The following is a 1,119,328-nucleotide window of genomic DNA, read 5'->3' as shown; positions in this document are numbered from 1 at the left end:
TGGTGTCCCTCGGTCTCCAGCTGCATCATCACTCCGATCTGTCTCTGTCGCCACAAGGCCTTTTCCCTGTGTGTCTGTGTCTCTGTGTCTCTGTTTTCTCTTTGATAAGGACAGTAAGGACAACAGTCATTGGATGTCGGGCCTTCCCTAATCCAGGTATGACCTCGTTTTAACTCACTACGTTTGCAAAGACCCTGTTTTCCAGAGAAGGTCACATTCTGAGGTTCTATGTGCACATGAGTTTTGAGGGGACACTTATTCAACTTAATGCATTATATCTTCCTGTTTTGTTCAATAAATAGGGATGACGCTTTTAGAATGCCCTAAGTCTTCCTAACCAGCTATGTCCTAACTCAGAAAGGTGGTGCCGGGACAGCTCCGTTCATCTTACAGGCGGGGAAAAGACAAGAGAGTGAGACAAAGGGAGGTATCCTAATAGTTGGGAATTAATTTAACTTGGAATGAATGATATTTTTTCAAACAAAAACTTAAAGTGGGAGAGTAAAGGAAAATCTGAATGAATGAAGAGCTATACTCTCGGGGGGAGGGTAGAGCTCAGTGGTAGGGTGCCTGCTTAGCACGCACCAGGTCCTGGGTTCAATGCCCAGCACCTCTGCTAAAATAGATAAAGTAAACCTAATCCCCCTGCCCCCCCAAAAGAGCTGTATTCTCATCCAGATTAAACAGTCTAAATAAAGCTAAGATTGCAAAGAATAGACGTTAAAAACACAATGGATGCCTCACAAGGTTTAAGAATTAAATGCTAAAACTCAGCTGGAGGATGAAGAGGCAAAATGCCAAAAAACGTTTTGGGGGAACTTAAAAGAACCAGACAGCCATTGCTATATTTTCCTGGGGTAAAGACAAGAAAAACTACCCAGGCGAACAGAATAGACTCCACAGAGAGAGACTGAAGTTATTTAAGGACTTGGTGTGTGATGAATAAGCACCAACACAAGGCTGTAAGAAAGAGTCACTATTTAACAAACATCATCAGAATTGTGGGGCAGCAGCATGGATCAGAATTTGCTTATATACATATTTTCTCGTATCGTGCTCTACAGTATGTTTCAAATGGGTCATAAAAAGCCAGAGAAGGAAATGTAAAAGCAAATGTGTTTCAACTGTGATGAGGAGAAAACCTTTTGACTATTGATGAGAGAGATATCAGGGACAGGATGGATGGATCCAAATGTGTTGTTAAAAGCCTTTTGTGCCACAGAATGTAATAAAGCCAACACAATAAAAGAAAGCCACAGAAGGGGGAGAAATATATGTGGCAAATAAAGCTTTCTATCCAAAATAGCTAAGGAATTGATATAACTATAAAAGGCCAGTATCTTGCTCCTTTTTTTGAGAAGTAGTCAAAGGAAATGAGTGGATAGTTTACACACAAAGCTTTACGTAGAAAAATGAGCAGCCCCATTATAAATCTTGAACTTGCAATTTGAACAACTTTCATATTGTTAGAAAAATTGATTTAAATGCTAAAACTTAATATTCAATTATTCAAATTCCTTGGAGGCTAATTTGGCAAAAAAAACTACAAAACAACTTCTAATGTTAAAGAAAAAAAAATCATTTCTACCAAGGATTCATTGCAGTATTTTTTAAATAGATAAAAATTAGAAAGGAACCACTTGCTCCATGATTTCTAAGTCAGTACTTCTCAAAGTGGGGTCTGAGAACCCCTTACATCAGAACCACCTGGGATGCTTGTAGAAATGCAGGTGCCGAGGTCACACTTCAGATGCAGTAAATCAGACTCTGTGAAGGGCCTCTGGGAATATGCACTTTATCAGGCAGACCAGATGACTCGGAACTACACTTAAGTTTGAGAGCCACTAAACTCTAAGCGAACCGCAGACCACGGGGTTGTTTAGAGGACTAGACAGCGTGTCAAGTGACAGACCCTGTGCCTGCAGAGAATTGCACAGAAGGAATCATGATGACCGCAGAGAAAACCAAAGTCCACAGGCAGTAAACGCCCTGAGCGAGATGCCCACAGAGCCGTGGCCACAACAGGATAGAATCACTCAAGGCCTTGGTGCTTGCTATGTTATATTTTGTTCTAGAGATTGTTTAAAAAAATTCATGGTCATACAAGTTTCCACTGATTTGTCAAACTCCCAGGAAGGTCACTTGAAGAGTTAACAGAACACTTATAAGTAAGCTCCAGAATTACTGGATGTCACCCCCTCCCTTTTTCCTCCCTCGGACTCCAGTCTCTGGGCAGTAAAGGGCCCCTTCTGCCTTGAATTCTCTCCAAGGCCTCGCAGCCCGTTGTCACCTCCACCGAGTCCTTGGCCACGGCTACAGCTGGCACTGCTACGTGGGATGTAATTTTCTCATTAGGACATTTTACTGCCCACACACTTTTGCAACAGACTGGAGGGCAGGGAGAGCTTAGCAAGCAGCTCGCTGGAGACTGCTGAATATTTCTGCTTCAGGATGAGGAGGGGAGACAGGTCTGATGGGGTGTGTTGCTAATGCAGTGCCGAGCTTCTGTGGCTCCCAGAGGGCTCACTTCCCTGCGGCTGATCCCTGAGGTACAGAAATGCCACCATAGTTCTGTTTCCCACAGAAGCCTCTTTCCTGGAACCTACAGATCCATTCTTGCCCAGAGCCTTGGGGCTTCTTGCCAGGATCTATGGATATCACAAGAAACTACTGTCTGGTCAAGGTTGGCCAACCTCTGTTAAGAAGGCTGGGCAAATGCCCAGGACACCAGGCGCCTGTGTGGGATGGGAGAACCCACTCTCTACCACGGAGCTGCCAGAGGATAGTGGGAGAGCCAGACCTCACCCAGCAATATACCCAAGATTTGATTCTTGATGCTCTGTAGCCCTGAGGGAAAATACAGATGCCTCCTTTCAAACTAGCATATCTGTTCCCTGGCCCTGAAATACCAGGTCTCACCCGCTCCTGGCTGCTCCCTCTGGGTGGTATCCAGCCTTTGGCATCCTGGCATGATCCAGCAGAGGGGACCCCTTTTCTGTGAGGGAGACCAGGCTGAGGAAGGAGTTCCCTCAGGATCCTAGAGTGGGCACTTAGGAGTTGCCACACTGCTCCCGGCCTCCATCTGTCACCTCATAACCTCACTGTCACCTTCAGCCCTTCTGCCCGTCCTTCCTGCGGGGTCAGAAGCCGGCCCAGAGAGCAGATTCAGCATGTCCCCAGCCTCCAGTGCAGTCCACCACCCTCTGGAGGAAGACAACGGAGCAGCAGCTGCAGGGGGGGCAGGGGGGGCAGGAGAGGCACTGGGCCGGGGTTCTCTTGTGACTCTCAAAACAGACCTTTCATCTTTCATCCAGAAGTATTTCCTGAGTTGCCAGATGCTGTGCTAGGAAGCTACAACCATGAGCAGACAGACCCCTGACTTGGTGGAAATTACAGTCCTGTGGAGGAGGCAAAAAATAAACAAGCAGCCAAAGTCACGAGATGACATATTTATACTGTAATGAGTGCTCAGAAGGAAATAAACAGGTACTGTGAGAGACCATAAAGCGGGGCTTTGCTCCAGAAAAGATGGTCGGGGAAGGCCCCTCTGAGCTGAGCCTGCGTGACAGGAAGCCGTTGACCAGCAGGGGTATTAGGCCAAGCGACCAGAAGCTACCAAGTCCCTGAGGAGGAAAAGAGCTTGACGAGTTCTTAGAACTGCAAGTCCATTGGGGTTGGGGTTCAGTGACTGAGGGCGAGACCCGTAGCCTGAGACGGTTGGGTGGGCAGGGGCCAGACCAGTCAGGCCAAGTTCAGGGATTTTGATTTTTGTCTGAGTAGAATGAGAGACCTTCGAAGGCTTTTAAGCAAGTGACAATATCTGGTTTAAAATTTCAAGCATCACTGTGGGTGTAGGTTTGGGAGCAGGCTTTAGTTACAGGAGTGGGGGAAAGAAGAGGATTTTAGGAAGCCCTGCAGTGTCCAGGTGAGAGAGGACGCTGCTTGGACTCGCTGGTGGAGTCGGGGGAGGGGAGGGGAGGGGTGAAGCTTGAGACCTGGAGGAGTGCTGCTGGGCTGGAGTGAGGGGCACGGAGGAACTGAGGCTGAATCCCAGACTTGCGGCTTGAGCAGCCTGATCATGCGTGGCGCCCCTCCCCAAGGCGGCGAGGACTGGTGGGAGGGAGGGGGACAGGGAGTTGGGGGGCAGGTATAGGACAAGATCTTCAGGCTTGTCCTAACTCCAAAGTCAAGGAAGTCGCTATCCCATGTTCCTTCCCAGCCTCTCGAGTAAGTCCTGTTAACCCCATTTTCCAGGCTGAGAAAACAAGGTAGAGCTTAATGAGTCAAGAATAGGGGCTAAGAGATAACACCAAGGAGCCAGTTTGCCATTTGGGACCTTCTACACCCACTTTCCCAGCCCAGCTATGAACCCTCCTCCCAAATAGCTCACCAAGGCCACTTGGAGCCATCTTGGCAACAGCTCCCAGGACAGGATGCTCTGGCCCCAAGATATTTTGTCTCATCCCTAATCTCCCTCGAGCCTCCCTCCTTTTCTCAAAATGCCTTTTCCAGTGCCTTCTCTCAGAGCAGTGTCTAGAAGGTGGGGTGCTCATGGCTGAGACAGGAGCCCAGGAAGCATGGAGATTTGAGCCTGACGCTGGCTTCAGCTCCTTCCTGGTCCGGGCCTATTACTTCCTTTCTCTGAGAGCTTTATATTTTTAACTACAAAAATGGGACACGATCCCCTCTTTCTTTATAGGGTTAGGAATAGAGGCTTTAAAGTCAGGAAGACCTCAGTTCAAATCTCAGCCAGCTGTGTGACCTTGGCAAGACACCTCTCTAAGCCACAGTTATGTCACCTTCAAAAGAGAAACAATAAACACCTTTCTCAGGGGCTCTTGTGAGGATAAAGCCAGATTATGGAGGCCAAGGCTTTCACCCAGTGCTTTGAGATAAATAACGTCTAGTGCCATTGTGTTGTCATTGGACACTTAAGGAGATTGTCCATAAGGGACAGGGACAGACATCAGTTCCTAAGGCAGGTGGGAAATTAACAGAACCCAGGACAATGAACTTTGGTCCACATGCCCCAAGCCTTAGACATACACATTTAATCTGACCTCTGCAGAGTTAGGAAAGTCCAAGGTCAATTGAGTATTATTTTTTGACTTCATTATTTTGTCTGCGCCTTCATGTCCTTATCGGCAAAATGCAAATAATCATTCTTCCTGTCTCGTGGGGTTGTTGTGGAAGTTAAGTGAGTTAGCTTTTTAAACACTAAACATGTCAAGTGTTTAGAATAGTGTCAGGATTACTGACAAATCCATTAGAACATTTTGGGGAAAGAGGGTCGGGCGGTGAGGTGGAAGCCTCAAAGAACCCTGACCTGAGAGGTGGAATTGAAGGAAGTGGGGATATTTGATTTAGAAAATAGAAGACTTGGCAGGGACACAGGGACGCTCTGCAGGTTGGTAGAGGACTGTCCCACGAGAGGGACCCTGTGATCCTCCAAGAGCCACACGGGGCCTAGAAGGTGGGCAGGACAGAAAAGTCAGATTGCAGCCCAGCTTCAGGAAGAACTTCTGATGATTTTGGCCAGCCTGGAGGGCTCACACTGTCTTAGGAGGGGTTCAGCTGGCCGTCACAAGGGCATGCCAGCCAGCTCAGTTAGAACTAACTGCTAAAGATGAGATTCCTGCATTCTTGGACCAAATGTCCTAACTCTGTACTCCCCTCCAATATTAAGATTCTCAGAATTACCTTAACTTGGTCACCCAGTGTGACCAGGAGGCCGAGGAAACTCTGATGTGGCGGAGGATATGACCTGTCCGCTGGATCCACATTGCCCAGCGCCAGCCTCTGCCCTCGTAGCACTTTGGGCCTTTGGAAGAGGGCCGCTGTGGGTGCTCAGGACACCCTGGGAAAGAGGCTCTTTCACTGCCCCCCTGTTGCTGCTCCTTGAAGCCAAGACTAGGAGGCAGGGCGTGGAGACACGGGGGCAAGGAAGAGAGATCTCCCAACAACCGTTCCAGCACCTTGTGGGCCGGTGGGCAGACAACACACTCTCAGAAATGACTTCGAGGCCCAAGTAGTGCTGTATGTGTAGTCTCGGGGGTCTTCTCCCCTCACTTGACAGATGAGGTCCAAGTGATGGTATGACTTAAGTTACTGGCAGGGCCAGAGTCAGAATTCTGATCTCCAAGGTCTTACAGGCTGCAGGCAGTGTAAGGCGGTGGTTAGGAGCACAGACCAGACGTAGGCCACCTGACTCTGCTAGTTACCAGCTATGTGACCTTGGGCAAGTTAATTTGCCTCTCTGTGCCCCATTTTCTCCATTATAAGGTGTGACTAGACTATACTTCAATTTAAAAAAAAAATGTGACTGGAGATAGCACCTACCTCAGAGGGCTGTTTTGAGAATGGGATTGGTTAGTATTTCCAAGGCTCAGAGATCACAGAGGCAGAAAAAGGCAGATCCAGGATTTGAACCCAGATCTGCCTGACTCTCAACACCAAGCTTCTCCTGCCCACCCCGCGTCTCACCACGCTGCTTTCCTTGGCCCACAAGTGGAAATCTTTTCTGTTATTATCTCAGGGATGGCTCCCTTGTTCAAGCTTCTGTGTTCTGGAAGCTTGAGGAACGTCTGTCCACACATGTGGGGAAACTGAGGCACAGACCATCACAGTGACATCACCTCCAGGAAGGGGAACTGAGTGGTGAAGCCTGTGTCAGAGGTCTTTAAGTCAGGTTATTGAGGGGGAAGTAACCAGCATTCCCACAAGCTGCTCAGATGACCCTGACAGTCCTGAGCTATCAACTTGGCCCTAGGCTGCTATGTCAAGGAGGCTGGCTTGGGTCCAAGTACCCCTTTCCTGGTTTCAGGTGTGTATGAGGCTGTCTGCCGGGCACCAAGGGAACCCCTGATGGATGGATCAGGGAGGGAAAGCATCCTGGCATCCAAGTGAGATGGAGGGTCTGCCAGAGGCTCCAAGCCCCACGTGGGATGCTGCACATGGACCACGCAGGTCCCTGGGATGCTGACTCGTTGAATCCTTAACTACCTTCCCCTAGATCAGGCTCTCGCCTTCCTGACCATCAGGGATGTATAAATAGATTTTATTTTTTCCCCAAAAAGCTGCTGATGAATTTAGCTGTTCCTATCTTGTGCCAGGTCAAGATGGTGTTCCATCTCAGTAGTGGTGGGTTAGAGGCTCAGAGCTGGGATGGGAACTGCAGAATCGACACGGTGCTGCTGAGTCAGAAACGTGCACAGGGCACTGCCATCTGCCAGGCCTTGGCTGGGATTCTCAAGCTGCCGAGGGAGTGGCCTACGACCCAGGTTCAAAGTTCATCCAAGAGCATCACAGGAATACCAGAGACAGTGAGGTGGCTGTGGTCATGGATCCCGGCTCTGCCACTTACTAGCTGGCTGATCTTTGGCAAATTAACCTCTCTAAGCCTTAGTTTTCTCATCTGCAAAATGGGGAAGAATCTAACCTCCCTTTCAGGGGGATCTTAAAAAGGATACCAATTCCTCAGCTGTATCAGCAGCAGAGCAAGGGCAGGCTTGAGGGCAGCATGGGGTCAGGAGTAAGAGCCTGGCTTCAGGCCCAAGTGCTTGGGTTCAGAGCCTGGCTCTGTCACTCCCTAGGTGCTCAGTCCTGGGGGATGTATTTAACCTCTCTGCTCTTCAGTTTCCTCACCTATAGAATAGACATAGTAGTTAAATACTTCATGAAATTGTTATGAGGATTTAAATGTTAAGTACTTGCAAAGCACTTAGAACAGTGCTTGGCACATAATACACGAGAGTCTGCTCAGTACCCAGTTCACATTCTTGTTCCTCCTTACAGATGCATGCAGCTTCCCCTGTCGAATTTCCTTTTTCATATCTGGTAGGTAAGTCCTCCATGAAACTGTTGTCTCTCCTTCCTTTGAAAGATGGTACTATAAATCCTTTTTTTCCTTCATATGGTACTAACTGCACAGTATCTTCTGACCTTTCTTTTTTCCAGCCTTCTGACTCCCTTCTTCTCTAGAAGTCAGCAGAGGCCCCCCTTCCACACCCTCCTGTTTGCAGCACAGGGCTCAGCTGGGGCTTCCTGAATGTGTGGAAATCTAAACACTGTCCGGTACACTCCATGACCTGAGGGCCCTGCCTTCATTCATTCATTCATCAAATACTAATGGGTCGTTCATCATGTCCTAGGCACTGCGTTAGACACTGGTGGCATAGGATGAATAACCAAGGTCTCTGCCCTCCAGGAGCTCACAAACCGAGAGATAGGGAAACCAAAAATAAGCAAACAAATCACTAAAGTAGACTTTTATGAGTTAAATGATAAGGGGAAGCTCTGGGTCCCATGGGATCACAAAGGAGGGGTCCTAACCTAGGCTGGGGGGTTGGGAACAGTTCCCTGGAGGAGGTGACATCTCAAGGGGCACCTGCCCTGGTCCAGGCCACCTATGGAGCATATCTGGGTGCTGCTGGCCATCTGCTGCTGCTCTGGCCTCGCCAAGGGGGCTGACCCTATCTCATCCTGCCCTCCCGGCTGTCCTGCAGTTTCTCCTCCTTCCACGCTCCCTCCTATGCCAGGGGCCTTTCCCATGCCATCCCCTCTTCCTGCCATATGTTTCTGTCCCCACTTTGGCTCCCAGTTAAAGGCTTTCATCTTGGCCTAAGTGGAACTTCCTCCAGATAGCTTCCCCTGACATCCCCGACTAGGGTCAAATCACCCCAGCCCCATCAGAGATGCTTGTATAAGTTGGTACCCCTATTATTGTAGCCCTGACATACTCATTATGTGACCAGTTAATTCACATCTCTCCTACAGATCAAATACAAGTTTGAATGAATAACTGAATGAAAGAATAAAAATCTGAATAATCAGTGAATAAGGCGGGACAATGTGTATTAATCGTGAGAGACTATGGAAATTACTGCTTCCTTTTAAAGTCATTTATAATAATCACCTATTTATAATAGCTATCCAGGAGTGGGTGGGTGGAGCTCAGTGGTAGAGCGCATGCTTAGCATGCATGAGGTCCTGGGTTCAATCCCCGGTACCTCTATTAAAAATAAATAAATAAATATGTAAATAAACCTAATTACCTCCCCCTGCAAAAAACAAACTATAATAGCTAGCATTTATCATATATAACAAACATTGCAAAAGAGTTCATTTGTTTATTCATTCATTCACAAATATTAATGAAACACCTACTTTGGGTCAGGCAGGGTTTTCAGTACTGGGATGAGAATGCTGTGAAAGAGTCAGACATGCACCCTGCCCTCTGGACCCTCCATTTGGGTGGAGAAGACAGAGAATAGAGAGATGAACAAATGCATACGGAGAGAAATCAGGCTTTGGAAAGTGCAGACCTTCACAGCCTGCGCTGTCCTTGAGGATATCACAATGAGAAGGATGACACTGACTAAGGAAATACAGGAAACCTCCTTGGGAAAGTCCAGCCAGTGGTCTGAGCTCGAGCCACTTTGAATTTTCTAGTGCAGGCTGCCAGGCATCTTGTCGTTGGTCCCAAATGTCCCAGGAGCAGCAGGCGGGCTGGGCTAGGAGACGGAACACCTGAGGCCCTGGCTGGTGGAGGACCAGGCATGGCTGCTCTCTGGTGCCAGGTGGCCTTCTCAGCTGGCCAGAGAGCTGCTGTTGGCTGCTGACTCCTATGGCCTGATATTCCCCTGCCTCAGCATCCAGGAGCGGGAAATGAGGGCGGAGCGGGCCAGTCCCTTGTGACAGCGAGTCCTGCAGCCCTTGAAACCTGAGGAGATGGGCTGAGGTCAGCGCTGGCCTCCACTCCCCCATCCAGGGTGAACTTAAGGCTTTGAATCTTCGCTTCCCTGAATGAGGGGCTCCTTAGAGTGGATACAGGGGTGACGGAATCAGGATGGGGACTGCTGTGGGGAGGACGGACGTGGGGGTGAAGCTGGAGTGGAGTGACCGCCTTCTCAGGCTCAGGGCTGATGGGATGAAGTGCAGTTCTCTGTCCTTTACAGACCCGTGATTACACCCGCCAATCCCCTCATTCACTCAACAAATGTTTATTGAGCTCCTACTATGTGCCGGATCCACACGTATAGGTGCTTGGGATGCGGCAGTGAGTAAGAAGTGGTCCCCAGCCTCCCCCAAATCACTTGGGCAACGTTTTATTCTAACACACTTGACAGGATCTCAAGTGGTCCTCGTTACAATCCTGTGTCCCATGAGAATGACTGTAATTCCCGTTTGATGGATAGGCAAGCAGAGGCAGAGAGAGATTAATTACATAATGTGCTTAAGGGGAAGCCAGAACCAGCAACCAGGTCTTGTTTAATCCTTTCACCAATCCCGCACCAAGGGAATCCAGGGAGGTGGTAGTTTGTATTGATTTTTAATGGTTCATTCTGACCAATGGAGTCTGAAAGTAAAACTTGATAAATTAGGGGAGGTTTTATGGAACCTCTGACCTTGTTTCCTCCATTCACTATTTCATTTTTAGCACCTTCTTTCCGAAAGGAACCAAAGCCCTTAACAGGCAAGGGGATACATCAGAGACCTATTTAAAGTTCTTGCTTTCATCACTCACGTCACACCCGGGTGCCCATCTTGACCAGCCCTGCTTAGAAGGCCTCACTGGCTGGATGCAAACCCAGCTTGGTTTGAAGTTGAAAGGCCTCCTGGGTTACACATAAGCCTCTTCAGGGTCAGAGACATGGCTTGTGCTTCTGTGCCTCCTCCCAGCACCAAAGAGCACCCTGTTTCCCACGAAGGCACTCAATAAACCCTAATTGATTAGTTGATTGGAAACAACAAACACATGGTGGAAGTGCCTGGAAATACAATCTCCCAAAAGCTGCCAGCCAGCCGGGGGCTCAAGGGGCAGGTGTTTTCAGATCAGTGTGCTTGCTCATCCCCAAGGCAAAGTTTAAAGTGAGTGACTGGGCATTATTTTAGAACAGTGCGAAATCGGAAACATGTAAATACCCAGCAGTAGGGGAAGAGCTAAGTTAGCTGAGTTATATTAAGATTCTGGAAGACTCCAGGAATTTTTTTAATGATGCTACAACACAATACAATACAATATAGAGAATTTTGTAGCAAGTACCCAAGTGGGAAAAGCAGAATATGAAAAGAATGGAGAAATACATCCACTCAGAAAGATAAGAAGAAAACTTGACTATTTAGTAGCTGCTTTTTTTTTTTTTTTAAGTTCACTAAGCAAAGGGAATGACTGTAACAAGGCGATGTCTGTCACACTGTGTAGTGTGATGGAAAGAGTCCCTGGGCCAGGTAACCAGATGACCCAGGGATCCTGGTGCTGCCAATTATGGGCCATGTGCTTTTGAACAGCCCACTATCCTGAACCTTGGTTTGTTAACTGTCAGGTGAGAATTTCAATACTTGCCCTGCCTGTCTCACAAGGTAAAAATTTATTTACCCCATTTAGTATGATATTCATAGGCTTCCTGTACAAATAAGAATGTGTTTGACTATGGGGTGCTGACTCACATATGGCTCAGGAGTTACAAAATATACAGCATATAAATGTTATTATTCTTCTGAAATCCAAAAAGTCTTGCAAAACCCCATGGGTTTTGCATAAGGAATCATGGACCTGTACTAAGCACATTCAGCATATAACTTATTTACCTTAACCTTCACAATAATCCTATAGAGTAGGTTTGATTATTCCCACTTTACAGATAAGAAAATTTGTGTGTATAGAGGTTCATTTGCTTTCCTATTGATAATGTGGCCCAGTTCAGATTGAGAGCATCTAAAGCCCGTGATTTTGGCCACCATGACCACGTCAGCAGGAATCCAGAAACACAGAAAGCAGGAGTGATACCTGCTTGCATTTGACTTATGAGACTAACAAAGGAGAATATTTCTCCTAATATCTGACACTGATTGCATGCCAAGCACTTGAGAAGCACTGTATCATCTGATGTCCACAACTCTGGGAGGTACTAATGCTAGCCCCATTTTCAGACGTGGAAACTGAAGCTTAGACAGGTCACATAACATGCTCAAGTGTGTCAGGGACCTGGGATTCAAACTCAGGTCCAATGACTCCAAAACCTTTTGTTGAGCAATCAGGAAGTTCCCAGGAGAACACGGAGGGTAGCTGGCCACAGGCTGGAAAGTCTGAGAAAAGGGCTGGTTACAAATAGAATTATGAATGTGGAGCAATCTTGTCCCTCCATTTCCTGGTCCTCTGCCTTCCCTCCCCACTCCCTTCCCCTCATCCTCCCTCCTTCTGGACAACAAAGTCAGCTGTCCTCTCAAAGACATGAAATATAAGCTATAGGGCTGGGTCCCGAGTGCCTTCAGCAGAGTTATAGGGAGGAAGAATACTTGGGTAACTAGAAGGGATGCACAGATAATGTCGGTCAGGAGAAGTGAGTTGTTTTAAGATATTCAAGGCCTGCACAAAGGCAGAAATGATGAGCTGTTCCTGCCAAAGGTGCCATCTGGTCCTGCTGGTCAGCAGGCCTGAGACCCTGGGGGAACAGATTGAGTGAAAGTCGGCAAAATAACACCTAACGTCATTTTGTTTCCATTTCTAAAGTGATCCAGGAAAGAGGCTTGCTCTTTGGTGTCGAAGAGGCCCAGACGAGGTTCTGCCTCCTGCCTTGACTCTTGGCTTTGGTTCAGCAGGACAGACTGTCCCAGGGAGCTGCCCGTGGGCAGGCCAGGTAGGCGGTGGGCATTAGCTGTCCTTGACTGTCTGCCCAGAGGTGGCTGGCAGATTGCCTGACTCTAAAGAATTTGGAGATCTTCAGTGTCCCCATCTGAAGATGGGGCTAATATTAATTCAGAGTTCTAAAGGCTTCCTGGAGACCCTACTGCAGACAAGGACAGCTCCTGACTCAGATTAATCCCAGTTGAATCAGGTCTGAATCCTGGAATATATACAAATTTTGAAAGGTCGTCATTTGCACTTCTGGGTGCTTTACAGTTTGTAAAAGAAAGGCCAAGTCTGGGGCATTCCCATGTTGGAGATTCCTCAGCTTCCAGCAGTGAACCTAAGGCTCCGAACAGGTGAAGGGGTGGCAGGAGAGACTGTGAGGGGCGAGGTCTCTTGGAGGTGGGGTGTGGGCTGGATGCGGGGTATCAGTTCAAGGCGTGAGCAGAGTCTCATGAATTAGGAAGGGGAGTGTGGGGGCTAAAGATATGATCACAGGTGACGGTCAGATGCTTAAAAGAAGTCAGGTGTTTAGCAGGGCTCTGGATTGTCAACACACAGAATGTTCTAGCTGCTGTGCGGAGAGTGGCAGAGGGGTTGCTTACCAGCAACAGAATCAACAGAATAACATAAACAGAAAAGAAATTCATTGCAAAACTGTGAGGGGCACCTCAAGGTGTCGAAGGAAAGGCCGAAGAACACGCTGAGAAAACAACAGGAACCCAAAGGCCTCTGGGGATCCAGGTGACCCGAATGAGTTATTGGACAGTCCCTTTAGGCTTTGTGTTGAGACTCTTTAAAGAGAAAGGGGCTGGTTGTCCTGATTTGGACATCTTTGTCCTTCCTTGGTCTGGGAGAGGAGGACCCACCAGGATCATGTCCAGCGGGAGAGGGGTCATTCTGCAAAGCAGGAACTACATTGTATTGGACTTGGTAAGGGTGTTGTAAACTCCCACCAACTAGGGTTACCAGTTTGCCCAAGACTTTTCCAGTTTGGGCACAGGAAACCCCTGCATCCCAGGCAAACTGGGATGGCTGGTCTCCTTATAATCAGCAGGTGGTGGGCCAGAGTTGGCCAGTGAAAAATCCCCAGGGGGCAGTGCCCACAAGACTTTTCATAAGAGGGGTGTGCTGAATAGTTCACTGTAAGACGTTGTTTTCTTGTTTATCAGCCGTCTTTCCCCACATTTCATGATATAGGCTTGGCTTCCCGCAGACTCCATCATTCACGCCTGGGCAGACCCACATGGTCTCCTGCTCTCTGTCTGAGTTCTCAGCCTCTGCATGTGCTCTTTTCAAATGAGAGACATTTTCTACTTCACCCTCTCGCCTGGCTGTAACAGACATAAACATATTTCCTGACCCCCTCAATCTAGTTAATTCCTTTTCCCCTAAGTCAGCCCATCAGAGTTCTTGGTGCCCATAATTTGGGTGAAGCCATCAGGCGGGGAGGGCAGAGATGAGTCTCCCTTGTTCACTCTTGTGCTGCAGGCCTAGTACAGGACCTGGCACTTAGTAGAGTGAATGCACAAACGAAGATCTGCTGCACTGACAGCACTGGAAGGACTTAGCCTCTGCGGCTGGCAGCTGTCATGCTGAGAGTTTCCAGGGAGACAGCTCCCATCCTGAGTTTGCCTGAACTAAATAGAGAGCTGGGACCAGGGAGAGCTTGAAGTAAACAGAGACCAATGATGCTGGCTGTAATTGAGCTCATCTGTCTCTAGTTGGGCTAAGAGAAGGAGTAAGAGTGTTCCAGGCAGATGAACCCAGGGCTGAAGGCCCAGAGGCAGTGAGCAGGGAGCTGCCAGGGGAACCACAAGTCATTCTCCCTGGATTGCGCAGGACTGAGGGGGAGGCAAGAAATGAAGCCAAACCACAAAGGGTGGTGTAAGACTTGCTGAGGTGGTGAACTTAATCCTAAAGGTAATGAAAAATCATTAAAGAGTCTGGAGTAGGGAGTGGTCAGATCTGCATCTAAACAGAAAAATCGTTGCAGCTACAAGATGTGCCTTCAGCTGGAGAGCTCCAACCCCAACCGAAATCCTTGAGTTCTCTCCCACGTTATCCCACACTGTACTTCTAGCTCTCCCTCTTAATGGAATTCCTAACTGGGTACAGGATGCAAGGGCTTCGGAAGACATCTCCCTCCTTAAGCCCTGAGTGGTTCCCCAAAAGATATAACCACATCCAAATCCCTGGAATACATGAATGTGACCTCATTCAGGAAAAAGAATCTTTGCAGATGTGATTAAGTTAAGGATCTTGAGATAAGATCATCTTAGATTATCTAGATGGGCCCTAAATCCAATGATAAGTGTCCTTAGAAGAGAAGACACAGACAGAAGGGGAGGAGGCCATGTGACCATCGAGGCAAAAATTGGAGTGATGCTGCCACAAGCCTAGGAAGCCAAGACAGGCCAACAGCCACCAGAAGCTGGAAGAGGCAAGGAACGATTCTCCCCTAGAGCCTTCAGAAGAAAGCCTGCTGACACTTTGAGTGCAGACTTGTGACCGCCAGCCCTGTGAGAGAATGCATTTCTATTCTCTTAAGCCAGCTAGTTTGCCGTAGTTTGTTACGGCAGCCACAGGAAACTAAGAAGTTCCCCCACACGTGACTGAGAAGGTGCAGCCTCAGGACCCTCCACCCGCAGTGGACCATTATAAACCAGGAAACCTCCATTCTGTTTGGAAGGTGTGCTTGTGACAGAGGCAAGGAGCGAGACCAGGCTACCAGTGGGTCCTTCTTTGCACCGCCTGGCACTGAAAGGACACCTTTGCCCACATTAAGAAAGTGTATCGCCAGAATGAAGCAGTGGACAAAATCAATGGAGCTGGGTCTTTGGCCAAGGTCTGAAGACTGTGAGAGTGAATTTGGGATGCTGGCAGGGCTCTGTGGGGATTAATGGTTTGGAACGAGGGGGTAGGACCATGAGTTGCTCTATGGCAGTGGGCACAGATATGGCAGGGATGGTTGCTATTCAAACAGGATTCCTAGCTAACACCCGTGATTCTCTGCAACGTTCAGCTTGGCCTTTATGGTGGGCTCACTCGGGCCGATGTACCAGAAGACTTCATTCATCATGAGTTTCTTAAAGCAGCCACTGTGTGCTGGCTTTGTTCTGCACTCTACCTGTCTTGGTACCTCCCAGGGCACAATGTCTGTGTTTGGGGCCAGTGAGAAGCCAGCCCTCCTCTGAAAGCAGCATTGCTTGACCTCTGCACTATGTGTCTCTTCCCTGGGGAGTCCTCCCCTATCCCTGTGGGCAAGTCAGGCTCCTCTATCAGGCTTCTCTTTTGAAGGGTTGATCAACATTGTACTGATATAACTATCTTCATGAGAGTGCATTCAATGCCTTTCTCCTGGCTAATTGTAAGCACCCCAGTAACTAGCCTGGTCCCTGGCTCATTATAACTGTCCAGTAAGAAGTTGAAGAACTAACCAGGTCAATTCTCAGGCACATCTGAGTTTTCAAAAGGAGAAAGATTTCATCTGGAAGTTTCAAACCCTCTGAGAGTACCTACAGCGAGGGGCTCAGGCTTAATCTCAAGCGAAGGAAATAGGATCAAAGGGGAAAGGCCCCAGGCACCAATAAAGCTGCATGTGGGAGGGAGAGAAGATGTCAGTTCTAAGCCCAGAGTTGCCAGAGGCCAAAATTTCACAAAATTTCTATGAAGAGGGATCCTTGTGCCAATTGGTTTAAGTCTTGGCCGAGATGGCATCCCATACTTCCTTATAACCCCATCTCTCCCCCGAACCGCCCCCTCCTGAACATTAATTTCTCTTTGTGAGTAACACCTGGAGGGGCTGGACTCTAACAACATCCGGAATCTCATCAAAGTACAAAAGGGCGCCTGACTCCTCACGAGTTCTCCCTGGAGGGTCCTCTGCTTACACTGAAACAAAAGAGTGGTGTGGCAGATGGGGACTGTAGACTGGTCACCACCAGACCGCCTCTGTAGAATAGGAAAATACCGGTTCTCACCTCAGATGGGAGAAAACACGAGAACGAGTGTGAGCAGTGCCTGGCCGGGGTTGCAGTGCCAGCAATGGAGGTGCTAGCAGTGGTAGAAACCACAGCTGTTGTTAAAAGTATTAAGACTGGCTCTTCTAACCTGTGGTATGATGAGTCAGAAGATCTCTTTGAACTGGGTGAGGGTGGGGCAGAGCAGGTGAGGAAGGAAAGCATCAGAAAAGTATCCACTGGGTAGAGTACGGCCAGTGAGGAAGGGTCCCGTATCCCCTCAGACTTCTTGTTCTGGATCCTAGATCTTGCCTCTTCTCTGATGATCCATCTGATAGACCCTGTTTCATTATGCTTGCCTCTTTCTTTTTATAAAAATCTGCTCTAATGGACTAGCCCTTATAAATTTGTTTATACTAACATGTAAATGACTGCTGGGGCTTTATGCTTGCCCACTTTTATAAGGGGAGAAGCTTTCAAAGAAATGAATACCATCAAGTGAGTAGGGGAGGCAGAGGGCCTTTTCAGGGACTCAAAGCACACTGCCTACTCCATCCAGAAAACCAACAGGTGTTATATAGCCTGGTTATGCCTGGGGGTGGTGGGGGCAGGCTATTTTGGTTTGGTTATACTGGCTGAGCAAATTCTGAACCCTCCATACTCTTCCCAGAAGTAGAAGAGTAGACAGGAGCATGGTGGGGGAGAAGAGGACAAGGGATGCTTGATACAGCAGAGGTGCACAGAGCAGGGAAGGATGACTCCCTCCAAATGCACTTCTCCAGAAAGCAGGACTGCCAAGGGGAGGCAGAACTCTGTTTCTCAAAAGCGTGACTTTCAAGGTAATAGAAGTAAGGGGTTCTGGCCTTCCAGCTTTTTGGGGTACCATCAGCCTCCTCTCATGGGCCCTCCCGCCCCATGAGACATCACAGGTCATGGCCAGCATGTCTGACAGGAGCCTATCTCACGGGCAGGTGCAGCTAACCTATAGCCAACCTGGATACTGTCCTGGCCTCCACACCTGGGCCCCAAATCAGGAATGGACCAGATTATGCTACTGATGGGGAGTGGGGAGTTGGGTGGAGAATTCAGGTTACCAGAGAGGGTCAGAGCGGAGATCATGGAAGGGACTGGTAGAGAGTGCCTCCCCGCAGCGTGGCCCCATCCAGCAGCAGGGAGCAACGTAATGCCAGAGTTTGAAGGGCCTGGCCTCCAGCAGCCCCAGGAAGAGGGCTCCAAAATAGAAGAAACAGATGGGTCAGAGCCAGTCCTGGAACACAAACACCAGTATATTTTATGTGCACGAATGTGAAAAGAAAGAGACAAAGAGACCAATGGAGACGGAGCAGGCAATGGGCGCACAAACCAGTCGTGTGTCCTTCTGAAGAGCTGCCGTAGCTGGGAGACAGGCCCACCCAACTCAAAGGCTCTTCTGCAGAGCAGGGACCTGCAGCTTCTCCAGGCCCGGGGTGGCCTCACGGTGGAAGGTAACTCTCCCTGCCTTACCCATAGCTCCTCCAGGGCTGGGCCTCCCACCTTTCTGCATCCCCTGTGATGACATCTGCTTAGCCCAGAGCTTCATAAAAACAGGTTCTCACAAACTGATCCACTCAGTGGCTGCCTCCCCAGGAGACCCATGCAGAAAGCGAGGGACCAGGACAAAAGGACTTCATGGACACTCCCTAGGTATTATTGCTGTGAAAAAGCATAGGCCATTGTGACTCACTGGCATCAGAGGGGACAGGGTATAAGGGACAGGATGCCTAGCAGACATCAGAAGCGATTCAATCATGCAGGGCAGCACGTGGTGACCTGTGACTCAGAGACACTGTCATGTCCAGTGGAGGGAGGCCCAGGACACCAGACGTTCATGAACAGTGAGCAGATTATCTCCTGCTTTGCAGGGCTGAGATTCCTCCTAATTTTGAGTCCCTGGGCACTAAGGGATTGAGGCCCTGAAGAAACCCAAAAAGCAAGAGTTGCAATCTGGGCGACGTCTGGTGAGCTCTGAGCCTGCAGATCCTGTGGACAAGCTCCAGGTCATCCCCTCCCTTTGCTGGGGGCTCTGTGCCCTACGAGGGACTACAGGAGCCATGGGGCACCTGGATGAAGCAAAAGCACACTGCTCTGCATGTTGCCAGGCTGGCAGATTTACTTGAGGACCTCCTGTACTTGGGCATTTATATGGCCCAGAGAGATGGTGCCAGGGAGCACGGACAGGGCAACATCTGAACAGCCAAACCCAGCGGGCCATCCAAGGGCTTGCTCTGGCAGAGAATTGTGGAGGCCTCCGGCTGGGAGACATCAACAAGCGGACCACCAGATTCTGTTGTGGAGAGGAGAGCACAGGTGAGTGGTGTGGTCCAAGGGCCCACAGGGGGGCTTGGAGGGGAGTTGGGGTCCAGGAGACAGAGACACCATGGAGCAGGGGGAAAAAACCAAGAAAACAATTACCCAGAGGGAACAGGGAACCAGACAATATTCTTCCTCTGGAATGCCCTCCACCTGTAGAAGGAAAGTAATTGATCCCCACTGGAAGCCTGCATCTGGAAGTCCCAAAGCCTTGGAATTGAGGCCATGGGGAAAATCAAGGTAGGGTTAACCCCTACAAAATGTAGTTCGTGCCTGGACCTGAGGAGCCTGCCCAGGACATTGAGGCTGGAAATCGCCCTTCATCTTGTACTGGACAAGGTCAACCGCAGAAAGCAAACCTGCCAAAGGCACAGTCTCCTAGCCTTTCTCCCAAACTGGGACCCCACTCCACCCACCCCCAGCAACCACTACCCTGACCCCTGGCCCTAGCCTGTACCCTGGCTGGTGCTGTCTGCACAGTCTAGGTGGAGCAGCACAGCAAGAAGAGGAGAATCTCTCCACGGGTGGTATTATCACTTTTAATGTTCTATAAAAAGGGAAAGGCTAATTTCTACCTATGAGTCGTAAGGTGGTCAGGAAGAGACCATGTACCAGGCGATAGGCTGCGTTCTGATGCACCCCTCCCCTCGGGGGTGGGGACAAAGCCGGAAGTGGGCTGCAGTTAGGATTTCACCTGTCCACTGCCAGCAATGGACCTGTCACGGGGGAAGGCGGGCAACTGAGATGACAGTGCCCATGGGCATGGCAGGATTAATATTGTTTAAGGAGCAAGCTCAAAGGGTCAGCCTTTCTGGGAGGGGTGGGGAGGGGGTAGCCCCGAGGGGCTTTTGCTACAGGGCTGGGGCTATGGCAGATCCAGAACTGACCCCTTCCCACTAAGGAGGCTTCAAAGACCCTCCTCTTTTTCTCCATCACTCGTCCTCCATGGCTCTCCAACACTGGATACCTGCTCCTCCATTCCCTAGAAAGCTATCTAGCCCCTGATTGGTTTGAAAATAAACCAGTTGGGTGCCTTTACCGCCCCCACCCCCACTCCGAACTGATTTGTCTCTAGGTCCCCACTGCGGTTCTGTGGGGCCCATCCTGGCCTGCCCGTGTGTTGGGGGTCTCACTCGTTTCTAGCCGGGCCACCGCAGGGAGGTGGCATGTTGAAGAGCACCAGAGACACTGCCACAGCCTACCTGGCCAGGGGTGTGGGGAGGCCTAATGGGGAACTTCCCAGGCATCAGGCCACTGGAAATCGTGGCGGGAAGGCTGCAAGAGGGAGGGAGGTGTCTGCTCAGGGTTCTATCTCTGGCAGCTGCTGTGTTGGCTAGGGAGTTAGGAGTGGGAGCAGGTGGGGTGGTTGACAAGGATAGAGGGGCTGCTAGTGGTAAAGGCTTTGAAAATAAGAGAGAAAAGGGGGGAAACACCACCGAACACACAGGGATTGAAACCTCCAAAAGCCCAAGGTTGGTGGGAATCCAGCACCAGCGGGGAGCGCCCCAGAAGGCCAAGGGAGCAGTGTGGGGTCCTGGGGGAGGGGAGAGGAGCCAAGGGAAGGCCTCCCAGGCCTTGAAGACCAGCACTTCTGCCAAGCAGCCTCCAGGCTGCCCTGTCTCTCCTTAGGCTGCAGCTCAGCAGGCCCCCAAGGGGAGGTATTGGTTGCAAGCAAGCACCTGAATATTGCCTAATGGAACCAGCCAAGCCCAACTAAACCAGGTGAGAGGGAGGCAGGAGGCCGCTGCAGCAGCCCAAAGCCTCCTCAGGCCTTGCTTCCCGCCTTCTGCCCCATTCTCTGAGTGCCTTAACCAGGACAGGTGCTTCCGAGGTCACCCACATAGTCCAGTCGGTGCATAGCCGCTGGCCTCCCGCCTCTAGCCGCTGAGCTGGGCTGAGATCCACAGACCCTTCCAGAAGTTCCTCTGCCGCCCCCACACCCCACCGCCAACACCTGGGCACGCCCCCAACCCCCACCCATAGTGGAGGGTATGGGGGTCGTGTGTGTGCCCTACTGGGCAGGGCTTGTGCTGCACAGAGAGGGCAGCCCCGCCAGCTTGGTACCCTTGTCCACAGGGTCCATGAGAGCCCCCAAGGCCCCGCCCACCAACCCCCGACTCAATCAGTCTTGACGTGGCCATTGGCCAGGGCCAGGGGGCCGCTGGGCTCCCCGGGCTCGGCGTCCTTGTCGAAGCGGAGGCGGAGAGTGTTGCGGATGATGAATTGCTCCACAATGAGGGCCCCGCAGAACCAGGGCACGGCGTACTCCAGGGTGATGAGGCCCATGAAGTCAAAGTCGAACTGGGAGTAATCCCAGGGGCAGGCGTTGAACTGGCGCAGGATGAAGCCGGTGGTGAACTCCCACAGGTAGGTCCAGAGCGTGTAGATGAGGCAGCGCACCAGCAGTGGGCAGCGGCCGCGCAGGCGCAGGTACATGCGCTCCACGATGAGGATGGACGTGCCGTAGATGAAGAGCGCCCACACGCTCGTGACCCCCGGGAACTTCCAGTTAAAGTTCACCACGAACTCCCAGGCCGCCGTGAACATCACCTCGCAGAAGTAGCCATGGATGGCGTACAGGTACCAGCGGGACAGCGCTGTCAGGGGCTCGGCCGAAGACATGGCTCCAAATAGGGCTGACTGCTGGGGACACAAAGGAGACTCGTGAGGGAGTAAGGGATAGAGGGGAGCCCTCCTGCTGCCTCCTACCGCCTGGCCCAAGTCTCTGAAGTGGCCAGGCTGGAGGGGATTTCAAACCTGACTACATTTCTCTTTGGTTACCGATCATACTCCTGACCCTAGTCCATGTTCCTTACTTTATCCCATATTCCTTACCTGAACCAGGTAGGCATGAGAAACGAAGGAAACAAACAGCCCTACTGGCTTCCTCTGAGCAACTCTACTCAAATACTACTTGGAAGGAACATATCTACTACACTCCCGATAATAACTTTTCAGAATAGTTTGTGGTCCGTGGAAGAGTTGGTTGTCCTGGCCCACCAATCACCGCCATTTCCAGGCTACTAGCTGATGTTTCACCAGGCCCATCCACTGAGGCCCCTGTGTGTTCCCCTACTTCTCAAACAGGTCCACATCACTCATAAGCATCCTAGCTCATTTGTCTTCTATGTGTGTGTGTGTACGTGAACATATACAGAACATAAAAGTTACAACTTTAACCATTTAAAATTGTACACGCAAGTGGTATTAAGTGCATTTTCATTGTGGTGCAACCCTCACCACCATCCATCTCCAGAATGTTATCATCATCCCGATCTCCTTTAACACTAACTCCCCATCCCCTCCCCAGCCCAAGGCAACCACTATTCTACTTTCTGTCTCTAAGAATTTGACTACAGTAGGTATCTCATTTAAGTGGAATCACACAGTATTTGTCCTTTTGTGACTGACTTATTTCACTGAGCATAATGTCTCCAAGGTTCATCCATGTTGTAGCATGTGTCAGAATTTCCTCCCCTTTTTATGGTTGAATAATATTCCATTGTGGTCTGTCTGTCTAGGTATGTCACATTTTATCAATTCATGAATGGGATGCTTCCACCTTTTGGTTATCATGAATAATGCTGCTCTGAACCTGGGTGGACAAATACCTGTTCGAGTCTCTGCTTTCACTTCTTTTGGGTACACACCCAGAAGTAGAGTTGCTGGGTAAAAAAAAAAATGCTATTTTTATTTTCTGAGGAATGGCCTTGTTGTTTTCCACAGCAGCTGTACCATTTTACATTCCCATCAGCAATGCACAAGGGTTCCAATTTCTCCACATCCTTGCCAGCATTTGTTATTTTCTGGTTTTTTGATGATGGCCATCCTAATGGGTGTGAAGTGGTTGCTTGCTGTGGTCACATTTGTCTTCAACTGCTCCATTAAGTGGGGTTTTGGTGTTTAGTTTCCATGCTGAGAGGAAACCAGTGGGCTGACAAGAAGAGAGAGTTCTCCCCTCTACTTCTCATTCCCTTCCCTTCCTCTCTTTTAAACCCCGTCCCGCTTCCCCGAAGACTGGCCTGGCCCTCCTCCAGCAACTGTGTGGACCACTTACTTGGCCCTTTATCCAATGCCATCCTATTTACTATTTTGAGGCACCTGTCCTCTTGATCCAACCAGCCTGTGTACTCCTTGAGGGCCAAGACTGTCTCCCCGTCCTCTGTTCTGCAGCCTTGGCATAGGCTTCCCTTAAGCAGGCTTTCTCTATAGGACATATTTATGTGGAGGGTGGTGGGAGAGTTCAGGGTTACATCAAGAACAGGAAGGCAGAGCATGAGAACAGGAACCCTTGCTCTGCCAGCTGCCAGTGGACCCCAGGCCGACACCTCTGTCAACCCTCTCTCCCCAGTGGCAGAGAGAACAGAGGTTAACAGGATGACATCCGTAGTCTGTCCACCTGTCTGGGAATCCCAGCTTCATCTTTCAACTAAAGCAGACCTAGTCACAGTAATACCTTCCCTCATGCATTGCTTTGTGGTCTTCCAAGCACTTTCATTCACATTTTGTTACTGGTTCTTACAAAATTAAGACTATGTGAAGGACAGGGAATTTGACTCCCATTTTTCAAGAGAGGCAGTTGGGGCTCAGAGAGAAATCATTTGCCCCATATCCCAGGGACAGTGAATGGAAAAGCTGAGACTAGAATCCGTATCTCTTGACTTCTACTTCAAAACTCTTCCCACCACATACTACAGCCATCTCCTAGACACGTGTGCCTAACGTCATTCCCCTGCTCAAAAACATTCAAGGGCTCCCCATTTCCTAATGAAACGCTAGTGTCCTTGGCCTGGCATTCAAGACTCTCCATGATCTCACGCCAGTCCACTTTTGCAGGCTTATTCTCACAGCCCAGCCTTCCCTGTCTTACCTCTGTGCCTCCTGCAACCTGTCTATCTATCTTATGTGCCTTGCTCCTCTTGCTTCCACAAGTACAAACACAGCTTAGAGTTTATGTTCAGAACAAGTCTTTTCCCTCCTCCCAGCCATAAATCCTTTCTTCTTCCTCTGAGTATCCACAGCACATACTCTGTCTCTCTTTGGTACAGATGACTTTCTGTTGCACTCTGTTGATAACTTTCAGTCCCCAACAACGTCTTTCCTGTGTCCTCTACCTATTATCCCACCCCTTCCTGAACACTTCCACCTAAATGTCCCCTTTCCTAAACCAAACTCAGTATCTTTTCCCCAACATCTGTTTTCTTCCTGTGACCCTATCCTGATTAATGGTACCACCATCTGTCTGTACCCAGCTAGCAGACAGAGGCCCTGGTGTCACTCTCGCTTCCTCTGCCATCCCCACTTTAACATGAACTCCTGGAAAGTAAGGACTTTGATTCAGTACTGCATCCTCAGGTGCCTAGAAGAGTGCCTCACACACAGTGAGCATTCAGTTCAAGAATGAAGACATTCTTTATCACTCAGCAATTGCTACATAACAAATCATCCCCAAACTCAGTGTCTTAAATCAACTCTCAGTTACTATTACAACTCACATGCCTGTGGGTTAGCAGGTCTTGTCTGGCCTCAATCATGAGACTGTGAGTCATCAGGGTGCTCTGTACTGTGCTTGGCTGGGGTGGCTCTGCTCCACTTGCCTCTTCTCCTTCTCCTGGGCCCGGCAGTGTAGTCCCCGGAACCTTCTTCTCGTGGCAAGGGCAGAGGCCCAAGAGCAAGCAACCCAACTGTACCAGTGCTTTTCAAGAGTGGTTAAGTGGTTAAGTCATGCTTACTAACATCTTATTGGCCCAACCAAGTCACATGGCAAAACCACCAAATCAGCCACTGCCTCCTGTCCTTTCTGCCTCTTAAGTATCTCTGAAATCCATCTCCAACCTTCATTCCTCTTTCTTGTTGCTGCCCTAGTTCAAGTCTCATCATGTCTCACCTGGATGACTCCAGCAGTCTCCCAGCTGGTTTCCTGGCCTTGTCTTGCTCTTTACAGTGAAAGAGTGTGTAGAAACAGCAGCCTTTCTAAAATGCAAATCCGATGTGTCTCCCGACTTAAAGCCCCCTAGAAGGTCTTTAATAACATCTACGAATGAATGCTCCACCCCCAGGCATGACTGGCAAAGCCCTTCGTGACCCACCTCTGGTTGGGAGCCTGTCCTCCAGGTCTCTATGTTGCTGTTTCTGCTACCTGGGGTGCCCTTCCCAATAGCTACTGCCACCTCCACCCCCCCCAACCTGTGGCCCGAGAAGCCACAATCCTCCTTCAAGACCCAGCTCCTCCTCTGTGAAGACTTTCCTAAACACCTTCAACTCCACAGCTGCAGTCCACTGCTCTGTCCACCTCTGCACCCAGTTCGGCTGTCACCTCTGCACCCAGTTCGGTTCTGTGATGACAGTTAGCACTCAGCTTTGCCGCGATTTGTCTGAGGGCCAGCACTAGTAGCCACTGGATGAATGTTTGTTTAATACAATATTCAGAGAAAAAAGCAGGATGCAAAATGGAATACTTAATATGATTCTGATTTTGCAAAAGCATACATACATGTAAATACCCAAAAAATTTAGCTACAGTCATCTCTGGAGGGTGACATTGTAAGTGGTTTTATTTCCTTTATACTTTTCTGTAAACTATAAGATTTTTTTCTTACAAGAATGTGAACTTAGAAAAATTAATTTTGTCTTAAAACTTTTTGTTGAATGACTATATAATAATCATCTTTGTGCCTTGTATATAGGAGATGCTCAATAAATTTGTCAGACAAATGAACCTAAGGAAACCTGAAATCATGTAAAAGCATCGCAGATTCTTCCCTCCTGGGCCGTCCCCAACAGCAAACCATGACCCACAGGTGTGAACGGCACGCAGAGGTCAAGCACAGGAGCTCCAGATCCTAACTGCCCGGGTCTGTGTCCTGGATGATAATATCCCCGACCTGTGGGGTCTCGGGCATGTTACCTGATCTTCTGTGCCTCAGTCTCCTTATAATAAAGTGAGGATAATAAGTAAGCACCTCTGAGGGTTACAGTGAGGATGAATGAGCTAACAGATCAACACAACTACGGATACAGCAAATGCTCATAAAAGGATGGCTTTCATTTCCGGCACAGAGCTTCCTGGTCGGCTTCTCCTTCCCCGCTGCGGTGGGGTCATTTCCCCCACTCCCCTTGCCAGCACTGGGCAGCCTTCCACACCCAGTGGGTCTTCAGCAGCCCAGCAAAACAATCATCACACATTCCTCCCATGGGAGATCAAAAATTCAGCTGAGGAGAGTCAACTCAAGCTTCTGGCTCCCGTGCAGCTGAGAAGGTTGGAGGAAAAGCAAGTGTTCTCGGAACCAGCCCTGGGAGGGCCAGGCTTCAAAAGAAGGGTAAGTAAATGGGCCGGCGTTGCTGGCAAAGCTTCTCACACCCTCATTTTACCCTGAGAACCCTCACCCGCCCTAACAGGTTGCTAAGCTCTGCACCCTTCCTGCCGGGAGGGAGGAGAGGACAGAGCTGGGCTCCAGGGAAATTTACTGAGGACCGAGGAGGGGTCCACGGTCCGAGGCCGGTGGACGGCAGTGGCCTGGAGACCACTCTGCCTCCTGCCCGACTCAGGTCCCTCTGAACTCAGTCTGTCCACCTGACCGGCACTCGTATCCTGGGCTCCTCTGTCCCACAGCATCCGCAGGAAGGGGCTTCTTCGGACGTGCTCTCCCGCAACAGCCCGACGTGACCTGTGCAGTTATGACTCAGGTCAGCCCCCACCTTGATGCTGGTTTTAAAACCCCCCTCTCCTTGCCTCTTGACCTCATCTTTCGGGGTGGCCAAGAATATTTTCCCAGTTAGTTAGAAGTCTGAGGCTCCAGTCATCCCCTGCCCCAGGGCAGGTGACTTGGAAGAGCTGGACCCCCAAGCCTTATGAGCAGAAACAAGATTAAAGGAGTAGCTGTCAAAGGGAGAGAGAGAGAGCAAGCTGCCGAACAGAAGAGAGGATGGGGGAGAGAGAACAGGGCGAGCCCGAGGCCTGGGTTCTGTTTTTGGAATCCGCCGTGCCTGGAAGGACACAGGTAGGCGGAGGGGTAGCATACCTAGGCAAGGTCAGCTCACGATGGAGGAGTCGTCCCAGGTCTGGTCCACGAAAGATGAATGGGGAAAGCTGGCTGAGGCCAGGAGATAAGGGTGAAGACAAGGACGGGGATATGAGAGTGTCATCAGCTGGGATGGCAGCTCATACTGTGATGGGACAGATGCTAAAATTAGACCCAGGCCTTGGCCTGGGTGGATTTTCAGAACTCCAGTCCCCAAACCCATTTCTCATAACCACCAGAGCCGTGCTTAAACTTTGAGCTAGGACAGGCTCACCCACCCTCTGCTGGGCCAAACAGCCTCCTATTCCTGCCCTGGCCTCCCCCAACCTGAGTTATTTGCCCTGGACTCTTCCAGTACCTCCTTGTTCAGCCCTGGGATCAGAGCCCCAGGAAAATCTGCATCAGGAGGAACCAGCAGCTCGGGGACGTTGGCTTCTTTCTCCTGGTGACACAAACAACCATCCTGAGGACCATGACACAAAGACAGGACAGCCCAGGAAAGAAAACTCAGGGTAGGTTAGAAAGGAGAGCACGGGCAAGACTGAAAGCAGAGAAAAGAGCTTGGAGAGAGTGGACGGTTTCATAAGTGGGATTTGGGGGAACAACACTTAAGTACAAGAGCCCTCATGTGTGATGAGAGAGCCAGGGCACACAGAGTTCCAGGAAAGGCCCGGAACTCAAGGTGACTCGTCAGGGCAGGGCGCGGCCCCTCCAAGGAGACAGGTGATTGTGAGGGAGGAGGGCTGACTTTCAGAACCCTGCTCCGTACAAGTATCTCCCCTGCCACTCTCAGACTCTGCTGAACTATTCCTCCAGGTGGCAGAGAGCAGAGCGAGCAACTGAGAGGGGCAAAGAGAACACCATGAAAGTCAGAGATAGGCTGGAGACAAAACCAGATGGGATGATTGTTCTTGGTTTTGCCCCAAACTCCCATCTTGTTTCAGGAAGCTAAGGTGATAATGACTCTGGGAACTTTTGTCCAGAGGAGCATCTTGCTAGAAAATGGGGATTTCCCCTTCCATACCACCTTCCTTTTTTACCTCATTCACTTCCCAGATTTCACTTCCCATCCCCAGGCAACAAAACCACTACAGTTCATTAATGCCACGACTCTGGGGAGAGGCACAAGCCATGTAGGGGTCCCTGAGGGCAAGGCATTGGGGGCACAGCTTGAGTGACCCTGAGTCTGGACTCCTGGTAAGGGAGTGGAATTAATGAGAGGTGGGCAGTTGCCTATCTGGGTGCAGATGCCTCAGCCTGCCCTGCAGTCATCAGGCTGAGCGTGGAGGAAAACATGGGCTTGCTTCAGGGCCAGAAGGGAAGCAAGTGGGGGAAAATACCTGTGGTCACTGGCTGGCCCAGATGCCTTAGAGTTCCATCCTCTCTCGCTAAGGGTATCCCCCAGGAAAGCCCCCTGGGATGGTCCTCCCGCCTCTTCCCAAGTCACAGTAATCAGGTACTCTTCTCAGCACTTCCCATGTATTAACTCAGACAATCTCTAAGCCCGTTTCACAGATGGGGAAACTGAGGCACAGAAAGGCTAGAAAATTAGCCAGAGTTCTTACAGCTGTACAAGGCAGAGCTGGGATGCAAACCCAGCTTCCGAGCCTTCACTCCCAATCCGCACGCTGCACTGCCCTTGAGCCTGACTACAGGTTCCTCGGAGGGCATTGCTATTTTCTGAGTTTCTGCTTCTGGAAGCTGAGATGGTAGATGGAGAGACAACCGGATGCAAGAAGGACATGAGCTTCTGGGTAGATCATCAATGAAGCCCAGAACTGGTGTCAGAGCTACTGAGGGCTCTCAGCCTGTTCTGAGAGGCCCAGTTCTGTTCTGAAGCCAAGTTCTAGCAGGACCTACATGAAGGTCATCCAGGGTCATAGCTGACCCTCACAGGACCATAGCAGCAGCCTCTCCTTTGGGTCTTAAGGCATGTGCCATTCAAAGACTGCTCACTCGGACACACATTACTCAGAGCCTCCCTGACTGCCAGCCTGCCCCAATGCTACTGGGAATCTCAGAGACCCCAGCCCTGCCACGGAAATGCCAGCCAAGAGCAGTGACCAGCATGCAGGCTGCCCAAAGAAGCCGGGTGCCTGAAGCAACAGCAGCCAGAGTCAGAAGCAACCGATCCACACAGGGCGGCAGGCGGGGGAGGATTTCAGACGGCCTCAGATGCTAAGCAAATCCCAGCTGGCAGGTGCAGGGGGGCAAGTGGGCTCGGGGAAGGGAATCAGCCTGGCACAGAGGCTCACTAGGGCTTAGGCAGCAAAGGGCAGCCTGCGGGTGGGGCCCGCAGGCTGGGCATCCTGTGTGTTGCCTGCAAGACCCTTCCCAGACTTCACATGGCTGCCTCCCTGCTGTCATTCAGATCTCAGCTCAACCGCCACCCCTCAGAGAATTCTCTCATCTCTGATCCAGAATAGCCTCCCCATCACTCACATCATCCCGTTTTATTCACAGCACTGTCACTTGCTGATACGTTGCTACTTGTTCATTGTCTGTATCCCCCAATTAGAATGAAAGGTCCATGAGGCCAGGGCTCTGCCTTGTTCACTGCTGGGTAACCAAAGCCTAGAACAGTGCCTGGCAATAAGACCCACTGATACCTGTGAATGAATGGATTGAATGAATGGGCCCCAACAGGCGCAGGCCCTTAAACACAGATGAGAGCAGGTATGAACAGCTAACCAGCTCAGCCTTTCTCTTCTCCTCGTTCTTGGGAGATCAAGCCTTTAAAAAATTTTAATTCTAGCATGTTAAAATGTCTTTATTGCTCCCAATTACAAAAGGGACATGTGCTCACAGTTGAAATTTAAACATTACAGAAAGGAATGACTTAGAAAGCAAAGTCCCCCACCATCCCGCATCTTAAAGAAAGTCACTATTACTGGTATGTTGTGTACTCATCCAGATTTAATTTAGTTTTCAAAGAAACAAATCCATGCATCATGGAAAGAACAGGCATTCATAATTCCAGCAAACTAGCAGCCATTATCATTTCTCCTTTGCAATCTTTTCTCGTGTGTTTATTTTACAAGTTATCACAATGTACTTTTTCTGTAACCTGACACTTTAACTCATTGCATCACAAACATTTTTCTAAGTTTTTTTATTGCCTACGTTCTCCTTATTCTAGTGGCTGTATAATAGGCCACCAAGCGGAGAACTATAATTTATTTAACCTAGATGTTCAACAAAGGGAGAACAACTGTTTCCCATTTCCACTGTGACAATGACACCACAAGAAACATCTTTTTTATGCCTATAACAAGAGAATTCCACCCTTTTCTTGGCTGGGACTATTTCCTAATGAAAGATTTCTTAATTCCACAAGTGGGTTCACTGGATGACAGGGTACAGCTGTTTTAAGGCTGTAGACTGCTCTGGGGAATTCTGCGTAATGCGAGGAATAGGTCTCTGTCTGAGTCACCGCGTTCCCACGGTGGCCCCCACGGCCATCTCTCCACGCTTCCCCACCCCACTCCCATGGTGCAGGCTCTCACACACCACCCCGCCTCCAAATCAGCTCAACAAAACACTTCCTGAAAGACTTTCCAATCACAAACTGATTTCACAAGCCTAGGCTGAAAAATAGATAGAAAATGAAAAATAGATTCTAGCCCTGGCTTTTAAACTCTCAACCAGCAGTGGAGTCAAGATCTACCTAAAGTTGAGAAATACCTGGCTACCCTTTTCCTTCTCTGCAAACTCCCACGTGGAATCTAAAGGCCCTGGGCTCCCGTGGACCGGTCCAACAGCTCCGAGGAGCTTGTCCAGTCACGAGTGCAAAAGCACCAGTCCTTCCTGCCCTGCCTTCCAGGGAGCTCTCTGCCTGCTGGTCCCTGAGCCCACAGTGGGACTGTCTGTCCTATCCAGACAAAACAGCCTTCAGGCGGGACAGCCTCTAGGGCTTGGGAAATCAGCCAATTGTCATTTTTAAAGCATCATCAAAGAAAAGCCAGAGGCTGAGGATGGAAAGAAAGACTATGTGAGGACAGGCGAGACTCCACAGTCAGGGGCCCCTCGCCCTACTCATCTGCATGAGGAGGAGGCGGGGCTGAAACATGGTGGAAGCAACAGAGGACTTGCTCGTCTTGACCCCCTGGTAGCCACTTTTATGGCAGCCAAGGCGCCACAAATCCCTCACCAGCCAGTGTCCTGGATGCTCTACCCCAGGCCACATGAACCATTCATGGAATCCTAGGTGAGGTGCACAGAGGTAAAGCCCAGGGCCCAAAGCATCCATTAGCCTACAGATAAGAGAGAGAACTGGGGAAGATGCTGTCTCCTAAGTGCTGGGTGTCTCGCATCGCTCAGGTCAGCCAGTCTGGGTCTGGCCCCGTTTTTAGAGGCCATGGGCTGTAAGATGGCCCAGCATGTGACATGGCCTGAAACTGCTGGAAACCCCCCCTCCCATTCCAGAACCATAGCCCTGTGACAGGCCCTTGGATGGGAAGCAGGCTCAGAGCTGGCACCTGCAGATCTGTGTCCGTGCTGCTGAGGCAGGAAGAGCGGGTGATCCCTGGGGAGCCAGTAACATACTCACTTATCACACCCTTGAGTGCACGGCTCAGAACAGACATCAGGATCGCCGTCCAGGGGTGTCCCGGGTTAGCCTTTGTGCTGGTGCCTGGCTGGGCCTCGGTGCCCTTCTCAGCAGTGTGGGCAAGCATCAGCCCCAGGGCTCAGCTGACCCTTGGCCAGTGAGCGGGTGGCTTCCATTTGTCCCTGCAATTAAAGAGGAGGGGTTCATTAGCTTAAGCTGCCCCCAGCTCCGGGCCACCAAGCCAGCCAGAGAGGCAGCCTCGTGGCAAACACCACGGCTCCGGGCTCTGGGCTTGCCACCGGGCCCCCTCTCTGCCATCCTGTTTGCCCGGTCTGGTTAATCCCGCGATGAGAGCCAAGGATGGATCCAGGCAAGGGGGCTAGGACTCGGGGCTCCCCGCGCCACGAGTGAGTGTGTGCACACTTGTAAATCTGAGCAGGGATATAATTTTAGAATCCAGCTCCATTCTCATTTAGCTTCAAATTACACTCTCACCTTCACCCTGCAGTGGGCGCATCTGTTCTCAAGGGCACTCAAGAACCTCACAGAAGGCAGACAACATACAACCTTTGTTTTAGCGTTTGGGGAGCCAAGCACAACTGCACCCACAAAAACAAGCACACCAACAAGATGTGTGCTAAAACCCTCTACCCACAATCCCACACTGTGATACTTAACTTTATTCGATTATTTTACTGTTATTGTTGAGGCCCTTCCTATTAACATGGGTAACTGACCACATGCTGATATAAATCTGCATATATATATATATAGTATCTGCATATATTTACAACATCCTTTGCCACATATATATTTTTAATATATCCCTAAGACTTGACCACTTAATAGAGATTTCAACATTTTTGTTCTTTTAATATGAAGGTGCTGAAGTTTCCCCGCAAACCCTTTGGATACGGCACCTTCTGCACGAGCCCTAGGACAGAGCTCAGATCGAGCCTGGCCCTACGAGAGGATGGACTGGCTGTTCAGAAGCCGAGAACACTATGTGGCGGTGGGTGGGAGTCAGCATCATCCCCCAGCGAACGGCCAAGCAGGTGGGCCACAGAGGCACCACCCCGTGCTGATGCCCACGGCCACCCTCCTCCCCCCGCCCTCCCTCCCAGGCTCTCTGAGCAGGGGTGACTCAGGCCTTTGCTTCCTAAGCTGACAACTTGCAAGGCATCAGGGGAGCCAAGAGAAGTAAAAGGGCAGGGGTCAGGGATGTGAAATTCACAGTGTGCACATGTGCTTGTGAGCAGGGAGGGCGTACACCCCCTGGGGCCTCCACACTGAGAGAAGGGAAGGACAGAGGATGTGCCGAGGGCACTATGCTCTCCTGGTCTCTGTCTCCATGCAGCTCCTCCACAAACAGGGGCCTCCAACCCTGCCCCACCTGTCTACCCCCTCCCTTCTCCCAGCCTGCCTTATGGTGGGCAGGGGTCACTCTGACACGTACCTACCACTGGTGGAAAGAGCTTTAGTGAAGCATGTCCAACGCACCCTCTGCCCCGAGCGCCACCATGACGCTGTGCCTGGGGAGTTCAGTCCCACCCACGGGCACTTCCCCTTCTCTGGGCCCTAAGCAGGCCACACAAATAGCACAAGTCAAAAACAAAACAGAAACAGAAACCAAAGCCCACATCCTGGCAGCGCAGCGCACCTGTCGCCTGTCGCTGCGGCAGCCCTGGGAGCCTGCTGCTGGCGGAGGTGCTGCCCTGGCCCACGAGGTGCGGCCATCAGAACAGACTCCCTCCTGGGGCCCGCCTCGCGCTGGACACCTCCTGCTCCCCGGTCTGCAGGCTCTTCCCCAGGGAACTGGTGGGGGCTGGACATGCAGGTGATGGTACAGCAGGGGTCCCACCTCTGCCTCCAAGCTGCCCCCAGACCCCTCTGACACTCCACGGCCACTCAGAGCCGGTCCCAGCTGTAGAGGGAATGAGGCTCCCTTGTGGACTGCGTGACCTGAACCAGAGGCTTTAGAGCAGAGGAATGTGTGAAGTCCTTATACAACTAACATGTGGGTAGAACTCAGGCTTTTTCAAGTGTATCATCTCTCATGATTCTCCCAAAACTCCTGTAGGGAGGGCGGGAATTATCCTAACCTCCCCTGCCTTGCCCCGCCCCCACCCCAACTCTGCTTGCATTTTAAAGATGAAAACACTGAGTCTCAGGACATTAAGAAATTAGGCCAAATCCACACATTTGATTCAAACCCTGGTCCTGGGGCTCCAGAGTCAGCCCTCTTGCCATATAGCATCCCTTCATCTGCTTCCCATTTCAGTCTCATTCTTAAGGCACATGTCCTTCATTCAGTGTAATCTGCTTAATGCATTCGGTAAACCGCTTATTTGTAACCATACAGCCAAGTCTGTCCATCCAGCTTCTCCTTCAGCATGTCCAAATGCCCTGGAAACTTGAAGGAGCACACACAGACCACCATGGGGTTTCAAGCCCTCTCTACCTGCCCTCCTCTGCAGCCCACCACACACACTCCGCCTTTGAGACCCTGTCTCCTCTTCATTCCTTTGTGACGCCACCTTCCCATAGTCTCCAGTTATTCCATTACTGATGTTCCCACAGGACTCAGGACATCCTCCTGTTGAAACATGTTGTCCCATCTTAAAATGATTATGTGTTGTTTCCCCTTCCACATGGTGAATTCCTTGAGACCATGAAACTTCTGTTAGATAGATGGACAAGGAAGGTAGAGAAGGGTCCAGCTAAGTTCTTGGGTGATTGCAACATCTGGTGTTATTAACCAAACATAGTGATGCCTGGTATTCTATAGTTTTTAGGACACCATCATGGAAGGGCTCTCTCCCACAAAGCACCATAAACATTGGTTTACAATGGCCAGGGCTGTCTCTGAAGATCAGGGAAGAAAGGAGGGTGCTCACTCTCCTTTCTCCCACTTCCAAGAGCCATCACTGGAGCTAAGAGGTGAGGCTAGAAGGGGTGAGTGCCTTGGGTCTGGACAATGCAGAAGACACGTCACACGAGGAGGGATGGGGCAGGAACAGAGCATCCCAGGCATCCCGGGAAGCACTGCAGGCTCTCTCGTGGGCAAGGGGCCAAGCTCAGGCTCAGGTCAGAGAACAACAATGCCTATTCTGTTATTTCTATAATGTGCTTGCACTCTCAAAGGGCACATCCAGTTTTCATGCACGTAGGGTTCATCTCCCAAAGAGGTTTAACCAGCAGCTGCTGGCAGGAAATTCCCTCTGCATCATTCTCTCTCCTCCCCTGTAACTATGTAGGGTAAGCTGGGCTTGCAGGATTGAATCTCTTCTTCTCTCAGTGGAACATCAAAACCAAATCTACCCCCATCCCTCACCCGTCTCCATGGCCCAGAACCTAAGACAGAAGCCAGGAAGCGGCAGGCAAACACTATTCCTTTTTCTCCCCTATTCTCCTTTTCCCCAAACCCCCCCAACCCCAGGTGCCCATGAAGTAAAGATACCCCAGAGACCCACTGGGGAGCCCTCTGGTTACTCAAAGCCTCCCCAGTTCTTCCCATGTGACTCAGAACAATTGCTTTTACTTGTCCTGTAGTAAGACCAGCCCTGAACGCAAGTGGCTTTGGCAACTTCCCAAACCAAGGAGTGACTACGCTCAGCTGGAACTCTAAATCCCCCCGATCAGGGGAAAGGCTGTGTCTGGTCAGCTTGGGGAGCAGAGAGTCTGCTCTGGGGCCTGACTGGCATGGGAGAAAGGGGATGGGCCCCCACTCCACTCAGCTGTATCCTTCCACTCCACGCCCCTCACTCTGAGCTCGGAATCTGGCTGTCCCTGCCTGCTGGACACCTTACCACCCTGTCTTCTGTCTCACCTGCAGGCTACCCGGTCCTGACACCCTCCTCTCCTTCCTTCCTCCTCCCCATCCAGCCCACTCTACCTGACATACCCTTCCCGATGTCCCCCCTCCCCGAATCAATCCCGACTGCCCATTCCCTCTGCCTTGGAGGGTGGTCTCTGGCCCACTGCTCCTTTTCCTTCCCTCCCTTCCCACCCCCTGGCACTGGGTAGCTGCTGCTCGCTGCCTGAAAGGCTGGACAGCTGCTGGGCTCTCTAATTAGCTGTCTGGCCGCCGTCCCAGAGCGAGGCATGTGTTACTGTAAAGAGCTGCCTCACCTCCCCTTCATCAATAATCCCCTATGCAGATCCCACCAGGCAGCAGCTGAGGGGCCCTGAATCCTCGTCACGTGTGAGCAGCAAGGCTCCTTCTGTCAGCTGGAAAGGGACAGGCAGTGGCCTCAGAGCTTCACCTGCAAAGTGACCAGGAATTAACTTATCTTGCTTCTCCCTATTATTGCCAGTGTCCTTATGATGTCCCGCAGGTGAACCTTTGCCTTTGGAGCAGTGGGGACCCTGCCCCTTTGTTGCTCCCCAGTGGTGGCAGAAAGAAGCCCAGTGGGTCTTTTGGAGGACAACTCTGGACCCCAACAGCATGACACCCAATATCCTACTCTTCACAGCCGTCTATAGCCAAGTCACCCCCAGAGATTTCTAAACAACCAGCGGACCTGGTCCAAGAAGCCCTGCGGAGGCTGGTTTGTTTATATGAGGTGTTGTATTCCAGTAATCAACAAATATTCGCTGAGTCCCTGCTGAAGGTCAGGCACTGTACGAAGTGTGAGCAAGACGAGGTTCCTGCCCCCTTGGAGTGCACAACTCTCTGGGGAGACCGACAGTAAGAAAGGCAGCTGACACATACTGTAATGTCTGCTAGCAGGCCACGAAGAAGGGGAAAGGCCTGGTAGGGACAGAAAGAAACTGGCTGCCGGAGGGCGAGTCATAAACCTAAGGAGCTAGCACTGGGGCATAGAAACCGTGCATCTCTCTCATCCCAAAGAAAGAGCTTTGGGAAAAGCATTCCAGGCAGAGGGAACAGTAAGTGAAAAGATTCTGGGTGGGGAAGGTAATAGCTCAGTTGTAGGGCACATGCTTAACAAGCACAAGGTCCTGGGTTCAATCCTCGGTACTTCCACTAAAAGAAAGAAAGAAAGAAAAAAGATTCTGAGGCAGAAACAAGCTAAGCAAGTTTGAGAAATAGCAAGACCAGAGTAGCTAAATTTAGTGTAATTAGGAGTCAGACATTCCCTGCCCCTGATTGCAAAAGTCCTCATCTAGTGATCCCTACAGGGCCAGCTGGGTCAGGACAAAGCACCTTATTGCCAAATAAATGCAGCCAGTCAACTGAAGACGCCCCCTCCAGGCAGGGGCTGGACACTGTGAAGTCCGCATCAGCTGTTGGCAATTTTATCAACCAATGAAGGGAAGGTGAAATCCTTTGCCTAATGGCCTGGAATCTCCATCTGCTTCCGATCAAAAGAATTTAAGCATGTTAGCAGGTCCTCTCTAGCCTGGGTGTGTCACTTTAACAGGAAAGTGAATATGTCTTTTTACTCCAACTAGTTTGTTGGATTTTCTGTCACTTGCAATCAAGAAAATCCTGACTAACAGAGGTGATTTTCCCTCATCTGGAACATACTTAGTCAGCATGAGAATCATGCATCTGAGCACCACCTGCCCGCATCTACCGCTGTGAACACCAGTGGCTCTGCCCCTTGCAGACAGGAAGGGGCGGAACTGAGAGTAAACAGGTCGGATGCCTAGAACAGTGGGTCCATCTCAGCAGCATGGCGATAGCTTTGGGGGCTCCAAATCACCCTTCTGGGCACCGCTCAGATTTTGTCTTTTCCTCTTGATTCACCTGGCCCTTGCCAGCAACCTAGCACATCCTGACTATCTTCTGCAAACAGGGCATGTGCAATCTAGCAGCCTGGAGACATGGCCCAGACCAAGAACAGAAAGTACATAAAGGGAGTCTTTTTCTACAAACTCCAGAACTGCATTACCCAATTTGATAGCCACTAGCTATATGTAGCTATTTAGAATTTAATTTTAATGAACTAAGAATGAATAAAATAAAAAAACTCAGTTCCTCCGTCACACTAGCCACACTTCGAGTGCTCAAGAGCTACATGTGGCAAGTGTCTACCATATTGGACAGTGCAGATGTAGACCACTGCCAACATCACAGAAAGCTCCACTGGTCTGCGCTGCTCTAGAACTTACCAAGGGTGCCCAGAAGGCTGCCAAACACACAGACCTAAAGCTGAGCTTCACTTCCTTGCTCTTGGAAACCCTTTTTTTCTGAACAGACACTCCCTGCCCTCCCTCTCTTCCTCGGGCTCAGGCCTGGTTAACCAGGGCCACCACTGTGAGATGGGGGAGGATAAACCCTTGTTCCATGAAAGTCACTGTCCACTGTCTGAAGAGTGACATATCCAAGAGGCCAGGAGACGCCTTGGCCATTGGAGAATAAGGCCAGCCCCTGTGTCTCTGGCTATCACTCAGTGTAGGGGGTGCTGCTTGGAGTGTTTAAAAACCCACGTTTATTGGGCACCTTCTGTGTGCCGGGCAGCTGTCACACAGGTCATCCCACGAGTCCCCTGCACGAATCCATGAAGCAGGCATCAACTCCAATTTACTCAGGAGAAAAGGGAAGCTCAGAGGTTAATTGACAGCTAGAAAATGGGAAGGCCAAGGTTCTCCCCAGCACACTTGCCCCTACACCACTCATGAGAGATGCACATGTGTGGACTGGAATTAGGAGACTTAATTTACCCACGGCAGTGGGCCCCTGGAGCTGACCGTTGGGTCTCATGGCAATCTCCTGTGAGCTTCCCCTTCCGGCTTGCTCAAGTCCACCCAGACGTGGGAGAGCTACCTTCCAAGACCTGCCCACAAAGGTCGGGTGACTGGAAGATACCACATCAGAACCAAAGGAAGGCCACAATCCAGAAGATAGACCCAGGAAGGGGGAAGGGATCATAACACAGAACATGTGGCATTTCTCGTGGGCAAAGAGGGGAGGACATGATCAAAATTTTGTTTTGGAAAGCTATCTGGACCATGAGTTCCTTGTCTTTGCATCTTTATGTCCTGGATAAAACTGGACATACATTAGGGACTCAGAATCTAAGGGCTGAATGGGGGAAAGAGGAAGGGGGCAGGTCCTCCAAGAGCGACTGGCCTGGCCAGGAGGAGCCTGGAGGGCAGGTGCATGGGGGGAAGATAAGAATGAGCTGTTCTGGGGGAGCTGTGATAGTTGCTGTTTGCTACACATGACCCAGTCTGACTGTCCCTTTCCTTTAAGTAATGGTCCAGAGGAAAGGCCAGCATACACTGGGCTGGGAACTGACTGCAGCCAGTCACTTCCACTCTGAGCCCTGAGCCCAGCAAACCTGGCCCCTCACTCAGCCTCTCCCGGACAGCTCCATCTACTGTGAAAGCACTGAGCCTTGCCACATGCTCAAATATGGTTCCAAACAGCACTTAGGCAAGAGTAATTAAAGGGAATGTTATCTCAGTCAGGCTCTCATTAGCCACGTAATTAGACTGCTGAAAATAATTAACATTCCTTTTGACAAAGGAAGCAGAGGACCCATTACATTCATTAGGACAGCCTCAAACCAGCCCGAGGAAGACCAAGAAGAAACTCATTACCTCCCAGACCCACAGAGGACAGAGTCAACATCCAGGAACCCAACCCCAGTGGCGACTCCTGCCCTGGGCCAGGCTCCTGTGCAAGCGGACACAGGTGGCAGCGGATGTCCTCCTCTGTGTATTACAGACAAAAACAACACACTCGTACATACTCACAGGAAAGAAAAAACTTGGAGGAAATGCATGACTCTATATCAAGATCACAGCCCAGAGGCAAATACCTGTCTTCCCCAAGGACCTGGAAAATGACAGAAAAGATGTCTTCTAAGAATAAATGCATTACAGCACCAGAAAACAAGAAGGAATTATATGGACTCCCTGAAGATGGATGCCAATGAGGATAAACTGATCGAGAAAACATAACACCCCAAAATAAAACTAATAATAATAATAATAATAATAATAATAATAATAATAATAATAATAATAATAATAATAATAACGGACACTCATGCACCACATATATCTCTCAAGCACTGTTCTAAGCACATATTATCTCAGTTAACCCTCGGAAAAATCCTTTGAGATAGAGACTGTTACTTCCACCACTTTACAAATCAGACCCAGAGTTACATAGCTTTCCCAAGGTCATAGTGCTAGTTAGTGCCAGGGCTAGGATTTGAACTCAAGCAGTGTGACTGAGGCGTCTACACTCAGTCAGAGGAGGGCTCCAAGTTTGGAGCGAGCAGACTAGGGGCCCAGGAGAGGTCCTGAGTGGTTGGTCATTGGATTTGGAGCAGCAGGGCAAGTGGGCCCCTGCCCCACCTTTCCACCAGGTTTGTGCCAGGAAATTAGGATAGGGAGAGAGGGGACACCCAGACAGCTCCTGCAGGTCCCCAGCAGGCACATCCCACCCTCCCGTCCACAACCAGGGGCGGCTAGCTCTAGAGCACGGAATCAGGCTTCATACTGAAGAAGCGACTGAAGAAGCGACTGAAGAAGCTCATAATACTAAGAGGGGAACACAACCAAGACTCACTGAACATTTGACAAAAACCCAAACCCCCAAAGAAGCACTAAATTTAAGAACAGAAGTTCTAGATAAAAAACAAAATGAATATAAAGTCAACAGAATGAAATGCTTTTTAAAGTACAATTAATATTCTCTGAGGAGTTAAGAGAGGTTACTGATTCTATGGCCCCAGACAAAGGTGTTGCCAGAAGAATGCTAAAGATCTTAGACGGGAGGAAATACACCACGGTTAACCGGTTCTCTCTGGATGAAACAATACAGTGACTTCATTACAATTTTTCTTTATATAACTATTTTTCTAAACTTCCTATACCAAACATGTATTACTTTTGGAGTCAGAAAAGTTATTTTTTAAAATGCCTGGCATGAGGTAGGCGCCCCCTACACCAACCCTTGGCCCTATCCAGGCTGGTCCATAACTCATTGTGAACCAATCGTTAGATCCATGCTCCCATCTCCCAGTCCCTGTGCACACGGTCCCCGCCCCCAGAACGCCCTTACCTATCGCCGTTTACCCACATTCACCCGTTCTTCAATGTCCACTCAAAGATTATCCATGTTAGTGAAAAGGTCCCTGCTTCGTACCTAACCCACTCTGATCCCTCCTTCCCCAAACTCCCGGGGGACCTAATTCTCCAGGGTCACAGGACAGCTCTTCTCTAAAATTTCTCTAAGACTCTAAAACATTGAGCTGTCCTGTGGGGTTACAGTACTGACAACTTACAAGTCCCTTACCTTGAAGTGACCAAGTCTTGTCTCCCCAACCCTACAGTAGGCTTCTTAAAGACATTCAGAGGGCACTAGCTTTCTTTTTATACCCCACTGTGCCCAAATAAAGCTGAGAAGCTTTCGTAAGAACACTCTTAGGTGTCAGTTGAGTGAATGACGAATGAGCTTTTGTTCCTGGTGGGAGTAGGAAGAGGCAAACTATTGTGGAAATGCGGTTACACAACAGGGCTGGGCCCCACACAGCAAGGCCCTCCTATCCGGGCAAGGCCCTCCTATCCGGGCAAGGCCCTCGAAAATGGGTTACCTGGTCCCAGACAGCTTGAACTCCCAACCTTTGCCTGGGATCCAGAAATATGTGCAAATCCAGGGGAGATAGTAAATCTTGAGGCAAAATGTTGATGCCGAGTAAGATATTTCTATGGTCTTAAGGTGTCTTGCCATAGATTGCTTATTAGTAGTGAGGGAAAATTAGAAAGTGCACAGTGAAGAAATAGGACAGCACCTTGACCAAGTGATTAAACTTACCACGCATAAGGGACAGACGGCCCTCTGGTGCCTCTGGATGTAACACACAGTAAAGGACACAACATCACTCACACATATGCCGGACGGGAACATATAACCCACTGTCTAAACGTGGGGCATCAGCACACAAATCCAAAGGGAAGAATATATATATATTTTTAAGGGGAAGGAGGAGGCTATATTCTTCAAAAATGTCAATGTCATGAAAGACAAAGGCTGAGGAACCGTTCTGGATGAAAGGAGATTAAAGAGACATGACAACTAAATGCAGTGCGGGAGCCTGGACCAGAGAGGAAAAAAATGCTGTAAAGGACGTTACTAAGTCAATCACAAAACTGTAATACAGCCAGCAGATTAGATAAACTATCATATTAAAGTTCAGTTTACTGAAGTTTCTATAAAACAGTATCCTTATTAGGAAATCCACGCTGAAATATTCAGAGAGAAAGGGCCATGATGTAGGCAACTTGCTCTTAAAAGTTTCAGGGAAAAAAAAAAAGGTTCAGAAAAAAGAGAGAGAGAGAGACAGAACATCAATGATGAAGTAAATGAGGAAAATGTTAAAAATAGTGACTCTGGATAAAGAGTATATATCTGGACTATTCTGGTAACTTTTCTGTAAGTTTGTTTGAAACCACTTCCAAATAACAAATTTGGAGAAAAAAACAACAAAGGGGCCCCATCCTTTAAACAGGGAGTTGGGTGGGGTGGAGCAGACGTGCAGGGTGAATCCAGGAAGGACATTGGTCATCACATGTCTACACTGGATACAAAAATTCCAGCTCTGCCAAAAGGTCCATATAAGATACACCTCATCTCCGGTGTGGCCCTCCCCTTTTCTTACTTCTCCACTTATTTACTCCTTCCTCTCCCCAAGATCAGCAATCCTCCAGGAGGCCTCCCTATTAGTACCAAAGGACAGGATTGATTAACCTTCTGGATCTATTCTTGTATGTAGTTAATATTTGCTGAAGATGTTTTGACAGCCACAAGCCCACGGTAATGAGTCAGGCTATATGTGTTAAGCCACAGCCTTCTGAGTGTTTCATGGTATTTCATCACCACCACCTCCCACAAACTTGTGGCTAGTCCCATTCATACTGCCTGAAGTTAGGACTTTATACCATGTTCCTCCTTTCTGAGATCTCACTCAGGCTTTCTATACCCCGATTCCTACATCCCACCACCATCACTGCCACCCAACTCCAAAGTAAACCTCCTCCCTCCCACACAGACGGGCACAGCCTCCCTCCCCAGGTACCCCGTCTGTCACAGCTGGGTGTGGCCTCTTGAAATAACGCCCCTCTAAATAAGAGATCGCTGATGGAGTCTCTTTAAGGAGACTCACTGCAGGGAAGGGGTTGGAGAAAACCATCCTGTTATCCAAATTCATCTGTTTATTAATTCAGAAATCCTTATATGCACCTATTATGTGCAGACTACTCAACACTAAGCTGGTTGGGGTGCGAAAGCTGAAGTTTAGCAGAGGGGCTTGTTGTTTTTAGAACATCGGAAATATAAAATCTTGGAAATTCTACTGTAGTGTCAAATACCAGAAACCTAATAACAATAATAACTTCCATTCTGACAACCTTTTACTTAAATGAACTTCCTTCAAGTTCACCCCATTCTTAATGCATTCATTTGAAGGGGCAAAACCCACAAAGGGACCAGCAAGACCTCCCAGACAGGGCCATTGCCTTCCTGCTTTTGTGCTTCTGTAAAATGGCTTGCTTCTAGGAAAATGAAACTCCCAATTGGTCCATTTCTAACACCTCATTTGCATTTACCCCTAAAATTCCATTGCTCACTCCTGATTGGTCCATTTCTAACACCTAATTTGCATATGGCACAAACTTAATCAAAACCTAAAACCCTATAAAAGCCTGTGTAAACCTACAGATGGGGTCCAGAGTTTGGAGTATTAATTCCTCTGGGCCTACTGGCATAATAAAGCTGAGTTCTTCAACCCTCCAAGTGTTGCTTGGTCTCTCAACAGGATTCAGGTTGCTGTAACACATTCACATGTTCCTTTAACAATTACTCAGTATCTATGTCCACCACCAGGGACATGCAAAGACCCCGGAGGCAAAGACCCAAGCCCGGGCCACAGCGGCTGACATTCTAAGTGGTCCTGGACTGCCCGACTATCCTGGTAGACATGTGCTTAGGGCACTGGCCATGATGGGGCACCAGAGAAAATTGTTTTAAAGAGGAGAAGATGAGAGAGGTTCCAAAAGAAGCTATTGTGGCTTCAGTACACAAATAAATTCTGTTATTTCCAAAAACATGATTTTATATTCTAATTGAGAATTATATTGATGTATTTTTAATGACTTAGGGGACCCTAAGCCTGTCAGTGAGGAGGGGCTCTAAAGATTTTAATCCAGCCCAAACAGTAAATAGAAATTGTCATCCTAAATGCCGACAAGGGTCAAGCAGCCAATTAGTGAAGACACCAGAGCTATTAAGAAAGTAGGACTGACAGGGCTGGGTGAGGGATTTATTGGGGGTGGTGGGAGGGAGAGGAAGAGAGAGTTCGAGAAAGGCACCCAGACTTCTGACTTGGGCAAGGGCAGGGTCATTCCCAGAGAGGAGGACGCAGGCAAAGGTGTGTATTAGAGGAGCCACATGATGAACTGTGTTTCAGGTGCTCTAAGTTTGAAATGCCCCAGCACTCTAGGCTGGAGGCAGGTGTCAGACCCCTGCTGGATGGAGCAGTGGAGAGGAGGAGCCTGCAGGGGAGAAGGTGCAAGGGGTGGCATCCAGAGCTGGTGGAGGATGAAGTGTTGTGAAGGGGTCTCGGAAAGGGCCAAGAAGGGATGAAGACACCCAGGAAGGGACCTCGCCAGGGAAATGGGGGCAGGAGAGTGTCAGTGGTCGTGGTCAATTGCAGAGACAAACCAGACAGGGAATGAAGAGATTTAGCAGCAAAAAAGGTCATTGAGGACCATTTAAGAAGGAGGAGTGACTGCAAAGGGAGGTGGCTGAGACAGTGTGGACGGGTGACTCTTCAGAAGTTTGCTTGGGAAGGGAAGGAGAGAGAAAAGCTGCTGGAGCAGGGGGGTCCTTTCTCCCTTCCTCTTTTCTTCTTTCCTAGATAAGGGAGACCTAAGGATGCTTAACACTAAGGAAAAAAACCACAGCAAGGGAGAGCTTGTGGCTGGGACATATGTTGTGGGGCACATGTGGATGCTCAGGGTGTCCTGAGGTCATGGAGGGGAGCACGATGAGCCACAGTCCCAAAGGCCAGCAGGACATGAGTGTCACTATAATCCCTTTACCGAGAGGAGACCCAGGCAGCCAGAGTAAAGGTGGCATAAGTACTAAGGCACTACAGCCAGACCTAGAAGACAGGTCTCCCAGTTTCCAGTCCCGGTCCTTCTTCCAGAACAGCAGTTCTCAACGGGGCCACCCCATGGGATGGCGGGCGGTGAGGGCCCTCAGTCTGCATCACTTGGTGGGTGAGGAGTGCTACAGGTACTTATTGGTGGGGACCTGGAATGCCGGACACCCTGCGGCTCCCACAACAACTCACAAAAGAACGCTCCCATATGACTTTAGAACATTCAGCTGGGCATTCACAGAGGTGAAAAGTCCGTTTACAATTATCTGCATCTAGAACCAAACTCCCTTTCTGAAATTAGCATAGGATTTTTGCATGGTTTCAGCATACACTGAATTTTCCAGGAATGCCATTGGAGGGCAAATCAAGGGGATCCTTTGCTTTTTATTCGGAGCTTTATCAAGAGTGGTTCACCATGTGGGAAAATCACGTCAACCTCAGCAGCACCTCTCCTGGTACTGGAGTCACCCACACTACACACCTGCCTGTTGTGTGTATTTGTGGCTGTTTCATTCGCAGTGATTTTATGTACAGGTTCAAGCACTGGACTCCTTCCTTCTGTTTTCTGGGGAGTCATGCCCAAGCAATTACATATTAGAATATGTGACATTGTATTATAATTAACTTTTCCTTTATTTCTCTTTTGTATTACAGTTTAGGCATTATGTTGATTTTTAAAAAATTTATGTATGTAGGTGTGTCATATTATCTATGAATTTGAGTCGGAGTAATTAGGAGGCATTAAAAATATTTACTTGATAAAAGAGGGGCCCCTACTTTGTGCCCCAAGAAGCAAGGGAAACTGTGGTGCTGAGGGAAATGGAGGGGTGAGCAGACTCAGGGGGCTTCAAATGATCAATCCCACAGGATAAAGTCAATGGTCTTTTATAGACATCAACATGAAGTTCCTGAATGATGGGTACACGACGTGGTCGGTCCATGGGGCTTAAGAAAATGATTCACTTGGGCACCTTTGGGGAATTTCATTTCACAATTTTCACGGGACTTTCTCAATTAATTTAAATGAGACTAACCTCAGCATTTTCCAGCACGTAATGACAAGAGGTAGAAGACCACAGGCCATCTGCAGGCCCCAGGGAAATGATAAATGGTTGAATGTCTGGAGGCAAAGATGTGTTTAGAAGAAGTCAAAGAAATAGGTGCCAGACTTGGTCTGGGGAATATCTTCTTAATGGATGAGAAGATTGAGTAAACAGTATGTAAGAAGATGCTTAAGGATATTTATGGAAATGCTATATCACAAGGAATCATGGACAGGAATAGGGATAGAGGAATGATCTCAGAGGACCTCCAAAAGGTTAAAAAGGCAGGTCAGAAATACTCAGGGCTCAGAATCTGAGAGAAGCTGGTTATTTAATGGTAGGGAAAAGGCAGGCTAAATTCCCACAGGCGTGCCCATCACTGCCAAAGAGGGACAAAGGGTTAAAAGAAGTGTCCTTCAGTCAAGAGGGGATAGCTAACTGATTCATGTGTCCTCCCCACCGAGGACACCTGGGGACTGGGAGGAAAGGAAAGGAGCAGCCTGCCATTCTGGGATGCTAGTGGGTGGTCCAGAGACAGGGCTTTCTGAGCCTGGCTCTTGCACTAACCCTCACAACTCTATTACCTCTCCTCTCAGTTTTCCTCATCAAAAAAAATGAATAAAACACAATAGAACACTTTAGACTCTATCATTGTACATTTTTCTATTGTATTCATGTTCTTCCAAGAGTATTTGTGTACGTATTTAAAAAAATTTTTTTCCTGGTGTTTATTTTTTTAAATGGAGGTACTGAAGATTGAATCCAGGACCTTGCACATGCTAAGCACGTGCTCTACCACTGAGCTGTTACCCTCCCCTATTTTTTAATTTTAAAATGTCAGGTTGAAGCAGCTGTATGGATTAACAAGAAGACGCTCAAATGAATACCTGCATCCCTTCCCAGAAGGAAGTAGAGGAACCTGGCTCACGTGGGCTCTGAAGAAACATTCAGATGTAGGAACCAGTTTACGAGTCTCTGCAGCGCTGACTCAGCCAAGGGGCCAACAGCCACCCCCTCCCACCCAGTATTAAAGTGAAGTGCAGACACCTAGCAGGTAGGTACTCCCACCCTGATGACACGCCGGTTCACCCCTGAGACGTCACAGTAGGAAGAGGGAAGCCTTCGTGGTTTAGGAGTCAAGCAGGGCTGGGACTACGGTGAGGCAAGAAAGGCACTAGACTCGGATACAATACTTGAAGAGGTGCCAATAAAAAGCTTAGTAATCAGAATAGATGATAGTGCGATGCAATATTTGAAAAAAACAAATTGGTAAACCCAAGGTGTGGGCTGCTATTGTACTGGAACCAGGGCCGGGATGAGGGCAAGGCCAGTGAGGCAAGGTCACATGAGGGTCAATGATGTTAGCATAGTCCCGCATCGCAAGAACCCCTTGCTGCGATTAGCACCCCTGGAGAAATACCGCAGAGCTCCACAATCTCTGATCCCAAACACTTGGAATTCAGAATTGTTTAGATTTTGAAAAAGGTAATATAGAACACATCCAGTAGATTACATAATCCCCACAGCAGCGTCCGGGGCGGCACTGCCAAACACATGAAGATTTCTGCAACCAGAACTATGAATATTCACTCTCCGCAGAGTAAAGAGACCACCAGTGGCCTTGCGTTCGTCCAGGTCAGGCTCTGCCATCACGTGAGTTAAAAAAAAGCTTTTGGTTTTAGGATGTTTTGGATTTTGAAACTGCAGATAAAGGCGCGTGGGCCTGAACAGCATTGCATCGGGTGTCTTAAAGAAAAGAAGCAGCAGATTAGACCCAAAACTTTGGTTATAAACTTGTGCAGAAAAGAAAACTGTGAAGTCTTCAGCAGTGATGACCCAGAGGAAGGCGATTTCTAAAAGCTGGGTCAAGCCCAGAGCAGACTTACAGCATTTCCCACCAGCCAACCAACCGCTACTGTTAAGTTCCGTCTGTGTGTAAGAGCTTGTGCAGGGTCCTGGGCTGTACTGAGACACGCCGGACTCAGGCCCCCTCTTCAAGGGCTGAAAAGTTAGGGGGGACTGGAAGGCACAGAATACTGGACACTGAAAGGAGCTAATCCACACCTGCACTTTAAAAATGATGAAGCCAAGGTTCAGAGAGGTCAAAGTTCTTGTACAAGTTAGCAGCAGGAAGTTAGCGGCACAGAGCGATCAGATTCTGGGTATGCTAACTGCCCTTCACTGCTCTTTGCATAAAAGTACAGAATAATTGCCAACTTAGTAAGGAAATTGCAAGAGGAGACAAGATCCCAGCTGAAGTGGTTTTCGTCAAACATACCTTTGCAGCAAAGGCGGGTTCCGACTTTTAAAAGGACTGGAATTTGGGAAGGCAGCAGAGCAGATGCAGGGCCTCCTGGCAGGAAAATAATATGAGGTATGGGGTTGGGGGCGGATGCGCAGCAGGTGAGTTGGGCATGTGGATTAGGCGCTGGTGAAGGGCCTAGAAGGAGTTATTGGAAAAGTAGGGAAAAGCAAGGCATGGAGAGCTTAAGTGCCAGAGTGAGGAACCTACAGTATGTCCTAAGGCACGTTTCCCAGTCATTTGAGTTCTGCCTTCACGACTGAAGGCTGCCCGCTACTCTTGCAGGAAGAGGCAGAGTGTAGCCATTTAAAAGAGCACACTCTGCGGTCAGATTCTTGCCATTGGAATCGGGTTCTGATGCCAACTGTGTGACCTCGGACAAACTGCATAACCTCTCTTTGCCTTGGTTTACTCATACGTGGCACAGAGATACTACAAGTACCTCCCTTGTGAAAGTTACAGGAAAGAGCATGTTTACTGTCCCGAACACAGTCCCTGCCATTATGAGTACTCAGTAAGTGTGAGTTGTTGTTAGCCTTTTTTATTTGTTGTATTTGCAGTTATATACGTACTGTAGCCTCATCCTAAGCAGTAACATCCATGAACTCCTGGGCTTCTTGTGACAGCTATGGTTTGATGACACACACACATAACAGGAGGTTAACTCAAAAGTCTTAACCAAGGCCCTGGATACAACAGGTCTGACACTCCCAAGCTGCTGAGAGGTCCTTCAACAGAACCACTCGGGAGATCTGATATCTGACCCTGCACCCGAGAGGACAGGGTGGACTGGCACCTGACCATACCTGAGACGCTGGAGGTGAGAGATGCAAGTTGGCCATCTGCTATGGGCAGAGCTAAGAGAGACGGCTGAGCTGGGGAGCGGGCCTGTGTTCCCAGGTTAATTGTGCCAAAGGATGTGTGATTGTTTCCTTGGATTATGTGGGCCACGTGCAAGAGGGGGCTCACACGAGTTCAGAGGAGGTCTTGTCCAAGAGGGTGGCTCAGACGGATGGAAGGACCTTAGCTGAAAGTGGCTAGAGGTGAATCGCTGGATTTTAGGGGCTGAGGAAAGAACAGGGATCTAGAATAGAGGATAATTTGCTCTTTTCAAGACAACTGGAAGTGAATGGTCCCAGTAATGGGGGGAAAGAGTCTCCGAGAAACTGATGACCATGGCCACAAGAAGAGACTCAGCATTAAGTACCTGCCAAGCCCAGGAAGTTAGGAGCTGGCAGACAACAGTGCTGGCCAAGTAAGGCCTTTCTTGTCCTTCCCAGCCCAGTGACAAAGGACTGGACATATTAAATACTGAATTGAGACTATGTTTGTGACTTAAAGTGACCACAAGAACTTCTACTGCCTAAGAATGACCTGGAACATTATGGGCCTGATGGAATTTTCCTCCCAGGGCAGGGGAACAACTAATGCCACTGAATCAACATAAAGGGACAGTGGGAGACAAAATTAAGTCACATTATGAGTACATACCAATGAGTCATGTTTCTTTACACTCATTAGAAACATAGCTATTAAACTGAAATGTTTTTCCCTGTTCCAACAAAAATCATTTCTCAGATTCCCAGTGGTATGGTAACCACAATTAGAAATCACTGACATAGGGCAATAAGGAACTCAGGAAAAAAAGCAAGGCAGGCAGGACAGAAAAGATGGGTTTGGTGGATTCAGTAGGAGATCATTTGGTCTGCAACCTTGGATATGATGAAATTAAAATAGAAGCGGTCCCAGTGGAGAGCAGAATCCTTGGACAAATGGCTTGTTCAAAGGGAAATTGAGGCGGCCCAATGTCATGAACAGAGAAGCTGTGACCCCCTGAGTTCCTAGGCTGAGCTTATAGTATGATCTTGCTCCTTCATGGGGAGCCAGGGAAGCAGAAGTGGGATATGTTCTCACTAACTCAGAGTCACCCGGAAAGCCTCAGCTGAAGTCTCCATGCCTGGGAGCCCTGGGAAGATCCTGGGCTGAACCAGGCCCTGGAGTCTGCAAATCCAAGTTCAGAATGGAAGACATAACCAAAGCATGCCTTCCCTGCTGCCTTCACCTGGGGACAATCAGAAGATGAGGGGGGTGTGAAGTTTAAGTTTTAAAACAAGATACAAGAGGTGTGCTCCATGGTTTAGAAGACGGCCAGTATAAGGGTGAAGACACACAACTTCTCAGCTGCCCCATTTAAACAAAGAAGGAATGACCAACCCAGTCCCCCTTTCTAAGAAGGGACTTACTCCAGCTGTGACTTTGTCCCTTAACTTCTAATGTGGCTTCCTTTTCCTTCAACCCCACCTCTGCTCTCCCAGCTCTGACACCCTGCAACTCCAGACCAGCTGAGTTATCATCTGAAAAAGGACCAAATTATCCAGATTCCACTGGATCATCCAAGCATTACTGCTGGAGATGTGAGAGAATATCTCTTCCAACATTTTTATTTTATGGATAAGGGAAAAAAAGGCCAAAGGTCTCAAGTCACATGCCCGGAGTCACTGAACTGAGACATGAACCCATGTATTCTGACCCCTAGCATGTCACTCCATTCTGCACCAACATGCTAACTCTCAAAGGGGGTCAGCCCCTCTCCCAGGCCACCACCTCAACCTTTGTTCCTCTTCCACAAACATCTCAAAATGTAGAAAAGCCACAGTGTTAACTTGCCTGGAACAGACAGGGATGAAAGATATGAGAATCACTTCAGTGAACTAGCTGGTCACCTTTGAATGGAGTAATCAGTGGCCACAAATATTTTCTCAGAAGAACAGGATAATCCAGAGCTTGCTGTACTTTGCAGAGTATACTTGGGCCCCAGGGTCATAATCAGGGTGTCCACAGCTGGACTGTAAGGATGGGCAGGGTAAGGTCCAGAAACTAGGTTGGAGGATGAGGACTGGAGTCCAGAATCTGCAAAGATAAACTACTATGCCTAGTGGCGGTAGGGTGACAAGAAAAATGCTGCCCAGAGAGCCTGCTGAGTAAGAGGAAAACATGGCATCACAATGAAATGGAGTTTATGAGATATATTCCTATGCCAAGCAGAAAGCCTGGTCTTCTTATGGTAACCCCTGGGCCATCTGGTCTACTTCCCTAAAGCGGGGTACCGACCTCTCTCTTCTTCCCAAACATTCGCCAGGAAGTTGATTTTCAAAAGAGAATCTTGACGTCCATCTCCTTTTAACTAGCTGTGTTTAATCCACACCAGCTCTCCTTCTTATAGTTTAACTAGCAGTACCTCCTCTCTTACCTTCTCCCAACATTTATTCCACCACGACATCCAGGGCTTTAGAACACGATAGAATCAGATGGATGTCCGTTCAAACCCCAATTTGGCTACTATCTGGCTGTGTGACATGTGCAATGACTTTATCTTTCAGAGCCTCAGCTGTAAAATGGAGATAATCAATAATAGCTATCTCATTGCCGTGTGAGGAGAACCTATATCAAGTGCTTACTTAGCCCAGTGCCCGGCATATCATAAGTATTCAATAAACAGTGGCTGTCTTTGTTATTGTTGCTATCATCACTGAAGCCAGCTACAGTTCCACGTGTGGAATTAAATCTCAGAGGGCGGAAACAGGCCATCCAAGGTCGCACAAGGGAGTTAGGGAGGGATCCCAGATTTCCTAACCCCGGAAGCCTTTGCCAACCATCAGCTCCTACACAAATGTCATCGCCTAATGACCTAGAAATCTGGGTCTCTGATCATATCCAAGGACCACAGCTGATGATTTAATAGGTACTCACTGTGTGCTAGATACTGGGCCGGCTATATGAAAGTTTTAAGTCATCTCCTTGTTTGTAGCAGGCAAAAACACAATTACAAAACAAAAGTCTGGAGTCACTGCTTATGTTGCCCAGTGGTGACAATATTTCTTGTCCACGGTTGTTTTAAGATGGGAGATGAAAGTAAGACCAATGCCCTGGCTGCCTTCTTTCTGGTTTTAGAAAGCCTTTTTCAACTGGGAATGGGGGGGGGGGGGTCCTAGGGACTGGAGACTAAGTGGGGTCTGGCCAAGGACAGCTGTGGAAAAGAAGATGGGAGCTGGCAGTGGCCTAAAAATGGGTCCCCATCATTGCTCCAAAGAACAGCAGTTATTTTCTGCAAGGTGGACCTCTTGCTGTACTAGACCTGTCCCTACACTGACTGTGCAAACAATGAAACCAGGGTGCCCCAGGAAGCACATTTTATCTTGAAGCATGAATCACCCCTTGGAAGTCCAGAAAAGAACCCTTTCTTTGTGGTCCTTCAATCTCCTTCTTGGCCAGCATCCCTAGTTCCTCAGGGGTGTCAAGGCCTTAGGAAAACTCTGAGTGAGTGACCTTTTTGATGGAAACAGACCATTCCAGAAGCTCATGTGACAGGAGTGCCTCTTAAAAACTGAAAGGAAACAATGAATGAATGAACCAGCCAGAAGGCCTTGGTCATTCAAGTCCAACTGCGAAGGCAGCTAGAAATGGCTAATCCAGTATGTCCTGAATGCAGGGCTTCTGAAGAGGAAAAGAATGGCAGAGAGAGCTCTCTCCAATCATGCCCTTGATCTGTGAGATCTCCTTACGGTAACTTAGGATTTGACAATGCAATTGCAGGTCATGCCTTTTTTTTAACTGTCATGCTTCTAGAGGGTGGAGCAGCAGAAAGGCACCATCTGAGGACCCAGGTCCTGCCCACGTCAACTGTTGGCCATAATTCCAAGGATGCTGTCCCTTGTACAATACCAGCCACACTGGGAGCCAAAAACCCTGAGAGGATATCAAACTCCCTGTTGAGGAGTCAGCAGAGTAAAGGACAACGGGGAGCTGGATGTTCAGAAAGAGGAACTAGCAATGACTTTAGTTACCCCTCAAATTGCCAGATTGGATTGTGACCGGCCCCAAAGGTGTGAGCACCAACATTGGCAGAGGGTGGAAAGTTCCCTTTCAGAACCATCCTCTGAGGGAGCAGTGGGCCAGTATCATTCTGTAACCCCACTACATTTATAAGGGAACTGATGTTAAAATGAACATGGAGGACAGACTTAGGGCAGAGGAGGGCAGGAGTCCACACCTGCAGGGAGGATGTGAGCAAAGGAAAGGGAGCAGGCGCTCCTTTTCACCTGGGAATGTGATAGATTCCTTATCCAGCCTCAGTTCTATCTATGGATGTCAGCTGCAGGGGTGAAAACCACGTCCCTCTCCTTGACTCACAGCAGCATGGCACGTCCCACAGCTCAAAGCCTCAGGTAAACGTACATTTGAAATTAAATCCATGGGTACCCTATCTATCAGTGCATCTTTATCACACAATGAAAAAGTGTAACCAGTGTGTCTCCTCCAGTACTGAAGTCTAAACACTCTTAAATCCTAGGAAAGGAAAACTTCCTCTGCACAGACATTCAGGCATCCCACAGCCAGTGCGTTAATCCTCAGTGTGACTGTTTCCTTCAGTGGAAACCACAGTCAAAAATGCCACCTCCTAGCCCTTCCCCCAAATCAGCTTACGCTTTACTTTTTAAATACAAAGTCTCTGATTTCTGAGAGGTGGGGATGGAGTGGAAGCCAAAGACCAGGCCAGCAAGGCTGAGTTTCTTCCTGCTCAGATGATCAGACTCCCTTCTTACATTCCCTCCTTAGCCAGGTGTTGCCACAAAGGATAGCTCAGAGTTTGCCAAGTCAGAAATTACCCACATCTTAAAAGGAATGTTCCTGGAATAAAAAAAAAAAATACAATAAAACCCACACTGCCTTGTCTGTAAATCCGGGGTAGGGGAGGAGGGCAGAGGAAAGTAAAGAGATACAAGTTTGAAAGCAGCCAGGCTGTGCCAGGGTTAGATCTCCCTTCCCTCAAGGACAGCCAGATCTGATGGTGCTGATGATAAAGTCGTGCGGCTTCACTTTACTGCCCCTACCCAGGTCTCAGCCTGTAACATCAGCATCCCCAGCACCATCAGAGACCCTGCTCAGAGCTCAGAGGGTGACTGCCACTGACATCCAGGCTGTGACACTGCCTACCAGGAAACATCCTACTAGGAAGGAGCTGTAAGGCATCTGGAGAGCAAAGGCAGACAGAAAACACCTGCTGCCAGTACGCTGTCCCAAGTGCCCTTCTGATTAAAAACTACACTTTTAAAACCAACACTGAGCTTCCCTGATGACAAATGCTGAAATGTAGCCCTTTCCTGCAAAAAGACACCTTTCCCTTTAGAAACGATACGTGAATCTGATACGAGGAAAATAAACACAGTATAAGGCTGCCTAACTCATTTAACATCTTTCATTCAAGAACCTGAGGCACTTAAGTCACTTTATAAATGTAAAAATTCATGCCTCATCACTTTAAAAGAGGGAGTCAGAGGGAGTATCATGTTCCCATCTTAGGAACAGTCAACCGAAAAGCCCCTCTCTCACCAGTGGAGGTGGGGCGGTCAGACCTTCATACCATTATCCTCAGCTCTGAACAGCTTGGGATAAACCCAAAGGAGGACTGAGCCATAATCAGCCCTGTCTATTTAAAGGGGAAAGGGCCCTAGAAGTGGGACTGGTGGTGCTCTCTAGCCTAGCGCCTGCATCTGACTTCGGCCACAAGTTCCAGAACCATATAGATTTATAGCTCAGGAGACTTCATTTTCTCCCACTATCCCTTACTGGTCCTGGAACCTCCCTCCCTCCTGTAACTTTAAGTAGCCAAAGTCAACACTAAATTAGCTTGTCATTTCCCTCCAAGGACCAGATAAAAAAAGTTGATTCTGCCTCTACTATCTGCCCAGTTACCACTCATTTCTGACCCCAGATATAAAGCCCTGGGGAGGAGGCCAAGCCTCATCTCAGCCCACCCCTCCATGCCTTGAGGGCAAGGTGTCCTGGCAGGCCCACCTCTGACCTAACTACTCATATCATTAATTCATTCACAGGAACAGACAGGAGTCACCCAGCAGTCCAGCCCCCACCGCCACCCAGTGCCTTCTGTCTCCACAGGCAAGCAGCTGTAGCTCTGCCTTGCAACCAGGGGGAACCCCTACTCTCAAAGGGCTGTCCTTTCTAAGAGGAAGAAAGGCAATGGGCAGTCCTGCCACAGGATGGAAGTCAGTGGTCACATGCAAGCTGGCTCAGAGCTGGAGGCACCTTGTTCCTGGAGACATAAGGTCGGGGAGTGGGTACCTGGAAACTGGCGCCTTTTGTTTTCTAGAGAGAAAGAAACTGTATCCTGCTCCCCCCTCCGCCTGCCCAAGGAAGGCCATTCAACCCTAGCCTTGACCCCTCTTCCTGGTTAGAGCAAAGAGAAAAACCCGGGCCTCCTGATGACCCAAGTCTGAAGGCCAGAGTAACAGCTCATTTGTTACTGGCTGCTGAGAACGCAGGAGAATTGGTGAGTAGAGCCCCCAAGGTTACACTAGCACAGCTCCCCGGGGTCCTGCTCTCTTCCTCCTAGGAGGGCTTGAAGTGGCATCAGAACAGCCTGCCACCCTAAGCTCTGTACCTGAGGCAACCAAACAAACATACCCCCAAGGAGACTGTGGAGACAGAGGGAGACATAGTCCAGGAAAGGAAAGGAAGGGGATCAGTTTCTGACTGGGCACAGAAAGAGAGAAAGGAAGATACCTGGGAAAGAGGCCAGTATCTCCCTGCCCTTGCGGTAATGGTCCCCATCCCAGCCCCGCATCTGTCACAGTGCACGGGAGAAAAGGGTGGGCAGATGGAAAGCTAGCAGCCAGGGGGCTGGGCTGGGCCCGAGGGCACGGATCTGGGGAGGAGAGGACGCCTAGGTGTGCAGTCCACCATCACCTAGTTTTTCCATGCACCCTGGAGAGAGGGTTCATCTGGCACAGTTCCCTCCCCTTCAGAAAAGTCCTCAGCCTCAAACTCAGGAGGATCCGTGGTTCCCACTTCCAAGCTCTGGCTCTCTAGCTTCCACCCAGACTGACGCCCCCTCCACCCTCCCGAGGCGGCTTCGGGGATGCTCTCCGCCCGCCCGGAGGAAGAGGGGGTGTCAACCTTCCGCTGCCGGAGATCCGCGGCTGGCCCCTTCCCCTCACATCTCCCCGATACCCTTTTGTTTCAGGCGGGGAAAGTTGCCAACCTGCACCCCTTTCCCAACACGCCCCCCTGTGCGCCCATCCCCCGCAGGGAATCCAAGCCCGAGAGCACCATCTAATCTGCGGCTCGCTCTCTAGCCGAGGCAGCCGCTTTGAAACCGAAAGCAAAGAGGAAGCGGGATCCGGCTGCGCCCCTAGCCCGGCTGCCGGGTAGCCGGATCTTCCCCATCACCGCACCGTCGCCCGCGCCCCCCGCACTCGGCGCTGCCCGCCCCGCGCGGCCACCTTCCCCGGCGGCGGAAAGGCCTCCCTGCGGACATCGGGGGCACCTACCGGTGCGGGGCCGCGGCCGCGAGCAGGGGCAAGGCAGGGCCGGCAGCCTGCCGGGCGCAGGTGCGGCCAGGAGCGCGGTCTCCCCGGCTCGCTCCCGCTCCTCCTCCCGCGCCGGGACTCGGGGCGCTCTCCTGCGCCGCCTGCTCCCCGCCCCCACGCCCGGCGCTCGGGCTCCCCCCGCGCCGAGTTGCGGGCCGTGCCTCCCCCACGCCGCCGGCCCTCCCGCGCCGCACCTAGTCCCGCATTGTGTGTCGGCGCCCGCCGCGGCGGCGCGGGGGTCCGGGGGCTGCGGCCGCCGCTGCCCGGGCCGAACGGAGCCCCCGGCGGCGGCGGCGGCGGCGGCGGCGGCACTCACCCATAGTATGGATGCGCTGCAAACTGCACATGCTCGCGTCTGACAGGCGCCCTGCCTCCGGCCCCACTTAACTCCTTGCTCGCCCGCTCGCACGCAGGGCCGCTGCCCCGCCGACCCCCACGTCTCCCGCCGCCGGGGGTCGGCCGCGCCCGGGGCGCCTGGAAGCGCGCCTTCGGCTGGGGCCTCGGCGCAGGTGGCTGCAGTGCAGAGCTCCTCGGTCCTCCTGGCCCCCGCCACCTCTCCTGCGTTTGAGGTGTCTGCAGAAACCCGGAGGAGAGGACTGGCCAGGATCCCTCACCTCCCAGCTCGTAGGACTTGAGGGGACTGCTTGTACAGCACCCAATGTGGGTACTCTGTAGGTCCCAGCTACCCAAGGGCCATAGTCCACACGGTGTTGCAGACCCACTATGTGCCAGCATTGGGTTCCGTGCTGTCTGTTCATTGAAACGGGCCTGCAAGATCGTTTTCATTATCCCCATTTTCAAGATGGAAAAACTGAGTGAGGCCTATGGAAGTTAAGGAATCTGCCTAAGGCCAAGCCTGAACCTTCAAGGTGCACAATTTGGTTTATACCACAAAGATTAAACAGAAGATGTTCTTTCTGAAGTCAATGTAGATTCTACTATTGGAAAGTGGAAAAGAACAGATGTCATCTAGAAAGCCTGGAGACTCTGGTATGAGGAACTGTGGAAAATTGGTGACAGACAGAGGGCTCTGACTTGAAACAGGCCCCTCAGGCGGGTCCCAGGTCCTGCAGAAAGGCTGAACCGGGAGTAGGAATGTATTCCAACCCTTATTCCCACGCCAAGCCTGGGTCCCAGCACTGGACACTGCAGCCAAGAGGAAAGGACAGTTTTACAAATTTAAAACGCCTCCTGAGGGTGTCTTTTTGTAAATAATCCGTCCAGAGGGGGCGCCCTTTTCTAACTCGCACACCCACTCTGTGTGTGTCTAGGCCTGACCTGAGAGGTCTGATGGCTGATTACCTCCAACCTTCTCCCTCTTTTTATAAACACGCCAGTGACAGAGGTCTAAGGCAGCACAGAGTCTTCTAAGAAAAGGAACCTGAGGTTCATCCAGCTGGTCTTGCCTCACTCTGGGTGAGAAATTGAACTGCTATCCTACTGTCTGAACCTAATCTGATCCTAAGTCTTCCCCTAATTGCCTGATAGAGTCATGCATTTTCCATCAGCTTACTGGCCAGGATTTTCAAAGATCAGCAGAGGGATGGGCAATGTGGACAGGGAGTTCTAGGTCCATCGCATGCACATGCGTTCTTGGGCTGGCTGATAGTTTTTTCCACAAGGAGGGCACTGGGGTTTGATAAGGGCAGAAGCAGTTATGTGGGGTTTCTCAAACCAGTATAGAAAGTACACAGCCATGTGGTGCCAATGGCAAGAGCTCTTGGCTTCCCTGAGTTAATTTCTTCCTCTATGATGGAGATAATATCGCCTCCTTCATAAGTATATTGTGATGACCCAATAACATAATGCATGTAGAGTCCTCAGTACAGTAGCCTTCAATAACAGGTAAGTGTTTTCTCCTGGGGGTAAATCAGGGATGAGGGAGAAGCAGGGCTACAGTGAAGCATGTGGGCCATCCTAGAACACTGTCGGAGACGAAGGAAACAGCTTCCTCTCAGGAACACCTTGGCAAAAGAGGCATCAGTAAGTCTGGCAGTAAAACCCACCTGCTGAAGAAAAGACCTCCCTGGCACCCCCTTGCCTCAGAGGCCCAGTTCTCCTGCTGGGGCTCTCAGTCTGTGCCTGGCAGCTGATTCCGCTCCCTTCCGGCTCTGGGAGGCAGCATTGCACAGAGGAAAGCATAATGGGCTATTAAGGCAGGAGATCTGAATTTGGGATGACTTATAGTGTGCTATACCACAATATTTTTAGGGCCCATGAAAATGTTTGAGTTTCCTTTAAAATCAGAGGCAAAAAAAATGAACTTTGAGGTCAAAGAAAATGTGTACACGTATAATTTTAGTATAGAAGCCATAGTATATAGAAGCCAAGATGCCAGTTACAGAATCCAAAAGAAGGAAGAGTTAGGAACTAAGGCACAAGACGTGGCATCAGCCAATCTCTACTTTATCCAGCTCTCCCATGGACTTCTCTCCATCATCTGGGTCTTCCTCATTCTAAATTAAGAATCATTTCTTCCCAACAAAAATTTATATAATGCGTTACAATTGCTTTCTCTTTGGGTAAGGGAGCTATTTTTAATCCTCATTTTATAAATGAGAAAGTCAAAGCTCAGAGAGATTTGTGGTTTGGTCAAGGTTATATTGCTAGTGAAGGCAGAATGCAGTTCAAACTCAGGTCTTTTGGCACCCCATCCAAGGTCCTTTCCATCTGCACCTAGATTTCAAATAAGACCAGGTGTGTACAGGGCAACGCTGTCTGCTGCAGAAGCATACCTAAAAATGGTATCTGTAGCAACGAGTGGGTCCCTGGCTTTTTACCCAAAGAATACTGAGACATGCATACAGTGTTGGGGGATGGGTGGCCCTGGGTGAAGGTAGGCACAGTGATAGCACAGTGATCATGGTTCTAGTGATTCAAGTACAGATTCAAGGTGAAGAGCTCTGGGACAAACCAAACCCCACTGCACTAACACACACCAAAGATGCCAGCCCTGCCTTTGACTTCTTGTCTTATCAAAGCAACCATGATCTGAGTTCAGACTCCACATCCTAGCCAGAAGGCAGTGTATTTAAATTCCCTGAGCCTATTTCCTCATCTGCAAGGTGCAAATGGCAGTAATAGTCAACCTCCTGGCTGTTGTAAGCATAAATAAGATGATGCATAGAGGTACTTAGTATAGTGCCAGGCACATATACAGAGTTTGAGGTCCCTGTCACCATAGGGATTTAATATTCGTTCTCTTCACATCTCTCTTCTATCACCAGGTGGGGGGAAAAGAGAGTCTTTTAAGTGTCTTTGTAGTCTCTAAAGTGCCTGAAATGTGTTAGGTTCTTAACCATATTTTCTGAGAGACAGGAACTTTTCTGCCCTTCAACAAAGTAAACCACCCATAAAGCAGTAGCTCTTGTCCACCATAAGTAATTTTCTCAATGACTTTCAAGGGGAACCAGAAAGACTTCCTTATAATCGGTAGAGAGGATCGGTTCCCTGGGGGCTGCCCTCTGACCACAAGTCAGGAGAGATGTTGCTCAAGAGGGTGATTTCGGTGGAGGGACTGGGCCAGCAGCCAGAGCAGGAAGGACCTGAGAGGGAGCTGGAGCATGGAAGTTGGAAGCCAACAAAGAATTATGTACAGTCTGTCACAGATGCTGGGATAAGAAAGAGAGAAGTGAGGTGAGGGGCAGAGGAAGCATTGAAGTCAAAGGCAATCTTGAGTTTGGAATTACTTGGACCAGCTTTAGAGGAAAATAAGACAGGTGAGAAAGAACTGGGGGAACCCCCATGGAACCAGTCCTCCCTGACAAGTATACAGAAATCCCTCTGTTCCCTTTGAAAGTCAGCATGAAAGCTACTTATGGTGGACAAGATCTACCACTTTATGGATGGTGTGCTTAGTAGGAGGGCAGAAAAGTTCTTGTCTTCCAGAAAATACAAACGTGGTATTGGCTGTAAGAAAGGAGATCAAGGTTATCTGCTGGAGTTTGAAAATGGGGAGTCTCTCTGTACCATCCTTTTCTGGAAATAGGAAGAAAAGAGGCATAAAGAGTGTAAGGACTATGAACCTGCATCATTTAGGATTCTTTGGCTGCAAGCAACAGAAACCAACTTTACTATCTTAAGTGTAAAAGGACAGTATTGACAGGGTATGATCAGGTGGCTCACGGATTTGGAGGGGATGCTGGCAAAACAGACTTGAAAAGGCTGGGACCAGGATGGCTTTGGGAGACCAGGAAATGGGAAGTAACTGAGAGTCTCCTTAGGGTTCTGCTGCCAGAACAATGGGACTTAATCTTATCACTTCTGCTCAAGTGTAAGAATCAAATTTGCCTAAATTGATTATGCATCCACCTCTTGGCCAGGGAAGAGCCAGCAGGATACCCTGATGTAAACTCCACAACTGAGAAGAAAGCAGTGACAGAGAAATCAAAATGCTGTTACCCAAAGGAAGAGAAAGGCTCCTAGGTGGCCCCTGAAAAGTGAGTGTCCATGGCACCAGGGAGGCAAGCAGCACAGAGAATGAACACCTGACTCAGAGCCCCCTAAGGTTCTTGGCTATAAGAGGAGGTGAAAGGAGAATCACAGAAGCTTCCAGAAAGTAGCAGGAAGCTCTGAAAAGTACCGGGACAGGAAGGCATAGATTGCTGTATAAAAATCACTGCTAGTGCTGGGGTGGGCATAGAACTGGAGACAGGCTAACTTTTTAGGGACTTCGCACTGCTATGAGCTGTGCTCAGGAATGGGTGAGCTGTGCTCAGGAATGGGTGATCTGTGATAAGGGAAGCAGGTGCAAAAGGTTACTGAGGATGCCCTCGACTGTTTATGAAGTGCCTCGGAGGGGTAGAAAGGGGTACCAGCAGAGAGAGAAGAGGCATCAGGCCCCAGGGAAATGGTCAAGTTGACTGCAGGTTTATCAGAAGCTTTGCTATCCATACGTACCTTCACAGAGCTCTCAAAATAATATATGTTCCTACTTTGGGGATATTTAAGAGTCATGTCCTCTCTCCTTTTTTTAGTCATCAGAAGAAAACGCAGTGGGTAAGAACTATGCAGTATTCATGAACACCTTGAGCATGAAAATGAGGAACTCACCATTCTGTGATAATGTGAATTCATCCATAAAGCATTAAGACATTAATGTGTGTGCACGAAGACAGCCTGGAAAATGAGATGCATGCAGGTTCATGAGACTAGCAGTAAATTAAGGGGCAGTGGGGAGGTCAAGGCTAAAAGAAGTCAAAGTGAAAATTTGAACAGACATTGAAACTACACAGGTTCATAGTTGTACATGTGAGTTTAACCGTGAAGGCTGTAAATTTGGGGTTGTGGAGGGGATAGAATTGATTATAAAACTTGGGAATCATGAGGAGAACCATCCCCATCCCCAGCTGCTCTCATTTCCGACTCAGCAGTCAGCCCAGGTGCTGGGCAAATTTGAAAGAATTTCTGCCCTGGAGATTAGAAACCAAACTCCAAGCTGGTCACCTCCCCTCTGTGCCTCCCTTTGCCAGGATACAAGGAGCTTAGTCGTTTGAGGAGGGACAAAGGAGTATTGTTAAGGTGAGCCTGGGTATGAGAAGGCTTTGCAACTAAAAGCTTTTATGCTGCTATCTAAGTAAGCCATTGCCTGGGGGGACACTGTGTGCCTGTCCCAAGTTCATATATTGGTTCAAAGAGAAATTTCAGCCAGACACGGTGATTGCAGAAGGATATCTTGGGACTTGGCAACATTAATTGGTTAAGAATTTTGATCATAACATCTCATCCAAGACCCAATTCCTGGCCCCACTAGGTCCTGGGATGGGTTAGAGTGGGAAAAATCTATCTCTTTGTAGATCTGAGTCAAAAGGTTTCTCCCGTAGGAGCTGGCTGAGAGGCAGCACAGCTTAGGGGTGGGAGTGGGCTTGGGTTGGGTAGGGTGAGTGTCCAGATTGTATCACCAAGGATCGGCTAAAATCTGTTTCAGTTCTTTACCCTTTGTCCTGGCTCTTCTAGGAGAACTCTGCCCCCTTCAGGAAAAGCTGCATAAGTCTGAGAGGTCAGTGATCTCAGGGACCCCATCTTGTCTGGGGATTTAGTTTAGTTGAAGTGTCCTAGAAGTCTCAGGTGCTAGCTAATTAATGTTAAGTATTTAAATGTCTTCTCTCCCCTACTACTGTGCTGTTGTGAGGACTGGACTCCTGACTTCAAGGAAGTTATTATTCAATTCAACAATCATTAATGTACCATCCACTGTGCTAAGGATTAGGGTCATGGAGGTAACAAGATTGTGACCTACACATGTGGGTATGGGAACAATACCCAACAGTCTCTGACAAAGGATTACCCCTGCTCCTCATGACTGCAGTTTTGTACCTCCCGTGCCGTGGAAGGTCTGTGATTATTTGTGTTCTCAGATGGAGCAGTTACCATGCTAGGCTTTATCTCGACCACACTTGATTTTTAAAGTAAACTCTCAGGCACTGGCTCAAAATTGACTAGTATTTGCAAATTGACACACTCCTTCCTGTCAAAAGGCTCTTTGCCCCTCTTTCCTGCCCACGGCTTAGGTCAAGGTTTGCTTTCTCTTATGCCCTTCAACAAGATGCAGACTTAGGAATCCATCTTTGGTGGATTCTTTCATATCTGTGAGCAGTAATGCCAGGTATAGAGGGGTGACCTCCCCAGGGAAGGTAGCAGAGGGGTCTAGGAACAGGGAAGGAAGAAGAGTGGGGTTCCCGATGACACAAAGGAAGACCACAGAGAGGATGAGTGCATTGTCCTGGGACTGCAAGTCTGTTCAGAGTGCACAGGCTGAGAAGGGGCCTGGTTGCTCGGGGGCCTCATCTTGACCTGTTAAGTGCCCTTATGGGCATTTGTATGATGGGAGATTAACACTACATCATATCCTGGAGCTTTTACTATTTAAATCCAAATTCATGTTGTAGGAAGACACTGGGTCCGTTGGGTCCCACCCCGTGTCCCAACTGCTACTGTTCACTAGGCTGAATGAAGCTGGCTGTTGGCCCCAAACTCTCGAATGTCAAAGGAAGGGCCACGAGGGTCTCTGGTGCTACAGTCAAGATGTGTGGATGAATGTGGGTGGGTGTAGAGGAGTGAGAAGGGGTAGAGGGAAGGAAGGGGGAGGAGGTGGAGGGGCTCCAAACTTTCTCCTTGAAATCACCCACCAAGCTGCTCCCGCCCAGAACTTCACAAACTCAAGCCTCTGGACTATACCGAACTAGCATCACATTTCTTCTTTCCTCAACTAGAGACCATGGCTGAATATGTCATTTCCCTTGCAGGATGTAAAATGGGCTTGGATTAGAACTAGACCCAACTTAACTCTGTCCCCAGACTTGTGTCTGCTCCTTCAAGACCTGGACAGCTACCAGACCACAAGGACACAGTATATAATAGGAATCCAGTAATGCCGTTGTGGTCTGAGCTCAGTTGCTCTGAAGAGGTAACAGGATCCAGAAAATATCCAAAGAATGTGAGTCCCCTCTGATCTCAGCATTGGTCCCCAGCTCCCCACTTGCTATATCCCTGCCCACGATCTTCACCAATTGGAGGCAGTGAGATGGCATTAAACTTGAAGGATGGGAGGTCATGAGGGCAAATTCTGCCTCTTTGGCAGATTGTGGCTTTATTGAGTTAGTTGTTGACTTCCCCACATCTCAGCTTTCTACTTTACTGATGAGATCAATATTTTAAAAACATTTTAATAGCTTTATTAGAAAAATGATTCATACTCCTTTTAAAACATTCACATAATATAGAAAAGAACAAAGCAGAAACTAAAACATTATACCAAATTTCTACAGCCAAAGATATCACCATTTATGTATAGGGAAAAGAATCTACCTATATTTATATACATAGATATATATAGTTATGTAGTTGCACATAAAGTAAACCCTGTTATACATACTTTTCTAGAAATTGTTTCATTTGACATTAAGTAATGAATATCTTTCCATGTCAATAAAAATAACTCTTCACCATAAATTTAATAGCTGCATAGTACTTTATTTTCTAGATGAATCATAATAATTTATATTCCAGGTCCCAATTGATGGGCATTTAGGTTGTATCTTTTTAAAATTTGTTATTACTGCTGCTGGAAATGTTGGGGGCCATACAGTCACTTCAACCATCCTACTCCTAATGAGAAAAATACTGAATGATGTAGCTCAAGGAAAGGCACGAGAATCATGAAAGCCTGTCAGTGAGAACAGCAATTTGGAGTGGAGGAAAAGGTCCTAGGAAATTTTTAGTGATCCTCACCTCTGTAAATGGTTTCCAATCTTAGATACATTACTACATAGTGTACATAATGTATATTACTCTTCTACTGGCTTGAGTGGCAAGTATACTTAGGGAAATTTCTCATTCTGAATAGTCAGAATGAATATTTTGCTTCCCAAAAGAACCATGAGTGTCTTTGTTCAAGGGATCCTGGGCCCACAGAAGCACAACGCCCTGGGCCCTGCAGGGAAATTCCTGCTTTCAGGGTCAGGCCATTCCTGAAGCCATCTGAATGTTTCCCCAGTGGCCAGTGGGGCAACACGTATCTTGAAGGAGCAGCAGTCACGTATCACCCCCACAGCAATGCCTGTTTGTTTCCCATCCTAGGAATAGGTGCGTTCTGCTCCATCGCTGACCTCCCCTCACATACAAGACCTGTCTGTTGGTTCTACCTGATTCCTTTGGGTGGACCCCACTCTGTAAGAGGGAAAGGGCTAGCGCTCCCTCTTCCTGACCTGGACCGGGAAACTCAGAACCTGGAAATGTGGATACTCCTTTCTGGAAAGGTGCACTGTCCATACAACCTCTCTGAAAACTCCAGAGCTCGCTTCTGCATGAGGAGAGCTCCCAGAACATGGGTTCCCTCAGCGCTCTGAGCGCAGCAGTCTGGTTCCAGCTCCGTGTCCCATCACTTTCTCTGATGATTCTTAATCCTCGACCTGGACTTTGTGCAGAAGGGACTCTTCCTGTGCCCTGCTCTGATGGCACGGCTGGGTGAGAGGTGCCTGGGGTAAGTGCCAAGGTGATGGTCTGTGCACTGCTGGAGCCAAGCATTCACAGCTGGGTGGGGGAGAATGTTCTTTCCATCTTTCCTTACTTCACCTAGTCTTTTAACTCTCCACTAAATTCTCCAATTCCCTTCCCTGAAACTATGTAGAGTTGAATAGGGACAAAAGACACAGAGTTTAAAGTCTCCACTTTAGGCAGAGCTTAAAGCCTCATTAATTACCACTTTTCAAAATGACCAAAGCCTGCAGTGGTCAGATCAGAAGAAAACGGATCAGGTCTGAGGTGCAGCTGGGAGTAGGAATGGGGGGCACCGGACCCTTTAGGAAGACATGCCATGCCCACCACCAGATGGCGCTAAGAGAAAGCCTGCGACGCCCTAGCAGGTCCTGGGTCATGCACAGGACTTTGAGAGGGAAGGCAGGCTTTGTCATCTGGACTAATCCTCCTTCACAGAAGGGAGCTGGCAACAGGAGCTCCCAGTAGGATATAGGTCCTGACACTCGTAAAAACCCGAACCTGAGCATGACGACCGGAAGCATAAGGAGGCAAAGTTCTGACTGATCAAAGGAGACCTACTGATTTCATTCTAAACCACCGGGGGTTGGAGAAAGAGCTGCAATGGCTGTCTTCTCATTCCTTCAGGTATTTCATGCCTTCCCTTCTCTGTGAATTCTGGGGCGCTTGTGGGCCCACTCTTACAGCAGCCACACCCTGGAAGGCGGCCTGCAGGGGAATGCGGTATCCTTGAAGCAGAGGGTACTCCCAGCCCTTTGTGTGGGTCCCCACCCACCCAGTCCCTAGGCCCCTTCCGGGCAGAAGAAGCATCTGCTCAGAGGGGAAGCCAAGGGGCTCCTCAGACTGCTGGAGCAACTGCCACCTGCTTGGAGCTGGTCCCCTGTCTAGCTCCCCCTGCCCCTTGATGTGAGCAGCCATTTTTTTCACCTGTGATGGAAGCTGATGGAGACATAAGACAGCTGGTTTCAAACCATGATGTTGCAAGTTCTCAAATGATCTAGAATCCCAGTGAGATGGCTGGGTTTACCAGGTTCTCATTCCCTGAGCTCCGTCAGCTCCCAACTCAGCTTCCCTTCCTCCATCCCTGCCATCTCCTCTCCCGCCGGCTCTCTCTTGCTTAGGGAGCCCACAGCTGCACTGGACAGATCATTTTGCATTGACATATGTTGTCATTACATCAGTTCTACCCCGTGTTCCCCTCTGGGGCTGTTGTGGAGTGTTGGCATATGATGCATCACAAACCAGTCAATACCAGGCACCCAACGGGTCCTAAGAAGCAGGAAAATACAGACCCCTGAGCCTGCCACTCCCAATGCCCAGGGCCTGAATGCATATTTTTAATAAGCACCCCCAGGATTTTGTGATGTGAGGCTAGATGGGGAATCACTGCCTACCTTCTCATTGGAATCCTTCTCCTCCAGGCCCTCCTTTTATCTATTCCTCTTAATAGTTAGTTTCCAGGTCCCTAGTCTTTGCACGTCTTCCTAGTCCTTTATCCCTTTATACCTTCAATTTCCCTTAACAACACTTACTAGGTGCCCATCATATACCTTTATCTCCACCTTTGCAAGCACCCTCAAAGATAAGCATTCTGATCTCTGTTTTCCAAATGCAGAGCCCCTCCCCTCCCCGGCTTTCTCTGGCTCTGGAGCCCACAGCTGCACTGGACACATCATTTGTGGGGATACAGGTGGTAACTGCATCAGTTCTTCCCCATGTTCCCCACAGGGAAGAGGCTGGGTTCGACGGTAGGTATGTCTGGTTCTGAAGCCTGTGCCCTGAGTTCATCCGTCACACTTGCCACATTTTGTTTCCTCGCACAGTGCCTGTAAAATAGGAAGTGCTCCATAAATATTTGTTGGTGAGTAGCTGAGTGAATAAATGAAAGAAAGATCCATGCTCAAGGTTAGAACATCCCCCACCTCACTGCCCTTCCAGTCCCACCTGGATGATGACTGAGCCTCTGTGACTCCCACCCATGAGATTCAGCAGCAGAAATAGCCTCCTGACTTCTCTGTAACAAAAGAGCTACCAAGCTCTGCCCTGGCTCCTGAGGCAGAAGGCTGCCCCCACCCCCCCCACCCCGGACTGGCCCCAGGGCTCCTGGAATCTGAGGCCCCTCCCCCTTCTCCTCCTTGCTCTCCTTCCCCTTTACCCTCCTTCCAACAGCAACTGAGAACCAGACCCTGAAGGCAGAAGAAGGGCTGCTTTGATTTGGGAGGGTTTCATGAAGCAGGAGGGATCTCTTTGGAGCCCAGACCCCCACTCAGGGAAAACAAGTGAGGTTGGGAAGTGAGGTCTCCAGAAGGCCCAGGCCATAGGTAAGATGAACCCTCAAACATTTCACCAGTTCTCCTAGAGTTATTGCCGTCTCTCAAGCCAGCTTGCTAAATGATTGCAATCTTGCAACAAAGAGAACTCCTTGGGAGCAGAAACCACGTCTGGACCCAGCAGAGAAGATGCTGAGGGAGGGACACGGGAGAGTGTATGGTAAACATTAGACCTCCAACAAGTACTTGTTCAAAGAATGAATAATAAAAGGTCCCATTTATACAGCTCTTGTTAAGTGCCAGATACCATACTATCTCATTTAACCCTCTCACCAAGCCTAGGATGCAAGAATTATTATCACCATTTTACAAACGAGGTGTTAACTCAGCAGGCTTAAGCAATCACCCCAAGGTTACATCAGCACATATATAGTAAAGCTGAGACTTGAACTGCGGGGTCTGTTCAGTTCTGAGGTCCCAATTCTTTCCCACAGTGCTGCCCAGGGAACCAGGCGCACAGCAGGATGCTGTTATATTGGCTCTGGAGGTTATTTATTTATTTATCTATTAATTTATCTTTTTTTTTTGGAGAGAGGAGGAGGTAATTAGGTTTATCTATTTACATATACATTTTTTTTAATTGAAGTATAGTCAGTTCACAATGTTGTGTCAATTTCTGGGGTACAGCACAACGTTTCAGCCGTACATGAATATACATATATTTGTTTTCATATTCTTTTTCGCCGTAAGCTACTCCAAGATGTCAAATATAGTTCTCTGTGCTATACAGTATAAACTTGTTTATCTATTTAATATATACCAGTCTGTATCTGTAAATCTCGAACTCCCAGTTTATCCCTTCCCACTCCCTTCCCTCCTGGTAACCATAAGTTTGTTTTGTCTGTGAGTCTGTTTCTGTTTTATACATAAGTTCAATTGTCTTTTTTTTTTTTTTTTTAGATTCCACATATGAGTGATATCATATGGTATTTTTCTTTCTCTTTCTGGCTTACTTCACTTAGAATGACATTCTCCAGGGCCATCCATGTTGCTGCAAATGGCATTATTTTATTTTATTTTTTATGGCTGAGTAGTATATACTGCAACTTCTTTATCCAGTCATCTGTTGATGGACATTTAGGTTGTTTCCATGTCTTGGCTATTGTAAATAGTGCTGCTATGAACATTGGGGAACAGGTGTCTTTTTGAATTAACGATCCCTCTGGATATATGCCCAGGAGTGGGATTGCTGGATCATATGGTAAGTCTATTTTTAGTTCTTTGATGAATCTCCATACTGTTTTCCACAATGGCTGCACCAAACTGCATTCCCACCAACATATATATATTTTTTAATGGTGGCACTGGGGATTGAACCCAGGACCTCGTGCACGCACTCCACCACTGAGCTATACCTTCCCCCCTTGGAGGAATTTAGTTCTTAACTATTTCAGTCTAAACTGAGTGGTGTGTGTATTTAAACTGATTTTCCTCTCACCCCTAGAGTGGTTAGTTAGCATCTGAAGTACTCTAATCAGGGATCTGCACTCTGGAGGGTGGTTACATAAACACTTCAAACGCCATCAAAATCTACGCTAGTGGGCTGAATGTGCTTGAGAGATGCCAGAAATCATCTTTCACTGGTGCAGTAAGTGGTTTTCAAAATATGGAGTTGGCTAGAAAGATGATGTGGGCCCTCACATGAATGACAGGTAAGAACCAGACCAGGCCAACTCCCTGGCTCCCCTGAAGCAGGCTGTGGGATTTTGGTGCCTGCTTGTAACTGTTGTATACTTGGCAGATTTTGGCCTTGGCTGTTTTTCATACCCTACCTACAGGAGGTAATAGGAGAGGGGACAAAAGGCCACTCATCTCCAGTGGCTACAAATATAGGAACTTGACAAGCACCAAAGGGACAAATTGGTTCAGACCTGTTCACAACAGGTGCCCATCCGTCCTCTCAGAAGATTAAAAGGAGGCCCTCAGCTTCCGTGGCCCAACTGACCCTTCAAAACTGAGCATGTGTTGGCTTCCTCCCCTTCTCTCTGTTGTCAAGCCATTTGCAATAATAAGCTAACATAAACAGAAACGAGCTTTAGGTGTGGTGGGCACCATTTCCCTATGGCTCCTTAGAGAGGTCTGGAGCCCCGGTGCCTTTCCCCTAGACCCAACCTCCCTCCCTTCCCCCTACAGCTCTGGCCCAAGATGGCACCCAGCATGGCATTTTTTCTTTACCTCAGTTTTACAAAGTTCCCCTTCTGCCGGAGTGATTCCCTCATAATCCTGCCTTTCCCCCCAACTCTCCAGGGTAAAGGATAGCTGTGCTGAGGAAATAATTTCCCCACTTTACAGCAGGACAAACTGAGGCAGGAAGCAAGAAGATGGTTTAACCAAGATTACAGGTGTGCAGCTAATGGAGTCCCTGGAACAACTTGAAAGTCAGCTACCATAAATGAGTGAATGAATGAAAGGAAAGGAGGAGGGAAGAAGAGAGGAACATTGGTGTCAACTGATGTTAGCATCTGGATTTGGCAGTGGCCACAGTTTGATTCTGTCTCAGTTCCACAGAGGGCTACATGGAAAGGGCTTTAAGACAGAAAGATCGTGGGAAGAAGATAACATCTCAGACATCACAACCCTTAATCCCAGGGTTAAGTTTGGGGAAGGCCAGCCTGGAGGTCCACAGGAATTCATCCTTGGGGTAGGGCAGCGTGGGGAGCTGTGGTTGAGGGTACCAATGAGGAGCCAGGCTTCACTGGAGCCAGAACAGCTGCCTCTGATGATTGGGGACCAATGGAGGAGGTGGAGGAGACACCAGAAACCCAACCAGAGTTGGGGGAAGGCAGGCAGGACCTTTCTGGGCTGCCAGCATAGGGTGGCTAGAGCCAGGCAGAGGAGGCAACTTCAGCAAAGAAGGCTGGTGGGAGAATCCCTAGCATTAGATGGGAAACTGCTCTGCCTGTGAGCATCCCTACCGGCTTGTGTATTAATTACCTGTAGCCCCCAAAGAATGCCAGGGTCTAGGGCTGTGGGAGTCACTTTCTCCCTGGAGCGGAAGAGGGGACAGGCTCATTCTCCTCCAGGCATCCATTCACTCTGCTGAGTACTAAGTAGGTACTAATAATAATAAATAGAAGAGCAATAAAAGTGAACGATAAAAAGCATTATTGGGACAATTGGGGAAACTGGAATATGGCATGTATAGTAGATGATAGTATTGTGTTGATACTAAATTTCCTAAGTGTGTTGATATTAGGAAAACATGCTTGTTCTTAGGAGGAATATGCTGAACTGTTCAGGGGTAAAAGGTCATGACGTTACAACTAACTCTTAAATGAAAAAAATATATCTATATACGCATATACATAGAGAGAAAGAGAGAGAAGAGAAAGTAAATACAGCAATAAGTTAACAATTGGTAAATCTAGGAGAAGAGTTTACAGGTGCTTAATGTACTGTTTTTTGCAACTTCTATAGGTTTGACATTTTCAAAATAAAAAGTTGGGGGGCAGGGAATTTGAGGGAAGAAGAATAGTTGTCACTTATTGAACAATGATCGGATCCCCAAATTTATGTAACTCTATTATCTGATTTAATTCTCAAACCAACTCCAGAGGGAGACATTCTGATTCCCATATTAAAGATAAGGAAACTGAGTCCCAGAGAGGCTAAGGAACTCATCTGGGTTTACAGAGCTGGATTGAAACAGAGCCCAAAGCAAGGGGGAGGTCACGCAGAGGAGTGCAGTTGGGAGACCATAGGCTAACACTTTGTTGAGCCTTTCTGTGTGTCGGCAGTACTTTAAAATCATCCATGCATTTAACTCATTTCATCCTCCCTTTCTAAAAGCTTTCTACTTTGTGATAAATCATTTCATCGACACCAGTGGGAGGGAAAAAGGGGCACTGGAACCCACTGACAGAAGTGTGGGTTGGTGAGTCTCCTTTGAGGGCAATTTGGCAGCATCTATTGAAATTTAAAATTCACATTGTATTTACACCCAGCAATTTCACTTTTAAGTACTAGACCTTAAAGACAGTCATATATATGGACCAAGAAGTATGTCCAGAAATATTCATTGCAGCAAGGTAAGTAATAGCCAAGGAAGGATTGGAAACATCCTAAATATTCGTCATTAGGAACACTAGGGAACCACTGTAAAAAGTAAGGCAAATGAACAAACAGAACAAAACAGAAACAGAGCTATAGATACAGAGAACAAACAGGTGGTTGCCAGAGGGGAGGAGGGCGGGGGAGGAAAGAAATAGGTGAAGGAGATTAAAAGGTACAAACTTCCAGTTGCAAAACAAATGAGTCACAGGTATGAAATGTACAGCTTGGAGTATATAGTCAATAACTAGTAGTATCTTTTTATGGTGACGTAGCATAACTAGACTTTTACTGTAGTGATCATTTTGAAATGTGTAGAATCACTGTATTGTATACTAGGAACTAACATAGTGTTGTAGTTCAGTTATACTTCAAAGACAAACTCATAGAAAAAGAGATCAGATTTGTGGTTATCAGAGGCGGGGGATGGAGGGGACTGGATGAAGGCAGTCAATAGCTACAAACTTCTAGTTATATGAGAAATAAGTACTAGGGATTTACTGCACAACATGATAAATATAATGAACACTGCTGTATGTTATATATCAAAGTTAAGAGAGTAAATCCTGAGTTCTCAACACAAAGAAAAAAATTTTTTCCATTTCTTTAATTTTGTATCTATATGAGAGGAGCTAAATCTTTTGTGGTAATCATTTCATGATGTATGTAAGTCAAATCATTATGTTGCACACCTTAAATTTATACGGTACTATATATCAATTAAATCTCCATAAAACTTGGGCGGGGTAAGTAAGGCATTTCTAAGTATGATGATGTGTCACACTTAGAGTCAACAAATGGCAAAGTCAGGACAAAAAAGTAAGGGATGCTTCCTTAGTGTTGAAATACATATGTACTTATGAATACATGAATACTTACATGTGCATAAAATATCTTGAAGGAATACACACAAAAACTTACCACAGCAGTTGTGTTTGGGGAGGAGTGATCTGGGGGACAAGAAGAGGGGCAGAGACTTAGTTTATTGTTCGCCCTTCTGTATTATTTGAAATTTATACTACATGCATGATTACCTATTCAAAGTGAGTGAATGCATGCATGCATGCAGGAATGGATGAATGAAGGAATCTCCCTTACAAATGCCACAGGCTTCCTTAGGCAACACTTCTGGTGTTGAAGGGGATACCAGAGGCCAGTGTCCCACAGTCTGGGGCTGATCTATCCCGATCGTTAGGAGCTATGAATCCATTTGTAAGTTCAGCCCCTGAAGTCCCGTTGACGCAGTTGAACTTTCACCCTTGGCCTCCTGAACTACCTATTCCAGCTTTTCATAGTCTGGGTTCTCAAAATTGTGCGTGAGAATTACCTGGGGAGCTTATTAGCTGGGCAACTTCGCCTGCAGAGAATCAGATTCAAAACTGGGGTGCAGCCAGGGGCTCTTTCACCACCGCCTGGAGTGAGACTTCTAAAGCTCCTTTGGAGAAATGGACCCTGGTGACGTCTGCCTCTCTGTTCAGGCCTACACCGAGAGCCTGCAGGATTGGGGAAGAAAGCTCTGTTTTGAAACGCTGATCCTTCCCTGCAATATTCTCCAGACTCACCTTTACCCCATATCCAGCAAACCAAAAATTAAGTGCTCCAGTCCCCTCTGGGAGTAGGAGTGTCCTGGTGAGCTGACGGACAGTAAGGGTGCCCCGCGAGCTGCCCGCAGGCGGTGTCCTGTTTGCCTTTCTGGGTCCTAGGCAGGCTCCTTTACAATAAGTAATGCATGCATACATACATATATACAGGCATGCATAATACATACATACATACATACGCAAGCAAGTTACCCTCTAGGCTGCGGTGAGGTGTTTTGTTTTTGCTTTTTTTTTTTTTTTTCCGAATTATAAATTAGAACTTTGGTCTGCCAGTGGACAAGACTCTGAAATAAGAACTGCTCTAAATATCCGGCGTGACGGTTCCTGCACGACAAAATGCTGGACTCCCCTCTGGAGGGGTAGGGTCTGGTCTTGCGCCCCATCCTACGAGGGTCCCAAGCTGGCAGGGAGCTGAGCAGATCCCGGGGCGCCCTGGCCGCCCCTGGCTGCAGCCGATTCGGCCTCCGCAGAGAGCTCGGGGCCGGAGCCCGGGAGAGCCCCCCCCCCCCGACCCACGGGACCCTGCCGCCCCAGGGACGAGCCGAGCGATGTGGAGAGGTGGGAGGCTGGAGCCTGCTGAGGTCATTTCCTGTGCCTCTCCGCGAGCCGCCCCGGGAGCCGAGCCCCGCGCTCTGCCTTTAAGGAGCGGGCGGGGAGCCGGCGGAGAGGGGGCGCGGCGGAGCGTTGAATGGGGCGCGGCGGAGTCGGCTCGGCTTTGTGCGGCCAGCCCGCGGGCACCCCTCCCGGCCCAGCCGCTCCTGCCCCGCCCACCCCGACCCCTGCTGCCGGGGACCGGAGACCCGGCGGCCGCTTCGGACTCGGGCGAGATCGACGCAAGGTCAGCGGCGGACGCGCACGGGGGCCACCCGTGTGCCCGGTGCGCGGCGGGGACTCCCGCGAGCTGGCTGGAGGTGAGCGGCCCCCGGTGCCCCGCGGGCAGGGACGGGTGGGGTGGAGGGGGTGCGCAGGTGGGGGTGGGTGTTTGGTGGGGTGGAGAGGATCGGCTGCCTCTGGCCAGAGGGCGATTCCGGAGCAGGTGCCTCCCTACCTGCAAACGAACTCCAGCGGCTGGGAGCGCCGGGAGCCGCGGGTCGGGCTCTGGGGACCCGCGCCGCGAGGCGAGGAGTAGCCTTCCTAGGGAGGATCCGGAATTTGGGACCGGCTCGATCCAGTTGCTCCCGGGAAGGGCCCTCGGAGCGAACTTGCAAGCTTTCCACTGCGTTGCCTGAGCTCTCGCTCGTTCTCCCACCTCCCGCTCCCGACCCCCCTTGGGTTATCCCTTCTGTGATTTCTGGGTGGCTCTCTTAGGGGTCCTTATGGATTAAGCTTAACTCCTACAGGCAGGTCAGTCAAACAGAAAAGAAAACCAGTTGGGCGCCGAATGACACCAAGAGCTTTGTGTCCTAGCAGCCTTAGAGAGGAATCGGTCACCGGGGCGCAGGCGGCCTTAATAGAGGTGGCAGAGGCAATGAAGTCCCTCATCTGGGAGTAGAATCCGCTCTCTGTTGGATTTGTCCCTGCCAGGGGACGTCTCTTCTATAAACTTTTACTATGAATACACCTCATAAAACTTCCGGACGGAGCCTTAGTTCCAGCTAAAACCTCTGCGTAAAAGATTGCTTGAGTAACAATTTCAATGGAAAAGTCGTTTGTTCCTTCATTAAACTTTTTGGACGGTCTTCTATGCCGCGGACACTGTGTATATGGTAACATCACTTGACATTTTATAGAACATCACTTCCAGCGTTTTGCCCCCATTCTGTGACGGACGAAACTAGGACTGAGAGAAATTGTGATTTGCCCAAGGTCATATAGCTGAAAAGTGGAAGAGGCAAGACTCAAAACAGAAGCCCCCTAAATTCCAAATGTGGGGTGTGATCCACTGTCCACCCACCACCTTCCTTCCCATGAGCTGCTGAGGGAGCCTGCTCAGAGCTGGGCTATGGTGGCTTACACACTGTGGTCCCAAACTCACTGAAACTAACACCGGAGCTGAGAAAATGTGGCTCCCTCTCTGCCCTCTCCAGAAGTCACCAGCTATAGAAGAGGGATTGTACCTCCCACTTTGCTCCTGGGAGGAGCACTCTTTACTATTCCCCTCCCTCTATGAGGTTGTGTTTCTGCGTGTGGAACTCTGCTCCTTGTGGGTTGAAGAGTGCTTTCTACGCACTGATGCTAAGATGACAGGTTCCCACATGTGACTTCACAGCGGGGTGGCTGCTGAGCCACTGTCCTGCATGCTCTGGCCGACCCAGCTGAACCATCTCTCCCTTCTTCAAAAACAAATTCAAAACAGACCTCTGTGACAGGCAAACAGGCACTTGTTGCTGGCTGGAGTGTGAATTAGCCTCAGGGGAGGGCAATTTGGACTATTTGGCCATTTAAAAATCTATATGATCTAGCCCTACAATTCAATTTCTGGGACTTTAGCCTTCAGATAAACTCTGATGTGCATGAAATGATAGCTATTCATTGCAACATTATTTATTTTAGCAAAAGGTTTCAGACAATCCAAAAGTCTGTCAATATGGGCTCAAATGAAATCATGTAATAGCCGCACAATAGAATACATTAAAGCTATTAAAAAGCATGGAGGGAAAATGGGGCAGGTATATATATATATGTATATTTATAGCATGTATATATACACATATATATCTGTGTATATATACATATATATCTGTGTGTATATATATATACATATATCGATATAAGAAACTCTGACTTATACTAAGTAGAGCATGCATAGTTGCTACCATTTGTGTGTGATGTATATATGAACACTTGTATGTGCACTGAGCATCTCTGAGAGACACACATCCCTGTAACAGTGGTTGCCTTTGGGGAGAACTATTGTTGGAGTACAGTGTGGGAAGAAGCCTTGCTTTGCACCATATACTCCTTTGTTCAGTATTCAAAAATAAAGAGATAAAATAAGTTTTAAAAATCCCCTGACCTCCTCTGTGAGGTGGATCTGATGGTGAGCATATCTGTGGGCCACATTTCCTTGTATGCCCAGAACACTGTGGGTTTGCCTTTTGTTTGTTGATAGTAACTGTCATTTATTGAGTGCTTACCGTGTGCCAGGCTTTTATAATATTTCCTTTAATTCTCAAAAAAATCCAACATAGCATGGTCTATGAAATGCCATTTTTGAAGGTCAAAAAAATGGTTAAATGTTGACAGTTTCTTATGGTTCAACCCAAGATTATTGCTCTCCTTTTCAAGTATTACTGCCTTCAATTTCAAAATGGAACCGAGGCTCAGAGAAGTTAAGCAAACGGTTGATGATCACAGGACTAATTAGTGCTTGAGCCAGTGTTCAAAACCAGGCCTGTCTGGCACCAGGATTCTGGATCTTAAGTATACGCTCTGCTGTTTCTCTTTATTGGTTTTGTCTCAAGGGATGCTATTCCTGGTTGTCTCAGCTCCTTCTGGTATTTAGATCCTGGAAGGCTGGAACACACTCACCTTTTCCTGTCCTCCCCAGCGTGGTGAAATGTGATGCTTACTCAGCCCTCAAAAGAGGTAAAATGCATGCTGTCAGCTTAATCAGGTGACAGTGTGAGATCAGAGGAAGCTGTGCCCCCTGTGTCCCCTCCCCCATCCCCCCGGACTCCATCTTCAGAAAGGAGGCACAGAGCTCTTCCTTGTCTACAGTTGGGCAAGTGGTCAGCCTAGTCGAGCAGAGCACTTTCAGAAGATGGTGGTAGCCTATGATCCGCAAGTGGAAATCACAAAAGGTGCTCATATTCAGGGAGTGAGCCATACTGAAATGCCATAGGAGAGCCTGGTGGAAATCGTACCCAGAACAAAGTCCCTGTTACCTTCTGATGCCTCCTGTAGCGACCTCAGACCTCTTTCTTTTAGGCACTTGGATTGATTGGCCCCCTCTGCAGGAAAGTTCCAGGATATTCATAGTGGAGACCTGAGCCTCACAAGCCACAGCCTTGCACTTAACAGAAGTTGGTTGAATTAAATTTAATCTCAGCATTTTGTCGATTTCTAGTCCAATCCCTAAACTTGCCAGAACTATCCCAGGTCAAGTTTGTGTTTTCTCTGAGACAGGAAGTCACCTAATGACTGCCTGTGCCTTCTTTTCACCACCATCCTACCTACAGCCCTTGCCTCTGAAGCGTATCTTTACTGGCCCTTGTGGCCACGTCAGTCCAGGATGCTGGAGGGCTCAGGGAGTTCCAAAGCAGGTGCCAAGGCCGAGCCAGTCATTTGACTCTTTGTTGCCAAGCAGTTTAGCATGCCAGGCACTAGTGGACATCAAGAGAACTGGCTATGAAGGAAAAAAAAAAAAAAGAAAAGAGAGAACTGGCTATGAGCTGGTAATCATTGTAGCCAGTGGAGGGCACATGGGGATTTATTGTACTGTTCTCCCTACTAATGTGTGTTTGAAGCTTTCCAGATGAAAAATGAAACCAACAATTGAGCTGGAGTGTGTCCCCAGCTCACATCCTTTTTATTATTTCCCCATCCAACACTACACATCAATGCAGTATCTGTGTTAGGCTAGCCTGGTAGCACCACCATTACTGAAGCATCTAATGGAAAGAGGACAGTTTTAGATGTTGGCAGATCAGGGATCTTGGCCCAGGTCTGACCTCCTTGGTTCTGTTTCTCTAATCAAGTCACAGATGGGACGAGCTTTCTCGTCTGGTCATTGTGAATTATATCACTTGTCCTCAATCTCAGGGATAGTGAGAGGGTAACAAGAGAAATAACACCTGTCAAAGCCATGCTTTGAAAAGTTAAGAACCATTCTGCAAATTCATTTCTGCTCATTCTTCTACATCTTTATGCAAGGTACAAGTACAAGGTGACTTAGCAGCTGAGGTTCAACCTGCTGGTATCTTCCCTTAATATCCCGTGTCTTACAGCTGCAGCTTCGACCACGTACTTCTGTCAGAAGAGCCTCTGGGCCTTGGCTTGGCAGCAGGCAACTTGCTCCACATCCCATTTAGAGACATTTTAGCTCCCCTTGCATGCCGATACAAGCCTAGCAGCAGTGCCAGCTCCCTTGCCAGCATCCCCAGGGCAGGGAAAGGATTAAGCAGGGAGATTGATGGGTTCAAAACCGTGATGTCTTGAAGATGCTGGACTTGGGAGAGCACTCCCTGCAGACTAGTATAACCCCAGGTATCACAGCAAGGCAGAGACCAATGACATGCTTTCATTTCCAAAGTCCCTGGAGATTTTGATAATTCGGGTTTCCATTCTCCCCATGGAATCTGAGCCATGGCTTTGACAATCGATACAAGGGAATTAAAATTCACTAAGCTTTTTTAAGGACACAAAAGAATTACGTTTCCCCTGCCCTTTGGTTTTACTTGGGTGCTTTTACTGTTCAGTCTTAGCCCTGGGCTAGGTCGCACAACTCTCAGGTCCTAGCTTTGGATCTGCAAGGAAAGTAAAATCCCCATAAAGGACAAAGAAAACCAAACATGAAGCCTCTGGGTCCTCTCTGGAGGCCCCACAAGGTTCTGTTTTGTCTTTCCAGCTGGAATCTCAACTCAGAGAAGGTCATGTTTTGTTTTTGTCTTTTGTCTTCCTGCTCGTTCCAGTTGGTCCCAGTCTTTTGAGGTGGGGATTGCTGGGAGGTCACAATGTCAGATTGTTTGAGATAACAGTTCCGGGAGGGAGAGCAGGGCTGAGGTCATGTGCCCAGTGTTCTGAGCAGCCCAGAACCGAAAGACTCCGTCACCAGGCCCATCAGTGGTTTAATTGTTGGGCCTTTCCCTACAGGTCTACTGACCCTGTCTTTTAAACAAAAAGTCAGGACACGTGATAAATGTCTGTACTTATGAAGAGGGTAGAGTGTCAGAATATTTGAGACCACAGTGCCTTGGGAAATCTGGGATATAGGTTCACCTTAGTGCCAAGGATCCTGAGAGATCCTTTACACTATTTCTCTCATTCTTAGCGGTCTGCCTTACTCGCTGTGAAATCATGATTCTTTGCGGTTTTTGGGTAGGTAAGGAATACAGTGACTAGGGACAGGCACCTTGAAATGAGAACCCCAGCCCTACTACTTTCTAGCTACAGAACTCTGTTCCTAGGTATCCTCACCTGAGGGTGTGGACTAGCGCCCACCCCGTTGTCTCATGGGTTGTCATGAAAATTAAAGAAGCCACGTGTGCCTGGCGTATAATAAGGACCCAGTAAGTAATAGCTATTTGTGGTGTATAATGGGAGAAAGAGACTATAAAAGTCAGTGTGGGGTGGGAAGCAGTGTTGGTGGTTAACCCATCAAGGACAGGCTCACTGATGCCCCAGGGTTATAGTTACTGACATATGGGAGGTGGCTGGGTTTTCTGAGGCCATGTGTCTCCTGAAGAAGGGAAAGGAGATTTTTTTTTTAATGACAACTTTTTATTATGGGAAATTCCAGCCATATATTTAAGTAGAGAGACCAGTATACCCATCACCTAGCTTCAGAAATTATCAATATTTTGACAAATTTTATGTATCTCCCTCCACCTGATTTCTCACCTCCTACCATGAAGTGTTTTAAAGCAAACTCCAGATACATATGAACTGTAAGCCATATGTATCTCTAACAGAAGATATTAACAATATTGTCAACCTAGAAAATTAATAATCATTCCTTAAAATCACCTGATACTAGGGTGACAATGTGTCATGGTTTGGGGCAGACCATGTTGTTGCCAATGATTATTAAGAGCACCCTAGAAGGGGGATTTTTAAAAGTCCTGCTGATGGGTGTGTCTTCCAGCCCTTCTCTGCTCCGTGCCTCCTCTGTGCCTGTATCTCCCCTCACATGCACATTCGTACAACCTTCTTCATTTTCTCATCCCCCACCCAGGTTTTTTTTTTTTTCCTAAAATATGTTCAGGAGACACCTGGGTAAATCCCCCTGGCTGGGGATATGTTAGGCGTCTACTTGATTTGTACTGAATTTGTGTCAAGTGTTTTCGAAAAAAGACTTGTGGTTTTCTCCAGAGGCTACAGCAAAATATCTACCAGTTTTCTGGTTTGCATTTTATAACCTAAAAGAAAAGAGTGAGAATCTGTCCCAAAACAGGGTGATTTGATGAAAACAATTGACAAAATCCCAACTAAATAGAAAATCATCCAGGAAATTCAAGACATTACATTTTTGTTCCATTTTTTCCCCCATCTAAAATCTATATAGTTGTGAAGAATCAGTATTTAACTAGGAACCAGGGTTCTGCCTCCTGTGATCTCGGATGAATCTGTTACCCACATTAAGCCTTCCCTAAACACACCCCCACCCCCACCCCCACCCCCAGCATAGTCCACTCCATTTCCCTGCTTCCATTTATCTGGATATTGATTAGCAATTGTAACTACATTGTAATTTTGCATTTAGATCTTCCTTGAAAAACTCAAAGACAAGGGGACCTCTCTTATTTCCCTCTGTATCTCCAGTGCCTGGAATAGTGTCTGGCACATGAATGTTTGCTGAATGAATAAATATTTGTTAAATGGATAACTGAATGAAAAAACAAATGAGCCCTATTTTTCACTTCTGTAACAGTGAAACTAGGTTATTCTTGTGATTTCTGAAGTTTTGTGATTGGCTGAGGTTGCTCAGCTAATTTATGATGGAACGGGACACACTGAGCTAAGAAAGCTGGCCCTGGGACAGTGGGAGAGTGAGGCTCACTTACCTTCCCCCGCCCTGTTTCCTCTGTCCTCCTTTGGTCTCCTCCTTCTTTCCCCACAGAACACCTCCTTACCCACTTTCTTATCTTTCCCCACCCTGTGTGCTGGTTTTCAGGGCTCCCTGGAATATCCAAAAGTTGATTCCATCATGGCAGAACTCAAGGTGGAGACCCGGGCCAGCGTGGACTGGCAGAAGCGCTGCCTGGCCCTGGAAACCCAGCTCTTCCGATTCCGCCTGCAGGCCAGCAAGATAAGGGAGCTGCTGGCTGACAAGGTGGGTCCTGGGAGCAGGTTGCGCCTAACCTCCCTGACTCTGTCAGAGAGGGAGAGTTGGGGAAGGCGAGCTTTCTTTTTCTTTTTTTTTTTTTTTGAGAAGTTTGATTGATTGATTGATTGATTAACTATATTTAACATATAACACTGTGTCATTCAAGATGTACAACATATTAATTCGATACATTTGTATACTGTAATATGATTGCCATTGTAGCCATAACTAGTACATCTATTATATTATTTAATTATCTTTTTAGTGGTTGGAATAATTAAGCTCTAGTCTCTAAGCAAGTTTGATGATTATAATACAATATTGTTGTCTATATTCAGTATACTGTGCATTAGATCTCTAAGGCTTATTTACTACCTGTTGCAGGAAGGTGAACTTTTAATAAGATGTTTTCTGCACAGGCAAAATGAAACCCAAGGTAGTTTGGTTTTTTGAAGATCAAAATCAAAGCAGTTTACTAATCTGTCATCTTGCATTCTTTCCTGCTTTGCTTCTCCTATGACACATCAAAGAAATGATACTAATCTTCTTGGTCCTGCATCATTTCTGGAGTCATGTGTGGCTACAGTGTGGGCTCTGTTATTCCCTTAACATTTCTTCCTCAGTGTGGGGAAGGAAGGTGTTTCAGGAAAGAAGAATAGAAATCCCCATCCTACTGCTCACCCTCTTTTAAGGGTACTAGCCGTGGAAGGCAGCCTGGTTTCCTGGTGACCCACCAGATCCACCTGTTTCTGCCACTAGCCATGTGACCCTGGGCAAGTCTAAGGCAGGGACACAAGTGTCTACCTTTCAGAATTATTTTGAGAACTGTTTCGTATCACATATGTAGAGGTTCTGGCATAAAATAAGTCTTAAATTGGAACAATCTTTACAGGTTTCTGTGGGCTGGTCTGGGAAACTGACCATCATTCATGTTTCCATTTGGAGATACATTCTAAACTGTTTTCTGAGGCATATTAGAGCACAACACATCTAAAGAGTGGCCACCTGCACTAAAACTATATATCTTAAATGAATCAACCATTCTCTCTATAGTTTTTTTTTTTTTTAACAGTATCCATCTGCTAGCAAAGCCTTCTTTCCTAGTACAAAAGTAAAAGTCAGTCCCCTTCTCTCCAAGTAAGGCCAAAGTCTTGATGAGTCAAGCCCGCATAAATGACCTGTTTTGTTGACAATGCCACAGCCTGGAGTCCAGGGAGACAAGTCATTGGTGTCACCTCTGCCTTTCCACTGCTGAAGGAAGAGGCCTTGGACTGGCTTGGACTGGAACTCGTGAACCCTGGGTCTTTTGGTGCTGCTGTCTCCTAGTTCAGGCTTTGCAGAACAGAGACCAGCAGTCTTCCTATGGGTGTGGTTCAGGTACTGTTAGCAGAAAGGGTCGAATTCACCTGTCTCGGGGAAAGGGAAGCAAGCCTTAAATAGTTGTTCTCAAAGTGTGGTCCCGGGACCCCCTCTACCAGAAAGCTGGAATGCTTGTTAAGCATGTATGTTCCTGGGCCCCACCCTAGTCTTCCTGCTCCAAGTCTCATGCTGCTAAGAATCTGTATGTTTAGGAAGTGCCCGGACCTTGGTTTTGTGCATTATCAAGTTTGAGAACCTTGTCTTGGATATGGCATTAGAGGAGTGCAAGGGAAGGGAGGGGTAAGTAGGGGTTGACTCAGCCAGCTGGTCTAAAGCACATCTCAGAGGCAAGAGACTTCTGTTTCTAGTAATAACCTAAAAATGACCTCTATGAGATACCTAGAAATACTAGATTAAATATTTTAAATATCCTTCTAAGTACAGAGCTAGGTACTAAAAAAATAAGAGGAATCCTCAGGGGTAAAGTGAAGAGGAAACACCAGAGTAGTACCCAACTCCGGCAGCTGAGTTGGGACGGGTGAGTGCCTGGCTTCCCTTTAGTAATGAAAGTTTTGAGGTTGAGTTTTAATATCTGTGGAGACAGAGATGAGGTCTGGCCGATTGGAGGCTGGAGCTGAAACGAAAACTTCCATGTGAAGTCAGGACTATCAAAGGGCTTTGCACTAAATAGAAAGGTGGACGAGAGAAAGAAAGTCATCCACCAGCACAGGTAGCTGACAGAACTGCTTCTCATACTTAGCTCAGGCTCTGGGCAGAAAAAAGAAAAATAAAGAAAATGAAAAGTGTTCCCTGATGATGTTATTGGCTTAGCATTAGAACTTATACTACCTGTGTGGATGAGGAACTCTAAGTTCTGGGCTGGTGATACCCCTGGGAGACCTTGTAGAAGCAGATGCAGAACCTCTTTGGAGGAATAAGACCTTGACCCTGATCACACAGGATCCCCACAGCAGAAAAAAATTCTTAGTGAAGATGAATATATGCTCCAAAAATGACTAAAGACTACACACTTGAGAGAGCAATCCACAGTGAGTGAGAGTCCACATATACAACAAACAACTGGACTCAAATCACCCCCCCCCCCCGTCGAGAACTTCTAATAATAGAACTGTGGGCAAGACAGTATAAAATCAGTGAGTTCAAAACTACTGAAGATGTAATAGAGTTATTGAAACTATGAGACAAGAACAAGACACCATCCAAAAAGATCAGAAAAAGAATCGAATGGAACTGCTAGAAGTGAAAACTGTTTGCATTGAAATTAAATGTTCAGTGGATAGATTAAACATCAGGCTAGGCGCCACGGGAGACGGACTTCATGAACGGAAGGAGAGACCTGAGGACGTCACCCAGAACGCAGGGCTGAGAGGTGAAGACATAGGCCGAGACGTGGATGTCAGAATGACAGGATCCTTCCTGAGATTCCAAAAGTGGAGAGAGTGAAGGAGAGACATTACTTGAAGAGATAATGGCGTCAACGTTTCCAAGCTTGATGAGAGACTTGAAGCCTCAGCTTCAGGAAGCAGGATGAGACTAAGCAGTAGGCGTGGTTAAAAATCCATTCCTTCTCATGTAACGTCCCAGACATACGCAGTCTAGCTCTGCGGGGAGGTCTGCTGCACGTTTGAAGGTGGTTCAGCCTCATGTCCGCATTCCAACCCCTTCTCTTTGAGTGCATGACCCAAAGGTTGCCTTCATTCCTTCTACTCATATCCCATTGGCCAGAACTTATTCACCTGGTTGTACCTAGCTGAAGGGAAGATTGGAAAGTGTAGTCTTTGTTCTGGATTACCATGTACTCTGTTAAAAGTCAGAGGTTCTACTTATATGAGAGAGAAGGGGAGAACAGAAATGGGGAACAAATAGCAGTCTTTAAGTCTAGATTTTAAGTCTAGAATAATAGTAATAACAAATAGAAATAGAGTATATAACTTTCAAAGCAGGAGAGCAGCTATTGGAAATGAGATAAAGTCTATTAGATCCAGGCAAGGAAGAGAAAAAAGAACATAGAAAACAAAGTACAAAATGCAATGGTAGAGGGGGGAGAGTGTAGGTCAGTGGTAGAGCTGGTGCTTAGCATGAATGAGGTCCTGGGTTCAATCCCCAGTATCTCCATCTAAACAAACAAACAAACCTAATTATTGCCCCCCTAAAAACAAAACCCCAAAATGCAATGGTAGAAATAAATCCAAATATATTGATCATAAAGAGACATAGACAAGAAGGTCTGTTATAGCACTGATGTATGAAAAATTGGAAATATTCTAAATGTCTGTCAGCAGGGGGGATGGATAACCATGTTGAGTGTATTTGTACAATGGAGTACTACATTGCAGTTAAAAATGAGTCAAGGGGGGAAGGTATAGCTCAAGTGGTTGAGTGTGTGCTTAGCATGCACAAGGTCCTAGGTTCAGTCCCCAGTACTTCCGTTAAAAAAATTAATTAAAAAATAAGGTCAATAAATCTCAAAACCCAACATTGAACAACAACAATCAGAAGGATGTCTATACGTAGAACAATAGAGTTTATATAAAGTTTTGAAATCTTCACAAAGCAGTACTCTGTTGTTCAGGAGTATGTACAAATGAGGTAAACACGTAACACAGTCAAATGTAGGGTAAATACAACGGGAAGGGGAAGAGTAACATTGGGGAGAAGTACACTGGAGGCTTCAACTGTCTGTAGTGGTCCATTTCTTAAAAACATCAGAAGCGAATATGATAAAAATTAAGATTTGACAAAGATGAATGATGGATACATGTTTTTAAAAAATTATTCTCTGCATGTTTCTGTTGGCTTGAAATATTCCATAATAAAAAATGTTTTGAAATGCTGCCCTCTCCTATTCCCTAGGGGCCTTAAACACATTATAAGTAAGACACCCTCTCTCCCCATAGCCCCTTGGGTCTGGGCAGGTTGAACTTTTATAAATTTAGCTCCTTCTCTTCCAGGCTCTCTTTGTCACCATCAAAGTAACCAGAATGCCCTCCCATAAAAACGCTGGGGACTCAGGGTGTGACTTGGGTAAAGAAAGGAGAAGCATGCAGACACAGGGCAGAAGAGAGTGCGGGTGTGGGAGGAGGAGAGGGAGGAGAAAGAAATCTTGACCGGGAATCATGAGCCAGGAGACTTAGGTAAGAAAGAGGCTGGGACATTAGCCCGACACCGGACCTCTTGGCAGGAAAGCTTAAGGCTATAAACACCATGTTGCTCAATGTCGAGGCTGTGTCTGTCACCTGCTGTCATGCTCAAACCAATAGGCCAGGTTCAGTCATTCATTAGCGATTTTCCCCTAATACATCCGGGTAAGTTTCACAGGAAGAGATGACAGGTTTCTCAGGAGAGCTCCCGCTGGGGCTGGCCCCTGGTCCCCGTCTGTGTCTCTCCTCCCAGAACTTAATTGTTAGTCATCATCAGTCCCACCTGCACCCAGGTGAGCCAAGTCAGCTGGGACCCTCTGGCCAGCCCCCTCACTTATGTGCCCCCTCCACTTTCTGCACAGCTCCCCCACCCACCTGCCTGTGGAGATTGCAGTGCCTGGGCGACTGATGGCCACTCACTCGCTGCTGGCGGTCATGCAGGGAGAGCAAGCCACGCCTGGGTGTTTCCCAGGGGACAGGCCATGCCTGGGATCAGATACCGTCCACTGGCTGCTAAGGCTTGGAAGCACGCCCTCCTCCTTCCCCACCATACGGCCTGCTCATACCTGACTCCCTCTTGCAAAATTGCTGTTTGAGACAGGAAATAATCTGTGCTATAAAGCAAATTAAAAAAAAAAAGTCAAGGCTGCCAGGTACTCACTCACCTAAGGGTGAGAGAGAAGAGGAAGGGCAAGGATAGGAGGCATCCTAGGCCTTGTTCCTGCCGGCACACCTCTCATGACCTGGTGTGCCATTGCCGGGGCCACCCATTCAGAAGCCAAGCGAGCTGTGGGGTCACTTTCCATCCAGCACAGGAGTCGAGGGAATGGCTTAGGTCTTGGAGTTCCCAACTTGCTCTGTTCCTGGGAGCCGTTTCCCCAGCTCTCTTCTTGGTGTGCTGAAGAAGTCACAGGGGTGGTCAGATCAAGCTAAAACTTGATGCTGTTCTAAGAGCTGGACAGTAAAAGTCCCTTGGACTTTGTTCATTCTTGCTGAGCTTGTGCCTCAGTTATCCCATCAGAAGAGTGGGGATATGCTATCTGTCCTCAAAAGAGCCTCGTAGGAATTATCATGATGAATAATACATGGCATCAATATTAGAACTAAAACAAGCTTAATTTTTTTTACTTATTTGCTGCTTATCTGCTTCCAAAAGGGAGTTGAGTGGATTTATTAAAAAGAAGACGTTATATAATAAAGCACCCCTCAGTTTTGAGCTTGAGTATTTTTAACTGAGGCAGCTCTCCTCAAGCCTGTTCTGGGACTGCGTGCACTTCTTTTCTAGAATCCTGTATTAGTTTCTCCAACCGAGGTTTTAAAACACCATAACTCAGTTTTATATTTATATACCAAGAATTTGTAGTTCAGAACTTTTTTTTTTTGAGGGTATAAATGGCTCAGTTCAGTTCCCTTAAACATTGAAACAATGACTGGTGCTCCTCCCGGCTCAGACCATGGATTATATACAGAGGCGGCGATTCAGTTTCGGCACCCGCTTCACAACGTGTGGACGGAACACAAGGCCCAGGAAAACATATCCTCAAATGCCTCAGAATTTGTGAAAAGGCCAGGTGGTATGAAAGGCGAGTACGAGGGCTGTCAGGTCTAGTTGGAAATAAAGTCTGCATAAAGCCAGCACAGAAACGGCCTTAGCAGACAGATCTGATTTGCTTTGGGAGTAGATGGCTTCTAGAACTTTTATTCACTGTATACGAGTGTGTGCGTACATATGTGTGGGTAGAGAAATTTTTTTATTGTTCTCCGAACTCTCATTTTAATTTTTTTATTAAAAGAAAATTTGTGGGCAGGGGAGATAATTAGGTTGTTTGTTTATTTAAAAGGTGGTACTGGGGATTGAACCCAGGATCTCATTCATGCTAAGCACGTGCCCTACCACTGAGCTGTACCCTCCCCACCCCAAATCCTCATTTTTAATAAGGCCAAGTATAGTATTTATCGCTAGAGCTCTGTACTCCTATAAAGCTCTTCAAGAAGAGGCCAGTGCCTATGGGGGCTTGGCCCTGGGATGCTTACATCCCCAAAGGAGTCAGTTAGCTTTGCTTTGCATTCTGCAGCCAGTCCAGTGTTTTTCAGAGTGTGGTCTGTGGACCACCTGTGTGAGGGTTACCTGGGATTTTCTTTTCAAGCACATTCCTAGGTTCATGCCTCAGACTAGCTAAATAAAAACCTCTCTGGGTCAGGCCCAGGAAACTGCCTGTTACAGGCTCTAGGTGGATCCTTATGACCCAGAAGGTATGAAACCTACTGCCATGAACTTCTGCCGTGGCCATGTCCCAGGGCCACATTCACCTGTCCTAGGGGAAACCTTGAGCCCTGAGAGCCTCAGAGAGGGTTGTGGGCTGGTGGGGAGTCGTGGACCCACAGACAAGACTTGGAGTCCTTTCTTTCCTTTCTTTTCTGCACTGAAGACATTAGGGCAGCCCCATAGTCATGTATTTTACATATTTGTGAATAAGCATATGATTTCAATTGAACTGATACTAAAAAAAAAAAGTTAAACATCATTGTCTTTGATTAAAACAGAATTAGAACCATTTAATAGATTGGGTTACAATCTCAAATGCTTGCAGGCAACTAAACTTAAATACATGAGGCAGGAGGGTTCTGGGGAGGAGTCAAGGGAACAGGCTACAGTTAGAAAAGAAACCAGGTATTGCCACGAGAATATGTAACCCTAACGTGTCCAGATCTCCTGAGTTGTCAGGAGAAGCTGAAAGTCACAAATTAAATGTGGAATCTGTGGAGTCAGATGTGAGGGGCATGGTGGCTAAAGGTATAATAAACTGGAGCCAGTCCTCTGAGTTTGAATCCTGGCTCTGCCTCCTACCTGTGTGACCTTAGGCAAGTTACCTAATCCTTCTGCGTCAGTTTCCTTATCTATACAACAGGGATGATATTAGGACCTGCCTCCTAGCACTGGGATAAAGAGTAAATGAGTTAATACATGTAAAGTGCTTTCACCAGTGCCAGACACACAGCACGTGGCCTTGTTTAGTTATATCTGTGTCTGCCAAACACCCACAACATGGGTAAGTCTTATGTGATGCCCTGTAGGCTAGTAGTTGGCAACCTCTGGCTTAAAGCCGTTCTTTCTGTGGCTGGATCATAAGTAGGATGACCATATAATTTATCATCTAAACTGGGACACTTTGGAAAGAGAAAGGAAGGCTCCATTACTAATTATTCTGGATGACAGATGAACACCAGACTGTCCCAGACCAACTGGTCTCCCTGGTCCTGTGTGTCATCTTTGTATATGAAAAACCAGCAAGTAGCTTATATCTGTGAACTCTTTAAGTGCCAAGTTGTGCACATGAACTTGATGTGAGGCATCTCGTTTGAGCTTCACAACAACCCTAGGAGGTGGACACATTACTTTTTTTTTTTTTTTTTTTACCAGTGAAGAAATTGAGGCACAGAGAGTTTAAGGAATTTATCTAAAGCCACAATGTGGTGGAGCCAACTGGGTTTCAGAGCCTTGGCACGTATCTATACCATTCTCTCCCATGGGTGCCAAAGCAGTAGTAAGAATGTTGAACCTCTTGTGGAGAAAAGGGAACCCTCCTACACTGTTGGTGGGAATGTAAATTGGTGCAGCCATTATGGAAAAAAATATGGAAATTCCTTAAAAAACTGAAAATAGACCTGCCCTGTGATCCAGCAATCCCACTCCTGGGCATATATCCAGAGGAAACTCTAATCCAAGAAGATACATGCACCTTACTGTTCACAGCAGCACTATTTACAATAGCCAAGACATGGAAGCAACCTAAATGTTCATTGACAGATGACTGGATAAAGAAGTTGTGATATATAGATATATATACACACATATACATATACATACAATGGAATACTACTCAGTCATAAAATAGAATAAAATAATGCCATTTGCAGCAATGTGGATGGGCCTGGAGATTGTCATACTAAGTGAAGTAAGTCAGAAAGAGCAAGAAAAATGCCATGTGATATCACTTATAGTGGAATCTATAAAAAGGACACAAATGAACTTATTTACAAAATAGTAACAGACTCACAGACATAGAAAACAAACTTATAGTTGCCTGCAGCGGAAGGGGGTTGTGCAGAGGGATAAATTGGGAGTTCAGGATTTGCAGATACTAACTTCTATATATAAAATAAATAAACAACAAGGTCCTACTGTATAGCACTGGGAACTGTATTCAATATCTTGTAATAGTCTATAATGAAAAAGAATATGAAAAGGGATATATATGTATAACTGGATCACCGTGCTGTACACTAGAGATTAACACAACATTGTAAACCATTTCAATTCAATTAAAAAAAAGAATGTTGAACCCTTTTTGGAGGGACATCTGAGACCCAGCCTGGTGTGGTTCTGGGCTCGGACCACTGCTCAGCCCACAGGACTGTGCCGGGAGTGCAGGAGGGTGCCCTCTGCTCCTGCCGCCTTGGGGCTGTATTTCACAGCCTCGCCGAGTGTAACAGGGAGCTGTGGAAACGGGGATTAGCTACCAGGTTGGCGCCAAGTGTATTTCATCAGGTCGCTGCAGCCCGTTCTAGGCTGGCTTATGAGTCTCATGTGCGAGTCGCGGCTGGTGAAAGTGGATCCCGCATAAAAGTCAGCCGCCCAGACCTCACACCTCCTTGGCTGGTGTGTCACCCAGACTAAAAGAACAGCTGAGGACATGGTCCTAGGGAACCCTCTGAGAGTAGGAACAGAACCGAAATAGGGGCGGAGGGCCGCCTGTAGCCTTAGCTTTTCAGAGTTCCAGATGTGGCCCCTTTTTTCTGAGTGTATGGAACAATCCGCCACCACGAGACCCCTATCATGTGCTGATGCTGGGGTTAAAAGAAAAGCTGGAAAACTCCAAGAATGCCATTCTGATGTAGACACACCTGAGAGTGTCCCAGTGGCAATGGAGAAAATGTACTTCCATATAAATGGAGGGAAACATGATGTTAAAGATACTCTCTTCAAACAAGGACAGCGGGACGTTGGTAATTGTTGGAGCACAGTGATGGATACATGGATGGTCCTTATACTCTTCTCTATTAAAAAACTTCCAGATGTTCCAAATGGTTTCAATGCTCACAAATCTGTTTTAGAAAAAAGAGAATCCTCTAGCATAAAGATGAATACAGAACACTTTGAGTCTGGAGTGTCCTTGCCCGGAAGATAAGAATGGCTGGGGGGTCAGCAGCAGTGAGGTCCACGTGGCAGTCGGGCCAAGGCTGGGAGGGGACACTAGGGTCTGAGGGGTGCCATCCTTTCTCTCTGCTTTGGTGATAGCATACCTTAAAGGATGTCTAATATTAAAGTCTTGAGGGGGAAAATGCTCATCATATTGTCAATAAAATTCTGGCTGTGACTGGTGTCATTAACAACTGTTGACCCAAATGGAAATGCCCAGGTGGGACGTAGGACTCAAATACATTCTCTTCTTCCCTCTTTCCTGGTTTCTCTGTCTGTAAGGTCGTGAATACGAGTGATCATTTCCTATGGAAATTTGATGTCTTCTGAGCTACAGAGTAGATGTTAGATCTAAATGAAGGTTACTCTGGGAAACTTGTCAAGAATCCAAAGCCTTCCCATTCAGTATTTCAGTATATTCTTAAAAATTAAATGCTCCCAATAATTGTATTCGTTAGAGGTGTCCCTGATGTGGGCAGAAACTCCAACTCTGGCTAGCTTAAGCAGACGGGGAATTGACCAGGAGGATCCTGGGACAGCTCACAAAATTGAAGGACCGACCTAACAATCAAGACTTGGTCAAGTTTGGGCACGTTCTCCAATGCCACCCCCTGGCTCTCATCTCTGGTCTCTTGATCCCACATTTCAGGTTCCTGGCGAGAGAGAACCTGACTGGCTCCTAGGGAGAGAGAGTCGGTTCTGGTGCTGAAAAGGGAAGGGTTATATAGTATTAACCTAGTCACTGGAGGCCACCGTGATGTGTCACCCACCCTCCTCCTACCAAGTAGAATTTTTCTGAGTGTGCTAGGAAGCCACCCCTATAACTAGAATGTTGGTTTCTTCTATGCTGTTATCTCCCCTGTAGCTACAGAGGCCCAAGGGCTTTGATTTTGGAAAGGCCATCTGGCTCTAATGGATGCCTGAGTCTGGCCAGAACCAACCTACTCTCTCAGGCTTCAGTCAAGAGGTTGCGTCCTGATTATTAAACCCCAGGGAGGAAGGAAAGAAGAGAGGGAGGCATCCTTGGTCTGAGCACAGGAATGCCTGTCAAAGATGGTCCTGTCCATTGGGGCATTTTTATCCCATGAGTTATGAATCTTGAGTTTTATTTGGGATCCTTGGTCCTTTCAAAGGGAATGTGTACTTGGGCGGGGTGAGGGGGGAGGTAGAGCTCACTGGTAGAGCACATTCCTAGCATGCATGAGGTCTTGAGTTCAACTCCCAGTACCTTCATTAAAAAATAAATAAGTAACACCTCATTCCTCCCCACCCCCCAAAATACAGTGCTGTATGTCAGTTGTATCTCAATTGGAAAAAAACATTGTATCTCAAAAGGAAATTGTATCTCAGAAGGAAAAAAACATTAACAAAAAAATTTTTTTAATTTAAAAATCCAAAGGGAATGTGTACTGAAAACATCTGTCTCTCCCCAACCCCAAGGGGAAAAATGGATGAGGGTGAGGGATGGCGGCCCTGAGAACAGAGGTGCCCCAGGCTATCAAACATGAACTACTTCTGGTAACTCGCCTTTTACTGCCCAGCACCAGGCTGGCGGCTCCTCTTACATCCTTTAATCAAGGAGGGAGAGTGGAATTTCAAGTGAGAAGGTGAGAGATTGGGAAAGAGAGAAGGAATTAATTGCTCAGTTCACTGGGAAATATCAAGCCAGGGTCCAGGCCGAAGCAGCAGGTTGAGTAGCTGGAGAAAAGGCCAAATCTGCAGAGATGAGGAGGGCGAGGGCTGGACTAGAGCCAGGCCGTCCAGCCTCACAGAGGACAAGGCTGGGAGACGATGCCTTTGGTGGGTGTTTGCTGCGTACCTGTTGCCCTGGGGCAGGGCAGGGCAGGGGAAGGAAGCAGTTGCCTCGACTAGGCCACAGCCGCTAGCGTTTGGTAGGAGAGTGGGATGTATGACCCTGCTCAGCCTCCGCAGGGTCTTTGTGTGACGATGACTTGTGGTTTGGGCAGCGCACTCTGAGTCCTGACCAGGGGGAGTCCTGAAACCCAGCCCGCACTCTAGTTGCCAACTCCACTCCACAAGCGAAGCTGCAGCGATGCCGTCAGGGCCGGGCTCGTGAGCTGCTCCTTAGGCTGCAGCTTAGATCAGGTCCCTGATGAGCCTCCATGTGTAAGAGCGTTGGTCCCTTTGCTTGGGCCAGTTAGTGTGAGATTCCAGAATTGTCGCGTTCCTCGGACCTCTACTGGTGGCAAGATAGAATTTTCTAAAAATGTGTCTTGAGCCTCTATTTCTTTAAGATTAAAGAAATTAAATAAGGTGATACCTGTGAATGCCATTTGCAATCAGAGGCATCCTTGACAGAACAGGGACAGAAGTATTTGTCCCCAACCAGAGAGTTACTCTGGGGTGGGAAGAAACATCCTCTTCCTGATGATGTGATGGAGGCTCCTGTGGGAGCGTGTTCCACGCCAGGCACATGGCGAGTGGTGGCAGGACCCTGCCTGCAGCCCAGTGCTGCGAGGAGGCCTCGGGAGAGAAACTTGAGGGCAAGACTGAGGGCGAGGATGGCTCAGGCAGAATGACACGGTCCTGCTACCCCTCCCCGCGTGCCCGCCTCACTCAGCAGAGCTGACAGCAGCTCTAGGCTCCTCACCTGCCTCATAAATTCAGGGCAAGGGAGCCAAGGGTTACCATGAACATCTGTACCCTGACATCCTTGAGCCACTTGAGATGAGCAGTGTAAGTCTGTGTGCAGTGTACACGGTTTGCTCGCATTGCCTTGATGCCATGTTCAGAGTAGGGAGACTGCACCTATATTTCCACTTCCTCTCTGGTTGAGCAGATGCAAGAGCTGGAGCAGAGGCTGCTGGAGGCAGAGCAGAGAGCAGAGAACGCAGAGACCCAGGTAACCGGGGGAGGGGAGGGGGTTGGTGGAACTGTGCAGGGGAAATGACTGTTGGCCTTTCCTGCCCCTTCCTGTGGATGCGTTGCACTGATAAACTCTTTAGATGGATGAGGAAAACCAGCAGTCATATGTAAGACCTTCTAAGCAAAGGAAAATGCCTGGGGCTTTCTATGGGCATGAAGGAATCTTCGGGTAAGGGTCAGTGCAGGGAGCAGGTGAGTGGGTTAGTCCAAATAGGCTGGGTTATGCTGAGGTAACTGGTTAAGTCTGACATGTCAGCAGTTTATCACATTTAGTTCTCATTCACGGTACCTCTCCATTGAGGGTTAGCCAGGGAGTCTGCTTCACATGGTGATTCAGGGATCCAGGCTAATGGAGCTCCAGCTGGAACACGCAGCCTCCTTGGTTGCCATGGCAGGGGAAGAGAGCTGGGTGCTTGTGCGCCAGCTCTTAAATACTTCGGCCCAGAAATGATGTGTCATTCCACTCAGGCCCATTGGCTGCAGAGAATTCCATGGCCATCTAACTACAAGAGGGCTGGGAAGTTCCAGGAAGTTCATGGACATTCAGTGAGTAGCACATGTCTCTGCCACAGTGAGGTAGAAGCATTTCCTCTCCAGGGCTGTTTGTCCTGCCCAGCTTGTCCCTCCTGGGGCCCCCAGAGTTAGACGGCCTGGCTGTTCCTTCCTTGTCAATTCCTTCTTTGCCCAGATGAGGCTTAATAAATGGTCACTGAATTGGATGCAATTGCCTTGGGTAAGGGCTCTGCCTGGGAGTCAGGGTTGGGGCATCAGGAAGCATCCCATCGCATCCCATGTTAGTGGCCATTTCAAACACTGCACCCCAACTCTATAAGATGATTGGTACTTTTCAGGTGGGTGTGATGGAGGAGAAGGTGAAATTGTCCAACCTGAGGCATGTGGACTCAGCAGGCAGCCTACACCAGAAGTACCAAGAGTTGCTGAAAGCCATGAAGGGCAAAGATGAGCTCATTGGCCGGCTGGAGGCGCAGCTGGAGAAGCAGGTAAGGGCTAACATGGCAGCAGAGTGCCAGTGCCCGCCGCAGCACCTGTGCCAGCTGCCCACAGCTCCTTGAGCAGAGCCCCTCTGCGTGAGCCCTGCAGTGCTGCGGGCTCACTCCCTCGCGAGACTGTTCTTTCACGTGGAGATGTAATTACTGGAAGGTATGTTAGGAGCCTGACAGGGGATGTAGTAGGAAACAGACCTTGGAGGCTGACCAATCTAGGTTGAATCCCACCTTTAGCACCTGCTGCTCTCTGTTCGTGAGTAAATTACTTAAGTTGTTGATTCTCATTTTACACATCTATAAAATAGGAGTTGTAGTATGTCATAGGGCTTATGGGAGAATGAACTCAGGGAATCTGTGTACAGTAGTAAACACGAGTCAGTGGTAAGGAGAGATTTTCCTTCCCCACCCTGGCCTTGTGCCCTACCAGCTTATGGGACATGACACTTGCCAGTAGTATCAGAGGAGCACAGAGCTGGACTGTTGGCCTTGGCCAACGTGTTGGCCAAAGTTTGTCAGTGAACCTGAGTCAGCAGAGACCAAAGTTGCCGCCTCCTCTGAAAAGCACATGGGAGCCCAGGAGACGCCACAGCCCAGCATTCCAGCTGCGGACAGCACCTTTGCCCTGGAGAGGACATCTGGAATACCCCCTACCAATGCCCTGTGCCCAGCTTCCCCTTCACAATCTCATTAACTTCGTCCTAATGCTGTCCCTTCCTTCTGCCATTGGTCTTACCTACCCAGCTTTTCCCTAATGCCAGAGCTCCATCGTTTCCAGCAAACAACCTCAAGGCATGGCCAGACGACTTTCAATTTTCCATGTGTGCACCCTCTGTGCAGGTCCAAGCTAACCCTGCTAGTACCTTCCCACTATCACGGGCATGTTCATAATCATTCATCAGCATTCACTGAACATTTTCTTTGTGGGACATGTCCTACAATGTGTGGGGGCACCATGTGTTCCTGAAAAATCGTAGGGAAATAGAATGTTGACACATGGACTCTCTTGTCAATTTCCCATTGATTTTATTTTTTAATTTATTTTTAAAATTTTATTTTATTTTTAAATTATTTTTGGGGGGAGGTAATTAGGTTTATTTATTTATTTTATCATTATTATTTTTAATGGAGGTATTGGGGAACCCATGACCTCATGCATGCTAAGCACCCACTCTACCACTGAGCTATAGCCTCCCCTGCTGATTTTAGATACCTGCCTTCCCTTTAGAGTGGCTCATTGTTAGAAGTGGCAGCATCTGGGGATTGGTAGGCAAAATGATTCCTGCTAAATCTTAGGTCAGGAAAAAGAAACCATTTTACAATAAAAATAGGTCCAGAACAGAAGAGAAAGAATGCTGTTCTGCAAGTCAGTAGACCTGGTTTTAGTCCAAGCTGCGCCACTGACTGATGAAGGCAAGTCGTTTCACCCTCTGGGCCTCAGCTTCCAGAGCCACATAAAGGTTAGGGTATCAGACTAGGTCAGGGGTTGGCAAACTTTCAATAAAGATCCAGGTAGTAAATATTTTTGGCTTTGCAGGCCACATGATCTCTGTTGCAATCACCAAAGTCTGCCGCTGTCACCTAAGCAGCTCTAGACAATACAGAAATGAATGGTCATGGCTGTTCCTGGAGGGGCCAGATGCAAGGCTAGATTTGGCCTGTGGCCCATTTGCAAACACTTAGATAACCTCTGAAATACTGAGAGTCCAGCATTTTCATATTCTCATCTCACCTCCACAGACTCCCTTGTTTGAAGCTTACCTCCGTGGAGGCAGTTTTCCCTAGAAGTGCAACCAAAGTCATTACTGCTGGGCTCTGGACCACTCAGAATACAGCGTTTGTCTCCATGCTTTTTAGAGGAGGGAGCCAGTATTCGGTCTAGAACTGGCTGATTACCTGTGCCTCGGGTACTGTGCTGTGTACTTTCTCTCAAGTTGTCCTCAAGATGGCCCAGAAGGGAGCGATATCATCGCCCATTTTAGAGATGACATGCGAGCCCAGAGGGTGGTGTGGCCTGCCCAGTGTCCCCAAAGCATGTAAGCCTTCAGAGGCAGAGTCAATCCCCAAAGCCTGTATTTTGTTCTTTCCTAGGCTACTGTTCTTTACATACAAACCTCACTTTTCAGTCATTTTACAGCGGTCCCTTGGTATCTGCAGGGAATTGGTTCCACAACGCCCCGCAGCGACCAAGATCCACGGATGCTCAAGTCCCTTATGTAAAAAGGCAGAGTACAGCTGGCCCTCCACATCCATGAAATTTGGCCTGTAGTTGGTTGAATCTGCAGTTGCCAATCCCACCAATAAGGAAGGCCGACTGTACTCCGCTCTTATATAAGGGACTTGAGCGTCTGCGGATTTGGTATTCACGGGGCATCCTGGAACCAAGCTCCATGGATTATATAAAATAGCAACTTTTATCCTCCATCCCCAATTCTTCATTTCCACTCCTCACCGTTAATCACGTTCATTGTGACCGTTTCTTGTGTATCAGAGCACAGCGTTCCATTTTCATTTTGTTTATTTAGCCAAGCCCTTATTTGTGGACACTTAGGTTATTTCCAGTTTTGAGTTTTTTTGTTTTTGTTGCTTTATCAAATAATTATGGAACTAATGATTCCTAAGCAGTAGGTTTGTTACATCAACAGAATGGATGCCTTAAGTGTTGACAGATACTATCAAGTTGTTCTTCCAAAAGGCTTTGCCAGTTTGTACAAGGGGAGCTGTTTTCCAACATTTTTGACAATTTGGGATAATAACAAACTTTTAAATTGTGTTAGTCTGGTAGAAGAAGATGACGTCTCACCTTTATCTGCATTCTTATAATTAAGACTGCACAGCTTTTCATGGGTTTCTTTCCCCTTCTTCTGTTGTTCATTTCCTGTCCATAGCCTTTCAAATTACCACCTTTATATTTAAGTCATTTGTGTTGCAGATCATCCTCCAATGGGTCTTTTCATTTTGTTTAAGGGAATCTCTTTTTTATTTTGGTCATATAGTAATTTATAGAGATGAGGTAGTCTTTTCCAGAGTGGCTTTTGGGGATTTGTATTATGCTTAGGAAGGCCTTTCCCACATTTTATTTTCTATTTTATTTATTTTTCCCCCCTTCCTCTTTTTTCCCCTTATCTTTGTTATTTATTTATTATGGTCACTTTGAGTTTAGCTTGTTTATTTTTTTTCTTTAGTGGAGGTACTGGGGATTGAACCCAGGACCTCTTGCATGTTAAGTATGCACTCTACCACTGACCTGTTTCCCTCCCACCAAGAATATTTTTCAAATTCATAAATGAATTTATTTTTTTCTATTGGCCCACCCCCATCCCATCCCTTGATATTTCTTCTCAGGGCCTCCCACCTCCAATTATCACTAAACCAGTGATTGCCGTGACTAACTGAAGACCCTTCTGTCTTGCAGAAACAGATGAGAGCTGAAGAAGCAAAAGTTGTTCAAGAAAAAGCTGCAAAGATCAAGGAATGGGTGACACTGAAGTTAGCAGAGGTGAGTTGAAAGCTCGTCTTGGGAAACCCAGAGGAACCTGGGTGGGGTTGCTCCGTCCCCCTGAGTTTTTCCGCCTCCATCTGTTTGTGGCCCTTGCCTGGCATTCATTTTGTTCACCATTTGTCCCTCATTCAGCTTGAAGGCTTCACTTTTCTCTTACTGTTGTCGTGGTTGGGTTTCCCCAGAGTTCCTGATTGGCTTTGTGTTTGAGAAGAAGGAATGAGTCTCACTTCTGAGAGTCCCATCCGTTCCCATGTGAGGAGCACACACGGCCCTTCCCATCCACTCTCTCCACTTTCCCCTCTGTCCTCTCCATTCTTTTAAACTTTTCTTTGGTGGTAAAACACACATAAACTTACCATTTGAGCTGGTTTTGAAGTGTACAATTCAGTGGCGTTAAGTACATTCACAGTGTTGTGCACGCATCACCACTACTTCCAAAATTTTTCATCACCCCGCACAGAAGCTCCATGCCTATCAGACGCTAACTCCCCGCCGTCTCGCCCTGCGGCCTCTGATAACCTCTGTTCCGCTTTCCACCTCCATCCGTCCATCTTCGTAGTTCATTACTTGCTACAGCTTTTCTTTATTTAGGAAATTTAGTAGGTGCTACAGTGCTACTAGTGAAAAACCAAAGAACAACCTCTTTGTAAACAAAAGAAAAGGGAATTAAAGTTTGGAAAAGGGCGAATACTCATCCAGGCTCCCTCTGTCCTGACACAAGTGGCTTGAACCTGCCCGGGGTGGCGGCTCCTTTTGCCTCCTGTCTCTTCTGTGAACACACATCTCAGGTCGACCTGCTAGATGACAAGTCCTTGAGGACAGAGCTGATGCCTGGTTAACCTCCATCTTCCACAGTCTTGACCTCTTGCTAAAAGGAGCTCAGTGAAAGTGGGCTGGATTTCATTCAGAAAGAATTCAGCCACCCTGAGGCTGGATCCCATGGATAGTATGTTGAGCAAAAGAAGCCAGACATAGAAGTACGTCCTGCATAATTTCACTTATATAAAGTTCTAACGGGCACAACTACACCAACGTGTGTAGGGATGGAGACTTAGACAGTAAAACCCAGAAAGCAACGAAGTGAGTCTCACAGCCTCAGAATAGTGGCTGCCTTAGTGGGGAGGGAGGATTGTGTGGTTGGGAAGGGACAAGTCCGGGTAGTCTGGAGTGCTGGTAAATTCCTTTTTCTTAACTTGGGTGGTGGTCACATGAGTATTCATTTCAGAATCATTTGTTAAGCTGTTCACTGGTGTGGCATGCAGTTTTCTGTGTATGTGTTATAGTTCACCACATTTTAAAAAGGTTGAAAATACCTAGAAAAGAAAGCACAGAGGCTGCCATATGGAATTCTATCCCAACAGAAACCAGTTAGCACAGAGGGAAGGAGGAGGGCAGGGCTCCCGGGAGAGTCAGCAGTGGACTGAGGGGCACCACAGGTTCTTTTTTGAAGATTTGATCTTTACGAAACATTTTACTCTTGTTTTGAATTATATGTCTGAACCTGTAGGTGGAGTAGTCTAAATCTTCATTTTTCTTTTTGCCTAGCTTGAGATGGAGAATCAGCACCTGAAAAGCTGCAATCAGCACCTGGTGGAGCAGGTGGGAGCCCTTCAAGATGCTCTACAAGGTAAGCGGGCCAGCGTGTGCATGTGTTTGAGGTGGGGTGTGTATGTATGTGTGTTTGTAGTGGGGTGTGTGTGTGGTGGGGAGTGGAGATGAGTTGAGGGAGCTCTTAATATGCCTATTTTTCCCCAACCACAGCTTTTCAGATGGCACCTTCAGGGAAGCTGCTGGTAGCCCCCCAGGGACCTGCAGAGCAGGCTTCTGTCCCTTCAGGGCTAGGAGCCCAGCCAGTGGGACAGGACAGTGATCTTCAGGCCCAGGGTGCCCTGAAGGCAGCTATCCCTGCACCTTCTCCAGGTACTCTGCAGAGCAAGGACTCTGTTCCTAAAGCAGGAAGCCCCTTGGAGGATTCTAGTTCCAGCATGGTCCACCCTGGAGAAATATCAGAGGCCAAGACCCTTCCACCTCCTCTGGGAAGACAGGGCTCTCCTGGCCAGCTGTGCCTGAAGTCTCGCACCCCCAGGAATGGTTTGGCTTCCTGGGGTGAGGGCCTGGTCACTGCTCAGGGAGGGACGCTCCCTGCAACAAAGACCTCTGCCAGGGAAGGTGGCCCTGGCTGCAGCCTGACCCTGCCGAAGGTGCGGGCTCCCAGCAACCCCCGGGACAGCATCCAGCTGGCCAAGCGGCACCACAGCCAGCCCCAGGTGGGCCCTGGGCACTTCAACCACGTGGTGAGCATTGAGATTGGGACTCTCTCAGCCCTTCACCCTTCTACCCTTCCCGGAGTGGTGGCCCAAGCTGAGCTCCGGGAGGAACCAGAGAAGATGGAGATGGAGGAGCAACCCCCAGCAGGGAAGAAGGAGGCCTCCAGAGCTGAGCTAGAGGAAGTGGATTTGGAGAACAAACCGCCCACACCCCCCCTGCACCGGTTTCCATCCTGGGTAAGAGGCCCCCTGGGGACTGGGTAGAGGGGCAGATCTGATGACATGAATGCTGTTTGCTGAGCACAGACACACACTGAGCATGGGACAAGGGTGTCACCTTTAGGCCCCTCTGGGAGCAGGTACCCCTGAGCCTGCCTAGACCACCCCACCTGCAGGGGGCCGAGCCAGGATTTGCGATGATTGGACAGTGGCTGGCTGCCATCTCCTGAGCAGGTGCACATTGCAGGCCACATGTCACACTGGATGCTTGGCGCATGTTTTCTCATTTAATTTTCGTGACTCTCCAAGGAGGTGCAGTGTGGTGGCTAAGAGCACAGGTCCCAGGATCAAACCAGGAGGGCTGAATCACTGTGTGAGCTGGGGCAAGCTGCTAAACCTCTGTGCCTCGATTTCCCTCTCTGTAAAATGGGGGTAATATTATCTGCTTTATAGGGCTGTCGTGAGATTTAATGTGTTCATGTGTATTTGATGAGTACTTGTTGTAGTGGGTCCCAGTAAGTGGAGAAGTGGAGAGGCTGTTGGAAACGGGGCAAGGGCCAGGGCGGGTTGGAACACCATCAGAACCGTCCCTCCTCTTACTCATTGTGGTCTTGTAAATGCAGATAATCTGGAATTTGAAAGCAGAAATGGGCAGTGTGGGAGCATTCAGCAAGGGGTGTGGCAGGAGGGCTCAGTTCCATGTGGTCCCTGAGACACAATCACTCTGTCACCTTAAGGAACTACACTGACCAGCGACCCAACCTTTCCTCTCAGGTGGGACCAGCTGGGCAGTAACCATGAGGGAAAAATCAAGACTGAGAATTGGGAGGACCTTTCTCAGTCTGAGGGAGTCAGATGGACTTATTTGCCGATGTAGAGTTCCTTTTTCTTTTGATCCTCAAAATAGCCTTGTGACTTAGGCATCAGATAACCTTTTGTAAAACCTAAATCCTTCATTTCCTCTGTAAAGTTGGAGGCCTGTCCTTGGTTGAATTCCACAACCACTATTGGCAGGAATCATCTTTTTTATGCCTAATTTTACTACTTGGACCCAATGTATCTGCCCTACGTAAGCACAACATTCCCTGCCGCACCGCAGTGCCTCCCCCAGGACACCCCTCCTCACTGCCCCCATCTCTTTCCTTCCCACACCTCCAGTTATCTCCAGCCTCATGCCCGCCCTCACCAGCCCCTCCCTTTCTCCTTCAGGTGTCCCAGTGCTGCTGCTTGGCTCTGGGGTGACCCCATTACGTTCTCCCTCCCTTCCAGATGCAGCCCAGCTGCCTCCCCGAGCCAGGCTGGCCTTCCCCAGCCCTTGTGACTCACCTGTACGGGCCTTTGTTGTCCCTTTGCCTTGAGTGGAAAGGAGATATGGAGAAGGCTAGGCGGGGCCTCTAGGTTGTTTGGAAGTGATCGAAACCCTTAGAAAAGCTCCCAGGGCCTCTGGACCTAATTCAGACCCAGGGCCCCCCGAGGGGTGGGGGAAGGGTTGGGTGTTCCCATCGATGTGAGTTCTACAGTGGACTCACAGGTCTGGGTGAGCTAGGGCTTTGAGGTTGGCCGTGAAGCCTAACCATGCGTGATATGACGTTATTACTACAGGGGAAAACATGTGTCCTAGCTTCCAAACAACTGGCTTACAAAAGGGCACACCCTTGCCATGGGGCTCTGAGTTCCTCATTACCAACACCCCAACTTCTAGGGCTGTAAGGTGGGTAAGAGAGAAACAGTTCACTGACCTGAACTTCCTTGCCCCAAGGGAAGGGCTGCAGCCAGAGAGGGAATGAATATCGTCTGCTGGGCCCTGACTGTACTCCAGGTGTTAGATGTTTATGTTAATAATTTCATTTGATTGGCACAACGGCCTGAAAGGTGAATATTATTAACCCCATTTTAAAGCCGAAAGAAATGAGGCCCAGAAATGATGTAACTTACCCAGATCCCTCCCACCCCCACGAGTCACTAGTCGAGCCTGGATGTGGACCCAGGTCTGCCCGCCTCCAAAACTATGTCTTTTCCTCCATGCCGGCAGAGGCAGGGGTGGGCACGGGGGTGGGCTCTGACCCCAGGACCTCGCGTTCCAGGAGAGCCGGATCTACGCTGTGGCCAAGTCAGGCATGCGGCTGTCGGAGGTGTCCGCCAGAAGTAACGCTGCCTGCTGCGGTGAGTCCCGAGTGAGCTGCCCGTGGTCGGCAGGGTGGGCGTGCGGGGAGGAGACTGCGAGCAACGCTCAGGGCCAGGGTCACCTGGCAGCCCGGTCCTCCCCCGCAGCAGGTGAGGTTCAGTTACCTTGGAGAGAAAAGGAAGCTTCGCACGTTCTGCTCATCACGGGCTGGGTGGGAGTGGGCGTGAACAGTGTTGTAGCCAATCACAGAGCTAGAAGGGACTTTAGAGGCGGGGCCCTCCAGCCGGCCGCCCACCCATGGGGCTTCCTTTCTGCAGTGGGTAGGCTGTGGGTGGGAGGAGCCCCCAGTGCCTTGATTTAGATGAACTCCCGAAGGAGCCGCATCTCCACCTGAGTGGGGCTCCTGAGTCATAGGTCACAGTTTTCCACGGTGATGCAAGCGCCCCATAGTCACATGACTTGTAACTCACCTCGTAAGAGTGAGACTGAAGAAGGCCTTGGCCTCGGTCCAGTGATCTGTCACCTGGTCTGTCCCCAGAGTGCTGTTCCAGGGAATGCTATCTGCACGGAGGGCCCTCCTCCTCGCTCTGCTCAGGTCTCTGCCTCCCCCGCAGCCCTTACTGAGTTATGCCACCCGAGTGAAATCTTCTTCCTCTTCCCTGCCCCCTCCAGCTTCAAGCCCTCCTGCCCTTGCACCCCCTGGGCCCTTCTCTGGCCTTGTCTACAAGAACGTCACCGTACCTGTCTACACAGCCCTGAAGGGGGTAAGAAGCTGCTGTCCTAGGAATGGGTGTCCTCTTTGGAAAGGCCTCCTGTCTCATCAGGCAGTGGCTGGAGTGGGGCTCTAGCGTCAGGCTTCTGTGCACACGTGGCTCTGGGCAGGGAGCTCTCAGCCCCCATATGTCACTTCATTTTGTTTATCTTCATTAGATTTTTCAAAAAATCTTATTTTAAAATTTTTTTCTTCTAGTTTTATTTAGATGTAATCGACATACAGCACTGTTAAGGTATACAGCTTAAAGGTTTACTTACATGCATCATGATATGTTTCCCACAGTAAGTTTAGTGAGTATCCACCATCTCATATAGTTACAAACCTAAATAGGAAAAAGCTCTTTTCCTTGTGATGAGAACTCTTAGGATTTACTCTTTTAACAACTTTCAGCAGTGTTTAATTATATTAGTCATGTTGTACAGTACCTCCCTAGTGCTTATTTCTCATATAACTAGAAGTGTGTACCTTCTGACCATCTTCATCCAATTCCCTCTCCTCCCCTACTCCAGTAGCCACAAATCTGATCTATTTTTCTATGAGTCTGTCTCTTTGTTTTTGAAGTATAAATGACCTACAACACTATGTTAGTTCCTGGTATACAACATAGTGGTTTGATATTTTTATTAGGTTTTTATGAGAAAAATTCTACATTTACAAAAATTTGATTCAGTATGATTGCGGGCAAATAAAGTTAAAGGTTAAACCAATGCCTCCTCCATCTCTCCTCCCCATCTTTTCACATGTCTATCCCAGAGGCCAGGGGGTGCTCCTTCCAGAATTTTTTTGTATGTGTTCAAATGTATAATCCCATATATGTTCCCAAAACATCTCTGCATGTTTTTAAACAAAAATCAGATATAATTGTAACATGATGTCTTCATATATTTTTTTGTCTGCTTTTGTTACTGGTTTTTGAGATCATAACTTCAATATCGAAGTATTTTTGAGTAATGCTTTGTAAAACTTTTTATGGAAGGGTAAAAAGCTGAAAATGAAATTTCCTCTCATATTGCTTTTCCCTAGTCCCTTAACCCCACAGGCAACTGGTTTGTCGTCATTAATGGTTTGGTGTTTATTCTATTAATCCTTCTGATGCATTTACAAATGCATTTACAAATTTTGTCCCTGTCTCTGTCTGCCTCTTACACACACACGTACACACACGCAAAGAGGATGTTATACATGTCAGTCTACCTTTTGCTTGTTCACCCAACCGTGTGTCAGGTTCTCGTGCCCCACCTCCACACACAGCTCTGTCTCCCCTTTTAAGGCTGAACAGTACTCCTTGGTATAGATGTCCCTTGACTACCTTGATCTGTTCTCCACTAATTGACATTGTAGGTCATGTCTCTGTTTTTCTCTAAACTCAGTGTTTTGATAAAGGTCATCATGCAAATATATCTCTGTGGACTTATATATACATATTTCTGTAGGACAGAGTTCTAGAGGTGGAATTTATGAGATGATATGCACGTTTTAAATTTTGACCAGTAATGCCAAATTGCCTTCTAAAAAGGCTTTATTACACTACAGAGTACCCGTTTCCCCACAATTTCACAATTGAGATAACAGTTCTCGTTAAATGCTTGCCAATCCACGAGATCTCTCGTTTCATCATCCCCACCCACTTATAAACCTCCTGCCTCACACTTGGACTGTGGTATGATTTTCTGGCCCCCTAGTGGCAGGGAGCAAGGGTCCCAGTGGCCAAGTGTTCAGCCTGGATGGTGCAGCTCCTTTGGGGAAGAGGATGGTTTGTGGGGGAGGTGAGGACACAGGAGTAAGGTTGTCAGGTCAGGAAGGGACAGTTGTCTTTCGGGTGCCCCGGCCAGGTGATGGCATCTGCATGCTCCAGCCAGCCTGTGTTGGCCACGCCCTGGGCACTTGGAGTACAGGACAAGGGCAGATGGGACAGGGCTTGTTTTGCAGCCTGAGCTGCAGTGGGGGAGGGGGCCTGTCTTGCAGAGAGCCACGCAGATCAGCGCGGTGCCCTTTGTGGATGAGTCCTCTGGGTCGGACGATGACTGCTGCTCCCAAGCGAGCTTCCGAACTTCAGTCACCTGCTCTGAGTCTAGGAAGACCAGCGGAATGGGCAGCCCCCGGGCCATCAAGAGAGGTATGGAGAAGGGGGAAGGGAGGGTTGCAGGGTGACAAGGGGCCCCTCGCCTCCTCCCATGGGCAGTTGTATTGGGGGTCCCTACTTGATCTCTGCCCAAGACCCTCAGCTCCAGACTCAGGGGTCCTGGGCAGGTGAGGAAGGCGCTGCAGCTCCCTGGCCTTGATTCCTCCTCCCTCGGCCAGGTGTCTCCATGTCCTCACTGAGCTCCGAGGGTGACTACGCCATCCCCCCAGACGCCTGCTCCCTGGACAGCGACTACTCGGAACCCGAGCACAAACTACAGCGCACCTCGTCCTACTCCACTGATGGGCTGGGCCTGGGTGGGGTGAGCTGGGAACACGGCCCCAACCCTAATGGGGACCGAAGCAGGGCTGGGTGGGAACTGACCTCCAACAGAAGACACAGGCAGCTGTGTGAGATGCGGGGTCCCCAGGACTGGTGGAAGGAGGGAGGGGGATCTGGGGGCCACCACTGATGTGAGGCCATGGGGAGTGGGCTAGGGGTGTGCAGTCAGGGAGCCAGGCGTGCACAGACCCCGTCGGGGAGGAAGGGGTGGGGGCTGGTGCGTGCCTCGTCAACCTGGGAATGGCCAGTTATAGAGCCTGCTTCAGTCCACGGGGCCCAGGAGGAGTTTACACATTTTACCTCCTTTTAGCTCCACGCAGACCCTGGGATGCTGAGAGCTAGTGATACATTTATAGAGTTCTTGGCGTGCCAGGCACCATGCTCATGGTTTTGCATGCTCTATCCTCACAATCCTCTCAGGCTTGTTACCCCATCTCATGGATGAGAAGCCTGAAGCTCAGAGGTGTGCTGTTATGCGCCAAAGCCAGCAGTAAATCTAGGTGGCTCATTCCCCAGCCCTAGCTCCACACCACCGTGCTGCCCCATCTTCATCTCCCCCTCCATGAACCCTCCACCCCAGCCAGGCTGACGTGCCTCGGGCTCCCCAAACCTCTCTGTCCCTTCCCTGCTGCCTGGTATGGCCTTCTTCCTCCTCTGGGCTCATCTTTGAAGGCCTGATTTCCTTCCAAGGCCAGTTCAGATCCAGCTCTTGCCTGAAGCCGTCCCTGGCCAGCCTCTCGTCATGCAGCCCCTGATCTGCCACCTTCCCACGGTCAGGTGCTGTCTTCCACAGCCAGAAGAACCACCCATGCTTTATGAGTCCCCTCTGCACCCTTCGCAGGGCACAGTGCCTTGAAAATACACATTATGCTGTACACCAGAAATTGACACATTGTAAACTGACTATTCTTCAATTTAAGAAGAATGCAAAAAAAAAAAACAAAAAAACACATTATGCTACTCAGTTGTTAATGACAAACCAGTGACTCAGCTGGACCATTTTTACCTGTGTGATGTCCAGAAATCCCAATGCTTTTCCCTTTCTGCCCACGCCAGTCCTCTCCTGCACCCTTCTACTCTGCAGGAGTCACTGGAGAAGTCGGGCTACCTGCTGAAAATGGGAAGCCGGGTGAAGACATGGAAGAGGCGCTGGTTTGTCCTGAGACAGGGACAGATTATGTACTACAAGTCGCCGGTGAGACCCTCCTTCCCCAGGGCAGTGTTCAGAAGGACCCCACCCCAGACCCAGTACTGCATGAGAGGAACTGGAAGCAGGGCAGAGGGCAAAGGTCTGGCAGGTGGGGAGAGGAAGGCAGGCCGGGCACCTGAGGCTTTGAGCCACACGTGGGACCGTGGGGCTGGTCACTGGTTCTCACAATGAAGTCAGGCATGAGCAGTCACAGCACCTCTAGATGAGCTGGCTCAGTGATTCCATTTCCCTTCAGAAGCCGAGTTCTCATGCCGGGACCGGTAAATGGACTGTTCCCAGGCTGCCCTCACACTGCCTGGATTTTCTAACAGGCGAGCCCGTTACCCCTTCCACCTCTTTCCTACGCTGTTTGGAATTAGGGAGCCTTGGATATTAGGATGTAGTTTGACAGGACCTCCGTGGGGAATCCATGTTCATGTTTTAACAAAGGCAAAAAGGCCCGTCTCCTGTGCAACTCCAGCTGATTGTTAGGGGCTGGCTTGAACACCATGTTGAGGACTCTGGGCTGTACCACTCGATGAGTAGGCATGCTCTGATTGATCAGTCATGCGGCAGTGGCACTAGAAAGGGCGATAGGGATGTATATGCCACCTGTCTGCCACACTGGGTGTAAAGGATACAGAAGAAAGAATTTTAGGGCTTTGTAGCTCAGTAATAAACTAGTGGCTCCTTACCCAATTTTTAAAGGTTTAATCTATACTTTTTGAAGCCTGGGTCAGAAGGACCCACGTCTCTAATCATTGCACTATTCAGTTAGAACCAGGATCCAGAACAGGTTACCACTCATACCACAGCCCGAGAAAGCTTGGGAATCACTTTGGTCTTTGTCTGTGACCTGGAGTAATGTCTGAGGGGAGATGTGCTCTAGGAAGGTCCCAACCTTTTTCCTCCCCATTCCCCTCTTTACAGAGTGACGTCATCCGGAAACCTCAAGGTCAAGTGGAACTGAACTCGCGTTGCCAAATTGTTCGAGGGGAAGGTGCACAGACATTCCAGGTGCACATGCTCCTAGCAGCTGGCGTTTTAGATAGAAGAGGTGCTGGGCTTGGATGTGGCTATAACAGGAACAAAGATGGGGCAAAATGAGCATGTATGAAAGACAGTACATTGACATTGACGTGTGATCCTGATTTGTGAGTATGAGGAAGGAAGGTAGAGGAGGCAGAATGTGAGAGATGGAGTGAAGGTAGGAGAGACAGGGAGAAGAAGATGAGGAGGAAAAGGAGGGAGGGAGTACTGGGGTGGGACGAAGGAAGGCCAGGTGGGCCAGAGATCTGTGCCACCTCAGAGCCAGGCCCCTGTTACTCCATCCTCCTGTCTCCCTGCCCCCGGCCCCCAACCCCTCACTTCTCCACAGCTCATCTCCGAGAAGAAAACCTATTACCTGACGGCTGATTCCCCCAGCCTGCTGGAAGAGTGGATCCGAGTCCTGCAGAGCCTGCTGAAGGTCCAGGCCATTGGGCCTCCAGCCCTGCCCCAGGCTGGCACCAAGCCCACCGTGAAGGGCTGGCTGACTAAGGTATGGGTGGGGTTGGGGGGAGGAATGTGGCCCTCCTGAGAGTCAGGGGAGCTGGGGGGGTGGGGGGGTGGGGGTGGGGTCCCCCCTGACACACAGCTCCTTTCTCCAGGAAGTTCCTCACACTGATTAGCAGTGGTCTGAACCACACATGGTGATGGTACATGATTCTCTGAAAAAATAGGGGTCAGGGTTGTTAGAACAACAGCTGTTCTCAAGACAGAGGAGGGAAAGGAATGTCTTGGACCCACTTTGAGGTCATTAGGAGCTGCCCCCCACCCCGCACCTTGTACCCAGCACGCCTCAGAATGAATAGTGGGGAGCTGTGACCTCAGCAAGGTAGGTCTATCGTATCTCAGGCTGCCCTAAAGACATTTAATTAGGGTTCTTCTGGTCGCGAGGAGCAGAGAAGCACTTGTTAACCTCAAGAAGAGGGAAGTTAATGAGGACGTGCGTTAACTAGGCCAGAACGCCGTCAGGAGCGATGTGTGAGCCAGCTCAGTGCCCACAGGCTCTCCCTCTGCCTCTCCTTCCCTGTTCAGTCCATGTTCACGTCCATCTCCTCTGCCCATGTGCAGTTTTCTTACACTTCATGATTGCACTTGCCCAAGGGCTTTAGCCGGTCATGGTCCTTCCCTCCCAACTCCAGCCTCTGATGACTGGCAAGTTCTTCTTGTGATCATATTCCTGGGACAGGATGTCTGGTTGGCCTGGTCAATCTTTTAATGGCAGGTCACAGAAGGATGGCTGGGTTATCACGTAGTACATACCATGGGCCCTAGCTGTGAAAAGGCTGGTTCCATTAGGAGGGAGTCTGGGTGGCATCTGAGTTTGACCTGGTGTTGACCTAAGGATCTGAGATGGACCAGGGGTTTTGAAATCTGCTTCCTTGTGTCTTCTCTTTGCCAGTCCTGGATTTACTTCTGAGGTCACCTGGTTCTAATAATGCTGGTTTGTTTCTGTCTTAACAGGTCAAGCATGGCCACTCCAAGCTGGTCTGGTGTGCTCTTGTTGGGAGAACCTTCTACTACTATCGAAGCCATGAGGACAAGGTACTTCCTGGCCTCCTGACAGCTTCCCCCAGACCAGATTCCTGTGGTTCCATGTCCTGGTGGAAGGCCTCAGCTTTACCCTCTACCCAACCCAGCCCCACAGCAAGTACAAAGCCTGCTGGCTGGACCCTTCTAGAGTGTGTGACCAGTGTGCACAGCCCACAGATTCTGCGTCCATGGTCTCTTTATACTTCTCCAAGCCCACCTCAGCCAGGGAGCTGTAGTCTCCCCGGCGCCATCCTGTCATCTGTCCACACCCATGATTCCTAGCCCTACAGGGCCCGAGGGTTCAGAGAGAGGAGACTCCTCCGTCCCCCACTGGCCCTCCCATTCACAGAAGGCTCACATCCACAGCGACCCCTGGGCCATCTGCCTGTGCGGGACGCATGCATAGAGGAAGTAGATCGATCCTGTGACTCGGACGAGGACTATGAGGCTGGAGGAACCAGGCGGCTGCTGTCTTCCCACTGCACCCTGGTGATCCACCCACCGGAGCACAGCCCCACCTACCTCCTTATTGGCACCAAGCATGAAAAGGTAAGAGGGGGCTGGGCCTCCATGGCCAAACTTGGACCTGTGGTTCTCATCTTCTTTCTCTCCTGAGCTTCCCCAGATTCAACTTTATTTCCCTCCTGGACATTTTGGCAACTAGTATTTCCTGACTGGGAATATTCTTTGTATTGAATTCATTCCCAATGAACAGCATCTCTTCATTGGGGCCATGAGATGGAAGGAACCACAAGCTTAGGAACTTGGGTTCATGTTCACCAGATCCTGAGTCTTTCCTCTTAGAGACCAGTGGCCCTTGTGTCAACCAAACCAGCTGAACCTCATGCTGGGCTTGGCCCCTTCAAGGAAGCTCCCTTGGAGCTCCTGCCTCTATTCTTCCCCAGCCCAGTCCCATCAGATGACTTTCCATCCTCTTCCAGGATACATGGCTTTACCACCTCACAGTGGCTGCAGGTGGCAGCAGTGCCAAGGTGGGCACTGCCTATGAGCAGCTCATTGGAAAGCTGATGGATGGTGAGGGAGACCCAGGTAAGGCAAGGGTGGCCAGCACTGCTGGGGTGGAGGCTGGTGGCTGGGAAATTGTTGCTCAACAACCCAAAGAAAGCACTACTGTACCCTGAGGCTGCTTTAAAACCGTCTAAGCCGGAGAAGGGCATACCTGTCACAAGCTGCAGGACCCCAGTTTCTGGTGGGATACTAGGGAGACCACTCTGAATCTGGGGGAGTCATCTGGGGAGCAGACTTTCCAGTGACCTGGGTCAATGTTTTACTTCGTTCACTGCAACTCTGTTGGCTGGGCAGAGGGTTGAGGAAAGGTGGCTGGTTAATCTATAGTTAGAGTTTGTTAATAAATGAAGCCTAAACTGGGATCAGGCTAATCTCAGCCTGAGGCATTCTGGGGTCTTTATTTCACTACCGATTCTCAGGACCCTGAGGATGTAAGGGCACCCACCACACACACTGCTTTACTGCTGCTCTGAGGCTTGTTAGTTCCCGGCTGATATACGCTTCTCCATCCAGACCTGATACTGCAGGGACGGAGCCTCCCCTGCACATGCATGCTTGCACTCACATGTCCACACCTTGCACACTCACCCCTACTGCAGCCCCACGAGCAAAGCAGTAGCTGCCTTGTGTAAGCCATGCTTGTGAGAGTGCTGAACACAGTGCACAACTGCACGCCCCACACTCTATGGGTATACACCAGCATGGCCCATGTGTCCAGACAGTTGAACCCCCCAACCCCAATCTCCATCTTCCCCACAGATCAAAGTGGGGGTGGGAGTGGGAGGTGAGTCCCCGCCTCGGTGGTAACCGCTGCTGCTGTCTGGTGCTGTGCTCTGGGCAGACTCCCCGCTCTGGAGGCACCCCATGCTGTGCTACAGCAAAGACGGGCTGTACACCTCCCTCACCACCCTGCCCTCCGAGGCCCTGCAGACAGAGGCGCTCAAGCTCTTCAAGGTAAAATGGGAGCAGAGCCCAGGATTGGTGGCGGCACCCTCCCCCTGTGCCCAGGCTCTGCCTGGAGCAGCTCTGCCCATCATGGTGGCCCTGGGGTGAAGGAGACCCATGCAGTTAGGGGGTAGCTCACAGGGGGATCTGAAGAGGAAGGGAAAGACGGTCCCATGGGGTCCCTGCCATGTCCTTTGTGGCGGGGAAGCCAGACACTCTACGACTCCATTCATGGGCCCTTGGGAAGCGCCAGTGAGACAAGGAGCTCCCCTCTTCCTGTTCACTATAGGACCTGAGAGATTCTGACCTATTTTATAGTGTTCTTTGTTCCCCTCTGAATATTCCATCTCTTAAAAAAAAAGAACATCTTGCTTATGTAATGGAAACAGTCAAAGGAGGAAAGATCCCATCCTGAGTAGCCCTCCCAGTGAGCACAGGTGCTCTCTCTCCAGCAGTAACCGTGCTCCCTCCTAGGAGGGGCTGTCTGCAGCAGACTGGGGCCTCCTTCAGCCCTGGGGGACGGCCCAGTCTGTGCCCTGTCCCAGGAGTCAGTAATCAAGGGACTGTCGGTCCACCTGTGCCCCCGACATTTCCCTGCCAGTGCTGCCAGCTCTTTGTCAATGTGCCCGTGGAAGCCGCCTCAGTGGACTACCACGTGTCCTTGGCGCAGACAGCGCTGCAGGTCTGCCTGGTTCACCCTGAGCTGCAGAGCGAGATCTACTGCCAACTCATGAAGCAGACCAGCTGCCGCCCGCCTCAGAAGTGCTCCCTCGTGCAGGTGGGCATCCCTGGGGTGGAACAGCCGACAGGAGCCGTTGGCAAGGGCTGCCCAGGAGGTGGGAAAGGTGGAAGGAGGTGACCGGGCAGGCATCCTCTGAGCCTGGCAGTCAGCGGGCAGCCTCGGTGCTCAAAGCTGCCTCGGTACCGCTGCCCTCTCCGGGCCCCTTCTGGATGTCTGTGTACAGTCAGGTTGCGTGATTGCTGTTCTGGACAAAGCCTGACTGAGCTGGCCATCCTGGTGCTCACAGAAGGTTGGGGGCTGTGGTTTGGAGAGGGTGCTGACAGCTCTGAGCTCAGGACTGTGATGGCAGCAGCACTGGAGACTCAGCCCTCACTCACCCGACACTTCCTGTTCCCCCGGCAGTGCTGGCAGCTCCTGGCTCTGTGCGCCCCACTGTTCCTGCCTCAGCACCACTTCCTCTGGTACGTCAAACAGCAGCTCCAACGCCATGCAGATCCCAGGTGAGTGAGCCAGTTTCCTCTGCCACTCTAGCACTACTGGCTGGCATGATGGAGAGGGCCGCAGGGGACACCAGGATGGATCAGATCACCCCCGCCCTCTGAGATCTGCACAGTGGTCATGGAGACTTCACCCGTTACTGTGGACACAGATGGGCACATGGAGATCCGGGCATGCCTGGGCTCCTCTGCACACCAATCCACATACACATGGATGCTTTGTGGTGCTCTCATGAGAAGCTGCAGTGCCCCCAAATCATCCCCAGATTTTCATCCTCTGTTGCCATGTTCTCTGGTTTCTGGAGAAAATATCCGAGCCAGCAACCCGCAGCAAATAGACCCCGAATGACAAATCCACACCCTAGAGCAGTCTTCGGGGCTCTTATCACAGCCGGTCCAGCTGCAGGTTTGGTCGTGCAGGTAGCATCTGGGTAGGGAGCCAGGGTGTCGAAGTGGCAAGGAAGAGTAGATTCCTTGTGTTCCCTTCTGCCTTCGCCTGTCTTTTCAGAAATGAAACCGGCCAGTACGCCACGTACTGCCAGCGGGCGGTGGAGCGGACGCTGCAGACTGGGGAGCGGGAGGCCAGGCCGTCGCGCATGGAGGTGGTGTCCATCCTGCTGCGCAATCCCTTCCACCACTCCTTGCCCTTCAGCATCCCCGTGCACTTCGCCAACGGAACCTACCAGGTGAGGAGGCTGCCATGCTCCCTGTCCTGCGTCTTCTCACATCACCTTCCCAGAGGAGAACACCTTTGGGCCAGTGGGTGTTCAGCTTCCTTATGCCAACCAGCCAAAGGACGGGCCTGGGTTTTGGAGGAGCGTGGAGGTAGAAAGGAGCTTGATTCACAAAAGTGCTTCACTATTTGGGGCCTGGGAAGTGGATCTTTTGACCCCACTGCATGAACAGGGACGCTGAGACACTGACCAAGAAAGTGGCATGAGAAAGGGCTTCCAAAGGCGTGCCAGTAAAGGAGGAACAGAGCTTATGTCTGACTCCAGCTTGACAACGGGCAGGCTCCTCCCTTAAGCACTCACCCTCGGCACATGGAAACCAGCTTTCTTTGGCCTTTGTGTTCGCCCTTGCTCCTTTCAGCTCTGCCTTTCCACCTCCCAGACACAGATCCCTCCATTAGCCCCATGAGCCCCTCCCAGGAAGCTCCCTCTCCCGGCAGGTGGTGGGTTTTGATGGCTCCTCTACAGTTGACGAGTTCCTCCAGCGGCTGAACCAGGAGATGGGCATGAGGAAGTCATCCCACTCTGGCTTTGCCCTCTTCACGGATGACCCTTCTGGCAGGGACCTGGAACACTGCCTGCAGGGGAGTGTCAAGGTGATGTCCCCCTCCTGAGCGCCCTGGGCTTTGAGATTCTGTGGGGAAAGAGCCCATCTTCTGGGGGCCTTCCTCAGCCTGTTTGGGGCCGAGCACAAGGTATGCCCCGAGGCCAGCATTTCTGTGCCATCCTAAAATGAGCCCGTGCAGGCAGAGGAAAGCTGTTTGTGCCCGTGTCTCTGGAGAGCACATTTCCATATCCCTCCCTCCCTGGAGAGGCTGTGCAGCTTCCAGGGGAAAAACTGCTTCTCAGCTCAGTGTAGGAAGGGCCAGGAGGCACTTCTCAGCAGCAGCCCCACCCGAGCAGAGCTGGTGCCAGTTACATACACGCACTCGCAGATGGACAGCTGTGTGCCTACACCCCCTGGATGTCGTGCTGTACGCTGACACCTCACTCTTACCCCGTCTGCCAGGGCCTGTGCTGTGCTTACAGGTTCAACCATATTTTAAAGAGGTAGATCCTTATATGACCTCCGTAAGTAAAGGCCCTTGAGTGGGATTTGAGCCCTGTGTTGCAGTAGGGTCTGGGGTGAGAGCCTTGGGGCACTTGGGGTGTCTGGGAATGTGCTGTAGCACTTGGTGGGTGAGTGTTTTAGCTCCAGTGCCCGCTCTCTTTATGTTAACAGGACAAAGGCTTCTATAGTCTTGTACCATTGCCTGGAAAAACTATGCCCCGTACCTTGTTTGTAAAGGTCTGGGCGTCTGTCAGGCTTTGTCTCACAGTAGGTCTCTGGGTGTATTTGTTAAAGAGGAGAAAGGCAGTCAGTGGAATGGAAGTGGAGCAGGTGATAAGAGGCGAGGGTTTTGACTGGGGCCTGCCTAGCCTCTGGGAGGCCTCCTCAGATGTTAAGGCAATGTGGGGATTGTTCCATGGTTTGCTGCTCATCCCATGCCCGGGGCTACACCTCTGTCTGTGAGGAAGTCGCAGGCTCCCTGGGTCCTGGGAACACGAGGCCCCAGGCCAGCCTGCTGATGGAGGACCATCACTCACCTCTGCCCCCCTGCTCTGCCCGAGTCCAGCCCTGATTGGACCTTGTTCCCCTCATCAGGGGCTTTTCTGACATTCCTCTTTTGCCTCTTCAAGATCTGCGATGCCATCTCCAAGTGGGAACAAGCCCTGAAGGAGCTGCACAGCGGAAAGTCTGAGGGTGGCACACGTGTCGTGAAGCTGATGTACAAGAACAGGTCCTGAGCGCTGCCCAAGGAGGGACCACGCATGAGGGCTGTCACTGGCCCCCACCTGGGGGCCTGTCCTGCACAGGCAGGGGGCGCGCAGATATAACACTGCCTGGTGGTCATTAGCTGGGGGCCCAGGCTGGCTCTGCTGGTCTCTGTGAGACCCTGGGCGGCTCAGGTTCTCAGTCCCTATACCGTGTCTGCACACTCACACATGCGTGCACCACACACACACACACATGACACACACAACCTGCCTCCAGAAAAGACAAACCTCTGGGGGTAGCTGCATGTGTTACATTAGGAGAGTGAGATTTTGTCTGAGCACTAGATATTTAAGGCTAAAGAATAAATCGTTCCTATACCAATTCCAGGAAATACAGAAGGAGACATCTTGATTTTATATCAGTTGAATAAGAGAAGTCCATCTCAGATATGTCTCCAGGCAAATAATTTCCATTAGTCTCTTGGAATCTTAACTCATCCAGCTCCCTAATAAGCTCTGACTCCAAGTGCCAGAGTTCCCTCACCAAAGCCAGTAAGTCTAATGGTAAATTCAGAATTAACCACACGCTGCTGTTGCTACGAGATCTGATGGCCCTGCATATGCTCTGTGTCATGCTTGGTTAAGTTTTTCTGGAGGCAATGGAAACTAGGCTCACAAGTTGTATAAAGAATGGTCTCTTTCTTTGAAAATCAAGATAAACAGGTGCCAGGACAGCCTCCTCCGTTTGGGATCCCGGCTGAGTCCTGGCTTCTCCCTCTCCTCCCTGTAGGCTGTACTTCCGGAGTCAAGTCAAAGGGGAGACAGAGCGGGAGCGGCTGCTGCTCGCCTCCCAGACTAGTGGAGAGATAGTGGCAGGGAGGTTTCCTGTCAACAAGGAGCTGGCTCTGGAGATGGCCGCCCTGATGGCCCAGGTAAGGCTCTGTTCAGGAGTCAGGAGGCTCAGGAGACTTGGGCTCGCGGGTGGAATGCGCCACGTAGCTGGAAACGGGAGAGTCTGCAGACCCCGAGGTGCCAGAGAGGGTGGCCCTGCTGCCTCTTTACCTGGCAGAGCACCTCCCTGCAGAGGCAGGCGCCGTGCAGACTCTGGACGTGGAATCCAGAGGCCTGGGTTTGAATGCTAGCCACCTTCCTGCTGTGAGATCTTGGCCAAGTCATTGTACTGGTCTCTGCTTCAGTTTCCTTTTTCATATACTGAAAACAAAAATACCTCCCTGCCTGCCCCTACAGAGTTGTACAAAGTACGATTCTTAGATGACGTATGTCACATAATATTTGTGGTAAAACATGTCCTTACAGCTGTCAAGCATTGTATGTGAGCTAGGAAAGGGAACCCACATTCAGACTTTGACCCTTCTTCCTGTTACCTTTAGGAGTCTGTCTTGCCAGAGGTATCTGGGATTCCTTCATGGTTCCCATGAGAAAGAGTCTGGATCTACATGCTGGAGAGGAAAGGGAAATAAGAGTTGATCTTTAATATAATAGGCATTTATTGAATAATCTATAGAGGGCCCTGTGTTAAACATTTTATATGTATTACCCTATGTAGTTCTCAGCCCCACTTAATAGATTAAGAAGTTGAAGCTCACAGAGTTTGACTTGATCAGGCATACAGAGCTGGTAAATGGCAGAGCCGGGATTTGAGCCAGGTGTCTGACTCCAAAGGCCACATTTGGAACACTCTGCTATCCTGTAGGATCTGTAACATCTTCAATCCTGTATCCCACATTTTTGGACTGGAAGCCAGAATTTCTATATTGTTTTCCCTTGTCTGCCACAAATTAACTGTGTCTTTGGATAAGGCACTTAACCTTAGCTGCAAAACAAAAGTTGATCTGGATAGTCTCCAATATTCTCCGGCCCTAAGGTTGTTTCTCTAGTGTCTGTGAAACTTGAGTTAAAGCATCTGTCTGTTCACAAGACATGTTTTCCCATCCATTCATACCTCACCAAGAAAGGAATGAAATAATGGTTTGTTTCACCTCTCAGCAGCCCCCCACCCCATCCACATCCAGGTTCCTGACTTGTCCCCTGTGTGCTTCCACCGCAGGTAGAGTACGGGGACTTGGAGAGGCCCACACCGCCGGGCTCTGGGGGCACACCCCCCACCAAGGCTCAACATCACCTTCAGCAGGTCCTAGACAGGTTCTACCCAAGGCGCTACAGACATGCGGGCCCCCCTGAACAGCTGAGGTAAGCTGCGAGGTCTTGTGGGGAGGCACGGGCTGCAGATCCGGGGAAACCTCGGAGCCGTGGTGAAAACATGGCACCACTTCTCTCCATCCATCCGAACCAGGCACCTGGCCGATCAGCTGACCACAAAGTGGGCAGCCCTGCAAGGCTGCTCCTCTCCTGAGTGCGTCCGCATCTACCTGACAGTGGCCCGGAAATGGCCCTTCTTTGGTGCTAAGCTCTTTGCTGCTCAGGTGAGTGTAGGTGGTTTCCAGCAGGAGTGGTTACCACACCCTCAGGAACCCCCAAACTTTCTCCTGGATTTGGTGAGGTTTGAGCCAGTTGTCAGCAGTGCCGGCCTGCACACTAGCAACCACCAGGGGTCGCTATCTCTCCACCCATTTCTTGCCTACTCCAGATTTCTATGCTCCGGAGCAGCTGTGATTCATTGCTTTTGGGCCAGCATTATTTCTGGATGACCCCCAACTTTCCTTTATTGACTTCTTTCCCAATCCTACCCATGAAAAAAAAAAGATAGGATCAACTAATTCACATACAGGGTTCAGACTTGATATGTATCCCTCTTAAGAATGCTTTTATTTTAAAAGACGTTTGAACGATAGAACAACATGAAACCTAAATACATCTCTACTGACCTAGCACAGCCACAGGGGAATCTAACTCCTCAGGCAACTGTTAATTTCTCCTGCGTGAAAGCAAGTGGCCAATAGTAATTTCAGTTGGAACTTTTCTTCACCGGGTATCTGGTGTGCATGAACTCTATATAATCACGGAGAGGACCCTGTCCTCAAAGCTGGAGCATGACCGAGTTCACTGAGGGCACAGATGAGACAACAGACATTCACTCATTCATTCAACAAAGAACTGTCGAGCGCCTGCTATGTCTCAGGCAACGTGCTGGTTGTCTGAGGTTACAAGAGGTGAGCAAATCAGACATGACCTTTGCCTCCATGGAACTTCCCTTCCAGTGGGGGAGATACATATTAATCAATTAATCACACATTCTCTCTCTAAATAGATACATATATTTTACAAGCTGTCACAAGTGCCATGAAAGAAAAGTACAGGGGTGTTATACAAGCATATAACACAGGGACACACTTGGTCTGGGAGGTTGGGAAAAGCCCCTGAAGAAAATGATGTGTCCACCTCTGTCCCCAGCCTTTTGGGTAGGTAGGAGAGATGTAGCTGTGAAAATTAGTCATTCTAGGAATTGTCCACCAAATAGTCACCTTTCTCCCTACTAGCCCTTGAGATTGCATTGTCTTCCTAACTTTTTCACAGTCCCTAGGAAACTGGTTGAAGCAAGGTGCGCTTCAGCAGGAGAGCCTGTGGGTGGAATGCTGTCAGTTTCTGAGAGCCAGGAGAAAACAGCCTGTTCTCATTGCCCAGGACAGAGCAGCCAGGACCGGCCTTTGTTCTGCAGCAGGAACAAAGTGTACTGTGTTCTGTACTGTGGCAGGATGGGCTACAGGTACTGCAAGAAAGTGATACTCTCCCTCCTGGGGGTAGTTAGAAGGTGGCCAGAGCCCCAAGCCAGCTGCCGCCTGCCACGAGCAGCCTGTGTACTCTGGCATGCTATACAAATGCCATCTTCTGTGTTTTCCAAAAAGAGAAAAAAGTTAGAAATCACTGCCTAGCAGATCGCTGGATGTGCCTTCTTCCTCAGAAAGCTCTAGTGGTCAGAGTTCCTAGCTGTGGCTACGTCTGATCAGATTTTCCTGTTTCCCCAGCCTGCACAGCTATCTTCCAAGGAGAACGGTCTGGTGTGGATTGCTGTGAATGAGGATGGTGTCAGCATCCTGGACCACAACACTATGGTACGGAAGGATGAGGGCTTGCTCCCTGACCCCTCCTTCTCCTGAACAGTATCTTTTCTTCTCCTGTCTGGACTCAAAAGGCCTGAGCTATGTAACCATGGTCCCCTATCCCCACCCTCTGCTCCAGCGCTGCCGTCCTCTAGACCAGACACACTTTGTACACATTCAAGATGTAGATCTGCAAAGTGTGACCACTTCAGAGTCCTCACTTCGTGGTCTCAAAGAGACCAGAGATGTTGGCTCCTAGCTCAGGAGGCAGGTGGAAAGTTTCCCCAGAACTAACTGCCTCTTTTCCTGCAGCAAGTGCACATCACTTATCCCTACTCTTCGGTGATGACCTTTGGTGGCTGCCGGGATGACTTCATGCTTGTGATTAGATCCACTCCGGACCAGAGCTCTGGAAAAGGACACACTGAGAAGCTGATCTTCCGGATGGCTGCTCCCAAGGTGGGTCTGAGAGCTGCTAAAACATTCTGCTCTTTTGGGGTATGATGAGGTGGGCTTGGAGCTTAGACAGGAAACTAGGGCTCTGACAGTGCTCTAGAAAGGCCCTGCCCCAAATGAAACTTTTGGCCTTGTCTATCGCTAGTACTCCAGAGGGCTCCGGTGGGTGGCAGCTCAGCCAGCACTGCTGAGCTGGCCGGTGGAGGGGCTGGCTGGGGAGGGGACGCGCTCTGGTCCGGCTCCTCCCACACCATTCCTGTTGTCTTCTTCCGTTCGGCCAGCTGCAGCACCACGCAGGCTTGAGCCGGGCGCCCACTTGCTCCTTCTTCTTTGCAGCCGGTCCAGGGCCAGGGCAGCTTCCTCCTCGGGGTGCTCTCACCTTACCTTGGGTGCTGCTGTCCCAACACCAGTCACAGAATGGGACAGTCTGCACATGCCCCTCCTTCCCTGTGGTCTTGAAGATGGTCCAAAGACCTGTTTTGCCTTCAGGGCCTTGTTCCTACTCAGCACAGGAAGAGTTGACTGGCAAAGATAACAATTCCAGAGACTCTGAAACTGAAGTTCTCATGTATAGTTTTTGACTTCATTCTAAGTAACTGGAAACCCTGTTGTTTTAATCCTAAAGTTGGAGTTTGGCAAACCTCCCCCTTCTTTCAATACCATCTGTGCCAAGGGAGCAGGTGTACAGATCCCTTCTTCCGGGGAGGCCCCCTGGCTTGGAGACGATCAGATTGGAATGTTGGTCCTCCTGTTCTCAGGAGGTCCTGTGCATCTCAGGACCTCCAGATGCCCATTTGACTAGGTGTTCAAACCTCACAGTAATGATCCCCTTAGGACGTTCTCTCCTGGGTGGGTATTTTAAGAGATGAGCTAAAGCCCAAGAAGGTTGTATACCCAGCGCAACAGCTCGTGAGTGAGAAAGCTAGGATTCAAGCCAGGGCCAGTTCAGTTCCTTTCTCTGTTGTCACTTAGATTGCAGATGTGACCTTTATCATGGCCAGCTACATGAACCACTGCTCCACAGCGGTGAACGCACCCACCCACCCGCCCGCTGCCTGCCAGCCATGGGAACTGGACGGACGACAGTTCTTCACTTCTGCTCCATGTGCTGCCAAGGGGCCAACGTTGCTGTGAATATTTCTCCTACCCCCTTCCTCACCACCACCTAGTGCCTCTGAGATGAGAGAGATGTATCCGGGGGTACGATACTACTGTGATGGGTCTAACCCGCCCCAGTTTGCCCTGTGAAATGTGTGTTTCAGTGTCCACGAAGCCTTTACTGTCTCGGTGCCTTACAGTGCTTCAGGGCTAACCTTTAATGATCCAGACCACTCTTTTTTTCACAAGAATACTGAGCTCTGGATGCCGCCTGATTCTCCACACAGACAGGGACGGCCCACTGTTACTGGTTACTGAGGGCATCAGTGCTGTAAGTCAGCGTTTTCTGCACTGATCCTCTCAGGGAGACTAATTTTTTTATATTGTATATGGTACTTATGTGGGGATTTATACTTGAAGTTTTCCCAACATCCCCGAACAGGAGAGAACTAAAATTTCCAATTCACCTGAACTCTGACAAAAGCCAAGAACTCACTAAAACTGGACTTCCTTTCCCACATGGGAAAGCTGCTTTCGGTAGGGCTGGAGGAAAAGCAGTAGACTTCCTTTGCCCATCCCCTGCTGCACATGAGCAGGCATCGGCGGCGCCCTCTGTGGGCAGCACTTGTCTTTGCAGGACAAGGCGCCGTCTCGGCTGAGACTAAGCTGTTCTCCTCACACTGGACTGTTACTCCAACTGAGTATAAGGGCAGGGGGTAGGTCCAACCTGACCCCTGTCTCATTTTAATGACTGAACAGGGCTCAGTGAAGGCTGTGCTTACTACTGTGGGACAAGGTGGTTGTCACTTGCTTCCTTTTCTTTAAAGACCAAGCAAATGCACTCTGCTTTTTGCTGCTCCGTGAGGCCACCAAAGATGAGTCAGAAACAGAAGACCCCTTCTGTGGGTCTGGATTTGCTCCTCAAGACTTCTGGCAAACTTGCACTGGGAATTATTTTGAGGGCCGAGCACACATGTGATTTCTGTCCTAGCTTAAGAGCATCAGGTGGAAGAAATGGAAACTTTTACCTTTTGCCTTCCTGATGATACCAATATCCTCCAAAACCAAATAAGACCTTCTGTTGAGGGCAGAGATGATCTTTGTCTCCACTCCCCTCAACAGGAAAAAAAAAAAAAAGACGAAAGAGTTCATTCATACTCTGATTTTTACAACACTGGAGAAACTGAGTTTTTATTTCATAGCTCTAAGGCAGTCTTACCATTTGTCAAGAAAGTGCTGAGCCAACTGTATGGGTTTGGCAGGAGCATTCAGGCACCAAGCCTTTAACCCCAACAAAGTGTGTGTATGTTGCACACTGCAAAAACTGTGAGGCTGGAATTAGTTTTTCTGAACACCTCAGCTGCTGTAAGCTTCCCCTCTCTCGCCCTTTAAACTGACAAGCATGATTTTTAAAAAAAAAGCACATCAGAGTGTCTCCCTCTTCTAAATGAACTTGACTTTGCCAGGCTGGCAATTTTACAGCTGTCTCCCGTTTCTGTTCCTGCCTTTCTCTCAGGATTTGGGATGTAGCTGAGACATTTCTACCTTGAACAAGTCACACGTCACGTGTCCCACAGGCTCCAGAATAAACCCTCCAGGGCTGGTGTAAAAGGCAGAAATTACAGCTTTGGCTTTATAATATCTTGAGTGTCTCTAAGGCAAATAAGGATTTATCACCTACCTGGGAGTTTAAAAAAAAAAAGACCCCAAAGAAAATGTAAGCAAGAACAGAGCTATGTTTGTATTGAATTTGGGGGTCAAGCTATTTCCTGCACCCTGTCTTCTTCCCAACCCTCCAGGAATCCTTCCTTAGTTTATTAACTTTACACAGAAGAAACTGCCTTATAAGCAAAGGCTTCTATACTATGCATGTTTATTCCTCTGTAATGTATCTGGAAACCAAAGTCAAATTTCTGTCTGGCCTTTCATCTCATCCCTCTTGGCAAAAGAAGTTTCTGAAGCCGTAGACAATGCTGAGTTAACAAGAGTATTTATTAATGTGCTTGACACCCACGACTGAAATGCCACGATCATGTTTGTCCATAAAAAGCAGCTGTCTGAACCAAGAAATTATTGTGTATGTTTTAGAAGGAGATCTGTTTATTAAGAGAATCATCATAAATTAACCCTTTACAGAACACAGGAGCAAGGTGGACAGAGACTACCCTTTTGTAAGACATTTCTTCCTACTAACCAGTACCTGAAGGGCTTGCTTTTTTCCCTTAACTTTTACACAGGGGTACTGTGCAGTTGGAAATTATCTTTCTCACGAGATCTGATGTCAGTTTCCCATTCTTGCTCCACAAATTTCAACAAAAAGTAAACCTGAATGTGCTTAGGGATTTCACACGGTGCTCTTTGTCAACATTACTTCTGACGTACTGTTTCAAGGTCTCTCCTCAGTTGGCAAAGTAAACAAAACCCTACAAGGGGAACATTAAGTACACGTAAATACTTTGCTCAACATCACACAGTAAGTTAGGTTTCCAGTCACCTGCTCCATGACTCGGAGATCCACTGCATCCATACTGGTTCCTCGGACTGTGTGCACGTGATGGGTTAGAACACAGAAAACAAACCAGCCACGTGGCTTCGCAGTCACCTCCCCTGGAAGACAACACTGGTCTTCTGAGTGCTGGGACTCACAGGCTTGTGGAGGGTGCTTTCTGGTGTGCCAGGATCTCCTGGCAGCTCTTGTACACTTCAATCAAGCAGTCCAGCCGGGGCTTGGCACTCTGAATTCCAAAGAGGAGAAGTGCAGAGTCAAGGTGAACGTAAGACAGTGCTTAGTGGTGCTGCACCCATGTGCAGCCTCAACTCCCACCCACATCCGGGGGTCTCAATGGCACCGCTGTGGGCTCAGGGAGGCAGAAGTTCAGGCCTCGTAGCATCATGCTGGGAGGAGTCTCTCACCAGGCCCACAGCCTGGCTGTGAACTGGGGGAAGCAGGAGCTCAAAAGACAGTTTTTAATCTGTCTAAGTTTCACGACCTCCACCTAAGAGCAGGCAAGAGGAATAAGTATCTAGATTCTACTTGACTAGCAGAGGAGATAGACAGTTAAAAACAAGAGAAAATCCTGATAGGTAATACAAGGAAATATGAGAAGTCTCTGTCATTTAAAAAGATACAGAAATATAATAACTCTAAACTCCTTTACCTACATACTGAGCTAAAAACTAGCCAAACCCACTGTTAGCCAAGACTATAGAAAAGCAAGTACAAATTCCCAGAAGTATGGTAAAGTTGCCCAATCTCTGGAGCCGAATCTCAAACACTGTTAAAATCTATGAAACTATCCATAAGCTTTAATAAAATAATTTTAAACTAGAATGTAAAAGAATTTTAGCTTAGCTGCCTTAAATCCTTTGTGAAAAAGGGTAGTGAGGCAGAGTTAACTGCATAAATACTTTATATGCCTATAAAATAATTTATTATGATCTTGTTTGTATAAGTGGTTTCTTTTTTTTGTAAGAGCAAAACAAAAAATAACTTGGACATAATTTTAAAAGCTAGCAAGAGTGGCTAAATAAGCTGATACTCGACATGATGACATAATTATTTAAAATAATAAGTATAATGGCCTTTGCAGATGCATGAAAATATGCAAATTTAAAAAGCAAGACACAAAATAGTGAGTAACAGTATGTGCAAATCAATAACATCTATGTAAAGTCCCACATTGGTAGATTGACAGAATCTAAGTCAATGAATGATGGTGTATAGGTAGTAGTTGCCATATGTTTATTTTTCTTCCTAAAATTTGCATAAATTCATAATATTTCTGAAAGCCTTATTTGCCTCAGAAGGGAACTTCTGAAATAACTAAACTCTCACTAAAAATAGCCCTCAAGAATCCTCAAATACTCCTGACAACAGAAGTTTTATTCCCACTGGACATAAGGAGCAGTGGATGTGCAGAGAGGAGGGGAAAGGTGGAGGTTTTCTTTGGGGAAGGAATTTAAGAAAAGTATTCTGTGCTCACCTGGAAGAGAGGCACTACTTGGGATATTCCATGTGGTTCCACTGGATCCTTCAATAAAATGCAGAGGTAGTAAATCACCTTCTGCTGTGAGAAAGTAAACCAAATAGAGATCTAAGTGAAATTCAGTTTCCTTTTTCTTCAAGGGAAGGAAGGCTCAAAACTTTTTCATAAATGAGATAACACTTGATAGTTTTGAAATGAGGGAGAGGTATATTCTCATTCTTTAATTGAAAAAAGACAAAATGACAACCCTATCCATGAAAAACTGCTGTCTCTTTAAAAATAAAAGACCTATGTTTTTAATGCAACTTTCACTTTTTATGGTTTATAGACATGCCAGCCAAAAAGAAAACACTGTAAGTACTAGAACAGAGAGTCCTTAAGTTTAATTCTGTGGCATCAGTTACTTTAGGTATTAAGACTCAATTTAGATCCAGGCATACCCCATACCCTACCTTTACTACTTAAACACTTACCATATAAATAGCCTCATTAATGACAACATCCTTCACCTTGCCCATCTCAATGAAAGTGGTGCTTTCTTTGCCTGACGCATAGGATGAGGTCATCTGGATGCCAAGGGAATCAATGATTAACAGAGTCTCCTGATCAATCTTCACAAAATGGAGGTAACCAAGCAGGCCTAAGAGGGTGATGAAGATGGCAGCAGAGAGGACCATGCTGTTCTGAAGAGAGAGCCAGATACAGGCAGTAAGATTACCAAGTGGTCCTCCACATATATCTCTGCCGTTTAATAAGTCAACTCTAGGTTTTCTTCCAAAGCCTTCATTCGGCTGTGAGTTGAACAGATGGGAGGAACATACATGGAGGAAGAGGAAACTACTTTTATTTGGGCTCTGCAGTGCTATGAAAGTGAGTGATGAAATACATCCAGACAACAAATGGATAGGTCTAGGGAGGAGAACCTCCATCAGCAAAATCTCCACCATCACACCATTCTTAGATTTTCCCTTCCAAAACGGCAACTTAAGGACTCAGACCTTTTCTCAGACTCCATCAATAAAATATATAGCAAAGTCACAGACTGAATAGTAAGAAAATGCTTAGCACAGTGAGGCAGATAACACTCAACAGCCACTCCTCCTTCCTTATAGAAGTTGGAGTGGATCATGACTGGTTCCCACTCCTGCCAATGACTGGTTTAGAAATGGACACATGACACAACTCTAGCCAATGAGATGTGAGGGAAGGCCTTCTAGAGGGGTTTCTGGAAAACGAAGTTCATCTTAGAAAGAGATCTTAGGAAGAGAAGATCCCTTCATGCTGAGGTTTTGATGCGGAACTACTAAGGCCTCCGCCAAGCCATGTGGAGAGCTAGGCTGAGGACAAGTACAGTCCACCAAGGATGGAAGAGCAGAAAGATGAAAAAGCCAAAATCAACCGAGCCTCTTACACACTCTAGAGCTCTCCTTCATCCTCACTCCTTGTTTTGTTAAATAATAGAGATCTTTCCATTTAGGGCTCTTTTAGTTGTTTTGGGTTGTGAATGACTGATGTGTTAAGGCTGACTAGCTGAAATGACTAACTCATCAGTTAAGGGCCCCCAAATGGTATTTATTTGTTTGATTCAAGTTTACAACCTTTTAATGTTTCTAAAGCTGAAATGTGTTTTTCTATTGAGGTATGTTTCTTTCATTTTCTGGCATGTTTTCTCTTTTTTTTCCCCCCAAAAGCTATTATTTAGAAGGATGGCACACACAAAACAAATCATTGATGACCTAGAATCAAAAGAAATTCAGTAATTTTTGACTGTTATTCCTTGAGGGCATGAAGTGTTCTATTAATCTCTGTTATTGACAAGACACCCTCTTTGGCCTAACTTTAGTCAAAGTCTTCTAAGCGCTGGACCTTGCTGTCCATCTTCATTGGGCCTGCATTGTCCAACAAGCTGTAACAAGGATCTTTGCTACAAGTTTAGAGAGGACCCTCACCCTTTAATCTGATCATCCTGGAGTACCTTCAGCAAGAAATCTGTCAAATCAGCTTACCCAGAATCCCTCTTTACTCCTGATGTTTCCTTTTAGTAATTTTCCATCCACTGACTGCACCCTACCCACACAAACACACACCAATTTCTGGCTTTAAATTCCCACTGGTCCCTGCTGTATTCAGAACTGAGCCTAATTCGATACTGAGGTTTCTCTTCTCCCACTGCAAAAGTTTCTGAACAAAATCTGTTCTTACCACCCTACTGACCAGCTCTGGTTTTCCTTGAAAGTACCTTTCTACTTCTTTCTACATAACACATAGTTAAGTGTTAGATCAGGGGTCTGCAAACTATTTGGATCTGTGATCCATTTCTGTCTGATCCACCTTGAGTTAAGAATGGTTTTTACATTTTTTAAAGGGTTGGGGTTTTTTTAAAAATATATTTTTATTGAAGTATAGTCAGTTTACAATGTTGTATCAATTTCTTTAAAGGGTTGTTAAAGAGAAAAAAGAAGGAAAAAGAAACAGAAGAATATGAGGCAGAGAACTGTAAAGCCTAAAATATTTACTATTTGGCCTTTCAAAGAAAAAGTTTCCTGACCTCTGTGCTAGGTAATTGTTGATTAACAAATGGAGGATGGAGAAATCTATGCACTGGGTCTCTGATGATTCAGAAATATCTACTTTTGAGTTAATTAAATGTCTAGTATCTAGTACAGTGTCTTGTACATAGTGTGAACTGAATAAGCATTATGGAAGAGTGGAGAGAGCTAAAACTCAGTACTGGCCCTTACAGATTTATTAGAGGCAAGATTAATAGACATAAAATATTTTTGGAGAACACTATGATACCGACCAGAATTGACTAAGAAAGCATTAAAAGAGATAGAGAAAGCAAGAGATAGATTAAAGCACACAGGAATATCCCATGAAGACTTAAAAGGAAGCAGGATTTAATTGGTGCAGAGGAGGTGGTGGTTATTACGAGATATATTTAGCTGTGAAAAGGAAGGGGGGAAGAACATTCCAGGTTGGAATAAGGAAGGGAAAAAAACCCCTAGAATTCTAATAGAACTGTGAATTCAAAAACTGGCAGGAAAGAAGGGATGAAGAACAATATATACTTAGGGGATTTAACCCATATCAGCTTTTTAGTAAAGTAATCCCCACCCAAAACTTCATTACCTGCATTTTTTACGCTTCATTTTTCTTTCTGAAATTCTAATAATTCAATATTCACTTGGGTAGAAGTTAAGCCACACGTTTTAATGAATTCCTTCATCAGATTTCTTCTTATCCTGGCTGAGATCCATTACTCTGATTAATAGTTTTGAATAGGAAGAAAGATAAGAAATTTGGTGGGGGGGTGGTTTAGTTCAGTGCATGCTCAAGGCCCTGGGTTCAATCCCCAGCACCTTCATTAAGTAAATAAATAAACCTAATTAACCCCCCCCCCAAAAGAAGTTTTGGTACACAGAGCCCTTAAGAAGTGTTGCAGTGGAGTTTAAAGGAAGACGAGGTCTCTGAGCCCTGGGCATTTGATAGGGGAAGTGGGATATACCAGGATAAGACAGAGAAGTACAAAAGGGAGCTGGCATAGAAACAGACTCCTCCTATTTAAAAACTGTGCCTCAGCAAGCCCTCCCCAAGAAGACGTTATAGTATAGTAGTGAAAAAGAAATGGTTTCAGAGTCAAACAGCCCTGGATTTGAAGCCCAGGTATGCCACTTACAGGCTTCATCACTATGCATAAGTTATTACTCTTTCTGAGTCTTGGTTTCCCTCTAAGGCTGAAATGAGGCATTCAGTAAAGCAGCTGGCACTCAGTGGGCATTTAATAACGGATATATATTCCCTCCTCCTCAAATGACTACATGGCCAGAGTTCAGGCTAATATTGAAATACAGCTGTATTATATATTACATCTTTTTTGGTGGAGTGGGAAGGACTGTCCTGGCAAGTTAACCAATTCAACTGACTTATGAACAAACTTTTAGACACAATTTGGTACAATTAGGGCCGTCTTTATTTTGCATATACTTATACTAAATTACCACGCTGTGAAATATGCTCTGATGGCAAAAAAGCTAATGGATGCAGTATTGGGAACAATACCCAAATTATAGAAGTAAATAGCCCTGCTGTATTTAGCTCTGCCCAGATCACTCCTGGAATAATGTATTCAATTCAGGGCACTGCATATGAAACTAAATTCATCCTGAAAAGGGCAATTAGGATGATTCCTTATATTTGAGGGCTGTCACAAAGCTACTGCATGTGACTCTCACAATATTGCAAAGTTGGCATGGCAGACACAAATTCCATTTTAGAGATGTGAAAACTGAGGCTCAGAAAATAGGAATGCGCCTGGAAACAGCACAAAAACCACCCATCTCCAAAATTTCACAATTCTTTAGAAAACACTTAAAGTCGGGGAAGGGACTGTGAGAAGGCGGGGGTTAGACTGTCTTGAAAAAGATTAGGAAGAACTATCACATTTGCGTGTGTGAACTGTGGAGGCAAAGAGTTTCTAGAAGGCTGTATAAGGTGCTGTTAGCAGTGACTCCTCCGAGGAGTGGGAGTGATGGATGAGGACGGCCCACTTAGTTCTCTGGACTCTTGGAACTGAACTACATGAGTATGTACCACACGGAGCACATGGAAGTTAAAGTTTTAGGCTGTCGTACAAGGACTAGATACGTGCTGGATGGAACCACGGAGCAGAGCAGCGATCTATGAGAGGGATAAAATACAGGAGCACAAACTTCACTAAACGTAAGGAAAAGAGCTGTCTAGAAGCGGCACGGCGCCCCCAGAACCAGCGAGTTTCCGCCCTCCAAGCCCTAGGATTGTAGGCAAGTCTGGCGAGAGGTCTGGGTTCGACGCTAAGACCCTAATGACCCTTCTAAACCCGAGCCCCCGACCCCGACCGAGGGAAGGGGCGGACTGGCCTTACCTCGCAGAGGGTGAAGAGTCCGTAGGCCGCCAGCCACACGGTGCAGGTGACAGCGGTGAGCGAGCGCAGGGAGATCCGAGGGCAGCTGAGGCAGAACTCCCGGCAGGACGGGGAGTAGTAGCGGCGCTGCAGGGCCAGGCGGCCGCCGCAGATATCCGAGAAGCTCTGCTCGTCCTCCATGGCTGGCTCCCCTCAACCCGGCCGCGCCGCGCCGCTCTAGCGCGCCCCCCTGCGTCCTCTCGCCGGCTCTGGACCCACTTCCCGAGAGCAGGGATGGCCACGCCCCTCCCCGCGCCGCGCGCAGCCGCAGTTCCGCGCCGACAACCAGGCCCGGGTTCTAGGGTTACCTGCTGCAGAGTGGTAGAGGGCCAACGTTTCAGCGGACAGATTAAAACCGCAATTAAGTACGTTCTCTCGACAAACTGACTTCTATTTCTAAACCAAAGTACGCCCCAAGGGGACAGTCTGCAGGTATTTATTCCACTCATTCATTCATTCCGGTGCCAGGTAGTTTTAGGTGCTGAGGGCACAGAGGTGAACGATACTGACAACGTCCCTGCCTTCAAGTAGTTTCCTTCCTTTTAAGAGAAAGAATATGGAATAATTTCAGAGTGCTGTTGGCAATAATATGACCTGCAGGGGTGGCTTGGTGACTTTCAATAGGGTAGTCAGGAAAGTCTGTCTGAGGAAAGACCCTGGAGCTGCAAGGAAAAGGAGCCAGACTGGTCTGGGGGAGTTCTGGAGGAGGAACTTGCTGGAAGCAGGACCAGGAAAGACAAAGCCCCCGAGGCTGGAACACGGTTGGTTTATTGGAGGGATCAAAAGGTCGGAGACACACGGAGAAATGTAGTTGGAGGTTGGGGAGGTAGGTAGGGGTCCGATCCAGGAGGGTCTTGTAGGGCCTGGTAAGGAGTTTGGATTTCACTGCCTAAGACTTCTCTCTCCCAAACCACTGCGTGGAGCATTGTGTAGGCAGGCAAGTCCTGGCTGGGAGGTTAGCAAGAGGAGAAGATGCAGAAGGTATGGATAATAAAATTGCTAAATTCCTGAGTAATGGTGGCCTGTGGGTTCCCTTTTTTTACTTGAGATGTGACTCAAGAGTGCCTGTGTGGCCCCGTTAAAAGAGTTATGGTGCCTTAGCTCCGAGGCAGCATCATGTATTGAAGAATTAATCCTTTTGTGTATAAAGATAAATGGCATAAAAGTCTCAACAGCTTTGTCTCCTAATGAAAGTCAGTTTCAGTTCCTCCATCTTCAAACAGGATTTTATTTACCTTTTTCTCCCCCAAAGGGTTTTCATCAAGCATTGTTTTGTTTTTCCGATTTTGTTTCTGTGCCCTGAATCTTACCAAGCAATACATACCTCTTTTCTTGTGACTATCATGTGATGTCTTCTATAATTATAAAAGTGATGTTTGCTTATTGTGGAAAATTTGAAAAATACAGAAAAAAATTTTTAAACCATCCATATTTCAACCATTTAGAGATAAACATGGTTGATAGTTCTGATTATGAATGTAGGCTACAAACCAATTAGTATTGGCAATACTTGTGATTATTGTCACCGATAGAAACCACAGATATTTTCACTTCACAGTAATTCTTATCTCAAAATGTCATTTCCATTCGTCACTACTTCAAAATTGCAGTAATTATTAGACCAACTACTAGATGTTGTTATTTAATGTGTCAACAGGGACACATGTTACCATAAGACATTTAAAAATTATTCTGGTAACTATATTTTAATTCAGTTGGTTTTCTTTGAAATCCTGTTTTTTTATTCATTTTAAAACATCATGATAAGGAGTCCATTAGGTTTAACCAGACTTACAGAGGGTCCGTGGCACACAAAAAAAGTTAAGAACCTATGCAGGCTCAGAAGTTTCACAACTATAGAGTCATAGATAGAAAAAAGACACCTAAATGTACTTAATTTTTTGAATAGTAAATTATTAGGGATAAATAGTGTGGTGATATAATTCCAAAATCTTTATAACCACTTGGCTCTGTCAGATCACAGCATCATCTTAAATCTCTTATGCAGTTTGGGACCTCAGTAGAAATTGAAATCTATGTATTTGCTGTTTACTTAGATGCCACCTGGGATATGAAGTGACAAGTTCTCATGATTGTGACTGTGTAAAAACAGCAAGGAGTGATTTTTTTAGCTCTCAATGTTGGATTTCAAAGTATTCACAAGCCTCAAAAGTTCAGTAGAACACATAAGCAAGGAAGGGCAGGCTGATGAAAAGAACTTAGACTTAGCACTTGGCAAGTTTCTCTGAGGAGGTTTAATATCTTTTCTGCAGGGTCACTAAAGGGGGTGCCACAGCTAATTCCGTAGTGAATTCAGTTGTGGAGAAGCAGAGAGGAGGCATGAGAAACTCATGTACTCTGTATTTGTCAAGGCAGACTAACTGCTATTAAAATAAAATGTCAGTGGCATAATACAATAAAGGTTTATTTATTGTCTGTCTACAGTTTCACTTAGGTGCTCCTGGTCAGATGACTTGTGATTTCTGACAAGTGGTGATTCAGAGACCCAGGCTCCTTCCATCTAGTGGCTTCACGATCCACTGGGGTCTTCTCAGGGTCCCCTCCATTGGAATCTCTGTATCTCTCCAACAAATGAGGGGTACGAATGGAGAATCATGCATGGGGGGTTTTTATGGCCAAGACTTCAACACACATACCATTGGTCAGAACTATTAAACATGGCTATCATGCCCAGTGGGGAAAGAAAAATGATTTGGTGAACAATTGGCCAGTCTTTGCTACACTTTCCAAAGGGTTCTGGCAACAAGAACCAGGCAATGTATTTGAGAGAATTGAGCATTGTGGTGGCAGTATACAGGATTAATCCGACGTACTTTTGATAAAATGGGTAGTATTTCAACTATTGAAGTTATTCTTGGAAACTGAGCATCCATGAATATGAATAGTAAGAAAAAAATCTAGCCAAAGAATTCAGTTAACTTTTTATCTATATGGCCCATGCTGGATTCTTAAAAATCTTCTATAGAGCCTTCGTTTAGTATTTGCTTACACTTATGGATTGAGTAGCTTTTCTAAGAATACTGTCTTATACTGAAGTTTTTATTCTATTTACTTTTTTATGATGCAGCATTAATGATTGTTGCTAGTGTATTAACCAAGAGGAGGCCTCCTTCTATTTAGGACCACTTACCCATAGTGGAGAAAAGCTAGAGGCTCATATAAGTGAAAAGAAATTCCAGTAGGGTTTCTAAAAGAGAAATATTGCCAATTATACCTCAGTTTTTAAAAAGCCGGCAAAAAGAATTCTAAAAACTTGTTGCAGTTTCATGAAATGAATCAGTAAAATAGCTTACTTTGCATAAAAATGATAGATATAACACACTTCATCTTTTCTTGTTTAGAATTCCATTTTGACCTATCTACATAGTGTGAGTGTACCCCTTTGTATGACTTTTTAATGGTTGCTCTACATATTACATTATACGTGAAACTGTTTTAGATAAAACTCAGTCTTCTGTGTTTCTCCTTTACTCTCACACTGCTGCCACACTCACAACACTTCAGGCACCAAATGTTGGGGGTGGGGCAGGGTCCCACATCAAGAGCAATAATTCTCTGTGACACCAGCTCAGAGTCCTACAATTTAACTCAGTTCTGACACTGCCTGGAAATAGCGTTAGATCCCACAAGTTAAGGGTTCGGTCCCATGAGACTGCTCCCCACTTGACTACAAATTAGAGGTTCCCATGACCTCCTCTCCCTTGTATTCAGTTATTTGCTAGAACAGCACACAGAACTCAGGGAAACATTTATGTGTACCAGTTTATTATATAATAAAGGATATGATAAAAGATATAGTGAACAGCCAGATGAAGAGATATAGAGGGTGAGGTATGGGACGGTCCTGAGTGCAGGAGCTTCTGTCCCCGTGGAGTTGGGGTACATCACCCTTCCAGTATGTGGAGGCTTCACCAGTCTGGATGCTCTCCAAACCCTATACTTTCAGACTGTTTTTGGAGGCTTCATCATGTAGGCATGACCAATCATTACATCCATTTCCAGCCACTCTTCCCACTCTGAAGAATGGGATGGGGGTAGGGGCTGAAAATCCCAAGCTCCTAATTATGGTTTGGTCTTTGTGGTGACCAGCGCTCATCCAGGAGTCACCTTATTAGCATAAAAGACACTGCTGTCCCCTAGGAAATCCCAAAGGGTTTTAGAAGCTGTGTGCCGGGAACCAGGGGCAGAGACCAACATATGTGTATTTTCTATTACCTCACAACCACTTATCATAGGCTACTGGTATCGGCATTTTACCAGTTCAAGTGAAGTGGAGAAAGCTTACCTCCCTTTACTCTTCCTCATTTATAATTGTCTTAATATTTCCTCTACATTCATTGAGACCCACATCAGATGGCAGCATCATTTTCACTTGAACCATCAAACACAATTGAGAAAACTTAAGAGGAGAAAGTCTATTGTGTTTACTCCTATTTTCGCTCTTTCCATTGTTCTTTCTTCCCTCTTGATGTTCCAAGATTCTTTTAGTGTTTTCTTTTTGCTCAGAAAACTTCCTTTACCCATTCCTTTATGGTACGTCTCTTGGTGACATTCTCCTAGTTTTCCTTCATTCGAAAAATGTCTTGATATCCCCTTCATTCCTGGAAGATATTTTCCCTGGATATAGAATTCTGGGTTGACAGTTTTCTGTCAGCACTTGGAAAATATTGTGCCACTTCCTTCTGGCCTCCATGGTTTCTGATGGGAAATCTGCCATTTGAGTTATTTGTCCCCTTTAGGTAAGGTGTTGTTTCTTCACCACTGCTTTCAAGGTTTTTCCTTTGTCTTTAGTTTCCAGAAGTTTGATTATGATATATCTTAGCATGAATTTCTTTGGGTTAATTCTGTTTTGGGTTTGCTCACCTTCTCGAATCTGTAAGCTTGTGTCTTGCCAAATTTGGGAAATTTTCAGCCATTATTTCTTCACTTTTTTTTTTTTAACCTCTCCTTCTGATCAAATGACACGATTGTTAGATTTTTGTTGTTGTTGTTATAGTCCCTCTAAAGCTCTGTTCATTTTTTTTTTCCAGTCTTTTCTCTCTCTGTTGGTCAGATTGGGTGATTTCTATTCTATCTTCCAGTTCACTGATTATTTCCTGTGTCTTCTCCATTTTGCTATTAAGCCCATACATTGAGATTTTAATTTTAGTTATTATATTTTTAGTTCTAAAATTTCCATTTAGTTCTTCTTGATATTTTCTATTCTTTTTTTTTTTTTGATATTTTCTATTCTTTACTGAGACCCAATTTTTTCATTTGTTTGAAATGTGTTTGTAATTGCTTGTTGAAACATTTTTATGGTAGCTGCTTAAAATCCTTGTCAAATAATCCTAACTATGTCATCTTGGTATTGGCATCTGTTGATTGTCTATTTTCATGCAAGCTGAGATTTTTCTGATGAAAGATTTTTTATTGAAACCTGAGCACTTTTAATATTATGAGATTTTTGGATCTTATTTAAATCTTCTATTCTAGCAGACCTCCTGACATTGCTCCAGCAGAGGAAGAAGGGCACTACCACATTACTAGGAAGAGGCAGAAGTCCAAGTTCCCCACTTGGCCTCTATTGACACCTGGTGGGAGGTGTTCCTTGTAGCTTGTGGGTGGCCATGAAAGGCTGCCCACATGTTCTCCACTGACACCACAGGATGTCACTAGGGGAAGCTATTACCACTCAACAGGGATAAAGTCCCCTCCTTACTCAGCCTTCTCTAACATCACCCCGGCATCAGGGTGGAGCTCCTCTTTACAGGTGGACGTCTATGTTCCCCTTTGTGTTGGCCTTTGTGACAGGGGTGATGTGGCTGCAGTTTTTTTCTGTAGTGTTTAGCTGGGGTAAAGTAGTTATCATCTAAAAGTTTTTGTATTCTTAGGCTGCTCTTGACTTTGTCTTTTGGCTAGAGAGAGCAAGTTTCCGTAGGGTGTTTCCCCAATTGCTATCTTCTCCAGCACACAGTCTGTGATATAGGAGGCAAAAAGAAAACCCAGGGAATGCATCACTGTGTCCTTCCAGGGTCCCTGACCCAGGCAGCCTCCTTCTCTCCACCTTTCAGAGTCTTCTTTTGTTGGTTTTATATAAAATTTCCAAGGATTTTAGCTGTTCTTAGTGGGAAGGATGGAGAATGGTATGTGTCTACCTCATCTTTCAGAAGCAGAATTTTCCTTATCTGTCCATTTAGAACAGTGTTTTATTGAGGTGTTATCATCCATGCAGTAAAATGCAGTCTATGCCTTACCTTTTTTTTATTCTTATTTTTTATTGAAGTGTAGTCAATTTACAGTTTTAGTTTCAGGTGTATATGCCTAACCTTTTCATACTCTTAGTGATGTCTTTTGATGAACAGAGTCTAATTTTAATGAAGTCTAATTTATCAGTTTTTTATGGTTAATGCTGTTTTATGTTCTACTTAAGAAACTATGCCTGTCTTAAGTTCATGAAAATATTCCATTACTTTTTTTCCTTAGAAGCTCTATTGTTTTACCTTTCATACTTAGGCCTATGATCCATTTTGAATTACTTTTTGCTTCATATGAGGTAAGGGTCAAGGCTCTTTTTTTTTTCTCTCCTGAAGCATTTGTTGAAAAGACCATCCTTTCCCCACGGATTGCAATGGTGCCTTTGTTGTAAATCAAGTGACTACATTTGCATTGGTCTGTTTGTAGACCATTATGTTCTGTTGTTCTTGTTTGTCTTTCCTTGTGCCAACATCAACCTGTCTCCTTACCTTACAGTAGGTTTTGGTTTCTCATAGTGTTAAGTCTTCCAACTTTCTTCTTTTACATCAAGACTATGTTAGCTATTCTGAATTCGTTTATTTTCACCAAAAGTTCCTCTTGGATTGCACTGAATCTATCAATCAATTTAGGGAGAATTGACTTCTTTTTTTAATTGAGGTAAAGTTGATTTACAATATATGTTTTGGGGTACAACATAGTGATTCATAATTTTTAAAGATTATATTCCATTTATAGTTTATTATAGAGTATTGGCTATATTCCCCATGCTGTGCAATATATCCTTGTAGCTTATTTATTTTAGACATCTTAATTATGTTGTCTTCCTACCCATGAGCCTGGTATAGCTCTCCATTTATTTAGGTCTTCTCTGAGCAATTTTTTGCAGTTGTCTTGTACATCATTAGCCTTATTTCTAGGTTTTTGATGTTTTTTGATACTTTTATAAATAATATATATATATCTTTAACATTGTATTACCTGTCCATTTTTTTTTTTTAATGGAGGTAGTGGAAATTGAAGCCAGGACCTCATGCATGCTAAGCATACACTCTACCACTAAGCTATTACCCTCTCCCCACCTGTCCTTTTAATAAGATATGTTTATTATTTTCCCAACATCAAATTGAAATTTTATCAAAGAAAATACGTCCATAATCGTGTCACCTAAACAAATCTTCATTTCCCAAGCATTTGCATCCTTTTGTTTTAATGTTTTTATTGTTGAAAAGTTGATATAATACAGAAAATTTGTAAACGAGAGAAGAAAATTACACAAATTGTAAAGATTTTGCAGTTTTACGTATTATTTTCCCATCACTGTCTTGCAAAGCACTTTTAAAAATTACTGTAGTGATAGTATACATACCATTTTGTATTGTTGAAGTATAAACTGAGGCATTTAAAAAATTTTAACAGTTTATTTGAGGAAAAAAATCAGCTCCCAAATAGGGCAGCACCAAACCAGAAGTGGGTAGGAGCCCAGTCCAGGAGCTAGGGGAAAGACTTTTATAGAGAAAAGAGGAAATCCTTTGACTGGGTATAGTTTAAGGTTGCAGTATTTGGAAAGCCTGGTTGGCCATTTGTGATTGGTTGTCCTTAGGCTTAGGTTTCCTAACCTTGAGGGCATTTATAGGTTTTTGTCTGCTTATGTAGGCAGCTAAGTTATAGGAATTACCTCAGCATAATGGCCTCCCTGCCTGATTACTTTAACAGTAATTAAAAAATAATGTTTTGACAAACATTTTCCATATTTCTGTAGATTTTATAAATATATTGAAAATAGCTACATAGTGTTCCAGCCTGTTAATCTACCATAATTTACTTCATATTACCCTGTTGTTTTCCTACCCAGCAAAAAAGTAAGAATGACAGTGCAAAAAACACAACTGGAGAAGAAAGGAAAAATAGACACACAGAAATAGAAGGAACCTACAGAAACAGATATAGCATATAGAAAACCAAAGTTTTTTTCTTGGAGTCATAACCCCATCTTGTGGCATTTTAGGATAGTAAAGCTTAATGTTTTCAATTTAAATCAAAGAACATACCTGGCTTTTATGTGGAAGGTTTCTCTCCCTTTGTAACATCAAGATACTTGATATCCTTGTACACTGAAGGTTTTTAAATGGAAAACCAAACGTGGGAAAGTTTAGTTAAACCATGGATCTAGTTTGACGGACACAGGTTTGAGAGACAGGTTCAGTTAGACCATTACATTTTCAGCTTAATTTCAAGTGATCAGTAGCAATGGCTTCTTTAAGTGATTTCAATCAAGTCACAACTGTGTAGCCTAGGAAATAAGTTGCCTTTATGTGAAAATGATTCTGAAGATTTAAAAGGAAAAGTGAAAGAACCTTGGTTAAAGAAAGCCTTACTAGTTAAAGTGTGGTGGGTAGACCAGCAGTACGGGGTGTCACCTAGGCGCTTGTTAGAAATGCAGATTTGTGAGTCTCCCTGCAGACCTACAGGCTCAGAATCTGAGTCTAACAAGATCCCAGGTGATTTGCTTGCACATTAAAACTTGAGAAGCATTGAGAGAGAGAACAATATTGGATCCTATACCTTGACTACATACTAGAACCACGTAGGGAGCTTTTACAACTCTGTTGCCTGGGTCCATCCCTGATAAATAATGGGCAGTAGGGGAAGGAAGATGTGGAATTTTTTCCCCAGCGTTTTCAAAAAAGCTCCCTCGGTTATTTTTAATAGCTGCCAGGGTTGAAAACTGTCGGGAAAAAGTATTTTCCTCTACCATTTTAGGTTCAAATAATTGGGGCTTACGAGTTAACTGACGATAGAGTAACAGGAGAAAAGGGAGTTGCTCAGTAATGAGTAACTCTCTGAATAGCCAGAGTAAAGCTACACACCAACCTAACAAGAGGGGAGAGGGTTAAGGCTTCATACTTCAAAGTATAGAAAGTTCTACTGGGCTTTTTGACACTAATAGGCTGCCGGTTCCCTTTTTTTTTTTTTTTTTAATTTTTAAAAATTTTTATTTATTTATTTTTTTAAACTTTTTTTATTGAGTTATACTCATTTTACAATGTTGTGTCAAATTCCAGTGTAGAGCACAATTTTTCAGTTGTACATGAACATATATATATATTCATTGTCACATTTTTTTTCCACTGTGAGCTACCACAAGATCTTGTATATATTTCCCTGTGCTGTACAGTATAATCTTGTTTATCTTACGCATTTTGAAATCTCAGTCTGTCCCTTCCCACCCCCTGCCCCCTTGGCAACCAGAAGTTTGTATTCTAAGTCTATGAGTCTGTTTCTGTTTTTTGTTTGTTTGTTTTGTTTTGTTTTGTTTTGTTTTGTTTTAGATTCCACATATGAACGATCTCATATGGTATTTTTCTTTCTCTTTCTGGTTTAGTTCATTTAGAATGACATTCTCCAGGAACATCCATGTTGTTGCAAATGGCTTTATATTGTCGGTTTTTATGGCTGAATAGTATTCCATTGTATAAATATACCACATCTTCTTTATCCAGTCATCTGTTGATGGACATTTAGGCTGTTTCCATGTCTTGGCTATTGTAAATAGTGCTACTGTGAACATTGGGGTGCAGTTGTCATTTTGAAGTAGGGTTCCTTCTCCCTAAAGTGGGTCTCTTGTATGCAGCATATTGAAGGTTCTTGCTTTATTATCCAGTCTGCCACTCTGCATCTTTTGACTGGAGCATTTAGTGCATTAAATTTACAGTAATTAATTATAGATGTGTGTTTATTGCCATTTTGAACTTATTTTTGCAGTTGATTTGGTATTTCCTCTTTGTTCCTTTCTTCTTCCTTTTGTGGTTTGGTAATTTTCTTTCATATTATCTTGGATTTTATTTAGTTTTTGTGACTCACTTGTAAGATTTTGGCTTGTGGTTACCCTTTTTTGTAAGTCTATTACCCCATTACTATAATTGTTTGTATTAAACAGATAGTAATATAATCTCAAACCCATCCTATGGAGAACACAAACTTAAAAAAAAGAAAAAAAACCCTCTATATTTCCTTGCTTCCCTCTCCCACTCTTAATGATTTAGATGTCTTCTTTCACAATTTTGTGTTTATTCTATTTGTAATTCATGATAGTTATCACCTTTCCAGTTATGAGTTTCTCATTTTTGTAGCATCCTGCTTCTTTTCTGTTTAGAGTAGACCTGTCAATGTTTCTTTTAGCACGGGTTTAGTGTTGCTAAAGTCTTTTAGTTTTTGCTTGCCTGTGAAATTCTTTGTCTCTCCTTCTATTCTAAAGGATAGCCTTGCTGGATAGAGTATCCTAGGCTGCATCTTTTTTTCATTCAGGTCTTTGAGTATATCCTGCCACTCCCTTCTGGCCTGTAGTGTTTGTGTAGAGGAATCAGCTGAGAGCCTTATGGGGGTTCCCTTGTCACTCACTCTTTGTTTTTCTCTTGCTGCCTTTAGGATCATTTCTTTATCCTTGACTCTGGCCATCTTCATTATATGTCTTGGTGTGGGTCTGTTTGGGTTCTTCCTGTTTGGGACCCTCTGAGCTTCCTGTACTTGGATATCTGATTCCTTTAGGTTTGGGAAGTTTTCAGTCATGATTTCTTCAAATACCTTTTCAATCCCCTTTGTTCTTTCTTCCCCTTCTGGAACCCCTATTATGTGTAGATTGGCCCACTTTATATTATCCCATAGGTCCCTTATATTGTTTTCATTGTTTTTTATTTGTTTTTCTCTCAGCTGTTCTGTTTGGGTGCTTTCTGTTGTCCTGTCTTCTAGGTCACTTGTATACCTGCTTTGTACAGCCTTTAGATCAGCTCTTATCTCAGCAAATGAGTTTACCAATTCTACCTGGCTCTTCTTTATAGCTTCAATTTCATTTTTGACATATTTTATATCTCTAAACACTACCTCTTTTAGTTCCTTCAGTACTTCGATCACTCCTTTTTTGAAATCTTGATCTAGTAGGCTATCGATGTCTATTTAATTGATTGTTCTTTCAGGGGATTTCTCTTACTCTTTTAATTGGGAGTGGTTCCTCTGCTTCTTTATATTGCTCATATCTCTCTGGCACTGTGGCTTAAGGAGTATCAGTTATCTATTTTGGTCCTTAAGGAGTTTATTTATTTATCTATCTAAATAAAACTTTAGATATGCAGGAATAAAACTTAAAAAAAAAGAGAATTTTAAAAGAATGGAGAAAAAAAGGTTTGAAAATAGTGTATAATCAATAATAGAAGAGCAAGTTGAAGCAGAATAGCAACTGAGTTGAGACGTCTTTTAAAAACCTTTAAAAGAGGAAAAAACAGAAAACAATAATTGAAACCTGTGTATAATCAATAACAGGAGATTGAAACCAAGAGAAATAAAAATGAAATGAGGTGGATTTTTAAAAATAATAAAAATAAAAATATTTTTTAAAAAGTTTAAAGGGATTAAAACTGGAGACATATATAATTGTTTAAAAAGTAAAAATTTTAAAGGTAATAGAAAATAGAACAGATTTTTAAAAATGATACAACAATAGAGAATTTTAAAAGAAAGGAGAAAAAAGGTTTGAAAACTGTATAATCAATAATAGAAGAGCAATTTGAAGCAGAATAGCAATCAAGTTGAGACATCTTTTAAAAACCTTAAAAAAAGGAGAAAATATCAAAAAACAATATTTGAAACCTGTGTATAATCAATAACAGATCAAAACCAAGAGAATTAAAAATGAAATGAGGTGGATTTTTTCAAAATAATAATAATAAAAAGATTTTAAAGGAAAAATTTAAAGGGATTAAAACTGTAGACATATACAATTGTTTAAAAAGTAAAAATTTAAAAGGTAATAGAAAATAGAACAGATATAAAAAAGATTTAAAAAAAAAAAAAGTGTTCTCCTGAAGACTCTGCCCTCTTAACGATTTTATCGAGAAGTCTTTGTCTTTGCTCTGTTTCGTGAACTCAGCTTGCTGTTTTCCAGAGGCCCTCCGTTGGCACCCTCCGTTGGCGCCCTTGTCTGTGCTGCTCCCAGTGCCTGTCAGCAAGCAGATCGCGCCCCCTCCCAACGCTGCAGTCAGGTGCTGCTCTTCTTCATGATGGGCAGGCATGTCACTCCCCGTCCCGATGCCGCAGTCAGATGCTGCATTGGGGCAAAGTAGGCGGGCGGATCGCACCCCCTCCCAGCACCGTGGTCAGGTGCTGCGTTCCTGCCAGGAAGGCTGGTGGCCACCTGCCCTCTCCGGGCGCCGGTTGCTCCACTGCTCTGTGCAGCTACCTGCTCCACCTCGGGTTGGCGCTCCGAAGGCGGGCTCAGAGAAGATCGGGAAACAGCCCTGCCCCAGCTCCTTGCTTGTCTTGGTGGTTCGAGTTCTCTGAGGTACCAGGGCAGAAAGATCCTATCTGCCTCAGGCTGTAAACAAATCTCAGTCCTGCCCAGGAGGTTGCAGCGCCACCAGGTGCGGATTCAGGTCTCGGCCCTGACCCCGCCCAGGCACTGTGCACAGGATATGGCCGCCGCGGCTGCGCCCCACCTCTCTTCTAGGGAGAAGTGCCAGTAATGGCGCCGGGGGTCTGAGGAGACAAAGGCTACGGCGCCCCTCCCCCCAGGGCACACCAGCCGTGCTGCTTTGCTTTTTTTCCGTAATTTATGGGGGGCCCAGGTTGTTCAGCTCCGTATCCCCTCCCAGCCATGGCGCAGCCCCCTGCAGTCCCCCGGGGGCTGCCTCAGTGCGGCCGCCCCAGTCCTCCGCCCGGCTCGGGCCCCCTGCCCCGGCCCCAGCTGCCGGCTCACGTCTCGGGCTGGGTGTTGCAGGGACCCCTTGTGCCGGTTTAACTTAGTTCTGTCGGTCAAGGGCTGCTCCGTACAGATCTGAGCCTCGGAGGCTCCGCTCCGTCCCGGTGGCCTCTCCGTTGGAGAGGGGGAGGTTCAGCAAACGATCGCCAGTCCTCCTTTGCCGCTCCCTCCCCGCGGGACCGGTCCTGCACTGTTTTGGTTTTTCTTCTTTCTTTTTTCCTTTTCTCCTACCAGATTCGTGGCGTCTTTGTCTTTTGAAGTGGGTGATGTTCTGTTGGAGTTCAGCAGGTGCTCTGGTTGGCTGAGTGGGTCCATGGATGTGAGTTTCGGTGTATTTGTGGGAGAGGGTGAGCTACCAGCTTCCTTCTACTCCGCCATCTTGGTCACCTCCCCCTGGTTCCCTTTTTCATCTTAAAGGTCAGTTATTTCCCAATCAGGAAACTCCCTCAGTAGTGTGGGGGTAAGTCAATGGCTGCTGTATTTTGAGGAGACTGTGCTTAAATTTTTTTTTAATGTTCCTTTTACAGCTGCTGATCAGATCTTTTTAGTTTAAAGTAATTTTCATACTGCTTTGGTGGGCCATTCATCCCTTTGGAACTCTAGTACCACCATTCTGTTCTCTGTATTACATATATTACTCTAGTACCACCATTCTCCTCCTTACCCAGGCTTAAAATCTCTCCTGTTTCCCTCCCTAATGTGTAGCTAAGTACCATCTATTCTGGCTGTGCAGGACTTTTGTAACTTTTGTACTTCCTGGAATAGAACCCCCACCTGATGTCCTCTGCTTGCCTCTTATCTGTAGAAAACTTTAGTCTCCTAAGGCTTCCCCAAATTACAAAGAGTACATTTAATCAGAGGAGTGAGAAAATACAGAAAGAAAGGAAAACAGTTAAGCAAGACAAAATAATAGTAGTTTATCCATTAAACAAATTCAGGGACATTATTTCCTCCTCAAGTGCTAAAGATAATATTCTGAGCCATATCCTTTAAGCTGTTCTGCAGATACCGAAACCCCCACCAGGTAGAAGTTAACTGTATGCTGCCCACAAGCATGTGGACCCCAGACTGGCTGGAATCAAGAAGGTTGATGAAGTCGACTCCCAGTTACCTCACCACCAGCCAATCAGAAGAACATCCATGAGCCCATCACACACCCCACAACCCTCCTTCTTCACCTTGTCTTTAAAAACCTTTCCCTGAAAGCTTTGGGGAGTTCAGTTCCAGTCTTTTAAGCACTAGCTACTTGGACTCCTTGCTTGGCACCCTACAGTAAACGCTGCACTTTCCTTCACCACAACCTGGTGTCAATAGATTGGCTTTACTCTGCACGGGCGAGTGAACCCAAGTTTGATTCAGTAACGTTTTTAACATGTCCCTCATATCCTTGACTGCACTAGTTAACGAAGTTCTCCCCCATACATACACTCTACCACATGACCTTATTATATTTATCGCGCATATTTTATTTATCACACGTGTCAGTACCTACAGTTCTCTCCGGGAGAGCTCGGCCTCTGTTTACCACTGTCTTCCCAGATCCTAGAACAACTGTCTTACAAATAGTGGGCACTCAAATATTTAACTCTCTCCCTGCACTTCCATCACTCAAATTCTTGATGCCCCTTAGCTGAAATCACTCTTTTCACCATTCCCCAAACAACCTAGATTCCTCCTGGAAAATCCTTAAGGCTCAGCTTGAATGCCAATTCCATGAAATCTTCCCTGTCCCATATAAAAGCAATAATTCCATCCTCAGAACTTTCATAGCTTAAAGAGATATGACTTCTTTTAAAAGTCACATATGCCATTTGATTCCTGTTCATTCAATACACATTTATTGAACATCCCTCATGTATCAGGCACTGTGTTAAAAGATAGTAAGACACCATTCAGGCTCTTAAAGGAGTTTCTCTCCAGGAGAAAGAGATAATCCTTTAAATAGGCAATTATAAATCAGAGGATTAAGTGAACCATGGGAGGGATAATTAACACCCTAGATCTGACTTGGTTTTGGATTCTGCTTTTGATCAATTACTTTGTGACCTTAAGCACAGATGACTTAGCTTTACCAAGTCTTGGTTACCATATCTTAAATAAAGATAATAACAATGTCTACCTCACTGCCTTGTGATGAGAATTTAAATAACACTTGTGAGTGTTGAGCAGATATCTAGTATATAGTAATCATTCAATAGTATTAGTAAGTACTATTATGTGTAACTCAGCTTTGCAGGGTCTGGAAAAGTTTCCCTGAAGAAGGGTCTTCCAAATAGAAACCTGAAGAATGAGAAGAAATTAAGTAAGATAAGGGAGGAAGGGAGAAAGAAGAAAGTCCCAAGTAGAAAGCACAGGAAGGTGCAAAGGGCTTGAAGCTTGTTTTCAGTTTGGAACCTGAACAAAGGACAAAGTGTTCTGGTGTCCTTTGCAGCCTCAGCCTCTGCTGGCACTAAAACAGATTTCACATCTAAATTTCATTTGGCCCTTGATGGCCACCATTGGTCTGCTTTCACTTCTCCATTAATCACTGATCAAGGCCCACTATAAAAACCCCTCTGTGTTGTGGTGGTGGGTGAGGGGAGTGATGAGTCAGTGAGAGGTTTAGGCACCTGCCTTCACACAAGGCTGCTGGTTGGGCAGGCATTGAAACCAGTCACTTACTCTTACAGCCCTTTCTCTATTCCCCCCACTCCAGCCTTTTTGCTGAACCCAGGAATCCCCATTGCATGGTAAACAGACTCTGTTTTATCCTCCATAGAACTCATCTTTTGTTTCCTTACCTTAACCGTATCCTAGGGTTATGATGTTAATTCTCCCAGCCCCAGGATGGAAAAGCACGAAAGGGATCACATTTTCCCAACTCCCTAATGAAAATTCAGAACCATTAACCCTCTACGTTTGTGTTAAAAATCCTTCCTCTGAAGTTCGAGCTCTTTAATGCTGCCCCTGAGACCTGGCCCCACCTACCAATCTGACCCAAGTCGTCATGCCTCTCTTGCTGTGCACTTTTGGGCTCCACGGGCATTCTTGCTTTTCAGGTTTCAACTTAGGGCTTTGATCTTGCTGTTCATGTGAGCCTGGAAGCCTCTTCTCCCAGGACTTGTTACAGCAGCTCCTTATCATTCAGGTCTTTGGCTCAAATGTCAGTTTGGGGAGGCCTCTCTCTGAAATAGCACGTTGTGTCCCAATACCCTGCATTCTTTTCTCTATAGCATTTACTAAAGTCTGAAATTATTTATCTGCTTGACTGTTTTCCTCGCTAGAATATAAGCACTGGGAGTGATGAAATATTATCTGTCTTCATCTTTATTAACAGCACATAGAACAATGCTTTGCACATTAAATATTGACAATAAATGAATGAATAAATTTTCTAAATGAAAGAGAGGATCTAAACTTTAGAGTCTAAAGGTGTGATTAGTGAGCTCAGCCCTTTCGTACGTAAAAGCAGAAATCCCAAAAGAAATCTTTGGGAATCTCCCTTTACCATGTCAGAGCCATAGACCAAGGACCATGAGTAAGGGCTTCAAAAGAATCTGGAAGGTTTGTTAATTATTTACCAAGCACTGTACTCAGGAAAGGATCAAACGATGTCAGGAAGAGTCACGGTTCCTGCCTTTAAGAACTTGCAGTTTAGTTTTTTCTGAGTTCCCTTGGATTTGCAGTAAACAGTGGTGAGCTGGAACCTGCTTTTAGCCACCTACAAGACCCTATTGTTAAATTCAGGAATTTTGCAAGCCAGTTGTTAAACATAGCCATCATTAAAAATCAAATTATTTAAACTTACAAGTAAATTATATTAAAAACAAAGATAATACACACTCAAAACTTTATGCCTAGTTTACTGTATCTTACTATTTTTTATGCTCTTGAGGTTATTTTTGTTGATTGTATATGTATGGTAGAAATATTATATAATGAGCACCTTTTCCAAGTTCCATATTCAGTGACATCACAATGGTAGCTTGAAATAGTAGCATAGGAGAGTGTTTACCTATGGGAATTGCCCAACACTGTAATCAGGTCTTACCTCCTCACTACCCCCTACCCCCAACACACACTCCCAGCTACCTATCAAGGGACAGAGTGCCTATTGGCAGCCACTAAATTAAAGAGGTAGTCTCTCTAGGTATGGGCCTGAGGAAGGGTTCTAGAACTATGCTGTAACAGAGTACTACAAATTTTAAAATAAATTTCTAAAACTTAACTCATGCTTTTATGTAACTTTAGAATATTATCTTTAATAACTTATTTTGAAAATAAAAGCAGATCAGTTCTTTCAACTTTGGGTTAAAATGAATTATAAACTATTTCAGACATATAAAAGTAGTAATTTAATTTTTTAAAGTATAACAGTAATGTAACAATCTACTGTGCACTCTCCCGGTGTGCAGTGATGGAACTGGTAATTTACCTCTGAGTGAACTATAGGTGATGGAAAACCAGTTGAAAGTGACATGCAGGATTTATGTAGTACTTTCAATCTGTTGACTCACAGTAGGTGCTCAAGAGACAAGAGGTCTTTGTGTAGTCGGGGAAAGCCTGAGGGAATCTGTGTCAGTGTCAACTGCAGAATAATAAGGACAAAAAAATTGGATGTGTTGATGAGCAAGAAAAAAGTACCAAGATAATTCCAAAGATCTGACCAAGCGTGACAGTATCAGTGACTATGAATCCCCGGCCACACCCCCCACTGCTTTCTACAGCCCCTATCCCTGGAGAGCTAGTTAAAGCCTAAACTGCTGGTGCCCTATCCCTAGTTACTGAGCCAATAAGGTTGGGGATTGGGCCTAATAATTTGCGTTTCTGACAAGCATGCAAATACTGAGCTGCTGGTTTGGGACCACACTTTCCAAACCACTGCTTTACAATAATACCCTGCTTATTTTGCTAATGCTTGAAAGACATCTCTTTGCTAAACCAGCAGTGGGAGACAGGTATAATATTTATCTTCTAAAAATAAACTGCCTTGTAATACTAAAACTCCTTGGAGACTTATGAAATATTTCGGAGAGCAGCATGAAAGTTGGTGTCAGATAAAACATTCTCAGATGTTTATATAAAATTTTATTTTTGATAGGACTAACGTCCAGATTCCTGCAAGCTATTCCTTCAAGACACTAGTTATGGTTAAGAACTTGGAATCAGGAATCACATAGCTCCCCCAGTTCCAAGCTATGTGACTTTAGAAAGGTAAATTATCTTCTCTGATCTTACTTCTGCGTCTTTAAAATAGTCCCTACTTTAAGGAATTGTTAGAACGCTAAAAGTTATTAGAACTTTAGTTGGTTGTTATTATTAAAATATCATTATTATTAAAACTTTTAGTAGTTACTTTCAGTTCTTTAATCTCCCTGAAATTTAGAAATAGTCCAGATACGTTGCTGTTTGATTTTTAATAAGCAGTGCTCCCGTTATTCAGAAAGAATTGAAAACGTCTAGAAGGTAATTTTTAAGTCCTAACCTTTCCATCCAAAATACTTAAAATAGGTGGGTTATTATTAACTTGCCTGGGTCAGAGAGCTCGAATCTGTATTTGATCTCCTAGCCTTTGACGCCCAAAGGTGGGATAAGTACGTTTCCTGGACGTTGAGCTCTGCGATGAAACCGAGCCGATGGACTGGGCAGCTTGGTGTGGGCAGGGGACTCACATGGGGTCGGGCCAGACTAAGCCCAGCCCAACCCAGCCCTTCGGTAGAACTGGCGTCTGCCAGGCGTGCATTTGTGTGAACAGAACCGCGATCCGCCAGGCTGTGTGTCGGTTCGCGAGTTCCGAGTTCGAGTATTTTACGGGGGCTGGCAGCTTCCCGGACTTCCTTCACAGGACACACCTGCCTGTGACCGCACCCTTATTGGCCAGGTCCCGATCTTGGTCTTGTGGCGTCAGCGGCAGGGGCTTGTCCCTGGCCGGAGAGCCGGGCCCAGATCCGAGTGACATCAGCCAGGGAGCGCAGGGCCCACGAAGGGCGGTGGGCGGGGCCTGCGGGAAGGTGTGCTGGGGGCTGGTTGGGGGCGAGGCGGCGGGCCTGGGCGGGGCCTGGGCGGGGCCAGGCAGCGGTGACGTCACGGGGCGGCGCGGCGCGGCTCGCTCGCGGGTAGGTAAGCGCGGCCAGCGGCCCCGCTCACTTAAGGCAGCGAGTCCCGCACAGCAGCTGCTTGCTCGGGTACGTGCCGCGCTGCCCATCATGTCCCTGAGGAGCAGCCTCTCGCGTCTCCTCCGGGCTCAAGTGCATTCCGTGCCGAGGAAGTCCGTCCATTCTGTGGCTGTCATTGGAGCCCCATTCTCACAGGGACAGGTGAGAACTGGGACCTGGCATCTTGGGGCAGGATTCCCGCCCCCCCAGAACCTAGAGAAACCGGGGCTAGTGGGAACGACAGGGAGGCGAGGAGAGGATGGGGAGAAACCGAGAGGGGACGTGGTGGCTGATTCCCGCGATTGGGCACTGGGAGAGCACCGGGATTTTCCCCGGTAGAAGACGGGGAAGGAGGGAGGGGATGGAGGGCACCCTGTTTGCAGTGCGGGCAGGGGCCAGCGGGATGGCAGGTTTCTTCGGCCTCCCCCGGAGAAGCGAGAAAGTGGTGGGTTCCGCTTGGGGTGATGGAGGAAAGGAAAGGAGGGAGAGGATTTCATGGAGAGGCTGCAGGAGGAGAAACCGGCCAGAATCCCCGGTGGAAAATAAGGGAGAAGAAGTTAAAGAAAGCGGCCGAGGATTTAAGGCTTCAGGGTCCATTCTCAGAAGGGGCATTAACTGGAACGGAAATTGGCGCTTGCCTCTCTGGCGGCGGGAAGACGGGAGGAGCTGTTTTGTTCTCTCCTCAATGAAAGAAACCTGCAGTCGTGGAGAGCTCATTGGTGGCGAAGTCCCGGGCTCTGGCCCTGGCCAGAGGCACATAACATCCAACAACCAGATCCTGACCTGGTTCAGCCGCTTTCCCTGTCTTGGCCTCTGCTTTCCCTTCCCACAACGAGGGGCTTGGAAGGTTGGTTCGATTCCAGTGATTGCTGTTTTCTCCTCCTTCCCTGCAAGTGTTTGAGATGACCAGACCTCAGGTGAAAATAATAAAAGGGTTTTCAGAGGGATCTGTTAGGAACTAAGTATAGGATTGCAGATTTCTGTATTTTTGTGAACTGAAGTGGTCTTAATTTTCTATTTTCCCTCACATCTAACTGTGTATACATTACAGAAAAGAAAAGGAGTGGAATATGGTCCTGCTGCTATAAGAGAAGCGGGCTTGATGAAAAGGCTTTCCAATTTGGGTAAGTGACTGGATTTTAGATGTCTGAGGGCTGGTAACAGATCATTTCAGAGTCTTACTCTCTTATATCCAGGGACTGACTGCACAGTGTCTGCTCTGTACTCTCTCATCCTCTTTTAGATTCTACCTGCAGCTTAAGATCTATTGAGGAGTCTTCAGGCTAAGTCTGCTTGCAATAAAGAGAGTGTGTAGAAGGCAAGGAAGTGGAGTGAGGCAGGGCCTGGAACAAGCTGCAGAAGGGTATGCTGGCTCCAGCTCTGACTGCACTCAACCTTTCCCCAAAATTCTAGCTTTCCTAACCCAGTCATGAGGTGCTTATGATTCATCTGTCTAACCAGTTTCCTCTCTTTAAATCATTCATTTCCTCCCTTTATTACTGTAAGCAGCACCTTAGATCTGTGTTTTTTCAAACTTCCCTGATAATGAAAATCACTTGGGTTACTTGTGAAAAATACAGATTCTTCATGGAAGAATCTGGTTTATTGGCTCTGAGGTGGAACTCATACACGTGCGTTTTCACAAGCACCCCCAGGTAATTAAAAGTAAAGTTTCAGTCTTGTAATCAGGATAGCAGTCTAAACTGACAGAACCAGACGTAAATCTGACCCAAAGATAGATGCCACTTGTGTAGTAATGGAAAACCCTTCTTTTAGTAACGGGGCACCAAATTCCAATACCTTTTATGGAAGGAAGGTTCTTCGTTACATCTAACCCAAATGTTTCTGGCTACTGTTCAAGGCTATTTCCTCAATTAGGGCCATTCACATATCTTTTCTGGAGCTATAAAGTGCAAAAGGCATGGCAGTAGGGAGCTATAGGTCCTGGAGATAATAGTACAGAATCTAGGTGAACTACGAATCCCTTCCCCATGCTTGCTTTGAAACCTTCTCTGCTAATCATTGAGTCCATTGAGTCCCTGTGGTGAGTCATCACCTCTAAAACACAGAGGAATAATGATGTCACCTTGAGTTGAGGTGTCCTTCATACACCTCTGGCTACATATGTATGTAGTGTCTTGGTTTTAATAGAGACCCTATTGAAGAAGGAACTATAATTAATCACTTTAGTAATTGCCCAAGTTCACCACTAAAGATGAAAGATACATTAAGACTTAATGTGTCATGAGCTACCTAATAGGAAGGGTGTTTTCCCTCTTATAAATGAGAGTACTGTTCCTTTAAATCAGCTGAACACAATGTCTTTTTCAATAGTGTAATTTTACACTGATGGAAGCAATTTCTGGTAATCACTTCTTTAACTTCTGGATAAACCTGCAGCCCTCTTGATGAATTGAGCCTGGCATTGCTCAAATTGCCTGCTCGCTGCTTGATTCTGCCTTAAGAGACTCCTGACAGGAATCAGTCGCAGCCTCTTACACAGCTGAGGCTGCTGAATGAGGGGGAGGGGCACATTGTAGCCGCTTCTCTTACTCATGTCTTGTAGACCTCCTTTCCCGAAGCAGCTCCTGGTATTTTTCCACTCCAGCCTGGAGAAGCCGTTCTCCCTAAACGTCACCTCTCAAATACTTCCCCTGTAAACCCTCAACCTAAAGTGATGGTGAAGCTTCTGTTTATTTGGTCTCCCCTTTAATTCTTCTCAAATGTTTTTAGTTTTACAATTTATATCCTTAACCCTGTGGCTGATTGGTAGCCCAGTATCACCAGCAGTCTGAAATAGAACCTCATTGCATATTAATAAGATCGTGACACTCAGCAGATTTCTGGCATGTGGTTTTGGCTCATCTCCAGGAATATGTTGGAGAAAAGTACCAAGAGAAGTTTTAATTGCTGTGTTCTGAAACAGTACCAAAATAACTTAAGTCCTTCAAGCACCATCACATAAGCAGCATGGGTCAAATTTCAAGGGAGAGAAGACCCATGGAAAGGTAACTTGTCATAAATCCTTTTGTTCCTCTCCTTCTGCTCTGATGTCACTGGCTGCTGGTGTTGCCATGGCATCAAACTTCCTGTTTTCTTGAATGAATATGTTTGACTTTTTCTGGGTTTGTTTTCCTCTTTCCCTGGGCTTATTAAGGACACTCAATGGTTCCTCTCTCAGGTAATTATTTATTTTAGTGTATTAAGAGACCCTGAGACATTCTAACTGAAGTAAGCCAGAAAGAGAAAGAAAAATACCATATGATATCACTCATATGTGGAATCTAAAAAAAACTCAGACTCACAGAAACTCAGACTCACAGACATAGTAAACGGTCTTATGGTTACTGGAGGAAAGGGGATGGGAAGGGATAAATTCGGGAGCTTGAGACTTGCAAATATTAGCCACTATATAAAAAATATATATAAAAAACATTTCTTCTGTCTAGCACAGGGAACTATATTCAATATTTTGTAATAACCTTTAATGAAAAAAATATGAAAACGAATATATGTATGTATATGCATGACTGGGACATTGTGCTGTACACCAGAAATTGACACATTGTAACTGACTGTTCTTCAATTAAAAAAAAAAAAAAAAGAGCCTGAGAGAAATGAAGACATAATTGCTCTGGCAAGGCTCAGATGCAGGGGCTCTGCTCCTGATTCTGGTTAGCTCTTGCAGCCATGGTAATTTGTTTGCCCTCTTTCCTTCAGAAGTAGGATGAGTGTTCTGTAAGATAGCTGTAAACTGAGACCAACAGTTTGAGGTGTCTGTCACTGTAGTTTCGGTAACTTGACCCAGCTGTGGTACTGAAGCAGTGACAGCCACTGGAACACCAGGCCAAGGATCCTGGGGTTCAGGAAGCCATTTGGGAGCTATTCTGGTTCCCCTCAACTAGGCTAGGGACACTTACTCTTCCTGTTCATTTGGCACCCCATCAGATAGCAGAGCAGGAATCTCTTTGGTTGAGACCCAATAATCTAGCTGGCTTCAGCAAGAACTCGTAGAGGGCCTGAGGTAGTGTAAGGCTCTGAGGTACGAGAGCTGTTCATTAGGAGCAGATTGGCAGGTGAGTTCAGGGGTCTGTGGTTGGTTGAGAGTGCTAGCCATCACACATTTAGTTGTGTGATAGTGATGCTTCAGCCTGGCTTCCATCCTACCATTCCACTGAAACTGCCTTGAGCAAGCTCACTGACTTGTCAGCCTTTATTTTGTTGGCCTCTCTGCTGCACAACTGACCGCCTTATTCCTGAAATACTCTGTTAGCCGAGACTCAACTCTCTAATGAGCCTCCTCTCCACTGACTGGTCCTTCCTGGACTCCTCTGTGGGATCCTCCTTTTTCCCACCCCTCAAATGTTGACATGTCCCCAGTGTTCCTCCAACTTAAGTAGCCTCCTCTCACTCTCACAGATGGCTCAGACTCAATAGGTTCAAAACAAAATTCATTTTCTTCTTCAAATCTGCTAGTCCTGCTGTCTTCCCACTGTCTGTTTCACACTATCACTCGTTATCTGGTTACTCAAGTCAAACTCTGAGACCATCACAGTTCTTATCTCTTTTCTTTTGTCCCTTACATCTGTTGATCACAAGTCTTGTTGATTTTTTTTTCCCCTCCTAAATGATTGGAGTCCTTTCCTGTAATGGTACTGCTCTAGTTCTGACCTTCTCGCACATGGCTCTGACTTTCCAGTGGTGCCTCTTGTCCCATTGGCCTGCTTGGTTCCTGTTCTTGACTGCCACCAGAGTGATCATTTTAAGACTGTGTTTCTCCTTTGCTTCGTCTTTCCATGGCTTTTTGCCTGCATCCATGCTTCTCAGTCTTGTCATTCATATATCATCTATGCTAAGTTGTCATATTATTTTGGTGTTCTTTAAATTGGCTTTAAAACTTTATACTTTTAAAACCTACCTGTTCCTATAGTAAACAGTGAAATCTCAGGCTTGTGCTAGATGCATTTTTCTGATACACTTTTAGTTTAAGGTTTACACTTTGGTATTTGACTTACAACCACTAGTGGTATGTGTTCCATACTTAACAACCGGTAAGATAAGCACTGTATAACTTGACCCTCATCTACCTCCACCCACATTCCACCTTGCTTTTGTTGCAGTTGGGGTTGTGGGCACTTGACCTAGGCTCCACTCAAAGAAACACCCATCCTAAACCTTGTCTTGAAATTCCGGAAGGAGGGGCAGTGGTCCCAGCAGTAGCTTCTGCCCAGTGTCAGTGGGGTGACCCGTGAAGCTGCAGTGTGTCCTTTCCCTTGTAGTGGAGGTGCCAGCAGCAAGAGTATCTTCACTGGGCCATCCTGCAGTGGGGTTTGGGGGGCCGTTATTCCTGGCCACGTGGCCTTTAAACCAAATTTTGGTCCCCTAAAAACGATTCTGGGAGTTACCCAAATTGGAAAAATAGCTTTTCTACTGAAATTAGCCAGAACGGTTTCTGTTGCTTGCAGCTTAAAGATCCTGACTAATAAATCAGTTTACAAATTCCAGTGAGAAACAAATTACTGTGTGGACTGGAATAGGCAAAGCCTCTCTCTGCCCGGGCCCTGATAATGAGTTCTTGTTCTTTTGTTTGCTTTCCCCCCCAATACTTGACACAGCCTTCTTGTAGTTAATATGACTCATTAGGTTACACTTTCTCTGGCCTTTATTTCATAGTTCCTTTGGGTTTTAGCAATTCCTTGTTCTCTTGGTGCTCTAACTTTTGAACCATCATATTCTTTAGTACAACTTCTGAAATAGCAGCCTAAAGTTTTAATTAAAGGCATCTTCAAGTTCTAGGCATACCTGACTATAGTAAACAGACCTACCTTAATGTGTTACTGTGACTTATTTCATTTTCAATGTTCTATATCTTGAACATGGTAGCGGTTACAGAACTTTGTATATTTGCCAAAACTCACTGAATTTAAAATGTCAATTAATACAAAGTATGCATCAAAGCTGTTTAAATATCATTTTTAGGTTTATTTTTCTTAGCAGCTTTAGTCACTAAAAACTGTAACAAGTTCATTTATTACCTTGTATATTCAAAAAATGTGAGCACTACTAGGTTTTAGGTACTAGGGATACAATAGTGAACAAGCCAGAAATACCTGTTGTCATGGGACTTTCTAATGAGGGGTGGTTGGAAACAGACATGAGTAAAACATAACAATATGACAGATGCAATAAATGCTATAAAATAAATGAAAGCAAGGATGAGGGTAGGATAAGCACTGTAGATGTAGGTAGGGAGGCCTTACTGAGAAGAGGTCATGTAAGCAGACCTTTGAGAGGTAAGCAAAGACACCACGTGCATATCTGGGAGACAAGCATTTCAGGCAGAGGGTAAGTGCAGTAAATAAAGTTGCCAAGACCCTGAGATGAAAAGGCCTGGAATGTTCAGGGAACAAAAAGCTGTTACTGAGGTCTCACCAGTGGTTGTCATGGGGGAAGGGGAGGGCCTTGCTATACTCATCTCCAGGTTTTCAAATAAAGCCAGAAATCAGGGTTCCTTTCGGAGATTTGTTTTAAGAAAAAGGTGATATATCCAAAAAATGGAATATTATTGAGCTATAAAAAGGAATGAATTGCTAATTCATGCTACAATGTGGAAGAACTTTGAAAGCATTATACTGAGTGAAAGAAGGCAGATATACAAAAGGCCACATATTATATGACTCCATTTATATGAAATGTCCAGCATAGGCAAATCCAAGGAGAAAGCAGAGTAGTGATTCCCAGGGACTGGGTGGGGAGAGGGAATGGGGAGTGACCACTAATGGGTATTGGTTTTTGTTTGGAGCGTGATAAAGCTCTTCTGGAATTAGTGATTTGCTAATGTCTTGACAAAAGCATACATCACTGACAAACTTGAATATCGGCAAGTCTATTATAGATAACTGGGATTTGGCAAATTTCAATATAACCATATCTTTCCTGTTTAGAAAAAGGCAGCAAAGAATTTAACTCACATCTTATGTAATAAAAGTTGCTTAATACCTAACATCTATTATGGTCTAGGCACTGTGCTAGGCTCTTGCTATTATATGATTCTTAACCATAAAAGCAAATAATGACACCTATTATGATAACACAAAAAAATTAACAAATGTTGGTGAAGATATGGAGAAATCGGAACCCTTGTGCACTGTTGGTAGGAATGTAAAATCATCCAGGTACTGTGGAAAACAGTATGGCATTTCCTGAAAAAGTTAAAAATAGAGTTAACATACGATCTAGAAATTCTACTCCAGGCATATGTCCAAAAGAATTGAAAGTACTATTATGAAGAGATACTTGTACACCCATATCATTGCACACATAGCATTATCCACAATAGCCAAAAGGTGGAAGCAACCCAAGTGTCCGTTGATGGATGAATGGATAAACAAAATGTGGTACCTACGTACAATGGACTAATAGCCTTAAAAAGGAAGGAAGTTCTGATATATGCTGTTTACATGGGGGAACCTTGAGAACATTGTGTTAAGTGATATAAACCAGTCACAAAAAGACATATTGTATGATTCCACTTATAAAGTATGTCAGAGTCGTCAAATTTAGAGACAGAGTGGTGGTTCACAGACTGGGGAAAGAGGGAGAGAGGTACAGTTTAATGGGTACAAAATTTCAGTTTTGCAAGATGGAAAGAGTTCTGGAGATGGATGAATGGTAACAGTTACACAACATTGTGAATGTACTTAATACCACTTAAAAATGGCTAAGATGGTTATTGTCATCTGTATTTTACCACAATTTAAAATTTAAAAAGGAAAAAATTTTAAATAGGTTAGAATATGTGTTGAACAAGGAAGGTCACTTGAGGTGGTAGCTTCTCTGTGCTACAGAGAGGGACACCATAATGCTGCATGCTTGAAAAAAATTTTTCAACGTGTCACTTAGCACACTGTTCTATAAATAAAAGTTGAGGATGGAAAAAGTATGGCCTGAAGGTCACACAGTCAGCAGTAGAAGTCGTTGAGAAGCTTATTTCTTGCCATATACAACCTAGCCCCTCAGCTGGTGCAATCCGCAGCCTTCTCCCCTCTTAACGTGGCTGAAGAAACTGAGTAGCACCGTCATAAATGTATGGTCTCCAACTTCTGAAAGTCCTCTGTTCCTCGTGTTTCTGCTCACATTTTCCAAGACAGCTATTTAAAGTCTGTACCCTTAATCCTCCAGGCTCTGTTCTTCCAACACAGATATGAACTCTTAACATACAGCTCTTCTCCCCTACCCCCCAGTTAGTTGTACGGACAGAGATGCTATAGCCTCTCCTGAGAGGATGAGGTATCTGGTCCTCCCTGTGGGAGGTGAGTATGCTTGCACATGATAAGAGCCCAAAATAACAGTGGTTTAAGAAAAATAATTCATTTCAATCTCCAGGAAATAGTCTAGAGAGAAGTCCACAGCTGGTTTGGAGGCTTCGTTCCTTGAAGTTCAGAACTAGATTCTCACCTTGCTGCACTACCAGCAAGGCCTCCATCTAATGGTCCCAGATGGCTGTGGCCTCATTTCTGGCATCAGGATGTAAGAATGAACCAAGAACCGGGCAAAGGGAGAACTTGTGCTTTCCCTTAAGGAAGGTTCCCAAGAAGTTGCTGCAGGACACCACTGCTTATCCTCTTGGCCGCAGTGGGTCACATGGCCACAGCCAGTTAGAAGGGAAGATGGTGAATTTAGTCTCTTTTCTCAGGGGCCATGTTCCGGTAAGTGACCCTCAGCCTCACCATCTCCCTGTGCTCTAGATCCCATCCCCTCCTGCCTTCTGAGTGCCCTTGCTCTGGCACTTATTCCTTCTCTCCCCTTGATTCTCAGTTTCTCTCTACTACCGTGTCCCTTGGATAGTTACCCCCACCTCCTATCCCCTTCTGCCGTATGTAGCCGTAGCTCTCATCTGGTTATTTTGTTAGCCACCATCTCGGCCTCCCCACTGCCTTTCACACTTCGGCTTGCTATAATCTGGGGTCCTGGGCCATCACTGCATCACTGTTGCTGAGCTCTCTGACCTACTTGCTAACACGGTGGCCCCTGCAACTTTTACATTTGACCCTATTAACCATTTCATCCTTATTGAAACTGACACTGTGCTCTTCTGGTTTTAGGTTCCTTTGCTAGATCTTCTGCTTCCTACCCCTTACGTGTTGGTATTCATCAGGGTTCTGCCCTCGATCCTCTTGCTTTATGCTACCTCCGTTGGCAGTCTGTCCATTTCCATGGCCTTCCTGTCACCTGTATGCTGATGCATCCAGAGATTTACCTCCAACACTTTTATATGTCTTCAAAATACAAGAATGCTTTAGAACTTAACTACAATACCATTATCACACCTAAAATAAGTTAATATCAAATACCTAGTATTGGGGAAATATAATTTAAAAAATATTCTCCAAACCAAGAACCTATCCACAAAGGTGGTAGAAAAAGAAAACAGTTTATAGAATAAGCATTAAATCTGGCAATTTGCTAAAAGATCCCAAAGATAAACCTTATTCGTTTCTGTAGCCAAGCAGGTGCAACTCATTCCATGTTTTCAAGATTAATGATAACTAGTTCTCCTTTGACAACACTTTTTATCACATGTAACTCACCCTAACTTTATCATGGAAGTTGGAGTGACCACCTGTTAGTTGATTGGCTTTGTCTGGGGGAGCAAATTAACTTCTCATATCTTAATGCAGGAGGTCACTTTTGTTTTGTTTTTTTCAAATTGGAGCAAAGGCCCACCAACCATGCCCCGAAGTTAGCCTCCTAGTCTGCCAGGAGGGCTGGGAGGTGGGAGCCCTAGATGTCTGCATTTCAAAAAGATGGTTCCCAGGTCCTCAAGGAAACATTCTTGGGTTGTGAGGCTTATTTAGTCACTGTAAAGATCACCTACAATTGGGCGGGGGGTGTAGCTCAAGTGGTAGAGCACATGCTTAGCACGCACGAGGTTCTGGGTTCAACCCCTGGCATCTCCTCCAAAAATAAATAAGTAGGTTTAATTACCTCCCCCCACCCGAAAAGAAAAAAAAATTATTTTTTTTAATTACCTACATTTGAAAAGGACAGAGAAAGACATTCTGAAACGATAGGGGAGGCGGGTGAAGTCATTACCCTTCTTTTCAACAAGGATAATTATGTCAATTTTCAAGTTGTCTCCGTCCTTACACCAGTTAAGTTCACATTGTCCAGTTGGCTTAAACTTTTTGTGTTTATTTTTCAGTTTGAGTTCTGATCCAAGTAAGGTCAGTATTAATTGATATCTCCTCAGTCCTTTATAGGCCCCTCCTCTGTTTTTTTCCTTCTTCCTTGCAGTTGGTCTGTGGAAGGAACTAGGTCACTTGTCTGCAGAATCTCAGCTTGGGTTTTGCAGATCGCATCCCTATGGCATCCTGTGCCACGACCTTCTGTCCTCTGTATTTCCTGTCAACTGGTTATCGGATAGATCCTTGGTGTCATACAGGTTCAATTTTTTTTTTTCTGGTAATACTGCTTCATAGGTAGTGGTGTACACTTCACTGGGAGTGGTGTTATCAGCCATTGAATATTGCCTAGAACTGAGCCATTAACTTGTTTCCATGTATTATCAACCGGATAGTCTCTAACACCCCAGTGCCAACGTATACAAAACTGAACTTACCGTCATCTCCACTCTCTTCCCCTGTGGTCTTTCTCATCTCTGGTGATAGTAGAGCCAGAAAGCCGGAGGGCAAACCCTTTCTCTCTCCTCCACAGCCCCTCTAAGGATTGCTGGAATCTCTTCCATTCTCTCCCGCTGCCTTGTCTTCACAGCCCCAGGAGCTGCTCTTCTGCAGGCCAGGACCATTTCCCACAAGCCACCTGATCACTAGATCTACCGTGCAGATTTGACTCGTCACTTCCCTACTGCATTTAGGATCTGGCCCAGCGCCGCCTCCTGCCTCATCTCTCTGCAGTCCTCCCGGGTGAACCCTGGGCTCAGGGGGACTGTGCGCTGTTCCGCAGGGCCCGAGGTATCATGTCTCTTCTGCTCAGTAAGCCTTTCCCCTGTCTCCTTTGATTCCTGACTAAAACCTTCAAGATTCAGATATTGACTCTTCTGAGAGGTCCTCCTGGCTCATCCTGGGTCTGAGTCAGCACCTTCCTCGGTTCCTGTCACACTGTGTGCACAGCTGCACCACAGAAGTTCGCACCAGGCTGTGCTTTCCCCATCTGTCTTCTCACTGGGCTGGGAGCTCCTTGAAGGCTGCAGCCAGGCACACAGTCAGCTTCTGTTGAAGGAAAAAAGGAGACAGAGCATCCTAACTTTCTCCTGGAACTTCATTCACATCGTGACCTCTGGGATTCTCCCAGGTCACTATTTCCTTTCTCTCAAAATGGTTTGCTCCTCAGAAGCCACCTGGTTTCCCAGATTTTAAAAATATATGCTTAGTATGCATGAGGCCCTGAGATCAATCCCCGGTACCTCCATTTAAGGAAAAAAACGGATAAAAATGGATAAAATATATGACTCAATGAGCAGCTGTCATATATCAAATAGTTTAACTCATATAAGGTGTTTGGGTACCAGGTGAATTTAGTTGAGCTAAATGTTGGCAAGTGATGACGGCCAGTCTGATGATGCCTGCTTCAAGTAAGGCTGACCTCTAGTTGCTTTAGACAGAAGTGGCGTGATTTCTTCAATACCCAAAATGGCACCATTCAGAGGCCTAGAGCCTAAGGGATTACTGTGGTTGGTTTAAATAATTTAATCCTTGAATACATTTACGTGTCCCTCTCTATTAATGACCAAGCTCTCTTGGTAGTATGGGTGTGTTTGTACAGCAGGTGTGATAATGGTAAGATCTGAAAAGAAAAACAGCATCTTCCTGGCTCCCTCCTCCACCCTTAGAGACCAGAACCACCGAACAGAAAGAGAAGTAGAAAATTCCTTCCTGTGTGACCTGAAAATTGAGTCACAGCAGGGTGTGGCATTGTGGTGAGGGCTTTCAGAGACCTGGGTGTTCCAAGTGACATTAGCCAGGCCTTTATGCTCTTATAGGGAAGGTAGAAAATTCAAGCTGTGTGAGAATGTTGGACTCTTTAGGAGCCATTTCGGTGGGAAATTAGTGGGCTTGTGTTTGTTTGCTACTTCTTACCAAAAACTCATTCTTATCAAAATGACAGTCATATTACAAAGAGGTTTTGGGAAGTCTTAGATTGATTACACCATCCGTTTTGAGGAAAAGGGTAGGGTGGGGAGAAAAACCACAAAGACGCCTCATCTAGTTGCACTAATGATGTAACCCTTGGTACGTGTAGGCTTTTCCTTGTTATCTCATTTTAATCCTCATTAACTGCATGAGGTGGGACAAACTTGGAGTCTGAATTTGGCTGGACTCTTGACTCTTCTTGGAAGTTGGGGACCAAAGGACAGGGATTGTTTCCTTTGCGTCTGTTGTGGCAAGTTGACCCACCATGACCACTCATCTGCAGTGCACTCTGCTTTCAGCCCAGAATAGTAGGGAATGTGGTCCACCTGTTTGTTGAGGTTCCTTGGGAGGCTCACCAGGATGCTAGCTCAGGTCTGGGGCAGGGAGCTGCACATCAGGACTGTTCATTGGCAGAGCTGTAGTCACTAGTCTGTTGTGTCTGTCTCCCTTTAAATCCTTTCTGGAACAAGGTGGAGCATCAAGAATTTTAAAAAGAAAAAAACCACGTTTTGAAGAGCGATATTTTATCCTGCAGGATTGTCACTGTCTGTTCCTGTGGTTAGGTATTGGAGTAGCTGAAGTTTTGTCAGCATGTTAACAGCAGATGTTTTTTCTAAAGTTTAACCATCCTGTTCTGAATAAATGAGAGAAAATGGTTATGTTGCAGTGACTTACAAAGCCAGAGGAACGCTCCTCTTATCTCCGCCCCTGCCTGGGCTGGAACCAGGCTGCCAAGTGCCATCAGCCGACAGTCTGCCGGAGAAAGCCTGAGCTGGCTCACCGTGATCTAGAGGTGCTTGGAGGGTTGACATGAGTTGGGGTCACAGGGGCATCCCTTACTAAGCCTGTCTTTAGCAGGTGATACACTGCCTTCCTTCAGCCAGAAGGACACATTTAGCTGGTTACCAATTACCAGGAAACAAATCAATGGTGTATATCAATGGTGTTGCAAGTCATCTCAATTATATGTCTTGAGCCAAACTTTTGAGCTTGTTTTGTATTTGTATTTTTTTTAACTCAGGGATCACATTTATGCAAAGGCATCTATTAACACCATGTCTGTACCAGTTGTTCTTGAGGTTAACTCTGGTATATGTTAGATGGACATGTCTGAAATGACTGGCCTGGATGCCTGGGGTCACTGTCCGTCCTCAAACCCCCAGTGCCACACTCCCTGCCCCTGTCTTTCTTAGCTGTGGTCTTCACTGCCTTTGAGAACACCTCCGGGTGAACAGGAGAACAGGGTGGGGAGGAAGGAGATGTTGAGAGCACTGGTTGGAGCAGTCTTCTGAGGGACTCCGAAGTAGTGAACTAGAACAAATAGTGTTATTTGCGTGATAGGATTTCTTTCCCTAAAGCATCAAACTTATTTTGGAGGATGGGTCTAAGGAAGCAAAGAGCTTATCCTTAGATACCCCCAGGACACGTGGTTCTTGAGGTCGTACAGCCTCTGGGAGTTAAGTGCACTAAATAGAATTCAGACCCCTGCATTTTATTGGTGGTAGCCAAATGAGTTTACCTTGTAAGTCTCTTCAAAGGTTATTACCCAAATCACATTTGGGGGTAAGAGAAATTCTGCTTACTTCAAGTGATCTGAATTAACTCTAGCTTTCTTTTCCTGGTTTAGACTTCCAGTAACATTGCCACTTTGTTTTCAGTATGCTGGTCTTCCAGGTACGACTTTGAGGTTCTAAGAATTAGCAGGTGCATTCCTTTAAAATACCGGGAATTCCCTTTGGGGCAAAATCTGCCATGTCCAATATTTGAGCCTATAACTTTAAGAACCATCAGTATTAGCACCAGATGAGATCTGTCTTTGTTTTTCTGCAGGTTTCCCTGTGTTATTCCCAGTAAGTCATAAACATTCCGTCCTCTTCAGGAACAGTTTGAAAAGAATTGTATGCTAATAGACCCCTAGCTTTTCTCCAAGTCTAATATTCTGCCAGTGGGCTACCTGTGGCTTGGCAGATTCACCCATGTGCCAGCTCACTTCAGAACCCACCTGTCTTGACTTGCTGGGAGCCTTGGGACAGCTGGAGCTGCCTGTAAGTAGAACAGCAAGGGGGAAAAGTCAAAAAACGCCTGCCCACTCATATCATTCTTATGTGAGGCTCTAACCAAAGGAGAGTTCAGGCTTGCTCTCAACAGTTGGAGCGATTTAACTTTGCTGAATTTCTTCTTCTGAAGTATGTGGGTAATGATACCAGCAGAGGAAGTGAGGATTAGCAGCTACCACTAAAAACGCATCTAGCACAGTTCCTTTTCCTTCTTTCCTGTCACTGGCACCTTTTCGGGGATTCACTGGTGATGAGGGCCCTGAAATAGAAGTGCTGTCCACAGACATTGCTAAGGTCAGATAGGGCTGTTTTGATTTCTTCCGGTTGCATCATTCTGTTGATGCACTTGTGTTCTCATTCCACTCCGATGGAACCTGAGAGCTTTATCAAGGCCAAAGGTAACTTCCAGGCCTAAAAGATCAGAGTAGTCGTCAGTGTATTTTTATTACCAGCACCAGGGAGAGAAACAATGAGGCTGTGCCAGTATAAACAGAGCTTGACTCTTCCCCCACTGCAAGTGAAAAACGAGAGCCCTTTCAAGTTGATTCCAGATCTATTTGTCATGGACGCTTCCTTGAAGTTTCAGGTTCATTTCGTCCTACAATGCTTTCTAAGAGAAGAAAGAGCAGCAATGAAACATTATGCCTCATCTGATCTAGACTTGCAGATGAGTTGACTTGAGCACAAAAAGCTTGAGAAAGGGACAGCTCCCTCAAGCATGACAGACAGATATTTGATATTACAATGTTTACTCTTTTCGCTGTTATTTCAAAATTCTTTAAAAATTAGTGAGACCCTTTCTTGGGTCTTCTAGACTAGAAGAATTTGCCATACATGGCACTCGGATAAAGTAATAGCTTCATTATTACTCAGTTCATCCTGCTCTTACAGAAGGTCAACCTGCCATCAGCCTCCCTACTTCTCAAGAACTGGCCTGAGTCACAATTCACGTTCTGTACAACCTCATGTCTCATTGCTCCAGTATGCAGACATCTCATTTCTATTAAATAGTTCAACTGTTTCCAAACAAGGCATGTGCATTCCTTCTTTCAGGCCCTTATTTTCTTTTTAGAAACCAATCTTGGGCTCTACTCCGTGAGTCCCTGGGTGCTACAATGCTATCAGTATGGTAGGCATTAGAAGAGAAAGCTGCTAAGAGGCTACATGAGGATGGCGTGGTAAATTTGCCCATTCAGCTCTGTGATGAACTGGAACAGTCTGGTTTATCAAAAGATAGGATCAGCAACATAAGTGTTCGTATTTTGAGTTCTTAATCACTTAAAGGTTATGGCAGTAGAATTTAAAAGTACTCACTGTGACACAGGTTTAACTGTCTGCCGAAGTCCATTCTCATCCTCTTCTGGGTGGAAGGTAGACCTGCGTTTGCTGGCCAGTGCCACGTGAGCAGGGATAATGTGCCACTTGTAGGCCAGGGCCTCTAAATGTAGAGGTGTGCCTTCAATACTTTCTCCCTCTCCTGCGGCCTTGAACCTAGGGAGACTTAACCTTAGCCACACGAGATGGCAAAGCCCAAGGTGTGGCAGAGCCACGAGCCAGGAGCCTGGTCTCTGAATCATATGAACGAAAGCGCTCTGCTGACCTAGAACACAGGGGCATTAAATGAACAAGAAACCAATCTATTGTGTTGAAGCCATTGTTCTGGGGAGGGCTCATTACAGCAGTTTACGCTAACAACCTTATTTTAAAGAATATTATACATTATGTTTATGCATAAAGGTCTGCAAGGACAGAGTAGTCAAGCCTGGGGACTAAGATAGGGGACTTTCACCATTAGACACTTCCTTACCAATTTTACAAAAAAACCTGTATGCCAATAAGGAGAGAACAACAACAAAAATAGCATAACTGTGCTGGTAAAAACTTTACCTGATGTGAGGTGTGTAGGGGTCATTCCTTGGCTACTCTGAGCCTCACTGAATTTCCTTTCGCTCCTTTGGCACTCATTGTCTCCGGTCCTTACCTGGAATTTATTCTGGAAATTAAAGAGCAGTGTTGGGAGTCACATAGAGTGGGCCACTCGGGGAGGACCTCTCGAGGTATTAATCTCTTCAGGGCGTCTGGTCCTCAACTTTGTGGACCCAGGAACTGAAGTTTTGATGTGTGCAGAGCTTATCAGGCCTTCAGACCCAGAGATCATGCTAACCAAATGCCCCTGTGTAATTAGGGTGAGCTGCAGTCCTTCAGCATCCACTGTGTCAGGAAGCCCTCTTGCTGCTATGAGAGCACCTGGGAAACTAGGTGAATAACCAGAAGGCTGACTGGTGGGCAAGGAATCAGAGCAAATGTAGTTAGATATTCTAGGAGAACCCACCATCCAGGCTGTGAATTAACCTGGTGATACACTCCACAGAGTTAACAAGGTCTTTGCAGTTGTAGAAGTGCACCTTCTGGGCAGGATGATCTGTCCGCCAGAGCATGTCAACACCTCTGGTTTCTCTGTGGGCCGCGCCCTAGGGTTGGCCCCGTGCGGGTGCTTCCACTGAGGCTGCGGAGCGCTCTGTGGCTGGTCACTTTGTCAGCGCGTCCAGTGGTTGGTCTAGGTGCTCACTGCGGGGGGTGAACTTGCGGATGGTCCACTGCTGCTTCTGCTCCATTTCTGCCGTCTTGTCGGTTCCTTGGAGAGGACTCATCACTTCTTAAAAGGGTCAGAATCAAGACGGAATCTTTGATATAAAAACTACATGGTCAACAGTACACACTCTGGGGCAGGTGGCCTGGATTTGGATGCTGATTTTGGCACTTAGCAACTGTGTGACCTTGCTTCAGTTCCCTCTATAGAACGGATTCTTCAGTTGCCTGGGACAGGATTGTTTTGAGTCTTAGGTAAGAATTTATGTCGAGCAGTTAGAACTGGGTCTGGGATCTTGTAAGTAATAACTGTTAAAGCATCCTGAAAGTAAAAAATATTTAGGTCCTCAGGTTGGCCTTTTATTTTACTTTTTTAGAAGTTCATAATATGAAAACTTCTATGCATGTTTCTTTGTCCTACATTAACAGAAATCCTGTCGGTTTCTTTAGGTATTTTACTTTCTCTTTATAATCTGGGGATATCTGGGGTCTAATTGCTACCAATTTTGTTGATTGTTAGGTCAAGTTAGTGAACATTTCTGGGCTTAACTTTCCAAAACCCAGCTGCTTTATCTGTAAAATGGTGTTCCTGACAGGATCTACCCCATGGGATTGCTGGGAGGACTAAGATAATCCTACCCCAGTCATGTGATGTTTTGAGTTACAATAATAAAATAAGTATGATGTGTACTTTGCCAGTTGTTATGTGTGATCCAGGTCAGTAAGAGTTGGAATAACATACACAATTAATCTTGTCACCTTTCATTTGTTTCCAGGCTGCCACCTTAAAGACTTCGGAGATTTGAGTTTTACTCCAGTTCCCAAAGATGATCTCTACAACAATCTGATAGTGAATCCTCGCTCAGTGGGCCTTGCCAACCAGGAACTAGCTGAGGTGGTCAGCAGAGCGGTGTCAGGTGGCTACAGCTGCGTCACAGTGGGAGGGGACCACAGGTAAGCTGGGAGCCGGGGGTGGTGGAGGGGCTGGATTGCATGGTGCTTCAGGCTAATCAGTGAGCTTCTTTGTCTCAGTTTTCTCATCTTGAGTAAAATACCCTTCAGAATTTTTAGGGTATGATGTGCATACTATTTTAATGTCTAAGATCACGAGCCACTGGAGGCGTGTGTGGTTTCCTTTGTAGGACACATCACGTAGTGTGAGGACAAGTTCAGACGTAGACTAAGCAAAGTTTAGACAGTGTGTGTCATGCTTATTTCTTGGAAAACTTTCTTAACTGTTTCATGACTTCATATTTGGGAGAATTAGAAAGATCAGTCAACAGGCTGAATATAGGCTTTTTATTTTTTAAGTATTTCTGCTAATAGGTTTCTTAGCAAATTCCCCACTAGGCATGTGAATACATTCTCTACCTCCACAGCATGGCCCCTAGGTGACTAATAACGTAGATTCTGCCTCTCAGGGAATCAGTATGTAGTTGACCGAGCACTGTGCTGATGTGTTCTCTGGTGGTGCTGAGGATTACGGGAAGCTTGTGATTGATTAGGACTAGATGAAATAAATACACATGGAATGAAAAAAAATGGAATTCTATCTCTTAGAGAAGGAAGAGATCAGTCTGGGCTAGAACAGTCAGATTTCATAGGGGAGTGTGATTTGAGCTACGGAATGAAGTTTTTTGGTAGAAAGAAAAAATGGCATTGAAGTACTAGGAGTATCGAGCACTTCATACATATTCCCAGTTAATCCTCAAAATAATGCCATGAGAAGATACAACTTTATCTAATTTACTGCTGGGAACACTGAGGAACCAGAGGCTAGATAATTTACCCAAGCTCTAAGGCCAGGAAGTAGCAGACTTGGGATTCAAGTCCATTGTGACCTCTATGGGCAATTAAATTTTCTTGAGATCTAATCTAGCAACATTCCCTGAATTGCTCAGAGAGCTTTTCAGATCACTTAACTGGAAAGGCAGGTAGATTTCCTCATGAGGAATAAAATTTTAGGCAGAATAAGAAAGTGTCAAGGTTCTCTACTGAAACTGGTTAAACAACCCAAGGGTCTTTTGCCTCTTGGCTCAGTTCTCTCTCTCAGTTCATTTATTGTGTCTTCTGGTCGGCTTACTATTTGGTTTGTCTTTTGTCTGCAGCCGTCTAGATCACACCTCTATTACTGCTCCCTGTTTCCTGTCCAGTGCTAAAACCTAGGCTATCTGGAAGATTCTAAAAAGGAAGGGATGGGAATAGTTATTGAATATTCTAAGTAAGTGTCATTTTTAGGTCACTTAGCTCCTTTGAATAGTACAGCATACACTATTGCTTTAATCATCAAACCAACTCTGACTTAACAGAGCCAAGATTATTATAGCCCTATCTTATAGAAAGGGAAACTGAAGACTAGAGAAATTTTCTTATTTCCTACTGTCCAATTTCACAGTTTCTCCTAGAAAAAACCCCAGTATTCCGACTTAATCCAGTGCTTTCAGCACTAGACTGTGCTATCCCTTAAAGGTCCTATGCGGGACACGGCGCACTGAATGCTCTTAGGTTGTACTGACCAGGAAGATCACTGTAGTTGGTTCCTAAGATGCTTACACTGCATTTCCCATCAATGTCAAACTCTTTGGTTCCTGGGAAGCTTGGGCAGCTTTCCAACCATGATTTCATCTGCTATATTCCTACAGCCGACAAAGGACAGTTAACTAATGTAAGCGGCGACCAAGGACAAGGAAAGCAAAACAAACCTTAGTGATACATGAATGCTAATGTATACAAGATAACACACAAATAAACTTCCATCTTATTCAGTGATCTAATGAGATCTTTAACTGGGTTGCCCTGTCTAATGTCTTTAAAAACTCGACTTCTTGTTTTAGGAAGTATCACATAATCTTTCTAAAAAGGTTTAATCCTCATTTTTTCCTTAATAAGTTAGTATAACTGATTCTTTGAAAGTAATGATGAGATCTCCCTGATGTCTCATGAGGTATTAGGTAGTATTTGTGAGTTGCTACATATAGGTCATATCCTCTAACAGGATTTCATTTGTTGAACTAATATTTTAGGTTCTTTTCTGGGCCAAGGCTAATGGACCAAATTAAAGGGATTTGGGGGCAGCAATGACACCTATCACACTGCAGGGATAACCAGTCATCAGCTTTGAATCTTTAGAGCCTTCCATTTCTCCCTCTTTCTCAAGGTTCATCTTTGGGAACAACAGCCCAAGGGACTCTGTCTCACCCAAATCCATGCTCAGTGTGGGGCCCTGACTTTGCCCCGAGGACAAAGTGTGAGCCATGTTGGTTGAGGATATTTGTTATTGGTGATGTTTACAAAGTGGAGTGCCTTTAAGATGACTGTATTTGTTCTTTGCAGCTTGGCAATTGGTACCATTAGTGGCCACGCCCGGCACTGCCCAGACCTTTGTGTAATCTGGGTTGATGCCCACGCTGACATCAATACACCCCTCACCACGTCATCTGGAAATCTCCATGGACAGCCAGTTTCATTTCTCCTCAGAGAACTACAGGACAAGGTCAGTGGGCTGAAATGAAGAGAAAGCTGAACAGCTTACAGGTGTTGTCCAGGAGCTTTGACGGTCTAGTTCAGTAAGATTTCTGTGAAGGATGGGTTTACGGTGGTGGTAGAAATGCTTACCACTCCTTCATTTGTTCATTAAACATTATTTTGGACCAGGCAATCTAGGTGCTGGGGCTATGAAGATGAGTAGGACATGGCCCCTGTCTTCTGGGGGGCTCATAATCTCATAATAAAGGAATGTGTTAGTAGGTAAGTAACTCTAGTGGCTGATATACCCATAGCCCCAAGACTTCTTGGTTAGAAGCTCCTAGGACTCACTCTCAGAAATGCTGGTCTAGAAGACAAGCAAAAGTGTGATTACCTCCAGGTGGTATTTTCCCAAGCTGTTCAGAAGACATGGGAGACCATGTTAGGCATAGACTAGAATCTGTATATCCCTCCCCTCAGTGAAGGACCAAGTTAAACCAAGACAGTATGAAGGTTATTCATTAGGCAGAATACATGTTTTGGCTGTCAGCAACTTGAGGTTGCAACTGGGTTATGTTTCAAGAACCAATCTAAACAGTTCAGTAATGTGCAAAGAGGTGGAAATGGGCTAATCAGTACTCCTGCTATTTAGGTAAGTTAATAAGAAGACAAGACCACCTTAAGAGAAGGTATTTTTTTTTATTCTTCTTGGGAAAGCTATCTGTGTTCTTCAATTGCCCTTCTGAATCATTCCCACTTCTGTTAGTTCTTTTTCCCAGATGAAGTGTGTCTTGTGTGGAGGAGAATGTAAACTGCATACACTGGGAAGCACATAGTGATTATCTTGGTGGGATCAAGAATCTCTGATGAATCCTGTTCATTCCTCTCTTCATAGGTACCACAACTCCCAGGATTTTCCTGGATCAAACCTTGTATCTCTTCCCCAAGTATTGTATATATTGGGCTAAGAGACGTGGACCCTCCTGAACAGTAAGTTGACACATCAGAGTTCAGCTCTGGGCCTGTCCTGGCCACTTATGTTCCATTTGGTAGGTTGTTTTGTCTCGTTAACTTGTTGTAGGTCACTATAAAGACAACCTGCCCTCCCTCCCCCAACACACACACACTTGATTAAAAATGTTCTTTAAACTAAGACTTCTTTCCTTTATATCTCACCAGTTTTATTTTAAAGAATTATGATATTCAGTATTTTTCCATGAGAGACATAGATCGACTTGGTATACAGAAGGTCATGGAACAGACGTTCGATCTGCTGATTGGCAAGTAAGTAACTATAATGGATGTCAACTTCTAGATCCCAAAAGGAATAGGGTAGACTCCCAATGGGCTGTACACTTGAGCCTGTCTCTTGAGGATAATGGCTTTTCTTTTAAAATAAAAGCAAAATATGTACATATAAAAATAATTCAGAAAGGGAGACTATGAAACATAGGTTGTATTTTTCTTCTGGGGTTAGGAGAGAAACTCTCTCTCATGAATTTCTCTTTAGCTTCATTTTTAATGCTTACTTCTTGAGATGAGAAGCGTTCATTGTTCCAACTGTCCTCTTCTTCCCAGTCTCACTATTGCTTCATCTGAAAGTTTTATATTAAGCAAATCTTGGTGGTGTGGAAAGACGGCAGATGAATACTAATCAAATGCTAGTTAAGAACATTTCCCAGTGCTGAGTCTTCATTTCTGGGTGACTGATTTCCACCTGGTAGTATGCCATGCCGTAAGCTGTTAAGAAGTTGAAATACTTTAGATATAGGTGTGTGTTGTATGTTAGCTTCAGCTACTGGGCACGGGAGTGAAACTGAAGTTATTAGAAATGGGAGGTGGTCAGATTGCAGACATAAAATCAGAGTTAAGTTCAGCTGCTGTTTTACTGAGAGAATCACAGCAATGTAACCTAGATCAGTCCAGCTTAAACTAGAATCTGTCAGAACTCAGTGTCATGCGGAAGTGAAGAATTTCCTCTATTGCCAGTTCCTAATGTAAGAGGCTCTAATGCCCAGAGTAAGTCAGAAATAAACACAAGTTGGAGTTTGTCTGAGGCACATAGAACAAAGGACAAAATTATGAAGTGGTGTGTAGGAAACCAATATACTCAGTAACTTTAGAATAGGAAATCTGTTGTATTAAAGTAGGATTAACAGCAACAAAATCAAAGAGTTGCAACTGTAGGAAGGATGAATGTCCAAGCACAACCCAAATGACTTTTCTCTTATTCTCCTTTCAAGAAGACAAAGGCCAATCCATCTGAGTTTTGATATTGACGCATTTGACCCTACACTGGCTCCAGCCACAGGAACCCCTGTGGTAGGGGGACTGACCTATCGAGAAGGCATGTATGTTACTGAGGAAATACACAATACAGGTAAGCAGTGATCAACCTGTTAACTACGTAAGTAAATACACTGAAGCCTCTTGGCTGCCAGGGGATCTAATCTACTATTACATGTCATTGCACACATTGTTTTTTTTTGTTTAAACTTCTATAGCTAAAAGTCATGTGGTCAGGCTAATACGGGATAGTTATCTAGAGGCATGTTTGGACCTGGCTAATGACAAAATATGCTAAGGCAACACTGAATAAAATTGTTTATGTCTACTTAAACACTTAATGTTATAATAAACACCAAACTGATGTGGTTCTTCACATCTGAATTACCTAAAAATAGGTTAAGATTAAAAGGCAAGGCCAAATAGCTGTGATTTTTACCCTGACGCTGGGAGTTGGGAATGTCGAGTTAAGGCTTCTCTTGAAGATATTTCAAAGCTGGACAGTATCTTGGGTCCTCTGATATAAGTCTTACATACTAGAGCTTGTTTGACAGGGCCTGTAATATGGGGATACTGGAATGCATGGCTGACAGGAAGATTAGTAAGCTGAATGCTAGATCAAGAGTAACTACAAGAGGTTACTGTCCCAAACTCATCCTTGTTTGCAAACAGTCTGTCAGAAAACTTCTGGTCTTAAGGCTAATTTAAATGACCTTTCATTGCAAAATTTAAACAATTGTCACATGATACTTCAATACCATCTCATGAAATTGGGGTCTAAAAGGTACAGACACCCAGACTGAAAGATCCAGGACCATAGGAAACCCTTGACTAGGATAGATATGGAAATTGAGAAATGGTCTCCTTGGCTCCGGAGCCTACTAGAACTTTAGGCACTGCAGAAAGGGAAAGAATGCTTGTTTGTCAGCTCTGAGAGGGGCAAAAGTCTCATTCTCAGACCTACAATCTTAGATGTTGTCGATTGTCCTTGGCCAGTGAACCTGGAAGTTCAATTCTCCATTCTGGTTCCCAGTGACACCACTTAGAGCAGGGGTGAGTAACCTCTAGCACTAGACGAGGCAGTGGTCACACCTTGCCCCTCCCTCTCTGGCTGCACTGTTACTATGTTCCAAAAGGCTGACTGTCCTGACACTGTCAACTAAATGCAGTGGTTTGCTTAAATTAAAGGTGGCAATAATCTGGAAACATGGGTAATACATATTTTTAATAGCACAAACCCTCTTGGTTTACCTCTGGGTTATGCAGAAGGTCCAGGTTTAGTCAGTGGAAATCAAGATACACAAATTATCAGACACAGATGCGTGAGCAGGAACTGGTGGAAATGCTACAGTAACGTGCCTGCTCATAGTGGCTGTGCACAGTGCTCTGAACTATGCATTGCTAGTAAGGGACGGCACACTGACCGATGTAACAGCACTGAACATAACATGTACTATAGTGTAATATCTATAAACCATTAGGTATATTCACCCATGTTTCCAGGCTTTATGGCCACCCTAAATAGTCTCAGATACTTGTATTCTCCAACCCTAGTTTGTTCAGATGACTCTTGAAGAGGTAGATGAACTTCACCCAGAATAACCAACTAAAAGGTTAAATACCCCAGAAGTAGGGGGTGTGTGTATGTATGCGTTGGGGCGGGAGGGAAGGGAGTGGAAGGAAGGTCTGGACAGGTTCTTTTCTGGTCTGATCTTCCCTTCTCAACCCCCTTGGCACAAGTTCTGAAACCCTCACAGAAGGTAACAAGTTCAAATTAAAGTATGACTGAGTCTTCCCATGACCAAGTGCAAGATACTAAGTCAGTCTGCTGAGCCCTAAAAATTGTGTCAAACATGGAACCTGCCCCCAGAGCTCAGGCTTGTAAGGGTGAGAGTAAGATATGCAGTAATAACTACTTCAGGGCATGTGGGGCCTTAAGAGGTACAGATACAGCACCAGAGTTCCAAAGTGGTAACAGAGCTCTGGCTAATGAGAAACGGGAGGTCTCTTCACACAACCACAGGCAGGCATCTGGGAGGTTCCTAGAAATACTGGAAATGATGCATCTTCCCAGAAAATACGTTGGAAACTCCTAGTAACAAACCGCTCCAGCTCTTTTCTTGACCTATCCAGAAAGCCTGTCAGCTAAGCCTGCTGCTATGTTCATTGAACAGAGAGAATTTATTTTATTACCTTAAAGGTTTCTTTCAATCGTATTCTGGTATATCAGTGTTTTCAACTTAAATTCATGCCCAAGAGGATGATATATAAGGGCTTCCTGAGAGTGGATAATTTGATAGAGGAAAATGACTTGTTTTTACCTTGGCTTGTTCTGCTCAGATGGGACAACCCTCACTGCAAGTGGCAGCCAGGAAGTTTTGTGAGGTTTTGTCATATTTTGTTCTTTCAGGGTTGCTCTCAGCACTGGATCTTGTTGAAGTCAATCCTCGGTTGGCCGCTTCAGAGGAAGAGGCCAAGGCTACAGCTGGCCTGGCAGTGGATGTGATTGCTTCAAGTTTTGGTCAGACAAGGGAGGGAGGGCACGTTGTCTATGACCAACTTCCGACTCCCAGTTCACCAGATGAATCAGAAAGTGAAGAACGTGTAAGAATTTAGGAAATACTGTGTCCTGACAATGTCACGATGGGCATTTCAGAGTTGTGAGGCATTTGAGGTGACAGATACTAAATGGTGGTCTGTCTGGGTCAATACTGCCTTAATGAGAACATTTGCGCATTCTCACAATTGTAAAGTTTCCTTCCCCTTCATTTTGGTGACCAATACTACTACTGTAAATGTATTTGGTTTTTTGAAGTTCACAAGGTATTAATATGTTGGATCACTATGTAAATTTACAGAAGTCATAAACAGCATTTATTACCTTGGTATATCATACGGTCTTATTGCTGTTCCTTCACATTTAAGTGGTTTTCCACCTTCCCTCCCTCCTCCCATAGTCTGGCTACACAGTGCATTCTTGAACCGTTAGCTCACAGCAGTAATATGATTTTTCCACATCTCTAACACCACTCACAGAGTCAAAGTTCTGGTCCACAAACCTCTCTCTGTAGGAGGTTCAATGCCTGCGAAAGAATTTGTAGTAGACCAGGCCTCCCAGGATGGCTAGCTCCAGTAAGATAATGATGGAAAGTAGCAGCTTGTTGGTTGTCACTCTGCAAAGAGAAGCAAAGCGGATGTAGTCAGAAGTCTGGGTGACCTTATTTCTTTCCATTCTTAATACTCAGGGGTTTGACCTGGGGCCAAGGCCCGATACTGTGAGGCAGACTGAATTTCTGTTCACACAGACACTCAGCACTTATTTATAAGATTCTTTAGCTGGGAACACCATCTACCTCACAGAAATGTTAGGCCAGGACAACAGATACCAAAGCATAAAACTTTTTAACTCTAAAATGTCTTCAAATAATATTTACTATTTCACTTTAAAAATGGCTTTTCTAGGAGGGACTAGTTAGAAAAATATTAAATATAAATGTGGAAAAGTATACCATTTCTGAAATCAGGTTGAATCATATACTTCAATATAGCAGAAATACATCACTGACCCTAAAGAGCTGCGTTAATCACACACTACAGCTGTGAGCACATACTAGGATGAGGGTTTGCAGCAGACTCTCCCCCAGTGTCCGAGTGGAGCTCAGGGTGGGTTCTAGGTTGGGATAAGTAACTAGAAGCTGGGAAGTGCCTTTCAACCTCTTGTGAACGTCTTAGCCTTTCTTTCTTCCTACTCTTTCTTCCTCTATCAACCCAAATGGGTATCTCTATAAAGGTAGTAAATTTTACTACCTTTTGTTAACACAAAGAATCCCATGTCTGGATCTCATGTTCATTCTAAATTGAACGTTTCCCTCTGTTGCACAAGGAATTTACCACTGTTTAGGAAAATCTCACACTCTTGCTGGTTCCATGGCTCAGTTTTAGTTTTGTTTCAGGCATACTACCCACCCACTTACCCCAAATTCAGCCTCAGTGGCAATACTTCCTCCTTATCCCCCTGGTTTTGTTGTCAGCACTTACCTCAAGAGTTTCTTTTTTTTTAAGTCAACTTCTTGCTAACAAGACAGAATAAGAGGTTTGACCCCCATGAAGGGCAAAGCAGAGTCAAAAATAAGTACTAAGCAGTAGCAGTGAAATTTTATAATCATGTTTTTACAAACTTATTTCAAGGAATATGAAGCTCTAGTCCCATGTGCTGTCTTCTCTGAGAAATGTCAGCTGGGATTAGAAGTACTTCCAGTGAACAAATTTTCCACTACTCCAACTCAGCAGTACAATAGTTTTAACAAAGGATTTTGTTCTGGGATATTTAACTATACAATATTTATTTCTTCCACTTTATTAAGACCTTTGCAAGTCACTATCTAATGCTTTGACATTCTTGGGTGAAAGACATGAGAATTAAAAAATTAATTTTGTGACTTTATTTTTAAAACTTACTTTCTGGACATTGAACGGAGAATCTTTCGACTTTTGCTCAAGTTTTCACTTGTGTTTACCAGCTGAGAAGAGAAAACAGCGATTATTTCCCGCTTCTTTCAAAAGTACACACTGCAGAATTTGAACATTCCTAAATTGACAGTGGACATTCAGTGGTATTTGTTGAAAAACTCCCAGAAATCAAACCAGTTTAAATGACAACCTCTGACCATAAGTAGAAGAAACTGGAAAGGACAAGACACTTTACTACCTGTCAGGTTGAACAGGAATTATTATATCCCAAGGTTGCTGTTGGGGAGCTCCTGGGACTGAGCTAATCCTTCACCTTGGCTGCTCAAAACAAAGTCTTCAAATGCACCTTGCTGGTAAATGAAGTAACTCTGAGCAACTTAGGATTCAGATTTCATCAGCCAAACTCCAGAAGAGCCTCGAATTAATGTTTGCTTTTGTAGGCTGCTGGATTATCACTTTTGGGATCTGGTTCTTTGTCCTTTTTTTCTTTACCCCTTTAAGAGACACTTTCATTTAATTATGAAAAGAATGAAAAAATTTTAAGCCTTTTTCATTCCCTTTTGGTCACCTGTTACTAATCTAGATAGCTGGAGGATATTTCAGTAGGTGCCACCTGTCCTGTCATCTGTTCCCATCTTCCAGTGGCCTTGGTAAGTTAATCGCTCAACTCATTCCTTGGCTTTTAAATGCAGCTAGTCCACCTGGTATGTTAAAAAGTACAAAACCACACAACCTGTAAGCAAGTTGCCTTCTCCACAGCTTACCCTGAATTCAGTACTTTACTGTGAATATTCTCTCAGGAGGGAAGAGCATCATTCTGACTTATTTCAATAACGGAGAATTACAGCTATTAAGCAGTATGAGAAAATGATCCCAAATCCCCATACTGAGCTAAGTCTTGCCCACAGTACCTGTTCTTCAATTTGGATTTGCCTCATGCTCTTAAGAATACAGCATTCCATTGGCAAGTTGCACTATTTTTAAAATTCCTTTGCAGATGTACTGAAAGGAAGAAAGGAGTTGTTTTTCAGAGCGTCTTAGGGTGATGATAGATTAGAGGCCCCAGTATAGTCACCATCTGGCTTAAGTATTTTCTCACAACGATCCAGCTTACCTTTAGGTAACAGTAAAAGAGTCAAGTCCAGGATTGAACCTCTATAAATTGTCAGTGGTACTATTTTATATCATGTGGAAAATAGCCTTGGCTCCAAATGACAGGAAAACTAGGCTCTTTTTAAGTAGATGATGCTTTCATAAGAACAGAATACTCTACTAAGATGTATGAGAAATAAAAATCTGATTCATAATACAGGACCTAAGTAAGACTGCAGCCATTCCATCCTATTGACAATCTTCAATAAAAGCAGAAATTGGGTCTCTGTAGTCTCCCTGGCTCACCGCAAAATGATCTCCAAATCTTAAGGGTAAAATTACTTCCAAGGGAGGGCGATCTTTCAGACAAGCCAACTAAAAACTGAGAGAAGCATAAGAACCTAAAAGGTCCTACCCCGAATTCAGAACTGCTGCAGCCTCTGGCAGTAGCAAGGCATCAGAGTGTAATAGGCTCACCTACTTTCCCCACTCTCGCCCCTTTCTGCTCAGACTTACTCTACTCTTGGTACGTTCCAACTGGTCACGTTGCTCCCCCAGCTCTTCTATGATATCTGAGCCAATCTGGTCAGTCTCTGTGGCAAGCCGATGAGAACGCTCAATACTCTGGGTGGCCCGGTTCAGACTTTCAGTGCCTTGCAGAAGCAATGCCCTTTGAGATTGTAGCCGATTCTGACAGGAGTATGGAAGGGAAATGTTAGACTTCTTCCATTATAAATGAATTTATAAGAAAGGATATAGTGTGCAATAATTTTCATTACTTTTAAGACAACCAAAGATGCTAACGAATGAGACTAAATGAGAACCTGGGATTCAATTCAGGATCACAATACCCCCCACTCTACTGCTTATTACACTTAAGTGAGGCAAGAAAGGAGGATTAAACACATCAGAGCATTTCCCCCCTGATAAATCTGAACTGGTTCATGTGACTTTTGGACTAGCAACTTCTGAAAGGCAATGGCCCAGATCTGGGATGCAGGAGCTACCTAAAGAAGCATTCAGCTTATAACTTTGATAGTACAAACCAAATAAACTCTACAGCCCTAGAAATAATTACTGAAAATTCCCACTGATTGGTACTGAGGATCGAGGGACTGTGAATAAGCTACTTGTTTTCAGCACATATAGGAGTCATTCATATTTTTATTCTTTAATTTTATTTTAAATGGAGGTTCTGGGGATTGAACCCAGGACCTCATGCATGCTAAGCATGCACTCTACCACTGAGCTACACCCACTCCCCAGAAATCATTTAGAAGTGTGAGACACTATCACATTCTGGAAAAAACTTAAGTGTCTACAGTCTTGGTAAGCCCCAGAAGAATTTGACCTCAGGCCAAACACAGAAAACAAAGACTCTATCGTCGTTACACTGGTGATTTACTCTCAGGAAAGGAAGTATCTTGGGCCAAGTAAGCTGCCCTAATTTCCCAAGCACCCTATTTCTAAATCCTCACCAAAGATTTACTCCACCTATTATCCTAAGCACAGAAGGCATGAGGACAGAAGTAGCCTTCATCAGGCCAGAAATAACCACTGACAGAAATGAGTGCAGCTCTAAGTTCTCATCTATTCAAAACACACATGCACACACACACTCAAGAAGAGGCCGGCTCACAAGGCCTATTACTGAGCAGGTGACTATTAGCACTAGACACCACCATCAAGCAGCCAAAAGCAGCTTGTTCTCACGTCAGAAGTAACAAGACTTTTCACCTCATATATGGCATATGGACAAGTGGATGAAGAAACCACTAGATGACGCTGAAATAAATCCCAGCTACGTGGGCTTAAGAGCAGAAAAAAAGCTTTTTTAAAAATAAAAGATGGGGATTTTCAAATGATTAGGTTTAAGGAAGAGCAAGAAAAGACACTAAGGTCACATAAATCAACCCCAAATTTGGAACAATAATTCTACTGAAGGTGGTGTGTATATCTAAATTGTTTTTATAATTTCTGAAACCAATAATTTTAAAGCAAAATTATTTTTTGGAATTATCTCCCCCCTTTTTGTTTTCGGGTTCTTCTGGGAGGGAACAAACGGACAAAGTCACTTTATACCTCTTATCTCACTTTAACAAGCTCCACTTGCCTGCCTTTTCTCACTCTCACAGTGAATTTTGAAAATTTCACATCATTCACAAATACTCTAGTTTTGACATCAGCAGTGTCAGGCCAGTATCATTTGAGTATCTCTTAAACTCAAAGTATCATTTGAGTATCTCAAACTCTACTCAGGATGCATCATGAAATAAGATTTGTTTAAAATTGAACCACTAGCCTTTTTACATCGGTGCAGTCTGCACTTGTGGGCCCCCTTCCACTTCTCTCCCACGCTGCCGGCCAGGCCATTTCTACTTTGTGCTGTGGAATATAACCCCAAATGCAACATGCGAAATTTAGTCTTTATCAAGTTTTCTTCCTTTAACTATCTAGCTTCTCTAGACAGTCTGAGAACATAGACTTTCTATTCAGTTAGTCTGATTTTATAAATCGGAATACTTGAGGCTGGAGAGGCAGCCTGGCTCATTTTCCATCACAACAAAGTAAGGTGTTAGCCTCATTCTGAGAAGGATCCTGCCTTCCATACTGTATCTGGGCTACTGGGCCATCTCGATATAAACGTAAAGGAAAGCATGGGTTAACTTTCTAACAATAGTTTGATAAATAAAACCTAACTGAACTTTGGGGGCATGTGTGAGAAAGAAATTGGATCAATGGGTCAGACTACAGAGTCCCAGATGTAATATGAATAGGTGACACTTGTATAACACCACTGCACACCAAGCACTGTTTTATATATAAATGATACACAGAAATCTAAATAAGCTTATGGTTTGGAAAGATCTGTATTAAATACAGAAGAAGAGGGCATCCAAGGGAAGAAGGAGAATTGGATGCAGGAAAAAGGATAAAGTGGGAAAAACAGCTGAAGCTTACCATATGCTCATTCTCTACAGCGTATGTACCATATTTCATGTCTCCACGGCCTCCAGGTGTGGCTGTCAAAGGTGTACTTCTCACTTCCCGATGGAGTTTGGCAAGGTCCTTTCGGTAGGTTCGAACCTTAGACATCATAGGGTTACGAAAAGATAGGGGTGCATAACGTAGTTCTTCTTCCATCTCTGCCAGCTAGGAAGGCAGAAAGTAGTGAGTAGATGGCCTGGTTCTATTCGTTCATATGAGTATATGCCTAGTTTGGACTAATCAAACCACAGACAACCCCAAATACTCAACCATATGGTCCAGAAGGGCAAGGACCACATGTGACATGTTCACCTTATTACTCTGAGTGCCTGGCACAGCACCTAGCAAGCACAGAACAGGCATTCAAAAAGTATGTGATGAATGAGTAAGAAAACTAACAAGTACCTTATAGCTTATTAAACATCTTTACATGCATTTTCTCGTTTAATCCTCACAACAGATCAATAAGGTTGGACATACTTCTGTTTCATATTAAGACTTGAAGAAACCTGCTCAAGATTACACAATAAGAGAAGTCAGATTCAAAATCTTCAAATTCTCTTTTCAGTACACCAGGTTCTTAGCCTGTTATGGCTCAAGTGCTAAGGTGAAGCACTTTGAGATCTACTATACTAAAATGACAGGGGTCTGCCATCAAGGTTCTTCCCTTCCTCCTCCTCTTTCTGAAAATGAATTGTTTGTCTCCATGTCAGGATAACCAGGGGTCCAGATCACTTTAGTAAAATGTAATACCTAGACATGTTCACAAGAGGCCATAAATTATTTTCAGGCTTGGTTAATTTTTCTAAGTTCAGAGAAACAAAGTAAGCACCAAATAAATAAACTGGTATTAGCTAAAAGATATTTTAAATGCTACCAAGATGTTGACGAAAAAAGACGACTGGCTCTTGTAACAGGTATTATGGAGATGCCCACTATAACTGGTATCATGGGTATGCCCAGCTGCACACAGGTATTAGAAAAGTTTCTGGTACTCCCATTATGGAGAGAGTTTCCACAGTCTGGTGGGCTGATCCTTCTTAAAAATAGATGCAGAATAGAGAAAAGGATGCAGATAAGCCTAACTTCTCAGAACTTCATGGGGACAGGGAAGTTGGTCTTCAATAAGCAAGAAAGAGGTTCTCTGGCTTGAAAATAATTTTTCAGTCTATTCTAGGGTACCAAAAACTATGGACAACTATTCATTCACCAGGGACCTGGATTTTACCTCCAGACTCCTGAAAGGGTTTGCTGAAGCTATATAGCATAATGATATGGAGACAAAGGACCATTACTTCTAAAAGGTGAGAGCAAACTTTTTTTTAAAAAAAGAAAAGCCACAGATTAGGAGAGAAGAAGTTGTTATACTGCTCATCAACCTGAACTTCTGACAAGCTTTGGGTCCTTACTGGGAACACATCCTGTCCATGCAGTCCTTGCCCAAGGTATCAAATCCAGCCACTGCACTGTCTTTTGAAACAGAAGGGAATGTGACAAGAACCATCTCTGAGCTCCATTTTCTGTGACAGTTAAGTTTAACAAGGGAGAATAACTGATCCTAATGGCCAGCTTTTAAAATGAGATTTTAAAAGATCACCCAAGTAAAGGTTTGAGAATGTCCTTACTACATCAGCAATGTATTATCAAAGACTCAAGAGCGCCTTCAAGCTTTACCCAATTGTGTCTGTCAAACCCCCTCAACACTCATCCCAATCAACTGGCCTCATGTAGTAAGAAATAATCAGAACCAAGATCAATAGACAGGAGCAGTTAATCTGTGATCAGGTCTATAAGTTTTACTTCTGGAAAAGACCAACAACCAGGAAGAAGAAATAAGGACTTGCTCCTTTTTCTCACCGTTTCATTTGCTTCCTGTTGCTTTTCATCAAAATCTCTGATCAACTTCTTCTTCTCTTCTGGAAAAGGCAGACAAGTTTTAAATGCTCAGTCCTGCTTCCATACATTTGTAGAGACCATACCCTCTGCTTAGAATAAACTCCCCATACCTTTCCTGGGGGCATTACTACAGTACTTAATCACCCCTAAAAGGCATTTAGAAACTTAGGGGAACTAGTTATCACAGCGACTCGGGGGAGGAGAGAGGAACGTATTACCATCAGCATTTAAGGCCCAGGGAACAAGAATATCCATGCTTGGGACAGTCCTGCATAACGATGATCTGGCCCCAGAGGCAAAAGCATCCCTACTAGGAAACACTACAGTTAATCACTGTCCATCTTTTTTCACCCATCCTAACTGAGGGACCAGACACTTTCATGATGATGTTTAACAATATTGGTTCTCTGAAATCCTTGTCCCTACTTTCACTCCCACTGTAAATCACTTCTCTATATTAACCCTTATCTTCCGCTTTTCTGTAAAATTCAAAACCCGCCTACTTTGCTTGCTGGAGAGCCTACATGCTATACAGCACGTTTCGTGGCCATACCCACTGGAAGTGGTATGGGAATTGATGTAAATACCACTGACTCACACAGGGAAAAAGTCACTCCTCGTTCAGTCCCTGCATCATGTCATTTTAGTGTTAGTATGTCTTTACTCCCCAAAACTTACTAATCTCTCCCTTTAACATAAACAGAACAGCCTTCAGCTTCAAAGAAATAACATCTAACTAAAACAGCATTGTTTTGCCTTCACTGTATTTTTTCTGATCATTTCGATAGGCTCTCTAAATTTTCCATTTAAGGTAGTGATTTTAAATTTCCTTTTTAGAAAACTTTATGTACTAAGTACTATTACTTAACTATTTTATTTATATCGACATTCCATGTAAAAAAGTAAATATATTTTACATGGAATGTCGATATAAATAAAATAGTTAAGTAATAACAGTGCTTGGACACAGCAAAAATGATGAAGGGAGTACCAGCATGCTGCCACCGGGTAAACATCTATGTGGGGAGACGTGGTGAGTAAAGGGGCTTAGGTTCTGGTCCTAGCTTTGGGCCTGGCTCAACATGTAAGCCTAGATAATTCTCTTCATCTCTTTGGGACCTGGCCTCCTTCCTTAGCTATAAAATGAGGAGGTAGGTCATACCCTCATAACAAGCAAAAATCAGCCCTGTTTATGAGGCCTTTTAAAATGTATACATTCAAATGAATGTTCTCCTTGAAAATCTATACATAATCTACTTATTAACACAAAGTTACCATTGCTTACAATATTTTTTGAACTCATCTTTTGTAACTATCTTCACAATCTGGGGATAGTCTTTTTTTAATTGTGGTAAAATATATATAACATAAAATCTACCATTTTGACCACTTTTAAGTACCCAGTTAAGTGGCATTAAGTACATTCAATGTTGTGCAACCATCACCTCATCCATCTTCAGAAACGTTTCATCATCCCAAGCTGAAACTCTGTACCCATTAAACTAACTCCCCATTTCCACTCCCCTCAGACCCTGGTCACCACCATTCTACTTTCTGGGTCTATGAATGTGACTACTCTAGGTGCCTCATAACAGAGGAATCATACAATATTTGTCCTTTTGTGTTTGGCTCATTTCACTTAGCATTATGTCATCAAGGTTCATCCATGTTGTAGTTATGTATAACGACATGGTCTTTTAAAGCTATCTACTTTTCACTCAGTTTGACTTCTAAATATAAGCCAGCACTTCCATCAACTGAAGAAAGAGCAATCATTTCCAATGCCAAGAAGACAGCTGAGTTGGGGTTATGAAGGGATGGCATATGGGTACTCAATATGCTGTCCTAAGATTTTCTTGGATAATGTTGTTTACCCTGATTTTTACTTCACACTTTGACTTTCAAACGCAATCTCATGTGAAATGTAACATCACCATAATGCTTTATATGGATTTACATTTGTTAATTACAACAGCATCTAGCAAGTCAGCTGTCTGCTGCTTCTTAACTGGTTATGGATCATTTTGGTTGTACACATTCTACATTCTCAACCTGAGATCAAGCTCCCTCTGAAAAGAGAAATCTACTTTTCAGTCCCATAGCTTCTAGAACTCTAAACCCAGTAGAGTGCTCCTTAGGCGTTGCTATTGCCTACAAGAGAAAATGACAACGTGCCCTTTATTATGCCACGTTCATTGTTATGTGACATTCCTTAATAGACACTTCAAGTGAACTATTTCTCACTACACACTGCTCACAAAACCTAGGGTTTGTTTTATATATATATATGAAAGTTCAGCCATGGCAAATAGTCTGCATCTTGACCATCCATAATATAGCTGGAATAAGCGCCAGAGCAGCTGTTACTACCCTTGAGTGGGCAGTGTTTTCAGCCACCAGCAGTGAAATAATATCTGCAATCAAGAGTGGCTACTTCCATGGAGAGGTATCATATTATTTTGTAATAAGCATTCACAAAAGTGCTGAGTGTCATCACTCCTCAAAACAGGCATAGCTCCAAACTCAAGCACACTCACTTCTGATCCAAGCCAGACAGTATGAAGTATCTGACACAAGTGCATTCCCTTCCTAGGTTTTTCTATATTTCTGTTAGTCATAAAGTCTCCTCCTTTATTCTTTCTTTGTTGAAGGATATGAAAATCTGCATTCTTAAGAGGCTAATTCTAGAAAGATTCCAAAAAAGTGGCTACATAAATAAGAGTAGGGGGAAAGAGGGAGCCCACAGAATCTTGATCCTTTCACTAACTTCCCTGCACGACTCTGTCATTCTCAGTCTTCTTAGAATACTCCACTCTCTACCTGATTTCTTAAGACATACATTCTTCTAGGAATGCTCTGTAGCTTATATACTTTTAAAGGTTCAAAAGAGACTGACCCCTACCCAGCTGAGAGGTATCAGGAGCTGCTTCTGTATGCTTTTGACTCAGAATTGTGAAACCAATGAATGTTAGAGCTGAGATGGACCTAAGAGATCATCTTGTGTAACCTCATTTATAGTTGAGGAAACTAGAGCCTGGAGAAACTGCCTTACCCAAGGTCATAGGAGGAGTAGATGTGGAGCAACACTAGTTCAAGAATGCAAGTCTCCTGAATCCCAATCCAGTGTGTCTGTACATTATAGCATTGAGGGGCATTTTTGTGCTCCCAAGGTATACAGGTAAAATCTGTTCAGACTTCTTAATTTTTTAGGGAGTTAGAACAAAACAGCAGAACTGGTATTAGGTAGAATGGAGACCAGAAACAAGAGCTACTCCAAACAACACTATCCCCAACCCCACAGCCTCTCCAAATCATTCACATGCGACTCGCTTAGAGGCCGACTGGGATAGTGGGTGGATGGCAGCACAATGTCCCGGACATGGAATAAAATGGAAGCAGCTAGCTCTAAAAGAGCTAGAAGAAGCCTACCTTCATATTCAACCAAGGTGGTAGCCTCTCTTTCTTATAGGTGGTTTGGATTACCAGCCCAAGAATGAACTAACCTTGGCCCATTAGAACTGTGGGAAAAACCTGTTTCACCAGGATCTTTAAAATACGTGGTTAATGCTTTTGGCGCCCCACTGTGGCAATTCTAGGACATACACCCCCTTTGCAGACCACATTAGTTGACCTAATCTCACACCACATAGGAAGTAAAAGTATCAGATTCCTCTAAACCCGTTTCCTCAAATATAAATAAGAAATATAACAGTAGTGACCTTGTAAGGTTGTCTGAAAGAGTTAAAAGAGATAACACACATAACAAGCACTTAGCAAATGCCAGGCATATTAAGGGTTCAATAAATAGTAACTACCACTGTTTTTAAAAGTAAATCCTTAGGTAGGAAGAACTAAGCAAAAACAAAATTCACCAAAAAATATGGAGAGTGTTAGAAAAATAAAAATTCTGCAGTCAGTGAGTAATTGTGTCTATCAGCCTACTGCATATGGTCCTCCATAGTGATTATTTTTTCTGGTTTCAAAATAATGGGATCTCATGTATAGACATTGAAATTTAACAGAATTAAAATGAAGAATTTTCAATAATCTTACAATGCTCATTGAGACAAGTGGAGAGATGCCTTTGGTACTACAAAACTAAAACCAGAAACCATGACTACAGATACTTGCTGTATTAACTGGATAAGAATTCAGAGCATTCTGAGGTTTTGGAGAGACCTTTTCAGATGCTGCAAAACTAAGACTACAAATCATGGCTGTAGGTGCTTAATGTAATATTAAATGGATTAATAATTATTACATATGCTAATGGATTGTCACTGCCATATAAACTTCCTAAACTAGGACACACTGTATATGTTATCATATCTTTTGTTTTAATAGGTATATATATTGATTTTAAAAATGATGAAAATGTGGAAAACCCAGTAGATAGACATACAATCACACTCAGTTTCAATACCCAATCATATATTATTATTTTCTTCCCAACAATTCACAGTATTTATACAAGCATTCAACAAATACCTTTGGAGCACCAAATAAATAAGACAGACAAATGTAGAGCTTATGACAGAAGAGGAGGGAACACTTCCAAAATCTTTTATGAAGCCAGTACTATGCTGATACCAAAACCAGAAAAGAATATCACAAGAAGAAAATTACAGGCCAATATCCCTGATGAACATAGATGCAAAAATTCTCAACAAAATATTACCTAACTGAATGACATTTTCCATAGATACAGAACAAACAACCCAAAAATAGGTACAGAACCACAAAAGACCCTAATTTCAATTTCAATTTGCCAATGAAAAAGAAGAACAAAGCTGGAGGCATGATGCTTTCTGATTTTGAACTACAGTTGACCCTTGAAAAACACAGGTGTGAACTGGGTGGGTCCACTGATACACAGATATTTTTCAATAGTAAATACTATAGTAATAGTACTACATGACCTGCAGTTGGCTGAATAAGCAAATACTAAGGAACCTTGGAGAGGAGGGCAAACAAGTTACACACGGATTTTCTGCTGTGCAGAGGGTCAACACCCCTAATCCCCATGTAGTTCAAGGGTCAACTGTACATTACAAAGCTATAGTAATGAAAACAGTATGGTACTGGCACAAAAACAGACACAAAGCTCAAGGGAATGGAAAAGACACCCCAGAAATAAATCCACACAAATATGGTCAATTAATTTACAACAAAGACGCCAAGCCTATACAACGGGGAAATGTATTAAGAAAACCCAGTCTTTCCCCCTCTTATGTCTTTCTCTCCTGCAGATGGAAAAACCCAGTCCTTCCTCCTGTGAGTTTCCTTTCTGCGTGAACCCCACACTACTGGGATTTTATGGAGGCTTCCTCACATAAGCATGGTCAGTAATTAACTCCTTTTCCAGCTCCTCTTCCCCTCCAGAGAAGCAGGGAGCAGGGCTGAAATTCTAAGCCCTACTCTAATTATGGGTTGGTCTTTCTGGTGACCAGCCCCCGTGGAGCCACCCAGGAGTCCACCCAGAGTAGCCTCCTTCAACAAAAGATGCTCCCAGTGCTCTTTTCACTTAGGAAATTACAAGGGTTTTAGGAGCTCTGTGCCAGGCAACAAGGGCAGAAATATGCATATATATATTTTTTTCCAGTCATCTCATAGGAAAGGACAGTCTCTTCAATAAATGATAATTTGGAAAAATTTGACAGGCACATGCAAAAGAATGAAACTGGAGGACTATCTTTATATGGCACACAAAAATTAACTTAGAGAATCAGAGACTTGAATGTAAGACCTGAAACCATAAAACTCCTAGGGAAAAATTGGAGGAAAACTCTTTGACATAGATCTTGGCAATGATTTTTTCATTTGACCCCAGAAGTAAAGGCAACAAAAGCAAAAATAAACAATTGGGAGTACATCAAACTAAAATGCTTCTGGGTAGCAAAGGAAACCATCAACAAAATGAAAACCTACTGAGGGAGGGTACAGCTCAAGTGGTAGAGTGAATGCTTATCACACACAACGTCCTGGGTTCAGTCCCCAGTACCTCCTCCAAAAATAAATAAACCTAACTACCTCCCCCCCAAATACAATAATTAAATAATACAATAATAAATAAAAAATATTAAAAAAATATTAAAAAAACATGAAACCTACTGAATGGGAGAAAATATTTGTAAATCATATATCTGATAATAACTCACTAAACTGAATAGCAAAAAAACCAAACAATTCAATTAAAAAATGAGCAGAGCCTCTGACTAGATATTCTTCCAAAGAAGCCATACACAAATGGCCAATGGGTACCTGAAAAGGAGCTCAACAGGACTAATCATCAGGGAAACACATGTCAAAACCACAATGAGATATCACCCCACTCCTATTAGAATGGCTATTATCAAAAAGACAAGAAATAACAAGTGTTGGTGAGGATGTGAAGAAAATAAAGAACATGTCTAGCTCAGTGGCCTTCAAACTTGACATGTATCAGAAATCCCAGAGAGGGCTGTTAAAACAGACTGTTAAAATCGTTACTGATTCAGTAAGTCCTGGGTTGGGACCCGAGAAGATGCATTTCTAACGTGTTCCCAGATGATAATGATGCTGCTGGTTCAGAGACTGTACTTTGAAAATCACTGTTTCAGTGAAAGGAATAATACACTATAAATATCATAAATACATAAATTGTCTAGTATGTTAGAAGATAAGTGCACCAGGAAAAAAGAGAAAGTAGAGCAAGGAAAAGGTAGTTATATACACAGCTAGTATTCTTATGTCTTATTTACATAAAATATTCAATTTCTCACATAACCGTGCAAACAGCTAATCACTCTTACTACTGTCAGGTGTATTCTAAGGGCTTTACATATATTAACTCATTTAACCCTCACAAAACTCCTATGAAGTGAATACAATGATTGATGCCCATTTTGCAGGGGAAACCAATTAGGTTAAAGTAAGTTGTCCAAGGTCACAAGGCTATTAAGAGATGATCTAGGATATGAACCCAGGCAGCCTGGCTCTAGAATCCTCACTGTTAAGTATTACACTATACTGCCCCTCAATTCACTTATCTTCTTTATAAATGTTACTATTAATGTTAGGAGAAGAAATATCTGTCAAGCTAGAATGGACATACACTATGTTCTCTATTCTATAAGCACCTTTGATGTTCTCATCCAAAAACCAAACAAGCCTGCTTCTACTCTTGTTATTTCTTATTTAAATTCATCATTCACTCAATTGACCAAGTGAGAAAATGCAAACATCGTTCAATATTTCTCCCTTCTCATGTCCCAATCAGTTAATTTCTGTCTCAGAATCACCTTTTGGATTTGGGATTCTCTGGATTCCCATGTTATGTCAATGACTGTCACAAAGGTTCCTAACTTGGTCCCCAGTGTCCAGTTTCTTGTGCCTCTCTTTCATCCTCTACTCAGCCATCAGCACTCTCCTTCTAAAATAAAATCTGACCGTATTAGTTAGCTATTTAAAATCCTTTGGATTCTCCACATCAAATCTAGATTTCTTAATGTGACACTGAGGTCCCTTAACGGTCAAGCTGTGTCTTACATTCCTCATCCACTACTACTCTCCACATGTATCTTAAGCTCCAGTCATGGCTGGATTTGATTTTTTCTTCCTTTGTTGCCTCTTCCCATTTCCCCTCTGTCTGGCACACTCCCATTCAGCCCTTTATATTCAGTTCGAAGTTCTCTTTTCTGCAAGGTTTCCCTCTCACTTCCCCATACCCATATTAGCCTTTTTTTTTTTTTTATAGTTTCAAGACTATCTTAGGACTCATCAAATACTTTGTTGTAAATCTGCTCCCATTTAAGGCAAGAACTCTTGGAATTCCTCAGGGCCCAGAACACTGGCTGATACATAATTCTCAATAAATGTTTACTGAAAATGATTGAATTCAATTACAGAGCATAAACTAAATGCAAGGGATGTGTTATGTACATTATTCAGTGCTTAATAATTCATGACGGAAAATATAAAGCGCTGGAAAGCCTATGAAGCAGTCTTATAAAAAAAAATGGATTCAGAGATGACACCCAGTGTGTTTGCATAATTAAATTCAATTTATTCAACAAATATTTATTAAGTAGTGTGAACAAGCAGTGAATAAGGAGACTGAAAGTTGTTGAAATTCTTATTACCTAGGAGTACATGCATATTGTACTTACTTGCCTATCGAACAACTGTTCACAGCAACTTGCGTTAGGGTATTTGCAAGTGGGCAGAAATTCACGCCTTTCTGCCTGTCCTCTCTGCAGGAATTAGAAGGTTAGGTAGATGACAAAGGTGAATATAACTAACTCAGTTTTCTTTTTTTCAAAAGGGAATCTCCATTCACGTTATTTAGCCTTACAGAAATGGACACTGCAAAATTTAACTCAGCACAAGGCTGAAATGAAAAAACGGTCTATTTTTCAACCATGTAAATCAGATCCCATCACCTCCTGTTCAATATCCTTTAGATGCAAGCCATCGCATTTAAAGAAAGATGCAAATCTTTCACCACAGTCTACAAGGTCCCGCGTGATTTGACCCTTCCTACCTCTTTAAAGCCTCATCTACTACCACAATCTCCTTTACACATTCCACCCCAAACACACTGGCCTTTTTACTCTTCCTAGAACACATCAAGCTCATTTCTGCTTAATAGCACCTCTGCAGTGCTATTCCATCCTCCTGACACTCATTTCTCTCAGATTTTGGCACAGTTTACTCCCTTTCTCCTGCTCAAATGCCACCTCCTCAAAGAGGCCTTTCACAATCACCCAATTTAAAATTACAGCCCCCTCATTCCTTTGCCCTGGTTTATTTTGCTGTATTGCCCTTAACACCACCTCTTAATATTTATATATTATCATCGACCCATTAGAACAGAAATTTTTAACTCTTCACTACAATTTGCAATATTACTAGCATCTAGGACAGTGCCTGGCACAGAGCAGGCTCTCCCAATAAATGTATGTTAAACAAAGGTATGAATTTCATTCTCACCAGAGTCATTCAATTCATATTACTTTGGGTAACTCACAAACACTCAAGCTCTGACACTTAAGTAAAAACAATACAGCAAAGCCTAGTCTTATCTGCCTTGCCATCAAGATCTATTTGTCTTAAGGCAAAGAACTATGGCAGGTCTTCCTATACGGATATAACCGGAAAACTCTAGCTCCTTCAAGCAAAACTTGCAGCAATCTTAATTTTGAAATCGGGGGGAGGGGGGCAGGAATCAGTCTAAGCAGAAAGTTCATAAGAGGACACTTAAAAGATCACAATCTCCATTTTAAAGACCAACCCCCCCCCCAAAACTGGTTATTTACCAACCCCAAAAGTTACGATTCCTTTGAGTTCTTAACCCTTTTTGTGCTACAGATTCTTTGCCAGTCTGGTGAAAACTATGCACTTCTTTTGAGAATAATACTTTTAAACGTATAAAGCAAAACAGAGAGCTGTAAAAGAAACCAATTCTCCTGAAATACAGAATCTCGGATTGAAGGTCTCCTATGCTTTCCTGCCATAATGAAAATGAGATGAGAAATATCTGAAGGCTATAGGAGGATCGAAAGGGAGATGACACTACGAGGTGCATCCCTGAACACCTAAGCGGCAGCCGGAGACGCAGGGCGCCGGGACCCAGGCAGCCCTAGGGGCGTGTCTGAGAATGAGAAGCGGAAAGAAGAGGGCAAGGGTCTGCGGAGAGGGTGGGGGCTCTTCCTCCCAGAGCTAGCGGGGCCTGGATCCCCTAGTCTTAGCCCGCCCCCGCCTCACCTGTCCCTGCCATCCCCAGGAGCCGCTCCGGCACCCCTCGGAGGTCTTCATGGAGGCCGCGGAAGATCTCATGCAGTTTCTCGAAATGCTCAGAGGAGGCGGCGGAGTTGGCCATGGCGCAGGCCGCTCTCAAGCAGCGGCCGCCGAGACTCTGGTCCCGGGGCCGGCTCCTACTCCGCTGTCAGCCGCCCAGTGCTGCAGGCATCACGGCGACCGCCGCCTCCGCCGCCCTGGACGAGGCGCTTCCGGGCCGCGGCGGGGTCCTTTGGAGCCGGACCGCCCACCCCCTGCATGCCGTCATTGACGGCGCGCCGGGCGCCAAGCCTGACGGAAAGTTGGGCGAGCTGTGCTGCCCCGGCGACTCCCTAGGGGGCGGCGGCGCACCGGGGCGAACGGCTGTCTCGAAACCCCGGAAATACCCAATCCGGGATTGGGGAGAGCGCCACAGCGGAAGGGAGTGTGGGGACCCGCGGACCGGGCGGCCCGGCAGCCTCTCTCCCGGGCCCGCCTTCCGGCGAGAGCGGACGCTGCAGTGCATGCTGGGGGCTGTAGTCCGGCGCGGAAGACGTTCCGACTCGGAAGTCACGCATTACTGGTGGCGGCGGTTCGGCTGTCGCTGCGGCCGCTGGCTTGACACTGACGCGCGGTCGTTTGAAATTAGTAGGCGCCAGGTAGTCATCATTACTGTCATCGCACTGTTTGGCCACCCTGACTTCCTCAGTTCACGTTCTGGCTGTTAGTTTTCATTCCTTGAAAGATACCCAGGCCAGGTTCCTGCCTGCGCTCGAGCACTTTTACTGGGTAATCAAGTGGCCAGCTCTCATGCTTTCAGGAGTGGTCCCGGGCAGTGTGACCCCCGACATACGCAGTCAGCCTCTAGCGGCCCGGCTCGCCTAGTGCATTTATTCACTCAACAGGTATCTGTCAATTTAAGCGTAGTCACTGTGCAGGGATCTGGGCAGGATTTGGTGATTTGTATCTCCAGGACTCTTAAATTTATTAGGCTGAGCTCACTGACCAATGATTCAACAAACTTCTGTTGAGTTCCTAATATTCATTGAGCATAGAGAGACAGCAAAGTCTGCGGTTGTTAGTTGCAGTGTACTGTGATAAGTCCCATAGCGTGTTATAGAAAGCGTAGGTACAAAAAGGAGAGGTAACATATAGAAAACAAACTAATGGTTGCCCGGGGCGCGGGGGGGAAGAGGGTGTGGGGAGGGATAAATTGGGAGTTTGGGATTTGTAGACACTAACTACTATATATAAAATAGATAAACAACAAGGTCCTACTGTATAGCACAGGGAACTGTATTCAGCACCTTGTAATGGCCTATAGTGAAAAAGAACATGAAAAGGAATGAATTACTATGTTGTACACCAGGAATTAACACAACATTGTAAATCGACTATACTTCAATTTAAAAAAAAAGAATCAAATCAATATAAAAATAAACAGTGGAATATGTTGTGTAAAAGAAAAAAAAAGATGAGAGGTAACAAATAGGCTGGGATGGAAAAAGTGATCTTTGAACAGCATCATAGAAGATTAGTAGAAAATGGGTGGATTAATAATCAAATTATCACACAATTGAAGCTAATGGCATTTGAATTGAAACTGTACCACGGCTAGACTAGACTCTGGAACAAATTATCCTCAGAATGAGAAATGGTTGGGTAACCATAATAACGGGAAGTATTTTCTTCTTTTGACTCTAATATAAGCTTTCATTTAATTGTTTTCTTCTGTTGACGCAAATTAAATTTGTTTAATTCTTAAAGTTTGTATTCTGGTAAATAAAAACATAATCAATAATCAATTTTTATTTGTCATTGACAATTCAGTATAAATTAAGTAAAATATTAATTCAGTTCTACACTAGTATCAAAAGTTTTCCAATTTTTTCATAAAATGACCATGTCTGTATAGTTTACTTGTCCAAACAAGTTCAACAAAAAGATTATTTACAAATATAAGACTGTGGTCCTACAACTCTTGAAACTCCCACCAAAGTGAACATATAATTGTCAGTCTAGGAAAATCACAAACTCTATCAGAAAAATACTCTCCAAACAAGTGATGAACATTGCCAATTCCTGACTTCCTTTGGCAGTATTACCTTTGATAAAAGTTCTCCAAATAAAATGTAGATTTCTAGCCAATACAGTAGACATTTTAATCTTGTCAAGATAATGTAAGGTAATGCCCTGAAAGATTTTTAAATTGACTAATTACCAGTACCAGTCCTTAAGAAATTTTGCTGAATAAAGAATTGGGGTTTTGTTCTTCCTGACAGGTTGATTTGTGCTTGTTCAGATAGTGCCTTACCAATCTTGTCTGAACTCAGGTGCTCACCCTTAATTCTTCTATTGCTGAATTTTACCATCTTTAGCTTTTTTTTCTTAAGTTTTTAAATCCTTAACTAGTCCCTTCATTGCCATTGCCTGAATTATCTTCTAGGATTCTTCTCTTTTTTGGACTTCTTCCCTGCTACCCATATGCTTCGTGATGGGTAGTAATCAGCATATACAGAGTTCACTTCCCTCTGCGGTTCCACCTATTTGTATAAAAGACTGAATGACACTGGTTTGCTTTGTCTCTGATCAGTTTCCTGCACTAGGGTCCAGTTTAATACTGTTCCTTTGTGGCTATTTTCAATACTCACAACTGCATAAATACACAAGAACACATACAAAGATATACTCAGGGACAATCACCAAATAGCCTTTCCCTTCTCCTGTTTTTCTAAGAGAAACTAAGGCACAAAAAGGAGGCCTCCATGGGTCTGGGGTCAGTAACTGAAGTCAGGTGGCCTATCTTCTTAAACTGTTTTTCACTACCCTCTTGCTGGTTTGAGAAATAGCAGGAAAATGAATGTCGGCTTAAGTTTGATTTTTATTTCTGGTTCCTCCCATTTTCTGCCATCCCCTAAACTCCACCAGCTTCTTAGAAAAGGAGGCTCTTCTATGGTCTAGGCATGAGAAAATGTCTTAACAGCAGTGGCTTTAGGTTGTCAGAGATAAAGCCATGCCACAATCCAGATTCAGTTAAGAGTTTCCTGGAAGAATCCAGATATTGGTGCCATAAGACTTTTCTTAAGAGATGAAGGACAACCCTGCTCTTGAGCCAAGCCACTGTGACTCCTGGAGTTTATCTCAGGCTGCAGTATGGCCCCCTTGAAAGTTGTTTGGTTGGGAGGAACTACATTGTGGACAAAGAGGATAGAAATTAATCCAAATTGCCATAAATCAACCCTGCCATAGCTTCGGTTCTACTAGGTAGTAGGTTTCAGGAAGAAAATAGGAGCCTGGAGGTCATATGGGGGTCTACTCATCCTATATTATCTCTAGTAACTCTGGCAGTAACAGGAGCAAAATAAATCTGGACAAATGCAAGGCATTTAGATGAATCTGGCAGTGTACGCTGGGCTTTTATCAGACATCAAGCAGGCAAGTTTGGAAGATTTGTTTTCTTTGTGCTCAAGGTTTTGACCATCCAGAAGGAGAATCATTTTAGCAGGGAATACTGAGTAGTCTGCTGCAAGCTTCTCTTGAGTCCAACTGCCATCATCTGTCAATCCATAGGGATGCCTAGCAGGTCACAGCTGACATCCCACAGCCGCCTTGCTACTGTCTCATTACGAGCCTGGGCAGAGACCCATGCCACATGGCAGTCACTGGAAGGGAAAAAGAGAGGCTTAAAGCACAGCGTTAGGAATGGAGTCTGCTCTCTGCCTGCCGATAAAGAACACAACATAAATACAACCCAGGGATGACATGTGTTCTGGGCACTTCACAGGACCAGTGTTTGTCCTATCTCATCATTCTCCAATCTTTACCCCAGGGGAAAATGTAATTACCATTTTAGAGCTCACTAGACCATCTCTGAGCAGGATGATTTGTTTGAGATATAATGTATATCATTTAGTCTTATTTATAGTCCCCTTTGCATGTATATATTTAACTGTAATATCAGTGCCTGTCTGACACCTGTCTATGTCCATCTTGTTTAAATATGTCTCTAAGGTCCACTCTATAGGACCTTGTACACTGTCGTGTAGTTGGGATACTGCTATTTACACTGGTCATAGATGTTTGGAATGATTTAAAAAATATGTCTTATTTCTGGTCTACCTGCAGTTATAACTGTCTTTAAATTCAAAAAAGAAGTAAAGCCAGCTTCATAACCAACAAAAGAAGGAAAAGATGATAGCAGAAAAGAAATGGTAAAAACAAGGTACCACATGTTTTATATACCTTGTCTTCATTGTTGTAATTCCAATTATTTTAAGTTCCCATTAAATGCAGGAGGGCTATCCCAACTCTTTACCACCCAGAAAAGTTTCTCAAGGATAATTCTTTTACTCATTTTTTGGTAGTCTCTGCATCTAGTACACAGCAGGTGTTCAATGAAGGTTTTTTTTGTTTGTTTTTTTAATGATTGAGTAAAGGGATCACAATCTTTGAAGTCACATGAGAAGCAATTTTTATAACTAGACTAGTTCTAGAAAACTGCTTCATGGACCATCTAAACAAATTCTGAAGGTAAAAGGGAGAGTTGACAAGTCTGAAATAACCACATGAAGCAAGCTCCTCACACTATGTCCATTATATCAGTGCTACTCAAACTGTGGGCCGTGGACCAGCAGCAGGAGCATCCTCTGGGAACTTATTAGAAATGCCAATTCTCAGTCCTCACCCCAGACCTGATGAATCAAAATCTTTGGGGTTGAGGCCCAGGAATCCGTTTTCAATCAGTTCCCTAGATGGTTCTTAAACACATACAAGTTTGAAAAAAAAAAACCCTCAAAGATACCTTTGCATTTAATAAATAAGCCTTATAAATGTAGTACTTCTGTTTAAGGGAACTCACCAACACAGCCAGCACAACCTGCCATTTCTGAGTGAAGAGACCATCACTGAGGACCAAGGAGCTCTGTCTGACCCTCTGGAAATGACTTGGCTTCAGTAAGCCTTTGCAGCATCCACTGTGTTATGCCTTAAATTCTTCATAAGTTTATGGTGAACAGCAAATGACACAGAGGACATGAAAGTGCCTTTTAAGCTAACAAATGCTATAAAAATTATTCAAATACAAAATTCAAATACTACATACAGCAAGAGCTACTTCAGTGTGCTTATGGCATCAGCACAGTCGTGATGCGGACATTTCCAGTGGGTTCTTGGTAAGTACTAGTCAGTATAGGTGAAAGATTGACCAATTTCAAAACTTACCACAAAGCTACAGTCATCAAATTAGTATTATATTGGCATAAGGATAGACACATATGAATGGAATAGAATGAAAAGTGCAGAAGTAAACCCTCGTATTTACGGTCAACTGATTTTTGATAAGACCACTACTATGGACTGATTCATGTCCCCTCAAATCCATATGTTGAAGCTCTAACCCCCACATGACTCTATTTGGAGATAGGGCCTTTGAGGAGGTATTTAAAGTTAAAAGAGGTCATAAGGGTGGGGCCTTAATCCAATAGGACTAGTGTCCTTACTAAGAGGAAGAGATGCCAGGACTATATGCACACAGAGGAAAGGCCATGTGAGGACACAGCAAGAAGGCAGCCAGCTACAAGACAGGAAGAGAGGCCTCACCAGAAACCAACCCAGCCAGCACCTTGATCTTGAACTACCAGCCTCCAGAACTGTGAGGAAATAAATTTCTGTTGTTTAAGCCATCTAGTTTGTGGTATTCTGTTATGGTAGCCCAAGGTGGACTAATACAGCTGTTAAGACAATTCAGATAAGAAAAGAATCATCTTTTCAACAAAGGTTCTGGGACAATTGGATTTCCACATGCAAGAGAATGAAGCTGGAACCCTACCTCATACCATATACAAAAATTGACCAAAATGGATCATACACCTAAACTAAACGTTAAAACTATAAAACTGTTAAAAGAAAGCAGTAATAAATCTTTGTGACCTTGGGTTAGGCAATAGTTTCTAGGATATGACACCAAAAGCACAAGTGATGAAAGAAAAAATAAAAGTAGACTTCCTTAAAATTAAAAATTTCTGTGCATGAAGAAAGTGAAAAAACAAACCAACAGAATGGGAGAAAATATTTGCAAATCATATATCTGATAAGGAACTTGTATCTAGGTTATATAAAGAACTGTTACAACTAAACAATAAAAAGATGGAAATCCAATTTAAAAATAGGCAAAGGATTTGAATAGACATTGCTCCAACAAAGATACCTCCAGTGGACAATAAGCACATGAAAACATACTCAACATCCTTAGCAGGAAATTGCAAATGAGAACCACAGTGACATACTACTTTATCCTTACTCAGATAGCTAGTATCAAAAGGACAGACAGACAATAACAAGTGTTAACAAAGATGTGGAAAAATTGGAAGCCTCATATACTGCTTGTGGCAATGTAAAATGGTGCAGCCACTTTGGAAAACAATCTGGTAATTCCTCAACAGCTAAAATGGAGTTAATATATGACCCATGTTCCAGTGAAATTCCACTTCTGGGTATATACCCTAGAGAAATGTTCATACAAACTTTGTACGTGAATGTTCACAGCAGCATTATTCAAATAACCAAAAAGTGGAAACAATCCAAATGCCCATCAACTGACAAATGGATAAAGAAACATGATATAACCATAAAACGAGATATTTGGCAATAAAAAGGAATGAAGTATTGATATATACTTTGGCATGAATGAACCTTTAACACATTATGCTAAGTGAAATAATACAGTCACAAAAGGCCATATATTATCTAATTCCACTTACATAGGCAAATCCATAAAGACAAAAAGTAGATCAGTAGTTTGGGGCAGAAAAGCACCATCAGTGCAAAGGTCCTATGGCTTCAATAAAGACAGACTTTTATGCTCATGTCTTGACAGTGGCCTAGGTGGTTGCTGTTGGATCTTCAAAATGCCTAAAATTAAGAATCCATGGCACTGGAAAGGCTTTTCAAAAGTCAACTTAACAATTATGGATTTGAGGTTGACTTTATTTAAATCACTAAGACAAAACCAAGAAAAAGCGTTATTTCTTTTCTTAAAATTTCCAGGGAAAAAGAATTCAGTCACTCTTGGAAAATCATCCCAGTGTACTAAACTAAATAATCTATCTTCTTGCACTCAGACCCACATTTCCAACTATCTACTACACAATTCTACTCATATTTCTTATGAATAACACACTCAACATGTACAAGAGCCACGTTTACTAGATAGTGGGCAATTGTCATTCTTTGGTTGAACGTCCATTCCACATTCTTTTGGCAATAGCTACCTGATTTCTTTCTATGGAATTGCCTATTTCTCTTGGCTAAAGCTTGAAGAGCCTGTTAATCAAGTGCCTGCCTGTCCTCCAGTAGCCAAGGGAGTGGGGGTGAGGGGATAGAGGTGGGAATCAGGCAGAAAGGAGATCCAGTTGTCTTCTGCCTGGACAGTGGATGGTGAGGAACAAAACAGACTGAAGGTAGTTGACGTTCACTCTAGCTGCAGTGTTTTGGCCCGCTGACTGGCCATTCTGACTGTTCTAAACCTGGCTCTTCAGTCTTCCCTTTGGACCTAGGAGTACCCTCATATTTCAATAAATTCTTCTCTTAAGTTAGCCAGAGTCCATTTCCACTGCTTTAGAATCAAAGAACCCTAAGTTATACACATTATTTATCCACACCTGCTGTCTCAGTTAATGTCACCATCAGTCTCCTAATAAGTCAGGCTTGAACCCAGGTCACCAAATCTTCCTTTATTCCCTCACTCAGTTGGTCATCAAGTGGTAAAAATTCTGCCTTTTCAGGGCCTTTCTCACTTAAAACATTCTCTTCATTCCAACTGTCATTACCCTAAATCAGAAGCTCATTATCTCTCATTTGGGGTACTTATTCATTCATCTAACAAAGTCACCAAGGATGTTTTTCTAAAGCACAGACCAGATCGTGTCTCTCTCTGCTGAAACAACTCTGGGGCTCCTCTCTAAGTCTAGCATTATAGGCCTTTCACGATCTGACTGTCTACCTTTCATTTCAATCTTAATTTATTTATAGCCCTTCCTCTAAAATTTTGGGTTATTTCTATAATATCTTGAAGATGGAGGTAAAACATGTTAAAATTTTGATCTTATGTGATATCTAAGATTTTCTTCAAAAAAATATGGGAAGGGGTGGTGGATGAGGATGGGGCAGGACTGGCCATGGATTTAATGGTTATTGAGGCTGATTATGGGTATATGGGGATTCAACATGTTATTTTGTCTACTCCTGTGTACATTCAAACTCCCTACAATAAAAAGTTTAAAAAGTCTTCACTTACTCGAGAATGAGGTCCATTGATACTATTTTAGTCCTGAAGGCAACAGAGAAATACAGATTCAAATTCTTTTTAACGTGAAAAATAGAACTAGGAGTCCAAAAAGGAACAAAGAAAGCTAGACTGACATAAAATGTAGGAAGAAAAGGAACAGCCACAAAGCAGAATCATCTGTATAAGACAGCATAAATAAAATCAAACCTAGCAGTTACCCCCAAAAATGTGAATGGTCAAATTTCCCTATTAAAAGATAAAACTCCTAGAATCCAGAGACAAAAGCTATGTTGGACAATGTATTTTTTTTAAAGGGTATGGTACACCAGACAAATCCATATTATTTCCTGTGAGCAATAAAATTCCATCTTCAAAAACAGATATACTCATACCTGAAGTGGTTTCCATTTAGAATCTCAAGACCTTCCGTTAAGGCACAGTAGAGGCTGGTCTGGGCTCCTTGCTGAGGGGTCTTGAAGAAGAAGGAGAAAAGCAGCCAAAAAAATCTCATGACGGATGAGTGCCGAACCAAGTCAGAGTTGACTGTGCCAGGGTGTACAGAGTACGCTGTAACGCCAGAGCCTGGTGTAGGGGTGTCATACAGAGGGGAAGACAGGATTGATGTTGTCAAATGGCCAAAGAGAGCAGAGGACATGAATAAACATTTGCCCCACGTGGACTCCCTTCCCACAATGCTATCACAAGCACTCCTCACAGAAATTTATACCTCCATATCACAGATTAAGATTAAGGCTCAGAGAGGTTATTAACTGTTAGGAAGCAGCAGAGCCAGGACTTGACCACTTGGAAGCACTTGACATTGTTGACCACTAACTTCCTAAGACTGACTTTTCATTGGCTTCCATGATCATACCTCTTCTAGTTTTTATAAACTTTCTGGATGCTTCCTCCAGTTTCCTGGACCAGTTTAACATCTTCTACTCAAACTTTAAATGTTGGAGTTCTCATGGCTCACTAAACTCACTCTATAACTTTATAGCACTCACATTTTTTACCTATGGTCCAAACTGCTAATTTTAACTCTTGACTGACTATAAAAGGCAGTATAAAGTGGTGGTTAAGGGTATGGACTTTGCAGCAGAGTGCCCAGTTTCAAATTCCAGCTTTACGACTCAGAAGATATGTGACCTTGGGCAAGTTCTTGATGCTGTGACTCAATTTCCTCAGCTGTAAAATGGAAAATGTGATTCAATTTCCTCATCTCTCATAATACCTGCACCTCACAGAGTTGTTCTGAGAATTAAATGAGTTCATATGTAAAAGAGTTTAGAATAGTGCCTGGTGCATGGTAAATGCTAAATGACACTTATGCATATGCTATTTCAGGTCCCTAATTCTCTTAGAAATCTTGGGGTCAGAAAATTTTCCAAGTTGTTTTGATTTCACAAAGGCAATACAATACATACATAGACAGTACATAGATATATGTATCTTCCTACATTTTCTAGGGCAGTCTGATTTTCTTTGTTCCTTTTTGGACTCCTAGTTCTATTTTTTTCACATTTAAAATAGTGTCCATTATCTGTTCTCCCTAGTACAGGTGAGGTCTTGCTGCCAAATGGGTTTTGGTGTAAAGCTTATGAAAAAATCTGAACTTTCAGGCCTTTGTAGAGTTCACAACTGCAGATAGAGGACTGTGGACCTGTGTTACTTTCTACTTGACATCTACTCTAGATGACCCAGAGTAATGCAGACTCAGAGGTCCAAAACTGACTTCATGTATTTAAGGCCAAGCCTGATTCTTGCAGTGTTCCCTGCCCTTTCAACCACGCAGGCACAAGGGACCAGTTCTTAAGGATTTCCCACATCACCATGCACCTCCAATCAATAAGCCCTGAATATCTCTCAGGAGTGTCCACTACCCTCCACCTCCACCATCCTACTCCAAGCTAGCCTCACTTCCTGTCTCAACCACAGAAATCACCTGCTGTATCTACCCTTGCCCTCATTTTTATTTTGGGGGTTTGTTTGTTTGGGGGGAAGGTAATTAGGTTTACTTATTTATTTATTTTTAGAGGAGGTACTGGGGATTGAACCCAGGACCTTGTGTATGTTAGGCATGCGTTCTACACTTGAGCTATACCCTCCCTCACTGCCCTCGTTTTTAAGAAGTTTTCATTTGAAAGATTTCCCATTGCTCTTAGAATAACCACTAAAATCCTTATCGTGGCCTCTCTGGATTTCACCTCTACCTAGCTTACCAGTCTCAGCTCAGACTGCTTTTCCTCTCGTTTTCTACATTCTAACTATGATGGCTTTACTTCTCAGACTGAGCCCAGACCTTCATGAATTCTCTTCTGCCTGGAATGTTCCTCAGCCCCTTCAGCTGCCTCACTGCACCCACACTGTAACCCATTTAATTTCTAATCATCCTGCAAGGGCTCAGTTTGCAACTCACTCCCCCAGAAAAGTCTTCCCTGATCCCTCAGACTGAAAAAGGTTTCCCCCACCACCCCCGCCAATCCATTATAGGTCCTTGTAATTCCATTTTAGAGCATTTATCACAATTATAATTAAACAATAACAACGAAAAGGAAGCTATTTAGATGTTGTTAAGGAAATGAATAAATAAACTAAGGCACATCTATACTATGAAACACAATGCAGGAACAAAAAGAATGGGATAAATCTCTATGTACTACATGGAAAGATCTCTAAGATATTGTGTTGGATTTTAAGTTCCTGATGTATGATACATACATATGTAAACACACAAGAAAATGACTGAAAAGGTGCACATCATGCACATCAAGTTGCTGACAGTGGTTTCTTAAGAGGAGAAAAGTAGGAGGGGAGAGAGAGAGAGTAAGTAAGGTTTGTTTTTTTTCACCTTTAACTCTTTATATTTCTACATTATTTGAACTTTTACAATGAGAATTTGTATAAATACCTGTTAATCATCTCTCCCCTCCGTTGGACATGAACCACTCCACCCCCAATGCCCTAATTCAGTGTACAGAATAGCATGGGCACTGAATACATGGCTGTTGAGTGGTTGAATGGATGACTCTTCCATCATGCCCAGGTTTCTTCCATTGTACCACAGCTATTTCCCTCCTAATCCTCACTCCTATCGGGTTTCCTTCCTCATGTATCCTCTGCTTTTATCTGATCCTCACAGCTGGGCCCATCTCTCCACCTCCGGGCCACCCTAGCTTCCTGACCAACCCTTTGGATAGTTTTCAACATGAAGTTACCCTGATCCATCCCAAGCTGATAAATAAAGGATATTATGCCCTGGGCAGACTCTCCTCTCCATCTCACAGCTGTCCACATGGTTTGATGATCCTATTCCAACACTAGGGCTCCTGTGTCTGATTCCTTTAGCCTGAATTCTGCCTGCCTCAACTCCTAAGTAACTCTAACTGGCCACCTTGGATTTCCTTTCTCCTTATTGGAAATCCAGAGTAAACCATGCTAAGGACCTCTGTGTATTTGCACCTGGAGACTCCCCTCCTCAAGCTTACATTTTCCTCTTATTTGACCCTCTGTTGTTAGAGAGACACTCCCCCCACCCCACAGTCCCAGCACCTATTTTATCCTAATGGTTGTAGCCAGTTTTGGTCCCTCCCTTCTATCTAGTTTCACTACAAGTCAAAATCCTTGACTTGCTCATGAGGCCTGAATTGATCATGACAATAACAACCTGTGAAGCAGTCCCATTTTCCCTGTTAGGAAATAAGTCTTGAAAAGTTAAGCAACTTGCTGCAGATCATAAAGCTAGCAAGTGCCAAAGCCAAGCCTTCAGACTCAAAGTCAGGACTTCCCATCTCCTGCCAGCCACCTCCAGTAGTCAGCTGTGGGCTGCTTACTAAAACTATACCCAGGTGGAGCCATGGAAGCAGGTCCTGTCCGGGAGATCGGCTCCAGAAAACAGTTCCTATTCCCGTGGCTTTTAGCTACTTCCCATTGACTCATGTCTCCACATTCATTTCTTCAAAGCCTACCTTTTAGTCTCCGGGCCAGTTCCTTGGTAAAGAGAATGTTGGCTAACTTGCTGTGACAGTACGCCAGACCTGCATTGTAGAATTTCTCACCCTGCAGGTTATGGAAGTGGATCCTTCCCAGGTGATGTGCTAAGGAAGACACATTCACTACCCTTGATGGGGCTGATTCCTTCAGCTTCTCTAGCAGCAGATGGGTCAGGAGGAAGTGACCTATGAGAAAAACTAGAATTAACAGAGTTCAAGGCCAATGGGGAGTTGAAGGGAGTAGCAGTGAGCAGGGCTCAGATATAGGAGACAGAGAATTCAAGAATAAGACTTTTTGCCTCATTAATTATCAACTATAGAACAAGTTCAGTGAGGGTTTAGGGAAATGGAAACAGCCAAAGACATGAGACATCCTTCTATGAGGTTGGTCTGGAGTATGTGAACATGACTATGAAGTCCTGTCTTATTCCAACTTTGATCAGTATCACTCTTTAAGAGTGGATAGCCTCTACTTGATGCTGCCCACAAGGATCACTATAAAGAAAGCAACCAAGTCCACAGTCCAATGAGGTTGTTCAAAAATATACTAATGTAAATTGAATCTGAAGCACAGATTAAAATGTGGGAGGAAACTTGAGCAAGGCTCAAGTTTAGTCCTGAGCTTTCAGGCAGGACCATACTATTTATTATACACTTACGGTCTATTATGGCCCAAAAGTCCAATCACACCACCAAGAAGGCTCATTATGACCCCTAAGTTTTCCAAGGAGAACTTCAGGTTCCCTCTAACTTTGCAGTGGGACTAGATTTCTTACCTAAATGGTTGACTCCCATGTGCATCTCAAAGCCATCTGCTGTCTTGGAGTAGGGACACATCATCACTCCTGCATTGTTGATCAAAATGTGGAGATGCTTTTCCTCTGCAGGGAAGAGGAGATGGAATGTGAAAGTGACCAGCCACAGCTGTTACATCTTAAAAATCGACCCCACACCCAGGCTTTGAAAACGGGCTGCATATTTGCAGTCTTTCCTCCATTTTCCAAGCTACTTACTGTTTTTGGCAAGGGTTCTGTGCAACTCTCCCAACAGAAAGACTTCCCAAGCTGAATGGAAAATTCCAAAGCAAGAGAATAAAGGATGTTCTGTATGCCCCGCTGCCACTACAATTCAGGCCCCTAAAGAAATAAAGGTTTCGCCTCTTTGATGCATCTGCCAACTCTCTCTCATGGTTTATTTCCTCATGTGGTCTGTAATTTCTGACTAAAAGTGTGTATCAGTGGAAGCTGTTTTCCTTGGGAGGCCTAGATCCCTGGGCTATGAGGGAATATGCCTACAGCGTGCTCTTGGATTTGCTTTTGATGTGATACTACAGGTTTTTGTGTTAATTTCTCAGCTCAAGATTCTTGCGCCATTCAGTGGTGTGAATGAATTTCCTTCCATAGATGATGCCAGCTTGAAGCTCTAATGTCTTGCAGATGACTCTTTATCCACGTCCTGAAGAGATGATAAACTTCTTTGTCATGTCCCTGAGCTGATGGCTTGGGTTTTTTCTTTTTTTTTTAAGCCCCTGTACCATGGACCAGATGGCTTTTTCTGAGTCTCAACTTTATGTGGAACCTCAGATATAGCAACCTAGCTCTCAACAGCCTGAGGCCTCATCACCTATCCCTGTGTGGGTATTTGGACTCCAGATTTTAAAGCCCATATTGAGTTCTGGTACAACTGTGAGACTTTTGGCTTTAGTTCTTATGCCCTGCTATGACTTTTTGAATTCTCTTTTTGTTTCCACCTCTTGAGGATTTCCCTTTGTTACTGATGAGTTCAGCTATGAATCAGAAGTTTTGGGTTATATTTTGTCTAGCATTTCTGTGTGTCAGAGAAATCTTTTCATTTTGGCTAAGACTGCCAAACATAGTCTCCAGTTCTACACTTACCCGCTAGGAAGCCCTCAGCAAAGGTTCGAATAGATTTCGTATCAGCCAAGTCCAGTTTCCGCGCCAATACCTCTTGGTTCCCTGTCATGGTCTGGATCTCTCTGGCCACCAATTCCCCCTTTTGCACATCCCGACAAGCTAAATATACACGGGCTCCTGTCAAACAATGTATAAAAGATACAAGCTGTCAGCTCTGCTTTTGAGTGAGCATCATAGACCAACTACAGCTGTTAAGTATTATTTTCTACTGTTTTCTTAAAGAAAGGAGTTTTACTCCCACTTCACGACAGAGGTATCTGATACACAAATCAGGAAAAATAAATAAATCAATAATATTCATTAAGTGCCCATGATATGTAGACCACTGTACTAGTATCAGACCGGCAAATCAGTGTGGCCCCTGAAATGTTCTTGAATTCCAAGACTGGGAGGAAATAATTAGAATGGTCATCACTGTGAGGGGTAAAGGCAGTAGCAGGAGGGAATTAGAAGCTGATGAACTTGCCTCTTTTAGCCAGCTCTTTGGCTGTCTCCTTCCCGACGCCTGTGTTGGCTCCAGTGACCACAGCTACCTTCCCAGGAAGCTGGACGGTTGATGTACACACCCCGCTGGACAGCATTTTCCTGCAGACAGAGAAGAGCTCATCAGTTCTTCATTCTCCTTCACTCTCAGCCAGAGGTTCCTGCAACACTCCCATGTCTGTAGATCTCAAGGCTGAGGGTTGCTTTGGTTCCCTCTACTGCTGTACTTTTATAGATTTAGGTTGAAGGAAAGAAAACAAACATTTTCTGTTCTTGCTTAAAGTTTTCTTGTTCGAACTTTTCTGCTCTTGCTTGAGGGCAGAAGGGAGTCTATTATAAGGGCAAACCTTAGAGCTGCTCCCTGCAGTACAAAAACTGGATGAATATTTGTTTAGCCAGGCTCCTGGCCTTGGGTTGAGCTCCTCCTTAGGCTTAGGAAGTCATAGGACTCAGTCTAGAAAAAGACAGAACTGGTCCACTTATGTTAATCTGTCCATAACTGGCACTTTAAGACCTTGATAAAATAGCTAACCCAACACAAAAAGTTAAAATTACGAAAGTTTGTCAATCTGGGGCAAAACAAACAGGAAAAAACCACAAACAGTTACATACATACATGCAGTTAAAAATAAGACAAAGAAAAGATATAAATAAATATAAAGGGGAGCTGAGATCCAAGTCCTGGTTAACTAATTTGAATCTTCCCTAAGCACTATCTATTCTGTTTCTCCAAAGGAATGAATGCACAAACAAGGGTCAGTAGGATTTAGATTGTTCTTTTCTCTACAAATCTTGGGACTCAATTTAAAAGAATCAGTTGAGGGGGGAGGGATAAATTAGGAGCTTGGTATTAACAGATATACATTATTATATATAAAATACACAACAAGGATCTACTATATAGCACAGGGAGCTATATTCAATTTCTTGTAATAGCATAATGGAAAAGAATCTAAATATATATATATATATGTATATGTATAACAGAATCACTTTGCTGTACACCTGAAACTAACATTGTAAATCAACTACACTTCAATAAAAAATAAAATTGAAAAAAAAACAAAAGAATCAGTTGACAAGGAGATGAATTTTTAAAGAACATTTAAGCCATTTTCATTGAATTTGGAATTGCAAAGTACACACTTCGAGCCACCAAAGTTCCTGCTTATAACAAACAGACCAGTAAGAAAGCAAACTGACTCAAGGTGCTCACGAACCATATTCCTTCTCAGAACAAGCCTCCCTGCTCAATTTCCCACATCTGTTCAGCTTTAGGTCCAGAAGCTACAACATATCAAGACCTCTACCCAGCTCCTCCTTCTTAACCAGCAGGAAGGAAAGAGACAATCCATTACTAAAGTCCACCTCTGGTCTAGCTCCCATGAACTAGCTAGGTGGTTGGGAATATGACCCTTGGAGAATAACCTTCCTTAGAAAAATCTCTTTGAGGTATGAGCTCTATTTTCAGTTCAGGTTCAGCTTCTCACTGTGATTCTATATGAATAAGAGGATCTTGTGGCAGAAAGAGATAAAAAGCAGCGTTTTCATCCCAATATGGGCACCCACATGTGCCTAGAGGTGGGAGCACTGGGTGTTCACGGGGGAGGAAAAAAACAACTGGACGAGGAGCACGAGGCAAGTGGGGAGGAAAGAAGAGGTGAATATGGTAACAAACGGCAGTGTGATTTAGCGGGCCTTCCAGGTACAATCCGACAGTGATAGCGTCCTCCTACTCCGCTTCCATCACCACCCAGGGAAGGAGTGTGTCTCTTCAGTCACTGGTCCACCGTCACTACTGGTGACTTACTCAGAACCAATCAGCAATCTGCCTCTTGTGCAGCTCACTGCGGATTCTCTGGGGCGCTCAGCGAGCCATTGGCTGATGTGTCACATGGTCAAGAGACCACGACCCTCACTCTCTCCACCCCGCCCCCAACCCCGAAGGCAGGATTCGGAGCCCCGGATAGCCCTACTACGAAGGCAGGATACAGCTCCAGATGAAACCTTTTCGTTTCTCTGCTTTACAACGTCTGCCCAGCGAAAGAGCAAATCTAACAGCAACAAGGGGGTGAGCTGAAGATATCACAATTCACATCGAGGGGAAGTTTCAAAAGGCAAAAAGTCAAGTCGCTCCATTGTACTTCAGAGGTTCGACGGAAGAAGCTAGATAGGTCTAGTTCAAGGCTTGGGAGCTAAGAGTAAAACGATCTTGAGGGCAACATCCCATTTTAGGATCTGAAGCCTCCAGAGATAAAAACTTGTGTTTGAAGTAGCCTTGCCCTCGGGGTCCCTGGAGCCAGAAAGGAGGGCTGCTTAGACGAAAAAAAGGGGCCAGGAGAAACAAAGCAAGGTGCTCCAGACTGCAGCCCCTTCGCACAGCCTGGGGTCTTCTGGTCTCGCCCTCCCCGCACCCAGGACAGCGAGTCCTCCTCCGACCAACCGAACTCCCCTACTTGGAGCCCCATAGTGGGGTTTCCTTCTTCCTTCTTTTGAAGAACAGGGCTTCGATAAGGATTAATGTCCCCCCCGAAGACTTCTCAAGAGATGGCAATACATTTGCACAGACCTGATTTGGGGTGCAGCGATGTACAGGAGAAAGGGAAGGAAGAGCAGGAGCAGGACCCCAATCATCTTGCAATGAGGCAGGTGAGGCTCGAGCTGAGCGAGATGCCCCAGCGGTGCTCGCGGACTAGCTTCTCTTCCAAGACACGCCCCAGTAAAGTACGACAGCGCGGGGAGTAGAGCCTTCTGGGAAATGTAGTCTAAAGCTGGGCATGGGCTAACAGGCAGTGAGCGTGCTCTTCCTGGATGCGGAGAGAAGTTGAATCTCGCACCAGATACGCAACAAATCCTCAACCAGCTAGGATCTAGGGCCTTTCGGATCATCCGACCAGCTCTCTCACAGCCCTTCTGGCCACCGTGAAATCTCCCAAGTCCTTTCTCTCCCGGTGCCCAAGTCCAGACCCTGGTTCAGTTTTCCCCAATCATGATTAGGCGGTTACCGCATAGTTTCTCCTGGAGGTCAAATATTGGCGTCAGAGAAATATTCTACGGCTGATTACCCAGGAGAGGAGCGGTTGGAGTCTGACAGTTGGAGGGGAGGGGGGAATCCTTCCTCTTTAGGAATTCCTTCCCCCAAAGGAACGGAAGCAATTGGTCCCTGAGGACATTATCAGGAGAGTTACTTCATTCTATCTATTTTGAATTATAACTAGCATAATTCTTAGTGTTTGAGTGTTAACTGATAATAGAATATAGTTTTCTTGATGACTTGGGTTAGTTATATTAACTCCCAGGGTAGCAATGAATTTCTCAGATTAGCACAGTTCGTTTTGCCTACTCATTAAAGTATTTAATCCTGTCTTGAATTAAGGCCATGGAAATTCTCTGGGAACAAGCAGATTCCCTGGTCAGTCACCCCTTCCAGCTCTGCCATCTGAGACCTATATCTGGTTTCCAGGGGGTGCGGGTGGGGAATATTTTAACAAAATATCTATCTGTGATTCCTGACTGCACACCGTAATGTGTTCTGTTCTTCTGGATATTCATTTCCATTTGAATGAAAGACACAGATCTCAATCTCAATTTGAACCAATATATTTTATAGCAATTGGAAAGGAGGGGATTTCATTCACACAATACAAATTTCTACTGATTAAACATTAGATTATCTAATCATCGGATTTTGTCACATGCTTATTATTGAGTTACTTGATACTTGAGTAGAGTTTTACACCTGTATTAAAAGCCATTCACAGGTTTTGTTCCTTATTCATTCACTTATTTTTTGGACAAATGTTTATGGTATTCCTATAACTTACTAGGCACTGTGCTGAGGTCCAGCAAGGAGCCAGGCAGAAATTACCTCTGCCATCTCAGAGTTTATGGCCTGTTGGGGACCACCTTAAACAACTGATCACTGTGAATTGGCTCTGATGGGCTGGACTGTCTGCTGTGGACAGTTTTCTTCTTCCTGCTGCTTAGTGAACACCCTCCTGTAGGAGATGTAGGCAAACATCTCTTCCAGTTTGGGGTAATTGATGACACATGACTGGGCGTGAGAGCTCTCCCTGTAGGCCAATCCTGACTCCGGTTTTACCTGGTTTCTTTAGTTAATTCCACAAACCTGATAACTGAAGACGGGTGAGAAGATGAGTCACTTAGAGAGGCTGTTACAGAAAGTAGAAGGGAGAGCCTTGAGGAGCACTCACATTATGGGACAGGTAGGGGCAGGTAAGCCTGAAAATGGACTGTGAAGAGAGGACAGAGAGGTTGGAGATGTATTAGACTGGGTCCAAGCAGGTTAGAGAAACCACACAGTAATTTGAACAGGGAAATTTTAATATGAAAAATTATTAACCATAACAGGGGATTGGAATAATGAAGAACTGGCTAGTATAGGGGTGATTAAACTATTCCTGTAAAGAAAAATAAATATTTTAGGCTTTGGGAGCCCTATGGTCTCTGTTGCAATTACTCAACTCTGCTGTTGTAGCATGAAAGGAGCCATAGACAGTATGTAAATGAACAAGCATGGCTGTGTTCCAATAAAACTTTTTTTACACAAGCAGGCAGTGGGCTAGATTTGGCCTGTGGGTCATGGTTTTCCAACCTGCGGGCTATTAAGAAGTAAAGAAATCTAAAGAGGATAAAATAAAAATATAATAGATACAATTTAAATTTTAGTAGCAGATATAATGTAAATAATACAACACACTGTAATATATAATAGCCACTACTTGGGGCTGAGGCAGAGCTCCAGGAAGAGATCTCTTCCACTCCCAGATTGAGGCCCAGACCCTCTGGAGAGGGACAGGTATAGCACACTGAATGGCAGAGAAGTTGCTATGGTGCTGCACCAGTGGAATTCACTGGAAATCCATGGTGCCATGGAAAGCTGTCCACAGGAAGGTGTCTCACTGGAGGCACTCTGCTAGAAGACTGCTGGGAGAATGCTAATGGAGCTGGGCACTGGAGAAGCTGTATGGACCACAGGAGCCTGGCACTGCAGAAGCCAAGCATGCTGCAGAAGCCTGCAGAGCCAGCGCACCAGAACCAGGACAAACCCCCTTTCTCCTGCAGTGTCTCTCCGGTACTATCTATTGACAAAGCTTAACATCGTGCCAGAAGCCAAAGAAGAAAATATTTAGAGTCTATTTCCACCTTCATTGATCAGGCAAAAAGGATGAATTGGAGCTGAGAGTCAATAAATTGATAACTGGCACCAGAAGAAACCCAAAGAATGTGGTATAATCAATGCATAATAAAGGCATTTAAAGAAGTAGTTTCAACACCAAAAGTATCAAACATAGAAGAACAAATTGATAAGTTAGACTTCATCAAAATTAAAAACGTCTGTTCTTTGAAAAATAAATACTGAGAAAGACTGGGAGAAAATATTTGCAAATCACATGTCTGTTAAAGGATTTGTAGTCAGAATATATATTTTAAAACTTGTCAAACTCAAGATTAAGAAAACAACTCAATTTTTTAAATGATCAAGTGATTTAACAGATACTTCAACAAAGAAGATATGCAGATGGCAAATGAATACTTTTTTTTAATGTTCAGTATCATTAGTCCCTAGGGAAATACAAATTAAAACCACAATAAAATGCCACTATATACTTACTATAATGGCTAAAATAAAAAAGGCTGACCATCTCAAGTATTGATGAGAACGTAGAGCAACTGGAAGTCTCATACACTGCTTTTAAGAATGTAAGTACCTTGGAAAACAGTTTGGCAATTTCTCAAAAAGTTAAATATATGTTAAACATATATCTATCATATGACTCTCAAGTAATTTCCCAAGAGAAATAGAAGTTTATTTATACAAAGACTTGTATGTGAATGATCATGGAAGCTTTCTGTGCTACAATAAAAAATAGGTAACAACCCAAGTGTCCATTAACAACTGAATGGATAAATAAATTGCAATATAGCCACACAATGAATATTACTCAGCAGTAAGAAGGAATAGACTTCTAATGCACTCAACAGCCTGAATGAATCTTTAAGTAATGATGTTGAGTAAAAGAAACCAGACTAAAATGATTCCATTTATATAAAAATCTTAGAAAATGCAAACTGTAGATTACAGATAGTGATGATAGAAAGCAGACCAGTGGCTTCCTGGGGGTAGGAGTGTGTGGAGAGGGATGGGGGGGTTTGCCATGGGGAATAAGGAAACTTTGGAGGGTTATGGACATGTTCGTTGCCTTGACGGTGCTAGTAGATTGTGATGAGTGTATACTAATGGCAAAACTCATCAAACTGTATACTCTTAACATGTGCAGATTATTTCATATCAATTATACCTCAATAAAGCTGTGAAAAATAAAAGTAGGTGCTGATCAAGTGTGCCATGCTACTGAGAGGTCAGGCAATATAAGAACTGAGACGTGTCCACTAGATTCAGCATCATCAGTCATTGGTGACATTGTGGAGAACAGCTTCAGGGAAGTGGTGGACAGATGCCTGACTGGAGGAGGCTGCAGGGTGAGTGGAAAGTAAGAAAGTGTAGCTGACTTTTTCAAGCTGGGAATAGAAGACAGTTCAATGTCAAGGATGGTAGGAAAATGTTTAAAGAGCACAGAGGAAACAGTTGAAGATAAAGGGGAGATAAGAGATAAATGACAGAGTAAGGTCCCTGAGAAAGCAGGAGAGGATGGACTAGAGAGAAACTCATTTTAGGAGGAAAGGAAGATATGATGAACACGAATTCAAACAGACTTCTAAATTTGCTAGCAGAATATTGGAGAATATTCCTTCTGATGACCCCTATTTGTGTGCATGTGTGTGTGTGTGTGTGTGTGTGCTTTATGAGGTCAGGATATATGCTAATGTTGATGCAAGAAATTTAAGAGAGCTAGTGAAGGTTTGAAATAATCATTGTGGAAATTAGGGAGATAAAAAAAGATTGACAATTTTATTGGAGGCCCTGGGTGATGTTGGTGGCTATGTATTTAAAATGGGATCAATATGCAAGGCGATGTGATTTTTCTCTAGCACCTCTCATCAGCCAGCTGCACAAAGAGGACAAGATGCAAGAGTTCATCCAGAGTTGGGGTTTTTCAGGCTCTTATGGCAGAAAGACAAGGGGTCATGAGGCTGAGGATATTGGTAAGAGAATGACTGAAGTGATGAGTATGAAATCTCAGTTGATAAAAAAGGAAGTGATGACAGCAGGGGCTTATAGTGGTCTGGATATTCTCCTGGGGTTCAAAAACTGCTGTGTTGGGATTCATGTCACAAGAGAGCTAGATAAATAGGAGATGCTGTGGGAGGATGGGCGGTCCAAAATGTAGGACTTTAGAGGTGGATGTTCCCAGGTGCTGAAAGACAGGGACAGGGATGAGGCGGAGGAGAGGATTTCTGGTTATGAAGAGGTCAAGGGCATTAGGGTCCAGGGAGTTGCTGGCTCACCTATGAAGATAATGAAGTCACCGGGATGATGGCAATGCTGGGATGAGAAGGCTGAGAACCAGGTCCCAAAGTCATCTGTGAAAGGAGAGACATGGGAGGGAAGTAAATCCAGGACAGGAACAGAGAGGAGCAGCCTCATGACTTGAGTTTTTAAGGAGCAGGTGTTTCATGTCAGGTAGGAGTGAAGGTCTGGAAGCAGGAGTGGGATATGGAGAGGACAGGGAAACCCTCCCCATGGAAGCTGAGGCATGTGGGGTGCAGGAGAATAAGCAGCCTCCACTTCAGACATTGCAGGCCAAGAGGTGTCCTCAGGACAAAGCTGGTTTTCAGTTGAGGCCAGGAAGTGAAGGTGACATTAGGGATACAAAGGCTGAAGCTGTAGGGCTGTTCATTATTCATGTAAAGGAAATTCCAATAAGAAGTTTGGGAGGGAGTGGATTGTAGGCTTGGGTCAGGGAGAAGACGAGTGGGTTTATGTTTGGGAATGGTCACACACTAATCCTGTCTGCAGTGGGCTATGTTTGTTCTTTCAACAGCCAAGAAAACTGTCAGTGTTGATACACTGTGATAAGGGCTATTGTATAAACACACAGGGCATTTGAGAGTACTGAAATGGAGCACCCCTAGGGGAGGCAAACAAAACTCCACATGATGAAGAAAAGGGATAGTCAAGAGGCCAGGAGGAGGGGCAATTGAACCTTGTTAGCCAGTAGATGGGTTGGAGGGGTGATCAAAGCATACCAGGCATGGGTTTGAAGGCACATGGTATGCACATGGTGCTCATAGTGTTCTAGTGGATGCATCTAGATTGAAGGGTGGGTATGGGTGAGGGATGGTAGGTAAGATCAGACAAAGCAACATTCAGATCATGAAGGGCATTGTGTGCCAAGCTAGAGTTAGAACTTCATTCCTGAAATCAAGCCAGTGAAAGGTTTTAGGTGGAGTGAGATAATTGGATTTATGCCCAGCTGCTGTCTTCCAAAGTAAATTATAATGCTCAATAAACCAATTTCTCCTGCTCCAGACCTATATTTCCAGCTACCTGCCAGATCTCTCCTTTGCATGTCCTCATCTTTTTCCATGTGTGCCTTGAACTTGGTGAGTGACACCATCCTTCTTTATGCCTATACCCAATCTCATGGGTACTGTTAGAGAAAACTGTGCTTCTGGGTGGGTTGGTACCAGCACAAATGAATGGTTAACAACAAAGTTGTCTAATTAACATGCACACTCATTAATTTGCTCCATTAACGTGCTCAATCAGTGTTTGGAGATGAATGAAGCTTCACATGACCCAGTCAACATGCTGGGTTCAGGACAGAACTGATCTAGGACATATCATTTTCTTTTTCTCTTCCAAGCTTTCATTTAAAAGTTAAATCCACAGATAGGAGATTTCATTAGTAGGGCTATCTATTCCTTTCTATTGCTTAAGGGAATTATTTTGCAAGTAGAGGCTTAGCAACAGTTCTTGAAGACAGTTCTCTGAAGTGATTGAGTTTTCTATGGTTATATAGCAATCCACCCACACACAGGGATTAAATAGCATTTGTTTTTATAATGTTCATGTTTTGTGGGTTCTGAAGGAATTCAGGCAAGGTTCAGGTAGGTGATTCTTGCCCTCGATGTGGAGTTGACTGGGATTACTCCGTGGCGTAATTCCAATGATGTCCTGGTTGGTATGGAGGGACCAAGAAGGCTTCCCCTCACAGGTCTTGAATCTCAAGAGGGATAGCCAGACGCTAAACTCAGCTGGACCACTATCCCTCTCCATATAGTTTCAGGGCCTCTCCATGGTCTTTTCAGCATGCTTGTTTAACTTCTTCCACAATGACAGGACTCAAGGAGTGACATTTAAGAGATAGAAAGTCTCTTAATGTCTGGGCCTGGAAACTGGCCCAGTGTCACTTCTGTGTAGTCAGTTGGCCAAAGAGGTCACATAGCAGTCACACAGAGCCCGCAAGGATTCAAAGGGAGGAGACGGAGCACATAGACCTACCTCTCCATAGTCAAGAGACCGAGAGAATGTATGCCATCTTTCAACTGCCACAACTGTGCTTTTGCTAGGAACCTAGGAGGGTATTTTACAGGTGAAATTATTCTTTGGGTATTTCTATGAAATTACTGAACTTGTTATCATTCAAAATATGTGTTCACATTGGGCATTGTTTTTAAAATGTTTAATGTCAATTAATTAATTTTTCGTTGAGATATAATAGACATACTACAAAATTCATCCTTTTAAAGTATACAGTTCAATGGCTTTTATTATATTCACAAGGCTGTACAATCATTACCACTATCTAATTTCATAACATTTTCATCACCTGCAAAAGAAACTTCATACCCTTTGCCACTCCCTCCCTATCTCCCCTCTCTCCCCAGCTACCGCCAATCACTAATCTATTTTCTCTCTCTATGGATCTGCCTTTAGAGATTTCATAAAAATGGAATCGTACAACATATGGCCTTTTGTGTCTGGCTTCTTCACTTAGCATAATGTTTTAAAGATTCATCCACATTATCATACATATTAGTGTTTTATTTCTTTTTATGTCTGAGTAATATTTTATTGTATGGATATATCATATTTTTTTATCCATTCATCAGCTGATGCACAATTTGGGTTGTTTCCACTTTTTGGCCATTATGATTGATGCTGCCATAAACATTTGTGTACAAGTCTCTGTGTAGATATATGTTTTCATTTATTTTGGAGATGTACCTAGGAATGAAATTGCTAGATCATATGTTAATACTATGTTTAACCTTTTGAGGAACTACCAGACTGTTTTCCAAAGACGCTATTGTACATTCCTATCAGCAGTGTAAGCTGCCAATTTCTCTGCATCCTTGCCAAAACTTGTTATCATCTTTTATTTTAGTCATCCAAGTAGGTATGAAATGGTATCTCTTTGAGGTTTTGATTTGCGTTTCTCTGATGACTAATGATGCTCAGTGTCTTCCCATGTGCTTATTGGCCGTTTTATTTTGGGGAACATTTCCTTGGAGAAATGTCTACTCTGACCCTTTGCCCATTTTTAATGGGGTTAATTATCTCTGTATTGTTGAATTAAGCCAGGATTTTGAACCCAGGAATTCTGCCCCACAGCCTGTGGGCTTAAATCTCATGCTCTCCTGCCTCTTGCTATGCATCATGTTTACAAAGTGGTACAAATTTTGTTTTATTACTATTTACTCTGGGTAAGAAGTAGGATGAAAAGACATTTAAAAGCTGGAAAACATAGTTTCTCTTAGAGGTGATAATTTTCTTGGCTTGGGACAATATGTTTATAACACCTTTAGAATGGGGACAGGTGCCCAAAGGAGACAGTTTAATAAAGGAATAACTAAACTGCCTCGCATGACAAGATAAAGGAATTTAGGGGTTTTGGTGACCAGTCAAAAAGGATCAAAAATAAAGCTCCCTAAAGAAGAGAGTTAATAAGTCATCATGTTGTAATAAAATCTTACAGTTTTGTTAATTATGCCTCAAGAAAACTGAAGGAAGAAGGAAATGATGGAAGGGGGTGATATTATATTTATATTGTTCTCTATATTCTTTGGTTTACCCCAAATTGAACATAGTTAAGCATTTTTAAGTAGTGTGGAAGGCACTTATTTTCTGTATCTGTTCTCATCCAGGTGTTCAGTGGCCATGACTCTCACTGATGGCTGGGGCACTCAAGTGGGCAGAGGCTCTGGACAGCTGTGCCCGTTCCTCCTTGAGGAACTCATCACAGAGCAGGTCTAAGGCCTGAGCTGTTGGGTCCTCTTTTATTCAAAAGAAAAAAAAATCCCTGAGATTTAATTGCAAAGACCCCTTAGCTTCTTTTCTACATCACATCTCATTTCAGTCTCCAGTGGCCAGGGTATTCATTTTCTAATTATCCTCTACAGGGATGACTCACAATTCACTTCTATTAGAACCAAATCTTTGCAGTACTCACAAAGCAGCAAAGAATTAAACTAAAATATTGTAAAATTTCATAACCAGAGCGAGATTTGCTGTAAATTCAACCACAGTCACCGCTACTTATTGCACTGCTGCTTCATGTAAACCTTGGTTCTAGGTGCTAGACACCTAAAAATGCAGGCTGAGGTCTGTCCCTGAGTTGCAGAGACAAGAATTTGCCTAATAAAGCTACAGTCCAAACTATTATGGCTGCCTTAAGGGAGAGGGAAACACAGTGTATGCGAGCAAGAGCAGGGGATAAAGATTAGGGCAGGTGAAAGCTTCAGGGAAAAGACGGTATTTAAGTTGGACCTTAAAGGCAATCAAGAATTTTTTCTGCTGAAGAAAATTTCCTTGATATCAGAAGGTTAAAAAAAAAGAGTAATATGGCAAAGTATTCCAACTTTTCATTCTGAAATATTATGTTTCTTGATTCTCCATGACAAGAGGTGTGTTATATTATAACGTGAAAAAATGTGAACATTATAACGTGAAAAAATGTGAACATTCATAAAAGTTGAAGAATTTTATAGGAAACAACCATGTCCATCACCTAGATTATACATTAGCATTTTACTATACTTGTTTTATCACAAAAATAAAACAGGTACAATAAAATGCCTTCTGTCTATCCATCATCCACCTAATTTTATTGATGCATTTCAAAGTAAATTGTAGATATGAATACATTTCCCCTTTAAAAACTTCAGATGTATATAATCAGCTAGAGTTCAATATTTGTCTACAGGTGTTTTCTTTTGATATAAGTTTTGCATATAGTGAAATGTACAAATCTTAAGTGTGTATGTACTGAGTTTTGACAAATGCACTCACAGAACCCAAACCCTCTCAAGATGTAGAAGAATATTCTCATCACCACAGAAAGTTAAGCAGACAGAATTAAGCTGGCAAAAGGCAAAAGGGTTAGGACATGGACTGCATCCCTAAGCCTTGAAAAGGTACTAATAACTGACTGGGGGCAGTAGGCAGGTTAGCTTAGTTAAACTCCGGCTGAATCAAAGGCGTGGAATACAAAGCAAAACATTACTGTGCTCTAATCCTTTGCAATAATACACACACTGAAGTTCTATCATCCTGGACGGCAGTGGTTCTTAAATGGGGTAGTTTTGGCCCCCAGTGGACGGTTGGCAATGTCTGGAGATGTTTTGGTTGTCACGGGGGGAAGACAGAGGCCAGGGGTGCTGCTAAGCATCCTCCAACGTACAGGACCACCCCTTACAAGAATTATCTAGCTCCCAATGTTAATAGTACCTGCTGTAGATAGGGCCACTGACTGATGGGGGAAAAATCAATAGATGTCACATACTTGAGGAAAGATAAAGGTTTATTTCACCTTTTCAAGAAAAAGGAATAATCACTATTATTGGGTAAAACAAATATAAAAAATATGCTTCCATTTTGGTGAAGTCTGGGGTGGGGACATGGGAAGAGGCAGCAGGTTCCTCTTGTCTGGAAGTAGAAGTATCTATGTGGTGCTGCATAAGCCCTTTTAGGGAGGTTGGGGGCAGTTTGTGGTAGGAAGACCAGATCTTGTCTGCCTAGCTTCCAGAATCTGTGATTTTAAGACTCGGTGAAGGGAGGGAGCAAAGAGAGATTTATAGTTCTTCCCCCTACTCGAAGAGGCTCCTTTTAAGAGTAACCAGGGCAAGGATAACCAGGTGGCCAGTGCAGTATGACCCAATTTGAATTCGGACCAAAGGTCAAATCATGGAGCAGCTTTCCAGCTTCGTATCACATGATCTCTTCATAGCACACCCTCCAAGGATGGTATTACCTTCTGAGCTGTGATTTACCAGCGTCAGGAAGAGAGCCCTTCTCAATGGTGTTGCAGGTGATAAATGCTTCCTCACAGATGAATTTCAGGTCTGTTCCCTCACTGGTTCCCCTAATGTTTTTATCTCTTTCTCTCTATCACATATAAGATTGAAGTCTCTAAAAAGCAGTTATCAGATTGGTCCGTGGTCCTTTTGGTGTCAACTGCAATGATGAAGCAGGTCAAGATGATTGTTTTGCTTATACTGCAACACGCATTTAAGAATGTCTCAATACCAGTTTGAGAAGTAGCTTTGTTTAGTAATACTGCAATGGTTAATTTAACAAAAACAATTTAATAAAAATAAAAGTTTTTTCAAAGTGATCTGGGTCATTTTGCTCAAAACTGTAATTTAATTTTAGTAAGCCATAGATTATAAGTTCATAAGATACAAAAGGGTACATTCAGTGAAAAGCCTTCTATTCCTGTCCCCTTGTCCTGCGAGAAGCAACCACTGTTGTCCATTTCTTATTATCTTTTCTGAGATAGTCTATACGTATCAAACAAATATATGGGCATATATTCCTTCCATTTTTAAAACAAATGGTAGCATATTATAAACACTGCTCTGCTCCTTGCTTTTTCACCTAATATTTTCAAAGATTGTTCCAGATCCCTATGTTAAAAAAAAGTATTCTTTATTACAGCTGTATAGTGTCCACTGTATGGCTGCACTACTGATGGACATTTAGAAAGTTTCCAGACTTTAGCTATTACACACAGTACTGCAGTGACAACCTTAGAAAAACCAGGAAGTGGAATGTGTAGGTCAAAGGGGATGGGATTTGTGTAATTCGATGTTATTACGCTTCTCTCTGGAGACTGTGACAGCCAGCTCTCCCACTAGCAGGACATCATTGCTTCTTCACACTCTCGCCAGTGGACTATGTTATAATCTTTTTGATCTTTGCCAATTTGATAAATGAAAGTGGTTCCCAGTATAATTTTAATTTCTCTCTCTTATTATGAGTGATGTTGAAGAACCACTTGTATTTTCTTTTCCGTAAACTGTTACTTCCATGGGGTTGTTTATTCTTTTTCTTAGTGACTTGTAAGAGTTCTTTATATACTAAATAAATTTAACTCTTGTCTGTAATACATGTGTTTCCCTATCTTATTCGAAAGGTTTTAATGCTCTAAAATCATTTAAAAATTTGTCCAATAGTTTTTCTTAAAAATTTAGTGGTTTCACTTTTTGTATTTATATCTTTGATCTATTTGAAATTTTGGATCCAGTTTACTTTTTTCCAACTGGATACCTAGGTATTATAATGCTTTATTAAAGAATCCAGCTCCCCTCTGGCCCCCCACTGATTTGAAATGGTGGTCTTTTAAAAATCGTATCTGTATTTCCATATGTATTTGGGTCTTTCTTGGCTTTCCATTCTGTTCTATTGAGTTGTCTGATTATTCACCTGCCTGTACCACATTATTTAAATTATTATAGCTTTGTAATGTACTTTAACATTTGGTAGCTGTTAATCGATCACCTGATGGTGGTCTTTGGATTATATTTAACATATATTTTGAGCAAACTATTTGTGTGTTTCCATAATACTAGATACCTTATATTCTTTCTAATATCTTCTCTATGCTGCTCCAGAGCACTGCATGCTGTTCTTTAGGGCTCTCTGCCTCCCAGACAAACTGAAGCTAAATTGAGTATCATCTCCTCAAGTGCTCGGGATCTTGAAATTTGATTCAGTTGCAATGGGGAGCCTACAAGACTTTTGTACAAAGGTACTCAGATTTGAGGTTATTAAATGTACTTTCTCTCATGTGATATGGCATTGTATCTGTTTCACTGGCTGACCTCAGCCCTGATTACATGGGGTATGGAGGACTCTAAGAAAACATCACCAGATCTTGTTTTCACATGCAATCTATGAGGTGTTGCAGACCCAGTGTCACAGGGTATTGGGAAAAAGGATTCCATCTGTCAGCAAGACCATGTTGGCCCAGCAGACATCAACTTTTAGGAGGCAGGCACTGGGGAGCATCAGCAGCAAGATCTCAGGGGCTTCTGGACTTTGTAGTCTCTGCAGCTGACATTGCTGCAGTGAACTGGAGCCCTAGCAGAAGAAGCAAGAGAGATGGGAGAGGCAACCTGGGAGTCAAGGCAGATTTCCCCTGAGAATCACCTACTACTCCTTGTTCTTTTTGTCAGGTTCTTCTGATTTGCAATGGGCAGGAATGACACCAGAAGTGCTCAGTAAGTGCATTTTAAATGGATGGATGAGTCAACGAAGGAGGGAGTGTGCACCTACCTGCCACAGGAATCTTCTTTCATCACTCGAGTCTTCTTTGAGGCTCTCAGATCTGGGGCGTGACTCTCAGGGTCCTGTCCAGGAGAAGAATGCTCAGTGAGCAGAAGCTGTGGACCTACATATCCTCCTCCCATCCCCTCACACACCTCCAGAGGGCTCTGGGAGTTTCTGCTAGGTTTGTTTCTTGTGTTTTTCCTCATCTTTAATAGCATTCAACAAAAACATCACTGTCATTCATTACCTCTCCTTTTTCTACACCAAACCTTTGAGTAAAGCAAGTGGGAAACAAGGGAGACAGGAATCAGTACAGCTAATCATAACAGTCAACTCTTAATACAGTGCCTACTATGTGCTAGTGTCTGTCTCACATTTTTAACCTATTTAATTAAGTTAATACTTAAAAAGGTAGGTGTATTTTTTTTCATGCTCACTGTGTGAGGGAATTGAGTAACAGAGAGATTTAGTGACTTGCTCAAGGCCACAGAGCTTGCAAATAGATCAGCTGGGATTTGAACCAGGAACCCACTCTAGAGCCCATGCACTGAAACACTCTACCTTCTCTTTGGCACGTACCTGGGTGTATTAACTTTCTTGAAACAGAACACAAAACACAGTCAAATGCACAAATCAAATGAATTTTCACAAAGTGAGCACACCTGTGTTAACAGCTCCCACCTCAAAGAACAGAACACTACTAGCCCCTCAGGAGATCCCAACACACCTCACCCCAGTCTCTACCCCTTCCTAACCAAGGGAAACCACTCTCCTGACTTCTCTTACTATTCTTCTGGGGGTTTCTTCCTTGTCTTTCTATTTTAACCACACTTGTATTTCAAATATCATGGGGTCTGTTGCTAAAGTTAAAAATATTCTATTTTGCAGGAGTGGAGGTGGGAGCGGTTAAGAGAACACATTTCCTTGATGAGAGAAAATAAGTGAGGGTGGGAAAGTTAGGGGGCAGTTCTCCATTTTGCCTCTTTCTCTGGCAGTAAGTGTGAGGTTCTGCTCTTTCCTGTGTCCTCCACCCCCAGGACTACATCTCCCAGCAGGCTGTGCTCTGACAGCTCTCGGATTTAAATAGGATTCTGGGCTACGCTTAGAGCCAGGCTGTTGCTGAGCACCCAGGAGAGAGAGAAGCAGCGAGAAACAGCCAAGAGTTGGAGCCAGACCAAGAGAACCCTGAGCAAGAGTTGGAGTCGAAGTTGCTTTTGCTAAAGGAGCAGCAACTAAAGAAGTTAAAATGATGCTGCTTATCTTGGGACTGCTCACCTCCTTCCTTTCTTTCCTGTATTTGACAGCTCCAACCATCAGGTTTGTCTTAATTCAGTAACTCATTCAATAGTTTACAAAGCCTTGGATTGGGAGCCACGGAGCTTGTAAGTAGATGAGTTCTCAGCTGCTGAAAGAAGAGAAAGGGATGGAGGACAAGGGAGAGAAAGTCAGGGCAGAACAGGGAGGAAGGAGGTCGTTATGTATACCTTGGCGGAAAATGAGAAGGAAGCACCTGGGGCTGGGAGAGGAGGGGCTGGATTGAAGTCTGATGCTAGTAGAAGGCTGAGCGGATGGCTTTATTAAGTAGCTTGACAGACAACTTAGGTGGGAGTTCTCGCTCTTTCACTCTATTCCCTTGGGTTCCTCTGAAGATCTCCCTTTCTTCTCTGTCCCTAGTCAAGGTGGCCCTGCTGCATTATCACAGGTGGTCATTGCCGAGGGACTCATTGTTAAGTACCAGGTATTTAGGGAAGGAAACAAACTCTCTTCCCTTTGAGACCACCCTCCACTAACTTTTTGGGATGGCTCGTTTGCTGTGGCATTTCTGGAGATGTCAAAGAAATGTGTGTTCTGAGTAGAGAATTTTTAAATTGCTGGTGATAAAGAAGGTTAAATGGACATATTAGGGACAGAGTGTTGTGTAGGTCCTGTCATAGATACCTGGGTACAAATTCCAGTTTTTCACCATTAGCAAGTGACTTGAACTTCTTTGAGCCTCAGCTTTCTCCTCTGTAACGTGGGGAAAATAACAGAGTGGTTGAGAAAATTAAAATAAATTCCCTGTAGAAAGCACCTAGCCTAGTGCTTGGCAGTTTGATGATGCTCAGGTACTGCTGGTTTTGCCCACCACCCTCGTCCCATCCTGGTTTTGGCAACTTGTCAAGTCAACTCTGTAAAAGGATGCACTCTGCACAGGGGTCTGAACAAGGGAGGTTTTCTCTCTGTGCGCTGGTGGCTAGAATGAAATCTCTAGCAGGATGGCAGAAAGCTTCTGGCTCTCTGAAACTGAAGAGGCAGCCCAAGAGCCATAGTTGTGAGGGACCCCCGGATAGATGCTGTTCATCAGTGGCTCACCATTGATGCTCATTGAAGAGCTAGAGCTCAGGACCACTGATTCCAGTGATGCTCATCCCCTTCATGTTTTTAGTGCAGAGGAAGAAGCTGACCTCAGGGAACCTCTAGAGGTAACAGCGGTATCTTTGTTATCTAACAAGGAAGGTCTCCATTAGCCCTGGCTCAAGAGCACTTATTCTGTTTGCCCAGATGATCATTTATAGCTTCCGGGCACATGACTTTCCCACCTGAGCTGATAAGTAGGAGACTGCCTTGCCCACTGGGAAGACGTTGTCCCCTGAAGATTAGCTTCTTTAGGCTTCTTGACGGCATTGGAAAGAAATCCCTCTTTGAGGCTGGGTGGATTTTATGTATCTCAGTCCGGGACTGGAAAGGATGGCGCATAAATGTTTTGTTTCCCTTGCATATAGGAAGTTCTTTGCTGGCGGGGTTTGCAGAACAAACGTGCAGCTTCCTGGGAAGGTGGTGGTGATCACTGGCGCCAACACGGGCATCGGCAAGGAGACGGCCAGAGAGCTCGCTCGCAGAGGCAAGTCCTTCACTTCCATGTCCACAGGGCAGCACCTCCTGCCTTTCTCACTGGGAGCCTCTACCCCCATTTCCTCGTGTTTCCTCCTGGGCTTGGAGACTCTGGTCAGGAACTCAGAGAACCTGGGATTCAAGTCCAGCTGTGATACCACTTTAGTCTGTGGCCTTAAACAAAACTTCCTTCCGTCTTGCTCCTTCCCTATTATATAAAGTAAGGATAACAATGATGTCTGGATACAATATTGGTCAGTTCAGTTATTCTAAAAGGAGATACTAAGGCACATTAAATATCAGGGTGTAAAAAACCAGGGTTCCCAGGCTGGGGTTAAGCTGAGAGCAAAGAGAATCCTGAAGTGGCAATACAGCCACTCACTGCTTCAGGGATGGCTGGGGAATGCTCTGTCCACCAGCCCTGAGCCCACTTCCTAGACTCTCCTTCAGCCTAGGATCTGAACATGTTGCCCTCTGTTTTGGCCCCAGGAGCCCGAGTATACATTGCCTGCCGAGATGTTCTGAAGGGGGAGTCTGCTGCCAGTGAAATCCGAGCCGATACAAAGAACTCCCAGGTGCTGGTGCGGAAACTGGACCTATCTGATACCAAATCCATCCGAGCCTTTGCTGAGGGCTTTCTGGCAGGTAAGACCCTGGTGGGTAGCCAGGAAGGCAGGAAGCTGGGTGTGGGAGTGGCTGCTCCAGCCTGGCCCATCTCTGACCCAGGCATCAGTACCATCTTGGATCTCACAGAACAGGTTCTGCCACCTGAACCAGCAGGGCAGGGAACTGGTACAGGGATGGCGGGTGGACAGGCTGGGCAGGATCCTTATCATCTTTTTTGCTGCAGCAGTGGGAATGCTGGAGGCATCGGCTGTCTAGGCTTACTCCTTGGCATCAAGGTGTGGACCTGATGCCACATTCTTCTTACAGCCGAGAGTCCACCTTCTGTGGCCACAGGCACCAGAGGAGGTTGTGCTGCTGCCAAAGTTCTTCTGCCTCTTGGAAAATGACCATCTTCTACCAAGGACTATGAAATCCATGGGGGGCAGGGACCACGTCTACCTGGCTTTACCACTGTATGCCCAGTGCCCAGCCTGTCTGAGTCAGTACTGAGTCCACATTTTTTGAATGAATGAATGAATGAATGAATGGTGTCCAAGAAGATATCAGCAACCCAATGACAGTGGTTACTGAACATCACTGAGATAGGGCCAAAGGCAAGGAACAAATACTCAGGACAAAGACAAGCAACTAGCAGACTCCTTGCTGACCACAGGGTCTCCTTGGTTGTGCTCTTTAGAGGAAAAGCAGCTCCACATTCTGATCAACAATGCAGGAGTGATGATGTGTCCATATTCCAAGACAGCTGATGGCTTTGAAACCCACCTGGGAGTCAACCACCTGGGTAAGTTATCTTTGAGTGACTGAAAAGTGAGGCATACACACACCATCATGTTCTCTGTAGGGTGGTGACCCTGTACCACTGCTGAGAATCTCCACCAGTCCTCACGGAGACCAAGATTCCAATGGAGATATTAATGTTGGGTTCACGATCCATCTCCTAATCAAGAAAAAAAGAGAGGTCCTCCTACTCATACCATTAAGAACTCCCCAAACTTGGGAGATATCAGCCAGAAAGAAGAATGTCATCCTTGATTGGGACCATGGTAGTGTAAGGCCTGCCAAGCAGGGCCGGTGTGGGGGGTGCAGGAGTCTGCGTTTGGCTGGAGGCGGTCACATCTGTAACTGAAGGCCAAGTAAGTCAAGGGTTGGTCCATGGAGGAGGCAGACCTTGAGGATTTGAGGTATGAGAGAGGCTGGGGTTCAGAGTTCAAGGTGATGGCTCTAGCGAGTAGGTCATGGAGTACGTTCTCCAATCTGAGGCAAATGTTATTTTCCCTGACTGTTCCATCCTTCCTTGTGTACATGCCTACAGTTGTGTGATCATGGCCAGAGGGGGATGTCGGAAGCCAGCAGTTGCTCCCAGCTGGGGTAAGGGCAGAGGTACACATAAGTACAGAGTAAGTCTATATTGCCTTACCTGCATTCTAGCTCTGGTCCTTGCCCTGAGGATTCCATTCACTCAAACCGACTGACCATTAGCACTACATTACTCATGGCATCAAAATGCTCACATCCAGAAGATGATGAGCTAATGCTGAAGTCCTGTTCTCAGCTCCCATCCCCTGAACACGAGCTGCCATTCCACTCTCCAGTCTCCCCTGCTGGCTCTCCTCACAGGCCACTTCCTTCTCACTCACTTGCTCCTGGAGCAGCTGAAGAAGTCCGCTCCTGCACGAGTGGTCAACTTGTCATCAGTGGTCCACCACGCTGGCAAGATTCGCTTCCACGACCTCCAGGGTGAGAAGTACTACAACCGGGGTTTTGCTTACTGCCACAGCAAGCTGGCCAATGTGCTCTTTACTCGTGAGCTGGCCAAGAGACTCCAAGGTAAGTCTGGAGAAAGGGCCAAGGGTGAGACAGCAAAAGCAGGGCCTGCAGTCCAGATCAAAGGTTCACAAAAACTTCTGAAGTCAGGATGTCAAACATGCGCATTCCAGCAATGGCTCTGTGCACTAAGGAAAATGAGGTCATAAATGAAATAAAAACAGGGTTTTTGCCTTGCCCTTGGGAAGCTTAAAATGGAACAGGAATCTATAAACCTCATGTTTTGTCGCATCTTATATCTACATCTCATCTGATTTTTTACAACCGTCTCTTGCAACAAGCAGAGTAGATATTGTTTTTACTATTTTATGGGTCCCAACTAAGGTCCAAAGAAGTGGCCAGCCCAAGATTATACAACAAGTGAAAGAGTGAGGACTAGAATGTGGGTGCTCTGGTTTAATTCAAGGTGCTTCCCTCTGTATGCCATTTGCTGAGGTTTACACGGTGAGCTGAGCTACAGAGCTGCTGCTCACTGCCTGGAGTCAGGGAGCTGGGGCTGGATTTCAGACACGTAGGGCTGAGCTCTGGCTCTACCATGTAGTAGCCGTGTGTGTACACCAACGTGTCCCTTTACCCTCCCTTGACTTCATCCCCTCCGCTGTAAGATGAGGTGAGGCCACTCTTAATCCTAATGCTTCTGTGCTCCCCTGGAGTTTTCACTGAGCTGCTGGCTTTGACATCTGTGAATCTGGAGGACAATTTGTGAATAAGCCAGAGTTTGGAAAAATGGCATTTACTAGCAGAATACAGAAAGAGGTAGGTGCTATTATTATCCCCTTCCCTACAAAGGAAGAAATAGGCATAGATATATTAAGAAATTTGCCCAAGCAAGACACATTAATTCTTAGCTGAGCCAGGATTCAAATCCAGACAGCCTAACTCAGAAGTCCACGCTCTTTACTCTAAATCAGGGTTCAGACCTTGGTGCTGCAACCTGCTGGGTTGCAGACTTCGACAATTTACTTAACCTGTATGTGCTTAGAAATGTTTCCTCAGCTGTAAACGGGCTTCTTACTTTACCTACCTCATGAACCTCTTTGAGAGTCAAATAAGATAACACATAAAGCATGTAGCACAGCTCTTTCACATAATAAGTACTGAAAACAGTGGAGGCAGCAGGGTATCCTGGGGGCATGTTAACCCGCATCATTTCCATCAACACCCCTCAATCTACACCTCATAACATGTGCTTGTCCAGCAAATGCAGTTCAAAACAAGACCCTAGCCGCCTACCTTCTAACCAGATGGTTACCCTCAAACACCTCCAACAGAAATTCCAAAGAAACCATTTAAGCCACAGAGTAAAGGTGACAATGAAATAGAATAGAAGGACCTTCAACCACGCATTCCTTGTGGAGCACAGGAGGCTGAGAAGGGGATACCTCTTTCCGGAAGAGATCAGTGCATTACCAGTGAGATTCCACGTGGCTAGAAGTGGCACCTTCTGAACACCGGCAATCCATAACCCGAGTCCCTTCTTCCCCCTTGTGCATTTTGCTGCAGGAGGTGAGCGGTTTCCCCGGGCTCGGAGCGTGTCTCTGGTCTAACTGTGCCCTCTCCGCCCTAGGCACTGGGGTCACCACCTATGCGGTGCACCCGGGCGTCGTCCGCTCCGAGCTGGTCCGCCACTCCTTCCTGCTGTGTCTGCTCTGGCAGCTCTTCTCCCCGTTCCTTAAGTCGGCGCGGGAGGGGGCCCAGACCAGCCTGCACTGCGCCCTGGCTGAGGGCCTGGAACCCCTGAGCGGCAAGTACTTCAGGTGCGTGCAGGCGGCGTGCTGCCCCCGCCACCCGCGTGCGCGTGCGTGGCGAGGGCAGGCATCCCGGGGCTCTGCTGCCCCCAGTGGCCGAGCTTGTGCCTGATGGTGGAATTCGGGGGCAGGTTGGGCCTGTAAACCAAATGTTGTTACTTTTCTAATGAAACTTACAGTTGAAACACGGCAAGAGTTGGTTTTATGGTTCTCTTTTAAGCCCGTAAGCTACATTTCCGAGTAAGCTTTGTAGCTTTCTGAGAGCTGTTAGAGAAGACTGTCCCCGTTGGTTGGCCCTGGAAAGAACATTAGCCGGCCTCTGGAGCCTTCTTCTGTTCCTTGAAGCTTTTGGCTGACGTCCTTCATGTATTCTTTAATACCACTTAGCACAAAGCTTTGGGGCAAAATCTCCTCTCCCCAAGTGTGAACTCTGTCTCTCAGGGCTGCCAAGATTGGAATACAAAAATAGACATTTCAGTGTTGCGATTTATCACAAACTTAATGGCCAGTTTGGGAAGAAAGGGAAGCCCTAGGATTAAATCTTCCCCTTCCACGACTTGATCCAGCCCAGTCTGCTCTTCTGTCCCACTTTGTTCAAGGCTGTTCATTGGTACACCCTTTATTAAGCAAAGCATTGGAAATAACCTCAGCGTCCAGCAATAGGGGAATGGATAAATGATAATAGCTAATGTTGCTTGAGCTCTTACAAAGTGTTTGGGGTGTGAAGGAGAATTTTAACCTCTAGATATTTATAATTGAAAGATCAATTTTAAAGATCATATATTTATTTATTACTTGTACAGTTAAAATGTACTTTTTTAACAAGAGAAGGCTATCCTCCCCAAACTAGGTACAGTATGATGTCAGTTTTGTATAAAAGAAATAGAGAAAGACTTCATCTCTCTCTCTCTATACACACACACACACACACACACACACACACACACACACACACACACACACAAAGCAAAAAAAAAATGTGTAAGGAAAAGCAATTAAATAATAGGCTTTTCTTCTTTATCAGTACTGCATTTTCCAAATGCTGTACAGGACTTTTATAATTAGAAAAAATTTTCTACTTAAAGAAAAACACTGTCAGCCCTGTATTCTGCCCCCTTCTCCTCATCTGTCCAATCTCAAGCCCCCAGCTCCCCCTAAAAACAAAACAGGGGTGCTTAGTCAAGGGTTCATAGGGCATAAGTGGGTCTGTGGATGGAATTCAAGGGGGTCTGTGAACTTGAATGGGAAGATAACTTCTTTAATTTCACTAACTCCTTCTGAAATTTGGCATATTCTTCGATTATGAATGTAGGCAGTGAAACGCAGGGGTAGTAGTGATGCCTGTGACTTTGTCGTCAATAAAACTATAATTTCATGTCACATTGCAGTTGTTGCAGATACAGCAGAATGTCACTCCCGCTTGCCAGTACCCTGAAATTTGGTGATGATCAGATCCAGTGCTAGTTCTTGTTATAAAACATGTTAATAAAGAAAGCTGTGTCTTACTATACCACATGTTTGTTTTTTTTTTAATATTTTAAAACTGGATTTCAATTTCTTCTCATCCAATGTATTTTATCCATTTAGAACTAGATTCTGAGGAAGAGGCCATAAACTTTTCCAGACTGTCCTTTTTGACTTCTGCATGCTCACCCTCTTTCCCTGCCCTCCAGTGACTGCAGGAGGACTTGTATGTCCCCCAAGGCCAGAAACAACAAAACGTCTGAGCGCTTGTGGACTGTCAGCTGTGAGCTTCTGGGAATCCAGTGGGAGTAGAGCTGGTGAAGGAGCCGCAGCTGCGTCAAGCGCAGTCCACGCCACAGGGAAAGCAGCCCGAGGAGAGGGCCCGCCGCGAAGGACTGACCTCCTGGCTGGCTGCTGTTGCGAATCCTGCCCTGCTCTGATTCTCCTGACCCTTCTGGAAACCTTCACACACCCAGCCCTCTTGTGAGACTGACTCATGGCATGAGATGTTCACACCAACAAGGCCTTCTCCAATACTTGCAGAGTCAGCCACCCTTTCGGGACAGAGGACTGGGCAGATGCCAGGCTGGGTACAGGGATGGCAGAATAACCTGGGAAATTGGGTCCATTTCCTCATCAATACCAGAAACGCCAGCCAGCATGCTAGGCTGAGGTGACCGGAGCATTGATGTTCCAGGGACTGTAGACTCCAACTCTTGACTGATCTCTTTCCTCTTTGAAATATTAGTCTGGAATCTGGACCAACTCAGGAAAATCTTGGCTTCACCTTGGCCAACTTTGCTTCCTTCCTCTGAGCATCCTGGAGCCACTGCGTGAAGCTGGACCTTCCTGTTTTCTTTTTCCAGTACGTTTCTAAAAATTAAAAAAAAATTTTTCAGCATTTCTGGGATATAATTGACATATAACATTGTATGAGTTTAGACCTTCCCCTTTTCAATCATGCAGATGTTTTCTTCTTCTAAAGTGTTCCCTCATTTTAATTTTTAGAAAAAATAAAGACTGCACATTCATTTTATTGCCTTATGGATTTTTTCAGGGTGGCACAGGAGAAATGAAACAAAGTTTAGTGAGAAGTATCTCACCCTGCCCACCTACGCATAACCTTCTTATAACATCTGGATGCAAAAGAAGATGGTTCAGCTGGGTATTTTCTCAAGTTTCTCCCAGCTTTCACATTTTATTATCTAAGAAGTGATAGGAGTGATTTACGTTACACAGGTGCTGAGCTTCACTACAGATTAAAGCTAGAGGCAGTAGAGGACTTCGCTTAATTTGATACACAGATGCAGGAAAACTAAGCTCTGATAAACCCTCTACCTAAATCACAGCTCTTCTCTCTTTTGACCTCCCTGGTCTCCTCTGCTTCTTGCCTTAAGTGCTGAAGGTCACCAAGAAGAGACACAGAAAAGTGCCAAATCCTTTAGCCAATTGACCCAAAAAGTCATTTCATTGCTTCCAGTTCAAAAGCTTCCACAGAGCATATGGTGACAAAACCGCTCTTTCCTTCCATCATAGACTTAAAACAAAACTTTTTACTATGACAATTTTCAAATAGAAGAAAGTCAGACAAATAGTATCACGAATCCCCATGTACCTACCAGCTTCAACAGTGTTAACATTTTGTCCATCTTGTTTCACTATTTCCCTCATGACATTTTTTTAGGGGGAGGGTTGGGTAGGATATTTTAAAGCACACTCCACACATCACATTCACCCATATATACTTTAATGTGAGTATCTAAGAACCGTTGTTTTTTACAAAACCACAATATCATGATCACTCCTAGCAACATTAATAATTCCTGAATATCATCTAATACTTGGAATTTAAGTTCCCCGGTTGTCTCACAAGTGTCTTTTTACTGTTGGTTTGCTCTAATCTGGGAAAGAGAAATTGTCCTTCTGAAAAGAGGAAGTTTTCTCTCCAGAAGCCACAGCAAGCCTGCTTGTGCCTCCTCAGCCTGGGCTCCCTCCTGAACCAATCTCTAGGACTAGGGAATGAACTATGTTAATTGGCTTAAGCTAATCGCTGCCTAATCCTGGACCTGGGGTCCATCCCGCCTACCCCACTCTGTGGGGAAGAGCACTAGTTAACATAAAGCCCTTGCATTAATTAAGATTAACTATCCTCACAAGAACCCTCTGGGGTAGGTCCTATTGTCATCTTCACATTTTACTGAGGAGACACAGAGAAGTTAAACAGCTTGCCGAAGTTCACACAGCTGTTAAGTGCTAGACTGGGCCCAGGAGTCTGACTCCAGAGCCTGCCCTCCTAACCAGTGAAGGAAGCAACACATTCCCTCAAGGGAAAATCCAGGAACATGAATGGGCAAAGGAGCAGGGCAGAGAATGCTGGGAAAGTAACTAACACACGTTCATTACTGGGACCTACAGTCTGTGCCTCATGCGTCCAGTGGAAAAAGCCTGGAGAAGCATGACGTGAAAAAGGAGCAGAGAGAGAGAAACAACAAGAAGAGGCCACGCGAGGGTGGGAGACAGGGCTGGTGCAGAGCACACAGGGCATTGATGACCCTGGGTGACTCCTCTGGGCTGGAGGAACAAACATAAATCAAAACCTAGGAGCCTGGGATGTGGATGGCAGGCCGGCGCAGGCTGCCTCTGAGCAGCAAGGAGAGTGAGCCGACCATGTGCAGGTGCGAGGGTGAGGATCCACACCTGTGTGCTAATAGACGCAAAAAGCAGTGTCAACATCGAGGCAGTTGGGGTGGGCTTGGGGCCGGGCCCTTGTGCAATGTCAGATGGGGCTGGTTGTCCGGAGAAGCAGCAAAGCCACGTCGGGGCTGCAAGGAGTTGGCTTCAGCTGGCACATCCAGGCAACACACTGATATTGGCCTTGGAGGCGTAGGGTTCTTGAGTAAACCCTCTCTCAAGGCTGAGTGCCTCCACTTCCACCCTTATAAATATAGCCATTTTTATGAAATTGGAATCTTGACTCTATAGAACACTTTTTTTCCCCCAGAGAACAGAATGCTAATACATTCAAAAGATTGTCCTTTAAAAATGTGGGAAAAAATAGATGGAATCCTTATACTGTAATTGTTTGGAATCCTCTGGGCTATTACATTTCATACATTTCTCATGTTTGCCAGACTACTTGCTAGTGTGATTGGTTTAATGAAGGTCATCTGAGTTTGACTTGTGTCAAATATCTGAAATCTGAAATTTGGAAACCTCTTTGTATGTTCTCTAAGATACTCAGAAAACTTGGGGCCAATTGCTGGGGGTAGCGGCCAGGGGCAGAGAGCCTCAATCTGGAGTGCAGAGGCTGGGGAATAGCAGGGGAGCAGTGCTAGGACTCAGGCTGAGACAGAAGCTTGACTGTAGGGTCCTCAGGGTCTGTGAATGCTAGAAGAAGCCCAGCTGAGATGAGGAAGCAGGTGAAAGCAATCTGAGTGGGACTCTGGTACCCAAGAGGAGAGGACTTCCCTCCCTGCCAGCCTAATGACCTTAGGAACTTGGTGAGCTGATGGCTGACCTTAAGGTCATGGTGTTTGGTAGAGAAATCTTTCTGCTTGGGCTTTAGGGTGGAGTCTGGGGGAAAGGACATTCCCTGCATTATCACGTAAACTTGGTCCCTGGAAAACAGACACTGCCCCGATTCTACTTCCCTAATCATAACTTCCATAGTGTAGATCCCTTTCCTTCCTGAAGAACAGCTTTCCTTGAAGTGTGCATCCTTTTCTACCATCCTCGGCAAGTGGTGCAGCTCAGTCAGCTCAAAGTGGTACAGGCTAGTGGGGGGTTGCTTCTAACCACAATCCTACACTGCTTCTCTTTTAGAGAAGTCTGTGAAATATTTGGCCAGGGAAAATATTTGAAATCGGAAGTTTTTTCTCCTCTCAAATTGTTGGATGCATTTAAAAATTTTTTTATTTTATTTAAGTATAGTCAGTTACAATGTGTCAAGTTCTGGTGTACAGCATGATGTCCTGGTCGTGCATATCCATACATATATTCATTTTCATATTCTTTTTCATTAAATGTTATTACAAGATATTGAATATAGCTCCCTGTGCTGTACAGGAGAAATTCATTTTTTTAAAATCAATTTTTATATATGGTGGTTAACCTTTGCAAATGTTGGATGCATTTTTACCTAATGGTAGTGATGCCAACTATGGGAGAGATAAGAAGCAAAGAATGGAAAAAAAAAAAGAGGTGTGGGTATTGATTTCACATGTTGTTGGTATTTTCAGACTATTAAGCAGTAGCTGTTTTCCTTGTTCAGATTCCAGACTCCATCACTGCTCGTGACCTTCAGGTGTTTCCACGAGACTTAGCCTCCTTCAGCATTCACTGCTCTTTTGGAATCATCTCGTGCTCAGGCTTCATCCTGTCTCTGTGTTGCTTCATGCCAATACCAAAAATGATGTCTCATCTGCTCAGCCCAGGCAAAGAACAAGTACCAGCCCCGGCCTCTTGTCATGTTTCCGGGAGAGACTTGCCCCGAGTTAACCACCACATAAGGGAAAGGCCTTGGCTCAGCGAAAACAATGCTGGGAATTCCCTGGCTGAGTCACCATTCCACCTTCCTATCTCTGCTCCTTAGATGCTCCCATGACCACAGAGGCCATTTCTCCTCCAGTCTGCTTGTGCTATGGATATGGCTTTCTGCTTGGCCGAGTGCCCCTGAGGATACAGGACACAAAATTGTGGATGGGAAGGGCGCAGGAATGAGAGTCACCCCAGATTTCTCTGCTCCTAGATGCTTCTCTAGCTGCCCTGGGTCACTGCCTTTACTATTCCTGGTTTCTGTTACAGTCTGAGACCCTGAGCTAGTCCAGCCCAGGTGAGGAAAATCTTTCCCTTTGGCTTTACTGAGACTGGCTTCCATTTCTTAAAAATAAAACTTGTCTGGGAAACTAAAGGAAATTAAAGAGACATATGAAAGTCAAGAAGCAAACAGTTTGCAGAGCACAGGTTACCTAAGTGAAGACCGGCTGCCACAGATTACCTTGGCTGGCACCTGGTCCTTGTCCCACTCATTTCTGTACTCTGTGTCACCATGCCTCCGAGCCCTGGACTATCATCTACTTTGTGTCTATGGCCTCTTTTAGTTACAAGATAAGACACCCACTTTGAGTACTCTTAGGCCAAAAAAAAAAAAAAAGGAATATTTTGCTCATAAATTCAAGGAAGGGTGGAAGCAAAAGTGGGAAAAGGCAGGGGATATATCTCAGAAATAACTGGAATGCAGGCATCAAGAATCACCATGCTCCTCTCCCTATAGTACGTACCTTTCTCTGGATGTGGGCTTCACTTCAGAGTAAGTGGCAAGACGCTTGGCTGTTGAAAACTCTCAAATGTCACACCTTGTGGTTTCCACCATTGAAGAGGCACCACCGCGATTTTTAATAGTTAAAGATCTCAGGTTTGGCTTGGGTCAGATGCTCACTAGGAAGCATTCAGCTATGGTAAGGAGGGAAGAGTCACACAAGAGTGTGACAGCTGCAGAGGTGACATTTCAAATTAATGAGAAAAACATGGACTGTTCAATAAGTGGTGTTGAACAAACAGCTATCCAAGTGAAAACACAGAGTTAGAGTCCCTATCTCACACCATTCATAGAAACAAGTACTAGATGGATTGAAAAAAAAAAAAAGGAAACATACTGGAAGAAAATATAGGAGAATGTCTTTAAGACCTTCGAAGAGTGAAGGCCTTTTTGAGATAAGAAAAGCAAAAATCATTTGGGAAAAGAGGGATACATCTGAAAAACACACGAAAAATTAAGTGATATTGATGAACAGACTTGTAACTGAGGTCAGGTATCTTGTGGAGTAGACTTTGAGATGGACACTTGCAAGAAGTTTGTTGGGAGTACCTACGGGGGAGTGATGGAAGTCAGACTGGGCAAAGGGCGAAGTGGAGCAGTGGTGCAGTCACAACAAGGGCTTAGATGATCCTGACCCCACAGGGAGCTTTGCAGCTGAGTTGTCCTGAATTGAGGAAAGAGGTCTAACCTTATCCCCCACAGTGACTGGTCATTGGATGTGGGCAACCTCCAGGAATCAAGTATGACCTGCTTAGGTTGAGGTGGCTCTTTTTAGTGAGGGCAACTTCTAGAGAGAGACTCAGCTGAGAGCTGTCAGCTACCTGCACTCCCAGCATCTGGGGGAATGGGTGCTTTGTGTCTGAAGTGGGGAATCTGGTTGGCATACCACAGCATCTGCTGCACTGATTTAGGTAAATCAGAGAAAGGAGTAGTACTTTTATAAAGAATTTTTACTTCTCAGTAAGAACAAGACATAGTACCCAACAGAGTACTCTTCAAAAGGTATAAACAAGAAGTTCTCAGAAGAAATAAAAATGGTCAACACACTTTACTATAAATCAAAATAAGATGCCACGATGTCATTCTTCAACGATCAGATTGTCAAAAATTAGAGAGCTCAGCAAATTTTGGCAAAAAGTCTAGAAAATAGATATTTTTATACACTGCTGGTGTGAATGGAAGAAACGGTGAAGCCAATGGTGAAGTGATCTGCTTCTTAGTATCTGCCTTAAAATCAGTATAGGTGCTTAAGGAGGCATTGTTCATACTAGCAAAAAATTGGAAACAACCTAAAAGTCCATTAACTGGGGAAAACTAAATAATCTTTGGTATAATGATACAATGCAGTAGTATGCTTGCATCTGGGGTAATTACTCCAAAAATCATTATATTAAGAAAACAACTGCACACACACACACACATATAGTTGGATAAATTGATGAGCTGCAGAATGATGAATGTGTGCAGGTGATAAGATTTATATTTAAGAATTACACACATATAACATGATATCATATATTTTCTATGGGTACATACATAAGTATATAAAAGCACAGAAACAGATCCAAAACTATATACAATGAACACCCAAGAGAGGTTGCCCTGGGGAAGAATTGATGGGAAATAATATTTTAGTTAAAAAAAAGAATCTTTTCATATTTTACTTGGAAATTAAAAATTTTATTCTATTATTGGGCAAATTTTAAAAGTCTGGGTGATTCTAACATGCCGCTGGGGCTGTGAACCCAAGGCAATCATGGTGATCACATTGCCCTTGCAAGTGACTGGCTGTGGAAAAACCATGCGCCTCAATCATGGGCCATAGGGTATGGGAGGAGTCTCTCTGGTCGCTTCTGGGAGAGGCTGCCTCACTGACCAAAAAGTGAGTTACAGGAAGAAAGTTTCTGTCTTCTTCTGTTGGACATTGTCATGGCTGAATGGGACACCTGAATCTACCACCATTATCTTGAGTCATGAGTGGAGCTGAACTGGCCCCAAGACCAAGCTCACATGCAGAAGATGGTAGAGGGAAAGACAGAAACAACCTGGGTCACTGATGATAAAGCAGCGAGTCACTGAATTAGACTGGAGCTGCCCTCCCTTGAGACTTCTTGTGATGCAATAAATTGTCATTGTTGAAGTCTATGTCCTGACACAATACTATTATGTTGAACCATATAAAGTTGCTGATATTCTACCATTTTTAACCTACTTTTTTTTGGTACACCATCACTACTGATCTAAGGCAGATGTCTTCCTGACCTGTTTTCATCACCTTCAATTTCCTTATCTGTAAAGTGAAAATTTGACACCTGTTTCATTATATTTTTCTCCACCCTAAAGGTCTGTCATCTTTCATTAATTTCAGTATTCACAGGGATAACTGATCTGATATCCTCACAGTCATCATAGTTCTAGTATACTTCCACAGGTGTGCATCCAAATCTTAATCTATATGTACAATCTGTTTTTCCTATGTACGGATATCTCTTAGCCAAAACAATCGGCTGAGAATATCATAGAACATGAAGAACAACTTGTTCTGATAGGAGGAGTAGATGAACTGCCGTCACAACAATGCTAAATTTTAGTGGTTTAATGCAAAAAAAGTTTATTTCTTGCTCATGTCATTGTCCAACACAGGGAGGAGAGTGAGAGGGTGGCTCTGCTCCACATGGCTTTTATCTCAATAAAGTCATTCATTATGTTGTTACAGTCACCGAGTATTTGGTGTTTTAGTGGCACTCATTATTTAACAAAAGGATTAAAAAACATACAACATGTAATTGTATTCAGAGCATATACAATTTAAATATATTTTCATAAAAATGTGTATTAAAGAAATAAAAAAATTAATTTTCAATATCAGGTTAATTGTCTTCTAAAATATTTAAATTATTAATCAAAATTAAAAGGCAAAATACATTCTAGCTATGAATATCAATATTTTAAATCAAAATTATTTAAATATAGCTAAGTTTTAAAGTTTTTGAACATTTAATTCTGTGAATTAAAAAAAATAAAACTATTCACTACTGTAATGTTCAATGTTTATTTAGGTGCCAGTGTAAACAATGGATATTATTCTTCATGCATATATCCCTCTACACCTACATGTCTATCAGTTTAAAAGTGGTATGAATTCAAAATGCTGGAGAGGGTGTGGAGAAAAGGGAACCCTCCTACACTGTTGGTGGGAATGTAGTTTGGTGCAGCCATTATGGAAAACAGTATGGAGATTCCTCAAATAAACTTACGATCCAGCCATCCCACTCCTGGGCTTATATCTGGAGGGAACTCTAATTTGAAAAGATACACGCACCCCAATGTTCATAGCAGCACTATTTACAATAGCAAAGACATGGAAACAATGTAAATGTCCAGTAACAGATGACTAGATAAAGAAGTTGTGGTATATATTTATATGACAGAATACTACTCAGTCATAAAAAAGAATAAAATAATGCCACTTGCTGCAACATGGATGGACCTGGAGATTGTCATTCTAAGTGAAGTAAGCCAGAAAGAGAAAGAAAAATACCATATATATCACTTTCATATGGAATCTAAAAAAAAAAAAAAGGACACCAATGATCTTACTTACAAAACGGAAACAGACTCACAGATATAGAAAACAAACTTATGGTTATCGGGGGGAAAGGAGGTGGGAAGGGATAAATTGAGAGTTTGAGGTTTGCAGATACTACTATCTATAAAATAGATAAACAAAAAGTTTTAGTGTATAGCACAGGGAACTATATTCAATCTCTTACAGTAACCTACAGTGAAAAAGAATATGAAAACGAACATATGTATGTTTATGTATGACTGAAACATTATGCTGTACACCAGAAATTGACACATTATAAACTGACTATACTTCAATAAAAAATGTCATAAATTGATTTTTAGCCTCCATTATACAAGTGTGGCAAATACACATATTGGAATATGAAGAGAGACAAGAAAATAGACACTCAGCACTATTGAAAACAATACCCATTTTACTGCAAATATCCATTACAATCTCACTGAGAAAGAATTTGACAAGTTAAGTCTTTTCTCCTCTCCACTTGCTTCCCCTCTTCAAATTCTCCCTATGCTCAGAAGCAGCACCACAGTCTACATACCTTCAGAGCATTTGAATGCAGTCAAGATGTGTTTCCCTGGGGCTTAAACAGTGTTAGTCATGGGAGCCAATGTCTGGGGTATCGGGTTGTGTTATGTCAGAATCGAACGCCAAAGCATAAGTAACAGAGATGTCCACATATTCTTAAGTAAATTTACTCATTTCTTGTGCATTTTTGTGAAATGTAGGGCTTTTCAAAGTGCATGACCAAGGGAAGGAGCCCTTCTTGCTTGGGTCTAAGAGCATTATGGTTCGTGTAGTCCTGACACGGACCCTGGGGTGCCAGCCCTGGGAATTCCCAGAAAAGAGACCCCTTTCTCATGTCTGGGCCCCTGACTACCACGGCGGTTTCACGTCGATCTGGCATGAAAGAAAGATAAGAGTGTTTACTGAGCACAGCGGAGTTTTGCCTCATTAAGTATCTGAGACAGCAAGTATCTCCAGTAGCAACGTGGTACTGTAGGAAGACCAACTGAGCAGTGTGATGGTTGTGGGTATAGATGGGTTACCCAAAGCACCGGTATTTGAAAGTGTGCTGCGTGTCCACTCAGACTCAGTTCCCTGATCTCCTCAACACTGACCTTTTCCTCCACCCCTCTTCATCCCCTGTTCCCATGACAAGGATCTCACCTGGGCGCTGTGTCATGCCATGAATTTGCTGCTCCTCAGGTATCTTAACTTCCAACTTCCCACTCCAACCACAACCTTCTGCTCCTCCAGCTTTCTCCTGTGCCAGTTACCTGTCCCATTATCACCCCGTCTAGCAAATGCCAAGTGTGGAGGAGTCCAGCGCTCTGATCTCTATGTGTCAAGAGTGCTGCTGCAGAAAATCACTCAACCTGGCAGGCTGGAGCCACTAAGCCACTGGTTATCAGCGCCAGCTGGGCTCTCAATGCTGCCTGATCACCTGATCTCTCACAGTCAAGGACGGATCCAGGGAAGCTTATACAATTTGTGGGATCATCTGTCAGAAAAGAATACAAAATTATAGACTCGAAGTTAGGTACAAAAATGGATGTTGATTTAGAATGAGAAACTCCCCCCAACCAAAACCACGGGTAATTAGAGCTACGGGAATTTAAGGTCTTCTGAGATCTCTTTAGGCAATTTACTAGCAATGCTTGCCTAAAAATGCCTTCCAGGTTTGTGGGTGAAATAGGATGGGATTTGGGACATGCTAATATTTTTAGGGGCAGGTTAGCCATCTAGGTGAATTCCAGAAAGCAATCAAGAAGTGGATCTAATGTGGACAAAAGTTAAGGGGGACAAATTTGGTTTAGAACTCAGCCAATCAAGATGATTGCTGAAGCCGTGGGATCGTATGGGAGAGTGCAAGAGTGTCAAGAGGGGATAATTAAGACCTTGAAGAATTCAGCCCTTTGGTGGAATGAGGAGGAAATATAGCCAGAGCAGCAGATGAATTTTTAGAAAGGGCACTTGCAATGGGCTTGAAGAAGGGGTTCTGAAAACAGCAGACTGGAGGGTGGGTGTAGCGGAAGGGTTCCAAATAGAAATAACAACATGAAGAAGTAAGAGCAGGAAAACACTCCACCAAAGAAGCAGTTCAGTAACCAGATGTTGAATGTATCTGTTGAACCAGATGTTGAATAAATCTGCTGTAGAAGACCTGGGGATTTCAAAGATGGGTTAGTCAACATTATTACTGTAGAAGAGAAGATGAGGCCCAAAGCAGGCCATTTCCCTCCGGGTTACTGTGACTATTGATATTTGGTTGCTTGAGTATGGAGGGTATGACAGCATTTGATCTCTTTTGCTTGAGCTCCAGCCAAAGGCATCTAGTAAATTCGGAGTGTCTCGGGTTTCTGAAAGTCAGTGTCCTCTATCCTAGATTTAGGTTGGGTGTTCCAGTTTTCCTTGTTGTGACACATCTTTGCGCCAGATCTCAAACAGGTGGTTTTCAGGTTGACTTTCATCACTATTCTTTGTTTCGCTTTTGAAATATTATTTTCCTAAATGAGAAATGATAAGATCATGTTTCTGGGGAAAGGAGATAATGGCAGCAAGGCTACTGCCCAAGGCTCAGGCATCATACTGCAAACACTCGCTCTAGGAGGGTGGTGAGAAAACAACTTATGCCAAGTTTGAGTTCGACTTTCCCCAAAGACCCTACACCTGGTTTCAGAGAGTCACAATTTGGTTGATATTAAAAAAAAATATGTAGAATTTAAAAAATAACAGCTTTTAAAACAATTTTTGAGTTCCTTTTTCATTCTCAGACCGGCAAAGATCTACAGTTTGGTAACTGTTGAGGCAACGGTGTGGGAAAGCAAGCACTGTCCTACACTGCTGGTGGGAGTTAATTGCTATGAACTCTTCGGAAGGCAATGGGCAATATTTACCCAAAGCAGGTATCTTCTGACCCAGGCTGTTCTAGACAAGATCATTCCTTGCCGCAGTCAGTAGTGGTAAAGATGGCAACAACCTAAAATACCCATCAACAGAGACAGGTTAGATGATTACTGCAGATCTTCACCATGGAATCCTTTAGTCATTACTGCTTGCTTATACATAAAATCGCTCTGGAACTGTATACTAGAAACTGGTCACACTGGTGGCCTCTGGGAGAGGACTGGGTTGAGGGGATGGGGATGGGAGGGACGTTTTGCTTACCTTCTCTATCCGATGAACGTACAGCCTATTTCCACCTACCACTCTGAATGAAGCTGAGAAGTTTTCTGGTGGTAGAGTATACTAATAGTTTTTAATACATAGGAAACTTGAGATAAATCCTAACCAAAGAGTCATGAGTGATGACAGGAATCTTTTAGAGAAGTTGAAGGCCACCTGATCTTTCCCACCCATCTTTCCTCCCCACACAGGACACAGGGCCTAAAGGAAGGGAAGGATAAGAACAGGGCAGCACAAAGGTCATGAAGCCAGCAACTTGTAGGACAGACACTTTATTGTGGCTTGCTTATAGTAAAACATCCAACCCTTCAGCATGTACATTAGTTTTCTTGTTTTTCGCTGGAGACCACAGCCTGATGCTCAAAGGCCTTTAGCCTCATCTTATGTCAGTCTAGTCAATGGCTGCCTATTTTTATAGTTCAACTAGTCAGAGGAAAGAGTTAGGAAAATCCGGGCTTAGCATCCCAAATTAAGGGCTGTGAGATTTGTAACCCATTCATATAAAGTGCTTATATTCAGTGCAAAAAGGGCAGACTCAGATGCCAGGGAATGGAGTTTCCTGGGAGACAGATGCATTCTCGGGTTCAGAGAAGGAAAAGCTACTAGTCAAACTTCCCCAGAAAGGGGTCAAGTATTTTCTTTGCAGTCTCTCCCCTCTCTAACAGGACCAAAACTTTGAATCAGACAGATGCTCAGATAGCTGTTTATTTTACTAAAAACTCGGTTCAGAGGGAAATCCACAGGGTTTCTAAGCACCAGAGATACTGACTTTGGCTCCCAGCTCCAGTTTCTCTCGGCAGCAGATGTGAGATCTACAGGCTGAGCTCCGGCTGGTGGGAGGCTCACAGCTGCGGGGCCTTCCTTACGCTCCTCATTTGCAAATCTGAGTCACGGAGTACGGCAGACCTTTCCTAAAATGCTGTCCAATCTCGGTGGGAAGACAGGCCAGTACATATTAAATAAAGGAACACTCCACCGAGCTTCGCACCAACCGGACGTCGCCTATCTCACCATCCCCTCGTTTCCACTTGTCCGCAGGCCCAGCTTCAAAGTGAACCCTTGACTCCCTCTACTAAGACAAAGAAGCACACTGCCTGCTCCATGGCTCTGGGTCCTGCAGATCCATCCTGCCGTCCTGAAGAGACTGAAGGGGAGGAGGAGCGAAGAGGAAGTGATTCCTAACCAATTTAAGGGGCGCAAATAGGGCTGTAACTCAAATAGGCAAAGTCTAGTCATGCAGTCCCAAGATCTTGGCTACTGTTTTTCTCTCCCATTCTCAAAGAGAAAGCTACATTCTCTAACTTTGCAGCAGGAATATTCAAAACAGCCAGTTCTGTGCTTGCAAACCAGCCTCCTGCAATCCTGTTTGGAGAAGTTCACCTTTCTCTCCCTGTGGTAAATGTGATGGTGCCCCTCCTGCCAGTGTGCGGGGCTCCACACCCCATCACGTGCTCAGGCGGCATGGCTTTCAGACACCAGCACCTGAGGACCCTTCTGTTCAGACCACCCTCCAAAGACTCATGGTGACTCTTGTGCTTATGAGAGGAGAGACGCTTCAAAGAGTTTTGTTCCACAGGAAACACCTGCCCCAAAGCCACCTCTGAAGTTTGGGAAGGGGAAGAAGGGAAAAGAGCCAATACTTTTGATGCTGCTCTGTAATTCTCCGTAAAACTCTTCCAGTCACAAGGAGCTACGGGGACGTCTCTACACGGAGGGGACTGTGTACAAACAGGATGAACCCGGGTTAAGAACCAAAAACGCAGGGAAGGTTTTCAGATGGGCAGAAGTCTAAAGTAAAGTGCCTCTTTTCAGTGGGGGAGAGTTTCATTTGTTCAGAAACGGCTGGGCGTAAACACAAGTGCACGGGAGCGTGCACACACACACACTCACTCTGAGGTAGAAAGAACGGGCCATCTCCAAACACACAGGTCCCACAAGTTTACAGAAACATGGCACTTGTGTGAAAGGTCCTGTCCTTGCTCAAGATGGCAAGTCGGCCCTTTCCAACCTGGGGTGGAGCCAGGAAGTCCCGTCCCACAGGAGGAAAGAGCTGGAAGCATCCCCATCACTCCCATCCCACGGTTCTCAGGCCCCGCGGCCCAGGATCACTTCCTGGAGCTTGAGCTGTGGGCACCCCGGTTATGGCTTGTCAGAAGCCACTGGGAGCAGATGTCTTGCACGACTGCATCCCCACTGCTCTTGGCCGCCTGCTGCACCTGCTGGACGAGGACCGCGGCCCGTGAGTGTTCCTGCTTCACGGCAATCAGGTAGGCAGAACGCAGTTTGCAACATGTCAGGTAGGCCTGAACCTGGGAATTGGGGAGGAGAGCAGGAAGGAAACCATCACTGATGAATCACCAACGGGCACAGGAGTCGTGTCAGAGAGCTTGGGCAGACGAGATACCGCTCCTCGCCTACCAACCAACAACTGGGGTCTTGCCTTTTATTATGTTACAGCAACTCTAAATATTCTGGATGCTAAACTATTACATTGTGTTACTTTATAATGCAAAAAGTTTTACAAATAAGCTAAGGATTTCAAAAAAGGCAGGCAGAGTCTGGCCTCTCTCCACTCTCTCCAAGACCCTCACCACTCTCCCAGGCTGTTCAGTTTCCTCTTGGCCTCACTGCCCACAAACCGTGGTTTTATAGTTATTTGGGTGATTATTTCATTGACTAGACTTTATGCTCCATGAGGGCAGGAATAGTGCCTGCTTTTCTACACCTTGTATTCCTTGTGCCGAGCACAGGGCCTGGCACGTAGGTGCTCAGTAAATACACATGCCATGGATGAATGAATGAATGAATGAATGAGCCATCACAACTGCCCCCTCAACAAAGGCCAATGGAGCCCTTTCCTTTTATTTTTCTGTTTTCAACCTGCTGAATTAAACATCTTTCAACAGGAAATTTGGGGAAGAAAATGCACACACACAATTTGAAAAGGTCTAACCCCAGGTTGATTCGACTTGCTGTTTGGATCAGAGGCAGCTCAGTTTTCTACATTCTGGACACCCTCCATCTCACGAATGCCCAGCTTGGTGGAAACGAGATGCCTGCCCACTCTGAGAACCTCATTCAGTGAGCCAACCTGAAGATGCAAGGGAGGGTCCGCTAGGGCTCGGAGAGCGCACCTCCGCAGAGAGTGGAGCATCAAGAGCAGGCTAGCATGTGTGTGTCGCGGGGATGGAGAAACGGGAAGGTAAAGGCTCATGTAGTCAGTATTCTCATGCTTCCTCCCTGTTCTCTCCCCTCTAAGCCCTGATCTGGGTCCCAGCTCCACAGCTGGACAACAAAGAGTCTGAGATACAGGTTGAACGGAACTGTCATGGGGCGTGAGGGATGAAGGTGAAAAGGCAAGTCACTGCTGTTCAGGATCACATGTGGAGACAATTCCACTCACCTTGTTGTCATCATTGTGTATCGCCTGGATCAGGCCCTCCAGCTCCTGCGCAGAACAGAGACACAGCAGTTGTGAGAGGGAGGGGTCCCCAGAGTGGGAGCCGGGGCCCACTCCAGTCTCAGCCAGAGCCATTCTGTCCCTGGGTGGGCATGCCTGCCAGACCCTTCTTTACAAACTCAACTCCTGCTCTAAGAGCAAGAGAGGAAACCTAAGGATAACATGAAGCCTGGGAATCTAAGGAGAAAATTGCAAATGAGAGGCCTGTCCTTGCCTTCGTGAATGGATGTGGTTCTGTTCACCCCCCCAGAAAACCCAGGGGGGACAATTTTGTAGCAACATGCTTCAAAGGCCACCTGCAGGCCCACATGGACCTCTTCTACAATCACAGGGAGAAACTCAACTCCGTTGGTCCATAGACACCTCCAGGTGCCAACATTAGACAGCAGGAGGTTGAGGCACAGCTTCTGGATACAGAGGTTATCACCAGGAATTTTCTTTCCAGGGAAGAGCTGATTAGAATGAGGCCATTATTACAGAGGGGTCGGAAAGACGAGGCATCTTGTAGTGTTTCAGGCACATTATGGGGAATAGAAAAATAAAGAGGGAGATGTGAAGACACTGAAATAGATGTAGGCGCCAAGAGGTCTGGGAGTGAGCGCACCTGGGGTGGAATTCTCTTGAACGCTTCCAAGCAGTTGAGGAGGATGGCGTCCCCGTCGCTTTTGGCCGCCATGCCTGACTCACTGACACACTTGAGCAGCTGTCGGATCTCACTGTACTTCTCCCTCTCCACCAACTGCCGGGCGGCTCTGCAGTAGGTCAGGGCAGCATCCAGCTGGAAGTCCTAGAACAGAACGTGGGACGATGGGAGTAGGGAGGCAGGGCCATCAGCAGTGGGAAGGACTGACTGAGGTCACAATAGGAAACATACATAAGAAAAGGAAAAACAAGCTACATGTTCCTCCTTTGGAGTTAGGCAGACATTTAGGAAGTAACCAGAAGAATCGTAACTTTGCTATCTGAACTGGTACATCTCACTTGCTGCCCTGTCACTTTCTGAAAACATTCCAATCAAATTCCCCAGACCAGTTCATCGTCTCTCTAATGAGTCACCTTTCTCTCGGAAAACAGATGTTGGGGGCTGGTATTTGCGGCCCTGGACACTTGGTGCTCTGGTAAGAGGTGCCTTAGTGCTCAGAAACAGACCAATTCACCAAAAGACTGATTTGCCGGAAACTACCAGATAAACACTTCAATCCTGGTCTAGGACAATCACTGCCTTGGGGTCTGGGAGGAGCTGTTGCTCTGTCTGCCGAATGATGGGCCTCAGGGTGTCTGCGTGTCACTGTGTGGTGTGGGGCTGTCTGGAGAGACTCTGCTTCTCGTGGTTTCAGTGCCCTGCTCAGTGTCACAGCTGTGCTGTGTCCTCTTATCACAAGCAACAGAAAATGTACTCCTTGAGCCGGCTCAGGGGGGATGGAGGACGGAAGGGCAGCCCCTCCTGCCGAACAGGCAACGCACCCCCAGCACCCTGCCACCTCCTCCAGCCACGCTCCCAGCAAGGATGAGCAGAGATCCTGCAGGGGAAGAGCTGTGGGGAACCATCCTGGAGGTTTCAGATATTTATTTGATAGCTTTTGATGAATTTGTTATTGGTGCTTGGCTTTGGCAAAGGGGCCTACAGTCTTGAACTTGACCCAGTTCTGTAATAGCCAGCTCATTGAGTTCCTCCTTGATGTATGTGTAAATCTGCTTTTCTTGGGATAAAAGTTTTCTGAAGCATAATCTCTCACAGAATTGTGGTCACGTGTGGATTGCCCTCCGTATAATCTTAAGTAATCTCGAGTAATCCGAGTCATACCTGCAGAACACGGAATGCAATACCAAAACCATCTTCTACATTCTTCCCTCCCAGCATGACCTGAAAAAGAGAGGGAAACACATTTAAAGAAGCAGTCATTACTGGAGCAGCCCCTCAATTAGGAGTGAGGCCCTCATTTACTCATTTATTCAACAAATATTTGCTGAGGCTCTACTGAGTGCAGGCACGAGGGATACAAGAGCAATCAAAACGGACTCCATCTCCAGCCTTCCGAGGCTCGCGTCCCACTGGGGAGGCAGCCAGCAAACAAACCAATGAAACAGTAACAGGACAATAACAATTGTGACAGGCATTTCAAGAGGGAGGAGCAGTTGGCTGGAGGTCTGAAATGCCCGTGCATACCTTGCAGGCAACATCCATTTTCATGTGGTTATTTCCAAAAAGGGTTGGGAGAGGCAAGGAGGTGATCTGAGAGGTCCCAGCACTTTCACAGCGATGTAAGAACCTGGTCACTTCCATCTGCAGCTGAAGCGTATTCATGTGCCTACGGTGACAGGAGACACATGGTCTAGCCTCATGAGGGGCTTCAGAGCTGGGTGACTGAGAAATCTTACAAAGATGGCAACAGAAAAGGCAAAAGGAAGGATGTGGAGGGGAAGGAGACACCCCCAAATACCCTCAGAGCAGTTATAACAAGACAAAAACAGGTGGTCTAGTACCCTGCATGGACTCCCAGGAGTTACGGCACTCTGTGGAACCAGAAAAGACCCAGTCCCTGAATCCATAAGTATTTACGGAGACCTGTGTGCTGCTAACAACAGCAGTAGAGAGAGATGTGAACCCTGCCCTCCGGAGTTCAGAGCCCAGAGGAGAGGTGAATAACGAATATTTAAAGTATCTGGTGATCGGGACTATGAAGGAATAGATGGTACAGTGGAGCATTTACTTCAGATGCTGTGTTCTCAGCAGAGGAACTGGCAGGCATAAAGGCCGAGGGGAGGGAAGGACTTGGGGTGCTGAGGAGCCCTGGGAGGCCCGTGTGACTGATGCTCCAGAAGGAAGAAGAGAGCAGTGTGAGGCAAGATGGAGATGCAGGCAGGGGCCAGACCATGCACGGCCTCTTTTGCCAATTGTAACGGTTTGGGGTTTAGTCTGATTGTCACATGTGATCCCAATCCCTGCCCCTCCCCCACTCTCTTCTCCTACAAGCCCCTCTGCAGGCTTGTACCAGACACCGTCACCCAGGAATGACTCCTGGTAGGGGTGTGTGTGTGTGTGTGTGTGAGGCTGTTTTCTTGAGGGCTCAGGGATGGGCAGGGGCAGCTTCATCACCAGCAGACACTTGGGTCCAGCCCTCCTGCCCCACCTAAGTGTTCCCTGCATCCTGAGCTACCTTGACACATCGGCTGCAGTCATCTTCTTTCGGAAGAAGGTGGTTTTCTTCCTTCCAGTGCGGCGGGAGGTTTCTTGGAGGTAGACCTTCAGGTGGTCCTTGGCCTTAAGCAGCCATGAGAGCTTCTCTCCCAGCTCCGTGTACGTCTTGGCGTTGTGACTGAAGAACCGAATACAGGTCATGGCGGCCCGGACTTGGTCCTGGAAGAGGAAAGTGAACGTCTGGGTCAAAGGAGATCAGGGGTACTGGAGGGTGTAGGTGTGAGAATTCTGACCTGATCCTGCCCGTGAAGCCTGGCTGCCAGCACCCCTTCCCATCAGCGGCTGTGCTGCTGCTCTGAACCCCTCACCCTGAGGCCCAAGAGATCCTCAAGTGAACTGACTGGCTCGGGCCCTTGGGTAGGACATTATTCCACCACAGAAGAGATCTTTAAAAAGGTGACTTGTAATTCTCCATTCAACTTGGCTTCGCTCTTACTTTGGCATTGACTAATTCAGCTTCTCTGTGACTTAGTACTGGCCACTCTCAGACAGACTGGGAGAAACATGTTCCCTCTCCCTTCACGCATCTTCCCTAAAAACACTCACTTCTCCGTCATTCCTTATGAATTCTGCATTCACGCCCATGTTTATCTTGAAACTACCGTATCTCTTTTTAACCTTACATTCTTTGAATTCTGAAAAATGTCATTATTGACAAGATTAAAGTTGCCCTTTTAGGATGTTATTTAAGAATGCAAGAGAGTAACATGGATCTGCTCCAGTATTAGTCAAAGAGTAAGGCTGGGGGCCAAATGAAAGTCCGTTCCCTGGTCCTGCGCAGTCTCCCCGCATGGCGGGGCAGCAGCGACAGAGGCAGAAGGCAGGATGGGGCGGCTGTTACCTTCATGAACTGCTGCAGCTCATAGAGAATGTGGTAGTAGTTCTTCTTCTGTAGATGTTGGCAGGCAGCAATCAAGTACTTTCCCCAGCTTTCTAAGGTTGGATCAATGGATTCTAGCAAGTTTTCTAAAACGTGGAGCTTCCCACTTTTATAGCTTGGCTGGAAAATGCCTTCTATGAAGACTTCTGGGGGACTCTCCTGGAGCAGGGCAGAAAAAAAAGTCACAAGTCTTAAGCCTGGTTCTGGCATGGTCAGGGACCCATTCTGTGTTTCCCTCCTCTCACATCCCTTCAGCATCCTTCTGTGGCAGTGCTGCTTAACCTTCTGTGTGTCACAGATTAGACCCCTTTGAGAATCCCACTCTGGTGCCTGCTCCACTTCTCTCTCTTCCTGACAGAAGGGAAGCTCCTGGACAGAGTTATTTACGTGACCTGTCTCCAATCTCTCCTATGATTGTCTTTGTAAAAAAATATTTCTATTTTTTTGTTTTGTGGTAATTAGGTTTGTTTGTTTATTTATTTATTATTTTTTAAATGGAGGTACTGGGGATTGAACCCAGGACCTTGTGCATGGTAGGCACATGCTCTACCACTGAGCTATACTGTCCCTCCTTGTGACTGTCTCTTGAACCTACTCTCATCTAGCTTTTGCACCTACCACTCCAGTGAAATGACCTCTACGTTGTTAAATCTAAAATTCTTAGTCCTTGTTTTCCACCTGCTCTATCAATAGCTTTTGATACAGCTGATGGTCTCCTCCTTGAAAAAAATTTTTTATTTGGCTCCCAGGACATCACCCCGACTAGGCTTGCTTTCTTCTCTGGCTACTCCTTCTCAGTCTCCTTTGCTGATTCCTCCTACTCTCCCCAGGGCTTAGGAGGAAACTGCTCTCTTTTCTTTACTCACACTTTTGATTTCGTAAGTCTCATAGCCATAAATCTATCTATTCGTTGATTATGTCTAAATCCCTATTTCCAGTCTGTTCATTCCTTCTGAATTGTATACCTAACTTATATTCAGCTGCTGATGCAGAAAGTCCTCTTGGGGATCTCGCAAAAAATCTAAAACTGCTGATGACTGTTTCTTCCAAATCTGCTCCTTCTGCAGTCTTCTCTTTCTTGGATGGCAATTTTGTTCTTCTATTTGTTCAGGGCAAAAACTATAGCCGTCATTCCCTCACAGCCCGACAGAAAAGTCATTAGCAAATTTTACTGACTCCACCTCAGAATACATACAGAATCTGTACGTAGCTGACTACCTCTCACCACCTCCATGTACCACCCTGGCCCAAGTCATTACACCACTTGCCTGGATGATTGCAATGGCCTCCTCCCTGGTCCACCACCCTCCACACCTGCCTCTTTTTTGTCTAACACCAACCAATCAACCTGAGTGATTCCATTAAAATGTTAAGTCAGATCATGTTACTTCTCTGCTCAGAATCATCGCATGGTTTTGCTTCTCACTCAGCACAAAGCCCAAGTCCTTATAATGTCTACAAGGCCCTTTATGATCTGGTCCCTGCTAGCTTTCTGACTTTACCTGCTACCACCCTTTCCCCAGCTCACTCTGTTCAAGCCAACTTGGCCTCTGTCCTTGCTACTCACCCAGCCTGGACTGTGCTTCCTCCACAATCCGCACGGTTCACTCCCCACCTACTCTATGTCTTTACTCAGATGTCATCTCTCCTGAGCATCCTGTCAAATTCCACAGTCCGCCCCTTCCCTCTCCCCCTGCTTTATTCTTCTTATTACTCATCACCTACACTATATATTTTACTTATCTTGTTTATTGCCTCTCTCCCTGCTATAACATGCTTTATAAAAGCAGATATTTTCGCCTGTTTTTTGTCCCCACTGTTTTATATCTCTAGTGCCCAGAACAGTCCTTGACTATTTTAACAACTATTTCTTGATGACAATTAAATGATAAACATCATGGACTAACTCCTTAGGAAAGTGCACACACATACTAATTCCCTCACTTCTGAAGTTCATCTGTGGTTCAGGAACCAAGTCTTAAACCCCCATTCCAAAGTCATAGAAAAGAAAATCATCTGGCCACGAGTACGAGTAAGTGACGGGGAGTGAAGGATGGCTACAAACTCATGGTACTGTAACCATGCCGGCCTTGCAGCCCTGGGCACAAGCTCTGCAGAAGTGGAGAGGATCTGGGCTTTGAGAACATCCACAGTGGGTGAGGGCTTCTTTCCCAATTCTGGCTTTTCCTAAAAACCCAGACCTAGGAGGGTGGGGAAGAGCTCAGTGGTAGACAACATGCTTAGCATGTGTGAGGTCCTGGATTCAATTCCCAGCACCTCCATAGAAAAAAAAAAAAAAAAAGAAAAACTACAAAACCCCCCAGATCCAAAAGTTGTAGGACATACTTTAAGAAGCAGGGGCACAACATTGTAAAATGGCTATTACTCAATAAAAAAAATGTTAAAAAAAAAAAGAAGCAGGGGGATTAGCTGCATTGAAAAGGCAGAATTTCTCAGAAAAGCAACACCTTAAAAACTTCCACTTCATCAATTCATCTAGCCCCTCATTCATTCATTCACAACTGGCACTAGGCCAGGTGCCTGAAGACACCAGGTCTAAGGTAAATATAGGCCTTCGCAGTCCAGATGGGAAGACACAATTATAAACAAATAGTTGCAATCCACTGGCACAAATGCAATAACAGAGCTACGTTCTAGGTACAGTGGTGGTATATAGGAAGAGGTGAATGCTCAACAGAGAGGGTCTGGAAGGATAAACAGGAGTTTTTCCAAGAAAACAAGGAGGGGCAGGGCATTCTAAGTAGTGAGAACAGCAATGCAGACTCATGGAGGTAAGAAAGTACATGGTACAATCAGGAAATTTAAGTAATTTGGTAAATCTAGAAATACAGAGCACAGACAGGATTCATGGTGAAAATAAACTGGAGAAATAAGGGGGCCCGGTCCTGCTGGGTCCTGCATTCGTGGTAAGGAATTTGGACTTCATCTTGTGGCCACGGGGATCCACTGAAGGCCTTTTAGAGAGAGGAAGCACATGGACTGTAACATCAATGACACGTGCGAGGTTTCAGAAAGCTCGCTCTGGGGCACTGTGGTAGGTAAGGGGCGAAAGAGCAGGGACTAGGGCAAGAAGCACCACACCTTCCACGCTCCAGGCATTCAGGCGTAGTTTTCACAACGTTTTCTTCTCTGCTGTTCCCCGCCTGCTTGAGCAGTAAGATATTTCAGTTCAAGGGTAGTTGCGATTACAGGAGATAAAAAGAAGGCTTCTTTCCTAGCTCTGACTGATGGAAAGCAGAGGCAATGCCGTCGTCAGCTTATACCCAGATAAGGAAGTAAGCAGCTTAACTCTCCCAGCTGGTCATCAGTTAGAAAAAACAGAACTGGGTGAGGTAAAGCAGCTTTACCCTAAAACTCATTTGGAAACTGAGGAAGAGGAAAGAGGTTAGCAATTAAACACCAAATAATAAAACTTTTACAGTATTCTTGAGACCTGGCTAACAGTTAAGACTCAGTAGCTAAGGCAGTAGTAAAAACATTTCCCTTTCACTGTCCTGTAGGGGTATAGTTACCAGGACTCTGTGTACTGCTAACACAACTTGGAGAAATCCTAGAAGATACGTCTATCTGGAAACTATCATTGGCACCCATTTTGGATGAGGACAGCAGACTGAAATTAAAGTATCCTTTGAGCTCCTTTAGTTTTACATGAGATTTGGTACGAATCGGTCAATTCCTCAGAAAGTTTTCATGGGACATTCAGATAAAAAAGGGAAGACCAGGGGGGTGGGGGACATAGCTCAGTGGTAGAGCGCATGCTTGGTGTGTACAAGGTCCTGAGTTCAATCCCAAGTGCCTCCACTAAGGGGAAAAATTTAAATAAATTAATTAATTAAAAAAAAAAAAGAAAAAAAGAAGACCAGGAAAAAAAAAAGGGCAGGCAGAAGGGTCATGGTGAAACAGAGTCCTGACTGCTTAAGAATGGCTCCAAAGAAACACTGCACTTCAGTGGGGCCTTTGTCTCCTGTGGGAGTGGGCAGAGGATGTCGGAGGGGAAAAGGGAGAGCACACCCTCCTTCAATGAAATACTGGGGACCCAAATATGGGATCAGTGCCATGGGTGCTTCCTGGCCCTTGTGGATGAGCAGCTGGGTCAGCAGTGGGACGTGGTCCCAGGGCAGGAGGAGGTGGGTGGAAACAGAGAGGTTGAGTCATTTGCCCAAGGTCACACCACGTGTACCAAGCATCTCATTCTAGAAACCACATGCTCAGCAATTATGGGCTCTGCTATACGTTTTGGGAGAAGGGCTGAAATCTGTCACTGCCAGTCAGGAGGGCAATCTGGGATCCAGGTTAAGACTTTTGCCCACTCATCGAATCATGATTTGTGCAGACAGAATGTTCCATTTTGACCTGACTCTGCCGGGGATGATCTCTTAGGGCGACACTGGGTGGGCCAAGCCGGGTGGGCCGAGCGGGCAGTGTGTCCCACCTTGTGGCGGAGGTGCAGCAGGGCTTCCCGCAGGCAGCTGTGCCTCACGTAGAAGCTGGCGATGGCCAGGTTGGTGCTGTAGTTATGCAGGTAGAAGAGGCATTCTTGGTAGTAGGTGTTGTTCATGAGCTTCCCTTCAGGAATCACCTCCAGGGAGAGGCTCTGGGTCCGAAGGGTGGCTTCTAGCTCTTTCAAGGTGGCAAAGTAATCATCGTCTTGCTGCCCAGAGAGGAGAGAGTGAGCGGGAACAATGGAACGCAGGGAGTTCTCAGCAGCCTCTGAAAATATTGCTTTCAGAGAATACTTAACAATGTGGAAAAATGCTCACTATACAGCTTTAAGGGTAGAAAACAGGCAAGATATAAAATTCTATATATTATAAACCATTTAACACCAATTTAATTCAAAAACAAAACAGAAAATTCACCAAAACCTAAATCTGCTTAAAGCTGGGTATGGGATTATATGTGGTTTTCATTGCTTTAAAACAGTTTTTTTTTTTTCTTTAAATTTGACTCTTTATTACTTACTTAACCACATATAACAGAAAGAACAAAATCCAAACCAGACAGCCCTGAGCCAGGACTGCCATTATCAGCTGAACAGAAGCTGATCCTTTCCCCAGCCTGTTACTGCTCTTGGGCTCCCCTGCTGAGCTGACCCTCTGCCCTCTGTGCTCTTACCACGGAGACAAGTGGCCTCGCTGTGGACTCCAGGTACTCGACCACATCCTGTACTAGTCTTGAGCCATGACTCAGCTGATTGAGGTCAAAAGGCGGCTTTAGACAGCGATTGAACTTCTCCCGTGCTGCAGTGAGGTTCCCAGCTTTGAGGCAGGCCATGCCCCAAGCGTGCCACGCCCCAGTGGTATCAAGGCCAGTCTTTGTGGAGACCTGGGGGGAAAAACTGCTCATTTTAGGGAGAGGTACCTATATCTAAGCTTGAGGGTCTGAGGGACCCATTCCATCCCCTTGCTGCCAGTCATCTCCCTCCCTGACCACTCCACCTGCCATTACTCTGTAGTCATGCCCCAGATACTCCCCATGGCCAAGGACAACTGAGGTGGCAATACCTGTCTGCAAGGCTAGGCAAAGGTAACTTATTACAGTGGGGTAGATACCAGCTTTGTCTTTGCCTTACCTCAACGCCCAGTTGGTAGTACTCAGCTTCCAACAGCTGGTTCCTTAGCCTGGTTACTGCAGCCGGTTGCAAGATCTGATCCAGAGATGGCACGTGGCGATAGGCAGCAGCCACTAAAATATTTAGCACATCTACCTTGCTGATGTAGCTACAGGGAGGAAAAGTGCAAGGCAATGAGGCTCCGCAGGGTCTCACAAAGAACAGTTGCTGTCTAAAGGTTTTCTGTTTCATTTCCAATGTGAAATGTGATGATGTGAATTGAGAGGTACATGGGAGAAAAGGCTCTGGAGTCAGACTCTCTGGATCTCAAATCCATCACTTAGCAGCTCTATGACCCTGGGCGAGTTAATTAACCTTTCTCGGTCTCAATTTACTCATCTGTAAAATGGATATAATAATCGGTAGTTTTAAGGATAAAATGAAATAACCCAAGTTAGGGCTTAGGGTGGCATCTGGAGCTTTGCAGGCACTCCTCTGTCAGATATCAACACATGGAGTAGGGATGCTTGGGATGCTCAGGTTTTCTATTTGAGGCAAGGCCTTTACATTGAATGTTGGAAGCTCACAAGTTATTCACTGCCTTTTGTTTCTTTCGAACCCTGCTTGCTTAGGAGAGCAAGGCTGTATCAATGGCCTCACTCCTGGCCAGTACAAAGGTCACATTACCACCATTCCCTGGAGGTGCTGCGGGGCAGGGGCCTCCTGGCTCTTCACTGGGATTCTAGTGTCCTGGACTTGACATCCTCTTCCAGGGTTAAGGATGGACTCTTGTTACTAGGACGCCACCTTGATCTTACTCCTGACACCTGATGATGGCAAAAACCTTATAATGACAGAGCCCAGAGAGCTGGATCATTCTGTTTAGTGCTGCCTGAAACAGACCTATGCTCAAGGTTCTTGAATCTTGTATCATAATTCTAGCAAAAATCCCTGTGGATCCTGACTTGTCCGCCGATTTCCTTGGAAAGGGATTCAGTATCTCAGTGATTCTCAATCTAGCAGGGATGGGGCAGGGGAGACTACAGTGTGTGAAAATGAAAGCAAATTTGCTATCATGATGTGTCGTACATTTGTAATAGGTGGTGAACTTTGTTTTTAAACATTTATTTATTTATTTAAATGACTATCAGAAGGAAGCATAGGTTAAAAACAGTAGAAAAATACTCTGGAAACCAGGAGTTTTAAACACATGAGATGACTCCACCACCATCAGCAACCGGGCACAAGGGCAGTGATTCCCTAGAGCAGGTATATGGAATCCAGGGTGGAGGAGAAAGAATGTAATTTGAAATCACTGCTGTAAACTGTCAGAGAAGCCACTGGCACCGGGGTGTGTGAGAATCCTACTGAAGTTAGGACTTCCTTAATTTCTGCTCCTTTAGCCTAAAGTGAATATTTCCTCCATCTGTATTAGATTTTGAAGGAAGTATAGGACTTGATGTTAAATTTGCTCCCCCCCCCCCCATCTGAGAATCTTTTTCTCTTAATATGATTTTCTCTCATTTACATTCCTGGTATTTGAGAAATATTTAGATAGATTTTTATTTTTGCCTCAAATTCTACCTTTTTCTATACAGAATTCTATTCTCTCTCTTCTCCATTTTTGGTAAATTAGTAGACTTTTGGTTCTTTCCATGGTTACTTAAAAATTTTTACTTATGTACCTATTTATTCATTTATCAACTTGAAAAATGATGTAGAATCAGTTGCCTCTTGACACAAAAGAGTGACATTAATTTCTTTGTATTTCCTTCTTCTACTTTCTGCCCCACTTCCTTCTGCCCTTCTCAACCTTCTGTTTTTTTTTTTTTCTCTCCTTTTTCAGTTTTATTAGGTAGAATTATTACAGTCTGGCTGCACATACACATTATATGGCATTTAAATATATATATATATACACAAACACAGTATATTGCACGCTTTTTAGTTTACATATATGTACTACTTATTGTTTCTAAGAACAGATTAGAGCTTTAGCTCTCTAAACTTACATAGTTACCAAAGCAATAAAGCCAACTACAAAGTAAGTATGAACAGAATGTGGGAATCCAATCATAAAGGACAGTCAAATGTGCTTACACATATTTAAGAAATCAATCATCTGAGTTATAAATAATAAGTAGTTCATTCAACCTTCTGTTTTTTTAAATGTTTATTGAGTACATGTTATGTTCTAGATGCTGTGTAGTACTTTATATACACATATAAAGTATTTAATATATATATAAAAGTATTATTTTTTAATGGAGGTACTGGGGATTGAACCCAGAACCTCAGTGTGCTAAGCATGCACTCTACCACTGACCTATATCCACATCCACCCCTGGTTTTTGTTAATAAGAATAATTTAACTATCATCTTTGGAGTACACAGGCTCAGTTCTTAGCCCTTTCAATGAATACTCTGATTTTATCCTCATAACAGCCTACAAGATAAGTAGTATTATCCTCCCCATTTTCTAAAGGAGGAAACTCAGGCCCAGAGTGGTTAACAGACTTGTGCAAGGTGACAGAGCTAGGAAGCGGCAAGGCTGAGGTTCATGGCACTCTCTGCTCTCTGGCAAGTTTGTAGGCAAGTACTCTGAGCAGGTGTCTGAAGCACTGCTACTTCAAAGAAAACCAGGCTCTCTGCTCCCAATCTGGCTAAGATGGAGAGCCAGGAACACACAACATGAGCCACACGTCTGTCTGGGTGGGTAAGCCAGGAACTGGGAGTTCTCACCGTCAGGTTAACGAATGGAGGCAGAACAGGTTGTGCAGGCCCCTGGGGCCTAATCCTCCTTTTTCCACAGATACTTCTACTTTATGACTCAGATTTCTCCCTGGGACACAGGGACAGACTAGTCCCCAGTGTGGTCTGTACATCTGTTATCCATAACTCCCTGAGGCCACAGTCTGAATCTGCTCAAGCCTAGGGCAGAGTTTTGGTCAAGGCTAAGCATTGGACATTCGGGGAGGACACGTTTTCTTTAAAAGCCAGAAAGTTCCACTGAGACTAAAGGTGCTCTCCTAAATTGATTTTAATTACAAATTAACAGAAGTCTTTCTTTCTGGCTAGGTATAGTTAGAGAACCTGCCTTGACGATCCATGCAGGGAAAGAGAAGGACACAGGCTGTCAAAGTAGGGTGAGGAAGACCGCTGTGATCTGGTAGCAGCATTTCATCAACATCAAATGGAGATGGAAGCTAGTTTAGCATGTCTTGTCATAGAGGTTGGGGAGGTGAAAACTCACAATGTGGTCAGAAAAAGAAGCTGGATAGAAATGACCATCTCCACTTACCTGTCACAAAGAGCCAGGTCCTGGCTCCGGCCGGCCTTGACGAACATCATCTTGGCGCTGAAGAGCAGCTGCTTCATGATGTCTGTGAGCAGCCCAGCATCCACCTCTGGGTTTGTGAGCCCCTGGGACAGCCTGCAGCAGTGCTCGATCAGCTGGTGGCCACAGGCAGTGCTGTCCTGGTGCAGGCTGAGGATGGCGATACACAAGGAAGCGCTGGGGGCCTGGCCGAGGTGGAAGAGGAGAGAAACACGCCATGAGTTCCGGGACCAAAGTGGTCTCCAAATGCAGCTGGGTGGCGGGAATGCTTCTTCCTATTTCTCCAAGATTAAAAAACCCTGGAGGAAGGAGCTAGAAATTGTACAGCAAACCAGAAGTGGAACTAAACACATTTTGGATGTTCTAAGTAGCACTGCCAAAACTCTGGCTGCTAGGTTTTGTCACCTTAATAGGAAGAAGACAGCTGTGTTCATGTGTTACTTACTTTTTGGGAATGTCTGTAGTGCCCCTCTTTTTCTAGTCTATGGTCCCACCAGCATAGGTGCTCCTTAATTCTGGCTTGGATGACAGTCACCTTGCTTGTCTGGCTACCTGGAGGTCTCTGCTTCAAGCCACTGGACACAGTGCTGCTAAATTGATATTCCTAAAGCACACTCTAAAACCTTCCATGGTCCCTGATGCCTACCAAGTACATATATCTTACTGTAGAGTTTAAGGCTCTCTACATAAACAGCCCATTTCAACCCTACCTTTACTCTCTATTAACACCCTATGTGTCCTCCAAATCAAACCGCTTCTAATCCCCCAATCATTTTTGACCCTGTGCCTTTGCTTGGATGTTTTAGTTTTGTATCCTTGTCCCTCCCGCTCCTGACTCCCCTCATAACATCCAAACTTCTGCTTGTCAAACTCCTACCACACTTTCAAGGCTCATCTTAAATGCTACCTCTTCCACAAAGCCTTTCCTGATTTCCTCTTGTGCATTTCTCAGGCTGTTCCTCGCGTTCTCTTTCAACTGATTTCCTTGTCTTATAGCTCCCACGTTACCACACTGTAAGCAAGTGAAGGCCAGGCTGTGTTCGCCCAACTCTGCATTTCCTGCTGCACTACTAGGCATCATAAAGAAACTCAAATGACCATCAAATTTTATTGCTGTTACCTGCTCATAGTAGAATTCACTCCGCACCAGCTCATTTTCCTCCTCATTCAGATCCAAGATCCATTCCACCTCCGCTGCCTTGGGGACTCTTACCACGGCTGAGAATGGAGGGCTCTCGCTCCTGGAGCTGTCCGGTGCTGAGAAGAGAAATGCCGTTCCTGTGTCACTCGTGGGCCGGCAGCCCAGTCTGGGCCAGCCCAGTGAGCTGACGTGAGCTGCAGGCAGACCCTTGCCTGCTGTCTCAGGGCTCTTTCTCTCTTCTTGGTCCTCTTTATTTCCTTTAGGAGGCGGTATTAGGTACCTCAAACCTTCTTCCCCAGCCACAGACCTGGCATGAGTGTTACACTGCTTGTCATACAGTCTTCTTGCTTCACATGAGAAACTCTGCAAGGTACACACTTCCCAAATGGAGGGCCGAGCTATTGGTTCCCCGAAAAACTAACCTGCCCAAAGTATTAATAGCGATTACCCAGGGGAAGGAGGGAGCATGGGGGGACAGGATGACGGTGAAGGGGAACCTATGGGAAAAAAAGAGAAATAAGCTACTAAACGTTAAGGACCAAACTCTTTGGTTGCTGGCCTTCTTGATGCTGGAAGGTCAAGGGCCAGTATGATAGGCTAATATGATGATAAACTTTAAGAGAAACAGCCTGACAGAAATGCCAAGAATTTTCTCTGGCTAACGTGTTAGACTGAGTTGCCATTGAGGGTGTCGGCTGCAGCTGATATGCTGAAGGAAGAGCCAACTTGGGCATTTAAACAAGGAGTCACAGGGAACGTGATTCAGCCTTACCTTCTGGTTGTTCTGGATTCCCCTCTGGCACACTGGAAACAGAGAAAGAAAATGAAAATGCCTGAATCCCTTCTCCTCTTTGTCTTGAGCTTGGCTATACAGCATTGACATTTACTCTGTTACCTGAGTGAGGTATCAGGGAATCATCCCAAACTCTTTTCTCTCCCTCACCTGTCCCAGCCAATCACCTACCATTTCTTGTCCATTCCATGTCTAAAATACCTCTTTAAATGTTCCCATCCCTCTCTTCATCCCTGCCACAAAGAGTGCACTCATCATTTAATGCCAGAGCCTTTGCAATAGTTTTGCAATTGGTCTCCTGGATTCCAAACTATTCTTTACTTTGTAGCTAGAGCAAGCTTCCAAAAATGCAAATCTGGTCATGTTATGCTTCTGCTTAAAATTCTCTGGTGAAAATATTCTACATTTGCAGTTCAGCAGACAAAGTCCGTTACAGTCTGGCAGTCTCCTGAGACCATCTCCTGCCACCCATAAAAGTGACCTCTGCTCACCCCATAAAAGTCCTCCCCACACTGTCACAGGCTCTGATCAAGTTCAGTTGGTGTCATCAACCACTGAGTCCTGATATCACAAGACAGAGCCCAAGTCTGTCAAGCACCTGCCTGAGAAGACTTCTGGTCAACACCAGCCCATGCTGCCAAAGAGCAAACGCCAAGCCTTTGTGCCATTCCCTAGGTCCTCCCGGCTCAGCTGCCAGCTCTGAGTCCAGAACCTTAGCCCATCACCTACCTACTACACTTCTTCAAATGACCCACATTTTCTCCTTCCCCTACCTTTGCAGTTGTTACTTCCACTTCTGGGCATGCTCTGTTTTGGCTTCTTTTCCTACTAAATTCTCATCCTTTAAGGCTCAGATCAAGTGCCACACCTCTAAGAAACCCTCCTGACCATCAGGCTAAGCTGGGTGTGTCTCCACCACTGCACTCACAGAAGGGCTCTGTGGTCTATTTTTTGGCTGTGTCTCCACTAAAATGTGCGCTCCTTGAGGGCAAAGTGATTACTGCTGAGTATTGAATGAAAGAATCCTCACTGATGCTAACTACTCATATCAAATCTCAGCAGTATGCTACATGGGTAATCTCCCTGTCCCCAACTCGGGGGGAGGCAGTGTATGCCAGGGTCACAGAAATGACAGTGTAAGCATGGCACACCTCCCTTCCTATGAGGTGGTCATTGTGGTAAATAAGGGTAAAAAATGTTCACATTAAAACAAACACAAAAATGCTACTGGGCAGAATGTAAAACCTACGTAAGTGTGTTAGTAAAACATGAGGAGTTCAAAGTAGTTTTGCTGTGGGATAGCTGCTTTGGATCCTATTCCCAGATGCTCTAGGAGTTTTAGTGTCACCCTCCTTTGCTGCTGAAGTAGTAGAAAAAAAATTGAGCGATGCTGGGCTGGCAAGCATGGTCTTGATCTGTCTTGCCAGAGGTGTGAGCAGTTGCTGAAATTGGTTACCAGGTGAACTGTGTGTAGGAATGTGTGTGGACTCTTCTAATTGTGGACATAACAAACCAGGATGATGATGAACTAGATTAGGGCTGATGCATGTACGGCCCAAACATTCAGTAGGTGAACGTGTCCTTGAGTCCAGCTGAGACCAAATGAAGCAAGAGTGGCTGGAAAACAGGTGAGGTTGTTGGCAAACTGAGATCAGTGGCCTCCGTTAGGGGACAGGCCAAAGAACTGAGTGTCCTGATCTCAGAGAGAACATCACGTAAGAGCGCTGACCTCTGCTTCTACACATCTACTTCCTCTCTTAGAGGTTTCTCTGACCAGGGCCAAACGTTACGCTGTAGAGTTAATGGCATCTTGGTGTGAATGGGAAATGAGAACTTTCTGTAACTGCTCAGATTTGAGACGCTCTCCACACTGAGACCCCTAGGAGTGTGAGGACCTGGGGTGGGTGCAGCGATCCACTGCAGTGGCAGCCCTGCTGCAGGACACTCACTCTTTGTTGAAGTAACTATAGCACTGGTCACACACACGAGTAGGGTTCTCTCTGCAGCCTTCCACCACCATTTTCTCCGTGGAGCAGGAGCTGCACACTAGCCGGCCACAGCGGCGACAGTGATGACGCCTGTTAAACTGAGGAGTGTCACCGGGAAGAGAGGGAAGAGGCAGGAAGAGAAGGTGAGACTGCAGGAACTGAGAGCATCCATCCATCCATTTATCCCTGGTATTAGCCACCTGCGACTTACTAGGAATACCAGGTGCTTGGGCTTCTACTGAGAAAGGACACACCAGTTCTTGCCTTCAAGAAGCTGACAGTTCAAGACCCTCAGCTGGGCAAAGATGCCCAAGTCACAGATAGTTTTGCAAGAGCTCCTGACAAGTTCTACCTGTCTGTGGAGGCAACGTGTGAAGACACAGCAAAAAGTAGTGGGGAAAAAGTGACTTTCTCAGCCAATGTGGATCACATTTCTACATGGTATTGATGATGATGAAAAGGTATCCTTTTTAAAGATGCTTTTGCAAATATTGCCTTACTTCATTATAAGAGGTTGATAGACATACGTTTTTATAGATGAAAAAACAGACACAGAGAAATTACGTTATCACCACTTTCATCAGCGCTGAGCTAATGTGCCAGTCACGTACTGTGTCAAGTGTGGTAACACTTCTTATTGTCCTTAGTCCTTATAGCTCCATGAGCCAAAAAATGTATCATCCCAACTTTACAAGTGAGCATCTGAGACTGAAAATGTTAACAGTCACACTGCTAGTAAGAGGCAGAACTGGGATCAGAACTGAGGTCCTCTGTCCCCAGCACGTAAAACCATTACCAGGTCACCTGTCTTATTGTGAAAGACACAGGAGCCAGAAACAAGATGTCCTGACATCTGGTGATTCCTCCTGCAATACCATTCTGCCTCTTTTCATTTATTTCATGAGAATGGCAGAGCTTTTAGAATTTAAGGCTACTTGAGGGTATCTACCATCTGTCTGAATTCAAAAAATACACTGTGGTCAGATCAAAGATAAACACGAAGCCTTAGATTTAGCAGTTCTTCTGAACATACCCATGTCTTCTTGGAAAGAGGAGGTGACGAGAAACTCAGGCTCTTGAACTAGAGCGTTCCTTTAATTTCTCCCGCAGGTAAAGGTGGAGACAGATGCTGCTTACCATGGTGAAGCGCTCCCTGCAGCAGACCATGCAGATGCTCTCACTCTCATCTGGTACCCACTGGTGTCTGGCAGGGGGTGTCGCTGGGGGTACAAACTCCAGGAGCGGCTGACTCTGTGGGAAGCTCCTCTCCCTTGGACTGGGGGAATGTACAATGGAGACACCTGGGAGTCAGAGCCAGAAGTCAGAGTAAAAGGTGATCAGTCGCCTGGCTAGTAAATGAAGAAGGAATTAGAGAATTAGAATTGCATCATTTTACAAACCCCTACAGATATGATAGATCCAGTTAGTGATCATCAATGGCTGACTGCAAACAGAGACAACTGGACACTGCATGTCTCCTGATAGAAGGCACACAACCGCCTACCAAATATACTTCCCCCAAAATACTAAGTGTGAATCAAATCAAGCTTCTAGATCTATCTACCAGTGTACCAGTGTACTGGAAATACAGGAGACGGAGACCCAGATTGCCACAGGCTGGCAGTCAGCAAAATCCAGTATGTGGGAAGCACTACATGACAAATGACCCAGTTTCCTCTACAAATGAAAGAGAGGTAGGGGGGTAAAAAAAGGCAGAGGAACCTATTAATTAAAAGAGATTTAAGAGATAGTTTAGCCAAATGCAATGAATGGACATTATTTAGATCTTGAGTCTAGAAAGATCAATTCTGAAAAAAACAATCTTTGAGACAAATGGGAAATTTGAAATTTGAATCCAATATTGATTGGCTAGTTGATAATAATAAGGAATCATTAGTTTGGTTTTAGGTATGAGAATGATGCCACAGTTTTGTTGTATAAACGTCCTTACCTTTTAGAGATATATACTGACATATTTATAAAGAAAATGATATGATATCTAGGCTTTGCTTCAAAATAATCCCATAGGAGGCCAGGGACATAGATGCAACAAAAACAGTCATCGTGAGATGATAACTATTGCAGCTGGGTAACAGGTTTGTGAGACTTCATCGTACTATTCTCTCTACTTTTGTGTATTGGAAAATTTCTACAATAAATAGCTAACTCCCCCCCCCAAAAAAAGTACATCAAAGCTGCTCAGGCTGCCTTATGCAGATGCATGAAGCTGCTCATATACCTGTAAGTCTGAGCCCTTCTGTCACGTCTACTGCTTACCGTGATGCGTGGCCAATTCTCAAAGCATGTCCAGGAAAAACCACAGTCTTTGCTGCATGGTATTGAAGGAGATTTCCTGCCACCTAGCACAACAATACTGGCAGGTGGTGGAAAAAGGGAACTGAAAAACATAGTGCAGCGCCCGGAACAGAAGCTACTGACCTCTCCCCAGAAGCCTGCTGGCAAGACAAACACTTGTTGAGCTACTTCTGAGTGAAGGCCCAGGGGTAAAGGAAAGGAGACTGCGGGACAAGAGGGGTAGTAAAAGGGGTGACCAAGACATGGCTGCAGCCTTCAAGGCACCTTGCATCCTGCGTGGGTGACAGATATAACTAACTGCAGGACAGGGGCAGAATGAGCAGGAGGACTAAAGAAGTCAGTCTTCCCTATTAGCGGATCTCATATTTGCGAATTTGCCTACTCACTAAAAATTATTTGAAACTTCAAAATCAGGATTTGCAGTGCTTTTGGGGCCATGTGAAGAGTGGTGAATAAGCTGAGTTGCCCAACATGCAGGTTCTCTTCTGGGGTTGATCAAGGTGATGTTCTGCTTTCCTACATCAGCTCTCATACAGAGATGACCCGAGGATGGAGATGGCAGGGCACAGTGCAGTGTAGTGCAGGAAGCTCTGGCTCTGGGACCAGCTGGGCAGGGTTTGAAGTCCAAACACTCATTAGGCAATCATTAATAGTGGCCTCAGGCAAGTCCCTGTAATGCTCTGAATCGCATCTTCTCTTTTGTGAGATCAAGAAAACAGAATGTGCTAGGATGAACTATTTTCAATTTGACATTACAATCTATGTGAAATGTGTATGTGTGTATTATATACATATGTCCACATACATATACACACATACACATGCACATTTTCCCTAGGAGCAATGGTTTGGTATCTGCTAATTCCATGTTTGTGGAGACTTCAGGGATATACTACTGCAAATAACAAGAATCGACTGTATGTTGAATTTTACGGTTATACAAAGCTGGAACGAGCCAGGAAAAACAACTAGTAGGAGTAGTAGGACTGGAAACGAAGAAAGAGGCAAAAGAATCAGAAAATCAGAATAAGGCAAGATTGAACTAAAAACAGCTAACTCTCAGAACCTGTTCTTACCAGGAGAAGCAGCAGAAGAGAACTCGGCTGATGGTGATCTAGACAAGGTCTCGAGGTCTGAAGCCTGACTGACAGCTTCCTGGAGGTGAGTCACAGAATCTGTAGAGAGGAAAAATGTTGACAAAATATCACTCTACCATAAGCATCCTTACTTGTTGTGATAGGCACTTAGTTTCAAAGCCCCACTGGTTTCGCTGACCGTCATCCCATGATTGTACTACATACGAAAAGAATGGCAGAGGTACTTCAAGACAATAGCAAACATGATTCTTAAATGTCTCAAAAAACAAACTATGTTAGGCATACAAAATAAACCAAGTAGACACTAGGATTTCACAAAATAAATCTAAAGATGCCCATTAGGAAGTGTAAGACATTTAAACGATGGTCCTTGAGGGTAGGGAGTAAGGAGAAAAAGCAGCCCACATTGTTTTCATTTTCTTCATTCTAGAAGAGGTTGAGTCAGCTTCCACACTAGTGACATCTGATGTGACCCTGGGAGTAGCGCATACCCTCAACACAAAAAATGACGGCATTTAAGAGCCCTATTGCACCAAAGCTAGACAGAGACCACTCCAGGCATGCTTTGCTTCCTGAACGTATATGTTATTATGCATGTGGTAGTTATCTGCCACCTTTTCATTCTGGTTAGCCTGACACTTCCTGGGAGATCAAGATCTCTCCTATATAATAAACAGCTATCTCTCCTCAAGTGTATTCCTTTCAATCGCCATCAACTCAAAATAGTAAAAGAGTAGAAATTAAAGCAAAGAATGTAGCACAGTATTTCTTTCTCCACGTGGAACCCCCATTGAGGACGCTGGCAGTTACCTGATCGTTTCTCCCTCAGAGGGTATGGGAAGTCCAGGGCTTTCCCCGCGTATCTGGAAAGCAGCGAGTCCACCTCGTCCATGGTGAAGCCAATCTCCTGCCCGGCCAGCAGCTGGTGCAGGGTCTGCACCGCCACCGTGGCCCAATCCACTTTCATGTTCATGAGCAGCTGCTCCAGCATGAGCAGGGGGTTAGAGGACAAGTGGGAGTAGCTGACCCGGTGATGCTCAGGCAGGGTCAGCAGAACCTGCATGTGTGGAAGAGCCACAGAGTGGAGAAAACAGTACGTGAATTTCAGAAGAAAGCCAAGATTCTTACTGGGAAGGGGCAAGGGTAGCAGGGACCAAATGGCACTTGGCCAAGTACTGCAGCTGGCTAGGAGTTTTTTAGGAAGCAAGGCTGGACTCCTATCTAAATCCTCCAGGCTGTAATCAAGACGAGGGGCCTGCAAACTTTTTCTTTAAAGGATCAGATAGTAAATATTTTAGGCTTTATACGACATAAGGTCTTTATGGCAACCAGTCAGCTCATAAATTAATGTACATGCTTGTGTTCCAATGAAGCTTGATTTATAAAAGCAGGCAGAGGACTGGATTTGGCCCACAGATGGTGGTCTCTTGACTCCTGGCCTACACTGCAGGCATACTTTTCCCAACACTGTCTTCTCCTCCTTACCTTGGACCCCATGTACAGTGCCTGTATTTCACGGTGTCGGTCAGCGGTCAGTTCTCCATAGAAGTGGGTGGTGAGGTAGTTGGCCAAGAAGTGAGAAGTGGCCAAGCTAGGGTGCTGGTCGAGGGATTGCTCTGTGACCTCAAGGCACATGGTGGGGTCAGGAATTCTTTGCAGCAGCTGTTGCAGGAGGAGGGCAGAGGAGAAGGGTGAGGCCTGGAGAAGAACTCTTAGTCCAGCCTTGTTTTGTTTGAATCTTTAGGTTTATTCATCTTAGACTAACTTCTCTGCACTCATTTTTTCCACCACACCTACAGCTTCACTAATGATGGCTTTGATAGGACCAGAGTTTAGCAGAATTGAACTCAGCTGCCCACCTGGGACCTAATGCAGGGCTAGGCACCCTCTGATCAAGATGACTGGAACCGGCTCCTGAAGGCCACGGAGGGGCAGACCTGAGATTGAATGCTCTGCATGGCATCCAGCATGAACAGAGCCATCTGATTGGACTAACCTTCTCGTCCCTCCCCAAAAGAAAAATGGGAAGAGTTGGAGGCTTACTTGCAGAGCCTTTTCATGATCTCCTCTTTCTAGAAGGTGGAGAAGATGCCTTTGATGTAGGTTAACTAAATGGTCTCTTGGAATGGGGTACAGGCAGCCCCACTCCTCACACAGCTCATACTCCTGGAAGTAAACACATACACCTTCAGTCCCTTTAAATTGATGACCTTGTCTCTTACCCAGCTCTTGCTTGATTTTTCTCAGCAGTCTTGAATCTGCTAAAGCCCCAGGAAAGTTTGGTAAGTGCTGATGGAAACTGCACTGTGGGATTAAAGTGGGCTCATATACTCAAAGGATCAGAGTGGCAAGGTAAGTTACGACAGCGATCCAAGTAGGCTGACTGTGAATGGTGTCCTTCTCCACTTAGCTCTACTATAAAAAAGAAATAGATGACGTACAGCTACTGACACTTGGTGACAGCCCTGGGAAGATCCTAAGGAAGCAGGGAAGACTGAGAAGACTGTCCAGCGGAGACAGTGCCTACTCAGCTCTGACTGTTGCCATGTGAATGTGCAGGCCCAGTGGTGCCAGACTTAAAAAAATTCCAAAAAAAATTTTTAAATAAAAAATTTCCCTATTTTAACAATGTTGGTGATGAACTCAATATGAAAAACTAAAAATTCTGCAAACCAGTACTGTTTGGGCCAAACAAACATGTTGGGGTTGTATTCCATTGATATCACCCATTATTACTCCCCTCCACCCTCAATTTGTGAATTTTTGGATTAAAATTTCTGAAAGGGGAATTCCCAGAGCTTTGTTCAAGTATTTAATATGGTGGCCTCTGGAATGCCCTTCCCACAACTCTTTCTGGGGCCAACTTCTTCAGGATGCTTCCTTGCTTCTTGGGCCATATTAGGTGCCCTGCCTGTGCTCCCATCACAGCCTGGGCTTACTTCTGTCACTTGGTGTATCGAAATCACCTAGGTCTGTGTCTCACGTTGACCCTCTTCCCAAAATATGAGTTGCACGAGGGCAAGGAGTAAGCTTAATTATCTTTGTTTCACCCCTGTCTAGCACAGTGGTAAATAACAGACAGTCAAGAAAAGTTTCCTGGATGAATGAACACCTGAATAAATACATCTATATTCTGAACTGTGGTCTAGCAGCTCCTTAAAGGGTAAATAAAATTCTACTTAGCATTCAAATGTCTAATATATACATGAAAAGATAGTCAAGGTCCTTAATAATCATGGAAAATGTAAACTAAAACAAAAATGAGATACCATCTTATTGGCAAAAAGTAGAAGTGGGGCAATGCCAAAGTCGGTAAGACGATGGAGCAACGGGAACTGGGGGCGGGAGAAGACCCGGGCCAACGGGTCTGAAGAGCAATGTGGTAACTCTTAGTAAAGGTGCGGCTGCTCGTGCCTGATGACACAGCAATCCCACTGCTGGGTACACATTCTGTACCCAACGAGAGCAGTGTAGAAAATCTCACGCAGGAAAACAAGGGTGATAATGCAGAAGCATCAGCCATATTATTCTCTATGCTCCTCTGTATGTTGGTACAGTTCACACACACACAAAAGGAAAAAAGGAATGTTATGTAATTATTAAAAAAAAATGTGAACATTGATACATAGAAAGGGGTCTACATAACCAGCTAAGGAGTTGCAACTCTGAAAAGTAAGGGGAATACTACCCAGGAAAATGGTACCTTTGCTTCTAGAATCATGTTCATGACAGTTGATGGGTCCTCAACACAAGAGTTCCTCAGGGTCTGCCAGTCACACCACACTGGGGTAGCCTGCAAACCTAGAATCTAAGGAAAAACAGGAAAAACTGTCAAACCACGTTGGAGCCTCTCCCTCCAGGAGCAAGTCACTGGGGTTTCCGGGGATGGGCCATGGCCAGGTCTCTGTCTCAAAGTCAGGGTGTCAGAACTTGTCAGGAGAGAGGAGGAATTAGAGCAAATGGGGCAAAGATTGTCTGGAGAGGTGAGTGAACCTATCCGGAAAGTATAATCAGGGAGCAAAGGCTGAGTGGGGAGGCCAGGATTGCAGCCTTTCACTTGGAGGACAATTATCAGAGGCTTTGGAGCTTTGCAGCTTGTTCATTCTTCCAGGGTCACTGGTCCCTTGCTCCTCCATCTCAAAATTCTACGCAGGTTATTCTCCTGGCCTGAATGCTCTGTGGGATCACCTTTCATGCAGCATTTTAGCTCTGCATGAAAACTGCTGAGAAAGAGTGGGAAAAAAATCTTTTTCATCTGCCTTTTCTACTTACTCTACCTGGGCCCTAAACTCTGTTTGGTTCCAAGTACACATGGAAAAATCAGCAAACATTTGATACTTGTTATATAGCTGTATCAACTAAATCTGCCTCCCTGAGCCTCTTGATCTTGAATATAACACATATCCCACAAGAATCTTTCACTTTTAAAAATGTCAATTTCAGGCATCCTTTCAAAACTGGTCTTGAAATTTAGCTGAGACTTAAAACTATCTTTAAAAAAGACATAATAGAGATTAAACTCTATAAAAACTCTTGAACAAGAACAAGAAGCCATAATTTACATAAAACATACATGAAGCTCAAATACACAGGGATACCTTGGCGATATTGTCGGTTCAATTCCAGACCGCCACAATAAAGTGAATATCACAGTAAAGTGAGTAACACGAATTTTTTGGTTTCCCAGGGCAGATAAAATTATGTCTACAGTACACTGTAGTCTATTAATTGTGCAATAGCATTATGGCTAAGAAAAGTACACGCCTTAATTAAATACTTTATTGCTAAAAAATGATAACCATCACCTGAGCCTTCATCCAGTCATAGTATTTTTGCAATAGCAACGACAAAGTTCACTGATCACAGATCACCGTAACAAATATAATAATAATGGAAAAGTTTGAAATACTGTGAGAATTACTAAAATGTGGCACAGAGACATGGCATAAGTGCTGTCAGAAAAGTGGTGCCAAGAGACTTCTTCGATGCAGGGTTGCCACAAACTGTCATTTGTAAAAATTGTAGTATCTGCGAGTGTAATAAAGCAAAGTGCAGTAAAAGAAGGTCTGCATGTAGATATGAAGAAGGCTTCGTGGACTGTAAAGCATCACTCCAGTGTTGAACTTGTTATTATTTTTATCTCTGTTTGACATGTATATATTTAAAATTATAGAAGTAAATAAAATAGGAATCAGATGGAAAGCCTCCTTGCTATTCACCTAACAATAGAAGCCAGATATAGAGAAAAAGCCAGTCCCAAATTTTCTGTTTCTTAAAACCCACCATCACAAGAAGATAGGCTGGAGTTGGTAATAGGGTGAGAATATTTCCTTTCTCTTGGTGCCAGAGCCCGTACCTTCTGATATACCCGCAGCTCCGCTAGCTTTCTCTGCAGCTCACGCTTCAGACCATCTTGGACCACTGTGTCTGAAATGCAGTAGGCCAGGATCTCCAGGCATGACTCCAGGGGCCACCTGTCCACAAACTGCAGTGTTAGCCGACTTCTCAGAGATGCATCCTTCACAGCAAACAGGTACTGCCAACCTTCTTTGTCTATAAGACAAAAAGATGCTCAGAGGCAGCAAGCTGGATCCTGGAGCTCAAGAGTCCAGGTTACTTCTTAAGAGATGGGCTTTGTTGAGGTTCACAAAACAGGAGCTTGAAGGATCCTGAAGATCCATATGACCCAATTAGTTAATTAGTTTTTACACTTGGAACAACTGTCTGACAAGGAGAAATGCTCTACCCCTGTGGTTCTCTTTATGCAAATGTAATCATAGTCACGGGACTTTCTGAGGAGAGAGACGGAGAAAGGAGAGGAAGAAAGGGGGAAGAAAAGAAAGCAAGAATGAAAGGAGCAAAGGTGCAAGAACAGATGGGGCTCTCCATGTTCGGCATGCTGCTCATACAGCTCCATTTCAGACTCAACCTGTCAGCAGAACTTTTACCTTTCCCTGCAACCTCCACCCTGTGCCACACGTAACGACTTGAATGAAGTTACTTCAGGTAAACTAGCTTCCCTCCCTCACCATTGCCTGTCATTATGACTTAGTAGGTCTCTCTTTCCCACACCCACTTCACAGAGCGGAAAACAGACTCCAAGCCATTAAGACCGCACAGCCAGTCAGCGGATTTCTCCACTTTCTAAGGAGGGATTTTTTTTTCCTTTCCACAGGGTAGCCAGGGCCCCAGGCCAGAAGCCATTCCCCACAGCCTGGCAGGTTCCTGCTCCCCCTGGTGGTGGACTGTAGGTCACTGCTCTCAAATCCAGTTACACATCAGACTCCCAGGGAGCCTTTAAAGCTGCCACATGCACTTATGGTCAATTAATCTATGACAAAGGAGGCAAGAATATACAGTGGAGAAAAGACAGCCTCTTCAAGGAGTGGTGCTGGGAAAATAGGATAGTTACAGGTAAAAGAATGAAATTAGAACATTCTCTGACACCATATACAAAAATAAACTCAAAATGGATTTAAGACCTAAATATAAGACCAGATACTATAAAACTCCTAGAGGAGAATAGAGGTAGGACATTCTTTGACAGAAATGGCAGCAATATCTTTTTGGACCCGTCTCCCAGAGTAATGGAAACAAAAGCAAAAATAAACAAATGGAAGCTAATTAAACTTAAAAGCTTTTGCACAGCAAAGGAAACCATAAACAAAATAAGAAGACAACCTACGGAATAGGGGAAAATATTTGCAAACAATGCGACTGACAAGGGATTAATTTCCAGAATACACAGACAGTTCACACAGTTCAATATAAAAAAAACTCAAACAACCCAATCAAAAAATGGGCAGAAGACCTGAAAAGACACTTCTCCAAAGACATACAGATGGCCAACAGGTATATGAAAAGATGCTCAACATCACTAATTATTAGAAAAATGAAAATAAAATTATGTTAAGGTACCACCTCACACTAGTCAAAATGGCCATCATTAAAAAGTTTACAGTAACAAATGCTGGAGAGGGTGTGGAGTAAAGGGAACTCTCCTACACTGTTGGTGGGAAAATAAATTGGTGCAGCCACTATGGAGAACAGTACAGATACTCCTTAAAAAAACTAAAACTAAAAATAGAGTTGCCATATGTCCAATAATCCCATTTCTGGGCATATATATGGAAAAGGCAAAAACTCTAATTTGAAAAGATACATGCACCCCAGTGTTCATAACAGTATTGTTTACAGTAGCAGAGACATGGAAGCAACCTAAATGTCCACTGACAGATGAATGGAAAAAGATGTGGTATATAGATATATACACGTATTCACACAATGGAATATTACTCAGCCATAAAAAGCATGAAACAATGCCATTTGCAGTGTAACATGGATGGGTCTAGAGATTGTCATACTAAGTGAAGTAAGCCAGACAGAGGAAGAAAAATACCACATGATATCCACTTATATGTGGACTTTAAAAAAAATGATACAAACGAACTTATTTACAAAACAAACAGTCACGACATAGAAAACAAATGGTTACCAAAAAGGAAAGGGAGAGGAGGGATGAAATTGGAATTTGGGATTAACAGATACATGTTACTATATATAGAACAGATAAACAACAAGGACCTATTATAATAGCACAGGGAACTATATCCAATATCTTGTAATAACCTATAATGGAAAAGAATCTGAAAAAGAATATATATACGTATAACTGAATCACTATGCTGTACACCTGAAACATTGTAAATCAACTATACTTCAATGAAAAAATTAGAATTATTGCCAAACAGGCCCAGAATGTTTTAATGAATAAAGTTTTGCTGGACTACAGCCACGCGCCCTTGTGCATGTCTTGTCTACGGCTGCCTCTCCTGCTGTAACGGCAGAGCTGGGTAGTTGCAATCGAACTTGTATGGCTTACAAAGCCCTTTCCACAAAAAGATTGCTGACTCCTGTTTTAAAGCAAACACTTGCCTGAACCCTATGGCAGACTTCTGGAGGTCGGGCTCAGATATTTGCAGTTCATAGAATCTTTCAGTGATTCTGACAGTGTTGAGAATACTGGTTACAAGTGCCTGTCCTAAAGTTAGACGGACCTGAGTTCTAAGCTCTGCTTCAGCGCTGACTGTCCCAGGCAGTTTCCTACCTCTGAGCCCCTCTCCTCTCAGTATCATGAGATCATGCTGGCACCTTTCTCTAGGGTCACTGTGAGGATCAGAGGCGATGGTCTACTCAGTGAATGTGCAGTATTACTACCACTAGAGGAGGGAGGCATAGCTTTCTGCTCACCACACGCTGCAGCACAGCTCAGGACGGCATCCTGTACGCTGCTCAAGTCATCCATGTCTCGCCCGTACACTTCAGTGAGCCGAAGGGCCCGGGGCCAATCTCTGGCCATCAGGGCTTCCTTGAAGGCCCCAGTGAGCACATCCAGGGCAGCAGGAGAATGCAGGCCCAGGAGGACAGTAGACAGACTGGCTTGGCCACAGAGACTCGCTGCCAGACTCTGTCCCTGCTCAGAGGACCCTCGTAGGGGCTCCCAGGCAGCCAGGAGGGAGGCCTCAAGCATAGGGAATTGCTCCAGGAGGCGCTCACACTCCCGGGCTACCTGCTCTGCCGTCAGAGGTACCTCTCTGCGGCCACGAAGCTCCTTCCATGACAAGCTGGGCTTGCTGACTTTTGACCCCTGGGAGGCCCCCAGACAGGCCACAGTAGCTAGCAGCTTTGAGCGGGACTTAAGGAAGGCCAAGGCAGAGGAGGTGAGGGCAGAGGGTGATGAATCCTTTGGGGACGAGTGGGGCTTCTTCTCCAATGTGGGATTCTCAGTTGGCTTTGGGGTGCTCAGTGTAGAAAGTGGGAGGTCCTCCAGGCAGTGGGAGGTGTGCAGCTGGGCCAGGGTACCCAGGTGGGTCAGAAGGGAGGTTGTCTGCTGGCTTTGCCGGGAAGAGCAGAGGGCAAGGGGCTCGCAGCAGCAGTTGACAATGACCTGTGGCACACTCAAGCTGAGACCGTCCTGGGCCAGAAGGGCTGCAAGCCTGGAGGGAGAGAAGCAGAGGGCATGTAAGGCCTGAGTGCATGGGCACCATCACTAATCTAAGGATTTCTTTATGTTTACACGTGTGAATGTAAATGTAGGCTCTTTAATTGTCCCTCCTACCCTCTCCCTTTTTAATGCAAAAGGCAGCCTATTAGACCCACTGCTCTGCCTCTTGCTGTTTTACTTAATAACATATCTGGGAGATCTGTCCATATTCTTCTACAGGGAGGCCCCTCATGCTTTTCTACAGCTACATAGTGTTCCATTATGTTGGTGACCCAGAATTTACCCAGTCTCTATTAGTAGACAATGGCTATTATATATAAAGCTGTAATTAAATGACTTGGTACATACATCATTTTTCATATGTATAATAAAGCTACAGGATAAATTCCCCAATGTGGATCGTTAAGTCAAAAATGTGGATTGTCATTTTAGTGGATGTGGACAAATTGCCTTCCCAAGGGGCTATACCAATTTATATCCCACCAGCAATCTATGAGAATGCTTGTTTTCCTACAGTCAAGCCAACTAGCGTGTTATCAAATTTTCAGATTTTCGCCTATTCATAAATGAAGTCACTACCTAATTTTGTATTTGCAATATAAATGTTAGAAATGGAGAGAGGTAAAGAAACGAGGCACACTGAATCATAATATAGCTTGTATTAAAGTAAATGCAAATTAAGGGGAAAGTATGGAAGGAATCCTCACTCTCTTTACTGAAATCAAGCACCAGCCTCACTGAGCCCATGGTTTCCTTGATGAAACAATTAGGAAGGTCCACATCCGACTCCCATGGGGTGGCTCCTACCTGTCTGGGGGAACCTGTCGCTCAAGCAGGAGGTGTGACACCAGCTGGGAAGAGCTCTGTTGCAGGAGAACAAAGGGGTTTCCTACTTTGGCCTCCACGTGTTCTGCAAAGGTAAAGAAAGTGACCTTTGTACCACCGACTGCAACATTCAAACTGCAACTGTTTCCCACAATAACACAAAAGGACAGTGTCAAAATTGACATGGACAGCCCTTCTGCTGGTATTTTCTAGGTAAGGGGTGTTCTTGACATGGTGCTGACCACAAGTTTTTCTACACTGCTCTGAAGACTTCATCCAACCACAGACAAACTTCAGTGGGCAGGTCTAACCACACACAGCTCATCCTGCTCCCTTCAGCATGACTGAAGGGTGGGCAACACTCGCTCTGTGGACTCAGGTAAGAATCCAGCACTAGTACCAGAGACTTAATTCCTCCATCAGGTCCTCATATCCACAATGACTGAAGGTCTGAGAGAGGCATTTTTGAGTCATTAATGCCATCAAAATGTGCTGAGTACTCCCATATGCTGTACAACTGTACTAGGAGCCAGGTAGACAGATGAATAAAACGCAGACTTGAATAAGAGAAGACCTTATAAATCTAGTGTCCTTGGCTACTGCTGGACTCAGAACCTCTTAATTGCGTGACTTTCTCCTCCCTGTCCTAACACTTGTGCGCTAGTCATGATTCTATTTCCTCTCTCCAGCTACTTACCAGGCTCAGAGCTCAAGCTCCGAAGGAGAACAGCAGCCAGGGCGCTGCAGTACCTGGAGAAGGCACCCAGGTAGTCAGTCTGCCTGCTGCCTGCTGGGCTCTGCCTGCTCAGGTTCTTCCGGAGGAGCTGAGTCTGGATATTCACGGGGTGGGCCTCTGCCTCCAGGGCCTTCTGGGCCGCCTGCTCCACCAGGGAGGACAGTGGAGTACTCCTGGGCTCTGGGAGGAGTTATGAAAGGAGAAGGGATATAGGCTTGAGTCTGCATCTGGCTTTGGGTCAGTTTCCAACACAATGTGTGAACTGGGCCTGTGTGCACCCCCTGGGGCATCCTACAGCCTGCGTGCTCCACTTACAAGGCAGCTATGAAGTCCTAAGTTGGGTGCCTGTACAAGTGACTCTCAACCAGGAAGAGCTTCGAGTCTGGAGAAATCACGGCGGAGAGTTGCGTTTTCACACCAGTGTCTCTGGGGTGGGATGGCTTTATGAAGCCCATAGCAATCTTTTAGGGAAGGGTTGAGCAATGTTTACTGAGTAACTTCTGGGTATATCTCTCATTAGGAATGAGAAAAATGTGCCAGCTAATGGAGTGCTAAGCACCCCTTCACTTAGGAGGTGGGCAAACAGGTGGAATTAGTTGGCTAACGACAGGGCTGGTAGGGCACACTTCTGGAGTCCTAAGCCTCTGCTACAAAGTGTTCCTTCACTCTCTGCTGTTTTCTGTCCCCAGCTCCGCTGTCATCTGCTCCTGCGCAGCAGGGCCTGTACCTGGCAGCTCCAGTGCTTCTCTCAGCGACTGAAGGATCTGCTCCAGCTGCTGGGAGAGGGTGGTGTGGCTGGCAACACAGTCCTCAGAGAGGCTGGGCCAGCACGTCTGAAGCAGCTCAGCAATGCTGCTCCGTGGGGAACCTCCTCCTTTCTCCTCTGCACTCTCTGTGGAAAGCAAATGAGAGACAGACAGTCTGATGCTGACCTAATGTTCCGAGTCCAGGAGATTAAAAAAGAAAAAAGGAAATAAAGCAACTCACCTGATTTAATTTGTCCGGCTGACATAAGTGGGTAATTGAGAATCTTACTGATCTGCTGAAGAACCACCGGGAAACCTCGAATGCCATCAGCGTTGAGGAAACCGTGGTCAAGCCGGCGACCTGGAAATGATGAATCAGAGAAAATGCAGAAAAAAATGAGGTACTTGCAGCGATTGACACTTCGTCCTGTATTTACTTGTGAAGTTTTATCTTCTCCAATGTTAAGGAGAAAATACATGCTGTGCCATTCTGGGTGACAACCAGCACACCTGGCTTATTCCACGCCCAAGGGTCCAGGGCTACCTGTGGCAAGATGCCTCAGCTGCCCAGCGCAGCAGACCCGGAAGCTCTGGCATTCCTAGAGAATCGCTGTCCCAAGCCCCTCAGGCACCTCTTGTGGATTTGCCTTGGTATTTCCCTCCACCGAGAACTTGAGCTGGGATCCTGTCTTCTCTAATTGTTTTAGGTGGTATCTTGACACCTTGACTAAACTAGAAACAAACTTTATGGACAGAGATTACTCTTTATATCTCTCCTGCACCTCTATATACTTGGGATAATCTGGAAACAGTAGGTACTAAATTAATTCCTGATTGGCATGAAACCAATCAGCTTGAATACTATTACCAGCTTGAATAATATCTCCATTCATTTTAGAATACAAGTATTAGAAGAGGGGATGGGAAATTGTTCAATAAAAACAAAGCTGTGCATGCCACAGTACACTTTCTTAGAAGGACTGTGTGAACATTAAAGGGATTTTATGTCAACAGCTCAGAAGTGACCTGGAAGGGTGTACAGAACAGAGGTAACACAACAGGCCTGAGACTGCTGTCCTCAGAAAGGCCTGTTTGCAAGTTCAGTTCTTGATTGGCATCTTCAGAAGCTGACTGGTAAATGGTTTTCTACACTGATACAGGATAAAACCTTAAGTGATGAGAGTGACTCATTGTGCCTAAACTGTTTGTACAATGTGGCTTATGATGAACACCTGCCTTCCTTCTGAGAGTCTGGAGTTTTGGTACCTGCTGGGCAGAGGGTGCCTCTGTCGCCAGCCCCTCAATAAAAAACCTCAGGCACTGGGTTGCTGATAAGCTTCCAGGAGACCACACTTCACACTTGTTTGTTCTCACAACTCATTGCTGGAGGAGTTAAGCATGTCCTGTGTGACTCCACTGGGAGCGGACTCTTGGAAGCTTGTGCCTGGTTTCCTTCAGACTTTAGCCCACGAGCCTGTTCCCTTTGCTTATTTTGCTTTGTATCCTTTTACTGAAATAAACTGTAGCCATGAGTATGACTATGCTGAGGACTGTGGGCTCTCTCAACCAATCACTGAACTAGGGGGTGGCTATTGATACCATACCTGGTCACCATTCCTCCCTCCACATTACTCAGAGAGAACATTTGTCCCTCACTGGTCAGTCCTTCCAGGGTTTGGTGTGTGCATTAAGGATGGGTGGGGAGCAGAACTTTGCCTAATTCTTTCTTCGCATTCCTCTACCTTCGTTCCTCCAAGAATTCCATATACACACTGTGGGACATTATTAACCTCAAGGTACAATCCTCCTTCCAACTGTGATCCACTGAATTTTCCCTTACACCTACTTTACAAACTGGAGACTCAGGTTTGAGGTTAAGTGGGATTCACTCTGGAGGAGGCATGTAGTTTAACAGCACAAATTCCATCTTCACTATTTTTGAATGTATATTTCTTCCTTGAATTTATATATACAAACCAGAAAAGAATTTCCCCCAAATGATTGCAGAATTCTATGTCTATTAAGAAGGCGAGAGTCTCGATAAACTATCTTTAAGTCACCAGACTGGACATGAGGAAATGAACCAATAGTCCTTTCTCCCTGTCCCTCTTTCCCCAATAATTACTTTCTGCTTGCACCATTACCAAGCATCTCGGAACCCCATCTCCCCGTTTGAGAATTATGGGATAAAGCGAAAAAAATCACACTCACCCCGACTCTCAAGGCTGCTGTTCAGTCGCCGTTCAGCTGTTTCTAAGAGCTGCTTGCCGGTTTTCCAGAGCTGGCACTGAGAGCAAGCTAGGTCAAACGCAGCCATGGCAGGGGGACTGAGGTCTTCCAGAACCTCTCTCAGGGGAGTGGTGGGCTCCATTGGGCTACTGCTTATCCAAAAGTCCTCCTGGAGTATGGGGATGGGGTCTCCAGAGGTGCTGAGCAGTTTGTCGGTCACATCAGAGATGGAGTAAAATACCATCCCTGGACACCCAGCAGTGGAGTAAAAAGTATGAGGTTAAAACAATTCTCACTACCACTTTTATTTTGAAAAGTAACTATTTAATAAATGTCTGAGGTCCTTCTGCACAGGATACCTTCTATGCATATCAGTACCATCACTACAGCCAACGCGTATGGCATCAAGACAACGGCAAGGAAAGGAAGACCAAGAGAAACTCGAAATGGTCAAGAGGAATGAGGGCTTCTCTAAATGGGATCTAAAAGCAGGTTGAGAAAGAGCGAGGCAGATCTGCACGTGCTAATCAGAAAAGATTTCTAAAATACATTGCTAAAAAAGCAAGGCAGAAAACAGAGGACTTGTAAGAGCCCATTTACATTGCAAACAAAAAGGATATGCATATATTCTTTAGAACTGGTATAGAAAATCTCTGGGAGCATGTAGAGGAAGCAACATGTGATGGTAACTTGATATACAGAGCCTAGACCAGCAAGAGATGTGAAAATGTGGGACCAAGATTCCACTTTCAAGAAATAATGAACAGATGAACCCTTTCTGCAGGGCAGCCAAGGCTGAGAATTGAGACCTGTGACTTCCAGGCCACAGGAGTTAGATATAACTTCTTTACTTTACAGAAAAGTAAAAAAATATCCTTTTCCCTGAATAAGAAAAACTCCTAATCATTTCCCAAAGCCCAAGATAACGGCCCCCAAAACACATGGTGGAAACTGCATTCACACTCTTCAGTTTAAGTCACATAGGATAAGCTTAATGGAGTAGCTTGAGTGGCAGTTCAGTGACCACTGTGCTCAGCGAAGTTGGACACAGTTAGAAAATGACTCAATTGTGTCAGGACTGCTGTTCCTCAAGGCAAGTGTCCTGCTCTGGGTTTCTGCTCACCTTCATGATGAGTCTATCTATGATTTGGGCGGTTCGTCCCCTGATGCCCTCCCCCAGCTGCCTCACCCCCTACGGTGGCAACAGGGGAGCCAGACCTGCGGCTGCAGCGCTGCCAATGGCCTGCAGCGTTGAACGGCCACTGCCTGTCCTTCGGATGGTGCTGCCGCCCCCGTCCGAGTTCTGGTTTTCAATTTTGTGTTCTACTTGGGCCAGTTCCTGGATGACCTCCTGGTAGCGCTCCATGAACGTCAGCTCCCCTGCGCTGGGTGAGGACTTCAGGTTGAACATGAACACCACCTGTGACAGGAGAGAAAAAGGGGCTTGCTCAGCTGGGTAGCGTCTAGAGATGAGATCCTTGCCAGTAGTCAGACTATGGCCCTGAGACATCTGCTTTGTAGGGTCAAAAGAGCACTGGATGTTAGAAGAATAGATCAAATGTAGAAATAACTCATGAAAGTCAGCAAGAAAGCCACTGAAGCCCCAGCAGAAAATAGGCAAAAGATGTGGACAATTTCAAAGAGAAAACACGTATGAATAGTACAGACATGAAAAATGCTTTTCTTTACCAGTAATCCAGGGAATTTAATGTTTATACCACTTCGCATCTATCACAATGACAAAGTGTTAAAAGAAACCCTCAGTGGGTGGTGGTAGAAGGAAATGTCACAATCTTTTTTGAAAAGCAATTTGGCAATCTATAGAGCTTTAAAAACTTTTATATTCTTTGATGGAGATTTTTATGAAAAACTTTCTTAAGGAGATAATTCAGAAGTCTTAATGCCTAACGGTGATAATCTTGGCACTATTTATTACAACTATTACAAGGCTGAAAATAATATAAATGTTGAGTAATGGGAATAGTCAAATGCAGCTACCTAATCAGACTATTGTAAGGTCACTAAAAGCAGATACAAGGTAAATGCTTACATTATAATGTAAAAAAGGCACTGGAGTTTTAGATTCAAAATGATCTTGGCTCTATATAAAAGTCACATATAGCTTGGAAAAATATTGGCAAAAAATATACTTTAATATTGGTTGTTCTGGACAATAAGGTTAAAAGAAATTTTATTTTCTGGTTAATATTTTCTGGCATTTTCTTATAATAAGCAAAACTTGTTCTGTAACCAGGTTTAAAAAAATAAAGCTTTTATTAAAAGAAAGAAAGAAAAGCTCAAAGCCCCAGGAAAGGAAGAGGAACTGAGGACATTTATGGGTCACAATTGACTCCTTGGTTTGGGTGTAAGAAAGGCTGGTGAGGGTCCTATCCTCCCCAGAAGGACTGAATTATCATTATCATTAAAGTACAGGATCTAAAATGATCAGAGGAAGTTAAGCAAAAGTTATTCTATCTCCAGATATCCCCATGATTTATTCCTCAACATGAAAGAAAAATTCTGACCTACATGTTAAGGGACCAGCACAAGAGTCATAAATATATCCAGAGAGTTTTAATAATGAGTGTTGTAGGCTTTTATGCTATTAAATTTTAGCAATAGTAGAGGATTCCTACATTTCTTACAGCTCACACATAATCCTCTTAACATACCAGGAGGCAGAACAAGCAGGTATTACAATTAAGTCCAATTTTCAAATAAGGGTATCAAAGCTCAGAGGGAGTAAGTCCTTCTGATTTCTACTCCCTGCACTTTCCCCTGCACAACATGAACATTCCAGTTTGCTAGCCCCATATACTTCCTGTACATTGAACTGGCATTCTATTTATCATTAAAAATTATCTGCATAGTGATTTTCAACTATATGAAATCACGTATGTGCTCAGAGGATTACAAGGAAAGAAACAAAAATATTGCAATGTTCTGACTGTGGCTGAATATTTTCTTTTATCTTGCTAAAACACTGTTTGTATTAAGAAAACAAACAAATGATCCAATAGCTGAAATCTCCTCCTGGTTGGGTCCTGAAATCCACAGCGCTCAAGATGGCGCTCGATACACAGAAACTCCCTCCTGCTCCTCCTGCTGACGTAGCCCCTCAAGTGCTGCTGAGCGGCTCTGCCTGCACGTGCACCTGGCTTTACCCGAGGCCCAGCGGGTCGCAGGCAGCTGGGGGCTGACTCAGCGTTCTTTACTATGACAGGGTACAGCCTAGCTCCTAACACCTACTGCACAAGTGTTTGTGGGCTCACCTGATGGGCTTCTGCAAAGTTCCCCTGGAGGATGCAGGACGCCAGCAGTGACTCGGGTGGGGAGAACATCATGGGGATGAGGGAACTTTGAGGCTGGGGCTGCAACCGGCCATCCAGCTCATTCCTCCCAGACACAGTGCCCAGACTTCCCTCTGTTGGGACACAAGAATGGGGGGCCAAGGAAGTGACAGAAATTGAGGGAAAATGATCTGTCACCTCTCGTCAAACACCTATCTTCTCAAAGTCTTTCTAGAACTAAAAGGTCTGTAAATGGATCTTGATTTTTCCTCAAATGAAGGAGATACCTATGCTATCACCTTTTTCTTTTTTTTTTTCTTTTAATTTAATCATAGTTGATTTGTACTACTGTGTTAGTTTAAGGTGTACAGCAAAGTGATTTGGGTACATATACACATATATGTGTGTTCTTTTCTCAATTCTTTTCCATTATAGGTTATCACAAGATACTGAATATAGTTTCCTGTTCTACACAGTAAATCCTTATTGTTCATCTGTTTTATACATAATAGTGTGTGTCTGTTAATATGGTATCATCTCTGAATACAAGACTTACGTACCAATTACTTTCCTTGGGTATTGACCTCTGTTTCTCTCTACTGATGGGTAACTCAGCTGATAGTGAAATAGCCCTTTCCCCTTTCCTTGCTGAAATCTGTCTATCTTCAGAACCAACCTTCTTGAACACAAGCATGAGCTGCTCAGTCCAGGCTTTTACGCCATGGTGTATGGCAACTCTGTGCCAGGGCAAAGCTGCTGGAAGTTGGCAAGTGGTTGGGAACCCCATACCTGAAGTACTTGTGCTCAGCTCACTGCTTGTACTTTCCAAGGATGGGTTGGAACCTCTGTCCCGGCCATCTAGAGTAGTATTAGGAAGAGGAGAGAAAATCAATCATTATTGCCTTACAGTGTAGAAAGTGGGAAGTTGTCTTGAAAGCTGAGATCTGGGTAGAGTGAGAGGATAATGGGTAGCTTCTACACCAGCTGCTCCTTCTACAGTAAAACACAAGCTCCTACAGACCAAAGTAAAGGGCTGGCTTAATATGGCCCCAGTGCTCAGTTTGGTAGTAGCTTATACCAGTGTTTTCCAATCTCTGGGGTCTCAGAGCCCTGGGAACTTTCAAGTTACTTCTAGGGGTTAGCAACCCCCATCTGCTCACTAAGCACTGTCAATATTCTGGGGAAAAAAAAAAAAAAAAGGCACAACTCTTATGACCATGAAGCGGTAAGGTGCAAAAGAGGGTCACAAAATTTTCTTACACAGAGAATGTTGACCTTATACTTAAAAAAGCAGAGAGCCAAAGCATAAGGCCAGACTTGCCAAAGACCATGATACTGAAAGCCCTGGAGAAAAAGCTGCTTCTTATCAACACCTGCTTTCCTGAAGTGCTAAGGCTTTCAAAGGGAATTCACAACGCCTTGACTGATGATTTAAGGGTGATATCAGCCCACGTAAGGGAGCCTCCCTGGCTCACTGCTGGGGAAGGAACAGACCAGTGCAGGAAAGAGAAGGTGGATTGAGCATTCTGGGCTGGATGAGTCAAATGGATGCAAACTATGCCTTTTGACTCAAACCAATTAACTGAGCAGCCTAAGGGCCTCGGCCTTCAAGTTTTCCAGGTTTCTCTTACGGTATCCTCACCCCCAGCCAGTATGCTCTCTGTTATCATCGTCCCTTAGATAAAGCCTACTCATTCTTCTGAGCTCGGTTCAGGAGTCAACTCTTTCATGAAACCTGTGCCCTCCTTTGCAGGCTAAGCTGATCTTCCCTTCTAAGAGATTTCTTCTGCCTTCAGGCAGTGCCTTCGTGCAGTTTAAGCTTTCCATGTATACTGTCTATGCAGGTAAATTATAAATTCTCCGAAGGCAAAGTCCTGGTTTATGTCTCATTCACCTCCCTTAAGAGTTAGCACACAGGAAACTCTTACGAATTCCCCGTTAATTACCTAAAAACCAGCACCAAAAATAGCAATGGAAGTGTGATTATCTAAAAGTTTAATACCCCGGTATAATGCTCCTGTGTTAAACTCCTTAAAGAAAACTCATAATCAAAGTCAAAAAACAAAGAGAGCAAAACCCGTAGCATATAATGACAGAATATTTTCCTTAAGGTATAAAGAGCTTCTTACAGATCAACAAGAAAGATGAACTCAATAGAAAACACAGAACTTAGACCAGAAAATATAAATGGCTAATAACTATGTGAAAAAACATTCAATCTCAAACTAAAAATCAGTATTAAAACAGTGATGTCCCATTACTGTAATAATCATATTGGCAAAGATTAAACAAAATCTGATACTATGCATTTTTGATGAATGTCGTGCCAACAGGCATTCATCTACACATGGTGGGAATGTAAACTGGTCCACCTTTCTTGGGGGCAATTTGGTAATATCCGTATTCTATACCCACACAATTTGACCTTCTATTCTACTGCTAGGGACTTATCCTATAGATACACTCACAGAAGTATGCACAGACCTATGTACAAGGTTGTTTACTGCAGCACTGTTTATAACAGCAAAAAACTGGAAACAATTAGAATGCCCACAAAAACATATGACAGTGGAATGCTAAGCAGCCTTTAAAATAAGTGAAGTGAGTTCTCAATATATAGTATGATACATTTATATATATAAAGGGATATAAGTGAAAAAAGAAAGTTGCAGTTCTCTATGCAGTATGATGAATCTGTATACCTAAAATGATACACACACTTGTACTGCATGGAGAACTTCTGGAAGGAAACCCTCAGCAAGGGTTACCTTAGGTGTGTGGGACTAGGATAATCTTAGATCACTTTTGTTCGTACTCTATCTTAAAAAATTGCTTTAAGTTACTTTAAGATCTTTAAGATACTTTATCTTTAGTAATTGCTTTATTGCTTTATATTGAAGAATATTAGACAAGTGGCAATATACCACTTGACAGGTGCATGGGAAGGAGGCATGGGGAGAGCTCTTCAGATCACCTGTCCGGCTCCTTCTTGTCCGACGACCCCGGCGGAGACTGGGGTGCCGTGTGGCAATGTGCCAGTATCTTCGGGAGGGCTGCTCCTCTGCAACAGCAAACCCAATGGGTCATATGGAGAGTGATCAATTTTTTTTTTAATTGAAGTATACTTGCTGTACAATAGAGTGAGTCACAATTTTTAAAGGTCATACTCCATTTACAGTTATTGTAACATACTGGCTATATTCCCTGTGTTGTACAGTATACCCTTGTAGCTTATTTTACACCTAATAGTTTGTACTTCTTACTCCCCTACCCCTACCCTACATTGCTCCTCCCCTCTTCTGAGAGTGATGGGTTTTGACTTGACCCACCTCCTGGGTAACAGGTAGGGGAAGATCCGGACTGGCTGGTGAGACAAGGAGCCATAACCTAGAGTTCTGACCCGGGTTGCTATGGTGATACACCCTGAGTTACTGTGACTCCCATGCACTCCTAGCTCTCTCCCACATTCCTGAGATTTTTCTCCCTCCTCCGTTTCTGTTATCTCCTCTTACCTGAGCCCTGATTGCTGGTCACCACCTTGTACCTCCACTGGGCCTCAGAGAGAACCTTGGAGAACTGGTGCAGGCGGCTCTGCAGTCCGTCTCTGCTGCCCGAGCCGCTCTGGCCTTCAAGCAGCTTTGGCTTGTCAGGGGGCCCGTGGCTGCTGAGCTCATCCAGCTGCTCCTGGAGAAGCCTGAGGAAGGCCCCTATTGCAAACTCGTCAGCCAGGAACCCGCTGATACCACTAGTAAAGTGCTGAAGGTCCAAAAAGCTGTGCCCATGAGGCCCTGGGGAACCGTCTTTTAGCTCTGCCTTCACACAGCTGGGGATTGTGCAGTCCAGGCTCCTTGGGGCCCCCAGGGGTCCCAGTTCTGACTTCGTCTCAGGCTGTGCTATGTGCTGAGGGCTCTCAGATGGGGACCTCAAACCCACTGGGCCCTTCCCCTCAACGTCATCCTCCTCAGCATAGTCCTCGGGTAGGTGAGGCTCTGGGTGAAGATCGGCAGCGGTGATGAGGAGCAATGAGAAGATGTTTTCTAGAAGTTCCAGGCGCAGAGAGTCAGGAATACTACACAGATACTGTTGACATCTGGCCAGGTATGTTGAGAAGAGATTGGAAGCACCTGAAGAAGCATGCATAAGAGAAGAGGCCAGAGATAGAATGGAGAAAAGGCAAACATTACAAATAGTACTTGCCGGACTCAAGCATTCTCCCAACTTTAACTCATTTCTTTCTTTGTGATGACTCAGGGAACTGTGGTTAGTCAGAAGAATAAGGAACTACTGACCAATGTCTTTTCATGATTTGTGGAAAGATTTTGCAAACTTGCTAAAAGTATAGCTCACTGAACACTCATTATTTTGCTTCCACTTTTTCAATTTTACATGATTCCTCGTCTCTGAGAAGCACTTCCTATTTCAGTTCCTAGAATGAAGGCAGCAAGGGGACTCCTTACTTCTCAATCTTCCTTTCACTCGTTGTTACACTACAGGTGATCACAGGCTACTTAAGCTGCTTAAGAAATACTCCCTGGCCAAAAGTGACCATGCTCAGAGGTGAAGGTCTATCCCAAAGCTGCAAGGGAGGGATAGCTGACCACTAGTCACAGAATGTAAGTTAAGGAGTTATAAGTTATTAAGAAAAATGAGAAAGAGTAAGATAAAAGGTTCTTTCACACTACAGGCTACGACCAATGACACTGACTTAGACGGCTGCATTTGGAAAAATAATCAGGAGTGTGCTCCTACTGGAAAGGTAAGTATTGCTTCTCAAAACTTATTTCAGTTTACACATCACTTATACACACATACACACAGACTATACACCTAGGTGCAGACTAGCGTGACGTGAAATACCATTTACTGTGGATTGTAGTTTTAAAAAAAGCATTTGGAAAACACTGTATGAGGTGACAAGACTCTGTTAGAACTTACGCAAATCACTTGCTTTCTCATGTCCTTTTGATTCATGGAGGCTGATAAATGGATGAAATTATTCCTGGGCCTAATAAAATCAAGGCCACCGCCCCAATCGTGGTGGAAAAGGGCTCCCACACAAAGAACCTACTGGGACAGGTGTTCCCAACTTATGCCCAGAAAGGGGTGGGTGGTGGTGCTGTACCTGGGGAGGAGCGAGAATCACCCCCTGGCTCTGAAGCCGAGGCCACATCCTCAGAGGGACCGTCTCTGCATTCCCGGCACTGAGAATGCTGGTGTGAGTTCACACAGAGGGCATAGATGGCATACTTCATGGCACAGAAGCTCCGGTAGAGTGTCAGGTTCTGACATTGGCTCAGGTGCGCAGGGACCAGGGCATCAGCTGAATCTGAATTGTAGAGAGAAAACAGCAGAACTTCAGACTCGGTTCTTTCAGGTAGGGGATGCACGTGTGGCTGAAGCAAAGAGATGTTGTGCTGCTAGTCCCCTAAGTGTACTCACTCTCCCTCCTTCCTGTCAGTGTGATTTCCTCCCTTCCAGGCCTTTTCCTCTAGTCCACAGCAACTTTCAGTCATGTGGTTTCCTGTTCTCCACCAACCTCCCTTCTATATGTCCGTTCAACCTAGGCCTCATGGCTATTTAACGAGTCTTTCCCTTCCATTTCTTAAAATACTTGTTTTCCCCTTTTTAAAAAATTAAAACTTAAAGTAATGCTTAGTTCACTTTTTAAATGTCACATTATCCAAGAGGCAGGCTTAAAATGTGTTTAGACTGAGAAATGAGAGCAAAGGCAACAAAATTGTTTTTAATTGACATTTTAAAGAAACCCCTAAAGCAGACATCATGGGAAAAAACAGACTCCTTGTACTTGCCTAATAATTTGTAATTTTTCATTAAAAAATTTTCTTTTGAACTTTAGGAGGGAGGGTACCATAATCTTTACAGAAATTCCAAGCATCTTGATCTAGCCCTAATTATTTCCATAACAAAAGTACAACCTGTTCAAAGAGAAAACATTAAATGTAATAAAGCAAAAAGAAGGAAAAAAATATCACCCATAATCCTAACAGCTAAACACAACCACTGCTACATTCTGGTTTAACCCTTTTTTAATAGTTCTGTGTATGTGTGTATGTGTTTGAGTGTCACAACATTTTACATACTATTTAATTTTCCCACTTCTTAAAAATCCTTTACAGCGTAAGCATTTGATTATGTTCCTCTATAAACTAAATCTCTCTGGCTGCATATAGTTCTACTGAATGAATCCCTTGCCTCTGTGTATTCCGCAAGGGTAGGACATTGGAGTAGCTAGGATGCTTTGCTACTATGATGTTGCAACAAGCCTCTTTAAGCATAGGCTTCCTAGAGAACACTTCTAAGAAGCTTGGCCTCACCAAGGTCAGGGTAATAAGAAGAATACGGTCAATACTGTTCTATGGCCTTGACCTCTACATGGCATTACAGCCCAGGGCCAGGACTTACCAGCACCCTGAGAGGGAGTGGCTCCTTACATTTTTGCCCCAGATGCCTCTCTTGCCTCACCCTAGTCCCAAGCCCAATTATCACTCCTCTTTTGCCTTTTCCAAGTTCAAGATCCAAGTGTGTCCTGGTGGGTCACCAGGGATAGATTTCAAATAGTTCTTTGGAAGCCTTCTGTTTTTGTATGTAGAAAGCAGAGTTCCAGTTCTTTGAGGAAATCTGCTAAACAAGTTGCTGAGCTTTCCAGAAAAAAATACAGACTGTAGTAACAGTAGTTTTACAATTAGTCTTCTTAAAAAGCAAATCAAAGCAATATCTAGGCTGAAAAACAACTACTGTCATGCGAGAATGTCGGTTTCTCTCAAAGGTAAGGTCCCTGGCCTGTATGGTAGGTTGTGACTAAACTACGGTATGATTTTTGAGAGCAAAAAGAAAGAGCTTGCTAATGGGCACTTGAATCTTAAGCAAAGATCTAAGGTTAAAACACCCCTTTGCTGCTTTTTCAGACAATTCTTTCTTCTAAAAGAAAAACTCTAAAAAAACTCTGAAAAAAAATCTTCTAAAAGACTCTTTATCTGTTCAACAGAGTTGGAAGAAGATATGGGGGTGAAGGAAGGCACAAAATGTGCTGTGAGAAAGCTTATGAAGTATGGAGAGAGTCAGCAAGAATTTGCACGAATACCGCCAATAACAATGCTGTGAACTCAGAGGGCAGTACCCAGTTCTGTTGCAGTGGAATGAGGGATGCCAGCGGTTCCTGAGATGGTTTCATGAGGATAAAGGTACCTATGGGATTGTTCTCACAGGAATCCCCATGCCTCACCAAGACAGGGGAGGATGTCCCTGCATCCCATTATCTGACTGGGCCAAACAGCACTAATTTAGAGGAGACCTGTTGGACCACCCATCTTGATAGATGCTGGCAATCACATCTAGATAAATCTGGTGCTGAAAGAAACATGTGCAAGATTGTCCTAAGAGGGAGCCTTGCCCAGGTCACCCCATGACCAACTCACCATGCTTTTTCTGGTCCTTGGCTGGCACCTTCTGTAGGAGCTCAAGAACAACTTCCTCCCTGAGGGCTGGAAGGTTTGTAAGGTGATGGAGAGAGTAGAGCACTGAGTGGCTGTCTCCACCATGTAAATGACACAAGAGATCTCTCTTTGGTATGGGGTTGCTGAAAGGGAAAGTTGGGAGGATGGAAAGGGAGGCAGTTTATAGAATTGCTTTGAGAAAGTCCAGTATCTGTTCCCTCTTATTCTTTCTCTCTGGCCTATAATACCAGGGGTTTCACTCCCCCAAGCACTAAATTTTAGTTGGTCTGTGACAGAGGATAGCATTTATTTACCCTGCAGGAAGGACATCCATCAGGCCAGCTCTACTTGTCTAGAAAGGAACCAGAAAGGGCCTCTGTGCTCAGGAAGGACTAGGAAGGGCCCACAGATTAAGGTTCCTAATTTCTGTACTCTGCCTCGCTGAGAGCTCACATGAGCTTTTCTGGCCTTCCTTTGATTCAGCGCCCCTTACTACCTTCCCCTCTGCCTTCAGGAAGTGCTGGTGAGGTGGGTGAAGACCAAAACAGAAACCCAGATATAGAAAAGATCCAACACTAAGTTATGAAGGAGACACAGGACCTCACACACAGTTCAAGAGGCAGTGATTGAACAAAACTGTGATCCAGGATGACATGTGGCTAAGAATGTGGACCACATTCACTAGCTGTGTGACTTTGGGCATGTTATTTAACACCTGTGGCCTGCAGTTGCCCCACCTTGAAAATGAGGATAACAATGGTATCTACTTCATAGGATTATTGTTATGCTTAAGTGAAATCACATACATGCATGGTGTATACTAAGTACTCAGGAAATGTGAGCTTTCATTCTTTTTATCACTGTTCTCTAGTTATGATCTAACAGTTGGAACAATAATTAGCTGCTGATCAACACTGTCAGCCCAAAATATTTATGGAGATATCTTGAAATGGCCACACGTGCAGAGCATGGGGTCAAGTGTGCCCAATGGTGAGAAGGGGGCTGGCTGCACAGGGCCATACCTGCTCTGTTGTACACACCACTCCAGGACCTCCAGGTGAGCCCACAGCCCATCACAGGCATCCCTGAGGAGCTTATCACAGCCTTGGTCCTGTGTTGATATGGGAGAAGAAAGAGAGGCTGACTCAGGCACGTGGGCTCAGAGACCATGACCGACTTCAGGACCCTGCATCCTGCCTCAGCCCAAAGCCCCACTGCACTCACTTCCGGGGCAGCTTGGGCTGCAGAGTGAGAGTTACCTGAGTTCTGTGGAGTGTCTGGAGCAGCCTCTGGGCTGATGCTAGGCTCTGGCAGTGTGTCCAGCCCAGAAGCACAAGCAGTCGACTGAGAGGCCTGAATTCTCTATCCAGCAGGCAGCCAAGACTTGGGAAGTCTTCCTCCTTCAACAGCGTGAGCGCCGTCACCTGTAAGCCAAAGGAGGCTGCTATAGGCAGCTGTGGGGACTTGCTGCTCATCAGGGTAAGAAGCTTTTCAATATAGAAGGGCGATTTCTGACAATGACAGAAGTGATGAGTTGAATAAAAAATGTTCATGAAAACCCTGGACTGAAGCTCCCTGAAGGCAGGGACTGACTTCTGTTGCAACCCCAGATCCTAGCACAGTATACTGCACACAGAATGAGGTTAATAAATATCTCCTGAATTAAACTGAAGCTCAGATGCAATCTGAGCATAATTAAACTCCTCCATCAGCTAGGCAACATATTGCTGCCACTGTCTTTTCTTTCTCACACCCTCCAGAAAGCTTCCACATATCCGACATTTTAGTGCCTACCAAAGGACCCCGGCAGTTCTAATCATGAATGATAGGTTCTCGGAGCCTTCTGGAACTGTGAGATGGACAGAAACCAGATGACTCACCACTAATCCAACTGCTTTGTGCTGGATAAATGAGTGGAAGAGAAAGGATGAAGGAAGAAGCCTGGAGAGAATCCCCGGGTGATGGGAGAATCATTAAGTGTGACGTACCAGGATCTGCTCGAGGAAGTGCTTGCTGTTGCTCAGGCAATAGAAATAGGCCAATTTCCAAGCCTGGGCTGGGTCAGGGTTGGAGAACAGGGCTAGCATTGCCCGCTCAGGATCTGGATGATCTGGTGAGACTGAAAATCAAAGCAGACAGCGTGACTGGGGCACTGGAGCTCTTCCTTCCTAAGCTAAAGCCCATTTGAAAAACCAATTGAAGTGAGAGTTCACCCTTTCAAAAAGTTAAACCAGGTTTCCTACACTTCTATCTTAAAGACTCTTTACTTCTCTCGGTAGCTTCTGAAAAGCTCTTTCCTGCTATTACTACTACTTCATTTCTTCCCCCATCACTCCATCTTAGACTACGAAATCTGTGCTTTTACAAAAGAACATCTTGCCTATTTTTGCTTAGCTCCTTCTGTTAGATTTCCTGATCACCATGGAAGGCAGCAGGCTGGAGGAACTTCAGAGGGGTCGGGCAGAGTGGAATTACCAACACATAAGGAGAGGCAGTGAGGGGAACACACCTTTTCCCGAGGCTGTGGCTCTAGGTGGCTTTTCTGTGGCCTTCTCCACATAGACATGGCCATACAGGGACACCAGGCCCCGCCCGGCCTCATGCAGCAGGCAGCCGAGCAGCCACTCCTCCTGCAGGGGACTCCCCTCTGTCCTGCAGGCCTCTAGCAGCTCCTCACACAGGACACGCAGCTCAACCCCGAGTGGCTCTGCAGGGCAATGCAGAGTCCGCAGGGCTCCATAGATGGCATCGACCACCCCTGGGGGCCCAGCGGCAGGTTCCCGCAAAGCTTGCAGTGCCTTTCGAATGAGGTCCACCAGCGCCTTTTGCAGAGGCCCACCACTGAGTCCAGTGCCATTGTCCTCCCTAAGCAGGAGCTCCAGCAAGGCGTGCGCTGGCTGGGGAGCCCGCCTCAGGAGGTCCCAGAGCAAAGAGACAGCTTCTGAGCTGAGACAAGGGGCCCAGCTCTCCCGCCTCCGATTTCCATCAAGCACAGGGTCTATGGTGTCTTGTGCTAAGATCACATACAGCTCCTAAACAGAGGATGAAGAGAACATGCCCAGAATGTTATCACTTCTATATCATGATGTTTTCCTCTTTTCAATACACACACACACACGTATTAATAGTAGGAGTAGCAAACACTTCCATAGTAGTTTTTTAAATGTGCCAAGTCCTTTACACAGAAAAATTAATCCTTACAACCTCAGGAAGAGGATGCTACTATTATCTTCATTTTGCGGGCAACCTCAAATCAGGAAGCTGAGGCAAAGAGAGACTTGCCCAAGGCCTCCATGCTCAAGCTAGTCACTTCCACCCCTACTGCCTCTGAAATGTCCACTGTCAATCTAAATTAGGGACTGCAAACTCACAGACTAGGTAACAAATGGCTATATGAGATCTCAAAGCATATACATTAAATTAAATAAAAGAACATCACACACCAGATGAAACCATGCTTTCAGGTACAGGCCATTCTTTATCCTTCTGTGAAAACTTCACCAGTACCTGCAACCCACATAACTCTTCCTCTTCATTGGGCTTTCGATGTTCTTAAAATTAGTACCAGGTGGTTTAGTATATAATTGTGTCATGTGTATATTTCCTTCCTCCCCAACTAGACTGCAGGCTCTTAAAGATAACACCTCTGTAGCCTATAATTTGGTAGGCTATTTCCCACACTTCAGCACCATTCCTGTTCGGTGCTCAGGGATCCTTCTTCATGAACTGCCTCCATGATGGTCACAGGACCATGAGTCCTTGACCTAATACAAGTGAAAGTCCCTACCTCTAAGAATTCTATAATCAGATAAGTTTTCCCTAACTCTAAATAACTCTACCTAGCCTGGTCTTGCCTGAGAACAGAGTACAGCCAACATCCTGGGGACCTGTCTCTGCTGGATCGCTGAAAGTTGAGCTTGTTGAGCGACTAGAACCCTGGTCAGACAGATCCAAGGCATCTCTCACCTTGAGGATGTCCTCTGGAATGTCACCTGGGAGGTCTTCTGATAATAAAAGAAACTCAAGCTTTCTCCGGAAAACAGTTGGGAGTAACTTCTAGAAGAATCACAAGAAGGGAGCATAGAGATTAGGCATCTGCTTTAGCTAACATTGATAAGTAAATACTTTTTTCCAGTTAGTCTTATTTCTGCTGTTTTCTCTAAGATAAAGTACTTTTTGATCATTAAATTCCTGGCTATGTTTTCAGACATTTATCTTTATAAACAATAACAGCTAAACTGAACACATACCCCCTCTTAAACACTAGCACTTAAATCCCACATTGATTAGCCTTAAACTCCAAAGCTTGCTCATTTCATGTGATTTTTGAAGTTTTTCTCTAACTTGAAGACTTTCTCTAAGAATCTCCCGTGCAGTGTCCAAGACACCCAGTAATGGGTAAGCGGGGATGGAATGGCCCACATGATCCTCTTTGGGCCTAAACCCGTTTCAGGGATTCATTATCAGTTGGAAAAATAAAAGTAAAGGGGAAGAGATCTAAAGTTTATGAAACACTTGTTCTGTGCCAGGTACTAAGAGCCATATTTTCATATGTTTTTAAAAACCTCACTTACTAAATCAAACAAACCTACAGCATCAAGATACCTTTAAAAATAATGTTCAGTAAAGATAAAATGGTTAGGAAGTATTTCCCAATCATTTCAAGCATGGAAAGGAAAAAGTGACCCTGATGTCTGTTAATGAGACATGCCGTCAGAGATAACTGATATATAAAGGAAGTGAAAGCTTCTGACTCTTCCTGTACTGGCTTGGTTCATAATAACTTCCCTTTACCTGGTCCTTAAAAGTAAAATGACAGTCTCCCTTTCTCCAGACACAAATACAAGTAAGATGAAAGTCTGAGACTAATTCTGACAAACACTGCTTTAAATTAGAAACACCAGTAAATCATGCAGCTGGTTAGTTTCCTGAAGATGCATTTTATTGACAAGCCTCCTAACTCAAGGCAAGAAGCACCTGCAGGATTGTGTATATGTGAGTAGAAGTTTAGAACGCAAGATCACATTTACTTTATTCGTGTGCCATTCATCACAGCAGAGACTAACGTGATACAGTATGTTCTTGGCCCCAAATCCTTCTTACCACACCCTTCCCTAATGCACCTATGCCATCTGAACGCTTGTATAATGCTCATGATTGGAAGGTGATGGAGAAAATTCATTCTGACAAGTTGAAGGTGAGTGCTTCTATTGAGAATGAAGGGGAAGGAACAGATAAGGCCAGACTGCAAGCTCTTAAAAAGATTTTAGGACTTTCATTAAAATCCTAAAGACTGACCAGCTAGTATTTTTTTTTTTTTTACTGGTGAAATTACGTTATGCATATACAGGGTCATAAACAACCAATATTTCTAAAACAGGTAAGAATTTGCTCAATGTTTCTGAGCACAGATCTCCTTACTATAACAGCAATGCATATTCAACACAGAAAAATCAGAATATACAAAGAGGCAAATGAAAAGAGCCCCCCACCCCATCTTTCCATTGGAGAACTACTATTACTATAGTGTTATAAGGGTATTCAGACCATTTTCTATACATGCATCTATATATGCATTGCATGCAAACCACACATTCTGTTTTCTGAACTGTTTTTTTTCCATACAGCAGAATATGAGCATCCCCTTACATCACTGAAAATTCATTTACCACTGATTTTTAATAGTGGCATGGTATTTTACAAATATATTAATCAGTCCAGTATTGTGGCCATGGCAATTATTTCTAACTTTTCCTCTATTAGAAGCAGCATGGGTAAAATGATTATAACTCAACAAAAAATGTTAAAAAAAAAAAAAAAAAGCAGCAGCAGCAGCATGGCACTGAACATCTCTGCAGCTAAATCTCTGCACACATGTTTACACCTGTAGAGATAAATCACTACAAGATAAAAAGGCAGAAGGCAGAAAATGGATGAAGAAAAGGGAAAATGGAATCACTGTTTTCAATGAATAATTAAAAAGGTGTTTTTGGCAGCAGGTGGGAGACTGGAAAAGGAGTAGCAGCAAGTCCCTCGAAGATGAAGGTCAGTCCAGGATAATTACTGGCCTTGTAGAACTACTTCAAGAATGCATGTGAAGTCTTTGTCCTCATATAAAATTTTAAAATTCTCTGAGGTCCTTGTATAAAGTGTCCACCATTCCCACAACTGTTTAAATAACTGAGGTAGTGGAGCTTCAAGGACCAAATGGTCTTCAACGCTGGGAAAAAACAACTCAGTCTGTGAAAAGGAGTCAGGGAAGTGAAATCCACCGCCTGATCTGGTTGAGTAACTGGAAAATAAGCAACCACCAATCAGCCATGAAATAACAAATACACTCTTCTGAGGCAAAAGTTCAACTGGTTTGACAAATTTCATGTTTGTACTAAAAAGATCTTTAGTCAGTACCTAACTCTAAGACTTTTTTCCTTTTCTCTGAAAATACTATCGGATATTTTGGCTGAAGATTTCTCTTGCAGATTTGAACCTATAGCCAGCTCTTAATCGCCTTGGGTTGTTTATTTTTCAGTTTTGCTTCCCTTTCTTCCCTCTCCTGCAGATCTCATTTGCTTTGCTGCACCATTACCAAAAGCCTGGATAAGAGGTATATTTAGATTAGTAACTTCTGTTACTTTTTGACAACTATGTGAATAGGGGTAAATGTTAGGCAAGACCAGAACTAAAGACAAAATTCATTCTGATGACTGAAAGGAGTGAAGAAGAAACTTAGGCTAAATTACAGACATTTACAAAATAGAATTTACGGTTCCTTACTTTTTAAAGTCCATGTAGGTTAATGTTGAGGTGGAAAAGTAGTGGACTGAGGATAGAAGTTAGAAGACGTTGGTTCCAGATCCATTTCTGCCAACTAACTTTATGGTTAACTAACTTGGGCCAGTCATCGCTCTTCTGAGTCAGAGGTTCCTCACTTAACTCTTTAAGTCTGAAGTTTAATATAAAATTGCTTCATTGAAATTTCTTTAATGGGCATCAATTTCTGATAATTGACACATACTTCTAAAACAGTTTGAATGCCAATTTTTCTTAAAAAAAAGAATCCAAACCCAATCATTTCCTTAAAAGTTTCTTTCACGATTAATTCGCTCACTTTGTTTTCATATTTGGTAACTTTTAGTTCAATTCACATGAGTTATTAAATTATTAATGAGATTTAAATCTATAAGATTTCATTGCACTGGACTACTTAAAATAAGATTTTTGAATGAACTACCAAGTTTCAGCTCAGCCCATTCTCCATTACTTGAGTATATGAGGATTAAACTTTACTCACTATCTTGTCATTTTCATTGAGTTCTGCAAAGTTCTGTTCAGGCACAAGACTCACAGTGGTATTTATCAAAATGGTATCACCTCAAATGGTATTACATGCCAATGTAGGTTAGTGAATTAATAACTGAATTTAGGTAAGGAGACAGTGACAAACATTTAAGCCATTCTCACTGCCAATACTGAGAGAGGAGTATGACAAACCTCAAAATACAGGAAGTAACAGAAGGGAAATTTCATAATTCCTTCCAAAGTCTTTTCAATCCTGGCCTCAAGAGGAAATCTGAAATATAAAACTATTTACCTTTTCCAGGGCCAACCATTTTTCCAGTACAAGAAGCCAGACCCAGGCTAATCTTGGAGGGTTGATGTCCTGTCCACATCTGAAAAATGTAAAAAGAAAAAATTTCTAAACAAAGGGTTTGTTTCTATTGACCTTTTTCTCTTTTGTAATCCAAGATTTAGATTTCACTGCTCAGTCTGTTTTAAACCTGAATAGGGAAGACATAGCCCTAATGAGAAATTTTTGAATGTATATGACAGATCAATAAACTAGAACCAGAACAGAACTAGTAGCTTTCACTTAAAAAAAAAAAAAAAAGGAAAAAAAGGTCTCAATTCTACCTCCATCTCCCTATTTAGTCTTTACTATTTTTAAACAAAATTATATCATCCAGAAAACTATAAAAGCAAAGCTATCTAAAGTATATTTTTGAAAACAGAAACTGAATCAAGTAGTCTTAAAGAAAACAAGGAACTTCATAAAAATTTATTTTTAACCCTATGCTAAAAACAGGGTAACAGGATTAATAGCCTTTCTATGAAGTTAGTAATTTAGACAGTAACTGTCTGGAACCCAAACTTAAGGGATAAAAAGAAAGGAAGAAAAGAAATCACCTAAATCTACATTTTATATGTGCAAATACAGTACTTAAATAGTATAACATAACTTTCAGAGTAAAGAAAAGTGACTTAACGGTTAACTCCTGTACCACTAATTGTTAATAGCACTGCCAGGAAGAACTTCATTCAAAATTTAGATAGAGAACATTGGTTGCCAGGGGACAAGGAGGGATCAAAGTACAAAGAGGTATTCCCAGGGAGTGAGGGAATTCTTTCGTGGTGATGAAAGTGTTCTGTATCTCGATTATAATGGTAGTTATATGAACCTAAAAATGGATAAAGTTGCATAGAACTACACTCATGAAAAATGAATGCAGATTAAAAAAATGGTGAAACTTGAATAATATCTGTAGTAACATTAACGTATCAACATCAATTTCCCGGTTTGATATTGCACTATAGCTATTTAAGATGTCACAACTAGGGGAAGCTGAGGAAAGGGTACTCTTTGTATTACTTTTGCACTTCTTATGAGTCTATGACTATTTCAAAATAAAAAGCTTTAAGTGATTTCACTTCCAGTCCTTTGTTAAAGCTACAACAATAGCTTCAATATGACAAGCAAGAAGGGAGCAGGGTTTGCTCTTTTGGAAGCAAAGAAAATGCTTTTCAATGTAGTTACAGCATTTACTTTAATGATAATAAACAAGAAATGGTGGTTTCGGGTATAATTTGCTGGCCAAGTTTAAATGCAGTTCCAGGTGATAATTCCCAGCCAAGCTGATGAAGTAATAAATAGTCATATATTATGGAGGTAAAATTTCAGAACATGTGTAATACACTCTGCCTTTGTTAATTCTTCAGAGAGTAGTTGAATGAGGCACATGGACAAGAGCTCAAATACCGAACCTTTTATTTCCCGCCCTGTTACTGCCTGGCGGGAAGAGAGATCCCTTACCTCAGCTGATTTGGGCATATGACCAGCGCCTGAAGTATATTTTCCACCTTCATTGGGATATCCCCTTCTGCCTCGTGTAGCTGAGGTACACATGCCTGTGCCAGCTCCCATTCTCCTCTCCGCAGGCACTCACAGAAAAATCCAAAAAGCTGCTTCTGGGAAGCAGTTTCCTCGTTTCCAAATGGGTGACGCATTTTCCCAGCACAGAGTGCAGGGAGATAGAAAGAGATGAATTACGCAAAACACATTGTCAGTCTTCTCATCCGTGGAGTACCTACTAGAAAGAACACACACCCGAAAGGGAAGAAAAGGAAGAAACTATATTTAGACAAACCAGCCACTACTAGCCGCACTGGGAAAGGCGGGGCTTACTTTTCTAATTATCGTGGTAAATTTGATTTGACATGTTACTATCTCTTTTTGAGAAGTTCCAACTTTCCCGAAGGGTGGATCCCATCTCTCTATGCGCGTCCAGTATTTAATTAATATTAATCGTCATAGCCTACGGCGCAGACCCAAAACTCCACTTCCGTATTTCCTCCAGAACTTTACGACCAGTCGGCTTCAAATCCCCAGGTGGTCGCCTCCTTAAGGATAAGAAGTCATCAGGAACCTCCCTAGTTTGAGCCCTTTTTTAAGGCAAAGGGTTGAAGATCAGGAGAGGAATCTGTGTCAGAACTGGAGGGCGGTGGGGATTGGGGCGCCAGGACGCTCCCCACAGGGGTCGTGGAGAACGCCCCCGCCTTCTCTGGGGCTCCTTACGCTTACCTGCTCCCGGCCCCCAAAGCAATACAGCTTCCAGCGCAGCCATGTTTGAGCCGAGTCAGGTGACAAAACCCGTCTGGGAGGCTGCGGGGGAAGGGGGGCGGGGGCGGGGCAGGGAGGAGGGGGCGGGGATGACGATTGACTGAAACTACTCTCATTGGTCAATGGCGGGAAGATGGAAATAAAGCGCCATATCTGGGACACGTGACGCCATCCTTTTAGATCAGAGGAAGCTACGAAACTCGGAAAGAGGTTTTAGCTACCTGGCTTAGGATCATCCCTCACAGTTTTGACATCTCCTCTGCTCGGTACCTTCCGTTCTGAACCAAGTGGCAGGAATAGCTGTGTACTTTGACTTTTTTCCTTCCATTCTCTTTTCTCTCTAGTTTGAAGTCAGCGTTTATTAAGCGCCAACCAGTGACAGTGCTTTGCCACGCCCAGGGGATGCCCAGAGCAAGAAGACCTGGGTCCTCCTCCATTATCATTCCTTCCATTTGTACTCATAATCCCGGAACCCTAAATCCTGAGTTCCCATTTTCTTGTGCTTAACTCAATTCATTTATTTGCTCATTTACTCGACAGCCGTTAATCGAACTATGTTCTAGGTTGGTCCTACTTTAGAAGCTGAATAAAGATGCATCTCTGCCCTCTAGGAGCTCACAGTCTAGTGAGGGGTGCAGGTCAATAATTAGGATGCAGTGAGCTGAATTATAAGATATAGGTATGAACAGGGAGATGAGAGCAAAGAATGAGCAAAAAATTTTCTCAAATATAATAATAAGAAACCAAGTCTTAAGGCAACGGTTTACCGGGTTTCCTCATCACGGTTGCTTCTGCACTGAATCTTCTATTTGGTTCTTTCAATTTCTTCAATTGTAGACGCTCATGTTTCCCCATTGTGTGTTTTTGGTTTGAGTAATTTCACTCAGCATTTCCCAAACGATTTAGCCAAGGTTTTTTCTGGCTTCATAGTCTCCTTGCTATTGTTCCTCCCTTGGATTTTGAGAATCTTTATATTGAGAAATTGGGACTCAGACTTTATTAGATTGTGAACTACAATTCCCAGGAAGCAGCGGAGCCGACCTGGGCCTGTGTCTACTTTTGATTGGACATTTCGCCGGGGTGACGACTTAACCAGCGCTTCGGTTGTTGCTTTGCGTCGCTTCCCGCGGGGAACTGTTTGAAGGGTAGGGGAAACTTTGAAAGTTGGAAGCTGCAGACCCGGTACAGGAAAGTTTCATGTGGGGGGTTGTTTGGGGAAGTGGGGTGCGCTTATTTTTCCTGCTCCCTTTTTGGGCCCGGGGTGTTGATATCGGGGGAGCGGAGAGTCATTCTTGGGTGCAGAGCACGCCCCCTTAGGTCCGTAGGGATGACTTGAGCCCCGCCGCGGATCTGAGGGCGTCTGGCCTTTTGTGGGGGATGTGCTTGGAAGCTGCACCTTGTTGGGAGAAGTCCTTTTTAGGGGATTCTGGGGTTGATGTTTTTGTCTTCTGATGTCCACCCACCTTCCCACTTGCAGGCAGTTTGAGGTCTAGGCAGGGGAACCCGCCGTTAAGGGAAGTTTAGGGTCTGCTCCTTTTCAGGTGGTGTTGAAGAAGAGGCATTTTAACAGTATGGAATATGGAGTCAGATCCCTGAATAAGAATGCGGAGCCCCACCCTGTGCTAGCTCTTGAGCTTTACTCAAGTTTTTCAACTCAGTGCCTCAGTATTAATCTGTAAAACGGAGCAAAACATCCAAAAGCTCTTAGAACAGTGGCGTAATAAGGGCTCAAGGAGTATTAGCTATTATTGTTAAATCACAGTTTTCATTGACCATCTAACATGAGGATTTTTCTTTTCTTGGTGAGGAGACGATTCAGTTTCCAGGGTTGAGTATCTTCCCTCACCCTCTCGTTAACATGCGCGTGCACACACACACATGCAAAGCAGGAATTTACTGTTTCCCAGAAGAAACAAAGGAGCAAGCCATAACGATATGTTAATAAGATTATGGAACAGATGTGTATGCAGTGTGATGAGAACATTGGTGAGGAAGAGACTAAATTATGGGAAGTCTTTGGAGGAAAGTCAGGGAGGCAGGTTGGCACCTGCGTAAACTACCAGTGTTATGGCTGGAGAGCAGGTCATGCGAGGCAGCAAATGATGTTTTGCTGAATGAATTGATAGTAATTTTTAACCTTGAATTCTGTGTGCCAGGCAACATCCACATCCTTTAACCTTCATTGCATTCCTATGAAGTAGATATTTGAGGTACACTTGTTTTTCAGATGCAGAAACCAAGACACTGGGAGGCAGGTGACTTTGCCAGAAAGGCCAGGATCTGGGCCTTGCAATCTGATACATGAATGAGAGGGAAGTGAGGGACCAGTTTATGAAGAGTCTTTAGTCCATCATAGGAAGTGTGGAATTTATCTTGTGGTCTCATGGTCCAAAGGGCAGTTTTAAAGGCTGAGAGTGACAGGATTGGAGCACATTTTTAGGAAGCTCCCTCTGACAGGATTGTGACTTGTGGGTCAGTTTGGTGCTTCTTCCTCTCTGCTTCCATAGCACTTTAGATTCTAGCGACAATTCTTACTGCATGACTGTAATTATTTCTGTGTGAATCTCTTCATCTTTTACTGTGAGTTCCCAAAGGAGAGGAAATATACTTAAATGATTCGGTACCCCAGACCTCAGCAGAATGTGTGCTTAAGAAGCATCTGCAGAAGGAACAAATGAATGGATTGGGGGTGGGGGTGTGGAGCAGGGAGTGACCGGAATCTGTATATAATAGTCTAGGCAAGTGATGGGAGCGGCTCTAATAAGGCAGAGACAGCAGAGTTGGTCGTTGTTAAAGTCCAGGTAGTTTGGGGTTTACAATTTTCCTTTCTGATTGGATTTTTCAGTTTAAGTGATGTCTTTGCACAGAGCTGCCTGATTGGTAAAGACACTAGGTAATGATATGTCAGATGTCACTTGGTAACATTTCTGTTTGGGAAACAGAAATCAATACTGGCAAATTCCCTTTGAGAGAAATGAGAGGGATGCATTTTGTGTTTGTGGGAGAGGTGTGTGTGCATGCGTGAGAGAGAGAGAGGGAGTGTTCACCTGATCAGAGAATATAGATGTTAAGTAGACATTTGGGCTATGGTACTGGAAATAAATACATTCTCAGTATACATTTTTTTTCCCCAAAATGTTACTCTTTTTCTGATAATTGTATTGTTTTATCCCTTGGAACAGTGAAGAGTTCCTGTTTCTATTGTATATTTGCCATCTGAATGAGACACACAGCTTCTCCTTTGCATGCATTATTGTGGGAATCACAGTGATTCTCTCTGCTGGCAAATATTTCGAGTGTCATTTAGCCCTTGTAGATTTCAACAAGAGTGAAGTTTAATTGCATGTAGAAATGTGAGCAGATAGTACAATAAACAAACAATTTCAATTTGTAAATAACACCTGAAATAATAAAATCTCTTTTGATTCAGAAGGTGTCTGACTAATAGAAAAATGAGAGTTTAAATATGATTATGGACTTGTAGTAGGGTGTAATGGTTAAGAGGATTGGCCTCAGAGTCAGACTTCTGGGTCCAGATTCTAGATCTTTTTCTGGTAACAATGGAATAGCTAACCTTTCCAGGCTTTACTTTTTGCATATGTAAAAATGGAATCAGTAATCAACTCTCCTTATAAGGCTATTGAGAAGCTTAAATGTGATAATTTGGGTAAAGTTTTAGAACAGTGCCTGGTATATAGTAGGTGGTCAATAAATTTATTATTGTTATAGTGCAATGAAGGTAAAGACTTTCTGAGAGTGCTGTTTGGTAATATGCCCTGAAGGTTAATTACATATCCAAATAAAGTTTATAAATGCATTGAAAATCTTAAGATGCTATACAAATGTGAAACGGTGTTATTATATCCATGTAATAAGTATTAAAGAATTATGTGAAGTGCACATTCTTATATTGTCTTCTTTCTGTGTGTGCATGTTTGACAAACAGTTGTCTCTCCTATTTAAAATATTTAGAAAGAGTCTACGGTCTTCCTTTGTTTTTGTCAGTAATATTTTAAATACTATACATCTCATTTTGTATATAGAGATGCTTGGAGAATTTTTTATTTTGTGGAGTGTTCTGGATACTCCATCTACTATTGCTTATGCTATTTTCTGATGTTTTTTCAAGGTTCTTTTTCTTACTGCATCTGAAGGTATGGGTAGCAAGAAACTGAGACGAGTGGGTTTATCACAAGAGCTGTGTGATCGTCTGAACAGACATCAGATTGTTACCTGTCAGGTAAAATTTATTTAATTTTTCTCAGTGAGAAATTTTAAGTACAAAATAATCTTAAGGATACCTTAATAACTCTTAATTTCACCTGGAATATGAAAATTTGGTTTACCAAAAAAAAAAAAAGATGAATGATGGTGCTTTTAATTTTAAATAACAAGCCACTTAGGTTGTATTTCCAAATGTGATTTCATTTATCCAGATTAAAGACTGTTGCATTTTGGGTGGGGGGAGGGTGGGGAGAATGCTCAAGGCAGAAGGTGAAGTGCACCTGTGCCACTTATTTGAGATTCTAGAGAGGTTTTTATTTGAGATTCTAGAGAAGTTTTGTCCCCTTAAAATAAATTTTGTAGATACACGAGAACTATAACTCAAAGAAGGAGACAATGTTCAATATGACAATTTCTCTTGAAAGCAAGAATAATTAATAGGATTATTTTTCTATCAATGGATTTAAGAGAAATGTATAAAGCAGGTGTTGCATTTTTAAGCACAAGAGTGAAATAAAATCCCTCTTAAGAGGTTAAATAAGATTTAAGGTTTTATGTTAGGATTCAATCCTTACTTAGACCTTCAGAGCATACTGCAGTTTTGTTTTTAAAAATTGCTTTGTGTGCTGATGGTATCTTTGCTTCCTCTGTTATACATTTAATAATCCTTATGTTCACACTTTGAAATACTCTTAAAAGTATGAAATTTAACATTTCATTCATAGCCAGTTTTATTCTCTCTCAGTTGTTTCATACTTCCTCTGAATGGTCTCATAGCTTTGGAAGAAACTTGTTTCAAAAGAAACTCATTTCAGCCTGATCCATTCTGGGCATCTGCTTGTGTCCAAACTCTTTTAGGCACAAGTACAATGCACATATACACCTGGGTTGGATTCTGCTAGGTGATGTTGCTTGGTGTGTCCTTTGGTATATGCTAACTAAGTTAGGTAATTAGAAGATGAGATTATCTCATCATATCTTTTAGTTGAGGCACATTTGGGGGAAAATACTATAAGAAACATACAATCTTTGATCTGCAATAAATTATGCTATTATTTACATATGGACAATGTTGACTGAAAGTTTCCTTTTAATTCCAGGATCTTTGTTGCACATATATGTTTAAAATATTCTCTTTATATCTTTTAGGACTTTCTATGTCTTTCTCCAATGGAGCTTATGAAGATGACTGGCCTTAGTTATCAAGGTGTCCAGGAACTTTTGTGTGTGGTGAGCAGGGCCTGTGCCCCACGGATGCAAACGGTATACATATTTTTGAAGTTATGGTTTGATTATAATTTTTATTTTGAAATGATTCCTTATCTCATTTAAAATATTTTGGGGGATTAGGCAAAAGCAAAGATAGAGATGAGCACCTTCAAAATATCAACTCTACATGGTCCTGCTGTATAGCACAGGGAACTATATTCAATACCTTGTGATGCCTATGGTGGAAAAGAATATGAAAAGGAATATATGTATATGTATAAATGAATCACTGTGCTGTACCCCAGAAATGAACACAACATTGTTAATCAACTGTACTTCAATAAAAAGAAATTTGACTCTTCATACCATGGAGTTCGTCCTCTAATGAGAATACATTTAAGAAATTTATGTAGTTGATAAGCTGATGAGAGACAGTCTGAACTACAGGAATAGGGAGGCAACAGGACGTTTTTTTTCTCTGTAGCTGGTAGTAATACTTCAAAAGGTCATCTTTCTCTTTTGTTTGTTTTGTCTCAGTAGGATTTGTGGATCTCATGGTTAAAGAATAATGTAGTCAATTTTAGAATGCCCCTGTCTCTGCAACACTCACTTTTAGTGTCATCGCTTACTCTACATCATAAAGCACACATATTGGACTTGTATTTGCTTATTGAGTGCATGAATAATACTTGAAAACTCATCCTCCCTCTTGAGAAAAGTTAAAGTCTTCTGTAACAAGCCCTCTTCAACTTGTACTATTATTTCATACTTTCCGTCTCACGACTTTAGCTTTTCAAAATGTAGGTTTAGTGCGTGGCAGAAAAATCTTGTTTTCCCAGAGTTGCCTAAAAGTCTATTTGGTGCCTTGCAAATTCATTTATTTAATGTGGATTGCAAATTACTTCCTTTACTACCTTATATTGAAATTGGTAACCACTGAGCATTAAAGTAGGGTCCAAATCTATGAAGTAGAAAGTAAGGAATATTAGTGTCATTTGAAACTCTGAAAACAATGAACAGATTAAGTATTTTCTTTTGTTCATATTTAGCTTGTGATCTAAGGAAAATACCTTAAAGGCAGAAGAGTCAGAAGTAGAATTGGAGTTAGAGACTGGCAGTAGTCTCAGGTTTGTCATTGATCTGGCAGCTTTGAACAGCTCACTTTGTTTTGTGGGAGAAGTTAGAGACTGAAAATAGTATGCAGTGATTCTGTGATGAGATTCAAGTTAACCCGTCTCTATTTTGAAGGTTGTAAGGCACCAAGAGAACCTTTTAATTTGATATCTGTCATTCTATTTGGTCAATGTCTATGGCATATTCCTAGCTAGATAATTAAGTAGGAGATCATGGGCAGGCAATTCAACTCTCATCTCCAATTCCATCACTATTTTCCGCTGTGATATCAAAGCCATTCCAAATGCCAATTCAAGGGGCCATCTTTCTCCTTTGTTGTACTCTTGTAGCATCCTTTAGGTTTGCGTCCTACCTTAAATACTGGCTTAACTTAGTTTATTCCTTCACAAAGATTTTTTTGTTAATTTACTTATTCAATTATTTGTTCCTTAACCAATATTTGAGTGCCAGCCATGTATCTGTCAGATATCTGGGGATATTGTAGTGAAGATGATTGATAAATTTCCTGCCCTCAAGTAGCTTATAGTCTAGTGGGAAAAGTCAGACATTAAACAAATAATTGTATAAATGATAAATTGATTGTAGTAACGAAAAGTCCTATGAAAGAAAAGTACAAAGAGCTTAGAAACTGAGTAACAGGGGACATTACTTAGTTTTGGGGTCACGAAGGACTCCCTCAAGGAAGTGATACTTCAGCTAAAACCTGAAGGATGAACAGGAGAGAGGCAGGCAAAGGAGTTGGGGAGGAGTTCCCCAAAGCAGGGTGGAGTCTGTAAGCAGTAGGGCTGGGAAGTGCAAAGGCCCTGGGAAGGGCAGGAGAATGGGGCTTATGTGGTAAGAAAGTCAAGCCAGTGTGAATGAACACAGCAGCAAGGAAGAGAGCGGCAAGAGATGAAGTCAGAGAAGCAAGAAGCGGTCAGATCACTGGGGCCTGCAGACCACATTAAGGGTTTTGGACTTTATTCTGAGAACAATAAAAGGACGTAATCTCGTGTGTGTTTTTTTAAAACTCAGTCTTTGAACATAGACAAGTGATTGAAAAGGAGCAGGGAGATATATATGAAGAATAGCTAAGTGTCTGTGGCTGTATTCCAGACAGAAAGTGACGGTGACATAGACTACTAGTGTGGTATTGATGCAGATGGTATGATGTCAGTTATTATGAGAGTCTCTTAGGAGGTAGAATGAGTGGAACATGGTGATTATTTGCCTGTGGGTGGTGATGAGGTACAGGAAAGCGTCAGACATGATTCCTTGAGTTTGCTTTGAGAAGCTGGGTGGTACCATTTGCAGTGATAAGGACTGTCAGAAGAGAGCAGATCAGATTTGAGGGAGGCAGATCATGGATTCAGTTTACTGCTTGTTGAATTTTAGGTGCTTGTGAAATACTGAGTGGAGATGTGAAGTAGGCAGTTAAATATATGGACCTAGAGCTTGAAGGAGAGTTCTGCACTAGAAGTGTGCACTGGGGAGTCACGGGTGTAAATATGATAGTCAAAGACATGAAAATGGATGAGAGATTGCCTAGGAAGTATGTAGAGTAAGAATGTAAGTGTGCGCAAGACCAAGTCCCGAGTGCAGCTGACATTTAATGATCAGGTTAGACAGTGATGAGTCTTGAGAAGCAGCCACCAAAGTAGAAGGAAAACTGGTGGCATGGCGTGTCAGTATCAGTGTTCCTATGTCTCGTCTATGTATACACTATTATTTCTGAAACCTTGTTACATTCATTTTATTATGTTTTTGAGTCACCAAATCTATTATTCTAGTAATTACACATACAGACTTACAGTTGCAAAGGAAGTACTTTAATGTTAACAAATTGGGCTGCCTGTACCCCCCCCCCACCTATGTTGCCTAATAGATTGTAGACAATTTTTAGGTATTTCTAAATCAGATGCAAAGCACACACCTTTTACCGTAGCCTTTCTAGTTATTTTACGTGCCTGGATGTAGCCTTTAATAAAATCTGTGGTAATCCATGGTTTACCTGATTTTAGAATTCAGTAGGTAAGATTAGATAAGAGTGGGTACACTTATGGCTCATAAATATTAATGTGCTGGTTTTCCTACATCCTCACAGAGGCAGAAGAGCCTTGGATTTGAGACCTAGATTTATTGAATTGTAAACTTTAAGTTTATTTATTTTTATATATTAACAGAGGTACTGGGGATTGAACCCAGGACCTCGTGCATGCTAAGCACACGCTCTACCACTAAGTTATATACCCACTTAAAATTTACAATTTAAGTGGGTAGAAACTGTGTCTGTTTGGTTTACTATTCCCTTCCTGGAGCTTATCATAGTGTATGGCATGCAGGAAGCACGGAATTAATATTTATTGAATGGGAATGAATGAGTGAATGAATGAATGATTACAGTTCTGTGGCTTGACCTCCGTTTATTTGGGCAACTTAATAAAACAGTAACGATTTTTAATATTAGAGAGTGCCGAGAGGCAAGTGTTCTTACACACTGCTGGTAGGTATGCAGGCGCGCTAGCCACAACTGCAAAGACCCTTTTTCCAAATAAGGTAATGCTGACAGGTTCCTAGGATTTGATGTGGATATCCTCTGGGGGGACATTTCTTAGTCTACCCCACCTACCTTCAAGCTATTCTTCACAAACTAACCTCGGTTTGAAATGGTGCCTTGATCCTATCACTCCTTGTTGCTCTCTTTATAAACTCCACACTTCAACAAGACTTTTCCTGATTTGGCCCCTACTTGTATCTCCAGCCTCATCGCTTGCTACACCATGACCACACTCCACCTTTCACCCATTCTAAGTAAACCCTTTGTGTTTTTGTAGTTTTCGTTAGTTTCCATTTCCTTTCTTTCTTGCTTCTTGACCTTTCTTCATACTTTCTTGTCTCTTTGGCAGGAACATGCACATTTCTTTTGCCCAACAGCCATTTCAGGTTTTAGCTTAGATATCCAGATCTTGCATGAAGCCTTCCTTGGATCACAAAATCCAGATCAGGTATACTGTGTCTATGTCTCCACTTTCTCTATTACGATATCTCTTATTTAATTGTATTGTAATTGCCCAGTTTCCAGTCCTAATTTCATAGTTCCTAGTTGACTGTAAATACTGGGAGGGCAGGGCCTCTGTCTATTACATCATATCCCCCAAATCTAGCACAGTCCTTGGCACACAGTAAATATTTGTTGAACAATGTTTCCTCTAAATAATAGAGGGAAAAAGGTGGATTGGGGTTCCAGCTGCTAAAATTTAACTTTGCAGTTGGTTTATGTTTATGAATAAATATGGAAGTTGAAAATAACTTAATCTCGTTGCAATGTAGTTTCATCAGTTGTAACAAATATCCCACCCTGATTGGGGAATGTTGACAATGGGGGAAGGTGGTGCACATTCAGGGGCAGGAGGTATATGGGAAATCTGTACATTTTGTTCAGTTTTGCTGTAAACATAAAACTGCTCAAAAAATAATAAAGCCTATTAAGGAAAAAAAAAAAGAACTTAATCTTTTTCTTATTCAGGCTTATGAGATGAAGACACAGAGGTCTGCTGCTCCCTCGCCGGCATTCTTATCTACAACCCTTTCTGCTTTGGATGCAGCCCTGCATGGTGGTGTGGCTTGTGGCTCCCTCACGGAGGTAAAGGAGAAAATTTCCAGACTTCTTCCATTGACCTATAACCTTCAGAGCCATGGGAAGAGTTTAATTTAAAAACATAAAGTATTTCATGAATATTCATCTAGATTAAATTACAAGTACCTCAAGGGTGTGATTCTCCACTCAGTCCCTAGTATAATGTTTTTTTTTTTTTGAGTGAATGAACACATAAGAATGGAACTTCCTTCTGCCTCCAAAGGACCTCATCGCACCCCTAGGCTATATTCTGAGGCCTAGATTTTTACCTGCTCTCCTAGCATCCCAGGCCAGGCCGTCTGCCACAGTGAGGCACACACCAGTACTAGAACAGTACATCAAAAGGAAGATGTTCCAAAAATTCCTTACTGACTCACTGAAGTCTACCTGGGTTACTGTTTCTTTGAGTTGGAAGCTGTTGAATATTATGAAATAATATAAAACAACTTGGGGGAATTAGAAAAGGATCACTGTTAGTGTATTAGGAAGGAAAAATTTGAATTTTATTAACATGTTGGGCAAATTATAGTATTAAACTGAATTGAGATATTTTTACTTTCTGTAATAGATGAAATTTGGTTCTAGGAAGTAATAGGTTGTTGTATTAGTCACATATTGCTGCATAACAAATTACTCAAAACTAAGTGGCTTAAACAACAATGGATATTGGTTCCTGTTTTTTGGGGAGTGGCTCAGCTCAGAGATATTGATGAGGGATGTAAGGGGGCAGGTTGGTGCTGGTTGTTGCAGGAGGTCACAGTTCCTCCCCAGAGGCCGTCCACAGCTGCTTGAGGCTCCTCATGGCACAATGACGTCCCCAGGGTGAGGGATCCAAAAAGCACAATGGGAATGGTGAGTCCTTTGATGATTTAGCTTTGAAAGTTACACACTGTTATTTCTGCTACTTCCTCTTCATTAGAAGTGAGTCATTAAGTTCAACTCAAAGGGAAATTAGACTTTGCCTTTTGAAAGAAGTGTCAAGAATTTGGGGATATTTCAAAGCCACACCAGTTCTTTTCCTTAAAAACTGCATTGGTGTACTTACTGTCCTGATATATTAACTCGATAGACTATGTTTACCAATATACTCCTGAGAGAATTCTTGCCTGAGAGTTCTAGGGAGTGCGGATACTTTAAACAAATGTTTAACAAGAGTAGACACTTACTTTCTGATAGGCATAAATTTAACTGTAGATATTTTTCCTTGAAAATAGGGAACCTGTTTTAGGGACTATCTATATTTTATTTCTTGTCTTCCAAGAAAGATTTAAAAATGTGTGTGTGCTATGCCTAGTAGATGCCTACTAGATACTAGGTAAATGAATGAATGAATACATTAATCTTAAAAAGAAATTAGAACCTGCTGTTGCAGAGCACTGCCACCAGGTGGTGACAGAATTCTATCTTATGTAATCTTTTTGCAATCCAGTTGGATCTTTGCTGTAATAAGTTTATTTAAAAAAAAAAAAAGGTTAAATCAGTAGTGATCCACAGTTATAAACTTAATATATTTAAATAGCAAAAAATTGAACTTCAGGAAGATTAACCAACAGCAACTCTTTTTTATTTTTTATGTTTTAGAATAGTTTTTAATGCTTTTTCACCTAGCTTTTATCAATCCTTTCTGAATCCAAGAGGTAGTTACAGGCCATTAGATGTTTTGTTGTGATCTACTTGGCTGACTTGTAATATAAGTACCCTGATTGCTTATTAGTGGCAAGTTCTCTACTCTCTGTTTTAGCTGCAGGTAGCTCTGCAGCCTTTTTGGGATTTTTCAGCTGGGTACCAGGAATAATTCTGTTTACCTTTTATTAAAAAACAAGAATTTAATATATATTTTATGTATATAAAATTAAATGTATCTTGCATGTATAAGTTACGAACACTGTGTGTCTGTGACCCATGTAAGGACCAGGACAACAGATCATGGGCACAGATACCTCTTGCTCCATACCTTCTTGCCTTGGTATTATTTGACTTCTTAATTTCCACCCATCTTTGTGATCTTAGTTTTTATTTTTGTGATTATTAATGAGCCTGAATCTCTTTCCATAAATCATTTGGCTATTTAAAAATAATTTTATTAAGGTATGACTTAAGTGCTATAAAATTCAACCATGGTAACTTATAATTCAACTATATTAGTAAATTAGGACTAGGCCCGGAGATGACTTGAGGGAGTAAGAATAAATCTGGAAACTTTCTGCTGTCACTTTTATAGCTGCTCTTTCCTGACTCTAACTGTAAAACACCCTAATTTATTTATCATCAGTTTTGATTTATGTGAACTGCATTGAATCTGTGTGTGTTCAGTTACAGCACCAAGATTAAAAGTAGAATTAGAGAAGTGCTACTCATGCCAGAAGCAGAAGCAGCAGAGGAGAAATCAAAGAGAAACCAACTCTGCTGAATCATTCATGGAAGTGAGCTCCAGGGCTTTGTCTCATTCCCAGAGAGCGTCAGGTTCCTTACTTATGGAATATATAAGCAGACAGTTCTACATCTGTTATAACTGAGTATTGGTAGTAAAGATTTGTTTGAAGTTTAAACTTTAAATGTTTATGTTAGGCGGAGATCAGACCGTGTAATGGTAGTCTTCTCATATGAGATAATATAGATCAGGTCAGTGTATCTCAATCCTTTTTTTCATTATTACCCCCTAAAGAGCTTTGTAGACTTCCCCCCCTAATAACCACTCCTGCCACCGTGACATTTTTAATACCACAGATATAGTATCTTTCTGTTTATATCCTGTAGATGTATCTGTGCTTTATATGGGAAAAGAGTAAAATCGCTCTTCCTCGATCAAAACCAAGTTTTACCCTTGGGGTCAGTGTCACCCCTGCTGAGGATACATGGTAAAGATGCTGATGTGATTAGGTAAAATTAAAGCTGTATTTAAAGGGATCATTAAAAAAGGTATTTTCTTATTGTAATCCAGAGGTTACAAGACTAGAGAACTGGTCCAAACTCATGTCAACGAAAAGAGATGTAACATCTGCATATCTTGGTTGAAGAGTGCCTCTGGAAGGGTAAACCTGTGAAGCACTGCCAACTCTTTACAGTGTTTAAGAGTAATGATTATCCCCAGATCCATGCTGTAAATAATAAGAAACAGTGTAGTACATGTCTACATTATTTGTGTTTCCTGAGCCACTTCTATGCTTTGTTCATGATTTAAGGAGACCAGGTGTTCTCCTTGAGTGGGGCAGTTTTGCTTTGGAAGTGACTATCCTACTGTCCCAAAAAGGTAGAGGCAGGATGCCAGAATCCTATTTTGGCTTCCTCATTTTTCCTCAGAACAGTTAAATATTTCAGTTCTGCTTCTTTCTAGTTGGCAGGATGGATTGTGGTCTAAAGATCACAGGAGATACTAAGTCAGGGCTTGTAAACTCAAATGTCCACAAAGGTCTTGGCATTATAGAAATGCATAACCAGTGACGTGTAAGACATAAATGCTTTATCAGTCAGTTCTGGCTGCTTACTCTGCTTACAACAGCAGCAAACATTAATTTTTCTTGCTCACGGGTCTGCAGGTCAGCCAGGGTGGCTCTCATCCCCTTCAAGCTGCAGTCAGTTCAGGTCTGCTCCATGTGTAGCAACACCAGTAGGAAAACTAGGGAGAGATTTCTAATTGGGGTTCCTTGAACGTAGTCCATTGACATGATTTGTTTATCCTGCCCAGTGTTTTGAAAGGCAAGATAACCAGACCTCTGTCCTAACATACGAGTTTAGCATATGCAGCGGTTTGAATCATTGTTCCTAATTCGCCTTCTAACTTACTTCCTGATTTAGAAATGAACATCTTTCTCCATAAAGATTTCATAGAGTTTTTTATACGCCATATGTTCTATGATTGTTAAATGAATGATTATATCCCTTGACACTTCGATTTTTTCTTTTTCTTAATGTGAAGCTTGGGGTACTTGTCATTTCCATGTCCTCTTGCTTTTTTCTGTTCTGTTCCCCTCCCTTTTTCCCCCCTCCCTTCCCATTTACTTCAAAAAACAGCAGTTGTCAGTATGGAGTAAGAGGCAGTGGGGCAGAGAATCCAAGGTATGAAACCTTCCACGTGTTGATGTCAAGTTACTTAGAATCAAGGTTTCCTTCACAAAGCAGAGTTACCTGGCCTTTCTGAGACTGTTTGCTCTTTGTTTGTTTTAATATTCAGAGAGTTATTTTTTTTAAAAAATTCTATAGGTCTGAAGCCCTAATCGTATTGCTACATAATTGTAGAGCACATGGAGATAGGTAGGTGGATGCTGGGGGAAGGGGGTCATTACAAAGATGATATGAAGCTTCCACATGCTCTTTTCTCAGATCAGAAGCAAGCAGTCCTTAAATTTTCTCTGCACAGTTTGGCTTGGCAGCTTGCCCCGTCCTGTTGCCTCCATCTTGAACATGGGGAAGAGTTACTTGATAAGATAACAGGTCCAGGTTTCACATTCATCTCAACCATTTAATCTCTTTTAAGATTAAAATGACTAGACTTCGTTTTTACTTTAGTACAATTAGATTTTCTTTTCTTGGTAATACTTTTCTCTCCTTTTTAAACCAATTATTAATATTTGCTTCCCTGTTGATATCCTAGTGATCTTCACTGTTGATTGTTTTCTTTCTGTTCCTTTACCTTTCTCAGACAGGATTGCTGAAACGCAGGCTCTAACTATATGAAGCTAATTGTGTTAACTGGTGTCTTCTGTGTGTAAATGCTGTATTCACTCTAAGTTTCCAAGAAGCAAATCACTTAGACTGTTCTGGTTTGGCGTGTACTCTCGTTTCTAACCACCATTGGAGCTGAACCTGGGAACTGAACACAACTTGAAATTTTGTGGTTTGGCTGCTAGAATTCAGAGCTAAACTATCTGAAGCTAAAAATTATTAATGTTGAAATGTTTTAACCCACTAAGTAAACCTGAAAAAATAATGAAATTTAACTCCAGCCAGCCCCCCAGAATTGCATATAGCTTATTTTTTCTTGAGGCTAGAAAGAGACAAAAAAATGTGAAGAGGCTCTGAGCTTGCTAAAGCATTAGAAATCAGTAGTTTAAAGAAAATGTTAATATCCAAATTCTAATGCAAAGTAAAGCAAGCATACAGAAAGCAAATGAACCCAGAAATTTTGCTTTTTACGTGATGTTCTGCTTTTCTCAAGCCTATGGTGAATCAGTACATAAAAATAATGGACATAAAATGCCAGTTACACTTTTTAACTTCAGATTTTTTTCATGTTTTCTTTGAAGATGCAATAGTAAGATAATACCTTACATTTTCATGGTATTTGATACTTTACTGAATATTTTCATAGATAACACACAATAAAAATTTAAAATAAAATAAAATAAATATATAATACATTTTTTTTTTTTTTAATTGAGGGCTTGTTTCACTTTTCCCCTAAAAATCACAAAGCATTTCATGGGTTTAAGCTCATTAAATCTTAGAACATATCTAAAAGCTGGCATGTAGTTAGTATGTAGAGAAAGGCAGTCCTCTGTTCCTCAAGTTAGCACTATGAAGAGTCATCATTTCTCATATTCAGGATCCACTTTCAACTTTCATTGATAGAAGTTTCCTTTGCTCTGATATCTGGTAATTAATTTGATCTGTGTTGCCTTTGATAGTGATAAAAGGTCCATGAAAAGTGTTTTGGCCTCTTCAAAACTACCAGTCTCCAAAGGAGAGTATGTAAGACAGCCCATGAGGTTGTGGGAAGAAGACATTAGAAGTTTTCTTGGTATTTCAATCTAAAACATGAAATAAACCTTAATTGATATTTAATACATGGATTGACACTGGCATCCCCAGTTGGTCTGTGTGTTAGACTGTCATGTGTCAGGTGTAGTCCACCTGGAAAGGATACAGAAGGTCAACAGAGGCACCTTTACTTTCAACATATTGGGATGAATTGTAGTTCTACGTGTACCAGGTAAGGTGGATTCATGGATATAACTAAATCAAATCTCACAAAATGGACAGATGGCATAAAAAGATTTCTGCAAAGAAATTGTATTTTGAAGGTAGTACTAATAATGTGAGCAGAGGTGAGCCACATGCATATAAAAGTCAGAGCTGATGATTCTCCTATGACTAATGAAGTAAAAATCAGTGACATTCTGATCTTATCTGTGAAGATGTCCAAAGAATTTGAAATTATAAAGAAGATAGTCTGATAGAAATTTTCTTTGCTCTGATACCTGGTGATTAATTTGATCCATGTAGTCTTTGATAATGATAAAAGATCCATGAAAAGTGTTTTGGGCAGGTTGATATCATTTTTAGAATTTCACATTTTTTGGATGTCTTCACAGATGAGATTAAAATGTCATGATACATGAGATTATTTCCATTATTGTTAACAATGAAACTTTCTCTGTTATTTTGTCCCTTGAAATACTGGCTGATGGTAGTAAGAAGCCAACGTAATTAAGAAACACACATCACAGAAAGATAAGCTTCCACAAGTTTTTCAGTGACTTTTAAAGTCATGTAATACATATTCAAATATCTAGAAAAATTTCACTAAAATTAATGGTAGGTATTTAAAAGCCTCTTTTGGGTCTTCTTAACAGCAAAAGACCAAATGCAATACATTGCTAATAACAGGGGTACCCTTGTTCTTGTTTCAGTAAAACAGATGAAATAAGACATAGGAAACAACATAACAACAATATAAATGGATTCTTTTATGAGTAAATACTTTCAGATAGAAATTACTGCAGATGGTTTGAAGCATCAAGGATTAAAACAAGTTATTCATTGTGGAGGGATGCTGTAGAACTAAAGTACGGAAGTGTCCAGCATGGCCTAGTTTATAGAATTAGTTAGTTTCTGTTTCAGTATTGAAATACATGAGCTAAATTATTTTTGGGCCACAAAAGTAAAGGTGTATTAAGGAAGATATGTTGGATATGGATATATATCTATCATATATCTTATTATTATTTTCTCTTTAAGTAAATAGGTAAAAGATTTAGACTCATGGCTCATCCCTTCTTATTTCTTCCTATTTCCTGATATATCTAGACAATTTCTTCAGCTCTGTAGAGTGTCTCAGTCTTAGCTCAAATTTTTTTTATCTCTACTCAAGATTTTCTTCTCTCCTTCTTTCCTTCTCCCTATTGTAAAAAATTGTACATTAGTGTTATTCTCACAGAAGGGATAGCGTTTTGGTGGTTAAAATTTGGATGCTGCAGGCAGTATGACAAATAGCATGTTAAAAGGGGATATTTTTAACATTTTCAAATTAATTTTTGTTAACTACTTTGTGTCGGACTCAAATATGCATGTGATTAATTTCCTATTCTTTTCCATCAATACCTTCTTGATTTTAAATTTTGTAATCTCAAAATAGCTTTCTAGCAAGTAAAATTTCAAAATATACACTTCAAAGTATGAATCACCTAGATTCAGCAATTGCTGAATTATGTTTCATTTGCTTTGTTTCTCTTCTACAGACATATACACTTTTTTTGCTGAAACATTTGAAATTAAATTGTATATATCAATAACTTTTATTCCTAAATACTTTTCTCTTTTTTTTCATTGTGTCAATTTCTGGTGTACAGCATAATGTTTCAGTCATACATGTACATACATATATTCATTTTCATATTCTTTTTCATTATAGGTTAGTACAAGATATTGAATATAGTTCCCTGTGTTATGCAGTCCAGAAACTTGTTATTTAATCTACCTCATATATAGTTGTTAGCATCTGCAAATCTCACACTCTCAATTTATCTCTTCCCACTCCCTTCCCCTGTAGTAATTTTTTTTTTTTTTGGTTCCACATATAAGTGATATCATATAGTATTTTTCTTTTTCTTTCTGGCTTAATTCGCTTAGAATGATGATTTCCAAGTCCATCCATGTTGCAGAAAATGGCATTATTTTATTCTTTTTAATGGCTGAGGAGTATTCCATTATATAAATAAATCACAGCTTTTTTATCCAATCATCTATCGATGGACATTTAGGTTGTTTCCATGTCTTTGCTATTGTAAATCGTGCTGCTATGAACATTGGGGTGCATGTATCTTTTCAAATTAGAGTTCCTTCCAGATATATGCCCAGGAGTGGGATTGCTGGATCATATGGCAAGTCTACTTTTAGTTTTTTGAGGAATCTCCATACTGTTTTACATAATGGCTGCACCAAACTACATTCCCACCAACAGTGTAAGCGGGTTCCTTTTTCTCCATGTGCTCTCCAGCATTTATTTACTTGTGGACTTTTTAATAATGGCCATTTCTGACTGGTGTGAGGTGATACCTCACTGCAGTTTTGATTTGTATTTCTCTGATAATTAGTGATAGTGAGCATTTTTTTCATGTGCCTATTGGCTATTTGTATATCTTCACTAGAGAATTGCTTATTTAGACCTTCTGCCCATTTTTTGATTGGGTTTTTTTTTTGTTGTTGTTGTTGTTGTTGTTATTAAGTTGTATGAGCTATTTGTATATTCTGGAAACTAATCCCTTGTCAGTCACATCATTTGCAAATATTTTCTCCCATTCGATAGGTTGTTGTTTTATTTTGCTTATAGTTTCCTTTGCTGTGCAAAAGCTTATACGTTTAATTAGGCCCCATTTGTTTATTTTTGCTTTTATTTCTATTGCCTGGGTAGACTGCCCTAGGAGAACATTGCTAAGATTTATGTCAGATAATGTTTTGCCTATGTTTTCTTCTAGGAAGTTTATTGTGTCTTGTCTTATGTTTAAGTCTTTAAGCCATTTGAGTTTATTTTTGTGTATGGTGTGAAGGTGTGTTCTAACTTCATTGATTTACATGCAGGTGTCCAGCTTTCCCAGCACTACTTGCTGAAGAGACTGTCTTTTATCCATTGTATATTCTTTCCTTCTTTCTGGAAGATTAATTGACCCTAAGTGTGTGGGTTTATTTCTGCATGCTCTCTATTCTGTTCCACTGATACATATGTCAGTTTTTGTGCCAATACCACACTGTTTTGATTACTGTAACTCTGTAGTATTGTCTGAAGTCTGGGAGGGTTATTCCTCCAGCTTCATTCTTTTTCCTCAGTATTGTTTTGGCAATTCTGGGTCTTTTGCGATTCCACATAAATTTTAGGATTATTTGTTAATACTTTACCTTAAGAATAAAGATCAAAGTACCTTTTAATGGACTAGTACAAATTTGTCTTGAAAGGCCAATTCATAACAAATGCCAAACCAAGTGTTAAACCATCTTAAATATTTTCAGAATCTTTCTATAAATGTCTTAATGAGGAGAGGGTATAGAACTGTAAGTTGTAAATGTATAAATGAATCCTCCAGCCTTTCTCAATCAAAATTTTTCATCTGAACTACAGAACACAGAGGGTGATTTGAGGGACTGTTCTCAATTCTCCCAAGAATGACACATAACTAGTACCAATCCAGGTGCATAGGGGAGAAGTTAATTTATTGCACACAATGAATGTATTAGAATGTTCTCTAGGAACCCTGGTTAGTTGGACTGTGTATGTGGCAAGTTCTTAAAAAGGATTTTGCTTTGACTAAATTATGATGTTTATACAAACAACAGTATATTTTTTTAGATTACAGGCCCACCAGGTTGTGGAAAAACTCAGTTCTGTATAATGATGAGCATTTTGGCAACATTACCTACCAACATGGGAGGATTAGAAGGAGCTGTTGTGTACATTGACACAGAGTCAGCATTCAGTGCTGAAAGGTAGGTGATTTTATTATTTTCCATTATAATGCTTTGTTTTGTAACTTATATACAGCATATAACATTTACAAATGGGTTAATATTTACCTTTCTTTTTGAGGACACAGAATGCTAGATACCGTTTTGAAGGAATTTAAAAAAAAATTGATAGTTTCTTTTTGTCTTTTGTATCCCTTCTTATTGATTTAAGTGGGGTTGGGGGATAAGCTGTGTTTTGCAGAATGTCAAGAAGAAACAAGTTCAAGAAGCAGGGAGTAATGTAAGTAGAAAATGGGGAAGAAGGGAAATTAATAAAAAAGACAAAAGGTGAGCTGCTTTGTGAGTAATTTCTAGTTGGAAATAAAATATTAGTGAATGGAAAAACTACCATTTTCAAAACATTTTTTGATTGAGAAGTATTTTGCTTTAATCTTTGAAATAATGTGGCATTAAATGCAAGAAACACACTGATAGTAAGTATATGCATGCTTGGAAAGAAAAGATTTCCTTAGTTTGGCAAGGACCTTTAACATTCTGTGAGAGAGGCATTCAGTCATTTGTGTAATTCTGTACACCTGAGGATGTCTCGTCTGCTCTTCCTCTGCTGTAATTGACATTTGTAAGCAAGGATGCTTTATACATCTGGAGACTGATTCAACTCTGTTTTCTTAGCCAAAGTGTCGTATAGGGAGAGTCCTTGGAGTCTTTCTCTAATTATGCAGCAATGAATCTTCCTTATTTCTCTCTAAGAGTACAAAAAAGGTCAAAGTGTATTACCTGACCAGATAAATTCCAAATGGCTTGTTTTGTCTAGAGGTTATTTGTTTTGTTCTACATCTCTTGATTATATTCTTTCTAAGTATATGTCGCTGGATTGTCAGCTTTTTGAGTTTGTGTTTTATCTTTGTATCTTCAAAGACAGATCCAATGACTGACACATACTAACTATTCAGACAATGATAAATGAAGGAATTGACAGGTGTTACTCTTCAGATCATGAAATCCAGATACCATTTCCTACTGAAAGGAATGAGGGTTCCATGGAGAAATGGCTGACTGTAGCTCTGGAGCAAGAAATTTTTAAGTTGAGTCTAAAACTTCTTAGCAGATAGCAAGAAAGCTATCAAAGACTCCTTAATGGAGTGACAGAAGGATTCAGGGTCAACCTGAAGAGCTCCCACCGGCCAAAAGTGAAACAAATTGAGCACGAATAGAATAACAATGGAATGAAATATGTTTAAATCCACATGTCTATAAAACTAGGGAATGAAAAGTAACAAATGGATCACCATTGGAGAACTCTGCAGAAGCAACTTATTATTTTGAAAATGAGTTAAAAAAATTAAGCATTTATTCTCCTCTTTCTATATGAATAATATAACTAAGTAACAAATAGATCTTTTTTTATAGAAATATTCCAATGATAAATGAAGAAGGAATGATAGAATATCACCATATTATAAACTTTAATAATCTAATGAATCTAGCCACTGAATTTTGTGATATAATAAAAAATATGTATTTTGTCATCATCATGGTTCCCAGCAAAAGAATTTCTAAAAGCTTTGGAATTTCCTCAGTAGTAAAACTGAGAAGAGTATTACTTGTTGTTCATAATTAGCCATACCTCAGTTTATGCTAATGAGATGGCTCTTGGTAGGCCCCTAGATAGCATCAGTTGGGGGCTGGTTGCTAGAGGAACCATTCATGTGATTATTAGTGTGAACTTTCAGCCTCACTTCTGCAACCTCTGAGGAGGGAAGAGGGACTAGAAATGGCTCAATTACATTTCCATTTAGTCAGTCTCCACAAAAACCTCTAACTGATAGGGTGTGGAGAGCTTCCGGGTTGGCGAACACACTGAGTTGCTGGGAGGGTGGTGCTCCCAATTTATAGCTGGTTGGTCTGAAATAACAGAGGCCTGGGACTTGCAATTTGTTTGAAGTGAGGGCGGTCTTGTTGGTCTGAGCCTTTAACCTGTGGGGTCTCAGTTAATTCCTGGTAGGTAGTGTCAGAATTGAATTCACTTGTGGGACACCCAGTTGGTGTCTACAGGGAATTGGAGAATGTCTCAGTGTGGAAAACCTACACATTTGGTGTCAGAAGTGTTACAAATAAAAACAGTTCGTAAATAGAAAAGGCTTCTAGCATCACAAAAAGATCATCAGTCATTGTGGTATTTCCTGATGGAAGAATAATCCAACCTGAAAGTGGTCAAGACTTCAGATCCAACAACCAGTTGACAACGTATACAGAGAAGAGAAGGAAAAGTGAAACTACACAGACGAATGCAATCAGAAAACCCGAACTGTGGGAAACGACAGAACAAACAACAGTCAATTTTTAGGATAAAAAAAGTTAGAGGAGGATGCTTTGGATTAAAAGAGACTTAAAAGATGTATTGCTCTCGTCACATGGTACACCTTAGACTTACACAATGTTATATGTCAATTATATCTCAATAAAGCTGAGAAAAAAGACATTGATTAATTGCAGTGTGATAAACTTATTTACATGTTAAATAAATAGTAAAAAAAAAAAAAGAGGAGAAGCATAAACATGTGAGAGCACTGGAAATCTGAACAATGAATATATTTGATACTAAAGCTGGAAAAGACACTGGAAATTTGAACACAGATATATTTGATGCTAAAGCTGGTAAAGATACTGGTTTACTCAGGTTGTCCAAGTGAAAGATACTCTTTAATATGCCAATGACTAGCTTTCAACTGATAAGCCAAGAAGATATTAAATAGATAATAAATAGCTAATGTATAAATAGCTCTCACAAAGGTCCTGAGGAATTTGCTTGAAGAATTGAAAGATTAAGGTTATTGTGATAACAGCAGTTTAGTTCACTGTAATTAGATTCTTGCTTTTTTTGTGCCACATACAAAACTGAGTTTAGTGTATCTTCTCAAACTATTGCATTATTTCATTCTTAACAGCATTACAGTTCAGGGTAGGTTAAAAACTGTGTCAGTGAATTAGGTAAAATCCAGTAGCAGGTGACTAATCTACATTTTCCAGATTAATTTGTGGACATTTTTGTTTGTTTTTCTTTGTCTTTGCATATAGCCTAATTGTCTACTTTTTGCATCCTTCACATTTACTTATTCTCCTTCATTATTTTTTCCTGCCTATGTGCATATTACTTAGTACTTGCATCATAGGCAGCCTGGAAAATGGAGTGGTAAAATTTTAGTTCCTTTTGTTGGAATTATGTTGCATAATTATAAGGAACTCTTATGAAGAAGGTCATTTGAAGATATGAGTGCAAATTTATATTGTTTTTACTTTTCTAGTCTGTTTTCCTCAAAGCTTGGAAAATGTGGTCATCTGGTGCTAGGGTCAGATGGAGTCAAAAGTACCTGTGCTCTTTGGTTTAGATGCCAGACTCCGTGTTCTTATCTTGCCTTCTGGAGTTTGTCATCGCGAGTCACAGAGTGGAGCTGGCTCTGTACTGCCTGGTCACATTTCATTTGTACTGTTCCAAGACTTCATGATCTCTATTTGGAGTTATTGGGGAAGGTTGGTCAATCAGCTAGGAAAGCTTTCTCCTGCAAGCAACTGAAGACCCAGAGAACAGTGGCTTAAATAGCTAGAGGTTTATTTTTGACCCTGTAACAAGAAGACCTGAGTAGGTGGTTGCTGGTTCTGGTCCTGTCTCTCAGTGATGATGGAGACCTAGGGCTGGTACATTTTAGGTATTATATCCATTCTGTGCTCAAGTTAGTGTGAAGAGAAAGAGCAAATTATATCTTTTTTTTTTTTCAGAGTAGCTGCCTCCTCCTCTGTGCCAATTTTCTTTTCATGCTCTGAAAGCCTTCTACAGGTTTCTCACTTGGTCACTCTACATGCAAGAGAGGATGGAAAAGTGAGGGGAAAAGATTGTTGTAACAAGCATGATGGGGCTAACAGTACTGCCTGAGTAAAACTGTGGTTCCCATAGCAAGGAAGAAGTGGGAGTGGATATTGGTAGGTAATTAAGAACGTCTGATACAAGTGGAATAGTTTCTGGACTTAGAGAAGAGATAAAGTAGGAAATATGGGACTCAGAAAGGAGTGTGTTTCAGCTCTCTGTATGTGTCTCCATGTAGCATTGTGTCCATTTTGTGCTTACAAGCAAGCTGTCTGAAAAGCACAAACGAGAAAGTGAATTGAAGGATTAATATGAGGGAAGAGTAAAGGATTCAGATTAGAGAATTTAGGGTAAGTGATAAAAAGTGGAAAATAATTTGTCAATATATTGCTAGTTTTCTCTTTAAAAAGAAGGATATGCTTGTACATACCTTGAGAATATGGAGATAGATTAGTGACGTGTCTATGGAAATATTTTGGCAGCCATAAAAATTCCAGTATACATGAATAAATACTATAATATCCCTATTGGAGATAATTAGAGAAACATGAAACTGGAGGATAAGAATAAAAAAGGAAGGTAATATATAAATACTAACAGAGGTTTTCAAAATAAAACTTTGGGAGAAATAAAATGGATAAAGGAAAATAAAGTGAGTCTTAGAACTTCAAGTGTGTGAGGAAGAGTGGGGGATCTGGGGAAGCAGGAGATGTGACCCAGGACCCTGGAAGGTGGGGACTCAGGGAGGTGGGATATAGAATTGGAATTCAGGAGGTAGAAGTGGACATTCCTGAGTTGTCATGAAATCAGAAGAACTTTGAAAACTAGGAAGAAAAATGTAGTCCAACAGGGGAGGGAGACATTAACCAAATAATCACAAAAGTATAAAATTGTAACTATTAATAACCAAGTATACAAAGGAAGGAGATATGCTGTATTGGTTCCATGTGGAAGCAATAGCCAAGCTTAGATCTGAAGGAAGTTTTGTGCTTGGTATGCATGTCGCTTCGGAGAGTGCCAAGTACCCCACAGCCAGCACCCTCTAATTCCTACTCAACTTCCTGGAGTGTCACTCTTTCTGAACCAGTGTACCAGAGAGCCTGTAGCAGTAGTGGCCAGCATGCCTTTGGCTGATTTCGAAGGCAATACCAGTCTGGTCTTATGACCATGTGCATACTTGCTAGCTGGTACATACCCAGGATCTTTGACCCAGGGGTAAACAATAAGAGAGATAAATTCCCTTTTGCCATTTTTGAGATGGTTTCTTGAGTCTGAGTGGATTTCCCTTAGTTCAGTTCCAGCTGCCTTATCATTTGAGAATGAGGTGAATTAGTGGTGAGGGAGATTCTGAGGAGTTTCTAGGATAGAAAATGGAAATTAGTCATAAGTACTTATTATTACTCAAACAAAAATGTGGAATATTCTTGGAATCTGTAAGGGACTAATAAATTCATGTTATTTAGTAATACCACAGTGCTGAGCAAGTACGCATTGCATTAATGAACAGCCAAGTATTACAAGAAGCTCTGAGAAACCATGAACTTGTATTTCAGCACATTTATGATGCTGTATTTCAACTAGGATTTTGGACAACTTTTTTTTTTTTACATTAAGCATATGTTTTATTTCAAGTTGGCATGTAGTCACTAATGTGAAGCTTTTAACTTTCCTTTTATGCAAGAACTGTGAAGTAATGGGGGAACTAATAACAAAAACCTTGATGTGAGTGCAGTCTTTTCCGCTTCAATGGATGGTAATTCCATTCTTCCAGATACTGTCCAGTTAGTCAAGAAATCCTTTTGACCCCCTGGAACTATATCTTGAGTATAGTTCCTTCTAATCACTTGAGCTGTTCTCTGGGTCAAGGCAGCATCTCTTATCTGGGCTACTGCACTGGCTGATCTTGCTGTCAACCTTCTCCCTCCATAGCCTCTTCTCCATTTGGTAGCTAGAGTGATTCTTGAAAAAAAAGAAGGAAGTCAGATCATATTAGTCCTGATCGTAGGTTTCCCATTTTACTAAATAAAATCTAAACAAAATACCCCAGACCTAAAGTTCTTGTGTGATCTTAGCCTCTGGCTAGCCCCTTGACCTTAATTCCTTTTATTCTGCCTCTTGATTCCTGCATTCCAGCTACTACAGTGGCCTTCTTGTTGCTCCTCAGACGCACCAGGCCTCTTCCCACGTTTGGGCTTTTGCACTTGCTGTAATTCTCTCTTCCTGTGTACTATTTCACTGGATAGCCACCTGGTTCATTTTCTCATCTCCCTTCAACCTTTGCTCAAATGTCACCTTATTAAAGAGGCTTTCCCAGAGCACCCTCCATAAAATAGCGCTTATTTCTGTCCATTGCAGTCTGCTCCCTAATCCTAATTCACTTTTCTTTAAAGCACTTGTTATCTGACATATGATATATATTTATTTGTTCGTCTTTCTCAGTAGAATGTAAGTTCCACGAAGGAAGGATTTTTTGTTTTGTTGTTGTGCATTGCCGTATCCTTAGCACCTAGAGTGGTGCCTGGCATGTAGTCCTCGCATATGGGTCCTTAAATATTTGTTGAATGAGTGGATCTTAAATGCATCTTTTTAAAGGAATACTTTTATATAAGAAAGATGTCCACTAGATGGCATTGATATCAAATTTTATATAACTAATGTCTGGGAGCAAAAGATGGGATCTTTTCTTTTGCTTTTTCTAACCAAAAAAGATCTTTGTGTTGAAAACTGTCACAAGAAATTGCTCAGATTAATGTGAGGCATATAGAATACTACATTTATATTTGGTTTTTGACTTCTATATTTTAAGATATCTTTTCTAAAATAAAAAAAAAGATTCAGAGAAACTTAGAAAATGACCACACATTGGTATGTAAATAACCATTTGATACAGGTATCTAGCATGGTGACTGTAAGTAAGGTTAGTTCCTGTCCAAACATTGACCACCTTCCTTCTGAGGGGCCTTAATGGAATGAGAGAGCAGTAATACGTTCCAGAGCCTTTCACCACTCAAGCTACCAGTTGAAATCCAGCCTAGGGTTGGAGGCAGAAAATTATTGTCTGTCAGCTGTTCAGTTGTTGTTGCCAGTGAGTTAGGTACTCTCAGTCTGGTTCCAGAATCAGCGGGGTATCTTCCATGTTTCTGGGAGATGGTGCCATACCTATCCTATTAAAAAATCAGTGGGTTCCAAGTGTCAGAGCTTTCTTGCTGATTTCTCCGACTAGAGTTAAACTCAGCAAATAGTTGCCCTAATTAAGAAATTTGCACATTTTCCACAAACTCTCAAGATTTGCCTGCTCTGCCTTTGCCAGTGTCATCTCATTTCTTCTTGCTGTCATCATTTACCTCATTTCCTCCTTTCTTTAGTCCCTGTGCCTCTCAAGTACTTCCCCTCAATGGCCATGTGATCCATTTTGTTCTCACTCTTTACACAACCATTGGTACTGCTCCTTCCTCCTAATGTAATTTTTTTCCTCTTTCTGTTCAACCTAATGTTGCTTTTTCTTTTCAGATTGTTCAAAATATACTTTTTAAAAGAAATGTTATTAACTAGTTTTATTTCTCTCTTTTCCTGTTTTAGATTTTTCTCTTTCATTTCTGATTATAGCATATGTGAGGAACTTATTTCTTTAACAGACTCAGCCTCTTTTTGGAACTCACTAATGATTTAGAAGTAAAACCGCTATTCTTAAATATTTTTGTGTTGTTAAATAGAATACACAATATAGAGTGGCTTTAGCATTTACAGCACTTCCTTCCAGTCACCCTTGGATAGTTAACTACCGGGCTGATAAAGTATCACTTAAAATGATGCTACACTCAGGGATTTACATTGTTAACCAGAAATATTTGAAATTCCTAGTACCGCTCCATGTCTTGTACTGTTAGTGATGGTAGTTGCCTGTTTGAACTTGGCCGTCTCTAGTGCTTAACCTACCCCATGTGTTAGATCTAGTTTTGAGGTCAGAATTCAGTGTTTAGAAAATAACTTTTTGTTTACTAAGGAAATATTGGATAGCATCTGTTCGTTTAGAAAACAGTTTCCTGTTTACTGAGGAACTATTGGATAGCATTTATTTTGTATGTATTAAGTTTTAATTGTGAAAGCACATTTTTCTGGTCTCTGAGTCATGGACACTTACTGATATCTGATTATTAGATTGATAATATTCTGTGTTTGTTCAAATATATATATTTCATTTGTGAAAGTGAAGAGTTTTTTATTTCTAAACATGTCTTATAGTCAGATTGTCATTTATTAAAAAACATACATTTTTATGTTAAACCTCAGAGACATTGCTTGCTCAGTATTAGATGAGCTCTAAAAGCCCTTGCTGGGCTCAGGCTCTGACTGTTCATCTCTCTTTGTGCTTATAAAGGAGGGCTTACATTGCAAAATTGTATATTAAGCCATTTTGCTTAAACCTGCTCTATTGATAAAGCTTTTCTCCTGGTGTTGCTTATGGCTTATGAGTTTCTTAACTAAAATTCATTAGAAGATCAGAAATGTGGCCTTAAATTTTGACTGTTTTTGCTTGTGCTATTTTTTCCCCCCACAGACTGGTTGAAATAGCAGAATCTCGTTTTCCCAGATACTTTAATAATGAAGAAAAATTACTTTTGACAAGCAGTAAAGTTCATCTTTATCGGGAACTCACTTGTGATGAAGTTCTACAAAGGTATGCCATTTTAGATTTTGGTATTTTAGTAATGCTTTGGAGTTTTTTTTTTTTTTTTTTTCTTCATGTTTTTAGCTTCTGAGTGAAAAAAGTTCCTACCTATTAGGATTATGAGAAATAATTATTTCAGTGTTCCTCTTTATTGACTACAGCCTATTGGTTGAAATATTTCTTTAAAAATGAAAAAAAATGACTATAATGTTTTAGATTTAATTAATTAAGTGGTATATTAATTATCTATTGTCCCATTAACAAATTACCCCAAAGTTTAGCAGCTTAAAACAGCAAATATCCATTATCTCACATAGCTTTTGTGGGTTAGGTATCTGGGAATGGCTTAGCTGGGTATTTCTGGCTCAAGGTTGCTCAAAAGCTTGCAGTTAAGCTGTTGGCCAGGGCTGTCATCTCAAGGTCACTTGAGGCTGGAGAATCTTGGAGAATTCCAGAATCACTCATGTAGTTGCTGGAAGGCCTCCCTTCTTTCCTGGATGTTAGCCAGAGACCTCTATTTCTCACCAAGTAGGCCTCTCTGTAGGGCTGCTGACAACATGGTATCTTGCCCCCCGCAGAGTGAGTGCTCTAAGAGAGAGTGAGACAGAGCCCAAGGTGGAAGCTGCAGTCTTTTACAGCCTATTCTCAGAAATGATGTCATTTTGTCACAAGCTGTTGGTCTACAGACCAACCCTGGTACAACATGGGAAGAGACTCCACAAGGGTGTAAACGCCAGGAGGTGGGAGTAAATGGGGGCCATTTTGGCTACCACAAGTAGTTTTGCTCTAATATTGGAGCTTTATCAGTATCATAGGAGAACCAAGAAATAAAATTAAATGAAAACATTTTTGGTCTATTTCCAAAAGAGTGCAATATGTATAGGAGAGTTGAAAATAAGTTACGTTTATTGAATACTTGCAATCTTTACTGTAACTTAGGAAAGAACAATTTGTTGTTTTTAAGCTGGTTAACATTTGCAGTGCCCCTCCCCCCCTTTTATTATGCCTTAAATTTATCTACTATTTTATAAATTCTGCTTTTACAGGATTCAATCCTTGGAAGAAGAAATTATTTCAAAAGGAGTTAAACTTGTGATTATTGATTCTGTTGCTTCTGTGGTAAGAAAAGAGTTTGATACACAACTTCAGGGCAACTTGAGAGAAAGGAACAAGTTTTTGGCAAGAGAAGCAGCCTCTTTGAAGTATTTGGCTGAGGAATTTTCAATCCCAGTAAGTTTTTCTTTCTCTCTTTTTTCCTTAAACTTTCTTTTTTTCCCCCTTTTTATATTAAGTTCACTGACTTATAATATCAAGTAATTAGAAGGAAATGTAAAAGAAAGGAAGGAAGGAAATGTAAAACATGATTTTTTAAGGTAGTATACAGTCTAATTGCTATAGCAAATATCACCGTCTTTGAAATTTGTTCATCTGTTGAGATTATTTTATCTTTTTCACAATTTAAACTTGGAACAGATTTAAGTATTGTTTTTAAAAGTTCCAGTTCCTATAGTCACTCCTTTTCTTCTCTCTCATTGTTTACTCTTCGTGTATGTTTTTGTATTTTTGTCACATTGGGGTAAGTATTACGTGTTAAAACTCCATGAAATTTCCTATGTCTGTTTCTATACATTTTTTTAAAATGGCAGTGGTTGTCAGTTTTATAAGTATTTGAGGTTTAGATATTGTTACTGTGTTCAGTGATTTGTACGCTGTAGGATTTGATTTGCTTCAGATAGTCAGAGGTTGACTATTTGGGTGTGTTTGGAAGGACAGTAAAGAAAGTAAGTAAGGAAACCTTGAAAAATTACTGTTGGCATGACTCTCAGTAGTGGGGATTGTGGTCAGGAAATCTGAAGGTGAGGTACATTGCAAAGGTTTATGGTGGGTAAGCTACAAGACATAAGTGAGTGTCTTACATCCCCATTAGCAGTGTGTGGGAGAGTGCAGCTTGTTCTGAAGCCTCACCAACATTTAGTATTGTCAGACTTTTCAATTTTAGCCATGTAGTCATCTCAATAGAAGACAGGAAAATTCCTTAAACTGAGATAAAATTTAGTGATTTTATAATTTTTAGACTTGTTTGGAAAATGAAAATCTTGGATCTTTGTAGCACTAGTGTAAACTGACATTGGCCTTTTTGATTTATAATCCTAATCAAGAAATCGAGGGAGAAAATGTGGTGTTCAAAAAATTCTATATATTTTTATGGCTTTTCAGTTTGTATTTTGGATCACATGATACAATTCCTTGTGAAGTCAAGTGCTGTAGTTTATCTTGGATGATGCTTATCTTTTAAATTTTATTATATTTGCTTAAAAGGACAAATTCAAATCCATGTTTTCCCTGATCAAGGAGAATAAGGGAATTTTAAAATACTTTATAGAGTTACTTGCTTGAGTGGAAAATTTAAGAATGTATGTTTATTTTATTAACTCATACTGTTGCTGGACTTAATTTTGTGTAAAATATGAAAATTCACTTTTTAAAAGTTGTATTTGTTTGTCTTTCAGTAGTAATTATAGTCTAATGCATTTCAGTTTTTTCTGAGGTGATTATTTTCCTGAGTGAGAAAGGGGCTCTGCCTTTCCGTGTTTTTTTTTTTTTTTTTTTTTTTGGTGGGGGGGACGAGGTAATTAGGTTTTTTATTTATTTATTTTTAATGGAGGCACCGGGAATTGAACCCAGTACCTTGTGCCTTCTAGGCACACACTCTACTAATAAGCTATACCTCCCCCACTTCCTTGTTTTTAATAGAGCCCTCTGAAAGAATAGGTACTTAGTACCCCGTGTCCTTCTGTCTTTGCCTTTGTTTTTCTATTCAGAGGTAAATCAAAATATAATATGTACTTATGTAATACAGATAGTATCAGTTTTTCTGACAAGTCAGTATTGGTTTTAGAAGGCTTTGGAAAAATACTGCCTTAGGAAGTGTCAGAATTTTCCTGGCCTAATTACCTCATTTAAATGGCAAATCATAACCTTTTAAACTTTTATACTATACTTTGAGTAGGTGGCTTCATATGGAACTAAATGTCAAATAAAAGTATGTTGTTTTCTGGTTCATGATGCCTTTCAAATTAGCAAACCTTATGCCTCCTTGTACTTACTCAAACATGCCAACAAACATTCCTGCCTCAAGAAGTCCTCAGCCTGAATATTCCTTCTCTACATCCATATGATTTATTCTCTCCTGTAATCATCTTACTAGTGAGGACTTCCCTGACCATAGAAGTGTCCCTGCCTCCCCATCTCTCTTATTATGCTCTATGTTCCTCCATCATAGTTTTCACCTTCTGGCATTATATGTTTATTGTTTGTGTGTCCCTGCCACCCATGGTGTGGTTACGGGAACTGTGTCTACTTTGTTCATGGCTTTTTTCTCAGTACCGGGAATAGTAACTAACACATAATAGGCAGTAAATATTTTTGAATATATGAATTTAGATTCAGCTTCTCTTCTTGGACTTGAATTAATCTTACATATATTTATACTGAACTTAAATTTTATTATTTGCTTTTAACTCTATTTTGATCCTATGTTTAATATTGTTTACTATTTCTAATTGTAGTAAAATATAACTTTAGATGGCAGAATCTTCTCATATAGGACCTGTACTCAGTTTACACTGACATCTTATAGGAAGAAAAAGAATTCTTAAGATTCTTAAATTTGGAAAAGGCTTTAGAGATGTAGATAGTGTCAGAGAGCCAGGAATTAGAAGAGATTTATCCCAGTTTAGTAAAACCATGATAAGTGAATGTCTGATGGCCTCTGAAGACAAGGCAGAAAGCCAAGCATTCCAGCCTGTTTTTTGGCTGTGGATCTGAGATGGTGGATAGAACCAGGATGCCTGCATACCAGGATGAACTCTAGATATCTTTCCATTCAAATGAGAGTAAAGAGTAAAACCACCATGGGTAGTGGGTTGAGTACTTCATTGAATTTAAACATTTCTCTACAGTGAACTTTCAATGCTTTTAAAATGTGGGGGGGGGAAAGCTTAACATATAATTTGTATTTAATTTTGATTGTCACATTGTGTATATGTTTATGTATGGTATGTACAGTTGTCCCTCAGTGTCTGCAAGGGTTTGCTTCCAGGACCCCTGTAGGTACCAAAATCTGCGATGCTTAAGTCCATTATGTAAAATGACAGTTCTCCTTATCCGTGAATTTTACATCGAGGTATTGAACTAACTGAAGATTGTTGATCTGTGGTTGGTTGAATCTGCAGACGCTAAACCTGTGGATGTGGAGGACGATTGTATGTTTGTTTGTATGCAAGCATGCCTACGTACATGAAGATTTCAACTTCCTCTCTCAGTAATTGATAGAATTAATAGAAAGTCAGAAGGCTTGAATAACATAATCAGTCAACTTGATCTAATGGATATTTACAAAACATTCCACTCAAATGCCTGCAGAAAACATACTCCTTTCAGGAACACATGAGATAGTCACCAAGATAGACCGAACTTTGAACCATAAAATAAATCTCAAAATATTTAAAATATTAAAATAGTACAAAGTATGTTTTTTTTTTACCACAAGGGAATTAAACTAGAAATTGGTAACAGAAACATGTCTGAAAAATCCACAGATACTGGAAATTAAACAAAAACACTTCTAAATAACCTATGTGTCAAGGAATAAATCACAAGAGAACTTAGAAAGTATTTTGAAGTAAATAAAAGGATAAGAGAGCAGTCTGCTTGTAAAGCAGTGTTTTATTAAACTAGCTTAAGGCATCGAGCCCTTTTAAATGCAAGTAATATTCTCATGAACCGCTGCTGCTGACTTCAGACTTATTATAATATCACAGCAATATATAGAATTATGAAACTAGCTAATAACTTCATATTAAATCATAGGAAACTATAAAGGTGGGTTGTATTTACAGCAATCACAGTACTAGTCATATTAATTATTCTAATGTTATAGAAGATAATTTTCTAAATTAAATTATTGCTTACAATATAAACAAACTATGGCACAGCTTGTTTTGAAATATATATATATGTGTATGTATATCTATATATCTATATGTATATGTCTCCTGTAGTTCATATGATGACTCAACTTTCCCACCTCTTTTTTTCTGTCTGAACTACTACAAAGCCTTCTGTTTGGGAAGGGTGACATCATTTGGCCCTCACCTGGGCATGAATGCCTTTATGTTTGAATTCTGCCATTGCTCTTTTCTCATTCGTGTCTGACAATTAAAGTGGTACTACTTGGCATCACTTGATTGAAAACACGCATTAACATCTTGTGGCAGCTCTCAGTTATAAAATGCCTATCCTGATATTTTGAGGTCATCATTGAAATGGAAATATAAAATTAAAAAATTCTCGGAGATAATTTATAGACCTTTGAATATGTTCACAGATTGTCGTTTGAGAAACACAGGTTTACGAGTTTTGTAGAATCTTTTTTCCTGAATTTTATGGGGGAAGTTTAAGGGACACTGTTACTGGGATGTAAGATGCAAAACCTTTGTCTTTTTAAAGTACGTCCCTGCTAGTTTTAGAAGAAACAGTAGGCTCTGAAACTGTTTATAGATAATCAATGAGAACAACATAAAAGAAGAATTTAAATATTGCCTGTATAAAATAAATTGTGGTTATGGTTATTTATGTTGCCTGTTTAACATTGCCATCTAATACCATACAGAACAGATATTATGCATATTGTTAATTATGTATCAGATTAAAATAATAGGATTTTCTTGCCAAAAAAGACCTTAAAGTTCATTTAGATTAGCCCCTTCATTTTATAGATGACACTGAGGCCGAAAGGTGACCTGAATTGTTCTCCTGTATTTAGCATAGAAGACAGGTAGTGGGTAGAATGCAAGATCTTTTCGAAGCCAGTTGTGAGATTTTTTTTTTTCTATAGTAGAATTAGTTTTTTTCTTAGATCTGCAGAATGATGGTGGACTGTAAACGTCTTAAGAACAGAATTATGTCTTCTGTTTTTCTGATTTCCAGGGCTTAGTCCTATGGATGAGTAATATTTAGGAAGTAACAGCTAATAAATGACAATTATTGAATCATAATGTTGTACATCTGAAACTGACGTAATGTTTTATGTTCTAGCTCAGTTTTTTTAAAAAAGCATATATGAAACCCTGAAATAACAGATAGTTATATATTAACTTCGACATCTGCAAAGAACTGAAAGTTAACGTTTTCTCTCTTGAGCTGAATAAGGACAGTAATTTGTTAAATGATGGTAAATAATAGGTATGGCTTAGTGGCACATTTAATGCCTAAGTAAGAGGGACCTCATTTTGAGTGTTGTGAAGGGATATGAAAAGTTTAAAAAATTACAGTTAAGGCCTATAAAAATATACTTACAATACATGTCATATTAACATCCATTTAAACATTTTTCTTTGTCTTTTTAAACAGTTTGAATTTTTATGCTAACTGGTGAAATTCTTGTTTTCATATTGATTTTTGTAGTATGCCATGTTAGCTGTATTCTTTTTGTTTGCTTTGTTTTCTATCTTAGAGCTTTAAAAGCTATTTTTAAAAAAAGGAGGGTAAAAATACATTACTTAGATAAAAAGACTAACTTCCAAGATTCTTCTTTGAAAATGCTTCAAATGTATTTTGAACAGGCCAATACAAATACAAAAAAAAAAATGCACAAAATGCCAAGATCTAAATTTTTACTGTTTCACAGAATTCAAGTTAATTTCAGTTGTTGGTATTATGAGTACCATTGAAGTTTGTCTTTCCCCTCTATCTTCTTTTACCTTCATCTCTTGATATTGTGCAAATGTTTTCTAGTGTGAGGGAACTAGAACCACTTACCAGTATTTAGAAAAGTGGTATATCAAGAAAAATTTGAATATACTATTTAAACATTCTAAGAAGGAAAAGTCTTATTTTCATTGAGGGTTGTTAAAATCCAGATTATTTTACTGAGATGTGATTATGACCAATTTTTCTGTTGTTGCCATCAGTGTTGTCGATTGTGTATTTTTTGAGAATATGCATTGTTCTAATGTATTGCATAATGTGTGATTTCTTTTGAAATATTAATGCTCATAAAATGTTTAAAGGTATTTAGAAAAATGCACTAAAGTGTGTATTCCCAATTTTCATATTTTTAGGACATAAGATTTTAAAATCATTAACAAGTGGAAACTGTTTTTGTTTTAAGCAAGGCAAATATTGTAAGGTTAAACTTTTTATTATTATTTGACAAAAGCATAAAATATTTTTATCTCAGTTTAATGGTAGATTTCATATGGGCCGGGAGTTCTTTTCCTTTTAGCTGACCCATCATGCAAAGTGGGTTTAGTCTTGTGGGAATATAACTTACCTTAGATACTAATAAATATTGAAAATGAAAAATATAGGAAACGAAGCCAATATATTTAAAGCAATTAAGGTTTTGTTAATTACAAATTAACTGGAATACTATGTTTATGGAATACTATGTTTATGACCTGTGAGAGGGAGGAAAAGGCATGTATGTTCCCAATTTTGACGTTTATTATTATCGTAAACATAAAAATTCAGGACTTGTATTTCTGTGAAAGTCTAATGAAGTTTCTCTGATTATGAAATAGGAATCCTAGACTCAAGATATATGTAAATAGGCCATCAAAACTCTAGAGCTATATTTTGCTGTTGTGTAATGTTGTATGATTGTCCAGAAATGATATAATTTTTGGTTTACTTTGATTATTTTCTTATTAATTACTGAAAACAAACACTATGGGAATTCTGTTAACACTTTTTCTTCTTTTTCATAAGTGCCTTTTGTTTGCCTACTCACATTTGAAGTCAGATTATTCTTAAAGCTACCCTGTATTCATTCAGGTAGCTGAAACAGTCTGGACTGAACCTTTATTCACCAGTCAGAGATAACAATTCTAGAAAAATTATAACTTTTCCTTTGTGTAGCTCTTTATCATTTATAACACCTGTTTTTATTGTTGACCAGAACAAAAAGCTACAAGCAATTTCAGATTAATGAGTAGGTGATTGGCTAAATTAGTGGTGGTATGTCCATATAACAGAAGACTGTGCCATTGTTAAAATGAATGAGATAACCCAGAAATGCATTCCCAGATTGTGTAGGAAAGGATTAACTCAGCTGGTGTGGGTTGCTCAAAGTCCGCACATTCCCAAAAAAGGTCTCTCTTCAGGACTGCTGGTTCCTGGGAGATGAACCCTGACTGAGCCTTTGGAACATTCTGCTTAGTAAGAGTGTTTTTGTATGCCTGGTGCCTTGGACCACACAATACCAGTTGGATCAGATAGTTTATGTGAACAGTGTGATTTATGGTGAGCACCTATTTTGCTCTAGGGACTGGAATCTGAATAGGCCCTGCATGTCTTGAGTCTGACCCCCAATAAAAACTGGACACCAGAGCTTGGACAAGCTTTCCTGGCTGACATCACTTCATATGTATTGTCACACGTCATTGCTGGGAGAATTAAACGTATCCATATATCTCCGCTGTGGGATGGCACCTGGAAGCTCCTTCCTGGTTTTTCCTGAGCTTTGCTCATGCTCCTTCTCTCTTTGTTTATTTCAGTCTGTATCCTTTTGCTGTGATTAAGCCATAACTGTGAGTGTAACAGCTTTTCTGAGCCCTGTGAGTCCTTTCAGTGAATCATTGAGCCAGAAAGTGGTCTTAGGGACCCCTGACAAACAGCGGCATCAATAGATATCTGTAGGAATTTCTGTGGCAGTTTCATTTGTAACTGCTCAAAACTGGCAAAATTTAGTTACTAGTATTGCATCAATCTTAATTTATTGGTTTTGATCATTGTACTATGGTTAAGCATATAGGAACTCTCTGTACTCTTTTCACAACTGTTTGGTGATTCTAACATTACTTCAAAATAAAAAGTTAAAGGAGAGTGGGTTGCGGTGCTTTTATATGCATAAATTGGTTCTGGAAGCTCATAAGGAAACTCCGTTGATTGCTTCTAGAGAAGGAAGGTAGGGACTAGAAGGAGACTTACTTTTGGTGCACTGGTTCTCATCCATTTATTCATATGGTCCTATAGGTATTACTTAATATCTCTTCAATTTAAACACTGCTGTTCATCTTTTAGCAAATCTAGCTGGCTCCATTTCCAATATATATTTAGTACCTGATTAATTTCCATCATTTTCAGAACTCTCACCCTGGTTCTGGGTGGTTAAGAGTACTGGCTTTGGAGTTAGATGTTGGTTTGAATCATAGCCTCACTGTTTGCTAATTTTATAAGCTTGAGTAAGTTATTCATCTTAGTTCCAACTCTTAGTCTCCCATTTGAAAAATGGGGATAATAATATCTGACTCATGGAGTGTGAGGATTAAGTGAGATAATGTCTGTAATGTCCTTTGCACGATGTTTGACACATTCAGTAAAAGGTAGCTATTAATTATTAATTTTAGTAGTTACCTCACTCCAGATGCTTGGTATATTTTCTCTCTTACCTCCTAATATTTTTTTCCAGGAGGCTGCAATGCCTCAAAAGGAAAAATCATGTCTTTCTCACTGCTGTGTCCTCTTCCAGCTGCTTTGTTGATGGATGCAGTTACTGCCTGATCCTCCTATACCTGGCTCATTCACTTATTTTTGGCTCTCAGACTCTCCTCTTGTTTTCCTTTCTTAACTCCACCCTCAGCAATTGTGTACAGCTCTTTGCTAGGCACTATGAGATCATAACAATAAATAAAACATAGTCTTTGCCCTAAGGGCTTCTATAAATTAGTTAATTGTAGGAGACAAATAGCTTTCTGTGGTATAATGGAAAATGAAACAAGTACCTTGTCTACAATTCTTTTTCTGTTTTAACAGATACATAAATAGCTTGGTGCCCCCTTCTCTACCCTTTACTTGGGGCTATAGATTACACAGAGAGAAATAAAGGGAGATAGCAGAGATCTCATAGGCTGTAGCCAAATTCTGTCGTGTCTAACCTTGACCCTTACTGTCCATTCTTATTCACAAAGAGAGTGCTCTTTGGGAGACAGATAGTGGTTTAACTGATGAAGAATAAGCATAATTCCAAAGTTGTGTTGCTAAGAAAAAGTTAGGAATGAAAGTAAGTTGCAGCTCTTAGTCTTTAGTGTTATTTTACGTATATTACACAGTGCCTTGATATGTTTGTGGAATTTCCAGTTGAAGATCTTAAGGTTGTGGCTGAGTGGCAAACTTCAATTCTTGAGAACAGGGAGGCGGAGAAATGAAGTGTTTTATCTGAGGCTGCTCAAGAAGTATTTGTCTAACTGAATGCCATCACTTGCTACTTCTCTCCGGGATTATTATTGCAGTGTTTTAATTGGTCTGCTCTCTTTTCTGTAAGGGTACATAGCATAGCTACATAATTTTCCCAAAGTATATCTTGGATCACATCCTCTACTCAGAAGCATTGCATGGCATCATAGTTTTTATAGGATAAATCTATTGGACTGTTATCACTATGAGGGCAGATAACTTACCTGTTTTGTTCACACCTGTATTCTTTGCATTTTGGATAGTGCATTGCACAGAATAGTTGCTCCAGTTAGTATTTGTTGAATGATTAAGTCTGTATTCCTGATATGATATTCAAAGTTCCCTTCCATCTAGTTCCATCCTACTCCTCCTGCCTTTTCTTTTCTCTTCAGTGCAGGCTGCTAGTCCACCCTGTCACTCTGTTTAGTCTAGCTGTGGATGTCCTTCTCTTTCATCTCCCTTCCTAAAGTTTACTCTTTTTTCATGTCTGAGCTCACAGGTTTTCTCTCTTCCCTGAGATTTTTGTACCGCTTGATTTTAGCTCCAGTTGATTCTACCTTCCTCTGTAGTACACACAGGTTTTTAGCTCCAATCAATTCTATCTTCTTTTGTAGTACACGTGGTCTTAACTTCTTAAGTAGAACTTTAATCATTTATTACTTTGCAGTGTCATTTACATTTTTATATGTCCGTGTCTGTGCTCCTTAGTTATATTAGAAAACGCCCAGAAAATAGAGCTATCTTCTATGTATCTGCCATAGCTGCCTATATTGAATAGTGCCCTATATTGAGTAGGTGTCCAATATATATTTCTAGAGTGACTGTATCACTTTTTTTGGTCATGCAATATATGAAATGTATTTAAGTGCATACTTCAATTCTTACAATACTTAAAGAGGAAACATTCTAACATTCATTACAAAAAGTGAAAAGATCAAACTTCTAAGCTTTTGCACAGCAAAGGAAACCATAAACAAAATGAAAAGACAACCTACAGACTCTGAGAAAATATTTGCAAACAACAAGACCCACAAGGGCTTAGTTTCCAAAATATACAAACAGCTCATACAACTCAATAACAAAAAAACAAACAACCCAATCAAAAATAGGCAGAAGACCTAAATAAACATTTCTTCAAAGAAGACATACAGATGGCCCATAAACACATGAAAAGATACTCAGCATCGCTAATTATTAGAGAAATGCAAATCAAAACTACAATGAGGTATCAACTTACACCAGTCAGAATGACCAGCATTATAAAGTCCACAAATGATAAATGCTGGAGAGGGTGTAGAGTAAAGGGAACCCTCCTACGCTGTTGGTGGGAATGTAGTTTGGTGCATCCATTATGGAAAACAATATGGAGATTCCTCAAGAAACTAAAAATAGACTTACTGTATGATTTAGCAATCCCACTCCTGGGCATATATCCAGAGGGAACTCTAATTTGAAAAGATACAAACCCCCCAATGTTCATGGCAGCACTATTTATAATAGCCAAGACATGGAAGCAACCTAAATGTCCATTAACAGATGACTGGATAAAGAAGTTGTGAGATATATATATATATATATACATGTACATATATATGAATATGCACACAGAAGGGAATACTACTCAGCCATAAAAAAGAATGAAGTAATGCCAGTTTGCAGCAACATGGAAACCTAGAGATTATCATACTAAGTGAAGTAACTCAGAGAAAAATAAATACCATATGATAAAACTTATGTATGGAATCTAAAATGTGACATAAATGAACATATTTACAAAACAGAAATATAGTCATAGACATAGAAAACAAATTATGGTTACCAAAGAAGAAAGGAGGTTGGGATTAGCAGATACAAGCTATTATATATAAAACAGATAAACAACAAGGTCTTACTGTATAGCACAGGGAAGTATATTCAATATCCTGTAATAAACTATAATGGAAAAGAATATGTATATATATGTATAACTGGACCATTTGGCTGTACACCAGAAGCTGATACAACATTGTAAATTGACTATAGTTCAATTAAAAAAAAAAAGATCAATTTGTGGTTACCTGAGGTAGAGGGTAGGGGATGGGGGATTTGGGGGAAGACAGTGAAAAGTACAAACTTTCAGTTAAAAGATAGATAAGTATTAGGAATGTAATGAACAACATGATTAAGATAATTAATACCGCTGTATGTTATACATGAAAGTTGTGAAGAAAGTACATTCTAAGAGTTCTTATCACAAGAAAAACATTTTCCTGTTTCTTTAATTTAGTGTCTGTAAGATGATAGATGTTCACTAAGTTTATCATGATAATCATTTCATGATATATGCAAGTCAGATCATTATGCTGTACAGCTTAAACTTACACAGTGCTCTGTGTCAATTATATCTCAATAAAACTGGAAAAAAAAGAGAAGATTCTTGAGAGCTAAACTGTGGTGTCTCTCCCCCATCCCTTTCCTTCTTTAAAACTAATTTGCTGATAGAAAACTCTGTACCTTTAATTTAATATAATGCATGAACTTCTGTGAGACATCATCAATCAAGATTTTATACAAAGAGCTGTGATTGTCAAGGTGGGAATTTAACATGAGTGCTCTGTATATACTATTACTATAATGCCTTGTTTAGAAATTTGGATGATATTCTATTTTATGATTTTTAACTTATGAGAGAAAATCATTGTAGAGAAATTGGATCCTGTGTTGACAGCTCACTAATTAAATTTAAATAAACAGTATGAAATACAATCTTTGCTGTATGAGAGGTTGGTCAAAGGATACTGTCTTGTGTTTTTCAAGGATAAAAATTATTTCTTTGGCTCATATTGTTGTATGTCCTTTGTCTTTTTGAATGTGTACATTGAGTTAATATACTTACCTTCAAAGTACATATATGTTGATATGTTGTCAGTATTTTAATTTTATACTTTTAAAACCTTTGTCTTTAAAAATTAAAAAAAATTTTTTTGAGCTTAATTCCTTGAGGAGCTCAATTCCTTGACATTTTAAATCTTTTTGGACGCTTCTGGTTTTATGTCTGTTTTTCATCAGTTTATTACATCAGTGACTTTATTTCTCAGATAATTTATAATTTTAGTAGAGTTTGAAGTCCAGGCAAAATTTTAGTTTTAAAACAGAAAACAATTTTAATTATTGCTATTTTCCTTTATTAAGTATAAGAATTAAAGTAGGCATTTAATTAACTTTATAAGAGTTAAGAAAATTTTCTAAACATTTAAGAGTATGTAAACATACAACAGCTGTAGTTTAAAGGTTTTATCTGCCTTCTATTAGAAATAGAAGATATTAAAAGTTAAGTATTTCTTATTTGAACAATTTTTCCTTCCCTATTTTTTGCCTTCTGTTTTTCTATGATATTGAACAATTTCAATTTTACATTTTCCTATTTGTTTTGATTTTTACTATTAATTCAGTTTCTGCTGGGAAATGTCTTATTAAAAGTAAAACATTAAATCAAATATAGCTCTTTAATTCTAAGAGTATTTTGTTTGTTACAGGAGAGAAAAATGTGTGGGGGTAGAAAGAGAACAAAAGCTCTTGTTCTTACCAACAATGGTTTGAAAAATTAAGCCTCTTTTAAAATTGAATTTTGATCGTGTGTTTGGGTTTTAAAGTCCCTTTTAAGATCAAGCACCTTATATAGTATCTCAGAGTTTGTGTTAAATGGTATACTGGCAAAAGTAAGTAGTTGTTGAAATTGTTCTAGTTTGTTTAAATCATCTTGAAAGGCTGTTTATTATAAATAACTGCACCCATTGAGTACTTACTTTTGTTCTAGGTATTCTAGTGAGTACATTTCAAACATTATTTAATACTTTAAATAATTTTATGAGAAAACTTTATATTATTCCTGTTTTATAGTTAAGTAATTGAGGCTTACAAGGGTTAAATAACTTCCCCAGAATCACATGGCTGGTAAGGGGAAGGGGTAGGACTTGGACTCAGACTGATTGGCAGATGTACTTATTCATGGTGGAGCACTGCTTCATAATGTAGTAGTTAAGTTTATTCTGCTCCTTTGCTTTTTATTATAATACTAATGCTGTTCAATACTCAGAATTCTTTCTTCCAAGCCGTTTTCAATGGGGAGTCTCACACTTTGCTTAATGCTTTGATTGTTGTTTAGAAGTGTAACTGTAGAGATGCTTCTGTTAGTTGTATTACTATTTCAAGTAAGAGAAATACCTGAATACTTGCAGCTTTGATTGCTTTTCCACCGACATATAAATCAAACATGTATATTGAGAATAAATAATGCCTTTATCTGTTAGTGAATGTGCTAAAGACTTGTTGGGTTTCTCTATTCTCAAGCTGGAATTGACCAACTCATAGCTTAAGTCCTATGATGATTATGCTATCTTAGGAAAATAATTCCTAAACACTTGTACTCCTCTCGTGGAGAACATCAGAAGTACAGACAGCCTCCTAAGATTTTGCGTTGAGGTTTAATGAAGACTTAATATGTGCTGTGACTGGATGGGAGACATTTTAGTTTCATGGCATTGCCAGATGTGTCCAGTAAATTTGGCTGTTCATGAATTTAATTAAAAGTTCCCAGGAACTTACAACTTAAGGTAGTTTTTATAAGCATCATGACTCAAAAGATCTTTAGTGTATATATTTGAGGGAGGGACAGTTTTGACTTGAACTGGAATAGAGTGATGTTTGTTGTTACAGGAACCAAGATACAGTATTTTAAAGAAATACTGAAAATGTTAACAATGTGAAAAGGTCTTTTTTAATGCTCCGAGCTTAAAATTCCTGAAGTTGATTTCATTTCTTAGACTATGTTGTAATGAATCTGTTTTGTTTTCCTCTGGGATTTTTAGCTTATCTTACTGTTGTTCAGTAACATGGGATTGGCCTGTTCTACAGCCTTAGAAACCACAGCTCTCTGTTCAATAGTAGACTTCTCCTTTCACTTTTCTCCTCCATTCTTTGGGAATCATACTTGGAAGGGTTAACATTTTATAGGAACAGCATGATGCAGTAGAAAGTACCCTAGAATTTGCAGTCAGAAAATATGACTTTAAGTACCAAATGTATTTCAACTAGCTCTGTGATCGTGGACCAGTCATTTCTCCTTCCTGAGCCTCAGTATCCTTATCTGTAGAAAGGGCATAAAAGTTTCTGCCTCATAAGGATTAGTATTATTATTACTGATAATAGTAGTAGTATTACTAGTACTAATTATAACTAGTAGATGAGTGATAGTAAATATATGTTGCTAAATTACTAACCTTTATAGAGGTTTTTACAGTTAACAAAGCACTTTCATATACAATAATTTATAGGAAAAAATACAGATGTGTATATATGTATGAAAGGACTTTGTAAATTCTGAAACACTGTGGGTGTTAGCTGATATTTTCATAATCAGCTGAAGTGGCTATTTTCAACTTTAGTTATTTGAATGGTGAATTCAGGTTTTCTAAATTCTGATAATACATTTCTGCTTAGCTAAAATAAGAGTTTTAGAACGTTTTCTGACTAGTGTTAAGATTTATTTTTAAGTTACATTGTAATGACATCTGATGTCTATATTATTGTCTGTATTATTGACAGAAACAGAAATAGCGGCTCAGTAAAAATCGTGAGTAGTCAGGAGTACTTGGGGGCTATTGTCATTCCCGGGAGCTATGGTAAGGTTCTTATTTCACTAAGAGTAAGCTTATCATTAATTGATAAGTCAGTGTGATTATTTAAAAATAAATATTTAGCACTTTATGTTTACAAAGTACCCTGCAATGGTTAATTAGCCTACATCAGTGTGGCTGGGCTGGTCCTATTGGTCAGCTGTGTGGAGGATTTCCAGACACCATTGTGATGACTCATTCTGACTCTGGGGTCAGTTGCTATTTGTCTGTGTACTGCAGGGCACCATCAGAGCTTATTAATTTGTTCAGTTGCACCAGCATTTTCCTACAGAAATTGTTCTGAAAAAAACTCCAGAAAAAAATTATAAAACCTTTTCTGTGCATTTGTTTCAGAACCTCACAGTTTCTAAGGACTAGAAGTTCTTTCTTAAGTGCAATCTAAATATTTGTCTTCAGTTAAATAGCCAATGTTTTTAAGGTAACCACCATTTAAGGCATTTTGTAATGAAATAGTCTTTGCCTTCAAGACTCATATTCTACTAGTAGATGTAGGACGTATTTTAAGGAAAGATCAACATGATACAAGGTAGTAGGTAGTAAGTATTTAGTAAGTGGTTGTGGCAGGTACTGTTAGTTGCTTACCCTGTGCCCATTTCTGTCTTGCCATTGTTAATAGAACCCTCATTGTCTTTCGGTGGCAGTGTACTCACCTTAGCTAAGTTCATGGCAGTCATATTCCCTGATTTCCCAGCTGGAGGTGCAGCTGAAGGTGGCCATGTGTCCTAGTTCTGGCTAATCATATCCGCTTTAGTTCTTTATTGATGCTTAATAAATTATTCCAAAATGTACTGACTTAAAACAACAAATATCATTTGTTATGTCTCCTGTGGGTCAGGAAGTCAGATAAAGCCAATGCGGACCACTTGTCTCTGCTCCATGATGGAGCAGAGGCTGCAGCTAGAAGACTCAAAGACTGGGGAGACTGGGGGCTGAAATTGTATGAAGGCTCCTTCATGCTGTTTGGCACTTAATGCTTATGTATGCTGGGGGCCCAGCTGGAACATTCACATGTGGTCTCAATGTGGTTACTGGGTTCTGAGAGCTTCTGGGGAGAGAGAGAGAGAGAGATCCCCAGATGGAAACTGTATTCTTTTTATGACCGTGCCTTAAAACTCACATGGCATCACTTCTGCTGTACTCTGCTGGTCAAAACTATTACAAGTCCCCTCCCAGATTCCAAGAGAGAGACTATGACTTGTTGGTTGGAGAAGTCTCTGTCACATTGTAAAAAGAGTATATGGGCTGGGATATGTTGGTGTGGCCATCTTTGGAAAATACAGTTTGCCACAACATTTAAGCTAAGGCTTATTAGTAGAGAAGAGGAAGCTTCTAAGAAAGTGTTTACTTTCCAGGTAAAAGGGAGGTGATATTTCTGGCATGGTCCTTTGTTGCTTATCTCTTCTTCCTGCCTTGAAGGAGTGGCAACCATCTTGTGCTTACAATGTGATAAGCCAATATGAGAAGGATGTACATCATTGGATGTCAGCCCTGGTCTATCTGCTTTTGGACTTCTGATATGAGGCAAATAAACACCTATTTGCTTGAATTACTATAGAGAGATTTTTAGCTTTTTATAGCCAGTCATAATCCCCAAATCTCATGGCTGTCAACATTGAGCATGCATAGAAATCACCTGGAAGGATTGTTAGGGCTGACAAAGGGAGAGAGAACTTGGGCTAGATAGGTAAGATTTGGAGAGTTAGGACTGGGGAAGAAATTCAAGTATTACAAATGCAATGAGCAAACACATTAAAGCAGAAAATGTAAGAAAAATGGTTTTTGACTTCTGTAAGTTAATTAGCTTACTTGGAGCAGAAGTTTGTATTGAGGATGTGAAATTAGGTTAAAGAAGAAGTAATAACCCAGATGAAGGAGGTGCTCGGAGGCCAGAGAGAGACGCTTCTTTTTCATTTTGTAGATAGATTCTCAGAGCTCATTCATCTTACAACTGAAGGCTTGTACTCTTTGATCAACGTTTGCTCATTTCCCCCATCCCAGCCCCTGCTAACCACCATTCTACTCTGTTTCTCTGAGTTTGACCGTTATTTTTCCTTTTTTTAAGATTTCACATATAAGTGAGATCATACCATATTTGTCTTTCTCTGTTTGACTTACTTCACTTAGCATGAACCTCCAGATTCATCTATGTTATCACAAATGGCAAAATTTCCTTCTTTCTTATGACTGAATAGTATTTATTCATCAGGGTGACACTTAGGTTGTTTCTATATCTTAGCTTTTGTGAATAATAATGCCCTTAAATATTTTCCCTGCAAAAAAATTTTTTTTTTCATTTCCCTAGATTGGTGTAGTACCAGATTTATGTGGTGGCTTGAGTTAGATAGCAATTAGAATTCAAGTTAAATAGCATTGACACACGTCTGAAGATTGCCTTGTATAATAGTTTATATTGTACATTGTAGGTCTGATTTTGAAATAATAATTCTTCCTTTATAATGTAAGTGCAGAATAAGATAGGATCCTTTATACTGTAGTGAGCCCAACCTGTAAAATGATCACATTCCTTTAGCATTAATAGTTTTAAAAAAGGTCTCATCTGTTTTTCTTAGGAGTTTTTCTTAGGAGCAACTGTTGTGCAAGCTTTGAGCCCACAGAGTTGACTCCAGCTTTTGCGTTCTGTTTACCAGCAAAGAGTGTTTCTTCCAGAGAGAATTACATTTCCTGAGTCTGGAAGTTCTGTGAGATAGAGCAACACTGAGAATCAGATCACACAGCCCACAGTTTTGATATTGCATTCAGGGGCCTCTGCTACCGTTTTTGTGATCCTGATTTTTGTTTAAACTAAGTAGTAGATGTTTGGCATTTGTGACATATGAGGCTAAGTCTTTTTTAGATAGTTTTCTCCACAAGTTGTTGCTATGTATTATTAGAAGGAAATGTGTTTTCTTTTTAGCAGCTTTATTGAGGTATAAGTTACATAGCATATAATTTACCCTAGGAGGAAGTCTTGCTTCCATGGAAAGATTGATAGATTCAAGACCAAAGCCCACATTTTTTTTTATCCATTTATATATCCCACATGAATTTATTTCCACTTTACTGCTAGGCTACTATATATTCTGTTGCCATTATTATTCTTATGCTGTAATTTAATACATTCTGAGGTAATAAACTTCTTTGTCACTTTAGATTGACAAGTATTTTGAAATAACTTTTATACTTATACTCTAATATAAATTCTAATAGATGAAGGAGCTTAGAAAGCCATCTTACAAAATGCTATGAAGATTTTAAAGATGTCGCAATGTGATAAAATTTCTAAAAGCTGGAAAAGTTGATGCAATGGATTCAGAACCCAATGATAGCAATGGTGGGATGATGGAGGAAAATATTTATTTATATTAAATGTTGTTTAAGCATCTGTTCCTCTTCCTTCCTTCCTAATGGGCCCATGATTTTTTTTAAAGATCCCTCTACTTCTATGTAACCAGTAAGCATCAGGAAAATTGATTCCACCCTCAGTTTGGGGGTGGACCTCATTGGTCCAAGGGTTACCCAAGGCCCTTTGCCACTTGGTGGTTTAGGGATGACCACATGACCTAATCCTGGCAAACAGGATACAAGGAAAGGTTTTTAAGTTTTTGAGACTGTTCTTCCTTGCTCTTACAAGAGATCCATGGGAAGTCATTCTGTATCTTCTGTGGGACATGATCAAGGAAGCATGTAGCCCTGATTACTATTATTAACCGTACTGTACCAGAAGATGGAGCCAACCTTAGGATGCAGCTGACATTTTGGATGGCACTGCAGAGAGGAAAGCTATGGGTTCTTGATGATGTTACTGAACAGTCTTATCTTTGGGTTTCCAAGTATGTTAATCTATGTATTTCTTTCTTTTCTTTTTTAAAGTATAGTTGATTTACAGTGTTGTGTTAGTTTCTGGTAATCTATGTGATTCTTTATGGTTTAAGTCTCTGGTATGGAAATTACGGTCCAGGGACCAGCAGCATCAGCATCACCTGTGAGTTTGTTGGAAATGAAGAATTTCAGACCCTACCCTACTCCTGCTGAATCAGAATCTCCATTTTAATAAGCTCTCCAGATGATTCATATGCACGTAAAAGCTGGAGAAGTGTTATTTTAAGCCAGTCTGAATTGAGTTTTTATTTACTTACAAATGAAAGCATCCTACTGTGACATCCTAGTGTTTTTCTTGATGGGGTTACAACCTCCTCCAAGCATGCCTTATAGAAATAATTGGGGCGGGGGTGGGTAGGTAGGGCACCATTTCTCACTGTATTAGAAGCAGCATTTATTTGCTCATGAATTTACAAAATTCTCATCACACTTGGACTGATGTATGGCTTTCTGGGGGTTGTTTTTTATAGTTATTTTTAGGTGAAACCTTAAACTATATCGTCCTTACTACTTGTGGTCAAAAAGACCCTAATGTTATTTTTGGCAAGTCAGGAGATGTGAGCTTAGCTGTGCTGGCTGAAAGGCAGCTTTGAGAGTTGCATTTTACCTCCCTTAGGATTACCCCTTCCCATTCTCCCCTCAGTCCCACTCCTATTTCAGCTGGTTAGAGTTCTGTGCTGCACTTTTATTCCAGAACCATTAACCCATTGATCTCTGGGGAGTGACTCTTGCCAACTGCTGCCTTTTAGACCAGATGTGTGTTTCAGTTACATGAATAGAGAAAATAATTTTGTTCCCCTGCTGTAAATTGTAAATTATCTGTGTATATAAGGGTTAAAGATAGCATGAGTAAATTAAATTCACTAGAAAATTCGGGAATTTTATTTGAGAACTTTTTTTCTTCCACTTTTTATGCAAAATTAGATTCAGCATTTCAAAAAAGCAAGACAGATTATAAAATTATGCTACTTCTTTGTCCATTTTTCTAGAGGCCTTAATGAGCCTGTGGCAGGATAAATTGGATGATTCAATTCACAAATTAGATGATCATTTCTATAATTAATTGAGAATGAATGGTATCTTGTATGCTTTACAGTGAGAATTACCAGAGGTCTGTATGCACTCAGAAAGGTCTTAGCTCTAAAAGGAGTATCTTTAATGGAAATACCACTATGCCGATTGATTTTGTTATTGTTATTTGCTGAGTTTTTAGTATGTGTTAGGCATTATGTTACTTATGATGAAAATTTATCTGTGATCCTTATGGTTATCCTAAAAGGTAGATCATTTTATCCCCATTTTGGACACAATAAAATTGAGGCTAGAGAGATTACGTAACACTCCTAAGATTGTATAGTTACAGCCCAGGACTGGTGCTCCCAAGCTCATTCAGGCCCTCACGGAGTTTAATTTCTACTGAATGGGAGACTGACATGTAAATAGCACACTGTAATACACTGAGAGATGAGGTAAGATTTTAAAATGAAGTAAAATTTAAAACTAGAGATACAAGTAACATTTAGTGAGTGCGTAGAGGAAGAGGGGATTAATTCTAATCAGGAAGATCAGAAAAAAATAATTCATCTTCCTTCTTGTTTCCCTAATTTCTTAATAGGCTCCTCCTGACTTCTCACATTCTCTTAATTATCATCACCATTTTTTTCAATAATCAAGACTTAAAACCTTTGACGTTTTGATTTTCTTCATATTTCAGTTAAGTTCTTAATAAAGTTTCTTGCTATTTCCTACTGTTCACTTGCACTGCTATAATCCTAGTTTTATCTATTACTATATCATCTAGGCCAGTAGTTATCAACCTTAAGTGCACCTAAGATTCATCTAGTGGTGCTTGTACAAAGAGTTTTGATTCACTAATGTGAGGTCACAGGGGATTCTGATGCACATTGAAGTTGAGAACTACTTACCTAGGGCAGTGGTCCTCAAAATTTGGTTAAGGGCACCCCCGAGTTGAGTGAGTGCCTGGGAATCTTTCAGGAGTGTGCAAAGTCATAAACGTTTCCTAGTCATACTAAAATGTTATTTGCCTTTTTCACGGTCTTAACTAAAGATGAAAAAAACAAGGACAAGTAAACTTGTGCTTTACTCAAATTAAGGCAGTGGTGCCAAAATGTATTAGTAATCATTGCATTCTTCACTGCAACAAACTTGTGGAAAAAATTCTAGTTTTGCTTAAGAATGTCCTTAATGAATTAGTGAAAATTATTCATTTCCTTAAATCTTGCCCCTTGAGTACATGTTTTCTTATTACTCTATTTGACAGTGTAGTAAATACTTAGCAGTCACTTGTGCATTCTCACGTACGATGGTTGTCTCGAGGAGCGGCACTTTTGCAGTTGTTGGAGTTGAGAGAGAAACCAGTTCTTTTCGTGGAACACCATTTTAAAAAAATGACTGGTAGACAAACTGGTTTTTCAAGATTTTGATATTTGGTGGAAGATTTCCAAAAAATGAACAAACAGAATTCTGTCCTTGCTATTATTAAGCAAAAATCAAAATGTGGAAAACTTCCCAATACTTGAAGACTTTTCTAATGAGATTGACGGTGTTTGAAATGTGTTGACATTGGGAAGATAACCAACATTTTCCACATGACCAATGCTTGGTGTGATAAAATCATTCAAAGTGCAAGGTGAACAATGGCTTCTAATGTACTGGAGTGCAAAAAGTTCATTGATATAGTTCAATAGCAGCTATTCTTTAAAAGTATCAACTGTCCTCTTCTTTGCATCTTTGCTGGCATTTGTTATTTGTGTTCTTTTTGATGACAGCCATTCTGACAGGTGTGAGGTGATAGCACATCGAGGTTTTGATTTGCCTTTAGAAAATGACCGCTTGTTGAGTTTTGGTGTACTATTCAGGAAGAATATCTATAGTTATCTGAAAAAGCTATTGACACACTTCTCCTTTTTCCAACTACATGTCTGTGTGAGGTCAGATTACCTTCAGATACTTCAACCAAAACTACATTATAACAGCTTGTAGAAGCAGATGTGAGAATCTAGCCCCCTTTGATTGTGATTTACAGACATAAAACAGTGCCACTCTTCACAAATTTTTTTGGAAAATACAGTTATTATTCATAAAAAATGTTGAAGTTAAAATCCAATGAGTTTATTATTATCTTAAAATAAATGAGTAGATAATACTTAAGCACTTAATTAGTTTTAATCCTAATATGGTAAATATCAACATGTAAAAAAGCTTTTTTGGGAAACTTTGGGAAAGCTTTTATTGGGAACCTCAATACTTTTTTCCATTTTTTAATTGTTTATTTTATTTATTTTTATTTACTTTTTTTTAATGGAAGTACTGAGGGTTAAACCCAGAACCTTATGCATGCTATCTAAGCTCTACCACTGAGCTATACCCACCACCACCCACCTCAATAATTTTTAAGAATGTAAAGGGGTCTGTAGTGGGTTGAACCCCAAAAGATATATATATTCAAGTCATAATACCTGATCCTTTATTTGAAGACAGAATCTTGGCAGATGTATTTAAGTTAAAATGAAGTCATAGTGGATTAGCGTGAGCCCTGAATCCAATTCACTGGCATCTTTATAAGAGAAGGAAGAAGGATATTTGAATATAGAGACACAGAGGAGATACGTAGGGAAGAGTTCCATGTGAAGACAGAGGCAGAGATTGGAGTGCTACAGCTACAAGCCAAGGATACCAAGGATTGCCTAGAACCACCAGAAGCTAGGAAGACGTAAGGAACGATTCTTCCTTAGAACCTTCAAAGGGAGTGTGGCCCTGCCGATACCTTGATTTCAGACTTCTAGCCTCCAGAATTGTAAGAAAATACATTTCTGTTGTGTTAAGTTACCCCATTCGTGGTACTTCGTTACGATAGCCTAGAAAACTAATGCAGGGCCTTGAAACCAAAAAGTTTGAGAATCCCTAACCTAGCCTACCCATCCCTCTTTCTTCCAGATTTTGTCCTGTCAGAATATGCAACTCATGACTGCCAGATTACTCATCCTAAAACAATTTTTATGCTTTTCTTATTGAAAAAATATTTTTCACTTTCTTATTAAGTGATTCTTCTAGATTATCAAATAAAGTTCAATCTTTAAATTTGTGTTCAAAGCCACCTGTAATCTGGCCCTAACAAACTTTTCCAAATGTGTGTCTCACATTTTCCTAAGATACCATACCCTTTGGAATATTTGTTTGAGTGTGCATTCAGTTACGCACACATTTATTTATTCAGCAGAAGAAAATACCTGTTCTCACTGAGTTTTTATTCTAATAGTATATTGTCTAATATGGTAAGCACCAGCCACAGGTGGGCTATTCATTTTGCATTAAATAGACTTAAATAAAACTAAACATTCAGTTCTTAGTCTCAGTGGCTGCATTTCAAGTGTTCAGTAGCCACATGTGACTAGTGGCTACTGTGTGGGACAGCATAGTTACAGAACATGTCACACTGTGGAAAGTGTTTTTAGATAGTGCTATTCTTATAAATAGTCTCCTCTATTCACCTTGCCCCCAGATCACCTTGCCTTCTCCTTCCTCTTCAGCACTCCTGATATGCCCTTCCCTGCACTGGCTCTCCCCACCACACACCCCACCCCTTCCCTCCAACTCCCTGGCATACTTTCTTTCCTATTACTTATCAAAATCAACTTTTGGTTCTGACTCAAATACTTCTTTTAAAATTACTTGAGCTGGATATAATCCCTTATTTCTATTTCTGTAACACTAATTTTACTCTGTGATATATTTGTCCTGACCTGTATTTGTCACCTGGCATGTAGGATGGAGAGTTATGGTATCTCTCCTACCAAGCTCACTGAGGGTAGGAACCTTGTCTAGTGGCCTGGGGCACACTGATCATCATATTGTAAGTAGAAGAAAAGAAAGAAAGAAGAAAAAAACCAGACAGAGAAAGCAAGTGTTCAGTGAATATATTAACTTTAAGATCTTTATTTATACTAAAAAAAATCCTCTCAGGTACCTCTGTAAGGTGGTTAGAATGCCTTAGGAATAAGAATTATACTTCTGTAGTGTTTGTTTTTTCCTTTGTTTTATTTTTTGTTTTTATTTTTTGTCTCCTGTTTCAGAACCAATCCTATTGCCTGGTAGGTCTGTCTTGTATGTCTCATAGGCTCTTTAAATTCTTTGTGTCTAAAACTGAACTTCAAATGCATGAGTGACTCCTAAAGCCCAAAGTTAAGAAAATTTGAGTCTCAGATAAACTCCAAAAGAACCTACACAATTGATTGAAACAGATTTGATATATAGGAATCATACATATCATAGTGATAAAAAGAGAAATATCCAGCATCTCAGTGGGAACCATTGAAGAAACTAGGGCACTAATTCCTTAGTCTGAAAATTGGTAATTGAAAGGAAAGAATTCAGCATTTACCCTGTCTTCTGTTTTAACTGTACTTCAGGGACGTCAAGTCATCCTTCACAGAAGAATCCCAGCTAATAAATATGGGGAAAAAATGACAGAAATAGAAGATCATCATTTTGCAACCCCTAGAAAAAAATTATTGAGTTAAGCAATAATCATTGAGATGAGTTTTGAATGAAAGTTAATTATGTGTGTTTTGTTTCTTTACCTAAATATGCATGATGCTACTTTACCTAAATATGCACCTAAATAGTAGAATGTGCTTCAGTTTGAGTTTTCTCGTGGTTAGATATAGGATATGATCTTTTTGACAAGAGTACTGCAGAAGGAATGTATGTTCTCTTCAGGGTATCATACCAGGATATGCATGATTTTGATTTGTCTCATTAATGTTAATGTTAACTTTAATCACTTTGTTCAGGAAGTATCTGCCAGGTATTCTACTGTAAAGTTACTATTTTCCCCTTTGGAATTAAAGTGTCTTATAAGGAGATATTTTGAGACTGTAAATATTCTGTTACTTCTCAGACTTTCACCATTTTAGCATCCATTAATTCTTCTTTCCTGAATGCGTTATTACTCTGCTGGTTGTCATATGGTGATTTTCTAATACTGTCATTTTATCTACACTGATTAACTGATTTTCTACTGTAAGGAAGAGGTTTTCTTTTTGTCCATTTATTTATCTATTTTTATAAGCGTGAACTCATGGATTTTTAAATTCAGTGGTCTGTAAACCATTATTATCATTTATTTTGATTCTGAAATTATCCCAAATTTGGGGACCCCATTCAATGTCCTTTTGATGAATCCTCATCATTCGTTGAGTACTTTCTTTCTAACATTAAATGATGTTTCATTTTTTATCTTGTACCTTCCCAGTGTTAGGTGTAGAATCAGTTCTTGTTCCTTTTAGTAGAAAATAGTATTTAGAAACCAAAATCTAGGCACTTGGCATGCTCTTTGATTCTGGGTCTTTTAAGCACATAGAACTAGGGGGCTGTATTCTGTTTCATGGTCTGTCTATTCATGTGCTGACACTCACATATTTACGGAGATTTTACTTTATGTTTATGTTATATATATTTATAGCGATTTTACTTTATGTTCTAATGATTGGTAGGTCTAATTCCCTGTCATAGCTTTTCTTTTTTAGGGTTTTCCTAGCTATTTTTATATGTTCATTTTTCCATATGAATTTTAATATCAAGTAGTCTAGCTCCCCAAAAAAGGTTATTAGTATTTTTATCAGGATTGCATTAGATGTATAAGTTAATTCAAGAACTTACAATTTTATGATACTGAGTCATCCTATACAAGAACTCCAGATAACTTTTCATTTGTTCAGGTCTATTTTTGTATCTTTCAAGTATCTTAAAATTCCCCACATACAAGTGTTGCTCGTTTCTTGTTAATTTATCCCTAGTATTTTATCTTATTTATTGCTTTATTAAGTAGAATTTCCTCTTCCTTTAACTGTTTAGTATGCTTGTATATGAAGGCTTTTTCTATATTTTAATTTTATATCTTGATATTAAATCTTTGATTCTCTAGGGTTTTCCATGTACCCTATTATATCACCTGAAAATAGAGGTGATTTTATTTTTTTCCCCAGTTTATAAGCCTCTTGACATTTCATTGGCTAATACTTTCAGTTTAGTGTTGAATAGTAGTGGAGTTAGTGGGTATCCTTGCCTTGCAAATTTGATCTTATTGGGTACATCCCTAATGTTTCTTAATTAAATAAGATGCTGGCTTTAGGTCTAAGGTATATATTATTTTATCAAGTCAGTGAATGATGCTTTAATTTTGATATAGTAAAACAAGCAGAATTTCTCCCTTAGTGCTGAGAAGATCTTGGCATCTAAGTAGAGGAAGGAAATGGTGTTGAAATGGACAGAGGTAAGAAGCAAATGAGAAAGGAAAAGTCTTTGGAATGGTCAGTAAAACTGCTCAACAGGAAGGAGGATGCTGTTTTTAATGCTACTGCATTTCACTGTGAACTTTAAGACTGAATGTCTGTTTGCAGAATATAGTAGTAGAAGTAATTCTAGAAATATTGTATCTACTCTGCTTCTACTATCTTCCTGGACTTTGCCAGCAGCATGAGTGAGTAAAATAGTTACTTACGTGGTTTTAACTCTGAAAATTGATCTTTGTCTCATTTCTGAACTTCCAGTTTTTCCGGAAATCAAGTACTATTTGCAGTGCTTCCTACAGCAGCTGTAAATGTTTGTTGAACGCCTTATATTACGATTATTGGTAAATGCCTCGTATTAGACACACAAACTAGTCTGGGAGTAGTCTACTTCACGTAAGATTTAATCCGGAGGGCTCCAGTGATTTCACCACGACTCAGTCTTCTTTCTCTTGATCTTTCTGTTCTATTTTCTTCAGTGTTACCCTCATCCTCAGGGTCTACTTTTGGCAAAACAGCTTTAAATCTATGTTGTCTCTTCTTTGTAGTTCCTGTACAAATCCCGGGGTTCCTACTGACCAGACTAACCCCAACATATGCCCACTGTGGCTGGGGGTTTGTTTCTCCTGCTGGACCTGAATTGAATACTCCACCCCTACTGCAGGGGATTCAGCCTCCCCCAAAACACATAGTCTGAGAGTCTGGAGGGGTAGTTTTCCAAAAGGTGGGGCATACTTACCAGAAGGGGGGAGTAGATGCCAGTCAGTCCAAAACAGCAACTGTTTGCTGCAATGCCTGAGTAAGCTTTGCTGGATGGACATGAGTTGAATAGTGAATGAAAAAATTATGATACTTTGGAGAAAGGAAAGTGCCTGAATGAATTCTTTGGGAATAGACTCCTTACTGCTTGCTTTCTCCTCTACTTTGGCAAGAGCTTACTATTTTTTTTCCAGAACTGGTTCCTCTAGCGTTATTGGCTTCTACCATCCTTACTGCAGGGAAATGACATCAGGTAAGTAGCAAATGTGAAAATAAGCATAAGGGTTCTGTTTTCCTGCAGCTTTAGTCCTGCCTCCCAGACCTACTGCCAAAGACACATAAAAGGCCTCATCCCAACTTTCCTCTTGACTTCAGGGGGTGAAATGTGTCATTCTTACATAACACAGAGAATATTTATCCATTTCCATACTTGTACCACACTATTGATTCTCTTTGTTAGTTTGTCTAAAATTACAACATGTATGTCTCTCTCCTTACTTTCTAAGCCTGCTCACACAGAAAAATAATATTTCCTTTTGGAGCCTGAAGCTTTTTTTCCTCCCGAGCTCTTATTTAAAGAGAATATGCAATTTAGACATTTGAATAGGACTAGAGGAAGTAGCCAAAAACTTTTCAATAGTCCAGTTAAAATACATAATAGCATGTGTTTAAAGTAAATCTTTGGAGGAGGGATTGGAAAATCCTGGTTGAAGTCATACCACATGTACCTCAAAGGCATGCCTTGCTTATAAGGAAGAGTGGGAGAGAGCAGTATACATCCTACCAGGGGCTCGGAGAGTCTTACTTACTTGTTTTTTCTGGCAACCTTGTTCCCATCTAGGTAGTTGAAGGGCTCAAAGAAATTTCCAGTCTTACTTAATCTGCTCACTTTTGTGTGGAGTTAAATGCCATCACTTCTAAAGCCTCACACATTTGCATAAACACTTTCCCTCAGAATTTATACAAAGGAATATATTTTTTCCTTTGTTAGAAATATAAGAAAAAACCCATAAAACGTGGAAGTCTATGGAGAATCCACTTCAATTTAATCATAGATATGGATGAGGGAAAGTCTAACTTAAACATGTGGACTTTGGCACGAGGCCAACATGGTTTTTAACCAGGTTTTTCATGTTTTGGATGTGGGTCCTTAGACAAGTTAATCTCTGCAGGCCTCACTTCTCTTATATGTAGAAGTTATTCGTCGATTCATTCATTCATTCAACACATTTATTATTAATCCCTCTTCTATGTGTTGGGGATGCATCAGTAAACGCAACAGTGAGGTTCTCTTCCTTTGTGCAGCTTACATTCTAGTGGGAGGAGAAGCAATAAAGAGAAACTGTGTGTTAAAAATAGTAATTGTTGTAAGAAGAGAGAAAGTAGAACAGGGTCTTGGAGAAATGGATTAAGGAAGAGAGCAGGTGCAGAATTAGGGTAGCCAGGGTTGGCATCATTGAGAAGCTGATGTTTGAGCAAAGCTTTAAATGAGATTTCAAAAGGCTCACTCTGGTTGCTGTCTTGAGGACAGATTCTAGGAGGTTAAAGAAAAATGGAGAGAGAATTGTTAGGAGGCTTTCATAGTAACCTAGGTGAGAGATGATGGTGACTTAAAGAAGCAGTGCTAGAGATGGTGAGGAACGGTTGAATTCTGTATATATTTTTGAGGTTCAGCCAATAGGATTTTCTGATGGTTTAGATATGTGTGTGGAAGAAAAAGAGGAGCATAGGGTTTGACCTTAAGAACTGCATAGATAGAATTGTTATTAACTGACAAGAGGAAGACAATTTTAGCAGTGAGATCAGGAGTTCAGTTCCGCATACATTGAGTTTGAGATGTCTGTTTGGCATCCACATAGGGATAAGGACATCTACCTCTGGGTTGGTTGTGATGATTGGATAATGGTGGATATAAATCACTTAGCACAGTACCCGGCATAATTATCTCTGTGAGATCAGAGAATATATTGGTACATAAAACAAGAATAAGAAGTTGCAAAAGGGAGATTCAGGGGAAAATAGCTTGTAGAATATAACAGCAGAACTTTTAACAATAATAGATTGGAAGGCTGAGGAAATCTTCTAGAAAATAAGAGTCAAAGAGATGTAAAAATATTAGAAAAATATTAAAAAACTTAGAGATCTATCTCGGAGGCCTACCTCCTTTCAGAGAGACAGACCAAAGAAAATAAAGGGAGGAAATTATCAGTGAAACAATACAAGAAAAATTTCCAAAACTGAGGGACATGAGTTTCTAAATGGAAAGTGCTTACTTAGCACTAGGAATGGGAGGAAAAAGATGTTACCAGGACTGAGAGAGACGTTACTCCGAGCTCCAGAGAGAAAAAACAAGGCACAAAGAAAGGAATAGAAATTTGCAGAATGTCAGACTTTTCAAAAGTAACACAAGAAGCAAGTAGACAATGGAACAATGCCTTCAAAGTTCTGAGGGAAAACGATCACAAACAATAGATTTCTATGTCCAGCCAGACAGTAAGTCAATTATGAGGATAAAATAAAAATATTTTCTAATGTGAAAGGTCTCAAAAAATTTATCTCCTATACATACTTCCTTAGGAAATTATCGAAGGATCAGAAAGAGAGGTAAGACATGAAAGAGAAAAGAAGACATGAAATCCAGGAAAACGGGATATAATGCTAGAGAGAGAGAAAGGAAATTCCTAGAATGATGGTGAAAGAAAGTCCAGGATGCCAGCTGAGTAGCAGGTCTAGTGATGACCAGTTCAGATTGTGGCAGGAGGATGTAAGATCCAGGAAAGTTGTCTCTAAGAAGATTGAACTGGTATATGTTGCGTTTGACCATTCTGAAAGAGTTTCATGGTTCTTTCAGAGAGTTAGGGAATAAATTTCCCACCCTAAAGGAGTTTATACTGTAGTGTGGGGCACACACAAGTAAGTGGGCTATTACAGTATTCTGTGAAGGTTTGGAAAGCTTCATACTCTGTTCTGAGACCACCCATAGTTGGAATGGAGGTTTAGAAATCTAGTATTTAGCTCCTTGAGCATCTGTAATTGAACTGTCAAACCAACAGCGTGGGGCTGACTGTTGGTTTAGCCAAAGAATAATTCCTACCACACTCTAGAAAAGAAAACTTTTTCTTTTTCTCTTTTTCAGGGGATGGGCAGGGAAAAACCGTTGTTTAGTATCAGCTGAAAGAATTTAAAGTATATGTATATATATTTACAAGCATTTATCTGTTTTTATTTTAGTGTATATGGCACTGTATGTTTATAAGAACATCTTATTTTTAAAATGACTGTGGAATAGTGCAAGGGGAAAAAAACTTTCAGTTGTTAACTTTAGGTATAGAAAGCAACTGAATTTTCTATATAATAATTTATTTTTTCCTTCCGAGATGACCTGTGCCCCATTGACTTATGCCAATAAAGTAATCTCCCAATATAATAATGAATTTTTGTATGTATGGGATTTTTTACTAAAATATGATTTTGTAGGGGGAGGGTATGGCTCAAGTGATAGAGCGCATGCTTAGCATGCATGAGGTCCTGGGTTCAATCCCCAGTACCTCCTCTAAAAATAAATAAACCTAATTATCTCCCTCCCCCCCAAAAAAAAACCTTAAAAAAAGTAATTTTGTAGTTAGTAGTTGATTAAAAGCAAATTCAAATTTTACTGTTCAAAAAATTCTGCCTAATTAGTTATAAACCTATTTGATCTAAACTTTACATTTTTTTCTTTTGTACACTTTGGCTGTAATATAAAATGTAGCAGTTTTGTGTCACATCAGTATTTCTCATGTAAATATGCAATATGTCTCATCTAATTTCTCACTTCTCAGTTAGCATATGTACAAATAAATGGAGTGAGTATATAAAAAAAACTGCAAGGGGAGAAAAAGATCATCTAAATGAAGATGATCACTTTAAAGTTTTAACAGTATATAAGATTTTATGGTAGTTAAGTTCCTATAATATATGGCCATCCAGAAGTCTGGGAACATTAGTTAATCCACTGACCAAATGTTGATAGGACACCTGCCATCTGTCAGGCTCTGTGCCAGGTCCTGGAAATATAGGACAAGTTAGGACATTATTCCTGCCCTTTAATAATTGTTATTCCTACAGAAAGTTTGACACACAACTTTCCTCTGTGTGTGTGTGTGTGTGTATAAATGTTTATTTTGTTGTTATTAAAACAGTAGAGGCCAGCATAAAACTTTAGGAAGTTCCCAGTGCAGGCTAGAGCTGTGACTCAGGCTCCTTGTGGTCCAACTCAGAGATACTGTGTTCCTTTTCCCTTTTCAAGATCTAGGTCCTCTCTGTTGGCAGCAGAATATGGGAATGGGGGAATTAGTTTTCAGAGTGGTTCCTTGGAGGGCAGTGTCCTAAATCGTCTAGTTCTTCCAGATACCAGCATTCTCCACCAGTGTGTGATCTTAGTATAGATGATTATTTCTTTAAGGTAATGTCCAACTTCATCCAGACCCCTTGTATCAGCTAGGACCCCCCACAGGGAAGTGAAACCATAGCTTCCGCCTACTGGTTCTTTCTTCACAGGGTGAGTGTATCCCTGGGCATCCTCTTTTCCTCTTCTTTTACTTCATGCTTCTGCACCTACAGCCATTGGAGCCAGTAACGCCCCAGTCCTTTTCTTAACAGGCAAGCTATATATTATACAGCTTTTTTGAGGGGGTGGGGTTGGGCTTTGGGCATGGACTACTGGTAGCTAGTCCTCTTCTTTTAAAAATCTTCAGACTGTTGGCTACATATATCTCTCTGTTCAGGTGCTTTTAGGTTCTGCAGCTCAGCAAACAGCCCACTTGTGACCAAACAGCCAGTCTCTCCTTCTTGCAGACATCTTCACCTCCCAGTCTGAATAGCCAGTTCTGTTGCAGTGCCACTTAGTTGATGATGCAGGACCCCACTCAATGAGGCCAGCATTCCAGGCTCTCCCTTGCCTTGCCTTAGTTCTGCCTTTGGGAAGGTTGGTTGAATACACCAGCCGGTTTTGTTACTTCTTGGCAAATCTTGGGGTAGATATCTAGATATAACTTTCAGTGCTTTCCCTGATTTGGGAATTTACTGCCTCTTGCTCTCGGCTGTGTCACTGATTCAGGGAGAATAGGACAAATGCCACTTAACATCTTGTTGGATTATGATCAGGTAAGTTTAGGAATCATTATTGCGGGTAAAGGAAGGTATAATCAGATTTTTATTTGTGGTGTTTTAAGTGTAAATTAAATAAAAGATCTCAAAGGAATTATACCTTTATTAATTCTTCTAGAATTGAAGTAACGATTTGTCTGCTTTAGGGTGAGAAATGAAGTCAATATATGTATGATTATGAATCTTTGTATTTTCAACATCAGTAACTTCTGACAGCTTAATTGTAGATATAAAGTCTTGAGTTCAGTGTATCTGGTGCTGCCAGAAGACCAGTCTGGCTCAACAAAGGAACTGGAATTCATTGATGTTTCTTAGTTAACTTTGGGTTTTCCAGCTTCATTTTGAGTACCTTTTGGATAAAGGGAGCTTAGACCACTAGGTGGTGCTTCATAATTGGAAAATGCACAAGTGCCCTCTTGCTACCACTCGGATCAATCTAGCAAAGTGGTGGCCAGTGAGAACAGCTGCTGGAAGTCCTAGGACATAGGTTTAAAGTAAGACAGAAAGGACGAAAGGAAGAGATAACAATAAAATGGGAGTAAAGAAGTAGGAGGGCAACAAGAGAGAAAAGGAGAAAGTAAACAATAGTGAGGGCGATTGTCAGATGCCGTCAGTTGTTACCTCAGGAAAGTGGATCTCATGCTGTTTGTTGCTGGTTTATTTCTTTGGTTGTTCGTTTATTTGATATGTGTTTAATAAGATAAGAGTCAGGGAATCTAGCTGAGGATTCCACGATGGACAAGATGTTCTCCCTGCCTCTGAGAGTGCATAGGTAAAGGGGGCTTAAAATATCTGAACTTAAAATCTTCGCTCTTTTTTTTTTTTTGTAGAGGATGTTAAATAATAGAAAAAAGAATAAGTTTTAATTTTAATTTAGTTTGTTTCATATCCTCTATTTCATTCCCCTCCCAGAGAAACCTTTTCTGAAATTTCAAAAATAGCATTCTTATTAACATATTTGAAAATTAGCTCCCCAAGGGCTGATTTTTCAGGAATCCAGAGCACTCAGTTCATTGTTTGGCTCTCAATGTGTTAAATGAATGATAGGATCAGGTAGAGACTCAGCAAGCCATCTCCTGATTAGAGTCTGTAGCCATCCTGACTCTGCAGAATTCAGGCTTCTGACGTTTTGAACGCTTTCCTGACAGCACCACACTCCCTCATCAGCTCTAGCACGCTGCTGCCATTGCCTGTTTACAAGGCATTCTGTGTCTCTCCAGAACAGTGAATTCTTTTATGGTAGAGTCTGTGTCGAATTTAATTCATGTATGTAACCCCAGTGTTTGGCAGGTGTGAGTGCTCAATAAATTTTGGCTGAAAGGATGAGTAAATCTTATTAGTTATAGTGTACTTGGTATAAGATAGGTTCCTATAGGGAATCTTTTCTGAAAGAGTAAATTTTTGGATATACCAGAAAGACCTTCCTCTAACACTTTTCACATCCATGAGAGAGTCTGTAGACAATGACTTTGAAGTATAAGATAGAATACACTTTCAGATATAACCAGATGATAGCTGAGGCATAAGACAGAGACGGATTTGTAATGCCAGTTCTGTAAACGCAGCTCTTAAATTTTAATATTGGATTCTGTTGCTTCACCTTGAATACATAGCCCAGCTGTAAATTTCTGATTTTTATTTCTAAAATAATAGGGACTGATGACACCTACTATTAAGTACGTTATGCTTTATGGTCTACTGAAGACTTCAGTTCATAAAGATGCGCGTTGAAACTAAAAGTCAAGGTTGAGCAGAGGAATAAACGATGGGAAGATGGATTTCACTGCAGGTGAATTCACTATCCCAGAAGTTAGTGTCAGTGGATCAACATCTATTGAATGCCAGAACTTTTGTATTCAAGAATACATATCACAAAATAGACATGTCATTATGGATCTTAAAATGCTTGCTGTTTTATAAAGAACACATTACAAAAAGCCTTCAAATAACAGAAATGTTTTTAAACAGCTTTGTTGAGATACAATTCACATAACATGCAATTCACCCTTTTAAAGTAGATAATTGTGTGGTTTTTTTTAGCATAGTCACAGACTTGTGTAACTGTCAGCACTATCTAATTCCAAAACATTTTCATCACCCCCAAATGAAACCCCATACCTAGTAATAGTCACTCTCCATTTCCACCTCTCCAAGTCCCTCGTAACTGCGTTGTTTTCTGTCTCTATGAATTTGCCTATGCTGGAAATTTCATAAAAATGGAGTCATGTAATATATGGTCTTTGTGACTGGCTTCTTTTCTTTATAATATTTTCAAAGTTTATCCACGTTGTAGCATGTTTTCAATACTGCATTCCTTTTCATAGCCAAATAATATGCCAGTGTATGGATAGACCTCATTTTGTTTATCCATTCATCAGTTGATGGACATTTGGTTTGTTCCCAGTTTTTGAATATTAAAAATAATGCGGTTATGAGAATTCATGTGTAAGTTTTTGTGTGTACATATGTTTTCTTTTCTCTTGGTTATATACCTAGGAGTAGAATTGCAGGGCGATATGGTAACTCTGTGTTTAACATTTATGGAGCCAAACTATTTTTCGAAGTATCTTTACCATGCTGCAGTCTCATCAGCAGTCAACGAGGGTTCTGGTTTCTCCGTGTCCTTGTCAACCTTTGTCTTTAAAAATTTTTTTTATTTATAGCCACCCTAGAAGTGGGTTTGAAGTGGTATCTCATTTTGGTTTTGATTTGCATTTCCCTGATGGCTAAAAGAAACTGAGAATCTTTTCATGTGCTCATTAACCATTTGTATATCTTTTTTTGAGAAATGTCTACTGAAATCCTTTGCATGTTTTAAATTGAATTGTTTGTCTTTTTACTATTGACTTAAAAATTCATTATATATTCTGGATATAAATCCATTATCAGATACTTGATTTTCAAATATTTTCTTCCATTATGTCTTTTTACTTTCTTGTTTCTTTGAAGCATACGTTTATATACATATAAATGTAATATTTACAAGATGATGAGATAAGATGGTTTAGATTTATTGCAGTGTGTGTTGTGTGTGCTTCGTTGTATTGGGGAGGTTACCATGAAGGGGATGAACAGGATGTTAATAGTTGTCTTTTATTGATACTCAAGGCTGTTCCCTAAATCAGTATGAAATGCAATTGTAGGAAGCCAAAAAAGAGCTAAAACACTGAGAGTGAAACATAGTGTCCTCTAGCATATAACATACCTTACTCCTACTGTCCTTGTGTCATCTTGGTTAAAACTAGTAGAGAAATGCTAGAGGTTGGGATAGTGAGAAAAGAATAGTTGTTTCCCTTTTTTGTGGTTCAGGCAATGTTTGCTTTTAGAGATATAGCTAAAAAGAAAAACCAACAAAAACAATCAAGTGCCGGTTGGTTCCAGCAGAGATGACAGTAATTCTGTTTTAGTCAAATCACTATCAGAGAAATGTCCTCAATATATCAGCATCAGAGTGCTCCAAGCTGTTGTCTTTCTTTAACTTTTGGTAGAGTGAGAGTTACCTTTTGGCTACAGAACTCCTACTTAGTTGGTGCATGGGAGGTGAGTGGAGAATGGAGTGTCTATCATGTTTCTCTACTAGTAATTGGGCAGGTGGACTGCTCTAATGAACATGGAGTGACACTGAGATGGTTGTGATCACTTGCCCATCTTTTTGGCAGTCTCTCCCAGTGGTCCATTCAAGAGCATTCTTGGTCCCCTTACCAAACCTTCAGCTTGATATCACAGTGCAGTGGTAACAGTAAAGACATTTTTAAATTTGACTGAGATAAATTAAGAAATGGTCATGTGTGGCAAATGATAGACACAGATGAGTGATTTTTTTTTTTTTTTGTATTAAGTGTTTGAAATAGAATACTGTGAGCCTTCTGAAGATGATGTTCACCATCCCAACATTTTTTGCTGGAATGACCTGTCAAAATCATTGTGGATTCTTGACCAAGACTTCTTCGCTATATTTTATGAAAAGGATTGGGTTTTGTAAAGTAGCCTGGCACATGCTACAGTGCTTTGTAATTTTTAAAAATTTTCATTTTTTACAGTATGAGAACTAATTCCAGACTATAGATAACACTTATTTATGTGAATAGTTCCCCAAACTTTTCTTCCTGAAGTGTAACTCTTAAATCTTTTGGAATAACAGTGCAATTGTTTCTTTAGAAAGATCCTTTAGATTGGTATCTTATGAGCTTAAGTTTTCCTGGCACATTCTCTCTTGACTCCTCTGCACACCCAGAAAAATATTTTGGATCTTCTTAATCTTAATCTTGTGATTTGTTCAGAATGAAGATATGAATCAGTGTTCTAAGATAGTGTTCTAACACTAATACTTTTAGGGGAGGTCGCACAGTATGATTTTGAATCCGAAATGGCATTAACTGTCACTTTTGCTCTTCCAGTCTGATGGGCAAGTGTGTAATCAAGCAAATTGCATAATGGTAACATAGTTGAAGGTGTAGGCTTATCCTTTAGAACACAGACCCCAAGACATTTGTGTTCTGTACTTAACCTTTAAGGTGGTTATGAAACTCTGCTGTCAGTAGCAGGATCTTCTCCATCAATTTGTGTATAGTCTGCTTTGTAGATGACGGTATCCTTGAGTAGAAAACAGTTGATGCCTTTACGTCTTTTTGGCACCTCTGGGTAAGTGTAGGTCAAATACTATTTAATTAAACTTTCGTGTGTGATAATGTGCTCCTCCAGACTGAGCCAGCACTCTGTGACTTAGAGGAAATAGTCTCATTTGACAATTTCAATACCACTTAAGATTTTACCTAGTGTGTGGTGAGATGATGGAGTGACTAGTCTGTTGATTTGAAGTTTAAGGAGATAATTGATACACTTGGTCCTGGGTTCCTGGGGATAGGATATCTGTTATGGAAGAAAGGTAATGATCAAAGGAGCAATATTTATGGTTGTTGACCGGCTCTGACTGTGAAACATTTAAGGCATTTGGGCTCTAATTTAAAAGATTAGTAGAAAAATAATTATTTAACACATTCTGTGCCTATCACTTTGCTAGGTACTGGGAAGTCAGAGATAAAATTCCTAATCTTGAGGTACTTAAATTTGAGGGAGGATAGACATACAGGCAGATAGTTTTTTTTTTTTTTTTTTTTAATACATCGAGGTAAGGACTTTACTCTTTTTTTTTTCTCCCCAGTGTGGAAGTATACACAAATACACTTGAACATTCCACTTGGGTAAAAACTATTTTTACAAAAGGCAGGAATAAAATAAATGTTCTGAATTGTGAACATGATGACCACTGGGAGGGAGGCAGAAAGATGGGGATTGGGAAGGGCCCATATATAACTTCATGGCGATTGGGAATATTCTAATTCATAAATTGGGTGATGGGTTCATAGGTATATATTTTATCATTATGTTTCATAACTTCTATAGTATGCATATTCTTTTATATCTATTAAATGTTACATCACTTTAAAAAATCAAGATATTTCAGTAAACATTTTCCAATCCTAATTTATTAAAAGCTTTTATTTAAGCTAAATTGTGGGAGGAAAACTGGACTCAGTTAGGCAAACTATTTCTCTGTCTACAATCTATTCATCTATCCATCTATTTTTTACTTTAATTTTTTGAAATACAGTAACAGTAATGTAGAATTCTTTTTGCATGACCTGAATGCCCTGTTTTCCTACCCCCTAAGGTGCCATGTACTCTGTCTAGAACCCAGTTTATGGGTCAAAAGGATTCTGTCTGGACTGGCCAGCCAGACATTTAAGTATTCATTACCTCTGTGTGTGTGTGTGTGTATGTGTTTAATGATGTTTGTTCATGGCTTAGCTAGGGATTTTGAAATATTTGTAGGATTTTCCTGTTTGCTGGGTGGCTTTAGAATTGAGAGCCATCAGTAGAAAAAAAACAAAGAAAAATAGTATTTCTTCTTTCATCTATGTCCCACATTATACAAGTGTTCACTGAAAATAGCACCAATTTTCTGGGAAAGGTCATGACTGAGACTTTTCTCACCCTTTACCCTTACTCTCCAATTCATGTTTTCTTCTTACAACTTGGTCATGTGCTTGCCCAAGTCTGACTTATGAACCGTGTAGAATATTTGTGCAGTTTTGTTTTTTAAGCCCTACACTGTGCACATGATGCAGTATTTAATTTGGAATGGGCTCTGAGTTTAGTCACACGTGCTTTTTGTGGTGTTTATCTTGGAATCCACAAGTAGGAGGGAAGTATTTTTGCATTTTATACATCTGGACATTGTTCATGGTCCTCTGGTGACTTGGGAATTCTGTGTGGGGCAAAATCCAAAGAACAGTATTAAAAATAACATGGAGTTATAATGACATCTGAGTAAAACCCCTTGAGACTACCCTTCTGATCCCAGCAGAGTTTGATTTTGATGGTGAGCTTTTTCGGTTGTGTGCTTCACTGTTGGCCAGAGTATTTTGCTGGGATTATGGTTACATGACACTCCTGCATGTAGGCAAATAGGCTGCTGGACTTCCTGAAAGTCTATGGCAGATCTTGCTTTCCTGGGGGAAGGTTTTGTCTCGATTGTACGTGGGGTAAGATGGGCGAAGTAAACTCTGCTAACTGCTACTGAGCCTCTGCCACTCTGTTGCTCCAAAAGCATCTTAAGATGATGACCTGTAAAGGTCTTTCCATTCATTCCCTTGATCCTGCCTCATTCCATCCAGTTTAGAGCTAAAGGTTGGTTCTGAGAACACCTCACGGGCTGTGTCAGGACTGAGGGAGAGGGCCATCTTTCCCCTGGTTACATATGAGAAGTTGTTGATTTAGACAGGACTGGATGTGGTATGGTGCAGCCCCTCCTCCTTTTGGCTGGGGTTCTGCTAGAATGGAAAAAGTGAGAAGGGATGTATGGAAGCCTTGCTGCTCTGAGTGAGTTTGCATATGGACAGTATTGCTTTTTGGCTCCAATCTAGTTTTCTTTCATTCCCTTGTCTCATCTTTTATGCAGCTGCAGAGAGCAGACTGGGAAAGCAGAGTGAAAGCTTCAGACAGATTTGCACTTGAATAAAAGAAAGAGTGATTTCTCTTGGTCAGAGTACAGACCGGTTTGAGGAGAAAGCTGTTTGCCTTTTCACTTTCTCAGTAAGGACTGTTTGCTTTTTTCTCTTCAAATGGAATAAAGAGGGGAAAAAGCTAATAAAGTAGTTGGACCTGCTAGTTATAATTCATATGGAATTTTCAGTTGTGCTTAATAAAATTTCTCATATGATTATAAAAGAAGTAAATAATTGGTGGGAAAAGGTCAAAATTCTGTTGAGGTTTTAGAATCAGTTGAATATGAAACGATTTGAGTGCTTGGATAAGACAACTCAAGCAGGAGCTGTTTCTCTTTGCTGGTTTCTTTGGCCTTTCCTTTGGGAACTTTTTCCCCTTTACTTTCGTAATGCATTTTGCAACTTTCAGTTAAAAAATATCCATCAAAGGTTAAACTTTTAGCAAATAAACACATCCTTGTCCTGTGATGGGAATCACAACATAGCAGAGAAAGGCTTAACTTCAGCTGGAGAGAGGTTAATAGTAGGAACCCCAAGGGTTGATACCAAGATCATGCTTGTTTAATGTTTTAATGATTCCAAAAGGAAATGGTGAAATCTGCTGATGACACCAGATTGTTTTTGCTGATCCAAACAAGGATTTCTGGGAAGCTTCTTCAGAGTGTTTGGAAGAGTGGGAGAATTGGGCAATGTGGTAGCAGTCACACCAAACTTGAAGTGAAGGTTTATGTGAAGTGACAGGAGTAATGAAAATATACTGAAGTTATAAATGCTGCCAGGTCCTCCAAGAGGAAGACTGTGCGGTCCCTATAAAGGACTTGGCTTTGATTCCTCTCATGAAAGGAAGATTTAGGGCAAAGAACACTTTTATATATAGAAAATGAAAACTACTATGGTAATAGTTGTAATTATAAAGTGTAGTGATTTAAAGTTCTGGTGTCTGTGTTTCTTTCTTTACTAATGCCAGCAGTTAGTATAACCAAATACATGCTTTTCCCTCAAAACGGTTAGGGAAGATTATATACTCATTTTATGCATGCTCCTCTTTGGGGGAAATAGCTCCTGGTACATTGTTTTGATTGTTTTCTGTGATGGTAGGTCTTCATTTTTTAGATTGTTTTTGATTTTCGATCTAGCCAACAGTCATTTAGAACCAAGTATGATGAATGAGTGATCAAACTAGATAAATTTTAAATATAAATTCACTATAAAGTAGGGAAACTAATTTTCTTTTATTGCTTCAAAATTTTCTGGAGAAAAGTATCTGTGTAATAGTAGTAGTAGAATACAGGTTTTTTTTTTTTTTTTTCCATCTTTAGATGAGCTGCTTGGGTTTTTTTTCCCCCACAGCTTTATTGAAGTATATTTGACAAATAAAATTGTATATATTTAAGGTGTACAGTGTGATGATTTGATATACATATACTTTGTGAAATGATTATCACAATCAAGTTAATTAACACGCTCATTATTTCACAGTTACTATTTTTTTTGTATTGAGAACATAAAATTTTCTCTCTTAGTGAATTTCAAGTATATAGTACAGTGTCATTAACTATAGTCATCATGCTGTACATTAAATTCCCAGAACTCATTCATCTTATAAGTGAAATTTGTACCCTTTGACCAGCATCTCCCCGTTTCCCCAACCCAGCCCCAGCTAACCACTGTTCTACCCTCTGTTTCTGTGAGTTAGATTTTTTGATTCCACATGTGAGTGAGATCATAGTGTCATTCTCTGTCTAGTGTATGTCAATTAGCATCATGCCTTCCAGGTTCATCCATGTTGTTGCAAATGGCAGGATTTCCTTTCGAGTAAGTTCTTACTTATTTCAGAAACGTCACTCATTTAGATATGTAAGTTATAAAGGGTTGTTAAAAAACTTGTTTTTTTACATTATAGATATACCACGTTTATAAGTGACCTTCTCTTTTAAGAATTGTGAGAGCTCCATGTCCCCCAAGTGTGCTCTTAGGGAGGAATCAGGAGGTGGTGTAGTAACTGGAGATTCACTTGATGCATTGATATTTTCTCACTAAAACCTCCATCTATATGATGAAAAAGACTCTTTTGATTAATAAATAAGATAGTCACTGTCACAGGAGCTGTGGGCTGGCTCTCTTTATCCATCCATCCATCCATCCATCCATCCATCCATCCATCCACTTCAGAATGACGAAGACTCACAGCCCCTTACCTTGAGATCCCCCCCCGCCCCCAGCATGGTGGTACATCCATGTGAAACAAACAGCAGTTAGTTGCACTAGTGTCAGTGGAGTAAGTCAGTGGTTTTCAAACTTTGTCTGTGGAAACTTTATTTTGATGAAGTGAGGGCAGAATGACAATGGTACTGAATTTTTGTCTTCTCTTTTCTTCCTCGATGAGAATCCCTGAAGTAGCTTTTGAAAACCACTGGTACAGAGAATACGTTATCTGGAAGGTCAGAAAAGAGTTTGTGTTCAGAAGCAGCAAGGGAGGCTTATACCTCAATCTTTCCTTATTCTTCTGAGATTATTAAAACAAAATTAAGAATTTCCATTTCCCAGTCCTATGCTTCGCTATCTTGAAAGTCAGTATAAACACAAAATCCCTCCACATGTTTAAATTTATGGCAGAGTTTTGCCCTTATAGTTCTCTGTACTTAAACTCTTAAAATAAGAGAAAAGTCAGAAGAACTTCTAATCTAAGAGTAGATGGATAGCTTAAGAATAAAATATGTCTTAAAGCTCCATGGTTCTAAATGCTGGGCCCCAGATTGTCTGTGTCAGAGTCACTGGCTGAAACATATTAAGAACAAAGCTTTCAAATTCCAGCTGAGACATACTGAATCAGAATCTCTGGAGTAGGGCCCAGGTATTTTAACAAGTTCTTCTTTGTGTAAAAATAATACCTGCAAAAATATAGATGTATATATACACAGAAAAGCCTAAGGATAGAATGATGTTAGAATGTATTGTAATAAAGCATGACGTAGAGTTTGTCCTGTGGAGTTCTGTAAATAGAGATAATACTGATGACACCTTTCTCAAAGGGTTACTGTGAAGATTACATGAGACATTGAATGAAAACCACTTAAAACACTATTTGGCATACAGGAAGCCCTCAGTTAAAATTTGCTATATTATTAGTTGTCCCTCTAATACATAGGAGTAAGCATTTTTTGTCCTTATTGTGATCTTGTAATGAATTCAGGCCTACTTGAGAAGTAAGTGAATAGAAAGCAGGAAAAATGCTCAAATACGAGTGTGTGTGTGTGTGTGTGTGTGTGTGTGTGTGTGTAGGTAGGTAAGATACGCATTTGCTCCTAAGTATATTGTATAAAAATATATAATGGAGAAAAAGCATATCCTCTTTAACTTCTTTGGAATAGGATTTTAAAGTAACAGATTCTTAATTTACTACATTTTGCATTTCCGCAGCACTCTGTGATAAAATGAACAAAAGTGATGTGATCTTAGCAGACACAGTAGATGGCGCTTTAGACTTAGTTTTTAAAGAAATCAGCATTAGAGGGAAAAAGAAAACTGAAGCACATTTTAATGGGCTTTTGAAAATTTTTCACCACCAAGACGATTTCATCTTAGAGTACATGTCTCTAAGAAATAAGGATTTTTTAAAAAACAAAGCTGGATAATAATTTTAGTAGAAATAAATCTCCCAGTTGCTATGTTTGTGCCAGACCTGTCACTTGGAAAATGTTAGTTGTATTTTAAGCCACAAATATATAAGGAAGTTATTTTCTTTCAAAACATTGCTTTATTTATGAGTTTTCCCCTTTCTTTGTCTCTGTGTTTAATATGTCTGTTCCTAGGGTGTTTTTTTGGGGGGGGCCCTTTGTTATTATTATTTATTTATTTTATAAAAAGTCATACAATTAATCTGAATCACATCAGTTTATAATGTAGTTATATAAAAAAATTCAGCCATATTCATTCTATTGGGCCTCAAAACGTAAGTCTCCATTAAAGGATAATTATAATACTTTTGTTACTACCATGCTGTGCTTTATGTACTTAATCTTATTTAATCTTAACAATACTCTATGAGGATTGTTATTCCCCCTTTTTAAGTAAATAAACTGTCTCAGAGATGTTTAGTAACTTGCCAGCCTCACATGCTTCCTGGTTGAACTAGTAGCTGCTTCAGGAGTTTCATCAGTGCACTGATGTTGTATTTTTTAGGCAGCTACTATGTGTCAGGCATGCTAAGCACTGGACATCATATAGCGACCAAAAGTGACTGGGGTTCTGCCTTTAAGAACCTTACAGATTGTTAGATGTTTGATAGCATCTCTTTGAAATCTACAAGTTTGGGAGTATTTCATGGAGATGCAAAGATGTATTTCAGAGTCACTGTGCTTAATAAGATAGATCAGGGAGCCCTTTCACCAAAGAGAAAGAATCATGCCTAGTTTGAAGGTATTGCTGTATTAAAATATTTATTTAGGTGTACTCCTTGTAGCCAAGGGAAGAGCAAGACCTCCCTTCCCTCTCCAACTCTTGACAGTTAAATCATAAAATCAACAATGAAAACAACATAAGCTAAACTGTCTTCCCGATAAGGATCAGGAAGAGTAAGGAAAATATGAATATACTAGAATGTCAGAATTTTCCATTGGCTAAATGGTATTAAAATGTCTAAAAGCAAGAAATTGTCAGTGGGAGTCTGAGAGAATAATGTGGTTTGTGCACAGTAAGACCACAATAACTTCTACATGGCTTCACATGTGCCATTTGGTAAAACTGTTTGGTGTACAACCAGGCTAGGGTTACCCTAAATTGTCAAGTACTCCTTTCATCTTGGAGCATTTAACATTTTTCTTTTAATTGATTTTTTTTAAAAAAAGTTTCAGTCTATTAATTTTCACATATGGCCTCAAGCTCCTATGTTAGGGAAAGGTATGTAATTGATAAGGAAACACAGAGCAAGAGTTTTGAATTGAGGTGCATACCGGGCTTCAGTAAGTGTATAGAACTCCTGAAATTGTATAAGATTTTATGTGTATGTACTTAGGAACACTACTCTTGGAAGAAACTCCATAGCCTTCACAAGATAATTAAAGAGTTCTTAAAAAGTTAAGGATTGTTGTAATTAGGAATTTACCTAAAGGGGTCTGCTAAATTCACTCCAGCTCAGGGTCATGAAAAGAGAGGCTGTCTTCCCAGATAGCATCTTGGAGAAGGAGGGGCTGTTTTGTTCCTTTTAGGGATCACAGTTTTAGATTCTGAGTGAATTTGGGATTTGAAGGGACGTGTTTAACAGTGGAGTTTTAGAACTCTCATCTCTCAGTAGGGCATCCTGATTTCAATTGAGGGATACCTTTTAGGGAATTTGAATATACTTCTTTCCAATATAATCTTTCAGTCCAATGAATGGTTGTTTTTAGAAAATGAAATACAGAGTAGGAAAGGGAAAAAATTGTTAAATTTTCTTGGTTGAATAAGTAGCTAAATAAATTAATTCTTAAATCTTAAATTTTATCATAGATTAAAGGAGTTCCTTTAGACCAGACTGAAGTCTCTGGTATCAGTTGTGTGGTAATACTAATTGACTTTTTTTTTTGACACAGGTTTAAGGGGGGAGGAGATGTGTATATTTCTTCTCTTTTCGCTCTTACCTGTCTTGTCCTAACCCTTGTGTATACTCTGCTGAAGAGCAGGTAACTTAACTTACATTTATATATTTCTGATTAAACTGTTATTTATGGTTCTGGATTGAAGAATCAAAAAGTAAAATTGAATTTCTTAAGTTGATATATTTTAAGTCCTTTATTTTGATCTAATTATTTTTTGATCAAACAGTGATCTCTTAATACTAGCAGAGTCACACATAATAATAGTAGCTACCAAATAGGATGTGGTAAGTATTAGACTAAATAATAAATGCAGGATTTAGCATAGTTTCTGGAACTTAATCAATGCGTAATAAGTATTAGTTATTCAATGCTTAATAAGTATTAGTTATTGCTGTCTTCATCTCATCATTATTAGTGACATATATATTGTATATCCCCATGACTGAATCTGCAGAGTAAAATCACCCCAAGACATAAAGGGATGGGAAGTTTAAGTTAATTAGCCTCTTATTTAGGGGAACAGATATTCTAGGGGTTCAAAGAGTGCTTCCTGCAAGGCATGTTTATGTTTTATCCATGGATTGATGGCAATATGGTAGCTCTTTTGATGTGAGAAATATAAAATATAATGTCAAATCAATTATAAGCTTCATGAGGGCAGGGACGGTGTTTTATTTGCCTGTACCCTTAACTCTCATGTTAGGGTCCAGCCCATGGTTGGTGTTGCATTAATTGTCTTCATGTGTCTGTGTTTTCTTTGTTTTGCTTTGAGTTACCAAAAATATTTGCTGTTTCCATATTCAGAAGTTCTTACCAGTCACATCAGTAATGTGACTTTTAGAATTATTGGTTAAACTATAGATCTTTTTTGGAATGAGGATGTTTTGTTTGAAGCAAATTACTTGGGAGAGAAGACTTAATTCAACTTAAGGACATTCAGGCTTAAGACTTTTTGATAGAAAAGCAAATATTTGGTCCTAATAAACAAAAAACTTTATCTTCATTTGTGTATGTATCAGATCATCACTGATGTTTAACACTTCAGATACCTTATGTGTTGGTGGAGATACAATAATGGGTGAATCTACTGCCTAAAAAGCAGTGTCTTCAATAAGATACTTAAGAAACACTCTTTATTCTCCTATTTTAGACAACTTGACACAGCTCAGCAAACATTTGTAACTACAGGAAACATGATATTTCTCAGAAATGAATACTGATCATAAATAAGTATGGCTACTGTGACAAAATTAGGTAAATAGTTCTATCTGTTAACTCTATCTTTTGGAATTATATTTAAATTAAGTAGTAAATTGGACGTATAGGTTTGTATTCCTATTGCATACTGAAGTCCAGCTATATATGGGCCCAGAGTAATATGTTACTGTTTATAAGAACATTGTAGATATGACCCTTTTGAAAAACAGACTCTCATGAGGCTTTGTCGGTTCTAGAATCATATAGGGGACATTTTACTTCCTTGGTCATGGGAGTGTTGTCTCTCTACTTCCTATAAATAGATGATAAGCTCTGGATGCTTTCTGGGACAGAGTAGAAATGGTACATATCTCTTGTAATAGGAATTGGGGTCTGGGGATAAATGATGCTCAACATGCAGTGTTTTATAGTATTTTTGTTTTGGTAGCAAATTTGCTTACAGTATTATATAATTGGTAGCCTGTGGTTTGGTATCCATTGAAATATACTATTATTCATTTGATCTGGAGTTGGGTGAGGTTTGTAATAACAATATCAGCTGGTGGCCAGAAGGCTTTTGGTCTTTTTCTTTCTTCTATGGTAGTGTGCTATTGTTAAGTGAAATTTTTATTGACCGTTTTTAGAAGAAAAGAAATCGAACAATTATTTACTATCAAAATAAGGCAACTACCTTTAGCTCTTAATGTAGCATCAATTTTTTTCCTAAAGCTTGTTGTCCTCTTGGTTTAAAAGGTTTAGACAAAGAGGAGTAAGTGGTCAAAAGTTTTGAAATTGGAAAGTTGGAGCCTGTTTTCCCGTGATCAAATGATCACGAGAATCATGAAAGAGTGGGCCTCTTTATCAATAGGTTCAGTGAGAGTTCAACATTATCTGAATTTAGAAAATTAAATTATATTTTAACCACAGTAGCATGTTTTTTAACTTATGTAAGTCATAATTGACTTTATACCATTCTGTTGTTTTGTGAGGTGATCTCTTGTGGCTGCAAAGTTGTTTATAGTTAACCCTAAAGATACCTCATGCTCATAAGGGCACCTCCTCTAGCTTAGTGTTTACTTGCAAAATAAACCACATTTTCCCCTTGTCTTATTAAAATGATGGAACCATTTTCTAGCATCTGGAAACATTTCTGCCCCTCATGTTCTTTTGAGCAAATAACCCCATGTGATTTACAAATGTTGGTAAAAGCAATAGATATTTCCAAATGCTGTTAGAATGGTCAAACTAACATACAGGTATTTAAAAAAAGTTCTTCACTGGGATAAATGAAGGCCAGAATGAATAAAGTATTAGTCACTCTTTCCAGTGTTTTAATTCCAGAATGTCTTTCTTTCTTAGAATTACTTTAAATTTTGTTGCTACTTTAATTTTTATTGATACTGTAATAACAGTATTATCACAGAAGATTCAACAGTGTCCTCAACAGATCAAATATTGCCCAAACCGAACGTAGAAAATTCTCCCTGGCTTCATTTATAGAGAAAATCATAACTGGAAATTTTAAAAAGTTGTCCAAACTTTTGAAATTATCATTTTAAAATAGCATTGTCAAAACAAAATACATAACAGTGTGAGATTTTGAACATATAAAATCTGTGCATGGAAGAATGAATGAAGTGTTTCTGTGATATTAATGAATGATCAGACATATGGGGAAAAGTAATATTAAACTTTGTCCCACATTCTGACTGTACATGAACAGAGCCAGAGCGCTCATAAAAAATAGTAACATATCACTGCAAGAAGATGTGGTCTAAACTTGTTCTGGAATGACATCTTGAGGTTTAGCCCTGGTGAAAAACATTTTCTGAGGAAGGGCAGATATATAGCTGCTGTCTTCAAGGAAAAAGAAAAAGTGACATCACAACCTTATATTAAACTTAATGAGATGAAGTAAAGATGTTCTCTGAAAAATTGGTAAGAAGGAAGAGGAGGAGGTGAGGAGGTGGAAGAAGGAAAGAAGTTTTTCAAGAAATTGAAATAGTTGAAGATATTAGGGTGTCCAGGACTGTCAGGAACACTGCGTATAATGAGATTTTTGGCAGACTGCAACTTCAGAGTTCTTTGAGGATTCTAAAAGCAAAAATTGTTTTTTCAACACAGAAGTATTTCTAAATCAGATATTCTTTGGCATCTTAAACTGAGCATCTGTAATTTCCTTAGCTGTTTTGTGAGATTTCATTAATTCAATACATATTCTAGACCCATCTACTATAGGATACTATGTTTCTATGTTCATTAGCGTTATTGGCCTATAGTTAGAAAGAACAAGATGGTTAAGATATTGTTTCTGTCTCAGAGAACTTCTTTTAAAAGAGAGAACATAGATATACAAACATCTATAGAACCAAGCAGAATGAGCCAGCCGAGAGGGCTCTGTAGACAAGATAGATTCCACCCTTTTGTCAAGATGGATGCTTCATGAAGGAGGACATGTGGGCTAGATGTTGTTGTATGTGTAGAATTTGGAAGTTCAAGATGGGACTGGGGTAAGAGTTAGGCTTTTGGCAAAGAAAGAAGCATGAGCAAAGATGGAGCAGAGGTGAAGATGTGGGACATATTTAGGAACAAGTTGTAGCTGAGGTGGGGTGAAGCATAGATTGTATGGAAGAGAGTGGTGGGAGATAAAATGGGAAGTAAAGCTTGGAGTCAGGGTATGGAAGGTTTTCAAAGTGAACTGAAGAATTTTGGACTTTATTTTCTAGACAGTGGGGAGCCCATGAAAACTTTTTAGCAGCTACAGGATAGGAGCTAATAGCTGTGTTTTAGGATAATTAACTGGAAGGGTACAGTGAAAGAGGGAAAAAGTAGAACTAAGAATTGAAATTAAGAGGCCATCACAGAGGCTCAGATGAAAAATAATAAAGGGAAAGAAAGACACATTTGGTAGGTAGAATCAGCAGAACTGAGCCATGATTGTGTGTGGAAAGTAAAGGGAAAGAATTGAAGGAAGATTCCCGCCTGGGTAACTTGGGTAGTGGTGTTGCCATTAAAGAGGAATATTAGGTGGAGGAGCTGGTTTGCATAATAAAGACGATGAGTTAAGAGACTGATTGAGGAGAAAAAAAGATCAGTTAAATGCTTGAAATGCTTCTGTGCTAGGGGCACAGAAGAAAGGTAAAGAAAAGAAAGAAACAGGACGAGAAGATTGAAGGCAAGGCCTTAAGAAATACTTACCTTTTCGGGTTTGAACAGAAGAAGTTTGTAAGAGGCGTTAAAGAGGGCAGGGAGAAATCAGGACGCTGTGCTATTTAAAGACCCCTCTAGTGCTGTGTGATCCTGATTTACTGCAGTCACTGCAGTTTTACTGCCCCTGTGGTCCCTACTGTACTTCCCCAAAGACTTTTCACTGTGCAGTAAGTGGCTTTTCTGCCAAAGAAGAACCTACAGAATTTCTGAGAAATCAGTTACAGTAGCCCTCTAACTCAACTTGATTCCATTGTTCTTTTTATTTAAACATCACAGGAGCTGTTGTGACTGATAATCAACAGGGTGGTACAAGGAATCAGAGGCTTACATTCTCAGTGCCAAGATTGTATACCTTTTCTGAGCTCACCTGATAAGTGAGACTCTATGTGCTTAATTCCCCACTTGGGATGGACTCAGTGTGAGTCTGTTGCTTCCTTTCCTGTATCTTATGAGTGAGAGAAATGATGGTAGGTATTTTGCAGGTGTAGATGCTGGTTCTCATGTTTGTTCTCTAGATCAGCATGTAACTTGGGAACCAAAAGTGAAGGAATTTTAATGAGAGTTTAGTCAGTAGTGTCATATACTCTACAGAAGAGGAGCTAGATGAGGATTAAGACAATACCACTAGGTTTAGTGGTTTTGAGGTCACTGATGACCTTCGGGAAGATAGTTTTAATACAATGATATGGGTGGAAGAGTTCAGGAAGTTAAAGAATTAGTACATCATAAAGAATGAACTTAACTGTTGAAAACTACTCTTTCAGGAGATGAATTGAAATAAAGAGATAGGAACACTAGGATGAAAGAAAGGCTTTTTTCTTGTCTTTTTTTTTTTTTTTTTGAATGGGAAAATGATTATTTGTAGGCAGAGGTAAGGGGGTCTTTGGAGAAGGAGAGAGAGAAGGTACTGGAGAGTAGAGGGTTCATTACTGACTAACAGGTCTTGGAGGAGTCTGGAAAGGAGATCAAGAGAGAGTATGGGTTGAGGAATTGACATTGGGAGGGAATATTTTGAGATCAGAAGAGAAAGGACAAAAGATGATGAAGGTAGGGGAACTCCTGATTGAGAGGACAGATGCTGAGGGAAGATATGCGATGGGACCGCAGACATATTAAAGACAGTAAGGCCATTTGCCAGGAGATAGGAGAAAAGATGTAGAGTTGTTGCCGTGAAAAATAGTTAAAATGAGATAAGTTATTGAGTTTCAGTGAGGGCACAATTGAGGACAGAGAGTCCATCTTATTTCTTGCCTTTCTTTGGTAAGATTTGTGGGGTTTTTTTGTTTTTTATTTTTGCTTAAAAGGACATAAGAAAGTTCCATGAAAGTCTACACTCAGAAATGTGAAGAATTTTGTTGTCGGCTAATTCACACGGATACACATAACTTGGATCCAGAAATATGGATGATGATGTACTGTTACTGCTTATGGCTGGATCACAAAAAAGGAATATACACTTAGGACTTGATAGTTCTTTCAAGTGTTATAAGAAAACATTTTCTTCAGGGACTTGCTCTAGGAATGTAGCTTGGGATTTTGCCAAGTATATCTTTTCTGTCACTCAGTGGCATAGTTTTGGAAGACACAGTGTCTGACTCCTCTTCTTTCTGATTTCTTCTGTTTCATGTGAGAGAGATTTCTCTAGGTTTGGAAATACATCAAATCAAGAAATAGCCTAATGTGTAAAAGATGTTAGACTCAATCCAAGAAGATTTTTAATTTTCAGAATTTGTGATGACAAAAATTGAAATATTTACATATAGGTATTGCTGATAGTTCAGAAAAGTGAGACATTAAATTCTATGTGGCTTACATTAATTGTGTTTAATGAACTTGACAAACATCTGTAGAACAAAGCAGAATTGAACCATCAGAGAAGACTCTGTGGATAAGCAGACCTCATTCTTTTTTGTCAAAGTGAATGCTTCCTGAAGGAGGGGCACATGAGCCAGACAATGTAGTACGTGTAGAATTTGGACAGATGAAGGTGGGATTGAGGTTAAGAGGCTTTTGGCAAAGAAAATATCGTGAGCAAAGACAGAACAGAGGTGGAGATGTAGGACATATTAAGGAACTTTCTTTCCTTAGTTTTTTTCCTGAAAGTAAAGACTTTAGGTAGCTGCTCGTGGAGGACACTCAGTCCACATAACGTAACATCTTTCTTTGTCTTGTTTTAGTTTAATGGTGGTTGTCTGTTTATTTTTTATTTAAAAAAATTTTTTTTAGAATTACTTGCAATTCTTAAGCTGGAAAGAAAATAAAAGAAACATCAAATTCTTTACATTTTAGCAGTTGCTGTCTCCATTCATTTCAACTGAACAGTGTTTTAAATAAGATGATGACGAACAAGATAAAATTCCTTCCCTCAAAACATGCACACTCTTGTAAGAGAAATTTCATCTCAGAAATTTTAATTACTTGAGCAAACTGTGCTTTAATATTCAATATACTAATACTATAAGCAAGTCATGCATATTTATATTCCCGTTGTGATTCTAGAGCTACATTGCCCAATATATTCACCACTAGCCACATGTGGCTATTAAAGTGAATGAAAATTAAATAAAATTAAAAATTCAGTGACACTAGTTACATTTCAAGTGCTTAGCAGCCACATGTGACTAGTGACTATTATACTAGACAGTGCAGATATTGCACTGTTCTAGAAAGCTCTGTTGGGCAGTGCTGCTCTAGAAATATATAGAGCATACTTCAATTGTTTTCATCAAGTGATTGGTTTAGTCATTCATCTCTGCAATAAACCTTCATGAAATACCTACCATGTTCTAGGTGTTGTGCTAGAGGTAGGTGATAAAGAAAGGTCCTAGTTCCTGCCCATGGGGGCTTTTCAGTCTTGTGGAGGATAGAGGTAAGTGAAGAGGTGAATAAAATAGGATGTGATAAGTGCTACTATGGGAGGAGAAATCCAAGAGGCTGTGAATATATGTAAAGAAAAGTACAGAAGCAAAACTCAAGGTTTACCTCTGGGGAAAGGTCAGTAGATCTTGGCTTGGTTAAGTTGGAGAGAGTGAGTGAGAGGATGATCTTAGCAGAATAAAGCTCCTGGATGTAAAAGAACATGGCACATAGGAGGGACTGAAATCTGTTCACTGTGGCTGGAGCCCACATAATTTTTAAGGTTTCTTAATTCAGTCTTTCTTTTTATGATATATTTAAACTATTTAAAAAACAGGCTCCTTTTTTTTTTTTTTTTTTTGAAAAGGGAAAAGTGTCCCTGGTTTCTCCCACTGTTTGGGAAGCTTCTTATATCTAGTCTATATCTATAGACCCTACAGTTAGAGGAGGACAAGAAAAGCTGAAAAGAAATTAGAGAAAAGAAGGAACAAAGAGATGAAGATGATCAGAACAAGTTTCAGAGAAATAGAACAGGGAATATTTGATGAGGAATGACAGTACCATTTATAACATTCAGGTTCCCTGCCTCAAATCAAAAGTTCAGGTCAATCATTTCAAAAGTTCTTGTCCCCAGATGGTTAACTTGGTATCATGAAATGTATTCATGTGAGAATATTTTTAATAAGGTATCTAAAAATTGAATTTCCATTCTGATTGACTTCATTAGAAATCATAGTGGAGTTTTCTATACTCTTATTTTCATGAGTCTGTGCACTTATAGTGTATGCAACCTGGAAAGAATTTAAATGCTATTATTTTGTTTTTATAGGGCAACAAATAGTCACCATAAGATCAAAACATAAGCTTACCCAAGGAGTCTGAGATGGAGTAGGATCAGGACACAAAAGAATTGTATCTTTACTCAACTCTCACCAATCCCAGAGATTATTCTATGTATTATACAAAATACATTTCACGTAATAAATCTCTCACATTTTGTAAATATTTAGCTGTTGTTGATTTATTTCTGCCCTACTGGCAGCCATCATGTCTCTGTTCTACATTGTGAAAGTCTATTTATGTGTCTGTGTCGACATCATCTACCCTAGCGTGGAGGCTTCTGGAAGACAGGGATCATGTCTATTTATTTTGCATAATGCTTAGCATAAGAGCTCTGTATGTGAAGCTTTATTTCTATTTGATGATGATGATTTTCCTTATGTATTTCTTTCCTTTCCTGTCCTCAGATGGGCCAAATCTGAGTAATTAATCCAGTAGGAGACAGAGGTAGAATTAACTGTTGAATGCCTAGTCAGGCTGGGCAGCAGAATGTCTTACACAGCTGTATGAGGTCTTGTGCCACCACAAAGAGGTGCCCTCTTGTAAAGAGATGAAAAGTACAGAGAAGCCACCCACGGTGGTTTTCACGAAGGAAAAATTTGGTGTCTAGTTTTACCACCAAGTGCTTGTTAAATAAATGTGGTATGAAGTCAAGACTGAATACAGGAAACAGAATTCAGATAAAAGCTGCAGTGAAAAAATAATTCCTCTTTATTTTCATCCCTATTCTTATTTGGGACAGGCTTCTGGAATAGAGTTGGAGAGTTGAATGTAAGTTTGATGAAACGTTGCTGGAGCCAGTTGAATAACATCTCAGTACTTCCTGAAGATCCTCCAACTCCTATTTTAGTCAAAACAAATTTTACTAGTGTATCTTCCTTCAAATTGTCCACCTTTTTTTTTTTTTAAACTTGCATTGCTAAATGATAAAACTGGGCATCAAAAGGCATTAATTATGTGGGCACAATTATTTAGTTTAGTTTTGTTAGAATGTTCCAGACAGTAAAAAGAAACTTCCTAGACTCTTAAGGTAGCTTTTAAGTATTTCCTTGAAAACCTTTCCATTCCCCATACTTTGCCTTTTCTGCCTTTTCCCTGGCTTTATCATGATTTTTTCTTTTATATTTCAAGGAAGCTTTTAGGGTTACTTGCTACATCTTTTATTGTAGTCAGTTTTTCATGTAACATCTTGTTAGTGTTGTTGTTAACCTTTTATAAGTGACATTTCTTGTATTATTTGATTTCTAGATTCTTTACTTTTATGTTTTATTCTATAGTCTGTTGAAGTTTATATGTGTAAAATAGGAATCAATTGCCGATGTTATTCATCTTGTAAGTTAGATTATGATTTTTAGACTTTCAGAATGTGTCTGTTTAATTCCCCTGGGTTCCTTTGGTCAATATGTCCTTTTGAAATTTATGTTAGCATTAAAAAATAAAGATAGGCCAGGCATAAACATGCTTATATATCTGTAAGTGTTATTAGATAATTAATGATTCATTTATTAAACAGTCAAGTTATCATGCTGTATCTTCTTTCTAGTATATGTATTTTTTTGACAACTAAAACTTTGCTTTATCAACTGTATGTTTGTCTGTTCCTACCAAGAGTAACTTTCTTTGCAAAATCACTTTAAAAACTTTATAGAAATATACAAATATAAAATTAATATTCTGTATGAAGTATATAAATATTCTGTTCATTTACTGAGCAGATGAAGAATCAAGTTCAAAGAAGTTAAATGGCTTATTAAAAGTCACACAGCTTGGTAGGAGCTGAGACTAAAATTCAGAAATGGTTTGCTCCCACTTCACTTGATCTTCCTAAAAAAACCTCAAACCTTTTATGATTGATTTCTAAAAATAGCATTTGTTTTATTGTTTGTTTTTCTTCCTTTGTGATGGGGAGGTAATTAGGTCTATTTACTTTAAAAAAATTTTATCTTTAGAGAAGGCACTGGGGCTTGAACCCAGGACCTTGTGCATGCTAAGCATACACTCTGCTACTTGAGCTATATCCTCCCTAACATTTGTTTTCTTAATCATCAGTGAAGGTTCTTGTTTTCTTCAGCTCAACATTTCAGAAGAGCCTATAGTTAGGCTTTTGTTCCAGGGCCCTGTCCCAAGATTTTAGGAATTTAAAAGCATCAGAGTGAGTATCGGTATATCAGTATACTCACACAATATCTAAGAGGAAGTACATTTAAGAGAAATATATTTTCAAGAACACTGGATGGAGCCTGGACGTATTAATCAACAATTTGCCAAACTCTGAAAGGAATTTCCTTCTTTAGATACAGTTTGATGGAGAAATTATCTGAGTTCTATACTTGCTTACCCTCTGAAACAGAAGAACAAGATCGGTCAGGAAGAAAGAAGGAGAAGTTTTGGCTCACATGTGCTGTGTATCTTTGTCTGAGACACAGATCACACGTGCTGGTAACCAGAATGCTGACACAGATTACTTCCCTATTTTTCAAAGACTACAACTGCATGAAGCTAGAGGAAGAATATTCTTCTTGGGAAGTTGTACATTTTGGATCGTTGACATAAAGATGTCTAGTCCTTAGCTGAATACTTCAATTCTCTTAAAACTTATAGCTATTTAAGTTATAGTTGTGTAAGCTGTATATATACATGTGTCTATCAATATCTGTGTACAAGTAGTAGATATGTTCATTGTGAAAAAAATTTAGGAAATACAGATAGCCAAAAAGGAAAAAAATCACTGACTATATCAGAAAGCTATTAAAATTTTGGTCTATAGCCTTTTGGGCTTTCATAGTACATGTATATATACACATACACATAGAATCACACATAATATACATGTACAAATAATAAATAAACTTTACAGATGCCCTCATATTGATGAAAATGAGATTTTAGAACTAAAGAAACTAATTGAGGACTAGAACAACACCCTTAAAAAACTAATAAGTGATGTAGAACCAGTAAGAAATAGAATAGAGATGTCTGAAAATTGAATGGTTTGGAGCAAAAGCTTGAAACAATCACAGTAAAAAACAGGGGTAAAAGAATAATGCAAATTTGTTAACAATGAAAGATATGACCCAAAGATGAGTCAAGGAAAAGATTACTGGTGTCTGTGAGGAAGAGGACCCGACAAACGGAACTTTAAAAAGTATTTAGAGAATTGAGACAGTAAAACTTCGTTGAAATGAAAAACTGAAACTGCAGATCAAAAAAATACATTGCACTGAAATTGGTAGAGAAGAATCAGTATCTACTCATATCCTGGTTGTTCCTAAAGAATGTCTTCTTCAGGCATTCACAGGAAAGTGAGTCATCTGCCAGGGAGGAAATTAGACCCCCCTCAGACTTCTCCAGAGTGAAGTGCAGCGCTAGAGGGGCAATGTCAGCAAGGCTCAGATACAACAAAATACGACCAAGAACACTGTATCTAGCCAAGTTGCTGAAGAGTAAAAGCGACAGGCATGTAATCCTCCAATGTGAAAGAGTCCAGAGAATACAGCATCTGTCAGATCTTTCTGGAAAACCCGCTTTAAAATTTAGCCAACCGAGAGCCGAATCAAAATAAAAACTGGTTTTGAATATTTAATACATTTATAAATAAAGCTAAGATTTAGGAATTGTAGAAACTGTGGTGGCAGAACAGAATATAAACATTATACATCATGGTAAAATAAAACAAAAATGGGGAGGTAGGTGGAAGGAAATGGAAATTATTAATCTTTTATCTTTTATAGCAATAGTTCCGTCAATATAGTCTAAAATTTAAAATAGTTTTAAAGTAATACTAATTTCCTAATAATACTAATAACTAATAATACTATGGTTTTTATAATTTTTCTTACACTTGGAATTTTTACAATTAAGGTTTTTTGAGTGAAGAAGCATTTATCTAAGTTTTAAAATTTTTTTCAGTTTCATTTTAGCTTCTGTTACTTGCAAGTAAAATTAAAGCTGATATATTTTTATTTTTCAAAGTGAGTATACTCTTATCCCAGGAATTATAAATTTATTTTTGTTCACCCATCTATCCATCCACATATGTGAATAGTTGTCTGGAGTGATAATCACTGAATTTTAATACTGCGTATTTCTCAGTGGTGAGATTTTTGGATCATTTGTTGCATTTTTCATTGTGTATTTGTATTATTTGAATACTGATAGTGAGAATGTTTTAGTGAAAAGTGATACAGTGAATTTATTACCCTGAAAAATGGATTTGTACCTATACACAGTTTTTCAAATACCCAGTTTAATATCCTCATTAAAAAAAAATTTATCAGGACCCTTTTTTTCTTGCCATATTTAACAGCTCACAGTATTTTATGGATGTGTTACATTTCTTCTTCTAATCCCAATCTCAGTTTTTTCATCTGTAAAGACAGAGTTGGATTAGGTTAGTAGTTTGCAATCTTTTAAACTGTAGAAACTTTCCAATAAATAAAACAATTTATAACTCTTGGAACATACTTTCAAAGCTGTACAGACTAAGTAATTTCTGAGGTTTATAGCATTTTACCACAAAAATTAGTTTTTTTCTTAGTTTTTTTTTTTTTTTTGAGTGACTGCTTTTCTTGTGTTAAAAAAAGAAAAATCAAGTAGTAGCCATGATCTTAAGAATCAAAATTTTAAAGTGAAAGGGAGGGGCCTTTAAAAGCCATCTCATCTGTTCCCTTAACTTTTAGATATAAGGAAACCAAATTTAAGTTGCTTAACTAACATTACATAGCCCACTGAAGTGTATGAGACTTAAGCCAGATCTTCTGACTTCCTATGCTGTTCTTTTCCCTACAGTACATGTGAATACATATATATATATATTAAATACATATATATATATATATATATATGTATTTAAATGATGGGCAGGAAAGATACAATTTTATCTTAATCTATTTCACATGTGGGGTAACTTGTAAATGTCAGGAAATATACTTAATTTATAGTGTATTTATTTTCTTCCTCTTGAAAAAAGATGAGTAGTGCAGGCATTTGTTGAACTCTTAAGTTCCAGGAGTTAGAAAGGAAAGTGAGTGGGATTTTGGTGAGGAAGAAAGCATTTACTTGTCAAAGATTTGGAATTTACTGTGGTTACTGAGATTAAAATAAAACTAAAACTTGACTTGGCAGGGGATGAAAAACAAAGCAGCTCCAAAGTGTGTGCACATCATGGAGAAGATGCCATTTTCCCTTCAGGCTTCCAAGGGGGGAGGGAATATTGTTTCTTTGTGTTGCTGGAGCTGATTTATTTAGTTATGATTTCAACATGCCTACAAGGCAAACCCCACAAAACATTGCACAACATTAACCAGAACAAATGGTGTTTTTTTTTCTATATCCCCCCCTTAAGATTTTCCAAATAAAACAGCAGTGCTTTTTTGTTTTTTGTTTTTTGTTTTAAATTGTTTAAATGGCTCTGATTATGTTTGACTATTGGGTGTGGCAGGTTTTAGAATCTTAAGTGGTAGTACAGGTTCCTGAACAAGAAAGAGAATTAAGGTGATGTGACTTGATTATTGGAATGTGTAGAATGTAGAGTCGTGAGAGGTATTATGGTCTGCCGCAGGCTGCTCTAAGTAATAGACCTTCTTGTTAAAAGCCCTATTATTATTGGAAATTTATTTTGGAAATGGCTAAAGAAGAGATTTGACAGAAAAGTAAAACAAACCACCTTGTCTCATATTTCCTTTCCACACAGGGACTTTGAAGAGATATCTTAAATACTGTCAGGTCTCAATTATCCTGGGATAGGTTAGCATTATCTCCATGCTCACAAACTTGGATTAAACGCACATGGCATTGCACTAGGTGCAGCACAGAGACAATTAGCAAACGAGATCCGTATCCTTTTGGAGCTTACTAAGGGTTGATATCCTAGCATGTAGTTCATTTTTCCACACACGCTCTATAAACGCCCCTCCCTTCCTGTATTCTCTGTCTTCTTTAATGTCTCCCCATCCTCTCAGCTGCAAACCTCACATCCATCTTGAGTCCTTATGTTCTCTTAGGCTTCACAACCAATCTGTCAACAAGTCCTGCCTCTTCTCTCTCCAGAATTGCTTTGGAATATGTTTGTTTCCTTTTTCTCCATTCTCATGGCCATTGCCCTGTTTAGGCCCTTTTCATCTTTCATTTCAGCCCTTAGAAGACCTGCTTATCTACTTTCAGGCTTTCCATTTTCCAGTTCATCCTCCATACTGCTGTCAAACCTCCTTCTTTAAAGACAGATCTAATCATACCATTCTTTGCCTTAAAAACCTTTGATGGGCCCCCATTACGTTCAAGGGATAAAGCCCAAACTTCTTAGATTGTCATGCAAGGGTTTCATAGTCTGGCACCAATCTACTTATTCTCGGCTCATTTTCTGCTACATTTCCCCCAACCCCTACCCCCACTCTCTGTTGCCAAACATACATATACATTTACTCTTGTCCCACCAGCTTCCTCGTGGTTTCCAGAGCTTGCCATCTCCTTGTACTTTTGATCATACTGTTCCTTGCTCCATACACACAAAACACCAAGATTTTACAAAGAGTACTCTTGACGCAATCAGACAAAAGAAGCATGAGTGCAGAACTGGACAATAGAGGCAAGCATTAAAGCAGAGTTCAGGTCGGTAGCTCCAGAATACTTGCTCCTGAGGCCAGCCAGGAGGAAGGGCTTGATTTGAGGAGGTACTGGAGCACAGCAGTGATGGAACTGGTTTGTAACAGTATTAATGAATGCCTCCTTCCCATTAACACAGCCTCGAGCCAGCTCTTATTTTTACAGCTGGAGGATAGAGGAAAAGACCTATAGTAGATTCCTGGTATAGTAGTTAACTTCAATAATTAAGAGGAAACCCATTATCCTCATCTACGTATTACTTCTGCCTTATCTCACTTTACAAGAGAGTAAAGAATGGATAGGAAACCATGGGACTGAAAGCCTTCACACTGATGAATTGTTAAGAGCCAACAATATAGTGACAGAGATGGTGGGTTTAAGGAGTGAATGGAATGAAGGAAAATAGCAGCTCTTTCCTTAGAGTTCATGAGGAAGCAGAGGCCTTTCTCATGCTTGTGCCTAGGCATCCTTCTACCTGACTTTTGCATATTTCTGATTAACTTTTGTGGTTTTTTTGTACACCTCTGATCTTTTTTAAAGATTATTTTTTATTAAGTAATTAAAATGTTAATATATTCAAAACATTCAGAGTATCTGTGAAGGCTACTTTGACTTCCCCTCATGACCATCTTCCCTAACTCTGGTCGCCTCCCTCCCCATCAACACTAGAAAATGATGGCCATTTTCAGTTTGGTATCTGTCCTTCAAACCAAACCCTTTTCTCTACATTGACACAGAGATAGATGTATGGGGTAGATAAGTAGGCTAATGAAAGACATATGGTGCTGTGTGTGTGTGTGTACGTGTGTGTGTGTGCACGTGTGTGTGTGTGCATGTGCACGTGGGCTTGCTTTCCCCACAAAAACAGTATCATACGTATTACCTCACATGGGGCAAACTTGCTTTTTAGATTCCACAATGTATCTTGGAGATCTTTTCATAGTACATAATAGATGATTTAACCACATTTTTTCAGCTTCTACCACATAGTGTCATTGTTAGGGCTAGCTGAAATTTTCCTCTTGGTAATCTCATATGGACAATTAGAATGTAAAAAAGAAAAAAAATTATAGCAAGCAAATGTAGATTCTGATGCCAGTTAAACAAGGAGAAGTTTGCAGTTGTTGGCTAGGGGAAGGAATGTTTTCTTTAAAAATTACGCTGTCTTAGAAACACTGCTGGACCCAGTTCAAAGGATAACACCGACATTAACACCCTCTTCTCTCTCCCTTCTCGCTACCCAGCTCCTCCAGCTATTGGCATTAAATGTAACCCAGGCTCTTTGTGGTATGTATACATCTGGTTTTCCCTTCTCCATATGCTGAAATCCTCCTTCCTCAATTGCTTCTGTTTAGCACTTAATTTAAATTCCCAAATTAATCTAAGAAGCAAATTTGAAATCTGTACATTGAAGGGGTTTGATGATTTTTTTAGGTCTTTTATAGCTCTAGGATTCTTTTAAGTTACAGACAACTTTATTTCAGAGAATGTATTCTGATAAAATAGAACATTTCTGTGTTTGATTTAGGTTGTAGTTAACTGTGAATATAAATATTTTAGTAATAGTGAAATAGATAAAACTTGTACTATTTATTTGTCACTCTGCCTTGAAGAATATTTATAATGATTACTTAATGTTCAAAGTAAACCACTCAAATACTTAACTGTCAAGTATTATTATTACCACCAAATTGTAGACTTAACTAGATTGGATTATTAATATCTATTTTTTTCTCTATATAAAGTTAAGAAATGTAGGACTAAGTCAAGTCAAAATGAATGAGAGATTCTGGGAAAGTATTTGTCAAATGTTTGCACTTACTATATGCTTTTGAGTGTTTAAAGATTTAGAGATACCACTATATACCAGGAGCAAAAGCTGTAAAAGATCTAAAAAATCACCAAGCCCCTTCTAACCGGGCGCAAAGGGTTAGGAGTCAGGAATGCGAATCTACCCTAGCCCATCACAGATTCACCTCGTGATTGCAGGTCACTTCTTGCTCTTAAAATTTCCTCTGTGGAACATGTAGTGGGTGATTTCTGACTCTTAACTTACCCAGGGATGTTTTTTGAAATAGTAAAGAGAACCATTGCCAGTTATTTCGTGCTCCTCAGTAAAGATTTTACATAAATTAATGGCAGCACTAGGGTGGTTATTGCATTATTTAAGAACGTTCTTGTAGGGAGGGTATAGCTCAGTGGTAGTGTTGCGGAAAAATGTGTTACAGCTCAGTTGTGACAGCAACCTGGATCCGGGCGACAGACCAAGCAGCAGAGAGTTGGAGAACTCAGGTTTATTATGCCAGCAGGACCAGAGGAGTTAACACTCCAAGCTCTGGACCCCGTCTGTAGGTTTACACCGGCTTTTATAAGCTGCCAGTTTACACTTTGCAACATCATATGTAAATGAGGTATAAGGAAAGTTGACAAATTAAGAACAAGCTTTGCAGAAATGGACCAATCAGGAGGGAGAGAAATAACCAATCAGGAGTGAGGGAAGTGGACCAATCAGAGTGAGCTCCATGCAAATGAAGTACTACAAATGGACCAATCAGAAGTTAGGGAAATGAACCAATCAGGAGTTAGGGAAATAAACAATCAGGAGTGATGGAAATAACCAATCAGAAGTGAGCTCAGGAATCCAATAGAATTTTAGGGGTAAGTAAGCCCTTTCAGAGGCAAAAAATGAGATAGAGCTTCTGGGCCAGGAACCAGATGGTGCTGGCAGGAGAGTACTGGCCCTGCCTGTCTTTTTATGGGGCTTCCTGCCTCAGTAGAGTGTGTGCTTAGCATGCACCAGGTCCTGTGTTCAATCTCCAGTATCTCCATTAAAAAGTAAATAAATAAATATACTTAATTACCCCCGCAAAAAACAAATAAAAAGAACGTTCTTGAAAGTGAGAGAAGTACTCAGAATTGGTCACCTAAAGTTTTTGTCATTTCTTTTAGACTGATGAAAAGTTTTCTATGTTAGCTATAGCAATGCTGAAAACTAACATAAGAATAAAGCTTTGTAACATTGCACATGCTGATCTTGATGTAACTTTCCAACTAATGTTCTCAGTCATTTGCTGCCTTTTACAAAAGTTAGTGACCCAACTTTCAGTTTTTTTCTGTTTGTATTTTTATACTTTTTGAAATATTCTCCATGAGTTCTGTCATTTAGATAACCTTAGAATATAAAGTCATATGTAAAATTTGCCACTTTACTTGAATTCTGATCCTTTCTATGGAGTTATTGTGTAGTTTTTTCTAAAGTCCACTTTTTACCTTCTTGTGATTGGTTGTTTTCAAGAAACTCTTAATCTCCTTGAAAAATACCTGTTTTTTGGTGGATGCAAAACACCAATAAACTTTCTCTTTAAAGAAAAAAAAAACAATTGTAGACAAAAGTAGATATTTACTTGAGGAAAGAGTTTTAAAAAATGTGTTCTTTTCTCATTGTACTTCTTTCCAAATTGATATAACACCAGGAGGGGTGAAAATTCTTTCAAAGCTTAGCATTCAACCAGTGAACAAAAGCGACACTTGATTGCATGAAGTCCAGAGTGTTTGCTGTGTATTTTCTGCATCTGGAGACTATTCTGTTCTGATGTTAAAAATTAAGATTACAAATTTTAAAGTATATATTTCACAATCAAAGTGTTTATAAACACATACTAAACTTGTTCTACATGTAACCTATGCTGAAATGGTCATGTTTATAGCTCAGTTAGGTAAACTACTCTGGAATGCTTCAGACCAGTCTCAGCTGAAGCAAGGCATTCTGAACTAATATTGTAAGGAAGGGTCTGTTTCCTTATTCAGCACTTTAACATGAATTTAAAAAGATGGCTGATGTCTGGTTAGTTCCAAACTTAAGTTTGCTGTACTTTTGCCAGTAGAACGTGTTTTCTTTCTGTCTGTAGATTTAGTAGAGCTGGTCTTGGAATATGGCTTTGCAGATTGAAAAAAAAAGTTTACTTTTTTGATTCTTCTTGAACTTTAGAATTCAAACCAGTCAAGTAACCAAGAAGGGCGGTTAGGATACTGATGATCTGCTTTGTGTCTCTGGTGTTTTTCCTTTCTTTGCCTACAAACTTAAACTGAATCGCAGTTTCGTAGTTTAAAAATAAATTGCTATTGAACTAAAGGCAGTTTAATAGCATTATAGAAAACTTGAAAAATGGAGAGAAGGAAATGAAGTGTAAATGCATTGCAAGTGCTCAAGGCCTGGCAGGTTCACCTGGGATGCAGGCAAACTGAAGATCACTCTCAGAGCTGTAGGTATCCCTGACATGCCTTTATCACGGAGGAGTACACAGGAGATAATGGCGGCAGTGGCGAAAAATCCCGTCCGCCTTATATATCAAGGCAAATGAAGCCAGCATCTAGCCAGCTGTTACCTAGGAGCTAATCAGTGCGCTTGCGTAGTGCAAATCATGCTTACATAACACTGCATGGGGACTGCGCATGCGGGATAACATAGCTGAGCCATCGGGCACCAGATGCCTGGCGAGGGAGCCTGAGTGACTCCATTTTCCCTACAGCAATAGATAGGATTTGAGGTGAGTCTTAAAGAATACATAGCTCTTGATATATTCCAGACTGTACCTTGGACATTTTTTTTTTTTACATCTGTGTGACTGTTGTATATGTTGTATGACTGTGTTGATCATCCTGCCTTGCTGGAAAGGGTTGGATATTTATTCTCTAACTACTGTATGATCTTAACATGCACTTGGATGAGTCACATCGCTCTGTCTTGCCTTAATTTCTCCATCTGTAAAATGATAGTAGCTATATAACTTGTTTTTTTTATTCAGCGGAGGCAAACATTTTAGGGTTGTAGAAATGACTTTCATGGTGAGCGAATTTAAGATAGAAGATAGCATTGCCTCATTAGCACATTCTTCTACATTTAAGAATGGAACCACTTTTTTTTTTTTTGGCATGAAAGTAAAGATCAGGCTCCCAAGATAGTTTGAGTGCCTTATGCATGTTCTAGCTGGCAATAGTCTTAACTGTTTTGTATTCAGCATCTGGTTTATACATGAGACCCCTATAATTAGAAGTAGTACTTGTCCGCCTTGTCTTTCGGGAAGATTGATAGTGTACCTCAGGTGGTGTCAGATAACAGGCAGAAGACTGAATGGCTGACTCTCTTAATTTAGAAAAAGTGTGTATCCCTGATATTAATATTGTTAAAATATGATTTAAAAAAATCGTTTTCCCTCTTCATGTGAGATGATAGATCACTTTACTGTCTGAACAACCTAAGAAGCTTAAGCGTCTTGGGTGTGGTTTTAGAGTCTTAGGAGAGCGGGGAAGAACCTAAGCTTTAGAGGGGATAGGCTTGTGGTGTGTTCTGGAGTGTTATGCAAGGAAGAATTATTAGGCCAGGTGCTTTTCATGTCTGTATCTGCCAGAGAAAAAAAATTGCAGAGGCAAGAGTTTGTCTCAGTAAAAGTTTTCGTATGTTCTCTTCTCAGGTCAAAATGGCTTTTTAATACACGCAGGAGTTCAAATACTTCATGGGTAATCAATCTCAAAAAAGGGCAAGTTTGTTTTCTGATTGATTATCAAATTGATACACACTTCTATTGCTATGTTCTACTTAAACCATAATATCAGAGAAACTTTGTTAAACAGGATTTTCTGAAATGAGACCTGTTAATTACATAAGACCTCTTGGTTTTATATGGAGCTGTTATCATGGCATGAATTGAGAGTTGATTGTGCAACCTACCCATTTGGAAAATTCTTCACCTCAAATTTTGCTTCAAATCCATGACTTCTAATGAAAAGGGCATGATGAGAGGGAACACTACATTTCTAAGCCTAACTCTTTTCCTTAAAAATCTTTCAGTGATCAAATTGCCTTGAATGAGTGGATCCCAACAAGTGTTTGGGACTGGTTAGTTTCAAGACATTTTATCTAAACATTCTTTTAGGGACAGGTCTATGCTGGCTACACCCATAGAAATCAAAATTATCAACATAGTGATGACAATGTAATTAGCCACATCTATCAGCAGTGTGTAATCAGCCATATGTGAGGCTGCTGAAAGGTCCTCTGGTAAAAATTCTGGCTCTACCCTGGACTCTTATTTTGGACTGAACTCTGTAAGTGGCCTTGAATCTAACCTGGAATCTACTTTGTACGTCAAGGTAGTGTGCAAAGGTAGGAAACTAGATAAAAACAAAACTCACTTTACAGCTAGAATAAATTTTGATGGAATGAGAAATTGGCAGTAAGATGTGTTAGTGAATAGGACCCTCAAAGAAAGCTGAAATGAATGCCTGTTGCATTCAGATTAAAAAAAAAAAAAACTTTGAACTGTTAAAGTAGATTTTATGTAAATTGTTCATGTTAAATATTTGCATTATATATTCCTATTCCTTTGTACTTACCATTTGATGAAGTTTTCAAACTGTGGTTTGCTGGAGGGGGAATAAAGCCCAAACCCAAACCGCATTGGACAAATTGAATTACAAACCTGGTGTGGTCCTTTAACTCAATTACATCTAATTTGTGTTATTTTAGTCATCCTGGGTGGCAGCTGTTCTGCGTGATTGCCCACAAACATTTTCAGTGTAAGAATTTGTCCTGATTATAACTCCTTAAGATTGGTAGTAGCGTATTTGTATTTTAAGGGGCAACGTTATAGATTAATTTTGTGTTATCAGGACCATTTTAAAATTTAAAAATTTAGTTGGTTTGTTCTTTAAGTTGACTTAAAAAGTAAGGATCTAATGTTTATTTTAAATGTTAAAATTTTCATTTCTTATTTTTTTGCTTCTACTTACATTTCTTCTAAAAATAGCCTCTTAATTACTTCATTTAGGCAATTATCAATTTGAATTGGGAGCTATATGGAGTTTTAGGTATATACCTAAATAAATATTTTGGCATTCTAAACCAACATTTGGAATGATCTACGAAGAGAGACAGGAAAGAATATGGATTTAGGATTGTTCAGTATAATTGAGATGGAGGTTTCAGTTAGAATTGAGTTAGGATTGAGTCTAAAGTACAGTTGAATTTGCAGAAATGAAGAATTCGTAAATTCTTCAGAATTTAAAGAAATTGAAACCTAAGCGACTCATGCAAAAACTGACACAAGAACCACATATATGAATGGTGTCTAACAATTGATACTAACTTGTCCTTCACTCATCTTTCTGTTTTTAGTGATTGTATTTTATTTTCTGGGGATTCATCTTAGCAAAATACTCAGCTTAAGTTACTGAGTATTACTAACTTGGATTGGAAAAGGGCACTTAAATGTCTTTTTAATATTAGGGGTGAAATCTGCAGAATACATAGATGCAGAGGAGAACATGCATGATAGAAGGACCTTGACTCATTTTCTAGGGTGGACAAATGGGACAGTGCTAAGTAGGGAATTACAGTGAAGAGACACTATCCCAACAGAGACAGAAATGGAAGAAAAATCTTAATTCCTCAAAAATGATATATGAGTATGTTTGGAAAGGCACTGTCTTTCTACTACATTTAGTAACTGCTATAGATTAGGTATTATTCTAGGTACAAGGCTTCAAAGATCCATAAGCTACTTTAGAGGTATTTACATGTAGAAGAGATGGCAAACATGTAAATAACAGTTTATAGCACCAAGTGGTAGGTAATGAGATAGAGGTTTGAATAAATTCAAAGCTTCTTATTTTGTTATGGGGAAAGTATAGGGCTGAAGTTTGGATGTTAGATCAAAATGGAAGTGTATTTAAAAATATACTATAAATTGGCTTTATTCCTTTGATAACTATGTAAGTTTAAAAAGCTAAAGCTCCAATTTGTTCTTAGAAACGATAATCAGTACATATATGTAAACAAAAAAAATGTGCAGTAAACTGTATATATGTATTTACATGCAATATAATGTGTATGGGCAGTTGAACTATAATAATTCTACCTAATAAAACTGAAAAAGGAAAAAAAATCCTACTATATGTGAGACGTATACCTTTCACTAGCTATTTAAGCAGTTACTAGCTGACCCATACACTGGAAATATAAATTAAGTTTGTGGTGTCTGTCAGCTGCCTGCACTACTTCCCTGTCATTCTCTTCTTAAGGAGGACAGTAACAATTTGATCACCATTTATTTCAATCATTTTCTTGTAGATTACCTCATTTTAATTAGTTGTGAGCTATAAGAAATTCCATAACATTTAAGAAAATCTTTCATCATCTGTATTTTTTTACTTCTGACCCTCTCTACCTATCTACGGCTTGAAATTCCTTGCTCTCGGTTTTCAAATGGCAGTATGTTCTTTTGATTTCCCTCCTGCCTTTCTAACCTGACTTGAGGTCCCCTTTGCTGGCTTCACTTCTAGATGAGTTATCTATTACTATAACAAATTACTCTAAAATTTAGTGGCTTAAAGCAACGAATGTTCCTTTATCTCACTGTTCCTGTGAGCCAGTAATACCATATCTGTCTTACTTACATGCACATGATAAACATTCAGACATTCAGCAAATATTGTTGAATGCTTCAAAAGTGGATACTATCATTCTATTTGAAGTTCTCATTGCGTCGTACCTAAATGACTCTACCAACTTCTTTGCTGGCTTCCAGTCTTTACCCACATGTTGCTGTTAAATTGCCCATTCTAAAGAAATTCACACTGTTGCTTCTCTGATCAGTAACCAGTTGTGATTCTCATTGGACTGACTTTAAATTTATATTGGTGTTCTTGGCATTCACAGCATTCCATATACCAGCTCACTCTATTTGTTCAACTGTGTTTCTTACCTAACACCTACTTTAGTTAAGCTGGTTATTTTTACCTTACATCAACCCCCAACCCCAATCCCTAATGCTATGTTCAATTTTACTTTTTTCTTGCCTTCATTACTTCATTACTGACCTTCTCCCCACCTGTAATGCTTACTCTCCTTTTTTTTTTTTTTTTTTTTTTCAAATCTTGATTCTCTCTCTCAAATCTAATTATGTTCCTTTCACCTTTTCCATAAAATCACTCAGGACTTTTCTGGCCCACTGTATTTTTAATCTTTGAAATTCTATTAATTAATGCTCAATTCCAAACAGTGCATTTCTTTAACTTTAGTTTATTTAATTTCCCTTCCCAGCTAGAATTTCAATTACCTGAGAGCAAAATTCTTTCACTTCTTGCATCTCTATTGTACTGCATCTGTAATTATATGTTGGTTGACTAAGAATTGGAAAACTTGACTCACCTGTAAAAAATTCTCTTTGCAATGCTGCTGAATGAATTTTAACTTCCAGAGCCATAATTGAAGATGAAGTGGGACTTTGGGTCAATTTGGAACTGCATTTCATCATTTTCCTGAAGAAGCATTGCTATATGAGTGATTAATTTAAAAAAATGTTCTCTCTGGCCAACAATCAAAACTGGCTTTTAGTCTTAAACTATCAGTTGCCTGGAACAGAACAGGTATTAAGTAGAAGCAGTTCAAGGTCTCTTATCCCAAGCCTGCTTCAGCTATGGGCTGGCTGAGCCCTTTGGCATAGATAAGTCGAACAAGGAATTTACTTTTATCTTCTCTCTCTTGAAACTTCATGGATTTGATTCACAAAGAAAGGGTAAGAATTGAAATCTTACGTCAGCAGCTTCTCATTCACCTAGAAAAGTTAAATTTTGATAATAATTTAAATCAAAATATAAGAACATATATGGCCTGAAAATATTGTTGGGGCTACTTGTGTTCCATAATACTTGTTATAGTTTTGCACCAGTCCTGGAGAATGAGGCCTGAGAGCTGTTTAGTAGCTTTAAGTTCAGTTCTGTGCTTTTGCTAAGGTAGAATTCTATTCACATTGTGACTTTCTACCAATATTCCCTGGTATCCTCATATTTTTTAATCTCCCTCTTCCTCTACCTTTCTATTTCTCTTCATTACTTCCCCCCAAAGCCACAGGTTGGATATTTGGTCATGGTTCGAATATCAGAGGAACATTAAAATTTTCATTATGGCCATTTCAATTTCTTTTTAGGTTTATATTTTAGGATTATTTATAATACCCAGTTTGACTTAGGTTATTATTTGCATATTTTCGGTTTCCCTGTGTCTAAATGACTAGTGTTTATACAAAACCTTTTTTCCCTTGTGATTTGTTCATGTAGGTGTTTCAGCTAAGATTCCTGTCTTTAGCACTGGAATATTTGAATTAGAGAAATTAAGGAAGTTGAAAAGGTCAAAGCTATTGATTTTTGCCCTTTATCCTTTTAGCCAATGACTTGGATATGTTTCCTGGAGAAGATAAAGAATATCAGTTGTGAATATATCTGGTTACTGCCCAGATCACCTCAACTCCAGAGACACCCTGCCTCTACATTCCTTCCTCTAGTTTTCCTGCACCTCTCAGGACCTCTTCATAAATGCCAACCCAGTAATAATAGCTCTATTACATCTTTTAGTTTGCTTCTTTTCTCATCCTGTAGTCCTTCTCTGCCTAGTGCACAACCTCCAGCTATGCTTAAAGGTAAAAGAGACAAGGAAGTAGGAGGAGAGAGTAAGGGAGGGGCAGAGACACACATGAAAAGTGTCAGGAAGAAATATGAATCTAGTCCTCAGAGGACTCACTGCCTTCTATAACTGTTGCCCTTCTCTGCCTTGTTCCTGCTGCCACTACTTTAATATTTCTAAAAGGAGTTTAAAACAAAAATTAAACAAATTTGTTTGAATTTCAGTTCTCAATACTCAAATAAAAGTGCTTTTTTGAAAATCACCAGTGATGTCCTTAAATCTCATGGTTTTTGCTTGGTCTCTATCTTCCTTGATTACTCTGCTGCATTTTATACAAATTTGAACATTCCCTTCTTGCAGAAAGGAGAAGACTTACTGAATACAACCTTTGCCACATGAAACCTTGTCTAATCAGCCTCATTTGAAAGTGCACATTTCATTTGATGGCATTTGCAAATTATCCACCTCCCCCTGCCCCGGAACTGGCAATATGAAAATGTTTCCATATGCTAAAAGCTAGTCTACTCATTTTGCTGAAGGAGGAAAAAAGAAAAATGTACTTTACTGACTTGCTGTCTTATAAACATGAAGCTACAGTGTGGGCACATTTGGCGATGGCAGTCTCCCAGAGTTCACTGTCAACAACTCTGCACCCCTGAGACCTCACTACTGTTCAAGATGAGTGTGGAGTTGTTTTTGCTCCACAAAACAAAAGTAAATTGTTAAAAAAAGGCAATTGTGATTTATATATGGTTCTAAAATATTTAAATACAGTTAAATATAATATTAGACTCTGATTTCTAGTAGATTTAGACAATTTAAATAATTGAATACTTTTGCTTTCAGACTCTGTGAATCTCAAGGCATTTATTTCAATAGCCACTACTATGGTCTGGGTCTCCAAAACCACATGCGTGGATTATAGCAGTAGTCTGCTCTCTGCACTCCCTAATGTTAGTCACTCTCCCTTTTAACCTATCCTACCTGGTGCTATAGGATAATCTTTCTTCAATAGCTTTATGCCTTTTCCTGTCAACTGATCTCATTTATATTAATCTTACCAATGTTTTTCCCAGAACCTGATTTATAATTTCCTTTATGGAATCTTCCTAACAATCCCATCTGCCCTGTTTTTTCCGTAATACTTTTCAATCAGACTCCTGCACTACTATATTTAGTTGACTTATTGAACTTTTTTTTCTTTTTTCAATTGTTGTGTGTTCTTTCGTTCCCAAGTGGGTATCAGTGTGATAGAAATACTGTCTTCTAGTTCTTTTGACTGGATTCTAATATACTTCTGAGTAAATAATGGATATTTTGTGTGTGTATATATATATATGACATAATATATATAGGTATTCTGTTACTCCAGGTTTTTGGAAATAGTTAGAAATAGTTAGAAATAGTGGCTCTTTGTTTAAATTGCATAAGTTATCAAGTAGAAGAGCAGAATGATGGTATCTGCACAATGCTTAATGTATATTAGAGACTGCAAAATAAATCCTACTAAAGTCTGTACTTTGTCTTCTTTAAAGATTTATTGCTTGGCTTTCAGAATTGATAGTTTTATCTCTTAAATAAAGAAATAGGTTGGGGTTCTTGTGGTTATGAGTAGAAATTCTGTTATTTCATTTTTATCACTATAGTATCTTATACCCCCAAAATATTTTAAAGAACAACTTTGAAAAAGGAGATAAACTTAGAGGACTAACACTACCTGATTTCAAGACTTAGAAACCAAGAACAATTAAGACAATGTGTTATTGGCATAAAGATAGAGAAATAAAGCAATGGAACAGATCTGCACACAATTGAACAACTGAGTTTTGACAGAAGTGTAAAGGTAATTAACTGGAGAAAGGCCAATCTTTTAAAAAGATGGTGCTAAAACATTTGAATATCATATTAAAAAATGATTCATATCATACCATGTAAAGTATTAACTCAAAGTGGATCATTGACTTAACATGTAAAACTTAACTACATATAAACAGAGAGAGAAAACATAGAGAGAAATCTAAGGGAAAACCCAGTGAGAAAACCTTTTTAGGCAAAGGTTTCTTATACACAATTCTGAAAGCACAGTCCATTAAAGAACAAATTGATAAATTGGGCTTCATCAAAATAAAAAAATTCTGCTCTTCAGAAGAGAGTGAAAGACAGCCATAGATCAGGAGATAATATTTTCAGGACGTGTATATGAAAAAGGACATATACTTAGAAAATATAAAGAACTCTCAAAACTCAATAATAAGAAAACAAATAGCCTTACCAAAAATAAATAAATAAATAAATAATAAATAAATAAATAAATAAATAAATAAATAAATAAATAAATAAATAAATAAATAGAAATGATGAGAGGCCGCAGGCTAAGAGAAAAAAAAAATGAAAGAAAGAAAGGAAAGAAAGAAAGAAAGAAAGCAAGCAAGCAAACAACCTGACAAAAAATGAGACAAAAGATTTGAACAGATATTTTACCAAAGAAGATATATGGATGACAAATAACATGAAAAGAAGCTCAACATCACTGATTATTAGAGAAACAAAAGTTAAAACAACCTATTGGTATGGCTAAAATTTAAAAGATTGACCATACCCAGTGTTGGTGAAGATGTGGAGGAACTAGCACTCACATGCCCTGCTGGTGGGAACATAATACCGTAAAACCACTTTGAAAAACAGCTTGCACTTTCTTTTTCTTTTTTCCAGCTGTATTGAGATATAATTGACATCTAACATTGTGTAAATTTAAGGTGTACATGTTGATTTGATACATTTATATATTGTGAAATTGTTACCACCATAACATCAGCTAACACCTCCAGCCTGTCACATAATTACCAATTCTTTTTTTGTGGTGAGAACATTTAATATCTACTCTCAGCAACTTTCAAGTATATAACACAGTATAATTAGCTGTAATCACCATGCTGTACATTAGATCTTGTTAACCTTGTAACTGGAACTTTGTACCTTTGACCACTGTCTCCTCATTTCCCCCACCCCTCAGCCCCTGGTAACTGCCACTCCACTCTCTGGCAGTTTCTTAAATGTTAAACACACACCAACCATTTAATCCATTCATTCTACTTATCTTTTTATCCAAGAGAATTAAAAGCATATTTTGCATACAAAGACTTGTACATGAATATCATAGCAAATAGCCCCAAACTGGAAATCACCCAAATGTCCATCAACAAGTGAATAGTTAAAAAAAAAACAACAACAAACTGTAATATATCTATACAAGGGAATATTACTCAGCAATAAAAAGAAATTAATTATTGCACATGCAACATGTATAGCTCTCAAAATAATTATGCTGAATGAAAGAAGCCAGAACTACCCTCTCTCCTCAAAAGCAAATGTATATACTGTATTATTTCACTTGTTTAAAATTCTGTCCTGATACAACATAGACACTAAATAAATATTCGGTGAATGAACAGCAACAACAAAAATTCTGGAAAATGAAAACTAATCTATGTTGACAGCAGGTCACTGGCTGCCTAGGAATGAGGGGCAGGGGGACAGGAAGGATTACAGAGAGGCATAAGGAAACTTTTGTGGGTTGTAGGCATTTTCATGATCATAATTGTAGTAATGGTTTTGCAGGGTGTGTGTATGATTCAAAGCTTATCAAATTGTACCCTTTAATATTTTATAGGTCAATAAAATTATACCTCAGTGTAAAAAAGGAAAAATATTGTAAAGAGGTATTAAATGTGCAGTTTAGCAGCAAAAGCAACATCATGTAACATATACATTAGCATACTATAAATAATATATAAACAAATATAATGTACATATTTAAAAACATAAATATAACACATATACATGATTGAAGAGACGCACATGTCACTTTATAGAGATGCTAGAATGTTATCAAAGAAGACCATTTTATAAAGGAAATTACACCCTGGTCATTCAGTACTCTGAATCTTTCATTCTGCATAGAAGTTCTGTACAGCTGCAATGATAACAATTAAAAAAGAGACACCAAGCTTTATTTTTTAATTCTTGTGAGCCATCTCAATTTTTATTTAAATGTCAATATTTCCTTCTTTCACTTTCTTGGTAAAGTCTTATATTTTGCTACTGCTTCTCAGTGTGTTCTCTTAAACCAACTTACTACTAAGATAGGGAATGGATTCAGAGAGACCATGGAGAACTATTATATGGTATTGGTTAAGCAACTAATTTATAAAATAATTTAGAGAGGGAAATTATTGCATTTTATCACAAGTGAGAAATGAGAACCAAACAACATATTGGTTAAAATAAGAGTCTGAATCAAGCAGAGTGTTAAGATTCTGTTTTTATTTCATATATTAGGCTTAATTTTTCAATTATGAAAGTGAGATCAGATCTCATTGGTGTTTTTATTTAAAAAAATAAAAAAGGAACTCTATGTGAGTCACCTTGTACCAACATCAGTCTGAGTAAAATAATGAGTTTCTGCTAAGGTTCCGTGACACTTGGCAGCTCTGCTCTAATGTGTAACAAAGTACAAGGTATACACAGATTTATTAGTATTTTCTTACTGTAAACTATCACCAGATTACAAAGGAGTAGACACTAGGGATGGGTGATTTTTACTTTCTGTATATAACGTTGTTTAAGAGACACAAACTTGATTTTAAATCTCTGCAATGATTTGTCTAAGATAAGCCTCCAGAGCTATTAGTGCTTAGTTTTTTTTTTTTTAAGTTTTCATTTATAGTAATAAGTATATAATATCAACTATTTGATTTTTTAACATTTTGGAGGAAAGAGTGTGACCGACTAACAATTTGGATTTGAAATAACAATAGCAGAATAAGTGGCCTGTGCTGAAAATTGTTAGGTGTATCTTGATGGAAAATCACCTTGATGGATGGAAAACAACTTAGGTCTACAGTTACATAGAGCTAGGCAGAGCTAGGTTTTTTATTAAGGATTTAGTTTGGTTCTTAGAAGGTATGGCTAAGTCCTGATGACTAGTTTAATGATGACTTATGTATCTTCCTGAATTAATTATGCAAAACATTTCCAGGTATTAATTATTATAAAAATTATTGGTTTCAAGATACCTTCTTATTCTAAACACAAGTTTTTCATTACCTGTGTGTTTTGTTCCTCCTTGATTTTATATTCAACATCTTCCACAATCCATCAAGTTCCCTTTTAACCCTTTGTGTCACTGCTCCTCTGTATGAATTGCCGAAGTTTCTATGATTTCTTTGCCTTTTGTCTGTCTTTGTTCAGCCTGGACCCTCTGCTTTTCTCTCCTGTTTAGTATTTACCCCTTTATGCCCTACAGTGCTTCAGATGCCACGTAACTCAAACCTTTTCTAACATTCTAGCCATATGTGCTATATACGCCTCTTTTGTGCTTAGTGTTGTCTGTGCTGTCACCAAGGTACAAAGGGTACCCAGAATGCTGCTCCACTGTGGTGCAGGAAGGAAATATTACAACTTTACAAATATTTTTTATCTCATTCTGGTTAATCTTTTGTGTGTATTTGTTTTATAATGTACATGATAAATTGGTATCCAGGTAGAAAACATAAAATAATTAAAATACAGATATTGAGGGAGTGCATGCCAAAAATGTTTCACTGTTGGAGTACAGACCAAAAAGTTAAGGGACCACTGATCTATACTAGTAATCGTGTATCTCGAATTGTTAGGTTTTTCTTCATTTGTAAAATTAGGTCTAGGATTGAATTAGATAATTTCTAAGGTGTTTTTGCCTTAAATGTTCATTGAGTTAAAAAATTTATTTTGAAAAAGTTTCAAGCATACAGAAACGTTACAAGCATGGTATAATGAACTCCCATTTACAAAGTTTTATCCACTGTTACCATCATGCTACATTTCCTCTTACTCTTTTAAATACATATATACATACATATCATTATACTTTTGTTCGGAACCATTTGCTAGCAAATTGCAGAGGTTGTGACCATTCACCCTAGATACTTTAGCATGTGTCTGTTAAGAACAAAGACACTCAATAACACAATCATAGTATGTTGATCAAATTCAATACTGGATTATTACCTAGTATGTAGTCCAAATTCAGATTTTTTGGTATTATCCTAGTGTCACCTTTATAAGCTGTTTTCCCTCCAATCCAAGGATTTTTTTGTTATGTCTCTTTCATTTTCTTTACTAAAGCAGTCCTTTAGCTTTTCTTTGTCTTTCATGACACTGACATTTTAAAAATTTTATAGACTCAAATTTTACAGACTGTCTCATTTGGCTTTGCATTGTTTCACTGTACCTTTTTTCTTTGTTGTAGTTTAGTTCTTTCTGTGTGTGTACACTTGTGCTATGTGCTTATGTGTGAGTCTTTTTTTTCCAAACTAGATTATAAGTTTCTTGTAGACCACAATGATTCATCCTGTTGATATTTATTCCTCACACTTCCAAGCACATATAATACTTTGTCTATAATAAAAGTTAAAAATATTCATAAGCCAGAAGTTCTTATATATTCTGTAGGTTAAAAGGATGCTTTAAAACATACAAAGAAGGATATATCAGATTAATTAACTCTCAGTAATTAAGGATGTCAGAGAATGCCATGGTAACAATAGAGGCACTGTGTTTTATTTTATTGAGTCTTGAAGGAAATTGGCTGCTACAGAGTGTAATATAATATGGGGCATGCTCAGAACACTGTGAATCCTGTATTAATTGACGTATTTCTTTTAATCATTCCTCTGAGGAAACCTTTTGCAATAATTTTTGACCTCTTTTCCATATACAGAGTTTCAAACTAACATTTGCATCTGATCTGGTATTTCAGTGGGCAATGAGATTAGGATGAAAGGTCTTAGACATAAAAAAAGTATTTCACAAGATTGGAAATATATAAGATTGTCGGGAAAAGATGTTTTATTATCCTTTCATTATCAACTAAGCTAAGTTATAAGAAAGTGACTCATCCAAAGTTTTAAGGGCAAGCCCAAGTGGAAAGTTTTCCACTTTGAAGTCAGGATCTGAAAAGATGCATTGTAGCCTTTGAGGCTCTGATTTCCCTAACACCCATCAATTATTTTGTAAAGGTCCATAGTAAGCTTGAATTTCTTATTTAGGATTTTTAAACCTGTAGGCTTTTCACGAAGTCTTAGAACATTGTCTTCTCTTATTTTGATGAGTAGCATTTAATACACTGATTTTCTTAGTATTGACTTTTATAACTATCGTCCAGGGCCATTATTATTTCATTTGATTGTTTATCTCTGAAGGCCTATTCTAACTCTACATTTATCTGAACTTACTACATAACTCCTCATTACTCAGCACATACTTTAGTGAAGATATTCTTAGGAGTAACGGCTGACATTCTCCATATTGTGGTTTGTCTGTGTGTATGTGCCTGTGGATAACTCGGCAGTCACTTCCTCGGTGAAATAACAGTCAGTGTGGTTCAGCCAAAGTTTAGAGGAATGACATGACTGAAGTGGGAGTTTTTGTATAATGCCAAGTGACACTATCCTTGGTTCTTTCTTATTGATTTGCTCAGGTAGTAGTAGGTGGTGTTTCATTGCCTTGAAAGGTATTAAAAATACAGCGATTCAAAGCAAACAAAGAAAACCCAACAACAACCAACGAAGAGGAAATACCAGGTAATTCAGATGCTCTAGTTTCTTGTCAGTGTGAAGCCAAGAACCTTTCCTGTAACTGAAAAATGTATGCTTAGATCAGAATCTGATTTAGAGAGTGAAAAACAACATCTTATCTATTTTTTCCAGGATCAAGTTTAATAGAAAACTGGTGATGCACTAATCTTTTCATAGACATGATTTAGGAATATTTTGTATGTTTGTCAACTTTTTAAAAATAGAACTTTTTGAGGCTTATTTCTACTGCAGCAGGAAGAGACACTGTTATTCACTGAATTGTATGAATTAAAGGCCTGATCAAGGAACAGGCCATTGAAAATGATGGCCCCTGCAGGATTAAAAGTGCTTTGATCTTCTGCTTTGACATGATGAGTTTATCTTTAATTATATGTGATGACATTTGATTACTGTACACTTAGACCATTATAATGTGGTTTGTAAAATGTAGTTTGTACTGTATAATAACTTAAGCACCCGTTTCTCTATAGTTATGAGTTTGCAGAGATGTGTTTTAGTTTTGTTTAAGTGAAAACTATCGGATTTCTGAATTAGTAGACACTTAAAATGTAAAGTATTTGGCTGCCAGGCAGTGTCTTTCCTGTGCAGTGAGGATTATCAGTGTGCTTTATTGGACCCAGTGTCTTATTTTATAGAGGTAACAGAATTATGTATGGTTATTATTTCTCGATCTATCCACTAACTGGCTGCTTGACTTTTAGGCAAATCATGTAAGTTCTCTGGATCTTTGAAAAAGGAAAGCTTAGCCTGGTTGATAGCCCAGGTTTTAGCTCTGAAATTTTGTAATTCTACTATTGTAGTGATGTCCATGATAAACATAATGAAGAATAAAATAGAAATTCCTGACACATTTTCTAAAATAAAGATGTTTATGAAATATTGCAAGAGTTAGTGATTTTTGACCTTGCATTTTGATGTGGAAATGAGATACTTACAGGAAAAAAACCCAAAACAACCCCCCTCCCCCCCAACACACAAGGACTTTTTCATTTTACTGAGAAGGGGCAGTGAATTGGTGGGCAACCCCACTATAAGGCCACAATTGTCCAGAGAACTTTCATTTGGAATTTCCTGTGTTATGCCATCACCTTAGCCTTGCGGGTATGAGGTCTTTCTTTGAAATTGCCTGCTTTGTCTTCTTGCATTGACATGCTGAGCCCTGGATTATTCCCAATTTAGACAGTTATATGCCCTGCCTAGGAAATGTCCTTAAGAATTTGAACTGGATTCTAACTCTCCAGAGGAAATTATAAAATGATTCTTTCTTTTCAAGTGATAGCCAGGTATCGTGATTTGATTCTTAACACTATTTAATCAGTTTTGCCAGTGTTCCTACTGGAACAGTCAGGCAACAACCAAAAGTGAAATGAATAAACAAACAAAATCTTTCAAGTCCAGTGGCTATTTATATAACATAATTAGGAAGTGTAATATTACATCTGTTTTTATCCTGAATTTTGTTTATGTTTGTCATATGACCAGTTCTTTACTTGCTTAAAAGATGTTTTCTATTTTAAGAAACTTTTCCTTAACTATGATTAGGACCCTCTAGAAACATGCATAGTGATAGGTGCATAGTAGAAATTCAATAAATATTTAAGTGAATTTCAATTTCAGAAACATTTTCCAAGCATAAACATGAAATATTTAAAAGACTGAATTAATACTTGAAGTTACGAAGCTTTAAAAAATATGCTTCAGTAATCTTTGTAGGACAAATGAATTGTATTTTTTCTTCATTTTAAATTGACTGTAAGATTCATTATTTTGAGTTCTGATTTGTCACAGTTTATTGGGTATGATTATTTACTGCCTAAGAACTAAGCATTGATACTGTGACTTGAGTTTTCTACTAAAGAATCATAGTATGTTTGATCTGTAAGTACCAGGAATTTTTTAAGCTAAAGTCTATGAATACGTACAATTTGTAGTAAGTAGGTGACAGAGTGAAAAGCAAAATCAGAAAGGTGTAATTGTACAGCTGCATCTCATGCTACTTTCTGCTTTGCTCACAGACTTACTGTGTTAAGATTTTAGCATCCGTTTCTTTTTAGAGAGTGTGAAAAGGTGAAGTCTTAATATGAACCATTTCAAGATAGTTAACTCTATACCATATACTTAGATAGGTCAAAGCAGTAGATAAGGATTGCTCCTCTTTATTGGTATAAAGAGCATGGGAAAGGCAGTTGGGAACTGGAGCTGAGTGGGCACTTTTTCTGGAAACCCCATTGTTGGTGTCTTTTTTCACCGCCATCTGCAGCTTGGTCAAGATCCCTTGAGATGGAGCCTTAGGCAGAAGGATGAGGGGGGAAAGAGATAGGACAGATCACTGAGACTAAGGAAACACCTCTGTAGGTGCTCTACCTTTGTCATTGCCTCCAGCTAGTGAATCTGACATGAATCCTCAGTAAAATTCCAGGTTAGATGATTTAGCAGGTCAATATTCCGAAGGAAAAGTGTTGATCGCTAAGGAGCCAGCCCAGGTTTTTGAAAAAATGTTAGATCAACCTAATTTCATTCTTCTTTAGAAGGTTGTTAGATTGGCAATCACACAATACAAGTGTCTGAATTTTGTGCAGCTTTTTGGCATGGTCCATCATGATATCCTGATGGGCAAGATGGTTGAGAATGCTATGATATGATAATACACTTATGTTGATATGTAACTGGTTGAACAGTTATCTGAAGGAGTGTTAACATGAAAGGAAGACTCTGGAATACTACAGAATCTGTCTTTAGCTTCAAACAAAGAGTTAAGAGAAAGTATAGCTGGTATACTGATCAAATCTGTAGATAACAGACAACTGGGGAAGGATGGCTACAATTATTAGGTGATAGGGGTCAAAAAGGTCTAAACATACTGGGATGGTGGGCTTGGCCAAGAAAGTAAAACTTACTGACAACAAATTTATAATGTAATATGAAATACTGTGTATTACTGAAGGGGGAGAAATGGCTTAGATGCAAGGGTAGAAAACAAAGATTTGACATCCTTAAGTTAACTGAAAACTCCATATGAAAAACTGTAGTATGTTCCCTAACAAAAAATACAGTATGATCTTAGGCTACATTAATAGAATGTCTAGGATAGGGTTGGTGACCATCCTGCTTTATTCTTAGTGCATCAGACTTTTCTTTTTTAAAGAGTATCACACTGTAAGAGTGACAAGATTCAAGCACACCCAGGAGAAAGTGACTAAAATAAAAAGAGGATTTTTTTATACAAGCCATCTAAGGGACAAAAGGACGTTGGCCTATAAGGGGTCATAATAGCCATCTCCTAATCTTTGATAGGCAATCCTATAGAAGAGAGGTTAGAATGAGACTGTGAGGCTCTACAACATAAAACGACAACCAGTGGTTACATATTGTATGGAGGTAGACTTTGGCTCCATGTCAAGAAGTTTTCTGGTCCTTAGAGGTGTCCAAAAGAACGGCGTTGGCTGCACTGGGAACTGAGCAGTGAATTTTCCAGGGTGCTGCCTAATTATTTCCTGGGCCTTTGGTAACAGAATAAATTTATTCATCAGATAGGGAATAAAACTAGTTGATTTCTAAGATACAGCCTGACTTTTATTGTTGGTGTGTTCTCTATCTGTTTATAACCAGTTTTACTTCCTGTCATTTGGCTAAGAAGCAGAGAATGTCTTAGACCATATATTGAGAAGCAGGAATCATCTGTATATGTTATTATCAAAACATGCCTGTTGCTTTTGCAAGGAGCTTTATTCTTGTCTACTCACTCCTAAAATATCTTTCTGAAATTGAAAGGACTTAACATAAAAGTTTAGAAGGGAAAATAATGTTTCCAATAAACATTATTTGTGTATTTAATGCATTTTTATTAGCACCAAGACCAAGATGATCTATGGCAGCTATTAGAAGACAGCATATGAAATGAATACACGCAGACACATCAGAATAACTAAGTTCATTGGCTTCTTTACTCATTTGTTATTTTACTCATTCATTCACTTATAAATATTTTTTGAGTACCTGGTAAGTGCTGGGCACTCTGCTAGGTGATAGGAAGTTGATATATGCTAGTCTCTCCCAACAAAAATCTGTTAATAGGCTCCGTTTCTTATAACTTGCCAAGAAACACTTTTATTTAAAGTAATAAACAAGTATCACTTTTTATTTTTTGATGATATAAACTACAAAGAAAAGTATAAAAGAAACCCTGGAAAATCCTGAGTTTAACTCTTTATGTTAACTTTTTAATGTATTCATGCAAAAATCACAACTTTGTGTGTATCATCAGTATTAACGTTGCTTTGAAACTGCATTCTCAGATGGAACTTGGTTTTTTAGAGTTTTCTTCATTTAATATCAGCATTTTAAACATTTTCTTCTTTTACCTCTTTGGACTGTTAATATCCATGTTGTTCTTTGAAGGGGAAAAATTAAATATTGTATAAGGGGTTAAAAATACATACTAGCTACTATTTTTGGAGGGAAAAAGCCTTTCTTGCTCTCTTGACTAAGTGTTTTTAAATAGTTTTAATTTCAATGTGCATTATTGCTAAGTAGACAAGAATGATCTTGAAAAAAGAAAGCTTTTGAAATGTTAAGCCAGCAAAGGCATTGCCTGCAGGGTAAGTTAATAGTTGAACATATTCACTGGTTACGCTGCCAAGTTTTATCTTTAATTTATTTTAATATAAGATGGTTACTCTCTGTCTTTCATCTTAAAAATATACCTATTAATATTAGCTTATAAATCATTATCACACCCAGGTAGGGTAGATTAGTAGTGTCTAGTTTTATGATTAGAAATATAAAATGAGAAGCAAGTCCTCTATGTGACTATAGCCAAGCAGTGTTTAAGGCAGAGAGGGGTCCCTACTGGTTGATCCTCAAGTCATCTATGCATGTCTAAGACTGCTGCTACTGCCGTGTTGTCTTTCTCTGAAGTTTTCCAGGATTCTTTGGTGAAATATTAGCTCCCATCCCCAACTTATGGTCTTCCTTAACATTTGCCATAATCATCTCAAGATTACGAAGAAATAGAAAAGATATTTGTACATTCATATTCATAGCATAGCAGCATTGTTTGCAATAGTCAAAAGATGGAATCAATCCAAATGTCCATCAGTGGATGAATGGGTAAACAAAATAATGTATACATGCAATGGAACATTATTCAGCCTTAAAAAGGAAGAAAATTCTGACACATACTACAATATGGTTGAGCCTTGGGGACACTATGCTGAGTGTAATAAGCCAGATGTAAAGACAAATAGTATATGATTCCACTTATCTCAGGTGTCTAGAGTAGTCAAACTCATAGAGACAGAAAGTAGAATGGTGGTTGCCAAGGGTTGGGGGAGGTGGAAATGGAAAGTTCTTTAATGGATACAAAGTTTCAGTTTTACAAGATGACAAAGTTCTAGAGATTGGTTGTACAACAATGTGAATATACCTAATACTGCTAAACTGTATAGTTGGTTATGATGATAAAATTTTTTATAATATATACTTTACCACAATTTTAAGAAGAACTTTCAAAAATACTTCAAAAGGCTAGTTAAATAGAAGTGTTCCCTTTACAATAAAAAAAAAAAAAAGGTTGCAAAAAAATGGGAAAACAAAAATAAAAAATGGCCTCTACCAAAACAGACCAATTACTAGAGTAAGAGTTTCTGTCTTTGCTCTTGAGGATTTGGACTGTAAGACAAACTCACTAAAGGACATAACTAAGTCATCTACTCTGCATGTCCATGACTGAACGTAGCATCTTCTTGTCACAAATTTGTTCTTGCTGCCTCTTTCCCAAGTTAAACATATGAATGTCAACTCACACTTCTTTTTTCCCCTTTGTCCTCCAAATACTACTGATGGCTAAATCTTGCTAATTATATATTCTTCACCTTTCTCTTATCTGCCTTCTCTACATCACTGATACAATTAATTTATTCATTCAAGGAATACTTTGTTAGCAGTATTCTGTGCCAGACTCTGCTCTACTTGATTGAGATGTATCAATGAACAACAGCAACAAAATCCCTGCCTTCATGAAGCTTGAAGGGAAGACAGACAATAAAAGTAGATCTGAGAGTTAAATACATTGTATATTATTTTAGAAGGTGTTGATACCAAAAAAAAAAAAAAAAAAAAAAAAGTAGGGTAGGATACAGGTTTGGGAGTGTGGGGGTGTGGAAGAGTTGTAACTTAAAAATTGGTGGTCTGTATAGACCTCATTGTGAAGATGAAATTTGATCAAAAACCTGAAGGCGATAAGGGAATGCCATATCTGGGGAAAAGCTTTCTGGGTAGAGGGAATAAGCTGTTGCAAAGGCTGTAAGATGAGAGCATGCCTGGTGAGTTCAAGGAGCACCAAAGAAGCCAGTACATCTGGAGTACATCTGGAGTATGAGAATAAGGGAAGAGCCATAAATGAGATTATAGATCTATCAGGGGTCAGCTCGTGTAGGACCTTTGTGGGGCATTGGATAGATGGATGCCTTGAGCAGAGGAGAGACACCTGATTTATATTTTAAAAGAGTCACTTTTGTTGCTGGGCTGAGAATGGATTGTGTGAGCAAGGGTTGAAACAGAGAGACCAGTTAGGAGGCTGCTGGAATATTTCAATCAAGAAATGAAGGGAGCTTGGACAGAGTGCTTAGTGGTAGTGGAAGTGGTGAGATGAAGTTGGATTCTGGATATTTAGAAGATAGAGCCAACAGGAGTTTCTAATAGATTAGATATTGAGTATAACAGAAAGAGTCAAGATAAATCTAAGTTTTTATTGTTTGTTTTGTCCTAAGTAACTGTGTTTCCCATCAGTGGAAATGGGAAGGCTCTGGGTGGAACAGGTTTAGAAGGGAACAATAGGGCTTGAGTTGTACTTCTTAACTTTGAGATGTCTATTTGACATCCAAGTGCAGGTATTGAGCAGATAGTCAGATATGTGAGTTCAGAATTCCAGTGGAAATAAATTTGAGAGTCAGATGCAAATATATAGTATTAAAAACCAGAGACTATATGAAACCCCTAAAAGAATGAGTAGATAGGAAAAAGGGACAAGAACCAAGCACAGTGCACAGTGCACTTAAACACTAAGAAATTTAGCTTGGGGTGAGGTGGGGGAAGAAAAGGAATTGACAAAGGAGACTGAGAAGTGAGCAGTGAGAGAAGGGAGAAATCAAGTGTGGTGTCCTGGAAGGCAAAGTGAAGGAAGCATATCAGGGGGAGAAAGTGATTGATCATTGCCTTAGTTTGGGTTTTCTTAGTCATTTCCAAAGTTATATAGTATCCTCTGTATGTATATGTTGTACAGTATCCTTGTCTCCAGTCCTGTTACCAACTGTTTCCACATACCCTATCCTTTTCCTACTATCTCTGCTATCAAAGTGCTCTTTAAAACAAACAGAACTACAAAAACACGAAAACACGAAGAAGATGCCATTCTGCAATTAAAAATTTATCAGTTACTCCTGGTTGTCTCTGAAATCCACACTCCTTTTCATGACACAGATTTTTATGATGTAGCATCTCTATTTCTGTAGTCTCATCTCTACTCCCTTCCTGTCTTTTGTTTCGTCCTTACTGAATTATTTACTGACTCTCACACTATCTCATGCCTCTTCTCTTTCTGGACTACATTGTGTTTTCCTGCCTTCATCCCCAGATTCACTTATCAAAAATCTATACAGCTTTCAAATCTCAAGTCTGGCATCACCTTTGGGTGAAGGCTTTTCAGTAGCACTTATCTCCAAGCAGAAATGACCATTTCCTTCCTTGCCCCTAATAGCTAGTACATACTTTCTCAAAAACTCTTACTATATGTTATTTCATATACGTAAACATATTTGTTTCTCTTTCTCCCTCATAAGCTTCTTGAGGGCAAATATTTCTAGTTCATCTGTATATCCCCAGACTCTAGAATAACGTGTGATACATAGTAGTACCAAAGAGGTGCTTGTTAAAAGGTGACTTTTTGCTTTAAACAGTCTTTGAAGGAATTAAAGAGATAAGGAAAAAAGTCTTTTCTATTTACCTTAACATTAAATACTAATATTTAAATTTAATTTATTTTATACATTTATTAATTTATAAATAATATTTAATATTTTATAAAGATGGTTTAATATTTATTAGTAAATAGTAAGTATTAAAACTAAATATTAATAATAAGTGCCACATACTTACTACTTCTAGTATTCTTTGTTCCTTTGTGTAGATCCAGGTTTTCATCTGACATCATTTAACTTCATCCTAAAGACTATTCTTTAACATTTCTTATACTGCAGATATGCTTGCAATAAATTCTCTCTGGAAAAAAAAATCTTTACCTTTATTTTTAAAGGATATTTTTACTAGATGTAGATTTCTAAGTTGACGATATTTTGTGTTTTTTTCTTCTAGCACTGGAGTTGTCATTCCACTGTGTTCTGGCTTGCATTGTTTCTGATGAGAATTCAGTGAAATTCTTACCTTTGTTCTGTGTAATGTGTGTAATTTTCTACTGCTTAAAATTTTTTTCTGTTTATAACTTTTCGCATTTTGATAATGATGTGCTTTTGTGTGGTTTTCTTATCTTGCTTGTCATTTGTTGAGTTGCTTTTATCTATTTTTTTTTAAATCAAATATGGTAACTTTTTGGCCATTGTTTTTTCAAATACTGTTCTGCCCCCCTCACTCCATCCATTGTACTTTAATTACATATATGTTGATATTGTTCCACTGATAGTGAGCCTTTGTTAATTTTATCTTTTTTTCTCTTTATGCCTCAGTTTGAATAATTTCTATTGTGCTTCAAGGTCAGTGATCTTTTCTTGTGTCTAATCTGTGATTAATTCTACCCACTGAAATTTTCACTTCAGATATTGTGTTTTTCATTTTTAGCAGCTCTGATTACTTTTGTTTTTTTCTTTGTTTTTGCTTATTTGTGTACCTTTCATTTCTCTCTGTCTCTTTTTTTGTTTGTTTGTTTTGGCGGGCAAAGGTAGTTAGGTTCTTTTATTTATCTTTATTTTAATGGAGGTTGGAGGTACTGGGGATTGAACCCAGTACCCTGTGCATGCTAAGCATGCGCTCTACCACTGAGCTATACCCTCCCCTTCTCTCCCTATTTTTAATGTTTTCCTTTACATCCACAAAATAAATAATTTAGTTCTTTTACAGTCTTTATCCGGTATCTCTGTATCTTTGTCATTTACATAGCTGTTTTATTTACTAATTTTTCTTTTGTTTATGGGTCCCATTTTCTTCTTTGCATGTCTGATAATTTTTAATCAGATGCTGGATATCATGCATATCATACATATTATGTTGTTAAATGTTAAATGCAGAATTTTATTGTCTTCCTATAAAGAGTACTAGGCGTAATTATAGCAAGCTGTTTGAGGTAATCGTGGATCAGTTCTTTTGAACTGCCTAGGATTGTCTTTCCTCAAGGGCAGTGGTCTTCAGAATCTGATACCTGGACCAACAGCATCAGTGCCATGTGGGAACTTGTTAGAAATGTGAAGTCTAGACCTCTGCTCCAGAATCACTAAGTCAAAAACTGCAGGAGTGACGCTTAGTAGTCTTTGTTTTAACAGACCCTCCAAGTAGTTCTGATGCACTCTAACTTTTCAGAACTACTACTCTAGAGTTAGTTTAGCCTTGCAACTAGGGTGTGACCCTTCTGGAGGCTCTGTGTAATGCTTTAGATATTCATCGAGGTCTCTCCTTTAGCTGGGCAAAATATCTCACAGCCTTGTATGAATTCTGGATATGGTTTAGATTACTAGTCATTCAACTTGGCTTGACTTTGTGACATATACTCTATGCATGTGAAGCTTAGTTTTCATCCACAGTCTCAAGAGAAGACCCCTTGATTTCTTGAGCTCTTCTCTGCAAAGCTGACTCCTCTTCAGTACTCTGTCCTGCAGATTCCATCCCTTTTCTCCTCTTTAAACGCTGAACTCTCTTCACCCCAATGCAACAAGACATCTGTACTCTGTTTGGGTTACCATTCCCTGTGTTGCATTCCAGAAAATGCTTCCAGACAGACATCCGGGGTAATTTAGAGGCTTACCTTGTTCCTTCCCTTTGCTTAGGGATCACGGTTCTCTACTGAGTTTTGTCCAAGGTGTAACAATAATTCTTTTGTATATTTTGTCCAGTTTTCTCATTGCTTATAATAGAAGGACAACTCTGGTCCTACTTAGTGTTATGGCTGGAAGCCAGGTACTTATTTTTTATGGTCAGGAGGTTACATGAGAGCAAATTATATGAGGAAAGTGAACATTGTATTAATTTCTTCATATTTTTTTTTCTAGCATTACTAGAGTGCTGTATGTACTACGTTTTGGATACTGTGCCAGGACAGGAGGATTCAAACCTAAGAAGGATAGGGCCTCTACCTTCCAAGCTCTCATAACCTGTGAGAGTGTACTTACATGTAAATGACTCATTATAAGTCAGCCTATGATAAAGGCTATAATGGAGGCAGCATGAAATTGTACAAAGACCATGGACTTTGAAATCAGATAAGTTCATTTAAATCTCAACTCCATGACTCGTTATTGTAGTGTGTAACCTCTCATAGCCTTAGTGTCCTTTTCTGCAGAATGGAGATCATAGCACTTTGTAGGACTGTTGGGAAGATTAAGATGAAATTCTTTCATAGAGCACTTGGCATGTAGTAGAGGCTCACTAAGTGGTAGTTTCTTTCTCTGTAGAATAAATGTAGGATGCAAGAACAGAAATTATTACTGTAGAATTTGTGAGGGAGGAAATGGCATTTAAATTGTGCCTGGAAAGTCAAGTAGGATTTTGATATATGTTAAATGTCTTCCAAGAACTGAGTGAGCAAGGACTCAGAGGTGTAAAAGGTGGGGAAGCTTGCAGATATGCTTATGAAAGTTAGCATAGTCCAGAGCCTTAAGAAAAACAGTTTGGATCTTGGGGGAAAAAAAAAAAAATCCTAGTAATAGGAAAGTAAAAACAAGGAAAAAAGAACAAACAGAAAACCTAACCCGTAGTGAAAGTATACTTCCTTAGACCATTTCTATTTACTGCCATGACTAATAAATTTGGGAAGGCCTGTGGAAAATTCCTGTGGACTGATATTTTCCTAACCACTACTCAAAACTACTTTAAGTTGATATTCTAAGCTGATCATTTTATTAATATTAAGCTCCAGCTAATGCCCCCAAGTTTCCAAGTTTGCTGAATTGTTTTTCTCTGTTATCTGTTTCCTTGGGTTACTTCCATTTTTTTCTTTCTCATCCTGCAAAATTGCTTCTTGAGGTTTTCTAAGTGATTGATAATGTGAAAGTACTAAAAAGATCTTTCTTAGATTGTTTCTGTGTTCACATTTATTAGAAATACTGAAAGGCTTTGTAAACTGTATACATAATATTCTTTCTACATTTCTACTGGTGGGGGATTATAAACATAAACTCAAGTTTAAAGAGGATTTTAAACTTTATTTCATTGAGGTTAAGATTTGTCCTAATGAGGTTTTTGTTTGTTCTAAATTAAATTATTTTTATACTTTCTGTTAAGAATCAGATGGCTTCCCAGACTGAGTTTGCTTCATTTCTCCACTGGGTAACTTTTATCTGACCTTTATGTATTTATTCTAATATTGTTTGGTTTAGTTTCTGAAGTTCTGGAATGTTTTAGAAACAAGGCTTATGGAGAAGAGCTGTTATCCCTGAAAATGATAAGATTGGAAACAGGAAAAACAAAAATCAAATACTGCCCTTGAAATCTTGATTTCCATTTTTAAAAAGTCCTTGCCTCTGTCTCTGATACCAGTCATTTGGAAATCTGTCCCTCTCTTTCTCTGTGATGTGGTCTCACAAAAAAATTGTCTTGTATTTGTACTAGGATTACACTGAGTTCTTAACTTAAATGAAAATAATTGACATATTTATAATAGTAAGTTTTCTCACTCATGAAAATATTTTTTTCTCTATTTATTCAGGCCTTCTTTGATAATATAGAGTTTTATCTCCAAAAGCCTTATATATCTTTTATTAGATTTATTCTAATAAAAGTTTTTAATGGTTTTTTAAAAATGGCAGTTATGCACAGTCAAATTGGTTGTTGCCTCAGAAAATTGATTTTACATACCGATTTTAAATCCAGCAAACTTAGCTTTAGTTTTTTATTATAATGGTTTGTAGATTTTCTTGGATTTTCCAAGGAGAGAATCATATCCTATGCAATGGCAATTTTTCTTTAACTTTCCAAATCTCATACTTCTTTATTCTTGAATAGAAATGGGGACAGTGGGACCTTGTTTTGTTCCAGATTTAAAGATACTTCTAAGTATCATTTTTCGTGTTAGAAAATTTCTTTTTGTTGCTGAATTGGTAGACATTTTTAAAAGTAGTGAAGCGATATAGAATTTTACAATTTTTTTTCTGTGTCTACTGAGATAAATCACGTGAATTTTCTCTTTTATTTTATTAATATAGTAAAATATGTTAATAGAGTTTCTAGTTTTAAACCATTCTTACATTCCCAAACTCTATTTTATTATATTAAAATAATGTATTGCTAAGTTTCTTTTGTTAATATTTTGTTAAGGAATACCCTGGGATTTTTCTTTCTAGTATTATACCCACCTTCTAGATCATAGAGTAAGCTTGGTAGCTTTTCCTCATTTTCTGTTATCTGTAAAAAATTATATAGCATAGAATTTGTTTCTTCCATGAAGGTATAGTAGAACTTATTTACATAAGGTGTGGGTACATCCTTTGTACCTGGTGGAGTCTTTTAGGTGGGAGGTTTGTTTTGTTTTATAGATTTTAAAGAATTAGAGTATAACATACGTATGGAAAAGTACATAAATCATAAATGTGTATAGCTCAGTGAATTTTTGCAAACTGAACAAATGCATGTAACCAGAATCCTGATTAAGAAACTAAAGATACCATCACCCCAGAAATCCTCATTGTGTGCTCTTTCAACCATTGCCCCTCCCCAGGAGTAACCACTACCCCAATTTCTAAACATAGATTAGGATTCTTTTGTTTGGTTGGTTTTTGAACTGTATGTAAAATTGGATCGTACAAGATGAATTCTTTTGTATATGGCTTCTTTTACTCAACAGTGTATTTGTTAGATTCATCATGTTGTCTTATATAATTTTAGTTTATTTATTCTGTTTCCTGTGTAGTATTCTACTTTGTGATTATTCATGCAATAGAATGCACTACATTTGTTTATCTATTTTACTACCAATGGATTTTTAAGTACTTTACAATTTTTGCCTAATATGAATAGGGCTGTCAGGGATGTTTTTATACATGTCTCTTGGTGAACATATTTACATGTTCTCTTTAACCTAGAAGTTAAATTATTGGATCATAGGGTTTGCATTTGTTTAGCTTTAGTGGTGCTGTGCAACAATTAAGTTGCTGAACTAACTTACATTCTTACTAACAGTGTTTGAATTCTGATTGCTCCACATTCTTGTTAGGGCTTGATATTTAATTAGTTTATTTTAGCCATTCTAGTGGGTGCGTTGAGTATCATAGTATTCTTTCAGTTTTCCTTTTCTTGATGATTAAGTACACTAAGCACCTTCTTTATTTAAAAATTTAAAAAAAATTTTTTTAAGTTGGATAAGCACCTTCTTTATATGCATATTGACCATTTGTATGGCCTCTTTGAAGTGCCTATTTAAGTTTTTGTCCATTTGGATTGTCTGCCTTTTTTCTTACTGATTTGTAGTTCTTTATATATTGTAGATACCAATCCTTTGTTGGATTTCTGCGCTGTAAATAGCTTCTCTTATGGGTAGTTTTTAAATTAGTTTTAAAATTTTCTAATAGTTATTCAAGTTTTCTATTTCCTTTTGAAATTCTCTTAATAACTTTTCTAGCAAGTTGTTGATTTATCTGTTTTTAAATTCACTGATATAAAGTTGTTTCATTTATTCTAGAAAATTATTAGGTGTTATCTTTTTGAAGTATAGTCAGTTACAATGTCTCAATTTCTGGTTTACAGCATAATGTTTCAGTCATACATATACATACATATATTCTTTTTCATTATGGGTTACTATAAGATATTGAATATAGTTCCCTGTGCTATACAGAAGAAATTTGTTTTTTTAATCTGTTTTATATATAGTAGTTAATATTAGCAATTCTTGAACTTTCAATTTATCCCTTCCCCCCTTCTTTCCACCTGGTAACCATAGGTTTGTTTACTATGTCTGTGAGTCTGTTTCTGTTTTGTAGATAAGTTCATTAGTGTCTTCTTTTTTCATTATCTTTGTAAGTATTGCATATACAAGCATATGTGAGTATGTGTGTGTGTTTTTAACGTAACTGGTAGCATGCTTTAAATACTTTATGTACCTTGTTTTCTTAACAATATTTCTTGGAAATCTGCTTTTAAATATATAGAGAGCTCCTAATTTTTGAAAATAGCTTCATAATATTTAATAATATTATACAATAATTTATTTACCCAGGTTCTTATTGATGGGCATTTGAATTATTTTTAGTCTTTTGCTGTAACAAGCACAGCTGCAATGATGATTAGTTCATAAAGTGGGATTTCTGGTCTCATAAACTCTTGGGCTGATACAGTATTAACTTTTATATTTATTGTTCTGTTTTTAACTTTAATATCTTTAACAATTGAGATATAATTCACAATAATATAGTACAATACAACTCACCACTTTAAAGGGTTTAATTCAGTGGACTTTTTAAAGTATATTCACAGAGTTGTGCAACCATTACCACTATCTAATTCCAGAACATTTTCATCATCCCAAAAATAAACGTTGTAGCCATTAGCCATCTCCTGCCTTCTCCTCCCAGCCCCGGCAGCCACTAATCTACTTTCTGTCTCTGTGTTTGCCTACTCTGGACATTTCATATAAATGGAATCATACATAATGTGGTCTTTTGTGTCTGTCTTCTTTTACTTAGTATAATGTTTCAGTGTTTCAAAGGCTTATCTATATGTAGCATGTATTGGTACTTCATTCCATTTATGGCCAAATGACATTGTATGGATATACCATTTTTAAATTTATGGACATTTTGGCTTGTTTCTATTTATTGGCTATTATGAATAATGTTCCTTTGAATATTTGTGTGCAGGTTTTTCTATAGACATATGCTTTCAATTCTCTTGAGTCTATTATACTTGGGAGTGGAATTTCTGGGTTATTTAGTAAGTCTATATTTAACTATTTGAGGAACTATCAAACTCTTATCAACTGTACCATTTAACATTCCCACCACAATGTATGTTCCAATTTCCCCACATCTTTGTCAACACTTATTATTTTCCTTTTTTAAAAAAAAATTATAACTGCTCTTTTAATGAATTAGAAGTGATATCTCATGGTTTTGATTTGCATTTTCCAATGACTAATGATATTGAACATCTTTTTGTTGCTTATTGGCTATTTGTGTATCTTCCTTGGAGAAAGGTCTATTCAGATTCTTTGCCCATTTTTAATTGAGTAATTTGTCTTTTTATTGTTGAGTTGAAAGATATTCTGGATACTAGACCTCTATCAGGTATATGATTTGCCATTATTTTCTCCCATTCTGTGGATTTTCACTTTTTAGATATTGTCCTTTGAAGCAAACATTTAAAATTTTTTTAATGAATTCTACTTTATTTTTTTCTTCTGTTGTTTGTGTTTTTGGTATCATATTTACGAATCCATTGCCAAAGCTGAGGTCACAAAGATTTACTCTGTATTTATTACTGTAGCTTTTACATTTAGGTCTTTGATCCATTTTGAGATAGTTTTTGTATATGGTATCAGGTAAGGGTCCAATTTTATTCTTTTGCATGTGGAAATACAATCTCAGAATTATTTGTTGGAAAGACTATTTTTTCCTAATTAAATGGTCTTGGCATTCTTGTTGAAAATCAGTTGACCATAGATCTATGTGTTTACTTCTGGACTCTTAAATACATTCCTTTGATCGATAATCCTGTTCTTATATCAGCATCACACTGTCTATATGTATAATCCCCCTGTAAAGAATGCCCCCAAAGGAAAAATACCCTATTAGAAGTAACAAGTGAGTTCTCTAAGGCTGTATGCTACAAGATCAATATACCCAGATCAGTTGTGTTTCTATACACTAGCAATGAAATGTGAAAATGGAATTAAGAAAATAATTCCACTTATAATAGAAAGAAAAAGAATAAAATACTTAGGAATAAATTTAACCAAGGAAGTCAGCTCTCCCGTCTGTGGGTTTCACTTCTGTGGGTTCAACCAACCACAGATCAGATTTTCCATTTGCAGGTTTCTGGTAGCAGGGATTCCTCCTGCAACCAATCTCCCATTAGTACTGAGGGACAGGGATGGCAGTATTGTTGTGCTCTGATTTCCAATTTTAACCCCTTGCATTTGGAGATTTCCCTGTATTCATCTGAAATTCATCTATTTTTTTAAAAACAAAGTTCTCTGTGTATCTTATCTAATATTCTTATATATTTGGAGAGAAGAGAGAGTAACTGTGTATCTGTGTGAGTGGTTGGAGAGTTCTAGGTTAGATCTTTCCCTCATATTGCTGGAATTTTATCAGTAGATTTTCTAGGTGTAGATAGTTTTTGGTAGTTCCAACTCAATTTTAAGAGAAAGATATTAAGGACTTTTCAAGCATAAATTAAATGGAGCATATTAATAACAAAGTGATGATAAATGACTACATGAAAAATTTTAACATATACACAGTAGAAAAATTTTAAAGGATAACAACAAAGAGGTAGAAATATTTGTAACATGTATGTTGATAAAGGGCAAATATATCTCTATATAAAGTGTTCTTTAATATGAGTGAGAGAAAAAATGTTAGCCCCTAATAGAAAATGGCCAAATAATATTTTTTAAAAAAGAATTCACAGAAGGAATACAATTGGCTAATAGAAAAAAAAAAATAGCTTCATTGATGAAATACATGCAAATTAGAATAGTGACATGTTACCTTTTTTGCCTTGCATATTTTCAAAAATTACATGTTTTGTGGGCAGGTATGGAATGGAAATGCTCAGATAACTCAGTAGCAAAAGTGTAAATTGGCATTACCTTGTGGAAGACGTTTGACAACACATAAACTTTGGTATAATATATCTGTATAATTTAAACCAGTAGTTTTACTGCTTGGAATTTATCCTAAGAAAATAATCATTTTTAATATAGAAGAAATACAATGATGTTCATCCCAGCATCATGTTTAGTGGCATGAATTTGGAATCAACAATAGAGAAATATTTAATTACACACAGTAAACTATTTTAACATTATTAAAATTAATATTTTTAAATGTAGGCAAATTGCTCTTCATGTAATGTTAATGCTAAGTGAAAAAGGGCAGTATACCAGGCTATGTAAAAAGTATGATAATGGTTCCATAAAAAATAACAATCATGCCCACAACAACTGTTAAACAAGTACATGCATATACATATAGAAAAATAAAAACTTCTTTATATTAGAAATAAATACCCCCATCTTATCGACAGCAATTATCTTTAGGTGATATTTGCTTGTTTATATAGTTCTGAATTTTCCAGATTTTTCAAGAATAAATATGTATTGCTTTTTAATTAGGAGAAAAGTACAATAATTATGAATAAGATGTTTTCACACAGATTAAGCAGATTATTATGGTGTGGTGGGAATTTTATCCATATGGCCCTGGGATTTTCTTCTTTCAGTTTATGAGCTGAAGTGCTGACAGTTGTGAACTGGTTTGCTAAGTGATAAGAAGCAGCCTTGAAATTTGAAGTATTCTAAATCTTAAGGATTTACAATGAAGAAAATACTTGGGCAAATAGTGTCAATAAGCCTGATATGTATTGTTGACTTGTCACCAGTTCAGTTAACATCTGTGTGATGATAACGTTATTCCTTCCCCATTTGTTACAGTCTCCCGTCCCACCCTTCACCCAGCCCATGCAAGTAGTTCTGTGTTGCAGTAATAAGCACTAGGCCCATTTGAGTAGTTCTCTCTCACTCTAGCCCCCTTCCAAAACCTATCACGTTCACTTTAACTGTTATATTTATTGTTGCGAATTTGTTAATGGGATTTCCCTAAATAAGGACAACCATCCTCCTGGTTTTAGGATCATGGTCTCTTTAATTATAATGGAGTTGTCATATTATGTCTCAAGTGGAAATCTGAGTTAATTCAACCTTATTTTGCATCTCCTATGTGCCACTGTACTAATATTAGGCATATAGTAAGGAATGGACTGTATGTAATCTCTGCCATTCTGTAGTTTCCAGTGGAGACTTTATAGTATAGAGGGGAGAGAATGGTGGAGTAATTTAAAAAATGAGCTACTTTATGGGCTTGAATGCCTGGTTTATAATTTAGCAGCTTGTTATTTAACCTCTCAGTATCCTCACCTCTAAAGTAGAAATAAAAGTACTTTCTTTTATCACTCTGTATTTCCTTATACTTTCCCCTTTTCTTCATTGAACTTTTCACTTCTAAGACATTATGGTTTTTGTTCATTTAGTCACAATAATGTAAAATCCTGGAGGACAATCGCTTTGTCTGGTTCACTAACGTCTTTCTAGTATCTAGCATAGGATCTACTGCATAATAGCTCTCAGTACATTGCTGTTCCTTCTCCTGGGAGCATTCTTCCTACATATCTGCACACAGCTCAACTTCATGCTTTATTTAGTTCCTTGGTCAAGTATCACCACAATGGGGAGGCCGGAGGCCTTGCTAGACAACCTCTTCTACGAAATAGCATCCTCCATTATACTCTAGTTTATCCTGCTTTATTTTTCACCATAACACTTAACACTACTGATGTTATGTGTCTATCTATTTTCTTGCTTGTTGTCTATATTTTCCACTAGAATATAAGATCTCTGAATGCGAGGACTTTGTTCACTTCTTTATCCTCAGTTTCTTACCAGGCACATTAGGCTCTCAAATGTTTGCTGAATGAATAAATGAATAAAACTGTTGAATATATGGATGAATAGGTAAAGGAATAGTACTTACTTTATAGGGTTGCTATGAAAATGAAATGAAAAGATTCACATGTTGCACTTCCATGATGACTGACACAAGTAGATGCTTAATAAATGTTAGCCATAATATAGTGTTGCTCAGAATTTCTAATTCTTAAGAACAAATTTGCAAAATTAGTTTTTGTTTTTTTGTTTTTTTTTGGTTTGTTTTTACTATTTTATAGGAGAGAAAATTGAGGTCAAGATATGTTCAAGGTGTAGTAAGTTCTGGTTAGTAAGGGCTAGTTCTGGGATTCAAACTTTAACCTGTCTTGTTCTTCAACTGTGGCGTGTTTTACTTTGCTGTGTTGCTTTCAAAAAAAAATTAAAGTAGGCTCATGGGGAAGGTAACATTTGAACTGGCTTTGAAAGATGAATGAGAATTTGCTTGGCATACAGTGAGGGAAGGGCATTCTAAGCAGAGGGAACACCGAGAGCAATGACAGAAACTGTGGTTATGCAGGTGCACTTGTGGGAACTAGCTCCCTACTCTGAAAAGCAGCAGCAGAACTTTTATAATTGAGATGGTATGGGCACTCTGGCTGCCAGCCTTGTCATTGGATTTTACAAATCTTAATGGATAACTCTCTGGCACACAAGCAGTAGACCTGAGTTGTCCAGAATGGTAGCCAGTGGACATCTGTGGCCATTTCAATTTAGATTGAGATTAAAATAAAAAATTAGTTCTTCAGATGCACTAGCTGAATTACAAATGCTCAACAGCCACAGGTGGCCAGTGGACTATTATATTGCATAGTAACGATATGGAACATATCCATTGCAGAAAGTTCTGTTGTACAGCACTGTTATAGACAGTTAACACATGGTTAGGTAGAGGACACTATCAGAACATTTACGTAGAAGAGTAGAATAGTGAATAAAAAAGAGCCTAAAGTTTCCCAAACTACAGATCTTTTTAAAAACAGAGTGGGGAGCAGTGAATGGAAATTCTAATCTAATCAAGCTCTAAAAGGCCAGTTAGGCTTTTGTTTTTCTTTATAGATGAAAACTTCAATGTATTTGGCTTGGATAGAGATACAAAGTCAAAAGCTTCAAGAGTTCTGGGACATTACTCCATGGATGTAGATTAAAAATCATCGAATGTGCTTCCCTACGCCGCCTCGTTACCCTGGCATGCCAAAACAAATGGAGTCAGAACCTTGGAATAGCCAGTCCCTGATTTAGACTCTGAACTGTTTAGACTGATTACTCATTAGGTAAAGAATTGACTTTACTTAATATGGATCTATAATCATCTTCATATTTACAGAAGTTTATATTCCTGGCTCTTGTCACTTCACAAAAACTTCACATAAATCCTCAAAATAACCCCATTGGTTTGGCTCTGGTTCTTCAGATGGAGAAACAAGCGTGCAGGTGAACTTGTCCAATATGATATAACCAGGAGATGGTAGAGCCAGTAGGCAATCTCACATTTTCTGACTCATTCTCTCACATTTTCTGTTCCTCAAACCACCTTTACACTAGGGATACATCTCTTTAACCTGGGTAAAAAGAAAAGTAAAAGTCTTATGACCAAAATGAGAAGAGCTCAGATGAAAGGTAGGATGAGAGTGCTTAAAAAAGTGACTGTTTTGGGAGCAACAGGTTGATCCTCAGAATCAGTGGAAGCCACCAAAGTCCTTTCCGTTAGAGTAGTGAGCGAGTTGCTTGATGAGAACAGTCTGATAACACTTGGTAATTCACTTGACTTGCTCTACTGAGGAGCGGCTGAGTGAGACAGCATGTTTGATGCTGGGAGTCTACTGAAGTATTACAGGTGAAAGATGACCTGTGCTTGGACTTTGTAGAAAGAGATTTAAGGGGGGTGAATTTAGATACATTAAAAAAAAGTTTATTTTATTGAGTTATAGTCAGTTTACAATGTTGTGTCAATTTCCAGTGTAGAGCACAATTTTTCAGTTATATGAACATACATATGTTCATTGTCACATTCTTTTTCACCATGAGCTACCACAAGATCTTGTATGTATTTCCCTGTGCTACACAGTATAATCTTGTTTATCTATTCTTTATATACCTGTCAGTATCTACAAATTTCGAACTCCCAGTCTGTCCCTTTAGATACATTTTGAAGAAAGAATACACATCATTTGGCATAAGGATCATTAGTCTAACTAGTTACTGAGGCTTAAAATGTTGATCTTCCCAATTCTACACAGGATTGATTGTGTCATCCATCTTCTGGACTATGATAACATGTTGTTTACACCTATTTTATAATATTCATTACGATCAAACTTCATGTTCATGATTTTCAAGTACCTTGAACAAAGTAGGGTCTCCATAAATGTTTGCTGAGCTGAAACTAATCATCTTTGACCATTCTTTCTTATTCTCATACTTAATAAATTACCAATTTGTGACCATTTTCAAGCTTCCTCTAGTCTGTCTGTTTCTATACCCACTTCTTCTTTCTCTGCCACCATTCTCATTCAGGCACCAGATATTTATTTTGTGGACAATTGAATCGTTTCTTAATTTTGTTTTGTTTTTTCTTCCAGTCCTTTAATCCTCTAATCCAACCTACATATGACATCTAGATTACCCTTCTTCATATATTGCTATTACAATTTCACTCTTTTTTCAGTGGCTTGTCATGATCTCTGAATTAAGTACACATCTGTAACTTGATATTCAAATCTTTTTGTATCTAATTGGAACCTAGCTTTCCACAGTGCTAAGGAAAGTTTTAAAGGAAGTGAGTTAGTTCACCAGAATTGCTTGTTGATGTGTTTAGATGGCTTTGAGATTCAAAATAGTTTAAAGACATAAAGCAACATAAGACATGACTTGAAAACAATACAAATCAATATATAACCAACTGCTCTACCATGTGATTAGTCCACAGATGCTATAGAAGTTCAGAGCAAAAGATCGTTGAAACCTTGGGTCATCAGACATATAACTTCATTGGAGAAGCTGAGAGTTGTTTGGGATCCTGTATCATTTATTCATTTTATTTATTCAAACCAGATTTCTGCCTGTTTTTCTAACAAATATATAAGGTTTTAGAGTAATAGGCTCTGTTTTGTCAATATAAAAATATTTCCTTTGTCAGAAGAATTCAGATGCTTATGAATAGATGCTTGTGCTTAAATGTCATTATTTTAATTGTTACTGGATCCCTTCCCAGAACTTTGGAAAAAAAAATATATATATACCCCCGTATACCTGAGCTGTTTCTTCTGATCAGCTTCTACTATAGACAATTGGTTTGAAATCATGTTGGAATAATTTGAGGAAAAGTAGTATTTGGCCAATATAGCATTTGAGTATCATAAAATTTAGGTTTCAGATAGGGTATGGCATTGTTTAAGCTCAACTTATGATATATAGAATTAGTCAATTATGTAGTAATATAGACTCAAAAGTACTATTTTAATGGATGATAAGTTTTTCTGCATGGTTAGCTGCTCTGTTTTGTTTTTACTTAGGGTCTTAATACAAGGAAATTTGTATTTCTTTGTATTTTGAATGAAAGAAATGTAAAATGTCATCCACATTAGTAGAAATACCAGATGCCTTGAAATAATACTTCTAATTTTTTAGAGATTTTCAAAACTGGAGGGTGTAAATTGGCTAGCTGTACCTTTTTGGTGACTGGGTTGGTTACTTTTCTTGATGACTGTGTTAACTAATTAATTCAGCAAGATAACTTGTTTCTATTACCATGACGTGGACACCACCTTACCTACTAGTGTTCAACTCGTATCTGTTCTTAGTCTTTAAAACGGCTATAAGCCTATACTTATTATTTTTTATTTACTTAAACTTTATTTACTTTTGCATTCCTAAGCAAAATGAATAAAAATTTTTATACATATGATTTCATTTCCCTACTCCACTACTCATTCCAGTTTCTAAGGGCCTTCTGGTTTACAGGCTCTTAAAAATCTTTCTCCTTCCAATTTGAGTTTAAATAATTAGCTTCTTCCTAATTTGGAACCTCAACTTGAAAACTAGTATGTTTGATTTGGCATTAGATTGGGCATCTTATTTTAGATGAGACTATATAACTTTGGTTTTAGGTGCTCATTGAAGTGTTTGTCAAGCAGCATCTTTGTAGCTTTGAAGAAACTGGAAAATAGCTTTTCTACTAAGATTATGATTCTCCTTGACAGTCATTTTCACTGCAGTTAGGTCCTGGCTGTACCAATTCCAGTTTAAACAACTGGACTCTGAACCTGTTTTTGTTCTGAATAAGAAGTTTATTTATATGTTCGGGAGTACAGAGGCACAACCTGTTAACAGCTGTAAATTTGGTTGATTAAGCTGTGTGTGGACAAATTTACTAGGAGGAACTGTTCCCTAAAAATTCCAGTTCACTTACATATGAACGTAGTCTGGCTGTTTCTCACTAGTTTCCATCATTTCCTGCCAAGAATAATAAACATTTTCTTGCAAGGGATCAACACTAAAGGTTAGAAGTGTTCAGTGTTTTATCAATCACACTGGGCTGTCGTGAATCTCAGTAAACAAACACAGAGATATCTGTGTAGATGCCTAGGGAAGCAGTTGGACCCTAGAGAGATCATTTCTGTCAGACTGTCTTCAGACCTTTTAAATGTAGGTGAGTATCAATTATGAGTAGACATTTATTGTAATGGAAATTATGGATGTTTGGGTCTACATTTTCACTTACCAACAGTTCAGGGAAGCTTGTGTTTTTAGTGGATAATAATAGGCTGGGGCCAGAAACAGTGTTTTCTTAATTTAGTGTAACTGTAGATACGATTATAAGTATTACAATAAAAATGAGTTTATTAATTTAAACTTATAGTATTCAGCATTTCCCTGTTGTGGCCTGTTGGGCAAACTATGGCCTGGGGGCCAGACTGTAGAATGTTTTTGTGGTAAGTGCAAGCTAAGAATGGTTTTACATTTTTAAAAGTCTGTAACAAACAAATAAAGAAGAATATGCATCAAAGACTACATATAGCCTTCAAAGACTAAAATTTTCATTATCTGGCCGTTTAAGAAAAAGTTGGCCAACTCCTGCTAATACAGATTAGCAATAGTCATGATGATGGTCCAGTACAAGGATCCAGTAAGTAAATGCCATCTGAATCAACGAAGCAAGATGAAAATATGTTTTTCAGAGTTTTAGTTTTAGGGTATTTTATTTCTGATTTGCACATGATATATAAAAGAGATAATACCAGTATTCTTATGGGGCTATTACGAGCATTGAATCATGGCTCCTTGCAGTACCTTACACATGGGAGATAACTGTTAGCTGTTGCTGTTGTTATCATAATGTGTTGGATAACTGACAGTTGTTTCTTTGTTTTATGAGTCTCCCTTCTATTTTATCTGTGCTCTGTTTGCTTTGTGTTTAATTTTGTAAGCCACTTTAAAATCTTTTTGAATTTAGTGAAATGCAAATCTTAAGTGCAGCAGTTTTATTGTTCCTATTCCTATGGCTATGTAACAAATTACCCCCAAATTCAATGGCAAAGAATGATCAGTTATTATGCCCCCAGATTCTGTGGATCAGGAGTTTGGACAAGCCACAGCAGGGATGGCTTCTCTCTGTTCCACAATGTCTGAAGCTGGAAAACTCAAAGGCTGGGAACTGGAATCATCTGAAGGCTCATTCATTATGGCAGTTGTTGCTGGCTATTGGCTGAGAAGACTCCCTTCCTTTCCACATGGGTCTCTCCTTGTGATCTCTCCAAATAGATTGTTTGAGCTTCCTTATGTGGGCTATCTGGGTTTGCTGGAGCATGCATTCCAAAAAGAGAGAGCCAGGCTGAAGCTGCATCCTTTCTCTGACATATCCTTGGAAATCACATAACATCATTTCTTTCCTACTCTGTTGGTCAGAATAGTCACAAGTCTACCACGTTCAAGGGGAGAAGAAAAAAACACCGTTTGATGGGGAGTGGCGAGGTTCTGGAAAAGCACTGAGACTTGCAGTGTAGCTGAGGACATTTTTTGGAAATATAGTTTACTATAATTATATAATTTTTATTTATATATAGTTTTATTTATTAAACACATATGATTTAATCAATATTCTAGGTACTATTCTAAGTACTTTACAAATATTAATTCATTTAATCCGTAACAGACTTATTTTTACAGATGAAGAAACTGAATCAGAATATTGGATTAACTGGAATACAACTTTCTCTTGATGGATAATGAAGTTACTGTGATTTGTTTAACTTGCATATTATGTATTTATTTAAACATTAAAAATATTTCAAATGCATATTTCTGTTTCTTGTATTAGAATAGATTTAAGAGAAGCACAGTTTCTAATAAGTAATTCCTTAAATGAGTGCAGTGGTCAAACCTCCAAGATTCCATCCTTACATATTCTTAGAGCTGGGGCATGGTAAATAAGTTGGGATTTCTTCATGAAGCAGTTTATAAATGAATCAATAAGTTATGAATAATAGTCTGTTTGACAACAATTTTGGACTAACTTACCAAACCTGATTGACAGATTGATTCTGTGTCCTTTGGTGAAAATAAATACAGTATCTTGGTCTAGGTGTGGAAATCTTACCCAGTTGGTATCTTTTCCTTCATTGGTATTGAAGTCACAACTTTTTGTTGGTAAGGTCAGGGGTCTTTCAGCCTCTATTAGCATGAAGTTGTTTTATCAGGAACAAAGATCTCCCCCTCCCTTTTTCTTCTTTTTTTCATTAACAGTATGAATGTATATTGGACACATTTCAGGCCCTGAGAGTGAGTTAATTAATAAATTAATTAATTAATCAAGCATTCATTCATTTATTTTTAACATCTGTTGATTCTGCTTTGGAGATTTAGTAGTTTCTGACCATGTTGTTTATAGCTTTTCAATTTTCTCTGTCCGTCAGAATTCAGTAGTGCTATTTTAAGGATGGGCCAAAGTGACTTTCACTCTGGTACATTTGTGATACAGTTATGCTATATCTCCTGGTCTCTGTATGTATAAATGTATATATGTGTATATGTGTATATGTGTGTGTGTGTGTGTGTGTGTGTGTGTGTGTGTGTGTATATCAAGTATAAAGTATGCAGATAAGAAAAGGGTACCCTTGTTAGATTATCAAACCGCAAATGAAATCTTTTTTTGAGTATTTAAATACTTTTCTTTCTAATTGGAAAATTTGAGGTGTCCTTTTAAAAGAGATATTTGATTGAGAGTAGAAATTTGCATAATCAAAACTTGCCAAATCTCACTTTGTTTTTTTTTTAAATTTAGAGATCCAAGAGAGCAGTACTACTCTGAATGTGAATGAACTGAGTACATTGATTGGAATGCATAATTTAGAAGCATGCTTTTTTCTTCTTTTTAACTTGGAAATAGTGTAAGAACGAATGCAAAAAGAAGGAGCCAGTGGATTCAGTCCTGTCCTGTCCTGCTGCTCACTCACTCATTTGTTTGAGAGGTGGAATGGTGAAGTGCCAAAGAGCAGGGGCTTTAGAGTTAGACTGACTGCGTTTACATTCCAGCTCTACTCCCATCTGTGTGATCTCGTTCTAGTTACCTAAACATTTTGTGACTCACTTTCATTGTGCAATGGCTGAGTTCTCTCATTGGTAAAAACAGCATCTATCTCATAGTGTTGTCCAAATTAGATGATTTAATATATGTAAAGTGCTTAGGACAGTGCTTAGTGCATTGTAAGCTCATAAATGCAAGCTCTTTTTCATTAATCCATCCTGCCACTCACTCAGTCACTCATTAAAGAAACAACATATATTGAACACCTACTGTGATGGGGATACAAAGATAAAGGTCTGCTCTGGAGTTATGAGTAGCATAGTGGGGCAGAGGTGTATAATAGTCTTTATAACATAGGATGAGGGCAGTGACGTGTTGCAAAGCAGATATATGTAAGTGCTGTGAAACGAAGAGGATGGAATTTCTGATAGCCTTAAACAATCATTTTACTTTTCCATGACACTATTTATTTATCTGAAAATGTTCTTTTTTGTGGATGTTTTAAAAGTTTTCAGGGCAAAACCTCTCCTTTCTTTGCATCCCTGTATTGTTTTATCTTACGGTATTTATCATTTTTTTTATCTTGTTAAATCATTATTTGTTCATATCTTATCTTCTTTGCTTGAAGACTTTAAATTTCTGTATCACTGACAGCCACTCAACACAGTTCAAAAATACTTGATAAACATTTACCAAAGTGGCTCAAGTAGTAAAACTGATTAAAGTGCTTAGATGTCAGTCTCTGCTTCCATCTTTCTGAAGGCTTTTTAAAGGCATGTCGAGGTAGAAAAATACACAGTTTGAGGGTGAAATGAACAGGGTATACGTACGCCTCACCATCTGAATAATCAGGCTAATTCTCTAGATTTTCTGTGGAGGTAAAAAGCCTCATTTGTATCATTTTGCAATTTCCATGGTATGAATACTTTCCCTGTGGTCAAATTCATGCTCCTGGTATGACATCACTGAATGCTGAGTTGGGAAGGGATATGTAGTAGAATACTGTTACATAGTAGTATTCCTGCCATATACATACAGTAGATGTAAATAACTGAGCAAAGATAGGAGTAAAATCTAGTAACACAATTAACAAATGATGAATTTGAGTATTATTTTTATTTTAATAAAATTTAATCATATTTAATTTTTAATGATGTCTGTCTTTAACACCTGGCTTAGAATATCCCTGAAAATTTAACAATGAGAACTGGTGAACGTGTACAAGCTGACTCGACCACATCTCTTTATCCAGGTCCTGCTGTTTACTGATTGTATGACTTCACCGCTAGAAGCTATGCTAAGGGTATTATCTGTGAATCAGAAAAAGCACAAAGATGTTCATCATAGCATTATGAATATAACAAAAAGCAGCCTAATTGTTTAAAGTGAATTGTGGTTAAGTAAATTTATTGGAATGTTTCCTGAAATTAAAAGTGATTCTTTGAAGATTTTATAACAACATGGGAAAATGCTATATGTTTAAGTGAAAAAGAAAAGAAAGATACTAAATATCTAATTTATATAGAATGATCAAAAATTTTTATAAATATAAAACATGCTAATGAGAAGGAAGTGTTAGTGGTGAGGACATGGCTGTGTTCTTTTCTTTATCCTTTTCTTCATTTTACAAATTTCCAGTAGTGAGTGTATTTTGTACTTACTATGAAAACATCGTATCATTTCTGTCACAAAACCAAATTCTAAATAACACCTCTAATTTTTGTCAGATTAAAAGGCACTATCAAGATAGATATTTTCTGTTTTAGAAATTGAATATTTTCTTCTAAGAACCAATAAAATATACAAATTGAATTTCCTTTTTATAGATCAATACTGGATTTGTTTTTTCCCCAGAGACTTTAAGTATAGGCTATCACAGATTTCCATGGAAGATTTTGAATTTTTGTAAAAGTATCCTACATTAAACATTTTAACTCCAGAATTACCTACTTTAAATAACTGCTTAGTAGTTAAGTAGCTATCACTTTAAAAAAAACTGAAGATATATTGTTCCAAAATTGATGCTGGGTCCTGTGTGTCCCACATTCCTGCCTAACTTAGACATTGTTAAAATTTTATTTGATCATTTATAGCTCTTCTTTTGTGAAAGAAGTTTTCAGACCTTTTCAAATTATCTTTAAAATATAAGCAGATAATCTAATTTCACACTATTTTCTGGAATAGTTTTAACTCTTTTTCCCTGTCCCTTTTTAGTTAATAACTGGTTAACTTTAGTAGACAATTTAGAAAAGCTAAGCTTTTGTGTAATTTTTCCCCCTAAAGATTAAGATGTGATGAAACAAATCACCTGTGGCATACCTTGTAGTAGGAAAATGCTTTTTGGGTGACTTTTTAAAAGTACTAATTTAAACATCAAAGCAAGTTCTATTAAGGTCTACCTTTGTTCCAAGGTTGTAATGTCTCTTGCCACTTTATTTACTTGGTTTGGATGCGTTTCAACAAGGATTTGGTTTAATGTAATTCTCTATATATTTATGAGGGAAGAATTGAAGCATTTCATTATTTCTTGAACCCAGTGATCTCTCCCTCCTAGGAACTTCTAGTACTTATTATTTCTGTGTTTTTGTCATGTGCTTTTTGAATTACTCAGCTTTTTGTTTGTCTGGATTGCCTTTCTAAAATACCATAAACTCCTTGATGTAGAGATGTGTGGGCCATGGGGTATGATAAGCAGTGAACCTTTGAGTAAGTACATCTAAGTTTTCCGCTTAGCAGCTATGAGACCTGGGGTAATTATTCTTTGGGCCTCAAGCCTCGTATCTCCAAAGTGAATATAATAATCTTTAGCTTGTGTGGTTACTAAGAGGATTAAAGGTAAAGTATGTAATGTTCCTGGCATATAGTAGGCATTCAACAAATGATTATTTTTTAAGTATCCAGTAGTAATTGAGTGAATGACTGTGTATTAGTCTACTTCAGCTGCTGTAACAAAATAGCACAGACTTGGTGCTTAAACAACAGAAATTTATTTTCTCACAGTTCTGGAGGCTCAAAAATCTGAGATCAAGGTGCCAGCCAATTCAGTTCCTTTTCCTGGCTAGCATTCAGTTCCATTTCCTTGGAGGAGAGCAGGAGAGAGAGAGGGATACGAAGTAAGCTCTGTGGTGTCTCTTACATGGCACTAATTCCATCTTGAAGGCCTCGCCTTCATGACCTCATCTAACATAATTACTTCTCACAGGCCAATCACATAGGGGTCCAGGATTAAGGCTTCAGCATATAAATTTTACAGGGACACGGTTAAATCCATAGCAGACTTTTTCAGGGAAATTTTGATTACTGAAACAGTCATTAAGCACATACAAAATTTTAATCATAGTCAAAACAAAGTTCAGAGAAGTTGACAACAAGATTGTAAAGGAGCTAAGGGGGAAAAGAGATGGGAGCAAAATCTACAAAGTATTGGTTCAATGCAGAAAATACTTTCAGAAAGCTGGCATGGTTGACAATGGCAGATTCTATACAAAATTCTAGCGGGAGGGAAGTTGAGAATCGGTCATCTTTGTGTTTGGTCATCTTTATTATTTATCAGTTTCTATTGGTATTCTTTTTATGGCCATTGACGACAAAGGCATGGGACTGAGTATAAGACATGTAGAAGGAAAGTGATTTAGAAGGCAATTGTATCATTTAAGGTTAGGCTGACTGCATATAACAAAAAAAGAGATGTCTATCTTATTGCTCCCTCGTCCCTAGCGTGCCTCCTCATGGTCCAAGAGGGCTGCTAGAGTTTCAGCCATGGAGTCAGTATTACAGCTAGCAAGGAGAGACTGTGCCCCTTCCCTGCAAAGGCACTTCTAGGAAGGTGCACATAGCACTTCCTCTTTGGCTGAAATTTAGTTTCATGGTCGTAGCTGCAAGAGCAGTGACAGGAAATACTGTCTTTTGGTTGGGCATCAATGTATCCAGCTAAGGACTGGGATTCTTATTATTAGGAAGAAGGGGAAAATGGGCCACGGGGGGCAATTAGCTTTCTGTGCAGCAGTTATTTTTATTTTCAATTGCTGTAATATTTAATAGGTAATTGATAATACATTGACATTTTTCAGAAAATAATTATTTTTCAATTATAAAAATATGTATTTCTAAAAAATACATAGAAAATTTGAGTTGTTTGAGATCACTCACGGAATATATTTTAGTGACTAGTCCAGACCTAAAGAAGGCAGTGAGCATGGCCTCTAATCCTGTTTTTCTTTTCTTTTTCAATGTGTGAACTATCAGTGTCTTTTAAAAAAAGTCATTAAGAATTACTTTTAAAAAGTACACTAGAAATGCAGTTCCTTTTACAGAACAACCAGAAAATACGGAGGACTGAAAAGTAGAAAATAATAGCCACTTACTAACATTTTTGGTCTACACTCGTTCAGGCTTTTTCTGTGTTCATATAAAAAAATTCATTGTTTTCATGTAATGGTTACAGAATTTAAGTTTGAGAAGATGAAAAAGTTTGGGAGATGAATGGAAATGATGATTGCACAACAATGTGAATGTATTTAATGTCACTGAACTGTACACTTGAAAATGATTGAAATGGTAAGTTTTATGTTATGCGTATTTTACCACAATTTTAAAAAACATTGATTGTTTGCAAAAATGAGATCATACTCAATATCTTATTTTATAACCTACTTTTTATATTCAACAATGAAAAGAGAACACCTTGCCACATAAGTAAATATGTTTTTGCACTGTAATTTTTGTGGCTGAATATTTATTTTATCCTTTGGATATACCACCTTTTATTGAGGGCCGTGTTAAAGCAAATAAAAAGGAGTGTTAGCCCTTTCGTTTTTAAGTGGATTCACAGAGAGCTTTGTGATGCATGGCAGAGGACCTGGGGAAATAACCAGATGGTGGAAACTGAAACCCCCCCTGGGTCCTTAAACTGTGTCTGCCTTGTTCAAATGACTCTCTAAATAAACTACTTTACTGTTCTGATGTCAACATGGCAGCTTTGCTTTTTTTTTTTTCCAAGTATAATTTTTTTTTATTTGTCTAAAAGGATGTTTATTCCAGACTAGTGGTTCTCTTGGATTTCTGCCCTACTATGTTAATGTCATATTAGAGGAATCAGGGCAAAAGAGAAGCATAGACGGAGAATATCACACCCTGAGAACTGGTTCCTTCACACAAGGATCGGATACCAGTGGTGGCAGGCATGTCTGAAATTTCAGCATTGGTAAGCCACCCGGAGGAAGGTTTTCTCCTGACTTGAGGTCTGGCTCTCCCTTGAAATGCTGTTTTTCCTACAGCTCTTCTGAGAGAATGCTTGTCATTTTCCCACACCTTCACTGTCATGGGGTCATTGTCTTCCCAAGTCCCCCCCCCCTCCCCTTCAGACCACCATTTCTTCACCTGCTGTAAAATACTCTGCTTCTTTGAGGATGCTTTTGCTACTTAGCTAAACCAGCTGTACTGTCAGTGTCCCCCACCCCCTTCCTTCACTCCCTGTCTTCGTGCACCTCCATTTCCCCCACTCTTCTTCCAGTACCTTTGTCTTTTCATCTTTTTTAAACTGCATCTTTGGTACCCTTTTCTTCCTCTCTTCTGAAATTCAGATATTTTCCTCTCTGGCCATAATTTCCTTATTTTTCCAGCTTATAGACCAAATCTTCAGCCTGATGGGGACTTGCAGTTATATGAGACTAATTCTTCACTCTCCTTTCTCTTCACTTTAGATTCCATGGACCATAACTCTAACTTACCTCTTGTCAACTTACTGAACTCTTTGCCCCCATTATCAGTCATATCTACTTGATAAATTCCCAACTGTGAGTGACTCTGAGCTTTTTCTGCATTTGCTCCTGAGCTGCTGAGTTCAGTTCAGAAAAATGCAGTGAGGCAGATTAATGTCGCCATAAATACATGGCCCTCACCTCATCTGTCCTCTCAGCGTTACCTAGCAATCTTGTTTCATTCCCTCAGTAACTCTGTCCTCCATTCTCCACGACAGTGTTTCTCCTGGGGCTCCTCCTGATCTCAGCTTGTATCCACAGCCTCACACAAAACTTCCCCTGAGCACCTCGTATAAAGTTGTTCTCCCCACACTCCCTCCGTCCTGTCACCCTGCTTACTTTCCTCCGTTAGAGTATCACGATGTGAAATGACCTTGTTTACTTGTTTATTTTATGTGTTCTCCCACATAAACAATGATCATGTGAACAGGAAGGTTATTTATTTATTTTTTTACTACTATGACCCAACCCCAGTGCCTAGAATAGTACCCAGCGCATTATGGGTGCTCAAAAAAAAAATTTGTTCAGTGAAAGAATAACAACTTCAGTTATTTTCTACTTCTTTCAAACATCTTACTCATTGACTCCTGTCTGGATACTCAGCCAATAACTACTTCCAAGTCAATAGGAAAGATAGAAATCTTCAGATGGATACTCCTTCCTCATCTGCCATCAAAAGTGTAAACCTTCTCACATGGTTATTTGTCCTCTGGCCCTTCTGTTATGAAAAATGGTTTCCCTCATTTCCTAAAGGCTGGATCCCCTCCTTTTCCACCTCAGAGGGGTCTTGATTTTTCTCTAATCCTGTCTGTCTCCCAGATTCTGTGTAGAGTATGATGATTATGAACGTAGGCTTTGTAATCAGACATGGATTCAAATTTGAGGTCTATTGCTGTGAAATCTTGTGCAAATTATATATCTCAGCCTTAGTTTTCTCATTTGTTAGTTGGGGATAATACTTATGTCCTAGGGTGGTTGTGAAGATTAAAAAAGATAGTATCTTTAAAGTGCTAAGCTTTATAGTCGGTACTAAGTAAGCTCTCAGAAGAAAGGTCTTTGTATCATTATTATCTCCCCTTCTACTCGCTCCTAAATTTATTGAGTTCACCTTTAAAAATTATTCTATTTCAGCTACATATTTAGCATTCTATTTTCTCTTCCCCAACACACTTCTCCAGTTTTTACCTTCTACTCATTTTGGAACCCACTTCAGTCTGTCTTCACAAACATTTCAAATTTTATTCCCAGTCTTAATCCTAAACTCACTACTTTCCCACCCATCCCTCTCCAAGCCCGTTCTGCCTCCAGTAACTTGATCTCCCAGTGGTTTAAGTCAGAAACCTGGGAGGTAGTCTTTTCCCCTACTTCTTCCTTCCCTGCATTTCATCACCAAGCAGAATTCTGATAATCACACCTCCTAAATATTTCCTAAATTTTTCTGCACCTCTCTTTCTTTAGATGCCGCCATTTCAGAGCAAAGAGCTATCATCTCTCCTGTGCCACACTTGCTTCATACTCCACACTGCAGATAGTGAGATCTTCTAAAAAGTGCAAAGCTGACAGCATCATTCCCCTTCCTAAACATTCCAGTGATTTCTTACTATCTTAAGGGCAGAGCCCTTCTCGATCATGTCCTGCTTACCTCTTCAGTTTTACCTTGCATCATTGTTCCCCTTGCCCATGCCCTGGCTCTATTGAATTTAATTTTTTTACACTTTGTTCAGCTCTTTCTTGCCTCTGAGCTTTCGCATTCTGTTCCACTGACTGTTTCATCATCCCTCTTTCCTCTTGTTCCCAACCTAAATTTTACTTCCTCAAATGGGCCTTCCTGCAGGGTTGCTGCCCCTGTGGTCAGTTCCGTAATTACCCCATCATCGCAGTGTTTGTTACATGTGATAGTTCCTTGTCTCCTCTCCAGACCCCAGAAGGCAGGAGCCACATCCTATGGGTTGGTCAGTGTATTCCCTAGTATAGAGCCTGGCCTACAGTAGATGCTCAACAAAATTGTCTTAAATGTTGTTGTTAAATGATTAAGCGAGGAGAAAAACCATCTTATGTCACAACATTTGTTAGGGCTAGAGCTACATATGGTCTTCCTGTATTTAGCTTTAGTGACTATATCTTTAAACATAAGTAAATATGAAAAATAATAAGACTGCTTTTCAACACATGCTCTTATTTTTTCTGTCTTCACACATTTCCCTTATTTTAAAATCTTTTCATGTTTGTTTTTATGCTGCACTACAAACACCAATTTTTTCCCCCATTTGGATGCTTCTGAGTGTAAATGCCACTTAACATCAGCACGTCTGCCAACTTGCATTCAGTCTTCCAGCTATATTTGGATGACATGTCCATGGACAATTTTGTGAAGTTTTTCAATGAAAAGTTGAGTTTAAATCATGCGGTGCATTCTGAAAAATAGCGGCGTCCACCGAACTGCCTTGTTTTCCAGCAAGCTGAACAGAAAGCGTCAGGAGAGAGGAGGGCTGTGGCCTAGGCTCTTTGGGCCCCTTCACAGCCCCTCCGGCAGCTTGTTGCACACTTGGAGACTGTGGAGGGGAAAGCTGGTGATGGATTAATGATCCTCTCCTTCCTGGTCCACAGTGGGTCTAAGTAGGCTCTGAGCTGAATCATCCCTGGCAGGGAAAAATGAATGCTCTGGAAAGACCTGGGTGAATAGAGCCTGCTAGCTAAGAATGCATTTTCCTCAGGGTTATTTAGGAGAACTTCATTATGGAAGGTAGTTGATACTGACTGTGTTGTTGTTGGTCCTAAGGAAGAAGTCTTTTTTTTTAACCTGAGATACAAACGGATCACTATACATTAGTGTTCCTTGCCTTGCTGATATGACCACCAACTGTTTGACTCTTTGATAATGCAGTTTGGGGAGCTTTTGTTCATTTTTCAGTGCATGTTAGATCAAAAATGTAATTAGAAAAATTTTACAAGGAAATATTCCTAATCTTGCAATTATTGGGCCTTTCATAGCATTGGAAGATAGGATTTGTCAGAACTCTCTCCTGACCCAGAACAGATTAGACTTGTTTTTAGATCAGTAAGGATTATTTGTTTATAGTTTATTTATATAACCCCATCTGATACAAAAGTATCATTAACTAAAGTCAGTTTAACAGATGTCCCCTGTGCATACTTTCAGGCAGACCTAGATACCACTCTTAAGAAAAAAAGGTAAATCTGTTGCTTTAAGATCCCTCAGAGGAAGGTTAGGCTAGTTAATTATAAAAAAGTCCTTTAGGAAGAAAGAGCAGGCTGTTCCAATTTTTTTTTTAAAATCTGCTCTGGCAGTTTGTCTATACCCAGAATACCTGGAGGGCTCCTCTGAAGAGTCTGGGATTCCTAATGTTGCAAGTTAGGCAAATTCACCCCATGCGTCTTGGATTTCAAGCAGAAGCGAAGAGAGGATATGACGAAAGGAATTAAATCGGGCCTCTAACGTTAAACATAGCTGAAATTCACACTGGGGATAGGTCTGCTTCCTGGTTGCAATATGATCTCTGATTTTTTTTGGACTCTGATAATTTAATTTACCCAGTCTTTTTCCTTTATATAAACTGTGAAGAATTTATATTCATGGATTTCATCATTTTATCTCTTATTTCTGGGGTCTTTTTTTCCCCCTCTTTTTCCCTTATCTTTAAAAAAATAACTTGTGTTTGTCTTTTAGGAAGGTTGGCAGGATGTCTGGTTTTCAAGTGCTCAAAAAATGAGCTGTTTTTATTTTGTGCACATGCTCAGATACTCTCTGAAAATATCAAGTAATACAGGGAAAATTAATGCACGTCTTTAAAAAGTGAAGAATTACTTTCTCACAAATTAACAGATTCTGAGTTATATGCTTGGGTAGGATACAAAAATTAAAAAATACAACATTAATCTCCTCTTGTTGAGTACTAGTATGCAAGAAAGACTCACCTCATTACTACTCCAACACTCCGGAAGGTGGGTTCTGGCTGCCATTTATAAAGTTAACTCCATTTCTATGGGAAAAATAAATCCAGAGTTAGATATGGAAGAGCAGTCAGAACAGTTTTCCCCCTCTCATCACTTGCTTTTGCTTGATTGTAGTAGGAAGTTGGGGAAGCAGAACTGCTACTGATTTTCTAGACATTGAGAGGGCCATGCCTTCCTCTGGGAGAGCAGAGGATGCTCTACTACCCTTTGAAGCAATTTGGACTTGGGCTTAAATCCCTATTCTGTAGTTTTCTTGCTATTTAGTCTTCAGGAAACCACATTTTCTGATGCTCAGAGAGATTAAATGAGTTTAATACTGAGAGTGAGTAAAAATATGACATTTTATGTTTATGATCTGATTCACCTGGTCGAGTTGTGCCTCCTCTTTCAGAGCACAAAAAGGTAGGCACAGTCTCCAAAGTCTGTCACTATTATTGCCCTCTTGTTACTGACCATGATACCAATTTATTACTGTCATAGACTAAGATTTATAACAAAACATAACACCACATTCAGATATCCTTGTAATACAAACAAAATAACAGAATTAGTTACCGCTAGAAGTTAAAAGTTATCTACCACTTTTTCCTAGATGCTCATAATGATTAAAGGTTGGTTATATGGTAGATTTCAAACCCTAAGAACAAACACAGATTATGTCAAGATGTAGAATTTTTGCTAAGATTATTTATATACTTAGTCTCTTCTTTTTTACTCTGTGATATAATGTGATTTCATTTCACATTATAAATCTCCAAATGCTGCTCTCTTGTTATATAATGTTAGTAAGTATCTGGCATTTGAAATGTGTGGCTATTGTGAATTGAACTTCTGGGGGAAAAAAAGTAAACTGTTGCCATCACTATATGACCAATAGTTAAAACATAGAAATTATGTGCGTGGAGATGTTAGAAGATTCAATTGAAACCATTGTGCCCCAGTACCTTCATAACTTAAATGCAAATACTGGCATATATCCAGAAAGTGAGGTTCAATTAAGTGCAATTGTTTCAAAATCTTACAAAATCATTTTCCTACCAAGAAATCTTGGTAGCCATATTGCTGACTTCTCATGAGAGAGGCAGATAGGACTAAAATGAGACCTGAAATCTTTTTTTTCCACTAACTTTCTAATTCCTCATTTTTTTAATGTCAGGAGGAGCCAGGCCTAGAAATCAAGCACCCTGATTTTCCCTCTGGTTTTCCAATCATAAGTTTAATTATTCTAGCTGTCTCTTACCTGTTCAGATACTATAATTTGTGGTGATGGCATACATGGTTGTAACAAAAGTGGAAATTGGGTGTGATCTAGCTGGTAGCTTATGGGCTTAGTTTCAAAGACCATTTTTACCTGGAAAATAAATAAGAAAAGTTAGGCATTTTCTGGTGATCGGTGGTTTATCTGTCCCCTGTGTTGCACCTTGACTTAGCAGTGGTCTCTCAGGAACCCCCAAAACTTTTCCTGCCTATGTCAGAATTCATCTTTTTCCTGAAGAGAGCAAAGCTTCTATGGGCGTTATTTATTATATATAGTCTCACAGTATTCTAGGGAGCTAAGTAGAGTTTGCGTGGCTCTGTCTTTACTTTTAAAGTCAAGCAAGGAACAGATAGATCTCTTCACTAAGGTTATAAAATGAGGCTGTGGTAAAGGCAGAAAAAGACTCCTTAGTCAGAAACATCTCCTAATTCTGGCCCTTATGCCTAAGATGCAATAGATTGTTTGGCATTTCTCTAAACAGGCCTTTGACACTTAGAGCGTGTGGAAAGTATGTGCTTCCGTCAAAGAGTTTTGCTGTTTAGTTATTCTTTGCCTGTTAAAGTAATGACTAGAGGACTGAAGGAAATAGAAGGGACATCCAAAACTTATTTCAGCCTCTGCTTTTAGTTCATGGGAGCTTTGAACAGAGAATGCTTTTATTTCCCTGGGATTACTTTTCTGTCTTTATACTCAACTGAGAAAGAATTTTTCTTCAGGGCACTGCTGATATTGAGAAATTTGAAGGACATTATTACTGTTATTTTTATTAAAGCTTTATGTGTGAAAATTAGACTTTTGAAATAATGTATATTCCAATCCTAGACCACACTGAAAGAGAAGATTTGGGGAGTTAACTGCAAAATTCTACATTTTAAGATGTAGGTTTAGTGCCTTTTTTCCCTTTTTTCTTTTTTACCTGAAAGTCATTGCAAAACTGGATTATATTTAAACATTACCCTACTCAGCAATTTATATTACTATACATTAAAGTTTTAAAAAATGAAATTGTATGCTTTATAATATTCTGTTAAAATAATTTTTCAACTATGTTTTTGTTTGAATATTTATCACTCAATGGTTATTAAATTTATTATTTTAATTGTTTTACTCCCCACACTTTTTGTTTTTAAGTATCCATAATGCTTATTTGGAATTTTTAACATAAGACAGGAATTGTTTTTCTTCTTTCCCCTTCTTTAAGGGCTGCTTCGCAAATTAACCTGCATGCTTAAACCTGCATTATAATTCAGAAGAAACAGTGGAATCTGCTGCATTCAGTCTTTTTTGTAAAGCCAGGCTAGCACCACTGTCCTCCTGATCTCTTAAACATTGCAATTTTTGTAAACTCTTCCATGTGCCTCCAGCATCTCCAATTTGTGAACGAGTCTCACTATATTTATCCCTATTGTGTATGTCCACATGTTTGTTTTGCAGTGTAATAACACTTGACAGTTATAAATTTTTCCATATGCTCCATCTTGCAGAGATAAACAGTGTGCTGTACATTTCCCTCAGCTTTGAAGATTTACTTTTGAAATAAACAATTCCATAGGATATTATAGTCGGTTTTGGAAAGTCATTTACACAAGCACACTCTCTGTGAAAGGGAAGGTAGTCCATTCACCCTTTTAATGTGAAAACTCACCCCTTTAATGTGAAACTGGTTAATTGAACTTTTCTAAGGGATTGAGAGCTACTTAACTGCTTTTAGTTTTTCAGAGATTTACCAGGCAGTGCAGACCTATTTTTGAGAGTCTTTAAAAGTGCTAGTTAACAACATAAATGACAATTTTGTGGAATAAGTTCTCTCATTCTCTCAATGGTTTACTTTGGCTAGAGGGATTAGTGAAATAATTTTGGATTCCCTTATAATTTTCCGTTTTATCTTTTACAAATTGAAAAGTTGGTATTGGCATGCAATGATGGCATCTAAAGCATTTATATCTTGGTGGCTTTTTTGTCTATAGAAAGAATCATTAAGCAGCTATTTCTTTTATTTTTGGTTCCTGTAGGAAATCGTCTTTCTGACTAGTTTTATATGTGAAAATTGATGCAAAATCTTTATTCTTAGCTTGATTTTTTTTTTTTTTACTGAAACAAATGTCTTTTGCTTACATTTCTTTCCCCCAAGATGCAGAGCTGCTTTTATTAGTTGATTCCTAAAAGCTCTGGTGTATAAATGTTTCATATGTTTTCTATTGTTAACTACAAACTTGACTACATAAAAAAATACAAATTGCCATATTGCAATTTTAATTTATTTTTGTTGTTGTTGTCTCTTTAACACACAAAATTTATCATCTTTCTCCAAGAGATTATTAATTTAGAAAATTGAAAAGTAATATGTAAATCTGGTGGTATTAGCAACAATATATGTGGTGTGGTTCGAGGCCAGTGATGTGCCGGAGCCAGCCCCTACTAGTTCTTGAGAACCAGTTATTAAATTTTCAGAAACTTTCTGAGCTGGTTATCTTTAAAAATAACTATATAAACTTACAATTAAAATACGTTATATTAAAAACAAAACAAGACTCAAAACTCATCACTTCGTAATTTTACTACATTTTACTATTACTAATGCTCTTGAAGTTATTTGTGCCTATTTTATCTGAATTGGAAATACAATGTAATGGTGTATATACTGAGCATCTCTTCCATTTGTGTTCACTGACGTCACGTTGGTAAATCAGTCACAGTAGAAGTATGGACACCGTGGAAACTGGCAAACACAACACATCAGGACTTGATTTATTGTTTTGTTAATTGTCTAGGCTTAAGAAAGTGGTAGAGAAAAATGTTAGTAATATAGATCAAACTTGAAAGTATGTCATGTCCATATTCACTATATTATGAATAGCACTAAAAAACTTGAGAAAATATTTTTCCAGTACTTGAAACTATTTCTGATTCAGCAAAGTGGCTCACGTCATGGACAAATGAAATGAGTGAAGTTCTGACGTATGTCTGTGTTCACTTTCCTTTTCCTCATTAACGTGAACAAAACCATCACCAACTAAGCAGAATTGTAAGAATGATATGCTGCTCCAGGTGTACCAGACATCAGGTGCTAAGAACACCAGGAAGCCTTTTATAGTTCACTTTTGCAAACCGTGCTACTCAAGCATGCTGCCTTTTTCCCAACTCATATATGACTTTAGACTTCCTCTCTGCTCTAAAGGTTATTGTTAAAGGGTATGACAAATTCCTTTGTAAAGTATTCAGTCACTCACATCCGTCCCTTTGACCACAGATTACTTTAGAATGGTGTTATAAAACGTTTGTGGGAAAAGACAAACATCATCATACTGGTTTATGAAATCATAGCTTTCCTTCCTTGGAGGCATAATTCTGTTTAGCCCACTGCTGGAAGGTAGATTAATTTACATATCTGAGGGGAAACTGGCTTTATTCAACGTGAGTTGTTTCCCTAAGCCTTGTGGATAGTTTGATGACCCACGTTAGTATGTGCAGTTTACACAAGTAAGTGTGGGTACGAATAAAATTCAGTTAAAGTTTGTTTTCTAAGCCTTGAGTGACCAGAAGGCTTTGAAATACATTCACACCTCTGTTATACACCTGCTCCTTATGAGGGGTTAATCTGGTGAAGCCCCTGCCTTCAGAAATAATAACCCCATGTTAATTGACGTTCCTCAAATTTTAGTCAGTTGAGTATCACCGTCATTTTTGTCATACCCAGGTACCTCTTATACTTTTATTTACTTATTAACTTTTAAAATTGACTTTTTCCTTTTAACATAGATTTATCTTAAATGATAATGCCCATGAAATCTTGAGTTAAGGTAATAGTTTTTTTTTCCTAGTACCTGTTAAAATATTGCTCAACAATTATAATTTTTAAAAGTTTGTCCTTGTACCACCAATGGTATGTGTATCGCACTTTGGGAAAAGATGTACCTGTGATGGCACTAGGCCAAATAGTTTTGTTTATTCTCATGTCAACTTTATGAGGTAGACATTGCTATCTCTATTTAGTAAGTGAGGAAACTGAGGAATTAGAGATGTTAACTAACCTTGTCCAGGGTCATGAATTGAGCCAAAATTGACCTCACAACCATACTAACCCTTGCTCCTCACTGTACGACTTGTCGACCAGCAGTATCAGCATCACCTGGGAGCTTACTGTAACTGCAAAACCTCTGGCCTCCCTCCAGACCTAGTTAATCAGAATCTGAGGTTTAACAAGATTCCCAGGTGAGTCTCATGGACAGGAAGGTTTGCGAGACTGTGATCCAGCCTCCAGTGCTGTCTGCCTCCCGTAAGAAGACGGATGCCTTGCTCACTGATTTGGCTGATCTCCTTTTCTCTCTGCAGTGTTATTTCCTTCATGCCCTGCTGCTCTGAGATACAACTATTTTTAAGAAACTTGGTGTTGATGGCCAGGTAGAAGATAATATTCTCAATCATTTTGGTTATTTTTCTCTCCTAAAGTCATCTTTTGTTTGCTTTCTTTTTACCTTAATTGAAGTATCAACGCTAAGTTGAGACGTCTACATTTTTAACTCTTTTCTCTCCTCGTTTCCTTCCATCACCCACAGATCAAGTCCTTGCCCTTTGGAATGGCCAGTCATCCTTTTTCTACCGACCTCAGACTTACCTAGATAGGCCCTGAGAACTGTCTGCACAGCTGCAACTGGTGTTCCATTCTTCGTGGATGGTTTTAATAGTATGTGTAGCATCCTGACTCTTGACTTCTTTCCTTCTGCCTCCAGCTTTCTGCCACTCACCGATTTTATTGCTTACTTTTCTTTTCACCGAGGGGTGCCTACCTCCACACCCACGAGGCTGTTTCCGTTCTGCCATGCGCCCCACTCTTGCTGTTGCTGTCACAGTTGAAAGTTTAATACAAGCAGCAGCCTCACGAGACCCAATAAGGACAATCTTGTGGAAGTGGTCAAATTGTTGGGAATTTGATGGTTGTTAGCTCTGGGGATGTCAGGAATGACTGTGACTGATGAGCATAACTGGCTATAAATTTTGAAGTATTCCAGTGCATCATCAGCATTTCATCAGCATATTGTCTTTGTGGGTTTTTTCCATAGAATTTCCCTGTGAAGCCTATGCCTGAAGGAGTCTGCTGGGTTTCCAGACACCGCACCCAGTTTGTACAGTTATAGGTCCTCTGTCTCGGTGTTTCTGTAATTGTTTATTCAGTCTCCAAGATAACTAGTTATTTGAGATGAGTAGAATTTGGATCTATTCATGAGATCAGACCTTGCCTTCTTGCTCACTGGTGGCCAGATACAGGTCATAATAGTATTTCATTTTCTTAACTTTGAATAGTGTTAAAAGGGAGTTGACTCATTTGAATTATAAGAGGTACTGTAAGAAAACCATATTATTCATTACATAATATAAGAGAGAAACAAAGAGAAATAGTTGTTTCTTACCATAGTAATTTCAGACTCTGAAAGATTTGTTTATCAGCCAATTGTAGACACACCTGTCCCAACCCAGATTTTTTTTTTTAATGGTTTTCAGCTTTGCCATCATTTAGAATTGAGGGTTTTTTTTTTTCTCCTTTCTGCCACATTTTTTGGGTACACACCCTTCCTCCCTCCCCTTTGTCATTCTCTTTTTTCCTTGAGAAAAAGAGAGTCCCTCTTCTAGTGTAGAGTAAACATTTCTTTGTGAAGTGTGACTTATTTATGCTTCAGGGGTTGTCAGTGTATACACAATAGGGAAGGTGATGGAGGCTCCCAGACACGCCAAGTCAGCACTTTGTGCGTGTTAAGGCCAAAGAACCCTTTAAGCAAGCTGAAAAAAATTTAACAAGTCAGAACATTTTACAATTTCCATATTTATCAAACATGTCAGGGGATGGGATCACAAAGCCTTTCAGGGATTAACTGCCTCTAGGCCTTGAACTGTTTTATGAAGATGGAGGAAGCCAAGTTCTCAACACCCATGATTTGCTCTAATAACCACAAGAGTCAGAATGTAGGTGATCCCTCCTGAATGAAAGTAATCCTGAGGCTAAAATGCTCCTTGAATGGAAAAAAAAAAATCCTCTCTCAACAGATGAACTGTGTGTGAATCTATCTGACAGAGCTTTGGAGTTTGAAGTTTATTTACCTAGAGCTTCAGTTTTATTAATTCTCTGGTTGGTGGTTCTTGACCTTTGACCCCTAAGAGCTTAGAGTATGAAGCCTAAGTAGATGTTCAGAAACATGCAGACATTCCCAAAGAGGGATGGCCATTGGCTTTTGGGGGCTTGGCATAGCATCCTAGAGTTATTATTTGTTTTCAAACGTTTGGAGTTTGGCAGATCCTAAGATGTATTTTGCCAAGCACTTTCCTTTGAATTTTGGTAGAGGGATATCTTGAGTGGAATTTAATTGCTTTATTGGTGATTCATTTGCATTATACTCATCAGAATGCTGCTTTGGAAAAAATATTTGATGACTGATAAATATTAGGAAATTTACAGTTTTTTGGTACCAGTTTTTTCTTAGATGAGGATAGAAATGGAATTCAAGCCCCAAATATTTTCAATAAGATTTGGAACTTGGAATCTTTAAGTAGTAGTTTCCAAATTTGTCTATCACTTTTTCCACAAAAGCAAACCAGACTATGCCTCCCTGGCTTGACCAGCAGATCTTTGGAAAGGTTGCAGAGCTAACGTGCAACCTGGGGCCAACTCTTAATTTGAAAATTAATGTTTAAAAAAAAGATTTTCAACAATTCAGTAGAGAGAACAAGCCTCTTTGGGAGAAGTAAGCTGGAATTAACACAACAGCAACCCAGGGAGACTAAGCATAGGGAAGGTTTTTGGTTCTAAAGCCAAATTACCAGGAATGACAAAACCCCCGAGAGGACTAAAGTTATATAAGGTGCCGTGAGGTAGCTTTTCCATTACAGTTTGTAGAAAAGCTTGTAAAAGAAGGAAGCATGCTGAGACTTACAAATGAGGACTAAGCCATAAACTTTTTTAAGAACAGGGAAAGGACATAGCTAAATATGGCACTGAACTTCTTATTGCCCATCAGGTTGCAGCAAAGCGTAATGATAAAAGCAAGTTTCTTATTGTCTGTTGCCAGCTTCCTATCTCTTGTAATTGGCCCAGAAACAGCAGTGCCAGCAAGTTGAATGACTGACTACTCATTGTCTCCAATGCAGTGGAGACAGTGCAGAACAACAATGCAAATAATCATCTACCAGGAGAGGCAGAAGGCATTTTAAACAAATTGAACGTGGATGTCTTCCTGTTCCAATTATTTTGAAACCAACTGGTAGGAAATATTGGGAAATTCTAGTTATGAATTCTGCCAACTGGTGTTAGGAGAAGACAGGATGATATAGACTCTCTTATTTGTTTCAAATGGTGGGTACAGGAGGCAATGGACATGCCATTGAACTAGCGTTGATAGATTTCTTCTCTCCCTTAATCCTGCTTGAAATGCCAAAGAAGCAAGAAGATGTCTTGTATCCTTGATTTATCCTGGCACTGGTTTACCTGGTGAGATTATTAGGTGGTCTGTAGAGAACCACACTGATGTAGGTCTACAGTTTTTTATTTGGGCTGACTTTAAATAATTCTAAGTGTTCTTTTCGGTATAAGTAAAAATTCATGGTTTTCTTCTTAAACTTTGGTCCCGACGACCTTAAAGCAGTTAATTTGGTACAGACAACCTTGTCTTTTTTCTTATATGATAGAACTGAATCAAGGAATCAGTAACCTGAACATTTTGTTAGCTGACAGGGCTGCTACTCAGACCCTTGGCCAGGCAGACACTTCCCTCATAAATGTTGGGACTTATCAGAGTGCCCAGAGACCACCCTGGCGCTTGCTCCAGAATGCCTATCCAATTAAGCACCCCTGTTCTTCTGCCAACACCCAAGCCTCTCCATCTTTCCTTCTCAGAGTCACTCCTTGCCTTTTCCTTCACTTTCTCCATTACAAACAACTCAGCATTTCCCAGATCCAAGTCATCTATAGGTCCTGGGGCCCAAGGTCTCCTTGGAATTGCTATTAAGACTTCGAGATTATATAGCAAGAATTTCCAAATAATCCTTTAGAGTATCTCTTGGGTTTGCCCCTGTGTACCTATCATTGTAGCCAAGATAATACTCCAGACCTTCATGACTGCAACAGCTTCCGAATCAGCCCTTTCGCTTCTTCCCTCACTAGTTACCCTCTTACTACCATCTCCAGATTTGTCTTTATAGAATATTTCTCTCCTGTCATTCTTCTGCTCAAGAATGCCTTGAGCATCAAGCCTAAATTTCTCAGCTTGTCCTTCAAGGCCCTCTGTGATCTGGCCATCCCCTACGGTGCACTTTTATTTCCCATTTCCATATGAAACTTCTTTGCGGTTCACAGGTGTGCATGTTAGCCTGTATCCCCTTGATTGTATTTCTTCCCATAGGTCTAGAAAATCCTTACTACATTTAGGAATTTATCCAAATCTTATCCTGAAGTTCTATTTGTTTTATTAAGTGTTTGCTAATTCAGTTTACCTAAGTGTTCCCGTTCTCTGTACTTCCCTGTAGGCAGTATCATACAGATGAAATCATGTCATTATGGAAGTTATTTTTCTCTGACTAGATTATATAAACTTCTTCTTCAGTAAAATCATAATAAAAACTGAATGCTGTTTTCTTTTCTTGATTATCATGGTAAAGCACGTACCCTTCAAAAACTTACTCCTTTTTGTTTTTTTTGTCTTTTCTTCTCCAGCTTTGTCCTCATCACCTCTCCTTGATAATCAAAATCATTGGACTATTGATCTCCTCTCCCTTCCATTAAATTTCTCTTTATTCTTTTGAAAGCCTCATCAATACACTAGCATACTCTAGTGTGTATTATGTTTTAGTCTATAGTGAAAAGAGCTTATTTTTTCTTACATAATATTATGTAAAACATTTTTGAACCCTACATAAAAAGAACCTGAAATCCAATCACCATAAGAAGTCTACCGTGAACATTTTGGTGACTATCTTTTCAGGCACTTCTGTTCATACGCACATTGACCCAAGTGCCATGCTGCTCTTCATGAGTACTTTTCAAAATGCATATTTTTTTGGAGAAGGAAGTTTATCTTTTCCCCCTCTTCTTACCTTCTCTTTAGGCATCTATGTTAACAAGCTGTATGTCTAAGCATTCATCAAACTCACCTAATCCTATACAGATACATTATGTATAATGATGTATATATGGTGGGAATATAATGGTATATGTGGAGGAGTGCTTTTGCCAAAATGGGATCATATTATATATAGTTGTTGGTATTTTGCTTTTTTCCTTTAACTATACATTAAGAAAATCCTTCCAGGAGAATTGCTTTATGTCCAACTCTAGAAGAAATATTAACAAGGAATTTGAATTAATAAGGGAAAAATCTGATTAGATGGCTAGATAATAAAAATGTATATCTCAATATCTTTTCTCTATACCATTAAATAACTAGCTAAAAAAAAAAAAAAGAAAAAGTAACTGTTCTATTCATAGCAGTATCAAAAATCTTTAAAATTCTCAAGGATAAACTGAAAGGGAAAGTTACCAGATTCTTGGAATCCTGGTTTTCTTTAAAAATGGGTAAAATAATCTTAATGTTTAATGGAAAAACTAATGTTTGAAAAGAACCAATAAGTTTGTGAAAAAGATGAACTACTTTAAAAATTTTAAGTATAAATGTATTTTGAACATCTTTCTATGCTAAGTTCTTAAACATGACTTTTAATGGCTGCATAGTATATCAACATATGAATGTGCTATCATTTTTTACCTAGTCTAATTTAAATTTAGGTTATTTCTCTGTTTTGATTTTTTTTTAACTATTGCTATTATAAATATGTCATAAGGAGCATCCTTATGGATAAATTCTTGTGCACAACCCTGGTTGTTTCTATGAAATAAAAACCTAGATGTAAAATCGCTAGATGAATTTTTACATTTTTAATGCCTTTGCCACAGGGGTGCCCATTATTGTGCTATTAACAGTAGATTTTGCTAATCTAATTCCCAATGGAATCTTTATTTACTAGAGAAACTGAACATTTTTTCCCCACATTTGACATTTATATTTGACAAGTATATTTTTCTTTCTTGATAACTGTTTTTAGGAGAACTGTAAAGGGATCAACCCACTAGCTTTCAAAGCTAGGAAGAAAACTTAATTGAGGTTTAAGGCATTTTGAGATGTAAATGGTACACAAATTATACTCAAACTACAGACGACAACTTTGTTGAACATGACAGAAAGATCTGGTTTTTCTGCATCTCACTCTGTTTCAGCCTCGATGGCATTTAGGATGTTAATATCTTGAGGAAATAAATGATAAGTGCACTGTGACATCTGGGGAATTCTGTACCAGCAGCCTCTTAAATTTTCTTCTTAGGTCCACCTTGGGTAACATCATCAAGGTGTATTTCTTCAGCTTCTGCTGTTAATTAATTAACAATAATAGTAATTAATATTTCATATATCCAGCATTTACTGTGTGCCAAGCACTGTGTGGTGTACCTGAGGTGGAATTTAAATATTTTGTTTCTTTTTACTGATGGGGAAGTTTATACCATTAGGAGGTATTAACTAACTTGCCATCAAATGAGAGGACAGAACCCTGCAGTTGGCCTCATTACCACTATGATCACTCCCCCCATTCAGCCTTTTCTGTCCTTACTCCTAACTCTGCTTCGTCGCCCTTAGTCATTTCGAGATTCCTTTACTATTTTTTCCTCTTGGTGTTTTCCTTTTATCTGTCTCACTTTCCTGCCTCTCTGTCATATGTACATCAAACTGTGCCTTTTTCTACTTTTTTTTTTCCTGTGTCTTATCACGCAGTCGTTTCGCAGGTAGCCATATTTACTTTAACTTACCTGTAAGGTTGATCTTCGTCCGTAGGAAAAGAGAGTAGATCTACTGCCCATTCAGTTGGAAAGAATGTTTATTTACCTTGTTGTTTAATTGAGCTGTGGGTGCTTCCATTTAAATATTGATTGGTTTTCTAACTAACAGTCCTTTCAGAGTTGAGAAGCCGGAGTTCTTTTGTTTTAGACCTTTAGAATGTAGTTTTGGTGGGGGCGGTGGGGGGGGGCAGGAAGGGTTACTTTCCCTTGAATGGTTCTGAAAGGCTGAGTTAACATTTGAAAAAATGGGCTCTTGAAATGTGTTCTGGAACTGTAGGAGTGTAGATCAACTTACTGAGGAATGCCTAGGTGAATCTTTGAATGAATAACTTGTCCATCTGTCTCTGCTTTGTTCTTTGGAATGAAAGAATATATGAATCGGGCTGACCTACCTTTTTGAGATACCTCTTATACCCTATCTCTGACTTCTATGTTTTTGGGTCACCAGAATGTTTGCATAGGACCTGACATGAAGTAAGTGTTCAGTAAGTATGAATTACCTGGGTAGATAATGGAATGAATGAGTTTATTAATTATGGAGACTGAGAATGAGGAGATAGAATGGTTGTTGTAGAAGTGGTTGCTTCCCTCCAGGTAAGACTCATTTGATTCTGGGCTGTACCATCAGTAGTCCTTGGATACCGAAGTCAGACCTTTCTGATCGAGAAGGAAGAACCTTTTGAATAAAGAATAATTTTATTCCTAATTTCCCATGGGTACCTGAATCTATTATCTTGAGTAATTCTAATTAGGGTCCCTAGACCCCTCCGATTGTTTAAAATCCTTAGTTTTCTCCAAGAGTTAACTCCATATGGTATGGGGAAGTACCATAGTATAGTCATGCTGAGATCAGGCTGATGCATGTGTGTTGTGGGTAGTATCAGTAGTTAGGCTGGTAGATTGTTCACATGCACATGTATCAAAGACAGGAAAAATGTTTTTGTAGAATAGAAACTATTGTTCCCCCTTTCGGTGGTCTATACGTCTGTGTGTGGGACATATTTGTAATCATGGGAGAAGGGTGTAGAAATTTGATTTGTAATGAGATTCTAAGCTCTATTCCTTCTCTCTAACTTCAGTATTTTATAACTTGAGTGAGATTCATCTGTTGAGCAAATATTAATTGGATACCAGCACTGTGCCAGGTTCTAGGCATTAAGTTGACAACAGTGAATAGGACTTTTTATTTTGACATATCACAGTAAAATCAGAAAAATATTGCAAAAAATTCTAGTATAGTACCCTTCACTTGAATTCTCCAGATGTTAATGTTTACCACAGTTGCTTTACACACACATAAGCACACGTACACACACTCACCTTTATTTTTCTAAACTGTTTTGGAACTGAAGACATGTCCCTTTATCCTTAAATGTGTCCATGTGTGCTTCCTAAATACAAGGACAGTCTCTTATATAACCATGATATAAGTATATAAAAATCAGGAAATAAACACTGATATACTACTATTATCTAGTCTATAGATCTTATTCAGATTCTTCCAGTTGTTTCAATAATAGACTTTATGGCAAATAAAAATTCCTGATCATGTGTTGCATTCAAAGAAGGCATTGGTCTAGGTGATCTCTAATGTCCTTTTCATCTTGAGTATATATAAAAAAAAATCTGAACCTGTGATTTGAAGACATGAGCATATTTTAAACCTCTTTTTTAAAAGATTAAGATGTAACATATATAACATTGTATTAGTTTTATTTGTTTGGGTTTTTTGGGAGGGGGATTAGGTTTGTTTGTTTGTTTGTGGAGGTGTTGGAGATTGAACCCAGGAGCTCATGCATGCTAAGCAGGCACTCTACCACTGAGCTATACCTTCCCCCCACATTGTGTTATTTTTAGGTGTGCAATGTAATGGTTTGATAATACGTATACATTGCAATATGATTACCACAGGAAGTTTAGTTAAAATCCATCACCACACATAGTTACTCTTTTTTTTTTTTCTTGTAAAGAGAACTCTTTAAACATGAGGTATAATTGACATATATAATATTAGTTTCAGGGGTATAGAGTAATGATTTGATATTTGTATATAGTGTGAAATGGTAACCATAATAAGTCTAGTTAACATCCATCAACAGACATAGTTACACAATTTTTCTCTTGTGATGAAAATTTTTAAGATTTATTATCTTAGCAACTTTAAAATATACAGTATAATATTGTTAACTGTGGTCACCATGCTGTATATTATATCCCCAGGACTTATTCATCTTATAACTGGAAATTTGTGCTTTTTGACCACCTTCACCCATTTTGCTCATTCCCCAACCACCTGCCTCGTGCAGTCACCAGTCTGTTCTCTGTATCTATGAGTTCCATGTTTTTTGTTTTTAGATTTCACAAATAAGTAATATGATACAGTATATGTCTTTTTTTGTTTGACTTATTTTACTTAGTATAATACCCTCAAAGTCATCCATGTTGTTGCAAATGGAAGGATTTCCTTTTTTATGGCCGAATAATATTCTGTTATATATATATGTGTGTGTGTGTATCTCTATCTACCTATTACTTTTTTTTAATCTGTTTATGAATTGGAGGACAGTCTCAACTATGTAAACAATTCTGCAATGAACATGGGGGTGCAGCTGTTTCTTTGAGATGGTGATTTCATTTCCTTAAGATAAATACCCAGAAATAGAATTGCTGAATCTTATGGTGGTTCTACTTTAATTTTTTGGAGAACCTCCATACTACTACCAGCAGTGCATGAGGGTACCCTTTCTCCACATTCTTGTCAACCCTTATTATTTCTTTTCTTTTCTTTCTTTTTTTTTTTTTTTTTTATAATAGTGGCTATTCTGACAGGTGTGAGGTTTTATCTCATTGTGGTTTTGATTTGCATTTCCGTGATGATTAATGATGTTGAAGAGCTTTTCATGTATATAGTGGCTGTTTATGTATCTTTTTCAGATCCTCTGCCTATTTTTAATCGGATTTTTTCAAATTAAGTTAATTTTTTATATAAAATTATATATTTATATTTTCTGGATGTTAGCCCCTTGGCAAATAAAGGATTTGCCAACATTTTCTCTCATTCAGTAGGTTGCCTTTTCATTTCGTTGGTGGTTTATTTTGCTGTACGAAATTAGTTTGATGTAGTCCCACTTGTTTATTTTTGCTTTTGTTTCCTTTCCTTTTGGTGTCAAATCCAAAAAATTATTACCACGATATTAAGAAGCTTACCCCCTATGTTTTCTTCTAGGAGTTTTATGGTTTCAGGTCTTATTTTCAAGTCTCTAATCCATCTTGAGTTAATTTTTGTGTATTACTTTAGATAGTGGTCCAGTGGTCCAGGTTCATTCTTTTGCATGTGACTATCTAGTTTTCCTAGTACCATTTATTGAAGAGACTGTCCTTTCCCCATTGTATATTCTTGGCTCCATTGTTGTAAATTAATTGACCATATATGCATCGGTTACTTCTGGGCTCTCTATTCTGTTCTGTTGATCTGTGTTTCTGTTTTTATGCCAATACCATACTGTTTTGATTACTATAGCTTTGTAATATAGTATGAAATCAGGAAGCATGATGCCTCCAGCTTTGTTGTTTTTTCTAAAGATTGCTTTGGCTATTTGGGTCTTCTATAGTTCCATACAAATTTTAGGATTGTTTCTTCTATTTTTTTGAGTGCCATTGCAATTTTGGTAGGGATTGCATTGAATCTGTAGTTTGCTTTGGGTAGTATGGACATTTTAACAATTTTAATTCTAATAATCCATGAGTATAGACTATCTTTCCATTTATTTATTTTGTTTGTGTCATCTTCAGTTTCTTTCTTCAGTGTCTTACAGTTTTCTGTGTACAGATCTCTCACCTCCTTGGTTAAATTTATTCATAGGTGATGCAGTTGTAAATGGGAGTGTTTGTCTTAATTTCTTCCATCTAATAGTTCATTATAAGTGTATAGAAATGCAGCTGATTTTTATGTATTGATTTTTGTATCCTGCAACTTTTCTGAGTTTGTTGATAGTTCTAACAGTTTTTTGGTGGAGTCTTTGGGGTTTTCTATATATAATATCATGTCATCTGCAGATAGAGGCAGTTTTATTTTTTCCTTTTCAATTTGGATATATTTTATTTCTTTTTCTTGCCCAATTGCTCTGACCAGGATTTCCAGTACTATGTTGAATAAAAGTGGCAAGAGTGGGCATCCTTGTTTTGTTTCTGATTTTAGAGGAAAAGCTTTCAGTTTTAGTATAATGTTAGCTGTAGGCTTGTCATATATGGTCTTTATTATGTTGAGGTACCTTCCCTCTGTACCCACTTTCTAGAAAGTTTTTACCATAACTGGATGTTAAATTTTGTGGAAACCTTTTTTTGCATCTATTGTGATGATCTTATGATTTGTATCCTTAATTTTGTTATTGTGGTGTATCACATTGATTTGTGGATGTTGAACCAACCATCCTTGAATCCCTGGAATAACTTCCACTTGATCATGGTATGTGACTAGTGTATTGTTGATTTCAGTTTGCTAATATTTTGTTGAGGATTTTTGTGGGTAGTTCATTAGGAATATTGACCTGCAATTTTCTTTCTTTTTTTTTTTTCTAATGGAGGTATTAGGGATTGAACCCAGGACCTTGTGCATGCTAAGCATGTGCTCTATCACAAATAGCTCAATTTCCCTCCCTGATCTGCAATTTTCTTTTCTTTTAGTGTCCTTGTTTGCTCTTGGTATCAGGGTAATGTTGGCCATGTAAAATGTTTTGAAAGTGTTCACTTCTTAATAAATCCCTTGAGGGATGAGTTATTATTGATTTCCTTATGTATTCATATATGGTATGATTATTCAAGAATTCTGATATATGTGCTGATGTGCAGATAAATAGTATTAGTTTATATTCTTTACTACCTATATTAAGAGAGAAATTCTTTATTATCAAAGACAAAAATTCTCTTTTAAAAATGATTCAGAAAAGAGGTTAAAATAACAAATTTGATAGCCTAGAAGAAATGAATAAATTCCTAGAAACATAACCTACCATGAATCATGAAGAAATAGAAAATCTGAGCAGACCAATTACTAGTAAGAAGACTGAATCTGCAATCAAAAACTTCCCAACAAACAAAAGTCCAGGACCAGATGGCTTCACTACCTCATGGAATCCTTCCATGTGAGATGGAGAGCAGTCATGTGATAACAGCAGCCAAAGATATTCAATAAGCTATGCTTGATGTATTTTTAAATATTCAACAAGATTTCTATAAGATTATCATCTTATATCTTTATAGAATATAAGATTATCATCTTATCTTTATAAAAATATAGACAAAAATATCACACAGACACACTTTCTGGATATTTATATCTATTAGAATTGGGTTACAGTATTATCATTTGCCAGTAGATGCCACTATCTGATGTGATATCCTCTTAACAACAGGATAGTCTATCCTTACATTCCAGGTCTCAAGTACTCTTAAAGTAGTTCCTTCCACTATCTATTTTTTAAAAATTGAAAGTCTATAAATCAAGTTTGTTGAAAATGAAGTTCATTTCAGTTGTCTTGAAAATTTTAACATTACAAAAGCTTGCTTTCTTCTGCTTTCTTTTCTCCTTTCTTACAAGATATGGTCCCTGCCCTCAGTATTTGTAATCACTCTGCCCAGTAGACTGTTTATTATTTAGTAGGTCATCTTGCTTAGGTTTCACTTTGGGAGGATTAACCTACCGACTATGTTGAAAGGCCCCACATAAACTCAAAAAAGTTTCAAGTTGAATGTTAAAATACTTGCTTTTTCTAGATATCCACACATGTAATATTTGTGTAGGACCATCTTAAAAGAGTATCATAAGCTCAGACTCCAAAAACACAAGCAAAACACCCAATCTCTTCACATCAAGCAAACAAAAAGTTATGAATTGTATATCTTACATTGCTAGAAATGTATCATATTAAAATGTGTGTGTGTTTTTGTATATACATGAGGAGCAAGATTACGGATGTTTTAAGTGTCTTGTGAGCTACCCAGTACCCTAGGTATGTCATGTATATAACATAACATCCACATGATATGTGGATATTATGTGAAGAATTATGCATACTAATTATTTCTAATCTTTATATTCATTGTTTTAAGAGTGTGTGTTTATTTCAGTTGAATGACTAAGAATATTGTATTGTTTCCTCTCTGTGTTTAAGCAGCATTTAGGTTTGCAGTGTTTGAAGGGTATGGTTTACATTCAGCTCTTATTCTTTCTACTAGTAGAACAGTTTACCACATAAAATGACAAAGTAAAAATAGTGACATATGTGTTAGATTCTGAGCCTTAGCCTTTTTTTCCTTCCTAAATAAAGATGATGAAGGTTTTCTAGGTGGAATGTCATATTAAAACATTATAAAGATAATTAGTAGCTGACTTAGCAAATTGTTTGGATGTTTCCAAAAGATCAACTTTAGCTATGATGCAAGAGATATTTGATTTCCACTTGAATAGGCCACTGGTTTTATCAAGGCCCTATATTTAACTATAACTTGGTCTGTTGAAAATCCTGGGTTTATTTTAAATGGCTCTCCTAATTTTCATGGTTCAAAGGAGTTAAACTACACCTTGTTCTTTGGGAATCTGTTGTGGTCTTAGAACTTAGTTGACTTTGCCATGGATAATTCTTAGAGACTATTTTTTTCTAAATACTAATTTTCTCTTTTAGAGTCTAGTGTGCATTTTAATAAGTTGTTTCACATTGCTCGTGTATTGTTAACTTTCCACTCTGCCAGTACGATTTCAGGAAAGGAGCACTTAAGAGCATATGTTCAATTAAAGCTTCTGCAGGTAAATTATTACTTTCCCTACTTTTTAAGTTTTGTGTGGCCTTGGCAAATTATGCCTAAATTTTAGTCAAAATATACTTAGAAACTTATGGTCCCATTGATTTTTTAAAAAGTAATATTTGTGGCTATTTTTAAAAATGTGTGTCAATCCCACAGAGATCTTAAGGTTTACTTGACAGCAGTGTTTATCATTTAGTTCTGCCTGAACTCTGATATGTTCAAGAAAGCGGAGGATACCACAGTAGTATTTTCCTTTCCATTATTAGTTGTAGCACAGAAATTACTAGCAGTGTAAGTAAATACTTTAGAATTAGACTGAGCCTGCCTACCTCAATGAAATCTAAATCTTTTAGTTGATTTTTAGTTTGTCACTGATGCACCCAGTGTTATATGAATATTTAGTCAAATTGCATTAAAAATATAAATGGCAAACAGACAAAAGTTTTTTTTAGTGTGTATGTTTTTTCTCACTGTCCATGACATTAGGCTACATCTATACCATCTATTTTAAAGTGAATTTTATTCATCCCTTTCTGTTTCCAAAAAGATTTCAGGTGTGTTTCTCTTTCCCCTCCTCCTCTCCTCCACCCCCCACCCCGACCCTCCCCACACGCCTGGAAATCTAAGGATCATATCTTTTCTCCCTTTCTCCCCCGTTCTTTTACACCTGGCTAAAATTATATTCTGTATGCATGAAAGTGATACTTGTAAATTACCTGTTGGTTATAAGGTAATTTACAAATTTCCTGAAGGTCAGATAGGAAAACCCAGTGGGGTCCTTCTGTGATAAGGAAAAATTAGAATAGTAGAGTTACAGCATCAGGTGATTCAGCCTGAGTGTTCTCACTCAGTCATTCTGTAAACCTGTACCTTTTTTTTCTCCACATTATTACTTTTCTGCTTCATGCCTGATTTTCCTATTTGCAAAATGAGAATGAAAACATTGCTTCCCATTTACTTCATAGAGAATTTAAGGAATGGGCTTGTGTTCCTTCCCCAGATGGATCAACTTAATCTTATTTGTGTATTTTCTGTTGATACTTCTATTCCATAATGTCCAGTTGTATATATTTTTTCCATTCTTTTATTTACATTCTTTTCTTTCTCTGGGATCTTTCAAAATCAAAGCATGTTAGTCACATTTCATAATGCACTTAGTACTCAGGGTATTTTTTAGATATGGGCAAATGTTTGAATAGCTGCGTTTGTTTTGGAGTGTCTGTCAAAACCCAGGCCCCAGACTACTGAAGGGTATTACAAGCGAGGTGTCCCCAGTCTGAAGTGCTGGTCAGTTTCAAGGTGACTGTTTTAGCTTTTTGTGAGAGCCCCTCTCTTGTCTACTCAGATGCCTTCTTTTCTTTTAACCTAGATGATCATTTTGTAAAACAGTAACATGGTTGAGGGTTGAGTTTGATGTTCTCTTCAAGAGTATTAACGGTAAAAATTTAATTTCTCATCTGAAGAGCAGATATTTTACTACAGTCCTTAACACACATGTGCTTGGTCTGCTTGAGAAAAAGAAAAATAGTTTAGTAGTCAATATCTGGTGTCACTATCACTTACAGACACACTATTTTAACAGTTGAATTTTAACCTAATTATAATTTTTAAAAAAGAGGGCATTGAAACTTAGACACAAACTATTAACTGATGGAATTTCACTGAAGGTTAGAGCCAGAGTGATGCCTAATCATTTATAAGGCTACACAAAAATCCTGGCCCTGATATGCGTTATGAAGTCCAATGTGAGCAAATACCTATTTGAGGACCCCAAATTTTTAGCACTAACATGACCCAGAAAAAATGATCTTGTCCTGGTAGATTTTGAAGTCAAGAGTTAACAATTGTAAGTCTTTATCACTTAACTATGGCTCTTACAGATTTTTAAACATTTTGTCCTGTAAAGAGATGCCTAAAGGATGTCCTTATTTAGTACTATTTGAGTACAGAAGAGTGTCTTCCACAGATCATAGGTTTTGGGTGGCATAATTGATACTGATTTTCTTTTTCTTCTGTTAGAAGATGCCAAAGATTCAAATGCTCCTTGAGCCTGCTCCTAGAATGTGTGGGCAGGATTATGACCCCAACTCCGTAAAGCATCCTCTACTTTCGTTTAGCTGTGGGCCTGGAACTGTGTCCAGGTCACACAGGCACATCATGAAATGATACAGGTGTTTTTTAGAAGAAAAGGAGCTAGGGCAGAATTCTATTTATTTATTTATTTTTGACAGTTAAATTTGACCAGCTGTGTCAAAATTGGTTTCTCTATTTATGTGTGTTTCCTAAGGATAGATAAATTAGGCAAAAACATCTCGTCTCTCCCCTTTTTCATAACAAGAAAAAGAACTTTTATCAGTAATCACTAATTAAAATTTAATGATGCCTCTTTTTATTGCAAGTACTATATTGATCTGAAGAGAAAGTTACTGAGGAAAAAGCTACCCATAGAGATTTTCTTTTTTTTTTTTTTAACTTTATTACTGTTTTGTTTGGAGCTCTTACCAGTGCCATGTTAATGGAATGATGAGATACACATACTGACCTCCACATGAACAGAATTTATTGTTTTAGAGAGTGATAAGTAATTATTTTTTCCCCTGATGAGCAATTCTGCGTTGTGTTGACAAATAAGATTCTTTTAAAAAAATTTCAGTTTTGTTTATTTTCAAATAGGAAATACATTCACCTTGTTCAAAACTCCAGAGGTACACAGCAGTATATAGCAAGAAGCCATTTGCCCATTCTTTTCCCCAAACCACCACGCTAGCCTCCCTGAAACACAGGTCCTGTTACTAGTTTCCTTGATTTCTTTCCATAAATGTTTTATGAATACAGTAGATATGTGTATGTGTGTATATATGTTTATATATAACAAAATAATTTTTCTTTTCACATAAATGCTTACTACTATTCCACATCTTGCTTATTTTCACTTAACAACGTATCTTGAAAATCATTTCATGTTGGTTCATAAAAAGCTTTCTTGTTCATGTGGTCTCATGGTATCTATTGTATGGATGAATCGTAGTTTTTTTTTTTTTTTTTTTTTTTTTTTTTAATACCTAAGCCCCTACTAGTGGACATTTAGGTTGTTGCCAATCTTTTATTTTCATTAATAATTATTAATGTTGCTTTCTGCTCGTTTTTCATTCTCGAATTCCTTTCCTGCTTTGTCAGGGCCTAGATATTAGCACCAAGAGATATTTAGCACCAAGAACTGAGAGCTGTTGATTCCATTCTGACACCTTGGGTGTTTGTGTATAAATATCCGGGTACATGTGCACAGTGCTAAACTATCTAGATGTAGTGTCTTTCCCCGGGGTACTCACCTAATGTAAATCCTATTGATTGGAATCATTATGCTGTACAATTTCTGGGTCACAGCTCCTATTGGCAAACTAGAAAGTTCCAGTTACTAATCTGTGATTTCCATTGCTATAACATACTCCATGTTCCAGTTAGAGGGGACAGTCTTTAGTTGATGAGACTCAAATAGTGTTAACGAAAGCTGCATCACTGATGAGATAGGATTAGGAAAATGGGAACCATCTAAGCTCTTAGAGTACAGAAAATCAGAGTAGTTTTACTGTTTGATTTCAAGGTCTCTGTATATTATTTCAGCCTACATCAGATAGTTCTGTTGATATTTTGGACTGGATAATTCCTTGTTGTGTGGGCCTATTCTGTACATTGTAGAATGTTTAGCAGCATCTCTGGCTTCAACTAGCAAATCCCCTGACCCCCTGCCCCAGAGGGCAAAGTTGTCCCTGAGAATCACTACTATAGACATACATGTTGATTCTACACAGCAGGTTTAAAAGTGAATCCCAGACAGTATTCAGCAGTCTGGTGCACTGCCCCAGTATTTGTGGTCTGGAGCAGCAAGCAACACAAAGACACAATTTGGGGGCAGTATACATATTTTTCCTAAGAACACCACCCAGTTTTGGGGGAGATTTTCAAGAAACATTAAAGCAAGCTCTTGGGTTCTGAATTGGTTGGTCAATTGAATTGATTCATTAACTCAACAAAAAAATATTGAGCCCCTGCTATATGCCACTCTCAGTGTTGGTGACGTGTGTTGATGTGTGGATGTTGTGGCCATATGTAATGAAGTAGTGGGTAGTAAGCCTGCAGGCAGACCACTTAAGAAGCTACTGGGTATAATATAGGTGGAAAGTGATGTGTTTGCCTGGATTTGGATTGTGACAATGGGATGATGAGAAGAGATTTTTTAAAATTTGCTTTCTTTTTTATTGAAGTATAGTCAGTTTACAATGTTGTGTCAATCTCTGATGTACAGCATAATGTTTCAGTCATACATATACATACATATATTTGTTTTCATATTCTTTTTCATTATAGGTTACTATAAGGTATTGAATATAGTTCCCTGTGCTATAGAGTATAAACTTGCTTATCTATTTTGTATATATAGTAGTTAGTATCTGCAAATCTCAAACTCCCAGTTTATCCCTTCCCACCTTGTTTACCCTCTGGTAACCATAATTTTTGTTTTCTATGTCTCTGAGTCTGTTTCTGTTTTATAAATAAGTTAATTTGTGTCTTTTAAAAAACATTTTGCATGTAAGCAATATTATATGGTATTTTAATTTCTTTTTCAGGCTTACTTCACTTAGTGTGACAATCTCCAGGTCCATCCATATTACTACAAATGGCATTATTTTATTCTTTTTTATGGCTGAGTAGTATTCCATAGTGTGTGTGTGTGTGTGTGTGTGTGTGTGTGTGTGTGTGTATGTGTGTGTATTACATTGAGAAGAGATTTTATACAGAGATATTTAGGGGGGAATAACATTAGGATTTGGTGATTCTTTGGAGAAAGGGAGGAGTCAAGAATAATTCCCAGGTTTCTGGCTATGTTAAAAGGGTGAAGAGTGGTGACTTCATTAAAAAGAGGAATAGAGGATAAGCTTTAGGGGGACCAGATGTTGGTTTTAGCTTTTGACACTTTCAGTTGAAAGTGCCTTTGAGACATCCAAGAGGATGAGCTAGACAATGAACTTGAGAATTGTTTTGTTCCTTGTTGTATCTCCATTCTTTGGATGGCATCTACATTTCTAGGGATGGAGGCAGGTTTAGTATAGATGTATAGATCTGATATTCTTCAGAGAATAACTGATGTGATTAAAATCAAGGAAGCAGATGAAATTGTCCAAGGAGACAGCCTATAGTGAGAAGCAACATTCTGGGAGGTGTGTTTGCTCAAGGAACTGAAGAGGAGGGGCTGGAGAAGTACGAGAAAAATCAGGAGTGTATGGTTTATGGAGGCCAAGGGATGAGAACATTTCCCAAAAAAGGGAGTGTTTAATAGTTTTGAATTCAACTGAGAGGTCAAGTAAGATGAAGACTGAGAATACCATTGGGTTTTACAACTGCAAAGCATTAGTGACTTTTTGAGAAACCTGGTAGACTGGTGGTTGCAAGAGTTGAATAAATTTGGTTAAAGAGAAAGTGGGAGTAAGTAGGTGGAATCAGCAGATACAGGTCATACTTTGATATATTTTGGCTGTAAAGAAGAGAGAGACTGCAGATAGTATATGAAAGGAGGTGAGGATGGGGGAGGGCATGTAAGCTTAAGCATATTTAAATGCTAATAGGAAGGAGACAGTGGAGACAGAGGTTGATAAAGGAGAGGAAAAAATGGAGATGGGAGCAACTTGCGATGGAATGGGTCCAGACCTCAGGGAGAAGGGCTAATCTTAGATAGGGATATGCTTCAAAGTGGAGGGATGTTGGTAGTGATCAAGAAAGTTCATATTCTGCTGGGATTAGCTTCCAGTCGAGGGGACCTTTCCAGGCTCAAAGTGACAGAGGCATTAAGAGACTCCTGGCCAAGTCCATGCCATTTCTAAATTCCCTAGGGTACCTTAATCCCCAGAGGTTCCAATCATTTAATAACTCTTTGCTTTGGGTAACAGGCATGTTCTAGAACTGGACTCTGAACCTATGGTTTACATTAGGGCTTGGTGTCCAATCCTAGTCTAAGTAATCAGAGTAGCAGGGTATTCTGAGTACTTCTGAAGACTTATCTAGGTGTTGAAGTACAGCCTGGAGATCACCTGCAACTAGTCTACCTTAATTAGCAAATACGTCATTCTTGTTATGACTCTTCATTATTGCTGTTGTATATGATGGACTGTTGACTGTAGGAAACTCTGGGTTATTGTAGTATTAAGCTTAAAAAAATGATGCTGTTCAAATGTGAAAGGGTTAATTATAGCTCTCTTTCTCCTGTGGTTTAATAGAAAGAGGGTAGGCTTTGGATCTAGGAAAAATTGGGTTCAAATCTTGATTCCATCATTGACTAAACTTACGTGGCCTTGAGAAAGTTATTTGCTCTGTAGTATCTTTAAGAAAGTAATACCTGGTAATGTCTAACTTGCATCAAGGTTAATTAGAGGACATGCATATATACCAGCACATTGTTTATATTAAATAAATAGGAGCTGATATTATTTTTAATTATTTAAAAATTATTTACTATTACAGTACCCTTAGCAAGCACACTCTGAATTTATTGTTAGAATTCCAAATCAAAATCAAGAATCTTATTTTTCCATGGGTTTAAGAGAGATAAATAATGATGTCCTTGGTCTAAGCTTTGGTGGGACAGAGATTAAAGAAGTAATCCTGAGCCAACTGAAAATATCTTTGACTGGCCTGTGTGACATCATAGTAAATAAAGAGAAAAGACGTAAAATTCTAGATTTTACAAGTATATGGAAGTAAATCAAATTTTTATTGGCTCCCTGTTATTTTTATTAATGTATCTATTAGATTTTTAAAAAACATTTAGTCCCTTCAACCCCTCTTTTCCTCTGTTTAGTAACTCCCTTCCCTTTCTTTTTCCTCTTCTTCTTTTCCTCAGATTATTGGGAACTTTCTCATGTTGCAGCATCTGCTGCTATCAGTCATGCCAGGAAAGCTTCCTGTGCATCGGAAATGCTGTGAGATGTTTCCATGCAAGAGCGATGGCGATGGTGGGTCGGGGGGTGGGGGGAGGTGGAGGAAGGAAAGGAGAGAAATGGTGTCTAGGGTCATTGTGCTGGTGTGTATTCCTCCTTGAGAGAAGCCTCAGATACCTCTGGCTCTGGCTCAGTTGCTCTATGGGCGTAACTGAAGAAGGGGGGTGTGGAGGGGGAGAAGGCAATTAAAACCTTGAACACTGTAAAGGCTCTTCTAATTAAGTGGTGAGGATGGAAAAATAAAATTCTTTCTTAGGCTTTATTTCTGTTCTCCCTTGAGAAAGGGATCAGAGTTCATGTCCCTTAGAAAAGATGAAGTTCAAAATAACAACTCTGGAAACAAAAAGGTTTTATGCGTTTTTCAGATAAAGCCATCTTTATTTGATTTCCCTGGGCCCCCTCACCTGTGTCCTCCTCCCCTCCCTCACCGTCACTCCAGACTGAAGCACCCAATTCTCTGGAGTATTAAAGGAGACAGTTCAAGTATCTAACTGCTCCATTTCCTTTGTTCAGGTTGCTTTTGGTCCTTGGTGGGAAATGCTCTGAAAACTGAACCAGCCACGGAACACAAAAGCTGACCGGTGTTGTCCCTCCCGGTAACGCACTGTGTCATTTGTTCCCATTCCTGTTCATGACTCATTAGTCCCTCAGTACAGAAAAGGTTGCTCCTTGGGATAAAAGGAATGGTCCCAGCTCGGAGTCCTTTTTTGCCTTTTCCTGTGTTTTATTTGGGTGCACTCACAGTGCCCCCCTTCATTAGTGACCTGGCGAGGGGCTGGCACAGTGCTGACACTAGCTTTTGCTGGTTCCCTGGGGTGTATCGGAGATCTCAGAACTCAATACCCTACTATAAAAATAAAATACTGTGCTTCAAATGACCTTTGGATGGAACAAAGCCATACGCCCCAATCTGTCTGGGCCTCTCAAGTTGCCACCCTTGCCAAGAGCCTGTCTTGCATTTTGCACAAGCCCTCCCACCCGCCCTTCCCCCAGCTTTCCCTGCTTCCTCTGAATGTGCTTCTTCGGATAGCCTCTGTATCAGGTAAATGTTGACATGTGTGTGAAAATATAGGCTTTGGGCAAAGACCTTTTGTATTTAAACCATAGTTCAGGATAGTAGTTTCCTGTGAGTGCTGTAGGCAGCAGATATTTGAGGGCTTTTATGCACCAAGTGGTATCATTTCAGATTTGTATTGCAAGTTGGGGAAAGTATGTGGAAACTTAGAGATGCCACAGAAAACTAAGTTCCATGTTTGTAATTCAGATTGTTTTTCCTCATTTTCCAGGGTGACCAAATTATTGCTTTATTTAAATCCCAGTCACTTGGAGAATGTTCTGTGATTCCAGAGCCACATGTGCACGTAAACTTTGTAAGAAAGTGCGACACTAACATGAACAGTGTCCATCAAACCTTTCTTTAAAGTACTTGGAGTACTCAGAGCTTGTGACTTGTTAAACTTCCAGCGTTTCTATGCTATAATTCTTGGAAACTAATTACTGTACTTATTTTAAGGCAGAGTGGGAAAATAAAAATAGGAAGCTTTTGTTATTAAATGACTAGTATCACCTTGGAAAACTCAACTTTCTTATCCTTTGATTGTTATCACATCATCACTGCAATAACGGTAAGATTTACAGTTCTAATAAATTGTTCTAAATTCTTTAAATCTCAAAGTGCACTGTTCTTCCATTTAGACTGTGTGAGATATTTAGAGCCTTTGAGTGTAGAGAGTATTCAGTAATTTAAGAAAAATTCCTTTTGAGTCTGTGAGAAAATAATGTACATTTGCAAAAGTGAGACGCTATTTTTGTTTTGTACTTCAGGCTTGCAGACATGCTCTATAGAAAAAAAGTGTATAACAGACTCTTGGTTTAAAATTTTTTATAGAAATAAGAGGTACATATTTTCATAGTCTGGATCTACACAATTTTATACTGCATAAAAAAGAAATGGAGTGTCTCTTTGTTCCTTCTGCCACTCACAGTGGTGTAGGAACATCTTTGGACTCTCCAGGGTATGCACTTAGGAGCAGGATTGCAGGGTCATCGGGAACACACATCCTGAACATTACTAAGTGCTGCCAGATTGCTTCCCGGAAAGGCTACACCAGTCTGTATCCATCCCACTAACAGGAGATGAATGCTCCTGCTTCCCCACATCCTTGCCAAGATTGGCTGTTTAGACTTTCTCATTTTTCCAAACTGATGGGTGTACAAAGTGATATTTCATTTTAATTTGCATTTCTCTGATTACTAATGAAGTTGAGCCTTTTTTCATATACTAGTTAGTTATTTGGCTTTTTACTACCATGACTTGATTTAAGGTTTCATGTTGTTGTAGACCTTAATTTTGAGTTTGTCAAATATATAAAAAATTATATATATTTTAACTTTATAGTTTATGCTTTTAGGATCCAGGACTGCAGGGTTATTTTCTGACACTTTTTTTTCCCTGTTAGCCACATTTACTTTTAAGCTTTAATTCATCTAGAGGTCACTTTTGGATATAGCAGCATTGTTTGAGGTAACAGATTCATACTTTGGAATAGAACACAACAGTTTGGTATGAACTAAAGGGCGTCAATAGAACACAACAGTTTGGTATGAACTAAAGGGCGTCATGGATGAAGTTTGAAGAGAGAATTTAGTGAAAAACAAAGGCAGGCTGTGGATACATAGTACATTACCACTTAGGAAAAGTTTTAAACATGTATGTACACAAGACAACATGTTTTATTTTTCAAATAAACAATCCATATCCAAAGACAGACACCAGACGATTAAATGTTTGCTTATTTAGGAGTAGGAGAGAATGGGGATTGGAGATAAAGGGGAGAAAAACAGTAAGTTAAAATAGACCAGGAGAGGGGCCTTGCATAGGCTGATAGTAATAGTATATTCTGGACTGAGAAGTGTGATTAACCTGGTGGTTTGGGGATAGGGTGAATGTAATTTAGGAGAGGTGACCAGAAAATAGATTAGATGACCAGCCAATAAAAGGTTAATTGAAGGAAAATAAAAAGAAAATATTTTAAGTGTTATGATTCATAAGTAAGATCCCTGTAAGGAAGAAAAATGTTCCTAAATAACTGTATTATTTGGGCGTGGGTTTTTTTTTTTTCCTTTTTTTTTTTTTTTTGGCTTTCAAAGCTTGTGTGGAAGAAACAAGAATTTCTCTTTTTTCCCCCCCTTAGGTGAAGATATCTGTAAGAAAGAAAGCAGATGTTTTCGTTTCAAGTGCATGTGTACACCTGCCATAAGACAAAATGAGTAGTTACTATTGAGAACAGGCTCTGGTTATTTTTTATGTTGCTTGTTAAATTAAAATTTTAGGTTGTATAGGTTTATAATTAAGTCATTTATCATAAGTGTTCTTTTGGCTGCATCTTAAATTTGATGATATACAGAAGTGATACATAGATGGTTACTTAGAAATTAGATGAATGAGTTATTTTATTGGCCTTTATTTAATGTATAGATTCTTCCTATTTATAACAAGCATGGGACACTGACTATATGCAACCGAAGGAAGTAAAAATGCTGTCTGTTTAGCACTGTTTTCTCATTTTTTTCAACCCACTAACACTCTTGAGGAATATGCTACACTCCCATTAAAAGAAGTAGTCTCTTTTGGCCCATCCTCAAGTGTGTTACAGTATAAAGAAGTCTTCCTTTGCCAGATATGGATTCCATATTTCCCTCCCCTCAATGTCATGTATACTATTTTTTTTGCTATATTAATTCTGTTGATACTCTGCCCCACGCCCCCTCATTTATTTTATGCCCACATACTCAACACTGTACTAGCACTTTATTTTTTTTACCTCATTTATACCTCATTACAACCTGCATATTATAGATAAAGGAAACAGATAGAGAAAGACTGATTTTTCTAGGGTCATATAGCAATAAGTAACAGAACTAGAATTTGAAGCCAAGTGTAACTTCAAAGCTCATCTTTTTTCTGCCTGACTGCATTGTTACTTTTCGTGGGCCATTTTCTACAAAATCTGTATTTGTATAGAGTGTGATATCTTCATTAGGCTCCTTCATTTTGAAAGAGAACTTTAATCCTACCCTCTGCTCCCACTGTTGCTAAAAGAAGTGGACATCACTCTTCTAAGCTGCATCAGTGAACATCTGCATTCAGGTTCCTTTTAGAGATTAGAACTTGGAACTCTCTGCTGTCCTGTTGCTCAAAAATCTGCTTGAAGAAGATTGGTGTTAAATCACTGGCCTTCAGTGATGGATGTTGCAGCAAACAGCTGGATGAAATTGTCTGTTCTGTCAGTGATAGAGTTTTTGAGGAGGTCACTGAGTACACCACACCCCATCATCTTTAAGAGGACCTGGAGATGAAATTCCTCTCAGATCTCAGGATCAGGAAACACTGATTCATTTTCTAAAAAAACCTCTCAGGGCATTATGAATCTTACATTTGATTTTATTTTCTTTATGTTGGTGAGAGCCAAAATTTCAGACCATTTCTAATAGCTGTGGAGGAATAAGCAATATTTGTGTGGTAATCTTACTCCCAGCATTGTTATCCTGTGTTCTTCTTTGATCTTGTGTTTCTTATTTGTTTGTATTGAATGTGTTTTCATAAATTGCCACAAACCATTTCACTGGTACGGAACATGAATGTACAAATATTGTGTGTGAGGTTTAAATCCCCTTTCTGCTGGGAATGTCATGTGTACATGTTCATCCTTCTCATTTGTTTCCTCCATTCTTTCATCTCCTTCTTATTTTCCATTGTTTATTACGGATTTCTTCCTTGACTCTAAAAGATGAGCAGAATTTCGGTGGTGCTTTTTATTGTTGAGTGTCAGCATAAAGATTTATTTTCTAGAAAAATTAACCTTATAATTTGTATTTCTTTAACTTCATGTTTTTAGTAAAGGTATACATTTATATGAAAAGAAAGAAATTTAATGAATTTGATTGTTTTCATCTGAGGATAAGAGTAGGGAAATTTGGAGTCTCAGAGAAGTGCCATTATAGAAGGTTTCAAGAGTTTATTATATAGAAGAGAATGATTTTTTCAGCTTGTTCTCATGAGGGCCAGAAAGTCCCGGTCTGCTGCCTACTGGACATCTCTGGATGTTGAACCTCTACTTCAGATTGTCTGAAACTTCACAAATAATCTCCCTCCCCAATAAAGTTGCCTCCACCATTTCTCCCTCCCACTCCCCCTCTCTATTTCCTAATTTGGTGACTGGCACTACTCTGTACCTAGTCACCCAAATCATACACATGGCAGTCATATTAGAGTCCTAATCAGTCACCCAGTTCTTTGTGTTTACCTGCTTCAGAGATTTTAAGCTGGCCCGTTTCCAGTCCTATTGCTTTTTACCTCTTCCAGTGCCTTGCATGTAGCCTTGCGTAAGAAGTCACTTCAGATTTTTGGTTCAGGAAATGAAAAATGGATGAATGAATGCAGGAGTGAATTGTCTTCATTTCATTGCTTCTGTCTGGACTATGGCAGGAGCCTATCTTCTTGCCTCTATCCTGACTGCTATTGGTATCATGTTCCTAAAATGCACGTCAGATCCTGTCACTCTTCTGCTTGAAGCCGTCAGTGACTCCTTCCAGCTCCCAGGATTAGGTTTAGTTTAGTATCCAGGCCCGTCATGCTAAGTCCCCTGCATCTTTCTTGTCTTACCTCCTGCCATTTCTCTCTGCTGACCTTGTAGTTTCATCATCTTGGCTGCATGTTCCATCTCCTCCCGCATGCAGTTCATTCTACAGAACGGGACTGGCCCTGCCAATCTGAGTTGTATGCCTTTTCTCATTGCCCTCGTACTCCTCTGTGCACAACACATGGCACATCCCATATTAAACTGTTACCATGACTTCCTTATCTAGGAACCTTTTCTTAACCATTGTCTTTAGTCCTAGACAGTGTCCAGCATTTAGTGAACAACCAGTAATTGTTTATTGACTGACTAAATACAGAATATAATAAGTCTATAATCCATAATCCAGTCTAACCATTTATTTAACAGTTATTTATTGAGTACTTACTACATGTCAGATATTGTTGGAGAGGCTGGGGATACTGCAGTGAACAGTTCCTGCACAGACTGTTACACAGTAAGCAAACAGATACACAGTGTTGGGTAGGGTTAAGTGTTATAAGGAAAATGAAGAGGGAAAAGGAGATGCTAGAGCTCATGGTCAAGCAAGGCATGTCTAGAGAGGAAACCTTTGAGCAGAGACCTGAATGAATGAGAGAGGAGCCATGTGGCCCTGGTGGAGAAGGGGTGGGGTGGGAAGGGGTGGTTCTAGGCAGAGAGAATAACATTCTTTAGCCCCTGTTATATAGCAGGCCCTGTCCTAGGGGCTCTGGGGACAGCAATGAGCAACACTGTTAAACATTAGCATTGTTTATTGTTTAACTGCGCAGTCTGTTCTTTTTCAATATTATATGTCATACCTTCCTTTAATTGCTTGATTTTCTGAAATTCAAAAAATCCCACCATGGGAAAGTCCCTTTGTTCTCCCTAATTGCTTGTCACTTCCTACTCTTTTCTCCAGGAGGAGAACCCATAGTTCTGTATTATTTAGGAGCTCCTAACACAGTAGGATACTGATCCGGGGACAGATCCCCAGCTGAGCCATATTTAATCATGTTGTTCAGGGACATGTGAAATAAAGTGTCTTCGGTTTTTATGTCTTTGAATTGACACGAGTTGTGGGTGTATGTAAAATTTCCTTACCTTAACTAGATATAGATATGTTTCCTTTTCCCAGGCCCCCAACCTAGCCCACAACCCTGGTTAAAACTTCAGACCCTTTTGCATCACTAAGACAAGAAATCACAATTAAAAAAAATTGTAGTATAGTTGATTTATAATATCATGTTAGTTTCAAGTTTGTAACATAGTGATTCAATACTTTTCTAGATTATACTCCATTTAAAGTTATTACCAAATACTGGCTGTATTCCCTGTGCTGTACAATGTATCCTTGTTGCTTATTTATTTTATACACAGTAGTCAGTGTTTCTTAATCCACTACCTTATCCCACCACTCCTCCTTCCCTCTCCTTACTGGTAACCACTAGTTTGTTCTCTATATCTAAGAAATCACAACTTTGGAATCTATTCCTTGCTGTGTCACCTGCTTACTGAGTAAGCTAAGTCCGTTCTGTGGCAATTTCCCATTTGTAAACAGGGTACCCTTCCAGTTAAGTTGTAAAAAGTCTCTGTTGAAATAAGCCCCCATGCTCTTGAAGAATAGGGGCTGCAGAAACATAGAGTCCAAAGAGAAAAAAAAAAAAAAGAAAGAACATTCCTAAGGAAACTGTGTAAATTTGCAAATTCGTTGTCCCCTGGTGGCAGCTGACAGGTGGAGTGACAACCCAACCAAATAACACTAGGGCCATTGTGATAGGAGGGAACTTAATATTGTTATTGTTCCGCTTAGATGAAATTTGTGTGAGGCCACGCCAGCTCTTGTATTGAGAACACCCAATCGAGCGGAAGAGTTTTTGGTTTCTGCATTTAGAGCTGCCCAGCAACTGAGGAAAACCGATTAAATCTGGAAGGTGGCAGCTCACTCGGCAGGCTTCTCCAGGCACCCTTGAGAAGAATCAAAGATAAATAAATACCATGTTTTATGAGAGGAGTATGGGGTGAGAGGGAGTGCCTGGACAGGAGCTAAAATTTCAAAGGATGAGGGAAGTTCTCGCTGACTTTCTTCCTCATCACCCTCCTGTCTTATGACCTCGTGCATGCTCGGATTAGAGCCGGCCCTTGTAAACATGTGTGAGTTTGATAGGAAAGAAAGGAGACAGAGGTGCATTTCCAACGACCTCAACTGTAGAGGGAAACGATCAAATACAGATTGCTTTGTTTAAAAAAAAGGCTTTTAAAGCTATTTTATAAATCATATTGGATGCTAATTTGCCTGTGGAATGTGTAAAAACTCTGGCTGGTTACACAGAGGTTTAATTTTGAGGGTCTGTAATTTTTTTCAGCAAAAATTTGTGGGCTTTCAGGATGGCCCCTGTTCCAAGTTCAGTAAACCACCTGGAGGTCGGGTGGGACTGAGTTCCTCTAGTGACTGGGTTTGAACCCTGTCCCTCGTCCCTCCATTGTGCCTTACTTATTTTTTTTAATCTTAATAAATACTTTTTACTTGAGTTTGACCTACTTCAGAGGCTCTATGGACATTTAACTGACTAAAAATAATTCATTACTTTCATGGATTTATAGAGCCTTGGAGATCACTTGGCCCACCCTTGCCATTTTGTAAAAAGGAGACGGAAGCCCAGAGAAGTCAAGTTTCTTGCTTGGGGACAATCAGCTCGTGAACAGATATGCAGAGACTCCACCCAGATCCGGGCCCCAAAGCTCTTTTTCTCCCCTATGTTGATGCATGTCTTTTGAGCTACTTATGGTTTATTATTACATACAGTGGAGAGAACTATAGCAGTTCATTGATTTATGAAGAATAATTAATGAAAGAATTAAATGAATTCTGGTATAATTCAAAGCCTTATAATTCAATCTCTTTTTTCCATTAAACCTTTTATGAGAGCATCTAGGAAATAAATGACCACACTGTGTTTCATTGTGTTGTGTTTTTCTTCCTGCTGTGGAGAATACGGTAATTAAAAAAATAAAATGAAATAGCACGAAGTTAGGCAACCAACAGGTGAAGAACAAAAACCAAAGTTATTAATTACATTATTAAGTGCCAGTAAATGAGATTCAAAACTGTTACTCCTGTGAGTATAGTTCGGATTGCTGTGATTTTTGTTTCAGTATTCTGTGTCTGTCTCCCCAGTGTACAGTACTTTCTCATTCTTTTTCCCAGTGTGCAAAGTTAATTTAATATGTTAGTTCAAATAGAGGAAAGAAAGCTTTTCAAGTTTTCCTTGGAGGATAGACTGAAAAGGAATGGTCCTTGCCCTGACTAGATTACAGGAGAAAAAATTTATTTTATTATTATTATTATTATTATTATTATTTGCTGATACCTGGGATGGAAGAAGAAAATGTATTATTGACTACTGACAGACCACTTCAGACAGGGAGCAAAAAATTTTTAAAAATTAATTTAAAAAAGGCATTAGCATCAATAATTCCTTAAAAGAAAGATGCTTTATGGATGAAAAATATAGTTAATTGTTTCTGTAAAAATGCAGGGAATTTTGCAGGCTTAGTATATTTCATTCCCAATTAGAAGCGACAGTTGGCATTTGTCAGTATTAGTTGTGGCTTGCCTGTCCTATTCTCCTTCTGTCTTTGTTTTGGGGAATAGAACTCACCCAGTGACAGTTTTCAGAAGGGCTGAGGTAACCTCCTTCAATGTGACAATAGTACCGTTTATGTTGGAGACGAATCCCAGAAACGCAAGGTAACAACACACACAGAGTGAGAGAGCATATCCAGGAGATTTTCATTTGGCATTTTTACTGCTAACAATCTACAGAAGTTTTAGTATTTAGTGCCAGGTCAGGCTTAAGGGGCAGTTTCTATTTCTGTATGATTTTGAAAGGCATAAAGAATCAGCAAAAAGATTATATAATAGATAATAGAGCTTGGAGATCCTGGCTTCTCTAGAAACTTGCAAAGATATGAGGGACGGCAAACAGCTGCTTCTGTTTTGTTCTTGTTGATGTTTTAATTATAAGAACTCAAAAAGCACAGTTTATATTTTGATTCTTGGAGCAAGGCCTTTGTTTGCAGAAATCTCAGAAATCTGTGCCCCTCCAAAAACCTATAAATACTTTTGTGACCGATTGAAAAAGCAAGGAAACTGAGAAACAAAGCACTTAGAAGGTAGGCCCAGGGTCACGTGGTGTGAGCAGAATTCTGTGTCTTAAAACTCGGTTATCTAATCTGCCCACTCTATTGCATAGTCTACTAGCAGTCACTCAGTGAAGTGCTTTTCAACACTGCAGAGTCTTGCTATAAACACAGTGGCTTTGGAGCAGGGTTATCTCTAGACTGTTGACATCCTGTCTCTGCTCACATACCAATTGGGTGAATATTGGCCCACATGATTCTTCTAAGTGGATTACAAGGAATCCATGATAGATTTCATTCACTTCTGATGAAACCAAGAACTTGGCCTCTTGAGCTTCTTAACGAGATATCGTTATTTATTTATTACTCAGGGTACAGGTAGGGGCTTGTTAGCTCTCTGAATTCTTAGGCGTTCAACCGAGAAAGTCAAATCCATCATTTTACTGTGCTTGTGCAGGAGTTAGCTGAATTCAGGAGGTTTACGCTTTAGTTTTACTTGTTTACTTAGGACTACTGACGTGAATAGGGCTGTTGAGTCTGCCTGGGAGGCGTAACTGTTGTTAAATGAAATCCCCCTGATGGAGTGGAAGGTTGAAACAGTGGGAGAGACTGTGTGTGTACCTCCTTCACTTTAAACTTTAGGAATTTTTTCTTCCTCATGCGAGAAGGATGTTCTAGTAGGAAATAGTAGTAACTTTAAAATTATGCAAGGAGCAAAATACCAGAGCTTCCAAGTGCTAAGAGTTAGGAATAACTCTGGTAGTTAACTAACTTGGGCAAGTTACCTAATTAACTGAGTGTCAGTTTCCTGAACTCTAAAATAAGGAGACTGGTAAACGCTCTTCAAAGTTGCTTCAAGCTCCTAGGTTCTCTAATTACTGTGTTAGAGTCTCACACTGATAATAAAAAAAAATTAGATATGTGCATAATTTTATTTTGTAATAAAGAAGATGGTTTATATTTGTCAATACTAGACTTAAAATTTCTTTTTTGTATGTATGACTGGTTATACTTAGCTGATGCATGGAAAATTTCAGGTTGTTAATAAGAAACAGTTAACAGTGGTTTCTTTTGGGGAGTAGAACTATGGATTTGTGGGTAAGAAAGGAAGAATTTTACATTCATTTTATGCTTTTGTTTGCTTTTTTTTTTTTTTTACTAAACTTTTAAAAACTGGTTTTATTGTTTTTAAAAGGACAAAAGGAAGACTTGCAAATCATTAAAGAATGCATACCAGGATAACAATATCTGGAATTTAGTTTCAGACTCCAAATATATTATTTAACCTTCAAGTATTATTTGAAATTATAAGTAAATTTTTTGCTTTTATTATAGTTAGAAAAGTCATTTAAATCCTATGTAACAGTGAGAGCAGCTACTCTTGTTTGATACAATAAGCAGCCTTTTAAAAGTACAGAAGCAAGGTTTAGCAATATTAATGACAGGATTATATGGCTTCTATTTATTTGGTCCTCTGAAGGTCTTATTATTTCTTTACCCTATCTGTAACAGTTTCTAGAATCATCTTCCCTTGATTTCCAGCTATGGGAGTGAAATAGAGGTGGGGAAAAAATTGATTTTAAAGCCAATTAGTTAGTAATCATGAGTTTAGAGTGTGTCACAGTCTTACTGCCATGTCTTAAATGCAAAACAGTAGCTCTCTCTTAATCCTTTTAGAAGATAAAACTACAGGAAATGAAAAAGCAGTCTGTTGAAACATTAGAAGGCGTTTTTAGAGGCTGCATATGGCAACTGGACTTGAATTTTGATTTGAGCATTGATTTTTGTCCTTTTCTCCTATTTTTCCAGATGCTTCTATGAAGTTTTGAAAAACCATAAGAACCCAGAAACTAGATGTGTCTAGCCTGGCATATTTGTGGGGTTCTTTTTCTTTATGTCTTTTCTACTTTTTTCTTTTTGAAAAAAATGTACTTTATAGAAAATGAGAACCAAAGAATATTCCATTCTACTTTTAAAAATTGGAGTACCTTCTTAACACTATTAATATATTTATATTATTAAAATCAGTATAATGTAGACATGGTAGGTTTTTTATTTTCCGTTGTTCTGTCAAACCTTGAACATTTCCCACTATCTGGATCAATGTTTTCTAGCCTGACCCAGATTCAACAATAGCAAGTACAGTAGTTCCTTTGTATCCAAGGGGGATTGGTTCCAGGACCCCTACAGATATCGAAATCCAAAGATGCGCCAGTCTCATATATAGAATGGCATAGTATTTGCATATAACCTATGCATATCTTCCCATATACTTTAAATAATTTCTAGATTACTTGTAATACTTAATACAATGTGAATGCTATTATATACTTACAAATACAGTGTATATACTATGTGAATAGTTGCCAGCACTTGGCAAATTCAAGTTTTGCTTTTTGGAACTTTCTGGATTTTCTTTCGAATAATTTTGATCCCCAGTTGAATCCAAGGATACAGAACTTTGGATGCAAAACCCGCTGATGGTGAGGGCTAACTGTTAAGCATAAGTTGATTTAAAGATGAACTGCCACATTGGAGTTGTTTACTTTTGTTCTTACCAGATTTGCATTGCTTCTGGCTAAATTTATTTGTATTTTCACTTCATTCAGGTTATGGTACCCTTATAATTTGGTTTGCTTAGTATTTCATTGGCGCATTAAGTTACTTTTGCTAATGTTGATAACTTCATGGTAATGATGATGATAATAATAACTACTGCTGCTATGTATTAAGCCCTTATTTTTGCTAGGTATTACATAAGACATTTTGTTAATTCATTTAGCAAATATTTTGAGTGCTTTCTGTGCCTCAAGGCTTTGATCTTTAGAGGCTAATGATATAATAGTGAATAAGACCAAAAAAAAGCTCCTAAGAAGCTAATGTTTCATATATTATTTTTAATCTACATAAAACTGTACAAGGTAGATAGATATTGCCCTAATTTTATAAATGAGAAAGCTGAGGCTAGAGAAAGAAAACAAAATTTCCAGCATTCTATATCCTATAAGCGACCAAGTTTTAGTTTGAACCTGCCTTATTTGATTCCAGTCTGCATTCTGCTGCGTTACTGCCTCATGATAATCAGTACTATTTCCTTCTTTATTAAAGATGTTTTATAAACATCCAGCATTGGTCTGAACATGCTTGATTATGGATATAATTGTTCCTTTTGAACCTCGGTGCTTCAAGAAAGCTAGAAGATACGCTCAAACCTAATACTTTAAGCATCAAAATAACACAATACGTAGGAATAAAATTAACCAAAAAAGTTGCAAGATTTTTTTACACTGAAAACTGTAAAACATTGCTGAAAGAAATTAAAGAAGCCTAAATAATGGAAAGATATCTCATGTTTATGGATCAGAAGACTCAATATTGTTAAGGTGGAAATATTCTCCAAATTGATCTGCAGATTCAGTACAGTCCCTGTCAAAACCCTAGCTGATCCTAAAATTCATTTTGACTCAGACTATCCAAAACAATTTTAAAAAGAAGAACAAAGTTTGGAGGACTCAACTTCTCAACTTCAGAACTTACTGCAAAGCTACAGTAATCCAGATAATGTAGTGCCAGCATAGGATAGAAACATAGATGAATGGATTAGAACTGAGAGTCCAGAAAATAGATTAGTGAGTGCCAGGGTCTAGATGGAAGGAAAAATGGGGAGCAACTACTAATGAGTTTCATTTGGGGATAATGAGAATATTTTAGATTAGATATTGATGATGGTTACATAGCTCTGTGAGTATGTTAAAAAACGCTGACTTGTAAGAGAGTGAGTTTTATAGTATGTGAGTTATTTCTCAATAAAACTTTATTTAATCTTTATTTTTATCTGTCTTTCGCCTTTACTTTATACCAGCTTGCCTTATTACATATGGGCAAAGACTGATACAGACAATATGATGTCATTTTTGTTTATACTTCCTTCTTGATCCCCTTTTAAAAAACCTTAATGTTATATTAATTTTCAAACCAAGAGTGGCATATTGTTGTAATTACATCACTTGGAAACATGTTTATTTTCAAGGGTATGGATTTGATTTAGAAAGTGCTCTTTTCCTGTATTCTCTCTTACTCATGGCACTTGATGGCCACACACTTGAATTGCTCCCTGGCCAGAGCACAGGAGTCTTGGGGGGTCAGTGTAGAAACGATTCATGGTTTGATAAAATGCAGGCAGGTGGAATATGACTTTTATAACGTGGCTGTGAGCCCAGCTTATGGTATGAATTTGTCCATGTCTCTTCCTTTTGTAAACATGGAATTGAAGTAGGTTTTATTTCTTGAGTGTTCTGGCATGGTGCTAGTGAGAAGTGTGTGTCCTACCCAGAGCATTCTATAACAGGAAGCAAAGTTTTCTGAGAGAAGTAAGGAGCTTGGTAGAAAGAGAAGATGAGAATCTTTGCTGGGGGTGAGGCAGGGGATGTAGTTACTTTCCATTGACATTCCCAGTGCATTTCCCCAGGGTGTGTCTGGGGATCCTCTGCTGTAGTTACTAGACAATATTTCCTCTTATGCAGGGTGATTGGATAAAGAAACCAGTTATTTGGGGCCTGGAGTGTAGACAGCAAGGAGCCATGGTTCTGACTGTGGTGTCTGGCCCAGGCATACTTGTTCTGGTGACGGTAATAGAAGCTGGACGGGAAAGAGTGGGCGGCAGTACTTGATAACATAAGGCACTGGCATCACCAGTTGCATTTCTGGTCTTCCCTTTTAGGATAGATTGTTTTAACCTCTTGTCAAATTGAATGCTGAGTAACCCTGTAGCCATTGCCTGCCTGCCAAGTCATTGGTGTACATGGAGATAATTCTGTACGGCAGCTTCCATTTCCAGCCACATTTGAATTGTTAATTTTAATCAACTCTTTCATGCATTGGTCCTACTCATCAGAAACTTTCTCTCTTTGCTTTTTAGTATTTTTTTTGCCCAATTCAACTTCCAAATTTAGCTCCCTTAATCCCCAACTAAGCTTATAGTTGTTGCTTTCAGCAGTCCTTTGAACAGTTGGCATATTTTTAAAAATTTTTTATTTTTTATTCTTCAAAGCAGTTTTGAACCTAGATTAATAAGTGATCCATCTTACTAAAACTAGAATAAATTATTCAACTTTTAAAGGTGGCAGGAGTGGGTTCCTTTAAATAATGGCTATTTGTTAACCTGAATTTCTTTAAAAAAAATGGTTTCATGCTAGAAACACATTTTAATTATCATACAATCTTGAAGTTAAGTGAACTCTTGAGATATCTTGAGATATCCATCACTCTCTTCTTCCTAAACATCCTTTAACTAAATAAAAGCATTCTAAGAAATTAACAATCTTAAATTTAAAAACCTCTTAAAAGAGATAGCTCATTTCACAGTTTACTAGTTTTCACAATCAGGGAAATTGTGCTTTAAAAATTTTTTTAATTGATTTCCTCAAGTAAGGTTAATACAGTTTTTTCATTTATTTTTCCCTGTTATCATAGCAAGTAGATTTTGAATACATTCACCCTCAATCTGAAATAAGTCATTCTTCTCTCCTTTACATGAAATATTTCTCCCTCAAATAGGGAAAATACAATGTGTTAGTTTCAGGTGTACAGCAAAGTGATTCAGTTGTGTGTGTATGTGTGTGTGTGTATTCTTTTTCAGATCCTTTTCCATTATAGGTTATTATAAGATATCAAATATAGTTCTCTGTGCTATACAGTAGATCCTAGTTATTTATCTATTTTATATATAGTAGTGTGTATATGTTAATCCCAGACTCCCAACTTATCCACCCCCCTCCACCCCTGCTTTCCCCCTTGGTAACCATAATTTGTCTTCTATGTCTGTGAGTCTATTTCTGTTTTGTAAATAAGTTCATTTGTATCACTTTTATTTTAGATTCTATATATAAATGACATCATATCTTTCTCTTTCTCTCAAAGGACCAAACTGCATTTTCTTTCTTATCTCTGCCTCAAGTTGTTCCTTACTTTGAATGGGAGGGAAGGAGGAGGGAGCAAAGCAGCATTACTTATTTTAATTTCTTTTTTTTTAGGGCTTGGGTTGCCAAAGTCTTGTTGGTCAGTTTAGGTTTTCATAAGCAAATGTAGGGATAATAATTATTACCATTTATTGAACACAAGAATTATGCCAAGCACTTTAAGTAATCTCTACAGCTCTGTTATATGTGCATCTCTTTATAAGTTAATGACTCTAAAGCATTTAGAATAGTGCCTGAAATAGAGCAAGAGCTCAATAAATGTTAATACCCATTTTGAAGATAAGAGAAGTGTCTTAGAGGAGCATTGGTAGAATTTGAAGCTATTAAACTCATAGTCTAAACTACCATGCACTGTTGTGTCTCTATCCTTCAAGAGCTAAGCATCCTTTACAAAATCTTTCCTAATATTCTCTTGTACATACATTTTAAGATCATACTTGTTTTTTAATTCTGTATTCTGACTTGTTCCAGTTTGTGAATTCTAAGTTCTTTTTTGCCCCCCTGCACTTACCCCTAGGGAAGTTCATTCTTCAAATTATCAGGATCTGGACCAAATTTATTTAGTGAGAATGTTGAATTTTCCTTACAAGATTTTAAAAGGACAAGTAAGATAATTATATGAAAGGATCTGTTTAGGTTCTTTTGCATGGTAGGGGGTGGACCAAATAACCTTTGGATCACTTCCACTTGTCTAATTCACCATTTCGGCAGGACAGCAACATTTCAGGCCAAAGTTCAACGTTTTTTTTTATTATTAAATTCTTTTATCGTCGCCAGGAAACTAGAGAAAATGAATTCTTCACAGTATGCTTGTGCATGCAACTTGAAACGGTTTGCACACTAAATGAAATTAAATGAAAGACAGCTGTTTGGGAAAGAGCTGTCAGAAACTGATTGGGTTCTATTAGAGGAGAACAGAGGCTTGGAATAAGTTTTCAGAAACAGGATATCAGTGGTTTAAAAAGCAAGCAAATTTGCATACACAAAAGCTCTCACGTGGTCGTGCTGTTGCATGTCTTTTCAGTTCATCCATCGTAAATTATTGTTTGCTCTTAGTGAGTAGGTGTCTGCTTTCAAGGCTTCTTTTCACATCTCAAATGTACTGGAGGTTTTTCTTTTGAGAAGTAAATGCAGCACACCCCCACGACAATGCCATTCTAAGTACTTTGGTTTTGGTTAAACTGCAAACCCAATAATGTTCACCAAACCACTTCCTTTACCCAGTACCTCACTGTTCCTGCCAAAATGCAAAAGGGGAAGGACCATGTTGGGCAGGTTGCCAGAGGTGCCACCAGGGTCTCCTGAAATGGCTGCTGGCAAGAAAGGAGCAATTACATCCCGTAACAGACTCAAAGCAGATGGTCACCCGTGGTGATAAGCATTATGATGTTACTAAGCCTTTGATTTATGATCTTACTTTGTACTTTCCAGGCATTCACGTTATATTACCTGTGTGATGCTCCTCCTTGCCCCGCAAGACCTCATTGCTCATTGTTTGGGTCTGTGTTCCCAAATCTTACCCTAAAACCCCGCTACTGCTGAAAAGTTTCACTCTGCTGTCTTCCAACCCTCCTGCTAGTTGGCAGCTCCTAGTAGGATCTCTGCTGGGCCCTCCAGCAACAGATACAGTGCTTTTTCATGGAACTACCTTTAAAGGAATTTTTTTTAAGCATCTGGGGTTTTACTGTTGAAGCATAAGCTATCCAGAGCATACTCACAGGGGAAGTTGAGTTTGCACTCAAAGGGAGGAGTCCCAGCATAACGTTGCACTCCTACATCCTTAGTCTCTGGGGCCTCTGCTAACACTGAACTTCTGTGTTTTCGACTCCTTTTCACAGTGGCCCTCCATAACTTATGGCGGTCCCATCTCTGCTGCCTTCCTTTGAGATCTTGCTTGCTTTCCCCTCAGCACCTTACTTATTTTTTATGATTCAGAATACATATCCACAGTCTCTCCCTTGGCTGAGGTTAAGGAATCACATGATTCATAGAATGCACATCTACCACTCTCCCTCTACATCTACCTGCCTTACCACGGTGTGGATCCTATTACCGCTCCGGGAGTATCTGAACCCAGGTCTCTGGGAGACTAGCAAACGGTACCATATCTGGTCTCGCCAGCCAAGCACATGGCCACATTTTCAAACTGAGTCACAAGGACATCCTGGGGATCCCATAGTTTTCCATTTATAAAGCCATATTTGGAAATAAGAACAAAAGATTAAAATGACAGTAATCACTACTTTATTTATATATTGTAATTGAAGTATAGTTGATATACAAGTTACAGGTGTACAATACAGTGATTCACAGTTTTTAAAGGTTACGCTTGATTTATAGTTGTTACAAAATATTGGCTGTATTTCCTGTGTTTTACAATATGTCATTGTAGATTATTTTATATATAATAGTTTGTACCTCTTAATCTCCTACCCCTATACTGCCCTTCCCCACTTCCCTCTCCTCACTGGTAACCACTAATTTGTTTTCTATGTCTGTGAGTCTATTTATTTTTTGTTGTATTCACTAGTTTGTCATATTTTTTAGATTCCATATGTAAGTGATATCTTACAGTATGTCTCTCTCTGACTTATTTCACTTAGCGTAATGCCTTCCAAGTCCATCCTTGTTGTTGCAAATGGCAAAACTTCATTCTTTTTTATGGCTGAGTAGTATTCTATTGTGTGTATATATTCTCTCTCTCTGTATATACACATGTATATATTATGTGTGTATATATATATGTATATATACCACATCTCCTTTATCCAGTCATCTGCTCATGGACACTTAGGTTGTTCCGTATCTTGGCAATTGTATATAACGCTGCTATGAACATTAGGGTGCATATATCTTTTCAAATTAGTGGGTTTTATTTCTTTCTTATATGTACCCAGGAGTGGAATTGCTGGGTCATATGGTATTTCTATTTTTAGTTTTCTGAGAAACCTCCATACTGTCTTCCATGGTGGTTGCAGAATTTACATTTTTACCAACAGTGTATGAGGGTTCCTTTTTCTCCCCATCCTTGCCAACATTGGTTATTTGTGTTCTTCTTTGATGATAGCCATTCTGACAGGCGGTAGCCACTACTTTAGACTCAGCATTTTCTCTGACTGGGAGAACAGTGCTAGCAAAATTAGTACTTCTTGATTATTTTTCCCATTTCTCTGATATAAGTCCAGTGATCACAACTCCCACACTCAGTATAACTTCGACAAAGTAAAGTTCAAAGGCACTAGCAAAATTCCCCATCTTTGCAAAGACATTTCCTGAATCAGACGTCATTACTGAAGGTAAGCCATGGGCTTACCAGTGAATTTGTTGGTGAGAATATTTGCTTCTTAGTTCTAGAACTGCTTCTGTTAACTCCTCTGAATGCTTTCTTCTTTTTCTCTTGGTTAAGCTCCAGAGTAGATACGAAAAATATTCCTCTTTTTGAACAGGAAGGTCTTGAGCACTTACTCTGTGCATGCTCAGAGGGACAGTATTTGGAAATTAGAATATTCTCCCTCTTACTTTCTCTGTCACATAAAGAATTAAATCATCAGACTTGCCCCATTGTTACCTAGTTAGGGGAGATTTAACTATTTGAATGACTTACTATATGTATTCTGCTCCTGTGTCCTTTCTCATTCATTCAGAAAATATTTATTGAGCACCTGCTGTGTGCTCAGCACTGTGCTAGGACTGATGTCAGGAAAAATTGGTGAACCATGTCTCCTGCCCTTGAGAGTTTATAGTCTAGTGATCTGTGAAAAAGTTGTTTTTCTGAGGTTGATATGGTGATTCCTTGCTGTTAATGACATTTATGTCACTAATAGTTCTTCATTTAACCAACATAATGTTTATTCCCCTCCACAAGATACGATCAGCCCTTTTGTCTACCTGATCTCAGATGAGATGACAAAGTGTGCACAGGGATACATGATGACACAGCCACAAACATAATTCTTTATTATGCAGATAGTCTTTCTGAATTCTTGGCAAATTTTAATTTGTAATGTTGTGAGTCTTAGCTGTAGTAATTTAGATTTAATCATCACATGATCAAGCTGGAGCGATTGCTTCTAGTGCAGCCATAGGAATCAAAGCTGACAGCTGGGCTGCAGCTGTGTCTCAGCCAGTTCTGTTGAGCTGTATTCAGAGGGAAAAGTGGTGGCGGCTCCCCAGCTCCAGGAGGTGGTCTTCTTCAGTCATCCAAGGCAATCCCTGCCAGATGTTTTTGAAGCCAGTGCAATTAACACTCAGGAAGTGAGACTTCAGGAAAAGATATTACGAATATAGTGCAGGTTTAGTGGGAATGTCATCATCATTTTCTTCCTTCCAGATTTAACCAACTCAGGACATAAAGAATACTCACCGTATATAATTAGGCAGTATTTTTCCTAAATTACAAAGATGTGCTTTTAAGGTTGGTTGTCTTAAAGTCCTCTAAACTCTCATAAGATTTTGACCTATGAAGTCAATTTTTGCCTGAAAGTTATAGATTCTCTTAGGTAGAGTAGCATACTTATGTTTAAAAGATATTCAGTTGGCTTACTGATTTTGTTAGTTCTCACTAGAATTTGCATTAGTTACTTTTAGCTTTCTTGGAGGCAAGCCATTATTTGTAACTTAGATTAATCAGTATTGTAAATGAGACTATAATGAAAGCTGGAATAAAGTATTTGCAGTGCATAACAAGTGAGTGGTTTAGTATCTATAATATATTCAGAACTCTATAAATCAATTAAAGAAAACTCACAAGAAAAATAGGAGTGTTGAACAAGTACCTCATAGATGAAGAACTACAATTTGCTAATGACGTCAACAGTACTTTAAAAAATGCAAATTTTAGTACTTTCTACAGGAAGACTCCTAATGCATTACACTGTCAACAGAAAGGTGTGATACTCAGCAAGACTGGTACTAATTAGGAAAGATTTCTTCAACTGGGCATCAGGCATCATTAGAGGTTCCCTCGGGAATGAATTTGCTCTTGAACAGATATGAGCAACTTTTTGTTGGAGGCTTTCTCACATATAACATATTCATAGGGCTCCCTGCAGCACTGAGTCTCTGTTATTATTAGATCTGATTGCTGTGAGAAGGTGTGATCACTTTCAAAAAACATTTTCTCTCAGGTGTGGCTGCTCCGATGCATATTAGAACAGACACCTGGCCATCAGGGTAACTGGGTGGGGAGCCCTTAACACAGTCACTGCAAGGATAGGCTTTATTTTAAGGATGAGCTTCCTGAGGTTTCTTTACCTTTGACCTGTTAGTGAAGGCTTCCTCACAGTTAGTTCATACACAAGTTTTTTGCCTGTATGGGATTAAATGGTGCAGTTGAAGTTGTGATTTCCTAGCAAAAGATTTCCCACAGATGCTCCATGCATGAGGTTTCCCTGCAGTGTGAATCTTCTGATGAGCAGTTGACTCTGACCTCTGTCTGTATACCTGCCAACATTCAGTACGTAGTTTCTCTCCAGTAAGAATTTTCTGGTATGAAAGAAGTCTTAATCTTTTGGTGAGAGCTTTTCCACAATCAGTATATATATATGTGTATATATACATATAGTTTTTCTTCTATGTGATCTCACTGATGACCCAGGAGTTGCCACATCCACGCTTATTTTACTATTTTATTGTAAATGTTTGTGATCATTGTCCATGACAGCCGTCCAGTCCTGAGTCATGGCGAACCTTTCAGCCTCACGGAACCATATGCATTTTACCAAATCGGATTTTTTTTGTTTTATATCTGAACTTAATAAAGTGAAGTTGAACTATCCTCTGTTACATAATAGAAATTGTTCCGTCTTACAATATTGGAAGACCTTTGTTTTATTCTGACCCATTTGTACAGATTGCATACTGATTTGCCATAACACTAAGCCTTCTGTTGTTCAGTCTGAGTGTAATACAACTGAATGACAGTACTTTTTAATCTACCTACTTAGTATGATAGTCACTCTTTCAGTGAAAGCTTTTGAGGGATATTCATAGCTTTTGTCATTAAATTTCGGCACTTACATATGATGACTTCTGTGTTATATTTCATAATATATCAATGTGTTAAAATTGTTGCATCAAGAGTATTTTCTTCATCTTGTTACTCTCATTGTGATGAGCTTCTTTTTAAAAATATGGGCTAAATATTAACTTGTGTTTCATTGTCACAGGTTTAATGTACAAGTAGAAATATTGGTATTTCCCTAACACTTCCATAAAGTCATTTTTACTGGGCATCAACTGATTTGTCAGAATTAATTATTATTAATTACGTATTTTTGTCAGTACTATTATTGAGTCTTATTTCATAGATACTGTGTAGAATATTTCATGTACTATCTCATTTAATCATCTGAGTAATTTTTAGTATGATACTGTGTTTTCAAATGAGTAATCATTTCATACTGGGTAAGTAGGACACAAGTAGTGGTGATTGAAGGAATTCATTGAGAAGATGTGTAAAACTAGGGCAACAGAGGCTAAATGACTTCAGTCTTGTTCAGATAATAAAATTTTCTTTTAATCTTCATAGGATTCTGCCCTTTGAATAGTGAGAAATTATGGTCTTCTGTTTAAACAGGATGTGAGAGTCTTGAGATTATGTTGTGACGTTTTAATTTTTACTATCTAACTCTGTAAATCATTGTATTTCTCTTATAATCCCCAATTGGAAGTGTTGAATGCATGTGCTTAACTATTACTAAGGTGCATTTTGTACATTCATAGGTTTAGAGCATCTGTGACTACCGATTGGTTTTTGGTTAGTTGTGTTTGTTTCTGGTTCTGCATCCTATTGAATTGCATTTTGCTTATATAAAGAAATGTCTATAAAGCCACAGGCAAGTGGAGGTGGAATTTCTTCCTTGGGGAAATCTGGGGTGTAGAGTTATAAGCAAATATCAAGGTTCAAAGCAGGCAATATAATGAGCACATTCAAGGAATTAGTAAGTATTTATGTTAACACTTCATGTTTTCAAAATGTTTTACAGTCATATTCATTAATTTACTTAAGTCCCCTGGAAGGTAACAATGTTATTACATCTGTTTTATAAGCAAGATGGGCAAAATATAGACAAATTAAGTGGCAAAAAGGAAGAGAAATTAGGACATTGATTCTAAGGCTTGGGCCTGTATCCTATACCATGTTACTTCATTAGGGAAATAAAGAAATAAACTGCTTCTGTTTTATTATACAGACTTGGGCATAGTGCCTATTTGGATCATTTATGTATGTATATAATTTTATATATTTTATTTTTTGGTTATGTGGCTCAGAGTTCTTCCAACACAAATTCTAATGAATCAAAATCTGAGCTTATTAAATCATGGATAAGATCCTCAGTTATAATTTATAAATTCTTCATAGAATGATGCATATATCATGACCAACAGATTGGTGAGTATGTCCAGGGGAGGCTCAGTGTTGACCTAGAATACAGTGTGAGGCCAACAGAGGTATGACCAGGGGAGTTGACCTTGCTGACCACACACTGCCTGTACATCTCTCTCTCTCTCTTTCTCTGTATTTCTCTGTGTATTTTCCTTTCCCCTCCAAAGACTAGCAGATTTCTACTAAAGAGCAATAAATTTTCTCATAACCTCAAAAAGGTAAAATGAGAAGAACTTCCATAAACAAAAGAGATTTAAAAAAATCACTCAGACTCTTGCATTAGAAAGCAGGAGACATGATAAATTATTGCATTCAATTAACTTTTCTTTCACTTCCTAAGTGCACAGAAACTGCTTTAACACCCTGAGGTATGACTGTAAGGTAATGAAGAGTGATTTTTTAGAATAAATATACCATAAGGCATACTGTTTAAATGAATGCTATTCTTCAGTGTAGCCACTCTTTACATTAATCCAACAATGCTGTCATTGCAAAAAACGACATTTTTAGAACTATTTTTAGAACTCGTCCTTTTGAATTGCCGTTAGAAGCCATTTATGAGCTGTAAAAGAAAAGTCTCATATTTTCTTAAAGTCACACCATGTTTTTTTAATCAACCCCTCCTCTACAAAGAAATTTATTACCCAGATAGATTACTGACCTTTTCACCAGCCTTTGTTCTGCACTAATTTTTCTCTTCTTTCTTGTTTTCAAAATCAGTTCTATACTGTAATAAAATAAAGATTTGCCATCAGTAAGGATATTTATTTTTTAACTTTTTATTTTGAAATAATTTAAACCTATAAAGTTATAAAAATAGAACAGAGGGTTCCCATTCTCCTTCAGCTGGCTTTCCCTATTGTTAACATCTAACTCAAGCATAGTACAGTTATCAAAATCAGGGGATTTACATTGATAATATACTGTTTGCTAATCTACAGACACTGTTTACATTTCTGCAGTTTTCCTCACTAATACACTTTTTCTGCTTAAAGATACAATCCAGGATCCCACACTACATTTAGTTGTCATGTCTCCTTAGTCTCTTGTAACCTGTGACAGTTCCCAACTGGTCTATTTAAAAGAAAGTACTTCCCCCCAAAAGAAGAAAGAGCCATAGACTCTGGATATTCAGATTTTGAAAATCTCTTGTCACTGTCTTATCAATTCTTTCTTTCATTTATTTGATTTGTTGCAACCTCCCCTGTGTAAAATTTGTGCTAATTTTAGCACAATCATAGAAGAGTAAGACATGCTTGGGTGCAAAGGAGCTCACAGTGCATGAAAGCAACAGACCTGTGCATTATTACCGTAGTGCCAGGTGCAGATCGAGTTTGGTGGATTTTTTCATGATGCTCAGAGTCTCTTGCATTCTTGCCTTTTCATTTCCTCTGCTGTCACCTTAGTTCAGACTCTCACTACCTCATGCCTTATCTATTGCAGTCGTTTTCTAACTGGTCTCTTTAACTATAATTCCTTTTTCCCTTCCCTTCTAAAATACCTCTTATATGTATCATCACTCTGTTCAGTAACTCTTTGTTTAATTTCTTAATAATTTCCTGATTTCTTAACTTGGCAGCTCTAATGTTTCTGTTCATCACTGGACCTACTGTCATAGCTTCCTTTTCGGTTTCCCTTATCTGCTCTTGTACCCTCATATTGCACAGAGTCATCTTTTCAAAATACAAATCTGACCACATCATGCTTCTGTAACCCTTTCAGTGGCTTCTCATTGTTCTTAGGATACCACCCAAAATCTTTAACAAGACCTATTAGTCCTTGTATGATCTGATCATATTATTGCCTCATGGGGTTTTTGGAAGGATTAGGTAGTTAGAACTTATAAAGTGCTTAGAAATGTAGTAAGGAATGGAGTAAGCAGTCAATAAAAATACAAATTGTTATTTAATTAAGAATGGTGAATTTTATAGAATGCCTTTCATCATACATAGACATGGTAATATAATTTTTCTCTTTTAATGTTCTAATATGGTAAATTATATTAATAGATTCCCTAATAGTGAACTATCCTTGTATTTCTAGTGTGAACTCCATTTGGTCATAGTGATTGTTCTTTCAAGGTACTGCTGGCTGGATTCTTTTTGCTAATATTTTATTTAGAATTTTGTACCCATATGACTAAGATTTGTCTGTAATACTCTTTTTATGCTATTCCTCATTCTCCAGTCCTTTTGTTAGATATTTTGTTTCCATTTTATAGTACTTTCTGCTACTGTAATTGTCCAGTTACTCATTTGATGTCTTTTTCCTGCTAAAATATAAATACTCTGAAGGCAAGAACCAAGTCTGTTTTGATCACCACTGTATCCCTAGCACCCAGTACAATTCTGAGAGCACAGTAGATGCTCAACAAATATATATTTATTGAATAAATGAGTGAATTAATTAGTAATGACACAAGGGAATAAATACTTTTTTTGTGGTGCTACAGTTGAATTTAGCTTCTTCTAGAATAATAAGGGGCTATGTCAATACTGTACAAGTGCTTTAAAGTTAACCAATTCCAAGCAGGAAAATTTTAAACAAATAGTGGTTCTTTTCTCTGTTTCCTCTGGTCTCATAAATATTTGAGATTTAATACAGAAGCAGAATAATTGTAAAAGAGAAGTTATTGTATAGTTTGTTACCTGTCATACTTCCAGTTAGGCTGTAATTCTTATTTAAATAAGAAACACTGTATTTATGAAGGAAAATGGAGCCAGGGCTAAAAATATCACCCTTTGTCATATGTTCTCAAGACTGACCATTTAGAACTTCTTTAGCTTTTGTTTTTCCTAACACTTAACTTTTCAAGGGAAAAATTGACTGTTACGGAATAACCCACCACTAGCAAACTTCATATTGAAGAGGGAGAACCTGATTGGCTCACATCTGTTTTTGTGTTGGTTAGAGGGCACTGACTGACCTGTGGATTGTGGATCCTTAGGTCAAGATAGTACCTTTCATCCACTTGACTGGTACATGTGGGTAGTCATGTGGTATAAACCATGTCTGCTGCCCCTCAACTAATAACATCTCTTAGAAGCATGTGGGTAGGCAGGTGCCATAGTACGTGTCCACTACAACTTCTTAAAGTTTCATGAATACTCTAGCTTTCAGTGTCTTTACTGTTTTTTCTCCCGCCACATCATTTGTTAGTTTAATTCCAGGTACTTTTGTGGTTTTGTTGCTGTTACAAATGGTATTTTTCAGATGCTTAGTACTTGTGTATTTGCAATTGATTTTTGATATACTGATGTCATGTCCAGCAACCCACATATGTTCTTTTTTTAAAAATAGACTTTTTTTAAGAGCAATTGAGCAGAAAATATAGAGAGTTCACACATACCCCTCCCCACCCACACATATATACTCCCCTACCCTCAACATCCTTCATCAGTGTGGCATATTTGGTACAATCGATGAAACAACATGAACACATTATTATCAACCAAAGTCTATAGTTTACATTAGGGCTCATTCTTGATATTGTACATTCTATGGGCTTTGACAAATGCATAATGACATGCAGCCACCACTATAATATCATATAGAGTAATTTCATTGCCCTAAAAATCCCTTGTGCTCCATCTGTTCATCCCTCCTTTGCTTCCTCTCCCCAAACCCCTAGAAACTACAATCTTTTTATTGTTTCTGTGCTGTGCCTTTTCCAGAATGTCATTTAGTTGGAATCGTACAGTGTGTAGCCTTTTCAGACTGGCTCTTTCATTTAGTAATATGTCTTTTAAGTTTCTTCCATGTCTTCCATGGCTTGATAGCCCTTTTTTTTCACTGCACATACGTTTTTTAATTTACATACATGTACTGTTCATTGTTTCTAAGAACATTTAGAGCTTTAGCTTTTTAAACTTACATAGTTATCAAAGGAATAAAGCCAATCACAAAATAAAAATTAATTCAAAATATACATACACCTTGCTATTAACAGCAACGCTACTTTTAAAATAAGGCTAATAAAGCACGGTTGCAAAGCTAATAGAATGATTAGACATAATATATGTAAAATACCTGGCGTGCAATTGTACTTAGTAAGTTATAGCTAGGGTTATTTATCTATGAGATAGCAATAAAAAGTCTAATTTGAAACACACAAAAGAAATCTATAACTTCCATGGGGGTAAAGAGATAATTTCCTGAACTCAGAGACAGTAACTTTATTATAACCCACTTTCCAATCAGTTTTTACATTATACCACTTTTAAATAAATGGTTTTAGAGAATTCTACTTCTAGCAATATGATAGGAAATTAACACATTACACCTAAAAACTCCAGTTAAGATATAAATCTATCTTTTTAAAGTATAGTTCAGCTGGTGATAAAAAGAAATAACTGTAGGCCAGAAATGACTGGGAAAAAAATCATTTTTCAGAAGGGAAAAACTCGGGAGGATTTTCTCCTGAGAGCAATTACCAATTCTTAGTGAACTAGAGCCTAGGTTCCAATGACCACGTGACTCACTCAGAGTTGGGGGCATAGAAAACAAAGCTGGAGCTCAAGCAGGGTAGAAGGTTAAATGGGGGACCCTCTCTTAGACCTGAGTCTCCCTAAGTTAGGTAATACTCTCAGTGGGTAGACTAGAAAAATCTCAACCTGAAGCAGGAGACCTACCCTTCTCAGCCATGGCTCTGGATAGTTCAAGAAAAAGCAGATGAGGGGAGATCTCCCATTCATTCATTCATTCATTTATTTATTCATCCTTCATTCAACAAATATTTGAGTGCCTATTCTGTCCAGGCACCATTCTAGACACTAGGCAACAAAGATCTCTGCCCTTGTGAGGATTTCTAACTAAAATCTGGCTAATGTGGGTTTAGGGCTAGAAATTTGAACTGTTTATATGGCCTGGAAACTTGCAGATTAAAATTGATCTGAAGAAGTACTGGTTTGATTTTGTCCCTGGACTGGCAGTCTTCACAAGCATCTGGGATGTGAATGCTTATTACATTCTAGGCACTTTTCTAAGTACTTTATGAGTTCTAATATATAATTCTTACAAAGACCCTATGAGGCAATAATATTATCTTTAAAAGCACAAAGAGTTTGAGTAACTTACTCAAGGTCACATAGTTTATATGTAGAAGAATTTAATTTCAGAATTTGTGCTTTTAACTGCTATGCTATGTTGTCTTTCATGGAAAGATAAGTTTTTTTCATGTATGTACGTATATATCTCATTTGAGAGGTCAATATCTTGCTTAATAGGGACATACTAAAGGCATTTCCATAAAGGTATTAAGACAATGAATACTTCTATCCCATCACTTAATATTATTGTAGAGATACTAGCCAAAGTAGTCTTACAAGGAAAACAAATTAGAAGTAAAAAAAAAAATTAGGAAGGAGGAGTATTAACCATACTTTCTAGCTAATATGATTGTGTGTCTGGAAAACACAAGTGACAACTAAAAAGCTTACAAAAATAAGAATGCGTCATGACATATTATGAGAAAGAAGAATATTGAGGTGAAACTAGTCCAGGTTTTTAATAAAAAATATTGAACTATAAAGACTGTGGTGCTGATAAAAATGGAAAAGCCTGGGACATTTTCAAAAAGTAAGTGTGGGATAAATATACATATGTGGAAATTACACATATGATAGAGTTGGCATTGTATATCAAAAAGGAAAAGGTGGAATATTCCCAAAATGCTAACTTTCTGTAAAGAAATAAAGTTAGATCCTTACCTTATGCCTTACCTCAAAATAAATCCCTAGTTAAACACAATTTAAATGTAAAAGATAAAATGAGAAAAATATTAGAAGAAAACATTGGAAATCATCGAAGATACCTCTGCATGAGAAAATCTTTTCCAGGTGTAATACAGAACCCAGGAGCCCTGAAAAAAATGATATATTTACATACTTAAAAATAAAATTTATATGTAAACTGAAACAATTCTACCTAATAAAACTGAAAAAATGGAAAAAAATGAGCAGAAGTTTTGAAAATACACTTCACAAGAGAAGATATTTAGATAGCAAATAAGCACATTAAAACATGCACAACATTATTAGTTAATAGGGAAATAGAAATTAAACCCATGATGAGCTACCACTGTATACCTCTTGGATTGTCAAAAAACTCAACAATGCTAAGTGCTGGCTAGAATGTAGAGCAAATGGAACTCTCACAGGTTGCCTGTGGAAATGCAAGATGGTACAGCCACTCTGGAAAAGTATTTAGCAGTTTCCTGTAAAATAAAGCATACCCAATCATGCATCATGATCGAGCCATTCCGCTCCTTGATATTGATCTGCACATATATCCACATAAAGACTTCTATATAAATGTCAATAACAGCTTTATTTGTTATAGCCCGGAGCTGGAAAGAACCCAAATATCCATCAACAGGATAATGGATAAACAAATTGTGGTATATCCATACAATGGACTACTACTCAGGCAGTAAGATACTATTGATTCATACAACATGAATCTCAAAAGAATTATGCCCAGTGAAAAAAGTCTGATTAAATGGTTCCTAATGTACATTTCCATTTATATAAAATTCTAGAAAATGCAAACTAACCTATTAAGACTGAAATCAGATCATTAGTTGCCTGAGGATAGTTGTGTGGGAAATATGGATGACAGGGAGGGATTACAATGGGGCACAAAGAATATTTGGGGGATGATAAATATGTTCATTATCTTTATGGTGATAGTTTCATGTGTGTGTAGCTATGTCAAAATTTGTCAACTTGTAATGTCAATCATCTGCAGTGTATTGTATATCAACTATTCTGTTGTAAAGCTGTTAAAAATAAAAACATAAAAAATAAACTTTATGCATTAAAAAGAATCTATCACATGCAAAATCAAATAATCAATGGAAACCTGGAGAAAATAAATATCACAGACCAAGACTATTTTCTTTATTGAATAAAGAGCATCTATAAATAAGTACAAAAACAGTAACTTACTATCTGGTAGAAAAATGGATAAAGGACAAACACAGAGAAGTAAACACAAGTGATCTTTAAAGTTTAAAAAAGTGTCCAGCTTTACTCATAAAGATTAAGTTAAATAACATCAGCTTGTTGAAGATAAAGAAGTTTGATCAAAACTGGACTGTCAAAGGTTTGAGAAAGCAGTCGGTCTCATACTTCTGGTGGAATGAAAAATTGATACAATTTCTGTTAAGGGCAATCTATAAACAACTTAAATTGATGTATCTTTTGACTAAGCAATTCCACTCTTAGGGATTTTCCTACACTTGTACTTTCATTTGAGCAAAATGACTGACCTAAGCATAGTTATTCCATTTGTAATTCCAGAGGATGGGAAACAAATGTCCAGCAGTAGGCGACTGATGAAATATATTATGGTACACCATGGAATATACTTACTATGCAACTTTTTGAAAGAATGAGGAAGTTCTACAGTGGTAAGGGAATAAAATTCAAGATACATTATTAAGAAAGCAAAGTGAGAACAGTACCTCTAATATGCTACCATCTGTATAAATTACACACATGCATAGCTTATCTTTTTAAGGTTGTTACTAGGGAAGGAATTAATGCTTGGGAAACAGAGAAAAGAGAGAGATGTTCTTTTCACTGCAGATCCCTTTATATTTTGTATCATGTTTAGGCTTTGCGTGTTCCATAAAAATAAAATTAACCACATGTCAGGAAATTAATCTTTTTAAAAGTGAGGTACCAATTCATGGTTGCATTTCAGACTGTTGTTGAAAAGACCTGTATGCCCAGGAAACTGCATGGAATTTCATTTGTCTGTCTTAGAAGGCTAGAAGCTTGGTTGGCCCTGCTCTGATTTGACTCTTATGTTTCTGTAGGAGCTAAGTGTTCCAACGTGATGCATTAGCTTCCTGGGCTCTGTGATTAGTGGTCTGAAGGTCAGAGACCTATAATGTGCTATCTAAATCATCTGGCAAGTAGATGTTTCAGGGGTGGAACTCTTTCCCCATTTTTTAAAAAGAGATTTAATTTTGTGTTGGGAGCACATTGTGTGAGAAGCACATATGAAGATTGGAGCCATCATTTTGGAACTGTCCTTAAACAGAAGGAGGGAATGTAAACCCATAATCACATCCAACAGTACAGATCCAGCCTTATTTTTCCATTCCTACAAGGGAGCTGCTGGGTAACCCTGAGTAAGCAGTTTTATCCAATTTGACCTCAAGCCTTTGTATTCCTAATGCAGGAGCAATCATATTGGTGTCTTTCTTATTCAGAAGGTGGCAGATTAATGAGGCTTTGGGTAGTTTCAAGCTTCTAGCTAGACACAAAGAACTTTTCTCTACAAGGTAGTGTGATTTTGCTCTTAGATATTTTATTACGACATCTCTGTTCTTTGAGGCCATGTAAGAGTTTTTCCTAAGGTAAATCAGTGAACTTAGCACCTTGATGTCACTGAGTTTGCAGACTGTTTCTGTCCATTTTGAATAATGAATTGGCCTCACAGGTTAATAATAAAAAGAAGACGGATTTTCTTATTCTCATTTTAACGATGAGGTAAAGATACAGTTGAAAGAGATTATATAACTCTCTCAAGCTCTCATGAGAAACATGTGACAAAAGCTAAATTTTCCCACATAATGTCATATTGGATGAGAAATGTGTCCTAATTTAAAATATTACATCAGTGAGTCATAAGCTTTATGGAGCACTCACTCCTGCCAGCGGTAACATTACTGAGCGCTATACTAGGCACGTGGCTAAGAGGTCTGAAAATTGGATGGGGCTCTAGCAGCCATTTGCACAGCATTCAAAACAAAATTAATTTAGAGTCAGGGGAGTGGAACTGCAGAATTTAAGGGAGTGAAAAATGAATTGTCTGTGAGTTCACTTTTTAGAAAAAAAAATCCTCTCGTTTTCTTTAGTTGACGTTCTTCTCAGGTGCCAGAGACCAGTCATGGCTGCCAGGTGGCTGGGCTTTGCTGGCTCATCGCGGGGCTGCGGCAGTGCTTGTTTCCAGGGGAGCTGGGAGGAAGGATGCAGTGGAAAAAGCACACGCAGTCATCTGTGAGTAGCTGCCTGTGTACTTCACAGTGCCCCGCGTTCCACAAAATGTGAACTTCGTCTGATAACTCTTGGAACTGGGGCTTCATGAATACAAATCACAGGGCCTGCAAGCTGAGCTTAAATAATACGAGCTGTGGCAGAGCATGCTGGTTAACATGTACACACCCAGGTTTGCAAGGATGATCTGTGCCGTTTGACTTTGGTCAGTTTGATGGCCAAGAGGGTTGGATATGCGTGGGGAAAGAAAAGGGCCTCATTTCTGGAACTGTGGTAACCATTTAGATATTTAAGAGATGTAGTTTTTAAAGATAAACCCCTTTTTTGGGTGATCAGTTGATCTTAACTATCATGTAATGTGCCATGATATTTGATGGTAGGCTTTGTTCTGAGAACTGGAGTTCCATCGAAGCCCATTCTCATGGTGCCGTTTAGAAGTGCATTAAATATAATAAGGTGTCAGGGTCCCGCAGGATCACATAAAAACAGAGTTTATAAAGGAGTTACTGAAATAATACCTGTGAAGTCGAAGCAAGACATCCCCTTACCTGATCTTCAAAATGACTATCAGCATTTATGTTGGTGGGAGCTCTAATTCAACCTGGTGTTTTCCCATGATTTCTCTGGTACTTGATCTGACACGAATAACTTGGCTGCTATAACTGTCATGAAATTGAGATTGAATTATATACATCTGTGTCTTACCACCATGCAGTTTCTTTGGGCTAATAATGTTTTTTCTTTTTTCACATAGTAACAACAAAAAAATCATTGTTTTTATTAGTTTTTAAATATTCCTAATTAGCTCTTAGTTTGTATGGTCTAATTTCCTAATTGCTTCCACTACCTTGGTTCTATCATTGTGCATATCGTTTTTCTGGGGGAGCCATTTAGTTCTTGTGTGTGCCAAAAACATCTCGGACCCAAGGTGCAAAATTACTTTGCTTCTTTATGAATCATTCTGTTTTTGAGTCTTCTGGTCCTAAGTCACTGCCAGCAAAGATTAGAAGCAGCAGTCAGTATTACTGTACTCCTTTGAACAACTCTGTAAAGCTGCATCTACCTCCCCACCCTCGAATGGGTTTTGCATTGTGACACCTCTGATCAGTATGAGGTTGCTGCTGAGCTGGAGAAGAGGCTGTGCATGGACCCCCTTGACAGCAGAGGAGCCTTTTACTTCCTTCGAGCCTGAACTGCACTGTCTGTTCTGTACTCAGAAGCGAACAGCTTGTTTTCCAATCAAATTGGATTCTTCTGCAATTCGACCTTTTTTTGGAAATTAGGTACACTTTCCAACGTATATGTTTTGAGGCCCTTGGGTATTTGAACCATTTCCTAGTCTACTTTCCCAGACATAAAAGATACCATGTGTGAAATATGTGGAATGAGAATGTCAAGGTGTTTGGGTGGATTCTTTCTACAGAAAATAAATTTGCTTATTGCAGTTTCTCTGTAAAGACTTTAAAGTAAGTAAGGGAAAATCTAAAAGCACATCTTCAGAACGAAAACCATTCATGTCTCCTGGTATAAATAGAACCTTTTAGAGTATAAGCCCATGAACCACCACAAATACCACCTCCTTTATGAAGCCTTCTTCAATGCCCTCCTGAAAAGAAAGCCATCGTCCATGTTTCCTTTTCCAAAGCACTTTCCACTTCCAAAAGAGTGCTTATCTTTTATCTTGATTTGCTTCTAATTGAATTTTTTCATTTCTCTCCCCATCCATCATTGAAATCAGGGTAAAGATTTTGTCTTACTCATTTTCGTATTCCTCCAACCGCAACACGCAGACTCTTGAATGTAGCCATAAATGAAGCACCCGCCCCAACCCTTCTGATTTCTTCCTCTAAGAAGGTCTGCTCACTCCCTCCTTTCTGCCAAGATTATTGCTCTTAAAGCACTAGTCACGCACTATTCCAATGACTTGTCTGTGTAGCTGTTTTTTCTACTAGATTGCATACTCCATGGGGGCATGACTATGCCCTCCATCTGTATTTGTTTCCCCAGGGCCTAGCATAGTTCTGGGAGGCAGAGAGTACTCTTACATTTCTACTGAGTGAATGTTGCACTGATTCAGTGAACAGTGGCCTTGAGCTATATGCATGAGAAAGAGAGGGGCACATTTTCCAAAGTTAGCTGTACTGCATAATAATAAGGCATTAATAACAATTGCACATTACAGTATATATACATGCTTCAGTACTTTTATCCCCGGAGAATTGTAAATACCCAAGATGTATTCTGCTTATGTTCATATCATCATGACAAGGATACATTGCTTTCAATTCATGCTTTAAAACCCAGAAATGATTATCTATCATCTCTTAGAAAGTTAACTAGAATAGATTGTTTTGGTCTGATCTATAACCAGATTTAGTCTTGCATTTTTTGAGTTTTCATTGTATCTGTCGATGGAATTGCCTGTTGATTACCTCTCTCAAGGATGTACACTCCCTCAGTGCGCTGATCATGCTTCTTATCCCCAGGTTCCCAGCAGAGCCTGGAAGGGATGGTGGATCATCAATAAATATCCATTAAATTTTATGTAAAATGAATATGACCCAATTAGAAATCTCTATACAAATTCTTTATCTTAATTTTCAAGTGAAGATTCTTTTGATTACTTGGGAAGCATAAGTGGACCAAATGGCTTTTAAATTAAATGTTGAAACTTTGCAGAGATGGTGGTATTTGGGTCTAAAGCTAAAATTTGGGTCTGGTGTTGATTGTTTCTGGATTCTTCCTTTAGAAGATTCAGCTTCGTTCCTTTAGAAACTTAATCCTATTTGTTTCCCTGTTACTGTCTTAGGTTCTCACCCAGAGAAATAGACTTTCAGAAAAGGTAATGTGAGAAATCAATTAGACCACCAGAGTATAGTTTCTTAGCAATCATATTTTCTGTACTTTTCAGATTGTATCTAACAAAAGTGCAGGTTTCATGAATAAAGGTCTTATAAATCCTGCTCTGTGTCTCTCTTCTCATGTGAAATGAACTTGATATTAAATATACAACTCTTAATAAGTTATTCCCTCATTCTTAAAGTGGCATGGAGTAATTATAATTTAAACTCTCAACTTGATTTTGGTAACCCTCTAATTTTAAAAGTTAACACACTGTTGAAATTAATTTTTCCTTCCTCCCAAAGATAACTTCCTAGGGACGGAAAGGCATCTGGTCTTTCCCACTTCTTGTGAGGTATTATGTAAACGCAACCACTTGCAGTATCACTTTCTGCTTTGTATCTTTTATCATCAAGGGCACTGGACTTGCTTCTGGAGGCATGCACTGTGAATGACAAAGCCACACAGTGGTTTAGCTGCAGAAGGCCTTAGAGATCATCCATTTGGAACTCTTCTTTTTACAGATGAGGAAACAAAGGCTCTGGGATGTTAAGTGACTTGCTTAAGATTACACAGCTAGTCCGTGGTAGAGCCTAAGCTGAATCCTGAGTCTTTTGACAGCACGTCCGAGGCACTTTGTACTGTGCCTTATGGGTTTTCCTTATCTAGTGAGGCAAGATGCTCATTTCCATGCCCTCATTGTTGAAACTGACTATCAGAGTTGTGTGAGTTGAAAGCTTTGGGTGGCTAAAATGTAAAACACACATTCAAGATGTAAAGATTTAAATACACTACATTATTCTTTAACTAGAGAGCTAGACACTAGGTACAATGTAGATGCCACAGGGAAACAACTATGAGGTGCCTCTCAGTTAATGAGGAAAGTGAGGTTTTTGCTTAGAGAGTTAAACAAGAAATCAGTATCCACAGGGTCACAGTGGATATTTACAAAGGAGTCTTAAACAGTATGATGCCAAAGGAAAAAAGATGACTCTAAAACTAAACAGCATGTATTAACATTCCAAAGAAAGAGTGTATCAGTCAGAAAAAGTGTTGGCCTACTATTCAGGCATAGGCAAGGTCGAATCACCAGGTAAAGTTTGCCTGCGCCTTCAGCATTGTGTACTTCAGCGGTTCTCAAACTGTAGTGTGTTCAGAATTAGCTGAAGGGCTTGTTGAAATAGATTGTTGGGCCCTACCCTGAAAATTCTTATGGCCCCAGAATTTGCATTTCTAACAAATTCCCAGATGATACTTATGCTACTTGGGGAACTCCGTTTTGAAAATCACTGGTCTGTAGGTGTATTTGTTTTCTACTGCTGTGTAACAAATTACTAAACTGTAACAAACCAGGCACCTTAAAACAACACCTATCTATTAGTTCACAGTCCTGTAGGTCAGAAATCTGGGACAGCATTGGTGAGTTCTCTATTCAGGCTGAACTCAAGGTGTTGGCTAACAACATTTTCATCTGGAGTTCAGGGTCTTTTTTCCAAGCTCATTCCTGTTATTGGCAGAAATCATTCCCTGAAGTTCTGCTTTCTTGTTCTCAACTCTAGCCAGAGTTGAGGATTGCTCTCACCTCCTAGTGCTCACTCTCAGATCCATAGATGATGCCTTCAAGGGAGAAAGTTTGCTAGGCTGCTGACTCAAATGTTCCTGGTCTACATAGTAACTGAATTTCTCTCAGGAGATTAATACATCAGTATCCTGATTATATCTGTCAGTTCCTGTGAAGTTATTTAATGTGAATCTCCTCTTAGTATAAGGTCCTATTTTTGCTGTGTTTAATAGATTGGGCTTTGAGACTGATTAGCTGAAATTCAGATCTTGGATGAAAATAAACTCACCAAAATGAAAACCAGTGTTGGGGAGCAGACTTGGCAGCCAGCCTACTTTCCTAGGCATCATTGCTCTCTATTGCTTTACAGTGGTACTTATTCTTAAAACTTTTTATTAAGTAGTGTATCCTAGATTAAAGCCATGGTTAAAATTAAAGTGGAAAAGTCCTCAGAAATTCAGACAAAATGTCCACTGATTTTTCTTTAGCCAGTGTCTCTAATATCTCTTTGTGTGGGAATTGATTCTTGTACTAGAGCCTTGAGATCTCAGAGCAATACAAAATTTCTGAACTGAAGTGCGATGCTGAAAATAAAATTATAAAAGGTGAAACAGTGGCAACTTCAGTTCACTTCCCCTCCCCTGGAAATTCCTGTAAACATCCAGGAAGAGTACATGGCAGTAGCAAATGGTTGAGAGTTAACAAATAAGACTTTGGATCTACTGATTTTTAATGCCTGTTATATATGCCTGATGGTATGTGTGTGTGTGTTTTACTTCTATTTTCCTAGTTTTGTTTCTTCATCCCTTATGAAAAGGGATATCAGTGGCCCAGTGGTCCTTTAAGACAGATTTAGTTAGCTGCTTTTTAAAATACAACTCAAATATCCAAGTATGTCTTTACTGAATCCTTTAGTAAAGACTGATAATCAGGATTATTCTTAGCTCATTCCTGTGTTAAATCAGGATAGTCTCACACTGACAGAGAAGAAGACTCAGTCTCTATTTAAGTTTTTTCCTAAAGTCAGTGACAACCATGTCAGAGCATTGGTGATGGTAAACCTTTGCAGACTGAACTGAAATGAACCACATAAACCCAACAAGCTGAGATGTTACTTAAAATTTAAAAAGTAGTTATATAATTCAGGACAGGAAATTTTTATTTTATAGAAGTTAATATGAAAAAGACGTAAAATTCTAGTTGCCCTTAAACTCAAAGTCTGCCATCCATCTCATATGCTTGTGACATGGACTCTGTAGCTACATTTACATAAGCATGTGGATCAAAGATGGACATATTACTCCTATCTCTGCTCCTGTCAGGCCATGTCTTGTTTGACTGTTTGGAAGTACTTTGACAAATGAGTTTACTTAGTTAGGAAGGAATCATTCAGGTAAGAGACTGGAAATCAAGTTACCCAAGGTAGTATGTTCAACAAACTGGAATTACTTGGTCTGGAAAAGAGAACTTTTGGGGTATGTTTAAGTTAGGATTCTTTGTTTGTATAAACTAAGTAGTTACCTTAAACCATAACATACTTCATTGGAAGAATATTAAGTTTATAGACTTTAAGAGAAAGTGGAGAAATCAGGCTTAGAAGAAATGGGGGCCACAGCAGAGGTCTCAGTGAACCTGGTGGTCGTATTCTTCAAGGCTTCGTTGCCAGAGAGACCATGCTCCACTTTCAACATTTTTGACAAGATTCAGGCTAAAGAGTCTAGCTTAGGCGTGTGCTCACTCTTTGGCTAAAGGAAGGCGGGGTGCTTTGACTCACAGTCCCTCCAGGGTACATTCAGTAGGGGAGAGGTGATTTCCTATAAAAATTGGGGTGCTGTTACTGAAATAATAAGAGAAACATATGCTGTTCAGTCAAACAGCAGCAGATGTCCACAACAGGTTCTGTGACCGTGACCTCTGAATATTTGGAAAAGAGATGAGACTCGGTACAGATCTAGGGCAATGGTTGGAATTTTAAGGGGGGCTTACTATGTTTCAACTTGAGGAAGAACATTCTAACAGCTAGAGGTGTTAACAGGCTGCATTGAAAGGTTACGGACCTCTCATTTTTATTAGGATTCTCTTGGTTGCGTGTGGCAGAAATTTGACTTGTACTGGCTTGGTAAAAAGCGAAAATTATTAGAAAAATTCTAGGAATATCTCATGTGAACAAGGGAAGGATTCACTAGCCAAACTGTGGGAAGGGCAGACATCCCACTGGGTCTCAGAAATAGCTAGAACCAAGGACTCAAACGCAGCTGGCCCTGTTTCTGTTTCTCCCATCTCTGCTTTCTCTGTGAGTATTGGCTTCATTTTCTTTCTCTGCAGACTCTCTCACATGTACATTGTGTGAAACATGGTTTCTAAGAGGGCTTGAGTTTCACATCTTACAACACTGCAGAGAAACTCTGTTTTTCTAGCATATTTAGTGAGAAAAATCTTGCATAAAGGATCTGGTCCAGCTTGGGCAGATGTCCAACTGGGCAAATCAGCTAAGGTTAAGGGGCAGGGCACTCAGTTTGGTTCTGGTACTTTTCTCTGGATTGAACTGGGGTATGGGAGAAGCTTGGCTCTTGGTAGAACCATAGTTGAGTAAAGCAATTCACAGAAGAAAAAGGGATGCTTTTGTCAAAAGGGAATGTGGTGGGCAGATAAAACAGCAAGTGTCCATTGCTCTGTCATTGTCTGTTTCAAACAAAAGTTGGATCAGTCAGAGATATTATATAAAGGATTCTTATGTTAGTGGAAATTTGAACTGGGAGACCCCTAAGTTCTTTCCAACATGGAGATGCAAAGATTCCAGCTGCCTTCTAAATAAGGCAGATACATATTAGTTTGGGGTTGTATCTGAAATTTTGTTTTTCTGTGTATTTCAACCCAAGGGTTATTCTGGTTGGAAACCAGGAAGTATTTACCCAACTATTTTTTTGAGTTTGAGAGTGGAAGAAAAAACTTTATTATTCAAAGATGGATGTCCAGTGGAGAAGTCATGTATACAATAAAAAAAAAAACTTAGGGACTTCAAATCACATACACATAAATTACCTTCAAAGGGATAGAACACTCTTGAATCTGAATGATTTAAGATGATTTTTAAAAAACTTTTTATTTTGAAATAATTAGAGATTCACAGGAAGGTGCAAAGAAATGTCCAGGGAAGTCTCTTGTGTCCTTCACCCAGCCTTCCCTACTATTAACAATCCAAAATGTTAACAGTATCAAAACCAGGAGACTTGCATTGGTACAATCCATAATAGAACTTAGTTTTCACCACTTATGTATGTACTTGTGTGTGTGTATATGTGTGTATATAATTCTGCAGTTATATCACATGTGTAGCTTTGTGTAACTACAGCCACCATCAAAATACTTAGCTGTACCTTTACCATAAAGCTCTCTGTAGGCACACCCACACCATCCCCCATTCCCTAACCTCTGGCAACCACTAATCTGTTCTCTACATGAATAATTGTTATTTCAGAAGTGTTAGATAAATGGAATCATGCTGTATGTGTCCTTTTGAGGTTGACTTTTTCCACTCAGCATGATTTTGTTAAGGTTCATCCAAGTTGTTGCGTGGATGTACAATTCATTCCTTTTTATTGCTGAGTATTATTCTGTGGTATGGATGTGCCATAGTTTGTCTAACTATTCACCCTTTTAAAGATATTTGGATAGTTTCCAGTTTGGGGCTAATATGAATAAAGCCACTGGGAACATTCCTGTATGTTTCCAAATGAAATTAAGTTTGCATTTCTCTAGGATATGTGGCTAAGAGTGTAATCCCACGTTGTATAATAAATCTATTTTTAGCTTTAAAAGGTACCGTCAAACTATTTCCAGTGGCTATTCCATTTTGCATTCCCACTGGCAGTGTGTGAATCTCCTAGTTTCTTCATGTCCTCCTCAGCAGTTAGTCTTATCACAGATGTTTATTTTAGCCATTTTGATAGGTAGGTAGTGAGTTTTCCTTGTGGTTTTGATTTACATTTTTCTGATGGCTAATGATATTGAACATCTTCTCACATGCATACTTGCCATCTGCGTGTCTTCTTTGCTGGAATGTCTGTGCATATCTTTTTGCTCATTTTCTAACTGAATTGTTTGTTTTTTAAATATTGAATTCTGAGAGTTATCTTCAGAGTCTAGAGACAAGTTCTTTATTGAATATGTGGTTTACAGATATTGTCTCCCGGGCTGTAAATTGTTTTTTCATCCTCTTGACATGGTCTTTTGCAGAGCACAAGTTTTACATTTTGATGAAGATGGCTAATTCTATTTTAAGTAATGAGTGAATAGATTTTGCATATTTGTGATTGACTGACAGAATTTTAAATTATCAAATTACCTGCTTCACCTTCTCCTTTTTCAACTGAGACATGGTTAAATTTAAAATGAATAAAATCATTTAGTTTACAGTGTTCAAATGTGGAATGCCTGTGTTTGACTCTATCCTAACGCCTATTTTTTTTTTAGTGATATCTTAATTAATGAAGAAAAAGAAAATTCAGCTCTTTTAAGAAGGTAGTTTCATTTTGAGTTTCAGCAAGATTTTATTACAGACTGGAAAGAATCTACTTGTACTACTGACTTTGTGAATAAAGACACCTCACATTACTAACAGTTTCCTCTCCACACAATCCCCAACACAGCAGTCAGTGCAGCCATATTCTATGTTGCTTTGTGTATACACATTTGGCCTTTTCCTTTTCCTTTGGGCCGTCTATTTGTTCATTCTGAAATACTGCCACACCTACCAGTGTGTCAGGATGGTGCTAGGTTCAGGGTTATAACGGGCAGCAGGATAGACAGGTGCTGCCCTCGTGGTGCTTACATTTCGTTCTTTTTTTTATTATTATTATAGCCTTGCATTGCTTGACAATGTTTCATTGATTCAGTTAAACATCCTTGTTTCCCATTTCTTGTTACAGAATCTTTCTCACTCATCCAAAGTACAGTGTGTCCAAATCTCAGTGAATGGTTTTAATGCTTTGGGAGTGGCTGCATTCCGTTAAAATGAAAACCAAGCCAAGCAAGTAATAGTTACAAGCATACACATGAAAATATGTTATGAGGAGGATAATCCTCATATTTAGTTACTTTCTTGCCAATTGAGGAAAATTTTGGCAGAGCCTTAAGTTACCTTAAGAGTGATTGAGGATTCTAAATATGAGCTCTCATAGGCTCCCATCCACCGTATTCTATAAAATGAAGCCCAGCCATCTGAATGAACCAGTTAATCAAATACCATTTGTATAAGCCATGGTTCTAAAAATCTTGGTCTTGTATCATTTATAATAACTGTGATTCCATATTTATTTTATTGTACAAATGAGATACATTTCCTGTCTGTAAACTGGCTGTAAACTACAAATACTCCTCTTTGTAGTCTGGCTTAAATGTAACTTTGCCTAAACATAGAGGAAATTCCAAAATGAGTTCTAAAATGTGTTAGTTAAAAATCAAAATTAGTTAAGAAACATACTGAGTTGAAAATTTAATTCTGAGTTAAAGTCTTTGTTACCTAATATTCTTTAATATTTTGTTTGTTGTGAGCAGGTTCACATATGACAGATTGCAGGTAGACCAGCTGTATTTTAAAATTTTACTGTAACAAACACATACTGTTTACTCTATACTGGGCATGGTTTATGTTCATTACAAATGTTAACTTTTATTTAAATTAAGTTAGCGATTAAGTTCTCAAGCCTATAAGATAGATGATATTATTAGCCTCATTTTATAGATGATGAGACTGAGGCACAGAAGGGCTAATATTATGCTTAAAAGTCCCCAAATCATACAGTGAATAAGCAGCAGAGATAGGACTGAAAACCAGTCCATCTGGCTCTGGAGGCTGTCCTCTTAATTTTTTCCTTCCATTTTTATTGAGATATAAAAGACATACAGCACTGTATACTTTTTTTGGAGGGGGGTAATTAGGGTTTATATATTTATTTGCTTATTTTAATGGCGGTGCTAGGGATTGAACCCAGGACCTGATGCTCACTAGGCACACACTCTACCACTGAGCTGTACCCCGCCCCCAGAGGCTGTGTTCTTAACCATTGCAGAATGGTCCCATACTGTGCTTAATCAGGTATTTTTCCATATAATACAATAAAAGCATTGAACCGAGATGTTTGAGAAAACAGTATGGAAAAGGAAATAATATATAAAAGTTTTGGGTAGAAGGAAAGCTGGACCTAGAATCAGAAGATGTGGGTTCTGACATTACCAGTGCAGGTTGGGCAACTTTGAGAAAGACTACTTACTATGTTAGTTTCCTATTGCTACGGTATCAAATTACCACAAACCTAGTGGCATAAAACAACACAAATTTATTCTCTTACAATTCTGGAGGTGAGAAGTTTCAGGTCAAGATGCTGGCAGGGCTGCATTCCTTCTGGAAGCTTCAGGAGAGAATCCATTTCTTTGCCTTTTCCAGTTTCTGGACACCACCTGCATTCCTTTGCTCCTGGCCTCTTTTTCCATTTTCAGAGTGCATTACTCCAATATGTGGTTCTGTTGTTAAATCTTTTTGGGTCTTTTACCCTCTTGCCTCCTTCTAATAAGTTCCTTTGTAACTACATTGGGTCCACTCAAATAATTCAAGATACTTTTCTCAAAATCCTTAATTTAAACACATAACTCAAAATCCCTTTTGCCATGGAGAGTGACATATTCATAGGTTCTGGGTATTAGGGCATGAATATGTCTGCAGGACCATTATTCTGTTTACCACAGTTATTTTATTTCTATGGACCTCAGTTTTTTCAGTTGTAAATGAAGGGACTGAATCAGGTGATCTTTGAGAATCCTTCCAGTTTTGAGAACTATGAAATTTCTAATCCTATACTTGAATTCTTACTGCATTCATCAAAAGGAGATCTTTCACTATTGAAACCTTTTTTGCAGATGCAAAACATCTTTTCATACTGCATTTTAAACTTAAATTTCTCAGATGAAACAGTGATAGGGTAAATAGAAATTAATAACAGGGAGAAAAAAACTAGGATGCTCATATCGGGGAGAGACGATATTCTTTAGGATTGTTCTAGCCAAACTTTGGGATAGACATCAAAGTGGAGAGTCCTTGTATAGATTTGTAGCAGTACATTGACTGATTAGAACTTTTTTATTAGAAAGTAATATAAAAATATAAATGAAACTCTATTATTAGGTTGCATTTGGCTATAAGTTACAAAACTTCAACATCAGATGATTTAACAAAAGGAAATTTATCATCTTGTTATCGCATATAATGGGGTGACAGAGTTGGTGACAATTCAACAGCTCAGTGATTTCACTAAGAACTCATATTCCATCCATTACTCTACTCTTCCATCTTTAGTGGATAGGCTCTGCTCTTAGCCTGGCCCCCCTCATGTTCACAAGATGGCTGCGGTATTTCCAACACATTCTAAACCAGCATTATCCAAAGACAGCAGAGAGACCTCTTGTACAACTTTTTTAGGAGTAAGGAAACCTTCCCCAAAAGCCACTTGACAGACTTCCTCATGTGTTTCATTGACAAGAATTCTATTACATGCCCATTTTAAAAATCAGTTTCAGGCAGAGAGGGAGATTGCCATGTTTGACTAGATTTCACACTGTCCAGTGGAACTTTCTGCAGTGATGGAAATCTTCTATATTTGTGGTATCCAGTATAGTAGTCACCAACCACACATGGCAGTTATTGAGCACTTAAAATATGGCTAGTGCAACTGAGGAACTGAATTTTAAAAATTAGTTTAAATTTAACCACATATTGCTAGGGGATACGATATTGGACCACATGGGACTTGATCAGTCATTTGGGATGGAATGGATATTGGGTAGTCAACTGCCATGTTTAATAAACAACTGTATCTTTAAATAAAATACTGAACAAGTGGTGCATTTGCTTTTAGATTTTCAATCTAATTACTGTCCACCAGGGAGGCTCTTTTGGAGACACACAAACCAAATAAATAAAACCAGTGCAGGCACTTGCCAGGGCTAACAGTGGCGGCATCTCCTAGGTGAAGAGGTTAGCTGGGGGAGCGTGATATGCCGGCATGTGGCGTGGTGCGACTAATAATGGAAGTTGGGTTGGGTTATGGTTGGCTAGGAACTGTGCTGGTGAGAGACAGGCTGCTATTCTCCATTAGGAAGCTGGGGTTTTTGATTTTGTTTTGGTTTTTGGCTTTTGTTTTTTGTTTTCGTAGTTTTGTATTAATATATAATGCCTGCTTGCTTTGAAGGTTGTACAGCCAGGGAAATACATAGATGGCATCTAGGAGGATCCATCCATTCAGTAATTCTTTATAAATCACTTGCTATGTTCCAGGTATTACTCTAACTACTGAAAAAATATTAAACAGGACTACGACTAGCAAATCAGTTCCTGCCATCATGGAACTTAGTTGTTACAAAACAAGTAAGTAATCTATTTCAAACTGTAGTAAGTGTTAAGAAGGAAAAATAAAAAGCTATATAATAGGTAGAATGAATGTAGTTAAGTCTTAACAAATTCCTAGATCTTGACTTTGTCAGCAGCTTAGGAGTTTTAAGTTTTTCCTCTGGGAAAAGGCCATTTGATTTATAGGTTTATTTAGTTTCACAGCAAACAAACAAACAAAAAAGGTCTCTGGATTAGCTATTTGCCAAAAGAAAGAAAAATTAAATTAGTTCCCCAGAAGGCAGTTTATTTCTCTGCCGTTTTAAAATTAAGGTTTTCCTGAGACATTATGATTAGCCTTGCATGGCCCGATGAAGTTTATTTCTAGCTTGATCATGTTCTTCAATATCCTTTGCTTTATCTGGAGAACTTTGGCTATCTTATGTAAACTTCTGGGCTTCAGCATTCTCAATGATAAAATGGGATTATTATTATTAATAATAATTAATCTCATGGGTTCTGGAAAGATTGGCTATTATCTGAATAATTATGAAATGTTTTATAAAGTTGTAGGCCAAAGGAAACAAGCATTTTTCATTAAAATTGAGCAAGTCATTTAACCTCTCTGGGTCTTAGATTTTCCAGTGTTGAAACAAAGTAGTTATAATATTGTCAAAATGTTAGGAAACAGGTCCTGTCTTTGGGTGCTGGTAGAAATGGGAATTGATATAACCTTTTTGGAGAGCCAATTTGCAGAGAAATTTCAGGTTCTTTAAAATGTACACATCTTTTTGCCCCATGAAACACAGTTCCAACAAGTGTTCAAAGTTGTGTGTTTATAACTTTATCATACTATTGTTTATAATGGCAAAAGCATAGTAAATGAATGTTGAACAATTGGAATTTTGTTCAATTACGGTGCATTCCATGTGAATTCTATGCAGCTACTAATGATGCTGATAGTATTAATAGGTATTAGCAGAATTGGAAGGAAGTTCACAGTGTACTAGCATTTGTGATAATCTGCCTCTTCACTTTGGCCTGCTGCAATCAGGGTTAGTAATTATGATCACTTAAAAAAAATCTAGCAATAATGGCAGGTAGTTATTGAGCACTCCAATATCCTGGGTACCTTGCTAAGCTCTGTTCATATGTTATGTCATTGAAGTTTCATATTCAATCTACAATTTGGAACCTAATTTTGTAGATGAAGAAACCAAGGCTAAGAGGAATAAAGTAATGTGTCCAAGGCCTTAAATTCGGAAGTGACAAAGTCAGAATTTGTAACCTAGTCATTTAACTCCAGAGCCTGCGTTCTGAAACCATGGGCTAGGTTGCCTCTCTGTAAACTACTCCTAGGTCCTAGATGGGGTAGCTATCACAGGTATATTGTGGAAACTCCTTCACATCTTTTCCTATAACTGCACCCTTATTGGAGAGTACTCTGGCCCAGGTATGTGGCAGAGGAAGGAGTGGTCCACTCTTTAATACAGGGGTCGGCAAACTAAGGCCAGTGGGCCAGTGCAGCCGGTTGCCTGTTTTTGTAAATCACGTGTTATTGCAACCCAGCCACACTTACTCATTTAGGAATTGTCTATGGCTCTTTTTGCACTACAGGGGAAGAAATGAGTGTTTCAGTAGAGACCACATGGCCATTTGTATTATCTTGTTCTTTGCAGAAGGACGTTTGCCGTCCCCTGCCTTAATGCATTAGAAATCTGGAAGGATTTGCCCTATTACAGTGACTATTTTTCTTTCCTTAAAGAAGGTACCTTAAAAGACAAAACAGAGCAGTTTTCGGGTTACTGTCCTGCACAGGCCACAGGCATATAGGCAGTCACTGCAGGGTTTTCTGAGGAGGTGAACAAGGGCAGTCTATTTCAGGACAACTGAAGGCCCTCTGTGCACGGCTGACTGGCATTCTCTAACTGGGACTTCTTCATTGCTTTGAAACTCTGCCTGTTGTTGCTGCTCCTCCGAGATGGAATGTGTATTCACAAATGAGGCACTCCATTAGTCATGGTGCATTTCCTGGGCCCTGGAGACAGGGCATGACATCACCAGGGGCCAATGAGAAAGCATCCTCTGTCGCACAAGCCCTGGAACCTCTTTAGAGGACTGTGTAGAGCAGTGTTCTGTTCCTAGCCCTCAGGGTGTGATTTGAGACTGCCTTCCTCATCCAGCCTTATTCTGGGCACAAACGTCTAGCTTCCAGATCCGAGAGGCCAGGACAAGTTTGAAAATCTGCAGAGCTAGAGGCAGATTCCCATTTAGTATGTTTTTCCAGGGCTCGGGTTTTTAGTCCCACAGTTTTCCACTCTTAATGACGTTGTTACTTCATGTGGTGAAGGGTGGGTGGTGAAGGACGCAGTCTGCGTTAGATAAAAGACACTTGGCAGCTGGAATTGCTGGGTAAGTATAGGTTGGTACCACAACAAAATCAGAAACATATTTTGCCGTTTTGTTACATTGCTTTTGTGTGTAGTTTAACATAATAAAACAACATCTTTTAACAGCAAAGGCTCCTAGCAGAATTAGTGTGGCTTAGAATAGGCCAATTACCAAAGGAACTTTACTGAGGGGATTAGTAACTCATTAAATCTTTTATCTTCAAGAAGAAAAGGAACTTTTGTTTTCAATCCTCTTTTCTTAGAATTTAAGTATTTTAGATATACCCTCCCCTCTACCAGCTCCCCCTTCCTAATTTATATATTTATTTATTTATGAAAATAATTTATGGAATTTAGTCTCAAGGATAACTGTTAATTCTGTGTATCGGAAAGTTTATTGAAAAACTTGTTTTCTAACTGGTAGTAAATAGCTCAATCTCTTGCTAACAAGCCATAGTTGTAATATTTCCCCTTTAAAAATTATTCAAGGAAACTGAGAGTCAAGACCCAATGTGAAAATACATAGACTGTTATAGTTTAATTCAGGAATTGAATCCAAAACTTGTGTTTTCCAATCTTCATAGGCAATCTATGGTTGAAGGAGAAAGAGTCCTTTAGTATTTTTTCATGCTTGAATCCTTTTTGATGAAGTCTAAGAGAGATTATGAGACACAGCTGTTTTTGTCAGTATATTATCTGTGGCTGCTGTAAACTGCAAAGGATGCCACCCCACTGTTAGAGGGAAAGAAAATCCTTCTTGTTTCTTAAAAAATGGAGATGATGACTTTTTTTGTTAATTATAGAGGCTTTTTATTTTTAAAAAATCACTTGAAAGCATATGAATTTGATCCTATTTCCTAAGAACAAATATACCAGTAATTAAAGGAATTCCCTCTAGAACTGGGCAATATACTGTATAAGAGGCACTTTTTAGCACTTCAGAGATACTCCCTCAAAGATCTTTGTGCAGTTTAAGGCATTAATTATTAAATTTCAAAACATTTCTGGTATTTTTAAATAATACATACATACACACACACACACACATACATATATATATTTAGCCTTTATAGATGAGAAAACTGAGTTATAGAAAGGTTGAATCTTCTACCTTGTGTCTTTCATAGAAGCAGACATTGAATGCATAAATCATTCTTATCAAAGTCCTCAAGAGGACATTCTTCTATGTCTTTCCATGAAGTTGTTCTTGTTTTCCTTTGATAGCTTCCAGCTTTGCCTCATTGACAACAACACTTGTTTTTCACAGCCCTTTGACTGGGACAGAAGAGCAGGGGAGCCCGGGCAGAGAACTGGAGTAGGCCCGGAGAGGGCCAGGTGCCACTGGGGTAAAAGGTGTGGGGCTGGGGCTCCTGCTGCCTGGCTCTTGGCAGAGGACTGAATTCTCCTCCACCCCATCCCCCAGTTTCTCACACCTGAACTAATATTTTGCCACCTCTCTGAGGGTTGTCATGAACACTGATGAGTTTAATGTTGAAAAAATGTGTCTAGCCTTTTGGAAAAAAAGGTCTGTCTTATATAAGCACACAATTAGTATTGGCCGCCATACCAGTCACAAGTTTCTTGAGTGGGCAGGAGGCACCCTCGGATTAGGTTAACCAGATCCTCATTTTGGTGAAGACAGACTCTGGAATGAGGTCTGCTGCTGCCTTGAGAGCACACATCTGGTTTGAAATGTTGAAAGCCAGGTGATCCTTAAAGCAGCTACACAGTCATGTCTCTTCACTGCTTCTGTTTTCTGCTAGTTTGGGGAGCAGTGGATGCCTCCCTCAGGATCCCTCCCAGAGTGTTGGCTTGCCGTGCTGATCATCTCAGTAAGCCCTAAAGTTTTTCCTGCAGAGGAAAACTCTCGAAAGGCTAGTTCAGAATATGATAGTGAGAGGTCATGGCAGATAGTTGAATTGGTTTGTGAAAAGTTCAGAATGAGTCATGTCACTCCTAAAGGCACTGGCATCAATTTATTACACCAAACCAAACACTGAAGGAAGAAAGCCTTTAGTCTCATTAAGGAACCCAGACAAAAATCCCACTTAATCCATCTTGCTTTTCCTTTTCCTCTAACTCAGCTGGTATGCAGGTGTAGGGCAGCTTGGCAGAAGCTTTGAACATTTGGAAAAGGGAGTCATTACTGAAAGTCACTGACACACACTTCCCTTGGAATGCTGCTGATGTCATGGAAAAATGGGACCTTAGCAATAACCCCTAACAACCAGAGCTACAGTAAACAGTAAATGTTACCTCCACCAAGGCATTGGTTTTTAAAGAGTTTTAACAGGCTAGGGCTTGCCAGCCACAACTCATAAAAATGTTCTTATAATTTTACCCTACTCTCTAAAAGCGCTGGATGACTGCGGAGGTTTCTCTGCCACTTGGATATGCAAAGCCAAATTCACGTCAGTTTCAAGGTTCACTATTCAGAATTTACAACACTTCTTTTCCAGTCCTCTTTGTACCCCCTGCCACGCTCACAGGGGCAGGCCTGGTAGATTTCATACTTTTTCAAAGAAGTCTCTTGTCTTACTGACTTGCCTCCATTTCTGTGATGGGATGAATCTATGTGCTAGGTTTTGCCTGGTGTTTCATTAGCCTAGCAGTTAACCCAACCTGGTGAATTCATAGTCCTTCAATTTGAAACAGTTGGGCAAAGTGGCATCCTACAGTTCAAAATCTGACCTAGGTGCAGAGCCAGAGGACAAGCTGCACGTGCTGTCCCACAGAGCTGTTAAGAATGGTGGCCGTCATCAGTTGTTGTCAACTTAAGAAAGGAAAAGATGGCTCAGAGACCAAGAGATCAGGGGGAATATTTCCCCGTGGTTGGCTTTCTTTTAGGAGAAGAGGTTGGAGGAATATTACTGTGTAAACCAAACTCAGCATGGCTTCTTTTAGACCTGTCCACACGGTGGGAAGAAATGGGATGCTAGCATTGCTTGTCCAAGAATTGTCAAGGGAACCATATAACTTGTCATCCAAACTGGATGCTTTTGAGAGTGAAGGGGCTCTACTAATAACTTCTCTGGGAAAATAGGAGTAAACCTGGACTGTCCCAAGCAAAGCAGGCACAGGGTCACCTTCATTGCTGTGCCAGGGCCCACGCAGCCCAAGCCCTTTGAGAAGGCAGTCTTCATAATGCCAGAGAGAGTGGACTCATTCATGCAACCTGAGTTGTCTCAGTTACAGGAAAACAAGTTCACTCCTAGAATTAGTGGACTTGATAAGAACTCTGTTATTAAATTAAAACCTCAAGTAAAATAAGCTTGAATTCATAGTCTTAATTTACCCAGTTTTGAATGTTACTTTTATTGGTATAGACCAGTGATTCTTGCAGCTGTGGTCTGAGATCCCTGAGGGTCCCCAGCGATCCTTTCAGGGGGTCTGTGAGGTTGAACTATTTTCATCATAATATTAAGGCATTATTTGCCTTTTTCATCCTCATTTTTTCATAGATGTACAGTGGACTTTTCTAGAGGACCTGTGATGTACGATATTGTAATGAAGAGCCAGATAAATAAGGACCTATTAAGCCAAACATTAAAGAGGTTTGCAAGACAGTAAAATAATGCCACTCTTCTCACTAAACTTTTTCATTTTAGAAAATAGTTATTTTAATAAAAATATTTATGTTAAGAGGTTATGGGTTTATTAGTGTTACTTTTAAATGAATGAACAAATGCTTTAAAAATTCATCACCTTAAATTTCTAATGTGGTGAACATATCCCTCATAAATAAAAGCTCTAAGAGTCCTTAATAGTTTTTAAGCATATGAATAGGTCCCAGGACCAAAAGGTTTGAGAACCCTTTTTGTAGACCTTTCTCTCTTCTGAAGGAACATGTTGGTAAATTGAGATGATAAATTCTCTGCGAGAGAGACCAGCTTTATTCATTATCACATTTACTACAGCACCTAGCAAAATGCCTTGCACACAGTGCTCTATATAAATATGCATAGACGAAGCTCTTGTGACAACTCTGAAATTTACCATGTTCTCTCATGTTTGGGTTTTACATTAACAGTATTGTTTGATTTGTTTTAAGCCTTGGTCTTTTGATATTTAGTGTGTTCTAAGACTCTTTGTTAAATAATCATATTTTGACATAATAATAATGTCATTTTTTTCCTTTAAAAGTTTTATATCATAGATCAAATTCTCATATCAAACAAGTATAGTAGATTTAAAAAAACATAAAAAATAATAGAAAATGACTTACTAATTTTATTTTTTAACCAGGCTAATTCTTGTCTTTCATCTCAAGTGTCACTGTCTTCAGTTGGCCTTCCTGTACCTTCCCTGGCTAGTACCCCTCCCATGTGCTTCCTACGTATCCTTTATCACTGGAAGTACTCCTCTGGGTCATTCCATTCACATTTTGGTTTCTCCCAGTTAACTTTGAAGGCCTTTACATCAGAAGCACTGTCTTTAATCTCCTTATTCCCAGAATTGAATAGTACTTGGTAAGGGTATTAGAATATCTGTTAAATGAAAAGATACAGAAGGAAGGAGAAATTAGCTTAATTTAACTAGTTAGTGAAGCCTCTACCACCCCTAACCCCCCAAATTAATAGAGGGCATTTATTGCATCTTTAAAATATCACACATAGGTCTTAGAAATTATCTAGCATCTTGATTCCATAACTGGACAACTTTTAGATCTTACTTACCAGGCTGCTGAACAATTCCTTTCTCAAAGACATAGGTATCATCCAGAATTTTCCTGATATTCTTCTTTTTAACTATCATGATTTGCTAAGTCAAAGCAGCTGAATTTGAGGCAAGTTTCGTGTTATTTCCTTCAGGAATTAAGTCATCTTTCTGGGCTTACGATACCCTGTGGGTGTTTTTTTCACTGAGAAAATTTTGGAATTCAACAAGAGACCTGTTCTCCCGAATAAGGATGCTGATGGGGAGGTGAGCAGACACAGACTTCATCTTGTAAGGGTCTCCCAGTGTGAGGCCCTTGTTGTGTTCTGTACATGACCACAGACAGTGCCAGCCGTGGCCAGCCCATTCTGTTTCCCCACCAGTGGTCAACACAGAGCCGCTTCTTTTTCTTACCAAGGAAACTGGGATCTACACTGATGGAGCTGAAGTCTCTCTGTAGGGTTCCTCTGGGGCTGTTCACGATAACTGTGCATCCCTTCAGGGTGATGTCCACGTATTCTGGAATGCGGACAGTCTGATGGTTGAGAATGGCCTTCATTCTCACAGTAGATGCAGCAAAGAGAGGTGAACTATTTTTTGTTTTTGTTTTTTAATGTCATGCTATAACATGGTTTCCATAGTACTGAAAAAAATATTTTTAGCAGAAGAAATCACAATTTGAGAAAAGAAGATAGATTAACTTTGTTGTGACCTTACGTGTAAACTGAAATACAGTCTGCGCTGCATATCCACAATGTGGAACCCATGGATACGGAGGGCTGACTGCACTGGGCCATGTTATGTGAGGGCCTTGAGCATCTGAAGATTTTGGTGTCTGTGTGGGAGGTCCTGGAACCAGTCCCCTGTGGATGCCAAGGGGTCTTATTTCTACTCGCAAACTCCTTTTCAGAATCTTTTAAGCCTTTAAAGGTTGGTTACCTGTTTCTGAGAATGTGATTTTTCTCAATACCATAAATTATTTCTATTGGCAAAAAAGGAAAAATCATGAAATTTTTATAATACAGATTCAATTTTTTTTATCATAAGTAGCATTGCATTCTTATTCATAGTTTTAAAATTTAGTTTCAAGTGAAGACATTCTGAGTTTTAAATTTTTTCTTTGAGTTAGAAATACTATTTTTTTAAAAATATCTGCTTTGATAGGGAGGGGCGAGATAGGTAAAGGGGATTAGAGGTACAGACTATTAGGTATAAAATAAATAAGATACGAAGACATAATGTACATACAGCATAGGGAATATAACCAATATTTTATAATGACTTTTTATGGAGTACAGTCTGTAGAAATATTGAATCACCATGTTGTATAGCTGAAACTAGTATAATATTGTAAATCAACTATACTTCAATAATTTTTTAAAAAACTGCTTAATTTAATTTAAAAAAATTCTCCAAGGCCTGAAATTAACCTGCTACTTTGTAAATCAACATGGCAGGGTAAACTGAGTCCACAGTGTATTTGACTAGCAGCATTTTCCTCATGATTTAATAATAGTGACAATTGTATATGATATGTGAAAGTCCAAAGTTTACAAAGCTAGTTTTTAGTGACATGCATTCTACTTGGTTTTATTTTGATCTTTTCTCTGAGGGCCATTAGTTATTGAAGTCTCCAGGTTTCTTTTTGTTGAGATGTAACATTCTGGATAATTACTTAACAAACTTATGTGTGAATTTTATCAGAAAACAGAAAGAAAATGTATTGCAATTCTTATCAAGTCCTCATTTTAAAAGGGCATGGTCGGGGGAGATGAGTATTTTGTCTGAGATCGAGGACTAAAGGAACACTGATTTTTGTGGACAGGGCACTGGCCAGTTGGGGATGGGAGAGCTGGATTTTGTCCTGACTTTACGACTTTCTAAATACTAGTGTGATGTCAGCAAATCACCCTACTTCTCTTAGCTACTATTCATGTCCCCATGTGTAAAATGAGGCTGGATTTGATGGTTTCAGAGGCCCCTTGCAGATCATCTAATTCTATAGTTTGTCTTGGACTCTATCAGGATTTCACGTTCTCGAAGCCTTTAGTTGACAAATAAGGTGTGGGAGGAAGAGACACAGTCTTGAATAACCAAAATGAACGGTTTTGTCCACACATACGTGCTAATCCCCAAAGAAGAAGAAAATGCGAATGAGCCAGGGGCCGAACGTGAAAATGGTGGCAGTGAGGAGAACATAGAAACAGCCGGCTGAAAGCTTCATGTCCTGGCCTGCCTGCCCTGAGAAAGGCGGAGACGGCCAAAGCTTCCAGGCAATCGAGGCCAGAACCCCGGCTGGCGCTCATCCCCACCCCCGTACCACACACACAAGCCACACAAGAAAATTGTCTCTCTCCCTTCATATTTGTGCATTTTGGCTACACTGCTCTTTATGCCAAGTCCTCGCCTAATCCGCTTCCTTCCCGCTGTCACTGTATTCTGCCCGTTGCTTTCTGGGGCTTTGGAAGGCAGCTGCAGTCTTCAGCAGAGGCCTGAGGCAGTGGCCTGGGCGGTGTGGACTCTATCGGAACCAACAGTCACTTTTACCCGGTTCATAGGCAGTTTGAACAGTGTTCCCACTCCCCTTCCTTGGCAGATGTCAGAACTGATGGCTTTAATTTTTTCCCCTCTTCTCTCCTCTTTGGGGAGTTTTCCCCTCTGCATTCCTCAGCCTTTTTGTCTGCGAATATCCTGTGGAAGATTTGCCTTGTCTTAGGTTCTTCTGCCAGGCTGCTCATCTTCTTCTTTTTTCCCCCAACATAAAACATATTTATCTATTGAGAGAGCTTAAGATGGATAACCAGAGCTTACAAGCCTAGAAATTTGACCCCTCCTCATCTCAGACAGAAGATCCCAAACCTTTGTCTCCCAAGGCCTGGAGCGCTCTTGGCCGCCTGCTGTCCATCCAGCCCCAGCTGTTGGAGAGCTAGTTTTGGTGTCCTTTCACCTCTGGCCTGTGACGTGTTCTCACGGAACCTGTCTGCATACATCTAGTCTCAGCTCTCCGTGATGGCAGCTGAGCAGAGAGACACTTGGTTCTCATCAGCTTAGAAAACTGAACAGGAATCAGGAAATTCAACTGAAGAATCTTGGCTGAATATAAGAAGCTATGTATTATGAAGGTTTTAAATCATTCCACTATTCACAGACTGACATGGCTAGCCTGGATATTGAAAGTAAACCAAAACGAAAACCCCACACAGTCATTGTCTTTTGTTGATAAACAGAGCTTTTTGGGGGCACGTTGGGTGCTTCTTGGCCACTCTTTCTGGAAACTCCATTGACTGTCTTGCTCTCTACCTGGCAGCACCAACCCATACTTCTGTGTCTTTAAGAGGGGCCCCCTCCTGGGCATATATCCAGAAGGAACCCTACTTCAAAAAGACACCTGCACCCCAATGTTCATAGCAGCACTATTTACAATAGCCAAGACATGGAAACAGCCTAAATGTTCATCAACAGATGACTGGATAAAGATGTGGTATATTTACACAATGGAATACTATTCAGCCATAAAAATGACAACACAATGCCATTTGCAGCAACATGGATGTCCCTGGAGAATGCCATTCTAAGTGAAGTAAGCCAGAAAGAGAAAGGAAAATACCATATGAGATCGCTCATATGTGTAATCTAAAAAAAAAAGAACATAAATACAAAACAGAAACAGACTCATAGACATAGAATACAAACTTGTGGTTGCCAAGGGGGAGGGGTGTGGGAAGGGACAGACTGGGAGTTCAAAATTTGTAGATACTGACAGGCATATGCAGGATAATAAACAAGATTATACTGTATAGCACAGGGAAATATATACAAGATCTTGTGGTAGCTCACAGCGAAAAAAAATGTGACAATGAATATATGTATGTTCATGTGTAACTGAAAAATCATGCTCTATACTGGAATTTGACACAGCATTGTAAAATGACTATAACTCAATAAAAAATGTTAAAAAAAAAAAAGAGAAGCCCCACATAGTTTTCAGAGCTTTGTGGAAAAAAATAAAACTAAAAGTGTGCCTGTATTTGGGTTTGCCTGATGGTTTCTCACGTCTGTATGTATTTTGTATTTTATTTCAAAGAATTTAAATATTAGTTGACGTTAAGTTCAAATAGGAGGGTCTATCTGATAAAATTCTTTGGTGATAGTATCTTGTTTAACTTCATAGGTTCTATATGAAGTTTTTAAAATTCCTGTTGGGAATATAATACTACAAAACCATTTTTCTTTCGTTTCTGTCTGTTTTTGTCAATCCTGAACTTCCTTAGCTATTTAATTTCTAATGCTCAGTTAACCCTTCTTTCACTCATCCTTTCTGCCTAGGTCACATTTTTTGTGTTGTCTATAATTCATAGAATCATAGTTTGATAAAGCATTAGTGCTGGAAGGGCCCTTAGACGTTAACTACCCACACTTCATTCTATAGATGAGAAAAATCCTACAAAAGGAACAGAATTAGGCCAACATCACATACCTGCCAGAGCCTAGAATCACAAGTGTTTTTCCACTATATTACTCCAGATTCCATGTGTCAGGAATTTTCCAAAGCACTAGGCTAGTAATAACTACTTCAGCAGACAGGGAGTGCATCCTACTAGAAAGGGCAGAGATTTTGGAGCCAGATTTGGGTTTGAATATCTCATTCTGCCATGTACTGGCAAGGTAAATTGGGCAAGCAACTAAACTTTTAGAGACTCTTATTTCTTCCTCTGTAATATGGGAATAATAATAATACATTAGGGTTATTGTGATATTGTATAATCTGTATAGTGTGCCTGTTATACACATTGTGTTCAACAAATTATTATTATAAAGATCTACAGATCATAGGAAAATGTTACATCATATGTATAAATAATAATTTAAAGTAGTTATCTATAATTGGCTATTGTGAGCCTTCTTATTCAATAGTATTCTCCTAAATTTAGCATTAAAGTATGAATGGACTGAGTTGTCTGGAAATGAATTCCTGAAAGTTATTTATACCATGACAGTGAATCATGTATTTCCCTTTTCTTTATGACTTTCATCTGTACTTAGCTGCAGTGTATCTTGTCTAAAAATTTTTATACAAATTGAACTAACCCTAGGGAGACATCTGCAGTGTCCTTGAGTTTGCCCTCTGGTTTTAATTTAGCTAAACACTAGGATATAAATCTGAAATATAATCTATATAAAATATTATATTCATATTTTTGAGAAGCTTGAGATATTTAGTGTTGTTCTGAAACATTCAACTGTGTAATGAACAACTTCAGTGTGAAATTATATGTACCTGTTCAGAGTATAGGGTGAAGTTATCTTATGTTCAGCGTAGAGTGGCCCAAGATGATTCTGTTAAAAGGAAGTAGGACCGCATTGTTGAACCCAGCAGTGTGGGAGGAGGAATGAGCTAGGAAACAAAAGCTAAGATTGAATTAGCAAAGTCCGGAAGCAACAAAAGAAAGTTTGGAAGCTTCAGAAGAGGTGATTCAGGGGAATTTTAGTTGAGGGCCTCTCAGACTGCATACATGTCGTTGGCTGACTGGAATGCACTTAAGCTTGAAGTGGATGGAAGGACCTTGAGAAACTAGATGGAAAGAATTTCGTGTCTCTAAAGAGAGGGCTTGGGAGAAAGAGTTTGTCTTAGATTTTAGACAGAAGTTAAGTGCAACTAGAAAGAGGCATTATATTGCTTTCCTCCTTATGGAACCCTTAATTGCAAAGGCACTTTCAAGTTCATATAATTTGGTCCGTAACTATGGTTAGCTATGTAAAGCTGTAAACACTTGTCTTGATCACTTTTTCAGTAGGGGAAAGTGAGAGTGTAGCAGTGATGGAGAATGGAATGTATGTCCATTCCATTAAGAATGTTATATATTCGATTAAGAGCCTTAAGCCAGCAGTTTCTTGAAGATAAAAGTAGGCATGATTTTGGAGGAATATTCAACAATCAAATATGACCAGGAAGTAGAAGGTGCTATTTTGCCATGTTTTGGGTTAGTCCAGATGGGATCAAACCAGAGGAATTTGGCAAGCATTTGGACTCACCACTTGAACCACACTGAAATAGTTGTGGTAGCAAAAGAATTTCTCCAGGAGTCTTATTTCACTTGAGGCATAACAGCCAGATTCCTGGCCCTTGAGTGGAGAGTGCCAAAGTTGATAAATTTTAAAATAATCAACTGAAGTCTATAAACTCAGGAGAAATACTTCAATTAGATGATACAGGGACTATATCATTTTCATAATTTTCATAAGAGGACATATTGAGAGTATATGTGTCCCGTATTCTACTGATTAGAATTGACTCTTCTCTAATAACAGGTCCTTCCGTTGAGTTTAATATATTGCAGTTTAATAAATGAAAAAATTATAAATGAATTGAACTTTAAGAACTTGTGTTTGGCTTCTTCTGTATTCTTCTTGAAATTCTGACATATTAACCGTGCCATTTTTTAAAGCTTTCTGGCGAGAATTCCTCATGACCTAAAATTTACCTTCCTGTTTAGTCATTCTAGGAGCCTTTTTATACTCCAGCAAAGTTAACTATACTTGCCACTTCACTTCATCATCATCAGTATCACTTATCCCTTGTAATCTGACATCTGTCCCTGCACTGTCCAATTGTATCCCCTTCAAGTGCCCAGTCCACTGACTTACATACATTAGGTTTTCATTAAATATTTTTTATTTAATGATGAATGAGGAGATAGTTCTTTATATTTTAAACAACTGACTATTATGGAAAATACAACACAACAGAAAGGAATTACTGTGACTAAAGAGTCAAACATAAGACCAAAAATGGGAGCTTAACATTTTTAATAGCTTTGCTGAGTCATAATTGACATCTATAAATAGCATGTAATTAGTACAATTTGATATGTTTTAAGATATACCACAATCAGTATAATGAACGTATCCATCATCCCCAAAAGCTTCCATATGGCTGTTATAATCTCTCTCTCCCATCCTTCCCCACCTTACCCTCTTGAAGCAAACCACTGATCTGTTTTTGTCACTACAAATTAGTTCGCATTTTCTAGAGTCTTATATAAATAGTATACAGTATAAACTTTTTTTGGCCTTTTTCACTCAGCCTATTTATTTTGAGATTCATTTATGATATATCGTTGTTCCATTTTATTGTTAAGTATGTGTGTGTGTGTGTATATATATATTCCATTGTATGCATATATACAGTTTGCTTATTAAGTCACCCCTTGATGGACATTTTAGGTTCTTTCCAGTTCATGGATATTATAAATAAAGCTACTGTAAACATTTGACTACAAATCATTGAGTAGAGGTATGCTTTCTTTTCTAATGGATAAATCTCTGGGAACAGAATGGCTAGGTCATGGGATAGTGTATGTTTACAGCTTTGTAAGAAGCTGACAAACTGTGTTCCAAAGTGGCTGTACCATTTTGCATTTCCACAAGCAATGAAATAGAGTTCCTATTGCCCCACATCCCTGCTATCTTCTACAAGTTTTGAGTTTTGTATCTTATATTTAGTTCTATTATCCATTTTGAGTTAATTTTTGTGAAGAGTGTAAGGCTAGTGTCTAGATTCTTTTTTTTGAATGTGGGTGTCCAGTTATTCCAGCATCATTTGTTGAAAAGATGATCCTTTTACACTGAATTGCCTTTGCTCCTTTGTCAGAATTCAATTAGCTGTATTTATGTGGGCCAGTTAACTGTATTTGTGTGATTATTTAGGAGCTCTCTTTTCTTTTCCATTGATCTAGTTACCTAATCTTCCACTGATACCACACTTTCTAGATTACTGTATTTTTATAGTGAGTTTTGAAGTCAGGTAGTTTCAGTCCTCCAACTTTGTTTTTCTTCATTATTGTGTTGGCTGCTGTGGGTCTTTTGCCTTTCCATATAAACTTTGAAATCAGTTTGTCCATATATATAAAGTAACTTGTTCAGATTTGATTGGGATTGCAGTGAATCTATAATTTGAGTTGGGAAGAATCCGCATTTTGAGAATGTTGTATTTTCCTCCCCATGGACTATCTCTCTGTGTATTTAGATCTTCTTTGATTTTTTTCATCAGAATTTTACAGTTTCCTCATATAGATCTTATATATACTTTGTTAGGTTTATACCTAAGTTATCTCCCTTTTTTTAGTGCCAGTATAAATGATGCTTTATTTCTAATTTCAAATTCCAGTTGTTCATTGTTGGTATGTAAGGAAGCAGTTGGCTTTTGTACGTTAATCTTGTACCCTGTCTTCTTTTGGATTAAGTCTTTTTTATCATTGCATTTTATAGCCTTATTAGCTAGTTGTCTTATTAGCTATTTGTCTTATTAGCTATAACTTTTTATTTAGTTGGGTTTTTTTGGTTGCTTTAGAATTTATTGTATACACCTTTAACTTATCACAGTCTGTCTAATTGATATGATGCCACTTCACATATAGTGTAAGAATGATACAGTAGCCTTATAGTAGTTGTCGTACATTTTACTTATTCATGTTATATGTAAGTTATAAATCACACAATAAAGTTTTGTTTAAGCAGTTAATTGTCTTTAAAAATATCTAAATAACAAAATACCTTATACGTTGACCCAGTAGGTATTATTTTCATCATTCTGTATTCTTTTATATAGATTCAGATTTCCATCTGATGTTATTTTCCTCTTGCCTGAAGGAGTTGCTTTATTATTTCTTGTAGGTCAGCTGGTGATGAAGTTTTTCAGCTTTGTGTGTCTAAAGAGATCTTTATTTTACCTCTGTTTTTGGAAGATAGTTTTTCTGGGAATAGAATTCTAAGTTGACAGTTTTTTGAAGTTGTTGCACCACTGTATTTTTACTTTCATTGTTTCCAACTAGAAATTGCACTTATCTCTGTTTCTCTGTATTTAACATGTCTTTTTTCTCTTGTACTTTTTAAGTTTTTCTGTTTTCATTGATTTTGAGCAATTTAATAATGATGTATCTTCATGTAACTTTCTTCATGTTTTATATGCTTGGGTTTTGTTGAGCTTTTTGTAGAGTTGTAGTTTTCATCAAATTTGGGGAAATCTTGGCCATTGACTTTTTCAAAAAAATTTTTTTTTCTCTTTTTACCTCTCCTTTTTGGGGCTTCTATTGCATATGTAGTAAGTCACCTGGAGTTGTCCCATAGCTCATTGATGCTCTTTTCATTTTTGTTGATTTTTTTTTTACTGTGCTTCATTTGGATTGTTTCTATTGTTATAGCTTCAAGTTCACTAATTGTTATTGTCTATTTCTAATTACTGATTTCTACTGTTGTATCTTCAAGTTCTTCAGTGTGTAATCTACCGTTAATCCTATCCAGTGTATTTGTCATGTCATACATTGTAGTTTTTATCTCTAAAAGCTTGATTTTGGGTCCTTTTGTTATCTTTATTTAACTTTTCAAACATAAGGAATATAGTTAATAGTAACTATTTTAATGTCCTTGTGTACTCTAGCAACTATGCTCTGTTCTAGCAACTGAGTCCATTTCAATGGTTGATTTTTCTCCTTTTTATGGGTTTTACTTTCCTACTTCTTCGTATGTTTGGTTATATTTGATTAAATGCCAGACATTGTGAATTCTACCTTCTTGGGTGCTATATATTTTTGTATTCCTATAAATATTGAACTTTGTTTTGGGATGCAGTTTAATTACTTGGAAACAGTTTGAGCCTTTTGTATCTTGCTTTCAAAGTTTTTTCCAGCAGGACCGGAACCATTTGGTTTAAGACTAATTGTTCTCCACTACCAAGGCAAGATCCTTTTGCATACTCTATTTAGTGCTCTATGATTTATGAAATTTCCAGTCTGGTTTTTGGAAATAGCATTACTCCTGGCTCTGTGTGGGTACCAGACACTCTTTTCTCTACTCCTATCAAATCTTTCTTTCTCCAGCCTCAGCAGTTTCTTTAAATGCATGTACTAAGCAGTACTCTGCTAAATATTTGAGGGGGGTTTTCCCCAAATTCTCTTGTGAACTCTAGCTGCCTTGTTCTTCCCAGGTCCTCAGCCCTACCTCCTCAACTTGAGTCATCTGCTGCACTCCATCTGGGTTCCCTCTCCCTGCATCACAGTCTAGAAATCATTTCAAGGCAATAAGGTTAGGTAGTCATAGAGCTCTTTTCATTTTTCCATCTCTAAGGGATCATTGTCTTTCATTGCATGATTTCCAGTGTCTTAGGGGAAAAAAGTTGTTTCATATATGTTTTGTTTTAAAATTTTTTTTGGTTGTTTTAGGTGGTAGAGTAAATCTGGTCCCTGTTACTTGATCTTGATCAGAAGCAAAAAAGCTTTAAGTTTTTGATGGGAGTTACAGAAATGACCAATAGCAAGACATGTAATCTCTAACTGAAACATTCATGATGTTTCCTTATAAATCAAGAATTTGGAAAGAGAATTAATCTCAGAATTACCATTATCTATTTTTTCTCCAACTCACATCCACCACAAACATTTACATAACAAAATTCCTTGTATGGTCGACCACATCAATGGTTAGATTATTGAATTTGTTGAGGAAAGACATACATAAGCCACTAGAGTTATAAGTTTCATAGAACATATTATGTAAAAAAGGAAATGATACCAAGTGAATTGGGTTAGTATCATAGTACAGTATTATTTTAATTTCTTTTTATCAGTATGTAGCTGTGAGATTTTCTTGTCTGCTTGCTTGTTTTGTTACTTGTGCTTCACTGGGAAGCCAAGTGATTTTTGGCAAGAAAAGAAGCAGAAAAAAAAAATACCAAAATGCTAGAGAAATGTAGGTTATCTGCTTTCTGTTCTTACAGCCCCTATAATGTCAGCCAAGTCAATAAATGTTTGCAAAAGTCCAACTAGAATGTGATAAGATAGTTGCTGCAAGTGCTTTTTCCTTTTATAGATTGAAAAGTAGGAAAATTCATGGATAAACAGTAGTAATTAGAATTCAATTGTGAATCTAGGGTGCAATTTGGAAATGTGAGTTTCAGATTGACTAGGCCCTTAGAGCAGAGAGACCTTTCTAAGACTAGAAACATTCAAAGACTTAAGAGTTCACAAAGACTTGGAGTTCATCTGCCCAGTTTGTGTGGCTAATTGGCACTTAGAGTTTCTTCATTAAGGGCTAGTGAAGTAAGAACTAGATAATATCTTGCAAGATTTTTTTCTTTCTTTCTTACACTTCTTAAAAGGGGGGCTTGGACTCTTGAATTGGAATAGAACAATTAAACAGACTTTAAACTGAAACCCTGACATGCTGGCTGTTTGCCTGCTCTGTTGGGGCAGCTCTGGTTCCAGGGAGAGAGAATGCTTTTTTTGTTTATTTGTTTGTTTCCAGACAATTTCCTGCGTCATCACATTTTTTTGTGAGCCAAGTGTTTGAGGTTGGTGATGCTGATAGAGCTCTTGGAGAATAGAAGGAGTTCATCTCTACAGAGAAAGGCTTTTGTATTTCATATTTTAAAATTGCAGAATATTTTTCTATTACATTGTTATTGTTAGTTTTTTATGACTCTTTGTGAGGGAAGTCTGGTCTCCCCTTTCTCTAATTATCAGATTTTTAGGTGGATTCCTCTTCTAAGTCAAGAAAGCACTTTAGAAAAACTATTTCTCTGGGCATTTATGAAACTCACAACAGCACATTTGTTCCACTTGGGTCTTAGTTTGGCAAGTTGTGCATATAATATTCCCAGAAGGCTTAGGGGTTTTTTTAATTATAAATTCTATGTTTATTCATATTTAATTTCCCTATAATGGGAGTCATTGCATACTAAGTGACATTTTCTCATGAAGTATTTGGGAAAATATAAAATGTTTGAACTATAAATAATTATGATGATTTTCATTTATTTACAGATTTCTTTTTATTAATGATGTACCCAAGGCTATTCTTGATAGTTTGAAAACAGAAACTTTGTTATATATTTTTTTACTGGTAAGATTTGGAATTCTTTTACATAAGGGTATAAACTCTTACTCAGAATTGAGTCCTAAGTCTGGTTCCATAGCATCTCTGATTCAAAGAGGGTGTTGCAGTTTATAAAAGACTTACTTGCTTTTGAAAGTAGATGTGGTGATTTGGGGTAAATGGGGTTAGAGGGGGAGGCATTAGGTACACAAATATTTAACCAGCATCTGATATGTGCTAGGTACTGGGCTAGACATCTGTATGTTATCCTTGTATAAACTGCCATTTCTGAATTTCAGAAAACTACCTCACTGATTAGGTGGGATTTAGAGAAAAACTAGAAAATTTTCTTATTGTTACTTTTTAAACTTATACCTATGAAAGACCATGATTAAGAACTTAATATGAATTTGAGTGTGTCTTTTTCTCTGCTCCGGATTTAAACTATTTTTCCATAAGCTAATTAATAAAGAGATCGTTAACATTTTTAAAGCATGTTATAGTAAAGGGGTGGCATTATGAAAAATGGGGACACTACATAGAGGTAATGGTATAACATGTATGGAATTAGGTATTTTAAGAATTTAAGAACTAAAAATACTCTTAGAAATCACTTGGACCATGTATGTCATCTGACAGATGAGAAAACTGCTATCCTCAAGCATATCAGCCTTGTGCAACAGTGCTAGTTACTGCGGATATAAGAGGGAAACCTAGGTGGCTCAACTGCCAGTGTCAGCGAGTCCGACCTTGTTCTGCTCACTACACAACAGGCTAATAAATCAGGAGATGGGGTGTTAGGGCAAGGAATAACAACTTTATTCTGAAAGTCAGCAGACCAAGAAGATGGGAGATTAATGTCCTAGAGAGCCATCTTTCCCAAGTCAGAACTTAGGCTCCTTTTATACTAAAAAGGGAAGGGGGTGTGGTTTGGTTGTTGCAAATGTCTTGGTGTCAGAATCCTCTGTTCTTGCAGCTGTTCAGGTGGGTCAGGTCATGCATGATGTTCCTATAAACCTCCAATGAGACCAATGTTATTCTCTGTTCTGCAACTTTTAAAATCTTTATTTGAATGGGAAAGTGTTAGACCCTTAATGGTCAGAGCCTTGAGAATAGGCTCTCTTCTATATTTCAGGTTATAGGCAACATTGTTTTACAAAAGGTGCAGAACCAGCATGACTAAGCACAGGAAACAGAGCACAGGGTTAAAGCCAAAGAAACAGATCTAATATGGAGTCAGATTTGCTCTTCCCTGCTACACCAGTTCACTATCCTTTCTATTATTTCCTAATTCTGTTTTCTGCTTTATATTAGAAGCAGCCTTCCACATGAGCTCTACATCCTGAATAAAAATAATAACAGCAATAGCAAATTATTATGTTAAAAATATAATTTAAACTTATCACTTGGTTGGTTTATATTTGGCTTGTAAAAAAGCCTTAGGGAGCCATGTGTTGGGTAGATCATGGCCTCTACTATTACTTTCAAATTTGTAGAGAAATAATTGAAGAAGAATCCCCTTCTCATATAAACTTTTAAACTATTCAACTGAATGATTAAGTAGTTGTGATCTATGCTGTGATGGTCCTAGAAGACATTGCTTAGACCATAACCAGCTCTTCTTGAGACCGTAGACAGAGAGCCTCTGCCCTGATGTATCCCGTGAGATGAATAATAGGCAACATTTAAGGAAACCTAGCTCATGGCAGACTATGCTCAACACACCCTTCCCACAGCATTTTTCTTTTTTCCTTTCCCCACGCCCCATCCCAACCTGCTGTGACCAAACTCAATGAACAGGAACCTTTGTATGAATCGGAAGGAAAGTGTCTTAAATATATGAAGTTATAATGACTTGGTAAGTGCTATAAAAATACTCTGTAACTGAGTTGGAAGTTGCATCATCCATGCCTGTGGCACTGTGGACTGGGCCTAAATGGTATAATGCTCTAGTGTAATACTGAAGTAATGTTTGCATCTGCCAAGTAAATATGTTAGATTTCAAACCTATGAAGTGGCAAGCTGTAATTGTTCAGTTCCAGTGAACCATAGGGTATTTAATTTCCTTCCTTCTTGCTATCATCTTTAGGCAGGCTGTGCCAACTAAATAAGGATTGTGCTCTTGTGTGAATCTACAAGGTGAACTTTAAAGTCACTCAATATATTTGAATGCCTACATATTATATAGCACTGCTCTTTTACATGTACAAACTCCTTATGAAATAAAAATCCATTTTATTTAGAGAAAACTGTTATTTTCATCTACATAAATTGTGGTAATGATAGAAGTGGCACAACATAATGATAGAACATGGGGAGTCAGAAAATATAGATTTATTTTTGTTCCTACTGTTGATTCTTCATTTGACCTGGCTTGAATCATTTCCTTTTTCCTTAGTTGCTGTATCTGCTGAAGGTGAATAATAATACTTTCATTTGCCATACAGAGGTGCTGGGAAAATGAAAGATAAATTCTTCCAAAACACTTGGAGCTGCTTAAAAAAAGATTTATTTGAATAAAAGTTGATTCCATTTTCTACCTTTTTATTTCTTATGTTCAAAGACTATATTAAATGTTAGAAGAGCCTCAAATTGGTTATTTTTCATAACTTCATTTGTGGATAAGGAGGTGAGTTTAATTGCCTGCATTTTATAAACAAGGAAACTAAAGTCCCAAAAGATTTGATTATTTTGGGGCTAAAAATGAATAGTCCTTTATGAGAATTGGGGGAAATTAGTGAGAGTATAGCCAATAACATTGGCCATGAGTTGATAATTATTGAAGCTGTTAATGGGTGTGTGGGGGACCATTATACTATTCTGTACACCTTGTCTCTGTTTGAAATTTTGCATGATAAAAAGTTTTAAAATATTGACTTAAAAAATAATAGCCCTTGTTTTTATTTGTAAAGTCCTTTAAAAGGCTACTGAGTCCCTTTATCTCTTAGGCACGGAGACTTCATTTCTTAGGGCTCAACAAGAAACTGGAAAAAAAATTTGCGTGAGTGGACCAGAGCACAGACATTTTAGTTTTTCATATCTGTTTTCTATATTTTATTTCCAGTGCTTTCTGAGTCACTTGCTACTTTTATTACTTTTAACTTATTATTTCTAAAGAATTACTAGTTTACTTTTTTCTCTTACTCCTGTTTCAGATACTTGACACCTTCTCTTTGTCATTGTTGTTTTTAGATTTTCATTTTCCTATTTCTGGAAATTGTTGGGAATTATGAGCAGTCATTTATTAACTCAATTAGTTTATGCTTCAGTGGACTTGTCAGTGGGTGGCCATGTGAATTATTTCAGCTTTTAGAGACACAGATCAACCATGCTACCCTATACGTGCAGTGGAAAGCTGCCAACCTCCCCTGTAAGATTATAGGATCTTATAATCGAATGGCATTTGAAACATTTGAGGGCACTCATATTAAACAAACAAAAATCACCCTCAACCTGGGTTATTCTCACTGGTAGACTTGAATGGTTAAAGCTTGTCATTTCATAAGCTCCTAGATTACACAAATGCTGAACTGGAAATACAACATACTTGATATTTGTTTGTTTTTAGACATCAAAGGAAATTAAATTTAGAATGTAATCATAGAACTTTAGAGGAAAGAAAGATCTTAATAATCACTTGGTATAACCCTTTTGGTTTATGTGTGAAAAAACTAAAGATCAGAAAGGCCAAGTGATTTGTTCAGTTACATAACTTAGTACTGGCAGAGCTGGAACTTAAACTCGAGTTCCTTAGTTTTCAACTCAGAGTTCTTAACTTGATTGCCTCTCAAGAGCATTTAGGTCCTTGATGTTTTTTGTGAACACTAGAAATGTCTCTGCTTCTTACAGCTTAGAAATGCTATTATTTTGGAATACCAAGCTGAGCCATATTGGAGCCTGAGGCAAAAGGAAAAATCAGTGATATTGACCCCGCCTTTACTTAAAATTCTGATATTTTCTTCGTCATGATTTTTGGCATTAATTTTGATTTTTTTAAAATTGTACATTAAAATATTACCTTGATTACTGAGTTTTTGGCAGCCCCTAATTTTGCATCTGAGATACATACTTCATTCAGTTCACTCTAGTCCCAGCCTTGCTATTTTGATTTAATCCACTAATTCTGTAATTCCCTTCTTTAAGCCTTCTGGCAGTTAAAAAAAAAAAGAAAAAATCAAGCTATGGGGCCTTTATACTCAAAGCAAACCCTTACTTTTGGCCACCTAAAACTGATGGCAACAAAGAAAACAAACCAGAATTTGTATGTGCTATTCATTGACTTCACAGTAGGTAACTTGAAGCATAGGTATACATTTTTGGCTCCATGAATTTAAGCTCTCTTAGAAAATCTACCAGTTTATTGAAAAGGGCTCAAAGCCAAGTCATGAGTTCTGCTGTCTGATCCTTCACTGTATTGTGTTTTGAGGTCTTACATAATTGTGTTTGTTTTGATTTTTATAAATTGAGAACTAGGGGAAGGAAGCTCTTCATAGGTTTATTGTGTTCATTATTTTACTTGGTCTTTTCAACAATTGTTTGAGATAGGTACTTTATAGGTTAGGACTCTTTTGGTTCCAAGTGATAAAACCCAACTCAACCCTGACTTAAGTTACAATAAAAGGGAATTCATTAGCTAACATAACTGAAAAATCTAAGGAGTAGGTCTGACCTCAGGTATTACACACCATTGCTTCAGAGCTTGGTCTCTACATTTCTTGAATCTGTTTTCCACTGGGTTGGCTTTTCCCACACAGATGCCCCAGGCTTATGGTCCTGCTGGCTTAGCAACTTCAGCAGAAAGGGAATTAATCTTTCTGGATTTCTCCTGCAAAAAGCCTCAGAATTGAGTGTAATTGGCCCATCATGGGTCACATGCCCATCTTTGAACCACTAATTAAGGCCTGGGGGATACAGTTATTTCATTGGCTAAGTCTGCTTCACGAGCTCGACCCTGGAGCAGGGTATAGACTGAGAGGGGTAAGTTGTTCCCCTTAACGGAAGAGAGGATTTCTTAACCCCTTTCCCCCCAAAAGGGATGCTGGAGGGTGAAGACAGGTCTTTAGGAGGGTATTGTTATTCCCATTTCATTAAAGAGGAAGTTGAGGCTTAATTAAGTTAATTATCACAAGGCTACACATCTAACGAGTGATCGAGTCTTCATTTTGATCCTAACCTGCCTACCTCTAAAGCCCACCCTCCTTTCTTCACTATGCTCCTCCTAAATGAAACTGTGATAGTTGCCATTCCTTTATAGCAGTCATTTTCAGCTAGGGTGATTTTGCCTCCAGGGGAAATTTGGCAGTATCTGGAGGTGTTTTTCAGTTATCAGAACTGTGCAGGGAGGTTGAAGGGGTACTACTGGGTAGAAACCAGGGGTGCTGCTTAACATCCTGCAGTGCACAGGACAGCCCCTCACAAAAGAATGACCCAGCCTAAAATGCTGTCATTGCTAAAGTTAAGAAACCCTGCTTTATAGGTTCCAATTCCAGGCTATTACTATTAACAAAAAAATTTGAAAGAAATGTAATACAGAGCAAGATTGAAAGAATTCAAGCATCTAAGTACAATTAAGTAACCTTTCAGTTCAGGGAAATTTTGTTTTATTTTCATAACAGCCAATATGAGAATACTGAATTCTCTTGTTTAGTAGATAAATTGAAATAATACATACATTCATTTAAAAAATGTTTTATATAGACTTTAGCTAACTTCCCAGGCATAATTTTTTTTTATTCCAATGCCATATAAAATTTCTTCATATATAAATCTAGAGATATTTTAAATCAAAAACTGAATGCTTTTATTTAAATTTTTTTCCCACAGTATGTGTCTCCATTTATTTAGTCTTTGATTTCTTTCATCAGTTTTGGGTAGTTTCCAGCATATAAGTGCTGTACGTGTTTTGTTTGATTTATACCTGTTTCATTTATTTTGGTGATTACATATAGTATTGTATTTTTTTCTAGTTTTATTGAGGTATAATTGACAAATAAAATTGTATGCATTTAAAATTTACCATATACTGATTTGATATATGTATACATTGTGAAAGGGTTACCATAATTAAATTAACACATCCATCACCTCGCATAGTTAACCTTTTCTGTGTGCGTGCTGAGAAAGCTAAAAATCTATTCTCAGTAAATTTTAAGTGTACAGTACATTATTGATAACTCTAGTCACTGCATTGTACATTAGATTCCCAGAGCTTAATTCAGCTTGTAAGTGAAAGTTTGTACCCTTTGACCGACACCTCCCCACTTTCTCCACCTGCCCTCACTACAGGCATCACTATTCGACCCTCTGCTTCTCTGAGTTTGACTTTTTTTTTTAATTCCACATATTGGTGAGATCATACAGTACTGATTTTTTTCTGCCTGGCTTATTTCACTTAGCATAATGTCCTCCAGTTTCATCCATGTTGTCGCAAATGGCAGGAATTTCTTCGTTTTTTTTTTTATGGCTAAATGTGTGTGTGTGTATTTTCTTTATTCTCAACCTTCAGGTTGTTTCTGTATCTTGGCTATTGTAAATAATGCTGCTGTAACATGGGAGTACAGATATCTCTTCCAGAAACTAATTTTGTTTCCTTCAGATATATATTTAGAAGTGGGATTGCTGGGTTATATAGAGGTCTATTTTTAATTTCAGTGTCCCTGTGTTCATGCTAGTATATAGAAATACATTGATTTTTGTAAGTTTATCTTGTATCCTCTGACCTTGCTGAACTCACTTATTAGTTCTAAGAGGGTTTGGTGGGTTTTGGGTATATTTCTCAGGATTTTTTTTCAATTGAAGTATAGTTGATATACAATATTGTGGGAATTTCAGGTGTACAGTATAGTGATTTAACATGTAAATACATTATGAAGTGATCAATACGATAAGTCTAGTAACCATCTGTCCCCATACAAAGTTTTTATAGTATTATTAATGATATTCCTATGCTGTATATTACACCCCTGTGACTTATTTATTTTGTAACTAGAAGTTTGTCCCTCTTAATTCCCATCACTTATTTCACCCATCTCCCTGCCCCCTCCCCTCTGGCAGCCACTCATTTGTTCTCTGTACCTGTGAATCTGTTTTTGTTTTTTGTTTACTTGTTTGTTTTGTTTCTTAGATTCCACATATAAGTGAGATCATATTTCCACATATAAGTGATCTGACTTATTTCATTTAGCATAATACCCTCTAGATTCATCCATGTTGTTGCAATGGCAAGATTTCATTCTTTTTGATGGCTGAGTAATATTCTGTTGTGTAGATGTGTGTATATGTGTATACACCACATCTTCTTTCCATTCATCTATAAAGGGACATTTAGGTTGCTTCCATGAATACTGAGTGCTTTTAAAACAAATATGTATGTTTATCTCGGAAGCTGTTTAAACATTTCAAATAGAACATTCCATACCAGAGGAAATAATTTTTTTTTAAACTTCAGCCAAAGCATTTTTGAAACTTCAGCCAAAGCATTTTTGAAAATCTGATGATAATAGGAGATATAATATAAAATGTACAGAATTTTTTTCTCTAATCACGTGCTTTGTGAAAGAGTAATGAAGGCACATGAGGGCATTTAATATATTATAGCTGCTAGTTACAGCATTTGACACTTGAGAGAAATCAACCTTCTTGTTTAATGATATGAAAATTGTTTAAGCCGTCCACCTCCTTAAAGATTGCAAGTGGTTTCTGGATTATGCAAACCCGGATAATCGTGGGAAAGCTGAGCTTCTCTAGTCACACCACAGATGGTATTCCAGTAGAATGATGGAATGATTAGAGGGATACTGCAGATGGCATTGACATGAGAAATCTTTCACAATCCAGCAAATCAAATTTATTATTGGAGTTGGAAGATTTGGGACTTAGCATTTTCTAATTTTGCCAGATTTACACACATAATTTTTCAGTATTAAGTTCCAGATCCGTCATTATTCTGCACGCATGATATTACAAATCCGTTTCTCTTTCTCTGTTTCTTTTCAACTTCACTGGACCCAAACCAAATCAACAATATTTCCTATGATTTCAACCAAATAATATCTACTTGCCTTGATCTCTCACTTGGAAGACCCTCCTCCTATCTCTCTTAATCACTTGACGTTCCTTCAGCTCATGCCTGTCATCCTCACTGGCTTGGCTTCATTCTTGCCCTGACCATACTACCTAATATGGGAAACACTCGTTGCTTTTTCTGTTTCTTCTATTTTTCTTTGGTTTCACTTCCCTCCCCTGTATTATATTTCCTCCATGCTTATTACTCCTACCTCCTTCTGTTTCCCAAGCTTTATTTATTGGTTCCATATCCTTAGACTTCCCCATTTCTTAGCTCATGTCCTCACCTACTGGGGTATCTGATGTCTACCCACCTTGCATATTTTCATAAGGTATGTGTGTACAGGCAGGCCATCTATTTATTTTTAGCAAAATCCAATTGCAGTTTCCTTGAAAATAAGACAGCTGCTGATCTTCAAACCACCCAAGGTCTTCGTCTCTAGAATGCAAGTTCCTTTTGTCATGTTAGAAGGAGTAATAATATATGTCTACAGAAAATTTTGAGAAAATACCTTGATAAATGATGCTGGGTAAAGTGTTATAATTTATTATTAATATAGTCCTACTATTTTCCTTGAGAAGTATTCTTGGAAATTTGGAATTTCTTCTCTCTCAGTTTACAAGCATTACAATGACAAGTGCTGTTAGAAGTTTACTCACCCCCACAGCTTTGTCATATAGGTTGGTATTCTCTGCTATGTAGAGAGAGATGAGATGTCACGTGACTCAACAAGTCACCTGACTTGTTTAGAATTTCACAGCATGCTAATTGCAGAGCCCTTGAGTTTCCTGTCTTTTAGCTCTCATGACATAAATATAAAATGATTTATTTTGCATAGCTTGTTTATATGAATGTCTTAGAGCATTTCCTTTCCTTTCATAAAATTGTGAAAACTCTTACCTGGTAAAGAAATTGTTAGGATAGAAAAGAAATGAACTATGCACAATGTAGCTGAATGTGATTACTGCCTTTTCAACTGATTAGTAATAAAGGATGTTGGTTCCTAGGTTCTCCTTTTGAATTGTGAAAACTATACTCACTTTGTTCTACATTAGTGATGTTCCTTGAAGTCCTTTGAGAAAAGCAAGACAAAACAGAAAACTTAAAGTACAAAGTGTTATTATTGATTAACTTAAAATGGCCCTTGTTTGTTTGCAAAGCTCCCGTGTTGCTGGGGCAGGTGCTCCCATTAGTGAGCATTGTGTAGTGTGGTGGGAACCAGCCAGGTCTCCGTAATTTCTTTTGAATCTCTAGAACTATTTTTCTGTTTGATTGAAGTGGGGAAACAACTTGTAGAACTGCTTTTGGTGCTGCCATGAGTGTGTTTGGGAAGAAAGGGTACATTCCGATGGTTTGTTAGGGGGATGTTAGCTGTTCAGGAAAAATAACCCTTACCAAAGTTAATGGCTCCCACTAGCATTTTCAGTAACATGTACCAGATGTGGGTAGTTAATTATTCTCAGATCTGATAAGTACCTGCCAGCCAAGGCTAATTTTATTTTCAGTAAACAGTGGCCAAAGGTCCTAGCTGTTCATTTGATAGGATAGGGCCTGTTTGCACTTATCTATTAATAAAAGCACAACACTCCTTTAGTTTTCCTTTCCCAGGGCCAGATAAAACATTTCAGACACTCAACGTATTTGTCTTAGTAAATCAGACAAAGTAAACAAATCTGGTGGATTAACTTGGTAAACAGAGAGTGGTTAAGTGTTACCTTTGGAGTTTAGCTCAATGCCATATAAATAGCATTAATCGCATGGTATTTTCAATAACCTTTATAGAGCAAGACAGAAGTGTTTTTTTTTCTTTCTTTCAACCATTAGGGATAGAGTATGTTCCTTAAGTACTTTCAGATGTCCTTCTGTAGGGAGATTTGAAAACCACTTTAGAATGAAATTTATTCTTTTGTCCCATTAGTAACGCATTGGGAACCTTGCACCAGTTAACACTGTGTATGAACCTCTGTGGTTCATCTCAGCAAGAAAGTAAGACTGCACAGTGGCATGCAGGCCCTGCCAGAGAGATAACGACCATCTAGAGGTTATTGATTTGGATGGAGCAGTGAGAAAGGGGTCAGCTTTTATGGTGGAGAGATGGGTAGATAGGTGGAAATTCAGGCTTTATTCATCCAGATTTTTTTCTCTTGGGCAGAGTTTTATTAGGGTCAGAAGTGCTATTTATTTTGTGATGTAGATACTTGTCTTGTGAGAACTGGCATGAAACAGACCAGTTATTTCACACTAGCCAACAAAGCTATTATATTAAAGTTATTTCCAGTCACACCAGACCCGGACTGGATTTGTACTGGTGACCTGCTGGTGTAGGGCTCCAGTTCTCGTGCCAGCTCTCAGATCATCTTGTCTCCCTCATTAAACTTTCTTTTTGAGTAATGAACAAAACCAACTCTCTTTACCAAGATATACTATCTTTTGTATTGGCCTTATACTTGAGGTTGCAAGTACTTTATAAACTTCTTTTTAGTTTTGCATGCTATGTAATAATCTACTTAATTTGGTAACATGGTATATAAAAGAAACAGCTGAAAGGCTTTAGAGAAGATTCCCTACTCATACCTCCATCCCCAGCCCTCCAATAATCTCTGAATTAAATATCTTATTCTATAAAACAATGGCCTGGCACAGTGCCATGAATGTAGTGCCAGCTACCCAATGCTAACATCCTACAGGTGACTGATGTTGACGATAGAGTAGAAGAGAGAGGGAAAGCCAGGAGTTGGGTGATCTGTATTGTTTCCAGCTTCACTTTATTGACCTACTCGGAGACCCCAGGCACATTGTTTCTACTCTTTATATTTTAGTTTCTCCAGCTGTACCATGAAGATAAAAGTCCTGGTCCATTTGCCTACCTGACAGCCATGTTGTTAAAACTAATGAGAGAAAGTATAAAGTTTTTATAGTCTGAATGACAAAAGGTTCTATGACCAATGGGTAGAAAATAGTATTATTTATACAGTTCAGAAGAGTATGCCTTTGGAGTAAGCTTTTTTTGTATTATATTTTTTGGCCTTGAATTTAACAATCATTTGCCATATTTAATGGTTTTTCTTTTCTAATTAGACCCAGAGTATAACAAATCCATGGCATGACTTTCAGAAGGAGTTATTTTGTTATCTGTACTAACTCTTCAATCAAATAATATGTTTTTAGCTATAAATCAAGTTGCGTCTTAAAAGTGTTTTTGATTTTAAATACCCTGAGAATATTTATCTGGTAGTATTGGCCAAGTAAAGTAGTAGCAGAGAGTGTTAGAAAAGTTTATGCCCCTTCTTTCCATCCCCCTTACTGTCTCAGACTCCTGCTCTTCTGTCACTGGATGACTGTCGTCTTCCTGCCACAAGACTTACCCAGTTGCATCTACTCTCACACAATTTCCAGATTAACTTCCCCAAAATCCAAGTCATGAAGTGTTATTTTCTCACTTAAAAAAAAAAAAATTGGTAGTGCCTTCTTGTGCCCCTATAAGATAAGATTTAAGCTCCTTGTAATGATGATTGAGGTCTTAATGATCTTTACCTTGTTTCTGGTTTTGAATCCTCTTGTGACCTGTGCTTCAGCCACACTGAAAGTTTGTGGGTTCCTCAAAATACATGTTGTTGAATACTCTACACTCTCTCCATCCACTTCTTTGACTGGCAAACACCTGTTGATTTTTTAAACCCCAATTCTAACGTAAAGTCTCTTGTGACTCAAATGGAATTGATGATTACTCTCTTGCTTTTATCCCATCATACTCTATGCATAGTTCTTACATATTCCCTGTGAACTCTATGGCACTTATTTTGTATATGCCTTTTTCTTCCTACTTGATTACTGAAGAGATTATATCTTGTCCAATTTTGTATTTTCATGTCTAGCTCAGTGGTTGGCACAGAGGGTAGGACCTGATAGATGGATGGATGGATGGATGGACAGTTGAATGTACTAATTGATGGATGGATGAAGTAAAGTCCTATGACCATATCTCCATACTCAAATTCTACTCCCTTTTCAATATGTCATTGAAATGGCCTTAAAAATTACACAGATTCATATTTGACAGGTAGACTCAGTCTTTATTGGTATGATTGAAGGATCAAGAAAAATGCTCCTATAACCCCTATACCTACCCAGAGATTTCATAGACAGTCCGAAATTTCACCTTGAAGACTCATTTGTCAGTGTTCTGATAGTCCACCTACACTGTCTACCCTCTTTAGAACTTTATATGTAGTTACAAAGTCCTCTCATAAGCATTGTCTTGCTTACTTTTGAAAACAACCTTATGAGATAGATTTTTATCTTATATACTTTAGAGGTGAATAAATGTAACTTCAAAGCAACTCACTGATCTGCCTAAAGGCATTCCATTATCATGGTGGGGCTAGGGCTGAGCCTAGGTTCCCCTGACTCTAGCATCCTCTTTTCCTCAGCCCCTTGCCTTAGAAGGAGACACAAACTTATTAGCTATTAAATACATTAGTGTATATGGTGTATATTAATCAAACAGACTTACCAAATATACCACATTTATATTTCTTAATTCACTACTGTATCTTTGGTAAACTACATTTTAACTTTAATAAAAGGTACATAGAAGTTTCCGTCATCATTATGTTGATGATCATCCAGATCTTTTCAGAGTATAAGATGCTGAATATTGAAAATCATATCCTTAATATGCTCAGAAGTGTTCTTTAAGAATCTTTAATATAATTGTTTCATTGGGAAACGCTATTTTTATGACATAGGTAACACTGGTGGGATTATGATTTGTTCCTTGTCTTTCATGTTGGAGGCTTTCTTTTAAAAGTCTGATGTTCTTTGCCAGTCCTTTCATATTGAAGAGTAAAAGGTGCATGCCAAGGTACACACACACACACACACACACACAAACATCGCTGCTCTAGGTGTATGGGCAGTTTTGTTGATTGGTGCCTTCATTAGAAGGTTTTTGGCACCGATCCCACTGTTTAGTGGGTGGGCTTCCAGATGTCTGCTACTGTATGTCTTTTCTCTACAGCTCATCTTTTTGCCCACTGAGGAATATTCTAATTTTATTTTTGAAGGTTAAACAGCTAGTTTCCAGAGTTAGGGAACTGAAGGAAGGAAAGAGGCTAGAAGTAGAGATGTTGTCTCTCCCAGGATGTAGACTCTTACTTAATCTTCCATTTCAGTTCAATTCAATTACCTCCTGCAGCCCCACCCTCTGTCTTTGTATCCAGAACCACTTTACATCCATTTGTCCAGGGAATAGACCTCTGAAGTTTGGGTAAGGTATCACAGCTGAGCTGATAAAGCATGGGGAAGATCTGAACACAAGAAGATCAGGAAACCTTTTTGCAAGAGGAATAATACAAGCAAAGACATGAATTTGGAGGAAAAAATAGAGTGAATGGGAAATATCCAATATTCACTTCACCTAGAGTGAAGATCTGTATTGGAGGAGAAGTAAAAGTAGGAGCAGAGACTGGAGCTTCAAAGACTAAGAAGCTAGACTTCCTTCTGGGGTGTTATAGAGCCAGACTGTGCATACTCATTCATTAATTTATTAATAAGGTTCTGGAGTGCATGGCAGATGACAAGCAGGGGCTTAAAAATGAGTTAGACTGGGCTGCTGCTCTGTGACTTTGACACAATTCACTATTTTTCAGTTGAGGTGCCAACATGGGAAGACTCCATATTTCATCTGTATTTCATGTGGAGTTCATAGCCCCTAAGAAGGTTACCATGCTTGAGAGACTTGATGTTGTCTTCTGTGATCTGCGCCTCTTCGACAATGAAGCCATTTTATTAGAATGTGAGAGCCTGGAAATGTCTTTCATCATCTTGGCAGTGAATGGTATTAGTTACAGCACAGGTTTCACTCCTTGAGGTGGGCCACCTAGTCATGGGACCAGAGACACTCAGATGGCAAGAGGCTTGAAGGAACACTATCACGGAATTAACTTTAATATTTAATAGAAATGGACTTCTAGGATTATATACCATCTAACCAGGATCAAAACAGAGAACAAAGCTTTTGTGTATTGCCTAGCGTGGTGCAAAGGCCTTTTATGCTTTTGATGATGATCAGGGTGAAAATTTAGAAGTAGTTTTTGCCCACAAATGTATGCTGTGGTAAAGTAGTTTTCTTCCTTAGCAATCTAGGAAGAACATTATTTTTATAGACCTCAGCTACAGAGTTTCTCCTTCAGTCTGTTCGCCTGAGCCTTAAAAATATGGCATGATTACCCAAGCACTCTGGAATTTAGATTAAACAGCATTCAATTTGAAAATCTAATCGTATCATCTAAATATCATTAAGTTATAATAGGCTGATTGATAGGGACCAATGCTGTTTTTGCCTGGTGCTGCATGCCTTTCACTCAGCCAGCCTTTTCCAAATAAGATGTTGATAAAGGCGACTATAAATCTTAATAGCTGGAGACAGTTTAAAAGCATAGTTCACTGGGTAAAGGTCACACCCACTTAAGTGACCTATTTTGTATACTTTTCAAAAATAGGTTAATTAACTTAATAGAAATAATAGGACTCGCGTATTGATGTGCAATTACTACTAAAACAAGTTTTTTTTTCTTTCCAAGTGAATGTGATGTTCGTGAAGTTGAGGGCATAATAGCCATGACAAGAAGCAGGCTTAGCAAGGCAGGTCATGTTCAGTGAGTTCATTTCGGACTTGCCCTTTGAAACCCGCTTTTATTCCAGTCCCTGGACACAGGCATACCTCCACCGGAGCATTTCATTCCTGGCACTCTCCTGTTTCAGTTTTCAGGAGGGATTATTCTAGCTGTAGTTACTTTCCTAATCACCTAATCACAGCGGTGCATGTAGCCCCTGTTCCCTGAAGATTCCAGCTTGCATCAGATGCTCAATGAATTTTGGTCTCTGGTTTTTTTCATCTGAGGCTGTTTTCTTCATTCTTCTAACAGATGGTTCATTTGGTACCCTGGGAGAAGCACGGTTTCAGAGGAGGCAGCAGTGAAGGGACGGGAGGGAAGTGTCCAGGCCAGTGTCATATTTTGGACAAGTTATATTATCCTAAAATAGCCTGCTTTCATTTCATTTTTAGTGCCCAATTACAATTTTCTGGTCCCAGAGCATTTTACCCTACTCTTAAACCTCTTGTTCATGGTTATAACCTTTTTATTGTATTATCAGTCACTAACTTTACATAATTTGATTTTTTTCCTTTCATCTATTCCTCAAAATATACCTTATTAATATAAGTCAAGTACATGGATGTTTATTATATTATTCTTCAGAACTTTTAAATATGTTTAAAATAGCATCTTACGTTTTAAGAAGTTATTCCCCTCTCTCAGTGTGGTATCTTGTATCGCAAACAGCTCTCTGTGTGGATACTGCTGAATCTTCATGGCTTGAGTTCCCTTGTGGCCCAGGTGGCCTGAGGGGTCATTAGTGATACACATTCACAGGAGGGCAGGTTCTTGCAAGTTAGTCATAATGGATGCATTTTGAACTGATGGGCACATTTTGAACTGGAGACCTAAGGGGACTCCTAGTTCACCTTATAGCAATGCCATTTCTCCACTTGTTTACCCTGCCCTGCCAGGGCAGCCTTTCTCAATGGAAACAAGTCTTGTTTGTATGAAAACAGCAGACAGTATTGTCTGGGAAGTCTTACCTGTGGTAGAAAGAACGTTTTAACCATCTCCCCGCCTTAGGTTCTTCATTAGGAAAATGCCTTTCTTACAAAAGGTTGCAATGATCATGAAGTTCAGACTTCTTGGTTAGAGCAAAGGCAGGTGAGAGAACTCTCTGATTTTATGCTGAGCAATGGAATGGTTCACTCTCCAGGGCAGGATGGAACCCACCCTCTTGAATACGCCATATTCCTCTATTTTCTACGTTAATGTTAGTGGTTTTCCCTCCCAACCGTTCTCTCTAGAGTTTAGCAGCATCCATTTCTTGAAAGCAAAGACCTCATTTCCTATTTCTTTCATATCCTCTAATTTGCCTAGTACAAGGTCCAATTCAGAGCAGGCATTCATTAAAAACATTTTAGTTAATTAGCTACAAAACGTCTGGCTTGAGTTTAGGAGAGAATGAGAGAGATTGGGCAGCAGAAGTACTGGCACACAGGAGAATTGAAATCAAGAGGGTATCTTTTTTGTTACTATTTTCTTTATAGTGAAAGTACTATGTATACCTTGTATGTATAAAATTTGGGAACACAAAAATGTTTTAAAAATCACCCATTTGCTTCTGGGTATATGCCTAAGATAACTGAAAATAAGTTGTATACAAATGTTCATAGCATCATTATTTGTAATATCCAGGAAGTAGAAACACCTTAAATATCCACCAGTGGTCAAATGAGTAAACAAAATGTGGCATGTCCATACAATGGAATAGTACTTGATGATAAAAAGGAATGAAGTACTGATACATGTTACATCAAGGAACCTTGGAAATACTATGCTAAGTGAAAGAAGCCATTCACCAAAGACCACACATTAATGTGATTCCATCTATATGAAATGTCCAGAACAGGGTAATCTATAGAGATAGAAATTAGGTTAGTGGTTGTTTAGGGTGGGCTTATAGGTAATAACTAAATGGTTCAGGATCCCTTTCTGAAGTGATAAAAATATTCTAAAATTGATTGTAATAATGGTTGCACAACTATGTGAATATATTAAAAACCATTGAAATTTTTTTCAGTGGGTAAATTGTATAGTGTGTGAATTGTATCTCAATAAAGCTACTATAAAAAATTAATCATCTAAAACCCCACCTTGAAATGTCTACTGTTAATAACATTTTTGTTATATTTCCTTCATCTTATTTTATATAAATTAAAATTTTTACATAGTTTACCTTATATTTTACATACAGTTTTATATAGTATTTTTCACTTACCATTTTGTCATGAACGTTTTCTCATCTTACTAAAAATTTTTTTGTAAATTTCTAATGGCTGCATAGTAATTTCTCTCACAATTGTAGCAATTTCCATAACCATTCTTCTAGATGTTGTACATTTAGGTTGTGTCCATTTTTCACAATTATAAACAGCAAGTTGCATTTTGGAAAGACTATGAAAAAACTTATTCTCATTTGTGGGCATAAAATGTTTAACTAAAAGAAAAAAAAATGGGCAGAGAATAATACCTTCACTGAGTTTTAGACCAAGGCTTCCCAGAATAAGAGCTTTGTGTCTTGGTTTGAGCCTTTGGGTGGAATAGAGTGGATGTTGTTCATCAGGAGTCATTAAAAGAGGAAGCCTCTCCTGCCCAGGGAGAGTTTTAGGTCAGCAGACAGATTAGCTTCTCCTCCACAACCCAGCAAGTAGCAGGTCTCTTGCTTTTCCGTGTGAGCAGGTGGACAGGTTCTCAGCCTGAGTTGTTGTCTTTATATAACAGGTTCTCTTTTTCTTCAGAAGGTTCTACCTCATTTGATCCTTCATCATTTTCTCTTATTAGTAGCTCTGGAGCCTGGAAGTATGAAAGGGAAATAAGATATTTCTACAGTAGAATCTTCTCTGGAGAAAAAGATTAAAGTTTTCTTTCACTAGAAAGTTTTATGTCATTATTTTCTAAAGAAAAAAGTTAAATGCAGTGTTTTAGGCAGTGGTTGCCTTTCATCTTACTCACCTTATTTCATATTCTTATTTTAGGCCAATGGAAATATTGAAAACTTTAACACCTCTGTATCATGGCCCCATTTAAATTTATGCATCCACCAGTAGTTTTAACATACTTTTTTCCATTACATTCTGTTTGGTGTGCATTTGAACAACACCTCCCCTAATTTCAGTTTGTTCTTTTCCTTCTCCCTTAAATCAGCCAGTTCTCATTTAGAAGGGGTAAGGAATTCCTTTGTCAGTTGTTGAGAGGAGGATGTGGATCCTGTATGTTCTTCTGTCATTACATTCTTAACCTATTACATGTCTGTTTGTCCTGTCCTTACTGACTTGACCTCTGATCACATTGCAAAGTACAAACATATTACTTAAGGAAAGGAGAGCCAGGCGCTAATGGGCTTGTCCCTTCATTAGCCAGGGTCCAGTTCATAATTTCTGTTTTCTAACGTGGGAGAATAAGAAGCTTAGCCAGATTAAGAGACTTGTGTAAGTCACAGAGCAGGAAGCTGAGAACAAGATCGAGAGCTTTTGCCAAACTCTTCCATAAGAATTCATAAACTTATGGGAGCTCATTCATACAATATTTAAGAGATTGTGTAGATAAGAGAAATAATTGAATCTCATGTATCCAGGTTGAACTGATCTCTCAAATTTTAAGTGAAGAAAGATCCTTAAAGGAAGAATTTAAGAGAATTAAGATGATGTGACCTGAACCATGGTTCCTTTCTCATTCAATTATTTCCTTTTAACCACTGATGGCTTTTTGTGCTTGGCTGGGTATGTTTCCAGCTAGTCAAGCCTATGCTATGAAAAAGAAATAAGACACTTAATCCTGTAAATGATTAACCTGCATTGGCCTCCCTCCCCAGTAGCTTGCCCTTCCTGTATTGTAGTCTGTTTACTCATTTCTGAGCCAGATCGCCAAGGTCTCTTATTACTAAGTGTGGGGACATCTGGATCACAGGGAGTTGGGCCTTTGTTTTATTCTGAAGGTGATGTGACTGATTTTACAGCTCTCGGCATTTGCATTTTTCAAAGGCATTTTTAAGTTTATTGCTTGTGAAAACCCAGTTATAGTAAAAAATCATATTAAAAAAAAAATTTGAGGAAGTTGCAGTCAGGGAAGTTTTGGCTTGCCGGAAGTTCCACAACAGATCAGTGGCATAATTCAAATGGGTGTACTCTCTTGTATACTTAGCTCAGCGTCTAACTCACTGAGGCATATTTTTGTTTCTTATTTATAAAGCCAAGTAGGGCTGGCTTGAGTCATTTATAGTTAGTGAATTTCTGTGTTTGATCTGTTGCCACTGAAGCCCAGGTCAGACTAAAGATAGAGTTATAGCCTCTGCATTCTTTGTGAAGAGCTGATTGCTGTCTTGCCATACTGTGTGGGAGAACACTGGCCTCCGAACTGAGACGGGCTCCTCCAAGACAGCAGCCAGGAGGTGCGGTGATACCTGGAGGATAACTTCTGGGCTGTAGGTTTTCCTTATGTGAACAGGGAGACCTAATCGGGATCTCTGAGGTGACAAGAACACAGTGATTACTCATTGACTTAGCTTCTGAAGTTTAGGCACCTTCTGTGGGGTAAGAGTCACATGGAGTATGAGCAATTTTGTGTAAAGATCTCCAGAACTTGGTCCAGGGGCTTAGACTGTCTCAGTTCCTTAGTAGAGGGAACTTAAGAGGAGAAATGACTTTCACAGCATCATACCCAAGAGCAGTAGCAGAATATGGGGTAATATCCATGTTTCCTGGCTTCTTTCCTTGGGCTGTAACCACTAGACTGCATAGATAAATATTTACTCAAGGAAGAATGCATACCACTGAAAGAGTGAAGTCTTAAGATGGGTAAAATACACAAAATACCCCTGCATAGGTCATTATATTGACATCTGTGGCCACATATTGGTCCATGGAGGGGAAAGTCCTAGCCACTGAAACCTCAACCACTAGAAACCTACTCTGCAGGGCGTCTTTGTAATTACGGCACTGACTAGCCCACGACGGGTTATTCCATCTTGATGTTTCCAGTTTAGCACTGACTACATCTGTGATTAGCAGCTTCCTATTAAATCCTGCTCCTCCCCTTATCTTCCCAATGACCCTTCCAGGCTTTGCTGTCTGTTATTACTCTGCATGTTCACACTGTGGTGGGGGTGCTGGTAGGTTCTACTTTCTGGTAGATTTTTGAGTCCAGGATAGTTAGGAAATAAAGAACAATGGTGGGAAAGAGAAAAACATCATTTTGACTAAGACAAGGATATAACCTTGATGGGCCTCAGTGGCCCCAGGCTAAGATTAGAGCAACTTGGATTTAGTGTTTTTAGCCCTTTAATGAAAGTGTTTAAAAATAAGGCCGATGAGAGAAGACAGGCTATGCTGGAAATATGGAACAATGCTGGAGTAAAGCCAAGAACATGTAGGGAGACTCCATCCAGTGGGGCCAAGATGAGGGGCATTGGGTTGGATCAAGACTAGTGACTAAACTGCTCTTTTCCCTGATACACATGACTGACTCCCTGACCCCCTCCAAGGCTTTACTTAAATGTCTCCTTCTTAATGAGACCTACAGATCTATTCTGACCCATCTATTTAAACTTGCAGTGAATAGAATGAGTTAATTAAACCTCATCTTGATTAATCCTGCATTACACAAGAAAATTTAATGCTATAGATGGTGAGCTCAGTGGTATTATAATCCACATCGTAGTTTTTAGTGGAATGCTCCTTGCAAGTACTGGTTTCAGTTAGTGTAAATATTAATAGTATCTGCCCATGAGAAAGGAACAGAATGTCTTCTTTCTCCAGCCATTCTTTGAAATCTGATTTGATCAGGATTTTCCTGATGGATTAAACTAAAAATGAAATAATGCGATAGATTGGTTTAGTTGAAATATCTGATCTTTCTATACACTAACATACTACATTTCGTCATTTCACTTGTTGCTTCCTCATGGCTTTTTTTTTTTTTTACCCTCTTCAAGGGAAGCTTACAACTTCACACTCTTTTTTTCATTCTTTTACTGTCAGTAGTGAGGGAAGGAGTTCAAGATGCTTTTGCTGAACTTGAAGATAGTTTATAATAAAAGTAAAGCATACTAAACAGGCACAGTATTTGAGTTTTCATCAGTCATGCAGGGTAATTTCAGTATTAAATGTGTCAGACTGATTATTTCCACTTTATTCATGGGAAGCATAGCTTATAAAGACTTGGTAGGTGTACTTGTCCATGGCCCTCCCACCCATGTTTGGGATGAGCTCATCATACCTCACAAACATAGCTGACAGGAGACAGTCTGTACTTGGAAAATAACTAAGAAACACCTATTTTGGGTTGTATAGGATGAGCTATTACTGACTCACTCTGTGATGCTTTTCTGTCTAAATCAGTACGGGACCATAATATTAAGTGTGCCAGTGCCTCATCTGTCGGACCAGGGTTCTATTGTGGTTCCCAAACCAAATTCAAGTTCTGGAATTTATGGTGTCTGTTTAAATTCCAGGTGGCTGAGATAAGTTCTCAGTTAACATTTACACATTGGATCATCATCTAGTAGATACATGGTATTAGTAGAAAATGTGTGGGTCAGTCTGACCTGGATTCAAATCTTTCTACCACTTCTTGTTGTATAAATTCTGTTGAGTGAACCTCTTTGTGCCTCTACTTCCTCATCTGAAAATCTGACGGTTCAAAGACAATGGCGTGATTTCTCGACTACATGTTCATTTCTTAGAATAGTTGCAAGGAATTTGCAATGTTTGTCATTGAGGTGTTGCCTGTTTTTCTTCCCCTTGCTCTTCTATCACGGTAACTGATACAGCAGCTGGCTTAGTGCAGCCATCAGAAAATCAGTTGGCTGACTCCTCCTGCTGAGCTGGGACTCCATCTGGGGGCCGTGTTCTATTAGCTAAGTTCTCAGAGTGTATGCTGGCCTCTCTAATCCTTAAAACATCTTTAGGAGATAAGGAGGAGACGGATTTTGTGTCTTAGCTATATGCATCTTGGGAAACACACCAACTCACACCTATCTGCTTTTCTGGGGCTTTGCATGAAGGATGGAAAGTGAGACATGAGAGGTTAAGTCACTCAACCAAGAGCCACAACAATAAATAGTGGAAATGGAATTCAAACACAGGTTCAACTAGTTCCAAAATCTTAAATCAAATGCTGTTCTCAAAGAGTTAGCTCTCAAATCCTTTGTCATTTCTAAAAATAAGGTAATACAATCTAGTGCTGAAATAGTGAATCAGGAAATTCAGATTTCACTTCTCACCTTCACCACTGACTTTACCTCAGGCAACTCAATCATCCTTGGATGATTTCTCCATGAGGATAGTGAGAATTGTGATGCCTGTCACTCAGGGGTGGAATAAGCATTGAAAACTAAAACAAAACAGCGTTAGAAAAGACTTTTGGTCTCCAGAGAGGATGAACATTGCTTGAATTTACAGTGCTATTAATTCATATTGAAGACTTCTGAACACATTTATTTTAAATACGAAAAGGTAAACTTTGGACCATGAATATCCAGATTCTGAGAATCAAATGGTAACCAATTTGAAATAGTTACAACAGTGCCAAAAGAGGGCAGGATAACAGAACAGTATCACCCAGGTAACTTCCAGAGAAGGCTGCTGGATTGTTTCAATTAGCTGCATGAGTATGTACCTCACAGGCCCAGAGCATATTAATCAACTGCACTATGCCAAGGCTGAGCTCTATGTTTTACTGGAGATCTGTTCTAAATCACTTTGTTCATAAGGTTGTCGTCACGCTGGCTATCTTCAATTGAGGCACATCACAAAGCGAGCAAAGGAGCTTTTCCCCCAAGGTCTAACTTCCAAAATGAGCTAAGAAAGATAATATTGAGGATTTTGTTTTGATTTTGTTTTTTTTTAATTGAAGTATAATCTTTACAACGAATGTTGTGTCAGTTTCTGGTGTACAGCATAATGTGTCAGTCATAAATATACATACATATATTCCTTTTCATATTCTTTTTCATTATAGGTTACTACAAGATATTAAATATAGTTCCCTGTGCTATATAGTAGAAACTTTTTATCTATTTTATGTATAGTAGTTAGTACCCACAAATCTTAAACTGCCAACTTATTCCTTCCCACCACCTTTCCCCTCTGGTAACCGTAAGTTTATTTTCTGTGTCTGTGAGTCTGTTTCTGTTGTGTAAATAAGTTCATTTGAACCATTTTTTTTAGATTCCACATATGAGTGATCTCATATGGTATTTTTCTTTCTCATTCTGTCTTACTTCACTTAGAATGATGATCTCCAGGTCTATCCATGTTGCTACAAATTGCATTATTTTATTGTTTTTTTATGGCTGAGTAGTATTCCATTGTATAAATATACCACAACTTTTTTATCCAGTCATCTGTCGATGGACATTTAAGCTGTTTTCATGTCTTGGCCATTGTAATTAGTGCTGCTATGAACATTGGGGTGCATGTATCTTTGAATTAAGATTTCCTCTGGATATATGCTCAGGAGTGAGATTGCTGGATCATAATATTGAGGATTAAGACTTGCTTATGTAAAAGGTTCTTCTTTCAGATACTGGAATGCCACTGAGTGTACCTTGCCACCTCAACTTTCAAGGGCAAACAGCACATTATTCTGTACACAAACATACTCAGTGATGTTTCTCCTGAAAACTTTTAAAAGTGCAGTCATTTTCTGGGTGCCAGAAAGGCACTCAGCCCACCAGCAACTGCCTTTGTTTTTGTGTATGTGTGTGTGTTTGTGTGTGTGTGTGAGTGTGTACATAAAGATACCTAGGTTCTTGTCTTTATAGAATGATCTTACATTTTTAGAATGATCTTGTTTTTCAGAATGATTCTTGCTGCTGGCCAGTACCAGAGTAATCTAATTACATATGCTTTACTGATTCTCATCCACCAAAATCCATTTTTTCAAGTTTAACTAGGTTTCCTCAATAGACTTTTCCTTAAAAACATGCAGTCAGTCATATGTGGTTATCTTTTCTCTGACCAAGATAGAGCTGAAGTCCGTTCATAAGGAGAAAATACATAAAATCATTTTAATTTTGGCATTATCATTGACGTTTCTCCAAGCAACTCTAAGTTTATTTGAGAGAGAAGAGAAAGAGAGAGTAAGGGGTGGTGGTGCCGGGGGTAGGATAGGGGATGAAGTAAGAGAAAGAAGAAATGGAAATAAAAAGCAATTAAGCTTAAAAAAAGAAAATCAGCTGAAACTCCTAGCAACACATATAAATAAGTTTGCTTTGAGAAAACCTTTCAAGGGTTAAAAGAATTTAACTCTCCAGCCAAGAGGTTCAAATCCTCTGACCTTCGACTAACCTTTCACCTGGTCCTATTATTCCTTGAGTTACTGTTGAGATGACCAGATGTCCAGGTGCTGAGTATACTTTAAAGAAAGTTACCTTGCTAGAAAACATTATCCTACTCAGGTATCTTAAACAGCTCGGTGCACATGACCTTGGCATTACCTGAAAGGAGGCAGCTTGTCCAGGTAGGTAGAACACCAGGTCAACTCAGCACTGCTTTCATTCATAATGCCCTTTTCTGACGCTGAGCTGGGGACCGAGCTGCCTTCTTCATTTTGCAGTAATCAGGATCTTCTCCTTCCTTTCTCACCCTCTGTCCCTGTCCTGAGGCTGTTTTGACAACAGCGAGTATAAACCGGAAACCCATATCTCTTTGCAAAGCAAAGACTTAGAATTAATTAATTGATAAGTAGCTTTTTTAAGTATTTAACCTTTGGACTCATTTATCAAAATTCTAAATAAAATTCTTTCCTGGTGACCCAATTAATTGCAATGTGCTTTCTGAAGCTGTAGGAGAGATGGTTATTATTTTACATGCTTTACTGTTGGTTTAGTTGTATGCCACGTTCCGTCTTGCAGCGTGCTTTGTGGACTTCCTCCTTTCTGCCATCTTCCCCAGCCCTGCCTCTGCTTTCTGTCTCATGAATGAAGAAATAAGGTTAGTGCTTGGCTGTAACCACATGAGGAGCTAGCACTGGAGATTGGATTAAGACTTCGATCATCCAATTAGGCTACACACAACTTACTTAATCACATTCCTTTGCAAATCCTTCTTTGTTAAAAGTTTGAAGATCAGGCCTTTTGATTTTCTCTTATTCCTTTAAGTCAACAAAGGAATTTTTAAGCTGCGTCTAGAGGGTTGTGACTGCCCGTAACTGGCATATTGGAAATTGGCGAACGTAGGTTCAAGAGAGAAGGGAGTTCTCAGTACAGCACCATTAAAACTCCCTCCATACGAACCATTTCATTGCCCCTGTTTTGTGTGGCTGGCGACTGATGTTGTTTGGGTTGTAAAAAAAATCATCTTGCCCCACTTTTTAAGGCAGACTCAAGAAGACAGGATTCTTTGAGGTCAGAACTGGAGCAAAGCATTTGGTTTTGTTGAAGGAGCTGAAATAGAAACACTGAGTGAGATGCGTAGATAAAAACGTTGCTCTGGTCTGAATCAGAGCTAATGCCAAGTGTTTGGGTGCCGAAGTATTGTGGGAGTGTGTTTCTCTATTGGCGTTTTGACATGGACCTGCCTGCAGAGTACACTAAAACCCCTACTTCCTTCATTAATATTTTTCCTTTGAAGATAAAGGGGCTGCTTCCAGTAGGTGCTGGCATTCCTTTTACCGTTAAATTACTGTTTATTGCTACGTGATTTCCTTGCTGCACTAGAATGTGGTAGATATTCTTCATATGTAATCCTTGGATTACAGGCTTTGTTTTTAGGATGAGGCTCTGTTACCTTTCTTCTTTCTTGGTGAGAATCTCTTCAGGGACTAGACACATTTCATCCAGCAAATTAAAAATAAATATTTAAATTCACTTTTTTTCCTTTACCTAAAAAGTTCAAAGCACTTACAGCTGTTATTACCCTCAGTACAATCCTCTGAGGTGATTGTATTTATTTTGTTTCTGACCTACAGATAGGAAATCAAAGTGTAGAATAGTAAAGGCATAATATCATGTGACTTGTCCTTACTAGGGTCTCACTAAATGGTTGGAGCTTATTGAATGGTAGGTTTCTTTCTGATGTTACTCTAGAGTGATGCTCACAACTTTTCTATGTTATGGTACACATAGAAATTGATACTCTGTACTCTCTGGTACATAGGACATTATTTTCAGAAGACATCTCTAGTAATAACATAATTTAGAGAGGTCTACACCTTGAAAAATGTTATGCTACATTGTTACTGTATGTACTGGGAGTAATACTGCCAAGGAACTCCTGTGTTAGAGTGCTAGCCTGTGCCATGGATAAACAGTGCATCCTTCACACCATGGGAGTGTTATGCTAACATCACGCTGGAGATACCAATGATACTTATAAGGAGCCACAAAAACTAGGACTCTAGCCAGTTCAGGTCTTACATCAAGACAACTGGCTCTTGTGCAAATGGTGAGAAATGTGTATGTGTGTTTGTTGGAGGTGGGTCGTGCGCCACACTTCACCCTTTATTCCTGCCTGGCATTCTGTGACTAGAGCTGGGCCTCTGGCACCAACAGTTTTTCAGTCCTGAAGAACGTGTATAGAGCTGTGCATTGCCTGGCTCAAATAGTCATCCTAACAGCCAGGGGAAGACGTTTCATCACCTGTCAAGTTAAAATACTCCAGCTTTGGGTAAATTTTGAACCATAGCCTACATTTTTAGAGCATTTAGTTTGATGGAGGACAGAGTGTTTTGAGAGCGCTCCATCTCATTCATCTTTATTTTGCCCTTGTGTAATATTTTGCCCAAACTTGTTTATCCTACAGCATGCTTACAAACACCTCCATTTGCCTTGCTAGTTGTGCTTTGGTGGTGGGAGGTCATCCTGCCCACTGACAGATGAGGTGGTACTGTTAGAGAGGCCCAGTTAGAGGAATTTTTTTTTTTTTAAGAATGTACTCAACCTTGGTAATGGAAGTATATCGTCATGATCATCATCATGCTTTACAACATTTCAGGCACTATTTCAAGATTATATATTTGATCTTTACAATAATTCTGTGAGAAGGCTACCATCATTATCCTCATTTTACAAAAAAGGAAACTGAACAGACATAGAAAACGAACTATGGTTACCAAAGGGGAAAGGAATGAGGGGAGGGATATATTAGGAGTTTGAGATTAACAGATACACACTACTATATATAAAATAAATAAGCAACAAGGACCTACTCTATAGTCCAGGGAACTGTATTCAATATCTTGTAATAACCTAGAATGGAAAAGAATCTGAAAAAGTATGTATGTATGTGTGTAATGGAAACACTTTGCTGTACGCCTGAAACTAACCCAACATTGTAAATCAATTATACTTCAATTTTTTAAAAAAGATAAAAAAGTAACAGCAACAACAAAAAATCCCAAACAGGCAAAAAGGAAACTGCGGCAGAGGGAGGCTAAGTAACTTTTCCAAGGTTATACAGGTCATGAATTGCAGAGCCAGAATGCGAAAGTGGAATGTTTAGCTCCAAAGCCCATGGCCTTATGCTCTGCTGCTTCCTTAAGTAGCTGGAGGTGGGGAGAGACATCTGAGGGAGCAGATGCATAGAATAATACAGTAATCATAGGGGCTGGGTGAGCCCTTATGCTGACTTATACTTCAAGACGTACAGAAAAGAGGTGAGGAAATGTGGAAAGACAGAAAGGATTTTCCGGGTGAGAGCAGTCATACTGGCCGCCATGGTGAGGTTGGCTCCTGTCTGGTGGCTGCAGCAAGACTTCCTCTCTGTATGGGTTGGGAGCAGTAAGATGTGGAGCATCACCTCCATGAGGCCGGGGAGGAAAGGGAGGCAAACCGTGGAGGCATGGGGTGTTCTGTATTTAGGTGAGCACACAGCCTAATGTGAAAACTCCCTCATTAGTTACATCAACATTTGGCTGTTCTTTGAAAGGCTTCTGGGAGAGGTATGAGAAGGATTTTGAGGGTGGGTTTTGGTCTTGACCCTATGCCACAGCAAACAAAATGAAACTCTCCTTGAGCTAAAGGTAATCAAGATGAAAGCGTGTTTACATAGATGAGCAGTGGGATTTCTCCAGCGACTCTGCAAGGTAATCCCAGGGTTCAGCGCTCCGTGAATACCATGCCGTGTTCCTAAGCTGGTAAATTACCGGGAGCTTTTATGAGAATGGATTGTGGGAAGCATCTAGATGAAATTCAGCCTGTTTCACCTCGAGTCCAGGGCCCACTAATGCACTCCAGGTGTGCAGGCTGCCCAGGCCTTCTGCCTTGGAAGCCTCAAAGAAGAACTTTCATCCCCAAAGGGAAGCTTTGAAGAATACCAAGGGCCTTTCTATCTATCCTTGTTTTTTGTATTCTTTCTGCCCACATTTGGTAATTGGAGATATTTGTGGTGTTAAAGCCAGACTTGTTCCTTCTCAGCCTGCTCCTCCAACAGTGAAATTTTAAGCCTGTGGCTTCAATTGTGCACAACAGTGATTTCTCTGCAGTGTCCCTCAGATGTAAAAGGAGAACGGCTGAAATACTAGAAAGGGGAATATAGGGAATCGCCAAACAACAATTTTCCACGTCTATAGATCCTTTCATCTGAGGGCAAAAGAAACTGGAAAGGGTGCCTCCAAAAGGCTTGGCGGGGGGCCCCACAATTTAAAACTCTGGTTATGGGCTAAGGAACTAAAGATCAAAGGGCTGTGTCCTCAGAATTACACAGTGAGTCACTGGAAAAACTCTGAGTAAAAGTCAGGCATCCTGTTCTCCAATCTTATATGGCTAATAAGTACAATTGGCTTTCAACAGTACCTTTACTTATTTATTTTTCTTTTAGATCCAGTATCATCCTAAAGAATATAATTAGATGTGCATTATAGATTAAGAATTTCAAGCCCTAGAGCAGAATGAGGTATTCTGCTGTGATGATACAGTGGTGGAAGTGAAAAGAGACTTGAGAAGCTGGCATGTCTATTGTGTGGTCCCTGTGCTCCCATGGGGTATCAACCTCCCTTACAAACCACTGCCATTATTCAGGCCATCTTGTGGCTTCCATTTAGAAGTTCTCCTTTAACAGAGATTGTTCCAAAGCTAAAATTAACAGCTAGGAAGTATACTGGGTAAGTCTGTGATTTACTTTTTCCAATTTTGACTGCTGTAAGCATTTTAGTCTGTTGCCCACTAGTTCAGATCAGCCTCTTGGTTTTTAACTGTATCTACAAAATGTAGTGCTTTAACATATTATAGCAAATGGTTTTGAAGATTTGAGGGCAGCAGGGTTTGCTTGAAGAGGGAATGTGTAAGTTCTATAAATGTTTTAATATCCCATTTAATTTGGATGCTTTTTCATATGTCCTCTTGATATATGCCAGTTTCTGATGATAGATGATCTGACTTGAAGGTCAAGTGACTTGAAGTGCAGGTGCTTAACGTGTGTGTGAATGCACGTGTGCGCACATGAGTAATGCGCGTTGTAAGAAACATCCACTGCAGAGAGAATTCTAAGTATCTTCCCCAAGCATATTCTAAGAGGTCACCTCAGGGAAAATTTTGAGATCTTCACCTCTTTGTTTCTTAGAGATTTAAGGAGCACTGATTCTCTGACTGCAACTAGATTGGTGAGACATGGGGCAGTCACCTTTGGGGCCATCCAAGAAGTGCGTTAGGGTCAGGGAGACTTTTGCAAATCTCTTGGGATGTGTGCAAATATAAAAGTAGCAAGGATATGGTGAAAAGAACATGAGCTTTGCAGTCAGACAGATTAGGGCTTAATGCTGGCCCCACCACTTCCTAGAGGTATAACTTGAGGTTGATTACTTAATTGCTATGATCCTCAGTTTCTTCTTTTGTAAAAATGAGATAGTAATAACTACACACAGATTTGTTGTGAGGATTAACTAAGAATATATATGTGAAAGCTTCTAGGATATAGTACGCTTTCAATTAACTCTCCCTGCGTCTGAGCCATCTTCTCACGCTATCCTCACATGGCCAGCAGGAAGAGAAGAAGGCTCTCTTGTGTCTCTTCTTATAAGGACTCTAATCCCATCATGTGGGCTCTACCCTCATGACCCAGTTACCTTCCAAAGGCCCCATCTCCAAATACCATCACATTGGGAATTAGAGTTTCAATAAACATATAATTGAGAACACCTTCCCTCCCTTCCTTTTGCATATCTGATTTGGAAAATTGATATGCTCTAATTTATTTTAATTATATTTTTCCCACCATAAACTACTATCAAAGTCTTTTCAAAACTTGAGTGGATATTTGGATTTTGTTGGATCTTTTCATGATTTGCTTATAACACATGTACAATTACACATCTGTCATTTGATTCTTTTAACCTATGTGAAATTCAGAGTAAGAATTCACTGATGGAAAGTAATTCAGCATGCTGTTGGCATTTGCCTATCAAAGCCTGGTCAGCAGTTAATGGCCCTAGATTGAGGAAGACAGGCTGATCCATGACTGTCAGAGTCTGGCCTTGCCCACATGGCCTGATTGATTTGTCACCTGTCAGGGAGCTGACTTAACTAGTTTTATGACACTCGTTGTTGGAATACATAAACCCCCAAATCTCGGTGACTTAATAAAATTTATTTCTTGCTGACATCAAATTTAATTAGATGTTCTTGATTAGTGGGAGGCTCCTCTCCAAGCAGAAATTCCTTCCAGTTTCATAGCTCAACCATTTTCAACAGATGACTTCCAAGGTCACTCTGGAAGAAGAAAGAGCATGAAGGATTGCAAATGGAAGGTTTTTAGGGGCCAAGCCTGGAAGTGTCTCAGATCATTCCCATCCACGTTACATTAGCTAGGACTTACATGGCCATACTGAAGTATAAGGACAACTAGAAAATGTGATGTAGCTATGTGTCCAGGAAGAAGAGGAAGCAGATTTTGTGATCAACCAGTGAGCTCTAACAAATGTATTTGTTGGTTCAGCCTTGTATTTCTTTCCTTGATTGACCCTTGTTCCAACTTATGACATCAGTTTGTGACTTTGGTTCTAGTTTGGTTAACACCTTATTTAAGGGGAATTTTGACTTACTTAACTTGCCCTCATCTGATAACCTTTTGACTCAGATTCTTGACCCTGCCCTCTGGCCATTTTTCATTCAGAGAAGATTAGAATTGTTTCAGAGTTAAAGAGAATTTTAGAAATCTTTGAATCCAACAATTGCTTTTATACTAGAGTTGCTTATTTCCAAAAAACCATGGGCAAGTTTGCTTAGTACATGGGAACAAAATATGAACATACCAGAATCTGTGTTTTTGAAAGCTTTCTTCTTTATAATGCTTCCCATTTTGAAAGAGGAACAGGTCAGTTGGCAGGAAGGAACTTCCTGATGGGATGGAAATTGTTCATGGGTCTTAGCCCTAGCTTCAACTCTCATTAGCCATGTGAACATTTTCTCATTTTTAAATGTGCGTAATAGGATACAGAGAAGAAATATTGGAAACCTGTACAACCAAGTAGTAATAATGTTATGTCTGGTGGTAAGACTATGAATGAGTCTTTGGTTTGATTCTGATTTTTTTTTTAATTTTTATTTTTTCTCCAAATTTTATGTACTGGGAATGCATTGCTTTTCTATTTACTGCCCCTTTCAAGTTCAATATCTCTTCGCATGTAAAAATCAAGAAGAAAAAAAAAAAGGAGATAATTTCCAGCTCCAACTAGCTCACAGAGTAACGAGAATCACATGAAACAGTGCATAAGAATGCGCTTTGAAAAATGAAGAGTAACTATGTAATCAGGTATTGCTGGCAGATTATTGCCAGGTTAGACTTAGCCTTAAAACTAGAAACTCTTGAATTATTTTTGTTGTAATATGTTGAAGTAAAAGTTCAATATAATTAAATATTATTTTGGCTTTATTTTCATTATTATACTATTAAAATGTATTGTTTGTTACCTAAAAAAAAAATTCAGGGTTTCTGTGCAGGGGGAGTAGAATGCATGCTGACATCTTGAATCTCTCCAGTTCACCAGTTCAGTTGATTGCTCCCCCAAGAGGAGGAAATTCCATGGGCACAGAATGAGTATTTGTTTCTCCCAGAGACAGAAACTAAAGATTGTCTGATGCTCGTACTGGCTGACAGTAAATTAATCAGTATTAAAACCATCATTTAAAAATCTACAGGGAAAAAATGATCTTAGCAAGGCGTTACACCATGTTTTTGAGTAAAGTAGGGAGGAGACAAGAAGTCCGACAGATGAGGCTCGCCTGCTAATCTGAAAACCCTGCTTTGATGTGTTATGTTGACCACTTAGAAACGTGGCCAACCTGCTTGTTAGTGGTGGCTCTCACATGGAAGTGCTTAGTTCGCTTAAGCTGCTTCCCTCCGCCCTTGTGATGATAGGCCACCACTGAAAGATTTTATTCAAATCAAATTGATCCTTCATGGGTTTTTCTGTTTGTAAAAGTAATACATACCCACCAAATTCAGACCTTTAAGAAATGTTATGGAGAAAAAGTCTCCCATTATCTTAAACTTAACTGCTGTTAGCAGATTTGTATATAGTCCTTCACATTTTTTCAATCCATATATGAATGTATTTACTATGGATTTTCTGAACAAAAATGTGTATCTGTGTTACATACTGTTTTGCACATTTTTCTTGTATTAATCTTGGACATATTTCATAGGAGGATTTTTGATACAAGTTTCCTTACTTTTCTCATATTCCTTCAGAGCCCCTTAGACCCTAAGTTGGATGGTAAATACCTTACAGAGGGAAAAGGAAGAGAGCTGGAGGGTGATTTAAAAAAAAACAAACAAACCTTTTTTACAGCAAGAGGTTTTCAGGTTTGGCCATGGCTCTGCATTCATATCGGCTAACCTACTGCTTGTGATTGTTGTACTGGTAGTGTGAATCATGAATTAATGACTTCAGAAGAGCAGTTTTTCCCCTATCCTGGCATTCCTTCCAGCAATGGGCTTGTGAAAATTATTTGGATTTAGGGGTGATGTTGATCTGCCCTGGAAAGGCAGAATGAGCTTTCCACCTAGAAATAGATCTGATCCAGCCATGCTAATATTTAAAAACATCTCTCAACTTCTCCTCTAGGCTAGAATCCAAATTCGTTAGCTTGATATGTCATGTTTTCTTGGCCCACCTCTCCAGCCTCAGCTCCTAATACCCCATTCCCTGTACATGTGCTTCAGACACTGCATTTCTTGTCGTCTCTTACCTTGGTGTTTTTGCATTGACTTACCCTCTGCTAGGATGAGTTTTGCTAGCTTCTTTGCTTGGTCAAGCTTGTGTGTTCATTATGTCTTTGGTGAGGCTCTGCTAGACCGCCTAGTCAGAGTAAGGAACTCCTCCACTCTTCTCCGCTTCTGGTTCTGATGCTGGAATATAATTTACGTTACCTGTCTTAATCCTTTCTTGTAAGTTTTTGTTTGTTTGTTTGTTTTGCATGGTATAATTTACTTACAATAAAGTGCACAAATCTTAAGTATACAGTTGATGAATTGGTCATGTCTGAATTCATACCTGAACTGTGAGCCTTCAGAATTTAGGAACTGTAGTTTATTCATTCTTGTATCTCCAGAGATAGTGAGTGCTTGAGTGAATGAGTGACAGCTGTAATTTCCTCAGTCCATCTAGTGTTGATCTCTTTATGAGAAGGGGACCTTAAAGGGATTTTTTTTTTAGATAAGACTGAGAAACCAAGTGTATTTGTTTACTTCCCTGTCACTAGCCTCAAAAGTTAAGAGATACAACCTAAAACAGTATTGATTTCCTCAGTGGGGATTATGGATCCATGAACAAAAACAAATTTAATCCATTTATGTCCCCATTTGATAAAATTTTACTAGAAGCTATAACTCTTTAAGACTGGAGGTATTAGCAGAGAGATGTGGTTAGGATCAAACTGCCTTTCCCTTATTATTTATCTTGTAGTAAAAAGCAACAAACCCTTCCCTTAAATTCCTAAATCTAGGTTTAGATTGCTTAAGAAATGGAATGATGTTTAATTTCAAAATTATTTCTCTCGTTAAGAGTTGCTGACATATTAAAGGAGGTGGTATTTATACATTTTTTTTTTTAAGCTGAGTGAGTGTCACCAAACTTGCTGAGAGTAATTTGATATAACAAAAGGGTTTAGCAGTCTTCCTTGAAAAATGATCCTGAAATCAGTTCCTTTAATTTACATTAGGCTCTCCAAGGAAATAAACACACTTGTCTATTTAAAATGAGGCTGGCCCAGGTACCTTTTCTGTGCTAGAAAAATCCAGGCTAAAATAATATTTTGCACTGATTCAGATTATAAACTCTTCTTTGGAAAGTATATCTAGAAACAGGCAAATAATAGCACCCATTGGGCATGTTTTTCAATTAGCCTTACTGAGCAAGCTGACTTTCTCCCTTCTCAGCTTGTCTTGACTTTATTATACAATTACCCCTTGAGTAATCAGTCAGCTCATTCATTCACATATTCAGGCATTGTTGAAGCTTATTTTATATACAGAGTACTCTATACTCTGGGGACGTAAAAATGACAAGTTCAGATTAAAACTTTATTTATCTCAACTCGCTATTTTTAAAAAAATTAGTTTTTACTTCCTGTGGTTAATTGTCTCAACTTAATGAGAATCCATTTAGGATCTGTTCTGTGCTCAGGAATGTTTAAGATCAGAATCCATAATCTCGTTGGGAGCTAGCAATTTATCCCATTAATTTAAATAATGTCTAATGAATTGTAAGTTTTTTGTGTGGTTAATGTTATAAATTTCATTAGTAATAATGAAATGAAAGATTCAAGCAAACTCTTCTTTCCTGGGAAATATGTATCTTCTTAGTTCTCACTATTAATTGTTCAAATAATTTTAGTTAATGCTATATTACTGTAGGCCTTTTAAAATATATAAAAAGAATGTATCTGTATTAGATAAATGTTACTGTTCATTTTTAGAGGGATTGAATGGTTCGTTGGCAGAGCTGGGAGTAGAAATCTGATTGCTTAAATCTGAAATTGCATTAAGATGTGAACTAGTGATAAACAGACAAAAATTAATCATATGTGCCTTGATTATAGTTTTCTAGAGGTCACAGATCTGCTTTATGGAAACTTGAGTTTCCGTGTAATGGGGTTTGAAATCATATGGTGATCAGGCCACGTAATAGGACAACCCAATAAAAAGTAATTCGAGGTCCTTTGATAAGAAACTGTCTAAAAAGTAAGCAATATGATTACTTACAACTGAAATGAGAAAAGTGAGGCTCTCCTTTAGTTTTCATCTGTTATGGACAGGAGGGAAATAGTTCTTAAATCAGGTCCTGAAACCTGTCTAACTGAGACTGGGGGGACACTGGCAGCTTCTCAGTGCATATTTTCTAGGAAAAAAGATAATGGAAGACTCTTTCTTCTTGTCTTCTTTAGTCTCTCTTTTAAGAGCCCAGGTCTTACTCAGGCACAGATTCTCATACTCAGAGAAAACTCAGATTGCTTTGGTCTTAACCTGTAAATCCAGAGGTAAAGCCTTTTTCTGTTCTGCTTGAGAGTTCTGCCCTCAGTAAAGGGTGGAGAAAGAGCTCATGTCATTAATCACTCAAGAATTGTTTACCACGTTAATCTGGAGGGCACTTGCCCATGGCAGGCAGTAAAGTTACCTTGGTTGTTTAAGAATAACCTGAGTGGTTCATTCTGACTGTTCACAAATGTTTGGACATTATTCAAGGGCTGTCCGAGACTGACCAATTACCTTTATTTTTCACTGCTCTTCTCAGATTCACCTTTACACCATCCAATCACATTGAGAGGAGCAAGGGTTCCTGAAATTGCAACATTACTGACTTTGCAGCCATGTGATATAGCTTTTCAGACACTGAGTTAAATTTCAACCCAGACATCTCTCTTCAATTCAGGTCACCTACAGGCCAGACAAAACCAAGGTCATGTGTTGAACCAATATAAGGAGTCTTGTTGGTTGCAATAACTATAATGTTATTCACTGTTGGAAATACTATACTCTGGTTAGTCATAAGTTGCAGCTGTTATGTCCTTTTATTTATGAGCCCTTCATCAAGAGGACACAGCAAGGGCCGCTGTCTGAAAGGAGCCTTTCATGAGGTCTTCCTCTGGATGCTCCTTCCTCTTTCATTGTGAGAAGAGGAGGAGTTCATGTTGACTTGCAAAAGCTATTGACTATTGTATGTTGGCCTATTTTGCTATTCCTATTACAACCTTTGTGTTTCAGCTAATGCCCCACAGAAACACTAAGCCAGTCCTCTCTCCAGACAATTCATTTGGTCCCAAACTTGATGAGTTCTTAAATGTCAACCACCAAGTTGTATGTTGCCTCTCTGAAAACAGATTTTGCTACCAAGAATTCAGGTTGTCTGTTTTAACCATGTATTTCCACTGATAGTAGTGTAAACAGAGCAGATCTCTCTGGGTACTTCTTTTTTACTGCCCCCCAACTTCCTGATGGATAAGACCTTAAAATTCGGCATCTCTCTCTCTCTCTCTCTTTAGCTTTTATGTCCTACCTTATTTTATGAGAATTCATCTTGTGAGTTACTTTTGTTAAAAGAGGGGGTCATATCCAGGAATTCGGAGAGGATTATTTTACGAATAAATTTTAGAGTAGATTATTTATGTGAATGGATTTTTTAAATCTAAGAATTTACTAATATGTTTACTAATTTACTAATAGGTTATGTTTTCAGATTTGTTGATTTGTCAGCTGCATCCTAAACTAGATTTGGAATACCAAAGTGGGTGCAGCTGCTTTTGTCTTTGAGGCACTCAACATGTTTCCAAACTTTGAAGTCATTTATTTTTTACTGAGAGCTTTTTTGTAGATATCATTCACATGAACCTTTATTCTTCACTTAGTGATCCCTGGTGAACCCCCTGCTCCAACCGCATTGGTTTCATGTGGTTCCTTGAGTACAGCATGTACTTACATACCTGTATGGCTTGGATTATGATGTTACTGCAGACAGGTGTTCTCTCATCTTCTATACTTGACATCCTTCAAGGCAAGGCTCCAGTACTCCTTCCATCATTCAATTCTGTCCCCTGCTATTTTCCACTTGGACTTAAATGCTGCTTGTTGCATTACTTTATGTGACCTGTTACTAAAGCACTTATTTCATTCGACTTTGTGCTTTCTTCTTCTCCAAGAGGCAGGCTTATTGAAGACTAGGACTACATCTTCAAGCCGAGTCCATATGATTGGCTTGGCACAAAGTTGTGTGCATCTCCTGTTTTCCTTATCCATGTATGGAAACAATGATATTTCAATTGCTCAGAACTACAGTGAGGAAGGGCTACAAGAGTAAAACACTTGATCAAGTTCAAAATTCCCTTTAAAGTAGTATTGTTCTTAGGATGAATGCCTCAAGTTTTCAGTGACAGAAAACTGGAGAGCACTGGCTTAGTGTTTCTGTTGGTCATCGTGTGATATAACAGATTTGCATGTTTCTAAGATACCTAAAAATCAAGATGGATAGTTGACTAGAGCAAAAAGTGATACCTGCCTCTGGTCTGTTCTGCCCAAGTCAGGTTGTGGCAGGGGTGCTGGGGATGCTCTTTTCTGACCAATCATGTTTGTTTTCTGCCTCCTTCAAGTTTCTTAACCCTGGGCTTCCTCTCTGCTTGTATCCACCTTTTCCGTGCTCTTTTTGTATGGGATGGCATGTTAGCCGTAAGAGATAATAAGGATCATATTCATTGCCCCAACAATAGTCTGTCTTGTGTGATCACACACACTGGATGGATTACTCCAGGGACTCAAGAGGAAACAGGGTGGGACATTAAAACAAACAAACAAGCGAAGAGGGCTGTCTGGGACCAAAGGAACAGTTACTGGATTTGTTTAAAGAATTAAGCTTGTGAGTTACACTTTCCCCCTTTACAGCACAGATACAAATCTTTACTTGAGGGACATTTCAACATCACAGCTGCAAGTCTAACTTACAATGGAAAATGTTTTTCATTTTGGAAAGAGGCAGTTGCTGTTTGGTAATGGAAGACTAGGACGGTTGGAGATAAAACTCGCGTGCAAGACCAGCACCGCCTGCTGAAGGGAGCAGAGCCTAGTTCGACAACCTCTGAAGCAAGAGATCTCCGTTTTAATCTTACTGGTAGTCCAGTCAAGAAATACTAAGTGTCTTCATGTTCAGTACTGCCAAGTGTCGTGGACAGTACAGTAAAAGTAAAAGATGTCGTGTCCGCACCTGAGGGAGAGGACATATCATAGGCAGCTCATGCGCACCGAGGGTAACAAATTATGATGTTAGGCAGGGTGTCGTCAAAGTGCCACATGTCTGTCTACAAACCAGAAAGCAAGGAAGGGGTTACTGTGGCTTCTGCTGCTAGGTGGCTTTAGATTTCTTGGATATTCTCCATGACTCATTTCTTTTCTTTTTGAAATAAGTTTCTGGGTTAAAAAATTTGTTTTTAAGTTGGGGGAGGTAATTAAGTTTATTTATTTATTTAAATTTTTTTTTAAATGAAGTTACTGGGGATTGAACCCAGGACCTCTTGCATGCTAAGCATGCACTCTACCACTGAGTGGTACCCTCCCCTCCATGACTCATTTGTTTTCTTTTAAACTGAGGCTTGTACCTGCCCTCTCCCAAGCATATGGGAATAATCTAAGTAATGCTGAGACTGTGAATTTAGACCTTTGGGTCTCCTGCACGTCTGTAAGCAGAATGAAGAGATAACGGCAGTGAGGTAGAAGAGGACTTTTGATAATTTGTTAGTACCCTGCAGTAAAAGGAGTAAGAGTGCTTTCCTAGTATGATTGCAGGTAAAGAGATTTTTCTTTCAGTTTTATAGAATGTGACTTTTTAGAAATAATTGGAAGTTTATTGAAAAATCTATACCAAGTTGATTTGCTCTTCCTCGGCTTTAAGAAACACAGGACATTTCATTTTCCCATAAGACTTTTTTTTTGTTTTTATTTTCCTCCTTTCATGAACTCAGCACGTAATTACTGAGCATGTACTACTTGGCAGGAATACAGAGTTGAAGAAGACACGGGCCCATCTCTAACAAATTTGTAAAGAGCCTGAAGAAAGCAAGGGTGGGTGGGGCAAGGGGAGTTTTTACTGTTTTGAGTAGTTAGGATAGATTTTTTTCCTACAGTTAAGTTTAAAGAAATGACAAATGTTAGCCAGGTTTACCGTGCCATCTTCATTTCCTCGTTTGTTCACTTAATCATTCATTCATTTTTTCAAGTTAATAGGTATTAGGAACCTCAGTCATTCTTGACACCTACCTTGCCCTCGAAATACAGTCACCAAGCCCTTTTGATGTCTGTCTCCAGCATATGTATTGAATCTGTCCACTTTTCAACATACTTCCCCTCTTGACAACTCTGTTCACCTCCTAACTGGTCTCCCAGTTTCTGCTCTTAATTCCCTCTCATTAGAGGCTTTCCAACTATTTTGACTGTGATGCACAATAAAAAATACATTCCTGACGCCCCCAGTACACATACGTGTACGTACTGTGTTTCTGTAAGTAACTCTGAAACAAAAGAGTCATAAAATAATACTTACCTTTTACTCTGTATGTTTAAAAATTCTATTTTTTTGTCTTTTTTCCCCACTGGGGTTGATCAACTAAATTCATTCCATGATCCACTAATGGGTTGAAATACACTATTCTAATCCTTTTCAACACAGCAGCCAACGTGATGGCTTTGTACCATTTCCCTGCTGAAAATCTTTCATTGGCTTCCAGTTGCACTTAGGATTATATCTGGAAATAACAATGTGGTCTGCGAGGTTCTGCATGGTCCTACCTCTGCTTCCCCTCACCCTGTCCCATCTCTCAGCACCTTTCCATGTGTTCTTCTCTCTCCCTGGAGGTCTTCCTTCCCCTAGTCTTTACCTGGCCACCTCCTCTTCTCTTTCGTACTCACTCCCTTAAGAAAGTTAGATTTCCCCCTGTAATCCCTCATCTTGCTCTTCACTTTTTATTCGTTGTATCTGTTACAGTTCTACATTTGTATGACTTTTTGTTTGATATTGATGGCTCACTCTAGATTATACATTCTGTGCAGCTAAGACCAGGCCTGTTTTGTTTACTGCTCTATCCAGGGCGCCTAGTACAGTCCCCAGCAGCGTTAGCAAGTATTTTTGAGCACCTTCTTGGTTCAAGCTCTGTGCTTGGCCCCAAATGCAAAGGTGAATAAGTCATAGACCCTACTCTCAAGGGTGTGGCTTTTTTGGCATGTGGTGTGTCTGAAGACAACCTATCTGGAAAGCAGAATAGGAGAAAAACATATTAGAAAGGGTATTAGACTGCTAGAATTCCCCCCAAGAATGGTTTCTTTAGTTTAGACTCTAACTGGAGCATGGTGTTCCTTATTTACTCATAATACAAACTCGAGAAACTATAGTGGTATTGTGGAATGACTGTGAATAAGCTTCCCACTGATATATAGAAGAATTTAAGCAAACGATAAGTGCCTTTTCTTTTTAATGTTATTTACGTCTCATTATGTAGTTCTCAGGCTCAGAATGTTAAAGTTTGAAAGACTCTAACAAGGCCTTGGGACCAGTCTCCCACTGAATGCTGGAATCCTCAATGATAACATCCCTGACAGGTGCTCATTAGATTTTGAGCCCTTTCAGCGATGGAGAAGTAATTCATGCACAAAACAGCCTATTCTATTTTGGAATAGTTTGAATTATTAGGAAATGCTTTATTACACTGGGTTATTTTTCTGTCCATTTGTCTGCCCTTTGGCGTCATGGAGGTAGGTTTGCTCTTTCTTCCACAGAGCGACCCTCCAGCTATTTGCAGATAACCCACCTGCCCACAATGTTCTTTTTGCCCCAACTTGAAAAATTTTGGTTTCTCTAGTTATTCCTCATGTGACATGATTTCCATACCCTTTTTCTTCCTGTAACACCCTTGACATGTTCCAGGTTATTCTGTGCGTGCTTTAAAGCTCGGCACCCAGGATGGAGGCAGCACTGCAGCCGTGTCTGGACCAGAGCAGCACGGGGGGGGGGGGGGAGGCTATTTTATGTTTCTTATTCTGAACCCTGTGCTTCTGCTAATCTGGCCTTAGATTGTACTGGATTCTTCAGCAGCCGAGTCACACTGTTGGCTCACATAATGTTCACAGTCAACTAAAACCCCTGGATCTTTTTCCACATGAACTCCTTTTCAGCCTGGTCACTCTCCCATCCTGAATTTAGGCCTGTAATAGTTTTCTTTCTTGTATCAGTGTAATAGAGTTTTACATTTATTCCCATTCAGTCTTATCTTATTAACTTCAGACCAACATTCTCTCCAGTCACTTGTGGAGTCTGCAGGCTTGGCAAAAGGGGGGTAAAAAAAAAAAGACTGCAACTCCAGTGAATACCACAAACAGTTATTTGCTTTAAGTTTAGGAAATGAAAAGTTATGCTGGTTTTAAGTTTCTCAATTTGCCTCCCTTCTCCATTCCACCCCTTCCCCCAACTCCCTTCAGTGTTTTGGTCTGAGGCCCAGTGCAGGATGTCTGCAATTAGACTCTCCTTGGAGGGGGGGCCAGCTCTCATCCTTCACACACCACCATTCAGTACTAGCTGGGGTCTGTCTGAGCTAAACCAAGGGAACATCTTCTAGCTTTGCTGAGAAAACCTCTGCTGCCTAGTGACATGAAACATGCCACCTACTTACCCTGTAGCATTGGGGGGCAGATCTGGCCCATTGTCTCCCAGAGGAAATGGAAAGTAACGTCTTTCCCCCGTACACCCCACCCCCAATCTCTTTTGTCCCCACAGTCCAGCTCTGGAAAATATCTGAAGGCCACAGAAGTGGGAGTACCCTTTGATGTTTATATTGGCTGGCTCCTTTTCCTTTTTCTTTCTTTCTTTCTTTTTTTTAATAATCAGAGTAGTAGAAAATGTGGAGAATTAACCGCATGACAGAAGCAGAGGAATTCATTAGAAAAACTGAGATGAATTCTGCTCAGATTTCAGACTCTCAGGCAGGAACTACAAAGGAATAATCGTCTTCTAGTTGTTTTTAATCATTTCTTTTGTGGCACTTTCCTTGTCCATGAAACCAATCTCAGTGTCCGGCATGAGGGAGCCTGAGAACCCAGGTCGTCGGAATGGAGGCTTTGATTTGGGGATTACTACAGCGATATTAACTACTTCCTTCTAACCGCCCTTTGGCAAGATTGAACTTGTCCATCTTGGAGAGGGCCATGGACGATGCTATGTCATTGCTTTTATTTCAAGCGTTATCCATTAAAATTTTGCTCTAAAATTGTAAATAATGTGCATAAAACTTCACTACAGCATATTCTTAAGTTGACAAAAAAATGCTGAGAAACATAATTTTGCAAGTGTGATTTCTAACTTAATCCTTAGAGGCCCTTCCTTTTACGAGCCTCAGAGGCAGTTCTGGTGATGACTTTGCCTATGACTTAGTTAATTTATGCTTAAAATTTTACCTGAAGGAACTTGGTAAAATAAAACAATGACTTTCTCTATAAATGTATAAAGACAGCAACTGGATTTCCAGAAGCTGTGGCACTAGGTATTAGTCTCAGGACTTTACTCCAAAGTAGTCCTGGCTGCTTTGCTTAAATACTCGATCTTCACTGCTATTCTGTTTACTCGGGAATCTGTTTTTAAAATGTAATCATATCAGGAAGTTTCATATTGAAACCATTTAAGAGAAAAAATCTTTTCTCAAGCACTTTCATATACTTCAAGAAGTTCCTATTAACATATAATGTATTGATCTTATAAATATAAGTCATTTGCATTTATTAATTAAAGCAGGTTCTATAAAGCCCCCTCTTAGTTAGCACAGTTCTAATAAAGCAGATCTACTTGAAAGCAATGAAAAGGATAGCTCTTGAATCTTGGTGATAGTTTTGGAAAGAGAATTCATTAACCTGAAGCACTCATGCATATAATTAGTTTATAAGCCATTTGGTTTTAACTTTAAGCTAACCCAGTCAGCATGTGCTTTCACCAGACATTTGGAACCTAAAAGGACAGGTTTAGGATCACAGAAAATTTCCCAGGGAACTCTCTTTTCAGGGCTCATCTTAGGGCACAAAGTCAGATTCAGAGACTCAGAACCAGACCATTGGCAAGTCAGTTACCTTTTCACGTCCCGTTTCTCCTACCTGCCAAGTGGAGATGCAGGTACTTGTCACCTGCTTGTCAATGATAGAACATATATCCCATTTTTCTGTGTTGGTGGTTAGCAGAAATGGGTGATAACTGTGGCCTGCAGTATTTATAGGGAAGGCCTTATGGAAGACGGGACACTTGAGCAAGGCCTGGAAGAATAAACATGATGTTAGTCATTCTAAGACCATTTTTCGAGGACTTCTGGTACACGGACATTTAAGATATGTTGCAGGCTCCTCGTTTGGATTGGCACAGAGGAGGCATGGAGGCAGCATGAGAAAGGGAATGAAAGCATAAGAGTGAAAAACCTCATAGTGTGTTTTGTATTCATTAAGCAGTGGAAGATATGATTCAATTAAGGTTTTTAAAAAAACCAGTCATTTGTCCTAAGGAAATCATTAAGAAATGGGTACAAATATGTATGTGTAAATATTTTTTTGTGCTATTTATAAGAATGAAAAATTAGGGGGAAAAAAATCCCTCAAAGAACCGATTAAGTTTAGACTGGAATGCTATTATTGCTATTTTTATACAACATGATATTAAAAATCATGTTGTATAAAAATATTTATTCAAATAGGGAAATATAATACAAGGAGGAGTGGAAAATGTAGGTTATAAAATAGAATGTGCAGTATGCTCCCAATTTTGCAGTGTTTATTATGTTGGGAAAAAATCAGAGGATATTCAGCAAACTGTTAGCTGTAGTTATATGTATGTTCTGAGACTATGAATTATTTTGACCTCTTTCTTTGGGTTCTTTGATGTTTCCAACTTTCTTCTACTATCAAACTGCAATTAAATTTTTCTCTAAGTCAGGCTAAGAATTTCAACACTTATTGGTTGATTGATTTATTCATTTATTTTAGGCAATATAGAGTCTATTGTGAAAATTTGAGCAGATGAGTGACAGAATAAAAATAATATCGTTGGGAGACAGATATGATAAATATGTGTAAGATGTTTCAGAGTGAGAGAGCCTAGGGTTGGGGTGATGAGTCTGCAGATTGCAGGGATACCTGATTGTAAAATGGTAGATGTTTGCAATGAGATGGTCGTTGTAGGAATTCAAAAGACGGGAGAGATTGTGAAATGTGAAGGGTGAATAGGCAATATCTGGTGAAATGGCTCTGAGAGGTGGGGGAGGGAAGAACCTCCAGGGCAAATGGAGTATTTCAAGCTTGCTTGGGAGAATAAAGTTGATACTAGACAGAGACCGCTGTCTCAGAAGTGGAGATAAATGGTTTCAATCCAGGTTGGTTGGTTGGGTTGTTTGGTTTATGTGTTTTGCTTTTTTGCTTTTTATTTGGAAGTGCAGAAAAGTTGCCAAATAAAAATGGTACACTCAAATTCCTTTACCCAGATTTAGCTATTGCTAATATTTTACCACATTTGTTTTATAATTTATTCTACTTATCTATCAATTGTCTAACTGTGTACATATACATAATATTTTTGTGACTTCTGTGAGGGTCAGTTACATTCATCTTGATCCTTTACCCCTAAATACTTGAAGTGTGTATTTCAAAGAAAGTGGATATTCTTCTACATGACCGTTGCAGAGAGTTACCAACTTTAGTAAATTTGGTTACTTTTACCTACACAACCATTGGTATTCCAGTTTTGTCCGTTAACCTGGTAATATCATGGTGTCCATCATAGCATTTTTTTTCCCTCTAGCACGGGATCCAGTCTAGGTTTAGGTGTTGCAATCAGTTGTCATTCCTCTTAAATCTTCTTTAATCTGGAACTGGAACATATTCATAGCCTGTCTTTATCTTTTATGGCTGACATTTTTGCAGAATAGGTCTATCTGTCTTCCCCTCCCCCTTCCCCCACCCAACCCATACTTTTTAAAAAAATTTGTCTGATGTTTCCTCATGATTAGATTCAGCTTATGCCTTGTCAGCCAGTTGATGTTTTATTCTCTCAGGTTATCATATCTGGAGACACATAATGTCCATCTGCCCCTCATTGGTGATATAAATTTTGATCACAGGTCAAGATATTATTAAATTTTCCTCTATTAAGGAACTATTTTCTCCTTGTAGCACTAAGCACTTAGTGGGAAAAAAATATCTTGCTCCTCATTGTTCACCCAGATTTAGTATCCATTGGTGATTCCTACATAATCCAAGCTTTGTAAGATAGTTGCAAAATCATGATTTTCCAACTCTAGCATTCCTTTCACATTTACAGTCATCACTAGACATTTTCCTATGAGCAAGAGAGCTCTCTCTTCTCCTCATCTGTTTATCCATCCATCCATTTCCTCATCTATCTATCCATCCATCCATTCATTCATCCATTCATCTATCCATCCCTCCATCCATCCCTTACCAATTGTATTTATGGATTTGGGTTTTTTTTTTTTTGGTGGTTAATACCATACTGAATTACTTTGGTGCTCAGAGTGTCCCAGACTTAGCTAATCTTTTCTTGTGTCATATTCCCAACATTCCTTTCCTTTCCTTTCCTTTCTTCTCCTGTTTTTTTTTTTTTAAACATTTACTCTCTTACTTTTTGGCATAATAAATTTTCTTAGGCTCATTTTGTACCTATCCTTTCCTAGTCCTCAAATTACCCATAACTCAAGGAATTCCCAGTTGTTTTTTAGTGGAAATGGCATTAGGGACCAAATTCTTGGAATAGATGTGCTCATTGCTATTAGAGTCTCTTTGCTTCATGGCCCTTTCAGTGGACAGAGCTGAGAAATACATACATGTACACACACCACCTCCAACACACACACACACACATATACATACATATACATATTTAGAAATTGTGAATTCACCTTGATGCTTCCAATTTTAGTCTATTCTCACAGGGTTCTTTCTTTCTTGATGCAACTTTATATGGCTTCCAGTTTGAAATAACGAGAAGGCACAATGGTAAAGACATCCAGCATGCGGTGTTGGAGACAGAACATTGAAACTCACTTGAAGGGTCAAGTTTAGTGTTCAAGGTTAGGATATTGTCCACACAGAGTAAGGCATGTGTAGAGCTTGCCAAATCCAAAGGCGAAACTGTGAGAGAAAGATAGTAAAAGGAGCAGAGAATGGCCACTGAATTTTGAGATCTATGAAGAAGTTATAGTAGGAGAAGGAGCCGAATTAGAATAGCTCAGGGAAGGAGATGGCGAAAATGAAATCAAAAAGAGGGCAGAGAAGCTGATACTATGTAGAGTCATGGTGATCAAGATGGAAAGATTTTCAGTGGTCAGATACTTCGAAGTGGCCAGAGAAAACTGAAGACTGAGACTGGACCTTTGGATCTGACATTTGATTACCAAAGATTTTAAAAACTGGAGCTCGCTTGAGATTCTTTGAGAATATGACTTTAAAGTAGCAGCATAGCTTGTGCTAATTAATATTTGACTAATATTTGGGGGCCCTTTACTTTTAGTTTTTCTCAACCATTTAGATATGTTCACCAAATATTATTTTATTTCTAATTACATGCTAAGCAAGTATGTTCCGTGTATAAAGTGACCAAATCTAAGAGGCATTGTAGACAGGCTATTTTTAGGGAACTCATGTTTTTCTTTAAAAGCTCAGTTAGCATTTGGAATCGATATACAGTATAATATTTAAAAGAAAAACAACATATTTCCTCATCCCTCAAGAGGTTTCTTAAAATAGCATGTAATCTTACCTACAGTGAGAAAAGTCTCAAATTTTATAAATTGGGTTGAATCTTAACTCAGATTACCTGACCAGGACAGCCCCCAAGAAAAACAAGGTGTGGTAAAGTTTATAGTAATGGTAATTAAGGAATTTGTGTTGTGCATGCTGGGCCTCCCTCACCAAAGGCAGTGACCCAGCCTGTGGCTGCTGGCACCATTTCTACTGCTGAGACATGTTGTCTTTTTAGAGAGAAGTCCAAACCAAATCTTTGCCCGCTTTGAAAGCCAAAATATTCTTCTCATTCCTTTCAGCCACAGAAAGGGCTGAGCTTTTGCTTATGGGATCCATGTCTTTGTGACCCGTTGATGCACCAACCTGTTTTCTTCTGCAGCATATAAGCAATAAGGGGGTTAACTTTAGTTGTTTTTCTTCACAGAGTCATAGAGTGTTAGAAGTGCTAGAAGCCAGGAGGGGTCTTTGAGGTCAACTGCTTTAAGCCTCTCACTTTCCAGATGAAAACACTAAGGCTCAGAGAGGTGAAGTAATGTGTCCGTGGCCCCACAGCTGGAAAGCAGTAGAGGTTGAACTCAGGCCCATTGACCTTCCACCCAGGCCTGCAGCTGTACCATACGTCATAGCATCTCTATTCAACATCAAAACCTCTTTGGGGTTATTCATTATTCTCTAGGTTTTGTGTGTCAAGTCTGTGTGATGCCAGGCTGTCCTGTAATAGAGTTGTACTGTGCTCGGCAGCAGATTGGCAGGGAGCAGCCACAAGCAAACCTTGCGGGCAGTCTGAAAGTCAACTCTTTTCTGAGTTGAATGGCATCTGTGGAGATCTTCGCCAGACTTGCCTTGGGGCGGAGTTCTTTTCTGTTGAGTGGTTGAAGATACTCTCTAGGTTGTAGCACTCTGTGGAAGCCCTTTCCTCATTTGTGATGGCTGATCCAGTCGGGGGACTCTAGTGGGAGCAGGAGGATTTTCTTATCCTTCATGTTACAAGACTCAAAAGACATTAGATTCAAAAAAGTATCTTTCTTCTTTCTTCCAATAGAGAACAATTCTGCTCTCGTATGCTGATGTCTAACACTTTGTTTCCACTTTATTTGATTTCGGTCAACAAGTGTTTACAGAGCACTGTGTGGGCCAGGCAGCGCGCTAGGCCCCGTGAGGTGAACAAGGGCGTTTGAGAACTGCTCCTCATCCTTCCTAAGTTCAGGGCAGGGAAGCAGCAGCCGTTGCTGACCATCTCTGCTGTGGCCTTTAATGGGTGACCTCTCTGGTTCCCAAGGCTCTGAATACTCCCTCAGGGCGAGTTGTCCCTCCCACTAAGATTCCCTTCAAAAAGATGAGGTTTTCTAAGAGAATTTTAACATTTTCTGTGTTTTATTCATTTCCTTTTTCTTCATTTGAAAGAGCCAAAGTGAGGGCAGGGAGAAAGGAGATTATTTATTTCTGAAAAATATAAAAGTCCCCTTTAAATCTACTTTTGAGAAAATGGTTGAAAAATATTCAGTATTCCCGGGGACTGACTGCCCTTGGGATCCCCATGCCTCAACTACCATCATGTTAGAAGATGTGTGTTTAGGCTTCAAAGAAAGGAATTGTCCCAGGAACTTTTAGCATTGACTCTTTCACTGTAACCTTGGCTTTCTTCCTCCTGCTAATCTTTTTAAATGGGTATTGCAGGAAGCCCTTGCCAGGCTGTCCTACACCTGCAGGGAAGGCAGCACACGATCTTTCTCCTTACTTGGCACTGAAATTTCATCAGACTGTGTTACTCTGAGTGAAACACACTCGAGGAATATCTGGAGAGAAGTTCTATAGTTAGGAACGTTGAGACCAGGTAACAGAGGAACCACAGTTTTTATATGCTATGCCTGAAGCAAATCAAAGTGATCAGTATTTGTGTCACAGTATCAGATACACCAGGGCCCAGTAGATAGGACTACCTGAAAAACATCCTTGTCCACGTGAGTTTTATTTTAAAGATGCTATGAGTGATAACTCAACATAGTGTACGTAGACAAGAATCACTGCAGAAATGGGGCTTGCTTGTTTGGATGACTAGGCCTGGGGCAAACTAAGGGTAGTGGAGTGATCACTGTGTGTGTCTTGGTCGCCTTTGGTGAGGTCTGAGTGGACTGTGGTATCAGAGAGAAAAAATCCATGGGGGTTGGATATAGCTCTGTGGTAGAGTGCATGCTTAGCATGCACAAGGTCCTGGGTTCAATCCTCCTCCATACACACACAAAAAGAATAATAAAATAAAATAAGTAAGTAAGAATAATAATAAAATAAATAAATAAATAAAATTATTAAAAAAAAACCATACCCAAAACCCTGAACTTAAAGCAGTGTTCTTACCTATATAACAAAACAGAGAATAATCTCCACCTCTCAGAATTTGTGTGAAGGTTGAATGAGAAAATATTTGGGAAAGTGCTTTGTAATCTCTGTAGCACTCTGCAGAAGCAGGGAGGTGTGCTTGTTATCATTATCACAATGACGTGGAGTGAGTTATTCCCCAGATACTGGCGATAGGATCGTCAGAAAAAAGTAGGTAGGTCACCTGACCCAACAGGATTTCTGTATGTATTACACAAACTACCAGTTTGAGTCACAGAGTGAAATGAAAGGCAATGAGAAGTGTGTTTCATTTAAAATGTTACTGCATTTTCACATTCCCTTCTCTACCAGCAAACTCATTTCGTTTGTTTCCAGTCACTTTCACTTTCAAGTTCTAGAGGCTCGGTTGAGAGTCAGTGATGTTCCCACACTTAAAAATTTGCAGTCTTCCTCGATCTTCTCTCTGAAAAGTCTGTTTATCTGACTAATGCACTGTGGTCAGAAAGAGAGCATTGCTCATGGTGCATTTCCTAGGTAGGAATGTTTAAAATCAACAAGTGACCTAGCCCAGAACATTCTCTATGACCCTTCCTCCTACCCTCCCCACCCAATGCCTAGAGACTCTGATTTGTTTGCTTATCTGGCTACTCCCATTTTCAGTTCAGGGGCCAGACTGCCTGTGCACAGGACTCTTTCCATGTACTGTGGTTTGGAGCCCCTATTAGTGTGTGGCTACCTGCTTTCTTCTATAAGTGAGAGTGTTATAACGAGGCAGTGAACCCTTCCATGGCAGACTCTTGAGGAGCCACAGTGTTCTGGCTCAATCTTAGGAATCAGAGTCTAGAAGATATGCATAGTATGTGTCTTTCTGTTGTCTTTCAGCATCCTTCTCATAAACCCTAGAAAATATTTAGCCCAGAAGAGAAGCCAAGCAAGTAGTGTTATGCTTTGTTTAGTATCAAAGCTGGTGTGAGGCTTCTGAGCGTCTAAGAAGAAGCAGAATGAGATGTGTCTTTTGGAGCCCAAGAGCTAGAATCAAGGCCATGAACAGAAGCTATACAGAGACAGATTTTAACTTAATAATATGAAGCTTGTTCTAACAGAGCTGTCCAAAGATGGAGTGAATTGCCTCAAAAGTCTGTGAGTGTCCATTGCTGGAGGTATTCAAGAGTCAATTACACAACCAGTGAAGGTAAACTGTAGAGAAGATTTATATTACTTGGACTAGGTAACTTTTATTTTATTTTTAAACTGTGTTGGGGTTTTTAATCATGAAAGTAACACACGCATTTTAGAACAAATAAAATAACACAGAGTTATAGAAAGGCTAAGTTAATAATCCTTTTTCTTTCTCTTCTCTCTGATCACATTGCCCGTCCTTTCTCCCCTTTCCCCAGGGAAACCAGTGATTGGAGAAGAGAGAAAAAAGAACATTTCAAATCCTATTTCTGGTAGATATATGTTTAAGAGATTTAAAAAAGAAAATGAGAAAGATAGTAGAAGAGCACCTAGCTGTCTTAAGTGAGTCAAAGGTCTTAGGCCAGAGCTAATTATATTATAGAACATAGATTGGATGTGGGGGTTGCTCAAGAACTTGGTTGGGATGTAAATTTATATATATATATACATATGTACATATGTATATATATATGTATATATAATATAAAATATGTATATAGCTATCAAAGAATGGATCAGCACATAGTTATAGAAAGTCACCTAAAGAGAGTGATGACCCCCGGGCCAAAGACTGGCATAAACATAAGTAAAGCATAGATGTGTCAGAAACGGAGCTAGTTGACATCAGAAACACCCAAAGTGAACCCTGGTTGTGCCTGTGCCCACAGTAACTGTCCAGAGGAGCGAGAATGTGGCAGGCTTCAAAGTTTCAGTTCCCCTGGCAGGAGTCTTCCTCTGTGGGAAATTCAGTTCTTCATTCAAGTCCTATAACAAACTCCTCTTCCTGATACCTCGTGATTACAGTTTGCCTTTATAGGTAGAACTGTCTGAAGGGGAAACTGCTTGGGGCAGAATGTCATCAGTATCTAGTCTGTGTGATAGATACTACTGTAAATCCGTCAGTTGGCATTGTGGTTTGTTTATTGTGAACTTGGTTAGGGTGAGGCACCAGGTTTAAGCCTAGAATGCTCTGGGAGACTGACAATGTCAAGTTTCTGGGCCTGCAAGGCTGGAACTGGACCTCAGCTGTATAGTTTATATAGGGTGACACTTAGTACAAAGGAGGATAATATGCACTTGGATAGAAGTTTGGTCTCTAGAATCTGATTGACCTGTGTCTGAAAACTAGATCAGCTGTAACTGTGTGAACTAAATCTGTCTCCTTCTCTGTAAAAAGGGAGGCAGATAATCATAATCCCAACCTAAAGGGTTGTTTTGAGGATCAAATTAGATAATCTACGTAAAATGCTTGACTCAGAGCCTCACATACCTGTGCTCTCAACACCACCACCAAGGCGGATGCCACCTTGTGATGGTTATTAAGAGCCAGTACGCGCTCCCTGAAGCAGAGCATTCCTGTTTCCTTCTTTCGCAGTTCATCGGATTGGTTATGGGAACGTCACAGAGTAGATTTTTATTTCTGGGAGAAGTTTGGCAGAGATTTTTATTATACTCTTGCTCTCTAGTTGGGTTGATTAAGTAGCCTCGTAGCTACTGGTTGAACAAATGTAACCAAGTGGTTTTGAGCTGATTGATGATGGATTGCCATCCATCTGGAAGGAGGTCATCATGGTAAACCTCAGGAATCTGTTGGCTGACACTGTTCTGTCCAGTTTTCTCATTTAAAATTTTTGATGAAAGCACGAAATACGTGCTTGTATAACATATGGTTGGCTCAGAGTTGAGGAGATGGCTAACACATCCAATAAGAGAGACAGGATTTGAAAAGATCTGTATAGGCTGATGGGATGGGTTTGCTAATAACAACCACAGATGCATTTATCGAGCACTTAACTAACTATGTACCAGGCAGAATGCTAAATGTGTTACATGGATTCCCTCATTTAATCCTCACAATGACCTTCTATACTGTTAATATTCCATTTGATAGGTAGATATAGAAGCACAGGGATGTTGAGTTATTTGCTCAAGTCCTACAACCAGTAAGAGGCACAGCTGCAACCGAGACCAGTTGTCTAACACCAAAGCCCATGCTGTTAACCACTGTAATAAGTCATCAGAGCCAGTGAGTCAGAATTTTACAGAGGTCAATATAAAGCTCCACACTTAGCAAAATATTACGGTAAGTCCTAAAAGGAAGGCAAGAGCTTGGTTTAATAGTAAGTAATGAGGAAAAGTTTTAGGGATGTTTATTGACGGGAGACTCAGTGGGAGTCTATGCTGTCAGGTACTTGCTTAAAAAAAAAAAAAAAAAAAAAGAACAATGTCTTTCATACTTTGACTGGGAGAGAAGGGAGCTTATTTCATATCTGCCCGAAAATCCTTCTCAGAATCCTTGGAGAGGACTGCAAAAAAAACCCCAGAATGTTACTCCAGCAGGAGGCCCCTGAGGGAAGCGTTAGGGCAGGGGAACTGTGTTAGCCCCACTACTGGTCATCTCTAGCCCCAGGGGCAACTAAGCCAGCGAGGTACTCTTGTCCCTGAACTACCCAGCCTCTGCATGGGATTGTGTGAAAAAGACTGCCAGCAATGGAAGGTGGGGGGGCTCGATGACTTCTAGGGTCCCCCTCCCTAAGATTCTCTGAGGTCAGTTAAGACACAAATTGAACAACAACTCTGAGTTAAGCAAGTCAGTGGCTTAAGGGCTGAGGTTAAGCAATGAGAGATGGTCGATGCTCTGAATGTTACGGCCGGTCATGTTTTGGACGTGGCTTTGCTCCAACTGTTTGTTCACCAGTGTTTTGAGTTAAAGGGAATGACAGTCTAGAAATTCATGCACATGGCACTTCACAGAATAGAAGAGGCCAACTTCTAGTCTCTAATACCCACATGCAACAAATATAACTTGTTTCCTTCCCCCAGGACTCAATTTGTAAGCCTCTTTATTGCATTGTGCTGTAGTAACAATTTCCCAGTTTTGTGGGCAATCTGTGAAACCATCTTTCCCTTTATTTCAACTCTGTTGTTGTTATTTTGCATTTATACTATGAATTAGATGAACCCTTAGGGGTTCCAAATATATTACGGAAAAAAGACCTTGGAGTTCTGAGAACCTGAAGAACACTTTGTTTTTCTCAGCTGCATATTTAGGACCTTTAGGTCTTAGTTATCGCTTTCAAAAAAATTCACAAAGGTTCATCATCGCTGTCACCTCAAATGGCAGAGGTAGTTTATTCAGTTCTCTCTTGAGTTATCCTCATAATAACCCCATACTCTTATATGGTCTTTTACATTTTACAAAAGGCTATTTTACACGTGCTAATCATCACAAACAGTCCTGTTTGGAAGGTAGAACAGAGGAGACAAGACAGGTTTTATTGCCCCATTTCAGAAACCGAGAGCATGAAACTGAGATTGGTGGTGGTTAACAGTGAGACGTTTTCTGAGCATCAACTCTGTGCCAACCACCTGCAGTAGTTCATTTCATTACTGTAATAATAGTTCTGTAAATTAGGTATTATTATCTCCATTTCGAGATAAGGAAGTGGTGGCTTAGAGAGTAACTTGCCCAAGGTCACACAGTAGTAAGCAGAAGATCCAGAATCAAAGGTAGGGCATTTTGGTTCGAAATCCAAGCTTCAATCGATAGATTATTACCACCAGAGAGGTTAGGAACCTGTCCAGGGCTACCTGGCTGCCCAGAATCAGGCCAGAATCTGTGTCTTTGGACAGCTCAACACATTTTCTACTCTATATATACTGCAGCTGCTTCACAGGTTTTCATTAGCATTGGTTCTTTTCAATGTGTAAAGAGGAAACAAAAGAAAGCTGAGAAAAATTTTGCCCTTATACTGTAGAGGAACTCAGTCAGAACCAAAGAATCTCAGGCTCTTCTGGGATTTTTAAGTGCCTCGTGTTCCCTTCATGGTCTGTTACTCCTCACCACCGCTGCCACCACCACCACCATCGTTTAATGCAGGTGGCCCTTGTCTGACAGTGATTCACCTGTGTTCCTGTGCCAGGCACGTCTATTTTACTGTGTTTGGCATTTATAGAGGCAGTATGTTTTTCAACCAATTTGAGGGAAATAAGTTTTGATATTAACTCCAGTAGAAAAACAAATAGAAGAGACAAGAGTTGCAGCAGAAACAGCTCAGACTGACCTTTGGTAACAGTCTTAACAGAGTTAAAAATCCCAGCTCAGCCTCTTCCAAAAGGAGGCACCTTAAATAAGTTACAGAATTGCACTAACAATTTATTTTGCAGTTTAAAAAGGAGATAACCCTTGACTCATGGGTTTGTTATGAAGAACAAATGAAAAAGGTAATTAAATGTTTACTAGGCAAGTACTCTGGGGTAGGTGCTAGGTTTGAATCATTTAATTTTTTTTTTTTTTACATGTTTACATCCTTTAATCCTCAGGACAGCCCGAGGAGATAGGTATTATTAGGTTTTATCCCACTTCTAACCACTTGACAGATAAGAGAACTGCATCTTAAGGAGATTTTATAACTTTCCCAAGGTGAATTGTATTGTAGCGCTTTAGAAAAGTTTGAGAGGGCATCAAATCAAACATACTATTTCAGTTTCCCAAAATCCGTGAAGTAGCTTTAAGACTCCCCAAAATGTTTCCTGAATTAAGATTGTCAAAGTCTTCGTTAAGAATTCCATCTAATTTCCATTATCCTAGCTGTTTCTTCACCCTTTTGTTTGTTGCCATAAAGTTCAATTTAAAATTGCATAGAAAAAATTGTAAATGTATATCATATTCCTCTGTTGTATCACCTCCTCTATTATCAGGAACAAGAGAGGTATGTATACTTGGATAAGATCCCACTTCACTGGACTTCCTCATCCCCATCAACAGGGGTCAAGGGGACCCAGATAACCATCCCTCTCTGACCCCACTCTCAGCCTTGTCACCAACCTCTGCCTCCAATAATGCAGATCTAATCGCATCGTGCTTTGATCACTGTTTGGATGTCAGCACGAGAAGCCCAACTTGTAGGAAACCTTTTACCTCCCAAACTGGTTCCTCTCTTCCAAGCTGTCTTCTTCTGCACCCTAACCCCCAGCCAAGTCCTGTGTCCCTAGAATTCAGAATCTGGCATCAGCAAAATACCCTATATTCTCAACCTCTTCTTGGAACATTCCTTTCACTTTCTAACTCTAGCAGACATTTGTCTCATGTCTCTAAGCACGCTGCCCTCTTCAGTGGTGGCGGTTATTTCCGAGTCTCCTTCCCTAGGCCTGGACGTAGGGTAGGTATCATCCTTTTCCTCATTGCTGCTTTCAAATCATTCTTCATTCCTCCTTCCTAAAAACCTCCAACTTTGACTCTCATGTTATCAGTAATAGAGATTTCAGAGAGCTTAATCCTGCACAGTGTAGAGGCAGATCATTTATGGTTGATTAATATGGAGGCTGTGGCTCTTTTACAAAACAGGATCCTTTGTAAAAGACCCCCTGATCAAGAACATGACTGCTGTTTCAGTGAGTCAGTCAGTTATATGACAGAGCAGGGGATGGACAGGGGAAGCGGGTGTAGCTTCCATCAGACTGACTGGGAGTTGGCACCATACCCCCTAAGAGTGCAAGAACTGCTGTGCTCACGGGCGGACACACTGTCTGAGTGTGCTGCTGGGATCTGTTCTGAAAGTTCAAAATATAAAGCCCCTGCCCTAGAGCAATATTCACAAGATTTTTTAACTTGCTGGAACTACGTGGCTCTGGGCTAAATTAATTTTGACAGAAACATCATTTTCATGGTCTTTGTGGTGGAATGGGAGCTGCAAAATGTGGTGCAGAGTTGGCCACTCAGGCAGGAGAGTGTTTTTCTAAAACAGAGGAAGTCATGGAATACTCAGGATCTGGAGTCTAAAGAAGTGTTTGTCTATCTAATTTTGAAAGGACAACTTTGTATAAATTAGCAAAGCCTTCTTGTTGAAGGTTGGTCTCAAAAAGTCAGAGGGCCTTGTTGGATTTCTTCATAATTCTCAGCAGTTCCCGGAGGTCACAACTACTCCTTATCTGTAAGTGGCAGGTCTTCAGATTACAGACCTAATGGGGATATAACTTTAATGTTGTACAGTTAAGCCAACTTCACACAATTTACAAGACATGTCATACAATGCTGAAAACAAGAAATTAGAGTATGTGGAAACTATGCTACTAAAATTAAGCAGCAAAAGGAAAATGAATATAACCCTGTAAGTCACAGCTTGACTTCTGTCTCAGGAGCTGACCCAGAGGTGATGGAGCCAAAACAATTTTAAGACCTGTTCTGTTCTGACTTAGAAAGATTATTCGATGTAGTTCCCCCAACCCCCACCTCACTTCCAAGTTAGTACTTGGGGTTAGGGAAAAGACTGTAAAATTTCCTGATTCGTTTCTTGTCTAACTTTGATTCTGGCTTCAGTAAGGTGAGATATCTACTCTTCGTTAAGTATAGTTGACAGTTAGCAGCACATTTCATAATAGTTTATATGGCTGATAGGAATATTTGTGGTACCCTGAGGATGGGCACTAGGGAAATATATGCCTATTGGAAAGTGTGCCAGTTTGCAAGTGTTGACTTAATTTTGCCTCGTACCTGAACGTGAGTGCTACTGATGTCGCACTGACGTTGACTTTATATCTGTTTAATCAAGAGACAAAAATTTCAAATGGATAATTATGACATCAGTATATTGGTCTTTCTTTAGAGACAAAAAGCGCATGGTTAAGAACTGTGAAAAGTTGCCCAGATTATATCAGAAAATTCATACTTACCACATAATAGTTTACCACATAATTCAAAAGCTTGAATTTGTGGGTTTTCAGTATGAAAATAAGATGTATCAGACAATGGGCTATGTACCTGTATTATCACAACACAACTTGGAATATCAGTATTCCAACCTGGCACCGCTGGGCACGGTAGATTCCACAATTGTCGTGGCTAGTGGCCTGGAAGCAGGAGTGGTTCAGTGAAGCACAAAGTCTGGCGACAGGGCAACGGGAAAATTCTTACAGTCTGGTTAGCTGGATGGAAGGCTGACAGCAAAGACACTTTCAGAATTACGGGGAAATGACAAAACTCTAGGAGGATTAATAAAGAGAAAGGGAACTTCTAAGTCGCTAAAACTCCCAGTACGGGAGTGTTGTTGACAGAGCACCTAAATCTTGTCTATCAGATCTGAGTTCATTTGGATCAGGAGAATTTGATAATTTTTCCTCGAATAAGGGTAACTTACAAAGAAAACCAATAGGAAATTGGAATTATTCTAAAGAAATTTACTTTCACGTAAACTGGACTTCATCTAGTCTGGGAACGTGTTTGTCCCACTCAGTTACCTTGAAATGGAAAGGGTATCCTTTAGAGTAGCATGATGATAGGTTCACAAATGTAGTTTGAAGACATTCTCAAAGTCCTGAAGCCTCTGCCCTTGTTTGAGAGACCTTCAGAGGCGGTGGAGAGCCCACATCCTCTTTTAGCAATCTTGCCCTTTGTTACGCTCTTACTCCAAGGGGTCTCTTTCTTGTGTCTGTCCTGAGTCCCTTATGGTATCTTTTGAGCCCTCTTTTTCTGCTCTGTCTTCAGAGGAGATGAAAAGCAGCTGGTTACTATTCTCTGCTTAAGAATCCTTATATACTTGAAGAAACGGTTACTAAATCACTCCCTTTGACTTCGGACTTTATCATTCCCATGTCTTTAGCATTCCATTCAAGTCTTATTTTCCAAGTCTAATCAACTTTGTGGCTGTCCTGTAAACCATCTGGCTCCCAGAACTTGATGCTGTAGTCCACAGGGTCTGGCCAGTTCTTTAATAAGAAGAACACTGTTTTGTGATTCCAAAGTATTTCTTCTGATGAGTCGCATAGCCTACTTGATTTTTTAATGTGAAATTTTTAATTAAGCTATAATTTAACATATCATAAAATCCACCCATTTTAAGCACACAATTCAGTGGCTTTTTAGTATGTTCACTGGATTGAACAACTGTTACTCTTCTCAAATTCTAGAACATTTTCATCATTTCAAAAAAAAAAAAAAAAAACCAACCCAGTACCCATTAGCAGCCATTCCCCCTCCGCCCTCCCCCCAGCTTCTGGCAATCACTCACCCATTTTCTGTGTCTGGATGTGCAAATTCTGGACATTTCATATAAATGGAGTCATATAGTGTATGTTGTCTTTTTTGTATCTGGCTTCTTTCTTTTAATGTAACGTTTTCAAGGTTCATACATGTTATAGCATGAATCAAAACTTCATTCCTTTTATGGCTGAATAATGTTCCATTGCATGGATGCACCACAGTTTGTTTATTCTTGCTTGGTTGTTAAACTCAGAGTTATGTGAATGCCAAATGATCTACTCTGTTCCTTCCCCAGGACACTCTGTCAGATTTGAGTTTCATTTAGCTTTTCTAGTCATTATTCTTAAATTGAATACGATTTCTTTGAATCCCTAATTTTACTGCCCAACACAGGATTATTTACAAACTGAAGAATCAACCCAAGGCCAACCCACAAAACCTGCATCAAACATTATTTGTTTCATTTTTTAAATAGATATTTTTTCATTATGTAATGGATACAACAACCCCTTTTCATTTATCAGTTTTTCATTCTTCAAAACTTTGGACATTCACTGAATAGTCTTAGAGAGGAGTACTTCTCAAAGTATGCCAACCTGGTAGTCTGGGGAGTAGGCAGAGGTGGGTGAGGGTGTTTGATGGCAGATCCTCGGTTATTACAAAACCTTCCTCCTGTCACTGATGGTGGTCAGTTGTTCCCTCTTCATGAGGAGTAGACATACAAAGATGGCAGAAGGACTTTTAAAAGAGCATGGATTTTGTGGTTGCCAACAGGGAGGCGGGTGGGAAGGGACAGACTGGGAGTTCAAAATTTATAGATACTGACAGACATATGCAGAATATATAAACAAGATTATACTGTATAGCACAGGGAAATGTATACAAGATCTTGTGGTAGCTCACAGCGAAAAAAAATGTGACAATGAATGTATGTATGTTCCTGTATAACTGAAAAATTGTGCTCTACACTGAAATTTGACACAGCATTGTAAAATGACTATAACTCAATAAAAAAAGTTAAAAAAAAAAAAAGAACGTAAAAAAAAAAAAAGAGCATGGATTTACTCCTGTGAACATGAGACAAATTTGGGTTTGTATCTTGGCTATGCTGTTTGCCATCAGTTGTACCTTAATTGTTGCATCTATGAAATGGAATAGTAAAACCAACCTTGTAGTGATGTTTAAATGAAATCACATCTGTAAAGCCCTTACAGGTAATGCCTGGATGTGCTCAAGAAGTGATAGTTATCATTCTCATGTAGAGTCTTGAGAATTTAAAACAGCAATACATGATACAGTGGCCTCTGATCACAAGGAGCTTAGTATTCTAACAGCAGAGACAAAATTGACAACTGGTAATCCTAGATTTAAGAACAAAATAAAAAACTTAGGAAAATGTACTGAGAAGGCATAGAAAGTATTAAATAATATTTTCAATTTTACTTTAGTAAATTTTGGGGGTGAAGGCAGGTGAGGTACCACTGGTATCAAGAAAAATTTACTTACTCAAATACTTGTACAAGTAATCTCCTTGAGGGCTGGAACTCCATTTTCTTCACTTCTGTGCCTGGAGTACCTCATAAAACGATTACACACAGAGGCTACCCGAGGGGTGTTTAGTGAATGGCTGTCTTACAGCATTCTAGTTACCAACCTTGGTTCTCATCACACTGAGTGTTTCCCCAGACAGTCTCCCATTTATGCTTACGGAATCCACCCCTACTCCCACCCCCACCAGTCTTAGGTCCTTCCCTCTAACCGAGACTTCTCTCCTAAGCTCCAGGTTCATGTGTCCTAGTATTTGCAGGAAATCTCCTAAAAGACATTTTGTAGTTACTAGCAACTCAGAATGCCCTTGTATGAACTGTTAGCCTTTCCTTCTAACATGACCCTCTCTCATATTTTCCTGTTTTTATTATTGGAAGATAATTGCCTAAGTCACAGTTTGAGGGCATAGGAGCTTTCCCTCTCCCCCCTACCACCCACATCCAATCGAATGTGTTTACATTTTCTTCTTCGTTCCGGTTTGGGATCCCCTCCAAGACAGGGTCCCTTTCTCATTACTATTAGCCCAGCCTAGCCCAAGGCCTGATCCAGAATGTACATGTTTTTAATAAATATCTAATGAATAGGCATTTTTTCTATAACTTTTCATTTTTTATTGAGAGGACATACACTGACTAATGTGTGTGCCTGTGAGCACATACATGTGGTATCCACACAAGTCCTCCAAGTTCAACTCCCATCCAGCCCTTAAACTCCCTCAGTTTACTGATGAGATTCTTATGCAGCACAAACCAACAAGCACGTGTAATTGTAAAGCGGATATGGGTTGAGAATTCTGCCATGATAAACTCAAAATTCTTTCTAGCTAGTTTTATACCATGCACTCCATTCTGCCAAAACATTCTCAGAGATTTCTCAACCATTTTTCTTCTCTTTTGTTAACAAATTTTCAAAATAAGAAAGAAAGAAAGGAAGGAAAGAAAGGAAAGGAAAAAAGAAAAGAGAAAAAGAACAGAAAAGCGTACCCTAAAAAACTGTCTTGGCCTTGATGAGAATATAGTTTGGATTCCCAGTTGACCATTTTCCATTCTGTCACGGAGATGTATTTGAAGAATAAATAATAATAAATAACCCCCAGGCCTTGCCATTGTTTCTTTATGGTGTATGTTTCATGCTCTGCTACTTAGCCGGCAGGGAGGGAGGCTGAACTGACAAACCCAATTTCTGTAGCTGTGCTGATATCATCCATGATTCAAAGCCACAGTGAAAAATTACAAATCAACCTCAGCCACATTTTTTGTTGTTCTTCTTCTTGCTGAGAAAGACACACGCACAGACAAAGGAGTCCCATGTTTGCCAAGTGGGACCAAATGATCCCAGAGTGGAATGAAGAAAAATTGTGAAACCGTAGCGGGTGAAATTATTTAAACCATAAAAAGGAAATGACTTTGTTTCCCTGGATTGCCTGGCCCCTTAAACCGCCTCCTCGTACAGTCTCCATCGTGCACTAAGTCTGTTGTGTTTATTAGTTGTTTACTAACTAACTGAGATTGCACTGAAATGGCATGACTGTGTGAACAGTACTTGGGTGACTTCTCAGGAATGGCTTTAGTTGAAAAACTAATTGTAAAAATAGCATCTCTCAAGAATCCAATTCTGTTCTTTCCCAATGACTTCCTTGGCCAACATCTCATTAGCTGTATCAGTGATGCTGTTCTGCCTTCCTTTGTGCGTTGTTAGTTCTGTTTGGCGTACGTCCCTTCAGCTTGAGTGTCAGTCGAAATCCTCCTCATTCCTCAATGTCCAACTTAAATGTCATCTCGTCTGGAAAACTTTCCCAGTTTCTACTGTGCTTTGTTCATATTCTGTCCCACTCTCTTGAATACCTCGTGTGTGCATAGTAGGTATCTGATAAATATTCATTAAGTTGATGTTAATATGTGGCTCAGGAAATTGCTATTTTTATACTACCATGATCTTAATTCTTTATATAAACAACCAAAAGACATCTTTAAAAAGTTATTTTCTTTTTGAGCCTCAATAGCACATATGGAAAACATAGGTGGAAAGTATGTTTGTTAAAGAAACTTGAGACATACTGTTGTGCCATTTAGACAAAATTTTTTTTCTAAAATACTGTGAATTTAGAAAAACTGTGTGAAGAAACAGAAGACACTGTAGGAATGATACATAAGTAAACTGTGCTTTGGTGACTCATTACTCAGATACTATTGAATTATCTGTACTAATGTCAAGAGTGATACACAAAACCCAGATCTACTTGCATTTTTATTTGATACCCATTTGAGGATTCCTGTTCTGCTAATTTATTTTCTTACTTATGTTTTACCTGGATTCTTCTTAAAGTTGGTTCTCCCTAATTGCTTGGAGGAGAAATAGTTAGAAACATGCTGAGTTGGGAGATGCCAGTTCAAGTTTAAGTTTGCTAAGGAGAAGCTGCAAATAATCTAATTTCAGTCTAAATTAGGGTACTATCGTTTAAAAACCAAAGCATGATCTTACAAAGCTAACTCATGGAACCATCCTGTAGGAATTGTGACATAATCAGCTTGCGGGTCAACATTCAGAACCATCCTAGGAACCTGTGCCCAGGTCTGTGATTTGTAATCAGTGGGGAGGGGTTGAGTCTAGAGGGGGCTGAGGGTTCAGCCACCAAGGTGATTAAAGGATTGGGAAAGGAGAACTATGAGGGAATTTAAAGAAACTGGGATTAGTCAGCTTGTAAGAAAAGGAGGATAAAGGGCAATTTAATAGCAGTCTTTGCATACATAAACACACTTAGCAGAACGTATTGACCTGTTTTTTCCGTCTCACCTGAGGATAATACAAGAGACTTAAACTGCAGTCTGAAGGATTTGGGATAGACATAAGGCAGTATCTACTGACAAGCAAAATTGGAGTAGGCTACTGAGAAATATGCTAGAATTTTCATTTCTGAGGGTTAAAAAACATATTCTATTCTTTGTAGGTGTCTTAAGATGAGTCTTGCTCAAAGACAGTGGCATGGGTTTGATAGCTTCCTCGAATCCCATCAACCATTGGCATTAGTTTCAAAATCTTTATGGATAGTGGAAGAGAAGCAAGTGCACCAGTCAAGTCAGGAATTAGGCTGAGAGTGGAGGGAACTTGATTGTTGTCTTAAGTGTACTAAAATTAATAGGGTAATCTTGAACTTGCCACTTAACTTCTCCACGCTTTAGTTTTCTCATACGTAAGCTGAGGGAGCCAAATAAATGACTTAGAATGGGTTTTAAAAGATGGAAAGTGTCATGTTCAGCAAACATCAGTTAAAAGCCTCTTCTGGTCCAGCCATTGAGCAAGACTCCTTTAGATATTAGCTCTTTCATAGATCATCTTATCCAGCCCATTTTACAGATGAGCCAAGTGAGGGCCAGAGAGAGTAAGTGACTTACCAGTTTTATGCGTTTGTTTTTGGAGCTAGGTGGAACCCAAATCTCCTGACTCCCAGGCCAGTGGTTCTTTTACTGAGCTAGGCCTCTGGTAACCATGCTCTGATAAAGCCTTTGAGAACCCTTTCTAGTTTTTCTTAACCTTCACATTCCTTTTTCCTTCCACAATTGTTTATTGTGCCCTAATAATATGGTAGGCACTGTGCTAGGTGCTGGCCATACAGAATGGAACTCTGATGAAGTCTTCAAGGATCTGTATTTCAAAGAGAAAGTATTATGGGTAGTGAAAGAAGCTTTTGGATTTTTCCAGGCATATAGATACCTTTAATGGTACCATAATACCTCCTTGTCCCAAGAAGCCAGGGCTTCTGGCTTTGACTAAGAAGGCAGTAGTGCTCTCCTGCTTTGGTTCAGACAGTCCCTTCCCCCTTATTTCTCTCCTCGCAGACCCTCCAATGTGGACCTCAGCATGGCCAAGACGTAGGTAGAATCTTCCCAACTCCGAGGACCAGAATCTGGAGCTCCAGGGTGTACCTTTCCTTCTGTTGAGGCCCAGGGCTGTAGCCAATGGTTCAGTCCAAAGATTCCCTAGATTTAAATCAGAATTTTGAAACCCGGTTCTCCCTAGTCTCAAAGCCCAAAGTCCATGATATTTTTCACCAAAGCTCCTTTTTTGCCATCCTAGGCAAGACTGGAATTCTCACCTCTGGGCCAAGAAGAGAGGTCATACTGGTTTCTAGGCCTTACTTACTAGCCTAGTGAAGATGTTCCCTATTGCTGGCAAAACAATTCACATACTGATTAATTGAGGTTGAATCATTACTGTTTTTAGGATTGCACAACATTATTTCATCTTTGTTCTCAATTCTCTTGCCTTACCACAGTGTGACAATGTACTAAAATACTGGGAGGCACTTTAGAAAGCAACTTTTTTTGGATTTTTTAAAAAGGAACTTAATTCTAATTATCATTTGATGCCTACATATAACAGCTCTTGGCATATCAGGTGTGTTTCATAAATTGGTGTTGAATGGGATGCATGAATAAATGAGAATTTAGTACCTTTGTTTTAAAGCATTTGATATAGTGAATCAGGGTCTGGATTTGAGGCAGATCATCTGTGCTCTGGATTAGTAACTGCTTCTTGACTGGCCTACACATGAACTTTGACCTTTTGCAAAATGATGGAATTTAATCTAAACAATCACTCAAGTCCCTTCCAAGTCTCAACTCTTGTAGCTTTCTGTAGACTGTGAGCATGGAAATAAAGTATGTTTTTTTTTTCAGTGATTCGTTTGGAATTTCAGAAACTGGCAGATTTGGGAAGAAAACCTAATGTTCTCTAAAAATACTACAGAAATTCTTTACTTACAAACAGCCAAGTTCCAAAAGTCTACTTGTTCCTAAGCCCCGAAAAATACTATTCACGTAACAGCTAATAACATTTTTTTGCTAATGAGCAAAGTTGACTGATGTATAGGTTTATGTTTTGTTGAAAGTTCACAAATTGAAAGTTCATTTGTAAGTAAATGCCTGTAGACATCTGAGAAGTAATTATTTTCTCTTACATTATATTTAAATCTTTTATATTAACTTATAGTTGGCATGCGGGTCTAGTTAACATGTTTTAGTGGCTGAGAGCTGGAGATCCTAATCACTATTGGCCTAATTGTATTCTTGGCTCACCTATGAAATTCTTGGCATTTAGGGTTTCTTATTAAACTCTTTCCTGGAGGGGCCTTTGTAGAGAAGATGAGTAATGCATTGCATTTTGGAATAGTATGTGATAAGAACCCAGATGGTGAAGTAATGTTGAGACTTCTGGACAATTCTCGGTGTAGGTAAAACTGTGACATTATATAGGATGCCTCTGGCTTACTCATCTCCACTGTGGCAGGAATTGCCATTTTCAAAGTCCTATATGTTGCAGGCTGAGAAAGAAATGACCCTCAGGAGTAGACAGCTGCAATAAAATCTGGGTTAATCTGCTTACAGTTAGTTTTAGACTAGAGCATTCTCCTGAGTGTTGGGAGTAACTAGGCCCCAGCCTCCAGCCCTAGACTCAGCCACATTCTTAAAAGGCCCTTGGCATGTGCTGGACAGTGCTGCCTCTTCAGCTGGTCAGTCAGCCTGTCTCCAGACAGAGAGGCTGGCCCTGACAGCTACAACCAACAGGGCAAGTATCCCAGCTCCAGTGTAGGGCTTACCATGCCTTTTTGGTTAGACAAGCCTTCAGTTTGGGGCCAGGATCAGAGCTGTGCTGTAGATCTGTGTCTTTGTATTACCTCTCACCCCCCACCCCACCCCCTGAGCTCTCTAGATTGTTTCATCTCTAAATTAACACTTAGGGTTTGACAGAATGGTTGTGATCAGTTTCTGGTGCCATCATGGGTCAGGCTACAGCTTCCTCTCGTATTACAATTTCAACTTCTTGCCTAGGCTGAAGCAACTCATCTCATTTCCTGCATGTCACTGCATTCTACCCCTGCTCTTCAGAACAACTTGAACTCTTTCAACTGGGTATCCCGGACTGAGGAGGCACAGAGAACAGGCCTGTGGCCGGTTGAGAGGTTACAAAAGGCATCAAATTGTAGGGCAGTCGTACACAGATGACTTTGATTCAATTAACGTAGATTGTGTTAGTTGAGATTTTTTGATTATAAGCAACAGAAGCTAGCTCTGGCTAACTTAAAGGGAAACATTTATGAATGAATATGGAGTAGGTCATAGAATTGAAGGAAAAACAGAGGAAATAAATTTCCAGAGCAGGACAGCTCCAGAAATACAGGAGATTGAAACTAATAGACTGTCACATCATGGTACGACTTCCTGGGTGAATCTGTTCCAGGTTATATTCTGATCTCTGTTGTTCAGCTAGTTATTCAGATTCCCAGGAGAGTGTCTGATTGGCTCGTTTGGGTTGTAAGCCTACCCCTTAGCTAGGGGAATCCCCTGCACCTGGAATGACAGTCCCACCATCACCGCCTACAGCAGAGGTCAGGATAGTTCCCCAGATCATGGTGTTTCTGCCGAAAGAAGGCGGGCGGCGGGGCCTCAGAGACAACAGGTGTCCATTACAAATCTGTTCCACAGGGATCTACCGAGCAGGAATAGATTCAGCCTTACAGTCAAAGAAATGGGCAGCTCTGCAGGGATTTCTGTTTCTTAGGAGTTGCCATTATGACACCCAGCTTAGGAGTGCTTGGCCAAAATTTTCATGTCCTTTTGTCAGTGTACTTTTAGAATTTAAGTCAGTAATAGCAAGAGGCATCTTTGGTCATTGTAGTTGCCTGGAGCAAACTGAATTTTAAAAATTCTTTGCGATAAAAATCACCATCAGCGTCATTATGACATATGGAAGGCCAACATTAAGGCCAGTTATTAGGAGTAAACTCTGAGAAGACCATCCCAGTTAGCTATTTTCTCACTTTCGGGTTGTGTCGATTGACAGGATTTGAGTCTTTGGAGGGCTTTGATGAGAGTGACTGACTTCAAAAGCATCAGCAGGACAGATGTTTCTGTTTCTATAGGCTGAGGGATTTCTAACAAGCAGCCATATTGTGGAGAGTAGATTATAATAACAAAGGGGATTTTAAAATGGGATGACACATTGACTTGGAATGTTTTCTCATCTGTATTTACTTATTCCTAAGTATTTTCCTTCATGCTTTCTTTTTTCAAGTGGGTGACCAGCTGCCTGCCACCTTTTTCTTTCTCCTTGCCTGTGTTCCTGATTTCTTTCTTTTCTTTACCCTCTCCACTTTCCGGCCCCTAAGCTTGTGTTTTTCTCTCTAAATCTTCTTTTCTCGAATCCTATTTCATCCCTCCCTTTCTTTTCCTTATTTGGTCTTACAGTTCATAACTTCTGTTCCTTTTCCTGAAATTCCCTTCTTTTCTCCTTCTCTAAATCAACATTCTGGTGCCCTACTCCCAAGCTTCTTATCTCTTTGCTGTTAATCCCTAATGTGTTTACTGATCCGTGGGCCAAAAGGCAAAATCCCCGGGGCCCTTGCTCCATGCCAGTGCAGTGAAAAGCAGCATTGCTCAACAAGTGCCTTGTGAACCATGAAGCAGTGGATGAGAACCCTGTCAGGGAAAGTTTACATACACACTCTTGTATGTGTGTGTGTATATATATATGTATATATATGATGTGTGACAGTGTTCAGCTTGTTTGCCGAATGGAGAGGTACTTGGATTTTCTTCTGGCAGAAAAGAGTTAAGCAGAAAGCTTTGCCTAAATTTCTTTCTTTACTAAGTAAATGGATGAGGTCTTCAGAAGTTATATAAGGAAAACAGATGATATTACAGAGAGATACAAGAGAGGACAAGAGACCGGTAAACAGCCAGGCGTTAGTATATCCTGCTGACATGTTTTCGATAGCAGGCACAAAGAATGCATTATGGATGCACTGATAGAACGGAAAGCAGAACCAGGAAAGAGATGGCAATAAATAGTAATAAAATCCAAGTGACTTGTATGTTTCAGTGAAAAAAAGAAGAAAGCAGGCAGTGTACATAATGTGAAAGGGCAGGAAAATGGAAGTGCAGATGTAGTGGTGGAGACAAACAGATCAGAAATTTGGGAAGCTCTTCTTGCATCAGTAAAACATGACATGGTAAACAACAAGCAGGGAGAAGTGCAATGTCGGTGGTACCTTTGGGAAATAAAAGCCAGACAATATTAAAGTAGCATCTTAAAAAAATGTAACTTCAGAAATCAAGTCACTTATAAAAGTAAGGATTGGAAGAGGTGGACAGTGGCATGTGATACAAATCTTAAGCAGAAAAAGTGATTTTAAATTGTATAACCAGGTTAACAATTGTCAGAAAAGGAAAGCAGGATGGTCCCACATACCCTGAGTGTTAGGAGACCAACTCAGCCTAAAAAAAGAGTAGACCCACCTAGTGTTTGCCAAGTACTGAGCCAGATGCTTTACGTACACTTCTGATTTAAGCCTCACTAGACACAAAAGTGAAGCCAAGAACTGAGAACGATATCCATTGGGAGGAAAAAGCAGAGGGAATTTTCTGAGCCAGTTCCAAAGTCATAAGGCTCGGGGGGGAATAACTTTGGTTTTGTCAAGTCGGAGTGAACAGCCAAAGGCAGCAGACGTAGGATATTGTCAGAGGTAAATCACCCGGCTAAGTCTGCTCTGTCTTGACTGCAAGGTCAGAGGACCGCAGCAAGCCGGCCAAATGTTTTCAGCCATGGAAATCCCCTAACTTTCCAATGGCTGCAGCCCCACAGCTCCGAGGTTTTACTCACAGGATGGCTCTCTTCCAGCTTTCAGATCCCTCCAAGTTGATTAATCATTTTCTTCTTCTGACTCATTCAAACCTCTAGAAAATAGCTGTAGGTACTGGAGGGGCTGTGTTGATCAAGGAGGTCGGATAAATTGGCTTGACACTGGTCTATAGAAAAACCTAGAAGATATTGCCAAAAGCGTTTAACTATCTGTCCTCACTTGCTAGTATGTTGGCTATGGCCACAGGCCATTGGCTCATCCATGTGTTTGAAGCAGGGTATTTTCATTTGCATTAGGAAACTTGGGTATGTGGGGGTATTTTAGTTTCTTAATGTAAGGTTAGGTAGTGTAGGCCACTTACTTAGACAGTAGAATTCCATTATGACAGCTTACTTTTATATCAATTTAGATGGACTATGGGTCAGATCTTAACCCCATAATAATTAAAAAAAAAAAAAAACAGCAAACACATACAGTGCTTGTTATTTGTCGGGTACTCTACTAATTGTTTTCCCCGAAGAGACCATATTCCCAGAACTGAAAGGTCAGTCTGACTGTCTAAGCCAAGGTCATGTATGTTGATGACATTATTTTGTCTGGCTAATATTCCCCATCATGAAGTTTATTTTAGAAGAAATGTTCATTTTTAGATTCATGATTATACTTTTAAGTTACCCTGGAAAGACTACTTCTCTTGCTCTTGTAATGCTTTAATCTCCTGGTTTAGTTATTCAGTTTGTGGACATTTATTAAGCGCGGAGTTTACTAGTCACTGGAGATACAGTTGTGAATAAGACATCACCTCAGACCTGAAGTGATACATCATGTCAGTGCTTTGCGATTGGTATAAACAAAATACTTGGGAAAGCACAGAAGCAGCAGCAAATATTCTGCAAAGGTAACCTTTGAGTCAGAACTTTAAGAATGCATAGAAATTTTTCAGGCTGGCAGAGGTGGGAGGAGCATCACCAGCAGAGGGAACAGCATGTGTGAAAGAGCATAGCGTGTCTAGGGTAGAAGACATTTTAAAAATGGGGTTGTGACCAAAAAAATGAGCCTAAGTAGATTAAGTTGGAGTAAGATTCTGATGGACCGTGTGCAGCATTCGAAGGCATTCTCCTGTAAGCCCTGGAGGGGCTTATGGAGGTTTTTAAGAAAGGGTAACTTCATTTGATTGTGGGTTATTGTTTTGTTTTTCCAGTAAGAGAATATTGATGATAGTGTGAGGTGGGAAAAAAGGGTCACAAAAAGGGACCAGTTAGAAAGCTGTTGCCTAGTCTAGAAGTGGTAGTAGTCAGGGCAGAGTGAGGGGATAGATTTAAGATGCATCTCGAAGTCCAGTGGGCAGCCTATAATGAATGACTGGTTGGATACAGAAGTTGATGTTTGGATGATCCCCCAGATTAGGTACTTAGGTCTCTAGGTGGATCAGAATGCTTTCAACAAGAAATTAGGAGGAAAACGAGCCTTGGGGAGTGATGAGGTTGCTTTGTGACATGCTGAGAGTTGAAATGAAGGTGCTAGTAAGAGGAAACATTCAGGTGGAGAAGCCCAGGAGGTGGTCGTAGTGTGGGTGGAGATGGAGATCTGTTGAGAGGTACCTGAAGCCCTTGAAGCTGATGAGATAAATGAAGCCGAAGGGGAAGAGGGCCGAGGACAGCAGAGAGTAAATTCTGTTTAGATTGTGGATCAGAAATCTATTCATGCTGTGTAGACAGTTTTAGGAATCACTAACTGGGTGTTTTGCAACCATGTTAGTTGTTTCTATGGCAGAACACACTTTGGATTGTGTTGTTTTCCTACACGTGACCAATAAATTTTTAATGAGGTTGGGCACCTCGGTCAAAGGCTAGCTGGACACTGACCCCTTATAGACCATTATCTGTGTGTGCCGCTTTGGGAAGGAGATGGGGAGTCGTCCTCAGAGACATAGAAGCATATGTTTGCCCTCAGCTTTCCCTGGCTAACCTGGATTTCAAATGACTACTGGCCTTATAGAGATTTGCAGACCTCCACACTAAAGGAGTGTCATTCGTATGCAGCCCCCGAAGTAATTGTAACAATCTGTTTCTTAAGTCTCTGAGAGAGCACACAGATTGATTCTCCAGTCTTTGTCCATTTGCAAGGACACCCGTATGACCCTTCATCACATCAGCTGACCCCTCCCCCTTTTATCCGCCTGCTGTTTCAATTATGTGAGCCGTGATGGCTCTGCCTTAAAACTCCCTGTCCTGGGAAATTTCTTCAGAAGAAAATTATTGGAAAAAAAATTTCTGCTTTTGAGCCAGCTCGGGGATTTAAATCTCTTCCAGCCTACGGAGCACCTGGATTCAAGTGTCTATTCCCTTCTGACTCTGGGAGAATAAGCTGCATCTTGAAGTGAAGCTCATAAGCACATGGAGAAACTATGAGTCTGTTTCCTCCTGCAGTTCACTGAGGCAATGAAAAAGTAAACGAATTCAGTTAGTCCAGAGCCAGTTTTAAGTATCACAAGCCAGGGCCCAGCAGTGTACTGGCACTGAGGAGCCTGGTTTGAATGCCACATGAATAACTGTCATGCAGGATTCTGGACCACCTGCCTCATAGATGCCACACTTTCTGTTTGTGATGATGACTGACTGACCAGAACGTACACTCTTGTTTCCCGCTGCCCTAACTTCCAGTGCCTTACACCTAAGAGATCTATGATAAATGTCTGTCAACTGGTTGAATTTTCCAAGTTGTGGAGGTTACTTAATATATAAAGGTTTCTGAGCTCCTTGAATGCAATCAATTTTGCTAACAGCAAAGGAAGGTGCATGTATTGATGGAAGGTCACGAGCTGGCAATCATGGGATCCTCGGGTCCACAGACACTGTTTACTTAACTCTCTCAATGATGTCTTTAAGAAAATACAAATTCAGTGTCAGTATTAACAAATTGAGAGGTATCATCATATAAAAAGCCAGGTTTCTGACTTCTCTTGAAAATTTGAAGATCGGGCAACCTTGGGCTACATTCTTGTAGGTTGGCAATTGATTAGACCTGCATGGCTGCTGCCCGCTTTAGAGCAGGCATGCCTCTCCCATTTGCCAAGGTCCCCACCACTGCCTATTTTTGTTACACTTGACGCATTTCACTCATGTATGTTTCATGCCTTGCCTCTATGTAGGCTTTTCTTTGTAGGCTCTACCAGCACAATTACTTAGAAAACTTGGAAGTTAGCAGGGTGTTTCAAAAACACTTTAAACATCTTTATTGAGATATAGTTCACATACCATAAAATTCATCCACTTAAAGTGTACTATTAAGTGTTTTTTGGTTTATAGTTGTGCAACTGTTGCCACTATCGAATTTTAGAACTTTTTCATCCTCAGAGGAGATTCTGTACCCATTAGCAGTCACTTCCTATTCCTTACCCCCCTCCCCTAAGCAACCACTAATCTACTTCCTGTCTCTAGGGCTTTGGGTTGGTTCTACTTTTTAACCACTATAAATAATGGGGCTAATGAACATTTGTATGCAAGTTTTTGCAAGGACGTATGTTTTCATTTCTCTTGGGAATATACCTAGAAGTGGAAATGTAGAGTCTTATGTTCACTCTGTGTTTTAACTTTTGGAGGACCCGCCACATTGTTTTCCAAAGTGACTGCACCATTTTACATCCCCATCATCAACGTATGAGGGGTCTGGTTTCTCCACATCCTCACCAGCACTTTTTATTATTCATCTTGTAGCCATCCTAGTTGTTGTGATGTGGTATTTCATAGTGATTTTGATTTTTTAAAAATTCTTTTACAAAATAGAATTTATTCATTTTTATGAGGAAATGTTGCCAATAGATCATGCTACCCTTCCTCACACCACATCGTGTAATGCAGTGCGTCTCTGGGTTGCGATCTGTGGAGCCTTCATGAATGGGATTAGTGCTTGTATTAAGGAGACCCCAGAAAGCACTCTTGCTCTTTCCACCATGTGAGGATGCAATGAGAAGACGGCAGCCTGCATTCCGGAAAAGAGCCCTCACCCTTGACCATGCCAGTATCCTGATCTTGGATTTCCCAGCCTCCAGAGCTGTGAGAAATAAATTTCTGTTGTAAGTCAACCAGTTAATGTACTTTGTGACAGCAGCCCTGAAAGACTACGAGGCTGACCTTCTAAGGAAAGAAGCAGTGAGCCTGCTCCAGACCCAAGGTGTCTCTTTCCCCAAGAAGCTATGCCTCTCCATAGTCCTTTTGTTTCTTCTTTTCCCCCACTGAGCCCCACGATGACTCTGGTGTCTTGAGTTTGATGTTGTCTTTAACCCACTACTCTCCTTTTGTTCGCCGCTCTCTCTCCTCGTTCACTCTTTCTCACTTTCACCGCCTGTCCCATCAGCCCGGCCCGGCGGTCCTGATCCAGTTCTGAGAGTCTGGAGCCTCCTTTGTGTCACCACCGGCTAACAGAACCACATGAGGCCTCTTTGTCCAGCATTATCTTATCTATTTATCAGGTGTTCCAACAGTCTCATTTCAAATATTCTGTTCTATTGTTGCCTGAAATATAATTTACTGTCATGGATTTTAGTGGAGAAAATTTGGCACCCTAAATGTAATGCAATATCTGAGTTTAAAAAAAAAAAAGAAAGATCTTCAGTTGGATGTGAAAAAGCTACATTAGCCACTTTGTTCCAGTTCACAGCTATCCGTATTTTTACTTAGTCTACCCAGAAGGCCACAGTCTGACCACGAGAACACCAACATAGGCATCTGGAGCAAAGAGACCCTTTCACTAAGTGTGACACTGAAATTGTCCAGGAGCCCCTGGCCCCTCCTTATCAGCAGCAGTGGTTTTTATAGGGCACCCTTATTACCCGGGGTGTTATATCTACAATAATAAAGGCTGCCTCGGATCTTTAGCTTCCTTCATCTCAGAACAGACCTCATTGTATATATTTAGAGCCACAGCCCATGCCTGTTACATCTGTAATGAGTGTGATGACTTAAAACAGCACCTTTCACTCCAGAATCTGGAAGTCCTTAACAGCCTCAACTCCACACTTCCATACTCAAGCACTTTAGGGATGGGCAGACAATAAACAGGAACTTCTGGGGATTGTCCTGTCAGGGAGAGTGGAGAGAAAAAGATGGTACGTGCGGGCAGCATAAGCCTTTCTTCTTTAGCAGCTATGACTTGGAGCTCATGTGAGTGTCCAGTGTACTTTTTTCTACCTGTATAATCAATACTTTGGACTTACCTAATCTTCCTTTAGAAGTGCTTTTCTCATCAATTGCTAGGAGGGAATATGATGATAAAGGATGATTATCTCTGTAACCAAAGCACAGGAACTTGCTCTTTATGGTGAGTCACTAATGGACTAAGATAAAGTGTCCGGAGTACAAACGGCCTCTTGTTTTCACGAGGCCTGATATTTGTTCGTATCCCTGCTTCACTGACTTCTCAAGGAAACAGGCTGTTTTCCCACACCCTGCCCAGCTCACTCATACGCAGCGCCGGAACTCCAGCGCTTTCATCCGGAGAAACTCGCCTTGATGTTTTTCTTCCTGAAGATTCGTGGAATTATTTTCTATTTCTCCAACTTAAGCTATCAGAGAAAGCAACGTTATCATAGCTTTTCGTTGGCTAGGATGGGAAGCCGAGGAGGAAAAGGAAAGGAACTAGCATTTGCTTGGCCTCAGGCACTGTGCTGGTCACTTTACATGTATTATCTCATTAAACTAAAATAAAACCCAATTCATATGTGATGTGGCTGCTGGGAAAAGCAACTCTGATGAGCTTGCCATCTTTGCATGTTTATCGTTTGTTCTGTTGGCCAGTAGCTGTTTGTATGTTAAATCATGGCTTTAATTCTGGATACCCACCAGGACCCATTCTATGATATCTTGTCTCTCCTTCTGAAATGTGGCTCTGGTCCATTAACAAACCCCAATTGCACATTCTTCCCTCTTGTAAGCTGCTTTTCAAAGTCATTAAACAATCTTCTTTTACTCTCTCTTTTTGAATCACTCTTCTTTCTTCCTGTTGTGAGAAAAAACATATTTATGTTCTTCTTAAATTGTCAATCATAATGTCATCAGATAATCTGGTTTCATCATTTTGGCTAAATCTAATAAATATAGGTTCCATTTAAATTTACATTCTTTTGGTTCTCAAGTTTTATTTTTTAGAAACTTGTAGTTTCTGTCTGCCTGTCTCCCCACCCCACCCCCAGACAGTCCAGCCCGTGTGTTTTTTTTTTCCTGCCATTCGAAAGGGCACTACATGATTCTCCTGCCCAGTCATGTCTCTCTCTTCATGAATGCTGGAGTCTGACTTGGCTCAGTCCATCCTGTTTCCCAGGATGAGTTCCATTTCCCATCTATGCTCATCAGAAATCCCATTGCCCTTCAAGGTCCCTCCATAGCCACCCTAACTGGGGAGCGATTAGGAGTGACTTCCAACCTCTGAACCCTGGGTAGTCTGTGCTTCCATGGCGCTTGTCACAGATTGCCTAGACAATGAAGGTGATTAACACAACTTTTTTCCCCTTCTAGATTGTAAGCCCCATGAAGGTGGGAAGTCTGCTTCTCTTTACAGGTCGGTTTTTAATAAATATTTGTTGAACAGATAAAGTCCCCTTTGTTACCTTTTTGTCTCCTCAGTTTGAATTGATAGTTTCCTCTACTGTTCAAAAAGAGAAAGGCGGAGTATATATGCAGGCAGGATTTTGCCCTTCTTCACCAGCACACACTTTCTGAGTAATTGCTAAATGTTAGAAACTGTGCTAATTGCTGGGGGTAAAAATAATGACAGCTACAGTTTACTGAGCCCTTCCTAGTTGTGAGGCTTTGTAAGTACCATGCTAAGTAAGTACTTTTCATATTATCTCACTTAGCACTCACGATAACTTTATGAGGAAGCTATTTTCAGTGTATTATCTTGTAAGCTATAGGTCAGAGAGGTTAGTAACTTGCTCAGGGTCACCCGGCTAGTTGAGGGTAGAGTCAGGATTTGAACCCAGGTCGTCTGCCCCTAAACCCGTGCTCTTAACTTGATACAATAGAGTTCTATCTTTTGAGTTAGTAAGTGTCCAGTAGTGAAGATTGTGAACTGGTCCATACCTTCTTCTCCGACTTTATCTCCTAACACTGCCCTTCAATCTCATGGCCTTCCTGCTGTCTCTTCAGCATGCCAGGCTTGTTCCTGCCTCAGGACCCTTGCACCTGCAACAATCCAAACATGTGCCTCAGTGCTCTTGCCCCTGACCTTCACATAGCTGGCATAGCTCATCAGTTCTTGGCTGGAAAGTCATCTTCTAGGGAGACTTCCCTGAACTCCCCAGTGAAAGTAGCACTCACCCCCTCCATGCATGCTCTATTCCAATTACCCTGTTTTATTTTCTTCTGGACACTTATCACTGTCTGAATTGATCACATGTACTTGTTTGTATATTTATTGTTTTCCTCTCCTAGAACTGAAGCCCAGCAAGAGTAGAGATTTATTCATCACTGAATCTCTAGTATCTAGAACAGGGCCTGGCAAATAATAGGTACTTAATAAATATTTATTGTATGTTGAAATGAACCAATGAATTTTTGAGTACCTAACTGTTTCAGGTTGGGTTCTGCAAAAGCAGACACTGAAGTAGACCTGAGGGTGCAAGATGCTGTAGGGAATCAACACGTACAAAAGGAAGGGAAAGGAGCAGGACTGAGCAGAGGGAGGAATTGAGCCACGATACAGATCCAACAGAGCTTCAGCCAACCCTGCGGCAAGTTTTAGAGTGAATAAAAATTTAAAATCTCCCCACTAGATGAATGAAGAACTAGCCTTATAATTAAAAATCAGATTTACTCTAGAACTTGCTATGGCCTTTATACTCACTCCCTCCCTGACTTTGCCTCTTGGTGAAGGGATGTGATCCACTCCTGGAAGGGCATGACCTCAAGCAAGGAATCCCTCTCAAGCTGAGGCGGATCTTGAAGGAGCTGATGTTGGATGCAGTTTGCTGACCATACTGCCCAGAGCCAGACAGCGAGTCCTTCCTTAAGGAGGCCTTTGGGCAGTGAGTTTTAGTATCTACCAACCAATGATAGTACCATAAGTGGTGTGTACCATATGCATTATTATCACTGTTATTGATTTAAGATGTGGCCTTCAGAATTCATTTACATCTAAAAGCTGGGACTATTTATATCAGAAAATTTAGAGCGAATCAGTACTTGTTGCCTTCAAATCACTCGTGGCTTTGATTCACACGTGATATTCCTTTCTCTCTCTCCTCTGTCTTTCTCTTTCTCCTCTGTCTCTCTCTCTCTCTTTCAACACAAAATTTGGCATTATAATTTTTGGAAATGCCTAGAATTATCATGCCTATTTTGTAATTAGTAACATTATCTTCTAAGTGATTACATTTTTAACCTTTGTTAAGTTCTAGTAGGTTGAAGTTTCTTTTTTCTTTGGGTAAAGCATTGTTCATTTTTCTGATTATAAATTCCCCTATATTATGCAAACCTTTAGGCAAAAAGCAACTTTCTACATATTATTTCATATTTCATGTTTTTAATAGTTTGTTTTTTTGGTTAGATCATCTGGCATGTAAGTATTGAGCAACATCACTATTCAATTGTCACGGTTGGTGTTATTTTGTATTTTCTGACGTCTGGTGCTTGCTGATTTTTTTGATCTGGCCTTTTTCTTCCTTGGGGAATTGAGTTTCCCTTTGTTCACTTATTTATAGCTCTGCAGTGGGCATGGTTTGGAGCCTCGGTTTTTATTGCTTCAATTGCTCTACAGTAATTGACAACACGATACACATTCCAGGTCCCATGTTGCATTTACATATGGACACACACTACTCGATGACTCAAATAGACCATAATGAATCCCCTTTATTCTGGGGTATCTTTGAGATTCTGGCTTACTGTGTTGGTCTGTTCTCCTTAAACATGGGACTGACAGCACTGACTATTGGAAACAACTGCCCTTTTATTTCTGTTGGCATTTCATCACCGTGGGTGCATCCCAATCTAATTATATGTTGATTTGTAATCAACAGAGGCTTCCTCTCATTTAATTTTCTGCTGACTTTATTTTCCCCCAGCTTGAAAACCTCCAGGATTATTATATCAATTTTAATTTCTTAAACAGGTTTCCTTTCACAATGGCCTGCTTCCAATCTATCACTTTGCTATTCCGTTACTCTGTCAACCCATGTTATCTGTTTAAAAAAACAAAAAACAGAACAAAACAAAATGCTGGTATGTTGGTGGGCTCTGTACTGCCATTTAAAATGTTATGGAAAGAACTATTTATGTTGTTATGATGCTGTTATGAATTAGTTCAGTGGCCCACATCTCTTTGTACATAAGATGCGCTTGACCTTAGAAGAAGAAAAAAATCTGAACCAGAATCCTCACTGAAGTTGGATTTGGCAACAATAAGAATCCATCAAAAACATAGAAGCTGCATTTCCTAGGAAATGGAGGCTTTTTCCTGTATTTGGGAGTGGTAAAGGATACGCCCAAGAACTTGGAACAGTTACAGCTTTGGCAGACAAACAAAAGATCTGCAGGGCAGAACTTCCTTTTTATTCCCTGAGCTCTCTCTCCCATTGTCTAGGAGACGATGGGGCAAATACCCAGGCAGAAGCTGCTTCAGTATTGTCTTTTATTGATAGGCTGTTTGTGTTCAGTGATTCTTCTGGCCCATAGTGTCTGCTGGACAGTTGGAGGCTTTTTGAAGCCATTGTATTGTTAGAGAATAATTAGGGTGAATGAAGCAGGGGGTAGGGGTTAACAACAATTCTTTGTTGCAAGCAATTGCTAGTCTTGGCATCAGTATTGGTAACAAGGCCAATCTACTGGAAGGGATCGAGACAAAAGATGGAAAGGTTGCGGTTGGTTTGTCTAATCCATCCAGCAAATCCACCCATGCATGGCCATTGTGCCCTGTGAGCTCTCTGGAAATGCCTTTGGTCACACTGCATTCCAAGCCACTGGGTGGGTGATCTCCAGGCAGTCTTGTACATGGATTTCCTAGAATGCTTCCCACAGCAGAAAAGGGGATGCACAGGTGTTGCCTTGGCAATTAATCGGCATACTTCATAAAGAAAATAATCTTCAAACATTTGGTTAGATGAATGACGGTAGTATGAAAGGCTCATGATCCTTGCCTTCGGAGGAGCAGTTAAGGAATGTCTTAACACAAAAGAGCTGAGATGTGTCGAGACACCAAGGTGAAAACACCTAGGCAAAACCATGACCTGTGTCCTGATCTCCTCCAGCCTCTCTAGGCCAGTCAGGGCCTGTCCTGGTTGTAGGAGCCTTAATCCCACTCGTATTGTGACCAGGGTGGGGTCCAGCCAACTGGGGCAGCTATAAATTTAATGCTTCTAAGAAAGCTGTTCTTACTGGAAGTCTTCACAAACTGGTTACCTGTCTCCCCTTGCCCATCTGGGGAACTGGAGCTGCGCTGAGTGCTGAGTCAAGAATACTTCCAGCTGCGTTGGGTCAGATTCTTGATATATTAATAATATGTGGCGGGGTGCCTTACTTGGGGGACCTGGGTTCCTCCTTGGAGCCCATCCTTCAGATTTGAGAGCATTAGTGTGATTTGTGTGTGATGCTTCTTACCTCCTTCTCCCAAATCAGCTTCCCCCCGGGGGTTCCCAAGCACAGAAAGGTGCACCTCAAATAGTTGATTCAAATTTTGCAACAAATCTACCCCATATATCTCTTCCTATTGCTTCTCAAAAAGTACAGAGACACAGAGGCAATTTGGAGGTAGAGGTAGGCATCTCCCCAAGGAGATTTTTGTCCTTAGACACATATCCCCAAAAGGTGAGTTTCTGCTCTTGTGTATTAAATAGGGCTTTCATTCCCACAATCGGCTTTAGGCCAATGATGACTTAATTTGATATCTCAAGACAGGAACATTCAAGATTGATATTAAACTCTGAGCGATGGGGCAGAAATGGTCTTCACCTCCGTGTTTTCTGAGAGTGTATCTGACTCTCCCGGGTCTGTGTATGTGAGAAGTGGAGGTTGTCAGGGACTGGGACCAGGGAGTGGGGAGGGCAGGATCGGGAGGCGGGTATGGGGAGCTCAGGAGAGGGGACAGCAGCGTGCTTATTTTCAGTTTGTCAGCTGTTATGGAAAACTGCCAAAGTGAATGAGATACAAGCCTTCAGAGTTGGTGTAAGCCAAGGAGAGGCTAGGCCCCTGCTTTTAAAAGGCTCTGTGGAATTTAGACTTAACATTTCATGTGTATTTGGTTTGGGGCAAATGTGAAATCCCTGAACTTTCCCCAGGAAAACATTAGTTCCCAGGAACACACAGTGGGTCCTAACTCTCTGGACAGAAGTGTGTCTGGAGGGAGGAAAAAGAATCCGGCACCTTTCTGTTGAGCCTCCTGGCTCTGTTTGGCCAGCAGGGAAAGATTGATGAGAACCCTGATTAGATCTGTCTCCATGGCCTCCAGCAGATTATTGGAAAGGCCTGAAAAAATCCTTTTGATACAGGAGGTGGAAGTTCCAGTGGGTGGGGGAAGGGTAGGGACTAAATCTTCCTGGCCCAAATGTGCCAGCATGTATACAAACACAGCAGCCTGGGAGATTGAGCAGAGCTGAGCATTTTTGTAAGACTGGGCACCGACATCATCCTAAGGGAGAGGGAAGCTGGGCCATTTAAAGTAAGGCGACTTCCCTCGGGGAAGAAGAGCTTGTAAACCTAGCGTGGTGCTGATTTTCTGAAAGAGAAGTCAGCAGCCGGGTTTTTGTAGGCATCAGTCATGTCCTTCATTGGCAATCACGTTCTAAGTCTGATCCCTCTGCCGTGTGACTTTAGTCTGACGTTCACATCGTGAAAACTCCAGGCTGTTTTTGCTGTCCTCCCTGGTAATGTTGACATTGGTAGGGAGAGAGGAAATCTGGATAAATGGAACTCTTTTCTTGGCGTTCTTAAAAATATTACTAAAAAGAGCAAAGGGTGTTTTCAGAGCTAAATGGAAGCAGAGTCTTTGGAATTTTGAAAGTCCAGGTAGGTGGCTGGGTAAGCATTTTCTAGCAGCCTGTTTGTTTTAGCTCACAGTGGTTTCTGAGCAGCTCTCAGAGATCCTGATAGAAAGCACAGACACACCCAGTCTACAGCCACCCTCTCCCCGCAGGCTGGCCTTTGTAGCCTGCGACTGAAAACTTACACAGCTTTGAGGACTTTTCTGAAGGTTGCATTATAGCTGGTGTACCGTGAGCTTTGAATTTTTGTGGACTTTCACTATCAAAAGCAGAAGAATAGCTTCTCATCATTGAACTGGAAGGAGTGGCTTAGTTTGCCCCTTACTTTTTGCACATTCTGAAACCGAAATTGAGAACATTCAACAACTTGCCCAAAGTTACACAGTTTAGTTAGTACAGGAACAGAAATAAAAAACTCTTCAAGTGTCCTGATGCCTGCCTGGTTCATGATCACAATGTAAGCTCTGCCCACAGGAAGGAAAGTTCAGTGCAGGTTCTCTGTAACTTTAAGAACATGGATGAATATCTCAATTTTAGTAGAAACAGTTAATCAAGATAACCTTATCATTCTCCAGGGAACATAATTTTAAGGAGATAACATTTGGAATAACCTGATTTTAAACTGTAATGCTAATCCTTCATTAGTCTAGTGGGGAGATATTTTCCTGTGATGCACAAAATATTTGAACATGTTCTTTTGTAATATTTCTTTTAACCATTAAAGCACTGATTTGAGAATAAACACAGGCACTTGAGGACTACCTACATGGAAGCGATGCCGTGACCCAAAGAAGGGGTGACAGAGTGAGGAAAGGTCTGCCTAGCTCTTTAGAGCTGAAAAATGCCTTCGTATACATGATCAGACTGACCCTCAGGACAATTTTGTGCAAGTGGGAAGAACAGACATTAAGTACAGCTGTTTTCCAGAAAACAAAACCAAACTCAGCGATGCCGAGTGACTCACTCAGCACCGCTGGGTGCTGAACTGGGACTCGAACCCAGGCCTCTATTTCAAGCCCATGACTCATTTTGTTCCTACCTCCTGATGCTTTAGTTACCCAGGTGATAATGCCTTCCGTATCAACCCGTTTTCTCTGTTTATGTCTTCCTCTCTTCTCTAAGGCAGAAACTGCAGTGGCTACATTTTCCCTGCCCAGTTCCAGGTGGTTTCACTTCGTGGTGTGTATTTTTCTCTCTGTGGTATTTACCTTACATAGATGGACTGGGCCTCTTAAAAAATCGTTAAAGTGAGTTTTTGAGATTATACTCATTTCTCCTTCACAGCCTAAACTTTCAGACCTAATGCTCCCTGGCTTTCCATTCAAATGAGAAAAGGACTTTTGTGATGGCTGGCAATCCCTCCCCAGGATGCCAGCATGAATGAGAGATGTTCTTTTTAAAAAAGAAAGAAAATGCAGTTTAGCAATGCTCTTGATTCTCTTTTTACTCTTTTAACCCTGCATCTGTTTCTAAAGATGTTGTCTGTTTGTTTTCGCGTGTAACACTAGGTGGCAGGGTAGCTACACCGCAAAGCATGGTATCCTTTGTTTCTTGCTACTCGCTGAGCAGGGACCTGAATAAGGGAGGCATAAACCATCTGTGGCTACATGAGATTGGACCAACCAACCTGGCCAATATTTCCTTGACAGGGAGCTGGCTGCAGTGATTCTGAAACATATGCTTCCAAGATACTGTCTGTAAGGTTTTCCTCTTTCCCTTTTTTCCCAGCTCCACAGTATTTGAATTTTTCTGCCCCATTGCATTCATGTAGACCAGGCCTGCAGGCAGCCACTTTGAAATGGCAGATTGGGATGGATATACCCAGTGGCGCAGGCACTTCTGCCCTTGTGCCAGTGGGTCATGGAGGGTCTGGGGAAAAGGCACCTGAGCCCTTGTCCTGCGTGGTGTCAGCGGCTGTGGCACTGGAGCAGCAGTGGCCCAGCTGGGCCAGCTTTAAGATGCTGCCCTCAGATAAATCAGAACTTTTCTTTTCGTTTGTTTTTATGAACAGCAGCCTGGTCTTGGTTACAGAAATACTTCTTTGGATTTTTGCTGAAAAAGAAAAGAATAGCATTAAAACACAATGACATATCTAAGTCTCGTGATAATACTCTCAGTATACTTGGCGTTAAGGAACTCCAATAAAACCAAGTCTGGATGTATAAAATTGATCAAACAGCAGGGTTTTAGCTTAATCATAAAAGCATTCTTGACAACTGGAACCACAATCGAATTTCATTGTATAGCAGTTTCCCTATGTGAGTTGTAAATAATTCCGTTTACAAAAATGAAAATAAAAGAAGTATCTACACCTTGACTTTACAGGAACCCACTTGTCGCATCAAACAGTACAACTGGGGTGATTTACCCACGAATTGATGTCACACCCTGCTCTACTTTCCAACTGGGAATCTCGGAGTATTTTTTTTAGTTTATAGCTGAGGGTGTTGGTAATATCCGAATTTTACAGAGAACGCACTGGTTACATGAAGATTCCTTGTTGAAGCAACCCAGGTGTGTCACAGTAACCAGGATAAGCCTGTAGGTTAGGGATGTGGGGGTTTTGTTTATTTATCTGCCTACCAGATCCATTCTTTCATAAAGAATAAACTATATGCCTTTTGAGAGTACCTGAAACAACATATAGAAATCAGACCAAGGATCTCAATCCCAGGCCACCACCATAGGGATGCTTTGAAGCTCCATGAGGGTTGTGAGACCTTCTTGTTTGTTAAGAATGAAATGTCATAAAAATTCCAAAGCAGGACTCAAATTTCCAGGGGGAAGGGACCTCTTTATTGTTTCCTCTAATAGCTGCTTTGGTGCTTTAGTGAATAAATGTGTTGCTCAAAATAAGCTTAGATGCACTCTTGGAACTGTAGCCTGGCTTTGCTCCCACTTTTGTATTGAGCATCCATTCTGAATTATTTATTTATGATACTTTTGCTGTTTTTGTCACTCCTCGCTCCCTCCTCTCCCCTCCCCCATTTGTCCTCTCTTTATTGTCACATCCTCCAATTAATTGATACCCTCTGCTCTGAGGGCTGCAGCACATGTGTCTGTGCGCGGTGATGTGCGTCCTCACTAAGCAGGCCGTGCTTTTAAGTGTCTGGAATAGAACGATGGTAAAGATGCGTCACGGTTTGTTTCCATTGTTGTTTCTGAGTCAGGGAACTTAATTTTCTCACTAGAAGGCTCAAGGTATAGAGCTATAGAGTCTGCTTTTAAGAGAAATAATCAAAATTTAGTCAGTTCCTTTAATTAGATGTTTTCAAATCTTACAGAATTCTCTGGGTGTGTACTTCCAAAAGGAAAAAAAAAAAAACACAGTGGTCATGGTTTCGTTATTTTTATCCATAGGGAGGAAAACCTTACCCCAAATAGGCCAAATCTTCTCCCAGAATCTCTGAGGACAGGCCTTTGGGGTTGTTGCCCAAGGCTGCTTATAACCTTAGGATGACCAGCATTCACTGAGGCTGGGGTCTTACAGTAAGAAAATAAGAGTAGAGCTGAGGAGTCAGGGGCATTCACAGGAGAGGAGAGAATACTGATAAAAGCAGATGGCAGAAGTGAGCGGGGGGCTCAGCCCCAGCACAGTGAGCTGTACTATAGCGAAGGGTGACCAGAAGTTCCGGCACCTCCACCTTTGTGGACACAAGCTACAGATACCAGTTTGCCTGAGTTTTCAGCATTAAAAAAAACCAGCCAGTGTTCTTGAGTGTCAGTTTATTGAGCTCTCCAGTGCAGCCTCATAACTTATATTAATTGGAAGGAAAATGCTTCCAGAGAAAAGAGAGATGCTGGACAAAACAAGTTTGTCTTTCACTAGTTGTCATGACCCTGCTGTTTGGAGTCATTGGCAAGTCCTTAGTTCTTGTATGACAGACCCTGAGAAAAAGAAGTGATTCATCTTCTCTGTTGCTTCTTTCAAGGAGGACATTTTTTTTCTTTCTTAAAGACAGATTTTGTTTATGGACTTCCTATCGCTGGCAGTGGCCAGTGGGCTCGGAATCTTTGCAAGGTATAATTTACTATTGTGCGCCTCCCTCCTAAGTTTGTGCACCTCGAGACACTCCATCCCATTAAAATTCCTTCTTAAAAGCGTAAGGTGAAAGAGTCGAGCATGTGTTGTTTTTTCAGAGGGGAGTGTAGCCTCGGAAGGGGAGAGGGCCCCTGCTTTTTCTCTTTTAAATGCTAGTGAATAGCTTAAAACTTGTTGAAGCTTTTGGAGGAATGTGGAGGAGCTGTCATTTGACTCTGATGTTTAGGGAAACAAAGTGAAGGAAATAATTTTAAGAAGAGACTTTTCCCATGATGGGCTCTGTTCTCTGACATGTCCTGTAAGTGTCACATCTGTCCCTCTGTGTACACAAGCTAAGTTAAGTTACCTCCGTGTCTGCTGGGCCCACTGTCCTACTGAATGTTTTTCGGACTTTAGTTCTGTACTTTTCCAGCTCAGCCCTTACACAAGTGTGAAACACTGTTTTGGACAGTGAGAAAGAGCAACGTTGTTTAAAGATGAAATGCTAATACATTCATGTACAAATTCTCTGTTTTCTAATGTTATCGGAAAAACACCAGCGTCTGCTGTGACAGAACCCAGCTCTCACTCAGCCATGTGATCTCACTCATGCACCTAAAGTCTGACCTGCCTTCCGTTTGGGGGAGACTTCATAACCTGGAAGGTGCAGGAAGGAAATGTTTTTTTTTTTTTTACTGAGAATTTAAAAGGAGTGTCTTTCATAGCCAATAGCCTTCCTTTTTGAGTCCCTTATTTCTAAAGGGTTTTTTGCAGCTTCTGTAAAAGAGAAAGAGCTCAGATTCTTCTTTTTCACTCCTACAGCCTGAAGGGATTGTGTGTACTTGTAGCCAAGCACCTAAAATGTGAAAATAGCCCAAAAAAATAAAAATAAATAAAATAAAAGTAAAAAAATACTTAATTGTATTGTAGCTGTGGAAATTTTGAGCTTCAATATGATTCGGTGCTAGTTTTCTTGGAAACTGTCTATATAGGGACTCAAATGTAGGTCTTGAAAAATGATATGGATGAAGGATGGAGAAGTAGAAGCCGTTTAAAATAAGGTGACTCTAGCTTGGTGATGTACTTCTGAATTTACATTTAAGTGTGGTCCTATCTTAGATCCTGGAAGTTCAGTGACCCCCTCAGGACTTAATCTATTCTATTTCTCTTCACCACCCTTCCTTCCATCTCTCTGTCTCTCTGTCTCTGTCTCTCTCTCTCTCTCTCTCTCTCTCTCTCTCTCTCACACACACACACACACACACATATCTTTTGGCAAATAATGGCAAAATATACACAGTGTTTTTAATGGGGGTCGTACTTAAACGGTTTTGCAACTTGTTTCTTTTTATGTAAAAACTTTGTGGAAAAATAAACTTCATCCTTTTTTTTTCATCTTCCCTTAACGGAGGCTCTGGGGATTGAACCCAGGACCTCATGCATACCAAGCATGGGCTGGCTCTACCACTGAGCTGTACCTCCCACCCCCTACTTCATTCTCTTTTAACAGTTGCTTATAAAGTCATTTGAATATATGCACACATATTATGTATGTTTTAACCCATTTGTTATTGATGGACATTTAGATGGCTCCTAATTTTTCGCTGTTTCAAGCAATGCTGCAGTGTTTTGTTCTTTTTCTTTTAAAAATGAATGTTTCTCATTGTACAAATACTCCATTCACAAAGGCAGAAAAATATAAAGAAGAAAATAAAAATCACTTATAATCCTCTCTCCAGAGATACCTCTAACATTCTGGTATATTTACTTCCATGCTCTTTTCATTGTATTTGTGTGGATATTTATAAAATTGATAGGATGCTATGTGTAGTTTTGGTCCATTTAACAATTTAGGTATTTTCTTGCATCATTAAATCTTCCTTTAAACAAATTTTCTACCTGTTGTATTCTATCTTTTGTGAGTTGTCTGTTAAATCTTTTGTTCATATTTCTTTCTATAGGAATGTTGACGTACGTTTTTATATTGATTTATAAGAACTCTTTATAGTAAGGCCATTAATCTTTTGTCTCTCTCATTTGTTTCAGTTATTTTCCTTAGTTTTTCATTTACCTTTAAATTTTGTTTATGGAACCATTGATATATAAAAGTCTTAAGTTTTTGTGTTATACAAATATGTCAGTATTTTCCTTTATAGTTTCCTTTAGGCTTAAAAAGACCTTAGAAGAAGCTGTAGTAACAATAATAGACACACTTATTTAGCACTTAGCTACCATGTCAACAGTTTTATACATATAAACTTATATATATTTACTCTTTACTACCAATGAGGTAGGTGATGTTATTTCTGTTTCACTGATGAGAAATTAAGGCACAGAAAGTCATATAGGAAGACGTGGCATCAACCCAGGCAGTCTGGCCTGGGAGTCCACACTCTTCTCAACGTCATTATATCACCGTATGTTTCAAAGGATGTATTTTTTAGCCTCAAGTACTATGCTTAGTCCTGCTTCATCTCAACAATCACTAAAAACAAAGAAGAAAAACACCTGTTTTCTCCTAGTGTTTTGAATAGTTTTAATTAGATTTAATTCTAGTTTGTCCAGATCTTACCTTGCTGCGTAGTATGAACTGGGTCTCATATTTAATTTTTTCCATTAGTTAATGTCCCCAGTACATTAGCACTTCTTTAAGAATTTGGAAAGGACTTGCCTTTTCCAAGAAGCCTTTATAATTAGTGCCACTTCATGCTGTTTCTTCAGTTACATTTCTTCAACATTTCTTCAGAATTGTTGGTTTCCTCAGCAACCCTGGTCTGCATAATTTTGTGGAATCTCACGTTGCTGCTAAATTAAAAGTTTCATAAAACAAAAGAGACTAACTCTTCTAGTTGTTTTTACTCTTTATATAAGAATAGGGTAAGAAATTCTTATCCTAGGGTCAGTGGACCCTCTCACCCCCCGAATTCAGGGTATCCATGAACTTGGATAAGAAAAAATATTACATCTTTATTTTCATTAACCTTTAACTGACATTGAGCATTTCCTTCAATTTTGAATTAAACAAACCACAGTCATATTAGCAGTACTGTGATTTTAAACTACAGATACTTAATATTACATTTCAGTTGTTCCAGATATTTTGAAATATTCTTTACACTTACCACAACTTTGACATTATAATGGTTATATTAGACCCACCACTAGATTTTGCTACTGAATGGATTAAGAAGCATATTTATTAACATTTTCCATATTCAAAATTATTTTGAAAACTGGATTTCTATAAAATTGATTTCCTTTTTTATCTTATGTGTTTTATTTTATGGACTTAGAACCATTTTTCTGAGAAGGGGTCCATAGGTTTCATCAAACCACCAAAGGGATCATATACATAAATATTGTAGAGAGCTGTCGTCTATTTGAATGCAAGGTGCACCATTGGGCTTTATAAGTACTCATCAGGTACTGAGTAATCAAGGGGTGATTTGGGAGGAAGACTGTCCAGCATATCACTTTCTAATGCCTTGATTCTCTCCCTTCTGGGAATGTTCTCTTTATTGTCCTGAATAGAATTGCTTCTTCTCTCCCCTCCACCATCCCCTTTCATCCTCCCCCTTTCCACTTAGGACCTCTCATTTCTTCCCCACTGTCCTTTTTTTTTTTCATTTCATTCTTTTTCTCTTCCTTCTTCACTTGGCTCCACCTCCCTTTCTTTTTCTTCCTTTTCCTCTCTCTTCTCTCTAAAAATACTAATATCTGAAGGAGTTTATGTTCCAACTGTTTTCAAAAAATATTTCCTCTTTTTGATCTAAGAATGAATTCAGAGGGAAAAACAAAGGGGCTGATAGAAAGAGTTAGTAACATCAACAAGAAGTTGAAAGCAAGATTTGCCAAAGATAAGTGTGAGGTAATTACCTGGAAATAATTAAGAATTGACCTTAAAGGGCACTTACCTGGTCTGTTTGGCCCCAGAAAAGGGCTTTGGTTCTGGCCCCATAATTCCTAGTCTGCTTTCATATCTGATTTATCCAACTCCTTTTATAAACTGTTTGCCTCATAAGACAATCATTCACTCTTAATTTTCAAAGTACCCACAGGGAGAGTAGTCTGTTTTGAAAGACTGAGACCATTAGACTGGATTATTGATTTGCAGTCATTTCTTTGGGATCATTTCAAAAGTATACATATTTATGGGCAAAAGTTATCACACAATTTTCTCGCTTAAAGTGTAACTTCTGATGCCTGGAATAAGTTAGTATTTAGTTTCTGAGATGCTTATGCCATGGTCTCACCTCTCTGCTGAAATGTACTAGTGATTCATCTTAGCCATTGGTCATGGGTACCTACTGATACAATCTGTATGGCTATGGAATTTTTCCTCTTAAAGTAAGTTCTGTCTGGGATAATGCCATTTTTCTACACTAAAAACATTAGCTCGTCTTACAGCTAACATAAGCTGAAAATTAGAGGTGCCTAGGGGAGGGAAATGAGGCAGATGGATTGTTTACATGAGTGCTATAGTTTCACTTTTTATGCACCGGTCACCTTGGAAGAATTAATGGTCTGTAAGTTTGCCAATCAGATTGCTCCAGTCATCTCTAAACATTCCATTTGGTTTATTAGAATAATAAATACTGTGCAAAGAAAGTTCATCTGGATCCAGGACATTATACTGTGGTCAACCAAATAAATATGTGCTACACCTTACCTCTGACTAGACTCGGTCAGGTGGCACAATGAGTTTGACAAGTGGATACAGGTTTACCCTACTTGGGCATTGAATTTGAAGACGGATCACTGGAGTTACAGCTCGTATAACTGGAGTTACAGCATCTTTATTACCTGTCCTGGCCAGTGTTGGTGGCAGTTTTGCTGGCCATTTTTGTCACGTCCCTCACCATCTGATGTCTGCTAAATGTTCTCTGTGGAAAGGAGTAAGAAGTTTCTCTTCATCCTGCTGGGTAGATTTGGGTATCTGAAGCCACCCGCAGAAAAGACTTATCAAAAAGTCCGTTTAAATGTTTCGTCTGATTCGATGACCATGGCTCTGAGTTAATTTCAGCTTTGGAAGTCTTAGTTATTATGTCTGGCTTTCAAATCCTTCCATGATAATGTCTCTTCTCCTCTTATTCAGGCTTGTTACAGCTGTTCCCCAGCGATCCCTCTACTGCTCTCAGGGAAATAGCTCTGAGTACGCTCTTCACCCTGATACTTCAGTATTTTCTCTCAAGCTGTCTTCCTTATCTGTAGTGTTTCTCTTTTCTGAGGTCGGTTGACTATCCTACTGTGTTTCCAAGGCCTGGATCAAATTGCACCTCCTTCATTCCTTCATGAGCCTTTCTTTTCTCAGTGTCTTAATCCATCACCAAACTCTCTTGCTGCTAAACTTCTACAGATCTGATGGTACAAAAAAAAAAAAAAAAAATCTTTGGGCACAGGAAGCAGTCAAATAGAATCAGATAAATACTAAAGGCATCGATATAAAAGCTGGCTTTATTCAAATAAGATATATTAAAGAGATCATAAGTAATCAGTATTTCTAAGAACAAAGTTCATATTTTAGCATTTTATTGCTGGGGATATAGGTTCTAGAGAAAAGTAATAAGGTCTGAAATTTAAAAAAAATTACAGAATGACCAAAGCGCTAAACAAATGCACTGCATTATTTGCAGCCTTATTTATACAGGGAGAAACACCCTCAGTGTCTAACAATGGAAGGATGACTAGTTCCCTTAATACACTACGCTTATATTAATTGATAACAATTTTAAATTTAATGATGATTTTGAAGACTTTTGCACTGATAAAAATTTTTATAAAATGGTAGGCAATAAAAGCAGATTATAAAAGTAAAAAATGTATATACTGGATCAGGATGGAGCATGGATAAATGAAAACAGTTGATTTGTTAGTGTTAAGGTGGTGTGATTGGTAATTTTTTTAATTGAAAGATTTCCATCAAAACAGTGTCAAAAATCCTAAAGTTTATTACATGAATACATTAGACTTCTAAGTGCTGTTTTTGGTGAAAATTTTTAGCATCCTAACTCCATTGTAAGCTCCATAAAAGTGGATTCTGTGTCTTTTATTTCTACCATACTCTATCCTTTTAAAAGAGTATATTCACAACACTCAAAACCTATGGGACACAGTAAAGGCAGTGCTAAGAGGGAAGTTTATAGCGATACAGGCCTTCCTCAAAAAAGAAGAACAATCTCAAATAAACAATTTAACCCACCACCTGAATGAATTAGAAAAAGAAGAACAAAAAGCCCCAAAAAGCAGCAGAAGGAAGGAAATAATAAAGATCAGAGAGGAATTAAATACAATAGAGATTAACAAGACCATAGAAAAAATCAACCAAACCAAAAGCTGGTTTTTTGAAAAAGTAAATAAAATCAACAAACCTCTGGCCAAACTCACAAAGAAGAAAAAAGAGAGAGCACAAATTAGCAAAATAAGAAAGGAAAATGGAGAAATTACAACAAACAAAATAGAAATACAGAATATCATACGAGAATATTATGAAAAACTATATGGAACCAAACTGGATAACCTAGAGGAGATGGACAAGTTTCTGGAAACATACTGTCCACCAAAACTGAATCAAGAAGAATCTGAACACTTGAACAATCCGATCACTAGAAAGGAAATAGAAATAGCAATTAAAAACCTCCCTACAAATAAAAGTCCAGGACCGGACGGCTTCACCGGGGAATTCTACCAAACATACAAAGAAGAACTCATACCAGTCCTTCTCAAACTCTTCCAGACGATTGAAAAGGAGGGATTACTCCCAAACTCATTCTATGAAGCCACCATCACCCTGATACCAAAACCAGGCAAAGACACTACAAAAAAAGAGAATTATAGGCCAATATCACTGATGAACATAGACGCCAAAATCCTCACCAAAATTTTAGCAAATAGAATCCAACAACACATAAAAAAGATTATACATCATGACCAAGTGGGGTTCATCCCAGGGACACAAGGCTGGTTCAACATACGCAAATCAATCAGTGTAATACATCACATCAACAAGAGAAAGGACAAAAACCACATGATCATCTCAATCGATGCAGAAAAAGCATTTGATAAAATTCAACACCCATTTATGATAAAAACTCTCGCCAAAGTGGGTATAGAGGGAACATATCTCAACATAATAAAAGCTATATATGACAAACCTACAGCCAGCATAGTACTCAATGGTGAAAAACTCAAAAGCTTCCCACTAAAATCTGGGACAAGACAAGGATGCCCACTATCACCACTCCTATTCAACATAGTCCTGGAAGTCCTAGCCACAGCAGTCAGGCAAGAGAAAGAAATAAAAGGGATCCAAATTGGAAAAGAAGAGGTAAAAGTGTCATTATATGCTGATGACATGTTACTATATATAGAAAACCCTAAAAGGTCCACACAAAAGCTACTAGAGCTGATTGAAGAATTCAGCAAGGTAGCAGGTTACAAAATTAACGTTCAAAAATCAGTTGCATTTCTTTACACTAATGATAAGTCAACAGAAGAAGAAAGTAAAGAAACAATCCCCTTTAAAATAGCACCCAAAGTAATAAAATATCTGGGAATAAATCTAACCAAGGAGGTGAAAGAATTATACACAGAAAACTATAAACCATTGATGAAGGAAATTAAAGAAGACTTTAAAAAATGGAAAGATATTCCATGCTCTTGGATTGGAAGAATCAATATTGTTAAAATGGTCACACTGCCCAAGGCAATCTACAGATTTAATGCAATCCCTATCCAATTACCCAGGACATATTTCACAGAACTAGAAAAAATCATAATAAAATTCATATGGAACCATCAAAGACCTAGAATTGCCAAAGCATTACTGAAGAGAAAGAAAGAGGCTGGAGGAATAACTCTCCCAGACTTCAGACAATACTATAGAGCTACAGTCATCAAGACAGCATGGTATTGGTACCAAAACAGACATATAGACCAATGGAACAGAATAGAGAGCCCAGAAATGAACCCACAAACTTTTGGTCAACTCATCTTTGACAAAGGAGGCAAGAATATACATTGGAATAAAGACAGTCTCTTCAGCAAATGGTGTTGGGAAAACTGGACAGCAGCATGTAAAACAATGAAGCTAGAACACTCCCTTACACCATATACAAAAATCAACTCAAAATGGATTAAAGACTTAAACATAAGACAAGATACAATAAACCTCCTAGAGGAAAACATAGGCAAAACATTATCTGACATACATTTTAAAAATTTTCTCCTAGAAGAAATAAAAGCAAGAATAAACAAATGGGACCTAATGAAACTTACAAGCTTCTGCACAGCAAAGGAAACCAGAAATAAAACAAGAAGAAAACCTACGGAATGGAAGAAAATTTTTGCAAGTGAAACCGACAAAGGCTTGATCTCCAGAATATATAGCAGCTCACACGACTCAATAAGAAAAAAATAAACAACCCAATCCAAAAATGGGCAGAAGACCTAAACAAGCAATTCTCCAAGGAAGACATACAAATGATCAAAAAGCACATGAAAAAATGCTCAATATCACTAATTATCAGAGAAATGCAAATCAAAACTACAACGAGGTATCACCTCACACCAGTCAGAATGGCCGTCATTCAAAAATCCACAAATGACAAATGCTGGAGAGGCTGTGGAGAAAGGGGAACCCTCCTACACTGCTGGTGGGAATGCAGTTGGGTGCAGCCACTATGGAAAACAGTGTGGAGATTCCTCAAAAGACTAGGAATAGACTTACCATATGACCCAGGAATCCCACTCCTGGGCTTGTATCCAGAAGGAAATCTACTTCAGGATGACACCTGCACCCCAATGTTCATAGCAGCACTATTTACAATAGCCAAAACATGGAAACAGCCTAAATGTCCATCAACAGGTGACTGGATAAAGAAGAGGTGGTATATTTATACAATGGAATACTACTCAGCCATAAAAACTGACAACATAATGCCATTAGCAGGAACATGGATGCTCCTGGAGAATGTCATTCTAAGTGAAGTAAGCCAGAAAGAGAAAGAAAAATACCATATGAGATCGCTCATATGTGGAATCTAAAAAACAAAAACAAAAACAAACAAACAAACAAAAACAAAGCATAAATAAAGGACAGAAATAGACTCACAGACAGAGAATACAGACTTGTGGTTACCAGGGGGGTGGAGGGTGGGAAGGGATAGACTGGGATTTCAAAATTGTAGAATAGACTACACTGTATAGCACAGGGAAATATACACAAAATGTTATGATAACTCACAGAGAAAAAAATGTGACAATGAGTGTGTATATGTCCATGAATAACTGAAAAATTGTGCTGAACACTGGAATTTGACACAACATTGTAAAATGATTATAAATCAATAAAAAATGTTAAAAAAAAAAAAAGAGTATATTGGTGCAACCACTGTGGAAAAAAACAGTATGGAGGTTCCTCAGAAGACTAAAAATAGAATTATCATATGATCCAGCAATTCCATTTCTGGGTACTTATCTGATGAAAATAGAAACACTACCTTGAAAAGATATACAGACCCCCACGTTCATTGCAGCACTATTTATAATAGCCAAGATATGGAAACAACCTAAATGTCCATATATGGATGAATGGGTAAAGAAATTGTGGTGTGTGTGTGTGTATTACGTAAATAAAATTATATATATAAATATACAATGAAATATAATTCAGCCATAAAAAAGAATGAAATCTTGCCATTGGTGACAACATAGATGGACCTTGAGGGCATTATGCTAAGTGACAGAAAAAGACAAATACTATACGATCTCTTATATGTGGAATTAAAAAAAAAAATAGATACAGAGAACAGATTGGTGGTTACCAGAGATGAGGGTCAGAGGGTGGAAGAAATTGGCAGTAGGAGTCAAAGATGAAAAGAAAAAACTTTTTTAAATAAAACCTCCTTTAAAAAAGTACAAAAAAAAAAAAAAAAAAAAGAAAAAGAAAAAGAAAACAAAACAGATACTATCTGTCCAAAGAATTATTTTGTAGTCAAGAATTAACAACAAATGAAGTACAATTTAACTTTGTGAGCAAGAAAGATTTAATCTCTTCTTTAGGAATATATGCATTATTTTAGGTGTATGTATATATTTTAAAAAAGGAAATGTCTTCTCTATCACCTGGAAAAGCAGAAAATCAAAAAGTAATCAAATCAATTATCTCCTGGTTTATGCAGTGAGCACTTAATATGCAGCAATATCTGGAGGTGTGTAATGTTTGTAAAAAAGAAAAATAAAACAGTGCTTTTAAAATAAAAGAAGAATAGTTAATGCTTTTGATTAATGGATTGATTTAGTATGAGGAATGTAAGAACATTCAAACTAAAGGATGAAAAATGATTTTTTTGAATACTTTTTATGTGCCAGACATGATGCTAAATGTTTAGTATAGCTTGTTTCATTTAAATAGCTATAAAACCTTGAGAGGAAGTTATTACTACTCACCTTTTAATGGTGAGGTATCTGAGATCCAGAAACATGAATTGTGTGAAATGACATGGGTATAAGATTTGAAACCAGTTGTTGTTTTTTTCTTATCCCAGAAACATATCTCTTTAGTCAGTAATAAAATTATTGTGACCCTGGAAAGTTCCCATGGGCTGTGTGTCTTGTCTTAATAAAACTGAAAAGCTTTAGGCTTGCCGATTAATAAAACAGCCCGTGTATGTAAGTGTATGTGTACGTGTTACTAATAGTTATTTCTGTAGTGCCTTCAAAATAGAACTTACTTTATAAAACTATGTCATCTCAAGGATAGAGTCCACAATGTAGACCGTGTGTGTGTGTGTGTGTGTGGTGTTAAACAACGAATGCACCTTTCCGAACATATTCTCAGTCAAGACTTTCCCACAAGTTGCCTATTTTTAGGGCAATTCATGACCATGAGATACTTACTGGAGAGCATTATTCTCCCTCTTCATACTGGCGCCATTTGAATTAGACTTTCGTGGTTGTGAGGAATAAAAATCCACTCAAGCTAGCGCAAATGAGAAAAAGCTTTACTGCAAAGAAAGAAGAATCTCCTGGAAATTCAAGAACTGGAGCCACGGCAGCATGGAGCTTCCTGCAGGCCAGTACTGAAAGGTGGACTTCAGCAGCGGAAATCCATGGAGCCTCATTCACTGATGTGTCTCAGCAGCAGTCCAAGAAGCTTCTTCCAGACCCACCGCCCACTGTCAAATTCTCGCCTCACTTCTTGCCCTTGACTCAGTTGCTTAACTCTGCTCTAGTCAGCTTTGACTGGGAATGGGTCTGAACCCTGGTCTGAAAAATGACCAACAAAGCCAGTGACAGCAGTGGCTCTAAAATTTTACGTAGGAGGCCATAGGTGCAGCAGCATGGTTGGGGGAAGGACAGGAAGGATGTCACTTGATGCTACATTTGCAGAAAAATTTACCAAAAAATTTCATTTGTCTATATAAGGGAATGTGAGGGAGGGGGAAGGGGGTGTGCCTTGTACCAGCACTGCAGAAGGGACTGTGGCTAGGTGGGCTCCTGTGGAAGGAGGCATGGTTGTGGTGGACCAAGATTAAAGTGTCTTGCACAGGAACATGAAACAGATTATTGTTACTTATTTAGGCACTTGAGATTTGTTTTTAGTTACTGATACCCAGACCCATATTTAGACTCTTGAATTCACTCAGAGGCAAGAGTTAGGTTCTAATTAGAGATGGGAAAAAAATAGAGAACCTGAACTGGAGGAAATCAGACCTATGAAATAGCAATTTCTAACCATAGTCATTGATCAACTTCCTGATGTCTGCTAGCCTCTGACTCCCTTTCTTTCCACGTTATGTTTATAGTCATTCTTGGTGGCCTTATTACCCTAGTAGATAATCTGTTCAACATTCTAGCTTCTCAAGGTGACTCCTCGCACCCCGCCCCCACCCCCCCCACAAGGATCTTTCCTTCCATCCCGTTCAACAACCCATTCTGATGGGCTTACTTTACACCTGATGTTACCAATCACACCATCCCCTCTCCTAAAGTTGCAACTTCAAGTATCCTTTCTCTGACCACCACCTCCAATATTTACAGCTCATTTATTCTATTATCCCCACTCCAGAAACACTTTGACCACTTGAAGATCCCCAGACTGAGTCCATGGTCCATTGTGATAGTCACAACTTTGTATGTACCCTCAACTTCTTTTCCTTTCTTTGCCTTTCATCATTCTCATACACTTAGGAAGACCTCTATGCTAATTAAATCTAACTCTTTGTCTACTTTCTGCTTTCACTGAAGGAAAACATATGGTCTAAATTTAATGTTCACAATCTTCCCTTGAATGCCCTTAGTCCTGCCTGGAAGTTCTAATATCCCCTCTCTGAAATAACCATTTCACATCTTCTACTTTCTCTGAATTCTAATATTTCCTCTCTGCTCTTCCCTGATGATCTTTTCTCTTATCTCACTGAGAAAATGCAAGCAATCAGCGTAATTATTTCCCATCCTCCTACTAACAACTCTGGCAGCTCTGTCCACGCCTGTACTCTCTCTCGTCCTACCTAAGGGCAGCCCTCAACTTGTACACTGGGTCCTATGCGCTCCATCTCCTCAAACACCTCACACCTTTCTTTCCTCCTTTATTTCTCTGTCTCCACTTCCTTTCTGCATTAAAGCTGGAATAACTCTCAACTTTAAAATCTACCCTAGAGTTCACATCTTCCCTACAGAAACCCTTTGTTTCATCCAACTCAAAACGTGTATCTAAATCCTCAGTCACTGTCTTCACTTCACCATCCATTCTCTTCTCAGCCCACTTTGATTAGGCTTTTTTTCCCACCCTCCCATGGAAACCAATCTTGCCAAGGTTACCAACAACCTTTGCTTTGTTGATTCCAATGGCCAGTTCTCAGTTTTCATCTTAGACATGTTCTCAGTAGCATTTGACACTGTCGAACCTTGATTCATTTTTTTTTTTTACTTGGCTTGGCTTCTGGAACATCATACTTCTTTTTTCCCCAATGTCATCTTCTCTATTTCTCCTTTACTGGCTCCTCCATCTCCTCCAAGCTCATAGTACATCAGGGCTTAGACCGTCATTCTTCACTTTTCTTTCTTTCTTTCTTTCTTTCTTTCTTTCTTTCTTTCTTTCTTTCTTTCTTTCTTTCTTTCTTTCTTTCTTTCTTTCTTTCTTTCTTTCTTTCTCTCTCTCTCTCTTTCTTTCTTTCTTTCTCTTTCTTTTTTCAGATATGTATATATGTATATATATATATATATCTCTTACTTATTTGAACAGATATGATTTGAAAATGTTTTCTCCTATTCAGTATGCTGCCTTTTCATTTTGTTGATAGTTTCCTTTGTTCTGTGGAGGCTTTTTAGTTTGCTGTAGTCCTACTTGTTTATTTTCGTGTTTGTTGCCTTTGCTTTTGGTGTCAAATCCAAAAAAATCATTGTCAAGACTGATGTCAGGGAGCTTACTGCATATGCTTTATGGTTTCAGGTCTTACATTCAAGTCTTTAACCCATTTTCAGTTAATTTTTTTGTGTATAGTATAAGATAGGGGTCAAGTTAATGGCACACCATTTATCCAGTTGCCCAGGCCAAGAACCTTCAAGTCATTCATGATTGCATTTTTCCTCACTCTCACATTGAATCCATCAGCAAGTTTGTCAGCTCTACTTTCAGAATAAGCCCTGAGCCCATCCTCTTCTCACCCCTTCCACCTCTACCACACTAACCCAAGTCACCATCGTTAGTGATCCAAGCAATTCGTAATAGCTTGGATTCCCTGTTCTACTTTTGCCCTCTTAAATCTATTCCCCATAGAGCAGCCAGGGTGGTCTTTCTAAACATAAGTCATGTCCTGTCACTCTGCTGCTCAAAATCCTCCAGTGGATTTTCATCTGTCTCAGAATATAATACACAGCCTTTACAATGACCCCTAAGGTTTCAGATGGAATCCCATCGTTCTGGCCGATTTCCCCCTTGACTACAGCTGCACTTGCCTACTGTCCTCCCTCCAACCTACTCACCAACACAACACACCCTACTCAATGTCAGCTCCACAAGGGCAGGGACTTTGTTTTGGCCACTGCTATACTCTCAACCCCTAAAACCAAGTCTGTCGCACAGAAGGTGCTCTGTAAATATTTGGTGAATGGAATGAATTGAATTACATTGGAATCTCTTTTCAAAAAAGAGAGGGGTAGAAAGTGTTAAAAGAACATCCTCTCGAGCTGTCATTGGTGAATACAAGATATTCCTTCAAAGTATGGGAGTTTTCCTTCACTTCTCTTTACATCTACCACTCCTTACTAAAATTCTTGATTTTCTCAAGTAAATCAAAATCAAGGGACTGTTGCTTTTAGATGCACGTGAATGAATTGGTAAACGTTGGGGGTCCCAGGGAGAGGAAGCATCAGGACTTCAGGAAGTGGTGGAGGTGCAGCGCCATCAGCATACTGGGCATTTCCACTCAACCTTTATTCCCATCGGGCTGGTCTGCTCTCTTGCTATTTTGAAAAAAACAAACAAAATGCAAAGAAAGGAGGTTGATATAAAAACTCTCAGAGAACAAATAGAATGCTTTAAAGGGCTTTGCCGGAGTCATCACATGTGACTTAACAAAAAGGCATTTGCCTTTTTTGAGGGACGGGAGAAGAACTGGCAAGGATAAGCCTACAATGCCAGTTGTAATCTGACAATGTCGTTATAAGTGGCCATAGTTTCATATGATTCCAAAGCAAGATGAATAATGAACTGAGGGTAGGCACAGGTCAGTGGTGGATACATGCATGGAGCACCCACTTATTTATTTTTTTTACATTAGCTCAAGTCTATTCAAAGAAACTGGCAACACATTTTATGAAGTAAATTCTCTTAGTCATCCTAGAAGATTTTGGTATGCAGCCAGTGACTGCATTTATTTTAGTCTTTTTAATTTCCAGTTAGATATTTTCCAGTGGATATTTGTACCAAACATTTCTGGAAAATCAACGATAGGGCGCAAAACTGGTGTCATTATTTCTATGCCATCTGGAGAAGAAATTGCCTTCTGGGATCTATAGCTTTCCTGAATTACATCCTTTGTTTGTTTTTAATTTGGAAGTTTATGTAGTTTTCACCAGAAACAGTGGATTTGGAAAACTCATTTGATGTGTGGTTTTCTGTCTCACAAAGATGGGTTATGGGTTATCTTGATCAAGGAAATGGTTGTAGGGAAATAAAAAAGGGACTGGCTGCTGAGTCTTAAGTTTGGGTTCCAGTCTTTTAACGTGTCCTCTTCGTGTTCTTTATCACATCTTTCTGAGCTCCAAGCTTTTCATGTGTAAAAACAAGGAGAAAATTGAATTTCCGCCCTACATGGTTATTATAAGAGTTAAATTCCCATGTAACTGGGATAACACGTTAGAAGATACTGGGGGGAATATTTCTTTGTTCCCCGTTCATCATTATTTGTTACTGTCATGCTATTGTATCCTTGGTTCTCTAGTTAACTATTCAGTGTCTTTCATAGCTCAGATTATAGGGGACTCATAAATGTGTTGTGACTGGTTCCCTCAACCTTCTGCGTATTATCTTCTAAGTAGACTGTTTGTTACAGTAATAAGTGATTCTCAAAGTGAGCACTCTCTGGACCTCTTCTGGTACTTCCAGTCATCCTTGTATGTTTATCTATGTGTCTTGTGTCTCCCCCTGTAAAGATGTTGGGGCTGAGCCCACCAGCACTTTCTTATGTCAGTGTCCTCTGCGCAATGACCTTTGTGCAGCATCCAGTCCACGGTGTGCTCTGCTGCATTTCATTTCAACAGATACTGTGAAAGGAAGTGGGTGTATTCTGTTGGTCAAGGAAGAAAGCAACACGAGTCTAATGGTTATGCCATAACCATGCTTGCTTCCCCTAGAGAACTGTAAATTGGAACCCTATGCTCTTACTGAGTCTGGCCCAGCCAGGTAGACAGAGCCTGGGTTTCAGTTCATGGTATAAAGACAAGGTTCTATTGAGATCTCAGACAGGGATATACCTGATACTCCTCGTAGGTGATGGTCCTGTATCTCTGATACCTCTCCCCTCTTTTCAGGAAGCACAGAGGGAGAGTGGTATGTCGAGAAGCCTCAAACCAACCAATTCTATGGTAATTCTTGGCTATGTGTAACTTTAGTCTCACGGGTTGATCCCTCAAAGCTCTGTTTTCCCTCTTCCTAGTGCTTAAGTTAGCAGGCCGAGTAGGCCTGGTGCCCTGGTCATGCTGCTGTGGTCCATAGCTTTATGGCTATTTTGCCTGAGCATCATTTATTCTCTTATCAGATATTTATTGGCACCTACACTGAGCCAGGCATGTACTAGGCATTGAGAAGAGAGTGGTGAGCAAGACAGAAGTTCTGTTCTCAAGGAGCTTACGTTCATTCCGATGGAGGGATTCAGACAATAGGCAAAATAACAAGTATATGAGAATCTTTCATATAGTGACAAACGTGACAAGGTAGATAACACCAGAGCAGGTGATGATGGGGAGATGGTATGTATATGTATGTGTATGTGGAGAGGTTGGCTGCTATAAGATGGGTGGTTAGAGAGGGCCTTTCTGAGGGGACAACCTGAGCTGAGACCTAAATGATGAGAAGGATCCAGTCATGGGGAGAATGGAGAACAGAATCAAGATGGAAGAAAATAGCTGGTGTAAAGGCCCTGGGGCAGGAGTAAGCTTGAGTGGCCGAGCCATTGTTTATGTGTATCGAATGCATGTGGGGAGGAGGAAGAAGTGGGAGGCAAGGAGGTTAATAATATAAGCGAATCTTATTTTCTCACATTTTCGAGAACATTCAACACGAACGTAAACAGTTACTGACACTGTATTTAAAGGTGTACTTGGAGAATGAGTTCTTTAAAAACCATAAGCACTTTTAGAAAAAATTATTCATCTTCTGGTAATCCTTAAGTGTCTCAGGTAGAATTTGTTTTACCCCACACTTCAGCTCGAATGCCCTAATTCATTCTGCCTAGTTTTTTAGAATTGATTTTCTCTTAAGGCTGGTGCATCCCTCAGAGACCTGAGGCCAGCTGCTCACGAAGACCCTTGCATTCCCTCAGAGGCTGCGTGTTGTGGGTGTTGCAGCTCCAGGAAGCATTCTGAACCTGGGCATCTTTCACAGCCTCATATAGAAGTCACTGCCTGCAGTTCTTAAGGCTTTCTCTTTCAGAAAATCTTCTTTTGTTCCTGCCACAAGGCAAAAACAGGAAAAGAGTTCTGTGTGAAAGAATGCTCCCCTTTTCTTTTGTGGTGATTGTGTATCTTAAGAGAAGGCCTCAAAGGTTCCCGGAGCTGTCTGTCTTTTCATGTAAATGGAGCCCTTAAGCCTATTTAGAAGTGTGCAAAAAGCCTGTGGGAGTTGGGGTGAAAGATACAGTGGTAGCATCAGTGTCCCAGTTAATTCATTCAAGTTCAACTTTATGCTCTCCTTCTTGTACATAATGAAAAATACTGCAGAATTGTATTTTGCACTTGTAATTTTAATAATATGCTATGCATATAACTACATACACATATTACTGTGCAGGGTTGTAACTGCAAAACCATATATTTTTTTTTTTTACCGGGATGTTTAAGGGATTTTCCAGGGTAATTTTGACTATGTAAATTGTACCTTACACACCAACTCTAGAGGGCAATCCCTGGGTAAAATATGGCCCTCTGTGGTAGATATTTTTAAACCCCTGCTTATCCCAAAGCAAAGGAATGGGCATAAGTGGGACTCATATTCACCTCTCACCTCAGAACTAGTAGCAGGTATAGGACTGATGTCGGGCTTTGTCAGTAGAAAAGGGATGAGGCAGAAGGAACTTAGAGCATTCAAATAGAAAAGAGAGCAGAGCAGGGGAATCTGAGGGCAGAGACCTTGGGCCAGGGATTCCAAGGTCAGGCAGGGAAGGGGGCTGATGGATGAGACTTTCCTCTAGTGAATGCAGGGCTCAAAGCCATCCTAGCTGTGCGCAGTAACCCCTGCTGGGTGACATTACTCCTTTTCCCTCAAAGCCCTTCACCTTGTGATAACACTTACATGTGCGTTATTCCATGTGAGTGTTGCCGTGTGTGTGTGTGTGTGTGTGTGTGTGTGTGTGTATTCATGTGTGTATTTGTGTCCTTACAGGCAGAGTGGGAAGAAGCAGCAGCACTGTGGGAAAGAAGAGACAGGGAGGCATTAGGATTTAGGGTCCGAGGTTTTAGGAGCCAGTTCTGCCTTTCATTGTTCCATGGCAGTTCCGTGGCAGTGTTTGAGGGGAGGACCTGAGATACAGTGGACGGAGCACAGTGAAGCTCAAACTTGTGTGACCCTGGCCGTCCCTATGCCAGGCTGCCCTGGAGCCCCACTCCCCGCTCTTCCCAACCCTCCCCAACCCTAAGGCAACTGTTTATTAAGATGCAGAAAGCTTTCAGATTTGGTAAACTGAGGAAAGGTAAACAACCTACGCCTCCCGCCACCCTGCCCCCGTACACCACTTAAAACTTTTTCCTAAGTGCAGGTGAAATTTCTATTCATGGACCCCTGCTATGGGATTTTCACGTGCCCCCTCACCCAGCTCCTTTAAGAAGTCAACAGAATTCTGTCTTATCAGCCTGTGTTGGCATCCTCCCCAGGACTCTTCGCCATTCGATTCTGAGCTAGTCGCTGAGCTTCACTTGTGAGGGATGAAGGGAACAGCCTGCAAGTACTTTCCCAGTTTTTCACAGAATACCTATAAAACAAACTGCCCTACTGAGAGAGTTTGAACACAGAAAATTCTAATCCATAATACAACAGTGTAGTCAAGACTCTTTGTTGCAAGCGATAAAAATCCAAATCTAATCTGTTTGCCCTCAAAAAAGTGGAATTTCTTGTTTCGTAGAAGCCAGGGAAGACAAAGAAGTGAAAAGAGCAAGGAAGCCAAGAGTCACGTAGACGGGCGGGAACGAAATGAGGGCTCACAGGGCAGGCGGTCCCAGTGATGTTAACGACGTAATTTCAACCAAAATTTAAATAATGTTTTTGAACTTCAATCTTACAATATTCATTATGAGTACTTAGTTCTAATTTTACATTTTAGATTTATTGAGTTAACGTTGGTTATATGAACAGTAAAGATGAATGTACTTCACATGCTTTTTTTTTTCCTGATGCTAGTTCTTATTTGAACACAGAAAACTACATTTTACTGTAAGCAAAAAAGAATATGTCAGGCTTTCAATTCGGAAACCTGAGTCAAATCTGCAGTCTCCTGGAGGAGGAAAGTTGTAAGGCCTACGTTCTTTCATAACGGGTCTAGCCCTTCCCCCTCATCTGACATTTTCTTGTGGAAAACATCTGGTTCAAATGAGCACTAATGGCAGCCTTGATCATCAGAAACCAGAAAGCAAAAAATCATAAACAATGTGTAATAGGTAAAAGGGTTGCCAGAAAGCATTGTGCAGAGACGTCAGCAGAAATTTATTTTATATGTAAATTTCACCTTTGGGGTGCTTGTCTTCTCAGTGACTTACACTTCTCTTCCAGGAACACCAAGGCCCCCAAAACACAGGGTGGGCCTTTGTCCCACTTTGCCAAACCCTTGAGATGGCTCTGTAGAGACACCCTCTAATTCATGACCTTCCTCTCCACCTTATCCAAATTCACTGAAAACAGTGGGGAGAGCTCTAGAAACCAGGGCATGTTGCTTAGAGTAGGGGTGAGGATGGTGTTTATCCGGGACTACAGCTCCTAAATGAGTAGGACTATTTTGACTAGCTGTGTTCTCCTGGTAATCAGTGGTAGGGTTGTCATATTGGGCAATATGCCTAGCCCCTTTGGGACCACCCTAAAGGAAATCTGAATGCTTAAAAGGTTCCTAGTCCTCTAGGAGTTCTGTGACTAGGGATGACTTATAGGCAGGGATGGAACCAGACTTCTGACATATATCAGAGGTTTATAGGCTTAGAGATGGAATTTACCAGAGAGGAAAAGCAGAGTTTCTGAGTAGGTCGTAGTTTGGATGGCCAGGGGTTTGTGAGAAGATTTTGGATGAGCCAGTAAGAGATACTGTGGAATGCCAGGGACCTGACCCCTTTGTGGGGAATGCCAGAGGCACAGGGGGCATCTCATGGGGCATCTCACAGGTTATCTACCTTTTCAGGGGCTAGGAAAGAGAGGAAAGGGCAAGTGGATGCAAGTTGGTTTGGGGAACTTTTATGGGTCCTTAAGACGGTTATCAGGGGCAGGAGGCTGAGGCCAGGTATTAGTTCAGGCAGAGAAGAGGTTAGTCGAATCAGTTTGGCGGGGATTGCAGAGTACTGAATCAGATGTCAGAAGCCTTCATGATCCAAAGAAAGTGGATGGCAGGAAGCGAGAGAAAGAGCGGTTAGCCTTGTGTTAACCTCCTTTACCACATCTCACCTGCCTTGTCTGGATATTACTTATCCCAAATGGAAGATACATGCATGGGGGCTCAATAGTGGGCAAAACATAGAATGTGGAGTCTGAAGACCTTCATCTCTCTGCAGTATACCTCTGCAATAGCATGTATTTACCACAGGGTTTGGTGTGAAGTACATGGGGTCATCTAGGCCAAGGGGATTTGGTGGAACACTGGCCAAGTGACCCGACGTCTTGGAAGAAGTGGCATAGTCTTGGATTTCAGCTTCCTATCCTGTATGCAGCTCACTTTACTGATAGGGCTCCCTATCACCCTGATGTCTGGAGTGAATGAACCCTTAAGAACTAGACACCTATGATAACTTTTGGGGCAGGGGAGGGAAGGGGGATTAGGTTTATTTATTTCTTTATTTAGTTTTAGAGGATTGAACGCAGGAGCTTGTGCATGCTAAGCACGTGCTCTACCAATTGAGCTATACCTTCCCCCACCATGATAACTTTTATCAGTGATTAAAACAGAATTCCTAAACTGGATTGGGAGGTAGGATTTTAACGGTAGAGTTACTGTGTCTTTGGGACAGTGATTTGGCCTTAATAAAATTTGGTCTGTTAGGATTTATCACCTCTTTATAGCTCAGAATATGACAAATACTTGTTAGGTCCCATAGTGAGTCTTCAGCAGTCGTTTCCTCGGGATCTGCCATATAATCAGGTGCTGTGCCAGTGGCACGGAGATGAATGAGACATGGTCCTTGTTTTTAAGGTGTTCCCAGACCAGTGGGACAGACTGGTATGAAAATAATTAACTGTGTAGTATAAGATAGTAAATGCTATTCTATTGGCGTGAATCAGGTAGCACAGAGAAAGAAAACAGCGCCCTCTGGAAGATCAGGGAAGTTCTCCTAGAGGAGGGAGTGGACGGCTAGTGTTCTGAGGGATGAATATGATTATACTCAGCAAATACGGACTATAAATATATTGACGTTGCAAATGCACAGTGAGTGAGATGTAATGCCACCAGGTGGGATAAAGCATCTGTCCTGGGTTTGTAGATGGTGGATGGATGCTCTCATCACGTGTGTGCTTTATCTCTCTCCCAACTCGTGAGGAAGTCCTCGTCTAGCAAAGTGATCAGTGTTTGCACTCTTGGAAATAGGTGTTAGATACTTCCTTCTCTGGGAGGGGGATGGCTTTTCGATGGCTTTTTGATCTAAGCGAAGTTATCAGAGACCATGTAGAGACCAGTAGAGGACAGGCTATGAAACAAAATTCTGACTCCACCACTTAACAGCTGAGTATCTTGTGACAAATTACCTATATTTCTGGTGACTTTGATATCTCTATGAAATAGGATTAATAATAGCCCCGACTTCACAAGGTTGTTGCCTCAAGCACACTAACAAATATGAAAGCACTTTGTAAAGTGCTGTGAGAATGTGTAAAGGTTACTGTTTTATCAAAAACATCAGCACACCATTTATGTATGTAGTTCTGGGTATTGCGCAGAGCTGCCGAGATAGAGGACCCAGCTTCTTGGAATACAGAATCAGAATTCCGAATCAGCTCCAAAGCAGGAGACCAAAGCCTTGAGTTCTCACTCCATTACTCTTAGCCTGAGAAGCAGACTTACGAGTTGGCCTCGGTGTGTTGTCTCCGGTGACCCTGTATGCTCTTTAGAGGGGTAAAGACAGTTTGGAAAGGGGAAATATATTGTGCTCTCAGGAAAGACATTACTTTTTTTTGCTCTTTGGAAATGTTTGCTCTTTTAGTTTTGAGCTCTGAATGTGAACAGTCCAGCTGATTCAGATCCCCAGAGTAGCCCTAATCATAGTAACGTGGTGACAACCACAGATATTAAAAACATACCTCAATTTAGGCAACCAAGGTAAGACAAATACATGTGGTGTTATACAAAAAAAATTCCCCTATGCAAACCTAGAATGTCATTGCATTTAACCTCAAAGACATGATGACAAAGAGAGCATGTTTACCCCTAGAAGATTCAAAGGAGATAATTAGTCTTCTGGATAAAGGCAGTAGAAAGAGAATAATAAGGAGCAATAATTTCTCTTGTTGATGGAAAGTAAAATTGAGAGATTATATTAGCATCCAATCTAAAAATTTTTATTTCCATACAATAAAATGTATAGTTTGGTGAGTTTTGGCAAATATGTACCCCTAATATCCACATTTCCGTCACCCCCCAGAATTCCCTCATGTTCCCTGGCCATCAGTCCCCTCCCCAGGCCTCAGGCAAATGCTGATTTGCCTTCTGATGCTATAGTTCTGCTAAAATTTAACTCTCATTTATATTTTGCTGGTTAATGATGATATTTTGCAGAAATGATGTCTGTTGGACATTGTCAAAATTTCGGATTAGAATCCTGCCTCCTTTAGAAAGTGCAATTCCAGTAACTTCTCTGAGCCTTAGCTTCATTGTATTAATAAGCATAATAACAGACTTGTGGTTACCAGGGGGGTGGAGGGTGGGAAGGGATAGACTGGGATTTCAAAATTGTAGAATAGACTACACTGTATAGCACAGGGAAATATACACAAAATGTTATGATAACTCACAGAGAAAAAAATGTGACAATGAGTGTGTATATGTCCATGAATAACTGAAAAATTGTGCTGAACACTGAATTTGACACAACATTGTAAAATGATTATAAATCAATAAAAAATGTTAAAAAAAATAAGCATAATAACAACTTTTCTCTCCACCTCAGAAGGTTGCTGTAAAAATCTAAGGAGATAATGGATGAGAATTAAGTATTTAAGGATTTGACGGATTATTTAGCAAATATTAATGTTAATGAAAAGGATGGCACTTATAGATATGAGCTGTTTTATAGAGGGATTTCTATGCCAGAGCTCCTGTGGTGTGTGTACACGAAGGACAGTCCTCCCCACGGTCGTACAGGAGTTGTCTTTAAAATAGTTGGCCCATCGGCCTAGAAGTCAATCTCATGTCTGTCTAGTTGATAATAGGATTATAATCTATTCAGCTGCTGTATCTTAGTTAACATCAGATTAATCATACTTATCACGTTGGGCATGAATTATGAATATAATATTGAAATATTCATGTTTTTGCTGTTTTCACAGTGCTTCATCATAATAAATGAAACCGTTTATTCCATGCGCGCCCTCCCACTGCCCTGACTCCGAGGCGTGTCAGTTTCACAGTTCCCGTTTTACACAGATAAAACTGAATGTTTCAGACGTCAAGTCACATGCCAGAGGCTTCAGTGCAGACTGTCAGCTGCTGCTGTAAATCACTGTTGTTTTAAACAAGTGACCTAAATGCCATTTTTATTGAAATTGTTTGAGTGAGAGTAGATACTAACACATACGATAAATCCTCTGATTGGGTTCTAACATTTCTCCTTGGGCAGCAAGAAGAGAACTACACTTCCTGCTGGTGGGAGAAACCAGGCCAGTTTTACCTTCCCTCCCTGGGAGATACCACTTTAGACACTGTAGAAATATTCAGGTCTTGCATATTTTTCTTGGATGAGCCGTCAGAATGCGTATGTGTGAGTGGGCACGCACCCTCCCTCACAGCTGCACACACCATTCCGCCATTTGCCTCCGTGTATGCACATGTATCATGGGTAGATTGTGCGTTTTCGAAAAAGACGAATGATCACCAGCTGGTCACTCTCACTTCCTCCGCGTACATTTTGTAGCTTCCCCAGAGGGAAGCGAAACTGATGGTGGGTTGGAAGAGATTGAATTTGCTGAAGTGGGTTTGGCCAAGTGGCTGTTGATGGATGACCTTTGTCTTCTTGGGGGCAATAGCAGGAGGAGTGACAGATTCTGGCAGAATGTCTGATCACATCTCATTACAATGACAACGATAAACTGTGGGCCTTGTGAGTTTGTTCACCTGAGACAGTGATGAACCAGGAATCCAAAGACCTGGGTTTGAGCTCTGCCTTTAAATATCTACATACATGCGAAGGTAGCTCAGTACCACCTCTTCTCTCCAGTCTCCCCTAGGAGACTTTCAAATCCTCAAAGGCACACTGCATCTGTAATTTACACGATATTCACTTTTTCATCTTTTTCTGTTCCTACCCTGCATTTGGTAAAGCTGTAATGTGGACTTGCTGGCTGATAGCGTGGGACCACATCCTGCCTTGGATGCACTGGAATCTTTGAAAGTGTTTCCAGCTACGGACGTTCTGCTTCAGCGCTGTTGCTGCTGCTGAGGTTCTTCTGGAACAATGTCATCAGTTACCTTCTCCCCTCAGGTCTCACCTTCTGGCCCCCCGAGAAGATGGGGCTGTGAGAACACTCCCCTGGCTCCAATCTAGACCCTTAATGGGTCTTTCTCCTCCTGCGCTGTGTTTTTTGAGATCTTGTGTTTCAGTCCCTACACCTCTCTCAACTCTTTAACAGCCTGGAAAAGAGGTGCCTAAGTGGATATTTTTCCTTCCTCCCTTCCTTCCTTCCTTCCTTCCTTCCTTCCTTCGTTCCTTCCTTCCTTCTTTCCTCCTTCCCTCCCTCACAAGAGGATTGAACCCGCGTGAATATTTTAAGTAGGTTTTACAGAACACAAAATATATAACTTCACAAGGAGGGGGTTGAATGTTGGAGTTAATTCCTCAGAATCAGCATACTTTAAAACATAAACCAGATCGCGTCAGTCTCCTACTTTAAACCCACCAGTGGCCTCCCACCACCCTTAAGTCCAAGCCCAAAGCCTTTGTGCTGGCCTCTAAGACACCACCCGAGTCAGCCTTGTCCACCTGTCTGACCTCTCTCCTCCCTCACTCACCAGCCACAGGTCTTCTTTGGTTTCTCAGAGCACCCTAAGCGTGTTTCTGCCTCTGGACCTTCACGCTCATCTCGTCTGCCTGGGGCTCTGCACCCTGAATTCTGTGCCACCCTAGAGTGGTCACTCAGATCTCAGCCTAGATGCCCTCTCTCAGGCAGGCCTTCCTGACCAGCCGTCAGTAGCCCCACACACAAGAGTTTATTCCCATCATATCTGAAATTGCCTGGCTGGTCTCCTGGTTTCCTTGTGTGCTGTTGGACCCTGACTAGTGTGTGCACTCCGTCCACAAGGCAGACGAAGGCTGCATTAGTTCTGCTCTCCGTTACCGCTCCTAGAACAATGCCCACCACCCAGCGGTGCTCAGTGAACCTGGGACTTGGTGAGGGTAGAATCCGAAGTTATTTCCCTCTCTCGGCTCTTCCTTCTCTTGCTCTGTGTTTCTCTCTCATGTATTTTGCAGAACCTGCATCATAAAAGGCAGTGTGATCTCATGCCTGGAGCACAGGTCTTGGATCAGGGCCCTGGGTTTAGCTGCTCACTTGATCTGAAGCTTCTGGTCACGCACAGCTGCCAGTTGGAACAGCTGTTAGAGAATTACTCTCTTTTTCCATTGGTCAACAAGGAAATCAAAATGAGAAATAAATTTCAAAGAGTCTGTAAGACTTTACTAACTTTAAGGCTGGTAATAACTATTCAGTCCTAACTTCCATTACCAAAATGCTTCTTCATTTCCCCTGCTTGCTAGATGCCCTGTGACCTCGCCCAGTGTGGGAGATGATACAGGATGCGTATTACTGTATCCCCAGATTTGGCCAAAGAAAAGTGCTTGTGAACCGGAAGGGGAAGGTGGTTCAACCATTCACACAGGAGGCCAAATACCAAAATTTAGTGCCTCCATTTTACTCTTTCTTACTAGAAATTCTGGAATAGAAGCATGGTGTCTTAGGATTTTCTACTAGAGGAATTCTTTTTTATTTGGATTAATAGATTATCTCTGTAACTTCCCACAGACATAGGCTGAACTCCCAGGTGACCCTAGCCATGTAATTAGCTCCCACGATGGAACGTTCTAGGCTTTGTGTACTCATGGAAAGGGTAATGTGGCTTGTCTCGTTGGTTTCTCTGGAGACATCACATTTAGGTCGCAGGGGTTCAGCTAGTCTTTGGCTGCTGGGCAGAGCGGTTTTATGGGAATAGTTGTATAACGCTGACCTCCGTAGACCGAGAGCTTGACAAAGACATCACCCAGATTGCCAGGGGAAGCCGCTCACTTTGGGAGCTAATTCTTGGTAGGTAAAATGTCTAGCCCCAGTTTTGCCCCCAGCATATGCACAGCCACTCAGCCTTATCGCTTCCATCTGTAACAATGGGTGAGCTGTGTGCATGTTTTCTTGTCACTTTGCATTGTGGATCTTCGGCAAGTTAGGGGGCAAAACAAAGGTCCTTGGCCTTTTAAGGTTTCTGCTTCTTTGGTATTTTTCACGTGAGATAAGATGTGAAAGGGCTAGAGGATTTCTCTTTAAAGATTTCTAGTGAGGAGGTAGAGAACTGACTGATACCCACATGTCTGCTGCCCTCATCCCCTTCAAGTCCATAGTTCTCCTTTTCCATGAAGCCTCTCTCACCCACTCTGTTAACAATCACAACCTTTTCCCACACCTTTTACTAAATCCTTTTTATTCTAGTTTGTCTCCCGTAGAAATGGTCACTTTTTGATGTGCTATATCACTTACCTCTTACTGTGTTTATTTTCTGTGTCTCATTGCCAGAATGTAAACTCCACAGGGGCAAGGATTTCTAGCTGTTTTGTTCACACTGCATCCTGAGTGCCTGGTGTATAGTTAAACCCTTGATACATACGCCTTGAATGAATGAGCCGACATCCCGGTGAAAGGAGTAATAATGTAGTGTCGTGATGAGCTTGGGCTTTGGTGTCAAATGATCCTGGATTTGAACCCGAGCTTTGCCACTTACATTGCCACTTCAGCAAGTGATTTAACCTCTCCAAGCCTCAGTTTTCCCATGTGTAAAATGAGGAGTATAGCATTAACCTTGGAGGTGTGTTGTACAGATCAGAAGAGACATGACATGATGGTTAAGAGGCAAAGGCTTTGCGTTCCAGCAGATCTGGGGTCTGGGCTTTGCCGTCAAGTTCTGGCTCTCCCAATACCTTGTGCAAGTTTAGTAAACCCTCAAAGCTCGCTCTCTTCACCTGTCAAATGGATGTAATACTCTGGCCTACCTCATAGGATAGTGGTCAGGATGAAAGGAGTTAATCCACGTGAAGTTCACAGTAAGGGCTCCATTGACTTGAGCTATTTGAAGGACAGTGATGATACTGTGTGTGAAGTTAGCCTCACTGCTTGCGCAAAGTAACTGCTCAATAAATGATAGGTTTGAGAAAGGAACACTATTGTTAGAACCTTGGGACCCTCCTAAATTGATGGCACCATTTTCTTTGCATTCCCCTCCTCCAAGAAATGTGAAGCAAATGCCTGTTATCTTTGTGTGGTACTAGTTTCAACTTAAAAATGGAACAGAGGACAATTTTTATATTCTATACTTCTTTCTTTGTCCTGTAATCAATTGTGATGTCAGGGTTTGTTCCTTTTTTTTTTTTTTTTTAACAGAGGTACTGAGGATTGAACCCAGGACCTCGTGCATGCTGTGCGTGCTAAGCATGCCCTTTACCACTGAGCTATACACCCCCTCCCCCACCTCAGGGGTTACTTTAAAATGTTTGGATTGAGTTGCCACAGGGCCTCTGCTCCACCAGGTGAGCACTGGGGGCACTTTATATAACTTGAGTATTGAGTCAGCTCATTCAGTACCTGTGGCTTGGGGAGGTCATGATATCCCCAGGGTTCCCTTGGCTTTCAGTGGCTTGTATGAGAGATGCCTCTTCCCAGCTCTGGTCTTCCTTTGCAGTGTGAGTGTCAGCAGGATGCTTGACCTCAGACCCGCTAACTATGTGGCCTAGATGTGAGTCCATGCTTCATCTTGCCATGTGACCATGGCCAAATTCTTTCACCTCACTGTGTCTCATTCTCCACCATTATAAATAAATAAATGGAAATAAAAAGAGAGTGTTTTTACACCACAGGGGTTTGTGAGGATTGAATGAGCTGCTACATGTAAGGGCACTTTAAAAGTGCCCAATGTACCATGATCGTGTTTCTTTCCTTCCTTCCTCCTCCCCACCCTCCCTCCCTTTATGTATTTTTAATTTTGTCTCTGGAACGTATTTCCCCACCCACAATCCCTCTTTAAATTGATAAGGGCATTTGAAACTATAACCACCACCCCTAGAAAAATGAACAATTCATTCATACCCTCTATTACCCAGCCTGTATTCAAATTCCCCTGATTGTCTCAAAGATGTCCTTTCGTAGTTGGTTAGTTTGAATAAGGATCTAACTAAGGTCCACCAATTGTATTTGATTATTATAATTCCTTTTCTTTTAATCCATAACCTCAACACACCTGCAGTCTGCCACCATCCCTCTGCCCCACTTTATTTGTGACATTGATTCATTAGAGATATTGGATGTAGAATGTCGCATATTCCAGTGATTGGCTGATGGCTTCCTCATGGTGTAGTTTAACTTGTTCTTCCATATCCCATAAACTAGTGCTAGTAGATTAGGATTTAGATTTTGGGGGGCAAAGATATTCTATAAGTGGTGCTGTGTGGTTCCTATTGTATCATGTCATAAGGCAATACTGTCTACTTGTTACCACCTTTAATGGCGATTCAGTTGATCAGTGGGTTCAGTTGATGGTAGCCTGATCATTCCATTGCCAAGTTCCCTGTCAACTTTTCACCTAATGGTTCACCTAATGATCATCTGTTGATGATTATTTCCTAGATCCATTATTTTATGGGCACAGAGCCTGACCTTCATTATGTGACTCTTCTTTGAGCCACTAAGTGCTGATTACCTAGTTTAACCCTAGAGGGTCATCTCATTCTCCTTGTTTCCAACTCTGGGTTGGGGTTGGGGGACTCCTCTCTGACCCCCATGTGCTACCAAATAACTGACTAAATTTACATGAAAGCAATATGTTTGTATGTTGTATTGATTAATGTTTTAATTTGAACCTTAGATTGTTGGCTTAGAAAACATAAACAGAAAAGTGGGAAACTTTCTGGTTAGTCATGTTGAAAAGTAACTGGCAGGTAACAAAATAGATTTTTTTTGTTTTTAAGAACTGGAACAAATCAGAGGACTCTGCTTTGGCTCATAGTGCCTTCCTTCCCCCGGGCAGGACAACTCTGAAATGTCACGGGGGTCTCCTCTGTCTGTGAGGGAACTGGAGGGAAACTACCACGATGGGCTCTGATGACACACAGTCATCTGAGGACTTTGGGTTGTTGTTTTGTTTTAGTTACTACTCCACTGGTTTGCTAAGAAGTCTTTCATAAAGATTTTTCCTAAACCCTGTTGCATATGAATTAGGGCTTTTCCTTTCCTCTGTAAGGGGGCCTGACACCCTTTGATGTGTTTTAGCAGAATTTAGCTTCTAAATACAGTTTGAAACTTAGCTCTACATTTTGAAACATAAATGCGTGTGCGCACACATGCCCTTGACTCTCTCAACTGACAAACTGTATTATGTTTTTACTGTAAGAACCTGTCCTGGAGGAACCAGCTTCAGTGGTAGGATGGGACTGTGGGGACACCTTGCATCTCCTACCTGAAAGATCAGGATATGCAACCATGAGAAGCTCCCTGAAGAGGAGCTTGGTCTCTTGGCTGGGGGACCTGTTTCGAAGACCTCCTATTAAAGACATGAATTTCTGATATAAATGTCTGGTCTGTTATTGTAGAAAGATGTAGATTGATTACCTTTTAAGTGACTTTTAGTATTCCAGAGTTTAAGGGCCTCCTCTGAAATACTCTGCAGATCCAAATTCTTATAATATTGGGGCCTTTTCTGCCCTTTGGAATGACCTTTCACATAACTTTCAGTGACCAAGTGGTGCCCTTCTTTCAAGGTCCAGATCAAATGACACTTTCCCTGAGTCCCCCAGTGAGGAGTCCTCCCTCCCCACCTTCTAGATGCCCGTGGTTCTCTCTTTTCATCCTTCATATGACGAGGAGTATTTACTTGCTCCCTTTCGTTATAGTTTGTTCACATACTCATGTTACTTCTTTCTAACAGGAAAATATCGATCTGATCTTTGCTTTGTTTTGATCATAGTTAAAACAACTGTATAAAATAACTTTTATTAACATTTTAAAATTTAATAATTAAATAAATTACTTGATTAATCTTATTTTGTCAGCTACTCAGCTTATATTTCACCTATGCTTCAGCCCTATCTGTAGGGGAATCCAGCAGTCAGATGGAGAGCCAGATTTCCTCTTTCAGAAGAGAGAGGAGAAGAAGGTATAGAGGAATTAACATGGAACTTGGAGATTCAAGAGCCACCTGTACCACTTCAGAGTCATTGCTTTAGAGCAATTGGTATGTCACTAGGGACCCTACCTGGTGACATAAAGATCTGTAGCAAAAGTCACCTTAGACTTTTATTTAAGATTTAGTTCATTGGAAAGAGGGGAGACAGGACTGCATAGATTTATGAGCAGTGGTAGATGGCACAGGGATGGAGTTTTGAGTCTCTAAGCCCTTCAAAGTAGCACAGGCTAGAGAAAGGTCTGGGAAGGGTTCCACGTTGACTGTGCTGGGAAGGATGAGTGTGCAGAGTGCGGGGGGTACTTCAGACAGAGAGAAGGTGGAGGGGTTTGGGGTGAGAAGCCCTAATTATATTCTTTATTCCTTAATCTTGCCGTTTTGCCCTGAGCTTACCTAGTTCCAAATACGGCTTTCTCTTGCTTCTTGCTTCCACTGTCCTCTCTTGGGAACTCCTCGGCTTAATGAATGGGACCACTTCTCATAAACCATAACCAGTACTTACAGTGAGCCTCACATTAGTAATGGGGGACTACCCTCAAAGAGAGCATAGAGGGTCTAACACTACTGATAGCCACCTCTGTAGAGAAAAGAAGTGAAACCAAGATCCCGTTGCATTGGACATCACAACTTCATGAGCACCTCGTGCTTGTCTCAGAAAGACTTTGAGACCCAGCTGTCTCATGGTTGTTATTCCTTTACCATCAATCTGCCTCTCTGTGCCAGGCGCGCCCCCCAGTAGGATCAAGGAGTATAAAGAGCATGGGATCTGGAGTCAGTAGACCTGAGTTTGGGTCCATTGTTACGCTGTCAACTTTAGGCTCCTCACTTTTCCTCTCCGATATGGAAAGAGATTTAATACCGACCTTATCACTAGATGGTAAGAAGGTTCAGAGGAGAGTTTATAAAGAATTCTTCCCTATTAACAAGCTCTCTCTTGCCACGGGTAAGAATCAAAGCCATGTTATGGTCTAATGGCTCTTCTGTTCACTGGTGTAAGCAACTCCCTACGCCTCTTGGCCCCAGGCTTCCCTCCCTGGTGAAATGGGCAAGAATGCTAGTTGTCTAGAGAAGGAACTTACCTGGAATCGGAAATGTGCAAGGTGGACATAGGCCTGGTGAGTGGCCACTGTGCTCTTTCCAGTACTACCTATTTCATTTCTTATAGCGAGAGTTAGGATGCTCCAGTAGTTTCCTTGTGCCCTGCTGGAACCTGGTGTATCTGATTGAAAGAGCGATTCTGGAGTCACATAGGTGCAGCTTCTTGCTGCCTGCTAGGCATGTTACCAAGAAACATTTATCCTTAAAGTGGAAGAATAATGCCACGTACCTCGCAGCATTGTAACGGGGACTGAAGGAGGTTATGGAAATAAGGCACTGAGCTCTGTGTCTGGCACCCAGTGGGTGCTCAGTAAGTTAGTTTTCCTCCCCTAGCTTATAAATTGCTCTTCAGTTTTTACCCTCATCAAAGAGCATTTATTAAAAATTCCAAATAAGGCACGGTTCTAGGTGCTTTTCCTTTAAGTAGTAGGGCGCTAAGGGAAGGGCAGGTGGGGGAGAAGGGCTGAGTTATACTGGTTTGTTTGCCTGATTATAAACAGTAGTAACATCTCATCTCCGGCCTCCGGTCCTGAGCGTGCTGAGTCACCATCCCAGCCCCTCGGCCCATGGTCTCTGGCTGTGTCTGTGGAATACAGCAAAACCCACAAGAAACCAGCGCTAATAACTGGCAGATCATTTTGAGGGATTTTTGTTTGCGTTCCTGTGCTTGCTCTCCTGGAGAGATAGGAAACCTTTAATAAGACTTTTCCTAAATGACGCTACATGTGAAATGCAGATTTTTTTTTTAACCTCTGTTCTCCCAACAAATGACCATTTCATGAGGTTTCTTTTTATTTTTTTTTTTTTTTTCCATCTTCTTTCCTGCTTCTCAGTACATTCCACAAAGAGCTTATTCCTCCACTGGTTACTGATTGATGGTTCTACTCTGTGTGTCCTTTAATTTTGCAATAAACCAACAAGGAGTCGAGACCACAAACTTAAAGAGGATTGACTTATTTATTTGACTGCATTCACTGGAGCGACCGGCAAATTTAGTCCTTTCAGTGTGGTCCTGGGGAGGGCAGGAGGAGGAGTCCATGAGAAAGAACACTGTGTTGTAAATAACCAGACAGAAAACAGCTCGCTGACCTCCCATTCCAGAGCAGCCAGCACCCATGCTCAGCAGCGATCCCTTTCCAGGCCTTGGTGGGAGCAGGAAGTCTTCCATAGGACTTGCCTACAGCAACAGAATTCTGAATTCAGGGCAACTTTAGATATGTAGAAATGGACAGCCACCACCCACAGGTCCCGTGTCCCTTCTTTTCAAAGGGATCATGATGCACCTTAAAGGATTGCAGGAGTAGTCACAAACCTGCAGAGGTCAGGCCTAGCCCCTTGGCTGAATGACTTCAAAGACCCAGAGCACACCTCCACCCCTTCCACCTCCATCCCAGCTGCATCCTCACTGTAAAACAGGCCTCCATCAGGGTGCAGAGCCACTAATGCACTTCATGAATCGATTACCAAACAGTTTAAGAATCAGTTCATTGTTTCTTACTTAGCATCACCATTGTATGGAGTAACCAGTCTGAAAATAAAGGCAAACATTATTTCCAGTAGGAAAATAAGAGCAGACTTCTAGAATGACTCACACCAATCCTAAGTAAACCAAAGACAGCCCTGATAGGGAGTTTAAATACATGGATATTGTTGTCATTTAGCTTAAGGTTGCTCCAGACCCAGAGCGACTCTCTGTGAGTTGAAGTGAAGCTGGAGAGACAAATGCCCAAATGGAATTTGTCCCAGCTGTGAACTCCTGTTCCAGATCCCAGTGTTGTTTGTGGCTCTACCACATTTAACCAGCTGACTACCTGTCCATACTCCGCTCTCCTGTGGCAGCCTTTCTCCGAAACTCTTGCCGTCACATTTTAGCAGAAGTGAAAATATTAGCAAGGTGGCCAAGACAGAAATAGACTCCAGAAGTCGGTGCCCTTTCTCTTGCCATACCTGCTAGAGCATGGTTCCGCCCTGGCCTGAAGACTCAGTGTTTCCAGCTCTACCAGACAGCATCCTAACAGTCCCCTGGTCTCTTTGGGCTACTGAAAGTTCATCTGATTCTTAAACGTTCTATACTGTTTTCCTTTATGTGTTATTTTTGCATTAGACAACGTGGAACGCGGTCGATCTGCTGATAGCAAATGCGTGGTGCTGAGGAAGTTAATCAGTGAAGATCCATAAGGCTGTAAGTTTTCATGTCGAGAGCCTTTTATGTGGTAGAACCAGCGTAGGCTCGAGGGCCAGACAGACCTGGTTTGAATCTGACTCTTCCATGTGCTGGCTATTTGGGCTCAGAAAACTGCTTAGCTTCTCTGAACCTCAGTCAGTTTCCTCATCTTCAAAACTGGGATAATGACGATTACTTCACTGAGCTGTGAGGATGAAATGAGCTTATGTATGTAAAGTACTTGGTACAGGGTCTGTCTGAGCCGTAGGAAGTCCCCCCTCCTCCCTTCCTGCCTTTAGAATGAGAACAGGGATGCAGAAACACGTAAAATCTCGTAATATTTACACTGTAGGTAGAGAGAGAAGAAAGAAGAACATACATGACATAATTAGAGAAAAATTCTTGTACTGAATTACTCAGTACTGATTCTAAAGTGGGAATATTAAGAACTGAGCGATGAGTTGCAGCTAGCATAGCTGGGAAAGATTTCATGGAAGAGGTAGGATCTGACCTGGTCCTGGAAAGGTGGAAAGAAGAGCGAAGGCGGACCTGGGCACTTGGGGTGCGGATGCTAGCCAGAGTGAGTGAAGCACGAGAATGAGAGAGAGAGAATACGGAGGTCGCCAGCCGCAGTTTCTTCCCTGGAAAACTGAAGTGAACAGAATCAGTAAAACTCTAGTATTTGTTACAGGCACCTGCTTGGAACTAGGCACTGCCTTTTTTTTTTTTTTTTTTTTTTTAAGAACTAAATTTTATTCACAAGATTAACAAACTTTTAGTTAGAAGGTTTTTATTTATAAGGACATCACCCCCATTCAATTCTAATAGGAAACCTTTTAACAGCTGCAATAAGAACCAGCAGTTTTTATCACAGAAACCAGATGAAGAGGTAAATTATTTAAAAAGGCATACGTACCTTAACTATGATATTAGGCACTGTCTTAAGTGCTTTATATGCCAACTCATTTATCCTCACAGTAGATGTGATTGTTATCCCAGGTACACAGTTGAGGAAAGTGAGGCCAGAGAGATGAAGGCTCTTCCCTGAAACTACACGGCCAGTAGGTGGTGAACTGAGAAGGAAACCGGAAGATCTGACTGCAGAGCCCACTGCTCTACCGCACGACAGCTGCCTTGGTTGTTTTTCAACTTTCCTCACAAGATAGTGAGGATGAGCTAAGACCATCTGGGAACATACTCTAAAAATCAAGTATATTTGTGAAAAATGGCGTGATTATTCTTGTTCATGACATCCGATGAGAGGTGAACAAGATGATAGATGAACAACTGAAAACGAGGAAGGAACAATGGCAGGGTAGCCCTCATGTGCAGTGACGTGGGTGTGTCCAGCAGCACAGGCGCCTCATCGTCCTCTCTAGCGGCTCGGCAGTCTGACGCCAGCTCACACGTCCTCTTGGGTCAGTGTTCCACGTGGCCATTCCCAAGCCACCAGAGTGGGGACTGGAGACTGGAAACCTGTTTGTCATCTGGTGTTAGGTCTTGTGCTTTTGAGTGTGATCTGCCCTTGGCCAGGACATCATTTAACGAGCCTATAGCCTGTGATTGGTAGTTAGCTTGTGAGTGGCCAGGAAGGAAGATCTCCACTCCAAGGGCCTTGGCATGGAAGGAAGCCCGCTCCTACTCACCATGTAAATATTTAGCCATTTTAATGTATTTGTTCTGGGCCTAGTCGTCTTGTGTCTCTCCTATGTTGACTCGGTTTAATTGCAGTTGATTATTGTTTGCCTTTATTGACATCACGTATTTAAATGTAGATACAGACAGCATTGCTTCGGCTCCCAACCTCTCCTCCCCCTCCTTGTTTTTAAATAACACCTTACACAATATCCCTTCCTTGAGGACATCAAATAAATAGTTTCTGTTCAAGAGCATATCTGATGAGGCTGCTGCTTTGGAAATTTGTTCCCAGGCAGACCTTTTGACCTCCTTTTGAACAGATAGTGAGCGACCTTTGCTCCCATTTTATGCCACAGATTCACTCCTTAGATAGAGTTGGTTGCACACATCCAGTTGAAGAGCCCTTGGTTAGGCTGCCATTTGCCTCAGTGGAAGAGAGAAACAAAGAGTCAGACCAGTGTTGGCTTATCCTCCTTTGGAAGTTTCTTGGAGGCCCCTCTAGGCTTCAGCTCCCTGCTCCTCAAGCCACTGTAAGTGTGGCAGGGGCTGGAGAGTAGCCAGCTTGGTGTTTATCAGGTTGGACTCCCCCAAGAACCGTATTTTCAGACCTCCAGGGAGCAAGTGACTCAACAGAACTGTTTTCTTGGTCTCAGATGAGTCTGAGGAGGGGAAATCAGTTGATAGCAGCTGTCTGTGATGGACTGATCACAAAGCTGTGTCTTTCTAAGCCTCTTTGCAAATCAAAGGGAGGGGAATCCCCAGAGCCCAGGCCTACACGTGAATAGAAAGCACCATCAAGTAACAAAAACACCTCAAAAGGCCAGCAGGAACCCAGGGGGCTGCTGGAAATTCACCTCCCCTGCCTTTCTGTGGGGCTCAGTGGGCAGTCAAGAGTGTGGGTGAAGGCAGCCAAACAAACTTCACGCAGAAGCCACTCAGCCACGGGAGATGAACATTGCAATGGGGGCTAGTAGGAAGGTTTCCTCCACGTCCGTGAACCTCAGAGTCATCTGACAGTTGGCCTTGTTCTTTGCCAAGCCCTGGCTGACCAGAGGCTGTTTTTGCTCCCGTGCTGACTGCAGAATTGCAGACACTTGGCGTCTGCACCATTTGAAGTCACCGAGAATGCACTCTTGCAGTTCACCGATGGTGCGTGTTGTTTCCTGTAGTGGGCCCCAGATCACTGACAGGATGCCGCCAAGGCTGGGCTGAAGGTGGAAACAGCACACCAGTCTGCTGTTTGTGGCCTCATTACAACTGTCGCCCCACCTGAGACCCGGAACCAACACGTGTTAACCTCAGCCCCACTGGGGCCAGTGGAACAGAGCCGGCAGTGCAACCAGAACACTTCACGCCTACGTCTGCGGCACAGTGGCTGTGACCCAGGGTTTCCACTGCACACTCTTGCATGTGCACCCCAGGGGAAGTAGGCCACGGAGGAAGCCGCCCTATGGTGCCGCACTGTTTGCTTGTGTGTTTATTTTGGCCGGATGGCAGACATAGTTATACATACCTCAGTGCATTTTCTCTGAACTCAGTGGTCGAGGCAGTGGCTTCAATGAGGTGGAAGCCGTGTTATCATCAATCCCTTTGTGACTGAGTGAGTGTGTACTTGTGCAAAGCCAAGGAGAGTCTTTTCCCATCCTCCATCTATACTGCCTCATGCTGAGCAAGTATGTGCTTTAAGGACTCTCTTACTAGCTTTGCCTGTGAATTTCACAGTGAAATCTACAATAGGAATTTTTCTTCCAGGTCCATTATAAGAGGTGTGGATTTTATCAAAATTGAAAGTATTCTCAGCAAAAACACAAGATTTTTTTAAGTTGTCTCCCTTATTCTTTTTTTTTTCCCCTCCTCTCTTTCTCAGGCAATCCAGTTGGTTCTATGTAGGATGGATTTCCTAAGATTAGACGTGATGAGAGTCAGTGATAATGGTGGAATTTTAAGTACAGCACTAATGCTCATGTGGATTGAAATGTGTAACATTTTTCATGGCCATCTGCTTTCTTTAGTCGTAATACATTCATTTTCTTCATGTCTTTTGTGGACTCAACACTTTTAGGTATGGAGAGGTTGGGAACACTTCCCAAAATTGCACAGCAGGTTAGTGACAGAGCCAGAAATAAAAGACAGGCTGCCTGACTCCCACAATAGTGTTTTCTTCAAGCCAAACTGAAGTTTGGTCCTTTTACCACAAATATTTCAAAAGGAAAATCCCCTATAGCTTTTCAGATTTTTCCCAGAAAACAACTGCCACGCAGAACCTCAAGATGGAAACAGCAGTCTGGAATACTAAAGCCCTGTCAGTTCTTTATTCTAGAACTGACAGTTGATATTCTCTGGGCTGAAGCTAAAGAAAAGTTATTTTTTTTCATAACAGAATGATTTATACTTTTCCAGAACTTGACAAAACGAAACCAGTAAATAGTAAAACCAGATTTGTGACGCTCAAACTCCAAAATATTTGGTCTGCCTTTTCCTCAAATATTGGATATCTCTTTTCAAAGCTGGAAGTGACGGGAAGGGGGTGGGATGGGGAATCGTCAGGGGAGAGGCATGAGTCTGCGAGTGTGGCTTTCTAGACCTGCTGTGGGGGGACTCACCCTGTTCCCACACTGCACCCAGAGGACCCCTCTCAGCCTTCTTGGCTTTCTCCCCTTGGCCTCTTGCCCTCCCCTGCTTTTCTCCCCGCCGCCCCACCCTCCGTTTCCCTCTTACTCCCAGCTCCTACTCAGCAGACGGGTTGGGGCAGACACCGTCATGGTTGGGAAGCAAGAGGAAAGGTTGGTGAAAACCACTCCAGGGCCTTTCTCTCAAGCCTTGGTGATGAAAGGACTCAGTGAACCTTAACAATTTCTCACAGGAAAATTCCTGCCTCTGTCTCCTTAAAAACAAGGCATTCAGCAACCCTTAACAGAGCCAGGATTAAAATTCAAAATTTCTGACTTATTCAAGGCCTATGTTTAGATAGAAAGGCTCCATCACTATCGTATCTGGCAATTAGGGTCACTTTAGATACCAAAAGTAACATTTTAAAAAAAGCATACTTTCAGACATAGTAAACAAACTTATGGTTACCAGGGGAAAGGGGTGGGAAGGGATAAATTAGAAGTTTGAGATACGCAAATACTACTATATCTAAAATAGATAAAAAAACAAATTTCTTATGTGTAGCACAGGAAACTATGTTCAGTATCTTATAATAATCTATAATGAAAAAGAATCTGAAGCATATATACATATATGAAAATGAATATTTGTATGCTTATGTATGACTGAAACTGAAACATTACGCTGTATGACAGAAATTGACACATTGTAATTGACTATACTTCAATTAAAAATTTTTTTTAATTAAAAAAGCATACCTTTCCATGAATAACTGAAAAATTGTGCTGAACACTGGAATTTGACACAAATTTTTAAAAATTAAAAAGAAGAGAAAAAATAAGAAATTTTAAAAAAAAAGCATACCTTAAGCTGATGGATCGTTTTTAAGATAAAAGTAATAGTAATAGTGATGTCTTCAAAACCTGTAAAAAGCAGAACTCTGTCATTTTTTTCATATTTGGAGAAAGGTTTGGTTAGAGAACTTTTTTAATTGAAGTATTGTTGATTCACAATATTGCGTTAGTTTCCGGTGTATAGTGAAGTGGTTTGAGATGTATATGTATATGCACACATACATGTATTCTTTTTTCCCGCTTCTATTCCGTTATAGTTTGAAGACCTGCCATTTTGACTGTGCTGGATCTGGTAGTAGGCAGGCAGTTTGGGAGCAGATTCAGCCCCAAAGTCTTTGTCACTCAGATGATGCCCTGTCTCGCTGGCTAGGTTATCCAGCCTGTTTACTTGGGAGCTGTGAGTCTCAGGGCAATCACTGTGCCTAGCCCTTCAGGCCTAGTTAGAGTGATCTTGAAACTTCTCTGATTCTCTGGGTTAGGCTGTAGCAGGTTTCTGGTAGAGTGGGCAGGAGGAGGAAGCGGGTGTTCTTGCGGGCATGGAAATGCCCCCGAGATACCTGAGGTTGCCTCATGATTCCTCTAGCCTCGAATCCTTAACTCAGTTGCTCCAGGACATGAGTTCCATAAAGAGCTTTAGTTTTTCAAGCCTCCTATGGGTTTCAGAAATGACAAGCCATAGACATTAAGCCACTGAGAGCCACCAAAAAGCCTGGCAGAATTCAGCTAGGATTGCCTCAAACGCTGGGTGCTTTTTAAGAGGCTGAAGCTATGTGGTTTATGGTTATTAATTAACGCTAGAATCTGAAAGGACTCTTGTCATAAGATTTGGCTTGTAACAGTGTAGCATTTTCATTAATCTTTTAATGTATTTCCTGGCGTTAGATCCCTTTGTTCATTGCTTTTATTAAATCAGATTGTGGAGACCAGGACATCAAGGCCTGGACCTGTCTGTGGCGCTGGGCTGAGAGTCCGTCTCTCTCCTCTCCTCGGCCTAGTGCTTGCTCTCTTAGGAGGGAGAGTGGGCAGGGAGGCCTTTTCTTCTCTGAGCTGTTACTCTCAGGCAGATGACTCTTGTGCACTCTGTGGAAGGTGGGGATTATAAAATTTGCCTCTCACCTGCCTCCACAGAAAGCTGAGTGAGGGCATGTACCATATTCTTAGGTTCTTAAAAGAATCTGACTTATACATACTGAGTTATGGTTTTGCTGACCATGAATCTCTCTTCTGCTGACCAGACAGAGCCAGATACCCCATTCCAACCTATTCTATTCCTGGCTAACTGCAAACTCCCTGTTTGTCACCTTCCAAGAGTCTAATTAAAGGAGCTTCTTTGTCAAAGGCTGTACCTTTAGTTCTGACAGTTGTCCACTCTGATGTGTCCAGGGCTGTTCCACTTTCTCTTCTGTCCACCATTTTCCAGTGCTCACTGTGGGTGGAATATACCAAGTGGCTGCTCATGGAGGTCCTAACAAAGACGCTTCGTTAATACTTCAGTGTAAGGTAGATAAGACTAGACACACACAGAGGCCCCGTAAGGGAGAATTTATTCTGGATCAGGAACAGGAGGCATGAGTGGGATGTGGGTAGAGCCTAGATTAGCCTAGTCCTAGCGTAGCTGAAGAAAGATGAGCCAACACATCAGACACAGACTAGAGGAGAGTCAGGCTCGATTGGTCAGTGGACTTCAGCTCACTGGGCCCCTGACCCTTGGGGCTGATGGTTCTTCTGACCTGCTTATCCTGCCCCTACCCTCTTCTCTCTAGATATTTGCCTCCAGAACTACCTTGATACTTAGTGGAAAGGAATCATATCTTTGTTCGTGTGTTGATGGGTTTTTCATGCCCAGGACCTTCTGTCTTGTGACCAAAATGACCTTCATTCCCAGCCATCTGCCTTCCTGGTTCATCAGGTCTTTAACTCGTTCCTGTTTCTCCACCTCTTTTCTCTAGCTTGTAAGTTCTGTGTTCCGTGAAGGCAGGGTCTACTGGGTTATTTATGAGTCTGTACTCTGAAGTTTCTTCTTTAGAGAGCTTCATTGTTCCCTCAAATTGAGCCTATGTGTTGAACTACAGTACACAGAAAGGTCAAGCAGGATGCATTTAGAGAAGTTGGATGATGCAAGGGAAACTTGGACTCCAGGGGAATGGTCTTTGAAAGGAGAAATCTCCGTGCCCCTCCCCATTTTGCCTTGAGGGGAGCACTAAAAATGAGACTGAAGGTCTATATGACATGATATGAGGAGTCATTTCTTACTCACGTGTACCTGAAGCATCCTACAACCAAGAGGGCATCGCAGGGAAGCCCTGGGAGTAAGCCCTGGGTCTCTCCGTATGTAAAGCTGAGTGGAGATACTACTTTCTGCAACTAATAGGGCTGCCTATTTCCCCCAGTAGGTGGATGGTGTTCTCTTGCCTGAAGGGTAAACTTTAAGCTGGATTCCATTTGCTCCTGGCTTCAGATGTAATCACAACTGTCCAAAACAAAAACAAACTTCCCCTTAGTCCAAGAATCTCACTCCGGCCTTTGGATTTGTAATTAATGGTAGTGGGGAGGAGGGGGGTCGTATGTTTTAAGAAGTCATACTTTTAGAGAAATGGCAGAAATAGCAGATGCACTTTCAATTAAATTTTTATTGCTTTTTGAGCATATCACCAGCAAATATTTGTTCTGTGTCATCAGTGCACTATATGTTGTACAAAAGGGAATCAGGCATGGGTTTTCTGTCTAAACAAGCAAGGTATGTATAAATCAGCAAAGGATAAATAAAGACGAGGATGGGGGTTAACATTTAAGTGTTTACCATTGGTCAGGCACTATGCTCGGGACTATATATGCATTATCCAGTTTAATCCTCAGAATCCTGTGAGTTAAGAATTACACCCAGAGAGGTTGTGAAACTTACCCAGCATCACATAGTAAGTGTTGGAACCCAGGATGTGAACTCAGGTCTGTCTGACTCCAAAGCCCTCAGCCTAATCAGTGTGCACCTGCTCTTACACAAATTTAGTACCAAACTTCAGAAGCCTTAATCTTTCCAGTGGAGCAGAGCAGCAGCAAAGCCACTCTGAGGTGACAGTCAGAACTCATTTTCGGAAAGCAGATAGTGTTAAGACTCTGTTTATAATGTGTAAAAGTATTTGATCGGTTATTTTAGGAGTGCAGTTTTCAAGGCCCCAGGATGCCTCAGAGGACAACACACCTATAGGCTTCTGCCCAAGTCATGGCTATTTGTAATCGATGCTATTTGGAAATGTTTCCATTCTATCACTTTGTTGAACACAGATTTAGAAAATCACAGCACTTCGATGAGAGCAACCCCCTGAGTTTGGTTGCTATGTGTCCCTTCAGTGATTTGGCTTTCGGACTCATAATAAAAAGGGAGTGGATTATTAGCAGAACCACTTAGGAGCTTGTTTTTTTTTTGCCATTGGAGACTGAAAATGTTTTCTTCTCCATCTCCTCTTCCACTGAAGTGGCACTGGGGTTGGGTATCTTTGGAAGCACATCTGTGATTTGGTTTTGGGCTCTGTAGGGTATCATTTTATTAGTTATGTACAATAAAACCATCATCTCAGTACAATCTTCCATTATAGGGTCAGTGAAATAATAATGCAATTGAGAAAAAGTGGTCTGGATATCTTAGTAAATATTTGTCTTTAACTTGCAAGTTTCTAGAGAGGACACACAGAGCCTTCACCTCCATATTCTCCCCTCTGTATATGGGGATGTGCTTTGCATGGTAGGTGTTCAGTACTGTTTTTCTCATTACTGTTACCGTATCATTAATGTTCTACTCCTTTTCACCAAGCCACCTTTTAGAAGAATTCCCCTAAAAGATAGAGCTTATACATCTAGATCTCTCAGAAGCTTCACATTTTTTTCAAACCGTGAGACGGATACATTATTTTCTTTATTGGTGGAAAAATCACATCGTATCCTCAGAACACTGCAAGGTTCTTACTGGCCTTGCTTTAAATAATTACTATCTTTTTCTTAACTGAGATTTTTACACAGATTCTTTGCAGTTAAGTAAAACTCAGGAAGGACTGTGATTGGTAGGAATGATCAGGTACTGAAGTATGTATTCTGATGTCAAAAATTGTGATTTCATGTTGAGTTACTAGATCCAATTGTCTGAAGCATGTTGTATGTTCTGTATTTATAATTCATGAACCTATATAACATCCTTCTGAAGGAAATAATGGCAACAACAATGGCTTCCATTTATTGGATATTTACCATGTGCGAGACACTATATTAAATACCTTACATCGATGATCTTATTCAATTCTCGTAACAATTCTGTAAGATAGGAATGGATGACACTCAGAGGTTTAAGTAACTTTCCCAAGGTGTTCGTAGTGTCAGGAGTCAGAATTTGAATTCAGTTTTACTGAACTCCAAAGCCCATACCCTATATAATAAAGAGGAAAATGAACATAATTCCTTATTCATGCTCCTGAATATGAATATCTGTTTCTTAAAGGAACAGGCTATTATTTGGCCATTTCCAGCCATTTTAACTGACATATCATATGTGGTTCTTACTAGTCCAGATGAAAATGAGGCATAAGATGAGCACATACTCTGGAGTACTGTGATATGTGGCCATCACTGCAGAGTAGCTGGAGACTCACAAAGACCTTGGACAGGCCATCGCTAATAAAGGACTTCATTTCTTTACCTGACCTTGCCATTCCTGTGCCCCTCTCTGCCCTCAATTAAGCTGCCATTGATACAGGATTTATAACGTGTCATTGGTCCATTCAAGAGACAGTGACAGAGGTGTGGCTGAAAAGCTGGACAATAAAGAATGGAGATGATTTCCACTTCTGCTTAAATCAGGGTGGCAACAAAACCATAGCTGACCCTAGGACAGACCAAGACGGTCTAGCTAGATGCACATTCCAGGTACTAAATGCCTAGTTCTTCAGAAGTTACAGTTCCTCTGAGGGACCAAGATGACTCTCCAAGATGCCCATGATGGGAATGCCCAGACCTTGGGAAATGATTGTGGTCTTAGTCATGCTGCAGTTTTCCGAGAGAAATTCCATGTTTCATTCTTCCTTGAGGTTTCTAAACAATAGAGTAAATCTTATAAATGAGGATTTTTAAGGAATAGTTTCTTGATGGAACCAAATTAAGAAATATAATGGGGAAATTAAAAACCATGTGAATTAAATACTCTTTAGAGTCCTTTCTAGGAATTTTAAATGTTGTGAACTTTATTTTGTATAGATGGGATTCTATTAATTTGTGTTTTAATTTCATAATGAGACTTTGGAATTCTTTTGTTAGAATTCATTTTATTAGAAGGAAGAGTGCTGTTCCTTTAGAGATGAATTTTGTTCCAATTTCACAAATTTGGAAATAAAACTCTGAAGTTTTGTGTTAACAAGGGAACTTGCCCCAGGCATCCAAATGTTAAATTATTACTTTCTTCAGCACTAGTAATATTGTATGTTCTGAACATAATCTTAAAAATACGAATGCATCTTAAGTCTCTGATTAAGCCATCTATATTATTCACCTAATATGGCAACACCTCTCAGTCCCCATGTACTCAGCATTTAGAAAGAATTGAATAGTGGTTTAAGCTCTGAAAACAGTCAGTCTGTTTCCTCAGTTTTCTGCGATTTGAATGACTTCGAGGCTTTGCCAGATATTCTGGCCTAAAGATAAACTTGATGAAAGTCAGAGCTGGGGTTTTCCTACCTGAGTACTTATCAGTCTTCCCCTAAACCACAGTCTGCCTTTTATAGCTCTAATAATTAATTTGGGCTTCTCTCTTCTCCCTTCCCTCTGCCTTCTCCTTGTCTGTTCACAGGTTATCTTGACGAATCAAATTACAACCCATCTGAGCGGAGCCCTAGCTTCTCAGGCAGACCTGGTGTCTCCAGCTGATGATTTGTCCCCTTCTAAAGGTAAGGGATCTGTCCTAGAGGGGCTGAAACTTGACACTGACATACAGCCCCACCGCCTCTCTGCCTCCTGTTGAGAGCAGAGACACACAGCTAATAGGCCCTGGCCAGTGAACCCAGCCGGAGCCTGGAGATGTAGGCTTGGCCACCTTTCCCGGCATCTGATCCCTTGTATTTGGAGTCTCTTGCCCTGTCTCTGTAAGTGAGCTTCCTTTTTCGCCTGAGTGAGTCATCTTCCCAGGCATCCATCACCTCCACCTGAGGCTTGTCACTCCTCTGTAGGTTGTTCTCGGTCCTGAGTATGAGGACTGGCAAACTGCTAAAGGACTTTGTTTTTGAGACTGATGCTCAGATGTTGGCTTTACCCAACAGCAGGTTAGCCTTTTGTTTGTGCCGGCTACTTGTGGACTGGCTAGAAGTGTGCGCCAGGATCATGTGCTGGGGATGTGGAGTTCCCAGTCAGCTTTACAGAAAGATTAAAAAAAAACTCTCCACGTAGGTAAATCTGCAAAATTTTCTCCACCCTCCCATGCTAGCAAAGGTCAGACAGGCTCTGGTTTACGTAGCTAGGGGAATTACACCACCAAGCCAGTGGGTGGTTTCTAGTTTTATTGAAAGTTCTCACTTGACATTTCTGAGTTCTGCTAGCTGTAGTTTAATTTCTTTCAGGGCAGAATGCTATGGGCCTGGGTAGATGAGCACAGCTGTTCCGGGCCCCTCTGCACTTTCCATTTTCTGAGAATTATTCATGATGGACTATGTGGGAGCTCTAGGCCTAGCAAGGCTCCTGACTGCCGTGGCAGATTTCCACAGATTAACATTGGTTTATGGTATCAGAAATTGAAAGGACCACATCCCTGCTTCTCAGTGGTGTTTTTCAGTGAAAACAAATTATTTATTTATGAAAACTGTAGAGTGCCCTGTGTACCCTATTTCTACATTCAGTGATGCACTGTCATTCCCCATCACCTGGGCTGAAAACCTGTATCATCTGTTACCTCTCTCTCCACACTTTTTGTCATCAAGTCTGCTTGGTTCTTCTTTCCAAATATATCTTTCCTCTGGCCTCTCTTTTTTTCAAATTGTATTGTAAAACTCACAATCATATTATTTTAATAAATTCCCAAATGGCCCTCCCAACTCCAGCGTCTACCATGTACATTCTGCCACTACCAAATTCAGCTTCCCCATTTCTGGCTTCCTTTTCCTGTGTCACTCTCCTACTCAGAAATCTTGAAATTGTTTTAGCTCATTTACTGAGAATGGACTAAAGTCAATAAGCTGATTTAAAAATACTCAGGAATTTGTGGTTTGTTAGGCTGAAATCAGTCAGGGTGGAAGTATTTACACAATGGAAATCAGCAAAGACTAAAAATTTACTTTACTTTTGTGTGGATCTGTTTCCCAGAAAAGCACTAGATCAAGTTGATGCTTCTTCACTCTTCATAGTCTGCCCTTTCCTTCCTTTTCACCCTCCTTGAAGCTCCTCCACCAAGCCTGCCGACTCTCTGCCTGCCCTTCCGACCCCTGCCACCCTGCCTCTGCAGAGACAGCTCACCGTTCTAGAATAGCATTCCCCTTTTCACTTGTACTGCTGCTTTTCTTCTCAAATCCCCCCAACTCCTTCCAGGTTTATTTAAAGACCACCTCTCCGACTAGTCCTCCTCGCCTGGTCCAGTCGGCCTTGGTCTCACTCTTCCTCCTCTGTGGTCCTTCTGCCGGATCACCAATAGAAAGAAAAGATCTCAAAAAATAATTTAACTTTTCATGGTTAAATGGGTTGGCAGATTTTTTGAAGGACACAGGCTGTCTTGTATTCTTTTTGTATGTCTGTTGTGCCTGAGTGACCAGCCAAGTTCTAGACACATCGTAGGCAGTAAATAAATGCTGAACCAATACTATAGTAAATGCTTTATAAGAACAGTTAGCTATGAGAGTCACATAAAGCACCTATCAATGTGGGTAAAAATTGTTCTTGTACTTATTACACATGCACATTTATTCAGTTCTGAGGAGGGGACTGGTAGAGAATAGCTTGTTTCCCTGTCTGAAAACCAGTAAGAGTGTGTTTCTTTGTCCTGGCTTCCTGGTTTATCCCAAGCAAAGAATAGGAGCAAAACAGACACAAAGGGAATTGCTTTGGGCTCCAGTGTAACGGCTTCAAGAAAATGGTAAAGTCATGTTCACGGCAAAGGGAGTCTGACCAGCTTGTCCTTAGGCAGCTTTTTTTTATTATGAAATCCAAGTGAGAATGGAAGAAAGTGATATTTCTAGATCTTTTCCTTGCATAGCTAAGCAGGTAGAGGCTATAGAAATATTTTTTTCCTGAAGTCTGTGATGAAGTTTCTTACCAGTGAATGAAAATGAGTGAATTTCTTAGAACATTTATACCTATTCAAATGTATTGCAACGGTTGTTAATGTCACCCTGATTAAAATGCATAAATTGCCTTTGTCATTGTTTTAAGCGTTTGTCGGATGGACTTTGCCACTGTGTTATTAGCTCTGTGATCTTGGCCAGGTCTCTTCATCACTTTGGGCCTCAGTTTTTTTTTGTTAAATGACAGATTAGATGAACATAAGATGGCTAAAGCCTTTTCTAGCTCTAACACTATAAGATCGTGATGCGGGTCTGAAGATCAGGAGCGTTCACTCATTGATGGGGTTTTAAATTTCTGATTTACAGAGTGAGAAGAGTGACCTTGTGGTCCTAGATTATACATGATAGAAAACACCGTCAGAAATCTTCTCTTTGATACCGTGGCGTGCCTGTAGCAGCCTCCTCTCCCCCTATTGCTGCCCTGTCTCACTCTGTAAATGCTTCTGCTCTTGTCTGCCTCTTGTCCCTTGCTCTCTCTGCCTCTCTCCCACACAAACGTGCACACAAGAAGTGTGCACAAGCCGGTGAGAGTAAGCAACACACTGTGAGATGGTCTGAGCCTGAGGTGCACCCTGTCCTGTAATAGATTTCAGCTGCAGAGCAGAGGGCACTGCTTAACCAGTGCTCCCTTGGAAACAGCTGCGGGGTGAGAACAAGCTCCTGAGAGCAGCCCGTGATCAAGTGATCTGCGGTGACCTGAGAGAAGTCCCCAGCAGGGGCTGAGTCAGGGAAACGAAGTCCCTTCTTCTCTGACGCAGAACAGGGACTACAAGTGACCTGGCCCAACTGAGAGATCTCTTCCACCCCAGCGGATCCTGTACTATTAATATCTGCCAGCTGCAGGCCCAGAGCATCCCCCTGCTGAGATCAAAAGAGCTCCTGTCTTAGCTGGAACAAGGTCATCTGCACAGGGCTGTAGAAGCAAGCCGGGCGGGCTGCAGGGACCTCTCCGCGGGAGGGGGTGTCGGGAGCTGGGGAGGTGTTCTCTCACGCTCCTTTCATCTCGGCTGACCAGCTGTTGCCCTCCCAGTGTTTGTAAAGTTGAGTGCTCTTTGTTTTTGTGTTGCAGGGGCTTTTTTCCCTTATTAAATCTATGGCTGGGTTGTTGCTTGGATCGTGTAGACCCACGTTCACTGCTCGGGTCCATGGTTTGATTCCCTTTGAGGATTCATTCCGCTGGTGAATTATCCAGCCGCCAGGTGGGAGAGCCAAAGAAGGGAGTCATGGACCCCAAAGAACTCTCCTGCCGTTCTCCTGCCCCACAGCTTTGTGCCTGGAGCAGGAACAAGAGGGCACGTTGAATTTGTCCTATTTAGTTAAAATAACTCCTCATAGGTGCAGTATGCTTGTCCATTTTCAGCCTGCCTTTCACAAACATTATTCATTCTGGTGGGAGAATGGAACGGTCGAGACTTAATGCAAATTGACCAGAGTTATATTGTGAACCCGAGGGCAGTAATCAGGACTTTGGACTTGATGATCTACATTGTTCTCGACCAGGCACTTAGAGTCAAAGTATTTTCTGCTGCAGTTTTTTGTTCTGTTGACAGGTTATGGAGTTCAGGGACTGATTACTCACTAGGTTATTGTGGCTGTTCTGTGGCCACAGACGTGTTTCTTAGGTGCCCTTGGCAGTTCTTCCTGGTGGTCATTGAAGACACTAAGGATGATTGGATCTTGGTCATAGAGAACATCTCTTTGCCCCTGATGATCAGTAGAGAAGGGTCTAACAGTCCAGCTGGCCTCAGACACCATACCCTATTCGGAAGTCACCTGGGATTTGAGCAGAAGGTCTGGCTGAGCCCCTGTCCACCCCGGCACAGTTGATAGGTGAGGATGACATATGGTGACAGTAGGCCCTGAGCAAGACTGAAGCTCTGCTCAACCTCAGCCATTGGCTTTCTTTCCTCTGATGATTTATTGGGATAGCAGTTACTTAAGTGCAGGGACACTGCTCATTTTAGGATCCTCTTATCTGTATCAATAGTTTTTGGTGGAAAATAGCCTTAAAAACTAAAAATGAAAAGTGCCTGGATGGGTCATGGGAAGAACACAAGAGAAAAAGTTGTATTTACTAGAACCAAGAACGGTTTCTTGTTTTAGTATTGGAAACTTTTCTATTCTGGTTGAACTGATGGCTGATTTCATGTGTAAAAGAAAATATTTTGGGTTTCATATTTCCTAACAAACCATCCTTGCAAAAAGCTGGAGTCCATTTGAAAGATTATACGCAAGTGCGTGGCTTGTGTCTCTTTTAAAATAAATTCAGCCAGCAGAAACAGCTCAGAATGGTGGGGACGAATCAGGGACTCATGGTTGTGAAGAGGGCAGACTTCAAAGCATGGTATGAATTTTCAAGTTTTATTTCCACTCTTGCTTTCCAGCTGGATCTGCTCTGGATTTACTGCAGGATGTTTGAAAATGTGGCTCCCTGCTAATCTCAGACAGTTGCTATGATCAATGGTTTCTTTCATTTGCAGTAAAAAACATGGGTCTTTCTGCTTCAATTGTGTGTACTTTCAACTTTATTATTGTAGTTATAATTTATTGTCCAGCATTACCCAAATTTGTAATCCATTAACCACAAACTTTGGGGGATTGGTCAAGTTAGCAGAATTCTGTCCACACTTTGGCTCCAAGGCCCTCCACAGCCCAACCCTAGACTAAATGTTCATTGGTTTGGGTAGGACTGCGTACCAGTGCGTATGGGTGGGGCAGCTGCAAAAATTCACCTCTCAGGGGCATGGGTGCAGGGTGCTTATAATTAGTGCTTTGAAAACAAGAAGTGTCACCACATGACTGCAAGGTTAATATTAACAACAATGATCAACACTGTTAACATTAGCATTTCCATAGTATTTTAAAATGTCTTAATAGGATGAATCATTTAATCCATCTCAAGCAACTGAAGCGTGAAGGCGAGAAGGGAGTTGCCCAAAGGCCACACAGTGAGTGAGAGGTGGCGATGCCAGGAACAGAAGTCAGAGCCCCTCCCCTGAAATCCCAGATTTGCACACTGCTGCCTCTTAAGAGGGAGTTGGGGATAAACAAATCTGTGTCCTGGTGACCTTTCAGTTTTGATTCCCAAGCCACAGACATGTATCAACACACACAACTTCACATGCTTCTTTTCACAAGGGGACACGCACCTACCCGTGCTCTACTCCCCCTAGTATTCAAGAATCCAGAGCCCTTCCAGCAACTTGTTCAGATACCATGAAAGGCCTAATTTATAGCAAAGGATGAGACATTCAGAATACCCTCCCTCCCCAAACCCTGTGGCATTTAGCTAAAGAAAGCCTAAATACTATGTGAGGTAGGGGCTTCTAAAGTTGAGAAGGGCCAGGCACAGCCAACAGACATCAGAAAAGCCTTCAGGCTCACAAGGGAGAGGAACTTGCTGAGGACTTTCAGCAGGGAGGCCAGGGGGCAATAGAAGCACAGCTGAGAGATCAGAAGGGAAAGGGAACAACAGTGAAGTCAGCCACCAGGAAGCCCTCCTTGTCGGGAGCTCTGTTTTGCCAGTGAGAGTTTGCCAAAAAGAGACACATTTGAAGCATGAGGTGCATTAAGATCAAATTAGGTGAGAGCCAGAAGCTTTCTTTGGGAAGCAGTCTTTGAGGTGGCTCGTGGGGGAGCTGGGCTAGATGTTTTGAAAGCCTTTTTCTCTCACCCTCAGACCTCAGCACTATTTAGGATATGCTGGCTCATTTCCCAGATCTACACATGTTCCTGTTCACGTCTCAGGGTCATGAAGGCAGAAGGGACGAGAACACCAAAGGCAGTTTTGCCAATTTCTTCAGCCACAGAGATGACGGGGCCAAAAGCCCAGAGAACGGGATGCCAAGAGGGGATGTGATCCCGGAGCGCTTCCAATCAGAAGGATTCTCTGAGAGGAGAGCCTTGTTTACCATCATCGAAGAGAATTCTGCAGCAAAGATGAGAGGCGTCCTGGTCAGCGATCATAAAGAAGAAAAGAATGCTGGTTTCTAGGAGTGGTACCAGGGGATAACTTAGTTTGTGTTGTCATGTGGCACGAGAAAACTTTCAGAATTCACTGGGGATGCTGACTAGGATTTGGGGAGAATCGTAACCAGGTCTGGCAAGGTGGTCTGGCCCAAGGAAAGTCCAGCTGAGCTGTAACCTAGCTTCGGATCTCTCCAGGGGCTTTGCTTTTCTTTGTTTTTCTGATAAGCCACTCAGTAAATACTAGTTGGATTAAGCTGTATCTCCTGTGCATTAGCTGCACTCCTGCATATATTAGCATAGTTTTAGAGCTCTGGTTCCTCCAAGAAAAAAAAACAAAACCTTTTTGGCTAGATGAAGAGACCTTTAAGTGCCTTCTGACCTGATGATTTCATGAGTTGTAGAACCCCTCCTGTATGCACTACATTAATGTCACAGGAAATCCAGAAACACGCAAGATATGGCCCTGCCCTCAAGATATTGACAGTGTAGTTTGAGAATAATTCTAAAGGAGAACTGCATTCAGTAGAATGTGGGCAGTGTTTTAGACAAGAATGGTAGGCACCACAGGCTCCAGGGTTTAGGGGATGGAAACATCTCTTTCAGCAGAGAGGGACTCTGAAGGGTCCAGGAAGGAAGATGTAAGCGATGGGCCTCGAGGGATGGTTAGGATTTCAACAGGCAGAGGAAAGATCAGGAAACGCTGTGAGCTAAGGCATTAAGTTCAAAATAGGCCTTGTCTGCCCTTATCTCCCTTCATTCTCCCCCTCTCAAAACCTGTTCTAGCCCCACAGCCCACTGTCTTTATCCTCAGACTCTGGGCTTCCATTGCCTGGAGAGCTTGTCCAGATCCTCCCTTGGCCTGTTTCCTCACTACCTTCAGTCTCACTCAAGTGTCATCTTCTCAGAGAGGTCTTCCTTTACCTCTCTATCTAAGGTGAAACTGCTACTCCCATCCCATCCTTCTCATCCTTCACTTTTCTTCATTGCCCTTATCCCTACCTGACCTTGTCAGTTTATTTATGAGTTTATGGTCTGCCTCCTTTGGTTTCATGTAATATTCTCAAGGGAAGGGACTCTCAATCACTCCTGTGTCCTTTAGTTTCTGGAGGGCACCAGGATCTGTGTTGTAGGGAAGTGTAGGGTATGTTGGGAAGGGGACAGAGGAGCCCCATTTGCCTGGGACTGAGGGTAAATGTAGGAGGTCATGTGCAATAAATTTAGAAGTAGGTTGGGGCCAGAGTTTGAATGCCAGGCTGAATTTAGGTTTTATGATAAAATGATCATAACTATATACTCTGGAGACTATCAAGAAGAGATGTGTAAGATGGCTTAGGGATAGGGAGATTGGAGGTAAGGAGATAATGAACTCATCAGATACTAAGGGAAACGGGACACCCGTTATGCACTAGGAACTATACTTCATGCTAAGGATACAGAGACGGAAGAATGATGTTCAAGATAGAGGGTAGATCATTACCAAAGTTACGGTGGCAAGCGCAAGGTCATTTGAAGAACTGCTGATCATTCCTTGCGACTGGGGATGCAGAGGGCAGGTAGGAGAATGCAAGGGATGAGAAGTGAGAAGTAGGCAGTGTGGATCGTGGACATCTGGCATGCGATGTTGGGGAGATTGTGATTTTTCCTGAAGCTTCTGTGAGAAGAATGTGACGATAGTCCATTGGCAAGAATGTGAGGATAGTCTGTTTGTTTTTAACTTGATCAACGTGATTGATGAGACTTATTTGACTGGCTAAGAACACTTCTCCTTCCTCCCTTATGTGCATCCATGTTCCATGTCCATCCCTTCTTAAGCCACATGCTCAAAAATGAATGATTTCTCCAGGTAGAGTAGGGCTGGTCTTCGGTCAAGGATGTGGAGTGGTAGTGTTTCCCCAGTAGAACCTTCGTTCCAGTGGCTCTCAGACTTTAGCATCAGAATCACCTGGAGGGTTATTAATGCACACATCGCTGAGCTCCCACTCAGAGTTTCAGCCAGTCTTTGTGGGGGCGGGGGGAGGCGAGAATTTGCATTTCTAACCAATTCTCAGGAATTGTTAATACTGCTGTTCTAGGGACCATATTTTGAGAATCACTCTTTATCCATTGAGGCTCTTATCTGTGTTAGGCACAGGAATACCAAGATGAATGCATCTCCATCCAAGCTCTCAAAGAGACAGTCTCCTAAGAGAAGATACAGGCATGCAGAAGGGATACCATCAGGACTCATGGTAGCCACATGCCTCCCCAGTGGTGTTTTCTGCAGGCTTTGTCACAGGTCTAGGAGAGAGTATTTACTAGACTGCGTTAGGGCTCTTTTATAGGAAGAAACTAAGCCACTCAAGTTTGCTTTTAAAAAAGTCAGGGCTATTAATACTGTAGCTAACATTCATGGGCCGTATATTGTGTGCCTGGCTTTGTACATCCATTATCACATTTAATCCTCACAATCACCCTGTGAGGGAGACTGTAATCACTATCCCAGTTTATAGATGAAGGAACTGAGTCCTAGAAAGCACAATTACTGGCAGAGACTGGATTCTAACCGAGGGAGTCTGGCTCCAGAACTTACATTTTTATCTCCTAAGTTCTTCTGTAAGGTTCCAGTTGGCATTTTCATGGCTGTGTGCAAACAGGAAGTACAGGACAGCCAGATTACATGGAAATTGGAAAGGTTGAAACTGAGGTCATTCTCTTTATTTTTCTCATATCTGCCTCAGCTTTCCACAGCACTGAGTCTTCACCTTACGAGCTGATCGGCCCAATTTCCCTTTTCATACCTGGTAATTCTGTGGCTGGATTGTCTTTTGGTCCAGTCAGCCATGGCCAGCAAGTCGTGTGGTAAAGAACCTGGCCAGTACACCTATCCTTTCAGTATGGTGCATGGGTAAGGGACATTTTCCCCTTATAAGGGGTTATATATGAAGGGCAGATTCCTTCAGAAGGGAGTACCTCTGGAGTGAGTCCCCCAGCCTAACATCTAGTTAAACAACTGTGTCCAACTGAGCAGATTTTTTTTTTGTAAGTTTGCTTATAAGCACAGAGGTCTGGGCATTTCTGTTGATCCCTTCAGCCCCATCCGTTCTCAGAATCCTCTTCTAGATCAAATTTTTGGTATTACTTACCTATTGCTAGTTCATGCCTTTAAGGCAATGGTACTGTTTTTCTTTTTAAACATTTGACAACATTTTCTTTCCAGTTCCAGATAACCATCTGGCTCTTCTTTGATCTAATTTTCTTCATGCCCATGGTCAGCCCTAGAGTTTCTTTCAGGGGAGAGAGAGGTCACATCTGTTTATTCAGAAGTCACTACCTCCTCTACATAATTATTATCTGATGAGATATGAGGCCTAAGCTTACCTGTGTGTAAGTCACCTCCTCTCTGGGGACATATGGCAGGCACGTGAGTACAGACTGTGTCCTGTGGTCAGCCATCATTTACCTCTGCTTCAGGCAGGATAAACCAAGACGGCAGCTGGATAACTCAAGTGTGCAGCAGCAGAGAATTCTGTGTCTGTAAGTTACATCCTTTCCAAAATTTACAATATGTATAAATTTACAAAATTGCTCCATACCTTCAGGAGAGGGTCTGAGCTTTATGGATCAAATGCAAGTATGTGTGTGTATGTTGGAGAGGTGTTCCTGTGTTTTAATAGAAGACTTTGAGGTCTTTTTAGATTCTGAGGTTGATTTTTCTTAACCAGGGTTCTATCTAACAGACCCATAAAAGCAGCTATAAGATTCTGAGAGTCCCAGGAGTGTCACCTTCAGCTGTAGAGGATGGATGATGCTCCAGTGGGCCAGGGATTAAGGAGACAAACTTCGTTTTGTTTTTAACTATAATGTATAGATTATTATATAGAAATAATAGACACTAGAAAAGGACCAAAATAAATTGCTTCTGAGTTGAGTGACAGAGAGAACATGCCCCTAGGAGAGCTCTAGAGAGAGAACAAATCATTGAAATCTTTAAAGGCAGAGCTCAGGAAATCAACATCAGTGAATAAGTGGCTGCCAGAGCCCAGCCAGGAAGAATCTTCTCGCTCCTTCAGGGACCAAACTGGAACGAAGGGAAATAGCTTGCACTTTGATGTGATAGCCCCAGTCAGTAAGAAAAGCCCGTCTTAAGGTCATTAGAACGTAAGTTCCCTGAGGAGAGCTTGTCTCTTCTATTCTGTGCTGCATTTCCAGAACCTGGAATGGTGCCTGGTGATAGTCGTTCCTCCATGAGAATTTGATGAATGAACAAGGCACCTCCAGCTACAAGAGGGACAGTCAAAGAACTATTTGAAGCTTTTGACCTAGACTCCCCTAAAAGAGGCATGAAACTGCCATTGGGGTTTTTCTCACCAATATATCACATATGCTCCAAAATTCCTACCAAGTGCAGCTGGCTTTAACCACGTGCCTGCGCTGCCTGGGCCGACAAGTAGCCCCAGGCAGTGCGGGAACAGTGTGGGGGAGGCAAGAACAGGAGCCCTCTGGGGGCCCTGCTTTGGAAAGAGAGATCTCTCATCTTCACACAAGCGTAGAGACTGAGTTACAATAAGGATATCTATTCGGTGCCTCCTCTCCACTGGGCCCTGGGCTAGGCAGATGGTGGGGATACAGAGACAGAAGCCGCAGCCCCTGGTGGCTGGGGAATCGTGATGCACGAGTGTGTGCTGTGCTGGCTCTCGGGTCCGGCTTTTGCTGGGGAAGCGCGGAGGAGTCCCCGTTTGGGGGTGGGAGTCCTCTAGGAAGGCTTTCCAGTGAGGAGACCCTTGAGCTGGGTCTTGAAGGATCAGTAGCAGTTCCCAAGAGGAGAAAGAAGAGGGGAAGGTCCTCCTGGCCGAGGGAAAAGCCCATGTAATGGACAAGAGGTCACGTGCCGTGGGAGGCCTGCGGGAGGTGATTACGGCTGGCATGGTAGGGAGTGGTGAGAGGTTGGTCTGTAGAGACAGGCAGGGGCCAGATGGTGGAAGGTCTTATTCTGACCCTAGTCAGTTTGAATTCTTTCCTGAGGGCAATGGGGAGCCATCAAAACAGGGAAGCAACAGGGTCATTTTGTGGTTCAAAGAGACTTCTCAGGCAGCAATTTACAGGTTCGAGAAGATGAAGATGAAATGAGAGAACTTTTGGGTGGGGCTAGCCTTAGGTTTCTTAAGGCAATGGGAACGTTATGTGCTTTAACTATTCTTAAGTCTGGGTTGGGTGGCCAGGTCTGGTGTAGATTTCTTCGACCTGGAAGAGATACCTTTCTTGTGTTATCTTCTGGGTACCATCACACAAGCCCTCATTTGTCAGGATGCCTTGTTGCTAGAAGTGGCTAGTTGTGCTTCTTTGCTAGCTGGTGAGAGAAAATGGCACATGATTTAAAGTGCTAAATGGCACTGTGGAAATAAATGCATGTTTTATACTCCTTTTGCTAGTGATTTACTACTATTGAGTGTCTGTTCTGTGTCAGATACTGTACTAAGCATGAAAAATCTTAGCATTTTTGTGGATTCAGTTATTACTCCCATTTTACAAACAAAGAAACAGAAGCACAGAGCATTTACATAACTTGCTGATGATCCCCTAACTAGTTGGCATTGTAACCTAGAAGGTCCATGCTCTCACGCAGTACACCATACTCTCATGCCAGGGCTCTTCACTGTCCCAAGAAGAGTGAGACTGAACCCACATCTTGAGCATCAGTCCAGTCTTTCAGTCGTGCATTCATCCAAGGATGGAGTGTCTATGATATGAACTGTTTGGTTAACAAGAACAGTATCAGGCCTGGCCTCTGCCCTCTAGAACATAAAGGCTAATTCTAATTTTGACAGCCTTACCTGGTTGGAACCCTAGAATTCCTACATGCTGCAATGAGCTGAACTTTACATCTAAACTGGCCATGTGTGTTGTACTACGGTAGATAGCACAAGAAAAGATAGGAAAGGCCAGAATGTGCGACCGATGTACGAAACAGTTAAAGTCACACTGCAGCCCAGCACCTAGGGAATTGCCAGGTTCAGGGAGACAGATTTTTAATGTCAGAGGCACTCAAGGAAAGGGGAGATGGTCATGATCTTGTGGTGGCTTGGGCCACTGTCTTAACATATCAGGGCATAAAGAAGACGGACTCCCTGATCAATCTGAGCTGAATCACAGATTCAGGAGGGCCCTGCGTATCAGCCAACAGCCAACCTCCATCACTGGGTTAGGCCCTCTCACAAAGTGGCAGACTGTTTACCAGCCCCACGTCTCACTGAGCGCTTGCTGGGCTGGCCAAGGCAGCTCAGTGCAGCTTAGCACCTGTGGTGGGTGGCTCTTCTCCCGGCCAGCTGTTTAATGAGCACCAGATCAGATAAACTGCACTTGGTTCCTATGTTCTCTCCAGACATAAACAATTAAGCACATCCTGCTGGAATGGTCATGTTAGGGGACCTGGCTTTCCTGTGCTGATCATCTGGTTTTCCTGCCCCTTGGGGCTAGAGTTTGGAGAAGCTGTGGAAACAACCTTAAGAGAACTGTTAACCCTTTAAAGTTTAGCTCTTTATCACCAAATATATTAAAAATGGTTTGTAGACAAAGCCTTACTATCTATGGCAGTTTCAAATAATTACAAAAATCGTGACTTAAGTTAATTTTGCCCTCTTCTCAGGGTTGGCTTAGAGAAATGGGAGGTGACAATTCATGGGCCCTTTCCTGGTTTTGTAACCAGCCTGCACTCTCAATTGAGGTATTCCCTTTGCCCATCTTAGTTTATTCATGTGTGACCTGGGGTGAAGCTGCCTGTGCCTCATCTGATTGGGTTTCAAATTTTGTGAGAAATCACTTCTCTTCATGAGAATGCCCAGGTCAGCTGAGACTAGCATGATTGATTCCAGGCGTGAATTAGAACAAGCCCGAGCCCAGTGGCTCTCCCAGGAGAAGGCATCCAAAATGGGTTTGTAGGACCCAGTGTGGCCTTGGACCAGCTGGCATCAGAAACCACGATGGGCATGGAAGATCTGTAATCTTGATCTTTTGCCCTACTGATATTGCCATTAAGTGTCCCTGGAGTTTACGTGAACTGTGTATTCAGGAAATCTTTAAAAACACCTAAGTCAGTAATGTTCTCTCTTTGGGAGGATGCACTTGCATGTCCTCAAAGACCCCAAGAAGATTCCAGAGGGAGGGTCCTGGCAGAGCAGGAGCAGCAGAGTGTATGTTGATCACTGGAGGACAGACAGCAGTGTGCCAGGCCATGGATTTTGCCAGCAGGAAAGAATCTAGAAAAGTGAGGAGGCTCATGAGAAAGGAGGTGACTTCTGTTGACAGGTCACCGTTGTTCAGACTCAGTGGGGATGAGAAAGGAAATCCAGAAACCTACGTGACAGCTTCTTGTGGAGTGGACGAAAATATTGATTTTTTTTTTCCTAGCTGGAATTTGCCAGGGTCAGTTCACGTCTGGGTTTTCAGCGCTTAATACAGGGCCCTTTTGTCTTGGGAGGCGGCTGGACTGGTTTTTCCTCCAGGCAGGTGCACAGAGGGCGTTTATTGTAGCCTGAAACACAAACACCAGCCCCTAGGCCCTGATCCACACGCTCTCCAGCGTGGCTCAAGGAAGTAGAGGGAACAATGTCTCTTGCAACAGGCGAGCACTGTAAATGCCACTCCTGAATGAAATATTTCTTAAAACTTTGTATCTGTAACTTGATCGTCTCTTAAAACTTAATTATATGTCAGGGGAAAAGGAAGCTATTGGCTCCTCCAGCTGTCCAGGTTGAACAAGAGCGCACAATGGAGCGTATCCGATTCATGGCCTTGCTTAAGTAATCAGATTAATATCTCCTGAATTGAATCCACCCTTTTGATACGGAGTCTTTCAGCTGCCTTGTTTCACATCTCAAATTCTGACAAAGCTGTGCGGCCTTGGAGTAATTTCCCTGAAATCTATATGCGGGAAGCCTGTGCTCTTTTGAGCACTTTTTGGGACTTGTACCAATTAAATCTGTTTCTGGCACACTTTTAATGGCATACTTTCCCCTGAGTCCACAACGGCTCCAAAATCTGAGGTCATTTGTTTAATTTAAAAGCGAAGGTTATGAAACAACCATTTCAGGCTTCACCAGCCAAGCCCCTGTGGCTTTGAAAGGGGTGATGAGACAGGGGAAAGGCTAATAAACTGGACTTCTTGCACACAAAATAAATTAATTACCGTGTTTCTGTTCAATCAGTATCAAGCCAGGTTTGTCCACACCCTCCCTGCCAACCTTGCAGCCCCGTTCTCTTCAAACACATGCCCTCCTTCGGGGACTCTCGTAGTTGGGACTGAAGTTCACCCTCTTGCTGTTGTTCTTGCACAACCAACATCTGGACTGGATTTTTGTCAGCTGGAGCTGAGCGAGGACTGTAAATGATGCGGTGATTTTTTTTTTTTTGTCCTTATTAAATTTATTTATAGCCAGTCTGAAGCCAGGAAAAATGTTTTTAAATGGCTAGGGCCCTTGATTGGAGGTTCTCGAGGAACATACAGTGGATGGTATCTTTTCCCCCTTCCATTTGCTGAATAATACAGGGGTAGAATTACATAATTCACCATTTGGGAGGGTTTTTTTTTTTTCCCCTGAAGGACCCTATATTAGGACTTCCTGTGCATCAGAATTCTTCCATTGTATTGGCTTATCCAATATGCCACCCTCACTGTCAGTGAGAGACAAGAGGATGTAAGTGGCAGGGTGTTACTCATAACTGCAGTGATGGAGAATGAGTTTCTGGTTGTCGGAGACACGAACCAGTAGCACAGGTATTTTCTTTTGCCAAAAAAACACAGCTTGGATTCTGTTCCTTCCTTATCCACTCAACAACCTCTGAAATCCTAAAAGCCGCCACATCTTAAAGAATCTCATTCATTTTCTCATTATTTAAGATAATAAAAGGCCCTCCAAGGTGCTTACACAAATAATTTATAAAATACTTTGCTGTGCCCTTAGACCTGATTAAATCCCAATGCCTTGGGGTTTAGATAATTACTGAAGGAACAAAACCTTCTAGAGGAGGCTGAGTTAGATGATGATTTTTTGAGGTCCCTTCCAGTTCTGCGATTTGAGATGATTCTTTGATTTTTCTTTTGCTATCATAAAGGGGCAAAAAAAAAAAAAAAAAAAAGCTGTTTGGGAATGAGGTTTGCTACCCACAGGCGCTTTCTTCTACGGAGAAAAGGCTGCTCTGCTTCCTGCCACCCAAGCACGTCATCCTCAGCCTGCACAATGCAGCTTCGTGTTCTCCGTCTTGCTAAGGGGCGATCTCTGTTGTTATGAAAGTGAATTGGAACCAAATGCACTTTCTGTTGGAAAAGCTGCCACTGATCTCAGCTCAGAGACAGCACTGAGACGGAAGGCACACGTAGAAGCGAGGGAAAAATTCTTGCTGCTACATCCCAGTGCCACTCACTTCACTGTCAGGCCTGTGAACATTTCTTGGATGCAACGTCTCTGTTTTATGATGTTCCTGTGCCACTTGATGACTGGTGTTCCATATTTAGTTCTTAGAAATGTTGACAGGTTGTTTAGTGAACGGTCCAGCTAAAGGACTGGGAAAGCTATTCTTACAGCAAGACCCTTCATTAACATAAAAGACGGCTCGTTCTCCACCAAGAAAGGCAGCCCTGTTTCATTTGCCTGATGGGGAAGTATTTGAGGCAGAGCAGCCTCATCAAACGTGGTGTCCGCTGCCCACTTTCCAGGCATTAAAAGTAGAAACCAAGTAATGGGCACTGGTACTGGCAGTGAAATGAGCCACAGAGAGGTCACCACTCATCACCAGCGTCACGACTCGGGGCTGCGGAGCAGACAGTGGCAGGCCCGAGGGTAAAGAGCATTTGTTTTCAAGCAGAGAGAGGAGAATCCCAGCAAAGCAGAGAGAGGTGAAGAGCAAAAGATGAATACAGCTGGGTATTAAGCAACCGTGTATCTTCCAAGATCATAAAGCCAAACAGTCCCTGCTAGATTTAACTTTTATTATGTTTGGAGATGAAAATCAGAGGGTGGATAAAGGGGCCTGGAGATTTGCTGCCTGAGGCCACTGCATGCTAGGGGTGTGGAGTTCTCAGTCTGCACTTGGAACATTCCACAATATTTTCCTAACAACAACAGCAACAATATTAATAAAGATAGGAATCACTTTTATTGAAGCCTGCTAAAGAGGTATCTTTCAATGCCGTATTGAAAGCAAATTGTGGAGTCAGGATCTCTGCTGGAGACGTGGTGAGGGGGGTGACCAGAGCCACTGTATTAGACACTAACAGAGTTAGTTCCTCCAGTGGAAGGAAATAGATGATCACAGAAAATAGTTATTCTAGCCGTGGTGCTTAGAGAATTTTAATAGAATGTGATGACATTGTATAAGGAGTATTTTTAGCTACACCAGGATTATGTATGTCAATCAACTTGACTATCATGGGGAAGCATAATTCAATGAATATGTAAGGTTTTTTGCAAGGTGTTATTGGATTCTGCTGTATTTCATGTTAGTTTGGAGCCATTGTCAGGCATGGATATTCTTTCATTTATATTCCTGTTTTCTATAATTCAAAACCATAAAAATAAATTAGTTTTGAATCAGCTACTTGCCTCATAGATGGCTCCTGGGGAGACTGGGAAAGCCTCAGGAGGATGTCCACACCTCTCCTGCGTACAATTCTTCCTCTGGCAACTTCCATTGGATACAAGTAAGATCAGGTACCCTGTTCATTCTAGGACAGAAAGGATTATGTTAAAACGTTGTGGGCTATTTCCCCCTCAGGCACCCAAACCTGATTTCCTTTTATGACTTGATGAATTTTTAACTGTTCTACTTTTTCATCCTCTGTTCTTGTCCTTTTTATGAAGCCACAAAGCTCAAAAACTACATGACAGGTAGAACCCCAGCAATGCTGGGGGAGACCGCCACGCTGTTGTCGGGACTGAGGTAGGTCTGAGTACTGGAGGAGGGACCAGTCAGGCTGAATGTGAGGGGAGAGAGCAGTCTTTCGAAAAAGCAGATCACCTTTCTCTCTGAGGGAAGCTAGTTTGTCTGAAACAAAAATAAACTCTTCAGAGTGGTGGACAGCCTTGCTTATTTGAACCAGGTTCCACTCTTTTCTCTTGTTTTTTTTCACCTAACCCCACTGTGAGCCATTTCACTTCCTCCCTCACAGACTCTCCTAAGCCACTCTTGTCATGACGCAGTCTCCTCTGAGGAGACGCTTGCGGCCATGTTGTTCTCCCAACAGGGAGCCCCTGTCCCTCATCAGACAGTGAACTGGAGACAAACTAGTTTAGGGAGTGGCCTTTCTTACCTCCTCGACCCCCACTTTTCCAGCCCTGTATACTTCATCTTTGCATGGATGAGACTCATTCTCTCCTGGAGGTTCGTGTCAGTGGAAGGGTGCGGAGTTGAGTGCTGGTGCCATGTCTCCTTTGTTAACACAGCTGAGCGTGTAATCTCAGAAAAAAAGAAAGACATCCAACAGAATCAATTTTAACAGACTACCCATGCACAGTTGTTTTCTAAAGAGCAAATAATGGCAAATTTTTTTTTAAATGAGACAATAAATTGGCCATTTGGGAAGCAGGCAATGACAGTTTGAAAGGCTGGAGGCTCTAACATATGTGTATGCCTTTTTTTCCTCATCTCTTGCAAATAGATAATGGTTTACGTCAAGAGAAAATTCAGGGGAAAAAAAAAGCCTTTTTTTATTTCCAGGAAATCTGGTCACTGTTCTGCAGCCAGTGATAAATGACAATGCCACCAGCCATGACCTAGGACATCCTGAATTCTTGCTCATATGAAGAGCTTGCATTCTCTTTTCAAAGGGTATCCTGTTCCTATTGCAGTTCTTCTGCTATCTCAGCTCCAGATCATCTTCCCTCCACCCCCCACCCCTCGTTACTGTACTTAAAATAGCACCAGTGCTGTTTAAAAGACTCTACACATAGATGTTGATGTCATCTGGAGGGATGGCAGGATGAAAAAAGAAAGTAACTGGATATTGACCCAAACATTATAATCCAGCTAGTCAACCTACCGAAACTTAGTTCTGTTACTTCCACTCATGTTGCATAAATCAAATAAATATTATTTTGTCCATTAGTGGGAGTAATAACTAAGTGCTGTTCATCCACAAAGATATAGAATAGTAGCATCATGGAAGAGAACTGTGGTGTTTAAAAAACAAAAAAGAGCTGTTGAAAGGTGTTGTACCCAAGGGTGAGTTGTAAACAGAGCAGTCGTTTCTGATTATGAGGACTGATGTGCTTAGTCTGCACTGATGCTACCTAAATAAGTGGGAGGAGCAAAATCCAGTTCCCTGAAGCCTCTGAGTTGCTTTGTATCCCTGCAAGTTTAAAGCAGAATATAGAACTAATCCATTGCTCTGCTTCCCTGCTGTCTTCCAGTTTAAAACATGTTGCAGATGAACGTCCAGCGGGAGAAGACTCTTGCTCTGCCTCTGCCTCAACCAGCTGTCAAGGCAAGGCTGGTAGGAAGGATCAGTCTCCACAGATGGTGCAGATCCTTCAGTCTTAAACCTGTTGTCTGGTGGCTGGGGCATCAGGTACACCCTTCTTTTCCCTGAACCATGCAGCTGGATTTTCAGGAAAAGCAAAAATCCCAACTCTAGAAAAATAATTCTCAAAGCCCAATTAAACTAGAATGGCTTGTTAGCAGTTCCTTTCCACAGTTTATGGGTTTTCCTGGCATCATTATCAAACTTTTTACTGTTTCTCTTTTCCACTGTCTTGTTTGTTTGATTCACCTGGTGAAGTGATAGCCTTTCTACCTGAAGAATTAGTGGAAGATGAAATATTGCTAAAAGCAATTCGTTCAGATCAGTTTCCAAGCCTATATTTCTCCTTCAGGTCTTATTTTGGTTTTGTTTTGTTTTGTCTTATTTGTTTTTTAATGGAGGTACTGGGGTCTGAACCAGGACCTTGTGTATGCTACGCATGTGCTCCACCCCTGAGCTACATCTATCCCCTCCTTGCTAAAAACAATTTGGATAGTGCTGAAAATATTAGGAAAGAAATGGAGGAAGTAGCCACTGTTAACAGAATAGCCTGATGATAGGCACGAAGGTTGGAAGAGAAGAATTAAGGCCATTTGGGCTATCTCTGCAAAATACCTTTGTTTTACCAACCACAGAAAAAGCCCTTGCTTGGGGTGTCTTGAGGAGTCAGGACCTGGGGTGGTTCCAAGATTTCCAGCGCTGTGTCTTCATCAACCACCAAATGGCTATAACTTTCAAAGTTGAGAGGGAAAGGAGAAGCTATGAGTTTTGTGGGGTTTGCTGATTTCTTAAGCAAAACAGTACTTCAGTTCCAAGCAGCCGATTATCATTGTGATTGCTTATATCTGGTGAATTCTAATATTCTGTATGGAAACTGCACTGCGTGTTTGTGGGGGCCTCCCCATCTGCCTCCTTTGTGAATCTCTTCTCCTTTCAGTGCCTCCAAATTTGGGCCCCAGAAAGGAGGACAGCAGCTGCATGTCAAGCTCTTGGGCCTTGGCCCGGACGTGCATCTTTCTGGAAGGGAGACTGAGTCCTGTTCTTACGTCTAAAGTTCCTCTTGATTAGCAGCTCCTTTTGTCTACTGTTTTTAAGGCATCTCTGTCTTTCATGGGTAGCTCACAGGGATGTGTTTGAGAGCCCCTTCCAGCTGGGAAGCTGCCCAACTCCCACCAGCTGAGTCGGGGGTTGACTTCCCTTTAGTTCCGCTGCTGCCTGTGGACTACGAGGACCCCACTTCCAGCCCTGGCCACAGTGGCCCTTGTCTGCTGTGCAAACTTGGCTCTGTTCTCTGGGCTTTCATTCTCTAGCCATCTGGGCATTTTGAGCACCCTTCTTATCTTGGTACCTTGGCACTCAGGACTCCGTGCCATCCTATCATAGAGATGAAAACAAAGGCATCCTTCACTTCTGGCCTGCAGTGTCCCTGGGACCATCGTAGGCTGTGTGACAGTCAGCAAGATTGTAGGGGCCAGGGCTAGGTCTGGAGTGATGTAAACGGTTTCACTGATAGAAAGCATACGGAACGGTGTGACAATAGCTAGGATTGTTCAGTACCAGGATTCCTAGACACTGGTTTTCTCCTTCTCCCCTTGGCTGTTTTGAAATCAAAGAGTGAGGAGCATAAAGACCCCTGTGGCCTCTGATCGCTGTAGCCTCTCCAGGCCTGGCAGCCAGAGATTAGAATCTAGCAAATGCTGTGTGCCAGACGAGTGGATTGAGCTTCCGACTAAGGATTCCGTGTACATCACCAGCTTTTAAAATTCCTCCTTCCACCTCCTTAACTGCTGATTTGGGGAGAGTTTGATCAGAGTCCTTCCCTCTTCAGAGAAGTGTCTGGAGAGATTAGTCCAAGAGTGCTGACAGCAAGTTCCTTATAATCATTCTTCCTAGAGAAGAATAAGCATTTGACCAAAGGCCAGTTCCACGGCCCAGCTTCCTCCTACTCTGTTGTGTCCTCTCTATTCCTCCCCACCCTCTGACCCCTGTGCCCTCATTCAGATCCCTCACCCTGTGCAGACCTCTCTCGGCCAACGAGGCATTGGCCAGCCAAAGAAAATGCTGCCAAAGAATGTTAAGTCACTTCCATTTAGACCCTGATAGTTGGGTATGGCTGCAGCTTCTTGAAAGACAGACCTAAAATGCCTGCCTCTTTTCAGAGAATCTAATTTCACATTTGGCTGCTGATCATTTTGTTACTGGCATCCATTCATATATTGGAAGCCCAAAGCTTCCACACACTTGATTCTACAGAGCAGTGTAACATTAACAAGACACATCTTGATTATGGAGCCAAAAAGGTGATGCAGGCTCATTTCACACCAAAGCGGGCAGGTATATTTACTTGTGTGTTAATAGTTGAGGCAGCAGAGACACAGGGAGGGTCAGAAATTCATTCAGGATTATCCAGTGAGTCCAAGTTTTGGTCCTCTGGTCCCTGAACAGGCAGTAGTGGTCACTTTCCTGTACAGCATGTGACCAGTGTAACTGGAGTCATGGGTTCTAAATATGACTCCTTCTCCCTGCCCATTGCCACTATAATCCAGGTGCTAGAACCCCACTGGTTTTCTGTAAATCGCCAGCGAATGGTGTGGGTTCCATCAGGTTTTTCAGTCTTTGTCTTACTTTATGTGTTAACATCTCAACTAAAAAGATAACTCTTCGCATGTAAAATTAACTCCCTCTAGTTTTCGCAGTTTCTTTCCAAGAATCACCCACTGTCAGTCCCTAGTCCTCTGTCTGGCAAATTTAGAAGAAACAATGGACTGCAGGCTGACCGTGGCTCCCATTGTATATGAATGACCCACTGACCTTGCGTGTATCTGTAATGAGTGGAGAAGGAATGCATATTCCCTGGCATAAGCTGGTTCTACCACATGGTTTGAAGAAAATACCATTTTATACCCGATTAGGAAGAGAGACTTGGAGCAGCTTGGTGGCAGATCTGTGGCTGGGTGATTAATCTAAGAACTATAGCTTTCTTCCACATAGGAGATTACATACAGTCTTTGGTCAGGTCAGAGCGGGCCTCTTGGATGATCTGATCTTTGCAAAAGGCACCACGATGGGCCAGCACAGCAGTCTTTCCATGTATTGCTCCCTATGTTTAAAAAAGAGACCATTTGAGTGTTTCAATAATTAGGTCTGCCAGCATCTGTAGCTCTTTCGACCCACAGTAAAACTTTAGTGACTTTCTTCTACTAACACAAGTCACTGCCTCTCAGAGTTTGAAGAAAAGTGAATGTTCACTGGGGCTTTTCTGAATGAGAACAGCAACATTTCTCTTTGGGTAGGATTACAATAAATAATGTCTTAGACGAATCTGCCATTTTCTTTAGGACATTAACAAACAGAGTTTATGTATTCCCTCATTCATCTTCTTGGTACTTCACTGAGACAGTTTGGGTACTGGTGCTATATTCTCCATCTGTAAAATGGAAAGAACCAGAGTATTAAGTTCAACTTAGATGGATTACAAGAAAGAATGCAGACATCCATGTGATCTGTGTTTGCCAAGTTGCTGCCCAGAACTTTTAAATTTTGTTAAGAGCTTCATTTCGCCTACCTGAGGGGGTCTGAGCAGTGTTTGATCTAGGCCAGGGTGCAACAGGCTTATGGCCAGGTGGAACTGGACAAATAAATGGAACTGGTTCCAGTTTACCAACCTGGCACTCATTATGTGCTGGTCAAGGAAGTGTTTTTCAAATCACAGGGTGCCTCTAGTGAAAATCCATTGGTGCTTTGATGGTGGCCTTTTGGAGATACTGCTATAATTTGAAACCATTCCCATGGCAGGCCCAGGGAGAGGTCTTACTTCAGCCAACACGCAACATTAGGCAGAAGAAACAGGGCCTTTCTGGCTGAGTTGACCCGTGGGTGGGCCCTCGTCCACATGTTTCTAATTAGGGATGCAAGAGAGAGTAGATATTCCATGGCGACTCTCCTTTCCTTCTCGGCTGTGAGATAGAACAACAGCGCCTTTGTGGTGACCTCTACAGAGCTGTTTACACTTGGTGACCTGCCTGAGCTCCCCTGCCAGCGTGGATGCACCTCCTGGCTAACAAGGAACAGCCACGCTATCTGTTACCATGGTAGACCCTGGAAGTCAAAAGGAAAAAGAAGATGTTTTCCCTCTTGTGGCATAGTCTAAGTTCATTTTCTTCACGGATTTATTGAGGCATAATTTACATACCATAAATCTACCCATCGTAAGTATACAATTTAGTGTTTTTTAGTGAATTTAGAGAATTATATCACCATCACCACAGTCCAGGTTTAGAACTTCAGTTGGACTTATTTTGAAAATACCAAATAATGATCATAATTGGAATGCAGGTCATGCTGAAGTACAAAAATAAATTGTTGAAGCTATCTTGGGCTAAGGAAGAGGGCCATCCAGGAAGTCATTTGAGACAACTAAGTCTCAAGTTTCTCAAAGTACATGAAGCCTTGAGATTAGTATTTATATTTAGAAAGGGTTTCCATATTTTTGGTCATCAGATGGTATGACCGACTTGAAAGAACCGAGAAACTGTTTGCTATAGAACCTACCTCACATGTCAACATCAATTAATCTTTCTTGATTATAAAGAGAAGGTGCAGAGGATGTGAATGTGTGTACCCCCCACCAAGAGCTTATAATCCACTTTGAACATCTCATTAAATATTTATTTACCTAAAGACTACTTTGAAAGCCCCCTTATCTTCAGGTATTGTGTTAGGCACTGCAGACTCACAGATGAGTGAAACAAGTTCCCTACCTTAAGAACTGGCAGTCCAGTGGTTCATATGTAAACAGATAATTTCAATATAAGGTCATGAGTTCTGTGATAGAGAAGAGTGCTGTGCAGTATCAGAAAGGTCATCGGCAGAGATTTTCTAGAGAAGATGTTACTAAGATATCAAAGACATGGTTAACAATTGCATCAATCCTGCCGACATAGATTGAGTACCTGCCCTCTGCTCCACTGGAACAAGGCTGGGTGAGACCTGGTCCCTGCCTTCAGGTGGCATTTTAACTGGTGGGAGAAACAAGTCCATCACTACTTCCAATCAGATGGTAATGACTGCATAGAAGTGGGAAGAACAGAACACACTAGGAACTTAGAGGCAAAAGAGAGACCATTTCAGGGAAGCCTTCCTAAAAGAAGTAGCCTAAATGCTACTTTGAAAGCTCAGAAGGACCCAAACCTGAATTTTGACCAGTAGATGGAATTTCAGCAGGCATGGGTGAGAGATGGGAAGCAGTCCGGAAGAAAGATGCTAGCAATGGCTCAGGGGCCCACGAGCTTAGGATGTTCAGTGTACAGGGAGCAGTCCAACATGGACTGATACGTATGTCATACAGTTTGAACTATCTCTATATATCTATGTGAGAAACAGGGAAATCAGGTGAATTAGAGGCTGTGACTTCCCTTGACTACTTCAAGGCGGGCTTCCTAGAGAAAGCAGCAGTTCATTTCACTCTGTCTCTTATATAAGCTTTATGCCAAGAGGATATGATAATTTATTTTCTTCTTCGGTTTCTTCTTTCACGATTCATCACGTGGTCACCACCTACTGGGCCACCATCAAAGCACCAGTGGATTTTCACCAGTGGTCCCTAAGATTTAGGAAATACTTCTTGACTGGTACATTTTGGTGCCGGGTTGGTGAGCACAGGCCAGTTCCATGTGTTTGTCCCGTGCCACCTGGCCATAGGCCCTCTTGCACCCTGGCCCAGGAGGTTCATGCAGTACTTTCAAGAAGATTAAAAAAACAACTCCTGGAAACATTGGCTCCTAACCTTTGCAGGAGTAACTGCTATACCTGAGCAGACTTAGTAAGTAGATTGGAGGTCTGAGAAGAAAACATGAAGAAAAAAAATGAGGAAGAATGGTATTATTTGCTTAAAATTCCCAGGGCTCCACAGGGTAAACCTCTTTCTAAATTTAAGTTGCTAAGGACCTTGAACCTAAGGTTGTTTGGGGATATTTTGCAAAGTGAGGAATATTGTTGGCTTTCAATCAGGAAGGAAAGAACTCAGTTGGCTTTGATATAACCAAGGAAGAGGGAGTTTTGTATTTGTTTGTTTGCATGGATGGTCCACCTACTGTGTGGCCTTGTTCGCGACATGGCCGACCTCTCTCGGGGGTCAGTGTGAACAGCCAGGCTGCAGCTGTAGCTGAAGACAATGGCCAGCGCTGTTAGGCAGTGCCCTTTGGGCCCCAGAGGCTAATTTCATAGTATTTTGTGGCATTGAACCTGCCAAAGAAAATGCTTCATTTGGGGAAATATAATTTCTGTATGTGTATGGTTTTTTCATGAAAAATAGAGAAGAGAGATTTTTGGAAGGACATAACTTACCCTATTGGCCACTCTTTCTAGAAAAGCTGAAAAGCAAGAGGTCAGCACTCTTACAAGTGTCATGTCTTAAACGTCAGTTGACCAATAATTATTCGCATATCATCACAGGGGAAGTCCTCTCTCATTGTTTTTTTTTTTTTTCCTCTAGATTGTGATGCTTTTTTTAAAAAAAAAAAATCCCTGGGTGGGGAAATGATATTTTAAAAAGTCTGTAAATTTAGTACTGTATTTGCTGAGAAGTAACAGCCCTTGAAACTCTGGGGTTTTTAGGTTTTGGTTTTGGGGTTTTTCTTCTTCTTCTTCTCTTTTTTTTTTTTTTTTTTTTTTTTTTGGTATTTTCCAATGCAGTACTAATTATGGATGGGAGGTAACTTTGCTTTGCCAGTCTTCAGGTTAATAAAAGGGCAAATTCTTGGCCACTGTTTAGAGTTGCCAGATAAACCGCAGGATGTCCAGTTAAATTCACAGTTTAGATAAACAACAAATAATTTTTTAGTGTAAGTACATTCCAAATATTGTACTGGGATGTACTTAGACCAAACAAATTCATTGTTTATCAGAAATCTAAATTTAACTGGGCATCCCGTATTTTTATTTGCTAGAGCTGGCAACTCTACTTCACTTCTGCAATAAAAATGCCCCCAAGGTGACTGGGAGCTTTTATGGTTAGCTGAAAGGTGCTATCTGTTTTGAACCCAAACAGAACAATATATGAGATAAAACTGAAAAATAGAATCAGGTCAGTGATACAAAGGTGAAGGGAATCCTTTCTCATTGCTTTATCTTTGTGTAGCTAACTCTGAGGACCCATTTCATTTGGGGGTGGCCCTCCTAGGTCTGCTCTAGCTCGGAGTCATACTTTGTAGGCCACCTGGGTGGCTTCTTTGTTCTGGCTTTAGCCCAGGTGATCAAATCAGGACTGGAGCTCCCTTTTAAATCCAGAGTGCTTGCCCTTCTGAGGGCAGCTCTGGGCTTTCTTGACTTTTTTGGCTTCTGTAAAATTCCTACTAGGCCTAGTGAAGTGGGGTCCAACTAGACATGCGTCTGAGAATAATAACAGCTATCAATTACTAAGATCCCGTAGGTGCCACTGCTTTACCTACATTACCACTATCTACCTGTGTGAGTCTATCTTGCCTCCTACCAGCCCTATGAGATGGGTACTGTTAGCTCCATTTTACAAATGAGGGAACGAAGGCCCAAAGAGATGGAAATAACGTGCCACTGAAAGGCAGAGCTGGGGTTAGCATTCAGGACAGTCTGACTCTAAAACCCTTTGCTTAACCACTGTGCTACCACACGTGGTACCCTTAGATCCCCATCCTTCCCTCCCTAGTCCCCAGCTTGACTTGATGTTGGAAAATCATCCCTTTCTCTCCTTGTTCCTAACTAGCTGGAATTGGCCCTAAATACTCTTTGTCCATGTGTGTCGGGCAGCAGTGGGAAAGACGCAGACACGTGGGCACTGGAACATGTTACTTTGGATGCTTCCTATTTTCCATGAAAATGATTAAACCAATGGCGGGGGGAAAAAAGCCCAGGAACTTTATTACAACATTTTAAAATGTGTCATCATTTTAGTATCTTTAAAGAATCTGAAGAGACTTTCAAGCGTTAGACTGTAAATAGCTAACAGCTCCAAGACGAGCTTACATAGGAATCACATGATGGTTCCTAAACGGCCATTTGTCTAAGCTCTGCGGAGTGCTGTCATGCTCAGCCAGCTCTCCTGCCAAAGGCAGAGGCCTCTGTTCCCCAGCCGCTCGCTCCTCCCCGCTCTCCTCTTGGTAAAGAAATAGCAAAACTATACTGCCCGACACCATTTTCTTTTTGAACCAACATATGCTTTTCCTGGTTAACTCCTTATATGAAATGATTGGTCAGCATTTTGAGCTCATCAAGGAAAAAGTTTTACTTGTTCCAGCTGGGAAAGTCCATGAAGTTAGCCATTCGGTTCCCATCATCTGGTGCAGTTGTTACGTGTAAAGTATCTCTGTGGGTGGGGCCGACCCGATAGCATTCCTCAAACTGCGGGTTATGGACCCCAGGGCCTGGAAGAATTTCTTTCACAGGGTCACGCTCCAGCACTGATTCTTTCTGGTGAAAAGCTGTCCCAGACTTTCTCCTCTGACTCTCAGACTGTCTCTCATCCTTCTTTCCCCCTGGGGTAGTGTAACAGGCCTCCTCTCTTCTTTCCCTCTGCCCTCTCTTCACCTGTCTCCTTTCCCCACTGTGCTAGATTTCTCCTCGTCTCATTTCCTTTCACCACTAACTCCTCCCAGTTTTAAAAACTAAGTCCATCTAATTCTCAAAGGAAACTTAAAACAAAAAATGGAACACTAGGAAAACAGCAGAGGTGAGGGGTGTAAGGTTAGTCTTCATCCTTAGCCCTCTGCATCTGAGAAAAATACCCTGTTCTCTTCTCCATGGAGACTAAGGATGACCCCCGCCACCCCTTCCTCCTCCATCCTCCCTCCTCCATCCTCCCTCCTCACATTCCTCTGTTCTTTCGTAAGCTCCCCCCACCCCAATTCAGATGTCACTTAGTCAGCTGATACAGTTGGTAAACTTGCAGACATTTCATTTCTCTCCTTTTGGGTGATGGAATTCTGGTGCCATGGGGGCTTTCAGGAACAACTCAGTAAGTGATAGTCTTAGAGGATTTCAAAAGAAGCTCTGGGAAGACATTCCTGATTCGTCTCTGTCCTTGCTATTTGATTTGCCTCTCTGCGCGGCTCAGCAAACAGAAGCCTTTGGTCCGCCATCTGCTTTTCCTTGGGAAGCAAGAGAGACGGCAGAGGTACAGACTGAGCAAGTCTCTTAGACTCTGTATGTTTGTTTCCTTAACTGAAGAAAGGACAAAATAATGATTCTGACTTCATGGCATTGCTGTGAGTGTTCACTGAATTGATATTTAATAAATCCTTTAAAATAAGGCTTAGCATATAGTAGTCACTATATTAAATAAGTAAATATAACAAGGCAGAAAGTAATAATAATGTCCTTCTTTTGATTCGTGCCTGAATAGCTGCAGCCAGCTCCCTACAGTCCCTTAGAGATCTCACATCAACCCAGGTGGCAGCTGGCAAGGACTGCAACGAGTCATGGTTTCACTCAAAGGACTTTGACAGTCTGGTCTTAATGTACCTCTTCTCACTGTATTTTGACCAGACTGATTGACTGATTATTTCCTATTCCAACTTCCCCTTCAGATTTCCTTCCCCAGCCCCACCACGTGTATCCAGCTCCCTTGCTGTCTTCACCTCCTGTTGGCTTTCAGCATGTGTGGCCCAGAATTACTAGGTGTCTATTTCAGTGCAAAGCCTTTCTTCTCTTCTAGATCATGAGCTTCTTTTGAGGGGGAAGGGCCACATTTCTGATGGTTGAGTATCATTCATCATGCCTTGTACATAAATGGTGCTCTATAAGTGTGTCTTGATTGGCTGACTTGAGCTTTTGCAGATGAGGAAACTGTCTGCCTAGAGCTAAGCGGTACCTAGCGGAACCTTACCTCTAGGCTTCACGGATGTGTTCTTCTGGAAGGCCAGTGCCTCCCTACTTTGTGTTAGGACAATGGAGCCTCCAGTGTGGGCCAGGGCAGACGGAGCCACTGTGAAGTTGGGGTGTGGTGGGAGTGTGCTGGGATTCGAATGTGGGATGGAGCAGAGGAGGAGGGCCTGCAAGCAGATGGCTAAAGGCTTTGGCTTTGCACAATTACCATAAACGCTTTTAATTAGCACCTTGAAAAAGTTTGGGTAAAAAGAGACAGTTAAAATATATTTTTTAGAATGCAATGGGCTGCCTCCGAAAACATTCCAATTTTGCAGGCCTAGCGGGAAAAGGACTAAACAGAGTCAAAAAAAAATCACAATACCACTGCTAAAAGGTGTGTAGGTTGAGCAAAAAAGGAGAGGTTGGCGTGTCTGTTGGTGGCAGTCTGAAAAAATAAACTGTGGGGTGCTACTACTTGTATCCTGTGTAATTTTTGGTGGGTGGATAAATAAAATTGTATGAGAAAAACGGTTCTCTAACAGTAAATTCTGCCACTCCAGCACAACGGTGTGTATGTCCACACTTTTATAAATATATTTGCATGAACCCACATGGCCATGTAGCTCTCACATGAGAGAGAGAGATGGAAGAATTAAATGCTATGTGTTTTTCCCCCATCTGTAGGCAGTGTTTGATAATTGTTGATGCATGGTTCTAATAACCTTGACCAGTAGATATGGCGACTGTGAGAATTTCCAGAAGGGAAACAAGACTACAGAGAGGAAGACATCTCTTGTTTCTAGGGGGCAGTCTTCCCAGCAGCCCTCAGCCTAGAAGCTGTTTTTCCTTCAAGGAGAGTCCCGGGACAAGATAAATAGGCTTCCTGACCCAAAGACAGGAACACTCAGGGAGACCAGGGGTCGGGGAGTGGAGCAGACGGGAGGGGTGAAGTGTTCAGAGGGAGACCGGTCCTGACCAAGGAGCTGGCCCGTCATTCAGTCTGGGGCAGCTGAGCATTGCTGCCCACGCAGCCGAGGGCGGGGTCCCTTTGAGACCCAACGATGTGAACTTGCCTTCATTTGTGTCTTCGTTCTTCAGCAAACTTTTACTGAGTTCTTACTATGTGCCAGATGCTGGGCTGAGCCCCAACATGTGACCTCACTGGGCACTGAGTCCGAAGCTTTGGCAGCTCAGGGTGACGTTCCTTAGAGAACTGGGAGGTCTGCCAGAGAGGAGGAACAGTACAAACAAGGCACTGGAGAACCCATCAGAGGAAGTGATGCACAGATGCTCTACGCGGGAGAGCAGAAGCAGGAGCAGAGACGTTCTTCTGAGACTTCAAGCTTGACTTCTGACTGAAATATAGAGATACGAAGAGCACGTGCAGAAGTTCAGAGACCCTTCTGACTCGGGTATGCCCTTGTGGGTCTTTGGAAGCTACAAAGACAACCGGGAGTGGCAGGAGACGAAGCTGAGAAAAGGAGCGAGCACAGGCACCTCCAGGCACTGGTGGCCGGAAGAGTTTACTAACCTCTTTCAGGGCCATAAACCAAAACACACCCACAGTTGTACATACTGTAATTCATTTTATAAGTGCCCAACATAGTAATTGTATGTTGCTTACTTACAGTGCTCTTTTGATGGTTCTCAGATCATCTCTTGTTTTATGTTCTAAAGTCCACTCAGATAGTGTTAGAATGGACCGTCTGCTCCCCACCCGCATGTCTGGGCAGGGATGACTCCTGTCAACCTTCCAGGCCTCATCTTATAGGCTCTTTGTCCACCTCCCTGTTATCATGGGGCATCACAAAGTTTTTATAGTAAATTGCAAAGCAGTTTGGTTTTCTCAGCAGATGGTATGTCCCTTGAGAGTAGGTACCCTATTCTGTTCATCTCTTTATCTCTGGCAGCTGGCACAGAGCCTGGCACAGAGTGAGACCCCAAACTAGGACGGGTCCATTTTGGATGCACGGGTCTCATACATTCCCAAGCTGACACTGGGCTCTCCGTATACAGACTCCATCCGGAACCTTCCTGCTGCCAAGTGGTATCTTCCAATGACATTAAAAAAAAAAAAAAACAACAAAAAACCCTCTTTATAATGTTTTCCTTTCGTATCATGCAAATAACATATTTAAGATGGAAACTTCTGTGCTTCATGTTATAGATTAATAATGAACATACTTTCTCTTTCTAGAGTGTGACTGTCTTTTTTAACCAGTTGCTTTTCATTGTCATTCCTTCCAGTAATTTTTTCAGATGCTCTGAATTCCTGTTCAAGTTTCCTTTTCCCTTGAAGCTTCCGTCTCCCCTCAGGCTGCTCTCGGCCCACCCGCGCAGTGCTTTTCCTCCCTGGCTCTCATGCTCTCCCCAGTTATTCATCGCCTGTGCTGCCTGGGTTATTCATGTAAATGAGGCATTAGGCCCACCCCCTTTCCCGGCACTCGTGCCTTCAGGGCAAACTCTGTTCTGTGCCTCTCTGCCCCTCCCATAGCAACTAACACCGTGCCTCTCACTCCAGAGATGCCCAGCAAATGAGTGCTGATGAAGTTCCATCAGTGAGATGAGGTAGTCAGCAGTAGGTGTACGCTCGTTGGTGCGGGAGCAGCGCAGACTAGTGCTAGCATTTGAGGGGGGCTGCCTGGCTTCTAATCTTGGTTCCTAACTACTTTTAGGGCTTGGAACAATCTGCCAAACCTCCCTGTATCTCAGCTTCTTCATCTTTAAAATGAGGATAATAGCAGTGCCTGCCGGGTGATGGTGTAGTAAGGGCTGGGTCAAGGCAAGCACCACGTTTAGCACAGAGCCCCGCCCATGGGGAGAGCGCTGATCCTCACCAGCCACCAGCGCCATAGGTATCCATTATCACGAGCTGGGTTTGGGTGAAGATGTGAGGTCTGGCCTGGAATGCGCCTTCTTAGATTCCTCTTGGAGCACCCTGTGCCCTGGGCTTTTTCTGCACAGGGAATGTGTCTGCTTCAGGAATTGTATGGACCATCTTGACTGAGAGTATTTTTTTCCACCTTTAGCTGTTGCCCTGTATTTATGTGTTGGTGTTGGCACAGGTGTTTTGCTTTCACCAGATTCTCGAAGGGGGGCGTCCATGACCCCAGATAGGGAGACACGGATGATGTTCTGTTAAAAGTGGAAGGAACTTGTGCACATGGTAGAAACATACACTAAGGACACACGAGTGAGTGTGGCTCCCCATAGGCTTACCAGCCTACTGTCCCTTAGAGCTGAACACACTGATTCATCTCCACATGTGTCTTCGGGGGCCCCCGCTGCGTGTCAGGCTCTGTGTTAGGTTTGGGGACCAGAAACATGACTGAGACGTGGTTCATGCTGTTGAGGTGCTTGGAGTTCTAGCAGTTTCTTTTCATCTTTTATTAGACACCGATTGAATAATTTTATTACTTGTTATTAAGTAAGGCTTATCTCCCCGAGTGGACTTACTGTGTGCTTACTGTCCTGGACACTACTACAGACAGTGCTGTCAGCCCCACCACTGCCCGATGGAAAGAAGGAAGGGTGACAGGCAGTAAGGACCAGGTCGGGATTTGGAGACAACAGGGAGGAGGCAGCCGGGTCATGTCATTGTGCTAAAAGCCAAGCAGCCTTCGTTCCTGCACTCTGTGTCTATGTCTAGATCACGGGTAGGGGACTAAAGGCGTCTTTGGTCATAAACCTTCCTGTGCCTAAGCTTGGCCTGCACTCAGCTCTAATAAAAATACTAGTAAATGTTAGGACTAGAAATAAAATGAGGCACAGACTGCTATTAGAACTTTTTCTACAACTGAATTACTTTTTCTTCAACCAAATACATTACGTATTGTATCAGCCAGGATCCCATCAAGAGATGACTTTAATTAGGATCATTCAGGATACTTGAGTAATAAAAGGAATACTTTTAGTGGAGCAGACAGGGTGCAGGGAAGCCAGCAGGGCTTCTGCAGGTATCCAGGGCTAATACTAGAGCGGCTCCATCGGTACCCCTAGGCCTGAGAGAGTGAGGGGTGGGCGGGATTCTGGAAATAGGAGACAGAGAAGGCTGCCTGGCAGGATCTGAGACCTCCAGGAGGCTCGGGCAATCTCACAGCCCAAGGCCACTCTGTCCCCTCCTGTCTCCTGCTGGCGCTCCTCTGTGGCCAGACCCAGGACAGAGCCCTGTTGATGTGGTTCACACAGGTCAGGTTCCAATGCAGAGCGCAGGGTGGAGAAGCATGGAGAGTAGATCTGGAGGGACACACAGGAAGGTATCCGGCAATCATGTTTTCATGTTTGATTTTAGAGGTAAGCGTGTGTATTTCAATTTCATCTGTTCTGGCCAGCTAAATTTTTAATAGGTTATAAAATATTTCTACCATAGTTATTACACCATCAGTTTCATGATCTCAGTTATTTTTTTCAATGTCTTATTAGTTTAGCTGCCCCCCCCCACTTTTTTTTAGGGAGAGTTATATATAAATTAGCCTGTTTTCCTCCAGAGCACACAGAGAATAAAAAAGCGATTTTTCAGAGATTTTTCTCTTTACAAAGAAGGTTGTTCCATTTCCCCTTTCTATTTCTCTCTACTACTTTCTTCTTCTATGCTTAGGCCAAGAGTTTATTACATTTGGAGACATCCAGCCTGGTGCTTCCCAAAGCTTCCTCAGCCAAAGACTCCTTTGGGACTCCAACTAAATTTCCTGGTTCTCTTTTGCTTTTAATACCAATGCCCATATTACCCAATGAGGTTATTTTTTATTACTTACAAATATTTTTATAATTAACTTAAGACTCAATAAGGAACCAAAGCTAAACAGACCATAATTATTTCAAGTTCTAACCACTAGGAGTGGATATTAATCTTTGAGGAGGTATTATTAAAACGTAGTATAAAATAGTTACAAATATCAAGTCATAATTGCAAAAGAATATCTGTGACTATAAAAGCAAAATAAACTAAATTTAGAAGTTAATTGTGGAGCTGTAGCAAATGTAATTGTGGCACATTTCAGCACTGTATTAGAATAGGATCTTATCTCCGAATTATTCACTGATAGATATTCATTTTACTGTGATATTCACAGGAAACCCTGTTACATCACTTTCAAAGGGTAGGTAATTTCCTAGAACAGCTCTCCTGCCTCTGCCTAGGGCCTCAGAGGCACCCACTTCCCTATGGAGTCCTCTCTTTCTTCCTCCCTTCTCAGATCTCTCATACATCTGTATCCAGCTTGTTTCTGTGGCCACTCTATTTTACTGAGCTGACCTATAAATCACTGCAAAATTTTGATCAGAATTTCACTGAACCAGGGATCAAAGAAATGCATAAGTAATTCTCATTATAGGCTTTAAGTATATGCTGCTTCTTCGATCCATGGGAGCAATTTCTCTAATTCTTGGGTTGCCCTTTCTGAAATCAACACAGAAAGGACTATATCTTCTCAACCCCTTTCCCTTCACCCCCCCCATCCAAACCATCCCAACTCAGCGAGCATTCTCTGTTGTGCATTGCTAAGCCATGCTCCCTAAGTGTTTGAGGTCTTGTGCTCCTTATGAGCCAGTAATCACAAAGTGGCCAGGCTGCTCGCCAGTGGATTCATTCTTTAAGCCTTTACCGATTCTGTACTCTATGTCACAGACCATGCCATTTGTGGACTCCCAGAAAACCATGAGGAGACTCTAAAAGGCTATGAACAGAGGAGTGTTGTGTTCTCCCTCTGCCAAGCTTCCCTTCCCCCTTCTTTTGGAAACAGCACCTTGGTTTTCCTTTGGGAAACTACCCCCCCCTCAGCTCCATCTGTGTGGTCCACATGAGGCCGATGCCACCCTCCAGCTCTAGAGGTTGGCTCTGAACTTGGATCAGACCAACTGGAGTTTTGATGACTGGTTTAGGAAAAAATATGGACCCAAGCTGAGGACGTGAGAGTTTCCCACAAGTTTGGCTGGGACCACCAGAAGAGAGGAGCCCCTTCTCCCTGCTGGGCTCCCTTGGCTGGTAGAATGTCAGCCTGCCACCACGGAGGGGGAGCCTGCCTAAGGATGCGACACACTGGAAGGCAGAGCTGGGAGATGGAGAAAGACAGCTTCCCATCGTTTAAGCACTGGGTCCAGCTGCTTTCACAATGGGACCCATGAATATGTCCTACCTGTTGTTTTGCCCATGATGACAATTTGAGAGGGCATTGTATCATTTATAACGTGGACTCCAGAGTAAAACCTCCACACATCTGAGACCTCGACACTCTCTGGGAACCTACAGCCCCCATGGAGGCCACAAGCTACTAAAAAGATAGGACCGTAAGCTCGAGCTATAGATCCCAGAGGACTACACAGAGTACGGTTTCCTTTCCTTTGGGTCCAGGGAACATGATGATATGCATTTGAAATTTGGGAATTCCAGGAGGAGACTTGGGACTGGCAATAAGGTTGTTACCAGCTGTGTGCTCCACCAGCGATTAAATATGTTAAAATCCTGTGAGGACTCGGTTTTACCTTAGGAAAAACTCATTCTAAATGATTTGAGGGCTTTTCACTTTTAAACAAGTTACCGTTAAAAATATTTTTTTGATGACATAGTTAAAGACGTCAAAGTAAAGAATCAATTACGTATATATATTTTTAAAGCACACTTTAAAATCTAACGTGATGCTCAGCCATGAAAAAGTGAGTCACCATATTCAGCACTAATGAGACACTTAGTGGCAAAGCCCTCATTCAAGTACCTTGCCCAGCTTGGGCTTCTGCATTTTGAGAGGATGTGGAAAGCAATTGAAATGATTAAAAGCATGGAAAATCAGATCTCTGAAGAACGATGAAAGTGGGCTATTTAACCTAAAGAAAAGAAGATTGAAGGGAGAAAATAAATGGTATTTGAGTAGAGAAAGAGTTCTTTAAAAAAAAAAAGTGGCAGATGTTTTCTTCTTCCACTGAGTATATTAAAATTGCCTTAGACATTTTATTTGTACAAAAGAAGGATTTTTCAAGCAGATAGGATTCCTGAACAGGCTGAGAGGTTGGACTAGATGAACTTTCATATTCCTCTTCACTAAGATTCTGTGATTCCTAGATGAAGGATTTGCTTATCCAAAAAATTGTGAAACCAATTGGTGCCGATCTTCAAAGGTAACATAATCAACACTGGCTGGTTTGGTGTAGGTGTAGTTCTGCCCAGGAGTCGCTTCTAATGCTTATAACACGTCTAAAAAGAAGAAATTGTTGTACATGGACAAACAGCACATCAGGGAGAAAAAAAAAAAACCCAGTGTCAAGTAATGATAAAACTGAGAGTTCTCTTTTCTACTCGTTCATTTTCACTGTTAGAAAACAAATGATCATTCATTTCTGCAATAACGATATAAATGAGACAAATCATGGGATTGCTTAGCACTGGTGCCAGTATTTTTGGAGGGATGGAATTAAGTATAACAGGTTCCATATTGAGTCAGGAGCATTTAACGTTGGCTCTGGTAGGTCTCTGGCTTATTTCCTACTGTAACTTTTCTAGTCTAATTTGAGGTCCAGAGACTTTCAAACCAAGACTCAGGAAAATGGATTTTACGTAGGGAAACAGTTCTGGTTTTATATATGGAAAAGCTATTCTAAAGAACAATAACCCTGGCAGTATTACTGCTTTGATGACTATAGACTTATTTTAAAAGTTAAGATTAAAAAAAAAAGTAAAGGCCATATGTTGCTCTACTTTCTTCTATGGTGTTTGGGTCATTGTATTAAGTTCTACTCTGTGGCGACTTGGGATGCTACGTGCAAGTTTGAGCTCTTTCTGACTATACTCTTTATGCATCCACCTTATCTTCTACTTGACTCTACTGTTGGTTCTGCAGTTTCTTTGGCCCCATTGCTTAGAGGATACAGTCTTTGCACAATACACACCAGCAGTCATTTCAGCTTCATGGAGCCCACATGATCACTTAAAAGTCACTTATCCAGGAGGCTTTACAATCTTTAAGTGAATCTGTTAATAAGAAGAGGTTGGCTGATTTCACAGTTATTGTAAATACATCCAAATGATAATTGCTAGACCTGTAGTTTTCAAGTTACAGAGAATAACTGGGAAGAGAGAAGAGCAAGGCTGCAAACCTGTTGTCTAAAGGATTGGGGGAAGAATTTGCTGAAGACGGTGATTTTGATGGAAAGGGACCTCACAACCTCCACTCACAATTCATTTCCCCATTGAATCATGCAGGAAGAATCAACTGAGAAACAAAACCAGACGAGCAAACACACCAAACACCTCCAAACAACAGCAGTAATGAAACCTAGCTTCCAAAAGAAGTTCACATTATAGGCGACCTTTTAAAAAGCTGATTTCAAAACAAGAAGCTAGTTTCTAAGTTTATTTCCATGCTCTGCCCTCTGACCTCTGTCTCGTTGAAAGAGTCAAGGTATGAGATTCTCTCCCATCATCTCCTTTCAACAGAACTTACTATATCACCCCCGGCCCCCTAAATATGGATGGCTAGAACAGCTGGCTCTTTCACTCTGGATATGCACACACAAACACACGTAGAACATACATCTCTGCATATATAAACACACACTTTACTCATTTATTTTTTTAACAGAATAAAGGCCATTAATCAAAATACAATTCATTTTAGCAGTCAAAGCTTGACACGAGATCATTATTTCAAGAAAACCCAAAGAGACTAAGCGCCCTTTCATAGCATTGTTTTCTTTCTAAAGCTCCATAGGGTGCGTGGCTCTTCTCCACTGAGAAAGTCGGGGCAGCGCCGTGAAGCAGCCTCGTGGCCCAAGTGTTAAAAGATCTAAGTTCTCTCGGAGATGGTGCTTCTGCCACATACTCACTCACCTCACAGAGGAGAAGACTGTGCATCTGTTGTGTGTCTGACACTAGGCTGTCTCTAGTTAGCCCCAGGGCCAAGAAAACAGAAAATATTTCCTCCGGTTTCTCAGAGGTGCAGAGAAATAAAGCTAAATACCTTTAAAATTCCATTTGTAAAATTCCATTTCAGTTTAGTTTCATCTGCTCTTTTTCTTTAAACGTTTTGTAAGCTGTGAAGAAACATTTGGAGATCATCTCATCTAGGTGAAACCTGTCTTTAGAAAGCTTAAGAGACTCCAGACTTTTTCTTCTTCATTACATAGGAGGGAATGAAAAGGCTGGTGTCGATTTCTCCTTCCTACTGCCTAGGGAATAGGGGTGTAAAGTAACACAGTGACGAGGTCAGTGGCCAGGCAAATGAAAAAGAACCAAAGAGCCCTGTCCACAGCCTGCCCAGCCATATGAATAACTTGTTAGCTGCCTCCTGAACAGAATAACCTCACTCCTTCTGCTGTTGGATGCAGACCCTGCTATGAAGCCTGCCCCTAGATGGGGTGGCCCCCTTGCCTAATCAGGGTCAACCAGTGGCTTCCAAACTAGCCTATAACCTGTGACCCTCTAGGCTTAAGAAATTGGGCATATTCATATTCTATAACTAAGAAAATGACAAGCCAATAGAAAAATGGGCAAAGGCTACAAACACAATTTTTAGAAGAACGCTGAGTGTTTAACTTTATAAGTCATTAAGGAAATAGAATTAATACAAAAATGAGATGCCAGTCTTACCCATCAGTTTGGCAAAGAACAAACCAAAAACCCCACCAAAACCAAGACCACAAATAAAACTAAAAACTCCTAAATGTTGGTGAGCATGTGAGGATAGGATACAGCTCCCATTGCTGATAGGAGAGTGAACTGGTATAGTCACTTTGAGGAACAATCTGGTAGCATCTAGTTACACATGAAAAGGCACACACACTGCAACCCAATAAATCCAATTCTAGATTTGTGCCTTAAAGATGATCTATGCTTCATGGATAAGATTATGTACCAAAAAAAGACTATACTTACTTTTAGAAGACTAGAGGGATGAATATCAAATTCTTGATGATGGGTGTCACCTGGAAAAAGAAAAGCGATTATGGTACTTCAGCTTAATCTATTTTTTAATGTACAAGACAAAAAAGAAAAAAACTGAAGAAAATACAGGAACAGTGTTATATTTTTCTCTGTAAATTTCTGTATTTAAATTTTTTTCAAAGTTAAAAAAGATAGCCATCCATGCATTGATTGGGCTAGTACAATCAGAATATTTCAGTCCTTCCATAATTTTTTCTGATTTGCGTCTTTCCAGTCCTGAAGCATGTCAACTTTCCTTTATGACACCAGCAGGTTTCATCACAACTAATTTATCTGCCTAGAGCTGGTTGTAAGCTCTGTGAAGGCAGTGCTGTTAAGGCATGCCAACATGGGTTGTTGCAGAAGAGACCTAGAATCTTTTTCTTTTTTCCATAGCATTTTGTAGTGCTGAAAAATAGCCCCAAGGATCACCTAATATGATTCTTTTATTTAAATGAGGAAATGGAGGCCTTGAGAGTCTGGTTCAAATTCACCAGCTAATTAAAGTAGAGTAGGGACCAGCATCTGTTGCTACTGATTTTCCAGTTAACAAAAGTTTGACAAGATTGTACTGTATAGCACAGGGAAGTATATACAAGATCTGGTGGTAGCTTACGGTGAAAGAGAATGCGACAATGAATATATGTATGTTCATGTATAGCTGAAAAATTGTGCTCTACACTGGAAATTGACACAACATTGTAAACTGACTATAACTCAATAAAAAAAAAAGTTTGACATATGAGAATTAAGGAAAGCTTTACAGATCCTTTCTACGGAGCCTTCACAGTGGGCAAGCAGGTACCCGCCGCGGGTTTGGTATTATGGAAATGGCCAGTAGGCCGGCAATACTTGAAGAGACTGGCAGGAGAAAGGGGAAAGCCTGTGTGGTCACTGCCGTCTATGAAGCAGTGTGGTACAGAGGTCAAGGAAGTTACGGTTTCTGGGCTGTGTATCCTGGTTCTGTCACTTCCAGCTGTTTTAACCTCAGCTGTTAGTAGGTAAGCTCTCTGTGCCACTGTACATGTGAGCATAATAACAGAACTTAGTTCAGGGGCTATACTGAGGGTTAAAGGAGTTAATAATGTAATATGTGAGAATGGTGTCCGACGTATGTGTTCAACAAATGTTAGCAATTATTATTACATCATTTGTAGAACAAACGATTGAGGAAACTAAATATTTAATTAAGGTTCTGCCATCTTTTGCCTTAAACCACATACCTAACTCTAAAAGCTGTCATTAGTATCTTCCTTTGTATATGACTTGGAGAAGTCTCAGTTCTGTAGTTAAGAAAGCAGAATTCAAAAAGGTAAGATCGTTTATTTGTCCAGAACGATGTCATGAAGGAGTGGAAGTGATTCTATTTTCTTTTCATTGTATTTCATTCAACACTTACTCTTCCCTTTTGGCTCTCAGGGGGCCACAGGTTGGGGGTCCTAAGCAACGAAGTAGACCATAGTAGAGGGTTCATTCCTTGAGGGGTCTTCCGTCCAATCCCCTGATTATCATGGTGCTGTCCGACCAATGAGCTGCAGATTCTTGAGGTTTCTCAAGAAGGAAAACCCCCCAAATTCCAACAGTCACTTTCACAGAAGTGCCTTGAACTTTAAGGTAAGATGATGAGAGAGCTCTGCTCGCTGCCAAACTTGTATCTTATTATACAGAGGACGTTTCCAAGAGCTAAATCAGATTCTCTTTCTCCGTATCAGTTTATTGAAACTCCTGTTGTATGTTAATCCTGATGTGCCTTTCAGACCACCAGTCCACTCACTGATGGAGAGTTCGTTCCCAGGGTTTGCAAGAAAGCTAACCATATCTTCATTTGTTACAGGGTCTCTTAACCAGTGCCTTTTAACCAAATAATGTAGTTCTTAAAAGGTGCATTTTTATCGAGTGGAATATTATAAAAGTTTTTATAGTTGTTGGAAAAAAATTTACAAATAGTACAGTAATCTTTCTCAACTATCTCAGGAAAGATCTACTCTGTAAACCTGAGATGAATTCCTTTGTCAAAGTTATAAGACGGTGATTTCATTTGTAGTTTTACTTACTAATTTATTCCATAATTTGGGTGTTAATCTTGCTGTCAGATGAATACAATCAACTTTTGGACACAGTTTCTTCCTGTGCAGGGGAGAATTTCTATACCAAATTCCCACTTAATTGCCTCTTTTACACACACCCACATCTTATTTTCATTTGTGCTTGGTCTCACCCATCACAACCTATAATTGCCTAGCTAAATAATGGGTTTTTTTTTTTTTTTTTTTTTTTTAAGATTTGATGCTTCCAGATACCAAAATGATTTAGATTTAAAGCTGCAGGGTATAGTTGATTTTTATGTGAATCAAACCTGAAATACTTTGGCTCCTTGAAACCTTAAACCCCTTCATGACAGATGACTGAATTTGACTGCAGTTTGTTCAGCGTAGAAGTATGTGCTAAGATGAGTCATGTACAACATGCAGCTTTGTGGCAGTGGTATGCATGCTTGCATCCTATGGTTAGTCCTTCCCTTTTTGCCATTGTTATCTTAGTCTGGAATATCCTTTTCCTTTTGATGCCCAGCTTTCTGCTGTGTACTGGTTGCCATTCCATGAACCGTAGTTCTCAGGTTGAGCTTTTTAAAATTTCACCTGCCTGGGTTCTATCCCAGACCGGCTAAATCAGACCTGCTGGCGGTGGTGGGAAGGGGAGAGGACAGGGGTATTTGGGTTTTTAAAAACCTCTTTTGGACATTCTGATGCTTGACCCAAGTTGAGAATCCCTGTCTTGTTGCCTAGGTTAGAAATCTTTTGTTTATAAATAATTGAAACCCACACAAACTGTCATAACAAAAAAGAGACACTTAACCACAAGAAAGCAGGAGAATCTTGCAGAACCCAAGGGCATGAGATTTGTCTGGGCTTCTTAAGAGATCAGAGTGTGGAACTAAAGCACTGACAAGGACCCAAGGAAGCTAGTCCCTGTTCCCCAGGTGCATCCTTCTGTTTACCTAGCTCACTGAAGAACCTTAAAGACTCACAGCCCTGCTTCTCTGTCTCTCTGCTTCTTCCTTTCTCTCTCAGCGATGTAAGCGCATGTCTGAACATGGTAGCCTCCTCAGTACCCAGGTTTCCATGTCCTCAGTTCAGCTGACCAGTCCAAGCTGACTGGCCTCTCTCAATCTAAATTCCTATGAGAAGATCAGATTGGTCTAGCGCAATGTGTGATGTGTCTCCCCTTACGCCGATCAGATAACGTGGCTCAGACATGGCTGCCAAGGGGCCACCCCATGTGAGTTCAGCTAAAGGCTTTTCAGGTATCTCAAAATATTTCTCTAGACTTGCCATATTTTTACTCTCCATCCTACCTCAGGGTTTATTTTTTATTTCAGCTTTACTATCAGTATTTTCACAGTTAAGGAAGTTGAGACACAACAATTTCCACGTATTGAAGTGATTTAACTTTGCAGATGCCACTAAGGCAAACATTGAATGTGCTGTCCTCTGTTCCTCACTCTCCATCTTATGAATATGCATCAGTTTAAATGTTGAGACAATTAGAGTCTTGGGAAATCTGCTACTCCCAAGTAGTAACAGTTGAAAAGTAGTAGAGTAAGATAACAACCGAATGGCCCAGTCATTTTCTATAATATATATAATTTTCATCATGAAAGTAAAGAATGTTTAAAGCCAATTGGAGTAGTTTATCACAGACAGTGCTAGGCTATAGCCTTATAATAATCTGTTACAGAAGAGGCTCCTACTTTTTCTTTGTCTACACAAGGGTTAAAAAAAAAAGAGGAAATGCTTTTAGGAGGAATATAACGTAGTGCCTGGCACAGAGTTGGTATTCAATAGTATTTTGCCAATAGTATTTACTTAGAAATATGTATTAGAAATAACTTCCAGGTAGTATTGAAACAGTAGAATGAGCTACCAAGGAAAATGGGTAAGCTTTTATTCTTTCCTCTTTTTATCATCTTACCACCGTCTTACATACATGGGATAGCCAAAGATGCCCATGATACTTAGCTCTCTAAGAGAACAGAATTCAGTAAGGGAAGTAAAATACAAAAGCAGTAGGGAACATTCCTACCTTTGATGTCTTGAGCATCTCCTCGTGCTCTCACATGTCCCATTTTATTTTTACAAGATAAGAACAAAGAAATAGGGTTCACTATCTCTTTTACTGCAGGGTAAACAGAGGGTCAGCCATTCCTACAATTAAAAGTTCTAATTTTGCTGATATCTTCACCTTCAAGGAGGGTGGGAAGCAACAATTTCCACATATCATGGTGAGTTAATCATACAGGTGACACTAAGATGAACTAAGCAGGTAGATTGTTAAGATGCAGCACAATATTAATGACTCAGTTAGAACTGAAAATGAATTTGGTCTCTTTAAAGGTCAACAAGAACCAAGGTGACTGTATTTCAGTAAATTGTAGTGCAAGAAAATTCATAGTGGATCAAATAAATCATAGAAACTTGTATTCATGAAGGTTGAGCGATAAGTGTGATATAACAGGAAAAATGAAAACTGAAACTGATAGTTGATAAATGTTACTGTGTCAGGGTAGCTTCATCATTAGAGGACACTGTGTCATAGGGTAACTGGCAATTTCTGGAACATATCCAACAGCATTAAAGCAGTAAGTGTCTTCACAAAGCTTTGTGGAAGTCTCAACCTGAACATCTTCAGTCCAAGGCACAATAAAAACTATCTACAAGCAAAGTTTCCAAGTAATTTGTAAGCTTACGATAAATACTGTGTTACCAGCAGTTCTTGGTTGTAAGTAGCAGATCCAGTGGAATCTATTGGGCAATGGAATTGGGAAATCTAAGGGGTGGGTCTACCTAGGTTTCCAATGATGTCATCATTGTTTCTAGTGATATTTCCTTCTCTCTGTTCTGCCTTTCTCCTGATGGGTTTGTTCTCAGCAGTTTTGTCACGTGATGACCAAGCAGCTTCCCTGGCCCTTATCACTCAGGATCTCAAAGGGCATGAGGTCCTTTTTCTTTCTGCCTTTAAGTCAACACCCTCCAAAAGAATCCAGTTGGCCCACTAGATCACTTGCCTCCCCCAGGTGTCAGGAAGGCAAGGACCCTAGAGGTGGGGCTGGACAGTTCGCTGAAGGAAGAGAAGAAGGCATCTGTTACCAGAAAAGGGGGAGGGTGTTGAGTAGGCAGAAAGAACAGATGTCCACCCATACATTGCACAATTGCATGCCAGGCACTTTCACATCCTTGGCAAAAAAAAAAAAAGAAAAGAAAAGCCTTCACTAATGAAAAATAACTGACAGCTTGAAATATTATAAGTAGAGAAAGAAAAAAAATTGAAGTGTTTTTTAATATTCTCTCTAGTCCCTCAAGGTTACAATTAGTTATTACTGACTCTTTGCTTCTAAATATTTTGCTTAGCCGTCTGCTCTGTCACTTGGTTATCTTCTACAGAGCTACCTTCCTGAAATAGGGTGTGGACATTTGAAGAAAGAACTTTGTCTTTTATCTCTTTATCTCCAGTGCCTAGTTCAGTGCCTGGGACACAGAAGCCACCTGATGCTCACTGAATGGAGCTGGAGTCTAGCCTATGTACTGCTTACATTAGGAAAATAGTAATAATAAAAACATTTGCTACACTAGGGCATTGGGGAAAAGTTCTTGTTCTCCATGAAGGAGAGTTTTCCTTGAGCCACACTCTTGGCCTCTCCCTTTTTCCTCATCACTCCTCCCCAGGGCAAATGGAATGGCTCATCCCATTGGTGAGTCTGGGATAAGGAAGGAGTCACATTCAGGTGTGGGCCACCCATGGCCACAGAGGCATGGGGGCCACTGCCTGATCCAACCTGGGGGAAGCTCACAGTTGTTGTGCACCCAAACCGAGTGTTTCACCTCCTCTGTTTCTTTTGATGGGCTCAGAATTCAGGTGTGGGAAAAGTGTAATTTAATGGTTCCCTCAAATGTCACAAAAGAGTTTAGAAAGATCCTATGTTTGTCTTTAGATATGTGTAAAAAAAATGGGTTAAAAAAATAAGTATCTTAGTATTTTACATATTAAATATTTGTATCCTCTCTGTTTCCAAAACAAGGTGGCTTTATCTTTGATACAGTAATCTAATCCAAGACATTCAAAAGCCACAGGACAGAAAAGGAATTTTCCAAGACACCCTGAAGCACAACTTCATTTGATATGATTTCCTAGCCTAGATTATAATCAAGAAGACACTGATTCCTTTTGTTGTTATTTCTAAGCAAAAAAGGTCCTATTCCTCCTCCTCTATTCCTTCTATTGGTGAAGAGCTCTACCAGCTTTACCATCACCAAACCAACCACCTGGAATTTACCATTACCAGACCAAAAACCTGGAATCAACTTAGATTTCCTTTCCTCTCTGCTGCCCGTTTCCTGGAACATCCACCCAGTCATCAAGCTTTCCCTCTTGATATCTTTCTTATCTAGCCCTCCATCCCATGTCTAAACTCACTCCTTGAATTTTCTCTCCTGGATCAGCATTCCGCCTCTTTTTCCATACTGCGGCCAAAGCATTCCTTCTAACGCAGTGTGATTGTATTACTGCTGTGTCTGAAATCCCTCAGCATGTCTTTACTGCCTCTAGGATTTATTCCAAACTCCTTAGCATACATACAGGGACCTCAAGGATCTGGCAGCTGCCATATCTCTCTGAATAGCTTCTCTCTTGGCCTCATTTCTCCATCACCCCTCCTCCCCCACAACACATACACTAGAGCCATTGTGGAGTACTCAGAGTACCTCTTATGGGCTAGGCTCTTTCACATTTGGGGGTTGCTTTTGCTCCTCTTCTGCCTATAATTTACCCCTTCCAGCCTCCCCCTGCCTCCAAACCAGCTCAGCTTTCAAGACACAACCAAAGAGCCACTTCCTCTATGAAGTCTTTTTGACAACTCATCCTCAGGGTATATCAAGCACTCTCTTCCATGTCTCCCCTTCTGTGTCTTGTAGTCATCAACACTTTTTTTTCCTTTCCATAAATTGTCTGCAAGAGTTTGCCTCCCATGGACTGAAAAGATCCTGGGGACTAAACCCAAGTCATGATCCTTCTGCTGTCTGACACTTGAGCAGTGTTCCGTAAATGTTTGTTGACTAAATGCATGTTTATATGCATGAAAGAATAGACGCTCAGGAATTTTTATTAGCAGTATTCCTTTACTTCCTGAAACTTTGAGACTATAGAATTAGCTGCTCCCACAAAATGGTTGCGGTGGTTGGGGGGGTGGTTGCTGTATTGGAAAGATTTGGCTTTAAGAAGCAGGCTTGTGAAAGGCAGCAGGCTCTGCCTACAGTAATTTCAGCTACTGATGTTAGCAGCCTTTGTTCCTTGTAGGGTTCAGAGGGCTGCTGGCCACTTTTAGTCTTTATCTTACAAACACCCACGCAAAGAAAGATTGCATGGGAATCCAAGCAGAGGATATCTGTGTGGATTGAGAGAGGACTTTAAAGCTTTAGAGAGCCTCATCTTTCTGGAGTAGTTTAAATATGCATCTCCCCAGAGCAGGGATGGAATAAATGAATTGGCTCAATATTCTGTCCAGGCTCTGAAAACCAACAGCAGGGCAAGAGAGAAATGAAGAAGCAAAAGCTGCTGGGAAAGTCAGCAAGGATTTACTAAGTGATCATTGCATGCCTCGTGCTGTGGGAGGGCACAGACAAAAGTTAAGTAAAAAGAGCATTCCTCAAAGAGTTTACAGTCCAAAGTTATTAATGTCACTAACACGAATATACCTCTGTGAGAGGTTCTGATAGGAAATGTAGGCTTCTTTTATTTTTTTAACTGTATAAAAATATGCAACACCTTGCAAAGCACAGACTGTTTTCTTACAGTTAGTAGTGGTTGGAAAGTGTAGAGTCCAAGATATGCTCATGTTCTAAATCAGAGGTTGCAAGCTGGTGCCCACTGGGCCAGAGTCATACAATATTTTCAAACTCAAGAAATTTTTAATAAAAATGAATTTCTTACTTGTGGTTTCTTGGGGGGAAAACTGTACAAAGGGTTTCAACTTTGCGTAAGTGGATTCTTGTCGAAACACAAAGAATATTTAGCTTACTTGTGAGTTCCTAGGCCTAATGCATAGGTTTGTTTAAAAACAAACCGCCCCCAAAAGCAATTGGTGATTAATATTGCCTTTGTTTCATAGCTCAGATCTGGAATCGACAAGGAAAGGGCTGGATGATATAAAATTTAGGCTTTTCATTGCAGATTATATGGTCTTTGTTGCAGCTACTCAACGCTGCATTGCACTGTGAAGGCAGCCGTCGACAATCCATGAACAAATGGACATGGCTGTGTCCCAATAAAACTTTAATCATGAACACTGACATTGGAATTTCATATAATTTTCATGTCACAAAATATTGTTTTTCTTCTGTCTTTTTTCCCAACTATTTAAAAACATAAAAATGATCCCTAGCTCATGGGCCATGCAAAAACAGGAGGCAGACATCATCTGGGCCATCGGCCAAATGGACGTTGGATGGTTACCATTACATAATCTTGGACTTGGGCTTCTTAGACCTGACCAGCCCAAGAGGAACAAGCTCGAATGTTCTATCCTCTTCTGTGCAGGTCAAGGGGCTTCTCCGTTCCTCACTTTTCATATTCAGAAGGAGTTGGGTTGATATCCCACTTGAACATGGAAGAGCCGAGTTGCTCACCTTGCACCTCCCAAAGCCTCAGAGGTTAATCTACATTTCAGACAGCCCAGGTGATGAGTGAGCCTTGTGTTTTCCATGAGGAACTCTATCCCTGAAGCATCTGTATCCCAGTCACACTTATGCATGGAAAAGGCTAAGTAAAATCTACTAATATCCCAGCTAGAAAGAGAACTATAAAATTACACATATATGCAAGCTGGTGTGTATTCTGCAGTTCAAAGTGTAGTCAGCAAAAACAGCACGCATGCTGTTGCACTGGGAGGAAATCGGTGTCTTTGAAATCAAATACCCTGCCATTGGCATATCCAGGCTTGAAACCCGGCTGCAGCTTTTAGCTTCCACCACATGTTTACATTGGAAATCTCTCTGTGCGCATATAGAGTTTGTTCTCTTATGAAATCATGTCTCTAGGGAAGGATAATTTAAAGCCATTTCCGTTTGTTATGTCTGAGCTGAACTAGACTATTAGGGCTTGTTAACGCTGGATAAACTTGAGCCCTATAACTGCCTTCATCTGCAGATTATAGAATCTGTCCAACAAATTGCATTCTGATGTTTGCAGATGAAGGCTAAGCAAGCAAGGGCCTTTTAATTTATATTCTATCACCATGGTTGTCTGAGGAATCACGGTTTTGACTTTCAGGCCTGCTTGGTGTAGCATAGATGCTAGAAGTCTTGAATGGGCCAAATCCAGAAGTAACCGAGACCCTGAGCTGCATTGGCCCGCCGCGCAGCCAAGCAAGCAAGGCTGGCAGTCAGAAAACTGCTGGCTAAGCATCTTTCCTTGGAGGCTGTCCCTTCCCCCAGTCTTAGCATAAGTCAGTGTTAGGTCCACTGAAATATCGTGTGTGGTCTGCAGTTAGAAACTTCATTTGAAAATTATATCGTGGCAACCATGAGACAGACGGATAAAGTGAAACAAGTTTTCTTTAGGCTCCTGTTAAGTAAATAGAATTACGTGAAGATAGCCGGCTTCCCCGACCTGGGGAAAGGGAGGTGATGGCTGCCCCAGGGCGCTAACTCCCTCCGTCTCCGTTCACCAGGCCCGCTGAGCACGCTGCCTGTAACGCTTACATTTAGCTATGTGGCTTATTACCGTTCTCCATTTTAGATAGCGGGATCCTAGAAGGTAGGAATTGCATCTGTTTGACTTCTTTTTTCAAAAAGTCTAGCAGAACTGCCAGTACAGCTGCAGGAAGGTCTTAAATAGGATGGCACTGAGCAGCAGGGTGACCGTGCAGCATACTGTCCACCAGCTCTCAAAGAGGAATCCTTCCTTCTGGGCTCCAACCTTACTAACACTGTCTCCACTGCGTTCAGTTATTTTCAGTAAGGCACTGTCCTAAATCCAGAGGTTGGTGACGGGGTGGTAATGGGATAAAGAGACAAGTAAGACATGGACCCTCTCAAAGGGTGAGTGTGTATATAAATCACCCTAGTCAGGACTAGATTCAAAGAATGCCAGAAATGAAGGGCAGATACAGGGCAGTGATATTTAAACTGGGCTTTGAGTAAGGAATCAGGTTTTAACTAGCAGGAAGGAGAATCTGCTAGGCCAAGGGAACGGTGTGAATAAAATTCCAAAAGTGGAAAAGTTCAGAATGTGTTCAAGGAGTGTGGGAGGAAGGCCTTCCTGTGCTTCCTTTCTTCTGTCTTTCCTTTATTCCGTAATTATTTGGTGAATGCCTGCAATAAACCAGACATGGCCCCTGTCTGCACAAAGCTTACTGTCTAGAGGAGGAGACAGCCATGAATCAACGAAGTCCAAAGTCAGTGGCAGATTACAGCTGTGATCCTTACCTCCAGGAAGACGGCTGCCCTGGCCAAGAGAGAGCATTACAGGAGAGTAATTCAACATACTTTTCAGGGCTTTGCTGAAGAGATATCCTGCATCTTGAAGAAAGAGTAGGCACTGATTGGAGGAGAGCATGGCTCGAAGATGGGTCAGAGTGCACTCAGCACATGCAAGAGATTGTGAGAGTGAGGACATGTGTGGTGTTGGACGTGGCCACTGGAGAGTCAGGGAGCAGAGCAGAGTGGGGTCTTTGTCTTTGTTTTAAGAGCAAAGGGAAACCATTGATTTGTATCAAGCGATGAGTGGGAGGAGGTGATGAGAAATGCTTTTGGGAAAGATGACTCCGGCCGCAGTGTGGAGGATGATTTAGAGGTGTAGAGATGGGGCAGGGTGCCCTGCTGGGAGGCAGATGCAGTTTTCCTGGGGAGAGTGTTGGCACCGGGGTAATGGTGGTGAGATGAAGACAAGGGAATGGATTCGAGGGCTGATGATGAGCTTGGCCCTGGGGATGTTGAGTTTGAGGTGCCTATAAGACACTGAGAAGATAGACCAGGAAGACAAAGGAGTCTGGAGCTCAGTGAAAAGGTCTGGGCTGGGGAGAAGCCATTGAGAATCATCTCCCTGTAGATGGTGACTGAACCATGAGTGTGGATAAATAAATGTGAGTGAGTGAATGAATTGGAGGATGAATTAATGAATGAGACTAGGTGAGGAGCAGGCACAGAGTAAGAAGAGGGCCTCTTTTGGGTTGTAAAACACTGTTCCCCAAGAAGCACCTAGCCTCCTGGGCTGATGCCATCCATGACCCTAATTGACCAGGGTCCTTTCTATGAGACATAGTGCTCACTAGGACCTTGGGATACCAGGACAGAGTTCCCTCACTGCTGCCTTGGACACGCACCCAGGGACTCTTCCCTCCTCTCCTCCCGTCCCACCCACCAGGCACTGACAGACAGGACTGTCCACCTTTTTGTCCCCAAGAGGGGTTTGGGGCTTCAGAGAAGAAACTCCAGGGCTTCTGGGACACCTACCAGCTCAAGCTCCCTGAGGCATTTCTAAGTCTGCACGTGACTCCATTCACCCCTTTTTTTATCTTTTCTGACGACCCCAAGGATTGGCCTGCCTGTGTCCCTGGCTTTTACTGCCAGCAGGTAGGAATCTGGTGGGGTCAGGGGACATAATGGAGAAGGGTATAATGGAGAAGGGGACAGGCAGTGTTTCTCCCCATGTTTAGCCTGTGGAGTACAGTCATAAGACCGCCTCATCCTTCCAGTTCCTGAAGCAAGCACACAAGTCTTTGGGAGTTTCTGGGGCTTTTATTCCTAGCACTGTCAGAAGGCAGGTGAGGAGCAGAGCGGCCCCCTCCGGCTCCATCCCGAGCCGCTCCCTATTTTGTGTTGTTTTCTTAAACACATATCCCAGTTTCTGGGGTCAGTCTTGGTCTATGTCAGGTGTCTTGGCATAATTGCCAGTAGCACCTCCTTTCCTTTTAAAAAGTTTAGAAGATAAAGCATGGCCACCCTAGTTAACCCCATAGAGAAAGATAAAGTGATGTACTGATGGTAATGGATTTAGAAAGGATCGAGATCGTCTTTATCTGCATTTTAGTGAACCAGCAGAGTAGCTTTCTGGATATTTTGTCCCAGGAGCTGGACTGAGCCTCAAGTGTGTAGGTGTGGGGGATGGGGTAGTGGAGGGGAGGATGCATATGAGGTGCTGGAACCCAGGTTAGAGTGCTGCCGCAAAAATGTTATTACTTAACATTTTTCTGAAAAGTTTCCACGTTGGGGAAATGTTTCAGGAAGACTTTCCCCATGTCCGCAGAGCTATGCTTCAGCTAGGAGGTTTCTGGGCGGCTCAGGCCACCCAGCTGGAGTAACCACGTGGGGTCACCCAAGCCCGAGGGTCTCTAAGAGATGTACTCAGATGTACTCAAATCACGTGTACTCGATATTAGAACCACCAGTGATATTTGACAAACAAACAAACGTGGGATCCTTTCTCATCACCACTTCCATGAAACAAACAAACAAAAAATTTAGAATTGTTGACTATAGTGGTAATGTTTTCTTGACAAAGAGATTACTTGTAAAGTAAGAACATTAGAAAAAGGGGCCACAGTCACCACTATTTTTGGTGCTACATAGGAGATCTGCCTATTATAAGAACTTTTGCATCTTCCAATAATGCTTTAAACTAGAAAGATGAAGTTTGTTGCTCCTGGGCACTCAGAAGCCTGGAAGCCTGAGAACCTTATGCTGTCTGGTAGGGAAGATGAATCAGGTTATTCCTTGGGAAGCTACAGGCTAGCCTCTGGAATCACTCATGATTTGAGGAAGAAAAAGAAAACTAAATAGTGGATTCGGGACTGAATTTTGACTCTGGAGCCTCACATCAAGCTCTGAGGGCCTGAATGCTTTTGGGCAAGCCACGTGGTCTCAGTGTGACTCAGTTTCCTTTTCTGTGAAGGGAGAAGATAATCCCAGTATTAGAGTTAGTATCGCAGTACCTTTCAGCATGTAGGAAAAATTCCAGGGAAGGGAGTAGTGAGCTCTCTGACCGTGGAGGGAACCGTATCGTACAGCGAAGAGGACTCTGTCTCGTCGTCGTCAGATTCACACCAGGCAGCCGCACAGTGGACCCTGCTCAGCAACAGCAGAGGCAGTGCTCCTGCTTAGGTGAGACCAGCGCAAATATGTTCTTACATCACATTTCTTACTTTGCCTATTTTTGGAAACACAACTTTTTTTTTTTTTGGTTTAACTCTTTCATTGCCTAAAGAAAACATCAGTACAAATCTTACTGAGTGGTAGTTTAGCGTCCATATCCTCCAAGTCAGTTGAGCCTCCATGAATAAAGAACGACACTATTATTCAGAGTGACTACATATAATATTCCATTAAATAGCTGTGCCATGACCCATTTATGCATTTCCCAAATGTTGGTCATTTAGGTTTTTTCTAGTTTTCTATTATCATAAAAAAAAAAAAACATTGTACTGAACATCACTTTGCATACAGATTTCCAAACTTGTCTAACCATCTCCTTAAGGTATATTCCTGAAGTGATACTGTTGGATCATGTTTCTATTTTTGTTTTGTTTGGGGGGGGTAATTAAGTTTATTTATTTATTTTTAATGGAGATACTGGGATTGAACCCAGGACCTCATGCATGCTAACTTTACCACTGATCTATACCCTCCCCATTTCTATTTTTATATGAATTGCCAGACTCCCCGTGAGGAAGGTATCATTTTGCATACTTACACTGGGGATTGTATTTTTTTCAGTCTTTGTGAATCTCTTATATGAAAATGATATCTTGCTGTTGATTATATTTGCTTTACTTTGAATGCTAGAGAGATTGAGCATCTTTTGTATGTTTATTGCCTGATTGTATTTTTCCTATTGTGACTGGATTGTTTAGTTCAGTCTGGAAACTCTGGGAGGGTCATGGTCTGGTTGGTCCTTGGAATGCAGGATGTGGGCTATAAATTATTCTGCAGTTCAACTGCATGATATGAAAGCCTATGGTAAAGAAATTTTTTAAAACCATTCGAATGGTATTTTAAGACTATCCTATTTTATGATTAACTGCCATGGAGTTTAAGTAGCCTTAACAAAAGAAGAAAGTCACAATGCTAACCGGAGACACCAATCCTAGAGAAGGTGGGACAGGGCTGTGCCCCTCAGCTGCAGTCCGGCAAGCAGTGGCGGAAACCTCTCCAAACTCACACCACCTGGCAGAGGAGCCCCTGCAACCGCCCGGTGTGCTCCACCTGCTCGCAGATGCCACGGGCCTGCCTCTCCAAGTTTTATGACGCATCCGAAATGAAAGTTTACTGCCTCCTCCCTCCAACTCACAAAAAACCATGGGGGGAAGGAAAGAAAAACAGAACCCACCAAGAGGAACAGGCAGACCTGTCCGAGGGTGGGGAATTGGCTACTCCAGGGGGCAGCGGGAGAGTGAGCTACAAAAGACATAAAGCACACCTCGCTTTAATCCCTTCCATCCGCCCAGCGCCCCCAGAAAGCTCATAAAGTCTCCCTTTCTGGCTGATTGGATTCCTTTAGCTCTTGGGCAGGCAGGGTGTTTTTGTTGTTTGGGGAGAGGGCCAGGCGGGGGAGGAGGTAGTGGGGGAAAAGAATGGCCATCCCTGGGGGAGAAGGAAACCCAAGTCCCCTCTCTTGCTTCAAGGTGGTATGAGTGGTAAACACAGACAGCTGCTGCCTGCAAACGCACGGGGGCTGGGCATCCAGGCCCGTCCGTTGCCCGGAGCAGGACCCAGCGGTTCCTAGCGGCAGTCACTTCCCATAGAAGCCACGCACATCTGTGCTGGGTTTTTTTCACCTTTTGCAGGCTCCTCTTAGCGAACTCAAAGAAATCATTTTGAATGCTGCTGGCAAAAATGTTGCTGAAAGTTGTGTGTGGTGGGTGGCGTGTTTTTTCTCTGAGAAGAGTAGCTGTTCTTCTCTGCCAGTATTTGGAAGCTGGAACTGTCTGTTCTTTTTGTTTGGAGCAGAGACTTTAGAGACCAATCCTGTCAGAGACTAGAAGGAAGAGAAAGAAAGAAAAAAAATCCTCTGGTTTGCCTTTGGCCTGGATACTTTCTGCCTGTTTCTTTTTGACCTTTCTCTGTGTTTGTAGGCTACCGGGAACCCTGGTCAGCCTGGGTCTCGAACAACAAACACTCAAACCATCCAAAAGGAAAATTCTTTGGCAATTAAAAGAATCTTTGAAATTGTGTCCAGTCTTGCTCATTTTCAAACTCCTGGTGACGGCGGAAGAGAAAATGCCCTTACTCATTCTCCATCCCGTGGCCCAGCCTCCCTTCTAGTCCTTCTCTTACTGCTCCTCACGCCTCCCCGCAAAACACACTCCTAAACTGAGCTGCCTCTGGGGCTTCTCCACCTTTGCAGGTGCCACTCCCTCTCCTGGAACGCGTTCTCCCCACCCTTCCCTGGTGGAGGCCTCCTGGCGGTACCAGGCTGCCCTAGATGCACGGAGCCTGCCTTCCACGTCCCTGAAAGCAGGGCCCAGCCGTAGGTGTCTAGCACGATGCCTGTAGTGCCTGTGGCAGCAGCCTGTTCATATTAGCAGCAGCAGCAGTGGTGACAGTAATCCTTGCTCTTTACTGGGCACTTCTCACATGCGTTGTCTCTAATCCCCCCCATAACCCTACATCAGAGGTGGCATCATCTTCATTTTATAGCTGAGGAAATTGAGGCTTAGAGAAGTGAAGAAACTCAGCTAGGGTCACGTGGCTAACAAATGCCTGAACCTAAGTTGGAATCCAGATCTTAACTGATTTCCACTCTATTTCAGGGCCTCTTACTAGATGCTCAATATGTAGCTATTGAGTGAACACAGAGCCCTGAAATTGTTTTCCCAGCTGGGGGAAATCTTCCCGGGGATTTTAAGAGCCACAGCTTTCACAGTTGGTCCCTCATACTGGGTTCCCTTGACGTTGTCTCTCTCCTTCTCCACCCAATATCATCTCATCCCTTGTTCTTCATGGAAGAATCCTACCCTCTCTTCATGTTTTAGCTCTAGAGGGTGGAGACGGGGCAAAGGGGTACCTCCTGGCCCTTGTCTCCTGTATCTTCTCTCCTTGAGCTGGTCTTTGTTCTCCTGAAGTCGTTCTCACCACCTCAAGAAACTTAGGCTAAGTTAAATGAAGCTCAAAAACAGTTGAAGATCGGCCATATCGTATGGTTCGAACTCACACAGTGCCTCTGTCACAGGCCTTAAGAAGATGCTCACAAACTTCCCTCGGGATTGTTGTAAGAATTACATACACGTAATACCTATAAAGGGCCCCTAGTGCCTGGCACATGGTGAGTTCTCAAAAATACATAAATGTTAGCTCTTGTCATTATTTTGATTAATTCTTGACTGAGGTACCAAAATTCCTGAAAGGGAGTGAGACAAGGGAAATACATTAATTAATATCAGTAATTATTAGAGCAATTAATACTTATCACTATGCGTTAAGTGCTTTTTAAATGACCTTTCATATATTAACTCATTTAATTCTCATGACAGTCTGCTGGCGTAGGTGCCATCACTGGCTCTTTTTATAGGGAAGGAGGTGGAGACAACAGAGAGGGGAAGTTGGGGAGCTCAGGGTCAAGTTTCTGGGTCTAGAGTCTACTCTTTCAAAGTCATTACTACTCTGAAAAAGCAGGCCTAAAAGAAACACAGTGGAAGTGTGATATATTTAATTCCTTCTCATTCCTTTCTCAAATGTGTATTTTCGGGGGAATGAGCGTGAGAGGCCAGGCCGCTGGTGTTTTTACCTGGTCCCTGGCACCACCAGGAGGAGGGCGGGCAACCCGGAGTCGTCCGTGCTCCTGATCAACAACTCAAAACGGGCAGAACCTTGTGCGCCAAACCCAACCTCTGTTATGTCCCAGTTGCCAGCTTGGCACAGAACCCCACATGACCACAGCTGAGGCTGTTTTGGAGGGAAGATTTTATTTATACAAAATTGGTTTTCATATTCACTCTTTTCCTCTTGAGACTGTAAAACACCATATCCCCCCGTTTCTAGAAGCCAAAGCAAATTCTGTGGATGAGGACAATTTTTGCAGCTCTCTTCCAGAAACTGGTCCTGTGCAGAGAGTATAATTAACCCAGGGGTTGAAACAGTAAAAAGCAATGTATACACCTGAATGCTACATATTTGCATAGCAAATACACGCCTATATAAAGGGAACTTCATATATAAACTATACATTTTTGTGTATATGTGTGTGTTAATATATATTTTTTAATCTTTCTGCTTATCTGTGTTTTCTGAATTTTCATCAGTGTAGAGACAGAGCATGTTCAAGGTTGCAGGCTGTGACTCGGGGCGCCCCGGCTGCAGTGTGCTGGGCTCTCCTCACCTGTGCCGGCTCCTGGCCTCCTGCCTCATTTGGCTCATCCCACTGTGGGTACCATCTCTCTGTGATTCAAGCAATGGGCCAGGGGCCGAGGGCCAGGGCTGGTGTCATCCCCTGAATGTTAAAGAAGATGCTCTAGCACAGTGTTTCTACCAGCCTTGTAACCCACCGGGGAGAGCTGGAAACAGGCTGGGGCTGCTGGCGGTGTGTGGTGTTTGTGTGTGTGTGTGTGTGTGTGTGTGTGTGTGTGTTTGTGTTGAAGGCAGAGGCTCCAACTTAGTAAGACTCAGAGCCCGCCCCTCACTGTGGTGCTTCTGTGTGCCCACGTGTAAGATGGAAATCGCAGAGATTCCGAAAGAAGAGGTGAAATCGATGCTGTGTTAGCATCTTCGAAAGAGGAGAGAGCGCTGTGCTGTGCGGAGGCAGGCTTCTGGCCGCCTGCTTTTATGTGCATGCCCTGAGCAGGTGATGATGCTGTGGGCTTTCCTCTGGGCCCCGGAGTGTGTGGCAGAGTAAATGTCCGTTCCGTGTTTACTTTGGCTTTGCCTCACCATCACGCTCATCCTGACTCGTCGTCCTCCCCTGCCATCATCTTCCCTCTCAGGACGGCACTTGTTCGTTTGTCCCCTCGCCCTCCTTCCCGCCCCCCCTCTGCCACCACTTGCTCCTCGTGCGCCGCAGAAGAGCCCTCTCTTGACTCAAGGCACCCATTAAACAGACTGAGACACTAACAGTCAGCGGGCACTTTGTGAGGAGGGCCAATTAGAGGCCGGATTGACCAGGGCGAGCAGCGGGACATCCAGAAAGACGCTTTGCTTCTGGGGAATGGGAGCCTAATCCCGTTACTGGCTGGATGGAGACTCCTGGGGCCCACGAGCCTCAGTCCTGCTGTGCCTGGAGGGATATCATTGGAGGACAGCCGGGCCAAGGAGGGCTCCTCTTGCCAGCAGCCCCCCTTCCTCCCCCGGCCCCCTCGCCTCTCTTTTCTTTCTCAGTGACACACACTGCAGTGCCTCTGAGGTCATTTGTTTCCCACAGCCTCACAGGGCGCTGTGGCAACAAGGGGGACAATGCTCTCTCACAGGAATGATGGGAGGCCTTGTTTTGCCTTAAATAAGCCCCTTCAAGGGAGCAGTAAGGTCTGTTGTGTGTGCGGTTTGTTTTTTCAGAAAATCCTCTTGCACGTAGTTCCAGTGTGAAGTCCTCAAGGCAACTTCAATGGAAGACATAAAGAATCTTACGTGCGTCTGTGCGTTAGGGTTTAATTTTATTTTTATTGGTGTTTTGAGACCAGGATCGTGTTTTCCCTTCTGCCAGTTACCTTTTTCCCACTCACGCTCCCTAGACCCCAGCGTTCTTTGGATAGTTTTAGGCAGAAATTGGCAGGTGTCGGGGACAGAGGTGCCCGTGTCTCCGTGCTGGCCTCTGACTGCCCTCGGCTGTGGCCAGGCTGCCCCGGGGTGAGTGCCCCGGGGATGAAGTGCTCCGGCACACGGCTCATGCTATCCTGGGCCCGCAGAAAGTGCTTAGGTCTGGATAGCTGGGGCTGGAGTTCGCAGCAAAGTGAAGGTGAGGTGGGAGGACAGGGTACTTTGCCGGCCACCTCTGAACAGACCACCAGCTTTAACGCTAGAGCTTCAGGGGAATATGTGGAAAGAAAAAGGCCTGTGTGTGAAACGTGGAATAAAGAGAAGTCAGGTTCTGTGCCTGATTTAGCTGTTTAGTGAGGAAAGATGTGCGGTTATGTCTACCCACACCCTGACAACACCGCTAGGAAACAAGGGACAGTCCTATTTGTCTTATGCCTTCCGGTGTTTTAGGTCTTCAGACTGCTGAGGGTAGCCTGTCCTTAGATCTTGCACACGTACGCAGTATTACTTGGTGAATTGTGCTACGTCATATAATCTAGATTTTCCATCTGGAGAAACTGAGGTTAGGCAGATTAAAGTCTTTCCCAAACCACATGATGAATTCATTTCAAAGCCTAAGATTAAAACCCAGGTCTTTTAGTTTCCAGATCATTAACTAATCAGTGTGATCTACAAATTCTTTCTCCTTGTTCCAAAAGAAAAAAGAAAAAAAGGCAATCAAGACATTCTCTCATCTGAGCTGTGTGTGTTATCAGAAACTGTATGACTGTCTAAATTATATTTTAAGATTATCTTTTCTTCCTTTACTTTTTTTTTAATTGAAGTAGTCAGCTTACAATGTTGTGTCAATTTCTGGTGTACAGCATAATGTTTGTTGTACATCCACATACATAAATTCATTTTCATATTCTTTTTCATTATAGGTTACTACAAGATATTGAATATAGTTCTTCCTTTACTTTGTGTAAGTCATATTTCCAGCTGTTTACAAAATTTTATCACCTCTTTGACATATCAGGCTCAAAACCTGTTGGCCTTATGACTGGGCCATTAGAAGAATATAATATTTTTCCCTTACCTTTTTATTTCCTGAGTCTTTTCCAGTGATAATTTTGATATATTTGTGAAATACTCAGGCAAGAAGAAGAGTTTGCCAGATGTTTTTGTTGATTGCTCTATTGCAAACAGAACAATTCAAAGACTGGTATCACTTTTTGGTAAATTGAAGAATCATATTTTCTGATAACTAGTTATCCTTGAGGTTAATAAGCATTCCTAAGATTAACTCTTAACAACCCTAGTGTCATTTTAATTGTTCACAAATTCTAAAGTGGGAGTCCTAGAAATTCTGATAAATGGATTGACATATTGTCTTATTTCTTTGGACCATCTGTTAAATGCTTATTCTCGACTGTTCATTAGCTTCAAATAACAAACACACCAGAGTCAATTCCCAACAGATAGCGAACATCTCTCTCACTTATGGTAATAGGACATTGGCCAGACCATCTTTTCTCTGGCCATGATGGAAGTGTTCCAATCTTAGCTAAAACTAGACCAACTCATGGTTTAGTATTCATTATAAAGGAAGCAACACAAATACATAAAAGTCACTAATATAAGGTCTGTGGCAGACGATGAATGGCAAAAGAACACCCGTGATCCAAGGTCCTTAACAAGCTACCTTTGGAAATGTTTGACTCTAGGGAAATGCACATTGTTCCTGGTCTGCACTCAAGCACCCTTCCCTCTGGGCTCATATGAACATTTCCCTAGAGATTCTTTGCCTCTTGGTAAATCCCACTGTGTCTTCCAGATGCTCAGAAGATGAATTTGATTAAGTCCAGAATGGTAACCCAAAATGCTGAATAGCTAGAAACTGGCAGTGGTGGCTTCAGGAGCTGGTAAATAAATAACAGACTTGTTGTCCCACACCCTAGTTTAATGCTCTCAAGAGGTTCTTATGTCGCTCGCATTAGTGGGCATGTAAATGAAACCCCTGTTGGCCTTGGCAGATATTGGCCTCTTCTGTGACCTTGTTTGACTGAAACAAAAAGTCATTGGTGGAACAAAATTTCAGAGGTCTGAACTTAGTTGAAAGAAAAGGGCAATTCTCTGAATTGGGTAATTGGATCACCCTCCCAAGTGCCCTAGGGCTTATATCAAACATATAAGAAGGGAATTAATAACTTCAGTGTATAAATGAGCTTCAGGCAGCTTCCAACTGTACCATTTCACTCTCAGGAGCTTTAGGATATAAAAACAGATTTTTTTCCAGAGCATTTTGAAGTGCTCTTTATAGAATGCAGGAAGGGACTGCAGACTACTGTGGAATCCTTGTAATTGTGGATGGTCCAGTCTGACGGATGGGTAACTGAAAGCCTCTACAAATGGCCACTTAGTAAAACTGTTCATGAGATGTATTATTGGAACTAAGAGGGGATGACAATAATGTTTTTTCAAATTGTGCTTGGTGTTCATTCCCTTGGTCATCATTTTATTATCTAGATTAAATTTGATGTATCCGTAAAATGGAAAACTCACTGGCTTCCTATTTCTTACAGTTAATTCAGTGAATTCTAAGACTTACCCTAGACTTGTATGCTTTTGTGTGAGTTGTAAAGAGCCATTTGAGAAGCTAAAAACTTTGAAAAATAAATTTGTTCATTTGTTAATTTGCTTACTCAGTATTTATTTAATACTAGGCTTGAGAATATAAAAAAGCATCAAGTAGAGCAAGAGCCATGAACAGGTATTTGAAATACAGGTTCATAAGGATCGGAGGAACACACGGGAAGGGAGCCGTTACGTGTCAGGAATGGAGAGGTCCAGAAAGGGGATGAGAGGTGATTCCAGGAGGTGGAAAAATGGAGAAGCGTAGGCTAGGCAGAGGGTTCAGCCCTAAAAAAGGTGATGCACAAAGGCCAAGTTGGTGAGTGATCTAGCCCAGATTAAAGGTCTAGGCCAAAATTGCCATTTCTCTCTTGGAGGAGAAGGATCAAGAGGGGTCCTGGTGGGTCCTAAAGAAGTCAGATTATTAGTGATGGAGGCACACTTTTGGGATCACAACTTGGGTAGAAAGGGGGAAAGAAGTGAAAACTTCTGAAAAATATATTGTTTTGAAATATATCTTTAAGGGTATGGACATCCTGAGACTTCTGGCAACCACGTAGAAGCACTCACGGGAGAACATTGTAGAATTGATTCTTATCTTAATGGCTATAGATCTGTCTGGATGCCAGGAGTTCACAGAATCCTGCTAGTTATTTATTGCTAATTCAATATAAGGTTTTGTTTGTTTGTTTGTTTTTTTAACTGAGGAAATACTACCAAAGCTGGGTAAAGTTGCTTCTAAGAACTAGAATACCAGAAAGCTAATCAGAAAAGGAACTACCTTTAATCATGACCCAAGTGTTTATTTTCACTTTTTTTCTATAGCTTGACTAGGAACCTATGAGGCAAGTTGTATCTACATCGTCACAAATGAGTAAATAGCTTCAGAGAAGTTAAATAAGTAATTCCACAGCCAGTATGTGGCAAAGCCCATGTCCTCCTCGTTACCCCTACTCCTGCCCCTCATAGCTCAATCTTCAGGCTTACATCCACCTACAGGATAAAAGGCAAAATATTTGAATTCTCTCCTATTTGTTTTGGTTTTTGTCACAGACCATGTTTTTCTCCCTATAAAATGAGTTTGTTTCATTCTTCCTTTTTTCCCCTATATTACTTGGGTGCTTCCAGCCAGAGGTAGCAAATAGGTTCTATCTTCCATTCACCTCCAGAAGATCAACAGTAGCTGATCAGACTGCTGTACTGTAAGAGCTTAGCAGCAGCTCTGTAGTGGAGAAGTGTACGTGGGCTGCATCTATGTTATTAAGGCTGCTTTGCTAGCATCTTTACCCCTAAAGTGGTAAATGAGATAAATCATCTAAAGTCACAGTATAAAAAAGCCATGCCTACCTCCCAAAGTAGGAAATACTCTGCTTCTGCATGAAGAAATGAAAAAAGAACAGTGAATTTATAAGATTTGCAGTCTAAGAATTGGAAGGGAAAGTCTGCAGAAGGCTAGATGAAGTAGATTATAAACATCTGAAGTGTGGCTGCAGAATCAAGTTGGGATTTTCATTTTCAGGGTAACTGCTAGAATCTGTTTGTTGTTTTCTTTTCTTTTTTTAGAGTTATTGTATTTTTATTCCTTCTCTGCACAGTGAGATAGCAACCACAAAAGGCAACAGCCTCCTGAGTCCCTTGGCTGTACAGTTTAGCCAGTACCCAGCTCTCCTCCCTGCAGCCAGCACTGGCTTGTCCTGAAGAGGCCAGTGATTCATCCCTCTTGGGAGATGAGACATGGCTCCATATTGATATCACCCATCAGGCTCATTGCTTGAATCCCCAGATTGTTCATGTGTTTGTTGACTTTTCATCTAAAAATAAAAGTCACTTAAGGCAAACAGCCTAGTGCCAATGGGTTTGGCTATCTGTAAAATTTAGAAACCCATTTAGGAAACCACCATCAAGATTTTCGTGGCATTGTTTCAGATTTGCCGTGTTGCATTTTAGTACACCAGCCCTTGCACAGATTGAGGCCAGTGAGCTGAGATATGGGAAACCTCTCCAAGAAAATGAGAACACACAGGAGGCAGTATTGCCGATCCACAAAGCATTGCTATGTCCACTAAAGTTCTCTCTGGGTCATACCATCGTTCCTTCTCGGGTAGAATGTGAAATTGGGATTCTCCCCTTTTCAAGGGAAAAAGTGCTAGCTGCTTGGCTTTGGAATTTTGGTGCGACTCACTCAATGACTTTCCTCTTCCATAAACTCCTCCTATTCTTTCAAATGGGTGCCACATCCTTCATCTTCCCTCCCAAGTCATTGCACATTATTTCTGGCTGCTAGATTCCATTCCAGAGCCTACTGCATTTAAGTGATGGATGGAATAATCATAACGACTAGCTCAGTACAAGTTGGCGAGTTGGAAACTGCAGCCTAGTCATTCTTCTGGGTCACACAGAAGTCACCTAGGACAAAAAGTGCTGCATACAACATATATTTTTAAAAAATGATCTTTCTTCTACTGTGTGCTGCAAAAACAAACTTTGAGGGGATCGTTCTCCCACAGGATATGGAAATGGCCTTGGACTCTGTCCAAGGTTAGTGACACAGCTGCTGTTTCCTGCAAGGGACATCCCACATCCAGAAAGGGAAAAAGACAAAGTTAAATATATAGCAGGAGGGTAGTGACTGAACCTATTAACAAGAATGAAAGGATCTGCCTGTTACACAATCTGTTTGTAATAATACACAGCCATTGGCAGGACTTACAGTTTATGTTTAGGAGACATATTTAAAACTCTCCACCACAGGGCAACCAATCCAATAATAACCATTGCATCAACAACATTGTCTACTTATGGCACCTAATAATTTTAAAGTTCCTTTTGGTATCTAGTTTTATCGTCACAACAACCTGGTGAAGCTGGTAAGTTGGATAGAGAGGTGAGCACAGGCAAGCACGTATGTAAAACAAGGTAGGGAGTTTGGATTTTAATCTCAGCATGTGACAGACTTGACGTGACTTACATTTTAGAAAGATCCAGGTTGCTATATGGAATATACACTATAAGGGAGCCAGAATAGAAGCCGGGAGACTGGTCAGGAAACATGACACTAATCCAGGTAAGAAATGATGTGCCTTGGACTGGTGTGGTGGTGGTGAAGGGGATGGTTAGATTCAGGATAAATTTTGAAGAAACTGCTTACAAGACCTGCAAATAGATTGGAGGTGAAGTGTGACTATGAAAAAAAAAAAGATCAAGAATTATCTCTGGATTTGGAGGCCTAGATAACTTGGAGAATGCTGTTATTTTTTTTCTATGAAGTTCCATGATGTTATTTAGGCCAAAAAAAAATCTGGAAGGCTAGGGGAAAGAGCAGATTGGTGCAGAGGGGAGCAGGGTGGGGATTTCTGTCCTGGAAAAGTTGAGTTTGAAATGTCTGTTAAACACGCAAGTGGAGATGTCCAGTAGGCAGCTGACTATAGGAGTCTGGAGCTCAGGGAAATGGGCTGAACTGGAGAAGGGAAGAGGCCTAAAGACTGATCTCGGAGGTACAGTGACATTTGAAAGTGGAGAAGAGGAGAAATCCATAAGGGAGACTGGGAGAGAAAGGAAGGGAAGGTGGGAAGAATGCATGTGAGTATGACTTTTGTGGAAGCCAAGTGAAGCAAGTATTTCAAAAAGGAAGGAGGCAGACCCAGTGCTGCTGAGAGACTGAGTAAGACGATGTCTGGGAATTGACCCTTGGATTTGGCAGAATACAGTCAGTGGTGATCCTGACAAGAGTCGTGTCGGTGGAATGCAGGGGACATAAGCCTGACTAGAGCAGGTTTAGAATCAGAAGGAAGTAAAAATGGCACAGGCAACTTTTTAAAGGTGTTTTGCTACCAATAGAAACAAGGAAATGGAGTGGTGGCTGGAGAAGTCAAAAGCATTTCTATTTTATATTTTTGTGTTGATGTACATGATTAGTAGAAAGGGGAAATGTGATAATGCTGGGCAGAAAAAAGGATCGCCACTAGGAGTACGAAGACCTGGAGGATGTAAGAAGGGATGGGATGCAGGCCCAAGTGGATGGACTGGCCTTAGGTTGAGGCAGGACCACTTACCCACTGGAACAGAGAAGAAGGACGGCTACATGAGTGTAAATGCAAGCACAGAAGTAGATTTGGTGACATGAGGATGAGGTCGTTCTCTCCTTATGGCTCCACTTTTCTCTGTGAGATAAGACATGAGATGGTCAGCAGAAAGTGGAGGAAGGAAAGGGAATGTCAGAGACTAGAGAAGACATGAAATGGATAAGCTCTATACTTCGCCACCACTGCCTTTGATTCCTTAATGATTTCATGAGAAAGTAGATACCAGGACTAGACTTGTTAATTTACACATCAGGGAAAGAGCTCAGAAAAAAAGATATGACTCCCTCGGTGGTTGCCAGCAGTGTCAGCTAGAGGAAGTGGGATTTATAAAGGCTAAAATGTTGGTGGTCAAGTCAACCTCCTCTGAGGACTCTTCTGTCCCAGTAGGGTCTGCGGAGAGGGGAGACTACCGGAGCCTTTGCCTCCTTCCTAGCTGCCCAACTTGGCTGACGTTGTGGGGCTAAAGCCATGTTTCTCAGCTCTCCCAGGGGCAAGGCTGACTCAATTCATTCTGTCCCTTATTGAGTTGCTTAGCGTCACTTACCAAACAAACTAAGTAAATTATCATTCAACAGTCACATTACGCCTCTTTCATATTTCTGGAAAAGCTCTTAACTCATGTCTGCATGTACTACAGACCCAACAGTGGGTGTTTAGGGAAGGAGAATATTGACTAGAGGACTTTCCTGACGCTGTATGTCTAGTATATTCCCTGGCAGATAATTGAGTTTGACTCAAATGCTGTCTCTATGCTGAGGTTAATTAGAAATCTTACATTCTGAGATTCTTGCTTGGTGTTCTGATAACTAGAAGGTAAAAAGGCTGGGCTGGTGAATGATGAAGTTCTGGAGCTCCTGAAGGAATGGCAACACAAGACCCAAACAGAACTTTCCTTCCTCTTAAAATTGGTGATATTACCTTTTTATGGCACTTTTTACTGCTTCTCCCCAGGAGTCCTGCTGTGATGTACTACATTCTTATGGTTAGTGATATGTTCTTTTCATCTGTATTTTTATTCCTCCATGAATAAATGAAGTAAATGAAGAAAAGTACATACAAATCATGCTATAGTAATTAAATCAAACCAGTTCCTTGGAGACTGACCGTGTGTGTGTGTGTGTGTGTGTGTGTGTGTGTGTGTTTCTTCATTGCTTGCTAATCACCCAGTTATTCGCCATGGCTTATTGATTAACCTAGGTTTGTTACATTTATCGTATTATTTAATCCTCAAAACTGCTCTGTCATTTGCCATTTTAAAGTTAAGGACAAAGAGGCCCAGAGAGGTTTAAATTGTCTGTTTAAGACCACATATCCAGGAATTGGGAGAGTCAAGAATTTAATGCTGGTGTCTCTGTTTCCAAAGCCAGAGATCTTTCCATTCCACCACATTGCTTATTACATGGTCAGTGATAATCATGGCTTGGTCATTTGTATTTGTGAAACATCTTTTTTTGAAACTCTGTAAACATTATTGTTTTCTTTGGGATTTGGAGGAAGGAAGGAAAGAACCAACACCTTTTGGACACTTTATATGTGTCAGGTGTAATTTTAGGCACTTTCACATGCTGGGCAGGTTATGCTCTCTTCATTTAACAGAGGAGGAAATGGAACTCCACAAATTAAGTTACCTGGTGCCACACGTCACAAAGGAGTTAAGAGTCAATTGTGGCACTTTCCTCAGCAAATGCTAAGCTCCTTCATGCAGGGAGCGAGTCTGATTTTAGTCACTATTAATCCCCCTAGTGTCTAGTACAGGGTCTGACTCTGGCACATTGTAGATGCTCAAGAAAAATTTATTGAATGAATAGTGATTGAACCTGGTACAATCTGCAGTTAGAACTCATCAAGCCTTGTCTCGTGCTTCCTGGGGTCTTCCAGTGAGTGTTGATGTGATACGGTGAGAAGGTTCTGAAAGTGAATCAGTGAATTCAGGCATGTTTCTGATAGCAGAACCCTTGCTTTTCTCACAGCTGTGCAAGCTCAGTGATGGAATTGCTTTTCTATCGCTGGGAAAACTCCGGCACAGAAGTCACCTTGGCAAAGATCTTGCAAGTCAGTGGGACAATTTGTGGCACAACTGAAATCTTGAGCTTCTCACCTTTACAAAAGCCCCAACCACTAAATGACCCTGTGGTCCTGGTGGGGTTATAGCTTTCCATAAATCTGGTACTTAATCATTTAAAGAGATGGCAATTTATCTTAAATACACACCTTGTTATGGATGTGACACACTTAGCACAGATGGTCTCAGAAGTTTTTCCTGGCCTCCCCTACCCTCACAGTATCTAGTACGTTAACGTCAATATTAGCTTTACTGTTTTAGGTCACTTTGGTATGCTTCTCATTAGCTGGAACCGTAAAGAGCTCAGTTTTACCTGCGCTGAGGGATCGCTAAATTCCTATTGGCATCTGAGTGTACAGTCCCACGTTGAAAGTGAGGTCATGTTTCTCCTGGATTGTGCCTGTATCTGATGAGCCTGGGCTGGCGTGAATCCGAGACAATGAAATAATCACACCCATTAGCTCACCAGGGCCCTCTTAAGATGTGGCCTGGCTTTCTATCCATTTCTCCTGCTTGGAAAAACTGACACGGTCATGGTTTGTAAAGGTTAGTGGAGATGGAACCGCTGCGACAGCAGAAACTTTGCACTGCGCTCTTTAGGCTTGGGACCCGTCTGCTGCTTGACCGCGGGAAATGGCACTTCAGAACCTGGGATGCAAGGATCTTCTTTCATCTTCTTGTGTGTGGTGATAAAGTTGAACTTTCCGACCATTCTTTTTCCCCCCAAGCCAGCTTCCGTGGCTGGTGGGGAACCTCACTCTGGAGCAGGGGTTCCCAAACTCTTCGCTATTTATTACATTTCTCTCTACTGACTCTACTTTTTGAAGGTTTAGGTCTGGTAAACAAACCATAAGGCTTTAATGATTCCATTGTTGACGCCTAGCATTACTGTGCTGCATGCATCCTTTTCTGCCTCCAACCTCCCTCCCATGGTGCTTTCTTAGGGATGCTCTCTCAGATCCTGTGACTGCTCCTGGGTTGCGGCCTCCGGCTATACCCCACAGAGTACACTTGACCTCACCCACAGAGCTCTTTTCCCAATTACAACTAACTAATTATTTGTGTAGCTATTTGCTTGTCTGGGCTGTAGGCACCACGAGTGCAGGGACCACACCTGTCTTGTTTGGACCACGCTTGTCTTGTTCACAGCTATTTCCCCGCTGCGTAAGTCTTTACTTGACACACAGTGGACACTCGAGAAACGTTTGCTGAGGGGATCAATGAATTCGCTGATTTAATTCCCATGAAAAATAAAAGAAATGTGTCCCTCATACTGGCTTGGGAAAACTTATCCTGGGTAAATTTGATAGGATTTTTGAAGTGTTGACAATAGCTTGAATGAAAATCACCAAGGTTAAAGATTAACTCTGGGTGGGAGAAAAGGTGGTGCCACTGGGGAAGATTCCACAAGAGGCTTGTAGACTATTGATCAGGTTCTGTTTCTTCAGCTAGAGGGCTCAGGGACTCAAGGACCCCAGACTCACTCCTGAAGTAGGGGGACATGCCAGAGAAGCCACTTGCAATTTATTCCATGCATAACCAAGGCAGAGTCATCAGGACCACCTGAGGATTTTGTGAAAAGTGAGAGTGTTATTAAAGTAGCCTTATTACTTTACAGTTCTTTTTATTGTTCACCTAACTGCCTTGAAAACTAGCTGCTTTTCCCTGCTCACGTCTCTGGAGACACGCACAGCCGCTGCAGACAAGCTCCCCTGTCTCTCCTTTTGTATCTGCTACCTCTTGGGCCCATCACGCTTGCCTAAACCACCCACTGAAACGAAACCAAAATAAAAACAAGGACCTAGAGATAATCATACTAAGTGAAGTAAGTCAGACAGAGAAAGACAAATCTCATATGACATCACTTATATGTAGAACCTAAAAAAAATGACGCAAATGAACTTACTTACAAAACAGAAACAGACTCACAGACATAGAAAACAAACGTAGGGTTACCAAAGGGGAGAGGCTGGGGGAGGGGTAAGTTAGGAGTTGGGATTAGCAGGTACAAACTACTATATATTGAACAGGTAAACAACAAGGTCCTACTGTATAGCACAGGGAACTATATTCAGTAACTTGTAATAACCTATAATGAAAAAAATATGAAAAAGAATATATATATACACATATATACATATAATTGAATCACTATGCTATACACCAGAAACTAACACAGCATTGTAAGTTAAATCAACTATACTTCAATTAAAGAAAAAAGACTTGGGGATAAGTGCTAGAAAAAAATGGATGAAAGATTTGAAAGTGATTCTTCCTGGGGAAGGGAAAATGGACAAGAGCAAGGCAGGGGGCTGGGGACTGCTCTTTGTCTTACTGTCAAAAAATAGTTGACTCTTTAAACTAGGTGCATATATGACTAATAAAAGAAATTAAGTAAAAAAAAAAATTTAAAACAAAAACAACCAATCACCCAGCAATGGTCAGTTGAGCACCTACTGTGTGCTTTGTTTATAAGCTGTGATTAGAATGCCTTGAGTCTTGTCCTGAGCTTCCTGGGGTCTTGTAGTGGATATCATCATGCAAGAATGAGAAAGTTATCAGAGAATGGCCTGATGTCAGGGCAAGTTTTTTAGTCTTTCTTGATGATCTGATACCTTCTTATGTGAGTCACAATCCTTGGAACTATCCTAGATATCTTGGAAAAGTCACAGCACCTGCCAACATAATTGGGCAGAGACCCAAGTGGGATGACCAAGTGTGGCGTTGCTCCATGGTATTCAGAGACCACGTGATACCAGAAGCTTGTTAGGCCCAGCTCCAGGGGAGTGTCAAGGGAGCAGGCCCAGTCAGCCCTCTCATGGGACTGCAATCAGAAGTTATTTGATAAATCAGTAAGGCTGAACATATTCTTGGCAGTTTAAACAGGCAGAAGTAAGAACATGCTTTCTGTAGTTACAGTGAGTTCATTATGCAAATGCCAGAAGTGACCCAAATCATTGATTGGCTAATTATACATAAGTCAGGGGCCATGGTGCTTCAGTCTTTATGTGGGAATATTCATAAATCCCTTGAGTTCAACTCCAATAAGGAGGAGGAATGCACCCAGGGAAATTGCAGGCTGAAGTCTGGAATGCAGATAGTATAGGATGTTACTGGTCTGAAATGGAAAGCCTTAATGTATTATTGAGTTTTACAAACCAATTCTTGGAAAACAGATTCCCTACGTCTTTCCCAGCTTTCAGATGGGATGTAAAACTAGAAGCCTTAACCTTTACTTGTGGTTGTCTAAAAATCTACCCTATTTTTCTTAGGAAGGGAAGCAGTTGCCTTAACACCTTGGCCAGATTCCCAACATGCACAGGGTGGCCCATTTAAAATAGGCCCATGGATGCTTCAGAGTGAGGAAAGGGGTTTGTTGTAAAGCACCATGTGTATGTGGGTGTTTAATGAATATGAGCTGATTAAATTGGCCACCCTGAATTATAACCTCATACCTTCTGCAGTTCCTCTCCGGTTTTTAGCTTGAGACGATGTTCTTCCTACTTTTCTGCCCAAACTTGTTAGGCAGAAATGCTACCACTATTAAAACTGCTTGCACTTTCCATCCAAGGTTTCTTTGTTTCAGTGGTGAGCAAAAGAATCTCTCCTTGGAAAGAGCTCTCTTATAAATGGCTCGCCCAGCTGCAGTGATGTTCTGCATCAGCCACACCCACATCACCTCCCCTTCAAACTTTCTCGCCTCCATCTGCTTCCCTGTCTCTGGGCTAACACAATGCCAGTATCTGTCTGGAGCAGATAGTGAGCTCTGCCACAAACAGAGGAGGCCTTGTCTAAAGAAGGAAAAAGCTCTGCTCTAGAAATCAGGTGACCTGGGCTTCTGGCTTGCTTTTGCTAATAGCCATCTGTGTGGTTTAAGGGACTCACTTTGTCTTTCACAGGCCTGAGCTCCTTCATCCATAAAAAAAGAAAGAGTGAGACAAAAATCAGTATTTCTCAAAATCATGGGCTGTGGATACTTGGTGCCTCCAACTTTTTTTTTTTAAGATTCTTTTTCATTATAAAGACAATGCTTTGCAATTAAAAGACATTTTCAAAAAATAAATTTTAAGTTTTGTAAGTTGATGATCCTGGAACTCAGCCTAAGGTCTCCTAGAAGTTTTTAAATGTGTTTGGGGCATCTCAGATAATTGTTCCCCCTTAAAAGTGGTCCGTATATCATTACAGTTTGAGAAACACTGGATGATTTCCATATCTTCATAAACTGGATACAGAGGTGGGACAGAATATTAGCTTTAACTTTCTTATCCTCATCTTCCTCGACCTAGTGACTTTTGGACCACCCCAATATGTTTGAGCCTGTGAGCAAATAGGTTGCTTTGATTTTCATAACTGAAATAGCCCCTGTTTTCAATCCCTATATATTAATTTATAAAGGGCATGTTTCTTCCAATAGCCACTGCTCTTTCCATTTAAAAGACTCAGACTCAGATGAATCTGAATCTACTGGTGACTGACCTGGTCGAGACCACCTTCCTCTCTAAAGGCTTCTGTGTTGATTGAAGTGAAGAAATGAGCTCCTCTCATGTGTAACTTCAAGCCTGAGCAATCACAGCACAAGTTTAGGTACGCCTTCCGCCTGCACGGTGTACACAGGGCCTTCTTTCAGGTACCTTATCTCATGAGTCTCAGTGCAACCTCGTTTTGTAAATAAACAAGTAGAACAAGAGCCCCATGTTACTGATGAAGGCACTCGGGTCCAGAGAGTCGTATCTTCTGAGTTTACTTGTTCTTCACAACAATGCTTCTTCATCCAGGAACAGCACCCGAGTTATACTGTGTAGCTATTGTTTGCCATGTTGTGCTGTTCCACTGTGGTTTGTTCTGGGAAATCCTAAGTGGAGCTTCTCATTCAAGGATAGACTAATATTGCCAGGTTTATTCAGCCTGACATAAGTCACATGACATTATTTACTAAAAGACCTAGCTGGTCTCACCCAACCCAGTTCCTGGTACATAGAAATTACTCAATAAGTATTTATTGGATGATGAGTGAATAGATGAATAAATCTTTAAAAAAAATCATCCTTTCAATAAAAATTTATACATAGGGGATATTTTTTGCTGCCGAGATCTTTGCCAACATTTTTTCAAGTTCTGAGTCAATAGGATTTGCTCGAAGACTGCCAAGTGCTCTAAAGGGAGAAGGACAAGGAATTACTGAGAGAGAGGTGGCCTGGTAGGTCAGCAGAGGAAATATGCTTTCTGGCTTTATCACCCTTCCTGTCTGTGATCGGTCTCCTAGGCCTCAGGGTGAATATGGGAGATGGTGTCCCTTCATCTGCCTGGAAGTGACTAAAATTCTCACTCCCACCATCGGGAGAGGAGAGAAATGATAGAGGTGTGTGTGAAGAGTACATGGAAAGGCAGATAAATGTAACCAAGTTAGAAGGTTAGGGTGCAGAGCAGAAAAGTTGGTGGGAAGACAACTTCTGTGGTCAGGCAATGTCCAAATGGAAAGGGGAGACGTGTTTTGTCTGCTTCTTCCATAGTGTGGTTTGGCTGCCTTCCCTTCACTTCCCAGGAGAACTGTTAGTGACCAGGGACATCACGTTTCAATCAAGGCAGCCCTTGCTGGGCTGGGAAGCTAGGCTCCCACGGGTGTGGTGAAGTTACAGCAGGCTGAGGAGGGAGGCTGCTGGTCACAGAGGGATCCGCTCGCCCTCTTCTGCTGATGGCGGCTGCCGTGGTGTCTATAAATGTCTAGTGTGTACTCACACACTCATAAATGCCAGTTATTGTACGATTGCATTGTCTGTGAAAGTGGATTGCCTGGAAATGTGATTCCACTTCATTTTTTATATACTCATTGTTCCTGGAACCACTTCCTGAAATTCCAGGCTTTTATTTTGCTCTCATTCTCTTAAATTGCCCCTTTCTTAAAGCCCCAGGGTTCTGGAGATGTTCTTGTGCTGAAGTGTGCTTCTAAGTAGCTGCTGGGAACTAGGCAGAATTGTCTGGCTCTGGTTGGCCAATGAGGAGGTGACTTTCCCTCCCAGTTACCCCTCTCTGACTGGGGTTGTGGGTCGTATTGAAAAGCTAAGGATGTGAGGGGACCAAAGGGAAACTGCAGAGCGTATCCACCAGCCAAACTGAAACACACATGATTAACTGACCACACACATGGTCTTGGAATGACATCTCACTTGGGGAGTCAAAGCCAAGGATTGTGGTTGGTGCCCCAGCAGGCCCCAGATGGTAAGAGTTAATACACACCTATGCTTTCTGCCAGGTAGTTTTCATCAGTTTCCTCAGGATGTCAGTGTGTGTGTATAATTAAGAGTATTTAATCATATTATAATTCCCTGCAGAGAGCTGGAGTGGAGGATGGAGTAGGGAATCATTGGCTTTTACAGTCTCCGCGAGAGTCGTCAATTGAAAAAGAAACTGAGAAAAGCCAAGTCTCTGGGCAGTGTCTGCGTTGTAACTCACCCGGATTCAGGCTGGCACCACCATCCCGTGTCATGTCAGTGAAAACATAATCCCAAACCTTTTGTTGCCATCTCAGGGTTTTGGTGTTAGGTTAAAATACTTGGATTGCAGGAGGAAAACTGTGTTCTAATCCTCCCTCCACCAAGGCCACGTTCATGGAAACCCACAGGCAGCAACTTTCAGTTTGAGAGAGTAGTGAGTCCAGTCTTGTGAAAATAAATGAGGTGGGCATGTCAGTTATTTTAAGTTAGGTCTGATCAACAGAGTGAGATTAGCCAGCATCTATTGTTAGGCTTCTAAATTAAAAGAGCAGAACCTAAGCCATGAAGTCATTTTTAGGTTTATTTAAAATCCCTCTTTTTCCAGTTTCCCTTTATATTCTCTTTCCTTCATTCTGTCAATCACCAGGTTTAGATGCTAGGCGTGATTTCTTATTTTGAATGAGGAAACCCAGTCCCATTGATGGTAAGTGACTGTTAGGATCACGCAGCCAGTTAGCTAGTTAGAATCTGGCCCCCCAGAATTCTAGTCTTCCCGCTTTACCAGAGAATCACCCCTGGGAAATAGATTTTTACATATTCCTTAGAAGAATTGTGCCAATGTGAGCTTCTCGTAAAACAATACTGATTTATTTCCTAATTCTCTTAAACTGATCATCATGAATCCCTGTTTAAATGCCATAAACTAGAGTTTTCCTATAATCAGTTTTGAAAACCATTTCTTCATTCACTCACTGAATGGATAGCTATCGCAGATGACACTTTGTCAGGTACTCTGCAAAGTCCAGTCCCACAAGGACTCAGAACTTACCCTTTAAATGCTACTCAGTATAGTTGATTTGCTCACCACTGGGAATGAAATTGAGATTTCAAGGTTGTATTCCTCTATCTGGCTTTCACTTGGACCAGCCATCTCACTGAGGATGGACTAGCATGAATATATCCTGGTTATTGGTTCGGTATGTTGATAGCTTCCCAGGATGTGAAGGTGCCATGGTTAAAGCTTAAAAGGACTCCTGGGGACAAGTGGAAGCAACAGCAGCAACCACCACCACCTCTTGTTGCATCACTGGCGTGATGTCACGCGTCTGCTTCAGCCCAGCCCTGATGGTCTGCAGACGCAGACCACTGTGCTTTCTGATACCAGTGGCCTTGTTCATATGCATTATACTCCTTTCGTTTACTCCAATCCTTCTTTCTAGATAAGAAACCAACTGGAAAAAAGAATCAATTAATTCTTAATTTGCTCTTAAATTTCTCCTCATTGGAAGCAATCAGTGCCTCTTATCTTTTGGTGATGATTCTTCTTCAGTATTTTAGTCTCTCTGGATGCTTATGAGTTGGATTCTTACTAAGTAAGATGAAAATGTATATTACAAGCTAATTGTTTAACTTTTCGAAGCCGTGAGATTATAATGTCTCCCATTCAAGCTTTTTCAGAATTTTTAGCTCTACCATGTGTACCGATGTACCAGTTGTTCACAGCCCCGGGTGAGGTTGCCACCCGAGGGGACATTTGGCAGCATCTAAAGTCATCTTGTTTATAACAACTAGAGGGGGGTGCTTCTGCAGGAGACTAAACACCCCACAGTGCACAAGACAGCCCCCACAGCCGGTACTTACCCTGCCCAAGATGTCAGCAGCACTGAGGCTTCAGAGACGGAGAAACCCTGTAGCATACAGTGTGGGAAGCGTAACTGAACTGCGTGCTGATCACTCACCAGTTTCACTTCTTCAGGGTATCCTCCTCTTTTTACAAGGGTGTTGTGTCTCGTTACTTCCCGTAAAAGATAGCTGACCCTTAGGGTTGGAAAGTGTGTTCCACAATGAAGTTCCACTTCTAAAAAGGTTGCATTTGGTTCCCTCAGAGTGTTACTCTCCGTACCCACTGTTCAAGGTCTCCACCAGCATATTTTGCTGCCCATAATCATCAGGCGAATGATCAAGGGTAGAATATAAATATTTCCTTGGACATCCTTTGGTCTACAGTTGACCCTGCTGGCTGGTAAGCTGTAGATCCTTACAGCCAATCACTTTTACTGTTTCACCCAAGACCCTGTTCTAAGAAGACAGAGGTGAGCGGGTAGCCCCCAGAAGGTCATGGGTGGGGAGGTTTGTGGTATGGGTGAGAGTGAGGAGTGTACTTCTGCTTACAGGCTTCTTTCTCAGTGTCCCTGTGTAGGTATATGGCCTATGAATAATTCAGTGACTGCTTAAGTTTCTTCTCACGAGTCAGCTTTTCACTTTGCAAAAGCAAAACCCATTTGCATCAATGAAGTTTAAATACTTTTTTTCAGTTGCTTGTTACCTTATTGAATGGAATAAATACAAGAAATAGGTAGAATAGGAGGGAGGCAGGGGGAACATTTACAAAAATGAGTAAGTCAATTTTTTTTTAAGCTTCTTTTTCTTTCTGAAGATCTTCTGTTGTTTACATTTTGGAATTTTATTATTAAAGACATCATGATTAAAAGGAACCAATTTTCAAAAGTCTGAGGCAGGGTTTTCCAAGATGGCTCTGTCCCGGCTGGCCACAGCGCCAGGTGAGCCTCTGAGCAGCTGGCACAGTAATACCACCTGGGAACCGTGAAGGTGGAAAGAGAAGCAGAAAAAAAAACCAAAACCGGAAAAGAGGTCAGGAGTGGTAAATAACTTGTAAAGCAGTTGTTTGCCTCCCAAAGCGGCAAGTCTGGCCTGTCTGGTCTAAGCATGCACGGGCATCATTTGTCACATGTGATACGTGCTTATGAAGGAAACTGTTCCACAGTCTATAGTTCTAATCAAAGGAAACTTATTTTGGGGTCAGAATAAAAGTTCCCTTTTCTTGTTTTCATCCCCAGGTTGTAAGTTATACCCTATTTTAGCATTCTTGTCTGTGGGTTATGGTCCTATTTAGAAAGCAGTGTTCCAGCTTTTCTCCATGCAGTATGGTTTCACTGTGGCCATGATCTTCCGAGGTAGACAGAGAGCGCTGGGCACGGTTAGGCAGCGTGAGGACAGAGGAGAGGCTAGTGGGAGCGCACTGCAGACAGAGATGGGAGAGTTAAGTCACTGCCATCGCCATCTGTCTCTGTTTTGCCATCTCATTAGCTCGGACACCACATTGTGTTAATCCCCACTTACCCTGGCAATGAGCTTGATCCAGGTCTCCAGGGAATAGTGGGACTACCCAGCCGGACTCACCTGTCAGCTGGGCCTCCGCCTCCTGCCGTAGGCAGCTTGCCAAGCCTGCCGCCCTTTTCTGCTCCATCACATCGAGGTGAAGCCTTCCCTCAGCCCCCACAACAGAAAAGGAGGTTTCTGGACTTAGCTCATTCTTCCAAAAGACTCTTCCAGCCAGTGGGATCGATTTTGGCCTTTCCTCCACCAGCACCCCTTCCCTCCTAGCACCCTATCAAGGCAACTCTAATTTCAGGCTGCCCACCTTGGAAGCTTGACGGCACTGTGTGCCATCAGCCAAATGCTCTTGCATCCTTTCGGAAAATGCTGATGGCACAAGAGCCCATCAGGCAGCTGAGAATGGGTGAGTCCTAATTTGTTCCCCAGGACAATAGTCAGGAGGCCACGTCTTACATCTGGTCCTAATCTAGCATTAAGAACATCCAATGATGACACATAGGGCACTTTCTGAGAATAGTTGTTGAGGAATGTCGTTGTCTCTGCTGACAAGCTGGTTGGGATATGCAAATCATTTCTATTGACTTATTTTGACCACTCTGGGCCTTGGTTTTCTCATCTGTGAAAGGGGTTTTTGTGAAGTCTTTTCCAGCTCTAAAAATGGAAGTATGCTGTACAGTTTACTAATATTGCTTGATAGTGTTCTAGGCATTTAACATACATGAACTCATTTAATGGTATCTGTGAGATGGATATCATTGCTGTCTCTGCTTTACAGATGAGGAAACCGAGGCACTGAGATGAAATAGTTTGTCCAAAGGGAAGCAGCTAATAAGTGGCAGAGCTAGAATTGAAGCCCAGAGAGTGGCTCCAGAGTCTGTGCTTTTAGCCATTTCCTGTGGTCACTTAATGTGGTCCCTTCACCCCTTCATCTGCTCTATTTCCTCAGCACTCCTTCCAGAATTTGCAAGTTCTTCAGCTGTGCTCTCTTCAAAAACCTAGGGCATTATACCTTGAAAGTTACTGTTGCCCCCTTTTTTAAAAAAATGGAAACTGAGATAAAAGCAGGGGCTTACATTAAGGCCACACATAAGCTACTGGCAGAAACCAGGAGTCCCGCTCTCCTTCCGGGGGCTCCATCTGCTAAGTATCTCTCCCACTCATCACGTGCAGAAAATTCGAATATTGGAAGTTAAGTGTTCTTTGACCTGCTTAACCCTTTCAGCCAGGGCCAATCAGGAACAGCTCCGTAGACAATTGGGTTAAGTTCCCAACTCGAATGATGAATGATCTATGCAGGATATAAAGCATTTACAAGTCTATGACTCATACAGATGGAGCAACAGCATACCATTCCCCATTCCTCTCCTTGGCGTAAGCCACCCGCTAAATATCTCACACCTCTCTGGATGGCAGGAGGTACAGCTAATTCTGCAGCCTTCCTCCCACGTTCAATCCACGCGGGGCCCATCTAGGAATTTTAACAGCAGGAGATGACGGAGAGCTTGCTCTTTTGGGTCCTCTTTGCTCTGATTGTGCCTAGCACTCCTTTGGCCATTACTGTCTCCTCCAGACTCCCTGAACTGCAATGTGCCTTTAGCATTAGAGGTTTTGAAAGCCAATCCAGAACGCCTCTTCATGGAATTCTCTCTCTTCTCATCCCAGAAGGGATTTCCTATCAAGCAGTGGGAAGGTGATTGTTTTTGCCTCTCATTTAGTGCTGCCTTTCCAACTTGCTGGCACTAATTGCCTGCACTGACATCCCAGGGACAGGGACCACGTTTGCAACTTAGGATGCCCAGAGACTGGTTCATGACGTGGAAAAATTGGAATCAAGATGAAACTGTACATTCACTGATAGCATCTCTCCTGTTCAGGTCTGGACCTATAGCAGAATGGAAAACAATACTGAAATACCAAATATATTTATGGCATTTAAATCACAAAGCAATTTAAGCGCCAGTAATCAGGGATGGCTGCTGCTTTTTCCTCAGTGAATTTAAACTATTGACCCATTCCCCGCAAACTCCTGTTCCGCGTTTAACTGAAGACACACAGAAATAAATGTGTGTTGGCAGGAAGACAAACCCTGAGATGAAGCAGGAGGTATGTTGGCTGATAAAAAGGCTGTTATTTTCATTTCTTTTACATTGCAGCAGTCCCAGATGGGTGGTATCCAGGTAACTCGTAGCGCCTGCACCTTACTAAACTCCTGTTTGATTCACAGTTTACAGGTAAAATGCACCTGGAATACTTCAAGCTGGAATTAGACTTTGGTTCATTTGTTCTCAAAAGAGATGTACAAATTGATTGTGCAACCTACAGCAAGTAACAGAAAAACTTTCAGAATCGAATTTTTGTTAATAACTTTGTTTCCTGATTTACAAATTCAGTAATGCTGATTTAGTGTCAACTAGTTGACAGAAATTGTGCCTCTAAAGCAGGATGCACCCCTGGGCATGTTTTTCCTAGATTTATCTCTGTTAGTTAGGACTCTCTTTACTGCATGTGACAGAAACCATACTTGAAATAGCTTAAGCAGAAAGTGGAAATTATCATAAGGATACTGGCATATCTATAGAAGCTAAAGACTAGGACATTAGCTGATTTCAGGAACAGATGGAACCAGTGTTAAACACCATCAAGTCAGTCTCTCTCTCTCTCTCTCAAGCATTCTTACACGCACACACACACACACACACACCCCTGTTCATGTTTTCTAAAAGAACTTCCACCAAATGGATATCCCTCTAGAACTGCACTGTTGATAAATACTCACTAGATATGTGTGGCTATTAAGCACTTGAAATATGCTGTGAGTATAAAATACACACTGGGCTTCAAAGACTTATTATCAAGAAAAATAATGTAAAAAATGTTAATTTTCATATTGATTACATGTTGAAATGATAGTGTTTCGGATGTGTTGTGCTAAGTAAAATATATTGTTGACATTAATTTTACCTTTTTCTTTTCTTTTTTTTTTAATGTGGCTACTAGAAAATTTTAAAGTACATTTGTGGGCCGCATTATATTTTTATTGGACAGTGCTCTTCTGAATGGCTTTACCAAAAGTCTACAGCAATACAAATCTCTCTGTTGTTTAGTTAGCCTGACTTGGCTTACTTGAGATCCCTGAAGGGACAACCAGAGACACAAATCACTAAATACATATCATCCTACTCCGTCTTTTTCCTTTCCCTTTACCATTCATGGTAAATTCTACTTGAGCTGTAACAGTTTCTTCTTTTTGAAAGTAAATTTATACACTCACTCACTTCAAAAATATTAATTGAGCCTCTGTTCTCTGCCAGGACTTGCATTAGGCACTGGAGATACGAGGTCCTGACCTTCACAGAGCCTCTCCTCTAGCAAATTTTTAGCCACTTTTCCCTTGTTTTCGTGAATACAAGCTCAGTTCAGGAAGTGCACCTCCCAGTGTGGCTGCATCTGGTCCAGGCTGATTCATCAGGCCTTCTAGTGAGCCTGAGTCAAATGCAAACCTGGATTTCCAGAGTCACTATTAATACGGTGTGGTCAAGGGAGATGCGAGCGACACTGATAGACACAAATCAGGACCTTCGTGATGTGAATTTGTGTTTCTCTTCCGGCTTTCACAGAATCAGGTTCTAGAGCCCCTTTCTCAGAGATAGAGCTGAGGGGATACTTGGAGTCTCCTCCTTGTGGTCGCCACTACCCAAAGGAGACGACTGTATACCTGGAAGTGCAGTTTGATATACCCCTCCGCCACCCCAAAAATAGTAGTCGTTTCTTTAGACTTTTTGACAGTATATGTGAGGAGGCGCATGGATGAACGTTTGGTTTGGTTTGGTTTGATTTTTATTTAAGTAACTTTAAAAATGAAGTATAACACAAACAAAAAAGTATACACATCATAAGTGTACAACTCTGTGAACTTTCTCAGCGAACACACGTGTATAACCAGCACCCAGATTAAGAAATATTAATGTACCCTCCTCGTTTCTGTCCCTACCCTATCCGCCTCAGCTTCCCCCTGCCCCAAACATAGACTAGTGTTGCCTATATTTAAACTTTATATAAATGGAATCATATCGTAGGTTTTCTTTGGTAATGCTTTATTTTGCTCAACTTTTCATGTATAAAATTTATCCATGTTGCTGTATGTACCAATATAAAATATAGAGAGCCAAAAAAGAAAATAAAAATAATGCATTCCAGTAAGATAGTGTAAAAGATATCAGTGTTTATAATTGTCCACTTTTCTGTGCATATACATACTTAACTAAATTTTTTTTCAAAAATTAGACCATAATGCACAGACTACTTTGAGAGTTGCTTTTCTGTTTAATATGTCTAATCTACCGAAGTCTTCTGAATGTTGGTCTATCTTAAGGAGGCTGCATTCTGAATTGACCTGAAAGGTAATATAGAAAGATGAAAACTTTCTTCTTAAAACAAGTCAGGAACACACACTGTTATCTGTATTAGTCATTTGGAGAGATCTAGATTTGGTCCCTCCTGGTCAGGCTTCCAGAAAACTTTTGAATAAAAGATAGTCAGCAGATGGAGCAGTGAGGTATCAGGGAAATCTGATACTCAAGCCTGAGTTGGGCCTCTTGTTTCTTATTGAATCTTCTAGATTTCTCTCTACTATTTAAAACCTAGATGTTTTGAAAATGTGTAACCCATTGGGAACCCCAATAATCCTGTGAGTGGCTTGCTGGTGTCTCCCCGTTCAAGTTCTAGCTTACTCTATTTCCTGAGACAAGTCTATGAAACGTTCTTTATTTCTCAAATGGAGAACCTCATTGCCACATCTGTTTGGGATCATAAGAAATAATACTTACATAACATTTTGGAGTCCTTGAATGAAAAGTTCCTTGGAGTTGCTGACTAGTCTTAAAATGGAAACCCATTGTCATGGAGATAGTTGCTGAGCTGGGTCATAAACTAGACTGCAAATCTTGGGTTGTAGAAACATCGGAGCCTTGCAGTTCTAGTCATTTATTATAAAAGCTACCTATTTAGTTCCTAGATGTTCACACTGAGAGCTTCCCCCATGGTAGTTCTGGTTTGCACAATACATCTCCACATCTGGGTCTGCATCCTTACCCATTTTAGATTGTATCTGTTGGCATATGCCAGTGGGTTTTCCTAAGTGAGGTCACCTGGAACACGAGTATTCAATTGACTGTAACTTTCCTCTGCAGGAGTGAAGAGAAGTAAATATTCCTGTTGGCCAGTAAAGCTTGAATTCATGACCTGAGACTCCTCAGACACTTCTTAGGGACCCCTAGGGATCAGCAGCGGATAAAACTTAAAAGATAGAAAATATACTGTGGTTGGAGGAAATGCCGGAGCCAGCCTATGCAGAGGTGCAGTAGTAGTGGGGCATTACAAGAGATGGAAGAGATGTTAGAGGCCCTCTAATCCTACTCCTTCCTTTTTCAAGTGGGGAAACTGAGGCCTAAGGAGATCACAGAATGAGTTACTCATAGAACTGAATTGGAACCTTGCTTTGATGTTCTGTTAATGACCCAGATGTCTGACCTGTTTAGGAGATACAGGGAAAGACAGGATCAGAGAAGTGATTAGGGTGACCTCTAGACTACATTCAGCTAGTGCAGTCCTGGGTGGGATCTAAAGTCTTAACGCTTCTCTGGGCTCCTCAACAATAAACTGAGAATATTGATTCATTCTTCCTCTTTCCTCTCCTCGGGATTATAATGGTGAGAGGAATTTGGCATTTTATCTGATCAGCATTGGAAACTTGGCCTTCTGCAGGAGAATTCAAAAGTTCAGTTCAGAAGAGAAGGTGTTGAGAAAATGCCTTCCTCCAGAATCAGGTGGTGGAGACCAATTATTATGAAATTTATGAAGCTTCCTTTTTCTCTTTCTCTTCCCTCCCTCCCTCCCTTCCAGTTCATTTTTAAATTTGTTTCTGATGACCTCTTTAATTCTTGCTTTTCAAGTTCAATTACATTTCTGCTGTCACAGATACAGCAGTTATTGAGTCTTTAGTGTGCAGACATGTTGAACTTGCCCTTCTGAAATTCTTCCGGTGTCAATTTGCCTCATGGTCTGGGTCCAGGAAATTAGAATATTTCCAACTCATTAGGGACCATCTTGGCCTTGAGCAGAAGTGGGGTCTGAATCATTACCTAAGAGAGCTTTGTAGATTGTCACAGTTGGCAGCTCTGGGACTTGAGCTAATCCTGGAAATTCTTTAACTTCCCAGAAAGAAGGTTCCACAAGGTCAGGCAGAGGTCCTCAGAGAGAGCAGATGGAATAAAGCTTGCAACTAGTCACTTTTACAGCTGGATTTGAAGACAAATAAAATTATACCCCTTTTTTTGGGGGGGGGGGGATCATCAAGCCTTTGACTTTCATTTGTTCCTACTCCTTTCTCCCTGTATGTGGAGGGGGAAAAAAAGAATGCGCTGTAATCACTGAAATAAAAGCAAGCAAACTTGTTGACTCAGTTCCCATGGTGAATGCAAGGAAGGCCAGGCCAATAGAAACAACTGAGATATTACAAAAATGTGTTTCTTTCTGGCGGCTGCACAGTCAGTCCTTTATATCCAGTCATTGTAATCAGCCCATCACCCTAAACTCTTTCCAAGGTCATTATTCTGGTTGCGGGGGCTGCTTCTTCTGCAAACAAATGTTGATTTTACTAAATGTCCTCTCCCTCCAACTCTCTTTGTGGCAAACAAAGAGCATCAAAGCATTATTCAGGAAAAGAAAGTGTAAAAGATCAGAGAGATAAAAATACTGCAGGTTTTCTAAAGGCTTAGGCATATCTGGCTCAAGCAACACAAATTATAAACTGTGAAGCCACCTGTAAAATCCTGTTTTAATTAACTTGAAGGCACATCAATGTTATTTCATTAAAATGAAATTCTGTTTAAATGGAAAACCACCACTACAGGGTACATTGGGGCATTGTTCACGTGGGTTTCAGGGTTGGCAAGGGAATCCAGTATTTAGAAAAGCCAAAGCCAGCACTGCATCTTTGGAGCCTTCTTAACTTTGAAGGACTTGTCGTAGGTGACTTTGAATGTAAGGAGTGTCCCTGAGTAGGGCCCAGTCGTGGCTCAGAGTGTCATTTGCCAGTTCTTTTTATGACCCTTCCAGTCTTCTATCTTTCTGTTCCCTGCTTCCCTCCATCTCTTTAGTCCTTGGCCTTGATGCCCCAGGTCCACCTCTCCCATTTACCACCTCGCACTGACTGATTTGATCCCCTCCATCCTTTGGGTGGACAATGGATGACACAGAGCATCCTATAAAGAGACAAGGATGCTATTTCAGGCTTACAAGCAAAATGGAGCCCAGATTGTCACAAGGGGCTGGTGAAAAATAGAACCCCTCTTTTGAAACTCTCACTTCACGAATTATCTAAGAGCTGAAGGGACCTTGAAGATCCTCTAATGGAAACCCCTCCTTTTCCTGAAGAGGACACTGAGACTCAGGTGAAGTGACTTGTCTGAACGAGTCAAGGCCACTCGGCGGGGCTTCTCCATCTTGACCCCTGCCCATTCCTGTCCAGCCAGTGCCCCTATTCCGTGGACCTGTTGATTACAACACAGGCCACAGCTAGAGAATCCTGCCCTGTCAGCAGAGCGGTTTTACAAGCTGACATGGGACATGTGCACATTTAGAGTCAGGAGGATGGCTGAGTTTTAGTTCCACTTTTGCCTCTGCTTTGTTGGCTGAAACGAGTCACTTCTTCCTTTGTCTATTTCCCCTATTGGTAAGGAGAAGATAATGAACCTTTCCACCTATCAGGCTCGCTTGAGTGTTATAAAGAATAATGAGGTGATATTTGTAAAGTGCTTTGAGCGGCTGGGAAAGAGGAGGGGTGAGCTCAGTAGAAAGCATTATTAGCTGCAAGCACTTATCAATTGAGCTGTTTAACAATAGTGGAGAATGAGAATACTCAGAAATGAATTCCAGGGACTAACCCTGCTTTGAATTTAGGAGGAGGATTAGTGGGGACCTAATAGGTATTCCACTTGTCCAGTTTCTTTAGTGTACCATCAAACTAGGAAAGGTAATTGCATTCTTCTCTGTCGGATTCAGCCTGGAGTTTCAATTGGGATGTCAAAGTGTACTTGTCTTCTGTTCTCATACGAGGCTGTGTTCTGCTGTAATGGTTAAAGCCTTGGGCATCTTCTATCCCTGGGGGTAATTCCACTTAGGAGCTATACAAAGTAATTTCTATGCAGTGGCTGGGCTGCTGTTTATAAGGTTGATTAGTGGAGCTTCTAAATCTAAAAGCGCCCGGGGAGCAATTTGGATGAAGCATGGAAATAAAAAGGCAAGGTCTTCATCATGGTTGATCTTTTTTGCTACGCTGCTCCATGGGAATTTTCTCAGTAACTCGGATGTACTGAGTGCAAAACCTGTGGCTTGATGGCCTTTGTGGAATCCTCTTTCCTTGGGAAACAGAGACCCAGTCCAGGTGAAGGTGAACTTGCCAGGTCACTAAATGTATTGAGAGCCACCTTTTAACTTCTTACTCCCACTGAGGGTCAGATGAGGGAGGTTCATGGGGACCTGAGACATGTGGGAATGTTTCCAAATGATGATTCTGATCTGTTTCTCCAAAACCATGCCCCACTGTCTCAAGACCCTCGGCCCTGAGTTCAGTTCTCTTTCATTTTCCGGGTCAGGGAAGAAGAGAGAAAGCAAATCAAAACCAGAGAACTGTTTCGAGTTTGTGCAGCTCTCTGTGGGCCAGCTGGATGGTGAGCCAGAAGGCGCGTGACTCCCTCCTCACTGGGCAGGCGTGGGGCTGAATTTTATCATCATCCTCTCGAGAATGTAAGGAGAGTTCAAGAGGTCATTTGGAACAGTTATTTTCTTCATCAAAGTTATGTTAAGGAAATTACACTGATGCGTCTCTGTCCCCTGAAGTTTGGGCCTCTTTGTAATTGCTGCTCTCGCAAATCCTTACCCCTCTTAATCCATTCTCCAGGCCTCCGTCTGTGGGGGCTGACTGCGGGCTCTCCCCTCCCAGGAGGCCAGAGGTGCCTGGACCAGTGTCACTCTGTGGTGACTTATGAGTCTCCAGTAACATCCTCCAGTGATGAGCCCGTGAGTAGTTCCACCCGGATGCCCGCTGTGCACACATGCGTGAACACACGTGAACACACCCTGGGCGCCAGCAGCCCCTCGGCCCCTCCTGCCATCCCATCATGTCCAGCAAAGCCCCGTTTGGAATCTGGCACCTCTTTGGGGGCTGACTCAGAGCTCTGGACTCCTTCCTGAGTCTGCCACCAGCTCATACTGTGTTTCCTCAGCATATCACTTCTCTGCCCTGAGACTCCATGAAATAATACGGGGTTTACTTGGCAGGATTCTCTGACCTCTTTCAAAGGCCTAAATTTCTTTGTTTATTGTAGTTTGACTGTTTCAATCCTCTCAAAGCATTTGGAATATTTTCTTCATTTCCCTCTCCCAAGGTATCTATTTTGTCCCAGACGTGCCTCCCCCAGGGTGTTTGGGGATGGGGGGGGGGGTGGTAGGATGCTGAGCCGTGGGGCTCCAGCTGCTGTCCTTTCCTTCACCTCTGCCAGGGCCAAGCCCAGTGCTGGGCTGACCTTTCCCGGCCGGGCCAGAAGAGAAGGCTGTGGAAGTGCTCACGCCGCCACTGTCCTGCCCTCTGTGGCCACAGCTGCTGGCCCTCCTCCCCACCCACCCCCGCCTGTGCTTTTTCTCAGTGAGCCTCAGTGCCAGTGCCCCAGCCAGCCGCTGGGAACAGAGGTCTGTCCCCTGCACTGGCCTCGGCTCCCCACACTAGAACAGTCAGGCATCAATGGGAAACAGCAAGATCTGTCAGCATCGGCCCTTTCTTCGGGGCTTTGAGGACCACATTCTCCACGGCCATCTGTTCCCTTTCACCTCTCTGGACAATGTTGCTTTTTAAAGCCAGCGATTCTCCCTCTTTTATCCCCTGCTCTCCCGCCCCCCCTTCTTCTGCGTTCCCACCCTTTCCCCCTCAACTCCCTCTTCCCCCAACCCTATGAAATCAGCCGCTCTTAAGAGAAAACTTGCCCCTTCTCCCACACAAAGCAGTTTTACAACCACTATGGGGTTTTGAGGGTTTTTTTTTTAAGAAGAAAATTTTTTTGAAGTGAGAGTTAGCTACTTTTAAACTTTGAGATTGTCTTGAGGGGGTATTCTTTTGATAGGGGTGGGAGTTGGGAGGATAGAAAAACTTTCCAGTCATGCAGAAAGAAAATACAGAATAATAAAGAGTTTTAAGTTCCTGCTGGCAGGCCCTTGCCTCTTTCAAGAAGGAATCCTCCCTTTCCTTCCCTCGATGATCAGTTTAAGGACATTTTTATACCCTAGAGGTCTTTCCGCCATTTATTTTATTCTTATTTTGTTGTTGCTGCTAATATTGTTGCCATTGTGCCGTTTTTGATTTAGAGGTAGGGTTGCTGTGAGGCGGGTGCAGTGATCTTTCTGGACTTGCATGGAGCTGTGTAGTTAGTTACAGGGACACCTGATTGGGCGGGAAGCCATGGTGTCGTCTAAGAGACGCAGTAGGTCCTGAGGTTCCGGGAGTGTACGTGAAGGGGTGTTTGTTCTAGTCTTGACCTGTGACGAAGTGTGTGACCGTAGGCATGTCACCTAAGAACAATGATAAGATCTTCCAATGATGATAAAATCTTTTACTTAAAAAAACGCTAAATACATGACTCTTCTGTTTGTACCATTACTGTGTTTTCATAAACAAGATGAGTTTCTGGTAATGTCATGAAAACTTTACGGGCTGTGCTTGGCTACGGCTGTTTGGATAATCCACCGCTGGGGTCAGACTCAGCCGCTGACATGGGAAGTCATCTAGAACAAGGACTCCCAGCCCTGGTTGCTTGCCGGAATCCTGGAGAAGGCTGGAACACAGGCCAGACTATCAGGGTTTGAATCCTGCCTCCACCACTTACTAGCTGTACCAACATGGGCAAAGTTTCATCATCTGTAAAATGAGGGCAATTACAGTATCTGACTTTGTATTGTGGTTGAAATGATTGAGAGATTTTTATCATGTAAAGTGGCTGGAGTCATATCTGGCACATAGTAGGTCCCTGTAAATATTAACTGTGGTTATCGCCTCCCTTCGCATCCCACAGCCACAGCACAGACGAGAAGACGGGCTGACAGGCTTCCCAGGGGGGTCTTCTCACTCTCACATTTACCTTCTGCTGCTTGATTTTTCACTATGGAGAACATGATACAAGAACTAATGCAATTATCAGTGGGGTTATAATGATGATTACCAGAGCGACTCCACTTAGAAATGTCATAAACTGTAGAAACATCCTAAGATATAAAAATGATAGAGAATCATGTCCATCTGGCAAAGAAGGTGAACCAGATGTGGAGATTACAGTCACAGAAAGCAAGCCAGCCATGATTTTGGCAACTAAGGTCATTTTACATATTTTCAGTTGAAAAGCTACAGAATCTGGAGATTTATTTTTCTTTGGTATCAATTTCTAGAAACCTGTCATATGACTAAGACCTTCCCAACAATGAGGGAGAGAACACTATTAAAATGTGCCTTTCTAGACAGGCATGGGTGTCTCTGAATAAGCAACTGAATATTACAATTTAATGAGAAAAAGGAAATGAGTGGAGTATCTAGAAAATGGGGCTAGTGGGCGCCGTGAATTTTCCCTCCCAGGGAGGGAAATGAGTGGTCATTCTTCTAATATTTTTCGAATGGCTGAAAGAAGTGACTCGTCAGATTGCTAGGTTCAAATCCTTGCTCTGCCACTTGCGGAGTAACCTTGAGCCATCACTTACCTGCTCTCGAGCTCAACTTCTTTCCCTAGAAAATTGGTGGGCCAATGGCATCTCCCTCACTGAGATAACGTGTGTAAGATATTGAGCTTAGTGCCCGCAACATTTTGGGTAATTATCCCAAAATGTTACCCCATAATTCCCTACTTTCTCGTATCAGCTGACATCTGAGATGGGAGACAGGTTACACCAAGTTGGAAGTCTTGGTCCCTTTGCTGAATCTTGTCATTTTCAGTAACCCCGTAGTTCTCTCCTGTAGCTAAACAATGGCCTTCAAAGAAGAAGGAAATTGCTTGCTTAAGAACTTGTATTTTGAAGATGTGGACTGACTGCCTGCTGCCACCAAAGCCAGTTCCCCCAATTAAAATAACTCTGTAGGCATCAGCACATTTGGGTCGCCAGTTCCCTCTCCCGCCATGAGGCTGCTGCCTGAAAGTACTTGACCGTACCACCAGGGATTGGGACACTCTCTTGAAGGAACACTTGTGGAAGTTAAAGCAAGGTCATGTCCATTGCCTAAGATCCCACACACCCCGGCAGTCTGCACATCGTTTGGACCTTACAACTTGTGATCCGGGGGCCACTTTGAATTCCTGTGAAAACTGACAAACGGAGTTTGCCCTTCCTCTGTGGCCCCAATCTATGTTGAGCCTTCTGTTGGCATCATGGCCATGGGGCTAGCCGTCATGCACACGTGTGTGTGTGTGTGTGCGCGCGCACATGGGTGCATGTGCACACCCCTAAAAGGGAGAAGTGCAGCTGCTTCTGTTGTAGCCTTGACTCGGGAAGCCCAGCTTCAGATGTCAAGAAAACACAGACTGAACTGAGGGGACTCTGCAGCCAGGCTGAATTCACCAGTGTGGGAAAACAAACTCAAAGAACCTTTGGGTTCTTGCCTAAAACTCAGGATGCTGAGGGTGCTGGGATGGCCTCAGCGGCTTTCCACAGTCTACATCTTCCCCCTACCCCTTTTCAGAGCCTTCAGGGCAGCAAACATACGTGATGCCAGCATTCCATTCCTTCCCACACATGAAAATATCCTGATTCCAGTCATGATCATTCTGCTTCCCAAAGGGGTGCTTGAGACAGGCTGAAGGAAAGCACAACACTAAATCTTCGCGCTCTGGGCAAGGTGAGAATTAAAAGCATTCTCCACAGTGGTGCGCTCTCTGGTGCCAAAGGGGAGGCAGCTGGAAGAGCAGAAAGTCACAGGATGCCTGGGCTCAGGCCCCAGCCCTGCCTCTGACTAGGTGGCTTTCAGTAATCAGGTCACTTCTTTGTCTGTGAAATGGGAGGAATGATTATATCCGCATTGTGAGTTTGAGGGAAGCAGTGTTTATTAACGCACTTTAACTTGAATTCACTGGCTGCTCTTACGTACTCTGGAGTTTTCAAAGCACCTCAGGGCTTCTGTCCCCTGTCCTGCTATATTCTCTTTACTTTCTGTTCCTGTTCTTGCTGAAGAAACAAAGGGAAGCTTGAACTCTGAAGGCTGAGCTATTTGGTGTCTAGAAGAAATGCTGGTCAAGGAGTCTGACTGGGGACCTTAATGAAGGTCTCTGCCTGAGTGGGGGACCTGGGCCCCATCACTAGCCCTGTCCTGTTTCCTGCCGCAGGCCGTCAGCTGCCCCTCCTCCACTTTGTGAATTAGGGTTTTGGGTGGCTCCTCTGACAACCACTCCAACCAGATGAAGTATGGCTTTTCTAAAGAGCATTTACGTCGCTTCTCTATTTCCCTTGGGAAATCAGCCAAAGGGCATTCACCAGAATGATGTCTTCCATGATGAAAAGGATGCTAAGCTACATCACAAGATACTAGGTGGAGATTTTCTAATGCAGATGCATCTGTGACATCCATTGCATGCACTTTTCATGGGCTCTGAAAAGCCTACCATTACAAGCAAAAAACAAATGCCTAATACGATTTTTCTTTTCAAACTTTAATGTATAAACAGATCATCTGGAAGAGCGTGTTGAAATGCAGACTTCTGGGCATCACCACTCAGAGATCCTGATTCGTTAGCTTTGGTATGAGAACGAGGATTCTGAATTGTTAAAAGTGGTTTACCTGGTTTAGGTGATTCTGATGCACAAACACACATATGAACAGTGCCCCAGTAATTTCTCAAGAGATCCAGTTCTGTGTTCTGATTTTGTGTCAGTGAGCTAAGTCATCTCTTAGAATAGGTCAATCTATACTTTCACACTAATTTTTTTTTTTAGAAAAAAGTTTAAATCTTCAGAAAAGTTCCAAGGAAAGTACAGTGAACCCCTACACACTCTTCCCCTAAATTGTTAGCATTTTGCCACATTTATTTTATCACTCTCATATAATTGTGTCAATTTATTTTGTTTTCTGAGGGGGAGATGTAATTAAGTTTGTTTGTTTGTTTAATGGAGGTACTAGGCACATGCTGGGTACACACTCGACCACTGAGGCATACCCTCCTCCCTATTTTTTTTATAATATTTGTTTGTTCTAGTCATCTTTGCTGATAAGTTGTAGACATCATGACCGTTTAAACCCAAATATTTCAACATTTATCTCCTAAGAACAAGAACTTCTCTTACATAACCACAATACAATGATCTCACCCAGGAAATTAGTGTTGATATAATACCATTATCCAATATACCAGCCACATTCATACTTTGCCAGGTGTCCTAATAGTGTCCTTTATGGCTTTTATTCCCCCTCATCCAAGAGTCAGTCCAGGATTAGACATTATATTTAGTTGGAATGTCTTTCTGCATTAACTATTTTTTAAGCCACTGTTGTTTTTACAGAAATACTTTTGGAGAACATATTTCCTGATAACCAACAGCATTCTTTTTTCCCTTGTGTCCTTATTACTTGCAAAGAGCCAGTGATCCAGTGTCAGCCTGAAGTGAAGGCAGAACCTGGGCCTGATTCTGCATCAGCAAGGCCTTGGGGAAGAGCCCTGTCTGCGGGTCCTGGGTTTGCCTTGTGAGCTGAGTTCCCAACGGCAAACCCTGTGACTGTTAGTGTGTCCCTTTGCTCTTTACTCAGGTGGGCTGTCACCTGGCTCACTCATTGTCCAATTAATTCCTTATGTAAAGCTACCAGATACTACTTCGCTATAGTTTCAGTCTCCCCAGGAAGAGTGACAGATAAAAGATATTCTACTTTAAAAACAAACAAAATAAATAAGTAAATAAAAAATAAAAATAGTTGAAAAATATAAAAATTCCAAACAATGTTTAAAAAAAAAAAAGAATATGCCACTTTTTGCCCTTCCCAGCTTTATCCAAAGACAATGCACACACTTGAGGGTGATTTTTTTTCCCCCAGCAGCCAGGACTATAAACAATCTGAAATCAGGGTAAGTGGCTGTATGGCTGTATTCCTTTTGCTTCAGCCAGGGAAGAAAAAAAAAAAAAAAAAAAAGTGACCTAGAAAAAAAAAATCAAATGGTCAAAAAGTGAGATGATGACCAGCAAAGTGAGATGATGACCAGCTATAATACACAAGACTTACTAGAATCTATCTCTGGTATCCTCTTGCTGCCTCAGATTCTACAGTGAGAGTGGAAGAGCAAAGCAAAGCTCACACCCAGGTGGCCGACTGGCACGATTAGAGAAATCCACTGATTTACAGTGAGCAGGTAGGATGCATTGTTGTGGAAGAAAACCTGTTTCACATAAGCATCTTCCTGGCTTATATTGAATGAAGCCTAAATTAGAAAGAAAATGCTTCAGTTTTCCTTAAATGTTGGGTTTTTGTTTTCTTTGTTTTATTTTGCTAGCATTTCCTTAAGGATAGTTTGTTTTCTCTAGTGACTGAATTCATTTATTTTGTTAGTTTCTGGTGTACAGCAAAATGATTCATACACACACACACACACACACACACACACACATAATTTATTTTTAATTAAAGAGTTCTTTTCAAAGGATCAGGAGACTTAGCTACAGGTCACCATTCACCATTTTTTTTCCTTAAATGGAGAGTAGCAGGAGGAAAGCTGGGTTATTAGAGAAAGGGTTCAGGGCATGGGCTTCCGGGCAGTGCTGGAAGCGGAGCTGGGTCGGGGGAGATTATTCCTTTCAGTTCTGACACCCTAGTTCTATTCTTCCCAAGCTTGTGTTTTCCTACCTGTCTCTGAGGACCTTCATGGTTGTTACTGTGGACTTAGCAGAGAAGTCCTATGCAGTGTGCCCTGTAGAACTTCTGCTGCAAATGAGATGGGTTCTAGAATGACCAATTCTTTGTAGGGTGAGCATCCTCATCCCAACTCTGAACATTTTTCCTACAAGATATCTCTGTAGGGTCACCATACATCTTGGTTTGCCCAGAACAGTCCTGATTTATCTCTGTTATCCTGCTATTCTTCTTAAGATATCCTTGTTTCATTTTCAAAGGTGTCCTGGTTGAAAAGATAACTTACATGAGCACTCTAAAGCGATGGGAAACTTACAGCATTTTCTCCCCACACAAAAACTAGCAGAGTCATTTGAGTGGTTTGTGCTGATGCCTGCCAGTCTTTATCCTAGCGATTAACTAACTCTATTTCTGCTTTCTGCTGTGGAGGATTAATACATCCCTAATTCTTGCATTCCAAAGGTTCTGATCACCCCACCTTTTCTTGTCTTCTTCTCGCTTCTTACCTTCCTCAGTAATGAGTTTATTGTAACTTGGATCAGCCTAGGTGTGTTGTGCAAGTAAAGATTCTGGACCGCATTCACCTCTTTCACCTCCAGCCAACAGACATTGGAAAGGAAATCTTGTGCTATACTGAAATGGAGTAGACTTATTCTTCACTCAAGCCGAATGCCTTCCTCAGTGGGCAGATTCTGTTGAGGCAGTTACTGTGTGGTTTTATGCCTCGGATCCTTTATTTGTAAATCTGAAAGAAGACTAATAGCTTTTAAGTATTTTAAGAATCTCAAAGCTCAGAAGATTATAAATAACAAAAGATATTTTTTTCTCATCTAAAATGGCAGCTCAGATACTGTGGTTACTTACTTAATAGATAGCGTGTGGTCCCTGGGCCATTTGCAGCTGATAGGTTTTTTCCAGTGCTCTATTTATAGAGCTAGGTCAGAAATATCACTTCCGTTGGAACTTGACCTACAGACTATTGTCAATTTCAAAGACCTGAGGAAGTGGAGTACACGCTCAGTACAGCTGGTTCACAGGTTCAGTTAGTGAACCACAAGCCCCCAAGGAAATTAATTTGTTGGAGAATAGATGTCTGAGCCTGCCTCAATCTCTTTTATATGGTATCTTTGCCCTGTGGCCTTGTGGAGCTTGGAGGTCATCTTGAATCCTTATTCTACAAATGGCCTATCCTAGGCTTTTACCCATCTTCATCCTCTTCAGTGTTGGTTGCTGAAATTCTGGCTTTCTGCCTCAAATAGAAAAAGAGCTGATGCTCCACTAGCAGAAGTAACTCAGGCTGCTCTGGGAAACTTGGGGAAAAGCAGATCTAAGTATTTCCCCACTTCGTCTTTCTATTGGGGCTGAACAAGATTCTCAGTCACTTCCTCCGTTCAAATGAATGACCCAATAAAAAACATACGCTGAAGCTCAGCAACTTCCCTGGGCCTGGTCTGAAACAGGAGAACCTGAATTTAATGAATGATAATCCCCTTCTAATCCCTGCTCTCTCACTTAGACTCGCATCTTTAAGCTCTATTATTATGAAGTTGGGTTGCCTGGGGCTTGGCCACTGGCCAGTATGTGTTTACCCATCATAAGGTTTTAGTAGGTAGGATAGGCTAAGAAAAAATCCCTAGTCTGGAGAGAAATCTGCGCTTAGAAGGACCACAAGTCTGCACTCTCTTCAGACTTAAATGGGTGCTGGGTAGGGCACAGACATTCAAAGACAGCACATGGAGTAGAGCATTCTCAAACTTCCTGGAAAAAGTGAGGTCCTGAATGAGGAACTAATTTCTTGCCATTAAAATGCAAGATTCAAAGTTATCAGTATAGGTGGGGACTCTTGGGATCATTTTGAACAACCCCTTCCTGCCATGGATGAGAAAATTGAGGCTCAGAGAAGTGAAGTAGCTGGTCATTACCAAGGCCTGCTCTGATGTACTTTGTTACTTCACTCTCTTCTCCCACCTGGTCTCATTAAAAGCCCACAGCTAAGTGAGAAACCGAACTCCAGGGTCCTGTCTCCTAGCCAGCAGCAGATCATATGCATTATATAGAACATGCTTCAGGATGTGAGGATAAGACATAGGAAAGAGAATGTCAACTCCAATGGTAACATACCTTCTCCTTCCCCAAACTCATTTCAGTACTGAAAACATTTGTGAGTATTTTAATTCTTTTTTTTTTTTTTTAATTTCCTCTTTCTAGCCTTAATAAGTTACCTTTCATCTAAAGGAGCAGGAGGGATGAAATGTTCAGAAAATCCAGCCCTCTTAGTCCATGAACTTTTCCTCTCCCTCTCTTCCTATTCTGGGAGTCGCTACTTTGTTTATACTTTTTTTTTTTTTTAAACATGGAAAAGTCTATTCTTTTAAAGTTGACCCTTTTGCTACAGGGCACACTTTCATGTTAGGTACTGGAGACTCAGTTTGACCTCTCAGAAATGCTTAGCACGGGAGTCATGAATTGAAATGTTTTCAGAGAAGGAGTTTCCTCATTGAAAGCTCCCCAACGGGCCCTTTCTGAATACTGACACCAGTTGGTACCAGAGGCCCATCATTACCTTTCTGGAAATCAAGGCTACATAGCAACCTGATCATCCTCCTCCAGCCTGATTGCACGAGGACTACACCCTGTGTACAGAGTAGAGAGAGGGCCCCTTGCCTTGTGAGACATTTGTCTTCATAATCAACTCCCACTCCAGAGGAGTGCAGAATTGGATCCAAAAGATAATAGTCATGAAAGATAATCCAGAATCCAAATCCTGTTGTTTTAACCACTTCATTACTGAGCTGTACTAGTGTGCCTCATTATTAGAAGAATAAAAAATATAGAAAGTGATGAATAAACTTCATTTCTCCCTAGAATTTCATCTTCAGGGTTTTATCATCAGTGTTCTTGTCATTTATACGTATCAAATATCTCCTTCTAAGGGTCACCAAGAGCCTTTGGTTCCCTAGAGGCAAGGATGATTATTCGCATTTTACAGATGGGTGAGCAGTCACAGAAAGAGAGCATGCTTTGACTCGCCTAGCAGTGTCTCTGAGAGAGTAGAGCATGAATGTTCCCCCAGTCCTTTTTTACAGAGACCTGACTTCAGTGTAAATAAATTAGATTTTCTCTATGTAGCTTACCCAGATACTTCTGCAAGCTCAATCCTGGGATTGTGAAAAATCCCCAATAATGAAAATGTTTTCAAAACCTAGTTCACTTATTTGATTTTTTTAAAATTTGTATTGGAATCAACCAAATTCTAGTACAATGAAGTCATACTGGTTTGGCAGACCTAAATACCACAGTCATCAAAAAGGAGAGAGAGAGAGAGAAAATGTCCCAATTTTTAAACTTCTGCTTAAATTGAGCATAAAGAAGATTTACTTATCTGTTTCCTGACCAATTAGGTCATTGGGCAGGAAATCACCTTTTCTGAAAAGCCAGTAAGCAAATTCCTTCTACCTTAAATTTCCCATAACAGCATTAATGATCATTTATGTCAGCCCTTGCATAGGAGTGCCTGAAAGTCAAACAACATTAGAGACCACTGAGTTTTCTAGTTGAAAATAAAGTTACAAATTTATAGTACCTGACAGCTTCCCCTCTCCCTTTCTTAAGCCATCCCACCACCTATAAACACCCTTCAATTATTTCTCCCTATTTGAAGCCCTATTAAGTGAAATAACTTTTCAATCCTGACCAGATTTTTAAGCCTCCCACCAGAGAGGGTCAGTTTCAGGCCACCTGATTTGCATGAATCCAGCTGCTGGGCCAGTTGAGCAAGGTTAAATAACTTGCCAAGCCAGGGCATGCATAATCCTCTTTCTGGAAACCCCTTGCCCCAGGTTATCGCTGTACATCAGAACAAAGGAAACCGAGTGTAGAGCCTGAGTGACACACAGAGTTCAGATGATTTGATAACATGCTCACAGGATACTTCCATCAGTGTCTTTCTAGAGATGAGCCTCTGGGCTCTTCAAGCCCTTCCCGGCCACCCCCACCCCCCACCCCACCCCGGGCTGCAGAATAGCAGGCTTTTTGACATAAGGAGCCTGGAGAAGGCTAATTGGAATAGTTGGTTAAGACTCAGTCAGCTTTGGTCTCAAACCCGGCTTTGTCATTAACCATACACGTGACCTTGGGAGAATTACTTAATCTCTTATAGCCTTAGTCTGTCAATAGAGCTGATGATATTACCTGTCTCATAGGGTGGTTGTGAGGATCAAGAAAGATGCAGCTGAGATATGGAGCTCAAACAAGATGTCAGCCCTCCTGATATAAAGGGCTTACCTGGTGCCAAGCGTATAGAACTTTAGAACTTTAAAAATATTGTTTCTCTTTATCATTAACTTTCAGGGGCCTGCTGTTACTGCTTTTATGGTGGCTTAATGTTTGTAAGCACTCCTGAGACTTATATCTCCTCAAGTTTATTCACTCAAGGTTTCTGTTGGAAATTTTTCATGGTCATTTTTGCTCATGGCCCTTGGTAAGGACCCGAGCTTACCTGTCCGGAAAGCAGCCAAGTGTGTTTTTTTTAATACCATTTTCATTGGTTTAGAGACATGGAGTTCTTTAAATAGTCACCACTGGTCAGCTGTGGCTCTGACTCCTGAAAACATCATCCAGACCTGGGAAGCACCTACAGTTTTATTACCAAAAACACTTTTTGAGTGCTTATCTAGTTAGCAGCTCCTGGTTATTCATGTGTAGCTGTTCCTTGGCAAACTTTAAAGTTCAGGCTCACTTTACCCTGTCACCTAGCGGGCATCTAAGAAACAAGCTTCTAGAGTTTGCTTAAAAAATGTAAACCTATTAATTTTGGCTTAAGTAAGAAAGAATTAAGAATGTAAATCTGCCACTAAAACAAATATATAACATGATTCAAAGTTTAGTAGAAATAACTTATTGACTATTTAATGATTATTTATTAAGCATTCTCTGGGTCTCGGACCTTGTGGTTCAGGCATTCTAGCATAAATCAGCCATAGATTTGGCCCTCTTAAAATATATATCAGAGGTGGTAAGAAAAGTGCATAAGTAACATACGACAGGATAGAAAATGCCAGTAACATGAGAGTAAAATCAAGGATTATGGGAGTTTAGAGGATGAAGACATTATTTCTGTGATGATCAGGGAAGTGGCATGTAGGAAGTGGTATTGAAGACCACCTGTGGACATAGAGGCATCCAGGTGTGGAGGGGACGTGGGGACGAAGTGATTAAGTTGGAGCAGACTCTTTATGAAGTGGAATGGAGGGAAGAGGTGTGGAGAGGCAGGTTGGACACAGGCTGCAAGAGCTTTGAATGCCAATCTGAGGAATTTAGAACTCTTTAAAGGCACTTGGGAGCCACTGAAAGTTTTTGAGCAGCTGATCATAAGTGGCAGGGTAGCCTGCTTAGATGTGTTCTTGGAGAGATTAATCAGGCAGGAAGAAGAGAGGATGCTTTAGTAGGGAGAAATGGAGAGCAGCGTGGAAGCGGTTACGAAGTTAGGAAGCGACAGCAGCCATCCCCTGGTGAAAGCTGCTGTTGGTCTGATCTCGGTTAGGGTAGGAGGAATGGATTGTAAGGAATGGACGTCGGTGAGTCTCTATAGTTAAATCAATAAGACTTCACAGTTTATTGGAGTTGAGAAGCATGGGAGATGGAGAAACTTCATAATGGAACTGAGGTTTCAAAACAGATTAACTACAAGGCCAAAGAAAGGGACAAAGAAAGAGAAGGAAGTTGATATGGGAAGCTATGAGCTTGATTTGAAGATACTGAATTTATGGTACCAGAATTCATTATGTCAGGCATGCTGATCTTGTGGTTGAAAATGGAGGACAGATGCTGGGGCAAGTGAGAGGTTGAGACAAAGGCTTAGAAATCATCCATGTAAGGGTGGTATCCTTGTCGATGGTGTGGACACGCCATTTGGAGCAGACATTGCAAACTTGGTGGCAATGAGTCATACGTGGCTCATAAGCATGTTTATTTATGCATTTCTTAAAAATTTTTTAAATTCAGCCAACCTTTTACAATCAGGAGATTGTATTTTAAAATATTGATTTTCAAAATTAAAAGATCAAAAGATGTGGCTAACCATGAACTCATTGCCATATGGACATATGCCATATGTCCAGAGCCGCTGGACCTGGATAGGAGTTATCCCCTGGAGATCATGGATGAATTCTCTAACTGACCCACCTCCACTACTCCCCATCACCTCCTAACACTTCATATTAAACAAAAAGTAGACTAATGATTGCCTAGGGCTTCAGGGCCGGAAAGAGGGACTGGAGGCTTATGGCTCAGGGGGATGGGGTTTCTTCTTGGGATGACGAAATGTTTTAAAGTTGATTGTCGTGATGGTCGAGCAACTCTGAATATAGTAAAAAACCATCGAACTGTACACTTTAAATGAGGGGGCTGTATGATGTGTGAATTATCTCAACAAAGCTGTTTTGTAAAAATGCAAGAAAAAGGAACATCAGTCGCCATTGCCCCTGTGGTGTTGGTTTTCTTATAGCAGGAAAAAAAATTTCTCTGTTAGTGTGTCTCTATCAAAAAGGAACAAATGGCAGATAGACTGAGAGGGTTGTGTGTTTCAAGAAAAATGGAAGACAGTACATCTCTCTGTGGTAGTGAAGAGCTACTACATGTTAAGATGAAGACACTTGGCCTCTTTATTAATGTATATTGCCTTCCTAGCCACTGATGCATGTGGCTATTTGAGAGGAAGAAATTTGGTCATGGCCAGCTCCCTGAGGTCCAGCCACAACTCAGAAGAGAGGGAGAGGAAAAGCAGAGAAGGAAAAGGAGTAATCAGCATGGTTGGTACAAGGAGAAGCAGAAGAGGCCGGTATATTGGATTCCAGAAGAGGGGGAAGCTTTATCAACTGCTGACGAGAGATGAAGGAGAATGGGGACAGAGAAGTCAGAAGGGTGCGGAACCGTCCACGGGGAGAGCTTAGAGAAATGCGGCCAGAGACAGATGCAGATGCAGATCACAACGTGCCCAGATCGCCTTGTTCAGCAGTTAGTGTTTTATCCTCAAGCACAAGGACTGCCAAAGGATTTTCAGTAAGGGAGCGGGATGATCAGATCAGCACAGTCTAGATTCTTTGTTTTCAAATTAATTTGTGTGTGTTTTGAATTGTGTGCATGATGAACCAAGGTCACCCTAAATTTCCTTCTTTCCTACCCTGAGTTCTCCCTCATTCTGAAATCCTCAGGCTTGTTGAGGCCCCCGTTGTTGATTCTATCTAATTCATTTCCATGCCTGCTTGAACCAGAGAAAATAGATCCTTGTTTTTTCTAACCCATGGGTTCCCAACCTCGGCACTGTAATGCCCGGGGCTGGATTCTTTGTTGTGGGGGCTATCCTGTGCATCAGAGGGTGTTTAGCAACATCACTGGCCTCTGCCCTCTGGATACCACAGCGCTCCCTTAGACGCTGCCAGCAAAATCACCTCCAACCTAGAACCACTGAACCACATTCATCTGTGACTGTATTTGAGCCCAGGAGCTTAAGGCCATGCAGAATTGAGAGACCACCCTGAGAGATGTCTGGCCCAGAAAAGAGGACCAGTTCCTATTCCATACGGAGAGGGTGAAAAATCAGATGATGCCGTGAGCAGGCAACAAATGAGAAACTCAAGGCCTCATTTTGTTTTAGCTGATTCAATGGATTTCAGCCTCTCTGTATTTAGTTTCTCCATTGGAAAGAGGTGGCATCTTTCCATCTCTTTCCAATATATATAAGGATATAAGGCAAACTAAAAGCCCCACTGTATCCCCTTACACTAGGCCTCCTCCCATGGCTGAGGCCAAAGTAGGCACAGGAGTTTGGAAGAGACCTCGGGATGTGCCGGCTATGATAGTAGGGGGCTGGCTTCTAAGTGGCTGGACTTGCAAGCCTGCCTCTAACGAGCAAGAAGAGGAGGAGCACAGGGATGTCTCCTCCTGGTGATGTCAGGGTGGATCACTGCAGCTCAGAAGGTGTAAGATAGTAGCTGAAATGCAACTTGGTGTAGACCAGAAGCTCAGATAGTTTACTTCACATCCTCCCCCTTATAGGAAAGTCTTAGAAGGTAAAAGAATGTTGCTCTGGGATAAGAATGTCTAATACAGATTAGATAGGAAATGGTGAGATCTTCCAGATTCCTCTTCTGGGTGTGTGTATGTGCCAGGGTTAGAAAGGCATAGGAATTTTATATACATATGCTACCATTTCTATATTGATAAGGAAAATCGAATTAAGACTCTTATCAAGCTGAAAGTCTTACAACTCTATTAAACTAAGACTGTTTCATAACTGGCTCTTATTCTATATAGTAGCATTGTGCCTTTCTGCCATGCATCTTGAATGGCTTGATTTATTATTAGCAATGGCTCCAAGCTGCCTTGCAATGCAATGTCTCATTGATATATAACTCTGTTATCTTTGGGCCCAGAGGTGGTCACTTTCCCCGAGGCTGAAGGAAACTCATGCTGCTTTCTTTTTTAAGTCTCATATTCCTTAACCCCCACCTCCTTCTTCTCTAATTCATCAAATTCTGTGTAGTGAACCAGTCTGCCAGGTACTGTCTGAGCAATGAGCAGTGAATGGACTTTTGTTTGTGTGAAACACCGTGTGAGAGAGGGTGTCCGTAATCATGGTTTTGCCCTGTTTCATTTCAGGCACTTCTGGGTCCAGTTGTGTGACAGCTGCACTAGGAAACACCTGGAGTCACTGTGTGAACACCCGGCTGATTCTCCAGGACCTTGGTTCAGAGCGAAGACAGGTGAGGGCTTGGACAATGTTCTCTGGCTGTCAAGGTCAGAGGGCAAGATGTACCAGCAAACTGAGTGTTCATCTTCTGAAAGATGGCCACGCTGTCTGTCCTGGGCCAACACTGTCAATGGGTGGGTAAAGAAACCGGCATCCCTGCCTGCCTCAGTAGTGGTTATTATAACGTGGGGAGACAAGTCACATAGAGGAGAGAAAATATAAAAATAGACCCCAGAGAGTTAGCTTGCCCCCTGATATTTGCCAATAGATTGTAAGTGACCATAGTCCACACCTCTAGGGATCTCAAACTCTCTACCTCTAAAGGGTGAATGAATGATCATTTAACCTTAGCTGGTATTTGTTGAGGGCTAGATAATTTGTGTATAAATCAAATAAGGATGATGCCTTTTTTTGAGGTTAGTTTGTTTTGAAATCCTCAGGTCACACAGATCCTGCTAAGTGAATAAACTATTCCTCAGATCTGGGTACTTATGCATTAACTCATAAACCGGTGGTTCAGAGTACTGAATGATGCCAGAGATTATCCAAAAGGATCATGACTCTTTCTGAGCTCTCTATCTACACTTTATATCCCAGACTCAAGTGAGACTCGCCCCCTCCTTTCATCCAGAAAGGTTAGAAAGGTTACTTTCTACATCTTTCTTAGTCTTCCCTTCCATTCCAAAGAAAGGAACAGCACAGTCTGACCCCTTTGGTAAAATGTTTCATAATTAGGAAGTTTATTTTTCTCTGATGTCTAACTTCACATTTACTGTGCTGTGTGGACCAGGTTCCATCACGACCTCTCCTGTAAGAAGAAGACAGGATGTTTATTCTGATTTGTTAGATGAGGCTGAATTCAGAACCCAGATTTGCCCATCTTGCTAAATACATCACAAATCCAAGTTGTTAATTAGAGAGGCATGAAATATCACCCTGGTGGTCTTTCGGAGAAGGTGGTGGGAAGTGAGTTGTTGCCCATTGCCTGCATTAGGTAAACTGGCTCTTTTTCAAGGACTCAGGAATCATCAAAAACAGACATGAACCTTTGCCTGTTCCAGACATAACTTTCTGAGTGCACTTGGTTACAGACCAGAGGATTCTTAGTTTGCTTGGGACTATGTAAATAACATTCCAGCTTGATGATTGAGTCAGCCATGTTCTGAGAGGATGGAGCTGCTTGTTTTCCTTTAGGGAAACATTCTTGAGTTCTCAGGCCCTGGCGTGCTCATTACCTCAGTGGTACCTTTTCCCCGGTGATTCAAGTATCGTGGGTTCTAAACCCATTACTTCTCTTTCGGTGGAATGCATCCAAAAATGTTCCTGAGGAACTGAATGACCTTTGGTTTGTACCCTAAGTTAGAAAGCATGTTAAATAAGCCCTGTTTGTAGCTGCAAGGGAGATAATTAAGGATTGTCGAGCACTACTACCTAAACTCTAATTTGGGGAAGCAAAACTCCTTGTGAATTCAGTCATTGTCATGGATCCTTAACCCCACTCCTTGAAAACTTGTAGTTAAGCTCTGTATTAGATTTTAGGTGGCACACACTGATTTTATGATTCAGCTTATTATGTACGGCGTCATGGATTCCAGGTTCCCAGACCCTCATCTTACTAATTCTAGTTAGCAATTATTAGGAAATAAAGAAGTTAGAGCCACATTTTTCTTTTTCTTTTGTTTTAATCAATTAACCAGTCCTTTCCATTTTGTCAGTGTCAACAGGAAGTGTGGCTGGTATGACCAATGCTATTATTTTGTATCTCCTTGGTGACTGGAGGCTTTTGGTGGCTTTGGGTTCTTGGCTGATAAGGTCAAATGCAGGCCACTGGTCACGAGAAGAACCAAGAGCAAAGCATGGATAGATCAGTGACAGTCTATCAACTCATATCCTATTAGATGGGTCAGTGATGTTATCTTAATCTACAAAGGACAGCTTGTTACTATCATTACCAATCAATCAAGAGCAGCGTTAAATGCCATTGAATTGTGTTTTCAAACAATAATTAGAAATTAAAGTAAAATATGACCAGTGGCCAACCAATTAATCTATAGAAATTTAATTAAGTACTCTATAGAAAGGTGCTTGCCTCTTGGACCGGTTGTTAAATTTGTGGCCTAATAACCAGGATAAAGTTTGATATAGAAAACACGTCTCTATCTGATGACCTTATCTCACCGTAGCAGAGGGTGCCTAGTGATTCACTGAGCCCTTCCTGTGGTCTTGCTTCATGACCAAGTACAGAAGCCATATGAAGAGAAACCTTTTCTGGGATCTGTGCAAAGAACAATACTTTAAAGCTAGCTTTTAAGGTAATTGCACCGATGAATACTTCCTTTTAACACAATTTAGAGGAAAAACTTGCCTGGATCATTCTGGGGTAATAACGCAGACCCATGGAACACCAGCCACTTGGAGAATATACCAGGATGGGGTTTTTTTTGTTTGTTTGTTTGTTTTTCCTTAATGCACAGGCAGAGGCCACTGCACCAAAAGATCAAGGTTATGGACTAAGGATTACGTTTTATCCCCTTTCTGTGACATTGAGCTCTACACCAGGGCTCTTGGATGTGAGGCTTAGTCTGAGACCACAGGGCTGGAAGGGGGTCAGGTCAAGCTGAGCAGATCTGCGAGCCGATTAACCCAAGAGCTGAATTGTATGGTCCAAGGCAAGGAGTCCTCCCTGGGTGATTATTTTCTTTACACCCTGGAAACTTTGTAAAATTATATAACCAAGAAAGAAATCTCCTTATCAGGGCACAAGCCAAGTTAATTCTCTTGTTTATTCTGCATCAGTGTTTGCAAAAACCCTCTTAAGAAGCTGGGAAACATTTTCTTTTGGACTAATTTAGCTTTTTTTTTCCATTTGACTTTTATTTACTCTTTTCCTCCTCTGCTTCAATCCTGCCCCACCCTTTTTGCAGCAGTTATTATTCTTACCAAGGACATATCTTAGAGTAGAGTTAAAATGGCTTCTATTATGTGTTTTGCTTTTAGTTTTTAATCATCAAATATGTCTTTGGGCTCACCACATGCATGGCGTGCATGCAAATAAGCAGAAGACACAGTTCCTGCCTTCAGGGCTCTTCTGGTCTAAGGATGGGAGGTGAACCCAAATGCAGTGTGTGAATTAAAGAACAAACAAATATTAAGGTATTGTCACAGGCAGCGTTTGATTTGTGATCTCATAGGTGGTTGAAACAGTTACTACTTTGAAGCCAGAGGAAGGTAAACTCATCAGAGGCGCAGTTGCCTTTTCAGGAGAAGATGAGACTGGAGTATCACTTTAAATCAGTGTCTTTCAGGCCTGGCTGCACTCCCCCCTCACAAGAGGAGCAGTTACAAAATACCAACACCAGGGCCCCCTCCCCCAACCAAGTAAACCCAAATCCCTGCTGGTGGGGCCAGGCAGTAGTGTTTATTTTATTTGTAAACTGCCCCCAGTGATTCTACTGTGCAATCAAGGTTGAAAACCTCTGCCTCAAATAGATCAAACTAGGTGAGGGAGAGAGCAAAGGGAAGATGTGGGGGTGAGGACAAACAGCAGAAGAAGAGAAACAGGGGGGCAAGTCATGTGGTCAGAAGACGCAGGCTGGCTTTGCCTTCTAACAAGAGCAGGGGTGTGTGTGCACGCATTCATTCGACGAACATTTACGTAATCACCTCCTCTCTGCAAGTTACCGTGTAAGATGCTAGAGATTCAGAACATGAGTAGGTTGATGGCCTGTGGTTGTTCACAGTCCACTTGGGGAAATAGGTAGTCATGTGAACAGTACATGCTGTACCAGCATCTCACATCCCTCAAGCGTAGAGGAGACGGGGCAGGGGGGTGGGGATGTTGCTGCAGAGGGATTCTGTGGTGGTCAATGAGGCAGCAACGACACTGGCTGAGGACTCCCCTGGGGAAGCTCTCACAGTGACCAGGTGCCTTGTAACATGGGACTGGAAAACTTAGAATGAGGGTGTTTATACTTGAAAGAATGGTGAAAAACTTGATGAAATATTCATACTGTTTCTCATCAAATCCTCCTGAAGTCAGTTCGTACAAACCACATGTGGGATTATATAAAATTTTAAGTGCCCTGGAAGGAGTAATGAAGTAAATTAATCCCAACTAAGCTTCACACCCCCTAGATGAAATAAATATTATGACTCTCTTACTTCAACAAATTGGAAAGAGGTGACGTTTTCATATAAGAGGTTTATTTAAATGGACCTTATAATAATAATTTCATCTTCTATTTAGAAGGCACCCTGCAGTTACAGAACACTTTGGAGGAAGAGCCTAAAGTACCCAGTAAATTGTTGACAAGACCAAGACCGATTGCTCAAGCTCTTGATTCTTACTTGAATTCTTAGGCTTTTCTCAAAGCCCCAGGTTGTTTTGCATCTTGGAAGTATTTAGTGTTTCCTTTCTAGCGACATGACTCTTCTCTGAGTGTCTGTTTTGTATTTTAAAAGCCTCAACCACCATCACCACGAAGACTTCTAACACCACCGCCCTCATCAGCCCCTCTTCTCTCAGACTTGCCCACAGTTGAACCCAGCCCTCCTCTCTAGTCTTGCGAGTGTGAGCCCCTTCAAGGCTGTGATCAAGTCTTATCTGTGCATCCTCAGAGGCAAGGAAAATGCTGGGCACTTACACATTCAATGCATTTATTTTGAAAAAGAGAAAGAAAAAAGAAACATTAGTTCCTTGCATCTGCATGTGAACCCAGTCTTGAGAAAGAAGGACATACCTCTTACTTAGAATCCTTCTCCCCCATAGGAATTGAGTTGTGCAGTGTGAAAGTTCCTTCAAAGTACTAGGAATTGTCAGTTTAAAAGGTCGGCATCAAACCCTGTAATTCAAGCAGATACTTAACATAGAAATACTCTAAGAATCCTGAATATGGGAATACCTTTTTGCAGAACTGGCCTGCTGGGAGTGGTGGGGGAGTGGGAGCCAGGCTTCCCTTGAAATCCTAGTTGGAATTCCTTTATGTAAGCAAGCCAGAGGCCTCCACACAGACCCAGGCGGAGTGAGGGAGGGGTCCTGCCGCTGCCTGCAGGGACCCGGCAGCTTGGGGACTTAGGCCGATGGGGAAGGATAAGAAATCTTTGTTGCTATCTTCCACAAGTCTCAAGTTCTCCTCTCTGTGGTTGGAAAGGCTTAATGAAGGACTGAATAACTAAAGAAAAGACGATAAATCTTTTCTCCCAGATAAGTTGAAGGGCAGATTTGGGGCAAGAATGTTAGACATGTCTCCATATGCACCCCAACAAAGACGGACATGGGAGGCCATGTTTTACCTGATGGAAGTCATAGTTTTATGCTCCCCTCTACCTTTGTAAAATGGCCCCACGTCGTGGTGTTTGTCCTCTTCTTTTCTACCCCAGCTCATCTGCTTTTCTTAGGCAAAGAGATTTTTTTGTTGTTTGTGTGTGTGTGTGACTGGATCCTGCCAGAGGAGAAGTTTGGCTGTGCTGCAGGGGTGGGAGAAATTTCTTTTTAAGCATAAATATCTGCAGAAATAGCAAAGGGAACAGAGACTCCCAGCCAAGTACATTGCCTTGGGTATAAACGTTCCCTCCCTTTTCAGAGCTGCTCAAGTGTGAAATCTAACCCGCTGCCCCGCTCTTTCATCGGAAGTGCTCTACCAGGTATTGAGAGACTGGGAAAATGTAGAAAAGGGGAGCCCAGAATGGAGACTTTTAAAAGGATTCTTTTTTCAGGTCACCAGGCAAATGTATTAAAATCTGAGGAAACCCTACCTGAAAGTACACAGAACAGCAAATGAACACAGCGAGCTAGGACTCACAGATCATCAAGACAGGCTCGGACTGAGAAAGGGCAACTCACAGACCCAAGTGCACACTTCCTGTTTCTGCCTTCGTATTTGAAATAAGAATATTAATATCTTCCCCACCACTTACCAAAAAACCCCCAAACACCGTGGGGCTCCTTTTGAAAAAGGTCAAGGTGCTCCCCCAAATCACCACTTCTGAATGGGCTCAAGCAGAGAAAACTTTCCCTTGAAGATGTTCCATTGGAAACTGATGATTAAAAATGCATGGCCATCACTGCTCCAGTGCTGCTGATGGGGGAGCCCCTTTTAGATGCTTTGGCTGCGATAGACCATGTACCTCCGCTGGGAGAGAGAGAGAGTGAGAGGACACGTTTTCCTAGGAGATTTTCAGCCACATGAGGTCAATAAAAGTTCAAATAAAAATCAAACCAAAACAAGGGCTGGGGAACCTCCATGGGGTTTTAAATGTCATTTTTTTTTTTAATCAAGTAAAGTTGTAAAACTGATTGTTTTACTATCATTTCAAAAAGGAAAAGGTAATTTAATACCATAAAGTAAAAAGGATATATCCATGAATAAAGAATATTTATTTTTGAATACATTTGTTTTTATGGAAGACTTGGTACTTGTCCCTATTTCTCTCTTTGAGGATCTTAGCCTCTGACCATCAGGGGCTGGATGGTGGTCCACTCACGGAGAGTTCAGGTGACTTCCCCTGTAACAAACCACTCATTTCACCAGTATTTTATCACCTCCATCATTCTCCTCCACCTCTGACTAGTTTTATTTTTACAGACTGTCTGGTACCAAACCCCCTTATACAGTGACCCACTCAGTTAACCAGGGCAAATACATGGATGAGAGATTTCTAGAGAAATCTCAGCTGTTGCAGGAAGTAGAAGAAACACAGGGCTTTGGAACCAAACTGAAGACTTCACTGTTGGGCGAGGGAAACGACATAGGAAATCCAAGTACAAGAGCTCTTGAACAAGGCACTGACCTGGGAGTCAGGGACACTGAAATTTATTTGGCTCATTTGAAAAATGAAGGTTGGACAGGATGTTGTGTTTTAGCCTTGGTTAGTTAGCTAGGAGTGAGAAGAAAATGAGGCAATATCTTTGGTTAGAAAAAGCAAAGGGGAGGGAAAGATTCAACATGTACATAAACTATGAACTGATTTACAAGCAAACCAGCACTTCCATTAGGACAAACGCATTTAGAATCAGTGTCCTGTCTGAGAGGTCCTCTGGGGATCGTCTTTTCCAGTGATTTGTCAACTGCAGTGGACTTAAGAATCACAGGTGTTTGTTAACAATGAAGATTCCCAGGTCCTGCCCCCAACCACCGGGCAGGGAGGGCAAGCACTTCCGCTGATTCCTACAGGAGTGGTCACTCTATTCTAGCCCCTTCGTTCCGGGGTGAGCAGTTGAGGGTGACTTAGTCAGGGTCACACAACTAGCACACAATAGAAATGGAATTGGAATTAAATTCTCCCAATTTCTGATCTGTTGCTCTTTTCACTTTACTTCGCTGACTTTTAGTAGGAAAATTCTAGGCCAAAAAGTCCCCAACCCAGTCAAATTACTAGGTTTGCAGGAGATGCGATATTTATATTCCCTCTGACTTTCTGTGGTTCATAAAAAGGTTCTACAGAACTCTGCAGAAAAATATTTTTAAAAGGCACCAACTCACCCCACATTGCAATGAATTACCAGATAAAAGTCAGCATTTTAAATTCTTGGACCCAGACATGTGAATAAGTGACTTTTTCCAAGCTGAACTTCACCATGAGCCTGGACTTCCCAGTCAAATGGCTTACAGACGGCATCCTGCACACAGGGCTGACTCCTCTGCCCCGCTCCTGCAAAGGGTTAGTTGTGTTCCTGGACAGTCACCCTTAAATCTTCAACTGCCTGTTGCCTATTTTCATAGACTAAGGGTGTGATGGTTTGGGAAAACTGGAATTCTCTGATGTTTTGTTTGTCCGGTCATCTCAGCATGGGTGAAGCTTTGTGGTTATCATATTTTTTAGTCTTTGCTTCTTTATTTTGAAAAGTCAGAGTGGGACAGAGAGAGGAAAGGATGCAGGAGGTAGCTCTTGTGGGGACCTGTTTCCTGCCATCCTGGGGTCCCATTGTTTGGTAGCAAAAACCATCCTTTCTCCCCCTCAGTGCTCCAGGCAACACTAATTGAAGGCCTTTTTAATTTCCAGGAATGGAAGGGAGTTAGTCTTTATCGAGTACCTACCTTTGTGGGTATTATATTTGATAATTCCAGGTGCATTTTTTCCATTAACCCCCACAACAACTCTTGAGCATAGATCTCGCCATCTACTTTTTAACAAATAGGAAAACTGGGCTACGAGGATAAATAACGTGTATCGTATCGCAGCAGTGGTATTGAGATTTGAAACCAAGTTTGTGTAACTCTAGAGCTTAAGTGTTTTTTCACTTTGTTTTTGGCTCTACCATGTTCTCTGAGATGTAGGAATTTATTTTTCATTTAGGAATAAAATGAGGTACTGGAAAACAAAGCCTCGACTTAGTGATGATTCTTTTTGCTTGCAATGAATGGTCCTTATTATCTTTTGGGGTTTTTTTTTTTTTTTTCCTTATTCTAGAACGTTGTCTCTGATTTTTCCCCAGGGATGGCTGGATCTAGAATGTCATTTAGCTTACCTCCAAAGCTTACTGAGCTACGTGTTAGGACAGCACCTCCCACTCTGGCGCAGGGGCATCAGGAAGGAAATGATGAGTGGCTGCTTGCTTTTTTTCTCTTGCTCTTGCCATTATTTGCCTCGTGACTCCTGACACAGGACTGACTCAGAATGCTCCTTGCCCCATTTGTGTGCACGATTTGAAACACACAGCTTGTCGCACATGGGACGTACTCAGGTCCAAGCTGGAGAATGTGTGGTCTCGTTGCTGTTGCTGGGGCCGAATGCCTGCCCCAGGTAGTGCACTGCCTGGGGTCTGCTCCGGCTGTGAGGGTCACAGCGTGGTGCATTGCTGGTTTACGTTTCAGCCTAATTGGGGCAGTGCAGGGCCTGGGCCTCCAGGCCCTTCCAAAATCTTAATGGCTTATGAAATTAGGTGTAGGGGCCTGGGAAGCAGACAGACACAGCATTTACATGATGGAGGTGTGAGGGAAAATGAATCAAATATGTCTCTAGCATTCAGTTTCAATGTACGTAAGTCTTCTTATGTTACCATAACATTTTATGATACACTAAACATTATCCAATGCGTGATTGGTTGTCAACTGCAATAAAACTCATTGAGCTGTCCTGATTTCTGCTGCTCTAAATAATTTAGAATTCTCAGTTACCATAGAGTTGACATACTTGCTCCTTCCTTCCCTCAACGCTCCTCTTACCTTGCTGCTCCTCTCTCCACACCCACCCGTCTGGTCACCTCCCCTGAATTTTTAAATCAGTCACTGGCTCCTGGCAACTGCCTTACAGTTCAAACGCTTGAAGCAGAGATTTTTCCACAGAGGGTCTCTTTCTGAAAATTTCCTTTCTTGGCTTGGCAGAGCTTAAGAGTTCTGGCATCTAGGACAAAGAACATGTGTGCCTGAGTCTTGGACCCTTGTTTTATTGTTACCAAAGGGCCTGTGATTTGGAGAACACCTTTGGAGAGCCAAGCTACAGTGAGTGGCTCTACCCACTGCCTATTTTCTGAAGCCTTGACCCAGAATTAGCAGTGAGAGACTGAGAAGGGATTATGAGCCATGACTCTAACAGAATTCTCTGAGTGTCAAGCCTCCAGAAAGAGGTACGTCATTATAAACCTTTAAACGTTAGAACTGAGGCATCTGGTATATCTGGGAAAGATTGAGCACAAATTGCCCAAAGCCCCCAAGGCCCTGGCTTTCTGGTTGCTTTGCTCTGTCTACCCAACTATTTATTCCATTTATTGAGAGTTTCCTTTGTGCCAGTTACTCTGCTGCGTGCTTTGTGGGCATTTTCTTGTTCAAGCCTCACAACTACCCAATGAGAAAGATATTACTGGGTACTCTTTAAAGATGAATGGGTTGAGGTTTACAAAGCTTTTAAAAACTGCTCTGAATCACACGGCCTCTAAGGGCTCCCCTCCATACACATACACTCCCCTACATCCCTTGGTTCTTTTTTTTTTCCCATTATAGTATTTTTTATTCTTGACTGGCAGTCTGAAATACTTCACAATAAAAAATATATTTAAAGGAAAAAGAGTTTAGCCTCTATCCTGTCCTGGAGAGCTGGGGGAGGGGTGAAGACCATGTTCTTTCTACTGCTACTCCTAGCTCCTGTTCCTAAACCCAGGCCCATCCTCAAGCTGAGGCCTTGAATTCTGACTGAAGTTCTGAGGACAGTGGAGACCTGCACCCCAGATCACTGTGCTAGTTGTCCACTGTGCTAGTTGTCCCCTATGTCCAATCTCCCTCTCCTACTCAGTAATGGAACCCTGATTTTTATCAGAATTTAATTCCCAGAGAATAGAGACTACATTTCCCAGGATCCTTTGCAGCTGTATGTGGTCATGTGTCTAAGTTCTGGCCAATGGGCTTTAAGTGGTTGTGTCCTTGCCACACCCAGGAAATGCCCTCCAGTGGAAGGGTAGCTCTCTTCTCCTACCCTTCTTCCTAACACCTGCGGGACTGCAAACTTGATAGCTGGAGCCTCGGCAGATGCAGGGGCAGAGGGACCTGACAGACACTGTGGCACAGCCATGCTAACCCAGGACTGTCTAGTGCAGATTCTTTATTGGAGAGGGAGGAGAATGCTGTTTCTCTCGTTTAGGCTACTGGGCCCTTCTGACAGATACACATCTTTCGGTTCTTAACCATTAACCTATACTGAGCCCCATGTTAACATAAGATTATTCATGTGTGCTGCTTGGAATTAACTGCAGGACTTTTCTCCATTCAGCCACTGTGGTGTGGCCACCTTCAGTGGTTGTACTAGAAAGGATGCTCCCTTCAAAGAGTGGGTGAGTCATTGCCTCGAGAGAGCTTTGTCTATCTCTGTTAAATAGTCATTAGTTATTTCCTATAACCATGTGGCTCTGGGTGGCAGCAGAACACCCTTGAGGAAGAATGAGCTCCACAGGACATGGTCCTCTGAATCTTGCCATCCAGTCATGCCTTTGCCATCCAGTCTAGCCCTTTCTCCGCTTCCAAGTTCTGGCCTTTCCAGCCAGTGTCTTTTCCACATTCTGGTTTGGCTTCAGTGTTCTGCCATGTATCATTAAAGCAGAAAGAGAGAGTCTCTGTGGAGTCTTGCCCACAGTGGGGACAGATCTGTGCCCACCTGTTTGTGGTCTCCTCCAGTGAGAACCTGCAGGGCCAAGAGGTACAGTGGGGAGGTGTTCCTTCTCTCATGGATGACACAGAATGACATAGAAGCAGTATCTGCCTCTTTACTCTTTCCCTGCAAAGTCACTTTCCCCACAGAGTAGTCAGTTCCATGGTCTGCCTTTAAATCCTTTCTGAGTTGTCAGTGATTCTCTAAAAGTATTGTCCCAGCACCTAATCAGGATTCAGTCACTGTCTAGTAAAATGAAGAAACTCTTGGCAGTTCTGTGTTCTCTTACAGGTGCCTCCTTAAAACACAAGTTCAGTGGATCCAACATGGCCTCTACCCCTTCAACAGCCATTCTTATTTATACCAAGCTATTCTCTCTTGTTTGTAGCTGTTCACACCGTTTTCTTTCCAGGCATACTGCCCTGTACCGGCCATGCATTGCAGTGTTCAGCTTTTCTGTGTGACTGATCTCTGTTTTCTCCTTGTGACTCCACTCTGGCACCAGCCTTACCTTTTAATACCCCTCTCTCTCCCTTTCTCATTTAGATCTCACTCTGAGATCCCTGTGATTGCTTCTGCAAAGAGTGTGTCAGCATTTGATTGTCCTATCGCCTTGAGAAGGCTAGTTCTTCTCAAGAGCCAGCCTATAGCCTATCACACAGCAGACATTTCTACCAAAGGCTTCATTTGTCTTTGGGACCCCTGTGCCTAGGGGTCTCATTATGTGTTGTGGTTGTCCAAAGGCCAAGAATTTTCAAAGAAAACCCACTGAGACAAGTTGGCTGAGCGACTGCCATAGCATCTGTGAAATCTTGGTCACTTTTTTCCTCTTCTAAAAAAATCTTATATTTGTCCTCAGTGAAGAAACGAGATACATTACAGTTTAAAATCTTTAGCAGTATATCTTCTAGAGACTGTAATTGTAATAATAGTCCTTTGTGTGTGCTCTAACCATGGACGTGGATCCTATTATAGCTTGCTATTTTTATCTAGACTAGACCATTAGGTTTTCTTTGTGTTTGACCCTCCCTTTTCCTTCCATCCTTCCCTCCCTCCCTCCATCCCTCCCTCCCTCCTCTTTTACTACCTTCAGATCTTTGCTGGGTAGATACGTGTGCCAAATGCTGGGAATGTGAAGTCAAATAAAGCCTGATTTCCTGCCCTGAAGACCTGTGCTAGCAGAAGGGAAACACATAGTAGAGGGTGACAGACATAAATACACACAGGAAGGAATGGAGGAAACTGCAACAGAGGACAGTGTGGGCATCAGTGCTGGACGGGTCAGAACTCTCGGCAGGGAGGGTGTGGTCAGGGAAGGATTCAGAGGGAGGGTATCATATTTAAGGTAAGACTTGAAAGGCGTATCAGTACTTGCCAGGTAGTTGCTGAGGAAGCTATATGAACAAAGACTCCGAGATGGGAGGTGCAAATGGTCCTTCTTTAGTGATACTGGGGAGGGCATGTGGGAAATGGGGCCCGTATATAAAGATAAAATAAGGGCAGGTAGGGCAAATGAGACTTGACCCTGAAGGCTCTGAGGAGCCCCACTGAGAGACTTCCAGTAGGGCGGCGACAAGAAAGGAGTTCATCATACAGATTTGGAAGAATTTGAAATAAGATGCAAAGAAGTGAGGGCCTGAAACGAAGCAGTCACCATTGAGATGGAGAAGAAAGAAGAGAGATGAGATGGTCAGGAGGCAGGAACAAGAGCATTTAAGTGCAGACACTGGATCTGGAAAGAGGTTAGAAGGAGGGGTAGTTTCTGATGTAAGTAAGTGAGTAGGTGAGGTTATGCGTCACTGAATGGGTTAGGACCGGAGAGCAAGCAGGCCTGGGAGGGAGACAAGAGCTGGCCTCGCTCAGGACACGCACGGTTCCCTGCTTCTGTGACAGCCCAGCTGCCTCCCTCTTCCCCCAAGGACTGGATGACAATGACTGCCATCAGGAATTAGCTTGGAGACCAGAAGGGATTTCCTAGAATTGTGCAGAATCTGAGTCAAAGTGTTCTCCCCCGACCCGGCCCCCATCATTGCTTCCGGCCCGGCATTCCCTCCTTCTCTGCCCTCAGTGCCATTTCTTTTTTTTAGAACCCCGGCTTCCATAAGGAGACAGTCGTCATCAGAATGTGTGGGAAATGGCATTGGTAACACCTGCCAGGGAAAGTGAGCGAAACTACTCACAGTCAAGCCCCTGAGCTCAGGGAGGAGAGGGCCTATGGATCCTGTGTCTCCCTCTCCGGTGAATTCTGGCCACCTTCAAGTCCAGGGGTGTGGAATCAGTAGCTGATTTGGAGAACTACCAGTTTAGGCTTCAACATTTGTTTTTTTGTTTTGTTTTGTTTTTTTAAAAAAAGAAAGACACCTGCGTGCCAGGTGGGAATCAGGAATCCCTGCTTCAATGGGCTTTGCCAGTCAACGGCTTTGTTGCTCTCCAACCCGCTCCCTGCCTTTCCACCGATCCGCTTGGTACCACAGGGAACTCACCACGTGAGCTGCATTTCCCAGGCTCCCTTTCCATTGATTCTGCTAAGTTTGGGGCCCTTGGGGGAGGATGAAGAGCAGATGTATGTGAGAAGCTGTGTATTTCTGCCTCCCTCTCTCTGCTTCCAGGGGTGCCTCAGGCAGTAACACCAGTTCCTCCTCCATGATCCCTTTGTGGTCCCAGCTGCACGAAGAGCTGGAGCTGGGCAGCTCCCTCCTGTGGGCTCTAGTAACAGCACCTCTTCCTTTGTTCCTCCAGCCCTAGGGATTGTGGTGTCTTCTTACTGGTGCTGGTCTCTGGGTTATCTCGCTGTCCCCTGTTTTCCTTTCAGCTCTTCCAACACGTTTGTTACTAGTTTCCAACATTAAGTTCTCTCTCTTAAACTTCCCGGGGTGAGTCCTGTTTTTCTGATGGACCTTGACTGACGTGGTCTGCGTAAGCCCTCAGATTGTTACTTGGTTAATATGAAACCCCAGATATTCTCCACTGGCCCTGTTTCCTAAAGGACTTCTCTGTCTACCATGATTCTCCAGCCCTGAGAGTTGGGTTCCTGGACTGGGCTGTCTTGGAGGGCAAACATTTTGTGCAGTACTTCCTGAATGGCATGAGAAAAGGAGCTCTCTTGGCCCAGTCCCCTTCCTGTGGGATTTTCCAAAACTTTCCAGATGTATCTAAGCTCAGGAAACATTTTAATGGCTGGAAATAATGCCTCGTGGGGCTTGGAGGTTTGAAACCAACTGAACCTTCTCTGAAAGAGGTGTGTTGAAATATTTCAGGGTCTGTATACACACATCCAGACCTTGCCCCTCCCTTGCTGAAAGAGTGGCAGGCTCCCTTCCTTTAATGGGTTCACGTCGTGGAAGAGGAATTGGCATCCTCTGAATGCGCTGATGCCATCGAACAGAGGAGCAGCTCTGAAGGCCAAAATTCTCTCCAGGAGGGACAGGATGGTTAAGTGATTAACTGTGTATTTGGATTCTAATTGAGATTCCACGTTAGATTTTGCAAGGAGAATCCTATAATCCATTTCTATGGCCAATAATAATGGCTGTAAAATTGATCTAAATCATAATCAATCTTTTCTAAGGCCATTGTCACCGACTTACTGAATTGGAGCATTCTGAGATTCTTATGAGGACAGGCATCATTCAACTGCAGATTGAACTGAAGATTACTGTTGTATTAAAGCATTCATCAAAGAAAAATAGAAGTAGGGGAGCTGTACTTGTGTGCCTCCCCAGATCCTTCAGTCTTGGACCAAGAAGTAGAGTAATCATTTGTAGTCTGGGGGTGCAAACCCCTAGACATTGCTAAGAGGCTCTTACATGCTCCACCACTACAGGGAATGGCTGAAACTCCATCCTTTGGAATGTTTCTGAGTCCGACCCCATATTGATTCATCTGGGCTGTGTCCAGGAAGTTCCCAAATTCTCTAACACAGTAACCACTAACTGGGATACTCGTGCGGTTATTTGATGACGCACAGAACTTTATAGCCCTCGGGGTCAGGTATATGTTTTATATTAGAAGGGCGGGATTTTAATGAAAAGGAAGCAGGTGGTGTGCACTAATATGACTATGGTTTCTGGTGCCTCTGAAATGTCCAGCATTGTGTGGTATTGTTCCTTCTTCCTTCTAACCAAGTTTCTTCCATTAGCCAACAAGGGAGCTGATGGAATGAATAGCAGCCCCAGAAATAGTATGGGAGAACTTTTCCATTTGAATGCATCAAAAAGCTAGGATAATTTTTTTTCTCACAGCAATTAAAATTAATTCATGGATCCTAGCATATAACATATTATATAAGCCCACTGTCTTCATCTCTAGAGACCTAGAAAAAAGATTCTCCACTGTTAAAAAAAAAAAAGACAGTGACATTTTAGAATTAAGTTCTAGCTTTGTCTCTAATTAGATGTGATCTTGGGCAAATGATCCTGAGTCATAGGATCATACTTTTCTATAAAATAGATCTAGAAAAAGCAGCAACGCCATGCTATACCTCATTTACTATTTGGACAATGGGAATATTCTTCATTATTTATGGTAGGACTTGCCACCCTGTTTGTTTGTGCTAAACCATGGGATACAACCCTAGCACTCTGTTCACTTATTTATTTGGCTGATGACTTCCTCTTGTGATATTTCTTGACCAGTGATCAGAGGAATACCTCTTGGAATCCACCAGCATCAATGGTTAAAAATTCAGATTCCTAGGCCCTCCCAGACAAAATCAGCAGCACTGGGGGTAGGCCTAGAAATCTGCGTTTTTATACATTGCCCAGATGATTCTTAGGTACACGGGAACCTAAGAACGACTGCCAGCTGACAGCACATGGTGTTCCCTGTGGTGTGAATGACTTTCACTCTCTTTACCCGTTGCATCCAATCTGCAGGGTCTTAGCTCTGGGCCTACCACTGACTGGATGATTTGGTCACACTTTTTCATCTCTCTAGGGCCATTTTCTTGTTTATAAAATGTGGGGGCTGGAATTTAAATCTCTAAAGAATTCTTCAATTCTAACAGTCTGTCACGGTAGTTCTCTAGTGACTTGTAAGAGTTCCTGAATCGACCTTAACAAATCCTATTTCTTGGGTGCCTACTATGTGCTGGCCCCATTGTGCAACTTTGACATATGCTTCATTTATTCTTTACAGTAACCTGTGACATTAGTACTGTCATTATTCACACTTGACACTTAGGAAACTGAGGCTTGGAGAAGTGAAGTAACTTGGCCAAGTCTACTGAGTTAACTAGTGGAGCTGCAGTGGAGTGGGGTTAAACTGGGGTCATAAACACATTAATAATTGCCTGGGTTGCTCTGCCCCCGAGGCTTCGAAGAGCCTGGGGCTTGTCCAGTGTGCTCTCATTCACCCTGTGTTCCACTGTCCCAGCAAAGGAGCCTGGTTTTGGTTTCCTTAGATGTTTACTTGGCCTCTTGCTTAAACGTTTGCCTTTCCTACTCAATTACAGTGAAAGGACCCTCCCCCCCCCCCCAAAGAAATCCCAAGGCTGGAAACATTTTGTTTCCTACAAAAAGAATATCTTGCAGCCAGCTCTGTGGTCGAAAGTATTTTTCCTGTGGTCTAGGGATGGGTTGGATCCCATCTCTTCTTGGCCAGTGTCTGAGAACTTAGCCTGTGGCTTCCCATCACGTCAGCACACAGTACGCTGTGTTTTTTAAATGAGTGTCTAGTGATGTTGAGTGTGTGCAGAGTGGACGGATAGGTCTGTTTGGGTGTATAAGAATGTGTACATGTACCTCTGGCCTTTCCAGGGCAGAGAGAACCTACGAGTGGTTTTCCACATGCTGCACATATCAACATAGCTTTTAAGTTTTCATCACTCACACGACAACCAAACAAATTCAGATGCTGACGAAATGAGAGGAGAGTGATATGTGAGCCTTATGTGGATTTGCAAGTAATCAGAAAGCCGAGGGAATCTGAGATTTTAACCTGTCACATTTCTTTCCATTTTCAAATATTCAAAGCCAAGATACGGGGTTGGTTTTATTAGATGGCAGGGTGGTCTAATAGTGATGGCAGAAAACGGGAATTCTAAGGTCTGCCTCCAGCCTGGCCACTTGCAGAGTTCAGGACACTGACCTTTGCCCAGCCTTACATAAGTTACGTCTTCTCACGGACTGCATTTTCCTGTCTGAAAACATAAATTAAAAAAAAAAAAAAAGACGTATGCTTCAAAAAACAAAAGCTCTTCTAGTGAGAGATGCATTCTGAACATTCCAACAGAATTCACAGATAAGAAGTGTTCCTAGTGTGAGGTGCATTTTCTTTACTCATAATTTAGGTACTTTCAGTAAGACTGCAGTGTGTGGTGGTGGTGCCTAGAGCTTCCTAGCCTTACTTCCATTGCTCATGCTGTGTGACCCACTTGGAAGGCCCTCCACGTGAAGAAATCTTACTTTTCCTTTATGCTGTTGCCTGAATGATACCATTTCGTTACATGCTTCTCACCACCCATGAAAAAGTAGCTCTCTGGCTCCCCACTGCTCGTGGTTTTAGGTGCTGCTTCCCTGCCACATTTAGGTGTTCAGCTAAAGTAGAAGGCAGGGCTGACTCACTCCTGAAAGTCCCAGCATAGTGCAGTGCAGAGCAGATGCTCACCATGTATTTGTTGACTTAAATGAAATAAACCTCTCCAAAGATGACAAGCTCCTATTAGTAACCTCAGAATTCTCCTGTATAAGTCTTCTATGTAGCTTTCCATCTGGGGACATTTTTAGACCTCAACACATCATGGCATCCAGGGAGAGAAGTTGTAGCTGCTGGATTTGGGGGCACCATTTGAAGAAACAAGCAAATCCCAATCAGTGGTAGAAGGAGTTATGAATCCTTTCATTTTTACATTTTAGGGGGAAAAGATGCTAGGGAAGATTTGAAAGGCAATCTATTGGAGTAGAAATGAAGCCATCCTGAGTACTTCATTTTAGAGGGGCAGGGATTGACATAGAGGTATACCCCAGGCCCAGATTCAGCATTAGTGGCATTGGCTACAGGGCTGTACCTTCCCTGGGATGCAGGAACTGGCCCATCCAAGTCAGCCCGTGGGAAAGGATGGCCTCAGAGAGATCAGGGTTCACCAGGGGGAAAAGCTGGCATTTGCTCCATTTCGTCACATAAAGCAGTGGAGCTATTCTCACGGTAGGGTTTGGGGTGGGGTTGGGGTAGTGGTGGTGATTTAGTAAACCAGTTTTCCGATGACAAGGATGTTTCTGTTTTTACCCCTTAACACTGAGACAACAACCCAAAAAACAGATCCCGCAGTACATTGAAATGCCAAGGCTAAATGAACTGGTGGAACTTTGTGGCTTTGGCTCTTGGCTTACAGGCGTATCCATGCATTAGGGCCATGGCTTGGCAGTAGACAAAGCAGCTATGTGGGTCCTTAGGGAGCTCTCTGGCTCTGTGGCTTTCTTTGATATGTAGTTGAACTTTGGCAAATTTTTCCTCTCAAGTCTCTGTTTATGAGGTTCAGAGGTAGGCAGAGACTCTCATGGAGCCCAAAGACGACAGCAAATTAGAACTGCAGGATGTCCCCCCACATTCACACTCTGCGTTCAGGCTAAAGAGCTGGCCCACCAGGCTTACAACAAAGGGACAAGTGATGGAAAGAGACCGCTGAATTCTCTTCCCAGCTCCACACAGCTCCAAACCTGTAAGCTTGTCTAGACCTCTTAAATTTTCTTTCTTTCAAAGTGAAAAGATCTCTTACTTGTCAAAGGAGCAGTAAGGTCACCGGTTTTCTGGTTTCCGACGTAGTCATGCTTCACAAAAACAGCTGACATTTACCAAGTGCTTAACCATTGACCATGATACATGTTTTTATCCATTAAATCATCACTTCTTTGCAAGGAAGGTACTATTATGCCCATTTTCCAGATGAGGGAACTAAGACAAAGAGGTTAAGTCATTGACTAGTTGTTGTTGTTCTTAATTATTCTTCACTAAGTTAAGGTACAACTCTGCAGATGTATCTTAAAATCAGCTGGCTTTCCTGTATCCCTACCTCCTTGGTATCACTGGGCCAGAGATAATAAAATTATTGGAATTAGTATAGTTAGCATTCTTTTTTCTAAATTGAAGTTTAGTTGATTTACAATATTGTGTTACTTTCGGGTGTACAGAAAAGTGATTTGGTTATATATATGCATATACATCTGTATTCTTTTTAAAAAGTCTTTTCCACTATTGTTTATTATAAGATATTGAATATAGTTCCCTGTGCTATACAATAACTCCGTGTCACTTATTAGTTAGCATTCTTAATTGCTGACTCACCATAAATTATAAGTAGGCATTGGCCATTTTCAAGTTATATCGTTCTTATATTGAGAAACCTAGAATTAAGACTTCCAAAGTCTTGAACAGGTATATAGAAAGTGGTTGATTTGGTGAACAAGTGGGATTACCCATTCTACTGAACCCATACAGTAAAGGGAGAACAAATGTGGTGTTGAGCTAAGAAGAGTTTAAGAAATTGGAGGCAGGGATTTTGCTCAAGTACCAAGATCAAGCCAGTGGACTCCGAGGAGCTGCACAGTGAGGCTGTACACTGTGGTCTGCATATAGGTGATGGCTGTGCACCTCTTTCCTACTCATTTCTGTAGGAAAGAGCCTTTGTGGGGTAGCCTTTATGTTTTCTCTAGCTGCCCCAGGAAATGCTGATGATAACATTAATAGCTGCCATTTTTGTAAGAGGCATATGATAAGACCTATACAAATATTATCTTTAGAATACACTGTGAGGTGGGTTTTTACAATAACACTATGAAATGGGTATTATTATCCTGATTTCATAGTTGGGGAAACAGAGACGTTTAAAAATGTTCTGAAGCTCAAACAACTAGAAAGTCGTTTGAAAGAGGAGTCAAACTCAGGTCTGTCTAGCTCTGAAGTGACTATGAGCCCTTGTTTTCTTATAAGGGAACACCCCTCTTCAGTTTTCAGGCTGTGTTGTACCCACTGGCTAGAGGTCTGACCAGTGGGAGGATCACATGCCTTTTCCATAGACATGGTTTGCAGTAGTCAGTTTAGAGTCAACCCTGGACTTTGTTGAAACAATCAGACTTGCTAAGTTGGTAGAATGTAAGCCTGGAGCTCTTGGTGGCCATCTTTGCCACTGTCCAGAGGGAACCCACTTGAGAATGACAACGAAGTCAACCCAGAGAGAAACAAAACCACGAGATTCCATGGAGGGAGAAGGGGAAGTTCTGAGGTCAGTATTTGAGGCCCTGGATCCAACTGTGTCTGAGGTCAGTTAACCCTGAACTTTCCAGTTATGAGCCAGTAAATTTCCTTTTTTTGTTTAGTCTCAGTTGCATTTCTGTGACTTGCAACAGAAAGAATACTGAATAATACATGCATTAGATGCTCATAGTTACATACAAATGTGAGGCCAGAAAATTCTAGTAATGAGAACCTTTATTATTAGATTGGTGTTTATATCCTCCCATTAGGTAGAGACCAGTTCTGATTATTCAGGCCCACCTTCCTCATTTCTAGATGATTCCATTCCTATGCATCTCCTCTTCCTCCTTGTACCTCTGCTCTTCCTCTCCCTGGTTTCCTTTTGACCTTTTCCTTCTTCACCTCCATTACGATAGAGAGGGAGAAAAAAAGCATGAAGCGCATTTTAAACGGCTTTTCTGGTTTATAATTCTCTTTGAAAAGTTTCAGATAAAGAGTAAGTTAAAAATAATGACTTAAAAGTGATTAAAAAATGATTTGGAGTTTTAGTTAGCCACGGCTTCTTTGCCACATGTTAAGCTTTATGAAAGTACTTGATGTCATTTCTTCCACAATAAAAATACAACATTTTCTGGTTCAGTCTCACTAAATCATTAACGATGGGCTGTAAAATATTCTTTCCAGTTCAAAAGTGGCATCAAGTAAGTAACTGAGATGAAATTAGTAATAATTTTGGAAATGTGGTCATTTAGCAAGCTGGCATTTACTGAACATCTACTGTGTACTGGACTAGGCTCTGGAAAAAGCAAAGACGAATAAAACATAATTTTCAAAATCTAGCTGGATCGGCAAGTCTAGGAACCACTGACCATAATGTAGTGTGATGGGCTGGAGGACAGTAAAAACCTTTCACAACTGGTCCTGCATAGGAAAGGACCAGGCAGGACCAATGCCAACCATGGGGGAAGGGGGTCCGGGAGCACCTCTTCCACTGTGCCAGGCATTAACCCTTAGTTACTGGATCCTGTAGGAGGGTCCTGGGGTCAGTGAAATAGTGGGGCCTTTGGGGCCTTAGGAACAGCAAACCTTTGCCAAATGGCATGGCAGTATTTCAGTATTTTAACAACTGACAGGCCCGAGTAAAATCCTGGGAGTTGTTCTGTAATCAAGGCCTCTTGAAGTAGAGGGGAGGGAGGAACAACAGTCCTCCTGAGGCAGAGAGAGAGGGGAAGGATGGCTTTACAGAGGAGGTGACTTTTGAGCTGGGCTTTAATGAAATTTATTCAAAGAAGAGAGAAGAGCCTGAGGTAAGGCATCCCTGATGTCTTTAATCAGCAGAGTCAGGTTTGGGAGTGATCAGGAGGGGAGGAGGGGAGAGGGGAGACTGGGGCAATGAGTTGGCCCAGGTTGAGAAGGACCTGACAAAGAGTTTGAAAAGTAGATACTAGAGAGCCAAGAATGGTTTTTCAGAAATTAAAAATGTGACAGTTCAATGATGAGGACTTTTGGTTTATATACAAGGAGTCTTGCTTATCTGATGGAGAGAGAAAATTCACTTTATGTTAGATATACGATCCATATGCTCTACATGGACCCCTGTTTTATAGATTGATCTGATTCGTCTGGGAAAGCTAGAAGTATGGGCATTTAAGCCACGAAAGCCTCAGACTGCTGTTCACCCTAAGGCAAGGAGCCGGGAAATGAATGTTTTTCCACACGTGTCATCTTCTGGATTCCCGAGGCCTTCTGGGTTACTTCAAAGCTGACCATTTAGCTTCTTATGGGCAAGGACCTCATCATATTCATCTTTGTTTTCCCCGATGTCTAGCTTAGTACCTAAGGCATAGGAGGTACTCAGTAAATATTTGTTGAATTAGTGTAACATTAAATAAGTCATTCAGTTCTAAGTAACCGTTGCTAATGCTTATTTTAAATATGGTTTTATATAATTGCAAAGTGTCTGCCCTTTTTAGGTCCTGTATTTTCATTCTGGCGTGATCTACTTTCAGTGGCATTCGGCTAGAGTCTATGCCTACTCAATAGGAAATTTCTGGCGGCAATAAATCACGTATCCTGGCTAGATGGCTGACTGAGTATGGCAGAACACTCACCCGCTCTTTACTTGACTTCCCCTACCTGTGTAAGGGCGAGGATGTTTTTGCTTATTTATTCTGAAATGGAAAGCATAAAAAAAAAAATCCTTGTTTGTGGGGGGAAAAAAAAGCAATATAGAATAATACAGAGTAGGAAGGGAAATCTTCCAGAGGTGGATAACCTTCTAGGCTTCTATGCATATGTTAAAATATTTGTGTGCTCTGGATATACAGTGTTCTGTAACCTGCTTTTTAAATCATCCATACATCATGGATAATCTTTCCACGTAGATATAGTTACTAACCTTTTTTCACAACAGCATGGGATTCCATGGTAGGTATACACAGAAATGTAGTCAAGAGGATGATGACATTAAAATGAATGAAATGTTGTGTTCCTTAAAGTAAAAAAAAAGTCCGCATTTTTGTTTTTAATTATCTAAACAAAATAAATGACTTTGCTGTAAGGCAGAGAAGTAGCAGCCAATCACTTCACTTCAGAAACAGCTGACTTGGTCTATTAATATTTGTAGCTATGCTTTGCTTCGTTGTTAACCTTGTCTAACCCCTTCTCTCTAGAAACTCCAAAGAGCACATAGTAAATGTTATACAAATACTCCATAAAAGTTGTTCTGTACTGATCTGGACTAAAATGGATCTTTAAATATAGTTGTTGTTTTGTAATGTCTTTTAATAGGGCTCTCCTTAATTGGTCCTCTCTCTTGATCCTGATTTTAAAAGGGGAAGATGGCTCAGAAAACTGCTCCAGGTCACCAAATAAATCCAAGCTCAGAACAATAAGATTCCTTTAGGCCCATCCCCCAAGCTGTCCCCCTCAGTCACGCTCCCCCGTCAGAAGACTTCTCCGAGTCTGAGATTCTGCAGCTGTGCAGAAGGGGACTGAGGTCTCTCTGCTCGGATGTTGCTGAACCTGGCTTCTCTTTTTGTTTTTTTGCTTCCATCCTCTTTTTTCTTGCCTTTCTTCCTCTTTGTTGTCTCAGTTTTTATAGAGTCCTGGCTGGCTCCCCTTGGGATGAATCTGCCTGCCTGTGTATATAGGAATCCGCAGTGTCATTAGGGTAGTTACCTCTAATCATTCTTCCTCGTTGCTATTAGAAGAACTCTGTCTGAGCACTAAGAAAACTTCAATGTGTGGGCTCTTGTCTTTGCGATGAAAGCTTTTGTCCCATAGTAATGAGGCAGAGCTCTCGTTTACTTCTGACACATGATTAACTCCTTGGGAAGGAGGGAAAAAAATGGAGAGTTGTTATTTAAGATGAGTACCCTGGGGAAACAAAGGAGAGGCTTTTCACATTGTTGTGCTTCCTAATTGGGCCAAGCCAGGGTTGCTGTGTACCATTCCAGAAGGCAGTTCCCTGCGTGGTGGGGGAATGGGAGCAGAGGGGTGACAGATTGAAGCTGACGTTGGAAAAACGTGGGACCAGAAAGAGTTTTGGAATTTTTAAGGCCAGATCTTCTGGACTTGCCTCCTATCCCATCTCCAAAGGCTCCCGGGGGGAGAAGGGAGCTTAGACCCCCACACTCTGCTCTGTAGTCCCTGACATCAAGAGTTCCCTCAGCCAGAATGGCTGGGAAGGAGCTGGTTTGCTTTATTCCTCACAACTGTATATTGCTTGAATTGTTTATAGTGAACATGTGTTATTTATATAATCAGAGAAACATAAAGCTATATTCAGAGTGTGGGCAGGGGAAAAGGGAGAGAAAGCGAACTGTTTGGTGGCGCTGGCAAATAATGCTATATGCAGTCCAGTCAATGTAAGGACAAAAAGCGTGGGATTAGGATACTATAAAAGGCACCTGAAGATTCTGAGCAGAGCGGCTTCTTAGCACGATGACAGAAGAGGAAGACTTTGACACCCCCACCTCCTTCCTTTAGGGGCTCAGTGCCAGGCCCTGCTGGACCGCACAAAGGACCTGGCCAGATTTCCTAGCCCAGGGAACATCTATATTGGACAGTTTTCTGTGCCTTTGATGGTCAGTATTCATCTGTACTCTCAGCTTTAGGATCCTGCATTTTAGGCAAGATTATCTTACTGACTGATTCTGAAGAAGGTTCTCTGCCTGCTGGTCCACGTATGTGGTAACCAGGGAGATGGCCTGAAGACACAGATTTAGTCCAAATATATGATTCTAATGAGAATTTCAGACTCTAACAAGTCAGTGAGAGAGGGAAAATTTTGGCTAGGGACCTTTGGCAACCCCTCAAATCAGATCCCGTGAGTGGCTGCCTAGGGAACTCACTTGTGCTCGGGATTCTATAAATAAACGTTTTCGGCATGAGCGCGGGCCGCCAGATAATCCCCTCTATTGATCAGTAGAGTTGTCTGACCTGTACCTCAATTTTTTCATTGGTAAAATGGGGATAATAATAGTATTTATTTCATACAGTTAATACGAGGATAGCCCGTCTTAGAACAGTGCCTGGCACATAACAAAAACCTAATAAAAGTTAGCGCTTTTATCACTGTCAGACCCAAGTCTGCCAAGAGTCCTGATGTTGGACGTAGGCCCCAAATGGACATCGAGTAGGTTCCCAAAGAGGCAGGAGAGTTTTTAGACTCCTGACAAATCCAGTCTGGTTGCTGTGAAGCTCTTCTCACCAAGTTCTTTCTAAAGTCCTTCTCCTGCAAGATCCCCATTTCTTGAATTATTTCAGTCTATGAGCCCATTTCTCTGGCTTAAAGATGCCTTGATTTTCCAACAATATGCAATAAATGAGATAACTCTGTATCTAGGGTAAGATTTAGACACAGTCACATTATAAATATTAAAAGTACAAAAGACTAAACCAACAGGTCCCAGTTATGCCCTGACAACACCAGAGAGAGTTACTGTATGAAGTTCCAGCTTCCCTCCGTCTTACCGAGCTTGTTGCAAAGACTGCTTCAAACTAGACTGAGCTCCAGCCCTAAAGGAAAGAATAGGAAAGGTACTCTAGTTGTCTCTCTGTTATTCCCCTAAGTCATCTGAAACCCTGTCTTGTATTTCCTCCTTGTCCTTTGTCCTTTCTTTTTCCACTGGAGGAAGGCTTTAGGGAAATAGTAAGAATGCTGCGGTAACAGAGGGAATTAATTGGACCACGTTCTGAAGAGTGTGTTGATTCCCACTAGCAATAGTTTCTCCACCCAGCAGAGCAGGGCCAGGGATGTGGTACATTACACAAACCGGTCCCACTTGACCAGCTGTTTTTGGAGATTTCAAGCCCAGAGTTCAGCTTCTTTACATAGAAACACGTTGCCTTCCTCGAATCAATGCCTGTGAGACTAAAGAAAATCCCATGTGGCCCAAGCATGATGTAACAGGGATGTGTGCTTCAGAATTCAAGACACACCCTCTGAGTTTCTGGCATCTTTTTTACCATAATAATTGCACGGCCACAGCCTTTCTTCTGTGACCCTTGCAGGCCAGAGTTGCCTCGCCTTGGCTGTGGTTCCTAGCGGGCCTGGACGGCAAGGTCCAGCTCTGCTTCCTGTGCATCTGTGGATGGTGCTGGGAAGTCAGGCCTGTCTCACTGGATGCTCAGAGAACTTAGAATTTACATCTGGATAGAGTTCCTGTGCATCTTGTTTTTCTGGTCATTTTTATACTCTTGATTTATGGCAGAGAAAAGGAATAGGTTTTTGTCACTTGAAATTGCCTATAACGGTATTTAGTTGCTTTAGTTGGAGCTAGATTGAAATCTCCAAATTTGAATGACAATGTAACCAACACATACTTATGTATACTTACTTGAAAGTTAAAATCAATAATACTTAAAATAGCTTTTGATTTAAAACAAAGAAAAAGAAAGTTTAAATGTGATATTTGATGGCCGTGAACTTACTAGTGCTATCACCAGTTCTTTCTTTAGCAGCACTCAATGGTAATATTAACACATGGTAACACTGACAGTTTCAGTAATAGTTAGAAATACCATTTGAAACCTAAATATACAGTGCTATGGCCTGTATATGAAATTGTGCTTTGGCCTTACACACACAGCACTCTCACATGGGCAGCAAGCAAAAGCAAGTAGATCATGGAACTAACTCGATAGCCTTCAAGACTGAGAAACTCACTAACTTTCCTGCATTTTTAACCTGCTCCCCCCGCCACCGTGGAAAGAAACATATTTCTTACATTCTCATGATGTGCTACGTTTTTCATTAATTTCATTCACGTTGCTAATTTACACAATAAGCCTGTGAAGCTGGTATTTTTGTGCTCATTTTGGAGATGAAGAAAGTAAAGCTTAGAGAGGTTAGAGTGTCCAAAACCATAAGCCTGGATCTGAAGCCATGACTGACTAAATTCAAAGCATCTTACATTGTGTAATAATGATGATCATACTTGGCCCCAAGCCACTTTTTTTCAGTCGCCTGTAAGAAAGATTTGAGGATAGTTAAAAATTATATCAAGCACTCTCAAGAGGAGCTTTTTGGTGTGTAGTACTAATATATATGGTGTGTGTGTATGTAACTGACCCTCAAAACTGGTATTATGATAATACCACCAAATCACTGCCAAATTAGAGATAGAAAAAATAAAGCTCACAAAGAGGGCCTCCTCTTTAGTGTGGAAGTTTGACCACTTATGTTCATCTCTACTCTTTCTCATGATCTATCTGAAATTATTTCAGTTTAATAATAATTTTAAAATATTAACCAAAAAGTCAAAGAGATTAGATCTCTTTGAGACATCAACAAGTTTCAACAAGATATTGGAAGACAGGAAGTGACAGAAGATTGACCAGGCATAATGGAGGAAACTGCAAACCGAACTGTTTTCAACGTAATGTAACAGTAGAACACTTAAGAGATTTCCCGAGACTTGGAAGCACCAGATATTGCAGAAGATAGAGAAGATGAAAACACTGCTGTTGAAAACTGGTTGAAAATTGTACGTGAAATATAGGAAATAATTGGACCTCCTTTCTCACCCTGGAGAGCCAGGTGACCAATCTCCAACCCAGGTTGAAGGCCAAGGTTTATCTTTGGAGAAAGTGAATTAGAGAAGTTTCAGACTTGGAACTTCAAACAAAGCAGAGGACAAAGGGAGGAATTTGGCTAAAACAATGGATTACATCTGCCAAATGGTGAATGGTGAATCTGAAACCAAATGGTGAATCTGAAACCCCTTTCTCTGCCCTGCTTCTGGAGTGTAGGAACAGGACAAGAAATTGGAAAACTCTTCTCTGTAAATACCAATCCACCTCTGAGAAGATATCTCCATGTATTGACATTCATCAGTCTCCAGTGGATCCCACCAATTTACAAGTATTGTCCTTATACACAAAATTTCCAATTATATTTTTAGAATAAAGCATATTTCCTATCACAGAATCTAAATATGACTGAACAACCAAGGATCACCAGACTTCAGAAAATGCCTCCCACATCAAAAAGGAAACAAAACAAACAATAAGAGCCATGAAGAATTAGAGATAATGTAAGATTTAGGGGGGAAGAAACCTTAAACTGTAATTAATATCCTCAAAGAGCTAAAGATGATATAAGAACAAGAATAAGATGTGATGAATTAGAAATAGAAGACAAGAAAAAGCTCCTGGAAGTTAAAAATATGATAGCTAACATAAGTTCAGTTAAAGGGGTGGATGATAATACCAAGTGATATTATTTGAATTATGTGTAAACATTAAGTTGATTAGAAACAAGACAATTTTCTAGAACTTTGAAAATATTTAAAACAGAAAAAAGAAGAGTTCAGGGTTGAATAGGGAGAGAGAACACAGATGGATATTGAATCAGAATGTTTAAAAATTTACCTTCAGATACCCAACTCAGAATGGTGGAGTAAGGCATTCAAACAACTTGCATCTCCTCAAAAGCAACAAGAATGCTGACAAAAATTATCAAAATCAACTTTTCAGAACTCTGGAAATTAACTAAAGGCTTAGAAAATCTGGTGAATCTCAGTAAGAACATCAAGATTTGTGGCATTTTAACTTTTGCTAATCCCATCATTCTTTCCCTGGCTCTCCAGTAACCTTAAAAGCCAACCATCTTGCAACTGTGATAGCCTTGTATTGTAGTTTGGAAAGGTTTGGAGCTCCCCAAAAGTCCCATCCAAGAGAATGTCACTATTTGGCCTGACTCAGAGCTGGTCTGTTTGAACAGTCCTACCCAGAGGGTGTTTGTTGAAAATAATCAGTGGCAGTTATATACACCATCATGGCTGCGTGTGGTCTTATTACCAAATAGAGCTAACAAAAGGCTGACCAAAAAAATTTAAAAGGAAAAACTGGGGAGTGAGATGTCTACCAAGAGCTTTGTAAAGGTTCTGCATATACCAGGGAATCTAGAAGGCTACACACATGCCCAGAGCTTCGCTCAACGCCCAGGAAAAACCTAAGAACTTAAGCTCTCACCTTGACTTTGAGGCTCTGTATAAGCAGGAAGTGAAGGTTAAGACAAAGTTTTTAATTTCCTGAAAGCATGACCCAACACAAATACAGAGACCCATGGCAAAGGCTGGGAGACTTACTGGTTCAAGGCATTTAGGGAAATCTGTTCAATCAAATCTTGTTCAATCATTAATCATTAAGTGACTTTATGTACAAGGGAGCCTCAATAAAATTATAGGCTGACTTCTCATCAGCAACCAAGGAGGCCAGAAGGCAATGGAATGATATATTCATATTGCTGAAAGGAAGACTGCCAGCCAAGGATTGTACATCCAGCAAAACTGTCCTTTAAAAATGAAGAAGAAATTAAGACATGCTTAGAAATACAGAATCTGATAATTTGTCGCTAGTACATGTACTCTCCATACAAGATACTAAAAGGAGTCCTTCAAGCTGAAATGAAAAGACACTAAAGGGTAACCTGAATCCACATGCAAAAATAGAGAGCACTAGTAAATGTAAATATATAGGTAGATATAAAAGACAGTGTGAATGTGAAGGGTTTTGTAATTCTTCTTTTCTCCTATATGATTTAGAAGACAACTACATAAAGCAATAAATATAAAACTATGTTGATTGACTTACAATGTAAAAAAGATGTAATTTGCATAACAATAGTAGTGCAAAGAAGGAGAAGAGAATGGAGCTATATTGGGGCAAAGGTTTTGTAAACAATTTAAATTAAGGTAGTATCAATCTGAACTAGGTTGGTTTAAGTTAAAATCTTAATAGTAATCCCCAAAGCAACCTATAAGAAAATAACTCAAAAATGAGTAGTAAAAGAAACAAGAGAATTAAAATGGTAAACCAGAAAAATATCTAACACAAAGAAATCAGTAATAGAAAAACAGAGGAACCTAAACCATAAGGTACACAGAAAAACACATAGCAAAGTGGCAGACATATATCTTGTCTTATCAATAATTACATTAAAAGTAAATGGACTCAAAACTCCAGTCAAAAGGCTGATTTTGGCAGAATGAGTAAAAACAAAGCAAACAAACAAAAATCCATGATCCAACTATGTTTTCTATAAGAGACACACTTCAGAGTCAGACACAAATCAGTTGAAAGTAAAAGAATGGAAATTATATACCATGCAAACTGCAATATTGTGATTTATGAGAAATATATATATTTGATCATTAAGATGACCAAAATATATTTCTCATGTATATTTGGTCTTCATCCATAGTTCCTGGCTCACAGATTCCCAAACCCTTGGAATTTTCTGAGTGATAAGAGCAATAGGAGCATCTTTTGTTATAGTATTTAGTCTCTTGTTCTTAGTTTCTGAAAATACTTCAGAGCCATAAAAGTGAAATGGGTGTCTTGTTATTTATAACAAGCCTTTTCTACTACAGCTGGGTTTATATTAACGAAGATGACTTTTGTAAAGCACTTAAGGATGGGTACTAGTTGCCAGGGGAACCAACCATGAATAGACCGTTGGAACTTTCAGTCCCACCCCTGATTTCTGGGGAGGGCAGGTGGGCTAGAATTAATCAACAGTGGACAATGAGTTAATCAGTTATGCCTATGTAATAATGAAGCCTCCATAAAAAACCCAAAGGCGGGGGTGGTTTAGGGAGCTTCCACATTAGAGAACCAAAACACTTCCACATGCCACCATGCTGGGCCTCAAGCTCCACTAGCACAGAAGCTCTTTTGTTTGGGACCTCACCCTATATATCTCTTCATCTGTTTGTTGATTTGTATCATTTAATATCCTTTATAATAAATTGGTAGCCTAGTTAATAAATGGGTTTCCCTGAGTTCTGTGAGCCATTCTGGCAAATTAATTGAATCCAAGAAGGGGGTCATGGGAACCTCCCATTTGTAGCCAATCAGTCAGAAGCACAGGTAGCAGCCTGGGCTTGTGACTGGCATCTGAAGTGGAGGGTAGGCTTGTGGGACTGAGCCTTTTACCTGTATAATATGAGTCTGTCTCTGGGAAGATAATGTCAGGAGCAGAGTTGAATTTTCAGACACCCTGCCACCCTGCTGGTGTCTGAGAATTGCTTGTTGGTGTTGGAAAGTCTCCACATTGGAACTGGGTTTAGGAACCCTTTTACAAATAGTAACCAAAAGAGGGCTACAGTGGCTATACAAATATCAGACAAAATAGACTTTAAGACAAAAATTATTACTGCAAACATAAAAGGACATTTTATAATAAAAAAGGGCAAATCCATCAGGAAGACATAACAATGTTAAACATATATGCCTGTAACAACTGAGCCACAAAATACATGAAGCAAAAACTGAACAGAATTGAAGGGAGAAATAGACAATTCAACAACAATAGTTAGAGACTCCAATATCCACTTTCAATAACGGATAGAACAACTAGGCAGAGAATCAACAAGGAAATAGAAGACCTGAACAACACTATAAACCCACTATACTTTCAATAATGGATAGAACAACTAGGCAGAGATTCAACAAGGAAATAGAAGACCTGAACAACACTATAAACCCACTATACCTAATAGCTATCTGTAGAACACTCTACCAAACTATAGCAGATACACATTCTTCTCAAGTGTACATGGAATTGCCTCCTGGATAGACCATAGATTAGGCCACAGACCAAGCCTCAATTAATTTAAAAGGATGAAACCATGCAAACTAATTACAATGGAATAAAATTACTCATCAATATTAAAGGGAAATTTGGGCAATTCTCAAATGTGTGCAAATTAAACATACACTCAACATACTCACTCCTATATAAGCAGCAAGTCAAAGAATACGTAACGAGGGAAATTAGAAAATACTTGAGAAAATGAAAGCAAAAATACAGCATACTGAAACTTTTGAGATGTGGCTAAAGCGATGCTTGGAGGAAAATGTATAGCCTAAACACCTATGTTAAAAAAGAATTTTATTATATGTAAGTTTATCTCTATAAAGCTGATATTTAATAAAGAATTGATGATCCATGTTCTTTGACTATATTAATTTGCATACTACCATGTATGTGTAGGCACTAAATTCTCTCTGATTTTAGCACAATTTGGGAGAAAATCACTAACCTTTTCATTAACTAAGCTTATAGTTAATTATATGCACACTTAAGTATTTAGAGGAAAGTGCACTGATGTTTGCAATTTACTTTGAAATGCAACGATAAAAAAATAAGATGGGTTGGTAGATGGATAGATAAGTGATAAAAACAAGTATAATAAAATGTTACTGGTAGGATCTACTTGATACATTTATGTGTATTCACTATGAAATTCTTCTAACTTTGCTGCATGTTTGAAATTTTTCATAATACAACGATGGGAAAAATAATAAACTCAAAATACCACTCTGACCCTGAACTAGTACTGTCCCACAGTTTACTAAGTTAATAGCCTATTGATCTGAAGAATTAACGTTTTCTTTTAGGAGAAAGCTCTTTTAGTTTATAAACTTTGGGAATCTAATGTATTATATAAACATTTTAAAACAACCACCTCACTCAGAGAGATGTTATAAAAGAGCATAATGATACTCTGCAGGGGAAGAAGATCTTTTAGCCTCAGGGCCAAGCTTTCTAGGAGAATCTTCCCAAGGTCTAGAATTATATTTTACAAGGGATTCAGATCAACCTCAGATTTCTGCCCCCAATTTCTGTAGGAAAATTGTGAAATAGGCCACATGTAGATAAATTAATAAGTTCATGGCTGCTCAAATACAGTTCATTTTTCCACCCCGTCATCTTCCAGTGCTGCGTTACTTCTACAGATCTTGCTCCCCTATTTTGAGAAGGCAGTTTAGACACCATTAAACTCATTTTCTACTCTCCCCTCATAATCTTGCAAAGCTGTTGGTACTGAGGCTTCAGTGTTCCATGGAGAGTGATTTTCCAAGTGATGAAGCAGATTCTAATCAGTATACAATGCAGATATGGATGGGAGCTGGACCTCTGCCACCTTTCCCTCCAGCTCTCTTAACACAATGACTAGGGAATTCCTTTGAGGATCACTGAGTGCACTTCAAGCCCCCCTGATCCTGTGGCCTCCTTCCAGCCTCAGAGATCTTCCTGTCTGGAGCATTTCCGGCCTTTCTGTCCCTTGGCTTGGAGAGTTCAGCTCAACCTGGGGAAGGGACAGAAGACTTGGGGTTATCAAAAGCCCGTTGAAGTATCTGATGCAAGACTGGCTGGCTTGTTTGCTTCCCTGGCTCTCTTCCTGGGCTCCAAAGCAGCTGAGAAAACAACCTTTTTCTAAGTCTTGGACAAGGAGGAAAATCTCTGGCATGAAGGATTTCTGTCGCAGACACTTGGCACGGCTAGAGGAAAAGGTTTGGTTAGCTTAGCAATGGGTTTTATTAGCCCAGGCTTCCAGTTGAAATGAGATAATAGAGTCCCTGTTGAAGGACATTTTACAGTCAGTGGGTTTGCTCCCTTGCTTCTCAGCAGGACCCTTGCATACAGACGTATAAAAAAGTATTGGATGTATTCAACAAGGACATTGCTGGTGAGTTCAACAACCTTAGAATCTTGCTGATCATGGGAGAGACTGAGATAGAGTTAAAAAATTAGCAAGCTAGGAAATTGTGGCTGGATGCAAAGTCCTCTTTCTGAGCTATCTATCTCAACTGCTTCTCACCCCAGTTTTCTTGGCTGAACACATTTTCATTATCTTTGAGCCCCACATTTTGTAGATAGAAAGCAAAGGAAAGAAAGAAAGCCAGGCCTACCACCTGCCCCACAGGAAGAAAGTCTGCTTACACTTTCCCTCTGCCAGCTCATTTCACTCTGCCCTTTGCCCCCAACCAATATGAGATTTGGGGTAGTGGGTGGGAAGGGGAAGGAAATAAAAGAGAGGAAGGATTCATTAGCAGTGTTAAAGGAAGCCTGCCTGGCACGGGAATTAGAGAAGGGAAAGTGGAAGAATCAGTGCCAGCTTATCCTCAGCACATGGCTGCCTATTCATGTCTGCTTCCCTGGACCACAAAGGCAAAATTCACTTTTTCCTAAAGTTGGGCTCTTTTGCAGAAACTCATATACCCTGCCAGGAGCAGAACGCTATAAAAGCAGCCTCCAGGAGAGACTGTACCCAAGGTTCCTGACATCTTTGTGCTATCTTCTCCACACTGGCCTTCCTGGCCACCCATGGAGGAGAAGGGCTAGGCTGGGTTGCTCCAGATCAGGGTCACACCTATACTTTAAAAGGACACAGGCGCTATCCCTAGAAGGTGTCACCAGCCTGAAGGAGGCCAGAGGTTCCTATGCCCAGGACTTTCTGTTCTGTGGCTCCTTTTCCACTTTCTGAGCCTCTTGGAAGTAGGATCAAGCCAGGAAAAAAGTGTGGTGCTATAGCAAATTGAAACCAAAGATTTGACTTTGGTCCTGCCCAGGCTGAGAATCTTGGCAGTGATTGACTTGGCAGCCTGCTCTTTTCTATGACATCTATCAGTCCCCCAACTTTGGGGATGGGGTGCCAGATAAGTCCTCAAAATGGGTATGAGTCAGAGCTTCTGAGGGTCACCAGTTTTTTGTATTCCACAATTGAGCTTCTGTTAGGTATACAGCACCACACTGTAGGTTGGTGGGACTAGGAGAAGCAGCAGTGATGATGATGGTCTCTACCTTCAAATACGTGATAGGAAATTCAGGTCACATCCACTGTAAAATGGTGGAGAAAGCAGGAAGTACTGTTAGAGAGGACAGATAAAGTATGATGCGATTAGAGAGAGGTTACCTCAGGCTGGAGAAGGCTTTTTGGAGAAGGTAGCATTGTTATGGGGTTCAAACAATTGGTAGGATTTGGATATTCAGAAATGAAGGGCAGAAGGAAGATTGTCGATGTGGGAGCTTGTGAACAGTTGAGTCCACCCACACGGATGTCCTGTCCAGATCCCTTCTTTGTCTTGAATTGTGCAATATCCATGCTGCAGGGGAAAAAAAAGCCCTTATTTGTTCATTTGATATATTTGATGTATTATCCCATGGAAGTGGATGTATCTGTGCATGAAGATTTGGGGTCTACCATCATGGTGGTTAAAAGCACAGACTATAGAACCAGTTGGCTCGGGCTGGAATCCAGTCTTCAGCACTTAAGAGCTACCTACCTCAAAGCACTGTTGTGGGGAATAATGTCTGTTGGGTATTGTTTCCATCATTGTCATTACCGTGGGAACCCCCACCCACCCCAGTCCTATAGGACTTTCCACCGATTTAGATCCATTACTCTCTTCTGAGAGTCTTATATTAAAATGCAAACACCAGAAAGGGTAACACAAGAAGGTTTAAACCGGCTGTTGCTTTAGAGCTAAGAGAATCAGCTGACAACTTATTTGCTCAGAGCAAAATATGTACCTGGGAGGAGGGACGTAAAAGGAGAAGAGGTTCTGTAAGAGGAGGCCAGTGAGCTCCGAAAGCAAGCCGACATCTCCGCCCATGTTTTATTTAGGGTAGGCCTCTGGGTTTTCACTTGTAAACTGGGAGAGACCTTCACACATACAGCACAGGGATAAAGTGAAGAACAGTGAAGAAAATGCCCATCACTCACTTTAGGAACTCGTACATGCAAAGCACTGGGCTGGGCCCTACAGAATGGAAGGGTATGGGATCAAAGAAAATACCCCTGGTCTTTGCAATCCCATCAAGAATTCAGAACATACATCTCAGAAATAAAAAGTCAGGTAGAAACAGATGGTAGTCTTTTTCTTTTTTCTTTTCCATCTTAAAGGTAGAAGTTTAATTAATGGTCTACTCTATGATTGTGTGTGTGGCTATTTTTTCCCTTTTTTCTTTTATTTTTTATACAATTTTAAAAGTTACTTTCCATTTACAGTTATTACAGAATATTGGCTTTATTCCCCTTGTTGTACAATACATCCTTGAGCCAGTCTTACACCCAGTGGTTTGAACCTCTGATTCTCTTACCCCTATAATGCCCCTCCCCACCACCCCACTGGTAACCACTAGTTTGTTCTCTGTATCTGTGGGTCTCAGATGGCAGTCTTTTAAAAAGTGCCAATTCACACAGTGCAAATTGAATCTGCCTGACCCATAGTAGGTACTCATTAAATGTTTGCTGATGGATGGACTGAATGAATGAATGAGTGCCCAAGAGTGAAGGGCTCAGAGCAGAAGGTCAAAGTGAAAAAAGCCTAAAGGCTTAAAGGCTTCCCTGTGTTGTCTTTCTTCTACCAGCAGAATGTCAGCTCCATGAGAGCAGGGACCTCATCTGTCTTGCCACATGCTGTGTCCCCTGCACCTAGAACAGTGCCTGCCTAGCACAAGGGAAAGAGCCCAGTAAATGTTTGTGGACTGAACAAGTATCTGCATAGGGGGATGGTACAATCATGGAAATGACTTCCAGACAGTAGTGGGATTTGGGACCCAACCCCTGGTACATGGTAGGTATGCCTTAAATGTTCCTCAACTAATTAAAATTTGGTGTGAACACTTTCCTTGCAAGAATAGGTAAAGAGAGGAGAAAATATATCCATTAGAGTGTAGCTAAAGTCAAGCTTGTCTGATAGGAAGGAAACATTCAAGGAAAAACAACCTGGGTATTTGCAGGAGGCGGGATTAATGGCTCCCCATACCACACAACTGTCGTGTGGATGGAGCGAAGGGTTTTTGGAACCACAGGTGTCCACATTCATGCTTGCCCAACTATGTATGTCCATGAGCCAACTTCACACATTGCACACAGAGTTGAGTGTGATAAAATTTTTTCACTAAGGCCCCGGAGTTTTATTAAGCAGCCAGGCCCTCCCTGCAGGGCATCATGCATTGAAGAAGACAGAACAACACTTGGCAACAGCACAAGTCAGACTATGATTAGAACACCCCAAATTTATGGGCTGACCAAACATCTGAAACAGAGAAGCTGAAGTTATCTATTAAGGAGGGCTGTTTGCTTTACAAGAGGGTAATTTATTGTTTGGAAGGCAGAAAGGCACAAGGGCTTAGGGTATTTATTCAAGTCTAAAAAAGGCAAGAGTCTACATGTATTCACGAAGATACATGGCATGCGTCACTTTTTTTCTGAAATCTGTTGGGCTAGAAAGCCAATTTACACTTCCCCTCTCTACCCTGTAACAATACAGAAACTCCAGGTCAGAAAACTCATATTAAAAGGAATATGCACCTTCACCCCAGGCCTCTTACCATCATGTTTGCATTGAAGTGTTTGGGTGTCTAACCACCTTGATGGTTCTCCTCCAGTTATTCTTCTGTTTATCAGTTTCCCTGTAGGAACTTGGGCTCCAATCCAAACACGTTACATCCAGCATGATTTGCTGAATGAGAAGAGCAGGGCCATCACTTCCCTTGTTCTAGGTATTATGCCTCCACTAACAGAACCTGAGATCACACTAGATTTTTACAATCCACATCTTACAGCCGACTGGTATGGAACAATAAATAGTGAACTAATAACTCGTTCTCTGAATGTTAAATCTCACCTTCCCCATTCTGTAACCAATAGTTGGTCCTCTGTTCTTAAGGACAAGGCTATTTATATATATTTCAAAAAAAAAAAAATTGTGTCCTAAAAGATTGTAGGATTTGTCCCAACATTCTAACCAGATTGAGATTTGTTTTGATACTATGATTGTCTAACCTAATGCATTAACTCTTCCTCTGAATTTTTTGTCTTCTGTTACCATACTCAGCATCCCATCAATGGATTTGGTTACATGATCCACAGATCCAAATGCCACCTTTTCAGTGAGGTATTCTCTTACTGCTCTATTTTAAATTGACCCCTTCCTTGATCCAATACATTTCCTGTATGCTCTCTGCTTTTCTTTGTTCTCCGTAGCACATATAATCATCTAACATACCATATATTTTGCTTATTCATTTTGTTTATTATCTTTTGCCTCCTTTAGAATGTAAGCTCCATTAGGGTAGCAGTTTTTGTCAGTTCTATTCCCTGTTGGACCCCCAGTGTGTCATATGAATGTGGCTGAATACATCAGTGTCCTCTTCCAGATCAGTAAGAATGTTGACTATAATAGGACCAAGGATAGAATCCAGTGCAATCTCCTAGAGGCTGTTACCCCCACCAGACTGGTATTGATTTGTTGGTTATTTCAAATACACTTAATGGTATTAGCATCCGACCCAACTTGTCTTCACTTTATCCAGAAGGCTGTCGAGAATATGTTACATTTTTTGCTGAAAATCAGATACTTCATGCTGGTGGTAGCCTCTGATCTGTCAATTTGGAAGTTCTTTCTCAAAAAAGGAAGTGGGAGTCATATGACATAACTTCCTCTTTCTAACTGTGTACAATCATCCTTTTGATAACCCATTTTAAACCCTGCTTGGGAGGGAAAGGGCATTAATCAATGACCTGTCCAAGCCCCTTGATTCCCTGGAAGAGAGGTACTTCCAGGTGTGAGGTCGCTCCATGCCAGGTACTTCTGGCCGGGCCTCTGGGCTTGTTCACAGAGTGGACATGTGCTCCCTAGGAGAGGAAGCCTTCAGATGATGGAGGTAGTGCCACTGAGCTGAAAGGTCAGACGTCACAGGTTGCATTGGAATCTCTCATGGTTTTTTCCTGAGTCTCAGATTTTTGTGGTCTATAAAATAAATTTTCAAAAATATAGTTTAGTACTTTACTGAATAATGTTTATTTATAAGCTTTTGGATTTATGTCCAGTTTTTTCATGCAAGCAATAAAGATTTGAGGTTTTGGACATGTTTATTTCTATTGCTCTTTGATCTAGAGGATTTATATTTCTCTTCTCCATTTCCTCTTCCCCCATTTTTTTCTGACATATCTGTGGTTTAGGCTCTTGTCATCTCATCCCTGAATTATCACAGTAGCTTCCTAACTGACTCTAGGACTTTCGTCTCTTGCTTCTCCATCTTAGACTCTTCAACCAGGCTAATTTCCTGAACTCGGCCATTCAAAATGTGGTCTATGGACCACAGCATCAGCATCTCCTTGGAGCTTGCTAGAAATGCAGACTCTCCGGCCCTACTCAAAACCTACTGAACCAGAATCGACCTGTCAACAGGACATGTAGGTGTTTCAGACCAACATAAAGCTTGAGAAGCACTGTCCTCTCTTCCCCCATGCCATGCCTCACATTGAACCGTCCCTAAACTACCTCTGTCAGAAGAGTGCCATTTTAGTTTTCAGGTGAGATGTTTTTGACATGAAGATGTAAATGCTCACCCATACCATCTACTAACTGGTTCTGAGAATGATGAACAATTTTATCTAGATAACTTTAGAGCAGTTGTAGAAACTGAGATGCAACTTGAGCAGAAACCTTCTGATAAAAGCAAAATATATTGGTTTTTGATAAGTGAAAGTTAAGGAGTACTTGGGAAATATATGGGGTGAGTTGGTTGGAAATGTTCTTGTTAGTTTGACATAGTGACAGGCACTTTGCATACTTAATTTAATCCTCAAAAATAATCTCATTCAGGTGGGTATTGTTATCCCACTTTTACATGTAAAGAAACTGAGACTCAAAACTGAGACTCAAACAGGTAAGATTGTCCAGAGCCACAGTATTAGTTAGAATTTAGGCTATGTTTTGGTGACAAAGATATCTGAAATGCAGTGGTTCGAGACAAGGGGCCCTGTACTGAGGTGGGCAGGGGGCCCCAGATGGAGGCTTTGATGATTTACAAGGTCACCCAGCTTCCTTCTCCCGTGTTGCTTCGTCATCCTGGTTGGAGCTGGCTCCCGCCCTTGGGAAGAGGGAAAGAGAAAGTGAAGAGCCCATAATTTTCTTATAATCCAGACCTTCTGCCTGTCACTTGTACTCACATTGTGTTAATCAAAGCTTAGCACATAGTCATATCTAGCTGCAAAAGAGGCAGGAAAATGTTGAAACCTGGAGAGTTATTAGCTCAAAGGAAGAAGAAGGGTTGCTACAAGGGAAAAATCTCAGGCCTTCCATAGGCACACAGCTGATCCATGCAAGAGCCCAGATTCAAACTCCAGGACTCCAGCCTGTGATCTTTCCACTGCACTGTTCCACCATTTCTTATACTTGACAGTCAGTAAGTGCTGGTTCCATTGAGAGAGACTGAGCTATTCCATGTAAGCCTTTTGGTTATTTGAAATTATTTCTTTCTTCTGTCTTAACCTCCCTGATTACCTACATGGCTCTGTGCCAAACTGTTCCTATTTTTTGATGATGTTAATTTGTAAAGCAGGAAACTGATATACATCTTCTTTCATAAGAAATGTTATAATACAACCATCCCCCAGTCCTTAGAGGTTCTGTGGAACCATATCAAGTGTGATAATTGGTGTAAATGATAGTAATTTTTTTAGTGACCAAATGACTATCCCCTTTAAACTAGGTGTCTTCTTAGGAGAATGCCATTGCTCAAAATATTGTTGATATTTTGTGTTGGGTTGGTTGTATCAGTCAACTCTCACTGCGATAATGCTTTGTGACAACAACAGCAGAATCTCAGAGGCAGACACAGAGTCATGAGCATTTAATGTGTATGTGGGTCTCCTGGGGGTCAGCTATTTAGACTGGGCCTGGCTGGCCAGCTCTGCGTCAGGCACCTCCCAATCTCCTTCTGAGATTACACATTAGCTTGAACGTATTTTTCTCTGGCAGTAGCAGAAGCGTAAGAGAACAAGTGGAGTTACGTGAGGCTTCTTGAGGCCTAGGTTAAGAACTGGCAACTTGTTACTCAAAGCAAGCTATGTGGCCAAACCCACAGTCAAGGGCCATGGGAAGTACTGCACACCTCAAGTGAGAGGGCATGTCATCATGTGGTAAAGGGTATGAATACAGACTTGGTGAAGAGCTGGGGCCAACAAAGACATCTACCATGGCTCTGCCTTTAGCAAGTTATCTTGAATATTTGCAATGATGGTAAAGCTTTATCTTTTAAGGGTAGGTTTGAACTTTTTTTTTTTTTTTTTGGTAAAATAGCTGTGTATGAATAAAATGAGAGAATTGGGTTAGGTTTCTCTTTAGGCAGAAAGGTAGCTGTTTAAGCATGAGGTGTATAATAATGAAACTTATTTCTAGAACTGGTTCAAGAATATGGCATTCAGTGGTAGAAGAGTCAGAATCAAGGAGATCAGTTGATTGAAGGAATAACTCTCATTTGGTTGGAAAATAATAAATAAATACACCTCACAGTTGGTGTCACATGGTCCCACTCTGTCTCAGAGTTAGAAGAGGAGTGAAGAGACACTCATCTCTGGTATTTCCTTTGAATAACCCTGAGCAAATATGCTTTCTGTGCAGATCCTCATCGCCAAGTCCCCTGTGGCTCCCTTCACCACATTTGTCTACACCATCGAGAAGGAAGGCCTGGTTCTTCAAGGTAAGATCCTTGGAGTAAGCCGTTTCTGCAGGCTGATTATGCTCAGTGCTGCCCACGGCGGGTGGCAGTTACTGCCGTGCTCCTGGTAGATGCTCCTTCAGCACAGAATCATTGGCCAATGATATTTATCCTGCTTAAAGAGATTGGCAGTTGTGGCCAGAATGTGACTGAGGTGGAGGTGGAGCTGAGGGAGAAATACAGAATTTCCTAACAGAGCGAGACAACCAAAGAATGAGGGGCCAGCCGAGCAGGCCAGGAACTGCAGCCACCCCAGTCCTTCGCAGACCCTGTGGGGTGAGGGACCAGGCGGTAAGGCTCTGACACCAGCGTGGACAACCCAGCACTGCCTTGGGGCCCCCACACTTAGCAGGCTGAAGAACCGTCTGGGCACCTGGGCACGGCTCCATGACGCTACTTCCTCAGCCTCCTTCTGGTCGCTCCATTTCCTCCCCTTGTGCTCAAGTTCTGCCCAGGGACCAGGCCTTGCAGACCTGCCCTCTGTGATGTGGGCCTGAGTTCTGCCTCATGGTAGAGTCCCCCTCCCCCCAGGCCACAGGCTAGAACTAACTCAGCAAATGGGGAGAATGTGGATCTAGGGTCATCATTCCCAGATGTTAGATCTTCGGGTGGTTAGGAAAGGCGTCTGATGGCGGGTGTATAGAAAACAATAAACATGAGGGGGTAGATTCAAACCCCATTGAACTTAGCCCACAGGGTCAGACGTCCAAAACTGCTTTGTAGATTAAGAAGGGTCCCCACAGAAGTGCCCAGGAGCCACGTCTGTCCCTCACCGTCGGGCAGGAGGCCCGACCCGCGGAGATGCGTAGGTGCACATCTGGCCCGGACCACAGAGGAGCATATTGTCATTGCTATCCGTGGGAGGAATGTCTGCGAGTTAGGATTTTGTAAGCTGAGTATTTTTCCCAAGTTTGTGAAGCAGGGCAAGTCTTTACAACATCCCCACAGAGGCAAGTTGAATTGCAAAGATCTAACAGGAATTTTGTGGAGTAGGCTGTGTGGTTCATACTTCGGACTGAGGAGCAGGCTGTAGCCTTCCCTTCCCTTTCCTTTGAAAATGTCCCCTTCTGAAGGACCCGGAAAGCAGCGTGTTTGTTTGGTGCAGCTGAGCTCCACAGCAGGGACTCGGGTCTAGGGAAATTTGGAGTAAGAACTACTGACCTTTGGCTCTTAGCCTTTGACTTATGCTATCCAAGTTCCTTGGTAAATATTTTTTTTACAATTGCAAATATTGTTTTCTGACAAAGAAGCAGAGATTTTAAGACCAGATTAAGCAAAGCAAACAGCAGGCCCCTTTGTTACAGACTCTCTAAGGGTGTATAAGTAATAAGCAATCAGAAAGCTGGACTTGTGTTTACCCAGTGCACAGTGTGCCCTTTGGCTCTTCATTTTTGGAGCCTTTCTTCAAAGATTAGAGGTCTAGCAAATAGCAAATTTAGATGAAGATTTCAAGAAATTCTATGGAAGATTACAAGATAATTTCAGGAGGAAAAATCCAGTTCTGTCCAGATGGCTTGTGTGCAAAGCCTTGATATGGTGCCTGTGTCTTGATCACTGGGCATTTTGGTAAATAGCATTTGGAAATCTGGTCTAATTTGGATAACTTATAGGATAATATTTGTGGGAACAAGATTCACAGAGTTGTCTCTCAGGCTTTCATTGCTAAGATCATGATTTTAACAGGAAAGAGAAAGTTGTTTAGGGAGTGTAGAAACTGGAAATACAATGAATTGCTAGAGGTTAAAAAACTGCAAAGAAAGACTATTAGAAACAGTTGGAAAAGAGGGGGAAAAGTGGATTACTAAAGGAGGCTGACGTGGACCTGTGTGTCCAGGAAAGAGAAACATTCGGGAAAGTATTGGATGGTGCAAGAATCCCAACCAGTAAATAAAAGTGTCTGGGAGATCTTAGAGCCTCACCTGTTGATTTTGGAAGCTACACCTTCCTCTCTGAGGTTTTTTCCGGAGGCAGCAGAACCCTTCTGCCCCTATCAGTAATGCCACTTAATGCAAACCTCTGGCTATGGGTGCCCAAGACTTTCAGAAAACAAAAAGGAGCTCTGATCCTCAGAAAAGTGGGGGCCCCTCCTTTATTAGAGAGACTCCCTTGGATTTCTAATCCAGCTCTGGTGTGTTCTTGAGAAAATCTCTGGCACCTTAGTTTTGTCAGCTTGAAAAAGACGATGTTGATGTTGATTCAGGGCTTTGCAAACTGTTTTGTGACTCATTGATGGGTCATGAAATAAAATGAAGAAATCATAACCAGCATTTAAAAAAAAAGAAATAGAGGAGAATAGACAATAACAGATTATATCTGCATATTGTGCTGTTTCATGAACTATTTCTTGTGTGATTGTGTACACGTGTCCACGCATTGTGAGTTTGTGAACGGAGGTTGCAGTGCAAAATGTTTGTCTTATTTGGATTGCAGTCATCGGCCTGGGTGATCTCTGCAGGCCTTCCCACTTCAGCTTTATCTGATCCCCCTGGGAGATGCTGTTCTTATCATTCACTTAGCTCAGAAGAGTTGTACCCTTGAGAACTCCACAAACCGGAACATAAAAGCTTATTTTTACCTCCAGTCTTACCAGATGACTGAACTAAAACACACCTGCACAATTCCCCAGGCTTAAAGCAAAGAAACCTTTGATCCCTGGGTGGTAACCTTGGAATGGTCCCAGAAGTCGAGGCCAAGAAGTGTTCCTTGTGTGAGGGGTTGCTCTGGCAGGACAGTGCTGAGGCGGCGTGGAGGTTGGTACCTGCAGCTCTGAGGTGGTGGGGTATACAAGCCCGGCCTGAGAGACGTGGAGACAGAGAGGGGAAGGGCTGGAGAGTAAGGGCAGCTTTTGTACCAACTAAACAGGAAACTGCCAGCCCTGCTACCTGTGGCACAACGTCCAGTCTTTGTAATGGAGCCAGCCTGGAGTGACAGGAAAGAGCAATCCAAACAGGCTACCCTGTTTTGGGGCGGGGGTGGGGGACAGGGCTGTTAGTGAGTGTGGGAATGATCGCTGGGTGCCTTTTATCCCCTTAGCAAGCCCCAAGATTCCTACTGGCCTGCCAACCAGGTTTTATAATACCTGAAGAGCTCCTGAGCGCAGAGGCAGAGGGAGGGAATAAAAGGTGAGGCCAAAATTCGATTTACTGGCTCCACAGGCCATTGCCCTCACCGGTTCTCAAGGATTAGGATGCTGAGAACAGCCCGCAACTGGGGGTCTTATGTCCTTCCCGCCCCTTTGTTCACTGGGACGAGAGGGACAATAAAACGGCAGGCTGAAGAGATGGAGGGGCTTGGTTAGAGATTTCTCAGGCTGCTTTTTGAAACACTTGAAGGAGCCGGTCCATGCTATTGTTGTAGTAAAATAGAGAGCGGAACTATTCTCCTTTGGCAAAAAAAAAAAAGAAAGAAAGAAAGAAAGAAACCCTCCCAGCATCTTCAGGAGGCCGCCTGGCTCAGGCTATTACCATGGTAATACCGTGCTGTTTGCATCTTCTTTGTCTGGCTCGCACTCGTCCGGGATCCTGGCCTCTCCTGGTTGGGCCCAAGACCCTGGAAATACTTGGGCCCCAAAGGAGAGGGATCTCATGGCCCCCAGCTTCTTGATGGTTCAGACTCTGAGAGGGGCCTGGTCCCAGCAGAACGGGAGTTCAGCTATTTTGTGCAACTGAAGTGGGAAAGGTGGAGGGGGGTGGGGGCAGATCCCATTAATCCATTTTTCCTTTTGTCCCCAGAGTTTACCATGAAATCCCATTGCTCACTGAGTGGGAAAGCTCAGAGGTCTGACTAGCCCAGAGTGAGGCCCAGGGATGCCAGGACCTAGTGGAGAGGGAGAACGGGGCTTGGCCTTGGGAATCACCTTTCATGGAGTGGGCCCACAGAACTGCATGGCTGCAGAAGGGAAGGAAGCGTTGACAGTGAACTCCAGCCCGACCCACATCTGTTCTGGTTGTGTCCTTTGCTTCCCCAGAAAGCCCCAAATGTTGTGCCACCCAGAACACGGCTGGGGCCTCTGGGCCTCTGTGTCAAGGCCTCGAATAAAGATTCTGTAGTTGAAAGCAGCCAGGCAGTTGCTGATGCTACAGGAGGCCTAAGGAAAGCCCAGGGCCTGGTTTCCCCAGAGCCATCCTGGCTTTCATGGGGCTCTTGGCAATCAAGGCCTGCCGACTTGGTAAAGAGGCAGATGCTCTAGGAGGGGCTGGCTAGGGAAAAGGAAGAGGTGCACTCAGGGGGCACCTCGTTGTCCACTCTTCCTTTGCCTTGTTTATGCTCTCCTTCCCCTCAGGAATCTAGGGAGCACTTGAAAGACAAAAGCCAAGTGGTTTTGAACAGGACAGAGGACAATGGCTTTGTTTCTTAGGAGGACAGAATTGTGTGCTTTTATATTGTTTGTGTGTGTGTGTGTGTTTTTTTTTTAATCAAGATCAGGTAAAACAGGTCAAATCTGGATTCTGGTGGTGTTCTCTACTAGCTTAGGTTTGAATGAGCAGCATAAACCTTGGGATGAGGCTGGGGTATGTCCGGGGAGCCTAGGGCACCCTGAGATAATAGGTCCAGAGAAGGTTCTGGAAGCAAAGCTAGTTTTCTGGTTTTTTCCAACCAGCTAGTATAGGGACTCAGAGGAAACCAGAAAACAAACAATAATTTTTTTAAGAGCTGGAAAGCTATGTGCCTCAACTTTCTTGTAAATTCAAGAATGGTTGTTTGATCACCTTTCAGAGCATGTTGGGAAAGGCATTCATCTCCTCTGTTTGTTTGCTTGTCACAAAGCTGGGTTAGATTCTTCCACCCCATTTTCTTAGTCACTGAGCCAACTGGATGATTCATTGAAAAATTCTTCCCCCCACCACCCCCAAATACCACCGTCTGAGTTCATCAGATTTCAGTTAGAGTCAGTAACCCATCTAAATATTTCTGCCTGGTGGACTCAAAGTGACCCAGAAGATTCTCAGTCTGTTTCCATCCAGGCATGGAGGTGTCTGCTTGGTAAATATCACCCACACACCTGGCACACCCTGGCATTCTTGTGGGAGCCTGGGCAGAGAGCCCGGGGATCCAGTGGAGCAGAGGGAGCTCACTCCCAGAGGTCACAGAGGAGAGAGCCAAGCGGGCTTGTCACGCGCTGTCCTTTGCTGCTTCTGCCTACAGGACTCCCATCCAGAATAAAGTACCCAGAATAAAGTAAACCCAGGAATCTAACACCCAGAATTAAGAAATGTTCAAGTTTTGTCATATTTGTTTCAATTTTTTTTTAATTATATGAATAAAACTTGACAAAATCCCAAATTCCTTTGTCCCTATCCCTAGTCCAGCCCCCCATTCCCTCTCTACCCTGTACTCCTCCACAGAAGTAAAAAGCTCTCCAAGGTTTGATATATATCCTTCCCCCCATTCTGGAAAACTACATATATGTGAATCCAAATATAATATTTATTTTGCATGCATCCTAAATTTGCACAAGTGGTTTATTGTACACATCATTCCACAACTTGCTTTTTTCACTTAGCATTATGTTTTTGCAACAGATCTGTGTTGACATACAGAGATCATGTTCTTTCACTTTAAGCTGAGGTAGCCATATCCATTGCAATGAATGTATCACATGGTATCCGTTCCCCTATTAATGGAAATTTGGACTATTTGTTAACTTAATGAATTCTATTGCACATGTTTCTGGGTATGCATGTGTGAGAGTTTCTCTAGGTATATATCAGAAAGTGGAGTGGCTAGTCAGGGGATGCACATTTTTGTCTTTACTATATATTCCCAAATTGCTCTCCAAAGAGGTTTACCAATGTATACTTCCTCTGGAGGTAGTAGACCAATTCCTGTGCAGCTGTGTATAATTATAAGTTAGTTGTCATGTTTCCCTGGGTGATCCTCTTGTGTATTCTGTATGGATGCCTTTTATCTCTGCCATTGGGAGTGTAAGCTTTCCATAGCTTCTAGAGGGATCTTCTGTACAGTGCATGTGGTTCATGCATAGACATATGATGAACTGACAACAATTACTCTATTCTTTCTAAAGTTAACTGTATACCCTTCCCAGAAAGGGATCTTTTCGTCCCATTTATCATCCTCATTTTCAGGTGAGGGAACTGAGTTCCAGAAAGGTGAAGTGATGTTCGCTGCCTCAGAATTGGGTTTGTAGCCCTTTCCAAGTGCTCAGTCTGGGCGCCTAAGATTTTATAAAATCAGAAATGAGCTTGGGCCCCTTTGTCTTCCACCTTGGTCGCCCCTTGGCAGCTTATCTCTCAGGCTTCACGAGCCTCTGTTGGCTACTCTAGGCCCATCCTGAATCTTGAATCTTTAAATTCTAGGGTGAATCAGTCACATGGATATAGTGATCCCTTAAGAAACTTCCTAAAAATAGTTGAGTTATGGTTTGGCTGAGTGGAACCACAACCTGGATTCACAGTAGGGTACAAGATGGAGGTGGACTGCTTTCTTACACAGCATCATGGAGAAGGGATGCAGCTTGTCCCCACGTGTTGGTCCAGACACCCAGGCTCTTAGCTTGTTGCTCCATCATACTTAGGATGTTGCCCTTGTCATAGTCCAAAATGGCTCAATATCATGTCTTCCATCCAGGTAGCAGGAGTTGTATGGAATAGGGGTTTGGTGGGAGGAAAGGGCAAACCCCTTCTTTAAGGCTATTAACCAGAAGTTACACACATTATTTCTTCCAATCCACAGATATATGGAAAGAAAAGCTGGAAAGTGTAGTTGCTAATCTGGGTGGTCATATGCCCAGCTCAGCTTTGGGAGTTCCATTATCCTAAGAGAGAAGGGGAGATGACTTCGGAGATACATCTTTTTCAGGGGAGCCCAGTTGCAGAGAGCCGGCCCCAGGGTACAATGGTACAGACCCTCAGGCTGGGCTAATGTTGAAATGCAACATAAATATTGTATGTTTAAAATGCTGTCAGGACCTTCTTTGGTAAAGTCCAAAGCAGAGAAGTGGAGTATCACATTCAGTAATGCCACCAATGATCTGCACCCCAAACAGAACCCAAAACAGAACCTCTGTCAAGCAGAAACTTCAGTATGTGTTTTGCTGTGGTGCACTGTGCAAGGAGGATCCTTGAACAAGGGCTGCCAGTGCCTATAGCACAAGGCAGGGTATGGATTTGGTTCCAAAGTCATAGACTAAACACATTTTTTTTTCCAAAATTTTTTTTTCCTGGCTCCATTTTTTTTTTTAAACATGGAATGAAATATTAGTTGGAATAAGGTTATAGAGAAAAACCCTATTCCAAGGCCTGGACTACAGTTAGCCTAGAGCCACACTCCTCTTAGAACCGGGAAGCCATTTGGCTATCTTTGCATAGCTAACAATCTGCGTTTGTGAAAATGCCCAGGTAATAATACCAAAAGATGTTAAATCAATTCAGGTTGTTGATTTTCTTTGAAAAGCTCTTCCAAAAGGACTTGGAGTTCTCTCTGGAATGTGACTTAAGCTCCATTTCAGTGAGTTCAGTTAAGCAGGTATTTCTTGAACATCTATTGCTTGTGAATCATGGTGCTCAGGGGATATAGGCTGGAAAAAAAAGAAGTCCCCACCCCCCTTTTTTTTAGTAGCTCAAAAACAAAGTAAGTTTCATCAAAAGCAAACTGTCACACCTACTATCAAGGTTCAAACAATGGAATTTGAAAGGATAGAGGAAATTGACTCATTCCATCTAGGATGACTGAGGAAGGTCCCTGAGAGTGCATGGGACTCAAACTGGATGTCAGCTCCCAAATCCTGACAAAAATGGCATTCCATTGTCTCTTGACAGAGGCCAGTTTCTTTAGCTGTTTGAGGATAGATTTGGGCACACTAGGGAATGCTGATTAGTGCCATGTGACTAATGTTGAATCATGCTGACTAATGTGTCCTGAATGGATTGATTCAACAATAAAGGGGACATTGAGAATCAAGAGTTCAGATCCTGAATTTTATCATGTGATGAAGCATAAGTCACTTATCCTCAGTACTTCATTTTTTGGTCAATTAAAATGTGCTCCTGATGAGAATCCAACAAATCACCTTGACTAGAAAGTGCTTTACAGACCTCAGGGATAACAGAAACGCTTAACGACAATTCCCAGGACAGGCTTATGCAACCTTGGGTTATTCATAGTACGTGCAGCACCAGACCATCCATCACATGCTGCGCCCTGGCCATGTGAAACTTCTATTTCCTCACACATGCCATGAGAACTGACAAACAGTGCACTGCACTCACAAAAACTGACAAACAGAGGAGCTTTTGAAAAATCTTCCTATCTACCTACTGGGGTGTCTGTGTTTTTCTGCAACAAATGTCGCCACAGAACTAAGAGCTTGCCTTGCACACACAGCTCTTTCTCTTTTGACATCTCCCCAGCTAGACTGCTTGAGAACCTGGCCTTCCGTGTCCAGATGTTTACTGAATTCTGAAGGCCCCCCAAAGGGCCCAAGTTCTTTTGTTGCCATCCAAATCACTTCCCACAGAGACTGACCGATGTCCTGAAGGAGGCCTTCAATAGGGAGGATAAATGGAGGCAGATGAAGACATGACCCCCTGAGGCTCACCCACGTCCACGCTAACAAAGGGTCTGAGGCACAACCTTGTAAGGAGCATTTTGGTCAGCAGCGTCCCCTTGAGAGGCCAAGTCTCCCCCACAGGGCTGCTTTCAATGGCTACCATTGCATCCGAAGGGCTGGGCATTTGTTAAGGGCTGGGGTGTGCTAGGTGTTGCACAAAACATCTAAATCATGGCCCCCGGTCTTTGTGAGGGCTTCCTGACTACAGATGGCAGCTGGCTTTCTCAGGGGAAACCTGGGGGTGGTGGAGGAAGCTGAAGAGGGGCTCCTGCATCTCTGGATGACCTCTTCCCACCCAGCCCAGAAAGGCTTCCCTTTGTCTGTAGCTGTCGGCAGTCCAGCCAGGGCTGTGAGGCCCTAGCCTACACCTGTGCTGGGTTTCTGGGTGTCTCTGGTTTGCCAGTCCATGGGCTCCCTGGGTAATAGGTATGTGTATAAGAGGACTGCCATCAGAAGGAGAGTCGTATTTAGGCTTCTAGTGAAAAGTTAGTGCATTTCATGACAGCCACAGGTTTTTTTTGGTTTTTTTTTTGTTTTTTCCAAACATTCTTTCTCTCCCTCCCTCTCTCTCTTTCTCTCTCTTTTTCCCTTTAGACCAACAGAGGCCTTAGGGATGCCATGACCTTTGTCTAGAGCTGATGGGGGCGTGATCTGTGAGATGAAACAGGACCACGCTGTTTGGAAGAAGGAAACGGAAGCCAACATAATGGGGATTAATTAGTTGATTGCTGTTGAGATGGTAACCGATTTGTGCCCCCCACCCCTCCCACCATTGAGCCAGCCATCTCAGACCTAGCAGGGAAGGTGAAGATGAAGAAGCCTTTGTTCAGGTCTCTAGATGCGTGGGGCTGAGGGCTGTGCCGCCGAGGGATGTCAGCAGCCATAATAATAATAATTTGCACTTATATAGCACCTTTCAACCAGGCACCTCAAAGCAGTTTAACCACATTAATTAATTAAAGCCTACAATCCCCCTGGGGAGAGGAGGAGGATGACTAACAGGATTTGTAATTACAGGAGGGAACATTTCCGAATAAAGTATTGTCCACCAAATAAAAAGAGGAGGTGTAAAGGAATTGGGGTCTCCAAAGAGTAACTGATTCAGAAATGAAATCATGGAAAGATGGGGGATGCTGGGGGCGGGCATGGGCGTGGGGGTCTGCTCTTGTGCCAGAGGGAGGTCAGTGGGCTCAGAATTCACTGACAGGTTCGGATCCAACTGAGAAGCGGAACATGTATGGTATTAGTGGCATTTGGAAGGTCATTAGTGGTACAACTATTGTGGTGTAAATTCGAGTTTCACTGGTATATTGTGTATGGCCCTGTAGAACAAAAAGTGAGATTCATGCAGTATTTAATAAAGGATGAAATGATTTCTTTAGATTTAAAGCCCAAGGCTGGGCCAGTCAATTAGCAAATAAATCAATTGGTGACCCATAGGATAATTTAGTTTCCAGCAGAACACCCAGCCTACCCCTCCTGCTGCCAGGAGGTTTCCAACTGAAGATTCAAGGCTGGGTTTAATGCAAGGCCTGGAGGCTTCAGCCCCTTCAAAGCTAGGCATCAAGTCTTCCCATCCTTCGGCACTGGGACCTCCTTTATCCAAGTTGTAAGTGACCCTCAAGCTGTCCTCTAGAGAATTGCTTTGTACCTGCTCCCCCTTCAGAGGTTTTTAAATGCCTTGGAGGCTAGAATCAAGTCTCATTTTATCTCGTGTCTACTATCAGTGCCCAACCAAGTGCTGTGCACCACCTAAGTACCGATCGGTGAAGAATGGTTGAATGGCAAAGTCCTTTAACAACTCAGTATTTGTGGAGCACAGACCAAATACTAAGGCAAAGCTCAAAAAAAAAAAAAATAAGCTATATGTATTACATGGAATGGGAAAGACTCGTGTACTCCTACCTATAATATCAAGCAGAATAAAATTAAGTTGACATTATAGTTGTCTGCCCAAGCCACATGCTGCAAGGGCCTTTAAAAGAAGGAACATTTCATTCAGCTGGAGTGAATCAGGGAAGGTATTCCTGGAGAGCAAACAATCCTCTGGGCACTGGAGGACGAGAAAGATTTTGATGGACCTGGAAGAGGTGGGGGATACAGTTTCCAGACTGTGGTTGTCTCCCTCTGAGTGAGGTGCCTTTTGAGAGCTTGTGGTCTTCAATGGAACATTTGTGAAAACCAAGCTGAGTTTTTGCAGCTGATTAAATGTCCATTTCATATGAATTCTTGACTATGAATTGGCTGATTTTACCCAGCAAGGGACTATTCGAGAAGTTGAGAAAAATATTTTGTTCTCTGTAATGATGCATTTGGTCTCTCTCCACTTTCCCTGTCCACCAAGAAAGAAAAGCTAAGCAGTTAAAACAGGGCACGCAGGGGTGTCTGAGAGAGGTACAAAGAAAACATATCCCAGTCCCAAATGTGAAAGATTAAATGGCTTCCTACTTGAGACCTTTTTTTTTTTAAACCCAGGAAACAGTAAGACAAATCAGTCCCTGCTCCAGGGCCCACCAGGCCTTTCACCATAAGCCATGCTGCTGGGACAGGACCCAGGCACTGTCTTTGTATTGTGTCAACATTTAGTGTCGCTGGTATATCTCACACACACTGTATGTACATCAGCTTATCTGGTCCTCCTCGCAGTCTCACAAGGTAGGACTCTGTATCAGTTCTTCACAGATGAGGAACGAGGCAAGGAAAGTTCAGTCTCTCGCTAGAAAGTGATAGAATGTGGATTTAAACCCAGGCAGCCATGCTCCTTCCTCTCTCCCTCTCACCCCTATAGTACTTCTGTTCATGTGTATCACAGCCTCTTAGTCATCCTCACTCAGCTGCTCAGCACAATACTATACACATATTAGGAGCTCAGCGAATATTTTCCAAATAGACGAATCATCAGAGCAGATGCTGGTGGTCTGATCTTCCAGTGGGAGAAGTAGCTGCAGAGAATATAATAGAGACGCCATCACTGCGTTCTTTTCTTTTCACCATTATTAAAAATTAGGAGATGCACACAGGAAAGGCGCCCCAGGGAATGTTCGCAAGAAGGAAAACACAGGCGGCATTCATGAGCTGAAAATTGGCCAAACTGATACCACCCATGAAATGCTAGTGAGGTGTCTTGTATTGTGAATTGCTTTTATTGAACTTGGATGTGATGCAGTGATTTCTTTCCTCAGTGTGTGTGTGTAACTATACATATATATGGCAAAGTCCAGCGTTTGTCTCCCTAATTGTACTGGCATGCTAGTTACTCTGTTGACGTGCTGCAGTCCTGGTGACGATTCAGAAGTGTGTGCTTCCTGTCAGCCGACGGAGTGAGCACCTCTGGATTAACCCAGAAGTGCTCAACTCTGTGCCTGGTGTCTTTTAGTTGTATGTTGTAAGCAAAGAGACTGCTCAGAGACAGGATTGAAGAAGTTTGTCTGGCAGAACCAGAATTGCCAAATGAGAATTCTGGAGGTGGGCAATGAGGATTAAGTAATGGAGGCAAGAGGAAGCACAGAATATCAGACTCTGACATAAAAATCATGGTCTTAGAGCCACTTGGGAATGTCATTTTTTCCCAAGCTCTGGACTTAATGTCATTACCATCACTTTTGTCCTGTGGCTGTGAAAGGACTTTCTTTATTCCACTACAGAATTCACCAGAGGCTGCTTTTGTTTAAATGGAAGGAAGCAGTCCATCACACTTCTCAGATGAATATTCCCAGTGCAAGAGAAAGCACATGGCCTGCGTCTCTGAATTTCAGTGAGGGCGGGACTCACATGCAGCACAAGTTCTCTTGAACTCCAACCAGAACTGGAAGGAGAGAAGGCTAAAAAAGAGTGGGCATAAGTCAGGACAGATTTGGTTTTGCTGCCTAAGCAAACAAGCCCCTGAAGTCTCAGTGATTTAAAGCCAGGTCTCTGCATGTCTGAGAGCCCCTCTGGGAGGCTGTCCTCTGTGTGATGATTCAATACTTCATTTCAGGATCAGCATGTTCTTCTTCACTTGCCGTCGTAGTGGAGAGAGAGAGAGAGAGAGAGGTTGTGGATTGGCAATTAAGTGCTTCTTCCAAGAAATGACACACATCACTCTTCCCATGGCCAAGCAGTCACGCATCCACTCCCAAGTCCAAGGAGTTGGGACCGCCCCCCCACCCCACCCCGGTATTGGGAAGGGAAGGAGAACTGTGTATTGGTGAACACTTGTAATGTCTGCTCCATACTGCCAGACCCAGTCAGCTGGCAGACATCTCCTTTCACGTCCACCCCTCATACCTTTCGCTCAGATTACTGGGCACTTATCAAAGACTTATGAGGTAGTGTGGAGGGCTGAAGACCAAATCGTTTTGCAGCCCATTTTAGTCCACAGGCAACCTTTTGGAAAAAGTGGACTAGCCAGGGAAAACCAGTTCACTCTGGGCACTTTTCCCTTGAAGCTATCAGATACTCATAGCTCTGGGAAAGGACAGTGGGTGAAAGGGAGCCATGGCCTGATTTCAGTAACACATCTAAGGTGGAACAACTCACTTTAAGTTGCCCAGAAAAGACTTCTGGAAATGTGCCCTTCTGCCTCCACTCCCTCCCTTGTTACCAGACATGATTCAAATTCCCTCTAAGACGTTTTCAGAAAGCAGCTTTCCCAGCAGCAGAGAGAAAAGAAGAAGAAAAAACTTTCCCTTATTATTCTTCCAATAATGAATTCCTGCTCGGAGCGGGCCGCTTCCATGTGTTTTCAGTCAAGCGCTGATGGCAGCCTTGCCGGGGGACATTTCCAGGAGGCTGTGGACATAATGGATGAGGTCTCGTATTGACAGGAGCTACTCTCGGTTTTCCTTCCAGCTTAGCCCTCCTGAGCCCTGAAATCAGACATGAGAAATGACTCACGAGATCCTGCTTGTGCACCAGCATGGCCGCCACACCTCTCTGCTCCTTTTAACTAGGTCAGAAGTCACGGTGTTAAAGCTTCCCTCTGCGAGACTTGTAGACCTGGATCTCAGTAACTTAAAAGGGACTTAACTTTCTCTGACCAGACCAATTCTTTATAGATACCAAGATCTCTCTTCAGGACTGAAGCATAGTCTTGGTCTGCCCTGACATCATAAGAACAAAGGGAGAAATTAGGTCACACGATTTCCTGCCTAACACCTGATCTCAAGTACCCAAGATGCTTCCAAGTAGGCAGCGGTGGTAGGTCACGTTTGCTAAGGGGACCAGCCTACTCATTCTCCCCAAAGCAAATGTCTTTGGATGATAATTCAGTTTCAACTTACCTACACAGAACTTGTGCAGACTATTACTTACAGTTGGGCTCTTACCATTGAGAAGAATGTCAGTTACCTCGGGTAAAAGGGGACAGGTGTTGATAAGGATACAGGTGGTCTGGAATTGGAAAGCCTTAAGGAGCCAAGACAACCCTGGGGTTCATTACCTTCGAGTCCCTGCTTCTCTCCGCAAGTCGTCCAAGGCTCTTCTCTCTCCCAGCAGACATGCCCTATGTACTATAATTCTGTTCACTCAGAGCTTCAGCTCGCCCATGGCTCATCCTGGGCTCTTGAGCTTCTGTCTGTATACCTCAGCTTTTCAACTGCAAGCCCATTGGCTTTCTTCCTGGGTATTTCCTAATTAAAATTCCTAAGAGAGAATATGATTGGCGTGGGCTCGTCGTATTGTTTTGTCTCAGATAACATCATTGGTCGCTAGCCAGCCAGTTGGTTGTGGGCTGAGGGAGGAGCTGATAGAATGGCTGCTCAAGCTACAGCAGGCATGGGCAAGGGCGCTTCTCTTAGGGGCCCTGAGAGGTGAGACCAGGATGGCGAGCTCCAGTGCACTTTTTGCTCCTCAGCCGGATTGCTGCACAGATCCTCACTCTGTCTCTTGCTGCTTCTTCCCCTGCTCATCACTGTAGACCTGGCCCCCCGTTACTGCTCATCCCCAAGCCCCTGACTCCAGTGTCCCACTTCTCACCCTGTTAAAGTACCCAGTCACCGAGGTGCATGACTAGTGAGTGGGAAGGAAGACGTCTTAATATGTATTTGAGAATATAAGGAAGATTGGGGAAGGTGTGATATAGAAGAAGGAATGGAAATACAATCCTTCCTTAGCTAAAGAAAATCTTGCTTCCACCAGGACCGAGTACCTTTCCCCTTTCTCCCAATCCCCCACAGCAGGTTCCCTTCCCCCAAGACATCACCAGAAGCAAGAGAAACTTCCACTGAGGAACCCTGACCAAGCAAACAGGGAAGGTATTCTAGCTCCACTAATCCCCAAGACCTTCTTCTCACCCCTGTGAGGATTCCTAGTCCCCATCCCAGACCCTTGCCTTTCCCTGGCCCCCACTCTCAGGCCTCAGGGAGCCATGGCTCTGGATCCTTGAAGAACAAGGTCCAAACAATCTACTTTCAAACTGAAGTTTAGAATACAAGCAAAAGACTGTGTTTAGATAAGGTCTTTGCCAACTGTGTTCTCCCAAGATGTGCAAAGCTCTTCATTAGCAGTGTTCACAAATCATGTTGTTTTTGGAGGACTGGTCATTTATGGTGTTGCGCTATTTCAACTGAGTCAGAGAAATTGTGCTTTGTCTGAATTCACACATCACCCAGAGGACTAGGGGGGAAACTGAATTATGATACTGAGCTTAGCCTCTTACTCATCAAAGACCACTGCCTTTATACCTCATCAGATGGTAAAAGCCCAACGCAAACCATCCACATTCAAATTTCAGGATTTCCGTATTCCTTTCAGTGAATACGAGGCTAGAAATGCATTAAAGGCAAATCTAAACAACCCCGTATTTTCGTGCCCTTCCCTGAGCTCTGAGTGTGTCGGTGGTGATTAAATCATTGGACAAACCTTATCCTGTGACTGACACTTTCATCTACTGACTGAAATTGCAAAGTTTCCCTAGGAGCCGAAGACGGCAGAAAAGGCCGTTCTGATGGTGTTTCTAATCCTGCTGCTGTGGGATTCTAGAGCCAGTTCCTCTGGACCACTTCCAGATCTCTGCTCATTCTGCTTAGAATCTGGGGTAGAAGCCTCTTACCCCTGGCTGTCCCCTGGGATCTGAGAACCCATCTGGGGTTTGTCTGATCTCTCCCTCCAACACCACATCCCTCCTCCACAGTTATTACCACTATAACAGCTTGAAAGTTGATGCAAAGATGGAGCAGAAGCCAGTTTGGCTTTCTCCCAGTTTTCTAAGCCCCTCTGGGGTTAATCAGCAACCACATGTCTTTGTGTTAATAATGTAAGTCTCTCTAAGTAGAACACCTGGAGGAAACCCATAGGAAGGCTTATGACAAAGACAATTTTGCAGTAATTATTTTGACCATCACTTTCTTTAAGCTGGACTCAGACTCTCCAGACAAACACAGCTTACTAAACCCAAGCAACTAGCAACCTGTAACTCTTAACGTTCCTTAAGCCACCTTGAGTTTTGCTAATACTTTCGATGCCCACATCTCAGCTCCAAAGTCACCTCATGCTGTGGACTTCAGGCGACATCTCCCCATTTCAGGTTTAGCAAAATATCCTGAGTGCATCTCCCTGATAGAATTCTTTGGTGCCATCTTCCCAGCCCTTTCTCCACCCTCCCAGACCATCTGACAGTGGTATTCACACCTCTGGAGAAATAGCAGACCTTAACTGGGACTGCTTACCACTTCTCTTAGTAACTAACCTAAATGCCCTTAGGTGTTAGGTGATTTCCTGTGCAGAGGAGAGGAGTCAGGAGCTGGGGAGGTGGAAAGAGTATGCAGGAGACACATGGAAAACTATTCACTGTTCTACTTGTCTGATAAGGCTTCCGTAACAGAATACTATAGAGGAGCTTAAACAACAGAAATTTATTTTCTTCTACTTCTGGAAGCTAGAAGTCCAAGATCAAGGTGCTGGCAGCTTTGGTTTCTCCTGAGACATCTCTCCTTGGTTTCCAGATGGACACCTTCATGCTGTGTCCTCACATGGTCTTTCCTTTGGGTGCCTCTTCTTGTAAGGACACCAGTCTTATTGGATGAGGGTCCTTCTCTTATGACCTCATTTAACTTTATTATCTCCTTTTAAAGGCCCTATCTCTGTATACAGTCATAGCAGGGATAAGGGCTTCAATATATGAATTTGGGGGTAGGGGACACAATTCAGTCCATAACGCCTGCCACAGTGCTGTTTCCCTCAGTCATCGTCATCTTCCATCCTCGGATGGTGCTCATCTAATCCTGAGTGGGAGCAAAGTAGGTATTAGTCAAGAAATGTGACTTTGTGCAGTCAATTTGAGAATGGCTAAGCTAGATAGGGCACCGGAGACAGAGTGAAAAGGTGGATGGGTGAAGAGCTACATGAAGGCATGGCTGGCTGGATAGACAGATAGATGAATAAATGACTTAGTGTGTTGATAGCACCAGGGCAGACATTACCTCTTATTAGCCCTACTTCTTTGGAGCTGTAGTTTTTTACAGGCAGGGGTTGCAAAATCAAACGCTCATGCTAAACAGGTAACAGAGTGGCAAAAAGAGGCCAGGTGCAATGATACGGGATAGTGAGGACTGTGACAAATTGGAAAGAGCATGCCCTGTCTAAAGGGGCAGCGTGTACCCAGCTCCAGCCAATTGTTACTTCGTGGAATGCGAGCAAAGTAATGTTGCCAGAACTTCTGATTTTTCAAGGGAAGCCAGAAATTTCTATTTTCAGATGAAATTTTTCTTTAAATAAGTCTTTAAGTTATAGTAACTAATTCCAAAAATTATAAAATACTGTGTAAGCCAAATAAACACAGTTATATTCTGAATGAACTCTGGAGGCTGCCAGATTTCCACTCTTGGAACACTAGGAAGACATCTGTAATGTCATCACATGAGGACGTAGGTGTTGAAGAGCTCAGGGTCACAAGTACACTGCCAGGTTCATATTCCAGCCCACCACTTGAGCTTTGTAATCTTGGGCGAGTAATACATGTAACTCAGAGCTGTTATAAGGATGAAATTAGTTAACACACAGAGATGCCTAGAATGATGCCTGCTGCCTAATAAGAAAGCAAAAACTGAGCCAGTATTATTAGGTAGTATCTCTAAACCTCTTAGTTTCCTCATCTGTAAAATGGGGACATTTTTCTTATCTGTCCCCCGAAGGAAGAGAAAAATACACAGGACAGGGCTTGCAAAAGTGTGCATATTGCTAAGAAATACACCATGCACCACTCTTGTTACTCTGCCTGTAGACGAGGCTCAGCTTTGCCCCATGCAGGCACGGGAATCCCAAGCAGGAGGACAGTGGTGACTAGAGCCGGTCCTTTTGCGTCCAAAGGTCACTTGGCTGTATTGCTATTCTTAGAATTTGCTAAGTTTTTATTTTATTATGAAAATTTTAAATATTCAGAAAAGTAGAGGAAACAATATAATGAGCGCCCAAGTAGCCTTATCTAGATTTAATCATTGTTAACATTCATCTTGGTGCGTGTTCCTGGCAGAGATGTAGGAATGGAATGTAGGAAAGAGAGGCAGTAAGGAAATGGGGACGGACTGAGGCTTAGTGGTACTGACTGGGAGAGCTGAGAGCTTTAACTACTCAGAGTTCAGAAACGCCTCACTTTTGCAAGAATGCAAGACCCAATCAGATGTAGGTGGTTCCCTTTTGGATAGGACCTCAAAGAAGAAGTTTTTGTGCAGGATGATTTGTTATAGATGATAACATTAGTACCATTTCAACGAAAGTGGCATTATAAGCTGACACAGAAATTTCTCTTATTATGTTTTCAACTATTGTTATTTTTAAGGTTTTAATTTTTTTGCAAAGAGAATGTGCTCATGGATTGCTCGTGCCATTGAAAATTAAGAATGTCTAAAGAGACTTTCAGTGTGGAAATGTCTCTGTCATAAAAAAAATTCAGGAAATGAAACTGGTGGATCTGTGAGAAGCCCAGTAAAATCACGGCAGTAAAAAGAAATGTTGATCACTAAAAATGAAAGGTTTGAGGAGCAGAAACACTCTGATTCAAAGAAAGTATATGCCAATTATAAAAGGCTCTTTTCTGTTGAAGCATTTAAAAGGCTAAGACATATTGCCCCATTTCTCAACATCAGCTATTACCGCATGTAAATGCGAAGCCGCCTCCCCTGGAAAGGATGCCTTACAACGTGAAGCAACTAAACCCTGCTTTAAAATTCTATTATTCAGACCCTTCATTAATTTAAGCTGACATTCCTCCTCAATTGAGGCAAATCATCAAAGCTTTATTGTATTGAGAACCTTGAATTCAGCAACAAAGAGCATGGGGTTTGGAGGGAAATGGGGGGAGGGGGAGGGCTGAGCGCTCTGAGGCCCAAAGAACTGGAGGGAAAGGAGGGGTAGAGGGCTAGAGTCTTGAGAGGCGAGGGGGAGAGAGGAGGAGTTAGAAGAACAGAGGTAAACTGTGGGGTGGGAAGGGGGGGTGGTAGATGGAAGGAGAGAGGGACTTAGCCCTTTGCTGTAAAGCTGTCCCTGGAACCTCTGTTGTTAATCAGCATGGTAGAAAGCAAAACCAGCCCGCCACTTTGCCCTCACAGATATTTCTCCAGAGTCAGGATAAGGAGGGAGATAGGGAATAGGGGAAGAGAGAACATTCCCCTTTCTTCCCTCATTCAGGCGCCCCTTGAACCTCCTGCCTGTGGTTCCCTGCCCAAAAGCACCATGTCTGCAGGAAGCCGACAGGCCCCTGGAGCCTGGACCCCCAGCCCGGGTCACCAGCCACATCTGGCCCAGTCGCACCTCCACCCCAGGCTGCCAGCAGGCCCCTCTCTTCCTTTCTGGCGTGATTTACGGCAGGATGTATGATGTACTAGGTGGAACATGTTGGATGCATTGTTGAGGCATCAGGCAAGAAAGGATCTTTGAAATGTGAGGATGTCACCCATCGACTTTTATTAAGCATCTACAATTTATAACTAGAAGAAAGTAAGATTTGTAAGGTGAACTTTAAAGCCTAAGTAAGGGAAAAGTGAGTTTTTCGATGTGTAACTTAATTAAATAAAATACTAATTTCAAAAAGCAAGGTATAGTAGTCCCCCCTTATCCATGGTTATAGTTACCCACGGTCTGCCATGGCCCAAAAGTATTAAATGGAAAATTCCAGAAATAAACAATTTGTAAGTTTTAAATTGCATGCCATTCTGAGTAGCGTGATGAACTCTTGCACTGTCCCTCTACATCCAGCCCCAGACTCGAATCCCCTCTTTGTCCAGCATATCCATGCTGTGTATGCTATCTGCCCACTAGTCTCTTAGTAACTTTCTGGGTTATCAGATTGACTGTATCACAGTGCTTGTGTTCAAGTAGCCCTTATTTTACTTAATAATCACCCCGATGCGCAAGAGTAGTGATGCTGGCAGTTCGGATGTGCCAAAGAAAAGCTGTAAAGTGCTCTTTTCAAGTGAAAGGGTGAAAGTCCTCGACTTAATAAGGAAAGGAAAAAATATACTATATATAGGGTTCAGTACTATCCATGGTTTAGGTACTGAGGGTCTTGAAACGTAGACCCCGCAGATTAGGAGGAATGACTGTAGTCCCAGAGGGTTTTTTCTCTGCACCAAAAAAGTCCTGACGGACACAAGAATCTCACAAGGACACTGTGGAGCAGACAGCTCCTGGTACCCTGCCAAGACCAATTCAGGGAGGCTACAGGACTTGTTTCCAGACAGCCACCTTCCAGTCCTGTGACCTCAACGAACCCCTGTGACCTCCCTGAGTCACAAGTTTCCCAATGTGTAAAATGGGAATAGAAATAATATGTCCAGTCTTTACCCCAAGGGACCCAGGAGGGTGACCCGGTAGATGAATGGATGGTTTTTCAACCATCACTCACAGCCTGAACCTGGGCTACTGCATTGACCCATTCTCTAGTTTTAAGGCAAATCAGATCATGCTATTCCTCTGCTCAGAACTCTGAAGTGACTCCCTTTTCACTCAGACTGAAAGCAAAGTCCATCCCCTGTCCTTAAAACCTGCATGCCTAGCAGCCCCCGCTGCCCCATCTCATGACTCCCGCCTTGCTCACCTGCTGCAGTCACCCAGGTCCCACCCCTTTCCCCACTGCCCCTGTCACCAGGCATCCTCCCCCTCAGCGCCTCTGCGCTTCTGAACCATTTGTTGGACTGCTTTTCCCAGAACAGTCCCATAACTGATGCCCACACCTCCTTCCCCAGATATTAGCCTGACCCCCTCACCACTAAGTTTTCGCTAAAGTGTCACCTTCTCCATGAGACCTACCCAGTTTAAAAAGCAGCCCACTCTCCTTGCCCCCATCCTGCACTACTTTTACTTTCCCTCAGCACTCATCACCATGCAGCGTAATAAAGAACTCACTGCGTTTACCGTTCGCTGTGTGGCTTCCCTGCTACGGTACAATCTCGAGCACAGGCATCTTTGATTTCCCACTGATGTGCCGTAAGCACCTTGAACAGTGTCAGGCACACCAAGGACCCTCGATAAATAGCTTGGATCTTTTTTAGAGGTCTAGGATTTAAAACGGGTCAAAGAAGGGCTACTCCAATTGAAGAGAGCAAGAGCTCAAATTCTGCCCCCATCCCTGCAGACTCTCCCTGGAAGAACTCTTTCTCTGATGAGGAAGTTTGAAAACAGCTGGTGTTTTCCTTCTACGTAAAAGCAGAGTTGAAGATATAAAGTGCTGTGTAAGGGCAGGCCCAAAGGCCTGGCACAGTGGTTGGTAAAAGCAGGTGCCTGGTTGGTAGAGCTTATAAAGAGGTTGAGGTAGGGTAGGGGGGACAAGGATCCCAGGACTGGATCTTTGCTGTCATTCAGGTCTAAACTTAACCCTGACCACTCAGCCAAGCCTTACCTGTCTATGCTTTCTTTGTTCCATACAGCATAACTGTAATGATTTTAGACTGGAGAATTGGAAGGATGTTCGCTGATAGTTACCATATGCTGGGCAGTGTCTGCACTCAGCTCGATACATAAGCGACCTCACGAAACTGTCATCCCTCCCACCACTGCCTCTGTGGTACCTCGTACCAGACCAGGCACATAAAGCTACAATTCCCCCCAAGGACCCCACACCCAGTTTCCACTCTGACCACTAAGGAAAAGCTCCAATCATGTCATCTCTTTACGTAAACAGAAATCATTTATACCTGGTGTGTTCACTGCGCTCTCCATATACCCACTCTTTGCTGAGTTTTTCTTTCCCAACCATTGCTGACGTGTAGCATGCCAGCTATTAGTAAAAGGCTAGAGTAGTTCTTCATTTGTGTGGGACTGTCCTGTGTCCTGGAGGACATTTGTTCTTCCTGTCTCATCCACAAAATGCCAGGTGTATCCCCCAGTAACTGTAAGAACCAGATGTGCCTGCAGGCAATATTCCAAGTACTCCTAGTCGAAGGCACCAGTGATTGTATCTCTGAAAGATGGTGCACCAGAGGCAGATACCACTAGGTTCTGCCATTGATGAGGGAGTCTGTCTAACCCCAGGGTCACCTCCTCTCCCCGTGTAAGTTGCTTCCTACCCTTGGTCTTTTTTTTTTTTTTTTTTTTTTTGAAGTATAGACAATGTTGTATCAATTTCTGGTGTACAGCACAATACTTCAGTCATATAGGAACATACATATATTCATTTTCATATTCTTTTTCACCATAAGTTACTACAAGATATTGAATATACAATATAAACTTATTGTTTATCTATTTTGTATATATTAGTTAGTATCTGCAAATCTCAAACTCCCAATTTATGCCTTCCCACCTACTCCCCCCACCGTAACCATAAGTTTGTTTTCTATGTCTGTGAGTCTGTTTCTGTTTTGTAAATAAGTTCGTTTGTCTTTTTTTTTTTAGATTCCATATTTAAGTGTTATCATATGGTATTTTTCTTTCTCTTTCTGGCTTATTTCACTTAGAATGACAATCTCCAAGTCTATCTATGTTGCTGCAAATGGCATTATTTTATTATTTTTTATGGCTGAGTAGTATTCCATTGTATGAATATACCACAGCTTCTTCATCCAGTCATCTGTCAATGGACATTTAGGTTGTTTCCATCTATCCTTGGTCTTGATGAACATTTCTTTTCATCTCTGATTTCCTCTTTATAAAAACATAGGCAGTGGGAAGGAGAGAAGAAAATACTGAAAATTTCCCTGGACCTATATCCTTCTAAGAAGGGTCCTGTTCTCTGGAATGACTTTGGACTCTTTTTCAAGTTAATGATTGAGAGAGTTTACTAGATGTAAGTTACCATGCCCAGCAATCAGAGTCTAGGGTAAAAGAGAGAAACAGGGACAGAAACAAATGGATTCATTAGGACCCAAATATTGGGCTGCAGCCCGTGGGGCTTCCCCACTTGGACCCCCACATCAGTCCTAACTTGCTCTTGGATCCCTGAGTATCACTCCTCTCCTGCCCACAGGGCATGACGAGTTCTCTCTAATTTCTAAAAATATCAACATTCTCTGCAAGGTGAATGGCCAGAATCGGGATCTTCTAGTAGAGCAGGGATTCTGTAACTCCCTAGACCCTGGAAAAGTGTGACTATCTATCAAGAGCCATCCAGAGAGGCTGTCAGATGAACCAGCATGTCTTTTCTTCTTGCCCTGCTTCTTGTTTCTCTGGGGCACGATTCACACATGCCAGCGCCCCAGCTCACGGGCCGTCTAGTCCAGCCCTGCATCCCACCGCCCATCTTGCTGGGGCAGTCCTCTGTGCAGAACTCAGCACATCCTGTTTGTTCAGTCCCCTTTGTCTCCCATTGGAGCAATAGGGAGAGAGGATTCCTCTGAGCCCCTTTGCTGTGAGCTTTGAAATCAGATCCTGGCACACCTGATTACACTCAATAGCTGGAAATGGTAAGGATGTCCGATGGGCAGCAGGCTCTTGTTTTAAGCTCTGCACACCAGGAAGGCAGGGGCTGGGTCTCCTCCTTGGGGCTGCACTGGAGGGGGCAGGATGCTCCTGCAGGAAAAGCAAACAGTGTAACTGAAGGGAAATTCACTTGAAAAAGAACTCAGAGCAGGACCATCAAGCAGCATATAAACTGTCCCCGAGGACACAAAGTGGAGCTTAGGTTCACTCCTCTCTCCTCATACATCCTTGGCTGGGAAATATTCAATTCCAGTAACCATCTGCTCAAGGGCCAAGAGGGTCAAACCTCTGTGTCCTTCCTTTTCTGTACAAGTGTTGCCACTGAGACCTTGGCAAAGGGAATAAAAACATAGCGACTTACATGCCACACAGTGGGAAGCTCAGCAGGCATTAGAACATTAAAGGGCAGCTCTTGTGCTTCCAGGAGCTCCTCAGCCTCCATGCACTGCAAGCTTTCCAACAGAGATGCTCCCCTAATGCACTAGTCCAGTGGCTTGAAAAGTCATTAGGAAAACTTCACACATACAAAAAGGCATAAAGAGCCACCTTGACCCACACCCAGCTTAAGAAAGGAAATCTTACTGATCCAGTTAAAGCCTCCAGTGCCCTCCCTGAACCCACCTTCCTCCCCACCTCCCCGGCAGTAACCGTTCAGCCATTCCGGGCATTTCGTTATACCCTGTACATTCCAGTGATGTGCGCAGCCCTCTTTGGGGTAATCACTTAACCTTTCGGAGCCTCACTGTTTTCATCTCCATAAAGGGGCTATTGAGAGGATTAAAGAAAATGATTTATGATAAATATTTGGCTGTTAAAAGTCAGCATAAAGAATTGGGTTAAATGCAAGGCCCTTCCTAGCCTGGCCCTGGACTTGCCTGGACAGCCTCCCCTCCTCTCTACAGCCCTCCCCAGCCTTCCACATGCCATGTTCCCCAGACAGGCCACTTGCTTTCATGGCCAGCGTGGTTGGTGAGCTTATCTGCCTGAAATGCTCATCCCCTGTTTCAATCTTCCTTCACTTGAGGCTTAGATGTCAGCAACTCTGGGAGGCCTTTGCCATCACCCCAGGCAATGATTCATGGTGCTCCCACGGCACTCTGCCTCAGTCTGAGCACTTGCAGTGTGCCCGCCCCACTCTCTCACTGAGCTGGACTAGCCCACTGCCTGCTGGCCCAGGGCAGGCCCATGCTGAGTGTGTGAGTGCATGAGTGAATGAGTGACAGTTCAGGCATCAGACTTAGGACTTTCTGTCCTGTTTAACACAAAGTCCCCATGCCCCCAGTACTTCTTATAGGCAATTTTCTCCTCTAAGTCACAAATCTTCTCTGTTCTGGAAGCACAGAACTAAAAGATCTCTTCGTATTTCTCAAAGATGGAGCTAATATAATTGGAAACATGGACTTTCTACCTTCATAATTTCAACAGTTTCAAAAAGAACCCTGGACCGGTTTTATGGAGGCCTTAAACATATTTTTAGCATGTTTTAAGTGTCTTGCCACTTGTGTTCTGTTTCTTCTTACAAGCCTGTAGAAATTCTTAAAGACAGAGAAATGTATAAACCCATTCATCTTGCTTAGAAAATCCACTCTACCGTCACAAACCCAAACTCTGGAAAATGACAACCTGGCTATTAGTGTGTTCTCACCCACACCCATTGTTTTCTGCTGAAATGTTTGGTTGCCACTGGGTAGACTCAGCTTTAGTCATGGAGTTTTAGAGGCTGTGTCTCAGAAGTGGGATCAAGAGCAAGCCTGACAGTAATCTGCACCATAAGCCGATTCGGCGCCCTGGCAAAGAAAATGGGCACACAGTTCTGCCCAGGAGGGAAATATGCCTGGAACACAAAGGTCAGTTTAGGGGGGGTTAACTTTTCTTTCATTTTTATTTTTTATCAAGGTGAAATTTACAAAGCATAACCATTTTTAAGTGAACAATTAAGTACATTCACAGTGTTGTGTGCAACTACCACCTCTATCTGGTTCCCAAACATTTTCATCGCCCTGAAAGGAAACCCCCTACCCATGAGGCAGTGCTCCCCAAGCACCCTTCCTCTCACCTCTTAGAAACCACCAACCTGTGTTCTGTCTCTCTGGATTTACCTATTTCCAATATTTCATATGTATAGAATCTTACAGGGTGTGAACTTTTGGGTCTGGCTCCTTTCACTAGCATGTTTTTGAGATTCATCCACATTATAGTGGGTATCGGTATTTCCTTCCTTTTTATGGCTGAGTAGTACCCCATTGTATGGACATACCACCTTTTGTTTAACCATTCATCCACTGATGGACATTTGGGCTGTTTCCACCTTTTGGCTATTGTGAATAGTGCTGCTATGAATGTCTGTGTACATGTATTTATTTGAATACCTGTTTTCAACTCTTTGGGGTTTACACCTAGGAGTAGAATTGCTGGATCATGTAGTGATTCTGTATTTAACTTTTTCAGGAACTGTCACACTGTTTTCCATAGTGGCTGAACCCTTTTACATTCCCACCTGTAATGTGCATGCACAGGTCAGATGTTATCCTTCTGAGGGTCACATTCTAAGGTGGCACAAGGCCCTTCTAGGTCTAAAGGGCCATTTTCCATGTACATGAAATTGGAAGTCTATATGTAAAGATACAAATTTTGCACAAACACGACGATAGGGAGAGGGGAGAAAGTGGAGTCCTCTGTAGAGCTGAAGTTGAAGGATGGTTTAACCATCTCCTTGCCCGATTCTCCTTAGCTAAGTAAGCAACCACACTGAAGAATTTCATTGTCTATCATGTCTTCTTTCCAGTTTGTCTTCACTCCTACTTTATTCTCAAAACTGTAGGGTTGCAGTGAGTGACTTTTCCATCCTTGGCCAGATTCCAGTAAACATGTGGGGCTCTGTTAGCACATGATCCGGCATTTAGAGGCCCCCATTTGTGAATGCTGAATGCTGAAAGCAACACATGCCACTCATCAACATCTGCAAGCCAGAAATAGGAGGGACACCTTTAAAGAGAAAGCTGCAAAAGCAAAGTTATTAATAGTAGCTGTTGAGGAGAAAGGCAAGGCCATCAGAGCCCTGCTGAGTTGGACTCTTCAGAGGGAAAGGGCACAGGACTGATTTCTTTCTTGAAACTGCCTACAAGGAGCCAAGGCCTAGGTTAAATCTACATATCAGTATTTTTGATTGGAAGAAAAAAATACTCTTGTATTATAATCTTCCTTTCCTTCCTTCAGTCTGGCAGCTGAAGTCTCAGCAGTCCAGGGAGAAGGCCTTCCTGAGAGGGGCCGGGAAGCCCCTGGGACAATGCTCTTTCCGTTAGACACAGATTTTTATGGTTGAACGAGGGTCTGAAAGAAGACACGGAACAGAGGGTTGGGGAGCAAGGCCAGAGGAGGCCTCTGAGAAAGGGGGTGGGTCTCCCGGGTGTTCTCAGTGAGTGTGGGGCCTCAGGAGGCTGGCAAGGAGAGAATGGGAAGGGTCTGAGCACTGGGAGAATGAGTGCTTCCTGTGGGGCTTGGCAGGAAGGAGACTCACCATTTGGAAGTAGGTCTTCACAGCTCATCCATAAGCCTCAGAGGCACAAATCACTTGGAAAGCACAATGTATCTGGCTTAGAACAGGAGGCGCAGCTCTGAACTGAGCCCTGTCCCTGGACACAGGGACATGGCAGTTTTTCACAGGGCAGGAGGAACTTGTCCACACTACCGGCCGGTAAATAGAGAATGAGCAGCCAGATTATCTTTTGAGATGGACCACACTCCCTTTGGGGAGCCATGTGGAGAACCAGTGATGTCAGCCTGGAGGGGAGTGAGCCTCCTCCCCAACCCCGGGTAAGAGCTCTTGTCTTAATCCAATGGAACATTTTGCAGGGTTAATGGGTGTGGTGGGCTAAATGGTACCCCCCCCAATATGTCACACCCTAATCTCTGGAACCTGTGACGGTGAACTTTAGAAAAAAGGTCTTTGCAGATATAATTAAGTGAAGGATCTTGAGATGAGATCATCCTGGATTACCCAGGTGGGCTCTAAATCCAATAACAAGTATCCTTTTAAGAGGGGAGAGACACGAAGAAGAGCAGGCCACATGACCATGGAGGCAGCGGCTGGAGCGATGCTGTCACAAGCCAAGAAACTTCTGGAGCCACCGGAAGCTGGCAGAGGCCAGGACATATCATCCCCTAGAGCCTTCAGGGGGCCCACAGCCCTGCTGACACCTTGATTTTGGATGTCTGGCCTCCACAACTGTGAAAGAATGAATTTCTGTTGTTTAAGCCACCAGGCTTGTGATACGATGTGGCAGCAGCCCTGGGAAGCTAACACAGAGGTGCACAGAGAGAGGAAGGGACTGGAGTGCGGGAGAATCTGGAGGTCTAGAAAACCAAGTTCAGGCTAGATTTGCTGCTGGCGTCTCGGGTGAACTTTGTGAACTTCGTGCAGCAGGTCTGTTTCCGCCTGTGTTCCTCATGTGCTTGCTCCTCAGGACTGAGAGTGGGGCTCCTGGCTCACTCAGAATCCGAGGAGGTCGGATCAGACATGGTGGTAACAGTAATGATCACACTCTTTCTAGAACGTTTAACATATGCTAGATGCGTTTACCTACATTCTGTCATTTGATCCTCAGAATAATCTTACAAGGTTAGTATTTGCATCCCCACCTTACGGATGAGGAAACTGAGTTTCTGAGAGGGCCTGTAGCCTGTTCAGCGTCAATCAGCGAATGAGCCCAGGTCTCCCTATGCTGGATCCACTGCATTACAAAAGGCTTAAGCCCCACAAAGACAGTAGGTCCAGAGTCCCACGGTGTCCCACAGGGCCCAGCTGGATGATGAAACAGGATTTGTTTATTTTCTGAATATTAGCAACGCTGGCATTACAGTTGGTGTGGATTGACTGAGATTAAGGTTGCTGAGAGAACCTGGTTAGACCCTGCGAACAACAAAATATCCACATTTGGGGAAAATCTAGTCACACCTGAGACCGATCAAGGTCCTCTCAGCCCCACGGCCCCCTGAAGCTTTCTCCTCTCTCACCATGTTGGAGGAAGAGAGAAAACCCCCACCGAAGTAGCCCCTGCCGAATAAAAGCTGAACAGTCCGCAAAGAAGACACATCCGAGTAGCTCCCCTCCGCAGCCAGGACCAAGAAGGGAGGAAACTGGCTGAGAGAAGGGCTCTGGAAAGGCCTGTCCTGAGCAGCCTGGCACATCTGGGGCCCCCTCTTGTCCAGCTGGACTCAGGCTCTGAGTCCCTGTGCCTTTCACTGGGTCCCCATCAGAGTTTTAGGAGATCTGGGCTGACCCCCACTGGCCGGGGCTTTGGCTGGGCCGTGGCTAACATGGCAGCTGCTACCCCATCCTTCCAGTGTTCCGTGTTGGAGGCAGACCTGGAGCAGGGAGACGACCCAAGGACCTGCCAGATTTCCTCCCATGCAGACCTCTGTGCGAGATAAAGTCAGGCAAGGCTGTGCCCCGGGACAGCAACATAATAAATTCCCTCTGGCCTCCTCCCGGGCTCATTGTTCTATGGCAGGAGTTGTTTTGAGTACGATCAAAAGGAAGGAAGAGCACTGTGCTATCAGGCTGGGGAAGAAGGATGCTCTCCTGACCGCTCCTGTTGCCCTTGGCCACCCTCACGTTAAATATGAGGAAACTGAAGGACCATGTGCAGCCTAACCCCGTCCGCCTGGCGAAGCACGTGGCCCTCTGGGGATGCAGCACCCCCATCCCCAACCTGCTGGCAGGCGCCGTGGTGGTCCAGCCCAGGTCCCTTCACCCAGGCCAGGGCGCTGGGTGGTCCGAGCGCGGGGCAGCAGCAGTGCGGGGTGGGAGCCTGAAGCGGGCCCTGGAGTGGCTGCATGAGCTGTTGTGTACCCCATGGTCTGAGAACTGAGGCTGTGAAGCCACAACCCTTGGAAATAATAGGCCAGAAAAGGAACTTCCCGAGTTTGGCTGGCCTAGTGCCTGCGGCTCAAGACAGTGAATAGCTCAAGTTCTTGGGAAATGTAGTTGACTTCAGGGTTTGCAGCCTTTCGTTGCTCTGCCCAGGTTCATGGGGCGGTGTGTGCCGTGGGGCCCCATGGCTGGATTCCTGCAGGGAACTGAAGCAGAAAGCATCGCCTTCCTTCAGCCCCGGACTGCTGAGGCAGGAAGGGCGGAGCTGAGGGTTCCTCCTGACAGACTCGCAGGCTCAGGGAGTCCTTTGCCTCCCAGACGTCTGCCCTGCCCGATGCCCTGAGTCTGATTCACCAGGTGCCTGGCTGCAGCGGCTTGGTCACCTTTGTCTGGGCTGGAGGCCGTTTCTGAGCCATCAAAGGAGCCTCAGTGGTAGAGGATGTCAATGTGCTTCCTCAACCAGAAAGGTGGTTTGAGTTCGGCCAAAGCGGCCCAAGCAAACAGGCAAAAGCCTATCAATGGAAAGATGGGGGCTGCTGGGAGATCACACGACAACAAAATGAGAACCATTATCAGTCTCGTCCCAGCCCGAAGGAGGGAGAGCCTTTGAAGCCACAGACAGGCTGAACAGAACTTTCCACCTGAGAGACGCTGGAGATGGGAGGTCAGGCTGCCTTCAGCCCCCACGAAACCTGATCAAAGCCCGAGGCAGAAGGGAGGGGCCCACAGCTGCAGCCCCGCTCCCCCCACGGGGCCACCCAGGGCTTTCCGTAGACAAGCGGGCTGCCTTTGCAGGGGCCTGTGGGAAAACCCAGCGCAGATGCACAGTGCAGCCGAGGCCCCAAGCACTGCTGGGAGAGGGGAAAGTCAACCCCTCAGTGGTCCTGAAAAGAAGAGGAAGGGAATCAAAGCACACAGAAAATGCAAAGACCACCCACCTGATGAGCGCCTACCTTACGGAAACAAATAACTGCTGGCTTCCCAGGCCCACTTCTAAAAGGATAAACAGGCTGAACACGCCACCTCAGAGCTCCATGCACCAGGGGATTTGTGGGAATCCCAGCCCCTTCTAAGCATCAGAAGCTTAATTTAAAGTGTGTTGGCCTCTGCAGTGCCTATTCGAGGGTTTCTTTGCATCCGCTCTCCTTCCTGGCAACCTGAGAAACAGCAAGGAGCTTCATTCAGGGAGGGACAGGGCCCCAAGTGGACACCTTTAGCGTGCTTCTCTCAGGCTGGATGGCGGTGTCTGCCCGGGAACATTCTAGAGGCATGTTCTATGCTGGATGCTGGAACTGAGGGCACCTGTGCTGGTCCTGCCTGGACTGTCTGTCTGGGACAGTCTCAGCCCACCCTGCCTGGCCTCACGCCTCTTCCTTGCTGCCTGAAGCTCGCCTTCATGGAGCCCACAGGTTGGTCTTTTCTGAAGTGGGTGCAACAGAGCAAAGCCATTTCCACTGTGTTCTCCTTCTCAAAACACTGAAAAGCTTCTTTTCTTCTTCTTGGGAATAGTTTAGGAAAGAAGGTTGGGGGGGGTACTAGTGTGGCGGCCTTGGAGGTACCTGGGGGAAGGAGGGAGTAACTGGAGGAAGCAGGTTGCCCTGGAGCGCTGGGGGAAACTGAGATGAGAAAGTTCCAGGGCCTTTGGTTGAACCAGCTGGCATTCTTTCCAAAATGGATAAACAAGGACTAGACAGAGGGCCTCAGGGAGGAGAAACAGAATAAAGGAAGCGGTATCTTCTCCCCTCTCTTCTCCAGAGGCCGGATCCTAAAGGAGGGAGACAGCTGGGAACCCCCACCCACTCGTCGCTATGAGATCTACACCTTTTTACTACTTTGCCCATGAGATGGATGTGACTACCTCCATTTTACAGGTAGCAGAACAGAGATTCCAAGAGGTGACCAAGGCTCTCCTAGGACATACCTGGCGCTGTCAAGATGGAACTCAACCTTGGTGGCCTGGCTCCAAAGTTCATAACCTTCCCCGCTGTTTCCAGTCCTGCCCTGCCTCTCAGGGCTAGGCTTCTGTTCGTAGACTTTCTGTAAATATTTGTTAAGTTGAACTGAACTGAGTAGCTGAACTTCTTTCACCCTGACCAAGAGGAATCCTTTAAGGGTCCAGGTTATGGGAAGACATTCTCCGAGGCACCAAATAAAATCCTGCTCTGAGGTGCAAGGAAGCCTTTATTGAAATTAATACCCAATAAAGTCTACGTGGACCCCCAAAAAGAAAAACAGAAGGGAACTGGATCAACAAAAAGCTAAGTAGGTAGATAGTAAAATTTCACAGTGTTGTCTTTCTTCCAGGAAGCACAATGTGTTCACAAGCTCTAATGACACCTTCATCCCCATGGCCCTGTCTGAAGGTGATAGACATGTGTACCCCACATTTTAGGCATGGACGGATTGGAGTCCCAAAAGCTTCAGCAGTTCTCACCAAGGCAAACAGAGCACAGAGCCCAACTGGAAGCACAGCCTTCTTCCCCAGACCTGTGTGGGGTGCTACCTCTAGCCGTGTTTCCTGACTCAGCAATTAAACGTTCTTTGATTTAGACTTGCATTCATTTGTGTACATCATTGGGGGCTCACCGTCACGAGGGCACAGAGGCCTGGGCTGGGCCGCTCACTTCAGATGGTGCTGCACCAGACAGTAATCACCTCTGACGAAGGTGGGACAGCGGTGTCAGACTGGCCCTCATCCAGGAGGACCTGGATGGAAACTGCTGGTGGACATAGGGGACGCTGAGGCTCAGACAGCTGGAGACGGGGAAGGGGACTCAATTGCAGAAGAGTAATCCTTTTTTTGCTGGTTCATGTCCAATCATGTCATTTCTTGGCTTTAATAATAATATAATAATAACTGCACATGCCTTTTTAATAGTTCTCCACTGCCAGATAGCATAGGCACAAATTCCTTCACTAGACCCCAGAGCCCTGTCACAGTGTGACTCCCTCCAGGACTCTAGTCTTATTTCTTTCTCCTCTCCTAATTTCTGTGCAGTGATTCCCAATTTGTGGGCTGCGGACCATGGAATTTCAGCAAGGGGTCCCTAGCCAAATATGGGCTGCAAAGACATGGAAACAACCTAAATGTCCATCAACAGATGACTGGATAAAGAAGGTGTGGTATATTTATACAATGGAATACTACTCAGCCATAAAAAATAATAAAATAATGCCTTTTGAAGCAACATGGATGGACCTGGAGATCGTCATTCTAAGTGAAATAAGCCAGAAAGAGAAAGAAAAATATCATATGATGTCACTTATATATAGAACCTAAAAAAAAGACAAATGAACTTACTTATGAAACAGAAACACTCAGACATAGAAAACAAACTTATGGTTACTGCTTTTATCACTTTTGCATACTGTGCTTTCCAGTAAGATGTTATTTGAAGAAAGGACTCTGCTGGGGAAGAGAGTGGGGTGGAATTTACAAACAAGGGCTGAGGACAAAGTACACGCACTTCTAGCCAGCCCCTCGCCACTGTTCAGTGGAGCACCGTGGGAAATCTGTCACAGCCCCGGTTGTGCAAACCATAAATAAAGTGAGATGTGTGACTGATGCAACAGCAGGCATCCCCTCCATTCAGGCCCAAACTACAAGCAGCCTGGGTTTGTTAGTTTTTTAGATGCATGAAGTCCATTGGGCTCTTGGAAATTAAAAACTGAACTTCTACGTTAGTGCGTCCTACTGTCAATGCAAAGAGAGCATCCCCTTTGTGTACATAGTGCAACATTTACTGGTGCTGGGGCAGGGGTGGGGAAGTCCAGCTCTTCGCCTGCCCCAAAGTTCCCAGAAGGGTACTGGTCACTTGGGGCCTGTTTTCATCTCCAAATTAGTCTGCTCATTTGGCTGATGCCTTCTACCCAAGCCCTCGGGGACACAGTTTACCCTTAAGCAGCCTGGATCTAGAATAATGGGAGTAATAAGAGGTGGCAAAACAGGACCCTGAGATGGGATTTGGGGAAATTCTTCAGCTGAGCCTCCACCCTCCCAGCCTGGTTCCAGACAGGGCAGCAAATAAAGAAATCTCCCCTAAACAATCCAGAACACTGTTTATGAACATGTGAAACTCAGAGAGGAGGTCGGAAGAGATGACTTTTTGTCCCTGCTTTTTGCTCTACAGCCACATGTACTTTGAAAAAGCCACCTTCGCAGCATTCAGGCTCAGGGTAAATGCTATGGAATGGATGGCAAACCTCTCTGTTACATGAACGTCCCATTAGAGGCAAATGAGAAACAAAGGCAAGTGGCCCCAGGCCTGTCAAGTCTATGACTGAGCCAGTTGGAATGTGGTGTATGTGTGTGTGTGTGTGTGTGTGTGTGTGTGTGTGTGTGTGTGTATACACATGGGAATATAAACATACTTGGCGCTGAGTTCCTATGTGCTGGGGGTATGCTGAGTGGGCAAAAAGTTCCGTGTGTGTTTGGGAGGGTGACGGCGAATGCCCACACGCCTAGATGCTCAAATTTCTAGCTGGGGGGTGGGGGGAACCAAGGGGAAGTTTTGAGAATGGGAGTGTTTCTGTGTCTGAGCACCTAGCTCTGTTCACGTGTGCTGGGGGAAACTGGGGGGAAATTTTGCATTGGGGTGTGTGTGCATTCAAGTGTGCCAAGGAGAAGCTGAGAGAAAGTTCTGAGAGTCTCTGAAAATTCTCAGTTAGAAAAAAAAATCTGGCAGCTCCCCATACCACAGGTTGGTACACATTCAATGCTTGTGGAGCTCATTTCCTGTGTTAGTTACCAGCCCTTGTTTATACAGGACACAAAATATGATGTAGAGAGAAGGCTCCAGGTGTCAGAGGTGAGTCGAGGGACAGTGTATTTCGCGAGGGCGGAAGGAGGACTGCGGAGGGGTGGGGTCGCTGCCCGGTGCCGTTTGAAGGAGCAGTGAAATCCATTTTCAGGTTTAATCCACAGTTCCCACCCTTATATGCTTGAAAGGGAGAGAAGACAGAGCTCTAGTCTTAAAATTCATTCTGTCCTCCTTTGTTGCTCTGAAGCCGTTTTAGCGCCCAGTCGGCTTAGCCAATAGCAGCTGGACGTTCTTGTGTGTTTATGTGTTTTTAAGCTTGTCTGGCTGGCTTCACTCTGAGCTTTAGTCTGTGAGCCCAGCCCCAGAAAGTGTTTATGAGCTTTTTCACTATGTTTGATTCTGACTCTCCTTTGTTTGGTGGCACAGAGGGGAGGGCTTGACTTAAGCACTCTGCATGTTCTCTGCATGGTGGCCCCAGATCACACAGGGTCCTCGGGCTGGTGTCCACAGCCAAGGTGGGGAGTTTGACCAACACCCTGTGGTGTGCACATGGGCAGGCACTTCTGAATGCCTCAATGTGGGGAGAAACCGCACTCTACAAACTCCTTGGCGTGTGACCTTCGCAGAGTCTGTCTTGCCAGTGTGTTCATCCATGTGGCACCCAGCCTATAATAAACTCTCAGTGGCTGCTAATTAACCGTGGTGTGTTCCATTCCATTTATGGGCCAGGAGGCCATTACCACACTGACGGAGCCAACGTTGCTGTTCAGCCCAGCTCAGGACCTTACTGGATCAGGTGTTCTTGAACACCTGCAGGGGGTCCTGATGCACCTGTGTGAGAGTCAGGAGCCTCTGTCCTTCCTCTAGTCTGGACTCAGGGAAACAGAAGCAAAAATCTCCTGGCTATTGGAGCAGACGGCCCCACCCTATCAGGAAACCAAGTCTAGGCAAAACAGAGCTTTGAGGATTACACCCACCGTGCTAGGTGCTGGTGGAAGCAAAGAGCACTAACCAGGGAGTATGCTAGGAGGCTCCCTGGGAGACAGAAGCCAGAGGAGCCATACCTTGTCCTCTTTCAGGCCAAGGTCTAAGCCCTGCTTAAGGCTGTTTCTGAGCACAGAGTCCCTATGGTAGCGGGACCCAAAGATGCTGAAGGGGGCATTTCCCAGGCTTTGCCCTGGTCCAGCGCAGAACGTCAGTTGTTTGTAATAGTAGGAGTTTGCTTTATACTTCATCCCTGCTCAGTTGGAGTCCCTCTGTCACCCTCAGGCAATTCACAATCTCTAGTCACTGGGAGACCTCTGAATATTAGCAGGACTCAAGATTGGGACCCATGACTCCACTGAACTGCTTTGAGGCACTGCCTAAAGTTCAGGGAGAAGCTTGTCAAGACAAAGAGACCTGGGGCAGTGGTGGAGATGGAGACAGTGAGGTACAGACCATCACCCTTTATAGGAACTCTCTCAGCTCCTGTTTGCTGGGGGTCTGTACGTAGTAGAGTTAACATTCTGTTCAAGCTAACGTGGCACTCGGTTGAGCTGTGATTCTGTTCAAGGCTGAACATAACCACCTCCCAGAGTGTTCCAGGCCACTGCTGTTGCAGCCTGGGGAGATGTCCTTCCCTGGCTGGAAGGATCTCTACCTGGATCCCGGGCCTGGCCCTGGAGGAAATAGTTTCCCAGGCAGCAGCTTTCTTAGTGTCATCCATTTCCCACCAAGACGAGTCCCCTGGGAGATGCTGATTTCTCAGGCTTCCCTGCCTGTCCCCACAATGATCCCAGCAATGGGTTTACCCTCACAGCCTCGGAAGGGGGCCTGATTGCATTTCCAGCCTTTTTAAAATTCTAAATAAATATTATTTAAAAAAAATTTACATATATGTACTGTTTGTTGTTTCTAAGAACAGCTTAGAGCTTTAGCTGTTTAAACTTACATAGTTATCAAAGGAATAAAGCCAACCACAAAATAAGAATCAACAGAATGCAGTAATCCAATCATAAAGGACAGTCACATGTGCTTACACATACTCAAGGAATCCAGCCAGTAGCATTTGCATCAGAGGCTCTTCATTCAGGTTTCCTTACAAAGGGGTTTGCTTTCAGGGAAGGGTGGGTTACTCTCCTCTGTCCTCCCCAAGCCCCACGCTCCCATGTACCCCTTATCACTGTGGCTGTCATGGAAACAAAAGCCTCCCCTTCCTGGTGTCTCCCCCTGATAGCCTGCAAATCCCTGAAGGCCAAGGGCTGTCTTAGAGGCACACTGGAGAATGGGGGCAGCCTGGGGTCCTGACTGATTGAGGGTCACCTCCAGCCCGGGAGGCCTGAGTACCCACAGCACCCACTAGCCACGGGGCCTTGGATAAAGGTGCTTTTCAAGGGGGTGTGGTCTGGCCTATCTGATTCTCATCCCCATCCGTGGATACTCAGTGCTACATTTCTTTGCCTAAAAAATGGAGAGATATTACCCCAAGCCCTGTCACTGGATTACTTATAGACACATATGTGAAAAAGGCTTTGTAATGGCTTTTTCACGGCTGGTGCAATGCACGTAAGGGAGTGGTGTTATGTTAAAGCCTCTCAGCAACCTTCATTCCCGTCATCTGATGAATGAAGATCTTTCTATGATTCAGAGGCCCAGCTCTTTCTGACTGTGCTGCCTGTTTCCCATGTGACCTTCCTGAGTTGCCTTATCTCGGTGATTCCATCCCTCCATCTGTGAAATGGGAGTGTAGGGTTGTCAAGGCAAATATTTTGAACCCTTAACTGAGTGGCAAGATTGCTGGCACTGTTCTCTGTTGCCGTTGGTGAACTGAGCCTAAAGACACTTCCCTAAAGAGTGATGTTTGGAAGGAACCTAGCGTTTGGTATGATGTGGGACTGAGTGGATGTTAAATCTGTCCTTTCTTGTCACGTGAGTGGAATGGCTGCCCAGCAGTTCTCCAGCTGAGGGGACAGCAAACTCTTACTAGAAAGAGCACATAGTAAATATTTTCAGCTTTGCAGGACATAGCATTCCTGCCTACAACCACTAAAGCAGCCATAGAATATATGTGAACAAGTGGCTGTCTTCCAATAAAACTTTATTTACACAATCAGGCTGTGGACCTGATTTGGCCCATGGGCTGTGGTTTGCTGGCTCCTACTCTAGCTCATGAAATTAATTTGCTAAGGAGAGATAAATAGAGACCTCCTTGTTCATCCAGATCTTTGCTTTTTAACTGTTTTTCACAGGCCCAGGTTCTATGTTCCTGCCATGGGGGTCACAGCAGCAGGACCCTCACTACCTCTTCCCTCCCCTCCCCCAGCTTTGAGAGCTCACAGGCTCCTTCAAGCTCACCCGCTTAATGGAGAGCAGAGTTTCTGTCCTTCCAGGATCTGTTCCCCTCCCTACCCGGGGCCTTTCCTTTCCATCCCGTTTGTGGGACACACAATTTGTAATCTCCTTAAAACCCAAGAAGCGAGGGCTCTGATTCATGTAGATTAAAATCAGCTGCAACCTATTAATGGCCCAGAGCCCAAGACAGATTTTAGGAAACAAAAACACTGGACCAAATTAGACCGAACTGGCCTCTGTCTCCAGAGGAGGGAGGTGGAATAGGATGCTGGGGGGTGGGGGGGGGAGTGGCCATGTGGTTTTAATTAATTTGGATTCTCTTCCTGAAGCTAATTCACCCAACACAAAGCATGTGTACCATCGTGGAAGCGGGCAGCCTGGGAGCTGGGCTCTCCCTGGTGCAGCCCCAGGTCTTGTTGAGGGGACTGGGGCTGGCTGTGTGTCTGTAATTAACAGGTTTCAAAGTGGTTATTTTGGAAAAGAAAATTTCAGTGGCACGTTAAAATCCTTTCATCAGCCATCAGCCAGCGTCCTGAGGCCTTCAGCAAGGCCCTGGCCACTTACGGCTTCAGAGAGCTTTGAATTCCCAGGGTCTTGTTTGAGAATGTGAAGGCTTTTACCGTGGGTTTTATTAGGCTGATGGTTACCATGATTTTCATTATGTTGTTTGGTTACTGGGACCATAAAAATGTTTCTGTCTTCCTAGAGTACCTAAGAACATTAAAAAGAAAAGAAAAAGAAGAGCCCCTGCCTTTACAGAAGTTGCATAACATAAGCCGTGACTCCCTCGTGGGAAAGAGCTGGCTCTGCCTCTGGACGGGTGGGGGCGTGTAGGGGGATCACGAGGCTGGAAGAGGCAGGGCACCTGGCCAGCACCCCGCCCTGACCTCACATCTAAGGAAACTGAGGCCCCGAGAGATGCCTCCTGCTGGACTCCTGCTCTCAGACTCTCGGTCCAGTGTTCTTTTTCCTCCTGGTGCATCCTGGCTGTGAACAGAGTTGCAAAGGTAGAGAAGGAGTCTGAATTCTTTTGGACTGGTGCTTTGGGACACTGCGAAGAGGGGAAGGAAATTCACATGCAGCTTAAAATAAAGCGCTGCGATGGCAGGGAACGGAGTCCGGCTGGTGCCGGGCGTTCTGATGGTGCGTCTGGGAGGCAGCTCTCCTCGGACGCTGGAACGGCTCCACCGAGGCTCTGAGAGGAGGATAGGAGAGGCGCTGGAGCCTTCACTTGGCACCCACAGCCCTGAGCTGCGGAAAGGAGGGAAATAGGTACCAAATCTCACAAGCCACAGAGATGATTTCTTACCACTCTGAGTACAAAACCTCTGAAACCTGGTCAAGCTCCCAGAGTCACCATATGGGGCAACAGGAGCTTTGGTTATGCCTGTGTTGTCTGATAAATGGAACCCTGGGCTGGCTTTACTTTCTATTTGATGGCTACCTTCCAGAACCTTCTTTCATGGAGGACACGAAAACTATTCTGGGAGAATTGCTATTAAGTAACCTCTGGTGCTTAAAAACAATGAGTGGTCTCCCAAGCAGCAGGCCCGGTTTCAGTAGGACACAAATAAGACCTAGTCCACAGTAAAGCTCTGAAGGCATGTTCAGAGAATTAGAGTGTCAGAGCTGGGAGGGAAATGCGAGTCCAGCCATTCCAGGACTTCATTTTACAGACAGGGAAACTGAGGCCTGGAGCAAGAGTAGGGGGTCCAACCCATGGTTTCTGACTATCAGGCTTTGTTCAGCTATACCATTTCTCCCCAGACCACAGTTTCCCTTTGCCTAAACACTTTTGTTCATCCATTCAGTATCTGTTGATCATGTGTCCGACACTTCCAGGTGCTGCTGGTTTTGTTTTTTGAATTATCTGAGATGGAATAAAAGAGGTACATTGCTGTAGAACACATTAAAGAAGGAAAGGAAAATTTTCTCCCAAATCCAGGTTTTAGGGAAACTTTGTGAGCCTGGGCATCCTTGGGAAACGCCTGCTATTCCGAGTGTGCCTTTCAGATGGCCTAATGATATCATTGTCACGCAGGGATGGGACTTACCTAGGCTGCCTCCACTTGCAGTTGCCACCTCACTCCCGACAGCTGCCAACAGCCCTGGGCAGCCTGGCCCAAAGGATTCTGGGAGTGACGGTCGTCAGGGATTCTCTGGATGCAAGTTTGAGCAAGTGCTATTGGGAAGCCAGGCCAGTTGAAGTAGCACAGATTGTAAGGGTCCCTCAGTCTGTTTCCCATCATTCTCCTGCAGTTCACTTGCCAGCCCTTTGCTCTTGTTTACCTCTGTGTAAATAATTCCTCGATTATAAATCAGAGAACTTGGCACTGAGTTTTGGATTATCTGTGATCTTTAACTTTCCCAAGGCAAAAGAAATTAAACCAACAAATCTCTTTGTTTCTCATGGTGTAGTATCCAAATCATGGACATGCTGATCTGTGTAGAGCAAGCCAAGCCTGAGCCTACCCACCCCCCTCCCTGCTTTGTACTCATTGTAAGCATTCACGCATGCATTCATTCATTGATTCATTCAACAAATATTCAGTGAGCAACTATGTGCCAGACTCTAATCTAGACACTGGAGACACAGAGTGAAAAAAGATAATGTCCCGCCTTACCCTGTTTATATCTTAGTTGGGGTGACTGACAATTAGCAAGCAAACCAACCAAATGTATACATACACACACACACACACACACACACACACACATGTATATGCATGCATATATGAACTGGTGATAAGTGCCTTGAAAAAAGTAAAGCAGGATAAAGAGATGGGGTGAGGGGACACTATTTACACACAATGGAGTCAGAAAGACCTCTCTGAAGAGGTGACATCTGGACAGGGGCTGAGTGAGAGCATTCCAGGCAGAAAGCACAATCAGTGCAAAGGCCTGAGACAGAGACCAGTCTGATGAGTTGGCGAACAGCAAGGAAGTCAGGACTGCGGCAGAGCGAGCGATGGGGACAAGAGCAGCTCAGGGAAGGAAGATTTCAGCTTTCGTTCTGAGCATCCCCGGATGTCTTTGGAGGCTTTGGAGCAGAGGAGTGATGCAGCAGAGATGCACATTGGAGGGCTGTAGAGATGCTAACAAAACGATGAAGGTCCAGCTCGGATTAAACATTTGCACTCGGACCCGGGGCAGGTGGTAGCTGCACCTCATGGGCGGTGTACAAGGTGGAAAGCTCTGAGGGCTACATGTTTCAACAGGGTGAGGCTGGGCCTGGGAGCTCACCAGCTCTCTGCCAATTAGTCTTAAGACCAAAAAAAGGAAATGCTGCTGTTTAAATAGCAGGGTTGGGACCCATGAGTCATAGAGCCCTCAATCAACCAGGTCACCACTGGTAGGTTCTGGGAAATTGCTGATACAGGGTCTCAAGCCCCCGGTGGGGAGTTTGTCTGTCAGGGCCTCCGCTGAGGCCTCTAGATGCCTTCAGGGGAAGCAGCTCAAATTCAGACCTGGCCTTTAGGGGGTCTGGCTTTATTTTGGGCTGACTGTATGCTGTCTAGTTGGTTTCATTCCCAGGCCTTTCACTTTGCAAAATGCAGGCCACTTCACTGGCTGGCAGAGGGGAAAAAGAAAAGGCATGGGCTTTGGATTCAATCAGCCCTGGGAGGCAACCCTTGCCTCACTGCTTAGCAAGCTTCTGAAAGTGTTACCGCACCTCCTAGAACTGCCCTGTCCAGTAGAGTAGCCACTAGCCACATGTGGCGGTTTACATTTAAATCAATTAAAATGGAATAAAATTAAAAATTCAGTTCCACAGTCCCACTTGGCACACTTCAAGTGCTCAATGCCACATGGAGCTGGTGACCATTATGGTATTGGACAGTGCAGACATAGAACATTTCCATCTCAGCAGGAAGTTTTATTGGACAGTGTCCCTTTCTTAAAAAGGAAGTAATCCATGAGAAATGAACATGTTAACATGGACAAAGCACAGGGCACTTCTCCTGTCTCATTATAGGTGCCCAGCAAATGACAATCACCACAATTTATCCTACGGGTCTCTGCCCTGGCTCTGCTGCTGGCCAGCTGTGAGGCCACTCAACCTCTCTGAGCCTCAGCTTTCTGATCTTTAAAATGGGGGTAATAAGTAATGCTGAGTGAATTCCTCACAGCATAACATGATCCTTATTTTTCTCAGTTCTCCCGGGACTTGTGAGAACATCCTCACCAACCCTCCACTGACTTATCTTGACCCGAGTTTGAAACCTCCAGTCCTGCCATGCTTAGCAGGAGGCATGACTTAGCTCATGGCTAAGTAATGGACTCTGGAGATTTTAGCCATCTTGAAGGATGGTTAATGGTATGAAGTTCTAATGAAACAAGTAGGCAAGTCTGCTCAAGAAATAAATTCATTTTGACTCAAGTTAGATGTTCTGAAAGCACTCATGTCCGGGGTCCCCCAGTCCTGGCTGGGCCCCTGCTTCCTTGCCCGAATGCCCCTTCTCGGGGTGCAGCCCTCAGGGAGAGGCTCTCCTGCCGCCCTTCTGGTATCTTGGTCTCCAATCAGTCTTCCTTTTTCTCCTTGGGGGCTTTGTTGTTGTTTAACATTTATTAACTGCAGGTATTTGGTGGGTGGAATTTAAATTTGCCTGGGGCTGGAAGGAAGTTATTTGCCAAGCCAGGATAAGGTGCGGTTTAAGAGTTGAAGCTGGAATCCCCTTCACCTGCTTAATGCATTTCAGGGGAGATTTGTTTTCAACTCCCAAATTACCTGCTAGGATTTCTAGACCTGAGATCCTATCTCCCCTGGCTGTTTTCTTTCATTTCCGAGAAGAAAGACAAAGAAAAAGAGTGAGAGGCTCAAGAATAACATCCTCTCGCTCTTTTAAATAAAACTGCGCACAGTAAGTGATTTTCTTCACTGTCTTCTGCAAAGCAGGCCGGAGCAGGGCCTGTACAAGTCGTCAGAAGCACTGATCCTGGGGACCAGGGAAAGCAGATGCAGCTGGGGTTTTACAGAAAATTCTAGGAACAGCGTGGACTGAATATCTCCAGTGGAGCTTTCTAAATCTCCCTCTTCCAAACTGGTCCACCTGCAACTTTCTCTTCTCAAGTGATAGCAACTCCAACCCTTAGGCCATTTAGACCCGAAACTTAAATAGAGTCATGCTTGATCCCCAGCTTTCTCTCACGCCCCACTTCCAAGGTGCTGGAGAATCCTATTGGCTCCAGTTTCAAAACCTATCCAGAATCCAACCAATTCTCACCATCCCCTCTGCCAGCATCCTGGTCCAGGCCATCACTATCCCTTCCCCGGTCAACTGTGATCACCTCCTACCAGGCTCCCTCTTTCCACTTTCCACTAACTGGTCCCCCTACTTTTACTTGCCCTACACCATATTCTCAACATACTCTGCCTCACACGCCCAAATGGCTCAAAATGACCCCCATCTCATTCAGAGTAAAAAGCCCACATCCTTACAGTGGCCGCCAAGGCCCTGAGGATCTCGCCCCTGTGAATGCCAGCCTCCCCACCCTCTCCTCTCCCCTGGCTCCTTCATCTGACGTCACCTGCCTCATTGCTTTCTTCAGACACACCAGCCACGTGTCCACATTGCTTCCTTTGCTGCAGCTGTTTCGCACTTTTTCAAGTCTTCACAAAAATGTCACTTTTCACCGAGGCTCCCCCTAATCACCTCACTGACCTCCAGCTCTCCCCACACCCCCTTGCACTCCCACTCCCCTTGACCTGACTCTGCCTTTTCCCCACTTAATACTTAGCACTTTCTAACACACTAGTCGCCCCTCTGTATCCACGGAGGTTGGCTCCAGGACTCCTCAGTGGATACCAAAATCACAAATCTACTGGTTTCACCTCCACAGAGGACCAACTATACATAATTTGTGTATTGGTTGTGTTTATTGTTTCCCTCTCCTCTCACTTCTAGAATTGTAATCTCCTGGAGGGCAGGGAGCCTGGTCTGTTTAGTTCACTGCTCTCTCTCCAGCACCTCCAGGCACTTGGCTCAGAGCTGCTCTTCTTTGCTCACCAGTGACCCAAGTTTGCCTGCCAGTGACCCCCTCTCGGAGACATGAGCTGATCAGGGAGCCTGATCTGAGAAGGACTAGAGCTGAAGTGAGCCCCGAGCATTGCCAGGCCAAACCTCCAACAGGCCAAGGCTACAGGGAGGGTTAAACTCATAAGGGGGCCTCCGATAAGTTCAAGTTCAGAAGAAACAGCGCTAGAAGGAACTGTCCTCAAGCTCATGGAGGGTGAGCAAGAAGTTGCCTAAATGATGGTGTGACTATGAGCAATGAGACAAAAGAAGAAGAATAAGAGGAGGAGGAAGAAGAAGGGGGGGAGGAGGAAGAGGAGGAGAAGGCGAAGGAGAAGGAGAAAGAGAAGAAGAGAAAGAAGCAGCAGCAGCAGCAGCAGCAAAGCCCCCTTACCCTTTTAAGATGTGGATCAGTTCCTTCAAGGCTACCAGCTCTCACATGTTTTGGTCTTAAAGACTCTCATGCAGAAAGAGTCTTAAAATTTGTTGAAGACCCCCCAAAACCTTTGTTTATGTGGGTTGTATCTATTGATAAATCCTGGGATAGCCGGCCTCCAGCATATCCGCCAGTGACCCTTTCCTCCCAGCATGCATGCCCTTGTGTGTTGAATAAGGGCTGCTCTATGTGCCACTAGAAAAAGGCAGAAGTGAGGATGTGGGATTTCGGAGGCTAGGCCATAAAAGGGACTACAGGTTTCTACTTGGTCTCTGCTATTTGTTCTCTCTAGGAAAGCCAGTCACCATGGTTTGAGTGCACTGGGAGAGAACTTCATGAAAAGGGACTGGGGCCCCCCAGGAGCCAGCCACAACTGGGCCAGGCTTGTAAGTGAGCCACCTTGAGAGCAGATCCTCCAGCCCCAGTCAAGCCTCAGTGCTACAACCTCATGAGAATCCCTGAGCCGGGACAGCCCAGCCAACCCCCTCCTGAACTCTTGATCCATGGCAACTCTGAAGGGTAACAAATGGCAGTCATTGTTTTAAGCCACTAGGTTTTGGAGTATTTTGCCATGCGGTTTAAATGATCATTTAAATCATTTACCATATTAAAAATTAAAACAGAAAAATATTTACTATTTATTTGTTAATCCATTTAATATATGCTTATATTAAATTCGTATTAATTCATAAAAATTGATAAACTTGTCAATCTGTTAAAAGGTTTAGAATAACACAATCTTACTGTAAAAAGAACTGTGTTTCTCAAAGCAAAACAACAAAATCGAGTGAGAAGAATGACAATATTCTAGATTTTTGCAAATCTCTTTAATGTCTGGCTTAATAGAAGACAGCTGGATGCTCATATCTCCTTCTGCATTCAATCAGCTGTGATAATGTTGTTTTGGTTAAAGTATACGGAGGAAACCCAACCTCACCCAGATACGTAGCTGGAAAAGGGAGGAATATTTGTAATAGCCTTTTCAGATAATTGTGGATATTCTTCTTTGACATTACACCAGAACTCGACAAATGGTATTTTTTAAAAGGTTAGTTGCAGTGTGGAATCTGAAACTGTATCAATGAACTCTTTGTACTCCACTACATGAAAATCTGTTTGCCCTGTCTTGTACTTTGAATGGATCTTTTGCCCATGCGTGATTTTGTAATACCATGCATGGTCATTTGGAAAATATTGCTTCACTAAGTTATGCAGATCTGAACTTGATCTATTTCATGATGAAAACAAAAAATTCCCATTTGTTAATATTACCCTTGATCTCACCAGAAATGACTCTAAGTACTGAGAAGATGTTTAGCTCAGTGCGGCAGATACAAGTTTTCAGAAATTCTAATTTTTGCTTCAGAACTTTCATTTTGGCAACAAGTACTGTCGATTATCTTTCTTAAAGTGATAAGTTCAGATTGTTCATTTTGGAGAAAATGTCTGTCGGATAACCAAGTCTGAATAACCGTGGCAATTTTGGTCCTTTGGAGTAAACATGTGTTTCATGAAAGTAGCTGGTTTGGCTCCCAACTCAGACATTCTCACAAGTGCGTTTTCTCCAAACAACCGTTGTACTTTGGGATGCACCGGAAGTACTTTTTGCTTACTTTCCAGTTCGCCACACACAATTGTAAAAAGGTAAAAGGTGTGGACTTTGGGCAAGATTTCATAAAATGGGTAATTTTTACTGCTCATCTTCATAATGCTTGAGTGAAACTGGTTTCCTCTTTTTCTTTCTTTCTTTTTTTCTTTTTTTTTTTGTCCTACAACTTTGTGGTAGTAAAGAATATGACTGTCAGTATGGTGTCTGGCATCAGCAATTTTACCCAAATGCCAACACAATGAAGAAGGCAAATAACATCTTGGTGTTATTAGGAAAATGGTTTTGATCTTGCAGATACCCTTTTAGGGTCTCAGGGACCCTGGGGGTCCATAGACCTCACTTTGAGACCCATTGCTGTAGGGAAATGGGTGCCGTTCCATCACATCCAGATAGATATGTTTGTAGATAAATGTGCTACATGTTGAGACAGGCACGTACCAGGTCTTTGTGTCAGGTTGTAATGGCCTCCTTTTGCTGTGTAAGCTGGAAACCCTGGCTTATGAAACACTGGCTTATTCTTGTGGATGGACTAGAGATGAGACAGATTCTTTATATAGGAAGGTTAGAGTATTTCTATACTTTTGTGTGCCCCACTTGTGAAACGTATGTGGATGTTGGGAGGAGGCGAGGCTCTGAGAAATTCCTCTGCTGATCAGGGTTGAATAATTAAGGTAAGCGCGAAAGCTAACACCTGTACCCCTTCCTTTGTAATACTTTTCTTCTCTCCCCTTCCTCCAATGAGTAAAAGCTCAGTGGACTCCAGCGGGCATCCTTTTCAGAGAACCAGGATCCTTCAAGCTTAAGCTTGGAGTAGGCAGAGGTCTCACCCACACCAGCAGGCCCAAGAGGCTGCATTTGTTCAGACAGTCATGGCATCTGTGAGGATTTTATCACTGTGGAAGAACCGCCGGCCTTGCCTCTCTTGAAGTCCCTCGGCATTCCTGCAAAGTGGACTTAGAGCTAGATAGGCAGGGATGGGGTTATTTTTCACTCATTTCAGTTGAGCTCACACATCCTTTCTGCTGCAAACATGCGGAGTAGGTTGGAACTTGCACCTGTCTGGGCTCGGCTCTTTGGTGAGTGACTGTGTAGCTGTTCTGTCTGTGATCGCAGGCCCTGTCTGCGAGTGAGAAACAACAACCAGTTGTGTCCGGAGTCCTGGGAACTAGAGACCTTTCCACATCGTTCACCTGGTCGGGGGCAGGAGGAAATCACCAAAACCTTCCAACATGGGGCCGGAGCCGGGAGACAAAGGGGAAGCCTTAAGCCGCTGGCGACCCCGGGTCATATGACCACCCCGTGGTCCTCCCCAAACCCCTTTCATCCCTTCAGGTCCCCAACACTCAGCCTTTTCATCATCCTCCAGGTCAGCAGGATCAGGTTCACGTGAGTCAACCAGAAGGCTTATCAAACGAAGGCCGAAGCAGGTGTTTGCAAACCTCCTCCCTGCTGAAAGCTGGGTTGAACAGGGTTGATGGTGTAGCCGGAGCCAGCATCCCACACTAATTGCATTTTCTTTCTGGAGCTCTTTCTCCCTTTACTCTCTTTTTGCTTTGGAACCCCTAGAGGTCTCTGGGAACCAGTCCCTAAAACCATTCAAACAGCTAAGGATTTAGGGGAAAAAAAAAAAAAACACTAAGGGATGTGACATCATGGGCTGAACAGTGGCCCTTCTGCGCCAGAGCCCAGAAATCATCATTCAGAGGCCTCCAGAGGCTCCCACACAGTTGTGTGCTTGAACCAGTTCTATGAGCTTGTAAGGATTGATTGCACACACCTTTTCCCATCTTCAAAGGCACAATGTCGTGTTGGTAGCTTGAACTGACCATGGTGGGGATGTTTACATCACAGAAATCAGCAAGCTACAACCCAGACTTTCTCCCCTCTGAAACTAGTTGTTAAACATTTACCAGCACACCAATGCCTTCGCTATAGAGGTTGTTGCTCAAAATATGATTCTCAGACCAATTATATCTGAATTCCCCAGGGAAAAAAAGAAGGTGGGGGTGGAGGTGTTGTGATTTAAAATGCAGATCTCCTGGCCAACCTGAACTAACTGAATCAGAGTCTCTGGAGGGGGAGCCTTGGGAAATGCGTTTTTAGCAAGGTTATTAATAAATTCGATAAAGTTTGAGACTTTGGGCTTAGGGAGTGGGAGAGAAGAGTGGGTGTACATCTGGCTTTTGGCATCTGGAAAGAACAGCTGGCTTCAGTCCCAGTTGGCCTGAGCACGGACAGCTGTTTTCCCTCGAGATATAAACTTCATGGCAGGAAAAGGAGGTGGGAACTGTGGGGTCCCGTCCACCCACTTGACAGCATGATTGGTTCTGCCTTGGCTCTCAGGATGTCTTTCTAACCTTGAAACTTGGACCCAAGACAACGTGAGCAAATGCCCAGACATATGCATTAATGTGAAAAAAGTCACCACCATTCATACCATCAATGGGGCTGGTAGTCGCCCAGGCAGGGCCCACAGTCGGGTTCCACATTAGATTGCCTCAGACAGCATTTTTCTTTCAGATTTGCAGGCATTAGCAAGAGCTTTCACAACCAGATATAATTTATAAAGCAAAGACCTTGTTTACTTTAGCCCACTGGGCCTGGAAGAGAACATCCTTTAAAGCAGAAAGAAAAAAAGAAGAAAAGAAGAGGAATCTTTCTTTCCTCAGATGAGAAACAGCTAGTTTGTAGAGAGCCCAACTCTGCTTTTGACTTGTTTTGCATCTACTTGAGGCAGCAGTTCAAATTAGTATTTCCTGAGAACTTGACTGCATTTCTTAACAGTCCAGGAAGGTAGGTACTGATGAAAAAGCAAAGGCCATGGCAGGTTACATGAAAACAGAGCTGGTAAGTGGAAGAGCTGGAGTTTGGACCCCAATTCTTATGGCCAGAAAAACCAGTGCATTTTCTTCCCAAGCACAATACAGCATTTTGTCTGCATGTGGTTGGAGCCCAGAAGAGTCCTTAATAAGCGACTAAGACAGTGACATTGGACATCTGAGCTCAAAGTATTGTGAATTCCTAAACTATCAGAGCTCCTTTTATCCTGAAGCAAATTCAGAAACATAATCCAAAGTCACATGTAAAACTTTTAAGATTATAAACTATTAAATTACAAACTATTAGATTATTGGCTATTAGATTATCCACTGGAATGGATAATTGAGAGTCAACCATGTTGAAGAATATAATTTGTGCACTCCCCACATCAGACATTTAGGCCTGCAGTAGGTCAGCAGGTTCATGATCAGAGCCTACATGTTTGTTCTAACTGTTCAGGGCTTTTATTAAACATGAAACTTCATCAGGTGGGAGGGGGAAGTGACCAAAAGGCCTACTTCAGGAAAACAAGATGTGATCTCAAGTATTTTTTGCTAGGTTTCGTGGCCTTCTTGCACCTAGAAACGCTCTCCCAAGGCCTCATCTCCAGTTTGAAATCATTCATTCATTCAGCAACTGTTTAGTGAGGACCTACTATGTGTCAAGCTCCGGGCTGGGTACAGGGAAGAACAGGAGGCAGAGAGACCTCATCTCTCATCCTCATGAAGTTTCCAGTCTACTGGGGAGACAGTATACAAAAAAGTATAAAATAAGTGATTATATGCTGTCTTAAGTGCTATGAAAAAAGGACATGCTACAAAGAGAAAGGGCAACAGTTTTGAATGTCATGTACAGTGAGAACATTTACATGGGGACCTTATTCATGGGATTTTTTTGTTCTTATTATTTTTGGTTGCATGGAGTCGGTAAGAGGTTGTTGAGAGTCCTGTTGGGGACACTTGAAAGGGAGATGTCAAGGAGGCAACGAATATCCAGATCAAGAGAGAAGCTGGCTTGGGAGTCAGCAACACGGAAGCAGACTGGCACCCTCATCAGAAGGCCTAGATGAGATACTTTAGGGATGATATGTGAAAGAGGAGGCAGGAGTCCTGGAGGCTATATGGAAAGGGCAGTCAGTTGCACTTAGGAGTAGTCAATATGCAAACACAAAAGTCAGAAAAGCAATTCAGGGCCCCCTCGGACACGTGACTCCCACCTCCTCTTCTCCCATAAGCCAGGCAGGTTGTCTGTGGGCCTACAAATGGATTGATCTGGTGCTCTCAGAATGTGAACAGCTGGCCTTGTCTCAGGCAGTGCTTCAGGACTCTGTTATTTTCTCTTTCTTCCTGGGTCCCAAGCTCCTTGGCCCCTCGGAGTTGCTAAGTGTGCAGGTGTGAGGAAGAAAGCAAGTAAACCAGTTCATGCTGATGTGTGAGTGCTGCGTAACCAGCTAGTCCTCACTGAGACACATTGTTGAAAAAAGGCACAACTAAATCTCTAATCTGTGGAGTTTCAGTAAACCTAGAATGTTTAAGGAGATGCCCTTGGGAGGGAAGACACTTTGGTGTGGGGGAGGCTGTCACTCTGCTCCCCATCCAGCCTCCTTCCATTGTTTCTGCAGCAACTTCTTTTCTTCCTCCATTTCTGCGTCTCTAGAGTCTGGAAAGTCTCCACCGTTGTCAGAGTGGGCCCTCTGGCATCACAGCCACGCCCCTGACAATTATGTTAGCTCATGGCAGCTGGCATTCATTGAGCGCTCCCTCTGTGCAGGTCCTATACCAAGCGCTTTACACAGGTGACCTCATTGCACGTCACAGCAACCCTATGAGATTGGGCCAGTCATCGTTCTCACGTGTGAGCCAGCTGCCTGTGAACGCACAGCTAGTGGGCTGAGATAGGAAACAGGGTCTGGCTCCCCAGTCCACACTTGGGGGGGGGGTATGGCTGGCAGGTAAGCCTGAGACCCCATGTTTGGGTTTGCTGTCCTGAGAGTACAGAAGTGAATCCCAGTCTGGTTCTCTGAGGGGCTCTTCTACACCCTGCTCAATTTGGCCCCGTCCTGAGGTTTCACAGGAGAGCCCAGGCCAAGCCCATAATTGCTGAGTACAAACAAGATGGGAGTTACGTGGGGTGTCAGCTTCTGTCTCGTAAGAGGACCAGAAGATGTCTCCTGAATTTCCTAGGATGAGATTGAGGGCACAGTCTTTTCAGACCAAACCTCTTGGGGGAGAGCTTGCAGTGACGGCAGAAGAATATGGAAGCCTCCTATACCATTTCTGAGATGTTCAAATTCTTCTCTCCCTGGAACAAAGCCTTTGGAAGGTTCCACAGTCCTCCCTCTCTCTGCTCAGAGGCCCAGCTAGCTACACTTTATAAAACCACCCAGGGCCATCTGATTTGAAGCATGTACTGGCTCGTGTGTGCAAGACAGTAATTACCTCCAATTCCAGTTAGGAAAGCTGAAACCTGCCTTTTTCATGCCTCAAATAATTATGGAAGCGCCTTTTGAAGCTCTGGATAGAATAGAAAAGCAAAACAAACCAGAGCCAATTAGAGCCCAGGATTTGAGGATGGCTTAGTTTTGTGCAGCAGGACTCAGGAGGAACTGTGGGAGAGGGTCAGGGGTCACCCCAAACCGCCAGCTGCCAACCGATTTTGCCTGTGCCAAAAGAACCATTATTTTGTATTTCCAATCAAGGCCCTTCTCCCTGGCTCAGGAGCCATCTGCAGGAGCGGCCCGCTGCATCAGTGCGAAGAAGCCTCCCTGATTAGATAAGGCCTGGAATGTGTTTGATGTCGAGCAAAGCCCTTCCCTGACAGCTTTCCCTATGTACCATTAGAATGTTTTCCCCTCAGCTAAAACTTGGCGAGATAAACTGAATCCTCGGGGACTCTTTTGTTTTGGGGTGCATATCTAAGGAATTTATGGGGCCGGTGTGCTGTCTGGAGGTACGGCCCTCCGGCCCTGAAGCTCCACTGGGCTTGGTGGTGGAACCTGGCATCTGGAGGCAGGCTGCACGACTACTTTTAGGAGAGTGGAAAGCAACTACCAGACAGGTCAGAGGTCAGAGGTCAGCAAGCGGCCCTGGGATGGGGTGGGAAGCCTCAGCACTCCTGCTTCTTTAGAGAAGCCAAGGACAGTTCTTGGTGTTCATCACTGTGCCACAGAGCGCAAGGATTGGAGTGGAGCTGGGGCGTGGAGGTTCGAAGCCAGGTTAGAATCGTCTTGGCCAAGATCTGTTCATGAGAAAGACTGTCCATGTGGCCTTTTGAATTAGTAGTATTGGGCTGAGCATTAGGACAGCAATGACACTGTCTCAGGAGGCTCCCCTTTTGAGTTTGGATTAGGAGAAACTGTGGGCACCAGAGAGCCCCAAGAGAAGCCCCTCTGCTGTGTTCATGCTCCCACCCCAAGCTGACGAGAGGAGCTTTCTCTTGGTCTTGCCGTAGGTACTCGGCTCTCCCTCAGCCCGTCACTCACCCACCTGACAGTGGGCCTTCATCTCTCCCCTTGACTATGAAAAACAGCCCTTATGGGAACCTTATTCCTGTAGAGCCAAACAAAAAGGGACTTTGCTTGGGAATGTCTGCTGCAGTCAAGATGGGGTGAATATCCACATTCTGGAGATATCAAAATGGCCAGCTCTGTAGCTAGAAAAGAAGAGGTTCATGTCTTACTAGATTTTTTGATAATGATAACAGCCAGGGTGTGCCACAGCTTTACCAAGCACCGTGCACTGTTCTAAGCTCATCTACTCCTCACCCCAGCCCTGTGGGCAGGTGCTGTTACCATCCTCATGACGCAGATGAGGAAACTGCGAGGAGATGTCACGTGACCTGCCCCAGATCACACAGGGAATCAGCACTGCTCATAATGGGCCAACAGAAAAGGCTTAGGATCCCACAGTGGCTTAGAAGCACTGAAAAATTAAATAGTAATAAGAAGAAGATGCTTAAAATTTAAAAATCCAACCTTTTCAGCCTGGACAGACTAAAAGTATATGGCTAGGGTAAACCCTGAGGCAGTAACCCAACAGAGTGTTGGAATTAGAGACCTCACTCCTGTACACTCCTGAACAAGCTGTTTCAAGACCAAGAAATATAAGCACATTGCAAACACTAGGCTCATACCCTAGACAGTAGACTTGTCCACAGGCTCTCGCTGGTGTTGAATAAAATGTGCCTAACAGATCCAAACACATGATCAAGAAATGTTCTGCATACGCACTTTCGAGATTTTAGGGCTGAGCTAATCATGGAGAATGCTCCCATTCTCCTACAAACTGTCTCTTGTGGTCATTGTTCAGGAGGATTCCTGGCTGCCTGTATCATTGATTTGACCCCATGGGGTGGTTCTTTTTCGAAGTTCTGACAGGGAGCAAAAATATTGACGCTGTAGACTTATAGGTGTCCAAGTCTTCTCAAGAAGACGGGTGCATCTGTAGCCCTTTAAGCACCATTCATGTGATTTCCCAACCTTTCCTCTGAAGCAGTGCCCCAGTGATTTTTCTCCAGCCTGCAGCAGAGACTGCCAGCTGCACAGCGGCTCTCAGTTGGGCTATGAATGCCCGTGATGCGGGTTCTCATCCTTCCCATTTGGGGTCTGTGTTTGGCAGAATAATGGCCTCCCGAAGATGTTCATGTCCTAATCCCTGAAACCTGTGGATATGTAATATTACATGGCAAGGGAGAATTAAGGAAGCACATGAAACAAAGGTTACTTAATCAGTTGACTCAAATAGGAATAGCATCCTGGATTATACAGGTGGGCCCAATGTCATCACAGGGTCCTTAACAGTAGAAGAGGGACGCAGAAGATTCAGCGTCAGCATGATGTGATATGAGAAAGATTCTGGCTTTGAAGGTAGAAGGGGGCCATCCACCAAGAAATGTGGGCAGCCTCAAGAAGCTGGAAAAGGAAGAAAATGAATTTTCCCCTAGAACTTCTAAAAAGGAATGCAGCCCCTCCAACACCTTGATTTTAGCCCAGGGAGACCTATGTCAGACTTTAGACCTGCAAACTCTAAGATAATAAATGTGTATTGCTTTAAGCCACTACATGTGTGGCTCTCTGTTACCACAGCCATAGAAAACTAGTCCAGGGCGTGGTAGACAGTGCAACACAGAAGGCAACAACCTCCTCCAGGTCCCAAGACCTGGGGCTGGAAAACCATGACGGCCACCTCAGCATTTTCCCGATGATCGTCTGGAAACGCTCACTGCCCCTCTGGCCAAGCTCTGTCTAAGTGTGCTCACTCCAGCCATCTGAGTTTTCCCTGGAGGGGGCCTCTTCTCCACGAGGGATGTTCCACTTCCCGGCAACATTGCCTGGGCCTCTCCCTAGTGTGGCCTGTGCCCCCAGTGGCTTTTACACCCATCCAAAATGCCAAACACTCCCAGACCAACACAAGTTTTGGGGGATTTTTTTTCCCTCCTCTTCCATATAACCAACCACAACACTGAAATCTAGAATGTGGAATTAACATGACAGAACCTTGACATGCTAAGTGTTGGGAGACAATGTGAGCCATCCTTGGGTTTGAAAAGCCATGTGTTAGAAAATTTGTGATTTTCTCCAACCTTCCACTCTTCCTCTCATGTGAACATCCAAGTCAAATTTGTTTTTTAAGTGAAATTAAGTTTACTCAGGGAGATACACACTCCATGGACAGAATACAGGCTGTCTCAGAAGGCAAGAGAGGCCGTAGGAGATACACATTCCATAGACAGAATGGGGTCCTTCTCACTCAGAAGGGAGAGTGTTCCCGAGGTGTGGGAGGTGGTTAGCTTTTATGCGCGGGGTTATTTCACATGCTAACAAGTGGGAGGATTATTCCAATTGTTTTCACAGGAAGGGGCAGGGATTTCCAGGAACTGGGGCCCCGCCCACTTTCTGGCCTTTTACAGTCAGCCTGGAAACTGTCGTGGCACCTGTGGGTGTGTCATTTACCATGCTAATGTATTACAATGAGCACGTAATAAGGCTCAAGGTCTATTGGAAGTCGAATCTTCTGCCATCTTGGTTCTAACCAGTTTATGTCCTGTTCTCAATTGCTGTGTCACTCCTTCAATGGTTGGTTGTACCCTGCCCTCTTCCCTCCCAAGTCAAACTTTTGATCTGGGTTAAGAAGCTAGAATTCCTGTAGTTATGACTCAGCTGCTCACTAGCTCTTACATTGAGCAGCTTATTTAAACTCATTGTGCTTCAGTTTTCTCACCTGTGAAATGGGGACAATACATTAGTCAATATAAGTAAAGTGCTGAGATTACTGCCCGGCACATACTCAGTGCTATTTAAGTGTTATTTGTTATTGTTGCTGATGCTGTTCTGGTTGTTATTATTAAATGGCCCCAAACCTCCAGGGCAAGTTGCTTGGCACATCAGGAAAACCAGCTTTTTTGTGGTTTGCCATGTATTTAGACATCCAGCAATTGAAACAAAGGACCATCATAGAGTGTTGAAGTTCAGGTGTGGAACACCCTCTTTTAAAACTTTTTTCCCACAAACATCTCCTTCAGGAAGCAGGCTCTGGTATGCCAGGGTCAGATGAGCAATTGTTGGGAAAGACAAAACCTTGTGCTTAGAGTTATGCAAATGTAGTGGAGAGAGGGCATCTCGCTTGCTGACTCACACCCACTGGCAACCCAGCCAGGTCCGTGCAGACTGCTCAGAGTTCTCGACTTGGAGGAGCTCGGCTCCCTGTGTGGCCAACTAGGAACCATGACATTTAGGCCTCTTGCTTCTTCAACATTTAGTTCCTAGATCTCCAAAAGTAGTGATGGAGAAGGGAGAAGATTGGCCAGTTTTCAGCCAGGAGGCACCTCTGGTGCCTGGGACACTGCTTGCATTGGCCAGAGGCCACTCACAACAGGCTGCCCCTTCTGTCCTGACCAGGTAGCCTGTGTCTGTGCAGAGGGAGTCGGCTTGTGGCTACTTGGAGGCTGCTGTAGGATGCTTGTTTGTGATTCACTCAGGAGAGAAGTTTCTAGGTAGATAAGGGGGCTCAAGAGAGAAAAAAGTTTCATCCCCACAAAGCTTCAATTACCAACCGCAGTAGTAACAACAACAAATGAAAGTGCTCCATGCTCTTCGGTATCATGGAGACTGAAAACAGAGCAGGATTCTTAACTTTCTCTTATGTTGATCCCATAAAAGGTGTTTGAATTACAGTATTTCATCTGGGCAAAACCCATCAGAATAGCTGCTTGAGCTAACCTGGGAACTGAGACAGGTCAGCTTCTTGACTCCAGCACCTTGGGAAAGGGAGGAAGGAAGAGAGTAGGGAAAGAGTGAGCTCCTTCGGCTTTCTGTGCTGCTCACTGGAGGCCCAGGAGCCGGCTGAGCTGATGTCAGACCCAGGCACCCCTGCTCCCAGGCGTCCCAGGCAAGCAACAGGAGCCAGGGAGATAGATGCCTGGGTCTCAGAGCGGCAGCGTCTGGTAGGAGAAAGAGGAAAGACTACACAGCCCGGTCAGCCACACCCGCCTCTGTGTTCTTGCTCCTCCTCTTACTGGGAGTGATCTAGATGAGTTACATAACCTCTCTGTAAACACGAAAAACTGCCTTGTACCTGCTGGTATTAGAAGGACTGTAAATACCAGTACAGTGTCTGGAGCCCATTAGGCATTCACAAGGTGTGCGGTAGCTATTTTTATACCACTTGGGCCAAAGGCCATCCAATTTATAATCATCTAACTAGAAGAAAAACCTCAAGAAGTCAGCTAATACATGTATGCATAGAAAAACATTTGGAAGGAAATGGATTAAAGTTTTACTGAGTGTTTCTAGGCGATGGGATTATGAAAATATTTTTATTCTCTTCTTTATATTCTTATATTTTCCAAATTTTGGTCATCTATATGTATTTGTTAGTATTCTTAATTGAAGTAATACTGTAAATATCCTTGACAGGAAGCAGATCTCCCAGAGCTCCCCCCATCCCTCCCGTGAGCAATAAGATGCCCCGTTCCTGCCGCACCTGGATTTTCATCATGGATGTGTTCAGTTGTGCTGCTCAGGAAGCAGGTGAGGCCTGGGAACACAGGCCTTCTTTCCCTGCAATTGGCATTCCTTTCCTGCAATTGGAATTCCTTCCCTGCAATTGGCATGCCTCAATTTCAAGCATTTTGTATGTAGCCCAATAAGCCCCATCTCCAGTTACCCAGTTGCCACCCACCCTGAATGCTGCTGTCACTCAGAACTCAGAATTATTGTTTAAAAAGTCCATCAATCTCAGTTTCCTGGCTCCAGTCATATTTGCACTGAGCCATCCAAGTCCAGAGTTGTTTAACCTCTTACTAAAGCCACAGGGGTAGACTCTACCTCCCACTTATAAAGAATTCCTTCTTCCACACCAGGTACCCTGCATGGAACTTAACCCCCAAATTGTTTTTAGCTCATCATAACCTCGCTAAACTATTTAAGAGAAAATTTTAGCCATTGGGAATTATGTCACCCATCATATTTCTTCTCTTTTGCCTTCAGCTGCCAAGAAGCCTTGAACAAATTTAATGCTCAATTACAGTAACGATTAGCTCAGATTTTTGGCATAATTACTTCCCCTTCCCCCTCTATCGTTCAAATTTCTCTTTTTCTTATTCATCTAACTTGTTGAATGTGTGTATTTTATTGAAAACTGTCTCAATACTTTGAAAGTCGGTTATAAATCATGAAGTACAAACAAAATGAATGAAATTTTACCTGCTCTGTTGTAAGAACCTATGATCAGCCTGTTCAAATTCATATTACTAAGCATCTTGATCAGTAAGTACCAGGAGGGTTGCACAAAGAGTACTAAGGAGAAAGTCTCTGAGTCAAGGTCCTGTATTTAGTGGAAAAAAAATTCTGATTATAGATAAGGATTTGTTTGAAACTAACCATTCACCTTTTAAAATGGTTGTGTGATAATCATTCAGATGCATACTGTGAGCATCTGCTGGGTGCCAGACACTTTGAAAATTTATCCCATCAATCTTGTGAAATAGGTATTATCGTTTCTACTTGAAGAATGAGAAAGCTGAGGCTTAAACAGGTTAGATAACTTCCCCCCAATCTTCTAGCTAGTAAGTGATGGGTCTGTGGTTGACACCTGGTCTGTCCAATAACTCCCAACTCTATTCTGCTTCAGCAAATGAAGCTGATCTTTTTCTAGCTGAATTAATGTTGAAATTGTGAACAAGGCTTAAGCTGCAGTGGCTGTTTCAAATCCAAAAGCAGGACAAGAATCTCCTGGGGAGTAAGAGGGACTAAATTGCTCCAAGCATGGTAGATGGCTGGAGTTAGGCTCATCCCTTAAAATTAAACACCGATCTAGGACTTTCTCATTAGGGAAATGAGGTGGGAAAAAAAGATGCTGATGATACTACCTAGACTTCTTCTATAGAACTGTAAGCCTTTGGACAAAGGAGGAAGTAGTCCCAGCTCAGCAACCAGAAACCAGGATGCTTCCACTACTCAGGGAGAGGTCACTAGTACTATGTCTAGGCAGGATCCCAAGCCATCACTTGGTTCTGAACCAGAGACCTTGATAAAACATCTAGGATAGAAAAGATGAGAAGAAGGAAAATAAAAGGATACCCCACTCAAACTGGTATCCAAGCAAAGATATCCAACACTAAGAAAAGCAGTCAACAAACTTAACATTTGTGAGGTGAATATTGCCCAAAAGAAATTAGTAGAAAAATCTGACAAAGACTTTAAATTCAGTGTGTTTAAATATTCAAAGAGGAATAACATTTATTTTTAAAAGGAAATTGTAAAATAAAGCAAGCACAAATGAAACAATAACTAGTAAATATGAAAAAGAACCAATTAGAAAGGCAAAAGCCTTTAGATAGAGTGAACTCTAGACAGGGCATGGATGAAGAGGGGATTAGTGAATGGGAAGGCAGTATTTGAGAAGTCACCCAAAATAAAGCCCAGAGTCAGAGTTAATGGCACAGAAGATAGATAGAGAAGCTGCAATTCATGTCTAGTAAAAGTTCTGAAAGAAACTTGAGGGCATAGTGAAGCAGGAACATTTGAAAAGATATTAACTGAAAAATATACTTTGAGTGCTGAGCAGAAGAAATAAAAATAAATGCACATTTATATATTTTGCAGTGAATCTCAAGGATAAAAATAAGATAACATTGAAAGTTGTCAGAAAAGAAAGAGAGGTTACTTGTAAAGGAATGGCGATTGCATTGATATTGGACACCTCAATAGTGGCAGTAGATTCCAGAAGACAGTGGGGTGATATTTTCAAAGATCTGAGGAGGAAAAATGGTTGATCTAGAGTTTTATACCTAGCTAAGCCAGTATTTTAAAGTGAGTTAAAAATAAAGTAATTTTTAGAAATTAAAAACAAAATTAAGTTTATCAGCCTTGGATCTTCACTAAAAGTACCATTAAAGGATGTATTATAACAAGAAGAAAACTGAGTCCTGAGTAGGGTATACAAATCAAGACTCTATAGTGGGCACAGAAATAAATAGATTAAAATGTGCTTCAACTGATTATAAAAATAACTAAATCTGGAGTTTAAAATAAAGGTTAAAACAAAATATTAATCAAGATAATATGATGAGAGAAGGCGTGTCCATTAGATAGTTAAAATGCGCTAAGACTTCTGCCTCTTCAAGAGGAGGATAAGATACTGAAAATCTTTACCCTTCAAAACATTTGCAGTTAAATGTGTATGGTAAAACCTTAGGGTAATCATGAACTGAAAAGAACTTCAATCTATAGCTTCCAAATCAACAAAGAGGAAAATGTGGAATATAGAACACCTTATCAACTTGAGAGAAGGCAACAGAAAATTAAAAATGGAGAAACAAAGAAGGAAGGTACATAGAAGAAATAAAATGGAAGAAATAAGGCAAAGAGAATACAGGCAAAACAGACCACAATAAGTGTAAGTGGAAAAATTGTACCTACTAAACATCAGAGATTATCAGATAAGAATTTTTGAAGTATTCAGCTGTAGGCTGTTTTCAAAAGACACATCTAGGCCAAACCACACAGAAACTTAGAAATAAAGAGATGGCAAACATACCAAGAAATACTAACCAAAAGAAAGGTAGTGTCAGCAATAGCAGACAAATAGAATATAGGGCAATATATATTAAAGAGCATAAAGAGAAACTTACAATGACGAAAGGAATTCTCCACCAGGAAGACATAATAATCATGAACCTGCATGCCTCTAAAAACATAACCTTGAAACTTTGAAATATATAAAATCAAAACAGAGAATTACAAGTGTATAATCATGATAGGAGATTTAAACTCATTTTTACAAAGACATTAAGAACTTAAAAGTTATCATTGTAAACTGACCCTTTACTCAAAATCCAACAATAAAAGACACATTCTTTTTTAAGAAAACATTGAACATTTACATAAATTGACATAACAGGCCCCTACAAATTTTTAAGAATTTATAACAATTAAATAAGAAAAAATAAATTAAAAATAGTTTAAAATATGTGTGCAAACCAATCTCCTAAGTAACTCATATGTTAAAAAAGAAACAATGTAGTTATATATCAAAGCTTGAGGACATAGCTAAAGCACTGCTTAAGGGAAAAATTTATGATCTTAAAATTCATTAACCAAAAAATAGAGTGAATATAAGGGAGTTAAGTGTTTAAATCTAGAAGCAAGGAAAACAATAAGTTAAATTAAAAAAAAAAAAAAAGCAGAGAACAAAATAATAAAGTTCAGAAATTAAGAAACAAAGAAACAAACAAAAAAATTGAATTAACAAATCCAGAAGTTGATTTTTTGAAACTACTAGTGAAATAGATAAAACTTAATAAGACTGCTTAAGAAACTAAGAAAAAAACATAATAAATAATATTAAGAATTAACAAGAGACCATGACTCATTACTGCAGGTATAGTTGGAATAAAAAAATCACAACAAAATAGGATGAGCAACTTTATGAACAACTCCATAAACAACTTAGTGCCAATGGATGGAATCAATACTTTTTAAAAGAATAAATTTTCAAAATTGAATTAATGATAATTCTTTGGAAATTTTAAATCAATTAAATACCCATGGAGGAACCAAATCACTATTCAAAATTTTCCACTCAGATGACATTGGGCCTAGTGGTTTGGCAGGAATGTTCTACCCACCCACCAAGGAACTGCTAACCCCTATGTAGAAAAAGAGGAAAATTACCCAATTTATGAGGCTAGTATAAACTTGATATGAAATCTAAGACTATATAATTATAGACTAGTCTGTTACAAATATAGATGAAAAATTCCTAAATAAAATATTATCAGCCATGATGATGATGGGGGTGTGTATGTGTTTATTTTTAAATTCTTCTGTTGAAATTTACATAAAAAATGCAAGGATGACCCAATATCAAAAGCTACTAATGTACTACACCACTGTAATAAATTAAAATAGAAAGGGTTTATGATCCTCTATAGATGCAGTAAAGTCATTTGATAGAATCCAAAATTTCTTCCTATAAAAATTCAGTAAACTAAGAATAGGAGGGAACTTCCTTAACTTGATAAAGAATATATAACAAATACCTTTATAAACATCACACTCAATGGTAAAACCTTAACTGTATTCTCTTTAAAATCAGAAAAAAAGATGATGATATGTACTATCACCCCTATTATTCAGTGTCATTCTGAAAGTCCTACCAGTGCAGTAGGAAAAGAAATAAGATAAGAATTGTAAAGGGAACAGACAAATCAATCTTCCTTTAAAAGATATGACTGTTTACACAGCAAATCCATAGTATGGAAAAATTATTTTAAATAATAAGAGAGTTCAGCAAGTTTGCATACATCAGTGTAGAAATTGCCAGAGGCTGTGGGGGAAGAGAGGAATGAGTAGGCAGAGCACATAGGATTTTTAGGGCAGTGAAACTGTCCCATACGATACTATAATGATGTAAATATGTCATTATGCGTTTGTCTAAACCCCAACTATAATGTATTTGTATACAGCAAAGTGAATCCTAGTGTGAACAATGGACTTTGAGTGATAATGATGTGTCAATGTGGGTTCATCAGCTGTAGCAAATGGAGCACTCTGGCAGAGGATTTGATAATGTGGGAGGCTATGCATGCATGGAGGCAGGGAAATATATCTTCTGATCAATTTTGATGTGAACCTAAAACTGCTCTAAAAATAAAGTCTATTTTTTTAAGTCAATAGCATTTGTACATACTAGGTAAAACTAATTAGAAGGTAGACAGAGAATAGGATGGTAGCTGGAATAGAATGTTGTATCAAAGGAGGATTTTTAAAAATGAGAGATATCTGGGCACTTTGTTGCTGATACTAATGGAATGATTCCCTGATTGTGCCGATAAGAGAGGGAAATGATCTCAGGAACAAAGTCCTTAAGATATGAACAGAAGATGGGCTCCAAAACACAAGTGTGTGTTTCGGGTGAGGGTGACTTTAACAGGAAGAGGGACACTTCTGTTGCAATGGGAGGGAAGACAGATACTACACTGTACTTTTGCAGATGTCATTATGGGGAGATGAGAGAGTTTCCGTCTGATTATTTCTAATCTCTCGATGAGACAAAAGTTGAGATCATCAGGTGAAAGGAGATGATCATTGGAGGGTTGAGAGAGAGAAGAGATATAAGTAGATATAATGATCTTGGAAAAATCAGAAGGAAACTTACTAGGGAAGCAATGTCAGATTTCTGGGCAGTATTGAGTACTCATTCGAGAACTGCAGTAGGCATGGATTTAAAGTATGGTCAATCAATTCAGTGTATTCTTTTCTACATTAATCTTACACTGCCTCAGGGCCATTGCAGCCTAAGCCAGTAGCTGGGTTTAACTAGCTTGTGCTAGGCAAGTTTGGCATGAGGAGAGAAGGGCAAAGGAGTAGAGGATATTTGTAGTATTTGTAGGCAGTGCTTATAATAATGGGCCATAAAATTGATGATGGGTAAAGAGAAAAAGAAGGACATGAGAGAAGGTGATAAATAGAACAAAACAGAACAAAACAAACAAACAAAAATAAACAAGCAAGTGAGCTTAATTGATTAGAGGAGAAATGCTAGAGAAAGTTGACTGGAAAAATGAAATTGGTGGTTGGAGCTAGACTTGAAAGGCAGTGATGACAATGTCAAGGCTCTGGCCATTTTAAAGTAGCTGAGGAAGGTGGAAGAACAGGTCACTGGAAGTGAGGAGGCCAAGGAACTCAGAGACTGAGGATGTTGAAGTCATGGAGAATGATGACAGACTATTTCTGAATAGGGGTGAAAAGGAGGAGGGTAAGCTGGGTGCTCCAGTGTCCAACAAAGGAGTAATGGAGAGGTTGTTGATGACAGCAGCCAAATGGGAGATGGGTTACATAGCTATGGTTTTCATAGGATAAGGAGGGGAAAGGGTACAGAAGTAGCAATGGGAATCAAGGAAGCCTTCTCTATCTTCAGGCTCTGGGACATGTGGACAGTGAGAGAAAAAGCAGAACCCACTTTTGAGTGCAATGGGAAAAAAAAAAAAAAAACACAACCTCAGGACCAAACAGGTTTCAATTAAGGCACCAGGATGAACAGAATATTTAAAGTAGAGGATAAGGATTTAAAGGAGCTCCAGAAAGCTTAGTGGAATAGGTAGGTGGGTATTGGGATAAAATAATTAGGTCAGATATTAATAATAGCACCAATATTGTTTACTATCTCTCTTCTCACTCCCACTCACACTAGCATGTAAACTTCTTGAAGGTAGGGATCTTTGTCTGTGTTATTCACTCATATACCCCAAGGACCAGAACACTACCTGGAACATAATAGATGCTCAATAAATATTTGTTGAATGAATAATAGTAGGTAATATCTTTTGAGCACTAATGTGCCAGAGTACTGCCAAGTGACTTATATGTATCATTATTATCACTCCCATTTTATAGATCAGGACTTCAAGGCACAGAGAAGTTAAATAACTTGCCTAACTAAGGTCATAGGGCTAACGGGTGATAAGGCTGAAGTTCAAATACACTCTAGCTGTACTGTGACCCCAGAGCCCCTGTGTTCTTAACTTCTAAATTACCCTACCTTCCTGCAGTTGGTGGACGTACAGAACAACACCAAGATAAGAACCCCAGTGGTGGTAAATGATTGGAAGAGCAATGAGGTTAAAAGTTAAGCAATAAATATTGCTACTGATTTCAAAAGCTAGTCTAAAAGTTAATGTAGGGATCTGCTGTCCCTGATGTCATACACTCTTGCTCATCTCTCACTGTGACCTAAGCACTTTCTGCTATCAGTTCCTAGTTCTTTTCATTTCCTTCCTCCATAGCTACCCCCAACCCCCCTCACCCCCCCGCCCCGCTGACACACACACACACACACACACACACACACACACACACACACACTTATCTCCCTTCTTCCGTATTTTTTGTTCCACCTGACAAAACCTTGGCCTTTTTCATCAACTTTGTTCAAGGGCAGTCAGGCTCATTGGAACCTAGTTTCTGAGCATGTGATATTGACACATCGATCTCACAGCAGGCCTGAGGCTCACCAGGCTGACTCACTGTCATACTGATTCCAACTACATACTCATTCTGGGAGTGCCCTGTGAAGTGCTGAGAGTCTGCTGGCCATTTTATGAATAGCTCATATTTTGGAGTGAAAAACTAAATGAACATTCCAACATTTCAGGAAAACCAAGAAAGAAACCGAATATATGTAACTGGGTAGAAGTAACCTGGGATAGTGCCACTGTTTCTGTGGTAAGCCTCTGCATCACATCCTTCAGTGAGATATACACTCCTTGAGGTCAAGGTATACGGATGGTCTTAATAAACACTTGGCCAATTGGACTGCAGGTCAGTACCCACAGTGCGTTGGTGCTATTGTGTCTAAGGTTCTTTGGTTGCATACAGCAGAAGCATCTCTGGCTAAAGATGAGTTTGCCAAAGGGGGTTTAAAAGAAGGATGTCAGGGGCCTACAGGTTTAAAGGAAGACTGGAGAACCAGTCCCAGAAATGGACAAGAAGCAATCAAGCTCCAGAATCTAGGAAGTAAGGACCACAACAAGGGTCACAGAAGTCTGGTCAGGACACTCCATTTGGATGGGATGACATTCCTAATGTTTCCATTCTCTTTATCCCTCTGCTCAAAACTCATATTCCATTGAGGAAGCACCTGATTGGCCTAACTTGGATCCCAAACCTCCTGATTACCAGCTCTCCATGTAGACTGTATCCTTCGGGAAAGGGATTGTCCTCCAAGAAGAAAACGGTGTTGTTAGGCAGGGGAAATGGGGACTGGGTGCATTCTAACACAATAAACCCCCACAATTCACAACCCCTTCATGGATATTTAAGAAGATACAAAAACTTAACTCCTCTCAAAATCTTATCTCCTCTCTGGCTGGACTTTCAGAGTCAGTCCTGGCTTGGTCTAAATAGAAAGGTATCTTTTAGTATCAGGCCAGGCTTGTTTTGACATGATTATCAATATCAAACAATATTTCTTTGGATGGAACTCTTAAATTTACCGTCACACAAATGTTTCCTGGTATACCAAGTTACCCTTTGTGCAATTTTGTCTCCTTCTGTGGTTTGAAGTTATTTTCCCTTAAGTCTTTAAAAATAAAATTCCTGATTTGTTATTGATTTAGATCCTTATGGAAATTTTAATATTTCCTTCCTCTTTTAAATGGTCTTTTCCCTTTGCCACTTTTCCCATTAGTTTTCTTTCATTAAAAGTCAAACCCAACATTTCTGGAATAGCATCATAATAACAGCACATGTGTCCCTAAAAAGAGCTCTTGCTTTAAAGTTAATTAAAAAGTTGCTATGTTTTGGGAAATAAGCCGTGAATCACTAAAATCCACAGGGCTTTTGGTTTGGTTTGGTTTGGTTTCCTTCTGCAATAGCCTTTAAAATCAGTGTGATAAGAGACTCATCCTGAGGAATTGTTGGAAAAGAGGTTGGATCCTCAATGAAAAGTACTATCATTTCAATTCTTATTGACTTAGCCCATATGTTGGGATAAAATAGATTTTTAATGACCTATTTTATGTTTGTTAGACCTTTGTAAAATCTGTTCCTTTGATAAAATTTGTATCTGTGGCAGTTATTATTTTATTTTGGGGGAGGGGATTAGGTTTTTTTGTTTGTTTATTTATTTATGTACACATGTATGGATGTATGTATTTTTAACGGATTTACTGGGAATTGAACCCAGGACCTCACGCATGCTAGGCATGCCCTCTACCACTGAAGTATGCCCTCCCCCAGTTATTATTTCTTAATCATTCTTTTTACTTCTTTATTTAAGTATTATTTTAAAAATATTTTCACTACATAATCTCACTTTATTTCTCAAATGATTTGGTTAGAAGAGGTGATTCATCAAAAGACTATGATCTACCCAAAGTCACATAGCTACTTAGTCATAGAATCAGGCCGAGAATCAAGATGTCTTTACTCCCAGGCATTTGATTATTTAAGTCAGGGATCTCAAATTGTTGCTAGCACCACTTTTAGATCCTGGTAAGGGGAGGACCCCACACTTTAAAGGGCCTGCCTCACTCTGATCCTTGTGTAACCCCATGGACCAAAAAGATGTGACCACCCTGAGCCCATGCTTTTCCTTTTAGACCGCACTCTGGGTCTCCAAGCACGTTTGGGTCTGTCCTCCCAAGGACAGACTGCACCCTTGATGTGGGCATCACTAAGCCAAAGGGAGAGCCAAAGGGGTAGGGTGTCGTTTGAGGGGTGGGGGTATAGCCAGAGCTTGGGCTTGTGGGCTGGAGTGTCTGCACAGGTGTGCGAGGCCCCTACAAGGCAGGATGGAGCCTGTGGTGGGAAGAGAGGGGCTGGGGACCAAGAGGCAGTTCTCCCCCTGCTGCCCCGTTCCTGTAAAGACCTCCAAGGTGTCCTAGAATTCTGAATTCACACCTGGCTTCCAGATCATTAGGAGGGCAGATTTTTTTCATTGTAGGCAGACAGAGCCTATTTTAACAGTTAGTGAGCTTGATTTACATCTTTTCAATATTTAGACATGTGGTACGTGGGCCTCTATTTGTACTCCTACCCTAGTCCCTGAGAATGTGCGGGGTGGGTTTGCCTATGCCAACATATTTGGTTTAGCTAGCACCCTGGGTCTTTTTTTTTTTAACATCTTGAATTAGTTTCCAACATTAACAACTGCGAGGTTCCATATAAGAATAGAGATTTCTGGTTTCTCTTTTTAACAAACACAGAAAATTATGTCCTTCGGGGCCTGTCTACCTGTATGGCAGAAAGGGGCTGGGCTGCGTGGCAGTCGCCTGCTCTGGGTGGAGCAGAGGTCTCCTCATTGGCCACGGCTTCCACCTGTCTCCCTTCACTCATTTTGGTGACCTCTCTGGCCCCTGGGGGCATCAGAGTTTGCCACTTCTGATTCAAGTCCTTCAGTAGATATGTCCTTTCTTTATAAAGCCACCATGTTTACCCATTTAATACATTTTGGGCCTCTTTTCTCCAACTTCCCTCAAAGAAAGTTGTTTTTGTTGTTGTTTTGTTAGCTAAGTGCAATTCTGTAAATTTCAATATGGATAAATCCTATAATTTGGGCCTCCCATTCCCTAGCTTCTGAATCTTGGGGAATCATTAAAACAACAGCTAGGAATTTCAAGAGAGCAGTCTCTCGGTGGGATCCCCCAACTTTCACCACTGTGAACTGGAAACCAAATGGAATAGATTTTCTCACTTTGACCCTAGTGACGGAGGGAGATTTTCGATAACTGACAAAGAGCCTTTGTTCAGGTTTGCGTCAGGATAGATCAGCTCGCCCCGCTGCTTGGCCCCTTACTTCTTCCAGGCTCATCTTCCCTTTCTGCCTCAGAAAGAGCCCCCTGCCCGCCCTCCCCGTGCGTGGGGGCCACAGCCCTCAGTGCCTCTGGGTCTCGAGCGCTCTGCCCCCTCCTCCACCCCGCCTCTCAGTCTGGAAAACAGCTTTGCAAGTTAACCTCCAGGGGCATTCACTGGGTCTCCAGCGGGGTCCCCAGCCCCACAGGCCGCCAAAATAGGCTCTTTACATTCCATAGACGGGAGAGAAAAATCTGCTTGTTCGGTTGCAACTGTCAAGCAGAGGACGCGCTGAGCTCAGATAGAAATAGCAGCAGGGTCAGGGCAGGGCAAGGCCCCAGCATTTCATTAGCTCGGCCCGCTAAGGGTGATTCAGTGCACACAGTGGCCCATGAATGGGGCCATGGAGGGCAGCCACGCAGCGCAGCACAGAAAAATCATTCTTTGGCCGCTGTCAACTGGCTGAATGGGACTTAATTATCAGGATAATGAGAACTGATTTTCATTGTTTTAATTTTAGGGAAGGGGTGAGAAAGGAGGGACTTTTTTTCCCTCTCTGGGTGAAAGGATGCTAACTATGGCCTCCAACAGGGCCCCACATCTTCTAGGCTTCTGTGAGCTAAGCCGCCTACATTTGCTGTTCTTTGTGGATGCAGTAAGAAAGGGTGTCAGGCTTATCTTCTATGTCGGCATTTCCTTTAGGCCCTATAACCCAGGCAGGATGTGTCCTCGTAAGAGCGCGTCTGTGCTGGCATCCATCCCCAGCAGCTGTACCGAAGTGACACAGACAGAGAGAGTCCGCTGGACAGATCTGTCTGTTCTCAGCCCCTTCCAAGTGCTTCCAGGTCATGAGTGAATCCCATCTTGTTCCTTTTTTGTTTTGCTTTGTTTTTAATACAAGATCTAGAGAATTCAAAAAATCTTCTGAGGTCAAACAGAGGAGAATTCTGAGTTCTCTGTGCTCATTTTGAGGCTCAAGGACCGAGGGGTCCACTACAGACCAAAGTGGGGGTCATCAGAACTCCTTAAAAGTCAGAAATCCTTGACAATTGAGATAAGCCCTGACCCCAGGAATCATTAAAGTCATTAATCCATCTCCCTCTTACTCAGTTTAATTCACCTGCCACCCTCCCAAGATCTTGCCTTTCATATGGAAAGGAGAGGGTTCTTTATTCTCCAGCTTGATGATTCTTTTCTCTAAATGACACGTACTATTAACTGCATGGTCAAATAATAAGTATTTGTAAACTTGGGTTTAGCAGGGCTCTAGGTGCTGTTGAGGTACATGTAAACTTGGGTTTAGCATGGTTTTAGGTGCTGTTGAAATATATTCGCCAAGAAAGTCAGCTGGGAAGACCCCAAATGATTAGAGAAACACACAAGGTGGCCATCACTGGATGTGAAACTCTGACTAACCAAAAGGAGGAGAGAGTGGGTTTAAGAGCAGTGAGGGAAGCTTTATGAAGCTGATGGAGGCTTGCAAGACCTCCAAGTTAAGTAGAATTTCAACCAAGAGCAAAGGGTGGAGTGGGATGGTGTGTTTGAGAGAAGGAAACATATTATTCGAATGAAGAATCCACCTGGGGCACAAGATTTAAGATTTTGCAGAGCAGGGCCAGATGATGTAGTGTTGTTGAAATCCAGAGTGTGCTCTTTTTTTCCTTCCTAACTCCATCTTTGGCCATAGAAAGTGGTGGCCGTTGCATTAGTCTTGTTTTTATTTTCATTCCCCCCTACCCCAAGTGCTTTAAAGAGAAAGGCAGAAAGGAAGAGGGCGTGCCCTTCTCCATGGAGCACAGAGAAGGAAACTCTTTGATGTTTTAAGGTCTTTAGGTTTAGGCTCAAGACCAGTGCTGCTTCCTGCTCAGGGACTGCCTGGCCCATATTCCCCATGGAGTTCCTTATCCTGCCCAATTCAATTTAGCCTCTTCTTTTCTTGAAGACTTGACAGGATGTAGGTTAAGTTCTTCAAATCTAGCAACTCAGTTCTTTGTGGCAAGGAATAGGTGGTTAAGGAGCCCTGACTGTTATCAGTAAATACCTGGCCCCTTTTCAAGGAGAAATGCCACAGACCTTCCCAGAAGCCACATCCTACATGCAGAGTCTTGATAGAATGTGTCTGCTCATCAGAATTAATTACTCATGCCTGTCAGCAGTGGGAATGGCCTCTCTGGCTGAAGCAGTGGTGATGTCCCTTGTGACTGAAGAATCTTTGCCTTGGAAACCCCTAGAGGTCAGAGAGGAAAGTTGGGTCTGGATAGTATGCAGTATTCTTAGGGTACGTTTCCTCATCTCTGAAACCTGCTCTGTGCCTTTATGTCACCCAACTAACTTTGGTCCTTGCAAAGCTATATGGTTGGTGCAACCCTGTGTGACCTTGCTTGGGCTTAACACTGTTCATTTCTGAAAGAAGAGAGAGCTGGCAGAGTGGATTACAGTTCTTAGTATTTACACCTTTTGTTTCAAGACCTCCAAGCACTTAAAAAAGGCTGGGAGTAGCCGCTCTTCCACATGGCTTTCCCTCACCAATCTGTTTTCCACATGGCAACCTGTACCGTCTTTCTCCCAAACAAACCTAATCCCGTCTCTTCTTTATTAATTCTCTATTCTCTATAGAAAGAATCTGCAAACTTTTTTGATTGAGCCCTCTTAAGAGTGAATGATTTTTGAGTAGGTATTCTCAATACACGTATTTTTATTTTTTACACCACATACATGTATTACTTTACTAATATGCTGTGCATATTATAAAACATACAAAAAGTTAGATTTTTTAAGGGCTGAAATAAAGATGAAGTAAGCAAAGCTTAAAATATCCTGCTAATTGTGATGGTTTCTTCGTACTACCATTAGCTAGTATCACAAAACACAATAAACACATCAGGCAAAGTTCATCATAAATGATGGTGAATGTAAATTTATGTGTCTAATAGTTCTTTTGGAATTTTCTAATTGTTTTGGCTCAACTTTGGAAAGTTTGGTCATTGTTTTCAGCTAGAATATGGCTGAAGAGAACTTGTTCTAAGAGAAGTATCCGTACTACTATTCTTATTACTTTCCTGTACTTATACTACTAGTGTTATCTTTGATCTTGTTCCTATGCAGGAATATTTTTAGCCCCCTTGTCCATTTGTTAGGTTAAACTAGATAATATCCACAATCCAATGAACCAAGAACATGTAAACTGCTGTGGCTCATATTTTGTTAAATAGCAGAAGAATAAGGACTGAGGTAACCACCACTGACCCCTCTGCACTATGCAAGTCCTAATCTTGCCAAAGGATGCTTCAGCTCATGAACCACCCGTGTCATGTGGCCATATGCCATGGATAGAGTGAGGACCCCATTGTCAGCATGTATATTAAATATTTTAAAGCCAACTTCTTATTTCTTAGACAAAAGTAAAGTTTAAATTCTAATAATTTCTGCCTGAATTCTAGTGAATCATCTTGTTTAACTCTGGATGTATATTCCATTTGGAGACCAAAAGTCTACAGGATTAATTTTAAACACATTAGCATTGACTCAAAAGATCCTTCTCTGTCCAACCTCAGCATCTTTTGAAATTCATCTCCCATTGTTCCCTGTCATGTACCATTGAGAGTTCCCATTTCTTTTTTTAAAAAAAAATTTTTTTTTTGTTTTGGAGGGGGAGGTAATTAGGTTTATTTATTTATTTATTTAAATGGAGGCACTGGGGATTGAAGCCAGAACCTTGTGCATGCTCACTGTGCACTCTGCCACTGAGCTAAACCCTCCCCTACATTTCTCCTTAAACGTGAAATGCCCTTTAATAGCTCCACTCCTTTGTACTTGCTGTGCCAGCCGACTGGAATGCCTTTCTTCTGTTCCCCACTTGGCTAATTCCTATTCAACTTTGAGAACCCAAGTTAAGCCTTCAAGACCTGATTCCCTTAGACCAGAGGTCAGCAAACTTTTTCTGTAGAAGGCCAGATAGGAAATATTTAAGTTTTGCAGACCGTACTGTTTCTGCCACAGCTACTCGATTCTGCCACTGTAGTACAAAAGCAGCTATAGATAATACTTGTGTAAACAGATGAGCATGGCTGTGTTCCAACAAAATCTTCTTTACAAAAATAGGCAGAGGACTGAATTTGGCCCTCGGGCTGTAGCTTGCCAACCCCTTCCCTAGAGAGCTTGTCATTCTTCTACGTCCCCCTTCTCGCTTTTTCTCCATGATTGTCTGTTTAGAGGTGCATCTTCCCCCAAAGACAGAATTCCTTGAACTCAAAGATTTATATCCCTCTTCCCTGGAAGCCAGAAGTCTGGGACCTAGAAGCCATTCAATAAAGTATGTAAGCACATTATTGATTATCAAGCATTACCAGGATGTTCTTGATGGAAAAATGGAGCAAATTCTTCTGTTGGGTACAAGAATGAATGGCTTGCTTCTCAGACTTATCCCAAATAAAAGGTATATAAAAATCCTAATTAATGAGATTAAAGGTTTGGTTTATGTAGGAACTAGGCTTTCTAACAGGCCAGTTACAGAACCTCCCTGTATTTATATATTGCTTTATAGTTTTCAAAGCATGTAGCACAATTCCCATTTGTAGATGAGGCGCATATTAAATGAGTTGCCCACTGAAGGATATAGCTGGGACTTTGACCCTGGTCTTCTGATTCCCAATCTAGGCTCTTTTATTATACCAGACAGCGTCTCAGGTAATCAGAACAAAATGACACAGTGTAAAGTCAATTCAAAGAATAGGTTAATCCCATTTGAAATTCCAAAGAGATTTGGGACAATGTATGTGAGAATTTCAATAGTATTTTGTGGTGTTGGCCCAATGGAAGTATAGACACACTGCCAACTTTGCACAAGATACATAAATCTCCAAATTGATTTAACTAACCTTCATTTATCTTGGAAACACAAAAATTTAGACTAGAACTTGGCTCGAATGAAGAGATTCACACCAAGCCTGCATCCCTGCTACCCTTGTAAAATGTTTCACGAACCCCAGTGTTGAAGACCTCACTGTTTTGTTTGACGGTGAAGGCCGCCTACACATTCTGGCTGCCAGTGGAAGGTTAATACTGACTCAGAAGCAAGAAGGCCACTGACTGAATCACCACCACTTACTACAGTCCTTTGCTCTGCGTTCCTTGGAAACCTGCCTCAGTTTGGGTTTGACCCAACCCACTTAGAAGGAGCGAGAGCAATTTTATAGCCCCGCGTGGAGTGATTCCAAGCCAATCGTATCTATTTCCAAATGATCTGACGCAGCAAGTGGGTCATATTTCCTTTGGAGGCTTGGCTGAGGCCAGTTGGGTTGGCGACACTGAACCCAAGTGAATAAAATACAGCTGTCAAGAAAAAAAAATCTGCAATGGTCCCTAAGGAGGTAGAACTAATGAAATGCTCAGGTCAGGGGTGGGGTGCTTTCTGGGGAGATTAAGAAAAGAAAGGAGGATGAGGTGTGAAATTCAAGTGAATCAACAGTGATTGAGGAAAGCCAGGCAGATTGGCACATGACCAGTACCTTTCTGAGAGCAGTCACTAAGCCTGAAAAAATTCAGAAATTTTACCTCTTATTTTTATTCTTACCTTTTATCAGATTTTTTATTGGAATTTTTATGCTTGATTCCCTGTCCACTTTCCCCATTCCCCACCCCTATCCTGCCAAAGGAGCCGGGGATTCTGCCAAAGACCCACAGAACCCTGTGTGCAAGTACTCTGGTCTTAGGGAATAACAATTAGGGAGTTCCAAGAATGGGATGTGGGAACAGCAGAGAAGATAGGTTTCATCTAAGGTCCTTGGAAAGAAACAAGTACCCTAGTTGCTAGGATGGAAATGGAGCTGGTTCTTCACACTTCCTGAAGGGATAAGCTGAGCTCTGGAACCAACTCACAACCCAGGGGAGTTTCTGTTCACATGGATACAGGCAAATCTTTGAGCACAAGTTTCCATGGGCACATACCTGCTTCATTGTTCTATGCTTTGGTTGTGCAAAAATACTTTCAAAGACAGAGACACAGTGACAGCGTTGGGCTCTTTTAAGCTGTTCCTTGAGCAAGAGGAGGTGTGTGCCTCTGGCTGTCCACTTGGCAGTGGATGTCTTCACACTGCTTCTTTCCATCCAAATATTTTGGCCACCAAGCTGTAGCAGGAAACAGTCTAAAAAGGACAACAATCATTTCCCTTTGCTTCATGCTCTTCACAGTCGTTTCAGCTGGCATGTTTTGGGCACCCACTGGGTGGGAGGCATTTTTTTCAGAATGGAACAAGACCACGCTTGCCCTCAATGCCGAAGCAGTCTAGCAGGAGAGACAGTCAAATGTTACAAGTCCCTGGGGCAGAAGCAGTGTGAGAAACACTATGAGACTCAGGGGAAGGAGCTGTTGTAAAGAAGCTTCACCAAAGAGCAGACATGAGAAAGGGGAGAGGGCATGACTGTAAAGGGAACCGTATCCATCATTCATGCATCTGCACATTCACTCCCCAGACATTTAGTACCTGCTTTAGTACCAGGAACAAAGGGCTTGGGATTCAAAGATAAATAGGATATGGAACGTAGGGTGGAGGGAAGTAGGGAGGGAGGAGGTGATGGAAGAGGAGCTGAAAAAAGATTGGGCCAGCTTAGCAAGAGCCTTGCATGCCAAGCTGAGGAGTTTGAACTTTGTTCTGTAAGTATAGACCTTCGAAGGTCTTTATGTGTGTGGTGGTGCAGATATTCACCCCACCCCTCATTTCCTACCTCAGCCCCTGATTCATTCCTCTCAGAGCACTTACTGCAACTTACAAGTATTTTATTCACTCGTGAGGATTGTGCTTTTCCCATCTGGCTCCCCAGCTGAGATGGGAGCCTCATGAGGACAGGGATCCTGCTGGTCATATTTATCGCTGTTCGCCCAGTTCTGGGCACAAGGTGGGCTCTCAGCAAATATTTACTGAATGTGAACCGTGTTTAGATAGTCGTCTCCTATTTTTAAAGTTGAAGGAGATCCAAGATGGGGAGATCCTGAAGGAGGGGTCGTAGTAGCAGAGAGACACTAAGGGCCTAATCTGGGACCATCATGGCACAGAGGGAAGGGAGAGGGATTTCATGGACTCCTCGGATTAACGCTGACAGACCTTGCTGAGGGAGAGCGAGGGGTCAGAGGTGACGCCAAGGTTTCCACTGGGATATCTGAGTGGCTGGTGATGTCACTGAGAAAGAAAGGATAGGGGAGGGCATCGAGGAGGGGCTTGTCGTGGGAAGCAGGGGAGCGTAGATAATGAGATCGGTCTTGGACATGTGTGATTTGAGACAACTGTCGAATATCCAACTGGAGATGTTCAGGAGACGGTTGGAAATATATGTGGCAGTTCAGGAGATGGCTGGGGCGAGGTCACAGGTTTTCAGTGATGAATGAAGCCAGCAGAGAATAAGGTCACTCAAAGAGAGCAGAGTTTGAAGAGAAAACAGAAGCCCAAACCTGGAGGAAACATAATTTAAGGGGAGGGTGGGAAAGAGGAGCCAGTGGAGGAGACAGAAGGCAAGGTCTAAGAGATAGCAGGAGAGAGAGGAGGGACTCCTGGCCACTGTTGAGAAATAGGGGCCCCACCTAGGACAGAGCAAAGGGAAAGGAGCTGCCATCTTGGGGGACTAACTCTGCCCGTTCCTTACAATGTCACTGATGAAGGGGGGCTCTTCAGTAGTTTATCAGTGTTTTCTCATTATAGCAGAGCCTGAGGGCAGGGCCAGACTTAGACCTGGGCTGCACTGTGTGCCTGTTTAAAGATCCTCAGCTTGGAGCTGCGACTCCAACACTGGCACATCCTGCCTCTTATCACCTCCTACCAAGCATGGCTCATGGGCACTAGATGGTTGCTTAACAAGTGGTCCCCACTTCGGGGTCTGGGTTCAAGGTCCAGCAGGGTGGTTGCAGGTGGCGGCTGGTTCCAGTCTCCCAGGGAGATGTTTTTCCCCTGGGAGCTGGTTCACATGTTAGTGCTGGTCTTGAGCTCCCCTCAGTGTTAACCTCAGCATCCTCTGCCACATCCCACCCTGTTTCTACAGACCCTCATTCAGTCTTCCTTCCTTTCAGCGACCATGTACTACTACCTTCCACTTCTGCCTACCGGTACCAGTCCGTGATTTCTAGACTTCTTTTAAACACTGAAAATGCTGTGGAAAAGAAATCAAAACTTAAAGAGAAGCCCAGGACACAGAGCAGACCCAAGCAGAGATGCTCTGGCTGCAGGGAGGAGCATAGAGGAGTCCAGGAGTCCCACTCACTCAGAGTCTTAAGGCACCAGGAATCTTCCCTGAGCCCCAGGGTGGGAGAATCGGCCTCATCTTTGAGTCTGTGCACCCAGATCTCTTAGCCCATCTCTTCCCCTCTCTCTGGTGTTTTTAGGTCCCTCCCAGCTCTGAAATTCTCTAAAATAACATCTGCAAAGTTATGAGTCTCCACTCCCTTGTCCTGAGCATTTTCCCTCCCAGGGAAAGAACAGGCCAGGCTGGGACAGAGTGTTGGGACACCGTGACACAGAACACACTCTCATCATTCTCCTCTTGGTCTCTCCCGGAACTCCATCTCCCAGACTTTCAGGCCCTTTTTATGAATGGAGTCATTTAGTCTGCTTGGATGACCAGAGCATCCCTGGAAAAGGCTGCTTGGGGGAAGGGAACTCACAGACATAGGTGTCCCATTGTAATGGTTCAAAGCCAGGATCCCGTGAAGGACCCCCTCCCCCAATACACACACACACACACACACACACACACACACACACATACACACACACACACACACACACCCCTTAAAGGATCCTGTCTTAGAGGCCTCAACAGTTTCCTCTTAGGGAAGGAGGCAGAAGGAGGAAAGGGAGATGCTTCCTAAAGTTAGCATTGTGTCCTCATATTCTGTTCATCCATCTATCTATCTATGCATCCATCCATCCACCTACCTCTATCTTTATCTCTCTATCTCTACCTCCCCCCTTCCCTCTGTTAATTGCTCCATCTCTCCCTTTTTGTAGAAGACTGACATTGCTAGGGCTTCCGCGGCCCTCTCCCACCTCCCTTTAGTGCCCAGTGAGTCCTGTCCATCACCCTGCCTGGGACCTCACCGCTCTCCCGCAGCAGCTCACCCTGGTGCCCAGCCCAGCCCCAGCCCAGCCCAGCCCTGCCGCATACTTCTACTCAGCTCATGCGTCACAGCTATTCATCCCATTTAGTGCTCGGCTTGGCTGCAGATGCTGTAAATATGGTAATTTTAGACTCCCTGATTGGAAAGCGTTGTGGGGTGGAATGGGGGGAGGGTGGGGAGGAGGATTTGGTTTACTCTGTTGGAGTTGGTTCCTAGCTGGCCCTGCCACCCTCTGTGCCACACTCTTCTTCCCCAAGCTGTAGCCCCATCAGGGTCCCTCTCCCCTTGTGTTCAGCCCCAACTTCTCCAGCCTGGGCAGGAAGGAGAGGAGCAGAGGGGAATGTGTCTGGGTTCTGAGCCCAGCCTGAAGAATTGCGGGTTAGCACGGAGCACCGCGGGCCAAAAGTGCAGCCAGTGACACATGGGCTGGGAGTCCTGACCCTGCCAGGACAATGCTGAGGGCGAGCGCTGGGGATGAGCCCCTACCCAGGGCCGTGTTTGGGGGCACACTGGAGATGAAGTGGGGGCCACCAGAGGCCTCCGACTCCTCCGGAGAGCTCTCCCTTCCCTGTTCTTTCCCTCCTGACCTCCCGCTGTGGGGGGCTGTCACTCCCAAGGGCCTCAGGCCATGCTCCCAGGGTTGTCAGCTAATCCCTCCTCCCACCCCTTTAGTGCTTAAAGACGTAATTTGCATTTGATTACAGGCCCCCTGAACAGTCCCTCAGAGGATTCAAATCCCTGGGGAGTTGGGACTGGGAGGCTGACACTTCAGGCACCGGGAGGGAGTTGGGGTGGGAGCTGAGAGAGCTTTGAGCCCAGGGCCATGTCAGGTCCTTCAAAAGCCACCAGATACGCTTCCAGCCGTCTGTCCCATGTCTTCAGAAGGACAATGCTAATTCCAAGGTTTTGAGTCGCACTTGGAGCGGTCCCAGGTTTTGTGCCTACAAGTCATAGAATGTTCAGCGCAGGAGCCGACTCAGATTTCCTTGAGCCTAAATCCCTATCTGACTGAGGCAAAGTGACCTGCGCCAAGTCACGGGGCCGGTAACCACAGGATCCTTAGCCCATATCTGGAGCTCCGTCCCTGCCTCGGCCACATTTTTATAGAAGGCTCTGGAGGAAAGAAAGAAAGGTCTGCTAGGTATTTCTTTGTTACCGAGGAAGCCGCAGCACAGTCCTGCCCAAGTTCTTACTGAGAGATTCTGAGCTGATGTTTGATCACCCCTGGCGACGGGAAACTCACCATCTAGGAGGCAGCCTGTAAGAATGTCGGTCAGCTCTGACTGCTGTCTGATAACTACCACTGCATCTGCTTCACGGGGTGGGGTGGGACCTGGGAGGGGAATTAGGGGCCATAGGCTGCCCTGCTTCGGGCAAAGAACTAGCCAGACTTGAACGTCTCCTGAGGGCGCAGCACAGAGAGACCCCCTCGGTTCTCATCTCCGGCCCTGCTCCCTTCCTGTGTACACGCTGCACCTCTCCCTTCTGGCCCATCTGGTGTCTGGGCCACCACATACTCGGCGTTTGTTGACTTTGCCTCCTAAAAATATGGACACAAAGGCATTTTACTCACTTCAGAATAAGGGGTCCTTTCCTTAAGGTGTGTGACCCCCACCAACAGTTGTGCAGCATTTATGAGGCAGGGGTATTAAATGATTGTTCATGGAATGTTTCATGCTAAAGATGCATTGCAGTGAAACTACACTGGTTTGGACTAATTATGGTCTGGAGAGTCCCAGGCATCACACATCCCCAGCCAGATAGTCATTACTCTCCATCCTGTCGAATAAATCAGAATCACAGCTAACAAAATCTTCCCTAGGAGAGGGGTGGCCTGCTCTCCTTTGAAAAGTAGGTGGGCCTTGTGGATAAACAGCATTTTGCCTATTGGATGATGAATGTGTTTGAGTGCTTGGAAACAGACAGTTTGTTCTTTTAGTGGATTACCAATTTCCCCCTGAAAAAACATCGTTTCACAGAATTTACCAAGCATACTCTTCCTTTGTATGCAGTATGGGATTTTATATCAGCTGGCCCTGATGGGTCAAAGCTCTGGAAGCTTTGCTGCACCTAAGCCATCAATCCTAGCAGTGATCTGTGTTCTAGAGAAGTGGCGGGTGAGAGGGAATAGATACGGGCTTTCTGGAGAGATTTGAAAATAACAGCACATTAGCAAGAGGAGTTGCTTCCAACTTTTCAACAATATTAAGGAGAAGGCCTGCACAGCCACAAGGCCTGGTCCATGGAGAAGACAGACATGCTAGTGGAGGGGAGGGAAGGAGAGCCGGGGGAGCACAGAGGTGGGACCAGACAAGAGTTTAAAACTCTTTTCCCTATGTAAAATCCCCATTACCCCCGGGCAGTCAGCATTCCCCACCACCTCCCAGATATCGTCCTTCCAGAGACCTGTTAAAGAAAGCATCCCTCACAGGGGCTCCCCGCTCGTTCCCACGGGGGCCTCTCCACAAGTCAGCTGCCTGCCCTCCCCTTCCCCTCCATCCTGTGCTCACCGACCTCTGATGACCGCTCCTACACGTCACTTCCTTGCCTCACCCCCGCCAACAAAAGAGATGCTCTGCCGTGCCCTGGCCTGGCAGTCAGTGCCCCAAGCCCCGGCCCGGGGCACCTCTCCCATCTCTTGCCTTATCCCCCATATGTATGAGGTCAAAGGAGCATACCTACCGCCCCATGGAGTACTTAGAGAGTGCATGGGCAAGCACTCAGCTAGTGTTATGATTTAATCCTCCCTCCTCTGCTTGGGCTGCACCCCCCCCCCTCTTTCTGGGTGGACTCTGACCCCCACCCATCCCCCTTCACAAGAAGTGCCCCCCTCTGGCCTCCTGTAACTGACTGATGTTGGACACATTCTTCTACCTGACCGGCTTCCAATATTTACATCCAGGATCTCTCTCTTTCCAGACTTGAAAACACCTCTAGGTCAAGGACTGTTTCTTATACACATTGATAAGTCCTCAGCACCTAGCACAGTGTGCTGTGCACAGTAGGTGCTTATTTTAGACTGTGATATCCTTAATAATAATAATAATCACTCTACTTTATTAAGCATCCCCCATGTGTAAGGTGATGAGGACTTATGCCCGGATTAATCTTCATAACAGACCGAGTGTTCCCGTTAGTTCCGTTTTATGGAGTAGGGAAGTGAGGTTCGGAGGATGTTTACTTGCCTGACATCGTAGGTAGTGAATGACAGAGCTGCAATTTGAACCCAGGTTTGTCTACTCTCGAACTTGAACTTGAACTCACAAGGGCTCTGTTATACTCTCATGAAGACAGGGACTGTGTCTTTCCCTAAGACAGGGTTGCAAATTGGCAACCTGAGGCCCAAATCTGGCCCACAGATGTGTTTTGTTTGGCCCACACAGTGTTTTTTAAAAATCAGGAAATTTTACATCATCATCTACACTTCGGGCTTTGCTGGAAAACATGGGCGATCCAGTAACCCTAAATCTCAGCGCAGTGATGCTGGGCTGTTGCCGAGAAGTCCCCTCCTTTCTCTCTGTCCCTCCCGGACACTGCCTGCATCAACTGTCCAGTTCTGTTCTTCTCCCCGGGGGTGTGGACACAAGGGGTAGGTCAATTCTTGGTTTCACAGGACTGTCCCACACACTGTAGAACGTTTAGCATCCCTGGGCCTCACCCACTAAATCAGTAGCACTCTTCCTTCAATCATTTTGACAATCAAAAACACCCCCAAACACTTCCAAAGCCCCTGGTGAGGGATGCCACACCATCCCCTGTTGAGAACCCCTGACAGACAACCCCTTGCCCCACCAGTGCTGGCACACAGTAGGGCCTCAGGTAAACAGATTAAATAGATGTAAAATGAAATAGCCATAACTGAATGGTTTCACATGTTAAAAGTTCCCATGAAAACGGAGGCAGAAAAATGAAGTAATCAAAGTATTTTAAAAAGTAAATTATCTGAAGCAAATTTAGCACATTCCCCTAAACACCTGTCCCACAATGGAAAAAAAAAATTAGTAATAACACGTTCCCGTTGAGGCGTTTTCGTTCTGCATGCCTCGGTTCCCGCTGTAATGGTAATTGGTTATGGTTTTCTTTGCTTCTAGTCCTTACATGTAACGAGAGTTACTGTGCAGCTGTCAACCAGACACCACCCAGGAAAGGCTGCATTTAAAAGGAAAGAACTGAGTTGCATGCAGCTTTCCTTGGGAGAAATGTCATTAAGACTTTTTTTGCCTTTTGTTCTAATTATAAAAATTCTATATGTTTACAGTAGAAATTTCAGAATATAGCAAAATACTAAGAGAAAGTACAAGACACTCGTAGTCCCATCACCTGAAGATAATCACTGTTTATATTTTTGTGTATTTCCTTTCAGTCTTTTTTTCCCTATGCACATATTTGTGTTTGTTGTTGATGATTTTTTTGGTGGGGGGAGCTCTTAAAAAAATGGGGATCTTACTGCTGATAAAGTTTTTCTTGCCATCTCACGGCTAATCAATTTAACCAATCCCCTTTTGTTGGACATAGAGGTGCTTCCTAGTTTTTACTATTATAAACAGTACAGCAATCAACCCCCTCATTTATAAATCCTTTTAGGTCACTCCGATTATTTGTATAGAATGTGTGATATGGTCACCACCCCAAGAAGATGTTATCCCCTCCACTGGGAGATGGTGTTGGCTCTGGATCTAGAGAAGATGGGAAAGTAAAGGGTAGACTGAGGTCTGGTAAGGAATGTCCAGGCAGGGAAGAGCCTATGTTGTTGAATTTTCACCTCTTAGTGTGGTCAAAGCCAGGGCATCGGCTGAGAACAAGGGGAGTGGACGTGGGGCTGGGGACTTGGGTTTGGAGCTGTCACCGCAGGAAGAAAACAAAGGCTTAACCAAGGGATGAAAACTATTTGGCAGCACTGAGAGCCCAGCTGAGGTCACACCATGGGAACTGGTAATAGAGGGTGTTGGCTCAGACCCACAACTCCCTCCAGTGAGGCTGGAAGACAGAAGTCGAGGTGGGATAGGGTAAGAGGGCGGGGAGGAAGGATTATCTCAGATTTGGGAAATGGCCTGACAGATCAGCCAGAGAGCCTCATGAAGTCTTTTCCCACCCCAAATAGTAAGATTACTGTAACACCTAAGTAGAAATAGTCTTTGCAACCTAGCAAACAGAACTAAGAAATTATCTTTGCCTATTAAAATGGCTTTACAGACCCAACATGAGCTGGATAAAAACCCCCAAGTTGTTTTATGGTATAATAATAGCAATAAACAAATTCTATAGCACATCACAGTTTACAGAGTGCTTTATACAATATTTTAATTAGCCCAATCTCTTGGGGTGAACGTTATTAAACGCAAGCCCCACTTTGCAAAAGAGAAAACAGGTTCAGAGACTGTGGTTTGTCTAAGCAGACAGGTCACAGCAGTAGAACTGGGCTGCAGACCAGCTTGAAGGACAGAGTTATGATAAATCATCCATTCTTTTGGGACCATCTCTTCTGTCCTGTAGAGATGACTTTTGTTGGAAAACAAATATGTCCTACACTTGTGACTTTGACCTCCTTAGAGAGATGAATTAACCAAGTGAGCTACCAGGAAAAGCCAGCTCTCTCCAGGTTTAAAGTCTACCTACTGGGCTAGCCTCCTTGTTGTGCCTTGAGCAGATCAAGCACATTCCTGCCGCAGGACTGTACCCTCTGCAGGTAGTTCCTACAACTGGAGTCTTCTCCCCCAGATGTCTCCAGGGCTCATTCCCTAACCTCTTCAAATCTTGTATAAATATCACCTTCTCAGTGGTGTCTTCCCTGACCACCTTACTTTAAATTGCGACCCTCCCACCACCAATCCCCACTGCTGGCACTTCCTGTCTTCCTCCCCTGTTTGATTTTTCTCCATAGCATTGATCACCTTCTACTATCTTATACATGCTGTTCAGCTTCTTGTTTATTGATCATTTTCTCTACTAGAATGTAAGTATGATGAGGACAGGATTTTTGTCTGTTTTCTTCCCTGCTGTTTCCCCAAGTCTAAGAACATGCTTGGAACATAGTAGGTGCTCAAAAAGGAATTGTTAAATAAATAGCAGTAGAGGCATTAGAATAAATAAGGACTTCTTAAGAGCACTAGCACACTGACTAGTTCATAGTACGCATGGAGTGATTTATTTGTTTTTGTTTTGTTTTATTTGGGGGGGGTAAGTAGGTTTTTTTATTTGTTTATTTTTAATGGCGGTATTGAGGATTGAACCCAGGGCCTCGTGCATGCTAAGCACACCTTTACCACTGAGCTCTACCCCACCCCCCGCAGTTCTAACAGGGAATCACTATGTGTTGGGTCCCTTTCTCTTCTTCCCATCTCCTCTGTTAAATGCTGTCTGCTCAGCACAGTCATCTTTTAACATTAAAACATTTCTGGAAGAGATAACACATTAAGCCTTGACATCCAGTCCATGAAGCAGATATTGCAGGAAAGAAAAAAAAAAAAAACAACTCACACTGGCCCTCAAGAGAAGTGGGACAGTCATAACCTAAATCTGTGAAAGTCTCCTTGTCCATCTAATGAGGGATGAGATGTGTGGTCTCAGAGGACATTTTCAGTGCTGTCTGATTCCACCTGTACACCTGTGAATCAGTGCAGGGGAAACGGGAGACAGGAAGCGGGGACCCAAGGGAGTAAGGAGTCCCCGCCTTCACGGACGGCTGTGCAGGTGGGTCTTGGGATGTCTGCTCGCTGACCCGTGTAGGGGAGGAAAACGCTCTCCTGGGCCCTCTCAGGGTCCCTGGCTGGGTCTGAAAATGAAACTGCCAAAGGCAGATTAGCAGGAGAGAAGCGGGCACATTTATTTAATGTAAGTTTTCTGTGACACCAGAGCCTTCATACGGAAAGGGAGACCCAACCTGATATTTTTACGTTAGGTTTGATGAAGAGTGGGCAGTCGTGGATGAATACGATAGCATAAGGAAAATGAAGTAAGTGTGGTAAACTGCGGGAATTTTGCAAGGCCTGTTTGCTAGGATTCTTCTCAGTGTCCCTTTGTCTCCAGAGATAAGGTATACCTCCAGGTACAAGAAGGGCACCTTCAAGTGAAGGTTTCATGGCCTGTTTCAGGGGAAGAGGGTCAGGGCGACAGTCAGAGTGACCTTCCTGCTTCTCCTGTATTCTCAGACTCCCTTCAGCTTAAAAGATTTAATATGTCAAGTCACCATATTTGGGGGTAGCGTTGCAGAGGGTCCCTCCTCTTTGGTGGGGGCACTGCTGAGTTATTCCTTTACCCACTCATCCCTTCACCCCGACTTCACTTACTTGGTGTACTGAGTATCCACCATGTATCTGGAGCTGTCTGGGGCCTGGAGAAGCCATGCTGATTGGAACAGACACAAACTCGTGGCCCCCGTTCAGGTAAAGGGGACAGACCTCAAACAGGAAAGACCCACCTTGGATCTGACTTTCCCATCCCCCTTCCGAGGTCTCTTCCTTCCCAGGGCCTTGCTCAGGCAGGAACCAGTGGCCTCCTAGCCGGCCTCCTGTCTGCATCCTCTTTGCACTCCCACCCTCCCTGAAGAGCAGCTTCCTTCCCAGATTGTTCCTAAAAGCCAGAGCCAGATGGAGAACTGTAGCCCCGGGATAGCCAGAGGGCTGGTCATGGGGAGAAAATCAGGCCCCACTGAGGACGCCTCAAATTCCCAAAGGAGAAGCCCACCTGTCCCGGATGAACGCAGGGGCCAGGTGAGGAGGGAAGGTCAGAGGAGGAGGGGGTGGAGGGAGCCCACAGCAGGGAGAGAATGCCCAGGGTAGCGGTGGGGCCATCTGGGAGGGGAGGTGGCCAGAAAGAGCAAGAGGGACAGGGAAAGGCTGATTCTAGTGGGGGAAACTGGAGGAGAAAACATTCCAGGAAGTTTAAGGGAAGGTTTACTCTGAAGTGCATGTTGGAACCACCTCCCGGCATGGGCTCAAGGAAACCTGCGTCGGAGCCCACATCAGGCCTGATAGGCGTTTCCCTGAGCACGAGTCCACCCGGAGGCCACCTTCTGGGGAGGACCAGCCTGTTGATGCTGGTTCTGGGCACAGTTTCAGGCTATCCCTCTCCATCTCCCACAAGCCTCAGCCAGGACCTTGAGACCCTGCTACCCACCCCAGGAAGGCCTCTGCTCATCTCTGTAGCTTTGTTTCCTGTCCCTCCTGGCCTTCTCTGCACACCCCAGCTTTCTCACCATCCCCTGAGGAGCCATGTGCCTTCCTACCTCTCTCACCCCCACTCTAGGCCATTCTCAGGAGCTCCGGCATCTTCGGAATGCATCCCTGCTTCTCCCCAAGTTCCCAAACCCTACCTAGTCATCACGCCCTGCCCAGAGCCTTCTTCACCTCTCCCAAGAAGCCTTTCTGGCTGCCGGCAAGCATCTTCCATTCCTCCCCTCCACACACCAGCAACCTCTCCTTGGACGTTTCCCATAAGCCCCTTTGTATGGAGTCATTATCTTGATGTACATGACTTAGCTGTTGCGCCATCTAGATTCTGAACTCCTTAAAGATGAGGGCTAAGGATTAAAATTTCTTTTATCCTGCACGGCTTAGTGCCATGCCATGTACCTGGAGCCCCTTACATCACTGCTGATTGAATCAACTTCCCAGGGCCAGCCCAGGAGAGGCTGCCCATGGAGGGGGTTGGTAGTGGAGGCAGTCAGCAGCCCAAACGGGCCTGCTGCCTTGCCTTTGGGTCTGGTCCCTAGAAACAACTCCAGTGGCCTTGAAGAATTAATACTGCTGTCAGAGTAGTTGCCCTTCAAAGGGTCCTGATAGTTCTTGTTATATGCAAAGTCAAAAAGGTAAGGGGACTGTTCTTGGCATTTCCTGCCTCTCAATTGAGTGAGGACAGACGAATGATTTATTGGGCATTTCCTAGCCTCTCCTTCACCATAGGAAATCAGTCTGAAAAAAAGGTGCAAATTTTAAAAAGATGTGTGGCTGTTTTGAGGGGGTGGGGAGAATTCCCGTGTACCACTAAAGTGAAAAGAGAAAACTCTCTAACAGCAGGAACTCTGATCTAGAAGCATACTGACCGTAAATTTCCACCACCCTCTGAGAGCTTAAAGCTCTCAGAAAAGCTGTCCTGGTGCCGAAAAGGAGTGCGGCCAGGAGAGAAAGGCTGTGAAGTGTCATCCTCTCTCAGCTCCCCGCTTCCAGATGGCCAAGTTGGTCTTCGAGTGGTGGCCATGTGCCCTGAGCCATCAGCCGTCGCCACAGACGAGGGTGGAGGGGGGCTTCATAACCTGTCAGATGTTGGTTTCAGTTGCAAACAGTTAAATATCTCCACCCTACCCCTTCCCCTGAGAGGAAGAGAGCGCCAAAGAAAGGGAATGAGGGTTGGGGGGTGAGGGGAGGGGGTGGGGTGAGGGGGGTGGGGTGAGGGGGGTGACTCAGCAGATGCAGAAGCCTGACACAAAGGGCTTTTTTTTTTGCTTCCTTTTCACTCTGCAGTGGGAGTCGCGCATTAGGTTCCTAGGGCTGCCCGAGCAAATTACCACGCGCTGGTGCTTAACTGGGCAGCTTCGAACCCCAGAAGTGTATTCTCTCAGTTCTGGAGGTTGGAAGTCTGAAATCCAGGTGTCTCCAGGGCCATGCGCCCCTGAAGGCTCCAGGGAAGGAGCCTTCCTTGCTTCTTCCTAGCCTCAGGTGGTTGCTGGCAGTCCTTGTAGTGCCTCGGCTTGTACACGCTTCCCTCCAGCATCTGCCTCCGTCTCTTGGTGGCTGTCTTCCCTGTGGGTCTGGGTCTTCTCTCTGTGTATGTCTGTCTCTGTCTCTGCTTTTCTTATAAAGACACCAGTCATATTGGAATCAGGGCCCACCCTACTCCAGAATGAGCTCAGTGTAATGTACATCTTAGTTCCAGCTGCAGAGACCCTGTTTACAAACAAAGTCATATTCACAGGTTATGACCTCAATATATCTTTCTGGGGACACAATTCAACCCACAAGAGGAGTCAACTGTTTATTGTCTATGGTTTCATTGGGAAGCCTTAGGTAACAACCAGTAACTGTGTGTGTGTGATGTCTTTATATATAGTGCCATATGTATAGACACACACACACAAATACCTATATATGTGTGTATATATACTAATACCTATAATAGGTATTATATACACCTATAATATAATAGATATTTATAATACGTGTATGAATATCCTTGATTTGTATTTAATAGTGTCTCATATATATATAAATGACATTATATAAACACAAATGACAGCTATTTGTGATTTGTATATGTGCTGTATGACACAATATAAATAAATGTATGCATGACTTTCTATATATGCCACTACATAAATACAAACCATAGGAGCAGTTCTGAGAAATGCTCTAATTTTATGAATCTAAAGAAGAAGACCGCAGAGCTGCTCTTAGTCCATTTCCTGTGGTTTTCCCACTAAAGAGATGGTGGGAAAGGTCTGTGTTTGTCCAGGCTGGACTCTGAGCAGGACTCAAGCCTGCAGAATGGACAAAGGCACCATGTGTCTGCACAGGTGGCCCCAGGGCCACAGCCACTCTGCTGGCTGCCCAGCATTCTTCCCTGCTCAACCCAGAAAACCCAGACTCTGAGATACGAAGGGGCTCATCCAAGTCCCCACGGGCACGAACAGTTCCAGAATTAGAAGTTGTGCCTCCACACATCCAAAGGCCCCCCGCATCCATGTCGCCTCCCTTCTCTATCTCCTACTTGTCCCACTGTTCTGACTAAGAGTCAGATTTTCACTTGAGTTACTTCCACTGAGCATGCCCAGAGGTTATAGGTGGTCACAAAAATAGCACTATTTTCCCTTCAAATGAGCTGAGAAATGATTTTCATGGAGGTCCTACCACATGCCAAGTTTAAAATACTTTGTGTTCAGTTGTTTGTGAGTTGAGGAAAAACTCTTCCTTTTCCAATTTTATAAAGGCTTTCTGGGGGTTTTTTTGCTTTTGTTTTTTGTTTTTTCCATTTTCTCAAACTCCAACTGACTGACCAAAAGCTTAATGTCATTTTCTGGACGCAGTGACCTGCCCAGGATATCTTTCATGATTGAGCTGGGGACTCAGGGTCTCTCGGGGGCTGCTTCTCTCCCAAGGCTCTTGGAAGGTGCCCTTCCGCTGCCTTGGAACGACTCACCCTTGTGCTCTCCTCTGCCCCAGGGGGCCCAGCGGGGTCCCCACCCACTCTCCCCTCTTCCCTGGCTGCCTGGCTTCCCTTCTGAAAGCCCTGGGGCCTGATTTGCTCTCCATCCTGCTTGCTGGGATCATCCAGCAGGAAATGGCCAGATTCAGGAATGCCTTTTAAAATGGGGTTCTGGAGCCATGCTGCTTGGAACCTTTGCTGGGGAATTTGGGGCCAGGGCCTTCGCCTCTTCAGGACTTCCAAAGGGGCTGGCAGAGATACCGCACAGCCTCCTACACCTCCCACCACCCCTCCTCACTTCCTCTCGCCCCAGCCTCCCACCTGAGAACACCCGTGCCTGGGCCCAGATGAACCCTGCGGTCTCGGCGCAGGGCGCGCTCTGCAGCCTCTGAAGGACAAGAGGCAGAGCTCAGCGTGGCACTGCCTGGGTCCTGTGTGGCTGCGTCGGGCTCATGGACAGCACATCCTGAATCGTCAAGAGCCTAAATGGTGGGTCTCAAACTTTAGGGAGCGTCAGCATTCCTTGGGGAGCTTGTTACAAATGCAGGTGTCCAGCCCCACTTCTGAGAATCTCACAGTCTCTGGCAGAGCCTGAGACTCTGCATTCTTGAAGCCCCACCCTGGAGGATACCAGGGCCAGTAGTCTAGCGGCCACCGTGGGAGAAGTGCAGCTCAACCCCTTACTTGAGGCCTCTAGTCTGCAAAGCACATCCCAGGGCACTTAGGGGAGGTGACAAGGAAGAAGTAAAGACCAGAAGTGTGAGGCCCAAACAGAAACCAGGTGGGCGTGGGCTTGGGCCGGGGAGCTGGGTGGAGGAAGAGCAGCTTCCAGTGTGACCAGCGCTGCAGGGCTATATGTGGAAACGCTATTGGGACAGTGACTGGAGAGACCCCGTGACCTTCTGCTGCCAGTGCAGGTGCCAGGAGAACCTCCTCCTGGGTGTGGGGCAGGCCGTCAAGCCAGGTGAAGGAACGTCTCCTAATTGCCACGTGGTGAGGAGGGAGCGCCTGCCACTTCTCCCCAGGGGCGGCCCAGCGTGGAGAACACTGGCTTTGGAATCACCCTGCCTGAATGACTGTCACATGTCCAGTCTCTCCGGGTGAACCCGAGCAAGCTACGTACTCTCTCTGTGCCTCTGTTTCCTCCTCTGGAACAGGAGGACAATAGCACCCACCTCTGTCGGTTATTAAGAGGATTAAATAAGATAATATGTGTAAAGTACTCAACAGTCCTAGGGGTAGCGAGGAGTCCATGAATGTGGGCTGTCGCGTTTGTTCTCACAGCTGCCCCTGCCACCCCAGCCTCGCAGCACATCTCCAAAGCTGCCTTTTGCAGAATCAAATCGCATGAATGATTTGGATAGTCCATGAATGTCTTTGTCCCCTGTTCCCAGAAAGCCTCAGGCTCTCCCCTCTTCTCCCTCCAGAAGCCCCTGACACCTTGTAAGTGCCAGTTTGGAATAGGCAACTCTTACAGCGACATCCCCCTTCCTCTCCAAGTGACCCACCTCGAGGGACATTTTCACCCCTTCCAGTGATATTGAAGGAAGTGCTCAACAGATGGGGGCCAGAACGTTGCAACCGAAAACGCCAGTTTTGAATTCCCACCCTCTGCCCGACGAAGGCTGTGTGATCTACAAGGTGCGATGGGGAGTTCAAGGCTGGAATCAAAGACTCCCGAGCAGATGGAGGAAGGAAATGCACAGACAGCACCCGATTAATCCCCCTGCACCTTTGCCACGTCGGCCTCGGGGGCTGCCCTGCTGTTCTCAACCTCTGAGGAGGCTCTGCCTCGGTTTCCCCCGGCAGGGTGGAGCAAGCTCCCACAGGCGTGTTGTGGCGCATGGTGAACTAACTCCCTCTGGAGTTAGTACTGGGGGTGCTGTGAGTATTGGCTCTCTGTCCTAGTGATCAGCCCTGAGGACCTAAGCACGTAAGAGTTGTATGACTTTATAATAGAAGGTCCCAATTTGTCAGGATAGCCAGTGGTTCCCCTACAAACCAGCCCTCCTCCTGCACCCTCATCAGCAGTGTGTATCTCAAGGTTATCATGAGGGGAGAGCGGTGCTGTTTTGTCCTCATCTGGTGTATGGCATGGACGTCCCAAGGGGAGTATCCCTGAGCCAGAAAAGTGAAAAAGGATGAGGCAAAATCTCTGCAAGACAAGAGACTCCAACCCTTTGAGCATTTTCTAGATGAAAACCCTTGCCGCCATGTCCAGGCACTGGCTGTGGGTCGCTGCCAAGGAAGACCCTCCTCCTGTGCTCTGGGGGAGGACCTGGGTCCTGCAGGGCTCGTGACAGGGTCCCGTGGGGCCGACCCTCTCACCCTGATGGCTCCCTGGCCAGTGGGAAGGCGAGGCTGGGAGAAGAGTCACAGGGCGCTTTGTTGATTCTGTTGAGTTCAGAGAGGGCTTCCCATTTGACTTGGCGAAGCAGAAAAGTTCTTTATTTCCCCCAGCCTCAGGGCCTGCCAGCCCCACGGCTGAGGGAGCAGAGTTTCCTCCCTTCCCTGACTCCCACACCGTGACTTGCAGAGTTCAATGAAAAGCTCCATCCAGAGCGGGCCGGCCAGGTCGGCGACGCGCCTGTTTGATCCCCAGAACATGCTCATTCTTCCCCTCCAGCGCAGCCGGGCTGGCCCTCCCCGTGATCCTCCCAAGCTGGCTTTTCTTTTTTCTTTCTTTTTTTTCCCCCTAAGACCAGAGCCCAGTTATTTACCCAAAGAAAACAGGGAAGTGACAAGGTAACAGAGTACACATGTTGTGAAAATATGCAGGCTGAGGCCGAAGAAAAGAAAACATTCTTCCATAAGTAGCTGCCTTGTTAATTCATTTTTTTTCTCCAGATTAGAACCAGCCATTTCTTGTGCTCCTTCAAGCACCTTCTGTGGTTTCCTGACAGCTGCCTGCAAGGGGTGAGATTTGGCTTGAAAAATGGGCCATCGGTCATGCTTCAGGGGCAAGGCAGAAACCAAAATTCCCAGATTGCTCACATTCACTGCTCCCTTTCTAGAGGGGAATGAAAGAGGGCGAGGTGGTGGGGAGAAGATTGTATAAATTCAGAGGCGTCACCTGATTTTCCATAAGAAACGACAGCTTGGTAATGAACAGTCCTTGGGACTGGCTTTTTTACCTCCTCTGAAGTTGGTTTCCGATCCCTGGCCAGCCCGTGCTTTGCAGCCTTGAGCGATAGCCACAAGCTGATTCTCGGCAATTAAAAATAATATTGGCCCTGATAGAGGACTTTGGGGTCCCCCCCGACCCCCCTACACACACCCTTTTCATTCTGTGCCAAAGATCACTTTCCCAAACCTGTTCAGAACAGCTGGCCGCGACCAAGGAGGTTTCTAGAGTGGATCAGGGAGCCACTGGGGGTATTAATAGCATTTGCTCCACCTGGAGTTTGGGGCAGGAAGGGGGCGATCTACACTTTTGCAGGGAAGTTGTGCATAATCAGTTTGGGGCCCAATTTTTCTTCACTGGATCCTTTAAACCTCAGGGCCGACAGAATGGCTGAGAAAGCCTGCAGACAGGCTCTCTGCGGCCGGTATCCCTCTGGTACAGATCTCAGTACTTCCCGTTTTTTTCCCTCCTCAATGTTCCCGGTCTCCTTTTCGGCCCGTGGGTGTTGGCCCATGGCTTGGCCTGGCTCTTCTCAGGAGAGGTCACACCGCAGAGGCCTGGACGGCCTCTGTTAGCATTACTGTGGCACTTTCCGTGAACTGGAGGCCTCTGGAACCAGCCAATCCATCTCTGCACGGGGCAGGCCTGTGAGAAAGAGAATGACGTGTTCCCCTTTCCCAGAGAGGAGGCAGGTGCAGGCCTGAGGGGAGCCGGGGTTGGAGGGGCCTCCTCACCCCTTTCTTATGGCCACAGAGTTCGTCAGCTCCCCCCGCCAGCACCCAGCAGCCTTAACCTCAGAATGGGTGGAAGTCCTTCGGTCTCCCCACCCGGTTTGCCACCACCACAGGGCACCTTCCCAAGAGCCCAGGAGAGGGCTGGACTTCAGCCCTCTTGATTATCAGGTTGGGTTCGAGGGGAAGTGGTATGCCTGGAGACAGAGGCGGTTTCTGGGTCTGAGGATAAAGTCTGACCTCCAGGTGGACCTCTCCCATTGAGAGAGCTGGTAGGCAGGGGGCACGTCCCCTCAACGCCTGCGGCCTGGTTGGCGGAGGGAATTGCAAAGCACCAGTTTGGGGGGCGGAGGCTGGGAAAGCCCAGCCATGCCTCTGGTGAGCCTCCTTGACGTGGGTCACCAGGTTCCCACTGGGTGAACACAGCCTCTCCCCAAACTGGGCCGGACTCCAGTCTCTGGCCATAGGTGAAAGATTCTATTTCCGACGATTGTTTTCAGATATTCTACATCCAGTGAGTGAAAACACAATAGTGACAGGAAAAATTCAGCACACACACACACACACACACACACCACAAAGGTGGTCCCATCTCTCACTAAGAGGAGGTCCAAGACCCTTTTCTCATTTCAGTCCTTGATGTGGGTCTGAGGGAAGCAGGGCCTTTGAACTCGGCAGCACCCACCACAGGCCCAGCCACGAGGGTGTGGACGGGGAGCCAGGCAGGACAAGCTGCCTTATCAGGGGCCAATCTCAGGCCCTCCCGTGAGGACCAGGCTTCCTCTAGCAGAAGGTGATTTACAGCCGTTTATTCAATCAGCCGAGGAGGCTGAGGAGGGCCTGGGGGCAGCTGGGATCTGACTCAGCCAGAGCCAGGCCTTTCTGTTCTCAAATTTCTGCACAGCCCTAAGAGCAAACCTCACTGTGTTCTAATCCTGGCAAGTCTCTCCCTTCACGTTCTCTCCTCTCCATTTTGGGCATCCTTAAAGTGCCTCCAGGCAACAGGAATGACTGCTAAGCCCTCGGTGATGAAGAGCTGGCAGGGAATGAATTCTGACGACATTCGGTTTTAAGAAACAGCCTTCGCTAATCCCAAACTCCTAGTTTATCCCTCCCTGGCCCTTTCTCTTTTGGTAACCATAAATTTGTTTTCTATGTCTGTGAGTCTGTTTCTGTTTTGTAACTAAGTTCATTTGTATCATTTTTTTAGATTCTACATATAAGTGCTGTCATATGATATTTATCTTTCTCTGTCTGACTGACTTCACTTAGTATGATAATCTCTAGGTCCATCCATGGTGCTGCAAATGGCAACATTTCGTTCTTTTTTATGGCTGAGTAGTATTCCATTATATGTATATACCACATCTTCTTTATCCATTCATCTGTCAATGGACATTTAGGTTGCTTCCATGTCTTGGCTATTGTAAGTAGTACAAACTACTATGTATAAAACAGATAAACAAAAAGAACCTACAGTATAGCACTAGAAACTATATTCAATAGCTTGTAATAGCCTATAATGAAAAAGAATATGAAAAAGAATATATATATATATATATATATATATATATATATATATATATATATATATAAAACTGAATCACTTTGCTGTACACCAGAAACTAACACAACATTGTAAATCAACTATATTTCAGTAAAAACAAACCAAAAAAGAATCAGCCTTTGGGCTCCTACGATTGTTGCTGAAAGATTTTTCTCTGGGTTCTAGGTGAGGCTGGCCCTCAGATTCCTCCTCCGACTTCTCAGATCTCTGCCTTCCTTTACCAGAACCTGAGATTTGAAGCAGGTGGTCAGGTTCTGATTGGTCATGGAATCCAGCATCCCTGTTCCAACAGGTGACCATCCTGGGGTTTGAATTCTTCTATGAAGGGAAGCAAACCACTTCATAAAGACATCTGAGCCATTGTTTGAAAGTTTTCAACCTCAGGAAGTTTTCTCTTATATTGAGGTGGACTCTGCCACTCTGTGACTAGTTTTATAATAATTCTTAAGGGCTGGGGAGCAGTATAGCCAGGCCTCCACACCCAGCAGAGCAGACACATAAAGGAGGCCAACACCCACCCCCTCCACCCCTGCTTCTCCCTGCATCTCATGCCTGATTATTCATATTTTGATTAAATATTTGACAGACTCTTGTTTTCCCCCCAAAGTGTTTTCGTGATGGGCTTAACATCTTCATGTCAATATTATTTTTTAAGATCTTGCTGAAAAGTTGCTATTTTTGGAGAATGCTCAGAGGAAGCAACTGCTCCCTTGCATGTCTCACTCCATCCCATTATCCTGATGCAGCCAGGAGAGGATCTGGACCACTTCTCTCCAGGGATGCTTCACCTCACCCACCTTTTCCTAGTATTGCTGTGACCATAAGCCACCCTTGCTGAGCGAGGTACATCTGCCTGCATCTCATGCGAATGTTGGGGTGAAAATTTTGAGGATTGTTTTTCTAGAACAAGGTAAACTTGTTCCCTTTTCATGGGGCCAAGCCCTCACATTCCCCTGGTTTTTGTCACCCTTGTCTCCTGGCTTCTCCAGCTTCAACAGTTCCAGGAGCCACCCTTCTCTACAGCTGATGAGAAGCTAACTTTACATAGCTTCGTACTAGAATGTTAGCTCTGGGAGGGCAGGGAGTTTGTCCAGTCTGTTTGTTTTGGGTTTTGAGGTTTTTTGTTTTGTTCTGTTTTGTTTATGTCCTTAGAGTCTATAACTATTTGTTCAATGACTGGCTCCCAAGATGCAACTTATAAAGAAAACCACATCTTCCTCTCTTATACTCTGTACTAAAAACCCGGAGAATAAGCAAGAAGGCAAATGTGGCCCATTGTGCACAGAACTGTCTTACTTACCGTCCCTGTTGGGTATCAGGAAAGCAACATTAAGGCCACACTTCAAACAGCAAGTCCGCAGTGCAACCAGGCCAGCCCCTCAGGCTTAGGGATTCTCGTCTCACATATTATGCCAGCTTCACTCATAATGTGATCTTGATCCATTTCTAGAAAACTCAGTCTCGGGGTAGCTCTGTAGGATCTTACCTGCTGCCACCAGATCAACCGTGCTCTTCCCTAGCTCCATTCATAGTCAGGGATCAGGGCATATACCTGCTGAGCAGGGAGAAACTCCTGGTGCCTTGATGACTGGGAGACTGTTCTAGACTCTCTTCTAATACTCATCAAACTCTGCTTCTACAGCTGGAATATTTGTTGTATCACTTCTCAGCTCTAAAACCTAAGGCCCTCTTGTTCTCCAAAATCAAGTCTCAGCTTCTCTGCTTGGCTTTCAAGATTCTTCATCATCTGGCCCCACCTTGCCTACTCAACCTAAGTTCTCCTTACTCCTCACTGCACACCCCCTTCCACCCTCTATGGTCAGGCCATGTTGTTCATTGTCTTCCCTGGGTGTTTTGTTGGTTCTTTTTTCAACATACTGGAAAATGGGCTCATATGTTTAAAAAAATTTTTTTTAATTAAATAGATTTTTTTAAGTGCAGTTTAAGACTCACAGCAAAACTGAAGAGAAAGTACAGAGATTTCTTATAGACACCCCCCCGTCCTCCACTACCACATCCCCCCAGCATCCCCTACCACAGTGGTGCATTTGTTAACATCAGTGAACCTCCTATTGACACCTCATTGTCACCCAAAGTTCCTGGTTTATATTAGGGTTCACTCTTGGTGGTGTACGTTTTATGGATTTTGACAGATGTATGATGACATGTACCCACCATTACAGTATCATACAGAACAGTTTCACTGCCCTAAAAATCCTCCGTGCTCTGCAAACCTTTTCATAGTCCTATTTTTGTCATCATGGATAGTGCAAGTTCTCCTTCCTTCACAAAGCCTTTCCCAATGGCTGTAGTCCACACAGATCTGTCCTCTCCCAGGACTCCTGCTCCACCAACAGGTAGGGCCACCCTTGACCATGCTCTTATTGCATCCTTCCATATTAGTTCTGTCTCTGTAATTGGAGTGTAAGCTCCTAGTACTTGGACTCCCACCACTGTGCCCAGCCTATGATAGGAGTTCCACAAGCAGGGCCACCATATTGAATAGCTCTGGGGGCCCTTTTTACATTATATTCCATGTGAATGGGGTCCCTAGAGTTATGTAGTACTGTAGCCCTATTCACAAGTCCTTGAATGATTCATAAAACCCAGTCTAGTACCTGAAAAAGAAATAATTATCCTTATCATGATTCAGTTCAATTCTTCGGGTAGTTATTCAATACCTAACTACCAACAGTACCAAAATTAATAAATCAGTGATCCTACCCTTAAAGGAATTATAGTCTTGTGGCAGAAAAGTAAGCAAACAGATCGTGATAACACAATGTGAATAGTGCTAAGAGATGAATATGTATAAAGAATATAGCACTAAATATTTAGCTTGAAGAATCAGCAGGAATTTGTCAGGTAGGTGAGTGGGTGGAGGGCATTCCAGAAGGAAGATGGAAAAATGAAAGCGCAGGGCATATTTAGAGCCTTGCAAGTGGTACAGTTTAGTTCCTGATGATAAAATCAGAAGCACGGTGATTGAACGATTGCCTGCGCTCCCCAAGTAAACTTACACCAGATCATTGGCACAAAAGGACCATGTACTCTGGTTCCTGGGTGGGATAAGCCCCAGAGCCCCAGTGTATTCTTTTCATTTGCACTGTCCTGTGTTGTGCTGTGCACAATATGGTGCCCCATCCAAGTGGTGGGGTTGGGTCCTCCAGAGTCCTCAATGGACAGCCTGAAGAATGGGCCACAGTTCTCTACAGGCTTTCTTTGGCAGCTTGCACTGTTTTGGCCTACCTCATGAATTTCTTCTTCCTCTTCCTCCACCTTCCTTTTCTTTCTCATCTTCTGATATTTTTTGTGTATTAGAAGTCTGGTTAATCGGCTAAGAAAAAAAAAGCCATTGCAGGCAAATGTAGAGTGGTTTCTGCCCCTTACATGGCTTCCTTTCCCCGGTCCCATTCTAGGTGGTCGGTCATTGGCCGCCATGTTGGAGCTTGGGCGTGACTGGGCTTCCGCAATGCACAGCCCAGTCCCAGAGCATGAAAAGAGTGCGAGGTCTAGCTGGATGAAGGGGCTGAGGCCCCGTGCTGTGATTCTGGGCACCTCTAATTTCCCCTCTCTCTGTTTCTGCTGTGCAGCAGCAGCAGGAGTTTGTTTAAGGCTTCCAGAGCGCCTCTTTGTTTCACCTGGGAAAGTCCCTACGGGGAGAGCTGAGAGCTCCCCAGAGGAATGGCTGGAGGCCTGACCTCTGTCACCTGAATTGTTTGGATGAAGAAGCCCCCATAGGGGTTAGGAGAGTGATCAATTGGCAACTTAAGGAGTGAAGACCTCTCTCTCCCTCTCCTCCCTCTGCTTATTGTGCTCGGAAGGGCAGCGGGGTCAGCGGCAGCAAACTGAAGGGCCAACTAGCCGTGCCTTGAAAGGGGCTCGTTTTGTGTTTCAGTAATGAGCACTCTTTCTCCCCTTGGATGCACTCAGATTTCACGAGTTACAGGGAACCCGTCAACTGCTGTTTTCATTGTATGGGACTCACAGGGAACTTGGATATAGGGCAAGCCTGTTTCAAAGGAAACAGGGGAGAGACAGTCCTGAATAGATGCAGTGGGCTGTCATATGCAGATCATAGCCCCAGTTGCTATGGGACACCTCTGCCCGCCCAGAGGGCAAGCTGCTGAAGTCCTGTTCTGACCTGGCTGCCTCCTTGGAGATGGGGATGCCACTGCTGAAAGGGCACAGCCAGCAGCCGGCGCTGCCCTGGACTCCCCGCTTTGCCATGGAGGTCGGCTTAACAGCAACTTGAATCCCAGAAGCCTCTGCCCTCTACGGGCTGCTCAGTCAGGAGACTCTCATCCAGGAGCTGAGGGAACAAGCCAAGTAATCCTGGCAAAGTGAAGAGAGGCAAGTCGAAAGGGGTTTCTGCTTACGGGCCACCAGGCCTCTCCTCACTGAGGGGCCACCAGGGCCCATGATCTGGAACTGGGGCCTGATGTTAGAGACAGGTTTTTACCTTGTTTGTTTGCCATGCCCTGGGAGAACACTTGGCAATAACATTACTTTCCTGATGGGCTCATTTTGTAGCCAACAGATATTGTTTTCTTTCCCCCGTTTACCTAATGTGACCCAGAGTATCAGGATGGGCCATGCCCACAAGAGGAAAGAGCAAGCCTGCCCTGGTGGCCCTGGCTCCCCAGCCCCAGGCCCCTCTGCCCTGCAGCTCCCTGTCCTGCACCCACCTGTGGGAACAAGAAATAGCCAGGGGGCTGTCTGGCCTGGAGCAGAGCCCAGGGCATGACCTGTGGTAGAGCCTAAGATTAGGGGAGGGCCCAGAATTAAGATTCTCTCCAAAGGGTCCTTCAAGTGAAGAAGGCATCTGGAGTTCATGGTAAGAACCAGAGGAGGATACTGAGAAATGTTCCCAACAACTGGTTACTAAATACCCTAGTCTACTTAAAAGGGCAAAAGCATGGCCCTGTCACCAGGGAGTCTGGGTCTGGGGACTGGGGCTAAGCTGGGAGGTGGAGCCAGGGCCCTCAGGCAACCTTCTGTGACCTTCCAACCCTCTTGTTTTCACTCTTGTGGCCATTTTTGCCACAGCTAAGCTTCTCCCTCTGAGGGTGTCCAAGAACAATACTTAAGTCCAGAACCCCGCCCTCTGGCATATGAAGAGGGTAACTTTTGCTTATATGGATCCGTCACGTAGGATGCTTTGTAAGCCTGAAAGCTCCGTGCAGATGTAAGATACAGTGACCCTTCCAGGAAGAATCTCAAACACTGGCAGAGGGGAGAGGCAGGGATGGCTGAAGAGAAACAAGATTCCCTGGCTGGCTGGAGCTCAGGACAGATGACGCTGTGAACTAAGGCTGCAGCAGCAGGCTGAGGGCCACACGTGCTGCAGCACCGGGCTTGACCGTGCAGAAGAGAGAGAGCGTTTGGCTGGTTGGCATGGTCATTTTCCATTGCTGCTGTAACACATCTCCACAAGTTTAGTGGCTTCAGCAATACAACTCATTCTCTTACAGCACTGGAGCTCAGACGTCTGACATGGGTCTCACTGGGCTAAAATCAGGATGTTGTCAGGGCGGTGCTCCTCTCTGGAGGCTTCAGGGGTGACTCTGTTCTCTTGCCTTTTCCTGCTTCTAGAGGCCACCCACTTCCCTTGGCCCATGGCCTCTTCCTCCATCTGCGAAGCCAGCAATGGAAGGTCGAGTCCTTCCCACGTCTCATCACTCTGACCGCCTCTTCTGCCTCCCTCTTCCATTTTTAAGGACCCTCATGATTACCTTTGGCCCACCTGGATAATCTAGAACCATATGCCTATTTTAAGGCCAGCCAATTAGTAACCGTAATTCCCCTTTGCCTTGGAAGGTAACATGTTCGTAGGTTCCAAGAATTAGGACACTGACATCCTTAAGGAACCATTTTTCTGCCGTTGGTTAGTTGGTTGGTTGTTCATGGGTCAGTTACTAGTTGTTTGATTGTTGGTTGGCTGTTTGTTGAGACTTTCCCCCCCACCCCACCCTCACCCTTACCCAAGAGCTGGATAATCACACTTATTAGAAGAAGGGAAAAATAAGAGTGTGCAGTCTCTAAGGGGAGGAAGGGGCTGCTGGAGGCAGGCACAGGAAGTGAACATCATTTCTTCTCATTGCCTATCAGAATGACTCTGTAAAGCACAGTCCCAAGAACTAGAAGACAGACCATTCTGGAGAAGTTTGTTAGCCCACACCCCCCCTCCTCAGATCCCGGTGCATAGCTGGGTCATGTTTCATACAAAAATTTGGCTTCAAGTACTTGGTTTCTGTCCCATGTCTTCTGGCTTAGAAGCAGGGATGTTTGAAACTCATTTAAAAATGTCTGGTCAAACTTTTGAGATACTGTCTCTAATCCAAATACACTAGTGGGTTTCACTAAGGGGCTAGTGGTCCCCCAGAGCCTCTCAGTCCTGCCGTGGGTTTCAATCTCTCTCCCACACATCAGCCCCAACCCAGCTCCTGAACCCTGCCCAGCTGCCTCCTCGACTTGACAGCTTGCAAGCTGGACTGTGTCACCAGCTGCCCTGCTTCCTACCTTGTTGGAAGCTGAAGGTTGGTCTTTAGGAAGTCCATCAAAACCCTTGAAATCAAATGTGAGCACTGGTCACTTGCTCTTGAGCTGTTCTTGCAGCTGGGTATTTCCTCACTCAGGTCTCATGAAAAGCGCCTTCCCAGAACCCAGCTCCTATTTCCCAGTTTCTTTGCCTGGAGCTCCTGATCCCAGTTAGCCACCCAGATAACTCCTAGGATGCCCTCCACCGCCCACCTGTGGACTGTCACCTGGCCTCTGGAGCTGGGCTGTCCACTCATCCTTGACTCACTGTTTATCCTGACCTCCCAGTGAGTCCCGGCTTCAGTGACTGACCTTCCAGTCGAGGGCTTCAATCTTGATACCCCTTTGCCCGTGGAGATCTTGACTCCCACTCTCCAAACAGCATCAGCAGCAGTGTAATAATGGCTAATATTTGAGCTTTTATTGTGTATCTGTCCCTGTGCAGGTACTACCTCGTTTAATCCCCACAACAACTCCAGGAAGAGCCCTGTGAAGAATAAGTACCAGTCCATTTCACAGGTGAGGAGACAGAGGCACGGAGAGATTAAATAGTTTACCCAAGGTGATACAGGTCGCATGGGGTGGAGTCAGGATTCATGGGCCATGGAGCACCAACTGCTATAGTCACCCTCTTTCCACTTGACTCTGCTTACGGTCCACTCCCAAAAGCCAGGGCGATCCATGTACATGAGATCATGTCCCTGATCTTCTCAGAACCTTCCAGTGGCTCCCATCTTACTCAGTAAAAGCCAGTGGCTCACAGTGGCCTACAGGCCTGCATGATCTAGCCCTGCTCCTTCTCTGCCCACACCCCTGCCATCTCCCCATTCCTCTCTCTTCCTTTCCTTGCTGTTCCTCAAGGAAACCAGGCTCCTGCCTACCTCGGGGCCTTTGTACTTGCTAGTCCTTCTCCCCCACACCCATATTTTGGCTTGTTCCCTTCTCAAAGGAACAGTCCACATAAAGAATAGAAACACCCTATCTTTGCTAGCACCCCTGCCCAAAGGCTCCCTATCCCCCTTACCTGGCTCATTTTTCTCCATCAGATTGTTACCAAATAACACATGAGACATGTCTATGTTGTTTATTATCTGTCTCTCCCACTGGGAACAAAGCTCCAGCCTGTACTTGTGGAATGAATGGATGGAGCTCCAGGACTCCCCTCAGGAACCTGATGTTCAGGGGGGCTCCAGCCACCCTCCAGCTCCCAGGTCCCCACCTATGCCTGTTCCTGGGCCCCCAGGTGGAAGACCTTCCATTCAACTCACAGAGGAAGATTTAGCTTCATTCTGGTGCTCAAGTGCCCTCCACGAAGCCTGGCAAACAAGAATAGGCAGCACACATTTTGGGCCTAAGATCAGTTTTCCATTCTCATTGACCGCTGGGGGTTTCTTTGGCGGGGAGGGACTCACTCACCTGTTGAAGGGAATTCAAATTGTGTCTCTCTACCCTCACCCTCACCCCAGCCAGCCGGGGTGACAAGCAGCTATGTCTTCAACCACTGGCAGTGTGGGCCTAGCCCTCAGCCCTCAAAACCCTGTCCCGCCCCCTAAACACGATTTAAAATAATAAGACTGAGACATGGCTGTCTATCTCTCTCCAGAGACAGCTCCTGTCCCCCCAGCCAGTGGCTCAGCAGCCCGTGTAGGTGACACTGGAGGGCTGCCTGAGTGAGTCCAGGGTCCAGGGGCCTCCATGTTGAACCCCCTGGGCCTCCCGAATGAGACAGGAGGGAGCCTGGTCAGTGGATCCTGGGCCGGGGAAACAGGAGTGTTACTGAAGTGGTCCTGTGGTTTGAGAGCCTCGCAGTAACAGATTCTGGGCATGTGTCCCCCATGACTGTTCTCTAACAGAGAGTAGTTCATTTTTATTTTTATTTTTATTTTTATTTTTTTATGGCCAGTGGCAAGGCAGCACCTGTGGTAACCTCATTAGTCTGTTCCAGAACTCCTCAGAGAGAGGTGAGAGCCTGCCAATTTAGTCAGGGGTTTTTTGGTCTTAGGCTCCTGGGTGTGGGGGGATTGGGGAAACAGGCCAAGGGGTAAAAGAGGCGGGGGTGGGAGGGGAGTAAGTGGAGTCTTTTCATCCAAACCCACTCCGAGGTTAGAGAAGAGGAAAATGTGTCTTTGACTGGCTTTCTGATTCCCTTAATAAGTCTTCTGACTAAAAAGACCTTAGCTTCCAAGAAGCTTCTCAAGAATGCCTATTTCTCTAATGGGAAGCCATAGGGATGGGCTTAGATCACAAGTGATACCATTTACTTAGTGTCTGCCTTGTGCCAGGCGTTGTGGAGAGCCCTTTCAGTGCCTCTCCTTACTGGGAGCTGCTCAGCCAGAGGTATCTGGTCAAAACCCCTGAATCAGCAATGCTATGAGGATGTGGTTTTTAATCCCCAACTGGAAGATGAAGGAACGGAGTTACATGACTTGCCCAAGTTCATGTAGCTTCTAAATATTTGGGCCAGAGTCTGAACTGACGTCTGTCTGATCCCAAAGCTCATACAGCAAGGCCCTGCCTCCTGGTTCTCTGCGGGTCACCAGACTGCATTATTCTCCAGGCTAAGAACCTACAGATTTTGGGGTCCAGTTGGTTCAGAGTGGGTGCTTTTTGGGTCTTGGTAAGTTGAAACTGACCATTGACTCCCACCCCCCAGCCTGGTAGACTCCAGAACATAGATTCTGTCCTTTTCTCTATAACCTCTCCGTGGATCTTCAGGCTTCGGGGAATGAGATGTCAAGCCCTTCACAGGAAGATTGAGGAGGCCTAAGCTTAAGACCCCTTGTTCCAAGGCAAATCTCTTGGCATCCTCCCCATGGCACCTGGTCATGAGGCGTGAGTCTTACTTTCTAGAGAGATGTAAAAGCAGTGGGCATGACCAGTCCTGAGGGGCGCAGGGAAACACCCTCAGGGAGTGACCCAGTCCTCGGTACTTCAGAGCATCCAGGGTAGGAGACGACCTTGCCACCTAGCAAGCAGATCAGTATTAATCTTCGGAACTCTATCGTTGGATTGCCTGTGCTGGAGGCCAGATCTGGTGTGGACTTTGATCTGGGACAGGGGCGCTGTGTAAGGTCAGCAGGGGGTCAGAGGTGGGCCTGAGCTCTGATTCTGATGATTCAGAATCCATGCTCTTTTCTGAGCTCACCGCTGCCTCAGTTCAGCAGATTCCAGGGTGCACATGTTTCAAGAGCAAGAGAAAATGTTCAATTTTCCTTTATTTAGAAACAAGGCTCGATGAAGGAGGAATAAACAGGGTCATTCTGTCTGTGGTTTGTTGAGATCCCCAGTGCCCTCTCCAAAACGTGTGCAAACAGAAGGAGCTTAAAAGCTGACAGAGAGTTATGGAGAGGGAAGCAGAATTTCCAGTTTGATTCCAAGTCTTTTCAGGCCTTGACCTTTAGCCTAAAAGCCAGAGAGCCCAGCTGATCTCCATGACGACTGTAACTCAAGAGGAGACACCGTGGGGCCGGGAGAGAGCGGGGCAGGACCAGGTTTGCACATTCCAGGGTCATGGGCACCCAAGGAACTTCCTCCCCTCTGCAGGATAATAAGGTGAAGCCCCTGGTCCCTACTTGTCCCAAGACCTTATCATGGCCTTGTCCGTGATTTTAATCATTTTGAAAATGAAGGCCCAGCCTCAAGAAGGAACAACCAAAGGCGAATCCTCTCTCCTTTAGTGCAGATGTTTCCGCAGTGAAATGGAAACTTGTTATTCTTGTAATTCTACTCATTGTTCTTCTGATTTTTACTTTAAAAGAATTTAGAAACTTGAATCCCGGACTGGTCATTGCTACAGGGTTCTAAATCCCAGGCCATGAGCCCAAATTCCTACTGTTCGCTCTTCTTACCTTCCTCATCCCTCACCCCTCAGCAGCTTCTGCCTCCCTGGGCCTGGTCTCAGCCCTTCTGCCCACCAGCCATCCTGCCTGTGGTGATTCCTTCCCTGCCCTCGGCCTGTATTTCCTCCCAGAATGGAAGGGTGAGGCTGGTCCCAGGGTGCACCTCTAAAAGGAGCATGTTGGGCCGCACCCTCCCTGGTCCCCTGTGGCTGAGGTCAGCCTCTTCGCTAGCAGAGTGGCCAGTTCAGTTCTTCTTCCCGCCTTTCTGGCTCTGTGCTTGGACCATCTCCATGCCTTCCTCCATTTCTTGCTGCACCTGGAGACTAGAATGTGTTCTTGCCGAGAGTCAGGTTTTCCCAAGACACATGACTCTTAGTAAGGGAGCTGCTCCCCACGTCATAGAAATAAATCTCCTCCTTGTTTTACCTTCAGTACAGCTATTTCTAGAAGCTGGACTCAGGCCTAGAGGGACTGTGTGTCATCCATGCTTTTTCTGAAATCTATCCTCCTGTCTGTATCTGGGCAGGCCTGGATATAGGACAGGTATCCTAAAATCACAGATGAGCGTTCCCGTCCTAATGGGTACCATTTATTGATGGTTTGTTACTTGCAGGCACAGTGCTAACTAAGCTCCTTGGTGATAACTTGGTTCAGTCACGTGCCCCAGTTGGGCCCGGATCAGCCTGACAGCAGAGCCCACTCCCTGAGCAACTGCATTGAAAGTTTCCCCTCTGTCTTCTCTCCTCTCATCTGCGTGGACCCTTCCCTACAGCACCCGCCCACCCAAGCATAGCCAGTGTCTTGGGATCTACTTCAGTAGACATTGCTTAGTCTACACCTCTGGTTCACAAGGGCCCAGAGCCTGTCACCAGCACACGATCATCTCCACCCCAAGTCTCCTACCCATGTAGTCTGCCTTTCATGCCCTCACAGGGTCTCCTACTGTGTACACCTTAAGTCTAGTTGCCTGCTTTGCTAGGTGGAACCTCCATGGGAGGGACACCAAGATCTGCCCATCTCCCTGAATACCCCCTCCAGGCCCAGAAGAACCAGTGTGCAACCCGTCTCGGAGCCATCACTCACTCCCAAGCCTCTTCTTGACTCAGAAAATTTGCACCTGAAAAGAACCCTTTGCCGTGGGTGACCTGACTCACCACCAGATTCTGCAAGTGGCTCTTCAGTGCTGCAGAGACAGACTTCAGGGCTCCACCCTCAGATCTTGTCTCTCCTCTGTCTTCATTCACTCCCTACATGATCTCATGCTGTCTCATAGCTTTATATGACATCCAGCTGCTGATGGCTCCCAAGTTGAGTATCTAGCCTGGACCTCTCCCTTAGATTCCAGAATTGCATAGCTAACTGCCTCCTTGACATCTCCACTGGGATATAGCTCTTGGGCATGTTCAGGTTAACATATCCAGAATCAAAGTCCTGATTCTCATCATCCCCACAGCCTGCTCCTCCCTCGGTCTCCTCGCATCTATAAAGGGCAATTCCAGTCTTCTAATTTTTTAGGCCAAAATTTTTTCAGTCATCCTTGCCTCCTCGGGGAATTTCACACCCAGCATCTAAGCCATCGGGAAATCCTGTCGGCAGTTTCTTCAAAATAAACCCGGAATCCAACAACCTCTTACCTCAACTGCTGCTTTGCTAGTCAAAGATAACATCATCTCTTGCCTGGATTATTGCAAAAGACTCCTGCTGGTCTCTGTTTCCAGTCTCCCATGCCTCCCTTCAATCTATTCTCAACACTACAGCTAGGGATTATTTTAAAACATAAGCAATCAGGTCACACCTCTGCTCAAAACTCTCCAGGGCCTTCCAGCCTCACTCAGAGTAAAGGCCAGTGTGCTCACCATGGCCTACGAGGCCCTGCCTGATAGGTCCCTCCTCCTCTGCTGCCTCCTCTGCTTCTCCCCTTGCTCTTTCTGCCCTGGGCACACGGGCCTCTGTGCTGTTCCTCCAACAGATGAGCATGGTCCCACCTCAGGACCCTGGTCCCTGCTGATCCGTCTGCCTAGAATGCTTTGGCCCCTAAATCCTCATGGCTAGTTCCTCATTTCAGGTTTCCAAAACATCACTTTATCAGAAAAGTCTCCTGTCACCTCCCCGTAGAAAAGAACATCCTCGTCACCTCCTGAACACTCTTTGCCCCACTTCCCTGCTTTAATTTTTCTCTATAGCACTATTGTTACCAGACATCTTGTGTTGGCTTATTAGCCATCTCCCACTTAACATACACACACACACACACACACACACACACACACACACAAAAGAGAATAAGGGGAGGGACTTTGTCCATTTTCTCCAAGCCTATATCACATACACTTTGAATAGCGCCTTCCATGTAGCAGGTGCTCCATAGGTATTTACTGAATGAATGAGTAAATGAATGAAGTCAGACACGTCCTCAGGGGTAGGTTCAAAGCTGAGGGAATGTTGGCAGTGTCTTCTCTGTGGGACTTACAGCTGGCCTAATGGGTTATTTCCATCAGGCAATCTCCTGAAAAGCACCCTGACCTCTGTGATGCTCTGGTAAGTGTGTGTCATCGGCACATTGTCAGGCAACAGAATGTGGCGATGGCTGTTAGAACTCATTTCTACTGGAAGTGAAAGCAAAGAGAGCAAAGATGAAGAGAGCCATGCGCCCCCCAGGGAGAACGTGGCAGGGCAGGCTTCACAGTGTTTTCAGAATCTACCAGCCCACCTCCTGCATAACCTGCTACACAATTAGTTAAAAACAAACAGAGCATAATATCTGAGCCCCAGGTCCTACATATCCTTTGATAACCTTTCTCCTTGAAGAATAGATCAACTTGTAAGGAAAGGTCCTTGATAAAGAACTTCCGAGGCCAAGATGGAAAGAGTAGGGCACAAGGTCATGAGGACCAAAATCCAGAAGGAAGTTCAGGGAAGCTGATCTGGATTTAGATACAGCGCCCAACACGTGTGCCTTCCAACACAAGGCAAATCAAAGGGTGACAAGAGAAAGGAAAGGAGGATGCACTGGAGGAACCGCTCATAGGTTTGTGTGTCACCCAAACCCAGCTCTTGGGAAGTATTGGATATTCAGCAATCTGCGTTGCAGGCTTAGCCTCCCTCCCGTGAGACCACCTCCAATTTCCCTTTGTGACCTGGCCTCACTCACCTCAGAAACTCAAGGGTCTGAAGGCAAGTCACTTCAGAACCTCTCAAGCAAGAAAGCAGCCCCTAGTCTTCTGTTTCAAGACCGTAGTCCACCTGCTTCCAAACTGCCAAGTTCCCCATCTGCCTCACTCCAGCTGCCACCCACAGAGATCTAGGCCCCCGCCAGAGTAGGCTGGAGGAGGGACCTCTCAACTCAGCACTTGAGCGTCTCAGACAATCAGCCAAGGCAGCTCAGAGATTTCTTTTATTCTGAGAGCGCCAGGACTTCAGCAGGTCCGCTAGATCAAAGGCCCAGCACTGGCCTGGGCTTCTCTTGAACTGAGTCTTGGGAGCCAGACTAGGGGTTTGTATTGCAGGGTAGCATTGCCAGATTTTACAAATGAAGATAGAGGACACCCATTTAAATTTGGGTTTCAGATAAACAGGGAATGATTTTTTCAGTATAAAAGTATGTTCCATAAAAATATTGGGGATATACTTATGCTGAAAAATCATTCCTTGTTTTCTGACATCCCAGTAGCATTTGGCATTCTCTGTTTTATCTGGCAACCCTATCTGCACAGTGCCCAGACACAGCAGTAATGCCCAAATCAGCCTGGCTAGCGCTGGGTCTGCTGTGTGGGACGCAGCTCCCAGCCCCAAGTCCTGTTCTCCACAGGCCTCCCTCCCAAGGGGGCTGGCCGGTCCTCTGTCAGAGCAGCCAGGAAAGAAAATGCACGTTGTACGTGTGAATTTTATATACTGTTATAAATCAACATTGCCTCAATTTATGAATGAATGAATGAATGAAAAAGAAAATGCAAGGAAGAAAATACTTGTGGTATGTGCCTCCTGCAGTCAAGGGCACAGGGATGTTTGGAGGGTCTTGTTCAGACCATTTGCCCAGGAGGAGGAGGAGGTGGCCCGGGACAAGATGGCGACAGGGAGTAGAAGCAGGAGAGAGAGACAGGGCCTGGCAGGGCCAACGTGGAGCTCTGAAGGCGGCTTCTGGAAGGTGCCACCCCAGGAGGCACTGATTCGCCGCTTGCCTTGCCCTCCCTGAGGCCTCTGCTGGCTCCACTATCCCAGGACAACAGAGAGCCTGGGCTCCCCCTAGGGACCTCTCATTTCCCCTTTTGATTCGCCCTTCTCCTCCCACAGCCCCCTCAGTGTTCTGGATGTGGCGGAGCCCTCGCCACCCTGCCCCACATCCTCACGTCCTGCTCACAGACCAGCTGTGGTCTCCCAGGCTGAAAACCCCATCCCTGCCTCATCCCAACTGTGTGATCTGGGAATATTTAGCACTCTGCCCATCTGTTTCCATCTGCAAATGAGGACTCTTGTTGGAATAAAATGAGTTAATACGTGGGAAGCACGTAGAACAGTGACCAGCACGGAAAAGACACTGTTACATCCGGGGGCTGTTTTTCATCCCTGCTGCTCCTGAAGGGCCCCCTCAATCACTCCCGATGGTTTTGTTCTGGGTTTTCAACCCTCTGCTGCCCCTGACACGCAGCTCCCGCTGACTTCGCTCGTGGTGTGCCTGACGCTGGCCTGCCACATTCTTCTCCCACTTTGACATCTCGGCTTCCTTATCACGGTCATTTGCCTCTCTCGGTCCCTTCTAACCAGGCCCATTGCGCCAAGGTTCTTCCCTAGCTCTGTTCTCATCTCTTGGTCCCCTTCCCTTGGAGAGCTCCAAGTAGGAGACTCAAAAGGGAATGAGAGGCTTTGGTGCCTGGGAGAAAATTTCAGGGCTCTGATGGAGGCAGAGTACATGATGGGAGCGGGTACTGAGGCGAGCCAAGGAGATTTTGCAGGTTCTCAAAATCACCCGGGGGCCTCCCTAGAAGGCAGGCCCTGCATGCCCACACAGGATCCCTAGCTAAATGGGCGATCGAGGCCAGAGGACACACCTGGGAGAGTGTGGGGCCTTCTGGGGGCCTGGACTCTGTGTCACGATGCCTCCTGAAACTGGCTGCATGGAGATGAGGTGATTTGCCCAGGCAGGAGTTCCATTGAGTTTGCCCAGCAGGTTTGTCTAAGACACCTGCAGGCCTGCCAGGAGGGGATACGCTCTTCCCAGACCAGGTGACCCTTAATAGCGTCGTAAGTTGGAGGAGAGGCTGTGAAATGGGTTAGAAAATGTAGACCTACCCCCTAACATTTGGGGGCTCCAGGCAAGAGACAGTGGAGGCCAGCTCCCACGTGTCTAAATATTTGAAAGTAGCAAATCAAGCTAACAAACTATTAAATATAGTAAGTTCGCTCTTACCTTGACAAATACACCTTCATGACATCCTGAAGGCCAAGTTTGCCCTTATAATGTGTGGACTCCTTGGTGTTCCCTACTATAACGTGGTGGCCTGAGCAGAGCTGGCCCTGGGCTGGCTTCATACCCTGGCTCCATCTGGCACCAGGAAGAGCGTTGAGTGCACGTGTGTGGTCACTCAGGCCACATGTCCAAGCTCCAGATACACACGCACCCCCAAAAGTCACCCCTCGGCCACCCCCCAGGCTCATAGATATGTACACCATGGCATGGCCAGTCCACCCATGTTGGCAGGACAGACTTAGGCTAACAGCCCACACTGGCCTTGGGATTAAGCTCCGGGAATTGGGCAGGAACCCCGAGATCTGAGTACCTGAAGCAAGATCCAGCCACAGGGCACATGTGGGCTGGATGCTTGGCCCATGGCTGCTGGACTGTGGCTGGAGGAGAGCCATGCAGACCCCTAACTCATGGGCCACAGCAAGGGCCACTCTTGTCCCTAGACCAGGGCCAGCGCCCAGTGAGAGTGACAGTAGCCAACAAGGAGGAGCCTCAGAGGTTTCCTAGAAGAGTCGTCCGTCTGCCCAGGCGCCTCCTTGTCCTGGACTGGGCGTCTGCCCGATACCTCGTGCCTCAAGGTCATGCAGGTGTCACCGTCTCACGCTCCCGACACAGTGGGGACCTTGTTTTCCTCCTCTCATACTCCCTGACTCTAATCCCCACCAGTCTGTGCCATTTGGCTGGCCTCCTTGGCAGAAAGGTGACAAAAGGCCGTGTCTCTGAAGAGTCCAAACCCTCAAGCAGAACCCAAAGCCTCCTTGAGTCTGTATGAGCTGATAGCCAAGGGTCCTGACCTCCAGGTCCAGACTCTGGCGTCCTCTCACCTCCCACTGCTGGGGTGCTGGAGGGAGTCACTTGAAGCAGGTTCATGGATCCGAGAAGCAGAGCTGTCACACTGCTTACAGCAAGCCTCTTTCCTCCCCTCCTGCACTCATGCTACTCCCCCACTGCCTACACCAGCCTTCTCCATCAAGCCCCACCTCCCAGTGTTTCTCAACATCTACCTCGACTCCGGCCAGCTCACCTCCTCCCCCAGGCTCTTCCTCTGCTCCCAACATCCGCTCATCTGCCCCTGACTCAACTTTCTCCTTATGTCTGTCCACATTCCTTTCATCCTTCAAGGTACACTTTAAATTTCACCTCCATGAAAGATGCCCAGTGCTTTCATTAATCCTTCTCCTGGTGTATCACCTGTATTGTTTACCACCTGGACTCCACGTTTGGCCCATGAATTACATTCGTGTAGTACTTACACCATATGGCATTAGTGTTCTTTCCTTGTTACACAGAAATCATAGGACTAGAAGAGATCTTAAAGACCATCTAGTCTAACCCTCATTTTCTGAAACCAAAAGAGAAAGGTTTCATGACTTACCCAAGCTGAAACTGCTAAAATTACACTCAGCTCTTTTAACCCAACCTAGGACTTGCCCCACAGCCTCTTGCTGCCTCTCTACACCGTGTCACCCACAGGATGGGGCCGTCATGAGGTGCAATCACGTGATATACTCAGCTGGGCAAATGGTGCCCGTGTTTGCTGGCGGGAGAGAGTGCAGAGCTGCAGTCCCCTTCTGTAGACCTAAGTTTTTCAAGTTCCTTGCTATTGGTTTTAATAAACACCCAGCAAAAAAGTGGTTACCAGAGGTCACCCAGATTTTCTCAGACCAGCTCTGATTTCCTGCTGTACCTCTTTTAATTCAAAAAGAATAAGCCCAATTCCTACTCCACCATGGCAGAGGGCCAGCTCCTCTGACTGCCAATTCCATAATCCCTTACAGTTTCACTTTGGAAGCCCAGAGAGCATCTTAGCAAGCCTCCCCTCCGACCTTCACAGGGGCTGACGAGAAGCCCCAGGCGGGAGGCTAGTGGGCCACAGCGGGAAAGGGGCCGAGCGCGCAGCCAAGGAGTAACCGAGTAGAGGGGCCCGGCTTTAACAGAGGATGAGTGCAAGGAAAAAACAGACTGGGGACAGAAGAGCAGGGAGTACTGGGGACATGGTGACCTGCCCAAAATAAGGCCCCTAAACTCCAAGTAAACTCCCCAATTCAAAAGCAGCTGGAATAGGGCAGAGCAAACACTTTTCTCTTCTCCCCCCCTCTCTGGTTGCTCTGCTCACTGCAAGGAAGTATAATAGAATAATGAGCCACGTTGTGTCACCCGAGCAGCTCCGGAAGAACGTGGGCAGACGCCTGGCTGGGTGGCTGACTTTCTCTGTTTCTGGTAGAGATTTTATAAATATTCGGGGAGTTTGATCTGAGGCTGGTGGTGGGGAGGCGAGGGGAGCAGCAGAGGGGGGAGATAACTCAGCCCACAGGGTTCTTGGACCTCTCTGAGGTCTGCTTTTAATTAGCGTCACCAAGGCAACAGCTCATCTGCTACAGATCCCCTCGCTCCCTGCAAAGCATCCTCAACGCATTATGCCTTTCCTTTAATAGTGAATCTGCTGCCATCAGCCTTCCTCCAAATCCCCTCCCCTCGGCCCCGCACCTCCTAGCCTTGGGGAAAGAAGATAATTAGTGGGGAGACTAACTCAGTCTAACTCTCTCAGGCTAGCATAGAGAGACAGAGCCACAATCATCCTGTTCCAAGGGTGGTGATTGATCCCGGGACCATTGAAGGCTAGGTGGTAATGAGTTTGGGGTAACCAGGCTGCAGCAGCAACCCAGTTCCAGTTCCTCCTCCGTTTTGCACACCCAGCCTTGACTCTTGTCTCCTCTCTGCCTGACCTGACCTTTCCCCTCCACATACACACACTTATTCTTGACCAAGGCAAACATTTGCAGAGTTCCCAAGGAATGACCTTGCCAGTCACCGTGCTGATAAGTTCCAGATGCCCAGTGAAGCACAGGCCCGTGTGTGTCTCTGGTTTTCACCAAGGTGTCCAGGGGGTTCTAAAAGGGTAGTGTCGGGGAGGTGGAAGCTGGCCAGGGGAGAAAGGGAGGCCCACGAATGCAAGGCAGTGTGAGAGTGGGCAAGTTCACCCAAAGAGGTGACAGTTTCACCTTGGGGAGGAGAGAGCCAAGCTGTATGATCAGCACGGCTGGGTAGGGAATGAGCCCCCAGAGCCTGTCACCCCAGCACTGCAGATGCTTCAGCGGTTACTGCATAGAACTCCACTTATCTGCTTAAAAATTGGCTCCCTTTAGCTGTGAGCTCCATGGGGCCACAGCCAGGGAATCTTGGTCTCTGCCGCATGCCAGCGTCAGCCCAGCACCTCCGTGCAGGAGGCCCTTGGTGATGTCTGTTGAAAGAGAGTTGTCAGGGGATGGATGGCAGGGGCTGGGTTTTCTGGGATGTCTTTGTGCTCCTAAGCAGACCTGAGCCCCAGCCTCTCCTTTCTGTGGAATGCAGGTCACCCTAGCCCTCCTTAGAGATCGTACTCAAAGCTAAAACTAAACTAAAAAGCCAGAGAAAGCCCTCCCCAGCTACAAATGGAGCTGAACCAGGAACCCAAGGCATGTGGGCTCAGACAAAGCTCTCCCCTCCTTCGTGCTGGTGTTCCTTTTCCCACCAAGTTTGGCCCTGGAGGAGCAAACTGAGTTCCTCTGCTGGTCTGAGCAGGAAATTCCTGTCAGCTCATGGGAGAGGCCAACTGGGGGAGATTTCATTACATAGATCCCCCCCCATGCCAAGATACAGAGTCGTATCAAAGTCTTATCCTGGCCCTGGGGGGCAGCTGGGCTCCACCGTCATCCACTCTGTGCCTCACTCAAGGACCTGCCAGCCTTTCTCACCCGAAGCTGATGGGGGTTTTTTCAACAGTCAGTCAAGGAACAAGGGAGGAGTGAGACGATTGACAATCATTAAGCACAGCTGACTGGGCTGCACGGGTGGTTTTCTGGTCCACTCTGGTGGCAGAGTCATCGAAGAGGCAGAGAAGTGCCAGGCCCAACAGCACAGATAAGTGTGGGTTAAGGAAGGCAGCAGGATGTGGATCTTCACTCCTCAAAGTGTGGTCCGGGGCCTGCAGCCTGGCCATCACCCGCAGCTGGTTCCAGAGGCAGAATCTCAGGCCCCTATTGGATCAGGGAACGTGTTATAACACAACAGTCAGGTGATTGGAGGCACATTTGAATCTGAGACACACTGGAGCACAGGAAGGAACAGAGGAATGCTTCCATCTCCAACCTCGTGGATTCTAATTCCAGCTCTGACCCTCAGTTACTGTGTGATGTTAGGTAAATTAAGCCCTCTCTTTGAGCTTGTTTCCTCACTTTAAAGCAGAGGTGGTGTTGTCTATCATAAAAGCACCAGCAGGCCAACCCCAGTAAATATTAGCAGCACAGAGTTGCTTGCTCAGAGAGCATTAGTATCCACGGCTTCCCCAGGCCAGCTGCCCAGGACGTGGGGTTTGCCATTTCACGTCTGTGTTTTCAGCAAGGGTGGGGGGTGGGTTGCGGATTTATAGATCCCTGATCATGAACTCTGAAGCCAACAGCCATAGCTTTTCATCTCCACCTACCCCACAAGCGAAATAAGGGTGGTGAGTGCCCTCGGGGAAGGATGGAGAGCTGTGGGGGAAGGTGCTGAATGAATGTGGACAGGCAGGGCCAGGCGGAGAGGCGGGGCTTCTAGGAAGAGGAGACACAGTATCTGACTTTGGTAATGGAACCTCATAAATGGCACTCTGACCATTTCCCACAAGCAAGTAGTATAGAGTCTGGATTTCATTTCTTTTACCCTCTCTGCATTTCCTGGAGAGAAGATAGGATTCCGTCGTGGTTGGGGAAGTGGGTGGGGTGGGGGATACTAACTCACTCCCCAGTCTCCCGTGTTGGTGTGTTCTGTAGCTAGAGTTCCCTGCACTTTCCTGGGCTAATGTAACGGGGCCTGCTGGGACCTTGAGGTCTCCATGAATGGTTCATTTTGCAGAGCTGCTTCCCAGCGGTGCTTGGCTGAAGTTGCTTTTCAAATTAGTTTTGGGGAGAAGCAAGAAGGCCAGCCCCTGGGTGTTCCCTGGAATGTGCTGGCTGATGACCTGGGTGAGTCACTGAAACTTGCTAAGCCTCAGTTTCCTCCTGGGATGATAATATTAAGACAAGAAACTCCCTGAAGATGCCATGAAGGTCTCTACCCATTCTGGGACGATGGGATGGCTGGGGGATTAAATGAGGTGATATTGATAAGGAACGTGGTGCAGAGAGAGGTGTATGGTCCATGCTCGTTAGCTGCGGTTCTTGGGGCCATTAGAAGACATGGGTCTTAGACAGGGGATCTTGGACAGGGGGCCTTGGCCGAAAATCACACATAAGAGAGGGGCCTCCATTTGCAAGGCCAGCCTCCCCACTCCTGTGCAGGTCAGCGACGGGCCCTTCCCCTCCCCCGCCCTTCATCTTTCTTTCTTTAGCCTCAGAAGTCAAGACCTGAGACTCTCCAGGTGACCCCAGTGAGTTTAAAGCTCAGAAATAAATACGTGCTGTCCCATACCCACCCCCAGGACTGCCGCAGGCCCCTCCCAACCTGGGGACGGGCTCTTCCTCCCTCTCCCTCGGGCTTCCTCTCCTGCTGGAAGCCAGGCCTGCGCAGCGCCCTCGGGAAGGTACCTCCTCCGCATGTCTGCTGGTCCCGGGGGCCCCGCATGGGTGGGTGAGCCTCGTCCTGGTCCAGCACAGACTCTCCTCTTCCTGGGTTTGTTAGGAGCCTGACCGGGCCCCGAGTCTCATGACTTCCACAGATGTTTCTGCTTAAGCAGCCCTGGCATGTTTACGGCCTGTTTTTTCCATCCTCGCTTCTCCTCTGTCCCAGCAGCCCTGAACGCAGTTTGGACTTCATTTTCTTTCTAATGGTTACAGGGATAGAAAGGACTATTTTTTTTCTTTTTTTTTTTCCTTTTTCTTTTGCTCTTCGAGTCACACACACACACACAAACACACACACTCACACACACACACACTCACACACTCACTCCATATGCACACAAATCTGTGCTCATGGTATGTATTTGTCAAAGTTGCACTGACATTTCTTTTTGCTTCAGAATGAGCCCCAGTTCAAAGCCTCCCTCCCTGCCTCCAGTCACACCTCATGTTCATCCCCTGCTTGTCCCCACACAGGTCACCCCAGGGCAACTGATTAGTGTGTCCTCCCAGATCCGGATTCTGAAAGCTAGCGCTGGCCTCAGCCTCAGGCCTGTCCCTCCAGCAAGACACGCGGAGCCTCATGTCCATCAGGACCTGTGGGTCTGGGAAGGTTTCGCTGCCTGATGGAGGGAGAGCTGGGACCGCAGTCAGCCCACATCTCGTCAAACTGCCCGGCCAGCTGGCATGCCCCAGGCTCAGGTGGGGCCAAGGTGACAGCTGTTAAAAAATGGAACGAGTTCTCCACGGGTAGGTGACAAGCTTGAAACCAGTCTGGCCACTCCTCACATCGACACCTGTAATTCCACCTGGCTGCCGGCATGCGGGTGTTCCCAGCCCCTGCCCTGCAGGGCTTGGGGTCACTGTCTCAGAGTCTGGTTCCCAGAACAAAGCAAGCCTAGAGATGTCGGGTCTTCGGCTGAAGGAAGACCTGCTGCCTTATGTGGGTTGCCCATTTCCTGGGAGGGCCATCCAGTCTTAATTCCTCCATGTCCCTGCAGCCTTCTACCTGACTGTCTGACGATACAGACTCACCTCTCAGGGTATGTCTAATGCTGAGCTAACCACCAACTACTGCAGACCACCGTGGGCGACCTGACGCTGACCGTGACCATGGCAGTAGGGGGCAGGGAGGCTTCAGGATGTCCCATCTTCAACACCCTCATCATGATGGGCCTTTCCAGAGGGACGATGGGTGGGTGGCTGAGCTCAGCCACACCTAAGGAGGTCAAGGCAGCCACTGTCCCCTCTCCCTCCATTGTGCTAGTGTCACCAGCTGCAATGTACCCAGAGCCCTGTCTTCTCTCCTGCCTACTGAAACAAGTTAAAGCCCTGCTTCTTGTCTGTTCATGTTCTGGAGGCTGAGTTGTGACACTTTCCCCACAATGGATTAAGGGAGGCTGCTAGACGAAGTCAGCCACAGTGGGATGAGCTTGGGTTCCAACAACAGGTGACACGTGTGAGGACTGTGGGGAGTGGAGGCTGGAAGAAGACTGGAAAGCACGAGCGAGAGAACAATGGTCCCCTGTGCCGGGCTCACCAAGCTGGGCATGCTGAACGGCAGCCGCCACGCAGAGTCTTGAGAATGTCCCCTTCTGTATGCCTCACTTGTCACACACGCACCAACAAAGAGGAAGAGGGGAGCCGTCCCCTTGGCTTTTCTATTCCTAAGTCCCTCCAGAACCCTCCTCCAACATGGACACTTCTCCAGAAACAACTATATGGTGACATCACAACCAGCAATCCTTCTGATGGTTAAAATCAATTCAACATCAACAGCCCTGTGACTCTGACGCTCTGCTTCCCTGGGGTTTGCCCCTTTGTGTGTATGTGAGGGGCAAGGAGGTGAGTGGGGGAGATGCAGTTGCTGGTTTCATCCTGCTGCTCCCCAGGGTTTCCCACAACAAGTATCTGCAAGAGCATCTCTCCCCTCGTTGCTCAGATGTGCCCGGTTCCTGCTACCATGTGAGGCTCTGGCTTTGCTTGGGGAGAACTTTACGGATCCCGAATGGTCATCGGACTTGCAGTCTTGAGCCCTGGGGAGGTGGAAGTGATCGGCCAGCCAGGTGCCCAACACAGTTCTCCTGTCACCTCCCTTTTCTCCTGTCACTAGTGGATCCCACTGTAGGAATGGAGCCTGGAAACTAGAACGGTGCGGAGCCTGGCAGAGTGGGCTGCTAGCGACTTTCAGATGGTCAAAGGGAAGCCCACTCTCCCTGTTCTCCAAAGGTCCCCATCCCTGAGGGGCCTGGCCCAGCCTTCTTTCCAGATGGCTGTGATGTCGCATCCCCTCCTTATAAGGAGGGAGGAAGTGGATATTTTCCAGGACCTCAAGGACCAAACCCCCTCCCTATCTCAGGAGGCCCTGCTTTCATGGGCTGATAGGGGAACAGCAAAACCCCAGAGGCCTAAACTGCACCATAAATGTGAGGGCAGAGGTGCAGTGGAGGGGGGAGGGGTGTGTGTGTGTTCAAGGGAAGGGAGGGAGGAGGAAGCAGGTCCTCCTTGAATTCAAAGGGAGGACTCTGTCACAAGAAGAGGACTGAGTGGCCCCAAATGCTTTAAACATATGTATCCCAATTTTCAAATAATCACAGTAGTAAAACTAATGATTTTTTGGCTCTCGTTCAGGGAAATCTTCCTCTGTGCTAGACACTTAGCATATATTTATCTCATTTAATTCTGTGAGGATCTATGGGGTACAAGTATTATGTAATTTTTCATGTGGATTTGCCATGTGCTAGATACTGTTCAAAGTGCCTGACATCGATTCACAACATTCTATTTGCTGTTATCTCATTGTACAGATGAGGAAACTGAGGCACCGAGCATTTTGACATTGATTTCCTTTGGCAAATGTAAATCAAACACCTCTTGTGCGTTAGGCACTGCACTAGTGGCTCCATGTGGGACCCAGGGTTGAATCAGACATCGATCTTATCCTCTGGGTATCAACAAGGTCCACGGCCAGGACCAGCAGAATGGGCTCAGGGTGGGATTCCAGAACTTGAAATGGGGAATGATGAAAATAGGGCCTCCTAAGGTATCCCAGAGAGATGGGCACACCAGGAGGTCTCCCAAGCAGGAACCCAAGCACAGGACCAAGACAGAACCTGTTGTCAGACTGAGGAGCAGCAGCAGGACAGACAGAACCAGGTCCATTTTATTCTGCCTGCAGTAGGGCCTGAAGAGCAGAGACTGCAGGTCGGGGCCAAGTCGTCTCAGTGGTAGAGAGAAGGAAACTGTAGAAGAGACCAAACAGGGCCCGTCCTTGTGGGCTTCAATGAGGAAAAGAGATAAGATCTGATGAGACAGGGAGGAAATTCATGTCCTTAGTGTAACAGGCTGGCAAATGGGCATTGGGCTCCTCCTCCTCAGTTACAAGAAGCCAAGATGCAGCTGCCTGGCACCAGGGCTGGTTGGAAGTGGGGGACTTCTCTGGGCTGGTTGAGAATGGCCCCACTACTGTCCAATTATGGACGTGAAGAGAGGCTCCCACTGCCGTTGCACACATCGCCATCACCCAGGATGGGAATATTGATCTGTTCCCAGCCCCCTCGCTATAAACTTCCTAAACTTCCCCAACATCAGTCTCCAGCGTGGAAGAAAGACGGGGGTAACCAGGGGAGGTGGTGGAAGATAGCCATGTTCTGTTGCAGTAAATCTTTCCCAGAAGCCCTGCCTGTTTTCCTAGAAGAGGAGACAGCTGAGCTCATCAGCCTGGGCTGGAACGGCCCAGAAAGAATCCTTCCCAACCCCCAGAAGACCCCTGAGCAGCTTGGGAAAGGAAAGGCTCCCTGGGGTGCTTTGTTTGTGGACGTGGGACTGTCAGACTGGGCAGGGATGTCTGGTGACACAGGCGAGCAGCTGAGAGGGAAGGAGGGCCCTTGGAGGTAGGACGAACATGTTTGCCTAAGGGGGATCTTGTGATCTGCCCAGCCCCCCACCCCCACTCTCTTTAAAGAGCTGACTCCAGGGTTTTTATACGCACTGGAGACTACAATTTCCTCTCCCAGAAACCCCAGTAAACTGTGAGTGAGTGTGCTTGTGCACGCGTGTGCGGTGCATGCACGCGTCAGTGTTCTTCCCCACCTATTTTTAATTTCTCCTACTTTGCACATTTTAGCCACCATATGCATTCCCATGACACTTCCCTTTAACTCTTCCTCTCCGTGAAGTCTTCCTCTACAGGCCTCTTTTGGAAGCCTCAGGGCCTCAGAGGATTGGCAAGAGGGTCTTAGACTTTGCCCTGAAACGAGAATTTCTTCCTTCGAGATCTCATCATTTAATGGCCGGTGCTGAAGATGTGGGCAGGGCTGCTGAGATGGGAAGGGGGCAAAGGCACAGGAGGTGACCACTGATCTGCCCCCCACTGACCCAGCCTTCTAGGTGTGCAGCACGTACCCCTCCACCTCGGAGACGTCCTCTCTGGCTTCCTCTGGGCTGAAGTCCCAGCACTATGGAAACTGGAGGTGTCTAGGCACACCCCCATGTGGCAGCTTGAGTTTCCTGAAGTCAGGTTGAACTGGGAACCAGTGACCTAGATTTTGCCCCAGATTCTCAGCTGGGAGTTTGCTCAGTGCTCTCCTCTGACTAGGCCAAACCCAGTGTTTGGGTAAACTCCTTGTCGTGCTGGGAGCCTGAGCCTTTGCACTATTCCCCTCGTGACTAGCTATCTAACGGAGCAGAACAGCGACACCGACAATACTAAACATGGAAGATGATTCAAAATGATGGGTGATTCAGTCCAGAATGCATGCTTCCCGCTGCCTTTACTGACTTAGCCTTGCTAATTACAAGCTTCCCCAGCTATTACAATGATCTCACCTCTCCTGTCAAAAAGATGACCAGGTCTATGGGGAACCAGGTAAGGGACCCCGTTTTGTCTCAAATAAGACATCTGTGAAGAAATAAGTTGCATACAGCTATCTTTTTACATTAATGAATGTTTCTGCACAATTGAGAGAACTTTCAGGACTGCTCAAGCTTGAGTAGATTATTTATCCTTGTGTTTTGAGCAAGGATTTTCAGGGGAGGGAGTCAACTGCGATGCAGTTTCTCTGGCCAACAAATGGCCGATAGCTTTTGAAGAAGGACCAAGTGACTTGTGACCAGGACAATGAAGCAGCCTGAGTTAGTTTCCCCAGTGTGTACAAATTGTTATCTACAATAGCAAAAAAAAAAAAAAAGAGGGGCACAACCTAAATGTTTACCCACAGGGTATTAGTTGAAGGAACATCTGTATGATGGAAGACTAAGCAGTCATTAGAATTATGTGCTAGAAGAAGGCTTATCTCACGGGAAAATGTTCATAACATATCATTAAAGGGAAAAGCAGATTACAAGGCAGTATATACAGAATGTAGCAGTTCTGCAAGAAAAAAAAAACACACATTTTTTAACTGGAAGAATATGAATAAAAACATTAACAGTGCTGCCTCTGGGTATTAAGATTTGGCTTGATTTTTGTTTTCTTTCTTGGATTTGTCTCTATCTTTCAGAGTTTCTCCCATGAACATATATTATTCCAAAATCAGGAAAAAATTATATTTAAAAAATGATTATCTGAGGGATCAACAGATGTGTTTCCTGTTTCTTATCCCATGTCTATTCTCCATTTTATTTTGGAGATTCGAATTCCTCAGCCCTTCCCACAACAGATACTGATGGAGCAAGGAGCCTAGAATAGCCCATGTCCTAAACAACAGTGCCAAGGGGTCACTGACAGTAACAGCTACGGAAAGGGTTCATGTCTGCCTGGCACTGGGAATAAATCATTTTTTTTCCTCATCAGGAATAAGCTTCTCAGGGGGGAGGGCCATAGCTCAGTGGTAGATCACATGCTTAGCATGCATGAGGTCCTGGGTCCAATCCCCAGTACCTCCATTAAAAAAAAAAAAAAAATCTTCTCCAAGGGATCTTTAATTAAGTGTATAGGGGCTCACAGAGGACAATTATAAACCTCAACAGCTGTTCCGTGGGTTTTCATCCCTTCTCCTGGGCCATTTGACAGCATCCTGTCCCTTGGAGTTTTGAAACCTGCTGTGGCAGTGAGATGGGAAGGAGCTGGAAGAGCCATGGCCCTTCTTCTCTTAAGGAAGGATGATGAAGGGACTTGGAGAGACCAAAACTAAGGGACTAGGACAACCTGGCTTTATGTGTCTAGTTCCAAGGAAGGTGTCCCATGTAGAGAGGAGACGAAGGGAGTAAGAAATGAGTTCATAGAAGGGAACAGTTGGACTATGGTAAAGTATGCTGCAGAACAGAGACAGGCCTGAGTGGACACCATTTCTGTCACAGACTTTAAAGAACCTTTCTAGCTTTTAGCTGTACCATATCACCACCGCCGTCCTAAGCAAATCGGTCTAGATCGTCGCCCTCCTCCCCACAGGAAACTGCACTCCAAGTGTTCCCCCTGTCCTGAAGTCACCACTCCTGTAGGTCGCAGATCTTACAGTAGGGGGAGCACTGCTGTCCTACCAGGCCACTATTTCAGCTGCCAACTCTGCCACTCTAGGGGTGCCACGTTACCCTACTGGTGCATAGTCAGATGGTGGCTTTTCTCAGTCAGCCTGTCCTTGGAAAATTCATTCCTCTATTGTATTGGAAAATTCCTCTTGTGTCTGTCATCGCAAACATCAGGAGACCAAGCTTTCCATTTTCTCAGAAGTAATTAACAAGCTACTGTCATTGAGACCGACACTGTTCCTGGAATTTTTTATTCCTCCTTTGAAAGCTGCAATCCAACCCCAAGAGATGAGATCTTAGGCAGGGGCCTGAGTTCTCCCAAAGCAGAGAAATAAGCTGAGGCTGGGCTAGTCTGGGGTCTGTACCCTCTCAGCCCCACCACTGAAATAATTTCCTGTCCTCTGCTCTTGATCGCCTAGGGACACCTGAGCATGGCAGAATAGAGACTGTGGAAGGAAGGGCCAGTCGAGGTGCACTTCCCTGTAGAATAAGGCTTCCACCAGACTGGCCCTTGATAAGGTGCCTCAATATAGGTAGATAGATAGATAGATAGATAGATAGATAGATATCTATATCTGTATCTATATCTATATCTATCTATATATAAATAAGGCAATAGACCTAGACTAACTCCAGTTGGAATGAAGTCTTGCCAGATCACAAGGTGGGGAGATGTTCACTTTTCAGATGATTGACACAGAAATATAAAGTACTGTATTCAGGGGGCACAAACCCAACAGATTAAACAGAGGATCCTCACAGTTTCAGTTCCCGGGATTTGCTAAAGCAGGGAAGTCAGCGTGAAAAAAGTAGACAAGGGTCCCCTTTTTCCCTCGAGTGCCATGGTGGGCTCAGTGATTTCAAATCTAAATTCTCAAAAAAAAAAAAAAATCTAAATTCTCAAGAGCAAGTAGCTTCTGGGGAAGAGAGATCTACTTGTGCACAAAATGGTGCTACCAGTAGGAAACCCTTAGAACCTTGTTTTATTATCAAAGCTGATGATGAAGGTGAAGCTTTCAGCTGATGTCATGTTTAGACTATGTGAAACAAACCAACTCAAACCTCATTCATTCATTCCTATGTCTGTTTAACAAACATCAGTTGAACACTTTGTACGAACATGAACCAAATACTATACATTGCCCATCATCCCTTCCAAGAGCTCACAGCCCAGGTGAAGGGCATTCAGGGAAACTAAGAAATTACAATAGATTATGGTTAGAGCCTAAAGCAAGAACGAACCCCAGAGCACAAAGACGAGGGGTGCTCACTCTCCCCACGACTTCCGGGGCTCTTCGCAGTACAGAAGACTTGTAAGTTGGGGTTGACCATGAGCAGGAATTTTCCAGGCAATTGAGCTGATGTTTTCATTGTAGACAAGAGTATGTTTCACTCTGCATCTGCACTCCAGGGAGTCAGGACACAGTGACTGTGACAGTGGGTGACAGCCTTCTGGAGAACATAGATACCACCACCCATCAGGAGCCATGACCACTCTTCGGTAGTGAACCCAGGGGGCTCGTGGCCCAAAGCAAGCCTTCATGTTTGAGGCAGCCAGAAGATATCTCAGACCAGAGTCCTGAAGCCAGCAGCATGTTCAGAGACAGCTCTTTCTCAGGAAAAGGAGGGTCCAGCTCTACTCAAGCACGTAGGCAAATATGCCTGGACAAAGATTAGAAAGGGCTTGCACAAGGGTAGGTCCAAACTGGCCATGGGTCTCAGTCCTGTGGTTATGCCCCGCACTCCCTCTGCCTGCCAAATCTGCCCCCTTCGCCCCCCAAGCGACTGATGAGCATGCACTCATGGTAAGAAGAGTTTCCCAGCATTCCTAGAGCAAACCTCTAGGTTTACCTCACCCCACCCTTGGCTCAGGTGCCATCTTACCTGGATCCGAAGTCACAGCATTCATTTACTTACATGTCTCCCTGAGGGCACCATCTCTGCAACCCCAGTGCCTACCTGAGTGCCTGGTGAACTTTTATTGAATGGATGCAGGCTTGCACTTGTGTAGTGAGCATGCCTTGGAGTCTTCTAACAGAGCAGAAGATATTCTACTGCCAAGTCCTTCCTGATAAAAATCATACAGTGTCTAATACCCCTGTTTCACATATAAAGAAACTGAAGTGTGACGGGAAGCCAGTCCAGCATTTAGTTTGTAGCAGATCCAGGGATGTAAATCCCAACCAGGATCAGGCTGGGACCAGAATTCCTAGGAGCCCCTGGGCCACTCCAAATCAGAGGAAATTCTAAACAAGCCAGAGCCTCACGAAGCAGTTCCACGGTGCTGGGCTCCAGAGTTCTGGAAGGTTCTCCTGGGCTGTGGGGCCGGGAGAAGCCCCACAGGCCCAGTGCAGTGTCAGGTTCCCCCTTTTCTGTCAGCAGGCAGGGAAGAGCCTTTAAGAAAATGGAGTCTTATTATTTGTTTGTTTTTACAGTGACTCATCTGTCATAACTGGGTTAAAGTCCACTTAGAGAAAAGGAGAACAAAAGACCTCCTGTTAGTGCTGGAAGTTTGCCTCTTAAGATATCACTGAGAGGAACTGGGAAGAAAAAAAGCCCAGCAGGGCAGAGGAAGCTGCGGGCCTTCAGGAACACAGCGGCACTTTGGAAAGGCAAACACGGCGGCGCTCACCTCCAGAGCCCTGTCTGCGCAGCCGCTCCCTCAGCTGCTGTGTTGGGGGAGACCCACAGCGGGCCAGGGCTCTATCCCCACACTCTCTGAACACAGGGAGGCTGCCAGGAGCTGTGGCAGTGTGGGCCAGACTCCATAGCCAACCAAAACTCCAGGCCAAGAAGGATGGTGATGATATGGGACTGAAATAGAGAACTTGAGTGCCCGACTCTTCGGACATTATATACCGTAACTCATTTCATACACACCCAGGAGGCTGGCACGCTAGCTCCCCAGGTGCAGCAGGAGGAGGTGCCATGAGGCAGAAGCCTGGCCCCGCCCCCTTTGGGAAACCCGCTGGCCTCAGTGCTGCTAGAGAAACCACGAGGCTTGTAGGCTCCCAAGTGGAGCGGGACCCGATTTCCAAGGGGCATCTTCCAGGGTGCAGACTCAGGCCATCTGACTCCAAGACCTGAGGACTCACCCTTTAGTCTCTGCAAATGGATAAAGAAAGTTGGAGAAAGACAAGACTTTACAGTTCTTTTCCCACAGCCCTCCATCCGAGCAGCCCCGCTGACGTTCAGCCTGTACTGTGACCTTTACCAATCAGCTCTTTATCAGCCACTCAGACCATGGGTGGGCCCTCTTCACCTTTATTGTAAGAAGCTGTAATTTCTCTGTTCCATGGCTATGAAAGAGGGATAAAAGAAAAAGAAGACAGAAATTCCCCAGAAGTCGCAAGTCGTTGCTCTATTCAGTAGCTCTTCACGTCACCCTCTTCCTTCCCAGGGGTCTGCTGGTCCCCTGGAGATTCGGCCTTGGCTGTGGGTCCCAGGCCTCTGCCCTGCAGGTGCCTGGGCCTTCTGGATCTCCCAATTCAAATAGTCCACCCTAATCATTCTATTTCCCGAACGACATGTTTTTGGTAATTTCTGACCAAACACCAAGGATTCTTCAACAGAAACCTCACAATGAAAGTGTTATTGTGCTAAGCTGCCTGTCTTTCCTCATGAATATCCTCGTTCCTTGGCCTGGGACAGACGGGTGTGGGAAACCGCCTGCATGCTGTGGTAGGCGCCATAGTTAAGCTGATCCTATGCAGGGCTGGTCCTCCAGTTTTCTGTATGCTGCTCTGTGACTTTGAGGGGATTAGTCCCACTAACAAGCAAGGCCCCCACAAACAATGGGTGGAGGGGAAACTCAAAAGAAGCGGATCCAATGGTCTTTAGGACGCTTCTCACTTTGGCTGGCCTCACGGGGATCAGGCCCCTGGTGAAATCACTAGAGATTTGGGGCTTAATTAAACCCTGGCTTTGGGCCAACATGCCGGTGGCCCCTTGAATTTCCCAGGTCCACCCAAGTGGTATAAACACCAGACTGAGAATGTGAACCACTTAGCTGATCCTGCAAGAGCCAGTCCTCATTAGCTAAGAGCCTGAGCAGTGCCAGCTCATAGGCCCAATCCCGGAAGCACAGCGTGACTTTAAGTTAATGGTCCCTACATCTGCACTCTTGGGGGATGCAGCTGGGGGGCTTTGCAGACCACCTCCACCTTTGTGGTCTTTGGGATTCCCTTCTTTTCCTGGCCTGATAAAGCCCAAACTCACCACCAGAGGTGACCAGATCATCCTTTTAGTGGGCTGTCCTTGATTACTCTTTGCACTTGGAGATCATTTTGCTTCTGAACAATGGTTGGAAATTGCACTGCCTGAAGCATAAGGATTGGAGATATTTCCTTACTTGAATGTGCTTGGGAATTTCTTTTTTTTTTTTAACTGGGAATTTCTTGTGTGAGGGAACCTACAAAATAAACAGGACAACTGCTTGCTTTCTTGAGTTTGGTGGTTTTGTTGATGCTTAGACCCAGCATTTGCTTATGACCCTTAAGGATGCAGCAGAGGAAGCTGCTCAGGCCCCCACGTGGTCCAGGACTGAGCAAACAAAAGATCCATTCCTGAGCCCCACAGCCGGCGGGCCCTCAGATCCGTTTGGGTTTATCCTGCAACCACCCCTGAAGCATCGGACCCTGTAGTTGGTCTCATAGTTTCACCAGCAACTTGGGGGGCCTGGCAAGATGTGAGTCCTTTAGGAATGGCCTAGCCGCGGAAGGGGCGGGGCCACATACAACACCTCCCACCCCGGCTAGCTTTGTGACCTTGGCGGGCAGCATTATTCTCATCTTGGCCACAGGATCTGTGCCTGTAAACATTATGATAATAACTGCCACCAATTTTTCCCTAAAGGAGGCTGCAAGAGTGAATTAATTAATGTTTATTGAGCACTTGGAGTTCTTTGGAGAAAGGCCTTTATAAATATAAGGCATGATTAGAGGATATCAGTTTGCCAACTCTCAGAGGAAGTACTTAATGGGATCAGGGCTGAATATCTTGATGATTGAGTTTCATTCTTTATTCAAATATGCATCAGGCTCTCATCACTCAACTCTGCTGTCCACTCATGTTATTATCCTGGCTTTTAATTTCCATATATCATAGGAGAGTACAACAAATGCTACCCACCTACCCTACTTACCCACTGCCTCCCTCCCTTACACCAGCCTCTGTCCTCTCCACTGAGGTTACCAAGACCACCTAATTGTCAAGCCCAATGGCTTTTTCTCATTCTTTATTTTCCTTGCCCTTTCTAAAGCATGATACTGGTCATTACCCCTTCCTCACCCTTGAAAGTCTTACCCTGCAGTGTCTTCAACCCCAACAAGTCTAAGCTGAAGTCATCATCATCCCCAACCAATGCGATTTTAGGGCCTCACTTATGAAATTATGAATTATCATGCCAGTCTGTTTTCACTTTTATGTTTAAGGTACAGATATTAAGAGATATGTTCATACTCAGGAAGGGTATATACACCCCAGAACACTGACTGTGGTCTCCAGGGGTGGGATTGTGGGTGGCTTCTATTTGATTTTTCATCCTTTTCAGTGGCTTTCAACATGTCCTCTGTGACCATGTGTTACTTTTATAACCATGAAAAACAGGACCTGTTTTCTCTTTCATCTTTTCATTTATGAGTATGAGGAGATTGGGGTTCCACTCTTTACCCTTTCTGGGGGCCCCCAGTATACCCCTTAGGCTTTGAAAAGAAGGCATTCTGGGACGTCCTTGTAAAAATCCATGAGGTCATAGAAGGTAAAGTGAACTGCAAACGGTGATTCTGTTTTAATTATGTACAAGTGTCAGGTAACATGGAACTTTTAATAAAGGCCTTCGGAGAGTTGATGATTACGGCTGTTGTTAAACTGTTGTCAAGTCGGAGCAGGGAACCCAGGTACCTAGTCTGGCCTCGAGCCACTGCTCCAGTCCAGCCCTGTCGCCTGTCAACATGTTGTCAAGCTGAGCCTGGGCCGGAGGATCACCACCCAGCCATGGGGGAAGCGACTGTTCCTTGAACTTTGCTTCAGACCCGCCTGCCGGGGTCTCGGGAGGGAAGCGCTCACCTCTAGCCCAAATGAACTGGAGTTTCAGAAAAACCACAGTCTCAGGGCCTGAACTTTGTATTTCTTGGACTGCCAGAATCCCTGGTTGCAAGGGCCATGGGAGTCCCCAAAATGTGAAGGGGAAACCAGCCAGCCAGAGGAACTCAGAGATCTTGTGGCTGGAGTGTCTGTCTGAGAGTGCCTTTGGATGTATGGCCCAATGTGCGGGGAGCATGTGAAGGTGGGTGATCCAGAACGAGGCCAGGCCCCCTCTGAGGCTGCCATTCCAAGAAACTCCCCTGCACCAGACTGAATGTGTGAAATCCCTCTCGTTCTGGACACGATCCTGAGCCAATTGCTGGGGTTTCCAGGGTGATATTTGATAAGTGCAAATGGGCTGAAAATATTCTCGGGTTTGGACAATTAGTGGTGGCCGCCAAGGCTCATCTCACCGCCTCCAGATCCCGCCAGTGGTTGCAGTGGCCAGGCCAGGCCAGTGCTGGTCCTGGACCACTTCGGCCCTGCTGTAATGTCTGCAGAGGAAAGCAGGGTCTGGATCCATGTCCTCATGGGAACACGTTTCCTGCAGCCCTTCCTCGGCCCTGTCCAGGCAGAGAGACAGCAGTGTCCCCCAAATGCCCCATGGCCGCACCATGGCCCCCAGCCAGGCTGCCCTCTTTGCCCTTTTAATTACCACAGGTCTGAGCTGGAAGAAATCTTAGTGTTCATGGACCCAGCCTTCAAGATCCCTGAGGACAGGGCAGGGCTGGCTCTGGTCTCTGTACCTTCTTCTCAGAGCCCAGCACACTAGGACTCCATAAGTCGGTGGAGAGTGAGTGAACTGACTCCTTTGTTCTTGTGTTAGACCTGCAAAGAGTGATGCCTTGCACAAGTCACAGCTTCCTCTGTCCCCTCAGTTTTTCAGTAGGATAAGCCCACTGCTGTGTGTTCCCTTCCTGCCTCTCAGTTTCCTTGGCAGCCACACCCTACAGCTCCCCAGATGCCCCAGAGTGGCTGGTGCAGAGGCCACAGTCCCTGTCACCAGTGTTTCAGGAGAAGCGTCTACAGCTAGGCTTTACTGACATCAGTCTCTGTTCGGTATCTGTAACAGTATCACGAACTTATAGAGCTTGGCTTAAAACAACAGACATTTATTCTCCCATAGCTCTAAAGCCTAGAAGTCTGAAAGCAAGGTGTGGGCAGGGTTAGTTCCTTCTGGAGGCTCTTAAGGATCTGTTCCAGGCCTCTCTCCCAGCTTCGGGTGGTCACCAGCCATCCTTGGTCTCCAGCTGCATCATCAGTCTGATCTCTGCCTCTGTTGTCGCATGGTCTCTTCCCTGTGTGTCTCTCCTCTTCTTACAAGGACAGCAGTCATATTGTATTAGGGGCTCACCCTGCTCCGGTATGACCTCATCTTAATTAATTTTACCTGCAATGACCCTATTTGCAAATAAATTCATGGTCTGAGATTCCAAGAAGAACATGAATTTTAGGGGGACACTTTCCAACCCAGAATGTCTTCCTGCCCCTTCCCAGCAAAGTTCTGTCTTGCTCTCCACTCCACGTCCCACAACCTCACTGCCCTTTCTTTTAGTTAGGGGCACAGGCTTCTAGAATACAGTCTCATCTGCCCACTAGTCTAAGCAGCAGTTGGAAGGTAGAGGGGAGGGAGCTGTCTGTCCGTCACTGTTTCCCCTCCTTGGACATAAACACTCTGGGGTTCCCTGAACTCCCAAGTCTGAAACATCATAAGTCAGTGTACTCAGCCCACACCGTACATCAGAATCACCCAGGAAGGTCTTCAAAGCCATGGAGTACTGACCACACGCCCAGGACTCTGGCTTACTCAGTCAGGGCGGGACCTGGCCTAGGTGTGTTTCAAAAGCTCATCAGGCGACAATGTGAAGCTTGGGATGAGAACAGCTCTCTCCTTAGGAAAGGGAACGCAGCCCCCTCACACCCACCCCAACCCTCCTACATTTAATAGCAATATAGGTTTCTGCAGCTCACTGCCTGGTGGTCCTCGAACCCCCATTAGAAAACTCTCCTACCCACTTCCCAAGAGACAGGAGAGAGTAAATATGCTCATACTTTGGGGAGGGGGTACCTAAAACAGATAGCAAGGACAAAACACCCCTGAAGTTTCCTGTTTGAAAGTTTGAATTTTGCATCCTCTTCTACAGTCTAACCATTTTATTTTTACAATTTTTTAAATTTTATTTTTTTCCTCCAGAAATATCCAATGCAGAAATGAAGATGTGCTGTGTTTTAAACTGTCGCTTTATAAACTCCTTGACACATTATTAGTTTCCCCTGAGTTTCCAGACTTTTGAAAAGCCCAGCCACAGAGTCAGAGGGGACAGTAGTTGATCTGTTTAAACTTTGGAAGGAATTGCAGCTTACAGAGGAAAGCCTGCGCCCAGAGAGATTAGGTATCTCACCCAAGATCACACAGTTTGTTATTAACTGAGTGGGAACTATACCTCAGGACCCACCTTTTCCACTGCACTGACCTAGGTCAACTGCTCGCTGTGTGACCTTGGGTAGATCTCTTTACCTCTCTGTGTCCGTTTTCCTGCCCATAAAATGCTGATGCTGTCTGTTCCACCTCAGATGAGAGTGTCTGTGTGGAAGCACTTCAAAATTACACGTAAAGGCAAAGCGCTGTAATTGTGGTGATTACAGCCGAATGCTTCTAGGCGAGGTGTGAAGATTCTAGCAAGAGCGACCCCTCCAGGGTCCTGCCTAGCAGGCCACTGTCCAAGGGAAGACAGCGTGGCACAGCCCACCCCTTTGAGCCAGCTGAGAGCCCCAGGTGAACTCCCAATGCTCCAGTCCCAGGGAAGGCTGAGGCCAGGGAGCTCATGCCCACACTGCATTTTGCGCCCCACTTTACATCTATATGATCAGCTCCAGCCTCAGCCCAAGGAACAAGCTAAGCATTTCCTGCCCAATCCTGAGGGTGTCTTTTAAAAAGGGTAAGTCATGGAAGAACGGGTGGCAAACAAGAGCAGTGCCAGCGTCTTCTCTCTCCTTTAACGAGGCCACAGAGACCCTCCCCCACAACCATCCCTTCCAGAGGAAGTGGGCGGCCAGCTGCTCCAGACCCCTCCCTCGCTGTCCCTGTCCCGGTCCAGGCCTGAGCAAGGCTCCTCAGCCCACGTCCGCCCTTTTCTGTTTATACTGAGAGATGAGCTTCTGCTGAGCTTAAGTGCAGTTCTGGCCCTTTTGTTTGTTTTTAAGTCGAGTTACAACTTTGCTTCTGGATTTATTGCACATTCCATTTATCTTCTTCTGCCCAAGGTCTCTGCACAAATCCTTTAGAGCGGTCCTCCCCCGTTGCGGACATATAGCCAGCGGCACGGGGAAGGGATGAGGAACACATAGACAATGGACAGACAGACACATGGGAGGATGCTCCCAAGAAGGGCCAGAGGCTGTCCCCTATGGCGCTGGGGAAAAAGAGCGAGGCTGGCAACACAGGATTGGCCGCAGGTCGCCAGGGAGGGCTAGGCCACAGGAAGGCCTGACTGACATCCTGCTCTCTTCCTGTAAAGTCTTCCATAGGGAGGAAGAGTGAAGCTAAAAGGCAAAGAAATCCCAGGCCTTGGTGGAGGGAATAAAGGAAAGGTTGGTTCTGACTTGGAGGGAGGGGGCCCATGGCGATTTCCCACAGAGGTGGTATGAGCTCAGCAGCTCCAAGGACCTGGAAGGACCGCACAGGGCCGTCCCGCGAGGGCTGTGAGCCTGAGGGCTGGCTGTGGACACGGGCCCACGGGTCCCACGCGGGCACGTGGAGGCCGAGTGGGAGGGCCCAGGGCCCCGCTGGGCACCAGCACAGCAGCTGAGAGTTGCCTGCCCTCTTCTTTCCTCCCCCGACACCACCGGCTCCACAAACTACTGATGAAGAGCAAACAACCACAAGCCGAAGCTCACCAGGGAGAGAAAGAGAATCAAACCAAACAACCGTGAGCCGGGTGTCCAGCCGTGCTGCCGGCCTGTCCTCCCAAGGCAGGAAGTGCTGACGGCTGGTCCTCGAAGATCCCCTTGTCTCAGGATGGGTACAGGGACACTCACCAGCTTCAAAATGGGCCTCGCAGTTTAGAGGGTTGTGGGGGGCGATCCCAAGGGCTGGGAAAGCGAGACCTGCTGAAACCTTGGCACCTAAGGGCTTGACCTCCAAATGATTTAACCTTCCCTGGTCTGGGAGAGCGGCTACAGGTGGCGGGTGACCTTAGAGTGCCCTTGAGCAGGCTGCAGCGGGGCGGGGCAGCGGGGCAGCTGTCCCAGGGTTCCCCTCTCATGCCCTCCCCTTCCTATCACAGACTAAAGGCATAAAACTCAGACCTCAGTATCCCAGCCCGTGACCCTGCTGAAAGAGCCTCAGGAAGTAGGGGTTGAGAGAACGAGAACAGGGCCAGCCTCTCTGCCTCCAGGAGCCTCCCTGGCCTCCAAACAGGTGCTGTCGCGAATGAGCGGAAGGACTTTCCCCAGGGTTTCCACAGGCCAGGGCCTGGGCTCTACCCCTTCCAGTGCCGCTGGGCCCTTCTCTCTCTCAGCACGCATAGATCTGCCACCAGACCAGCCTCCCCCTCCTCTGTGCTGGGGCCCCTCCTCATCTCTATGGCCTCCACTCTGCTCCATCTCAGCCATGTACCTGCCTGGCCCCTTTAGGCATCCCCAATTGCGCGTCTGAGAACTTCTCCGCTGATGGCTCTCGGACCCCAGCTTCCCCCTCCCACATCTTTCCTCTAACTCTCCCCTCTCCCCCTGTCTCTTGCGCCCCTACCCGGCCCCATGTCCCTTTAGGAGCTGGCCTTCCCACCAAGCTCTCATCTGCACCCTTAGGCCTCTTAGCCCCTCACCTGTCCCAGGCCCACCGGCCCATTCTGCAGCTTCCAGACCCTGCAGCGGGTGTGGGGAGCACAGCCGCCACCCCGGCTGCACAACTTACCCGAGTCCTGCTCTGCTCTCAGGCCAGCAAGTCAGCCAGACCACTGTCGCTGAGGCTTTTGCTCTCCTCAGACCCCCAGCCCCCATTTCTACCTTCTGTGTGCATGCTCTCTTGCTGCCCAGCTGACTGAGAAGGTCCAGGCCTTTCCTCAGGGACCCCCTGACTCTCCTTCCCCTACCTCACAGTTCCCTCCCTCATTCAGAGGGCAGCTGACATCCCCGCCTCTTTTGCAAAGTTAACTTCCTTCCCTGGTCCAACATGCCATCATCAGCCCCTGTCTCTTCAGGCCGTGCTGTCCCCTGTCCTCACTCCTGGATTGGAAGCTGCGTGTTAACAGGATTCCCTGTAATCCGAATGCACATTCACGTGTGAGAAGCATGCCCACGTCTTCCTTATCCTAAAATAACTCCCCTTGGCCCTGCTGTCTCTCAGTTCACCATCTTTTTGCTCTTGCTCCTTTATTACAAACTCCTTTACAGGGCCCATTACGCCCTCTGCTTCTACTTCCTCTCCTTAGGCCTTGGCAACTGGCTGCTGCTTCAGGGCCATTTTCACTGGCCTTCCTAATGACAGTGGCCCAGGAGCCACCCACCGCCCCCTCCTCACAGCGTGGCCCTCCTTCCACCACTACTCCTGGTTACTTCCTGCTGGGCTCCTGTTTTCCTCTCCCTCCTGGTGCTCTTTACCCCTGCTCCTCTGCCTGCCGGCCTCTCCTCGCAGCACACCCCCCACCGTCCATCTCACCATGTCCACATTTTTGACCAAGACTTCCATCAGCCCCAGATCTCTGGCTACTGAAATTTCCCCTTTTCCACCTGCCTACTGGCCATATATAACTCCCTGTAGACATCTCAAAATCTTTCTGCACAAAATGAAACTGATCATCTCCTCCAAAATCCATCTCTTCTCGAGATTACTTGTCTCTGTTTATGAATCTCCTCATTGCTCAGGCTCAAAACCCTCAAAATTGTCCTCATCTCCTTCCTCTCCCTCTCATCACACTTCTGATCAGCCTCTTGAAATCTTGCAGGAAAGCCTGCAGAATCTTCTTTGGCACTGTGTTTTATATCCCTCCTCCCCTCCACGTGGCTATCTAAATTCAGGTTGTTATCAAGTCTCTCCGGGACCTTTTCTCTCAGGCTCTGGGCTCCCCTCTCATGGTCCACCTGTGCTTGAACACAGACCTCACCACAGTGGTCTATCTCCCTTTCAGAAACCCATACGGACTCCACGCTGCTCACGGCCCCCTAGCTGGGAGAGGTCCTGGCCTGCCCTTCCAGCCCAGTCGTCGCTGCCATCACCTCTTGGCAGACAGTGACTAAAGACCTATGTGATGTGCATCTGCACTCTGATCATAGCCACATACTCTCTACTCTCAGAACCTGCCACCCTGTGCTCACCCAGTTTCCTGGCTTTTTTTTTTTTTCCACTTGTTTTTCTGCCGGAGATGCCTCACCTTCTTTGGCCCCATTATTAGCACCTTATTTAACCCTACTCAAGGCTGATCTCATAGCCCACCTCCTCCAAGAAGCCTATAGGATTCCAGAGCTAGGCTCAACCTCTCCCCTTCCCCATTCTCCCTTACAGTAGAGTTTGTTTCCCATTACGGCTGCGTCTGAGCGCATGTGTGCGTGTCTCATCTCCCTGGTTGTGTGGCCAAAGAACAGTACTTACTCAAATTTGTAGCTTACACATACTTAATAAGAGTTTCTTTTGCATTTGAATCTGGTCCTATTCTTTCATTTCCTAGATGATAAACCTGTGGCCAGAGTGGTCCCAAATCTTAGATGCTAGTCAGCGGCGGAAACACATCCTGGCCCCAATCTCCCGGTTTGGTACTTAGGAAATAAAGAATCCCAGGCTCAGTTGCCCAATGTCTGATTACACGTGCCCTCCACAGACGAACCCAACTGGCCTCAATTCTTCTCTTCCGCCTGTAAACTGGGTAGACCAGAAGCAGAACAGAAAGAACTCGGACAAGTAGTCAAGGAGCAGCCAGGGGTCACCCAGCCTATTTTTCCAGCACCCCCAGGTCTACACTGAATATCCAACAGTGAGTATAAAACCCTGTTTCCTGAACCTCCAGGGCAACTGCTTTCTCATCTTTTTCAGCAAAGGGTGTCATCGTCTTACAATATCTCCAGTGAAAAATCTCTCTTCTCTTCTCTAAATCTTCCTCCTCTCTCTCCAACACTGACGCTCACAATAAATCTTTCCTCCAGCTGGGTCTTCTGCAGAGGTAGGAAGAGCTTCTCCTGCCTTCCTGACAGCGTCATCCTTACTGCAGGAGGACTTCTGAAGCTTGCTAGGCTAATGACTGAGGAAGAAATGCACTATCTAAAAATAAACAAATTAGCATGTTTAGTGAAAGTCAGGTAGGATACCACCTATCTGTGTGACCGTCCAAACTGGGCAGTCACACAGGAGATCTCACGGGGAACCTGGGGAAGCTAAGCTTTTTCACTTGACAAAGGTTTACATAGCTTTGTGCCTGGGCACCCCCACGTGGCTTGCACCCAGCCGGCCTCCAGATCTGGCCTGGACATCAGAGTGCCTGTGAGATTCACCTTCATTTTCCAGTCTCCTTGTTTCCAGTCTGTCTGTGGCCTTACCTCAAATCCAGCAAAAGATTCTCATTTTCAGTAATAAGGAATTGGTTCATCCATCTTCACGAAAGCTGGTGGCAGGCTCATGCGTGAGACTCATATCTTTGCAGTGGATTTCAAAGAACTGGCTGAGTAAATACAACAGTCGTGCCAATCTTCCAGGGCATGGATTGATTTAACTGCTGCTAGTCCCAGCAGAGGACATTTTGAAAGCCCTCTGCGCTGCATTGTACATAACATGGAACAGAAAAATAGTCACTTCCCTGAAGGAGCTTATGTTCTCCTTCAAGGTAAGTGGGAGCAGGCTGACCCGGGAAAGGGCACTCACAGCTGAACGCTTTTACTTGCGTGGAAAGTCCAGCTGTCTCGATGGGGCCCAGCAGACAGACTGACGAGGGGAGAATGTCTGTGTTTGGGATTGGGTTTGAAAAGTCTCCTGTTTGTAACACCCGATTTACGGAAGAGCAGACGGAATTTCCAGCTGTTGTCGCAGAGAGAGAGCCGTCCTGATTCTGACCCAGGTTGTTTTTGTGCTCTGGTCTCTCCTATCATTTTTCCTAGGCTGGTTACCCACTCAAACACCCAGACCTATGGGCCAGCACTGGAACCAGATGACATTTTGCCATCAAGAAATTTAAATTGGCGGAGGGTATAGCTCAGTGGTAGAGCACGTGCTTAATAGCATGCATTAGGTCCTGGGTTCAATCCCCAGTACCGCCATTAAAAAAAAAAAGAAGAAATTTAAGTTGTAAAAAGACAAATGCTGTATGATTCTACTTATATAAGGTATCTAGAGTAGTCTAATTCATAGAGACAGAAAGTAGAATGGTGATTGCCAGGGCCTGGTCAAGGAGGAATGGGAAGCTCATGTTTAATGGATATACAGTTTCATTTTGGGAAGATGAAAAAGTTCTGGAGATGGGTGGTGAAAAATGTGAGGGTATTTAATGTCACAGAATTGTTTACTTAAACTGGTTATGTTATGTACATTTGCCACAATAACGTAAGAAAAAAGAATTACAAGTGGGGACTCAGCCCTGGTCACAATACTGCTGAGAGAAGGCAGCCAAGTGACAGAATTCCCAGCCCTAAAGGGATGTGTGTGTGTGTGTGCATGTTGTGGGTGGGTGTGGCCCTGCAGGGGTGAAAACGGATGCACAAACAGCACGGTCAAGGAGGTGAGCACACTCGACCAAGCCATGTAACCTCTGGGCTCCCCACGACCAGTTTGGAAGTCATTCTGCATGATGCAAACCAGCAGCAAATTCTCAGTGGAAGCTGTTGTTTAAATGCCAAAGAGCCTGCATGATATCCTTGGAGGCTGGATGGGAGGCCTTTTCTCCATGACCTGTTCAAAAATGAATTTTGGTTGTTCTAAGAAAGGTTAGATTTTTGGGTGGGGCTAGAGTTCAGGGCCTGCTGCGGTGTGGCCAGTTGTCATGTCTAATTTAGATGTAAGTGCCAAAGATCAAAAGGGTGGTAAATATGAAAATGCTTTTTGTAAACAGCAAAGTACCTCAGCATCATCTTTCATCCTTTCAGTGGAGCCTGGCTGTGGGAGCAAGTTAGCAATGGATTTTAAAGGACTCATACTGCGGGAAAGTTAGCACAGACCCTAAATACACGCTCACCTGCGCTGCCTGTTCAGGGTTCTTCTGGCTTTGAAGCAGCCCAGTAACAACCACAGCTGAGACGAAAATCAAAAGTCCTAGGAGCTAGACTTTTTGAGAAAATAGATTCTGTAGCCTTTGGGGAGAGGGGCCGAGTTAAATCAGGTATTCCTGAAAAGAGTAACACGTAAAGGCTTTATCAGTATCAACACTGGCGCATAAAGTCATTTCTGTCAGATCCTTATTCTTTTAAATTCACATATCATAAAACCCATCACTTTAAAAAGTGTATAACACAGTCGTTTTTAATATATTCACAAGATTGTGTAACGATCACTAGTATTTAATACAGACTATTTTCATCACCCCAGAAAGAAATACCATATCCATTAGCGGTCACTCCCCATTCCTCCCTCCCTCCCACAGTCCCTGGTAACCACTGATCTGCTGTCTGCCTCTATGGATTTACCTGTTCTTTACATTTCATATAAAGGGAATTATACAATATATGACCTTTTGTGTCTGGCCTCTTTCATTTACCATAATGTTTTCAAAATTCATCCAAGTTGCAGCATGTATGAGAATTTCATTCCTTTCTATGGCCGAATAAGGCTCTATTATATGGAGACACCACGTTTTGTTTATCAATTCATCTCTTGCACATTTTGGTTGCTTCTAATTGTTGGCTAATGTGAATAATGCTGCTATGAACATTTCATGGACAAGTGGGTGTAGAGATGTATTTTTTGTTCTCTTGGGTACATATCTAGGAGTGGAATTGCTGGGTCATATAGTTACTTCATGTTTAACTTTTAGAGGAATTGTCAAATTGCTTTCCAAAGCAGTCGTACCATTTTATATTCTCACCAGTAATATGTGAGAGTTCTAATCTCTTCACGTTCTTATAACACTTATTATTGTCTGTCTTTTTTATCATAGACATGCTAGGATGCGTGAAATGGTATCTCATTGTGATTTGTCTTGCATTTTCCTAATGACTAAAAATATTGTGCATCTTTTAATGTACTTATTGACCATTTGTACATCTTCTTTGGAGAAATGTCTATTCAAATCCTTTGCCTATTTTTAAAATGTGGGATGTTTGTCATTTTATTGTTGCAATGTCAGAGTTCTTTGTATGTTTTAGGTACATTTATCATATATGCGCTTTGCAAATATTTTTCCCATTCGATGAGTTGTCTTTTCACTTGATAGTATCCTTTGATGCACAAATGTTTTTAATTTTGATGAAGTCCAATTATTTTTTCTTTGTTTGTATTTTTGGGGTCATAGCTAAGAAACCACTGGCTAATCCGAGGTCACAAGATTTACACCTATATTTTCCTAAGAGTTTTATATTTTTAGCTCTTACATTTAGGTCTTTGATCTTTTTTAAGTTAATTTTTGTATATAGTGTGAGGTATGGGTCCAACTTCTTTCTTTTCCATATGGACATCCATTTGTCTCAACACTATTTGTTGAAAAGAGTATTCTGTCCCCATTGAGTTGTCTTGATAAGCATGTCAAAAATGGATCTTTCTTTTCTGTTGTTGTTTTTTTGGGGGGGGTTGTATTGGGTTTATTTGTTTATGCTTAGGTGAATTTTATGTTACCTGAATTAGATCTCAGTTTTTTTTTTAATGTTAAGATGATTGCATAGGTAAGAAAAAAATTTGACAATTGTAACTTGATTGGAGTAGCAACAGTTTTTGAGGGACTATAAGAAGATAATCCAGATTGTGTTGTTGGGTGCATGATTCAATAAATTAACTTACAATCATTGAATCCTACACTTAAAATATAAATTTTATAGTATGTAAATTGTACCTCAATAGATATATTTTTAATAAAATTTTTTAAAATTCCATTGAAACTCTGCTTTACAGAGTTTCTGCATCATATAAACTGATACATTATGCCTTCGTTTTCATTCATTAAAAAATAATTTTAAATTAGTTTTACATTGTCTTCTTTGACCCATGAGTTATTAAAAATATGTTTAACTTCCAAATATTTGAGTATTTTTCAAACACCTTTCTGTTTTTTATTTCTAATTGAATTATTTTGCGATGAGATTTCAAATTTTAAAAATTTGTTTAGTCTTTTTTCTTTTATGTCCCCAGTTGTAGACTATCTTGCTGAATGCCCCACAGGAAATTGAAATACGTATTGTTTCTGTTGAGTGGAGTTTTCTATAAATGTCAGTTAGGTCAAGTCGGTTGATGGTATTGTTCAGGTATTTATTTTTTCTGCCTAGTTGTTCTATCAGTTCCTGAGAGAGAAATGATGAAACATCAAACTATAATTGTGGATTTTTCTATTTCTTCCTTCAATTTGGTCAGTTTTGTTTCTTGTTTTAATGAAGCTCTATCAGTGGGGACACTGACACATTTAGGACTGTTATGTCTTCTTAAAAAACTTTTCTTTTTATCATCATGAAATTGTCCCTGTTGATAAAGTGGTCACATTTCTTGTCCTCAAATCTTTTTTGTTATTAACATAGTTATCCAGTTTCCTGATAAGTATTGCATGGTATATCTTTTTTTCATTCTTTTTCTTTTAAGCTATTTATGTTTTTACATTTAAAATTGGTTTCATTTAACAGGCTTTTTAAAATCCATTTTGATGATCTCTGCCCCTTAAATTGAAATATCTGGACAATTTGCATTTACTTACAAATACATGTAATGTACTCATAATATGTTTGGTTTAGGTCTGCCATCTTACTATTTGTTTTTTATTAGTCCCATCTGTTCTTTGTTCTCTTTTTCATCTTCCTTGCCTTCTTTTGGATTGGCAGTTCTTTTTATGATGTAATTTCAACATTGGCTTATCAGCTATACTTTCATGCCCTTTATGCTATTCTTTTATAAATTTTACTTATACGTGTGTTCTGAACTCCATAGTACTTTATTATTTTTTATTTAATATTTTAAAGAGATTCTTAAATGAACAAAGATTCTTTTATATTTATATTACTCATGTTTACCATTTCTGATATTCTTCATTCTTTTGTGTGAGTCCAAGTATTTTTCTTCTGCCTGAAGAACTTTCTTTAAGGCAGATCTGCTGGTGCTGAATTCTCTTAAGATTTTATTTGTCTCAGAAAGTCTTTATTTTGCCTTCACTTTTAAAGGGTATTACCACTGGATACACAATTCTAGATCGATTTCTTTTTTCTTTCAGCACATTGAAGATACCATTCCATTGTCTCCTGGATTGTACAGTTTGATCAGAAATCTGCAGCATTTTTTTTATTTGTTCCTCTATAAAATATATCTTTATCTCAGGCTCATTTTAAGATTTTTTTCTTTATTGCTAATTTTTAGCAATTTGATTATAATGTGCCTTGGTTGTGGTTTTCTTACATCCTCCTTGGGCTTTGCTATGATTCTTGGATCTATGGTATTTATAATTTTTACTAAATTTGAAAATGTTTTGGCCATCATTTCATCAAAAATTTGTTTTTTTCCCTTTTCTGCTTTATAGTTACATATATGTTAGCCCACTGGATATTGTCTCACAGGCTACTAAGATTCTCTTCATTTTTTTCCTTTCTTTTTTTTTTTGTCTTTTTCTTCTCTGTGCTTCCTTTCAGATAGTTTCTATCACTGTGTTTCCAATTTCACTGATTTTTTCTGTAGTGTCCAGTTTGCTTTGAATTCCATCTACTGACTTTTAACTTCAGATATCATATTTTTTCACTGTTAGAAATTACATTTGGTGTATATATATATATATACACACACACACACACACACACATCTTCCCTTCTTTCTTCATTCTATTCATGTTTTTTCTTAGATCCTTGAGCACATTTTGCATATTTATAATAGCTGTTTTAATGTGCCTGTCTGATCATTCTATCAACTCTGTCATTTTCAAGTCTGTTTCTATTGTCTGACTTTTCTCTTGGTTATAGGTCACATTTGCCTGCTATCTGGTGAGTCTAGTGCTTTTTTTAATTGGATGTTGGATATTTTTAAAATTACTTTGTGAGTTGTCTATGTTTTGTTATCTTCCTTTAAATAGGACTGTGGGACTTTTAGGATAAAATTTGGACTTTTATCTGGCAGAAAGTTAGTTTACTTATGGATAAGATTGATCCTTAGGAGATTGTTTTAAGCTTTGTTAGAGTGAGTCTAAAGTTCCTTTTTCTCTAGGAGTAGATACTTTAGTCCTTCTGGTTGGGCCCTTATGGGGTCTCTACTAAATGCCCTGGGTGATCAAGCCAGTTGCTTCTGAACATTTTGCAGTCCCACGTGAACTCTGAGAATTATCAGCTTATAGCTCCAGGTCATTCTTTGCTTAGCCTTATGGAGCTTCCTTCTGTGTGTATATTTTAGGATTAAGCAAATACTCAAGAGGACCCTGATTCTGGTTTCTGGAGCTTTTTCTACATAGTCCTCTCTTTTCTAGAACTCTGCCCCATAATTTCCATCCAAAGTCTTCTTGACCTTCCTCTTCTGTCTTTTCAACTCAGCAAAACCACTGTACTCTGCTTAGGATTCATTCCCTACTGTATAATCCAGAAATTGTGTCTCCAATCATAGGGCTCACCTCATTTATTTCCTTAATTCCAGGGATCACAGTCCTGTACTGCCTGTTGTTCAGTATCAGAAGCCATCAGTATATTTATTTTGTCTAGTTTTCTAGTTGTATACGTGGAAGATAAGGTCTGGATCCTGATGCTCTATTGTGGCCAGAAGCAGAAATCGTAAGAACTGATTTTGATAAAGAAATAATAGTGAGAGAGGGCAGGCCCCAAAACTAGACACTGATGACTCGGCTCAACAGAAAGGAGCTTCTTTTCTTTCCTGACACACACTTCCTGGAAAAGACTTCTTTTTTCATTTTTAACTAGAAAGACAGATGAATAGCATGAGTAAAGAAAAATGTTCAAAGTTCAGGATTTTAAATAATAAAGAGGGAAAAGTCATGAGTCTTAAAAGGTTAGTGTTATGTAAAGGTGGTCTGTCCATAAAGCAATCAAGTTCAAAGAAGCAAATTTGACAGAGCTGGGCCCTGCAACCTTCCCCAGGCTGAAGCAGATTTAGAAATGGATGCCAAAGACATGGTAGAAGGAAGCCTTGAGCACAAGGAGCCAGCGTTGAGAGTAATCTACCCTGAAAGACTTTCAGCCACAGTAAAGACCCTAGAAGTGAACGCACAGCCTCTCGGGCAGGCATGCCAGCTCCCTGTCCTGGGAGAGGGAAGATGAAGCAGCCTTCCACCCTTCTGTGAAAACCTACTAAGCCCACTTGCCTTCCTGGGGAGGTTATTTCTGCACAGTGCACCTTTTGTGTCTTCCCTTTGATCAAAGGAACACTTAAGACCCCTTTGAGGCATCTAACATGACAAACCTATTCACTCTCCAGGGTTGACATTTTTCTGAGAGTTTCACTTGACCCTTGCCCCAAATACAATATACCTTCCCAGCCCATGTTGGGACTCAGTGCCAAAGCCTCAGGGGCCACTGCTCCTGGGTCAGTCCCTCTCTCTTTCCTCTAAGGCTGCTTCCAAGATTTCAGGTAAGGTTTACACTGCTTTGGGAATGAGACCTCCTCATCCCTACACTTACAGAGCCGTGAACATGACATTGCATCCTTTTCAGAGAAAAAGCCAGTGTTTTCCTATTATCTATGGACATTAAAGGCAACCCAGACTTACCTGAGAATGCACCCAGGCGGGTTGTTGGACTGGGTCCACCCAGGAGCCCTGGGACTCCCGAGTGAGTCTGTAGGACCCTGATGTAACAGGGCCCTTAGAATGGCACCCCTTCCTTCCGTATAGCCTTTACTGGGCACCCCTTCTGACCTGCCCCTCCACCTAGCTGTTGTCATCTGACTCACAGTGTCCCTCTGTGCAGCTCTGGTTTCTGATAAGGACCTTCCCTGAAAGAAGGCTCACTCACCCAGCTGCCCACACTGTTGGTTCAAGGTTTGGAGGGTGTAACCCTTTGACCCCTAACCCTTGACCCTGATCCTAATGAACCATTCCCACTGGGCCTTCCTTGGGAATAAGCCTATACTTAACATTTCTTACTGAAGGGAGAGAAGAGACAATCCACTCAATGATTGGCTATTGTTAGAGTAATTAATACTCTAAATCCCCGAGTAGGAGTGACTGAAAGGCTTAAAGCTCTTTAACTCTTCCTATTCCCCAACTAATCTGGAGCTTACTTTCCCCGCCTCCTCTAATCGTATTTCAGGCCCTCACCTGTCTGTCCACAGCCTCATTCGCTTGGTCTGGGAAGGGATTTGGCGAAAGTAGACACAATGCCTGCTGTTGACCAGTGGCAGCTCTGGAATTTCCGTCAAGGAGGACCTGGACCTGGAATCTGGGTGATACATAGTCTGGGAGGTTTTTCTTCAGGCTGTTTGTACAGTAAACACTATTTTTCAGTTACATTGCATGTTTGTTTAGGACAGAGATTGGAGGGAGGGGAGAGGGCTCTCTCAACCACCCCTTGGCATTAACATTGTAGCTGACAGTCCCTACCAAATATGGTTTCACTCTTTCATTGGATTCTCTCATTCTGACTCTTATTTCTTCCCCTTTTCACTCACTTAATCTCTGGCAAATCCTATCCCACTGGTCTTTGCTCTGTTCATCCATCCTTCCATCCATCCAACCATCCATGATGGAGCACCTTCTCGATGGAAGTGAAGCCCCTTAGCAGAGAGAGACCCTAATTTTTTCACCCAGGCCTGTGGGGTCATCCCACCTTGGCTTCACATCCCTTGGCTTCACGCCCAAGGCTGCTGACAGTGTCACTTCCCTTCTCCATAGACGCCTTTCTCCTCTTCTCATTCCCTCCCCTGCCCTCCTCTTCTACTCTCAAGGTCCTTTTCTGTCTTCTCCCCTTTTCCCCTCTCCTTTTTTTTTTCTTCCACTCCCTGTGGAAGCCAAGGCAGCCCTATGGATATTTTATAGCTGCTGAGCCCCGTTCTGGAGGAGCTGATAGCTCCGGCTCACAGGTCCTCTCCCCTCAGCCACCCCAAGTCTGCCCAGGGCTGAATTCAGCCACCTTCTCCTCACTGGCCACCAGAGTCTGGATTTCGAGGCTTCTCTGGGGTGCTCAGGGCATGTAGCCTCTGTGTAGGGGCGCTGAGCTGGTTATAGCCCACCAACAGGAGAAAAAATAAGTTCCCAACATGGAGGAAACTGCCTTTCCTCCCGTTGCCATAGACAACAGAACAGAGTCAAGATGGCCTAGCAAGAATAAAACAGTGCTGTTCGCAACCAGGGCCCAGATAATCTCCTTCCAGTGGTGACCTGGGCTCTGTGCGCAGTGACAACGAGTGTAACCAGACCCAGAGCTCTGAGGTGCAGGAGGCAGGCCAACAGCCACCGCACCCCCATCCCACCCACCCCTCCCCCACTCCATCTCATCCTGCAAACCCATTGGTGGTCACATAGCAGACGGTCAGCATCAGGCCCACAGAGAATTCTTCTTCAGAGCTAAACTCTCTGTTCTTACTGTTATTTCTTTCCTAAAGAGGACTCAGAACCAGAGCCTGGGCACCTGGGATGGTTGTGCAAGCATGCTTCTTACGTAGCCTGCAACCCATGCTCTGATTAACCCTTTACTGTCCAGGCCTCCAAAGCCCCAAGTGTCTTAGAATTGCTGGCTTTAGCAGTCATCTTGTCCTGGCCCTCTCAGGAGCACAGCAATCTCTGCTTGGGATTCGAGCCCCTATGGGAGCTGGATTTTCCTAAACAATAGCAACACAGGAGAGGGACACATTCTGACTTCCAGTACACTCAGTGGAACAAATGGATTCAATCAACCCACATTACTTGGGGCCACATTTAGCTTGGATTGGTGCAGATGTATTCTGCTAAATGTAGACATAGTCCCTTCCCTCCCTCCTTAAGCTGTCTAGTGGGGAAAACAGAAATGCATCAAGTACAATGCTGTCTACCAAAAAGGAATCTACACAGGGGGTCCCAAGTCTGGGGAAAGGGTGGTTAGGAACGGCCTTCCAGAGGAGATGACATTTAAACAGAAGGCAGGAGAATATTTTTCTTATTCTCCTCTTCACCCAGACCTTAGCACAGAGCTGGCACATGGTAGATACTCAGTAAATGTTTGTTGAATGAGTGGACGAGGAAACGAACAAACATCTCCATGTTTCTTGAGAGCCTTTGGTTACTTATAGGGTTTGGTGCTGGGTCTATTCATACATCCATTTACAGAGCAATCTAAGTGAACTTGAAGTCACGAGTCCTCATGAGGTCTACTCATGTTATGGATGTGCTGCGTGCCATCCATTCTGTTTTAGAGGTGAATGTGCTGGCTCACAGCTGGGGAAGATGATACCCCTGAGATTCCACAGGAAGTCTTCCGGACTCACCCCCTCCCCTACAGATCACACCATGGAGAACTCCGTAAATGGACTCGTCAAAGCAGGGAAGGCCAGCCCCTCAACAGGTGATTGGATTTAGATCTGAAAGCAGAGATGGGTTATAACTCCCCATGCCCAGATGTCCTAACCACAGACCAAAGCTCAAGAGAAGGCAAAGAGAGGCTAGCCCCTCCAGCCTTCTCTCTCTTTCTCAGAAGAGGGAAAAGGGTTCCTGGAAATTACCATAAAGCATCCAAATGAGAAAATCCAGGACTGTTGGCTGTCAGGTTTCCCAGCAGGATTATGGGCAGACTGGCCAGCTGTTAGATCCCCCAGGTCTATCTTAACTACAGAGACTGGGTTTTCTGTCCCAGGAAAAGTAGATCCTACTATGAAATGGCCTGAAACTCTCCCAGACCTCAAAACACGCCCACATTAAGGTGTTGCTCTTGGGCCTCCGGAAACCTGGCTCTAACATATAGCAACAAGCATCCTCTTCCCCCTTCCTCTCAAGCAAAAACCTCTCCAAGAAGAGAAACTGGAGCTCGTGACATTGGGTGGAGGCAAGATCACCATGTACAGTCGTGCAGACTGTTCACTGCACAAGAAGGTGAGTGGGGACTGAAATCCAGTCCTCACTTTGCTTGTCAAGTTGTGCCCCCTGGCATGGCTACAACCACCCAGAGGAAGGGGTGGCTTTTTCTAATTTGCACATAGGTGCCATGTGGGCAAGCAGTGACCCTGGGTGGAGAGCCCAAAGAATTACACCTGAGGAAGGAAATAAGCCAATCCTTCCCTTGCCACCACCTAAATAGTCTAACCAGGTGATCCTCAAGTGATTAGATATGCTAATAGGGCAGACTTCTTAGATGGTAATAGAACATGATGAATAAACAGTAGGTCCAGTAAGGCTTTATGTTTTGTTTTTCTATGTCCTGAGTTTGGATGCCAGTGAAAATGAACTATTGAGCTTTACTAAAGAAGGATCAAATGTCTCCTTTCTGTTAAACTACTTTAAGGAAAGTAAAGATTTACAGTAAGTATAACCTCTCTGTGTTGGAAACACCAGGGTTTTGGAATCTTTCCCAGACACTGGGCTCTAGCTTCACTTACTTTGAGCCTGTTGGTCAGGAAGTAGGCCCCTGAAAGATGAGGTAAAGTGGGCATTTTCTCAGGAAAAAGACCCTCCCCATGGATAGCCAGGCTTCTCACCAGAGGATATACTCCATACTAGGAATGATTTGCTGACAGTGCCATCTGAACAGGGGCATAACGTGATGCACTGCTTGGAAAAGGAACTGTGATTCTAGCACGTGCTTGATGGATGCAGACGAAAGGGCAGGGGTCCCCCTCTCCCGCTTGCTTTACATTGTGGAGACATTGGGCAGCTTCCCCCTCTCAGAAAGGCCTTCTCAGCATGATCTCCTTGGGTATCTGCCCATCTGTCCAGCCTTCCTGCAGGTCAAAAACCCAGCTATGGGCTGGAGAAGCTGAGAGGAAAGACCGGCAAGGAGCAGGGCCTGCAAGTCACAGTGCTCCTGAGTGCCTCAATGTGTCCATAAGCTGGAGTTTGAAATGAGGACAAGGGGTGGAACTAAAATGCTCCCTGAGGCTCTGGGGGCCCCCAACCTCAGTTCCCTGCCCTCATGGCCTCAAGTTCTCTATGGCTCCTGGGCCAGGCAATCACCTGTGAATGACCCCTGGGGGGACTGGAAGGCAAGCCTAGCCCAGGTTTCAGGAAGAGAAGCCTGTGTTCCCAGGGTCGTGTGAAACTCACAGTGCACAGGGGCCATCCATGGAGTTGGGGACACATGTGAACATCCTGACCAGGAAAGTCAGGCCAATGTTGTATGGGTCCTGCATGCTTCTCTCAGGAAGCAGCCGACCGGAGCAGCCAGGACCCTGGGCAACCTCATTCCCAGGCAAGACACCCTCCTCTTCCCTCACTATCCCTTTTGCATTTTTCTAAGCAAAAGCTACTCGTGCTCCCTCAGTCAGGACCCTGCCAACAACTTCACAGCCAGAGCCTTCCCGTCCCATACCCTGTGGGCAGCATAGGCAATAGGAGACAACAATTCCTGAGCACCTGCAGGCGCCAGGGAGGGACCAGGAAGCCATCAAATCCGCATCCAACCCTGAGATGAAGCACTGTTACTATTCTTACTTTTACTGATGAGGCACTAGATGTTCAGAGAGGTTAAGCAACTTGCCCACAATCACACAGCCACTAAGTGGTGAAATCGGGACTCGAACCTAGATGGTGTGGCTTTAGTGCCCACACTCATTACCATCTCATAGCACCGGAACTTCCAGGTCTTTTATGGAGTTGGAAGGCTGAGCTATAACAAGGAAGACCACAGCTCCTCTGACTCTCTTCATCAGCCAAGCTCTGCCCACATAGGTGACAAGCGTATCTGAGATACAACTCTCCCAGAAAGCGTTTAACCTGGGCACAGGGACCTTGCCTTATTCCCTACGGCATCCCAGTGCCTGAAGCTAGGCCAGGCTCACAGAAGAATGTTTATTGAAAGGATGAAGGAATGCCTCCTTGCTGCCCTTGCCCGGCCTTTCTCCTCCCTCTCTCCCAAGCTCTGAGTGTGCACTGGGCTCAGCAGGATCCCTGAGCAGACACCAGGTTCTACACGAGCTGCCTGCACCTCCACCACTGACCCTGGCGCAGCTTAAACACACCTGTCCACAGGTGAGCATGGGGAGGCCTTGAACACGTGGGATCCCCACTAATTAGTCCTGAGGGCTCGCATCCTTGTGGAGTTTTCTCTCATCCACATAGTTGTAGCCTCCCTTTGCCTTCCAGGACTATCATGTATGTTCACTCCCTGGTTCCAAAGCCTCCAGAGGGACAAATGTAAGCAGGAGATTTTTCAACTGCACCCTTGAACTTGAGCTCCTGCCCTTGAGTGACCACCGTGTTGGTGGGGTTCAGACTCCCCCATGGTGTGGATGGCTTCCAGGTGGGCCCAGGTAGCCATGATATAAGACATCAGCTATCAAACATCAAAAATCAGAAGTCAAGCCACTGAAGCACCTTGAGAGGCTGTTCCAGCTGTGATTCTCCAGATTAATTAGAACAGCTTGATAAATCTGCTAGTGCTGGGGAAGGTAGGACTCTAAGAAGATCTTACCCTCAGGATGTCATCGCCCTGAGGAGACAAACAATTAGTAACAGTATAAGGTCTGTGTGTTGTGTGCCACACATAGCTCAGAAAGGAGGGGTGCCAGTGGGGAGACAGAAAAGACTGAGAAATAGCGCCCCTCAAAGTGACTGAGCCATCATGAGTTCCTCTCTTCTCTTCACCCACCCTCTATCCAGCTTTTCCCATTCAATTATCTATTTCTACATAACAGACCACTCTCTAAATTTAGTGGCTTAAAACAATTTATTGCTGTCTCTTACACCTCTGCTGCCTGGGCTCCGCTAGTTGGTTCTCACTCAGGATCTCTTGCAGCTAGAGTCAAATGTGGCCCCTGCTGGAGTCATCTGATGGCTCTACTGAGCTGGACAGCCAAGCGGACATCACTCATTCACAAATCTGGCAGGATGTGAATGTTGGGGAGAGCTTAGCTAGGATTCTAGACAAGAACACCTATTTCTAGCCTTTCTGTGTGGCTTGGACTTCTTACAGGATGGTGGCTGGTTTCTAGAGCGAGTGTCCTAGGGGTGAAGGTTCTAAGAGATGCAGACAGATATCGCAAGTCTTCTCATAACCAAACCTTAACAGTTCTAGAATGTCGCCCCCCTCATATTCTGTCAGTCAAGCAAGTCTCTACAGCCAGCCCAGATTCAAGAGGTAAGAAGCAGCGCACAAACACTAGGAGGGAATGACTGAGGGCTGCCATTTTGGAACCTGTTGGAAACTGTCTACCACAACGTCCTTTATATAAAGATAACATTCCGTTACTGAGCTGGGAGAGGGAGAGGAAATGAGCTATGGGCTAAGGAAGTCGAGAGGAAAGAGACTTTGTCCTTGTGTCTAGAAGATTCTTCTCCAAGTCCCTCCCACCACTGTTCTCTTACCTCACATCCCAAGACATATTCTTAGACTATATCCTAGGCCCAGAATGTAGAAGAGAGTGGAAAAAAACGACTTACATCATCCCAACCAACCAGCTTCATTTGAGAATGAGTTTGCTACGTGACTGTTGCCGCAAAATTGTTTATCTGTCCTTGCTGCAGTGTGGCCTTTAAGGGACACGATCTGCTGCCAGTGACATCCCAGCAGTGGTTGCCCTGAAGATCTGGAGGTCAAGGATGGTAAGGAAACTTGTTGCCAAGATGACCTCACCTAGAAATCTCTTGCTTTCTCATGACCACCTGGTAACTGAGCCACGAAGGAAAAAGAACCATAAACTTCTCAGAGGTATGTCTTCAGAGGTGTGTCCCCCAGCCTCTGCCTGTCACTCCTTCATTACATATGGGGTTGGGGGGTGGGAGGGCAATCATTGCCGGGATAAAGCAGGATGGGGCACTTTGCACATCCCCTCCCCCACCAAAGTCACTCCTAATCTATCCCACTTGAGAGATCTCTTCAATATCTTCCCCTCAAACAACAAAATGTTCCATAACTACTATCTTTCTCTCTCTCTCTCTTAGAAACTCTAGTGCATAGATTGGATGAATTTTATTCCTTGGTTTCATGACCACGTCTTATCTTTGTACCATGCACACTACACTTCTATTTAGTTATTTTAAATAAATAAATAAACATCGTCCAACCCACAAACCCAAACAAAAGTGAGGGCCTTGACAATAACCAACATACCTTTCAAATCCCAAATGACAGTAAACAGGAAAGTAAAACAGCCAGTCACCCACCAGACACAAGACAGAAGAAACTAGCCCTTTAAAAAGGCTTCACCAACGTCCGAAGAAGGCGTCTTTTCGAAATGCCTCGATTTTTACACCGCCCAAGTGTCCCATTAAATCCCGGTCATTTAAAATCTGGGTTCCCAATTGGTATATCATTTTATTTTAATGATCTGTGCTTCCTATAGAAACATGGAAAATGACTATTTCTTTTTTCAATTAAACATGTAACGGCCAGCAGATGAAAGCCAGCCTCTCTTGCCGCCTGCCCCGGGGAGCGGCCCAGGAAGGGGTTAACGAAGGTCCCGCGGAGCCGGGGTGGAAAACGCTCGGTAACCCGAGCGCGGCCCGGCCCGCCCAGCCGCGCGCATGCGCCCGGGCAGCCCTTCGCAAGCCCGCCCGCGGCTCCGCGCTCCCGGCTGCCTCGCTGCACAAAGGCCTGCTTTGTTCCCTCGGCTCTGTTTTAAATATCTGACGGCTATTCCCCCCATCCTTGCGCCAAATCCCCGGGCCTGGCTGCGGGCGCGGCACAAGGGCGCATTGTGGGGCCGAGCGAGGGGTGAAGGGGGCTGGGGGGCGGCTGCCCCGTTGGGGACGCTCCTTTTTCGCCAAGTTGACTCAGCCATTTGGGTCACCCGGGCTGAGTCGTGGGGGTGGGTGCAGAGGAAGAGGTAGGGGGTCCTTGTCGTCTCCCCCCCGCCCCCCAGTCCCAGGCGTAAAGCTTGGAACTTGGGGACCCTGGGAGTGAGCATAATCGTTTCCAAAGCAGGCCCGGGAGGAGGGACTGAGGTTTGCAGCCGAGCACCGGGGTGGGGGCTGGCCCAGCCAGAGCCCCGGGCTGGCAGGGGACCGCGAACTCTCCAAGCCAGACGCTGGGTTTCTTATCACTCCATCGCTGTACATATTTAGAAAGTGCCGACCGCTCAGACACTTTGAAAAGCGTGGCATTCCAGCGCAAACCAACCCGAACACGGGGGAGGGGGGGAGGATCCTTTCTTCCTCCAAGTTCAGAGCCCTAGAAGCGCTGCAGAAAGGGCATCACCCACAGCTTTCAGGGCCTCAAGGTGCCCCCGCTCCGTCTGAGCTTTTAGGAATACCCCTCAGGGAAATCACACCCTCCGTGGTGTGGCCCCTCCCTCCCAAGAGTAGGTAGCGAAGGCTGGGAAGGGGTTCAAACAAAAGTAGGCTCTCAGCCTGCTGGAGAGCTGGCCCTGCCCCCCTTCCCGCCCCTCCCCTGTCTTGCTGGCATTCCCTTGCAGACTACCAAGTAGCTTTCCTCCCCAGCTCAGGTGTGTGTTTACCTGCTGAGAAGGAGGAGGAGTTCTTGCACACTGGGGAGGTTTGCCAAAAGACGATGACAAAACCTACCCCTCTTTCCCATTTTCTTCTTTAAAAGTAGGGAAAACACTGCCTTTCAGAACAGATCTTGGAAACTTCAAGCAAAACACAAAATGTGGGCCTTAGCAATTCTGAAAAGTGTGCTTGGCCTTAAGTTAAATCAAAAGGGTTTTGTATCCCAACTTGTAAGGTGGGTGAAGGAGAAGGAACTGGATGGGAAGGATTCGATTCCGAAGCAAAGGGCTTTATAGTTCTGTTGTGGCTATCCCAGGCCTGATTGGGAGCCCCCCAGTCCTCTCTCATGGCTTGTTATGAATCTCAGGGTCGGGCTCACATTGCCTTGGTCACATTTCTCAGCTGTGAAGACCATAAATATTTCCTGAGATATATATATATTTTAAACCATGATGCTTTGTAATTTTCACATGTTACACGTTGTCTCACTTCACCAATACTCTGAGTGTTTGAGCCCAGCGCTCAGACAGACCAGCCCTTTTATTTTGCAAATGAGGGCACTTGCCCAGGGCCACTGAGAGAGACAAGGCAGAGGCAAGCCTGGACGGCCAGGATTGGGCTCTTTCCGCTCTAAGATGCTAGTTAGTAGTCGTGGACCCAAAGACCAGGTTTTCACCTACTGTTTCCTCATAAAATCCTTTCTGAATAAATTATTCTGTCTCAAGAATAAGAAGCTTTGAGGAAAGATTCTTTGGTATTTCAGGCAGCTTTGAGGAGAGACTTAAGAGTCGCTTCTCAGTAGACCTCCTGGAACTGCTGACTTTGCAAGGACCGCACTAGCTACGAACGAGCTTAGAGACGTAAGTCATAAGTCACGTTCTGCTGCCAGGGTTGCTAAGTGGCAGAGAAATCCTGGGTGTCTGTTTCCAGGCACTCTTCAGTCTCCTGAGGAATTTCTTTAAGCAACACTAAGTGTCCTTTCACCACTCTGTTGGCCAGTAAGCCCCCTATCGTTGGAGGTGATAGCAGCCCCCCAGCCCCAGCCCCGCTGCCAGCAGATCAGCCTCCCGAGAGTTGTATGAAAAAGTATTCCCTAGAACTTGACTCCTCCCTGTGATGAGTGTGCACAATCTCCCCAGCTGTAAAATTGGATAGAGGTCCCTACAAACCCCCCTCCTCTCACACACCTGCAGACTAGAGAGGTGGGAAGGTTTACCGGAGCCTGTCTGTGACACTATATGAACTACTTGGAGGAAGGCCATCACCAGCTTCATTGCGAAGCAGTGCCTGCCCATTTAGGCAAGAGGTGGCAGGATTTATATCCAACCGAGCTTCTGAGGGTGGGATCATTCTAGATGACCCTCAGCTTATACCTTTGACTTTAGCACAGCCCTCTTTTTTTTTTTTCTACATTGACCTATACCACCCCTCCCACTGCCACCTCCTTGAACCAACCGCTGGTTTCAAGCTGTCCCAGGTTGTCCGATGAACTAAGGTTTCAAGCCATCGCAGGGGAAGGCAGCCTGGTGGCCAAGAGTTCAGTTTCCGCAGTGTCACTTTTTGACCATTCAGCAGTGTGTGTGCAAATATTTGAATACTTTATTGCATTTTGACCTTATTATTTTATACGAATGAGTGGAAAACGGGAAAATGAAGTGCTGATGATAGTGATAAGAAGGGCAGGTCTCATAAACTGAATATAATTGAGACAAAGATGGAAATCATTAGGCATGCCGAACATGGGGACTATTTAGCCTCCATCAAGTGCTCACTGGATGTAAGCCAGTCAACTGTGTGTTCAGTTGTAAAGGGAAAGAACACAACTAAAGTGTATATATGAAATCCTGGACATGCACGGTCAAAGATTCAGTCTAAAGTTGGAGTGTGATGAGCGATTTACCATATTTCTTCAATTCTAAAGCTGCATTGATTTAATAGGGCAGATTTTCCAAGGCTGGGGTGAGGGAGATGCCATGAGACTGGAAACCCAGAAAATATAGTGATAATATGGTTCAGCTTCCTGGGAACAGAACCTTCCCTTAGACCGTGCAAGCCGGCTACTTGCCTCTTGCATGTCAGACCAGTGGATTTTCAGGAAAGCGTTAGGTATGAAAGGAGAGGGCAGCCTATAGACAGTCTCCGAGGGGCTCAACCCAGCACCAAAGCCAGGGGCCAGACCTTGAATTAATGCGCCAGAATGGATGGAACTCAGCTCACCCGAGGCCCTCCTGCCAAGAGGTTTTCACAGCCCGCGTTCGCCCGGCTGTTAGAAAATCATGAGAGTCAAAAGCAAAGAATGTGGGGCTGGCCTCTCCCTCTTTGGGCACCAGCTCCTTCGCAGTCATTGTCCCAGCTGTCCCTGGGGTTAGGGAGGGGGCATGCTTCCTCTCCCAGCGTGTGCACAGCCCGTGCCCTCTGCCTGGATTAGCTGTCCTTCCTCCTGGGATGCCTGGCTGACTCCCGGATCTTCCTTGAAGACTCAGCTAAGGCTTCTGCTGTTGCTGCCCTCCCACTGCACACTCTCTGTTCACCCTCTGTTCTTGCTTTTCCACCCCAGGGCACCATCACTGGCTTGCCCACCAAAGCTCTGAGGCCAAGGAGATCCTCCCAGCCTCAGCATCCAGGCTCAGCGGCCCTCAGGAAGTGTCTGCTAAGTGGCGGAGGGGCTGAAGGACCAGTAGATTCTTGGGGAGACCTCTCCGGCACCAGACTGTTGACGGGTGCTTGCAGGGGCAACCTAGCACCGCTACTTTGAACTTCTTAGACCCTAAAAAACCCTTTCTATCTCCTCCAGATGCCAACCCATTTGTCTTTAAATTCCTCTCTCTTTGCCTCAAGTTCCCCTCATCTGCAGACCTTCTCGTCCACACTGCTGTCTTCAGTCCCGCCCTGTCACACTGCCCCTCACACCCCTGGATGGTTCTTTCCAAATACTTGTATTAAGTAAATCCACTGACTTTTCCTCCAACCATAGGATTCTTGCTGAATTCTTACCACTTTCCTCAGGCAAAAACAACCCAGAGATGCTGTCTGATCCAAAGCATTTCCCAGGGAGGGCGGCCAAGTGAGTGCAAGAAACTCTCGGCCGTCTGGGACTGTGATGTGATGTCTGAACAGCCTCTTTAGAAACACTCCAGCCTTTTCCAGGGATGCCATCCAGACGGGGACGCTCCAGGTCAGCCCTTCGTAGTTGTCAGGGGTCCTGGGGGTAGATCGGAGGGCACTTGATCAGGGAACTTAGCTGACTGGCGTCACTGGGTCAGCTGTACATGAGAAGGGGGTCTGAGCTCCAGTTTGCACCCCTCCACCCACTGACTCTTCTTGGCCTAAAACACCCTGCCCTGCTGCCCTTGCTGGGCCGATGGGACGTAACTGTCTAAAAAGCCAGGGGTGGGTTGGGTTTGGGGAGCTCAGAGGAGCCCACCACTGGCCCACCTCCCATCCCACCCAGCACGGTGCCCAACAGGCCGTCTTAGCCGGCTGGCTAAACTGCTCTCAGCACTGGTTAATCTCACTTACTCTTTAGATCCTTGGAGTTTGAGCTCTCTGGGGCGGTGCCCAGAGTCCACTTGATAGAAAGCTGATTCTTTTCCTGTGGGGCAAACAGCTCTGATCAGGACACATCAGTCAGGGGGGGCGACTTGGCAGAGCTACAATGCCAAGGCTCGGATGCATCTTTTCTGTGTGATTTCCCAAATTCAGGCAGGAAAACATGCCTCCCCCTGAGCGCCTGGCTCCCCCCACCGACATTTGCATCCCCTTAACGATCTATAAAAGGAGCCAGTCGCCGGCCCCCAGCGAGGACAAGGCTGTGATTCAGCCCCGCTCCAGTGACATCCCAACCGTGAGAGTGCAGCTGGGACAGTTTATGAACAGTGCTGGGTCCCAGGGGGAAGTCGGCCCTGTCCTCTAGCCCACAAGCGTCTATTGTTCACTTTCTTGTTTTTCTCCAAATGTTTAGATGTGCTCAGAGCACAGAAAAGCCCCAAACCGAGGCCATCAGCCAGGACCAGGCTAAGGCAGGGAAGCCTGTGGCTGGAGCTCTGTGGGCCTCCTCTCCCCACACAGTTGTTCCCACCTCTTCCTAAGATACAAAACTGCTTGGGGAGGGGGGCGGCCTCTTCTCAGCCAGGGCTGTTTGGACAACAGTGGGCTCAGGCTGTACCACCAGTCAAGGTGTGAGACCACAGCCCTGGCTTACGTAGTTGGCAGACTGGCACAACTGCCTGTTGCCTTGGGCAGTTCATGATGTGGATAGGAGAGTATCTTCTGATTGCTTGTCACTGACCATGGTGGTGTGACAAGAACAGTTGTGTGTTGGGTCCTGTCTGCATCAAGAATTTGGGCTCCAAAATTCAGCCTCGTGGGTTTGACTCCTGGCTCTAACTCTTACTAGCTGTGCAATCTTGGACAAGTGACTTAGCCTCTCTGAGCTTCAGTTTCCTCCTTGGTAAAATGACACCTCCCTCATAGAAATCTCGTGGCTTTGAGGAGACAATCGAGGTCAGCAGAGGCACAAAATGAGCCCTCTGTAAACGCTGGTGACTCTCTGCATTATTCTTATTCATATCTGTAACCACTATCATGCCATCCTGAAGCCACTCCCCCTGCTTCAAGCACCGGCCGTTTGTACCTAAATCGAATGCCTTTGACAACCTCCAGTTGGGGGTCAGAAAACAGCTGTGTGAGACCGGCAGTGCCAGAGGAATGAGGGATGAGGTGCCTTGTGACGTAGGTGAGGCGAGAACGTGCTGGAAAGCCCGTCTCCTCCACCTCCCCCGCCCCTCAGCCCCAGATCGCTTTCTCGGGGCTCATATTACCTACCCTCCCCCACCACTGACCATTCTCAGCCCTGCACGTGGCCAGGGGTTCCAGCAGACCCACCAAAACCCCCACCCTTGCCAGGAAAGCACGTGTTGCCCATGTACACACCTTGGCGGCCACCAATGGCCAGTGCTGGGGGGAGGGGGTGGGATGCACAAAGGTGGAGTCTCTGGAAATTTTGCCAGATCGAGAGGGTGTGGACAGCCTGATCCCAAACTCCAGACTCCACAGGCCTGGGGTGCCAGTGCGGTTTAGAGATTGGAATCCATTTCCTGCAGGGCTTTTTGTAAAGCGGGTTGGGGGTTGGGGGGTGGGGGTGGACAAGAGTTGGGGAAGGAGGAAACCCAGAGAAGGCAAGAAAGGGTTCTGAGTGCTAGTCCTCCCTGCCTGGGGTCAGTTAGTTCCCACTCTTATTGGGGGCTTTGGAGTTACCACCTCCTCAAAACAGAACCGAGATGATCCCCCTTTGGATTCATTAATCCTTCCAAGAATAAAGCCCTGGGAGCCTCCTGACAGGGCCATATGGTTTCTTTATCTTCCTTATCTCCCAGCACTCACCTTCCATTCGGAATGTTTATCCCAAGATAAAGATCAGATTCCACTTAGGGTGATTGAATGGGGGCCTCCTCTGAGCATTTCCCCCACAATTGCAAATGAATGGACAATCCAATCCAATAAGAAATGAGCTAGACCAGCTGTGATAATGGATAGGACTCCCCCCACACTCCTAGTCCTCCTCCATGTACTCCCATCTCCCCCATCTTCCACCTGGGCAGTTCCACTTTTACCTGCTTTGTATAGTGGAGTTCTGCATATGATTCCCAGTGGACGTTGCGTAACTGCCTTAAGTGATGCTTAAAAACCAGAGAGATCTGATAGTAGACCAGGGTTTTTTAGTAGACGTAATGCAAGCCACAAACACAAGCCCATATGCTATTTTATGTTTTCTAATTGCTACATGAAAAAGGTGAAAATGAGCAGGTGAAATTAGCTTTAAGACTACATTTCATTTATAATTATGATTACTCATATACTATTTATTTATTATAATTAATATAAAAATACATTTTATTGAGCCCTAAAATATCATTTCAACATGTAGTCAGTATAAAAATGATTCGTGAGGTATTTCACATTTGCTCTTTTGTACTTAGTCTTCAAAATCAGGTGTGCATTTTATGCTTACAGTATATGTCGATTCAGACTAGCCACATTCCAGGCGGTCCATAGCCCCTGTGGCTAGTGGCTGTTGCATTGGACAGGGAGGATCTAGAGAGACTACACTAAGACAGCAGGGGCGAGAACAGACTGTAATGGGGGGCACAGCCATCACCCTTGAGCTGGCTGCCAGCGAGAGGCTCTGGGAGGAGATGTGCCATCCACAAATTTGTTCCCAGTCAAACCAAGATCCAGACTCCATCTTTCTACACATCCTGGCCACCCCTCTCCCCTGACCCAGGAAGGTAAACATACACATACGTCACAAATTTTTTAAATGGTAGCACTTTCTACTGCTGCTAATTTACTGTTAATCATTTCATCTACCAGTAGACTTCTTCACTGGGGCCTCTATCCCTGAGTACTTGTCCTCTGAGCTGTTTCAAAGTGAAGACAGTGCTGATTGGCATCAAGCATCCATGCAGTAGGCTCCACTGTGCTTTGTCGGAACAGGGGGAGGCCTGACTGAAGTAGACAGAGCCAGACTGGGGTCACCAATGCCAACAGATTCCCGGAAGGAGGAGTTTTGACACAATTCAGACGTTGACAGGACACACGGACAGATCTGCCACTAGTTGCTCAGACACCATATTTAAATGACCAGTTATGTTCTGGACAGGGAAGTGGAGGAGGACCGGGTCCGTGCTTTGTGATTTGTGTGTGGTGTGTGTGAGTGGTTCCTTCCTCCTACAGTGATTCTCTAATGAGTTAATAATGCGGCAGGTCTCCTGCTGCAGCTGAGTTATGCCTAGTACCTCCCCTGCTCTTAGAATCAACATAAACATGATACAAAGAGAAGGATGGGAGGGGAGGCCCCTGGCAAAGCAGAGGGGATGTTAAACATGCAAACAGTGAGCATCAAGGGGAGAAAAGGTGGGGAGCACGTCCCAAACCCGAACCTCTGTGTAAGAGTTTCTCCCCTCCCGCTCTCTCTGCTTCATTTTTTTTTTCACAGTCCCTACCATTCTCAACATGCTATTATATTTTTCCTTGTTGACTGTTGATCCTCAGTTTGGTTTCTTGCCCTACTCCAGTGCCTAGGAGAGTGCCTGTCACTCTTAGTAAACATTTGCTGACTGAATAAATTGTTCCCGGAGGTTGTGGCAGGAATACTGAGTGGGGCCCCGAAAAGCTGTGGTCTCAGGAAGAGCAAGAGAAGGAGAGCAAGGCCTTGGGAAAGGCAGAGTGGGGTGGGATAGGGGTGGGGAGGGGGGTGAAGATGCGGAGAGAGATGGTGGTCTGTGTGTGTGACTCCCCGAGTAATGGGAGACAGAAGAATTTGAGAAAGTGGAGGAATGTGATTGCAGCACAAAGGCAGAGAGATTATTTTGTCAGCAACATTTGGATCCCATTGGTGATGAGAGACATGTGGGCCAGGCAAGGAGACAATTGTGGTAGTCAAGACAGGATGTGAATAAGACATAAAGAAGTGTTTCATCAGTGGGGATGGAAAAGAACCAGGGCCGCGGTAGCCAAGTCAAGGAGTAGGAAGTGTTGGCCCCAGCGTTCTCACACACCCGCAGTGTGCCACACACGCGCACAGGCACAGACACACGCACACACCTGCACACACACCCACAGGTACACCGGGACCCACTAGGTTGCCCGCGAGGACCTTTCATTCAAAGGCCCCCATCATGCATTCTAGCACCACTGCAAAGGCCACTTTCTGCTTCAACCTTTGGTCTTTGTCTTCTGTTTGTTTCTTCCCTGAAGGCAGCCTCATGGGGAAAGGGAACGGCAGAACCCAGACACTCTGGAAGAGACGGTATCCCCCATGAACAAGGTTTGCTTCTGGCTTCTCTGGAAGGGAAGAGGCATTGAAGAAGGTGGCAAGGTCCCCAGAACAGAAAGGAATGAAAAGCCCCAGCGAAGGATGGCCTGGAAGAGGAGAGAAATCCATGTTTGAACTGGCCAGGAAGGGCAACTGTTTGCTGACATCCAAACATGCGTTCACACATGTGTGGGCCACGTGAGGGGTCTGTAATTGAGACTGGGGACCCGGAGGAGGCGAATGAGCTTGTTAGGAGTGGGTGTGGACGTGCGTGGGGATCCAGCTGAAACAGGACTTTATTTTTAAAGAGCCTTAGATTGATGTCTCTGCTAGCCTAAATATAACTAAGCAGCCAACTTCTTCCCAGCCTGGCCAGGCCTCCAAGCAAGCTCCAAGGCCCTGTGTTTAAAAAAAAAAAAAGGAAGGGAGAGAGAGGAATCCACAGATGCAAAAGGTCACACAGTTAGCCCTTTGAGTGCGCTGGGAGGAGGAAGATGGATGAGCTGGCTGTGTACACTCTGCAACCCCCAGCCTCAGCCTCCAGCTGGAAAGATGGAGGGTTGTTGGGGGAATGGGGAGGGGAGCGGTCACCCACCTTGTACCTGGGCTCTGCCTGGCCTGAAGGGGACCGTGGAGACCCAGGCTTGTGCTCAGGGAGCCAACAGTCCAGTGTAGGGAGGAGGCAGGTAGAGAGGGCTGAGCAGGTAGGCACACGGTGTTGCAGACTGCAACGAGGATGGGTCCCAGGCGAGAGGCAAGCAGAGGGCTGGGAGCATCCAGGGAGGAACTTCCCATATGGCTGGAGGGCCCAAGAAGCCCATTGTGGAGAAAGAAGGATTTTAAATGGGAGGATTTTGACAAAGATGGAGAGAGAACAAGAAGAAGCAGAGACTAGAGTGGACAGGATACATTTGGGCAGTTCTGAGCGGTTTGGATTTGACCAGAGCACAGGAAAAGGAGAGTAAATGGTGGGGTGGGGCTTGGAGCTTGAGACTCCATGCCTTTCCCAGAAGCTTGTCCTTGAGCCTGCAGACAAAGGTGAGCCATTGAAGACTTGGGAGGAAGGCAGCGACACGACCCAGATAGACTGAAGGAAGGTTGCTTTGGCAATGAGATGTAGGGTGGAGCATAATGGGGAGCCTCTGGGGCTGGGGATAGCCCAGGGACACAAAGGTCAGTGAGGGCTCTGAGTTCCCTGAGGCGAGCTAGCTGCTGCAACAGACCCCCGAACCTCAGAGACACCATAGAAGCTGATTTCTCATTCCTGTGAAGCTAACTTGGCACAGGGCTGAGGGGTGGGGCTCCGCTCCTGTAGGAATTCAAGGATCCTGGCTGAGGGAGGCTTTGCCTTCTTCAGCCTGTGGCGCTGAGAGTCACCCTGCAGTTGACATCCACCTGGCACTGGAGAATGTGGAGGGTTCACAGGTTTGTACGGACCAGGCATTCTGCTGGCCAGACCTCAGTCACGCGGCCCCAGCCACATGCAGGGGGCCTGACGAGAAGTCCCTAGCTGGCTATGTGTCCAGAGGCATGACCGTCTGGAGGTCATCTTGGTCTCAAGGACAGCAAGAGGGACTCAGATCTGAAGGAGCATGTCAGCAACAGAACTGAAACTGAGGGAAGCAGGCAGGAGAGTTGATATTTAGGAGCTAGGAAGAGGAGGAGCCAGAGAAGGAAAACAAAGGGAGGCAGCTTGAGGGCAAAGCGAGGGAAGGGGTCAGTACCAATGAGACTTCAAGGAAGGGGATGCTGAGGAAATGCCCTGGGATTTGGCTCCGGTGAGGCCTGGGGGAAGGTGGGGTAGAGCCAGCGTTCAAGGCTGGAGGAAGCAGCTGCCAGTGATTCCCTAGGACTTTCCATAAGCACATGCCTGAACTAGATGTGTGTGACCCCTTGATAGGACATGAACGTCACGTAATGACTCACTGTGGAGCTGGAGCGGGAATATGGGCTTTGGAGTCAGAAGCTCTGGGTTTGCATCTCTGCACAGCTATCTTCACTTGAGCAAACAACTTAAACTCTCTGAGCCTCAGTTTCCTCACCTATTACCTACTTTTCAAGCCTGTTGCCAGGCTTGGAAGTAATCTCTGTTATGTAAAGCGCTTCACTCAGTGCCAGTTTTTGGTAATTTGTGCAGCAAACATTTATTGTGCACATAATGTGGGCCAGGCACCTCATTAGGTGTTAAGTATTTAAAGGACCCAGACAAAATTCCTGCCCTCAAGACGCTTATACTCTGGTAGGGCCGATGGCCACAGAAGCAGATCCTTAAAATACAGCATGGTAAATGCAGTGATGGAGGTATTCCCGGACGGGGAGACCCAGCCCTGGCTTGCTGGAGGAGGTGACCGGCTGAGTCTTAGTAGAGAAGAGTTCACAGTGGTGAGCGTGCCCTGGGCACCACTAGCATCCTAATTCATGCAACAAACATTTACCTGTTCATTGTAATTCAGGCAGTGAGCACCTACAGTGCACAGACGGGAAGGTTGCCCCTAAGTTCTCGGGGACTGGGGAGGGTTGTGCAGGGCTGTGGTGTTTGCCCCCACCTGGTGCCAGGCTGTGCCCTAGGAGCCCTGCTATAGGGCCTGTTCTGGCCACCGAGCTACAGGAACCACCTTTTTCTGCCTCTTCTCTAAGGAGCCCTGGAGTCCTTCTCTGTGAGTCCATCTAAGAACCGTCTGCAGCACATCTTCTTGGAGGTCTCGATGCCTTCCTGAGGCCCTACATGGAAACAGGGCCCAGATTTCTGCTGCTATTTTTTGAAGCCCACAAACCACCCTGAGGGCTGTCCTCCTTCATAAACCTCTGCCTCAAGAGCAGGGATAAGTCAGAAGAGGCATCACCTCTCCATCACCTCGGAGGGTCATTTGTCTGACCCCTCCTAGATATGACATCAGACGTCAGTGGTACAGGTTTGGACCATACCCTGGTTTGTTTGGGTTTTATTTTATTTTCTTAGTTAGCTCTAACCACCCCCTCAAAGTTTTCTGTGCTCATGCTAAGGACTTTAGAAAAAAATAAAACTATAAAGAGAATAAAAGTAGTAGCATCAGGGGAAGCCACTATTGACATCTTGTGTTCTATCTACATGAGATCATAACTTTGACTTCACTTGTTTTAAATTTTTTTATTGGAGTAAAATCCACAGAAAAATCAGCACCTGAACCATCTTTAAGTGTATAGTGTAAGTACACTCACACAGTTGTGCGACCATCACTACCATCCATCTCCAGAACTCTTCACCTTGCAAAACTGAAACTCTGTCCCCATTAAACAGGGGACACTGCCCCTCCCCCCAGACCCTGGCAACCATCATTCTACTTTCTGTCTCCATGATTTTGGCTACTCTAAGTGTCTCATAGAAATGATATCATGTAATATTTGTTTTTTTGTAACTGGCTTATTTCACTTAGTGGAAGGTCCTCGAGTCTCATTCATGTGGTAGCATGTATCAGAATTTCGTTCCTTTTTAAGGTTGAATAGTATTCCATGGCAAGTGTATACCGCATTTTGCTTCTCTGTTCATCCGTCAATAGGCACTTGGGCTTCTGCTATGTTTTAGCTATTATGAATAATGCTGCTATCAACGTGGGTGTGCAAATGATCTCTTTGAGACCCTGCTTTCAATTCTTTGGGGTATATGCCCAGAAGTGGAGTTGCTGGTTCATATATTAGTTCTATTATTAATTTTTTGAGGAACTGCCATACTGTTTTCCACAGTGGCTGTACTTTTCACATTCCCACCAGCAGTGCACAAGGGTTCCCATTTCTTCCTCACATCCTCCCTAACACTTGTTATTCTCTGCTTTCTTTTAGGTTTACCTTCTATTGTAAGTACTGTCATTAAAAACTTCTGACACAGAACCCTCTCCCATTCTCCTTCTGATGGAAATTTAGGAATCTTCTTCTTTCAATATTTTTGCTATTATAAACAAAATTGTAACAAAGATTTGTACATAAATCTTCACAGCTTTTTGGATTATTTTCATAAGGAAGGACTGACAGATAAAATACAAGATTTGCAGTTATTTGATTTCAGATAAACAATGAATCATTTTTTAGTATAAGTTTTAGTATAAGTTGCCAAGGACAAACTTATTCTTAAAAAGCATTTGTTGTATACCTGAAATTCACATTTAACTGGGTGTTCTCTATTTTTATTTGCTAAATCTAGCAACGTTGCCATCCGTGGAATTCACAGGAATGGAATTAGTGGATCAAAGTTGATGACATTTTCAAGGTTCTGGCTGCCTATAGCCAAAAGTTCTCTCCAGTAAGGCAGTGTTGGTTTTCTCACCCTTAACAGTGAATGAGAATGCCTGTTACCCACAAAATTGGCTGCTTTGTGTAATTTCATTTAAAAAGAAGCAAAACGTTACGTCTTTGATAGGTAGAAAATGATCATTCACAAAGCGTTGATTATCAGTGAAGCTGGCCCTTCCTTTCCAAAGGCTGGGCGTCTGCACTTTCTTTTAAATAAACCATGTGTTCCTGCCTTTGCTCTTTTATCTTTTGGTTTTTCTTGTCAAACTATATGAACTCTTAAAAGATAACAACCTCATGTCTCTCACATTTTGTTGCAAATATTTCTCCCAGCTTGTTTGCCTTTTAATTATGGTTCTATTATTTCCAGAGAAAAGGAATTTAAACATTTGATGCAGTCACATCTCTAGTTTTTTCTTGATTTTTCTGTTGCTTTGAGTCTAGAGTCCCTTCTCATCTAGAGATGAGGTATATTCTCTTCTAGAAGTCTGTGGGGGTTCTTTTTATAGATTTTTTTTTCTAGAAGTCTGTGTGGGTTCTTACTGATTTTTCTTCTAGAAGTCTATGTGGGTTCTTTTTACTTTTTTTTTTTTTAACATTTAACTCTTTAATTCATTTGGAATTTATTTGGAAATGATGTGCAGTGAGTTTCTAAATTAATTTTTCCCTCAAATCTCTAATTTGTTCCAGCACTATTCGCTGAATAAAATCCTTCCCTTCTCAATGATGTGTGATACCTCAGTCTTACACATAAAGAAAAAATCATTTTTTTCTTAAAAGTGACCTTATTCATGTCATTTAATCATTCATATATTCAACAAATATTTTTTGAGCACCTCCAGCTGGTCAGGAACATATTTAAGATTTCTTCCAGCATTAAAATTCTAAATAGAACAGAACTTCTATCTATTTCTTCTCAGATCATTGGAGGAAATTGACATAATTTGCTTCACTTGTTGGTTTTTATTTATGTGTCTTATATTAGTCCATTTTACTGAAGCTTAATTTTATTCATCTCCTTTCCAGGAGTTTTGCCTCTTATTGCTGTAACATGTCTCATTGCATTGGAAGAAGCTTCAAAATGATCGATACGTAATAAAACTGTATAGTAAAGGTGATAGCTGACGTCCTTATTTTATCTCCACGTTTAATGAGAATGTCTCTAATGTTGTGCCATTAAGAATAGCCTTGGCTTTTGTCTTAAGATAAGAAGCATTTTTATGTTTAGAAAGTAATTGTCTCTTCTTATTTTCCCAAGAGTTTTTTTCCTAAGAAAAATCAGAAATGATTGATTAATTTTATTTGGTGTATTTGGTAGAACTAATTAAGGTTATTGTGCCTTTTTTTGTTTTTATTGTTTTCCACTTGAAATGCAAATACTGCTGATTTAGTGGAATTGCATAAAGCAGAATTGGGAGGAATACACAAAATCCCCACCACATTTTATCATATGGTGCTTTCGTGAACAGCATTCTGAATTTGAACTGTGTGTTAAAGTCTTGATTGCACATGCCTATTAATTAAAAAAATAGAGAGCCCCTGAATGCATATATATATAAATATATTTGTGGTGTTTTACAATCTATTATAGTAAATATGCACATACTTTATATGTATATATGTGCATATTTACTATAATATATACATTATGAAACACAACAAATTTAAAAAGTTTTAATAAGCATTCTAATCTCTTCCCCTTACCCCAATAAATCAGCTTGCACATACCCTACTTTGGAAGCCAGTCATATAAAAGATGAGTATTATTGGGGGTACATTCTACCCTGGGCACATGCAGAGTCCTGCGGAACACTTGCACACGCATTTCTATCTGTCACTGAGGATAGCAAATAATGTGTTTGCAGTCAAATGCTCTACCCCTGTGCTATACCCCCACAGATATTGTGTGCTTAAATTTGAATATGCACAATTCAAAATGCCCTCTGAAGCTGGAAGGATTTTTTTTTTTTTAACTAGTGGGATTAAGCTCAGTGATGACAAAAACGCACACACAGGGGGAAAAGCAAGTTATTCCACTCCGCCTGACCTTGTGCAAGTTATGTAGCCTCTTTGGGACTCAGTTTCCTCATTACTAAAATGACAGGGTTAGTTTAGTCTAGATAACCGCCAAGCCCCTTCCTGCACTGACATTTTGTAACTGGGATGACCCTGGGGGGTATCGGGTTAAGGGAGAAGCTGGTCAGCACGTCAGTCAGCCAGACAGCTCTGTTATTAGGAAATCAAGCGGAGTACAGTCCTAAGGTGGAGATGACCAGGAGCTCAGTGTGCACTGAAATCAATCTTGGCCATCTCCAGGGGCCGCCCTGACACCAGTCAAAGCAATGGGATGTGAAGAATTTGAAAATCTTTAGGAGGGATCAGAGAAAGACAACATACGGATTAAAGTCTTGGAAAATGGGTCCTCTGAGGAAAAGTTAAAGAGGTGGAATTCCTTAGGTTCAAGAAGGGCATATGAAGATGGATCTAGCCTCCAGCTCCTGGCATTTGCGCAAGTGTTTTGAAGTCTTAGAGGAAGCATTTTCTGTTTCAAAGAAGAGACCTACTCTAGCTAGATCACAGAAACCCCCAGCCAGGAACACGGGTTTTTGTGACCAGGACTCCCAGGAACAGAAAGCCTTGAGGAGCTGGGCCAGCTCTCCCTTAGCAACAACGTGTTCTGCGTGTTCTCCAGACCTTTCTCTGCTCGCCGCTTCTTACCCCAACTTTGCACTTCAGTGTAGGAAGGTCGGCTTACAGCCGGACATCATGGCCCCTGTTCCATAGCTACATTTTCAATGTCAGGGTCCAGTGCCCATCGGCTCAATCTTTCCACTTCCAGTTCTTGATTCCCCTGAAAGGATTTGTTTATCCTGGCTCATCTTTTTGAGCCAGGCCACTTCAATCATTGGTCATCATTGGTGGGTCACCAATAACTGGATGCCCACCCCAGGTCCAGTCACGTGAGGAAGAGAGGCAGCTCATGTGCTCTAGAACATGGCTATTTAGGGCAGATTTCCTCAGGTCAGCACATGGGCAGACTGGCCATGAGGAACATCTTCAGCAAAGGGACCAACTGTCTTAATCTGACATCGATAGGGGAATAAAATAAGTCTGACCCTGAGTTCTTACACCAGAGGAGATGTGATAGCCCTTCCCAGGACACCCTTCAGAATATTGTGAGCCTCCTCCTGCCTCGAGGCATGCTGACAGAGCGATGCCTTGGGACAGTGGTCTGGCCTGCAGGGCCTCTGAGATTCCCCTTTGGCCTGTCGGCCTGGGAGAACAGAAAGTCACTTCCCTGGTGGAGCCTAATTTCTCTGTCTGCAATGTCTGAGCTTTGCTGATGGGAAAGCAGCTATTTGAGGACTTTACAAAGCACCAAATCTGAAGAACCACAGAAAGAGTTTCGCTATTTAACCAGAAGATACCAGAAACAACCCAAGGACTTTTAGGCCCTCCCAGGTTGGCCTGGCCTGTCTTCATCCATTTTGAATATCCAGTTTCTACCTGAAACCAGCATACCACCAATTCCTTCGAGTCACTGTCCTCCCATTCTTTGATGCTACATGTGGCTCTTTGGCTCAACATCCTGCCCAGAAATCCCCATCATCTTCCAGCAGAGAGAAGATGAGACAATCATGAACAAGTGGGCAGGGTCATTGTTTATGGTCTTTTTCCTGTGCTGGCTTTAATCACACAACCAGCCACACATATAGGCAGGCCAAAAAAAAAAAAAAAAAATTCTATTGACCTCAAATGCAAAGGCCTTGAGAACACAGAGTTCAAATGAAAGTAAGGCTTCATCTGCCCAAAAGACAACTACCCAGACACCTCACTATCTAAAATCAGACCAGAACCTGGAGATGAGCCAAGTGACATCTAAGTAGCCAAAATTATCTGCCTAGGCTCATATTGGTTTATTTAAAGTAGCATATAATTCAAAGCAACTGTCCCCAGAGAACTAGATGAACTCTTACCCTCTAAGAAAGACTGGATGAATTTTATAGGAATAGAAAAGGCTAAATTCCTCACTCATACTCTATTTACTTTTTGTTTACACAGAATTTTGTAAACACAGAAAACACAAGTTTGCCTATGTGTTTTCCCAACCCAGGACAGGCTAAAAGAAGTTGGGTCATGGGCTCATTACAGGTAAAGGGGCAGGCTCCCTGATAAAAAGTAGACCCAGGAACCCCCAAATCACAGCAATATGAAGCAACTTGGGAAAGAGACAGATGGCCACACATATCTCAAAGGTCTTGGACCTCCTGGAATAACAACATGGTGACTGAAGTTTATAAAAACTACTCTAAGCAGGTCAACAATATAAAATTAAAATCAGACTTATCTATTTTAAAACCTGGAAAGTATGTGCCTTTTTTTTTTTTCAGGAAAGATTTCCATCCCAAATGATTACATTTAATTTTTTTAAATTTTATTTAAGTATAGTCAGTAACAATGTGTCAGTTTCTGGTGTACAGCACAATGTCCCAGTCATGCATATACATACATGTATTCATTTTCACATCCAAATGATTACATTTTTAAATGTAATGTTTCAAAGGGCAAACCTTTAGCCAGCTGGAAAACTCCACTATCCAGAACAATCAGTTTCTTTCCGGATAACTGAGGTTTTCCCATAGCTTGGTTTGAACCCTCCAGACTTTTTCTTAAAGGACAGTAGGGCACCTCGTCAGCCAGGGAAATGCTGTTGCTTTGACGTATATGCTATTTGGAATAAAGCAACAGGGGCTTAAGAAGGTTTTACTGTATTTGGTTTGCAGGCTTCGTTTGGCACCATCCCTTTAAAAGGCTGCCTGCCTTTGAACTAATCCTCTATTTATAATCCAGCTGGAGAAAGGCCTCGGCAATATATACAAATTCCTAGGATTTACAGAGTGCTGCTCACGTAGCTCTGAGCCCTCATGCAGAGCCCCTGCCTCGGCCTTCACTCTCCAAGAAGCCCCCTGCAGCCTCGCCGATGCACCTCGGTGCTGAGGCTGACGGGCTGCCTGGCATGACCAGGAAGGCACCCGTGTTCTTGGTGGGGAGCACAGGGCCCATCTGGGACAAGGGCATGGGCTAGATTAGGCTTGGTAAACACCATCGCTCACTCTTGACAGCCCGCACTGTTCAGACGCCCTTTCCTAAAGGCTCAGGGCTGAGGCTTCGTGTGCTGCTCTCCCCTATCAAGCCATTCTTGTCTTATAACTCATTCCTTCCCCGAAACGACGCCAACTTCACATTTTCCTTCCCTCCTCCCTACACACAAATTATTGCAAGTCATGGCATCTAAATATAGCCCCCGGTCTGTTTTCCAGATGCTGAGGCCTCGACATTTTCCTGATGTCTCTCCAGCTGCCTCTTTGCTCTTGCTCTCCTTTCTCCTTCTTTCTCACCTTTTTTCCTCCCCAATACTCCTGCCCTCCGCTTCCCAGTCTCCTCTATCTTTCCTGCTTTCCCAGTTCAAAGGAAAGTTCTAGAAGCAAGGCCTGAACCCTGGACGGCCCTTTCCCCAGCTCTCCAACACTGCTGGCAGAGGAGTTGGGACATAATCAAAGGAAGAAGCAAGAAACAGCATCCCCAGGACCCCCAGCAATGTGCTTCCATGAGTCCTTGTCATCCCTTCACTTACTTGCTGTGTTCAGGAGCCATTTAACCTCCATCCCTTCCCCTACCCTCACTGGCTTCTTCTTCTTGGGTCCCAGGTGCCAAAGAGTGGCTGGTCACTTCCTCCATTTAGGAACTTCCTCTGTTACTGAAAAATAGTCACTGGAACTCACTTCCGCCATCCCTTCCCTGAGGTTAAATGATATCAATTTCTTTGCCTTTCTTCATCAGGCCTAGACATCCAGAGCTTAAGTCATTTTCACAGATTCTGTCTGAACCATATCCTGGTAGGACACGAAGCCGGGCCTTGAGTCCTCTGCCCTAAAAAGGGCTGACTCCTGCCATGTGCGGCTATTGGAGGAATTCATCTGATCCTTCTCCATCTAAGTAAAAAAGAGGTGTTACAGTGGAGATCTGTGTTCGTGCCTAACTTGACATCCACTCTAATAGTATAATATTGGTCCTTTTTCTTCCTGAAAGCAAATTTTGATTCAAGTACATATTTTTTCCATCCTTCCCAACATTCTTGCTCACCCTTAGTCAACTTAATCTAAAGTTCTAATTAGCAGTCTCAAAGTGACCCACATGCTACAAATAGACAGTATATAAAACTATTAGTCAGTCTGTTCATTTATTTATTCAAAAAATAGTTATCAGACACCTCTTTAGGCCACACACTGCAGATAGAAAGATACAAATAAGAATTCACCTCAAGAGACACATATTCTATTACAGAGCGTCTCAAACTTGACACTGTTTTTTTTTAATTGAAGTGTAGTTGATTTACAATGTTGTATTAGTCTCTGGTGTAGAGCATAGTGATTCAGCTATACATATATATTCTTTTTCATATTCTTTTTCATTCTAGGTTATTATAAGATATTGAATATAGTTCCCTGTGCTGTATGGTAGGACCTAGTTGTTTATCCATTTTACACACAGTAGTTTGTACCTGCTAATCCCAAACTCCTAGTTTATCCCTCCCCTCCTTATCCCCTTTGGTAATCATAAGTTTGTTTTCTATGTCTGTGAGTCTCTTTCTGGTTTGTAAATAAGTTTATTTGTATCACTTTTTTTTTAAGATTCTACATGTAAGTGATATCATATGATATTTGTCTTTCTCTGTCTGACTTACTTCAATTACTTCACTTAGTATGATCATCTCTAGGTGTATCCATGTTGCTACAAATGCATCATTTCATTCTTTCTTTGGCTGAATAATATTTCATTGTATATATATAGCCACATCTCCTTTATCCAGTCATCTGTCAATGGGCATTTAGTCAGCCTCAGCACTATTAATATTTGGGGCTGGTTAACTCTTTGTTGAGGGGCCTGTCCTGTGCACGATAGTATGTTTAGCAGCATCGTTGGCCTCTACTCATTAGATGCCAGTAGCAGTCCTCTCCAAAGCTGTGACAATCAAATATGTCTCTAGGCATAACTAAGTGTCCCATGGAGGCAAAATCATCACCTCCGGGGGGATAGACAAATATGTAAATGAGGGTTATAGTTCAGAGAAACCTTACAATAGAGGCATGAACATCAGACTGTGCATGGAGTCAGAGGGCATTTGGGCTGTGTTCTAAAGAATGGATACAGGTTTTCTGGTTGGAGACAAAGTTAGAGGGAGGATATTCTGGGCAGAGGGAACGGCATGTGCAAAGGCACAGGGGCATCAGAGAACAGTTCAGTGTGCCTAGTGTGATGGGTTCCTGGGAAAGAACAACTGCAGATGAGGACAAATTGGGCTGGCCTCAGTTTGTAAGGGGCCTCGTGTGACTAGGATGCTTCCACTTGATCCTGGGGATGAGGGAAAACAAGGAGATTTTTAAGCTGGGGAGCATGATGAACAGATGCATTTTTGGCATGATGGGATGAGCTTGAATTAAGGCAGTAGTGCTCAGAAAGGGAAGGAAGGGCAGGATTTGAGAGCTCTCTCTGGGACAAAACACACAGGACTCACATGCGATGGATGGGGGACAAAGCAAGAGAAAAGAGTTGGACGTGACCCCAGTGATTCAGAGTAGATGGAATCCTTCTGCATCAGTCTCGGAGTTGAAGCTTTTTTGTATCCTAGAAACACTGGAGTTTGTGCAGCTCGCCTTGCAAGGGAAGATGAGGCTTTGGAAATACGTTTACATTGGACAGTGTTTACATTAATCCTTCTTCCTCGCCTGCCTTTAGCCCAGGCTCGTGGGAGGCATCTGGTGGAAAGAACCCAACCTTCAGGAACTGGGTTAAGGGACTGAGCTTCTAGTATTGTCACCCACAGCGCCTGGCAGCCAGGTGGCTCTGAGCCTCGGTTTGTCCATTTGTGATGGAAGGAGACACCCCCGCCTCACCAGGATGTGGTGAGTGTGAATAGGGCAGTTTCTGTGGGTGGTTCGGACCCCTGTAGGTACTTGGCACTTCATGCCTGCAGTTGGCCAGGATCATGAGTGGTTGTAATCAGGCCTGATGGAAAGGCCCCTGACTCCACCGCGGCCTTGAGCGGCTGCCAACTCCGTGACCGGCCTGCTTTCAGACTTGCCTGCAAAGTCTTTTTTTCAGGGTGTCTGGTTCCTGCAAACCGGCTTCCCCAAACCTTCTCAGGCTCCACGAAGCCCCTTTAACTGTACATCCCACTGTCTCTCACGGTCCCCCATCTCCATGGGAAGCTGAGACAATCCCACTCCATTTGGCTTTGTGCAAACCTTCCCCTCCAGCCCCGCTCCCTGCCTTCCTAATGAAGTTAGAGGGAAAGGGAAGAGCAGGAGACTGGGCTGGAGTTGACTTAGAGAGAGGCTGGCCCAGCTAGCCAGTCAGGATGGACTCAGCCCACTACATGACACCTCTCCCCAGCACCGACTCTGCTGAACAAGGTGGGCGGATGGCAGCGGGAGGCAAATGTGTGGTACGTGTGTGCCTGTGAGTGTGAGTGTGTGTGAGCTCACTGCCCCTCACTCCCAGGAGCCCCGGCACTGATGGTGATCTCTCTCAACCCATGAACAACGGGCCCCATTGTTAGCCTGCCCGTCTCTTGGTTTCTGATTCACCCCAGGCCACTGCAGCCTGAGCAGGTTTGCAGCTGCTCAGGGATATACTTTCCAGCACATTTAGGACTTGGAAAAGCCCCAGGTTTCAGGAACACATGGTGAGGGGGGAGGGAGGGAGCTCGAATAGACTCGGAAGGGGGGAAGTGAACTGCTTCTTTCTTTCTTCAAGACGAATCTCCATTTTCATCATCTGATAGCAGGAACAGCATCTGAGGACGGCAGATGAATTGCAAACTTGTGCAGGTCGGGGGAGAGGGCAGGCAAGTGGGGGGAGATGGGCAGATTTATTTCATCCTGGCTGAGGTCTTCTTGTGCAGCCCCGTCCCCTCTGACACGCAGCTCTTGCTCCAGTTACACAGTCTCCGCCCAGCCTTGGGCCCGCCGGGAGCCCACGGGGCGCTACCCACACCGGAAGTCCGCCCCGGGAGCCAGATTCTGGCTTCCCACTGCCAAAGCCAAGGGGCAGAAGACGAGATCTGGAGGCCAATGTGCCCGTAGGCCTGGTGGTACAAATGAATGGTATCTCTTCTCTCCATCCTGGTGCCTTGTTAAGGAGGGAATAGAGACGATGCTGAACAAAGACGGGGTGCTTTCCCAGCTCTGGCATCAGCTCTGTTTCTCCCAGGCAGGTAACTGCCTCACAGCAGACAGGAGCCGGGTGACACTGCTGTCCTTGCATTCAGCTATATTCAACCTCAGCCATTCATCCATCCATCTAATGTCTGTTCAGGGCCTTCTTAGTGCAAGGAACAGAACAAGGTCCCTGCTAGACTGGGAGCCCCAGTTAACTGAGAACCCAAAGGAAGAGGACCACGCGAACAGCACGGAGTGAAGGGGCTCGGGTGGGGCAAGTCCAGATCTGAGCACCCTCAGTTCCTCTGAGAGGCCTGGCAACCTGCTCCCTGGGCTCTGGGCAGCCCCCTCCTCTGCCACCATGTAGCTGGGTGACCCAGGTGTGTTTCCCTGTGCCCATCAGTCATCTCCGTCTGCCAGAGGAAATGATCGTAGGGGCCCCACCTGCCTCCCAGGGTGGCTGTGAGATGCCAGTGAGACTGCGCACACAAGCCCCCGGCAAAGCATGCAGCTTTGTCTAATTCTAAGTCTTCATCTCCCCTTTTCCCCGTAGGGTAACTGAGGGTGACGGCCCGTCACCCACAAGCCGGTGTGAGAACGGGAGGCTGATGTGTGACACTGAAACTCACCGCCCCTCCCCGGCCCCGACCTCTCGGGGCAGTGCTGCACAGGGCTGGCCTCTGTGCAGGGCTCGGAGCCGCTCCCAGGCTCCCAGACAGAGCCCCTTTCTCCTGCACTTCTGCACAAAACTCACTCACAGGGTCTATTCAGAGGGCTGAGTGGTTGAAAGGGCAACCTTTGGGCCTGCCTCAGTGGGTGAGGGAGACAGGCCCCACAGCTCGCAGCCCTGAAGGGATCAGCCAGGCCTTGATTCTGCACAGACACAGCAAGGAAGGTGCAGAGGGGCCTGGAGGACAGGGCTGAGTTCCCGGTCCCTGGCCCCTCTGCTCTGCAGGTCACCCATTCCTTCCCAGAGTAGGTGAATAATTACCACCCTCGGGACAGGCAAGGTGGGCAGGGAAAGGATATAAGGCATGGGTATTTGGAGAATAGCTGAGTTTGTGGCTGAATAAAATGGTTTAAATGGCATGGCTAAAAGGGTAGAGTGCAGCCCAGTCACAGCACTGCCCAATAGATCTTTCTGTAACGATGGAAGTTTCCATGTGTGCCCTGTCTGCCTGAGAGCCGCCAGCTACGCGTGGCTGTTCAACATTGAAACGTACCTAGGGTGACAGAGGACCTGAGCATTTTGTTCAGTTGAATTAATCAAGTGAACTGTGGCTGCCCCTGAGGATAGGGACATCCCTATTGGACAGTGCTGTTCTAGGGGAGAGGGGACACTGAGGCTCTGAAGCCACACAGACTCCGGTTCACGTCCTGACTGTAACTTACACTGTGTGACTAAGGCGTGTTGTTTGACCTCCCAGGCTCAATTTCCCCATTATCAAATATACGGTTGAATAATGATACTAGGTAAGCCCCTTGTGGGCCAGGCTTCTGTGCAACCTGGCACCGACCCCAGGGGTCCAGCTCACAGGAGCAGACAAGCTGGTAGCTGCCTCAGCCAGGGCGCATCCCTGTACCTCCTCCCAGAGAGGTCAGCTGGCGGCTTTAGGCGTCCAAGTTTGAGAGGAGGAGACCTTCTCCTTCCTAGGTCTGTACTTCACTGAGGGAGGCCTAGGCATAGGAGAAGGTCACCTCTCCACGAGGCATGAAGTTTTGACAGGGCAGGTCTGGGAGCCTTCGGACAGGTCACCAGCCTAGGCCTTCTGCTCCATGTCTGCCAGCTTAATCCTCCACGAACAAATGTCCCTGGACTCAGTCGGTGAGTCTGCTGCACCCAAGCTGGACAGTGGTGAGGCTAGGAGGAAGTTTCCCGCCCTGGTCCTCTGCTGCCCACAGCTTTCCTTCTAAGCCATGACCCCATGCCAACTTTTCTTCTTCCTATACCTGACTCAAAACCAACCTGTCCCATGTGCCATCTTGCTAAGAATTTTCCAAACAACTGCTTTGACCTGATCCCAGACACTGATGTGTTCCTAAGATCTGGCCCTGGACTTTCCAAGAAGCCCATGGCCACTGTAGGACTCCAAGGGAGGGAGTATCAGGCACTGTGGAAAAGGAGAGAGGTCGTGGGCCAGGAGGGAGCCAACAGACATGAAGAGAAATGGCCTTTACAGAGCCAAGAATGCTGAAGCTCGGTTTCCCCATTGCCCCTTCATCTCAGGTGCATCAGGAGTATCTGCTCGGCCCCACTTCACCATCCAGCTCCGTCTACAAAGTGGAGGGGGAAGAACTCAACTCCACCTACAGAGGAGAAGATGGAGGTTCCAAAAGTCACCTAGAGACTAAAATTCAGTTTTCTCTCTCCCTCCCACCCCGCACCCCATCGGGTCATCACCACCACCATCACCACTTACTAAGCATTTATGAAGTGCCAAGTTTTGCGTGGAACATGCTTTCGTATATTGTTCCATCCTGTGTGAAGCAGGTACCATTATCCCTGTTTCACAGATGGAGAAACTGAGGATCAGAGAAGTTACTAAATTATCCCAAACCGCACAGCTCCTTTGAGGCAGGAGGTGGGGGCTGTGCAGCCCAGACTGTCACTCCCTGCCCTTGGGAGAGAGAAACACAAGGGAGGAAAGCTGGTAGGATGGTCTCTCCTCCATCATGTGTCACAGAGCCTGGAACAAAGGGTCTGCAGCCAGTGAACGGGACCATGCTTCCTGGAGTACGTGAGGGCAGAGAGTGGAGAGCAGGCAGGAAAAACACTGCAGAAGCAGAAGTCTGCCGGTCTTCAGCCTGTTCCACTGGAAAAACAACCTCCCCTGCCTGGGGACTTGGGGCCGGCTGGGCCACCTTCTGGTCTGTCTTCATTCAGATCCCATTTCTCTCATCCCCAGGAGGCGGGGGAGGGAGTCACGCTGAGGAGGGCGAGGGTGAGGCTGAAGTTTTCATCTGTCCCCCTTTAAGCCAAGCAAAGAAAAATAGCCCTTTGCCAAGATCTTTCATCTCAGTCATTTACTCTCGCAGATGTTTTCTGCAATATAAACAAGGAGCAAAGAATGTTGGGGAGGAGAGGCGGGTGGAGGAGAAGGAAAAGTGAATCGACAGCTTTGAAATCTGGGCCTGCGGAGGGCAGGAAGCGGGCCCTCGGCAGGGTCCCTACTGCCCTCAGAGCGTGGGCAACCGCAGGTCATCGCACTGGGCCAAGTGGAGGGTCACTTCCCAGGGTGTCTTTGAAAGGAGGTTCTAGAGAAGTGGCCCTTTGAGTGGGTGGTCCCCCTATCCAGCCTTTCTTCCCCCGCCCCCACCCCAGGGACCTGACACATGAGGAACAGCTGCAGGGGCCTCTGGGTGCAACCTGGAGCTGGCCCCGCTGGGGCACACACCTGCCCACCTAGTGCTGCCTGCCAGCTGGGCGAGGTCCTGGGGCAGGGACGCTCAGCCTGCTGCCAGCAACTCCGTCAGCAAGACCGACGGGGGGCGGGGGGGCCGTGATGGGAATTAGGATTGGGTTGCGCTCAGAGAAGAAAGAATCTTGAGCTGGGTTGGGCTGGAGGAGTACATCCTTCAGCAGATCAGGAAATAAACCCAGGAAGTCAGATGTCTCTAAACTCAAAATGCCATAGGATTCTTATGGATGTCAGGAGCTCTTAAATTAAACTCTTAAACTAACCTCAGATGCCTAAAGGGGCTGACAGTAACCCAAGGGAAGGACGCTGGGTGGATGGCCGTGATCTGGAGAAGGTCCGTCTAAAGGGAGCAGCCACAACACAGTGTCACCTGAATATTTAAGAGAGCCCAGAAACTCAGAGTAAATCTCCGGGGTTTTAAAAAATATATATTTGCAGTAGTTTAAAACAAAACAACAACAAAACCCCACTGTCAGCCACATAAGGCATGCCTGTGGGCTTTTTTAGTTTGTAAATCACGGGTTTGAGATATTTGCAAAATACTGGTTGAATGAATCCATGAATGCTAACTTGCTGCTTACTCCTCCCGCTCTTGACGTAAAGAGATGCATAAGAGGAAGCTTGAAAAGGAACCAAGCAGCGAGCTGTTATCAGGAGCCTACTGTCTCTCCCAGATGCCTCTAAACATCGTGATGGATTCAGAAAATCAGAAGACCTGGTCCCAGCCCTCAAGGGTTTACACTGAGGTTGGGGAGACAGAGTGACCCTGAAAATGAGACCAGCCCTTAACATTGCTTGCTCCTGTGGTACAGAATGTTCAGAGAATGGGGAGAAACCAGACAACACTTCCCAGAGGAGGCAGGGGTTGGGCTGAACCTTGACAAATGTTCAGGCTGATCGTGAATTCTGAAACTGGAAGGCTCCTCGCCCCACCCAGGATGTTAAGCACTCTAAGACTCAGGACCCAGGAACACAGGACAGGGGTGCCCTGCCTGCTAAGAGAGAGTGGCTGCCTTACTACACCCACCGACCTCCCCACTGCACTCGCCCACCCTTATGGCCACAAAAATGTAGGTAGGGTCTCTGTGGAAAAGTTAGTGGGTGGGGCAAGGGTGCTGACCCCAGCACAGGTCTTTGGGGGCGGCACGGGCCCTTTAGGAAGGCATGGCAGGCAGGCCTGCTGCTCCACAACCTTTGAGAAGGAAAGAGTGGGGCAGATTTCACATAAGGGCCCACCGGGTTTCTGGGTACCCATGGTTTCCTGCCAATGCGCACAGCTTTGAGCTCCTTGCAAGGAAGAAAACAAAAAGGGAACCAACTCTGGGTTGAGCCTAGGCTCCGCCCATACTAGTCCCTGCACCCCACGGTGTAGGGCGGTTGTAGTTGCTCCCATTTCACAGAGCAGGAGACAGGCATGGGGCAGCAGGCTCCCTGAGCACAGGAACAGCATCTGTCCTCTGCTCACCTGCACCAGGCCTGCACCCAGGAGCTGAGTGAGACTGGGTGCCCAGTGACTTGTCTGAGGTCGCCCAGCTACACGAGGCCAAGAGGAGACTCAAACCCAGGTTGGCCTGACCCCGAAGTCTAGGCTCTTTCAACTCTACTGAGGAAACCTGCATTCCCCAAGGTTCTCAAACAGTTACTGGGTGTGCTCTGTCATCAGTGACCAGGCGGATGGACTGTCAGTGGGAAGGAAGTATGGTATGCAAACATTACTCATGTGGCCAGGCATTCAGATTCAACAGAGATCCTTTGAAATAATAGGAGCCTTCTTCTCACTTGGTGCCTCAGTGTCCTCTGCAGCAGCGCTTGGCCGGAACTCCTCTAGGGAGAGAGACTCACAACCTCACGGCCGCTCTGACCACCAGCAGGTTGAGCTCCCATCAGCCTCTCTTTGGGTGCTGCCCACTGAGCACGGTGCTTGCTTTCTGCACAACACGGACAAGGCACCTGGAAGACCTCTCTCCCGTTCACCCTCTCTCTTATTTGTCTCTCCTTTTCTTTCACCTGTTCCTCATGTGACACGCTTTCCCACCTCTATGCCTCCTCCCAAATGCAGTACAATTTCAGCCTCCCCCACCTCTATGCCTCCTCCCAAATGCAGTACAATTTCTTTGTGTTTCTCCTTTAAAAGTGACGCCCACTGTGGCCTTCGGATGAGACAGACTAGTAAAGAGTCCAGCAAGAGAAATACTCCCTGTCGTCAATGTTTTTCTTCAGTTAATGTCACCTAAAATCAAAACAATTTCTTGGTAATCATACCAGTTGACACATGTCACGTTTACCATCCACACAAACCCCCAAGCCGTTCGCGTCCCCCCATCCGAGACAATGTGCAGTTCCATTTGTTTTGGCCCCCAAGGTTCCAGATGTCTATTTAACCCTGTTATATTTCATCACGCCATATTCAGCCAGAATTCATTCAAACTGTCAGGATTTGAAGGGATTCTAATTCTGTTATCCAAGGTATGGACTACTCCTAGCCACAAGTGGGTAAGCCTGACCTCTGATGGTTCTTCGTGGTCTCTAATGGAACTGCTGAAATGTGAGGGCTACAGGAGAGCTCTGGGACACTGATGGGACCATTAGTCCAGGCGACATTCATCTATTTATGAATGTCTTAGAGCCAGTCACTCAGCACACCCCTGGCCACTCCATTTATGCTGTCTTCCAGCCCTCGTTGTCCTCAAGAGTGCCATAAGATAACTGCTCTGTTGCCTACTGCAATGCCATGAGCTTCCAACTTAAGAATCCCATGGCCCCCAAAAAGTGCAACTGGTAGACCATCTCTTTTCTTGGTGACTCCATGCTGATTTGCAATGGCCAGCATTTTCTTTCTTAAGAGTCTAGAAGACATCCCTTTACTTGTAGATGAAAGAGATTATCCCTGCACCCTGAAGCAGAAGCTGCCCTAAGACAGCCCCACTTGTTAACTCTGTGCTGAGCATGTCCATTTGCTCCTCCAGAGCCCCTCCCCATCCTTCTCCCACTGCTCTGTGCCCCGGGAGGCTGACTTTGAGGCGCCCTTACCCTCTGGCTTCAATTGGGTTCAGCCAATTGGAGGCACCAAGAGAGAGAAGGGTCAGGCAGGGGCAGGGAATATATTCCCCTGGTTCCTCTCTATTAGCCCCTACTTGGCTGTGTCCCTCTACTGTCCCTCTACCTGAGGCCATGGCGCCTCTTGGATGACTCTCTACTAAGGCATTTCTTCTTCCCATACAGGCTCTTACTCCTACTATCCCTGGAGGGCTTCCCCATGCCTTGTTAGTTTCCTTTAACCTTACTCATAACCTGTAAGATCTCCCATTTCTAAATGCTCATCAATTACCACTTTGGACCATGCCATCTCTCTCCTGCCAGGATGCTGATGGATGCACTCATATTTTGAATCATGTTGCCTAAAGACAGAACAACAGTGCTCAGGCGTGAGGAGAGTGGTGTGGATGTTGGTGAGAACAGCATAGTGGTTAAGTGCCCAAGACTTTGTGGTCTAACTAATTGGGGTTGAATTCCATGTCAACTATTTTCTAGTTTTCTGACTATTTAACTTCATGAGCCTCTGCTTTTTCTTCTGTAAAATGGGAGAAGCAATCCCTCCTCACAAGTTCATTGCAAAGACTTGATGAAATTATATTTGTAAAACACTGAGTTTAGCATCAAGTTATAATGCACCACTTTGTCAATGAGGGTTATCCCAGATTGTTATTAAGAGAAAATCCAACCATTGAGGGTGTTGCTTTAGCACTAGGATCAGCTAGCAACATGTCACAAGGTTTTACTAGTTCTAGCTGTCATGAAGTTTGGATCTCAGGTCATTTGCCTACTACAGGAGAAAGAAAACAGGCATTATTGTTGGTATTTCAGGAGCTGGGGTCGATTCTATTACTTACTTTCAAGAGAAGTTTTAGCAAAAAATATTCTGGGAGGCTGCTTTTTATATTCTATCGAAACCCCTTTCTTATTCTCTTTGGGCATGAGCTTAAAGTCCCCCAACCACAAAGTATGATTCCTACATGTTGAGGCTACAGAAGTGTGGTGCCTTTTTGCCTGCCCTTGGAGAGCATCCTCCCATCCCATCCTCCCCCGAATGATGTTCTTACCAAAATAAGGATCCGAAGAGACTCTCTTAACTCTGTCCAAAAGCTAAACCCAAAAGAAGTCAAAGGTTCTCTGGTCAGTCACATTTCACCCAACTATTTTTAGCTGGTGTAAGATGAAACAAGGTTCCCCAAAGATCTGGGCCCTATGAAAGTTGGAAATTCTGCCAGGATGGAGGAATATAGCTCTCCCCATTGGAAGAGAGAGAACAATTCCTTCCTTCATCACCCCAGGGTATCTATTTGCTGCCAAGGAATCTTCCACCTGCTCTATCTTGCTTGCATTTGACCACATGGGGTTAGTCTGCTTATTTGCTGTCCCAAACCCAGCCTTTACTACTGAGTCTTTCCTACTGAACTGTCAGTGTGTCAACTCAGCCTGAGGACCATTTCATGCCACGTTATCCTACAGCTCCTGTGTTGGAAGCTTGGTGGGTTTCTGGATATCTATCTTGACGGAAATGTACGCAAGATGTCCTGGGTTCTCAACCTGAACACACTTCTTTTCCCTGCCAGTGCTCCTCACTCTTGGTTTCTCTCTCCTGAGAGCTCCAAGCTCTGCCATGGTCCTCTGTCCTTTCAGCCCCATCCTCCCCCTACTCACACGGATGCATCAAGGGCAAGCATCTTCCTGCCCAGAGATCTCTTCCCTTTCACAGTCTCCTACATGACCTTCCACTCTCCAACCTCTGTTGTTGGAATCCCTTGAGTTTGAAAACCAGAGATGTTTCCATGACTTTTAAGGCTTGTATTGGCAAGACAGCAAGGAGAAGGGAGTGAGGGACCAAGCTCAGAGTTTCTAACTGACCCCAGATTGCTGCTGAGGGCAATGCCATGGGAAGGTGACCTCCCCGCAGGCCTGGGGGCTATCCCACTGGGATGATACCATTGGAGACTCAATGTCAGCTCTTCTGTTGCTCCATTCCTCAGGCAAGATCCTGGGCAGATGGAAACTGAGTTTTAAGTTAAAGGATGTGGATAGAGTTCCATTCAGTGATTTATGGTCTAGGCCAGGGTTTTCAAAACTGTATAAAGAACTGTTCCTGGCCAAGTTCCTTATTAGTCATATGTGTGAAATGGAAACATCGCTTTGTCAGAAATATACTCCCCCCACCTCTTCCCCAACGATGTCTATAATCAGGTTCTAGAAATAGAGCTGGTTGTTGGGAAAGGGACTTAAGGGAAGAACACTTTACTAATAGAACTTGCATCACCCTGGCCGTGGCCACTGGACCAAGCACTGATGGAAAGAGATCCCGGGCAATCAAAAACAGGTAAACCAGCTTCATGTTGGCACTGCCCCCAGAGGTGCTTTTCCACAAATAGATTATGAATGTTTAAGTTTTCTCATTTGTTACTTTAACTATTCACATCCACCCCCTCTTCTGGTGCCCATGCCCCATTTTCTTCTTGCGGAATCGCACATTGTCCTCTGTTCTTGGTCCATGAGATTCCAGTGAAGCCAACACTACCCCCAGCTCAGGATGAAGCACAAGACCCAGCCCTAAGCCAGTCAGTGCAGTCCATTCTCCTGGGCATACTGATTGGTTTAGGAACTGGCCTCTCATCCATCAGATTCAATAACATACCTTGAGGTTGTCCCTAGGATTTCTGGGAAACAGACTCTTTTCCCTTGAGCCTCACATGGGAAAGGTATGAGCCCTGGAACTGCTGTTATTTTTCTGTTATATGAAAATTGAGTCTGAAGCCAACAGCAGAGAGCAGAGTTAAGAGATGGAAAGTAACCACATTCTGACAGCTTATTATTTTGTCTGATGCTAGCCCTAATTCTGGCTCTTTCAGTTGCATGGACCATTAGATCTCCCTTTTGCTAAAGCAGTTTGAGACAGTTTTTCTGTCCCTGGCCTGCTGACAGTTGCTGTTTAAAAGCACATATATGGTTTAAATGGAACTAAGAGAAAAAGAGACAGTGCCAGCACTAGGCCTGTAATTTGCAAGCACAGTCTGTGGCTCAGGTGCACAGACAGAGGCTTATCACACACTTTAATGTGAGAAGAGCACACCAGGATGTACCCAGACAGGAAGAGGAAAAGCCCCAGACAAGAAGTTCCCCCAGCAACACCACCTCTTTAGAACTGAAATTACTAAAACACCAGACCATTTCTGTTGAGTTGAGTCTTTGTTACACCCCACTTTGTATATTTAAGGCAATAGTAAATACTATGGCTTCAATGAAGTCCCCCCATTTTTACCACCACAGCTTGTAGTTCCCTCTAATTTACTCCTTTTTCTTATGAATTAATAAAAATGTCTATTAATTATGAAATGTCTTCTAATTTAATGTGCCCTCTCCCTAATTAGAGTTCTTCAGAGAAACAGAACCAGTAGGAGGTATAGATATAGATGTAGATGTAGATATAAGACAAGAGAAAAATTGAGAAAGAGAGATTTTTTTTTTAATTGGTCTGGTATTGCAGGCCTACTGAGTCTGAATTCAGCTGGGCAGCAGATACCTTGGATTCAGGGAAGAGTTTATGCTGCTGTCTTGAGTCCAAAGTCTGGACACTCAGGCAGAATTTCTATGCTGCAATTTGGAGACAGAGTTCCTTCTTCGTCAGGAAATCTCAACCTTTGCTCTTAAGACCTTCAACTGATTAGGTGAGGCCCACCCACCATATGGCAGGACATCTGCTTTACTTAAAATCAACTAATTGTAAATGTTAATCACATCTGAAAAATACCTTCACAGAAACGTCTAACTAATATTAGGCCAGATAACCGGGTACCATAGCCTAGCCACGCTGACACATAAAATTAACTACACACTCAGCATGAGCCAATATTCCCACAGGCTCATCCACATATTAGTGAGGGTTCTCAAGCCAATACCAAGGTGGACACTACAAATAACATCCCCTTGACAAGGCTCTGTTAGTTCCCAGCACAGAGGAAAATCCATGATGTTCACTCAATTCAGTCTGGACTGAATGGTTTATTTCTGCTGCTGTTAATGTATGTAAGTCAGCTCTTATTTATTATATCTCCTTTGGTTTATTTTTCACGGTTTGCAGAATTCTACTCCTAACCACCATCCCAGAAAAACACTTGAGCCCTGCCCATGGCCCCACAGTAGCCGAGGATGTAACCACTGTGTCCTAGTTGAAGGTAACCCAGCCTTGGGGTGGTGGGGTGAGGCATCTCCAGCAGAAGAAAGCATTTGCCCCTTGAGTTCTGCCTGTAGGAGGGCTTCATCTGAAACAGACATGAGGAAGACATTTCACCTGGCCTGGGTCTGCTAGGGAAACCGACTTGTGGACCCTCCCCATCAGCACAAGTTACTACCAATCCCTGTGCGGTCAACTGAAGGACCTCAACCTGCCTTCTGAAGACCTGGGATACATCTGCTTGCATAATAACCCAGGTGGGCTTTCCTGACAAGGCTTTATAGCTTTGAGTTCCGTTAGAAGGAAAGAAAGAAAGGACTTCAGGTCCTAAACCGTATGGAACCCCTTCCATTTTAGTTTAAGATATCCTTGCTGGCATCCAAAAACAGAGTCTTATCTGTTGAGAATTCATGCAACTTAAAGTTCCTTCATTACAGAAAGCCTACCAGGCCTGCCACGCCGTGTGGCCCATGAATGTGGGTGGGACTGCTTGGTATTTTCCTACTGTTGGAAACAGTGGCCTTGTTGATCTCAGAGAGTCCCAGATTAAGCTGATTTCGCTATTTTTAATCTCTCCGGAAATAAGCAAAGAAGAGAGGCCTAATTGCAAACAGACTGAACTTTACATAGGAAATATGTAGGTCTCCCGAGGCACTTAGAAAGTGCCTGAAACCCTAACAGCCTCTCCTCCTCCCCAGCTCCACGGTTCCCCTCTCCAGAGCACGTAGGCCCTGCACCCAGGGCGGCCCGGGGCGGGCAGGGGGGGCGGACAGGAGGGATTGTAATCAGGAGTTCAGTTCTGGCCTTGGACTGGCCAAACCAGCCCAGTCAGCCCCTTGGGCCTGGGGGCAGGGGCTATGCATGAGAAACAGGAAGATATTTTACCCACAGCCTGAACCATGGCTTTGGGAAAGCTCTTTCTTCTCTTGCCCCCATTATTTTGGGTTTTCTGGTCCTTCTCTACTCTGCTCGCTTGTCAAATTCCAGGCCTGGGGAGGATTCCAAGCACCACCATGAAGCCTGCAACACACAAACACACAAACATCCCCATTGCAATCCCATTTGCAACACAGCCCTGGGATTTGTGGCCAAGTGTGGCCCAGTAAGAGCTTTCTAACAGTTCACATGGCCCCCAGCCTTGCCCACACACTCCAGTGCTAAAGTCCCAGCCAGGACCCTGGGCCTTGCTGGCAGCTGTGCAGCTGGGTCGCTGTGGGGGGCGGGGCAAGGCCCTGTAGCCTGCTGTGCCTCAGTTTCCCCGCCTGTCATTTTGGACAACCATGACCACAACTAATTATGAATTGTCTGCCTGCTGGTGGGACCAAGCACTGGAGGGGGTTCAGATTTATGGCACGGAAGTCCCAGAATGAATCAAAGAAGAGAGAGACCAAAATAGATCAGAGCCGAGGGCCCAGAAAGGCAGCCAGAGAAGATTAGACACGCTGCAGAGAGAACCACTCCGATGACTCTATTGAGGGGTCTTGCTCATAAACAGCCAGTGTGTTATTTTCACTTCCACGGACTAGGCCGATCCTTGCCTGTGATGGAAAGTTTGGAGTTGGAGGCGTCCGTGGGCCTTGCTGCTGCCGAGATCACCCCGGGAGCTGAGGCTCTTCCAAAGGAAACCAGCATGGGGCTCTGGGGCTTGGCGAAATGGCTGGACAGATGGACAGCCTTTGAGTGAGAAAGTCATGGTTACGAGCCAGGGAGGAGTGGCAAGTTTCCCCGCTGCTGGACCTCTGCTGGTGGGAGTAAGTCTTTGTTTATGGGGTGTTTCTACTGAAAAGCCCTTCTTCCCCTACTTTTGCTTCTTGGTCTCATGAATCAGTGTAGAAGGCAGTAGGCCAGGAGCCGTGGAAAGGGCCCAAGAACTGCTACCATAGTTCCCATCCCTGGGAGCCCCCAGTCCTCAGCCATCCCCAGCAATGACTTCCCTCTCACATCCTAACCCCTCACATCCTCTGTCTCATTACAGGGTCCGCCTGGCCCTCCTGGCCATTTGCTCCTTTTAATCTCCCCTTTCACATGGAGAGCAGCACTGGCAGGTATATTCCACCCTCATCTTCCCTTAAAGTGCTTCAGGCGACAATAATGCTTGATTCAAGTTTGCCAGCAGCATTGTTCAAGGCCACCTCTTGCCCTTTTGTAGATAGGGGTTCACAAATATCTCATTTCAGCTCTGAAGACCCTTTCTTCCCTCCCACTGTCTGCTCTCAGTCAGTCACCCATTTCCCACTCCTCTCGACCAGAAATGCTCCCAGCCAAGGCAAGGCAAGCCAAGCCAAGCAGCTGCCTGTGGGCTCACAGACCCTCCAAGGATGAGGGTCTCTTCTGTGGCTACCAGATTGCACCCCAATGCCAGCCAGCTCCTGGCATCTACCACTGGCCCTCCCAAGATGGTAGCCTGTGGAGACACAGCCCAAATCCTCGATCTAGCCCTTTCCCTTTCCAGCTTTGTTGGCAAAAATGAAACTCCCTGCAGAAGCAAAGCCAGTCTGGACTGCCCATGAGGCATCTATGATAAGCAGGCAAAACACTTGTTCTGGGCTGGTCAGTACTTGGGGGTTTACTAGTGGGCCAGTACGAGGAAGGAGGTAGAAGGAAGAAGTCCAGGGCAAGTGTCAGATTTGGGGATGAGCCATTCATGGCTGGAAACACACCTTTATCTGGAAAAAAGCACATGCAGGAAACTTAGGGTAGAAAAGAAGTTTTTAAAGCCCTTCATGATGTAACCCCCTCCCACCACTGCTCCAGTCTGCTCTGCCATGCCTTCCCCTATGTGAATTTCATCTTGGCCAGACCTACAAACCCACTCTGGACCTTGCTCATTCTTGTTCTTTGTCCTAGCTCCATCCATTTAATTTGCTCACAATATGTATACCCAGATTTTGCCCATCTTCTGAGACCTGGCTCCAACCCTGGCCTCCCTGCAAACCCCAACCCTGGGTCAAACCTCTGGGAAGACTGGAGACTGCATCCCCACTCCTTCTCCACTCACGGCACTTTCGGTCCACTCTATACAGTTTATTTCTTGATTGATGGCCATCTCATATGTTATCTCTTTCACTTGTGTTGGCCTTCATCTCCTTAAGTCTGTGTGTCCCCAATCTTGTCCCAGAATTCTTGCCCCAAGGACGCCTCTTCAATGTTCTGAATGCTGTAGGGCCTTAGACAATACTTATAGATTTCATTGGTTACCCAAGAAGGAATTGAAGTGATCAGAAAGATGCACGACCTAGAAAACTGATGGAATGTTCAGTGAAACTGTGAGTGTAGGCCCAGGTAGTTTCTGCTTAAGGGCAGTGGTATAATAGATTTTCCTTCCCAGGCTGGCCTTGGATAGTCCTAGAATCCCACAGAAGGTGGTAGTTGGGCGAACAGTATTCTGCAACCAAAGGAGATCATAAATGCAAAGCAGAGAGTGAAACAATGCTAGCTTTCCAACTCCAGGTGATGAGAATGGTATTTATAGACTCAATGACATGTTTGAAGTAGTGAGTCCCAGAGGCTAGTATTTTAAGCTGGACATCCTGAGACCCTGACATTCTGTTTTTATTCTCCTCCCCATCCTTCCCTCCTGTAGCCCCTGGAACTTTCCATGCAATTTGGACAAGAGCATGAAACCTCTATTGTTTCTCAATCCTTACTAGTGCTAGGGAAGGATTTAAAAACGGCTTTGTGGAAGGATGACTGGTGATGAGTGGAAAACATTCCGAGGCCTCAAAATGACATTTGCCATTACACCGAAACTTCCATCAGAGAATTTCAAAATTCTAGGCAGAGAGGAAGGCCTATCTGCCCTCAGAGAACGCCAGGGCAACGGGGCTGGGAGTAGAAACAGGAAGTCCTTGTTTGCAGACGGACCTACCTGGGCCCGGAGGGTCTGGAGACTCTGGAGCCACCTACTGAAGAATTTGCTTTCTCTTCAGCCCATTTTTATATTGGATAAAATTTCCTGAGGAAAATCCATGAACAGAGGATGGGAACCTAAAACTACTATTTATGTGGCCCAGAATACAAATGGAGAAATCGGTGTTTTCCCTCAGAGCAATCTAGAAAGTACTAGCCAGAGAACAAATTACAAACAGCTTCACAAGCATTAGGAAGTCCCACAGATCACAGGGGATGGAAAATAACCGTGAGCTCATCATGCTCATCTCCCCAGGGGCCTGGAGAGCCAGGATGCAGCTTCCCAGTCCCCCTTCTGAGAGTGTTTCACCTTTCTCTGGCTTTGGACTGTGAACAGAGTTCCAGATTAATCTTCCATACATCCCCCCCCACCCCCACCCCCAGACAGGCAGTGCCTACAAAACAGAGCTCCTCGTGCATGGAAATTAAGTGCAGAACATTCTCTACTGTGTGGTTTTGCCGTTGTTTGTAAACAACACTGGATGCTCACCCCCATGCTGACCAGTCCTATGGACCAGACAGATCTGGCCAGTTTGAAACATCAAATCCTGCAGTAACTTCAGGGTCTAAGTCTGACTTTCAGAAGTTATCTTACTGGAAAAAAATTGTACCTGTTTTCATGCCAAGAAAAGCAGATACCCTGCAACATGATAAATGTATAACACTATTGTATGTCATATATGAAAGTTGTTAAGAGAGTAAATCCTAATGGTTCTCATCACAAGGAAAAAAATTTTTTTCTTTTTTTCTTTTTTTGGTATCTATATGAGATGATGGATATCCACTAAACTTATTGTGACAATCATTTCATGATGTATGGAAGTCAAATTGTCGGGCTGTACACCTTAAACTTTGTGTCAATTATATCTGAATACAACTGGAAGAAAAAGAGCTAGTTTTAACACTTATCCTCCAAATTTAGGTCAGTTAAAGGGTAAAAATGGATTTACTGGCGATGATGCTGGAGAGATAAGAAGCAAATGAGTTCTGCTTTCTTCTCTTTTAAATGAAAAAAAAAATGTACAATGGCCAAAATAAACAAAAGCCACACAAACAAAGAAACAAACAAAAAATATTATATAAGGGTGAGCAGAAAAAGACAAGCAAATACCCTGTACCAGGAAAACAAACAAAAACAATGATCTGCAAATAACTTGAAAAATTTTGTTTTCACCAAAGTGAAACACACACACACACACAAACATATGTGCACACAGTTTTTTTTTCTCCTAATTACAAAAATAATAAATGCCCAATGCAAAAGACACAGCTGGAAAACTACTGACAGTGTTTTGTTGTATTGAATTTCAGTATTTATGAAAAGTCATCTATGTACTAATGCATAGTGTATATTATATAATACATACTATATATTATGCTATATTGTATACTACAGTATATGTAATTATATATATGAAGAGGGATAGAGAATTCTTCACATCTAAAATATTCATACATTCAAATATACTTACTTACATTTATGTAAAATTTCACATCAAATGTTAGAAAATCCTCAATTTTGTCTTTCTATTTTTACTGTAAGGTAACATATTAAATGCAGAAAGTCAGAAATATGCTGGAGCTACAAGAAACAGGTGCAACAATGCCTATTCCCCTCATCCAGGAAAGACCACTTTCATGCGCGGTGCGCCCTTCCCATTTATTTTAAATATACACTCCCAAGTATGAAATGACATGTCAGATGATGAAGAAGTAGCCTCAAATTTTATTTCGTAGGTATGCCGGGGCAGTACCAATGAACATCCTACACGGCTGTATTTTCCTTTCCCTTGTGAGCCCTCTGATGCCGTGGCTTCTTCCTGCGGAGGGGACACCACCAAGTGACCACGGGCCACCGCTGGGCCTCGCGGGTCCACGCGGAGGCCGGAGTTGCCAGGGACTTTATCGAAAGAGGATGCCGCCATTGTAAAGTCCTGCTTTTCCCTAACAAGAGCAGAGCCAGGAAGTCCGGCGACGAGACTTACCTGCAAGCTCCAGTGCAGAAAAGACAGTAAGCAGCCCGAGGAAAGCTCCCGCAGGTGGGAGGGGATGGTAGAAAGCGCTTCCCGGTCAGGAGGACAAGGGAGGGGGGAGGGGAGGAGAGGCGGCAGTCAAACAAGCCAGGCCTTTCCTGGCCCCCCTTCCTCGAGGTATCTTGAGGACTGGGGTGTTTTTAACATCTAGAGGGAGTTGGGGGTGGGAGGACCTAAAAACATCTGGCTTGGGGGTTTGCTTTCCTGAGATGTCGTTTGAGGAGATTTCCAGTCTCCTGGGTCCCCCTGGCACAGCGCCACGGGGCCACTGGATGAGTTGGACAAGACAGAGGGAGGTATGGCAGCGCCCGGGCGCATGCGCATGAGACAGCACCCCCACCCCAAGTCTCAGCGCTCTATTGGGTGTCTAGGGGATTCCGAGCTCACGCGTGGGCCCAGCACAGTAACAGAAGCACTAAGATAAGATAAGGGGTTGGGACCAGGAGGCCACAGTTAGCTTCAACCGCCCGCTCTAAGTCAAGGGAGGAGATGTGGTTAATATACTAACTTTCAATGCAGTTCAATTCAGAGGCCGTTTATTGAGTTCCCACGGTGTACAAGGAAAGCATATGCTTTATCTCACTCAGGATTGGCAGTGACCCGGTGGAGGAGCCAGGCATGCTGTGTGCCAGGCTCCTAGTGTCACGAATGAGCAGAGTGAGGCTCGAGGTCAAAGCTAGAAAATGACATCTCAGGAACCTCAAATGAAATCTGGCCCCTGCACCATATTGTCTTCATATATGTATCTTCACACATACCATACTGCCCATGGCGTTTAAAACACCAAGCAGAACAGGGACTTTTGGGTCTAAATTGACCTGGCCCTGGGAACCAGTTCAGGGGGCAGACTGTTCACCGAGTGACTGATGCATGAGCCCTGACTAGATGCTGGATAAACTTGTGGCTCCCTCAGGCACCCCCAGCTGCCCTGCTTCCCTGCCCAGTCCTCTTCCCACTGGACTTGACCCATCCCTACATGCCACTTCCTATCCTTGATGTCTGTCTCCTGCCCCTCCACCACACCCCCTCCCTTCGATGGCCCCTGAGTACCCGCCCATAATGAAACCACGACTGATTTGTGGTAGGAAAATAAGGCTTCCTTCTCCATTTGCCCTATTGCTCCTCATCATCACCCTCCCTATTGTTCTAAACACTGTTGTCCTCAACTCTGAGCATCTCCCAAATCCTTGTGTCCTTTATTCTTAGGTATAGCTTCTCCTTGGTATCCTCCCCCTTAGACACTTTCCTACATGCTCAGGTGCCTTTGCAGTTATTCTGCCCAAGAAGAGAAGGCTGTGTTATATACCATACATACGTGAAGCCACTGGAGTCACTCCAGCAGGCTCTGGGTCCAGCGAGGCTGTGATGATGACAGCACCAGGTCCTCCCAGGTCAGTGTCATTGCTCCCAAGCCCATTTGCGTGGTTCCCATGCCAGCCTGGTCAGGTGTTGTCTCTGTCTACAGAAACTGAGGTCTTCAGCATGTTTGGCTTTTCCTCGCCGCCCCAGCAGTGCTCTTCTACCCTGACCGAGTCCCCCTTCCACCTTGGCCTCCTTCACAACATGACCAATACTGGCCCCTTTCCCCCAGCCAGGCTCTGTCCTGGGCACTCACCATGCTTTACCTCATTAATCCATGCCACAACCTATGAATCTTATTATCCACATTTTACAGATAAATGAGAGACAGAGAGAGAAAATAACTCTTCCAAGGCGACGTAACTAATAAGCGATAGGGGCTGGATTTGAACCACCATATTCTCAACCACTGAGAGCCATCACTCCATTCAGGCCCTGCGGGCCAGTCAGCGGAGCATCCTCAACGTCTCTTGTTTCTTCGAGGAGCTCTGCCTTGGGGCCTTTGACAGCACACTCTGCGACCGTGGTTCGTACTTGGGAGGGCTGAGCCTGAGCTGAGCCCACTGAACTTAATCAAACAATGGGTTGTTCTTTGAACTAGAAAAAAACTGGGGAGTGGGGTGATGATCGAGATGATTTTGCTTTCTTCTTTGAGTAACTATTTACTGAGAGGACTCTGTATTCCTCGGCACTATTTGAGGTCCCAAATGAAATTAAAATAAAAAGAGAATCTGCTCTTGTGGGGTGTACAGTCTTGTAAATGACATAGCATGGCATAGGGGCATTGGGTGTTGGGTGCTAAGAAGAAAGAGAAATCCATGGACGAAGAGCGGGAGTCCTGTCGGGGTGGTGGGCTGCCTCTCTGCCCATGGAGATGAAGAATGGTCCAGGGCCTCTGCATCCTGTGGGCTGGGTCCTGCCCCAATGACAGTGTGGTGGTAAGGCAGTGAGTGTTTTAAAGGATAGAGGGGAAAGAAGTGGGGCCTCCTCATTTCTGCCAGTGGTGAGCAGGAGGCCTCGATCTGGAAAGGACTAGTGCGTGTGGAGCTCTGGTTCCTGTTGCACAGACTGGTCTTGCTGAACATGGCAACGTGTATGGTTTCTCTCCAGTGAGTGAAGCAGCACTTTATGAAATCTGAATCCCAAACTAGCTGTCTTCTGGCCCATCTCCCCTCTCCTCCCTACCCCTGCCTCTACTTCCTCGAATTGGTTTGGCCTAAAGCCATGCAGGCTAATTTTACCTAAACCTAAAAATATATACATAACTACAAAAGTAATTATGTTAGCCAAAAGAGTTACTGCATTTCAAAATCAAATAGAAATAATTTTCAAATATCATGGTGGTGGGAAGAAGGAAATTGTCTCCTCAGTTCCAGGTCCTTCACATGCATTATCTCATTAAACTAACCCTCGCTGCAGACTTGCGAGTGTGGCATTCTTGTCCCCTTTTGGTAAGTTAAAAACAAAAAAACAAAACTTAAAAAGGTAAAGTAACTTTACCAAAGTTACATAAGTGACAAGGTTGGGTTTTTAACCCAGGCAAGTCTGACGCCAAAGTCTGTGCTATTTCTCTTCCTCCGTCAAGTACCAGCTTAGCCATTTATGTGGAAAGAGAAACCTTGAACCAGTAACTTAACCACCCATAGTCTCAGTCTCCCATCTGTAAAATGGGTATGATCTGATAACTAATTGACCCATCTACCTCGCAGTTCTGTTCCCGTGGTCATATGCGTTCATGCATAAGAAAGGCCTTTAGAACATTAAGACACTGTAAGCATATTAATCCTCACCTTGAATTAGGAAATTAATATGGCTTTTCTATACTCTAACCTTGCTGGTATCCAGTGGTACATTTCCACTTAGCCTATCAGGTTTATTTTCCACATTCTTGTTCTGATGGGCTGGTCTCTGCTGCTGACTCTAAATTATATCTGTGTTGTTCTCTTCCCAGCAGTTAGTATCGCCCCTTCCACAGCTGTCTCTCAGACATGCCCCTTATTGCTGAGTTGTGAGTATTCCACAACAATCTTCTTTTCGGGAGCAAGCAGTCCATATACACTCCTTTCTAGCAGTGTGATGGTCAGTATTTAAAAATCAGCTTCCCATGTGTAGAACTGACATGAATGTTGGTCGATAACTGCATTTACAACAATGAGTCAGAAGTGAAACAACAAAGATGTATTTGAGAACTTCACTCATTTGTCAATGACAGGAGCGACTTCTTTGCTGAGTTGGATAATTGTTTTTGAATACAGGAAAATATCTCGATTTGTTGTGTCATCCACAACGTCATTACCACAGTTACAGCACACTTAGATGTTTACCTTATTAACATTTTCTCTATCACTTTCTTAAGTCTAGACAATCACCAACACATTAAATCAAGCCTGGAGCTGTAGAATTTGCCAATGTCTGTGGTGTAAATGTTCTCACTATGGTTGATTTCCAACTACCCAGCACGGCACTACTGAGTATGGAACCGGGAAGAGAAGCATAGAATGTAGCACTATGTAGTATTCCCACCGTGTCGATGTAACAGCAGATCACCCAAGAGCATAGGTAATAGCAAATGACAGCAAAATAATTAGGATGTGATCTGTTTTTAGTACTGATTACTTTTGTTTTTAATATCATTTATTTAATTATAAGTTTATATAATTTAATTTGCCAGAATGTCTATGTTTAACAACCGACTCGCAGAATTCCTGAAAATTTAATAATCGGCCATTGCAAGCCAGCTCCAGCACGCCACTGCCCCTTCCCTTCTTCCTGTTAGCCCCCAGGGCCCTCACGCCATCTGATGGCCACACCCTTCGTTAAATAGCTCCAGCCAGCCCAGGTCCACACAAATCAAGAGAACGTTATTCAATGCTCAGCTTCTCCAAATAAGCAATGTCGACGGCTTCAGTCCAGTGGAGTGACTTAATGATCTGTTTCCTTCAATAAAATGTGATTCCTGAACTTAATTCAGATACCTGAGCATCGCTGTAAGCTGAGAGCGAGGCCTGAAGGCGTTCATGATGTAATATACTAGGTTTAAACTTGGCAAGCGGATGACATTGTGAGAAATGGGTTTTCTTAGGCCGATGTTAGGAGGCTGGGGTGTTTTTTTAAAGAGTTAAGCCAAGGCAAAAAATAACCCTTGCGACACATCACTTCACAGCTGGTCAGCCTGGGAGAAACTATTCTCGGATATCCAAGCGAAGGTGCCTCTTCAAACTCTAGGCAAGCTGGAATCAGGATGTGGGGTTTCTATTCCTGTCCGTGTCAAGGACTTGCTATGAAATCCCTGGCCAGTGAGTTCGCTGGCTGGTGCCTCAGTTTACCATTTGGTGAAATCAAGTCAACTGCCTTTGCCGAGGACATTAGACCTGAACCACAGAAGGTGAAAAAGAGAGTTGTTACAGTTTCTGGACAGTTTGGAGCGTCCACCTGAGGGGTTCTTGATCAGTGGAGACTCCAGGAGGAGCTAAGTTGTAGATGAAATCTTGTCAGAAACAACAAATGAGTAAGGTCTAATAGACAGTAATGGGCGGTAAAGGAGGAGGTGGGCATTCAAACAACATAGAGGGAAACTATTGGGCTGGGGCTAGAGTAACCTGTGTCCCGTGTTCACTTCTCTAGGACAGAATCCGTGCAAGGGATGAGTTAGTTACAGAGGAAACAGCAGACAAGATGGAGTTAGCAGTGCCTTGTGTCTGGGTTTGAGTCGACAGTTTCCTGAGTAGGAAAGGAATCTCATCAAAGTTATGATTCTGAGACCCGCGTGGAAGGTGTCTAGGGAGTTGAAGGCAATACTATCCTAGAAAACATCCCTGTAATATTGTGTCCTGGGCTGCTGTATATATAACCTCTCTCCTGTTCATCACGTGGCACTGTAGTTCCCAGAGAATAAGGCTCTCTCCTCTCGAAAGCTTGAGCTGGCCCTTTGGATGAAGAAGCACTAGGAGTGACCACTGCCCAGTTCCCCTCATGCCTGGGGCATCTCCCATCTCACTTTTCTTACCAGCAGTGTAGAGAAGGGACACCATCCTAATTTTAACATAGGAGCAATTAAGTCTTAGAGAAATTAAGTGACTTGCTCCAGATCACAACTGAAGCTCAACCCAGCACTTGACCACAAATCTTGTACCTCATCTACACCGAACTGTCTCTCTAAAACCTGACTAGCTAGTCATTTTTTCCCATCCATAAGCCAGACGTATTTTGAAACAAAAGGCTGACTGATCTCTCAAAAAACTGAAAAACCAGTTCCAGTGGTCGAATACTACAAGCTAGAAAGAGTTATTCCAAAAGTTCTACGGGAAGCTGGAGGATTCTGAATTCCAAAGCTGGCCAAATTTGGATTTACTCTCTAAAGAAATCATCCTTCCCTGTTAAGAACATACCCTTCCCCATTAAGCTAGTTCCATGTTTTTTAATAACTTTTGCTGACACCACAAAATTGTCATAGATTATGGAAACACAAAGGCCTTGGAAAAAGAAAAAAAATGTCCCGAGGCCCCTGGAAGTCATTATTCCTTCCTTTAGCAATTGCTGAGTTAAGCACCAAAAATATGGTTTCCATCCCCCCACCACACACACACACTCATATACACACATGATCTGCTGGACATATGTTCAGTAGAAAGCAGAGACGTGGGGCTGGGAGAAGATTCACATGTCGTGAGTCAAGAGTTTGAACATTTGAAAAGAAAAAGTGGAAGAGGGCGGGGAGTTTGCAGCCCTGGAAATGGAATAGCCAAACGATTTATTGCCTTTGAGTATCTCACAAGGCATTTTTTTTTTAATAAAAATCTGTAACTTATGGCTTTTTTTTTTTTTTTTTGTATAGGGCAGTAAACAAGAGCTCTGAAAGGGGAAGGAAGCCAGGAGAAAGCCAGCTCCATTAGTCACGCAGCTGCATATCCTGTCACAAAGGACCCCAGTTGAGTAATCGCCCAAAATATGCCTGTTATTTTTTTTTTTCTGTCAGAAAAAAATGGGGCCTGCCAAAATGTACTGTAAAAAAGAAAAAAATCTGGTCTCTCAGCTCCAGAGGGGGAAAGGAAAAGAAAAAAGAAACAGGCGTAACTTCTCAGCCTAACGAACCCTTCTAACCCTCTCCCCAACTTATCTTTAAAAGAAAAAGCCTTTGGACTCTTCATGGCTTAAGAAAAGTCCATGAGATGGTCCAGGTCTCAAAGGTCTTGCAGTTACGTGGTGCTTAGAAAGAAGAGGGACGGTGGGAGAGGGGAGAAGGAGGAAGGCCCTGGGGGAGAGGAAAAATGAACAGAAAAAGGACAGGGAGATGGAACAAGGCCTGGGATGGACTCAGTGGGTGAGCTAATTGTCCCACAAGGAAACTGCGGTGGCCCACACCAGTTTCGTGAGCATCTCATGGGCCCCAGCTAGTGGCCAGGCAGGCTTCGTAAGCTTTCCTGGTGGCCTCAGCGAAACCACCACTGTCTCAGGCCTCCATCAGGCCCTGGGCTGTTTGGGCCACAGGATGGATAACAGGAATTTGGGTGGCGGGACGTCTGACTCTGGGGAAGGACCAGAGCTGCCTGCAATCTCAGGGATTTTCCTAGATTGGCTTTTCAGAATCCCTGGCTGCCAGGCTCCTGGCGGGGAAACTGAGGCATAGCAGACAAAGATGTCGTAAAGCCTGGTTTGGTGGCGCCTCTGTGCCACTTTCTCAGTTCCCTGGCTTCTAGGACCAGGACACAAAGGATGGTCAGTCCAAGCACAATGAACCCTTGGAAAGCCACAATGTCCCTCCTGCTCACATTCTGATCATCAGAGTTGTCCTTGGGGAAGGCAGCTTTCTGAACCCAGTTGACAAAAAAAAAAAAAAAAAAAAAAAAGCAGGAAGCCGCCTCCTCAAGAAAGGGAACAGAGCCCTGCAGGGGAGGAACAGGCAGATCGCCGCTTCTGCTCTGGGCTCTCTAGAGCCTGTCTTAGAGACAAGAGCCTGGTCCTGCCTCAGCTCCACCAGGTCGGGCTGGGAGAAGACCTTTTCCCCCTTTCCAGGAGCATATCTAATGATCTGAGTCCTAACATTTGGCTGCTTGGCAGTTTGGGGCCAAGGAAACTCCAGCCCTAAGGACCAAGTCAATCCCCATGCCAACTGCTGTAGGAACGTCCAGTTTTACCAAAATGAAGGGCCTCCCGACTCTTCCAGACCGTTGAGCCCTGCCCATCCTGTCTGAAGCACCATCTCTGAGCTCCGAGATCCAGCCCTGGCCCTTCCACTTCCCTTGGGAGAGCTAATTGACACCTAAAGTCATCCAAAGGATGCTGAAAAAACAAGCCGGCAGCTTCCTGCCGAGAATGGGCCTGCAAGGTGAGAGAGCAGATTCTCCTCCCGGCCTCTGCTGACTTGCTGTGGAATTTCAGGCAACGCAAGTGAACTCTGTGCCTATTTTCCCCTCCCTTAGAGATTGTTATTCAGAGCCACTCTGTGCCTGCCACATGCAAGGACCTGGGAACTCAGTGGTGGAGAACACAGATCTGGTCCCTTTCTTCATGTGACACCTAGGGAACCTTTTCTGTATCTGCGGCAGCATATGATTTCTTGAGTTTCCTGAAACCAGCTTTGTGGGTGGGTGAGTCCAGGGGGTTGAGGATAAAGATGGGAGCAAATACAACAAAAAATAAAATGCATTGCAATATTTGAAAAAAGAAACAAAGACAACCAAATGCTAATACTAGCATTTCCAAACACTTCTAGATAGAGGACAGTCCCTTAGCAACCTGATGGTAATGAAAATTCTACATTTTGGGTATTTGGCATTCCCTCCATTAGACATTCTAGCTTGTTGAGAAATGGAAAGGATGCACAAACTATATTGATATTAATGCCCAATGTCTAGCTCCTATCAAACCCCAGTTGCTGGATTGACCCGTGGGGAGAAGTACCTGAGGGCTATTGTCTTCCTCAGGGCTCAGCCCCTTCTTGAAGCTGGGTCCTTGCATAAACCAAGAGTTAAACACAGAAACGTCAACACAGGCCCGTGGACTAAGGTTCCAGGGCTGCCAGGCCTGGCACATGAGCACAGGGGTGATGTTCTCACCCCCTGAACTGCAGGTAAACGAGGCCTCTGGAGGCGCCCACCCCCACACAGGTTTCCCTTTGTGGTGGCAGTGACATCTGAGTCACTGAGCATGGGGCCTCTATGTAGCTTCACCAAACCCCCTCCCCTCTCTGTGCCCCGGAATGGGGCTGGGGGCAGGTCCTCACAGCAGAGAAGCCTCCACTTCCTCAGGTCCTCACAGCAGAGAAGCCTCCACTTCCTCCAAGTTCCCGACCGAGCTTCTCAGCCGTGTCAGGCCTTGAAAGCCTGCGGTTGACAGGCACCCAGGTGATGAGGTCCTTCTCAGCCTGTTCTTCTTTTATTAACCCTTTGATGTTGCTCAGCTGACAAGTCAGCATCTTCTAGGCCGCGGGGAACATGTTTGCCAGGTGCACCTTCCAAGCAGCTGATTAAGATGCCAGGCGGTCTCTGGTCGGAGGAGAGTCTGAGGGGCTACTGAAAGGGCTCACCCACTCAGCCCCTGTCCTTCGGGGAACTCTATCCTGTCAGTAAAAGACCTTAAAGGGAGGATGCAGTTGGAGAGCTGAAAGGGAAAAGCTCTACGTGCCGCCTAAAAACACATCTCGAGTGAGGTGAGCGATGGTGGGCGCCTTTTTCACCTGCCAGGGTCCTGGGGTCCTGTGCTCCGGGCTCCACTTAGGAACCAAGCCCAGCAATGTTGGTGCATCATGCTGGTGAGAGGCGAGGCGAGGGGGAGACTCACAAGGCCCCCAGAGGCCGCTCGCCAGCCTCTTCCTTGGTGCCCTCGGCTCTGATGCTGGGGATAACGTAACAAGAATCTTCGCGTGTGTGAAGAGTCGGTGCCTGACAAAGCACTTACTGACCAAAGGAAAATTAACTTCAGGTGCAGCAGGAAAGGTCTGGTACCAAGAATGTCTGGGGTTTTGAGACACTGGAAAAGATTACCTAATACTGTCATGGGCTCCCTTCCCTGGAAATATCTGAAAATAGGATAAGTGCTCTCCAATTTTGGATGGGCCAGCATTGCCTTGAGGTAAGGGGATGGTTACATCGACCCATAGAGAGAGTTTGCCAGGAACTCTGAGTCTTTGAGATGGTACATTTTCATACAAAAAAAAAAGTCTTTGTTGTGGTAAAGTATACATAACATTAAATTTACCATTTTAAACGTTTAAAAATATACAGTTCAGTGGCATCCAGCACATTCACATCATCATGCAACAGTCACCACCAGCCACCTACGGAACTATTTCATCTTCCCAAACGGAAGCTCTATACCTATTAAATACTAACCCCTCATTCCTCTCGCCCCAGCCCCTGGCAGCCACCACTCTACTTTCTGCCTCTATGAATTTGACTATTCCAGGTACCTCATATTGGTAGAATCATACAATATTTGTCCTTTTTGTTTATTTCACTAGGCATAATATCTTCAAGGTACATCCATGTCACGGCATTTGTGAGAATTACATTCCCTTTGGAGGATGAATAATATTCCATGGCATGCATATACCGCCTTTTGTCTATTCCCCTGTGATGGATATTTGGGTTGTTCTCACCTTTTGACTATTGCAAATAAGGCTACTATGAACCTGGGTGTACAAATATCTGTTCACTTTCCCTGCTTTCAGTTCTTTGAGGTACATACCTAGAAGTGGAATTGCATAAAGAAAAAATCTTAAAAGATGAAGGAGAGAAGATGTCAATATGCTCATATCATAATCCTGCATGGAGAACAGACACTGTAAAAAATGGAGCTACAATCAGGCTTGGGTAAGAGGGCTAAGCAAGCATTGAGGAGAGAGCCAGTGTATTCCTGGATCAATCAGGGAGGGCTTCATGGAGGAGATGAAATTTGAGCTGGATTCTGACAGATGACTAACAGTTTGCCTGGAAGAAAAAATGAAGAAGGGCAGAATAAACAACCTTTTTTAAAAAAGAGTAGACAAAATGCTACAAGAACACATGTTAAATGAACAAGTCCTTTGGCTCTGCCATGTAATGGTAAGAATTTCCCTGAAGATATACTCACACACATACACCCAAGGCATGTGTCCAAAGATCCTCACGGCAGCAATGTTTGTAAGACTATAAACTGGAAGCAGCCTCCAAGCCCATCACTAGGACACTGCTTAAATAAACTATGGTCCAGCCATCTCACCAATTAATATGCAACCATCACAAAGAACAAAGGAGGTCTCCACATGCTGATATGGCAGGAATTCCAGATTTATTTTTAATTAAAAAAAGAAGATGTCAGTATACATCCAAATTCTTTCCCGGAAGGATACATAAGAAACTGTTAGCAATCATTACCTTTGGGAGAAGCAACTGTGGTTTAAAGCGAGAGAAACTGAAGTTTCATGATATACCTTCCTAGGCTTTTTTTTTAAAAGCCGTGTTCATGTCCTGCATTAAAAGAAATGTTAACAGGACTCCCAGGTGATAGGATTATGGGCACTTTTATATCCTGTATGTTTTCTTTATTTAAAATATTTAAAGAGGAAGCAGCTATTTTTCTGGAATGGTTTAGTCCCACTGGCTCCTAATACAAAAGGATGGAACAGATGCTTAGAGGGCTCGCCTTCTGAGGAGTTTCTCTTAGAACTTTGCAAGGATTCCTTTCAAGACAGAATGATGTCCTTGTATTCTGGAGAGAAGAACTGAGGGGCAATGATAAGAGGAACAGGCCAAAACTCTAGGGCAAGGGAAGTGCAGAGTCAGGGGAGCTCCCAGAACATCTGTTCGTCCATCTAGGGAGCCTAGGGGACTCCACCTCTTCTGGACATTCTGCATCCCTCATGGGTACCCACGTCTCCAGGATGGAGACCTAGCCACACAGGGTTAACCTGCATGCTTTGCTTCACTGAACTGGTGGGAGGAGGAGTGCTGGGGGATGAGCAGAGGGGCCCAGCCCATCCCGCTCCAGGCAGCATTAATAAAATGCAGGTGTTTTTACAGTTGCATCACAGAGCAGGGAAGAAAGAGTCTCAACTGCAGTAAGCATATAGAAGTAGAGAAACAAGAGCGAGTGTGGTAGGGGGAAGTGTGCCTGCAAATAATGAGAGAGCATTTTGGAAAGAGGGCTGGCGTTGGGGTTAAGAGGAATGCAGCAGTTTCTGGCCTAGGCCTACCCTATAGCTGTGTGTGTGTGTGTGTGTGTGTGTGTGTGTGTGTGTGTGTGTGTGTGTGTGTGTGTGTACAGGCTCCTGTTCTACTGCACATGCAAAGGCACACACACCCCTCCGCCACCACCATCACAGATCCTTTCCCAGCAACACTCCAGACACTGCGAGTTTGGCCTTCACTCACTTTGCTCCAGGATTGGTTCTGGCACTCCTGGACCAATGCAGCTGCCTTTACTCTGCTGCCTCCCTCTCTCTGCACGCTGCATCCAAGCCCCTCCACCTTTTCCCACCATCATCTTTTTTTCTGGGGCCTTTGGTGGACTGTGTCTCATTTGTCCTGCCCCCATTTCTTCACCCCCTCCTCTCTGCATCCGAGCAGGCATTTTATGAGCCTGACTCCACACCCCCTTTCCCAAGACCCACCTTCTCTGAAATGGGGGAGAAAGGGACAAAGAACAAAATGGAGCATCTGCCCTGGGCTTCTAGAAGGCCAGGGAGCTGGGTTGGTGTTGAAACCCAGCCCTGATGAAATGCCCCTCGTTTAATTTAATGAATGCAGAACCTAAAGTTGCGAGAGGTGGGATGGAGCAGGCACAGGGCAGCCTCCCTCCTCCTGACCACCCTGAGGACAGATAGGGACTAGAGGTGGCAGCTGCTCTATGGGGAGCTGGGCCCCTGAGGCCCTCTGCCCCTCCTCTCTCACCCACCCCCAGTGGGTGGGGGGTGGCAGACCAGAAGTCACTGACTTGCCCGTGCCTTCCGGGGGCCCTCAGCTTGCCCTGAGTTAAAAGAGCTTGAAGGGAGGTAGTTTTGTCATTTGTTTCGTTGACCCCTTGTCTGAGATTCCCGAGGCGTACAGTCATAAGCATATTGTCCTGACACAGGAAGAGGCTTCGGGAGGTCCAGGCAGGTCCCTGAGGCCCTGCTTGGCCCAAGGTGGGCTGGCGTCTGAGCAGGAGGCACGGGTTGGGTGAGGCTCCCCTAGATGGACATGGGTCCAGATTCCCAATGGCAGGGAGGGGTGAGGGAGATGTGTAAGGGGCCCAGGAAAGGCCCCTGTCACTGTCGGCTAAGCTTACCCGAGTTTCTGTGGATGTGACCCCTGACCCACTGAGCCAGGACCTGTGCAGGGCAGAAAGCCAGACCAGCTGCACGTAAATGCATTCCCTAGAATTCAACACCCTGAGCAAGGTCAGAGCAGAGCCAGGGCGTGGCAAGAGCTTGTCAGCTGTCCTCTGCCCTGGCCTGTCTCAAACAGAGCACCCAGCTCTAGAGGGTCAAGTTCCCAGCTCCCATCCTCCACCCCCACCTACCTCCCCATCAAAAAGAAAGCAAAACAAAAACCAGATCCTGCCAAGCAGGGTGGACAGGCAGCAACCAAATCGTCACCCAGCTCACCTCTACCCAGAGCCCACCAGCAAGCCGCGCGGCTATTTGGAGAAGGTAGGACCAGCTGTCAGCTGTGGGGGCCACATTCAGGTGCTCTAGGGAATCCTATAACAGAGGACAGGGGCTGCTTGTCCCAGGCCTCAAAATGAAACATTCTTCCTGACAAGACCTGGACTTGTCGCTTGCAGGGGTAACAGTGGGAACTATCCTGAAATCCAGCTTACAGCGTTACCCCACCAGCACCAAGTGGCCTTGGGGCCTCTTGTGTCTCCACATGCAGCCTTGCCCTCCTAGAAATGGGATAGGGGAATCCCAGTTTCCCATCTGAAAATCGCCCTTAAGCATTATTCCTCCGCCATCCCATGCCCCGTATAGAGGAGTTCCGGGAGGAGCAGATGTTTCCGATGAAGGATCCAGACTAGGGCCCCGCAGGGGAACAGGCAAGCCGTGCTGCCCCCGGGGGCCCCTGAAAGCAGGAGCTGCCCAGTGAATGGGACACACACTCACTTGAATTCTCAGCTCCTTTCAGGAAATTGCCAAGTTGGCCCTTGGCTTTCTCCTTCCCAGAGCCCCAGCTCTGTTTCCATAGCAACCGCCTCCCCATCCTTGGGAGCCTCTCTTGGGTCCTGCCCGCCCCTCCTCCCCACCACCCTCTGCATCTCATCTGTCTGGGTGGGAACCGGAATTAGGGTTGTCAGGGCCCAACATGCTTTTCCCAGGGCCGCTGTGCCTTCGTGATCCTTTTGCGCTGCCCGGCCCCTGCCCCAGGCTTTTCAAGTGCCCAGACTTAATGACTGGCCCTAGGTTTCCTCCTCTTCCCTTTCTCTGCCTCCAATAAAACTGGAGAATTAACCTAGGTTTTAAGTGCCCCGTTTCCAAGCTGCATATCAAAGGGGGCTTCCCCAAGCTGCTTCTGCATTTCAAAGGGGCTGATTTATCGCTTTCACTTAAACCAGCACATTTTGGGGGAAGAGTTTTACCCAGAGGTCAAACCCTGGAAAAACAAATGGATCCCTGTTCACCCCCTCCTGGGGTGCTGTGGGCTATTAGTATATAAACTGCTGGGGAGACAGAGACAGGCGGGGAGACGGTGTTGGCAGCTTGGGGCCCGGATCCTGCAGGGGACTAGCCTGAGCCCCAAATCCCTCGGATCTCCCAGGGCTGTGATGTAAGGAACGGGGAATGCACAGAACCATTCCTGGCACCAGCCAGTCCTAATGTCAGTTTCCTGCATCCTCAGCCTTTTCTGGGGGCCCTAACCTGGGTCCTGAGCTGCCCTTGGGCCTGAGTTAGAGATTCCAAGCAGAGGGTGCTCACTGCCTCACTGACTCTGCCTCTCCTATTATGAGCCTGGCCCCTGTGCTCCCCTGATTCATTTCCTTTCTCCAGCTCTCACTGCAAACTTTTGCAGGCACTTACTGTCCAGTGGCTGTCACCCGCACTCCCGCCCCCTCCTACCCTCACAGTTGCACCTTGCTCACACCCTTCCTTCCCACATCTGCCCACACACACATTCACTCACTCTCTCCCCCAGCCTTGCCACTTTCCCTGGGCCCCCTCCCACCCAATCTCAACTCCGTAAATTGTCCTTATTATTTCCAAAGCTGGAACCTTTCTTTCCTGTCTATTCACACTGCCCTCTGAGCAGACTCTCTCTAGTCTCGCTGGAGAGTGTGAGGTCCTTCCTCAGACTGAGTCCAGACCTGATTCCTAGGTTTCTCAGGTTCTAAGTCTCCACCAAATGTGCAAGTCCTTCACTGGACTGACCAGAAAAGCCACAGGTGAACAGCAGTGTGGAGATCCTTGGAGGAGGCTGGGCAGGTGGCGCTGCATCTTGAAGGACGTCTTAGCACTGAGGACAGGAGAAGGAGGAGCAGCGCCCAAAAGTGACCTCTGGAGAGCACATCCTGAATCAGGTTCCCAGAGGGAGCTTTCCCCTTAGTCTACATCACTGTTTCCTTTTCTCATTCGTGTATTCATTCACTCACATGGTCTTTATGGAGTGCCTGCTATGTGCCAGATGCAGCGGGTGCTCCTGAGGGGGTGACTCAGGAGCAGGGGAACCAGACAGTAGGGCCAACAATTAACTACAGTTCGATTAGATTAACCCTCTCTTTCATAAAGAGGCTGGCAACTCGCACTGAGGTCGCCTAACTCTCTCTGGTGGTCCAGGGAAGACTCCGGATGGGGGGCTCTGGTTTGAGTCTGATAGCTGAATGGGAGCTTATCAGAGAAACAAGGATATTCCAGGCAGAGGGAACAGAGACTGCAAAGGCATGGAGGCAGCCCAGCCCACTACAGGTGCTGGCATTAGGCAGATCAGTGTAGCCGAGACAGAGAATGTGGAGGGCAGTGTGGGGAGGTGAGCCTGGGAGGCAGGTGCGAGGTTGGGATCGACATCCCAAGCCATTTGGCAGTTGTGGCCGAGCTTCAGAGCACATAAAACCCGAAGGGAAGACTGAAGAAGACAGGGATGCTGTATCTAGCCCATCAACCCCCACCCCACCACACCCTCCCCATAACCCTCACCGCTAGCTGCTTTGTATGGCAGCACGGGCTCAGGTCCTGCCTTTGTTTACCCCACCTGACCCGAGCAGGGAGATGGGCTCTTCTCCTGGAGGCCTTGAGGCAGAAAGCACTCATCATTCCATTCTGAGCTGGGGAGCATCAGCAGAACATGTGGGTGGAAACTTCTCTCTCCCTGGAAAGAAGCTAGGGAGACTGGGAATGTTCGGAGCGAACTACACAGGGCCTGGCAGAGTGTGCAAACAAGGTGGGGAGGGGGTGGGGGCAGCGAGAGTGAAAACACTGCCAATTCCCCAGGCCCCCACAGAGTAGTCTTTGGAATTTTATAGAAGGAATTCCTGGGAGGGGGTTGGACTAAGGTCTCTAAGCCCCTTCCAGGGCCATGTTTTGTGATACCAGGGCTGGTGCCACAGAGCAGGGAAGCCCACCCAGTCATCATTTTCACTTCCTGTTGCAAATGCAGCAAACTGCCAGCCCAAGCCATATGCAAGCCACGCGCAGCAGGACTCCGATTTCTGCAGCCCGAGGCATCTAGAAGTCCAGGCTGTGCAGCGCGCATCGTCCTGGGCATGGGACTGCTGAAGTCACCAGAGATGGGGAACAAAGTGAAAAGCAGGGCAGGGTCCTGAACCCTCATCTTTGTGATCTTCCTCAAGACCCAGGAGTTGAATAACCTGCCATTCATACAATTTCACATGAAAACCATAGACTTCATGCAATAGATAGATTCCCCCAAAGCTGTTAAAATGATGCAATTTAAGCAATAATTTTAGGTGTCTCAGGAGGAGTCAATCTTTGTACAGTGTGTTCACACAATGTGGGTAACTTGGATAACTGTCATGTTTAAGGGGTTTGCTTAAAGCCAGGCGCCATCCTGAACCATAACCTGAGCACTGACTGTGTGGCCTGGTGCCTCCCACTTGGACCCTCACAGTTTGTCAAAAGTCCCTCTTAGTCCTGGCCTCCCCACGGGCATCTCCCACCCTTGGTGACTGCCCTGGAATCACCCTCCCAGAATCTTCCCCCAGAACCTCTTTTGGGCTTTTTCTCCCAGATGAGCATCTGCTTACTCTGCCCAAAGCTCAGGATGTGCTGAGGGTGTAAGGAATGAAGGAAGGAAGGGAGGGCAGGCAGGAGGGAGGAGTCCACCCTGGCCTCAGGGAGATTCCCCTGGAGGCGGGACTCCCTGGTCTGCTCTGGGCGGGGATGGGGGTGTTCAGCATGCCCTTGGGCCCCGGCCCCACCTGGTCAGATCTCGCTCAGGGGCATTTATGAGGCAGCTGCAAAGCAAGCAGCAAGCACAGGCCTTTCCAAAGGCTGCCTTGATCCTGAGGCTCTTCCCGGTTTTGCTCTTCCTCCATCCAGCTCCTGAGGAAGGGCAGAGAGGGAGAGAAAAGAGAAATTCAATCTTGCTCAAGAATTGTATTTTCTGCCGTACAGCAAAGGGAACGACATTCAATATCTTGTAATAACCTATAATGAGAAAGAACATGAAAAACAACATGTATGTATAACTGAATCACTATGCTGTACACCAGAAATTAACACAACATTGTAAACCGACTATATTTCAATTTAAAAAAAAAAAATCTGGCTTTGAAAGTGAAGAGAGGGACCCACAAGCCAAGGACTGTGACAGCTTCCAGAAGCTGGGAATGGCCCTCAGCTGACAGTAAGAAATGGAAGCTTTATTCCCACAACCATAATGAAGTCAATTCTGCCAAGAAACTGAATGGGATTGTCCCCTACAGCTTCCAGAAGGGAACAGAGCTTGGGGACATTTTAATTTCAGTTTGGTGAGACCTATACCAGACTGTTCATCTACAGAATTGTATGATAATAAATTTGTGTTATTAAAAAAAAAAAAAAAGAATCACGTTTTCTATCTTTCCCTCTGAACTTTCTTGGCTTCAACCAGAACACCCTTATCTCTCCGTGGGTTCAGTATCTACGCCTGTCACCTGGACCAGCCCTCCTCCTCCCGCTTTGACCCGCCAGCCCTTGCCTACAGTAACAGCATCTCCTCAACACCTCCTCTTTCTGTAACTGACCTCGGGCCCATGGTAAGTTCACAGCTCTACAGTGCCAACCAGAGCCCACATCCCTGATTCAGCGACTGAGGCAGGTGTTTAGAGGAGTCTGGGTGAGGTCCAATGGAAGCCAGAGGAAATAACATTGGTCTGATTCGAGGCCTTCAGGAGTGAGTCACCCCCTAGCCCAACAACCATTACGTTACACAATATTGCACCCACATTATTCATGAGTGATCATCTTCGGTTTACTAGACAGCAGAGCCCAACCAGGACTTTGGGAGCCTGAGCCTGACTTATCTGTCTGCTGTGAACTCAACATCAAGTACACGCCTTACCTCCATCCAAAAAATGGAGTGCGGGAGCCCCGAGTCAAGGAGGCTCATCCTTGGAGTAGCTTCCTTAGGACTCAAGTTCCAGCTCTGCCAGGTACCAGCTCAGCAAATGACATCACCTCTCTGAGCCTGGGTTTCCTCACTTACAAAATGGGAGGAATAATAATGACAACCTTGCAGAACTGTTGTTCTACCGAGTTTTGAATGACATTGTGTTCATAACTGCCCAGCACATAGTAACTGCTCCCTGAAAGGTCCTGCCATCGTGCTGTATCATTATCGCTGTTACATTACCACGAGCACCACCATTCTCCCTAGGCCAAAGTCTTCTATCACACAAGGAGTCTTGTCTTATTTATTTTTGCATCCTCAGCCCCAGGCACACAGTAAGACACAGTAAATGGTGGTTAAATTAAACTTCAGAAGGTGAGGAGCCTCCAAGAGAAGGTTTAGCATGTGCAAAGACCCGGTGTTGGGAAGGTATATGGCACATTTGAAGAAAATGTTGTAGTAAAGAATACATAGGGGCTAAACAGACAACCCAACCAACCCTCCCACCCTGTAACTTGCAACACAATATCACTGAAGCCTGGGGCCTTGATGCCTGTTTAGGGCCTTCTGCTCTTCTCCCTGAATAGGAAACTTCCAATGACAGAAATGCCTAAAGTGATCTGAACCCCGAAGGACCCAGGGGAATGGAAATATACCGGGAAAGGATGCTGACGCCTTTTGTGTTTAGTTGCCATAAAGAAATAATACCCCAAACCTGTCTGGGCAATTTGTACTTGGAATTGGATAATTAGGAGACAGAGGAGGAAAGGGGAGGCAGAGGAAGCCGAGGAGGCAGGGGCTGTGGTTGCCAGGTGGGGAGGGAGGACTTTGTATACAAAGCCAAAGGCAGTGACTGGGGGAGGCAGGGGGGAACTTCTTTCCTTGTAGCCCCCAGCGTACCAATAATTCAAGGGTACAGCCCAGTGTTACCAGCCACACTGAAGGCTATCCTCCACCCCCACCCTTCCTCCCTCCCACCCCTCTCACCCCCCTGCAATCTGCAGGAGCCTCCCTCAACTTAACCTATTCACTCTCCCAGGGGTAATTGCGTTTAATAAAAAGAAGGGTCTCAATATGCCAAAGGAAGGGCTGATTAACAGTTCCCTTTCTGGCCTTCAAAACATGAGGAGCAAGATTTCTGTCAGAGCTTCCTGGGGCTCTCAGGGACGGGATGGGTTCTGAGGAGGCAGAAAGGCAAACAGGAACCAGGCCCAAGGTAAGCCTCCCCAACTCTCAATCCTAGAACCTCGTCGCACTATGCCCTTTTAAACTCAGGTTTATTACAGTATAATTTACATACAGTAAAACCTATCCATTTTAAGATACAGTTCTATGAGTTTTGATAAATGTATGCCATCATGTAACCAACAGCACAGCTAAGATACAGGACAATTCCATCACCCCTCATAATTCTCCAGTACTCTTTGTAGTCAACCTCTGCCCAGCCCCAGCGCCTGAAAACCACCGTCTGTTTTTCCCCGTAGTTTTGTCTTTTCTAAAATGGAATCCTACAGTACGGAACCCCCAAGGTCTGGCTTCTTTCCCTTGGCCCAGGGCACCTGCGATATGTCCGTGCTATTTCACGCACCAACAGTTCATTTCCATTGCTCAGAAACAAGCGTCCTCTATGTGAGGCGTGACAGTGTGTCTAGCCGTTCAGCAATCCGAGGATATTTGGGTTGTTTCCAGTTTTGAGTCGTTATGAATAATGTTACTATAAACATTTGCATACAGGTTTTTGTGTGGACTTAAGTTTTCATTTCTCAAGTAGGATTCCTTGGTATTTACCAAGAATAGGATTGCTGGGTCATGAGTAGATGGTTAAACCACCAAATGTCTTCCAGTGTGGCTGGACCATTTTGCACCCCAGCCGGTAATGAATGAGTTCCAGTTGTTCCACATCTTCCCCAGTACTTGGTATTGTCAGTTTCTTGTTTTAATGTTTTTTTTTTTTTATTGTAGCCCTTCTAAAAGGTGTGTAGTGGTTTCTCATTATGATTTTAATTTAGTGATTAATGATGCTAAACATCTTTTCATGTGTTTATTTGCCATTTATATTTCTTCTGTGGTGAAGTGTATGTTCAAATACTTGCCCATTTAAAAGATTGAATTGTTTTCTTATTATTGAGTTTCAAGAGTTTTTTTTAATATATTCTAGATTCAAGCCCTCTGTCAGATATAGGTTTGAAAAACATTTTCTCCCAGTCTGGGGCTTGTCTTTTCATTTTCTCAACAGTGCCTTTGGGGAAAAAAAAAAAAAAAAAAAAAGAAAGAAAAAGTTTTTAATCTTGAGAAGTTCAATTTGTCAACTTTTTCTTTTATGGGTTGTGTTTTGTGCCATATCTAAGAAATCCTATCCTAACCCAAGTCACAAAGATTCTCTCCTTTATTTTCTTCTTTTATACTAATAGCTTTTTTTTCTTTTATACTTTTGCTCATGTTTCTGTCTTTTTTATATTTTAATGTTTTACATTTAGGTCTATGATTCATGTTGAGTTATAGGCCACGTTTTATTTTCTTTTTGCATATGGATGTCCAAATTTTCCATCACCATTTTTTTAAGGCTGTCCTTTCTCCACTGAATTCCCTTTGCACTGACCACATGTGTGGATACACTTCTGCATTTCTGCACTCTCTGTTGTGTTCCATTGTTATAAATGTCCATCCTTTCATCAGTTCTACTGTCTTGATGACTCTAGCCTGATGGTGATTCTTAAAATCAGGGAGTGTGAGTCCCACCCAGTTGCACTGTTCTCCAAGGCCCTCCTCTTTCCTGTGGTCCAGGAGGCAGAAGCTGGACAAAGGGCTGAGGTCCTAATGTGGCCTTGCAGGCCCTTGTGATGCAAACCCCACTGGCTCCTCTGCTATCACGCTGCCTGTCGGAATGCTGACGTGCTTCTGTTCTCTGCTTTTACCCTGCAACGACAGCCCTTCCAGCCTCTGCCTACTCTTCCTGGAAGGCCATGCCTCCGCCCCGCCCCTCCATTTCTTCTCCTGGTTAACTTGGATCCTCTTTCAAGGCTCAGCTAAGGCATACACACCTTCAGGACACCTTCCCTGACTTCCCAGGCTGGCCGAGTGCCCGGCTCCCTGCTTCCCTGCTTCCGCCCCCTCTATCTCAGCATCTGCCACATTCAGTCAGTAGACACAGACGTGGCTGTCTCTTCCTCTACCGCCAGCACCCCGGGGCACATAACGTGTCTACTTTAGCAGGTAGCGGGCCCCTCCCCGGGCCCAGCCCAGAGCCTGGCACAACGCTGGTGCCAACACGTAGCTCTTGAATGAAGAGAATCGACGGCACTTTCCTCAGGGCCCACGTCAGCGGCAGTGGGAAGACGCCATGCTCACAGCCCAGTCTGGAGAGGTGATCAAATTTCCACCACTTTCTCCTCCTCTCTCCTGGTGCTCTTGTCAGGAGCCTCTGGAGCCTCAGCTGGTAGGGAAGGATGTTCCGGAAGTTCTGGCTCCCGAGGGAAAAGGAACTTCTCCTAAAGAATAGGGCTGTCCTCAGGAGCACCCAGGGCAACCAGGATGGCCTCCTCCACAGGCTCCCACGGAAGCAGCTCGGCACAGTGGCCGGAGTGTGGGCTGGAGCCAGCTGCCCAAGCCTGAATCCAGAGGACTCGAACCCACTGCTGCCTTACTACTGGGGCACGTTCCTCTTCTTCTCTGTGCCTCAGTTTCCTCATCTGTAAAATGGGAACAAAGTGCTGCTTCTTTGGGTTACTGTAGGGATAAAATGAGTCAATATATGCATAAATAAATATATGTACATACTTAAATATATGCTTACTATAAATATGTAGAACAAATACCCAATAAAGTTGAGTTGTTACCATTATTTGGGGACTGAGACACCCTTGATGTCCACTGCTGTCGAGGAAACACGTGAGCCCAGCTTTGTCCTCCCCAGGTCACCCCCGACGGGGGCAGGGGTCAAGGCAATCAGCTTCTCAGGGCAGCACTGCTGCTCCCAGGATCCATGTGCTGGGGAACAAGCCATAGCAGCCCTGGGAACAGACCACCCCTGCCTCAGTATCCCTGTGTGCCACTCCAGAGCCCGACACTGTGGGAATCTGTGCCCAGTGGGGCCTGGGTGAGGGTTCAGACCTGGATGCCCTGGAGTTCTCAGACAGCAATGTGTCAGCTTCAAGGCCAGTACAATGGGACCTCTGCTAGACAGGGCGGGGGGAGCTCATTTGCAAGGGGACCCCGGGAAGCAGAGCCCTGTTTGCCCAGGAGGTTAGGTTTCCCTAAAGGAGGGGATCAAAAGAGCACCACTGACTATTCCAGGACAGAGCACAGAAGACAATCTAAAGGTGAGAGACACTGAGGTCTAGAGGAAGGGCAGGGGGAGTTCATGGAGGCCCCAGCTCCCTTTTCCTTTGTGAGTTATTTAACCTCCCTGAACCTCAGGCTCCTTAGAGGGTAATGGCACCTGCCCCTGCGACAGGGTGCCCATGCTGTAAGGAGCAAATGAGAGAGCAGGAGAGAACCCTGGTGTGTCCAGCCTTCCCCCGCAGATCTCAGGCTGCACACCTGGCTGTGTGTTCTACCCAGGGTGGGACAGAACATTCCTGGGAAACTCAGTCAGTGCAAAGGGGCCCAGAAGAAGAAAACAGCCCCTCGTTCTTGGAGTGCCTGCCCGCCTCCCGCAGCCCCTCACACCTGGGCCGCTGGTCGTGGGCCTGATTGGTAGCCCCACGAGGGAAGGGACAACCTCTTTCTTGCCCCATCGGTCCTGGCTGGACTTCTTGGTTCCTCGGGCCCCTCTCCTCCCAGCACCTCTCCCAGCCCCGGGCTGCTGAGGAGGGCAGCACGGATCAGGCTGCTGCCAGGCGGGGGAACCTCGCAGGGAGGAGTGGGTGGACAGCGCCTTTGCCAGAGCTTCGGGGAGGAGGGCAGGGCATTCTTTCGAGTCCATTCAGCCGCTCAGCTATTTCCTGTCCTGCTCCAGCACCCGGCATGCTCCACCTGCTCTTACTTAACCATTTCCTGTTTACCGCCTGCCTCCTGCAGCCTCCAAGTTCCACAGCAGCAGCCAGCAGCCCAGCCAGAGCCCCCCGGATAGACGGGTGGACGCCTGGACAGACGAGGCCAGATGGCTACTCTCTGGGTTGGCGGGGGGTGAGGGGCACCCTGGTCCTTCCTTTCAGGCAGTGCAATCAACCGCAGGGCTGGAAAGCACAGCTCGGCTTCCCCAGGGTTAGGACATTGGTCCGAGAGGAAAAAGAGGACACTTCCCGGGCCCCGGCTGACTCATGGCAGTGTTAGTCACCCCTCACAAGAATCAGCCATGTCCTCTAGTAGCCTCCTCTTTCCTAGGGGCCCCCTTCCCCGTGGCTGCCTGCCTGAAGCTTGTCTCCCAGCCTCCCCCACCCACAGCCGCACAGTTCAGACAGACATGAGAGCCCCCATGGGCCTTTCCACCTACAAGGTTCCTCTGTGACACCGACTTCCTGCAGGAGAAATCTTCGGGAGTGCTTAATTACAGATTTGGGGGCAAAGACTTGGTACCAATCTCAATATCACCCCTTTCTCTCTCTCTAGCTTGGGCAAATTAAGTACCCATTTGGACCCCAGCTGGGTTTTTTTTTTTTCCCCCAGGGAGTAATACTATTACCTATCTCTTAGGACTATTGTGACAATGCTGTCATATCATGTATGTGAAAGTTTCTGGGACTCATGGTATTGACTACTATGATTATAAAGAGATAAAAGAAAAAAAATTTCTTTATATATAGCATTTTTTGAAAAACGGTGAGAAATCCTTTGCTTCCTTGCCCCTAAGGGCTGACATGGAACAAAATAAAAGAAAGTGAGAGGTCTTCTCATCATACAGTATCCACTGGCTGTAGAAATTGTCCCCCAGCCCCAAATATGGAGGTATGGATGGGGTGGACAGGGAAGAGCAGGACCACTGCAGCAAGAACCGTGGCTCCATGTGAGGACGTGAAAAGGCTAGAAAGCTGCAGTTATACCCTGAGAACGCATCATCCCTGGACACATGGAAGCCCACTTGAGGCCACCTCTCAAACACAGATCCCCACACCCCCACTGGCCCCAGCCTCTTCTCTCTTCTTTTTCTCAACTCTGGCACTGTTGACACTTCAGCCAGGATAATCTCTTGATATGGGGCCATTCTGTGCATTGGAAGATGTTTAGCAGCATCTCCAAGTGAGACACGCTAAATGCCAGTAACATTCCCCTCCCCCTGCCAGTTATGACAACCAAAAATTACTCCAGATATTGCCAAATGCCCCAGGTTGGGGAAAGGGACAGGACTCACCTCCCTGCCTCCAGGGAGAACGCTGCTCTAAAGAAAGGCTATGGGCAGTAGAGAGGAGCCCCTTGGTCCTCCACAGGGCCATCCTCCATCTCCCTGAATGCTCCTGGGCCTTCCTCCCCACCTCCCCACCACCCCAGGCCTGACTGGGGATGTCCCCCTCAACATTCATTGGAAGAATCAATGCCAGTTCCCCGGCAAATGACCACTCGAAGTCAGCCTCCAAGTGCAGGCAGCCCGCTGCATCTCGGGAAGGCAGCCTGGCCCAGCTGGTGGCAATTAGCGGATGGGCTGACTCAGTAAGAAAGACCAGTGCTGGGCCAGGGAGTGATCAGTGGAGGAGTCTGGGGGCTGAAAGAGGAAGCCAGTGCCTCAGAGATGAGCCAGGGATGGCGGGCGCAAGGCAGAGGCAAGGCCACAGGTGGTGTGCGTGGGCACTGACCTGGGCACTTTCTGCTTGGTCAGCAGCCCACCCCTGGGAGGCCATCAAGAGCTGAAAGGGAGCTCAGAGCCCCAGCTGTTAGATACTGACTCCCAAGGACTCTGAAAGTCCAGCCTGGCCAGACACCCAACATCCAGTGGACCCAGGCTGGTCACCTTTGGAGCCTCACACAGGGCTGGGGGCTGGGGGCATGAAGCTTCCAGTGCAACGGGTTCTATAAGTTCCAGCAAAGGGATGGAGGAGAGCCCTAAGAAGAAGGTGTGGAGGGGGAATAGGCAGGCTTCACAAAGGAGGTGTCTTTGGAGCCAGTTTTGTCAGATGAGGAGTTCTCCAGGCAAACCAAAGGAGGAAGGGCCTTCAGGGAAAGGGTGTACAGTCCATGCACAGGCTAGGACTGCCCAAAGAACAGGGAAGGCCGTAGCTCCACGGGGCTGGTGTCAGGCCCCTGGTGGGCGTCACGGTCTAGACCTTTAGCCATGGGAAGGGGTGGGATGAGTCTGTGAGTTTCTCCTGTAGGAGAGTGGCTGATGACCATGCAGAGAATGGGCAGTTTGACTTTGCCTCCCTCCTCGCCTACCTCACCACTGAAGTTCACATCACCTTGATGCCTAAGTCAAGCTATCCTGGTGTGAACAAGCTGGCCATGTTCCAGCAAGAAATGAACCCAAGTATACCTTGGCCCTGGCCAGTTCCTTGGGATAGACACTGAGGCGCCCCCTTGCCCTGCCCAGCAAGAGGATGAGGTAGCAGTCACCTGGCCAAGACCTGAGGCAGGAGATGGGAAATAAGAGTGTTTGAGACAGGGGCTGAACACCTTACTTTCACTGAGTACTGATCACTCCTCGTGATTGGTGATGGGGGTTAATCTTCTCCATCCTCACTTATGCACTGGCCCCCTGGGGCCAAACCTCTCCTCCAGCCGTTCGGGAAAGTCACCAGCCCTCAATCACCCCAGGTCAGGGAGAAGATCAGAGAAAGCCAGGGTACCCAGGGCCCAGCCCCTGCCGGAGGAGCCTCCTCCCTCCTGCCCTACCCCCATGGGTCTGTCCTGTACCACCCAGTCCCAGGAAAGGGCTGGAACAGTTTCCATTTCCAGCATGTCTGGGCCTCTCCTTTCTTGCCCAGGTAGGACTTCTGGGAAAACCTAGAACAGCTGGGCGGGCTTTTCGGGACTAGCAATCTCATGCACGGCTGAGGTACTTTTCTTCAGAGGACCGCAAAGCCTTTTTACAAGAAATAGGGGTTGTGCCAGCTGCGCAAGGACCCAAAGAAGAAGGGTCACATACCAAGGTGGTGGCAGCTTTGTTAGTGGAATAGATATTTCCCTCCAAGGGAAGCAAAACAACAGAATCCAAAAGCTGAAATTGCATCCCTAATAAAAATTATTTGAGGTTAAAACAGGAGTTACCTTTCTATGGAAATCTATACAAACCTAGTAAGTACACAGTAAGAGGGGTGTGTGTGTGTGTGTGTGTGTGTGTGTGTGTGTGTGTGTGTGTGTGTTGCAGAGAGCGGGTGGAATAGAACAAGATGCGACACTCACTGTCCCTCCATCTGTTTTCTACGGTGACAGACTGCTGACAGTGCCTCCAACATGAAAATCTTCCCCCTAAGACTCTGCACCTTCTCCTCCTCTGTGCTCAGCAAGACCCAGATCCCCCACTTGATAGGAAACAGCCACTTTATGCCACCTATCCTCTTGATGGATACCTATCCTTTTGATAGACACCTTTATATCTTATCTAAAAGACGAGGTTGGGGGAGGGGGAGGGTATAGCTCAGTGGTAGAGTGCATGCTTAGCATGCACAAAGTCCTAGGTTCAGTCCCCAGTACCTCCATTAAATAAATAAATAGGTAAACCTAATAAGTAACTCCCTCCTCCAAAATAAAAAAAAAATTGGGATGTCCTTCTGGTCACCCTTCCTTTCCCACAGACCCTTACCACCTCAATGCTTTGCTCCCTTTCCCACTGACTATTCCCACCCATATTACATGCCATCATCATCACCAGATTAACCTTCCTAAAATACTGCTTCAATTGTTCACCCATCCTTGTCCAAAGCACATTGTCCAAAACCCCTACCAAAGCACTCAGGACCCTCCACAAACTGATCTTCCACCTCTGGTCCTTCCCAGCATGAAACCTCCTCTAGAAATTTCACTGTCTGCTCCTCATTGCCTTGTGTGCCTCGAGCCTTCCTCCCTCTCTACACTTCCAGATCCTTCCCCTCTATCCTTAGGAACCAGCTCTGCCAGGAAGCCTTCCCATCATCAGCCCCCGTGCAGTGAGTCTGTTACCTAGGAGATCATGTTACCTCCTTGAGTTTAAATCCAGAACTCTCCCTTCTCCAAAGGCCTCATTATCTGTACTTCTCATTCTCACTCTGTCCTTATTCACACATTGCCTGGGCTGTGAGCTGTCTCCCCAAAGAAATTGGGTTGCCAGATTTAGCAAATAAAAATACAGGATTCCCATTTAAATTTGAATTTTAAATAAGCAGTAACAAAAAAGTTTTAGTTTAAGTGTATCCCATGTAATATTAGAACATACTTACACTAAACATGTACTTGCTATTTATCTGAAATTCATATTTAACTGGGCATCCTGTGTTTTCTCTGGCAACTCAACAAAGAAAGCATAAGCCCTTGTTTGGTGCTTTCCCTTGGGGTCTGACACTCAGAGGCATTCTTCAGGACCTGTGTTGTTGATTGATTCCTTTTATATTCAGTAGCAAATCACCAGATTTGATCTACTGTGGGCCCCAAGACCCAGAGTCCATTTAAATACCTTTGGTCCAGTCTGAACATCTGTAATAAGCACAAAGCAGGCCACCTGTGAGAATGCCTCTTCCTCTACTTCCTCGTTTTCCCTTTAAACGTTTGTCCTCAAAACTGCACTGGCAGCAGATGGGTTTTAGATAATAAAACTGAGTGTTTCTTGCTAACCAATGGACGCAGAAGCCCTGGAGCCAACCTGCCTGATTTCCAAGCTAAATCAACTGCATCGTGGCTGGGAGACCTCGAGCAATGATTTAGCATTTCCAGGCTTCAATTTCCCCATCTGTAAATTGGGGATAATCATGTTGTCTACCTTAGAGGGTTACAGTGGGAATTAAATGAGATAGTGCACAGAAATTGGTGAACACACCAACTCTTACATAGAAGGCACTCAGTAAGCGTGTGCAGACATTGTAATGATTATCTAAGTCTGTGTGTGGCTGTTGGCATCAGCACCATCTCCTCTGGGGGCTCTTTCTGTAGCTGCTAAGCTATCAAGGTGAAGCCCACAATGGTGGCCAGTATGTGAATGTGCAGAAGCCACAGAGCTGTGGTCATCACAGAGGAGGGTCATCCAGGGGAGAAAAGAGGTTTTTGCTGGGGATGTCCTATCTTACGTTGGGGGGTGGGGATTACAGTGGCTTCCTTCCACTAAAAGTGCAGGCTGGCCCCACTTCTTCAATTACATTGCAAACCATTACTGTCCTTTTTGAGGCTTCCTAAAGAATGGGTCTCACATCTTTAAAAGAATGGTAAGAGCTTCTATCTTCTGTAAGAAAAAGGTTGCCAGGCTCAAGACACCACCGGATGTGGACAGAGGAAGAGCTACCACTGCTTAGGATTCCAAGGGGAAACTCAGGGTTTCCGAGGAGACACCTCCCACACCCAGATCTTTCCACAGCCTGTGACCCAGCCTCCTAGACCTCCAGCTCTCCTGAACCGCAGCATGGCTGGGGTACCATGGGCCTTTTGAAGGGACTCTAGGTCAACTCGACAGAAGTCGAACCCCTAAAGGATCAATTTGTTGAGTGCTAACTCTTTGAATTCACTAAATTCACTAATTTCACCAAAACTTCTTGAATACTTGAGTATATGTTGAATATATTTTTCTAAACAGCAATTTAAGAAATATTCAATTTGTCAAGAGCTCAGAGACCTGAAATGATTTAGTGTTTTTATAAATATGTTCATGAATATATTTATAAGAAATACATTTGTAAAGAATGTATCAAATTGAATAGAATATATTCTTAATGCAGTTACTAACACATTCAGGCAGAGCACAAGCAGGTGTTCATGAAGAACATATTCACTGAGTATATTTCAGAAAATTATTGTTTTAAACAATTTTGGTAAATTGACAAATTTGGTAAATTCAAAGAACGGGTGAACTAATTCCTGAGGACCTTGGCTTTCAGAGAACCAGCCTGCTTTTCATGAGAGATAATCACCTTCTCCCTTCTTGTCATTTATTTACAATTTGATTCTGAAGACTTTTAAAACAGTGGTTCTCAAACATGAATGTGCATTAGAATCACTTTACAGCTTGGCTGGACTGCTGATTCTTGGATTACTGTCCCGGGAATTCTGATTCTAGGTGGGATGGGACCCAGGAATCAGACGGTCCCAAGGTCACTCAGATGCCAGTGGACCCTATACCTCACTTTGAGAATCAGTTTTAGGGTGTTGGGGAAATGGCTGATCATGAAGAGTTACTGTGATATTCTTAGGATTTTGTTTCTTTTTTTAGAGTGCTTTACAATTACACCTAACATTAACAGTAAATTTGTAAAATAATAAAATCAGTTGTATCCCACCATTCTAACACAATTATCTTTTTTCAAACAGCCTTCAGTATGAATGTATACTTTACAGATTGCCAGAATATATATACTTATTTATATTCTACATTCCCCATTTACTACCAGGGAAGAAACATTTCCCACCATTCTGCCGAGGCATTATCACCGTCATTTCTAATGGATGTCTCATATACCACGTACAGATTTGCTATCATTTGCTCAGCCAGTCCTCTAATCTTTTACATCTCCTATGTGCTAAGTTGTTTCCAATTTTTAGCAGCAGCGAACATCTTCAAACATACCGGGTTTTGTTTCTGTCAAATAATCTCCTTAGAATTCATGTCCAGGACTGGTGTTAGTGGTGTGGTGGGAATCTATAGTCATTCCCTGCAGTGAGAACAGAATAGAAATAAGGTCCAAAGGCCATTCCTAGGATGGTACAAAAAGTGAATATTGTCATCCTCCATCAAGTCGTTCGTGTAGATTCCTAGGAATTAAGCATTACAGTTAGTTTTACAGATCAATTTAAGGTCAGGTCATTGAAGAAGTTGGACAGGTAAGGGTTCTTAGCTTCTTCGAGCATTATGGTCTCAGTGCAGCACGTACTGGGAAGTCCTGAGACACCACAGGTACTTAATGAGCCCCAGTATTCGATGCATAGTAAAGATACAGCACTTAGCTCATTAGCAGCCTGGCATAATTGAATTGCATCATTAACACTCCTTGCCACACCACCCAAAGCGTCTAGGTAATATCCAGAGAAATCCCACTGAGTTCCAAAACATTGGGAATGGTGGAGCCAACTCCCCCAGCCCTCATTCTGCCCTGTCCCCAGCTATTCCGCCAGCAGAAGATGAAAGTGGAGGTCAGGGTGTGACGGAGACCATTAGCCAAGTCTCACTTCCTATTTAGAGCTGCTTTTGTAACTGTGTGCTGAGAACAGGGGAAACCGGGAGGAACAATCTGGTTGACCTCCAGATGTGCAACATAAAGTGGTTATTCTGATTTCGCTTCCATGAACACAGGATCTTTGTCTGCCACAAATAGTTGTCTATTGAGTAAATGAATAGATGGCCTTTGCCTAGCCTCATAGACCCCTCAGGCTCCCTGTCTCCCAGGCTGTCTCTCCCTGATGTGCTCTGTAGGGGGCACTCTCACTATGGCCTTTGCTGCACCCAACCCCTGGGATATGGGCACTGCTGACCTTGGATTTATTTATCTCCTTGATCTGACCCCTTGTAAGCTGTCAATAGGGCTCACTCTCCGCATGTTTTGGGGGCCTGACAAAAGGCAGGTAGATGAGTGCATCAAGCACAAACTGTGCAGTCTGTTTAGCTGGTTGCCCACTATAGCAGCTCTGGAGTCTCCTTTTGTGAAGCATCATGGGAGCATCTTCTGCCTGGAAACTGGAGCCCAGGTTCTTCTTCCCCGGCTTTCTCCATCTCCCTCTAGCCTACTTGAGTTTTTCCTCCCTGACTGCCCAAGCAGCATCTCTCTGCAGGTCTCCTCTTCTGTGATCTGGCTACCCCAGCTAGGAAGTCAGCTTGTAAACTCAAAACCAAGGGCATGCTTCCTTTCCCTGTCCTCTGCCTCCTCCCAGGCCTAGGATCTCTATGAGCCTTACGTGGGACACCTAAAGCCCCCAATCAGGAATCTGTTCAACAGATGTTAAAGGCGGAGCCCTGGTCCCACCAACCGCAGACCATTCATTCAAGTGGGGAACACGGCTGGCTGGGAGGCCACCTGCATTCCACCCTGCACCTCCCCTTCCTGGAATTCTGAATCTCAGGTAAAAAGTAGAGAGGAGTGCTTCCTGTCCCAGCCCAGCTGTCAAGAGATGAGCTGGAGAAGGCTGCCTGGATCCAGTCGGCCCAGCTGGAGGCCCAGACACTCAGACACCTCCTAGTTCCCACGCTCAGGCAGCAAGCCTAAAGCAGAACTGGTTTCATAATCTCACCTCTGCCAGTGCTTTTTGCATAATGATCTGCTACTTGGTTCCCACATCACAATCATAGTATTTATCTATGCAAAACAGCACCTTGTTAAAAAAAAAAAGAAAGAAAGAAAGAAAGAAAGAAGAAAACACACCACCGTCGGCCCAACCCTTCATTAGAGTATAATGCACCAGCCCGGGGCACACCCAGGGTGGAACCAGTGCCCAGGCTGGTCGGGTGTTAGGCTTCTGGCCTCCCTGGTGCTCGTCACACTAGCTCTGTCCCCACGCCCCCTGAGTGAGCTGTGCTGCTCCCCCAGTCTGTGCAGTGGGAGATGACAGAGGAGCCCTTTGGGACCAAGAGGTGGGTCCATGGCGGCGGAGTGGGGGGGGGGGTCCCTACCTCCAAGAGACCTTCTCCCAGCGCAATATTATCTCTAAACCCCTTCCTATTGTTTTCAGCCTAATCTGTATAGTGCTTGCTGACTACTGACCTATTTTTACTTTTGTTTCTCATTATAGTCAAATCTCCAGGAGAGAAAGAACCATGTTACTTCTTTTTTTTTTTTTTCTTTTTTTTTTTAGGATTTAAACCAGTGCTTGACACACAGTAGGCCCTCACTGATTTGGCCCTCATTTATTTCCGGAATGCCTGATTTCATTTTTTACTTCATAATAGTAAATTCCATGCTTGTTTTTCTGCCAGACTATTCCCGCACACCACCCCCTTTTGTTTCCTTAAACAATCCTTTCAATCCCTAATCCCCCAGGTCTTAGAAATCATAGTTAAAATGCCTTCATTTTGAACAATAATGTAATTGTTTTTGTATTGTTGAAATGATCTCAATTTAGTGTGTACTATTTAAGATATACAGAAAGGAAATAAAGAAAAACACAACAGTCCTGTCCTCACCAATCAACCCCTCCTCAAAGTATCACTTTTACAGTTGAAGCCCCCAGGCTATCCTGACACCATTGGCCGCTCCTCCCTCCTCCTCTTCAGAGGACCCTACATCCCAAATTTAGCAACAATCTGAAATTTTTACAGTCTGTATATTAGGTTTGCCATCGGATAAAGGTTAACATTATTTTCCTTCTGAAGCTATTTTTTTTTCTTGCTGTTTGAGTTTAGGGGACAACGTGTACAGAACAGGACACAGGACACCCTGCAAGCCGAGGTCAGACCTTTGTTCTCAGCCTCAGCTCCACCCATGCGCCACACCAGCTCTGTGCCCCAGTTTCTGTACGTGTAAAATGGCACTAATAATATCTGTCTCTTCCCCACTCCTCAGAGTGTGCAGATGAGTGAGATAAATGTAAAGTGCTCGGAGCATCAATCAAGGAAGAGAGGCAAATGATGGGAGGCAGGATAGTCAGAGGTCAGAGGCCATACACTGAGGTTTGCCCAAGATACCCACACTTGACTGACCAGTGGAGGCCTCCCAGGTCAGGTGATGGTGTGGTGGAAGACAGTGGCAGCCAGGTAGATAAAAGAATTTACTAACACAGATGTTATCTGTGATGCAGAAGATGTCACTGTCATCGGAAAATATTCCCACATGTGCTAAGTGCTTTCAGCACTCAAGCGAGACAGGTGATTCAGCAGACTGATGATGCCGACAAGAGCAGCTTATGGGAGCAGATGTGGCTCCCATCCTGGAACCTCTGGGATTCACTGCAAATTCCAGACACCCATCCTGTGGCTAGTATTATTCCAGACAGTAGCCCTAGAGAAATCCCCAAGAGGTGGGCTGAAGGGAGAACTGGAGGCTTGGAATTCCAACATGGGGTGCCACAATTTGCTGGGGCTAGAACTGGAAAACAAGGCCATTACTGGGGACTTTCCTGGGGGAGAAGAAGGAATCCCTGGCTCACAAAGGCTGAGAGGGCTGAGTTCTAGACTGAGCTCAGTCTCTTACTATCCATGTGACTTTGACTGAGCCATTTCATCTCTCAGGGCCTCAGTTTCCTCATTTGTAACACAAGGAGTTGGGTTGAATTACCTCTAAGATCCCATCACATTTACATCCTGAAGACAGTATCAGAGGTCAGGGAAGAGACCAACATCGGAATATTCTTAAATGTAATGCTCAAAGCCACCTGAACACAATAGAGTGTGGATGAGAACTTGTGTTGGGGAACTATCAGAACAAGCTGTCCAGCCCTGCTTCCCATAGCCGCACACAGCATCCTGACCTCAACGCCCTGACGGTCAGAGTATGAGCCAGTGAAGTCCAAGTTGGGCAACTCGATTCTTGGTCTAGTGCTTCTGCTGGCTGTAACTTCAGGCAAGGCAGTTATCTTTTTGCCTTGCCTGTGTCCTCATCGCTAATCATCTTTGCCTCCTCCTTGCCCCACGAGGAAGCTGTGAGAATTCACTGAGTAATGTGCATAAAGCACTTAGCTTGCAAGGAGTGAAGAGTCCCACATAAACAGAAGATGATGATGCTTGTTGTGACAGCTGTTTGATTCCCTTTGCTCTTCCCCAGCCCTTCATTTGCTGCTGCCGGAAACCAACCTGTCGTGAGTCACCACTGTCTTGTTCTCAAGGTCGGTTCAGAGAATTCCCCTTGAGCATCGAGTTCATGTCTAGCCTCATGGCCAGATGGCAAGACATCAGAGAACAAGGCTGAGAAAACATGATGCCAAACTTCCCTAACACCTGATTTCATTTTGCTTTTTACCCACTAGACTGTGGGTTTCATAAAGGCAGGGGCATCTGGACTACCATGCTGCCCAAGCTGAGGGGGCACCATTGGCCAGCATTCAGTTGGCACTCAGTAAACATTGGTTGAATAATGAATGAAGGAAAGGCACAAACTGCCCAGATGAGAGTTGGGTGAAAGGAAGGAAACTAATATTTTTTTAATGTGCACCCTGTGCCAAGAGTGTTTTATATTTTTATTTCATTTGTTCCTCTCCGCAGCCTGTGGAATCAAAATTATTCTCCCACTTTATGGTTGGGCAAACTGAGGCTCAAACATGAAGTAGTTCACCAAGGTCTCACGCTATGTCTGTAGTAGATGTTGCATTTGAACCTCCAGGACTGTTTGGCCAAATTCCAGCCACAGTGCCTTGAATGGGTGTGGGATGCAGGCAACCCCTTGCACCAAGATAAGCTGAGACACTTTCTTCAACAGGTGTTTGATCTGGACCAGCCAAGCAAACAAGTACAAATGGCCCAGACGGGCCCAGATGGCCCTGGTTCCTATAGGACTTGGCTTGGCTTGTCACGGACCAGCAGGGTAGCAGCGTGGGAAGGGTGCTGCCTGTGAGCAAGAGGAAGGCCTTATCAAAGCAGCCTCTTGGGCAGCACATGCTGGCTGAGAAAGAACTCATGTTTCAGGAGGTTCTCAAACCTCTCGGGGGAGCCAGTGGAGCCTGGGCTGTCCTTTCTCCCTTCCTTTTTGCCTGTTTTTACTCCCTACACTCCCATCACATACGAACACCCCAAACCCCTGATACAAGGTTTCCCTGGCAAATACACAGACACACAGTGTATTTCTCCTTTACCAGTGAAACTCCTTGCTACTAACAAGCAAGAACACGGGCAATACGAATGACTGAAGAACACTGGGCCTTCACTCACCACTCCCTGCTGGGGCATTTTCCTGGCGTGTGCAGCCCTGGCCTGGCTGCCCAGCCCTGCAGACTGACCAGGCTCAGCCCGTCCGTTTCTCAGCTTTGTTGACTTTCATTAGTCCCTTGATACAGGAGCAATAATCTCTGGTCTGATATCAGAAGGGACTTGTGCTTTTAAACACCTGCAAGGGGCCTGTTTGAGTGCGTGGTCCTTAGAAAAGCCCGTGAGGAGAAGTGCGTATTTTCTCAGGCTGACAGCACTTGTAAAGGAATTACTGGTGGTTGAGAGACACTTCCAGCTGCATGTCTCTCCCAAGGTATGATGACTCCCCTCACTGGGGCCCCATAACTGCCAGGTGCCCTGTCAATTGGCTAACTGCTCAAGGCTTCCCTAACCGCTGCTCAGAATAGGGTGATGGGGCTGGGTGAGCGCACAGAACCCTCTTGCTCTCTCCAGAGACCCACCTTAGTCAGCCCTTCTGACCCCTAAGAGACGGTGTCTTGATTAGAATTCGCCCGGAGCTTTGCTCACTAAGACCTCCAGAATAACTTCACTAATCAGGGAGCCCAGGACCCAGACTTGTTCTTAAATGTGTGCGGCCGCATCCCAGCTCTGCCAGCTCCGACCGTATCCATGAGCTAGGGCTGCCCTAACAAAATCCCACAGAATTGAACATATTTACATATTTATACAGGCCTGTGGACCTTGCAAAGGAATTATTGACTGGTAGCAATAATCTGGGTGGCTTAAACAGCAGAAATGTATTTCCTCACAGCCTGGAAGCTGGAAGTCCAAGATCAAGGTGTCAGCAAGTTTCTTCTGAGGCCTCTCTCCTGGGCTTGAAGATGCTTGACTTCTTGCTGTGGCTTTTTCTCCATGTCCCCACCATCCCAGATCTTTCTGTATGTCCAAATTTCCTTTTCCTATAAAGACACCAGTGAGTTTGGATTACAGCCCACCCTAATGGCCTCATTTTAACTAAATTACCTCTTTAAAGGCCCTGTCTCCAAATACAGTTGCATTCTGAGGTATTGGGGGGGGGTAGTTAGGACCTCAACACACAAATTTTGGACACACTTCAGCCCATAATACTTGCCGTGGCCAAATCATGTTCCCATTCTGGACCTTTATTTTCCTCACTTTGAACCCATTTCCAGGCCAGTAGGCTTTCTGAGGAAGACAGGACAGTTGTATGCCTTAAGGAGGAACTGCGTAATGAATGTCAAGGACGGAGTGGGAAGCAGTAAAGAGCTCGCCGTGTCCTTGAGGAGCCAGCTGCACCTGCAGAAGAACAGACCCAGCTCCAGACCGTCCTCTCTGGAATTCTCTCTCCTTACTTCCAAAGGCATTGTTTGTAGGTTTTGATTTAAACAGTTCCAAATGAACTCAGGCCTCTGTCAGTTAAAAATAAAAAGACAAATTTCTGTCTCTTTAAAATATCTGATACTTCTATTATTTTATTATTAATTTTTTTCAAGGCCTCAGGGGTAAAGACTTGAGTTAATCACACTATTCTTTTCATGGTGTCACCATGCTCCCTGCTTCCTCCCCCTACTCCAATAGCTACTACACTAATGTGTTTCTAGACAGACTTTGATGTTTACATCCTTATAAAATACATGATATATCTTGTGGGGAGTTGTGTTTAATTTACAAATGGCATGCTCTAAATAGCATTTGGCTACCTGCTTTTTTTCCCCCACTCTAAGATAATTGTCATATTATAATATGTGCATGTAGTTCCCTACTCCTAAGAGCTATGAGTATCCCATAGTACGTGCCCACCACAGGTAACTTATCCATTCACTTGGTGATGGACAACTAGGCTGCCACAAACAAGGCTTAAGTGAATAACCTAATGGCTTGTGCAAGAATTGCTCTCAGTGAGAATCCCAGGAAGGGTTTCTGTGCCCCAGGTAGACAACCCTCAGTGTACTAAGCCATTCCAGACTGCTATCTGGGATGGCTGGACCAACCAGATCTATATATTAAGGCACTCAGTATAGGGCTATTAACAAAAGAATTCTATGCAGGGACATGAGGGTTTAACCCAGCTTTGCCACAGGTTGGCTGTGAGTCTTACACAGGTCACATCACGTGTCTGAGTCTCAGGGTCCTCTTCTGCCAAATGAATGTCCCAGACAAAGTCCTCTCTGAAACCAAGTCTAGACTCTAGTGGGACTATATCTGAGGACAGAGCAGTAAAATGGAGAAGGAACAACACTGAGCCCTAAGTCCTGGCTTTGGAAACCTCAGCAAATTTCTGAAGAAGACAGTTTCCTCATCTTTAATTTGGGAATGCATCTGTGATAGGAGTTCTCTGACAATTAAGTGAAATGCTGCACACAGAGTACTTGGCACTTTGAGAAGATGTTCAAGCAAATCAGCTCTCTTCTTAACCCACACCTCTTCCCCTGTTTTGTTTTGGTTTGGTTTTAGTTGAAGATTTCACCTTTACTGTTCACTCCCCCTTTTTTTTGAGCTGTAAATACACAGAGAAGAGTGCACCAATCTTATTTTAATAACAGCTTTATTGAAATATAATTCACATGCCATAAAATTCACCCTTTTAACGTATGCAATTCAGTAGTTTCTACTATATCCACAGAATTGTGCAACCATCACCACTATTTAAGAACCTTTTCATTCCCCCCAAATACTGTACCCATTAGTCATCACTCCCCATTGCCTCCTCCCCCTAACTCCTGTCAGCTATTAATCTACTTTCCATCTACTATTCCGAACACCTCATATAAATGAGAATCAGTCAACATGTGGCCTTTGTGACCAGCTTCTTTCACTTTACGTGTTTTCAAGTTTCATACACGTTGTAGAGTGTATCAGCACTTTACTCCCTTTTATTGTTGAATAATCCTCTTTATAGACAGACCACATTTTGTTTATCCATTCATAAGTTGATGAACATTTGGGTTGTAACCACTTTTTGGCTACCATGAATAAAGCTGCTATGAACATTTATGTACAGATTTTTATGTGGACATATGTTTCCAATTCTCTTGGGTACATACCTAGGCGTAGAATCGCTGGCCATATGGTAACTCTATGTTTAACTTTGTGAGGAACTGCCAGACTGTTTTCTTAAAAACCTCTTTATAATCCCAGCAAACATGCTCGAAGACTCCATTTCCCCTCATCCTCACCACCCCTTGTTGTTGCCTTTTTTGTGTTAGCCTTCCTGGTGGTAGGAAATGAAGTGGTATCTCACTGTAGTTTTGAAGTGCACTCATCTTAAATTAACAGCTTGATGGATTTTTGCAAATGTATACACCTATGAAATCACCACCCAGACTGAGACATAGAACATTTCCACCTCACAGTCACTATCCCTCTACCCAAAGTAATCACAGTTCTGCATCATCATGGATTCCTTTTCCTGTTCTTTAACTTCATGTCATGGAATCATGACGTATATACTCTTTTGAGTCTGGCTTCTTTCATTCAAAAAAAAAGTTGTGGTATGAGTTGTTTCAATTGTTTGTTCTTTTTTATTTCTGCGTACTATTCCATTACATGACTATGCTACAATCTATTTATTTATTCTCCCTATTAGTGGGCATTTTGTTGGTTCCTGTTTGGGGTTATTATGAGTAAAATTTCAAAAAGAGTCTTGCACATCTCTTTTGGAAGACATATGAGCTCATTTCTCTTAGTATATCCCTAGGAGTGGGATTGCTGGATCCTGGGATAGTTTTAGCTTTGGTAGATGTTGACAAACAGTTTTCCAAAGTGGTTGTACCAACTTACAGTCCCATCAGCAATGCATGAGAGTTCCAAGTTGCTCTCCATCCTCACCTCACTTGAATACGTCAGTCTTTTTAAGTTGTAGCCATTCTGATGGTTGTGCAATGGTATCTCCCAGTGGTTTTAGTTTGCACCCCTCCGGTGACTAATCACATTGAGCACCATGGTTCATTGCCCTTAGTCTGAAATTTAGCTGAAAGGAGAACTTGAAAGAGTCAGTTATTTTTCAAAGACAGTTTACTCTGTCTTCAAGTTGGGTAGGAATTTCAGGAAATTCCTTAGGATAGTCATCTCATCCAGGCTCCATGAGAAGGATCTGGAATTGTAGGGGATCAGGAGGATGCTGAGAAAACTGCTGAGGCAGTTGGTAAAAGGACCAGACCAACTCCAAACAATTTCTGTGGCATCCATCACCCAGGACTGGGGTAAGATGCCCAGGCCCTTTGGGTGGAGGAATTTCAGAGACTCCCAGTGCTGTGAGACAAGATATGGAGTTCCTGATCCCTCCGCAAAAGGTCCCATGTAAACAAGACCTTCCTATCCAGCAGTAAACTCCCATATCCTCTGCCTGACAAATGGCACTGATGTATTTATGTCTTGTTAAGCCATGGGGCAAAGGAATAAGCCCCACATTAAAGCAAACAGGGCAGAAATCATCCCACAACCTTTATCAAATACTAAAACAATTTTGGAAGTGGAAAATTTCTTCTTAATAGGGAAATGGAAAATTACAGATATAGAATCATATAATCTTAGAGCTGGAGGGCACCTCAGAGGTCATCGGTTGAACCTTACGCCTACTTCTGGAATTCACATTACAACATCCCTGCTGTCTGTCCTCTGTTTGCCCGGTCCTGAGACAGAACCCTTTCTCAGCACCTCTGAGGAAGCTTTCCATTCATTGCTGGATGATTGTTAGATAGTCGTTCTTATATGGAACCAAAATACTCCTTCTGGAAACTTCCAACCTTCAGTCATAGTTTGAACAAATCTATTTCCTCTTCTCCATGAGAGCCCTTTGGGTATTTTAAGGCTGTAACCCTGATCCCCTCCGAGAGTATTTTCCCCCAGGCTAAGCATTCCCAGTTCCTCCAAACAATCCATTATCAAACACAGCCAAAAGCAGGCCTCAGATTCACTGGAGTGGAGTCTTCCTAATGTTTCTTTCCCTTGTCTTGAAAACCAGATCTTCATTCAGGGGCTGGGGCAGGGAACCCACTCTTGGTGATTTGCCCAAGGGTACAGACAGTGCTTCTGAGAAACGTAAGATATGCACTATGCTATCGGAGGAGTCTACTTAAAAAAAAAAAAAAAAAAAGTTTTTACCAAGTATGGGTATTTTTAGGAAATAAATGTGACCCTGTTGACCCTAATCTGGAACAAGCCCAAGTGGTTTTCCCAGGAGAAAGGTGGGCTCGTGCTAATCAGTCACATACTCAGGCTCACTCAGCTATTCTCCAGGTACCTATGTGGCTAGAAGGATGGCTCTTTCAGGAGACTGCTGGATCTCGAGCCTCCTTAGTCATTTTTTTTTTTATCCACCTGGGCAAAGTGGCCCAGACCAGGGCAGGAGAGGAAGAGGCTGTGGATACCTCAGAGCAAGAGCCGGGTGGAAACAGTCTGTGTTCAAGCCTTACCTGATATGGAGGTAAACTAACTGCTTCACCATCTCGTCCCCCACAACCTGGATGCTGGTGAGCATGTGCACAAGTGTGTTTAGACACACATACGCTCACACTCACAAGCACACATGCACGTGACCCCAAGGCCTTTCCTATCAGCACCCCACTTGTATTCAACTATCCATCAGGGCCAGGAAATAAAAGCCAGATCTTTTCAAGAAGAATCTTGGCCTCTCCTTGGAGGCGGAATGATTTTATGATAGAGGCAATTTTGAGCAGCCAGCAAAACAAGACAAAGGTCTTATTTGGTTTATCAAGCCCAGGTTACACCCATTGTTCAGTGGGCCAAGCAGCGTTAATCAGTACCCAGACCTTTGAATAGAATCTTTACCAAATAAATCTGTGTAGATAGTCTTGCTACCTAATGATAAAAGTACTATTCTGGTGAGGAAGCAAAATCGCTAAGATTTTAAGGCAATAATCTTTCCTTGCCTATAAAATAGAAAGGAATGCCTGCCCCAGAGATATAAAGGAAGGGAAATCTATAACTTGTGATAAAACCGACTGCCAAAATAATGCTAAATGGGGCTTTCTGGAAAGAAGGCACTATGAGTAAAAACCCTAGGGGAACCCTCTCTCCCCAATTCCTTTTTACATTCCCATGCAAATACATAAAGGGGGAAATTGCATGATCTTGAAACCAAAGTATCCTATTTAAAAAATCATATGTCAGAATTCGAGAATGCAAAAGAATGCTAATTACAACACCCAGAGGAATGGTTATGAAATACCAATAATGGTTGATAAATGCTCAACCTATTTAATGAAATACATAAACAAACCTTTGACCAGAAGCATGGACATTAGCAGGTCACCCTCAGGGTGAGAGGAGCCTCTGAACACACCTCTGACAAGGGTGAAGGCAGTTAGAGAGCCGTGTGTCTCCCTTTGATAACTGCTGCTCTCGGAGAAGCCCAGCTTCAGAGGGAGCTGGAAATAATCAACCTTTGCTTCGGAAAGGGCTCTCCTAGGTCCTCTTAGGTTATCATGCAGCCCATTCTATGGGCCTCCCATCTTCCCTCCTGCTTGTCAAAACAAGTCTGTGGGAGAGGCGTTCTCAGGAATGTACGATGCTCTGTTTAATGTGGAAAATGGTCTTCCCAAGGCCTGGGAAGAAATGAAGAAGCTGATTTCCTGTGCAACCTTCACAATACAAACCCCAAGTGAAGGGATCATTTAACAGGGTGCCTGAGAAAGATCTGGAATCGGTGGTTCCTTCAGAGAGTTGCCTCTCCGCTTAATTGGAGGCATCTAAAAGGTTAAGTCAACACTATGGATGATGGTTCAGTCCAAGTGTTCCTTCTCCTTCCCTTCTTTTACTGGGCTTGTGAGCAGTGGGGACTGCTTATCCACTGCTTAGAGAGGAAGCACGGGAGGAAAGCACTGCCCTCAATGGGGGCTGCTGAATTTTTAAAGGATTAGCATCCGATGAAACATGTTGCACCTAACTAGTCTTAGTTCTGACTCTCAGCCTTCAGACTTACTAGCTGTGTGTTCTTAATACCCCTGAATCTCCATTTCCTCCTCTACAAAATGGGGCTAGAATCTGTGTTGCAAGGATCAAATTAATTAAGTTAAAATGTCATCCCTGTCCTTGCCACATGGCATCCAGGAAACAGTAACTATTATTACAATCAACTTTTCATTGCTGATTCATTCATAGGCTCTAGAAATTTTGTGCTAAAGAATCAATATTGTGAAAATCAATAATTGTGTAGGGGAGCAATGCTAGATGTCAGACTGCAGAGAAATCATTTAGTAACAAAGTGCTTAAATCCATGTGGTTCTTGCTCCTGAGATTCTGAACAGATATATTCCTGCAAGACCCAACTGGGAAATTTCTGCTGTGATATAATGGAAGGGCCTGGGTTGTATGCCAGGCAAAAATGAATTCCAGTTCCAGCAACGCTACCTTCTAGCTATGTAATCATGGCACAGTCACTCAGAAACTAGCATGAGAAGTTTATAAAGCATTTGCATGTTTTGATAACTTTATAATGCCATGTTTTCTTTTTATAGTCATTTTAATAGCAAGACCTTGCACTTTTTTAAAAAATGGAAATTTAATCACTCTTTCAATGTTTTTGTTTTCTTTTTAAATGAGAGAACTACAGTGCATAATGCCTGGAAAGCAGGAAAGAGGAATAAAAATCATACCTCTACCCTCCTAACACGGCCTCCATCCCCACCGTGGATTCTCTTACAACGAAAGCACTGTCAAAACCACAGTATGACCTTTCTTACCTGCCTTCCCTCCTTCATTCTCTCAACTGTTTCACTGGCTTGTTATCAGACTAACATACATACACAATTTGGAAAAGGACAAAAGATATAGACTTCAAGGATTCTATCAAGCAGACCTATGCCATCTTACGGTCCTTATCAACCTTATATTTGCTCAACAGACATTTGGTTTTTACTATTGTGGGCATTAGCAGAAAGGGAACTGAGAAAACCTCAGAGAATCTTATCCTGCCAGTATTTAATCCCCTTGGGTCTTCACATCTGGATGGCTGGTACTAATGGATATTATCCATTCAGAAGTCTCTCGCAAAAGTCCTGAGGAGGAGTGACCAGAGAGATAGAAAGGACACAAAAAATCAGCCATGGAAAAAATTGGGTGATGTGCCTGGCACTCTCCTGTTTGAAAAGCCAAATGTGAACATGGACCCCTATAGCATTGAAGAGAAAATAAACTCAGCAAAGATAACGCCATTTTCTGAAATATCTGAAAAGAGACACTTAGTGAGGCGAGGTGGAGACAACTCAGGATACTGCTTCACACAGAAGACGATAAACTTGAAACCCTGCCCTGAGTGGTATTGCTTACTGACAGGAAATAAACATAAATTCAAAAAGATTTAGGTGTAGGGGGCTGGAAGGCAGGTTTACCAGATAAAATACAGGACACCCAGATACAGGTACCCAATAAATAATTTTTTAGCATAAGTATGTCCCATATATTCTTTGGGATATACTTAGACTAAAAAAAAATATTTGTTGTTTATCTGAAATTAAAATTTATCTGAGGGAGAGGGATTGAAAAATCCTTCTTATTTTTTTCTTATCTTCATTAAAAATCCTTATTTTCAGGATGATTTCAGTTATTAAATTAAGTTACTCATATGCACACACTAAACTTTATATAACGTCTCATAGTGAAATTTTATGTTAACTTGTTCACTAATTATGTAATAAAATTGCTGGAATAATTATCCAATGCATATTTTATTAATACTTAATTAAAGATATAGCTTAAGCAACAGTGGCATATTGCAGCACTAGCGAACCAGAAAGTTATCATAAACAAAACAATGACAGGGAAATTTTTTTAATTTACCTGAGGGCCTTGTATTTTGATTTGCCAAGTCCAGCAATTCTACTTGGGGAGGGGAAGCTAGGCAGAAGGAAAAAGAGGCAGAAATTGAACAATAAGATAAAGTAAAGCAAGAGCAAAATATTAAAGATAAAAAAGGCTTAGGACCCATTTATAAAGAACAGAGTCATTGATGTGTACCACAGAGAACTTGAAAGCTTTCTGGATCGAACCTCTAAAATTTAGAATGTTTCCTATCAGAGATGGCAACTGTGTCTCCCTGTCACGTCCCCTGGGTGTCAAAACCCAAGCCCTGCAGATCGCGGTGAATGTTAGAATTCAACGGCCGTGTTCTTCATCCTCCCTGTCCCCACTCTGCCCTCTCAGAGGTCATCTCCAGAGCCTGTGCAACCTGGTCCCATCCTCAATCCACAGAAACCTACTCAACACCAGCACCACACAAACAAGGACTCAAGTACCAGTTCCCCGCGAAAGTGTTCAGTTTATGTATTTGTTGAATGAATGCCTGAATCAACCTATTCCCTTCAAAGCCCGTCCCCAGCATTCCTCTATCATCTCGGTTTTCCTTATAAAAACTCCCAAGCTTCCCTCCACCTTGAACTCATAAATGCCTGCACCTTGATCCATATGAATTAATGAATGAATTCATGGCCATATGGACAGGGGTGGGAATTTTGTTCATGGACCTGCCTGACCCTGCATGTCCTTCATGGGCAACAATCATGTCCCACTTGTCTTTAAATGCTTCTGGCCTCCCTGTACATATGAGAGTGGCTTCTGTTACTTAGAGGGTAAATTTTCCCCCTGGTAGTTCTGTGTGAAAAGTCATCTTTAATAAGTAATCCTGTACAGACAGGTGAATAGGGAATATGACCAGCATACACCCTGACTTGGTCCAATATAAGTTTAGGCATCTGATAAGTGTTTGGTCCTGTCCAGGAAGCAGCTGGACCATGAAATCAGATATGGGGAGGAAGTTTGTCAATGGGAGGGGCCCCCTGACAACAGAGTCTATGAGGACCAGGGGACACAGGAATGCTAGCTAGGCTGAGGGGCTGTGCAAGCATGGACTGCCCAAGGGAGCCTTAGCAGAATTCAACTCCCTCCACCTCTGCTTGGGTGCCACTGTGAGTCCCGTCAAAGCTTGTTGAATCACTTTGTCCATTTTAAGGAGCGAGGCGCCCTGGGAGTGTCTTGATTCATTAGTTCTCAATGTTTTAGTTCTCCCACTGGAAATGTATCAACTTACTGAACAAGACACATCAGTTAGCACGTTGATTTCAGAAAATCTCCACTGACAGCCATGCAGTCACAGGACAGATGCAGACACAGGACAGTGAGATGATACAATCCTTTTCTTCACAGGGACTTTTTAAAACTCTAATTTGTTTTCTATCCCCCTTGATGCCGTGTTCATGATAGGTACTTAGCAAATATTGGTTGAAGACTGAATTAATAAATGAATGAGTGAAGGATGCACATTCCAATCTTCTTAGATGCAAGAGAACGGAACGTGAGTCCAGGCTACACGCCACGGTGGGAAAAGCCCCAGAGCAGTCAGAGCTTGACTACAGACTAGTCTTGTGATCAAGGCAAGCCGCTTAAACTCCACAATCATCTGCTTCTGAGGCTGCAAATGAGAATAATCTAGTGTTTCAATAGTAGTTTTGAGAATCAACTGAGATTTCATTTCTGAAAGCAGCTGTCATATAAATCTAAGATCATCCGATAGGATTCAAAATCCAATTCTCCTACTATATGACCCAGCAATTCTACCCCTGGTATATAGCAAAAACAAAAACAAAAAACAAAAAAACACGAGTTTGAAAAGATACATGCATCTCAATGTTCAGAGCAGTATCATTTACAATTGCCAAGATATAGAAGCAGCCTAAGTGCCCATCAACAGATGAATGGATAAAGATATGGTATATATATGCAATGAAAGACTACTTAGCCGTCTGCAGCAACGTGGATGGACTTGGAGGGCATTATGCTAAGTGAAATAAGTCAGACAGAGAAAGGTAAATAGTGTATGATACCACGAATATGTGGAATCTAAAAAATACAACAGACTAGTGAATATAACAAAAAAGAAGGAGACTCAAGATACAAAGAACAAGCTAGTGGTTACCAGTGAAGGGGAAGGAGGAGCAGTATTGAGGTGGGAGATTAAGAGGTGTAAGGGTGTAAGGTACGCTTAAGGATCTATTATACAACCCAAGGAATATAGCCAATATTTTATAGTAACCACAAGTGAAAAGTAGCCTTTAAAATTATATAAATTTGTTTAAAATTTTAAAAATAATCATTATAAAAATTTTAACTATGCTTCAAAATAATAGAAGAAAATCAAGCTGAAAAAAATAAAAATAAAATAGTAGATTTTAAAAAAAACTCTCCATTTTCAGCTAAGAGATCTTGCCTAAGTTAGTTAACATACACAGGCCTTGGTATTCTCATCTACAAATGGGGATAATAATCACACCAACTTCCCTGAATTGTCATAAAACTAAAATGAGATTATATATACACAAGAGGGCTCCAAAGGTGAACTCATGTTAGTTTCTCTTCTCTGAGTTCCCATTCTCTGTATATTTTCCAAATAGATGGCCATTTGGCATCGCCCAGACTTGTTCTCTGCCAATCCACCAGTCAGTAAGTAAATTAATTAGGTGATAAGGGATTCCGTGACCTTTTTATTATTATTATTTTGATGATGATTACTAGAGCAGGTGGCCATCTGATTGGCCAGAGGTCACACATGCAAAGCACCTATAGTGGTATCTCGGGATTGTTTCCTGATGCAGGACCTGCCCCCCAGGTGTTTCCTCATCTGAGGGCCCACCCTTGAGGTTTCCTCAAATTGTGTCCTTCAGATGAGACCCACCCACCGGAGCTGAGCTTTGAAGGACCTGACCCTGATGTGCCCGAGGAAGTACTTCACTGATGACGGCCCTAGCCACTCTCTAAGGAAAACACGGCGACCTGTCCCCTGACCCTCTGGACCCCCAGATCTTCAGGCAAAAGCAAAAGAATCAAGCAAGCCTTTGGCCAGGAGCAGTCATGACCCCAGTTCTCACTGTTTCCAAGAACTGCCGGGCTATGCCAGATAGGGGTTTGCCTTTTGTTTTTGTTTTTTTGTTTTTCACAAATCATTTTAAGAGTCCTGAACAGTGTACTGCTTTATACTATTCATCTCTCTTCTTAAGCCACCAGATCACTTTACTGAGTCCGCTTGTTCCAGATGCCACACTTTTGAGGGCATCATAAATTGCTTTCTGTCAGTGCCAGGTTGCGAGTCCTCACGACCTAAGACCCCAGAGGGTTACACCAGCATTCTCATGCACATCTGTGCTAGTGACAACATGCTGGCACCTCTCATCCAAAGTCCTGGGTCAAGGTCCCCCAGCCCTTATCACTTGTTTTCACTGAGGCTAAACGCATCTGTTTGGTATGTGTATAGATTTTTTAACTCCTTTCACAAAGCCTAGTGCTTGAGACAAAGTCAGCCCAGGTTCTGCACTTTGTCCATATTTCAGCAACCCTCTGGCTTGATATTAAAAATAGCTTTGTCTCGTCCATTGAGATCAGACCCAGGAGACAGGCGCCTGCTATTCTAATCTCTGCTTCACAAATAGCTCTCTATGAGCTGGAGCATCTATCAACACTTCCAGGGGTCTCCAGTTACAGAGCAGGGCCAGGCCTTGGTACCTATAAAGGTAGGCTCTGCTGAACTCTCCTGAGCCGTCGGTGAAGTGAATGTGAGGCCTGCAAGGTCCCATTCCCACTGTGGACCACCAGCTGTGGCTCAAAACTGGGAAGGGTTAAGAACATCCCCCACACTTAGGGTATCCTGTATTTCCCAATTTCCCAGGCCAGAACCTACAAAAGCTTCCCTTAAATGGGCGGCACTGGTAAACAGGCTGCCCATCCCCCCTCCGCCTCACTGCCCCCCACCCCCCACCCCAAGCCCATCTTATACTCCATGAAAGACCATAGCCCCTGTGGTTGCCAAGGGAACCAAGCCTTTTATTCCATCCCAGTGACTGGCTGGTTGGGGCTGAGGAGCGGGGTAACAACTGGTGCCCGGGCTTTTGGAAGCCCCCCATCAGACCCCCCATTTTCTCAAAGTAGGGGGGAAGTGGGCTGCACCCTCGTTGCCTTTTCACCCAACCCCAGCTGGGTGGCAGGGAGCCCCTGGGCTCTCAGGAGCTCCCTGCCTGCTGCTCGGGGAGATCAGTGCTCCCCAGGCCCTCCTCTGGCCCTGGCCTTTTCCAGAGGACAAAGCCTCCATGCAAGGGAAAATTCCATTGCCCAGGGTTCAAGTCTCCAAGGAGTTGCTGGGGCCTCTATTGAGCCTGGAGTGGGCTCTAAGGAGCTGCTGCAGCTGCCTGGCTTGTTCCCCACCTCGCTGTGTTTTATTTTTAACCCCTGAGCTGCCAAGGATTGCTTTTCCCCAGTCAATGCCTGGGAATGGAGAGGAAAGAAATAAGGCTTTGTTCCCCTTGGGGAATTAATTGGGAAAGACAGGCTCTGTGAGGCTCCCACCCCTCCTGCACATATCTTCCCTGCAGCCTGCAACCAGGAGGCTGGGAGTAGGGGGTGCTCCAGGGCTGTGGCTGAGGCCCAGGGGTGAGCGGAGAAGCAGGTACCACTTCCGGATGGCGAAGCAGCCAAGAGCTATTTTCTGAGGCTCAGAAGACATTTAGGAATTTAGACATTTAGACAATTAGGGATGTTGGGACCTAGAAATGTCTACTCTTCCCCATTTAAAACCCCCAAACCGACTCCTGCTTTTTTCCCTCTACTGTTCCTTCCCAGATCTGCATAAAGAATTCTGGAAGGAAAGCAAGGAAACTCATAGTAAAAAATAGGAAAATCAAGACAAAATGTGTTTAACTGTATACAAATAGCTAAACAACAAGGACCTACTGTATAGCACAGGGGAATATATTCAATATCTTGCAATAACCTAAAATGGAAAAGAATCTGAAAAAGAATATATATCTGTCTGTGTATAACTGAATCACTTTGCTGTACACCTGAAATTAACACAATGGTGTAAATCAATTATACTTCCATTTTTTTAAAAAGAAAAAAATTATTTATTAATGAAAGACACAATGCAGTTAAATACTAGGTTAGTAGATGGGAAGTACCGTGCAGTCTTGCTTTTAAGTTTACCACAGCATATTTTTCACTCAAGAATTTAATTCCATCACAAATCATCTAGAAATCAATGAAAAGTTTGGCCCACTATCATTTTAAGATTGAATGACCCCCAGGTAAAGAATCATAAAAGAATTTAAGGATTATTTTGATCCCATTTAGAAACAGCAAAATTTCTTTTTCTTTTCTTTCCCCTTGGGTAGTAATTGTATTTACTGAATGCCTGCTATGTGCCGCATGTGTCCTATTTTTTTCCAGTTTTATTGAGAAATGCTTGACATCAGAGCAAATTTCTAAGAAACCATCAGCCCCCTCCACTTGCAGCAAGCCAACCAGCTGTGGCAGATGTCCACCCGAGTGCATCCAAGTAAGGATTGTTGGTTTCTCCATCAAGAATGATGGAGAAAGAAAATGCTCTTGTCACTCAGCAGACAACAATAATGCAAATGAACACAAGCCGGGCCTACGTACTGACGGGATGCAGTGGATGGTCTGCAAAGAGTGTCTCTGTTCCTGGGCACACCTGCTTTGCTCCCTGAAAGAGTGTCCCTGATCCTGGTGTGTAGGCAGTTGGGGAAGAGGAAGACGTGGGCTGACAAAATCAAAGGTTCGTGCTCACAGTGGAAGACCGCAGATTGGTACATAAGGCATGGACGTGTGCAATAAAAAGAAGTTGTATGAAAAGTTCGGCCCTGTTAATTGTTCACGCATTCACTGTGGCTCTGGCTCTGGCTCCCTCTCTATGAAATCCTGCTGACACAGAGTCCCACGCTGCATATGGTCCATCCTTCCTCTGGTGTGGCAAGACTACAATTTCAGGAAGTTGTCAGGCAGAATGAGGCAACTCAAAGCTCTGAAGAAGTGTCTACATGCCTTTTAGGGTTGGGGTTTCCTCCCCCCAGCCAGGAATTTCCCAGCATGCAGACAGAGGCTTTGAGAGAGCACACGGCAGATGGAAGGGTGAGTCAAACCAGGACTCAGCACCCTTGAGCCTGGCCATGGCTCCCCTCATGTCATTCCACACTCCCTCTCTGCATCTGGTCCAGGTACCTGGAGCCCCAGCTCCTGCTCCTCCATCTTTTCTCCCCATCACAGTATCAGGTGCCAAGGCAGACTCGACACTGGGCCCGAGGTCTCTGGGAACTGGGCACTGCTGACAGCCCTGAACCAGGCCCTCTCCGAGGTGGGCTCCGAGCCACACAGCCCAGCCCCCACCAGCGCTGACTGTGCATTGGACCATCTATATTCCTTTTCTCAGCTTTTCTTAAGACAAACTGCTGGCCATTGGGAGACTGGCCAGGGTTAAGGTGGAGCTTCAATGTGGCCATTTTCACAGCCCCAGCAAAGGCCACAGTTGGTGCCAACTTCTTGTTGAATAGAATGGAGGAAAGCTGACCAACCCATCAGAATAATAATAGCTAACATTTACAAAGGGATCACACACCAAGACTGTACCAAAAGTTTTCTGGGCATTAATGTATTTTCACCTCATGATAATCCTGTAAGATAAGAACTGTTATTTTTCTATTTTACAGATGAGGAAACCAAAGCAGGCAATCCCAAGGGCCACAGCTCCTGCCTCCCCAAGGAAGCGCAGTCCGGAAGCTTGGATTGTTTGTCCAGGGCCCTCTCCTGGCAACCACATGTCCACACTGCAGCACCACCTTATGTGCTATAAGAATAAAGATGCAGGGGACCCCTCCAGAATCTGAAGGAGGTAGGCATGTGGTTTAATTGGGCAAATGTCGCTTGAGATCAGGAGACCTGGATTCCCATTCTGGCTCGGCATTTATCCATGTCAGTTCTGCCAACTGTTCCAGTGCCTAAGCTCCACTCCCCTCCTTGGTCAACCACCAAGACCTCCCAGGTCCCTAGTCATCCTCAGATTCTATAAAGAACAGTGACAGGCCACACGAATTGGCTCAGGGACAAAACCCAGACAAGGCCAGTCTGACAAATCACTGCTCACTCCACACATGAGCCTTAGTACGCACGTTTCAGTGTTTGGGGAACTATGTAATCTTTTGAAATGTGTCTGTTTGGGTCATGAGTAAGTATTGGGGGAGTGGGGACGGGTGCCTTTTTCCAGTTAATGAAGTGAAGCTTCATGGAGGAAGATTTTCTTAGTCACATTTCCTGTTTCACACTGACCTTTCAAAAGGAAACCCACAAGTAAACCAGTGCCAAGGCCTCTTATAAGATCTACCCACAGGTATAATAAAGATGATCTAAATAAAACCACAGTGGGCCAAGCCTAACCTGAATCAGTGGAAATAGTAAGACACTTAGAAGGTCTGATGGACTAAGGTAAAGGGGATGGTAACACTCCGTGAACTGCAAAATGCAATGGCAAATAAGAGATTTGAATGCTGCCTCAACAGGGATGCGGGCAGAGAGGCAGAGAGAAACCGTGTTGGGATCTCCTCATTGCTCTCGAGGTACTTAGGGCTTTGCCTCTCAAAAAACGGAGGCTCTAAAAATGAAGAGACATGCTCAGAGTGATTTCAGGAGTGATGACTGGGTTGTAGAATTAGTCGTAGGAATCGAGGGTACTTAGTCTGAGGAGGAAAGGACCAAGAGATGTCAGAAGAACCAGAAAGTAGGTGAGGATCGGTTATTTGATGAACAATGGCTGAGGTGCGTTTCCACAGCTGTGCCCACAGAATGGGAGGCCCACTCAAGACAGGGACAGGGAATGTTCAAGGATGCGCTGAAGATGACGGGAGAGGGGAGCAGGTTGCCCAGGCCAGGGACAGCCTCACCTTTGCCAAGAGAGTTGGACAATCAGGTTTCAGAGCCTAAGTTCTGTGAGATGAAGGGGACCAAGAATTTAGGTTGGAAAGCTTTGTTAATTTTAAACGAGGAGGCCTGGAACTGGACTGAGGTTTAAAAAAAAAAAATTAAGGCAAAGGAAGCAATGATAATGTGAGCAAAAAAAGGAGCAGGACATAGGGGTAGGCGATCAGAGGCAATGAACCCAAGAGCACCTGAGAGTTAGGGGGTTTGGTTTGGTTTTGTTATGTTTGTTTGTTTGTCAACAGTAGAAAAGGATTTTTTTGATAAGTAAAACAATCCACAGTCATAAATAAAAATTTAGGAAGTGATAAATAATGTCTCACTCCTTCCCCCATCTGTCCAGTTCTTATGTCCATATACCCACCTTTATTAATGTCTTCCATAGCTTTCCAGAATCTCTTTCTGTAATACAAGCAAATATGATTATAGATATTTGCCTTTCCATTCTTTTTGTGTGCAAAGGTGGCATACTATCCCATATATATAGTATTGTGCCCCAGATATTTTTCACCCACACAAGCATTCTAGAATTCTTACCCTATCAGCAGGTAGGGAGTTTCTTGATGCCTTTTTGCACAGAGAGAAAGAGGGAGAGAGAGTGAGAGAGAGAGGACCCTGAGGTGGTTCCTGACCAGAACACCTCCAGGGCTCTTCCTAGCCAGCTTCCATGTTTCTCTCCCATCCAACTCCATACCTAAAACTCCCACCCAAACCCAGAGTTATTTTCAGATCCCCTTCAACCCCTTCTGTCCACCCCAGGAGATTCCATACTCAGACACCATATCCAGCAAGGTCCCTGAGGAATTTACAGCAGCCCATTTCACAGATGAGAAAGTAATGTTGCAGAGAGAGAGAGAGCACGGTCAGGCCTCAGCATTTTGGAGAAAGAAATGCTCCTTCCTTCCCAGAGAGCACCTGGCGCTTTGGGAGCCAGGAAGGGGCAGGACCCAAGCTGCAGGCTTCCCTCCTCACCCTGGGGCTCTAGGCAGCAATAGGCAGTGGTGCCCAGGGCACCCCCACCACCCCGGTGTTCCCTCAGCCACCCCAGCCCTCCTCAGCTCCGTCAGACCTGGCTGTCCTCCTCCTGGGCCAGGGCTCCCTCCTGGAACTGAGGCCTCAGTTCCTGCCCTCCTCCAGCCCGAGTGGCCTGGAAGCTGAGCGGGGAGGATGTGGTCTGGGGGACTCAAAGGCACCTCTCTGCCAAGTCACAGATGGGGTGAGGCCTGAGAGCTGGTCAAAGGGTGTCCACATTCTCCTCGGCAGGGCCTGGGTGGGAAGTGGGGAAGGCATGGTGGGCACCTCTGCCAGGCCACCACCCGATATTTCGAGCCCTCTCTGAAGTTATGTCTTGACCCAGACTGCTCAGGACCCCCCTCCCCAACAATGTCATGTTCCCAGGGGGTCTCCACCTGCTGTTCTGAGACTTCCCTGAAATAACATTTTGAAAGTTAGTCTGTGTGGTAGTAATGAGCACTGGTTTAGAGTCAAGCAGTTGTGTGTTTGTGTCCTGGCTTCGCCCCAACAAGTCGTATGGCCTGGGTCAACCCCTTAACTGACCTCCCAGAGTCTCAGTTTCCTTGTCTACAAAATGGGAATAATACTTATTTGGGGGATGATTACGAGAATTAAATTAAGGTGATGCTATTAAAAGCCGCAGTCTGTTGTAATCCAATGCTCCAAGAGTGGCCACAGTTGTCTCTCTGCCACTGCCCTGCAGAGCCCAGCACCTGAGCACTAGTAACAGGTGGGGCCTGGCCAGGGGCCACCCGTGCACAGGCCGGCTCTACAGAGCCTCTTGCAGGTGGCAGCCACGGGTGAGGATGGGCATCAGTCAAGCTAGCAGGCTCAGTGCGGGTCTCTCCCTCTAAATTTCAGGGCACATGAAAGACTTTCCTCCTTCCCGCTCAGAGTTTCCCAAAGCATCTTCAGCTCATGACCCTAAAAAACAAATCCACAGGGCCCAGGATGTAGTTTAGAGGGAACTCTCTTTCCATACACAGCCACTGCCAGCTGAGCTGTCTAGTTTCTAGTTTTTTCCTGCAGCCCTGGTATGTAGGCCTAGAGGAGGACTGAGTCTGGCTGCAGCATGGCCCCCCAATAAACTCTGAGAGGGAGCTAGAGGCCAGGCCGGGCCCAGGCTGTGCTGCACTGACACCCATGAAACCCCCTCTGCCGAGCCACCCGGAGGCCACATGCTGGCAGGGTCCTCGCCCTTCCCAGGCCCTGAACCCAGACCAGACCCTGCAGGAAAAGAAGTGTCCCCAGTGCCCACATCTCAAAGGCTCAGGCACGTAGCCTCAGGAATTCACCACCGTCCGGGGTCCGCCCCATTCCAGTCTTTTCAGGAGCCTCTTGAACCAGGTGAGACGGGGATCCATGATCACACAACCCAGGCGCGCTGCCAGGGAAACCATTCACCAGGGGAAGGAGTCAGGAGGACCCCCAGTCCAGCGGTCTTTCCATGGGATCACTCCGACGTGCTGTGTGTCCAGTGCTATAGGTGGACTGAACGTGAACAGAATAAATTCCCAAGAAACCCAGCCATTTTTGTCCTTGGGTCCCTGGGTTGTATGTTTAGAAGCTGTCTTGCCTTAACTAGTTCCGTTCAGTTTTAGGATCTGCAAGGATTGCTAACCCAAGATGATAAAAGGCGGATCCACTAGACTCCCGAGCTCCCAAAGGCAAGGATGCGGGATAACCTGACCCCAGGGTCCCAGCACCTTTTTAACAACTTCCTGCCATGGCCCCTGAGACCCAGTCTGACATGATCCTGCCCATGGACCAGTCTCATCTTGAGTCACTCCCCATGTCTCTGTGTTTCACCCACAGACCGTCCCTCCATCACTCCAAAACCAGTTTCCCATCTTGCCCAGCTGTTCCCTCTTGCCTGGGATAATCAACCCCTCCCTTTGCCTGACTAACCCCTACTTGGCCCTGTTTTTCTACATTTGAATTCTAAACCCTAAGTGCAGGATTTAGGGTCATCTTAGCCAGCTGAGGTCTTTCACGATGCTGACTCCATCCCTCCGTGTCCTGCCTCCCTATCGCAATGTGTGACATCCACAAATCCCAAAGAATCCTTCCAGCGTTTGGATTGTTGCTGCTGCTAGGGCTCCCTGTAAGTCTTCCTCATCAGAGGGGTTGGATAGTAATGGGTCCTAAAGCCGGCTGTGAGAGACTCCCCTCCTGGAAGCTGACACTAATCTACCCATCTCCAGGCTAGAGAAAGATGGATAGTTATCATTTGCTATGGATCAAGCCAGCTCAAACTTGGTGATGTAAAGCACCAACCATTTTATCATGCTCTCAGATTCTGTGAGTCAGGAATTTGGACAGAGCACAGCACGGACAGCTTCTCTCTGCTTCACCATGTCTAGGGCTTCCGCTAGGGAAAGTACACAACAGGGAAAGGGTGGGTCACCTGAACAATGGGGACTGGAATTATCTAGAGGTTTCTCCATTCACGTGTCTGGCATCCACGTTGAGATGACTCAAAAGTGAGCTCAGGTGGGGCTGCCCCACTTAGACCCACACGTGGCTTCTCTGTGTGGCTCGTGTGGCTCACAGCCCAGCAGCTGGGCTCCAAGTGAATATTCCAGAAGGTAGAAGCCATGGAGCTGCTTATGACCAAGCCTTGGGTCACAGAGCACCAATTTCTCCATGCTCTTCCAATCAAAGCAGTCGCCAGACTGTCAGATTCAAGGGGAGGAACATATCCCGCCTCTGCTTGGAAGGAAGAAGAATGTCACAGAATTTCGGAACCTCCACAGCAGCACTGGAGGCCGATACCAGCTGTACACGCACTTAGACTTGGAGGTCCCTCACCAAGTCAGGGTGAGTGTCCCAGCTAGAAGGCTGCTCAGTGGTGATAAGTAATTGAGGAGAAGCGATATTGAGAGGCCTCCAACATTCCTGCAGAGTGGAGTATAGGCCAGGCTACCATGATAAAGACCCTCTAAAAGAACAGAGATTCCAGGTGGGTATGGGTCTCTTTAAAAGGCAGAAGCCCAGTTACTCCAGCTGGAGCACGCTTGGGATCAGACCAGCAGCTTGGGAAAGGATGCCACCACACAGGTTTAGCTGAACACCTTCTATCCTCCTCCTGAGAGCCCGTTGAGAGTTTACATAAGCCTGTGCTGAAATTTAAAACTATTATGTCTACGGCATATTTCTGACCTGACAATTCAGATATTCTAGCAAACAAAGGAAGGGGAACATTCACTTCTGAAGTCACTTAGAAATTAGCAACATTCCTCCACCCCATACGGTAAGATTATTTCATACATTTGGAACACAGTTAGATTATTTTGTCACAGCCTGCATTCCATCCTGGGATCCCTCAATGTCCTAAATGATTTTTGAAATTTGCATACATTAAAAAAATACTGTCAGCAGTTATTTATCTCTCGAAGTGCCCCAGCTTGACTCCAGTGCAAGCTAACATACTTGTCCACAAACCCTCCCTAAGTCAGCAGGGACTGAAATGATGCTGCTTGGATTTGAGACTAGGAAGTTTTTGCTGTATTTTCCTTAAGAAGATGCTTAGTCTCACATAAGAATAAGTGAAATGACTTTCAGAATTTTATAAAAAATATGTTATGGTAAAGTTGACATCCCTGTCCTGTCTCTGGAATTGATTTCCTTTCTCAAGCTTTCTTTAGATACTTGGCTGAGTTTGGCTCCTGGTCCCCAGTCCATTCCTTCCTTACTTTGTCACCACCTTGATTTTTGCCTTAACCTTTTATTTTATGTCATACTAAAACTACTTAACACCAAAAAAAAAAAAAAAAAAAAAAAGGAGGGTGCCAAGGGTTGTTCCTGGTGAACCCATGCCAGCTTGTAATGATCACCATGCCTTTCAAATGCACGTAGACCATCCTTACCATCTTGGCTGAGACCAGTGTGGATGTCTACAGCTTTGGAAAGGGAGTAGCAAGCAAATACACACAGATCGAGAAGGATATAAGAGAAAGCAGGGAGGAGGTCTTCAGAAGTAGTCCTAAATTCCTCCGGAGATGCGAGAGGAAAGGAATCCCAGGGCCCAAGGGTCCTAAGTGGTCCCAGCCTGCCAGCAGGCTGGCTGTCAGCTCATCATCAACGTCCTGCGTCAAGGCAGGCCCCATTTCTTTCAGAAATCAAAACATTTGCACAGATGTAAGATCCCATGAAGGCCATTTTACCTCCCAGGCTGGAGTATTTGGGACTTGGGAGCTCATGGAGGAGCAGCAGAGGGGCAAGAGCTCAGAGGTGGATCTGGGGAAAAGTGAGGAAAGTAACATTCATTGGGCAGGGGTGGTGGTGGCAGTGTACAGCGCTTCCTGTGGAAGCCATGTGTAGGAACCCCCAGCAATTTCACCCTCCAGATCTCAGGCTGACGCACTCCTAGAAGCCCAGAGCCTGGTGATACCTGCTCTGAGATGGCCTAATCCAAACCTCCCATCAGAGTGATGAGGAAACCTTGGCAGAGTCCATGGTCCTCACTGAATATCCAGTGCTGCCCCTGCATTTCCCAGTCCTCCTTGCAGTTTGGTAGGGACCATGTGGTTCATTCTGGCCAACAGACTACTAAGTGACCTGTCACTTCCAGGCCCAAACAGTTAAGCAATGAGGGCCTCCTCTCTCTCTCTCTTCCCCTGCTGTGGTGGACTTAGAGCCCACATGCTTTAACAACATGGCTACAAGATGGAAAAGCTTCTATCCATCCTCATCAGAGCAAGAAATAAAGCTTGATCAAGTTAAGCGACTAACACGTGGGGCTCACTTATCACTGCAGCATGGCCGGGTTTAGCCTGACTAATACAGAAATTGAGGCCTAGAGAAGGAAGTACGCGTGCTGAGTAAACCTGAATGATGCCTATCAGACCCCCACCTCTATCAGGAAAGCAGGATCAGGACAGGTACCATGCAGGACTTCGTGCTCAGAAGTGATCAGACAGCATTGATCCTCTTGCTGTTATGTGGTTCTTTATAATTTACAAAGTACGTTCATGGACCCCATCTGCTTAGTCCTCCCAGCAACCTTAGAGGGAATATCTTCATTGTGTTTTGTCAGGACTTTAAGAGACATGTCCAAAGTCATACAGCGAGGAAATGATGGCGCTGAGACTAGAATCCAGGCCTTCTGCCACACATCACTTAATTGCATCTTTAAAAACTATTGTAAGTCTCTTTCCTCCTCCCCTGTTCAAAAAAACACTGGTTGGTCTAGGCTTCTTTTTTTTTTTTTTTTTTTTCTATAGGTCTATTTTTGCAGTCAGTTTATTTCAAATTTGAATTTTGCCTTGAGGAGATTCTGGTAGCCCTGGAGATAATTGGAGGCACCCCCAAGGAGTCACAGAGCCAGGGCTGGGAAACTCCACTCTTAGGGGTCCCTGGCTGAGAGAGTCCCCTTGGCCAGTCCCTGAGGAGGCACAGCCACTGTGGTCCCTGTCGGACCAGCAAATGAAGAAGCTGGGATGGACCACATCAAAGCAAGATTTCTTCAAAAACTCCAAATCAGAGCCAGGTTCCTCTTCTTCACACCACAGAGAGCAAGTCAAGTAAGAGGGACCTTCTGGGGCCGCTTCCTCTTTTAGCAGAAAGGGGAATGGCTACAGGCCTGAGGATGACCATGTATGTCTGGTAGCAGGGGACAAGCTAAAGGCCAAGATTAGGAACCCTGGTTCTCTGGGGCCCTGTGTTGTCCAAATTACAGCCTTGGCCACAGGGAGCCTGAGAGGCCCAACCCCCTGAGGGTGAGCATCCTGAGGACCCACCTGGGTCCCGTCTGCTCTGGATGTCACTTCAGACCCTCACCTGCCCTTCCCTCCTTGTCAACACCTAGATGGTTAACCCAGGCCTGTGGTCCCACTTCCCCTCCAGTTTTTTCCTCTAAGGACCTCCACAGTCTGACTTCCATTTTCACCTTGATTCTACAACTGTTCCCACAAGTGCTGTCACTAAGATGCTATTGTGCAAACAGGAAGACCATAGTTTCAAACCAGGCCCCATCACTTACAAGTTTGTGACATTGGGTAAGCTGTTTACCGTCTCTGGTCTCAGTTTCCTCACCTGCAAAATGGGGATAATAATAGGACCTGGTCCGTAGGCTTGCTGTGAGGCTGAAATGAGGAAATGTGGAGGAAGCACCTGGCAAAATGCCTAGTTCTCATTCATAGCCTACCATGTAATGAACACAGGCTATCAATCCTCCATCCAAAACACCCGGGGCCAGAGAACATAACTTTTCTTTTTTTCAGTTGAGATATAATTGACATATAATATTGTACTAGCTTTAGGTGTGCAACTTAATGATTTGATATCTGTATATATCATGAAATGATCACTATAATGAAGTTTAGTTAACATCCATCCCCTGCATAGTTACAAAGTTGTTTTCTCTTATGATGAGTGTTTTTAAGATTTACTCTCTTAGCAACTTTCAAATACACAACACAGTGTTGTTAACTATAGTCACTATGCTGTACACTACATCCCCAGGACTTATTTATCTTTTAGCTGGAAGCTTGTACCTTTTGACCCCCTTCACCCACTTCGCCTGCCCTCCACACCCCACCTCTGGCAACCATCATCTGTTCTCTGTATCTGTGAGTCTGGTATTTTTCTTTCTTTTTTTTTTTTCAAGAGTCCACATATAAGTAAAATCATACGGTATTTGTCTTTCTTTGTTGGACTTATTGCACCACATTTTTCTTATTTGGGGAGGTAATATGGTACCTGACCATCTCTTAACATACCTCCCTTGGTGAGTGTCAGGACAGTGCCCCACAGTCAGACACATTCGTGATTCTGCAGCAGATATGTCACTATTCACTCAGAGGGGCTTAAGTAAAGACAGCAAAGAGCCTCCAGGTCAGGTCAAGTTTTGCTGCCAGCTAAGATTCGGCAACAAATTAACAACAAACCAAAAACTGTTTTTGTCGTTGAGGTATTTGGATTTCAGCCTTGCCGACAAGGGACTGTGACTTGGTATTAACATCATTCATATATTCACATGTACATTATTTGTGTATTAATATTATTCATATTTACATATTTGAATTTTTCTGTCACCCATAATGTAGTATGTGCTCAGTGCCTCCTTTCCAGGAAGCCTTGGCTCCACAAGTCTCCCCTGCCATCTTCCCCCCACCTTAACTCACCCCCTTTGTATTCCACAGCCCATGGGGGTCGGTGCTGTATAATCTGAGATCATTTAATATTGGTGTTTCCTGCGTGGCCCCACGAACCTAAGTCAACTTTCTGAGGGCAAGAAGAGTGTTTTCTAATTCTCTGCTATCCTTCATGACAAGTATAGGGTTGAGTAGACAGTTAGCGATTAACAAATGTCTCCTGTGTGAATTCTGCTGCCCACTCTATAATTCTTCTTCCAATGTGGGCTCGCTTGGCACTAGAAGAGACCCCGTGGTGTCAGGAAACCATGGCTTCGGTGTTCACTCAGGCCTGGGTTTGCAGCCTGCTCAGGCACCTCACCGGCTCCCTGGGTTTCTTTCTGTCTCTAAGGCTCAGTTTTGCACCTATGAAATGAGTGGGGTAACCCACCCAGCATGGCACCAGGTGTTCACTGGAGAAATGGTCATCTCAACAGGATCACGGTGAGAATTAAATGAATTAAAGCATATGGGGGCTTAGGAAAGATTTTAGTACATTAAACATGCTCAACACATTTTGAGATTTTTTTTGCCATATTTGAGAGTTATAATTTTTTTATCTTTTATTGTGGTAAAACATACATAACATAAAATTTACCATTTTCTCCACTTTAATTATATAATTCAGTGACATTAAGTACATGCACACTGTTGTGCAACCATCACCACTGTCTGTTTTCAGAACTTTCCATCTTGCCCAGCTGAAACTTTCTATTAAAGAATAACTCCCCATTCCTCCCTCCCCTAGCCCCTGGTAACCTCTGATCTACTCCGTCTCAATGACTTTGACTATTCTAGATATTTCATATAAATGGAATTGTGTAATATTTAATATTTATCTTTTTGTGTCACCTTAACATTTTTAAGGTTCATCCATGTTGTAGCATGTGTCAGAATTTCCTTCCTCTTTATGGATGAATAGTATTTCTGCTGTTTGTATGTCTATACCATATTTTGTTTGTCCATTCATCTGATGATGGACACTTGGGTTGTTTCCACCTCTTGGCTATTGTGAGTAACGACCATGGGTGTACAAATATCTGTTCAAGTCCCTGTTTCAGTGCTTTAGGATATGCATATACTGGGAGATGGAATTGCTGGATCCTATGGTAACTCTGTGTTTAATTTTTTGAGAAATTGCCAAATTATTTTCACAGTGGCTTCGATACATATCAGTTATCACTTTTTCATCTGCTCATTCATCGAACAAATCATTAGTGAGTGTCATCAATATGCAGCCACTGTGCTAGGTTCTGGGACCCATGGGGAGGCTGCAAGGTGGCAGCAATGGTGCAAATGCACAGCTGGGGCTTCTTCTGTTTCCAGTGGCTCATCTCCCCATCTACCTCCCCTCACCTCCAGCTCCGCATCCCTGATGACTCTTTCTCAAAACCATCCTCATTTCATGATCGTCTCCCACTCCCCTCCATAGTGCAAAACCCTTTTCATGCACCTGCAGACTTAGAGAAGCCACTTCCAGACTCCCCTCCCTCCCACCTTTCTACCTTCCTTAAGATCATCTTCCCTGAAGCTCATGGACGCTCTCAGCCATATTAACTCTCACTTTGCCAATCATGAATTTTCAGCTTCTCTCCCACCACTTTGGTCTTCATTACTGCCGGTCCCCTAGGCAAAACCCTCCCCCTACAAGCATCCTCACACGTCCCTCGCCATCTCTCCATTCCTCCATCCTGGTGGCCCCCCAGCTGTCCTGGGGTCCCTGCCAGGCCTAGCCTGCCTTCAAAGTGTAGCGAAAGTTGGATTTCCTATCCAGAAATATGAAACCAAATCACCTTCTTTTGTGAGGCCTTTCCAGAAAAACCCCACCCTGGAGCTTCAGGACACTCCTTATTTTACCAGATCAATTTGGTTTTAACAAATTTCTGTATCTCTCACCACCTATTTCCATTATAAACTGGAAGATGGGTTTGAAAGAAAGTGAGCTCACGGGAGGCCTCCCAGCATTCTGCATTCTCCATGGGTTCCCATCCCAAGGACCTGGAAGACCTTAGTCCACAATGTTCGACGGGAAACCACCACGACCTTTCGCCTTCACTCCATCTTGGCGCCCTTTCTGCAGGGGGGGGCTTCATTAGGACTCAAGCTCAGCCTCCCAGCAAAGAACTGAGCCCCTGCCTTGATGTGAGCAGGTCCCTCCTCTTCTGCTACCCTGAGACTGGCAAGATTTTCCCAATGGGCAGCTCGCTGCTGTCAGGCCTTTTGGAGCCAACTTGCCTCTGGATGGTTATCATATAGATCCCCTTCTGATGTCCCCTGACGTCTCCAGTGCACATCAAATGACATGGTTTCCTAAATCCCAGTTTTCTCAAACTAGAACAATGGGGAACTCCAGTTTTCCCTTCTCCCCACCTCCCACTCAGTTCTCAGCTTCCCAGTAGCTCCCCCCACCCCCACCCCCACCCCCGACCCAGAACTGGCTGGGAATTCATGCTCAACCAACCTGAAACATTAGCATTCCTAAAACCCACATTTACATTTTATTACTTTGTAGGAAGACGACTTACAATACAACCCACAATAAATTGGAGAAAAGAATTGACACAAGTTCTCCCGGGCGGAGGTGGTGGGGGTGCACACCTATATACTATTTTTAAGACTTTCTTGAAATGAGAAAGTGGTTAATGAAGTAGCCAGGCCTGTGGTATGCCGGGTGTGTTATACCACTGGTGTTTCTGCTTCATTTACCCAATTCTTTTTTTTTAACCAGAGGAATTTCTCCCTAATGGGGAATCCCCTGATGTTGCATTCAAAGCTCTCCAAATTTAGTTCCTCCCCTCTTCTTGTTTGTGTGTTGTGTCAAACACAGCCAGACTGAGAAAGTACACTTTGAAGCGCTGGGGTGGAACATTTCTTAAGTTCTTTTGTGGGCTATGCATTTCTTAAGTTCAAACTTGATAAAGGGTAAATCACCCCAGGGCACCGATTGGCCAATTTTATGCATTAGGAACTCTAAGATAAGTTTAAGTAAACTTGCTGAAATTCAGTTTCACAGCCATCTTGTTTGTCCATTGACATGACAGCAGGGATTCCCAAGCCTTGGAGAAAACTCCCTTTAGTTACTGCAGCTAACCCTCTCCTACTTACTCAGCTCATAGCTCCCAGGACCACATCCACTGCTGCCGTGTGCCCACCGCCGCCATCAGCGCCTCTCCTCCCAGCCTGCACCATCAGCAGAGGCTGGTGATACCTGGGGACAGAATATCAGGAGATGCCCTTCAGCCCTCGCAGTGTCCAGAGAAGGACGCTGCCTCCTGCTCTTAGTGGTTCTACTAAGATTGCAGTGGTACGAAGGGGAAATCAAACCATCCGGAGAGGCTGCTCAGGGACCTGCCGTTGAAAGATGCTCACGGGAGGCTGGACGGGGCAGCGGCTGGCAGCCTACCCTGTCTAAGGCCAGCCCTCTGCTCCACCTGGACTCCAACCCCTCCTGTTGCTCAGGGGTGTCACTCTGCACTGCGTGCACTCTCGCTGCCCAGTTTCTCCTCTACTGAGGCATTCCCATCAGTGTACATGCATGTTTTACTATCTCCCATCTTGAAAAAAAAATCCCCTGTAACTAGGTCACTCTTCAGCTACTACCCTATTTTTCTTCTCATTTTTAGAGTAAAATTCCTCAGAATTGACTTTTACCCTCACCATATCCTCTCCTCCCATTTTTTCTTGAACACTTTACAACTGGGCTTTGCTCCCCACCCCTCCCCTGAAACTGCTCTTGCCAAGGGTTACAAGCAATGGTAGCTACTGGTCCATTCTCAGTCCTCATCCTCCCCACCTTTCAGTGCCACTGGGCCAGCACACCACCCTCTCCTTCTAGAAACACTTCCTTCCATGTCTTCCCCCCTGTTTCTACCTCCCTCACTGTTTTCAGTCCACCTGGCTAGGTCATCCTTAACTCCAGGCTCCATCCGAGGGTTTCACCTTTTCTCAGGCTGTGCTCACCCCCAGGGTGACCGCATCCCATCCCTGCTTTGAGAAGTGTCCCTATGCTGATGAGTGTGCATCCTGGCTCTGACCTTTCCTTAGCTGGGTGACCTTAGACAAGTCATGTAACCTCTCTGTGCCTGGATCTCACTTTAAAACGAGGAGTACAATAGTACCCCGTTCACAGGGTTGTTATGACGATTAAGCGAGCTGGTACCTATAAAGCACTAAAACATGCCTGGTCGGTTTATTAAGTAAATGCTCTTCCCACCCATCACCTGGCCAACCTCAGCTCGTACTTGAGGTCTCAGTGTAAATGTCACTGCTAGATTTATGTGCACCTTCTTCTCCTTGTCACGTTTATAAAATTGTGATGGATGCATTACTTCTGTGGCTGTTGGCTTTAGCTATTTCCCTGCTACCTGGTTAGCCCCTGGTGAGCAAGGAAGGTGCTTCCCTTTGCTACTACTCTATCTCCAACCCCCAGAGTGATGGGAGGCTGGGGGCGGGGGAGGTGCCCTCAATGAAGAGTCACTGGATGAATGAATGACTGGATATATAAATGAATGGACTCTTAAGTGGCTGCTGTGGCCATGGGGCTTAATTAGGGGGTGGACTTCTCCTAAGAAATGGGCTGCAGAAGGATCTTGATCAGGACACACTGAAGAGCCTGGGCATGGAGAAGGCCATGAACACATATCACCATGACCACCACAGAGGCTCCTTTGTCCCTCTGTGTCCAGCTCCTGTGCCCTGGGTGACAAGGCTTTATCTAGTATCAGTGGTTGGTACTTCTGAGTCATCTCACTTCTGTGGCTGAACGAAGTCCAAGCTAACCTACAAGGTGCAGCAGCCAGGAACTAGGTTTACACTGGGAATTGAGCCTCAGTAATGAGCTGGCATTTCTGAAATGGACTTACTGGGGCCAGCCTGACACCATAGAGGCAGTGAGTGAGACAAGAACGTGGCTGCAGTCAGGTAAACCTGGGTAAATGCTGGCTCTGCCCCAGGTCACCTGTGTGAGCCTAAGAAGAAATGGTTGAAACTCTGGGTCTTCAGCTATAAAATAATATACTCCTAGTGCTGTTGGGGGCGTAAAATGAGGTGCTCTGCTTAGCACGTGGTGGAAATGCATATTTTTACTTCCCTCCTCCAACATGGAATAGAAGTTTTCCACAGGTAATGAAAATGGTAGAAATTAAAAAGCTCCAGGAAGGAGCAAAGTGTTTACCCCATCATGAATTCCGCATGTCTGACCTTGGGTAGGGGAATACAAGCATGACTCAATTCAATTCAACTCAATGAAAAACTATTTGTAAGGAGCCTACTGTGGGCACAGCTATATGATACAGCCTAAGGAGAAGGGAGCAAAATTCCTGTTTCACATCTCTTTTTGTTTCTCTAGAAATCTGTGCTTAAAGCTCTAAAGGACTTTTTAAAGTCTTTAAGGTGTTGCTCTGTTAGTCCCATGATTCAGATGGAACGAGCTTATAATGGAGGGAGGAAATTAATATTTCTTAAGTATCAGCATGGCTGGATGCCTTCATGTGCTTTCTGGGAAACATCCCACCCCAAAGCCCCTCCACCCTGTGAGGTAGGTATTCTGAACACTGAAATGAAGCCCCATCTCTAAAGCCCCAGCGGGCAGGGACTCCATGAAGGTCTAGAAAATCCCCGAGCCTCAGAGCGCAGTTACTCATTCTGCCATGACTTGGGGTTGGGGGAGAGACCGGAGGAGCTAGTTTCAGAGCTGCAGAAGTCCTAAGTCCTAAACACAGCACCATCTGCCAGTGATTCAACATAAAGACACTACATATTCATAAAATGCAGAATCTGCAGGTATGCTGAAGTTAAAATTGCTTCTTTCTAGATGTTTCCAAACACAATATTCTGGATAACTTTGCCAAAGCTGCATTTTTTTTGCTTATTGCCTTGGATCCCCCAACTTGCTGGTACCCTAACGAGGCCTGTTGGGTTGGGGAACAGCCAGAGTCTGCTGGGTCCTCACAAGACCTGGAGTGAATGAGCTTAGGCAAGGCCAGCTATGTCCAAAGCCTCCCCCACTGCTAAGAAGTTATCAGCTCTAAGCATTTCATAGGGGCGCCCCTTATAAGCACTATTTAGAGAAGCAGGAACACTGATGAGGCCCAGGAGATAACCAGATAGAGAGATAATTCGACAACTGTTTCAAGGTCAGTGGGTTTGTTCGTTTGCTCAGACTCATCACTTCTTTCTTCCCCTCTCACATGAAAAGAAAGACAGATGTGTAGCTTTTCCATGGGTCAGTGCAAGATCTGGGTTCAGGTAGAAAATCCTGATCCCCCTTAAATAACTCCCAGCGCTTAGAGGATTCCTTGGGAAATCTGTTGACAATTTCCCGTAATCCTGGACCCAGATGCTACTCTCCAACAGGCCTTGATTTTAAGTATCTCTCGGAAGACATTGAAAGAATACAGTCTCAGAATAATACTCAGACTCAGCTTCCTAATGAATGCATGTCAAAAATGGCCCAATACCCCCCAAAAAAGAAAAACGCCTAATACCCATTGTTCGCAAAGATGTGGGGAAACAGGAATTTTCATAAACTGTTGGAGGGGAATGTAAAATGATACAATTTTTTGAAAAGCAATTTATAAAACCTATCAAAATTTTAAATGTGTAAATATCATCCTTGACTCAGTTATTTTATGTCTGGAATTTTATCCTGCAGAAATCCCTTCACACAAATACTCACCAACATATGAGCAAAGATATTCATTGCAGCCATTTTTATCATATTTTTAAAACTGGAAATAACCTAAATGTCCATTAATGAAGGAATAGTTAAATAATGTATGGTATATCTGTTTTATGGTATACTATACACAGTTTAACAAAATAGGATTAAGATTTATCTATATAATGTGACATGGAAAGAAGCCCATAATTATTCATTAAGTTAGAAACACAAGTTTTCAAATAATGTGAACCAAATCATGTTTTTTTTTTAAAGTATGTATATATATTTGTACAAGCATAGGAAATATCAGGCAGATATGAAGTCATTTGAGGGAGGGGCTCTGGATGATGAGGTAGAGAATGTGGGACTTTTATTGGTTGTTTTTCTATATCAAATTTATCATTTTTCATATAAGAAACACATGTGACTTTCACATTAAGGTTGTTTCCTTTTTTCAAGACTATACGGAGGCCTTTGGTGATAGGTGATGATGGTGTTTTGTCAGCAAATACATGCCACCACCAGAGTCAAGGCCACCTCTCCTCCACGAGCCCTGTTTTCAGCTCCACACTCCAAAGCTTTCAGAGAGAGACTCGTGCTCACCTGCTGCCAGGGGAAAGGAAGTGCTCACCCCTCCGTCTGCTTGTTGCAGACAGAAAGAACTTTGTAAATTACACGGTGCCTTCCCTACATTATCTCCCAACAGCCTGGGAGACAGACAGGACAGGAATTTTGACTTCCATTTCTACAAGGAAGACTTGGGGAGGTTACTGAACCAGCCCCGGGTCATGTGATGGAAAGTCAGCGAGCCGCACCTGGATCTGGTCAGAAGCAAGTTAAGGTGCTGGGCTGTCTCCCAGAGACAGGGATAGGTACTTAGGTATCACCAGGACCAGACAGGAGGTGCCGCTGGGCCAAAGCAGGCTCTCCCTGGCCCACATTGTCCCTGACTTTTCGTGTTCAAGCTGACACAGTCAAATCTGACTGTTAATTCTGATGAGGCAGGGACCCATTCTGACTCTGCACAGGGTGTCCTTGCACTGCTCTCTCTTCTGCCATCTGTTGCTTAGCAACGCATCGGTAGGGACTGAATTGTATGCCCTCCAAGTTCATATGTTGAGATCCTGACCCCTCAGTACCTCAGAAGGTGATTGAATTTGGAGATAAGCATCTTTACAGAGGTAATTCAGTTAAAATGAGGTCATTAGGGTAGGTGCTAACTCAGTAAGACTGATGTCCTTACAAGAAGAGGGTTTTTAAACACAAACAAGGTGGGTGGGTATAGCTCAGTGGCAGAGCACATGCTTAGCATGTATGATGTCCTGTGTTCAATCCCCAGTACCTCTGCTAGGAAACTTTTTTTAATTTTAAAAAATTTTTAAACACACACACACACACACACACACACACACACACACACACACACACACACACATACACACAACAGAAGGAAGACGATGTGGAGACACAGGGAGAAGATAGCCACGCACAAGCCGAGGAAAGAGACCTGGACAGAAAGTACCCAGCTGGTACTTTCTTATGGCAGCCTTATCAAATTAACACATGCATCTCTCAGAGAACGGTTTTGTATTCCTTATCTCTAATTTTTTGAGAGAGGACCTCGCTATCCTATACAAATCGTAGTATCACCTAAAAAATTCTCTGCATTAAGATGGTCCAGCTCTACAAAAGAATTGGCCCTTCTATCCCTGGCTAAGAATTCTTTAGATGGAATCTCTTACAATAGCTGAGGGGGACAAATGAGGGTAACTCTGGCTTGGCAAACGTCTGTAAGTGAAGCCCGGTGGTGAGCGCACCTCCAGAGGGGTCTTCGTCTGAAGATGCAGAACACAGCATTGCTTTGCTACAGGGTCCTCGGGTTGTTTACAGATAACATGAAACCCCTTAGCATATGAATCACAGGAAATAGGAAGCCCTTTAATTTGGTCCAAGGAATACAATTTCTCTTTTGAAAGTAAAGATTTATGTGTTTTTATGATAAAATAATACTCACTTTTATAAATTTTGGAAAAAATAGAAAATGTAGAGAAAAGAAAAAAAATCACTATAACCCTACCACCCTGAGACCGCCTTTGTTTACATTTTTGTATACTTTTGCTTCATTTTACATAGTTGTATTTCATAATTGGATACAGAGTTATATATACAATTTTACATACTTTTTTTTACTTATAAAGCATTCCTGCATGTTATTATAATCTCTCTGTAAACATCATTTCAAACATCCCATGAAGTTGATCAGTTTTCTCAAATGTGAACTGCAGAACATCTGCATCAGAATTATATGGGGAATGTTAAAAATGCAGATGTCTGGATCTCATCCCAAATCCATTAAGTCAGTCTCTGGGAATCCTCATCTTAATAAGCTTCTCAAGCAACTCATAAAGTTACAAAAACTTGAAAACCACTGAAATCGACATAACCATAGTTTTATATCACCTTACCCCAAATGTTGCACATTTTAGTTGTTGGCCATTTTTCCTTTTATAAGTAACTGTGCAAAGAACATCTTTGTGCACAGATGATATTGCAAATGTTATAGCATTACCTTAGAATGGTTTCTCAGAAGTGAGATTATTTTGAAAGATATGAACCTCTTAAAGATTCTTGATAACACACGAAACACCTGTACAGACATTTAAGCATATAGTCTACTTGGTTTCCGGGAGAAGTCAGTTGTCAATTACTTATCTGTATTCCTGGTTTCTACTAGCTTTTATTCTCCAGCTCTCTGTTCAATAGTGTTCTATCTTTATTACTGAAAATGCTAAGTTGGATCACAATAAAGTAGCCCAGGAATGAACAGTCGATAAAATGACAGTCATTGATACATAAGTGATTCTGGCTTAACCTTGTGGTAAACGAGGGCAGCAGATACCCACAGGCACTCCAGGGACTCCAGACGGCATAACCAGAACTCCAAATGGACACAGCAGCACCCCAATGTACCCCTACCCCACGTAGCACAAGAACGGTGCTCTCCCGAATTCAAGGTGATGCCCAGAACTTGAAGGCAGATGTACAGCGAGAAAGGGCATAGTTAGGACTGAGTTCACCCTCCCAGATGAGGAGGAAACATCTTTCAAAGAAAACAAAGCAGGACTTGGGGATCCCAGTGAGGACAACTGGCTCTCAGAGCCATGGTGCACTCAGGGCAAGGCAGCTTGCAGGCTGCCAAGGGGTGAGGGAGAGACATGAAATGGAATGTCCAGTGCATAGCCAGCATGCTGTTTGTAGAACGTGTTTTGAAATGGCTCGGGGAGAGGGGCAGGGTAGGGTGGAAGGAAATGATATAGAGATAAGAGCAGCCTAAAGCAGCCCACTCTGCTGCTAGATCGGGGCAATGAGAACTTATTCATTTGTCTAGCTGGCTTTTATACAGCATTTACCACATGCTAGGCATGGATCTCAAAGCTTCACAAAAGCCAACTTGTTCAATCCCCACAGTTAGGCCTGTAAGGTATCATTACCCTCATTCTACAGTTGAGGAAACTGAGACACAGAGAGGTTAAGTAACTTGCCAAAAGTCACACAGCTAAGGAGAGGAGTCAATATTTAAATACAAGCAGTCTGGCTCCAGAGTCCATCCTTTTGGCTCCTACTCTATTCTGCCTTGGAAGAAAGGACTAGGAAGCACTGGGAACCCAGTGTACAGAAGGAAATTTTAGAAAAATCAGGTTGTTCATCACAAACCAGTCTTCCAGTACCAGTCTTCTCCCACTGCCCCCACCTCCACCCTGAGTCACCCTGCCTGCTGGCTTCAGAAAGGCGCCTAAGCCCCTGCAGTGCCCTCTCCCTAGCACAATAACTCCTCCCCTTAGGGACCACCTCTGTATTTTATATGAAGGACTGCAAAATCCATCATCAGAACCCCTCATCCCTTGCCTCCAAGGCCTTCCACCGCTGCAACTAATTATGTGCGCTGCAAACTCCCATGTGGAAACAATCTACAGGATTTCCCAGCAAACCTGGCTGGCGGGCCTCTCACACGCCTGGACTGAAGCAAGCCTGCCTCCCCTTTTAAACAAACACATTAAGTTAATAATAACACCGACTGTGTTTGACAGCCACGTTTACTAATTAATTCTCATTTGTTCCTTCTGTTGGGAAGGGGGTCTAGGACTTGCCCAATTTACAGAGGAACCGAGGCTACAAACCAAGTTCTCTTAAGGTGGCACCAAAAAGTTCCTGGAGAGTTTAACTGAGAACCTTCCTTCCTGTTAAGCCTTGCCCACTGAGCTGGTGGCCCAACAAACCCTCGATCTAAGCTTCCTGAAGGCCATATTTGGGATGGGGAAGATCCTAAAATCACCTTCTGCTCACCTGCCTTTTCCGGGTGGCGACCAGCCCATGAGCGTAGGCTGCTCCTCCAAACCACCCTTCCATGGTGATGTCATTCCATCCTCCTAGCCACTCCTAAGGTGGCTTGGTTATGACCCCATCACAGATGAGCACCCGTGGATGTGCCAGGTCAAATGACACGCTCAAGGTCACATGGCTTGGAAGCAACAAGACCTATTGTCTGCAGCCTCACTCTTTGCCCAGAGATGATTGGTTGAGAAATTTGTTCCAGGTGATGTAACAGCTTCTAGGAGAATAGAAGCCTCTATGCCCACCCAACTTTGGGCTCTGACCACAGAACTCGCCCTCTCGCCCCACAGCTGCCCCCAAAGACCTCTGGACTCTGGACATTCAAGAACTGAACTGTTTGCTGGCTCTGGAGGAAAGAGGGAGGATCCCTCTGGGGAGCTTCTCCTACTCCACAACCTCTGGTCCCTTAATCCCCAATAAGTTTATCCAAAGGACACTTTTGCCTGGTTCAGACACCCCCGGACTGATGTCTTCAGCCATGTCATTGTTGGATGTGCACCCCATGCTGTTTTCAGTTCATGGCATCCCAAGATTAGGAAATGCTCTCTCTCCTCTTATCTTAACCTCACTGTCTATCTTCTCTCCCTTCTGTAATGTTTACTGCGTATTTTGACGTGCCAAATGTTCCACTATGACCATTAATATTCTAGATCATGTTTTGTTCTTGCAACAACCACACAAGGCACATGTCGTTGTGGTGCTGGTTTTTACAGATGTCAAAACTGAGGCACAGAGAGCTCCGTGTGTGACAAAGGTCACATGGTTGGTGTGCAGCCAGCCAGGATCTGCCTTCCGACTCCAGGTTTCAGTCACTGGTCTCCAGCTGCTAGGCGACACCTTTCACAAGATCCCCCACCTCCCACCCTCCCATCGCAGAGGCTGCTGAACTCTCGGGGCCAATGACCCCACAGTCACATTTTTCAGGTGATAGCCTGTGGGGCTGGTAGCAGCCATGTGTCATCTCCCAGAAGGACTCAGGGGCTCTGATGCAGAAACCAATACCACCCTCATCTCTATCCTGGCTGTTAAGCAAGGGTATCAGCTGACTCCTCAAAAACCTGGGACTGAGAGCCCCAAGTTTTTGAGGTTGTGCTCAGAAAAAAAAAAAGGGAATGCACTTGGCTTCCTGCTCCGTCTGGGCCTGGCTAACCACGTCCTGCCTGGCATCAGGGCGGTGGCCAGGACTTAATGAGTAATAACACCATCAGGCTTTTCTGGAACCTCAAACCTCCAGATTTTCCCAGGACCTCACTAAGGACCCATGGCTCTGTGACAAACAGGACCTCATGTATCCTCATGATACCCTCCTGAGCCAAAGGGAGAGGGGTGGCCCAAGTGACCCTTCTCCTTCTTTCAAAGGTGGAGACACCAAGTCACAGAAGGGACACTGGGTTTGCCAGATTTGAGTAGCAAGAACTGAAACTTGGGTCCCATTATCTGTCAGGAGGCCAGAGCCACAAGACCTCTCCACTCCTCACCCGGATCCAAAAAAGAATGATGAGCTTCTGGGTCTCCCAAGGCAGCTGGACTAGAGATGGCTCCTGGGTACTTATACAAAGAAATGCCGTGGCCCTGATGGGAGAGAGCCCAGACAGCTGGAGTGAACCGTTTGGCCATTATCTGCAGGCCTGCGTGCCTCCCCCTCCCCCTTGACTGCCCTGCCCCGAGATAACACACAGGGACTGCTCTGGACACCACTGGCTGCCTATGGACCCCGCCTTTCCTCCATGCCGGCATCCAAACACCAGAGAGCAAAGATACTGTTTGCCCCGAAAGCTTAGCTTTAATCCCACACTAGCCTGGCTGTGCTGGCCTCCACAGCAGGGTCCAGCTATGGGGGTTCTCTCCTCCTCACCTGCCTTAGACAGAGCTGCTCAGCAGAGAGCTGGCCAGGTAAGCCTTTGAGGCAAGGGGGCCTGTCTCACTGAGCACGGGTCATGTTGCTACCTCCAGTCTCCTCAGAGGGTCTCCACAGAGACCCTGGATCTGGGCCTTAAGACCTCTTTTGAGACGGCCTAGGAGGATGAGCAAGGCTTGAGAGGGCAGCCAGGCCCTCTGATTCACTCTTCACAACCCTCAACTCTCAGCTCAGCTCTTCCAGGCCCTCTTCCCTGACTCCTGCCTCTCGGCTGGCTTCTGTGTCCCCCCTGCTTACCCACTCGGTCCCCTCACTCAGACCACCCAGGCAAACCCCTAGGCTGCACTTTCCTACCAGTCTTCCTGGCCCACCCCTGGTGAATGATTTCTGCAGAGGACACCGGAGCTGGAAGGACCTCAAAGAGCCACCCCCAGGATTTTACATTTAAGGCAATCGTGACCCAGAGAGGCTAAGCGACAGGTGTAGGGCCACCGTTTGGCAATAGCAGAGCCAGACTAGTGTCCAGGAGCTCAAGAAACATTTGCTCCACCAACCTGCACATAGAAAGTCAAGTTAAGGTGATTGGGATGGTTGGTGGGGGGAGGTGGAGAACAAGTTTCATCCATTTACAGAAGAAGAAACTGAGCCCCTGAGAGGTATAAGGGCTTCCCAGGGCCCCATGTTCACAGTTAGTGTGATCTCTTAGATCCAGACTAAATGGATGAGAGGCCCTTAATCTTCTTGGTGACAGCTGATGTCCAGACAGCATGATTTTGTAACCTCAATTAGTCACCTATTAGCAAGCAGCTCTGAAAATCCTTCGGCAGGGCTGCTGTAAATCCCTCTGGCTACAGGGTACTGTATATACCTCTCTTCCCAGGAAAGCTTCTCCCCGTTGGGATTCAGCTCCCAAGTCAGCAAAGAAGCCGATGAATCAGAAAAGGGATAGAGGACAGACAGTACTTTTTATTTTTTAACTGAAGAAAGTTCTAAATTATTCAAGTAGCCAAATCACTATTTGCCTGGTGAACTCCTACTCACCCCTTGTTGCGGGTACCCTGGCACTAGAAAGCCTGGCTTTGCCTTTTTTTTTTTTTTTAATTGAAATATAGTTGATTAGAAGGCCTGCTGACTTTACATTCCAGCTCAGTAGCCATGTGACTTTGGTCAAATTCCTCAGCCCCTTTAAGCCTCAGTTTTCTCATCTGCCAAATAGGAATATTATCTCCCTTTCTGCCTCTGTGTTAGATTGAAATCAGAAAATGGATGTACTACCCCTGGGTCTATATCTAGAGAAAAGTCTAATTTGAAAAGATACATGCACCCCAATGTCCATAGCAGCACTATTTACAATAGCCAAGACATGGAAGTAACCTAAATGTCCACCAACAGATGACTGGATAAAGATAAAGATACACAAAATGGAATATTACTCAGCCATAAAAAAGAATAAAATAATGCCATTTGCAGCAACATGGATAGACCCAGAGATTATCACACTAAGTGAAAGAACTCAGACAGGGAAAGGCAAATATCATATATCACTTACATGTGAAATCTAAAAAAATTGATAAAAATGAACTTATTTACAAAACAGAGACTACAGACATAGAAAACAAACTTACGGTTACCAAAGGGGAAAGGCAGGGAGGGATAAATTACGGGTTTGGGATTAGCAGATACAGACAACTGTGTGTAAAATAGATAAACAACAAGGTCCTACTGTAGAGCACAGGGAACTATGGTCAACATCTTGTAATAACTTATAATGAAAAAGAATATATATATAACTGAATCACTGCTGTACACCAGAAACTAACCCAACACTGTAAATCAACTATACTTAAAGAAAATGTATGTAAATGAATGGTGAGATTTGGAGTGTTCTAAAGACACAAGCAATTACTCATTATTAACACAATATTCTTTCTGGTATTTGACAAAGGCCCTTTAGGGGGAGAGTGGAGGGAGATTTTGGTAACTCAGCCAGGTTCCTCCCACCACCCTGATTTCATGACCCCCCCCCCGTCTTAGACATCGAAGCGCCTCTCTCATTGTGCCTGGCTTGTTCCACCAGATCTTTCTGAACTCTGCAATCCCCAGCTCACCCACCCACACATCCCACAGCCTCTCTCCTCAGTAGTCGTCAGTCCATCCTGACCACAGAGGATGGAGCCCCCAGGGGGTCTCAGGAAAAGGTTCCCCCTCAGCTTCTCCCACCCCCAGCTCCCCTCCAATGGGCCAGCAGACTGGGTGACCTGGGGAAGCTGGTGAGGCCCCTCCTTTCCCTGCAGAGGCGGCAGAGTGAACCAGACGTGGGCTGACCTCCAGTCTTTGAAGTAGAGCCTCTCAGGTTGCTTAGGGGCTTCCTGTGGGAGGGCTGGAGGTGGCCTTGGGCCAGGCTGGGGACCGCATCCCTGGCACCTCCCATTTTCTGAACCCCACACTAAATCAGAGGGAGGGGTGGGGAGCCAGCATTTACCAATCCTCTATTATGTACCTGCATTAGTGCTACTTCCCATAACCCGCAGAGGGTGTTATTATCTCTGTTTAACAGATGAGGAGAAACAGGTCCCAGGATGCTTAAAAAAATCTACAGTCACACAAGACAGAAGGGATGGAACAGAAATATAAGTCCAGGGTTCTCACCTCTCAGCTTTGGTGTGGGGGTGGACGGCATATACCACGGTCATTTCCTGAGTCTATATATAGCAGGTTTACTGGAGCAGATGAAAAGAAAAGAAAGCATAAATTTCCATGGACTTCTGGATTTTTTTTACTATGATTTCACAATAAATACTAGAAAGTGAATATAAAGAGTAAAAATAGTTGCTGTTGGAGTAGATATCCTTAATATTGTTGTATTACCTTCTTAGTTTAAAAAAAAATCAGAAAGATTCCTTCCTAACAATTTCCTGCTCCCAGAGTGAGCAGCTGAGGTATATAAACAGTAGTGACTACTGTTCACTGACCGCTCACTATGCACAAAGCTTTATACAGGAACACTCTCCTTTAACCCAACAGCTATGCAATGGGTACTGTTGTTACCTGTTTTACAGCTGAGGAAACTGAGGTGCAAGAGTGATTGCCCCCAGGTCACTGAGTTAGTTAGAAAATTTGAATCCCAATAGTCTGATATTGGAGTCTGTACCCTGACCCATTAAACCTAATATTACCAGCTCTGGGACTTCCTGGACCAAGGATGGAGCTTGAGCCAATGAAGTTACCTGCTGTGTGCTAGTGCCAGAGTCAGTAAGCACTCAGTAACCATTAAATGGAATGGAAGGAAGGAACGGATGACTAGAGAGCAGATGAATGACTTTCTGGGGGGTCTTGAGGGTAACTCATACACATGGAAGGGTTGAGCTGGCCATCAGCAACTGAATCCTTCTAACTGCCACTCTATGAGGTAAGATGGAGCAGGCAGGCAGCTGTAGACAGCTTCAAGAGACCCAAGCCCTACCTGGATAAGGTACAGCTCAACCCTCAATCTGGATCTCGCCCATCCTGTTTTGGACATGCTGACCACCCGAGACAATGTCACCCTCCTGGTGTCATCTCCAAACCATCCAAGGCTGGGCTAAGGGACCAGAGAGATGCCTGCCACAGATGAGGCTGAGGCCAAGGAACACCCATAGGAGGGAGCCCCAACCCACAAGCGTTTGCTGAGCTCGACACTGGGAGGCAACCAAGTGAGGCTGATGAGATTTCTGCCCCAGGAGTTGCCACCTAAGACTATCTCAGGGTTGACTGTGGTTCCCATTTCTCCATGGAAGAAAGTATTCTGGAGTTCTCCCTATCCCATCCCAGTCTACCATTGCTCCTGTTTTCCCTCCCTCCAGGTCCCCGTTCCTATTCCTATCTGCCCCCCATGATCCAGCCCCTGCCTGCCTCAGCAGCCCCACCGTTCACCACTGCTTCCTTCTCCCTCGGAGTCTCACGGAACACCACTACTTTCTTTCTGTCCCAAATACCCGACTCTCTTTCACTTCCTCAGTGCTTTCATCTGCAGTACGGCCTCTGCCTGGAGGCTCTTTCTCTGTACTTCTCTGGATTATCTAGACAATCCTGCTCACGCTTCAGAAAGTCTTCCCTGACCACCCGGAAGGTTAGGTCCCTGCCATGGGCTTCCATAGCACGTCCTGCCTTGGCCCGTGATTCATATAACTTTTTGAAAAATTTTTTTTAATTTTTACAGTGGTACTGTACTGGGGATTGAACCCAGGACCTTGTGCATGCTAAGCATGAGCTCTACCACTGAGCTATACATAACTCCCATCCCCACTTAATTGCTTCTGATCTCCATGAGGGTATGGACTGTGTCTATTTCGTCCATTACTCTATCCCTACTCCCTAGCACAGCATCTGGCACATAGCAATTGCTCTTTGATAGCTTTTAGCTCCTCAGATACAGAACAGTCCAGACTCACTTTCCTTCAGGGAGGCTGAGTAATGCAATACAGAAAAAAGTAAGGCAGGAAATCCTTGTCTTAGCTTAAGCATGTTACCATGAGGCTCTATGGTGGCTGGAAGTCCTTTCCCAGATACCCAGGAGGCCAGGTGAGAGGCAGAGCTGCCATACCTGCTGCTTTGGGGTGCAAAGCCCCACTCCAAGGTGAAGCCTGACAGCTGGGCTCAAGCCCTTGCCTTGCTGGCTTTCTGCAGGACATCTGGGGAAGGGTGGGAGGTAAGGGGGAGATCTATAAGCCACCCAGGCCTTGGCCTGCTGAAAGCAAGCCTGGGTCCAGAAACCTCACACTGCCCTCCGCCCACATAGCTCCTCCACCCTCATCCACCCCCAGGGACCAGCGGCTAGAACCCAAGCTTGTGTAAACAAGGCCACAGGAAAGCCAGCACCCTTATCTGTTATCAGTTCTCTTTCTCCAGCTCAGCCACTTGGCTGGAACAGCAGCCAGGAGGTGGGAGCTAGCCAGACTCCTCCCCTTTTCTCCTTTATCTTTTCTCCCTGGCCAGCTCCTCCTCCCCTGTGCCTTGAGCTCCCTGGGGTCACTGCTCCCGCCAGCTGGAGAAGGGAGGCGGTCCTATCTTAACAACCCAACAAAGTCAAGGCCAAGTCTCTGATTGTCTGCACTGGGGAGGCTCCCTCCTCCCTCCTTCCTTCCCTCCCGCTCCCTCAGGATGGGGTTGCAGATGTGTTTATCTTGTTGGAGGGGATGGGGAGGGGTGGTGGGCAGCAGTCTGGAAGTCTGATGAAGGATGTGGAGTGCCCAAGGGGCCTTAAGCTCTGGCTTTGACACCTAGGATGAGAGGGTTGCGTTTTGGTCCTCATGATGTTCAAATATCCAGTTGGAACCAGATGGACGAGAGTTCATTAGGTGCAAGGTCTCTTTGTGTTCTAAACTTCTGTAATGACCAGCTAAAATGCTGCGGGGGAAGGCTGTTGGCTGGAGTGAGTCTGACTGTCTGCCTGTCTCCTCTTGGACTTCTAATTACATAAGTCTGGTACTGACCCAGAAAGAGGGGGTGGCCGGCTAATACTCTCCAGACTGTCATATTACACCAGAGGCATTCCAGCCTGAAAAAAAAAATCTGTGAATCTGAGGCATCAGGTTCCATGAAATGAAAATAGCTGAGCCACAGCCCTAAGAAAATAGATCTCTCTGCTTCTCAGATCAACTGAACCCTAAGGGGAGATGTGAGCTCCTCCCGCCTCACTCAGCCACATGCCCTTCTCTTTCCCTATCACCCAGGGACTTCTTGGAGAAGTCAATCAGGGTGTGTGGACTCAGGCCCCAAAGCGAGACAGATGGAGGTACCCTTAGAGTGGAGCACCTGAGACTTACACCAGCACAGTGAGACCCCAAACCTAGCCAGGCCAGACAAGTTTGGGAATGGACGTGACCTAGAGGAAACTAAACCAAAGCAGAAAATAAATACTCCCAGCAGATGTCAGGAGGTCTCGAAGCCACAATAGTGTGGCACTTCATTTTACGGAAATGAGAATGATAAGTGTATGACCCTAACAGGGTCCCTCAAAAAGGACACTGGGGGAGGCAAGAACTTCAGGATCCAACCCTGTGGCTAGACTAGGGGTAGCCAACTATGACCCACCAGCCCATTCTGGCCCTCTGCCTGTCTTTGCAAATAAAGTCTTATTGGAACATAGCCACCCTCACTGATCACTTACAATGATCACTTCTTTTTTTTATTTTGCACTACAACAGACTTGCACTAGAAACAGTAGTTGTGATAGGGACCACATGATACATACAGCCTGCCGAGCCTAAAATATTTACTCTCTGCCCTTCACAGAAAAAGTTTGCTGATTCCTGGGCTGAACCAAAACAGGGGCTGAAAACAGCATCCTAAGACAGAAGGTAAAGTCCCCACTCCTCTGGTTCCATGAGAGAGCTACAACTTCTCTGAGTGTGTCCATCTCCACACCCAACGATATCAGAGCATGGGACACAGATACTCCTTGGCTGAGGCAGGAAGGGTCAAATTGCATCTTAAACCCATTTATAATTCATTCAGCAACAAATATATGTTGAAGGGCATATTCTTGGCTCTTGGAGTACAGCAGTGAACAAAACAGACCAAGACTCAACCCTTGTGGAGCTTATGTTCCTGTGATTGGCTTATAACTCCCTCCCAAGACAGTTGTCCACCGCTGGATGCTGAGGGCCCTACACCTCACAAGAACTGGTAAGGCTGGACCCCAACTGGCCTAAAGCAGACCTGGCTCTAAGGACCTAGATGGGGAAGGCTTGTTTATTGCTTATCAGAGGAGGATTATATTTCCCTCTCCCAGGGTAGTTCAGTCTTGGCCATGTGACTTGCTTTGGCCAATGAAATATGAATAAGTGACAGGTGTCACTTCCAAACAGAAGTTGTAAGGATCAGGTAGTGATTCATCATATCAGTCTCTTTTCCCTCTGCTATGAAACCATCAGTGTCCCAGACCAAGGAGTCCCAGTGTCCCTCCAGCAGCCCAGGAGTGAAAACCACTGAGCAGACCTACAGCCGAGACACCACAGACATGTGGTACAAATGAAAATTAACCTTAGTTATTGTGAGCCACCGAGATTTTGTGGTAGCGACCACAGCATCACCACACACACTCTGACTTCATTTTTGTACACTAGATGCATCCCAGGAAAGCTGACTGTATGTTATTTTCAACATCCCCACTGACTCTGATTGGGAAAATGCTCAGCTGATTCCAGTCGATGACATTCGTTTTTCCATAAGCTACATGGACCCTTCATCACTCTTCCTGCACAGTATGGGCCTCCCCAGATGACTTTTTATTATGCTTGATTGGTATACTCACAGTTCCTCATACCTCCTTCTTGTGGCCCCTAAAGGACAATGTCTGCTGGATCCGTGTTGTAATCTCACATTTTTTAATAGGTGGAACCATCTAACACACACTTACAGAGCCTCACCTGGAGACTGTAGTGAGTCTACTGGCTCTAAAATATATCCATGTCCTCATGTATCAGTCTTTTTAGTTCAGGGTCATATACATCAAATGTATTTGTGTATTATCTGCAAATTGGTGCTCAGATGACTTTTCCTCACCCTACCCTCTAAGTCCAGAGTGTTTCTTGTTAGCCCACTCTGTCCCATCTCTACATGAGAAGCCGTTTTACCCTGTTCTGTGAACAATTCACAGAGAACCAGTCTTGTTCTTGAGTGCATGCCCCGGTTTCCTTAGGGAAAACATTTGTCTTCTGGACTTCTGCACACCTTTCTTCTGCCTCTGTCACTTCCTTGGCCCCCAGTCTGCCGGTGTTGGCTGGAGTTTCCGAATCTAGAATCCTCAAGTAGGAAAGACTGGTCTGCTCATGGGGAAAGACCTGAGCATTTATCCAGGCCAGGACTGGGGCTGCCATCTGGGCCATCTGGCAGGAAGGAAGCTGAGACCTGAGTCGGTGTGGGAGACAGTACTGACCTTTGCCTCATGAGGCTGATGGACCTGCAGAGCCCCTGGCAGAGCAAGACGGAAAGCCATGGATGGATGTGGTAGGTAAGACAGGTGAGGAAATAAACAGGGGTTACTGTGAGGTCATAAAGGTACCAGGAGCTCTGGTCCCCCTCCTAGCTTAGAGCACCTCTGGCTGGGAGTCACAGGAGGAGGGGGTCTGGGAAGGAGAGGGGAGCAGGATTAAGGGAAGGAAGAGGGGTTGCCGGGAGGAACCCCCTCCCAGAGCCATAGCCCCTCCTCTCACCCTGCACAAAAGCCGTGCATGGCAGCACATCCGGTAAGGTCTGTCTCAGAAACAGGGAGGAGAGGTGTGGGAGGGTCAGGGTTAAGGCCCTCCTGGGAGAACACGGGGTGGAGGCAACTGAATTCCTCAGTCCTCTCCCAGCTCATGAGCTAATAGATGTGAAAGCCCTTTGTAAACTATGAAACATCATAGAAATGCAAAGTACTGCTGCTGCTCTTGTTTCTACATCATCATTATCATCATCATCATCATCATCATCATCATCATCATCATCACAGAACAGAGAAAAAGGGCTTCTCGTGTAGCGATGGGACAGAGTGGCCCCAGAAAACACTCTGGACTTAGAAAGTAGGGTGAGGAAACGTCCTCTGGGCACCGATGTGCAGATAATACACAAATACATTTGATATATAGAACTTTCTCTCTCTCATTTGCCCCAGAGGTCAGCCTGGGTTCTGTCAGCCCCAGGGCATAATTTCTTCTTAAGGATGCAGGATCTGGCCACATCCCCAGGCTTGCAGGAAGCCCCATGGTCCATGGCATTTTGAGTATCTTGTCTCCCCATGCACCCCATGCTCCTACTGGCCAGGGAGCTCATTTTTTGGGTCTCACGCACCCACTTCCCCATCTCTCCTGATGCCACATCTCATTCATGTTTCCACCCAACTAGAGGTCAACAGAGTCCTACCCGGTCTGAACCTCTCACTGACACAAAGAGAAGGACCACGTGGGGGATTCCAGGCATGGTTCTCAACAAAGCTCTGAGTAAGCTAATTGTTTCCTTTGTCCCAATGCCTCTTCTCTCCACCCCAGCCCTTCCTCCACAGGCTACTACGTTCTCTGGCTGTTCCAGCTCAGAGCTCCATCGCCCTGCCCCCAATGTGGACCCCACCTTCCTTAGGCCACACCCCAAACCCCCAGCCCTTACTGGCTTCTTCAAAACCTACAAGCCCCATGGCACATTTTCTCAAGCTCTCTTCTCCCCTTAGTGGCAGCCACCTAAGTATTATAAGTCCTCAGTAGATGCTTACTAAGCACGCAGCACTGCAGTAAGCGATGCGTGGATCTCAATGGGACATGGGCCTCACCTTCAAGGGAGTTAAAGAAATAAACACGTACCTGGAGACAGATACTCATTCAAGACATTCAAGGCCACGAGTTTCTCTCTGTTCATGTAATTCTGTGGAGTTCTATGCAGCTCAGAAGCGGGGCCCATTCCTTCCTGGAAGACAGATTTCATCTAGGAAGAGAGGACAGGGTATGCCTTGCTGCCCTAACACATTCCAGAGAGATGAAACTCCATCCTGTTTGTGAGAGACCTCTAGGGCTAGAGGTTTCACTGCAGCCCAACAAGCTGGTGGCCTCTTTTCCCTTTGGCCTCTCTCAGACATGGCTGTCCACTGCGGCCAAAGCTCCCCAGGAGATGGAGAACAGCTGGTCACCAGCCTCAGTGTGGTCACCGTAGTGGACAAGAAGACAGGCAGTGAATGTCACTGAGAGCCGAGAAAACCAGCCCAGATGGGCCTTTAGGAAAAGGACTGAATATACAGCCCTCTCCAGTCATCCAATATCTGGTTTCCATGATTGATAGACACTTAATTAACCACCGTTCCAACAAGGGGGTGGGAGACGGCTGAGGATATGCCGGAGACAAGAGATTCCCAAGTGTTCCGGGTTAGTGAGGATGGTTAGGAAGGGAGGCATGGGCAGGTGGTGGCAGGATGTGGCCCCACAGTCCCAGAGCCAGGGAGCTTTTGCTTCCAAACTGACAAGGCTGAGAAATTAGTGTTTGGTCGTGGCTGGGGCACATGGACCCACCCAGAGTGACTGATGGCACCACTGATGTGGGCAAAGGAGCAGAGAGGATGCCACTGGGAGGGCTGGACCATGAGGGGAGCAGCACCTGCCTGGCTTGGGGGCCTGCTCCTTGCCCCTGGACCCGGCTTCCTGACAGAAACACAGAAAGATTCAGATGGGAAAGGATGTCATGTTCCTGTTCTTCCCCCACCCCCAACCACAGCCCACCATAATGGCCAGTAGTTACTGAGCACCTACCATGGGCTCCTCATCTTGCTGAGACCCCATTGACCTGTCCAAAACTCATGGCAATTCTTTAAAATGGGTCAGGTGTGTCCCCTGACTCCACCACCACTGCAGACATGAGCAAAGCTCCGGAGGTTTGGTAATTTGCCCAGAATCACACAGCACAAAATGGCCCAGAAGCCCCCACACAGACTCCTGCTCCATGTTCCTCACCCTCCAACTACTCATAAACTCGTGTAATTCACATAACCTCTCCATGACATCATACGTTATTATTATTATTCCCATTTCACAGATAAGGATACTGAGGCTCAACGACGTCAAGTGCCTTCCCCGAGGTTGTGCAAGGAGCAAAGGAGCAAAGTCAGACTTGAACACCAGGCTTTCTGACGTCAGAACTCACACTTGGGCTCACCGATCTCTGCTGCCCTCCTTCCCGTCCCCCCACAGGAGGAGCAGTGTGGGGGTCAGCCTGTTTCTTCCAAAATGAGTTACCTTCTCCAAGAATAATGTGATCTGTAACGTGAAAACGCACATGAGGAAACACACCCCCGTGTGAAGACAGGCTCTGCAGGGCTGCAAAACGATGCTGTAGACGCAGGTGTGAACATGGGAGGTATAAAGACTTGGGGCCATGCCAGGCATCACCTCACCCTCCACTGTCAGGTGGACTTGGCATTTCAGCTGCTCATCCTACACCCTCTAATAGTAAAAACAATTCCTTTTTTAATGTCATCTGTACACAGAGTATCTTCAGGTAGGATATCATTATGCTGTCTTTTTTATTGCTTATTATCAATTCATTGTTCCTGAGTGGGGAGAAAAGGTGCCTCTCAGTAAAATGTAAAGGCACACCTGTCAAGAGACTGTGTCTCCAAACATCAACACTGTCACAGCAGACAACATGCTGTAGGAGAAACTCACTTCATACAAAGGGAAGGGGAGGGGAGCCACAGGAACGCACCCACACCTCTAAGGAAGCAAGAAGGACCCTTCTGCTGGGGAGTTTGGGGGACCTCACTTTCTGATTTGCCAGCCTCACGCTACCCAAACTCTGTCTTCAACCAGGGAGATCAACCTGACTCAACTGAGGAGGAATCTTAGAAGAGGAGTCAGCAGAGGATAGGGTAGCTATGTGGCAAAGGACCAACTCCTATCCAAACCCCCGACCCCACAAAGGATTTCAGTGCCTGCCTTGCTCCCTGACATCCTACACTCCCTCCCTTGCAAGTCCCCAGCAGGCCAGGAGGGCATGAGTGAGGAAACTGACAAGTTGGCATTGGGGCTTGGCTTTGTGGTCCCATGGAGACAGGTCTGGTGGTGCTTCGGCTCTGCGCCCAAGCAGCAGATGCAGAGATGCAGCTAGGCTACAGTGGGGAAGAACAGCTGGGACACATGGAGCATCTTTACAACAGCAGATGGTAAACTCGATCTGGGCCCCTCCTCAATCCTCCACCTGGTGGAGGTGGAGAAAAACTCAGGCCTTCTCGGAAGCCCCTCACCTGCAAGTCTGAACTAGAGGCCCTCACTGCCCACCGTTTCTTTCAAGTGGACAAGTGCTGCATTCCTCATTCTGTGATTTCTTGTACCTTGGTCTCTAATAAGATTTTATTGCCTGTATTGTCATTTAACTTTTCATGCCTATTAGTCCTGTTTCTGAGGGGGGAACTGTGTTGTTTCTGGACTGGATTTATAGCTGCATCCCCCATGATACCCACAGGCACATAGTAGGTCTCAACAATTCCTTGTTCAGCAAGTGCCTGAGCAGGGAAAGGCAGGAGCCATCCGCCCCATGTTCCCTGCTCCTCCCCGACGCCACTACCACAGCACGCGTCCTCCATCACCTTCTCTCTTGGTTCATCTCTCTGCTTCTGCACAGAGTCTGGAGATAGAACTCTTACCCACCCCTTGCCCAGCACAGTGTCTGGCACACAACTGCTATTGGTATTTATTCACTTAACACTTATTCCATTCCTTCTGCCATTTATGTCTCATAGGTTGTATACACACTCTTTGATTTTTAAACTAAAGTTCCATAACAGTCCCTAAGGTGGGTATTCTCCTGTTTTACAGATGGAAAAACTGAGGCTCAGAGAACTTAACCGAGAACATCCAGCTTGTAAGAGGCAGAGGTGAGATTCAAACCCAGGCTTGTCTGCTGCCCAAAGCCAAGCTCTCTCTTGCAGGCCCACTGCCACCTCAGCCTCAAAGCAACAGCCTCTCTCGTCAAACCCCTCTAGGCCTGTGGGATACAGAGGTGGCTTCGCCCCAGTAGGAAGCCTGCTTCTTCTGGAATCCAGGGAGAGGTCTCGGAGCTCAAACCTGGAGCTTTCCACCACCATGCTGGAGCATGGGAAGCGGGTGTTTTTCTTCCTTGCGGCCTCATGGCTGTTTCCTACAACGTATCCGCCCTGGAGAATGCCCGGAAGAGATGGCTTCCGGCTGGCACAGGGAGGAGCCAGTCTCTTCCCACCCCACAGAGAAGGGTTTTCAGTCCAAAGCAGCAGCTGCCTGTGCCTTGCCCTTGGACAGGCAGCACAGGCAGCATGGGCAGGTTTGGGTGCAGGGTCTGGATTCTGCCCCCTGCCTGTTCAGACCAATTAACAGTTACTGAGCATCTCCTAGGTACAAGGGGCTGCCTGAGATGGACTCCTGGCTTTGCCACCTGCCAGCTGTGTGATCTTGGGAAAGGTATTCAATTGTGCTGAGGCTATTTCCCCATCTGAAAACCGGAGCACAATACTTATCTCATTGAGTTACTAGAACATTAATAAGAAAATATAAGCCAGGGGCTTAGAACAATACTTGGCACATAGTGAGTATTCAGCATACGTTCAAAAGCCATATGTTCAAAAGCATGTGAGAGATACAACAGATACTACCATTCGTGTCAGTTTTCTCATCTATAAATTGCTCCCAATTTGCCAGGGAGAAAGCTGACACCAAGAATAATTGCTCCCAATTTACAGATGGGAAAACTGACACAGATAATAGGAGTGAATCTGGGACTTGAATCTAGAGGGCCTGGTTCCAAATCCTCCACTATTCACAGCACTCTGCACTCCTTTGTGGCTTTCACTATGAAGAACTCACGAAGCTGGTTAAGAGGCAAAGCCAAGATTTCATCCCAACCCTGTAGAATCAGAATTAGGAAGTGAAGAGTTGGGGGTATATATTATACTCACTTTTAATATAATGTATTTAATTACCAGTTTGTATAACTTACTATTTAATAATGACTGTGTTTCACAACCAGTTCTCAATATTCCTGGAAATTTAGCAATCAGCTCTCATGAACCAATATCATACAATTACCTCTCGGGGCTCTTGTAAAACTGAAGGAAGTCATGTCTGTCAACCATCAATATGCTGGAGCCAGCCATGGGACCCTGGGCAAGCTTCTTAACCACCATCGTGTGCTTCAGATTTTCCCCATCTGTAAAATAAGACTGTTGTGAAGTTTACATGAGAAAATGCATGCAAAGAATGAAGCCAGGGCAGAATCAAGGTGAGGCAAGCAAAGAAACAACGATGCAAAAAATTCAACGAGGCGCTCTCTCAGGGTCTCCTGAGTGCAGGGTCGGCACCAGGGCGTGCCTTAAATTCTGTCTGCTAAGTACCTCACTTGCCCCAGTCCCAGCCAGCCCTACTTCTGGATTGCAGTAAGTACTTGCTGTTATTACGACAGGAGCTTCAAGGAGGGTGTAACCTAACAGGGTAGATAAGACATAAAGAAAAGGTTCCCAACAATACGTGAGAAAAACAACAGCATGGTACATTGTCCTGGGGCATATGGTAGATACCCAAGAGCTTTCCAGATAATGGGGGTTAGATTTCCACAGTAATCGCCACAGCCTGTGGAGGAGACTGAGCCTCCTCTAGGAGGTCCAGGGCTGTCACTGGAAACAGCTATTGCAAGCAAGAAGTTCTTTGCATTCATCTGAAAGATAAAGAACACTAGTCCTCAAAGTGTACTTTCTATTATATGTAATTTCTCCCCCAAGATCTTTTCCAGTGAAGCTGACACCAGGGGAAGATGGGCCTGTTGACCTGCGGTTTTCCAAGCTCCTGACACCCACTGGGCACCAACCACTTATAGGGGTGATGGTGGTGAGGGCTGTGTTCTGTCAGAAGAAGGAAAGAGCTGTGTGGGCTGAGGGCAATGAGGTTTCTCGTGTTGAGGAACAGGGAAAGGGAACGGGGGCTGTATTAGGGTACTCCAGAGAAACAGAACCAAGAGGATATATAGAGATATATAAGAAAGAAATTTACAGTGAGGGGTTGACCAGGTGATTATGGAGACTGAGAAGTCCCACGATCTGCCGTCTGCAAGCACGAGGTCCAGGAAAGCTGGAGGTGTACCTCCAGGCCAAACTCAAAGGCCTGAGAACCAGCGGGGCTGACAGTGTCAATCCCAGTCCAGGTCCAAAAGCCTAAGAACTTGGGAGGGGTAGGGGGCCCAATGATGCAAATCTGAGCCTGAATTCGAAGGCCTTAGAACCCAGAAGACCAAGAGAAGATGGATATCCCAGCTTAAGCAAAGAGCAAATTTGTCCTTCACCCACCTTTTTGTTTTATTCATCCCTCAATGAATTGGAGGATGCCCCCCTGCATTGGTGAGGGCGATCTTCTTTACTCTTTAATCAGTCTACTGATCCAAATGCTAATCTCTTCTGGAGACACCCTCACAGACACATTTCACTGGACATCTGGGCATCCTTTAGCCCAGTCAGGTTGACATATAAAATTAACCATTACAGTTTTGATACCTTGAAAATTCCCAAAGTGTGTAACATTTTGAAGGAAGACAACTCTTAAATCTCTAAATCATTTCTCTTCAATGCATATTTGAGCAAATTCCAGACTAACAGTGAGATATTGTAACAACAGCATTGGATTTGGAATTAAAAGACTTGGTTTTGCAGAAAGCTGATTGACAGTTGCTTAGGTTGGGGAGGGTTTGAGGGAAATGAGAGGTGTTGACTAAGGGTTGTGGGACTTCTTTGGCGCTAATGATGAAAATGTTCTAAAATTGACTATGGTGATGGTTGCATGTCTCTGTGAATATATTAAAAACCATTGAATTATGTATATTAAATGGGTGCATTATATGGCATGTGAATTATATCTTAAAAAATGATTTTAACGGTTTTTATTAAATTATTTTATGTGGTATTGTCATAAAAAATAGAAAATAAAAAATAACTTTTTAGAAAAATTAAAAATAAATAAATCTCTTAATACCTCCATAACCTTGGGCAGATCATTTGACCTCTAGAAGCCTCAATTTCTCCATCTGCAAAATGGGGGCCATGGGGAGAAGCCAGTGAAATGAGAACCCTTCAAGGTGAAGAGCTTCTACATGAACAGTCACAATGGCTATGGGTTGGTTGACTATCTAAAGATACTCAGTCAAAGATACCAAAAGTCAAGAAGAAGGCCCCTTTGGCTTCCAAGAGGCATGGTGAGCCCTGCAGTGAGGGTCACTCACAGAGATCACTCCTGACCCCTGGATCTTTGAACTCTGCATGCTCAGTTCACATCCAGCTAGTCCTATGTAGAGATACTGCAAGAATGTTTCTGCTTCCTGGGTTGGAAGGAGGAGCTTCCATTACAATAACTGCAAACTTGATGTCTTAAGATCAAAGGTGTTCTGCACATCTCAGCAAGACCAAACCACCAGGGAACAGGGGTGGGGCCAGAGCCTCGCAGCCTTTCTTCACATAGAAGTTTAGCTCCTGAACTCTGGGAGGATCTCCTAGCTCTGAAGGAGGGTTGGCCTTGGTGGTCTCTCTCCTCCCTGCCCAGCGTGGCTCTGTAAACCCAGACCATGGGAAGAAATACCTCGACTTGCTCTCTTCTGAGCCTGATGGTGCTGTAAGAGCACAGCGGGCTTCTACATGGCAGTGCAGGTCACTTAGGAAGAACAGTGTGGAGAAGGACAAAGGCCAGGGACCTGCAGGAGGCATTTGAACACAAACTGTATGATGGTGGGGAGGAGGGTGACCCAAAGGTGAAGGTGTGACCTCAGACAGCCCAAGAAACATGCCACGTGTAAGCACTTGCTCCCCAACTCATGTCTTGACAAGAACTGTCACCCACCCAAGGTAAACAGCAGGGCTGCACTATACACTGTTTCACAGCTCTCTGGCTAGCTTTTTGTCAGTGCAGTTCTTCTGGGTTTTATGTAGGGAGGTGAATTAATACCTCTTGGTGATGCTGTCTATATTTGAAGTGGCAGCCAAATTTCCTTAAGCACAAAAGTAAACTTTCTTTAATGTTTGATAAACCAAGGGAAGCAGTAACATCCAGTATAATCCATTCACCTGTTTTTTTCGATAAAAAATGTCTTCTATTAAGCAAAAAAATTGCTTATGAGCTAAGCAAGTATAGGGCTTTAAAAAAAGTAAGCCACTAAAAAAAAAAGTAAACCACTAAATACAAATTGTGGGTCCTTCACTCAACTTCACTGTTACAACATGTCCCCATCCAACCCTGGATGCTCTTCAGAGAAAAATAACAAATTTTGTACTTGGTCCTTTTACTCTGGGATCTGTGACTGTGCTTCTTGTCTCCCCTGCAGCCACCACTCCCTTTCCACCAGGGCATTCCAGATACTGGTGTCTGCTCCAGGGCTCCAGACCGGAAGCACACAGCATCCCTGGGTCTGCTTATCAGCCTCTCTCTCAGACTGTTAACCCTCGGTTCTCCAATCGGCTTCTTAAAGGACAAACTATCTTCTGAAATTCTATGTTGTAAAAAAAAAAAAAAAGAATAAACTATCACATGCTTTTACCAAGTTTTCTTTACAGTTCCCAGTGGAGCCAGCATCAGGCAAAAATAGTAAAATAGAACCAATTTCTTCTTTCAGCTAACCTCCACTCTTTCTATGTGCGTCCCTCTCCATGCCCACCATACAAGTTAGGGCTCTGAGCTGCAAGCAACAGAAATAAAGTCTAGCTGATTCAAGCAAAACAGAAATTCATTTAGAAAGATACTGCATAGTTCACACAATGTCTGGGAGAGCTAGAGAACCAAATTTGGGACCCTGCTGCCAGAAATAACGTCCCAAAACACACCACAGACTTGTCTAGTGAGAACACCACTGCCACGGGCACTGGTCACCATGGCCTGTGCCACCAGCACACTCCTCCTGGACACTAGACTCAGCCTCTATCCAGCCCCACAGCCAACACTGCCCCAGGAATTCAGACCACCTCCAGAGAGAGTTTACTGATCCCACTTCTTCCTGTCACCAGCTCCTATTCTGAGTCCAGACACAGCCAGGTCTGATCAGCAGAGCCTGGGTCATACTCCCACGCCCTGGCTGCCAAAAGAGGCTGGAGAAGGGCAGGCATAGTCCTTTCATCTTCTAAAGAGGCAGGTTCTGCTGCCACCCATCAGAACTCGGAAGGCAGGAATTCCCTAAGCACGAGGCAAAAGATTCAGACGCTGGCTAAAGAGGAAGGTGCACGTGCACTACATCTCTTTTCTCCAAAGCCACTCAGCTCTTCCCTGCTCTCCTTACGCACGCAGAATCACTGCCTTGGTAACTAGAGACACGATGTGCTATCCCTCAGAAATAATTGCTTTCTTACAGATGGCCAAAGGAAAGGACAATGGTTAACAGAAAGCACCACTGGAGGAGATATTGTAGGACACAGACATTCCCACACTTGACACAGACAGCTTCTGACTCCAACTATGTCTAAAAGAGCAGAGCACACACCAATTTTGATGGCCCACCAGAACACAAGGCCTTGAGGCATGGGACATGTCGTGGATGATTTGTAAAAGCGACTGCAAATATTCCTCTTCCTGTACATATTCTCCTACGTATGACTTTTCAGCTCCTCCTCTCAAGAGGGTGAGTCTATTTCCCCACCCCTTGTATCTGCACAGGCCTGATGACTTGCTTTGGCCAGCAGACTGTGGAGGAAGTGATGTTGTGCCAGTTCCAAGCCCAGGCCTCCAGAGCACCTGCCTGCATCTGCTCGTTCTCGTAGGGAGCTGCTGCTGCCGTACGAACAGGCCCCAGCCAGACTGCTGGAGGATGAGAGACCATGCGGAGCAGATAAACTGTCCCAGCGAGGCCATCTTAGACCAGACGGCCTCCAGTCCACCTGCCAGCCAGCCGTAGATGCGTGAGTGAGCCCAACTGAGACCAGAACTACCCAGCTAAGCCCAACCCAAATTGCCCAACCACCGATTTGAGAGCTTATTAAATGGTTCTCATTTTAAGCCACTAACTTTTCAGGACATCTGTTATATAGCAAAAGCTATTGCTCTAGGACAGTCAGAGTACTTCTGCAAAGCACCCTGGGCTCCAGACATGATGCTCAGCCTGGACAGAAGGGGGCTGCAGGTGTAGTTGGTGCCCCCGACACCCACACACTCCCTCACCATTTCAGTGCATGCTTGTCTAACTGCCAACTGCCAACAGCTGGGTCACTGCCCAGGGGCTCTCTCTCGTCACCAGACCCCACTTTTCCACCTTCACAGCAGGCCAAGAGTGCCAAGTGCCCTTCAACCCATGACTGAGGAGTGGGTGTATAAGTACCCCAGTTCCCTTGCCCCTTGGGTATGCTATCTCTGCAGCATGTGTCCTTTCCTGGCTCCCAGATTGTCCCAGCAGGATCAAGGTCCAGCTACCCCTGAGGATAATTAACCCAGTAACAAACCTTTTATTGGCTGCCTTCCCTTCTCTGATTCACTTCTCCACTCTCCTATTGGCGCTTCCTGGGATCACCTCTCAAACTACTTGCACTCAAATCTTCATCTCAGGATTTGCATTCAAGCAAACAGGCACTGAGATGGGGCTTCCACACAGAACCACTACTGTCGTCAGCCCCCCATCTCTGTGTTCCACTGCCACCCCCACTCCAGTCAGGGAGCCAGCTGCATAGACACTACCCACTATCCCACCCCACTGTCTTTGAGCACAGAGACCCCAGGACAGCCCTTCACAAGGCTTAATGGCTTGAAGGACCACTTCCTCCACCATCTGGCTTTGTCCACAGTTGTTTCTTTTCCTTCACTCTCCAGTCTGCCAACTGTCTCATCTCATGGTCTGGAGGGTAAAGGTGGTGGAGGAGGAAAGACTTAGAGAATAGGAGAGCCACACTTAGAACCAAAAATCGAGTCAGCTAGGCTGTCCCCACCTGTCCCCGCCTGTCCCTCTGATCGGAGCCACCAACAGGACAGTGTACTCAGAGGAACAAGTTCAGTAAACACAGCTCTGGCCCTCCAGGGCTCAGGGGCCCCCTGCCCAGTGCATACATTCAAAGATATTTACCAGGCACCTGTTAGGTGCTGAGTACCGCTCTGGGTGCTAGGATACAGCACGCATACACACCCCAAGCCAGGGCATGTGTCTCAGAGCCTCACAGCACAGAGGAAGCATAAGTGGGAACGGGTTCTGGGGTCAGGCAGAGCTGTATTCAAATGCTGTCTCCACCCTCAAGTAGCTGTGTGACTTCGAACATGTTGATTAATCCTTCTGTCTGTTTCCTCTGTGAGACAGAGATAAATAGCAGTAACTGCCTTGCAGGGTTGTTGGGAAGGGTTTAACCTCATCTATTAGAACTAGCTTTCTTAAGGTGGTGCCTCTCTGTTATGTAACCTGCCATGTTTTCCACAAACTCCACTGGGTCCTGCAGGAATGTACATGAGAGAGGGTGAGCGGGCTAAATTCCCTCAATATAGCCACCTTTGTTTGCATGTTTCTCACTTCTAAGAAGAATAGGCTTTTTCCTATAGCTGTTTTTTTTAAACACACAGCCCTATTGGGCTTTTGTTTTTCTCATTCTTGATATGAGTACAGAGGAATATTTCTCTATCACTGGGGTAAAAAACCTCACACAGTCCTGGGGACTTATACGGAGTGGTGGGGATTAGGGCAGGCTGCAGAGCACAAGCCCCATCTTAAAAGAAACTGATGCTACTTAGATCCACATGACTGATGCCGTGGCTGATGCCACGACTGTTGCCACGACTGTTGCCAAAGGGGAATTTGAGTCTTATGTGGCCAGATAGCCCAGTGTTTCAAGAGATGCCAGACAACATAATTGGTAGTTTAAAAAATCTCTTGATTTTTAAGTGTTGGCTCAAAGTATTTAGAAATATTATGTAGAGAACAGTACATTTTGATGTATCTGTGGGCTGACTCAAAGCCGTGGGCAGTGACCTTGGGGTCTTTCCTCCTTGCCTCATCTCTAGGTCTCTGCAGTCGGGGCCACCACCATACACAGACTCAGTGAGCACCATTCACATTCAGTTCCTGGAGACCAATGGCTCAGAGCAGTAGCAGGGGACCTCCCATAGCCCAGAGCCAGGCCAGTGTGGAGCTGCAAGCAAGCCTTCCTCCAGAGGCTGGCCGTCACCAAACTCTCCCTATTCTGACTCGTTGGCTCTAAATGTACCATCCAATTAGCAGAGTCTCACAAGCTACTGTCCTCTAATTGTCTCAGGCTAGTCTCTTATTGTATCAGTGTATGTGTATGTGTATGTGTGTGTGTGTGTGTGTGTGTGTGTGTGTGTGTGTGTGTGTGTGTATATTCCTATCAAAGTAGCAAAGCCAGTCTTGTTAACTGATGCTTTCATTAGTGTATGTCCTGTCTCCCCAACTCAAATGTAAACTTTAGGAATAGAGATCACGCTTGTCTTTTTGAACCTCACAGCCCCTTTATACAGCACCCAATACCTATCTACACATTGACTGATGCATCACAGGGGTGATTCTGAATTTGTTGCTACAGTGGTGGCATTTGGGTAACATTTTAGGATACAGAAGAAATTTTTTTCCAGGAACGTGAAGAAATTGGAATATGTAGGGGGCAGCACTAAATTCCTCTAATACACACACACAATTCCCCATCTCTTGGCCCATCTCCATCATCAAGTGGCGACCATAAAGCACAACCCTGCAGCAGGGGGTTGTTTTAATGTTTTCATTCAGAGGAGCTTAGCTTTCATTTTCTCACCAGTAAAGTGGACCCATCCAGGTTTACTAGCCGTCTCCTCGAGAGGCCAGAGAGAAGAAAGAATGTATACAACATCTCCATTTATAAAATACATTTGAAATCAGAATATCGGGTGTGTTGCAGCTGAGTGCGCTGTGAGGCGGCTAAAGTATATCAGAAAAAGAATCCTCAGTTGCTAACTTACACCTGAGTTGAACTACCTAAATTTAACCTGGCAATTATCTAATCAAACAGTCCATTCCCTTGGGGTCTCCCTGTAGTCCTGGTAATTTGTTAGGCGGAATAAAACAATCCATTTGCCCTTGTATTTACTCTTCACTTCTCAAGGCTACTTAATTTTTTTTCTGTTTTAATAAACCTAGAACCCCTAATAAAAGAGAGCTGAACAAACAATTTTGAGAACAGAGAAGTGAGTGCAAACACAGAGTACTTGAATCACAAGGTAGGTCAGCTGGAAAGAGTCTTAAAGATCACTGAATCCAACTCTCTTCTGCAGATGAAGCAACCCAGAAAGGTTGGGTGACTCACCCGAAGGATCCACAGCCGGTGAGGGAGACTATACACATTCCATTCCCAGTGCTGGGTCCACTCTCATTAACCTGGGACACCAGGGTTCCTTCAAACCTCCCCAGCCAGGATCCTGAAGGGGCCTAATTCCGCAGGACAGTGGGCTGGTAGAACTGGGAGGGATAAAGCCTAAACCAATAGCCACTCCGTATTTGTGGAGTGTCTGCTAAATGCCAGGAGATGGGACACTGGAGATAGAACGGTGGACAAGGGCCCAGGCGCCTGCATTGCCAGATTTACCTCCAGGTTTAGTGGGGCGACGGCCAATGAATAAATAAATAAATGAACGTAACGCTTTCAGAGAGTGCTAAGTATTAAATATCAAACCAGGGTGGTATGACAGAGGGAGGAGAAGGGGGCTGCTTTGGACAGGGTGTCGGGGAATCACTCTGCAATGTCGCTGACTGGAGGGGAAGGAGAACATGGTGCGCGGGCCAGGGGGCCAGGTCAGCACTCAGATATGGTTTGAACATTACCAACAACCGGAAGTTCACCGTCTCCAAAGGCCAGCTCAGCTTGTTAAAAGATTCTTTCCTGGACTAAGCTGCAATCTACCTCCCTGGGATTCGAATTTTAGTAACTCATTCTCTGAGCAGCACAGAAACTCATCAGCTAGGAGATTTTCATCAGCGTGTTCAAATGCAAAACACTATTCTCAAATTAAGACAATTGTTTCAATGTTTTAATTTAAAACAGTGTGTTTGGGAAAATACAACATACCAAGGAGATGACTTTCATGTTCTCAGTCAACTACCAGTTCATAAAAGTCTTTCAAACCACGATTTCAAAGGAGGTCCAGATAGTCAACATCTAGACTCCTGGACCAGTCCATGTGAGTCACCTGACATGGTCAACAAAACACACCAACTCCCTTCCGCTTATAGCATCAACACTGCTGCCTCCATTGCCCCAATGTTCAAGATGGCAGAGGAAAGTTGGTTCTGTGCATTTTGCTTTCTAAGATATTCGTGGAATCAGAGAATGAAGAACTCATCTGGCCCAACCCCCTTATTTCATGGTTGAGGAAATGGAAGCCTGGAACTAAGAAGTGACCACGCAGGTCTATCAGCAAGTACATCCAGGGCAGGACTTGTCCTCCCCAGCCCCCAAGCCAGGCTGGGCATGGTTAGTGCAACTGCCAAGTTTGCCTGCTCGTTGGGAGGGACTTCCAACCCTCCAGCGATTCCTAGTGCATGTTTAAGAAAAAGCCCAGCTCCCTAACTCCCTTTTTAAGTGACTCTGCTGCCCAGAGATCTTCTGAACATCTGGCTACACCCTGAAGGGGCCGGGGACAGGCATTGCTTGGTTTGCAGGGGGTCCTCCACCGTGCAGGGGGATCAGCGCCTGCTCCAAACCAAACCAAAAAATGCGGGATGTAGGGAGAGAAGCGTTGTTCCAGCTTCTACCGGAGTCAAAAAAATCTGATGGAACCACTCCCTGCCTGGCTGCCCAAAATGCCTTGGAGGTGGGGTGCTATAGGTTGGGCTATAAGATGGTCAGTAACACAGGAAGGAAGAGGCCTGAGGAGACAGGACTTCTTGAGCCTGTCGATGAAGTGCCTGACCCTTGCCCTCCTTCCCCCAGCTTGAGGCAAGCAGGGGAGGATTTGAGCAGTGGTGTGGCTGATTGGCAGGGCTGCCTTCCTCTGCCCTTGCTGGCTTCTGCCGCTGGCTGGAGCTCTGAGAAAGTAACATTTTTCTCCCTCTGACCCCCGCATTAGCAGGAATAAATGACTTCCTCGGGTGGAGGGGGAATGCTGGAATGCAATTCAATAATATGGGCAGCATCTCTCAGAAAAGAAAGCACCAAAAGAAAGGACACCAACTCCAGCAACCAGCCCGTGCCTTACAGAGCAGGCCCCAAGGTCCCGAGTATCAGGTAGCCAGGAAGGCTGGTGGCTGATTAGCCCTTGGGAGGCTCCTGCGTTCCCCAGGGTCTCTCCATCGCTCTTCAGGCAGGATGGCACCCCTCTGCGTTGTACAGTATTATCCCTCCACCACTAGCCAGGCAGCAGCCCAGCAGAGGCAGGGACCTGGTTTTCAGTGCAGCTGCTGCACCTGAGGGTGAGCCTGCGCTGTCGCCGTCAGCATACTCTACCTCAGATTCCCCTTTGGTAAGAGAGGCAGAAAACAAGCCTGCCTTCTGCTCACCACCCCAACTCCCTGGGCTGCAGAGACGGTGACCAGATGGGATGGAGATATCCATCCCAAGGAGGGATGGCCTGGGAGGAGACAAATTCTCCTCCATGACTGTGGGTCCCCAAAGGAGAGTGAATATCAGAACCCAGACCTGCTGAGTGACCCCAATACCATCTGACATCTGTCTCCTAGGTTGAGTGTGGGGGCTGAGAGCATGGGTGTTGGGATCATACGGACACTGGGATCCCAGCTTGGTCATGTATGACTACAGGATTGAGAATGGTGGCTTTTGCCTGAGCCTGACTTTCCCCATCTGTAAAATGGGTCTAATTATGGTACTTACTCATAGGTACTATCAAATGAGACCACGTTAGTTTCTGGTATACAGCATAGTGATTCAGTTATGCATATATATGTATTCTTTTCCATATTCTTTTTTAATATAGCTTATTACAAGATATTGAATATAGTTCCCTGTGCTATACAGTAGGACCTTGTTGTTTGTTTATTTACTATATAGTAGTCAGTATCTGCAAATCCTGAGCTCTCAATCAACTATGCTTCAATTTTATTTTAAAAGTCAGAAAAAAAAAAAATGAGACCATGTGACAGAGGGCTGGGCCTAGCACCCAGCATGCATGGTAATTCTCCACAGTTGCTGAATTGTGTGTTTTTATTTTGTAAATTTTAAAGAATCACCTACAACTTACACATCACACATGAGTTTGAGGTAGGAAATCCAGAGTGTGGGCCAAGGCTGCAAAACGTGCCAGGTGATGACACTAAAACACCTCTGGAGAAGGGCGCTGTCACCCTGTGGCTTACAGTCTGCTCCCACACTCTCAATGCCACCTTTGTCCAGGGTCTTTTCACTCCCAAAGGTCCTTCCCCTCCGTCTCATCTGATCCTCGCCACAGCCCTATAAGGTGGCCAAGGTGAGCACGCCTCCTGTGCCTGTGCTCACAGGAGGAACACAAGTCTCAGAGAGGTTAAGTGACTTACCCGAGGTCACACAGCTGATCAGTTGCTGAGCAGAGTCACAAAACCAGGTACCTGCTTAACAGGGCCGGAATGAGAGGGAAGCAAAGTGAGGTACAACGGTGTAAAATGTAAGGAGGCGCTGACTGGCACACTGGAGTGAGCATCTCCTTCAATTCTTCCCTGCTGCCTGACCCCAAGCCCTGGCCCCTCCCAGAGCACTAGGCTGCTGCCCCCACACACTGCACTTGCGAGTCAGCCCTGCAAGAACCAGCCTCCCAGATCCTTGGGATGGCCACATCTACTGACTGAGCTGGTGTCTTCCTCTGTCAGGATTCAAGAACTTTTCCCCAGATCCCTGCTGCTAGAACCACTTCCCAGAAGAGTGGAAGGGAAAGGAGGGTGGAGATGGTGGCTTCCCACAATGGCTGAATGAGGCTTCCGTTGCACCCTTGAGCCAGAGGGCCTGGGAAGACAGGCTGGACCGGGCCCCTCTGAGGCCTCACAGCCCCCACCAGCCTTAGGGAGAGATAAGCAGGGACAGGCAGGCCACATGGGCAACTCCCAGGACAGTGGCTCCTCGATGCTGGCCCGCCCAGCCAAGCTCTTCTCTCCCCAGGCCCTCAGAGCCCAGGTGGGCCTCAGCTTGGCCTCCCTCGACCTCACACAAAGTGTAGGAGGCACCAACCAGCTACCAGAGATTTATTTTCAATCTGCAAAGAGAAAAACTCTTTTCTAAAGTGCAGATGATCACATTTTCTAATTAGCCAGCTTGCCTGAGTCTGGATTACTGTACAGTTTTTCTAAAGAAGTCACACCTGTGCACCAAGGGGCAGTATGGGGTCAGGGGCAGCTGTGCAGGCTTGAGAGCTGAACTGCTGGGATTCAAATCCCACTTTACCTGGGCAAGTTACTCGCCTGCTCTGAGCCCAGTCCCTCCTTCTATAAAAAGGGTACAGGAACAGCACCACCACCATCTTCAGGTTGTTGCTATTACAAAAACCAGCCACACTGTGTTCAGTGCCTATAACCGGCCAGGTACTGAATTTCTCTTTTTTTCTTACACATATTATTTAATACTCATAGCAACTCTGTCTTTATTTTTTGAGGAATAACTTCCATATAGTGAAGTGTATAAATCTTCAGCATGCAGCTCAATGACCTTTTACATGTCTATATCTTCTAATCAAGTCTCTATCAGTGTAGGTCAGTCTTGCCTGCTTCTGAACTTCATATCCGTGAACTCATATAATACGTGCTCTTTTGTGGCAGGCTTCTTTCACTCAGCTTTCCATTTTTGTAAGTTATCCATGTTGCTGTGTATATAAGTCATTTGTTCTTTTATACAGCTGTATAGTATTCCATTGTATGACTATGCTACAGTCTGTTTGTCCATTAAATTAGGCATTTGTCATCACCATCAATCCATTTTGCAAATAAGGATGAGGAAACTGGGGCCCTGAGCTGCTTACTAAATTTTCAGCCTGAGGTCTCAGAGTGAGGTTGACTCTGAGCAGGAAGCTGTATCCAGGTCCCTGACTCCAAAACCAGCCAGTTACCTGGGTGACAGAGCCTCTCTTTCCCCCGCAGGGCTGGAGTGGGAAGATTTGAACTCTGTCCCATGTGCATCAGCTCCTTCCCCCTGAGGTAAAACAGGGAGTCAGGGGCAGCTACCTGACTGGCTTCGGGTAGTGAGAAAATTACCTCAGGTTTGGTCATGGCCAATATTTGTTTTTCATTGTCCCCTTGATAGCGCAGAAACGGTCGTCACTCACAGCCCTGTACCTTGAGACTCGGCCTTTGCCAGTATGTTGAAACAACAGCAAACAGCCTAAATGCGGTGGAGGCATCCTCGTCCCCTGATCAGCAGCTGGCTCTCCTGGCAGCCCCTGCCCTGGCTCCGCAGAGACTAGTTTCCCACGATGCTAACTCAGATGTAACCCTTGGGGGCTCCTGCAAAAGACATTGTATGCCCTCGGGCCAGAAGGTTTCTCTGTAAGCCAACCTTTACCCACAAAGAGGTGGGTCACCACAGGGCCCCCTAGTGCTGACCTGACCTTAATAAAAGGCCAAGATTTCACCCTGCTTCCCAACTCTCTGAATCCCTGCTCGCTGCCTAGCAGGCCAGAGACCGGCCTGAGGAGGGCCGTCGGCAAGAGGGCAAGGGGGTGGTGAGGAACCTGGCTGGTCTCCCCTGCCCCACCTCCAACCTCAGGTAGCGTTCCAGTTGGTCCAGTCAGATGTGATTAAGTGCTTGGCTACGTGCAGAGAGGGAGACCCCGGGGGAAGAAGGCACAGGGCCAACTCTCGAGGCGGCCCTAGGGCACCCTTTGCTCCATCAATCATTAACAGAAACCACCCCATGGCAGGAAGAGAAGGGGAAAGTCCAAGGGGGTGGCCTGCCCCTCCTTTCAGGCACTGTCCTCCAAACACACCAATCCAGGGCCGCGTGAGAATGAGATCATGACACTCAGCGGAGGGGGTGTGTGCAGAGTCATCTAATCCAACTGGCCCAAGGGAGACAGGAACTAACTCCGGTCGACGTGCAGTTACTATGTGCTAGTGACTGTGCCAAATGCACTCAGTGTGCCAGGCTAGGACATGGTAGGGAAATGCAGGCATGGAGCGAGCCTGCCTGGGTTCGAATCCTGCCACTTCTGTGTGACAAATTCTCTGCACCCCCGTTTCTCCCGAGGTAAAATGGTGGTAGTACAGACCTTCCCCTGAGGGATCGTTCTGAACGTTTAATGAGTTGACACACAGAGTTCTGACTCCCCAGCACTTATGAAGGGCTGTCATTGCTATGGTTCACTTGATCGTCAGTTACCCCTCAGGATATAGATGAAAAATCCAAGGTTGAATCATTGGCCCAAGGCACAAGCTGACATAAAGGGAGCTGGGATTTGAACCCAGGTTGAAGGGCTCTAGCCTCCATGTTGTGGAAACTTCCTCCTACCATGTCCCTCTCTACCCAGTAACCGGTGTGTGTGAGCTAGTTGGCTGCAAAACCCACCTCAGGTCTGCCTCCGCATTCTCCCAAAGGTCCTCCTCTTACCAGTGTGTCACTGAGGTACAGCAAGCTCCCAACCCTCCTCCTCCTGAAAATGAGGCTTCCAAGCCTCAAGGGGTAAATCATTGCTGAGGGGCCAAAAGAGCTCCTGTCTTTGAGCGGCTCCAAGGGAAGAACTTTAGCCAAAGGCCAGGCCATGGGTCACAGGGCCAAGAGCCATGGAGGCCCTGCCCAGCCAGCCCAGACCTTGTTAAGGCCCCCAAAACAGAGACGACCCAAGGTCCAGGGCAGGAAGCCTGCTGACAAAGGCCGGCCTGGCCTTTCCTGCCCCACTTCCCCCTGTGGAGGCCTTACTTCCAGCTCTCTCTGCATGGTTCCCTACCAGCTGGGCTCACACTTCCCTGGACGCCCTGCCAGCCTACAGTTCAGGACTAGGGCTGCTGCTGAGGCCCTTCATCTCCTAATATCCTGGAAAAAGAAGGAGCCTGAAAGGATTCTGCTATTTTGTTTCCCAAGTAGCTTTGGACCTTGGTATCTCCTCCAACTTTAAGATCTATATGGTAGAAAATCAGGTTCTTATGGTGACCATGCGTGGGCGTGGGTGGCCCAAATCCCAGCCATGAGAGTTTCCTGTGGAGATGCTTAGGTAGGGTGAAGGGTCAAGTCCTGGTGACAGAAAGCTTCCCCAGGCCATAGGGAGTCTCCTTGCCTTTACAGCCAGTCCCTATACTCCAAGGCCTCTGGGAATCAGTGCCTCCATCTTTGTTGTCACTCAGGGGACTGACTCCAGTGGAGGAAATTCTGGGCTGGCCAGTGGGTATGCTCAGCCCCCTTGGAACCCAACCAGTGTCTCCACGAGCTGGGGAGTTAAAAGGATATCTTATCTGCCCTATGCTCATCTACGCCTACAGAAAATGAGCTCAAGATGCATGATTATATAAGTGTCTTTTTGCTTTTAGTCAGAGAGGAAGATCACTTGTCCTCACCACCACAATCACCACACATACACATACACACACGCACTCATTCCCTTCTTAAGTGACAGGAGGCCTACCTAGGTTCACTCCAGACCCAAGCTTTTCCCCTTCTTCCATCACCAGCCCCTGCCCTGAAAAATGTAATAGTCCCTTTTTCCCACCTCACACCCCTGCCCTACAGCAGACACTTGCTGGCCAGGGAAAGAAGAGTCAACAGGGTACCTAAGGTAGGTCTCCCCCAGCCTCAAGGTCAGCCCTGGCCCAGCTGATGTCTGTTGCAGACCTGCCTACTTTGGGAGAGGCCAGGTGGAGTTCAAGTGGAAATTCAGATTACCCTCAAAACCTGCTGAATGCAAGGAACTGAAGACAGCCATACCTCAAATTACAATATCCATCCCTACCTCCCCCCAAAAATCTTCCCAAGAACCAGACTCAGGGGTTTCAGGATCCAACCTCTCGATGGCAGGCAAAACACCCCCTCTAAGTAATCATCCGGCCTTGGCTGGGGGTCCTTACCCTCCGCAAGATGACAGGCTGTCTTGCATGGCATCGGAGGTGCAACAAGCATTAAGGGGTGGGAACTGTTGACTTCCTGTTATGCTGGCCATTTTAATACCCTTCCCCTTAACAGCCCTCCAAGTACAGCATATGTTAGAGCCAAGTGAAACCACCCCTGCCCCCAGTGCCCTGTGATTGGGCCCCTCACCACCCTGGAAGCTCCTGAGCCTGCAGTGGTTCATCATACCCACCCCAGATAGGTGTTAAGCAGCTAGGGCTTCAGGTCAGTTTCCTGTGTGGGTAAAAAAAGAGCCTGGAAACACCCAAGTAAAAGAATGCACTGGAGATTCACTGGAATGCCATGTGCCACATTCCCCTCTTCACCATTCCAGCACCTCAAACACCACCCAAAAGAACTAAGCCCACAGGCTGGGCAGAGATTGGAAGCCCCCATGCCTAAGCTCTCCGGGAGACCCTCTGAGGCTGCACAGGTAGGTGAGGCTGGCTCCTTGTCAACAACTAACACACTGGGCAGACAACAGAAATACAGGCTGCTTTGCGATACACCTCCACCCCATCCCCTCTAAGTTCAGCAGCCTTCCAGCCTCAACGAAAGGAACCAGCCACTGGTTTAGCTCTAAGGATGAGAAGAAATCAACCCATGCCCTCCTCCTCCTCTTCCCAGCACCTACCTTGTCTACAAACGACAAGCCCGCAGGTAGAGTAGAACACAAACCAAGTAAGACCAGCTTCACCATCAATGTTTCTTGTAAAAACGGGGTTTATTGATTTTTAAACTGCAAATAGTCGTTACAAAAAGTTTTTTTTTCTTTTAAATAAATTCACACAAAGAAAGAGAAATAGAAAGCAACGGTAGTGACCAGCAAGAGGAATAATAATTACATTCATCTTAACGTGTGTGTGCCAGTTGTTTGCATTAACATTGGAAAACTCCAAAACCTGGAATCCAGAACCTCAAATCTGCAATCGGAATGTCTTGAGATGGGCACGTGGAAGTCAAAGGGTTTCTTTTTTTTTTTTCCCTTTTAGAAGCAATACATAAAAAGTTGTTTTCCTTCTGTACTGTCACAGGACTTCTACATACATTCTCAGTCCTAGTTGTGAAAGGCCTAAAGAGAAAGAAACTCAATTTGCAGTCCAACACAAAGGGGGGAAATTTCTAAAATAAATAATCCAACAGTTTTTTGCATTTTTTTAAATTAATTTTTCATTTTTTTAAAATAAAATAACCAAAAAAAGTGTAAAGTTACAAAAAAATGTCGTTGAAGAATAATATATTAAAACTGTGGAAAAAAAGGAAAGACACGTCACAAAATTTTAAGATTAATATGAAGATCATAATTTAACATAAAAGAATATATTCTATGGATTTGTCATCCCGATAAATATGAACAAAATTAACAAAAAAAAGCATAGTTTGGCAATAAATACGTTTTGATAAGTTAAATAAGCTTTTTTATATTGATGTGCAGTGACAAGCAAAATTTTTGCTCTCCAATTTCTGAAAGTTATATGAAGTTTAAAACCCAGGGAAAAAAGCATGGCGTGAGTGCTCTAACGATAGACCTACGGTATTCTAGAGCAAAAACCATTAAAGCTACTTCTACGGGAAATCGTTTTACACAGATATTGTATGTGGAATGAATACCATTAACTGCTCACCCCTTACATGTTTTTTTTAAGCTTTTCTCTCATTTTTTTTGTTGTTATTTTCTTTTAAGATGTCACATATGAACTGGGGACTTTAGCACCAAAATCAAGTCTCTCATAGTCCATCTAGCTTCCCCTTCCTCCCCACTTAAAAAAAAAGAAAAAAATTAAATCACAAAGTCCCACTTATGTCACAATCTTCGTTCACGTTTGCAGTCTTCCTTCCTGTAGACCTACACGAACCCAGGCAAGATTAGTCAACAGAGGTTCAGGTCGGGAAGAAAAGGTTTTGAATGTCAAGATAGGTTTCCCCAAAAACCCAAGTCTGGCAACAGCTCTCCCAAGGGGGGTGCAGGGGCTACTGGGGAGAGGGGAGGAGGAAGTGTGTGGGAGACCGAAACAAGGGAAGGTGCAATTGTGTTGCCAGTGGAGGGAGCTGCTGGTTCTGGGTTCCCCCCCACCTCCCCCTCCCCCTGGGCAGAGGCTCCGGGAGGCCCACGGGTGCCCTCTGGCGCTGAAGAGGTAATGTAGTCACAGTGACAAAGTTAGATTACAAGGCACTAAGTTGCTTCTGTAAACTGTTACTGCTTTTTCTTTTGTGATTTGGCACTTAAGGCTTAAGCCGGAAAAAAGGCATCTACTGACAAATATGGAACTTGTCTGTTATGCATGGTAAGTGGGCTATAAAATCGAGGGGAGGGAGTTTCAAGCCAGAGGAAGCTACTGACAAATTGACTTGTCCTTATGTTAGGGGGGTTTAAAAGAGGGGGAGGGAGGGGGCATTCCAAGGTTCTAGGGGACAGGGGTTGAGCTTAACCTTATTAATGTAGGGGTTTGTCAGGAATCAGATGGGTAGGGAGGTGAGGGTAGAGGATTTGGGTGCGGGGTGGGGGTGGGGATGGAGTAGGCAGGGGGTCCCTCCCTACCCTGGTTTAGTCATCTGAGATGGAAAGTCTGCTGAAAATGGGCAGGCGTCTTGAGTTGTCCAAAGTAGGGGAGTCTGAGCCACTGTGGCTGCTGCTGGAGCTGCTCAGGTAGCCCTCCTGGTCCGAGAGAGAATCCTGAGGGCTTGGGGGAGAGTCAAACATGTGAGGGGACTCAGACATGGGCCGGAAGAGGAAGGTTGTCGGGGAGCCACCCCCAGGCAGCCCCATGCTAGGGGCAAAGAGGCTCGCCAGCTCCTGGCTGGAGAAGGCGAAGGGGTTATTGGTGCCATCGGGCAGGGTGGGTGAGCCCAGGAGGTCATCAGCGCTCAGGATGGGGGGTGGGGTGATGGACGTGGGGCTGTCCAGCAGCCCCGTGGCAGCGGCGGTGGCAGCGGCACTGGGAAACCCAGCAAAGCTAAAGCTATGCTGGAGGCGGGGACGGTCAGCGGAGAGGTCCCGGGCCCCGGCCAGGGCACGGCGCTCCTCGGCGTTGTGGATGAAGTGGCAGCGGGGCCCATACGGGCAGAAGCCGATGGTGTGGAAGGTGCGGCACAGCTCCGTCTTGTACTTGGGGTGGCGGGTCAGACTTCGGAGCTCATGGATGCCGTGTGCGAACTGGCACTTGTCCCCGTACTTACAGGCGCCGTTCTCCTCGAAGGGGCGGCACAGCTCCGTCTTGTAGCGGCTGGAGTTGACCTGGCCGCTCCCTGGCTGCTTCTGGGTGGGCAGCAGCCGCTCGCCGCCTTCTGAGAAAGAGCGGTCTCGGAAGCGGCTGTCGCGAGAGCTCAGAGCTGGAGCTGGCTCGCCCTTGAGGGTGCTGAGGAGCTGGTTCTGGTGGAACTTGGAGCTGGGCAGGGTGACGGAGTGCCTCCGGGGGAAGCCCCCACCGGCAGGGGTGCCCACCGCCTTCCTGTCCAGCAGGCAGCCCCCGGCACTGGGTGTACTGTAGTTGAGCATCTTGTTACCCTGGAGGGGAGAGAGAGAAGAGAGACCATGATTAGTGAAAAGGCCATCCACCAGGCCCAAGAAGGCTTACCTACTAAGGGCAGCTCCCTCCACAATGAGAAATGCTCCCTCTCTCTCAGAGGAACTGTCCCCACCTATGCCCTGGCAAGCCCCGCTACCCCCCTCTTTCTCCCATTGACCAGCAACAAGGGTTTACTTTGGCCCCACGCATAAGAAACTACAAAAATCCTGGCCTGTGTAAGAAACTCTTACACATGCACCTACTCCGTGCGGATCCCTGGAATGCACCCCCATATCCTGTCCCCAATGCTACCACTTTTATCCATAAAATCCAACTTCTTTACCTCCCAAATAGATTCCTCAGTTTAAAATATCTCACACAACTCACAAACTCTAGTATCCCACCCCCCTAACAAAAACAGGTAAACCTCAGGAGACCGACTATGAGCTAGGTCTCTTTTTAATCAGTCCCTGCTTAATTGACCACCCCCCACCTCACGCCCCACGACTTGGCCTAAGACTCTCAACTTCCTCCTTCAGAAGTGTTCCCCTCCTTTGGCAACAGGTTTCCAGACTGCCTTTGGTTTACCTTGCTGAGAAGGGGAGAGGGAGGGCCAGGAGGAGAAATCCCTGGTGGGGGTGGGAGGTGATTCCCAAATGTAACTCACTGCCCCATGCTCCCAGAAGGGATGCCTTCTACAATGATCTCTCCCACTATTCACCACCCACCCCACCCCCCTCCGCTGGGAAGATGCCTTTGCAGTTAGTCTCCTGGCTGCGAGGGCAGACTTGGATAAGAGCGCCAGTGTTTAATCTTTAACGCAAAGCTGCAGGTGGGAAGGAAAAGAAAAGCACCACATCCCCTCTCCCACCTCCCAGTCAGTAATGGATTTGGGGGAGGGAAGCAGAGCCACCGCAGGCAGGTTTGTCTTCCAATGGGACCTTGCTCACCTGCCCAAACTGTACTCAAGATTTGGAAAGGGTGTGAGCAGGGGACCTGGGAGTTGGCCCCTAGCCTAAGTGGGTGTCATTGTGCAGATTCTAAAGCTGGTCCCTTAGGATCAGCTGCGGGGGATCGGGAATCTGTAACAGCAACCACCCCACGGAGCGGATTACAGGAACCAAGTTGAGAGCCTGTTCCCAACAATGAGGTTCATTTAAAAAGTCCTGCAGGGGGAGAGGGGGAAAGAGAGAAACAGATCAAAGAGCAGGAGAGCCGGCAAGAGAGGGAAGAAGTGCTGGAGAGTTCAGGCAGCCGCCAGGGCGACTGGAGTTTGGGAAAGCGCAGGGAAGGAAGGAAGCTGAAATTCACACTTTTTTGATGTTACTCTTCAGCTCCAGGGTGTCCCTGCACCCCAACCCTGCAGCCCTGGGGCCCTGGCAGCTGCACCGACTGGAGAAGCAAGCTGGGAAAAGAGAGCAACATGACCCGACGTGTTTAAAAGAAGGCAAAACACTTTGGCAATTAAAAGTAGCCTAGCAGCTTCCCTCTTTCAAATTGGGGAGAGGGGGCGAAAAAATTTTAACATCCACAGGCCTTTTGTTCAGTACACATAAACCGCACTCCTGGAACATCCCAGATTTAAAACTTGCTAATTTCCACACCGGCTAGCAAGCTAAACGTCTTAAGCAGGCCCCCATTAAACCCTTCCTCCTCGAGAACCTTGTGCTCAGACCAGTATTTTGTCGTCGTGTCCCCCCATCCCCTCCGTATCGACGAGTAGAGGTGCCTCGAAAAACAAGTACAGAGGTGAACCCGAGTTTCATTTTCACCCCAAAGTTTGCATCACGATCGGCTATTACAGGAGGAAGTCTGGCCGGGCTGGGGCGAACTGAAGTCCCACTGCAGACTCCTTTGAATCACAACTCATGGCCTTTTTCTCGCAGATCCCAGCCTCTCCAAAACAGAGGGGGAAACCTACCAAAACGTCGTCCTGAGACTCGCTTTCCCGAGGGACACCCACCTCCCGACCCACAGTCGGGCAATGTGGTTGGAGAGACTCGAACCCTTCCCGGCAGCGGCGACACCCAGAGCGCGCCCAGGGAAACCGAGCCGACTAGCGAAAATGGGCTCAAAAGCAGCACGTTACGGACGAAAGAATGAAAGAAAAACTGCCCCAATCACGGTCAATGCCCTGCGTCCCCCGGGAAGCCCCACGCAAACTTTGTCCCCCCAAACTTCCAAACTCTGGTCTCCAGATTCCCATGTAATCCCTGCCAGGAACTGCTGAAACTCGAAGGGTGGGGAGGAGAGCCAAATTCCTTCAAACTGGGGTAGGGGGTGGAAAATGCGGCGGAGAAAACAACCATCTCACCTCTCCTCTTACCCCTGCCTTCCCAGACCTAAACTTTTGGGGGTTCTTTTTGAGGACAAAAGAAAAAAGAAAAAGACTTTGAAGAGCAAACGCTCCGCCCAACTTTACCTTGCATAAAACTTCGCTCAAGTCGAAGATGGTGGCAGACACGAGGGTGGTGGTCATTCTGGGCGCTCACACAGGGCAGGGACGAGGATCTGGCGTGCCGTGAAGGTCCCGGTGCGGGGAAGGCGCAGCCTCCGGCTCTGCGGTCTGGAGTCCCACACGCCTGCTCCCTGCGCCCCTCGCCTTTCTGACTCCCGGGTTGGGGCGCGCGAAGCCCAATTTATATAAGTTTCAGATTTGGTGGGCTGGAGGGGGAGGAGGAGCTTTAAACTTATTTAAATAAGGAAGAGGAGGAAAAAAAGTTGATTGACACTCAAGTTGAATCAGCCATGCGGTCAAACTCGGGAGAAAAAAAAAAAGAAACTTTCAAAAGGAAGAAGGGGGAGGGGAGACGAGGAAAGAAGGCGAAGAAAAAAAAAAAAAAAACCCCACTGAGAGTCGCGCACAACTTTTTTTTCTTAAAGAGGAAAAGTTTCGAGTCCGCTCGCTTGGCTACCCCGCGCTGGAAGCGCCCCTCTCTGGGGCCGCTCGCTCCGGGGGCGGGGGGGGGGACACCCCCCCTTTGTCAGCCTGCTACCGCGGCTGTGTGACATCACTCATTCCACCCTCTTCGGGGTTCTTGTTGTTGTGTTGTTGTTTTTTCGTCGGGCAGGAAGGCGGGCTCGACTTTCTCTTTTTGCAAGCAGGAGCAGAAGCCCGTCCTTAGCGCCCGGGCTGCGGTTTCCATCTTGAGCAGATCTCCCTTGAAACTTCCCCAAGTGGCCGCACAACTTACTCTTTTCCTGAGTTCCCTTCCGCACTCAGCCCCCTCCGCAAACCCCGCGGGGAGAAAAGATTGGAAATTTGGGGCACACAGAGCGTTTAACTCTAGGGTTTTGTTGTTTTTCTTTCCAGGGGCCGGGGGGAGCGTTGTGGGGGAAGGAGTAGGGAGACTTCCCCCTACTCGGTAAGATCTGGCCTGGCGGGGGCGAGCAGAGTGATTAAGCTCGCCGCACGCGTCTACACTCCCGCTCGCTTTGCAGCGAAGACCGTCCGAGTGTGGGCCAGAGAGGGGGTGTCGCGAAAAAGACCACCGCCCGGGAGGATTGTTTGTTTTAACAGGCCTGGGAGTGGTATTTATTTCCCGCATCAATCTTTAAACATTTTTGTTAAGAAAACCTGACTGCTCATGAACGCCCCTTCACTGCCCCCCCCCCCAAGAAAACCCACCCAGCGACGCACAACTTTCCCCGCCTGCTCTGAACCCTGGGCTGCGTCGAAACTCCCCCTACCAATATTCACACCCCTAGACGCTTAAACAATTTTTTAAAGTTACTTTGGTAAGAATGAAGGTAAAGAGATGGGGGAGGCGACGCTTAACTTATTGTTGTTTCTCCCCCGCCCCCGCAGGAACGGAACATATGGCTTGTCACACTGCGCTGTTTTGGCGGCATGGGGGCGGAAGGTACGGTATCCTCTAAACAGAAAGGCCCCCAACTGATTATCACTCCTTTGAAAACTGGAAAGTATATATTTATTTACTCATTGGTTCGGATGCCCCTCCACCTACCCACATATAAAGTTGTTAACGCGTCTACAACCGCCTCCTCAGCCTCCGCTGAGGTGCTGGAGTGGAGACCGCGACGGAAATCGCGAGGCTGCAGTTCTTTCCTATTTCCCCGCGTGCCCGACCGCCTCCTCGGCCCTCGCACGTTTCTTCCCAGCACTCGAGGCCGCCGGGTCTGTTATGAAACCCTGTGCGCTGAATGGTTCAGAGCGGGTTCCATTGCGATGTAATTAGGTCACCCCATTATGAGCACGTTTCTTTGGAAAGGACGCGGCGAGCCGAGCAGAGCGCATGAGTCGCACTCTCGAGACAGACAGACAGACAGACAGACAGACAGACAGACACACACACACACACACACACACACACACACACACACTTCACTGCCGGTCTTATTTATTCGACACGCACACGCTCTTCACTGCATGTCTTATTTATTCGTCAGCCTCTGAGCAAATCCGTAAAACTTCCAAATCACAACTGTTTTAGGAACCTGTTGTTTTTCATCTTCGCCAAACACAAAATTTTTGCTGCAGCACAAACCTACGTGATCCCCCTTCCGGCCTGCTTTTATTTGTCCCCTCTGACTTAAATTGATGGCCCCCATTTTTAACCAGCCGCTGTCCCTTGCTTTTTCTTCTTTTGCTGTCCAGCCGCCTGTTGCTTCCCTCCCCCGCTCCCATTTTTCAGCTTTTCTTGAAATCTGGCAAGCGCCAGAAAGGGAAATAACTTCCATCCACCTTAATTTAAATCATTCAAATGTAAGTTTTTTTCTTAAAGGGATGTTTGCTCACTCTCTTCCCCACTCCCAAGACGGAGTTGGGGGGAGCGTTTAGTGCAGTTTGTTAGTGATGAGGTAATGAGTTCCAGATTTCAGGACAGAGTAGGGTGCGCGTTAAAACCACAAGGTTAGTTTGCGTCCTGATGTGAAGCTACTTCGGTTTTTGATTCCCTCACTACCCACCCCTCCCACCAAAGGACCCGTTGGTCTTTAAATCTAGAGGGTTCGCGAAGCTCTGCTGGGGGGAACGGGGGAGGGGCGAAGAAACGGGGATGGAACGCGAGGGGGATGGAGGAAGGGGACCCTGAGCGGGCGGGGCCCAGGGCCAACCCGGACCCGCACCCGATGTGCCCCTCTCTCGGTGACGCCGCTTTTCCTCTGCGACTGCGGGACCGGCCTAAAGCATCGTCATAGGGCCTGGGCGTCCCAGACTGGCTAAAAAGACTCCCCCCAAAGAGAATGCCGATTCCTCGAATTTCCTCCGCTTCTCCAACTCCCGGAGGGCGCTCCCCTCCCCCGCTCCCGGGGCCGCGGGCTCAGCGGGCGGTGTCCAGCCTGTCCCGCTCGCTCAAGAGTTGTTTACCGGCCCCACCGACCGACCGGGTTTGTTCCAGCTCCCAGAGCCTGTCTCTATAATTAAACTCTTTTTTTAATTGTCGGGTTGCTACGTCATTTCGGGGACTTTCCAAGGGTAAGGGAGCCGGCCTCCTTAACCCTTCGCTGACCTGGCATCCGCGCCCCAGCGGGCCGGGGAACAGAGTCCAGCCGGCCAAGGAAGCCCAGAGCCCTCCTGCCCCCGCCTGGACGTTCTCGGCAGGTGCCCGGTGGTGGCGGGAACAGCAGCGAACCAAGACCCGGGCAGGAAGCCTGAGGGGAGGCGCGCGCGACCCTCCCCCGCCTCCTGCGCTCTGCGCTCAGCCTTTGGCTTCCTCGTTCGCGCGGGGCCCGGAGAGGCCGCCCCTTCACCTGCATTGCTTCTTCCGACCGGGAGGAGATGGGCCAGGTCCGCCGTCCCAGGCCCGACTTCCGGGCCCTCCCCGCTCGCACGGAGCCGATCCCCTTTCGAGAAGGGGCTAGCCAGGTATTTTTGGCTTAGGGGTGTTAGGTTTTGTGAAAGGGGGAAAGTGAAAGTCCTCGGAATTAGGGAAGCGCGACAGATAAATTCATCGGCCAGTCTGGGCGCACCTCGCGGCAGGTGAGCATGTGGAGCATCGGGCCGCTGACCCCTTGATGGCCAGGCCTTGTCACCAATGCCGTCCAAGGCACTCCCTCTCCAGAGCCCCCTTCTGGCCCTGGTTGCAGCACAGGACCTGCCATAGCAGAGCCCTGCGATGTTGCACTTCCTCCCTGGCTTCAGGTTATTTGCAAAAAAGACCCAGATTCTTCTGATGCGGCCCCCTCCTTTCTTCCAACCTCTGCTACCTGAGACTCTGAGACAATGGCCAGGTTCCTGGATTAGAAAAATAGGGAGGAAGGGCCAAGTGCTGCCCTGAACCAGGAGAGTTACTTGGTTCATATTTACCTGCAGTGCTTATGGAATGCAGATTCCTCAGCTTGGATCCAGGCCCAGTGAATCGGATGCTTTGAGGTGGGACCAGGAATCTACATTCTTAGTAAGTGTCCTCTTAGTGACTCAAACATTGTTTGAGAATCAGTGGTCCAGGACTTTGAAGTTGCGCCATTTGGGATGGCTCTGCCATTTTCTAGCTGTGTGACTTTTCAAGACCTTGGCCAAAGCCTCAGCTTCCTCACCTCTAAAATAGCAATAATAATACTACCTAAAATTGGCCAATAAAGTGCCTAGTTTCATGCCTAGCAGAACCCTTGTATATTCCTTGCCATTGCATATAAACTAAACCATTCTTGGGGCCTTATTACAGTACAAAATGAATTCTGGGAGTATTCTCTTTAAGAAATTCTTCACTATAGAGATCCATGAAATGGTCAACCGACAGCTTTGATCTGGATCACTCTCTGACCCCAGCCCCAGCCCTCGACAAGGCAGGCCCTGAGGCCTGGAAAATGGGAGAGGGCACTGGCGCAGAGCCTGGGGAAGAGCAAGGTGAGTCAGGATGAGGTAGTGCAAACCTGCTGTCCGAGTGAAAAATACCTGATTGTTGTCACAAATATTTCTGAAAACTAGATCACCAGGGCCCTGTTGATAGCCAGTGAAAGCCAGATCTTTCTATCTCTCCATGTCCACAAGCCCCTCAAAGTGCTTAGTGGGCCCAGTTCAGTGGCCAGTATCCCCTGAACCAGGCAGAGGCTTCAAGAGAGGGCAGTTGAGGGTCTACTGTAAATGCAGCTCTGCACAGTGTCTGGAACCTCGGGGGTATAGCTCAGGGAGCCCACCACCTCCTGCTAAGGCTGAGGATCCAACCCCAGGAATAGCTCGGCCCTGGGGGAGTCTCATCGCTTTGCAGTGGGATATCTAAACCCTTATTCTTAGGTCAGTTTAACACTTTCCCTACAGAGATGCCCCACTGTTCCATTAAGTTCCCAGGCTAGCCCACAGCTGTACCACCCTCCTACAGCCCGCCTTGCCAGAGCCTGCCTAGAAACAAAGGATAGGACAGCCCAGGAGTTTTGAGCCACCTAGACTTTGAAGGGAAGCCCCAACTCTGCCAGTTGGTCACAAGTTGCACAACTTCCAGCAGGTCACTTAGCCTCTGGGGTGGTCAGGAAGGTGAAGCCCTTTACAGACAGTGCTTAGGTCAGATGGCCGTTTTCCCTGCAGTAATTCCAAGCTGCTAGCAGTTGCTGATGGCTGCTGCACACCCCTCCCTGGGGCTTCCTTTTGCTGGGGCAGCTTCCTAGCAGGCAAAATGCCTCTCTCCTATTGGTGCCACAGCAGCCTGCAGCACTCCAGCATTTTATGGAAATTACTTGTTTACTCCCCACTTGACTATAAACTCCCAAAGGCCAGGCCTCTCTATTACCTGGGCCTCCGGAGTAAGTCCAGTGTAGGTGCTCAGTACGTTTTTTCAGTTTTCACTGAACCCTTGCTGTTGAACCCATTAGGACACTTTGGTCACCAGGAATCTAACAGCAGGAGTAGGAGAAGAAACAGGCAAGAGTTCCAGGGATGGCAGGGAGGGAAGGCTTGGGCTCTGCAGCCTTAACACTGGGATGTTCAGAAGGTAACTCAGGGAGACTGGGCTTCCACAGTCTGCCCAGGACATGTTCTGTGCAGCTGTTAAGAGGCAACACGGTTCAGTGGAATGAGCACCCAGCTAAGAGTTGGGAATTGGATTCCAGAGCTACTCTGTTCCAGTTCAGTGGATCATTCTCTACTCTAGGCTTCAGTGTTCTGAGCTATAGATGGAGAAGGTTGGACTAGGCTGGTGGTGCTCAAACATCACTCTGAGCTTTTAAAAATGTGCAGATGCTCGTTGCCAGGCCCCACCCTGTCTCCAAAGATATTGCTTCAGTTGGTCTGGGGTGAGGCCCAGCATTTGTATTTTCTAAGCTGCCTAGATGACTCTTATGAAGCCAGAAACACTGGATTTGGTTGCTTTAGAGCAGTGGTTCTCAACCAGGGGTGATTTTGCCCTGCAGTGAGCATTTGGCAATGTCTGGAGATATTTTAAGCTATCACAGCTGGAGGGGTAAAGGTCAGTGCTACTGGCATCTAGAAGGTAGAGACCAGGAATGCTGCTAAACATCCTGCAATGCACAGGCCAACCTCCCACACCCCCCCACAACAAAAAATTATCTGGCCCAAAGTATCAACAGTACCAAGACTGAGAAACTCTATTTTAGAAGTTATTTCTAACTCCAAGATTCCTGTGTACCCTGCAAACCCTCTCTTACAGCAGTCCAAGTAATTTTTTTCAAAACCTAGATCTGATCTTGTGTTACAATTGCCTAAAACCCTTGCTACTACCCCTTTTAAAATAAAAACAAAAAATAAAAAAGAAGAAAATGAATATATGTGTGTATACGCATGACTGGGACATTTTGCTGCATGTCAGAAATTGACACATAATTGACTGTACTTCAATAAAAAAAATTAAAAAATAAAATAAAATAAAACCCTTAGTCTAGCATAATCAGACTCTTTTACTGCTCCAGTCTTGACTTTCATACCCCTCCTCTTCCCACCACCACCTTTTCTACCCCCCCTCAGGCACTCCCTGTACTCTAGTCAGTTTCAGATGAAAATGAACCACCCTTCCTCCTGCCCCAGGGCCTTGACACATGCCATTTCTTCTATCTGAATTGACTTTCCTTTGGCCCAAGTAAATTCTAAATCATTCTTTAGAACCCAGCTCAAGCATCACTTCCTCAATCATTCTTGGCACCCCCTGCCCCCTCAGGGCAAGGTGTCTGACCTCTCTCTTCTGTCCTTATGGAATGTTCACTTCCTTCAAAGTAGTTATTTCAATTTGTGACTATTTGTTCATTCCTGAACTTTTGTTTTACTATTTAACTTAACATACAATAAAACTGACCTTTATTTGGTGTACAATTCTATGAATTTTAACACGTGAATAGGTTCATGTAATCACCACCTCAATCAGGAAACAGAACAATTCCATCACCCTAAAAAACTCCCTCATGCTCTCGCTTTATAGTCAGACCCTCCCCCATCTCTTACTCTAGCAACTGCTGATCTGTTCTCTATACTGTCATTTTGTCTTTTCCAGAATGCCATACAACTAGAATCATACAGTCTGTATGATTTCACAGAGCATAATGCCTTTGGGATTTATCCATGTTGTTGCAGGTAGCAATAGTTCATTCGTTTTAATTGAAGAATAGTATTTCACTATATAGGTGCACCACCACTTATACACATAAGTGGTGTATATACTTGTATACACAAGCAGTCACTTGTTAAAGAACATTGGATTATTTCCAGTTTAGGGCTATTGTGAATATAGCTGCAGTAAGCACTGTGTACAGATTTTTGTGTGAACATAAGTTCTTATTTCTCTAGGGTAAGTAAGTAGGACTGGGATTGCTGGGTCATATGGTAAGTGTATATTGAAGTTTATTTTTTAAAAAACCTGCCAGATCATATTTGAGAGTGGATATACCATTTTGTATCTCCAACAGCAATATGTGAGAGTTTCCAGTTGCTCTGGATCCCTAGCAGCCCTTATAATTGTCAGTATTTTTTATTTTATTCACTATAACAGATGTGTAGTTGTATCTCATTGTGGTTTTAATTTGCATTTCTCTAACGGGTAATGATGTTAAACAACTTTTAGTGTGCCTATCTGCCACCTGTATTTCCTCTTTGGTGAAATATGGGTTCAAGTCTTTTGCCCATTTTTAATCTGGTTGCTTGTTTTTTTACTGGTGAGGTTTGGGGGTTCTTTATATATTCTGGATGTAGGCTTTTGTTGAATAAGTGATTTGCAAATATTTTCTCCAGTCTGTACCTTATCTTCTCACTCTCTGAACAAAGTATCTTTCACAGAGTGAAGTTTTTAATTTTGATGAAGTCTAACTTATCAGTTTTATCTTTTATGCATCATGCTTTTGGTGACACATCTAAGGACTCTTTACCTAACCCTAGGTCATTTATTTTTCTTCTAACAGTTTTATAGTTTTGTGTTTTACACTTCGATGAATTTGGAGTTAGTTTTTATATAAAATGGGAGGTTCTGATGAAGCCCAATTTTATTGCCTATAGAAGTCCAATCCCAACACTGTTTATTGAACAGAGTGTCATTTTTCTATTGAATTGCTTTTGTACCTATCCAAAATTCAGTTGGCCATATTTGTATGAGTCTATTCTGTTCCGTTGATCTGTGTGCCATTCCTTCACCAATACCACACTGTCTTGATTACGGTAACATTATAGTTAAATCTTGAAATCAGGTGGTACAATTCCTCCAACTTTATTCTTAATTTTCAGAATTGTTTTAGCTAATCTAGTTCCTTTGCCTTTTCATGTAAATTTCAGATTCAGCTTGTCTATAACAACAAAAAAATCCTGCTGTGATTTTTATTGGAATTGCATTAAGTCCATAAATCAGTTCAGGAAGTAACATCTTTATGCTGTGTCTTCTAATCCATGAACATGATATGTCTATTTATTTAGGTCTTCTTTGATTTCTTCAGTGTTTTATAGTTTTTAGCACACAGATCTTAGATTTGTTTTGTTAGATTTATACCTAATGTCCACCCCCTCCCCTTTTTTGGAACAACAGTTGGTCCTTGAACAACGCAAAGGTTAGGGACACTGACCTTCCTCACATTCAAAAATCCACATATAACTTATAGTTGGCCCTCTGGAATATGCACAGTTCCTCATATCTGCGATTCCGCATCTGCAAATTCAACCAACCTTGGATCACGTAGTACTGTAGTATTTACTATTGAAAAAAATAAGTGGACCTGCACAGTTCAAACCAGCATTGTTCAAGGGCCATCTGTATTGTAATTTTTTCTTAATTTCAGTTTTCAATTTCTCATTGCTAGTTTATAGACATACTGTTGATTTTTGTGTATTGACCTTGTATCCTGTCATCTTACAAAAGTCTCTTTAATTTTGAGAAGGTTTTTTGGTGGATTCCTTGAGTTTTGTTATTGGATTTTTTTTTAACCTAGACAATCATGTTGTCTGTGAACAGGAATAGTTTAATTACTTCCTTTCCACTCTTGTGCATTGAATTTCTTTTTCTTGCCTTATTGCCATGTCTGGGACTTCCAGTATGATGTTGAATAGCGTGGCAAGAGTGGACACGCTCACCTGGACCCCATCCTTAAGGAAAACCATTCAGTCTCTCACTACTAATTATGATATTAGTTGCCAGTTTTTTGTAGTCATCTAACTTTTTGACATCCCTCTTCCCACCAGGATGGACAGTCCATGAGAGCAAGCTCTCTCTGCTCTCAGCTCAACCCCCAGTACCTGGCACAGTGCCTAGCTCACAGTAGGCCCTCAATAAGTAACTCTCTACTTTGGTAGCGTAACCAGCCACAACCACTGTCCTGTACAACAGACCACAGAGGGAATTGGCTGAACATGCACAGACATCTCGAAGAATAATGTTACAATAAATATTCCAATGGATCCAACTAGGCAGTGGCCCCATAGAGTTGACTGTTTTAAGCTGTAGAGCATCTGTAGATTGGCTAGAAACTGTGTCAAAGCATTTATCTGTGAGGAATAGATGATTGCAGTAAAATAACTAATTTAGATCGAGAGCATTCCATTCCCAAAGGGAATTTAAACAAAAAGCTCTCAGCTCTGAAAAACAGGGGCTTTCAGGGTAAAAAGTCCCACTGCTCTGAAATCTTAGGCCCTCAGACTGGTGGGGTTGTTTCGCTAAATTTATTTCAGCCGCTTATAGAAACAGAAGAGGGAAGAGGGGGGAGGCTGCCTGCGCACCAGCCCCAGCTCTGGAGTATTAATATCTGCCGGGTCAGGCTTTTATTTGGGTTTTGTTTTACCTTTTGGGGGTGGGGAGGCAGGCCGGCAGCAGGAGTATCTGGCAGCTGCACGGCTCTGAGCTGTGCTTTCTAACTTTCTTTCCACACATTTCCCTGCAAGCCAAACCCAGCCCGCCCCGCCCCGCCCCTGCCTCACCTTGGGATGGCCCTCTACCCACTGAGTACCAAGCACTGTGCCGGGCCTTTCGCCTTTGACACCAGCTTTTCTCCCAGTCCCAGGAGTCTGAGCTCAGAGAGGGAGAGACTGAATCTACTTGTCTGCTTCCTGGCACAAGTGTGAGCGTAGGAAGAGACTGGGGCCTTTGTCCCTGGCCCCCACCAGAACCCCCTACCCGTTCCTATACCTGCACCCCCAGTGGCTGCACTACTTGATAAAATCCGGGCTTTGTTACCCCTGTCTTCCTCCTCCTCAGCCTCCCCAAGCACCAAACACACATTCTTCTTAGTACCTGATACCTGAACAGTCTCTCTGTCACACACATCCCCATATGTAGAAAAGAGAGTCAAATGAAACCACCCTGTTTCCTTTTAAAACTTGTTTTTGTGCTGCATTTGGGATGCTCTGTGGTGCACAGATTAATTACCTCCCTCAGACATGGGGGAAACTGAGGCACAGGAGGGGAGGCGGCAGCACACCCAGTGCAGGCAGGTGAGATCAGTGTCCACCGGCTGGCTCTTGGAGGTGTCCTGACTTCAAAAGGACCAGAGGACAGGGCTGTGTGAGAGCTCGCTGCTACAGGGTCGTGACTGTCTGAGGGCAGGAAACGGAAACACACACAAGGAAGCTAAAAAATCTGCTGGGCTTAAGACTTGAATAATTACATGAGAATATGGGGAAGTACCTCGCACAGGGACGGGCCTGTGGGAGCCCAACAAATGGCAGTTTGAGTCCTTGGCAAATTCCTGCTTGCTGGGTCACCAAGGAAGATGGAGAAAGAGGCATCTGTCCTCTCCACTCCTCAGCCCCCAGGTAGAAAGACTGAACCAGGACTGGTGGGAGGGAGGATGGCCTGGAGCAGGAGTTGGGAAGAGGTCCGATATGAAGATTCTCCGGCTCTAAAGTGGAGGATCTGCTTCAGGGAGGATCAAGGGTACAGCACTTACTTGTAAACTGTAAAGTGCTTGCAAGTACACTAAGTTCTGATTTTGTCCTAGCACCAGCCAGCTTGCTCTAATGATCCTCCAGGCCTCTCTAGCAAAACCCAGCCCAGAGAGGGGCAGACCCCACCATGGGGAGCTTTTCCTTTGAGAAGCAGGACCCACCACCCCAGCCAGAGCAAGGATCAGACAGTTCTTGGAGGGTCGCCAAGTAGGCAGCCGGCAGAGGAGAGCATGGATCTTTGCCACAGCCCTGTGACTTCTTTAGAGTTGAGTTTCTCCCGCCAACTGCACCCTCCACCCTAGAGGGAGACCGCGGGCCCCCAAACTGGGGCCTGCCCTTGTCTGACCAAAGGCAACCAGATCTGCTGCAGCTGTTCAGTAAGAGAACAAGCTCTCCCAGAGACCAGGGAAGCAGCTGGAGAAAGATTCCTGCCAGCCCGGGGGTGTAAATATTTATACAACGTGGTGCGTGGGAAGGGGGAGGGCAGAGGGAAGCGGCAGGAACGAGGCAGCACTGAGACCGCAGATTGAAGGAGCGTGTGCTTTGCGCTCAGGTGGGAAGGGCGAGAGGCTGCCAGATCCTAATCTCCACCTGAATTCCTACATCAAAGAGGCTGAGTCCTGCCCCCCCACCCCTGCTCTCCTCCAGAGTGGAATGGAGAACTTGGAAGAAAATCCAACAGCCAGCCCCTAATGGTTCCCCTGTCTAGGCTCGCCCTCTGTGCAGAAAAGGAAGGAGGCTCTGCCATGAACCAGAGAAACCAAGTCCACAGGGCCCAGGATTAAGGGCCTGGGGACTCCTGAGGCTTGTGGTTCTAGGGGTCTTAAAGGATGCTGGACCCAAGAGTTGGACTCTAGGACTGGAGGCTTAAGAAATGTAAGCATACGATAAGCAAAATATAAAACAGGCAAAGGTTTGTCTCAAGCTTTGATATAAAGCAACAGTTTTCTCTAAAGTGGCAGAGAACATTGTGCATCGATGATGATGAGGAGCAGATAGGACCTGGCAAGGACGCAAGACATGGAGAAAGCCCAGGGCCCTGGTAGTGCTTCCAGAGAAGCATGCGGCCGCCGAGGAAAAGACAGAGCAGCTCAGTGCGCATCCACCTGGTGCTCAGGGGCCCCTCCACCCTAGAATGCAACTCAGCCCCAGGTGTGCCCTGGCAGAGCACTGCTGCATCCGCCCCTCAGCTGGGCCTGCTAAGGACTCAACCTGCACCCAATGGCATTGATGGCCCAGGGTGGGACACCAGCCTGGACTGGGGAGGACAGCCAGATGGACTCCAGTCGATTTGCCTCAGACAGCTGGGGAGCAGAGCCCGGACGCTCCTCACCCACCTCCCCCATCACTCCAGACAAGGAGGGGTGAGGCTGCAACTTCTAGAATTTCTCTGCCACCGCCCCCACCAAGAAGTGCCACCTGCTTCTCCCAGTACCGAGGCTGACCCTCAAGGCCTCCCACAGGTGGCATTTGTGTTGCTCCCAGTGGCCAAGAGCCTTTAAGACACCTCCCAATTAGCAGCCTCTTCTTGCATTCTCCTTGTGCCCTCAGAACTCCCACAGGCCTGGGCTAGGGGGTGTTGGGAAGGAAAGACCTTCAGCGGGGAAATTGCCTCGGTCCCCCCAGCAGACAGCTCCAGACGCCCAGGCCGGTTTCAGGCCGAGAACAATGATCAAAGGATACCAGACTCCTCGAAGAAACAGCCTCCATGCTGCAACTCCTCCCACCCTCAGCACAGAGCTTTGCAAGTGATACATTCCCCATGGGTGCACCTCCCCTGAGCCTCAGCCTTTCTGGGCAGAAGCTGATGAGTCCTCCACCCGTTCACTGAGAAGGATTGATTCCATCTCCTCCCTGAGCAACGGGGCCCAGGCCCACACACCGTGGAGGAAACACCATCTGCCCCCAACCCTCATCCTGGGCCTGGCAGGTGACGTCAACCCTCACAGGGGCAGGGCAGCACTGTCCCAGCCCCCTCTCCAGAAGGAAGTTCCTCTTCCAAGGATATTGGGGCTAGGGGAGAATCTTCAGACACCCAGGTCCTCTTCTGCCACCGTGGCTCTGCCTGCCAGCTGTGGCCTCCTTCTTGCCAGCACTGCTTAAACAGATGAACAAGAATAAAAGCCTGTGTGGCCCAAGGAAAGCTTTAGGGGAAAGACCTGAAGTCGAAGGAAAAGGAATAACAACCAAAAAAAAAAAAAAAAAAAAAAAAAAAACGCCTATAAGAAATGGGAGAAGAGGGAAATTCAGGAAACAGACAAAATAAACCGTCCAGGAATCCAGATGTAGAACAAGGAATGCCAAAAGGAAAAAAAATTATGCTAAGAAGGCAGAGTGGAGTGGGAAGAGGAATGAAAAAGAAGAGGGGCCAGATATTCTGAAAAGAGAGACAAATGTGAAAGCAAACAACACCAGAAAAAATTAAAAATAAAGAGAGACCCAGGAGAGAAAAAGAGGCAGCAGTGAATGCAGAACAACTGCCTTCGCCCTGACCAGCCACACTCGGGGTGTTCTGAGTCTGACTGCTTTTTGTGAATTTCAGACTCTTCCAAACACCTCAGTCTTAGAAAAGCAAGCTTTCCTTCTTGCTCTTGTTTTTCCCACAGTCCTCCCAACTCACCCCCACCATTGGTCTTCTGCAGAGTGAGGGCTGACCTTCCTGGGACAAGGCTGAAAACGAGTCTAGTCCACGCAGAATCTGGCGGTTTCCAACATGGTGCATCGGGGGGCTCACTGGAGAATCTGAAAAGGAGAAGCGTGAGGTATGATGGAGCGTGAGATATGATGGTTACCAGCTTTGCATCTTCTAGGGAGGCTTATTCCAGGCACCTGTCTGTGGACCAGGGCTGACCCAACCCACAGACACACCATTCCTGGAACAGCACGGGTTCAAGGAAGAATGGTATGACCAACTCTACACAAAGCTAGAGGAGTCCCAGCACATGCAGCTTTTGGGAACAATCTAGGTGATTTAAATTTATCTCCAGGCATTCCCAAGGGGACCCAATGATAGCCACAGCCTTCCCATTGCCACGAAGGGCAAACAGCTTCTTGAAGTTCACCTTCACTGTCTTGTGTCCATAAACCCCACGAACGCTCTCAGGACAAAATGCTCCTGGTTCCTCTCCCTCTGTCTGCTTGGCCTCTTGATTCAGCCTTCTGTTGCTTCTCTTTCTTCCGTGAGTCGCCCAATGCCTCTCTCCTCTGTGTCTGCTTCAGCGTTTCCATTTCCCTTAGTTAATCAAACCACCTCTACCCGCTCTTCCATTTCTCCAGAGCAGCAGGACTTGGGAGAAAGTTGAAGCAAACCAAGGCAAAATCAAGAAGCAAAGCAAGTAACATGCGAGTGAGTTTGGCTTAGTGCCCAGCTTTTGTGCCCAGGCTGTCCACGGTGGGCGAAGCAGGTTCCCTGTGGACAGTGGTCGAGCCTAACTAGGCCACCTAAAACTGCTCCTGCAAATTTCAGTCAAAGGAAAAGCAGACGGACTGACTGACTGGGACAAAGAAAACTGCCCGCACCGCCCTTCTCCCTCCGAGAATTCTTAAGTACTTGACCCTGATTCTGTACATTCCAAAAGTCACATTCTTCTTCTATCAAAAACTGAGAGATGTGACAAAATGTACTGAAGGGATAATGTCTAGGTTGTGGCCTTAGATACCCAGCCTAGTTTCTTCCCATCCTTCCTAACCTTCAAACCTGTCACAGTCATGTAATCTATGACTCAAACTATTATTTAACCATGAAAAAGACAAACCAGGAAATTAGAGGCTGAATGACCTAAAATGTATTCCATTCAACTGAGCTAATCTCCTAATAAGGGTGTGTATAATAATAAGTCATGCTATATCTGTTCTGGAAGATGTGAACATGGCAGGGAACAGTGCGTGGTGACTGCAGATCCCAACTTGTCGAGCTTTGTCCTCAAAAGGATAAATGCCTGGTCCTAGGCCAAGTTGCCTAGCAGTTTGCTAAACGAGTCTTAACATTTGGGAACCCATGTGTTGTGACGGAGAGTGCCCAATGTTCAGAGTGACCACGTTCAAATCCTGGCACTGCCACTTCCTAAGCCAGCAAGGCACTCACCTGCCCTCCCCTAGTCTCGTCTGCTGTGAAATGGCAGTGACAGCAATACCCATCTCCTGGGGCTGCCGTGAGGACAGATGAGCAAAGCACTTGGCATCAGGGAGCAGCTCCCTCCCTAAACCACCCCCATTCAACTGTTGCTGTACGTTAAGCAGCAAATTGGCAAGACCAAGACGGCTGGAGGCCCCACAAAGTGGGGTTCCACGGAGTCACTGGAAAATAGTCAAGCATCCCGAGCCAGAGAGAGAAGAGGGTCCCCTAGGAGGCCCAGGCAGCTGGTGGGTGGAGCGCTGCACTGCAAGCCAAGGACAGCCACTCAGATTGTGGGTGGGAGGACACAGGGGGCTGCACTCCAGTCTTCCTGCATTAGCTCAACGTGCTGCATCCCCACCCTCCCTGTGTTCATCCTCACGTGAAACTCAGCACACGCTGACCTGGCACCCACTACATGCACGACCCCGGCCAAGTGGAGAGCTGTAGCGGGAGCGAGTTTAAGAAGTGATTGTTGGCCTTAGAGAATTGATAACCAGACATTTCTGCCCAGATTCAGAAATCTGTCCTTTTAGAAGCTATTGTAAGGATATGACCAAATGCTGAGAAATTCTTATTTCAGGGCTGTGGGTTTTTTTTTGTTTTTTGGTTTTTTTTAAGTAGAGAGGCAAAGAGTTCAAAAAATGTTCTGGAAATGTGAATGCCCACTGAATCTTGGTAATATGTAGGGGGCATGATTAATTTTTAAGCGAAATGAGGACAGTGCGGGTAAATGTAAAAAGTCCATTATTTTGAGAGATACATACTGAAATATTGACAGATGAAGTGGTATGACCTGATATATCAGACTTACTTCAAAATTATATGGGAGGTGGGGAAGCAGATGATGATTTAAACAGACAGGATTGGCCAGGAGTTGGTGGTTCTGGTGAGGGGCACACGGGGGTTCATCATACCACTCTGTCTCCTGTGTATGTTTGAAATTTTGCATAATAAAATGTTTCCATAAAAGCTGAAAAAAAGTTTAACTCAGGGATTCTCATCTTATTGGTTCTTGCAACATGATATTTACTTCCTAAGGACATGTTTTCTTGGACAAGCGATGAGGCTGTGGGGAGACCTGCCTGGAGCTGGGGAGGGCTTGAGAACAGACAGGAAGACCAACTCCCAGCAGAATCAGGAAAGTGCCTCCAACTTTCCTCCCCACACATGCTGAGGACCAGGTGTGGTGTCCTGCCCCTCAGGGTCTCCCAGGATGGGAAAAAAACATTCAGAGGGATTGTTATCCGTTTTGCACTGCTTTTGAACTCAGGGGGGAAATTTTTTTAATTGGTTTTGTTGTATTTTAAACCAAAAGGAAATTTTTTTTTCTAGCAGACAGCCATTATAGCAGAGTGGGCAAGTTCTTCAACTGGAAAATGGGGAGAATCACAAGTACCCCATTTTCCAGAGTGTAGAGTAAATGAGATTAATGGTCTCAAAGTGCCCTAGCACTCGTAAGCACTGATAAAGCGTCCAATTGCTGGGAGTTTTGGCAAATGGCCGTTAGCCTCTCAGAACCACAGTGGAGCCGCCCCATCTTGGGCAGTCTGTTTGATTTGTAGATGCTTCACTTAAACATCTAAATTAAATAAGAGTCAAGGCATACATTCTCTGAGACCTCTTTGGGCCAGGCATCCTGCCGAGTGTTGGCCTCTTTGGGTATCACAGAGAAGCCACTGCCGTCCTCATCCCTCCCCAGAGGAGCCACCCCTGCTCTGGGAAGAACAGGACACTTGGGGTGACTTGGGATGGAGCCCCCAGAGCTTTCTCTCTAGTCGAAGATTGAGTTAGAAAATGAGGAATAGGGTACTGCCCACTCTGGGCCATGGCTTTGAATGGCAAAGAGCATCCTAAGAAAGCAGACCTTCAGCAGATTGGCTCACTCCCAAAGATGAAGGCAAGGTGTTCATGGTGCACAGACAGACCAGGCCCTGTGCTCAGCAGCACCCCCAGCAGGGAGCTTCTAGAGCTCTAAGCAGCTGAGCTGTCATGATGGCCTCCAGACACCAGGGGGCAGCACGACACACCCTCCGGCTCAGAGGGAGCCACCAAAGGTGACCTGGCAACAGACACACTTCCAAGAACAAGTCTAAGTAGCTGGGTAGGCAGAGGAAGGAATCCCACAGAGGCAGATGGCCCACACAGCCAGTTCATAAGTCATTGTCACTTGCCCCCAGGCGACTGGTGAGTGGTTTCCTGCAAGACAAGCTTCAGCAAGAAGAAGGTGTTTGTGACATCAGGTGAGGGACCCAGAGTCTCCAGAGCTGGCAGGGACAAGGAGGGAAATGTAAGCAGAAGGTAGTCTGGTGCCTAAGAGAGCAGCCACCCCAAGTCTTTGGGTTCTTGCTCTAGAACCTCCTGCCCAGCAGGTGAAAGATTTGTCCCATCCTAACCTCCTCCACAACCTCTCATTCCACTGCCCACTGGGCCCCACTGCATGGTCTCTGTGCCTTCATCACAAGGAAGAAATAGAAAGGAGGGAGGAGAGCCCAAGACAAAGTTTGAACGTTCTCGAAACCTCTTGGGCTTTGGGGTCTTTGAAATACATTCATGGGATTATTCTAAGCTCTCAGAAAGCCCCTTGGCCCCAGAGAAGAAAGCAGTCTGCAGTGCGACCTCGAGTGCAGGGCTAAGAGCACAGGCTTTGGGGCCACAATGCTTGGGTCCAGATCCCAGCTCTGCTATTTACCAGCCCTGTAACTGTGGGCAGGTACTTAACCCTCTGAGCCTCCGCTTCCTGCTCTGTAAAATGAGGATAACAACGACCCTGTAGGGTCATTGCTTATAACAGTGGCTGCTTACTGCAAGGGAAAGCACTTGAAGAAAGAATGATGTTTACACAGAGAGCAGCTCAGAGACAGGCACAGAGTACTGCTCTCAGCACAGACCAGCTGCTCAGAGCTCAAAGGATCTCCAAACACCCCTGAGCTTCTTTCCATCAGAATGCAGTTCCCGGAGACCAGCAGGCTGTGGAGGCTGCCTGGAGCAGAGGCCCTGACTCTGGTGTAGGAATGGGTTTACCTGATGTTTCCCAGGGAGGGCTGGAGACGGAAGGAGGTACCGAGTGCAGCCCTCCTGTGCCCACTCTGGGTTTTGTGCAGGACAAGCGGAAGACGTCGCTCAAATCTAAGCTGGGCGATTAAACTCATGAGCCAGAGGCTGAGAGGCAGGCTGGTGCCCTGTGGGGGCCAGGCCCACGTGGGTAGGCTTGGCTTGGGGGGAGCCAGCCTTGCAAAGGCCAGGCCTGCATCCGAGGGTGTGAGGAGCCCGCCGGCCTTAAAGCAGGGTTGGGCTTCCCTGGGTTGGAGAGGAAAGGGGAGGAAAGAGTTAAGGCGACTCTGGGCTCCAGAGGGCGGCTCTGCAGCTATAAACAGTGAGCCGAGGGAGGGAGGGAGGGAGGGAGCTGACACAGGATGTGGCCGGGGCTCGAGCTGTCTGATTATTAACTTCACTTTTATTTGGAGGGGGGATTCGATTCTCTGTTTTACTTCCCATCAAGGAAGTGAAAGCCCAGGTCTCGGAGGGGCCTGGTTTCAAATTGTTTTGTCACAGCTCATTTATTTTTCCTCTTAAATAAATAAACAAAACCACCTCTTTGTTTTTCCCTTAATGAGCGTTCAGCAAATCATCTGTGGGTGAGGCATGAAAGGGGTTTTCTGGAGTCCTTCATGGGGGCACCAGGGCTTTTTCTTTCAAAAGGGAAAAGAAAGGATTCTTCCTTTAGCTTTAGCCTTCTGCACGACTCTCAACGCACTTTCTCTTCTGCCTCATCCTGAGATCTCAGCCTGAAATCATGACCCCAAGCTCAGTCAGATGCACAGACCTTCCTCCGATGGTCCTCAGGCCTGACCTGCCGCCTGCCTTCCCATGTCTCGGGCTCTGACCCCAAGGCACACAGAGAAAGCAACACTGGGCTCAGAGCCCTCTCGGTTGAGCTCAGACCCATGGTTTTTGTTCCTAAGGCACCCTGACGTTTCCACTAAAAATAACAAAGCAATTAAACACACAAAAGGATTCCATTACAGGGCTTAAGAAAACACTATTACAGGTTCCTTTGCTCAAGGTTCGAAATGTTTGGGAATTTGTTTGCAACACCAAAACTCATTCGACAACTTCATGATTCTCTTGCAACAACCCTTTCCTGAATGACCTACATGAGCAATGCACCATGGGGGACACAGAGACCACAGTCACAGGGTCCCAACCCTCAGGGACCCTGGCAGTGCCCACAGTCCAGTGGGGGAGGATGCAGAGAGGAGAGCAGGAGAGCCCTAGAGCAGAGGCCATGGGCACTACAGGTGGGCAGGAAGGGAAAAGACAGGCTCTGCTGAAAACCGAGGTGGGGTGGGAAATGGAGGAAGGCTTCCTGATGGAGCTGACACTTAAGCTGGACCTTGAAGGGCTGATGATATTAAGAAGAAAGAATACTCTAGAAGCTGAAAAGTACCCAAATAACAGAGACAATATCAATGTGTGAACCAGATAAGATATAAGACAACAGGAGTGGTGTGGCCTGGAGGGCCTACGGCTCCTCAAAT

The 1,119,328-nt window shown here is 43.2% G+C and overlaps 10 protein-coding genes, 6 long non-coding RNA genes, 2 other non-coding genes and 1 pseudogene across 57 annotated transcripts; 7 read left to right on the top strand and 12 right to left on the bottom strand.

Moving 5' to 3' along the window:
* Positions 1 to 17,858: 17,858 nt before the first annotated feature.
* On the bottom strand, positions 17,859 to 56,514 carry TMEM229B (transmembrane protein 229B). Of its 15 annotated transcripts, none has more exons than XM_010962288.3 (5): positions 27,319 to 27,555; positions 26,961 to 27,105; positions 25,958 to 26,606; positions 24,435 to 24,634; positions 17,859 to 21,579 (listed from the first exon to the last, which is right to left on the bottom strand). In XM_010962288.3, the coding sequence occupies exons 3-5, from the start codon at positions 25,968 to 25,970 to the stop codon at positions 21,058 to 21,060; spliced, it is 735 nt and encodes a 244-aa protein (XP_010960590.2). In that variant the 5' UTR covers positions 25,971 to 26,606; positions 26,961 to 27,105; positions 27,319 to 27,555; the 3' UTR covers positions 17,859 to 21,057. The 15 variants fall into 15 exon arrangements, with proteins under 15 accessions (XP_010960590.2, XP_074221455.1, XP_074221453.1 ...); XM_074365354.1 differs by having other exon boundaries at positions 17,859 to 21,582; positions 24,827 to 26,606; positions 27,319 to 27,554; XM_074365352.1 differs by having other exon boundaries at positions 17,859 to 21,582; positions 27,319 to 27,554.
* A 133-nt stretch (positions 56,515 to 56,647) lies between these two features.
* On the bottom strand, positions 56,648 to 76,326 carry LOC123618873 (uncharacterized). Its single transcript, XR_012507487.1, has 4 exons — positions 74,350 to 76,326; positions 73,028 to 73,193; positions 72,622 to 72,650; positions 56,648 to 67,146 (listed from the first exon to the last, which is right to left on the bottom strand). It is a non-coding gene; the product is annotated as an uncharacterized LOC123618873 (long non-coding RNA).
* PLEKHH1 (pleckstrin homology, MyTH4 and FERM domain containing H1) lies at positions 73,575 to 125,522 on the top strand. 4 transcript variants are annotated; one of them, XM_074365351.1, is made up of 30 exons: positions 73,575 to 74,212; positions 81,076 to 81,234; positions 93,749 to 93,811; positions 94,303 to 94,380; positions 94,686 to 94,835; positions 98,254 to 98,337; positions 99,886 to 99,967; positions 100,261 to 100,844; positions 102,911 to 102,989; positions 103,624 to 103,715; positions 105,692 to 105,842; positions 106,028 to 106,170; positions 107,275 to 107,385; positions 108,310 to 108,396; positions 108,758 to 108,919; positions 109,888 to 109,968; positions 110,323 to 110,505; positions 110,898 to 111,006; positions 111,827 to 111,939; positions 112,532 to 112,708; positions 113,075 to 113,172; positions 113,678 to 113,855; positions 114,341 to 114,496; positions 115,581 to 115,681; positions 116,449 to 116,590; positions 117,727 to 117,869; positions 117,973 to 118,102; positions 119,603 to 119,689; positions 119,990 to 120,136; positions 121,106 to 125,522. In XM_074365351.1, exons 1-30 carry the CDS (start codon positions 73,850 to 73,852, stop codon positions 121,265 to 121,267), a joined length of 4,395 nt encoding a protein of 1,464 aa, XP_074221452.1. In that variant the 5' UTR covers positions 73,575 to 73,849; the 3' UTR covers positions 121,268 to 125,522. The 4 variants fall into 4 exon arrangements, with proteins under 4 accessions (XP_074221452.1, XP_074221449.1, XP_074221451.1 ...); XM_074365348.1 differs by having other exon boundaries at positions 100,102 to 100,844; XM_074365350.1 differs by lacking the exon at positions 107,275 to 107,385 and having other exon boundaries at positions 100,102 to 100,844.
* Positions 123,206 to 131,790, bottom strand: PIGH (phosphatidylinositol glycan anchor biosynthesis class H). 3 transcript variants are annotated; one of them, XM_045522123.2, is made up of 4 exons: positions 130,121 to 131,790; positions 125,691 to 125,900; positions 125,215 to 125,295; positions 123,206 to 123,966 (listed from the first exon to the last, which is right to left on the bottom strand). In XM_045522123.2, exons 1-4 carry the CDS (start codon positions 130,298 to 130,300, stop codon positions 123,874 to 123,876), a joined length of 564 nt encoding a protein of 187 aa, XP_045378079.1. In that variant the 5' UTR covers positions 130,301 to 131,790; the 3' UTR covers positions 123,206 to 123,873. The 3 variants fall into 3 exon arrangements, with proteins under 3 accessions (XP_045378079.1, XP_045378081.1, XP_010960595.1); XM_045522125.2 differs by having other exon boundaries at positions 125,215 to 125,262; XM_010962293.3 differs by having other exon boundaries at positions 125,215 to 125,298; positions 130,121 to 131,772.
* A 17,410-nt stretch (positions 131,791 to 149,200) lies between these two features.
* Positions 149,201 to 174,736, top strand: ARG2 (arginase 2). The gene is made up of 8 exons (XM_010962297.3): positions 149,201 to 149,461; positions 150,351 to 150,423; positions 166,874 to 167,051; positions 169,431 to 169,590; positions 170,458 to 170,552; positions 170,742 to 170,846; positions 171,806 to 171,942; positions 174,259 to 174,736. The coding sequence occupies exons 1-8, from the start codon at positions 149,351 to 149,353 to the stop codon at positions 174,462 to 174,464; spliced, it is 1,065 nt and encodes a 354-aa protein (XP_010960599.1). The 5' UTR covers positions 149,201 to 149,350; the 3' UTR covers positions 174,465 to 174,736.
* Positions 170,242 to 192,450, bottom strand: VTI1B (vesicle transport through interaction with t-SNAREs 1B). 3 transcript variants are annotated; one of them, XM_045522127.2, is made up of 7 exons: positions 192,039 to 192,450; positions 182,256 to 182,314; positions 180,372 to 180,563; positions 177,927 to 178,100; positions 176,307 to 176,368; positions 174,883 to 175,021; positions 170,242 to 171,302 (listed from the first exon to the last, which is right to left on the bottom strand). In XM_045522127.2, exons 1-6 carry the CDS (start codon positions 192,151 to 192,153, stop codon positions 174,925 to 174,927), a joined length of 699 nt encoding a protein of 232 aa, XP_045378083.2. In that variant the 5' UTR covers positions 192,154 to 192,450; the 3' UTR covers positions 170,242 to 171,302; positions 174,883 to 174,924. The 3 variants fall into 3 exon arrangements, with proteins under 3 accessions (XP_045378083.2, XP_010960598.2, XP_010960597.2); XM_010962296.3 differs by having other exon boundaries at positions 174,908 to 175,021; XM_010962295.2 differs by lacking the exon at positions 170,242 to 171,302 and having other exon boundaries at positions 174,696 to 175,021; positions 192,039 to 192,449.
* A 1,391-nt stretch (positions 192,451 to 193,841) lies between these two features.
* Positions 193,842 to 209,710, bottom strand: LOC105074698 (retinol dehydrogenase 11). Its single transcript, XM_010962298.3, has 7 exons — positions 209,313 to 209,710; positions 206,727 to 206,845; positions 206,222 to 206,377; positions 205,103 to 205,207; positions 204,303 to 204,512; positions 200,727 to 200,916; positions 193,842 to 195,712 (listed from the first exon to the last, which is right to left on the bottom strand). The coding sequence occupies exons 1-7, from the start codon at positions 209,630 to 209,632 to the stop codon at positions 195,610 to 195,612; spliced, it is 1,203 nt and encodes a 400-aa protein (XP_010960600.2). The 5' UTR covers positions 209,633 to 209,710; the 3' UTR covers positions 193,842 to 195,609.
* A 12,469-nt stretch (positions 209,711 to 222,179) lies between these two features.
* Positions 222,180 to 231,779, top strand: LOC105074699 (retinol dehydrogenase 12). 2 transcript variants are annotated; one of them, XM_045522129.2, is made up of 8 exons: positions 222,180 to 222,405; positions 223,262 to 223,541; positions 224,987 to 225,105; positions 225,585 to 225,740; positions 226,399 to 226,503; positions 227,340 to 227,549; positions 229,114 to 229,303; positions 230,683 to 230,927. In XM_045522129.2, the coding sequence occupies exons 2-8, from the start codon at positions 223,471 to 223,473 to the stop codon at positions 230,756 to 230,758; spliced, it is 927 nt and encodes a 308-aa protein (XP_045378085.1). In that variant the 5' UTR covers positions 222,180 to 222,405; positions 223,262 to 223,470; the 3' UTR covers positions 230,759 to 230,927. The 2 variants fall into 2 exon arrangements, with proteins under 2 accessions (XP_045378085.1, XP_010960601.1); XM_010962299.3 differs by lacking the exon at positions 230,683 to 230,927 and adding an exon at positions 230,968 to 231,779 and having other exon boundaries at positions 222,185 to 222,405.
* Positions 231,780 to 243,109: 11,330 nt separating this feature from the next.
* On the bottom strand, positions 243,110 to 300,863 carry ZFYVE26 (zinc finger FYVE-type containing 26). 3 transcript variants are annotated; one of them, XM_010962300.3, is made up of 42 exons: positions 300,777 to 300,863; positions 300,009 to 300,285; positions 298,512 to 298,590; positions 294,887 to 294,976; positions 293,430 to 293,952; positions 292,909 to 293,039; positions 292,180 to 292,344; positions 291,943 to 292,031; positions 290,903 to 291,063; positions 288,589 to 288,792; positions 286,979 to 287,590; positions 286,441 to 286,527; positions 284,256 to 284,324; positions 283,449 to 283,600; positions 281,395 to 281,596; positions 280,159 to 280,422; positions 278,189 to 278,308; positions 277,929 to 278,093; positions 277,163 to 277,381; positions 276,448 to 276,550; positions 274,887 to 275,632; positions 271,993 to 272,189; positions 270,340 to 270,444; positions 268,680 to 268,802; positions 268,122 to 268,298; positions 267,447 to 267,693; positions 266,616 to 266,714; positions 264,361 to 264,524; positions 263,185 to 263,321; positions 261,215 to 261,246; positions 260,422 to 260,558; positions 259,266 to 259,486; positions 255,986 to 256,133; positions 255,529 to 255,738; positions 254,846 to 255,064; positions 250,354 to 250,551; positions 249,472 to 249,671; positions 248,481 to 248,622; positions 248,118 to 248,177; positions 246,918 to 247,100; positions 246,257 to 246,301; positions 243,110 to 245,162 (listed from the first exon to the last, which is right to left on the bottom strand). In XM_010962300.3, exons 2-42 carry the CDS (start codon positions 300,200 to 300,202, stop codon positions 244,959 to 244,961), a joined length of 7,623 nt encoding a protein of 2,540 aa, XP_010960602.2. In that variant the 5' UTR covers positions 300,203 to 300,285; positions 300,777 to 300,863; the 3' UTR covers positions 243,110 to 244,958. The 3 variants fall into 3 exon arrangements, with proteins under 3 accessions (XP_010960602.2, XP_010960604.2, XP_045378088.2); XM_010962302.3 differs by having other exon boundaries at positions 300,009 to 300,282; positions 300,777 to 300,841; XM_045522132.2 differs by lacking the exons at positions 243,110 to 245,162; positions 246,257 to 246,301; positions 246,918 to 247,100; ... (1 more) ...; positions 248,481 to 248,622; positions 249,472 to 249,671 and adding an exon at positions 253,495 to 253,556 and having other exon boundaries at positions 250,380 to 250,551.
* Positions 250,888 to 250,964, bottom strand: TRNAG-ACC (transfer RNA glycine (anticodon ACC)). Its single transcript has one exon. It is a non-coding gene; the product is annotated as a tRNA-Gly (tRNA).
* Positions 300,864 to 301,895: 1,032 nt separating the features above from the next.
* On the top strand, positions 301,896 to 998,317 carry RAD51B (RAD51 paralog B). Of its 14 annotated transcripts, XR_012507481.1 has the most exons (14): positions 301,896 to 301,997; positions 304,945 to 305,055; positions 306,189 to 306,302; positions 310,268 to 310,366; positions 310,888 to 311,004; positions 320,558 to 320,694; positions 329,094 to 329,213; positions 330,251 to 330,434; positions 662,349 to 662,445; positions 762,659 to 762,762; positions 803,730 to 803,808; positions 903,508 to 903,581; positions 918,416 to 918,688; positions 926,842 to 928,848. XR_012507481.1 is itself a non-coding variant. In XM_074365338.1 (13 exons), the coding sequence occupies exons 2-13, from the start codon at positions 304,972 to 304,974 to the stop codon at positions 918,563 to 918,565; spliced, it is 1,359 nt and encodes a 452-aa protein (XP_074221439.1). In that variant the 5' UTR covers positions 301,896 to 301,997; positions 304,945 to 304,971; the 3' UTR covers positions 918,566 to 925,742. The 14 variants fall into 14 exon arrangements, 11 of the variants coding, with proteins under 11 accessions (XP_074221439.1, XP_074221448.1, XP_074221441.1 ...); XR_012507483.1 differs by lacking the exons at positions 903,508 to 903,581; positions 918,416 to 918,688; positions 926,842 to 928,848 and adding exons at positions 952,168 to 952,351; positions 961,849 to 965,770; XR_012507482.1 differs by lacking the exons at positions 903,508 to 903,581; positions 918,416 to 918,688; positions 926,842 to 928,848 and adding exons at positions 836,095 to 836,214; positions 837,227 to 837,564.
* Positions 426,325 to 433,911, top strand: LOC141577905 (uncharacterized). The gene is made up of 2 exons (XR_012507480.1): positions 426,325 to 431,163; positions 432,077 to 433,911. It is a non-coding gene; the product is annotated as an uncharacterized LOC141577905 (long non-coding RNA).
* On the bottom strand, positions 520,842 to 523,475 carry LOC141577904 (large ribosomal subunit protein uL6 pseudogene; annotated as a pseudogene).
* On the bottom strand, positions 679,388 to 682,123 carry LOC141577906 (uncharacterized). The gene is made up of 3 exons (XR_012507486.1): positions 681,896 to 682,123; positions 680,072 to 680,217; positions 679,388 to 679,486 (listed from the first exon to the last, which is right to left on the bottom strand). It is a non-coding gene; the product is annotated as an uncharacterized LOC141577906 (long non-coding RNA).
* On the bottom strand, positions 693,562 to 737,055 carry LOC123618875 (uncharacterized). 3 transcript variants are annotated; one of them, XR_012507485.1, is made up of 4 exons: positions 736,588 to 737,055; positions 726,424 to 726,531; positions 700,980 to 701,029; positions 693,562 to 695,353 (listed from the first exon to the last, which is right to left on the bottom strand). It is a non-coding gene; the product is annotated as an uncharacterized LOC123618875 (long non-coding RNA). The 3 variants fall into 3 exon arrangements; XR_012507484.1 differs by lacking the exon at positions 693,562 to 695,353 and adding an exon at positions 696,998 to 700,273; XR_006727370.2 differs by lacking the exon at positions 693,562 to 695,353 and adding an exon at positions 696,998 to 698,303.
* On the top strand, positions 938,653 to 938,731 carry TRNAI-AAU (transfer RNA isoleucine (anticodon AAU)). The gene is given in 2 exon segments: positions 938,653 to 938,692; positions 938,696 to 938,731. It is a non-coding gene; the product is annotated as a tRNA-Ile (tRNA).
* A 55,598-nt stretch (positions 998,318 to 1,053,915) lies between the features above and the next one.
* LOC123618877 (uncharacterized) lies at positions 1,053,916 to 1,073,950 on the bottom strand. The gene is made up of 3 exons (XR_006727373.2): positions 1,073,778 to 1,073,950; positions 1,067,113 to 1,067,183; positions 1,053,916 to 1,054,760 (listed from the first exon to the last, which is right to left on the bottom strand). It is a non-coding gene; the product is annotated as an uncharacterized LOC123618877 (long non-coding RNA).
* Positions 1,073,951 to 1,094,614: 20,664 nt separating this feature from the next.
* ZFP36L1 (ZFP36 ring finger protein like 1) lies at positions 1,094,615 to 1,100,049 on the bottom strand. The gene is made up of 2 exons (XM_074365337.1): positions 1,099,838 to 1,100,049; positions 1,094,615 to 1,097,414 (listed from the first exon to the last, which is right to left on the bottom strand). Exons 1-2 carry the CDS (start codon positions 1,099,892 to 1,099,894, stop codon positions 1,096,455 to 1,096,457), a joined length of 1,017 nt encoding a protein of 338 aa, XP_074221438.1. The 5' UTR covers positions 1,099,895 to 1,100,049; the 3' UTR covers positions 1,094,615 to 1,096,454.
* A 2,803-nt stretch (positions 1,100,050 to 1,102,852) lies between these two features.
* LOC141577903 (uncharacterized) lies at positions 1,102,853 to 1,112,902 on the top strand. The gene is made up of 2 exons (XR_012507479.1): positions 1,102,853 to 1,103,242; positions 1,103,690 to 1,112,902. It is a non-coding gene; the product is annotated as an uncharacterized LOC141577903 (long non-coding RNA).
* The last annotated feature ends 6,426 nt before the right edge of the window (positions 1,112,903 to 1,119,328 follow it).

This window comes from Camelus bactrianus, chromosome 6, assembly GCF_048773025.1.
Source record: "Camelus bactrianus isolate YW-2024 breed Bactrian camel chromosome 6, ASM4877302v1, whole genome shotgun sequence".
NCBI classification, from domain to species: domain Eukaryota; kingdom Metazoa; phylum Chordata; class Mammalia; order Artiodactyla; family Camelidae; genus Camelus; species Camelus bactrianus.
This window is presented reverse-complemented; position numbering and strand designations above follow the sequence as displayed.

Bases quoted from the DNA above. Each gene is read 5' to 3' on its own strand.
- VTI1B (XM_045522127.2), bottom strand. From the start codon at position 192,153: ATGGCCAACTCCGCCGCCTCCTCTGAGCATTTCGAGAAACTGCATGAG. The intron at 178,101-180,371 runs GTAAGCTTCAGC...TACTCCTGTCAG, and splicing joins CTGTAGAGAATGAGCATATG to AATCGGCTACAATCTCAAAG. The intron at 175,022-176,306 runs GTAAGTTTTAAA...TTCTCTTTGCAG, and splicing joins CTCCGTTCAATGTCCAGAAA to AGTGACAACCAACAAGCTGC.
- TMEM229B (XM_074365352.1), bottom strand. The intron at 21,583-24,434 runs GTGAGTTGTAAT...TTGTGTCCCCAG, and splicing joins ACCTGCTAACCCACAGGCAT to CAGTCAGCCCTATTTGGAGC.
- ARG2 (XM_010962297.3), top strand. From the start codon at position 149,351: ATGTCCCTGAGGAGCAGCCTCTCGCGTCTCCTCCGGGCTCAAGTGCAT. The intron at 149,462-150,350 runs GTGAGAACTGGG...TATACATTACAG, and splicing joins CCCCATTCTCACAGGGACAG to AAAAGAAAAGGAGTGGAATA. The intron at 171,943-174,258 runs GTAAGCAGTGAT...TTGTTCTTTCAG, and splicing joins TGAGGAAATACACAATACAG to GGTTGCTCTCAGCACTGGAT.
- PIGH (XM_010962293.3), bottom strand. From the start codon at position 130,300: ATGGAGGACGAGCAGAGCTTCTCGGATATCTGCGGCGGCCGCCTGGCC. The intron at 125,901-130,120 runs GTAAGGCCAGTC...CTCTCTCTTCAG, and splicing joins GACTCTTCACCCTCTGCGAG to AACAGCATGGTCCTCTCTGC. The intron at 123,967-125,214 runs GTGAGCACAGAA...TTTGGAATTCAG, and splicing joins AAGTAGTGCCTCTCTTCCAG to AGTGCCAAGCCCCGGCTGGA.
- ZFP36L1 (XM_074365337.1), bottom strand. From the start codon at position 1,099,894: ATGACCACCACCCTCGTGTCTGCCACCATCTTCGACTTGAGCGAAGTT. The intron at 1,097,415-1,099,837 runs GTAAAGTTGGGC...TCTCCCCTCCAG, and splicing joins TGAGCGAAGTTTTATGCAAG to GGTAACAAGATGCTCAACTA.
- RAD51B (XM_074365338.1), top strand. From the start codon at position 304,972: ATGGGTAGCAAGAAACTGAGACGAGTGGGTTTATCACAAGAGCTGTGT. The intron at 305,056-306,188 runs GTAAAATTTATT...TATATCTTTTAG, and splicing joins ATCAGATTGTTACCTGTCAG to GACTTTCTATGTCTTTCTCC. The intron at 311,005-320,557 runs GTAAAGGAGAAA...ATATTTTTTTAG, and splicing joins CTTGTGGCTCCCTCACGGAG to ATTACAGGCCCACCAGGTTG.
- ZFYVE26 (XM_010962300.3), bottom strand. From the start codon at position 300,202: ATGCGTCACCCATTTGGAAACGAGGAAACTGCTTCCCAGAAGCAGCTT. The intron at 255,739-255,985 runs GTAAGGCAAAGA...TTTTCCCCCCAG, and splicing joins ACTACCAACTGGGCGTTGAG to GTCTCCACAAAGACTGGCCT. The intron at 249,672-250,353 runs GTAACAGCCGCC...TTCCTCTTCCAG, and splicing joins AGCTGCAGCAGTTCATGAAG to GACCAAGTCCGGGCCGCCAT.
- PLEKHH1 (XM_074365348.1), top strand. From the start codon at position 73,850: ATGTGGAGAGGTGGGAGGCTGGAGCCTGCTGAGGTCATTTCCTGTGCC. The intron at 94,381-94,685 runs GTGAGTAGCACA...GGTACTTTTCAG, and splicing joins AGGAAGTTCATGGACATTCA to GTGGGTGTGATGGAGGAGAA. The intron at 98,338-99,885 runs GTGAGTTGAAAG...CTTTTTGCCTAG, and splicing joins TGACACTGAAGTTAGCAGAG to CTTGAGATGGAGAATCAGCA.
- LOC105074699 (XM_010962299.3), top strand. From the start codon at position 223,471: ATGATGCTGCTTATCTTGGGACTGCTCACCTCCTTCCTTTCTTTCCTG. The intron at 225,106-225,584 runs GCAAGTCCTTCA...TTTTGGCCCCAG, and splicing joins CAGAGAGCTCGCTCGCAGAG to GAGCCCGAGTATACATTGCC. The intron at 225,741-226,398 runs GTAAGACCCTGG...TGTGCTCTTTAG, and splicing joins TGCTGAGGGCTTTCTGGCAG to AGGAAAAGCAGCTCCACATT.
- LOC105074698 (XM_010962298.3), bottom strand. From the start codon at position 209,632: ATGATCCGAAAGGCCCTAGATCCTAGCTGGTTGAGGATTTGTTGCGTA. The intron at 206,846-209,312 runs GTCTGTGCAAAT...CTCTGTCTGCAG, and splicing joins ATCGCTGCACCCCAAATCAG to GAAAATGCTGTCCAGCGGGG. The intron at 204,513-205,102 runs GTAAGAAATCTA...TTTTTCTCATAG, and splicing joins CATGGGAGTCAACCATTTAG to GTCACTTCCTCCTGACCCAT.